The sequence below is a fragment of the Typopeltis vanoorti genome, chromosome 10 (assembly GCF_054136105.1).
Source record: "Typopeltis vanoorti isolate ZY-2024b chromosome 10, IOZ_Tvanoo_1.0, whole genome shotgun sequence".
NCBI classification, from domain to species: domain Eukaryota; kingdom Metazoa; phylum Arthropoda; class Arachnida; order Uropygi; family Thelyphonidae; genus Typopeltis; species Typopeltis vanoorti.
The window spans coordinates 82,102,440-83,248,995 of NC_143558.1; the positions used below are offsets into that span (position 1 = coordinate 82,102,440).

Genomic DNA, 1,146,556 nt, shown 5'->3' on the forward strand with positions numbered 1-1,146,556 from the left:
ACCTGAATGATTTTGGGATCAGGTGTCTTGAAAAACTAATAACCGCTGAGTCCTAACACAGAGAGTCAGGGAAGCTAAATTATAAGAGGAATGGTGAGAATATGAGTTTTGTAAGAACGACAGTTTTATATAAATAAACACACTTAAACCACCGTAATAAGATTTCTAATAAGTAAAGTTTCGTCCTAAGTATCATAGGACACAGTGGCGGCCGGCAAAAATTTTAAGTGGGGTGCTGCATATACCAAAAAAAAAAAAAAAAAAAACTTTTTTTTCCTAATCAGTCACGAATTTATTAATAAATAAATTTACATATTAAAAATATTTCATCCTCACTACCAAGAAACACCAATAATAAAAGTTTCCTATCAATGACAAGCGCAAACCTATATATTGCGTTAGATCGCAGTGCATTTGTTTCGTGTAACGATAATTAAAAAATAATTCTTTTCATATTTTCAACAGTAACACTCGTTATAATTCAACCTTGTATCTATAATAAATAAATAATTATATCTTATTTTAACAAAATAAAATATGATTTACAAAAAATATTTCACGAACACGCGCCAATAATAAACGTTTCATATCACAGAAAGAACGAGCACAGGCATAAGATACACTGCCAAAACGGCAGTGTATCTAATGACGTAACGTGCAACGATAAGCGCGAACGAATATCGGATCGCAGTGTGTTTCTTTCGTGTAACGATAACTGAAAAAAATAATTCTTTTCATATTTTCAACAGTGACATTCGTCATAATTCAGCCTTGTATCTATAATCAATAATTATATGTTATTTTAACAAAATAAAATAAGATTTACAAAAAATAGTTATGCAATAAACGTTTCATATCTCACAGAAATTGTGCATCATTAGCTTCCTGCTGATGATGCAAAGTTGAGTAGAGCAATAGTGAGTGCACAGGATGTCAAAATTTTGCAGGATGATTTGGATAGCTTGGCTAAGGAGAATGGGTGCCAATTTAATGTGGCAAAGTAAGGTTATGCATTTTAGGGTGAAAAGATTAGCAGTAGTATATCACATTGGTGGAACCGTACTCCAGGAGATTGACGAGGCCAGGGATTATGGAGCATTGGTGGATAGCGAGTTGACGTTTAGGGGGAACATCGCAAAAGTGGTTAAATCAGCTCATCAAATCACTTGGTTGCTGAAAAATACTAACACGCAGAGACAAACAGGTTATTGTTTCTCTGTATCTAGCCTTGATAAGATCCCATCTAGACTACTGTGTCCAGATATGGGTGCCACGGTTTCTTCTTGATGGGGAGGAGGTGGAGAGGATTCAGAGACTAGTGACCCAGATGATAGCAGGTCTATGGAATGAACCTTATGAGAACAGGTTGAAGATTTGTGGGTTGCAGAAATGGTTGATAGGTGGCAAAGCGGTGATATGATTGAGACATTCAAATTACTGAAGGGTTTCTATAAGATTAATTCAGAAGATATTTTTGGGAACAGGACTGGTGGTGGGAAGACTAGAGGCCATACATGGAATCTGGGAAAGAGTGTGGTTAGCACGGGTGTTTGAGAGTGGTGAATGAGTGGAATAAGCTGCCAGATTCTGTTGTGGATTCCATTGACTGTGAATGAGTTCAAGGCGAGGTATGATAGATACTGTGTGAATGTCGAATAGTTGTTCTTAACATGATATTAGGGCCTCCCTCGATAAGTCTATCGAATCCTTGTTGTTTCCCGTAATAATAATAATAAATAACACGTACAAGCTTAGGATACGCTGCCCAAGCGGCAGTGTATCTAATAATGTAACGTGCAATGACAAGTGTAAACGAATATCGGTGTTAGATCGCAGTGCATTTGTTTCGTAATCTAAAGCATTAATGGAATAATTCCAATTATTGACTATTCAATCAATGTCAAAACATAAACTGTAACCTTTAATATGTTGCATTTATATAATGTAAGCATTGCTATTATATTATTTATAAACACAAAAAAAATTTAATTTTTCCTTGGTGGTTTCACAGTGCTTATATACGGGCTGCCACTGATAGGACATTTTCAGTAGAGTTGATTCAAACAACACTAGGAATTACATCCAGTTAGGGTGCATGCTTACAGTGGAATCCCTCTATGCATGCAGTAGCATGTTATAGAATTAAATTAAAATATAACTGGGGAAAAAAAAGATTACATTAAAATGTGGTAACATATCAAATTATTTTACACAATTTAGGATGACAATTTCCCAGACTTTATGCACAGTAAGAAATAATTACAGTTGAAATTAGGTCTGTGATGTAGGGTTTCAGCACTTTCTTTATATCAATGTTCGTATTTATATGATCTATGTAGAAGTTTGGTTTTCTTCCAAAGGATCCTATGGTTTGGGTTTTCAATTCCGTGTTGTGCGAGGCCAGATTTCTGTAGTTTGATGAGATCAATATGGACTTGATGTTCTGAAATGCTAAGATGGGAAATACCTGTCTTTTCATAGTAGGACAATTTACGGGAGCATGGGACTTCGTACACACCAGGTAGCATTAAGAGGTGAGATTTTGTCTTTAGAAGGATACCAATTGTTTATTTGGTTGATTAGTTTGTAGGTAGCAGCCAATTTATATTTCATAATTTTTCAAAGACGTTCGGAGATGCCTTTGGCATACAGTATGGGAATCTTATGGGGTTTGTTTTTGTCTACGTTGATGTGTGGTGAAGTGACTAATGACTTTTTGCTTTGTTTTTGGATTGTATCCATTTTGTATAGCTGTATTTTTGATTATTTACAGTTCTCGGTTTAAAGAACTTTCAGAGGAACAGAATCTCTGTTCTGTAGTTTTCGATCTTAGTGTTTCGCATACTGGCTGTAAAATAATAAGGTATTTTATCCATTTAATTTAATTAACTTCGCCAGAAATAATAGCCATTTGGCTTTTCATCTTAGTTATAATTTAATATAATATATGGGCACAGCTTTCTAGCATTCGTATAGTGAAGGTATGTAAGTTCTTTTCACTTAAACTTTGATATCATCCAGGTCTACCTACTCACTGATGAGACCTCAAAAAAAGTTGAAACTGGTCTTGGTAGTGATCTCTCCTCATACTGTAAAGCAGAATTGCATCTCCTAGGAGCTGTGTTTTTTTACATTTTGAGAAAATATCAAGGATACTGAGGGAGCTTGCTCCACCTTTGCTTTGAGTTGCCTGGGTGTTGTACAACCAGGTGGTCACTTATGCTTGGATTCGCCGATAGTTCTTCGGCATGAAACTCTTAGATCGTAGTTTTTGATCTTAGAGTTTCGCATACTGGCTGTAAAATAAGGGATTTTTATCCCCTTAATTTAATAACATATCCTGTTAGGTTAGATACTGAGAGATAGCAGCACGTGTGCCCGGTTGTCACTGATGACTGGTGATAGTATTGGGCCAGCTATATCTGATTGGCCCTCCCCATGACCAGTGTTAAAGAATAGTCCTAATGTAGTTCATGCATGCCATAAAAGGAGACTAAAATGTGTACCTAGTCCCCTGAAGATATGAGTGGGTTACTTCTTGCAAGGTTGGGTGCAGTGCTGACAACCCTTTCCTCTAAAAACTTATCTTGTTAAAAAAGTCAAAAGGAAAATTATCCGGAACGAGTGGACAACCGAAAAAGGATTATGAATATTGGTTTGGAAGCCAGAATGTCTTGATCCTTAATATAACGGGAGCATTTAGGAGAGTGTGTGAAGAACTACAGAGATATAGAGTGAGAATAACAGCATTGCAAGAGGTACGATGAAAAGGAAGTGGCATATTTGATACCAAAACTCATACCATTTTTTACAGTGGAGGAGATGAGAAAGCCTTTGGTACTGCATTCCTGGTTGATAAAAAATGGAAACGATTGGTTTTTGAATTAAACCAGTTAATGTACGCCTTTGTGTACTGAGAATAAAGTTTAACATGTTCAATATTTCACTTATATTACACAAGCATCAACCAACGACTCTTGTGAAGAAAACAAGGTGAACTTCTATGAATCACTGGAAAGGATTGATGATCGGTCACCGAAACATAACGTTAAAATGGTTCTATTAGTCATGAATGCCAAAATACGAAAGGAAGAGTCCTTCTGACCAACAATTACAAGCGATAGTGGTGCACATGAAGAAAGTAATGAAAATGGCACGAGACTAATTGATTTTGCAAGTGGAAAAAAATATGATCATCTGTATAACCTATTTTCCACATAAAATGTGCATAAAGTTACTTGGAGATCTGCAGATGGAATAACAGAAAATCAGATAGATCGTGTGATGATCGATAGACGACGTGAAGATATCGTTGATGTAAGATATTTTAGCAGAGATTGCGATACGGATCATTACTTGTTAAGAATTAAAATGAGTAGAGGAAGAACATCAAGATATGACATCTAAAAATTAAAAGATGGAAAAATCAGACAAAAATATGTTGAAAGATTGAGAGAAGAAATAAATGGAGAAAAGAGGATGAATATGTCAATGATATGACTATATATAGATAAAACAAAATGGGAAAGGATTAAGAATAAAATTACCAAAATGGCTGAAGAAGTTCTGGGATTCAGAAACAGTGATAAACGAAGTAGTGTGATTCAGAATGCAAAAAATGTGTTGAAGGCAGAAATACAACTTATCTAAAGATGCTTGAACGGAAAACTCGAGCGAATGAGAATGAATATAGAGAAAAAAAACAAGCCAAAAAGATGTGCAGAAGAAAGAAATGTGAATGAGAAAAGGCAAGGCTAAATAAAATTTAGATTTTGAAGAATACAGGACAAAGTAAGGAAATATTTAATAAGATAAATTAAAGACTGTTTTCAGCCTAGAAAAGCCTGTGTAGCTCAGTGGATGTGGCGTTTGTACATCACGGCGCTTGACCACACGAAGGAAAACTTCTTAGTGTCGAATCTAGTCGGCAACTAGAGTAAATTTTTCTAAGCCTTTTTTTCGACCGGTTCCCGAGTTAGTCGATCTCTGACACGGCAAGTGGGTTTTTCGTGTCGTAAAACTCAAATAAATCGACTGTAGAACGCACACTATTTCAGACATTAAATATATTGTGTTAGGGTTAGGGACCACTTGATGGCGACATTTCTTGAGGCGTCTCTCTTCATTGCATGCCGCTTAATTAGTAATAGCTTTGGGCAAGCTACCTCTGATTGGGTGGAGATTGAACTGCCCACTCAATCTCCAAAAGTTAGACAGGGCTAAACGGCCTCGCCTACTCCCTATACGGAATAAAAGGTGTTAGCTGATTTTTCTTTCCCAGCCTAGAACACCCTTATGTAGTGACCGTGAGGACAACTTGGTAGAAAATAGAATATTTTGAGAAGGTGGTGGAAAGCAGTATATTTTGAGAAGGTGGTAGAAATTAGGATATTTTGAGGTGGTGGAAAGGAGAATATTTTGAGACTTGGGCAGAATATTTTGAACATTTCCTTTAGGAAAAAACAATCTCGGAAACTAACGTTCCAGAAGATGAGCTTAATGTACCTATGGCAAGTATAAGAAAAGCTGTCAGATCCACTGTTACTGTAGATGAAGAAATGCTTGAACAAGTACAGCAGTTCACAGATTTGGGTTTAGTAATAACAGAAAGTAATGATGTGTCAGTTGAAATTTCTTATAGAATATTTGCAATAATTAGAACTTATTATAGTCTTCAACCACAATTAAAATCTAATTTGATTTTGATAAAAAGTAAAACCCGGCTATATAAAGTAATCCTGAAACCCGTACATTTGTATGGCTGTGAAATATGGAAAATAATCCAGAGAGATCAAAACCAATTACAAATATGGGAATGAAAGGTATTAAGAAAGATATTTGACTCAGTTAACATTGGAAAGTAAGGAACAACAAAGAATTAATGGAGAAATTTAGTGAAGTTGTTATTACTGAAATAAAAGTGAGAAGGCTGACATGGTTAGGACATGTTTAGAGAATGAGGTATGACAGTGCTGTAAAAAAGCTCTTCATGTTTGGATCAGGTGGACCCAGAGGACGACCAAAAAGTAGATGGGTTGACGATGTGAAGGATGACTTAAAGAAATTAGGAGTAAACAATTGGAGGAGCAAAGCACAGAATCGTGAAGAATGGAAGGAGTAGTAGTAGTAGTTTACCTGATTGGCTGTCAGTGAAGATTGAACAACCCACGTGGTCTCCAAGGGCTAGATAGAGTTAAAATGCCTTACCTATTCCATATAAGAAAATACGAGGATGTGTTGAAAAGTTGTCATAATCACCATGAAGCAAATTAGATAGAACTATGTAACTTACACATTATTCAACATTTTCCCCACGAATTGTTATACCCTGGTTTCAACTCTGCTTCATCTTTCGCTATCCTCTGAGAAAAAGAGGGTTTCCTTTTTGCAGAAACCCCAGTCCTCAGCTGCAGATATAACTTGATTACCTGTGGTAAATTTTGTTCCTTTCAAGGATTTCTTTAAATTTGGGAATAGGAAATAGTCAGATGGGGCTAAGACTGATGGATAGGTTGGATGAGGTAGACATTAAAAGCCCAAGATCAGTATTGTCTGTTAGGTTTCATGAGCAATGTGAGCAGATGCATTGTCCTACAACAGCAACACACCTCTGCTCAGTTTCTCACAGCGTTTTTTCCTTCAGTACCTCCTTCACTTCCTCTGGAGTTGGTGAATAAACTGCTGCTATTAGAGTTTCACATTTTTTGAGGTACTTGGTGAGGATTACACTATCCATATCTCAAAAGACAATGTCAGGGATCTTCCCTGCTGACGTTTGGGTTCGGAATCTCTTTGGCTGGGTCATAGGATGAACCATGTCTCCTCAACAGTCACAATAAGAGCTAAAAACGTTTGTACCTGATTTCTCAAGATCACCCAAAATCCTTTCAGATGACAGCACACGTTCTCTCTCTCTCTTTTGGTCGGCATTCGAATATTTGGGGACTCACTTCACTGATAGCTTCTGTGTATCTAGATGATGGATAATGACCTCAAATCGTTACCTGGATATCTCCAGTCTTTGCAATGTTTTTCACTGGTGTGTATCTATCATCAATGATCATGGCATGTATTGCATTGATGGTTTCAGGTGTGTTCACAGAAGGTCTTTCTCACTTGAGGCGTCTGTTGATAAGGATGCCCAGTTTTAAACTTGGCCACCCATCTGGCACCTGTTGGATATATTTCTTTGAAACCTCTGACATGTCTTCTCATATATTCTAAAAAATTGAACAAATTATTATAATTTAATGAAACATAGGTTAAATGGTTTTAACATATGCTCTTTCTTGTGGTTATATCAGTTGCTTTAATATCAATTTGTTCTAGGATTTATCAAAACGTTTTTTTTTTTTTTTGAACCACGAACTTTCCTGCAGTTCGGAAGTTTTCTTATTCTCTTCAGACATTCGGAGGCCATTTGCTTTCGAACTTCCGAATGCAAAATATCGTTTGCTTCACGCATTAATATATATTCTGAAAATTCTCAGACAAGGCTTTAATTTTCATTTGGGCCTCAATTATCATTCATCTGCAAATTTAAATACTTACCTTACTGCTATTTTGCCTCAACCTATTAAAATAAACGGATTTATAGATGTGTTTTGCAGATTTATCAATTCGAAATACCTCAAAAATGGATTTACCGAAAATTCGGGTTTTATTTATTTCATGGAGAATCGTACTAACTCAATTTCTCTGGCAATATTTTTATGATTTAAGATCATTCCCTAAAACAAAGTGATATTTATCTTGCTTGTTTTTATGTTTCATCTCCTAAGCTGGTTTCTTTAGAAATGATTTTATAGTAAACGATACTAGGTTCAACAATAGTGGCAGTACTGTCTCACCTTTCAAAATTCACTAAACCTGGAATATCCTAATTTACAATTAGTTGGGTTTTGCCTTGTGGCAACCACTGCTGCTAGAACTTAATGACGCTTATAGTCTATTCATGAATTCTTGACATTTTATCGAATCCACTCAGCTATAGTTTATATACAGGCTGACTATATTTCCGTGAGACAAAAACGGGACGGGGTTATGTAATATTCTGTATACATGAAAAAGTAAGACGATAAACAAGTTTAATTACATAAATATATTGAATTTACCACTATTCTTCAGTGATAGAACCCATAGAAAAATTTAGGTAGACGTAGAGGGGGGGATGTATTTCACCACGATCGTGAAATAAATATTTCTCCAATGAAGTGATCTTACGCAGCAAATTTCGGTCTTTCAATACCTGATCATAAATCTTCTCACACTCTGTGACACAATTTTGTCTTACAGCATAGCCCTCATTGTCTCAACCCTTAATCTAGATTTCTCCTTTGATCACATACTGATCATAACAGAAAATATTCACTCAACGGGTGCTGTACTTCGTGGAAGACAAAGAATAAAATCTACAATATTGCAAAGGTCTTGAAATCCTAGGCGTTTTTCGCGCATTTCAAAAATCTATTACATACAGGAATGTGTATCTTTATTCCATATTCAACTGCCTCACAATTATAGATATAGATATTATTATGAGGGTCCAATGATCTAATGCATAAGTTTCTTCTGTTTCTGTGCGTGTGATGTGTTTCTCGTTCCGGCTCTCCTTAATTTCTTTCCATTCAGTTGTCTTCCTTAGTAACACCCACTTGAACTTCTTAGTGTTTCCTAAACTACACTTCCACTTGTTGACATATTCTAAGCTAGTTTCATAGAAATTCTCAACTACTTCTGAAAACGTAGCCTCATTAATTTCTCCTGAATCTACTAATATTTTCAGTTGTTTTTTGACATCAGTAGTGTTATTACTTCACTTTTTCTAGACTCTAAATTGTTTACTAGATTTTCAATATTCATGGCTACTTCTGTAACTGAAATATTCTGATGTGGTAGGTGCTGAAGAAAATTTTTTTATGAATTTTATTTATCAATGTCGAAAAGCAATCATTTAGGGGAACTTTCGAAGTGACACACAGTATGATATGCAACAGGAGCTTCACTTGCTACAATTTTATCGCTTTCACTATCACCATCACGTCTCACCATAAACGAGTTGATGTTTTTAACCGAAGCAGAGGCTTTTCAGCATCCTTGTTTCTGGCTACGTACATGTTGGTTGATATGTCACTTCTGTCTCCATGAGCAACGAAAAATGAATATTACAGTGTTTGCATACCCCTTTTGTTCCATCACTAAACAGCTTGTCCAGTTTAGTAAATTTGAATTCTTTCTGGAGATCGTCATTAAAACTGCAGTTTGGCCTCTTTGACATTGCAAGGATAGACTTAAAGCTTTAAAAAATAAGACTTAAAACTTTAAAAAATATGAAATTTAAACCACCGTCATTGAATAACAAAGCCACGGGTTTCCATACGGGCAAACTGACGCTACAGTAGAACAGACGCCGCATCTGACACGTGCAAGTGTTGCCAACATGTATCTTTTATTTTCTCTGAAGAAATCACTGCAGATATCGATATTTAGTATCGAGCGATGCGACTCCATGTTTATACAAATTACTGGTATCCATGACATTGATATACAATTATAGGTTATGAATAATAATTTATGACTGCCAATATTAAAGTATATTTTTAGTTTTTACTAAAATTGGGACAAAACTGACATTTTTATTAAAACGACGGGACGGCCGGAAAATATGAAAAAAAAAAAACATACTGTCCCAGTCAATACATATGGTCTGCCTACCCATGATTTTCCTCAAATTATTAATATACTGGAATATTTTCTCCACATCAGTCTTAAAATATATTTAGCAAAGTAGAGCAGTGTGCCCTTCCATCATGAGTCCTTACTCCCTGGAGGTGTCATGTAATAATAATAATAATAATAATAAAATCCCCCTAAGAAACTTATTATGGACTATTCCACAGAATACTTAGACTGATCAAAGAAGACCCTAAACGTCATTCCAAGCACTATCCAACATTTGCACAGTATTTATCATACTTTGCTTTGAACTCATTTACAGTCATCTCACACACACACACACACACAGCAGAGATCCATCACATCAACATTAACCATCAATACCTGTCATATTTTACTTTGAACTCGTTCACTGATAAAGCGTATGGAACTGTATGAAGAGATAGGTGTTATACAACTACCTTGGCCTGAGCCAGGTCCTGATTTCAACCCCATGGAACACTCATTGGAAACATTAGAGCGGCGATTGAGGTTCAGAGCAACACGTCCTCGATCTGTCGTTGAACTCAGTGCTGCTCTGATGGAGGAATGGAGACAAATTCCATCTGTCTGCCGCACGTTTGTGGAAAGTCTCCTCAAAAGCTGTAGGAGGTGATTGACATCAATAGTGAACATACCCAATATTAGCGTTCGACTGCTAATATCGATTGTAAATTGCTAAATTGTGCAGACATTTATTGGTATATAGTGTACTTATCATACCTCTCACATAAACAATCCCATACCGCCTTTTATTTCTTTATATGGAGTAGGCGAGGCCTTTTATCCCCATCTAGCCTGAGTGGGCAATTCAATCCCTATCAGTAATCAATCTTAGATAGCTGGCCTAATACTATCGCTAATTTTGAGAAGCAAGGAAGATATGTTATTGTTAATCCTCTGAAATAGTGTGGGTTTTACAGTTAATTCTTGAGTTTAAAGTACAAAAACCTGAGTTTCCGGGAATGGGAATGAGGAACTAACCATTATTAACACAGTGCCTGTTGTACCACTCCTTAAACTAACTCATGAAGAACTAATAATCTCTTCAGGAAATCATTCCACTCATTCACCACTTCTGTAGAAAAAAAATCTAGATCTCACATTCCTGCTAACTGAAGCTTTACTCAACTTCCAATGATGACCTCTTGTTTTTGTCCCCTACCTTCATTCTGTAAAAACCCTTTTAGAAGCTTGAATATTTCTATCATACTTCTCTTCCATCTATCTGCCAAAATTTTTGTAGCCCACAAATCTTCAATGTATCCTCTTACGGAATATTCGACAGACCCATCCTCTCAACTACCTTCACACCTCCAGGATTATTATTATTATTATTTGACACCTCCAGGGAATCCAAAGACTCATCGAGGGAAGGCACCTGCTCTACAGGTCTGTCTACACCAATCAATACTCCAACTGACCACTAGTACGCCATCTCCTGCCGACCAGCACTAGTAATTCCACAGACAATCACAAACATCCATGCCCACGGCGAGATTCGATCCCGCCTCTTTTTGGCTGGAGAGCGGATACGCTAACCACTCTGCCAGCCAGGCTGGCTTAAAGAAATTATTATTATTACATGACACCTCCAGGGAGTCTAAAGACTCATCGAGGGAGGGCACTTACTCCACAACTCTCGTCTCCACCAACTACAACGAACCGCAACTACTTTCATCATCCATGCCAACGCCATCTCAACCACTAGTATTTTCACAGACAATCACAAACATCCATGCCCACGGCGGGATTCGAACCCGCAGCCTTTTGTCTGGAGAGCAGATACGCTAACCACTCGGCCAACCAGGCAGGCGGAATCGGAGCACAATAATCCAGACGTGGACGTATCAAGATGGACAATGATTTTTCGAACTCTCTAGTAGTCAGCTATATTTGAGCATCAAAGTGATCTTCTGAACGCTTTTGTATTTTTCCCCCCCTTCTGAACTATTTTGCAAATTGCTTTGATGCGACTGAAGCAGCATTCTTTCTCTCTTCTCTTTGAATCTATATGTGGATTTTGAATTAAATTATCAAAAAAAAAAAATCAGCTAACGCCGTTTTATTCCCGTATACGGGAGTAGGCGAGGCCATTTAGCCCTATCTAACCTTTTGGAGACTGAGTGGGCAGTTCAATCTCCACTGGTACCCAATCAGAGACAGATGGCCCAAGGCTATCACTAATTAAGCGATACGCAGTGAAGAGAGACGGCTCAAATGTGCTGCCATCTCGTGGTCCCTAACCCTAACACAATATATTTATTTGTCTGAAATAATGTGGGTTCTACAGTCGATTTTCTTGAGTTTACAGGACGAAAAACCCGAGTTTCCGGGAGGAAAAACCTGCTTGCCCGTGCCAGAGATCGACTAACTCGGGAACCGGTCGAAAAAAGGCTTAGAAAAATTTCTTCTAGTCGCCGACTAGACCCGAAACCAAGTCTTCTTTCGTGCGGCCAAGCGCGGCGGTGTGCAATACGCAGTGAAGAGAGACGGCTCAAATGTGCTGCCATCTCGTGGTCCCTAACCCTAACACAATATATTTATTTGTCTGAAATAATGTGGGTTCTACAGTCGATTTTCTTGAGTTTACAGGACGAAAAACCCGAGTTTCCGGGAGGAAAAAACCTGCTTGCCCGTGCCAGAGATCGACTAACTCGGGAACCGGTCGAAAAAAGGCTTAGAAAAATTTCTTCTAGTCGCCGACTACACCCGAAACCAAGTCTTCTTTCGTGCGGCCAAGCGCGGCGGTGTGCAATACGCAGTGAAGAGAGACGGCTCAAATGTGCTGCCATCTCGTGGTCCCTAACCCTAACACAATATATTTATTTGTCTGAAATAATGTGGGTTCTACAGTCGATTTTCTTGAGTTTACAGGACGAAAAACCCGAGTTTCCGGGAGGAAAAAACCTGCTTGCCCGTGCCAGAGATCGACTAACTCGGGAACCGGTCGAAAAAAGGCTTAGAAAAATTTCTTCTAGTCGCCGACTACACCCGAAACCAAGTCTTCTTTCGTGCGGCCAAGCGCGGCGGTGTGCAAACGCCACATCCGCTGAGTTACACAGGCTCTTTGAATTAAATTAAATAACAAAAACTTCAAGAATTTATTTTTAATTTTAATTCCATTATTTAAAAATATTAAAAAAACTTGTCAAACTCACACCTCCGCTACATGCCGATATCTTACGTTATCCTTAAAGCTGTCTGGTTTCTCCAGTGATTCTGGGTTGCAAGTATACGTACAACAAATAAACGAGTTAAATTAAGTAGAAATGCCAAAGTAACGTGTTCTTTAACCGCTAGATGGTTTTAGAGGAAAGTTTCTAGCTACATATGGAACGCAGCTACTTAGTTCTAAGTATTCTGTATGGGTATTACGTTATTTATTTATTATTATCCTCATACAGTTAATTTATATTATACAATATTGTTTCTTTAACCGTTTACTCTAGTTTGATAATGGCATATTGTTAATGGGAAAAGTGTGTGGGCTAGTTTTGTTTACGACCGTATATTTGAGAGGATCTTTCGTACATTTCACCCGTTCCAGTTGACAGTGCTAATGTATTAAGCTAAATATTTCTAATCGTATAGATGAAGCCTTTTAAAAAAATCTTTTATATTTAATTTTATTAAGTAAAAGCTGATAAAATCTTTTAAATTTGAACCTATATTGAATAAGAGCTGAAGGATGATATTTCATGTGGGCATCTGAAGGAGGCCAAAACCCAATAGAGACGTGCCCCGATAGATATTATATTATTTTCCTACAGTGCTTATCATACTTCTTAAACCCATTCAATGACAAAGCACTCACAACTACCTCTAGCAACTTATACTATTTATTCACTACTTTCCTTACAGAAAAAAAAAAGTTGTCTTTAAACCCATGCTAACCATAACTTTAAATGACATGTAAGGTTATGGTTAACTTCACTAGACAGGATTTTAAAGGATAAATGAAGAAAAGTTTTTCATCTATTCTCTATAACCACCTAGCAACTTATCTGTATGTCCCTTTATTTTTGCCAATTAAGAGAACTTTGTAATCCATAAATCTTTTGGTTATCGTTATAACACATTCCACAGACCTATCACTGGCTTCTGGATCCTCTATTATTATTATTATTATTATTATCTGACATCTCCAGGGAGTCCAAAGACTCATCGAGGGAGGGCACCTGCACTACAACTCTGTCTCCACCACTCAATCCACCAACTGACCTCAACTACACCAATGCCATCTACTGCCAACCATCACTACTAGTATTTCCACAGACAATCGCAAACATTCATGCCTACAGCGGGATTCAAACCCACAGCCTTTTGGCTGGAGAGCGTATACGCTAACCACTCGGCCAGCCAGGTCAAGAAACCAACTCTGAGCATAGTATTCCAAATGTCATTACATCATTTTGTAAAATGTCCTAGGAACTTCAGCTCTCAGTCTATCATCACTTCTGAAATCCCTAGCCTCATTAATTTCTTGCTGTATGTTCTTTTTGGTGTAACACATAGCTTATAATCTTTTCAGCCTAAAGTGCATGATCATACATTTATTACATTGAACTGGCAATCATTGCCCCTGTCGTATTTAATGTCCTCCTTCAAGATGATTAGGTTTCTGATTAAAGATATTTAGAGAGAGAGAAGCATTAAAAAATTCTCTGAGGATGCTTGTGAATTAGGATATCATTTATTGTTTCCTAATTTTATAATACAATTAAAAGTTTACATGTTCTGAGGCATATTCAGGATTTATTTTTGAAGGCTGCTTGGAATATTATAGCTGCGCCTTCCTCCCTTCCCAGGTCATTATTGCCTGAATATAATGTTTCATAGTTCTTCAGAAGAACCTTTCTTGTGTGTCTTTGTTGCTTCATTAATGCCAGTAATTCTGCAGTACTCTAGTTTTCTATTTCCAATTTGCTTTCATAGACACTCAATGTAAGAAGTATCACTCATGAATTCTGCTGATGCTGAGTTTGTTCCACTGATTGACCTTTTTTTTTAAGTGTTTGCACTGGGTTCCCTGATGAGAACTGAATGGGCCACAAATGACATTACATTTCATCATGTTCTGTTATAATTGTCTTTTGGTTTAAGCCAGTACAAAATACAAATTGACTGGCTAAATCCCAAATACCAGCCCAATCTTGTTTGTTCAGTATCTAGGCACATATCTGCACATGGTACACTACAAGAAGGTGAGGATTGGATTTTAGATCAGAAGCTCTCTGGTCAGTTTTCTGCATTCCTTAAAAGCTATGTGGAGTTCTCTGATCTTTAAATGAACATTGTTTTCCATTTTTGTTGAATGACAGGCAACATCAAGTAGAGTGATGTGAGCTGACATCAAAAATCAGAATTTGATGTCATGGGACTTGTGCTTTTGGTTCCACAGAAGGTTTTAAGGAAAAAGTAGTAGATGAATTTTTAGTCATGAGAGAAGGCAGCTGACATCAATGAAAAGCAGAAGGCAGCCTCGTTAGTGATATAAATAATAAAGTAGGAAATGAATACCTGACAGAAATGTTTTCAGGAAAATTTCAAGAAAACAGCAAAGCTAATAATAAGTATTTGCTGGATTTTTGTTCAGGATTTGCACAAATTCACATTAGAGAGGAAGAAAAGAAGAAAAAAACTCACCGACCATATCACTGTTGATAGTAATGTATTTATGCTGGTTCAGGGCCCAGGCATAGGATAAAATGAATTTCATATGAAAAATAAAGTGCACAAAAGTTTCTTTTTTTTTTTTTTTTTTTTAAACGGAATCAAAGTTGGGCATTTTTCAGAGGTGAATCAGCTATACAAATATTATTCAAGAAAAAATAAATGATTTCAGAACAAGAACCAAACCTTGTAGACATGGTGGTAGGATGGTGGTAGGATGGTGGACTCAGGAAATAAAAGAGGCAGTTAAGGAAAAGAAAACATATTGAAAGTTCCTAGCAAGTAATCATGTTCTCTGAGTGAATACAAAGAAAATTGTAAGAAAGCAGAGCTGTGTGTTAGAGTACTAAACAAAAATCATATAGAAGAATATATCAGGGTAGTGGGGAAAAAAAAAACTACTGCAGAAACTTAGAAATGGAGGAAAGAGTACTCTAAAAGCAATCTGAGATAATAAAGGTGACCTAAAAACTGAAGATAGATGTTGTCTAGAATAATTACTTTGAAAAATTGCTAAATGAAACAATAAGTGACAGAACAGTGGTATAAAATATTCAAGAGAAATGCAATCAAGAGTATATATCACTACTTGAGTTAGACAAAGCCATCAGAAACCTCAAATGTGGAAAGACAGTTGGAGTAGATATTCAACCCGAAATGTTCATATATAGAGATATAAATATTTTTAATGGAAATCAAATTCCAGATGACTTGAGTAAAACTCTCATAACACCCATCTGTTAAAAATGGAAATAAACCTGAATATGAAAAATTATTAGTTTCCCTATTGCATGGCATGAATATCAGCAATAAATAAAGACAATGAAAATTGACAGGAACATGGAAAATATTATCTGCATGCATGCTGAGTGGATATAACCTGTAGAATAAATAAAATATTTTTACTTGTTCTATAGGTTTTGCTATGATTTTGGAAAATCTTAGTTTAGTGTAGTAAATTAAATATGAAAATATACAACAGAATAAGTAATGCTCATATTGTGGAGAGCCGTTTGAATAAATTTGTATTGAAATAAGAGAAAAATTAGTCAAAAAACTATCTATATACAAAAGTATTGAACCCCATTTCATTTTGGGCATATGAGACTGGAATATAAATCAAATTTGATCAGAGACCACAAATATGAGATTTCTCTGGATCTGGGAAAAATTGGGAAGTGAACAGATGGCATCAATGACAGAATCATATTGAAGATATTAGTAAGGAGCTTGATAATGTTAGCATTCAGGAAAGTGTTAGAACAGCTAATGACAGGTGTATGATCACTTCAACAGAATGAGAGAAAAAAGATTAGCAAAACAAGTGTTTGACAGTAGGAAAAGTTCCAGAGGAAGATCAAGAGATCTAGGTTTATTGATGCAGTTAGAAGAACCTTAGAAGGCCAAATTATAAGAATTGAAAATATTGGAGTCTTGACAGACAAGACTGATCTGAATGAAAATTGTCACTAGCAGTTTAACAATGTGTTGGTGGATAGGGAGATGAAGTTCAGAGGACACATCACTAAGGTGTCCACGATTGCACATAGGATTACTTGGTTATTGAAGAACACACTAACATCCAGAGATAAAGCGGTTATTATTATTCCTCTCTATAAGGCATTAATACTTCTACATTTGGATTACTATGCTCAGGTCTGATCACTTGGATTCCTTGGAGATGAGGAGGTTGTGGAGAGGGTTCAGAGGAGAGTGACTAAGGTAGTGAGTGATGTAAAAAATATGCTCCCTACATTGATAGATTGAGAGGTTGGTTGATAGGTGGAGAAGAGGGGATTTGATAGAAACATTTAAATTACTAAAACGTTTTTATAAGATTGATGCAGGGGAAATATTTCAACTATGTAATAGTGATGGAAGAACAAGAGGCCATCCCTGGAAATTAAGGAAAAGTGTGGTTAACAAGGGTGTTAACCACACTTAAGATGTTAACCACACTCAGATGCAAGTTCTTCATCTGTAAATGAATTCAAGAAGAGATATGATAGATATTGTTTTGATAGTTTGGATCTCCTGCGACGAGTCTACTGACTCCATGGAGATACCCTTAATAATAATAATCATAGCATCTCCAGTACATTCCTTGAGAGTACATATCAGTAAGTTTGATGGGCACTTGGGAATAATTATCTTTGGAATTTTTAAGTGGTTGCTGTATGGAATGTTCTGTAATATTGGTGTATTATTTGAATTTTTTACTAATGAAGAAACGAGGCAGTAGTATGCAGCTATATCTGAATGCAAACTTGAGTAATTTTCATAGCACAGCATATTTAATTTCGAAGTTTGAAGAATGGGGATGGAAGAATGGAGAACTATTACTTTCTGAAATTGAACTATAACACTCCCTGATCTAGCACTTGGAAATTAACATTCTCTCACTGCCATACCCTTTACTTTGAAGAGGGAGAGAATGTATAATGCTCATTTATAATGTCCACTGGTAACATAATTAAGTGGATCATTGTCATAGCAAAGAATTTATAATTCTGAGTCTCTCTCTCATAGTGGCATCTGTTTTGATTTTGCAGACTTTTTATAGATTGCCACACAAATATTCAACTGAATTGGAATGGATGGTGTTAGGGTTGTATAATAGATTAGTGATTAACTGTCACAAAGTATCTGCTGTTTGTGTATGAGGAGATTTGGTATGTGTGTGTTCCTGAAAAAGAAGTAACTGTGTGGCATAGGAATACAATCCATTTTTTTTTTGGGCTATTATCATTAAACTTTGTTTAATGATATTGGGAGAAATCTAACTGGAGATCTACATTTTAAAGATGATGCAGATTTGGAGAGAGAATGTTGTTGCCTCAGAGGAGAAGCTTAAATAGATAGGTGAATAAGTGGAACTGCCATTTCAGTTTTGCAAAGTGTAATGTATTGAAATTTTCATAGGCACGGCTAGAATGTAGGGAATATGATTAGGAAAACTTTTGAAGGAGGTAGAGATGAGTGATCGTAGCATGGTGGTGGTGAATAGAGACTTTAGGTTTAAGAGTTGTATTTCTAAAATTGTAAGGGCATTACAACAGATTCTGACAATTAAAGATACCAAGAAATTATATACTTGGTTTAATCCTTTATCCAAGTGTAAGCAAACAAAGTTTGTGCCTGAAATATAATTAGGACTGTGCAACTCATATATAGAGGCTAATTACTTCACATCACTTGCTTTAGTATCCCATAATGCAAAGCACATATCCTTACGGATATGTATAATGCTATGCATTATGTGAAGGGTCACTACCCAGACTGGTTTCGACCTTTATTGAGTTCTCGTCATTAGGAGCCAGACCTAGAGGTGATGCTAAGGTTGAAGTAATGCTGAAGTCACATTTTCATATATATAAGTAGCCAAAAGGTGTTATGTCTTATTATTCAAATACTCTGGATTAGAGATAATTGTTGGAACACTTGGTTATACTATACATTAAAGATACCAAGAAATCATATACTTGGTTTAATCCTTTATCCAAGTGTAAGCAAACAAAGTTTGTGCCTGAATGAAATATAATCAGGACTGGGCAACTTGTATATAGAGGCTAATGACTTCACATCATTTGCCTTAGCATCCCATAATGCAAAGCACATATCCTTACGGGTATGTATAATGTATAATGCTATGCATTATGGGAAGGGTTGTTTACTTACACTTGGATAAAGAATTAAACTAAGTATATCATTTCTTGGTATTTTTAATGTATAGTATAACCAACTGAGAAAACTTCCAACAATTATCTCTAATCCAGAGTATTTGAATAATAAGATGTGACACCTTTTGGCTACGCATATATATGAAAATATGACTTTGGCATTTCTTCAACCTTAGTATCATCTCTGGATCTGGCTCCCACCGACGAGACCTCAATAAAGGTTGAAACTGGTCTGGGTAGTGACCCTTCCCATGATGCACAGCATTATACATACCCATAAGGATATGTGTTTTGCATTAGACTAAGGCAAGTATTGTGAAATCATTATCCTCTATATACGAGTTGCCCAGTCCTGATTATATTTCATTCATGAGCAAACTTTGTTTGCTTACACTTGGATAAAGGATTAAACCAAGTATATAATTTTTTGGTATCTTTAATGTATAGTATAACCAAGTGGGAAAACGTCTAACAAAGATTATGACAGTAATGAGAAGGACCTTGCAATGGAAGTTATGTGATTCCATTGTATTGAGGTCTTGATCTAGCCATATATGGATTCTTTTATACAAATTTGGTTTTCCAGGGAATGAGAACATCTTGGAGAGAGTCCAGAGAAGACTGAGGTGGTTGTAAATGTCTGGAATGTTATGAGGACAGATTGAACCAGTGACATTTGCAGAACCTGGTGAATATTATTATGATTATACTCTCCATGGAGTCGGCAGACTCATCGTGGGAGGTTCATTCAACTGACAACATATTTATCATATAGGATCTTAAAATCCTTAACACTCCTTGAATTAACAACACATTCTGGTAATGCATTCCATTCAGTGACAATTCTCCATGTAAAAAAATCTGCTCCTCACCACACCTTTACACAACTTCCAGGAATGACCTCTGGTTCTTCCCCTTGCACCACTACTTGTTTTATAATCACCTCTCTATTACTCTGATAAAATCGTCTCACTAATTTAAATGTCTCTATCTTATCACCTCTTTTCCTTCTATCCACCAAATATTAGGAGGGTGGAGAGACATGACTGAGACATAAGTTGAAACTGAATTGTTAACCAGATTAATGTGAAAGTTATTTCATAAAATGGAGAGAGAAAGAAGAACAATAAAAGAAAACACGGAACCATTCTGAAAGCTGTATAAAGAAGGTTTTGGCAAAGGAGTGAGCCATTGGTTCTTTGGAGTGAGTAGAATGAATGAATTTATTTTTCCTCAGAGTATGGTGAGTGAAGAAACATTGAATGAATTTAAGTCATGTAGTGTGTCTGGTGTGAGAATAACTTCCCATGAATCTTTTGATTTCATAGGTACTTAAGTGACTAGAATAGAACATGGGGTGTCTTTTAATTTAAAGGCACCATATAATGAAAATAAGTGCATTTTATGCTCCTAATCCTGCCCTTTTCTTTTATTGTATAAGTCCTTCACTTTGTCTTTTGCTAATGATCAAAAATGTAATCCTCTTTAATGATTAAAGAGGGTTACATTTTTCAAATTCCACTTGTGATGACAGTTTGATGGATTTTTTAAATAGTTAAATTTATATCTTCATATAATTATTTTATTTTAACTTCATAACAAACTTTTATTTTAACTTCATAAAATTTCAGTTGAAGATTGAACAAAATACAAGGGAGATCTGGAAAGTTCTAATAAATACCTAGAACAAAAATGATATAACCAAAGCAACTGGTATAACACAAGAAAGAGTACGAGGTTATAAGAACATAAGTAACCTCGTAACTTTTCTAATATGTTCTTTCTTGTGGTTATATCAGTTTCTTTAATATCATTTTTGTTCTAGGTGTTTATGAGAACTTTCCAGATCCCCCCCCCCCTCATATAAGCCATTTATTTCTTATGAATCAAGACTAGAAGCAATTCAATACCATAAAAGATTTTGTCCTTGAAAGGGGGAAAAATCCCACTACTACTCAGCCTGTTTAGGCTTTGATACTTTTCCAGAATTCCTGGCTTTGCTAAGGAATTCTTTGTTGTTGCATCTTTGGAGATGGAGGGGGGGGATCATTTGCAAGAAATGTAATTGCTATAATTGTTTTTCTCCAGTTAGAAAAATATCCACACTTGTACCCAGGGCTCCAGAAATCCACTCACCACAGGCAAGTTATCAGAGACACATAGTGAGTGAATTTTCTGCCTCCTTTTTAAACGCATTCAAAATATATTTTCTTTGCATAATTTACACTTTTTTGTTTCATTTTAAAATGTCATCTCATTCACTGTCAAGCTACTTGATCATGTGTGTCTGTCAATGAATTTATTTAAGAAGTTTTATTTCCAGAGAGTTGGAAATAAAACTTCTGTATCTGAAATCCTTAATTCAAACACTACAGCATTCCCTTTTTAAAGAACTACAAAAACACTTGCAATTTTCATTGCTGGTTTTCTCTGAAAGTCATAACTTAAGCAAATTATCTTCACTTTCTTCTGTTCTTTTATCTCCTTTAAGGTTCAGAATTTATTTTTCTTTCTAGTATGAAAGACTGTGAAAAAAAGAAGTCATTAAAGACTTGCTGAATCTTCTTCCCCCAACAGTTGTTTTATCATTGTCATAAAACAGTGATGACTTTTAAATATTTTTCTTTCTATATGAAAGACTTCATAAATATCCACTATCAAGTTTCAAAATCCCTTTCCCTTATGACAATATTATAGTGTTTTTTTTTTTCACTCCACACACATACTCCACTAAGCGTTACACTTTCGGTTTTCGTTGCAGTCACAAAATTGTGTTAGTTCAACCTCTACTGGTAGCCAGTAGAGGTTGAACTATGTTCTTTTTTTCAGAGACAGCTGTCTTAAGACTATTACTAATTATACATTGCTTCTGGTGAAGAGAGGTGGCTGGGAAGTACTACCATCTCGTGGTCCCTAATCCTAATGCTGTGTTTATTGTCTGAAAACAGTATGGATTTTACAGTCAATTTTCTTGAGTTTATAGGATGAAAACTCTAAATTTCTGAGAGAAAAAACCTGCTTGCCCTTACCAGAGATCGACTAACTTGGGAATCGATTGAAAAAAAGGCTCTTAGTAAACGTTCCTCTAGTCAGTTACTAGAATAGAACTTGTGATGCTCTTTCTTTGGGTGGTCTAGCACCATGGATGAGACGCACACCACTTCCGAGCTACATAGTTGTTAATGACAGCTGATTATATAATAAATCTAATATGGAGTCATCTTTTTGAAGGACCAAAACTTAGATAGAGGATGTGAAATTTAAAGTGGAAAAGGAAATTTCCATGTCAGTAAGAATTAATTGGTGATTACTTCAATGGAAATGTTTCTGTATGGATCTGGTGTGGATTTCTTCTGCTTTAGTATTGTAAAAGAGAAGAGATGCACACTAGTTTATGGTCATAGTTGCTTAGAAGACAAACAGCATCCATTGTGGACTTAATTCATTTGTGAGGAAATAATTTTAAAGTTTTAATGGAATAAATGCAGCACATATAAATAATTAAACAACACGTTTAATCACCCGCTATATTTCATCTCAGTCATTGAGTCGTTGCTAGGGAAACATTGAAATTGCAAAAACACACAAATTTGCCCAAAACGATAAGTGGAAAAGATCAGACTGAAAGCCTAAAATCTTATAGAGATATCCTTTGGGTGCTGTTTGGGTAGCCTTGGCTGTGTTGGGCAGGTGGCCTATCCCAAATCTTGGGAAGTTTAATACAACCATATTTATTAAGATTAGATTCATCATCATCATCATCAAATTCCTGCCATGTACCCTCAAGGGGTGTACAGGATATGACAGTACTACATGAAAAAATTAAATCATTACTAACTTCCTATCTACAATTTTCCTCCAAATCAGTCTGTTACTTGTCAAGACTCCAACATTATCAGATCTTATATTTCTATCGTCTAAGGCACTTTGTACCGTATCAATCCACCTATATCTTGGTCTTCCTCTGGGTCGTTTTCCTGCCAACCTGGCAGAGAACACTTGTTTTGCTAATCTTTCCTCTCCCATTCTATTTAAGTGACCATACCATCTGAGATTAGCTCTGCTAACGCATTCCTGGATGCTGACAATGTCAAGTTCTTTCCTAATATCCTCATTTTTAATATGATATTGCCATTGATGCCATCTGTTCATGCCTCTAATCTTTCTCAGGACTCTCATATCTGCGGTCTCTAGTCTTTGGTCAAGTGTTTTACTTCTGACCCAGCTCTCAGATCCATAAGTTAAAATTGGTTTGAACACAGTCTTGTATACAGCTAATTTAGTGTTCCGACTAATTTCTTTCTTATTCCATATGAATTTATTCAATTGACTTCCCACGATACCAGCTTTGCTGATTCTGTTGTCTATTTCTATATTTAGTTTACCATCTTCAGTAAAAATTGTGCCTAAGTAGCTGAAATGTTTTACTTGTTCCACAGGTTCTCCATTCACAACACAGTTGACATTTTCAATGATTCTGCCTATTTTCATTGTCTTTGTCTTTTTATTGCTGACCTTCATACCATATCTATTACAACAGCTATTCAATTTAGTCAGAGAATCTTGCAGACTTGTAGCGGATTTATTTAGAAGTATAACATCATCCGCATAAAGCAAAGAGCTGACATTAACATTTCCAATTTTGATATCAGGTTTAATACCACATTCCTTCATAATGTGATCCATATAGATAATGAATAACAGAGGGGATAATGTACATCCTTGTCTCACACCAGATTTAACATTAAACCATCTTCCTGTACTTCCTTCAATTCTAACTGCTGACTCACAACTCAAATAAAGACTAAGTATTGCTTGATATAATGCCCCATTGACACCATATAACTGCAGCGTATTGAATAGCTTCTCTCTTGGCACCTTGTCATATGCCTTTTCCAAATCGACAAAACTTAAATACAGATCTTTGTTATATTCCCATGCTTTCTCGACTATTTGTCGTAAAGTGAAGATCTGATCCTGACAGCCTCTATTTGGCCTGAATCCAGCTTGTTCTTCACCAAGCTTTTCTTCCACAATTCTTCTCAACCGTTTCTCAAGTATACTTGCATAGATCTTGCCAGGAACACTCAGTAGGGAAATACCTCTGTAATTCTCGCATTCAGTTTTATTTCCCTTTTTATATATGGGTACTATGAGAGCTCTACTCCAATCATCGGGAATTCGTCCCTCTGTCCAGGCTTTCTGAACTATGCAGTGCAGCCACTGTAAGACTCTTATACCACCATACTTCAGCATTTCTGGTCGAATATCATCTACTCCTGCTGCATTTCCACATTTCAAGCCTTTGATGGCTTTTTCTACTTCAAGTATGGATATGTATTCCTGACTGCATGCCTGGTCAGTGTTTTTTATCACTGTGCTGTCATCACTGCTTGTTTCATTTAGCAGTTTTTCAAAGTAATTACTCCATACTTCAAGGATATCTTTTTCTCCTGTTTTCATTTCACCTTTATCATCTCTAATTCCTTTTACAGCACTCTTTCCTCCATTCCTAAGCTTCTTCAACAACCTCCAGAATATTTTGCCACCTTCTTGATATTTATTTTCTATATTCTTGCCAAAGTCCTCCCATGACTTTTGTTTAGCTAGTTTTACACACTGTTTAGCTTTCTTACATTTGTCTCTGTATTCTGTAAGAGTAAAAGCTGACTTATTTGCCAGGAACTTTTGATATGCTTTCTTCTTTTCCTTCACTGCCTCTTTAACTTCCTGTGTCCACCAGGGAGTTCTGATTTTTTTATCTTTGCACACAACCTCACCACATGCCTCTCTGGCAGAATCAATCAATGTTTCCTTCAGAGTTTGCCACTGAATCTCCAAGGATTGATTCCTGTTCTCAAACTCTTTCATTTTCTTTTCAATAATATTTCTGTATTTTAGTCTACAGTTTACATCTGAGAGCTGCTCAACTTTTATTCGCTTTAAAACTTTCTTACATGTTATTCTTTTCAATATGAAATTCAATTTTATCCTGCTCAAGACTAAATAGTGATCACTTCCAATTTCAAATCCTCTGTACACTCTGGTGTCCTGCACCAGGGAGAAAACATCACTATCAACAATAACATAGTCAATGAGGCTTTTCTTATTCCTAGCCTCTTCTCTCCATGTGAATTTGTGCACATTTTTATGTTGGAACATGGTGTTAGTAATAACCAGTCCATGTCCTGAGCAGAAATCCAACAGATATTTGCCATTATTATTAGCTTTGCTCTTTCTCCAAATTTTCCCAAAATATTTTTGTATGTCTCACAATCATTTCCTACTCTACTATTTAGATCCCCAACAAGGACCAACTTTTCCTTTTTCATTGTGTCAGTTGCTTTTTCTAAAGCCTCAAAAAATTCCTCCACTTCTACCTTCGTAGAACCTTCTGTGGGACCATAGGCACAAATAAGTCTCATTGTCCAGTTCCCCATTCTCATATTTGCCCACATTACTCTACTTGAGACTGACTGCCATTCAAGAAGATTAGCTTCGTATTTTGTGTTGAATACTATGGCTACTCCTTCTTTTCCTTGATTGTTATTGCGTGAATATAACATTTTGTATTTATTGCTCAGAAAGATCTCACCAGTTTTGGTCTTTTTTGTTTCAGTCACCCCTATTATGTCGATCTGGTACTTATCTAATTCCTCAGCTAGCTCCATTTCTTTGCCATTCAGGCTTCTTACGTTGATAGTACCGATCTTTAACTCTGGTGATGTTGAGTTGGGGTTTGTTTTCAGATTTGTTCCAGTAGCTGACTTTTCGCTGTTCGCCCTGGTTCCCTGGCGAAAACAACGGGGGCCTTGTTTAACCGGGCGACGCCCCAGCCGGCATGAAATTTTGTCATGTTGTACCATCATTTTTTATTTTGGTTTAACCAATAAGAATACAATTTGGTCGGCTAAATCCCAAATTGCCAGCCCATCCTCGTTCGTTCAGTATCAAAGTAGATACCCAACAGGGTGCACCACGAGAAGGTGAGGATTGGACATTAGGTCAGAAGCCCTGGTCGGTTCTCTGCATTCCTTTAAAGGCTATGTGGAGGTCTCCTCTCAGTTATACAGCTTTGACCCTTAAGCACCCCCTTTTCCGTGACTACCTTTCTTTAATTTTTTGAGGCCCATGGAGTTTAGACTTTTCTACCTTTGGTGACAAGGGTAGAAAATTAAGATTAGATTAATTTTTTTAAATCTACTGCTAATTCTAAAAAAAAGTCTCTCAGATTTGTATTTTTTGTGGTGAACATAGTAGTTTTTTTTCCCATTTGATTCTGTGCAAGGTATCCAAGACATGGTCAGCAAGTCCTGATTGGCCATACCTATGGCAACAGATGTATTTTTTATGTTCTTTTATGTGGATGTTAGCAGATTTCTCAGTTTGACCATAATATAAGTTGCAGGAACAAGGAACTTTCTTGGAACAGAGAGAGAGAAGATAGAGGATCCTTAGGAGAATGGATGAGGGCTGTCAGCTTCAGATAGTGATTAGTGCAATTGTAAAGGGAAAGGCAGTTGGAGTTGATCATCAAATTCCCTGAGGAAGAAGGCCACTGTTTACAAAAGTTAGACTGAAGGAAATCAAAGTTTTCAATGACTGGTAGTATGAGGAAGGGAAATTTTTAGCCAAAGATCAAAAGATAATTTTAAGGTAGTTGTTTTCTGACATGGTACGTCAGAGTGAAAATGTATGCCTCCTTAGCAGTGAAAGGAATTAGAATATAATTGGGAAAACTAAGATTCAGTATTTAAAAAGCTGAAAAGAGCTAAGGAAAAGTAGGTGTGGTTTGGCAGACTAGAGATGGAAGTGAGCATTGTTGAGATCGGAACTAAGGCCACATTTTAAAAAAGAATCTGGAGGTTTCTAAGTTAGTTTACCATTGACTGCAAGAGCCACACATGTTCCATATGCAGTATTTACACTCTAGTTTCCTTTGATGCTATTAGCAATTGATTTCCTCACTTGCATTTTTTTTTTATGTTGATGGTGTTCAGCGAGTTGAGGTTCTGAGGATATATTACAGAAGTGGGTAGGATAGCTCATAGGATAACTTGGATCTGATCCTATCAACACAACACTTCGAGATAAGGAGATTATTATCATTTTTCTCTATAAAAGTTCTGATGTGGCAACATCTGGACTGCAGTGCACAGTTTGGTTAGCCTTGTTTTCTGGAAATAAGGAAATGAAGATATTCAGAGGTCTGTGGAATGCTTCCTATGGGGATAAATTGAAGGGTGTTGTGGGTTGTTACAAAAATTGGTTGTTACACAATAGCTAAAAGGATTGATGCAAAAGAAATTTAACACTATATGATAAAGAATTTCTCCCTGAAAATGTGATAGGAATGTGGTTAATAAGGGTGCAAGGAATAATTTTTTTTATTTTTTCTCTGTAGTGTTGAATGATGAGTGGGTTGGTAGGTGTAGTCATGATTGCTTTATTAGTGATTGAATTCAATAAGTACAAAAATGTTGTACAAATAGTGGTTAGTGTGGGCACCCACGATGGGTCTTTTTTGGTTTCTTAGAAATGCTTGAATAATAATGATTTGCAGTCTGAAGGATGAAGTTTATGAAAATGTGTGATTACCAGGGTGGAGAAAGCAAAATTTTCCAGTAAAGGGGGGGGGGGGAATATTGGAGACAAATAATTACATCAATAAATTTTTATTTAAATTTTTTTTTTTCAAATGTGGATTCGGGGGGGGGGGGGGCAAATGCTCCGTTTGTCCCTCCCCTTTGCAGACGCCCATGATGATCACTATATTTCAAATCTGCCATTCCCCTGTATTCTTGCTACCCTGCCATCTAGTCAATTTCCTACCTACATTAAGCATAAGTTATCAGTAGTAATTCAGCTGGGCATGTTGTTACTGTCAGATAGTGAATATGGCTGCTATTTAACATTCACTGCTTGTAACCTTAACTCAGAATTATTTGCTGAATGACACCTTCTATCAGAAATCCTAGTTTGCAGTGAACTAAATTATACTTCTGAATAAGTATGTATTTCAATTATGTTTTTTTTTCTTTTCCAGATTATGACATATTTAACCTCATGGGAAGATTTTGCCAAAGCAGCAGAGAGACTTTATCTTAATGATCCTATGAAGGTATGCATTATGATTCTCTGCAGTAATACATTTTTAATGGCTTTAAAATATTTTAAGTGTTATTTTCTGAATTAGTGGCATAATGAAAGGGTATAAAGATGTTTGTGGAATGAGAGGAGAAAGTATATTTATAGATACTTATATGGCTTACATCGTATAAGTATAGAATTTAATTCAGAAAAAGTATAGAATTTTATTCAGAAGCTGATTATATTTTATCCAATGTAACATGGACATGGTGGAACAAGTTATTCAAACACGTCGAAGGAACAGCGATCGGCAGTCTTGTCTCACCAGCTTCAGCTGATTATTTTATGGCACATTTTAAAAATCAGGTTTTTTCACACTATTTTTCCTTAATCTTGTATTTGGCTTAGTTTTGTTGATGTCTTTGTAGTCTGACTCACTCGGTCAGAATTACTTCAGTTCCAAGAAAAAGGTGAACTCATTGCACTCCAATATCAAGTTCACTATTGTACATTAATTCAACAACTGTTTACCCTTTTTGGATACCTGAATAATATTGAATTTTGGGTTTATCGAAAACCGACCTTTACTTGTAGATACATTCACTCGTCTTCATACGCTGTCATTCATTGAAGAAGATAAGTATTATCAAAAGTCTTGTACATTTTTATAATGACCCCGCACATTGAAAAACCACAGAACTTATAACAATGCTATGTGTGGGTAAGTGTTTATGGAGAAAGAAGTAATCTGTTGATATGATTCTTAAAGAGTTGGAGGTTATACTTGGTAGGAAAAACAGTATAGGGAAGATTGTTCCAAAGAATAGAGGTTGATGGAAGGGGATAAGTTTGTTTGGTATGCCCAGAGTAGGACAGTGGGCATTGGCCAGTGGCTGCTCTGGTTCTTACATGGTTAAAAGAAAGTGGAGGAATGGTAGTGACCAATTCAGAGGAGCAAAGTCCACGAAAGTACCTATAGAAAAGGCACAGTGCAGAAACAGTGCTTATTGGAATGTGACTGAAGGAGTGCGAGAGAGGAGTCACCACAGATCACCCACTTCTGTATATAATCAAGAATTCTTAGGGAAATTTTGGGTGCACCAGCCCAAATATGGGAATAGTGTTCCAATGGTGGTCAATCTAAGACTTAAAACTAAAGTATTAGGACTTGAGCAGAAGAGAAGTAATGTTTTGAATGGAAAAAGTTTTATAGACACTAAGGAGGTTAAGTATGTAATATGCTTGTGTCAGGATAAACAGGATGTGACAGTTGGCCCAAATAGAGAAAGCTGGTCTTGAAAGGAAATTGGAACATTATCAGAAATAAGTAGGAGTGGAATAGGATCTTTCTTGTGGGTAATAAAACAGGCCTGAATTTTATTGCATTGAAATTTACTAAGTTATCTTTATCCCATTTGAGGATGTTGAATAAATCAATATTTAAGTCATTGGCTTTGGAAGATCTTGAGGTTTCTGACATTTGAGCGCTACAAGGCTTCTTGAATGAGGAAGAAAAATGAAGAGTATTGTCGTTGTAGAAAGTTTTTCCTTTTTTTTTTTTTTTTTTTATGTTGGACCCATATACGAGATGTTGGCTGGTCAACCTATAGTACGTTAGTACCGTATATGGGTAGTGGGTTGAGAAAGAAGAAAGTTGTTTACATTTGATTTAAAAGCCTGTATGTTGTATTCCTTGGGAAATACGTCAGGGGTAAGACTATTCCACAGTATTGCAGTAGCAGGGATGAAGGAGGAGGAAAAGAAACTTGTTCTGTGGGTTTCAAGGTGTACTGTGAAAGGATGTTGGGTGGCAGCTGTACGTGTTTCAGTGGGCTTAGTAGAGAGTGGGGGAATTATTGATGCTGTTTCGGATGAAGATTTTCCATGGAAATATTTATAGAATATACAAATCGCAGAGACCAAACGTCTATATGAAAGTGAGGGGAGTGAGTTGGCGATACTATAAATACTTGGTTATACTATAAATTAAAGATACCAAGAAATTATATACTTGGATAATGGATTAAACCAAGTATATAATTTCTTGGTATCTTTAATGAAGAGTATTGTCATTGGCAAAACTGCAAATAGGATTTGAAGTCAAAGTGAGAGAGAGAAAATGTTATTGATTTATAGAAGGAACAGCATGGTTGAGGGTACAGAACCCTAGGGTACTCCATCATTGATAAAGAAATCTGAAAGGAAACCATCCATCTTGACATAAGCAACCATTGAGGAAGTTGGCAATCCAGTCACAGTGCAGGAGGGAGACAATAAGATGGAACTTGTTCAGGAGGCCTCAATGCCAGACATGATTGAATGCCTTTTGAAATATTCAGGGTGACTACATGGGTTTCTTCAAATCTTTCCATCTCCTGTGTTCAAAATAAATTCAGAGATTAGCAAGGAGGTCAGCTGCAGAACAAGAATGACAAAATCCATATTGGTGATTGGTAATTAATTGATAAGTAAAGAAGTAAAGAAGCTGGTTGTTGATAAAATTCTCTATCACTTTTGAAAGTGCTGAGGCTCTCGCCTCAGTACTTCAAAAAAAAAGAAAAAGGAGACAAAAGTCATTAACTCTCATATCCCTTTTTAGATACAGGCTGGATGAAGGCCCACTTCCATGTTGTTTAGTAGATGCCAGTTGAAAATATGATAGCATATGTAGGCTATCAATACAAGATGGGTGTTAATTCTGGAGCACAACTGGAGGAATACCATTTAAACTAGGGGCCCTATCAGTGAAGAAAAAAAAATGATGCCAAGAAATCTGCCTTTCTTTGTATGAGGCATGGTATTACAGGATGCAAGAGAGGTGGGAACAGGGAGTTACAGAAATTGTACCCAACAGTAGTGAGGACCCAGAAAGTTTGACTGCCATTTGAGCAGGAGGCAAGTTTATTGCATTTCATTCTTATAACTTTTTTACAATTGTTTTGGGATGTTGTGTAAGTTGAATGAGAAGCTGGAGTCTTAAAATAAGCTATTAAACATATCCTGCATTTTTATCATGGACTGCAGAGGCAAAGTCTTTCAGGAATGAAGGCTCTTATTCCAGTGAGGATCATTTCAGTTATTAGTTCAGTGCAGATGTTTGGATCAGGAGAGCAAACCACAATAACCTGACCATGAAAAAGAGGCATAAAAATTCTTGAGGTCATCTCATATGGCACAATTGTAGTGCCATAGGGTACGAGGCTAAGATTGGTTGGGAGGAGAATGAGCTATAGAGAGAAAGAGACTTGAATAAGATTGTGGCCAGTTTCCATGAGACACATGCCATGTATTTGGATGGACAGCTAGTTAAGAAAAAGGCCAGAATGTTGGAAGAATAAGGCTTGTCTGGTATTCTGGTTGGTAAGTTAACTATTTGTGATAGAGCAGGCAGAGCTTATACCATCTGCTCTTCTGATTGCCTTTTGTTAGAAGAATTAAGTAAAAGTTAAAAGCAATCCAATGTCTAATGGATATAATGAAACTACAATTCAGAAAGTTATTGATAATTATCATCTGCCGACTAGACTACAATCATTACGGTTGTGATAAGAATTTCAATACCTGTTTAAAGGAGCCTCTGAACAATAACACGGTTTCCTTGCAAATTAAACCTGTACACTTCCATCAAACCAGCTCAGAAACAGTCTTCTTTCTTGCCATTTACTAAAGATACATTGCCACTTCTCTCTCCTTAGCAAGTTTCTGTTAAGTACCCTACTCATGCCATCTTTGCTACTTTGGATAGACTGACCACTCTGCTTTGATTAGATCCAAGAATATCAAGGCTATATTGCATTTTTGGAATCCGATAAGTCTGGCCTTGCTTCTCATGCTATTTGACACCAGGCATAGTTCTTTGAATCAGGCAAAATTTCTTCATTCCAGCAGGTTCAGTTTTGATCATCTTTTCCTTGAAATGCTTCAAAATCATCCAAACTTTAACTGACTGTATGCCAATCTCCAATTTTTTGAAAATAATTACTTTTAACTGTTCATAATTTAAAAACAATTTTTTTTTATTTTTTATGCTCAACTTTTATAATTAATCCTTTTGAACTCTAATAGTGAGATCCTGTCAACTCAGCTGCAACTGAGATACAAGCTAGTAAGTAGATGCAGCATGACTCATTCTTATGATTCATGTTTTGAATGTGGTCACCCATCTTTCTGCTTGATAATGTTTGTTAAATTGGAAAAATTGGATGAAATATTATTAGCGTTTTCTTTGAATAAAATTCTATATTTTTTCTAGACATATAAGCTGTATGAGCATATCTAGTACATATTTTCCTTAAAACAATTGAGAAACAAAAGTGTACATGCAGTCCAAAAAAAAAAAATTCGAAGAACATCGTGACAAATTATAGCAAAATGTGTTGTAATAAATTTGTTTCTATTACGATTTCCGTGTGCACACATCTCTGTGAAATAAAAAAATATATATATAATTTACTGGTGGCATACAGCAACAAAAGCTGTCATATTAAAAATGCTTTCACCTAAAACTTTAGCATAGACACAATGAATTCCTGCTAATGAACATTTAGAACTACAAAATTTCAACTAACAAATCAAATTACCTTATGCTGTTTTCAATTTGTTTAATGAAAGTTAACTGCATAACAAAATTGCTATGAAAGAATCATGATTTTACATGTAAATGAAGTTAACTCGTACAGTGTTAGCAAATCACAGTATAGTATGTCATGCAACCTCACTGTGACATAGGCATTCTTACTTTCCATGAAGGAAAGACTCCTAATACTAAGAGTACAAAATAAATAAATAAATGAAATAATTTCACTGAGTATGAACTTAATTTTTTTTTTGGACTGACATGTCAGATATTGCATATAAACAGTCACATCGTGTATAATTTTTTTTAAATATTTAACTTTAATATTTCATGTCTAAAATAAGTGCTTCATCATCATCATCATCAAATTCCTGCCATGTACCCTCAAGGAGTGTACAGGATATGACAGTACTACATGAAAAAATTACATCATTACTAACTTCCTATCTACAATTTTCCTCCAAATCAGTCTGTTACTTGTCAAGACTCCAACATTATCAGATCTTATATTTCTATCGTCTAAGGCACTTTGTACCGTATCAATCCACCTATATCTTGGTCTTCCTCTGGGTCGTTTTCCTGCCAACCTGGCAGAGAACACTTGTTTTGCTAATCTTTCCTCTCCCATTCTATTTAAGTGACCATACCATCTGAGATTAGCTCTGCTAACGCATTCCTGGATGCTGACAATGTCAAGTTCTTTCCTAATATCCTCATTTTTAATATGATATTGCCATTGATGCCATCTGTTCACGCCTCTAATCTTTCTCAGGACTCTCATATCTGCGGTCTCTAGTCTTTGGTCAAGTGTTTTACTTCTGACCCAGCTCTCAGATCCATAAGTTAAAATTGGTTTGAACACAGTTTTGTATACAGCTAATTTAGTGTTCCGACTAATTTCTTTCTTATTCCATATGAATTTATTCAATTGACTTCCCACGATACCAGCTTTGCTGATTCTGTTGTCTATTTCTATATTTAGTTTACCATCTTCAGTAAAAATTGTGCCTAAGTAGCTGAAATGTTTTACTTGTTCCACAGGTTCTCCATTCACAACACAGTTGACATTTTCAATGATTCTGCCTATTTTCATTGTCTTTGTCTTTTTATTGCTGACCTTCATACCATATCTATTACAACAGCTATTCAATTTAGTCAGAGAATCTTGCGGACTTGTAGCGGATTTATTTACAAGTATAACATCATCCGCATAAAGCAAAGAGCTGACATTAACATCTCCAATTTTGATATCAGGTTTAATACCACATTCCTTCATAATGTGATCCATATAGATAATGAATAACAGAGGGGATAATGTACATCCTTGTCTCACACCAGATTTAACATTAAACCATCTTCCTGTACTTCCTTCAATTCTAACTGCTGACTCACAACTCAAATACAGACTAAGTATTGCTTGATATAATGCCCCATTGACACCATATAACTGCAGCGTATTGAATAGCTTCTCTCTTGGCACCTTGTCATATGCCTTTTCCAAATCAACAAAACTTAAATACAGATCTTTGTTATATTCCCATGCTTTCTCGACTATTTGTCGTAAAGTGAAGATCTGATCCTGACAGCCTCTATTTGGCCTGAATCCAGCTTGTTCTTCACCAAGCTTTTCTTCCACAATTCTTCTCAACCGTTTCTCAAGTATACTTGCATAGATCTTGCCAGGAACACTCAGTAGGGAAATACCTCTGTAATTCTCACATTCAGTTTTATTTCCCTTTTTATATATGGGTACTATGAGAGCTCTACTCCAATCATCAGGAATTCGTCCCTCTGTCCAGGCTTTCTGAACTATGCAGTGCAGCCACTGTAAGACTCTTATACCACCATACTTCAGCATTTCTGGTCGAATATCATCTACTCCTGCTGCCTTTCCACATTTCAAGCCTTTGATGGCTTTTTCTACTTCAAGTATGGATATGTATTCCTGACTGCATGCCTGGTCAGTGTTTTTTATCACTGTGCTGTCATCACTGCTTGTTTCATTTAGCAGTTTTTCAAAGTAATTACTCCATACTTCAAGGATATCTTTTTCTCCTGTTTTCATTTCACCTTTATCATCTCTAATTCCTTTTACAGCACTCTTTCCTCCATTCCTAAGCTTCTTCAACAACCTCCAGAATATTTTGCCACCTTCTTGATATTTATTTTCTATATTCTTGCCAAAGTCCTCCCATGACTTTTGTTTAGCTAGTTTTACACACTGTTTAGCTTTCTTACATTTGTCTCTGTATTCTGTAAGAGTAAAAGCTGACTTATTTGCCAGGAACTTTTGATATGCTTTCTTCTTTTCCTTCACTGCCTCTTTAACTTCCTGTGTCCACCAGGGAGTTCTGATTTTTTTTATCTTTGCACACAACCTCACCACATGCCTCTCTGGCAGAATCAATCAATGTTTCCTTCAGAGTTTGCCACTGAATCTCCAAGGTTTGATTCCTGTTTTCAAACTCTTTCATTTTCTTTTCAATAATATTTCTGTATTTTAGTCTACAGTTTACATCTGAGAGCTGCTCAACTTTTATTCGCTTTAAAACTTTCTTACATGTTATTCTTTTCAATATGAAATTCAATTTTATCCTGCTCAAGACTAAATAGTGATCACTTCCAATTTCAAATCCTCTGTACACTCTGGTGTCCTGCACCAGGGAGAAAACATCACTATCAACAATAACATAGTCAATGAGACTTTTCTTATTCCTAGCCTCTTCTCTCCATGTGAATTTGTGCACATTTTTATGTTGGAACATGGTGTTAGTAATAACCAGTCCATGTCCTGAGCAGAAATCCAACAGATATTTGCCATTATTATTAGCTTTGCTCTTTTCTCCAAATTTTCCCAAAATATTTTTGTATGTCTCACAATCATTTCCTACTCTACTATTTAGATCCCCAACAAGGACCAACTTTTCCTTTTTCATTGTGTCAGTTGCTTTTTCTAAAGCCTCAAAAAATTCCTCCACTTCTACCTTAGTAGAGCCTTCTGTGGGACCATAGGCACAAATAAGTCTCATTGTCCAGTTCCCCATTCTCATATTTGCCCACATTACTCTACTTGAGACTGACTGCCATTCAAGAAGATTAGCCTCGTATTTTGTGTTGAATACTATGGCTACTCCTTCTTTTCCTTGATTGTTATTGCCTGAATATAACATTTTGTATTTATTGCTCAGAAAGATCTCACCAGTTTTGGTCTTTTTTGTTTCAGTCACCCCTATTATGTCGATCTGGTACTTATCTAATTCCTCAGCTAGCTCCATTTCTTTGCCATTCAGGCTTCTTACGTTGATAGTACCGATCTTTAACTCTGGTGATGTTGAGTTGGGGTTTGTTTTCAGATTTGTTCCAGTAGCTGACTTTTCGCTGTTCGCCCTGGTTCCCTGGCGAAAACAACGGGGGCCTTGTTTAACCGGGCGACGCCCCAGCCGGCATGAAATTTTGTCATGTTGTACCATCATTTTTTATTTTGGTTTAACCAATAAGAATACAATTTGGTCTGCTAAATCCCAAATTGCCAGCCCATCCTCGTTCGTTCAGTATCAAAGTAGATACCCAACAGGGTGCACCACGAGAAGGTGAGGATTGGACATTAGGTCAGAAGCCCTGGTCGGTTCTCCGCATTCCTTTAAAGGCTATGTGGAGGTCTCCTCTCAGTTATACAGCTTTGACCCTTAAGCACCCCCCTAAGTGCTTTAATAAATTTTAAAAATTTGCTCAGATTTAAAAAAAAAAAAAAACGAATTTCTGGGGGATTGAAATGAGTTTATTTTTTTTATTACAATAATAGGTCAAGTTACAAAATTTTTTATAACAAATGACTTAATGGAATTTATTAATTTTGTTATGAAGAATTACTGTGTGTGCATATGTGTGTGTGTGCACATTATAATTCATAACTTTCCATTTAACCCAAGGAAGTTATTAGCAACAATTTAACTTTGAAATTGTCAGTAGCATAAGTCACCAAAATTTTAAATAGTTCAGCTAGCCATTTAATAGCTGTGAAGGATCTGCCTCAAAAAAAGTTTCTGAGGTTATCAGGTCATCCTCCACAATGTGCTGGGTGGTTTGATTTGTAGTCTTCGACAAATGATTTTCTCTACTTGTGTAAGTTGTCTATGCAGATACTATGTCCTAAGTATATCCTATTTAAACTTTTCCATAGGTGACATGGAAGCTCAGTTCCTTTCAGATTTTAGTTGGGAAGGAAATGCTTGTTAAGTGTCCCTTGGTAATTTTTTTCTTTCAAGTTTCTAGCCTTTATAGGTAGTTAGGTCTCGGTTATTTGTGCTTATTATTATGGAATTAAATAGTAAATTTGATTGTTCTAACCATCAGAGAAGTGAATAATCGCTTTCATTGGTAGGATGGTGTAATTTTCATGAGACATGATTCATTTGAATTTCTAATATCCGAAGGAATTTTTCTCATAATTAAACAAATGATAGTGTGAATGTATTTCATACTTTGTTTTGGTATTGATATTGACTTTTTTTTTTTTTTTTCAGAAGGAAAAAGGTTTTGTATCTCTTCCTTGTAATTTACAATAGGTGATTTCAGCTGTACCTGTGACAACTTGTTACTAGTGCATAATCTCTTGTCTGCAAAGTAGCCACATCAAAATTCAAAATGCTTGAAGTTACATATCTGGATATAATTCAGTGTTTTTCCCATCTTGCATTACTGGATCAAAATCACTATTCAGTCAGTCATCCTCAAATTACATTCCTTAAAGAACAGAATTAATCATATATATAATTGACAAAAATATAAACTAGCTGTTGTATGAATATTGGCTCTTTCTAGTCTTTGTTACACACAGAGAATAATAAGAATTCCTACTAGCTATTCCAATACCGATGCCGGTTGTTATGGTGTATAATTAGTTTGTGGTACTGCTTATCACTTTTGAATTTCATAACCACATTACATATCTAACTGATAAGCTTAGGCGTTGCTGGTTATTCATTACTTTTTTTTTTTTTTTCACGTTATTAACAACACCACACACACTTTTATCAACAAGGATGTTTTATTAACGCTAATATTTCGCTGATTTTCAAATCGGCATCATCAGAGCACAACACACATGTAAACGCGACAGTGAGTGAAACAATATAATTGCAGAAAGACAAAAGATCTAAAGTCCTATTTTTGGCGCCCTCTAACGAAAAAAAATAAAAATAAAAAATAAGCAGCAGTTATCCAGGAGTTTTCCTTAGGATAACCGTCTCCTAAATTTTTGGCAAATTAATGCAACCATATTTGTTAAGGTTGGGAGAATTCTTCAAAGCCATTGCTGACTCAAAAAATAGTCTTTCAGATCTATAACGACTCCTAAATAGCACATTCGTTTTTCTCCATCTAATCCTGTGTGAAGGAGTGTCCAAAGCGTGGTCTGCCAGTCCCGACTTGCCATAGTAATAGTAGCGAATGTATCTTTCATGTTCTTCCAGGCGGATGTTCACTGATCTTCCTGTTTGCCCATAATAGGCCAAGTCACAGTCACATGGAACTTCATACACTCCTGGGTGTGCTAAAGGGTGAAGTTTATCCTTTGGTGAGCGGATCAGAGTTGCCATCTTGACATGAGGCTTGAAGGTGGTGCGAAGGCCCCCCTCTCCCCCCTGTTAGCAAATTTTTACATGGAACACTTTGAAAACAAAGTACTTACCACAGCTACATACAAGCCACTAGTGTGGTTGCGCTATGTAGATGATGTGTTTGCCATCTGGCCCCATGGACAAGACACTTTGGATGCTTTTGTCACCTACCTAAACAGCCAACACCCCAAAATTCACTTCACAGTAGAAAAAGAATCAAATAACTGTTTACCATTTCTTGACACATTAGTCACCCGCCTTTCAGATGGATCACTATCTTTTTCTATTTACAGGAAGCCTACACACACAGGAAGATACCTACATAAACAATCACATCATCATCCAGTCCAACAGTACGGCATTTTAAAAACACTGACACACAGAGCCAGAGCCATTTGTTCTAACGATACAGCTCTGACCACTGAACTCCAGTACCTGCGCCATACGTTCTTAGCCAACGGCTACAATCCCTACAAAATAGAAAAAATACTACATAGGCCCATTACTTTCCCCCCCCCCCCTAATACACAAGAATACAACATGACCATTTCTATTCCCTACATCAGAGGTACATCGGAAAAGATAGCCAAAGTATTGGTGAAACATGGCCTTCGCACCACCTTCAAGCCTCATGTCAAGCTGGCAACTCTGATCCGCTCACCAAAGGATAAACTTCACTCTTTAGCACACCCAGGAGTGTATGAAGTTCCATGTGACTGTGACTTGGCCTATTATGGGCAAACAGGAAGATCAGTGAACATCCGCCTGGAAGAACATGAAAGATACATTCGCTACTATTACTATGGCAAGTCGGGACTGGCAGACCACGCTTTGGACACTCCTTCACACAGGATTAGATGGAGAAAAACGAATGTGCTATTTAGGAGTCGTTATAGATCTGAAAGACTATTTTTTGAGTCAGCAATGGCTTTGAAGAATTCTCCCAACCTTAACAAATATGGTTGCATTAATTTGCCAAAAATTTGGGAGACGGTTATCCTAAGGAAAACTCCTGGATAACTGCTGCTGCTTTTTTTTTTTTTTTTTTTTTTTTTTTCCCCGTTAGAGGGTGCCAAAAATAGGACTTTAGATCTTTTGTCTTTCTGCAATTATATTGTTTCACTCACTGTTGCGTTTACATGTGTGTTGTGCTCTGATGATGCTGATTTGAAAATCAGCGAAATATTAGCGTTAATAAAACATCCTTGTTGATAAAAGTGTGTGTGGTGTTGTTAATACCACATTACATATGTTAATTTACCAACCAAAATATCTGACAGTCCTCTCCTCAGCCATTCATAACCTTCTATCCTTTGACATTACAATAATATCAAGTGGAATGATTTGAAAGACTTTTACTCCTCTTTTCCATGGTAGACTATTTTTGCCATTTTCCTAATCCTGACACTTTTTGTGATAGAAATTATCCATGATGGAATGAGTGTCTAAATTCTCACCTATTATCCAAGCCATGGATTTTAGGAGATGTGCCAATATGGTTCAAGAAGGGTGGGGGAAGCATACTATGTGTGGCTTGAGATAAACTCTTGCTTAATATACAGCCTAACTGAAGCCACAACACTTACAAAACAATTCGTGTATTGGGAGAAATTCATGTTAGAGGTTTAATGGAGTGAAGCAGCACTAAGACATCATTGAAAATGTTATTTAATTCTTCCAATATTTCATTTCAATATTTTTAAGTCACTAAGACGTCATCAGGGATTAAAATGAGACTTGTAACATGTACACACACACACAAAGGCAACAGTAAACTAAGCGAACCATGTGAACAAAAGTCACGTGGTTCACTGGTGACGTCAAGCCTAATGTTTACCGTATTTACTTGAATATGACTTGCCCTTCCGTATACCTCGCACCCCTGATTTTACTTGATGAAATAAAGAAATTAAAAAGTTTCACATATACCTCGTGCACGAAAAAGTTTGAAACTTTTCAGATATTTTGGAATTCAGTTGAAGAGAATCATCATTTCAGCTCAACAATTGTTGGCTTGCCTTTGTTGTTGAGTTGTGCAATCTTTTGTTAATACCGTACCAATCATATTCATGTCTTCATAGCTATGTTATCTCTACTGGCCTACCATTGCTGTCAGTTTATTTCACACTCTGCTTTTACTTCTCATTAGTCATTCGTGAAGGATTGTGCATAACATATCTCAAGTCTTGTAAATTACTGGTAAGCTTTGCTTGAAATATGGAGAAATGTTCAAGTTACAGTGCTGGTTTTAAACTCAAAGTTGTTGATTTGACAGAAAAAAACGTGACAATCGAGCAGCAGGATGCGAGTTTAATGTGCAATATTGGTGCAAACATAAATTATTGCAAAATGATAAAAGGACAAGCAATAATGAAACTGTTTGTTTTAATTTAATTACAGAAGCATTTTCACTAAAGATTCAAATATATTGCATGATGAAGGTAAGCAGCTGATCTCGTAAATAATGTTGATAATTAAAATTTAAATACATTTTATATTTGTATAAATATATACAAATATAAATTATAATGAATACTGAGGATTTAATTATAAACGTCAATTCAGTTTTTTCCTGAAAAACTTTAGTTTCCAAAAATTCCTGCATATATCTCACACTACAAGTTTTTAACTTTAATTTTTTTGGGAAAAAATTCGAGTTATATTTGAATAAATACAGTATTAGCTACTTATGGAGCTAAGTTATGGATGTTGCATTCATTGTTGAACATTAAGTCTAGTGCTGATACTTGCTTCAGAGCAAAAGCAAAATTATGGCCAGGACTAAAGGCATCGACTGTAGCATCGCTAAACCTTTTTGATGACATGTTAACAGTTTAAAGAGTTTGAACTACAGGTACTGGTTTAGAATCAAGAAGACTTGTAATTTTTGATGTGTTTTTGATTTTTAAGAATGCTTTTTGAGCAGAAGCGTCTGAAATATCAAAGAGAATGGTGCAGAGTTTAGCGTTAGAATATTTGACAGCTCAGACTGCAATGAGCTGATGGTTGTGTTCGTAGCTGCAAGGATGGTACGTATAGCTGTGATTTGTTCCTGTAGCAGAGCAAAACTGGCATGCTTGTTGATATGGAGGCCTTTTTAGATTTGAACTTGAATGTATCCTGGACATCTTTTAAGAAAGTCCAGCCTGTTTATTTCTGTAGACAATCGAAGTTTCAACTTACTGTAAAGTTTTGCGTTTCACGCTATATTTTCATCATAAATAATCATAATCCGTTTGCTAACGCTTAAGCGCTGGGAGAAACTCATATCAGAGGCTTAATGAAGTGAAACAGCACTAAGAAAGGATTTAAAATGTTAATCCTTTCTTAATGCGGTTTCACTCCATTAAGCCTCTAACATGATGCTAAACAATCCTTAAAAGTGATTTGTAGAAACACATATGGTGGATGATTACTATAGTAAATATCTAGGTACCAGAGAAAGTTTGTTTTAGCAAAGGCTTGCTATAGTGAATTTAAAAGGAATAAATAATTCCCCTACTCAATTCCCAGGAATTAAAAGAAATGACAGGAAAATTGTATGTTGATGTTAGAAACCAAAAGATTTGTAGGAACCATGAAAGTACACAGAACAACACAGTTACAACGGAAATGTGTGTAACTAGAAGAGTATGAAATTATAAATTCCAGAATTTCAAAATGTTAATTAGTTTAATGTCACATAATGTGCACTTATTTAGTTCACTGTGAACTAAATATGTGCAGTCAGTGAACATTATTGGTCGCATCCAGTTATAAACAGGGAAGGAACACAAGTGATTAATAGCTGCTACTCATCATTCAGCCTTGGAGAGGCGATTGAAACAGTCCCATATTCTCATAAACAAATCATCTCCCTAATGACAGATCTAACATTCATCATAGGTCCCCCCCCCCCCCACATCCAGTTAGGAAGCTGATTTTCACGCCATCTGCACTAATTCTGCCTAATCACAGGGATCAGCACAGATTGCAGGCTAGCTGTTCATTACTCATCACCTCAATCTTTGTAATTGGTGACAATTATAAAGTTGACTGTCTAAATTCATGTTATTTTAATTTTATTATTACTGACCACACATATTTAGTTAATTATGAAGATTTCAGGAAGTGATATTAAACTATTGTTAACATTTCGAAATTTAAACATTCTGGATTTTTATAATTTCATGTTCTGCCGGTTCGTTCTGTCTCCCATCATTGTTTGCATATATAATATTTTTATTTTGTATGCTTTGTCTAGTTCTTTCCAGTCCTTTGCATTCTGTTATTATTGTACTATTTTCTTTGTTCACTGATCTTGCTACAATTTTCTTCATTCTTTTCTTTTCTAGTTATGATACTGTATAGAATTTACCGATGTTTTGTACTTCCCACAAAATTAGACTGACCACTGGTATTTTTGGCATCAGTGTTGAGGAAATTCAGTTTCAAACTGCTATTTGCAATATTCAGACTAATGTATTTTGTCTTTTAATTGTTCTTAGTCCTTCTAGAGCTGGTTTGCTTGTTTTGCAGAATAAAAAAAAAAAAGTTTTTTTTTTTGAAGTTTGGTATTCCCCATTCTGTAGATCAAACAGACCTTTTTTCAGTCTGCAGTAAACAGGGTAGCAATCTTGCACTTGAGCAGTAAAAATCATCTGCTTCCTTAGCTGAGAATGATGAATGTACCAGATCAGTTTTGTTTTGTTGTTTTGTCTATTCATATTAGTCATGAGGTCAATAATTAGTTTCTTAAATAGCCATAAAACCAAGCAATTAAGCACGGAAAATTTTATTTTATAGTATCTCTAATTGTGGACAAAATGAAAGCACAATCATGCGTTATGTAGGAGATGGATATTTGGACTGTATATAGAAAAGAATCCTGTTTCTTATGCTCAGAGTTGTTCCATTGTGGTATAATATACCACACATGTCACTGCTTTTCCACTGGTCATACATTACCTTAGTATGGATGCCTTGATGCTGATTATTGCTCATGCATTTTTTGTAATAGAAGAAACAGATGTTTCAGGATAATAAATTTAATTAAGCCAGTTTTTCACCAATGTCTCATTATAGCACAAAGATAAAAATATGTATGTGCAAGCAAGTATAATAGAAGGAACTCAAACACAGACAATGATGTAATTGTACAGTCCTAATTGGTGCCCTCTGTGAACATGGTAAGGAGAGCTTGTTGGAATAATGGATAGTTTCATAGGTGGCCATATTTGCAGTAGTAAGCCATATTTATTTATTTATAAATATGGTAAAGGGAATGTTATAGATGATTACTAAATAACTTAAGGAATTCACAACGTATACTGGAATATAAATTAAAATAAACTTTAATATATACTTCCTATATTTCGACAACATCACATTGCCATCTTCATGGGAACATAAGATTAAGACACGTGCACGCAGGCTCTAAAAACAGCAAATGAAGTTGAAGCGAGGAAACTACTGTTTTTCCTAAAGTCCTGATGGTGCTCCCTAGCAGGCTATATTAGGTATTCTTGGCCGTTGGGCTGAAGTTCTCAAGATGTACGTCTCCCAAATTTAGGGCAGTCTCATGCATCCAAATTTGTTGAGGTTTAGCATGTTTCTTAGGTCTGAGGCTGATTCTATGAATAGTTTTTCAAATTTATACTTGCTGCAGTGTATTACTGTGACTTTCTTCCAACGTATTCTGTGGCGTGTATCTAAAGCATGGTCTGCAAGCCCAGGGTGGCTGTACTGGTGAAACCGGATGTAGTCCTTGTGTTCCAAAATTCTGATATTTGCTGTCCTGCCTGTTTGGCCAAAGTGGGACAGCTTACAGCTGCAAGGGACCTGGTATACACCAGGTAGGTCTAGGGGAAGTGGTTGGTCTTTAGTGGAGCGGATAAGGGATGCCAATTTTCTATATGGTCTGTAACAAGAGGTCAGGTCATGTTTATTCAGGATTTTGGTAATTTTTTCTGAGGTGCCCCAGATGTAGGGAATGGTGATGGATTTAGAGTAATTTTTTTTGTGAGGGGGGTGGGTGGGTGGGGGGGCTGTGGTCTACTGGTTTTAGTATTTTTTGTGGGTTGTAGCCATTGGCTGAGAAAGTGTTAAGGATGTGATTTAGTTCAGTGGTTAGGGCATTGTCATTTGAACAGACTAGTTTAACCTTGTTGTATAGTGTCTTAATAACTCCATATTGTTGTGTGTGTGTGCTGGGGGGGGGATTGTTGTTGAATATACCCTGCCTGTATGGGTGGGGTTTCTATAAACTGAGAAAACCAAGGTTCTATCAGACTGGCAGGTGACTAGTGTGTCTAGGAAAGGGAGGCTGTTTTTTTTCTCTTTTTCCAGGGTGAACTTGATTCTGGGGTGTTGGTTGTTTAAGTGCATTAAGAAGGAGAGGAGTGTATCAGAGCCATGTGGCCAAATAGAAAACACATAATCAATGTAGCGAAGCCATATGGTAGGTTTTTGTGGTGCAGAGTTTAAGGCTTTCTCTTCAAAAGTCTCCATAAAGAAGTTGGCCAAGGGTAGGGAGAGTAGTGAACCCATGGCTGTTTCCCCCCCCTCTATCTGTTTGTAGAATTTTCCCTGCCAAACGAAATAGCCTAAGTTCATTGTAAATTGAAATAGGGCTGAGATATCGGGGGGGGGGGGGGAATTTAGCTTGGATGAGCTCTAAGGTTTCCTTGAGTGGAACATTTGTGAATAAGGAGGAGACATCAAAACTGACCATTATGTCAGTATGTTGGAGTGTAAGGTTTTCTACACTGGCTTTGAAGTGGGATGAGTTTTTTGTGTGACGGTATGTTGCCAGTATAGTGTGTGAGTGCTTTGGCTAAATGTTTGGTTAATTTGTATGTGGGGGAATCAATGCCATCCGCTATGGGACGTAATGGCACATTTTATTTATGTATTTTTGGGAGCCCATATATACGGGTGTGTGTGTGGGGGGGGGGCTGTCTAGAGTTAAAAGGTTTTAATTTGTTATAACTTCCACAGGCCAAGAAGTGACCTTCTTAAGGAGCCTATGAAGTTTTCTAATTTGTGAGTTGTGGTGGTATTGTATTCAATGGGGAGGTAAGTAGCCCGATCTAATAGAAGAGCATTAAGCTTACCTGTGTAGTCAGTATGGTTGAGCACCACAGTGGCGTTTGCCTTGTCCGGTTTGGTGATTACTATTTCTTTGTCTTTCTTCATTTCAAGTAGAGCCTTATATTCACTATTGGATATGTTGGTTTTTGGTGGTCTTGCTTTGGTGAGAACACAGGCTACATCCAGTCTAGTTGGTGATGTGGCTTGGAAGGTAGCAGATACCGCGTTCAATCTGGATCGTAATTTCCTCGGCCGGTATTTTTCTAGAGCAATGCCAAAATTGTGGCCATGTGCATTGAGTGCTTCAGGCTTCAAAATAACAGAAGAAAAGTTGACTACCGTGTTGAGTGGTAGTTTTGGTTTGGAGGTAGAGTTCTTTTTTAAATTATCAAATTTCTTGATATGTCGACTCCGTATTTTCTCAAATTCTTTATCTGCTGAAGTGCATGAGACATCATATAGAATTGACCAAAGTTCGTGATTCAGCATGTTGAAAAGCTCTTCCTCTAGCACCCGAATAGCTTTGTTTGCATCAGCTAGGAGAACGCGCGTGGCAGTAATTTGTTCTCGTAGCAAACCGAAGCTCGCATGGTTATAAATTCGGAGAGCCTTCTGTGAAAAGAAACGGTGCTTAAATTTCACACAATTTGGGATTACTTGATTATCCTGGCAGCGTTTTAGGAAGGTCAAATGATTCAGTTGTCTCGATAACTTCAGCTTATTCAGGAATGTTATAGCGCTGTATCACATTCCCAAAACATCTTTTCTGATATACATATAGGCTTTTTTTCCAAGAATTCAATAATCTGAATCACTAGCATAGTCTATATCTCCAAAGTAACTGCAGTGTGGGTATTGGTTGTAATGTTCAGGTGGATGTTAACATATTCCCAGATTTGACAACAACAGTATGCATGTTTGCAAGGGGCACTAGGATGATTTAAGTAATGGAAATGATCTTTTGGTGAGTGGATAAAGGATAGTTAATTTTTAGTAAATATTATATCATTTAAGAACTTTATTTATTCTATTATTATTTTTTTTTTTTGTGAAGTCCAGATATAAAGGATGGTGTGCTTTTTTGCAACTTTGGTTTTAGGAAAGGTGTAAGAATTGTTTTTGTTGAGGGGGGGGAAGCCATTGGCTGAAAAAAAAATCATCGATGCGATTTGATTGATGAGGATTGTCAAACAGATGGATTTGATAATGTTTTAATGATGATGATGATGATGTACTGTTGGGAGGAATTGTGGTGTGAGAGAGATGACTGCATCTCCTGATATGTGCAGATTTGCTGTAGATGAAGAAAAATGAGGATCGATAGAATAGTCAAGTGACTAAAGTGTTAATAGTGGGTAGATGTTTTTTTTTTTTTTTTTAAAGAATGGAACCTAGGTTCTAGTTGCATGCTATAAAAGAACATTTCTAATAGCCCTATGTACAAATGGAGAATGCATTCTCAGTGCAAATCACATCTTCCTGATAAGTGTTAACTCAAATTTCAAGACTTGGACCGGCATTTCTCCTTATGTTCTTCATGCTTCTGGTGGCCAAGTGTCACATTAGTGTTTTTTTGAGTTATCTGCACTTATAGGCATTTGTAGATATTTAGTTTTAAACATTGCAAATTATTGGAATAGAATGAATCAAATTGGGGGTTGTGGGGGTGACACAAATCTCTACATAGTTACATTTTGTTTTGATTGAAATTTTGCATGTTGTTAGTATGAAGATTTATTTTCTTTCTTGGTGAAAATAGAATGGATAGCTTATGCTCATGAATATTCTTTGTTACTGTTGTTACCGATTTGAATTTTATGTACTAATATAAATTTTTTTTAGGTTCGTTTTACACTAAAGTACAGGCACTGTGATGGAAAGTTAGTTATAAAAATTACAGATGATCAAGTGGTAAGTGTTCATTTTAAATTAAATGAACATGTCTATGGAAAGTCTAATAATAAATGACTAGCTATGTTTTATGAAATTTGTGCTAATATAAAATCACCAGACTTCAAAATTGTCTGGAATTGATTTGATTTTTTAAACTTTTTTTCCCCAGTGCTTCTGAAAACTAATTTTTACTTTCTGCACTTGTGAAAATAAAAAAGCAAATTATCATATTTTTTGCCTTATAAGATGCGCTTTTTTGTACCTAAAATTTATCTGAAAATTAGGATGCATCCTGTTTTTTTGAATGAGTTTTATGAACTGGTGCATCTTGTGCAGTGATGTGTTTTTTTATGTATGCACAGTTAAGGTGCATCATCACTTGTCTGTAATGCATGATCAGTTTGAATAGTTGCACAGTTGTAAACAGTCACGCATTTAAACTAGCAATCAATACATTATTATATTTATTTATTTTTTTTATAACCCATGGACTCCATGCAGCATAGACATAGCTATACAATCGCATTTAAGCATAGCGTGATTGAGAACACAAAGAATGGCAGCAGAGTGGCACTTTGGGCCTTCACCTACAGGAAAAAAAAATAGTATGAACTTGGAGGAAACAAGAGCAGCAATTAATAGAAGCAGATTCTAAAAAACACAATCTCTGCAGAAAACTAGAAATTGAAAATGAATTAAAAACTTGGATAATGGATCAAAGAAGATTGGTTTGCAAAAAATAATTATTCAACGAGCAAAATTATTGGCAATAGAAAGAAATACCATTGATTTTACGGAGTTGCCATCATAGTCCTTTAGATTTATGAAGAGAAATTATTTATATCTGCAAAAACGAAAATATCAAAAAAAAAAAAAAATCCAGACAAAATCAAAAATAAAATTGAGTTTCACAGATTCATCATAAATGCTAGAAAACTAGCCAATTTTGAACTTTCAACAGATAGCTAATACAGATGACGTGCCTCTGACTTTTGATATGCCCTCGAACAAGACTGTTGACTCTAAAGGTAAAAAAATATTATTATTAAAACTTCTGGTCACGAAAAAACCCACTATACTGTTGTTTTGTTGTGCTGTGTGGATGGAATAACACTGCTACCTTTAATTTTTAAAAGAAAAACAATCTTCTTCTTCTGCAGCTTGTCTTACTTAAGTAGGGTCTCTGTTCTCAGTGAGTCTCCTCCACATCCTCCTGTCTTGGGCTATAAGCACATTCAAGTTCTTCATACTCAAGTCCTCCTCCACCAGCTCTCTCCATCTCTTCTTTGGCCAACTGCTCTTCCTCCTCCCCTGCACATCCATCTGCATGACCTTTCTTCCCACATACTTGTCCTCCCTCCTCATCACATGACCAAACCTCAACCTTGCCTCCTGTATCTTGAATTGCAACAGATCATTGAAGAAGGAAATTATACCGATGATCAGATATTTAATGCTGACGAAACAGGCTTATTATGGAAAAAAATGCCCACTGAAACATTTTTAGCAAAAAATGAAAAATCACAGCCTGGCTACAAGGTTTCGAAGGAGCGTGTAACTCTTTTACAATGTGGCAATGCTTCTGGAGATTACAAGATGAAGCCTCTCTTTATTTATCGTTCACAAAATCCTCGCCCACTTAGAAGTTTAGATAAAAATTTTCTCCCTGTTCATTGGAGGTTCAATAGAAAAGCTTGGATGACAAAACCATTTTTGAGGATTGGTTTAAAAATTGTTTTTGTCCTGAAGCTGAAAGCTACTGCAAGTCATTAAATCTTGTTGATATTAGATAATGCACCTAGCCATCCAACAGCACTGAATGATTTGTGCGAAAATGTAAAAGTTATTTATTTACACCTAATACCACTTCCATCATCCAGCCAATGGAATAAGTTATAATTGCATCCTTTAAGGCATATTACCTAAGAACTTTTTCACAAGCAATAGAAAAGACTACAGGAGATGAAGCTATGACTTTGACAGAATTCTGAAGGCATTCAATATCAAAAATTGCATTGAGAATGTCAAGGAAGCATGGAGTGAAGTAACATCTAGCAACCTGAGAGCGGCATGGCAAAAGATTATTCCTCATTGTGCAAATGATTTTAAAGGATTTGAAAATGAAGTAACCCATGTTATCAATGACATAACTAAGCTTGGCTTTGATCTAGGACTAAAAGAAATTGAAAAAGGTGACGTTCAGGACCTGCTTCAGTCACATGATAAGGAGCTGGATGATGATCTAATTAACCTCGAGAGAGAGAACGTGCTTACGATGCTCAAATCGATGATAATGACGAACAAATTAACATGGCACTGAAGGAATTTACCCTCAAAGAAATGGACGAAATATTTAGAATTGCTGAAAATTTTAAAGAAAAAATCTTGAACGGCAATCCTAATCTCGAGCAATCAATGAAAGTTCATCAGGAAATTGAAAATTCTATCCGTTACTACCGAGTTTTATACGAAGAAAAAAAGAAAGAAAAAATTCCACCAGACAACTCTACACCAATTTTTATCCAAGAAAGAATAATTGTATGTACTGTATTGTACTCCTTTTATATATAAATAAAGATTAAAGAATAATGTTGTTTTTCTAAATGAACATTCATTTTTTACTTAACACGTTTAACACATTTCTTTTTTACTTCATATATAAAATTTAATTAATAGATTTGAAAAATCCTTGGCAATGATCACCCATTTTAAATGCATTATTTATCCCAATTATCGCAGATTCGATTATTGGTGTATTTTTCGTGGCAACAATAACTGCGATAATCGAGGTATTCCTGTATATGTGTATGTGTATTGATTTTTTAAGAATTGTTTTTTATCTTATAAACAGATAATACTTGTATTAAAATGTAAAATAAAAAATTATTTACATGAAAAATTTCTTATACTGCAAAGAATTTTATTTTTTTCCCCAAAAATTCGACATGAAAAATGTGATGTGTCCAATACAACGGTGGACCTTATAAGTTGGAAAATATGGTAATTACTGAATATCATTACTAAAAAAATAGCTGCACCTTCAGATGACCTTCTTGGAGCAGTAACAAATTTTGAAAACTTGTTAACCCTCCACAATACCAGCTGTAACCACAAAAAGGAAAAGTTATATGCTGAAAACGAATATGGCTCCTCTTTCAATGTTTTGCAATATTGAAAGAGGGGCCATAGAAATATACCCATGTTTGAATCTCTTTTTCGAAGTAATTATTCCAGACATCTAGAATATCTGTCTTTACCTTCAGTTTTTATGTCACCTTTATTATCTCTGATTCCTTTTGCAACACTTTTTCCTCTGCTAAACATTATTTTCAGTAGTAACTAGAATATTTTGCTATCTTCTTGATATTTACTTCTATTTTACCAATCTACCCATAATTTGTTTAGCTACTTTTACACACTGCTTTGCCTTCTTGCATTTTTCTCTGTATGTGCTCACAGAACATATGCTGACTTAATTGCTAGGAACTTTCAGTAAGCTTTCTCTTTTCCGTGACTCATCATCATCAAATTCCTGCCATGTACCCTCAAGGGGTGTACAGGATATGACAGTACTACATGAAAAAATTACATCATTACTAACTTCTTATCTACAATTTTCCTCCAAATCAGTCAGTTACTTGTCAAGACTCCAACATTATCAGATCTTATATTTCTATCGTCTAAGGCACTTTGTACTGTATCAATCCACCTATATCTTGGTCTTCCTCTGGGTCGTTTTCCTGCCAACCTGGCAGAGAACACTTGTTTTGCTAATCTTTCCTCTCCCATTCTATTTAAGTGACCATACCACCTGAGATTCGCTCTGCTAATGCATTCCTGGATGCTGACAATGTCAAGTTCTTTCCTAATATCCTCATTTTTAATATGATATTGCCATTGATGCCATCTGTTCACGCCTCTAATCTTTCTCAGGACTCTCATATCTGCGGTCTCTAGTCTTTGGTCAAGTGTTTTACTTCTGACCCAGCTCTCAGATCCATAAGTTAAAACTGGTTTGAGCACTGTCTTGTATACAGCTAATTTAGTGTTCCGACTAATTTCTCTCTTATTCCATATGAATTTATTCAATTGACTTCCCACCATACCAGCTTTGCTGATTCTGTTGTCTATTTCTATGTTTAATTTACCATCTTCAGTAAAAATCGTGCCTAAGTAGCTGAAATGTTTTACTTGTTCCACATGTTCTTCATTCACAACACAATTAACATTTTCAATGATTCTGCCTATTTTCATTGTCTTTGTCTTTTTATTGCTGACCTTCATACCATATCTATTACAACAGCTATTCAATTTAGTCAGAGAATCTTGCAGACTTGTAGTGGATTTATTTAGAAGTATAACATCATCCGCATAAAGCAAAGAGCTGACATTAACATCTCCAATTTTGATATCAGGTTTAATACCACTTTCCTTCAAAATGTGATCCATATAGATAATGAATAACAGAGGGGATAATGTACATCCTTGTCTCACACCAGATTTAACATTAAACCATCTTCCTGTACTTCCTTCAATTCTAACAGCTGACTTACAACTCAAATATGCCCCATTGACACCATATAAATGCAGCATATTGAATAGCTTCTCTCTTGGCACCTTGTCATATGCCTTTTCCAAATTGACAAAACATAAATACAGATCTTTGTTATATTCCCATGCTTTCTCGACTATTTGTCGTAAAGTGAAGATCTGATTCTGACAGCCTCTATTTGGCCTGAATCCAGCTTGTTCTTCACCAAGCTTTTCTTCCACAAGTCTTCTCAACCGTTTCTCAAGTATACTTGCATAGATCTTGCCAGGAACACTCAGTAGGGAAATACCTCTTAATTTTCACATTCAGTTTTATTTCCCTTTTTATATATGGGTACTGTGAGAGCTCTACTCCAATCATCGGGAATTTGTCCCTCTGTCCAGGTTTTCTGAACTATGCAGTGCAGCCACTGTAAAACTTTTATACCACCATACTTCAACATTTCTGGTCGAATATCATCTGCTCCTGCTGCCTTTCCATATTTCAAGCCTTTGATGGCTTTTTCTACTTGAAGTATGGTTATGTATTCCTGACTGCATGCCTGGTCAGTGTTTTTTATCACTGTGCTGTCATCACTGCTTGTTTCATTTAGTAGTTTTTCAAAGTAATTACTCCATACTTCAAGGATATCTTTTTCTCCTGTTTTCATGTCACCTTTATCATCTCTAACTCCTTTTACAGCACTCTTTCCTCCATTCCTAAGTTTCTTCAACAACCTCCAGAATATTTTGCCACCTTCTTGATATTTATTTTCTATATTCTTGCCAAAGTCCTCCCACGACTTTTGTTTAGCTAGTTTTACACACTCTTTAGCTTTCTTACATTTGTCTCTGTATTCTGTAAGAGTAAAAGCTGACTTATTTGCCAGGAACTTTTGATATGCTTTCTTCTTTTCCTTCGCTGCCTCTTTAACTCCCTGTGTCCACCAGGGCGTTCTGATTTTTTTATCCTTGCACACAACCTCACCACATGCCTCTCTGGCAGAATCAATCAATGTTTCCTTCAGAGTTTGCCACTGAATCTCCAAGGTTTGATTCCTGTTCTCAAACTCTTTCATTTTCTTTTCAATAATCTTTCTGTATTTTAGTCTACAGTTCACATCTGAGAGCTACTCAACTTTTATTCGCTTTAAAACTTTCTTATATGTTATTCTTTTCAATATGAAATTCAATTTTATCCTGCTCAAGACTAAATAGTGCACACTTCCAATTTCAAATCCTCTGTACACTCTGGTGTCCTGCACCAGGGAGAAAAACATCACTATCAACAATAACATAGTCAATGAGACTTTTCTTATTCCTTTCCTCTTCTCCCCATGTGAATTTGTGCACATTTTTCTGTTGGAACATGGTGTTAGTAATAACCAGTCCATGTCCTGAGCAGAAATCCAACAGATATTTGCCATTATTATTAGCTTTGCTCTTTTCTCCAAATTTTCCCAAAATATTTTTGTATGTCTCACAATCATTTCCTACTCTGCTATTTAGATCGCCAACAAGGACCAACTTTTCCTTTTTCATTGTGTCAGTTGCTTTTTCTGAAGCGTCAAAAAATTCCTCCACTTCTACCTTAGTAGAACCTTCTGTGGGACCATAGGCACAAATAAGTCTCATTGTCCAGTTCCCCATTCTCATATTTGCCCACATTACTCTACTTGAGACTGACTGCTATTCAAGAAGATTAGCCTCGTATTTTGTGTTGAATATTATGGCTACTCCTTCTTTTCCTTGATTGTCATTGCCTGAATATAACATTTTGTATTTGTTGCTCAGAACGATCTCACCAGTTTTGGTCTTTTTTGTTTCAGTCACCCCTATTATGTCGATCTGGTACTTATCTAATTCCTCAGCTAGCTCCATTTCTTTGCCATTCAGGCTTCTTATGTTGATAATACCGATCTTTAACTCTGGTGATGTTGAGTTGGGGTTTGTTTTCAGATTTGTTCCAGTAGCTGGCTGTTCGCCCTGGTTCCCTGGCGAAAACAACGGGGGCCTTGTTTAACCGGACGACGCCCCAGCCGGCATGAAATTTTGTCATGTTGTATCGTCGTTTTTTTTATTTTGGTTTAACCAATAAGAATACAATTTGGTCGGCTAAATCCCAAATTGCCAGCCCATCCTCGTTCGTTCAGTATCAAAGTAGATACCGAACAGGGTGCACCACGAGAAGGTGAAGATTGGACATTAGGTCAGAAGCTCTGGTTGGTTCTCCGCATTCCTTTAAAGGCTATGTGGAGATCTCCTCTCAGTTATAGAGCTTTGACCCTTAAGCACCCCCTTTTCCGTGACTACCTTTCTTTAATTTTTTGAGGCCCATGGAGTTTAGGCTTTTCTACCTTTGGTGACAAGGGTAGAAAAGTTCAGTACCACATTGCCTTTCTGGTTGAATAAAATCAGCGTATTTTCAGTCTGTTACTGAATCTCCTAGCTTGGATTATTTTCAAACTTTTTTTTTTCCTCGAATAATACTTGTATATTTGAATCTACAGTTTACCTCTGAAACACTTCAATTATTTTAAAAAAAATGTACTCGTTTTTTCATTATGAAGTTAATTTTCATCCTGTTCAAACTAAATAGTGATATTTCCTATTTCATATTATCAGTGCATCCTTGTGTTCTTAACAAGTGTGAAGATTTGACTGACAACAAAATCATAAGACTTTCCTCTGTCTTGAATTTAAGTTCTTTCTGCTGGTTTCATATCAACAAATTGGTCTCTTTGTCAGATTTTTGTTGATCAACCCTTTTCAGAAGCATCTTTAAATGCATTAATTTATCTAGATTTTAATGAATTTTTTTTTTTTTTTACATCTTGGTTAAACCTTGCTCTTTAGATAAAGTTTTCATAGAGAAGCAATTAACCATAAACAAGGGATCAGATACTGAGCATGGTTAGTGTAGTGATACTGATATTTCCAATTAATCCTGCTCAACAGCTTAAAGGACTATTTATGTCTAATGCTGCTATTACTAGATTTCTCCATCTGTCTCTGTCATAGGTTGCATCTGGCATAAAGTGCTCATCCAGTTGTCTTAGGTCTTTCTTTATGATATATATCCATCCATTGTACTCATGATCTTGCTGAGTTCTTTTCTTATCAGTTTTATTTGGAAATACAGTAGAACTCTGTTATAACGATCACAGTTGCAGCGAATTCACGTTTATAATGAATAATTTTGAAGGTATATTTGAATTACATTTGATTTAATGCATGTATTTTTATAATTTAACGCCCGATAAAACTTTTCAATTTAAAATCGAAAAGTGCATTGGCGGAAGACTTATCAAAAATAGACTCACAGTTTTAGTTTGTGCGAACATGACTGGTAGATAAAAGAAAGCTTCTTGTAATTGGAAAATCGGCAAAGCCTAGATGCTTTAAAAACATAAAGAAACTTCCCATTGATTATACAGCAAATAAGAAGGCTTGGATGACATCTTCAATTTTCGAAAATGAAATTCGCAAGTGTGATAAAAATCTTCGCAGTGAAAACTGGAAAATTTTGTTATTGATAGACAACTGTCCTGCCCATCCTGTAGTGGCTAATTTAACAAACGTAAAACTTGTTTTTTTGCCACCGAATGTGACATCTGTCTTGCAACCACTTGATCAAGGCGTAATTAGATGTTTTAAATCCCATTTTCGTTGTCTGTTAGTCTTGGAACTGATAGAACGCAGAGAAAAATCCACGGAAAATGCTTATGCTTACGACTCAAAGATCAGTGTACTTCATGCAATACGTTTAATGAGTGATTCTTGGAATTTGATGTCATCGTCTATGATACAAAACTGTTTTAAGAAAGCCGGTCTTGTGGAATACGAGTGCGAATCTGAAGAAGATGAAGAGGATAACTTACCTTTATCAGCGTGGCTAAAAGTGCAAAACTTGAACAATTTTGAAACGTGCGCAGAGATTGATAATTTTATAGACATTGATAATGGCGTCGCAACTTGGGTATACCAACAGACGCTGACATCTTAAAACAAATCTCTCATACACCAGAAGAAGATAATAGTAGTAGTGACTCCTAGGAAGAAAATAGCAATGATGAGAAAATCGTTACCTGGTGTGAAGCAGAAAGTGCTTTACATGTTTTAACAAGATTTGTGGAATCGCAATCTGTAAGTTCAGACGACACATTCAAGTGTCTTAGTGGTATAAGGAACAATTTCAAACATATGAAACATGAGTCGTGTGCAAAGCAAAGCACGCTTGATGATTTTTTTATGTAAAAATGGGAAGTTTTAAAAATAAATTTTTGTTCTTTATATGTATGTATGCACATATGTATTTATGTTACCCTATATACCTATGCTGAGAAAAATCTGAAAACATTTTTAATTTGCTCAAATTATGACCTTCTTGGATATAACGAATAACGGTTATTACGAACAAATATATGCGGTCCCGTGGAATTCGTTATAACCGAGTTCTACTGTACTTGTTTGATTAAACACTGGATCTTCGAAACAGGTTTTGTAGTTAGTCCAGTATTTTGATTGCAATATGATCCAAAAATTTTTCTTGCTTTTCTTTGGAATGTGATGACAGAAAACTTACTGTATCTTGCTTTGCTATTGACCATGTTTTGCAATCTTAAGTTAATGTCATTTATAGATAGTTTAAATACCCACTGTTGGCTTTTTCAGTTTTCTTCTCTATTTCTTGATGCATATCATTGTGGCTATTAATGTTGATTCCTGGATAGTTAAAATATCCACTTGCTCAAAGATATAATTATGAACGACCAATTTGGATCAATTCTGATGGATTCCTTTGAAATGCACAGTTTTTGACAAGACCCATAAGCTTAATTGCCTTATATTAGATAGTTTATATAGAGATTGTTTAAGGGGTTAGTGCCAGATAACTGGGAGGAGAACCAACCAGGGTCTCCTGACCTAACATCTAATCTTCACCTTCAGATGGTGGACCCCATTAGTGGATACCTGTATTCCTACTAAACAAGGATGGGCTTGCCATTTGGGATTTAGTTCAACAAAATTGTGTTCTTATTGGCTTAAACCAAAATAAAATAACTGTGCAACTATGATGGAGTGCCATGCCTACTGTTTTTGTCAGGAAACTGTAGTGAAAAGTCAAACTCCAAGTCAAGATTAGCTGAAAAGACGTGTAACTAGCAGAAGAATTGGAGAAGTACCAGATTAACATAATAGGTGTTACTGAAACAAAAAATCAAACAAACAGGTGAGATTTTTCTAAGCAACAATTATAAAAAAATGCATTTATTAGACTAATATTTTGATGGTTTTCTACCTAGCATCTTTAGATCACAATTATAACTGACAAATACAAAATACTGAACTAAATAATTGTAGGAAACCATTTAAATTGTAACTGAACTTGCATGGTGCTCTCTATAGGCTGGATAACCATAAAGTTAATTTGGAGAAGTCAGGCTATTAGATCTCAAAATGATCTTTTGATGGTCTCTCAGATCTTTTGGATATCAATGCAGTTGAAGTTAGGAGAGGGCTTCATAGCTGATGCCAATTCTAAAAATAGTCTCTCGGACCTACACGTCTTCTGTGTAATATCATTGTTTTCCTCCATCTAATCCTATGTAAAGGAGTATTCAGAGCATGGTCTGCCAATTTCGATTTGCCATACAGATAATTACAGATGTAATTTTTGTGTTCCTCAAGGAAAATGTTACATGATCTACCAGCCTGCCAAAGTAGGCTAAACCTGAGGCACAATGAACTTTATACACACCAGCATGTGCAAAAGGATAAAGTTGATCTTTAGGAGACTGGATGAAGGTAGCTAGCTGAATGGGATGTTTCAAAGTGTATGGAGATTGTATTATTATTATTATTATTATTATTATACAGGTATCTCCGTGGAGGCAGAAGACTCATCATGGGAGATCCATTATTCACTCAATACCTATCATACGTCTCTTTAAATTCATTCACTGATGAAACATTCGCAACCACCTCTGGCAACCCATTCCACCCGTTCGCCATCCTCTAAGTGAAAAATCTAGTTCTAACACCCTTGCTAACACCACTCATATACAACTTCCACTTATGACTGACCTCTTGTTCTCTTCTCTCTTGCCATGTACTGAAAAGTCTAGTGTCGATCCCATAAAACTCCTTTAATAGCTTAAATGCTTCTCTGATATTAAGTTATCTCTTATCAGCTAATTTTTGAAGCCTACAGTCTATTCTTATAGGGAGCATTCCACAGATCTAGTACAATCTTTGTCAAACTTTGCCCATACTGCTAGTTTGTTTAAGTCTTCTTGCAGGATCTCTGTGACACCTTCATTTACCACTGCTCTTCCCATTTACAATCTTTGTCACTCACCTCTGGATCTTCTCCACAACTTCTTCATCCCCATGGAATCTTGGAATCCAGATGTGGTCTTATCACCTTTCTATCCCTGCTTGTTAGTCTGTTCTTCAACAACCACATAATCTGATGTGCTGTTTTGGTTACCTTTGCAATATGGCCTCTGTACCTCAACTCCTTGTCGACAATCATAATCAAGTCCCTGACCTCTGTAGTTTCATCAATATACTACACAGCTTCTGATCTCTTCTCAAAGTACATCATCTTACAGTTTAAGTGCATCACCTTAAACTCACTGCCATTTAACTTTGCCCATACTGCTAGTTTGTTTAAGCCTTCCTGCAGTATCTCTGCAATGCCTTCATTTACCACTGCACTTCCCAGTTTAGCATCATCAGTAAGTAACTGAATATTTCTTGACAGATCATTTCCTATATCATTGATATATAAATTAAATAACAGAAGGCCAAGTACTAAGCTCTGTGGTACACCACAGGTTACTTTCCTTCTCCTGGACTTAACTCTCCAGAAACCATTGTTTGATATCTCTTCATCAGCCATCCTCTAATCCAAATCAGCAGATTCATATTGCCAAGTCTAACAATATCACAAAGTAGCCATTTCCTCTAACTCCGTTGTCACTTGATTATGTAAAGTAAGCAAATTACTAAGGAAAGACCTACCAGTAATAAAACCACATTGTCCCTTATGGAGTATCACATTCCTGTCCACCCAGTCCTAAATTCTGTCTTTCATCAATTTCCCCAATACCTTAACCACCACTCCTGAGATGCTGATTGGCCTATAATATGCTACTTCTGTTTTGGAGCATCTTTAAGCAGTGGGATTATTTTGCCCTCTTTCTACTCTATTAGTACTGAGGCTTAAATTAAACAGCTTGGTCAGAGAAGCTGATAATTCCCTTACAATTCTGCTAATACACAAGCTGATATGCCATCTAATAGCATGACTGTGTTTGTGTTGAAATTCTGCAATATTTTAAGTACCACGTTTTCTTCAATTTCTATTCAACTCTCAGTCAATGTCACATCTGGCATTGTAATGTCACCACTTAGATAGCATCCCTGCAAAATGCTCACTCATTAATTCAACTGTTTGGTTTGGTTCTTACCTCCCCACCATCATCATTATTTAGTCATCCTTCCATAGCCATTCCTCCTTTTACTTGCCACATAGCAAAAGCACTCTGTATGGTTTCTTTTGACTTGTCAGCTAGCTTTCTTCTCATAATCAGCTTTAGCCCTACTTACCATACTTTTTTGTGCCTTATACTCATGGACTGCTAATGGAAAAGTGACCATACCGATCACTTTTCCTTTATAATCCCTCCACAACCTTTTATTTGTGTGTAACTTCTGCTTACTTAAGCTATTCATCGACCTCATTCCTACCTGATTTATCCTTCTTACTTGGTATGCATTTAGATATTGCATTCTTCAAATGCCTCTTGACCATCTCCCATTTACCACCATCTCTTCTATCCAAATTTTTATGTCATGGCACTGCTGAAAGCTGACTCCTCAGCTTGTCATAATCTCCCAGGTCAAGACTACATTGGTTAAGTGTTAAGTTCTCTGATGCAGTGATCAGATCCTTGTTCAATCCTTGAGTAACTCTATCTAACAACCAGAATGTCACCAAATTTGGCAGGGAGACTAATCAAGACATAAGGAGGAGGATTCTGTGGGAAAAAAAAATTAGTTTGAAAAGTTACTGATAGGGGAAATATGGCACTGTTGTAGCCCAGGAAGCAAAGATTTGCATAAAATAAAGTTGAACACCTATTTTGCTGGTATCGTAAGAGCTATAAAGTAAAGGAAAAACTTCACAAACACATTCCTATTGATAGTAGTGTTCAACATGTGCCTCACTTTATCTTATCTCGCATTACTTATAAAGTTATTTTACCTTAATGAGTGCAATGCATCATCTGCACTTCATGAGTTTAGAACCTGCCGCAACTTGTGTAAAGGTCCTCTGTCAGCTAACACAGCTCATCATCATCAAATTCCTGACACTTACCCTCAAGGGATGTACAGGATATGATAGTACTACATGAAAAATTTACATCATTACTAATTTCCTATCTACAATTTTCCTCCAAATCAATCTATTACCTGTCAAGGCTAAAACATTGTCAGATCTTATATTTCTATCTTCTAAGCCACTTTTTACCATATCAATCCACCTATATCTTGGTCTTCCTCTGGGTCTTTTTCCTGCCAACCTGGCAGAAAACACTTGATGATTTGGAAGTTTGAAGAAACAGAATCTTTGGGTGTTCAACCTTCCAGAGGACAGAAACTATTGCCGCCACAGGTAATTGAAGAAGTTGCCACTACGACTGCCAACAGATCACACAAAAATGTTGCTGGTTTTGCAGTGCCCATGGAGTAGTGTGACAATTGGATATGCTTTATTCCACAGTATGGAAAATTTTGTGCAAAATTATTACACTCTATCCATACAAGATAAGCTGCATACAGCCACTGCTACACCATGATTATGATAAGTGACTGATATTTGCTCTGATGTTTCTGGTCATATTAGAAGTTGATGCTTGGCCTTGAAAAATTCTGTGGGTAGATAAGGCATCTTTTTTTATCTGAAAGGGACTGTATTTAGGCTTCACCCCATGTGCTCCAAGAACTCCTATTACACTCACTGAAAATTATCATTTGTGCGGCTTCACAGCAGATTTTATAATAAGGCCATTCTTTTTTGAGGACATCACTCTGACAGGACCAGTAACTTGTTCCATTACCACATGGAAATGATGTTATGTGTTGTCATTCTGCAACTTCAGCAATGACGATGTCTGGATGAGACCATTTTTATGCAAGATGGGGCACTCCCTACGTTGTACAGCAGTTTCTATAACGTCATTCACAGAAGAGTGATTAGTTGCTTCTTTCCAGTTGCATGGCCACCTCACTCCACTGATATTACCTCGTGTGATTTTTGGTTGTGGAGTTACCTGAAGGCCAACATCTATTGTGGCAGTGTCTTGAACCTGGCAACCTTTAAGGGATAACATATCACAGACTGTGACAAACATTCCTACTAACATATTATGTTCTGCTGTTGAAAATGGTGCATACAGGAAGCAGTGTCTGGTCCACGAGAATGGTGGCCACATTGAACCAGCTCCTCTTTCACGTGCGTGAACTCAGTGTGCCAGAGTTGCGTAACAGATTTGTGACAACACTTACACTTCAGTAACTGTAATATCGTAATTACTGTGCTAAATTATATTGATATTAAATATTTTATTGCTGTGTTATAAGTGCAACACATAAAGGTAATCTTTTATTTCATTTTAATCTTTGTTATTCATTTGTGTGTCCATTTTAATGCTTTTTTTACATTGCACAGCACCATATCCCCCCCCCCCCCCCCTCCCCATTGGTGACTTTTCAAACTAAATTTTTTTTTTTGCAGAATTCTTCCTGTCTTGATTAGTCTCCCTACAAATTTGGTGGCATTTTGGTTGTCGAGCTACATACAGCTTTGAATAGGGAAAGTTTAATTATGGCCACCCTGTATACAGTGGCGTATTTAGGTATAGGCCGGGGCTAGAGCGGCAAATTTTGAGGGGCAGCTGAAATTTCCAGGCTCTTATTTTTGTAATTATATTTATATTACGAATTTACAATATAAATAGGTTATTCATGTAAATCAACATGTTCATTAAATATGGGGAGCGGCACTTTCTGCGGACCTAGGGGTGGGAAATACCTAAATACGCCACTGCCTGTATATATACTCATAGTTGAAATCCCTCATAATAATTATTTGATCTGTACTCATCATGCTACTTTGCACATGCATATCTACATTCTCTCTTATATTTCCTGAATTATAGCAGTAACCAATTACATATTTAGTCCTGTTGGTATCTATCTCACACCAAATAGCATCAAATGTGAACTGTCCTCGATGTGCACTGATTCATTTGCAATCATAACTGTCTCAGTTCACCTCTATCATGCACTAGTAACTCTTTCATGTTTTCTCACATACCACACTTGTCACCTGCTAAATCATTTGTGCCAGCCAAAATAAACACCTCTTTATTTATTCTTTCACAGCATAACTTCAGTGATATCAGTGAATCATTTTGTATGGGAAATCACCATACAAAATCTGACACCACACTTTCATGCTTTTACTCTTCTATGCTCTTCTTCCTCTTTCCTTTCTTTTTCATCTGTATCATACATATCATTTTCTAGGCATTTCTCCAATGACACAATCTCAAGTTTGTTCTGTGAAGAACTCCATGTAAGTATGCTATCTTTTCCATTACCTTCTGGTCATTCTCTTCATTTATCCACCGCATTGTTTGTAAAGTCACTTGTACCGCATTGTTTGTAAAGTCACTTGTACCGCATGCAGCACTAACTGAACCAATTGTATTATCATGCATTTTATCTTTCAACTCACTGCTATCACTCCTCTTACTCTTTTCGTTTAGTCTTACATAGTGATCAGCATTCATTTCAGACAAATTATGGAAATCAACATGTTAGAATTTTTTATTTTATTTTATTTTATTTTATTTTTTATAGGACTGTGGGTAATCCAGGATCTTAACTCTAATATAACAACTCTCATATTAAATTAGGACATCAATTTTGCTGTAATAAAACTATCTATATGAAATTATTCTCTGATGTCATTAATAGAATATAGCTTTGATGTAGTTATTTTATTTATTTATTTAATTTAATTTTTTATTCTTTCACTAGAGGACAGGCCAGTAGAATAACTGTTGATCAAATCATTGTCTCTTTGGCATACTGTGTGTGAAATGTAGTGTAGCTTCTCTCTCTCTCTCTATATATATATATATATGTGTGTGTGTGTATATATATACCAGATGATGACCTTAATATGAAGGTCAAAAAGTCGAGAAATTAAAATAATTATTTCTGACATGGTTGTAGTTTCCATAATTTGTCTGAAATGAATTCTTCTTACTCTCTTCACACTTCTGGCATTCACTCACAAAACACTTTTGATAAACATGTTCTCCAGTTTTTCTCCTTCCAAAAATCTCTCGTTTTTCAAAGGCCACACATTTCGCACAATCTGCAGCGAAGGTCAAAGCTGTATAACTGAGAGGAGACCTCCACATAGCCTTTCAAGGAATGCGGAGAACCAACCAGGGCTTCTGACCTAATGTCCAATCTTCACCTTCTCGTGGTGCACCCTGTTTGGTATCTACTTTGATACTGAACGAACAAGGATGGGCTGGCAATTTGGGATTTAGCCGACCAAATTGTATTCTTATTGGTTAAACCAAAATAAAAAAAACGATGGTACAACATGACAAAATTTCATGCCGGCTGGGGCGTCGTCCGGTTAAACAAGGCCCCCGTTGTTTTCGCCAGGGAACCAGGGCGAACAGCGAAAAGTCAGCTACTGGAACAAATCTGAAAACAAACCCCAACTCAACATCACCAGAGTTAAAGATCGGTACTATCAACGTAAGAAGCCTGAATGGCAAAGAAATGGAGCTAGCTGAGGAATTAGATAAGTACCAGATCGACATAATAGGGGTGACTGAAACAAAAAAGACCAAAACTGGTGAGATCTTTCTGAGCAATAAATACAAAATGTTATATTCAGGCAATAACAATCAAGGAAAAGAAGGAGTAGCCATAGTATTCAACACAAAATACGAGGCTAATCTTCTTGAATGGCAGTCAGTCTCAAGTAGAGTAATGTGGGCAAATATGAGAATGGGGAACTGGACAATGAGACTTATTTGTGCCTATGGTCCCACAGAAGGCTCTACTAAGGTAGAAGTGGAGGAATTTTTTGAGGCTTTAGAAAAAGCAACTGACACAATGAAAAAGGAAAAGTTGGTCCTTGTTGGGGATCTAAATAGTAGAGTAGGAAATGATTCTGAGACATACAAAAATATTTTGGGAAAATTTGGAGAAAAGAGCAAAGCTAATAATAATGGCAAATATCTGTTGGATTTCTGCTCAGGACATGGACTGGTTATTACTAACACCATGTTCCAACATAAAAATGTGCACAAATTCACATGGAGAGAAGAGGCTAGGAATAAGAAAAGTCTCATTGACTATGTTATTGTTGATAATGTTTTTCTCCCTGGTACAGGACACCAGAGTGTACAGAGGAAAATTGAATTTCATATTGAAAAGAATAACATGTAAGAAAGTTTTAAAGCGAATAAAAGTTGAGCAGCTCTCAGATGTGAACTGTAGACTAAAATACAGAAAGATTATTGAAAAGAAAATGAAAGAGTTTGAGAACAGGAATCAAACCTTGAAGATTCAGTGGCAAACTCTGAAGAAAACATTGATTGATTCTGCCAGAGAGGCATGTGGTGAGGTTGTGTGCAAGGATAAAAAAATCAGAACACCCTGGTGGACACGGGAAGTTAAAGAGGCAGTGAAGGAGAAGAAGAAAGCATATCAAAAGTTCCTGGCAAATAAGTCAGCTTTTACTCTTACAGAATACAGAGACAAATGTAAGAAAGCTAAACAGTGTGTAAAACTAGCTAAACTAAAGTCATGGGAGGACTTTGTCAAGAATATAGAAAATAAATATCAAGAAGGTGGCAAAATATTCTGGAGGTTGTTGAAGAAGCTTATGAATGGAGGAAAGAGTGCTGTAACAGGAGTTAGAGATGATAAAGGTGACATGAAAACAGGAGAAAAAGATATCCTTGAAGTATGGAGTAATTACTTTGAAAAACTGCTAAATGAAGAGGCGTGAACAGATGGCATCAATGGCAATATCATATTAAAAATGAGGATATTAGGAAAGAACTTGACATTGTGTGCATCCAGGAATGCATTAGCAGAGCCAATCTCAGGTGGTATGGTCACTTAAATAGAATGGGAGAGGAAAGATTAGCAAAACAAGTGTTCTCTGCCAGGTTGGCAGGAAAACGACCCAGAGGAAGACCAAGATATAGGTGGATTGATACGGTACAAAGTGCCTTAGGAGTCTTGACAAGTAACAGACTGATTTGGAGGAAAATTGTAGATAGGAAGTTAGTAATGATGTAATTTTTTCATGTAGTACTGTCATATCCTGTACACCCCCTTGAGGGTACATGGCAGGAATTTGATGATGATGATGATGATAAAATTGGCCACTATTATTTTGTGCCTCAGTGCCATGGTGCACAATACTGTGTAAGAAAACAAATATCAAACTTTAAAAATCAGAATATTAAACACACTATCCTTACAGTTAATTATACATACACTCATAAATATAGTGATGCAAAAGGACTTAATTGACACTAAAGACTTCCAAAAATAACTTGAAATTCACCATTTGCTCCATCTTCTGCCCTCTTGTGTCATTCTTCAGAGTCCTCCAAAATTTCTGAGATTCCTGAAGAGATGATTCTTGAGGAATTTTTTTTTCTCAGTACTTTTAATATCCGAGATGGAAAGGGTTTTGCTGTGATCCTGTGTTCTGGTTGCATGAGGGATTAGGGTGTGCATGTATTATTTTATCTATTTTATATGGGCTGTAACTTTTGGCTAATGTTGTAAAGACGCCTAAGTTCTGTTTAAAGGGCTGTGTCAATTGAACAAATTGTCCTAGCTTAATAAGCATTTAGGGGGATGCCATACTTTTGGCAAGGGTGGTGGTGTGATTGTTTATATAAGTATCTTCCTGTATGAGTGGGTTTTCTCTGTTTGCAAAAGGATAATGAATCATTAGGAAGTTATGGTCCATAATAAGTTACATTTTCCATGTCATTACTATATCTAGATACAGGAGACAGTTATTACCTTCTTTTTCTTGTGGTCACTGCTCCTCTGAATTGGTAAACTCCTCTACTTGCTGTTGGGGTTGTTAAAACAAGAACAGCAGCTGCTCAACATCATTTTTCAGTTCAACTGCAAACCCATTGAACCAGCTTATTGTATTTCTCACTTTTATTCCATCTATCTCTCTTCTCTAGAACACCTTCCCCATAATGTTTCCCAACAACTTCAATCTCCAGCTCCTTTAACACCCCACCGGCAATGTGGATGAAATAGTGAGAGCAAATTGCACTTCTTATCCATATTATTCAATGGAAGTTACAGAATTGTATCCAGATTTAGCATGACGTCTATAGACGTCATGGCCAGTTTGGGGGGGGGGGTTAAGAAAAATGTCAGTAGATCTCTTCTTGGCTTTGTCGTATACTTCTTCCAGATCTACAAAACTTAAATACAGATTCTTGTTATATTCCCATGATTTCTCAACTATTAGTCTTAAAGTAAAACATCTATTTGGCCTGAACCCAGCTTATTTTTCTCCAAGATTCCCTTACACAATTTGTCTAAGCCTTTTCTCAAGCATACTTGCATAAATCTTACCAGGAATCAGTGGGAATCATCATCATCAAATTCTTAACATGTATCCTCAAGAGGTGTATAGGATATGATAGTACTACATGAAAAAATTATATCATTACTAACTTCCGATCAACAATTTTCCTCCAAACCAATCTGTTACCTAGCAAGACTCCAACATTATTAGAACTTATATTTCTTATCTTCTAAGGCACTTTTTACTGTACAGTCCACCTATATTTTGATCTTCCTTTGGGTCTTTTTCCTGCCAACCTGGCAGAGAACACTTGTTTTGCTAATCTTTCCTCTCCCATTCTGTTTAAGTGATTAGCCTGAGATTAGCGCTGCCAATGCATTCCTGGATACTGACAATGCTAAGTTCTTTCCTAATATCCTTGTTTTTAATATGATATTGCCAATGATGCCATCTGTTCAATCCCCTAATCTTTCTCAGGATTCATATCTGCGGTCTGGTCTTTGGTCAAGTGTTTTATTTTTGACCCAGCTCTCAGATCCATAAGTTAAAATTGGCTTGAATACTGTCTTGTATACAGCTAATTTAGTGTTTTGGCTAATTTCTCTCTTATTCCATATAAATTTGTTTAGTTGACTTCCTACCATTCCAGCTTTGTTGATTCTGTTGTCTATTTTCATATTTAGTTTACCATCTTCATTAAAAATCATGGCTAAGTAGCCGAAATATTTTACTTGGTCTGTAAGTTCTCCATTTACAATGCAGATGATATTTTCAACTTCTGCATATTTTCATTGTCTTTGTTTTATTATTGCTAACCTTCATCATCATCATCAAATTCCTGACAGGTACCCTCAAGGGGGTGTACAGGATATGATAGTACTACATGAAAAATTTACATCATTACTAACTTCTTATCTACAATTTTCCTCCAAATCAACCTGTTACCTATCAAGACTCCAACATTATCAGATCTTATATTTCTATCGTCTAAGGCACTTTTTACTGTATCAATCCACATATATCTTGATCTTCCTCTGAGTCATTTTCCTGCCAACCTGACAGAGAACACTTGTTTTGCTAATCTTCCTCTCCCATTCTGTTAAAGTGACCATACCACCTGAGATTAGCTCTGCTAATGCATTCCTGGATGCTGACAATGTCAAGTCTTTTCCTAATATCCTCGTTTTTAATATGATATTGCCATTGATGCCATCTGTTCACACCTCTAATCTTTCTCAGGACTCTCATATCTGTGGTCATCTCTGGTCTTTGGTTAAGTGTTTTACTTCTGACCCAGCTCTCAGATCCATAAGTTAAAACTGGTTTGAACACTGTTCAAACAGTGTATACAGATTAGTATACAGCTAATTTAGTGTTCAGACTAATTTCTCTCATATTCCACATGAATTTATTCAATTATTTACTCAACTGTTTGTCATAACGTGAAAATCTGATCCTGACAGCCTCTATTTGGCCTGAATCCAGCTTGTTCTTCACCAAGCTTTTCTTCCACAATTCTTCTCAACCGTTTCTCAAGTATACTTGCATAGATCTTGCCAGGAATACTCAGTAGGGAAATACCTCTGTAATTCTCACATTCAGTTTTATTTCCCTTTTATATATAGGTACTATGAGAGCTCTACTCCAATCATCGAGAATTTGCTCCTCTGACCAGGTCGAATATCATCTACTCCTGCTGCCTTTCCACATTTCAAGCCTTTGATTGCTTTTTCTACTTCTAGTATGGATATGTATTCCTGACTGTATGCCATTTGAGTGTTTTTTACCACTGTGCTATCACTGCGTGTTTCATTTAGCAATTTTCCGAAGTAATTACTCCGTACTTCAAGGATATCTTTTTTTTTTTTCCTTCTGTTTTCATGCCACCTTTATCATCTCTAACTCCTTTTACAGCACTCTTTCCTCCATTTCTAACCTTCTTCAACAACCTCCAGAATATTTTGCCTCCTTCTTGATATTTATTTTCTATATTCTTGCCAAAGTCTTCCCATGACTTCTGTTTAGCTAGTTTTACACAGTGTTTAGCATTCTTGCATTTGTCTCTGTATTCTCTAAGAGCACAAGCTGACTTATTTGACAGGAACTTTTGATATGCTTTCTTCTTTTCCTTCACTGCCTCTTTAACTTCTTGTGTCCACCATGGAGTTCTGATTTTTCTATCCTTGCAGACACCTCACCACAAGCTTCTCTGGATGAATCAATCAGGGTTTTCTTCAGAGTTTGCCATTGAATCTCCAAGGTTTGGTTCCTGTTCTCAAACTCTTTCATGTGTTCTTCAATAATCTTTGTGTATTTTAATCTACAGTTCATGTTTGAGTGCTACTCAAATTTTATTCGCTTTAAAACTTTCTTACATGTTATTCTTTTCAATATGAAATTGAATTTTATCCCTCATGACTAAATAGTGATCACTTCCAATTTCAAATCCTGTGTACACTCTGGTGTCCTGCACCAGGGAGAAAAACATCACTATCAACAATAACATAGTCAATGAAACTTTTCTTATACCTTGCCTCTTGTTGAATACTATGGTTACTCCTTCTTTTCCTTGATTGTTATTGCCTGAATGTAACATTTTATATTTATTGTTCAGAAAGATCTCACCATGATGCTGATCTTCATACTATACCTATTACAACAGTTATTGAATTTAGTCAGGGAATCTTGCAGAGTTGTAGCGAATTTATTCAGAGGTATGACATCATCCACATAAAGCAAAGAGCTTTATGTGGATGAGAAAAGAGCTGAGATTAACATCTCCAATTTTGATATCAGGTTTAATACCACTTTCCTTCATAATGTTATTCATATGATAATGAATAACAGAGGTGACAATGTACATCCTTGTCTGACACCAGATTTAATATTAAACCACCTTCCTGTACTTCAATTCTAACTGCTGACTTACAACTCAAATAAAGACTAAGTATTGCATGATATAATGCCCAATTGACACCATACAACTCTAGCGTTTTGATAGCTTTTCTCTCGCTACCTTGTCCTATGCCTTTTCCAGATCTGCAAAACGTAAATACAGATCTTTGTTATATTCCCATGACTTCTCAACTATTTGTCGTAAAGTGAAAATCTGATCCTGGCAACCTCTATTTCACCTGCATCCAGCTTGTTCTTTACCAAGCTTCCCTTTCACAATCCTTCTGAACCGTTTCTCAAGTATACTTGCATATATCTTACGGAATACTCAGTAGAGAAATACCTCTGTAATTCTCACATTCAGTTTTATTTCCCTTTTTATATATGGGTACTATGAGAGCTCTGCTCCAATCATCTATTCTTCTGTCCAGGCCTTCTGACCTATGCAGTGTAGCCACTATATGACTTTTATACCTCCATACCTGAGCATTTCTGGTCGAATATCACCCACTCCATACTGCCTTGCCACATTTCAGGGTTTTGATGGCTTTTTCTACTTCAAGTGTATATGTATTCAGTAATTCTTACATTGTTTGATTGCAATTTTTATAGATTTGGTACTATGAGAGCTCTGTTTCAGTCATCTGGAATTCGATTTTCTAACCTGGCTTTTAAATTACGCACTGTAGCCACTGCACCACTTTTGTACTTTCATGTTTGAGCATTTCGACGAAGCTCTTTAGTTGAAAAGACCTGGGTTTGATTTTCATCTATGAATTGAAGAACCATTATCTGGTCTCTTTTGACTAAAGGTGAATTAGTTGATCTCATATGGGGTAGAGTGGTTTTTCACCTGGAAACGTGTTTTTTTTGTCCCTAAGAACAGGCAAACTGGCCTCGTGAACACACACTAGATTTACAGCCATGAATACTGATGACATTATATGGAATAGATACGGTCCTCACCACATATTGTTATCACCGTAGTTAACCATCAATCATATCATGGTAGTCCATGATATGACTCATGGCACTTGAATTTGATATGTTAAGAAAATGAAGCTTGGATGCTTATTCAAATGTACATTTATTGCATTAAGTTTTGAAGGTGAAAATCCATACATGTCATATAAGATGACTCCAGATTTTACACTTAATGATAGCTTCTTGCACATTAATTTTTGCATTTAATATAATGTAGTCATAGGAGTCACTTTAGATATTTTCATTACTGTAATTTATTTTATAAATAATATCATCCCATGTGAAATGATTGATAAAATAGTTTGACATTTATACTGGTCTTCTGGTTCAACTTATTAGAACACAGCTACACAGTATGTTACTCCAGAAACTGCACGATTGCTTGAGGATGTTTTCCATTGCCAAATTCAAAGGTTCAGATTTTATATCTGGAGTCTAAGATTTTTTAGCAGTGTTTTTTGATTTCAAGTTTTAATTTCTTATATGCTGACATATATGGTAAACATACACTCTTTACATAATTATGTTTTTCTTTTCTTTTCATAGAATTTCACTCACTTTGTCTTGAACATATTTGCCATGATTGATTTTAAAAGTGTAACAATAGTACAGGCATAAAAGACCAAAGGATTGACATTGCAGATATGGCATCATGAGTTGAAATAGTGCAGTATGATCTATCATTACTAAAGTCCTGCCAAGGTTTAGTAAAAATATACAAAAATTAAATATAAAATAAATTTTAAAAAATTAATGTCTTATAATAACAACTTCCTTGTCCCTACTTGTTAATCTGTTCTTCACTAGCCATGTAATCGTATGGGCTACCTTAGCAATATGACCCCCTCTAAACTTTAATTCTGTCGACCACTACCTCTAAATCTCTAGCTTCGTTTATTTCTTAGAGTACAGTGCTGTCATTGTGATACATGGCTTGTAATCTCTTTATCCCAAAATACATAACTTTACGTTTATCTACATTAAACTGATACCCATTAACTATTACTTTGCCTAATTTCCCATAATCAGCAAACTGAATATTTGCTTTCAGGTTACTTCCTATATATCTACAAATTAAACAGCAATGGTCCTTTTTTTGCCCCGATTCTGTCCCTCCATTATACCACTTTTTGATATCTGTCTACCCTCTTATCTACTTAACTAGTAGATAAGAGGATTTGACAGAATACCACATGGAACTCTGTTATGCCTTTGCAAAATCATCCTGTAGCAATTTCCTTTATCCAATTCAGTCTTTACTATATTATAAAAAGTTGGTAAATTACTAAGGCATTACTGACCTTTCACAAAGCCATGTTGATCCTCGTATCATCATCAACAACCATGGGTCCAATGCTCGTAGGCATCTGCTGCCATCTTGATATGATTCTTCCATTGCATTCTATTTTGTGCAAGATGACTCAGTTTGTGTATAGAGTTTCCGCACCATTTGATGATGTCATCGCCCCATTCTCTGTTTGGTCTTTCTCTTTTGTTCTTTCCTTCAGTCATTCCAAACAGCAATGTTTTTAATTTTCTCTCCTCATTCATTCTACATATATGGCCAAATAGACATAGTTTCCTTTTGATTATTTTCTGGATCCTCGTATAGTATCATATTTTTATCTATCCATTCTTGGATTCTCTTTTTTATCAATTTTTCTAGTACTTTTACCACTATGTCTGAGATACTGATTTGTCTGTAATTTGCTACTGCAGTTTTAGAACCTCCTTTATGCAAGGGAATTATTTTGCCTTCTTTCCACTCCCTTGGAACTCTACTAGACTTGAGACTTAAAGAGCCTAGTCAAAGGCTTTGCCAGTTCTCTTGCACCTTCTTGCAATATCCTAAGAACCACCAATTCATCCATGAATTGGTGGTTCTTAGGATATTGCAAGAAGTTCCCACATCACTGTTCCCACATTAGTGTCTGTCACATAGGTTAAAGCAGTAACCTCACTAGGATGATATACCTTTGCAAAGTGGTCACTCAGTAACTCAACTATTTTTTCTGCTTCTGTCTCTTTGTAACCATCATCACTCATTAAAGTTAATCTTCCATAGTCATTCTTCCTCTTACTTGCCACATTACAAAAGAACTCTTTGGGATTTCCTCTGTCTTGCTTGGCTAGATTCTTCTCATAATCTAATTTTGCCTTCCTTGCCATGCTGGTCTTCTTTCTCTTTATATACCCTCCACAGCATTTTCTTCTTCTTCAGCTTGTGCTTAATGATATTACTCATCCATTTAACTCCTACCCGATTAACCCTCCTTACCCTAGGTATACAATTTAGTACTGCTTCCTCTAGGTGATCCTTAACTATATCCCATGCACTACTAACATCCTTACCCTGCAATGTTTTATGTCATGGTACAGATTTAAGCTTTTTGCTAAACATATTTTAATCACCTGCCTTTTTGTTCCACAAATATCCCTTCTTGATAGAATATTCTTCATGTTTTGCAATCTCCAAAGTCAAAACCATTCACCAATGAATATAAATAAGGTCCAATGCTCCCCCACCCATAGTCCTCGCCATCATTTGGTCCCTTAAGTAATTATCTCTTAGCAGATATATAAATTTTATTTACTAAAATAAAGAGCCAAAAGGCTTCACTTCGGCGATGCAAAATTATATAAATTAAGTGGATGTTAAATCCAACATCATTTCAAAGCTGAATACAGAAACTATAAAAGTTTTGTGCAAAAATTGACCAGAGAGCTTGCAGGAATACTCACCACCATAATATGGTGGTGAGTATCCCATATCTACAAGAATTACTATCATCCACAGAGATTCAATCACACGCAAGGCCTGCCAATACAGCAAACTAAAGCTGAAGACTTCGAGACAACTAAATCATTTGACCTTTTTAAAACACTGCCGGGATAATGAGGTAATCCCGAATTGTGTAAAATTCAAGCACCGTTTCTCTTCACAGAAGGCTCTCCGCATTTATAACTGTGCCAGCTTCGCCCTACTACGAGAACAAATCACCTCTATGTGTGTTCTTCTTGCCGACGTAAACAAAGCTATTCGGGCGCTAGAGGAGGAGCTTTCTGGCATGCTGAACCACGACCTTTGGATGATTCTCTATGACGTCTCGTGTGCTTTGACAGCAAAAGAATTTGAAAAGATACGAAGTCGGCACATCAAGAAATTTGAAAACTTGAAAAAGGACTACTTCTGAACCTCAACTACTTCTCGACACTGTAATCAACCTTTTGTCCACCACTTTGAAGCCTGAAGTACTCAACACACTGGCACGTGGCCACAATTTCGCCATAACTCCAAGGAAAATACCGACCGAAGAAATAATGATTCAGATAGAACGTGGTATCCGTAACCTTCCAAACCATATCGCGAACAACGTCAGACTGGATGTAGCCGGTGTCCTCACCAAAGCAAGACCACCGAAAACCAACCTATCTAAAGGAGAATATAAAGCGCTAATAGAAATGAAGAAAAACAAAGAAATAGTAATCACCAAAGTGGATAAAGGAAATGCCACCGTAGTTCTCAACCAAACCGACTACACAGGTAAGCTTAATGCTTTATTGTTAGATTGGGCTACCTACCTCCCTATTGAGTATAATCCCACCAGCTCCCAAATTAGAACACTCCAAAGGCTCCTTAAGAAGGTCACTTCTTGGCCTGTGGAAGTTACCAACAAACTAAAACCTTTTAACTTCAGGACTCCCCTAATTATATGGACTTCCAAAAATACATAAACAAAATGAATGGCATTGATTCCCCCACATACAAATTAGCCAAACATTTAGCCAAAGCGCTCACACACTATACTGGCAACACACCATCATGCATAAAAAACTCAGCCCACTTCAAAGCCAGTATAGAAAACCTCTCACTCCAACATACTGACTTTATGGTCAGTTTTGACGTCTCCTCCCCATTCACAAATGTCCCACTCAAGGAAACCTTAGAGCCCATCCAAGCCAAATTTCCTCCCAATATCTCAGCCCTATTTCAGTTCACAATGAACACGGGCTATTTCGTTTGGCAAGGAAAATTCTACAAACAGATAGAGGAGACTGCCATGGGTTCACCACCCTCCCTGGCCAACTTTTTATGGAGACTTTTGAAGAGAAAGCCTTAAACTCAGCCCCACAGAAACCCAATATTTGGCTTTGCTATGTTGATGATGTGTTTGCTATTTGGAAAATGGCTCAGAGACACTCCACTCCTTCTTAACACACTTAAACAAGTCCACTTAAATCCAGTTCACCTTGGAAAAAGAAGAAAACAACAGACTCTCTTTCCAAGACAATCTAATCACTCACCAGCCTGATGGATCCTTGGTTTTCTCTGTTTACAGAAAACCCACCCATACAGGCAGATACATTCACCAGCAATCCCCCCCCCCTCACAACAATATGGGGTTGTAAAAACACCATATAATAGGGCAAAATTAATCTGTTCAGATGACAATGCCCTAACCACTGAACTAAACCACATCCTTAACACTTTCTTATCCAAAAATCCAAAAAATATTAAAACCTCCCCCAGACCTACCTGGTGTATACCAGGTCCCTTGCAGTTGTAAACTGTCCTACTTTGGCCAAACAGACAGGACAGCAAATGTCAGGATTTCAGAACACAAAGACTGCATCTGGTTTCACCAGTACAGTCACTCTGGTCTGGCAGACCATGCTCTGGATACCTGCCACAGAATACGTTGGAAGAAAGCCACGTTAATACACTGCAGCAAATTTAAATATGAAAGACTGTTCATGGAATCAGCCTAAGCTCTAAAAAAACTTCCTAAACCTCAACAAATTTGGGTGCATGAGACTGCCTCAAATTTGGGAAGCCTGCATCGTGAGAACTTCAGCCCACCAGCCAAGACAACCCAATATAGCTCGCTAGGGGGCACCTTTAGGACTCAAGGAACAACGTTAGTTGTCTCTCTTCTGCCTCATTTGCTTTTTTTTGTAGTGCCTGCGTGCATGTGTCATAGTTATGTTCCCATGAAGATGGTAATGTGACATTGCCGAAATATAGAAAGTATTCATTAAAGTTTCTTTTATTAATATTCCAGTCTATATTGTAAATTCCTTAAATAATTTATTAGTCACTAGTCAAAGGGCATTTTACCTTAATTTTGCTGGTGGGGAAGTTGTAAGCTTAAAGTACATTCAATACATATTTATTTTAAATGAATTTATTAATACAAAATTCTACTTACAAACTTAAGTATGTACTTAAAACATTAATCTGATACTTGACATTGCAGATATTTAACTAACTTATTATAATCTGGCACGTAACTGGAATTTCCGGTTCTTAGGCAGTTGTCTAAATGAGAATCATTGAGATGTGATCGATACATGGATTTCAAATACTTCATATTTGAAAAAAAAAAGCACAGTAAGAATATATTTTAAGAACACATTTTCTTAAAATAGGGATAGCTATTTTTATCAACTAAATTCCAAATGTTTCCTTATTTTGATGTGATCTTAATATTATATCATTTTATAATTGTCACTTTGTCACTCTAGAAAAGAATTCAGGCTACTAGCCTAGTGCGACAGAAGTGCATAACCTATAACTGGTGATGTGCAGTTTGCATGTGTACTATAAAATTTGAAGGTTGTTCAATGCTTCAATATCTGGTACAGTGGCGGGCACTTTAAAAATGCTTCACAGGCACTTGGGTGTCTGCAAGCCCTGTGTTGCCGACCCCTACTCTAAAGAAAAAATAGTATGCAGAAATTTAAATATAAAACATACAAAAATTCAAAACATTTGGTAAGTTGCTCAAAGGTCAAGAGATAATCGAGCATTATGGTGGGGACATAGACACACATGATTAATAAGAGCTGGAAAAACAAAATTTTCAGATAAAAAATTAAGGGGATAAAAATCCCTTGTTGTTTTACAGCCAGTAAGCGAAATTCTAAGATCGAGAACCACGATCTATGAGTTTCATGCTGAAGAACTATCGGCGAATCCAAATGTAAGTGACCACTTCGTATTACAACACCAAGGCAACTCGAAGCAAAGGTGGAGCAAGTTCCCTCACCATCCTTGATATTTTCTCATAATGTAAAAACACAGCTCCTAGGAAATGTAATACTATCATTATATTATATACCGGTTTCAACCTTTTTTGAGGTCTCATCAGTGAGTAGGTAGACCTGGATGATATCAAAGTTTAAGTGAAAAGAACTTACATACCTTCACTATACAAATGCCGTCAGGTGTGCCTATATATTATAACTAAGATGAAAAGCCAAACGGCTGTCTGGCTTTTCAAAATTTTCAGATTTTCTGACCAAGGCTTTGGAGCCTGTTGCAGGTGACTTGTACTAAACTTTGCATTGCAATGAAAGAACATAGTGCTTTGTGATTAACCAGTGCACATTATTTCTGGAATAGTTAGTCATGAACCACTATAATTATGTCAATTTCCATCACAGCAAAAGTTGGATTGTGTGTGTGGGGGGAAGAATTCCACGATGAATGATACAATCATTATTGGTGTTATAATTAGCCACTTTTCATTACATGTCAAAAAACAAACCAGAAATAATTAATTGTAACACAAAAGCAACAACAAACAAGTTGATAGTCTGTCAACAGTGAGTTTGTGGAACCTATTGCTGAGTGCACACACCATTTTATTTTGATACAAATGAATAGTTTCATCACTCATATTGACTTTTTTTGCAACCGTCTGACATGTTTTTGGCTTGATTCCAATTCAGTAGTATGTGCATTGCATCATTAGTGATATTTGATTGTCCCTTACAGGGTGTGATGACTCTTGCTAAGCATTTTTGTATGTTCACTCACTGTATTTTCTTCAGGTGTCATATTTTGCTGGTTGTTAGTATAGTTGATGCCAAGTTTACTCTTAAAGTAAACATGTTCAAGAATTAATGCGCGTGCGTGCACTGCTTGGAAAGAAATAAATGGACATGCCCCATGGCCAAGGTGTATCGTGCCATACAACCATGTTGCAGGTCTATCTGTTTCACAAATTGGGTCATCCCAGGTCAATAGTCAGTGATATCATACTGAGATGGAAATGCAAGAAGTCAACTGTAAGTGCTAACTGCAGTTGACAATCTATGACACTCATCAAATGTGACTGTTGAGTGCTACAAAAGATAATATGTAAAAAAACTGTCATTTGTCAGCTGACACATTGAATGCAGAGTTCCAAGCATCGATTGGAACACTAATATGTACAAAATATTCAGAACCAAGGCTTGCAACATGGGTTTCTATGGTAGGACCACAATATGCAAGCCCCCACATCACCTGAATGAACATGCAGCATTGTCTTCACTGGTGCAAAGAGTGTGTACAGTGAGACTGGAAACTGGGAAAACTGTGTTATGGAGCAATGAATCATGCTAAACTATCTACCATGCAGATGGATGTGGCTGATGCAGTGAACGTCTCTTACCATAGCGCATAATCCCAACTATGAAATTTAGAGGTAGTGGTATGATGGTATAGTTCTGTTTATCCTGGTTTGGTCTCTGAATTTGTTTTGTGGTACCATAAACATTGAACTCAGAGAGGTATCTGAACATTCTGGACAATGCAATCTTCCTACTTTGTGGAGTTTCTATGAAACTGACCATTATCTCTTTCAGGCAAGACAGCTCACTGTGTCATAAGGCTGCTTGCTGCAACTGCATGGCTTGTGGACATGAACATCACCACATTTAACTGGTGTCCACAGAGTCCCGATCTCAACCCTACTTTGTGAACACCTGTGGGATGAATTGAAGCATCAGGTGAGTTCAAGGGACATCTCGGTCATTGCAGTGACAGGAGGTCCTACATCTTATAAGGTGGGAAGCATGACTGTTTGTTCCTCACACTATGGTGTCCATTAACGTCTTTCCAAGCAGAGTGTGTGTGTGTGTGTGTGTGTGTTGTCAGTTTTTACTGAGCTGCACTTCACATTTGCTAGGTAACAGCTAATTCAGCATCATTTGTGCTTTGTAAGTGTATCAACAGATGTGGTGTTGTAGTGTATCCACGATGACTTCTAAATAATATTGTCAAAATATTAACTTTGCAAAAACTACATTCAATATTTATACTCCTTGTTTTTTTGCAGTAGTGTTTTTTACATTAAAGTTGTAGCAGATAGATGCTTCTTAGTTTCTGTTGATAATTCATTTCTTTATGTAATATTTGTTCTGTTCTGTCACTGGAATAGGTAAACAATGTTAGCATTGTTTACCTATTTTCAAAATATCTCTACATGTACCATTTAACTTCTGAGATGATAATGCTGAATGATTTGTAAATGGCATGTAACTTGCATGAGAAAATTAATTTTTTATTTAACATATAAAACTACATCATGAATTTCAGTTGTTTTTTTTTTTTTCATATACAAGTTAAATCTTAATAAGATATAATTTTGAGATTAAAATACAATTTAATATTATGATATACATCTAAAGAAATTTATGTTTTAGTGTTTGCAGTATTTGACAGAACATGCGCAAGATGTGAAGAAGATTGAGAAATTGACCAGTCAGTTGATGAGACACATGGCCTCAAAAGAAAAATAATATTTAGATATGCAAATAATTATGGGTACATATTACACAACTGCCAAAATACTCTTTTTGTATGCTAAGATTTGATTAAAGTTGTATATGCCATAAATTTGATTCCTGAATAGCTGATTATTAAAAATTTGCAAAACATGCTCTCTCTCTTTAAAGCAAGAGCAGCAAACATGTGATTATATCAGTATTGTAGTTTGTCTTTTATTGCTGAAGGTTATAATTGTTAATAACAATACCCCCCCCCCCCCAAAAAAAGACAGAATTTAGGATTGTTGCGTGTGATATTTAAAGCCACAGAGAAGAAAATACTTTCTTCTCTGTGGCTTTAAATATCCATTCAATATGAGACTGCAGCTTTAAGATCAGCTATTATTAACCACTATACCATAGAGTGCATGCATTACTCACTTACTCTTGCAGATTTAATTTATTCTGTTCTAATAGAAGCATCCATTGTTGGATTAAGTGCAACACAGGTGTGATATGAGGTTGTTTTGAATTGCTTGGCAAACTTGAAATCACAGTTATTAACTTTATTTACACTTGATGCTTTTTTTATGTATTTTTCAAGAGGTAAATGAACTTAATTTCAGAGGTAAGTAGCTATACTTTGTGTATAACTTATTTATAAAGTACATTATACTTGACAAATTGTATGTATTGTCTTAATCCTTACCCAAGTGTGAGCAAACAAAGGTTGTGTGTGAAGTAACTTCACGAGATTTTTTGCACATAAAATCCTACAACTTTCTATGATGAAGAGTATTTTACTAATGTGATACACCATTTTTCTACTTGTATATGGAAAATATGAATTCTGTATTGATTCAACCACAGTATCTTCCTGGGTCTGGCTTACACTGATGAGACCTCATATCAGTTGAAACTGGTCTGTAGTGATCCTTCCCATAACGTAGCAATATACACATCCATAAGGAAGTGTTCTTTTGCATTATAGGATAACAAAGCAATTGATGTGAAGCCAACAGCCCCTATATACAAGTAGACTTGTTGTGAAGATACTTTGCATGCACACTTTCTGTGTTTACAATTAATTAAGGATTAAAACAAGAATATAGCACACAGTGCTTTCTTTACAGAAGGAATCATGTAAAGTGTCAAGTTTTGGATGAATTGTGTAAGTTCGGATAGTTCAGGTGGAATGTAGTTAAGGTTAGCATTGCAGCACTGGTTTAGATGCTTGCAAGTAGTGGTGCTCATAAGTGAAAGCAGAGATGAAAAAAGTGTCTTGATTGTATTTTTTGTGCAAGATTTTTTCTGATCAGCAGTGTTACTGTATTTTTTTCTTCATGATAAATTTCATTGTTGGTAATGTTCATCATCATCCAATTCCTGGCAGGTACCCTTAAGGGGTGTACAGGATATGATAGTACTACATGAAAAAAATTACATCATCTAGCTTCCTATCTACAATTTTCCTCCACATCAGTCTGTTACTTGTCAAGACTCCAACATTATCAGCTCTTATATTTCTATCGTCTAAGGTACTTTGTACCATATCAATCCACCTATATTTTGGTCTTCCTCCGGGTCGTTTTCCTGCCAACCTGGCAGAAAACACTTGTTTTGCTAATCTTTCTTTGCCCATTCTGTTCAAGTGACCATACCACCTGAGATTAGCTCTGCTAATGCATTCGAGGATGCTGACAATGTCTAGTTCTTTCCTAATATCCTCGTTTTTAATATGATATTGCCATTGATGCCATCTGTTCACGCCTCTAATCTTTCTCAGGACGCTCATATCTGCAGTCTCTAATCTTTGGTCAAGTGTTTTACTTCTGACCCAGCTCTCGGATCCATAAGTTAAAACTGGTTTGAACACTGTCTTGTATACAGCTAATTTAGTGTTCCGACTAATTTCTCTCTTCTTCCATATGAATTTATTCAGTTGACTTCCCACCATACCAGCTTGGTTGATTCTGTTATCTATTTCTATATTTAATTTACCATCTTCATTAAAATCATGTCTAAGTAGCTGAAATGTTTTACTTGTTCCACAGGTTCTCCATTCACAACACAGTTGACATTTTCAATGATTCTGCCTATTTTCATTGTCTTTGTCTTTTTATTACTGACCTTCATATCATATCTGTTACAACAGTTATTCAATTTAGTAAGAGAATCTTGCAGACTTGTAGCAGATTTATTTAGAAGTATAACATCATCTGCATAAAGCAAAGAGCTGACATTAACATCTCCAATTTTGATATCATGTTTAATAACACTTTCTTTCATAATGTGATCCATATAGATAATGAATAACAGAGGGGATAATGTACTTCCTTCAATTCAAGTCTTCAAATAAAGACTAAGTATTGCTTGATATAATGCCCCATTGACACCATATAACTGTAGCGTATTGAATAGTTTCTCTCTTGGCACCTTGTCATATGCCTTTTCCAAATCGACAAAACTTAAATACAGATCTTTGTTATATTCCCATGCTTTCTCGACTATTTGTCGTATCAGATCAGGATCAGATCCTTGAAGATCTGATCCTGACAGCCTCTATTTGGCCTGAATCCAGCTTGTTCTTCTCCAAGCTTTTCTTCCACATTTTCTTCTCAACCGTTTCTCAAGTATACTTACATAGATCTTGCCAGGAACACTCAGTAGGGAAATACCTCTGTAATTCTCACGATCAGTTTTATTTCCCTTTTTATATAGTACTATGAGAGCTCTACTCCAATCATCGGGAATGCGTCCCTCTGCCCAGGCTTTCTGAATTATGCAGTGCAGCCACTGTAAGAGTCTTATACCACCATACTTCAGCATTTCTGGTCGAATATCATCTACTCCTGCTGCCTTTCCACATTTCAAGCCTTTGATGGCTTTTTCTACTTCAGTTATGGATATGTATTCCTGACTGTATGCCATTTGAGTGTTTTTTTACCACTGTGCTATCACTGCGTGTTTCATTTAGCAATTTTCCGAAGTAATTACTCCATACTTCAAGGATATCTTTTTTTCCTTCCATTTTCATGTCACCTTTATCATCTCTAACTCCTTTTACAGCACTCTTTCCTCCATTTCTAACCTTCTTCAACAACCTCCAGATTATCTTACCAGTTTCTTGATATTTATTTTCTATGTTCTTGCCAAAGTCCTCCCATGACTTTTGTTTAGCTAGTTTGACACAGTGTTTAGCATTCTTTCATTTGTCTCTGTATTCTCTAAGCGCACAAGCTGACTTATTTGCCAGGAACTTTTGTTATGCTTTCGTCTTTTCCTTCACTGCCTCTTTAACTTCCTGTGTCCACCATGGAGTTCTAATTTTTCTATCCTTGCAGACAACTTCACCACATGCCTCTCTAGCTGAATCGATCAGGGCTTTTTTCAAGGCTTGCCACTGAATCTCCGAGGTTTGATTCCTGTTCTCAAACTCTTTAATTTTCTTCAATAATCTTTGTGTATTTTAGTCTACAGTTCACATCTGAGAGCTGCTCAACTTTTATTTGATTTAAAACTTTCTTACATGTTATTCTTTTCAATATGAAATTCAATTTTATCCCTGAAAACTAAATAGTGATCTCTTCCAATTTCAAATCCTCTGTACACTCTGGTGTCCTGAACCAGGGAGAAAACATCACTATCAACAATAACATAGTCAACGAGACTTTTCTTATTCCTTTCCTCTTCTCTCCATGTGAATTTGTGCACATTTTTATGTTGGAACATGGTGTTAGTAATAACCAGTCCATTTCCTCAGCAGAAATCCAACAGATATTTGCCATTATTATTAGCTTTGCTCTTTTCTCCAATTTTCCCAAAATATTTTTGTATGTCTCACAATCATTTCCTACTCTACTATTTAGATCCCCAACAAGGACCAACTTTTCCTTTTTCATTGTGTCAGTTGCTTTTTCTAAAGCCTCACAATATTCCTCCACTTCTACCTTAGTAGAACTTTCTGTGGGACCATATGCACAAATAAGTCTCATTGTCCAGTTCCCCATTCTCATATTTGCCCACATTACTCTACTTGGGACTGACTGCTATTCAAGAAGATTAGCCTCGTATTTTGTGTTGAATACTATGGCTACTTCTTCTTTTCCTTGATTGTCATTGCCTGAATATAACATTTTGTATTTATTGCTCAGAAAGATCTCACCAGTTTTTATCTTTTTTGTTTCAGTCACCCCTATTATGTCGATCTGGTACTTATCTAATTCCTCAGCTAGCTCCATTTCTTTGCCATTCAGGCTTTTTATGTTGATAGTACCAATCTTTAACTCTGGTAATGTTGAGTTGGGGTGTGTTTTCAGATTTGTTGGTAATGTTAGAAATTTAATTACAGAGCAGGGACATGCAACACAGGAAGTGACAGACTCATTAACATGTATCTCACATGGAGCTTCCGACACCTGTCCATACATGGCCTCAGCTGTGCCCATCCCACCAGAACACTACCATACCCCGACTCCATCCAGGTACAATCTAGTGCAGTTCATGTCAACTGGATTATTTATTTGCAGACCAATTTGAGAAGTCTAGCATTTCTTATGCAGAACCACTTGACTACATTGAACTTAATCACCAAATTTACTGTACCAAGTATTGCTACTTTAAAAATATACCTTTTTTTTTTTTTTTTACAATGAATGCCATCATATGCCTATACAAAGGCCAAAGTGGTTTTTTGTTTGATATCCAGTTTCTTTTCCTTACCTAGAAGTAAAGGTTGACGACCCTTTTTGTCATGATGGTTGGAGAGTGGAAGTGAAGTGGTGTTCCACTTGACCAAGTAGGCCAGCTATTCAGCTGATTAGAATCCCAACATGTATGGTTGTTTTGTGAATATCTTGAATAGTATGCAGAGGGTTACTGTGATAATGTTTTAAACCCCGACTCGATTCTCATTTTCAGGAATATCACTTGAATGAATACCTTCTTAGGTATTAGTTGGCGTACTCTTATACAAAGCATGCTGTGCATAGTTTGCAGTGACAGTAAAGTGTTTTTTAATATTTCTTCATCAGAAATGAAGAAAGAGTAAAACATGGGTGACACATTTCCCAAAAGGATAGCCATCTGTAAAATATACCGATGCAATAGCAAAGTGCCTTAGTGCTATTAGAGCTGTTCAGAGACCATTAAGGCATACTTTGCATTTGAATGTCACCAGCAAGGTGTGCTGTGCTGCTAGTTAAGAAATTCTTATTCTTGATTTGGTCATATCTGTTAGTCAGAAATGTGTGAAAAATTATTCTTCACCGGTGATAGAGATTAATTTGTTGGATAATTCTAATAACCCTCCTTTTGCCCCAAGTTGTCATTCCACCAATAATCCTTCAACGTATACTGCAGATGGAACTTGAACAACAGTTTGACTGGCTCAGCAAAAGTTTCATGTTTTATGAAGTTCAGTTTTGATGTGTTGCCAGCATAATTTGTAAGCAGTACTTCCCAATATGAACCCTTTACTTGGAAGACCTGGGTTCAAATCCTGTATGTTATCAGGTGTCTTCAAAATAAAATGGTGAGTTAGCTGGTCTGATATGAAGTGGAGAGTTATTTTCCTCCAGAAACTCAGGGGTTTTTTGATCCTCAAAATAGACAAACTGGCTGGAAGGACACATGCAGTGTACTACAGACATAGGACACTCCATGAATAAGGATTAACCAACCTATTCCATCAAGTACATCTTTGAACACATGGATGTAAGCATAAATCAGGAAGGAAGTTCCCAACATACCACAGCTGTCCAGTGATACTAAAGTGATAGATCAAGCCTAATTTTATGTTATTTTTTGGAGGGGGGGGGGTAGTGAATATGTAGTAATGTTGTATAGGAACCTCCATTGAGTCCAAACTCACCGTGAGAGGCCTAATGTGTCATAGATATTTTGTAGATAATGTATATACAAAATATCTATCATACCTCTTCTTAGGCTCATCAATAAAGCACTCACAACAGATTGACAAATTGACAACCCATTCACCACTCCCAAGCAAAAAATCATTAATCATACTCTTACTCAATTTCCAGAGATGACCTCTTGTTTATCTCTTCTGACCAAGTGCTGAAATTTCCTCTGCATCAGTCCTATAAAAATCCTTTTAGTAACTTAAATGTTTCTATCATATCCCTGCTTTCCTACCTATCAACCAACTTTTGCAACTCGCAAACTCTCAGTTATCATAGAGTGCATTCCACTGACCACTTACCATCTTTGTCATTCACCTCTGGATCCCCTCCACCACTTTCTCATTCCCAAGAAACCAGTTGACCAGACTTGAGCATTAAGCCAGGTGTGAATGTATCAAGGTTAAAAAAAAAAAAAAAAAAGGAATCATAACTTCCTTATCTCTGCTTGTTAGTGTAGTCTTCAGTAATCCAATTATCCTCTGATATACCTTGGCCACCTTAGCAGTATTCCCTCTTAACTTCAACTGTCTATCTACCACCATCCCCAAACACTTGGCTTCATCAATTTCCTAGAGTACACCTTCATCTGTGTGATACATAGCTTGTAACCTTTTCATTCCAGAATGCATAACTTAACACACTTCCACTTTTCATCATCATCATTTTCTGTATCATTTATGTACAAATTAAACAACAGTGGTCCCAGCACATAGCCTTGTGGCACACTGTTAGCCACTTGATTTCTCCTGGATTCTGCTCTTCCATATACTATTATGGCCTTCATGTCCAAATCACAAATTTTATATCCATCCCAGTTAGTTCCAATTTGTTCAAGAGTTCCATATGGTATTGTTTATTTTTTTATTCATTTCAATAAAGAGATCTTTATATATCGAGTGTTTAGTATTTATACAAGGGTTCAATTCTGATTGGTGCAATGACTTTTATCTATTTCTTTTAGAATCTGGAAAATTATTGACTCAAGACCAAATAGAAAAACATATATATACATTTAATGAAACTAAAATAAATCTACACTTTAGAGATTTTCTTATCCAAAAATATTAAAAATTATTCATTCTATTATTGGATTGTTTGACATATACTTAATCACATCTACCAGACTACGCATCTTTTTTTTCCACAACAAAAATGTGCATCAGAGTCGGTATCTTTCTTAGGCCCTTTCCAAAAATATAAAATTTTCTTCTTTTCCATGGGATCCTTTTTTTTTTTAATCTCCCTTACCTTACGTAGCATACAATATTATTCCTCCTGTCTCACTGAAGTATAAATATTCTTACCTCCTGCAGTTCTATTTGATGCAAAATTTACTAATGTTTGTACCAGAGAAAGAAGTTTCTTCTACTACTTCATAAACAACATAACTAAGTTGGGCTCTTCATGTTAAGCCACTTTACAGTTTCAAATTTCAGCAATTGTTTTTTTCGTAGTAATCTGGTGTACTTAAGACAGAAGATGAAACTTTCCATTCAAAGTTTCCTCGAACATTCAATTAGAGCATCAGCTGCAATATCTTCTTTTACTTGTTGACGGTCTCAACTGCTCCAATTTAATGACTCGGTTCTACGATTCCTTTTCCGAATCTTCTATTAATATTCTCCCGACTGTCATGTAAAACTTAAAAACTTCCTAAGAACAAAATTCTACGTAACTACTTGCTTGCTATTTACATGAAGTACACATGCTCGCTGAGGAGTTTAATGGATGATTGACGGCTGACAGAGAGAGCACTCTGATACTGAATGCTCTCTCTGTCAGCCGTCAATCATCCATTAAACTCCTCAGCGAGTATGCATACTTCATGTAAATAGCAAGCAAGTAGTTACGTATAATGGCTGTCATATTGTCTCCGTTAGTGAATGTCTTCAGAAACAACAACAAATATCTCAACACTTAACAATTTTATATTACAATAAAGAAGATTAAAAATTATTACAAACTATCAAAATCTAGCGAGTATATCAATTTCAAATGCTTTATATTTCATTTTTGTAATAATATATCAATACAGGCCACATCACAAGTGCTGATGTACATGTTATAAATCCAAAATTAATGCATTAAAATAGAGAAACAATTGTAATAAGATTCATAATTGTAAATTATGATTATTTTTATAGTATCCTGTGAAATGTCTTTGCAAAATTATCTCATAGTCATTTCCTTCATCCAACTCTGTTATCAAAGTTATTAAGTTACTAAGCCATGATCTACCCTATCCAAAACCATGCTGTTCCCCATAGATTATCACATCCTTATCTACCCATTCCTGAATTCTTAGCCGAACTTTTCCAGTACCTTTACCTCTACTTCTGAGATGCTGATTGGTCTGTAACTTGCTACTGCAGTTGTGGAGCCTTCTTTATACAATGAAATTATTTTGCCCATAGGCACTTGGTAAAGTTTTCTTTCCATGGTTACTCTTCCTCTTACTTATGACATAGCAAAAGAACTCTGAGATTTCCTTTGCCATGCTTTTTTTCAGCTTGATGATATTGCTCATTTATCTTACTCCTACTTGATTTTTATCCTCATGACCTTGGAAATAGTTTGATATTGCTTCCTTTTGAACATCTCCCATGCACTGCTAATATCATTCCCTTACACATTCTTATGCCATAGCACTATTTCAAGCTATCTCATAAGCCCTATCATAATCACCTGTCGAGTAATTCCACATGTATTTCTTTTTAACTGACGATTCTACATGGTTGACAATCTCACAAACACAAGACCACTTGATCACTCTTTCCCCATTTGGGTGCAGTGTGGATTGCTTATGGACAGATCTGATTCTGTGATAGAAAGACAGATCCACTACTCTCAATCCTCATGTCCCCTCCAAGTAATTATCCTGTTTCAAGTAATTATCTCTTAGTGGGTGAATAAATTCCATCAGCTCATTAAAGTTATCCTTCTGGCTCTGTGATCTTTTGCCTCCTTACAGTCTATGTCCTCTTCACAAAGTCCCCCATAATAATTATTTGACTGCATTTAGTATGCTAATTTTGTATGAAGTGTTTGCACTTCATTACAAAATAATTACAAAGACAAATTATATTGTTTAATTCTCTGCCTAAGTGTAAGCAAACGAAGTTTGCATATGAAGTATCTTCATGACTGGGGTATTTGTATACAGAGGCTATTGACTTTTACATCAGTTACCTCAGTATCCCATAATTCAAAAACATTATTGGGAGGGGGTCATTATCATACCAATTCCAACCTTTGAGATCTCATCAATGAGAGCCAGCCCTAGGAAGATATCAAAGTTGAATTAATGAAGAAATCATCATATATTTTTCATATAGTAGGAGTAAGAAACAAAAAATAAGTATCACTTTATACTGCGGATCAGAGATAGAGGTAGAAAGTCTTTACAATAGTTACAAAGCAAATTCTTCACAAGAATTAGTCTTGTTTAATTCATTACCAAAGTGTAGCAAACATGCACAAACTTCGTCTGCTCACACTTGTGTAAAGGATTATACAAGAATATAATTTCTTGTCAAATTAGATTTAAATTATAATCAAGGCATTTTAAATGAATAGAGGGAGAAGAAATGATGAATGATTGCTGGTGATGAAGAAATGCACCAAATAGAAAAGATGAGCACAAAAAGAGTAATCGTAATAGGAGACTTTAATTATCCAAATATTGATTGGGTAGCAGTAGAATCTCATGAGAAGAATGAAAATGCATTTATTGAGTTGTTGCAGGACAACTTCCTCAAGCAGCATGTAACAGAACGAACTCAAGGTCAAAGAGTTTTTCATCATGTTGGAGGCTTAATGGATTTTTTACAACACTCAAAAAGAATTAAAATAGAATTTAATACTTACTATATTTCGTCCTATTCACTAGGACATCTACGAGGATTACAAAAACAATTAATGTAGCATATACACAAATAACAAACAATACTAAGCCCAACCACGTGGGTGACACTAAAGTCCTATCCAGGTAGAGTGCCCTCTAAGGGCAGTAGTAGGTGGCCTGGAATGTAAGGTGGGAACTCTGGTGATGAGTGTTTCCCAAATCTTCGGAAGCTTAATGCATCCGTATTTATTGAGATTTGGTTGGTTTTTGAGACCTGCTGCTGCTTCTAAGAAAAGTCTCTCTTTCTTGAATTTGCTGTGGTGGAGCATGGTGGTTTTCTTCCATGATACCCTGTGGGTGGTGTCCAAAACATGATCAGCCAAGCCTGAATGGCCATAGTTGTGTTTGAAGATGTAAGACTTGTGTTCCTCTAGACGGATGGATGCTGATCTGCCTGTCTGTCCAAAGTACGCCAGCTTACAGGAACAGGGAACTTTGTAAACTCCAGGCAGAGAGAGAGGAGGGAGCTGATCTTTCGTAGAACGGATAAGGGTAGCAAGTTTGCGGTGGGGCTTATATGCTGTGTGTAGGTTGCACTGTTTTAGTATCTTGGCTATTTTTTCGGATGTGCCACGGATGTAGGGTATGGTGATGGCATTTTTAAATTATTCTTTTTGAGTGTTGTAAAAAATCCATTAAGCCTCCAACATGATGTCCTCACAGCACTTAAGCCTCTACACACATACACGGAAGGTCAAAGAGTGTTAGATTTGATTATAGTGTCAGAGGGTGTTTCAGTTAGACTTAACTATTCTGCCTCCAGTTGGTGACATTGATCATGTGGTGCTCATTTGGGAAGTGACTAATTTATGAATGTTTAACTCAGAAAAGGTTACATGCTGAACTAAGCAGGAAATTATGACCAACTGAAGAGTTTACTAACTTCAGTGGAATGGGATCAGTTGCTGGATGGAAAGAATATCGACAATGGGAAGCATTTAAACAATACCTAAATGACGTGATATCAGAATGTGTCCTGAGAGTTCAAAGAATAAATAGGGTAGGAGTCAAATGGATGTGTAATCTTATTAAGCAAGAGATTCGTAAGAAAGGACGATGTGGAAGGAATACCTTTTGCATAAGGGTGACATCCATTATGAAAGTTATAAGCAGTAGGCTGAAATAGTCACAACTGTTGTACAGAAAGCAAGGTCTGAGTATGAAAAGAAACTGGCTCAAACGTGCTAAAGACAACCCACAAGAATTTTATTGATATGCTGCAAATAAAAGAAAGAATAACTCTTTTAAATCCAGATGACATGAGGATTACAGATGCAGGAGAGGTTGTTCGGTTAATGAGTGCCCATTTTGTTAAAAGCTATCAACCTGGTATATGCAACATTGAGCTCACTGCTGCCTCTTCACTGGATGAAGAAACGCAGGTGTTTGATTACGAGATATTTAGAGCTGTTGCACAAATTGAATAAGAATTCAGTAGTAGTAGGGACTGATGGGATATCAGCACGTGCTAAACGAGTTCATCTGAACTGGCTATTCCTTTGACCAGGCTGTTTAATATGAGTCTCAGAACAGGGAAGATTCTGCAGAAATGGATGGTAATTCCATTGTACAAGGGTGGTGCAAAGGCTGACGTATCCAACTATCAACCAATTAGTATCTCAAGTGGTGGTAAAGATTTTGGAAAAATTGGTCAGGGCTCACATTTAGAAATGGGTTGACAGTGAATCTCTACTTTGCAATGAGCAAAATGGGTTTACTGAGGGAAAGTCATGTTTTAGCAACTTGCTTACATTCATTAACAATGTCCATTGAACCAGACAAAGGGAATGGATACACCGTGATGATTTTGCTAAGGCTTTTGACAGAATACAGCATGGTAGACTGTTGCATAAATTGAAGAAAATAGGTTTGGATTATACAATATCATCATCATCCTAACATTAATTACGGGTATAGACCATATTGGTCTGTTCGGTCTCATTATCCATCCAATAACCTTTTTTGAGGTCTACCCTGCCTTCTCTTTCTAGTTTGCTTATATTTTAGTATTTGTTTAGGATGTTGGGTGTAGGCCATTCAGTTTACATGTCCTGTCCATTTTTGTTTATAATTGTTTAGTTTTTCTTCTATTGATTTTGTTTTTAGTTCTTTTAAAATGTCTTCATTCCTTTTTTGATCTAATAATGTGTATTTTGCAGTTCTTCTCATAAATCTCATTTCACTTGTTTTTATTCTTTGTTTATTGTCCAAATTTCTGCCATATAATGATGTGGTCACTGCTAAAGTATTGTATATTTTCAAGCACTTTTCTTTTTGTGCTATATTTGAGTTGAGTGTTCTATTTATCAAGCCTATAATCTGTAAAAATTTTGAAGTTTTTAATTTTATGTCTTTTTCTACTTCATATGATATTTCACAACCAAGATAATTGAAAGTATTTATCTGTTCTATTATTTTATTATTAATAACTATTTTGCTTCTAACTGGAGTTTGTCCACAAAATGCCATTGTTTTAGTTTTATCTATGGAAATTTTCATTCCAAACTGTTCTACTATAATGTTTAAATTATATATTGCTCTTTGTAAATTGCTTTTCTTCCTTATCTGATATTATTACCTGATCATTTGCAAATAATAGTGTATTTATTTTGTTATTCCGGGAAATTTCTATACCTTGATTGTTTAAGGTTTTCCACTGTATTAATATTTCATTAATGTAAATATTGAAAAAGTGTTGGAGACAGAGGACATCCCTGTCTTTTCCTTGGATTATAGATTGTTTTTGTTATTATTGTTCCGGGCAACTCCAAGGAGTCGACAGACTCATCGAGGGAGGCCCTAATATCATGTCAAGAATAACTATTTGGCATTCACACAGTATCTATCATACCTTGCCTTGAACTCATTCACGGTCGTACCACCCACAACAGACTCTGGAAGCTTATTCCACTCATTCACTACTCTCCAAGTAAAAAACCTAGCTCTAACACCCTTGTCAACTACGCTCTTGCCCAGCTTCCATTCATGGCCCCTAGTCCTCCCACCACCAGTCATATTTTCAAAAATATCTTCTGGATCAATCTTATAGAAACCCTTCAGTAATTTGAATGTTTCAATCATATCACCCCTCCTTCGCCTATCGACCAATTTCTGTAACCCACAAATCTTGAACCTATTCTCATAAGGTTCATTCCACAGACCTATCATCTTGGTCACTCGTCTCTGGATCCTCTCCACTTCCTCCCCATCACGAACAAACCCTGGTGCCCATAACTGGACACAGTAGTCCAGATGGGGTCTTATCAAGGCTCGATACAGAGGAACAACAACTTGTTTGTCTCTGCATGTTAAACTATTTTTCAGAAGCCAAGTGATTTGGTGAGCTGTTTTAGTCACTTTTGCAATGTGCCCCCTAAACTTCAATTCCCTATCCACCAACACTCCCAAATCCCTGGCTCCATCAATCTCCTGGGTTCCACCAATGCGATATACTGCTGCTATTCTTTTCACCCCAAAGTGCATAACCTTACACTTTGGCACATTAAATTGACATCCATTTTTCCTAGCCCAGTCCTCCAAACTATCCAAATCATCCTGTAAACTTTTGACATCCTATGCACTCATAATTGCTCTACCCAACTGCATCATCAGCAAACAAGTGAACACTTCCTCTCAGATCCTTTCCTATATCATTGATGAACAAATTGAAAAGCAGTGGTCTAAGAACAGAGCCCTGTGGCACTCCACTAGTCACAAGCCGTCTTTTAGACTCCACTCCTGAATAAACCACTCTCTGGTATCTCTCCTTCAACCACCCTCCTATCCATCTCACCAACCCTATATCTATCCCCATCTGCTCCAGTTTACTGATTAGGGTTCTATGTGATATCCTATCAAAAGCCTTGGTGCGGTCCAGTAGTATTACTGTAAACCTATTACCCCTATCCAGTTCAGCCGTCACTGTGTTATAAAACGTGAGCAAGTTACTGAGGCATGATCTACCCTTCACAAAACCATGTTGTCCCCCATACAATATCCCATTTTCATCTATTCAATCCTGTATTCTTTTCTTGACTAATTTCTCTAAGACCTTGACAATGATTCCTGATATATGCTAATCGGTCGGTAATTTACAACAGCAGTCTTGGAACCACCTTTATGCAATGGAACTATTTTCCCCTCTTTCCACCCCCTCGGGACTAACCCAGACCCGAGACTCAAATTAAACAAAATGGTCAAGGGTACTGACAATTCTTTAGCTGCTTCTCGTACAACACGAGCTGGTATACCATCCAATTCCACAGATATATTGACATTGAGGTTATGCAATAGACTACTCACCTCCACTTCATTCACCACAATTCCCGTATAATCATTTTGGTGTCGAGGCTAGCTGGTGAACGGACGTGTTATCGGAGAGCTCCTGAGAGATTTGTGTTTTTTGTTGGTGTTTTGGATTCAATTTAATGGACTTAAGTGTTTAATTTTGGTATATTATTGGAGCTTCATTAGCGTGGTTAGTGTAGTAAAGTGTTTTATAACATAATCTATGTCGGGAAGTCGCCGCTGGATGAAATCGTAATGTGTAGTGTTCGTGCAAGCTCCAGATAAGATAAGTATCATTTTCAGTTATCGATACAAATTACTTAATATTGTGTAGTTTTGTTTTGTTTGCCTTGCGTATTTTAGTGCGTCTATTTTTGGTGTGTTATAACGTATAATTTGACAAAACACGTTACAGATAACTATGGCACCTGTGCAAAGGAAAATGGCAGCCAGTAATGAAGGTTCGCCATCGTTATCAAAGAACGGTAGCATAAAAGAAATGAGTCAGTGTACTAGCTGTGAAATGTACGCTTTGCGGAGTGCGGTCGGAGTGTGGTTAGATGATAATAAAGGATTGAATGTGTGTAGAAAATGTAGGGAGAATGCGGAATTGAAGTGTATTTCGGATCGTGAGTGTGATATTTTTGTCAACCTTCAGAATGAAGGAAATAGGGATATGACAAGAAACGGCAAGGTTGTACATGAAAATTGTGAGAGTGTGAATGTAGAAAGTGTGAATGATAGTATAAATGGTTTCTCAGAGAACAAAAGAGATGAGATAGATGCATTGAGTGAGATCGCGTTGTTGAATAGTTCGATACAAAGAGCAAAACAGCAGCTAGAGTGCATGAACAAAAGTAGACTGAATGAACCAACCAATAATAAAAGGTATGACAGGAAAAATAGACGTATGAATGTGAACATGAACAAAATGAAGGATAGAGTGCTGTATGGAGACTCTTTAGTATGAGGTGTGTTAGTCGAGGATTTTGCAAAATTGTACCAACTTGGTGCGACCATAAAGGATGTAACTGAGTCTATTAGAGAGCAAAAGGAAAGGGTGAAAGAAATGATTGTTGTGGCAGGTACAAATGATTTGAAAGGAGACAAAATGGAAATGATGGAAGACCTGAATGAATTGTTTGAGGTAGCAAAAGAAAAGAGTGAGAGAGTTAGAATGATTAGTCTTTTGCCACGGTATGACAGTGAAATGTTTAAAAGGAGGGCTATAATTGCAAATGACTTTATGCGTGGGTTATGTATGACAAGTGGTGTGGAATTTGTGGATGTGTGGAGTGAGTTTGATGGGCGAAAGGATCTATATAAGATGGATGGCTTGCATTTGAATGGTTACGGTGTAAGAAGACTTGAGAAAGTGTTGCTGAATGTAGTGGATGTGCAAATTCAGGGAAATTAGATTTGTTGGGGGGGGGGGTAGAGATACAGTCCTTATGGAGGCATTTGAATGTAAGAATGAATATAATATGCCAGAGCAAATAAGGACAACAAATCTGAGTGGGATAGTTAATATAAGGCATCAAGGTAGGGTTGGTGCTAATGGGGGTCTTAAATTCATGTACACTAATACTAGGAGTATTAGGAACAAGAAGGAAGAGTTTTTGGCCATGATTAAGCCATCCATCTTATATAGATCCTTTCGCCCATCGAACTCACTCCACACGTCCACAAATTCCACACCACTCATCATACATAACCCACGCATAAAGTCATTCGCAATTATGGCCCTCCTTTTAAACATTTCACTGTCATACCGTGGCAAAAGACTAATCATTCTAACTCTCTCACTCTTTTCTTGTTCTACCTCAAACAATTCATTCAGGTCTTCTATCATTTCCATTTTGTCTCCTTTCAAATCATTCGTACCTGCCACAACAATCATTTCTTTCACCCTTTCCTTTTGCTCTCTAATAGACTCAGTTACATCCCACCAGGTTGGTACGATTTTGTCAAATCCTCTACTATCACACCTCATAACTAACAAGTCTCCATTCAGTACTCTATCCTTCATTTTGTTCATGTTCACTCTCATACGTCTTTTTTTCCTGTCATACTTTTTATTATTGGCTGGTTCATTCAGTCGACTTTTGCTCATACGCTCTACTGCTGTTTTGCCCTTTGTATCGCACCATTCAACAACGCGATCTCACTCATTGCGTCTATCTCATCTTTTTTATTCTCAGTAAAACCATTAATACTATCATTCACACTTTCTACATTCACACTCACAATTCTCTGGTACAACCCCGTCGTTTCTTGTCATATCCCTATTTTCTTCATTCTGAAGTTTGACAAAAATATCACACTCACAATCCGAAATACTCTTCAATTTCTCATTCTCCCTACATTTTCTACACACATTCACTCCTTTATTATCATCTAACCACACTCCGACCGCACTCCGCAAAGCGTACATTTTGCAGCTAGTACACTGAATCATCTCTTTTATACTACCGTTCTTTGATAAAGATGGCGAACCATCATCATTACTGGCCGCCATTTTCCTTCTTACTGGAACCATACTTGCAACGTATTTTATCAAATTATAAATTATAACACACCAAAAACACACAAAAAGATGCACTAAGAGACGCAAGGCAAACAAAACTACGCAATATTAAATAAATGTATCAACGATAACTGAAAATAATACTTATCTTATTCAGAGCTTTCACAAACACTACACACTACGAATCCCTCTAGTGGCGACAGCCCCAATAAAAATATGTTATAAAGACACACAAAATACTCATATAACCTCGAACCCAAGTCTATCAATTTTTCTTTTCAGACATTTTTCTTTATTTTTATTTCATTATCTTTGTATATATTCAATATTGTAGTAAAATATCAGGTAAATTTATTCTTTGTAATATATCAAACAGTATATATCTTTTTACTTTGTCAAATGCTTTTTCGTAATCTATAAACAAAAGATGAGTTTCCAAGTCAAATTCTCTTCTTTTTTCTATAAGTAGTTTTAACAGAAAGCTGCATCCATTGTAGAGCATCCTTTTCTAAATCCATTTTGACATTCTAATAATATTTTTTCATTGTATATTTTTAGTTTTTCATTAAGTATTCTGCTATATATTTTGTAGCATTTATTCAATAAACTAATACCTATGTAGTTAGCAGGTTTTGTTTTATCCCCTTTTTTAAATATAGGTATTACTATGCTTGTTCCATTCTATTGGTATTTGTTCATTTGTATACATTTTATTTAAAAATGTTAGTAATCTTTGTTGAAATTTTTTTCCAGCCAATTTATACAGTTTGGAGTTTATCCCATCTTCTGCTGATTTGCCATTTTTTATTTTATTTACGTTGTCCTTTAACTACCTTACCGGCCGTTATTGATCAAATACGCATCCTCATACGCTTCGTATCCATCATATTTTAATTTAATATCAATGGTATTACAATTTTAATATGCACTTCGCATCCATGATAACCTTGCCGTCTATAGACATCTTGGCCAGTAGCGTAGTTAATTCTTTCATTGTTATCATATCATTTAAGGTATTTTGTAAGCTTCTGGTGTAATTATTTTTGATGCCAGTATTATCTGTCCAGAGATCTGTAAAGTAATCCAAGAATTCTACATCTATTTCACAATTTATATTTGCAGTTTCTTTTATATCTGCATTCATGTGTTTTAGTATTTTGAATGCACTGGGTCTTATTTTGTAGAAAGTCTATTATTGATTTGTCATTTTCTAGATATGATACAAATTTTTCCCAGCTTTCACTGTGTTTCTTTCTGGTTTCTTTTTTGGCTATTGCTCGTCTTTTTATATATTCAATTTCATCTTCTTGTTTTTTGCTACTTAACCATCTTTTAAAGGCCAGCTTTTTATTTTCCATTATTGTTTTTATTTCATTGTTCCATATATGTAATTTTTGATTTTTTGTGTGTTCCTAGACTTTCATATGCTGCTGATGTGATAATTTCTTTTATATTATTCCATTCTTTCTCAATGTCTTCATTTTCTTGTATTTTTTCTAAGTAGTTATTAATCCTCTGTTGGTATAAATTTCTTATACTTGAATCATTTAGTAGTCTTACTTTCTAATTAGATTTTGTTTCTCTCATTTGTTTATTTTTTTTGTATTTTTTGTAGTCAGTTTGGTGGAAATCTTAGTTTTGCCTGTACTAAATAGTGATCTGTGTCAATTTCTAGCCCTCTTCTAACTTTAGCATCCAGAAAGTCTATTATTGATTTTTGTCCTGTTGCACACCACGTATATTTATGTATATTTTTATCTTTAAAATGTATTCATTATTTTTTAATTATTATATATTGTATAATCAATGAGTCGCTTTCAATTTTTGTTTATTGTTGGTTATTGAAATTTTTCTATATTATTGTTAATTTTTTTCATTCCTATTCTGGCATTAAGATCTCCAGCTGTAATTATATGGTCTGTTTTATTTAATTTTTCATATATTCCTTGTAATTCTTTGTAAAAGTAATCATTTTCTTCTTTTCCTTCTTCAGGGGCATACACTCCGACTGTTAAATTTTCTTTATTTAATTTCAATCGCACTTCTAACATTCTTTCATTCCAGTATGTATAATGAGTTATTTATTGCTTTAATTGATTTATGGATCCAAATCATTACACCAGCTTTTGCATGTATTTATTTGTCCACTCCACTATATATGCAATTATACAATATTAGCATGGATAAGACCATGACTGACTGGCAGATATCAAAAAGTGTTATACAGGGGATCTGCGTCTGCAAGGTTTAAGGTAACAAGTAGTGTACCACAAAGATCCATTGCTTGGTCCACTTATTCAATCTGTACATTAATGATATTGGGAAGGATTTGACAAGCGACATACAGCTATTTGCTGATGATGCAAAGACAGGTAGAGTAATTAGGAATGCTGCTGATATGCAGTACTTGCAGAATGATTTAAATAGGCTGGAATTACGGGCATGGGAAAATGGGTGTCAGTAAATGTAAAGTCATTCACTTAAGCTTGATTGATATCCAATGTCATGTCATATCGTATTGTATTATATTATTATATTGGTGGGATTATGCTAGAAGAAACTGATGAGGCTAGGGATCTTGGAGTGTTAGTAGATAGCAAGTTGAAGTTCAGGGGTCATGTAGCAAAGATTGCAAATACAACTCAAAAGATGATTGCAATGCTGAAATGAATGTTCACATGTAAAGATAAGGATGTCATTTTGCCTCTTTACAAGGCCTTAATAAGATCTCACTTGGATCTTGTTTCTATTGTGATTCTGATATATTGGAGAGAGTACAAAGGAGAGTGTTAAAAAATGATATCAGAATTGTGGAATACGGATTATGAAGACAGATTAAGAATTTGTAGACTACAGACACTAGCAAATAGGAGAAAGAGTGGTGATATGATTGAGACTTGCAAACTTCTGAAAAGGTCATACAGGATTTAATTGATGGAATTTTTCAATTTATGGTGAGTGCGGAAAGGACAAGAGGGCATTTTTGGAAGCTGAGAATGAATGCTGCTAAAAAGGGGTGAGGGCTAGACTTTTCTCTCAGAGGGTGGTGCATAACTGGAATGGGTTGCTATTGGATGTTGTGAGTGCAAGCACTGTGAACGAATTCAAGAATAAATATGATAGCTTGTGTGTATAGTATGTAGCCTCCCTTGATGAGTCTCTGACTCCCTGGAGGTCTCTCTTAATAATAATAATAATAATAATTTGTTGATGTCTTTCATATTATCCTTTGCATTCTCTGGCCTTATCTCATGCTATGTTGCTTCAAATGAATTGCCATCCACATCATATTTTCCTGCTCTCCTACTCTTTTTGGCTGTACTTCATATGCTATTATCATCAGCACCCCCCCCCCCTTCCATTGACTTGTTTTCTCCATCCTCACCATAAATATTACATTCTTCAACATGTTTTATCTCTGTAACTACTTCATTTGCAGGGACGAATGCTGGTCTAGAAATTGACGCTTGCTCTTGTTATCATTCAAGGAGTGAGAGGTGTGATTGAAGTCTGACCATTTAAAACTAGATATTTAGAAATTTATGTACATTTAATCATACAAAACAACATTTATTTTACAAACAATATTCTGTCTTTTTCAATTTAGCTACTTGAATAGAAATTCTACCCCACGGTTCTTCTTTATGAACTGGTCAATAACATTGTCATAAAAAGTTGGTTGTAACTTAATTTTCCCAAGCAACGCGCACACTTGTAAAGACTGGTTGAAGCTCACTGGCTAGAGCTACTTTGACTGTGTATGGCCTGTGTTTAAGACAACGTGAAGGGAGCAGAAATGGCTATGCGTGCGCATGAAATCACAGTGCTGCAGCGAGGACCTGGAGGCTCCCACAACTGAGCAAGCCAATGTAGCTTTCACTAGACAAGCAAGCATCGGCCTTCGATACACAACACAAAGCTCAGTTATTGCCGTACAAGCTTAAGATGTCTTCTGTCTACAAAAATAAAAGCCTAAATGGAATGCTTATAAATGCATGCATTTATTAACAAATAAATATTACTTCTTTCTCAAGTAATGAGCTTGCGCAGCATGCATGGAGAATTCGCCCCTGTTCGTTTGCCATCAGCTAAGTCTCATATACACCTATAATATTAGACTGGGTTTCACTAACCAATACCGAAAATTTCCTTATATTTCTAGTATTAGCATACATAAACTATAGTTTCCACTGCCTTTTACACCTTGTATTGACTATCCTGTTTGATTTTGTTGAGACTAGATTGCGATTTGGTCATTCTCAGACGCATTTGCCTCATTGGTGTCTACACACACACACACACACACACACACACACACCTGCATCAATCCTAATAGCTTCAGTTTTCGTGACATTGTGCTTCTCTCCACACTCACTAAAGAAGCCTTTCTCGAGACATCTAACTCCATTTCAATTTTCAAATGCAGTCCATCAGCATATTTTAGTCCTTCCATCCATGAAATTCAACCTATAAGTCTACAGAAATCTACTCACTCCAGGCATGTTATCAGAGATAAGTGGAAGTGAATTTTCAGTCTGGTTCTAAGTGCATTCATATGTTTCCTTGGCATAATTTGCTTTTTTTTTTTTAACATCTCATTCACTGTCAGATTATTTAATCAAGGGCGGTCGCACTGAATTTATTAAAGAAGTTTTATTTCCTACCAGAAGATACATCTTAATTAATTACAAATGAATTAACTTATTAAATTAATTTAGGCAGTACCAAAATGATATGTCAGTTATTGCTGATGTTATTAAACAAGAATTAAAGATATCAGACCCCAATAAAGTGAATCTTTTTCTAGATGCTTTCACAGATATTTCAAATGAACAGTAACTTGTTCTTTATATGAAATACATCAATAAAAATCGTAAACTGAAAGAGGCATTTATTACTCTAATTCAGCTGCAGGATACTTTTGATTCACTAGGGAGTGAAATAAGTTATTCTTGCCATGGAAGAACTTGTAATTGGTGAGTAGGCATCAGAACAGATGAAGCAGATATACTCATACATTCTTCTTCTCCCATAGTCCTAAATGAACTGTTGGGTCATTCATGGCTGGTAGGTGATACTCTTTGCTAGCATCCTCCAGTCGTCTCGGTCTCTTGTTCTTGATATCAGTTGAGAAAGGGAGGAATTTGTCCATTTTTTGATGTTATCGGTCCATTTTAATAGAGGTCGGCCCTAACCTTGATCCCGGAACAATTCCTTCTAGTGTTTGCTTTGGAATGCCATTAGCCTTCTCCACATGTCTGAACCATTTCATCTGTCCTCTTCTGATGACTGTCAGAATATTTTCCCTTTTTCTACCATCTGTTGTATCAGTCAGTTTTCGGACATTTTCATTGGTTTCGCGAGCGGTATAAGGAATTCTCAAAAGTCTTCTGTAAGTTTTCATTTCGAAAGACAGGAGTCTCCTCTCATCTTCCTTCAATAAAGTCCAGGCCTCACAACCATACAAGAGGACAGAATTCACCAAGGTGTCAGTTAGTCTTAGTCTGGTTGTGATTGCTATTCTGTTATCTCCCCACAATGGTTTTAACTTCTGTAGGGCCACGGATGCCTTAGCAATTCGGTATTTAATGTCAGTTTTTGAACGACCATCTTGACTCAACGTGCTTCCTAGATAAGTGAATTGTTTATATTCTCAATTTGCTTGTTGCCAATTTGTATCTTTAAGAATTGAATGTCTGATTTTGACATTATCATTGTTTTTGTTTTTTGTAGGTTTATGCATAATCCATAGTTTTTTAATGTTCCAAAAACACGGCTGGTTATCTCTTGTAATTCTTCTTCACTTTCTGCCAGAAGATCGATATCGTCAGCAAAACATAAGTTATTTATTCTTAGTCTGCCAACTACTATTCCAGTGTCATCATATTCATAAAGAGCTTCATCTATGACATATTCCAGAAAACATTTAAAAAGAAGGGGGACAAGATGCATCCCTGTCTCCCCCCCATTCTGCCCGAAACAGTTCACTGCTGTAATTTTTAATTTCAATTCTCATATCAGATGAGGAATAAAGAGATTTAATAATCCTAATGATTTTGTTGTCAGTACCATAATGTTCTAAAATTTTCCATAATGCCTCGTGCCATATTGAGTCAAAAGCTTTTTGAAGGTCTAAAAAGTTGTGACAGATTATTTTGTTATGTTCTATGTATTTTTCACTTAGTATGTGTATTGTAAAAATATGGTCAATTTTACTTCTGGACTTCCAGAAACCTGCTTGTTCATCTGATAGTCTGCTTTCTATTTTCTTTTCGATTCTTGACAATAGTATTTTTAACAGGATTTTGCTTGGATGACTAATAAGGCTTATTGTTCTATAGTTGCTACATTTATTACTGTTTCCCTTTTTAGGAATAGGTACAAGGACAGAAGTCCGCCAATCAGAAGGCCAATTCTCTGTGTTCCATACGTCTCCTAGAATAAATTTAGCGAGGTGTCTATGATGATGTCACCTCCTTCGCATATCAGTTCCACTGTGATCACTTCCCCGTGATTTTCCTCTTTTTGAGGAGCTAACTGCTGCAATAACTTCTTTTAATATCGGGTAATCTCCTTCCTCCGAACCTCCTGGCAAAATTCTGTCCAAAATATCATCAGTCAGCTGAGGGTCTTTTTGAAAAAGTTTGGTTGCATAACATTTCCATCTATCAACTATTTTCTGGTTATCTGTGATAGGAGTTCCATCTTCATCTTCTATGCTCCAATTAATTGCGGTAAAAGGTTTGGTTAACTTATTGATAATTTGAAAAACACTTTTAGAATTATTTTTATTTAAGTCCTGTTCTATATTTTTGCATTCATCCAATATCCATAAGTTTCGAGCATGTTTGATTTCTTTTTTAATAATCTTAAAAGAGATACTGTTATCTCTATTATCACCGCTATTAATACGAGATTTCAAATATCTTCTTTTGTCGCATAGTTCCAAAATATTTTTGGTGATCCATGGTTTATTTATTTTCCTTTTGTATCCAAGGATTTCTTCAACTGTCTCAGTTATCTTTTGTGAGAAGTATTTGGTTTTAGATTCAATATTATTATATTTCTTGAAGCTTGTGTCAAAGATTTTTTTAAATTTGTATTTATATAGTGTATTTATGTGGGGATCTTTTAATTTTTCTATATTATATTTTTTACGAGTTGATTTTGTAGATAATCTTTCCCTCATTTTCATATTCACAGTTGCGACGACCATGTTGTGATCGCTGCCAATGTTGGCTCCAGGAAATGATCTGGTTCTTGCGAGGTTGATGGAGTTTTTAAATCTTGTGCTTACAAGATAAAGTCAATTTGGTTGTGTGTTTTACCATCAGGGGAAGTCCATGTTCTGGAAGGTTTATGGGGAAATAGAGTGTTAGTAATGGTAAGTTCATTTTGTGAGGCAAAATTGATCAATTCAAAACCTCTTTCGTTTGTCTCCCCATAGTCATACGGTCCGACAAATGGGAGATAATCCTTGCCGATGTCTGTTCCAATTTTGGTATTCCAATCACCCTGTACGATCAGAAGGTCTTTTCTATTCGCTCTGGTGATTGTTGCATTAAGTTGATCATAAAACTCCTCTACTTCGGAGTCCTCGTGATCTGTGTTGGGGGCATAGGCCTGTATGATGGTGATATTGAGTGATTTTTCTCTCAGGCGGACTAGAGCAGTTCTGCTATTGATAGGGTTCTGTCATTCCATGACAGAATTTCGTGATGATTTGTGTATCAAAAACCCGACACCTTCTTTTCCGCTGCAGTCACATCCAGAGTAAAAAAGCAAATGTCCTTCATCTGTTGTTAGCTCTCCTGTTTTGGGCCATCGAATTTCACAAAGTCCCATAACAGTCCATTCATATCTTTTTAGTTCGTGCTATAGTAATTTGAGTTGACCTGATTGTAGTAGAGTCCTAATATTCCAAGTTCCGGTCGTTAAATGGTTGCGGAATCTGAATCTGGATCCAGTTTTTCCATTATTTTTGTCAGTGATAGTGGTAGTGCCAGTCGCTAACTTCTCATTGCCACCCCTGGAGCTGCTACCAAATGGCAATGCGGATCTTGTTGAACCGGGCGACGTCCGAACCGGCATGGTGTGCTGTGTTAAATCCTTCGCCATGAATGTCTAATGGGCAGTAAATTAAGACAGATGGTGCCAATCTCCTCTTCTGTCTTTGCCTGCTAGCATTTAGCTGGGCATAGTGGGATGGCCTTCATGCCTTGGGAGGCCCTACCAGGAGTAATGATACTTCTGACGTGCTTCACCCATCCCACTCAGCCCCCCCCCACTATGGTGAGGCAGCTTAGCAGGACTTGGGGGGGGGGATATACTCATACATACTGGGAAAAAATTAAGTACATGGTTAGTAGCATAATGAAAGTGACACATGCTAGATCTTATATCAGCATGTTAGATCTAGATCTTATATCTGCACATCATTTGAATCTGGCTGTTTTAATTTCTATCAAAGATATTTCTTTCCCTTTGTTGCTGAAATTGAAAGTAGTAATAAAAAACTTACATACACCTTACCAGAATTCACAAAAAAAAAAAAAAAAAAAACCTGAAAGAATTGGGAAAATCAATTAGCCATGTTGCAAACAAAAATCCTGAAGTTCCAGTATCTGCATTCAGTAAGGTGGGTGTCTAATAGAGTGAAGCCATGATTACACTTGTTAATACCTGTGATACAGTAGCAAATGCATTTTGAGAAAAAGGCGATGGAAAAGATGGATATGACGTCACTCTGTCTATCAGTGGTGTCATATGTAGGTAGCAGTTTTTTCTCCCAGAAACTTGCAGGCAAATTGGCCATGGGAACACATGCAATTTGCAGACAAAAAAAAAAAAAATGCATTGGTGGTGATGGGTGGTAGATGGCATTGGTACGTGTGTAGTTGGAGGATTAAATAGTTAGGGAAATGGCAAAATGTACATAGTGGAAAAGAGTACCCTCCTGTGATGAGTCCTTGGACTATTTGGAGGTGTAATAATAACATATTCAAATTAAGTGCACAACTAGCAATTATAGACCGATTGTTGTCTTTCTCCATCTGAGTTGTGGGTTCTACTATTGTATAGCACTTTAGAGAACAAACATCAATTCCACAGCAAGATTTGAACCCACGACTCAGATGGAGAAAGACAACAATCAGTCTATAATTGCTAGTTATGCACTTAATTTGAATATGTTACTATTACACCTCCAAGAACTCAATACATTTTCATTGCGTGTGAGACTGCTGATTGGTATCTGTTTGACGTGAAAATATGTTTGGTCTACAGAGCTGCTTTGAGATTTGTCAGATTTTCTAACTCTTCTCCCTTCCTCTCCATTTTGAAAGCACAGTGGTTGTGCAGGTCAGCTGTCACATTTCCAAGCATAATAGATAGTAAATGGGTGGGTACACATCAGGAAGCTTCCCCAGCACAGAGTAAATAATCCTGTATTACTTATGTCACATCATTCCTGAAGAGAATCAGAATATATCAGTATATAAGGAGACACTATCTAGGCCATGTAGGGAGACAGGAAATTGGCTACTCCCTGTTCATGAAACATGTTGATATCTTTCACTTTCTAATATCAATTATACAAGACAGAAAACACTATTTAAAAAAAAGTTATGCTGGAGAGCAAAAAAAAGTTTCCCATTAGATGAACAAAAAGAAAACACATTCTTGGTCTTCACACAAGCATGAATATGTACATTGTTATTTATTTTTTTGCGACTCCCACATACAGAAGATTGTCAGTGTATCAGGTGTTAATACTGTGGGTGGGCTAAGGATTTTTTATTTTAATTTTTTACATAATTTGGGAATGCTGTTTTAGAGACTAAGCATGGAACTTATTAAAGCCACTTTAAGTCTCCAGTAAGCAGGACAGTAGTCTCATACCAGGCAATAAAATTCATCTCCCACCTAAAGACAATTTTAAACATCCATGCACATGGTAGATTTGAACTCACAGCCTGGTTGGAGAGCAGGTATATAACCACTTGGCCAACCAGACCAGTCTTATAGCACTACAACTTGCAGTGCTGTTGAATTTGTCATAATCACAGCTTGTGGTTTTGTGAGAAATTTGCCTAGTTCTAATTCACCCAACTATCCAAACTACAATTTACATAATTTTATTAATGAGAATGCCAAACCTAAACCCTTCTCTTACTGATCTTCTCTGGTGCAAAATGTACTTGTTATTTTTTCGCAATTGTGTGCTGTCCTTGTTACCCTCCAAATCATGTAAGCCACTCTGACCTTTTCATTTGTCTGTAAACTTGATTTTCTGCAATCCAAGCAAACAGTGAGGTAATCTTACTTGGAGAACTTCAACATTTACAACTGGAAAAGATGTAAAGATATTTGCTGCTAACAGTGATCTTGCATAAATTGCTCATCTGCCCACCAGAATACCATGTAATCTTCTCCAACCTACTGACACCCATCAACTCTTCCTAACCAGTTCTTCCAAATGTACTTTCATCTTTCCTCTAATCTTGTTCTCATTTCTACTGAAAATCCTTCACACAGCCATTCATTCACTGGCACTATAATAATACCAAATAGGATAACCTTCCAGATTTGTTTCTCCTTTCTACATTTTTATCACTGTTTTCACTCTCTCTCTATCCAAATACTTAACAAGAAATCTGAAGTAGTTGTTGCTGACATAATGGCCTTTGCCTCTTAATTACACAAATCCTATGACTGCCTCCAAAACTCAGTTTTCCAACAAATGTACCAAAGTATTCCAATATTTTTAAATCCCACTTGACCAATTACATAAAACTTGCCTTCTGCTCAAATCACATTCAACTTTAATGGTCTCAATGCAAGTCTATTTGGCTGCAACTTCTACCATTTCGAACTGCATCCTTTGTATAGATAACTGAAGCAAATTGCGTTTTTTCCTTTATATATAGAATGTGGGACTTGAAAGATATTGGAATCCTGAAAATAGCTTGGATACCAACAAGTTTCCTGGGTCCAGGTATCTTTCAGTTTTGCGCAGGATATTTTTATACACTCAATGGACAAAACATTACAGATAGGGGGTGATAGGAAGTTGACGCTGGCATCCCCTGCACAGAGTGAAATGTACCCAAGCTGAACAGATGGTAAATAGGCAGATATTGGGGTTTCCCAACAGTGTATCACAATTGATGAACATGGGTAAACGTGGCGACCTTAGTGACTTTGATTGTGGACATGTTATCAATGCAAGACATGGGCATTCTATTGCCCAAGTGATAAGAACCCTAGGGTTCTTGACTCGCAACCGTATCTAGGGTCTGCTGCGAGTATACCATCAATGGACATACCAGCGAGTAAGTGGTGGCCAACCACACGGCACTGATGGGGTCAGCTTGTACAGACCAACCACAGGCAAAGTCAGCACAAATCATATCCAGTTTTAGTGTTGGATATCAAAGAAGCAGTGTTAGCAATTGAACTGTACGGTGTACCTTGCATACCATGGGCTATGAGGAGCTGCACCCTAATCATGTACGACTGTTCACAGCTTATCGGACATTGTGCCTCACTTGGTGTCGGGATCATCAAAACTTAAGCTCTGCAGAGCGGACTAGAGTTATGTGGTGTGATGAATCCCATTGTCAGTTGTATCCAGCTGACAGGAGGGTGCAGGTGTGCCGTCAGCAGCATGAGGCCATGTGCCAGGTAGGCTCTGTGATGATTTGGGGCACTTCATGTGACACATTAGGTCCCTTAATGTGTCTGGAGGTCTTATGCTGTGAGATACCAGAGTGCTGGCTGATCACCTACACACACACTTTCATAGTCCTTGCACATCTTGCAGCTGATGATCTGTTTCAGGACAGTGCATCACCCTGCCAGGCCGTAACTACCCAGTCATGGCTCGAGTAACAATCATCTGAGTTTGGGACTATTCAGTAAGGTTCCCACATTTGAATCCGACCAGATCTCTTGGGTTGTACATCCTCTGGGATACCGTAGAGCTAGATATCAGATCCATGTATTTGGGACCGACGTCTAAGGTGCCACTGTGTGCAATGCTACAACAGGCATGGCTGGAATTATCTCTGGCATCTTGTGGAGCCATTTCCTCGGAGAGTACAGGCTGTTATTTGCACTAGAGGAGGACAGACATGCAATTAGGTAGGTATCTGATGTTTTGTCCATTGTGTATATATCCTGTATATCATATATACACACACATATATATATATGTAATTCCCAAACATGAAAGGTAGAAGGACCTATATAAATAAATGCCATGACTTCCAAATTAACACCATCTTAGATGGTCTGTACAAGTTATATGGGGTAGACACTAGCTATATCTGTTGTCTACCCTAACTTTATGGAAATTAGCCTATATTCAGTTCATTCCCCCCCCCCCCCCCAAAAAAAATCAAACTCGTTTCACTCTTCCTGCTTTTCTCCTGAAAACAATGAAGATTATCTTCAATGGTCAACATATTCACTGCCTACCATCCAACCTTACATTTAGATACAAGTCATGGAAAGATTTGGAGGGATTAGTAATTGCTCTTCACATTTCCAAGCCATTGAATTGTTAGTTGTCCTCTTTTTTTCTTGATCTCTGTCAAAGTTTGGATATTCAATGGCTGTAGAGGGACTCATAGTTCCTCCTATACATTAAGGATACATCTCTCGCTAAACTCAAATCCTATCTGCTTTGCTGCTGCTAGTACACCCCATTTCACTTATTTTGACAAATCTCAAAGCTGAAGATGAATATCTTCAGCTTTGAGATTTGTCTAAGCTAGAGGTTTGCCAAATGTTAAGTTGAATTCTAACAAAACAGTCCTGTCTTTGAAGAAATATCTTGCTTTGCTTCCCTCCTGTTACTACGTTTGGTGATATTAAGATTAGTAAAAATCAGGTTTCTCTTCTGCTAACGTATACCTATAGCCATTTTTGGTATAAACATAAATATTTATAATTAGTAGTACTATTTTCAATATGCTCATCTTTGGAGCAACATTTCATAAGAAATTGGTTTTTATTAAAGATTCTTGCCTTATTCCAGAGAACTCTATGTAGTAACTGCTCAGAACTGTTTATTAGAAAAGTTTGAGATTGCTAAAAAATCTTCCAGATTGTTCATAATAAGATAAACCACAAGAATAAGGAATATGGTGAACATCTGGAAAAATGCGACAATGTTTAGAGGTTTTAAACTTTACTCTAAGGAGAGGAGTATGAAAGATATCTTCTTGAGCAGAAGAAACGGATTCTGTAACTGCTCAGAACTTTATTAGAAAAGTTTTGGATTTGCCACCTCCAAAAGTGTAAACGGTGTTCTAAGATTGAGCGAATATGGAATTTAAATATGGTGCTGGACAGAAGTAGCCATGCTTGTCTATAGATGTGATGCATCCTTATCTAGAAATGCTAGAAGTGTAAATCAGCCTATGGAGATGAAGGGAAAGTGAAGTAAAATCTCTGGTGAAGATAAAGAAGCAATGTCTTAATAGTACTCAAGTTCATCAAGATGCCTCACATTCATACTAAGGAATCAGGGGTGCGCCTGTGTGCAAAACTAGTTGGCGCCCCTATCCCTCCCTCCAATAAAAAAAAACGCTTAAAAAAAAAAAAAAACGTTTTTTTTTAAATATTTCCTCCTCTTTGGCGCCTTTACTATCCTGGTGACGGTGTGCGTCGCACATATGGCCGGCGCGCCCATGTAAAGAATATCAGGTTCACAAAGCAAAGATAATTTGAAAATATTATAGGGTATGGTAAAGGGAGAATGCAATACACTGCGATCGGTAAAACCATGGATAAGAATTGAGGGCAGACGAATGTAGCTGAAAGCAAATGACAAACTATTCACTCTATGACATGGTAAGCAGAGAGGAAATCAATCCAACTCGAAAAGCAGAAGCTTCACCAAACTCAGCAAATGCATTAGAAATATTGAGTGGCTACACAAGCTTGCCCAGTACCCTGACGGCTGTGTCCAAAAGTGGGTAAGCTTGGATAAAAGATGTGCTATCCTGAGAGACTGGCAGAATCCATATTGGATTCCATCACTTATCAATTTAAAAACTGAAAATCAATTTCCTCACGCCCCATAGGAGAGCCTGTGTAGCTCAGTCGGTATAGACGGAGCCCTGTAGGCGGAAAGACCTGGGTTCGATTCCAATCCGTGACGAACCTTTATCTGGTCTCCTTCGATAAAGGTGAGTTAGCTGGGGATATGGAGTTTTTTCACCCGTATTTTATCCATATTGACGGCGACGTGGTTATTGCTAACACACATTGTCTGAAAAATAATGCTAGTTCGATGGCCAACTTTTCTGAGTTTGCAGCATTAAAAATCAGAAGTCCTGAGAGATAAAGCCCTACTTGTGTCAGAGATAGATTAACTTGGAAATGAAATTTGAAAAAAAAAAAACTAGGAAATTCCTCTCATCAGTGAATGGAATCTACCATAATTTAAAAGAGAGAAAAACGACATCAAACTAGATTTCCTCAAAAATTACTTTCAACGACCAAAGTTCACTATTTTGACTGAAAAATTGTTAATGCAAATAGGAACAAAAATAGGTATTTAAGACACCCTTTTCCCCTGTTACGATATTTTAATGTACATGTATCTTTTTTTTTAATATTATTTACGCCTAAATCCATGAAAATCACCTTTGAAGCGGGGTTTTATTATTATCATTGATTTTACTGTGAATATGCAATCGATTATTTTGTCCTTGCTCCATAATAAATCCACTAAATCAGTGATTCTCAACCCATGGGACGCTCCCTTTTTTTTGGGGGGGGGGGGGGAAGGATGGAGAAGAAAGTGAAAATCAAAGGAAAAACTACTTTATTGAAACAAAAGCATTTAATGAAACTACTTATTGCCACAAAAACAATATAAAAATAAAATCCACTGTATTGAATAAACTAGTTACGCTTACGGCAATATATCAGTATTGCTAAATATACTAAGCAACTAATTAAAACTAAACAACAACAATGAATCTTAAAAATTAATGACTTCCTTGGGCCTGTGTTTCGGAGCAAAGCTTTTCATATGATGGTGATACATTGGAAGACACTCTTAGTTCTCTTTCTATATTTAACAGATCTATACAGTCATCCCTCGACTTATGCCAGGGTTCCGTTCCATCAGGCAGGACGTAAGTCGATACATTAAATCAACAGTTATAGGAGTTAGGGACTTAACAGTAATAAGTATACTGTGACTTTAATTTTTATACCTTGTTATAAAACGACTGTGCGTTACTGCCACTATAAAACAGGAGAATAATCACCCAAATTTTCCTCCACAATCACATCTTCATTACCTTCCCTATGTAAAGGACTAGGCTCTTCTGGTGTAACCTTTGTTTGTTTTGTTTTTTGATAAAAAATGTCCGATGTGCTTTGCTTGTTCCTTTTCTTTTTTTGTGAATTGGTTAACTACCTCTCCTTGTTTCTCTTTTTCCTCTTCTACAACACGTTATTCCTCCAGTTCGACCAATTCTTCGTTGGTCAACTCTTCAGGGGGCACTTTCTATGAACTGAACTACATCGTCATCATTCACTTCGAGATTCAGGTTGTTTGTTAGGCCCACTATTTATTCACTCAATTTACAAAGGTCTTAATTTTTTTCAAAACTTCCAAAATCGTGCGCAAACCTTTTTAATGTCTTTTTCCATATGAGTGGCATATGGAAAACGAAGTGATCTCTCATACATTGAGAGATCACTTCGTCCTAAACTACAGCAATATTTTTAATAGCATGGTAAATATTGAATGCTTTCCAGATTGCATAAGAGTCTGGATGTTTCCTTCATTAGCAGAAATGGCTTGTGAAAAAGTTCTCCATTGATAATAAACCTTAAACACTACTAGAACTCCCTGATCTATCAATTGGATCAATGAAGTAGTGTTTGGAGAATGAAGATCACCGATATAAGACGGATGACTTGGAGCATTATCTAGAATTAATAAAATTTTAAATTCTACATTTTCTTTCATACAATAGCTTTCCATTTCGCATAACAGTTAATTAAGGCATCCGCGAACAATTTTTGAATCTATAATAAATTTTAGTTTAATCCTTTATCTAAGTGTAAGCAACATTTGTGCCTGAAGTATCTTCAGGATTGAGGCAACTCGTAAAGGTAGACCAAGTTCTCATCACTCCTTGTCTCAGTATCTTCCATAATGCAAAGCACATCTCCTTGCAGACATGTATAATGCTATGCATTACAAACCCCCCCAAATTTTTTTTGAGTCATCCACGACTTTTATATCTCCGCTAATGAACTGGAAGAGTATACTTCCTAATGTTTTTGAAGGTTCGTGGATTCTCACTGTGCTATATCACAAATGGTTTCAGTTTATATCCAGCCACATTACCCCTAATAGAATCATAACACGGTCTTTAAACTTTGATTTTAGCTTTTTGTCGATGAATTGTCCGCTCGGGCATTTTTTTCCGAAACAAGGAGGTCTCATCCATATTAAATATTTGCTGTGTCAAATAATTTTCCTCTAATAATTTTATCCAATTTCTTCACAAATTCCTTGCAGCCTTCTCATCGGCACTTGCAGATTCACCATATATTTTCACATCATGCAGCGCTAAACTCTGCTTGAATCTCATGAACCAACCAGAAGAAGCGTTGAATTCGTAGTCTTAATCGGACCCTGTTCAACTTAATCGGGCCTTGCAACTTCGTTTCAAGATAAGCTGCTCGCTTTTTTTTTTTTTTCTGATTCTTCACAAGGTTTTTTAATTGGGAGTATAGGTGCCATGTTGCACAAAATATCACGAAATATTTAACGATAAATACACAAATAACATATTATTCAAACACAAAATCAACAGAGGCCAAGTGCCGAGGGAGGTTGCTGCTGAATGCGCTGTTTCCACTGCATTGTTGCTAAATAAAAACCTTTTTACTTTACGTTCGCTTGCGTCTTTTTCGAAAGTATAGTCGAAAATGTTATTTATTCCATTATGGGATTACGGACGTATCTTCGAAAGGACGTGGTCGACGGATGACTATTTTGTTTTAAGGGAGGCACTGCAGAAAACCCCGATTTCACAAAGATAAGATGTTAGAAATGGAAAAAGTGCATGAAACGCTCTCGACTTTAGTGCAGAAAATTCAAACAGCGATTTAGATGCAACTTGACTTTTGATTTCGCAGCTTGAGGTGGAGTCTATAAATTGTTCCTCTTCAATTGTGAGAAACCTTCAGGGGTGATTTGAAATGGGTTTCTAACCCACTCATACATTGCCATTATGTTGTTGTCGGTTATAAAATAATTTCTAAAATTCTTCATCAACATTGTTAAATGATTTTCAATAGTTGCAAATAAACTTTTGATGTGTTCCTCTTTTGCCTTGTAGGTTTTGATAAATTCATCGACATTTGCAAACATTTCTATTTTTTGTTGCGTTACCTTTTTGGTCCATAACTATTTTTTTGCAATGGGAAACTTAAGTGATCTGCACTATGACTTGTTGGAACATCCACCCTATTCCCCATATTTGACTCCCTCTGACTTCTATCTCTTCCCAAAACTAAAAATCTTCCTTGCTGGTCAGCGTTTTTCTTCGAATCAAGAGGCGATTGCAGCTGTACAGGGGTATTTTGTAGATCTTACTGAGAACCACTACAGGGACGGGATAATGGCTGGAGCATCGTTGGAATAAATGTATTAATCTTAAGGGAGATTATTTTGAAAAATAAAAATAATTTTGAAATTATAAATTCGTTGTTTCATTGTTGGGCCGAGAACTTTTAAGACCATCCCTCGTAGCTCAATTTCATCAAAAATAAGTGGTCTCTAAACTTCTCTGCTTCTTCGTGATTTTCCTCTTCCAAGAAGATTGCTATTTCGTCTCTTAATTCGCAAACATTTTATAAACATTTCCCCTGTGATAACCATCTTGTCTCGCAGTAAAATAGTAATGCTGAATGTTCTGCTCCAGCCATGTCTTTGCAAAGTTCAGAAAACAGTATTGATTTTAAGGGTCTCATTTTCAGTGGCGCACCCATTAATGCAATGTATTTGGACACATTGCATGAATCATGCAATGTGTCCAAATACATTGCATGATTTTCCCTCATTTTACGATACGATATATTTATCCCTTGAGAGGGATAAAAATCCCTCAAAAAAAAGCTTGTAAACTTTTCAACCTTCTAGAAATAACTCGAGCACCGTCAGTACAAATTCCAACATAATTTTTCTATTGTGTGTAAAAAAAAGTAAAACGAAAAGAAAAAAAAAACACTAGAAAACTTTCCAAAAACCTTTTCCTAATTAAAATTCATTTTTTAAAATTTATGTTGTGTCATGTCTTCTATTTCTATGCTACTTATGAATTAGCGATCATTGCAGATGCTCAGTCATTGGTCATATGAGTAGTGTGTATTCTCAAATCGCCTACTCAAACCCCCCCCCCCCCAACCCAGATTAAATCCTGAGTGCGCTACTGATTATATAATTCAACCACGGTTATAACTGTTGTTAACACAATGTTTAGACCAGGACTCATTTCCTTTGCAGCAAGAGCTTCTCTATGAATCATGCAATGTGTTCAAGTACATTGCATGATTTTTCTCTCATTTTACGATACGATATTTTTAAATCCTTCAGAGCTTGTATACTTTTAAACCTTCCAGAAAAAACTCGAGCACCATCAATACAAATTCCAACACAATTTTTCCACTGTATGTTTGCCTTGCATATTAAATCGTCCAATATTTTGAACAATTTAGGTGCTGTGGCTCTTCTTTCTATTGGTTTACAAAACAATAACTCTTCACCTGCTGATAATCGATCGCAAAATCGAACATAAGCAATTAAATGACAATCCTCATCAAACTGAATTTAGAATAATTGGTCACAAGGCTTTGACAAAAGTTGTTGCTGGATATCTTCACATATATCGCCGAGCAATACTAAAATTTGATAGAGGTATGCATTGTAGTTGTTTAGTAAAACTTTCTCCAAGCCTAGTTTACACAATATCAATCGCAGCTGGCAAAATTAGGTCTTCTCCGAGAGTGTGGGGCTTTCTGCAACCAGCTATTTTATATGCAACTTTGTCAGAAGCTTGTAAACATTTTTCATTTACAAAGCTTTTTTAATGCTAGAGTTTTGATTTTCAAAACATTTTAGTTTGTCAGCAAAGACCTCTCGAGGTTTCTTAACATATTCCTTGTGAAGTGTTTCCAAATGTTTTAAGTTTATTCGGTTTCATTCTATCAGCCGCCAAAATTTTCGAACAAATAACACACAGTAGTCTTTCTTCATCATTTAATAAAACCGAAAATCTTTGTAAAAGTCTTAGTCGAAAATCTACGAAAGTCTTTGTAAAACCGAAATCTAAATATTCTGCTGCGTACTTTCCTGATTTTACTTTCGGATTGATATTCTCTGAACCTGAATTTGTTGACGTCGACTCTCCATAGTCGTCAGATGCCCGCTTACGTCCAATTAAAAATGTATCCATTTTTCTACACTAGAAAAAATTGTTTTTATACCGTGTATCACCGTCGTTACAAATACACCATCAAATACAAATAAGATTAAATCATGAGCTATCATATACAAGAGAGATAAACCAAGGGGTCCAACAGGGATGTCCCCTCTCAGCAACTCTTTTTAATATATACTTAAATGAAATAATAATAAAATGGAGTAAAAATTTACATCAAGGAATTAAACTTTCACCTACAATTAACTTAAACACTCTCCTCTTTGCAGACGACCAAATAATAATTACAAATTCTGAAGATAACTTACAGAAAGCTATTTTAAATCTAAATGAGATATCCAAAGATTATGGTATGATAATATCAACGGAAAAATCAAAAACTATGGCCTTTAAAGGACAAGATCCAGCAAGAACTAAAATAGTATTAGATAAAAGATCTTAGAACAGGGGAATTCATTTAACTACCTAGGATGTATGATCACTTATGAAAATGAAAAAGATATAAACGTAAAAATTGCAAAATATTTAAAAATAACAGGAGTAATTAACTCTATATTTAAACCAAACCTAGTTCAAAAACAAACCAGGCTAAAAGTATACAATACATTAGCCCTACCGGTCTTAATGTATGGAAGCGAAATCTGGACAATAAAACAAAAAGACAAACAAAAATTAACAACAGCAGAAATGAAGTTTATGAGAAAAACTGCAAAGTATACCCAATTTGATCACAAAAGAAACGAAGATATTATGAAAGAATTAAACCAAGAACCAGTAATTGAAAAAATTAAAAAATATAAACATAGATGGATGGAACACGTTCAAAGAATGAAAACAGAAAGATTACCAAAACAAGCCTTAAAGTACAAGCCATTAGAAAAAAGAAAACCAGGACGTCCTCTTAAACGATGACTTCTAAGGCTGGAACAGGCCATACTAGGCCTAAATCATTGATACGTATGATGATGATGATCACCGTCGTTCCGAAAAGGAGTAAAATAACGCCGAACATCGCCTTCTCGCTGTTGCAGTGTTACTGCCGGCTTGCCATTTCAAGCCTTATTTATACTCGCAGAAACATTTCCAGAACATTCGAAGCTTCTCGTGATGAAATCGCGACTGTTTCCGATAGGCCAGGAGCGAATTCTGGTCTTGAAATTCACGTTTGCTCTTGTTATCATTCAGGGAGTGAGAGGTGTGATTGAAGTCTGATTAGCGCAATAATGAATTACTGACCATTTAAAACTATATATTTAGAAATGTATGTATATTTAATCATACAAATAGAACATTTATTTTGCAAATGATATTCTATCTTTTTCAATTTAGCTACTTGAATACCCCGGTTCTTCTTTATGAACTGGTCAATAACATCGTCATAAAAATTTGGTTGTAACTTAATTTTCCCAAGCAACATGCACATTTGTAAAGGCTGGCTAAAGTTCGCTGCTAGAGCTACTTTGACTGCGTATGGCCTGTTCAAGACGAAGTGAAGGGAGCGGAAATGGCTATGCGCGCGCATGAAATCACACTGCTTAAGCGAGGACCTGGAAGCTCCTACAACCGAGCAAGCCAAGGTAGCTTTGACTAGACGAGTAAGCATCGGCCTTCGATACACAACGCAAAGCTCAGTTATTGCCGCACAAGCTTAAGATGTCTTCTGCCTACAAAAATAAAAGCCTAAATGGAATGCTTATAAATGCATGCATTTATTAACAATTAAATATTACTTCTTTCTCACTTAATGAGCTTGCGCAGCAAGCATGGAGAATTCGCCCCTGCGAAAGGCTGATATGATTTAATGGCCTGTGCAGTGATGCCAGATCTATACAATTTTTGAAAGATTTGATGACGTATTTAAATTTGCGTGAATATTTAAAAATTTTAATTGCTTTTTTTTTTTTTTTCGTTTTGCTAACTTATGGCTTTTGTCAGTGCCTCAACACAAGAATTGCAAGTGGGGAAGGTGGGGGAGACACCACAAAACATATTAAAAAATGGGGTACACATGAAAGAAGATCGAGAAACCGACTAAAGAGAGAACTTTCTACAGAAGTGATGGAATCAGTCAGAGTTAAGATAAATTCAACATTTATTTTTATTTATTTATTATTATTATTTTTTCATTATGAAAGTATTCGAAAAACCAAAAATAATCCTCGCGTTTTAAATTTATTTCCCCTACATGGAGCAGATGAGGCCGTCGTAGTCCTGCATATCTTTCTGGAGACTGAAGGGGAAGTTCAATCTCCATCCAATGGCATCCGGTGAAGAGAGCAGAAGTACCGCTATCGCGTGGCCCCTAAACCATCGTAAAGAAATGAAAACCCAACATTTTGATAATAGAAATAATTCCATGTATGACTTGAATTATCAAAATATAATAATCGGACATTGAAAAACATATCAAAATCATTAAGTCTCGGGATAGCTATCTGTAGTTGACGTTTCCAAAAATTGTTGGGGATAAGCGCCTCCGTAGCGCAATTGGAAGAACGACGGTACGTTGTGCCCTTCGATTAGAAAAGGCCTAAGTTCGATTCTCGTCATGACGGGAGGAATCTTTATATGGACATTTTCAATTGAAGGTGAGTTAGCCGATTTCATACGGAGGTAGCAGGGTTTTTCCCCTCCCGGAAACTCGGGTTTTTCATCCCGTATACAGACAAATTAGCATTTTAGAACACATGCAATTTACAGATAAAAATACTAGCTGTGGTGGTTGTGGGCAGTAGATGGCGTTGATGTAGGTGATTGGTAGTAGAGGGTGTGCGGTAGTCGAGACGGAGTGTTGTATAGGAGGTGTCCTCCTGCGATGAGTCTTCGGCACCTTCATCACTCCTAGTGGAAATGGGACAAATTGGAAGTAAAATCGGAAGGATACTAGCTCTCCACCTCCATCAGAGGAAACAGCGCCTGAGTCACTTGGAACAGATCTCCTACCGCAGGAAAAAAGAGTGCTCTCCTACTTCAATGCAAAGAGCGAACTCAGTGTTACAAGTTTAACTGGAAAAAAAAAAAAAAAAACTATCAGGAAAATTACAAGACGCCGAATTTTATGTAACACGTGAAAGTTTTGTATGTGATTATAACTGCTACTTGTAATATAATAGAAGAAATTCTGTAGATGATTGCATATGAATGTTATTTCGCTGTACAGATGTATATGATTTATCTTGTAGTTCGCTAAATATATAATACGTGTGTTATATGTTTATATATATGGTATGTAAATATACTTTACTGTTTATTCCTTAAAGAAAAAAAAGTGTTAAACCCAACTGAGAGAAGAAAAAAAAAACTAACAAAGCTGAAATATACCTTAATTGATGTAATAGAAAGTAATGTGTATGTAACTACCAGTTATGAGATTTCCTGTTTATAAGTAAAGGAAGTCGAGGCATTTTAAGAGAACAGTAATGTAACAACTACGTTATGACACGATGATATAATATAACATGAATGAAACTTCTATTGAAATAATGGTATAGCAATTGTATATATAATTCATTATGATGTAAATAATTGCGAAAGTTGATAATAAAGTTGTTCATATAAAAAAAAATACAAAAAAAATAGGAAGAAAGACGGTACGTTGCGTCTTTCAATTGGAAAAGGCCTAAGTTCGAGTCTCGTCATGACGGGAGGAATCTTTATATGGACTTTTTCAATCGAAGGTGAGTTAGCCGATCTCATACGGAGGTAGCAGAGTTTTGTCTCCCGGAAATTCGGGTTTTTCATCCCGCATACAGACAAATCGGCCCTTCAGAACACACGCAATTTACAGTCAAAAAATACTAGCTGTGGTGGTGATGGGCAGTAGATGGCGCTGATGTAGATGATTAGATGAGATTCGGCGTGGAGATGGAGAGTTGTACAATAGGTGTCCTCCCGCGATGACTCTTAGAACTCTTTGGAGGTGTCACGAAAATAACTCGGGAACCGGCTCAAAAAAATGTCCTGTTGTCAGCGGCTAGAAGCGAGCATATAAACTTCTGGAAGAAAGCGTTATATCTGATAAAGTAGTAATGTACTAAAATAAATTTCTTTTTAATCGCATGTGAATCTTTTCATACCACGCTTAGGTGACGCTTTTTATAGATTTTTCAAATCTGACATCAACAGTCACAGGAGGGGGGGGGGGAAGAATGGCAGTTGCCTGGCACAAGATCGGATAAGTAACATTTACAGATTTCTTGGTGACCTTCAACACAAGCGAACCTTTGCTCACTCCATGTTGCAAGCGAGATTTCGAAAATTCACATTTAAGCTTTTTATTTCGGATAGTTAGATCGATAATTGTCCGCGCGGTTAGCCTAGTGGCTTTGCGCTTCGCAACCATATGCCTGGGGAAGGAGTGTCCTAGGCTCGATTCCCGTCCACGACGTGAGGAGCTTAAGGATCTTCCTCAGCCATAGCCAAGTTAGCCGGTCTTGGGCGTGGGCCGCAGGGTTTTTTCCGCCCGTTTATCTGAGGTTTTTCATCCCGCAAGCAGGCAAACCGGCCCCGTGAACACACAGGTTACAGTCATAAATACTTACGGCAAGGAAGGCAACGGGAAACCACCTTGCTCATAATCATCTCTCCCTTGAATGGTAGCATATAGCTACCCTCCCGCGGCCGTATGGCAGATGGGAACCAGAAGAATATCGATAATGGAAGCAAATATCATGACTTACTCTTAAATGAAGGTTCTGCATGACAATGTTGATTGTTACCTTGTAAGATAGGTGCGTCTGCTCTAAATCGTACTAAACCATTGTGTACCATCCATTGTGGGCCAAAATATTGCCGGACGGTGATACTAATTGCAAATGATATGGGCTGGGGATAATAGAATTTATCCACCTATAAAGTTGTGTATTCAGAAAAAAAAAAAAAAAAATACACTAAAGCGAGTATAATGTATAAATTAAAAAAATATGTACAAAAAACAAATAGATAGCTACTCTGAATAAATGACCTTAAAAGTAATATAGTGAATGAATTAGAACCCAGTGCAAAGATTAAAATAATAATTAAATTAAGAGGATATTAGATCCCACATTGTTTTAAAACAGAATAAGAAACTCAGATTGGAATCAGAGTTAATATTAAAATAAAAGAGAGAAAATTAATATCCCCTTAGTTTAATTAATGTTTATATCGCCGAAATGAAGCCTGTTGGCTCTTTATATTTAAGTAAAATAATACTATTTCAAAATGTTACAAAAAAAAAAAATCCGCTACATTTCTGGCATACCTTACCTCTCCAGTCCTCGCATTAACAAGAAAATAATCAATGTACTCAGTATCTTTTTAATTGTGCAAGTATTATCAATTCTTTTTTTTGTGGCAATAATATGCGAGCAATGAATTTAGGAATAGTGAAACTCACGCAGTGAACTACAACATTAATATTATCAGATTGTTCTTGTCATTTGTCACACCTGTAGTAGCTCTTTTTGAGCAAACGTATGCGTAAGCATACGTTTGCTCAAATGCGTGTTATAATATTACTCGAAATCAGTATCTCGCGGTTTAAATATTCATTTTGACTATATAAAATTCACATCAACTGGACGCCACTGTGAATTTCAACTTGATTCGGCAAACAGAAATAGAGAAAATAAAAGGAGAAGGGAAGCAGTCAATTTTCAGCCTAGTTCGCCTTCGAGTACAGATTATATAGATAACTACACTCATATTTGATAGTGACACCCTAGACCAGGCATGGGCAACCTCTCTAGTTCGGGGGCTAAATTATCATTCTGTCTCCGAGTCAAGGGCCGAACCAAATTATTAAATAGAATAAATTAATATTAAATGAATTAAAACAAGTTGCTACTTCATATTTCATTTATTTATAATATAATGTTTTGGTATAAAGCTCTACATAAATTTTATAATATATTGAACGACATAACAATTTAATGTGAAGATTGGTCTTGTACTTCAACTACAAGACTATCAATATTGACGTTAATATTACTTAAGGATAATCGCATAGAATTTTCAAGGTTTTGATCCGTTATTCTTGTCCGAATTTTTGATTTATTGTACTTCATCCTCGAAAAAACTATTCACACATATATGTATGCCGAAAAGACAAATGATTTTTCTTGAAAAGGCGCGTAAATTTGTATATTTTTCTTTCATCAAATGAAATTGACAAAAATACGTCAAAGCAATGTTGTTAAATTGCGATTTTAACACTAAATCCGCCTGAAGCTCAATAAGTTCCATCTGTAAGTTTTCTGGCACACTATTTACATCATCATCATCCATCGGACGAGCAAATATAGCGGATGTGGAGTGTTTTTGAAGTCGGCAAACCTTGTATCAAATTGTTCTATTAGTGCCTTCAGTTCATCTCCATAACAATTATAAGGGATATTTTTATGAGTTGCTAGAGTAGGAAAATGATAACAATTTTTAGCTCTTATCTGAGTTTCTAACAATCTTAGTTTATTACAAAAAGCTTGGCATGTCCATGCATTTCATGAACCAATTGTCCTCGTTTTTGCAATTTAAGATTCAGTTCATTTAGGTATCCGGTGGCATCTACAAGGAATTCTAAATCACACACCCACTCATCATCTTTTACTTGGTTAATTGTGTTTCCTTTTATGTCCATAAAATCTGCAATGTCTTGTCTCAGATCATAAATTAATATTTTACCTTTACTCAACTACCTCACTTCACAATAATAAGACATATCTTCATAATCCGAAAATAGGTCTGCCAAATACTCCTTAAATTGGCAGTGATTAAGTGCACTTGACTTAATAAAGTTAATACTAGCTACTACAACTTCCATAACATTTGTGAATTTAATCGATTTTCCACACAGATTTTGTTGGTGGATAATGCAGTGAAAATTTGTTACATTTTCCAGATGAATCTGTAGTTCTATTGCTCTTTCATGAACTATTCCAATAAATCCCTTCTGTGCACCAACCATTGTAGGGGCTCCATCAGTGCATATGCCAGATAGTGAACTCCATTTAAGCCCAAATCTCTCGAAGACTGTGTTGACTGTTTCAAATATATCTTCACCGGTAGTTGTTTCTTTTAATGCCAATAATTTTTCTGTGATGTTGAAATCCGCATCAACTCCTCGAATAAATATTGCTAGATGTGCTGTCATCCAAAGCAATTTAAAATGCTTCCAATCCAGCAATCTTCTCTTTTAAACTTTTTTTTTTTTTTATATCATCAGCCATAATTACTGCTGGGAATCCAAGTTCTTCAACTTCTGTATTTCATCATTTTGTAGTTGTCCATCAATTTTTGGGTGATCTACATGTCTCGAAGTAAACTACATGTTTCGGATTCGTTGCACAGCAAACCTTTATTCAGAATATTCAGAATAAAATTATAATCCTCCGTCCAGTTGTCTTGAAATTGACGATTCTCTGCATCTACTTTTTCTTTTTTTTTGCAATAACCCCTGACATTGTCCCAAATTTATAAGCGATATTCAGAACTGTCAAACAAAACCGTCTTCTACACTGCAGGCACTGAACAGAATACATCAATGCAGGCACTGAACAAAGCACAACACCAACGCAAGTACCGAACTGACACGTTGTAACACATTCACACACGCCGCTAGTCAAAGTGAGAAAGAGACCTTGGTTGGAGAAAACATAATGTGTTTTGTGCGTCATATGATGTCAGCTTAATGTGAGTTAGTAGAACCCATCGTGTTTTCTCCCACCATGAATCAGACAAACTTCACTGAAATAGATCAGGACCGAATCAAAAGAAGTAGAGAGCCGGATCCGGCCCACGGGTGCCCATATGTGTCCTTAGACGCTTGCGTTCTTTTCTTTGTGTTGAAATCATCACATATTATATTATAAGCGACAGTGTATCTGATTTCTTATATATTTGTCAGTTAGTGTTTGTGGTTAACTGAATTTGCCTCGAAGATAGAGTATTGTATGATTATTATTCACTAAAAGATGTGCAGGTATTTCGGAATCTACAGAGACTAACGCTCATAACAATTAGCTTTTTGTCTCAAAGTGGAAAGAAAAGTATAAAACAGACAGTCAGTATTATTAGTAAATGGGATGTGGATTTGGAAAGAGGAATGATATTCATTTCGCGGTATCAAGTTTTTTGATGGCTGGTCCATTCGTACATAATTTTATAAAGCTCACCATTTCTAAAATTCATGCAATTCATTTACTAGTCTCAGATCAAATACCTGAATACATTAATTTTCGCAAACGTCAAGGTATTCTAAATACATCACGAGTAGTTTGAAAGTTTAAAATTATCGATTGGCAAAATGTAGAAATGAGGCATTAAAGAACATCTTACATGTGAGGTAGCTCTGAAGGAAGTGTATTAAGGAGGGATGTAGATATAAGAAACAGATGGAGAATGTACTTTGAAGGGCTTTTGAACAAGGAAAATGTAAGACTAACAGAGAAGATGGGCAGCTTTATGATGAGATGGTGCAGAACATCAGTAGAGTGGAAGTGAAGGCCATAAAGAAGATGAAGAATGAAAAATCTGTGGGCCCTGACAGGATCCCAGTGGAGGCATGGAAGGCACTGGTGTAAGAGGGAATTGACCTGCTGTGGGACCTGTTCATAAAACTTTGCCAATAAGAAAATATGTTCCAGGAGTGGAGGGAAAGTGCTCTTATCCCTATCTACAAGGGTAAAGGAGATGCATAAGACTGTAAGAATTACATAAGAATAAAGTTGATGTCCCATACAATGAAAATCTAGAAAGGGTTCCTGATAAAAGATTGAGGCAGGAGGTGGAGATTGCAAAGGAGAAGTTGGCTTCATGCCTGGTCGATCAACGACTGATGCTATCTTTGTGTTACAGCAGATGGAAAAGTTTCGAGAGAAATAACAGGAGCTATATCTGGCATTTATTGATCTGGAGAAAGCGTACGGCAGAGTGGCAAGGCAAGAAGTCTGGTGCCTAAGGGAAAAGAAGGTACCCGATAAATATGTCAGGTTGGTGCAAGAGATGTACAGAAATGTGAAGACAAGAGTTCGAACCTGCCTGGGAGAGACAGAAAGTTTTCAAGTGACAGTTGGCTTGCATCAAGGGTCAGAATTAAGTCCGTTCCTTTTTAATATTGTGATGGAGGTGGTGACAGAAGAGGTGAGAGAAGACGTGCCTTGGACTATGTTGTATGCAGATGACATTGTGTTGTGTGCAAAATCAAGAGAAGTGGCAGCTAAACTGGAAAGTTGGAGGAAAGTACTGGAAGAGAGAGGTATGAGACTGAGCAGAAGTAAGAGAGAGAGTATATGTGTTGCAAAGTGGATGGCAGCCAAGACACATATCTGGAGCTGGATGGAAGTGTCATCAGGAAGGTTAGGGACCTCACATATTTGGGTTCAACAGTGAGAGGATGGAGAGGCTGAGAAGGAAGTGGGATGCAGGATACAAGCTGGATGGAGAAACTGGAGAGACAGATGGCTGGAGTGTTATGTGATAGGAGGGTACCGATCATTCTAAAAGGCAAAATATACAGGACAGTACTGAGACCAGCTATGACGTATGCTATGGAAACTATGGCCCTGTGGTAAAATAACATCAGCAGTATCTGACGTCCATCTGTGGACTGAAAATCACTATAGAACCATTAAGAAAAAGGGCTTCAATAGGACAATGCCATAGATGTCAGAAGTTTGGTCACGCCCGGAAAATGTGCAAGGCTGAATGTAAATGATTAAAATGTGGGATCAGCCACCCAACAAATGCATGCTCTGAGCCAAAATCCACCCCGGCTAAATGTGCCAACTCTGGCGGTCCTCACACTGCCAACTACAGGGGATGTGCGCACAATCCAAGAAATAGAAAACTAGAAGAAGGAACATACTCTTCCTCTCTTAGCATACCTATATCAGAGACTACTTCACAGCTTCCTATAGTTTAACATAAACGATCAGAAGCCCATCTGCTGAAATCAGAAACAACAGTCCAGGACATATGCAGATGTAACTCACCATAAACAGACATCCCTATAACAGCCAACATCACATCCAAGTCTGACAGCTATCATTACCTCTTCCTTGGCAAATATGCTGTTGGATTTTAGTAGATCCAACCCCTCACCATGCTCTACAAATAGATTTCTAAAGGACACACAAGTTATTATCTCAGGGCTCACTCATGAGCAGAAATAAAATAAAACCAGATTCTTTACAGATCGTAGCATGGAATGCTAATGGATTGAGGGATAGAATCTTGGAGCTCAGGGAGTTCGCCCAAAGGCTCAGCCAGATATACTCTTGATAAATGAAACCCATCTCCGACCATCAGATAATCCCAAAATAAATCGATACCAGATGTACAGAACTGACAGATTATCCTACAGAGGCAGCGGCACTGCTATTTACATTAAAAATTACACCAATCATCACTCTATATATATTCCATCCACCATTAATCTGAGATTACAGGCATAGAAATTCCCATGTGCACAGTGGGCAAACTAAGGATTTTTGCAGCATATAATCCTCCGCAAAAACATTACTGTTTTCAGATCTGAATGCTGTACTGATCAACAGCTTGTCATCATGGCTGGCGACTTAAACACCAAGCATCCTATCTGGAATAGCCGTTCCACAAATAAAAATGGTCACATCCTCGCTAACTACTCTGGAATCAACAATGTGGTTGTGGCAGGTCCCACAGTGCCTACCCATCACAACACATACGATCGGGCTGATGTACTAGACATAACTATCCTGCAGAATGTAAGACTCCAGTACAGTGTAGTGACTCTAAATGATCTTTCATCTGACCACAATCCCATTCTATTAAAGCTGGGAAACCAGGATGACCTAGCTCCTCCCTCCCACTCATACATACCTTGGGACAAGCTATCCAAAGTATTCCCAAAATATATCGGTCCTGTACCATTGATTAAATCCACAGTGGATATTGAAACAGCTATAAAGGATCTAACTAAACAAATCAACACCGCCGTTGCAGCTGTAACTATATCCAGAACTACCTCCAGATCTAACCACTTGCCAGAAGATATTATTAACTTCATCAGAGAAAAGAACAGAGCAAGAAAAAGATATCACAACACGTGAGCACCTCAAGATAAAAGAATCTTGAACAGATTCAACTCTGCAGTTAGAGATGCCCTCACAGCACACAGAAATCAAATTTGGGAAGAAAAATTGAATTCTATCTTTACTGACAATCACTCCATATGGAATCTTATCAAAAACATCAAGAATAAAAACAAACCTCTTCCTCCTCTCCAAACAGATACTGGCCTTATTCATACCGATGCAGACAAAGTCGAGGCAATAGTAACATCTCTAGAAAAGCAATGCAAACCCTCATATGACCATCTCGACTTCAATCACATATACAAGGTTCATAGACATGTCAGATCTTCGCTCAATCTTTCTGTCACGTGCTCTAGTCAAATTGCACCCACACCACCTGCAGAATTATACAACCTAATCAAGAAGCTTAAAAACAAAAAGGCTCCTGGACCTGATGGAATCACAAACAGGGTGATAAAACTACTACCCCACACAGCTATCGTGTATCTGACTAACATTATAAACTCCATCTTACACTAGAAATATTTTCCTTCCCACTGGAAACTAGCAGATGTAATCCCAGTCCATAGACCAGGAAAAGACCCGCGATCACCTCAAAACTACAGACCAATTAGCCTCATCTCCAACCTAGGCAAAATTGCTGAGAAAGTAATTCTCACCAGACTCCAAGAACTAGTGCACAAATTAAACATTCTTCCGGAAGAGCAATTTGGATTCCGACAATTTCACAGTACTACACAACAAGTATACAGATTGGTAGAATATGTTACCCTGGGATTTAACTGGCATCAATGCACTGGGGCTGTTTTCATTGACATAGCCAGTGCATTCGACAAAGTCTGGCACTACGGCTTGCTATATAAAATGATAACATCTGGAATACCATTGGAAGTGGTTCACCTGATCAGATCATATCTGTATGATAGGCGCATGCAAGTTAAATGGCACACTCTCCACACAAAAACGCACCTTAGCTGGTGTCCCACAAGGATCACTACTGGCACCAACTCTTTTCTCCATTTATATGTGTGATATTCCACACAACCCACTATCTTCTATCAAGGCTTTGTATGTGGATGATACAGTGATACTAACCAGATCTTTAAAACCTCACCTAGCAATCAAAAGACTGCAAGAAAATCTACTGATAATTGAACAATATTTCACCAAATGGCAATTCAAAATAAATCCTCAGAAAAGCGTAGCCGTACTGTTCACTGGAAGATCAATGCTTCCTACTGGACACGTTCTCCTGTTTAACACAGAAATCCCTTGGCATATTGTTGGACAGAAAATTGATTTTCAGCTCCCATATCAAGTCTCAATGTTTAAAGACATCAAAAATCATTGCACAGCTCTATCCTCTAATAAACAGAAGCAGCAAATTGAGCATCAGAATCAAACTACTTCTTTTTATAAATTGATAATTCATCCTATACTTATCTATACTTCTCAGGCTTGGAGTCATACTGCTAATACTAATATCCTCAAACTGCAACGTGTGCAGAATAAATGTCTCAGAATAATCCTGAACACACCATGGTTCATACGCACTGTGCAACTTCACCAGGACACAGAAGTCCCCAATATTTATACCTTCATGCAGACTATAGCAACTAAGTTCTTTTCAATAGCATCTGTGCATCCTAATAATTTAATTCAACTAGCTGCAAATTACGACGAAACAGATGACACCAAGTACAAAAGACCAAAAGCTCTTCTAAACTGCAACCTCAATGATTAATCCTCAGGTCCACTCAGGGCAAACAACAGGCTCATTAATATTTTCTCTCTCAGTTTTTCCTCATCAGACAGTGGGGAATATGAAAAGCATCTGCTTTACCCTTTAAGCCAATAAAGTTGAAAGGTTCCAATATGGGCTTGTCAAGGTCATGCCCTTTAGGCTCTTAGTCATCACGTTTTCTTTGTTTGCCATAGCTTACACATACTATTCCTTTATTTCGATTTATACACATTATTTTCCTTCATCAAAATTACACATATTAAATATTTCACAATCTTTCAATGAGTAAATGGATATACACTTAATAATTAGATACACACTCAATACACAATTATATGATATAATTGTATATTGAGTGTAAAGTGTATATTACACTTTACTTTATCCCCCTTCCTTATTTCTTTCCAATACAATATTGACCAGCAGTACAGGTATTTTCTCTGATTTAAAACTCCTTTCATTGTTAGATCACGAATGAGTGTCTGTCTAGTAAAGGCAGGCCTCATTCATGATCTAACACTATGTTACATTGACAATATTTTCATTTTTTGATCAGGAACAATTAATCACTTAATTCATTTTAAAGATTATCTGAACAGCTAGCATCCCACTACAAAATTCATTCTTGAGTTAGATCATAAAACATCAACTTTCCTTAATATCCTTGTCAAAGTAAACGAAGAAAAAAAGATTGACCTTTACAGTATACAGAAACCTATTTAAAATATTAAAACAAAGCACGATTAAAAGATAGAGTACACAACATGTCCAGTATGTTAATTAACAAGAATGAAAAACTGTGCTCCATGAGGTATACTTTTGTCCCCAATGGTTATGAACCCAAGAGGATCAACAAAATTCCTAATACACTGATAGCTCCTTTACCCAAACAAGATTTTAGGAATGCAATTACGCTACCTTACATCAAGAATGTTACAGGTAAAGTAGTTCTCAATGATTACAACATTAGAGCGGTTTTTTTACCATTGCATAAAATCTCCAGGTTCTTACATCCACCAAAACTGACACATCACCCCATGAAAAACCCAGAAGTTTTTGAGATTCATCGCTTTTGTGGCATTTCCTGTGTAGGCCAGATGGAAAGGTCGAGGGAGATCTGCATGTCTGAACATGTAAAATATGTCAAAAAAAATAAGACATAAATGAGGTTGGGCATCTCGTACAACTAATACAAGCCATCAAGTAGTTTGGCAAGAAACAAAAATGCCTTATATTAATCATAATTGTTTAATAAGAAAGTTCAAGGAAGCATCTGAAATGCTAAGGATCCCTACACAGGGTAACAAAAATCAACTCTTAATCTTACACCAAGTTTGGTCTTCATCCAATTGAAAATATATACAATTTATGCATATTATTATCCTCATAAATAAACTCAGTACAGTACAGCCTTCTTTACTTAAAGCGAACTACTATATCCAATATGGTATAAAAATCAGCAATAAAAAAGACATTCATACATACAAATTTCCCAAGAAACCAATGGTTACAGAGGTTTGACGAGACTGAAGAACTCTCTACAGCAAATGTGTCTGTCCTGAGCCTATAAATCTATACATTTAGGGCCTATCTCTTTTCCCAATGCTTTCTTGATCACTTAACAATAATCTTGTTGACCAAGAAAATATACTGCATTTGACAACATATGCAACCATTATAACCTTTCCTTAACAGGATAGTGCTAAGAGGTGGGTGATCGTCCCTCTAATGCAGGGGTCTTCAATGCATGGCCTGCCAGCCATTTTGAAAAAATAACTACTTAACATTAAAATGCGATTAAATAAAAAATAATTTCAATGAAGCCAGTGGGCCACTAAGCTATATTGTGGTATTTAGAATTGTAAGATGCTTTCCAGATTCACAAGGAACGCTGTGCATTTGATACTTTACATAAAATCCTATAAAAATAAATATTAAATAGACATGCTTCTTCAGCCATCTACCAGCGCCAAGCGGTACTTAAGTATTAGTACTAACGTCGCAGGTAGATGGCTGAAGCAGTTCGTTCGAGTGCACTGTCTAGTGCCTTCTAGATACATCTTGAAGGTTCTCGATACTTCGTTATTTTCCTATAAATACAAGAGAATCTCATTCACAGTCAGTCAGGACCAGTGTGATATTCATGTATAAGCGCACATAGGTTCGTTGTGTCAGCCATAGCCTGTTGTGGTTTTATATTGCCAGACTTTTTTCATTAGTGTGAGACATATTCAGTGGATAATAACTGTTACACGGCCATTTTGAATCATTTTTGGGGTTCACCTTCCATCACTATGGCGTCTATGAGTAAAAACGTAATTCAAGTGATTCTTGTCAGATTTTTAATGAAACGTGGCCTAATTTGTACTTTTTTTTGTGCCAACTGATGATAAACCAGTGTGTCTAATTTGTCAAGTCAGTGTCAGTATCAAAAGAATACAATATAAATTGACACTATGAGACAAAGCATGCGTCCAATTTCGATCACCTTCAAGGGCAGCTTTGTGTGGACAAAGTGAACCGCCTCCAAATTGATTTAAAATGCCAGCAGGGTACGTTTAAAAGGCAGAGAGTGAAGCGTGAGTCAAAGTAAGTTATGTAATAGCTGAAAAAAATTGCTAAAACATCAAAAGCCTTTTTGGATGGCGCGTTTGTGAAAGAGTCTCATCGCTGCTGGGGAAATTCTGTGCCCAAATAATAAGGATGTATTTAAAAAACCGAGTTTGTCTGCGGTAAGTGTAGCATGACATGTTGAAGAACTTGCCAATGACATTGAAGGAACTTTAAAAAAACAGTCATCCAAATTTACGTCATATTCACTTGCTTTAGATGTGAAGGATACAGCACAACTGGCTATCTTTGTCCATGGCATTGATCAACAATAAACTGTAACAGAAGAACTGTTAGCGCTTGTACCTATGAAGGGAACGACGAAAGGCAGATATTCTTGAAGCCGCAAAGAAAATGCTCCAGCATTTCGACCTCAGCTTAACTAACCTTGAGGGTGTGGTAACCGATGGTGTCCCTCCCATGGTGGGAAAGAACAAAGGATTTGTAGCACTGCTACGGAAAGAACCAGAACTAGAAGGAAAAGATTTCGTCCATTACCACTGTTTAATAACAGAAGAATTTGTGCGCAAAAACTATTGGATTTGAGAATGTCATGAAAGTTATTGTGACTGTCGTCAACATTATTAGGGCAGAAGATTGAATCATCAATTCCAAGAGTGCGAAGTGGATCACGGCGATGTGGTTTATTATAGTGATGTGCATTGGTTGAGAAGAGGGAAGGTTCTTAAAAGAGTCTTTGACTTAAGGAGTGAAATACAGCAGTTCATGCAAACTAAGGGAAATCTGATTGCGGAATTCAACGATCCAAAGTGGATGACAGACTTTGCCTTTGTGACCAACATCTTGTTGCATATGAATAACCTAAATATGAGGCTACAATCCAAAGATCAACTGGTGCACACTGCTTGATCATATCAAGGCTTTTGTGGCCAAGCTCAAACTCTGGGAGGCACAACTCGCAAAAAAAGTTTTAACTCATTTTCGGCTTCACGCCGAGTCCAACTACTTGTCTTTTGATGAATACGCTACATAATTAGCCGTGTTGTGAAGTGAGTTCGAAGAGAGATTTAGTGATTTTCGTAACCAACAGTCTTCTTTAGATTTATTTTCAATGCCATTCAGTGTCAATGCTACCAAAATGCCAGGCTCAGTACAAATGAAGTTGCTTGAACTCCAAAACAACTCTTCTTTGAGAGAAAAATTATTCAATGTGCCGTTGCTTACATTTTACAAAGACTACATTTCTGAGGACACACTTCCTAATCTTTGCCGGCATGCTTTGAAGATGTGCGCATTGTTAGTGAGCAGTTCTTCTCCAGAATGAAGCATGTGAAGTCCAAGACAAGAACTCAGATTACGGACCAACATCTGGAGAATACTCTGATCATAGCGACTTCCAACATTGATAAGCTGGTCAAGGAAAAGCATTGCCAAGTTTCCCATTGACATTGTAAAAAATGAATGTTTTCTTCATTAAATTATCTTTTTCCAAGTATTGATTGTATTTACTTATCATGAACTTGATTCCTACCTATGCTCTTAAAGCTGAGTTTGTTTATTTTTATAGAATTTTATGTAAAGTATCAAATGCACAGCGTTCCTTGTGAATCTGGAAGGCATCTTACAATTCTAAATACCGCAGTATAGCTTAGTGGCCTGCAGGTTTCATTGAAATTTTTAATGTGGCCGGCACTGTCTGAAAGGTTGAAGACCCCCAACTGTAATGCATCTCGTCATTATTCAGTATGTCAAAGTATCCTCACTCCCAAGAAATTCCTTGAACTTAATGGATCAAAACATCAAGTCTCCAAATATCATTCATACACAACGTCCATGTTTCTGCTCCATAATATAAAACAAAGAGAACTACACTATCATAAATTTTGAACACTTCAGAAGTCATTAAGTTGCACAGCTACCAAGGTAATGGAAGTGATACACTCCCTCTGCAGCACATCCTTTAAGAAGTATAGAAGACATCTTTTATCATCTGTTTTTCACTACTTTCATTTTCTCAATACTGATAATCAAACATAGTTGACTCTGGGCATCATCAATTGCAGCAATAAAGGAGTTAATATCTCCCATATTATTTGCAAATAAGACCAAATCATCAGCATAATCCACATCAGATACTCAGTTTCTTAAACCACTTTAGACTCAAGTGCTGTTAATTCTCATGTATGATTGGGGGGGGGGGGAGGATGAAGGCATTAAAAGATAAAAATAAGAATATAATGCAATGACAAAATCAAAATGCTATCATGACAAGGTGGATTGAGCATTTTGATAATCTTTTAAATAACATTCAGTCTTGTGACCCAGTTGTTCTTAGACTAATTCTACTTCCCAATTTGATATACATCCCATTACAGCATCTGAAGTTAGAAGATTGATTATAAATTAAAATTTCATAAATTGCCAAGATGTGATTTATAGAGGAAATCATCATAGGAGAGAGTATAGTGGCTGACTGATTGAAATTGCAAACATTCAAAGTAGTCAAGTTCCCAAAGACTTTGCTAGAAGTATAATAGCGCCCATTTTTAAGAAAGGAGATTGTGCACTGTGTGTAAGAAATAGAGAATTAGCTTAGTGGCTATTCCAGGTAAGGTTCTCTGCAGTTTTATACTCAAGAGGATAAAGGGAAACAACTGAGAAAAGTGGGTTCAGAAGGGAAAGAAGTTGCATAGATCAAACATTTTCACTAAGGTAGATCCTTGAGAAATGCTCATAAACCTCTGATGATGTTTTGTTGACTTCAAAAAGGGTTTTGATTCAGTTGATAAGAAAAATTTATGGAAGATTGTAAAAAACATATTCTGCATTCTGCTCTTTCAGAATTAACTGCCTTTGCCTCATTGCTCAAAGTGGTCTCCCCATTTAAAGACAATCTCAAACAATAATGCCAGCCACGCCAGCAAAACTGCAGATCATAATAAAGTGCATAATTTTGAATTCCTGTTTAATTTGTGGGATATTTGAATATATGCAAATATCCTATACATCAGAGAGTCTGCAGCTAAGGAATAACAAAAATAATATCACAATAGTGATCAATGAGAAAGAGGTCTACATCAAGAAAAAAATAAATAAAAATGAGATGTATGAAATGTGGTATATGTGGAAATGTCCACTGAAAAAGAGAGGAAAACTGCAGCAATAAATAAACTCACAAGATAGTGCAACCATAAATTACTTCTGATCAGAGGCATAGCTAGAGGGGGCGGCGCTTTGAACATTTTTGAACTTTTGCAGTTAATTCTAAAATACAGTCTCGAGAACTCAGTTCCAACTATTGTAATATCGCAGCGAATTTTCCTCACAATTGCTGTAAGTGTTGCTAGTTGTGAGAGGAGTTTTTCTAAATAAAATTGATTAAGAATTCCTACATTACTATGAAATAGACTTCAACAATGTCATCGATGATTTTGCTAACAGAAAAGCAAAAATATAACATTTTAGAATGTTGAAATTAAAGTTTTACTTCAAAAATAAAAATAGCGTTTTAATTTATTTCCCTAGACATTGTTTTGACTTTTTGTGGTATTTTTGGTGTGTACTGAGAGGGGCGGCAAAAGCTCTAGCTACATCACTGCTTCTGATCAAAATAGACAGCACCAGTATAAAAACAAAACAGACTAGTTTTGTTTTTATACTGGTAAAGCATACCATTCTCACTTAGTAAAAGTAACTCATGAATTAGTAACAAGCAAATCCAAACTCATAATAGCTATCAGCAAAGAAGTGATGGCACTTCCTTCCAATTATGTGCACAAGCCAGCTGGATGTTGCCTTCGTTTGACAGGTATAATGTTAGTACACTAATGGGAGCATCAGTGACAAAAAAAAGAGGAAAAAAAAAAACACTAGTAAGAAAATGCCTTACTAATACCTATTAGTAGCGTACGTGAATAGGAAATGAAAAGTATTTGATCCAAGAGAAAATAAGTCTGTTTAAGGAAAGTGGAGGATTACACTTCAACCACTACATAGAATAATGACAACACATCACTATGCTACTACTAAAAACATGATAAATACTCTAGAATTATATAGTATATCTGGCAGACCAACATCAATTTTCTATATGAAAGCTGATCTAGACAAGATAATTTAAGATGCTAAATCATCAAAGCTTAATTTCATGGCTGTCACAGAGATCCTGCCTAAAAGAAGATGACTCTTTGTATACTGAGGATTATGAGTCTTTAAACAGGCTCATAACTGCCAATGCTGTAAGCAGCATTAGCAGAATTCATACAGGTGGTTGTTTATTACTTTCAAAGTAGCAAAGGAGATAGGTATTAATGGTTCTCTCTATTATTTCGGAGAGGGCAGATGAGAGGAACTGGGCAATAATTTGATAAGGATCTATTACCCTTGGGAATAGGTTGGACATGGGCTAATTTTCAAGTGTAGGGTAAATGCTAGTGAAATAAGAGAGCATAAAGAGGCAACACAGAATAGGAGTCAACTCTGGAGTGCATCTTCTGGACAAATGAAGGAATGCTGTCAGGGCTGGAGGAAGTTTTGGTATCTAATTTTGATAGGATTTTTCTGATCACTTCGTGGTGAAAGGTCAGAGGTGTTGAGTGTTTGGAGGGAAATTTACCAAAATCATCTATGAGGCATTTGAAGAAATATATGATGCCAGGAGAACGGATTTCTGTGTGGGTGATGATGTAATAGACCCATCTGGGTGAATCAGTAGTGGGAGCAGTGATGGGCAAAAGTTGGGGCAAACTACTTTGGCCAGAGACCAAAATCACAGCTGCCAATGCAAGTTTCCTCCTTTTGGCTCTTTGGAAATTGATTTTTGATGCATTGATGATAACCATTGTAGTATACTTGGTTTTTCATTTGTACAGCCTTGGCACAATTTTTTTTGAGAACCAAGGCTTATTTAAGAAACAGGAATTAATCAAAAATGGAAAATATTTGATAATCTTATGTCTAGACAACATTGGAGATATTAAATATAACGACAATTTTTTTCATTTATTACTCCAACACATGATCGGCTGCAAAGTCTATGGCAAATATATGTGTGTGGGATAAAGGCATTCAGCAGGTAAAGTAATCAAAAACCCAGCAAATGCTTTTTATTCCCTTATAGGGAGTAAGCAAGAATTTTTAACCCTATCTAGCTTTTGCAGACTGCGTGGGCAGTTCAATCTCTACCAGTGGCCAATCAGAGATAGCTGGCCCAAGAATATCACTAATTCTGAGTGGCAACCAATGAAGAAAGTGGCACGTACTGTCACATCTCTTGGTACTTAAACCATAATAGGATATGTTATTGTCTGAAATAGTGTGGGTTCTACAGTCGATTTTTTTAGTTTATGGGGGGGGAGGGGAAAGAAGAGTTGTGGGGGAAAAACCTGCTTGCCCATGTCAGAGATCAACAACTAACTTGGGAACTGGTTAGAAAAGCTCCTCCAGTTGGTGATATAAGACTTGAACTTAAGTCTTTCTTTGGGCAGCCTAGGTCAAAAGATGCATATGCCACTTCCGTTGAGCTACACAGGTTGTAGTAAGTAAAATAACAAAATTAAATTATCACTTCAGGCAGTCTACAATTTATGGATAAGATACAATCTTGTAGACCCATAAGTTGAATAGGCTTTCAAAGCTGATGGTATTTGACAGAAGTTATTTTACTTTATAAGCTAAAAATGTTTATAATGTAAGTAAAAAAAAAAAAAAAAAAAAAAAAAAAGGAAATATAAAATAAATTGTTCATAGTTCATTGCATAAATAAAGAAAATGGCAAATTTAAAACATTTCTAATAGTGCAGTTCAATAATTCAGATTATTTAAAATGTTCTTTAATGCAAGTTCATCCTTAATGATTGTATTCATAGTCAAAGTAGCCAGTTTAAAATTATGTGACAGGGTTGCAATGCCCCGATCACCTTTGTAATTCTTAATAATATTCAATTTCATCTTCAGATCAATCTTATGACATTTACAAGTGCGTGCAACTGTTCATATCTTTTACTTCCACCATTTAACTCTGCAAATCACAGTACAATAATAATAATAATAATAATATATATATATATGTGTGTGTGTGTGTGTGTGTGTCTGTATATGTATATATATATGAAAACACTGTAGCCATCCACTGATTGGAGACTGCAAAAACAAATGAGCCTGCCACTGGTTGGATGGTATGCTGCCAGCATTTTATCTCCAAAACATGTAATTGCACTGGAAGTTTAGGGCCTTGGATTCTCTCTAACTTGTGATTGGTGTAAAGTTTTGCTGGAAACTTTCTTGCATCATTGGGGGATGCTGTATATAGAAAGACAGTTGGAAAAGAGTCAATAAAACGTGCTGGAAACTGCAGAAAATCTATCCATGCTCAATTCTAAGTTACAACAGGTTTAAAAAAATGCTATCACGAATGAATGTTGGCCAACCAAAATTAGGAAGTATATCAGTGTACTATATGTGATATAGTTATACGTATATATAATAAGATCTATTTTCACTTATGTGCTACTAATGCTAACTACTGTAATCTAAGTAAAAGCTTTTTTGTTTCTTTTTTAAATTAAACTGTGTGTGTGAGCAAAGGTCAGTCAGGAAGCCAAACTCTAGAGATAAAACATTAAACTTCTGAAAGCCACTGTTTCGTTTAAATTTTTGTTCATTCGTAGTAAATCTATTATTATGAGAGTAAACTGTTAGTTATAAAATAAATTATTTAATTATCATATTATACAGATGAAAGCAATACATATCACCTTATTTGTTGTCACTGAAATGATCTGTTACTTCTTTTTACAAAGAAAGTACATTTTTCCCCCCTAAAAAATTCATTTAAAAAATGAAAACTGAGTGATCTTTGATGATGTGAGAACAGACAAATTTTTTTGATTTTTCTTGTTTATATTTTCATTCACAGAAGCCTCACTCTTTCTTTTTCTTCCTTTTAAACAGTTTTCTTCCAATTCAGGTGATCCACACTGCTTATTCCATTTCTGTGCAATAAAAAACATACATAATGAAAGGTAAGAATTTATACTACAAAGCTTTAATGTATATCATTGTAATCATTATATTTTATTGCATCTATAACAATATTAGACTAAATGGCCTGTTATGGCCAAGTAATTTAGTTTATATATATATACAGGGTGTTCGGGATAAATTTGACATATTTATAATTAATTATATTTTTCCGTAAGTTACATGTATTAACACACACTTCTCTTCATTTAAAAGTTTGGACCCTTCTTCATTCATATACAAGATGTCAGAAAGGATGGATAGCTGGAACCCACCTGAATCATGGAAGAGAATAACTTGTATCATGATGATTCGTGCCCGCCATCAAAATAAGGATATTACGACTGCTGCCCAATGCTCCCTGAATACAGTAAAAACAATCAGGCATGAACTAGAGACTTGCAACGGTGACTACGAGGATGTAGCAAGAAGAAAGATCCCTAGCAGACGATCTGATTGCGTTCGTACAGCAGAATTCCTCGCAAATCTGCAGGAACAGGTGTTGAAGAACCCTGGCATTGGAATTCGGGCTTTGTTCGTGGAGTTGCTAACTGTAGTCAAGCCCTGGATAACAAGGGTAGCCAATGGTAGGCCGTATGTATGGCAGCAGGATTCGGCCCCTTGCCACACCTCTGGGAAAAGTCAAAAATGGTTGTCTGAAAATTTCTACGACTTCACCAGTCCAAATGTTTGGCCTCCAAACTCCCCAGACCTTAACCCCATGGATTATTTTGTATGGGGCGCAGTTGAAAAAGACACCAATCGCACTTCCAGTAATACAAAAGCCCAGTTAATGGATAAAATTAAAACAGTTTTTGCGGCCCTTCCCAGGGAGACTGTAGCATCAGCTTGTTCGAGGTTCCGAAGCAGAATTGAAGCTGTGATCGATGCTAATGGTGGTTATTTTGAGTAAATCTTGTTGATAGTATTGTAATTAACTCTGCCTGTAATGTTTTTTTTCAATTCATTAAATTTAATAGATACAAAGAAGATTTTCTTTTTCCTTACGAAACTGTCAAATTTATCCCGAACAACCTGTATATTGTATTAGGGTTAGGGACCATGAGATGGCGGCACTTGTTGAGCAGTCTCTCTTCACTGCGTGCAGCTTAATTCGTGATAGCCTTGGGGCGGCTGTCTCTGATTGGGTGCTAGTGGAGATTAAACTGCCCACTCAGTCTCCAAAAGTTAGATAGGGCTGAAAACGGTCTCGCCTACTCCCTATATGAGAATAAAAAAAAGGCGTTAGCTGATTTTTAGCTGATAAACAGAAACTATAAAAATAGGCGTAATTGCTAAATAAATAAATCCTTTAACGACTTTTATTTCACAAAGGGAGTAGGTGATGCCATTTAGCCATAACGAACGTATTCAGGACCTCTATACTTAGCTAACACAGAATAACTGATTAAAGCTAGTTTATCCATCATTCGGGAAGGCGAGTATGGCTGAGAAATACCGCTAATGTTCGCTTACCGAAATACGATATATTATCAGCTGGAATACGTTAAGTTGTACTGTCGAATTTTTTATTTTTATTTTTTTATTTTTTGTAAGTTCACGGGATGAATAATCCGAGTATCCCGAATTATTCATCCGGGATACTCGGATGTGGCAGAGAATAAACTCTTCAGAAGTGGCAGAGAATAAACTCTGCCACTTCTGAAGAGCATGTCATTCTGATTGGAGTAAGGAGAAGAATTATTTTACACCCTTATATATTATTATTATTAAGAGAGACCTCTGGGGAATTAGGGACTCATCAATGGAGGCTACATACCACACACACACACACACCAACTATCATACTTATTCTTGAATTCATTTACATTGAATAACACATCTAATGGCAATCCATTCCAATCATGCACCACCCTAAAAGAGAAATTAGCCCTCACCCCCTTTTTAGCAGTATTCATTCTCAGCTTCCAAGGATGCATGCCCTCTTCTCTTTTCCCCACCCTCCATAAAATGAAAAATTCCATCAACTGACATCCTGTATGACCCTTTCAGAAGTTCGTAGATCATATCACCATTCTCATTCCTGTTTGCTAATGTCTGCATTCTACAAATTCTCAATCTGTCTTCATAATCAGTATTCCACAATCCTGATATCATTTTTAATGTTTAAAATTTTTAATGCTCCTTTGTAATCTCACCACTGTATCAGAATCACAATGGAAACCAGACCTGCGCACAATAGTACAAGTGAGGTCTTATCAAGACCTTATAAAGAGGCAAAATGGCATCCTTATCTTTACATGTGAATGTTCATTTCAGCATTGCAATTATCTTTTCAGTTGTATTTGCAACTTTTGCTGCATGGCCCCATGAACTTCAATTTCCTATCTACTAACACTCCAAAATCAATGGCCTCAGGGCCGGTGGAAGCAGGCATGCAGAGCATGTGGGCGCCACTACGAAGGGGGTGTCGCTGCCGGGGCACGGTTCATAAGTTCATTTTTAAGAAACAAAATTTTTATTGTAAAAACAAAAAATTCTTAGAATGATCAATATTAAAATAAATAAGGCCGGATACACCGAATAAAAATTTAAAAAAAAATTGTATATTGCCGCCTCTTTGATCAGTCGGCTGTTTACAATTTTGCAGCGAGAGCAGGCTAAATGCTTGCCTGCAGAATGTTGTATCTACTGCAATCTATCTAAAGTGAAATGGTGAACGGTTTTTATGCACAGAAACGAATTTTTGTACAAAACATTTGTCGCTAGTTAACTAGTCATATGGTAGGCTACTGACAGTAGCGCAGTGCGGACTATTAATTCATCTCTTGTCGTGTTGTGTAATAATTTCTTGTGGGTATAAAATAGAAATGGAATCAAAAATTTAAAAAAAAAGTTATCCGGTGCACAAAATCGTGTCATGCTGCAAAAGAAGCAGATATTAAGAAACAAACTGGGGCTCTTAATAAATTTGTTAAAATATTCTGATGCAGATTGTAACCAACTCAAAAACATCAGAAATCAGAGTTGAAGAACCGTATACATCATCCAGTTTGCATGAAAGTACTATTGCAACTATTGAACAAGATAAGATGCACGATTAAAGTGGAAAACAGTTAGGAGAAGATTTAGTTGTATTTGACCATGAAACTAACACATTGTTAGTCTCTATAAATTTAGAAGATCCAGGTGAATGGGGAAATACTGATGAAAAATTACGAGTTGTTTTAATTGAAATGGGGCTTGTTCAAAAGAAAAATATTATATATCCCAGAGATACATATGGTCGTAAATTTGGCGACACGTATTATAATACAAAAATGGAAAAACGGGGAGCTCGTGACAAGAACATGGCTCATTTATTCCAAAACTTTAAATTCTGTTTTTTGCTTTTGTTGCAAACTTTTTGCACCTACGGAATCAAGTAGTATTGTAGAAAGTTATAACGATTGAAGAAATGTGAGTAAAACTTTGCACAGACATGAGACTAGTTTAACTCACATGAAAAATTTCTTAAAATGGAAGGAACTTGATAAAAATTTAAAAAACAAAACTACTATTGATTGCCAGACTCAAAGCATGTAGGAAATGGAAAAGAAACATTGGACGAGTGTTTTAGAATGCTTGATTGAAATTATAAAATTCGTTGGTAGCCAAAATTTAGCATTTCATGGATCATCTGATAAATTATATGAAAGGAATAACGGCAATTTTTGAAAATTAGTCGAACTGTTTGCGAAGTTTGATCCCGTTATGGAAAATCATGTTGAAAGGGCCCTACAATGAAACAATAGAGTACACTATTTGAATAAAGACAGTCAAAATGAAATATTGGAAACTTGAAGTAACGCAATCAGGGATACAACTTTATTATCAATTCGTAAATCTAAATATTATTCCATAATTTGACTGCACACCTGATGCAAGTAAAACAGAACAAATGACGATTATTATTCGCTTTGTTTCCTGTGATAATGGAATTGTCAAGATCAGGGAAAACCTTTTACGTTTTGCAGATATATCAGATTCCACAGGACGTAGTTTATGTGCAACAATAATGGAACAACTGGAAAAATGGAACATTCCCATTGAAGACATGCGAGGTAAAGGGTATGACAATGGGGAAAATATGAAAGGGAAAAAATATGGGCTACAAAATTTGCTTTTGAACAAAAATCCTGGAGCTTTTTAAGCGATATGTGCTGCTCATACTCTAAATTTAATCATTAACGATGCAGCCAAAGAATACAATTTCTTTTCCTCTTACAAACGTTGGACAATCCTTTTAAAGTTTGTAAAAAATTTAACAGTGAAACAGTCATCAGAAACGTGATGGGAAAGTAAAATTAATGCAATCTGCCCTCTACAATATCAGTTAGGAGAAATTTACGATGCACTTTTTGAAATTTTAATAAAGAAACTCAGCATGAAGCACAAACATTATGTGCTAAAATAAAGGACTACAAATTTATTTGCTCTCTTATAACTTGGCATGATTTACTTAACAGAATAAACCTGTGAGTAAAATGCTTCAAGACAAAAATATGAACATTACACTTGCTTTAGAATCTCTTACAAGAGTATCGATCAGATACAAATTTTAAAGAAGTTCTAAAAACGGCAAAAGAACTGAGTGAAGAGGTGGATGGAGAACAAGAATTTAAAACTGGTACAGAAGTTTGATGATGAAAGAAGACACGACAATTTGCCTACGAGCATCATAACGAAACGTCACAGTCGCCAGAAGATAAATTTAGAGTGAATGTGTTTTATACACTTCTAGACGTTGCAATGTGTTCGTTAATAGAACGTTTTGAACAACTAAAAACATATTATGATAATTTCAATTTCTTGTATAGATTACTACAAATTAATAACGAAGATTTAGTGATTCTCTTGAAGGACGGCGACAATAAAGACGTAAATGCAATAGAATTATATATGACGAGTTATGTGCTTTACTGGATATTTTTCGGAAGGATAATTTAAATATTCAAAACCTTTCGATATTCTTAATTTTATCGTGTCCAATAATTTATCCTTCCCTAACTTTTCAATTGCTTTAAGAATACTATTAACCTTACCTGTCAGTGTAGCGAGCGGTGAACATTCCTTTTCCAAGTTGAAATTGATTAAAACCTATTTATTATTATTACGTGCGACAACAGGCAGTCCTTAGACTCATCGAGGGAGGCCCTAAACATCATGTCCACAGAACTATATGACATTCCCACAGTATCTATCATACCTTGCCTTGAACTCACTCACCATCATAGCACCCACAACAGACTCTGGCAGCTTATTCCACTCATTTACCACTCTAAAAGTAAAGAACCCAGCTCTAACACCTTTGCTAATTTAAGAACAAGAATGTCACAAAAAAAGGCTTGTTAGTTTGGCGTTAATAGCTATTGAAAATGATATATGTGCGGAATTAGATGTTATGACCATTATTTCTAATTTTGTGAATATGAAATCAAAACCCCTAAAATTTTAATAAAAAAAAATTCAAGTATGTTTATGTAATTTAATTTATTTTCTGTTATTCTGTAAAGATGTTTTTTTTTTGAATACTTATATTAAATGTTCTAATTATTTCTGAATTCTTTTCTTATTTTCTCATCTATCTTGAGTTTCTTTTATTTTCCTAAAAGATAGTTCCACTTATAAAAATTCTTAAAAAATTTTTACAAGTTACTAAGAATTTAGTAACTTTTAAAATGCAAGAATTTTTTAAACTTTAGTCCTAATAAATTTTAACTTTAATTAAAATTCATTTTAATTTTGTTAGTGATTCGGTTTGGTGAGAAGGCTATAATCTCTGTATCATTATATTCAACGATTAAAGTGAAGTGGCTTTATCAAAATTCGCTTTAACTTTTGAGAATTTTTTGAATATTCGGGATTTTAAGGATTATCCTGCCTAGACAACACCCGCGGTTCATTACATTTAGCGAACCAACGTGTGGCTGTTCTGTCAAAATTTATTTAAGAAATTTCAAATAATTAAATTTTTATTATCGTAAAAGAACCACACACACACCCGGATCATTACAGGGGTGCTTAGATAGAAACTGCATGCGGGCGACAAAGACCCTAGCGCCGGTTCTGACTGGCCTGATCAGTTTCTTCTAGCATCATCCCACCAATATAATATGACAGTGGATATATAATCATGCCAAAGTGCATGATTTACATTTACTGACATTGAACTGATACATTTTCCCATGCCCACAATTCCAGCCTATTCAAATCATTCTGCAAGTACTGCATATCAGCAGCATTTCTGATTACCCTACCTATCTTTGCATCATCAGCATATAGTTGTATGCCACCTGTCAAATCCTTCCCAATATTATTAATGTAGAGAATGAATATCAGTGGAGACCAAGGACTGATCCTTGTGGTACACCATTAGTTGCCTTAAACCTTGAAGACCCCGCCCACCCCCCAATCAATTTTCAATATCTGTCAGTCAGCCATCCTCTTAACCATGGTAATATTTTATAATCCAGTCCCATATTTTCCAATTTATGCAAAGGTTTTCCATGCTGTATTCTGTCAAAAGTCTTAGAAAAATCCCAAAGTATCATGATGTATCTATTTGACTTGTCTAGTTCAATGGTAACATTATTATAGAATGTGAGCAAAGTTGCTAAGACATGACTTTCCCTTAGTAAATCCATGCAAAGTAGAGATTCACTGTCAAACCATTTCTGAATGCAACTCTTAATCAATTTTTCCAAAATATTCACCAGCACTCCTGAGATATTTATTAGTCAATAGTTGGATACATTGGTTCTCGTAGACAGGCTTATACGTTGGTTATGCATTTTGATATTTCCGATATTTCGGCAATGTCACATTGCCATTTTCTAAAGGAACTTACAAAAAGGCAGGTGCACACAGGCAATAACAATACAGTAACTGAGAATGAAGATATGAAGCTATCGTTCTCCTAGAAGTCCTGATGGTGCCCTCTGGCGGGCTAAGTAGGCGTTCTTGGCCGTTGGGCTGAAGGTCTGCTGATGTATGCCTCCCAAATTTGGGGCAGTTGCATACAACCAAATTTGTTGAGGTTTGGAGAGTTTCTTATGGCAGAGGCTGATTCCATAAATAATCTTTCGAATTTATATTTGCTCCGGTGTATTATTGTTGCTTTCTTCCACCGTATTCTGTGGCGAGTATCCAGAGCATGGTCTGCAAGACCAGAATGGCTGTACTTGTGAAACCGGATGTAGTCCTTATGTTCAGACATTCTGATATTCGCTGTCCTGCCTGTTTGGCCAAAGTACGACAGTTTACAACTGCAAGGGACCTGGTATACACCAGGTAGGTCTAGGGGAAGTGGTTGGTCTTTGGTAGAGCGGATAAGGGATGCCAATTTTCTGTAAGGCCTGTAACAGGAGGTGAGGTCATATTTTTTTAGAATTTTGATTTTTTCTGAGGTGCCTCGGATGAAGGGAATGGTGATGGATTTAGAGTAATCTTTTTAGTGGAGGGGAGGAGGAGGGGGGGCTGTGGTTTGTGGGTTTAATATTTTTTTAAATTTTTTTTTTTTTTTTGGGGGGGGGGGGTAGCCATTGGCTGAGAAAGTGTTGAGGATGTGATTTAGTTCAGTGTTAAGGGCTATGTCATTAGAACAGATTTGTTTAGCCCTGTTGTATAGTGTTTTTACCACTCCATATTGTTGTGAGGGGGGGGGGATTGTTGGTGGATGTATCTGCCTGTATGGGTGGGTTTTCTGTAAACTGAGAAAACCAAAGTTCCATCAGGCTGGCAGGTGACTAGTGTGTCTAGGAAAGGGAGGCAGTTGTTTTCTTCTTTTTCCAGGGTGAACTTGATTCTGGCGTGTTGGTTGTTTAAGTGTGTAAGGAAGGAGAGGAGTGTTTCAGAGCCATGTGGCCAAATAGCGAACACATCATCAACGTAGCGAAGCCATATGGTTGGTTTTTGTGGAGCAGAGGCTAAGGCTTTTTCCTCAAAGGTCTCCATAAAGAAATTGGCCAAGGGTGGGGAGAGTGGTGAGCCCATGGCTGTCCCCTCTATTTGTTTGTAGAATTTTCCCTGCCAAACGAAATAGCCTGAGTTCATTGTGAACTGAAATAGGGAAAATTTGGTAAAATTTTTTGTAAGTTCCTTTAGAAAATGGCAATGTGACATTGCCGAAATATCGGAAATATCTATTAAAGTATAATTTAATTTATATTCGGATCTACGTTGTTTCAATTCCCTAAGTTATTTAGAAATGGATACATTGGTCTTTGCACCACACTTGTGCAATGGGATTATTATACATTCTTTCCATTCTTGATATCCCATCACTCTATTGCCAAATTCTTATTCAGCTTATGCAACAGCTCTAATAACTCCTCCTCCTCTTCAGCAAAATGGGCACTCATTAGTTGAGCAACCTCCACTGCATCTGTCACCCTCACACCACCTGCATTCAGAATAGTAATTCTTTCATATTTATTCTTTATTTTACTTGCAACATGTTTACTTTAAGGATGTTTACTTTCTCCTCACTTGTTTAGTATATATGTGGAGGACATCATGCGTGAAGCATTGGATGAGCTCAGGACAGGAATTAGGATAGGAGGTAGATTGATCAATAATCTGAGGTATGCTGATGATACAGTATTCCTTTGTAATGACATGGAAGAACTAGGACTAATTCTTGATAAAGTTAACAAGATCAGTAAAGAGGACTTCAACTCAATTCTAGCAAGACAAAGATCATGGTTCTCAAAGGAAAAACAAACAGAGAAGTTCTTGAGAAACAAGCGTACCTTAATGGAGAAAGAACTGAGGAAGTCATCAAGTTTGAGTACCTGGGATCCATTATTAATGTGAAGAATTGCTGTTCAGAAGACATCAGAAAAAGATTAGGAATGGCTAAAACAACAGTCAGAGACCTGTCTAAAATCTGAAAGAATGGATCTATCTCCATGGGAACAAAGTTGAGGATTTTGGATGCAGTTGTTTTTCCAACAGCGACTTATGGATGTGAGACTTGGAACCTAAAGAAGTCAGATAAGAAATGGATATCTGCTTTTAAGATGTGATGTTACAGAAGGCTGTTGAGGATATCATATACTGAAAGGCATAGAAATGAATGGGTGTTAGAAAACATCAGTAGAACTTTAAGGCTCCTGAAGGATATTGACAGAAGAAAGTTAAAATATTTTGGACACATAGAAAGGATGAAAAGAGGACTTCTCAGAACAGTAATAGAAGGTAAAGTTCCTGGAAAAAGAGGCAGGGGGGGTAGACCATCAATGAGACGGATGGATGTACGGAGTGTGTGGAGTGACTGATCTTCAGAGAGTTGAGGCTGCCAGAAAAGCAAACAACAGAACTACATGCCGAGGCCTGGTGTGAAACATCGACGAGCATCGGAGTGACCATAAGTGACCATATGGCATCTGTAGATGCCCAGTGAACATAGTATATACACATTACAATGCTAAAGGTCATTCATTTATCAATAACAGAATTATCTCAACGAGCTTCCACACAATTCCTCCATCCAAAACTTAAAGTTCCTCTACTTCCTTCAGGCTAAAGTCCTTTCATTAATCGAAACATTATAAACCTACTGTTATATAATTGTAAAAGTCCTTTTTACAATTATATAACAGATCAAAATTCAACATTACGAAAGGCTGGGGTATTATTCGACCTTCACATACATCTCGACAGAACTTCTTTTCCTTGATTAACTTCTTTTTCTTCTCTTAACTGATTTCATCTGCACTATTCGACTGATGGACTTGGACTAGACACATCTCTGCCAAAAGGCAAATCTAGCTCGCCGCTCTCAGGTCGACTGTCTCGGCATGGCGTATCGATCTCTGTGGTGATTGGGATCTCCGATCTGCTGGGCTATTCGTTGACCGGTGAACTTGCCATTGATACTTCAGCGTGCTCCAACAACCTCTATCTCAATGACCACCCCAATTCAAGGGGAAGAGAAAAAAAGAGCGAACTAGCACCGCTATGCTTTTTAAATCAAGCGCCCGATGTTTTGTCCCTACGTCATCCTGCTCTCTCCCTTTTCCCACGGCACCTTACTTTTTCCAGCACCAAGCATGCTTTACGGAGGGAGCCTGCATGCGCATCCTACTTGGTGCACGTGTTTAGTTTCAGGCCATCACTATCTAATCCAATTATATTTCTCCCGGCAGTACACAAGTATTTGCACAAAATCCACATAGTTTAAACATTAGAAAATTTACAATAATTATTTACAACATGATGCATAGACAAGTTTTACTCAAATTACTAATGTTGTTTATAAATTATAATTAGCTTTATTTCTTCTGATATATCAATATTGCCCCAGGGAATGTTATTGCATGTTAAATCTGAATGAAACATAAATGGATTTAATTTCAGTTTCATTCAGAATTTAACATTATGCACACGGTATTCCTTCCACATCTGTTTCTTATGAATTTCTTGTTTAATAAGATTGCACATCCATCTGATTCCTAACCTGTTTATTCTTCAAACTCTCATATTGCATCATTTAAGTATTTCTTAAATGCTTCCCATGCACTATCGATATTCTTCCCATCCAGCAACTGATACCATTCCATTGAATAATATATATATATAACTTAATTGTAAGGTTTACAAGATTTAAATCTCTACTGATTTTAAATTTATATCATGTGATATTGATACCTTCCATGCTGGGTCATATGTCAATAATTTCATTATTAGATGTAATGAAAGAATTATGTCACTACAAGCTTGTAGTAATATCCATGCAGCAAAAATAGTCCTCATCCATTTAATATTTGTATGAGTTCCTCCTCTTTCACCCCCCCATCCCTTTGAGGGGAGGGTTTATATTACTGTAGATCCATGTGTGTTCACATGGATCTATAGTAATAGGGACGAAAAACCCCAAGTTTTCATGTTGGAAAGGCCCTCTACCCAGGGCCGAGCCGTGCAGATTGTGCGCCGCACAAGGGCGCCATTTCACCACGGGAAATAATTTTAAAAAATATAAATTTTCTTATTCTTGAATTATATCGTTTGAAGTGAAACGTTATCAATATTACCACAGAGTTTATTTCACAGAGTAAGCATCGACTCAGCAAAAATTTTATAAATATTCTCGATTGTTTATTATATTTTTAGTGGAAATTGTTAGTTTAAAACAGACCGTGAATTCATTCTTATGCTGTGCTTTGCCCAGTACCATCGACAGAATATAGCATAGAGGCAGCCTGCCTCACAGCACTGCTTAATAAGGGCGCTCGCTCAGCCGTATTACAGCAACAAGATATTTTACAAAAATACAGCGTTTAGTTAACAAATAAAAAGGCACCATTTCCCATTGACAGTTAAATATCTGCTTATTATATTTTATTAATAAAAAAAATTACAGTCATACATACTAAAACTAAACATTTTCTAACCCACTTATTAGATACTTAAAGAAACAACCCATAAAGTATCATACGATGTGAATTTCATAAACTTTTATAGTCTATATATAAATATATATCTATTAAATTATATTATGCATGAATTCTCCTACTCAAACTGCAGGTTTCTATCCCCGAATTTCACATTTGAGCGATAATTCACTCCCTGCAATAAACAATACGCTATCCCCAACAGCCATTATACTGCAGAAACACTAAAACCAATTAGTTTTATCATGTTACTGGATAAGGTTCACAGACATCATTTGTAGACTAATATATATTTCTCAACAAATAATGCAATTACAGACAACTGGGAATATAAACACTAACTAATGAATGACATCTTTCTCCAACAGAAACTGCTTTATATAATAGGTGCAACATATGGTTTTGCTTGACACTACCCCATCATGAACGTGTTAAAACTAGGAAATATATAGTGATTGCATTTCAGATATTATGGAAATCGGTTTAAGAGAATTAGCATTTCAAATCAATTGTCAGCTTGTTTCGTTTGGGTAGCTCGATCTTTTGTTAATACTGCACCAATCATATGCACTTCTTAATAGTGGATTTTTCTATATTATACTGGCCTACAATCGCACACATCTTTCACTTCTCATTAGTAATTTGTCAAGGATTGTTCATTACGTATCTCAAGTCTTAAATTACTGGTAATTTTTGCTTGATATAATGGGAAAGAAGATGATTCTATTTGGGTAGATAACTGATTGCACAGAAGGAAACCGCTCTTGAGGACAGAAGAAGTGATGGAGAATAGAAGATTCTTGGTAAGTCATACCCATTTTCAGTTATTTTTTTTCTGAAAACTTTAGTTTCTGAAAATCCCCACACATATCTTGCAGCACGATTTTTTAGCTTTAATTTTGGGAAAAAAGTGCAAGGTATAGTCGAGTAAATACGGTAATTTTTTTAGCTTTCAAATTGTTAAGTATGGATCATTGGTTAAAGACTGGATTTATAAAAAAAAGCACAAAAGAGAGCAATATAGCAGATATAGAAATAAGTAATTTCACTCCTCTCATTGATGATAAATATTTATATTAAGTAAAAATGATTAGTATCTTTATAAATTTTGTTCTATTAAAAATAAATCATGTTTTTTTGTTTAAATATACATCTAAATTCAAATGAAACACAGTTACAATGAAATATATTTTTATTTATTTATTATTATTATTTTGATAAGGGTATTTTGAAAAGGTACTTGGTAATAATGAAAATTAAAGAAGGGTACATGTATATTTAGTCTGAAACATGGATGTACATTACGATGTTCGTTTTCTTAAATTCCGCTTCAAATTTGAATAGATGAAATAGCGTCTATCCAAACACGCACTTACATTTTTTCCCGGAGTCATTTCAATTTTGAATGTGAAACATATTGAGTGTATTGTGTATTCTGTGTTTAAGTGACTTTGGACAATTTGACTTTGAATTTAATTGTGTACTTATTTTTAGATTTTTGATAGACAAATAAAATTTTAAAGATAACAGTTTATAAATTATAAACATATTAATCAGCTGAGGGACCTTAGCTAAAAATCCCGTATATATAGGGGATAGACTATCGGCCCATCAAGCTGACACAGCTCAAATTAAATTAATAAATATAGGTTATTTATGAGGTATAAAACCCTTTAGATGATCTTTGTTTACACATACTGCAATTGGCACTTTCTTGATAATTTTTGGTGTATTTTTGCATCATTTCATTTTGTGCGTTACACTAACAGTGTTACTGTGCAGTTGTCTTTTGTTTTATAAAATATATTTATGGTTGTTTAGTAAATTTTTTGTGAATTTGGATTATTATTCACGTAAAGTAAGTACATGTATTATATTTTTGCTAAGTTTGAAAATCAGTTAAATTGTTTAATTTTAGTTAATTATCTTATTTTGAAAACAAAGGATTTTTATGTTATGTTGGGTAGACGTTCTAGAAAATAAATAATTTTCAATAAGAGATTTATTTATATATTTGTTTTTGTTCTGGTTGGAAGACATTGAGGTCCTTTTACTGATTTCTTTAATAAATAATTTTAATATTCTAGAAATTTCTTAATTATTAAACAATTACCAGAATGTAAAAAATATTAAATAAATATCACTGAGAAATCAATCAGTGACTATTATCTCTACATGTTAATTTTCAAAAAATACCTAAAATGTAAGCGTATTTATTATTCAAAACATCTGAAAAATCAAATTCTGTAATTAAAAAAAAATTAGTCAGTCTTGGGCCATTCACCTTAAAAATAATAGTCGGTTAAGGGTTTAAAAAATAAGTTGAAGGGAAAATTTCAGAAATTATTATTTATTTTGGTGGACAACTTTTAACGCTCTTCTTATTTTAAACTCTAACCAAGTGTGTTAACCCTTAGATGTTGGAAAAAAAGCCAAAGAAGTTATCTGGTGCACAAAACAGGAAAAGACAATTGCAGCGAGTACAACTGGAACATAAACTGGCTGGATCGCTGAATAAATTTTTAAATTCAGGTCCACATAAAAAATGAAGAACAGAAAGTTCTGACGAAGCAAGTACTCTGTGTAGCTCTTCTCCCGAAAAAGAGAGGACACAAAGTAACTATGAAGAAACAAATGTTACATGCGAAAATGAAACTGGACTGTCTACAGAAGTTGCAGCAGAAGAAATATTGGATTCCAATTCAGAGAAACACGAAACTTCAAATTTTAATGTTAATGATCCAGGTACTTGGCCGAATCATATAACTACCAAAGTTAGTGATTGTTTAGTTGAGCATTGCCCGCATCAAGTAGTTAATAAAGAATTTCCCAAAGATGAATCTGGCCGCAAGTTTTCCGATTCATACTGTTATTGAATTTGAGCAAATGGAGAAAAACTTTTACGAAGTTATTTAGTTTATTCAGAATCGCGAAATCATTTGAGTCATATACTAAAAATACACGAGACAAGTTCCGCGCACAAAATTTGTAAATAATTTTTTCTTCGCGATTTTAGACATGACAATAATTTCAGTCACGGAAAGATTCATACTCTTAAAACAACATAGTGAAAACTTTAAAGTTATAAGAGACATTAGCAAATTAAAAGATTGGAGCGATGAAGATTTAATGAAATGTACAGATTTGCACTTAAAACTGAGCGACAATCAAGATTCCGACAATCGAGATATTGATGGTATGACTTTATTTGAGGAATTAAAAACTTTGCAATGTTTTATTAAAAAAGAGTCGGCTTCTCAGGATGTTTTAAATTATATATACAAAAATAAATTAACTGACATGTTTCCGAATACTGCGATTGTGATGCGTATTTATTTAACATTACCAATATCCATAGCATCAGGGGAAAGAAGTTTTTCGAAACTGAAACTAATAAAAAATTATTTGCGGTCAACAATGAAACGTTGAAAGTGTCTAACAGATTTATCAATTGAAAATAATATTATGGATTCATTAGACATTAAAGATATTATTAAAAATTTTGTGGTGGCCAAAGCAAGATAGATAAATATGTAAAATAAATCTATATTTATACTAATTGTTATATAGTTAAAAGCATGAATCCAAATTATCTTTGTTATGTAATATTTCTTTTTATATTAAAATAAAAGTAATTTTTGTTATATATATATATATATATATATATATATATATATATATATATATATATATATATATATATATATATATATATATTCTGTTGTATTTATTTATTAAGGAATAAACATTTTTGAAAATGTTTATTATTAAAAATTTCTTATTTACGAATTTCAGTGATTACACTGTTCTACTACTTTTAAATAAAATTTTTCTCAAAAATATTTCACGGAAGTTTATTTTATGGGGGCGCTGAAAAACGTTTTGTACAAGGGCGGCTCCTACCCACGGCGCACCACTGCCTCTACCTCTGTATGAGTCTGGCCAAAGGTTCCTCATGTCATAGACGGACGGGAATTGAACCCAGGTCTTTCAATGTCTTTCATTACATCTAATAATAAAATTATTAGATGTAATGAAAGGATTATATCATTACAAACTTGTAGTAGTTTCATTTAATCTTCAGTGAATCTTCCATTTAATCCTGTGTGATGAAGTATCCAGAGCATGGTATGCCAGTTCTGACTTGTAATGATAACAGTTGATGTTGTTTTTATGTTATTCAAGACAGATGTTAACAAATATACCAGTCTTTGTAAAGCAAGCCAAGCAGAGACATGAAACCTTTCAGGCCTTCAATAAGCAGAGATTCACACTGGACAATGAATAGCATTGTCCACCTAAAAATATTTCCAAACATCCATGCCCACAGCAAGATCTGAACTCACAGAGCGAATCCCAGTCTCCACCTAACAGGTGGAGACCAGGGTTTGCTATGGGCCAACTACACATAACTATGACTTAAAAACACTGTTCTTCATAAGGTTCAAATTTTTTTCTAAGTCTCAACTTTTTTATTTTCTGAAATTCTTTTGCAGGTCTTTTGCATTAGACATCCAAGAAAATCATCCAAAAGTCAGTGTTGGCAAACAGGATGCGAGTGACAATAATCATCATCAATTTCCTGATATGTACCATCAAAAAAATGGTACATGTGGTACTGTCACAGGCTACTGTGACAGTACCACATGATTAAGTTTACATTATTACTTATCAGCACTCCAATATTATCATATCTAATATTCTGGTCTTCTAGGGCAATTATCACTGAATCAATTTGCCTAAATTTTGGAGTTCTTTGGGTCCTTTTTCCCTGCCATCTTAGCAATGAGCAGGCGTTTGTTGCTCACGTGGCAGTTAGTTAGCTAACCTTTTCTATCCCATTCTGAAATACAGATTCCATTTCACCAAATGGAATCTGTCCTTCAGTTTTATACAAGTAGAATAAGTCTATCTAGGATGGCAATGGCATGAACTCTAAAAATTACCTAAATCCATATTTATATCTAGATATAAATGCAACTATTACCAAATATGTTCTAGATTAGTTTTATGTTAAGTCTGCAATATTTATGCAAAAAACAATGCTGTCTCAATAATTTTAGTTTCATCTTGCTGAAATGACCCCCCCGCTATTAAATGTGATTCATACTAATTACTCATGAAAGGCTGCAAACCTAGAAGACAATAATACTATTAGCAATTTATTAACATAATCCAAAAATTCCTGCTCTAGAGACTAAACGTGAGCCTTTTTCAAGTCATTTCAGGCCTCCCAATAAGCTGTAAAAGAAGAAATCTCACATTTGGTGAATTTCATTTTCCCACATAAAGGAATGCACAGATAACCACACCTATGGTGAATTCAAATCTGTAGCCTGCTCAGATTTGAACAAACTATCTACTCAGGCAAGTCAGCAAATGTGTGTGTTGTGACAATATATCGTTGTGAATTTTGACATCTTGTGTACAAGCTCATACAGCAATTATCACTCATACAGGTATTTTTGAGAAGATGACAATATATGTATAGGAGCTAGGAAAATTTTAAATATTAATTTAAAGTTGAAGTAACAAACATCATCAATGGAAAAACATACTAGTGCAAGCTAAATTATTATTATTTCTTTAAAAAACAGTAACCTAATTTTTGAGAGGTTATTCAATCCGGGGTATATTAATGCCATGAAAAAAAAAAAAAAAAACTGATGAGAAAAAAGAAACTTGTTAACACTGAATTTGAAAAACTGCATTGTACTCATCAGGAAATACTTAAAAGGAAGGAATATTCTAAAAACACTATAAAAGGAATGACCCAAGAAGAAGAACTGGTTCTACAAGTGTGAAGTCAAACTATAAAGGAGTGACACAATTACTGAGGCTAATTCTGATGAACAGTGATCATGGAAATATTGCAGAAAAATGTCAGTTATAAAACCTGAATGCTTGTGTGAAAGAGACTAGACTGAACCTGTGAGAAACAGGCCATCATTCAACCTAATTGCTCTCTTTAGTATTCTAGGAGCTCTAGAAAGAATGACTCCCAATAAGAGAACAGTATTCAGTAAGTTGAACAGATTTCTAATTAGTATTAACTTACATCTCACTACTTACAATCTGCATTAACTCCATTTTTAACATGAGTCTTATATTAGCCCAAGTTCCAAAGGAGTGGAAAGATGGAAAAATTGTTTTGCTTCTTAAAGGGGCGATAAGACTGAGGCTTTGAATTAAAAGCCAATCAGCTTGTCTGGAGTTGTGGTAGAAGTGCTGAAAAAGCTAGTGAGGACAAGGTTTAAAAACTGTATTGACAGCAGCAGAATTCTCTTTAATTAACAGCATGGGTTTGCTAAAGGAAGATAGTGTTTTAGCAATCTGCTTGCTTAGCATAACAAGGTGACAAATTTATTCGATTAGGGAGATGCATATAGAGTAGTATATTTAAATTTTGAAAAGGCTTTCGATAAGTTGCCATATGAACAAACTAGTAGTTAAACTGGAACGGATGGGGATTGGATAGTAGATTAGCTGTCTGACAGGTATCAGCAGATTGTGTATGGGGGAATGATATCCCAAAAGACAAAAATCCCTGGGACACACCACTAGTGTGCCCCAGGGATTGTTTTTTTTGGGCCCATTGTTTAATTTGTATGTAAATGACATTGGAAAGTGCTTAAATGGTGATATACAGTTGTTTGCAGATAATGTAGCAAAGTGTAAGGTTTTAAAATTTGGGAAGCAAAGATGGGATGCAGAGTATAGGATTGGTGGAGGAGATGAAAGATCTCAGAATGATCTTCCACTTCTTCCAAAAAAAAGTGGATAGAGACTTGAAATTTCGTGGTCATTTCGTGGTCAAGTTGTGAGGACAACACAGCGAATTATGGGAATGATGTGAAGAACACTGATTCCATTGTACAAGGCTTTGATCATGCTGCATATGAATTACTAAGCACAGATTTGGTCACTAGGTTTTTAAAAGGATGACAAGATGTTGGAGAGGGTTCAGAAATGATTGATAAGTCAGTTTCAGATTGCTGGAATGAGGAATATCAGGAGAGATTGAGAGAATGCAAATTACTGAGCCTATGGATAGAAGGAATAGGGGAAACATGATCAAGATGTACCAGTTGGTAAGGGGTAATTATCAGATTAACAAGGATGAGATTTTTCATAGAATATCTGAAGCCAGGAGGGGAGAAAGAGAGGCCATCCCTGGAAGCTGTATAAAGTGGGTGTGAGTAAGGGAATGAGGAGTAAATTTTTTGCATGGAATGGAATGTAGGTGATTGGAATGCATTACCTGAGAGTGTGGTGAGTGCAGGGACGGTGAATGCATTTGAGTCAAGGTATGATGAGCTGTACATGTGAAAGTGGGACCTCCTGAAAAGAGTCTCTTGATCCATGAAGGTCTGTTATTATTATCATCATAATAATAGTATTACATCTGTCCAATTATTGAATTAACTGTTTGAGCATTTACTGTTCAGTGGGTAATGCCTTCAGCAAAAGAGAAACCTTAATTTTTTGGATGTTGAGAAGACAATACTTATATTATGCCAAGGAAAGTTGGAAATATCAAAAAGTGGAGTACTGGAGGTAAAATTATCAAAAGTGAGACAAGAAAAGGAGTTTTTCTTTACAAGAAATTAAGGTCCTGTTAACAAGGTCATCAGTATACCAATGAAGAATGCTTTGGAGATGTTTCTTTATCTATGGATATCATTTTATTCAGAGGTATGTTCCTTTTTTGATGTACATAATAAACAGGAACCAAATGGATCACTTTTTACTTTTGTCTACCACAAATTAACTTTTGCAGGATGCTATATATATATATATATATATATATATATATATATATATATATAATGTCAGCTTAACTTACCATCCATCTCAAAAGTAAGGCATCATATAATCCTTAGTTCTAGAGCACACAAAATTTGTTCTCCGAATGATTGCTCGAACAAGAACTGAAAACTATTTAAACAAACAGCTCTACTAAATGGATATACCCCAACATAATGCAAAAATTAATTAACAACCCTCCCAGACAACATACAAGGGAAGAAGAAGAGCTCCACTGGACTCCTATACCTTAGATTAAAGAGCATCTCTCAATGTGTGGCAAAGATTATGAAGAAATACAAACTCATTGTTACCTTCAAACACATCAACCAGATTCAAAATCTGTTACATTCTCCAAAGGACAAACTTTAATCAATGATGTTACTTGGTGTATACCAAGTCCTATGTTTGTGCAATTTGTCTCACTATGGACAGACAAAGATCAGTCAATAAACATAATTCTGAATCATATCTAGCTTATAAGGCCTCAGAAATCTGGCCTGACACAACATGGAGTTGAAAACACAAATTGTGGGATCCAATGGGAAAACATCGAACTATTGAATATGAACGTTTATTCAAAGAAAGTGCTGAAGCTCTACTTCAGTGACTAACCTTAATCATAATAATTTCCTTACCATACTACTTAAAATTTGGGAAATTGTTATCCTCAATGGTATTAACCAATGGTATTGAACACGTGACTACACATCTAGAGGGAATGCATCTGATGTACTGTTTCTATTGTTCTTCACAGCTGATGATGTCACATAACACATAAAGTGAAATGTTTGTAAAATAAATATTTACTGTAGTACATGTGTGTTTTTATACCCTACAGATTGAATTTTCAGTCAAACAGAGAAAGTCACAGCTATGTAAGGAAAAATAAATAAATAAAAGAATGAAGCTATATGGCATCCACATTAGTTGCTACTAAGTTTAATAGATTTATCAACCATCATACATAACAGTGACCAAAGAGAAATCTGGCAACCCAGCTGCAGAAGTCACAGGGTGGGGCTTATTTAATAAGCATTTGTGTCAAATACTTTTGAGATATCACTTGAAATTTTGATACCTTTTCTAAGTTATTGTCTAAGTTAGACAGTATAAGCTAGAAAATTCCATGTGACAGAATTACTATTGACAATCATTTATTAGTTAAGAGGTGTCCAGGCTTAAAAGTTGACTGTTGACAGTTTTTAGAAAACACCAAAGCAAGAAAAACTGAATGGTAATCTAATGGTAGAGACATTTTGTCCATCTATGGAAGCCACAGGATGGATACCAGTGGAATAAGAGAAAATTAAAGAATTGACATACAACAGGAGTCATCTCTAGAGTCCAAACCTTCAGACTATTTGGAGAAATGCTAGAGAAGGAAATTTTATCCACTTTGGACAAGATTATTCTGATCTAATTAAAAAAAAAAAAAAAAAAAAAAAAAAAAAAAAAAAAAAAAAAGTGGGCACTGAATGGCATCATCAATTCAACAATTGGAAGAAAAGTAAGGAAGATGGGAGATTAGCTTTTTCATGGGTAACAGAGGTAGCCAAAAGTTATGGCCAACAGTTTTGAGAAGAGACTAGAAAGTATAACTGCCATTTGGACACACATTTTTTTTTTGTTCAGTTCATTTTTGTATAATGTCATCCTTCCTGGGGAATCCAATCATTTTCCTCTGCGGATTTAAAGTATTTAGGAGGGGGGGGGGGAGAGAGTTATGACTAAATGAAAGGAGAAGTTCCAGAAGTCATTCCACTTAGTGCTTTGTTAATACATAATACACAAGGTTGATAATGACTGATAGACAGGTGTTCCATAAGCAAATGAAACCTGTACAAGATTATGGTTACGAGTTAAATTTAAAAAACTGAACTCATAACCATAAAAGACAGATGGGAGCCTTCAGATTTTTGTTATTAGAAAGAAAATCCACACTGAACTTTATATCTATGCTCAATCATGATGCCACCTTCTTTGTTGAAAGTCAGACAGCACCATTAAATTTCTTATTCACTGAGTTTGCTCTCTGCAACCTACTGAGGCATTACTAACACAAGAAATACATTTTATCAAACTATCATCATCATCAAATTCCTGCCATGTACCCTCAAGGGGTGTACAGGATATGATAGTACTACATGAAAAAATTACATCATTATTAATTTTCTATCTACAATTTTCCTCCAAATCAGTCTGTTACTTGTCAAGACTCCAGCATTATCAGATCTTATATTTCTATCGGCTAAGGCACTTTGTACCTTATCAATCCACCTATATCTTGGTCTTCTTATGGGTCATTTTGCTGCCAACCTGGCAGAGAACACTTGTTTTGCTAATCTTTCCTCAACCATTCTATTCAAGAGACCATACCACCTGAAATTAGCTCTGCTAGCGCATTCCTGGATGCTGACAATGTCAAGTTCTTTCCTAATATCCTAGTTTTTAAGGTGATATTGCCATTGATGCCATCTGTTCACGCCTATAATCTTTCTCAGGACTCTCATATCTGCGGTCTCTAGTCTTTGGTCAAGTGTTTTACTTCTGACCCAGCTCTCAGATCCATAAGTTAAAACTGGTTTGAACACTGTCTTGTATACAGCTAATTTAGTGTTCCGACTAATTTCTCTCTTATTCCATATGAATTTATTCAATTGACTTCCTACCATACCAGCTTTGCTGATTCTGTTGTCTATTTCTATATTTAATTTACCATTTTCAGTAAAAATCGTGCCTAAGTAGTGGAAATGTTTCACTTGTTCCACAGGTTCTCCATTCACAACACAGTTGACATTTTCAATGATTCTGCCTATTTTCATTGTCTTTGTCTTTTTATTGCTGACCTTCATACCATATCTATTACAACAACTATTCAATTTACTCAGAGAATCTTGCAGACTTGTAGCGGATTTATTTAGAACTATAACATCATCCGCATAAAGCAAAGAGCTGACATTAACATCTCCAATTTTGATATCATGTTTAATACCACTTTCCTTCATAATGTGATCCATATAGATAATGAATAACAGAGGGGATAATGTACATCCTTGTCTCACACCAGATTTAACATTAAACCATCTTCCTGTACATCCTTCAATTCTAACTGTTGACTTACAACTCAAATAAAGACTCAGTATTGCTTGATATAATGCCCCATTGACACCATATAACTGTAGCGTACTGAATAGCTTCTCTCTTGGCACCTGGTCATATGCCTTTTCCAAATCAACAAAACTTAAATACAGATCTCTGTTATATTCCCATGCTTTCTCGACTATTTGTCGTAAAGTGAAGATCTGATCCTGACAGCCTCTATTTGGCCTGAATCCAGCTTGTTCTTCACCAAGCTTTTCTTCCACAATTCTTCTCAACCGTTTCTCAAATATACTTGCATAGATCTTGCCAGGAACACTCAGTAGGGAAATACCTCTGTAATTCTCACATTCAGTTTTATTTCCCTTTTTATATATGGATACTATGAGAGCTCTACTCCAATCATCGGGAATTGTTCCCTCTGTCCAGGCTTTCTGAAAAGTGCAGCCACTGTAAGACTCTTATACCACCATACTTCAGCATTTCTGGTCGAATATCATCTACTCCTGCTGCCTTTCCACATTTCAAGCCTTTGATGACTTTTTCTACTTCAAGTATGGATATGTATTCCTGACTGCATGCCTGGTCAGTGTTTTTTACCACTGTGCTGTCATCACTGCTTGTTTCATTTAGCAGTTTTTCAAAGTAATTACTCCATACTTCAAGGATATCTTTTTCTCCCATTTTCATGTCACCTTTATCATGTCTAACTCCTTTTAGAGCACTCTTTCCTCCATTCCTAAACTTCTTCAACAACCTCCAGAATATTTTGCCACCTTCTTGATATTTATTTTCTATATTCTTGCCAAAGTCCTCCCATGACTTTTGTTTAGCTAGTTTTACACAGTGTTTAGCATTCTTGCATTTGTCTCTGTATTCTCTAAGAGTAAAAGCTGACTTATTTGCCAGGAACTTTTGTTATGCTTTCTTCTTTTCCTTCACTGCCTCTTTAACTTCCTGTGTCCATCAGGGAGTTCTGATTTTTTTATCCTCGCAGACAACCTCACCACATGCCTCTCTGGCAGAATCAATCAATGTTTTCTTTAGAGTTTGCCACTGAATCACCAAGATTTGATTCCTGTTCTCAAACTCTTTCATTTTTTCTTCAAAAATCTTTGTGTATTTTAGTCTACAGTTCACATCTGAGAGTTGCTCAAAAACTTTTATTCCCTTTAAAACTTTCTTACATGTTATTCTTTTCAATATGAAATTCAATTTTATCCTGCTGAAGACTAAATAGTGATCACTACCAATTTCAAATCCTCTGTACACTCTGGTGTCCTGCACCAGAAAGAAAACATCACTATCAACAATAACATAGTCAATGAGACTTTTCTTATTCCTTTCCTCTTCTCTCCATGTGAATTTGTACACATTTTTATGTTGGAACATGGTGTTAGTAATAACCAGTCCATTTCCTGAGCAGAAATCCAACAGATATTTGCCATTATTATTAGCTTTGCTCTTTTCTCCAAATTTTCCCAAAACATTTTTGTATGTCTGACAAGCACTTCTTACTCTGCTATTCAGATCCCCAACAAGGACCAACCTTTCCTTTTTCATTGTGTCAGTTGCTTTTTCTAAAGCCTCAAAAAATTCCTCCACTTCTACCTTAGTAGAACCTTCTTTGGGACCATAGGCACAAATAAGTCTCATTGTCCAGTTCCCCATTCTCATATTTGCCCACATGACTCTTGTTAGATCTGAAATCGGCGACTTCAGTATTTACCTGACGTCACCATTCCAGAATCTAAAAATGTACATAAAATCAAAATTACATACTTATCTTTTAGCAGAAAAAATGTGTTTTTTGTTTGTAACTACTCTCTGTAGAATAATTTTGTGAATTTTGAAACTTATACCTGAGTGTCTAGCATAAATATAGGTCAGAAAAAAGGGCAGAATAAGAGGGGAATTATTAAAAAAATAATGCAAAGAAAGAATGCGAACTATTCAATGACATAGGGCAAAGATCAGAGAAAGACCTGAGGGTACTATATCTTAGAAAGCACACCGCCGCATACATTTCCCCGAACTAAGAAGTCCCGTATGTAAATCTGCGTAGTCACCCGGACGGAGACCAATGGGTGAAACGATGGGAAATTTCAAACGCGAAAAGGTGGTGCTCTTGGAGAAGGTATATAACCTGTGAAATGGAAGGAAATGACCCCCCCCCTTTTTCTTGTTGCTGAAATTTCTCTCCGTGTGCTTCAAGAAGTCTTCGTGGCTCAGCTCTCATATTTGAGGGCTGACTTTCGACAGAGTTCAGTATGTTACCATAGTAGAGTCGGCAAGATAAAATTGCAGGCCGTAGTAAGAAGTCCAACTACATAAAAATCTAGGCAGAAGAATAGCGTCCAGCCCAACGAACGCGTGTAACCCACATGGCATTGATATCGAGAAATCCAGATTCAAAAACAAAGGACGAAGGACGGCAAGAAAACCAAAGGCAAAATTAGATAAGTACTCTCACTTATTCTAGCCTTTTTTTGATATTGACTTATATTTAAGAGAGTGGGATTTAAGATTGTATTAGAAGAAATAGTGAAAAGTTTAGATCTGAATATAAATGACTATGTTTTCTTGAGACGAACTTTTGGAACTTTCAACCAGATAAAGATTCTGTTATGTTTGTTCTGAGAGAGTTCGAAGAGTGTGTTAAAGTGCCTTAATGAAAAAAATGAATTGTAATTTTACGTGTAGCATATACTGAGTTAGTGAAATATTGAGCTTTACTAATACCTTGAATTTAATGTATAAAGTGAATTATAAACTTAAAATGTAACATGTATTGCGTCATTGAAATATTGAAATTTTGCTTATATTCTGAACTTAGTGTTAAAAATGAATTGTAATCATAAGTGTATTATGTATTGAGATATTGAGACACTGAATTGCTGATACTTTGAGGTAGAATACTAAAATTAATTTAAGACTGAAAGAGTGAATAAGAGGTAATGACTTAACTTTAGAATTGGATAATCAAGTTAATTTGTGTAGCATCATCAATTGGATTTAATAAATGTTTGATTCTTTAAAAGTATGTGTATCTGATCATGTTGATTGACTCTGACCCTTCATAAAAATCGAACCTGAGTACGTGTGAGTGTGTGGGAATACCCCAAGAGAAAGTAAGGGCACAATTGCAAACAAAAATAAGATTATACCAGTGATTCCAAGTTCTAGGAATTTAATTATATTGCTAGTAACATCGGAGATCCTATAGTTAACCTAAAGCTAGTGTCTATCTCTAACTTTAAGGCTCAAGCTGGAGCAGCAAAAAAATAAATTTGCTTGAGTAATAAGGATAATATATAGGATTCAGGAAACGGGTAATTTTCTGGTGGCCCATAAAGATTAAGTTAAGTAAGAAAATCATGGAAGAAACGCGAAATAAGGCTTAGTTTATTATTATTAATGTGGAACGCATAACAATAATGCAAAATCTATTCAACATAGAGACATACGCGAAAGAATTGATATTTGCGAGAGTAATAATAATAACAAAGTAATAATAAAGAATAACAATACAAATAGAAGGACACACAATTTATAACACTCTACTCGAGACTGACTGCCATTCAAAAAGATTAGCCTCGCATTTTGTGTTGAATACTATGGCTACTCCTTCTTTTCCTTGATTGTCATTGCCTGAATATAACATTTTGTATTTATTGCTCAGAAAGATCTCACCAGTTTTTGTCTTTTTTGTTTCATTCACCCCTATTATGTCGATCTGGTAGTTATCTAATTCCTCGGCTAGCTCCATTTCTTTGCTTTCAGGCTTCTTATGTTGATAGTACGATCTTTAACTCTGGAGATGTTGAGTTGGAGTTTGTTTTCAGATTTGTTCCAGTAGCTGACTTTTCGCTGTTCACTCTGGCTCCCTGGTGAAAACAATGGGGGGGGGGGGGGGACCTTGTTTAACCGGGCGACGCCCCAGCAGTCATGAAATTTTGTCATGTTGTACCATCATTTTTTATTTTGCTTTAACCAATAAGAATACAATTTGGTCGGAGAAATCACAAATTGCCAGCCCATCCTCGTTTGTTCAGTATCCAAGTAGATATCCAACAGAGTGCACCATGAGAAGGTGAGGATCAGAAGCCCTGGTCGGTTCTCTGCATTCCTTTAAAGGCTATGTGGGGGTCTCCTCTCAGTTATACAGCTTTGACCCTTAAGTACTCCTAATTTACAAGTTAAATAAAAAAAAAAAACTTCTCATTTACTATTAAGTACCTTATGTACTTAATTTAATTAGTTAATTCCTTCTTGAACTGTTTTCATCCATGCTAAAAGTTAGTTTGTATGAAGTACTCGCACTGTTGCTGAAGATTGAAATTACTTCACTTTTGAAAAGTGAAGTAATTTCAATCTTCAGCAATAGTATCACTGTTTATCTCTCACTCTCTATTATAAACTTAAGTCTATCTGGCATTCACTAATTAATTTGGAAATAGTCAAAAATTCACAAATAGCATTTTATTTTGCATAACTTGAAAAGTCATTACCATTCTTCTTATAAAAAATCATATGCTATAAAATGACAAAAAGTTTAACAATCCTTAGCAGGTGCATTTGTGATATAACATAATATAATATAATATAATACTAGCATAAGTTTATTTTCACAATTCACAATGTGAATCAGTCTGGTATAATTATATACTTGAACATTTTATACTTTATTTTTTTTTATTTATTTATTTATTTTTTTTATCAGCTAACGCCTTTTTTTATTCCCGTATATACGGGAGTAGGCGAGGCCATTTAGCCCTATCTAACTTTTGGAGACTGAGGGGACAGTTCAATCTCCACTGGTACCCAATCAGAGACAGATGGCCCAAGGCTATCACTAATTAAGCGGTACGCAGTGAAGAGAGATGGCTCAAATGTGCCGCCATCTCGTGGTCTCTAACCCTAACACAATATATTTAATGTCTGAAATAATGTGGGTTCTACGGTCGATTTTCTTGAGTTTACAGGACGAAAAACCCGAGTTTCCGGGAGGAAAAACCTGCTTGCCTGTGCCAGAGATCGACTAACTCGGGAACCGGTCGAAAAAAGGCTTAGAAAAATTTCCTCTAGTCGCCGACTAGACTCGAAACCAAGACTTTCTTCGTGCGGCCTAGCGCGGTGGTGTGCAAACGCCACATCCACTGAGCTACACAGGCTTTTATACTTTTTTTTTTTTTTTTTTTTTTTTTTTATACTTTATTTAAAAAAAAAAAAATCTTCCTTAGAGAGTTGGAGACTGAATCATGTGACCAACATAGAGTGAAACGTAAGTCTAGCTTCATAATTAATGTTAATTACTTTCTTGCTGTTTTTGTGCATTTGTCTTTACTATATAACAGATTATTATTTATGGATAATTTTCATAAATTCATCTTTCATTATGAACAATATATGAAAGGAAACACAAACTACACTTTAGTTTTGTGAAATGGAGCAAAACTGAAGGCATAAGGGACCAGAAAGCATTCAAAGCATTACAAAAGATTCTATTGTATTATCAAGTAAAAACAGTAGGATATACTTTCCAAGACAAATGGAGCTCAAGGAATTCAAGTGAAGTTGCTATGAAGTTGCATTTCATAACATACGAAAATATCCTGGGCTGCTGACAGTAACTCTAGATTACTACAAGGTTTTTGAGGATTTCTCAAAGCAAAAACATTTAGATTTCATAAGATGCTCAATTTTCATAAAAATGCTGTGACAGAGACTTGGCAGGAAATAACTCAGAAAACACGCTTCTAGCTACCTGCAAAAAGATGAATTCTAAAATGGTTGAATATCTCAAGAACCTTTTTAATGCAGCCTATTACAGATACCTCAGTTATATGACAAATTAGTTCCAGACCACCATCATATAGCAAGTCACTTAGAAAAAAAAAATAACTTGTAGTACATGCGATGGTTTAAAATGTTTTTAAGCAATCATATATATGAATAACTGATGTAAATAAAGCATTTACAGTTGACTCTCACTATAGTAGAACTGTTATTACAAACCCACTATAATAAACCACTGAAAATTTCTGACAGTAGCACTGAAGGTCCAATGCTGTGGTAAAAGAAATTTGCTGTACCACTCTCTCTCTCTCCATAACAAACTTGTGGCCTTTACAAGTTTAACTGTAGTAAGTGCCAGCTGTAATAGCATTTGTGTTATTAATGGATCTTAATGTAGTATATCGGCATTTCTTTTTTGATATGTTCTCTTTCTTTCACTGTCTGTTCCTTACTCTTTATTTGCAAAATGTTCTTTCTATTACCCAAGCTTTATAAATTACAATTCCTCTGTTCTTATAGTAAGATTCCATACTCCTTGTTTTAGCTTTAGAAACATCTCTGCAGTGTTTCTAAAGATTGCTGATCTCACTTCACTCAAAAAAAAAAAAAAAATAAATAAATAAATAAATAAATGTTACTTTAATGAAACAACTCTGAAATCAAGGACTCAATGTGAGAATTTTCTAACTACACCATCATCATCTACCTATATCTTGTACATATTGCATAATATTTTCATTTGTGTCTGTGAATTATATGTTGCTGATTGATTTGACAGTTTTACAGGAGCAAAAACCAGAGTTTTGGGTATGAAATTCTTTCTGCGTCTATATGAGTCGGGCTAATTTGCAGTTAAAATGGATATAAGATTCTTTGTGCATTGTTGAAATAAAATCAAGGTATTTTCTAGTTGAAGGGTGGATGTCTTCCATCTGAGCTTGGTCATCTTACATCTAGATAACAAATCTTTGTGCTGTTGATTCATCTTATCTTGATTACACTATATTTAGTCTTATCAAATACTTTATGTATGTTTGTTATATGCTCCTCAAACACTCCTTCAACATTGCTGAAAGATTGATCTTGTGGCATGTTTCTCAAATTCCTGTATAGATAACCAAAAAAGGGGTGCTTAAGGGTCAAAGCTGTATAACTAAGAGGAGATCACCACATAGCCTTTAAAGGAATGAGGAGAACCGACCAGGTCCTGACCTGGTCATGCGGAGAAACTGACCTAATGTCCAATCCCAATCCTCACCTTTTCGCATGGTGCACCCTGTTGGATATCTACCTGGATACTGAACAAACGAGGATGGGCTAGCAATTTAGGATTTAGCCGACCAAATTGTATTCTTATTGGCTTAACCCAATATACAAAATGATGGTACAACATGACAAAATTTCATGCTGGCTGGGGCATCACCCGGTTAAACAAGGCAACATTTTTTTCACCAGAGAACTAGGGCGAACAGCAAAAAGTCAGCTACTGGAACAAATCTGAAAGCACACCCTAACTCAACATCACCAGAGTTAAAGATCAGTACTATCAACATATGAAGAATGAATGGCAAAGAAATGGAACTAGCCGAGGAATTAGATAAGTACCAGATGATCGACATAATAGGGGTGACTGAAACAAAAAAGACAAAAACTGGTGAGATCTTTCTGAGCAATAAATACAAAATGTTATATTTAGGCAGTAACAATCAAGGAAAAGAAAGTAGCCAGAGTATTCAACACAAAATACAAGGCTAATCTTCTTGAATGGCAGGCAGTCTCAAATAGAGTGATGTGGGCAAATATCAGAATGGGGAATTGGACAATGAGACTTATTTGTGCCAATGGTCCCACAGAAGGTTCTACTAAGGTAGAAGTGGAAGAATTTTTTGACGCTTTAGAAAAAGCAACTGACACAATGAAAAAGGAAAAGTTGGTCCTTGTTGGGGATCAAAATAGCAGAGTAGGAAATGATTGTGAGACATACAAAAATATTTTGGGAAAATTTGGAGAAAAGAGCAAAGCTAATAATAATGGCAAATATCTGTTGGATTTCTGCTCAGGATATGGACTGGTTATTACTAACACCATGTTCCAACATAAAAATGTGCACAAATTCACATGGAGAGAAGAGGAAAGGAATAAGAAAAGTCTCATTGACTATGTTATTGTTGATAGTGATGTTTTCCCCCTTGTGCAGGACACCAGAGTGTACAGAGGATTTGAAATTGGAAGTGATCACTATTTAGTCTTGAGCAGGATAAAATCGAATTTCATATTGAAAAGAATAACATGTAAGAAAGTTTTAAAGCGAATAAAAGTTGAGCAACTCTCAGATGTGAACTGTAGACTAAAATACACAAAGATTATTGAAGAAAAAATGAATGAGTTTGAGAACAGGAACCAAGCCTTAGAGATTCAGTGGCAAGTCTTGAAAAAAACCCTGAGTGATTCAGCCAAAGAGGCATATGGTGAGGTTGTCTGCAAGGATAAAAAAATCAGAACTGCATGGTGGACACAGGAAGTTAAAGAGGCAGTGAAGGAAAAGAAGAAAGCATATCAAAAGTTCCTGGCAAAGAAGTCAGCTTGTGCTCTTAGAGAATACAGAGACAAATGTAAGAAAGCTAAACACTGTGTGAAACTAGTTAAACAAAAGTCATGGGAGGACTTTGGCAAGAGCATAGAAAATACATATCAAGAAAGTGGTAAGATATTCTGGAGGTTGTTGAAGAAGCTTAGAAATGGAGGAAAGAGTGCTGTAAAAGTAGTTAGAGATGATAAAGGTGACATGAAAATGGAAGAAAAAGATATCCTTGAAGTAAGGAGTAATTACTTCGAAAAATTGCTAAATGAAACATGCAGTGATAGCACTGTGGTAAAATACACTCAAATGTCATACAGTCAGGAATACATATCCATACTTGAAGTAGAAAAAAGCCATCAAAGGCTTGAAATGTGGAAAGGCAGCAGGAGTAGATGATATTCGACCAGAATATCATCTACTCCAGAATATCATGCTGAAGTATGGTGGTATAAGAGTCTTACAGTGGCTGCACTGCATAGTTCAGAAAGCCTGAACAGAGAGATGAATTCCCGATGATTGGAGTAGAGCTCTCATGGTACCCATATATAAAAAGGGAAATAAAACGGAATGTGATAATTACAGAGGTATTTCCATACTGAGTATACTTGAGAAACAGTTGAGAAGAATTGTGGAAGAAAAGCTTCATGAAGAACAAGCTGGATTCAAGCCAAATAGAGGCTGTCAGGATCAGATCTTCACTTTATAACAAATAGTCGAGAAAGCATGGGAATATAAAAAAGATCTGTATTTAAGTTTTTTCGATCTGGAAAAGGCATATGACAAGGTGTCAAGAGAGAAGCTGTTCAATATGCTACAGTTATATGGTGTCAATGGGGCATTATATCAAACAATACTTGGTCTTTATTTGAGTTGCAAGCCAGCAGTTAGAATTGAAGGAAGTACAGGAAGATGGTTTAATGTTAAATCTGGTGTGAGACAAGGATGTACATTATCCCCTCTGTTATTCATTATCTATATAGATCACATTATGAAGGAAAGTAGTATTAAACATGATATCAGAATTGGAGATGTTAATGTCAGCTCTTTGCTTTATACGGATGATGTTATACTTCTAAATAAATCCGCTAAAAGTCTGCAAGATTCTCGGACTAAATTGAATAGCTTTTGTGATAGGTATGGTATGAAGGCCAGCAATAAAAAGACAAAGACAATGAAAATAGGTAGAATACTTGAAAATGTCAACTGCATTGTGATCAGAGAACCTCTGGAACAAGTAAATCATTTCAGCTACTTAGGCATGATTTTTAGTGAAGATAATAAATTAAATGTGGAAATAGACAACAGAATTAACAAAGCTGAAATCAATGGTAGGAAATCAATTGAATAAATTCATATGGAATAAGAGAGAAATTAGTCAGAACACTAAATTAGCAGTATACAAGACAGTGTTCAAACCAGTTTTAACTTATGGATCTGAGAGCTGGGTCAGAAGTAAAACACTTGACCAAAGACTAGAGATTGCAGATATGAGAGTCCTGAGAAAGATTAGAGACGTGAACAGATGGCATCGATGGCAATTTCATATTAAAAACAAGGATATTAGGAAAGCACTTGACATTTTCAGGATCCAGGAATGCGTTAGCAGAGCTAATCTCAGGTGGTATGGTCACTTAAATAGAATGGGCGAAGAAAGATTAGCAAAGCATGTGTTCTCTGCCAGGTTGGCAGCAAAACGACCCAGAGGAAGATCAAGAAATAGGTGGATTGATACAGTAAAAAGTGCCTTAGACCAGCGCTTCCCAAACTGTGGGCCACGGCCCCCTTGGGGGCCATAGGTTTTGTTGAGGGGGCCGTGATATAATGAAAACAAATTTAAAATGTTTTAAGACTAAGTAGAATTTTTTTATTTTAAAAGAAACGTATTCAACTTTTATTATTTATTATTTCTTTTTTGCTATTTTTTATATTTTAATGGAAAAATTCACACATTGGTGTTGGTTCAGAAACTTTGCTTCCTGCGTATTTCGGCGCTTAATGAATATTAGTAAATATTGCTTATTCATATGTTTCATTTCAAAGCAGTGGTTAATTGTATTTACTTCGAATGCTCTCCAGGGAAGCTCCAAATCTTCCTGTCCCTCTCATCACGCGTTCGTAATCAGGGACTGTTGATATTGACTTTATATACATATCAAAACTTGTTTTATATTATCACTGTCATCCGAGATAGTTGTCTGTTACCAATAAAAGTTTCGCATATACTTCACACATGAAAAAAAGCTTAAACAAGTTCATGTGGAGAGATAGTAACTCGCATGCATTGGTAAACAACACCCCTCCCTAATAGCCACTATACTGCAGAGGCAATAAAAACAAGTACTTTTATTATGTCAGTGAATAAGGTATGAGGAGTCTGTGTAATATATTTCTCAACAAATAGTGCAATTATAGACAACTGGGATAAAAATACACTAATTAATGAATCATATGTCCCCTCATACAGAAACTATGCTGTATAGACTGAAACAAAACCATATGTTGCATGGGCAAACACGGTATCTAACTAAAAACTATTGTTATTAATTAGATGTGTGTGAGTTCGATTTCCCAAGGCAGCAATAAAATTCAACCGAACGTGTTAAAATTCGTTCAAGTGTTAAAACTAAGTAATATATATATATAATGAATGTTATGGCAGTCTCACATATGGAATTCGGTTGAAGAGAGTTAGCATTTCAACTCAATTGTCAGCTAAGCTTTTATCTTTTGGTTGCGCCATCTTTTGTTAATACTGCACCAATCATATGCATGTTTTAATAACCTGCCTTTGCTGTCTGTTTCGCATTAAGCTTAATTACCGTAAAGGGAGAAAAGTCACAAAACAGAAAAATGTTCCTGGTCCAGGGATTCCCTTATTCAGGTAATATTCACTAATTTCATCAGTATGTGGTGTGCCAGTATCGGTACGTGGCGATATTATTTGATCTATTCTACGTTAAAAAATTTAACCCTGAGATGGATAAGTGGCTGATAAAAAAAAAAAAAAAATCCCACGAACAATCAGAAGAAGCAGAAACAGACTCAAAAAAAAAAAAAAAAGGACAGTATTTCATATTTTCCAGAACAGCTCGTATCGTTTTCAGAACCAAACGGTAAGAGGCAAAAAATGTAATATATGCATTTGATTTTTGCAATATTTGCTGTGTATGTTTTGTATTGAATATAAATATAATAATAATATATCTCTCTATTACGATTTTTTCCCGAGGGGGGCATGAAATATTTTAATTTTTGCAAAGGGGGCCCTGACATCCATAAGTTTGGGAACGTGACGATAGAAATATAAGATCTGATAATGTTGGAGTCTTGATAGGTAACAGACTGATTTGAAGGAAAATTGTAGATAGGAAGTTAGTAATAGTGTAATTTTTTTCATGTAGTACTATCAAATCTCGTACACCTCTTGAGGGGTACATATTAGGAATTTGATGATGATGACAAAAAAAGTTATTTTGCTTGGCTTAAGGAAACATGCCAAGAAGTTTGGTCCACAGCTACACCATTAAAAGTTTTTCTATTTCAGCAATAAGACTGTCACATTTACGGATTATTTGATTTATAAGGGCCATATTTGATTAAATAATTCAATGAAAACAAAAGTTATCATTCCATCTTATTTAATTATTTTATCACATTTATAGTTTGTTTTCATTTTCTTTTTAAGAACCAGCTATTTCTAAGAGAAATAGTTGATTAATACCACAGATTTGTATACTAAGGATGTTGTTATTATGATAAATTAAGAGATTGAGTGAACGACACTGTATTATCTTAAATGGTGTATGTAAAATGTTTGTTTCTCAAGTGATATGTACAATTTTGCATTTCAAGTATATTTATCTCCCAAAGAAAATAAAGTTGAAAGTTTTTTTCCGCTTGGTTAGACTATAATAAATTTAGTTTAATCCTTTATCCAAGTGTAAGCAAACAAAGTTTGCACCTGAAGTATCTTCAGGACTGAGGCAACTCGTGGTAAAGGTGGACCAAGCTCTCATCACTCCTTGTCTTAGTATCTCCCATTATACAAAGCACATCTCATTGCAGACATGTATAATGTTATGTCTGGGTAACATGTATTATGTTACCCAGAGGTGGTGATACTAAGGTGGAAACAATGTAGTAGTCATATTTACCTATACCAGTTGCCAAAAGGTGTCTCACCATATTATTAAATATCTTCAGGTGCAAACTTTGTTTCCTTACACTTGGATAAAGGATTAAACTAAATTTATTATAATAAACTTTCAAAATCTTTCTCTAAATCCAGAGTAATTTAATAATAAGGTGAGATACCATTTGGCAACTCGTATAGGTAAATGTGACTTCTCCATTGTTTCCGCCTTAGTATCACCACCTCTGGGTCTGGCTCCCAATGACGAGACCTCAATAAAGATCGAAACCGGTCTGGGTAGTGGCCCTTCCCTTAATGCATAGCATTATACACGTCTGCATGGAGATGTGCTTTGAATTATGGGAGATACTAAGACAAGGAGTGATGGGAGCGTGGTTCACTTTTACCACCTTTGCCTCAGTCCTGAAGATACTTCAGATGCAAACTTTGTTTGCTTACACTTGGATAAAGGATTAAACTAAATTTATTAAAGAGAATAAAGACACACATTTAACACAGTTAAAGAACATAAACATTTCATAAGTTTTCTCCTCTTCAAAATCACAGATTTTGTGAGAATACACTAATCTTAAACTCCTAACACATTTTTTTCAGCTGCCAATAATGACCATAACATATAAATTTCTTAACTCATACTTGTTTTTTATCTATAACAACAAAATAAATTTTGTACAATCTTTCCCAAAAAAAAAAAAAAAAAAGTTATTTTTTTTTCATATCTTCTTTGGAGTATCAGTTCCTTTCCTACTACTTTAGAGAATGAAGATAATTTTAAAGTTTCCAATTTCCTTGTGGAAGCTTCATCATTATCCTTAAATAAAAAAGCTCATTTCTTATGGGTTTGCCACATTTAGCCAGAATACGCTTTCTGCATACTGTATCAAAAAGGAACTGTCCTTTGATACAGTATTGTATCAAAGGACAGTTCTTTGATACAATTGCTTTGGGAGAATCTATATAATCACTATTTATCTGTCATAACTTTATTTCATATAAAGAAAATTCATCTGTTAATTTTAGGATAACTAATTGTTTCCCTGATAATATTCTTATCCACCTTTTTGGCTTCAGAAATTTCCTTAACACTTCCAACTCCCTTCTCTACAACATCATCTCTTTTTGTGGGTGTGTCTTCAAATGAACGTGATAGCTGTTCTATTTTTCTCTCTCACATTCATTCGACTTCCTCTTTGGAAGTACGATGTTTGCGCAAGTGCACTACTGTCTGACGTGATAATCAACATGGCTGTGAGGTGAAGGGCTCTTGTAAAAAAAAGTCAGCAGTCGGAAAGTTCAATAATTTCTTCTCTCAAGTTTATGTCACAGAAATAAAAAACTACACTAGAGGTGAGTCCTTTTTACAAATAAAAATATCACAATAAAATAATTAATGACATTATAAGAAATAATGTATTTTTCTGCTATACATTTTCGGAAATGCTTAACTACATGATAAATGATAAAAAAACAAAAGTTATCCTTTCCTTTTTATTTAATTATTTTATCAAATATGGCAGTGCTAAAAAAATAATGTGAGATAATTGGATATCGCTAAATAGCAGAAAACCTCAAAAACTATTATGAAGGACCAAACTTACAAGCTGTTTTTCTTCTATCTCTATTAGACCTGAGAAAATATTTCTTTCTAGAAGTTCATCATAACAATTAGACTCAACTGATCCTGATGATAGCATGGTACCCTCTGAAAACTGATTTACAATCTGCTTGCTACCAGGACTACTGTCTAATTGTATATACTCCTCAAAACTTTCCAGATCAACATCATCAGCAGAAGGAATTTCTGTAAACATCACCTGCTCCTTATTAATGCTTCTCAACTCATCAATTATATTTTGAAATCTTTGATAAAAAGTGCCCAAATCATAATCTTCATTGTAATCACTCTCGAAGCTTTGTAAATTATAACTATGATTTCTTTTATCATGATGCCTACTATTAAACTTTTGACTGCAAATAACATTACTACCCATTTTATGTTTTTTTAACAGGGATAAACTTGGAATTTCTAGAAGGTAAAAACCTTCCTCCTCAACTTTGTTTCTATCAACAGAGGAAACAGGACTAACATGTATATTAGAAGTAGCAGCCATCTCAGGGGTCTTAGTTTGATTTTCCACTGAGTGGAAAATCCAACTAAGTTATCTTTCCATTTTATTTAATTATTTTATCAAATATGGCCAAGTAAAAAAATTAATGTAAGATAATCTGATATCATAATAATAAATTTAGTTTAATCCTTTATCCAAGTGTAAGCAAACCAAGTTTGCACCTGAAGTATCTTCAGGACTGAGGCAACTCGTGATAAAGGTGGACCAAGCTCTCATCACTCCTTGTCTCAGTATCTCCCATAATGCAAAGAACATCTCCTTGCGGACATGTATAATGCTATGCATTAAGGGAAGGGTCACTACCCAGACCGGTTTCGACATTTATTGAAGTCTCGTCAGTGGGAGCCCAGACCCAGAAGTGGTGATTCTAAGGCAGAATGGAGAAGTCATATTTACCTATATGAGTTGCCAAAAGGTGTACCACCTTATTATTAAATTACTCTGGATTTAGAGAAAGATGTTGGAAGTCCCCCCCCCTGGTTAGGCTATAAAATAAAATAATAAAATTTACAGAAAGATGTTGGAAGTTTTTTTCCCACTTGGTTAGGCTATAATAAATTTAGTTTAATTCTTTATCCAAGTGTAAGCAAACAAAGTTTGCACCTGAGGTATCTTCAGGACACTTGGATAAAGGATTAAGCTGAATTTATTACCAACATCTTTCTCTAAATCCATAGTAATTTAATAATAAGGTGGTACACCTTTTGGCAACTCGTATAGGGAAATATGACTTCTCCATTGCTTCTGCCTTAGTATCACCACTTCTTGGTCTGGCTGCCACTGACGAGACCTCAATGAAGGTCGAAACCGGTCTGGGTAGTGGCCCTTCCCTTAATGCATAGCATTACACGTCTGCAAGGAGATGTGCTTTGCATTATCGGAGATACTGAGACAAGGAGTGATAAGAGCTTGGTCCAGCTTTACCACGAGTTGCCTCAGTCCTGAAGATACTTCAGACACAAACTTTGTTTGCTTACACTTGGATAAAGGATTAAACTAAATTTATTATAGTCTAACCAAGTGAAAAAAAAAACTTCCATAATCTGATATCGTTAAATAGTAGATAGATATCCCACAACTGCTCTTTCTCCTGAATTGCTGGTGTCTGCAAATTCTTAATCTGTCTTCATAATCCATATTTTACAATCCCAATATCCTCTTTACCACTCTCCTTTGCACTCTCACTATTGTATTAGCATCACCACAGAAACCAGGAGACCTGCATGCAATAGTCTAAGTGAATTTAAAAAATAAATAAAAATTATGGAAGCTAACCAGCAAAAGATAAATTTTAGACAGAGAAACTTGATGTGTATCAAAGCCTTGTAAAAGAGATAAAATGATTCTTGTCTTTACATGTCAAAGTTCTTTGAGAATTGCATTCAGTAGTTGAAAATACCATGTTGAAAAAGATGATATTAAATATAACTTGACCTACCTTTTTATCTTCAGATGAAAGTTCTTTAAATTTCTGTACTGCCAATTTAGCTATTTCTTGACTATTCATACTTGGATATTCCAATTCAAGAGCTTTCCTTTGTGATTCCAGAAATAATTCAAAACCAGATACCTTTGTAGATTCATTAACTTTTACTGCAGCATTTAAATCACTTCTTCCTGTTTTCAATAAAAGTGACTGCTTGGAAATTAATGTCTGTTGTTGAGTAAAAAAATAAAATAAATAAAGGCAAATAATAATTATAAATGCAATTATCAATGAAATGCATTTTTACTGTGTAATTATGTTAATAACAACTACTATAAATATATACAGATTTATAACTGTCTTTATGACAATTAGCAATACTCATATCTAGTTAGTTATGAAATGACATAGATAGACACTTTGAAGTAACACTTTTCTCTCCAACAAGAGTATTACCATGCCAGTGGGTGTCAGTCTTCTTCTTCCTTAGCTTGTTGAACTTCTAAGGTTCTTTGCTGGAAGTACCAACTTTTTCCATTTCTTTCTGCCTTGAATTCTGTCTGGTCCAAGATAATTTCCACCTCAGATAAGTCTTTTCAGATGTTATCCTCCCAGTGCTGCTATGGTTCCTCCCTTGGGTTGATTTCTATCAGGCCTCATCTTGAATGCTTGTGTAGCCATTCTCACCTCATTCTTTCTCACCTTGTGTAGCCATTCTCACCTACTCTTTCCATACATTCAAGCTATCTCAATATGCACGCTCTAATTTCATTAGATAAAAGTGGAGATCCATAGAGTTTATAAAGTTCTTGAATATGTCTTCTTCATTCATTTGTTGTATTATCTTTACAGGTCCACAGATTTTTCTGATGATTTTATTTTTAAAGTTCAGTAAAGCTTCTGCATTTTGGTCAGTTATGCTCAAGGTTTCTGCTCTATATAAAACAATAGGTCTAATCACAGTCTTGAATATTTCTGTTTTAACTCTGCTTGACAGAATTTTGGAAGGTAGTAAATGATGTAGTGAATGTAAGATCTATTGAAAGTAAGTATTCTAGCTGGTGTTTCTGTACTAATTTTGTTATTTCAAAATGTGAAAGCAAAATAATTGGGAGTAGACCTTCATGTCACCTTTAAGAAATGAAGAAAGCTGACTGGGGCTTCTAACCTAATGTCCAATCCTCACCTTCACATGATGCACCCTCTTAGTAGGTATCCAACTGGTACTAAATGAATGAGGATGGGTAGGCAATTTGGGACTTAGTAGACCAAACTCTCCATTGACTTAAAGTACAAATACATATGATGGTATAACATGATGAGATTCCATGCCAGCTGGGGCATCATCTTAAATAAAGTTCCCACTTCTTTTGTCAGGGAATCAGGAGAAACAGTGAAAAGTCAGCTATGAAAAAACTCTAAATCGACATCTAGAAGAAGAAGAATAAACCCAACTTCAGAAGAACTGAACACAGGAACCACCAATATAAGGAGCATTAATGGAAAAAAAATCAAACTTGCAGAAGAACTAGAAAGGTACTACATGGACATGATTGGCATTGCTGAAACAAATAAAACAAAAACAGGTGATATTTTACTAAATAATAAGTATAGGATATTCACACAACTGATTAAAACAACAAATGAAGAAAAAGGGAAGTAGTACAAATATCATATACATCGTTATCATTGAGCCTTTAAACGAAAGCAGAGAACTGATCAGGGATTTGACCTAATGTCCAATCCTCATCTTCTCGTAGTGCGCCCTGTTAGGTATCTACCTGGATACTGAATGAACAAGGATGGGCTGGCAATTTGGGATTTAGCTGACCAGATTGTATTCTTATTGGCTTAAATCAAAATAAAAAATAATGGTACAACATGACAAAATTTCATGCAGGCTGGGGTGTCGCCCGGTTAAACAAGGAACCCCCCCCTCGTTTTCACCAAGGAACCAGGGCGAACCGCAAAAAGTCAGCTGCTGGAACAAATCCGAAAGCACAAAGCAAAGAAATGGAGCTAGCTGAGGAATTGGATAAGTATCAGATTGACATAATAAGAGTGACTGAAACAAAAAAGGCAAAAACTGGTGAGATCTTTCTGAGCAACAAATACAAAATGTTATATTCAGGCAATGACAATCGAAGAAAAGACACAATATACATAGTATTCAACACTAAATACAAGGCTAATCTTCTTGAATGGCAGGCATTCTCAAGTAGAGTGATGTGGGCAAATATGAGAATGGGGAACTGCACAATGAGACTTATTTGTGCTTATGGTCCCACAGCAGGTTCTACTAAGGTAGAAGTGGAGGAATATTTTGAGGCTTTAGAGAAAGCAATATAATAATGAAAAAGGAAAAGTTGGTCCTTGTTGGGGATCTAAATAGCAGAGTAGGAAATGACTGTCAGACATATAAAAATATTTTGGAAAAATTTGGAGAAAAGAGCAAAGCTAATAATGGCAAATACCTCTTGGATTTCTGCTCAGCACATGGATTGGTTATTACTAACACAATGTTCCAACATAAAAATGTGCACAATTTCACATGGAGAGAAGAGGCAAGGAATAAGAAAAGTCTCATTGACTATATTATTGTTGATAGTGATGTTTTTCTCCCTGGTGCAGGGACACCAGAGTGTACAGAGGATTTGAAATTGGAAGTGATCACCATTTAGTGTTGAGAAGGATACAATCGAATTTCATATTGAAAAGAAGAACATGTAAGAAAGTTTTAAAGCGAAGAAAAGTTGAGCAGCTCTCATATATGAACTTTAGACTAAAATACACAAACATGATTGAAGAAAAATTGACAGAGTTTGAGAACAGGAACCAAACCTTGGAGATTCAAAGGCAAGCCCTGAAGAAAACACTGATTCATTCAGCCAGAGGCATGTGGTGAGGTTGTTTATAGGATAGAAAAATCACAAACTCCATGGTGGACATAGGAAATTAAAGAGGCAGGGAAAGAAAAGAAAAAAGCATATCAAAAGTTCCTCATAAATATGTCTACTTGTTCTCTTAGAGCAGCGTTTCCCAAACTTTTCCTATGACAGAATACTTCACAAATCCTGAAATTTTAACAGAACACCTTGGTTATTTTGCAATTAGCAATTAATAATTAATTATTAACACATTACAATATTAATAATTAATTATGGCATAATCATAAAGAGTATTAGTACACTTATGTATACGGTGTGACATGTTGACAAATATAAAATTACATTTAAATCAGTTATCAATCACTGGACTAATGAAATCTTGTAGCATATTGTAGTTTCTAAGGCCAACGTCATTAAATAAATTTGTGCTGATTTTCATTGACATATCCCATTCTGACCACCAAAAATTTATAATATTATAAGTACTTACGAGTGAATGCAGACTTTTTCTCCTGTGTGCTGTTAGTTTTCCCCTCCTTTTGTACATCCTGGAGATCGCTTTGTAGGCTGGTGGTGGTGGAAGACTCACTATCTGTTGCATCACAAACACCTTCAATAAGAGATTTCTTAACACCAAAATTAAACAAAGTCCCTTGTCTCTTATTCAAATTCAAATTTAAATCTGCAGGCCTATTAATTTAAAAAAATCACAGCACTACGGTTTCGAAAATTTCACCCTACAATATGAACTTGCGAAGAAAGTATTCAGTATTACTAGATTTGAGAACCGGATACAGACTACCCTGATCTTCAAGTTTAGTGGAAAATTTTCCTTTATACTTCCTTGCTGATTGGTCACTAACATTTGCAACACAGATGTTGTTTCAATTTTGAGAACAGAGGATACGCTGTCCATTGTTGTAATCAGCTTGCAGGCAATTTTTATGATCGGTCATAAACAGCAGTATTCTCTTTCCTGATTGTTGAAAGATTTCGATGTGTGAAAATTAACGATAATTCATGAATATTTCCATGTTTAAAAATATGCACTTGATCGCTGACATTTGCTACACAGATGTCATTTCTTTCAGTTTTGAGAACAGAGGATACGCAGCCCATTGTTATAATGTGCTTGCAGGAAATTTTTATGACCGGTCATAAACAGCGGTATTCCCTTTCCCAAATGTTGAAAGGTTTCGATGTGTGAAAATTAACAATACACAGATGTTATTAGGCATTCTGTGCCTCAGCTTTTCGACATATTCATGAATATTATTCTCCTCAGAATATTTCTACTATAAAATATTTATTGATGAAAACTGTTTAGAAAACTAAAATGACAAATTCCAGGAGAACTTCTTGCGGAACACTTATTTACCTTCCCCGGAACACTGGTGTTCTGCAGAAGACAGTTTGGGAAATCCTGTCTTAGAGAATACAGACAAATGTAAGAAAGCTAAACACTGTGTAAAACTAGCTAAACAAAAGTCATGGTAAAACTTTCACAAGAACATAGAAAATAAATATCAAGAGGGTGGCAAGATATTCTGGAGGTTGTTGAAGAAGCTCAGAAATGGAGGAAAGAGTGCTGTAAAAGGAATCAGAGATGATAAAGGTGATACGAAAACATGAGCAAAAGATATCCTTGAAGTATGGAGTAATTACTTAGAAAATTTGCTAAATGAAACAAGCAGTGATGATAGCACAGTGGTAAAAAACACTGACCAGGCATGCATGCATGCAGTCAGAAATACTCTATTCCTGTATCAGGAATAATCCATACTTGAAGTAGAAAAAGCCATCAAAAGCCTGAAATGTGGAAAGGCAGCTGGAGAAGATGATATTCGACCAGAAATGCCCAATTATGGAGGTTATAAAAGTCTTACAGTGGCTGCACTGCATAGTTCAGAAGGTATGGATAGGGGGATGAATTCCAGATGATTAGAGTAGAGATCTCATAGTACCCATATATAAAAAGGGAAATAAAACTGAATGTGAGAATTACAGATGTATTTCTCTGCTGAGTGTTCCTGGTAAAATATATGCAAGTATACTCGAGAAACGATTGAGAAAGATTGTGGAAGAGAAGCTTGGTAAAGAACAAGCTGGATTCAGGCCAAACAGAGGCTGTCAGGATCAGATTTTCACCTTATGACAGATAGTTGAGAAATCATGGGAATATAACAGAGATCTGTATTTAAACTTTGTAAATCGGGAAAAGGCATACGACAAGATGCCAAGAGAGAAGCTGTTAAATACACTACAGCTATATGGTGTCAATGGGGCATTATATCAAACAATACTTAGTCTTTATTTGAGTCGTAAGTCAGCAGTTAGAACTGAAGGAAGTACAGGAAGATGGTTTTCTGTTAAATCTGGTGTCAGACAAGGATGTACATTATCCACTCTGTTATTCATTATCTATATGGATCACATTATGAAAGAAAGTGGTATTAAACCTGATATCAAAATTGGAGATGTTAATCTCAGCTCTTTGCTTTCTGCGGATGATGTTATACTTCTAAATAAATCCGCTACAAGTCTGCAAGATTCCCTGACTAAAGTGAATAACTGCTGTAATAGATATGGTATGGTATGATGGTCAGCATTAAAAAGACAAAGACAATGAAAATAGGCAGAAACATTGAAAATATCAATTGAATGTGAACGGAGAACCTCTGGAACAAGTAAAACATTTCAGCTACTTAGGCAAGATTTTTAGTGAAGATGGTAAATTAAATATGGAAATAGACAACAGAATCAACAAAGCTGGTATGGTAGGAAGTCAACCGAATAAATTTATATGGAATAAGAGAGAAATTAGCCAAAACACTAAATTAGCTGTATACAAGACAGTATTCAAGCCAATTTTAACTTATGGATCTGAGACCTGGGTCAAAAAATAAAACACTTGACCAAAGACTAGAGACTGCAGATATGAGAGTCCTGAGAAAGATTAGAGGCATGAACAGATGGCATCAATGGAAATATCATATTAAAAATTAGAATATTAGGAAAGAACTTGACATTGTCAGCATCCAGGAATGCATTAGCAGAGCTAATCTCAGGTGGTATGGTCACTTAAACAGAATGGGAGAGGAAGATTAGCAAAACAAGTGTTCTCTGCCAGGTTTGCAGGAAAAAAAAGACCCAGAGGAAGTCAGGATATAGGTGGATTGATACAGTAAAAAGTGCCTTAGACGATAGAAATATATATAAGATCTGATAATGTTGGAGTCTTGATAGGTAACAGACTGAGTTGGAGGAAAATTGTAGATAGGAAGTTAGTAATGATATTATTTTTCATGTAATACTATCATATCCTGTACACCTCTTGAGGGTATATATCAGGAATTTGATGGCGATGAGTTATCATGGTGCTCTGAAGATGCTGGGTAGAAAACCAGTGAAATGTATTTCTTCCCTCCTGGTGTTGGTTATATCTTAAGCATTATTATGAATAGAAAATAAATATCAGAAAGGTGGCAAAATGTTTGGAGGCTATTGAAAAGGCCTAGAAATGGATGAAAAAAAAAAAAAATCAAAAACTTAAAGTGTGTAAAGGCAGCTGGAATAGATGATATTCAACCCGAAATGCTTAAATATGGAGGTATAAAAGTTTTGCAGTGGTTACTCTGTATAATTCAGAGGACCTGGTAAGAGGTTGAATCCAAATGATTGGAATAGAGCTCTCTAAAGGAGCATTACAGAGGAATTTTTCTATAAGTGTTAAAGGTCAGATTTATAGAAGAATACTTGAAAAGAGGTTGAGAAAAATGTGGAAAAGAAACTTAGAGAAGAACAAGCTGGGTTCAGGCCAAACACAGGTTATCAAGATTAGATTTTCGCTTTACAACAACAACAGTTGAGAAATCATGGGAATATGACAAGGATCTGTACTTAAGTTTTGTAGATCTGGAAAAGGCATGTGACAATGTGCCCACAGAAAAGCTTTTTGAAATGCTACAACTACATGGATTAAATGGAACATTATAAAGAGCAATACATAGTCTATATTTAAGTTAGGTCAGCAGTTACAATTGAAGGAAATACAGGAAGATGGTCTGATGTAAATTCAGGGTAAGACAATGCACATTATCTCCACTCTTATTCATCATTTTTATGGATTACATTATGAAAGAAAGTGGTAATAGGCCTGATATTAGAATTATCGATGTCAAACTTAGCTCTCTGCTTTATGCAGATGATGTTGTACTTCTAAACACACCCAGTGCAACTCTCCAACATTTTCTAACTAAACTGCATAATAGCTGTAACAAATTTGGCAAAGAAACCAAAACTATGAAAACAGACAGAAACATGGAAAACTTCAGGTACATTCTCAGTGGAGAATTTATTGAGCAAGTAAAATATTTCAGCTATTTAGGCACAGTTTAGTGAAGATGGCAAACTAAATTTGAAAATAGATAACAGAATAAGCAAAGCTGGTATGGCAGGGTGGCCAGTTGAATAAATTTGCATGGAATAAGAGAGAAATTAGCAAAAAACACGAAACTAGCAGTATATAAGACTGCGTTCAAACCAGTTTTAAGTTATGGACATAAAAGCACTTGATCAAAAATCAGAGACCACAGATATGAGAGTTCTGAGAAATATTAGGAGGCCCTGAATAGATTGCATCAATCACAGAACTATATTAGGAAAGAACTTGACAGTGTTTGCATTCAAGAATGTGTGAGCAGAGCTAATCTAAAGCGGTATGGCTACTTAAATAGAATGGGTGAGGAAAGTTTAGCAAAGCAATGTCAAAGTGACAGTAAAGAGATCCAGAGGAAGATCAAGGTCTATGTGGATTGATTCAGTCAGAAAGCAGGAAATGTTAGATACAACAATACTGGAGTGCTGATAAGTAATAAACTATGAAGGAAAAGTGTTGATAGATCAGTTTTCAATAATAATGCAAACTTAATCATGTAGTGCTGACATAGTATCTTGATCACCCCTTGAGGGTGCATATCTGGAAATCAATGATGATTGATGAAGATGTAATCAGTGTTCCAAGATATTTTGAAGGAAGCATCACTTTTAAAATTCAGCTGTCAATGGTAAACTAGTCATAGTCCTCTTGATTGTGATTTCTACATACATTTAAATATTCAGTTTTATCTTGGTTGATTCATAATCCTAGTTTTTCAGCAGGACCTAAAAGTTTTGAGTTTTCTGAATGCTATTCTAATGTTGCCAACATTGTCTCCAACTAGGCATATGTCATCCACATATCCCAATTAAATTACTGTTCTGCTTATGTTTCAAGGTTATGATATATACTCATATATCATAATCTTTATATATATACTCATGTTCATGGAAATTGCATCACCTGCTGTAACCATTTTTTTGGAAATTAAATTTAAATTGAATGCATTTGAAAAGGGATAACAACACAATAATTGTTACAAATAATGAAGAAGATAATATAACATTTTTATTTTTGATTAATATTTGGTTCTTTTTAGGTACAAGAAGTGACATAATTGGGAAATGACAAATTTTCAAATATTTCAACCTGGAGTGGACAGAGTGATATTTTCACTAGAAAAACAAATACCAGTATCAAAATCTAGTTCAACTACACAGTTTTACTAATATTCAAGGGTAAAAATTCGCTTTTTTTGTTGATAAGTATTTTGTGGGTCTTCCTCTTGCTTTTATTACAGCTTGGCATCACTGGGGCATTGACAAAATCAATTTCCTGATGGATGCAACTGTCAATACATGGTTCTATACTTTTATAATGGCTTCCTGAAGCTCCCAAGTGTTTTTGGCTGCTTCTATTTCAGCATTTGCTGTCACAAATTCTCAATGGAGATCGAGATCTGGGCTGTTTCCTGGACATGGTCACTGAATCACTTGAAATGCTTATTAACCTGAAACGAAAACTAAAGCTTTTTTTAAGTACTAAACTCAATTTGTATCATACATTTTAGGGTTATAATAGTATTACTTTTATAAGGGGTGCTTAAGGGTCAAAGCTGTATAACTGAGAGGAGACCTCCACATAGCCTTTAAAGGAATGCGGAGAACCGACCAGGGCTTCTGACCTAATGTCCAATCCTCACCTTCTTGTGGTGCACCCTGTTGGGTATCTACTTGGATACTGAACGAACGAGGATGGGTTGGCAATTTGGGATTTAGCCGACCAAATTGTATTCTTATTGGTGCTTGCCATTATTATTAGCTTTGCTCTTTTTTCCAAAATTTCCCAAAACATTCTTATATGCCTGGTAATCATTTCCTACTGTGCTGTTTATATCTCCAACAAGGATCAACTTTTCCTTTTTGTTGTGTCAACTGCCTTCTTGATTGCATCAAAAAATTCCTCCACTTGTTCCTTATTATAACCTTCTGTGGGACCATAAGCATGAATGAGTCTCGTTGTTTAGTTCCCCGTTCTGTTATTAGTCTACATCAGTGGTGGCGAACCCTTTTATGTGCGCATGCCAAAAGTACAAATCGAGTTGCTGACATGCTGGACAGTTTTTAATAGAGGAAAAATTAATAGAAAATTAATTAATTAATTTATTTATTTATAATATTATAAATAATATTTTATTTTATTCATTTATATATAAATTTATAATATTATTCAGTGTAAAATTGATTATTGTATAATTAAATTGATTTTAATGATATTGGTTTAAAAAAAAAAAAATGGTAGTGAGAAAAATATATTTATGCATTTTAACTCACTATAGACGTCAGCTGAGCAGGGGAAGCAGCAGAAGGATGTCAACTTGTAGGCGAAACGCTTACTGTATTTATTCGAATATAACTTGCCCTCGCGTATAACTCGCACCCCTAATGTTACTTTATGAAAAAAGACATTAAAAAGTTTTGCATATACCTCGCATACGAAAAATGTTTAAACATGTTCACGTCGAGGCGATAGTAACTCGCTCCTGTGGTTAACAACATGCTCTCCCCAACAGCCATTACACTGCAGATGCAAGAAAAACAAGTAGTTTTATTATATCTCTGAATAAGGTACAGAGCCTTTTGCAGTCTGTGTAATATATTTCTCAACAAATGCAATTACAGACATCTGGAATAAAAACGGCACTAGCTAATGAATCACATGTCCCCTCTCACAGAAACTATGCTGTATAAACTCCAACAAAACCATATGTTGCACTGGAAACACAGTATCTAACCAAAAACTATTGTCCAATTTTCCACTTATATGAAATAAGTGTTTGTTTGATTGCATTTGAATTCTCGATGTCATTATGACAGATCATAAAGGCTAACTTCAAATAAAATTCTACCAGGAATTGAAACATGTCAAATAATGTCTGTGTGAGTTCCCCTGTCAGCTCAAACGCAAACAAGCAGCAATAAAAATCAACCAAGGGTTGAAACTTTGTGTGAGTTGAGCCTTTCTGGAGTTCTGAAGTTTATTCCAATTAGTATCTTTGAAGTGCCAGAGGGTGTGTGTGTGTGTGTGTGTGTGTGTGTGTGTGTGTGTGTGTGTGTGTGTGTGTGTGTGTGTGTGTGTGTCTGTGTGATTGAGAGTGGCTTAAGGAAGGGATGTTCTGTGAGAGAGGAGACTTGTACAAGATTGTGATACAATTTGCCGAGAGGGGAAGGCAACCTCAGTGATGTATTTGGGAAAGAAGTGGTTAAAAAGAGATCAGAATATTGGTGAGTGAAGAGGGTTATCAGGAATTCATGTAGATAGATGAATAATTTGCATTATATCGTTGCTTATGGCAATGATCTACCTCTTGTCCAGCTTGTTGGTGGTGTTTGAAAAGGAGAGCCAGTTGGAATTATGAACATTGAAGTCACCTAGATCTCACTACTTGGGCAGCTGGATTGCAGGTGGTCAAGTTTCATGGAGAGGAATGTGAAGAGGTCTGAGTAATTATCAGAGTTTGGGGAACGGTAAATACAGCAGATGAATATTACTAGATGGGTAAAGAAAACTTTGAGCCAGAAGAGGGCAAAAGCTGGGGATTCTAAATTAGCTGCTCTCTGGCATGAATCATCTGATTTCACAAAGACACAGGCGCCACCCTTGTAGTAAAAGGAATTGTGAAGTGTGTAATTTGGACATTTCAGTGTCTGCAGATGCCATTTGAGTTTTTGTCAAGAGTAGGTGTGATCTGTTTCTCCAACTAGAAAGGTATTCCTTTATAGCAGGAATACTCACTGGTTTCACAAATATGGAAATAGGCCACACCATGAGAAGGTGAGTTTAACGTGGAGAGGCTGTATATTGCACATTGCCTATTCGTTAGAGGCCCATGGCAGAATTAAATGTTTAAAACCACAGTGAGCAAAAAAGTTTTAAATGGACCTGTTGCATATTCCTTGCCACCTATTGGTTATAAAGTGTATTGTAATTAAGAGATAACTTTTGTGCTGACCTCCTTAGCAGCTGTCAAAAATCAGTAAATTTTTTCTTGAGTTCCAATGTTATTCCATGTCCCAAGTCATAAGCAAATTCTTACAAAATTCATGTCATCCAAGCATTTTTTCTCACATGGTACTGAACTGGAAAACTCTCCATTTTAATCCTTAAAAGCAGTGAGGTCTGGCCATTTTCCAATAGTGAACAGGTTTCCAAGAAATTATATTTTGGATTTCATCCTTTATCCAAGTGTAAGCAAACAAAGTTTGCATGTGAAGTCACTTCACAACTGGACTATTTGTATATAGAGGCTAATGACTTCACATCAATTGCCTTAGTATCCCATAATGCAACACACATATCCTTGCAGACATGTGCAATGCTAGGATATGTGCATTGCATTATGGAATACTAAGGCAACTGTGACGTGAAGTCATTAGCCTCTATATACAAATAATCCAGTCATGAAGTTATTTTGTATGCAAACTTTCCTTACACACTTAGATAAAGGATGAAACCAAGAATATAATTTCTTGGCATCTTTAACTGATTTTTGACGTGGGACCCAATTTGTCAACAATTTGCCAAACACATAGGCCTGCAACATGGCATCCTATCACAACATCTCTTTCAAACTCCATCTGTTCCCTTCTCACTGCCATTTCACATGGACACTGTTGCAGTGACTTGGGAGCATCATATTCTTCCAAATTATACTGGCTACAAACAGTTAACTCATTACATGGCACAATGTACCATGCTAATGTAGGTGCCCATTGACTTCTTTTCAAGCAGTGTATCTAGAGGAATAATGTAGGCTAAAGAAATCTGCCATGGATCCAGAGTGGTAGAATCTATATTGATGACTATGGAATTAATTGGTGAATCTCCAGGTAGTGAAGAAGTTAACTGTTCATGACCTCATTCATCATTTTAAAGAGAGCTGAGATGTGGACATTGGGTCAGTAATTTGATGGCAGAATTTTATCGCTCTTTTTTTGGAATGGACTGAATACAGGCTTGGGTCTACATATTAGAAGAGATGTCAACAGAGTATAAAAGAGTAAAGAGACAATATAAGCAAGTAGTGGTTTTGGAGTGCAGCTTTTAAGTACAGCTGGAAAGATACTACAGGAACAGAGAAGTTTCTGATTTTTAGGCTATGTCTTTCTAGTGAAAGACTACAAGATGCTTGAGGTGTTCTGTTTTTTTCATGTGGCAGGAGGTGATTTGCCTTCATCATTTATGCAGGAGATACATTTATGCATCTTCTGCATAATGATGCAGCTTTACCTTCAGATGTTGTTACAGTAGTTCTATCTAGATGAGAAAGAAGTAGAGGTACATATGTTTCCCCTTCCATGAAAGGTGGTAAACCTATAGTACATTGTACTATGGGTAGGCTAAGAATTTTTTGAATCATTATTGAAAAATCATTGTGATTTTTTTATTCATTTTTTACATAGTCTGGAAACTCTCCTCTATAAATTAAACATGGAATTGAAGCTAATTCAGGCTCCAGAAAGCAGATCATGGTTTCATACTAGGCAATGAAATCTTCAGCTTAAATATGAGAGGTTATGCCCAGTGGCCACCTTTGCAAGGGACCAGAAACAAGAAACAAGTTTTCTGTATTCAGATTTTTGCTTCAGTGTAGAGAATGATGATGGAGTATTTTGTAAAGTCATGCAGTATGGTGAGATTTCCCTCTTCAGACTGCCTTGGCACACCTGTCATAAAAACATGGCTTGGAGAATGAATAGAAATTTTGAATAGAATGGTAAACAAAGGCCTTCATTCTAGCTAGGATAATTTAAGTAACTCGTTCAGCACAAGTGTTTAGATGAGTAGAGTGAAAGTAGTAGCCTGACCATGGAAAAGAAGTCCTAGAGATAATCAAACATTTGGTGCTGTTATACTGTGAATGGCTGAGTAAAGGATATGTTGTAGTAGAAAAAACTTGTACAACATTGTGGTCAGTTATTGAGAAGAGAAGTGACTACAATACAATTAGAAGAAGAAATAGTTAAAAAGAGATCAAGGGTGTTGAGGAGAATGGATAGGATTATCTGGTATTCTGGCTGGTTATGCATTGTTTACAGCAAACACTTCCAGGCCAAGAGAATTAGAAAAGGAAAGCCAGTAAGAGTTGTGGACATTGAAGTCACTTAAGAAGATGACTTCACCATTTTGGTAGTTAGACTGTAGATAAGGGGTGCTTAAGGGTCAAAGCTGTATAACTGAGAGTAGACTTCCACATAGCCTTTAAAGAAATGCAGAAAACCAATCAGGGCTTCTGACCTAATGTCCAATCCTCACCTTCTTGTGGTGCACCCTGTTGGGTATCTACCTGGATACTGAACGAATGAAGATGGGCTGGCAATTTGGGATTTAGCCAACCAAATTGTATTCTTATTGGCTTAAAACCAATATACAAAATGATGGTACAACATGACAAAATTTCATGCCGGCTGCAGCATTGCCTGGTTAAACAAGGCCACCATTGTTTTCGCCAGAGAAATCAGGGCGAACAGTGAAAAGTCAGCTACTGGAACAAATCTGAAAGCACACCCCAACTCAACATCACCAGAGTTAAAGATCGGTACTATCAATGTAAGAAGCCTGAATGGCAAAGAAACGGAGCTAGCCGAGGAATTAGATAAGTACCAGATCGACATAATAGGGGTGACTGAAACAAAAAAGACAAAAACTGGTGAGATCTTTCTGAGCAATAAATACAAAATGTTATATTTAGGCAATGACAATCAAGGAAAAGAAGGGATAGCCATAGTATTCAACACTAAATATGAGGCTAATATTCTTGAGTGGCAGGCAGTCTCAAGTAGAGTGATGTGGGCAATATCAAAATGGGGAACTGGACAATGAGACTTATTTGTGCCTATGGTTCCACAGAAGGCTCTACTAAGGTAGAAGTGGAGAAATTTTTTGAGGCTCTAAAGAAAGCTACTGACACAATGAAGTAGGAAAAGTTAGTCCTTGTTGGGGATCTAAACAGCAGAATATGAAATGATTGTGAGACATACAAAAATATTTTGGAAAAATTTGGAGAAAAGAGCAAAGCTAATAATAATGGCAAATATCTGTTGGATTTCTGCTCAGGTTATTACTAACACCATATTCGACTGGTTATTACTAACACCATATTCCAATATAAAAATGTGCACAAATTCACATGGACAGAAGAGGCAAGGAATAAGAAAAAGTCTCAATGACTATGTTATTGGTGATAGTGATGTTTTCTCCCTGGTGCAGGACACCAGAGTGTATGAGGATTTGAAATTGGAAGTGATCACTATTTAGTCTTGAGCAGGATAAAATTGAATTTCATATTGAAAAGAATGATATGTAAGAAAGTTCTTAAGTGAATAAAAGTTGAGCAGCTCTCAGATGTGAACTGTAGACTAAAATACACAAAGATTATTGGGAAAAAAAATGAAAGAGTTTGAGAACAAAAACCAAGCCTTGGAGATTCAGTGGCAAACGTTGAAGAAAACCCTGATTGATTCAGCTGAGGCATGTGGTGAGGTTGTCTGCAAGGATAGAAAATTCAGAACTCCATGGTGGACACAGGAAGTTAAAGAGGCAGTGAAGGAAAAGAAGAAAGCATATCAAACGTTCCTGGCAAATAAGTCAGCTTTTACTCTTAGAGAATACAGAGACAAATGCAAGAATGCTTAAACACTGTGTAAAACTAGCTAAACAAAAGTCATGGGAGGACTTTGGCAAGAATATAGAAAATAAATATCAAGAAGGTGGCAAAATATTCTGGAGGTTGTTGAAGAAGTTTAGGAATAGAGGAAAGAGTGCTCTAAAAGGAGTTAGACATGATAAAGGTGACATGAAAATGGGAGAAAAAGATATCCTTGAAGTATGGAGTAATTACTTCAAAAAATTGCTAAATGAAACAAGCAGTGATAGCACAGTGGTAAAAAACACTCAACAGGCATACAGTCAGAAATACATATCCATACTTGAAGTAGAAAAAGCCATCAAAGGCTTGAAATGTGGAAAGGCAGCAGAGTAGTGATATTCAATGAGAAATGCTGAAGTATGGTGGTATAAAAGTTTTATGGCTGCACTGCATAGTTCAGAAGGCCTGGACAGAGGGACGAATTCCTGATGATTGGAGTAGAGCTGTAATAGTACCCATATATAAAAAGGGAAATAAAACTGAATGTGAGAATTACAGAGGTATTTCCCTACTGAGTGTTCCTTGCAAGATTTATGCCAGTATACTTGAGAAACAGTTGAGAAGAATTGTGGTGAAGAACAAGCTGGATTCAGGCCAAATAGAGGCTGTCAGGATCAAATCTTCACTTTACAACAAATAGTCGAGAAAGCATGGGAATATAACAAAGATCTATACTTAAGTTTTGCTGATCTGGAAAAAGCATATGACAAGGTTCCAAGAGAGAAGCTATTCAATACTCTACAGTTATATGGTGTCAATGGGGCATTATATCAAGCAATACTTAGTCTTTATTTGAGTTGTAAGTCAGCAGTTAGAATTGAAGGAAGTACAGGAAGATGGTTTAATGTTAAATCTGGTGTGAGACAAGGATGTACATTATTAGTGAAGATGGTAAATTAAATATGGAAATAGCAAACAGAATCAACAAAGCTGGTATGGTAGGAAGTCAGCTGAATAAATTCATATGGAATAAGAGAGAAATTAGTCGGAACACTAAATTAGCTGTATTTCAAACCAGTTTTAACTAATGGATCTGAGAGCTGGGTCAGAAGTAAAACACTTGACCAAAGACTAGAGACCGCAGATATGAGAGTCCTGAGAAAGATTAGAGGTGTGAACAGATTGCATTAATGGCAATATCATATTAAAAACGAATGATATTAGCAAAGAACTTGACATTGTCAGCATCCAGGAATGAGCTAGCAGAGCTAATTTCAGGTGGTATGGTACCTTGAATAGAATGGGTGAGGAAAGATTAGCAAATAAAGTATTCTCTGCCATGTTGGCAGGAAAATGACCCATAGGAAGACCAAGATATAGGTGGATTGATACGGTACAAAGTGCCTTAGACGATAGAAATATAAGATCTGATAATGTTGGAGTCTTGACAAGTAACAGACTGATTTGGAGGAAAATTGTAGATTGGAAGTTAGTAATGATGTAAATTTTTCATGTGGTACTATCACATACCATACGCCCCTTGAGGGTATGTGTCAGGAATTTGATGATGATGACTGCAGATAATCAAGCTTCAATAATTTTTAGCATTTAGAGTGTGACTCAGTGACATTCTCTTCATGGAATACCAGATCACCCAAAGGTATGAGTGCAATCCTTATGGCAGAAAAAACTATACAAAATACAGTTTGAGCAGTTGGGTGTGGTCTTAAATAGAATAGTTGTTCAGGTTGGTATTTGAGGGTATTATCAGAGATCACATCTAGATATTTTTAAGTGCTGATGTACATTATTTATGTTTGTGTTTATGCTGTGAATATTAGTAAAATGGATGTGGAATTTTTTGTGTTTTCTAAAGTTTTTTTTTTTTTTTTTTTGATTTTTCAGGGAGATTTTTTTTTTTTTCAATCAGAATAACAAGTTTGATATTCTGTTTATGGTCATTCTGGTGATTAGATGAAAGAAAGCAGGGACGGGCAATGGGATGAAACAGATATTTGGATATATTGCCCATACACCCAATCGGCTTGTCATAGTATGGCCCGAATACTGCCTCAGATAATATTTCTCAAACTGCGCTCCATATGCTATTTAAAGGCAGATGAGGTGGCAGAAAGATTATACACTGACTTGTTAGGAAGCCTCTAAATAGCCAGCCTGTGTATTACTGTTTTGTGTTATGTGCACAAAAAGAGGTGGCTTTGAGTCTCCACACAATATGTCTGACATGCCACTGACGAGTATTATTCAAGTTACATGGAAAAGAAAGTGAGAGGATAGAAATTGGGAGCCTGCTTTTGAGACCATGCATGGTATTCCAACTGAAATAATGAGCCACTTCAGTTCTCCAATTAGCAAGGTGGTCATGTTTTATAAGGTATCAAAGATTATCTAGATCTGAAGATTATATTTCTAGCTTGAATCCCTTCCTACCAATTGTCTCACTCCTTAGAGCGGGAAAATTGGTTGGATTCATCTGAACTCTTTTTTTGTGAACACTACAAGAAGACAGGGTTAATACTTGATAAGGATGTGTTTTGTGTTTCACCTATCCCTTAGTGTACTGCAGATTATTTTTCTTTTGTCTTTTCTAAACTCTGTTGGGGTATGTGTGTCAGTAAAGTGTTTTTAATGCATATTAATCTTAATCAATAGGTGTCCTAGCTGAAAGTGGCAGGCAAAACCAGACTTAATGGAAGAAAATACCCTGTCAAATTATCCAGGATAATGACAGAGAATGCACAGATAAATGAATGAAAAACATGAATAATCTAAACTTTTAATCACCTAATCTGCATGCTATGCTTATTTTCAAGAATTCCTAAGCTGTTTCTTAATATTAGTACAAAATATCATGGCTTTATATTTTATATGCTGGCCAACATGGATATTTCTTCTGCCTTTTTTTTTTTAATTAAATAACTGAAGAACTAAATCAAGATCTTCATTAAATGCTTTTTTTTATGCCCTTATATTTGAAAAGACTTACACTGATATCACAGTCTCTTGCAAATTCCTCTAAGTTCCTTTTGTTTATGTTGCAAAATGAACCCCAATGCTGTATTTTTTTGCAAGCTTTAATTGCAAATCATGCCTTGAAGCTATAGTTTTCTAGGGAGTATAACTTTCTTCCATTTTCAGACATTTTCCTGGCTTATCTGTTCTGAAAAATTATGTGTAACAAGAATGGGTGTTATGTGTCACTAAATTACAATGCTGAGAAATATTTAAGCTGCTATTTTAGCTAGCTACCAATTGAGAAAGATGCTATTTGCTCTTTGCGTGCACACACACACACACACACACACACACACGCACTTTCCATCCATATATATACTCACCATGATGCACTAGGAGATGTGTCACATGGGGATATATGAACCAAATATTTTTATTTTATTTTTGGTGCATTTCTTTCAAAATATAGTATAAAATTCAACATAAGTCCATAAAGCCAACATCTTGTTTCCATGAAGAAACCAAGTTTAATGACAGTTCACTGATATAGTCAATGTTCACTATAGTAAACTCGGAGGAACCACAGAAATAGTTTGTTGTAGTGAATTTTTTAGCATTGCACTATGCCTACAGAGCAATGGTTGGGACTTTCTGGTAGTTTGTTATAGCAGTGTTTGCTATTATAAGAATACACTGTATTTTGTTTTGCAAGGCATCTTCATATAGAAGGAAACAGTAATTACACAATACATTCAAATCAAGTTAGAAATAAATATATATGTTTGCAAATTAATTATCCTAGTCCCATTATGGGGACTAGGATAGTAGTAGTAGTAGACTAGTAGTATAGTTTACACAATGTTAGTAAAAAACCATGGCTTTAAATAGTTTAACAACTTTCTCACATTTTTTAAATAGGCATTTTATTTATTCAATCGCATCCTTGAAAGGATATAAACAAACCTATAACAGATTAACATGTGAGTGGCTGAGGGTTTTTTGTTATTTTTCTGTTTGCATTGTTATTTTATTTTACATGCAAAATAAAGTGATGAAAAAGTTCCATGTTTGGTCTCTACAGCAGGGTTTACAAAGTATGTACAATCTGGAAACCCTGCTCTAGAGACCAAACGTGGAGGCTTCCAATAAGCAGGGCAATGGCCTCTATGTAATGAATTTCAGTTCCAGTGACATGTTAAAACATTTTTCATTTCGGAGTAGCACTTTGAAATAATTTAATTTACTGAGAGCTATACATATAAAGTATAAACAGTAAATACTCAGGTGTTATTTAGAAATAAAAGGTTTGCAAATTTAGACTGAAATCTCTCTGCCAAACATAGCATTAAAAAAAATTGATTTATTTAAAATGTGCTTTGATGTTACTTTCAAGAAGAGACAATGAATTTTGTTTTGTATAGGTTTTTTTGGGCAACAAATAGCAGACAGAATGATTATTAACAATATTTATAGATAAGTAAAGCATGTGCAGTAATGTAGTGTAATTTTGCTTATCAATCAAACTGAGAAGACAGAAAAACACAGACATCCTTCATCCTTTAATGATCCAGAGCACACAAGATGTTACTTCTGGATTCATTTCTGCAATACGATGAACTTAATGAAAATGACATTTGAAAATATGAAGAGTGAAGAAAATAATTAATCAAATACACCTGAATGATGATTTACACATTATAATGAACTAAAGTGGTCATGTGAGAGTTTTTTATATATAAAGCCCATACATAAGAGGTTGCAAAATCTATAGCACATTGAGAAAGTGTAAAGAAGGAACCTGTTATGTTTTTTTGAATGGCTATAGGTTGTAGTTTTTAGGGAAAACTGTTTATGGAAGAATGTTCCAGAGCACAGAGAAGATATGAAAGAAGAGAATTAGAAGCTGTTTTTCGGTATGTTTGGAGCTGAACAGTCAATGGATGTCGGACAGCTGCTGCTCATATATTTATGAGTTTGAGGGAAAGTGAAAGAATGGTGTTGGCCAGTAGAATAAAACACTACCCATAAAAATATCTGCAGACGAGATACAAAGCAGAAACATATGAGATAATGACTGGAGTGAGTCTGTAAGAGAAAGATCACTAATTAATCAAACTATCCTCCTCTGGAAGGCATGAAGCATTTTTAGAGGTTTTCGGTGCATCAAATCATATGTGAGAACAATATTCTAATGTAGGGCAGATTTTATAGATGTCAGGAATTGAATAAAAAAGGATATATAGCATTTTTGGATGCAGAGAAGCTATGAATGTGATGTACTCATAATAGGAGGTATAATCATAATAAAGGTATAATTAAGTCCAAGAAGAGATATATATAATCAAGCATGGAGATCTGAGTATTATCAAAGGTGAGAGAAGGCGAAGTATAATCTTTCTTGTTGAAGGTAAAACTGTGTTTTGATGGGATTGAAGTTGACAAGGTTGTCCTCATCCCCCACTGAAATATAGCAAGGAAATCAGAGTTTAAGGCACTGATATTACAGATGATCATAGAGATTAGGATACATGAGTACTACCAGGTTTTTCAAATGATAAGGACGAATGGAGTGTACTACCATCAGCAAAACTGTGGATAGGATTTGGTTAGTGATAGATCATTTATGGACAAGAAAAACAGTGTCAATAAAAAAAAGTCCATCGTAAGCCCTGAATTACTCCTCTGTTGGTGGCAGTGAAGGGAAATTTGAAGAGAGGAAGCTATCCACCTGCCATGACACAGAGTGAATGTGAGAGAGAGACAGTTAGTAGACCATACAATGATAATTTGGTGAATAGGTTTTTTTTTTTTTTTTGATCCACAGTTATTAATGAAGTTTATTAATGAGGAATATGTAGTAAGGGTGAAGGACTCATGGGCATTCCCCTCTCTCTCTTTCTCTCACACACACACACACACACACACAGAGAGAGAGAGAGAGAGAGAGAGAGCACCCTGTTTCCAGTCCATATGTTGTCTCAGTAGTTTCTCCACCTTGCCACTATACTTAGTCTCCTCCAACCAAGAGTCAATGTCAGAAGGATTATTCACTGATAGAGAAACTCCTCATGCATTATAATTGAATTCAGTCCTGCGTACTATCTAGTGGCTGGCCTGAATGTTCACAAGATTTTGCTCTAGTCAGTCATCTCAAGGAAGATGGATATCTAGTCAACATTTCTAAATATCCCCATTGGCCAAATCGCTAAATAGTGAGGGTTATTCTGTTCCCATTTTAATAACATACATATAATAGCTGAAACCTAAAAGGACAGAATTATTGTTAAGCCGGAGATGACTTCATATTAGTGAATGGTGAACAATAAATGGAGAAATGCAGCATGGAGAAATGAACAATAAATGGAGAAATCTGTGCTTAATTAGATAATCAAGTTAACATTTAATAACAGAATGTTGGTATCATTTATGTTCTACCTTTTGTTTGTTGTCTGAAACAGCTATGTCACCAGTTTTCTCAAAGGACTGTGTCATCTGATTTGTAGCTTCAAGAATATTGTCAATTCCCTGAGAAGGCCGTTTCTGCTGAAATTCAATCTAGAACCAAATTTTCATGAATTAATGTTAGTAATTAGTATCTCAAAGTATTTAAAATTTTATGCATGTAATTAATATTTTAAAATGAGAAACTAGTCAAGAGGCACCTGATCATTTAATAGTTATTTCTTATATAAAATGAATTATCCAAGAGATCCTTCACATATATGTTTACCGACATTAGACTGCAATTCTATAGGGGGAAAGATCAGTTATCTGTAGCACAGAAGGAATGAATCTGATAAACTAATGTTTTACAGGTAACTGATCTTTTGTTTAGTGGTAATAAGAGGAAGAACATCTGCTAGTAGGTCTTTTTAGATACATTTTTAAAAATGCAAAAACAGGTTAATTTCCTTTGTCTATCAGTTAGTCATTATCTGTAATTTGTAATTATAATCATATAATTGTAATAGAACAGGTTTAATAGCAAAAAATGACTACAATCTTGAGAAAATAAGCAGCTTGATAAATTATATAATTTCATATGACTAGCACATAACAACATTTAAATCTCCTCTATGCACCAATAAATTTGAAGATGACAAAACCACCTAAATAATAATAATGGCTAAAGTACACTTAAAGGGAATTTTCAAGAAAAAATTTAAGTGTTCTGAAAAATGTGATCTGATAATCATAATTATGCAGATAACAGTGATTAATACCTTTAGCATAAAGAAATCTTTTTAGTGAAGTCTATTTAATAAAGGGATAGTTTCTTGAAAATAATGTCCTTAAAAATTTAAGTGTTTTCATGACTATTATTTTAAATCAGCATGCACTCTTCTCCATCACTTCCAGTCATGTTGACAACTTCAATACATTTAATAAACAGAAAACAGCTCATATCCCTAAAGAACAGCAACATGAATGTATAAAATATTTCCTTTCTTTACATAAATGGAATCTTTCAATTTATTAACTAAAAAAAGTGAATGATTTAGAATAATCTTCCAGGACATGCTTTCTTCAGCAAGAGTAAGGTGCTAAATTCTCTATAAGAGCATATCTTTTTTCTACATATGAAAAAATATTCTCATCCACATAAAATGTGCACAGCCAAGTCAGTTTTCAATTGACTCCAGCATACTTTAATGCACACACAAAATGGGATCTGATAATATCATGTAGATCCTTAAATCATGTAGATAACAATGATTAATACCTTTAGCATAAAAAAATCTCTTCAGTGAGGTCTATTTAATAAAGGGATAGTTTCTTGAGAATAATGTCCTTAAACAATATTAGGGCCAATTTGGGCACTATTCTCTTTATTTACTAATTAAACTTCAATACTGTCAAACCAGGTCACAATATGATATCTGTAGATTAGATATATATCAGGATTTTTTCAATCATCTTTGCAAATATATCTCAACCAAATGCTAACAAGAGTCTACGGTCATATGAAGTCTCACATGAAAATTACAAAAGTTCATCTATATATATTTCTTTAAAAGACAAGAAGTAATTCACTAAAATAATTTAATAGTTTTATTGCTGTTCACAAAACTGAAATTTACTCCTGTTGCTGGTTGTCTGCTAAGCGCGCGCGCGCACACGCACACACACACAGAGGGGGGAGAGAGAAAGCCATTAGCAAACAAATCTTTGCTTTCCTTATAGAACTGTTTAGAATTTAAAAATGAAATATCAACAAATATATCATTTTAAAATTCTAAAAAATGACAAATTAATAAATAAATAAAAGAACATCAAAATAAAAAAAATCTTTTAGCTTATTAATTTATTAAAAAGGCACTGAGCATACAATATTTTATTTAGACATCTTTTCCAATAGAATACAGTTAACAAAGGGAAAATATAATTTGTGTGCAAAAAAACCATTTAATTAACAAACCTTGTAAATTTAAATGGTTTTGATGAGTCAGCTGGAGAGATTGTCACCGGAAAGAAACGTAATAACTACTGAATAGGGAATCTCAGGTAGTGTGAGGTGATGCAAAAGAGCAGGAAAGCTTGTAAATGAAGAGCGAGTAGCATGAGTAAAGGAAATGAGAGGACAGAAACACAAATAAACAGGGAAAAGGGGAGAAGTTAGAGTGGATGGGGAAACAGTGCATGAAAAGTGTGGATGCTGGATTCAGACGTGAATGTGTGAGTAGACAAAAAAGGATTGGGATGGAAGGGAAGAGTTTGGGTCTGAGGAAAGTTGTAGAATCAGTGGTAATATAGAAGAGACTGGGAAATGTATTGAGGAGTCATCTGAGAAGTGATGTCAGCAGGCCTTGTAAAAACAGAAAAGATTTATGTTTGTTTACTAAATGCCAGAAATATTTGAAATAGGAGAAATAAAATTGTTGCATTGATTAAGTTCATTTGTTCCAAAATTGTTAGAATAAGAAAGACATGATTAGATGAGGATAACATCCTGACAGGAACAGAGATGGATGGATATGATATTTTTTTGTGAAGAAACAGTACTGTTGATGGTACTAGAGGAGTTATGACCATCTAAGGTGGATTTGTAAGAGAGGCAAATAGTGTGCATGGGTTTTAAGGCAGTATAGTGTGAGGTAGAGGTGAAAAGGATGAAATATTTAATTGGGTGTTGCTATAGACCGATAATGTGGAGCACAGTAAGAAGAAAATGTATAGGCAAATCAGCCTGGTTAACAAGAAATGAACAATCATTTTTGGTGCTAATTATGGCAATACAGACTGAAATGAAGAGTCTGCATCTGGGAGAAAAGAATATGAATTTCTGGAATTTTTGGAGACAACTACCTTAGGCAGTATGTAACAGAGAGTACATAAGGATCAAGGGTCTTGGATTTGATTATGTGCCAAATCTTCCACCATTGGTGATAGTGACCACTTGGAGGGCAGCCAGCCATATGAGGAACTTCTGTCAGAAAAGAATATATGTGTAATTATAAGGCTGGCGATTATAAGAAGCTCAGGAGACAACTTGCAGAATAACATAGAATGAGGAATTAGATGAAAAGGATATCAGTATTGTTTGAGCTTTACTCAAGAACTATCTGATAGAGGCAAAAGCATAAAGTATTCCAAGGATCAAACATTCTCTATTCAACCTCTTGATCCATACAATCAAAAAGAAGAGGTATCCATACAATCTAAAAGAAGAAGGTATCATGGAAGAAGCAAAAGATGAGTGTAACAACCAGTTGTTGTATGAGGAGTACAAAGGCAAGAGAGGAAGGTCACTTACTTGATAAGGGAATCAAAAGTGCAGTATGAGCAGTTAGCTAATTTATTTAGACAACTTTTCCATTAGAATACAGTTAACACAAGGAAACTATATGCAGATTTGTGTGCAAAAAACCCATTTAATTAACAAACCTTGTAAATTTAAATGGTTTTGGTGAGTCAGCTGGAGAGATTGTCAGAGTGTTTTTTCAATACTGGCCAGCAGAAGAAAGGATGATTATGGAATGGTAACACTGATTAATGGTGGAATGATAACCACTGCAGAGGATGTAGCTGAGGTATTTAATGAGCAATTCATAAAGGTATTTCATTCTTGTGAATGTGACATCATGCAGAACTTGAATGCAGTGGGAAGGGAAGTGGGAAGTACACAATTGGTGGAAATATCTTGGAGGAGGTATGGGAGAATGAGAGATCTGGGAGTGATCGTGGACAAGGACTAAAATTTTGGGGACATATTGCTAAAACTGCAAGGACAGCACAACAGATTATGGGGATGATGAGGATTGCACTAACGTGTAGGACTAAGGATGTTATGGTTGTATTGTATAAAGCTTTGATCAGGCCACATATGAATTACTGTGCATAGATTTGGTCACCCAGTTTTCAGAAAGATGAAGATGTATTCGAAACAGTCCAGAGACAATTGATCAAGATAGTTTCTGGTAATACTTGATTAACAATAAGTTGTTAATGAGGTATTATCAGATTAATATGAAGAAAGTTTTGCATAAAAGGGAGAAGACAGGAGGAGAAGAGAGGTTATTCCTATAAGTTGTATAAGGAGGAGAATGCTTTTTGCATGGAGAGTGATGAGTGCAGAGATGGTCAATATGAGGTGCAACAATTAATTTCTGGAATGGCTACATAGTGCTGCCTGTGTGGTGATTTGGCTGGAGTCACATGAGTAATCGTGTTTGTACGTCTTTTAACTAATGCATGCGTAAATCTCAAGTGGAAAGAGCCATCTGCTAGTTGGCTACTGCAAACACAATATTGCAAAACAAACTTTGCACCATGTAAACTTTGGTGTAAAAATGTGAGATCAAAATTTGGAACAGCATGTTAACATCAAATTTTGTGTGAAAATTGGCAAAACTGCTATTGAAATGTTGTTGCTGTTGAAAGTGGCATATGGTGTGGATGAAAAAGTCAAGTGTCTTTGAGTGGCATAAGAAATTCAAAGGTGGGCAAGAAGATGTGAACAATGACCCTAGAAGTGGACAACAAAAAAAAAAAAAAAAAAAAAAAAAAAAAAAAAAAAAAAAAAAGACAGAGGCAAATGTGAACAGAGCACGAGATTTGGTACGGTCTGACAAATGATTAAGTGTGAGAAAATTTCACGTACCCAATAGAATTGGGTATGTGAAAGCAAACTTTGTGCTTTAGATCTTGATGGATGAACAGAAGCAGCAACGGGTTCAAGTTGTGAATGAACTGTCTGCAAATAATCATGTTTCCGAGAGTAATTACAGGTGATGAAACTTGGTGCTTCCAGCATAATCCTGAAACGAAATGACAGAACATGCATACCACGTTCGCAGTTCAAGACCATGCTGGTGTATTTCTTTGATCACAGGGGGGGATCATTCACCATGAATTCATTGAATAGGGACAAACAGTCAACCAACAATGTTATTTAGAGGTGCTGAAAAGATTACGAGATTCTGCTCAGAGAAAAAGATCTGAATTGTGGCCTGACAAGTGGATCATCCATCATGACAATGCAGAGAGCTATAGTGCGCTCATCGTGAGAGAGTTTCTGGCCAAAAATTCGATTACCGAATTAGGTCATCCTGCTTATTCACCCAAATTAGCTCCCTGTGATTTCTGACTGTTTCCAAAATTAAAGACTGTGCTAAAGGGACGAAGATTTTCTGACATCACTGATATCCAGCATAATGTGAATAAAGGAACTCAAGATTATTCCATAAAGAGTTCCAGGCTTGTTTCCCCATTCTTCCATCAAGAACCCTCTCTAGGATTTTCATTGTGTGGGACATCAACTTTATTCCTCTGTAATTCTTACAGTCTTGGGCATCCCTTTTAATCTTGTAGATGGGGACAAGAGTACTTTCCCTCCATTCCTCAGGTATATTTTCCTGTTGACAAACTTTTATTAACAGGTCCCACAGCAGGTCAATTCTCTCTACCCCCAGTGTCTTCCATGCCTCCACTGGGATCCTCTCAGAGCCCACCGATTTTCCATTCTTCATCCTCTTTATGGCTTCCTTCACTTCCACTCTACTAATACTACTAATCATATATTCAATAGCTAATTGAATTAGCAAACTTTAATAAATGTTCTTTATGTCTGTGTAAACCAATGTCTTTTAGTGAATTACTTAAAAGAATTTAAATTTGTGGTTGATTCTTAAAAAAGTTGACCACATGATAAACAAAACTAGTCAAATGATTAGAAATAAAATAAAACTGCACATGGGTGCATACCATGTAATTATTCTTAAGAGAAACACTAAAATCTGTTGTTTTTACAGCCTAGCTATTCGGTTTTACACATTCAATCATCTGCATGGTTCATTTCTTGACTTAAATTTCTATAAAAATGTTATTCCTCCCTTCCCAATGCATCCTTCTCTTATTACCCCTTGATTATTAATAAATGCACAAGCAATTCATTTCTTATATTTCAACAGCTCATATGTAATTCATCACATCTTATAGTAGGTGAATGCACCAGACATAGAGAGAATTCTCTAAATAAATGGGGATTTCTTTTGTATTATACCTCTCTTTATAATTTTCCTTTTCTTAAATTACCACTATATGATTTCTGGTTCATATGCAATTCATTTCATCTCTTAGTAATTTGATGTATCACTAAAACAGAAATTCTCTTAATTATTTTCAACGTAAATGCTAAAAAAAGCATTCAGGTGAACTGGTTATACCTTTGACCTTGCGGTATAATTTGAGTATGAGCACAAGAAAGATTCCAGAGAAGTGGTAAGAATGCAAGATAACATCTTTTATACCATCTTTATCCCAATGGACACAGATGGTATAAAAACTGCTGTCTAACTATGCAATTCATCAGCATCTCTTTATACTGCTGATTATGTAACTGAAGCTATGCAGAGGTGAAAGAACACACCATAATTTATGACATACCTTTCCAATACTTTAACAGAAAATGAGACAATTTCTTGTGCCCCACCTCATGTGCCAGTATAATACAAATCGATTTATCACCAAATGGGGAGGACATATTAATATAAGTTCCAGTCATTTTGCTTCAAAATTTAGCAAAAAAAAAAAAAAAATTATTTGTTTCAAAAATTATTTGACTGAAACAAAATCTGGATATTGAACATAACTATATCCCAAATTTTCCCCTAATAGTATGAATAAAAGTTACTGAGGTGGCTCAATAATTTTCTGAGTATTCCAAATATGGAACTTCAATAAAATCCATCCAGCCAGAATGTAGAAATAACTTGTGTATGGATAGAAAAACACATAACAGGTACTTACACATTTTGTAAAAGGCACGTGAAAAGAAAATCTTGCTGGCAAAAATAGTCAAATAACAATACTTTTTTTGCACAGCCATTTAAAAAAAAAATAAAGAAAGAAATAAAATAAAAAAAACATAAATAAATAATACAATGAATTATGTATGTATTTAAGTATGAATACTCCACAGGTTTCACTATATAATAAAATAAATATGTCCAATGACCGAAGACTTGCAAGCAAAAAATGAACTAGGAGGAATGATCCCTAATTTATTACAATCAAGGTTGATTTTTAATTGTATCGTATCACTAAAAATCATGTCTCTACGTATGAATCTGCATTATCTTAAACCTAAATGAAAATACAAGTATATACAAAAGAAATAATAAGATAAAATCCTTGAAGAACAAATTTGAAAGTTATTAAAATAACGAGGACATAAGCAATGCAAGATTGTAAATAATGCATTTATTTAGACTCATGTGTTGGTTATACATGTTAATAAAGCACATTAATGGATTATTAAATTGGACTGCTTAAAAAGGATCAAAGTTGGATAACTGAGAGAAGACCACTGCATAACCTTTTTAGCAATGCAGAGAACTGACCAGGGCTTCTGACCTAACATCCAGTCCTAAGCTATATTCCCATTAACTTTTTCCAGACCAACAAAGATTAAGTAAATATTAATTTATTAGTGCATCTCTCACTCACTAATTTTTAAAAAGCACCATGGATGACTAGAAACAAACATGAAATGCAAATTAAAACATTAATTAAGTGAGTAAATGAAATTGCATTGTACAAATAATACAGTGCAAGTGGTTATATATGAACCAGATGGTCATAATAAAGACAAAAGTAGGAAAAACTAAAAAATGTGTGATTGGCAGAGGCGTAAGACAGGGATGCTGCCTCTCACCGATGCTCTTCAATATATTTGCAGAAGAAATGATAAAAGAAGCATTTTATGAAGAGGAAAGAGGAATCACTATTGGAGGAAGAACAATACAAAATATTAGATTTGCAGATAATCAAGCAATATTAGCTAATACCGAAGATGAACTACAGCACCTAATGCAAAAATTCGAAAATATATGCAAGAAATATGGTATGAAAATTAACGCAAAGAAAACAAAAGTGATGCGAGTCTGCAGGAAACCAGGAAGTATCAAGGTGATGATGAATGGAGAAAGTGTAGAGCAAATTATATTATTCAGTATTAGCTAATATTAGCTTAGCAATATTAGCTAATACCGAACATGAACTACAGCACCTAATGCAAAAATTCAAAAATATATGCAAGAAATATGGTATGAAAATTAACGCAAAGAAAACAAAAGTGATGAGAGTCTCCAAGAAACCAGGAAGTATCAAGGTGATGATGAATGGAGAAAGTGTAGAGCAAGTGAGACAATACAAATACCTTGGTAGTATAATACAAGAAAATGGAAAATGTGACATGGAAATAAAAGAAAGAATTAACAAAGGAAAATATGCCTTTTATAGCAAGAAAAATTTGTTTATTAATAAAATGAATAAAAATCATATAGGGTCATACATTGGAGTATGACCCTATATGGGTCAGAAACATGGACAATTATTAGGAAGAAAGAAGCTAAAATGTTGGAGGCATTTGAAATGTGGTTATGGAGAAAATAAAGTGGACTGAAAAAATCACCAATGAAGAAGTATTACAAAGAGTTGAAGAAGAAAGCATAACTGGATAGGACATGTATTAAGAGGAGACAGCCTACTGAAAAGAATGATAGAAGGGAAAATTGAAGGAAAGCGACCAAGCGGAAGAAGACGACTAACGATGCTTGATGATATAATGGGAACAAGAAGATATCAGGAAATGAAGGAGGAAGCAAGAGACAGAGGAAATTGGGGGAAGAGAATCTGCTGAGTTATGCCATTGGACCTGTCAAGAGACAGAATACTAATGATGATGAAGTGGTTATAAACTTCTGCTTGATACATTACTATTAACCTATCCATACTTAGAATTACTCAGAAATCAAGAGATCACCATTAAGTGTAGATGTAAATAATGCAAGCATGCACATGCTACAATGCCACCTACGGTGGCCCAGTTAACAAGTATGTAGTAGCAAAAATTTCAAGTGCACTCTTCTAATTTTGTTCAGACGAAAAGAGGTGCTAGACCATCCAGTGCTGGAAAATCAGTGGTGTACCTGTATTATAATTAATTTTTTCCCCTCAGATGATGTGAGCCAATCCAAAAGCTTAGCAGCTGTACTGCTTATAATTTGCAAGTCTTGATATAAAAATTTATTGATGACAAATATTAATTGAAGAATACAGAGTCATACAAATCTACTTCCAGTTAACATATGAATTATTAGTCTTAATTAAAAAAAAAAAAAGGTTTACTTTAAATGGATTCTTTTGTTCACCACTGAGTGGAAGTAGTGACAGGAGAGTTTCTTTACTGCATTGGTCTTCACTAGTTGCTAAAATGAAAATATGAATATAAATTAAATACATAAGTTAAAGAATATAGAACTTTAAAAATAAATAGATTTCACTCTGATTATATAACACTTAGATAGTATTCAAAAAATAATACACAGGCTTTTAATCATCATCATCAAATTTCTGACATGTACCCTAAACGGGTGTACAGGATATTATGATATTACCACATGAAGAACTTACATCATTACTAACTTCCTATCAACAATTTTCCTCCAAATCAATCTGTTATCTGTCAAGACTCCAACATTATTAGATCTTATATTTCTGTTTTCTAAGGCAATTTTTATTGTATCAATCCACCTATATTTTGGTCTTCCTCTAGGTTTTTCTCCTGCCAACCTGGCAGAGAACACTTGTTTTGTTAATCTTTCCTCTCCCATTAAGTGACCATACCACCTGAGATTATCCCTGTTAATATATTCCTGGATGCCAACAATGTCAAGTTCTTTCCTAATATCCTCATTTTTAATATGATATTGCCATTGATGCCATCTGTTCACACCCCTAATCATTCCCAGGACTCTGATATCTGTAGTCATGTATTTTATTTCTAACCCAGCTCTCAGTTCCACAAGTTAAAAGTGGTTTGAACACTGTCTTGTATACAGCTAATTTAGTGTTTTGACTAATTTTTCTCTCTCATTCCATACAAATTTATTTAGTTGACTTCCTACCATACCAGATTTGTTGATTCTGTTGTCTATTTTCATATTTAATTTACCATCTTCATTAAAAATCGTGCCTAAGCAGCTGAAATATATTACTTGCTCTGTAGGTTCTCCATTCATGATGCAGTTGATATTTTCAATGTTTCTGCCTATTTTTATTGTCTTCGTTTCATTATTGCTGATTTTCATACCAAATCTGTTACAACAGTTATGCAATTTAGTCAGGAGAATCTTGCACACTTGTACTGGATTTATTTAAAAGTATAACATCATCCACATAAAGCAAAGAGATGAGATTAACATATCCAATTTTGATATCAGGTTTAATACCACTTTCCTTCATAATGTGATCCATATAGATAATGAATAACAGAGGGGGTATTGTACATCCTTGTCTGACAACAGATTTAACATGAAACCAACTTCATGTACTTCCTTCAATTCTAATTGCTGACTTACAACTCAAATCTGATATAATACCCCATTGACACCATAGCTTTTTTCTTGGCACCTTGTCATATGCCTTTTTCCAGATCTACAAAAATTAAATACAGATCTCTGTTATATTCCCATGATTTCTCAACTATTTTTCATAAAGTGAAAATCTGATCCTGACAGCCTTTATTTGGCCTGGATCCAGCTTGTTTTTCACCAAACTTCCCTTCCACAATCCTTCTCAACCGTCTCTAAGTAAACTTACATAAATCTTACCAGGAACACTCAGTAGGGAAATACCTCTGTAATTCTCACGTTCAGTTTTCTTTTCCTTTTTATATATAGTTACTATGAAAGCTCTAATCCAATCATCGGGAATTCATCCCTCTATACAGGCCTTCTAAACTTGTTTTAAACAGTGCAGCCATTATAAGACTTTTATACGGGTATTCCTCGATTAACGCGGCTAATTAATCCCTCGATGTTACCGCATATATCAAAATCATGTTAATCAAATCTAATAATCAATGGTAAAAATTACAATTCGTCCATGATCGGTTACTGTATTAATAATTCGTTTTATATGGTACTCTTTTAGGAAAGATAAAAAATGAATGCAAAGTAAATGTTTAATAAATACTTGCTTTAGTTTTTTTCTTATCGGCATAAATTCTACGATAACAAGCAAAATGACTCTCCAGATCTCGGCAAATCAAACAATAAATGAAACATAAAGAAAAAAAAAAAACACTGCAAATATAATACATGATGGTACAAATTAAGTGGATATTGAATCCAACATTATTTTATAGCCGAATATAGAAACTAAAAGTTTCAGCGGATGCAAGCATAAGCAACCTTATGGGCAACTCGTAGCAAAGGTGGAGTAAGCTCCAGATCACTTTCCTTAGTATTTTCATAATGTAAAGCACATCTCCTGGAGGACAAGTATGATAAATAAGCCTTTGGCTCTCTATTTCAGTAATACATGATGGTTTATTTATTTTCAGTTGCAATCTAAAAATTATTGAACAAATAATAATAATAAAAAAAAAAACTAAACCATACTATACTGACATCGGAGGTCGCAGTATCTCTCAGATACAATTTACTGTTAAATATCACAAACTTTTACATAACATGTGTTAAACCAAACTGACAGCAAAAAACATAAGAATGCACAGCTACTCATGACCTCCAAGCTATACACTGAATTGTGTAAGAATATTTATATTAAACATTTTGCATGTATCTGTCAGATCAGCTGCAGGCTCCGCAGGGTTAAAGGCACGTTAATCAAAACTCTTGCCACGTATATATCAAGGGATTGCTGCAATTACTTTTGCCCGTATTAATCAAATCCCACGTTAAGCAAGGGACACCTGTACCTCCATACTTGAACATTTCTGTTCAAATATCATCTACTCCAGCTGCCTTTCCACATTTCTCTCTTTTGATGGCTTTTCTACATCAAGTACGGATATGTATTCCGGACTACATACCTGTTGAGTGAATTTTACCACTGTGCTGTCACTGATTGTTTTATTTAGCAATTTTTCAAAGTAATTACTTCATACATCAAGGATATCTTTTTCTTTAGTTTTCATGTCACCTTTATTAACTCTAATTCCTATTACAGCACTCTTTCCTCCATTTCTGAAGTTCTTCAACAGCCTCCAGAATATTTTGCTGCCTTTCTGATAATTATTTTGTATGTTCTTGTGTCCAGAATACATATCCATACTCGATGTAGAAAAAGCCATCAAAAGAGAGAACGTGGAAAGGCAGCTGGAGTATATGAAATTTGAACAGAAAAAGTCTTCCCATGCCTTTTTGTTTAGCTTTCTTACATTTGTCTCTGTATTCTCTAAGAGCACAAGCTGACTTATTTCCCAGGAACTTTCGATATGTTTTCTTTTCCTTTAGTGTTACATGGTAATCAGCATTCATTTTACGCAAATTATGGACTCTAAAACCATGTTATAAATAATTATTTTCATTTCCCGACATTTCGACCTTCGTATTAAGGTCATTCATCATCTGGAGCATACACACATATGAGGATGGTCTGAAAAGTTCTCGTCCTAACAATGAAAAAACATATTTATAATTTCATAATTATTTTTATTTTTCAAAGTAATCTCCCATAACACTAATACATTTATTCCAGCGATACTCCAGCACCATTATCCCATCCCTTTAGTGGTTCTCAGTAGGATCTGCAAAATACCCCTCTACAGCTGCAATCACCTCTTGATTTGAAGAAAAATGCTGACCAGCGAAGAAGAGTTTTAGTTTTGGGAAGAAAGTTAGAGGGAGTGAAATCTGGGCAATAGAATGGATATTCCAACAATTCATAGTGCAGATCCCTTAATTTTTCCATTGCCCAAACACCTTTGTGGGCAGGTGTATTGTCCTGATGAAACATGATTTTTTTCTTCTAGTCTGGTTAAAAGAGCGGAATAATATTCACCAGTTATTGTTTTACCCTTTTCCAGATAATTAATAAAATAATGCCTTTAGCACCCTAAAACACCGATGCCATAACCTTTCCTGCTGATGGAACCGATGTTGTCTTCTTTAGCGCTGAACAACCGGCTTCTGTCCACTGTTTTGACTGCTGTTTGGATTCTGGTGTGTAATGGTGAATCCAAGTCTCATCCATAGTAATAAATAGATGCACAAAATCAGTTTTATTCTTGTTAAAATGCTCCAAGCACTGTTCAGAGATTTTTATGTGAGTGCATTTTTGATCTGCCGTGAGCAAAATCTTTTTCATTTGCAATTCTTCATGCAAAATATATCCTACACCTTCTTTTGAAATTCCTATAGTCTCAGCAATTTCATGCACTTTGCCTCGCCAGTCATCCAATACCATATATCATGCACTCGATCAATGATTTCTGGTGTTGTTGCACTTTGGACGTCCTTCATGTGGATCATCTTCAAGACTGGAAAGGCCATGTTTAAACTCGGCAGCCCATTTCTTAATTGTCGAAAAATGAAGGAGAAGAGTGCCGTACATTTTAATGAACTTTGAATGAATTTCTTTTGGCATTAAACCTTCTTTTGCAAAGAATTTTATAACCACATGATATTCAATTTTATCCATTTCAAAGGATACAAACAACACTTTTGCTTCAGACAGCTGTATAAAACAAACTACAATGGTATATCGCTAATCCAAACCTCTTTAGTCAGAACCCTCCAATAATCCGAACTGCAGTTTGAAAGAAAAAAAGTTTTATTTATTACATATTATTATTTTGTGAACTATTAATAATTAAGGATGCAGCATTCTCAGTTGCTGCTGCTTGGGAAGCTGTCGAACCTGAGGCAATTCGAGCGTCATGGAAAAAACTGTGGTCTGCTAGAATTTACCAAGATAACTACAGTGATACACAAAAAAAGGAAATTCAAAACGTGCATAATTTGGTTAAAAATATAAATCCAGATGTTGAAATTTCACAAATAGATGTTATGGAATGGATTACCGGTAGAACCGAAAGTGAAATCTCAATCAGATGCTGAAATTATAAATATAAATATAACACTACAGAATGAATTAGAAGGCAATTCTGATGATAAAGAATTTGAAGAAAAAAAGTAAAACATGAAGAGGAGGTTGACAGTTTTAATGTGTGTATAGAATGGGCTAAGTAGAATGATATGCCCTTCCACAAAATTTTATTTCTAATGCTGTTCTGAGAAGAAGCATTCGAAAAATTTTTTACAACGAAATAAAACTTTTTTTTTTAGTGTTACTTTTTTTTCTATCAGTTACTTCATTTATTTACAGAATTAAATGAATGTACCATTACAATCTGACTATTTTTGTCTTAAATGCTAGTTATTGTTGTCTCTTGGGGGAAAATTCACTAATCCAAATGTTTCGCTAATTCGGACGAGCATGGTTTTTATTAGTTCGGATTAGTGAGATACCACTGTACTTGATAGAATGACTTGCAATTTCACATGGATACTTATGACAGATGTACCAACTTAAAAAAAAAAAAAACATGCCAATAGTGTTGCCATCTATGGTCGAGGCGAAGAACTTTTCAGACTATCCTCGTATATACAGAGACAAGCTAAATTACATTTCACACAGTATGCTGAAGAGACAATGATTTGATCAACAGCTATTCTACTGGTCTGACCTCTAGTGAAAATAAAATTACAATAAATAAATGAAATAAAAAATAAATATCTACAGCAAAGCTATATTCTATTTAAGACAACATCAGAGAATTCTTTCATATAGATCAGGCCAGCACAACATACGGCCCGCATGCAGCCCGCAATGCTATTTATTTGGGCCTGTCTGCCTGATTGAAATTATTTAATCATACGGGGGAATATGAAATTTTTTCATATCCCTCCGTATGATTTTTTCCTAGAGTTGAATTAAATTTTTACTAAGCCTCTGCATGTTTACGTTCATGTGATTAATGTCACAATCATGTTTCTTTCAACTCGACAATAAATTGCATTTGGAGTTATTCCCACTGTCATATTTAATAATAAATTATTACAATCGCTTTGAGGTTTTGCTAGCACTACTGTCCCTATGGGGAAATTCAAAGTTACATCTCCGTGATAACGACTTGATGTCTAAGAACGAGAACGAATCGTATTACACAAAGTTGGCCGTGCCTTGACTGGCTTTGGCAGTGTAGTGGTTGGTTGTAGCTGGAGCAATACATTACATAACTGTTTTCATAACCTGCATTATTGTGAGTTTTTCATCATTAGTTTTTTGTAATTAATATTGTCAATCTCGACACAAATGAGCTTAAGTAAAAAGCATAAAATAGATTCGGAATATCGAGCATTTAACCCAGTGGACAAACAAATATTTTTTTTACACTGTTGAAGGACAAAATAGTGTGCATTGTTTGCCGGGAATCTATCGCTGTGCCGAAAGAGTACAATCTGAGACATCATTTTGAATCGAAACCTTGGCAAGTTGGATGCAAGTGAAAAGCAAATAAAACTAGCAAAGTTATTGAAAGTCCTAAGCAGTGAGCAACAAGTCTTTAAAACAGTGACACCTGCAAATGAAGTTGCCACAAAGGTAAGCTTAAAAATATCACAAGAAATAGTTTGTGCTGGCAAATCATTTACTAAGGGAGAGTTGATAAAAAAAGTATCTGATGATTGCCGTTTCCGAATTGTGCTCTGATAAGAAAAATTATTTTGAAAATATCAGTTTGCTCTTTTAAGGATACTTGTGACATAAGACTGAATGATAAATGCACGTAAACACAAGAAAGATATTTAATTTAATTTAAGATGGTCTGCTATTTCCAAACTGAAATATTTCGTTAATTAAATATCTTTCTTGTGTTTAGGTGCATTTATCATTCAAATATCAGTTTGTCCAGTATGACTGTTCAGTGCAGGGTGCTGATATTGCTGAGGATCTTAAAGATAACCTGCAAAAATCGGCTAGTGAATTTGTCTATTATTCGCTTGTTATTGATGAGAGTACTGACGTGAAAGATACTTCACAGCTTTTAATATATGTAAGAAGCGTTAATAAGAATTTTGAGGTGACAGAGGAGCTTGCTGGTTTGTATTCAATGAAAGGAAGAACCACAGGAAAGGAGATTGCAGATAATGTAAAGATGTGTGTAACCGAAAAACTATCCTTAAATTTCAAGAATTTAGTAGCAGTTTGCACTGATGGTACCCCATCTATGTGTGGAAAAAATGTTGGTGCTGTAACATTTATTGAACAGTATGCAGGTAAACCATTGACAAAAATTCACTGCCTAATTCATCAGCAGGTGTTATTATGTTCCAAGGTTTTGCAGTTTGATCATGTGATTAAAGTAGTATTTGCTCTGGTCAACTATATTCGAGCTCGGGGTTTGAAACACAGAATGTTTCAGGCGTTTCTAGAAGAAAATGATGCCAGGTATGGGGATCTACCATATCACGCTGATGTACATTGGTAAAGTTTGAGCCGCAGTAAAGTTTTGTCACGCTTTGTCGCTCTAAAAAATGAACCAGTTGAATTTTTGGAATCTCAAGAAGATATGGAAAAATTCTCAGAAATAATGGATGAAGAATGGAATTAAGATTTATTTTTCTTGTATGACACTTTGGGTCACTTGAATGACCTTAACTTACAGCTTTAAGGAAAAAACAAGTTTTTTTTTTTAGTTAATATCTTTTATAAAGGCATTCAAAATGAAATTAAGTTTGTTTGAAAATGACAGCACAGTGATAAAAAACACTGACCAGGCATGCAGTCAGGAATACATATCCATACTTGAAGTAGAAAAAGCCATCAAAGGCTTGAAATGTGGAAAGGCAGCAGGAGTAGATGATATTCGACCAGAAATGCTGAAGTATGGTGGTATAAAAGTCTTACAATGGCTGCACTGCATAGTTCAGAAAGTCTGGACAGAGGAACGAATTCCCGATGATTGGAGTAGAGCTCTCATAGTACCCATATATAAAAAGGGAAATAAAACTGAATGTGAGAATTACAGAGGTATTTCCCTACTGAGTGTTCCTGGCAAGATCTATGCAAGTATATACTTGAGAAACGGTTGAGAAGAATTGTGGAAGAAAAGCAGCTTGGTGAAGAACAAGCTGGATTCAGGCCAAATAGAGGCTGTCAGGATCAGATCTTCACTTTACAACAAATAGTCGAGAAAGCATGGGAATATAACAAAGATCTGTATTTAAGTTTTGTCGATTTGGAAAAGGCATATGACAAGGTGCCAAGAGAGACTACGTATTGCTTGATATAATGCCCCATTGATACCATATAACTGCAGCGTATTGAATAGGTAGTCTTTATTTGATTTGTAAGTCAGCAGTTAGAATTGAAGGAAGTACAGGAAGATGGTTTAATGTTAAATCTGGTGTGAGACAAGGATGTACATTATCCCCTCTGTTATTCATCATCTATATGGATCACATTATGAAGGAAAGTGGTATTAAACCTGATATCAAAATTGAAGATGTTAATGTCAGCTCTTTGCTTTATGCGGATGATGTTATACTTCTAAATAAATCCGCTACAAGTCTGCAAGAATCTCTGACTAAATTGAATAACTGTTGTAATAGATATGGTATGAAGGTCAGCAATAAAAAATCAAAGACAATGAAAATAGGCAGAATCATTGAAAATGTCAACTGTGTTGTGAATGGAGAACCTGTGGAACAAGTAAAACATTTCAGCTACTTAGGCACGATTTTTACTGAAGATGGTAAATTAAATATAGAAATAGACAACAGAATCAGCAAAGCTGGTATGGTGGGAAGTCAATTGAATAAATTCATATGGAATAAGAGAGAAATTAGTTGGAACACTAAATTAGCTGCATACAAGACAGTGTTCAAACCAGTTTTAACTTATGGATCTGAGAGCTGGGTCAGAAGTAAAACACTTGACCAAAGACTAGAGACTGCAGATATGAGGGTCCTGAGAAAGATTAGAGGCATGAACAGATGGCATCAATGGCAATATTATATTAAAAATGAGGATATTAGGAAAGAACTTGACATTGGTAGCATCCAGGAATGCATTAGCAGAGCTAATCTCAGGTGGTATGGTCACTTAAATAGAATGGGAGAGGAAAGATTAGCAAAACAAGTGTTCTCTGCCAGGTTGGCAGGAAAACGACCCAGAGGAATACCAAGATATAGGTGGATTGATACGGTACAAAGTGCCTTAGACGACAGAAATATAAGATCCGATAATGTTGGAGTCTTGACAAGTAACAGACTGATTTGGAGGAAAATTGTAGATAGGAAGTTAGTAATGATGTAATTTTTTCATGTAGTACTGTCATATCCTGTACACCCTTTGAGGGTACATGGCAGGAATCTGATGATGATGATGAAAATCAACTTGCTAAGGGGGGATATGTCACATTTCTTAGCTTGTCGACAGAATATTCCATCAGAATATCATTCAATGTGGGTGGAAAATATAAAAAGCACATATCACTTCTAAGTGAGGAGTTTCAGAAAAGAATGCCATTGAGTAATGAAGACGAAGTCTGCATAAAAGTGATTGAGGATCTATTTTCTGTCAAAGCAGGAAATCTACCTGTCGAACTCCAGACGGAAGTTATTGATCTCCAGTGTTCTGAAAACTATCAGGTCAAGCATAGGGAGAGTACTTTACAAGAGTTTTATTCTATTCTGGATCAGGATAAATTTAAAAGTTTGTTGGATACTGTCTACCAAGTATTTTGTATGTTTGGGAGCACATATACTTGTGAACAAACATTTTCGGTCATGAACCTGAACAAAACCAAACAGATTTGATCTTTAAGTGATATCAATTTAGAGTCCATATTAAGAGGCCACTTCAAACATGACACCAAACTTGATAAAATAGCAGCAAAAAAAAAGATTTACAATGTGTCATTGATATTTCACTGAGAATAAGTGTGATATTCTCAGTGAAATTATTAGTAAACTTTGTGTTTATGTTTAAGTGGTTTTTATTGAGAAATTTTGCAGTTCTGTTTGTAAATAATTTTGATTATAATTTTAATTGCAACTATCTAAAAAATTTAAATATGCATATTAATTAGTATTTACTGTAGACCTATTAACAAATTTACTTACGTTTAGCTGCAGTGGACAAGTCTAAGATTCAAGGTCCGAAGTGATCTACCCTTGGTCAGGTGGTCCAAGTTGGGTTTGACCCTCAAAGACAATCAAGTTGTGCAAGCCTGATATAGATAGTTTTGTTACAGTAAAAATGATGTCCTAATTTAACATGACAATTGTTATATTAGATTTAAGATCATTATTCTTGTTGAGAGGCTTATACGCTGGTTAGACATAATAACTAATATTTAAGGAATTGACAGCGTATACTGGAAATATAGATTAAATAAACTTTAATATACACTTTCCGATATTTCGGCGAACGTTACATTGCCATCTTCTTGGGAACTTACTAAAAGACACGTGCACACAAGTACTAATACAACAAATGAGACTGAGGCTAGGACGCTAGCGTTTTCCTAAAGTCCTGATGGTGCCCCCTGGCGGGCTATATTGGTAGTTCTTGGCCTTTGGGCTGAAGTTCTTTTGATAAAAGTTTCCCAAATTTGGGGCAGTTTCATGCATCCAAATTTGTTGAGGTTTGGCATGTTCCTAAGGGCCGAGGCTGATTCCATGAATAGTCTTTCATACTTGAACTTGCTGCGGTGTATTACTGTGGCTTTCTTCCATCTTATTCTGTGGCGAGTATCCAGAGCGTGGTCTGCAAGCCCAGAGTGGCTGTACTGGTGAAATCGGATGTAATCCTTGTGTTCTGAGATTCTGATATTTGCTGTCCTGCCTGTTTGGCCAAAGTAGGACAGTTTACAGCTGCAAGGGACCTGGTATACACCAGGTAGGTCTAGGGGAAGTGGTTGGTCTTTGGTAGAGCGGATAAGGGATGCTAGTTTTCTATGTGGTCTGTAACAAGTGGTCAAGTCATGTTTTTTTAAGATTTTATTGATTTTTTCTGAGGTGCCTCTGATGTAGGGAATAGTGATGGATTTAGAGTAATCTTTTTTGTGAGGGGGAGGGGGTGGTGGGTTGTGGATAACTGGGTTAAGTATTTTTTGGATTTTTTGGAGGGGGTAGCCGTTGGCTGAGAAAGTGTCACGGATGTGATTTAGTTCAGAGGTTAGGGCTTGATCATTAGAACAGATTATTTTTGCCCTGTTGAATAATGTTTTAATAACTCCATATTGTTGTGAGGGGGGGGGGGGGGGGGGGTGGGATTGTTGGTGAATGTATCTGCCTGTATGGGTGGGTTTTCTATAAACTGAGAAAACCAAGGTTCCATCAGGTTGGCGGGTGACTAGTGTGTCTAGGAAGGGGAGGTTATTGTTTTCCTCTTTTTCCAGGGTGAATTTGATTCTAGGGTGTTGGTTGTTCAAGTGTGTTAGGAAGGAGAGGAGTGAATCCGGGCCATGTGGCCAAATAGCGAAAACATCATCAACATGGCGAAGCCATATGGTAGGTTTTTGTGGGGCTGAGTTTAGGGCTTTCTCTTCAAACATCTCCATGAAAAAGTTGGCCAAGGGTGGGGAAAGGGGTGAACCCATGGCTGTCCCCTCTATCTGTTTGTAGAATTTTTTCTTGCCAAACGAAATAGCCTGAGTTCATTGTAAACTGAAATAGGGCTGAGATATCGGGAGGAAATTTAGCTTGGATTAGCTCTAAGGTTTCTTTGAGAGGGACATTCGTGAATAGGGAGGAGACATCAAAACTGACCATTATGTCATTGTGTTGGAGTGTAAGGTTTTCTATACTGGCTTTGAAGTGGGCTGAGTTTTTTATGTGTGATGGTGTATTGCCAGTATAGTGTGAGAGCGCTTTGGCTAAATGCTTGGCTAGTTTGTAAGTGGGGGAATCAATGCCATCCACTATGGGACGTAATGGCACATTTTCTTTGTGTATTTTTGGGAGCCCATATATGCGGGGGGGTCTAGAGTTATAGGGTTTTAGTCTGTTGGTAATCTCCACAGGCCAGGAAGTGACCTTCTTAAGGAGCCTATGGAGTTTTCTAATTTGTGAGCTGGTGGGATTGTAATCAATGGGGAGGTAAGTGGAGCGATCTAATAATAAAGCCTTGAGCTTACCTGTGTAGTCTTTAAGATTGAGTACCACAGTGGCGTTCCCCTTATCCGCTTTGGTGATCACTATTTTTTTGTTTCTCTTCAATTCTTGAAGTGCCTTGTATTCACTAATGGATATGTTGGATTTTGGAGGTTTTGCTTTATTGAGAACACAGGCTACATCCAATCTAATGTCGTTGGCGATGTGGGTTGGAAGTTGGCGGATCCCGCGTTCAATTTGAATCATTAATTCCTCGGCCGGTAATTTCCTAGGAGCAATGGCGAAGTTGTGACCACGTGACAGAGCGTGGATTGCTTCTGGCTTTAAGGTAGCTGACGATAGGTTAACAACAGTGTTGGTTTGTAGTTTCGACGCCGAGTTCTTTGTTAGTTTATGTCTCCTCCCTATTCACGAATGTCCCTCTCAAAGAAACCTTAGAGCTAATCCAAGCTAAATTTTCTCCCGATATCTCAGCCCTATTTCAGTTTACAATGAACTCAGGCTATTTCGTTTGGCAAGAAAAATTCTACAAACAGATAGAGGGGACAGCCATGGGTTCACCACTTTCCCCACCCTTGGCCAACTTTTTCATGGAGATGTTTGAAGAGAAAGCCCTAAACTCAGCCCCACAAAAACCTACCATATGGCTTCGCCATGTTGATGATGTTTTCGCTATTTGACCACATGGCCCGGATTCACTCCTCTCCTTCCTAACACACTTGAACAACCAACACCCTAGAATCAAATTCACCCTGGAAAAAGAGGAAAACAATAACCTCCCCTTCCTAGACACACTAGTCACCCGCCAACCTGATGGAACCTTGGTTTTCTCAGTTTATAGAAAACCCACCCATACAGGCAGATACATTCACCAACAATCCCACCCCCCCCCCCCTCACAACAATATGGAGTTATTAAAACATTATTCAACAGGGCAAAAATAATCTGTTCTAATGATCAAGCCCTAACCTCTGAACTAAATCACATCCGTGACACTTTCTCAGCCAACGGCTACCCCCTCCAAAAAATACTTAACACAGTTATCCACAACCCACCACCCCCTCCCCCTCACAAAAAAGATTACTCTAAATCCATCACTATTCCCTACATCAGAAGCACCTCAGAAAAAATCAATAAAATCTTAAAAAAACATGACTTGACCACTTGTTACAGACCACATAGAAAACTGGCATCCCTTATCCGCTCTACCAAAGACCAACCACTTCCCCTAGACCTACCTGGTGTATACCAGGTCCCTTGCAGCTGTAAAATGTCCTACTTTGGCCAAACAGGCAGGATAGCAAATATCAGAATCTCAGAACACAAGGATTACATCTGATTTCACCAGTACAGCCACTCTGGGCTTGCAGACCACGCTCTGGATACTCGCCACAGAATAAGATGGAAGAAAGCCACAGTAATACACCGCAGCAAGTTCAAGTATGAAAGACAATTCATGGAATCAGCCTCGGCCCTTAGGAACATGCCAAACCTCAACAAATTTGGATGCATGAAACTGCCCCAAATTTGGGAAACTTTTATCAAAAGAACTTCAGCCCAAAGGCCAAGAACTACCAATATAGCCCGCCAGGGGGCACCATCAGGACTTTAGGAAAACGCTAGCGTCCTAGCCTCAGTCTCATTTGTTGTATTAGTACTTGTGTGCACGTGTCTTTTAGTAAGTTCCCAAGAAGATGGCAATGTAACGTTCGCCGAAATATCGGAAAGTGTATATTAAAGTTTATTTAATCTATATTTCCAGTATACGCTGTCAATTCCTTAAATATTAGTTATTAGATTTAAGATCCTGGATTACCTATGCTCCTATATATAATTAATCTTAGGGAGAAGGGTTAAGTGGGTAGAATATGTGCCTTCTATATTCTTGGGAGAGAGAGAGAGAGAGAGGGGGGGGGGATCCTTGGATGAGTTGAGTAACTTCTTTAATTTTGCAGGAGGTTTAAAGGTGGCTTTAAGGTTGTATTTCTGTATTATTCTGTTTATTTTGTCTGATATCCCTGTAATATATGGAATGGTTACAGTTTTTATTGTAGTCTAGTTTATTTTTATTTTTAAGTGAGATCTTGTACAAAATTTTATAATAGTATTTTAGCTGTAACCATTTTTTAAGAAGGTATTGATGATAACTTTTAATTCATCTTTAAGTGCTTGTTCATTGAATCAAATCTTCAAAGCCCTGTTTTTTTTAGTATATTAATGACATATACACAAACTCCTACCACCACCCAATACAAAAACTAGTGGTCATTAATACACTAAAAAACAGTGATTTGAAGATTTGCTCCAATAATCAACAATCACACAGCCAGTGAGACTTTTCTTATTCCTTGCCTCTTCTTTCCATGTGAAGTTGTGTACATTTTTATGTTGGAACATTGTGTTAGTAATAACCAGTCTATGTCCTGAGCAGAAATCCAACAGGTATTTGCCATTATTATTAGGCTTTGCTCTTTTCTCCAAATTTTCCCAAAATATTTTTGTATGTCTGACAATCATTTCCTACTCTGCTACTTAGATCTCCATCTGCATGGTTAGTCTAGTGGCTATGTGCTTCGCAACCATATGCCTGGGGAAGGAGTGTCCTAGGTTCGATTCCCGTCGACAACATGAGGAGCTTAAGGATCTTTCTCAGCCATAGCTAAGTTAGCCAATCTTGGGCATGGAAGCAGGGTTTCATCCCCCAGTTTATGTGGGGTTTTTCATCCTGCAAGCAGGCAAACCGGTTCCATGAAAACACACACACACACACACACTGCTACAGTCAAAAATACATACTTAATCCCTCATTAGGAGGGCTCAACCAGTCTAAGGGAGAGTCGAGGAATGGGGGAACCCCACACAAATAAAATAAATTTAGATCCCCAACAAGGTCCAAATTTCCTTTTTCAACGTGTCAGTTGCTTTCTGTAAAGCCTCAAAAAATTCCTCCACTTCTACCTTAGTAGAATCTTCTGTGGGACCACAGGCCCAAATAAGTCTCATTGTCCAGTTCCCCATTCTGATATTTGCCCATATCACTCTACTTAATATTGCCTGCCATTCAAAAAGATTGGCCCCATATGTGGTGTTGAATGCTATAGCTACTCCTTCTTTTCTCTGATTGTTATTTCCTGAATATAACATTTTGCATTTATTGCTTAGAAAGATCTCACCAGTTTTTGTCTTTTTTGTTTCCGTCACCCCTATTATATTGATCTGGTATTTATCCAATTCCTCAGCCAGCTCCATTTCTTTTCCATTCAGGGGTTCTTATGTTGATAGTAATGATCTTGAACTCTGGTGATGTTGAGTTGGGGTGTGTTTCAGGATTTGTTCCAGATGACTTTTTCTGTTTGCTCTTATTCCCTGGCAAAAACAACAGGGGCCTTGTTTAATCAGGTGATGCCCGAGCTGGCATGAAATTCTGTCATGATGTACCATCATCATTTTATTTGTGGTTTAAACCAACAAGAATACAATTTGGTTTATTCTCCACATTCCTTTAAAGGAACGTGGAGAACCGACCAAATGTGGAGGTCTCCTCTCAGTTATACAGCTTTTGCCCTTGATATTTGTTGGGTAATACAAATGTAACAACAACAGATTACACATTTGTTAGGTAATACCATATTTCTACACCCAATTATTTTACCAAGAGGAGGCTCTACAAACTGTGGTTACTTTATTAATAAAAGAAAGATTTGATTAGTTTAGTGACTAGTTGATGGCAAACTACTTAAAGGCTCGAAGTCACCAAGTTTCATACTCAGGAGCATGCATAAAACAAAACCAAGTATAAAACAAAATAAAAGTAAGATGTAGGGAAAAAAAAAAGCTAGGGGGTTTTTCAGATGATATAGGGCTGCTTAAACGGAATGGGAGAGAAAAGGGTTAGCATAATAGGCATGTGTTGCGAAGAAACCCCCCCCCCAAAAAAAAAGACCCAGAGGAAGATAAGAACCAGGTAGATTGATACAGTTAGAAGTGCCTTACAAGACTGAAAAGTAAGATCTGGCAATATTTCTGCTCTGAAAGATATATAATTTGCAGGAAAATTATCAACAGGTAGTTTATGTTGTATTAGCATAACATCTGTACATCTCTTTAGGATATATATCAGGAATTTGATGATGATGATGAACAGATCCTGTGAGATGATTTAAACAGACTGACAATATAGTCAATGAATCAAAGTTATGCACAATGGGATGATAAACCTAGATGTATGTATAGCTTAGATTTGACTGGATTATAAGAAAATAATGGCACTATGGATGGTGAACATAGAATTGGAATTCAAAGGCCATATTTTAAAAAGCAAAATAGCTCAAGGATCACTTGGATGACAATAAAAAAAAAAATAAAAAGTTACTATCTTTTTTTATAAGGACTGATATGACCACAATCAATTTGAGAGATAGTATCATCCAGATAGATTCATTGCTGATGTGTAGTACGTATAGATTTAGTTACATAGGGTTTCTTGTTCATTAGGAAATCATAGAGAGGATGCAAAGACAAGTGACCAAAATGGTGACTGATCCTTGAAGTGCCCATTATGTACATAGACTGAAGGTGTGTGTGTGTGTGTGTGTGTGTGTGTGTGTGTGTGTGTGTGTGTGTGTGTGTGTGTGTGTGTGTGTGTGTGTGTGTGTGTTTGGGGGTGGGGGGTGTATTATAAAGTTTGGTTGACATGCAGAAAAACAAAGGAGATATGATAAATACATGTAAGTTACTAAAAGGAATATATTTTGAAAAAATTTTTCGATATATGACATAATGGAAGAGAACACGTACACCCCAGTCGTTCCAACTTCCTGAAAATCGTGTTAGGCAATCACATGAAAACCATAATTTTTGCTTGGAGAGTGATAAATGAATGGAATGGGTGCTTGGTCAATGAATGAGGTCAAGGAGAAGCATGACTGGTACTGAGGGAATAATGGTTAGTGGGAAACTCCCACCAAAAGGCTTTGGATTTTATAAAGATGCCAGTTGAATAATAATAATAATAATAATAATAATAATATAGAAGAATGAGTCACCTGGAATACTATCAGAATGAGAACTTCTTGTTCTTTTAGATAAAGATGCATTTTTTCCCATGCCTTTAGGTTGAATAACTGTCTCAACTTTACAAATTTTTGAGTTCCTGAAATTTGTTAAAATTATTAATCAAAAAAATATATATACAACTTGTTTTTGGCATTATGAGAGAAGAAAAGAAAGTTAAGATTATTATGATTAATATATCCACTATGAAAAAACAAAGAACTTATTTCTGTTTAATTAACATGTATATGTAATACTATAATCAGTTACCTTAGCAAATGATTTCTCCTTTCATAAGATGCCATGAAACATAGGAAAAATACACACACACATCATAATGTGTCTTAGTCTGTTATTTATTAGAGGCAGCAATTATAATATGAATAATGAAAGTTACTGAACCATTTGTTTCATCCATCCATTCATTCATTCACTCACTCACTCACACACACACACAGCAAAGAATAAAACAAGAAAAGAGAGGATGATGATAATTTGAGAATGCAGATCAGAGAATTTTGTTTTAGGAAGTTTTTAAGAAAGATTGACAGTTCGAATAAATTCAATAGAAGATTCTGAAAAGGAATCAATAGCAAGGTGAATGCTTTAACTGGAAAAGTTGGGAATATCAACAAGTGAATAGTAGTATTTTTTATATGTCACTTTTTTCTTCTGTGTATTATGCACCTGATGAAGTTTTCTAGAATGATATGAAACTAGCAGTGCCTTTGGAAATAAATCATTATATACATATATATATATATTAAAGATACCAAGTTATTTTAAATATAAACATGGTTTTTTACTCCATTTCCCAAGTAAGCAAACAGACAACTCAGTCAAGTTTGCGCCTGCAAGTGTTGCAAGTCTAGCTGACCCTGCACGTAGTGCAAGTCCAAGGCAACTCATGGTAAAGGTAGAATAAGCTCTGATCACTATTCTTAATATTTACCCTTAATGCAAAGCACATCTCCTGGAGGAGATGCATGATGCTATGTATTAAAGGCAAGGGGGCCACTACCCAGACTGGTTTTGACCTTTATTGAGGTCTCATCAGTGGGAGCTAAGACATACTAAGTTTTAAGTAATACAGAGCTTATAAATATTTTCCCAACACAAGTTACCATAAGGTACTTTATTTGACCTTATTAAATAAAAATCTCAGGATGAGAGATAGATGTAGAAAGTTTTTTTACCTTGGGTATAATATATGTTAAAGATACCAAGTTATTTTAAATATAAACGTGGTTTTTTACTCCATTTCCCAAGTAAGCAAACAGACAAGTCAGTCAAGTTTGCATCTGACTTGTCTAGCTAACCCTGCATGTAGTGCAAGTCCAAGTCCTACATCTATCTCTCGTCCTGAGATTTTTATTTAATAAGGTCAAAGCACCTTATGGTAACTTGTGTTTGGTAAAATATTTATAAGCTCTGTATTACTTCATCATCATCAAATTCCTGCCATGTACCCTCAAGGGGTGTACATGTAGTATTTCTTAGCCTGGCTCCCACTGATGAGACCTCAATAAAGGTCAAAACTGGTCTGGGTAGTGGCCCCTTGCCTTTAATACATAGCATCATGCATCTCCTCCAGGAGATGTACTTTGCATTATGGGTAAATATTAAGAATAGTGATCAGAGCTTATTCTACCTTTACCACGAGTTGCCTTGGACTTGCACTATGTGCAGGGTCAGCTAGACTTGCAACACTTGCAGGCGCAAACTTGACTGAGTTGTCTGTTTGCTTACTTGGGCAATGGAATAAAAAGCCACGTTTATATTTAAAATAACCTGGTATCTTTAACATATATTATACCCAAGGTAAAAACTTTCTACATATATATATATATATATATATATATATATATATATAAGGGAGCCCCAAAATGGGGTATCATAAAAATAATCAGCATTATATTTTCATTTTCAAATTTTAATGAATCAAAAATCCCACGGCAGCAATCGATTCCATAACATTTTTGATTAAAGCTCAAAAATAACCAACCAATAAGAAACAACTATTAAATAGGAATCATATACATAACGATATTTCTTATTGGTGCAGTAAAATTTTAATTTCAATCTTAAGCATTACAGAATCAAACATTATAAACAAAATTTCTATTTCTATGTATATTTTTTCTTCCCAAAAAAAAAGGGGAGCAAAAAATAAAACCTTGCATGGAGCCCATGAAAAGCTAGTTATGACATTATATACTACATGTATATAATTATTACATCATATGCAGTTAATACACTATGATTAATATTTTTGTTGATGTTTATTAACATGCATTCAAAAATTTAATTTTGGGAGTTAGCATGCTCAATATTATCAAAACTATTTAAAAACACAAGGACTTTTGTTTTTATTATTTCTGTTATGGAGATGCTTTTTCAATTCAGAATTACATAAAAACATAAATAGAACCAAGCACCATTAATGTTTATTTTTTCTAGATAATCCCTGAAAACAGTCCTATAAATATTTAATGAAAGCATTGCTTCTTTTCATCCATTTATGCATAATGCTAGCATCACTGGAAAATACATACATTTTATAAATATGAACAAACAGCTGTAATATTATCATTCCAAGTAATCCAAAACTATTTCTCTATACAAAAAATGCTCCTTTGAAAACAAGTTCACAAAGCAAAAATGCTTTTCCATTTATCTAAATTAACATATACTACATGTAAAAAAAGTTCTAAACTTAATTAGTTTAATAAAGCTGAACATAGTACACTCAATTATCAATTTACATGGTAGATTGGTTCCAGAAAAAAAAACATGTAAAAAAGAATACAGTGCATATGAAAAAATAGAAGAATGGTTCCAGATGTGAAAACCCGATATGAACAATGTTATTTTCAAACAAAACATATGAAAATCATTGAATAAAACTATTTAATTTTAATGGAATGTTTTTTATTTTTATTTTAAATACTTATATATGTAACTTTCTTAAAGAAAACAGTGTGTCACTAATAAAACAGAAATTCGAAAAGGCTCAAATATACTGCGCATATGGTTATTAGTTAAATTTTATTTGCCGTCACTTTCTGACAGTAGATGCATTCTTTTGTGTGAGACTGGAATTAAATCACTTCCATCACTTGAAAAACACTATTGCCTTCTTGTTCATACTGCAATGGTGAAACATTTTCTTCAGTAAAAAGAACTAAATTAGCACTAATTTCCAATAATTCTGAAGGTTTTTTTTTTTTTTTTTACCATGAACTCTGCAATTAATCGTTGAGATCTTGTTTTGACTAGATCTTTGTATAATTCTTCATATTGCACTACATGACTTCAGTTCGTGTTTTAAACTGTTCAACTCGTTCAGTATTTGGATCATGTGTAAGAAAATGACTGCAATTTACTAGCCATTTGAAGCCATTCTTTAATTACTCCTGCAGTGAATGAAATCTCTTCATCATCATCACTTTTTTCTTTTTCATTGAGATTCTCAAGGACAGCTTCTATTATTCGTCATCACTAGCAGCCTCGACAACTATCAATTCTTCAATATCTGCAGATGAAAAATCATCAAATCTTTCTCATCCAACTGCATATGCTAATCTGATGATATTGGGATATTCAGTTGTATGCAAAGGTACAGAGTTTTTCTTTTTCACACATTCCGGCTAAGTAGTTTTCCAGCATGCATTTAAAGTTGATGGTTTCAATTCTGATAACACCAACTTAGCAAGTTTGATGCAATTCCAAATAGAAAATTTCTTCCACACATCAACAACTGTCACCCTGGTCTAGTGGTTGTATTAAGGATGTTGTATTAGATGGCAGAAAACAAAATTCCACATTCGGATGTTCTAAAATAGGATGGCCTAGAGCATTGTCTATAATCAATAAAAGTTTAAAGTCCAGATCTCCCCCCCCCCCATCAAATAGTGTTTAACTTTTGGAACAAAACAATGATGGAACCATTCATTAAAAATTTATTTTGTAACCCAACCTTTTTTTGTTTGTCTTCCAGTGCACTGGTAATGTATTAAAATCCACACCTTTTATTTCCCGTGGTCTTTGGGATTATTTAATGAGCAATGGTTTTAAACATTTCAAATTGTAAACAAGAAATGATTGTTTAGCAAACAGCTTAATTCCTTCCAGGCAGCTTTATATAGTTGGGCCTCTGGTAACAGACCAACTTAACTTTAAGGAATCAGCATAGCATCCTTCTGCTTCCAGGAACCAACGGCAAGTGAATATAACGGATCATCTGTCGGCTTAACTTTGGGGAATTATAATTACAAAAATTGATTTTTTTGTTGTCGCCACAATTGTCTACATTCTGTAGCACAGAGTAATCCCTGACATTTAAAACATTGAGGGGGGTTCCCAAATTCAAGTTTAAGTACATATGTACCATTCTAGAAAATGATAACTATAATGGAAATACCCTTTTTAACAGAACTGAATTCAAACAGAAATTTTAAAAATAAGTGCCATTTGAACCATGTAAAATCAAAATATATCGTGTAAAAATAGAATCACTTCTGTTTCTAAACTGTGTTATTTTGAAATCGTGTAAAAAGAGAATTAGCTGTATAGGACTAAATAATATTATTACCAACAGACCTCCATGGAGTTAAGAGACTCATTGTGAGAGGCCCCACTTTCACATACACAGATCATCATATCCTCACTTAACCAAATTCACTGCCCATGCACTCACCACACTCTGAGGTAATGCATTCCAAACACCTACTACTATCCATGCAAAAAATTTGCTCCTCACTCCCTTACTCATACCGATCTTATACGGATTCCAGGGATGGCCTCTCGTTCTCCCTGTCTCCAGATATTCTATGAAAAATCTCATCCACACTAATCTGGTTATTATCCATTACCGACTTATATGTCTTGATCATGTCTCCCCTATTCCTTCTATCCACTAGGCTCTGTAATTTGCTTTCTCTTAATTTGTCCTCATATTCCACATTCCAGAGACCAAAACCAACTTAGTCAATCGTCTCTCTTAACCTTCTCCAACACATCAGCATCTCTCCAGTGACCTCATCATTTCTAGGACTTTTATGGATTTTCAGATAACATATGGTTTCTAATAATTTAGCATTTCAAATATAAGAAATATATATCTCCAAATATTGATAATATTGATATCATTAAGCTAGTTAAAAAAAGAAAAAATATCAAACTTCATTCTAGAAAATATTCTAAGAAAGGTTATCTGCAATGGGCCTATAAACGAAATTCTGACCAAGAATGGTACTGAGAGACAAGCAACTCATGCAAGAGGGACATAAAAATTAGGAAAGAATACCACCACTGAGATTTTCATTGTTTTATCTGATTATTCAATTACTGAATTGACATCATTCTTTAACTTTTCCCTTAAAAGTATGAAAAATTGCGAAGTAATCACTGATGTGTGCTCCAGTATCAAAAAAGTCTTATAAAGAAGCCCTGCAATTTTGGCAGCCACCAAATTTGAAGATTCTCAATCTGCTAGATCCAGACTTACAACAAGCTTGAAAATGTAAAGATTTAGAATTCTTCACTCTTCTAGGCATATTCTGCATAACACATGTAAAGACTGAAATGATAACCTTTATGTAAACTGCTTTAATGTCTTGAAGATTTAGGCTGGGCAAGCCTACAGAACAATGTTTAGACATGTGAGCCAGTTTCTCACATCTAGAGCATTAGATAGTTTTAATTCCACCCATCTGTCATTTATGCAGTGTTCTCTTCTCATTAACATAACACACGTTTTCCTTTTCACAAGAAGTTGACTGTAACTGAAGTGCTGAAATTCACTTCAAAATTTCATCATGTGTCTTCGATATAACTAACATCTTATCATTTATTCTCTTTTCTAATTCATGTATTAACTTCTCATATTGCTTATCAAATTTTTGCATTTGAGAGTTTATGTCATTAGAACTAACATAAGAAAGTACTCTGGTTTTGCAGGAATTTTTTTTACATGGGAAAGAAAACTTGACTCAATTGCATTAACAGATTTAATAGTGTTTGGACACAAATTCCATATCAGTGATTCTTCCCTTTGAGCAACTTCAAGAGCTCTTTTAGCCAACCTTCTGGAATTCTGGGCAAAATGTTTAGCTTTTCCTTGAAGTTTAGACTTTAAAATTAAAAGCACCTGTTCCTCAGACCACCTACCAATTTTCTTAACTGATTCTGCAGCTTCAAAAAAATGATTCAACGTTTTCATTAGAATCACTATTAAAGTTTGATATATTATAACTCAAGTTGATATATTTTGAAAATTCTTCATTCTGTAAATGATGGCCTAGAATTTTCACTTATTACACTTGAATTAATATTCATTTTTTAATCATTTAAATATACCAATACTAGAAAAATTATTCTTAAGACTGAATTTCTTAATAAGATACTCTTAATCTTGTTGACTGTGCCATTTTCACTGTGTGTGTGTGTGGGGGGGGGTTCATATATTTTTTTTTTTTTACTTTCTTTGTTGGGCATGCAGTCCTGTTAATGCACCATTAGTAATGTACTCCCTCCACTCTGAGTGGTTTAACTGTTAATTCAGAATAAAAATAAAACAACCGAAATACTTTAATTTCCTACACAAAGCATTTATTTGCTATAGACTTTTCTGCCTTTCATGTGTGTGTGTGAGTATACAGAGGGTATCTGGGCTAGAGGTATCCAAAAACACACACATCTATCTTAGCATCCATAAAGTTTATTAAAATAATTTTTTTTGTTATTATACAGAATAACTCACCAAGTTTTTATGAAGGATAGTAAAATTCAATGTGGAAACTTTTTATCAAACGATACTCGAGCTCTGGCCAAGTGTTTTCCTGCATCTGAGGCATTATTAGAGCAACTGCTGCAATGACATGCTGTTTCAAATTGTCCAAATCTTGAGTTTTTCTCTGGTATACACAGATTTTAATAAAGCTCAATGCAAAAAAGTCCAATGAAGTCATATCCAGAGATCTAAGCAGCCTGCTTAGATCTCTGGATGGATCAGGTAATGAGACATTACCTGATCCATGTCCAGGTAATGTCTCATTCAACAATGTAGTGACATTTCAATGGAAGCATGGTGGAGTACTATTTTGCTGAAATGTGAAATCTGGAAAAATCTGTGGAACAACAAAGATCTGCAGCATGTGTAGGTGTGTCCCATCATTATGGACTTTATTAACATAAAATGGACCGAGTACATAAAAATAGCCATTTTTGTGCACTCAGTGCCTTGTGCACAATGACTTTTGGTGTGACCCTTTCATTTTTGATCACTTGGTGAAGATTCTCAGTACCTCAAATGTGGCAATTGTGTCTATTAACTTTCCTGCAAATATGAAAGGTTGATTCACCACTGAATAACAACAGAGATCAAGATAATTGGGATTGTTATCAATATGGCTGATCATCTCAATAGTGAAATCAGCTCTCAAGCAGTGATCATCTGGCTGAAGGTGCTGAAGAAGTTGAAGTTTGTACGCATGCAGAGATGTCTCTGAACAATGTCATAAACTGTTGAACAAGGAATCTGCAATTTCATTACTAGTCTAATTCCTTCTATGCAGCCTACACATCAAATCGTTTGTCATCATAGTCCTTAATTCAATACTATCACATTTTGGTAACAGACTAATGATCTTTACTCTCTCACTCTTCCACATCCTTTCTTTATCACTAGTTAAATTGTTTGTACCTATGAGAACTACTCATCTCTTATTTTTCTTGTCTGTTTTGCAACTGTGCTCATTATATTTCTGATTTTTGGTCCAGAAAACTAAAAAAGTAGTAATACTGTTTTATAAGATCATCACCATACCATGTTATATATTTTATTTGATATTCTACTTTACTTACCTGATTTAACATTACTCAGTAATATCTTACGTACTGTATTGCACTGTTGATAGGAAGCTAGTAATGATGTAACCTAAAAGTCTTATCCTTAAAGGCTTGCCAAAGCATAACAATAGTTTCAGCTGAAGTTTTACCCAAAAGAAAACAAAATTTCATGCACACTCTCTGTTCTTTGTGGTCAGCCATCACAAAATAGCCAAACTAGCTTGTAAGCACTAACAAAAAAAGCAGCTAGAACAACAAACCAATTCACACAGGATGATATCAGACAGGAAAATTTATTTGTTTTTTCGACTGTACCACCCTGAATTAATGATATGGCACAGGAAGAATAGTTATAACACTTATAGAATAGATCACTTTCAAAATTAATACCTTAAATAGTCAGTTGTGGCAATTTCTCTAATTTAAGCACACAGGTTCGGTTATTTTTGTGAGACAGTGCATTGGTTAAAAATCAGATGATAGTTTTTAAAACAACAAACATGTTTATTCTACTTTAAGCACAATACAATATTAAACAGATTTTCTCTAATTCCTGCTTAAACTTAAAGTTTAAGTTTAAGCAGGAATTTCTTAGCATTGTGAATTACCATTCACAATGCTAAGAAAATCTTGCTTTACAACTCTAGACAATTTCTGGCTGTTACAATCAATATCACTGGCATTCTTCTCAATAAATATCTTAGCTAACTTTCAGCCTCAATTACTTCCTATAGCGACTTAACAACTAATTTTAACAAAGCTACATTCAACGGACATACAATTCTCGTTCTTAATCTCGGCATTAACATATTAAAATCTACTCACAAATTCGTAGAAACAAATACAGTCCTACCAGTCTGGATGACTTTTGGTGGTTCTGCTGACTGCTTTCCTCAGTCCTATATCCTAGACTTTGCTGAACAGCTTTTGGCAGTCATCCTGGGGTAGTCCTCGTCCGGGATTTGTAGCATAGCTTACCATTGATTTTTGGATCTACTGCCGACGCCGCACATGGCACGTTCCGCTATTGAAAATACGTCTCCGTAGAATGACCTTCCTCTCCTGGGTTTTTCTACTTCCAAAAGACGAACTCCTAGAACAGCCTCCCACCTAAACTTCCTGAACAGCCAGCCTCTTTTATATGATTCAGGAGCTCCTTGTTTTTAGTGTTGGAGACCCCCAAATCTTCCGTAAATAACTTACATCACTGTTGTTTTGACCTTCAGAGTTGGCAGCAACAATCTCCACATCCACAACCTCAATATTTTTGTTTACTTTTAAGTCGCCAACATAATCCGGTCTAATCCCCTTAACTTAAAGAATTATTTCTAACATTCAGTTACACCAAACCAACAAAAAATATTTTACAATATTTTTATAATTTGTGAACAATTTCCATATCATTCTTTTTGATAGTTAGCTTTAACAATCAGCACTTCTTTAAAATATAGTAATTAAATTTTTTTTTTCTTTTTCTCATGATTTGTGACCTCAGTAAAATCGATGCTGAAAAATCATTATATAAAATTGCGCCACATCGAATTTTACATCTACATCATTAATATACAAATTAAATAGATGTGTCCTAGTGCACAACCCCCTAGTCATCCTCATTCTCCTGGATTCTAGTCAAGGAAAAGTTATTTTCCTTTAGCCTTTCTAACAATTTTTTCCTATGTAGAGAAACTGTGTCTATTCCTGAATTTTTCTTGTAACTGTTCAAATCAGATATCAAGAACATTAGACTTATTTCTTCATATGATCTGTGATATCAGATTTATATTGTGCTAATAATGGGAAAAGGGACTCAATTACAAGCAAGCCTTGTTTAAATTGCACAATGAGTTCTAAATTTTAGATTTGCTTTGGTGGTGCTAATTATAAGTCACTGTAATTAGTTAATATTAATTTTTAACTACCTTCTTGTGTGTATTGCCAAATGTGTAATTTAAATGACAAATTTTTGATTAGTCACCATTTATAACAATTTACTTTAGCCATTTGAAAATATAATTTTTAATATCTTTCAAAGTCACTTTTAATAATTTTAAGTCAAAATGCCACACATGCACTTTTTTTTTAAGTTTCATAATCTTTGCACTGTTAATTCACACAAATTACATGGAAATTTTACTACACATCAAACTGGAAAACAGAGGAAACAGTACGAGAGACGGACATGTGCATCAAAAGAAACAATTTGAGATCACTCAAAAATACAGTGCAAAATTTAACTTAAAGCTATAGGAATAAATAAGATTATTACTGTTCATTGATATTTATCTTTTGATGCTTTGCATCACTCTCTGTTCTCTCCTCTTCTGGTATACAGTCATCAGTACTTTCTTCCAACAGTTTCTGGTGAGCCAACTCAGAAAGCTTTTCTGCAAGTGCCATGCGATGCCTTTGGGAAGCATATTTAATAGCACCTTGAAGTGTAAAATGAGTAGGCATCATTTCAGCTAATTCAACTGCACGAAATTCTTTATCAGCTCGTACAGCTAGCTGAAATTTTAAAATAAACAAAAAACATAGTTATTACAAGAAACCATAAAAAAGTGAAAATAGCAACAATTTATTAAATTCATCAAATGCTTTTTTAAATTTTATTATGTCTGCTTAAAATAACATCAGCATATGTTAAAAATTTAAGTTATTTTCATGGAAGTTGGTAATTTGTTTGTATGTTATAGTTTTCTTTTATGTTATTCAACCACATAAACAAAAAATCTATCAAAAATCCATGTTGAATAACAAGAAAGAAAGTGTGTGTGTGTGTGCGTGCGCATACTATATGTACATATATGGAGAGAGGGATAGTCCATCCCTGGATGGTGTGTATCTTCAGGTATACACCGTCCCATGTTTTACAAGAAAAACAGGAAGGAGTGTAATGCACTGTTGGAGGCTGTTATGAGTATGCAATACAGCATATAAATTCATGTATAGTGTGCCAGATTTTTTTGTTTTAAATTACTGAAAATTTAATTCATTTAATTTTTAAATTGTGCATAATTAAAAACACCTTATCGCAGGGTACCTCAAATCTATCACAAATATTAAATATCCAACAAAAACAGAAAATCCTTACAAAATTCAATTTAAAAACTGTGTTCAGATGTTACCCCTGCCACAGAAATTTTCAGTCCAATAGGGGAAGAAGATCTTTCCTGCTGAAATGATCTCTAACAACCACTCTGCAGCTCAAGTAATATTGACAATGATGTCCTTTATCAAGGAAGAACCTTTATCAAGGAAGGTAAGTTTGCTGGTCTCACATGAGGGTGGCAAGGTTCTTTTCTCCTGTAAACTCAGGGCATCATGCAAAACAGGCAAACTGGCCAGAAGAACACATACAATATACAGACATAGCAGATGACTATCCTATCATAAGCATTATCAAGTTTCTAAGAAGCCAAGTTACTTGTCAGTGACAAGCCACTTTCTCTAGAATGAAAAGGAAGATGGAGCATGACCTTTATCTATGTCAGGGTTTCCCAAATTGTGTTCTGCGGAAAGTGAATGAATAAGTGTTCTGTGATGTCAGTGACTGGTCACAAAAATTGCCCACAAGCCGATTAGAACAACGAGCGACGTATCCTCTGTTCTCAAAACCGAATGAAATAACGTGTGTCAGTGACCAAGCCGCATATTTTTAAAGATAGAAATATTCATGAATTATTGTTAATTTTCACATATCTTTCAACATTTGGGAAAGGGAATACCGCTGTTTATGACCGGTCATAAAAATTGCCTGCAAACTGATTACAACAATCGGCAGAATTCTTGTGTAGAGGCTTAAGTGCTGTGAGGACATTATGTTGGAGGTTTAATGGATTTTTTACAACACTCAAAAAGAATTAAAATAGAATTTAATACTTCCTATATTTCGTCCTTGTCACTAGGACATCTACGGGGATTACAAAAACAATTAATGTAACATGCACACAAAAACTTACAATACTAAGCCCAACCACGTGGGTTACACTAAAGTCCTATCTAGGTGGAGCGCCCTCTAAGGGCGGTAGTAGGTGGCCTGGAATGTAAGGTGGGACCTCTGGTGATGAGTGTTTCCCAAATCTTCGGAAGCTTAATGCAACCGTATTTGTTAAGATTTGGTTGGTTTCTGAGAGCTGCTGCTGCTTCTAAGAAAAGTCTCTCTTTCTTGAATTTGCTGTGGTGGAGCATGGTGGTTTTCTTCCATGATACTCTGTGGGTGGTGTCCAAAACACGGTCAGCCAAGCCTGAATGGCCATAGTTGTGTTTAACGATGTACGACTTGTGTTCCTCCAGGTGGATGGATGCTGATCTGCCTGTCTGTCCAAAGTACGCAAGCTTACAGGAACAGGGTACTTTGTAAACTCCAGGCAGAGAGAGATGAGGGAGCTGATCTTTCGTAGAACGGATAAGGGTAGCAAGTTGGGGGTAGGGCTTATATGCTGTGTGTAGGTTATACTTTTTTAGTATCTTGGCTATTTTTTCCGAAGTGCCACGGATGTAGGGTATGGTGATGGCATTTTTAAAATCTTGTTGACGAGAGGGACGGGGAATGGGGGAGGAATTAATTATTTTTTTGATACTGTGTTCGCTGTAGCCATTGGAGAGGAAAGTTCTGTTTATGTAGTTAAGCTCAGTAGCAAGGGCGGTTCCACTGGAACAAAGATTGTGGGCTCTCTTGGTAAAGGTTTTAATGATGCCATATTGTTGTGAGGGGTGGTGGTGGGAGAGTTTGTGAATGTATCTGCCTGTGTGTGTGGGTTTTCCGTATACAGTGAAGGCAAGTGTATCATTAGGCAGGTGCGTGACTAAGGTGTCTGGAGCGGTTGAATTTGTGGTTGTGGTTTGTCTTTAACCAGGTTGCTGTATTTCTTGACGTGTTTGTTTTTTATTTTTTGAAATTCTCTCTTGTGCGGAAGTTTCCAAAATGTCAGAGAGAATCGACCAAAGTTCAGGGTTAAGAACGGTGGAGAGCTCTGAGTGTAAGGAGCCAATGGCGGCATTCGTTACTGCGAGGGCGGCACGAGTAGAGGCGATTTGCTCACATAGTAATGCTAGGCTGGCACGATTATATATACGGAGTGCTTTTTTGGAATGGAAATTGATCTTCATTTTAACACATTTCGGTATCACTCTTGTATCCCGACATCTTTTTAAAAAGGCCAGCCTATTTAGTTGTCTAGATAGTCGTAGTTTTGACTTACCATATTGCTTGGATTTGCGTGCTAAATCTTCTCCATGGATGATTAGAATTCTTGTGTAGAGGCTTAAGTGCTGTGAGGACATTATGTTGGAAGTTTAATGGATTTTTTAAAACACTCAAAAAGAATTAAAATAGAATTTAATACTTCCTATATCTAATACTGTTCCCCCCCTCACCGGAAATTCAGCTTCCTATATAAAAAACTCAACCCACTTTAAAGCCCTCACAGAAAATTTAACCTTGAATAATACAGACATATTAGTAAGCTTTGATATCTCCTCTTTGTTTACCAATATTCCCTTAACTGACACTTTATCTCTCTTAGAAAACGTTTTCCCCTCTGACATCTTAGATCTCTTTTCCTTTGCCATCAACTCTGGGTATTTCTCATGGAATAACAAAATCTACAAGCAGATTTTGCTTGTAGATTTTGTTATTCCCCCCTTGCCAATTTCTATATGGAAGATTTCGAAAAATGAGCCATAGACACAGCCCCACTCAAACCTTCTATCTGGCTAAGATATGTAGATGATGTGTTCTCTATTTGGCCTAATGGCCCAGACACGTTAGACTCCTTCCTCGGTCATCTCAATAGCCTACATCCAAGAATCCAGTTTACTATGGAAAAGGAAAAGAACAATTGTTTACCCTTCCTAGACACCTTAGTCACGCGCCTGCCTAATGATACACTTGCCTTCACTGTATACAGAAAACCCACACACACAGGCAGATACATTCACAAACTCTCCCACCACCACCCCTCACAACAATATGGCATCATTAAAACCTTTACCAAGAGAGCCCACAATCTTTGTTCCAGTGGAACCGCCCTCGCTACTGAGCTTAACTACATACACAGAACTTTCCTCTCCAATGGCTACAGCGAACACAGTATCAAAAAAAATAATTAATTCCTCCCCCATTCCCCGTCCCTGTTGTCAACAAGATTTTAAAAATGCCATCACCATACCCTACATCCGTGGCACTTTGGAAAAATAGCCAAGATACTAAAAAAGTATAACCTACACACAGCATATAAGCCCTACCACAAACTTGCTACCCTTATCCGTTCTACGAAAGATCAGCTCCCTCCTCTCTCTCTGCCTGGAGTTTACAAAGTACCCTGTTCCTGTAAGCTTGCGTACTTTGGGCAGATCAGCATCCATCCGCCTGGAGGAACACAAGTCATACATCGTTAAACACAACTATGGCCATTCAGGCTTGGCTGACCATGTTTTGGACACCACCCACAGAGTATCATGGAAGAAAACCACCATGCTCCACCACAGCAAATTCAAGAAAGAGAGACTTTTCTTAGAAGCAGCAGCAGCTCTCAGAAACCAACCAAATCTTAACAAATACGGTTGCATTAAGCTTCCGAAGATTTGGGAAACACTCATCACCAGAGGTCCCACCTTACATTCCAGGCCACCTACTACCGCCCTTAGAGGGCGCTCCACCTAGATAGGACTTTAGTGTAACCCACGTGGTTGGGCTTAGTATTTTAAGTTTTTGTGTGCATGTTACATTAATTGTTTTTGTAATCCCCATAGATGTGCTAGTGACTAAGACGAAATATAGGAAGTATTAAATTCTATTTTAATTCTTTTTGAGTGTTGTAAAAAATCCATTAAACCTCCAACATAAAACAATGGGCAGAGTATCCTCTGTCCTCAAAACTGAACGAAATAACATCTGTGTTACAAATGTTAGTGACCAATCAGCAAGGAAGTATAAAGAAAATTTTTTCACTGAAGATCAAGGTAGTCTGTATCTGGTTCTCAAATCTAATAATACTGAATAACTTCTTCGCAAGTTCATATTGTAGCGTGAAAGTGCTTGTTTCGAAACCGTAGTACCATGATTTTATAAAAGTAATAGGCCTGCAGATTTAAATTTTAATATGAATAAGAGGCAAGGGATTTTTTTTAAATTTTGGTGTTAAGAAATCTCTTATTGAAGGTGTTTGTGATGCAACATATAGTGATTCATCCACCTCCAGCCTACAAAGTGATCTCCAGGATGTACAAGAGGGGAAAACTACCAGTACACAGGAGAAAAAGTCTGCATTCACTCGTAAGTACTTAATAATATTATACATTTTTGGTAATCAGAATGGGATATGTCAATGAAAATCAGCACAAATTAATTTAATGATGTTGGCCTGTGACTGCCAGTTATCAATCACTGGACTAATTTTTCATTAGTCCAGTGATTGATAACTGATTTAAATGTAATTTTATATTTGTCAACATGTCACACCATATACATAAGTGTACTAATACTCTTTATGCTTATGCCATAATTAATTATTAATACATTACAAAATAACCAAGGTGTTCCGTGAAAATTTCAGGATTTGTGAAGTGTTCCTTCGTAGGAAAAAATCTGGGAAACACTGATCTATGTCCACCTTAAATAGTTGAACCTACTAACTCCCATCCCTAATCAACTCAGCTTCTAACTGCCATAAGTAACATAACAGAATGCAGATACTTCCTTCCCCCACTCTACAAACACACACTGCCAGGAAGACTCTTAATCTAAGGACATAACATTGCCAATGTTCTAAAAAGATAGCCACAAAAAGATAGATATGAAATTCTAAGCATACCTGTATATAAATTTATTTTGTCTTATAGCCTTTCCCAACAGTTATTCTTCAATAAGACCTCCTGATATACTACTAAACTAATTCCACAACAGTCTAAGTCAAAGGAGCTACCACTCCTGTCTAGAATCCCAGTGTTTTTGCATTCTACTTCTAAAAAATCCTCAGGACTTAGGTGTATGAAAGAAGATGCTACTCCACCACTATCAACTAGAATGTCCACATCATTTCTAGTGGTCTTCTTGGGAACATATAAGCTACTCGTGTCATAAAACCCTCAACTAAATAAGTAGGCATGTCAGTCTGATTCTCCATAAGACTGACCTGCATGCCTATTTACTTCTCTTAAACACAGGTATATATATATATATTTATTTTTTTATTTGAATATTATTCACTTTATATACAATGTATAACACTATATAATGCACAGTGGTAAGGGTAGGTGTGCATATAGTTACACACAGCAGATAGAATAACTTTTACAAGTCTATATAGCTAATGGTAATAGTTCTGAGTGTGAACATTGAGATTATAAGCAGCTATTCAATTATTATTATTTTATATATATATTTTTTTTTTTTTTGCAAAATTAAGATATTGTAAATTATCATACCAAAAAATACTGTCAAGCTACACAAAACACTGGTCACATTGAGCAACAAACTGGAAACATTTGTTTTTGCTGTAAGCAAAAATGAGTGAATCTGAATGACTTCAATTTTTGCAATTCAACAAACTGCAATTGTTCGTTTCATTTCAACAAATAATTTTGAAGAACTTAAAATTGTCCTAACAATTTTTCAGGAGTGTGTGGTGGTGTTTGTAGAGAGCTCCCGAAAAGGTAAGTGTTATTTTGAGTAATAATTGGCAATATTGCTTGAATCTTAACGTAGTATTGTTTACTTCTGGTAACTTAGTGTGTCTGTGATTTTTGGTGTGTTTTCTGCATTATTTAAATTAGTATTTGGATAAGATATGATAGATAGCACAGCACATGGCACCTATGAGAAGAAAGACAACGGCGTCCAATTACCATCTTTGTTCAAAAATTTTAACTTAAAGGTGTTTGTTCAGTGTAACATCTGCGGGATGTATGCTTCGTCAAGAGCGGTTGAAGTTTGGTTCGATAATGATAGTGGATTTTTGGTGAAAATGTGTGCCGAAAGTGTAAAAAAAGTGAGGATTTGAAGTGTGTCTCAGATCGTGAGATCGATGTCATTGATGAAAGTCAGAATGTGAGAGAAAATAGTGATATGATAGGAATTTGCGATGTAGTACCAGATAGCTTTGAGAGCGGTGAAAGTAAAAATACAGAGCAAGAGAATGGTTTAACGGATAAAAAAAAATGAAGAGTTAGTTGCAATGAGTGAGATCGCACGGTTGCGTAAAGTGATACATAGGGCGAAGCGGCAGCTGAAGCATTTGCAAAATTGTTTATGAGTGCATCAGCTAATAAAAAGCAAATGTATGATAAGAAAAATAAGAGTATGATCGGGAGTGTAAGATAAATGAAAGAGTGAGTGTTGTACGGTGATTCATTAGTAAGCGGTGTAATAGATGAGAGTTGTTAAAATCGTACTTACCAAGTGTGAAAATTAAGGATGTAAGTGAGTCCATTAGAGCACAAAAGTAGAGGGTGAAAGAAATGATAGTAGTGGCAGGAGGGAATGATTTAAAAAGAGAAAAAATTGCTATGAGAGAGGACTTGAAGGAATTACTAGAGGTAGCAAAAGAAAAGAGTGAGAGAGTTAAGATAGTGAGTCTGCTGCTGAAGTATGACAGAGAAGAGTTAAGGAGGGTCATAATTGAAAATGACTCTATGTGCAGGTTATGCAGGAGGAGTGGTGTGGAGTTTGTGGACGTGTGGAGTGAGTTTGATGGGTTTGCATCTGAATGGATTTGGTGTGTGGAGACTGGAAAAGTGTTGTTGAATGAAGTGAATGTGCAGAATAGGGGAAACTAGTTATTAAAGGGGGGGGGAGAAGTGAATATGCAGACTTCAGGGAGGCAGTTAAGTGTATGAATGTGTATAATATGCCCGAGCTAGTACGAAGAACAACAAATCAGAATGGGTTAGTTAGTATAAGGCATCAAGATAGGGGTGGGACTAATGGGATTCTGCATTTCATGTATACTAATGCCAGGAGTATTAGGAACAACAAGGAAGAATTTTTAGCCTTGGTTGGCACTTCCAGACCAAAGGTTATTGGCATTAGTGAAACATGGATGACAGAAGATGATATAGCTAGTGGGATAGAACGTGAGGGGTATAGTGTGTTCAGGAGAGACATAGAGAATAAAATAGGGGGAGGAGTGTTATTGATGATAGCTGATGAACTGCAGCCACGAAAAATAGAAGTTGAATACAGGATAGAGAAAAGAGCACATATGAGGCTATTTGGTGTGAGATTGAGACTAGCAGAACAAAATATACAGTTGGGTGCTGCTATAGACCAGGTGATGGAATAGATGGTGGAGATAGTATGCATAAGCAAATAGATGCAATGAGTAGGAGGATAATTATTATGGGGGATTTCAACTATGGTAACATTGACTGGAAAGAGGAGAGGGCACATGGGAGGAAGGAATTGGATTTTATGCGGTTATTAAGGGACAACTATCTGCGGCAGCATCTAGTGGAAAATACCAGGGGGCAGAGAGTGCTTGACCTAGTAATTGCAACTGAGAATGTGGCTGTAACGAACATGACCATGTTGCCACCAACTGGTGAGAGTGACCATAAGGTCATGACTTGGGAGGTGGCTAAATGTGTGGAATTATCAATTAAGACAGGGTACATGTGGAATTACCAGGCTGGTAAGTATGACAAGCTTAGGAGATTGCTTGATTCAGTGCCACGGCATGTAAAACTGCAAGGGCTGGATGTTGATAGTGCATGGGAGGTGGTTGAGGAGTGTTTGCAGGAGGTAATGGCTGACTGTATACCTAGTATCTGAATAGTAAATCGAGTAGGGGTTAAATGGATGAATAACACCATTAAGCTTGAGCTGCAAAAAAAAAAGAAACAACTGTGGAGGGAATTTAAGGAGAAAGGTGACCTGCAGGCACACGAACAGTATAAAGCACAAGCCAGAAGGGTAACGAGTGTGGTAAGAAAAGCAAAAGCAGAATATGAAAGGGAATTAGTCATGTAAGGTAAAGAGAATCCCAAACAGTTTTTTAGATATGTTGCAAGTAAAAGAAAAATGTATATGGCAGAATGATTTTAAAGAATGCCGATGGTAGGGAGGTAACCGAATCAGTTGATATAGTGGAATTACTGAACGAGCACTTTGCAAGAGTGTATCATCCGGGTTTTGATGTTCAAGAATGAAGGAACCAACAGCTTATATAGGAATTGTGGTGAATGAAGTGGAGGTGAATAGTCTATTACAAAACCTTAATGTGAATACATCTGTGGGATTGGATGGTATACCAGCTCGTGTCGTACGTGAAGCAGCTAAAGAATTGTCAGTGCCCTTGACCATTTTGTTTAATTTGAGTCTCGGGTCTGGGTTTGTCCTGAGGGAGTGGAAAGAGGGGAAAATAGTTCCAATGCATAAAGTAGGTTCCAAGACTGCTGTTGCAAATTACCGACCGATCATCATATCAGGGGTCGTTGTCATGATCTTGGAGAAAGTAGTCAAGAGGAAAATATAGGAATGGATAGATGAAAATGGGATACTGTATGGGGGGGGGGGACAGCATGATTTTGCGAAGGGTAGATCATGCCTCAGTAACTTGCTCACATTTTATAACACAGTGACGGTTGAACTGGATAAGAGTAATGGGTTTACAGTGATTCTGCTGGACCTTGCTAAGGCCTTTGACAGGATACTACATGGAATCCTAATCAGTAAACTGCAGCATATGGAGATGGATAGGAGGGTGGTTGATGGAGAGATATCAGAGAGTAATTTATTCAGGAGTAGAGTCCAAAAGATGGCCCGTGACTAGCGGTGTGGCACAGGGGTCTGTTCTTGGACCACTACTACTCTTTAATTTGTTCATTAACGATACAGGAAAGGAACTGTTCATTTGTTTGCTGATGATGCAAAGTTGGGTAGAGCAATAGTGAATGCACATGATGCACAAAATTTTGCAGATGATTTGGATAGTTTGGAGAACTGGGATAAGGAGAATGGATGTCAATTTAATGTGGCAAAATGTAAGGTGAAAAGATTAGCAGCAGTATACCACATTGGTGGAACTGTACTCCAGGCGAATGATGAGGCCAGGGATTTGGGAGTGTTGGTGGATAGGGAGTTGAGGTTTAGGGGGCACATTGCAAAAGTGGGTATATCAGCTCATCAAATCACTTGGTTACTGAAGAATACTTTGAAGAGAAGAGACAAGCAAATTATTGTTCCTCTGTATTGAGCCTTGATAAGACCCCATCTCGACTACTGTGCCCAGATTTGGGCGGCAGGGTTTCTTCTTGATGGGAAGGAGGTGGAGAGGATCCAGAGGCGAGTGACCAAGATGATAGCAGGTCTATGGAATGAACCTTATGAGAACAATTTGAAGATCTGTGGGTTGCAGAAATTGGTTAATAGACGGAAAAGGGGTGATATGATTGAGACATTCAAATTACTGAAGGATTTCTATAAGATTAATTCAGAGGATATTTTTGAGAACAGGACTGGTGGCCATCCATGGAAACTGGTCAAGAGTATGATTAGCAAGGGTGTTAGAGCTAGGTTTTTTACTAGGAGAGTGATGAATGTGTGGAATAAGCTGCCAGAGTCTGTTGTGGATGCTATGACTGGGAATGAGTTCAAGGCGAAGTGTGATAGATACTGTGTGAATGTTGAATAGTTGTTCTTGACATGATGTTAGGACCTCCCTCGATGAGTCTAAGGACCCCTTGGAGTTGCCCGTAATAATAATGTTGACATACTAAATGCATTTTGGAACATACAGCACAGATATTATGTGCATCTACTCGCATTTTAAAATATACAAAAATATACTGGCACCGATGCCTTCTTTAAGAACCAGCAAAAATCAGGAAATATAGTACAGTTGTATAGAAATTTAGAGAAGAACAAGGAAGTTCAGTAAAACAGGATCAGAATCATATTTTCACTTTAAGACAAACAGTTGAGAAATCATGGGCATATAACAGGATGTATAGTTAAGTTTTGTAGATCTAGAAAAGGCATATGACAAATGCCAAAGGAAAGGCTTTCCAAACACCTAGTCACATGGGATGAAGAACATAATATTAAGCAATATATATACTATATATTTAATGTAAGACAGCAGTTAGAATTGAAAGCACTACAGGAAGATAGTTTGACTAAACTCAGGTATAAAGTAAGGCATAAAATCAGGGGATTGCCATTATCTCTGTTATTATTCATCATCTATAAGGATCATATTATAAAGAAAAGTAGAATCAAACCTGATATCAAAATAGCAGATATTCATCTTAGCTCTTTTCTTCATGCAAATGATGTTATATATTCAAACCAATTTTATTTTATGGATCTGAGAGTTCGATAAGAATTAGAGCAGTTAATCAAAGATTAGAGATAGCAGATATGAGAGTTCTGAAGGAAAAAAAGAAGAGTGAACAAATGCATTACTGGCATCATATTAAAAATGAAAATATTAAGAATAAACATGACACTGTTAGTATTCAGGAATGTGTGCAAAGATAATAAAAAGGTGGACTTTTTACTTAAACAGAATGAGAGAGGAAAAGTTAAAGCATATGTCTGATGACAAGATACAGAAGAAGACAAAATATAAGATTCTACAATGCTGTAATCCTGACATAACACCCAAGTGCTGAATTTTCATCAAGCCAAGGCAAATATCTACATATTTTTTTAAAATTGTTTATTTTTATTTGATCAACACAAGAAAGGCCACAAGACCTATGGCACATTAGTGCCATGTGAGCAAGAGGAATAGAAGAAAGGAGGAATTGGTTCACATTTTGCTTGAACAGCTGAGGGCTGTAATTTTTGGGGAAGGTAGAGTTTGGGAGACTGTTCCAAAGAACAGAAGCAGATGGAATGAAAGAGGAGGCAGTGAAGTTGGTTCGGTGAGTTTCAAGATGGACTGTAAAATAGTGCTGGTTAGCAGACTCTTGTTTTAATGATTTTGGAGGAGAGTGGAGGAATAATAGTGGAGGGAACTTTGACCAGGTCATCAATACAGGAATTGGTAGGGAAGAGTGGTGCCAGTAAGTTGGCCTTGTCTTTAGGTGAGGTAACTACAGTACCATCCGGATGTGAGAGTAGTGGAAACCTGGGTGGGCAGAAGTTGAACCCAGTAGCCTTGGCAAGGACCACAAGGAGCGACTGCCATTTGGGCAGAAGGTGAGTTTACAGCATTTAGCACTTTCAAAGCCTGACTTGGAATTAGTGATGATGCTTTTACAACTGCTTTGAGCTGGAGTATAGGCAAAGTGAGAAACTGAAGTTTTGGTCTGGAGCCATTCATGGTATGCAGAGGTTTTTTTCTTTTACTGCATTGCCACACTTTTTTTGAGAACCAAGACTTGGATGGTAGCTAAGAATTTGGTGCAGAATAAGGGACAAAAGGCTTCGTACTTGTGAGGATGATTCTGTTATTTGATTTGAGCAGGTGTTTGGATCAGAAAAACTGAAGCAGTAATCGGACCATGGGAAGGAGGAATAATAGTCACAGAGGTCCTCCCAGTTGGCACCCATGTAGTGCCAAAGGACAATGGCACTGTGAACTGGTGGGTGAAGGTTGTTCTGTGGCAAAACAGACCTGTATGAGGTTGTAGTCCAAGTTACCAAGAGGAGAACTGACAACCACGGTATACCTGGAAGGGGGAGCTTGTTAGGAAGATCTCAAGTGTGTTAGCAAATTGGAGGAGTTTTCAAGTATTCTGTAAGAAGCCATGGAAAGGTTCAGATGGTCTGAGATAGGTCACTGCTGATGGCCAACACCTCAGCATCCCTGCCTGCTAAATCAGTGAAACTGGAGAAGGGGAGCCAATATGTTGTGGACATTGAAGTCCCCAAGAAGGATGACTTCACTATTGGGGTATTTCGACTGCAGAAAGTCAAGCTTTAGAGAGAGAGAGAGTTGAAGAGGTGAGAGTGGTTGACAGAGTTTGGAGAGCAATAGAGAAAGCATATTAAAAGGGCAGGTTGACTTGGTAGAGAAATTTTGAGCCAAAGCTAATCAAATGGTGGGGATTCAAGGATTTTCTGTCTCTGGCATGGTATGTCATTTCTGATGAATGCACAAATGCACCCCTATGGTCGAAAAAGATGTAATGTGTAGTTTGGGCACTGGCTGTTGAGGTTGCAAGTTGTGACAAAAAACTTAGTTAATGGATAAAAAAAATTACATTGATTAATTTACTAGAAGTCATTCATACTAGTTAAAATATTTTATTCTTGGTTGTATGCTGTGATTTCAGTCAGTGAACAACCTGTTGCTGATGGATACAGCATCTTGATTGTCTCACTTCTGTGGACTAGGATTTATAAAATTTATACTCATTAAAAAAGGGAAGTAGGGTTTACTGTACATAAAGACTAAAATGGATGAGTAGCACCATTAAGCAGGACCTACAGAAAGTTTTGTACAGTATATAAGGCCAAAGGAAATCTCAGAGTTCTTCCACTAAATGAAAGAAGAACTGATGTAGAGAAATAAACTTTATGGGGAAGTATATGTTTTTCTGAAGGATAGGTCATGCCTTAGTAATTTAGCCATTTTCTACACTAAACGACAGTTGAGCAAGATAAAGGAAATAGATACACCACAATACTGCTGAACTTTCCAAAGGCATATGACAGATAACTCCATGGAATTCTATTACATAAACTGGAGCCAAAGAAGATGGATTTGAAGCTGATGACATGGATAAGAGGGAGATGATGGACAGAAATCAAAGAATGGTATGTGGAGTAGCACAATACAGGAAATGAGGGGTGGCTTGCAATATGTCAAGGGCTCTTTACTTTGGCAGCCAAAGTAAAGAGCCCTAAAAACAATACAATACAATTTGTACACATTAATGATACAGAAAATTATCTTGAAGGAAATATCCAGTTCTTTGCTGAAGATACAAAACTGGGAAGAGTGATAGTAAAGAAAGGTGATGTAAAAATCCTGTGGAATGATTTAAGCAGAATGACAGTAAGAGTGAAGGATAATGGTTACCAGTTTAACCTGGCGTTAGTAAGGTGGGGCGTCACAGAACCCCCAAAGATTTTAAATTGATTATAACTTTTTAACAAAGCATGGCAGAGAGTCATGCCTCAGTATAGCTTCCCTTCCCGTAACCCGCTACTCGATGCCATAGACGACAGGCTGTTGCATGCAAGCAAATTTAGTGTGGAGAGGTGTAAAGTGTGCTGGGGTCCACCAGACCCCACCTTACCAAAAGAGTGACTATATTTACTTTTCCAAAACGTAAGTTGTTTTCATGTATATTCTACTAAAATATTATCATTACTGCTGTCTTCAAATACATTTTCGTAAATATTTATAGGGTATTTTGAGAATAATATCTTTTTTTTTTACGAGCAAGAAGAACAGAAGTTAGTCAACTTACATATGACACTTTGACTGACGAGGAGCCATTTAGCAGGGATGATGATAGTGAAATTGATTTGGAACTGGTCAGTAACCATGAGTTAATTTTGTGGATCAGCATTTTTATTCTGTAAAATTACAGGACACTTAAACAATATACGTAATCTAATTTTGATTAAAAAGATATGGATTTCTATAATACACTACATTATTTGGGTGGGTCTGTGGGACCCCACCTTACCACTTTTGTTACATTTTCCCACCTTACCAGAGCCGGGTTAATGTGCAAATTGTAAGTTTTTTTTTTATTTTTTATTCCACACACAACAGGTACAAGAACCTATAGCACATCAGTGCTGCATGTGAGGTGCAGATAAGGATTGCAAGAAATCTATTGAGATATTTCGTAGAGCTGTAAGTCGAAGTTGTTTTGGGAAAGACATTAGGACAGAGGTAAGTGGAATAAATGAGGAAGAGGAGAAGCAGATTTCATGTGTTTGCAGTTGTGCTGAAAAGGGATGCTGGGTAGCTGCTGTTCTTGTTTGAACAGGTCCAACAGTAAGTGAAGATGTTTCTGTCTAACAGAAAGATGTTTGCCAACTCACTGGAGTAGTAATCATGGAAGTACCTGTCAAAAAAAAAAAAAAAAAAAAAAAAAAAAAAAAAAAAAAAGCAGAGTTGAAACATCGTGTCTGTGAGATAGAGATTGAAGTTGGCCAAAGAGGGAAGAGTTATGAGCTGAATTGCTCTCTTCTGGACAGTAGTAAGAATTTTTAGCAAAATTTTAAATGCACCACTCCAAATGTGAGAACAATATCCCAAGGATGAGCAGATTTGAAATTTATATAGGGATAGTAGGTGGATGCATGTAAAGTAGCTTCTTGAGCAGAAAAGAAAGTCTAGTCTGTGCCAGGAGAGGCTGGATGTGTCAATCCAAGGAGAGATAGCTAATCCTGTCTACTGATGTGTGTATTACTGAAGATAAGAGAATATGAGCTGAGATCCCTATAGTGAGAGAAAATGCAGGACTTTGTTTCGGTGGCATTGAAGATTTCATGTTAGAAGTTTAATGGAATATTAACAGCACTGAGAAAGGATTAAAACTAATTTTAATACTTCCAATATTTCGTCTCTGTCACAGAGACATCTTCGGGGATTACAAAAACTTTTTGTAACAACACACACAGCAATACAATACAAAGTGAAACTAAAGTCCTATCTAGGTGGTGCACCCTCTATGGGCATTTGCAGGTGGTGTGGGATGTAAAGAGGGATCTCTGATAATTAGTTTCCCAAATTTTGGGAAGTTTAATGCAACCATATTTGTTTAAATTAGGTTGATTCCTGAGTGCAGATGCAGATTCAAAGAATAGTCTTTCTTTTTTGAAGTTACTATGGTGGAGCATGGTAGTTTTTTTTCCAAGAGATCTTGTGGGATGTATCCAAAACATGGTCCGCAAGGCCAGACTGACCATAATTGTGTTTGCAGATGTAAGAACTGTGTTCTTCTAACCGGATGGATGCTGACCTGCCTGTTTGTCCGAAGTAGGCAAGTTTACAGGAACAAGGTACTCTATATATGCCAGGCACTGAAAGTGGAGGGAGCTGGTCTTTAGTGGAGCGGATAAGAGTAGCAAGTTTACAATGGGGCTTAAAAGCAGTATGGAGGTTGTACTTTTTTTAATGATCTGGCTATTTTTTCTGAAGTACCATGGCCATTAGTGCCCTAAGCCTTGGACACAATTTTGCCGTCGCACCTATTGAAGTTCCAGTATTGGATATTATGTACAACATCGAATGCGGAATCTGTCATCACTTAGCTCCAGAAACAGCCAATAACAGACTTGATGTAGCTAACAATCTCTCCCGTTCTTCACTCCCTAAAGTTAATTTATCTTCCAGTCAACTCTCTGCCCTCAAAAAATTACGGAAAGAAAAAAGTATTGTCATCACCAGAGCTGATAAGGGTAAGGCCACTGTTGTTCTCAACGCCTTAGAATATAATCGGAAAATGGATATTATTCTCCGTGATCACGCTACCTACATACCACTGGAACACAATCTCACAAAAACTCAAGTTAAAAAATTAAAAAAACCTACTTAAAAATGTTTCTTCCTGGCCTCCTGACATTACAAAACTCAAACCATTCTGTTCTCGTTTCCCCCCCCGGATATATGGTTTACCCAAAATCCACAAACCTAATTCTCCCCTAAGACTTATAGTAGATGCCACCAATGCACCTTGCTACAAATTATCAAAGCAGCTAGCTAACTCTTTGACACCCCTCACTTGTCTTGCCTCATCTTATGTAAAAAACTCCACCCATTTTAAAAACTTAATTGAAAATCTTACTTTAAATAATACAGATATATTGGTCAGCTTTGACATCATCTTGTTGTTTACAAATATTCCCCTAATTGACACTCTTAAAAAACGTTTTTCCTTCTGATATCTTAGCGCTCTTTTCCTTATTTCTCTTGGAAGAACAAAATCTGCAGACAGATAGAAGGAATGGCCATGGGTTCCTGCCTCTCACCAATTATTACATGGAAAATTTTGAAAAATGAGCCATTAACTCTTCCCCTCTAAAACCTTCTATCTGGCTAAGATAAGTAGATGATGTGTTCTCTATTTGGCCTCATGGCCCAGACACATTAGATTCCTTCCTCAGTCACCTCAATAGTCTACATCCAAGAATCCAGTTTACGATGGAAAAGGAAAATGACAACAGTTTACCCTTTCTAGACACCTTAGTAACACTCCTTCCTAATGGTAACCCTTCTTTCTCTGTATATAGAAAACCTACTCATACAGGGAGATACATTCACAAACTCTCCCACCACCACCCCTCTCAGCAATATGGCATTATTAAAACTCTGACTAATAGAGCCCACAATCTTTGTTCCAGTAAAACTGCCCTTTCAACCAAACTCAAACACATACACAACACCTTCCTTTCCAATGGCTATAATGAACTACAGAATTAAAAAAATAATCAAGTCCTTCCCCATTCCCCAACCATCTCTTCAGAAGGACTTCAGAAATGCCATTACCATTCCTTACATCTGTGGTACTTCAGAAAAAATAGCCAGATCATTAAAAAAGTACAACCTCCATACTGCTTTTAAGTTCCACCATAAACTTGCTACCGTTATCCACTTCACTAAAGACCAGCTCCCTCCTCTTTCAGTGCCTGGTGTATATAGAGTACCTTGTTCCTGTAAACTTGTCTACTTTGGACAAACAGGCAGGTCAGCATCCATCCGGTTAGAAGAACACAGTTCTTACATCTGCAAACACGATTATGGTCAGTCTGGCCTTGTGGACCATGTTTTGGATACATCCCACAGGATCTCCTGAAAAAAAAACTACCATGCTCCACCATAGTAAATTCAAAAAAGAAAGACTATTCTTTGAATCTGCATCTGCACTCAGGAATCAACCTAATTTAAACAAATATGGTTGCATTAAACTTCCCAAAATTTGGGAAACTAATTATCAGAGATCCCTCTTTACATCCCACACCACCTGCAAATGCCCATAGAGGGCGCACCACCTAGATAGGACTTTAGTTTCACTTTGTATTGTATTTTTGTGTGTGTTGTTACAAAAAGTTTTTGTAATCCCCGAAGATGTTTCTGTGACAGAGACGAAATATTGGAAGTATTGAAATTAGTTTTAATCCTTTATCAATGCTGTTAATATTCCATTAAACCCCTAACATGAATTCTTCACAGCACGTAAGCCTCAACACATGTGGCATTGAAGATAGAAGGCTATCCTTGCTCTCCTGAAGGATGGTATGGATAACAGTGTTCACTGGTTGCAGATGATTTTGATGTTAAGGATGTCTGAAAATGACATGATTTGTGTAAGGAGTAGGATGAATAAAGCGTGTTAATGTTGGCAAAGCTGTGGATAGTACTGGCGATGATTGAGAGTAGGTCAATTGTGTATAAGAGAAAGAGGGTAGGCAATAGAATGGAGCCCTGATATTTCTGCATTGGTGGATGACCAAAGTGAAAGCTGGCTATTCAGTTAAAGAAGGTGGCAGGTAGATTGAAGGAAAGCAATTTGCAATGCAAGCCTTTATGTCAAACATGAATGAAAGCCCTGGAAATGTCAAAGGCAACAGCGTACATTTTTCTCTGAACCTTTCCATGGCACGTCCAGTGGTGGATGATGTAGGATGAGAGATTGGCTGTGGATCTTGATAGCTGGAATCCATACTGGTGGTCGCTGATAAACTGAAAAGCTTCTAGATAGTGAAGAAGTTGATTATTAATAACTTTGTCCATTATTTTGGAGAGGGTTGAGGTGATGGCAACTGGTCAGCAGTCAGGTGGAAGGCTTTCATCTTCCTTTTTTTTAGAATAAGCTGGATATACTCTTGAGCCTCCATAGATCAGTCAGTATAGATGAAGCCCTTTGGTCAGAAAGACCTGGGTTCAATTCCCATCAGTGACATGAGGAACCTTTATCTGGTCTCTTTCAACTAAAGGTGAGTTAGCTGGTCTCATATGGAGGGAGATGTTTTTTTCACCTGGAAACAAGTTTTTCATTCCTTTAAAACAGACAAAATGCCAGTAGAATACATGCAATTTTTACAGACAAGAATACTTAGAGGCATAGGGATAATCACCTTATCCTCGTATTATGGTTAGGAAATCCAAGGATACTAGAAAGGCTGTGGGCACTTAAGTGCCTGTTAAAACAAGCCACTGATGAATGAAATCCAAGGATATGATGATACCCTTGCTTCCATTTGATGGGAGAGGTGCCAGCTGAGTACAGGAGATTGAAGAGATGACAGGTGTTAGCTCTGGATCACAACATTTGAGTACAATAGGAGAGATGCAATTGGAAGACTTTGTAGTGTATAGGTTATCTAATGTTCTTCTTATGTCTTTTTGCCAAAAGATCCTAGGAGGCATACAATGCTCATTGCAGCATGGAAGGAGGTGATTTGCCTTCATCATCTATACAGGAGTTAGAGGAAAAGAGTGATACCAGGAGGTCAGCTTCATCTTTGGGTGCTGTAGCAGTGGTGTCGCCAGGACAAGAAAGAGGTGGAAGTGCAGGTGAGCAGAAGATGTGTCCGGTGGCTTTTGCAAAGGCCAAAAGGTGCAGCTTTCGTTCAGACAAGAGGCAAGTGTTCTGCTACCTTGTCTTTATGAAGTAATTTGATGACAATTGTTTTACATTTATTGCATGCTTCAGCATAGGGTGAGTACCAAGCTGGGGTTCTTGATGCAAGCCACCTGAAGTAAGCAGAGTTCCTGCTTTCATACATCTTCTGTTAAACTAGGGCTGGGAAAGTGGAAAGAAATTATGGAATGGAATAAACAATAAACGCCTTCATGCCAATGTAGACGATTTCTGTGACCCACTCAGTGCAGGTGTCTTTATAGTGCCAAAGGACACGAAGTTGGGTATGGTCAGAGGAAGAGCATTCTGTGAGACTGGAAACTTGCACAAGATATTGGTTCGGTCTTGCACAAAACTGTGATCTTTATGAAGCCTAATCTTTGAAGCATAGAAATTATCTTTATAGTGTATATGGAAGGAGAATTTCATTCAAAAAATTTCAGAATTTCATTTTAAAAAAAGATCACAGGTATGGGAAAGGTGGAGGATTTGAGTCAGATCATTACTTATAACAAAAACTTCTGCATCACATCCAGCTTGATTGGTGGTGTTGGAAAAGGAGAGCCAGATGGAGATGTGGACATTCAATTCACCTAGAAAGATGTTTTGGTTTGGACAGCTGGGCTGAAGATGGTCAATCTTCACAGAGAGAAAGGTGAAGACATCAGAGTGTTTTTTCAGAGTTTGGAAACCAGTGAATGTAAAATGTTAAGATGAATGTTAGTAAGTGAGGCAAGAAATCTTTGAGCCAGAGAAGGTTCAAAACTGGATATTCTAAATTTGCTATTCTCTGGCAGAAAATGTCAGAACACACAAAAGCACAGGTGCCACTCTTGTGGCCAAATGAATCATTTCAAGACCACGTACATTTGATACCAAAATAAGTGGAAAAATATATAAAATTAAAAGACTGTGGTGCTCACGCTGATGAATATGGAAGAGCACTGAAGTTACAAAACCATATGATGGAGTCCTGAATTCTGTTTCTTTTATTTGTGATTTTTCTGTTGCACCATTGCATGTACAGGCATGCAAGCATAGAGATCAACTGCATTAAATGTATACATGCAATCCAGTTCAGTCATGTGTATGCTAAAATATACAATATGAAAATATTGTGAAATTCTATTATTTTGATATAACTTGATCATCATCTTGATATTGAATCATCATTAATGTTTTGAATTTAAAAATCATCCTTAAAAATATTCTGAAACAGTAAAGTTGAGTTGGAGTGCAATGTTTTTAATAAAAGGTGGATTGACAATTATTTCTTCATTGAGTATGACAAAAAAGCAGTGTTAGTGTGTAAGAAGACTGCAAGTTTTTAAAGAATATAAATTAAAATGACACTAGAATTCCAAGCATAAATCATAGATCAATGCTACTACACATAAAGTGTTGGAAATTTGAATTTTTTTAAATATACAGCTTGAAAACAAAAAAATGGTAACATGAACCTTCCTTTTACATATAGCAACATACAGAAAATTAAACAAATATTTTTCTTGAATTACTCAGTGTAGCCTGCAAAGCAAATTTAACTTTGAAGAGCAGTAGTGTTTAACTTTTCCTATACAGGAAAAGTTAAACACTACTGCTCTTCACCAAAATTCCAGCAGCTAAAGAATTTGAAAATTAGATATCGCCACTTGAAAAAATTCAGACCTCCAAAATGAAACATATCACAGTTGCAACTATGACAAGATCAGGTAGTATAAAATTTATTGTTGTAGCCACTTCCAAAAGACGCAGTTGGTGGCCTCAGTTGAGGTTATAATTCTGCCATAACTACTAAAAAAGCACTGTTCTAGAAATCATGACCAACATCAATGTGTTATCTCCTATAAGTAGCTCACAATATTCATTTGGATATGACCAGCATTCTGATAATAACCAAACCTCTCAAGAGCAACATTCCACTAAAGAAAAATCAGCTTCAAAAGACTTATTCAACAATAACAACAAAAATAAATAAATAAAATTATTATAATCCAAGCAAATAAGGATAATACACAACAATCATAATTGATCAAACAAAATATAGCAGAAAAATCTAAAAGACTCCTCTGCATACCAATTTTAGATCAGATTCCAATAAATATCAAAAGCATAAATTATTAAAAAATAAAAATTATTATACAAAAAACTAAAACCTTATCATGTTAAAACCTCCTAGAATATAGGAGGTTTTAAAAAAAATGTAATAAAAATTCTTAGCAAAAAAAAAAATAAATAAATAAAATAAAATAACACCGTTTAGCCTTCTTTTAACTGTTTTTATCCAGCCCCAAGAGAGCACTGTGATAGGACATTAATTACATTTTCAGTACAGTTTGAATTATGTGTCTACTGTATTCCAACTAGGTGAAATGATGTGCTTTATTAGAGTTATAATTTAGAATCTGAAGATACTATCTAAAAAAGTCTGGCAAAAATCAGTAAATTCAAGAAATAAATAATTTACTTTCTCTTATTATGTTGTTAATACTATGAAGCACTGTTATGAGTTAATAAAGGGGTTTTATAGGATTGACGCAAAAGAAATTTTTCAATATATGACAAGAAGAAAAAGAACAAGGAAATCACATAACTGCTGAAAATTATGTTAGCAATAGTTGCTCTCATAGGGCAGTGCATGATTGGAATGGATATTCATTGGATGTTGTGAGTGCAAGTTCAGTGTGAATGAATTCAATAATAAGTATGATAGCTGGTGTGTGTGTGTGTGTGTAGTATGTGGTCTCCCTCAATGAGTCTCTGATTCCCGGGAGGTCTCTCTTAATAATAATAAACTCTCTTCATCTTTCTCTCATCTAGAGATTGTTATTAATAAGGTCGAGCACTTTTTAGCTACTTGTATATGAGATAGATATGACTTCTGCATTACTTCAACCATGGTATCTCTCTGAGTCTGGCTCCCACTGATGAGACCTCAATAAAGGTCGAAACTAGTCTGGGTAGTGACCCTTCCCATTATGCATTGCAATATACATGCCCGAAAGAGGGTGTGCCTTGCATTATGGGATACATACTAAGGCAAGTGTTCTGAAGTCATTAGCCTCTATATACAAGTTGCCCAGACGGAAATATATATATTTCACTTGCAAAACTTTGTTTTGCTTACTTGGGAAAAGGATTAAAACCAAGTATACAATTTCTTGGTATCTTTAACGTATATTATTATTATTATTAAGGGCAACTCCAGGGAGTCATTAGACTCATCGAGGGAGGCCCCAAATCATATTCATCACAACTATTTGACATTCATACAATATCTATCATACCTCGCCTTAAACTCATTCACTGTCACAGCATCCACCACAGACTCTAGCAGCCCATTCCACTCATTCACCACTTTAAAAGTAAAGAACCCAGCTCTAACACCTTTACTAACCACACTTTTGCCCAGTTTCCATGGATGTCCCCTAGTCCTCCCACAACCAGCCCTGTTCTCAAAAATATCTTCTGAATTAATTTTATAGAAACCCTTCAGTAATTTGAATGTCTCAATCATATCTCCCCTCCTCCACCTATCGACCAATTTTTGCAACCCACAAATCCTCAACCTGTTCTCATAAGGTTCATTCCACAGACCTGCTATCATCTTGTTCACTCGCCTCTGGATCCTCTCAACCTCCTCCCCATCAAGAAGAAACCTAGGTGACCAAATCTGGGCACAGTAGTCGAGATGGGGTCTTATCAAGGCTCAATACAGAGGAACAATAACCTGCTTGTCAACATATTCTTCAGCAACCAAGTGATTTGATGAGCTGATTTGGCCACTTTTGCAATGTGCCCCCTAAACTTCAACTTCTTATCCACCAACACTCCTAAATCTCATGCCTCATCAATTTCTTGGAGTACAGTTCCACCAATGTAAACTGCTGCTAATCTTTTCACCCCAAAATGTATAACCTTACATTTTGCCACATTAAATCGACATTCATTCTCCTTAGCCCAGACCTCCAATCTATCCAAATCTTCTTGCAAAATTTTGACATCATCTGCATTCACTATTGCCCTACCCAACTTTGCATCATCCGCAAACAAATGAACTGTTCCTCTCAGATCCTTTCCTATATCATTAATGAACAAATTAAACAGCAGTGGTCCAAGAACAGATCCTTGTGGCACACCACTAGTCACAGGCCGTCTTGTGGACTCAACTCCTGAATAAACCGCTCTCTGATATCTCTCCGTCAACCACCCTCCTATCCATCTCACCAACCCTATGTCTATCCCCATATGCTGCAATTTACTGATTAGAATTCCATGTGGTATCCTGTCAAAGGCCTTAGCAAGGTCCAGTAGAATCACTGTAAACCCATTACCCTTATCCAGTTCAGCCGTCACTGTGTTATAAAACGTGAGCAAGTTACTGAGGCATGACCTACCCTTCACAAAACCATGCTGTTCCCGATACAGTATCCCATTTTCTTCTATCCAATCTTGTATTTTTCTCTTGACTATTTTCTCCAAGACCTTGATAATGATTCCTGTTATGCTGATTGGCCGGTAATTTTCAACAGCAGCCTTGGAACCTACTTTATGCAGCGGAACTATTTTCCCCTCTTTCCACCCCCTTGGGACTGACCCAGACCAGAGGCTCAAATTAAACAAAATGGTCAAGGGCACTGACAATTCTTTAGCCGCTTCACGTACGACACGAGCTGGTATACCATCCAATCCCACAGATGTATTGACATTGAGGTTCTGTAATAGACTAGTTACCTCTACTTCATTCATCAATTCAAGTATAAGCTGTTGGTTCTTCCATTTCTGCAATGTCACCACCTGGATGATATGCTCTTGCAAAGTGCTCGCTCAGTAATTCCACTATATCGACTGATTCGGTTACCTCCCTACCCTCAGCATTTTTTAAGATTATTCTGCCATGAACATTTTTCCTTTTACTTGCAACATATTGAAAAAACTGTTTGGGATTCTCTTTAGCCTTCATGGCCAATTTTCTTTCGTAATCCGCTTTTGCTTTTCTTACCACCCTTGTTACCATCCTGGCCTGAGCTTTATACTGTTCCTGCGCCTGCTAGTCACCTTTCTCCTTAAATTCCCTCCACAATTGTTTCTTTTTCTGCAGCTCAAGCTTAATAGTGTTATACATCCATTTAACCCCTACTCGATTTATTATTTGGACTCTTGGTATACAGTCAACCATTGCCTCCTGCAAACACTTCTTAACCACCTCCCATGCACTATCAACATCCAGCCCTTGCAGTTTTACATGCCATGGCACAGAGCCAAGCAGACACCTAAGCTTGTCATACTTACCAGCCTGGTAATTCCACATGTACCCTGTCTTAATTGTAAATTCCACTCCTTTTGCCACCTCCCAAGTCATGACCTTATGGTCACTCTCACCAATTGGTGGCAACATGGTCATGTTCGTTACAGCCACATTCTCAGTTTGCAATTACTAGGTCAAGCACTCTCTGCCCCCTGGTATTTTCCACTACATGCTGCTGCAGATTGTTGTCCCTTAATAACCACATAAAATCCAATTCCTTCCTCCCATGTGCCCTCTCCTCTTTCCAGTCAATGTTACGATAATTGAAATCACCCATAATAATTACCCTCCTTCCACTCATTTCTTCCATTTGCCTATGCATACTATCTCCACAATCTCTTCCATCACCTGGTCTATAGCAGCACCCAATTGTATATTTTGTTCTGCTAGATTCTATCTCACACCAAACAACCTCAAATGTGCTATTTTCTCTATCCTGCAGTTCAACTTCTATACTCCTTGGCTGCAACTCATCAGCTATCATCAATAACTCTCCTCCCCCCCTCCTTTATTCACCCTGTCATTCCTGAACATGCTATACACGTCACTTTCAATCCCACTAGCTTTATCATCTTCTGTCAGCCATGTTTCACTAATACCGACAACCTGTGGCCTGGAAGTGCCAACCATGGCCAGAAACTCTTCCTTCTTGTTCCTAATACTCCTGGCATTAGTGTACATGAATTGCAGAAGCCCATTAGTCCCATCCATACTTTGATGCTTTATACTAACTATCCCATTCTGATTTGTTGTCCTTTGTACTCACTCAGGCATATTATACTCATTCATACACCCAGCTGCCTCCCTAAAGTCAGCATATCTTCTCCTCCTCTTAATAAATCTAGTTTCCCTGAGTCTGTACATCCACATTATTCATCAACACTTTTTCAAGCCTCCATACACCAACTCCATTCAAATGTAACCCATCCATCTTATATAAATCCCTTCGCCCATCAAACTCACTCCACACCACTCTCCATGCAATAACCGACGCATAAAGTCATATGTTTAGATGAAATTTTTAATTTATTGCTTAAATACTAATATTACTAAAACTTTCACTTTTTTAGTAGTCCTTACAATGTGGTTCATGGTGGACTAAAATGTAAACAAACTGTTTTATAATCTCTACCCATAATGCATTGAATAAAAAACAAATGACCATCACAAACAGTACCAATATGCCACGTTTATTTTTTTGCTTTTGTCTTCGTAAACAGAGGAAACGTGAAATGAATCCTTTTACCGATAAAGCAATTAAATTATTTCATCTATATTTATATCGATGAAATGATCAATAAATTTCCATTTATATATTTGTGCACTATATAGTGCTCGAGTGATTCGAGATCTTCCATTATCAATATCTTAAACACTGATCTCTTCACCATTCTCAAGTTGAATTAAGGATAATGATAATCTAATGAATAACAATGATATATAAAAAAAAAACAATGTCTTAATACTCCGAAGAACAAAACAATCCTACATCACTCCCCCCTCTTACTTTTGACAATGCTCTTATTTACTGCATATTTTCATTTGCTAATGTTTGTACTTATCAAATCTAAACCATAAGCATAGTATGTGATTTATGAACATGCGCAGTTTATTTACTTGCAAGTTAATTATTAATGATCCTTAATGACTTTCAAAAATATACATGCAATTAATAATATAATTTGCTTTTCCAAAAAGTTTTAGTCAACATCATTCTCCTTTCATTACAGTAAACATGTCTGTTATAGTAATTCACTGTGACAAAACAAATGAAAAATTCCAGCCAAATCTCCATATCAGCTATGATAAAGGAAATGCATTATTGCAAATCTCCACTATAAGAAATTTGGTCCATATGAGTTCTCTACATGAGAACTAACTGTAATTACTTGTTTCAATAACTATGCACTGCAGTGCATAGCAAACACAACATTATAATACTCCAGTGTCAGGATTTCCCACTGCACCCACTTACAAATGACAGAGAGAACAACAATATAGAGCAAAACAGAAATGTAGTAATAACTAAGAGGCAAGATCACCAGAAACATGTGCATCTTACTCTGTAAAGCAAAACTATCAGAAGAGCACTGATGCTACCAGTATAAATTTTTAATGCTTACCCATATAACAAATTTTGAGCTGAAAGAATAACCTCGATGAGCTGCAAAAGTATGTCAATGAATAAAGACGGTGTATTTTCCCTTCAACTTTATGGATGGTGGGGTAGCAACATGCTACTATACTATGGAGATGATTATGAAGCAAGATAGTTTCCCATTGCTCTCCTTGCTGTATCGTAAGTATTTATGACTGTAGCCATGTGTGTGTTCATGGGCCTGGTTTGCCTATTTTGAGGGATGAAAAACCCGAGTTACCAGGAGGGGGAAAAAAAAAATCCACTGCCTGCATATCAGACCAGTTAACTCACCTTTAGTCGAAAGAGACCAGATAAAAGTACCTCGCATCATGGACAGGAATCAAACCCATGTCTTTCTGACCAAAGGGCTTTGTCTATACTGACTGAGCTACAGAGGCTGAATAAAGACTGTGTACATTTTTTAGAACCATTGATATTCAACCCAATAAGTTAATAATATTATAGTGCAGTATAGTACTTTTAATTACTGAAAACAGTTTATGTTACAACACAGTACTTTTATTACTGAAAACATTTTTAAAAAGAAACAAACAATAAGATAATATTTAAAATTTACAGCAAACATCCTTAACAAAATGTCTGTTCTTTTCTTGTCAGTATTTTCAGATGCAGAATCAACATCCAATCCATTTCTGGTAAGGTTCTCTAACAAGCCATAAAGATGATGCATTCTCCAGTATTCTTCCTATAAATGAATTTTAGTGTTATCTTAAAAAAAACAGGAAGTGAGTTCATATTTCCAAGCATTAAGAACAAAAGCATTAAGAACAAAAGCATAAAAAACAAAATAAGCAAATACTTATATAAAACGCAGTGCAATATACAATTCAATGATCCAGTAAAACAAAAAATAAACATATCCCTATCCCTTTCTTGAATAAAGCATCAACCCAGGTAGCCTTTATATCTTAGTTTCATTTATAGTTCCCTTCACTACCAATAATACTGAAAAACTAATTGAAAATTTTGTTTTCTCTAGTGAAGTAGATGAATTTCACTGATTTTGATATACTGAATTCAAATAAGAGTTTCAAATTATCCTATCATCACCCTGCAATTTTGCACACATGAAATGAATTGATATTCTAATTGCATTTTATCTAAATCTACTTAAAAAAAAAACTTCTCAAAGTCACACCATCAATTTTTATAATTAACAACTATTAATGAAAATCAGCAAGTATAGCAAAGTTCCACTTACCAGAGAGTCACTGTTCTCAAGAAATGTTCCCCATGAAATTATGTGCCATGTTCATAACTGACAGCAACATTTATGAGGAATGGCAGGCATCCCAGTGCTCTGTATGACTAGTATGTCAGCTATATATTAAACCTTGCTACTGCTTTCTTAATATCATTTAAGATGTCACTGAGTTTCCTTCAAAGTGTCCAAATCTGTGGGTCAATAAAAATGCTTCCTTAATTTTAGCATCACTTATTTTTGGAAAGTAAAAGAGATTTTTATTTAAAGTCACAAAGTTTTTCTTCAGGCCAAGTTTAACGTGAAGCAGTGAAAGGAGAACATTTTTAAACGTGCAAGAATGTAAACTGCCTTTAATTCTTGCTCTAAACTCTGTCCAGATAGACTATTTTTTAACCTCATGATGGCATTCTTCAGCATTACTTTCCCACCTGTATAAAACAAACCACTCTTTTGTGAAGTCAAACTGCATATACATTAAAAATGCATAGTAAAGTTACCACAAAAGTTTCAGCTGTATTAAATGTGTATTTGTTAATGTATTTAAGAAATAGCTATCTTACAGGAATATGGAAAGAGTTATTTGAATCTTTAGGTGTCAAGCCAACCTTTAAAGCATCTCTAAATGTGTGGCATTCAGAAGGATCATGTTACTACCATCACTGTGAAGCAAAAGGTTACCACTCACAGAAAAAAAAAAGTTCTAAAATTTGCTGGTACTGAAATTATGTGATCTTTGTGCCTTTTTTTCAAAAGGCAGTTTCAACTTCCAATCTGGACCCCTAAAATTTCAGCCTGTGTTTTGCTTATGATTCAGATCTCTCATAAGCTCATTCAACCCACATAGGGTTATCAAATACACTATTTGCATAAAATGGCAGCTCAAAATCTGGATTCATTATCTAGATTTTGAGCTGCCATTCACAGTAACACAATAATGCACTTTCAATGCACATGATTCACAGCAACACAATAATGCACCTTCAATTGAAGTTCATGATTATGATTTAATGGAATGAAAATAGCCCAAGAAATGAATTGGACACAAGTTAATTGTTCCAATATTTTATATCTTCACAAAGACAAATTCTGTGATATAAAAGAATTGTAATGATTGATACATACCACTTAAAAAAATAAGTGGAAGAAGTCATAGAAACTGTCATCCATACTAGTTGCTTCATTTGGGGATATGCTATATCTAAACAGACACATGATATAGCAAGTGCTCTTTCTTGTCTACTACAAATTTTTATGTGGAACATTTCAAAAAATATGCTCACAATACTGCCATTCTCAAACCTTCCATCAGTTAAGATGTACTGATAATGGGTTCTCTATTTGGCAACACACTTCAGATACATTAGACTCATTCCTCCATCTTACCAGCCAGCATGCCAGATTTCAGTACACTACAGAAAAGAAAGCAACAATAGCCTGTCTTTTTAAGAATACTTTCATCACACATCTTCCTAACAGTATTTTTTTTTTTGCAGTTCATAGAAAATAGATGTATATATTCACTTACATATGTCATCACTGGAAGTATACAACTATCAAATATTTTTCTTTTAAAGCAGATTGTGATGTTTCTCTTGAGTGCATCTGCTCCATGGTGTTTTCCAAAGACTATCCAACCAAGTTGCATTCTACATACAATTTTTTCTATACTGTCACCCTCTACTGTGATATTTTGTCCTAAGTAAACATAGGAGGTTACTATATCCTAGAGTTCCACTTGTAGTGGCTTTTTGGTAATGTATTTATTATACATTATTTCTGTTTTGTCTTTGCTTATATTTAATCCTTTCTTTTTACTTTCTTAAAAGAACAATATAATCATAGGTGATTTAGTTCTTTCCCCATTTACTGTAATTCCTCTAGTTTCAAATTCGGGTTTTTAAAAATTTCTTCTAGGGCTGCTGTAAATAATTTAGATGAAATGGTATCTCCCTGTCTAACTTCCTTTTTTATAGAAAATTTCACATCTCTTTCTGATTTCAAAGATGCAGTTGAATTTTTATATACATGACTAAGTATATCAAAGTAAGTTTTTTTTCCCTTTCAATTCCTTGATTTTTAAAGACTTCTAAAATAATTACCATTGAGATTGAATCAAATGCCTTTTCAAAACCAATGAATACCTGACCTAAGGGTTTTAGATATTCATTTGTTTTTTTCAATTATTTGTCTTATTATGCATATATGATCAATGCTGCTTGTTCTGGTGGTTGAAACATGGATTTTTACTAAAAAATTGACCAACAAGTTGAGGATTACCCAAAGGAAAATGGAAGATCATTACTATTCTAGATAGAAAGAGCAATACTTGGGTCAGAGTTCAGAAAATCAAAAGACCCAAATGGCAATGTGCAGGTCATATTGCAAGAAGCAATACTCAAAAAAATGGATTCAGTTGATATCAGAATTCTATACTAGAGATGGAAAGAGAGCTACGAGAAGACTAAAAAGATAGTGGGGAGGGTGAGATTAAAGAGATGGCAGGAACTCAGTGGCAGAGAAAGGCTCAAGACAGGAATGAATGGAGGAATTTGGTAGACAAAAAATGGCTGATGATGATATATATTCACAACCTCCCATCACCTCACTCTGATCCACAATGTAATATCAAAAAAACTCTTTTGGAACTAATAATCTCTCAGAGCTGAACTTACTTGACTTATTGCACCTTTTCGTACCTGCAATGCTAAAAAAATTAACCAAGTGCTTGATTAACTTTTTTTAGCACAAAAAGATACATTGTAGGTTAACAAAGCTAGAACTTTAAAGAAATATAAACTGTGCACTGCTTCCAAACTCCATATGTAGCTATCTGCCCTTATTTGCTTTCCTATTTATTTCCCCTCCTCCAGTTCCATGTTCTTGTAACTTGTCATATTATGGACAATACCAGATCTCTGCCAACACCTGTCTTCAAGAACATAAAAAACATATCTACTGCCATAATTACAGTCAGTCAAGTCTAGCTGATCATGCCTTAGACACCTTGCACAAAAATATGCTCCACCATAGTAAAAGCAGTAAACATGAAAGACTTTTTTTTAATTTTATTTTTTTATTAGTTTTGCAGTTTTACAAAACCAACCAAATCTAAATAAATATGGTTGTGTGAAACACCTCAAGATCTGGGAAATAATTCTTAGATCTCCCATCCAACAGTCAAGGCTGCCCACCAGCAGCAATAGAGGATGTCCCTCTATAATATTTGAGGATTCTTCTATTCATTCATTCTCTCTCTCTCTCTGTGTTTTAGAGTCCAACTGTGAAGGTGTATGAACCAGATGCTATATATTTTAACACATTCAGAAGAGAGTGAGAGATTACCAAAGGGAATTTTGATGAACAGAGAAAATTCAAATAGCAGAAACTGTATGTCCACGTCAAAAAGAGTAGAGTGAATTAGTGAGAGGTGGTCATTAATCACCTAACTGCTCTCTTCTTTACTGAATTGAGTTTTTATTATTATTATTTTTTTTTTTTTGACAGATTTTTAATTTGAAGAGTTAACAGCTGTACAGAAATAAAGTTACATCTCATCGAAAATGAAAATGTATTAATAAAACAGGATTGAGTTTTACTAGCAATGAAATTAACAAGCTTATTCAAAACCCCACTGAATAATGGTTTGGAGATCGGAATTTAAGATTGTAGAAATGATAAACTGGAAGTTTTGGTGATTTATATAGTGTAAGGCTTGTCAAATACATGCATAATAGCTTGCAGTAAACTACACCAAGGAGTGCAGTTTACTGCAAGCTTGTATTGGATTCACAGTCAGAGGACATTGATAAATAGGAAAACATAATAGGCAAAAGAATAGAGCCTCATGTATCCATACAGAATGCTAGCAACCCAGTTGCAGAAGTCAGTTCATATGATGAGAGCTTGCATAATAGGCATTCGTGCCAAATTCAATCAAATGCCTTAGAGAGAGAGATATATCAAGGCATTTGACTGGGATTAGCAACCTCATTCTAAGGAATTCCACTTGAGATGCTGCAAACTTTACCATGATATTTATCCAAAGGTGGATGATATAATCAAGAAGATCCCTTGTTGATTGACAGCAGCAGAATCCATTACATCACACATATAAATGTTTATTAGTGGAAGGCTTGAAGGTACAATAGAAGTATTAATGATTTTCCCCATTACTTCAAAATGAACAATTCTTAGAATAAATTGAATGTAGGCCATTTGTTAAGCTGTAGGATAGATACCAGTGGAATAAAAAATAATAATATAAAAAAAAAAATTAAAAAAAAAGAGGCAAACATAGCACAGAAGTCAACTATGAAGCACAAATCTTTGGCACCATCAGGGAAATGTCCAACAGGACTAGGACATTTTTTTTAATGCAGTTTAGATAAGATTCTTCTGATCTGATCATGGCATAAATCAAAGAAAGCAATGAATATTTTGTTTCAGGACCAACAGGACTAGGACATTTACCAAGATCATCTATATAAGAATTTGAAGAAAAGTAAGAGAAGTCAGATAAGTGGGTTGTGATGCAATGAAATCCATCCAAATGTAATAGAGGTGACAGAACCATTAGAGAGCCTGTAGCTCTGGTAACAGATAAGAAAGCAGGGCTGTCATCTGCTTTTAACCCTTTCAAAATTAGTTCTTTTTATTTGCAGAGAAATTTCTTGCAGCTGTTTTGGCCTTTAGCATAAATAGAAAAGGCAGATGAAGATTTTGATGAAAGCCAATTAAAATATGACTGATTTTCTCTTGGATCCTTGGCACACTACTTGGAGACAAAGGCTTACATAAGGGATGACAGTTTAAAGTGGAATAAATGTTTCCCACACATTTTACATAAATTACTTCAGTGATACATTGTGTAAATGTTGGATCACAAGATCATGGTGTGAATTGCCTAAAGAATAAACAAAACCCACAATATATCAGGTCATCCTAAAAGTAATGTCATTTTTTATACTGTACTTGTACAAATAGGTCTCAGCTTGTCTAAACATGAATTTTTAAAGATTTATAAGTACTACTTAGCTGAGGCAGCCTCATTCTAAGGAATTCCACCTTGCAAGAACATTGTATATAAGTTATTGCTTAAATAACTCTTTATTACTATGGAGGTCACTGAAGAGCACATTATGCTTTATGAGTTTAAAAATAGGCAACAATGCTGTTAACACTGTAAAAAATGTGCAAAGTGTATGACAATAATGTTTTAAATGTGTGAAAGTGCCAGCGACTGTTCCAAAAATTTCGACAAGGGGACTTTAGCTTGAAAGACTTCCCTTGCTCTGGACACTCTCTCTCTCTCTCTCTCTCTCTTGATAATGATAAGCTGTAAACTACTATTGCAAGAAATCCAAAGCAACTGTTGAAGATTTAGCAAAAGATCTTATTTCATATCATTAACCATTAATCGCCATTTGCAAGAACTTAGAATAGTGTCTAAGCTCAGCAAGTGGGTTCCTCACAAACTGACGAACAACAATCGATGAGCGCGTGTCAACATCTACAATGCTATTCATTCTCAAGGGGTTCAATTTTGAGCCATGTAGTTACTAGTGATGAAAAAGTGGATACTTTACAAGAATGTTAAGCAGCGAAGGCAGCAAGTTCATTTGGGAACAGGCTAAACCTCATCCAAAACAAGAACTTAACTCTCAGAAGGTTTTGTTAAGCATCTGGTGGGATATGGCTGGTATTATACACTTTGAACTCTTGCCACAAAATCAAACAATCACATCTGAAGTATAATGTGAACAACTCGATTGACTGAATGAAAAACTGAAAGAAAAGAGGTGTTTGTAAAAATAATCATATTAAAAATTCTGAATATTTTTACGTATTAATTTTGCTTGTTAGTTTTTGTTTTCATACAAGCAGTGTCTGCACTTGTGATGTGCTCGTTATGAAAATATTATGTTAGAAGTAATATGTAAAGAAGTAAAAATATTGAAGTACTTACTTAAATGATTATTTGTATTATTTATAAGAAAGTTTGTTGTATTTTTAAATGTTGAATTTTGTGTTTATGAAAGACTTTCTTCAGCGCTGGTGGATACAGCGAGTCAGCCATATTATTACAATGCGTAGTTTCTGACGTTGTTGAAGTGCGCATGCTCCCGGAGTGAACTTGATGTTTGATTGACAGCTGACAAGAAAAGCGTTGCGTATCCAAGTTACAGTGGTAAACAAGAGAGCGTTCGGAATGTTTTTTAGAACACTGGCCGAGGAATATTCAAGTTGGGAGGAACTTGATTTTTTGTGTGCGGCAGTGAAAAGGAAATTTCATATTGTATTCCGAAAAAGGAATAGTGGAAATAATATGTTTCAAGAAGGAATAAGTAAAGAAGAAGGAAATCTTGAAACTAAGTTTTTATAAACTGGCCGAGGAATATTCAAGTTGGGAGGAACTTGATTTTTTGTGTGCGGCAGTCAAAAGGAAATTTCATATTGTATTCCGAAAAAGGAATAGTGGAAATAATATGTTTCAAGAAGGAATAAGTACAGAAAAAAAAGGAAATCTTGAAACTAAGTTTTTATAAACTGGCCAAGATATATTCAAGTAGCAAGGAACTTGATTTTGTTTTGTGTGAGGCAGTAAAAAAGAATTTTAAAGGGATCCTAAAAAATTGAAGTACAGAACCTTGTAACTTCTGGAAAAGAGCCTTAACAGGAAAAGAAAAAGACTATGAACATTTTTTTTGATTGTGAAAGAAAAAGTGTTTTGTCTTAAGAGTAAGTTTATATTTTTTAAATAAGGCCTTGGATCCATATAATCTGTAATTGTAGTTATGTATTTTACTAGAAGTGTATATATATTGTTTTAAGTTTTATTAAATGTGTTTATTTTGTACTTGGTATTGAGTCAATGATTAGTTGGATTCTGAAAGAGTGAGTTAAAGTCATTGCACCAATTGGAGTGAACTCTTTGTGCAAATATAATAACATATAGGGACACTCGGAGTCAAAAATAAAAATAATTGTTAGTAAATGAAATATTATTTATAATACACATATATAAATAACAATGGCGCAGCCTCTAAAGGATAAATTTATTATATATTATCAATGGCGCAGCCTATATAGGATAATTCATTAAATATTAACATGTTCTCTGGTCAGTCGAAAGGTGTGTTGTGTTTTGCCATGATAATGCACTCCCTCATAGTGCAAGAATCATCTGTACCAAGATCTAGGAACTCAGCTGGGAAAAGCTTCTACATCATCCATATTCTCCCAATCTTGCACCTTCAGATTACCACTTTTTTTGAAGTTTGCTACATTCATTAATGAAAAACAATATGATACATTAGAGCACTAAAATTGAGCCTATTTGACTTCTTTGCCTTCAAACTTCCTGAATTCTATAGAAATAGCATTATGAAGTTTTCACACTATTGGAAGAGCATTACCGATTCAAATGGAGAATATATACTCGATTAAATTAGCAAGTGATTTATCTTTTATATCCTTTCAAAACTTAATGCTAAAAATTACATTACTTTTGGGATGACCTGATACTTAGCAGGATCACTACTGAGGAAGAGATCTAGAGTATTTGGAAAGTGGTTAGGGTTATCTGGTATTCTCATAGGCACATAAACAATTAGTGTACAGATCACTAGTGATAGTAAATGCTTTAGCATTTCTACCTGCTTGATTCATACAATTGAAAAAGAAAATCCAGTTTGAGTTGTGAACAGTTAAATCACCAAGGAAGATAACTTCACTATTAGAAATGATGGACAAGAGGAAATCAACATTTAATAGATAGAAAATCATAAAGTTCAAAATAGTTGGTGGCATTAAAATAGTGAGAGAACAAATGGAGATGGTAGAATAAGGTTGAGAATTTTTAGCCAAAGAAAGAATATCAAAAAAGAGGAGATCCTAAGTTGAAAGCTGTCTAATGTTGTATTATTAACTTATTAACAAATACCACCTAAATGTAAATGCACATCCAGTATCTCTCAAAGAACAATTTTATTCCCATAATCTGTTAGTGTGTTGTCTTAAAGTAAAAATGTGATCCTGGCAATTCGCATATGATTGAATCCAGATTATTCTCTCCTAAATTTTTATTCCACAATTTTTCTTAGCCTCTTTACCAGTATACATACATAAATCTTAACTAAACACTGAGAAGGAAAATTGCTGTATAATTGTCTTTTAGTTTATCCTCCCCTGCCCCTTTTGAACACACTGAGAGTGCTGCTCCAATTATCACATACAGTTTATCCCCCCCCCCCCGAAAACTCCAAGAGCGCTGCTCCAATCAACTTAAATTCGAGTTGGAAAATCGATCCTCTCAAGAACATTAAAAATACAATTAATAACTGCCTATTACTTATAATAATAGTAATGTAACAAGAATATATAGAAGTGATTGAGATCAGTAGTTTAGTTTTAAATTTAGCTAGGAACATTTTGATAGATAGGGCTACAGGGATGTAGGCATGTTGGTGCTCCTTTTTGAAATATGAAATTATATTAACTCATTTCCATCTGCTATCTTCATAAAATTTTTTTTAATATTTTTTTTTAAATCAATGGCCCATAGTCATTATAAAGACTGAAAGCTTCACTCTTTATACCGACTATGGGTATCACAAGGAAAGGCAGTTTCTACAAAAAATTCCTTTCTTCTACAATTTTTATAGAACAAAAAATAAGAATTTTTAATTTATTAAGAAAAAGAAGAGAGAGAACAAAAACAGGTTCATAAAATAATCTCTAGAGACAAACAAAAAAGAAATTTAATTTCCAAACTTTTTTCTTTTGCTGTTTTACAGCAGAACAATATCATTTACAATTCTGTTCTTGTGTAGAGTACATCATTAGAAAAAAAAAATGATTTATTTATGTAACATCATTAAAAGGATATATTAAAACATACTTCATAACGTCCTTTATCTGTAGATATCTCACAGAATGGAAGTTGCAGTGGCAGAACTGTTACTGCAGGCCTCGGCAGAATAGGAGGATAACGAGATCCTTTACAAGGGATGCATCTGATAAATTATCAAATCAAATCCAGTCAGTTAACATTTACATAATGTAAACTAAAAATTTAAGAAATACATCAAATTTTATTAAGCAGATGTTTTACTATGCTGACAATAACCATTTCATAAAGCAAAGCTTGGATTATTACTATATATATAGTTCAGGGAAAATTAACTCTATGGACCAAGCTGAGTAGGGTGAGGCCAACATATTATATTTCATGTACTCCAACAGCAAATTAAATTTATTTAAGGAGTGTTCTTTATTAGTAGAATTTTTGCCTATGTATGTATCACTTATTCTTCTTCACTAAGCCTGAAGTGATATGGATTCTGGTGTTCCTGGTTTATCTAAAGAGTGGCCTAAACACAGAATTAATGTGCTACAGGTTTTAAATTTTTCATGAATGGAACTATCACAAAAAACAGTGAAGAAGTAATGTGCTCAAATTTACAGATTTTGTTCTCGCACACCGTTCTACAAAGGATTGCTGGTAATGTAATCCAGGACAAAACAGTTACTGGATTTTAAGAGTATGAGTCTAGAAATAATTTCATTTTAATCATGAAATAAAATTGATGTTTCACTGCCCTTTACTGTGACAGATTATCTGAATATGCCGTATATTCGGTGTATAAATCAACTTTTCAGCATTGAAAAAAAGTACTAAATTTTTTAGGTTGACTTATACGCCAGATCAAAAATTGATTGCTTTCCAAGAAAAAACTAGTACGTATCATATGCTATTAAATTTATTAGCAATATACAAAAAAGGGTAAATAAGTAAAAATATTTCAACTTATATCAAATTTATTTACAGAAAAAATTATTTATTTACTAAAGAAAATAGGTAGGTAACTACATAATTAAAATTTAATTTTCACTGTCTGAATGTATGAAAAGTTCATTGTACTCTAGTTCTGTAATTTCTTCTGGTATATCATCATATAAATTGTATTCATTTTCTCCATCAGATTTAGCATCAATTTCGTCATCATTGTAAACAAAATCATCTTCCGAGCCATCTAATTTATTAGATATAGCACATTTTTTAAAAGATTTGATTACTGTATCTGGTTTCATTTCATCCCATGCTTTCGCTACCCATTCACACATAGTTACCAAATATGCATGTCGCAATGTCCTCCTTTTTGTGTAACTTTTCTCTCCTCCTTGAATCCATGCATTCCACTGTTTTCATACACTGTCTTTAAATGGCTTGTTTATACAAACATCCAACGGTTGCACTAGTGAAGTTAACCCACTTGGAATCACTGCCATATTGGTTTTATTCTCTCTTAATAAAGATTTTGTGCTCTCTGTTAAATGGGATTTGAACATGTCCCACACTAAAAGACTGTTTGGATTTTTTAATGCACCTTGTCATGTATTCCAAATATTTTTTATCCACAGCTTAACTCCTGCTTCGTCCATCCAACCATTCTCATGAGCAAAAACGTTTCTTGGAATTTTGATCTTTGACACTGTTTTTCTTTTAAAAATTATCATAGGTTTTAATTTAGTACCATCAGCCATACAAGCAAGTACAACTGTGAAATGGCTTTTTTCATGTCCAGTTGTTTTTAAAGAAATAGTTTTACTTCCTTTCAATTCTACTGTTCTATTTCCGATCATGTCAAACGTAACTGGAGTTTCATCCATATTCGATTTGAGACAATAAATAATTTTTTGGCTTTCTTTTAGCAATTATAAATCTTTGAAAACTTAATAACTTATTATCCAAATCCTTTGGCAGCTTCTGTATGATTTTCGTTTTTAGTCAAAACACTAAGTTTTTCCTTTCCATAAACCGGCTACACCAACTCTCTGTAGCTTTGAAGTTTTCGCTGTCCTTTTTATTTGCTTTGCCCCACTTCAAAGCAAATAAATGAATATTATTTCTCATTATAATGAGTCCATTTTGGCGATATTCTCGAACCCAATCAGCAACATTATTTTCCCGAATAGGTCACTTACAAATTCCTTTCCGTAATGCACACTTATTTTTTGGCATTTTCATTATTAAAGTTTCATTTTTTCTCCAATCGCGAACTAGTTTTTCGTTTACTCCGAACTGACATGCAGCAACACAGTTAGTATTTTCTTTAGCAAATTTAATCACTTTGCACTTAAAACGCATGCCATATTTCATCTTTTAAAAGGAGCCATTGCACTTTAGTTCACTATTGGTCAATATGAAATAAAATTTATTTTGCAAACTAGGTATTTTATATTTTTTGCTAAAACAAAGAATGGAAGGACTAAAAAGGCAGTTATGATCCTAGTGGTTGGTGCCTGTATAAAAATTTTACTTAAAAACTGTCATAATTTTTATTTTTAAAGAAATTTTTCGAGTCGACTTATACAATGAGTATACTATAAAAACTCAAATAAACTCAAAAAATTCCAATATCGATTTATACGCCAGGTCAACTTGTATGCTGGAATATACGGTATATGTTCAGCAAAAACCAGAAAGCACCAATACAAAAATATTGATTCAGTGGATATAATGTTACTTGTTTTTCTGAAACAAATGATTTAGAGGTAAGTCCAGAGTTAAATTAACATGTTGATATGACAATCACATAAACAGTTCACTATTCTGAACAACCTGTAGGTAGTTAGAGTAGTTTTGTTAAGTTGAATAAAAGGGGGGGGGGAAGAGTTATGTAAAATCAATTCTTTATTAGTAGAATAAAGAATTAATTTTCACCCATTATTATTATTAACCTAAGACCCCGTTGGAGTCAAAGACTCATTTAGGAGATCCTTTTGTCATATAGGCAGCTCATCATGTCTTAAACACATTCAAATTCCCTACAGACAACACAATCTCAGACAAGGCATTCCAATCATTCATAATTCTCCATTCAAAAAACCTGCTTCAAACTCCCTTGCTCAGCCTCCCTTCTAGGGATGACCTCTTGTTCTTCTCTGACCCTCCACCATTTTATGAAAAACCTCTTCAATCCTATAGCAACCTCTTATCAACATGTACTAACAATCTATCATACCACTCCTCTTCCTCCTATCCACAAGACTGTAAATTGCATCTTCTCAACCTTTCTTAATATTCAACCTTTTAGGGATCAGAAACTACCTTAGTCAATCGCCTCAGGACCCTTTCCACCATCTTTTCATCCTTTTGAAAAGGTGACCAAATGTGTGCAGAGTAGTCTATGTGTGGCCTAATCAAGGCCTTCTTACACAATGGAATCAGAATCTCCTTACTTCTGCAAGTCAGTGTCCTCCACTTCATTCCCAGAATTCGTTGTGCTGTCCCACACAATTTTGGCAATGTGTCCTCTAAATTTCCTTATTTCTTTCATATCTAACAATACATTCCCATCAAGCATAAATTCTACATCTTATCTTTGTTTCCCAGATTTTAAAACCTCACATTTTGCAACACTGAATTGGCATTCCTACTGTGTCCATGCCCATTCACTCAATCTATTCAAGTCTTCTTGCTAGGACAGAACATCTGTCTACTTCTCACAGTTCGTTCCAAACTTTGCATCATATGTATGCAAACAACTGAATATCCCCATCCAAATCTTTCCCAATACAAATAACATATGGGTTAAACAGCAGTTGCTCAAAAATGGACATCTGAAGCACACCACTAGTGACTTTCCTCTTCCAGGATAATGCCCCACTCCAAACACAACTTGCTGACACCTATAAAATAGCCAATCTCCAATCCAATGCACTAGTCTAATATCCAACCCCAACTACACGAGTTTCACTATCAACTTATCATGCTATCAATCTATCAAAAGCCTTTGCAAAATCCAACTATACTACTAGTACATATACTACTTGCTTTTAGAAAAAGCAACTGACACAATGAAAAAGGAAAAGTTAGTCCTTGTTGGGGATCTAAATAGCAGAGTAGGAAATGATTGTCAGACATACAAAAATATTTTGGGAAAATTTGGAGAAAAGAGCAAAGCTAATAATAATGGCAAATATCTGTTGGATTTCTGCTCAGGATATCGACTGGTTATTACTAACACCATATTCCAACATAAAATGTGCACAAATTCACATGTAGAGAAGAGGCAAGGAATAAGAAAGGTCTCATGGACTATGTTATTATTGATAGTGATGTTTTCTCCCTGGTGCAGGACACCAGAGTGTACAGAGGATTTGAAATTGGAAGTGTTCACTATTTAGTCTTGAGCAGGATAAAATTGAATTTCATATTGAAAAGAATAACACGTAAGAAAGTTTTAAAGCGAATAAAAGTTGTGCAGTTCTCAGATGTGAACTGTAGACTAAAATACACAAAGATTATTGAAGAAAAATGAAAGAGTTTGAGAACAAAAACCAAACCTTGGAGATTCAGTGGCAAACGTTGAAGAAAACCCTGATTGATTCAGCTGAGGCATGTGGTGAGGTTGTCTGCAAGGATAGAAAATTCAGAACTCCATGGTGGACACAGGAAGTTAAAGAGGCAGTGAAGGAAAAGAAGAAAGCATATCAAAAGTTCCTGGCAAATAAGTCAGCTTTTACTCTTACAGAATACAGAGACAAATGTAAGAAAGCTAAACAGTGTGTAAAACTAGATAAACAAAAGTCATGGTAAAACTTTCACAAGAACATAGAAAATAAATATCAAGAAGGTGGCAAAATATTCTGGAAGTTGTTGAAGAAGCTTAGGAATGGAGGAAAGAGTGCTGTAAAGGGAGTTAGAAATGATAAAGGTGACATGAAAACGGGAGAAAAAGATATACTTAAAGTATGGAGTAATTACTTCGAAAAATTGCTAAATGAAACAAGCAGTGATAGCACAGTTGTAAAAAACCCTCAACAAGCATACAGTCAAGAATACATATCCATACTTGAAGTAGAAAAAGCCATCAAAGGTAGTAGGAGTAGATGATATTTGACCAGAAATACTGAAGTATGGTGGTATAAAAGTCTTACGGTGGCTGCACTGCAGAATTCAGAATGCCGGGACAGAGGGACGAATTCCCGATGAATGGAGTAGAGCTCTCATAGTACCCATATATAAAAAGGATGTGAGAATTGCAGAGGTATTTCCATACTGAGTGTTCCTGGTAAGGTTTATGCTAATCTACGTGAGAAACGATTGAGAAGGATTGTGGAAGAGAAGCTTGGTGAAGAACAAGCTGGATTCAGGTCAAATAGAGGCTGTCAGGATCAGATCTTCACTTGACAACAAATAGTGGAGAAATCATGGGAATATAACAAAGATCTGTATTTAAGTTTTGTCGATTTGGAAAAGGCATATGACAAGGTGCCAAGAGAGAAGCTATTCAATATGCTATAGTTACATGGTGTCAACGGGGCATTATATCAAGCAATACATAGTCTTTATTTGAGTTGTAAGTTAGCAGTTAGAATTGAAGGAAGTATAGGAAGATGGTTTAATGTTAAAACTGGTGTGAGACAAGGATGTACATTATTCCCTCTGTTATTCATTATCTATATGGATCACATTATGAAGGAAAGTGGTATTGAACGTGATACCAAATTGGAGATGTTAATGTCAGCTCTGCTTTATGCGGACAATGTTATACTTCTAAATAAATCCGCTACAGTCTGCAAGATTCTCTGACTAAATTGAATAGCTGTTGTAATAGATATGGTATGGAGGTCAGCAATAAAAAGACAAAGACAATGAAAATAGGCAGAATCATTGAAAATGTCAACTGTGTTGTGAATGGAGAACCTGTGGAACAAGTAAAACATTTCAGCTACTTAGGCACAATTTTTACTGAAGATGGTAAATTAAATATAGAAATAGACAACAGAATCAGCAAAGCTGGTATGGTGGGAAGTCAATTGAATAAATTCATATGGAATAAGAGAGAAATTAGCCGGAACACTAAATTAGCAGTATAAGACATTGTTCAAACCAGTTTTAACTTATGGATCTGAGAGCTGGGTCAGAAGTAAAACACTTGACCAAAGACTAGAGACCACAGATATGAGAGTTCTGAGAAAGATTATAGGCGTGAACAGATGGCATCAATGGCAATATCATATTAAAAACGAGGATATAAGGAAAGAGCATGACATTGTCAGCATCCAGGAATGCGTTAGCAGAGCTAATCTCAGGTGGTACGTTCACTTAAACAGAATGGGCGAGGAAAGATTAGCAAAACAAGTGTTCTCTGCCAGGTTGGCTGGAAAACGACCCAGAGGAAGACCAAGATATAGGTGGATTGAGATACAAAGTGCCTTAGACGATAGAAATATAAGATCTGATAATGTTGGAGTCTTGATAAGTAACAGACTGATTTGGAAGAAAATTGTAGTTAGGAAGTTAGTAATGATGTAATTTTTTCATGTAGTACTTACTATCATATCCTGTACACCCCTTGAGGGTACATGGCAGTAATTTGATGATGATGAAGTATACTACTGTGTATCTATCTCGATTATCCAGTGAAGCCATCACTATGTATCACTGATATCATCATTACAAAAACAGAACATACAACTGAACAGAAATCTTTTACCTCCCCCCCCCATTAAGTAGTATATATTGTTCCATTTTTATAATTAATGAAGATTTCTCTGATACATAAGTGAAAATCCAAAAATCCTACCAATGAAAAACTAATTTTCTATCCTTAATTCCTTTTAAGTCTACTTGTTTACTTATATTGATAAGCAATAGTTTAGGTCACCTGCTGCAAGACTTAATGAGATTTCTGACTGAACGCAAAATAAGTCCCTAATTTCCATTCAGGCTACATTTCCTAATTTCCATTAGGGAATAGAAGTAGTTACATGAAAATAACTACTTCACTTATGCTTGGAACAACAAGGATAAAAAGTTACTGTTGAGATAAAGCACTGAAACAGACATACATTGCAGACTGCCTTATAAAATTCTAATATAACTTTGCTTATGAGTAGCATCACTGTGGTGCTCAATCAGTTTTGTTAATTTCTTCTAGTTTCAGTTTTATGCAAATCTTGTCACGTGAACATTAAATTCAATAAATAGATATCTCCAGAAATTCCCTTCTAGATATCTATAAAAAGCTCACTTTCAAGAATCATCAAAGATTCTGAAGTTTCTGAATTGGTATATAAAATACTTTGATGTTTGCATCTTGTAGTGTAGAAGCAAAGTTCATTATTCATACCTAATTATGGCAGAGAAACTGAGTCCTGTTATCTTAATTCTGCAAGGGTACATGTTTTTTCTCTGTGTAATAATTTACAGACAGTTTTTGTTGGGCTAACCATCCAGTCTGGTTGGGCGAGCATTAGCATACCCGCTCGCCAGTCAAAAGGCTGCGGGTTTGAATCCCACCGTAGCCACGGATGTTTGTGATTGTCGATGAAAATACTAGTGGTGGTGGTCAACGGTAGATGGCGTTGGTGTAGATGATGAAGGTAGTTGCAATTGGTGGTGTGAGTGGTGGAGACAGAGAGCTGTAGAGTAGGTACCCCACCCTCGATGAGTCTTTGCACTTCCTGGAGGTGTTATATAATAATAATAATAATAATAATAATCTAGCAAGGTTCCATGGGAGTGGAAAGAGGGTAAGATGCATGGTAGTTCCATTACATAAAGTGGCTCCAAAACAGAAGAAAATTACAGACCAATTAATATCTCAGGAGTGGTGTTTTAAGTATGGTAAAGTTGGTTAAAGATAAGATCTAGCAGTGGGTGGATACGAATATGATACTCTATAGTAGAATGGGGGCAGCATGGCTTTGTAAGGTAGATCTTACCTTAATAATTTACTCATTTTATAAAAGTGACAGCAGAATTAGATAAGGAAAATGGCTACACCATGATACTGCATGCAAAACTATTACAAAAGTTGAGCAAATGAGAAGGGATATGAAGCTGGTAGCATGGAAGAGATGGCTGACAGACAGACACCAGAGAGTAGTATATGGTGGAATGGAATCTAGGAGAATGTGGATGACTAGTGGAGTACCTCAGGGTATTGTACTAGGGTCACTGCTCTTTAATTTGCATAGTAATGGTATAGGCAAAGACTAATAATGGGGGGGATTAAGTTGTTTGCCGATGATACAAAAATGGGGAGGACAATAGTTGATAAAGATGATGTAGATATCCTGCAGGATGATTTAAATAAATTGGCATTGTGTGCAAAGGATACGAATGGTAATCTAATATAGCAAAATGTAAGGTTATGTACTTCATGTTGAAAAGGTTACATATTGTGTATCATATTGATAGTATTATACTGCAGGAAATTGATAAGGCTAAGGACTTGAGGATAGTGGTGGACAGAGAGTTGAAGTTCAGAGGGCATTTTGCAAAAGTTGGTAAAAACTTTTTTACCAACTTTATGCATATGTTGAAAAACACATGTCAAGAAGTAAAGTTATGGAGGTTATTGCCCCTCCTTATAAGTCTATGTATAATTCAGCTGCATAATGACTGTGCACAGATTTGGTCACTTTGGTTTCTTGTGGATCAGGAGGTAGTGGAGAGGATTCAGAGATTAGTGGCTAAGTTGGTGACATGTCTGTGATATCCTCCCTATGCAGATAGAGAGGATTCCACATGTCACCAAAGGTGTGGTGGAAAGTTTAGTTAAGAGACAGAAAAGGGGAAATAGGATAGAATATTATAAGTTCTTAAAGGGTTTCTATAAGACTGACACAAAGGAAATTTTTCAATAGATGATGAACAGAGAGAGAATTAGAGGTCACCCCTGGAAGATGAATGGTAATCTAATATAGCAAAATGATAAAGAATAAGAGTGTGGTTAGTATGGGTGTGTAGACTAGATATTTTGCTTGGAGAGTGGCCGAGTGGCGAGTGAGTGGAAAGGATTACAAAAATTAGTTCTGAATGTCCTGACAGTGAATGAGTTTAAAGAGAGGTATGATAGGTATTATGAGTATAAAGGTTAGTGTGGGTCTTCCACAATAAGTCTTCTGACTCCAGAGAGATATACCTGTAAAATATAATAATAATCATTAAGGGTAAATTAAATACATTGAGGATAATAGTTTTCATCCTTGCTCTTCTCAGCATCTACAACAAAAGTTCATTGGTATTATGATGCTGAAAAACAGAGCACTTCATTTTTTTTTATATCATTTATTCCTTAAAAATGAAGTGCTCTGTTTTTCAGCATCATAATACCAATGAACCTTTGTTGCAGAGATGCTGAGAAGAGCTAGGATGAAACTATTATCCTCTATGAGGAAAGGATTGATTGCTTTTTTTAACTTCATGTGATACATATTGATAGAGGAATTGTTGCACATAAAGGATAAGCAATGTTTTTCATATTTTCTTTGAGAATATTAGGTTAACTTATTGTAGTTTTTTGTTTTAAACAAGTGTGGGATCGACCGAGCAAGTTGGTTTGTAAGCAAACATTTTTATTTTATTTTATTTAAATATGATATTGTCAGCATGGCACCAATGGCGACAAAGACCACACTGTCAGGTGATTTGAATTTGCAGGATTTTATTCAGTGCAATAAGTGTAAAATGTATTCATTGAGAAAATTAAAGGATATGTGGAAGAAAACTGGAACTGGAGAGAGAGAGTATTCAGTGTTTCAAAAGTGTCTATTAGGTGACGAGAACACAGCAAATGTTAGTGAAGTGGACATTTTCCATCCTACTACTGGTGGATCTGTGGTCTATATTTGATGGAAAGAAGAATTTGTACAATGCTGATGGACTGCATCTAAATGATTTTGGAGTTAGGTGTCTAGAGAGCTTTGTTCACAGAAAATGATGAATGCAAATTCAAGAAAACTTAAGCAATTAGGGTGGAAGCAAGTGAGTTTATGTGAAGGCATCCATGAAACGAGTGAGAGTAAGAATGCCGAAGTCAGGAATCTAGTCTCTTAAGTAAAAATACTGAATAGGATAGTCAATTCATAAAGTAAAGGTGGGTAGGGAATAAAGGGATGTTGCTGTTTCTATATATTAATGCCAGAAGTATCAGGAAGAATTTTTGGCATTGGTTAGTGCAACTCCACTAAAAGTTATAGGCATTAGTGAGACTTGGCTAACAGCAGATGATGTATTTACAGGGATAGAATGTGAAGGGTTTAGTATTTTCAGGGAAGATAGAAAATATAGCATGAGGGAGAAGTACTGCTGATTATAGCAAATGAATTGCAACAAAAAGAATAGGAGACAGGCAGGAGGGTTGCTGTTCATTTGAAACAATATGGTTTGGAGTTAAGGCCAGTAAGAAAAATATACAGTTGTTCGTTGCTATAGGCCAGGGAGTTCCACAGATGATTTGGAAGACATGCATCGCCAAATTAGTAAAATGAGTACAGGTCACATGATTATTATGGGGGACTTCAACTATGGAAATATAGACTAGAAGGAAGAAAGATTCCATGGCAGAAAGGAAACAGAATTTATACACCTGCTGAGAGATAATTACTTAAGGCAGCATATGATGGAAGGGACTAAGGGTGGGAGACTATTCGACCTGGTCATAGGATCAGAAGAGCTATCCATAACCAAGTTGACAACATTGCCTCCAATTGGGTCATGACTTGGGAAATTGTAAAACATGAGGAATATTCTATCAAGAAGGGATATTTGTGGAATTACAAGACAGGTGATTATAACATGCTTAGGAAGAAGCTTAAATCTATACCATGGCATAAAACACTGCAGAGTAAGGAGGTTAGTAGTGCATGGGATATAGTTAAGGGTCATCTAGAGGAAGCAATATTAAATTGTACACTTACGGTTAAGGTAAGGAGGGTTAATCAGTTAGGAGTTAGATGGATGAGTAATATCATTAAGCATGAGCTGCAGAAGAAGAAAATGCTGTGGAGGATATATAAAGAGAAAGATGACCAGCAAACTCATCAACAATACAACGCTCAGGCAAGAAAGGTGACCAGCATGGCAAGAAAGATAAAATCGGATTATGAGAAGAATATAGCAGAGCAGGCCAAGGGAAATCTCAACGAGTTATTTTGTTATGTGGCAAGTAAGAGAAAGAATGACAATGGTAGATTAACCTTAATGAGTGATGATGGTCACAAGGAGAGAGAAGCAGATAAAATAGTTGAGTTCTGAATGACCACTTTGCAAAGATATATCATCCTAGTGAGGTTACTGCTTTAACGAATGAAAGACACTAAAGTGGGAATGGAGGTTCTTAGGATATTGCAGAATCTCAATGTAAATACAGCTGTGGAATTAGATGGGATATCAGCTAGAGTTTTGCGAGAATGTGCAAGAGAACTGGCAATGCTTCAGACTAGGCTCTTTAATTAAAGTCTCAGCACTGGTCGAGTTCCAAGGGAGTGGAAAGAGAGCAAAATAATTCCCTCACATAAGGAAGGTTCTAAGACTGCAGTAGCAAATTATAGACCAATCAGTATCTCAGGCATGGCTGTAAAAGTACCAGAAAAAATGGTAAAAAAAAGAGGACTTCAAGAATGAGTAGATAAAAATATGATACAGCATTAGGGCCAACATAGTTTTGTGAAGGGTCGGTCATGCGGTTCCATGAAAATTCGTCGAAAAGGCAATTCATTGAAAGACAATTCGTCAAAAATGCAATTCACCAAAAATTTTAACTAAAATTTTATTAAATTGATCCAGCCAAAGCGGAATTGTTAATATCATTTTAAAACTTTTTTTCAAAAATGTTATGATAAAAGTGATCCATTTAGAACAAAAACTGAACCGGGCGGACAGCTTCTTGTACTAACAGCTTCTACTAATTCCGCTAAGTCAGAGAGTTATTGTAATACATAATTTGGACACGTTATTTCTTTATTGCCCTGAATACAGTGGAACTGAAAACTGGAACGGTTCGACATTTTCTTGTAAAAGTTTCAAATAGCGAATCTGAATCAGATTCGCTATTTGAAACTTTTATTCATCCCATAATAATTGCTGTATTGAAGTCGCATATCACAAGTTACAACAATAATAATGGAGCCTGCATAGGCTGGGCTTTTCCTCTTGGAAACAGGCAAATCAATCCCATGAACAGATATCGGACAAGAAAGACAATAAGAAACCATATTGTTCTATAATTATTCCCTATTAAAGTAGCATTGCTTTCTCATTCTGCACGGTACAGTATTTGTTCTAAATGGATCACTTTTATCATAACATTTTCGAAAAGTTAAAATTTTGGTGAATTATTTTTTCTATGAATTGTCATTTGATGAATTGTTCATTCGATGAACTCTCTGGACACCCAGTCATGCCTTAGTAATTTACTAACATTTTATAACAGAGTAACAGCTGAGTTTTATAAAGGAAATGGCTACACAATGATTTTGCAAAGGCATTTGAGAGAATACATACCACATGGAACTCTATTATGCAAATTAGAACAAATCAGGATGGACATGACTGGTTAAATGGATAAGAAGGTGACTGCTGGACAGATATCAAAAAGTGGTATATGAAGGAGAGGAAATCGATGGCAATGTGCTCTATTTTCTGGAGCACAATGCCATCAATAGGGGTGGTGGTGGCAGACAGAGAGTTAAAGTTTAGATGACATATTAGTTAGGTTGCTAAGGTAGCCCATAAGATTACTTGGTTATTGAAGAATAGACTAAGAAGTAGAAATAAGGAAGTTATCATTCCTCTTTATAAGGCCTTGATATGCCCAGATCTGGATTACTATGCTCAAGTCTGGTCGTCTGGATTTCTTGGGGAACGAGGAAGCAGTGAAGAGTATTTAGAGGTGAGTGACCAAGATGGTGAGTGGCTTTTGGAAAACATTCCCTATGAGGATGGATTGAAGGTGTGTGTGGATTGCATAAGTTGGTTGATAGGAGAAAAAGAGGTGATATGATAGAAACATTTAAGTTGCTTAAAGGGTTTTATAGGATTGATGCAGGGGAATTGTTTCAGCTTGGCAAGAGGGACCAGAACAAGAGGGGTCATCCCTGGAAGTTGAATAAAGGTGTGGTTAGTTGGGGTGTGAGGACTAGATTTTTTTGCTTGGAGAGTGGTAAATGAGTGTAATGGGTTGCAAGAGTCAGTTGTTAGTACTCTGTCTGTTAATGGGTTCAAGGAGAGGTATTATAGATTGTGTGGATAGATTGAACCTCCTGTGATGAGTCTTCAGACTCCGTGGAGGTGCCCGTATAATAATAAGAACTCCTCGCAACAATTTTAAAAATTCCCCTGCAAAATTTCCTCTGTCGAATACAGCTGTTAATTTATCACAGAATAGAATCAAGAATATTCTGTATCAAAATGTTTCTGGTATATCAGGATCAGGATAATGTCCAAGTAATTTCATATTTTTAATGATATTACTTAAGTCGCAACATACACTATATATTATTAAGAAAAAAAATTTAATTAATATTTACAATATTTTAACAAAGTCAAATTGCCATCATCAGGGAATGATTAACAAATTGATATATGCATAGAGGCATATATCAATTTGTTGTTCTGCTTCAGTCATACTTACCTTATCTACATGAGGTAAGTATGACTGAAGAAGAACAAAGTCAATTTCAAAAGTCCTAAATTCATTTCAGATAAATTACGGAGACTACAACCATATTAGAATTAATTATTTTCATTTCCCGATATTTTGACCTTCATATTAAGTTTATTATCTGGAGTATATATATATATATATATATACACACACACACACACACACACATATCTATACATATACAGCACCTAGTCTTTTTTTGTGTGAGAGCGATTAATGTTCGGCACCTTTCCAAAAAAGTTTTTTTTGAATAAAGTGTGAATAAAAAGAACAGGAAATGAAAAACAATGAAAACCGCTTTACAGTATAATGTTACCTATGGATTAGTCCTGCTTATACAATTTTTTTTTTTACATGGAACTCAACAATTAATCATTTATGATACATCAAAAAATAAAGAAGAACTATTTTAGGTATATTTTCGTAAATTTTAATAAAAAATTCAGAATTTATTTGTTCGTTTCCGGGAAGATCTGAAGGGGCCTGAACGGAAGATGATGTACATTCATAATTATATGTACCATTCTGTACCATTCGTTGTTCATTTAAACTCTTATCTCATATTTTTTGACATCTTTTAGGCGCTTTTTCTTTTGCGGCACCTGTGTATATTGCACACATCACCAGCCAGCCCTGTATGTGTGTGTGTGTGTGTGTGTGTGTATACTGTACATATATATACAGAAACAAGCTATATTACATTTCAAATAGTATGCCAAAGAGAAAATGATTTGATCAACCGTTATTCCACTGGCTTGACCTCTAGTGAAAATAAAACAAAATTACAATACATAAATGAAATAAAATAACTACATCAAAGCTATACTCTATTTAAGACAACATCAGAGAATTCTTTCATATAGATAGTTTTGTTAAGTAAAAATGATGTCCTAATTTAACATGGCAATTGTTATATTAGATTTAATATCCCAGATTACCTATGGTCCTATTTATAATTAACTCTTAGGAAGAAAGGTTAAGTGGGCAGAATATGTGCCTTCCATATGCTTGGGATTTTTATACCATCATTATTGTTAAGATTAGAGTGATTGATAAGAATCTCACAGGTTTCCTTAAATTTATTTTCATACCATGTGTTGGTGTGATGCAAACAACAGGTGATTTCCAGTCAATTCTATGTAAAGTATTCAGGGCATGATCAGAAAGACCAACTTGACCATAGTTATTATATTTAACATGTCGTTTATGTTCCTTTTTTTCTGATATGAATTGTGCATCCTGTTTCCCCTATATAGGGCAAATTACAAGTGCAATGAATACAGTATACTCCAGGGTGGGCAAGCAGAGCGAGAGAGTAGATCCTTGGATGAGTTGAGTAAGTTCTTTAATTTTGCAGGAGGTTTAAAGGTAGCATTAAGGTTGTATATTTCTGTTGTATTCTGTTTATTTTGTCTGGAACAGTTACAGTTTTATTGTAATCTAGTTTATTTTTGTTTTTAAGTGGCATCTTGTGAAGAATTTTGTTGATAGTATTTTGGCAGTAGCCATTTTTCAGGAAGGTATTGCTGATAATTTTAATTCATTTTTAAGTGCTTATTCACTGGAGCAAATTATCAAAGTCCTGTTTTTTAGTGTGTGTTATTAAACACCTAGTTTTTGTTTTGGGTGGAGGTAAGAGTTTATGTATACAGGGTGTTCGGGATAAATTTGACAGTTTCGTAAGGAAAAAGAAAATCTTCTTTGTATCTATTAAATTTAATGAATTGACAAAAAAACATTACAGGCAGAGTTAATTACAATACTATCAACAAGATTTACTCAAAATAACCACCATTAGCATCGATCACAGCTTCAATTCTGCTTCGGAACCTCGAACAAGCTGATGCTACAGTCTCCCTGGGAAGGGCCGCAAAAACTGTTTTAATTTTATCCATTAACTGGGCTTTTGTATTACTGGAAGTGCGATTGGTGTCTTTTTCAACTGCGCCCCATACAAAATAATCCATGGGGTTAAGGTCTGGGGAGTTTGGAGGCCAAACATTTGGACTGGTGAAGTCGTAGAAATTTTCAGACAACCATTTTTGACTTTTCCCAGAGGTGTGGCAAGGGGCCGAATCCTGCTGCCATACATACGGCCTACCATTGGCTACCCTTGTTATCCAGGGCTTGACTACAGTTAGCAACTCCACGAACAAAGCCCGAATTCCAATGCCAGGGTTCTTCAACACCTGTTCCTGCAGATTTGCGAGGAATTCTGCTGTACGAACGCAATCAGATCGTCTGCTAGGGATCTTTCTTCTTACTACATCCTCGTAGTCACCATTGCAAGTCTCTAGTTCATGCCTGATTGTTTTTACTGTATTCAGGGAGCATTGGGCAGCAGTCGTAATATCCTTATTTTGATGGCGGGCACGAATCATCATGATACAAGTTATTCTCTTCCATGATTCAGGTGGGTTCCAGCTATCCATCCTTTCTGACATCTTGTATATGAATGAAGAAGGGTCCAAACTTTTAAATGAAGAGAAGTGTGTGTTAATACATGTAACTTACGGAAAAATATAATTAATTATAAATATGTCAAATTTATCCCGAACACCCTGTATATATTAGCCAGTATGTGTAGGCTTCTGGTAAAGAGTGAAGGAAAGACTGCCAGAAGGAAGATGTGTGACAAGTATATCTAGAAAAATAAGTGTGTTCTGACTTTCAATCTCCATTGTGAATTGTATGCATTAGTGCTGTTTGTTTAGGTAGTTGAGGAAAGTGTCTAATGTCTGGCAACCATGGGACCAGATAGCAAAAACATTGTCAACACATTCAAAGCCAGACTTTAGGTTTTGAAGTAAAGGAATCTAGAATGTTGCTCAAAAGCTTCCATATAAAAGTTAGCAAATGGGGAGAGGAGGGATAACAGTGAGCCCATAGCTGCGCCTTCTTTTTGTAGGTAAAAAGTGCTTTGCCACACAAAATAGCCACAAAGTATTTCCTTGTAGTCCATGTGCAAAGAGTGCAGTGATATCAGGTGGAAATTTGTCCTGTAAAAGAAGAATTGTGTCACTGATTGGGACATTTGTGAAAAGTGCAGAGACATCAAATCTGACTAATAAATCACTTTTTTCCAGTGTGATGTCTTTAATCTTGTTTATGAAGTGTTGTGTTTTTAATATAGGAGGTGGAATGACCTACCAACCTACCTGAATGATGATAATTGTGGGTGTCTAGACCTTCAACTATTGGTTGGAGTGGTATGTTCTGCTTGTGAATCTTGGATAAACCATAAACTCTCAGGGAATGAGAGTAGCTGGAAGTAGTTTTTTAACTGTATCCTCAGGCCAAGAAGTGACTGATTTAAGAAATTTTTCAGTTTTCTTTTTTATCTGATTAGTTGGGTTCTAGTTACCAAGTTGATAGGTGCTTTTGATTGAGACTAATTGATTCATTTTTTCCATGTATGTTGTTCGGTTTAAAATAACAGTGTCACTACCTTTATCAGCTCTAGTGATTACAATGTCCTGATTTGATTTTAAAGATTTCACAGCTACCCATTCAGATGTGTTTATTATTTAAAATGTTAGAGGCTTCCAATTGTATTTTATCAGTTATCCCCCACCAACTTCTAACTTTTATATGGAAGCTTTTGAGCAACGTGCTCTCTAGATTCCTTTACTTTAAAACCCAAAGTCTGACTTAGATACGTTGACGATGTTTTTGCTATCTGGTCTCATGGCTGCTAGAGACATTAGACACTTTTCTCAGCCACATACAATTCACAACTGAGAGAGTCAGAACACACTTCCTTTTCTAGATACACTTGTCACACAGCTTCCTTCTGGCAGTCTTTCTTTCACTATTTACCAGAAGCCCACAGATACTGGCCAATATATATACACCAACTCTTACCATCACCCGACACAAAAACCAGATTCAAACTTTACCAACAAAATCAGAGTACATCAATGGGTAGTCCTATTTTTCTCACACTAGCTAATTTAATTACTTCATGGAATGATTTGAACAATGGATACTGAACCATGTCCTTCCAAAACTGTCCTTATGGTATAGATATGATGTTTTTGCAGTTTGGCATGGGTCCCATACAAAATTATAGGAGTTCGTCAAGAGTTTTTTAACAAGAGATTTTTAAAATCTCTTGTTAAAAAATCTTGTTAAAGTTATTTTTGCTAGAATCTTAATATAACTGGACCATGTTCTACATGGTCCAGTTATATGTTCTACACAATCTATGTGCAGTTTGTGCATTTCATTGTTTGATATACCAGTTTCTGTTTTGTCTAATTTGAAAGTCATACTGAAGATGCCCTTGATATTAGGACAAAAATTTTATACAAATTTTTATAAATTTGTATAAAAATTTTATACAAATTTATAAAAAAAAAAATATATGTAAAATATAAAAAAATCCATCATACGTTTATTAATTATCATGTCTTACGTTCCTATATGTCAAGTTACAATCGAAGCACAATTGCATGGGGTGTACCAGAAGTCAAATAACATGCAAGATCAGTTAATTGAAGGGTTGTTGTTTTGAAGGTTAGATAAATGGTAGATTACTGTAAATAGAAAAGTGTTTGTTTTATTCTTTTTTTTATTATTCTTATGCACATACATCACATAGCATTTTTTTTTATTAAACATATATAAGCAGGGTATTAGAGCTTATTCAAAACATGTATGCTGCCCATAATGATGGAGAGCATACAGATGTAGCAAATCCAGTGACATCTCTTTCAGCATGGCAGGTGTGACTGATGCAAGTGTAGACAGCATTCTTCAGCACTTTGGTATCGAAGTGCTGTTGAGATATATGCTTCTCGATGCAGCCTCTTAAGGAAATATCACTGGATGCCTAAATGTGAACTTCTCATTGGCTCACAGATTGTTATAAAGCTGCTACAGATTCTTGGTTAATCCAACACTTAATGCATTATGCAAGCATGCTTATGTGATATGGCATAAAGTGTTGTAGTACCCCCCCCCTTCACTTAATGAAGTAACACATCTTTTCTGCCAAGATTGTTAAGTTGAGAATCAAACAAGTCAGTTAGCATGTCAGATATGCATATATACAGTAGAATCCGCTTATTGTAATCACGGATATTATCAATTGGCTATTGTTAGCAAAATCAGTTGGTCCCAAAACACACAATTTAAAATTAATTAAAAATAATCCATCTATTATAATCAAAGTTCCGGTTATTGTTATCAAAATCCTTGACTGTTTAGCCTTTTGCATCTCAGAATCTAAAAAATAAGGATTAATCAGGAGAAAATTTGACAAAGAAAATTTGTCGAAATCTGACTTTTTTTTGTTAATCTTCCTTTAATCTTATTCTTCTGTAAATCTTATATCTTCCAGGCAAATGCAAGGTGGGGGGGTATAAATATAGTCTAATTGTGATTTTTTGAGTTTATTTTCGTGCTCTCTTTCAGTAAGTGAATTTGACTTTAAGTGCTCATTAAAACAGTCCTTAGCATTATGGCAGAAGCAAGTAAAAACATTTATCTTTTCAAGAAAAGCAAAGAATTTTGGAGTGCTATGATAAGTTGCCCAAAATGAGTCAGCATAGTGCAGCTGTACATTTAAATATTTCACAACCACTCTTGTGTAAGATATCAAACAAAACAGATGAAACTTCAGCTCTTATTAATGAAAACATGGATCAGAAGAGAGACTGATTTGGTAAGGATACTCAAGTTGAATCAACATTAAAAATTTGGTTTAGTAATATTAGTGAAAAGCATGCTTTGATTAATGGACCTTTGATGCATCAAAAAGTAGAACTTGCAAAAACAATGGGCAAAGAAAATTTCACTGCAACTGATGGATGGTTTAACAGGTGGAAAAAGAAAGAGAATATTGTGTAAAAGCATATTCATGGTGAAGAAAAAAGTGCTGATTTTTTATCAGTTGATGAGTAGATTAAGACTGAGTGGCCAAAAATTACTGCTGAATATTCCCCCAAGTTTACAATGCAGACGAAACAGGACTCTATTTTCATGTAATGCCTGAGCATACTTATTTGTTTAAAAATGAAAGTACCAAAGGATTTAATTCTTCAAAAGAGTGAGTGACAGTTCACTGTTGTGCTAATATCAATGGTGAAAAATGAAAGCTCCTAGTGACTGGAAAAAGTAATAATCCTTGGTGTTTCAAAGGTGTCAAAATTTTGCCTGTTGACTAGTTCTAGTGCAAATGCTTGGATAACTAATGACATTTTAAACAATTGATTAGTTAAGTGGGATCTTAAATTAAATTAAAGCAAAAAATTGCCTTGTTAGTAGACAACTGCATTGTACGCACACAGAATTTATTGTTAAAGAACAACAAAGTAATTTTCTTACCTTTGAACACTACATCGTTAATTCAGCTGTGTGACCAAGGCATCATACAAGCTTTTAAAGTTTATTGTTGCAGGGATGTTCATGTAAGAATTGTAGCTGAACTTGATTATATAAAAGACCAATCTGATGCAAGTGCAACTGCAAAAAAAGATTTCTATTCTCGATGCATTGCATTTGTTAGCAATGTCATGGAAGCAAGTCTCAGAGAAGACTATTGAAAACTGTTTCCAAAAAAGTGGATTTTTTAAGACAAACTCTGAAACTCCTTCTTCCAAAGAATTTGAATACCTTACAAATGAAATTTTTGATAAAACCCCAGATGGTATATCAAAAGAAGAATTTGAAAATCGGTTGGATATTGATAACAATGTTGAAGTGGTGGCTACAATGAGAGTGTCGGAAATATGTCAAGTTGCTTCCGATGAGAATATTAAACTAATAGAAGAAAGTGAACCTAATACAAGTATAGAAGAACAACTTTTAGAAGCTCCTCCAACCAATGCCCAGATGCAAGAAGCTCTACGAATATTTCATCGCAGTGTTCAACATAGAGCGACAAACTTAGAAATGCATTATGAGTATGATCAATTTCTTCATGAACTACTATATTCAAAGACAGGACAGACAACGCTAGATAAGTTTTTAAAATAAATTTTATCTTGTTGCTTATTAAAAAGTAGTTTATAACAATAAATTAAATAACATTCATAACAATAAATTGAAATAAATGATGCAATTTCTTATATCCTTTGCTTAATGTTATCAAAAAGCAACTATCCGAAAGTGATCACAATAAGCAGTGTCTACTATATATGTACGCAGGACTTCAGAAATCCACTCACAACAGTCAAGTTGTCCGAGATAAGTGGCGAGTGAATTTTCAGCCTCATTCTATTTTCTTAGCATAATTTGCGTGTTTTCTTCGCTTTCATTTTAAAAGATCTCATTTACTATCAAGTTATTTGATCAGGGAGTGGCCTTCAATGAATATAATAAAGAAGTTTTATTTTCACGAGGAGATAATATTTTATGTAATTAATTTAATAAGTTAAATTACTAGAGTGTTTGTCCCTGCCAAAAGTTAGTTTGCAGGAAAATATTCTCAAAGATATGCCTCATTGCTTTTTACGCAATTTGAAATCCAATCTACAGGGTGGCCATAAAATAACTTTCCCTCTTTGGAGGTATCTGTAGCTACAACTAATAAACGGAATGAGAACAAATTTTATATTGAGCCTTTTGAAGGCATGGGGAGATGAATTCTGCAAAAAAAGATTTAGTACCAAAATTCGCCGATAGGGGAGATTTTGGCACTGGCGGAGCTGAAAGCAGTCAAATATTTGCAGTAAACGCAGGTAAAAAGGATTATGCAAATCTTTTTTCATAATCCTTTTTTAAAAAAAGCGCCACCAATTCCACTTAAAAAGGGATTGGGACCGTGCAAGCAGTTACTCGAATGAGTGACGAATCGTGCTCAATATGCGTCCTACCTTGCCTCAGCATGCTTTACTTGTTAAGTTGGTTTACCTTAAACAGTGCAATACCATAGCGGCCCTTTGGGAATTTAGAAGGCTTCAATGCATGCAGGCCCTATGTCAGCTGTAGCACTGAGAGCTATGATTAAGAAGTTTGAAGAAACTGGATCACTAGGAGTTAGACCTGGCAGAGGACGGAAAGCAGTGCAAGAAGAGACAGTAACAGACGTTACACAAGAAAGGTCAACACATTGAAAATCGTGTATGTAATTTATCAGAATCAGGGTCCAGGGGATCCTGATTCTGATAAATTAATAACAACATTCTGATAAATTGATAACAACAACTTGCAAGAGACACAGAAATTAATGTAGTGATTGAACTCACGGGAAGTAAGTTCAATCACTACATTAATTTCTGTGTCTCTCGCAAGTTGTTGTTTTAGTTTAATTATTATTATTCTTATTATCATTGTAACTGCCACATATCCAGCTGGAATGAGTGACGCAGCTGTCGCTTACACTGTCTAAATGTTATTATTCCATTTTATCTGCCTTTAATGTAATTATCCTGTTGTTTTTGGCTCCGCCAACGGCAAAATTTTTTTTCGCATTGGCGGAGCCGAATCTTTTTTTTTGCAGAAATCATCTCTCCCATGCCTTCAAAAGTCTCAATATAAAATTTGGTCTCATTCTGTTTATTGGTTTTAGCTACAGATGCCTCCAAAGAGGGAAAGTTATTTTATGGCCACCCTGTATGACAACAGATTGTACTATTTATCTCTTATCCTCTATTATAAACTTAAGCCTACTCTGCATCCACAGATTAATTTTTAAATAAATAGTTAAGTATTCTTAAACAACAATTTATTTTACATAACTTGCAAGTCATCATCATTCTTACAAAAATCAGAAATACCATTAAAAAAATTAATTTAGCAAGAGCAATTTTCATTTGTTTCACTGTCAATTGTAATACAAAATAAGACAAATTTATATTTGTATTCTCCAAACTCTCTTTAACACTTAAGCAGGCACGCAGTTGTAATGTAGTGTGGGCATAAGTTTATTTCACCAAATAAATCAGTTTAGTGTAATTATATGTTTGAACATTTTACATGATGAAAAGGCTTTTTAATATTGTTATTTAAGTAACACAATTATCTTGCAAAGATGAATCAGAGACCAGATCAAGTTGTTGGCATGACTTGATCCGGTCTCTGATTCATCTTGGCATGACATCATGAAAAGCTAGTCTGGCTCCATCATTGCTAGTGCTGACCATTTCCTGTTGTTTTTGCAAATTTTATTATGTCTTTCCTGTTGAATTATTTTTATGAGTAACTTACATAAATTCGCCCTTCATTGTAGCAATAAATGAAATGAAATGCAAACTGCACTTTTTAGTTTTGTGAAATGGTGTAAAACTGAAGGTGAAAGCAAGAGACTAGAAAGTATTAAAAACACTGGAACAAAATGTTGTGTTATCTACTAAAAACAAAGGCTTGCTCTCCGAAAAAATGGCTTGAGGAATTCAAGTGGCTGATGATAACGACAATGTATAATGCATTAAAAATATTCTGCGCTGCAGACAGAAGCTTCAGACAACTACAAGATTTTCTAGAACTTTTCAAAGTGAAAACATTCAGGAAAAAAAAAAAAAAACTACTACGCTTCACTACAGCAAATACAAACTTGAAAGATTTTTTCCCCCCCCCAGCAATTTCCAAAACCAACCTAATCTAAATAAATATGGTTGTGTGAAACTTCATACACAATAGTCAAGGCTAGCTAGCTACTAACTTCCATAGAGGGTGGTTCTTAGGAGGTTTCTAGTCTAATGTCTTCTACTTATTTTCTGTGTGATGATGACTTTATGACAGACGAAATACTGAAATTACTAAACCTGTATTTCACTGTGCTGATATCATTCCATTAAAATATAAAATGATTTCTTGTATTAAAAAAAAGGAATACTGCATAAAATATATCATGTTATGAAGTTATTTACACTATAAATATTAGAACTGCTTAAAAAAAAAAAAAAAAAAAAAAAAAAAAGAAGCAGTTATAATATTTATATTTTGCTTTATAATTTTTTTTTGCTTTATAGTAGGCCTCGCCTACTCCCTATTAGGGAATAAAAGGCATTAGTTAATTTTTTTTTTTTTTTATAATTTTGACAGAAAAACAAACCTGATCTGCTGTCGGATTTCACTAATACCAACCACAAAGTAATGATCTGATTTGCCTTTCATCTGAAATTACATATAAAAATTATGTTAAAAAAAAATTAATATTATCATAGCAAAACATGCTTATTTGTAAATATAGCTTAATATAACAAGAAAGAAAAAATAAAGCTCATCTCACATCATAAGCTGTAGCAAAGAGAAAAGAAAAATGGAGCATCAGAGGAGGAAGCAAATTCAGATGGAAAAGGAAACAAGCAGTACTAGTTAAATTCAATCACCTAGCTTAATTCTCTAATTCTTCTATATAAATAACTATACATGCTAATCTACTACATTTTTCATCTGTAGTTAAACAAACTGCTATTATTATTATTATGTGACACCTCCACAGAGTCCAAGAACTCATCATGGGAGGGCACACCACTCCATCTCCTTTACTTAATCTCCCCACTACAGGACACTACTACTACTATCAACACACAGAAACATCTACTGCCCACTACCACCCAGTAGTTATATATATTATTTTTCAATTATATTCATTTGAATTTCATGGCTCAAATGTAGAGTGTCAGCAACAATGGAAGAGGCCTTCACCCTGCAGTGGGTAGAAAAATAGGCTGTTAATTTTATTTAAAAAAAAAAAATATATATATATATATATATATATATATATATAAAGTTATTTATTCATAAAATGGTATTTTGCATTTAAATTAAATTTTCAAATAGACAAAAAGGCTTCTTTATTTATTATTTTTTGTATAGCAACTACAGATATGACACAAATGGTTTCAAAAACACACAATAGTTCAAACTGCATAGATCTTCTAATTCTTCACCAACCAGATGGTAACCTACATTTCTCAGTTTATAGAAAGAAGACTCATACAGGCCATTATATCCATGCGGAATCTCATCACCATCCCAGTCAAAAGGCAGGAACTATTAAAACACTAGTTCATCGGGCCCACTCCTTTTGTTCTTCAGATGATCTTTTACAGAGAGAACTACAATATATAACTTCTTCCTTTCTATCTAATGGTTATAAGAATTGCTTCATTAAAAGAACTTTGAGTAGTTTCCCTTTTTTGATATGTCTTCCTCTTCAAACAGAGAAGAAATAACGGGCATTACTATCCCTTATGTACAAGGCATCAGTGAACGTACAGCAAAAGTTTTAAAACCACTGAATATTTTTGTTGCCTTTCGACCGTTTAGAAAAATCTCCACCTTTCTCACTTCTCCTAAGGACAAGCTTCCACATCTTAATCATCCAGGTGTCTACCAGATTCCGTGCTCTTGTGGATTATCTTATTTCAAACAAACGGGAAGATCTGCCTCCATTCGGCTAGAAGAACACCAATCTTATATTGAATACTTTAAACCTGAAAAGTCTGGACTTGCAGAACATGCCATCTTCACTAGATACAGAGTTCATTGGAGAAAGACAAGAGTTCTTCACAAAAGTCAGTTTCTCATGGAACGCCTTTATAAAGAAACATGGGAAATTATACTTCATTCTCCTAACTTAAACAGATCCGATGGCTTACGGTTATCCCCTTTATGGGAGATAGTACTTTACAAATCAGCTAATCTTTCTTAACTTTTTATTGTATTGATTTTTTTTTTTTTTTTAGGAAAGTTATTGACCTTTTTAGTTATCTTACAACAGCTACTTAGGTGGCGCTTTTTGGAATTGTCAGTTATTGTTTAATTTGAGCTTAATGTACTGAAGATGCTTGTGACACACAGGCGAAAATTATACTATTAAATAATCTTTGTACGCGAGTTTTTTCCGTTATTAATTTTGAATCGATTCTTCTCTTTTCCTTACAAATAATTATCAGGTTCATTGTGATTGTCTTCTTTTACCTTGAACAGACATGATGTTTCACTAGAGGAGATTTAAAGAACATCAATCTTATATCTTCCATTAAAAACTCCAAAAGCATAATCTAACTCAGAACAGAATTGACATACACACACACACACCAAAGAATCTTCTGGGTGAAGATCTGTCTTTTACATGTAAAAGACAGATAAACATCAAATGGCACATTATCTTCAGCATTTTCCATCAGCTAAATAGACCATATCATAAAGGAAAGTGGCAACAAACTTAATAGTAAAATCAGATATTAAACTCAGTGCTTTATGTTATGCAGATGACATAACACTCCAAAATAAATCCACTACAATTTTTCAGGGCTTCTTCTGAGAAAAATCTGCAGAGTGAATGGATGGCATTAATGACAGAATCATATTAAAAATGAAGATATCAGAAATGAACTAGGCATTAATAGCATTCAAGAAGGTGTGAGGAGAACCAATGTAAGTTAATTAATATGGCCAGTTAAACAGAATGGATGAAAAAGAATTCACAGGAAAGTTAAGATTTAAGTAGACTGATGCAGGAAGTCCAATAGAGAATAGATACAGGGTCTATAGATACAGAGGATCTAACAATAATGAAGACCTCACAAATATCAAACTGATTCTGAAAGAAAATTACAAAAACCATTTATAATCCAGATACCTACATGACATTTTGTGTTAGCAACTTGTATCCAGTTATTTCCAAGTGCATGGTTTAAAATCCTCACAATACCAGATGAATCAACTGTGCATGGTGTTCCCTCATCTGTGAACCTATAAAAGGCAATAAAATTATTTTCAAAATTTAAAATAAGAAATATTTTTATTGTTTGGTAGCAGTTATTACATCATGACCTATTGTAATATATGCATACAATATATGAAAAAGTCACATTTGTCACGACTTTTTTCAGTCACTCCTGGCTTTAAATAATTTGCCATCTCTACAAAAAATAAAAATAACATCTTGTATAGTTAAAAGGAAAAGTTTCCAATAACATGCCTAAAGCAGATGACAATCTTTCCTTACTTAGACTGTGACAAATTCTGAAAAACCAGTAACAAAAAAATGTTACTGAAAACATAACGAGGTAATAATTTAATATTCATGTAACAACATGAGCTTAATTACTTCTTAATTATGTAAATCAATCTTAATTACTAATTTTTTGTATGTCTAATGCAAACAACTGGCTAAAGAACTGAGATCTGGTGCAATTTTACTTTGACTGGTTATGGACACTGACGAGTGGCTGACAGTCAAAGTCCATTTTTATAGGGTTTCAGGAAAAAAAGAAAATGTTTAAGCAAGAACTTGACATCTGGGAGATAGCTGTTGTTGGAGTGAGCATTTGTGTATGTGACACACACACATACAGAGGGAGGGAGAGAGAGAGAGAGTTATTACTTACCCAACTTGCTGTCTTTTGGACAGCATCAAGAATTTTTTTTTGAGGAAAGTTTTTAGTGGCATACTTTAAATGTGAGAAGAGTATTCTAAAAATTGATAGAAAAGTTACCAGAGCAGAAAAGACAATGGAAAACTAAAAATTACTATGGAATTACATATAACTAGCATATGAAACATCAACCTCATATGCAACAAATAAATACGAAAACGACAACACATTTTCACATCAACCTCAATGCTAGGAATGAAATTATTGAGTGCAGTTATTTTAACTGTTTTATGAAGATCAATTGTGTCTAGTTGTGTTGCTTTGAATTTTGGCTGGGGCAACTAAGGCTATGATCAGGGCCAGAAAAATTTTGTGCTGGCTCACCACTTAGGCAAATATCTCTCACTAGTCACATGTCAGCCTGGGTATGCTCTCCCACAGTCACCTAAGATATCACAGTTGCATGTTTAATTCCATAACTGGTCAATTTATAAGCTTTTGTTAACACTATGGCTAATATACATCAGCATCTGCAAAGAAATAAAAATCACACATTTTATAAGTGATACAAGACTTCTTCTTATTTTCTTTTATTAATGATATATGTTCATTTTCATATCATTTTCTTTTCCTTTCCAACACTTTTAATATGTCTTGAATCAATTCTATGGGGGGGGGGGGAGGAGGAGAATCAATGAGTGGTATGATAGACTTTTGAGTTTTCTAAGAAGGATCTCCCGAGATGAGTCTCTTGACTACATGAAGGTCTGAATAATAATAATAATAATAATAATAACTCTTAATAAAACAAACCTCTTAGGTCTATACAAGTACTACATTAGTAAGTTTTTGAATTTTGATTGGTTCCAAAACATAGTATAATGGACTGCCAGTGATGCTATATAACACAATGGCAACTCAGAAAATAATAAAAAAACATTTAGGTTAGAATCAACATAAATTTTTATGGGGGAAGGGGATCTATAATACTTTTCTTCTTAACTTTCCAATGTTTTAATATTCACTATTACTGGCTCATATTCTGCATATTCCATTAGTGGGTAAGAAATAAGCCAATTACTGCTGCCACTACATATCTATTTTAGTTACTGTTATGTGATTAAGTGGTTACCTTACAGTATGACTGAGCTCTTTCTAAACATAAAATGGTGGGTGCATATCCTTTTGATAAACCTCACTCTCACCTCAACCTACAGATCAGCAACCATCACTGCCCTTAATTCAGACCTCCAAGCCATCCTCCAATTGGGTTCAAATAACCTAGTCAATTTCAATGCAAATAAAACAAAGTACTGTCTCATTTCTCATAAAAAAAGAACCAGCATCTCTCAGTATTATTTTTGACAATACTCAAATTTCAAGACAATCTGAGATTTCTCTTCTTGGAATTACCCTGACATCAAGCCTCTCCTGGCATAAACACATAACAACCATTGCATCCTTGGCTTCTAAAAAAAACTAGGATTTCTCTTTTGCTCAAGACATTACTTCACCCCTGAACAGCTATTAACCTTATACAAATCACAAATCTGCCCAACCATCAAATACTGGTCCCACATATGGGGGGGGCAAAAGCTCTCTCAAATTGCTCAGCTCCGTACAGAGGAGAGCAATCTCAGGGTTATTAATGACCCATCTCTTACCAACTCACTCCCACCACTTTCACACAGACGATTGTCTCTGCATTATGTGTCTTCTACAAATATTTCCATAGAAAATATTCATCCGAAATAGCATCAATAATCCCCCCACTTAGTACCAAGCTCATTGGAACACGTGCAGCTACTGCTGAACATCCCTACACAGTGCACCTTGAAACCCACAGAACAAGTTTCTTCTTTCCCAACCCATACACGGTACTAATGTACTATAGGTTGATCTACCAATCTCTCATGTATGGGCTCAACATTAAAAAAAAACCCTATCTTCTTACTGGTTGTATTTCATTATGACAAAATGGTTTGTAATGACTAATATTCCTCAACAGATTTGATAAGTTACGAAAACATACAAAAAACTATTTACAGCATGAATCAGAATTGGTGTTACATAAATAAAACTGATGAATAAATAAAAACTCCCTTAATTTTTTTTTTACTCACCAACTAAAAATTTTTGCTCGTCAAGAATGAGTACATTTTTTAAGCCTTAACCATGAGACGTACTTTGTCTTTTAAATATATATATATGTGTGTGTGTGTGTGTGTGTGTGTGTGTGTGTGTGTGTGTGTGTTAATTCTGGCTGAATTATCTGTTTTGTGGGATGAAAAACCTAAGTATCTACTTATTTCATATTAACCTTACTGCATTTAAATTTTCAGAGGTGCCCCGAATAAAAGGAATGGTGATGGATTTAGTGTAATCTTTGTTATGAGAGGGGGGGGGGGTTACTGGCTTTGATATTTTTTGGGGGTTATAGCCAATGGCTAAGAAAGTGTTAAGGATGTGGTTTAGTTCAGCAGCTAGGGCATTGTCATCTGAACAGACAGATTAATTTTGCCCTGTTATATAGTGTTTTTATAACCCCATATTGTTGTGGGGGGGGGGGATTGTTGGTGAATGTATCTGCCTGTACGGGTGAGTTTTCTATAAATAGAGAAAACCAAGGATCCACCAGGCTGGCAGGTGACTAGTGTGTCTAGGAAAGGGAGGCTGTTGTTTCTCTCTTTTTCCAGGGTGAACTTGATTCTGGGGTGTTGGTTGTTTGTTAAGAAAGAGAGGAGTGTATCAGAGCCATGTGGCCAAATTGTGAACACATCATCAATGTAGCGAAGCCATATGGTTGGTTTTTGTGGGGCAGAGTTTAAAGCTTTCTCTTCAAAAGTCTCCATAAAGAAGTTGGCCAGGGGTGCGGAGAGTGGTGAACCCACGGCTGTCCCCTCTATCTGTTTGTAGAATTTTCCTTGGCAAACGAAATAGCCTGAGTTCATTGTGAACTGAAATAGGGCTGAGATATCAGAAAGAAATTTGGTTTGGATGAGCTCTAAGGTTTCCTTGAGGATGTGGGACATAGGTGAATAGGGAGGAGACGTCAAAACTGACCATTATGTCAGTATGTTGGAGTGAGAGCTTTTCTATACTGGCTTTGAAGTGGACTGAGTTTTTTATGTGTGATGGTATATTGCTAGTATAGTGTGTAAGCGCTTTGGCTAAATGTTTAGCTAATTTGTATGTGGGGGAATCAGAAAAAACCCACCCATACAGGCAGATACATTCACCAGCAATTCCACCCCCCACAACAATATGGGGTTATAAAAACATTATATAACAGGGCAAAATTAATCTGTTCAGATGACAATGTCCTAACCACTGAACTAAACCACATCCTTAACACTCTCTTAGCCATTGGTTACAACCTCCAAAAAATATTAAAACCAGTTGACCACAACCCCCCCCCATAACAAAGATTACACTAAATCCATCACCATTCCCTATATACCCGGGGCACCTCTGAAAAGTTAACCAAAATCTTAAATACATTGGAAGAAAGCCACGTTAATACCTGCAGCAAATTTAAATATGAAAGATTATTCATGAAATCAGCCTCAGCTCTAAAAAAAACTTTCCAAACCTCAACAAATTTGGGTGCATGAGACTGCCCTGAATTTGGGAAGCTTGCATCTTGAGAACTTCAGTCAAACAGCCAAGACAACCCAATATAGCCCACTAGGAGGCACCTTTAGGACTCTAGGAACAACAATAGGTCTCTCTTCTGCTTCATTTGCTTTTTTGTAGTGCCTGCGTGCACGTGTCATAGTTGTATGTTCCATTAAGATGACAATGTGACGTTGCCGAAATATAGGATGTATTTATTAAAGTTTCTTTTAATTAATATTCCAGTAAACATTGTAAATTCCTTAAATAATTTAATAGTCATGTGTGGTACCAACATATAAGCCTATCTACAAGAATTACCTTTAACAATGAATTTCATTTCAAGCAGATTTATGTATCTTTCAAAATCCTTAGCCTTTTTTGTAACCTTTGTTAAGCTGCTGGCTATGGATCCTTTTCACTCAGCTATTATGTTAAGCACATTTGTATGAATAGCTGTTATTGACTAACATTTATTGTTGAACTTATTAATGAATTCATTTTTCAGAATACGCTGAGAAATGACATTCTGGAGATCGTCAGATTCTTTTTTAGTTACAGTAACTTTCAATTCTTTTAGAACTACCTGGTGACTCAGTTGAAGGGGATGAAGAACTGCATCACCAATTTAGCCTTATGAGTACCAAACGAATGATCATTATGGATGACTTTAATTTAACAAACATTGATTGGGTAGAAGAGAAATCTCATGATAAGAAAGAAGAGGAATTTATTGAATTGTTGCGACACAACATTCTCAAATAGCATGTGAAAGAAGGAACTCGAGGTGAAAGAATGTTGGATTTGCTCACAACATCAGAAGGGGGTCTTTATTTTCCCATCAATTGGTGACAGTGATCATGCTGCACTTTCTTGGGAAGTATCTAATTGTATTGATGCTCCGATTAAAACAGGTTACAAGCTGAACTACAAAGCTGGAAATTATGATCAACTTAGGAGAATATTATCTTTGGTCCCATGGTATCAGTTACTGAATGGGAAAAATGTCAGCAATGCATAGGAATCTTTGAAAAAGTACTTAAATGAGGTGGTATCTGAATGTATCAATAGTGTTCAAAGAATAAATAGGTTGGGAGCAAAATGGATGTGTAACCTCATTAAGCAAGAGATCCACAAGAAGAAGATTATGTGGAAAGAATTTTGTAAAAATAAGAGTGAGTTATGAAATATATAAAGCTCAGGCCAGAAAAGTAACAAGTATTGTAAGGAAAGCTAAATCGGATTATGAAAAGAAATTGGCCATGCAATCTAAAGGCAATCCAAAAGAATTTTATCGTTATGCCGCAAACAAATGAAAGAATAAATGTGGAAGAATAACTTTATTGAATGAAGTTGGTGTTCAAGTCTCCATCTGCTCCTGTATATGGTTCCACCACACCCAATCCATCGGTTCCCAAATGTGGCATTAAGATGCTGACGCACGTCCATGTTGAAATTGGTGGTTGCCCCATCGTGCTGGAACCATATACAGGAGCAGATGGAGACTTGAACATCCTGAAGCAATTCCAACGAAACCTGTTGCAGAAAAATATGGTATGTTCGCCCATTGAGGCAGTCCGCAGGGTCCAATTAAGTAGTCATGCACGATCCCTGCCCAGACATTGACAGCGAACTGTTGCTGGTTCGACTGCAGATGTGTACCATGGGGGTTCTGGGCCGCCCACAAATGCGTATTATGGACATTAACTATGCCTTCACGTGAAAAGTTAATTCATCCGTAAAGAGCACTTGAGCGGGGACATCGGGCAGCACGACATATTGCTGCAAGAACCACTGGGCGAAATCCACGTGCAGGGGATAATCAACAGCTGTCAATGCCTGCACTCACTGCAAGTGATAGGGGTGTAGCACTTCTTCATGCAGTACTTGCCAGACACTGTTCCAATGCACACCTAGGCTCCGGGCGGCAGATCGCATGCTTGTACCTGGGTTATCTATCACCATACACAAGATGTCCATGCTCATACCTGGCATTCTTACGATCCGTGCTCGTTCGGCATCATGTTGACTGATGTGGAAGGTGCCTGCCTCACACAGCTAACGGTGCAGTCGCGCAATCATTTTATGATCGAGCACATGGCGCATAGGATATCACTCATGGTACAGTCTTTGCATCTCTCTACCATTGCCCTCAGCTATGCCGTACATCAGGTGCATATCAGTTTTCTCTGCATTCATAAACTGCTCCATTTCGTGTCCAGTCAACGCTGAGAATGCTGGGGTTTAGCCGATTCGGCACTTTTAAGCCATGCTGCCTCGTCTGCACCCCCCCCCCACACACACACCTACCGGGCTGCGTTTCCAGCTGCATATTCTATGACGAATATTGGTGGTTTCGGTGTGTACTACCATCCCCTCACGTTTGGGCCATGAATTTAGGGACACCCTGTATTGTGTTCAATTTTAGGAATAGCATGAAGTTTGCAAACAATTTGGGAAGTCTTTAACAGGAATAAATGCAAAAATATAATATCGGTGAAACTGATATTTCATGGATGAGCCTGTGATACACATATATATTTTTTGCATTTTTATTTATTTTCTAGAGATCAAACATGGAACTTTTGCAGGCCACTTCAGGCCTCCAACAAACAGGCTGGTGGTCGTACACTAGGCAATGAAATTTATCTCTCTAATGGCAATCACAAGCATCTTTGCCTAGGGCAATAGTGGAATTTGAATCTGCAGCCTGTTGGTTGAAGAGTGGATATGCTATCTGGTTGACGAACCAACCAGGCAGGCAGGCAGACAGGAAGGATTTGCTTATCATGCATCATGATGCCCAGCATGGTTGGCCAAGTGGTTAATGTATTTGCTCTCAGCCAAAAGGATGCGGGTTCAAATCCCGCTGAGTGCATGGATGTTTGTGATTGTCTGTGAAAATATTAGTAGTGGGCAATAGGTGGCATTGGTGTAGTTGAAGTTCGTTGTAGTTGGTGGATTGAGCAGCGGAGTCAGAGAGTTGTAGAATAGGTACCCTCCCTTGTTGAGTCTTTGGACTCCCTGGAGGTGTTACATAATAATAATGTTGACAGGTCCATTAAATCAACATATAATCAAATCTCACCACAACAGATATTATAATGATTTCATTCACTACAACAAACCTCAAAAGTACATGACAAAGCTACATAGCATCCATGTTATATACTATTAACGTGATATGGTTAACCTCTGTTATGACAAACTATCCTGTCAGTACTTGCAAGTTACTACAGTGAGAGTGGATTACAATACAGCTCATTATAATTACTAAACTCCCAAAAACATGGAGCAGGAAATTCACTAAAACAAACCATGCACTATAATAAGCTATTCCTGTGGTCCCTACAACTTTCCTATCATGAAAGTTGACTGTAATGATGATAAAAGCCATTACAAATGCAGTATGATGAATATGAAAGCTCTGTGTCAATGTATAACTGAAATACATCATGTTTTTAGGCTACTTTCTGAGGGCTCCAATAATTCTGATCCCTCTACTAAAAAATAATTATTATTTTTATCATCATTATGTGACACCAACAGGACAGTTCACAGCAGACAAAAAAGATGTGATGGGGAAATTTGGATACGGAGAGCTTAACGACAGAGGAGAACAATTACTCCACTTCTGTAAAGCAAACGATCTAATGATTACAAACACATTGTTCTATCAATGCCCTAATAATAAATATACATGGACATCCCCAGATGATAATATAAAGAACTGCATAGACTATATCATCATAAACAAACAATGGAAAAGATCAGTAAATAATGTAAGAACATTAAGAAGTTTTGATTTTGACACTGACCACGAAATATTAACTGCCAAAGTGAAGATAAAATTCAACAGGAAAAATAATATCAGAAAAGAAGAAAACATCAACCTATCAAAACTAAAAGATAGCTCAAGCAGAAATCGATTTTTAGAACGGATGTGCTTGAAATTAAAATCCTCCATCTTCCAGAACAGCAGAAAATACTGGGAAGAAGGAAAAGAAACAGTGTTATCAATTGCAAAAGACATTCTAGGTTCCAAACCCAAAATAAACAAACAGTGGATAACCCAAGAAATCATAGCTACCATAGAAGAGAAAAGAGAGGCCAAGATACTTGTAAACCAACAAAACAATGAAGAGAATAGAGAAAAATATAGAGCACTAAAAAATAAAGTTGATAACCTATGCAAAAAAGCCAAAGAAAAATGGTTAGAAGAAAAAGCTAAGAAATGCCAAGAAGCATACCAACAAAACAACCTAAAAGTCTTCCATGATACTGTAAGAGAAATTACAAAGGAATTCTCAGCAAAAGCAGTAACAATGATAAACAACAAGATGACTGAAACTGGGAATATTGAATATATAAGAAAAATCTGGTCAAACCATTTAAGACTATCTTCCACCAAGGAAACAAAACTACAATGTCAACAATAGAAGAAAATAATGATCACCCAAAAATTTTACAAGAAGAAGTTAGATACGCAATAAAACAGATGAAAAACAATAAAGCACCAGGCATTGATACTATCCCTACTGAACTGTGGTCATATGGAGGCAGCATATCAATAGAATATTTAACAACCCTATTCAATAAAATACTACAAATAGGAGAGATCCCAGATGATTGAAGAACTGGAAAGATCATCCCAATATATAAGAAAGGAGACAAAAGAGACTGCAGAAATTACAGACCAATCAATTTACTCCCTCACACCTATAAAATATTCATAAGAATTATACAAAATAGATTAAAAAAACACCTACGAAGAAATGATAGGCATAGAACAAGCTGGTTTCCGAGGAAACTATTCAACAATAGACCAAATTTTCACATTGCACCAACTAACAGAGCTCAGCTGGGAAGACCATAAAGAACTATATTGTTGTTTTGTGGACTTTAAACAAGCTTTCAATAACATCAACAGAGAAATCCTCCTTAAAATTCTACTAGAAAAAGCAATAGACAAATATATAATACAGTTTCTGATAAAATATTACTCTAAGACAAATGCAATAATTAAAAAGGACACACTCACAACAGAACCCACAGAGATCCAAAAAGGAGTAATGCAAGGATGCCCATTATCCCCATGCCTATTCAACATATATCTAGAAGAAGTTGTAAAGAAAGCAGTAGACAATGAGCCTGGAATCAATGTCAACGGTTTAAACATAAATAATATCAAATATGCAGATGATTTCGTCCTTCTTGCAAGAACCCCAAATGAACTACAAAAGTTGATCAACAAGCTAAACGAAACCTGTAAAACATATGACATGACAATAAATATACAAAAGACAAAAGTGATGAAAATAGGGAGGAACAGAACTACCATCTCAGCCACCCTAAACGAAGAACAAATAGAACAAGTAGACAACTTCATATACCTTGGATCAAAATTAACAGAAACAATAGATGAACTCAAAACAATCAAACACAGAATAGCGATAGGATGGACCACCATCGGAAAATTACAGAAAATCTGGAAAACAAACAAGATATCTAAACAAGCCAAATCAAATTATATGAAGCAATAATTATACCAACAGTCATCTATGGAGCAGAAGTGTGGACAGTTAAAAAAAGAGAGGAGAAAAAACTACTGGCAATTGAAATGAAATGCTTAAGAAAAATAAATAGAACAAGTTGGACAGAAAAGAAAACGAACAGTCAGACAAGAACTATTGTATAAAAAGATAATAATAGAAAAAATTAGAAAACAACAACTGAGATGGTTTGGACACACTGTACGCATGGATGCAGACAGACTTCCTAACGTCCTAATCAATACTTTTCCATATGAAAAAAGAAGACCTGGAACACCAAGAATTACCTGGCTGAAATTAATAAAGAACATCTCCAGATGCAGAACATATAAGGAACTTTTTCGAACAGCAAGGAATAGAGAAGACTGGAAGATCCTGCTCGAGAGAAGACTCAAGCCGTCTTAGACGGAAGAGAAGAAGAATGTGACACCTCCAGAGAGACCAAGGGACTCATCGAGGGAGGGCACCTACTCTACAACTCTCTGTCTCCACCACTCAATCCATCAATTACAATGAACCACAACTATCATCATCATTTACACCAACACCATCTACACCGCCCACCACCACTGGAATTTTCAGAGACAATCACAAACATCCATGCCCATGGTGGGATTCGAACCTGTAGCCTCTTGGCTGGAGAACGGATACACTAACCACTCAGCCAATCAGGCTGGCAAATAATAATAAGAATTTTTTTTTTATTTATTTTTTTATTTATTTTTTTTTAAAGCACATTTGTTAAAAAACAGTCTGACTTTTATCTTCATTTTTAGGTTTGAAAAATTGATCAAACTTTTTAAATGATTTTTTTGTTTGTTTGTTTTCAAAAAGGTAACTACTTATGAAAATTCTAGAACAATTATGAGTCCTAAATAAACTTACCCTAGCCAAGAAAGACTAGACTTAGGGCTCAGTGGTACAGAATAAAGACAGCTCTTTTTTTCCTTTTTATTCTCTATTTTATACAACATCAAACATAGATTTTGCTCACCAGGAATACCTACAGTACAATTACACATTTTCAATGTTTTATAAGATATTTGTGTGTAAATGTGTAATACACACACATAAATATATATGGCTATTACATCAAAACAAAGACAAACAGCAATATAATTTTCTAATTTTTAAAAGTTAACCTGTATATAATTATAGTATCAAATTATTTTAAAATGTCAGAATCTTTAACTGATGAAATGGCTTATAAGAATTTATTTTTTTAAGGTTGGAGAAATATGAAACATAAACACCCAAGGGGTGTGCATACAGGATTCTATACATACCTTCCTTGGATGTTTGTGTTTTCATTAAAGATATGAAAAGTTTACATTACCCTGTCAGATCTTATATCTGGGTCTTCTAAGAACAGACCATGCCATGATTCAAAAAATGTTAACTAGAAATTAATTTTCTCTCATCAGTGAGAAGTTTATAAAGATGGAGTGAGTGGAGGACAAAGTCACACTTGGAGAACTGCACTTAAAAGTGCTCAAATAGCAGATGTAAATACGGTGCTTTAAAATTATGTGCAATTCCATGTGTCACAAAAATTCATCATTTTGCATATAGTAGGTAGATTACTGTTTATAAAAATCTTCGAAAACTACAGTTTTCTAAGAGTTCAACAAATTCTTTGCATTGTGCCAGGTAGATTTGTTAAAAAGTTGTTCTTTCTATTTATATTGATTTATTCTTATTTAAGACTTAATTTTATATCCATCCTTCCTTTACTTAAACCTTATATGATCAAATTCCTACCAGCTGCTCTATTGTTATATATTCACCTTTTGTTACTTATTCTTTCTTCTCTTACTTTAATCTTATTCCTATATCTAGGATTGTTTCCTCTTCGGATACTGGCAAATTTATATTTTGCTGTGCCAGCCAGTATCCTATAATAGAAAAGATCCTTACTCAGGGAGACAATACTAGATTCTTAGCTTTCTTACACAATATCTTATTTAAACTGCTGTATAGATTCAGATTATTGCAGTCGTGACCTAAATCTATGTTTTATATTCACTCTCTAAATCCTTCCCACCAAAATAGGTTCTATTTTTATAAGTGGTAATTTGGAATCGTAATCAGGCATGACTCAGGTTCAGGAAATATGACATGTTTATTGGAATATCTAATACACATTACAAAATTCATACACTTGATTATGCTCAATACTAAATAAACTTGAACTAAGAGATTAACACATTCGAACTAACTAGAACTTATAAGGCATGCTAAACACAGTAATTACACATTGGGATATAAATCAAATGATAATAAGTTAAGCTAAATTCCTTCCAGCAGTATTACTCGTAAGAACAAACTATCACCCATTCTAATGTTACTGACACTAAATTCTACCTTTCATATCGCATCAAGTTAATCCTATCACATACAAGTTACAAAAGATATCTCCTAAACAATTCTTCTTACTCACAAACGAGGTTAACTTTCTAAATAGTGACTGTCCACAGAGTTCCTTACTATAAAGTTCTTAATTTCACAATCGTAAACAATCTTCTTTCTTCTAATGAACATTCACACAAAATTAGAGCAATAGCATCTTACCGTCTTTTTTCCTGCGTCGTTCTGCACCACGTGTTTGTCTGGATATTTCTCATCTATTTTGGCTGTTATATGCCAATGTAGGGGGTTATGCTATCTTCATTCTTTCTGCCGGAAACAGACTCAAAATCTTTGCGTTTCAGGAACAACTCGATGGGACTTTTCAGGGACGGCCTGATTCTGCTAGAACTGGAATTTTTACCTTCAGCTTTGCATAGAATCCAGCTTCATTTCTTTACGAACGCTCACTGCCCAACATCACAGACTTCACTTCCCCCCCCCCTTACGTGAAACTGCCCACCAACTTCCGAACCACCCAACAGGAAAACGATACATCAAAAGAATGCCTTGTGTTCCAGGCTCAACCCCCTCTTATACTCCTATAGAGTGCCCTCTTTTTCAGCCCCCTTTTGCACACAATCCTTACTAATTTCACCCTTTGGCTTATCCTTCGTTACTACAACACTGATATACTCGGATTCATGGAATACATGGTTACGTGATTTTCCGAATAAGCTATACCCGCCAGCGTTACGCTGTACGCGTGTAGCTTTAGGCCTTCCAGGAATTAATACTTAACAGCTTTATGATGACTCACAATAGATTTTACATAGCTTAAGCAAGGCTTAAATATAATTCACATTATCCCTCTTTTTTTAAGACATACAAAAATGAAATCTCACATTAATCACAATAGCTTAAATATAAGGTGCTAAAATAAAGAATACAAATTTTTACATAAAGTGAGGAAGTTTCACTTTTAATTACAACTGATGTGCAGGTATTTCTCTATATTTGCAATTTTTATATGTTAGACCCTAAATAAATGACTTCTTTCCAGGATTCCTTCATTTAGGATCTAACAAAGGTCCCCCTCTTTTTATAAAAAAGTTTTTCTAATTCCTTTTTTGCTTCTTCCTCAATTCTCTGGGGATAAACCTAGCATTCTTTCTGGGCCTGAATTCCCAAAAAGGGTTAATCGTGGTCTGCCTTACAGCTGCACAGTTAATTTCTAGAGTGTTCTTCCCGTTCTCACTCCTTTCGCGGATAGCAACCTCTTCTTCAGTTTGAGTCTTTTCTTTCTCTGGTTTGATTATCTCAGGTTCCTTTACGGTTGACGGGGAGACCTCACTCAGCTTTGGACTTTTGAGTGTGTTTAACCCAGTGTCTCCCTCCCCTTTAGCCTGCGATCCCCCTTCGAACCTAGTGTTCCCTTTTCTTCTTCTCTGAAAATAAACTTCCCTTCTAGTGAAATTACAAGAAAATCCAAACTTAAATAGGAAATCACTTCCTAGGATCACTCTTAGGTGAGGAAGAGAGTTCCTTGGCAGGACTATAAAATTGTGCCAAGCGGATATCCCAAATTTTGGCAAATTCACTCTCAGCCTCACAGATTTAGTAGCTTGGGTGATAGTGGAGGATATTCCTAGAAGTTTGATGGGCCTTCTTAGGTGTTTTACCCTTCCCTTCATATATGGCTCAATCTCCCTGAAGTAGTTATCAGGGATAACAGAAGCCTGTGTCTACTAATGCCCTAAAGTTTCTCCCACATATCCTTCCTTCAACTGTTAATTCCGTATTTTCTTTTTTATTTCGTCCCCCTTTCCTTCCACCCTGTCTATTACATGTGACTTTGCCTCAAAACGATAGTTCTTTGAATTTCCTTGTTTGCTGAAACAACTACGGGCTAGATGTCCCAACTTATTGCAGCTACAGCATCTTGGGGGCTCCCGAGAGTAACCTCTAGAATTATCTCCGTCCGAGGACATAGGAGAATTCCCGTTGCATTTAGCTGACAGCTCTGTTAACTTACTCATCATCGTGTCCATTTTACCCAGAAGTGGGGCCTGCATCTTTTCAACTTCCTGGTGGATCATGTTATTAATTCTTTCCTCTGGAAATGAGGAGTTCTCGTGGTTTACCCTTGAAGCTGTTGTCAGTTGACCCAATACAGCATCAAGTTGTTCCATGATGGGCTGTTGTAATCTCTCTACTTCTTGTTGGATCAATGAGCATACTTCACTAAGACTTGGGCTGCTGTTTGCAACCTGGAAGACTATCTCAGGTCTATTAACTTCACATCCTTTCTGTGCCCTCTTTTCTCTCTTTTCTGTATTATCTACTTTAGTGTCCTGATCTCTTATGCTGTTTCTCTCTTCTCTAATGACATTGATGGACCTAATTGAGGCTGCAGGACAAATGTCTCCAAGCAGTTGCTCTCTTTGTCTGACTGCTTTCAAGCACTCCTCTAAATTAGTTATGTCCCTCCCAAATGCTGTTTCCTTCAGTTCTTGTCTCAATCCCCCTCTAAAATGTTGGAAGACTGCCCAGTTAAGATGGTGGCGTCTTCGTCAGAGATGCTTAACATATTGGCAAGAGCTAAGAATCGGTTATGGTAATCTGACACACTTTCCTTGTCTTTCTGTACCATCTTCTGGAGCTTCCATAGATTTGGTCCCACATTCCTTACTTTAGAGAACTAGTATATTAGGACCTCCTTAAATTTATTGTAATCTCTAGTTTCTTTTAAGACAGGCAAGGAATAAAAGTATGTCCTTGCCTTCCCAATAAGCTTACTTCTGAGAAGAATTAGCAGTTGGAGCTCACTCCATCTACCAATTCTCCTTAGTTCTTCTATGTACTCAAGAAATGCTAGAATGTCATCAGATTCCTCCCCTGAGAACCGAGGAAAGACCTGTTGAGGATTTATAGTCCTCACGAATTCAGAGTCATCTAAATCTGAGCTTGATGGTTGAGGCATACCTGCATTCATCTTACAAACTTAAAATCTCCCTTTTCCACACTCTTTGATATTCCAACAAATGCCTGGCTGTCTGTTACGAATCCAAGACCAACTTATAGTGATTATTCCCTATTAACCTTAATTTATGATTTATACTTTATCTCCTATTCTCTTCGTTTATACTTAATTTGTTTCTTGATTAAATCCTTTCTCATTTAAAATCCTACTGGCTGTGCCATTGTTAAAAAGTGTGTTTTATTGTTAATTTACTATATTTAATTTGTGTTTAATTTATACTTAATTAGTTGTTTACTTAAATCTATCCTTTTGCTTACTTAAAACTTCTTCTATCAAAATCCTACCGGAAACCGCGCAGTTAGCCTAGTGGCTTTGTGCTTCGCAACCATATACCTGGGGAAGGAGTGTCCTAGGTTCGATTCCCATCGACGACATTAGGAACTTAAGGATCTTCTCTGCCATAGTCAAGTTAGCTGGTCTTTGATGTGGACAGCAGGGTTTTTTTTCTGCCAGTTTATTTGGGGTTTTTCATCCCGCAAGACGGCAAACCGGCCCCGTGAACGCACATGGATTACAACAGTCATATATACTTAGAGGCATAGGGCAGACCATCTTATCCTTGTATTTCGGTTATGAAATCCAAGCATGCTTGGAAGGTTGTCGGCACTTAAAAGCCTGTTAAAGCCACTGGATAAGATAAGTTTACTATTAAAAATGTTGACAACTGTAGAATTTCATTTAGCAAGCACTCATCAGAATTGTCATACTGTAATAAGTATAGGTAACTTTGCAATTAAATTGTTATGATTATTCATGATAATATCATTTTTCTTTTAGATTTTGGATACAAATAAAATAATGTGAGTTGGTTCCTCATGTGGTGTCTCCTCCAAGTTATTCAGCCTTGAGCCTTAAGTATCTCATAGTATCTCATAGTGCACCCTGTTGGGTATCTACCTGGATACTGAATGAACAAGGATGGGCTAGCAATCTGGGATTTAGTTGACCAAATTGCATTCTTAATGGCTTCCATAACTCAAAATATTGGTATAACATGATGGAAGTTCATGCCAGCTAAGGCATCACCCAGTTAAACAAGGTCCCCGTTCTTTTCATCAGAGAACCATGGCAATCAGTGAAAAGTCAGCTACTGGAAAAACTCAAACCTAACTCAACAGCTGCAGAGATCAAGATTGGCACTATCAACATAAGATGCATTAATGAAAAGAAATGGAACTAGCAGAAGAATTAGATAAGTACCAGATCGACATAATAGATGTTAGCAAAACAAAGAAGACAAAAACAGGTGAGATTTTTCCAAGCAGCAAATACAAATGTTATATCCAGGAAATAACAATCAGGGAAAAGCCAGAGTAGCTATAATATTAAGCATTAAATATGAGGATAATCTTAGCGAATGACATGCAGTGTCAAGTAGAGTGATGTGGACTAATAACAGAATAGGGAACTGGACAATGAGACTTATTTGTGCTTATGGTCTCCTACAGAAGGTTCTAATAAGGAAGAAGTGGAGGGATTTTTCGAGGCAACAGAGAAGGCAGCTGACACAACAAAGCTGACCAAACCGAAATACTCGAAAATAAGTTTTTTGGATTCTGAAAGTTCAAGCCTTGCTTCTCATGACATTGTCACTAGACACAGAGTTCACTGGAACTGTACCAAGATGCTACACAACAGTAGATTCCAATCTGACTGTCTATTTTTTAAATCATGTGAATCCCTATGCCACCAGCCTAATCTTAATTGGACAGGCTATATTGTATTTGTAAGTTTTGGGAAGTGATTGCTGTTAATTGGTTATAATGCTTTATATTTTCATTTATTTATTTTTAAATGATTTACTAGTTTACATCTTTTTTTTCCAATGTCTCTGAATTCTTAATAGTGTTTTCCTCCTAATGTAAAGATGCAACTGAGACACATGATATTATTATAGCATGCCAAATTACTCATTCTTGCATTCAAAATTTAAATGGTGTTACCAGTTTTTTTGCCTTCTCCATGAAACAAGCCCATGACGTATTGAGTGAAATATATAGGAGTAATAAATTATATTTGGTTTTCAGTTTCATGTGTGAAGCCGTTATTCAAAAATTACATTATATTGAGAATTTCACTTATACTTTAGCACTGTTGTTCTAAACTTTGTTCACTCATTTTTCAGCTGATAGCAACAAACATATATATAGTCTACTATTCGGTATATAGTCAACTACTGGCTTGACATGCACAGTCATGTGGCCCAGCCTGATTCACTATATGTCGGATAGGAAGCCATTATGAGTCATCCCATATATGAATATACGAGGCCATTCTGGGAATTTAATTGTCGCATCACATATATAACTGTATTTCTTCTCCATTCTTCTGCTTCTTTATTGCCACATGAAAGGTGCATTAAATTCAACTTAGAGCCTACTTTGTAGCAAGTGACAAAATCTATATTAGTGATTACTAATTAAAAGTGCAAGCCTCAAAGAACTTTACTACCTTTTCCTTTACTATGTGTACAAAAACACTCAGAATCATATACAATCATACAAGACATTAAAAATGTTTTGTATGGGTGTATATATAGCCTCCGTAGCTCAGTTGGCATAGACAAAGCCTTTTGGTCGGAAAGACATGGGTTTGATTTCCATCCATGGCGTGAGGAACCTTTATCTGGTCTCTTTTAAATTAAAGGTGAGTTAACCAGTCTCATACAGAGGTAGAGGGGTCCCTCATAACACACACACACACACACACAGATTTTCAGCCATGAATATTTACAGCCCAGCCATATGCCTGATTCATAGCTATATGTCGGTACTCAGCCCGGATAAAATAGGGAGGGTTGGGGAAAGCAATGGTGAATTACCCCTTAAAAAGAATATCACAAATGCTTTGTGGCAAGAAACGCTTGGCAGAGTAATAAACTTTTCAGATGACCCTAGTACATCACAAGATAACAGATTAGGCAAGGAAATATACACATTATACACAAAGAAGTATTTGCAGGATTTAACAGTTTTTGTTGTGTGCAATATTGATGTGTGTAGTATACATAGACTACACTTCATTTCCTGTAATATATGGAGTTTTTGAGACAGTCAATTTCAAGTTTTTTTTAAATTTTCCACAGGATTATCAATCCTACTGAGGAAGGAGGGGTGGGGTGGGGGTGGAAACCTCTTTAACTGCAGAAAATGAATTTATAAAGTATGACATATGAAAAATATTTAGATACTTAAGTATCTAAGAAGAATCTCAAGTATCTTAGAAGAAAAGCAACCTACATTGCTTTTCTTCTAATTTAATTTTGTTTCAGTTTAAAATAGATTAAAAGTGGTGGTCACTGGTTTATTAATCAAGGAACTAAAACTTAATTTAGCAAATAAAGGTTGTTTGCATATGTCTGATGATAGAAACTATTTCCACAAGTAATCATTTCATTATACAGAACAGTAAAACTCTCCTGAGAATCTTTTATTATTATTATGATTATTACGTGATCCATCCAGGGAGTCTAAACACTCATCGAGGGAGGGCACCTACTCTACAGGTCTCTGTCTCCACCACTCAATCCACCAACTACAACGAACCGTAACTACCATCCTCATCTATACCAATGCCATCTACCGCCCATCATCACCACTAGTATTTTCACAGACAATCACAAACATCCATGCCCACATCAGGATTCGAAACCGCAGTCTTTACATGGCATAAAATGAAAGCTGCTTTCATAATGTAATATAGCAATCTTTAAAACTTCACCCAAGCAATTGGGTGAAGCTTTAGAGTCACAAGTCATGAGCAAAACGAGTATCGCAGGTATTGTATGAGTATGAATGGCAATTTTTTGAGTCATTGACTGCTACTGATTAAGAAACATTTATAACAGTTTCAAAAATTGCTAACAATGCATAAATAATAATAATAAATTACTCTGTATAGTGTATGTATAAATGTGAAATATTAATGTTTATATAATATTTATATTTCTACAGCTTTCTTCAGCTTTATTTAGAAATTAATTGTAATATATAATACATAATATATAGTATTATGTATTATATATTATGTAATAGAAATATTTCAGAAAATACACACCCAAACCTTGATGGTAAACTATTGCCAAAGTTTTGTCATGACCAGCCATACAAACAACAGGTCCAGGAATACTTAAAACTTCACACTGCACTCCACTTATGGTAAAGAAACGAATAATTCTTCTATCAGTTGATACAGCTGCCCAACTTGTACTCACACAAATGGCCTAATCAGCAATTCAAAAGCAATATGTTAGAATATCATATAAATAAACAATACATAGAAGCTTAATAATATAACATTGGATAACTTAATGTGCCTGTCAAACAAACAAAGTTTCTATTTTTCAGCTAGCATATTAATATGAAATATTTACAAAAGGATATTTGGAAGTAAATGTTTTTCATTTTTTCCTCTTTTTTCTTAATACAGAAACAATGTCCTCTTCTGCCTTCTAAAATATTTAGAACTTTTCAAATGTTGAAGCTAAATTTCATTTTCACCAAGCAGTAACAAAGTGAATCGACACACACACACACACACACACACACACACACACACACACACACACACACACACACACACACACACACACACACAGAGAGAACAAGTGTTCAGCTTTCTACAGCTAGGTAGGTGAGGTCACTATTCAGATGCCATGAAAGATTATTTTTTTTTTTTGCAGCATTTTATGTGGTAATAAAATAATTCTGTGAATCTGTTAATTAAACAGGAATTCATTTTATATGGTATTACAAAATTATATGGTATTATAAAATTATTAATTAAAACTATGTGTAATTAAAATAAGACTCGCCTATATCTTTCATATTGAGAGGCAGTTGTTCCGATTCAAGTTCACATGATGAATTAAAACTTCATTGCTTTCTTTAAATAAATGTGAGAATTTATAGCGACAGCAATGGAGTTAGTGTTTCAGACCATATGATATTATGGTGTGTATCTATTCCACATTTTGTGAGGCTCGATTTCTCAGACTTCCTATTGATAATATAAGACTGGTGTTCTTGTATTATTTTTTTCCTACTTGAACATCCATTTCATCCAAATTATGAAAGGTGACATCACAAGTAACTTGATAGATGCCAGGAAGAGCAAGAGGGGAACATTAATCTTTAGAAGATGGGAACCATGATGATACTTTGTTGATTGGAATAAATGTGGCTATTAGATTGTACTTCTTAAGAATTCTAGAAACTGGTTCTGAGATGCCAAAAATGTATGGAATAGGGGCCCTATATATATATATATATATATATATATATATATATATATATATATATATATATATATATATATATATATATATATATATATATTGTTTCCTTGTTATCTGAGCTAGAAATATAGGAATCCAAAAGACATTGTGTGGTCCATTTTGGGAAGGAATCGTGTTTCATATATAATTTGATGTTTAAAAGTTATTGCTGTAGTTGTGGCATACTGCAAATGATGTGAGCACATCATAATAGAGTTTAGATAATTCCAATATTCTGAGAGGGATGGTGAGCTGATTGCTGTTGAATGCTACCTTTCAAAAAACAGAAGTAATTAGTTCACCTGACGATAAGTGGAGGAGTCGGATGTCAAAGATTAATTTTTTCTTTTTTTACTTCCATAATAATATTAATTCATAGATGTAGATTGTTTATGCTTGCTAGAAATGTCATCTATATAGATACCCAAAATGAAGACTGAGGATATATCAACGAGAAAAGAATGTCTTATAAATGCTCCAAATAGAAGTTGTGCAAGAGGAGGAGAGAGAGAGAGGACTTCCAATTCTAGTTCCTTCAACTTGCCTGTAGATTCTGTATTCTGTTTTGAAAAAGAAAGTAACCAGAGTGAATGATGAAGTCAAATAATTTCACTATATCTGGTGAAAATGCTTGTGAGAGGAAATGAAGTGAGTCTTCTAGGGGTACATTTGTGAAAATGTTATTGAATATCGAAACTTGCCATTATATCGTTAGGCTCTATGGACACGTTTTTCACTTTACCCAGAAAATCGGTGGAATGTTTTACGAAAGAGAGGGGAATTACCAATATGAGCTTTTAATAAATGTGCCAAAAACTTTGCTATGCAATATGTCGGGGAACCTATACAGTCAACAAATGCATGAAGAGGAATGCCTTCCTTGTGGAAACATAGAAGTGAAAGATTCTAGCAAAATAAGTTTTTAGTTTATTTCCATCAAGGCTTACGGAAATACAGGGGTCTTCAACGCATGGCCCGTGGAGCTCTTTGCCGTGGCCCACCAGCCATTTTGAATAAATAACTACTTAACGTTAAAACGCAATTAAATAAAAAATAATTTCAATGAAGTCCACGGGCCACTAAGCTATAGTGTGGTATTTAGAATTGTAAGATGCTTTCCAGATTCACAAGGAAAGCTGTGCATTTATACTTTACATAAAATCCTATAAAATAAATATTAAATAGACATGCTTCTTCAGCCATCTACCAGCAGCAAGCAGTACTTAAGCACTAGTACTAATCACAGGTAGATGGATGAAGCAGTAGTTTGTTCGAGTGTGCTGTATAGTGTCTTCCAGATACATCTCGAAGGTTCCCGATACTTTGTTATTTTCATATAAATCCAAGAGGATCTCATCCACAGTCATCAGTCGTGAACAGTGTGATATTCGTGTATAAACGCATGCAGGTTTGTCATGTCAGCCATGGCCTATTGTTGTTTCATATTGCCAGACTTTTTTCATTAATGTGAGACATATTCAGTGGATAATAACTGTTACACGGCCATTTTGGATAATTTTTTTGGGTTCACCTTCTATCACTATGGCGTCTACGAGTAAAAAGCGTAAATCATGTGATTCTTGTCGGGTTTTTAATGAAAAGTGGACCAATTTGTACCGATCAACGATAAACCAGTGCATTTAATTTTTTATAAGTCAGTGTCAGTATCAAAAGAATACAATATAAATTGACACTATGAGACAAAGCATGTGTCCAATTTCGATCACCTTCAAGGGCGGCTTCAATGTGGACAAAGTGAACCGTCTCCAAATTGATTTAAAATGCCAGCACAGTACATTTAAAAGGCAGAGGGAAGAGAGTGAAGCGTGTGTCAAAGTAAGTTATGTAATAGCTGAAAAAATTGCTAAAAACTCAAAAGCCTTCTTGGACGGCGAGTTTGTGAAAGAGTGTCCCATCACTTTTGGGGATATTCCGTGTCCAAATAATAAGGACGTGTTTAAAAAACCAAGTTTGTTTGGGGTAAGGTAACTTTAACACAACATGTTGAAGAATTTGCCAATGACATTGAAGGAACTTTAAAAAAAATGGTCGTCCGAATTTACGTCATATTCACTTGCTTCAGATGAGACCAGAGATGTGAAGGATACAGCACAACTGGCTATCTTTGCTCATGGCACTGATCAACAATTCAATGTGACAGAAGAACTGCTAGTGCTCGTACCTATGAAGGGAACAACGAAAGGCACTGATATTCTTGAAGCCGTCAAGAAAACACTCCAGTGATTTCAAACTCAGCTTAACCAACCTCGAGGGTGTGATAACTGATGGTGCCCCTGCTATGGTGGGAAAGAACGAAGGGTTTGTTGTGCTGCTACGGAAAGAACCAGAACTAGAAGGGAAAGATTTCGTCCATTACCACTGCTTAATCCACCAGGAGAATTTGTGTGCGAAAAACTATTGAACTTGAGAATGTCATGAAAGTTATTGTGACTGTCATCAACATTATTAGGGCAAGAGGACTGAATCATCATCAATTCCAAGAGTTTTTGACCCAAGAGTGCAAAGCAGATCACAGCAATGTGGTTTTATCATAGTGATCTGCGTTGGCTGAGCAGAGGGAAAGTTCTCAAAAGTCTTTGCTTAAGGAGCGAAATACAGCAGTTCATGCAAACCAAGGGGAATCCGGTTGCAGAATTTAACGATCCGAAGTGGATGACAGACTTTGCCTTTGTGAGTGACATCTCTTTGCATATGAATAACCTAAATACGCGGTTACAATCCAAAGATCAACTGGTGCACACTCTGTTTCATTACACATCAAAGCTTTTGTGGCCAAGCTCAACCTTTGGGAGGCACAACTTGTAAAAAAAGATTTAACTGATTTTCGGCTTCTCGCTGAATCCAACTGTTCACCTCTTGATGAATACGCTACAAAATTAGCCGTGTTGCGAAGCGAGTTCGAAGAGAGATTTAGTGATTTTTGTAACCAACAATCTTCTTTAGATTTATTTTCAATGCCATTCAGTGTCAATGCTGCCAAAATGCCAGGCTCAGTACAAATGGAGTTGCTTGAACTCCAAAACAACTCTTCTTTGAGAGAAAAATTATTCGACAAGCCCTTGCTTACATTTTACAAAGATTACATTTCCGAGGATGCATTCCCTAATCTTCGCCAGCATGCTTTGAAGATGTGCGCTTTGTTAGGAAGCACATACTTATGTGAGCAGTTCTTCTCCAGAATGAAGCATGTGAAGTCCAAGACAAGAACTCAGATTACAGACCAACATCTTGAGAATACTCTGCACATAGTGACTTCCAACATTGATGCCAACATCGACAAGCTGGTCAAGGAAAAACATTGCCAAGTTGCCCATTGACATTGTAAAAAATGAATGTTTTCTTCATTAAATTATATTTTTTCAAGTATTGATTATATTTACTTATGATGAACCCGACTCCTACCTATGCTCTTAAAGCTGAGTTTATTTTTATAGGATTTTATCTAAGGTATCAAATGCACAGTGTTCCTTGTGAATCTGAAAAGCATCTTACAATTCTAAATACCGCAGTATAGCTTAGTGGCCTGCAGGCTTCATTGAAATTTTTAATGCGGTGCGTACTGTCTGAAAGGTTGAAAACCCCTGGCTTACGACGTCATCTAACTGATTTAAATTTTTTCAGTTGACTGTTGGTGGAGTTGTGAGCTATTTCCTGGTATGCTGACCTATAACATAATAAGAAGAGATATTTTTCATTTGTAATTTGCAGTGTCCATAACTAACTGTGGCTTTACCTTCATGCAGGTAAAATGTGTTATTTATTCTAATTTCATTGTCTGCTTAACTGTAATAATTTTAACTGCATATGTATCCTGCAGTGGTTTGTTAATTTTCAAAATATAGCTGATAGTATCTGTTTCCTAAATTGTGCATTTAAATCTGCAGCCATAACGATCGTTTCTGTTAGTATTATCATCAGAGACCTACAGAGATTCAGGAACTCATCAAGGGAGGCTACATATCACCCACACTAGCTGTGATACCTTTTTGTGAATTCATTCACACTACCTCCAAAGGCAAACCATGTCAACCACATACTGCATCATAAGAGAAAAATCTAGATCTCATCTCCCAGTATCAAGGATGGTGTCATACTGACGATGTCCTTGATACTGAGGTGAAGATTTTATATTTATTAGAAAATTTGCATAAGCTAAACCAGATTATGTTTAACTAATAAACATGGATTTGGAATGAAAAATATAAAAAAATTACTGAAAAGACATGAACCCACAATTGCTTACATATAATGCAGGTAAAATTTTTTGATGGCCAACATTTCTGCTGCTTTTGTGAGAAATATCATGATTTCTTCTACAGAGTTATGTTGTTCAATGAATGCCATCAAGTAATAATACTTTTTTTTTATAAACTTTTTTTCAATATCTAACAAGTATATCAAAAATTATAATGCAAATCAGAAGAATGGGAAATTAAACAATATGACTTATTTGTCTATGGTTCCATTAGACCGCACCTGACAAAAAGAAATAGAAAAAGTTAGTCCTAGTATGTAATCTAGACATATTTTTTTTCTAATGTTGCCATGAAAAATGGCCTGATTAAAACTGCCAAATTTTGACAGATATATTAACTAACAATAGTTATTATACTAAATACTAACAATAATCATCGAACCCAGTAAGGTAAAGATTACTGATATTGTTCAAATTGTTTGCCAATAAAAATAATGTGAGTGAAATTAAAATTGAACTGCAATGAATTCTTGTGCTATTCTGATTTCAAAATTTTATTCCATTCCATTCAGCCAGAGCAAACTTATTACAATATAATTTTAATATATTTTGCTATATTGATGGTTTAAGTGAAATTAACAATTTTGATGCTCAATTTTTCTTAAGGATTCCAAATACTAAATGCTAGCAACATCCATTCAGCCAGAATCCTGTAATAACTGCACAAAGATGAAAAAATGACTAACAGGTGCATTTTACATTTTACAAAACAAACCTTAAAAGTTATAATAATAAATTTTAAAAAATAGAAGGGAAAAGAAATAAGGAAAATACAAGAAAGTATACAGGTAATTCTGACATTATCATACTGATTAAAATTAAAAACAAAGATCAGACTTCACAAGACTTTCCTTCAAATAATGTTTTTGTTAATTTCTTAAATAAAAGAAGGAAGTTTAATTTATAAATAAATAATTTTGAAAATGCACATATAACTAGAAATGTCATATACAGTTAACTGCCCTTTATTTTTATGCATATAGTAGAATGAGAATGATATGATATGATGGAAAGAGTGATACAATTATTATTATTATTTGACACCTCCAGTGAGTTCAAAGACTCATCAAGGGAGGTCACCTGCTCTACAACTCTGTCTCTACCACTCAATCCACCAACTGACTGTGACTACACCAACGGCATCTACCGCTGACCACCACCACTATTATTTCCACAGACAATCACAAACATCCATGCCCTTGACGGGATTCAAACCTGCAGCCTTTTGGCTGGAGAGCGGATACGCTAACCACTTGGCCAGCCAGCCTGGCTGGCCGAGTGGTTAGCATTCAACATTATTCTACAAATGCTGGGATGTTTGTTTGTTTGTTTTTTGAGCAAAGATATCAAAGGTCATGCTATACCAGGATGCATGGTAATTATTTAGTAGGACAATAACAAACATCCACGCTCTTGGCAGGATTCGAACCTGCAGCCTCTTGGCTTGAGAGCAGTTATGCTAACCACTTGGCCAATCATGCTGACACAAATGCTAGGGAAATGGAGACCAAGTAATAAGTTTAAGGTTTCTTGTTTTTTCAGATCCTCTCATTTACATAAATTCAACAGAACAAACATACAACCACAATAAACATCTTCTCAATCTTCAAAAGTAATCGAAGATTGAAAAGATGATTATTGTGAATATCAATCTTCAAAAGTAATTGAAGTTTTGAAGTGGTTAACCTTCCTACAGGCTACGGCGTCTATAGACGTCCAAATAAATCTGGATAAGATTCAGCCCACCTGTTTAAAGAACCTGGATAAGAAGTGCAATTTGACTGTCATGTCCATTAGAAGGTGTGATAAACCCTCACGCTGAAGAGAAATGTTAATCGGATTATCTCCAATTCGTAGCTGCCTCTCAGTTGCCTGTAACAAGAAACGGACTTTCTTGTTCCATGCTGGTGAACTGGATTTTAGTTATATATGATAGACTAAAAATAGAGAAATTATTTATATTTTTGTTTTCTCTTTTTATTGTACAATACAATTTTAATTTCTGGGCAAAATAAAGGTCTTGCATAATTTCTTCACTTAACCAATTTAATTTTTTATTTTTTTGCGCTAATTTTTTTCTAATCGCTACTAGACAAAAGATTTTTCTTTGTTCTCGAAGAAATTAATTCACGATAATTATTTGGAATATTCTTTTAAAAAAAGAAAAGAAAACCGGCTGCCGACGTTCCAGGTTATATTAATTTTATTTTTGTACAAAACCATGGAAATCGAATAATACTTAACAGATTTCCTTTAGGACACGCTTGAGCAACTTTGCTTTATAGAGAATAACATGAAATTCTTTAATCATATTACTAAATTTTTTCTTCATGTTGTATAGTAATCTGTACTTTCACTATCTTGGTTTCCTTGTATAATTGGTCATTACAAAATGAAATTAACAGTTATGATTTAAATTTATATTTTCTGCATAATTCAGATATTTTATTCTCCAATTTTTAAAGAAAGCGATACATTTGCTTATTTTTATCATTCAAAATATGTATATCAAATGTGAAAGTTTATTTCCATATTTTTACAATAGAATTGAACTTTATTTCGCCTCTGATAGTTTAACCCCCCCCCCTCGTTGCATTACTATCACACACCCGAAAACTGTTATGAAACATAGGTACAGTTTTTATTTAATACGTTATTTTTCTCTAGTAATATTGAAATAATTGTTCTAGAAATAATTGTTCCACATAACTTTAATTTTTCGATACTGAAACTATGTGGTGATTATTATAAATTAGCAAATTATAAATCACACAATATACATATTTCGTGATTATTATAATTCAGGAAATATGTGATATTCGGATACAGGGGTGAAATTAATATTTAAAACCACTGTCATCCTTCAAATGCAATATCAGAATAAAGAAAGTGAAAAACCCGAAGTTTCGAAATACATTTCGAAAGCCCGCTCTCGAAATGTATTGGTCTACAGACTGGATTCTGAACACGCCAATGTTTCGTGATGTTATGACTGAAAAACAATTCAGTCTCATCATGAAGTATTTGCATTTTCAGAATAATGAAGAATACGATCAGGCAACACATCCTTGCCCAGTCCTCAACAAAATTTATGATTTTCTGATGAAAATCCGTCAAAAATGTAGATCACTCTACATTCCTGAGAGAGACTTGAGTATCGATGAAAGCCTTATGCCATTCAAAGGTGGACTGAAATGTAAGCAGTATATTCCCAAAAAGAAAGCGAAGTATGGAGTAAAATTTTTTATGCTTTGCGAATCGAAAAGTGGATATCTTTGGGATTTCAAACCTTATACGGGAAAGCAAACTGTAATCGAGCACGATAAATATTCGGATCTCCCCTTGTCGATGCGTGCAGTAATACAGTTACTAGACCCTTTACTGGGGAAAGGATAATGGATAATTGCTATTATAATGATATTGCCATTATAATGAATTATAATGGATAATTACTATACATGTGTCCTGAACTCGCTGATTTGCTTTTACAGCATCTTACAGATAGTTATGGTATGTAAATACAAAAAGGCGAAATATGCCTCCAGATCTGGCTTCAGGAAAGCTATCGAAGGGGGAAATCCGAACTTATCAGCGAGGGAAAGTCTTTGCACTACGTTGGAAAGACAAAAAAGATGTTTTTCTGCTATCTTCCCTGCACAATCCATCAGCGGAATCCGTGGAGAAGCATGGTTTGAAGAAAGAAAAACCCATTGCTGTGTGTGCATACAACGACACTATGGGTTGAGTCGACAGGTGCGATCAGCAGCTATCATTCTACTCTGTAATGAGGAAACAGCATAAAAAATATTACAAAAAAGTGTTTGGACATGTTATTTGAATTTTGAAGTGTTTGGATTTTGTTATTTGGAACAGTTTCCTCCTGTACAAGAAAAAATGTTTGTCTACCATAACATATCTAGAATACAGAATAGAAATTGCGAAAGCATTGCTGCATGCACATGCACCTTCTTCAGCAAGCAGAAAAACAGGAAATCCTGCCAGACATCTGAGGTTGAACGCTGCTAACTCCAACTATTATCCCGAAAATCTACCACCAACTGCTAATAAAAAAAAAACCTCCACCCAAATATTATGTATGTAATAAAAAAAATATCAGAAAGGAAACAAAAATCTGGTGCCCTGAGTGTAAAATTGCTTTGTGTGTTTACCCTTGCTTCAAGGTGTTCCACGCTGTTCAAGAATTTTAAATTCTGAACAGTATGAAATAAAAAATGTTTGTTTTCAAGGCCATCAAAACAGTCCTTTTCAGGACTACAAATATTGATAGAGGGATACCCGAATGCACTGTTTCTTTTTCATCTTGAAGGCTAATTTTTCAGTTCTTTTTTGACACAGAGAAACTGGAAAGAGTATTCCAGGTAAAGTATTTCATCAAAAAAATAATGAAATAAAATCTACCCTATATATATATAAAATGATAAGCTTTTTTATGTCATGTTTATCGAAATGTTTTGAAACTCAGGGGTTACCCTGAGTGTCGAGTCTTCAAAATTCGAGTCATCAGAATTCAGTGGCTGAACCCCCTTTCGAGTTATCACAATTGAAGGAGAACTGGTCTACCATACCAGAACAGGGGGGGTTGGGCATAGCCCCCTAGTTAATAAATGAAATATATAAATAATAACGGGAACATTTTCACCTTGCCAACACTCAACATTGATGTGATATGGGTTCCAAATTTCTTGTTTCGGAGATATATATATATATATATATATTACAAAGTTTTGTAATAAAAATTTCTGCTACAATGAAGTTTGGCAGAATCAACAATATTATTACCACCTTATTTCTGTTTCTCGTGTGGGAGAAAAACGGTAAAATGTCACTCTTATAATTATATGAGATGTTATAATGGCAAAAATAGTAAGAAAAAAGTCATTTGCAGTTTCTCTTCAAAACACAAAGAAAGAACATTGTAAATTCAGCCAGTGGAAAAGAAAATACTGCATATTTTTCTCCTGTTATCTGATTTTTTTTCTCATAGTTCAAAGAAGAAATCACTGCATATAACATGAAGTCTGCAGGAGGGAAAAAAATCTGGAAATTGGTTACATTATAACGAATAGAGAAATCATGTCAGAAAAATTATTCACGTATGATTCTAATCTCAGCAGACATAACATTTTCTTCTAGATTAGATATCTAAAGTAACTGAACCTTTGCTACTGTTTTACACTAAAATGAATAGGTATGTTCTCCAAGTGATTTACGTTTGTAACAGCTGTCTTGCGAACGATTTATGAAATAAATTATCTGAAATATCCGCAGATTGCCTAGGTCTATATCCCCCCCCCAAAAAAAAAGAAGATTATGAAACGCATATGCACCTTTTCTTTGAAAATAATTCAAATCCTCTTTTTCAAGATAACTGTATGATTTAATTTCTAACTTTTGATAATAAAAGTGAAACTGATCATTATAAATTAAGCAATTATTTTGGCATAAATAATGTATAAGCATGTAAACGAAATATCAGTATTTCTGTTAGAATATAGGTAATCAACAATCGAAAAGGAAACAAGACATTCTTGACATATTCTGCACTACAGCCTGGGGCACTTTAGTGTTCTCCCCTTTCTTCTCAATAGCACTGAGAGTAACAAGCCTTCAACCTTTCCTCCAGCTAAGAGGAGATTACCAAGTATTTAGAAGACGTAGATTATTTCAGAAATAGCTTCCAGCAGCAGAAGTAATATTTAGATTTTTTTAAAGAAAAACAAACAAAAATAATACTACTGAACTTTCTTTTGTGTGGTATGCATATAAACAATTTTGCATGGTGAAAATATAGCATATTATTTCTAAAATTTCACATAATTTCAGCGGGCAGTAGAACAGCTGGTTTTAGATTGCAAATAAATAGAACAGAATTAGAAGTTTCACAATACAATCTGATTGCCGTATATCTTTTGTCAAAATGGTAAAATGAAGTAATTGATTTTGAATGCTGTCTAGAAAAGTTTTCAAACCTGTGAGTTCTAAGAGAGGATAAGGAGGGGGGGGGAAGCATTAGAAAATCTTCAAAATGAAAAAGAATTTTGAATCATTCCGTATATGATATTTTCCCCATTATACTTTCAACATATCTACAAGGATGTGCACTAGATATTATCGTAATATGCATAATACAAATAAATAAATAAATAAATAAATGACGAAGGCGAAGAATCACTGCTAAAATATCATTGGATATAAATTTTTGATACCAAAAAGACACACAATCGGAAACCGAGTAATGCAATGTAGCATTTTAACATTTTTTTTTATTTTGTCTTTATGAATAACAAAAAATCGTTTCTAAAACTGAAATGTGATGATCCATATAATGCTATTTCGCTAGAAACGAAAGAAAAAGGACATTTATTTCAATAAATATTGTTTAAAAATATAAATATTTGACATAATATTTTCAAAGCAAACATTTGAAAATTCTGAAATTCGAAAAAAAATTATTCAATTATTATACGTAAAGTGAAAGATCAATCAGTGCAACTCTTCCGGTGCACTGATTTGTAGAATAACCAAGTATTTATAAGACGTCGATTATTTCAGAAATAGCTTCCAGCAGCAGAAGAAGTAATATTTAGATTTTTTTAAAAGAAAAACAAACACAAATAATACTACTGAACTTTCTTTTGTGTGGTATGCATATAAACAATTTTGCATGGTGAAAATATAGCATATTATTTCTAAAATTTCACATAATTTCAGCGGGCAGTAGAACAGCTGGTTTTAGATTGCAAATAAATAGAACAGATTTAGAAGCTTCACGATACAATCTGATTGCCGTATATCTTTTGTCAAAATGGTAAAATTACGTAACTGATTTTGAATGCTGTCTAGAAGAGCTTTCAAACCTGTAGAGAAATTTAGAGTAGTTATGCAATTCACTTCCAGGAGAGAATAAGGAGGGGGGGGGGGGGACATTAGAAAATCTTCAAAATGAGCAAAAATGTTGAATCATTCCGAATATGATATTTTTCACATTATATTTTCAACATATCTACGAAGTTATGCACTAGATATTATCGTAATATGCATAATACAAATAAATAAATAAATGACGAAGGGAAAGAATCACTGCTAAAATATCATTGGATATAAATTTTTGATACCAAAAAGACACAATCGGAAACCGAGTAAGGCAATTTAGCATTTTAACATTTTTTTTAATTTTGTCTTTATAAATAACAAAAAATCGTTTCTAAATCTAAAATATGATGATCCATATAATGCTATTTCGCTAGAAACGAAAGAAAAAGGACATATTTATTTCAATAAATATTATTTAAAAATATACATATTTGACATAATATTTTCAAAGCAAACATTTGAAAATTTTAAAATTCGAAAAACAATTATTCAATTATTATACGTAAAGTGAAAGAACAATCAGTGCATCTCTTCCGGTGCACTGATTTGTAGAATAAAATACACAAAATTCACTATCACTAAATAGATTCATTGCAAAAGCTGATCAGTGGGCATTTCAGGATTGATTTTTTTTTCGCATATGTGAAATTGGTTTCAATTTTCGGGAAGAGACACAATAAATCATTTTAGAGGCAAGAAAGGTCAAATAACTTAGGACAGTAAATAAAATTCTAAGCAACACAATAGACGTAAAGACAGGGGGACGGGACACAAAGGTCACTCAGCAACAGTTAATCCACTAATGCTATAGAATAGCCGTAACGAGATTAACGGCGGAGAAAGGTAATGGCATGAAAAAAGGTAGAATGCCGACGAAGTTTTGATCCATGAAAAAAGCTAGGAAGAGCTGACTATATCATCCACACCGGCCGGTTGGGAGGTTAATGCCTGTTGTTGTTTTGAAATTGTGTTTAAAGCAAAGGCTGGGAAGCTAGTGTATTTAAAACCATTAATAGCACACCTGACCAGTCTGCCTGTACTGCTAGATGAAAAATGAGAATTTCAGTGATGGAAACATCCGTCGATATCTGGATGAAACTGGTTAATTCCCATTCAATCTTTCACATCTTATAAGACTTACTTGAAAGTTTGATTTGATTAGCAAGATCACTATAATAGTGAACCAGTATGGTTAGCTGAGAGCATGGCATATTGAATCTCCGATCATTAGGCTGTGATTTTGACTCTACCGTGGCATGGATGGTTGGGAATAAATATCTTAAAGTGAAAGAAAAGAAATGAAGTTACCAGAATAAATACCAAACTGGTATAACAGGTGTTAGTGAAACAAAGAATTAAAAACAACAGGTGAAATTCTTCTAAGCAACAAATACAAGATATAATATTCAGGCAATAATGATCACAGAAGAGAAGGTGTAGCTACAGTATTCAATGCTAAATATGAGGATAATCTTCTATGCAATATCAAGCAGTGATATTGCATAGAAGATTATGCAATGCAATATCAAGCAGTGATGTGGGAAAACGTCAGAAGAATGGGAAATTGAACAATATGACTTATATGTCTATGGTTCCATTAGATACAGCACCTGACACAAAGAAATAGAAAAAGTTAGTCCTAGTTGGAGATTTATACAACAGGGCAGGAAATGATGCCAGACAAAGAAATGTTTTGGGATATTTTAGAGAAAAGAGGAAAGTTAATAATAATGTAAATGTATGCTAGATTTCTGTTGTGGACATGGACTAGTCACTATTACTACCACACTGTAACATAGACTTGTGCACAAATTCATATGGAGAGAAGATACATGAAATAAGAAAAGTCTCAGTGACTGTGTTATTGTTGATAGCAATAACTTCATACTGCTTCAGAACACAATAATATACATTTCAAATAGGAAATGATCATTTAGTTTTGATATAAAATTGAATACTATATTTTGATACAATAGGTGTGCAAGAAAATTTTGAAAACAATCAAAGTTGATCTGCTTTCAAAGGTGAACTGTTGACATAAAAGTACCATGAAAAAAAAATGAGTCTGAAGACAAGAATCAAATTTTGGAGACCCAATGGCAGATCCTGAAAAAACCATTGATTAATTCAGCCAGGGAAGCATGGTGACATGGTGGGGGTTTCTGCAAGGATAGAAAAATATTAACTCCATAGTGGATTGAAGAAGTCAAAAAGGCAGTCAAGAAAAAGAAGAAAGTAAATCAAAAGTTCCTGACAAGTAAGTCAGATTGTGTTCTGAGAGAACACAGAGAAAAATATAAGAAAGTGAAGAACTGTGTAAAACTAGTTAACAAATGCCATGGGAAGACTGGTGAGAATATAGAAAATAAATATCAAAAAGGTACCAAAATATTATGGAGGATATTGAAAAATCTTACAGCAGAAGGAAAGAAGATTACAGTAAAAAGAATCAAAAATGATAAAACTGACATGAAAATTGAAGATATTCTAGGATTGCAAACAACAGTATATATATCAATACCTGAGGTAGAAAAAGCCATCAAAACCCCCAAAAAGCAGTTGGAGTAGTTGTTGGCTTTGTGCATTTCTGATAATGGATCAGAAATGCACAAAGATCGATATACAAAAGTTTTACAGTAGTTATGCTATAATTCAGAAGGCCTAGTAAGAGGGTCAAATTATCGACGACTGGAATAGAACTCTCATAGTAGCCATCTATAAAACTGAATATGAGAATTACAGAGGAATTTCTCTGCTGAGTGATACTTGTAAGATTTTTTCAAGTACAGCTAAGAAAAATTGTGGAATGGAAACTTGGAGAAGAACAAGCTAGGTTCTGTCCAAATAAGATAATCAGGATTTTCATTTAACAACAAATAGTTGAGAAATCCTACAAAGTTTTGTAGATCTGGAAAAGGCATATGATAAGGTGCCAAGAGAAAAGTTGTTCAAAATACTAAAAGACAGAGTAAATGGGATATTATATTGCGCAATACATGGTCTATATTTGATTCGTAAGTCAACAGTTAGAATTGAAGGAGGTTAATAAATCCAGTATAAGTCTGCAGGATTCCCTAACTAAATTGAATAATTGCTATAGTAATTTTGGTATGAATATTAGTAATAAAAATACAAAGGTTATTAGATTTTTTTATTTTATTTGATTCGACTGCATTCTAAATAATTTATTTGCTTTTTTATGTGATTCGACTGCATTCTAAATAAAGATGGCATATTAAACATGGAAACAGACAAGAGAATTAGCAAGGCTAGTAAGATAGGAAGTCAAATGAATAAATTTATACGTAATAAGAAGAAATTATTTAAACACTATATTAGCTGGGTACAAGACAGTGTTCAAACCAATTTTATCTTACGGATCTGAGAGCTGATTTAGAAATAAAGCACATGATCATTTACTGGAGACCACAGATATGAAACTTCTAAAAAAAAATTAGGAAGAATGAACAGATAGCATCAATGGCAGAATCATAAATGAGAATTTAATAATGAACTTGTCATTGTTAGCATTCAGGATTGCGTGGGCAGAACTTATCTCCGGAGGGATTGTCAACTTAAGCGGAATGGGAGAGGAAAGATTAGCAAAAGAATTTTTTTTTTAAAACCAGGATTGCAGGAGAAAGATGCAGAGGAAGATCAAAATCTAGGTGGATTGATACTGTAAGAAGTGCCTTAAAAGAATGAAGCATAAGATCTGACAATACTGGAGTTATGATAGATAGCAGATTAATTTGAAAGAAAATTGTTGATAGGAGGTTAGTAATAATGTAAGCTTTTCTATGTGGTACTCACATAACAACCTGTAGATCTGGAAGTACATATCAGGAAGTTAATAATGATGATCTCCTCAAGTAAGTCATTCATTCTTCATCATTATCAGTACTATTCTGTTTGTCACAAATTTTCAAGATTAAAGAATCCATTTTCCTTTTCATAATTTTTTTTATTGAATTACTATACCATACATTTATAGTGTTCTGCAGTTCACCATCAGTACCTTACATGTTTTCCATGGGATATGCAGTATAATTCTATTAACATTTTATTGATAGCTGTCTATAAACTGTTTCCACCTTATAGTCTAATTTCTGTGCAATTTCTAGAGTGAAAACATCTTCCCGTTCTAGCTAAGCAATGGATTCATATAACTGTACCATCTGTATGAATACTTTATTTTAACACCATCCCTAAAATAATTGGTACAAAATAATAAATTTCTCATTAGTTATTTTAGCTGTACCAAGAAATTTACCTCAATTTGTTCTTCTTCTGGCATATCAACTTTCCATTCTTTGCTTGAGTCCCAGGTTCCAAAATGCATGCAGACTAATATACTGTTAAAAAGAATTTTTAAATAAAATAAAATAAACTAAGTAAAAAAACAAAATTAAATAAGAACATGAAAGTCCAAGCAAATATCATATATTTTGATTGTGTTCTCTGGTGTAATCAATCGTGACCTTTTCTGATGACACTGGTTTAGGCAAAGATGACAATTTCCCAGATATTAAGCAAGTTTTTCACATCCAAGTTTGTGTATATTAGAAATGTTCTGTAGAAAATAAGTCTATTCCCAAACTAACCTTTGACTTTTAGTGTAAGAGTTTTTCTCCATCTTACTGTTTGCATAGAATTTTTAGTATGCAAGTCCCAGTGCAGGGCATTGATTTCTAATTATAGGATCATCCATGCTCTCAGTAAAGATTTTAATTATACAATAGTACCTAAACAAATCGCTAATATTGAATGACAGTAACAGATAGATCCATGCAAGAATCATGATGATAACAACAAGATCTGCTATAATATGGAATCATATTTTCACTAGAGATAGTTTTTAAAATTTCTTTACGTAGTTTTCAGAGATGGGAGACTCATTCACTGAAATACAATCAACTCTGACTAAAACATGTGGACAGACTTATGTGTTCATCGTACATGTTGTTTATTTTTTAACAGTACATATATTAGAACACAGAAAAATAAGTAAATAATTAATTTATTAACTTATTGCTGATATTTCGCTGGTGTTATAACCAGCATCTTAAGAGCAGAAAAACACAGTTTGTCACAATACGTGAGACTATGACAACATAGTGTAATCAACAGACTAGTTAAACAAAATTGTAGCAGCAACACAAAGACTAGAGTCCTGATTTTGGCACCCTCTATCTATTAAAAAAAAAAAAAATTGCAGCTATCACATAAGACTAGAGTCCTAAACAGAGAAAACAGCGAAATATCAGCAATAAGTTAATAAATTAATTATTTACTTATTTTTCTGTGTTCTGACTAAAACAAATTACCGAGAAGTACTGCCAAAGCTCCATACATGCCTCTGGGGAAGGGGGATTTTATTAATGGTATCAGATGATTTGAGTCCAGTAGAAACTTGCAAAAGCAATAATAATGTCCCATGTAAAAATGAGTTTGAAGGTATGTGGAGGGAAGTGAAGGTTAACAAGCTGAAATATACAGTACGTGTTGCTACAGACCTAGCAGTTCAGTTGCTGGGCACTGATACTCAAATTACCATGATGGATATGAAAAAAGCAATCATTATGAGCAACTTAAATCATCTGATCACTAACTGGGTGGAAGAGAACCTTTGATAAAAAATAAAGCATAATTTATTGAGATGTTGCACAACTATCTAAAGCAGTGTGTGAAAGAAGGAACTCGAGAATATAGTTAGTGCTAGGTTTGTTCAGGGTGACAAAAAGGGATCTCACAGTTAAGAACATCACTAAAAGTTTTGTCGAAGTTGATTTTCATTACTCAATGTAAGATCACAATCTTGCTTATTTAATGTACGAAAATGCTTGAGTCTGATATCTGGAGTGGTTGTGAAGATTTCAGAGAAGCTAGTAAGAACATGTTATAAAGAGATTTGATCTCTGTTACCGACTGTTATAAAGAGGGGGATTATTTATTATCAATCCTCATTTGTTATTGAGAATTTCTCTATAACGATTATTTCTAATTTCTAACGTATACTTAATCACGCCTACTAGACTAAACACCTTGTTTACACAATAACAAACTGTTCATAGTCAGTTTCCTTGTTAAGGACTTTTTTCGAAGCTATAAGATTCTCTTCTTCTTTTTCCATAGAATCCTTTCTCATCACTCTTATGTAGCACACATTATTCCTCCTGACTCTGAAGTAAGATATTCTGAATTCACTGAAGTACAGGTACTCTTATCTCATGCAGTTCAATTTTTGTTAATTTCTGTACCAGCAAAAAAAGATTCTTCTACTGCTTTATCTAAGTTGCTAAATTCCATCTCCTTTTCCAGTAGAAATAACAGATAGATCCGGCATCCTTAAAACAGATGAAATTTTCAATCAGCATTTCCTTGAACATTCCTATAGAACATGCTGAAAGTTATATTTCGTCGTTATTAACTAAAATTAACAACAGATATTTGGATTATAAGACCATAGATTCAATACATATATGTACAAATTCGTTGACTAGTTTCGCTAGCAAAATTGACTAGCTTTGTCAAGACTAAATGGTGAAAAAAATAATAAATGTAAAAAAAACAACAAAAAATGAAGGAATGCAGTAACGGTTTACAACGGTTAGACAACAAAATTAGAAAGCACCGCGTGACATGGTATGCATGAAGCGATATACTTCAGTCATTATTATAAATACACGTCGCATTGTTTTTGGCATACTGTAGTTCCGCTAAACTTAATGAGTTAATAAGATTTTTCCATTGGTTTCTATTAAGGTTGTTTCCTGTTCGTAGGACCACTTCTTTAAATATTCGACATCTGTAATCTTCCTCCATATATGGCATTAAGCTGTTATCCCAATCTATAGCGCGATTTGAAGTTGAGAAGTGATGCGCTGAACCTGAGGTGTCTGTTCTGTTGCGATTAACGTCTCCGACATGTTCCTTCTGTCTAATTTATAATTTTCTCGAAGTTTGGCCTATGTACGATAGTCCACATGTACAAAGTATGCTGTAAACACCTGCATATTTGAAAAAAGGTACACTGTCTTTAGGGGATCTTAAAAACTGTCTAGTGGTAGCAGTCGGTTTAAACACCACCTTGATGTTATAAGATTTTAAAATTCTAGCTATTTTATTGGAGACTAAATCAACATTTGAAGTTGAGAAGTGATGCGCTAAACCTGAGGTGTCTGTTCTGTTGCGATTAACGTCTCTGACATGTTCCTTCTGTCTAATTTATAATTTTCTCGAAGTTTGGCCTATGTACAATAGTCCACATGTACAAAGTATGCTGTAAACACATGCATATTTGAAAAAAGGTACACTGTCTTTAGGGGATCTTAAAAACTATCTAGTGGTAGCAGTCGGTTTAAACACCACTTTGATGTTATAAGATTTTAAAATTCTAGCTATTTTATTGGAGACTAAATCAACATAGGGTATAACAATGGTTGATACGTACTGAGTTGCTATACGTTGTTGCTGGAGGTTGTTTTTATAGACCATTTTATTCATTAAGTTCAGAGGATACCCATTTTGAGAAAGAGATACAGAGATGTGGGAAAGTTCTGTACGTATGTCTTCTTCATCTGTGACTATGTTGCGAGCTCTGTTTCGTAGCATATGGGTGATGCTGCATTTTTGTGTATGATGATGAGTAGCAAAGTTTCTCAAATAAAAAAATTTGAAGAACTTTATAAGAAAAAATACAATTCTACTCCGAGTCTCCTGGATGATAAAGTGATTTTCAACCTATCAGATTATAGCCTTTCTAAACAAGAATCCGAAATGCTTAAAAAGGGTTTTAACTTTTCAATTGCTCCTAGTCACATCCCAAAAATGGACTTCATATGTGGTATTGAGAAAGGTCTTATCTAAAAATTCCACAGTACAATCATCCTTTCGACAGCTAAACCACCAAAACAAAATACTACTCCTTCAGATTTAAAAAAAAAAGGCAATTTGGAATTTAAGAAGAAACAAGGACATAATAGTTACTAAAGCAGACAAAGGAAACTCCACAGTCATTTTGAACACCAAAGATTATATTAGTCAGATCAATAGTTTACTATCTGACTGGTCCACATACAAAATATTAAATAAAGATCCAACCATGAATAACCATAATGAAACCAATCATCTGATTCGCAATATGAATGGTTGGCCTCAGGAGTTAAAAAGACAACTAAAATCTTCGCATCCCATAACACCTCGCCTTTACGGTGCACCAAAAGTACATAAAGATGATGTTCCACTCCATCCTATAGTAGATGGCAGATTCTCCCCCACATATCTATTAGCCAAACACCTCGCCAACCTATTACAAGGAAAAATCAGACAATCAGAGTCTTACATAAGGAACTCTCAACACTTTGTGGAGAAACTTAAGAAAGTTAAGCTATCCAAGACAGACATAATGGCAAGTCTTGATGTTTTGTATCCTTGTTTACAAACGTACCAGTTGAGGAAGTCATAGACATTATAAAAGATCTCTTTCCTAATGATATCACACAACTTTTCAATCACTGTCTTAAGTCTAATTTCTTTAAAGTCAACAACATTATATATATATCAACAATTAGAAGACCTAGCAATGGGCAGTCCCCTGTCACCACCATGTGCAGACTTGTTTATGGAGAAATTAGAAAATGATATTCTAGCTAACATTACTCCAAAACCAACAGTCTGGGGGAGATACGTTGATGATGTGTTTATTATCTGGAGAGAAAAAGTAGAAAGCTTACATGAGTTCTTAGAAAAAATCAACTATTTTTTCATGACAAAATAAAATTTACTTTAGAGTTAGGAAGTAATCATCAATTATCTTTTTTGGATATACTTGTCAAAAGACTAGAGAATGAAAATATTAAACTTACTATATATAAGAAACCCACTGATACTAGACGGTATCTCCATTATTCTTCAAATCATCATCATCATACACAAAAATGCAGCATCGTCCATATGCTACAAAACAGAGCCCACAACATAGTCACAGACGAAGAAGAAGACATGTACAGAAGTTTCCCACATCTCCAAATCTCTTTCTCAAAATGGGTATCCTCTAAACTTAATCAATAAAATGGTCTATAAAACCAACCTCCAGCAACAACGTATAGCAACTCAGTACGTATCAACCATTGTCATATCCTATGTTGATTTAGTCTCCAATAAAATAGCTAGAATTTTAAAATCTTATAACATCAGAGTGGTGTTTAAACCGACCGCTACCACTAGACAGTTTTTAAGATCCCCTAAAGGCAGTGTACCTTTTTTCAAATACGCAAGTGTTTACAGCATACCTTGTACATGTGGACTATCATACATAGGCCAAACTTCGAGAAGCTTAGAAATTAGACAGAAGGAACATGTCGGAGACGTTAATCATAACAGAACAGACACCTCAGGTTTGGCGCATCACTTCTCAACTTCAAACTTGTAAACCGTTACTGCATTCCTTCGTTTTTTTTTTTTTTTTTTTTTTTTTTTTTTTTGCATTTATTAGTTTTTTCACCGTTTAGTCTTGACAAAGCTAGTCAGTTTTGCTAGCAAAATTAGTTGACGAATTTGTACATATATGTATATTAAATCTATGGTCTTATAATCCAAAGATCTGTTGTGTTAGTTCCTATAGAACGTCAATCGCATTATTTTCTTTTATTTACCAATACATATTTACAGTCTTAACTCTTCCACTTTAAAGGCTCACAATTCTACAATTCCTTTTTCGGAATCTTCTATTAATATGCACCCGAATATCACATAAAAACTTAATTTCCTAAGAACAAAATTTTGCTGGCCTGCATTCTTAAAGTTCATTCAGCTCTCTCTTGTTTATCCTCCATTACTTCGATACTGAATGCTCTCGTTGTTTTCGTTACCTCGATACTGAATGCTCTCTCTGTCAGCTGTTAATCGCCCATCAAATTCCTTGGCGAGCATACGTACTCCATGAAAGCGGCAAGCAAGAAGTTATGTATAATGGCTGACAAGTCGTCTCCATTAGCGTTACGAGAATGTCTTTATAAAACACAGCACTTAATAATTTTAAACCACAATAAAATTTCTGAAAGTAACACAACTATCCAAATCCATTAAGTACATACATTTTTTAAATGCTTTACATTTCATTTTGACAAAATAACATCAATAACATAAATTTTTTTTAAAAAAAATTTAAATAATTATCTCACACCTAACAAAACTTTTAATGCTTATTCCTAGATCTTAAATAATAAAGTGATTCATGCTGATCATTATTTGCAATCTCGGAATCACTAATTTCAGAATCATCTGAAGTTACATCTTCCAATTCATTATACTTACAGAAATTTTTGAAAAAGTACAGAAATTTCATTTTTGTACTTTGCGAATATTTCATTTAAATTATTTGAATTATGCTCTAAATCTAAAGAATTATCGCTATCAGAAACAAATTCTACAGGTTTCTGAGATTCTTTATCCTTACTAACTAAATTAGAGGTATTTTCACATTCCTCTGGTTTATTTAACTCTAACTAACCTATGATATTCTGCTATTATTTCATCCATGTTAGAGTCTTTTTGATTATTATCACTCTTACATTGTACATTATCTGAATTATGTACCCTGAGGTTTCTAAAATTTCTTGCATTAGGTTTTTTTGTTTTTCCCAAATATAATTTTTTCCTTTGCTGTGTATTTGAATTATGAGCTTTAAAATTATTCCCTTTCTTACAATTTGATTGTGAATGAGATGCACAATTAGTAATAGGAAAACAACCCTCATCTTTCAATATTTTATTCATATTATCTCCTAATGTAATTAAATTTCTACTCCCTAAAAAGTACCTTTTAGCCAATCAGAGTGTACACTTATAATTTTACTAGGATTTTTGACATCTTGAATCCTAAAATTCACAGGAGAAAATTTGTCTAGAATTCTATATGGACCTGAAGCTTTCCTTCTAATTTTCCAACTCTTTTTATACTTGATTTATCATCTAACAATACTAAATCTGCTGGGGCAAATGACTTATACTTTCTGAAATAATTAATATACTGTTTAGTTTTCAGTGAACTTAATTTACTTATTCCACCTACTAACCTATGAGTAGTGGAAAATTTATCTACTACTGTTTCCAGATACTCATTTATGTCCTTTTATCTATTAGAAATAAGTGAAACAAGTTCATTAGGAAAGATTGGATCAAAGCCATATAAAGCAAAATATGGTTTTTCTTTGATAGCAGAATGAAAAGCAGATCTGCATGCAAATAATGCTTGAGAAAGATATGTGTCCCAATCATTCATTTTAGTGTTTGCCAGATTGGAAAGTATTTGCTTTATATTTTTATTCAGCCATTCACACATACCATTACACTGTGGGTGGTAAGGTGTAGTAAAAATCCTCCTAACATTGAGTAATTTATATAATTGTAATAACATGTAAAATTTGCTCCTTGAAAGTAAGGTCTGAGGAGTTCCATATCTACAAATTATCATATTCAACAACTTTCTTGCAATAGTCTTTGTAGTTTGATCCTTCATTGAGACTGCTTCAGGAAATCTAGTTAGCATATCTATGGCTACTAGAATATACTTATTGCCTTTTTTAGTAGTTGGCAGTGGACCTACTACATCAATAGCAACAGCCTGAAAAGGTTAGTTGGGATTGGAAATAGTTGTAGTGGAGCTTTTCCTCTGAAAGGGGAATCTTATTTGGCACTTATGGCATGATTTGACATATATGAGTATGTCACTCTCCATACCTTTCCAGATGTAACGATCCTTTATTCTTTCCTAAGTTCTAGAAAATCCTTGGTGTTCTGCCAAGACAGAATCATGAAAAGTGTACATAGTCCAAGGAATCATTTGAGTTGGTGCTAATATTTTCACTTTCAACCTTCCTTCTTCCATTTGTCTATATAAGAGTAATTCATCTTTATCTAAATATAAGTTTTCCAGATTTAAAAATGTATCCAGTTGAGTTTCACCCTTCAATACTGATTCATAAATAGTTACGAGTCGGATCATCTTTCTGAGCTTGGACAAGCTCATCCTTTTCCCAAATTTGTGAACAAGGTTCCTTATTCTTTAGAGTCTCAATATTAAACACTTGATCATTATCATCAGGGTGTTTAAAAACTTCAGGAGACTGCTCTAATTTTCCATTGTCACCTGATGTCTGGTCCAAACAGTATTCTAGTTTACACAAGGACACTGTGCCATCAACAAAATTACATGCAAAAGCATGACGTTGCAGAAAATCAATTCCAAATATCACCTGTACATTTGGATTAAAGGATTCTAGAAGAACTATAAATGGATGACAAACTTTCAAAGGAAAACAAGGAATTGAGATATAAGCATTTATTTGCTTATCAGCTGATTTTCTGATACAAATATACCCTTCAGTTTAATTGGATAACTTAAAATTAAAATATCATTTAGAATTAGAGTTTTAATTTTATTAAACAAACTATAAAAAATGACTGAAATATGTGCACCAGTGTCAAGTAAGATTTCACAAAGCACATTCTCAATAAACCCTTGTAGAACTGTCAAAGGATTATCTCCATTAGCATAATGAGCTAATGTTACATTAAACTCTCTTTCAGGGATTGAGTTGTCTTTAGCTTTACACATGTCTAATCAGTAGGTTGACATTTCTGTCCTAGCCAGTATGATATTGGAATAATAATGATTTTCAGATTTTCCTTTATTCTCAGATTTTATCATCATCATCATCAAATTCCTGCCATGTACCCACAAGGGGTGTACAGGATATGATAGTACTACATGAAAAAATTATATCATTACTAACTTCTATCTACAATTTTCCTCCAAATCAATCTGTTACTTGTCAAGACTACAACATTATCAGATCTTATATTTCTATCATCTAAGGCACTTTGTACCGTATCAATCCACCTATATCTTGGTCTTCCTCTGGGTCGTTTTGCTGCCAACCTGGCAGAGAACACTTGTTTTGCTAATCTTTCCTCGCCCATTCTGTTTAGGTGACCATACCACCTGAGATTAGCTCTGCTAATGCATTCCTGGATGCAGACAATGTCAAGTTCTTTCCTAATATCAGCGTTTTTAATATGATATTGCCATTGATGCCATCTCTTCACGCCTCTAATCTTTCTCAGGACTCTCATATCTGCAGTCTCTAGTCTTTGGTCAAGTGTTTTACTTCTGACCCAGCTCTCAGATCCATAAGTTAAACTGGTTTGAACACTATCTTGTATACAGCTAATTTAGTGTTCCGGCTAATTTCTCTCTTATTCCATATGAATTTATTCAATTGACTTCCCACCATACCAGCTTTGCTGATTCTGTTGTCTATTTCTATATTTAATTTACCATCTTCAGTAAAAATTGTGCCTAAGTAGCTGAAATGTTTTACTTGTTCCACAGGTTCTCCATTCACAACACAGTTGACATTTTCAATGATTCTGCCTATTTTCATTGTCTTTGTCTTTTTATTGCTGACCTCCATACCATATCTATTACAACAGCTATTCAATTTAGTCAGAGAATCTTGCAGACTTGTAGCGGATTTATTTAGAAGTATAACATCATCTGCATAAAGCAAAGAGCTCACATTAACATCTCCAATTTTGATATCATGTTTAATACCACTTTCCTTCATAATGTGATCCATATAGATAATGAATAACAGAGATAATGTACATCATTGTTTCACACCAGATTTAACATTAAACCATCTTCCTGTACTTCCTTCAATTCTGACTGCTGACTTACAAATCAAATAAAGACTAAGTATTGCTTGATATAATGCCCCGTTGACACCATATAACTGCAGCGTATTGAATAGCTTCTCTCTTAGCACCTTGTCATATGCCTTTTCCAAATCGACAAAACTTAAATACAGATCTTTGTTATATTCCCATGCTTTCTCGACTATTTGTCGTAAAGTGAAGATCTGATCCTGACAGCCTCTGTTTGGCCTGAATCCACCTTGTTCTTCACCAAGCTTTTCTTCCACAATTCTTCTCAATCGTTTCTCAAGGATACTTGCACAGATTTTGCCAGGAACACTCAGTAGGGAAATATCTCTGTAATTCTCACATTCAGTTTTATTTCCCTTTTTATATATGGGTACTATGAGAGCTCTACTCCAATCATCGGGAATTCGTCCCTCTGTCGAGGCTTTTTCCTGCCTGCATGCCTGGTCAGTGTTTTTTACCACTGTGCTGTCATCACTGCTTGTTTCATTTAGCAGTTTTTCAAAGTAATTACTCCATACTTCAAGGATATCTTTGTCTCCTGTTTTCATGTTTCCTTTATCATCTCTAACTCCTTTTACAGCACTCTTTCCTCCATTCCTAAGCTCCTTCAATAACCTCCGGAATATTTTGCCACCTTCTTGATATTTATTTTCTATATTCTTGCCAAAGTCCTCCCATGACTTTTGTTTAGCTAGTTTTACACAGTGTTCAGCATTCTTGCATTTGTCTCTATATTCTCTAAGAACACAAGTTGACGTATTTGACAGGAACTTTTGATATGCTTTCTTCTCCTTTTCCTTCACTGCCTCTTTAACTTCCTGTGTCCACCAGGGTGTTCTGATTTTTTTATCCTTGCAGACAACCTCACCACATGCCTCTCTGGCAGAATCAATCAAGGTTTTCTTCAGAGTTTGCCACTGAATCTCCAAGGTTTGATTCCTGTTCTCAAACCCTTTCATTTTTTCTTCAATAATCTTTGTGTATTTTAGTCTACAGTTCACATCTGAGAGCTGCTCAACTTTTATTCGCTTTAAAACTTTCTTACATGTTATTCTTTTCAATATGAAATTCAATTTTATCCTGCTCAAGACTAAATAGTGATCACTTCCAATTTCAAATCCTGTGTACACTCTGGTGTCCTGCACCAGGGAGAAAACATCACTACCAACAATAACATAGTCAATGAGACTTTTCTTATTCCTTGCCTCTTCGCTCCATGTGAATTTGTGCACATTTTTATGTTGCAACATGGTGTTAGTAATAACCAGTCCATGTCCTGAGCAGAAATCCAACAGATATTTGCCATTATTATTAGCTTTGCTCTTTTCTCCAAATTTTCCCAAAATATTTTTGTATGTCTCACAATCATTTCCTACTCTGCTATTTAGATCCCCAACAAGGACCAACTTTTCCTTTTTCATTGTGTCAGTTGCTTTTTCTAAAGCCTCAAAAAATTCCTCCACTTCTACCTTAGTAGAACCTTCTGTGAGACCATAGGTACAAATAAGTCTCATTGTCCAGTTCCCCATTCTCATATTTGTCCTCATTACTCTACTTGAGACTGACTGCCATTCAAGAAGATTAGCCTCGTATTTTGTGTTGAATATTATGGCTACTCCTTCTTTTCCTTGATTGTTATTGCCTGAATATAACATTTTGTATTTATTGCTCAGAGAGATCTCACCAGTTTTGGTCTTTTTTGTTTCAGTCACCGCTATTATGTCGATCTGGTACTTATCTAATTCCTCAGCTAGCTCCATTTCTTTGTCATTCAAGCTTCTTACGTTGATAGTATCGATCTTTAACTCTGGTGATGTTGAGTTGGGGTTTGTTTTCAGATTTGTTCCAGTAGCTGACTTTTCGCCGTTCACCCTGGTTCCCTGGCGAAAACAATGGGGGCCTTGTTTAACCGGACGACGCCCCAGCCGGCATGAAATTTTGTCATGTTGTACCATCATTTTTTATTTTGGTTTAACCAATAAGAATACAATTTGGTCGGCTAAATCCCAAATTGCCAGCCCATCCTCGTTCGTTCAGTATCCAAGTAGATACCCAACAGGGTGCACCACGAGAAGGTGAGGATTGGACATTAGGTTAGAAGCCCTGGTCGGTTCTCCGCATTCCTTTAAAGGCTATGTGGAGGTCTCCTCTCAGTTATACAGCTTTGACCCTTAAGCACACCGATTTCTCAGATTTCTTATGTTGTAAATCTTGTTTTCAACATAAGAAATCCTAACATAACAGTCTTTAGCAAAATGACCAGGTTTATTGCATCTAAAGCATTTTGGAACATTATCTCCTTTGAGATGTTTTATTCCTGTCAATACCATGCGATTTACAAAAGAAAGATTGATTATCTGTAGGGTTCTTGGATATTGTCAAATCAGATATCATCTTAAACAGAAGTTCCTTTCTTCCTTTTATTATTGGTTTCTATTGTCTTTCTATTTCTTCACTAAGAAATATTTTCAGTTCCTCTGTTTTTCCCAAATCATGTGATTGTACGTTGGACTCAGATTCTGGAACATTTTTTGTTAGATTTACAGAAATTTCCTTAGATCGTTTCTTTTTTCTTAGCACCTTTCAATTTTTGAAACTTTCCTTCTCTCACTTTATCTGCAGCCGCTGTGTTATGAGAATAAGTTTCATTATACTGAAAAGTTTATTATTACCTGTTTATTATTTGTGGAATGAAATATATTTCTAAGTCTTCTCTTTAATCTCTCTAAGTTTACATTCCAGGCCACCTACAACCGACCTTAGAGGGCGCTCCACTTGGATAGGACTTTAGTGTCACCAAGTTGGTTGGGCTTAGTATTGTGTGTTATTTGTTTTTATGTTACATTAGTTTTTTTTGTAATCCCTGAAGATGTCTCATTTACTGAGACAAAATATATAGGAAGTATTAAATTCTGTTTTAATCCTTTCTGAGTGCTGTGTACAATCCATTAAGCCTCCAATATGATGTCCTCATAGCACTTAAGCCTCTACACATGGATATCTCTAAGTCTCTCTTCCTTTTCACTAACAATTTGAAAACATTGTTCAAGATTTTTAACCCTTTTCTTGTATGCTATTTCTTTCAAATTATCTTTAAAGCCATGCTTAAATTGATTAAACAGCAACCATTCTAAAGAGGATCTCTCTTCAGATGATACATTAAATTTATGAGCAATGCTCCAAAGTGTGTGGTAATACTCTGAAACGGACTCATTATTACTTGAATGAACTGATGAATTTTCCAAATGTTAGGCCCTAATTCTCCCACACTTGAAAATTCTGATATTAGCAAACTTTTAAATGTTGCATAACTAACAGTGTCTCTCAGCAAAGGGTATGCGTTTAAGAATGTTTTGGCTTTGCCCAATAATTTATTATGAAGTATATAATTATCAACTAAAAATGACCATTTTCCTAAATCTCTAATATTTTCTGCATATCTTAAAAATGTTTCTATGCTTTCACTACTATCTCCTGAGAAACAAGGTATTACTAAAGTTGGATTAATTAACTTAAAAAATTCCTCATCTTTAACTAAAGAAACTTCACAACTATAATTACTATTTCCTGCAGCCATTTTACTTGAGTCAAGATTTACTTTCTGGAGTCTAATATAAAGTTAAGTCATAACCAATCCTGTCAGTCGACTGCGCCATTTTGTCATAAAGAGATTTGATCTTTGTTACCGACTGTTATAAAGAGGGGGATTATTTATTATCAATCCTCATTTGTTATGAGATTTTCTCTATAACGATTATTTCTAATTTCCGAGTGTTTTTATTTATATGACAAGGGTTCAATGCCGATTGGTGCGATGACTTTTTACTATTTCTTTCAGAATCCAAAAAATCACTGACTCAAGACCAAATACAAATTATACACATTTAATAAAACAAAAACAATATATACACTTCAAATAAAATTACACAACTAACTACAAAATTAACTGGATCCAAGGCCTTTTAAAATAAATTTACACTTTAGAGATAACCCATTCTCTGACTCATTCTATTACTGGTTTATTTAAAGGTAGAGTGGTGTGTGCACTCCAATGATGAGTCCTTGGACTCCCTGGAGATGTCACATAACAATAATAATAATAATTTAACGTATACGTAATCACGCCTACTAGACTAAACACCATGTTTACACAATAACAAAATGTTCATAGTTAAGGACTTTTTTCGAAGATATAAGATTCTCTTCTTCTTTTTCCATAGAATCCTTTCTCATCACTCTTCATGTAGCACACATTATTCCTCCTGACTCTGAAGTATGATATTCTGAATTCACCGAAGTATAGGTACTCTCATCTCATGCAGTTCAATTTTTGTTAATTTCTGTACCAGCAAAATAAGTTTCTTCTACTGCTTTATCTAAGTTGCTAAATTCCGTCTCCTTTTCCAGTAGAAATAACAGATAGACCCCATCCTTAAAACAACTGAAATTTTCAATCAGCATTTCCTCAAGCATTCCTACAGAACATCAATTGCAATATTTTCTTTTATTTACCAACACATTACAATCTTAACTCCTCAACTTTAAAGGCTCCTTTTTTGGAATCTTCTATTAATATGCACCTGACTGTCACATAAAAACTTAATTTCCTAAGAACAAAATTTTGCCAGCCTGCGCTCTTAAAGTTCCATTTATTTTAAATGCTTCACATTTCATTTTGACAAAATAACATCAATAACGTGTACATCTCAAGTGCCGACAATATGTATTATGAAACAAAAACTAATAATTACTAACATAACAATTTGTAAAAATATTCAAAATTTTAAATTATGCCTATTTTTACAAACACATGTGGAAATGAATTGACTGAGAAGTTATATACTTGCAAAGAACAGCATAGGTAAGCTGTTGCATAAACTGAAGAAGAATATGTGATTGGAATATAAACTTGGATATATGGCGTTCTGATATCAGAAAGTAGAATATGGTGGTGGTGGTGGTGGTGGTGTGTGTGTGTGTGGGGGGGGGGGGGGGGGATTGTACCAGATTTAAGGTGACCAGTGGTGTATACCAGAGATCAGTACTTGGGCAACTGTTGTTCATCCTATACATTAATGATGGGAAGGACCTGAAGGGGTGCTTAAGGGTCAAAGCTGTATAACTGAGAGGAGACCTCCACATAGCCTTTAAAGGAATGTGGAGAACCAACCAGGGCTTCTGACCTAATGTCCAATCCTCACCTTCTCGTGGTGCACCCTGTTGGGTATCTACTTGGATACTGAACGGACGAGGATGGGCTGGCAGTTTGGGATATAGCCGACCAAATTGTATTCTTATTGGTTAAACCAAAATATAGAATGATGGTACAACATGACAAAATTTCATGCCGGCTGGGGCGTCGCCCGGTTAAACAAGGCCCCCGTTGTTTTCGCCAGGGAACCAGGGCGAACAGCGAAAAGTCATGGAACAAATCTGAAAATAAACTCCAACTCAACATCACCAGAGTTAAAGATCGGTACAATCAACGGAACCAGGGCGAACAGCGAAAAGTCAGCTACTGAAACAAATCTGAAAATAAACCCCAACTCAACATCATCAGAGTTAAAGATCGGTACAATCAACGTAAGAAGTTTTAATGGCAAAGAAATGGAGCTAGCCGAGGAATTAGATAAGTACCAGATCGACATTATAGAGGAGACTGAAACAAAAAAGACCAAAACTGGTGAGATCTTTCTGAGCAATAAATACAAAATGTTATATTCAGGCAATGACAATCAAGGAAAAGAAGGAGTAGCCATAGTATTCAACACAAAATACAAGGCTAATCTTCTTGATTGGCAGTCAGTCTCAAGTAGAGTCATGTGGGCAAATATGAGAATGGGGAACTGGACAATGAGACTTATTTGTGCCTATGGTCCCACAGAAGGTTCTACTAAGGTAGAAGTGGAGGAATTTTTTGAGGCTTTAGAAAAAGCAACTGACACAATGAAAAAGGAAAAGTTGGTCCTTGTTGGGGATCTAAATAGCAGAGTAGGAAATGATTGTGAGACATACAAAAATATTTTGGGAAAATTTGGAGAAAAGAGCAAAGCTAATAATAATGGCAAATATCTGTTGGATTTCTGCTCAGGACATGGACTGGTTATTACTAACACCATGTTCCAACATAAAAATGTGCACAAATTCACATGGAGAGAAGAGGCTAGGAATAAGAAAAGTCTCATTGACTATGTTATTGTTGATAGTGATGTTTTCTCCCTGGTGCAGGACACCAGAGTGTACAGAGGATTTGAAATCGGAAGTGATCACTATTTAGTCTTGAGCAGGATAAAATTCAATTTCATATTGAAAAGAATAACATGTAAGAAAGTTTTAAAGTGAATAAAAGTTGAGCAACTCTCAGATGTCAGCTGTAGACTAAAATACACAAAGATTATTGAAGGAAAAATGAAAGAGTTTGAGAACAGGAATCAAACCTTGGAGATTCAGTGGCAAACTCTGAAGAAAACATTGATTGATTCTGCCAGAGAGACATGTGGTAAGGTTGTTTGTAAGGATAAAAAAATCAGAACTCCTTGGTGGACACAAGAGGTTAAAGAGGCAGTGAAGGAAAAGAAGAATGCATACCAAAAGTTCCTGTCAAATAAGTCAGCTTGTGCTCTTAGAGAATATAGAGACAAATGCAAGAATGCTAAACACTCTGTAAAACTAGCTAAACAAAAGTCATGGGAGGACTTTGGCAAGAATATAGAAAATAAATATCAAGAAGGTGGCAAAATATTCTGGAGGTTGTTGAAGAAACTTAAGAATGGAGGAAAGAGTGCTATAAAAGGAATTAGAGATGATAAAGGTGACATGAAAACGGGAGAAAAAGATATCCTTGAAGTATGGAGTAATTACTTTGAAAAACTGCTAAAGGAAACAAGCAGTGATGACAGCACAGTGGTAAAAAACACTGACCAGGCATGCAGTCAGGAATACATATCCATATTTGAAGTAGAAAAAGCCATCAAAGGCTTGAAATGTGGAAAGGCAGCAGGAGTAGATGATATTCGACCAGAAATGCTGAAGTATGGTGGTATAAGAGTCTTACAGTGGCTGCACTGCATAGTTCAGAAAGCCTGGACAGAGAGACGAATTCCCGATGATTGGAGTAGAGCTCTCATAGTACCCATATATAAAAAGGGAAATAAAACTGCATGTGAGAATTACAGAGGTATTTCCCTACTTAGTGTTCCTGGCAAGATCTATGCAAGTATACTTGAGAAACGGTTGAGAAGAATTGTGGAAGAAAAGCTTGGTGAAGAACAAGCTGGATTCAGGCCAAATAGAGGCTGTCAGGATCAGATCTTCACTTTACGACAAATAGTCGAGAAAGCATGGGAATATAACAAAGATCTGTATTTGAGTTTTGTCGATCTGGAAAAGGCATATGACAAGGTGCCAAGAGAGAAGCTATTCAATATGCTGCAGTTATATGGTGTGAATGGAACATTATATCAAGCAATACTTAGTCTTTATTTGAGTTGTAAGTCAGCAGTTAGAATTGAAGGAAGTACAGGAAGATGGTTTAATGTTAAATCTGGTGTGAGACAAGGATGTACATTATCTCCTCTGTTATTCATTATCTATATGGATCACATTATTAAGGAAAGTGGTATTAAACATGATATCAAAATTGAAGATGTTAATGCCAGCTCTTTGCTTTATGTGGATGATGTTATACTTCTAAATAAATCCGCTACAAGTCTGCAAGATTCTCTGACTAAATTGAATAGCTCTTGTAATAGATATGGTATGAAGGTCAGCAATAAAAAGACAAAGACAATGAAAATAGGCAGAATCATTGAAAATGTCAACTGTGTTGTGAATGGAGAACCTGTGGAACAAGTAAAACATTTCAGCTATTTAGGCACGATTTTTACTGAAGATGGTAAATTAAATATAGAAATAGACAACAGAATCAGCAAAGCTGGTATGGTGGGAAGTCAATTGAATAAATTCATATGGAATAAGAGAGAAATTAGTCGGAACACTAAATTAGCTGTATACAAGACAGTGTTCAAACCAGTTTTAACTTATGGATCTGAGAACTGGGTCAGAAGTAAAACACTTGACCAAAGACTAGAGACTGCAGATATGAGAGTCCTGAGAAAGATTATAGGCGTGAACAGATGGCAATATCATATTAAAAACGAGGATATTAGGAAAGAACTTGACATTGTCAGCATCCAGGAATGCGTTAGCAGAGCTAGTCTCAGGTGGTATGGTCACTTAAACAGAATGGGCGAGGAAAGATTAGCAAAACAAGTGTTCTCTGCCAGGTTGGCAGGAAAACGACCAAGAGGAAGACCATGATATAAGTGGATTGATACGGTACAAAGTGCTTTAGACAATAGAAATATAAGATCTGATAATATTGGAGTGTTGACAAGTAACAGACTGATTTGGAGGAAAATTGTAGATAGGAAGTTAGTAATGATGTAATTTTTTTCATGTAGTACTATCATATCCAGTACACCCCTTGACGGTACATGGCAGGAATTTGATGATGATGATGAGGACCTGAAAGATATTCAACTGTTTGCTGATCAATCAGGAATGCTCTACTATTCAGCACCTTCTATGTTAGTAAGCATAAAGTTATGTACATTGGCCTGGTGAGATTCCCAACATTATATTATATTGGTGGGATTAGAGAAACTGATGAGGACAGGGATACTGGAGTTATGGTGGATTTGAATAATTCCACCCTTATAGTAAAATTAAAAATTTAAATGTTGAAAATTATCCTCTGAGCTGTATTTGCCATTCAAAGATCACAGACGAAAAACAGCAAATGCAGCTGAGAGGAATAATTGCAATGTTGAAATGAACATTGACATGTAAGGAAAAGAAAGTCATATTGTCTCTTTACAAGACAGAGTTGAGGTGTGCACTTCATCCACTTGGATGTGCACATCCAGGTGGATGAAGAAGCTCTCAAAAGAGAGCAAAGTATAAATAACAAAGATACTGGGATTACGCAATGTAGTCTGCAGACACTGGTAAACAGGAAAAGGAGGAGTGACAGGATAGATGTTTATAAACTTTTGAAAGGCTTTTGTTATTGGATATAAATCAAAATTTTTTTTTTTTTTTAATATATGGAAGGTAGTGAGAAGACAAGAGAGCACCTGTGGAAGTTTTAAATTTGTGCATGGTTAAGAAAGGAGACTTAGATTTTACTCATGCTGAACAGTGTGTGTGAGTGGAATAGTTTGACTGTCAAAGTGGTGCTTATATTTAGCACAAATGCGTTCAAGAGAAGGTGAATATCAGCTGGTGTTGAAAGTTTTTTCACTTGATTATACTCTATATTAAAGATGCCAAGAAATTATATTCTTGGTTTCATCCTTTATCCAAGTGTAAGCAAATAAAGTTTGCACGTGAAGTAACTTCACAACTGGGCTACTTGTATATAGAGGCTAATGATTTCAGATCAATTGCCTTAGTATTCCCCAATGCAATGCACAGATCCTTACAGACATGTACGAGAGTGGTCTGAAAAGTTCTCAGCCTCGACCATAGATGGCAATACTATCGGCAAAATTTTTTTTTCTAAGTTGGTACATCTGTCATAAGCATTCATGTGAAATTGCAAGTCATTCTATCAAGTAGTTTTTTTTTATACAGCTGTCTGAAGCAAAAGTGTTCTCTGTATCCCTTGAAATGGATAAAATTGAATATTGTGTCATTATAAAATTCTTTGTAAAAGAAAGTTTAACGCCAAAAGAAATTCATTCGAAGTTCACAAAAGTTTATGGGCACTCTTCTCCTTCGTTTTTGAGAATTAAGGAATGGATTGCTGAGTTTAAACGTGGCCGTACCAGCTTTGAAGATGATCCATAAAGTGTAACACCACCAGAAATCATTGATCAAGTGCACGATATGGTATTGGATGACCGGCAAGTCAAAGCACGTGAAATTGCTGAGACTATAGGCATTTCAAAAGAACACGTAGGTTATATTTTGCATGAAGAATTGCAAATGAAAAAGCTTTGCACAAGATGTGATGTGCTTGCTCACAGCAGATCAAAAACGCACTCGCATGAAAATCTCTGAACAGTGCTTGGAACATTTTAACAAGAATAAAACTGATTTTGTGTGTCGATTTATTACTATGGATGAGACTTGGATTCACCATTATACACCAGAATCCAAACTGCTGTTTTGGATTCTGGTGTGTAATGGTGACAGCAGTTAAAACAGTGGACAGCAGCCGGTTGTTCAGTGCCAAGTCATAGCATCGGTGTTTTGGGATGCTAAAGGCATTTGTGTATTAATTATCTTATAAAGGGTAAAACAATAACCGAGGAATATTATTCCGATCTTTTAACCAGACTAGACTAAAAATTCGTGAGAAGAGACCTGGTTTGCAAGTCATCCTTCATCAGGACAAAAAGAAGAAAAAGTCATCCTTCATCAGGACAATGCAACTGCCCACAAAGGTGTTTTGGCTATGGAAAAATTAAGGGATCTGCACTGTGAATTGTTGGAACATCCACCCTATTCCCCAGATTTGGCTCCCTCTGACTTCTATCTCTTCCCAAAACTAAAACTCTTCCTTGTCAGTGTTATTCTTCGAATCAAGAGGTGATTGCAGCTGTAGAGGGGCATTTTGCAGATCTTACTGAGAACCACTACAGGAATGGGATAATGGTGCTGGAATAAATGTATTAGTCTTATGGGAGATTATGTTGAAAAATAAAAATAATTTTGAAATATAAAGTCGTATTTTCATTGTTAGGCTGAGAACTTTTCAGACCACCTCGTATAATGTTATGCATTATGGGAAGGGCCACTAGCGAGACTGATTGACCTTTGTAAAGGAGATCTCCAAAAACTCAAGCGATCACTCAGATCATCCAACAGTGAGTGACCCAAAGGATCATTTAACTGAGTAGTTTTTCTACTCAGTGTTAGGCCCACCCTGCCACAGAGAAGAACCCTCAGCAGTGGCAGGCTCACCCCCACCACTGAGCAGAGTCGCTCATAACCCAGGGAAGAGCATTCACGAAAGAGCAGCCACAAGACCACTTCAGCAGACTTCCCACATCAACAGAAAATTGCATCAGTGGAAGCCAGACCCAGAAGTGATACCAAGGTTGAAGTAATGCAGAAGTCATATTTCCATATACAAGAAGGCAAACGGTGTCAAACCTTATTACTAAAATACTCTGGATTAGAGACAGAAGTTGAAAGTTTTTTCATTTGGAGAGCAGAGATCCTCCCTACTCCCCCAAGAAGCAAGCCAGCCCAGAGATGATCATTAATAAATGTCATCAGTGGGAGCTAGACCCAGAAGAGATACCAAGGTTGAAGTAATAAAGAAGTTATGTTTCCCATATATGAGTAATGAAAAGGTGTATCTCCTTATTACTAAATTATTTTGAATTAGAGATTAATTAGAGATGTTGAAAGTGTTTTTCACTTGGTTATACTATATGTTAAAGATGCCAAGAAATTATATTTTTTTTTCATCCTTTATCCAAGTGTAAGCAAATAAAATTTACACGTGAAATAACTTCACAACTGGGCTACTGTATATAGAGGCTAATGACTTCACATTAATTGCCTTAGTATCACATAATGCAATACACATATCCTTACGGACACATATAATACTATAATACTTGTCACATATGGGTCCATCTAGATGGTGATACTGAAATTCTGTATTTTTTAAAAATTTTTTATTTGCTTTTTGTATGTGATTCCTACTTACAAAATGTTGTATGCTCTAGTACCATAATGGAAGTATGTTTTTTTTTATTCTGTTTTTATGAATTTTAATAATTTTTTTGTATTTTTGATATTTGTTTTTTTTTTACATAATTAAGAAACCCTGCTCTAGAGACCAAACATGGACATTTTTCAAGCTACTTCAGGCCTCCAGTAAGCAGGGCTGTAGTCTCACACCAGACAAAGAAATTCATTCTTACATTAACTGATGGGAGAATAGAGGATGAAGATATGGAGGTGCCAAGAATATTGCAGAACCTCAATGTGAACACAGCCATGGAATTCAATGCCATATCAGCCAGTGTATTGCAAGAATGTGTAAGGGAATTATATAACATCTTGGTTCTGAACAAGCTGCTTAATATAAACCTCAGTACTGGGAAGGTGCCAATGGAGTAGAAAGAGGGCAAAATATTCACACTGCATAAAAGAGGTTGCAAGACAGAAGGAGTAAATTATAGGCCAATCAGCATCTCAGGAGTGTAAGGAGAGAAACTAGCAAAACACAGAATTCAGGATTAGAATATGAAAGTTAATAAGAGGATAAATAGCATCATTAAACAAGAATTGTACACAAAGAAAAAGCTGTGGAGGGAGTATTAAAGAAAACAGTGATCAGCATGCCTATTAACAGTATAAAAATCACAGGAGAAAAGGTGACCAGTATGGTAAAGAAGACCAAAGTTAAATTAGAGAGAAAGATTGCTGATGAGGCCAAAAGAGATTCTAAAGAGTTCTATGTGACAAGTAAAAAGAGGAATGACACAGTTTTGTGAAGGGTAGATTATGCCATGGTAATTTTCTTACTTTTTATAATAAAGTGACAATGGAGTTGGGTAAGGGAAATGGCTACTTATGGATACTATGGACTTTGCAACGACATTAGACAGGATTCAACATAGAACTGTGTTGAATAAATTGGAGCAAATGGGAATGGATATGAATCTGGTGATTTCGATTAAAGGGTGCCTGATGGACTGATATCAAAGAGTGGTTTATGCAGGAGTTGAGTGCAGAAGGCTGGTGACCAGTGGTGTACCTCAGGGCTGAATACTTGGTCTTCTGTTGTTTAATTTGTACATCAATAATATCTACCCTATATATAAATGATGATAAGTCTTTTTTATGTCACATTTTTTGAAACATTTTGAAACTCAGGGCTACCCTGAGTGTCGAGTCTTCAAAATACGAGTCATCAGAATTCAAGGAGAACCGGCCTCCAGTCCAGAACTGGGGGGGCTCCCCTGGTAGGAAATAATTTGATAAGAAATATTCAGTTGTTTGCTAATAATACAAAAGTGGAAAGACAACAGTAAATGAAGGTGATGTAGAGATTCTGCAAATGACCTAAGTAGACTAGCAGCATGTTTTTTCAGTAAAGGCTGCGAGTTTAATGTGATCAAGAGTAAGGTAAAGAGATAGAAGATAAGGTGGATAGAGATGTTACTGTTCCCTTTATAAGGCCATGTCTGAACTACTGTACACAGATCTGGTCACCTGGATTCTGTGGGGATGAAGAAGTCGTGGATATGATTCAGAGGTGAGTGACAAAGATTGCTGCAAGTCTATTGAATGCTCCCTATGACAACAGCTTGTCATAGGGAGATTGAAGAAGCATATAAACTGTTAAAGAAGATTTAGAAAACTAATACTGAAGATTTCTTTTAGTACATGCAAGGGAAGGAGAGAATAAGGGATAACCCATGAAAATTGTGTAAGAGTGTAGTTAGCTAGAGTGTTAGGACTAGATTTTTTGCATGGAGGGTGGTGAATGGGTTGCCAGAAGTGGTTGTGAGTACTTTGTTAATGAATGATAGGTAGTATGTGAATAATGGATTTCCTAGGATGACTCCATGGAAGTACCTATATAATAATAATAATAACAGTAATAATAATAATCTTTAGAAGAGAGACAAATTTCATTGTCTGATGTGTGACTACCACCATGTGCTTATTAAAGTAGTAAAAAATTTCCATATTTGGTCGCTAGAGCAATGCTTCCAGATTGTGTAAAAATAAACAAATATATATATATATATATATATATATATATATATATATATATATAGGAAAATAAAAATAGAAAAAATCCCTAGTTCACACACAGTACTAATGTATTTTACTTTTTTTTTTCATGCATAGGAGTCACAAAAAACAGTAAGTTAAGTATGATTACTGACATGAAATAAAGTCTACTGTAGTTTGTTTTTTACAAGGATTCAAAGGATACAAGGACTCATCCTTGTTTTTCATAAGGATTCAAAACCATACTGCTGCTGTTGCTTAGATGTGTGTGTGTGTGTGCGTGTGCGTGTGTGTTGAAATTATTTTTCTTTGATCCCCATCTTCATAGGCACAAAGGTATGATTAATTTAAACAAAGGAAACCAAACAATAATCTGAGTGTCCTGTTCCCCCTCCCCACTGATATGCTATAGGTCTTGTGATCTTTCCTGTGTTGGTCAGATATTAAAACTGGAGTTGGCGCCAGCGATCATAAATGTTTGGCAAACAGTCTCTAATTAACAATGACCTTCAAAATTTTAGCAACTAATGCAGATTACCAAAAAATAGTCTCTCAAATTTAAATATGCATTATACTTGTAATAGTCTTCCATATTTCAGGCAACTAAAGCAAACAGATTTTTTTACTGGGGGGGGTATTAAAGCTGTGACAAATGACAAAAATTAGACCCTTGTATTGAAATGTGCATCGTGACCATAATCTTCCAGATATCAGTCTACTAAGGCAGCCATACTGTTTAAGTTTGGGAAATGTAAAAATGCCAGATAACAGAAACACAGTCTCTGAAATTTAAATCTGCATCTATATGTATAAAGTTGTTGGAATGTGTGCAACAAATCTATCTAGAATAGCATTCCTTAAGTTTAAATATAGTCGCCAAATATTGCCTAAAATCAGGGAGAAGTGACATTATTATGAGACCATCAGTCACATTTGAAATCACTTTACCACACACACACAAAGAGCAAATTAGGACAGTACAACCCTCAGGCTACTATTTAGCATCTGTATGTCTCATGTATGGAAGAAAAGACATCTTAATGAACTAATCATATACTGACATAATTAAATAAAACAAGTTATTATCCTTAATTCGTTTCTTTGAATGATAATCAGCACTATAAATCATACCGTATGATTATTAGATATACAAAGATACTGCAAAGAAACTCAGAATTGGTCACAACAAAAATATTTGAATGTCCAATAGGGCATTGGACATTCAAATATATACATTCAAACATCAATAACGTAGCGCAGTGTAAAGCTGTGGTTGTCCCTTTCTTTTCCCTTGAGTGGAATCTAAACCAAATTGTTCCACAGTTTGACATAAACAAGAACACCTATGACTAACATTTTCGTATACATTCTCTTTGTTTCTCTCTCTTGAAAATTAAATTTAGCAAAACAAAAAAGATCTACAATTCCAAATTTCGTGTATAACTTCTTTTAAGGTATAATAATTGTTCTTACATCACCCCACCCCCATGCAACACAAGTTATATCTGGCTCAAACCAAATTTTTGCAAAATTATATCTAAACAAAAGAAACTGCAATCTTCAAATATACAGTATACAGTTTTCTCTTTTGGAATGACTTTTAATGGGATTATATTGATCAAGTACATAAAATAAAGAACTGTTATACCAACTAAGGCTGCTGGCATCTTCAGGGTACATAGCTGATGTAAGGCACTAAAAAGTAAAAAACTGTTAAACTATAATCAACCGATTCCAACAAAGAACAGAGCACATACAATACATGCATAGAGAGTGCATGATCTCACTTGTTGTAATTTAGGAACGTTCTATAGTTGGTACTGTAATTCAGTTCTGGCGAGTTGAGAGATCTGATAAGGGTCTTCCAGATCATGGGTAAGATTAGTCCTCGGTTCCTTTAAGGTTTTGTATACAGCGGGCAACTGTTGTGGCCTCTTTAAAAATTCGGGAACAGAAATCCTCCTCCATGTAAGGAATTGTGCTTCTTTCCCACTCTATGGTATGGTTCGTTCTTGAGAAATGAAACGCAAACCCCGATTTTTTCTTCTCTGTTATTATTGACGTCACCTATGTGTTCTTGACCAGAGCTTTTTGGTCAAGAAACTTAAACATTTTTTTTAAGTTTTCTCTTTTCATAAGATAAGATATTGTAAGGCTTAAGTCAACCATCTTCATCTACATCTTTTTGTCCCAAAATCATGTGAATTTTCTAAATGGAACATGATAATTATTTGTGATAATTAACCATGTGTTTCATTTTCTAGTTTTAAAAATCCATGAAATAAGAAATTTTATAAGAAAAATAAGTAAAGTTTATCTTGCACTGCTATATTACACACAAAAATTAATATATTGTTGCTTTCCCCACCACTAAGTATATTTTTTATTCACCACAGTAACACACTACTGTAAAATCTCTTCTGATAAGTCACTTATCGTGATTGTTTTTAATGCTTTTCTAGGGAGATTGCACTTAAAGAAATGTAAATTTTGTCTGTACTAATTTTGTATTTATAATAACTTATTAATGGGCCTTGGTTAAAATAATGTGGTGCATGATGTCATATGGCAATTTCAAAAGACACATGAAGTATGACATCATAATGTTCGGATGTCAATACATGACCACATATGGAAGTTTCGAGAGATGCGTGCATGCATACATCAGAATTCCAGGCCTTTATAAGGTGAAATGCCGAGAAGGATTTTGTCTTAGGTTTCTCAATCTTTTCTTACCTGAATCCACCATGAGAAGTATTATGTCAATCATCGGAATATCACGCTAGGAAAAAGCTGCACATTGCCACTATGTCAAGGATCCTAGAAGGCATAATCGACAACTCAGACAAAGAAGAAATTTGGCAGGCATTCAAGATCAAGCCAGCAGAAAGAAAGAAGAGAGAATCATTTTTGTGTGGACAAAAGATTTATTCATGTAAAAGGCAGCGCTGAATGAGCATTGTAAGTACTTAGATATGTGATAAATCTGAGCAAGAGTGTATATCAAAAGAGTCTGTTTATGGATACAGTAAGATTATGTAAATAAATATTAAAGTAAGTTCACTCAAGGTGCATCTTAATCTCAACTGTGTATAAAGTAATTATTGTCTGAGTAAGAAGAGTACTGTACTAGATAATGTAAATTAATTATTGAATTAAGCTTACTCAAGGTATGCCTTATTTTCAGTTTGTGTATGTATGACTAGCAGGATATTCAAGACTGTGATTTAGCTTAAAGGAAAAAAATGTAGAACTAATTCTGAATTAGAAAGAATTGATTTTAACAAAGAATATATTTTAATGCAGATCAGACTGTCTAAATGATCCTCATCATCATCAAATTCCTGCCATGCACCATCATGGGGTATAAAGGATATGATAGTACCACATGAAAAATTTACATCATTACTAACTTCGTATCTACAATTTTCCTCCAAATCAGTCTGTTACTTGTCAAGACCGCAACATTATCAGATCTTACATTTCTATTGTCTAAGGCACTTTTTACCGTATCAATCTACCTATATCTTGGTCGTTTTCCTGCCAATCCGGCAGAGAATACCTGTTTTGCTAATCTTTCCTCGCCCATTCTGTTTAAATGACCATACCAACCTGGGATTAGCTCTGCTAATGCATTCCTGGATGCTGACAATGTCAAGTTCTTTTCTAATATCCTCATTTTTAATATGATATTGCCATTGATGCCATCTGTTCATGCCTGTAATCTTTCTCAGGACTCTCATATCTGCATCTCTAGCCTTTGGTCAAGTGTTTTACTTCTAACCAAGCTCTTAGATCCATAAGTTAAAATTGGTTTGAAAGCTGTTTTATATACAGCTAATTTAGTGTTTTGACTAATTTCTCTCTTATTCCATATAAATTTATTCAGTTGACTTCCTACCATACCAGCTTTGTATTGATTGTGTTGTCTATTTCCATATTTAATTTACCACCTTAACTAAAAATCGTACCTAAGTAGCTAAAATGTTTTACTTGTTATATTGGTTCTCCATTCACAATGCAGTCGACATTTTAATAAACACAAAGCATTGTCTTTGTCTTGTTATTGCTGACCTTCATCCTTCATACCATATCTATTACAACAGTTATTCAATTTAGTCATGGAATCTTGCAGACCTGTAGCAGATTAATTTAGAAGTATAACATCGTCTGCATGAAGCAAAAAGCTGACATTAGCATCTCCAATTTGGTATCATGTTTAATACCACTTTCCTTCATAATGTGATCCATATAGATAATGAATAACAGAGGGAATAATGCACATCCTTGTCTGACACCAGATTTAACATAAAACCCTCTTCCTGTATTTCCTTCAATTCTAACTGCTGACTTACAAGTCAATTAAAGACTAAGTATTGCTTGATACAATGCCCCATTGACACCATACAACATAGCATATTGAATAGCTTCTCAATTGGCACCTTGTCATATGCCTTTTCCAGATCTACAAAACTTAAATACAGATCTTTGTTATATTCTCATGATTTCTCAACTATTTGTGGTAAAGTGAAGATCTGATCCTGACAGCCTCTATTTGGCCTGAATCCAGCTTGTTCTTCACCAAGCTTCTCTTCCACAATCCTTCTCAACCGTTTCTCAAGTATACTTGTATAAATCTTACCAGGAACACACAGTAAGGAAATACCTCTGAAATTCTCACATTCAGTTTTATTTCCCTTTTTATATATGGCTACTATTCAGAGCTCTACTCCAATCATCAGGAATTCGTCCTTCTGAATATGCAGTGCAGCCACTGTAGGACTTTTATACCTCCATACTTCAGCATTTCTGGTCGAATATCATCTACTCCTGCTGCCTTTCCACATTTCAAGCCTTTGATGGCTTTTTCTACTTCAAGTATGGATATGTATTCCTGACTGCATGGTCAGTGTTTTTTTATCACTGTACTGTCATCACTGCTTGTTTCATTTAGCAATTTTTCGAAGTAATTACTCCATACTTAAACATCTTTTTCTCCAGTTTTCATGTCATCTTTATCATCTCTAATTCCTTTTACAACACTCTTTCCTCCATTTCTAAGCTTCTTCAACAACCTCCAGCATATCTTGCCACCTTCTTGATATTTACTTTCTATGTTCTTACGAGTCTTCAAATGACTTGCAAAATATTGAGTGCAAAATCTCGCACTCAATACATGGTCTAACTGGTGCAGTCGAAAACAAATAAATTTGTTAGACAATAGAGTGTAAGAGCATAAGTACAGTAGAAATAAATAAATGGCAGCAGTTGACCATTTACGATATCTCATGAAGTTTAAGTAAAAAACCAAAAAGACAAAGGTGGGCTGTAATAAAATGAAACAAACAGTGACACTTCTACTACTAACTGGTTTAACAAAAAAGTAAGACAAACCTTGAGTTTTCATCTGCCTTTTCACATGCTAACAACAAAGCTTCAGAAGAAAGAGAAGCCATTGTATGGTTTAAAGTGTTATTAATATGAATTGCATGATGAATACTTGTGTCATGAAACTCAGCATCAATTGAATTTTCTTCTTCTGTATTGTAATTTCGTACTACACCTACTGTATTCCACACCTGAAAAGAAAACAACATACAAGGTATTACTATAATTTACGTATTTTGTAATATTTTAATTAAACTAATTTTTAGGTGTAAGAATAAAAGTATTAACTTGTTCAAAATAAGGATATAGAATTAAAGCACTGTGTTGTAATAAGGTTCATATAGATATTATTATTAGAAATACACTTTTATTAATACAGACCAGTATTTTACAAATAAACATTTATTAAAACCTACCAGTTTCGCCAGCAAACTGTCTGGGTTTTTCAAGGTATTACGGAGATATGAAAGTAAATGCAAATTAAAAGGAACATAAAAAACGTTGTAAACCAAACTAGTATCTATGGTTACACGTTTCGCGTGACAAAGATGGCTTATTGTTCTTATTCATTATCACGCATGCGTGTTTGTTGTAGACTTGTAATGTGATTACTGGCTAGCTGTAGTTCAGATTGACTGAGAGAGAGGATCAAGTTTTTTCACGAACTGTTGAGAATCATACCCTGATTTCTGTTGAGGTTTCCGCCGGTTATTAGTACTATTGTGGCTTCCTTAAATACACGATGCCTGTAGTCGTCATCGAGGTATGGCATGGAGCTGTTTTGCCAATCTATCGTGTGGTTAGACGTGCAGAAATGATGTGCTAAGCCGGAAGAAATGCTTCTGTTGTGGTTTACATCACCAACATGTTCTTTTTGTCTAATTTCTAAACTTCGTGAAGTTTGTCCAATGTAGGCAAGACCACAGGAGCAGGGAATGTAATATACTCCTGGATATTTGTAGAACGGAACTTTATCTTTTGGAGATCCTAAAACTTGTCTGATGTTGGTGGTTGGTTTGAAGACCACTCTGATGTTGTTGGCTCTTAGTATTCTTGCTATTTGATAAGAAATTGACTTGATGAAAGGTATCACTACAGTAGAAACGTGCTGACGGTGGGATTCTTCTTGTCTGGGGTTGTCATTGTATAGATATTTTTTGATGATGTTTTGAGGGTATCCATTTTGTGATAATGTGTTGGCTATTAGTGAGAGTTCATTCTGTGTATCCTCCTCTTCTGATATAAACTTTTTGGCTCTATGTTTCAACATGTGGATAATACTCAGTTTGTGTGACTTGTGGATAAAATCAACTCAATACATAGCAAGATAAAATTCACTCTGGAAGTAGAAAACAACAACCAACTGCATTTTTTAGATATTTTGATAAAAAAACAACCTAACAGTGTCAAATTATCCATTTACAGAAAGCCCACAGATACTGGAAGATATCTTCACTATACTTCAAACCATCACAAGTCACACAAACTGAGTATTATCCACATGTTGAAACATAGAGCCAAAAAGTTTATATCAGAAGAGGAGGATACACAGAATGAACTCTCACTAATAGCCAACACATTATCACAAAATGGATACCCTCAAAACATCATCAAAAAATATCTATACAATGACAACCCCAGACAAGAAGAATCCCACCGTCAGCACGTTTCTACTGTAGTGATACCTTTCATCAAGTCAATTTCTTATCAAATAGCAAGAATACTAAGAGCCAACAACATCAGAGTGGTCTTCAAACCAACCACCAACATCAGACAAGTTTTAGGATCTCCAAAAGATAAAGTTCCGTTCTACAAATATCCAGGAGTATATTACATTCCCTGCTCCTGTGGTCTTGCCTACATTGGACAAACTTCACGAAGTTTAGAAATTAGACAAAAAGAACATGTTGGTGATGTAAACCACAACAGAAGCATTTCTTCCGGCTTAGCACATCATTTCTGCACGTCTAACCACACGATAGATTGGCAAAACAGCTCCATGCCATACCTCGATGACGACTACAGGCATCGTGTATTTAAGGAAGCCACAATAGTACTAATAACCGGCGGAAACCTCAACAGAAATCAGGGTATGATTCTCAACAGTTCGTGAAAAAACTTGATCCTCTCTCTCAGTCAATCTGAACTACAGCTAGCCAGTAATCACATTACAAGTCTACAACAAACACGCATGCGTGATAATGAATAAGAACAATAAGCCATCTTTGTCACGCGAAACGTGTAACCATAGATACTAGTTTGGTTTACAACGTTTTTTATGTTCCTTTTAATTTGCATTTACTTTCATATCTCCGTAATACCTTGAAAAAGCCAGACAGTTTGCTGGCGAAACTGGTAGGTTTTAATAAATGTTTATTTGTAAAATACTGGTCTGTATTAATAAAAGTGTATTTCTATCTATAAAAACGACCAAAAATGTATACCTTGAGATATTATTATTATCATATAGGTAATCTCCATGAGGCAGAAAACTCATCGCAGGGGATCCATTATTCACAATACCTATCATACCTCACCTTAAACTCACTCAATGACAAAGCATTCACAACCACTCCAACTCCTGACAACACACACACTCTTGCCATTCTTCATGCAAAAAATCTAATCCTAACATGTTTGCTAACTACTCTTAGACAAATTTCCAGGGATGACTCTCGTTCTCTCCTATGCTGCCATGTACAAAAAATGAAAGAAGTCTTAGTTGTCAGTTCCATATTCCTTTTAATAGCTTATATGTTTCAATCAGCTAGTTTTTGAAGTCCACAGACAGTCAAAGTATTCTCATAGGAAGCATTCCACAGACCTTCAACAATCTTTGTTACTCATCTCTAGATCCTTTCCAAACTTCTTCATTCCTATGGAATCGTTCCAGATATGGCCTTATTAGACTCACATATGGAAACAATAACCTATATATATCCCTGCTTGTTAGTGAACTCTTCAACAATCACATAATGTGATGTGATGTGTTGTTTTTGCCACCTTTGCAACATGCCCTCTAAACTTCAACTCCCTGCCCATAATCACATAAGTCTTTGGCCTCATCAGTTTCCTGCAGTTCAGTTCTATCAACATAGTACACAGCTTGGGATCTTTTTCCCAAAGTGAATGACATTACACTTGGCCACATTAAACTCACAGCCATTTTTAACCTTTGCCCATACTGCTAGTCTGTTCAAGTCTTCCTGTAGGATCTTTGCATTGACTTCATTTAGCGTTGCTCTTCCCAGTTCAGCATTGCCATCAAACAACTGAATATTTCCTGCCAAATCATTTATACATAATTGATATAGAAATTAAACAACAAAGTATCAAGTACTGAGCCCTGAGATACACCCGTGATCACTTGCCTTCTCCTGGACCCAACTCCTCCATAAAACCACTCTTTAATACCAACCCATCAGCCATCATCTAATCGAAATTGCCAGATTCATATCCATCCCATTAGATCCAATTCATGCAACAGAGTTCTATGTGGAATCCTGTCAAATGCCTTCACAAGGTCTAGCAATATCACCGAGCAGCCATTTCCTTTATCCAACTTTATTACAAAAAACCATGTTGTCCCTTATTCAGTATCATATTCCTACCAACTCAGTACTGTATTCTGTCCTTCATCAATTTTTCCAATATCTTAACCCCCCCCCCCACTCCTGAGATGCTGATTGGACTATAATTTGCTCATTCTGTCTTGGAGCTTTTCTTTTATGCAGTGGACTGTGTTTCCCTCTTTCCATTTCAGTGGCGGCATCTTCCCATTGAGGCTTAAATTAAACAGTTTGGTCAGAGGAGCTGATAATTCCCTTGAATATTCTCATAATGCATGGTCCAATATGTCATCTGATCCCATGGATGTATCGGCATTGATTGTCTGCAATATTTTAAGCACCTCTGTTTCTTCAACTGCTATTCTCTTATTGGTCTCTTATTATTTGGGATTCTAGCATTGCAACATCACCACCTATAAGGTACACTCCTGCAGAGTGTACCATATAGGTGGTGATGGTAGCAGAGCAAACCAATATGGTTTGCTCTGCTACCTCCCCACCATCAGAACTTTTTAATGTTACCTTTTCATAGCCATTCCTCTGTAAGATTAGCTATATATTAAAATTCAGATATCCCACAAGTTTAAAATATAGAAATTTATATAAAAAAATAAAAAATATTCATCTATAAAATATATAGATGAATTAAAGTTAGAAGGTAATAATAAAGTAATTTCTAAAGGTAGTTATTTAAACATATATTTCCTTTCGTATGTCACAATCAAACATTTTGAAATGTTATTTTTGTCTTGGCTATAGAAGCTTTGCTTAGATGTCAAATAAATTTGTTTAAATTAAAGATATTAAAGCATAATTATGGCTTTGTATGAGTTATCTAACGTTATGTGATGTTGGTGCCATATGTATGCAAACAAACACTGTCTATGAAATGCTGTCAATAGCAAGAGAAGAAAGCTGTGAAGTTTGTGTCTTCAATACATAAAGACTGGAAGAAATTAGAACAAAAGTTAGAAACAGAAGACTGAGAGAGGATATCCTTGTATAAAGAGGTGTGAAGTTTTTATTAGTCATCAACCCATATAGGATTTATTTCAGTTGAAGCTGAAAGGAACTTGATTGATTTCCAGTTTATATAAAATGGGCCCAGTAAAGTTGTATTATTTGGGATTCTCAGTCAGATAAGTGATTTCTAACTATTAACATTGTTTTAGTTATTTCTTCAGGTGCTTTCATACAGAAGGCAAAGGTTGTTCTAAAGCAGTGATGGCAAACCTTTTTACCCAGGTGTGTCAAACATTCTTTTTTTTTAAATATTGAAGTTGTTGATGTGCCACTTGCATACATGCATTATAAATTTAACTACATAATCATAGATGGTGACTTATACATATCATACAATTAATTTAATAAAGTGAAATCACACAGTGTCTCCTGATGTATAATACAATGGAAACAAACCAGGGGATGACCAACATATACTGTAAATTGTTTGATAAAACCGACATTACGGCCAACCATATTAGGCGTGCCATCAGTTGTAATCGAAAATATTTTCGATAAATCTGTTTCTCATGGAACACTTTAACAACACAGTCGCATATGTCTTTACCTGTCATGTTTTGAGGTAAATTTTATAACTTTATCAATTCCTCGTGCATAGAATCACCGTGAACATACCTTGCAATAATACCCAATAGAGCTGCTGACATAACATCTGTAGTTTCGTTGAGACAAATGGAAAAACAATGGCATGAGTTCAAATCTTCTTGTATTTGATTTTCTATACTAGCATTCATTGATATAATTCTGTCTTTAATAGTATTTCTACTTAATGGTAACTCTTTCATGCGCTTTACAATAGCTTCCTTATTATGAAAGTCCTCAAATAAAAATGGTGCACACTTTACGAAAGCCTCTTTAATATAATCACCATCACTAAGTGGTTTCCCATGTTCAACAATAGTATGTGAAATACTGTAACTTGCGGCTATTAAATTTGAAGATCCTGAAACAAATTTAATTAAAGTCCCTGATTGTGATTCTGCCAGTTTTAGATGTTCCAATATGTATTCTTTGCGTTCTTCAAAAGTTTTTTCTAGGAGCCATTTGTGCTTAGTTTTCAAAATGTCTTCTTACATTCCAAGTTCTGCTCACAGATAGCTCACCACACAATTTTATTGCCTCTATCAATAACATCATATTGTTCAGTCCAGGCATCTTGGAAATTTCTTCCACTTCCTTTCTGTGATAATTTTAGTTTTTTATTAGTGCTAGCTGCCATTGTAAAAGGTTTCGCAAATTAAAAAAGAGCACAATTATATACGGGGTGCTTAAGGGTCAAAGCTGTATAACTGAGAGGAGACCTCCACATAGCCTTTAAAGGAATGCGGAGAACCGACCAGGGCTTCTGACCTAATGTCCAATCCTCACTTTCTCGTGGTGCACCCTGTTGGGTATCTACTTTGATACTGAACGAACGAGGATGGGCTGGCAATTTGGGATTTAGCCAACCAAATTGTATTCTTATTGGTTAAACCAAAATAAAAAAGATGGTACAACATGACAAAATTTCATGGCAGCTGGGGCGTCGCCCGGTTAAACAAGGCCCCCGTTGTTTTCGCCAGGGAACCAGGGCGAACAGCGAAAAGTCAGCTACTGGAACAAATCTGAAAACAAACCCCAACTCAACATCACCAGAGTTAAAGATCGGTACTATCAACGTAAGAAGCCTGAATGGCAAAGAAATGGAGCTAGCCGAGGAATTAGATAAGTACCAGATCGACATTATAGGGGAGACTGAAACAAAAAAGACCAAAACTGGTGAGATCTTTCTGAGCAATAAATACAAAATGTTATATTCAGGCAATGACAATCAAGGAAAAGAAGGAGTAGCCATAGTATTCAACACAAAATACAAGGCTAATCTTCTTGATTGGCAGTCAGTCTCAAGTAGAGTCATGTGGGCAAATATGAGAATGGGGAACTGGACAATGAGACTTATTTGTGCCTATGGTCCCAAAGAAGGTTCTACTAAGGTAGAAGTGGAGAAATTTTTTGGGGCTTTAGAGAAAGCAGCTGACACAATATAAAAGGAAAAGTTGGTCCTTATTGGGGATCTAAATAGCAGAGTAGGAAATGATTGTGATACATACAAAAATATTTTGTTAAAATTTGGAGAAAAGAGCAAAGCTAATAATAATGGCAAATATCTGTTGGATTTCTGCTCAGGACATGGACTGGTTATTACTAACACCATGTTCCAACATAAAAATGTGCACAAATTCACATGTAGAGAAGAGGCTAGGAATAAAAAAAGTCTCATTGACTATGTTATTGTTGATAGTGATGTTTTCTCCCTGGACACCAGAGTGTACAGAGGATATGAAATTGGAAGTGATCACTATTTAGTCTTGAGCAGGATAAAATTGAATTTCATATTGAAAAGAATAACATGTAAAAAAGTTTTAAAGCGAATATAAGTTGAGCAGCTCCCAGGTGTGAACTGTAGACTAAAATACAGAAAGGTTATTGAAAAGAAAATGAAAGAGTGTGAGAACAGGAATGAAACCTTGGAGATTCAGTGGCAAACTCTGAAGAAAACATTGATTGATTCTGCCAGAGAGGCATGTGGTGAGGTTGTGTGCAAGGATAAAAAAATCAGAACTCCCTGGTGGACACGGGAAGTTAAAGAGACAGTGAAGGAAAAGAAGAAAGCATATCAAAAGTTCCTGGCAAATAAGTCAGCTTTTACTCTTAGAGAATACAGAGACAAATGTAAGAAAGCTAAACAGTGTGTAAAACTAGCTAAACAAAAGTCATGGGAGGACTTTGGCAAGAATATAGAAAATAAATATCAAGAAGGTGGCAAAATATTCTGGAGGTTGTTGAAGAAGCTTAGGAATGGAGGAAAGAGTGCTGTAAAAGGAGTTAGAGATGATAAAGGTGACATGAAAATGGGAGAAAAAGATATCCTTGAAGTATGGAGTAAATACTTTGAAAAACTTCTAAATGAAACAAGCAGTGATGACAGCACGGTGATAAAAAAACACTGACCAGGCATGCAGTCAGGAATACATATCCATATTTGAAGTAGAAAAAGCCATCAAAGGCTTGAAATATGGAAAGGCAGCAGGAGTAGATGATATTCGACCAGAAATGCTGAAGTATGGTGGTATGAAAGTCTTACAGTGGCTGCACTGCATAGTTCATAAAGCCTGGACAGAGGGACAAATTCCCGATGATTGGAGTAGAGCTCTCATAGTACCCATATATAAAAAGGGAAATAAAACTGAATGTGAGAATTACAGACGTATTTCCTTACTGTGTGTTCCTGGTAAGATTTATACAAGTATACTTGAGAAACGGTTGAGAAGAATTGTGGAAGAAAAGCTTGGTGAAGAACAAGCTGGATTCAGGCCAAATAGAGGCTGTCAGGATCAGATCTTCACTTTACGACAAACAGTCGAGAAAGCATGGGAATATAACAAAGATCTGTATTTAAGTTTTGTCGATCTGGAAAAGGCATATGACAAGGTGCCATGAGAGAAGCTATTCAATACGGGGCATTATATCAAGCAATACTTAGTCTTTATTTGAGTTGTAAGTCAGCAGTTAGAAATGAAGGAAGTACAGGAAGATGGTTTAATGTTAAATCTGGTGTGAGACAAGGATGTACATTATCCCCTCTGTTATTCATTATCTATATGGATCACATTATGTAGGAAAGTGGTATTAAACATGATATCAAAATTGGAGATGTTAATGTCAGCTCTTTGCTTTATGCGGATGATGTTATACTTCTAAATAAATCCGCTACAAGTCTGCAAGATTCTCTGACTAAATTGAATAGCTGTTGTAATAGATATGGTATGAAGGTCAGCAATAAAAAGACAAAGACAATGAAAATAGGCAGAATCATTGAAAATGTCAACTGTGTTGTGAATGGAGAACCTGTGGAACAAGTAAAACATTTCAGCTACTTAGGCATGATTTTTACTGAAGATGGTAAAATAAATATAGAAATAGACAACAGAATCAGCAAAGCTGGTATGGTGGGAAGTCAATTGAATAAATTCATATGGAATAAGAGAGAAATTAGTCGGAACACTAAATTAGCTGTATACAGGACGGTGTTCAAACCAGTTTTAACTTATGGATCTGAGAGCTGGGTCAGAAATAAAACACTTGACCAAAGACGAGAGACCGCAGATATGAGAGTCCTGAGAAAGATTAGAAGCGTGAAGAGATGGCATCAATGGCAATATCATATTAAAAATGAGGATATTAGGAAAGAACTTGACATTGTCAGCATCCAGGAATGCGTTAGGAGAGCTAATCTCAGGTGGTATGGTCACTTAAATAGAATGGGAGAGGAAAGATTAGTAAAACAAGTGCTCTCTGCCAGGTTGGCAGGAAAACGACCCAGAGGAAGACCAAGATATAGGTGGATTGATATGGTACAAAGTGCCTTAGAGGATAGAAATATAAGATCTGATAATGTTGGAGTCTTGACAAGTAACAGACTGATTTGGAGGAAAATTGTAGATAGGAAGTTAGTAATGATGTAATTTTTTCATCTAGTACTGTCATATCCTGTACACCCCTTGAGGGTACATGGCAGGAATTTGATGATGATGATGATGACAATTATATACGGCGGTAATTAAGCAGTAATAATTAATAAGAAGAATTACTGGAAATGAATTATACACCAGCAACTCAAATTACTTAAGTGGCAGACCATGCAAGACTACCACTACTTCAGCAGGATTGCCAGATTTATTACCGGTACATTCATAGCAACCTTGTTACGATTTGCTCTCTATCACGCTACTAAATAACAGCTATTTAGTAGGTTTTGTTACTATTTGCATTATTTAACAAAATTTATTGAATTTATTACAACTATAAAAATGTTTTCATTATTTACTCAGATAAATTCAATATTTAATGCTGAGAATTATATTTCTGTTAAAGTGGTTTAATCAAGTTTAGAACTTGTATTACTCAGTTGAGAGACTTGGAATGCATACATGAACGAATTTCACACAGAAGTCAAATGAAAACTTTAAGTTTATAATATATAAAGCACATATTTATAAGTTTGTATCGTATAATATTGATAATAATTTTTATAAGTTTTTATAATATCATATGACTATGCAGAAATTATAATGATTAAGAAAGAAAACATAAACTTAAAAAGCTCGTTGTTTATAGGCTAGTTACAAAATAAAATAGAAATAAGCTAACTACAAAATAAAATAGAAATAGGCTAACTATAAAATATAATTCTTTCAATGAATCGAAACCTACCTTTGTCTTAACTGAGAGCAATCTTACACGATTTATTGCAGTTTTTTTTTTTATCAGAATACCAATATCTTTCAACATCCAAGGTGTGTCACCTGAAACCTTCAAGTGCATCAGTGCTGACACACGTCATAGGTTCGCCATCACTGTATTAAAGTATTAACGTATTTTTAAATACTTTTTAAAGTATTAAACTGTTGAAATGCTTTCAAGAAGAAGAATGTTGAGACTATCACACAGAAAGTTAATTCATCCTAAAATGATGAGTTTTAGCAGCTTATTCAATGGAGCTTGCTACTACTTTTGTATAGAAAGTAAAGTTACACAAGTGTTGTGAATGAAGACAAGATTTGTTTCATTCAGTGATCTATGATTTTAAGATGCAAGAAGAATTTGTCTTATGTTGCTGTCATATAGAGAGCACCTTTGTTTTGTGTTAGTCTTTCTTCTGTGTGAACTCAAGAAGGAATAAAAGTTATCTAGAAGGCAAGAGTCTACGGTTCCAGGAGTGTTATCCAGATAGGACAATATCTACACTGCTCAAAACAATTAGAGATATTTTAGTTTCTGTCGGATAATTATAAATTTCTGCAAATAATTATAACTATTGGGTACTTTATACATTAATAAATATTTCTTACTTATGGATAGGGTGTAATTGATGACATATTGTTTAAATAATCAATATTTATTACAAATTTAACAAATTATACATTTTAGCGTGAAATAAAATTAACAAGAATAACAACCAGAATATCCCCTAATTGTTTTGAGCAATATATTAGTTTATGTGACTGTAAAGTTATAGTGTTTTTCTTGTTGTGATTTAATTAAAATGCACTGTTGCTTGCACATTAGTTAATTTGATGTTGTATCTCTTACAGGGTTAAAAGTTAGGTTACATATGGGATATCCAGGTATACAAACCTGTGTATGCAAGCTAGATTTAGAATTCAGTTTAAGATGTTCTTTTTAATTTGACTTTAAGAATTTAAACCACTTGGAGTGTGTGGAAGTGATTAAGCATATATACTCATATCACCCCCCTACCCCCCACACACACATACCTCCTTTTTCTTGTCACATAGCAAAAGAACTCTTTAGGATTTCTTTTTGTCTCATCAGCTAGCTTTCTCTCATAATTGACTTTGGAATTCCTTACCATATAGATTACCCTTCTTGCTTATGCCTTGTACTGCTCATGGACATGATGACCACTTTTTTCTTTGTGATCCTTCACAACCTTTTCTTTGCCTACAACTCTTGCTTAATGAAACTATTCACCCATCTAACTCCTATCTGATTTATTCTTTTGCCTCTGTGTATACATTCTCATACTGCTTTCTTCAAACACCCCATGACCAACTCCCATGCATCATCAACATCTCTGCCTTCTATATTCTTACAGATGGCACTGCTGAAAGCTGACTCCTTAACTTGTCATAATCACCTGCATTGTAATCCACATATATATTCCTTCTTAACAGAAAATTCTGCATGTTTAGCAATCTCCCAGATCAAGACTACATTATCAGTTACCGTCTAGTGGATGCAGTGTAGCTAGATTGGTTACTATTAAGTTTTCTGACGCTATGATCCAACGCTCTTAAGCCTCGTGGCCCCTCTCTTACATGCTGCTTCAGGTAATTATCTCTCATCGGGTTTATAAATTCCAGTTCTTTCCCTTCTATGACCATTTCTCTTCCAAATCTATATCCCCCATTTTAATTACTTGACATGCACTAATTGTTCAAAATTTGCCAATGTATGTCATCTACATTCTTCATTATATCCTGGATTATAACAACAATCGATTATATATTTCATCCTGTTGTCCTCTAATCAATGCCAACACCAGATAGCATCAAATGATTGCCCTGTACATTCCTGTCCTCCTACTCTCTTTTGCTTTTGATATCATTAGCAAAACTCCTTCCCTCATATCCTCTTTGAAGATACTATATCCTTTCCACTCTATTTCTATGAGCAGGACTCCAGGTATGTATGTATATGTATATCTCTCTCTCTCTCTCTCTCTCTCTCTCTCTGTGTGTGTGTGTGTGTGTGTGTGTGTGTGTGTGTGTGTGTGTGTGTGTGTGTGTATGTAATGTATTCTCCTCCATTTCAAAACATCATCTCATTCAGCATCATGATTTAATCATGGGCAACCTCCAGTGAATGAAGTTTAATTTTCAACCAGGAGATTGCATCTTATGTAGACAACTGAGATGCCAGTATTCTTTGGTAGAAAAGCAGAAAGTAAAAAACTCAATTCACACACCAAATATCTAGTTAAAATTCTCTCGATCAACAAGTTTTCATTCTATATTACATGCGATTTCGGAAATTTTTTCACTTGGTTGCAAATTAGATTAAACTTGTCAAAAAAATTATATTGTTGTTTTACTCTTTATCGAATTGTAAGCAAAAAGTCTAGTCATTAATGACTAGGTTACTTGTATATAAAGCTAAATATATATGAAGTCTAATTGTGATGTTTTACGAAGAACTATCTGCAATAGTTTATCTTGTAACATTTTTTTGCTAGCTTTATCGTTGAAAGCAGATTCTGCTGAGTCTGCAAATTACAGTTGACTTTTATGGAGAACTCGAAGCCACCATAGGAATTGTGTTGTAGTGGATAGTTGTGTTGCTATGATGTTACTCTTGACTTCTGCTCCACTATATGGGATTATCTCACTGTTTGAATTTGTAAAAAGGCAATCCCTATTATTCTGCATTTGTACATATGTGTGTGGAATAATTTTATATATAGGATGTGTGTTTTGCATTATGGGATACAAAGGCAATAAATGTGAAGGCATTTAGCCTATATACAGAAGTAACCTAGTCTCGAACATATTTCACATGTAAATCTTGTTTGCTTATACTCAAATACAAGCCCCACAAACACCCACTGTCTGGCTATGCTATGAGGATGATGTGCTCACTATTTGGCCACATGGCTTAGATACACTCCACAATTTCTTAAAACACTTAAACAATCAATTAAAGAATCCAGTTCGCCTTGGAAAAGGAAAACAATAACAGTCTTCCTTTCCTGGATACTCTGATTACACACCAGGCTCCCGGTGTGTGTGTGTGTGTGTGTGGGGCTTAAGATTTTTTTGTTGGGGGGGTGCCTAGAGAGAGCAGCTTGAGTCTCCGGGGAAAGTGTTTTCTGACGTGGCCTGTGTGGGGACTTTGTCAGTGGATTCTTTTCCCTGGAATATGAGCGGTTCTGCTCAATGGTATGTAAGCCTGTCACTGAGTAGAACCAACACTGAGTTGGATGATCTTTTGGTCACACTCGTAGGGAGTGGTTCAAGGAATCATCTAATTTTTAGAGATAGATTTACTTAAGCATCTGCCTGGTCTCTGATAAAAACCAACCAGTTTGAAACAGCTGTCAGGCCAGTGAAACCTTATCAAAATGGACCAACAGGATGCGAATATATGGATGCTTGAGCAGTGATCATGTTCTCCTATAAAGTCCAGTTAGGGCAACTTGTAAATGCCAGCGAGTGTATTCCCATAAGCTCTCTGGTTAAATTTCGTACAAAACTTCTATAGTTTCTGTATTCGGCTTTGAGATAATGCTGGTTTTAATATCCACTTGATTTATATAATTTTGCATAGCTGAAATGAAGGGCTCTTTATTTTAGTAAATATTTCTTCCTTGGTCATCAAGGCATCTCCATGGACACAAAGAAGTGCAACTAAGCACATACACAGTAGCAGGAAGGCAACACACAGACAGTATGAAAGGCAGGAAACTGCAGTCTTAACTGGCACCCTCTATATGTGCAGCAATGAAAACTTGCTGAAGATCACAAAGACCATCGGGATTTCCCCCTTTCTGGATGTTTGTTGTGTCAAACCATATGGCAATCATGGCAGCAGGGCACTGGATGCCAGTGCTGATGATCTAGAAGATTAAAAAGAGAGTCAAGATAAGTAAAGTGAAGAATACAAAAGAAAAGAAAAGAATGGGTACCATCACTGGGAGGTTCTCTTCATCACAAACAAGTACACTACATGGCGTGATAAGAAATACAATAACACTGGTTAACCTAAAAAATCAATTTTAGACCTGTTTACATACATAAAAATAACAGTCACAATAAAGAGAGCTTGCTAATTTGGCTTAATCAAAATGATTCATTCCTGAAACTTATAAATTATCCCAAAATTATATCATATCTGTTTTGAAAGAAATTGGCACCCATCTCTTATAACATTACACATCTGAAGTTAACCCTGTTTTGCTGGTTAATTGTTGTTGTAAAACAAACAATTAAGTTGTTTATAAAAACAACTATAAATGATTGACAGCTTCAAACTAGAACAAAAGAAACAAATGTAAACTGAATCACCATTTACCGTATTTTCCACTGTATAAGACGAACTTTTTTATCTTAAAAATGGGGTGCGTCTTATATAATGAAGGTAAAGATTGTTTCCTCTTTTCAAAGTCATACGCACTCCCTTTTAGGTTCCAAGATCTTTGTAGGCAGTTAATGGTGCAATCAAATTGATGCGTGACCTTAACGTGACTTCTAGCGCGTCATTGGCTAAAAACGGGAAGTCCCTATTCAAGTTTCATAATATCTTATCCGAGTAATCAGTTACTGATGTTTATCAGTATTGAGTTGACGTGTTGAGATAATTTGTGTTCAGTTTGATATTTCCCCGTAGATTTTAGTGATGGAAAAAAACAGGTGACATTCATATACTTCAAGTTACAAATTGCAGGTTGTAAAATATGCGGAAGAATACGGGAATAGAGAAGCTGAAAGACATTTTGGACCTCCGCCTATAGAAAAAATGATTAGAACTTGGCCTGGTCAGAAGGAGATTTTGTACAATTTGCATAATGAAAAGCGTGCGGAACGTGGAAAAATTGCAAAGTGGCTAGAACTAGAGACCGAAGTTTTGAAATGGGTGCAAGAAAATTGGCAAAATGGCATTGCCATTTCAACAAAAATGGCTCGTACACATTAAAAATTACCATTTTTTTAAAAATCATACTTTAAAGTTTAGGTTTTTTCCAGAAAATTGTATTAAATTTCTTGGGTGTGTCTTATACATAGGAGCATCTTATACACCAGAAAATACAGTATGTACAGAGCAGTAAAATTCATTATTATATGTAAAGTATCCTGAATGATCTATCAATCATACAAATAGCTCCAAGTTACCATAAATCTATGCTGTAAATGAATAGGAGTAGAACCAGGTTGAAATGCAGCCTGAAGTTGATTAACTGGTGATACAGGAATATTCAAAGGCTTATCGATTGTGCTGACTTTATTAATCTGTTGTTCTTCAGGTGGATAATCTACACCAAATATCTTTGGTTCAAATGTAGCTTTAATAGCTCCAAGATCAATCTCTGAAATGAAAAATAAGAATTAAATATAACCTTTTCCAATTCCTAAAACAAATGCATCAAAAAACATAAAAAGTAATTTTACACCTGAATTCTGATTAGGATCTGAACATATTCTTAACCTACTATTTGTGGCAATGCATACCATTTTCATGAAATTCATCTATTGTAAATGTTTTAATGCATTACATAAAATACCGAAAAGAATATTTTCTTTAAAATATATTAAAGGGAAAAAAACGAGAGTGGTATGTATGTATGAAAATAGTATATTTATGTGTACTCACTGCAACACATGCTGTTGTTATACAGTACTTTTGTTAATAATTCACAGCATATTCTTTTCTGGCTATAGTATTTTTTAAGGAAATTACAAAGTAGTCTAATTTGTTAACTAAAATAAATTTAATTAATATCTCCAATATTTCGGCAAAGTGAAATTGCCATCATTACAATAAGTAATGAAGATGAAGCATGTCAGCTGAGAGTAGGCCTAAAGTCCTAAATAGTGCCCCTTAGTGAGCTAAATTGGGTGTCTTTGACTGATGGGCTGAAATGCAGAGAATGAGAGCTTCCCAAATTTGGAGCAGTTTCATGCAACCAAATTTGTTGAGGTTAGGATAGTTTCTTAAAGCAGAAGCAGAGAAAAGTCTTTTGTATTCTTCCAGTGTACCTATGGCAAGTGTCAAAAGCATGGTCAGCAAGTCCTGAGTAGCTATAGTCATGGAAACAGATATAGTCCTTATGTTCAGCAATTTTGATGTTGGCTGTCTTCCTATTTAGCTATAGTAGGATAGTTTACCACTACAAGAGATCTGGTAAACATGTGGCAGATCTAGGAACTGTGGCTGGTCTTCAGTGGAGTGGACAGGGGGATGCTAATTTTTTATATGGTCTGTAAGTGGTTGTCAGGTTGTATTTTTTAAAGATTTTTGTTAGTTTTTCGGTTGTGCCTTGCACATAATGAATACTGATAGCTTTGGTGTAGTCTCTGTTCTGCAGAGGGTGTGTGCATGTGTGTGGGTGGGTGGTGGTTAATACTTCCAAATTTGGGATTTTAATGTTTTTTTTGATATGGTAAGGATTGTAGCCATTAGCTAAGAAGGTTTTATGAAGATGGTCAAGTTCAGTGAGGAGAGGGCACTGTTATCTGAACTAATTAATTTATCCCTGTTTTATACAGTTTTAGCAACTGCACACTGTTGGGAGCGGGGATGATGATGTGACTGTTTGTGAATGTATCTACCAGTATGTGTGTGAATGCCAAGGATCCATTAGACTGGTATGAAATTAAAATGTCTAGGAAAGGATTGTCATTTACATTTTCTAATGTGAACTAGATCCAGGGATGTTGATTGTTTAGGTGTGTTAAAAATATGTTGAGAGCATCCAGGTCATGTGGCCAAATGGACAACACATCATCAACAAAGTGTTGCCAAACAGTGGGTCTATATGGGACAGAGTTTAGAGCTTTCTCTTTAAATGTTTCCATGATGAAATTAGCAGGAAGAAGAAAGCAAAGAGCCCATGGTTGTCTCCTCTTTTTTTTTTTTTTGGTAGAATTTTCCTTGACAAATGAAAATAGCCAGGTGCATAGTGAATTTAGACAAGGCTGAAATATTGGATTGTGAGGTTTTCTATACTATCTTTAAAGGGAGCTGGCTTTTTTTATGTGTGAGGGCTACTGCTGGTATATTTGGAAAGCACTTTTGCTAAATATTTGGTTAATTTGTATGTGGGGGAATCAATGCCATCTACAACTGGATGTAATGATACATTCAGTTTATGAAATTTAGTGGATGCATGAAACTCCTCCAAATTAAGGAAGCTCTCATCCTCCATACTTCAGCCCAACAACCAAGGACACCAAATTTAGCCCACTAGGGGGGCTCTATTTAGGACTATAGGCCTACAATCAGTTGACATGCTTTATTTTCATTACTCAGTATGTTGTATTAAATTAACCATAATACGGGTTTATACCCCAATAAATGAGAAGGTTCTTGCAGAAAAGGAAAACTTTTATGATAAGTTACAGAAATGTATACAACAAGTACCGAAGCATTACACGATTATTCTTATGGGTAACATGAATGATAAAGTTGGCAAAAGAAATAATGAAGCTGAGAGGGGAGTAATTATAAATAACCTTGCAATAAGAAGTTCATTTAAGAATAAAGACATATACATGCAATGACCTAGATATCCAGATAGAAAAACCGAAATCTAAATTGATCATATTGTAATCAAAGGTGATTTTAGGATTTCACTCTTAAATCTTAAATTAAGGCAAGGGGGCTGATGTTGAACCTTATTATTTAGTAACTCATTGTTGAACTCATTACTTAGGAAGAGCCAAACTTAAATTAAAACTACATTTGAGTAAAAAATTAGAAATCAAAATTAAAAATAAATGAGATAAAGGAAAATTTTTCTATCATGATAAAAAAACTGATTTCATTTTGGAAAATGAGAAGCTAGAGACTGAGGAAGTAGAAAGCCCAGAAGACATGATGGAAAAACAGTGGGGAAAAAAAAATTAAATGTTATATAACGAATGGCAAGAGACTGTTTGGGTGCTAAAAATGGAAGAAAGAAGAAAGATACAAAGATTGATTAACAGACAAAATCTGAAAACTCATAGATAAGAAATTAAAACTGAAAATGCTAAATTAGGGAAATCCATTTGAGCAATTATAGAGAGAAAGAGAAGTAAGTTAGTTAAAAGATCTGCAAGAGAAGGTAAAGGAATTATGTAGACAATTTAGGCAGAAGAAGCAAAAAAAAAGCTGCAGCATTAGGACACATTGTACAACTGTATGAGGTGACAAAAATGCTTTGAAGAAAAAAGACAAGTAAATCCTATACAGGATAAAAAATTGTTTGCTGCTAAATGAAGAAGATTGTTAAAAGATGGAAAGAACACTTTGGTGAAATTTTAAATGTAGAAAGAAATATAACTGACATGATTAGAAGTTGGATAATAGAAGTACCTCATAAAAGCATAAATTTAAATATTCACTAGAACTAATATGTAAAAATGAAATAATGAACGTAACAGAGAAGATGAAAAGTGGAAAAGCATGTGACAATTGTGATATAGCAACAGAAATGCTTAAGACAAATAAGGAAATTGCTGCTAATCAACTGCAACTGATTTTTAACAATGAGCTAGACACAGAAGATTCCTAAACAGTGAAAAGATGCAATGATAATCCCAAAGAAAGGAGATCTTACATCGTCATCCTGATATGTACCCTAAGAGGTACAGAATAATTATGACACCACTACATGAAAAAGTTACACCTTTACTGACTTCCGATTAATACTTTCCCTCCAAATTAATTTGTTATCTGTCAAGATTCAATATTATCAGGTCTTATATTTCTGTCTTTTAAGACCTCTTTTTACTGTATCAATCCATCTACATCTTGGTCTCCTTCTGTGTCTTTCTCCTGCAAAACTAGCAAAGAACACTTGTTTAGCTAATCTTTCCTCTTCATTATGTTTAAGTGGGATAACTAATTTCTAACACGTAATTTTAAAATTACATAATTAAACAAATTGCTGTGATTATTATGTTGGAGGTTTAATGGATTTTTTACAACACTCAAAAAGAATTAAATTAGAATTTAATGCTTCCTATATTTCGTCCTAGTCACTAGGACATCTACGGGGATTACAAAAACAATTAATGTAACATGCACACAAAAACTTACAATACTGAGCCCAACCACGTGGGTGACACTAAAGTCCTATCTAGGTGGAGCACCCTCTAAGGGCGGTAGTAGGTGGCCTGGAATGTAAGGTGGGACCTCTGGTGATGAGTGTTTCCCAAATCTTCGGAAGCTTAATGCAACCGCATTTGTTAAGATTTGGTTGGTTTCTGAGAGATGCTGCTGCTTCTCAGAAAAGTCTCTCTTTCTTGAATTTGCTGTGGTGGAGCATGGAGGTTTTCTTCCATGATACTCTGTGGGTGGTGTCCAAAACATGGTCAGCCAAGCCTGAATGGCCATAGTTGTGTTTAACGATGTACGACTTGTGTTCCTCCAGGAGGATGGATGCTGATCTGCCTGTCTGTCCAAAGTACGCAAGCTTACAGGAACAGGGTACTTTGTAAACTCCAGGCAGAGAGAGAGGAGGGAGCTGATCTTTCGTAGAACAGATAAGGGTAGCAAGTTTGTGGTAGGGCTTATATGCTGTGTGTAGGTTATACTTTTTTAGTATCTTGGCTATTTTTTCCGAGGTGCCTCGGATGTAGGGTATGGTGATGGCATTTTTAAAATCTTGTTGACGAGAGGGACGGGGAATGGAGGAGGAATTGATTAATTTTTTTAATACTGTGTTCGCTGTAGCCATTGGAGAGGAAAGTTCTGTGTATGTGGTTAAGCTCAGTAGTGAGGGCGGTTCCACTAGAACAAAGATTGTGGGCTCTCTTGGTAAGGGTTTTAATGATGCCATATTGTTGTGAGGGGTGGTGGTGGGAGAGTTTGTGAATGTATCTGCCTGTGTGTGTGTGGGTTTTCTGTATACAGTGAAGGCAAGTGTATCATTAGGCAGGCGCGTGACTAAGGTGTCTAGGAAGGGTAAACAATTGTTCTTTTCCTTTTCCATAGTAAACTGGATTCTTGGATGTAGGCTATTGAGATGACCGAGGAAGGAGTCTAACGTGTCTGGGCCATGAGGCCAAATGGAGAACACATCATCGACATATCTTAGCCAGATAGAAGGTTTGAGTGGAGCTGAGTCTATGGCTCGTTTTTCGAAATCTTCCATATAGAAATTGGCAGGGGGGGTGAGAGGGGGGAACCCATGGCGGTTCCTTCTATCTGCTTGTAGATTTTGTTATTCCATGTGATACCGAAATGTGTTAAAATGAAGACCAATTTCCATTCCAAAAAAGCACTCCGTATATATAAACATGCCAGCCTAGCATTACTACGCGAACAAATCGCCTCTACTCGTGCCGCCCTCGCAGTGACGAACGCCGCCATTGGCTCCTTACAGTCAGAGCTTTCCACCGTTCTTAACCCTGCACTTTGGTCGATTCTCTCTGACATTTTGGAAACTTCCGCACAGAGAGAATTTCAAAAAATAAAAAACAAACACGTCAAGAAATACAGCAACCTGGTTAAAGACAAACCACAACCACAAATTCAACCACTCCAGACAGTAATAAACCTCTCTTCCAAAAGGCTCAACGAGGATGCCATCAGCGCCCTTGGCCTCGGCCGTAATTTTGCCGTCGCCCCGAAAGAAGTGCCGGTGCTCGATGTAATGATTAACGTCGAACGAGGGATCGGTCGCTTACCGTCGGAGGTATCCAACAACATCAGACTCGACGTAGCCAACATCCTCGCTCACTCTTCGCCTCCTAAAAGTAACTCATCTTATGCCCAACGCATGGCTCTCCAGAAACTACGCAAAGAAAAAAGTATCGTCATCACCAGAGCGGATAAGGGTAATGCCAAAGTTGTTCTTAATACCAGCGAATACAAGCGTAAAACGAACATTATCCTCCGCGATCGCGCTATCTACATCCCGCTAGAACACGACCCCACAAAAACACAAGTTAAGAAATTAAAAATCTTACTTAAAAAAGTAACCTCCTGGACCCCTTACGTCACGAAAAAACTTAAACCTTTCCGCTCCCATCCCCCCCGAATATACGGTTTACCAAAAATCCACAAACCCAATTCCCCACTCAAACCTATAGTAGATGCCACCAATGCCCCTTGTTACAGACTGTCTAAACTGCTGGCCAACTCTATGTCCCCCTCACCGGAAATTCAGCTTCCTATATAAAAAACTCGACCCACTTTAAAGCCCTCACAGAAAATTTAACCTTGAACAATACAGACATATTAGTAAGCTTTGATATCTCCTCTTTGTTTACCAATATTCCCTTAACTGACACTTTATCTCTCTTAGAAAACGTTTTCCCCTCTGACATCTTAGATCTCTTTTCCTTTGCCATCAACTCTGGGTATTTCTCTTGGAATAACAAAATCTACAAGCAGATAGAAGGAACCGCCATGGGTTCCCCCCTCTCACCCCCCCTGCCAATTTCTATATGGAAGATTTCGAAAAACGAGCCATAGACTCAGCTCCACTCAAACCTTCTATCTGGCTAAGATATGTAGATGATGTGTTCTCCATTTGGCCTCATGGCCCAGACACGTTAGACTCCTTCCTCGGTCATCTCAATAGCCTACATCCAAGAATCCAGTTTACTATGGAAAAGGAAAAGAACAATTGTTTACCCTTCCTAGACACCTTAGTCACGCGCCTGCCTAATGATACACTTGCCTTCACTGTATACAGAAAACCCACACACACAGGCAGATACATTCACAAACTCTCCCACCACCACCCCCTCACAACAATATGGCATCATTAAAACCCTTACCAAGAGAGCCCACAATCTTTGTTCCAGTGGAACCGCCCTCACTACTGAGCTTAACCATATACACAGAACTTTCCTCTTCAATGGCTACAGCGAACACAGTATTAAAAAAATAATCAATTCCTCCCCCATTCCCCGTCCCTCTCGTCAACAAGATTTTAAAAATGCCATCACCATACCCTACATCCGAGGCACCTCGGAAAAAAGAGCCAACTAAAAAAGTATAACCTACACACAGCATATAAGCCCTACCGCAAACTTGCTACCCTTATCCGTTCTACAAAAGATCAGCTCCCTCCTCTCTCTCTGCCTGGAGTTTACAAAGTACCCTGTTCCTGTAAGCTTGCGTACTTTGGACAGACAGGCAGATCAGCATCCATATCCGCCTGGAGAAACACAAGTCGTACATCGTTAAACACAACTATGGCCATTCAGGCTTGGCTGACCATGTTTTGGACACCACCCACAGAGTATCATGGAAGAAAACCTCCATGCTCCACCACAGCAAATTCAAGAAAGAGAGACTTTTCTGAGAAGCAGTAGCAGCTCTCAGAAACCAACCAAATCTTAACAAATACGGTTGCATTAAGCTTCCGAAGATTTGGGAAACACTCATCACCAGAGGTCCCACCTTACATTCCAGGCCACCTACTACCGCCCTTAGAGGGTGCTCCACCTAGATAGGACTTTAATGTCACCCACGTGGTTGGGCTCAGTATTGTAAGTTTTTGTGTGCATGTTACATTAATTGTTTTTGTAATCCCCGTAGATGTCCTAGTGACTAGGACGAAATATAGGAAGCATTAAATTCTAATTTAATTCTTTTTGAGTGTTGTAAAAAATCCATTAAACCTCCAACATAATGTCCTCACAGCACTTAAGCCTCTACACAAGAATGCTGTGATTATTGCTAGTGTCAAATGAAGGGTTATGGATGGAGATATTTCAAATTACTTAATTAACCCTTAATTTCTGCATATTTTACAAATTATGACTGATTCTTTAATTGTGAACTATAGCAAGAGCCTCTTGAGTTCCATCAGTTTTGATGAAGCCCTCTGCCTGGAAAGATCTGGATTCTGATTCCATCTAGCACATACAAACTTTTACAAAACTTTGCAGAAACTGAAGGTGAATTAGACTACCTTGTATGAAGATGTGGGGTTTTTCCAGGAGTGCTTGCAATTTACAGACAAAACTATACTTTATTATTATTATTACCGTTATTATTATTATTATTATTAAGCGATACCTACAGAAAATCAGAGACTCATTGAGGGAGGCCACATACTGCACATACCAGCTATCATACTTATTCTTGAATTCATTCACACTGCTTGTACACACAACATACAATGGCAATCCATTCCAATCACACACTACCCTCTGAGAGAAAAATCTAGCCCTCACACCCTTCTTGGCAACCTTCATTCTCAGCTTTCAAAGATGCCCTCTAGTTCTTTCCACACCCTCCATAAATAGAAAAATTTTATCAAATGAAATCTTGTATGACCCTTTTAGAAGTTTGTAAGTCTCAATCATAACACCCCTCACCCTTTCTCCTGTTTGCTAGTGTCTGCAATCTACAAATTCTCAATCTGTCTTCATAATCAGTATTCCACAATCCTGATACCATTTTTAACGCTCTTCTTCATACTCTCTCCAATATATCAGAATCACAACAGAAACCAGGAGACAAGACCTGCGCACAATAGTTCAAGTGAAGTCTTATCAAGGCCTTGTAAAGAGGCAAAATGACATCCTTATCTTTACATGTGAGCTATCGTTTCAGCATTGCTATTACCTTTCGAGTTGGATTTACAATCTTTGCCACATTACCCCTGAACTTCAACTTCCTATCTACTAACACTTCAAGATCCCTAGCCACAACAGTTTCTTGTAACATAATCCCACCAATATAATACGACATTGGATATCTAATCATGCCAAAGTGAATGACTTCACATTTACTCACATTGAACTGACATCCATTTTCCCATGTCCACAATTCCAGCCTATTCAAATCATTCTACAAGTACTGCATATCAGCAGCATTCCTGATTATCCTGCCTATCTTTGCATCATCAGCAGCAAATAGCTGTATGTCGCTTGTCAAATCCTTCCCAATATCATTAATGTACAGATTGAATAACATTGGACTAAGCACTGATACTTGTGGTACACCACTTGTTATCTTAAACCTTGCAGACTCACATCCCCTGTATACCACTTTTTAATATCTGTCAGTCAGCCATCCTCTTATTCATGCTAATATTGTATAACCCAAACCCATTTTCTCCAATTTATGCAACAGTCTACCATGCTGTATTAAAGCCTTAGCAAAATCCAAAAGTATCATGGTGTATCCATTCCCCTTGTCCAGTTCAATGGTAACATTGTTAAAGAATGTGAGCAAGTTGCTAAATCATAACATTCCCTTAGTAAACCCATGTTGTTCATTGCAAAGTAGAGATTTACTGTCAACCCATTTCTGAATGCATGCCCTAAGCAATTTTTCCTTTGTGGGCTTAAGGGCCTGTATAACATGGATTATTATCATTATGATTATTACTATTACTACTACTACTACTATAACAGCATTAAATCCTATTAACTTTCAGTACATGTAGTGGTAAATATAAAGACTCAGGAGTGTTCCAATTTGCATATGCCCCCACAGATTGGCAAAGTACAATCACAAACAATTGTTATAGTGCTAAACACAGTAATGTTCACATGAATTTTTTTTTACATAGCTGACTTTAACTATGGAGAACTTGCAGGTACTATGAGAATATTTAGTTATAGCAAATTGTTTACTATAGTAAGCTTTCTTTTTTTTAAAAAAAAAAAAATAAATAAGTTGTGCCTATAAAACTTTATAGGCTTTTTATAGGTCTTTTTGGTAGTCTGTTATACAGACAGTCAATTGTATTTATATACAGTATGTACATCTTCACATAGCATTTATATATAAGCACAGTGGTATACATGTTCCAGTGTATATTACTGTGTATGTGCATATAAATATATATATATATACACACACACATACAGTATTTACAACTGTAAACATATAACATATATAAAGTATAACTATTTACATAGAGTTATAAATTGTATTCATTATACATTTGACATTTACAATAGTCAACACTATTATAACAAATTCACTCATTATCTGCTGAAAAGTTTACAATAGTAAACCATCCACTATAACAAACTAGAGAGAGACAGGTCTATAAACTTATAAGAAATGTCAGCAGGAAGTGGCAAACAAGATCAGTAGTAGTCAAAGATGATCAAGTATTAATGGACAAAACAAAAATCATAATACAAATGGACAAGATATTGCAGCAAACTATATAAAAATCAACTAAATAATAGTGGAACAGAGTAATCAAAGACTTAAAAGCAATCTCTATACCAGCAGAGATATTTGAAAATGACATCTTGGAAGAGAAGGTGAGCAAGGATATCAAACATTTCAAGAACAACAAGAGTCCTGGAAATGACAACATAATAGGCAAGATTTTAAAATATGTGGGAGAATTGGTTGTAAAAGAAATGCATAAGCAATGTAACAAAATATGGAGATCAGGGTATTCCCCTGAAGAGTAGAAAAAATCAGTCTTATTCTTCATAAGAAAGGGAGTGTTTTAGAATGCACTAATTACAGAACTATTGCACTAATGAGTCATCTTGGTAAAGTGCTGACAAAAATACTTACAGGATGGCTGAAGGGTCATATGGAAGCACATCTTCCTGATGAGCAAGGTAGATTTCAAAAAGATCAAAGTACAATATAACAAATACTCTCACTAAGATTAATAGCAGAGGAAACTTGAAGAAAGAACAAAAATATATATTGTTGTTTCATGGACTTCTTAAAAACCTTTGATAATGTTGACCAAAATATAACATGGACAGCCTTGGAATCGTATGGTGTCGAAAATAAATTGATCTGTCAGTTGAAAGATATAAACAGCCAAGCACAAGTAACAGTCAGGTATCAGGTTTGACTGGAGATTGGTTTGCCACCAGTCGAGGCCAAAGACAAGGGGACCTAATATCACCAATCATCTTCATCACACATACAGGAAGAACACTAGATAAGATTAAAGAAGAAGGTAGAGGCATTTCAATAAATGGCATGAAAATAAACTACCTCTGCTTTGCAGATGACATTGTCCTGATTGAAGAAGACATAGCAAGGCTGGAACAGACACTGCAAACACTACATGCAGAAGGAAAATGATATGGGCTAAATGTCAACCGTTAAGACTAATACATTTATTCCAACGATGCTCCAGGATCATTATTCCATCCCTATAGTGGCTCTCAGTAAGATCTGCAAAATACCTCTCTACAGCTGCAATCACCTCTTGATTCGAAGAAAAACGCTGCCAGCGAGAAAGAGTTTTAGTTTTGGGAAGAGATAGAAGTCAGACAGAGAATGGACCTATCTCTCATATGAGGAATGTAGCAGAGGCGCACAGAATAGGACATGGTGGAGACACATGGTAGACAATCTCCTGGAGGTAGAATACACTCGACAGGACAGGAGAAGTCACAGGGAACCAAATCTGGAGAACAGGGTGGATGTTCCAACAATTCACAGTGCAGATCCCTTAATTTTCCCATTGCCAAAACACCTTTGTGGGCAGGTGCATTATCCTGATGAAAGATGATTTTTTTCCTTCTGCAAACGGGTCTTTTCTCACGAATTTTTCGTCTAGTCATTTTAAAAGATCAGAATAACAATCTCCGGTTATTGTTTCACCCATTACAAGATAATAAACATAATGCCTTTAGAATCCCAAAACATAGATGCCATGATCTTTCCTGCTGATGAAATCGATTTTGTCTTCTTTGGGCTGAACAACCAGCTTTTGTCCACTATTTTGACTGCTGTTTGGATTCTGGTGTGTAATGGTGAATGCAAGTCTCATCCATAGTAAAAAATCGACACACAAAATCAGTTTTATTCTTGTTAAAATGCTCCAGGCACTGTTCAGAGATTTTCATGCAAGTGCGTTTTTGATCTGCAGTGAATGAACAAGTGCAGCACCCATCTTGAGCAAAGCTTTTTCATTTGCAATTCTTCATGCAAAATATAGCCTGCACATTCTTTTGAAATGCCTATAGTCTCAGCAATTTCATGCACTTTGACTTGCCGGTCATCCAATACCATACCGTGCACTTGATCAATGATTTCTGGTGTTGTTACACTTTTTGGACGTCCTTGACATGGATCATCTTCAAGTCTGGTACGGCCACATTTAAACTTGGCAGCCCATTTCTTAATTGTCGAAAACGAAGGAGAAGAATGCCCATAAACTTTTGTGAACTTCCAATGAATTTCTTTTGGTGTTAAACCTTCTTTTACAAAGAATTTAATAAAATAACTGCACGATACTCAATTTTATCCATTTCAAAGGATACAGAGAAAACTTTTGCTTCAGACAGCTGTATAAAACAAACTACTTGATAGAATGACTTGCAATTTCACATGGATGCTTATGACAGCTGTACCAACATAGAAAAAATAAATTTTGCTGACAGTGTTGTCACCTGTGGTCAAGGCTGAGAACTTTTCAGACCACCCTTGTATAAAGATACACTAAACTGCATATTGTGGAAACCTGTATCTTCAGAAGCATACTCTATGGATGTGAGGCCTGGGTACACCTGAGAGAATCTGAAAGGAGGATATTAGCATTCGAGAAGTGCTATACAAAGATCTTGAGAATAAGCTGGATGCAGAAAGTGAACAATGAGGAAATATATAGACAAATACAACTAAAAGAAAACCTGAAATAGAATGCAATGGAAGAATCGTATCAAGATTTATCAAAATTAGCAGAAGATAAGACTAGATAAGTGCCTCAAGGGCTCACTTTAGTGAGTACGGGCATTTTTTTTCTTTCCTTTCTTTTAGCTCTCCCCCAATGCTATTAGAGTATTCGAGAGTTAGTAAGAGCCAAAGTAAGACTAAGACTCTGAAAACTTCCAGATCAGGCACATCCCACTAGATTGGATGTTAGAGTAATTCCTAGTGGATTCACAGAAGAAACACCAACTTGGTTGGAAGATTTTTTGGAGCCCAATAAGGAGAAATCACCAGAAATACTTTGGAAAGGAATCAAGGTGATAATACAGGATACAGCGAAGAAGTATCTCGGCCCAATAAGAAGACCAAGAGACCCATGGATATCAGATTCAACATGGGAACTAATCAAAAGGCGGCAGCTGGAAAAACAAAGAGAGACAGGGAATGAAGAATACAAGAGATTATATAGAGAAGTCAGAAGAGTCATCAAGCAGAACAAGGAAAAGTTCTAAGTTTTAAAAGAGGTAAACCGTGAGTAGACATAACTATACATAATAAATAATGGAAAAACTCACGTAGAAATATTATTTAATGGTATAATTTTCGCCTGTGTGTCACAGGCATCTTCATGGAACGCCTTTATAAAGAAGCATGTGAAACTCTACTTCATTCTCCTAACTTAAACAGATCCGACGGCTTACGTCTATCCCCTTTATGGGAGATAGTACTTTACAAATCAGCTAATCTTTCCTAACTTTTTATTGTATTAATTTTTTTTTTTTTTTTTTTTTTTTTTTTTTTTTTTTTTAGGAAAGTTATTGACCTTTTTAGTCATCTTACACCAGCTACTTAGGTGGCGCTTTTTGGAATTGTCAGTTAGTGTTTAATTTTTGTGCCTAATTGTACTGAAGATGCCTGTGACACACAGGCGAAAATTATACCATTAAATAATATTTCTACGTGAGTTTTTCCGTTATTTATTATGTAAAGGAAAAGTTCTATACTAATAAATGTGAAGAAATAGAGTTCCAGATGAGGAGGCACAATTATAAAAGGATGTTATATTTAGTTTGTGACTTAAAGCACAAGTTTAAGCCTAAATTGAATGTCATCAAAGACAGGCATGGAGCATTGCTAACAGAAGAGATGGAAATCAAAAACAGATGGAAAGAATACTGCGAGGAACTGTACAGCAGAGTGGATAAAGAAAATGTGGAGCCCGCTCACTAGGAAAATTTTGATTTGGAACCTCCTCCACTTAGGCATGAAGTTGAAAGAGCAGTTAAGCAGCTTAACAGCAATAAGGTCCCATGTGCAGATGAAATCCCAGCAGAGTTAATTAAGGGCAGAGGGAATGGAGGGATAAGAGTGTTTCATAGATTGATTACAAAGATATGGGAGACAGGATCATGGCCTAGAGACTGGAAGAAGTTGGTTTTCATACCACTACATAAGAAAGGTAATATGAAGGTGTGCAAGAATTATAGAACTATTAGTTTAATATCTCATGCAAGCAAAATTTTATTGAAGATCATGCTAAATAGGATTGAGGCCAAAGTTGAGGCAGAGATGCCTGAGGAACAAGCAGGTTTTTAGGAAAGGTAAGGGCACCAGAGATCAGATCCTTTGCCTTAGACAGATCATAGAAAAATATAAAGAATTCAGACTTCCTCTGGTAATGAGTTTCTTAGACTACTCTAAAGCTTTTGACTGTGTTGAGCATGTGAAACAGTGGGAAGTAATGAAAAGAATGGGTTTTCCTCAACACACTATCAGGTTGATAGCCAACTTGTATAGGGAACAAGATGCCACGGTAAGAACAGGTGTTGGATTGACTGACTGACTTCAAGTTGGAAAAGGAGTTAGGCAAGGATGTTTACTTTCTCCTCACTTGTTTAGTATATATGCGGAGGACATCATGCGTGAAGCATTGGATGAGCTCAGGACAGGAATTAGGATAGGAAGTAGATCAATTACAAGGTAACTGATCAGTAATCTGAGGTATGCTGATGATACAGTACTTCTTTGTAATGACATGGAAGAACTAGAACTAATTCTTGACAAAGTTAACAAAATCAGTAATAACAGAGGACTTCAACTCAATCCTAGCAAGACAAAGATTATGGTTCTCAAAGGAAATACAAACAGAGAAGCTCTTGAGAAACAAGTGTATCTTAGTGGAGAAAGAATTGAGGAAATCAGCAAGTTTGAGTATCTGGGATCCATTATTAATGTGAAGAATTGCTGTTCAGAAGACATCAGAAAAAGGGCACAATAGGAATGGCTAAAACAACAGTCAGAGACCTATTGGAAAGGATGGATCTATCTCCATGGGAACAAAGTTGAGGATTTTGGATGAAGTTGTTTTTCCAACAGCGACTTGTGGATGTGAGACTTGGAACCTAAAGAAGTCAGATAAGAAACAGATATCTGCTTTTTAGATGTGGTGTTACAGAAGGCTGTTGAGGATATCATATACTGAAAGGCGTACAAATGAATGGGTGTTAGAAAAGATCACAGCAGGAGAACTTTAAGGCTCCTTAAGGATACTGACAGAAGAAAGTTGAAATATTTTGGACACACAGAAAAGATGGAAGGGAGACTTCTCAGAAACAGTAATAGAAGGTATAGTTCCTGGGAAAAGAGGAAAGGGTAGACCATCGATGAGATGGATGGATGGTGTGTGTGGAGTGACTGATCTTCAGAGTTGAGGCCACCAGAAAAGCAAACAACAGGACTACATGGTGAGGCACATCACTGAGCATCAGAGTGATGATATGGCATCTGTAGATGCCCAGTGAACATGGAGAGAGAAAAGACTAGATAAATGAATCAATCTAACCTTTCATGGGTGGAAGCCATAAGATCTCAACACACCCTCTGCCCCTCACTGGTGTCAGTACACTTGTTCAAGTGTACACATAATTATGCAGATACTGACAGTACACTATGCACTGCCTATTATTTATAAAATAAAGTAATAAATAAAACTGGTTATTTATAGTGTAATGCAATAACAGCAGTAATTAGCATTTTTATGATTTTTCAATTTTTAAAATGCTATAATCTGAAACTTTAGTTATTAAATTTCAATTATATTATTCATTTTTAACCATGTTTTTTTTTTAATATCATGCCTACACACAATAAGTTACAAAATGTATCACACTACAGTACTGTGGATGGGCAAGTAATCACAGAAAAACAATCTGTTACTGTGTATTTTGTAGAACTGAAAGTTGTTCTATTGTAGAACACAGTAAATATTTTATTCATGTTTAAGGGAAAGTGGAGGTCATTTCAGTTGTAGGCCATTAAAAAATTCCTATAAAAAAGACAAGGCAGAAACTAAGTCTATGAGAAAGTGACATGAGAGAGAATATTAGGGATGAATTATCTATTAAGTGAACTGCTTAATCAGGATGCCATCAAGTACGCATTCTTTGGTGAGGGTAAGGGGGCGTACACAATACAAAATATGCAAATAGTGAAAAATGACTCTATTTAGTATTAGGAATTGTACAAGTGACAAGCATATTATTCTGAATGAAAGAGCAAAATGACTTATTTTCTTTTTAAGGCTGAGAAGGCTAGGGATGTGACAATTGCGAGAGGATGAGAAAGGTGTGAGAGTCAATGCAAGAAGAAAAAAACTGTCTTGACCTAGACTGGAATGTTATCAAAATGAAATTTTGATAACATTCCAGTCATTTGAATCAAAGCTTGAATCATTTGAGCACTACAGATTGCTGTTGATATATCCCATTCCTTTTCTTCATTCAGGAAGAAAAGGAATGGGATGTACCTGTCATCAGTAAAACTGGAAAGGATTAATGGTTACTGAGATAAGGTCATTAATGGATATGAGGAGGATTATGAGTGAAAACACAGCTCCTGGGAGAACTCCATCACTGACAGAGAAATCTGATGATAGGAAAACTGGAGACTAACTGCAAAGGAGGAAGAAGACCATATAGTGGTAGTTTAGTTAGAAGGCTTCCATTTCTGGTTGAATTAAATGCCTTGGAAATATCAAAAAAAATCAAAAATAAAAAATAAAAACCAAACATTTCCATGGTTTATGTTCAAAGGTGAATAGGGCTAACAAAGGGATCTGCTGCGCAGTGGAATCCATACTGGAGATTACTAATTCAGTGGTGAACATCGAGGTAGTGAAGAAGTTAGCTGTTAATGATTTTCTCCATTATTTTGAAATGGTGAGAGCAGTTGAGAGATAAATTTATAGCTAAATTTTAGTGCCCTTTTTGAAGACAGGTAGCCTTGCTTCCATGTTAGATAGATGCTAGATGAACATAATAGCTTGTGTAGGCAATGCAGGATAAGTATCTCGAGTTTTACCACAAATGGAGGAATATCATTTGGACTAAGAGACTTGTTGTCATCTAGATCAGTGGTCTCCAAACTTTATTGATCGTGTACCCCCAAGACAGAAAAAATAAACAGCACGTACCCCCAATTGATTGAGCAAATATCTATTGTAATAAGTATTATTAAGAGGAAATATGCCTTATATCATCATATAATAATTAAAAATGCTAGATATTTTTACACATTATTTTTATTATTAACAGCTTACAAACATATTGATTACAATATTTAATGTGAACAATGGCCTTGTATTTCTTTCATAATTTCTTGAATTCTGGTTTGATGGCTTCTGATACTGCGATACGTTGCTTCTAAAATCATCTGCAATGATTTCTATACGTCTACCAATAGTACTTGCTGATAAGGGAATATATTTTAGTTTATCTGCATATTCTTTTCCATGGATTATTTCTACCATTTTTATGGCGGTTGGGAGTACAAGTGTTTCCCCAATGGTGTGTGGCTTTTGGTCTTTTGCAATTAAGAATGCAACCTCAAGAGATGCCTCCAAATATTTATCGTTAATTTTAGTGAATTTTTTTAAGTTGTTAGATTGAGAATTACATGTCTTCGAACATTGTTCAAAGAATTGTAAAGATTTGTGTTCATATTCAGGATGTTTAGTAGTTTTTAAGTGTCTTACTAATAATGATGGTTTATACTTCCATTACATAGCATCTCATGACACAATACACATGTAGAACGAGGTTCATTGTTGACTATCGTCGATGTAAATCCCCATTTCAAATAGTCTTCTTGATAATTTTGAACTTTCTTGGGCAAGGTTTTGTTAAGTTTCAGATTAATGTTTTTATCACTTAATTTGACTGATAACGAACTTGTTTGAATAGAAGAATCAATCCTATCTTTTCCTTGTAGTTCGTCTGATGTAGAAGTACTATCATAATTATTTTCAATTCGCGGTTTCTTTGAAGGAAATTTTTTTAACCATTTATCCATTTTGTGAGGGTTAATTTGTAAAATTTAAATATAATTCATTTACTATTGATAATATCAAACACTTTTAAAAAATGTAAGCAATTTTGATAATATTAATTCACTATTTCTAGTGTAAACGTAAAAGCAAGCACAAAAAAGGCATTGGAATTGCACAGAAACAATATATACTAAAAAATCGTTAAACTTACTACTGATAGTCAAATAATTAATACAACTGTGGTGTCATATGTAGATAGCAGGATAATAAGTAATTTTCCTTCTCTAGTTGGGCTTGTCAACACTAGGATGCTCTACAAACAATGTTATGAAGTAAGAGATTTACTCCTTAGTTTTAAAAAACATGACAGCTTTGCCACAGACGATTATGTGTGCAAAGTTGCCCAGTGTGTGCTACTTGCAAATTTAAGTTTACAGGATCTTTGTAACATCTTTGTCTATATCAGATATATGTTTATTGATGAAAGAAAGTAATATTCTTTAATTAATTAATTTTTTCCCTATCAATATAAAACTTTTTTTGACGTACTCTCACGTATCGACTCGGGTACCCCCTGGAGTACGCATACCACACTTTGGAGACCACTGATCTAGATTGAGGATTTTTCTCATATAAGAAAAAGATGAAGACATCCAATGAGCTGTTCAAAGTATAGGAGGTGATCTCCTTGGCCATCTTTGGGTGATGTCTTTGCAAGATGTTAGCATGCTTCCATTAGGCCTGTGAGAGGTGGACTTAAAAAAAAAAAAGGTTGAAAATAGAGTAGTTTGGGATTGTAGTGCAATACCGAACAACGTATGGCAAAGGTGGGCATTATTGACATGCCTATTCCAACGTAATGCACTGGATTTCTCAGTATATACACTGATTTGCCTACTTGGCAAGAATTGTATAATTTACTTTCATTCTGAATAACTTAATCACTATGATGAATTCTTTTAAAGCACTTTAATAATAAATAATAAATATAAAATATAATAAATATAAAAAACAAATAATAATGATTTTAATTTCAAATTAACACCAAACATATTTCAAGCTATAGACATTAACATAAAAATTATTACCAGCACTCTAGTCTCTGTCTTTCTCTGTTCTACAAAAAAGGTCAAAATCTCAAAATAATTGCTACATCAGTGAAAGACAATAATTTGTCTTTCGACAACTTAAAATTTTAATGTGTCTTTATAAAAAACACACAGGATTACTTCTTTTAAATTAATTAATTTATTATTATTTTTTAACCAAAGCAATACAAGGTATCTAGGTGGATCAAGCTCAGTACTTTATCACTTTTAGTCTGGAATCACTTCATTTCAAAGATTCCATCCATCATCTGGATAATCCATGAGTCTGCACATTCCCATGTGCTTGCAAATTAGCATACTTGAACCAGATTGCAAAAATTGCTAAATTGAAACAAACATAAAAATTACATCCAGTGTCATTGATATTGAACGCTGTGATACAGCAAAACTGAACAACAGATTCTTACTGCCATACACAGTGGAGAGAATCAGTTGCATGATCTATTATACAAAAACAAGAAGATATAGGAGGGAGGAGAGTAATCCTGCCACTGAAACACTTCTCAATTTCAACAAATATGAGGGTGGTCCAAAAAGTTCTCAGCCTCAGCCATAGATGACAACACTATCGGCATGATTTTTTTTTTTTTTTTTCTAAGTTGGTACATCTGTCATAAGCACCCATGTGAAATTGCAAGTCATTCTATCAAGTAGTTTTGTTTTATACAGCTGTCTGAAGTAAGAGTGTTGGCTGTATCCTTTGAAATTGATAAAATTGAGTATTGTGTGGTTATAAAGTTCTTTGTAAAAGAAGGTTTAACACCAAAAGAAACTCATTTGAAGTTCACAAAAGTTTATGGGCATTTTTCACCTTCGTTTTTGTCAATTAAGAAATGGGCTGCCAAGTTTAAATGTGGCCGTACCAGACTTGAAGATGATCCATGTCAAGGACGTCCAAAAAAGTGTAACAACACCAGAAATCATTGATCAAGCGTACGATGTGGTATTGGATGACCGACGAGTCAAAGTGCATGAAATTGCTGAGACTATAGGCATTTCAAAATAAAGTGTGGGATATATTTTGCATGAAGAATTGCAAATGAAAAAGCTTTGTGTAAGATGGGTGCTGCGCTTGATCACAGCAGATCAAAAATGCACTCGCATGAAAATCTCTGAACAGAGCTTGGAGCATTTTAACAAGAATAAAACTATTTTGTGCAGGCATTTATTACTATCATGAGACTTGGATTCACCATTACATACTAGAATTGAAACAGCAGTCAAAACAGTGGACAAAAGCTGGTTGTTCAGCGCCAAAGAAGACAAAGTCGGTTTCATCAGCAGGAAATGTCATGGCATCGGTGTTTTGGGATGCTAAGGACATTATATTTATTAATTATCTTGAAAAGGGTAAAATAATAACCAGGGAATATTATTCCGATCTTTTAACCAGACTAGACGAAAAAAGTCGTGAGAAAAGACCCAGAATGTAGAATAAAAAAAATCATCTTTCATCAGGACAATACACCTGCCCACAAAGGTGTTTTGGCAATGGAAAAATTAAGGGATCTGCACTATGAATTGTTGGAACATCCATTCTATTGCCCAGATTTGGCTCCCTCTGACTTCTATCTCTTCCCAAAACTAAAATTCTTCCTCACTGGTCAGTGTTTTTCTTCGAATCAAGAGGTGATTGCAGCTGTAGAGGAGTATTTTACAGATCTTACTGAGAACCACTACAGGGATGGGATAATGGAGCTGGAATAAATATATTAGTCTTATGGGAGATTATGTTGAAAAATAAAAATAATTTTGAAATTATAAATTTGTGTTTTCAATGTTAGGTCGGGAACTTTTCAGACCACACACGTATCGTTACTTCTGAGATTTCTGTGATCATGTTGAAATTGCTAAATTCCAGTATAAAGACCACACATGAGATAAAAATGTACACCTCATTAGGAGATTTGTATAGAAATAAGCTAAATGACTGCATCAAAGCTAACAGCATTGGAATTAATGTTTGAAAAACAATTTAACAATGGATGCATGATGGCACAGACATTTTAGAAGTACTGCACTGGAAAACATAATGTACATATCTCTACACATGGGATATCTGATAAGCAATGATCGAACTTGCTATATGATGATACCCTTGTTTTTTATTATGTTGAGCAGGCGTGCATTGCATTTCTGAAGCTGCTTTAAATTTTATGACAAAGCAATTTATAGTCCATATACAACATTTCTGCTTTCTGCTAAAAGTAGTACAGGATAACTTTTCACTAACCTTCATTGGCTGCATGATAGACTAATCTGAACTTGTGTTTCCTTTCCTTTTCCATGCAATTAACATGTTTTAGCATGCAAATATCTCTGGATATTTGCATGCTAAAACATGTTAACAAATATTCTATTTGTCTAATAGAATATATGCTTAATGTAACACAAAAGCAACTTCGTTGTTAGTAGCCTTTCTATATACCAAGTAAATGAGCTTTTCATCAGTTAGGAGTACTTTAACAAATGGTAGAGTCCTACTGTTTTAAGTTCAAGAGTGAAATTTATGCATAGATATAGGCAGATTATGTAGACTGAATTCTTTAATTCTTCTACTGAAGCTGGCTTGACAATGAAAATATCATCCACAAAATGCAGCCATATTTTGAATTTTTCAAAATATCAGTAGTTTTCTACCGCATTCTTTTGATACGATTCTGTGAATAAATTAGCTACAAGAAATGGATATAGATGTGAGTACAGCAAGACCTTCATCCTGTTCAAATATTTTTCTTTGAACTAGAAGAAAGTATTTTCTATGCAATGTTTGAAAAGTCAGATGGTGTCCAAAAGAAAATCATTCTGAAGTTTCTTCTAAACTTTATATATATATAGAAATGTAAACTTTATATATATATATATATATATAAAGTTTTTTTACCTTGGGAATAATGTATTAGGGTTACCAAGTAATTTTATTAACTTGGTTATTTTACTCCTAATCCCAAGTAAGCAAACAGTAAGTTTGCGTCTGAACATGGTTCAAGTCTAAAGGTGGCGCAAACTTAACTGTTTGCTTACTTGGGATTAGGAGTAAAATAAACAAGTTTATAAAATTACTTGGTAACCCTAATACATTATTCCCAAGGTAAAAAAACTTATTTGCATCTATATCTCCTCCAGAGATTCTTATTAAAAATAAAAACACCTTGTAGCAACTTATATAGGTAAAGTTGATAAGGCTCTTTATTACTAAAACCTTGGTATTGGTATTGAATGATGATGGAAAAGAAATTACCCTTGGAGGGTAATGGATGGCAATGCTGTAGCCAATGAAGTTCTAACTGAGGTTCGGCTATTGCTGTTACCCTCCTGCCATGATCAGAGCTTTAATAGCTTAATAACAACTTATCCCTACACTGTCCTCTACAGATAACGGGGAAGATGAAAAGCATTCTTGCTTCGCCCCTTTAAGCCAGTCCTTATAAGGATAAGGAACCTTGGTATTTAGGGTCTAGCTACTCACTGAGGAGACCTCAAAAAAGGTTGAAACTGGTCTGGGTAGTGACCCCACCCATAATGTATTGCAGTATACATCTCTTAGTGAGATGTGCTTTACATGGAAACTACTAAGAATAGTGATCAGAGCTTTACCCTCCTTTACAATGAGTTGTCCTGGTGTTGCAACACCTTTAGACTTGAACTACGTTCAGGTGCAAACTTAACTGTTTGCTTACTTGGGATTAGGAGTAAAATAACCAAGTTTATAAAATTACTTGGTAGCCCTATATATATACCACATACCACACACACACACACACCAGCTATCATACTTATTCTTGAATTCATTCACACTGCTTGCACTCCAAACATCTAATGGCAATCCATTCCAATCACGCACCACCCTCATAGAGAAAAATCTAGCCCTCACCCCCTTCTTAGCAGCCTTCATTCTCAGCTTTCTGCATCCTCCATAAATTGGAAAATTCCATCAATTGAAATCTTGTATGACCCTTTCAGAAGTTTGTGAGTCTCAATCATATCACCATGAAGACAGATTGAGAATTTGTAGATTGCAGACACTAGCAAACAAGAGGAAGAGTCTGCAGTCTACAAATTCTCAATCTGTCTTCATAATCAGTATTCCACAATCCTGATACCATTTTTAACACTCTTCTTCATACTCTCTCCAATATATCAGAATCACAACAGAAACCAGGAGACCAGACTCGCGCACAATAGTCCAAGTGAGGTCTTATCAAGGCCTTGTAAAGAGGCAAAATGACATCCTTATCTTTACATGTGAGCATTCGTTTCAGCATTGCTATTATCTGTTGAACTGGATTTGCAATCTTTGCCACATTACCCCTGAACTTCAACTTCCTATCTACTAACACTCCAAGATCTCTAGCCTCATCAGTTTCTTCTAGTCTAATCCCACCAATATAATACGACATTCGATATCTAATCACGCCAAAGGGAATGACTTTAAATTTACTGACATTGAACTGACACCCATTTTTCCATGCCCATAATTCCAGCCTATTCAAATCATTCTGCAAGTATTCCTGATTACCCTACCTATCTGTGCATCATCAGCAAATAGCTGTATGTCGCTTGTCAAATCGTTCCCAATATCATTAACGTACAGATTGAATAACAGTGGACCAAAAGTGATCCCTGTGGTACACCCACTTGTTACCTTAAATCTTGCAGACTCACATCCATACCACTTTTTGATATCTGTCAGTCAGCCATCCTCTTATCCATGCTAATATTCTATAATCCAAACCCATTTTCTCCAATTTATGCAAGAGTCTATCATGCTGTTCTATCAAAAACCTTCGCAAAATCCAAAAGTATCATGGTATCCAATTCCCCTTATCTAGTTCAATGGTAACATTGTTATAGAATGTGAGCAATTTAGTAAATCATGACCTTCAATTAGTAAACCCATGTTGTTCATTGCAAAGTAACAACACCCCTACTATATAATTGATCTTGTTAGATTCCACCTCGCACCAGATGGCTTCTAACTCACTGTCACATGAAATACTATTAGTAGTATTTCTACAATCATAGGTCTCAACGCTAACTGAATTCAATTCATCCAATATCATTAGCAGCATGCCTCCTCCTCTACTATCCATCCTAAAAATATTTTACCCTTGATACCCATTAGTAGGTCTTTTTTTTTTTGAGAGAGCCAGGTCTCACTAATACCTACAATCAGAGGTCGCAACATATTGACTAAGGAAACAAACTCTACCCCTTTATTTCTGATACTCCTAGTATTCGTGTACAGACATAATAATCTACTTGTTTGTTCTTTTGCGTAGTCTTGTCTGCAGTCTGCCTGACACAATTGGACAACTTGCAGATCTCTATTTTTCTCTAATGCCTTATACATGCACACATCTTTGATGGGTCTGAACTGGATGAACACAAAGCTGAAATCATTCTTTTCTCATCAACATTTCCATGACAAAGCCCATTCCCATCATTAACACAGTTATATAATATTGTTGCTTTTTCACTCACATTTGCAGCATTCCTCCCTTTATAATTTAGTTTCCCTGATTCTCTCTGTTAAGTCTGATAATTATTAGTTTTTCTAGACTCCTGATACCAAACGCATTCAAGATGCAGGCCGTCCCTCTTATACAAATCCAATCTTCCCTCAAACTCACTCCACACATCCAAAAACTCGCATCCATTCCTTCTACATAGCCTACACATCGAATCATTTGCCGTCATAGTCCTTATTATATATACAGTAAAACCCCTTTTTTCACACTTTTCAGGGGACTAATGGAAAAAATTGTAAATAGCAGGAAATGTAAAAAAAAAAACATTTAAAAAAGGCTAAAAGATGACTTACTGCTAGTATGTGAGTCTACATACTAGATAAAATTTAATAACTGAAAATAAATGAATTTACAATTACTTACATTTGTCTATTTAAAAAAATTGTTGATTGTTTTTGCTTTTCGTTTTTTTTTTTTTTTGACACAGTGCCAGATTGCTTTGCATTCAGTTCAATGCTTGACCTGTTTTTTACTATCATGTTCAAAGTGGACACAGAGAGTCCAAGATCTTTTGCTAAATGCACACGTGTTCCGGCATGCCAATGTACATGTCACAGAATTGAAATTTTTTCTTCTACCAAAATACATTTTCTGTCTTTTTTCTCCATCCTGGTGGATACTCCACCAGCACAACTTGAAAGCAACTTTCACACGCTAAATTACGTAGCAGAAATTCTGCAATATCAATTGGTGATTTTTCAATCACAGTACCACTCATCACTACATTACTGCTGCAAGCATGCAAGTCACCGTGTTGGCAGAAACTACAGCCGAACGCAACACCATCTGGGAACAGAAATGCACAGATTTCCACAGAAATCGATTCAAAAATCAGTATTGTCACCGGGAAAAAAAATGCAAATTACGGGAAATAACATCCACATCATCGAGTTGTTAATGGCAGGAAAACAATATATCGTAAGAATAGGCCTTAAGACGGGACCAACGGAAAATGACGTAAATGGCAGGAAAACATAAATTGCGGGAATGTAAAAACGGGGTTTTACTGTGTGTGTGTATGTGTGTGTGTGTGTGTATCAATAAGCAAAACTATATACAGATTGACAGTTCAGTTAACCAATTGATGGCAATATCTAGCTATAAATACAATTTCCTGAAGCCTCCAGATAATGAGTGTGTGTGGAGAAGTCATCAGTGATATGATACATTCTGCACAGCACCACACATGCAAAAGATTGACTGTGAAATTCTCCACAGATATAATAAGTTGGAACAGTGGCCTTGCCCTGTCCTAAATCTGTTCAACTGGCTCCAAAGGTGTTGAGATAGATTGAAATCTCGAGGTTTGACAGTTGATATGTAATCATGTACTTGTTTGTAGTTTGTTCCAGAGTCTTCTCCATGAGTCCTAGGGGACATCATATGATATTTCCACAAGCAAATGGGAGATGATTGGGAAGTGAGGAGACATCCTGATGAACAGGAAGGTACATATTCTTTCTGATTTCATTTATTTCTTTGATGGTAGCTTCTTTGCTGAATTCGGCATGGAGGAGTGACGTGGGAAAGAATAGACTACCATGGGAGAGGAGTAGATATCAAGGTACCAGATGGTTTTCATTGTTATGTTAAGCTGCATGTTCACAAGAATTTTGTGATGAATTTGGCACAAACTGGCAAACAATACTCTGCCACTGGGAAAAACCAGAGCCAGACTGCTGTTCTAAGAGTCAAGGCATTACAATCCCAAGTTGTGCCACGAAGGCTTCTTTATGATGTTATTCCTGGCAGATATCTTTAACTTAGTTTTTCCCAATTGTTTTTGGTATGTTAGACTACGATCAATTAGTGTCCTGTTGCAGAAGTTTATTTTTAGTTTTACACGAGCCTCGTAGTTATTTAGGTGGAAAGCTGAAACGATAGCTTTGCTTGAATCAGGAGTGTAATTTTGCAGTAAGCTCAGATCTCTGTTCAGTGTTTCTTCAAGGCCTTGGTAGCAAGGATGGCATTTACAACAGGCCTCAAAAGCACTTCTGTTTCATATATCTTTGGGCTCCATAAATTCTCACAACTAACAATGTTTGGAAATTACTTTTTTTTTCTTTTTTTTTTTTTTTGACTCAAGTCAACCAGTGAGACTTGTTCTTGTGGTATCATGTTGGATATTATGAGTCTAATAAACAGCAGTAGGTGTTGATGGCATCCATTAAGTCATTCATTTTCAGATGCACATTCTTCAGCATCTTTAACTACTATAGCATTTGCTTTGTATGGTTAAGTTACATAACTGTGATGCAGCTGCTGTTAGAACATAATTTCTTGAGAGATGTAACTTCCATTTTGGAAATATCTGACTGGTCATTTTGCTTGTATCACAATATGGCTGTGGTTTAAATGCAGAATAGGTTTCCAGAGACTTTCCATGTTCTTACAGTACCTTTTTATATATTAGCTTTAATGTCTGCTTTGGGGATGTTGTAAGGAGTTAAAGCCTTTCAGTAATATATTCAATTCTGTATGCATTAAGGCCTGATAATGAGCATTAAATATGATATGGCATAATGCTACAAGCAAAATAGCCAACCAGAAATATTTCCAAAATGGAAATTACATCTCTCCAAAAATTATGTTCTAGCAGAAACATCACAGTTATTAAAGTAAAGAAAATGCAACAGTATGAATGCTGAAGAATACATAACTAATGTGAAGCTTACTTGATGACACTCACACTTACTTTAGATGCTATCTTTCTAAAATTTTTCATGTCGCTCCTCTAAAATACAAATCAATTACAATATAGCAAATTTGTCTATATTCTTAAGGGGCACCCCTAGGTATAGAAACACTAGTTACTCCAGTGATTAAATATTAAATCATAATTTGTATATATTTAGCCATATCTTAGGGAAGATCTTCATGTTCTTGATTGTTGATTTTAAAATTTTTGGGACATAATTTTGGAAGAAAAAGTTGGTGGAAACAAACTCATAATCCGAACTCTTAAAAGAATAATAAATTACAAGAGGAAATGAACTCACAAGAAAAATAATTTACAAGAGGAATTTAAAACTGCAAAGTAGATAAAAAACATGGAAATTTTTTTACTAAAAGGGAATAAAATAATGATAAAAATATATGGAAAGTTTTTTAAAAAAACAGAGGAATGCATACTGTGTGACATAATGAACTTAAATGAAGAATAAACAGACAAAAAATATAAAAATTAAGGTATCTGAACTGTTTAGATATAGGAGTGGTCTTCAGAGGAGTGAGGAAAATGATGAAAGGTGAAGTCTATGCTAAGTTGACTTTTATGGTTGCATCGAATTTTTTAGTGGTTGCTCATTGGCAGAAATCTGGGATTTCTTGGAATAAAGTGGAGCTTCCATATTCCAATGTAGATCAATAATATGATGATCTTCCCTAAGGTATGTCTAAAAACATCTTTCATGTTATCACTGAATATTATATATCATTTAGACAATAAATTGAATGATAGCCACAGTAATTAACTTTCATGAAATGAAAGTACGGATATTTCATACTGAAAATAACAGTACATCATCAGTCATAGAAACAAGCAAATCAAGGAAATAGGAATACAAGGTACATACAGCAGTCTGTGGTATACCAATTAAAATCTGCTGCCACATGCTAGAAATTATTATTAATAAGTAATATTATTAAAAACTATTTTTGATGGTTACATAAAATAAGAATCTCCTAAACTTTTGGGGGAGAGAGAGAGAGACAATCATTCCAATTCAGATTTCGCTGATGTAAAAGGGCTTTGAAACTTTCTTCCTTTAAAAAGGCATTCTTTCATATTTCATATTCAAAGAAAGTCGCAAAGCCCTTTTACATCGGCCAAATTTGAATCGAAACGATTTTCTCTCTCTCTCCTCCCCCCCCCCCCCCCCCCCAAAAAAAAAAAGTTTGGGAGATTCTTATTTTATGTTACCATTAAAAATAGTTTTTAATAATATTAATTTCTAGCACATGACAACAGATTTTAATTGGTAAACCACAGACTCTTGTATATACCTTGTATTCATATTCCTTTGATTTGCTTGTTTCTACGAATTGATGATGTACTGTTATTTTCAGTATGAAATATCTGTACTTTCATTTCATTAAAGTTAATTATTGTGGTTATCATGTAATTTATTGTTTACAGTCATGCCACAGCTACCTTTAAAGATTATATATCATTTAGGTTTTAATGTTTAATCACAGGAATAACGAGTGTTTATATACCATGGATGCCCCTTAAGAATATAGGCATATTTATTATATTACATTGACTACTCTTATTCAACATGACACAACATCAATAACTTGACCAAAAGCCTAATCAAATGGACTGGGAAATCAAAATATGACTTGCTTCCGAACAACCCTTAGTTTTCAAGAACTTACAGAACCCAAAGAAACAAAGCAGGAGTGCCCTTTTAGCCTATTCTAGATGCCAGGAGAATCATTTACCTTCACACATAGCAAAAAAGTCCTTTATAATGCAGGAATACCCTTTAGGCGTATTCTAGATGGAGATTTATTTACCTTCAACATATAAAAAAAAAACCCAGTCCTTTATATGTGTGCGTGTGTGTGTAACCAATTCTTTCACTGAAAAAATAAAAAAAAAGTTAGATCCATCAGGCATTTCAGCAAGCTTAGGTGACAGAAATTTATTTGCCAGTATCCACAGAGAAGAAAAGACTGCTTCAAAATCATTTTCCTCTGGATACCATCTGACTTTACACACAGCGCACAGAAAACATTCTCTTCCCATTTCAAGAAAACACTTTGAAGAGTAAAAAAAGTTTTGCTATGCACTCACCTCTCTTTTTATTTCTAACCAATTTATTTATGGACTCATTCAAAAAATAAAAAAAATAAAAAGTCCCCAAAAATGCTATCAAAATTCCGAAACATGGCTATTATTTAGATGATATTTCTGTTATCCAGCCAGGTTCAATCATCATCATCAAATTCCTAATATATCCTTTAGGGGTGTACAGGATATGATAGTACTACATGATAAATTACATCATTACTAACTTCCTATCTACAATTTTCCTCCAAATCAGTCTGTTACCTATCAAGACTCCAATATCATCAGGTCATATATTTCAGTCTTCTAAGGCACTTTTTACTGTATCAATCTATCTATATCTTGGTCTTCCTCTGGGTCTTTTTCCTGCCAGAGAACACTTGTTTTGCTAATCTTTCCATTTCCATTCTATTTAAGTGACCACACCACCTGAGATTAGCTCTGCTAACACATTCCTGGATGCCGACAATGTCAAGTTCTTTTCTAATATCTTCATTTTTAATATGATATTGCCATTGATTCATCTGTTCATGCCTCTAATCTTTCTCAGGACTAGCATATCTGTAGCCATTAGTCTTTTGTCAATTGTTTTAATTTTGACCCAGCTCTCAGATCCACAAGTTAAAATTGGCTTCAATACTGTCTTGTATACAGCTGATTTAGCATTTTGGCTAATTTCTCTTTTATTCCATATAAAGTTATTCAACTGACTTCTTACCATACCAGCTTTGTTGATTCTCTTGTCTATTTCCATATTTAATTTACCATCTTCACTAAATATCATGTCTAAGTAGCTGAAATGTTTTACTTGTTCAATAGGTTTTCCATTCACAATGCAGTTAATAATTTCAATGTTTCTGCCTATTTTCATTGTCTTTGTCTTTTTAATGCTGACCTCCATACCACATCTATTACAACAGTTATTCACTTTAGTCAGGGAATCTTGCAGATTTATAGCAGATTTATTTAGAAGTATAACATCGTCCGCATAAAGCAAAGAGCTAACATTAACATCTCCAATTTTGATACCAGGTTTAATGCCACTTTCTTTCATAATGTGATCCATATAGATAATGAATAACAGAGGGGATAATGTACATCCTTGTCTCACACCAGATTTAACATTAAACCATGTTCCTGTACTTCCTTCAATTCTAACTGCTGACTTACAACTCAAATAAAGACTAAATATTGCTTGATATAATACCCATTGACCATATAACCATAGCATTTCGAATAGCTTCTCTCATGGCACCTTGTTATATGCTTTTTCCAGATCTACAAAACTTAAATACAGATCTTTGTTATATTCCCATGATTTCTCAACTATTTGTCGTAAAGTGAAAATCTGATCCTGACAGTCACTAGTTGGCCAGAATCCAGCTTGTAATTCACCAAGCTTCTCTTCCACAATCCTTCTCAACTGTTTCTCAAGTATACTTGCATATATCTTACCAGGAACAATCAGTAAAGAAATACTTCTGTAATTCTCACATTCAGTTTTATTTCCCTTTTTACATACGGGCACTATGAGAGCTCCATTCCACTGTCTGGAATTCGTCCCTTTGAATTGGAGCCACTGATTTCATAACTATTATCTAATGACTTAAAGACTTTTATACCTTCATACTTGGGCATTTCTGGTCGAATATCATCTACTCCTGCTGCCTTTCCACATTTCAGGCTTTTGATGGCTTTTTCTACTTCAAGTATGGATATGTATTCCTGACTGCATACCTGGTCAGTGTCTTTTTTACCACTGTGCTGTCATCATGGCTTGTTTCATTTAGCAATTTTTCGAAGTAATTTACTCCATATTTCAAGGATATCTTTTTTTTCATGTCACCTTTATCATCTTTAATTCCTTTTACAGCACTCTTTCCTCCATTTCTTAGCATCTTCAACAACCTCCAGAATATCTTGGCACCTTCTTGATATTTATTTTCTACGTTCTTACCAAACTCTTCCCATGACTTTCGTTTAGCTAGTTTTACACACTGTTTAGCTTTCTTACATTTGTCTCTGTATTCTCTAAGAGCACAAGCTGACTTATTTGCCAGGAACTTTTGATATGCTTTCTTCTTTTCTTTCACTGCCTGTGTGCACCAAGGAGTTCTGATTTTTTCTATCCTTACAGACAACCTCATCACATGCTTCTCTGGCTGAAACAATCAGTGTTTTTTTCCAGGCTTGACAATGAATCTCCAAGGTTTGGTTGCTGTTCTCAAACTCATTTTTTCTTCAATCATGTTCGTGTATTTTAGTCTATAGTTCACGTCTGAGAGCTGCTCAACTTTTATTCTTTTTAAAACTTTCTTTCACTGCCTGTGTGCACCAAGGAGTTCTGATTTTTTCTATCCTTACAGACAACCTCATCACATGCTTCTCTGGCTGAAACAATCAGTGTTTTCTTCCAGGCTTGACAATGAATCTCCAAGGTTTGGTTGCTGTTCTCAAACTCATTTTTTCTTCAATCATGTTTGTGTATTTTAGTCTATAGTTCACATCTGATAGCTGCTCAACTTTTATTCTTTTTAAAACTTTCTTACATGTTCATCTATTCAATATGAAATTCAATTTTATCCCGCTCAAGACTAAATGGTGATCACTTCCAATTTCAAATCCTCTGTACACTCTGATGCCCTGCACCAAGGAGAAAACATTACTATCAACAATAACATAGTCAATGACACTTTTCTTATTCCTTGCCTCTTCTCTCCATGTGAATTTGTGCACATTTTTATGTTGGAACATTGTGTTAGTAATAACCAGACCATGTCCTGAGCAGAAATCCAACTGATATTTGCCATTATTATTAGCTTTGCTCTTTTCTCAAAATTTTCTCAATATATTTTTGAATGTCTCACAATCTTTTCCTACTCTGCTAATTAGACCCCCAACAGGGACCAACTTTTCCTATTTCATTGTGTCAGTTGTTTTCTCGCAAGCCTCAAAAAATTCCTCCACTTCTACCTCAATAGAACTTCTGTAGGACTATAGGTACAAATAAGTCTCATTGTCCAGTTCCCCATTCTCATATTTGCCCACATCACTCTACTTGAGACTGCCTGCCATTCAAGAAGATTAGCCTCATATTTAGTGTTGATACTATGGCTACTCCTTCTTTTCCTTGATTGTCATTGCCTGAATATAACATTTTATATTTATTTCTCAGAAAGGTCTCACCAGTTTTTGCTTTTTTTGTTTCAGTCGCACCTATTATGTCGATATGGTACTTATCCAGTTCCTCAGTTAGCTCCATTTCTTTGCCATTCAGGCTTCTTATGTTGATAGTACTGATCTTGAACTCTGGTGATGTTGAGTGGGGGTGTGTTTTCAGATTTGTTTCAATAGCTGAGTTTTCTCTGTTTGCCCTAGTGAAAACAATGGGGGGACCTTGTTTAACCGGGCAATGTCCCAGCCGGCATGAAATTTTGTCATGTTGTACTATCATTTTGTATTTTGGTTTAAATCAATAAGAATACAATTTGGTCGGTAAATTGCCTGATCGGTTCTACACGTTCCTTTAAAAGCTATGTGGAGGTCTCCTCTCTTATATAGCTTTGACCCTTAAGCACCCCCAGGTTCAATAGAACAATTAAAATAATTCAGTGTATTTGAACAACATACACCTATACACAAATTTCACTCTTGAACTTGAAAACAACAGGACTCTACCCATTTCTTGATATTCCTAGTCTCTGAACAGAAGCAACTCATTTACTTAGTATAGAGAAAGCCTGCCAACACTAGAAGATGCCTCATGCTACATTTTACTACCACCACTTCTTTGCAAAAAATACAAATAATGAAAATATTAAGGAAAAGGAATCAAGAACTCAAATACCTCAGCTATACCCTATCTCAAAAGAAATTTAAGTACAAGAAGATCAACAAGATCTTGCAAATACCCTCGAAAGTATCAACACAAAGGCAAGAATATAAAAGGATGACAACTCTTCCTAATATCCAATACATAATAAAGTTCTTAAAATACTCTGACAACATGACATCATGATAGATAGCTTTCTCCCCACCATGCAAGATCAAGATTTTTATATCCTCCTAAAACACTTTAACCATCACTTAAAAAATCAGGTATTCATAAAATCTAATGTTCATACAGAATATGTTATATAGGATAAACAAGATAATATGGAAAGATATGGATGTAACATGTGGAAAAAAAGCATATTTAGATTAGCCTATCTACAACCAATGATGGTCATCCTATACTTTGGCAGAAAACAGAAAAGTTGTATACGGATTATAACTTCTTTGTAAGAAAATTCCAGAAAGCTTCAGAAATTCTAAACACGTTTATTTATCAATAAAAACGAAGGTATCATCTTACAGCAAGTCTGGTCACTGTTCATTAAAAATCTCAGGCACACAGATCTTGGATATGGTGCACCATTATGTTTTGAAATATAATAGTTCCAGTTAAGTATATATGCCATCACACAACCCCTCTTTTTTAACTCTTGATTCAATTCCTGTTAGCTTTGATATAGAAAAGTTCTCTTGTCACTATATTTAAAAGTATCTCCTGAAGAAGTACAGAAAAAGGTATATGAAACTAGTAGAGACGTGTAAACCTAATCAAGGTATTTTATTATTATTATTGTCATCATCTTAGTCTTTATATCAGAACCCTCAAGAAACATGATTACTTCACTTTCCAAAAATCTGAATGACAATAATTGTAAGTTCTTCAACCCAATAAATTTCATATTTGCCCACATCACTCTACTTGAGACTTTTCATCATGAATGGGAGTCACATTTAAAAACATATCCAAAGAAGATGACTCTGTTACAAAAGGTGAGATATTGGCATAGTAATTTTTTGAAAGTGATAGCATCCTATCACTTTCAAAAGGCAAGACCATCGCCAGATCAGATCATACCCTGAGGCAAACAAATATCGTCCCAATGGATTATAAGACAAAAATATAAGAAAATCTCCAATGCTATTTTGTTTTTATTACAAGAGAAACATTAATGCAAAACAACTATATAATAATATTAATTAAATGTTTGCTCTTCAGGGATATCACACAATAAAACTGTTTATAAATAATAAAGTAACACGTAAAAAACCACAGTGATATCTTTAATTAGTAAAGGACATATATTTCGTACTAAAATTAATAGTATATCTTCAGTGTCTGTTTTGAACTGAACGTTTTGCCTGTATTCCATTCCTATTACAGACAATGAAGATGTACTATTAATTTTAGTACGAAATATGTCCTTTACTAATTATAGATATCACTGTGGTTTTTTACATGTTACTTTATTATTTGATTACTATGTCACAGGTTCCATAAAAATTAAAAACTGTTTATTATCTCTTCTAAATTTAAATTATAAGCTATGTCTGCCTCTATCGATATAGTTACTAGACCAATCTTTCTTGGGTCATTGCTCTTCGCAAATAATTTTTAATCAGATTAAGCTTGGAAAAACTTCTTTCCGCACTTGCTACGCTAACAGGAATTGTTAACAATCTTAGGGCAGTGGTTACATTGGGATAAGTTTATACAGGATTTTGGTTATACATATATGATAAAATTTGTTGAGGACCACTTTTCTCTTGTATTATTTTTGAGAGAATTTTTAATTCTTCAAATAAATCTATTGCATCTACATCAAATGTTTTGACACTGCTCAAAGCAATTTCCAAGTCTTTACAAAGTTCCAAAATTTTACAAGTTGTCACGCCACCCTTATTAAGCAGCACTGTGAGGCAGGCTGCCTTTATGCTATGCCTGTCGATGGTACAGTCAAAAGGGTAAAGTTCAAAAAAATGAATTGGTTTGCCTTGTAGAACAGGATAAAATGGATATTTAATTCTTAATCTACAAGTAAATGAATGTTTTCTTTTGGAATTCTGAGATGAACACATATCCAAAACTGTTTTTATTAAGTAGAATTTCCATAGTGCTAAAGGAGTTAAAGAAACAAGAGCTTAGACAGTACTATATGTCTATTCTTGTCAACCAGAGTTTTACTTTCATGATGGCATAGTATACTACTAAATTAATCACAGGGCCTGTGAAACCTTAAAATTCACCGATCCTCAAATAAAACATGGCTTGATATATAGTGGCATATAGAAATAAAACTCAGGGTAAGACAGAATCATTATGTCCTTATTTATCAGGATTAGGACTCAGTGTGCCAATTCAATATGTGAATATTGGTTATTCACTTAATTCTGCAATCAAAATGTTTCCATAACAAACAAATTCATATGTAAATCAGAAAGAATTTACAATTCTAAAAATTTAAGGACTACAGAAAAATTAGTATTTATCAATAAGTTTTTATTTACCACTTTCATCATCATCATCATCATCTGTTTTATGAATTTTGCTTGATACTTGATATTCTTTTTCAGTGAAATCTATGCAAGTATCTAGTCTTTCCAAATTAGAAAGACCCTCATCTCGAATTTCTACTCTTAATGGGTCCTATATTTCAAAGTGGAAACAATTTCAAAATTATAAAAACTGAGTACTAAAGAATGACAAAATAAAATATATAAACAGTTATAATATTCTGGAGGAAACTAGAACAGATACTAATTAATTAAGAAAACATTCAATTAAAACTAAAATGAGCATATTAATTATTCTTGTTTAGTTAGTAAATAGGATAAGATAAACTATCTTTCAATATTATAGAGATCAGTATATAGGTTAGAAAAGTAATAATGTAATATGCATTGCATGTTTAATGTTCACTATGTTATAATTATCTTTAATTTGTTTACAATAATCTTCTATACTGATCTATTCTCTGTCAGGCAAATTCTAAAAAATACTTTATAACAAAACACAATCTAAATTTGTAAATAAAGAAACTAGTATAAACTTATAATATTTCGGTAACAATACTAAAATACTTGCATCACATTTCATGCCTTCAGATGTACCAATATTTTCTATTAAACCAAGCTGTCCCTGCAAATAAATAGAGGATTGTTAGCAAATGACTGTTTATAATAATAAATAAGGTCTTAAATATGAAAAACTAGTACCACTGAATTTTCAGTATTTATTTTAATTAAAACACTAAATTTCAAATTTGTAAACAAGTGGTTATTATCAACAACAATAACTGCTTGATATGTACAAAGTTTATTTTTCACTTGGTTAGAGTATAATAAATTTAGTTTAATCCTTTATCAAGTGTGAGCAAACAAAGTTTGCACCTGAAAGTATCTTCAGGACTGGGGTAAGGTGGTACAACACCAGGGCAACTCATTGTAAAGGTAGAGCAAGCTACCAACACTCCTGTCTCAGTATCTCCCATAATGCAAAACACATCTCCGTGAGGATATGTCTAATGTTATGCATTAAGGGAAGGGCTACAACCCAGACTAGTTTCGACTTTTATTGAGGTCTCTTCAGTGGGAGCCAGGCCCAAGTGCGGATACCAGGCAGAAGCATTAGCAGGTCTTCTCTACCTATAGGAGTTGCCAAATGGTGTGCCACCCTTTTTTAATAAATTACTCTGGATTTAGAGAAAGATGTTGAAAGTTTATTTTTCACTTGGTTAGAGTATAATAAATTTAGTTTAATCCTTTATCCAAGTGTGAGCAAACAAAGTCTGCGCCGGAAAGTATCCTCAGGACTGGAGTAAGCTTGATTATGGATCCCAGGTTTACATATCTGCAAGGGATAGCACGCTCCAGTGGTTGGATCCGATCCATCATAAGGATATCTGATTAGTAACTTGTGATTTTCACACATCACCAATTCAAAACCTTTATGTGCTATAGGTTATGTAGCCTTTCATGTGTGGAATCATATATATATATATATATATATATATTAAAAAAAAATGAATTTCCTCTATCACTCAGACAAAAACATTTCTCTCTTAATTATGTCCTAAAAATAAAGTCAATTCCAGATCATCCTACATGGACCAGACTCTTTTCTTTACGTTGGGAGGTCCTGTATCGCACATCAAACTACCACCCATCCTTTTGGTATGCACATTAATGAGGCTATGGAAGCTGTTGGGATGAATACTGACAACTTTACCTGCACCAAACTAAACAGCATTCCTTCATGACAGGCATGCATCCTACCCTACAACCTCTCACTTTGTCAACTACAGAAATCTCATACACCCTCATCTGTCTATCTTCAATTATTCGATGCACACACACACAGTAGCCCACTCTAATTTCCTGCTAATCAAGTGGGATTTGGTTAAAGATTGTTGTGATGTCAGGAAATAAAGCAGCAGCAGCAGCACAGCCAATGGGAATCTCTGATCGTCAACATCACAACAATCTCTAACCAAATTCCACTTGATTGCAGCAATTATACAGAAGAGTTGCATGCCATTCAACTTGCACTTGTGCATATCAAAGAACACTCCTACCAAAAGTGTATAATTTATAGACTCTGGGTTCTTTACAGGCTATCTCCTCCCTGGTGTATAATCCTCATCCCATGCTTGAGGTGCTACAACTCTTGTACAAAATAAACACACACAAAAAAGACTAGTGGAAACAAGGTCGTGTAACTTCGAAGTTCCAAATCCATATGCAAGAAATTGGAATGTATCCTTCCCACACATTTGATTTTTTTTTTTTTTTTTTTTTCAGTGAGAAAATACTTCACCAGAGGGCTGCTGACAAAACCAGTAGTACACATAAAGTTAATTAAATACAGAGCTAAACTCTAAGACCAGAAATGGTAGATTTAAAATTCCACTGAATAAAATAGAAATGTTATATTGAGAAATAAAATTAATGTATGCTTGGTTGTGTTGGATTCCCAGCTGCATTGGAAATAGAGAGAAATGACATCTCAGATGCTGTTGCTAGATCAGCTTATACTTTTTCAACATACTTTTCAATGGTCCCAGTTTATAAAATCAAAGTTAATTGCCCAATGGCAATACTCCTAGCAGGAAGCACTGATGAACAAGATGAATGAGATTAAGAATCTGGAGTATGTTGCTTAAAATGTTCCATATAAAAGTTAGCAATAGGAACGATAATGGTGAGCACATGGCTGTGCCTTCTTTTTGTAGATAGAAAGCATTTTGCCATACAAAATAACCAAAATGTAATACATGTGCAAAGAGCGCGGTGATATCTGGAGAGAATTTGTTCTGTAAAAGAAGGATTGTGTCATTGATTGGAACATTCGTAAAGAGAGCAGAGACATCAAAACTGACTAATAAATCATCTTTTTCTAATGTAATATTTATGAAGTGCTGTGTGTTTCTGATATAGGAGGGGGGATGACCTACCAACTCCTTGAGTGTCGCCGCTAATTTCTTGGCTAGGTGATAATTCGGGCTGTCGCTACCTTCGACTATCGGCCGGAGTGGTATGTTTTGTTTGTGTATCTTTGTACCATTATCCCCCCCCCCCTCCCCATTGCTATCTTTTATATGGAACATTTTGAGCAACATGCTCTAGATTCCTCTCCTTTAAAAACCCAAAGTCTGGCTTAGATACGTTGACGATGTTTTTGCGATCTGGCCCCATGGCCGAAAGACACTAGACACTGCTAGATCAGCTTATACTTTAGCCACCTAAACAAACAACACAAACAGTTCACAAATGAGATTGAAAAACAGAACACTCTTCTGTTTCAGATACACTTGTCACACGTCTTTCTTCTGGCAGTCTTTCCTTCACTTACCAGAAACCTACATATACTGGCCAATATATACACATAAACTCACCACCCAACACAAAAACTAGGTATCACTGATACTCTAAAAAACAGGGCTTTGAAGATTTGCTCCAAAGAACAAGCGCTGAAAGACAAATTAAAGTTATCAGCAATACTTTTCTAAAAAATGGTTACAGCATATTAACAAAATTCTATACAAGACCTCAAAAAACAAAGATAAATCAGACTACAGTAAAACTATAACCATTCCATACATTAAAGGGACATCAGATAAAATAAACAGAAGACTACAGAAATACGACCTCAAAGCCAACTTCAAACCTCCTGAAAAATTAAAAAGCTTCCTCAACTCATCCAAAGACCCACTCCCTCCATTGGCCTACCCTGGAGTATACCATATTTATTGCACCTGTAATCTACCATATATAGGGGAAACAGGATGCACAATTCCTATCAGACAAAAGGAACATAAACGACACATTAAATATAATAACTATGGTGAAGCTGGCCTTTCTGATCATGCCCCGAGCACTTTACATAGAATTGACTGAAAAAGCACCAGTTGTTTACATCATATGGTATGAACGTAAATTTAAGGAAGCCTGTGAGATTCTTATCAAATACCCTAATCCGAACAATAATGATGGTCTGAAAATACCAAGCATATGGAAAGCACATATTCTACCCATGGAACCGTTCTCCCCAAGAATTAACTATAAACAGGACTGTAGATAATATAGAATCGTAAATCTAATATAACAATTGTCATGTTAAAAATAGGACATCATTGTTATTGTAAGAAAACTATCTATAAGAAAGAATGTTTCTCTTATGTTATCTTAAACAGAATTTAGCTTTGATGTAGTTTCTAAATAATTAATTTTTAATTGTATCTGTATTTTTTTTTTTAAATTTTCATTAGAGGTCATGCCAGTAGAATAACCATTGATCAAATCATTGTTTCTTTAACATATAGTGTGAAATGTAACTTAGATTGTCCTTGTATATTTGTATAGACTCCAGATGATGACCTTAATATTAACACCTTAACGTACCTATTAAAAATCAGAAAGCGGTTGTTTTTCTGCCAATTTTTTGGGCAAGGGTGATTTGCTGGATCAAATTCATCATTATTTGAAAAATAACGATGAATTTGTGCAACTGCAAACGAAACAGCCGATACACGCCGTTGGCAACTTTTCTCGGCTGAAAGGAAATAGGCACAAATTGGCAAGCGTCTATATTCGGTTGTATTTATATGTAAAACCAAAATTCAAAATCAATTTTGGTTTTACATAAACAAATGCAATAAACAAAAGACGTGTCACAGACGTCTTTGTTGGTTAAGGCCGACACGTCGGGAAATTAAAACAATTATTCATAACACTGTTGTAAAGTCCATAATTTCTAAAATGAATGCTGATCACTGTGTAACACTAAAAGAAAGGTTTATGAATGTTCCATTCAGAAAAGCTTACATGCTGAACAACAAAGCATGAAATTATGACCACATGAGGGGGTATGCTGTGTTCTGTGACAAGGTACCAGTTGCTGGATGGGAAGAATATCAAGTGCATGGGAAGTATTTAAAAAATACTTAAATGATGCGATATCACAATGTGTCCTGAGAGTTCGAAGAATAAATAGGGTAGGAGTCACATGGATGAGCATGCTTACTAATTAAAGGTAATCTTCATCATCAACAAATTCCTGATAAATACTCTCAAGGAGTGTACAGGATATGATAGCACTACATGAAAAATTTACATCATTACTAACGTCCTATCTACAATTTTCCTCCAAATCAGTCTGTTACCTGTCAAGACTCCAATATCATCAGGTCTTATATTTCGGTCTTCTAAGGCACTTTTTACTGTATCAATCTATCTATATCTTGGTCTTCCTCTGGGTCTTTTCCTGCCAGCCTGGCAGAGAATGCTTGTTTTGCTAATCTTTCCATTTCCATTCTGCTTAAGTGACCATACCAACTGAGATTAGCTCTGCTAATGCATTCCTGGATACTGACAATATCAAGTTCTTTCCTAATATCCTCATTTTTTATATGATATTGCCATTGATGCCATTTGTTCATGGCCCGAATCTTTCTCAGGACTCTAATATCTGCAGTCTCTAGTCTTTGGTCAATTGTTTTACTTCTAACCCAGCTCTTAGATCCATAAGTTAAAATTGGTTTGAAAGCTGTTTCATATACAGCTAATTTAGTGTTTTGACTAATTTCTCTCTTATTCCATATAAATTTATTCAGTTGACTTCCTACCATACCAGCTTTCGTTGATTGTGTTGTCTATTTCCATATTTAATTTACCATCTTTACTAAAAATTGTGCCTAAGTAGCTGAAATGTTTTACTTGTTCTATAAGCTCTCCATTCACAATGCAGTTGATAATTTCAATGTTTCTGCCTATTTTCATTGTCGTTGTCTTTTTAATGCTGACCTTCATACCATATCTATTACAACATTTATTCAATTTAGTTAAAGAATCTTGCAGACTTGTAGCGGATTTATTTAGAAGTATAACATCATCCGCATTATGCAAAGAGCTGAGATTAACACCTCCAATTTTGATATGAGGTTTAATACCACTTTCCTTCATAATGTGATCCATATAAATAATGAATAACAGTGGGGATAATGTACATCCTTGTCTGACACTAGATTTAACACAAAACCATCTTTATGTACTTCCTTCAATTCTAACTGCTGACTTACAACTCAAATAAAGACTAAGTATTGCTTGATATAATGCCCCACTGACACCATACAACTGTAGCGTTTTGAATAGCTTTTCTCTTGGCACCTTATCATATGCCTTTTCCAGTTCGACAAAACTTAAATACCATATTTACTCAAATATAACTCACCCTTTCGTATATCTCGCAGACCTGATTTTACTTCATGGAAAAAGAAATTAAAAAGTTTTGCATATAGTTTGCACACAAAAAAGTTTAAAACTTTAAGAAACAGATAGTGAATGTTGTTATGGCAGTTTCAGACATTTTGGAATTTGGTTGAAGAGAATCAGCATTTCAACTCAACAATCATCAGCCTGCCTTTGTTGTTATGTCACGCGATCTTTTATTAATATCACATCAATCATAAGCATGGAGATGGAAGAAACCAATAGAAGAAATGTGAGAGTGAGAGCACTGACTTCTGCTCTATCTTAGATTGCACGGGAATGGATTAAGAGACCATCATTCGAACCACTGTGCAACTGGATTTTAAGAGCTTGGGATATGATTTCGTATACCATGATTCCAGGTATAATATAATTATAGAAGCAACGCCTCTAAAAGTGTCATTCAAATATATCACATGAAAGGTCAGTGACCGATCGCATAAATAACATTGATAATTCAAATTTAAATGCATTCATTTCATAAATAATGTAAGCAATTATAAATTATAATACATACTGAGCATTTAATTATAAACGTCAATTTAGTTTTTTCCTGAAAAATGTTAGTTTCCAAAAATCCCCACACATATCTCGCACCACTATTTTCAACTTTAATTTTTGGGAAAAAAGTGTAACTTTATATTCGAGTAAATAGAGAATAGATCTTTGTTATATTCCCATGATTTTTAAACTATTTGTTGTAAAGTGAAAATCTGATCCTGAAAGCCTCTATCTGGCCTGAAAACAGCTTGTTCTTCACCAAGCTTCTCTTCAACAATCCTTCACAACCATTTCTCAAGAATACTTGTATAAATCTTACCAGGAACACTCAGTAGAGAAATACCTCTGTAATATTCAGTTTTATTTCCCTTTTTATAGATGGGTACTATGAGAGCTCTACTCCAATCATTTGGAATTTGCCCCTCTGTCCAGGCCTTCTGAACTATGCAGTGCAGCCACCATAAAACTTTTATAATTCCATACTTGAGCATTTCTGGTCAAATCTCCTCTACTCCAGCTGCCTTTCCACACTTCAGCCTTTTGATGACTTTCCGCTTCAAGTATGCATAGCCTGGTCAGCGTTTTTTACCACTATGCTGTCACTGATTGTTTCATTTAGTAATTTTTCGAAGTAATTACTCCATACATCAAGGATATCTTTTTCTCCAGTTTTCATGTCACCTTTATTGTCTCTAATTCCTTTTACAGTACTCTTTCCTCCATTTATGAGCTTTTTCAACAATCTCCAACAATATTTTGCCACCTTCCTAATATTTATTTTCTATGTTTGTACCAAAGTCTTCCCATGACTTTTGTTTAGATTTCTTATATTTGTCTATGTATTTTCTAAGAGCAAAAGCTGACTTATATGCCAGGAACTTTGGATATGCTTTCTTCTTTTCCTTCACTGCCTCTTTAACCTCCTGTGTCCATCATGGAGTTCTGATGCCTCTCTGGCTGAATCAATCAATGTTTTCTTTAGAACGTGTCACAAAATCTCAAAGGTTTGGTTCCTATTCTCAAACTTCATTTTTTATTGAATAATGTTTGTTTATTATAGTCACTTATGAAAGCTGATCAACTTTTATTTGCATTAAAACTTTCTTACATATTCTTTTTTTTTTTTTCAATATTAAATCAATTTCATCCTGCTCTAGACTAAATGGTGATCACTTCCAATTTTAAATCCTCTGTACTTTCAAGAGTCCTGCACCAGTGGGAAAACATCACTATCAACAATAGCACAGTCAATGAGACTTTTCTTATTCCTTGCCTCATCTGTCTATGTGAATTTGTGCACATTTTTATGTTGGAACATTGTGTTAGTAATAACCAGTCCATTTCCTGAGCAGAAATCCAACAAGTATTTGCCATTATTACTGCTATTCACTGACCTGGGTAAAGGCCCTTCCCATATTGCATAGCAATATAGAGCACATTGTAATGATGTGAATTTATCAGTTTCTATATACAAGTAGCCTAGTCTTGAATAGCCTAGATTAGCAAAACAAGTGTTCTCTGCCAGGTTGGCAGGAAAACGATCGAGAGAAAGACCAAGAAATAGGTGGATTGATACGGTACAGAGTGCCTTAGACGATAGAAATATAAGATCTGTTAATGTTGGAGTCTTGACAAGTAACAGATTGATTTGGAGGAAAATTGTAGGTTATGTAAAAATAATCATAATTTAAAATTCTGAATATTTTTACGTATTGTTTATGTTAGAATGTTTATTAGTTTTAGTTTCATAACACGCATTGTCGGCACTTGCAATATGCCCGTTGTTGAAATTAATTTGTCAAAGTGATATGTAATGCTTTACATATCACTTTGACAAATATCCGGCAAGTACATCAATTTAAAAAAATTGATGTACTTTCCAGAATTGAATAGTTGTGTTACTTTAAAAAGATTTTATTGCAGTTTAAAATATTAAGTTGTGTTTTATGAAGACATTCTCTTGTCACTAACAGAGACAACGTGTCAGCCATTATACTTAGTTTCTTGCTTGCCACTTTCAAGGAGTGCGCATGCTTACCAAGAAGTTTGATGTGCGATTGACAGCTGACAAAAAGCGTTCGGTATTGTAGTAATGAAGAGAAAAACAGAAGTGTTCGGAAAGGAAATTAGAACAGAGGCTGGCAGACATTTAGATTCGGGAGGAAATTGAGTTTTTTATGTGACAGTTGGAGGAAAATTAATAGTATATTCCGAAAAAGGAATCGTGGAACTATGACGTTTCAAAGTGGAATAAGTATTGATAAATAAAAGGAAATATTGCTATAGATGTTTTAAAAGGAATTTTTGAGGAAACGCTAATTAGAAGATTAGCAGTAGATTCCGAAAAGGGAATCGTAGAACTGTGAGTTTTAAAAATGGAAGAGTTAAGACTTTCAATAAGAATTAGTGAATAAAAGAAGAAGTTGCCATTTACGTTCTAAAGGAATATTCAAAGAAGCTGATTAGGAAGTTTCATTTGTCTTAAGGACGCCGGATCTAACTATTATTTCTACTGGAAAGGAGACAGAATTGAGTCAGGAAGAATTAATCTGTGCTACATGAGTGACGAGAAAGGATCCTGTGAAAATTAAGAATAAAGTCATATATCTTCGAAAAAGGCCTTGACAGAGAGAGAAACTGGCTATGAACATTTTGTCATTGTGGAAACAAAGTGCTTAGTCTGGTCTTAAGTTAAGTTTATTTTTAAAAAGGCCTTGGATCCAATTAATTCTGTAGTTAGTTATAATTATGTAATATTGTTTGAAGTGTATATATATTGTTTTTGTTTTATTTATTAAATGCGTGTATTTTGTATTTTGGTCTTGAGTCATTGATTTATTTGGATTCTGAAAGAAATAGTAAAAAAGAGGTCATTGCACCAATCGGAGTGAACCCTTGTGCAATAAATAAAAGCATTTGGAAATAAAAAAAATAAATAAATAATTGTTGAACAGAGATCATCTCTATATACAGGATTAAATAAAAATCCTATATTTAAACAGTGGCGCAGCCGATAGGATTAATATTATGATAATATCCTCTATATAAAAATCTCTAATTATTAACAATAGGAAGTTAGTAATGATGTAAATTTTTCCATGTAGTATTATCATATCCTGTACACTCCTCGGGGGTATATGTCAGGAATTTGATGATGATGAAGTAGCCTAGTCATGAAGATACTTCATGTGCAAACTTTGTTTGCTTACACTTTGATAAAGGATTAAACAAGAATATAATTTCTTGCAAGTTTAATTTCCAACCAAGGGGGAAAAGTTTCTATGACTATCTCTGATCCAGAGTATTTTTATAACAGGATGATGCATCTTTTAACTACTTATATATAGGAAATATATGCCTTCTGCATTAATTCAACCTTGGTATCTATTCTGGGTCTGGTTTCTGCTGATGAGACTTCAATAAAGATCAAAAATAGTCTGAGTAGTAACCCTTCCCATAATGCATAGAAATATACATTTCTGAAGTGTGTTTTGTATTATTGGATACTAAGGCAATGGACATGAAATCATCAGCATCTATGTACAAGTGTTCTAGTTGTGAAGATACTCCACATGCAAACTTTATTTGCTTACACTTGGGAAAAGATTAAACAAGAATATAATTTCTTGGCAGTTTAATTCAATGAAGATTGCTACATTGAAGTATAGTTTCTGAATATGACTTATGCTGTCTTTTCAGATGTAGAAGATTGGTCTGCTTATTTTTTAATGGAGAAGGGATATAAGAATTTTATTTATAGGACTGTTACCATTGGCTAGAAATGTGTGGTAAAGGTAGATGAGTTCCATACAAGACGTCTATCATCATTAGAACAAACAGCCCTGGCTGAGTTAGTGTTCTTGAATCTTCACTGCCTCCCAAAAACACACAATTCAATTGTTTGTCTAGCATAACTCCTTAATCATGGAATTATTACACATCACTATATCCTCTGACACCTTCTTTGGATCTACTTCTTCCACTTCCCAGTATTTCAATACCTTCTTTACCTTTTGTGATACTAAGCACTTTTTCAGTTACTCTGATATTCTTGCTTAGTATGATGAAGCATTTGTTGAAGATGTGAGATTTGTTATACTTCACTTTACCCCTGGTTTTTTTTTTTTTCCCCTCTACTGCTTCCATACTAATTTTCTCATGCTCTTTCATCTCTGCCATGCACTCTGCCACTTCCAATCACACTCACATGTCACTATCCAGATAACCTTAGTCTATGAGTTAGTTTGTAGAGTCAGTGGTGTTTGTTATAATTACATGGTCCATGCCAGAATCCAATACTTCATCAAACACTTAAGCCACTGGCTATAGTCCTATAAAATAAAATAAACAAGACATTTTAATACTACATGCACCCCCAAAATGGGGAGGAACTTTATCCAAGTGTTTCCATAAGGTAAAAATCATTTTTGGGCATTCTGCTAGCATGTCCACAAACTGGAGCAGCACTCTGCAGTCAAGTTGTGTATCTTGGTCAATGTGATTAACAACATTGATTTTCTGATATTAAAAACAGATTTATAAGTTGGGTATTCTATGAAAGTGCTCTCAAAATTGTAAAAACACTTAAAGATTACTTGCAGTTGCATTCACCTCCAAAAGGCTCAAGAAAATTACCTTTTTCTGGAAAGCAGAATTAATTTTCTGTAATAGTAGATAACACTGGAATCCAAAACTATTTCTGAAAATTACAACCTCAAATTCATACAAATCAAATTCTGGCAATTTGCATAACTGAAGACCTCAAGTAGAAACGAAGTGGGTATACATTCAAAATTTTAAATTGAGTGAAAAGGGGTCACATGGTAGCACTCAACAGGATATAAAGCTGCAAACAAATTGTGTTTGAAGGAAGCTTTTTCTGTGAAGGAATGAAGTTGCAAACTTTGATGTCTCAAAGACATCATCTAGATGATTTCACATGGGGGAGAATTATTGGAAAGCTTGAAGAAGGCAAGAAGGCCACAGAATTACTGATATTGACAGAGAGTTTGGAATCTCACATAGCATTATATCCAGGCCCTAGGCAGCATTTCGAACCAATGCAATATGTTCCAGATGTTTGCTAAGAGGTGCCCTCACTATCATGTAGCATGAAGAGATTTTTTGGTTATAACAGCAAAATATAATCGACATGCCATGGAAGGCTAGCTTGTAATTTGGATCCATTCAAGGTCAGGTATGTGGATATCTTGACAAACTGTGTTATATATATATATATATATATATATATATAAACACAATTAACCTACCACTGAATTCTAGAGTGTGCACTTATTATACTTGTTTGATCTTGAAGCAACAGGCACTGGCAAATGCTGACATGCATCACCAGTTACTCAATCAGTTTACAGCTGACTCTCGTGTCATAACGTTCGATGAACTTCTGATTCGATGTGAGTGAACAACTGTGTTTTCGAACTTATATGTTTTTATTAACAGTTCTTTAAGTTTAAGATAAGATTTCTGTTTTCATAAAGGCTTAATATAGTTCTGTAAATTTAAAAACTAAATTTTTTCAATTTGAACGCGTATGTCAAGTTCTTGCCCGCTCCCTTAATTTGCTGATTACTGAAATCTGCAATTATTCTTTGTATTTTTATGTGTGTTTTTATGTTTTTTTAATACAATATCTTTCCTTTTTATTTATGTATAGTAGGTTTATTCCTAAAATTTAACTGATCATCAGCAAAGCTTTCATAATGAGGATGTTTGGGTTATGTGTGGGATTGCCAGCTGATCGACTTTTTTATGGCAGGAAGCGATCTTGTATTTCATTGGACATAATATATTACGAGAGAGAGACGAAACTCTCCATGAAAAAAAATATATATATGATTTTTAAACTTATAGAACTGTATTAGGCCTTCATGAAAACAGGAATCTTATCTTAAACTTGTAGAACTGTTTTTGAATGTTCATAATGTTTAAACAATAAAATAATTTAAATAAATTATTTAATAATAAGCTTTACTTTTTGAAATAATTTTTTTTTACAGTCAGTTACCCATTGCTTTGCAAAAGAAAATGAGCAGAAGAAAAGCAGAAGATGATAACAAGCGCCAGTTTAATGAACTGTGGGAAAATGAGTTCTTATTTATTGAGGGTCTTTCAGGAAAACCTTGTGCATTGTTTGTGAAAGCACGCTCTCAGATAATAGAAGACATGATCTTAACAGACACTATAGAAAACATCCAGCTGAATTAGAAGAAAAACTGAAGAGAGAAAATATATTTGTGAAATGAAGTTGTGAAAGTGTGGCAATGCTGGAGGCATCTTATGAAATTGCTTTTGTGTTGGCTAAAAAACACAGGCTTTTCTATGATGGACAGGAAGTTGTTAATCCCTGTCTCGAAAAATTTGCAAAATGTCTTGGTGATAAGAATGTTGAAAGAAAAGTAAACCAAATTGCTCTGTCCAAGCAAACAATTACAAGACGCATCGAAGAACTTTCCCATGTGTTACTGAGCAATTGAAAGACCATGTTCATGCTTGTTCTTTCTTTTCTTTAGCCTTGGATGAATCCACTGACATATGTGATGTAGCCCAATTAAGCATTTTATAAGAGGAATTGATGGTAATTTTAACATCTTTGAAGAACTTATCGGTCTTGAGTCACTTCATGGAAAAACCAGAGGATCAGACATATTTGACAAAGTAAAGTCATGTCTAGAAAATCAACAACTAGATTCTAGTAAGCTCATCAGTGTTTGCACTGATGGAGCACCATCAATGGTAGGTAGAGTTTCTGGGACTGTAACTTTACTTGAAAGGTTTTTAGATCATTCTCTACTAAAGTATCACTGTATTATACACGAAGAATCTCTGTGTGGAAAAACTCTAAATTTGAAGCATGGTATGATACCAGTTGTAAAGTGTGTGAATAATATTAGAGCAAGAGGGTTAAACAGAAGAGGATTCAGAGAATATTGTAAACTACTGGATATCGAATACGGTGATCTCATCCTTCATTGTGAGGTGCGCTGGCTTTCTAAAGGACCAGTTCTCAGTAGATTTTGGAAGATGAAAGAAAGTGTTCGTAATTTTCTGGAAGAGAAGGATGAGCTGCATGAAGAAAAAGCCCTGTTGTATGATGAGAAATGACTATTTGATGTAGTTTCCTAGATTAGTAAATGACATCAGTGCATTCAAAATGAAATTAAAACTGTTCCTCCCTCAGTTAGAAAACAGGGGTTTAAGTCAATTTCCACATTTACAAGAACATAGTGAATCTGTTGAAGATAATGGCAACTTTACAGAATATACTGAGAAACTCAGATTATTGCAAGAGTCCTTTAACAGTCGTTTTAGCAATTTTGCCGAAAAATACTGCATACTTGCATTTATAAATCCCTTTTAGCTTACTGAACAAAAAATCTTGACGATGTCTAGTAACAAACAAATGGAATTTATTGATCTCAAAACCAATTCATTATTGAAAATGAAATATAATGAACTTCCATCACTCCCAGATGCTTCTGATATAATTAATTTCTGGCGATCGTTGCCCTGTGAACATTTTCCAGAACTGAGAAAATTTGCTCAGAGATATATCTGTCGTTTTGGAACTACATACAGATTCGAATAAGCATTTTCATGAATGAAAATGATTAAGAACAAACTACGGTTGCGAATGACTGATTCATCTCCAAACATTACAAGCTTAGCAAAAGCAAAGCAATTTCAAAAGTCAATAAAATAATTAATGTTTATCTTGTCTTTATATGAAATCCTTTTATTTAAAACTGCTAAAAGTGTCTATATTACCATATATATATATATATAATAAATTATTTTATGCATAACTGTTAAATATATCCATATACCATATTTTAAAAGGCCTGAAAAGTAGTATAAGTTTGTATGGCGCATCTTAACTAAAAATGAAAAAAATTGATGCATGACCTATAAAAGGTTGGCCACCCTTGTCCTAAGGCCTGCAATCTGCATCCCTTTATCCACAGCTCATTGTAGAGCATGTTTTCAGTGGTGCTGTATATATGTAAAAACTGGACAAGACACCAATGGGCTAATGTACTCTTTATAGATGAACCATTTTAGGTCTTTCCTCTGATTCTAGATGACACTTGATCTGCCATGAAGTGGTACTGCTTACCATCAAGAGAATATTCTTGAAAGGGATAGATATGATGGTGCTGGGATCATGGTGTGGGGAGGAATTATGCTTAATGGATGCACCAAGCTACAAGTGCTAGAAAAATGGACCGTGTCTGGTGAACGATATTGCAATGAAGTTCTTCAATGTCATGTTCGATAATTCTGTTGTGTTGTAGGCAAAGAATTCATTTTTATGGACAACAGTGTCACATCATGTTGTATACAGCAGTGGAGATACTTCTGGAGACTGAGGACATTAATCAAATTGGTACTAAGCACGGCACAACTTTGTAAGAGCTGAATCGCAGTTCAGGGTGAAAATATTCCATACTGAAATGTCTCTCTGCATAGTTTTCTGTAAGCATTGTACATTAATTCCTTAACTACATCCTTAGAAAATTTGCAACTTTTGCTTAAAACATATTTCACTTTAATTTGTATGAAATGTACAACACATTTTTTTGTGTAATATAATTTATTAGTATACTGGCAATAAATTTACATCCTTCATGACTGTTCAAAAAAATGTAGTACGTCCTTAGCTTTTGGAGACCGGTGTACAAATAATGTCTGAAATCTATTCCACTTCTTGACTGCTCTTTCACTAAAATAATATTTTAGTCTAAACTGGAGATACAATAATTAGTTTAAAATAATATCCCCTAGTTTTTGATTCTTGTCACAGATATCAATTTGGTTGTATTCCTTTTCATATTCTTCAGAATCCCCATAATTTGATTTGGTCATTCCTTTAAAGATTTATAGACTTCTATTAAATTCCACTTTTATTCACCTTATCTCTAAAGTTTGCAAGCAACCTACAAAGTTCAAAGTCTTTCTTCATAAGAGAAGGTATTCTTCAAGATATCAACTGGTTGAACTCCTTTTTATGTATTTCAGCATAACTTTTCTGAGATAATGATTGCAAACTTGAATACAATATTTTAAGTAAGGCTTAATCTCTACTTCATAAAGGGGAATAATTACTCATGCCTACAATAAAACTCCCACAAATCAATGAAAGAATGCAGTGTGTAGTCATGGCTGCATTCACTACATTGTTTAGAATATTTCATATTGGAATGCAATATTATTTCAGAGCCATCTACATCTTCTACACTTTTGAGTTTATCTTTATCCAAAATAACAGATCGCACTTAGATGTTTGTTTGCACCCTAAGTAAAAGGCCTTGTGGATAGCAGGATTCCACCCCCCACCAGTTTATCTGGGGGTTTCCATCATGCAAATAGGCAAACTGGGCTCATGAATATCACCCTTATGTGATGCAGCAGAGAAGTGGCAAACCAGTTGCATTAATACACCAGTAATCCCCCTCATTAGGCGAGGACTCAACCCATCCTAGATGGAAAGGATAGGACAGGAGGAAATGTAAATTTACCATTTATAATAACAACAAATGGCAATTCCTGTTGGATTTCAGCTCAGGACATGGACTGGTTATTACTAATATAATGTTCCAACATAAAAAAAGTGCACAAATTCACATCGAGAGAAGAGGCAATGAATAAGAAAAGTATCAATGACTATGTTATTATTGATAGTGATGTTTTCTACTTGGTGCAGAACACTAGACTGCACAGAGAATTTGAAATTCGAAGTGGTCACCATTTAGTCTTGAGTAGGATAAAACTGAATTTCATATTAAAAAGAAGAACATGTAAGAAAGTTTTCAAGCAAATAAAAGTTGAGCATCTCTCAGATGTGAAATGTAGACTAAAATACACAAACATTATTAGCAAAAATGAAAGAGTTTCAGAACAGGAACCAAACCTTGGAGATTCAGTGGCAAGCCCTGAAGAAAAGCCAGAGAAGCATGTGGTGAGGTTGTCTGCAAGGATAAAAAAATCAGAACTAGATGATGGACATAGGAAGTTAAAGAGGCAGTGAAGGAAAAGAAGAAAGCATATCAAAAGTTCCTGGCAAATAAATCAGCTTGTGCTCTTAGAGAATACAGAGACAAATGTAAGAAAGCTCAATACTGTGTAAAACTAGCTAAACAAAACTCATGGGAAGACTTTGGTAAGAACATAGAAAGTAAATATCAAGACGGTGGCAATATATTCTTGAGGTTGTTGATGACGCTCAGAAATGGAAGAACAAGGGCTGTAAAAGGAATTAGAGATGATAAAGGTGATATGAAAACTGGAGAAAAAGAAATCCTTGATATGTGGAGTAATTACTTCGAAAAATTGCTAAATGAAACAATCAGGGATTGCACAGTAGTCAAAAAAAAACTCAACAGGCATGTAATCAGGAACACATATCCATACTTGAAGTAGAAAAAGCCATCAAAAGCCTGAAATGTGGAAAGACAGCAGGAGTACATAATATTCGACCAGAAATGCTCAAGTATAAAAGTCTTACAGTGGCTGTATAATTCAGAAAGCCTGGAGAGAAGGTCGAATTCCAGATGACTGGAGTAGAGCTCTCATAGTACCCATCTATAAAAAGGGAAATAAAATTGAATGTTAGAATTACAGTGGTATTTCACCTACTCAGTGTTCCTGGTAAGATTTATGCAAGTATACTTGAGAAATGGTTGAGAAGAGTTGTGAAAGAGAAGCTTGGTAAAGAACAAGCTGGATTCAGGACAAAAAAGGCTTTCAGGATCAGATTTTCACTTTACAACAAATAATTGAGAAATCATGGCAATATAACAGTTTTAAATCTGGAAAAGGCAAATGAGAAATCGCCAAGAGAAAAGCTATTCAAAACACTGCAGTTGTATGGTGTCAATGAAGCATTATATCAAGCAATAATTAGTCTTTATTTGAGTTGTAAGTCAGCAGTTAGAATTGAAGGATGTAGAGGAAGATGGTTTCATGTTAAATCTTGTATTAGATAAGGATGTACATTATCTCCTCTTTAATTTATTATCTATATCGATCACATTATGAAGGAAAGTGGTATTAAACCTGATATCAAAATTGGAGATGTTAATCTGAGCTCTTTACTTTATGCAGATGATGTTATACTTATAAATAAATTCAGTAAGTGTCTGCAAGATTCCCTGACTAAATTGAATAACTGTTGTAATAGATTTGGTATGAAGGTCAGCAATAACAAGACAGAGACAAAAAATAGGCACAAGCACTGAAAATATCAATTGCGTCGTTAGTGGAGAACCTATGGAATGAGTAAAACATTTCATCTACTTAGGCAAGATTTTTAGTGAAAATGTAAATTAAATATGGAAACAGACAGAATCAATAAAGCTGGTATGGTGGGAAGTCAAATGAAAAAATTTATATGGAATAATAGAGAAATTAGTCAAAACGCTAAATTAGCTGTATACAAGACAGTGTTCAAACCAGTTTTGACTAAAGACTGGAGACCACAGATAAGAGTCCTGAGAAAGATTAGAGGCATGATCAGATGGTTTCAGTGGCAATATCATATTAAAAAGGTGGATATTAGGAAAGTGTTAGCAGAGCTAATCTTAGTTGGTATGGTCACAAAAACAGAATGGGAAAGGAAAGATTACGAAAACAAGTCTTCTCTCCCAGGTTGGCTGGAAAAAGACCAAGATATAGGTGGATTGATACAGTAAAAAGTGCCTTAGAAGATAGAAATATAAGATCTAAAAATGTTGGAGTGTTGATGGGTAATAGACTGATTTGGAATAAAAAGTAAAACTGTAGATAGGAAGTTAGTAGTTATGTAAGTTTTTTATGTAGTACTATAATATCGTGTACACCCCCTTGAGGGTATATATCAGGAATTTGATGATGACTAGCAACAAAGCATTCTATTTAAATCAGGGACGGGGAAGGATATTATGAAAGTACTACATGAAAAAGCTCCATAATGAACTTCCTATCAACAAGTTGATAGGAAGTTTTTCCTCATAATTAATCTGTTATATGTCAAGACTCCAATATTATCAGATTTTATATTGCCATCTTCTAAGGCACATCTTATTGTATCAATCCACCTACCTACACTTTAGTCTTCCTCTGGGTTTTTTTCTTATCATCACGGCAAATAACACTTGTTTTGCTAATCTTTCCTCTCTCATTCTCTTTAAGCAACCATACTACTTGATATTAGCCCTGCTAACACATTTCTGAATGCTAACAACAATGTCAAGTTCTTTCCTAATATTCTCATTTTTAATATGATACTGCCATTGATACCATGTATTCAGTCCCCTCATCTTTCTCTGAACTCTCATATCTGTGGTCTCCAGTCTTTGGGCAAATGTTTTATTTCTAAACCAGCTATCAGATTCATAAGATAAAACTCATTTGAATACTGTCTTGTATACAGCTAGTTTAGTGCTTTGATTAATTTCTCTTTTATTCCATACCTACTTTGTTGATACTGTTGTCTATTTCCATAATTAATTTACCATCTTCGTTAAAAATCGTGTTTAAGTAGATGTTTTACTTGTTCTATAGTCTCTCTAGTCAGGAAGCAGCTGATGATGTTTTGGATGTTTATTTATCTGCTTATTTTCAGTGTCTTTATCATTTAAAATGTCATTTAATGTCAGCCTGGCAGGCTAAGTGTCTAGAGTATCCGCTCTCCAGCCAAAAGGCTGCGGGTTCAAATCCTGCCATGGGCATGGATGTTTGCGATTGTCTGTGGAAAAACGATTGGTGGTGGTCGGAAGTAGATAGCGTTGCGATCAGTTGGTGGATTGAGTGGTGGAGACAGAGTTGTAAAGTATGTGCCCACCCTCGATGAGTCTTTGGACTCACTGGAGGTGTCAAATAATAATAATAAATGCTAATTTTTATTTAATTGCGGCAATAATAAATTTATTGCAGCAATTATTCAATTTACTTAAAGAATCCTGTAGACTAGTACTAGACATTTATATATATATATATATATAAATATATATATATATATATAAATGTCAGATATATATATATATATATATATATATATATCTGACCCTCACATGAAAGGTCACAAGTCCTATAGAAAAGTAGTGATTTGTATTAGCAAGAGGATAAGAAGAAAGAAGGAATCTGTTAATATTTTGTTTGAGGCTATGTCCTTTGGGGAAGACAGAACAGGGGAGTATGTTCCAAAGAGCAGAAGTAGATGGAAAAGCTGGTTTGGTTAGTTTCAAGATGGACTGCAAAAGGATATTAAAAGATTAGTAGTGGTTCATGTTTTGATGATTTTGGTGGAAAGTGGAGGTATAATAGCAGCCAATTCAGCAGAGCATTGTTCATGAAAGTATCTGTAGAAGAGGACAAGGTAGAAATTAAATGTCTGTGAGAGAGGGCATGAGACATTTTTATATATATATATTCATCATCATCATCAAATTCCTGCCATGTACCCTCAAGGAGTGTACAGGATATGATGGTACTACATGAAAAAAAATTACCATCATTACTAACTTCCTATCTACAATTTTCCTCAAAATCAGTCTGTTACTTGTCAAGACTCCAACATTATCAGATCTTATATTTCCATCGTCTAAGGCACCACATCAATCCACCTATATCTTGGTTTTCCTCTGGGTCGTTTTCCTGCCAACCTGGCAAAGAACACTTGTTTTGCTAATCTTTCCTCGCCCATTCTGTTTAAGTGACCATACCACCTGAGATTAGCTCTGCTAACACATTCCTGGATGCCGACAATGTCAAGTTCTTTCCTAATATCCTCATTTTTAAGATGATATTGACATTGATCGCTTCTGTTCATGCCTCTAATCTTTTTCAGGACGCTCATATCTGTGGTCTCTCTAGTCTTTGGTCAAGTGTTTTACTTCTGACTCAGTTGTCAGATCGATAAGTTAAAACTGGTTTGAACACTGTCTTGTATACAGCTAATTTAGTGTTCCGACTAATTTCTCTCTTATTCCATATGAATTTATTCAATTGACTTCCTACCATACCAGCTTTGCTGATTCTGTTGTCTATTTCTACATTTAATTTACCATCTTCACTAAAAATTGTGCCTAAGTAGCTGAAATGTTTTACTTGTTCCACAGGTTCTCCATTCACAACACAGTTGACATTTTCAATGATTCTGCCTATTTTCACTGTCTGTCTTTTTATTGCTGACCTTCATACCATATCTATTACAACAGCTATTCAATTTAGTCAGAGAATCTTGCAGACTTGTAGCGGATTTATATAGAAGTATAACATAGTCCGCATAAAGCAAAGAGCTGACATTAACATCTCGAATTTTGATATCATGTTTAATACCACTTTCCTTCATAATGTGATCCATATAGATAATGAATAACAGAGGGGATAATGTACATCCTTGTCTCACACCAGATTTAACATTAAACCATCTTCCTGTACTTCCTTCAATTCTAACTGCTGACTTACAACTCAAATAAAGACTAAGTACTGCTTGATATAATGCCCCATTGACACCATATATCTGCAGTGAATAGCTTCTCTCTTGGCACCTGGTCATATGCCTTTTCCAAATCGACAAAACTTAAATACAGATCTCTGTTATATTCCCATGCTTTCTCAACTATTTGTCGTAAAGTGAAGATCTGATCCTGACAGCCTCTATTTGGCCTGAATCCAGCTTGTTCTTCACCAAGCTTTTCTTCCACAATTCTTCTCAACCGTTTCTCAAGAATACCTGCATAGATCTTGCCAGGAACACTCAGTAGGGAAATACCTCTGTAATTCTCACATGAAGTTTTATTTCCCTTTTTATATATGGGTACTATTAGAGCTCTACTCCAATCATCAGGAATTCGTCCCTCTGTCCAGGCTTTCTGAACTATGCAGTGCAGCCACTGTAAGACTTTTATACCACCATACTTCAGCATTTCTGGTCGAATATCATTTACTCCTGCTGCCTTTCCACATTTCAAGCCGATTGCTTTTTCTACTTCAAGTATGGATATATATTCCTGACTGCATGCCTGGTCATTGTTTTTTACCACTGTGCTATCATCACTGCTTGTTTCATTTAGCAGTTTTTCAAAGTAATTACTCCATACTTCAAGAATATCTTTTTCTACCATTTTCATGTCACCTTTATTATCTCTAACTCCATTTACAGCACTCTTTTCTCCATTCCTAAGCTTCTTCAACAACCTCCAGAATATTTTGCCACCTTCTTGATATTTATTTTCTATATTCTTGCCAAAGTAGTCCTCCCATGACTTTTGTTTAGCTAGTTTTACACAGTGTTTAGCATTCTTGCATTTGTCTCTATATTCTCTAAGAGCACAAGCTGACTTATTTGACATTAACAAATAAGTTAATGTCAAATATTTCATATATTTTCTTCTTTTCCTTCACTGCCTCTTTAACTTTCTGTGTCCACTAGGGAGTTCTGATTTTTTTATCCTTACAGACAACCTCACCACATGCCTCTCTGGCAGAATCAATCAATGTTTTCTTCAGAGTTTGCCACTGAATCTCCAAGGTTTGATTCCTGTTCTCAAACTCTTTCATTTTTTCTTCAATAATCTTTGTATTTTAGTCTACAGTTCACATCTGAGAGCTGCTCAACTTTTATTCACACTAAAACTTTCTTACATGTTATTCTTTTCAATATGAAATTCAATTTTATCCTGCTCAAGACTAAACAGTGATCACTTCCAATTTCAAATCCTCTGTACACTCTGGTGTCCTGCACCAGGGAGAAAACATCACTATCAACAATAACATGGTCAATGAGACTTTTCTTATTCCTAGCCTCTTCTCTCCATGTGAATTTGTGCACATTTTTATGTTGGAACATGGTGTTAGTAATAACCAGTCCATGTCCTGAACAGAAATCCAACAGATATTTGCCATTATGATTAGCTTTGCTCTTTTCTCCAAATTTTCCCAAAATATTTTTGTATGTCTCACAATCATTTCCTACTCTGCTATTTAGATCCCCAACAAGGATAACTTTTCATTTTTCATTGTGTCAGTTGCTTTTTCTAAGGACTCAAAAAATTCTTCCACTTCTACTTTAGTAGAACCTTCTGTGGGACCATAGGCACAAATAAGTCTCATTGTCCAGTTCCCCATTCTCATATTTGCCCACATTACTCTACTTGAGACTGACTGCCATTCAAGAAGATTAGCCTCGTATTTTGTGTTGAATACTATGGCTACTCCTTCTTTTCCTTGATTGTCATTGCCTGAATATAACATTTTGTATTTATTGCTCAGAAAGATCTCACCAGTTTTGGTCTTTTTTGTTTCAGTCACCGCTATTATGTCAATCTGGTACTTATCTAATTCCTCAGCTAGCTCCATTTCTTTGCCATTCAGGCTTCTTACGTTGATAGTACTGATCTTTAACTCTGGTGATGTTGAATTGGGGATTATTTTCAGATTTGTTCCAGTAGCTGACTTTTCGCTGTTCGCCCTGGTTCCCTGGCGAAAACAACGGGGGCCTTGTTTAACTGGGTGATGCCCCAGCTGGCATGAAATTTTGTCATGTTGTACCATCATTTTTTTTTATTTTGGTTTAATCAATAAGAATACAATTTGGTCGGCTAAATCCCAAATTGCCAGCCCATCCTCGTTTGTTCAGTATCCAAGTAGATACCCAACAGGGTGCACCATGAGAAGGTGAGGATTGGATATTAGGTCAGAAGCTCTGGTCGGTTCTCCGCATTCCTTTAAAGGCTATGTGGAGGTCTCCTCTCAGTTATACAGCTTTGACCCTTAAGCACCCCCTATATATATATATATCTGACCCTCACATGAAAGGTCACAAGTCCTATAGAAAAGTAGTGATGTGTATTAGCAAGCGGATAAGAAGAAAGAAGGAACTGTTAATATTTTTTAATTGTTTGAGGCTATGTTTTGGGGAAGACAGAATAGGGGAAGATGTTCCAAGGAGCAGAAGTAGATGGAAAAGCTGGTTTGGTTAGTTTCAAGATGGACTGCAAAAGGATATTAAAAGGTTAGTAGTGGTTCTTGTTTTAATGATTTTGGTGGAAAGTGGAGGTATAATAGCAGCCAATTTAGCAGAGCATTGTTCATTAAAGTATCTGTAGAAGAGGACAAGGTAGAAATTAAATGTCTGTGAGAGAATGCATGAAGTGGATATGTGTGAGTGGGGATCATTAATTAACTGGATTGCACTCTTCTGGATAGAACTGAGCAATCTTTGAGAGAATTTTGGTGCACACCTCAAATATGGGAGTAATATTCCATGGTTAGTCAGATTTCTTATTTGTATAGAGTTAGCAGCTGTGAAGATTTGAAGTAGTGCCTTGTGAAAAAAAATACACCAAGTGTTTTGGCAGCTGCAGAAGCTATAGTTGAAATGTGTTTGTGCCAGGAAAGGTCAGAGGTATAGGTCAGTGTAATAAGGGAAATTGATCATGTTTAGATATTTCGGTGTTACTGAAGGTAAGGATCTCTTTCTTGTGAATGATCAGACAGAATTTTGATGGCAGTGAAATCTACAAGATGCCCCATTGGGATAAGCTAGATCAGAGTTCAGGCCACTGTTTGTAGTAGAGGTTGAGGATTTTGATACTTAAGCACCACAAGGTTTGTTGAATGAAATGGAAGAATTGAGTGTACTGTCATCAGCAAAGCTATAGATACGATCAAAAGTCTGTGAGAGCAGGTCATTCGTTTAGAGAACAGAACCCTGGGGTACTCCTGCACTATTGAGGAAACCGTCCACCATGACACATAGTGAGTGAGCAGTGAGAAAGTTGGTGATGGCAGTATGCTAAGTAGGTCTATGTGCCAAACCTGATCAAATACCTTTGAAATGTCAAGGACAACCACATAAGTTTTTTTATTTTTCCATGGCTTGAGTCCAGAGATGGGTGGTGAAAGTTATTTTAGCTGTAGATAGCAAGTAGCAGAATCTGTACTGTTGGTCACTGATTAGTTGTAGGTTTCTAGGTGGTTGTTGATGATTCTCCATAATTTTGGAGAGAACAGAAGTGACAACAATTGGACAGCAGTTTGTTGGTCGACTTTTATGATCTTTCTTTGTGATGGGCTGGATGTGGACCTGTTTTCATGTTGCAGGGTAGATGTCACAATAGATAGGAGGAGGATTTAAGAGTATAACATCACCACTTTTGATATCAGATTTCATACCACTTTCCTTCATAATGTGAGGTGTGCATGGTTGGCCAAGTAGATAGTACACCCGCTCTCCAACCAACAGGTTGAGGGATGGAGTCCCACCATTGGTATGGGTGTTTGTAAAAGACCTTTAGATGAGTTTGTATAGCTCCTTGTGTTTATAAAGGCTTGGCTTTAAAAAATAAAAATAAAATAAAAAATGACAGTGGATATAATATGTACCCTAGTTTCACACTTAATATCAAGTGGTCTTTTCTCTATCTCCTTCAATACTAATTGTTGACTTACAGTTCAAATAAGACTATGAATTGCCCAAGATAATGTCTCATTTGGGTAGTAATCACACCATACCACATAATGTAGCATTTTTAACAGTTTTTCTCTTGGCACCTTGTCATATGCCTTCTCCTGATTTACCAAACTTAAATACAGATCATTATTATATTTCCATAATCTTTGAGCTATTTGTCTTAAAGTGAAAAATTTTATCCTGACATCCTATATTTGGCCTGAACCCAGCTTGTTCATCTCCAAGCTTCCCTTCAGAAGTTTTCTTAACTTTTTCTCAGTACACTTGCATAAATCCTAACAGGAACACTCATTAGAAAAATTCCTGTATAATTTTCATAATGTTTTTGTTTCCCTTTTTATAGATAGGTGCTATGAGCTCATATCTCTGTAGCTCAGTCTGTATAGACAAAGCCCTTTGGTCGGAAGGACCTGGATTCAATTCCCATCTATGACATGAAGTGAGGAACCTTTATCTGGTCTCTTATGACTAAAGGTGAGTTAGCTGGTCTCATACAGAGGTGGAAGGTTTTTTCGCACAAAAACTCGGGGTTTTTCATCCCTCAGAACATGCAAACCGGCCCTGTAAACACACACAGATTACAGTCAATGAATACATATGACAATATGTGTGGGAGAGATAGGGTCCTCACCACGTGTCGTTATGCCCATAGTTAACCATGAGTCACATCATAATAATCAACCTCCTAGATAGGAGATGACACATGAATGGGAACGGCTATGAGCTCTACTCCAATCATCTGGAATATGACCCTCTGTCCAAGCCTTCTGAATTATGCAGTGTAGTCACTGTAAAACTTTTATACCTCTGTATTTAAGCATTTTCAGTTGAATATCATCAACTCCAGATGCCTTTCTGCATTTCCGGTTTTTGATGGCATTTTCACTTCAAGTATTGAGATGCATTCCTGCTTGTTTTCTATCACAGTGCTGTCTCTACTTGTTTTATTGGCAATTTTTCAAAGTAATCACTCCATACATGTAGAATATATTTATCTTCAGTTTTCATGTCACCTTTATTATCTTCGTTTCCATTTACAATATCAGTATTCTTTTCTTCATTTCTGAGCATTTTTGATAGCCTCCAGAATATTTTACCATCTTCTTGATATTTATTTTCTATGTTCAAAAGCCAACTGAAGTCTTTTGATTGGCTTTTGCTTAGTTAGTTGTAATAGTGCATTGCTTTCTTACATTATTCTCTGCACTCTCTCACAGCAGAAGCTGACTTACATGGCAGAAACTTTCAATATGCTTTCTTGTTTTCCTTGACTGCCTGCTGTTACTAATTCTTTGCACATCTATTTAAAGCATGCACTGATAACTGATACAATCTTGCTGCTGCATTTACATGAGATTCTGCAATATCAACGAACAGCTAACCTACCTACCTTTCTAAGATATTCATTGCTTCTTCAGCTTTAGTATTATATCCTTTCCACTGCCAAAATGATTGTTCAATAATGCAACTACTACTTCTAATTTAGTAGTTGCATCTTTTCCAAGTCATTTTTCTATAATCAGTTAACTCTTACTTGCCACATAACAAACATATACTCCCTAGGATTTTCTTTAACCTGTTCAGCTAATTTTCTCTCATCTGATGGCTTAATCTATATCACTTCTTGTTATGTACTTGTACTTAATAACACTATTCATCCATTTAGCTCCTGCCCAATTAACCCTTTCTGATTCAGAAAATATGGTTTAACATTATATTTTGCAAGCATTCCTTAAATGATTGCTACACAATAAATTATTTTCATGAAGAACTGGAGAGAAAAGTGATGCTTCTAGTTGCTTTACAAGTTCACCATTATTTTGTCCTCTGCAATTCTGCATATATCTCCTCCTAAAAGAAATTTCGACATGCCTTACCACCTTCCATATTTCTCCAAGTGATAATAAGATGACCACCTCATTTACTATTATAAATTTGGTTATCACCATCTTCAACAATCAATAAATTCCCTCTCTTACAAGCTGTTAAACATAATTATCCTTCAACAATAATGAAGGTATTTATTTTCTTGATCCTGAGAATTAGTAATAATATTTTTGGTTTACAGATCAAGTGTTGATCAATTTTTATTAACTTAACGAACTAGTTTCGCCAAACTTTAACTGTTGGCGTCTTCAGGGCACTTACATATAGGCTGAAGCAATCTCACAATTATGTGTAACTATAAAACTGACAAAAATAACTGTAAAAAACTGACTAGAATAATTACAAATAAACTAGTACCGAACGTGCGTGAAACACGTATCGTGTGTACAAGATTAGCTAGCTGTTGCTAAGGAACTTTCTGTAGTTTGTATTAAAGTTCATTTCTTTTGTTTTTAAAGATTTGATTAGGTTTTCCATATCTCTGGGAGTATTAGGCCTTGATTTCTGTTAAGGATGACAGTAGAACGGGCGACTGTGGCTGCTTCTTTGAAAATTCTTGAATGGTAATCTTCCTCTAAGTAAGGGGAACAACTTTTGTCCCACTCGATGACATGGTTAGTTGTAAAGAAATGAGACCGTAGGCTAGAAATGTCCTGTCTGTTGTTTTTGACATAGCCAATGTGCTCTTTTTGCCTGATTTCAAGGCTTCTCAAAGTCTGTCCGATGTAACCAGAGCCACACGAGCATGGAATATTATAAACTCCAGCATATTTATAGAAAGGGTGGTTGTCTTTTGTCTTCTTCACTCCAAGAAGACTAGTCAATAAAGTCCTTTTCTCTGAACCATCACAAAAAGAACAAGAAGATATTCAATATATAAAAACTATTGCAATTCCGTTTGTAAGTGGCATCTCCTACAAGCTCGCCAGCCTCCTCAAACAACACAAAATAAGAGTAACATTTAAACTAATAGAATCTATTCGTAAACCTAAGATCTCCAAAAGACAACCACCCTTTCTATAAATATGCTGGAGCTAATAATATTCCATGCTCGTGTGGCTCTAGTTACATTGGACAGACTTTGAGAAGCCTTGAAATCAGGCAAAAAGAGCACATTGGCTATGTCAAAAACAACAGACAGGACATTTCTGGCCTATCGCCTCATTTCTCTACAACTAACCATGTCATCGAGTGGGACAAAAGTTGTTCCCCTTACTTAGAGGAAGATTACCATTCAAGAATTTTCAAAGAAGCAGCCACAGTCGCCCGTTCTACTGTCATCCTTAACAGAAATCAAGGCCTAATACTCCCAGAGATATGGAAAACCCTAATCAAATCTTTAACAACAAAAGAAATGAACTTTAATACAAACTACAGAAAGTTCCTTAGCAACAGCTAGCTAATCTTGTACATGCTATACATGTTTCACGCACGTTCGATACTATTTTATTTGTAATTATTCTAGTCAATTTTTTACAGTTATTCTTGTCAGTTTTAGAGTTACACATAATTGTGAGATTGTTTCAGCCTATATGTAAATACCCTGAAGACGCCAACAGTTAAAGTTTGGCGAAACTAGTTGGTTAAGTTAATAAAATTGATGAACACTTGATCTGTAAACCAAAAATATTATTATCCTTCAACAAATTAGTAAATTCCCTTTCTTACCTTCTATGTCTTGTTTCCTCTTTTCATTTTATGTCACTATGGTTAAAATCTACCATAATAATTATTTACTATATACTGAGTTAATTTGAATTTGATTACATGTTTCTTATTCATTTTCTCAGTACCTACAGGCTTGTGATAAAATATTTTATTTAGCAATTTCCTTTCAGACTGTTTGCTATGGGATCTCTTTGATCCTATAGCAGACGGACTCAAACTGCAACAGCCATTTTCTCAATTTCTTTCTTCTCCTCTTATGTATCTTCCTGAAAATTAATATAGTTGTCAAATAATAGACATTAGCATTGGAAATAAATACATGAAAAATGAGGCAGCCATTTTGATGAATCACAGTCCATCTTCAGTGCAATCATTGCAGCAAACTAATTCAACCAAGGAAAAAGGTTAACAACCAGCTAACCATGCAAAGCTGATAGTGAAATGCTAGAGAAAACAAAAATAACAAAAGGGAGATCAGTTCAGGAAACTTGGCAGAAAGATTAATTAAATAATTAATTAGTTACTGCACAAGATAAAATTTCTCCCAAACTTTTAAAATAGATAAGTTGGCAATCCAATTTAAGTTATAACAATGGAACAGCATCAGAGCTCTCCTTGAAACTAAAACTAGAGTTCATGTTTATAACTGCTTCTACAACGTGGATACCTTTGAAATACATAGTAAGAAAGAATTCTGTTTTTATATACAGTATATGTATATATAAAATCATGAGTCTATTATTCACACACATACCAGACCTACACTGCAGAAAATTCCTGTGTACCACAGGAATCGTTTCTAACAGTGGATAATTTGCTATAGTAAGTTTTCTCATATCATTGTGTCTATTTCAGGCTGTAACTTTTTAGCAGTGTGTTAAAATGGTGTTTGCCACATCAAGAGTTGAATGATCATAGTAATGACAGTATATGCAGCAAGTTACTTTGTTTTAAAAAAAACTGCAGCGTCAAGATCATAGACTGACAGGTCTCAGCCTATCAGTCTATGATCTTAGGACTAGTATTCCTCAAGGTGCTCCTGTTTACTCATTGACTTCACGTACCTGTGATTTTTTTTTTTTTTTTTTTTTTGGTACACATCAAGAAACAGGTATTCATGGAGTTCATAACCAATGCTATCCTGAACAGACTGGTCTTCTGATGCAAAGACAAAATGATACTATCTGCATGAATATATAAATTAGCCAGAATATATTAATTATTATATTAATATATTATTATCGAAATATATTAATTAGCATGAATTAGTTGGTCTGGTTGGCCGAGTGGTTAGCATATCTGCTCTCCAGCAAAAAGGCTACAGGTTTGAATCCAGCCGTGGGCATGGATGTTTGTGATTGTCTGTGAAAATACTAGTGGTGGGTGGTATATGGTGTTGGTGTAGTTACAGTTAGTTGTTGGTGGAGACAGAGAGTTATAAAGTAGGTGCCCTCCCTCGATGAGTCCTTCCTTGGAATCCATTGAGGTGTCATGTAATAATAATAATATCCTTGTCTGTCAGTCAAGTATTACGATACTTCTGATATTACTAACAAGACTAATAGTTCATTCCATAGATTTACGAGTATTCCATTCTGTGATGTAACATTCACCCCCTCCTCTGACTTCCACCCTTAAAACTCTTTTCCTGGGCTGTTCACATCATCCACCTCTTTCATCAATCAGCAGACTAGCCAAATGATATGAATCCCTTCTCTATTAAAATTATCCCGCATGCTGTTCATTATTACTTATTTATTTATGTTTTCTTTATGCGTAGACTGATTAGGTAATATCTAATAATCAACTTAAACAAATATATTTGGTAACATATTTGACTGCCAGCTTAAAACTGCAAGCATGGGCTAAATATTCTAATGAACAAAATTCTCCAAATATTCCTAGTTATGTCATAAAACTAAAATGTTTCACTTATATAAATAGGTGGTGGAAAAAACTATCATATTTTTTCTCCCCTCTCAACTGTAACAATAGTTACAAAATAATAAATATATTTAAACGATCAGTGGCCTAAATACAAAAATAAATAAACTATCTCGGTATTCAGATGAGAACTGATTATGAAGCATCTGACACAAACAATGTACAATGGTAAACCAAGAGTGATTATGAAGTGATTATGCAAATAAATAGAGTAGGAGTAATATGGATGAATGGTGAAACCAGGCAAGCAGTTTGCAAAAAGAAAACATTATGGAGAAGGTATGACAATCATGGTCAGCATGGGTCTCGTTTTAGCAACTTGCTTGACATTTTATGATAAGGTGATGAATGGATTAGATAAGGGAGAGTTATATATAGTAATATTCTTGAACTCTGCAGAGCCATTTGATAGATTACCACATAATAATCTAGTGTATAAGCTACTTATTTATAAGATGGAAATGGACAACAGATTGGCTTCATGGATTAGATAATGATCTAAAAATACATACAAGTTGTGTATGATGAAGCAGTGGTCCAAGAAAGGAAGGACAGCAATGGCATGTCTCAGGTTCTATCCTTTAGTCCTTGTGAGATTTTGAGTGGATCAAATAAGGATCTTCAGTTGTTTGCTGATGACACAAAGTTTTGCAGGTAAGGAAGATTTGAACAGACTTTCATCTTGGACAAATAAATGTGGGTTACAGTTTTAATTTATTGAAACCAAAACTGCAACCTCCATTCATTTGTAAATGCAAATTGCACTTTGGAGTGCAGAAACACAAGGCTGTGTACGATACTGGTGGAACTGAATTTCAGGAAGTGGATGAAATTCAAAATCTGAGGATGAGAGCTGAAGTAGACTGAAATTTAGAGGATGCATTGCTAGCATTCTAGATTGTCAAAGTACTCTTTATCATATTAGTAATGCAATATAAAGACTAGATATCAGATTGCTGCTATGGTAAACAGTACTTTGACAAATACAAATAAGGGGATGGTTATATCACTATATAAAGCATTGGTCACCTAGTTTTCACTGTGATGTGAAAACACTGAACAGGGTTCCAAGAAGAGTGACCAAGTAAACATTAAAACTCCAGAATGTTGGTTATGGGGGAGAGGTAATTTTAGGAGAGGGGAAAAAAGAGGTAATATGACAGAGATGTTTTAATTAGTGAGGAGATTGCAAAATTCGATGCAGCATAAATTTTTATATTTTTTATTGCATCGACTTTTACAGAGGTCACATCTAGAAAGCTTGTAAAAATAAACTTTGTTATTGTAAATAGAATACTAAAAGCCTAAGTATAAAGCCCAAAGGGAATTAGCTTGCTCGCTCGCATAAACAAAGAATGTAAAAATGGTAAAGCCAAGGGCAATGCCTTGCTGTCAGAAGGTTATTTGATGTTAGTGCTCTGATTAAAGTGTAAGAGAGCCCTTTTGTTTAGACGTTCAGTCTTAGACGACCCTCAAGGTCAGTGGAGAAAGGGGCAGCAAGATACTTACATAGTTCCACAGTCTGGTAAAATGGATTAAAGACATACGAAAGGGGAAGAAAAGAGAAGTAGGCGGAAATTTTAGATCAAGAGAGTCACGAAGAAATATCTGAGGTTCCAAAACCTACATCCAGAGTTTGCATGAGAAGATATGGGGATTTCAACCCTTAAACCAAGGTTCCAGAAAAGACTGAATATAAGGCAAGGATCTTCAACCAGGGTCAACAGTTTTGGCTAGAACAGAGAAGTCGAAAGGAGGCAACGAGGTGGAGGTCGATCCACAGCAAATCGTCCAGATCAAAAATGAAGGTTACCAGAAGCGATTAACTAAGGAGAGAGCAGCCGAGCCGGACACAATGCGTTGCCAATCAGACAAATCTGCATGTGCTCCGTATGCTGAATCCCCTTTGCCCGAAGCTCCAAGACGATGGGAAATCGCGTTCCAGATCCGCCAATCATTCTGAATGAAATGCCAGTAAAGAACTCAAAACCCGAGATGGAAAAGGAAACTAAGGGCTCCGAGATGAATAGAGAAGAAGTGCACAAAAGGCAAAAAGAATTCATGTGAGTCAATTGTTGTATATTATTTTTGTATGTGATGTAAGGGAACTACCTTAATGGACTGCTAAGTTTAATGTGATAAGATGGTTATAGCTTGAAAATAATTAATGCAATTTTATGGTTGGAATTATTAAGTGTATGGATCAGCGCATAGCAAATTCCTAAGAAGCGATTGGGCATAATGTTTAATTGTTAATTGTAAGGAATTCTAAGGCTTTATGCTGCATAATTACAGAAAATTACCATAGTGATTCTAAATTAGTTTGCTTAAAATAGGAGTGTCATAAATTATATTGCAGTAATTTTGTAAGATATGTTACATAATTGTGGAAGTATGCTGTAGAAGTTTGTCATATAGAGTGTAGCTTAAGTTAAAGATATAAGAAGCAACTTCCCTATTGCATGTATTGTATATTCAGTCTTAGTATTTAATAAACATGCTTGTTATTTATATTCAATGAGTACCGCCTGATCTTTAATATGCAATGCACTGTTTCAAAATAAACTCGATCCTGTGAGCAGTGGGAACTAAAAGGAACACATAGAGAGACACGACTGTAATTTAATTAAGAGAGAGAGGATTTGGATTAACTAAAGACCTACTGGAAGTACTACTACTTCTTATACCACAAGGAGGCCTAGTGTCTTTAGAGTCTTTAATAAATAATAAATTTCTAGTGCTCTCAGGTATAAGAATATAGTCATGGAAGGTAGAGTAAGAGATAGAACCAAGAATAGGAATTAAATAATACAGCATAAATAGATAGCCATAGTTTACAATGGCATAGCAGAATCAAACCATTTAAAAGATGTTATTTAGATTAATACAGTGATTATAGAAAGAGTGGTGGTATGACAGAGAAGTGCAAGAGACCATTCCTGTAAGTTGTGTAAAGATGTGATGAAGAGAGGATATGAGAATTTTTAGTTGGAGAGTGGTTAGTTATTCCCATGTGGTGTCATTTGACACTGTATGTTCACTCCCATACCTCAGTGGATTTTGGGAGTGAATCCTTCTACTAGAAGAAGTGATAAGGTCACAGATGCCTTTCCACAAACAGTTAGTGGGATAATCACAAACATCCATATCCCTGGTAGGATTTGAGTCACTTGACCAACCAGGACAGCATTTGCAGAGTGGTAGGTGATTGAAATGCATTCACAGAATGCATTGTGAATACTGGGAATGTAAGGAACATATATGTATTTAACGTTTAATATAATAAATATGTTGCTAGTTGAATGGACATTCTATGATGAGTCCAATCAGTGCATGGAGACTGTTGTAATAATAATAATAATTTATTTCCATTAACACAAATAGTCTGTTTTTATGTATCCATAAAAAAGTATTCCAATATCTAGTTAAATATTAACAATTACAAACATACCTCAACATCACAAAATATCAATGTTTTCTCTCCAGAAGGGCTCCATGATAGACCACACACAGATATTTCTTTTTCATGTTTGTGCCTATTGAATTTCATCAAAAGAGAATAATGAAAAACTTTGCAGTGTGCTTAACAGAACATCACATGATTTTCTAAAACCCAATTTAATTCTAAGGAAAGTTATAAAACTGACACCTTTCAAATATGTCAATTGTTTCTCATAAATGGATTACTTACCTCATCATATTCATCAAATTCATGCCATGTACCCTCAAGGGGTGTACAGGATATGATGGTACTACATGAAAAAAAATTACTCTCATTATAACTTCCTATCTACAATTTTTCTCCAAATCACTCTGTTACTTGTCAAGACTCCAACATCATCAGATCTTATATTTCTATCGTTTAAGGCACTTTGTACCATATCAATCCACCTATATCTTGGTATTCCTCTGGGTCGTTTTCCTGCCGGCCTGGCAGAGAACACTTGTTTTGCTAATCTTTCCTCGCCCATTCTGTTTAAGTGGCCATACCACCTGAGATTAGCTCTGCTATCACATTCCTGGATGCTGACAATGTCAAGTTCTTTCCTAATATCCTCGTTTTTAATATGATATTGCCATCTGTTCACGCCTATAATCTTTCTCAGGACTCTCATATCTGCAGTCTCTAGTCTTTGATCAAGTGTTTTACATCTGACCCAGCTCTCAGATCCATTAGTTAAAACTGGTTTGAACACTGTCTTGTATACAGCTAATTTAGTGTTCCGACTAATTGCTCTCTTATTCCACATGAATTTATTCAGTTGACATCCTACCATACCAGCTCTGCTGATTCTGTTGTCAATTTCTATATTTAATTTACCATGTTTGCCAAAAATCGTGCCTAAGTAGCTGAAATGTTTTAGTTGTTCCACAGGTTCTCCATTCACAACACAGGTGATATTTTCAATGATTTGGCCTATTTTCATTGTCTTTGTCATTTTATTGCTGACCTTCATACCATATCTATTACAACACTTTACTCAATTTACTCAGAGAACCTTGCAGACTTGTAGCGGATTTATTTAGAAGTATAACACTGTCCGCATAAAGCAAAGAGCTGACATTAACATCTCCAATTTTGATATCACGTTTAATACCACTTTCCTTCATAATGTGATCCATATAGATAATGAATAACAGAGGGGTTAATGTACATCTTTGTCTCACACCAGATTTAACATTAAACCATCTTCCTGTACTTCCTTCAATTCTATCTGCTGACTTACAACTCAAATAAAGACTAAGTATTGCTTGGTATAATGCCCCATTGACACCATATAACTGTAGCGTATTAAACAGCTTCTCTCTTGGTACCTAGTCATATGCTTTTACCAAATCGACAAAACTTAAACACAGATCTTTGTTATATTCCCATGATTTCTCCACTATTTGTCGTAAAGTAAAGATGTGATTCTCACAGCCTCAATTTGACCTGAATCCAGCTTGTTCTTCACCAAGCTTTTCTTCCACAATTCTTCTCAACCGTTTTTCAAGTATACTTGCATATATCTTCCCAAGAAAACTCAGTAGAGATATACCTCTGTAATTCCCACATTAAGTTTTAATTCTCACATTAAGCCTCTACACACAAACACATTAAGTTTTATTTCCCTTTTTATACATGGGTACTAGGAGAGCTCTACTCCAATCATCGGGAATTCGCTCCTCTTTCCAGGCATTCTGAACTATGCAGTGCAGCCACTGTAAGACTTTTATACCACCATATTTCAGCATTTCTGGTCGAATATCATCTATTCCTGCTGCCTTTCCACATTTCAAGCCTTTGATGGCTTTTTCTACTTCAAGTATGGATATGTATTCCTGACTGCATGCCTGGTCAGTGTTTTTTTATCACTGTGCTGTCATCACCGCTTGTTTCATTTAGCACTTTTTAAAAGTAATTACTCCATACTTCAAGGATATCTTTTTCTCCTGTTATCATGTCACCTTTATCATCTCTAACTCCTTTTACAGCACTCTTTCCTCCAGAATATTTCGCCACCTTCTTCATATATATGTTCTTGCCAAAGTCCTCCCATGACTTTTGTTTAACTAGTTTTACACACTGTTTGGCTTTCTTAGATTTGTCTCTGTATTCTCTAAGAGCACAAGCTGACTTATTTGCCAAGAACTTTTCATATGCTTTCTTCTTTTCCTTCACTGCCTCTTTGACTTCCTGTTTCCACCATGGAGTTATAATTCTTCTATCTTTGCAGACAACTTCACCATATACCTCTCTAGCTGAATCAATCAGGGTTTTCTTCAAGGCTTGCCACTAAATCTCCAAGGTTTGGTTCCTGTTCTCAAAGTCTTTCATTTTTTTTTTCAATATTCTTTGTGTATTTTAGTCTACAGTTCACATCTGAGAGCTGCTTAACTTTTATTCGCTTAAGAACTTTCTTACATGTCATTCTTTTCAATATGAAATTCAATTTTATCCTACTCAAGACTAAATAGTGATCCCTTCAAATTTCAAATCCTCATACACTTTGTCCTGCACCAGGGAGATGACATCACTATCAACAATAACATAGTCAATGAGACTATGTTATTGTTGATAGTGATGAGACTTTTCTTATTCCTTGCCTCTTCTCTCCATGTGAATTTGTGCACATTTTTATGTTGGAATATGGTGTTAGTAATAACCAGTCGATGCCCTGAGCAGAAATCCAACAGATATTTGCCATTATTATTAGCCTTGCTCTTTTCTCCAAATTTTCCCAAAATATTTTTGTATGTCTCACAATCATTTCCTACTCTGCTATTTAGATCCCCAACAAGGATAACTTTTCATTTTTCATTGTGTCAGTTGCTTTTTCTAAGGACTCAAAAAATTCTTCCACTTCTACTTTAGTAGAACCTTCTGTGGGACCATAGGCACAAATAAGTCTCATTGTCCAGTTCCCCATTGTGATATTGCCCACATCACTCTACTTGAGGCTACCTGCCATTCAAGAAGATTAGCCTCTTATTTAGTGTTGAATACTATGGCTACCCTTTCTTTTCCTTGATTGTCATTGCCTGAATATAACATTTTGTATTTATTGCTCAGAAAGATCTCACCAGTTTTTGTCTTTTTTGTTTCAGTCACCCCTATTATGTTGATCTGGTACTTATCTAATTCCTTGGCTAGCTAAATTTCTTTGCCATTCTGGCTTCTTACGTTGATAGTACCGATCTTTAACTTAGCTGACTTTTCACTGTTCGCCCTGGTCCCCTGGTGAAAACAACGGGGGGGGGGGGGGGGGGGGGGGTATCTGGGCGACACCTCAGCTGGCATAAAATTTTGTCATGTTGTACCATCATTTTGTATTTTGATTTAACCAATAAGAATACAATTTGGTCGGCTAAATCCCAAATTACCAGAGCCTATCCTCATTCGTTCAGTATCCAGGTAGATACCCAACAGGGTGCACCACGAGAAGGTGAGGATTGGACATTAGGTCAGAAGCCCTGTTCGGTTCTCTGCATTCCTTTAAAGGCTATGTGGAGGTCTCCTCTCAGTTATACAGCTTTGACCCTCTTAGTTAATCTGAGCGTGTAATATATGTGTTTCATGATATATATTTTTGCATTAATACTGCAGGTGCACTGTGGATGAGAAACGTATGCCCAAAATACTGCTCATATGCTTATTAAAGTTTTATTATTATTATTATTATTAAGAGAGGCCTCCAGGGAGTCAGTAACTCATCGAGGAAGACCACATACTACACACACCAACTATAATATTTATTCTTGAATTCATTCATACTTCTTGCACATAACACACCAAATACCAATCCGATCCAGTCGCGCACCACCCTATGAGAGAAAAACTAGCCCTCATCTGCGCCCCCACACCTCTTAGTGGAATTCATTCTCAGCTTCCAAGGATGCCCTCTTGTCCTTTCTCCACCCTACATAAAAAGGAAAAATTCCATCAACTGAAATCCTCAATGATCCTTTCAGAAGTTTGTATGTCTCAATCACATCACCCCCTCTTTCCCCTGTTTGCTAGCATCTGCAGTCTACAAATTCTCAATTCTTCAAAATCAGTATTCCACAATCCCAGTACCATAAATTATATTTAGTTTAATCCTTTATCCAAGTGTAAGCAAACAAAGCTTGCACCTGAAGTATCTTCAGGACTGAGGCAACTCATGGTAAAGGTGGTATAAGTTCTCATCACTTGCCTTAGTATCTCCCATAGTGCAAAGCACATCTCCTTGCAGACATGTATAATGATATGCATTAAGGGATGGTAAATTTATCATAACATGGGCAGCCCAAGCTTTAGAATACACATTGTAATCAAGTGAACTAACACCTTCATTACTGAATAATATCCGGCAGTTATATGTAACACAGAATATCAAAGTTTATTTTTATTACTACACTACATTTCTATCCATTACATTATTCATTATATTTTATTATGAAATAAATCATACTGGCTAAAATTTATTTTACAATTATCAAATGTAATTATTTGGTTAATTTAAACTATTTTGGAAAAAAAAAAATCATGACAGACATAAAATGTGATGGAATTAGTGATAGAATAATGCAGCTTGTATCCGAATGTATTGCAAAACAAATCTCATTTATCTAGGTATATGCAGCACAACAGGTAACTGCTGCTTAAATCCTACAACCACTCCTCAAATAATGTATTTTTCTCCACATCGAAACCTTTCAAAGTTTTAGAAATACACCAAAAGACATCACATGAAAAACAGTTGGACAATATTGTTCAAAATAAAATTTTAATGATCTTTGATCTCAATTCATGGGCCATGGAAGGCAGAACAGAAAAAATTTTGGGTATTTAGTTTTGGTCAAAGAAATGAAGGATGAAAGTTAATAGATTTCTCCATCAGGAGTGATCTTGAAATTGGAAACAATGTTTGAGAAAACAAAAAACCACAGAATCACTAGGTATAGTTGGGATGTGAGCAAAAATTGATACTAGATTATTTCATCCTTGATATATTAAGGATGAAATCATGTCCATCTAAATAATGACTTAGATGGACATGATAGGCTGCTAACAGCCACCTTTAAGATATATGTGGAATTGATACTAGATTATTTCATCCTTGATAAGTTAATTACAGATAATCCAAGTGAAGAATGTGAAATATTTCAAGATTTAATGATAAGAACAATAGAGGTGTCTGTATGTGTGTGTGTGGAAGCAAGAAAGAAAAACATGATGGTAGAATGAGGAAGTTAAAGAAGCAGTTAAGTTATAAAATAAAAAGCTTTTTAGAAGTTCATAGAGACCCAGTAGGAAGATGATGATGATGATGAAATTGTTTAGTGATAGAAAGAACCATATAAAAATTAAATGAAGAGGAATAAAGTTAAAAAGCTGGGTCAAATGTATACATAAATTGGAATAAGATATTAAAGAGAACAAGAAAATGTTACAGGGGTTAATAAAAACCAAACAAAAAGTAATGGGGTATGGATTCTTAATAAATGGAGATGGAAATCATGCCAACTAGAAGAGATATTAGCATATCAGAATGGCAACATTCTTTCAGAAATCTATTAAACAAAGATAAAACCATAGTGAATAAACTCAAATTAATACAGATGTAATAAAGATAATAGAGACTGGCAGAGGATAAGTAATTTTAAGGAAGATGTATAATGCACAATTCCATGGGACAGATGATTTGCACACTAAACTCATCAGAGCTGCTGGTAGTTCAGAACTAAAATGGTAGTGTGACATCCTTAGGCTAATCTGAGAAAGAGGGTGATACTAATGGGATCAAGGGGATAAATCCTCCAATACACGAGGATGGTCTCAAATGTTCTCAGCCTAACAATTAAAAAATTAATTTATAATTTCAAAATTATTTTTATTTTTCAACATAATCTACCTTAATACTATTACATTTATTCCAGCGATGCTCCAGCACCATTATCTGGTCCCTGTAATGGTTCTCAGTAAGATCTGTAAAATACCCCTCTACAGCTGCAATCACCTCTTGATTTGAAGAAAAATGCTGACCAGCAAGGAAGAGTTTTAGTTTTGGGCTGATAGAACCTTTCCTGATGATGGAACCAACTTTGTCTTCTTTACCGCTGAACAACTGGCTTCTGTCCACTATTTTGACTGCTGTTTGGATTCTGGTGTGTAATGGTGAATGCAAGTCTCATCCATAGTAATAAATCGACACATAAAATCAGTTTTATTCTCGTTAAAATGCTCAAAGCACTGTTGAGGATTTTCATGTGAATGCGTTTTTGATCTGCTGTGAGCAAGCGTAGCACCTATCTCGAGCAAATTTTTCATTTGCAATTCTTCATGCAAAATATATCCTACGTGTTCTTTTGAAATGCCTATAATCTCAGCAATTTCACACACTTTGACTTGCCGGTCATCCAATACCATATCTCACTCGATCAATGATTTCTGGTGTTGTTACACTTTTTGGACATCCTTCACGTGAATCATCTTCAAGGCTGGTACAGCCACGTTTAAACTCAGCAGCCCATTTCTTAATTGTCGAAAATGAAAGAGAAGAGTGCCCATAAACTCCTATGAACTTCGAATGAATTTCTTTTGGCATTAAACCTTCTTTTACAAAGAATTTTATAACCGCACAATAAGAGAAAGAGCCTATAAACTCTTATGAACTTCAAATGAATTTCTTTTGGCATTAAACCTTTTTTTTGCAAAGAATTTTATAACCGCACGATAAGAGAAAGAGTGCCCATAAACTCTTATGAACTTCGAATGAATTTCTTTTGGCATAATTAAACCTTCTTTTACAAAGAATTTTATAACCGCACGATACTCAATTTTATCCATTTCAAAGGATACAGACAACACTTTTGCATCAGACAGCTTAGAAAAAAAAAAATTGTACCGATAGTGTTGTCATCTATGGCCAGGCTGAGAACTTTTCAGACCACTCTCGTATATGAAGCATAATAACTACGGAGGATTAACATTGTCACTGTGCAAAGATTTATGAAAGGATAATGGCAACAAGAATAAGGGATAAAAAATAGAGAAACATCTAAGAGAAGAGCAGTTTGGTTTCAAAAAAGGGAAATGTCGATTTGATTTTCACTGTAAGAGAAATGGAAAAATACTGGAATTTGGAAAGAGTATTTATGATATTTTTTTATTTGGATGAAAACCTTGGATTAGGTTCAACAGGAAAAATTCTGAGAAAGTTTGGTAAAGAAAGACAGAAATAGGAAAAGAAATACCAATGATGAAAACATATATATGTTAAAAGTAAGAGCTGTGGGAAGACTAAATCTGGTAACTCAGAGTAGTTTACACTTAATCATGGACTGTGACAAGAAAGTGTCTTATCTCCATTGCTGTTCAGTGCAGTGACGAATGATGTCCAAGATATGGTTAAGACTAGTAAGGAGAAATAGTTGTGTTTGCTGGTTTGTTTGTTTTGGGTTTAATGATGCAAAGACAACTAGGGCCATATGTACTGGTCATGTGCACCAGAAACAATGTAAGAAAATAAGCAGCATGCATAGGTTGAAAAATCTGTACACAAAAACAAACAAACATTTTTAGCAGTAAACAAAACAATAAAAATAAATAAATAAAAAGAGTACAAACAGATAAAAATAGTTTAGTAAAACAAATGTAAAGTATGTGTAAAAAATAGGCGTAAGAAGGAGGTATAAAAAATTGTAGAAAAATTCATAACAAACCAGATTTTAAAAGTATATATATATATATATATAAACAGCAAATTAAACTAATAAAACTAATATGCATATAATTTATATAATATGGTAAACACTGATGCTCAAAAAAAAAAAATAAATAAATAAAAAATTGAAAAACCACAATGACACTTTATGACTATTAAAATTTGTCTGGGTGTATAATGACTAATTATACACCCAGACATTATATACTAATTATGAAGGTGATTGCTCTTAATGGACAAAATAAGGGCAACTGATTAAAATATGATTGATGGTAAGTCCAGTGTTCCAGAACTCACACACAGGCAATGATTATTTGTCTCTCTCTCTGCCTGTTTACTGAATGATATTTGCCACTAGGATAAAAGTATGTCTGATAGTCTGCTGGTAGTCAGCAAATTGGAGATACATAATTCAAGTGTAGCTTCCTTAACTGAGAGATGAGATGTCAGATTCAGGAAAAGCCTGATGTTTCTATAACTCCTGACATCTTACTGTCTATAAAGAATCTCATGAATATGGGTATATGATACACCTTTGGTAGTGATGCAATCATGTATTTGAATGCAAACTCTATACCACACAGCTCAGCTGAAAAGTTATTACATTCTAGTGGAATCTAAGCAGATATTATGTTGTCTGGAAAGACAGCAGATAATCCAACTAGGACCTCTGATTTTGATTCATCTGAGTACAGAATAAGAGGCACAAAATGAGTATCCAATTATATGAGCTTGAAAGAGCTGCTTCAGTGAAGATTCAAATGCTCCAGTTGCAATTCTTATGGTTTGACAGTGAACAGCACCTATCAATCATAGAGTTCTCTCTCTCTTTAGTAGAAGCATAAGATTTAGAATCCATATAAAGTTTTGATCTAATCAGTGTTCTGTACAATCTAAGTAGGAGTGCTTAAGTGTCAAAGCTGTATAACTGAGAGGAGACCTCCACATAGCTTTTAAAGGAATGCAGAGAACCGACCAGAACTTCTGACCTAATGTCCAATCCTCACCTTCTCGTGGTGCACCCTAATAGGAATCTACCTGGATACTGAATGAACGAGGATGGGATGGCAATTTTGGATTTAGACGACCAAATTGTATTCTTATTGGCTTAAACCACAATATTAAATGAAATGATGACAACATGACTGAATTTCATGACAGCTGGGGCGTCGCCCAGTTAAACAAGGCCCCCCACTGTTTTCGCCAGGCAACCAAGGAAAACAGCAAAAAGTCAGTTACTGGAACAAATCTTAAAATGCATCCCAACTCGATATCACTAGAGTACAAGATCGGTATTATCAAAATAAGAAAACCGAATGGCAAAGAAATAGAGCTAGCTGAGGAATTGAATAAGTACCAGATCAACATAATAGTGGTGAATGAAACAAAAAAAGGTGAGATCTTTCTGAGCAATAAATGCAAAATGATATATTCAGGCAATGACAATCAAGGAAAAGAATGAGCAGCCATAGTATTCAACACTAAATTAAATATGAGGCTAATCTTCTTGAATGGCAGGCAATTTCAAGTAGAGTGATGTTGGCAAATATCAGAATGGGGAACTGGACAAATGAGATTCATTTGTGCCTATGGTCCCACGGAAGGTTTATTAAGGTAGAAGTGGAGGAATTTTTTGAGGCTTTAGAGAAAGCAGCTGACACAATGAAAAATGAAAAGTTTGTCCTTATTGGGGATCTAAATAGCAGAGTAAGAAATGATTGTCAGACATACAAAAATATTTTGGGAAAATTTGGAGAAAAGAGCAAGGCTAATAATAATGGCAAATACCTGTTGGATTTCTGTTCAGGACATGGAATGTTCCAACATAAAATGTGCACAAATTCACATGGAGAGAAGATGCAAGGAATAAGAAAGTCTCATTGACTATGTTATTGTTGATAGTGATGTTTTCTCTCTGGTGCAGGACACTGGAGTGTACAGAGGATTTGTAATTGAAGTGATCACCCTTTAGTCTTGAGCAGGTTAAAACTGAATCTCACATTGAAAAGAGGAACATATAAGAAAGTTTTAAAGTGAAAAAAGTTGAGCAGCTCTCAGATGTGAGCTGCAGAGTAAAATACACAAATATTATTCAAGAAAAAATGAAGGAGTTTGAGAACATGAATTCAAACCTTGGAGATTCAGTAGCAAGCGCTAAAGAAAACATTGATTGATTCAGCCAGAGAGGCATGTGGTGAGGTTGTCTGCAAGAATAGAAAAATCAGAACTCCATGGTGGACACAGGAAGATATAAAGAGGCAGTGAAGGAAAAGAAGAAAGCATATGAAAAGTTCCTGGCAAATAAGTCAGTTTGTCTCTGTATTCTCTAAGAGCACAAGCTGACTTATTTGCAAGGGAACTTTTGATATGCTTTCTTCTTTTCCTAAACAAAGTCATGGGAAGACTTTGGTAAGAACATAGAAAGTAAATATCAAGAAGGTGGCAAATATCTGGAGGTTGTTGAAGAAGCTCAGAAATGGAGGAAAGCGTGCTGTAAAGGGAATCAGAGATGATAAAGGTGATATGAAAATAGGAGAAAAAGATATCCTTGAAGTATGGAGTAATTACTTCGAAAAATTGCTAAATGAAACTAACAATGACGACAGCACATCGATAAAAAACACTGACCAGGCATGCAATCAGGAATACATATCCATACTTGAAGTAGAAAAAAGCCATCAATAGTCTGAAATGTGGAAAGGGCAGCTCGAGTAGATGATATTCGACCAGAAATGCTCAAGTGTGGAGGTATAAAAGTCTTACAGTGGCTGCACTGCAGTTCAGAGGGCCTGGACAGAGGACGAATTTCAGATGATTGAAGTAGAGCTCTCCTAGTACCCATATATAAAAAGGGAAATAAAACTGGATATGAGAATTGCAGAGGTATTTCTCTACTGAGTATTCCTGGTAAGGTTTATGCTAGTATACTTGAGAAATGATTGAGAAGGATTGTGGAAGTGAATCTTGGTGAAGAACAAACTGGATTCAGGCCAAATAGAGGCTATCAGGATCAGATTTTAACTTTATGATAAATAGTTGAGAAGTCGTGGGAATATAACAAGGATCTGAATTTGTTTTGTAGATGTGGAAAAGGCATCTGACAAGGTGCCAAGAGAGAAGCTATTCAAAATGCTACAGTTGTATGCTGTCAGTGGGGCATTATATCAAGCAATACCTAGTCTTTATTTGAGCTATAAGTCAGCAGTTAAAATTGAAGGAAGTACAGGAAGATGGTTTAATGTTAAATCTGGTGCCAGACAAGGATGTACATTATCCCCTCTGTTATTCATTATGTACATGGATCACATATAGATAATATGAAAGAAAGTAGTATTAAACCTGATATCGAAATTGGAGATATTAATGTCAGCTGTTTGCTAGCGGATGATGTTATACTTCTAAATAAATCTGCTATAAGTCTACAAGATTCCATGACTAAATTCAATAACTGTTGTAATAGATATGGTATTGTTATGTTGGAAGACATAACATTATTATCATTTAAACAAGCAAAATAATAATCTACCAGAAGTGAACGATTATGTAAAATTTTGTAATTTAGTAATGTATAATCTTATTTTAGTATTGTGGAATTTCAGTGTATAAAATATATATTAGTTACTTAGTCGGAAAATTTGTATGTGAACAACTAATCATTTTGTTAGAAAAGAGAAATCAAAATATTATACCAAATGTGTACGGCCAACTTCAATAAATCCGCTGTGTAGAACTGTGATCTGAGAGCTGGGTTAGAAGTAAAACACTTGACCAAAGACTAGAGGCCGCAGATATGAGAGTTCTGAGAAAGATTAGGGGCATGAGCAGATGGCAATATCATATTAAAAACAAGGATATTAGGAAAGAACTTGATATTGTCAGCATCCAGGAAAGCATTAGCAGAGCTAATCTCATGTGGTATGGTCACTTAAGCAGAATGGAAAAGGAAAGATTATCAAAACAAGTGTTCTCTGCTAGTTTGGCAGGGAAAAGACCCAGAAGAAGACCAAGATATATAGGTGGATTCATACGGTAAAAAGTCTTAGAAGATAGTAATATAAGATCTGACAATGTTGGAGGCCTTGACAGATAACAGATTGATTTCGAGGAAAACTGTAGATAGGATGTTAGTAATGATGCAAATTTTTCATGTAGCACTATCATATCCTGTACATCTCTTGAGGGTAAATGTCAGGAATTTGATGATGACAAGCTAAGCAGTATCTATCAGAACCCCAAAAGGTGGAAGATAAAGTATGAATTATGTTCACTGCTTTACAGCACTTGTCTCCTGACTGACATCTCATAACTGTGAGAGAGGAAACAGTTTCTTGTCAAAATATGACTCTGGAGAACTTGCCTTCTAGTACAACTGGGATTAAAGCTTGTCCTAGTCCAAATGAGGATGAATATCACATCTGCAGCAAACAGTCTTCTGCTTTGAAAATCTGAACCCATTTCCATGCGCTCATTTCAAAAGGTGGTGAATGGCTTGCTGCAGTCATCTTTCTATGATCCCCATATTACACCAATGACCAAATAAAGAAATGTAATCATGAATGAAGGGCATTCATGATAACATGATTGACCAAAGTATACACAGAGTATCCAAAGTATCCACACTTTTTCCAACCATTACTTATGGTTGGAAGAAGTTTTTAAACCAGTTATCGTGCTAACCTTAATTGCAAAAAAGCATGATACTTAAAAGTGATACTTTATGGGATTCGTTGGAAAATTCGGAAAAACACCAGGACTTGGAAAATTCGGTTGTACAAAAAGTTCTTCATAAAAAAATATATATTGTCTTTCAATATTCCAAATCTCCAAGCAATGTCACATGATTTTTCCATGTCAAAGAAAACCAATGCTAAATGCTCAGTTTTAGGAAGGCATCTCAAATGGATGCTTCCTCTGGATTAGATCTGTTGTATAATAATGCAGAAGCTAGATTGCTTTCTGGCTCTTCAGAAACCACAAAAGATAAGAGTTACCCATTTTGTGCCAGAATTTTGAACAAGCAGCTGTTCTGAGCAATCAAATGATAGTTAACTAAAGATTCTCGATCCTTCCCTGGCTTAAAAAAGGGAATAATAAAAATATCCTTTTGCCAGGTATCCAAAAATATGCTCTGAAAGAAAATTCTGTTATAAAGATACAACAGCTGATCCGTAGATGATGGCAATAGATGTTTGACTATTTCATAGTAGATTTATCTTATTCAACAGCAGTTGGGTGACCTTTAAGCAAAGCAGCTTTCATTCTTCTTTCATGAATGGCCTGTTGAATTCTTCAGTACCACCTGAAGAAAACAAAATTTTTTGTCTCTCTGATTTGCATTTTTGGGCAAGCAACTCAGGGGGATAATAAGATGCTGCTGGTGTTTTAGCAGAAATCTACCCGAGTGCATCGGTAACTGCTGTTGGATAAGCAACTAAGGGTTCATATTTTGTAATTAAAATGAAAAGGCAAATGGCTAGTTTTCTGGCACCTTAATAGAAATTAAGCGGATAAAAATCCTATGTTGTTATATAGCCAGTAAGTGAAACTCAAGATCGATAACTACGATCTATATGAGTTTCAATGCCGAAAAACTATCGGCGAAGGCAATTCGAAGCAAAGGTGGAGCAAGCTCCCTCACTATTCTTGATATTCTCTCATGATGTAAAACACAGCTCCTAGGAGATGTAATACTGTCATTACATTATGAGGAGAGGTCACTACCCAGACCAGTTTCAACCTTTTTTCAGGTCTCATCAGTGAGTAGGTAGACCTGGAAGATATCAAAGCTTAGTGAAAAGAACTTACATACCTTCACTATACGAATGCCATAAAGGTGTGCTTATATTTTGTAATTAAAATGAAAAGCCAAACGGCTAGTTTTCTGGCAACTTAATAGAAATTAAGCGGATAAAAATCCTATGTTGTTATATAGCCAGTAAGTGAAACTCAAGATCGATAACTACGATCTATATGAGTTTCAATGCCGAAAAACTAACCTTTATGGCATTCGTATAGTATGTAAGTTCTTTTCACTAAGCTTTGATATCTTCCAGGTCTACCTACTCACTGATGAGACCTCAAAAAAGGTTGAAACCGGTCTGGGTATGACCTCTCCTCATAATGTAATGACAGTATTACATCTCCTAGGAGCTGTGTTTTACATTATGAGAGAATATCAAGAATAGTGAGGGAGATTGCTCCACCTTTGCTTCGAACTGCCTTCGCCGATAGTTTTTCGGCATTGAAACTCATATATATCGTAGTTATCGATCTTGAGTTTCACTTACTGGCTATATAACAACATAGGATTTTTATCCGCTTAATTTCAACTAAGGGTTCATTATGTTCATGCAGAAAAGTGGATATCACAGTAAAGCAATTGCTCCCAAATAAGTTCTCATCAGTACTTGCTGGAAGCAAGTATGGTTACCCACAAGATAGTGATTCATCCATGGGCTGGTTCATCCTCTGTCCTGTCCTTATGAATTATGGTAGCATTTTGTATGCCAGATCATCACACATGTGCACAAATTCACATGGAGAGAGAAGAGGCAAGGAATAAGAAAAGTCTCATTGACAGTGATGTTTTCTCCCTGGTGCAGGACACCAGAGTTTACAGAGCATTTGAAATTGGAAGCGATCACTATTCAGTCTTGAGCAGGATAAAATTGAATTTCATATTGAAAAGGAATAACATGTAAGAAAGTTTTAAAGCAAATAAAAGTTGAGCAGCTCTCAGATGTGAACTGTAGCCTAAAATACACAAAGATTATTGAAGAAAAAATGAAAGAGTTTGAGAACAGGAACCAAACTTTGGAGATTCAGTAGCAAGCCTTGAAGAAAACCCTGATTAATTCAGCCAGAGAGGCATGTGGTGGCTGTCTGCAAGGATAGAAAAATCAGAACTCCATGGTGGACACAGGAAGTTAAAGAGACAGTGAAGGAAAAGAAGAAAGCATATCAAAAGTTCCTGGCAAATAAGTCAGATTTTGCTCTTAGAGAATACAGAGACAAATGTAAGAAAGCTAAACACTCTGTAAAACTAGCTAAACAAAAGTCATGGGAGGACTTTAGCAAGAACATAGAAAATAAATATCAAGAAGGTGGTAAGATATTTTGGAGATTGTTGAAGAAGCTTAGAAATGGGGGAAAGAGTGCTGTAAAAGGAGTTAGAGATGATAAAGGTGACATGAAAACAGAAGAAAAAGATATCCTTGAAGTATGGAGTAATTACTTCGAAAAATTGCTAAATGAAACAAGAAGTGATAGCACAGTGGTAAAAAACACTGCCCAGGCATGCAGTCAGGAATACATATCCATACTTGAATACTAAAAGCCATCAAAGGCTTGAAATATGGAAAGGCAGTAGTTCAGAGAGCCTGGACAGAGGGAAGAATTCCCGATGATTGGAGTAGAGCTCTAATAGTACCCATATATATAAAGGGGAATAAAACTGAATGTGAGAATTACAGAGGTATTTCCCTATTGAGTGTTCCTGGCAAGATCTATGCAAGTATATTTGAGAAACGGTTCAGAAGAATTGTGGAAGAAAAGCTTGGTGAAGAACAAGCTGGATTCAGGACAAATAGGGGCTGTCAGGATCAGATCTTCACTTTACAACAAATAGTTGAGAAAGCATGGGAATATAACAAAGATCTGTATTTAAGTTTTGATGATCTGGAAAAGGCATATGACAGGTGCCAAGAGAGAAGCTATTCAATACGCTACAGGTATATGGTGTCAATGGGGCACTGTATCAAGCAATACTTAGTCTTTATTTGAGTTGTAAGTCAGCAGTTAGAAATGAAGGAAGTACAGGATGATGGTTTAATGTTAAATCTGGCGTGAGACAAGGATGTACATTATCCCCTCTGTTATTCATTATCTATATGGATCACATTATGAAGGAAAGTGGTATTAAACATGATATCAGAATTTCAGATGTTAATGTCAGCTCTTTGCTTTATGCAGATGATGTTATACTTGTAAATAAATCCGCTACAAGTCTGCATGATTCTCTGACTAAATTGAATAACTGTTGTAATAGATATGGTATGAAGGTCAGCAATAAAAAGACAAAGACAATGAAAATAGGCCAAATCATTGAAAATGTCACCTGTGTTGTGAATGGAGAACCTGTGGAACAACTAAAACATTTCAGCTACTTAGGCACGATTTTTGGCGAAGATGGTAAATTAAATATAGAAAAAGACAACAGAATCAGCAGAGCTGGTATGGTAGGAAGTCAACTGAATAAATTCATGTGGAATAAGAGAGCAATTAGTCGGAACACTAAATTAGCTGTATACAAGACAGTGTTCAAACCAGTTTTAACTCATGGATCTGAGAGCTGGGTCAGATGTAAAACACTTGATCAAAGACTAGAGACCGCAGATATGAGAGTCCTGAGAAAGATTATAGGCATGAACAGATGGCAATATCATATTAAAAACGAGGATATTAGGAAAGAACTTGACATTGTCAGCATCCAGGAATGCGTTAGCAGAGCTAATCTCAGGTGGTGTGGTCACTTAAACAGAATGGGCAAGGAAAGATTAGCAAAACAAGTGTTCTCTGCCAGGTTGACAGCAAAACGACCCAGAGGAAGACCAAGATATAGGTGGATTGATATGGTACAAAGTGCCTTAGACGATAGAAATATAAGATCTGATAATGTTGGAGTCTTGACAAGTAACAGACTGATTTGGAGAAAAATTGTAGATAGGAAGTTAGTAATGATGTAAATTTTTCATGTAGTACTATCATATCCTGTATACCCCTTGAGGATACAGGTCAGGAATTTGATGATGATGATGGAAACAAGATTTTTTTTATTGTTATTTTTATGGACCTCCAAGGAGTATTCCATCTGAAGAAAACGAATGTGTTATTTAGTTGTTACAGATCTGAAAGATTATTTTTTTATCTGAATAAAATGAATGTGCTATTTAGGAGTCATTACAGATCTGAAGGATTATTTTTTGAGTCAGCAATGGCTTTGAAGAATTCTCTCAACCTTAACAAATATGGTTGCATTAATTTGCGAAAAATTTGGGAGACTGTTATCCTAAGAACTCCTGCATAGCTGGTTTTTTTTCCTGTTAGAGGGTGCCAAAAATAGGATTTTAGATCTTTTTTCCATTGCAATTGTATTGTTTCACTCACTCACTGTCGCGTGTTCAAGGTAGTAGTATTAATTTATTAGTATTAATATATATAACAATTAGAACCTAGGACCAAAATCCAAGCTCAAAAAGTAATAATCGACAAAGTAGTAAGCATACACAAAAAAGTACTTCTAGTACCAAATGTATAGATTTTTTGTGGATGACTCAGGAGGTTTCTAATTAGATATTAATTTGAATTTGAATGAAAAGACTTACTCCTTTCAAGTGTAAGCACCATTATCTCTAGTATCTCTAATACCATAATTAGGATGAAAAAGAGCAAAGAACCGTCATAGGCATAGAGAAGCTGGTGGTAAAAAAATTGCATAAAAAATACAGGAAAGCAAACTTTTCTGTTAGTTTACATTTCAACATATTTCAACATAGTTTTTACATACCGTTCGAAAACAAAGATAACAAAAATTAAAAGGCATTCTTTAGTTGAAGGGGATGCACAACTAGCATTTTGTCAAAAATGCAAAATATCTAATTATAGTACGGATATTGGCCTGAGGAATGTAAGTAATATCTCATGTACTTCCTAAAAATTGATTAAATTATATATATATAGGATTCAAGGCTACATGGTGAGTGGTCAGCACTCTTGTAAAATTAGTGATTTTTATCTTTTTTTTATTTTATTTTTTAAGGAAGTTAGTGTTTTGTAGTATGTCAATCATGTGGATGATTGACATACTACAAAAGTTGAGCTGCTCATCTGCTGCAACCCTCTTGCTAGAGGATGCTACCGGACGACGACGACGAGTATGTCAAGGCTGATTTTTGTGTTTTTATAGTATTTGGTGTTTTCATAACACATATATATTTTGGATCTGAGAATCAGATTCATCAATGGCAGAATCACATTAAAAATGAAGACATCGAGAAGTGGGCAACATTAGTGTAAGAAGGGGTTTCAGTTAAAGACTTGAGCATTCTGACTCCAGTTGGTGATGACCATGCTGTACTGAATTGGTAAGTGGCTAATAAGTTTATGGATTTCCATTCAGAAAGGTTTACATGCTGAACTACAAAGCAGGAAATTATGACCAAAAGTATGCTAGATTCCATCCCACAGTATCAGCTGCTAAGTATATTCCGATAGTGCATAGGAAGTATTTAAAAAATACTTAAATCATGCAATATCGGAATGTGTCTCTAGAGACCAAAGAACAAATATGGTAGGAGTGAAGTGGATGTGCAATCTTATTGTAAAAATAATCATAATTTAAAATTCTGAATATTTTTATGCATTGTTTATTAGTTTTAGTTTCATAACATGCATTTTCGACACTTGCAATGTGCCCGTTATTGAATTTGTTTTATCAAAAGTGATATGTAAAGCATTTAAAAAATTTATGTACTTACTGGATTTGATATTTGTATTACTTACAGGAATTTTATTGTAGTTTAAAATTATCAAAAGTTGAGGTTTATGAAGACATTCTCTTCTTGCTAACGAGCCAACCATTATACCTAGTTTCTCGCTTGCCACTTTCATGGAGTGCACGTGCTCGCCGAGAAGTTTGATGTGTGATTGACAGCTGACAAGAATAGGGGTTCGGTATCAGAGTAACGGCTGTAAACAAGAGTGTGTTCGGAAGGAAATAAGAAGACAGACCGGCAGACATTTAGATTCAGAGGAAATTGAGTTTTTTTATGTGACAATCAGAAGAAAATTAATAGCATATTCCAAAAAAGGAATCGCGGAATAAATGGAATAAGTATTGATAATTGAAAATATTGCTATAGATGTTTTAAAAGGAATATTCGAGGAAATGCTAATTGGAAGATTAGTAGTAGATTCTGAAAAGGGAATCGTAGAACTGTGAGTTTTTAAAATGGAAGAGTTAAAACTGTCATTAAGAATTAGTGAATAAAAGAAGAAGTTGCTATTTACGTTCCAAAGGAATGTTCAAGGAAATGCTGATTAGGAAGTTTCATCTGTCTTAAGGATGCCGGATCTAATTATTATTTCTACTGGAAAGGAGACAGAATTGAGTCAGGAAGAATTAATCTGTGCTACACGAGTGATGAGAAAGAATCCTGTGAAAATGAAGAATAAAGTCATATATCTTCAGAAAAGGGCCTTGACACAGAGAGAGAAACTGGCTATGAACATTTTGTCATTGTGAAAACAAAGTGTTTAGTCTAGTCATAAGTGTAAGTTTATTTTTAAAAAGGCCTTGGATCCAATTAATTCTGTAGTTAGTTATAGTTATGTAATATTGTTTTTGTTTTATTAAATGTGTTTATTTTGTATTTTGGTCTTGAGTCAGCGATTTATTTGGATTCTGAAAGAAATAGTAAAAAAGAGGAGTGAACCCTTGTGCATATAATATATAGGTACACTCGAAAATAATAAAAATAATTGTTAGAAAAAGAGATTAAATGAAATAAATAAAAATCCTATATTTAAACAATGGTGCAGCCGGTAGGATTAATATTATGAAAATATCCTCTATATAAAAATCTCTTTCTGTTAACATTATTAACCAAGAGATTCTTATGAAAAAGATGATGTGAAGGAATTCAGTGCATATAAGGATGATGCCAGTTATGAAAATTATAAGGAGCAGGTCATAAGAGTTACAACTATTGTATGGAAAGCCAAGTATGAATTTGAAATGAAACTGGTTCTGCAAGTTAAAGACCATGCAAAAGAATTCTATTGTTATGCCAGAAGTAAAAGAAAGAATGAGTATGAAAGAATAACTCTACTGAATGTCAATGGCATGTGAATGACAGATGAAGGAGACATTGTTCAACTAATGAGTGCCCATTTTGCTAAAAGCTATCAACCTACTGTATGCAATGCAGAACTCACGGTTACCTCTTTGCTATATGAAGAAACCAAGTATGAGGAAGAGGGACTAGAGTTGTTGAGCAAAATGAATAAAAATTTGGCAACAGGAGCTGATGGGCTTTCAATAAGAATGCTAGAAGTCCTCAGATGATTGTTCCTTTAACACTTTCATTGCCAAGCTGAAAATTGGAATTTCGTGTGGTGGCCAATTTTTTTTAAATTTTTTTATTTAGTTAGCGACGTCCACGCGATAACGCGTGATTGGCTGTTTGGTGAGAACTTGCATCACGTGATCGCGCGATATCGTTCATTGCCAAGCTGAAAATTGGAATTTCGTGTGGTGGCCAACTTTTATATATATTTTTTATTTAGTTAATGACGTCCACGCGATAACGCGTGATCGGCTGTTTGGTGAGGACTCGCATCGCGTGATTGGCAATAAACGTGTTAACCAGGCTATATAATTTGAGTCTCAGAATAGTGAAGATTCCATAGTAATGGAAAGAATGTACGATAATCCCATATAAATTATAAGGAGGAATCTACTATGGTAGATCCTCTGTCAACTCATACAGATGTGAGTTGACAGAGAATCTATATTATGCACTATAACTGCATGAGTGTACTAACTGATGTCATGATTGAGCAACTTGCTCATATTTTATAACAGTGTTACTTTTGAATTAGACAAGGGGAATGGATACACCGTTATACTTTGGAGTTTGTATAGGAGAATATGGGACTATAAAACATCAATAGTGGTGCACCACAAGGATCAGTCCTTAGTCCACTATTCAAATTTCTACATTAATGACATCGAGAAGACTAGAGACCAAATATGGAATTCTTTCAAGCCACTTCACAGGTCACCAATAAATAAATAGGATGGTTGATGTTGCCAACCAGGTGATCCAAATTCATTTTCTACCTAAAGACAAATATCCATCACCAAGTGGAATTTGTATCTGCAACCTGTTTGCTGGAGAGTGAGTATGCTAACCACTAGAATAACCAGGCCAGCAATTTCTTAAAAGACCATGAATAACAACTAAGTGTGAATAAGAAACAGATCTGCATTACAAAAATACATTCAGAATTTGCATCAATATAAAGAAGGGGGTAACAAAAGCTTTCATAATGAATCACATACATTGTATCTGTTTAGGTTCCTTAGTTTTCATTATTTTAAAACATTTTATTTATTTATATTTTTTTATTTTATTTTATTTTTTTGAACTCCCTGAAATTTATCGCTTAACAGTTTAACTTCTATAGTCCCCATGTCAATTTCTGTAGTTTAAATTCATCAATAATAAATAAATAAAAAATGAACAAACCTACCATTCTAAACAATTTCCGGTTTGAAAATCCCATACAAATATACTTCCATTTACACAAGCTGCTGCAAGGTATAGTCCACAAGGAGAAAATGCAACCACTGACACTGTCTGGAATTACAAGTAGAGAAATTAGCACAAAGCACATTATCCTAATATGGAAGAAAATAAGCATACACACAGTTCAGATAAGAACTCCTGTATATCATCTGTTTAAAATCCCAATTATTAAGTTATAAGGCAGAAATTCAGAAATAGATATGCAAGTATACTAACACCAACAAAAGTTAAACATTGACAACTTCGGCAGTTTATTGTTAACCAGCAACTGCAGTTAGAAAGTAGAACCACTGTGGTAGGAGTAAATTGACCACAAGAGTGAAATGTCTCACCCTATTATTATCATATGGGTATCTCCATGGAGTCAAAAGACTCACTATGAGAGACCCATACTAATCATTATTTACACAATATCTATCATACCTCTCCTCAAACTTATTCACTATTAGAGCACTGGAAGACAACATTCATAGGATCCCACTATGGAAACATACTATTCTTGTCAATTAATTCAGCTCTATGCTAGTACTGCATTTCAGTTTCTTACAAATATTTTTCCCTTTTATGACATACACAGCAGCAGACATATTAAGGTATACTATGCAACGTCTTATTAACTTCCTTTCCCAATCAATACTGACTTTACTATATGCAGTACCAAATTCAGGTTGGTATGGTGGTGGAATAGAGGAGTACAACCAAGTAAATAAAAAAATGAATCTCATGCATTGTGACTCGATGACAAATTAAAATACCCTAGCAAGCAATTTAATATTTAATTTTGATTTTATTTTGTTTATTTCCTGTTGGCATCTTTTTTGTTGCAAATTTTCATGTTAGTTTTGGCAGATAAAATCTCTGACCTTAAAATTATATTCAGTTAAATTTTAACAAAATTTAACCAAATTCTATTTTATGTCTCTTAAGCACTGGCAAGATGGGGAAAAAAAACAAGGTTTTTTTTTTTTTTTTTTGAAATTTTTATGAAATTTCTAAGAATTTTGTTCCTTTTGTATAAGAAACTTTTTTAAATCCATTCAGGCCTCTAATAATCAGAATGGTGGAGCTTGATTGATTCAAACAATGAAAAATCATCCACTATCTAAAGAAATTAACATTCATATTTCAAATTTGTACTTTTCCTTGAAAAGCTTTGTCCTTTTGTATGACAAAAATTATATTCACTGAAATGGTTAGTTGGCTCATACAAGCACCAAGAAAAAGCATGCTCTTACCTCTCATCTAAGGTTATATAGCACATTACATAGCACGCATATCAATTAATAAAATTGTTGGTAAAGATCAACTTCTTGATGTAGATCATCCACAATATGTTTTGGTGGTTGATCTTCATCTTGTGTTTTATTTTCATCCTGCAAAACAGGATGAATATAAATTATTTGATTTTATTATAGCTATTATACGCGAGCCTCCATAACTCTGTCAGCATAGAGGAAGCCCTTTGGTCGGAAACACCTGGATTCAATTCTGTTGGCAATGTGAGGAACCTTTATCTGGTATCTTTTGACAAAAGGTGAGTTGGATAGTCTCATGGAGGTAGGGGGGGGGGGTTCCCCCACCTGGAAACGCAGGTTTTTCATCCCCCCAGAACAGGCAAACGGCCCCATGAACACACACAGATTACAGTCATGAATACTTCCTAGTCTAAGAGCTGCTCAACTTTTATTCGCTTTAAAACTTTCTTACATGTTATTCTTTTCAATATGAAATTCAATTTTATCCTGCTCAAGACTAAATAGTGATCACTTCCAATTTCAAATCCTCTGTACACTCTGGTGTCCTGCACCAGGGAGAAAACATCACTATCAACAATAACATAGTCAATGAGACTTTTCTTATTCCTAGCCTCTTCTCTCCATGTGAATTTGTGCACATTTTCATGTTGGAACATGGTGTTAGTAATAACCAGTCCATGTCCTGAGCAGAAATCCAACAGATATTTGCCATTATGATTAGCTTTGCTCTTTTCTCCAAATTTTCCCAAAATATTTTTGTATGTCTCACAATCATTTCCTACTCTGCTATTTAGATCCCCAACAAGGATAACTTTTCATTTTTCATTGTGTCAGTTGCTTTTTCTAAGGACTCAAAAAATTCTTCCACTTCTACTTTAGTAGAACCTTCTGTGGGACCATAGGCACAAATAAGTCTCATTGTCCAGTTCCCCATTCTCATATTTGCCCACATTACTCTACTTGAGACTGACTGCCATTCAAGAAGATTAGCCTCGTATTTTGTGTTGAATACTATGGCTACTCCTTCTTTTCCTTAATTGTCATTGCCTAAATATAACATTTTGTATTTATTGCTCAGAAAGATCTCACCAGTTTTTTGTTTCAGTCACCCCTATTATGTCGATCTGATACTTATCTAATTTCTCAGCTAGCTCCATTTCTTTGCCATTCAGGCTTCTTACGTTGATAGTACCGATCTTTAACTCTGGTGATGTTGAGTTGGGGTTTATTTTCAGATTTCTTCCAGTAGCTGACTTTTCGCTGTTCGCCCTGGTTCCCCTGGCGAAAACAACGGGGGCCTTGTTTAACCGGGCGACGCCCCAGCCGGCATGAAATTTTGTCATGTTGTACCATCATTCTATATTTTGGTTTAACCAATAAGAATACAATTTGGTCCCCCTATGTGACCTTTGAACTTTAAATTCTTATCCACCAATACACCAAGATCTCTTGCCTTTTCAGTTTCTTGTAGCATAACCCAGCTAATATAATATGCCGCTGGAACTCTAATCATGGCAGTGTGCATAACTTTACACTAACTAACATTAAACTGACAGCCATTTTCATTTGCCTAGATTTCCAGTCTATTCAAATCATTTTGTAATTGCTGAATATCAGTAGCATCCCTGATTACCCTGCCTATCTTTGCATCATCAGCAAACAATTGCAAACCTGATGATAGACCCTCCTTGATGTCATTAATGTATAAATTGAACAATAATGGCCCAAGGACTGAACCCTGAGGTACACCACTGGTTACCTTAAATCTGGCAGATTCACACTCACTGTATACCACTTTTTGATATCTGTCGGTCAACCATCCCCTGATCCAAGTCAATAGATTATACTCCCATCCCATATCCTCCAGTTTATGCAACAGCCTATCGTGTGGTATCCTAACAAATGCCTCAGAAAAATCCAACATTATCATAGTGTATCCATTCCCTTTATCCAACTCGGCCATAACATTGTTATAAAATATGAGCAAATTGCTAAAACATGACCTTCCTTTAGTAAACCCATGCTGTTCCCTGCAGAGTATATAGAATGCTTGCTTACTCATTTCTGTATGAAAGTTCTTACCAACTTCTCTAAAATCTTCACTACCACACCAGAGATACTAATAGGTCGGTAATTAGACACGTCAGTTTTTGCACCACCCTTGTGCAATGGAACTATCATACATTCCTTCCATTCCTGTGGCATCATTCCTGATCTGAGACTCAAGTTATACAAACATGTAAAAAGGCATAGCCAATTCGGCTGAACATTCCTTTAGCAAACGGGCTGATATTCCATCTGTCCCTATTGACAAATTCTTATCCAGGTTATGCAACAGCTCTTCAACCTCATTTTCATGAACCTCTAACTCTTCATCCAATGTAGCAGTAGTACTGTGCACCATGCTACGTATGCCTGGTTGATATATCTTTATCATTGATATATCATTAACTGAACAGTCTCCTTAGCTTCCGACACTCGTGTACCATCTGCATTCAATAAAGTTATTCTTCCACATTCATTCTTTCTTTTGCTTGCGGCATAACGATAAAATTCTTTCGGATTGCCTTTAGCTTGCATGGCCAATTTCTTTTGATACTCCATTTTAGCTTTTCTCACAATACTCGTTACTTTTCTGGCCTGAGCTTTATATATTTCATAACTCCTCTAACTCTTATTCTCACGATATTATTTCCACATCATCTTCTTCTTGTGGATCTCTTGCTTAATAAGGCAGCACATCCATTTCACTCCCAACCTATTTATTCTTCGAACGCTAGGGATACATTGAAATACCGTCTCATTCAAGCACTTTTTCAAAGATTCCCATGCATTGCTGACATTTTTTCCATTCAGTAACTGATACCATGGGACCAAAGATAATATTCTTCTAAGTTGATCATAACTTCCAGCTTTGTAGTTCAGCATGTAGCCTTTTTTTTTTTTTTTTATCGGAGCTTTAATACAAGTAGATACTTCCTAAGAAAGAACAGCATGATCACTGTCACCAATTGGTGGTAAAATAGCCATATTCTTGACAGAGATCCCTTCTGACACTATGAGCAATTCGAACACTCTTTGATCTCGAGTTCCTTCTTTCACATGCTGCTTGAGAAAGTTGTCTCACAACAATTCAATAAATTCCTGTTCTTTCTTATCATGAGATTTCTCTTCTACCCAATCAATGTTTGGAAAATTAAAGTCACCTGTAATGATCATTCGCTTGGTACCCATAAGGCTATATTGGCGATGCATTTCTTCATCCCCTACAACTGAGCTGCCAGGTCTGTAGCAACACCCCACCATATATTTCATTCTGTTAACCTCCACTTCACACCAGATAGACTCGAACTCATCACTACATGGGACATTGTTACCATCATTGTTTTCTTGTATTTCTCCTCTAACTTGACTTAAGACATTTGATATCATTAGTAGCACTCCTCCTCTCCTATCTCTTCTGTCATTCCTAAAATAGTATATCCGCACTCGATCCTACTTACCATATCTGATTCTGATAGCCAGGTTTCACTAATGCCAACAATCTTAGGCCACATTGTATTCAATAATGCAACAAACTCAATCCCTTTGTTTCTAATGCTCCTATTCTTATAATTAGATATACAATCTATTTGGTCTTGTTCTAGAATTTTCTCTTTTCCCTCCCCAGACAATATAAGAAGCATTAATACTTAAAAGGACCGAACCCAAAGCATATTTTTCCACTCCATGGCCACATACATAACTACGTTCAAAGGCATTCGTATCTTTATCACGTTTGTATACCATAGCTGAACTTTCACACACATTTTCCCCATTCCTCCCATGATGATCTAGTTTCTCTGCATTGGGTCTCATAACCAAGAAGTAATTTCTCCAGGTTTCTGATGCGAAATGAATTCAAGTGCAGGCCATCATTCTTATACAAATCTTTACTGCCATCAAACACACCCCACACATCTAAAAACTCACATCCATATCGTCTACATACATAGCCTGTGCATGAAATCATTTGCTATCATCACCCTCCTTCTTAACTCAGTACTATCATATCTAGGTAGTAATTGTACAATTTTTACTCTTTCACACACATTTCTTTCTCACTTCTTCCAACAGACCTTTCATATCTTCTCTCACACTATGTCTGTCACCACTTAAATTATTAGTACATACCAGCACTACCATTTCTTTTTTGGTTTTCAATTACGTTTGTCATATTTTTAATTTTCGCTCCCAGGAAACTAGAAGTCGTGACCCCGTCAGCAAGCGCAAATTTTAAAATTGAGTCACCATACCATATTACCTCTTTTTTCTTAGATATTAACTGACTTACCTTGTTGTTATTAATATTTTGATTTCCATATTCAGTATTTTCCTGCCTGTTCTTGTTCTCATCCTTTTTCTTATCCTGTCAAAGTTTACACAAACATTTTTCCACCTTATCCAATTCCCTGGTCGATTTCCTAATAATTTCTTTTAACCGAGCTATTTCTAATGTCAACGTATCCTCAGATAAATTATTATCATCACTGCAGCAGTGCTTTTGTTCAGGACAAATGCTCTCCTCAGTGGCAACAACTTTAGCTTTAGTCACTGCCTTGTTATGATGAGTTTTTGGGGTCATTTTTAAGAGTAGTAAAATTAATAATTTGTCAATAGGGACAGATTAGCTTTTCTTTAACTATAAAAATAATTCTATAAAGATATCCGACTAATAGTTTTGAAACACACACATCACACAGCAATACTGGCCTAATTAGTCTAGAAGCTAACATACTCGATTTCCAACCAACAGGCTACCGGTTTAAATCCTTCCATGGGCACAGATGTTTATGAATGTCTCTAGGTGGGAGATGAATTTCATCATTCAGTATGATAAAAGTCATCTACAAGTAAATAGAGTGATGATCACTATTACTCCATTTACTGGAGGTCTAAAGTGCTTGAAAAAGTTATAAGTTCGGTCTGCAGAGCAAGGTTTCAAGATTATGTAAAAAAAAACTAAATAAAAATATTTTTTAAAAATTTAATAAATAATAAAAAAAATTGAAACAATCTCTTAGCTCATTTGTGGTACTGATATAACTATAGGTTTACAACTTTGGTCCATTGTACAATGGACATCAAAACAAACATTGCATTCTAATAAGCTCCTTTGTAAATCAATCTGCCATTGGAGTGATGACATAGATTATTCTGAATACTTCCTTGAAGTTTTCAGAGTGATATACTTCTTCTTAATCTGTCTGCCCATTCTATGGTGTAAAATAACTACAGCTGATTTTGTAGACACCTGATTTTTTTAAGGGGTGGATGGGGAAGTTTGGGAAGTTTCAGGTGATTAAAGATCTTGTTGTCGAGGCAGAAGCCAACCTTTACATTTTGTTGTGCAGCATACCTGCTATTTTATCTGTGACTGGTTTTCACATTTGTCCAATTGTCTTGGAGGTCAACATAGGATTTTCCTGATTAATGTTCTATTGTAGCCATTCTTTGGTGGAACTCAGGTATTCTAACATTTAGTTTCTTTCAGGGGAAATTCTGTAAGTCCTCCATGCAATAGGGCTTATAGAATTTCCACTAAAAGAAACTAAGTGTTAGAATATATATATATTATTTTTATTAATTATATATTATATTATTAATAGTGCCTGATTTCTGCGTCGGGCAGTAATGTGGTGTGACACGTAACATCTGGTGTCTGTTGGCTTCCTATAAAAAGGAGAAATCTAGTTTGTTTTGTTCAGATATTTCAAAAAGCTTATCCAAAATGGTAAAGACCTGTTTGCCTCTAATTCAACAATGAATTTAATTTGACAGAGAAGGTTGTTTAGGTACATGATGAATTATTTTAACTGGGTAACAGAGCTGGGTCAAATGATGAAAATATTGTCGACATATCTCTGCCAAACTTTAGGTGTGTATATCTTGGTGAAAGGTGTTTCCCCCACTCCATGAATAGGTCAGCTAACAAGGGAGAGAGGGAAGAGCCCATTTCTATTCGTTCTTTCTTTTCAAAATATTAATCTTGGACTTTGAAGAATGTACTACTGATATAATGTTTAAAGAGTAAAAACACACGTAATAACCACAGTAATGACTATTTAATTCGTAAATATTTCATCCCAAGTATCTTGGGACATCATCAGTACAGTAGTTCAAACAATACTAGGATTAGTACACAGTTAGGGCACATGATTACAAAGGAATCTCAATATGCATGCAGTAACGTGTTATAGAAGTAAATTAAATATAACTGAAAAAAAGATAATAAAATAAAAATGAAATTTAAAAAAAAAATAATAATAAATAATATATATATATATATAAAGATTATTTTACACAATTTTGTTTGACAGTTTCGCATAAAATAATTAAGGAATAGTAAGAACATCGTTGCAGTTTAAATTTGGTCTGTGTAGTAGGGCTTCAGCACTTTCTTTATATAAACGTTCATATTTATATAAAGATCTGCGTTTTAGACTTCTCCCAATGGATTCTACGGTTTGGATTTTCAACTCCGTGTTGGGATAGACCAGATTTCTGCGGTTTGAAAAGACGAATGTGGTCTTGATGTTCCGAGATGCGTTTCTGAACAGACCTACCTGTCTGACCAAAGTAAGCCAATTTGCAGGAGCATGGGATCTCATAAACACCAGATAACATTAGAGGTGAGAGTTTGTCCTTAGGAGAAGGTAACAAGTTATCGATTTGGTTGATAGGTTTGTAAGTAGTGGCAAAATTGTATTTCTTCATAATTTTTGAAAGACGTTCGGAGATGCCTTTGACGTAAGGTACAGGAATCCTATGGACTTCTTCTTATCTGGGTTGATGTGTGGGAAGGTGACTGATGATTTTTTGTAATAATTCAACTATATCAGAAGGAAATTTTTGAGTTAATAATTCTACTGTTTCTTTGTGGGGAATGTTCGTGAAGAGGGAGACAATGTCGAAGCTAATTAACAAATCAGTTTTTAACAGTTGAATGTCTTTTATTTTTGCATGAAACTCTGCGGAATTTTTTATTGAGGAGGCTGAGTAGCCTATATGAAGACAGAGAAGGTTAGATAAGAATCTTGATAACTTGTAAGTTGGACTGCTAACAGAATCTACGATTGGTCTGAGAGGAACGTTAATTTTATGACGCTTAGGTAAGCCATAAATTCTGGGAGGTCTAGCATGGTATGTCTTGAGTTTTTTTTTTAACTCAAAAATTTCCTTCTGATATAGTTGAATTATTCAAATTTGTTATTACATCCGGTTACTTCATCTGGAAAGGTCAAACTTACAAAGAAGAAGAAGGAACAGCAATGGGATCTCCTTTATCACCAAACTTAGCAAACCTGTTTCTAGAACACCTCGAAGAAAAAAATATTCACTTTTGAACCCAAACCAAAAATTTAGTTACAATATGTCGACGACGTATTTGCAGTCTGGGATCATCCCGAACAGGAATTACAACTGTTTCTGGATAAAATAAACCTTCTTCATCCTTGCATCAACTTTACGCTAGAAAAAGAATCTCCACAGGGTATCTCCTTTCTGGATTTACACATTCAAAGAAAAGAAGATGGTTCCATCGCCACGTCTGTCTATCGCAAGCCCACATTTTCAGGTAGCTACATTCACAATTCTTGCACTCATCATCCATCTCAGAAATTTGGCATCATTAAATCACTAGTTTCCACAGCACACAAATTCTGCTCCTCTGAAGATTCTCTAAACCAAGAACTAGAAATAATCAAAAATACAGCTATACTAAATGGATATAATCTTAAAACAACTCAAAAAATCATCAGTCACCTTCCCACACATCAACCCAGACAAGAAGTCCATAGGATTCCCATACCTTACGTCAAAGGCATCTCCAAACGTCTTTCAAAAATTATGAAGAAATACAATTTTGCCACTACTTACAAACCTATCAACCAAATCTATAACTTGTTACCTTCTCCTAAGGACAACTCTCACCTCTGATGTTACCTGGCATTTATGAGATCCCATGCTCCTGCAAATTGTCTTGCTTTGGTCAGACAGGTAGGTCTGTTCAGAAACATATCTCAGAACATCAAAACCACATTCGTCTTTTCAAATCGCAAAAATCTGGTCTCTCCCAACACGGAGTTGAAACTCCAAACCTTGGAATCCATTGGGAGAAGTTGAAACTTTTACACAGATCTTTATATAAATATGAATGTTTATATAAAAAAAGTGCTTGAGCCCTACTACACAGACCAAATTTAACCCACAAAGATGTTCTTACTATTCCTAAAGTATGCGAAATTGTCATACAAAATTGTGTTAAATAATCTTTATATATATATTATTATTATTTTTTTTAATTTAATTTTTATTTTATTATCTTTTTTTCAGTTATATTTAATTTACTTCTATAACATGTTACTGCACGCATATTGAGATTCCATTGTAATCATGCGCTCTAACTGTGTGCTAATCCTAGTACTGTTTGAACTACTGTACTGATGATGTCCCAAGATACTTGGGATGAAATATTTATGAATTAAATAGTCATTACTGTGGTTATTACGTGTGTTTTTAGTGAAGAATTCACCACAGGTTTCGTTATATAAAAATGTTTCAAGAGATTTACTGTGTCTGATGGAATTGGTATGTGGGTGAATAGATTCACTATTGCAAATAAATCAGTTGGATCTATTGTAATGTCTTTAGTGATTCTATAAAGTATGAATCATATTCTAAATAAAAGAAGATGTTCTGCTAATGTGGGGGCTTAGCAGGTTTGCTAGTTATCTGGATAACAATTAAGTTGTTAAGAATATCTAGCATCAACAATAGTTCTCAATGGTGAGTCCTGTTTGTGCATCTCAGGGATGTCATACATTCTTGGAACCAAAGGATGTCTTGACTCCAGATGTTTTTTTAGTGTCTTCAGATAAATTCAGCATGTTTTTTTTTTTAAATCAAATTGTTAGTCTTATCATGGAAATGTCCTCTGGGGTTCATGATCATTTTTTGTAGAAGTTACTATCACATAAAAGTGATTGTATTTTTCCTAGGTATTCTAAGAAATTTAACACTACTCTTGAATCACCTTTGTCATTTTTTAGAACCACGTTATTCTTATCTTGTTTAATTTTTTTATTTAGAGCCTGTCATTACATTTTTGTAATGATATTTATAGATAATTTTGCTTGTAGAAGTAAGGAGGCTGTTTCAATGGAAAGAAAATCGGAAACAACTCTAAGAAATTTTCTGAAAGCTTTTTCATAGAGTTCCTACACAACAGACATTGCAGATTTTCTAGTCATAATATTAAATTTTGGAATCCTACTAGATAATATCACAAACATGAAACACCTTGAAAGGATGTTGACTTCGGAATCAGATAATATTCTTGTAAATGACTACTTTATTAAGTGGTAATCTGTCACTGACAAAGGCAATTTAATAATAATGTAAACTTAAATGTGTAGCACTGTCATTAGAATCCTGCAACCCCCCCCACCCCTTGAAGGCATACATTTCAAGAAATTGATTATTATTATTGGAAACTGGTCTATACAAAACTAGTAATCAGTTATAATCTTATACAAGCCAGTGTAATGGATTTATTTAATTGTATCAGCTCCTAAAAGAGGTGATACATTTAATAATAATGAGTATATATAAAAGAAATAATGAATATATATACGAGGGTGGTTTGAAAAGTTCTCGGCCTCAACCATACATGGCAACACTATCGGCACAATTTTTTTTTTCTAAGTTGGTAACATCTGTCATAAGCATCCATGTGAAATTGCAAGTCATTCTATTCATTCTATCAAGTAGGTTGTTTTATACAGCTGTCTGAAGCAAAAGTATTGTCTGTATCCCTTGAAAGAGATAAAATTGAGTATCATGCGGTTATAAAATTCTTTGTAAAAGAAGGTTTAATGCCAAAAGAAATTCACTCAAAGTTCATAATTTATGGGCATCTTCCCCTTCGTTAATGACAATTAAGAAATGGGCTGTCGAGTTTAAACATGGCCATACCAGACTTGAAGACGATCCATGTGAAGGACGTCGAAAAAAGTGTAACAACACCAGAAATTATTGATCAAATGCACAATATGGTATTGGATGACCAGCGAGTCAAAGTGCGTGAAATTGCTGAGACTATAACCATTTCAAAAGAATGTGTAGGATATATTTTGGATGAAGAATTGCAAATGAAAAAGTTTTGCACAAGATGGGTGCTGCACTTGCTCACAGCAGATCAAAAACGCACTTGCATGAAAATCTCTGAACAGTGCTTGGAGCAATTTAACAAGAATAAAACTGATTTTGTGTGGGCATTTATCACTATGGATGAGACTTGGATTCACCATTACATACCAGAATCCAAACAGCAGTCAAAACAGTGGACAGAAGCCAGTTGTTCAGTGCCAAAGTCGGTTTCATCAGCAGGAAATGTCATAGCATCAGTGTTTTGGGATGCTAAAGGCATTTCTTTTATTAATTATCTTGAAAAGGATAAAACAATAACCAGGGAATATTATTCCGATTTTTTAACTGGACTAGATGAAAAAATTCGTGAGAAAAGACCAAGTTTGCAGAAGAAAAAAAATCATCTTTCATCAGGACAATGCACCTGCCCACAAAGGTGTTTTGGCAATGGAAAAATTAAGGGATCTGCACTATGAACAGCTGGAACATCCAACCTATTCCCCAGATTTGGCTCCCTCTGACTTCTATCTCTTCCCAAAACTCTTCCTCGCTGGTCAACGTTTTCTCCAAATCAAGAGGTGATTGCAGCTGTAGAGGGATATTTTACAGATCTTACTGAGAACTACTACAGGGACAGGATAATGGCACTGGAGCATCGCTGGAATAAATGTATTAGTCTTAATGGAAATTAAGTTCAAAAATAAAAATAATTTTGAAATTATAAATTCGTTTTTTCATTGTTAGGTCGAGAACTCTTCAGACCACCCTTGTAAATATCATATAAACTATTCATACAGATGTGTGAAACTATAAATTATTTAGATGGCTATAAATCATGATATTCCTATTCTTACCTGAATAATGCATTCATCTTTAAAATTCATACTGCATTCCCAAGAATCTCTGCAGTAAAGTTTTACTTCTTTTTCAACTGGAATAGCCAAATGCTATTTAAAAAATAAATATATATATAAACAGAAATCACTTTGAAACATACTGTTCATATTTCAAAACAAAATCAAAATTTCCCAAATGGATCTTGAAGTTTTTTATTAACTGGTAAAAGATCAAAGACGACAGTTTTTCCTATTTATCATTTCCTCATAAATTACACATTATGTGTAATGTGTAATTTATGAGTGTTACATGCAACAGTAAACTCTCGTCACAGCAAAGACTTTTCTGACAACTGTTTTGTCTCGGTAGACTACAGCAAGCTATAAGAAAAGTCCTGACGAAAGTCCAATAAGTGCAATTTAAAAGGAATTAAACATACCACCAAAAAAAACAAAATGAATAATTTATTATGCTGCTGATATTTTACTAGATTTCAAATCAGCATTATCATAGAACAAAAAACTTTATCCTGTACACTGAAGCTAACATTAAGTAGCAGATGAAACAATTCAAAATTGTAATGGACAAAAGGATTAATGTCCAATTTTGGCACTCTCTAATACTGAATAAAAAAAAAAATCACCTATTAACCTAATAGCTTCTTATTAATTTATTACTATTTTAATCAATTAATTAATAATTTATCATCATGATTATGATTATATATTTATTATTAAGTACTATTATTAGATGATATATCCAAGATATATCCAATGAGTCCAAGAACTTGTTGCAGGAAGGTGTTCTACACCACTATACATCCCAACATCTACACAGAATGTCACTATGACATTTCATGCCTATCAAGTGTTTTTAGCCTGTTCACTGCATATGTTCTCTGGTCAAATTTGACTTATGAAAATCCTATTACTGCCATATAAGATCAGCTAACTAACCTTCAGCTGAAAAAAAGCCCATATATATTCCTTTCGTTACAATAACTGTGAACTCAGGTCTTCTCCAACTGAAGGATAAGCATCCTGTAATTCAACTGTACTACTCAGGACAGTCTTAAAATTTGGGACTCTCTCTCTCATGCATAAGTGCAATTGCACGTGCTGCCTGCATTAATGCATCGTGATACCTGATGAGGAGACTCTATCCATCCTAAGAGATGGATGAGTTGAAGAACTAATGCCTCCAATCAAAGTCTATAACTTTACTATAAAGTATCTAAATTGGAAAGGATGATGAATGTTGAATGTGAGATCTACAATCCACTTCCCAAAATGGATAGCAATATTTGTTCAAATATAGCCAATATCCTAAATGAATCCAACTTCCACCAACTCAAAAACAATATTCCACAGAAAGAAATAACAGCTTTAAATAAAATAATAATAATAATAAAACCGTGCAACACTAATTTTATTATAATCAAAGATGAGTAATGCTGCTATAATAATCAACCAAACGTTACAAAAAAGTGCAATCTAAAAGATCATTCTACTTATCAGATTACAGATCAATATCCCATTAATACACCAAAGAAATATGCTTCCAAATTATGTAAAGGGTTTCATTTTAGCATAACATGGAACAGGATTCGATGCTACATTGAGATTGGTTGGTAAATCTAGTGCTCTTGTAAAATTGGAATTTTTAGCTCTGTTTTAGTGTGTTTTGGAAAATTAGTGTTTTATAGTATATTACTGTACTTTTTACTATTTTTAGTGTTTTATAGTATATTGGTGTACATTTTAATATTTTATAACATATTTTTGTTAAGATATTGCAATATTAAGATATTACAGACAAATCAGGTAAGCAAATTGATTGTAAAAAGAAGGATATTATTCGGCATGGTAACTCTATCATAAAACGTGCTGTTGATGAGTGGGTTATAACCAAATTTTCCTGGAGCAAAAATTACAAACATAACACACGAACAGAAAAACAGAAAAGAAAAGTTAACAAGATCGTAACTGTAGTAGGTACTAATGACGTAACTGGCGATAAGTACAGTATGAGAGAGGATACGAAAGTTGTTGGAAAAAACTAGAGTGAAGAGTGAGAAAATAAAAATCATATGTATATTACCTCGATATGATAAAAATGAATTAAGAAAAAGGGCTTTGAAGGCAAATGATACGATGCATTGCCTGTGTAGAAAGAATGGATGTGTGGAGTGAGTTTTAGGGAAGATTGGATTTGTATAAGAGGGATGGCCTAACAATTAGATGCGTTTGGCATCAGGAGTCTTGAAAAACCAATAACTAGTATAAGACCTAACACAGAGTCAGGGAAAACTAAATTATAATGGGAGGAATGGTGAGAATGTGTCTAAAAGTGACAATGTTATATAACTATGTTAATGACGGAATGGATATAACCATGGAAATGATTATGAGGAGAGAACAATTTTGACTTTGTGTTTGTCCGGTTCAGATCCATCAACCGTGTGCAAAGATGTCTGCATATATAAGGTATTACTGAAGACTGAGATCTCAAAGTTTTCTAACTGTGTCATGCAGACTACAGACAAAAAGCCATTACAACAAGAAGCAGGTAGCTTATTATGTCTATGTTTCTGGTACTAGGAGTACCAGAAACAAAAGGGATAGAGTTTATTGCCTTGATCAAAATGTTGGTACCTCAGATTGTAGGCATCAGTGAAACCTGGCTATCAGAATCAAACATATTAACTGGTATCGAGTGTAAAGGCATCAGTATATTTAGGAAGGATGGACAGGATAGGAGTGGAGCGGGCACGCTGTTAATCATATCAGGTGACGTGAATCCAGTTATTGTTGAAACTTATGATTGTAATACTAGGAACAGTTTTTTATGTGGCAGTGGGTTTCAAGCCATTTGGCATGAGGTGAAATCTAACAAGATCAAATACACAGCAGGGTGATGTTACAGACCTGGTGGATCAGTTGCTAGTGATGAAGAAATACATCACCAAATAAAGATGATGGAAGCAAAAAGAGTAATCATAATGGAGGACTTTAATTATCCAAACATTGATTGGGTAGCATTAAAATCTCATGAGTTGTTATGAAACAACTTCCTCAAGCAGTATGAGCAGATGGTGAGAGGGTGACAGATGCAGAAGAGGTTGTTCAACTAATGAGTGTCGATTTTGTTAAAAGCTATCAACCTGGTGTATACAATATTGAGTTTACTGCTACCACTTCATTGGATGAAGAAACTCTGGTATATGAGTAGGAGATATTAGAGCTGTTGCACAAAATTAGAATTCGGCAATAGGAACTGATAGGATATCAGCACAGGTGTCAAAAGTGTTCAGTTGAACTGGCTATTCCTTTGTTATTGTTGTCAAGTCCATTGAAGAGCTTCTAGATATGACCGTGGATCTGTAGAACTGCTTTGGCAATCTGTTGAACTTTGGTGGAGTAGAGCTTTTCTTTAGGGTTATTGTCAATTTTCTGTAGAGCAGCAGCAATTGCTGGACAAGAATAAATATGGACAGGTGTTAGTTCAACTCCTGGACAGTTTTTGCATGTTCCATAGCTCCTATTACCATCTGGATGAATTTTCATGCCTTTAAAATGTTACATTCTTGGTCTGGTGATGATTGTGGTTATTTCTCTATTTTCATCAATTTCACTGATTTCATTCTTCTTCTTGATAGTTTGTTTTACCGATCTTATTTTGTCGACAGTGTTAGCATGTTAGTATACCAAATTTAGTTTAATCCTTTATCCAAGCGTAAGCAAACAAAGTTTGCACCTGAAGTATCTTCAGGACTGAGGCAACTCGTAGTAAAGGTGGACCAAGCTCTCATCACTCCTTGTCTCAGTATCTCCCATAATGCAAAGCACATCGCCTTGCGAACATGTATAATGCTATGCATTAAGGGAAGGGCCACTACTCAGATCGGTTTCCCTGTTTAAGTGCGGGGTAACGACCTTTATTAAGGTCTCGTTGGTGGGAGCCAGACCCAGAAGTCACAATACTAAGGCAGAAGCAATGGAGAGGTCATATTTACCTATGAGTTGCCTACGAGTATCTCCCATAATGCAAAACACATCTCCATGTGGACATGTATAACACTATGCATTAATGGAAGGGCCACTACCCAGATCAGTTTCAAGCTTTATTGACGTCTCGTCACTGACACAAGGAGTGATGAGAGTTTGTTCCACCTTTACTACAAGTTGCCTCAGTCCTGAAGATACTTCAGGTGCGAACTTTATTTGCTTACACTTGGATAAAGGATTAAACTAAATTTATTATAGTCTAACCATGTGGAAAATAAATTTGCAGCATCAGTTAATGATAGTGGGTGTAATTTTTGAGGTAAGTATCTTGCTTCTTTGGCTAGTCTGTCTGCTCTTTCATTGCTTCAATATTTACATGGGCTGGTATCCATTGCAGTGTGCAGTTCTTATTTATCAAATTTAAGGCTTTAAATTTGATAATTTAAAGTAATTTAAAGAATTTCCCATGTGAGTTTTGTTTTTCCATTTTTTAATGCCTCAAGTGCAGATTTTGAGTCGCTGTAGATGGTTATTCTTTCTGTAATGTTTATTACTTAATTTGAGAGCTGTTTGTATGGCTGTTAATTCACAAGTGAAGTTTGAAGCTATTTTGCCAGCTGTGCATTTGCATTTCCTCGCCTACAGGTAGAGTTAGAAAAACTCCTGAACCTCCTTGGTTGAGTGCTTCGTCAGATGATTCCATCAGTGCAGGCAATGACATGGTTTGGATTATTTAAGTGATATACAGGGTGTTCGGGATAAATTTGACATATTTATAATTAATTATATTTTTCCGTAAGTTACATGTATTAACACACACTTCTCTTCATTTAAAAGTTTGGACCCTTCTTCATTCACATACAAGATGTCAGAAAGGATGGATAGCTGGAACCCACCTGAATCATGGAAGAGAATAACTTGTATCATGATGATTCGTGCCCGCCATCAAAATAAGGATATTACGACTGCTGCCCAATGCTCCCTGAATACAGTAAAAACAATCAGGCATGAACTAGAGACTTGCAATGGTGACTACGAGGATGTAGCAAGAAGAAAGATCCCTAGCAGACGATCTGATTGCGTTCGTACAGCAGAATTCCTCGCAAATCTGCAGGAACAGGTGTTGAAGAACCCTGGCATTGGAATTCGGGCTTTGTTCGTGGAGTTGCTAACTGTAGTCAAGCCCTGGATAACAAGGGTAGGCAATGGTAGGCCGTATGTATGGCAGCAGGATTCGGCCCCTTGCCACACCTCTGGGAAAAGTCAAAAATGGTTGTCTGAAAATTTCTACGACTTCACCAGTCCAAATGTTTGGCCTCCAAACTCCCCAGACCTTAACCCCATGGATTATTTTGTATGGGGCGCAGTTGAAAGAGACACCAATCGCACTTCCAGTAATACAAAAGCCCAGTTAATGGATAAAATTAAAACAGTTTTTGCGGCCCTTCCCAGGGAGACTGTAGCATCAGCTTGTTCGAGGTTCCGAAGCAGAATTGAAGCTGTGATCGATGCTAATGGTGGTTATTTTGAGTAAATCTTGTTGATAGTATTGTAATTAACTCTGCCTGTAATGTTTTTTTGTCAATTCATTAAATTTAATAGATACAAAGAAGATTTTCTTTTTCCTTACGAAACTGTCAAATTTATCCCGAACACCCTGTATAGTGTCAAGTCCTTTTCATTTATTTTCTTGCTGTGATTCCTTTTTTGAACAAGGTTCGAGGAAATTTAAGTTTATCATTGTGTTTTTTGGTAGAATAGTGAAAAAGAATGGCTCTTTGCTTATTTCAATGAATAGGTGCTCTAAGTCAATCTGTTTCCTAATTTCTTGATCATATTGTAATGTAGGTGATCTCTTTAGTCTAGATTTTCTTGTCAAGGCATCGAAAGTCCTGAATGAGATGTGATCCTGTTGGTGGCTCCTTATTCTGTTAGTGAATTTAACTGTGGAGAGTTTTCTGTCTTCTAGTATGTGAAGCCCACACTCTTCTTGAGCTTTTAAATTATTTGTGGATGAGACTGCATCTATGATAATTTTTGCTGCTCTTGATTGTACTCAGTCAAGTTTTTCTTTTGAGCTAATGGAAGCTCAAATTTATTAGGAGCCCAGATTGATGAGGCATATTCCATAGTGGCTCGTATGAGTGCCGTATATGTAATTTTGAGTGTCTTCGGTTTAGCACCCCACTTTGTTCCACAAAGCCCTTTGATGATATTAAGCTTTTTAAGAGCTTTATTAGATATATTTGTAATATGAGCTTAAATCTCAGTTCACTGTCTAGGGTTAGACCTGAGTATTTTGGAGATTGTTTTTTTTTTCTATTTTGGTATATTTATATAGGGTGGCCATAAAATAACTTTCCCTCTTTGGAGGCATCTGTAGCTAAAATCAATAATGGAATGAGACCAAATTTTATATTGAGACTTTTGAAGGCATGGGAGATGATTTCCGCAAAAAAATATTTAGTACCAAAAGTCGCCAATAGGAGAAATTTTAGAGCTGGCAGAGCCGATAACAAGCAGATAATTATATTAAAGGCAGATAAAATGGAATAATAACATTTGGATGGTGTAAGCGACAGCCGCGTCACTCATTCCAGCGTGGATATGTGGCACGTTACAATGATAATAAGAATAACAATAATTAAACTAAAACAACTAAATTAATGTAGAGATTGAACTCACAGGAAATATTGTTTTATTCATCGGAATCAGGGTTCCCTGGACCACATACACGATTTTTAATGTGCTGACCTTTCTTGTGTACAACAAATTGCATCCGGCATGCTCTACAGCTGAGCGTAAGGAGTCGGATTGGATGTTCATAACAGCCTGTCTTATGTTCTCTTTCATGATATGTAAGTTGGGAATGCCACCCAACATACACAATGGATTTCAAATACCCCAACAGACAAAATTCACATGGAGTGATGTCCGGGGATCGAGGCAGCGATGTCATCAGAAAGAACTGACTGATAAACCCTCTCATTACTGAAATGCTGCCGTAAAAGGCGCTGTACTGAATGTTCACTATGTGGCTGTGCTCCATCCTGCAAAAAAATTATGGAGTCCAAACATTGTCTTTGCTGCAATGCAGGAATGACAAAATTTTCCAGCATTTGTCGATAAATCTCTCCAGTAATGGAGCAGGTTACAGGACTGTAGGGGTAATATGCTCAAAAAAGTATGGTCCTATTATGAAATCAGCTGTGAAGCCACACCACACGGTTACTTTTGGAGAATGCAGTGGTACTTGCTGGATTGCTTGGGGATGTTCAGATGCCCAAATTCTGCAGTTGTGAGTGTTGACCGACCCATTCAAATAAAAATGAGCCTCATCACCCCACAATATTCCGCAAGACCAGTCATTGGCGACTTCCATTCGGGCAAGAAACGTTAGCGCGAAAGTCATGCGCTTATCATAATCTGCAATAGTGAGTGCTTGCACATGACTTAACTTATACGTATAGAAGTGAAGCATTTTCCGTAAGATTTTCCAGATTGTACCATAAGCCATATCAAGTTTGCGAGCTATGGCACGAGTGCTTGGACCAGTACTGGTCCCTGTGTCGTCGAACACCACAGTAGCAATGTCAGCTACTGTCTCTTCTTGCACTGCTTTCTGTCCTCTGCCAGGTTTAACACCTAGTGATTCAGTTTCTTCAAACTTCTTAATCATAGCTCTCAGTGCTACAGCTGACATAGGCCCTGTATGCAGGTTATGAAACCTTTTAAATTCCCGATGGGCCATCTATGACCGATTTGCAAAGATAAAATAATTGATCTTCTGTATTGTGTTGAGACCTGTATGCAGTTTGGTAGAAGTTGATCTTGTTATTTTCTAAGAGCCAATTCATAAGTCTGGTATGTATTATTCTTTCATTTAGTTTACAGAGATAACTGGTAATTAGCTTATGGAATTAACAACACATATAAAGGATATTAATTAAAGGCAACTTTAATGAATAACTTCAATATTTTGGCAATGTCACGTTGCCATCTTCAGGAACATAAAAATATGGTATGTGCATGCAGGCACTAACAAAAGCAAATGAGGAAGAAGGCAAGAAACTAAACATTGTTCCTAAAGTCCTAATGGTGCTCTCTGGAAGGCTAATTTGGTTGTCTTGGCCGTTGGGCTGAAGTTCTTATAATGTAAGTCTCCCAAATTTGTTGAGGTTTGGAACGTTTTTTAGAGCTGCTGATGATTCCTTGAATAATCTTTTGTACTTAAACTTGCTGCGGTGTATTATTTTAGTTTTCTTCCAACAAATTCTATGGTGGGTATCTAAGGCATGGTCTGCCAGCCCAGAGTGGCTGTACTGGTGAAACCGGATGTAGTCTTTGTGTTCTGAAATCCTGATATTTGCTGTACTGCCTGTTTGGCCAAAGTAGGACAATTTGCAGCTGCAAGGGACCTGGTATACACCAGGTAGGTCTAGGGGAAATGGTTGGTCTTTGGTAGAGTAGATAAGGGATGCCAACTTTTTATATGGTCTATAACAAGAAGTCAGGTCATATTTTTTGTGGATATTGGTCATTTTCTCAGAGGTGCCCTGGATGTAGGGGATGGTGATAGATTACACCTGTTATTTTTAAATATTTCACAATTTTTAGGTTTACATCTTTTTCTTTTTCATATGTAATCATACATCCTAGATAGTTAAATAAATAGTAATAGTTCATCTATTACTATTTTAGTTCTTACTCAATCATGTCCTTTAAAAGCCAGTATTTTTGATTTTTCTATTGATATTATCATTCCATAATCTTTGGCTATCCCATTTAATTTAAAATATCTTTCTGTAACTTATCATCAGAATTTATAATTATTATTTGGTCATCAACAAAAAGCAGAATGTTTAAGTTCACAGTAGGAGAAAGTTTAATAACATGATGGAAATTTTTATACCATTTTATTACTATTTTATTTAGATAAATATTAAAAAGAGATGTTCAAAGGGAACATCCCTGTTTAACTCCTTGGTTTATCTCTCTCGTGCACGATAGTCCATAATTGAATCTTATTTATATTCGACTATTTTCATTGATATTTGCCCACATCACTCTACTTGAAATTGCCTGCCATTCAAGAAGATTAGCTTCATATTTAGTGTTAAATATAACTGCAAGGAAAAGAACGAGTAGCATTGTATTCAACACTAAATCGAGGCAAATTTTCTTGAATGGCAGGAAATTTCAAGTAGAGTGATGTGGGCAAATATCGGAATGGGGAACTGAATAATGAGACTTATTTGTGCCTATGATCCCACAAAAGGTTCTGCTAAGCTAGTAGTGGAGAAATTTTTTAAGGCTTTAGAGCAGTATTTCCCATTTTTTGGATCATGCCCAACTCAACGCCTCAAAAATTTTGATGTCCCCCCCCCCTCCTTCCCGACAATGGCGAGTGTATCGAGTATATCAGTGATGAGGTGACGAATGCAACATCATTTTCTAATTGCCCCACCCGAAATATTCATATTGCCCCACATTGAGAAACACTGCTTTAGAGAAAGCAACTGATACAATGAAAAATGAAAAGTTGGTTCTTGTTGAGATCTAAATAGCAAAATAGGAAATGATTGTCAGACATACAAAAATATTTTGGGAAAATTTGGAGAAAAGCTAATAATAATGGCAAACTCAGGACATGGCTTAGTTATTACTAACACCATGTCCCAACATAAAAATGTGCACAAATTCACATGGAGAGAAGATGCAAGGAATAAGAAAATCTCATTGACTATGCCATTGTTGACATTGAGGTTTTCTCTATTGTGCAGGACACTAGAGTGTACAAAGGATTTGAAATTGGAAGTGATCACTATTTAGTAATGAGCAAGATAAAATTGAATTTCATATTGAAAAGAATGACATGTAAGAAAGTTTTAAAGCGAATAAAAGTTGAGCAGCTCTCAGGTGTGAAATATAGACTAAAATATACAAACATTCTTTAATGAAAAATGAAAGAGTTTGAGAACAGGAATCAAACTGTGGAGATTCAGTGGCAAGCCCTGAAGAAAACACTGATTCATTCAGCCAGAGAGGCATTTGGTGAGGTTGTTTGTAAGGATAGAAAAATCAGAACACCATGGTGCACACAGGAAGTTAAAGAGGCAGTGAAGGAAAAGGAGAAAGCACATCAAACGTTACAGGCAAATAAGTCAGCTTATGCTCTTGGAATACAGAGACAAATGTAAGAAAGCTAAACACTGTGTAAAACTAGTCATGTTTGCATGACTAGTTTTACACAAAAAACTAAACAAAACAAAAGTCATGCGAACACTTTGGTAAGAACATAGAAAATAAATATCAAGAAGGTGGCAAGATATTCTGGAGGTTGCGATCAGAAATGGAGGAAAGAGTGCTATAAAAGGAATTAGAGATGATAAAGGTGATATGAAAACTGGATAAAAAGATATCCTTGAAGTACGGAGTAATTACTTCAAAAACTTGAAAAAATGAAACAGCAGCAATGAGAGCACACTGATAAAAAACACTGATGAGGCATGCAATCAGGAACACATACTTGAACTAGGAAAAAGCCATCAAAGGCCTGAAATATGGAAAGGCAGCAGGAGTAGATGATATTCAACCAGAAATGCTCAAGTATGGAGGCATAAAAATCTTACAGTGGCTGCACTGCATAGTTCAGAGGGCCTGGACAGAGGACGAATTCCAGATGATGGAGTAGAGCTCTCATAGTGCCCGTATATAAAAGGGAAATAAAACTGAATGCGAGATTTACAGAGGTATTTCTCTACTGAGTGTTCCTGGTAAGATTTATGCAGGTATAACTGAGAAACGGTTGAGAAGAATTTGGAAGAAAAGCTTGGTGAAGAACAAGCTGGAATCAGGTCAAATAGATCAAATCTGATCCTGCTGTCAGGATCAGATTTTCACTTTATGACAAATAGTTCATAAGTCATGGGAATATAACAAGATCTATATTTAAGTTTTGTAGACCTGAAAAAGCATAATGTCCCACTGACACCATACAACTATAGTTGTATGGTGTCAGTGGGACATTATATCAAGCAATACTAAGTCTTTATTTGAGTTGTAAGTCAGTAGTTAGAATTGAAGGAAGTATAGGAAGATGGTTCAATGTTAAATCTGGTGTCAGACAAGGATGTACATTATCTGCTCTGTTATTCATTGTTTATATGGATCATATTATGAAGGAAAATGGTATTAAACCTGATATCAAAATTGGAGATGTTAATGTCAGTTCTTTGCTTTATGCGGATGATGTTATAGTTCTAAATAAATCCGATAAAAGCCTGCAAGATTCCCTGACTAAATTGAATAACTGTTGTAATAGATATGGTATGAAGGTCAACATTAAAAAAACAAAGACAGTGAAAATAGGCAGAAGCATTGAAAATATCAACTGCATTGTGAATGGAGAATCTATAGAACAAGTAAAACATTTCAGCTACTTAGGCAAAATATTTGAAGGTGGTAAATTAAGTATGGAAATAGACACCAGAATCAACAAAGCTGGTAAGGTAGGAAATCAACTGAATAAATTTATATGGAATAAGAGAGAAATTAGTCAAAACACTAAATTAGCTGTATACAAGACAGTGTTCAAACTAGTTTTAACTTATGGATCTGACAACTGAGTTAGAAGTAAAACACTTGACCAAAGACTAGAGAGACCACAGATATGAGAGTCCTGAAAAAGATTAGAGGCATGAACAGAAGGGATCAATGTCAATATCATCTTAAAAATGAGGATATTAGGAAAGAACTTGACATTGTCGGCATCCAGGAATGTGTTAGCAGAGCTAATCTCAGTTGGTACGGTAATTTAAACAGAATGGGAGAGGAAAGATTAGCAAAACAAGTGTTCTCTGCCAGGTTGGCAGGAAAAAGACCCAGAGGAAGACCAAAATATAGTTGGATTGATATGGTAAAAAAGTGCCTTAGAAGATAGAAATACAGTGATACCTTGGCTAACGAAGATAATTCGTTCCGGAATCACATTCGTTAGTCAAAACGTGATTTCCCGTTGGTTTCTATAGAAAATCGTTTAATTCATTCTGAATGTTGCCTACTATTTAAAGATAAGTTTTATAAAATAGTAAAAAGCACGCTATTAATTCTATAAAAGGGCAAAACTCAATTAGATAAGAATAGAATTTACTAATTATAAATTAATCCCCCATAGTAAAATTTAGCCCAGTAAAGAATAAATGCTATCACACTTACTTCTCACATTCACAGTCACAGGGAGCGTGCACCGTACTGACACTAGTATGAGGCGTCTCTCTTCTCGGTCTCGAACATAAACAACCCAGTCGGGTTGGTGGGTCTCCCCTATGTGATGTGGTCAGCTCATTTCTTTGTCACACACATGGAAAAGATAAGCTCCTGGAATGGCCTGATCGTTCATGTTTGCTGCTTTATGTTAGTGCGCGCATCCACTAAAACATTCGTTAGCCGAGTTCGAAGAACAGCCAAAAAAACTTCGTTAGCTGAAAAATTCGTTAGCCGAGGTATCACTGTATAAGATCTGACAATGTTGGAGCATTGACAGGTAAAGGTTGATTTGGAGAAAAATTGTTCATAGGAAGTTAGTAATGATGTAAATTTTTCATGTAGTACTATCACATCCTGTACTATATGAAAAATTTATATCCTTACTAACTTAAAAGGGCAAATGGCAGGAATTTGATGGTGATGATATTTTCATATATATACTTATAATAGCTTTTAGAATATTAATTGGTATTTGTCTTTCTTTTAATATGTTAAATAAAATGCTTCTTTTAAAGAAATGCTTTTCAAAGTCAATAAATGTAATATGTTTCTAAATTTTATTCTCTTCTTTTCTCTATTATTAGTTTTAGGCAAAAGGCCAGGGCTTAGTACTTCTAAGTACTTGATTTTAACTGTTTATATTTATGACATACAATTTTCATTTAATTGGCAACTTTTTTTTTTCATAATAATATGGTAACCAACCATTTATTTGACCACACAGGGAAGTAAATTTGTCATTCTGATAGCTAAAGTGTCAGATAACTGAAGTACAATTACATAGTGCTGTGCCAAAAGTCAGTTGATATGCATCATCACCATCAAATTCCTGACATATCCTCAAGGAGTGTACAGGATATTAAGATAGTACTACATGAATAGTACTATTATATTATTATTGCTGATCTTCATACGTATTACAACAGTTATTCAATTTAGTCAAGGAATCTTGCACACTTGTAGTGGATCTATTTAGAAGTATAGCACGTCTGCATAAAGCAAAGAGCTGAGATTAACATCTCCAAATTTGATATCAGGTTTAATACCACTTTCCTTCGTTGAAAGTTTATTTTTTCACTTGGTTAGAGTATAATAAAATTAGTTTAATCCTTTATCCAAGTGTGAGCAAACAAAGTTTGCGCCTGAAGTATCTTCAGGACTAGGGTAAAGTGATACAACACCAGGGCAACTCTTTGCAAAGGTGGAGAAAGCTACCAACACTCCTAACTCAGTATCTCCTATAATGCAAAACACATCTCCTTGCGGATATGTCTAATGTTATGCATTAAAGGAAGGGCCACTACCCAGACTAGTTTCGACCTTTATTGAGGTCTCTTCAGTGGGAGCCAGGCCCTAGTGGAAATACCAGGCAGAAGCATTAGCAGGTCATCTCTACCTATAGGAGTTGCCAAATGGTGTGCCACCCTTTTTTAATAAATTACTCTGGATTTAGAGAAAGATGTTGAAAGTTTATTTTTTCACTTGGTTAGAGTATAATAAAATTAGTTTAATCCTTTATCCAAGTGTGAGCAAACAAAGTTTGCGCCTGAAGTATCTTCAGGACTAGGGTAAAGTGATACAACACCAGGGCAACTCTTTGCAAAGGTGGAGAAAGCTACCAACACTCCTAACTCAGTATCTCCTATAATGCAAAACACATCTCCTTGCGGATATGTCTAATGTTATGCATTAAAGGAAGGGCCACTACCCAGACTAGTTTCGACCTTTATTGAGGTCTCTTCAGTGGGAGCCAGGCCCTAGTGGAAATACCAGGCAGAAGCATTAGCAGGTCATCTCTACCTATAGGAGTTGCCAAATGGTGTGCCACCCTTTTTTAATAAATTACTCTGGATTTAGAGAAAGATGTTAGGAGATACTGAGTTAGGAGTGTTGGTAGCTTTCTCCACCTTTGCAAAGAGTTGCCCTGGTGTTGTATCACTTTACCCTAGTCCTGAAGATACTTCAGGCGCAAACTTTGTTTGCTCACACTTGGATAAAGGATTAAACTAATTTTATTATACTCTAACCAAGTGAAAAAATAAACTTTCAACATCTTTCTCTAAATCCAGAGTAATTTATTAAAAAAGGGTGGCACACCATTTGGCAACTCCTATAGGTAGAGATGACCTGCTAATGCTTCTGCCTGGTATTTCCACTAGGGCCTGGCTCCCACTGAAGAGACCTCAATAAAGGTCGAAACTAGTCTGGGTAGTGGCCCTTCCTTTAATGCATAACATTAGACATATCCGCAAGGAGATGTGTTTTGCATTATAGGAGATACTGAGTTAGGAGTGTTGGTAGCTTTCTCCACCTTTGCAAAGAGTTGCCCTGGTGTTGTATCACTTTACCCTAGTCCTGAAGATACTTCAGGCGCAAACTTTGTTTGCTCACACTTGGATAAAGGATTAAACTAATTTTATTATACTCTAACCAAGTGAAAAAATAAACTTTCAACATCTTTCTCTAAATCCAGAGTAATTTATTAAAAAAGGGTGGCACACCATTTGGCAACTCCTATAGGTAGAGATGACCTGCTAATGCTTCTGCCTGGTATTTCCACTAGGGCCTGGCTCCCACTGAAGAGACCTCAATAAAGGTCGAAACTAGTCTGGGTAGTGGCCCTTCCTTTAATGCATAACATTAGACATATCCGCAAGGAGATGTGTTTTGCATTATAGGAGATACTGAGTTAGGAGTGTTGGTAGCTTTCTCCACCTTTGCAAAGAGTTGCCCTGGTGTTGTATCACTTTACCCTAGTCCTGAAGATACTTCAGGCGCAAACTTTGTTTGCTCACACTTGGATAAAGGATTAAACTAATTTTATTAAACCACTTTCCTTCATAATATGATCCATATAAACAATGAATAACAGAGCAGATAATGTACATCCTTGTCTGACACCACATTTAACATCAAACCTCTTCCTGTACTTCCTTCAATTCTAACTGTTGACTTACACTCAAATACAGACTAAGTATTGCTTGATTTAATGCCCCATTGCCACCACTGACTTCTCATTCGTTTCTCAAGTATACTTGCATAAATCTTACCAGAAAAGCTCAGTAGGGAAATATTTCTGTAATTCTCACATTCAGTTTTATTTTACTTTTTATATATGGGTACTATGACAGATCTATTCCAATCATCTGGAATTCATCCATCTTCCAAGCCTTCTGAAGTATGCAGTGCAGCTACTGTAAGACTTTTATACCTCCATACTCGTGCATTTCTGGTTGAATATCATCTACTCCTGCAGCCTTTCCAAATTTCTGGCTTTCTCTACTTTAAGTATGGATATGTATTCCTGATTTCATGCCTGTTTATTGTTTTTTTTTACCACTGTGCTGTCAATGCTTGTTTCATTTAGCAATTTTTCGAAGTAATTACTCCATACATCAAGGATGTCTTTTTCTCCAGTTTTCATGTCACTTTTATCATCTCTAATTCCTTTAAAGACTGCCTTTAAAGCAGTCTTTCCTCCATTTCTGAGCTCTTTCAACAGCCTTCAGAATATTTCAATCTTCCTCATATTTATTTTCAATGTTCCATCAAAGTCTTCCCATGATTTTTGTTTAGCTAGTTTTACAGTGTTTAGCTTTCTTACATTTGTCTCTGTATTCTCTAAGAGATAAGCTGACTTATTTGTTAGCAACTTTCAATATGCTTTCTTATTTTTCTTCACTTGTTTAACTTCCTGTGTCCACCATGGAGTTCTAATTTTTTCTATCCTTGTAGACAACCTTACCACATGCCTCTCTGGCTGAATCAATCAATGTTTTCTTTAGGGCTTGCCACTGAATATCCAAGGTCTGGCTCCTGTTTTTAATTTTTTTCTTCAATAATGTTTGTGTATTTTAGTCTACAGTTTCCAACTGAGAGCAGCTCAACTTTTATTCGCTTTAAAACTTTCTTACATGTTCTTCTTTTCAATATGAAATTCGATTTGATCCTGCTCATGACTAAATGGTGATCACTTCCAATTTCAAATCCTCTGTACACTAAGTGTCCTGCACCAGGTAGAAAACATCACTATCAACAATAACATAGTCAATGAGACTTTCTTATTCCTTGCATCTTCTCTCCATGTGAATTTGTGCACATTTTTATGTTGGAACATGGTGTTAGTAATAACCAGTCCATGTCCTGAGCAGAAATCCATCAAGTATTTGCCATTATTATTATTATTATTAGCTTTGCTCTTTTCTCCAAATTTTTCCAAATATTTTCTATGTCTGAATAGTCATTTCCTACTATGATATTTAGATCTCCAAGGACCAATTTTTCCTTTTTCGTTGTGTCAGTAGCTTTCTCTAAAGCCTCAAAAAATTCCTGCACTTCTAGCTTATAAGAACCTTCTGTGGGACCATAGTGCAAGTAAGTTTCATTGTCCAGTTCCCCATTCTGATATTTGCCCACATCACTCTACTTGATATTGCCTGCCATTCAAGAAGATCAGCCTTGTATTTAGTGTTGAATACTATAGCTACTTCTTCTTTTCCCTGATTATTATTGCCTGAATATAACATTTTGTATTTATTGCTTAGAAAGATCTCAATGCATAGGTCGGTTAATTAAATGGCTGTTGTATTGAAGGATGGATAAAATGGAAGATTGCTGTACTCAGCCAAGTACACATGCTTTGGTTACTTATATCAAAGCAATCTCAAGTTCCGGGAGGGAAAGAGATTTCCTGTTTAAATTCTAAGCACTAAAAGAAATAAAATTACTTTTTTTTTAGCTCTGGAATACATAATATCCATTTGTTTTGACCTTGGTTACAAAATCCATGTTCACTTGTGTTATTCAGATTAGTATAAAACTGACATCAGATGTTTCAAACAATGTAGTATAACAATTTCCTACAATAATTTTCTACCATGATGGTAGAAGAAATAGTATAGTGAACCTTGAATTTTTTTTTTTAATATGAATTTAAGCCATGAAATGTTACAAACCTATCATAATTCATGTTGTGGATGAATAACAGATTAAATAATCAGGATTGCCTGCTTGAGAGATGAAAATTGGAACCTTTTCAAACCATTTCAGCACGACATAAATTCATCTAAATGGGTGAGGTTTTTAAAACTGTAGATATTAATACATATTAAAGTACACTTGAAACTTTAAAAAACTTCATTACCATTCCACTTTTACTCCACTGTAAACGACATAAAGTTTTTGACAAACTGAAAATGTTAAAAAAAATTCATTTCATTAACAATCACAGAAAATAAAATTCAGAACAGCAATATAGCAGTAACATAATTCTAAATAGAACTTCATTTTTTACACATAAGATAAAGAACAAATATTAAAAATTACAATTACCAATGTTATTATTCACCAATAAGTAAGCTCTTATTCAAATTAGTTTATTCATTTTTTATATATATATAATTTGTCTTGTATAGTATTACTTCCACACCTCCACTGAGTCCAAAGACTCATTGTGGGAGGTCAAATGCTCACATATCGCAATAACTATCATACCTTGCCCTGAATGCATTCAGCATTGGAGCACTCACCACCGACTCTGGCAAAGCTGACAGCAAAAATTCTAAACTGGGCGGATGAAATTTAATGAAAAATGGCATTTGCAGTATCTATTAAAATTTGTCAAACCACTTCAAATTTAGTTCTAATTAGACAAGGCTAACCAGACATACCGTAATTGGCTGAAATCAAGAACCTCATCTTCCTTTAGAGCTTACACTGAAACCTGAAATAGATGCAAAAAAAAAAACAATCAATGCTTCCAAAACAGAAGTTTAAAAGAGCAAAAAACAGGAAACTAGCAGCATGTCCAAACAGCAGCCGAGCCTTTTGGTCTCTTGCCAAAGCAATTGGCTGCACAATTGGTAACTTCTGCCTAACACTATTCCCACCCTTATTATACCCAGATCGCTCTATTGCATCATCACCCACAGAAAAAAAACAATCTTCTGGCTTCACACTTTGCTTCCGCATGCATAACTGATGATGGTAAATGTCCCCCAACCATTCCAGATACCCAACATACAATGACCCCTTTTGCCAGGATGAGATCAGAAAAATACTGTCCAAATTAGACACAAAGAAGTCTCCTGGCACTGATGGCATTTCCCCAATTGTCCTGAAAGTTTGCACACAAGAATTAACTCCCATCCTATGTCACCTATATATACTCTCTTACTCCACTGGAATCTATCCCACAAATTGGAAACTGCCTATATTCAGCCCATTCCCAAGAAGGGTGACAAGTCACTGTAGTCCAAATACCACCTTATCTTGCTTACCTCAGTCCTGTCTAAAGTAACGGAAAAAAATCATCAATTCCAAACTCCTACACTACCTTGAAGACACCCACATAATAAACAACCGCCAGTATGGATTCCTTCACTGCTGATCAACAGGAGATCTGCTCACATATGTCACCCATCTCTGGACAAATGCCATGTAGAAGTTTGGCGAATCTCAAGTGGTTGCACTTGATATCTCCAAAGCCTTTCACCGGGTCTAGCACAAAGGCATATTAAGCAAACTACCATCATTCGGTCTGAATGCACATGTGTGATGGTGGATGGCTCCCTATCCTCTCACCATTCAATTAATGTGGGGGTTCCACAAGGTTCTGTCCTTTCACCAACTCTCTTCCTACTATATATCAATGACCTACTTCAGTTGACCTCCAACCCAATACAGTTTTGCAGACAACAGAACTACACTCCTCGCTTTCATTTGATAAACCTTACCCTACACAACTCACTTCAGCCTACAGAACATCAACCACTACCACTCTCAACTCCAATCTCCAAGCCATCCTACAATGTGGTTCGGATAACCTCATCAATTTCAATGCTAATAAAACCCAGTTCTGTCCTATTTCCCATAAAAAAGAACAATTTTTTCCCAGTATCCTTTTTGACGATGCCCAAATTTCCAGACAGTTTGAGATCTCTCTTCTTGGAATTACCCTCACATCAAACCTCTCCTGGCATAAACACATCACAACCATTGCATCCTCAGCTTCTAAAAAACTGGGATTTCTCTTTCGCTCAAGACGTTACTTCACCCCCGAACAGCTGTTAACGTTATACAAATCACAAATCCACCCTGCTATTGAATACTGCCCCCGCATATGGGGCGGAGCTCCTAAAAGCTCTCTCAAAATGCTTGATTCAATACAGAGGAGAGCAATTACACTTATTAATCACCCATCTCTTACCAACTCTCTCCCCTCACTTTCGCACAGACGTTTGGTTTCTGCAGTATGTATATTCTACAAATATTTCCATGGGAAATGCTCATCTGAAATAATATCAATAATTCCTCCACTCACTACTAAGCTCGTTGGAACACGTGCAACTGCTGCTCAACATCCCTTCACAGTACACCTAGAAACCGTGTGTAGAGGTTTAAGTGCTGTGAGGACATCATGTTGGAGGCAATCTGGTGATGCAATCATCACCAGAGGTCCCACCTTACATTCCAGGCCACCTACTACTGCCCTTAGAGGGCGCTCCACCTAGATAGGACTTTAGTGTCACCCACGTGGTTGGGCTTAGTATTGTATGATATTTGTGTGCATGTTACATTAGTTGTTTTTGTAATCCCCGTAGCTGTCCTAGTAACCAGGACGAAATATAGGAAGTATTAAATTCTATTTTAATCCTTTTTGAGTGTTGTAAAAAATCCATTAAGCCTCCAACATAAAGTACACCTAGAAACAAATTTCTTTTCCTCCTCATTCATCCCTGCAACTGCTACACTGTGGAACAGTCCCCCCCCCTTGCTGTGTTTCCCAAGGAATACAATTTACAGTAATTTAAATCAAATGTGAACAAGTTCCTCCTTTCCCAACCAATTACCCATACACGGTACTAATGTACTATAGGTTGAACAACCAACCTCTTGTTTATGGGCACAACATAAAAAAAAAGAGACAATTCAGAGGAAATTAAGCAAACAAAATTATATAAAGGCAAGCCCCATATAACATGTACTACTGCAATCCTGTTTTGTTCTAACAAGATTAGGGTACTGCAAACCTTGCATAACATGGTTTTTGGTGGCTTTTGTGAAGATAGGGGGAGGGCTACTATTATGTTGGATGCATTATTTCAAAATTTGCATTGGGGGAGGATCCCACTGTTGACTTACTAGTCATTATGCAAATAAAATTATTAGGAAATCACCATATTTTATTTTGTTCGGAAATCCACTACGTTAGGTTATGCAGTATTGAACTTGGGCATGTTTGAGACCATTAAAAATTGCAACTAAACTGTGCAGTTCATGACTTTTAAGGTGTTTGTAAGGTTATTTTGATTTTTATTTGATTGTTTGATCAAATAAAATCTGAAAAAAAAAAAAAAATGAAATTTGATCCACAAATTTTTCTGGATGTATATTACTAAACTTGATTCTTAAGAGCTGTATTGAAATAATTTCCTTGTTGTGAATTAAATTCCAGCCAATAATGAAATCCAGACCATACAAAAATATGAACAGAAAATTAGAAGTCTTCTTGTTGTGGGACCTTTCATTTCTGCAAATATGATGGTTTGTACTTGGGTGTCAATAACGTAAATACAGTAGTTCACCTTATCCGCAGTTTCCATTAAATACTATCCAACTCAGGATGTGAATCATCTCTTTGTCCAGCATATCCATGCTGTACTATTTATGCTACCCGCTCATTAGTCAATTAGTAGCCGTCTCAGTTATCAGATCGACTGTCGCAAGTATCACAGTGCTAATGTTCAAGTAACCCTTATTTTACTCAATAATGGCCCCAAAGTGAAGACATATATGGCATATCTGAACTGCCAGGATCACTGGCAATTCAGATATGTCATAGAAAAGTCGTAAAGTGCTTCCTTTAAGTGAAGAGGCAAAAGTTTTTGATTTAATAAGGAAAGAAAAGAATTGTATGCTGAGGTAGCTAAGTTCCATTGACATAACTCTTATTACAGTATATTGTTATAATTGTTCTATTTTATTATTAGTTGTTGTCAATCTCTTACTGTGCCTAATTTACAAATTAAACTTTATCATGGGTATGTATGTATGTATAGGAAAAAACATAGTATATATATAGGGTTCAGTACTATCTGCAGTTTCAGGTATCCACTGGGTGTCTTGAAGGTGGGGGGGGGGGACATTTTACAGTAGTATAAATAAAATTTATACCACTGTAAAATAGTATGAATAAAAACATGTAGAGCCTCCATAGCTCAGCCAATACAGAAAAAGCCCTTTGGTCGGAAAGACCTAGGTTCAATTCCTGTCAGTGGAGGAACCTTTATCTGGTCTCTTTTGATGAAAGGAGCTAGCTGGTCTCATACAGAAGTAGAGGGTTTTTTTCAACCAGAAACTTGGATTTTTCGTCTCCCAGAACAGGCAAACTGGTCCCGTGAACACACACACACACAGATTACTGTCATGAATATTGCCATTAGGGGATGCAGCAGAGGAGTGACGAACTGGCTGCATTAATTCGCTAAAAGGGGAGGGGGGATGCAACCTGTCCTAAGAAACAGATGAGAAGGATATGAGGAAAAACATGTTATTAGTATATTGGAAAGCAAATAAAAATGCTTGGGTAACTGCTAATTTATTTAAAGACTGGTTTGCATGACATTCGTTCAGTTATTACTATTTATAATAAGGTTTCTAACATTTATAAAAATGGTGTATTTCTGTTAGCTTTCTGAACACTGTTCTTAGTCACATATAACACAGTTTCAAGATACACAAATTTTCCTAGGAAGGAACCCAATTACTGTGTCAAGCATTACCTGTACCATGCACACACACTGACTATAGCAAACCCCAAAGGGACCACAGATGACTGAAATGAGGGTAGAACAAAACAAATCATGGGAAACAGAATAAAGGAAATTGCAGAAAACTGTAGATCTTAACAAAACAGAAAGGGATGGCAGGAACCAAACATAAAGAATGAAAAACAATATGAAGACATACGAATGCAAACAATAATGTGAAACATACATGAAAGAACTAGAAGGGTATAAAACTATAAAAATAAAAATGACAATGTAGAATTAATGCTTAAATCTGGAAATATGCTAGATTAAATTAACATCACTTACATGAAATCATCATAATAAACTCATAATAAGTGCAGTCTTTGGGATTTCTATGACTCTTTTCAGTAGTCAGATTGCCATTTTCTTTCAATCTCCAGATCCAAATACTTGCACTGAACTAATATTAATATAATCCTTACTGAAATAAGGGCAACGAGACCTTGATTTCCAAGTTCAAATCAAACCCTAATTCTCTAAAAATTGTGCCTCGTGTTCATCAGAAAATGCACCATATGATCAACGGCCCAAGTCAAAAACTTCAACTTCTCACTGTGTACACTCTAAGAAATAAGCATAAAGAAAAAAAGGGAAAAAAATTATATAACAAATCCAAAGCAGACTTCGTAAAGTGAAATGCAGTAAGCATGCCTTGCTCAACTGGCAACTGAGCTTTCGGGTCGCTCACTAACGCTATTCATTTCTTCCTTTCCTTTGGTATCAGTCTTTTTCCTTCAAGTCTTATTTAGATGACTAAGGCAAATCAGAAAAATCCTTATTAATCTTGATACAGAATTAACATTCATTCTGTATTGCCCATATAAGTTATAAAAGTCAACAATCAAACTATCATCCCACACCAGAGTACTCTGAAAATTGATGGAGAAAGTCATCAACAGCCAGCTTTACACTACCTGGAGACCTATCAGTTAATTAGTGATTACCAATATAGATTCTTCCAACCTCTTCGCTCACCTGCCTTTGGACATAGGCAGAAAAGATTTGGAGAAATCCACATTGTTGCTCTTGATAACTCAAAGCTCAAAGGCATTCAACTGTGATTATCATCAAGGTCTTCTCCAGATGTATGGCCTCCCACTTGCCCTTTGTGATTGGATTGCAAGCTTCCTCTGGTCATCTTTGCATATGATAAGATTTCTTTATCAATGCTGGAAGAAAATCCCAAGGTTCTATACTTTTGCCCACACACCATTCCTCCTTTATATCAATGACCTCCCACCCACCCCAAACTTCAAATCCCATTCCTAGTTTTGCAAATGACAGCACTCTCCATTTCTCTTTCATTAACATTACTCCCTTTTCCTCTAACAATGTAAGAACTAGAGCTGTCGCTGGTCAATATCTGTATATAGTCAAACTTGGAACATATGAAAACAAAACAGCATTTCATCATCTGTCTTCATTCTATCTATCTTTTTTCTTGGAAACAGCCTCCCCTCACCATACTATTCTTCCAAATGAATATACCCCCCCCCACTAGCTTTTCAAGAAACTTCTCAACAGATTGTATCTTTCTCCTTAATCATCTGTTCCCCCCTACTATTAGATCTTGAAAGAAGAAATCTTGCAAAGAAATCATTCATTCAGAATCCAACATATTAAACTATAAAAAAAAAAAAGAGAAATACCTGCACATCAGCTAAAATTAAAAGTGAAACTTCTTCACTTTATGTATAAAATATGCATTCCTTATTTCATGTACAATATATTTAATCTATTGTGTTCATATTAAGATTTTATTAGAGTATGTTTTATAAAATTTAAGCCTCACTTAAGTTGTGTAAAATTAACTGTGAGTCATCAAATAGTTACTAAATAATAATTCTTGAAAGGTATAAAACTACACGTGTACAGCGTAATGCTGGCGGCAGTTGCTTAAGCGGAATGTATATTGATGCGAATTCTGGGAATACAAGCGCATAACAGCGTCGGGAAAAAGCAAGAGATAAACCCAAGAGGTGAAAAGATATGGGTTGTGTGCAAAGGGGACTGAGGAAAAAGAGAGCACTGTAAGGAGGAATATAAGGGGACGAGCGCTGTATCGGAGATATCGCTTGTCGTATCGTTTTCCTGTTTGGTGGCTCGGAAGTTAGCGGGAGTTCGCGTAGTAAGGGGGGGAGGATGAAGTGTCTGTGCTAAGATAAGATTTTGGACAGCAGGCTTTCTTGAAAATGGAGAAGGATTCTACGCAGAGCTGAAGGTAAAAATTTCCAGTCCTAGCAGAATCAAGCCATCGCTAAGAAGTCCCATTTAGCAATTCGTTAATAGCGGTATATGCAAGTTCGGTTCACTTAAAACCTTGATATTCCACGTCTGCCTACTCACTGATGAGACCTCAAAAAGGGTTGAAACCGGTCTGGGTAGGGACCTCTTCTCATAATGTAAAACAGTAATACATCTCCTAGGAGCTGCGTTTTAAATTGTGAGAAAATATTAAGGACAGTGACGGATCTTGCTCCACCTTTGCTCTGCGTTGCCCTGGTGTTGTACTACCCAAATGATTACTTACACTTGGGCTTGCCGATAGTTTTTTCGGCATGAAACTCTAGGATTTCAATTCAAGTTTCGTACCCAGCTGTACAATAATATGAGATTTACCATCCCCCTTAAACTTATATACACACTGCTTGAGTACGATGTAGTGTGTCACTGTCATCCATAAAAATGAATTCTTCGCATACAGTACCACAGAAGAACTTCACGTGAACATGAAGAACTTCGGTGCAATATCATTCTCCAGTCATAGTCCCTTTTTTCCAGCACTTGTAGCTTGATGCATCCATTAAACCTAATGCCTCCTCATACCATGACCTAAGCACTGCTGTATCTATCCCTTTCAAGAACATTTTACAAGGGCAAACAGTACCACTTTCGCACCAGATCAAGTGTCATCTACAATCGGAGGAAAGATTAAAATGACTCTCATCTGTAAGGAGTACATTAGTCCACTGTTGTCTTGTTTCAATTTTTATGGAGACCACAACAACACTGAAAAGGTGCTTCACAATGAACTCTGGATAAAGGAATGCAAACTTAGGCCTTCGGTTGTATAGGCCTATTTGTTGCAGACATCTTGGCACAGTTTGTCAAGATATCTGCACACCCTTGAATGGAGCCAACTTGCAAGTTAACTTCCCATGGTGTGTCGATTATGTTTTGCTGTTATAACCAAAAATCTGTCCTCATGCTACATGGTAGAGTGAGGGAGACCTTTTAGCAAACATCTGAAACACATTCCATTGGTTTGAAATGCTGCCCAGAGCCTGGATACAATGCTATGTGAGATTAAAAACTCTCTGTATCAGTAATTCTGTGGCCTTCTTCAAGCTTTCCAATAATTCTTTCCACGCATGAAATCATTTACATGATTAGAGAAACTACAAGACATCCAAATTTGCAACCTTATCCTTCATGAAAAGAGCTTCCTTCAAACACAATTCATTTAGTGCAGCCTTTTGTCTTTTATCCTGTTGAGTGCTACCATGTGACCCTTTTGCACATGATTCGAAAATTTGAATGTGTACCTGCTTTCTACCCAAAATCATCACTTATGCAAACTGCCACAAGCTGATTTGTCTGAATTTGTAGTTGTAATCTTCAGAAATAGTGTTCGTCTTTGGGTTTCGGACACCAGTGTACCACTTGTATATTGGAGTGCAATAACATGTTTTAAAGATTATCTGTCAGTTTAATTCACAGGCAAGGATTGAAATAAATATCTGAAGAACAACCTGAGACAATTATTCCAGAGTGGAACAAAATATTTTTTTTATGGTTCAGAGCAAAAAATTTTACTATCAGAAAATAAGATATATATATATATAACATATGTAGAAAGTTTTTTTAACTTGGGTATATTATGTATTCAAGATACCAAGTAATTTTATATAAACTTGGTTTTTAATCCTATTTCCCAAGTAAGCAAACAGACAAGTAAGTCAAGTTTGCACCTGCACGTAGGGCAAGTCTGAGGCAACTCGTGGTAGTGCCATCGAGGCAACTCACGGTAAAGGTGGATAAAGCTCTGATCACTTTCCTTAGTATTTTTCCCTTAATGTAAAGGGCCCCTTGCGGAGATATATGATGCAATGCATTAAAAGCAATAACCATACCGGTTTTTCGACCTTTATTGAAGTCTCATCAGCGGGAGCCAGACCAGACAATACTAAGGCTGTAGCAATGCAGAGCTTATGAATTTTACCTAAACAAGTTGCCACAAGGTGCTTTGACCTTATTAAATAAAATCTCAGGATGAGAGATAGATGTAGAAAGTTTTTTAACTTGGGTATATTATGTATTCAAGATACCAAGTAATTTTATTACTAAATCACTTAAGGAATTGACAACGTAGATATGAATATAAATTAAATTACACTTTAATAAATATTTCCGATATTTTGGCAACGTCACGTTGCCATCTTCAAAAGGAATTACAAAAAAAGGCATGCGCATGTAGGCACTACAACACAGTAACTGAGAATGAGGTGATGAAGCTATTGTTCTCCTAAAAGTCCTGATGGTGCCCCCTAGTGGGATAAGTAGGTGTTCTTGGCCGTTGGGCTGAAGGTCTGCTGATGTAAGCCTCCCAAATTTGGGGCAGTCTCATACAACCAAATTTGTTCAGGTTTGGAGAGTTTCTTAGGGCTGAGGCTGATTCCATAAATAGTCTTTCAAATTTGTATTTGCTACGGTGTATTACTGTAGCTTTCTTACACCGTATTCTGTGGCATATATTGTTGTGTCATCCTCTTGATGTTTTAAGGCCCTCTTTCATCTCTTGTACACATATCTCTTATTTCCATCTTTCGCTCAGTAATTCCTACTTATTACTTAGGCCGAAATCATTGATGAGAGTGAGGCTGTTGTTTTGTGAGACAAAGAAATGCAAATGGCGGAGGCCTATTTCTTTGTCTCAGCACTGGTTCTATCTCCCTTTTTCAATTTCAGAGAAAATTTATTTATTAACGCTGCACCACCCTGAATCCTAGGATATACAAAACATGCAAGACCAAGGAGTTAGAATCCAGTCAGCATTCACTCTTGTCATTTATAAATTTTAAACTTGCAGTCATGACCTGATAATATCTAATTTTACCGGATTTCGAGGTTCACTATATTTTGTGAGCAAGTGCAGTAGGATCTAAGTACAGGCAAGACAACATTTATATTTAAACAAAACATTTTAATTACAAGTAGAATACATATAATACACTTTGAAGCACTGAGTTAATCATTCAATAAAACTTTGGTACAGCATTAGCACTCTTACATACAGTTATTTATCCTTTCCATAAATTTCTATCTAAGAAACCTAATTAATAACATTTTATCACTTAGTCTTGTTGTATCACTCTACTCGATCAAATCTCATTCTTAATATATATCAAATTCCATTCACAATCTTCTCTGACAAATCTTATTCAATTTACATATATCTCAGGCATAATTAAGAACTCTTGTATATCACTCTCGCTCAAGGTACATTCATGAGACAATATTGTATTTCTTTCTTAAATCTATCACTTAACGGTTCAAAGAGTTTCTAGTAGCACATACAATAAAATCTTCTTATTCAATTCCATTAGTTAAAAGACAAAGTTTTCACCTTACCAATTTGCTGGTATGCTACTTTAACCGCTTCAGAATCTCATCAGATATCCACCTACGTTGACCGCTTCACTTCACACTTTACTGGATACTCTTTACAAATTTTCTCTATACTTCATATTGGAAGATTTCTGTAGTTTTCCACTATCACGATCTGCTGGGCTTTTGTTTCCGACTGATAAGTTCCCTTGGTCATAACTTCCTCGAACAAAGGAAACCCACGTGGAGGCTCCATACCAGCCGGACTTCCGAAGCACACGAATACAAAAGCAGGAAAATGTCTAAAAACTCTTCTACGCAGTGTTGCCGCTCTTTATAAATGCCGTGCCACTTTTCTCTTTCGTCATTGATATCTACGTCATATGTTCTCTATGTCACACGGCACTAAGCACCGCTCGCGGAATCCTCCCGTAACTTTCGTAGCGTCACGGTGGGGGGGGCATGCTACATAACAGATGTACCTGTACTCTCACTACGTGATTCCGAAGTCAGCCATTTCGCATTTTGGTTATTATCTCTCACCCAGCAAATGGTTAGTTATTTACATAGTATCTGAAACTAAGCAGCTATACACCAAAATCGTAATGAAATTTCACATTACAAAATAAGATAAGATATAAAACTAAAGGTAAAATTTCTATACAAGTGCTTCTACATTTCTGATAAATCATTAATTCTTTTAAGAGAGTGGTAGCGATGTTAAGTCCGAGTGAAACATAATTTTCTTTGATATTCTGGTTCACTATGACTTAACAGTATCCAGGGCATGGTCTGCAAGACCAGAATGGCTGTACTTGTGAAAATGTATGTAGTCCTTGTGTTCTGAAATTCTGATATTCGCTGTCCTGCCTGTTTGGCCAAAGTAAGACAGTTTACAGTTGCAAGGGACCTGGTTACACCAGGTAGGTCTAAGGGAAGTGGTTGGTCATTAGTGAAGTGGATAAGGGATGCCAATTTTCTGTATGGTCTGTAACAGGAGGTCAAGTCATGTTTTTTTAAGATTTTGGTAATTTTTTCAGAGGTGCCTCGGATGTAGGGAATGGTGATGGATTTAGAGTAATCCTTGTTGTGGAGGGAGTTGTGGTTTGAAGGTTTCAATATTTTTTGGATTTTTTTTTTAGAGGGGTAGCCATTGGCTGAGAAAGTGTTGAGAATGTGATTTATTCAGTGTTCAGGGCCATGTCGTTAGAACAGATTAGTTTAGCCCTGTTGTATAGTGTTTACACCTCTCCATATTGTTGTGTGTGTGTGTGTTCGGGGGGGAAGGGGTTGTTGGTGAATGTACCTGTCTGTACGGTGGGTTTTCTATAAACTGAGAAAACCAAGGTTCCATCAGGCTGACAGGTGACTAGTATGTGTAGGAAAAGAAGGCTGTTGTTTTCCTCTTTTTCCAGGGTGAACTTGATTCTGGGGTGTTGGTTGTTAACCAACCCACCCATACAGGCAGGTACATTCACTAACAATCCCCCCCCCATAACAATATGGAGTGGTGAAAACACTATACAACAGGGCTAAACTAATCTGTTCTAACGACATGGCCCTAAACACTGAACTAAATCACATCCTCAACACTTTCTCAGTCAATGGCAACCCCCCCCTCAAAAAAAATCCAAAAAATATTGAAACCTAAAAACCACAACCCCCCCTCCCCCTCCCAAACAAGGATTACTCTAAATCCATCACCAGCAACTCAGGTTTAGCAGACCATGTAGTGGATAACTGGCACAGGATCAGTTGGAAAAAGTCACCTTACCCCACCAAAGCAAATTTAAAATCGAGAGGCCTTTCCTCAAATCTGCTACAGTGCTTGCCAACTATTATCATCATCAAATTCCTGCCATGTACCCTCAAAGAGTGTACAGGATATGATAGAACTACATGAAAATTTACATCATTACTAACTTCCTATCTACAATTTTCCTCCAAATCAGTCTGTTACTTGTCAAGACTCCAACATTATCAGATCTTATATTTCTATCGTCTAAGGCACTTTGTACCATATCAATCCACCTACATCTTGGTCTTCCTATGGGTCGTTTTTCTGTCAACCTGGCAGAGAACATTTGTTTTGCTAATCTTTCCTTGCCCATTCTGTTTAAGTGACCATAACACCTGAGATTAGATCTGCTAACACATTCCTGGATGCTGACAATGTCATGTTCTTTCCTTATATCCTTGTTTTTAATATGATATTGCCATTGATGCCATCTGTTCATGCCTCTAATCTTTCTCAGGACTCTCATATCTGCGGTCTCTAGTCTTTGGTCAAGTGTTTTACTTCTGACCCAGCTCTCAGATCCATAAGTTAAAACAGGTTTGAACACCTTCTTGTATACAGCTAATTTAGTGTTCCGACTAATTTCTCTCTTATTCCATATGAATTTATTCAATTGACTTCCTACTGTACCAGCTTTATTGATTCTGTTGTCTATTTCCATATTTAATTTACCATCTTTGTTAAAAGTCGTGCCTAAGTAGGTGAAATGTTTTACTTGTTCTACAGGTTCTCTGTTCACAATGCAGTTGACATTTTCAACAATTCTACCTATTTTCATTGTCTTTGTCTTTTTATTGCTGACCTTCATACAATATCTATTACAACAGTTATTAAATTTAGTCAATGAATCTTGCAAAATTGTCAATATATATATATAAATATTTTGGGGGAGAGGGATACTTAAGGGTCAAAGCTGTATTACCGAGAGGAGACTCTACATCGCCTCTAAAGGAATGTGGAGAACTGACCAGGGCTTCTGACCTAATGTCCAATACTCACCTTCTCGTGGTGCACACTGTTAGGCCTCTACCTGGATACTGAACAAACAAGGATGGGCTGGCAATTTGGGATTTAGCTGATCAAATTCTATTCTTAGTGGCTTAAACCACAATATATCCCTCTGCAGCTATAATCACCTCTTAATTCGAAGAAAAACGCTGAGCAGCAAGGAAGAGTTTTAGTTTTGGAGAGAGACAGAAGTTGGAGGGAGCCAAATCTGATGAATAGGGTGGATGTTCCAACAATTCCTAGTGCAGATCCCTTAATGTTTCCATTGCCAAAACACCTTTGTGGGCAGATGTATTGTCCTGAAGAAAGATGATTTTTGATATTATAAATATCAAAAATACAACCTCAAAGCCACCTTTTTAGCACACAAAATAAAAAGTAATACTTGCTGTAATTTGACTTTGATTCACTCACCAACACCTCAAAACGAAGTCTTATAAATATCAAAAATACCTCAAAGCCACCTTTAAACCGCCTGCAAAATTAAAAAGCTTACTCAACTCATCCAAAGATCAACTCCCTCCACTGGCCCACCCTGGAGTATACTGTATTTATTGCACCTGTAACATACCATATATAGGGGAAACAGGATGTACAATTCCTATCAGACAAAAAGAACATAAACGACACATTAAATATAATAATTATGGTGAAGCTGGACTTTCTGATTATGCCCTGTGAACACCTTACATAGAATTCACTGGAAAAGCACTTTTTGATGTAATGTAGACAACTAGTGCTTTTCCAGTGAATGCAAATTTAAGGAAGCCTGTGAGATTATCATCAACCACCCCAATCTGAACAATAATGGTCTAAAAATCCCAAACATATGGAAGGCACATAATCGATCCATGGAACCTTCCTCTCTAAGAGTAACTATAAACAGGACTGTAGATAATCCAGGATCTTAAATCAAAAATAACAATTGTAATGCTAAAAAATAGGACATCATTGTTGCTGAAAGAAAACTATCTATAAGAAGAATGTTTATTCATGTTATCATAAATAGAATTTAGCTTGATATAGTTTCTAAATAATTAAATTTTTTACTTTTTTTTTCACTAGAGGTCATGCCAGTAGAATAACCTGTGATCAAATCATTGTTTCTCTAGCTAACTGTATGCAATGTAACTCAGCTTGCCCTGTATGTTGTATATGCTCCAGATGATGATCTTAATATGAAGATAGAAACATCGGGAAATTAAAAGAGTTTTTTATGACATGGTTTAAAGTCCATAATTTCTAAAATGAATGCTGATCACCGTGCAACACTAAAAGAAAGGGGAAGACATTCTGGAGGTTGTTGAAGAAGCTCAGAAATGGAAAAAAGTATGCTGTAAAAGGAATTAGAGATGGTAAATGTGACATGAAAACTGGAGAAAAATATATCCTTGATGTATGCAGTAATAACTTCGAAAAATTGCTAAATGAAACAATCAGTGACAGCACAGTGGTAAAAAAAAACAATGACCATGTATGCAATCAGGAATACATATGTATAGTTGAAGCCATCAAAAGCCTAAAATGTGGAAAGGCAGGTGCAGTAGATGCATATCTAATCAGAAATACTCAAGTATGGAGGTATATGTCTTGCAGTGGCATAGTTCAGAAGGCCTGGACAGAGGAACAATGTGACATTTGAGAGTGAGAGTGGGAGAATGTGAGAATTACAGAGCTATTTCCCTACTGATTGTTCCTGGTAAGATTTATGCAATTAAAATTGAGAAATGGTTGAGAAGAATTATGGAAGGGAAGCTTGGTGAAGAACAAGCTGGATTCAGGCCAAATAGAGGCTGTCAGGATCACATTTTCACTTTATGACAAATAGTTCAGAAGTCATGGGAATATAACAAGATCTGTATTTAAGTTTTGTAGACCTGAAAAAGCATATAACAAGGTGCCAAGAGAGAAGCTATTCAATACCCTACAGTTATATGGTGTCAATGGGACATTATATCAAGCAATACTTAGTCTTTATTTGAGTTGTAAGTCAGCAGTAGAATTGATGGAAGTATAGGAAGATGGTTTAATGTTAAAATCTGGTGTCAGACAAGGATGTACATTATCCGCTCTGTTATTCATTGTTTATATGATCATATTATGAAGGAAAATGGTATTAAACCTGATATCAAAATTGGAGATGTTAATGTCGGTTCTTTCCTTTATGCAGATGATGTTATACTTCTAAACAAATCTGCTGTTAGATCTTGAATGACGGTTCTATCAAGAATAGAACTGCACCATTCAAGATTTAACAAGAACAACAATATCAAGCAAAAGCACACTTGTACTCTTGACAAAACAGACATAATATGTGAAAATGGATGTTAACTTTGCTTAAGAAGGGAATTAAAATATAAAGGAAGAAATTGAATCCTAAATTAAAATGAAATCGAAGAAGGAAATAAGTATTAGATTGTACTATGTTTAAAGTATTGTCTAAAATAGATGGAAATCTTAAACGTTCAAAAACATCAATATTAAACTATGCCATGTATAAAATCGCGATTGTTGTGCGAATGAAAGTTCAAAGGTTGCAGTTTGACCACCAAAGATGATGTAACGAACGATGAGTAGGCATTCATGGAAGGTGCTCGAAATTCGTGTTCCCAAAGAGAGCGATCCTCATTCAGTGAGGAGGTGACATCGTTTGGTGACAGCAAATAGGAAAGCTTTGTAGACAAGCTTGGAGTATGGAAGAGGGCACTATAGAAGAGTTTAAAAACAAGCTCACATGGCTTGAGACTCTCTTTTTTGGTTCCTTTTACGTTTCTGGTTTTGGCTCCTGTGGTGTTCCCCGTGTGCCCTCCATGTGGGTTTCTGGCTCGTAGTTCCGAAGCGGATCAGCATGGCTGATAAGACGTCTGAAGACAGCATAGCGGCAACATGTTTCCAGTTGCTGAGTGGCGCTATGCTGTCTTCAGACGTCTTATCAGCCAAAGAGATGATGGCAGTGTTTCGAGTTTTGGCCATCAGTCTGGTTCTAACCGATGAGAAAGCAGCAAAGGATTCCCTTTGAAGGTAAATTGTGTTAAAAGCAGCAATGCGAAAAGTTCATCAGCCCAGAAGAAACAAGGGACTAATTCGGGATGATCATGCGACTCCACGTGGCATCAGATCACCATACAGAGTGACAGTCCATAACAAAGAACAGACGGAAGGATCGAGAAATCATCTAACAAGGTGGTAACGTACAAATCTTCATTTTATGTATTATCTATTAGTGACGAATGTATAAAATGGACAGAGATTAGAAAAGAAGATAGTGAGATTTAAGAGACAGTTTCCTCTGTTATGTTGATTGAATTGGACTGGTAGTCTACATTCATAAATTGTCTAAACCCAAGTTAATGTGTATGGGCCGTTAGTAGCAGTAACCTAGTTTGATATCGAGAGCCATGTTTGTGATTTAGATGAATCATGAGTGTGTATAAATAACTTGCCTGTTTGATTACCATTGCCTTGCTTTACTTGTAATTTAGTATTGATCTTGATTAGCTTTGAATATATGTGTTGTTCAAATTGTAAAGTTCTTAGATAATTAATAAACATGCTTTCCCACGTATACCTGAGTTTGTCTGAGTAAGAGATTGAATTTTACCACTCACGAAAATATCGAACCAGAGAATTAGAGGGAAAAGTGGAAATTTAAGATTGTCAAGGCCATGACTGTATACTGAGAACTCTGAAATTTACTTACCTACTTAAACTAGATAAAGCATTACTTGATTTCTGGGAAGGTTTCTCTGGATAAGAATTTCTATCTTAGAGCGGAGACTGGTGCAGCATAAACAAATAAATTTTGTCAGAGCTCAAAATGGGAAACGGCCCCAGAAGGTCAGTTTAGAAGTTATATCTCAGTAGGCAGAAAGGAGAACAATAGAGGTGAAATATAGGCGAAAATGACGACGTAACACTGCTACAAGTCTGCAAGATTCCCTGACAAAATTGAATAACTGTTGTTATATAGTATGAAGGTCAGCAATAAAAAGACAAAGACAATGAAAGTATGCAGAAGCACAGAAAATATTAACTTCATCGTGAATTGAGAACCAATAGAACAATTAAAACACTTTAGCTACTTAGGCATGATTTTTAATTAAGATGGTAAATTAAATATGGAAATAGACAACAGAATCAACAAAGCTGGTATGGTAGGAAGTCAACTGAATAAATTTATATGGACTAAGAGAGAAATAAGTCAAAACACTAAATTAGCTGTATACAAGACAGAGTTTAAACAGAAACAGAACACTTGACCAAAGATAGAGACTGCAGATATGAGAGTCCTGAGAAAGATTAGGAGCATTAACAGATGGCATCAATGGCAATATCATATTAAAAATGAGGATATCATGAAAAAAATTGACATTGTTAGCATCCAGGAATGTGTTATCAGAGCTAATCTCAGGTGATATGGTCACTTAAACAGAATGGGAGAGGAAAGATTAGCAAAACAAGTGTTCTCTGTCGGGTTGGCAGGAATAAGACCCAGATATAGCTTGATTGATACAGTAAAAAGTGCTGTAGAAGATACAAATATAAGATCTGATAATGTTGGGGTCTTGACAGGTAACAGGTTGATTTCGAGGAAAATTGTAGATAGAAAGTTAGCAATGGTGTAAGTTTTTCATGTACTACTATCACATTTTGTATACCCCTTGAAGCTACATATCAGGAATTTGATGATGATGAAGATTTTTTTTTTTCAGCTGAAGTTTTTTAGGCTTCAAGGAGACACAAGAAGATCGTGTGATGTTAAATCAGGTGTGAGACAACAATGTACATTATCTCCACTGTTGTTCATCATCTATATGGATCACATTATGAAGAAAAAGTGGTATTAAACCTTATAACAAAATTGGAGATATTAATCTCAGCTCTTTTCTTTATGCTGATGATGTTTATACTTCTATTATAAATCCAGTACAAGCCTGCAGAATTCATTAACTAATTTAATTGAATAACTGTTGCTATAATAAATTTGAAATGAAAATCTGCAATAAAAAGACAATGATAAATTTAGTTTAATCCTTTATCCAAATGTGAGCAAACCAAGTTTGCGTCTGAAAGTATCTTCAGGACTGGTGTAAGATAGTACAACACAACACTGGGCAACTCGTTGCAAAGGTGGAGCAAACTAAATCACTCCTATTTCAGTATCTCCCATAATGCAAAACACATCTCCTTGCAGATATGTATAATGTTATGCATTAAGGGAAGGACCACTACCCAGACTAGTTTCGACCTTTATTGAGGTCTCTTCAGTGGGAGCCAGGCCCAAATGGAGATACCAAGCATTAGCATTAGCATTAGCAAGGTCACCTCTACCTATAGGAGTTGCCAAATGGGGTGCCACCTCTTTTATTAAATTACTCGAGATTTAGAGAAAGATGTTGAAAGTTTATTTTTCACTTGGTTAGACTATAATAAATTTAGTTTAATCTTTTCACTTGGTTAGACTATAATAATTTAGTTTAATCCTTTATCCAAGTTTTATTTCAGGCGCAAATTTTGTTTGCGCCTGAAAGTATCTTCAGGACAGGGTGTAAGATAGTACAACACCGGGCAACTCGTTGCAAAGGATAAAGGATTAAACTAAATTTATTGGCTGCCACTGTAGAGACCTCAATAAAGGTCGAAACTAGTCTGGGTAGTGGTCCCTCCCTTAATGCATAACATTATACATATCTGCAAGGAGATGTGTTTTGCATTATGGGAGATACTGAGATAGGAGTGATTTAGCTTGCTCCACCTTTGCAACGAGTTGCCCGGTGTTGTACTATCTTACACCAGTCCTGAAGATACTTTCAGGCGCAAACTTTGTTTGCTCACACTTGGATAAAGGATTAAACTAAATTTATTATAGTCTAACCAAGTGAAAAATAAACTTTCAACATCTTTCTCTAAATCCAGAGTAATTTAATAAAAAGGTGGCACACCGTTTGGCAACTCCTATAGGTAGAAGTGACCGTGCTAATGCTAATGATTGGTATCTCCACTTGGGCCTGGCTCCCACTGAAGAGACCTCAATAAGAGTCGAAACTAGTCTGGGTAGTGGCCCTTCCCTTAATGCATAACATTATACATATCCGAAAGGAGATGTGTTTTGCATTATGGGAGATACTGAGATAGGAGTGATTTAGCTTGCTCCACCTTTGCAACAAGTTGCCCGGTGTTGTACTATCTTACACCAGTCCTGAAGATACTTCAGGCGCAAACTTTGTTTGCTCACACTTGGATAAAGGATTAAACTAAATTTATTATAGTCTAACCAAGTGAAAAATAAACTTTCAACTTCAAAAAGACAATGAAAATGAGTATTGGAGAGTTTATAGGACAAGTAAAATATTTCATCTATTTAGGCACAGTTTATAATGAAGATAGGCATGTTAAATCTGGAAATAGACAACAGAATAAGAAAATCTAGTATTGTGGGTAGCCAGCTGAAAAAATTTATATGGAATATGAGAGAAATTAGTCAAAACACACTAAACTAGCTATATACAAAACAGTGTTGAAACCAATGTTATCTTCTGAGCTGGGTTAGAAATGTTGATCAAAGGCTAGAGACCAGAGATACGAGATTTCTGAGAAAAATTATGGGAGTGAACAAATAGCATCAATAGCAGTATCATATTAAAAGTGAGGATATTAAAAAAGAACTTGACATCATTAGCATTCGGGAATGTGTTAGCAGAACTACCTCATGTGGTTTGGCTACTTAAATGTGTTCTTTGCCAAGCTGCCAGGAAAAGACTCAGAGGAATACCAAGATCTAAGTGGATTGATAAAAAGTGCCTTAGAAGAGAAAATTACCAGAAGTGGTCAATATAGTTTTGGAAGGGAAAAAAAAAGAAAGAAATTAATTTGGAGGGAGTTGTCAAAAAGAAGTTTAAGAAGATAGTAATGAAGGAATTTTTTCATGTAGTACTATTATATTATCCTGTACACCCCTTGAGGGTACATGTCAGGAATATAATGATGGTGAAATATGGTTCCATTCTATTATTAAATGTAGGATTTCCAACCAGTTTCTCTGTCTACTGAAGGTAACACATTTGTTAAGAAATTCAGTTCACTATTGTAAGGGTTTTGAGCTTTTACTGTTTGTAATAGTGAGTTTAAAATCACAAATGATACTATAGGAATTAAGTTGGGACTTTTTGATAATTCATTATAGTGTGTTATTTCATTATGGTGGGGTTTGCCATAGTGCATGTCCATTGTAACTACAGCATCCTGGCCAAAAACAAGGTCAATATTAAGAAACTGCAGCTTTTAAAGACACTGTCAGAATTTAACAATCATATAATTATTAAAATAGAGCTTTATGAGTACTAAATCTCTAACAGACTGATATCTGAGGCAGATTTCCTATAAACAATGGAAACCTCAACAATCAAAAATTTAATCCTGAATAATTTCAGATGATAAAAACATTCTACATGGATGTATATTTAGTCATATGCACACACTGCAGTAGTCTTAGGTCCTAAATTTGTTGAAGATAAGAAAATCCTGGACTGTTTATTGATACAGGGTGGCCATAAAATAACTTTCCCTCTTTGGAGGCATCTTTAGCTAATACACGGAATGAGACCACCTTTTATGTTGAGACTTTCGAAGGCATGGGGAGATGAAATCCACGAAAAAAATATTTAGTACCAAAAGTCGCCAATAGGGGAAAGTTTTGTGCTGGCAGAGCCAAAAGCAGTCAAATATTTGCAGTAAACGCAGGTAAAAAATATTTTGCAAATTTTACTGTGCACACGTGACAGCAGGGCCACCAATTCCACTTAAAAAGGGATTGGGAACGTTCAGGCAGTTATTCAAATGACTGACGATTTGTGCTCAATATGCATCCTACCTTACCTCAACATGCTTTACTTGTTAAGTTGTTTTACCTTAAACAGTGCAATGTCGTAGCAGCCCTCCGCAGATTATGATTAGCTCATGACCTTCGCGCTAACGTTTCTTGCCCGAATGGAGGTCGACAATGACTGGCCTTGGAGAATATTGTGGGGTGATGAGGCTCATTTTTATCTGAATGGGTCGGTCAACACTCACAACTGCAGAATTTGGGCATCTGAACATCTCTAAGAGATCCAGCAAGTATCACTGCATTCTCCAAAAGTAACTGTATGGTGTGGCTTCACAGCCAATTTCATAATAGGACCATACTTTTTTGTTATTATTCCATTTTACCTGACTTTAATGTAACTATCCACTTGTTTTCGGCTCCACCAGTGCCAAAATTTCCCCTATCAGCGACTTTTGGTACTAAATCTTTTTTTCGTGGAAATCATCTCCCCATGCCTCCAAAAGTCTCAATATAAAATTTGGTCTCATTCTGTTTATTGGTTTTAGCTACAGATGCCTCCAAAGAGGGGAAAGTTATTTTATGGCTATCCTATATAATATGCCTAAAAAATTCAAAATGATAATTTCTCTCTGGCTTAATGGAATTTAAATGGGTTTTTTTTTATTTTTTTTTTATTTTTTTTATTATGTGAATCCCATCCATGAGAGGTTAGCAAATCCAGAAGCCCTACTCTAGAGATTCACTATTTAATCCACTTCATACATCCAATAAGAATAATGGTCTCACAATAGGTGATGAAATTCATCTCCCATTCACATTTAGACATCCACACTTATAGTGTGGATTCAAACCAGTATCATTTCAAATGGAGAGCAAGTGCTAATCACTTCTCTATGTTGAAATTTTTCAAGTCATTCCATAACTGGTTTCAGGTGGACAGTTGTTGATGATATAAAATGAGCAAAACGGTAGCCCAGCCCTAATGGAACCAGTTAGATATGAATAGAATGTAACACAAAGAATTAGTGGAAATCATTAATTCTTTATATAAAAAAATTCTCTATAAAAAAGAAAAAGAAAAAAAGCAGTTCTTACTCTAAAGGTTTGCAATTATCTATTTAGCTCCCCTGCTATTTATTATCCTAACTCCATGAATGCAGATAACTATAACATATGCCAGACAACCTTTTGAACACCTCCCATACACTGAGATTCCAAAACTATGGAATTTCTCATACCATGGTACATCTGCATGCTGGCTTCTTGGTTTATTATAATCACCTGTGTTACAGATTCACATACTCACACACATACCTACATTAAAGCAACTCGCACTATTATAAGCCATATAACTTCCAAAAATAATTAACTTGATTAGTCTGACCTTTTGAGGTGAAAAAAATTAAATTAAAAATAAAATAAAATATATAATAATTAATTACATCATCAGCCAATCTAAAAATTCCTATTTTTTGACATCGTTATTAAACTCTTATAGTCAGTCTTGCCATGTTCTATTAAAATATTTGTTCACAGCTTGGCAGTCATGTTAATTCTTTGCCTGATATATAGTTGTTGTATTTGGCGCCTACATACAGTTCCTTAATAAAAATTTATTGATTGATAAAGTAATTTATTGAAATTACCTTGTCCACTTCCAAGCAGCCAATACAATGTAATCTTCATTACTTTTGTTTGCATAGATTAGTATTCTGGTACTGTAGGAAACCTGAGGATGAGCATCGCTGACAGATCATATCTGTGTTGAACAAAACTTAGAAATTTTGAGCGCTTATAGTTATGGCTTAAATTTGTGCTTTACAAGGTCTTGCATGTCTCATTAGATTTTGTGAAATACCAAACTCTTAATACCAATTAATAACTCTAAAATTATTAAGATTATTAAGTTATTAAACTCTTAATAACTCTTAATACCAAACATATGTTTCATATGTTTGGTAAGAGTTATTAAAATTATATCCAATGCTCTGTTTCAGGAGAATGAATGGAAATTCATTAAAGGTCACAAGCATATTTAATTTGGAATATTCCTGGACATGAAGGAGGGCAGAGGGAATCCTTGGACGTGTTGAATCATTTGTTTTAATTTTATAGGGGGTTTAAAGTTAGTTTTCATGATGTACTTCCTTATATTTCTGCCTATTTTCTCAGATAGGTTTTTAATATAAGGAATAGATATAGTTTTGCTAAATTCATTATTGTTGTTTTGGTGTGTTGTCTTTTTGTTCAGTATTTTATCAATTTTCTTTTAATTATATCCAGTTTTTAAAAAGCTGGATCAAATCTACTGTAGTTCTGTTTTGAATTAATTTTTACTGGAACAAATTGTTACCACTTTTGTTTCAGAGGGTATTCATCATACATAGTTTTTGAGTTGAGTAGTAATAGGAATCTAAATGTACAAATTAACCAGTATGCATAGTTTTGCAATAAATGCTAAATGAGAGACACCCAACAGAAGAAGAGCCACAAGTGTATCCAAGAATAAGGAGTTCTGTATAAGGAGAACAAGTGTATTCAAGTAAGGAGTAGTATTTTTCTATTTAAAACCTTAGGTTTTAAATTTGCAAATTCCAGAGCTTTCTGCTCAAATATTTCCATCAAGAGGTTTGTAATGGGAAAGACACTCCTAAGAAGAAACTAGGAGTGAACATTTGGTTGTCCCTTCTGTTTGAAGGGTAGAAGTTGTTTTGCCACATGAAGTAACCATAGCAAAGCATGTGAACAAAGATGGCCATAACGTCAGACAGACAGAAATTTGTTTTGTAAAATGAGGATTGTGTGTCGTTGATAGGGATGTTTGTAAAGAGTATATATTCCTGAAGATAACCTTAACATAAAGGTCAAAACATAGAATACTAATGCTATCAAAGTTTTAATCTCAAGTGGTAGATGAGTCCATAAACCTAATATAATGAGTTTGGTTTACCATTCAATTCAATGAAAAAAAGCAGAAGAATTAAAAATTACATCTTTCAAAATAGAGAACTAGGAGAAAAATAGAGAGGAGATAGTTTTCATGAGTACAGAAGAAATAATCATTATTCAGTATTCCAAGTATCACAACATAGATTAAAAGGAAGAATTAGACAAGAGAGAGAGAAAGAAAGAAAATTGTATTACAAAGCTTCTAAGAAACCATCTTGAACAAAAGAGAATTAAGGGTTTTAGTTTAGTGGGTGTGACTGATGTGTCAGTTTTGCTTATGGTCAGAGAGAGCAAGCACTCATTTGAAAGACAAATATGCATGTGGATTTCAAGTAAAAAAAAAAAAGATAAATGTGGAATTATAAGATGGAAGAGTATGATGTACAAGAGATCTTATGAAAATGCCATGGTCAGCAGCACTTAGAGAAAAAACAAAATCAGTAGCACTCAACAGCTAGTTAAGCAATATCTGGAAGAAGTAGAGAAGTACTGTATATCTAATGGGAGTATGAATAAAGTGAAAGTGATATTAAGTAGGTTATAAAAGAATACATGGACTATGTGTAAAGCATAAAAGGTAAGGAAGTGAGCAGCTACATGAAAAACAACAAGTGCAAACTAGAAAAGTGACTACTCTAGTAGAAAAGAGAAATTAGAATATAAGGAAGACCTAGTGAAACAAATAAATATGTGGGCTGCAGGAAATGAAATGATTCCAGAAGAATGATCTAACCAGTGGTGCCAGAGATATACTGGATCGATTTAGAAATTATGTACTTCAGGTTTTTCAAACAGATTTGACACATATATCATCTCTAGAACAGAAAAAAAAATCTGAGAATTAAGACATGAACAAAACAAACCGGAGATATAATAAAGAAAGACAAAGATGAAAAGGAGAATGCCCATAATGTCAATATTTCTAAATTTTGCAGAGGTACAAAAGTGCATGACAGCAAGGTGTGAAATTATACATATCTGATGGCAGAACAAATGTTTATGTATGGAAGGAATCATAGATTAACAAAGGGAATGGCAAAAAACAAAAGGACCAGAGAAAATTGCAGGAAATCACAAGCAATGTAAATTGATACTGAACTATTACAGAAATATGCCATAATATATAGCATTTCTTTAATTCAAAGTTTAATTAAAAGTTATGAAGTTTATGTGGGTAACAGTTTATTTTATGTTTGAACAATTCTTCATACATAAGCTAAAAAACTATCCTTATTCAGAATTGTACATTATAGACAGAATAATGTACAATATGTACATTATTCTGTCTGGTAGGAACCAAACATAAAGGACACAAAAACAATGTGAAAAAGAATCACTGCAAACAATAACACATCTTATATGAAATTATAAACATGAAAATGCAGAATTTGTGTATGTGTTTAGCTCCCACCCATGAAAAGTTTTATATAAAACCTTTCATGGGTGGGAGCTAAAAAAAATATATAAGTATGTCCATGGGCAATAAGTGCATAAGTCCTATAAGTGCTATAAGTCCCATAAGTCCATGGATATAAGTATGCCCAAATCTTGAGCTAATTACTTTTATTATCAATTTTAATTTAATTTTTTGTAGGATTTCCAGACTAGTAAAAAATGAATAAAAAATTTATTTTTTTTACCTTAAGTCTAGAAATCCTGCTCTAACCAAATGTGGAACTTTTTTCAAACTACTTCAGGTTTCCAATAAGTGTAGCAGTGATCTCATACTAAGCCAAGAAATTTATCTCCCAGCTATAAAAAAAAAAAAAAAAAAATGCCCACTGAGGAATTCAACCCAGCATGTTGGATGGAGAGCAGATATGCTAACCACTCAGCCAACTAGACTGGCAGATTAATTAACATATAAATTAATGTGTTAATTTCAAAATATTACTAATGTTACTTACCTGAAATCTTCATAATGAACCAAATATGTGCATACTGTATAATTAAAATAAAAATTTATATTAAAAAATCAAAAATGCGGAATAAGGATTTTTTAAGCATATATATAAAGAATTATTTAAACACAAAATAAGCTGGTCCCCATATAAACTTCATGACTTTTAATTAAACTTTAAATTAAAGAAATACTATATATTGTTGTATATTTCTATAATTTACAGCTTTAAGAGTCGAGTTCCAATTTACACTCCTTTCTTTCTTGCTTACACGGTGATCAGAATACATTTTGGAAAATTATGGAGACAACTACCATGTTAGAGTAAAACTTTACTTTAATATAAACCAAAATACACACTCAATGTTTTCAACTTCATATCAAGGTAATCAATCATCTGGAGCATACACAATATATACACAGAAACAAGCTACACTACAATCTACATGGTTTGCTAAATTATTTACTATTATTATTATTATTATATATTAGGTTACAAAATTAAATTGGGCTAGAGAGTATCATGATTATATATATTAAAAAAAAAAATTATACATATAAATTTCAACCATCTGGTTTGGGATAATTTCCAATAAAAGCTGAAATTGCTTAAAGTCCTGAAGTATGCTAGATACTAAGTAGGCTGAATATGTGCCACCCAAATTTAATCAGAATTTCACAGGCTTCTTTAAATTTTCTTTCTTTCAGGTTTTTGTATGATGTAAAGAACAGGTACTTTTCCAATCAATTTGGTGTAGGGTGTTGAGAGCGTGATCTAAGAGGCCTGCTTCACGAAAATTGTTATATTTAATGAGTCTTTTGTGTTCTTTTTTTACGTATAGGGATTGTACGTCCAGTTTCACCAATATAAGGTAAGTTACAGGTGCAGTAGATGCACTAAACTCCAGGATAAGCCAATGAGATGAGAGGATCCTTAGAGGAGTTGAATATGTTTTTTAATTTTATAGGTGGTTTAAAAGTGGCATTGAGATTATAATGGTGTAGCATTCTATTGATTTTTTCTAATAACCCCTTAATTATGGGATGGCTATGATTTTACTATAATCTATATTCTTTTTTGACGAAGTTTTATGAAGAACTTTATTAATAGTATTTTTGTTGTGGTCATTATTTATAAACATATTGCTAATAAGTTTTAATTCTTGTTTAAGAGGTTGTTGATTAGAGCAAATTGTTATAGCTCTGTTTTTAAGGGTGTTAATGACTCCAAATTTTTGCAATGGGTGGTGATATGAGTTAGCATGTATATATTGGCCAGTATGTTTGCAGTACACCGTGAAGGATAGACTGCCTGAGGGAAGATGTGTGACCAGTGTATCGAAGAATGGGAGCGAGTTCTGATTTTCAATTTCAATAGTAAATTGTATGCATTCATGTTGTTTGTTCAGGTGGCTAAGGAATGTGTTTAATGTTTGTCGACCATGTGGCCAGATAACGAAAACATCATCAACGTGTCTAAGTCACACTGTAGGTTTAGAGTACTTTGCTCAAAAGCTTCCATATAAAAGTTAGCAATTGGGGGCATAGTGTTGAGCCCATGGCCATACCTTCTTTTTGTAGGTAAAATTTATTTTGCCACACAAAGTAACCGGAACATAGTACGTGGACAAAGAGGGCCATAATGTCAGGCAGAAATTTGTTCTGTAGGAGAAGAATTGTATCACTGATTGGGACATTAGTGAAAAGGGCAGAAACATCAAACTGACTAATAAATCATCTTTGCCAAGTGTCATGTTTTTAATTTTGTTTATAAAGTTGTGTGTTTTTTATACAGGAGGGGAATGACCTACCAACTCTTTGAGTGTTGATGCTAATTTCTTGGCTAGGTGATAATTAGGGCTGTCTATTCCTTCATCTATCGGCTGAAGCAGAATGTTTTGTTTGTGTACTGTAGGAACACCATATATTCTGGGAGAACAGGCGTAATGGGGGGTATTAAGTTTTTTAACAGTGTCTGACAGCAAAGAAGTGACGGACTTAAGTAATTTCTCAGTTTTTTTTTTCTTTATTCTGTTAGTTGGATTATAGTTTACAAGCTGATAGGTGCTGTTATCGGAGACTAGTTCATTCATCTGATGGATGTAAGTAATGCCACTGTCGTCCTTAACAGGACGACAGTGGCATTACTTTTGTCCGATTTTGTTATAATTATATCTTGATTAGCTTTCAATGACTTGATTGCTGCTAGTTCTGTTTTTGTAAGATTGCTATATAAGGTTTTCTTTTTATTCAGAACATTGCTGGTTTTTAAGTAATTTTATCAGCTATATTAATAGGAAGAGACATAATGCCTCTTTCTATGTGGTATATAAAATCCAGTTTATTAACAGTTCTAGGTGCTACTGCGAAGTTAAGCTTTTATCAAGTAGCGCAAGTTCACTGTTATTTAAGGAGGTGTGACTTGATAAGTTGATCACATGACTATGCTTGCAGGTGGTTGGTAGCTCCTTCTCTCACTTGTTTGTTGTTCAGTGCTGGAGCAGTTTACCGGAAAAGAGATCTCCTGATTGGTTGGATTCGTATGATTGGTATTTAAATTTCGCCATTGTTTTAGAATATGAAATTTGGCTTTAAGTTTTTCTTTATTATTTTTAGAATATATTTATCCGAATTGTCAGTGATTCTTTCAAGCACATTCAAAATATCTGGATTCATATAACCAGATAGTTCGGATTGAAAATTTGAAATCTCATTTTGAGTTATTGCTAGATTTTTGCAGGCTGTTTGAATTTTCTCTTTAAGTATTGCTTTCTCTGTGCGAGCATAGATACAAAGTGCTTTAGTGGAAGTAAATTTCTTTTTCAGCTTGATGCAGTTAGGAATAAGATTGCTGTCTCTGCATCTTCTCTTTAAAAAGGCCAGCCGATTGATCAAAAGAGGAACACATATCTTTAGCTTACCATACGGATTGCAATGCTTGTATCATCTCATATGAATGATGAGAATCCTTTCTTTCATGCTTACACGGTGATCAGAATACATTTTGGAAAATTATGGAGACAATTACCATGTTAGAGTAAAACTTTTGTTTAATATAAACCAAAATACACACTTGACATTTCGACCTTCATATCAAGGTCATCATCTGGAGCCTACACAATATATAAACAGAAACAAGATAAGCTATAATCTACATGGTTTGCTAAAGTTACTGACCAACCGTTACAACAATTATTGGCCTCAACACTGGTGAGAAAAAAAAAAAAAAACTTTACTACACCAAAGCTACAGTCCTATTATTATTATTATCTATTAGGTTACAAAATTAAATTGGGCAGCTGGAGAGCAACATGTTTATATATATATTAAAAAAAATTCTTACAAAAACAGAACTAGCAGCAATCAAGTCATTAAAAGCTAATCAAGATATAATTATAACAAAATTGGACAAAGGTAATGCCACTGTCATCCTTAACAGGTCAACTTACATCCATCAGATGAATGAACTAGTCTCCGATAACAGGACCTATCAGCTTGTAAATTATAATCCAACTAACAGAATAAAGAAAAAAAACTGAGAAATTACTTAAGTCCGTCACTTCTTTGCCATCAGACACTGTTAAAAAACTTATACCCCCATTACGCCCGTTCTCCCAAAACATGTGGTGTTCCTAAAGTACACAAACAAAATGTTCTGCTTCAGCCGATAGTTGAAGGAATAGACAGCCCTAATTATCACCTAGCCAAGAAATTAGCATCAACACTCTAGGAGTTGGTAGGTCATTCCCCTCCTGTATAAAAAACACACAACTTTATAAACAAAATTAAAAACATGACACTTGGCAAAGATGATTTATTAGTCAGTTTGACGTTTCTGCCCTTTTCACTAATGTCCCAATCAGTGACACAATTCTCCTATGGAACAAATTTCTGCCGGACATTACGCCCTCTTTGTCCATGTACTACGTTCTGGTTACTTCGTGTGGCAAAATAAATTTTACCTACAAAAAGAAAGTACAGCCATGGGCTCACCACTATACACCCAATTGCTAACTTTTATATGGAAGTTTTTGAGCAAAGTGCTCTTCATTCCTTTACTCTAAAACGTACAGCGTGGCTTAGATACGTTGATGATGTTTTCATTATCTGGCCACACGGTCGACAAACATTAAACACATTCCTTAGCCACCTGAGCACACAACATGAACGCATACAATTTACTATCGAAATTGAAAATCTGAACTCGCTCCCATTCTTCGATACACTGGTCACACATCTTCCCTCAGGCAGTCTATCCTTCACAGTGTACCGCAAACCTACACATACTGGCCAATATATACATGCTAACTCATATCACTACCCATTGCAAAAATTTGGAGTCATTAACACCCTTAAAAATAGAGCTATAACAATTTGCTCTAATCAACAACCTCTTAAACAAGAATTAAAAATTATTAGCAATACATTTATAAATAATGACTACAACAAAAATACTATTAATAAAGTTCTTCATAAAACTTCGTCAAAAAAGAATATAGAGTAAAACCATAGCCATCCTATACATTAAAGGATTATCAGAAAAAATCAATAGAATGCTACACCATTATAATCTCAATGCCACTTTTAAACCACCTTAAAATTAAAAAACATATTCAACTCCTCTAAGGATCCTCTCCTCCCATTGGCTCATCTGGAATTTATTGCATCTACTGCACCTGTAACTTACCTTATATTGGTGAAACTGGATGTACAATCCCTATCGTAAAAAAGAACACAAAAGACACATTAAATATAACAATTTTGGTGAAGCAGGCCTCTCAGATCACACTCTCAACACCCTACACCAAATTGATTGGAAAAGTACCTGCTCTTTACATCATACAAAAACCTAAAAGAAAGAAAATTTAAAGACGCCTATGAAATTCTGATTAACTACTCTAATATCAACAATAATGGAGGCTTAAAAATTCCAAGAATTTGGATGGCATATATTCAGCCTACTTAGTATCTAGCATACTTTAAGACTTTAAGCAATTCAGCTTTTATTGGAAACTATCCCATACCAATTGGTTGAAATTTATATGTACATATATATTTTTTTAAATATATATATAAACATGATGTTCTTCAGCCCAATTTAATTTTGTAATCTAATAGATAATAATAATAATAGGACTTTGACTCTAGCTTTGATGTAGTAAAGTTTTTTTTTTCTCACCAGAGTTCAGGCCAATAATTTTTGTAACGGTTGGTCAGTAACTTTAGCAAACCATGTAGAATGTAATGTAGCTTGTTTCTGTGTATATATTGTGTATGCTCCAGATGATGACCTTGATATGAAGGTCAAAACATCGAGTGTATATTTTGATTTATATTAAACTAAAGTTTTACTCTAACATGGTAGTTGTCTCCATAATTTTCCAAAATGTACCAATTTACACTGTTTGTCCATCATTCGGACTCTGTCCAATTAGGAAGCTGACCTGTTCACGTCAGTTGTGTCGATTAGTTTTATTCTCTCCTCTTAAGCTGACCAATGCATACCAATTATCATCACTTGTGTCCTCATCCCTCTTAGTAATTGGATGCAAACAGTTATAAAGTTGACTGTATGCTGAAGGTTTCAGGTTATTTTTATTTGATTTTAATGGTACAGGCTGCACATATTTAGTTTATTATGAAGATTTCAGGTAAATGACATTAAGTTAACATAACATTTCAAAATTTAAACATTAATTCTCCATTTTCATTTGTATAATTTCATCTTCCTGTTTTCATTTGTTTTCCAGCTAATCCTTTACGTTCTGTCATCAGTCTATTATTTTCACACAATTTCCTTCATTTTATTTCCCATCATTTTCAATGTCATTTACACATTTGCTTTTTTTTATTTTCCTCCACTTCATTTAGTATACCATCTCTTTTATTCTATTGCCTACCATTTCTTCATTTTGTTGGAATGGGTATGTGTGTGTGTGGGGGGGGGGGGGGGGGGGGGTACAACCTTTTTGTCTTAAATTCGTTATACTAAACCTTGCACTATACCAAGCTATTTATCTTCCCTAAGAGTTCACAACAGTGAATATCTATTGTAGTATTAACATTATTATTCAAACTATTATTCTCAACCAAGTATCTCCATGGAGTTCAAAGATTAATTGCAAGCAACACACAACACACACACTGACCTTTATACTCACAATACTTATTATACCTCCCCTTAATCATGTTGTACTATTATATATATTTGTGATAAGAAAGTGTGCATATGAAAATTTTTAAAATAATTCAAGTTGAGCAGCTTTTACAGGTAAACTATACACTCAACTATACAAACATTATTAAATAAAAATAAAACAGTTGGAAAACAATAATCAAACCTTGGAGCCAGTGGCAAACTCTGAAGAAACTACTGACTGATTCGGTGAGGGAGGGATGTCTACAATAATTTGTTTGCAAGAATAGAAAATAAGGACACTATGACGGACATAAGATGTTAAGAAAGCAGTCCTCAAAAAAAATAAATAAATAAAGTATATAAAGGTTTCTAGCAAATAAGAAAGTAGATGCCTTGAAGAGAAAAATATAAGAGACCTAACCTGTGTATAAAAAGTAGCTAAATAAAAGCCATGGGAAGTGTTTGTTAAGAACAAAAAAGATAACTATCAGGAGGTGGCAAAATATTCTGGAAGCTATTGAAAAAAACTTAGAAATGGAGGAGTACTATAAGAAGAATCAGAGATGATAAAGGTGATATGAAAAACTGAAGATAAGGATATCCTAGATGTCTGAGGTAATTACTTTGAAACACTTAAACAAAACAAACAGTAACAGAACAGTAGTAGAAAATTTTCCAGAGGAATGCAAACAGGAGTACATATCAACTTGAGGTAGAAACAACTTGTAATATGGAAAGGCAGCTGGAGTAGATTATATGCAACCAGAAAAGTAGAAATATGGGGGATATAAAAGTTTTGCAGTGGCTCTGCATAATTCAGAGGGCTTGCTTAGTCAGAAGGACAAATTCCAGATGATTGCAGTAGAGCCCTCAGAGTCCACATCTATAAAAAATGGAATAAAGCTCAACGTGAGAATTACAAAGCAATCTCTGTAATAAATTTCTGCATGTTCCAGGTAAGATTTACGCAAGCATACTTGAAAAGAAACTGAGAAAAATTGTGAGAGAGAGAGAGATACTTGGAGAAGAACAAGCTGGGTTCGGGCTAAACAGAGTTTATCAAGATCAGATTTTCACTTTTATGATAAATAACATGGAAAGGGAAAATATACAAACAATTAGATGGGACAGCTATGGGATCCCCCCCCCCAACCAACTTTTACATAGAACGTCTGGAAAAGCTAGCTATCAATACAGCCACTCTCAAACCTAGTCTCTGGCTACACTATGTTGATGATGTGTTTGGCCATTTGGCCACAAGGCCCAGACACATTGAATACATTTTTAGTGCATTTAAATAGCCAGCACCCAAAAATCCACTTTACATTGGAAATAAAAGTCAATGACTGTCTGCCCTTCCTGGACACACTAATCACACATCTTCCAGAAAGTTCCTTATCATTCTCGGTTTATAAAAAACCCACACATACAGGGAAATATTTACACAAACAATCACACTATCACCCATCTCAACAATATGGTATTCTAAAAACACTAACCCATAGAGCTAGAGCAATTTGTTCCAGTGACATTGCTCTCACTGCTGAACTTTCTCACCTACGTCACACCTTTCTGACCAATAGCTATTATCCCCATAAGATAGATAAAATACTAAATGCTCCCCAAAAATCCCCCACCCCAATCTACCGTCTACCACAGAAGACTACAACAAAACTGTCACCATTCCATACATTAAAGGCATCTGAAAAGATATCTAGAGTGCTTAACAAACACCAACTACACACCGTATTTAAACCTTATGTGAAATTGGCAACTCTCATCCGTTCACCTAAGGATAGAGTCTCTCCTTTATCACATCCAGGAGTCTATAAAGTGCCCTGTTCATGTCATTCAGCCTACTATGGACAGACAGGAAGAACTGTGGACATCTGCCTCAGTGAACACAAAAAATATATCCAGCACTTTTGCTATGGCAAGTAGGGGTCTAGCAGACCATGCTTTGGATTTCCCCGCACTCAGGATCGATTGGAAAAAAACAAAGGTGTGCCACAGAAGCTTTTACAAGTTAGAGAGGTTGTTCCTGGAATCAACAGAAGCCTTGAAATACTCCAAACCTCAACAAGTGTGGCTATATAAATCTACCAAAGATTTGGGAGACAGTCTTCCTAAGACCAAATTAATACTGCTTTCTCTCTCGTTTTTTTTTTTCAACTTAGATGCCACCTAATTAGGACTTTAGTCTTTGTGTTGCACACTACAATTGTTCATACTAGTCCACCGTTATACCAGATTGTAGTTGTCTCGTTACTGTAACAAATTTTGTTTGTGTGCTCTGAAGATGCTGGATAGAATACTAGCAAAATATTAACAATTAAATTAATAAATAGTTATTTTCTTATCAATCTGTGTTCGCATCCATACGTTAAAATCCAATCAACATGTACGACAAACACATAAGCCTTTCCACATGATTTGTACTTAAGTTTTATAAATCTGGAAAAGGCATATGAAAAGGTGCCAAGAGGAAAACTTTTCAAAACACTACAATTATAACAGGTAAATATAACATTATACAGGGCAATACATAGCCTACATATAAGTTGTAAGTCAGCAGTTAGAACTGAAGAAAATAGATGATAGTAGAAATGAACTTGACATTGTTAGGTTTTAAGAATGTATAAAGAGCTAATAGAAAAAGGTAATATAGCCAGTTAAACAGAATAAGACAGGACAGGTTAGCAAAGCAGGTGTCTGATGCCAAGATGGCAGAAAAGAGACCTAGAGTAAGATCAAGAACTAGGTGGACTGAATCATTCAGAAGTGCATTAGAATAATGAAATGTTAGATATGACAATATTGGAGTATTGACACGTAATAGACTAATTTGAAGAAAACCTATCGATACAAGATTAATACTAATGTAAACTTAATTATGTAGTGCTGTCATAGTAGCCTGAACACCCCTTAAAGGTACACATCAGGAAATTGATGATGACCTCTCCTTAAACTCGTTCACTGTCAGGACACTTCACAACTAATTCTAGCAATCATTTTCATTCACTCATCACTCTACAAGCCAAAAATCTAGTCCATACACCCTTACTAAACACACTCTTACACAATTTCCAGGGGTTATCTCTAGTTCTTTCTCTATTCATTGTGTATTGAAAAAATTCCTTCATGTAGCTCTTACAGAACTCCTTTAATAACTTATAAGTTTCTATCATGACCCCTCTTTTCTACCTATCAACTAAACTTTGTAACCCACACACCTTCAACCTATCTTCAGAGGGAGCATCTACAGGGTGTTCGGGATAAATTTGACAGTTTCGTAAGGAAAAAGAAAATCTTCTTTGTATCTATTAAATTTAATGAATTGACAAAAAAACATTACAGGCAGAGTTAATTACAATACTATCAACAAGATTTACTCAAAATAACCACCATTAGCATCGATCACAGCTTCAATTCTGCTTCGGAACCTCGAACAAGCTGATGCTACAGTCTCCCTGGGAAGGGCCGCAAAAACTGTTTTAATTTTATCCATTAACTGGGCTTTTGTATTACTGGAAGTGCGATTGGTGTCTTTTTCAACTGCGCCCCATACAAAATAATCCATGGGGTTAAGGTCTGGGGAGTTTGGAGGCCAAACATTTGGACTGGTGAAGTCGTAGAAATTTTCAGACAACCATTTTTGACTTTTCCCAGAGGTGTGGCAAGGGGCCGAATCCTGCTGCCATACATACGGCCTACCATTGGCTACCCTTGTTATCCAGGGCTTGACTACAGTTAGCAACTCCACGAACAAAGCCCGAATTCCAATGCCAGGGTTCTTCAACACCTGTTCCTGCAGATTTGCGAGGAATTGTGCTGTACGAACGCAATCAGATCGTCTGCTAGGGATCTTTCTTCTTGCTACATCCTCGTAGTCACCATTGCAAGTCTCTAGTTCATGCCTGATTGTTTTTACTGTATTCAGGGAGCATTGGGCAGCAGTCGTAATATCCTTATTTTGATGGCGGGCACGAATCATCATGATACAAGTTATTCTCTTCCATGATTCAGGTGGGTTCCAGCTATCCATCCTTTCTGACATCTTGTATATGAATGAAGAAGGGTCCAAACTTTTAAATGAAGAGAAGTGTGTGTTAATACATGTAACTTACGGAAAAATATAATTAATTATAAATATGTCAAATTTATCCCGAACACCCTGTACATACATGTCAGCAGCTTAATCAGGAGGCTCTGAGTCCTCTTCTTCATCTCTTGATCTCCAACAAACCCAGGCAACCAAAACAGCATATAGCAGTCAAGATGTGGCTGAATCATACTAAAGTAGAGCAATAACCTCTGTAACTTTACTTCTTAGCATGTTTTTCAACATACCAGTAATCCTTTGAGCCATTTTACCAACTTTTGCAATATGCCCTCTGAGTCATTATCTGCAAGTCCCTAGTCTCATCAATTTACTGCAAGTACCATCTATATGATACACAGTATGTACCCTTTTCAACCCAAAATACATAACCTTATATTTTGCAATATTAAATTAACAATCATTATCCTTCACCCACAGTGACATTTTATTTAAATCAAACTTCAGGATACCTTCATGACCTTTATCAATTATTGTCCTCCTCAGTTTTGCATCATCAGCAAACAACTGAATATCCCCACCTTAAATCTTCTGCTATATCATTAATATACAAATTAAAGAGTGGCCCTAGTAAAGAACCCTAAAGTTACCCCACTAGTCACCTCATTTTTCTAGATTTCACTCCACCATATACTCTCTCTGGCTTGTATCTGTCAGTCCCCCTTCCTATTCATGCTACCAGCTTCATATCCATTCCCATTTGCTCCAACTTTTGTAATAGTCTTGCATGAGGTATTCTGTCAAATGCCTTTGCAAAGTCCAGCAGTCTATCCAACCGCAGTATTGTATTCCTATCCATACACAGTTAGATTGTACCTTTAACCAACTTTTCCAAACAACACTCCTGAGATGTTAACTGGTCTGTAATTTGCTACTTCTACTTGAAAAAACCCGTAATGGAGCTATCTTAACCTCTTTCCGCTCCCTTGGAAAACCCTGCCAGAGAAAAGCTTAGACTGAAGAATTTCATCAGTTGCACTACCAATTCTCTTGCATGTTCACATTGCACCCAGGCATATATGTCATAGAGTCCCACTGTTGTATTCACATTGATGTAGATGAACAGAAAGAGAAGCTGGTGTTCATCTACATCAATTCTGACATGAGTCTCTGTTACATCAGCAACTGCAAAATCTCCACCTGGATGATAAACCTTGGCAAAGTAATCATTCAGCAAGACAACTGTTTCTTTTGCCTCTATCACCTTCCTACCATTAGCACTGATTAGTCATCCTTCCATGGTCATTTTTCCTCTTACTTGTTATATAAGAAAATAACTCTTTTGGATTTACTTTGACCTGCTTAGCTAATTTTCTCTCAATCTGATTTGGCTTTCCTTACCATACCAGTCATCCTTCTTGCTTGCTCTTTGTGCTGCACATGAGTATACTGATCACCATTTTCTTTATACTCCCTCCATAATATTTTATTTTTTTACAGCTGTTGAGTTATATCTCTACTCACCAACTTAATCTCCACTTGGTTTATCCTTCTAAACTTGGATATGCAGTCTGATATTGCTTCTCTCAAACAATCCCTGACCACTTTCGATAAACTACTGATATTCTTTCCTTGTAGCTTCTCAAGCCATTGCAATGCTCCAAGATGTCTCTGAAGATGTTATGACAGGCTTGTCATAATTACCAGATTTATAGTTCAACATAAACTCTTTCAAGGCCTGTGTAGCTCAGTGGAAGTGGCACTTGTGTCCTCTGCGCTTGGTCGCTTGAAGGTAGACTTAAGTTCAAGTCTAGTCGCCGACTGGAAGAACTTTTTCCAAGCCTTTCAAGATTGAATTAGTCGATCTCTGGCACAGGCAAATGGGTTTTTCCTCCCAGAAACTTCGGTTTTTTGTCCCATAAACTCAGGAAAATCGACTGTAGTACCCACATTATTTCAGAACATATCTTGTTAGAGTTAGGTGCCAAGAGATGGCAGCACTTGTTTGCCAGCCTCTTCATCGGTGGCTGCTATAAAAAGTGATAGACATGAGCCAGATATCTCTAATTGGCTACCGGTGGAGAATTGCCCACTCAGTCTCAAAAAGCTAGATAGGGTATAAAGGCCTCGCCTATTCCCTATAAGGGAACAAAAGGCGTCAGCTGATTTTTTTTTTTTTTTTTAACTCTTTCATGATAGAGAATTCCACGAATTTAGTAATATGCATGAATTGATATCAGGTTCAGCAGCTGGTCACTTCCCTCCCCCCAACCTTTGCCCTTAAGGAAACATAAGGGTTAAGAGTCATAACAAATTAGAGAATCCTAGGAGCTGCATTTTACTGCATAATTATCAGCTTTATAGTTCAACATATAAACCATTTCTTGACAGAGAATTCTACATATTTAGCAACCTCCCAGAACAAGACTGCATGATCACTCTGCTCCCGAATGGAGACAGTATACCTTGGTTATAGGTATATCTGAAACTATTACCAGATCCAGCACTCCAAACCACTGGTCCCCTCCATGACATGCTGTTTCAGGTATCATTTCTTAGCAACTGTATAAATTTCACTTCCAACCTACCATGCCCCTTTCCTTTCTCTAATTTATGTCCCCATAATTGAAGTCTTCCATGGTGATTGCTCAGCCAGCAAAAGCACTGGTATCCACATCTTCCTGTGAACTTTCTAGTCTATAGCAGCAAACAACAAATTCTGCCCTACTTTGTGTATTTACTTTCGTTATGGATAAATATTCTGATACTATTAACAGATCCAGCACTATCAAACCCCTAGTCCCCTCCATGACATGCTGTTTCAGTTAATCATCCCTTAGCAACTATATAAATTAAACTTCAACTGTGACATGTCCCCTTTCCTCCCTCCAATGTATGGTCCCAATTATTATGACGTCTCCCATAATAATTGCTCAGTCTGCCCTTATTGTGCTAATCTGCCAATAGATTGGCATTCACATCTTCTTGTGAAGATGTGAATTGACTTCCTGGTCTATAGCAGCAACCAACAATATATTTTGTTTTATTGGTCTCTATCACAAGATAGCTTCAAATGAACCATCTCCCTTAGATCTAAAATCCTCTTAAACCTCTAATTTTGTTGGTTGAAGTTCTTCATGTATCAGCAATACTCTACCTTCTGTCTTATTCCCTCTATTCCCTGAAAATACAATACCCATTACGTTCTATTTCTATAATAACTATATAATTTTCTGTTCACCAAGTCTTAAAATTACAATGCTTATAATTTTTGGCCAAGCCAAGCTGACCAATGTCAAAAAAACTCCTTGCCTTTATTTATGATACTCTGGCATTTGTGAACATGCATTTCGACATCCCCTTGGACACACAGTGACCCTTGTCTAATGTCATTATCAACCCATTCAGATTTGAAATCTGCAAAACTGTCTTAACCACTGCATAATCATTTCTGTACAACACAATCATCTGGCTTATGGATGGTGGAATCAAATTATACCAAATATAGTTGGATAATAAATTTGTATATAGGATACAGGGATGGTTGAGAGAAAAATATCACAAATAGCAGGTAGAAAAGCAATGTCTGAAAAGGTGACAAGTGAAGTGATACAGGACCCTACCCTATACTTAGATCACTTATAGTTTGGTTTGGCTGAAATTACCACCAAGGCAAGAATGGCTATGAAGGCCCATGTATTATGTTTACATATATTCACTGGTTAGTTTATTTGTTTTGCAATATGAAAAACATGGGTTGCTACTGCACCTCTTGTATGCTATCATTCAATCCATACATAAATGATGTTGTGAAGAGTACAAAGTGAGATATTCAGCCATTTATGGATGATACAAACTTGGCAAAAGCTAACAGAAATGTCACTGATGTAGCAGCCTTTGGAAAGATTTCAAAGAAATTCAGAGATAGCAATTGTGCATACAACCAAGGCAATATGAATTGGAGAATAACAGGATAGCAAAGGTAATAATTTTAGGAGTCTGTAATATAATTTATGAAGGAAGATTTAGTCTGAGTAAATTGCAGCCAGATAAATAGGAGTAGAGGTTGTAAAAAGAATCATAATTTACAATTATGAATCTTTTTACAATGATTTCTTTATGTTAATATATTATTAGTTTTGGTTTCATGACACATACATCAGCATTTGCAACGTGCCAGTTATTGATATTATTATTACGATAACAAGCCAAAAGGCTTGTTATCGTAATAATAACATCAATAACTGGTACATTAATTCAATAATTTCAATAATTAAATCAATAATTTCGTACCCGGTTATAGAATAATACGGGATTTACCATCTCCCTTAAACTTAATTGATATTCTTGTTAAAATTTGAAACTGATGCACTTAATAGAGTCTGATAATTATGTTACTTTCAATCCTTTTATTGCAATTTAAAATTAAGTGTTGTGTTTTGTAAAGACATTCTCATTACGCTAATGGAGACAACGATATCAGTCATTATACGTAACTTCTTGCTTGCATTTAGATGGAGTGTGCATGTTCACCAAGAAGTCTGATGGGTGATTAACAGTTGATAGAGCATTCAGTATTGGAGTAACAAGAAAAACAAGTAGAGAGCTAAGTGAAATTTGAGGATGGCAACCAGAGAGTTTTGTTCTTAGGAAGTTTTAAGTTTTACGTGACAGTCAGGAGAATATTAACAGTAGATTCTGAAAAGCAAATGTAGAACTGTGAGTCTTTAAACTGGAGGAGTTGAGACTGTCAACAAGTATTTAGTAAATAAAAGAAGACACTGCATTCAACGTTTTAATTGAATGTTGGAGGAAACTGAATGAAAAGTTTCATCTTCTGTCTTAAGGACACTGAATTACTATGGAAAAAGCAATTGGTGAAAACTGAAACTGTAAAGTGGCTTAACATGAAGACATCAACTTTATGTTGTTTATGAAGTAGAAGAAGAAACTTCTTTCTCTGTACAAAAATTAGTAATTTGTGCATCAAACAGAACTGCAAGAAGTAAGAATATTTATACTTCAGTGAGACAGGAGGAATTATATTGTATGCTACATTAGAAAGAGAAAAAAAAAGATCCCATAGAAAAGAAGAAATTTTTATATTTTTGGAAAGGGCCTAACAAAGAAACTGACTCTGATGAACATTTTTTTTTTGTGAAAATAAGATACGTGATAGAATAGAATGAGTCAGAGAATGAATGATTTTAATAATTTTGGATAAGAAAATCTCTAAAGTGTAGATTTATTTTAAGAAGGCCTTGGATCCAATTAATTTTGTAGTTATTTATGTAATGTTATTTAAAGTGTACATACTGTTTTAGTTTCATTAAATGTATATTTTTTTTTATTTGGCCTTGAGTCAGTGATTTTCAGGATTCTAAAAGAAATAGTTAAAAGTCATTGCACCAATTGGAATCGAGCCCTTGTGTAATTAATAAGCACTCTGTGTAAAACAATCTCTTTATAGAGATGAATAAAAATAAAAAACAATCTCTTTACAGGATGATATGACAGACAGATTAATTGATAGAAGATAGATGAGTGTTTGGTCGAGGAGGAGGAGGGAATAGAATTAATTAAGTAACATTTAGGATGAATCTCCAATGATAAAGATTTTGCTTCCATAGAAGTATAATAAAACTCATAATTTATTCTCACAAAAACAAAATCAAGAAATAACAGTAGTAGTATTTGATATCTATATAATTAAGCTACAACCTTTCTCTGAGAAACTTATAAAATAACCTTTCAGTTTGAAATGCTTTAAATATATATAAGGTCACAACACTGGTATTCTACCCCCATTTATTAACCTAATTCCCACCCCGATCTTTTTTTTTTTTTCTATCTATGTTACATATGGTCTGGAAAAGATTAATAGCAGCAAATAGATAAAACAAAGATTATAATTTATCTTCTTGTGCAATGAAAACTGTGGACTTACGTATGCTGCCTGGAAAGAAGACAACGGACACATTCATGAGTAAGGAGCATCGTGCCATGGAGGAATATGATGCTCCAAAGTCAGTGCAACCATGTGTGGGAGAAATGGCTGTGAGAAGAGAAATGACAGTGTTTGAAAGAGGCATTGCGATAGGCCTATCTGTTCGGCAAATTATTGACAAATTGGACAATCCCAGGTCAACAATCAGTGATACCTTACTGAGATGGAAGTGCAGGAATCAACTGCAAGCGCTACCCACAGCGGATGACACACCACAGTCACTAAATGTGACTGCAGGGTGTGACAAAAGATAACATGTAAAAACCACCATTTGTTGGCCAACACATTGAATGCGGAGTTCCAGGCATCGACTGGAACATGAATCTGCACAAAAACATTCAAAACCGAGGCTTATAACGGGTTTCCATGGTAGGAATGCAATATGCAAGCCCCATTACTCACAACCAACAAGCAGCATCATCTGCAGTGGTGCAAAGAGCACATACAGCAGCACATGTACGTTTAGAAAGCTGTGAAATGAAGTGACAAATCATGCTACCAAGCAGATGGACAGGTGTTGGTGTGGCAGATGCTCAGTAACCATTCCTTACCAGAGTGCATAACCCCAGCTATGAAATTCGGAGGTGGCAGTGTGATGGTATGGTCCTGTTTTTCCTGATTTAACCTTGGACCTCTGTTTGAGATACCCAAAATACTGAACTCTGAAAGTTATCTGAACATGCTAGACAATGCAATGCAATGATTCCTACTTTGTGGCATTTCTACAGAAATGACTATTGTCTCTTTCAGCAAAACCATGAACCGCGTTATAAGGCTGCTGCTGTAACTGCATGTTTTGTGGACGTGAATGCCACCACATTTGCCTGGCTTCCACAGAGCCCTGATCTCAACCCTAGTAAACATCTTTAGGGGGAGGGAGGGAGAGAGAATTGTTCTAATTCATATTTGGCTGATGTAAAAGAGCTATGTAAAAGCCCTTTTACATGGGCCAAATGTGAATGCAAAATTAGCTATATAAAATTCAGATTTGGCCTTTTACATTGGCCAAATCTGAATAAGAACGATTGTCTCTCTCTTCCCCCCACCCCCAAAAAAAAGTTTGGGAGATTCTCATTTTATGTAACCATCAAAAATACAGTCATATCCCGACTTACGCTACCCCGACTACACAAATCTGGAGTTACGTGGTTTCTTATATGTACGTATTCCCGTCCCGCTTCACGCCTCACCATTAGTCGTATCTTTCAGGCTCCAGTCGCATTTGCCAGTGTTCCATATGCTGTGAACAAGCACTGACGTGTTTTGCGTGGTCTCCATTCATACACAATTTTTATAGTCTACAAACCTTGCGATTGTTTAATGTTATGTTCTTGATAAAAATTTTGTCACATAAAAAATAATAATGTTATCCAAAAGAAGCAAGTCCGATTCTTCTAAAGCTAGCAAGAAAAGAAAAACATTGACTTTGGAAACAAAACTAAACATTATTAAGGATTTTGAAGGCAGAATGAAAATTTGTGAGCTAGCAAAGAAGTTCGATCTACAGGAATCCACAGTAAGAACAATCATAAAAGAAAAGTTTACAGATTTTGGAGGACACAGATTCTAACAAGGAACGAATTGTAGCCACAAGGCAAGGAATAAAAAAATCGTTAGCTTGCAATGAAGAAATTTTGCGTGACAAGAAAAAGACATTATGCTGTCAGACGAATCTATTTGATTTTATGAAACCATCAACTTCGAAATAACTTTCTTTTTTTTATGTACGAAAAACTACAATTATGATTATATTTCTTAAAAAATATAGGTGTTTTTGTACACCTGTGGTCCCAATTGTATGTTTGTATATATAAATAACATGCAAAATTATGCCCCGAGTTACTCGAATTCGACTTATGCGCTTTTTGTTGGTCCCACCTACCGTGTAACTTCGGGGTTTTACTGTAGTTCTAATATTATTTATTAATATATTCATTTCTAGCACATAGCAACAGTTTTTTAATTGGTAAACCGATTGTTGTTTGTACCTTGTATTCCCGTTTCTTTGATTTGCTTGTTTCTATGCACTGATGATGTACTGTGGGGAGAAGAGGAGGGAAAAGGTTCAGAAAAAATTTAGATATGAGAAGCACTACCATTGGAAACCACAACAGGTTGAAGAGACAATTTTGTGGGTGTATCACAGATTCCAGGCACTTTCACATGGTGTGTTCTGAGATATTTTATAGTTGTTCAGTTTATTTAGTTGGCTTTTGGTAGGATCCAAAATAACCATGATGAAAAATGCTGTAAAAATATTAATAACAAATATTTAGCATTGCTGGAAAGATCTCAAAAAAAATATGAAAATTATAAATTTTCAGAGACAAATGGTTTGCTGATTTGTCTAGTCATCCATTAACTGAGAACAAAGTGAATGTGCTATCCTACAGCCACAAATAGTTTGCTATTTCTTTAAAATGAGTTCCTTATTTTTAGACTTTTTACATTATGTAGAAAGTAATATTAGTCTTCTTACTAGTGATAAGACTAAGAGACTTAACTTTGAAGTCAACGTCATTAAAGATACGTATGGTGCCAAACCCCTGAAATGAATATTCCACCTTACTAGAATCTTGCAGTCACTAGAAAACAAGAGCAACATTGTCATCAAAATAATTGACAAAAGAAACATCAGATTGTTTTAAACTCTAAAGTGCATGAACAAAAAATGAATTACTTATTTGCTTGGGATTGCAATATATATTCTGTGATTAGTAAGGATCTTACCAAAAGTCAACTAAATAAACTGAACAAGTTATTAGATGAAGCCACTTCAATCAAGGCTACTATAAAAAAATTCAAAACATAACATGTAAAACCTCATAGACTATACAGTACATTAAAACTACATAAAAATAACTTTCTTTTTTGACCTACTATGGATTCCAAAAGTGCCGACGAAATTTCTGAATTTTTGCCATTATAACTGTTCTCTCATTAGCCTCTCTCTTTCTCTATAATTTTTTTCAAAAATAAAAGGCATATAAAACTCAATTCTTCAGATATTATGGTCGGCTTTGACACTGTTTCTTTTCACAGATATTTTTCATACTAAAACATCAGAATTTTCTGCCTAAGAAAAATTTCCATCAGACATTACAGATATATTCAAATTTATGATCACTTCTGGATATTTCTGATGGAAAGACAAACTTTATACAGACAAGGAAAAACTATGGGCTCACCACTATATGATAATTTTTATCTAGAATGCCTTGAAGAAAGAATCTTAAATTCTTATCTAAAACCACTTTGGCAACACTATACAAATGACATTTAAGCATATGATATTTTGACATGGAAAGGATAATACCACTGGCTCTGAACAGAAGGTGCTTCCTACATAAAATTAACAATTTAAATCTTAGAATCAAATTTACTTTTGGAGTAAAAATCAGAGGGTGCAAATATCTTTTAAGACAAAAATCATCAAATATGAATCTGATGTCTGCTACAACCCAATTTTTATAGGTGTTATATACCTGTATATAAAAATATTTTGCGAAAATTTGGAGAAAAGAGCAAAGTCAATAATTATTGCAAATACCTGTTGGATTTCTGCTCATGACATGGACTGATTATTACTAACACCATATTCGAACATAAAAATGTGCACAAATTCACAAGGAGAGAAGATGCAAGGAATAAGAAAGTCTCATTGACTATGTTATTGTTGATAGTGATGTTTTCTACCTGGTGCAGGACACTTAGTGTACAGAGGATTTGAAATTGGAAGTGATCACCATTTAGTCTTGAGCAGGATAAAACTGAATTTAATATTGAAAAAAATAACATGTAAGAAAGTTTTAAAGCGAATAAAAGTTGAGCAGCTCTCAGATGTGAACTGTAGACTAAAATACACAAACCTGAATGAAGAAAAAATGAAAGAGTTTGAAAATGGAACAAAACCTTGGAGATTCAGTGGCAAGCCTGAAGAAAACACTGATTGATTCAGCCAGAGAGGCATGTGCTGAGGTTGTCTGCAAGAATAGAAAAATCAGAACTCCATGGTCGTCACAGAAAGTTAAAGAAAAAAGCATATCAAAAGTTCCTGGCAAATAAGTCAGCTTGTGCTCTTAGAGAATACAGAGACAAATGTAAGAAAGCTAAACACTATGTAAAACTAGCTAAACAAAAGTCATTGGAAGACTTTGGTAAGAACACAGAAAATAAATATTTACATCAAGAAGGTGGCAAGATATTCTGGAGGCTGTTGACAAAACTCAGAAATGAAGTAAAGGAATTTAGATGATAAAGGTGACATGAAAACTGGAGAAAAAGAAAGCCTTGAAGTATGGAGTAATTACTTGCAAAAATTGCTTAAATGAAACTAGCAGTGATAGCACAGTGATAAAAAACACTCAACAGGGATGCAGTTGGGAAAACATATCCATACTTGAAGTAGAAAAAGCCATCAAAGATGTGAAATGTGGAAAGCAGGAGTAGATGATATTATTATTATTCGTGACACCTCCAAAGAGTCCGAAGACTCATCGGAAGAGGACACCTACTGTACAACTCTGTCTCCGCTACTACACAGAACCTCTACTACCAATCACCTACATCAACCTCATGTACTGCCCACTACCACCACCACCACAGCTAGTATTTTTTGTCTGTAAATCGTGTGTGTTCCGAAGGGCCAATTTGTCTGTATGCGAGATGAAAAACCCGAGTTTCCGGGAGAAAAAACCTGCTACCTCCGTATGAGATCGGCTAACTCACCTTCAATTGAAAAAGTCCATATAAAGATTCCTCCCATCATGACGTTAATTGAACTTAGGCCTTTTCTAATCGAAGGGCGCAATGTACAGTCATTCTTCCAATTGCACTATGTAGGTGCTTTGACCAGAAATGCTCAAGTATGGAGGTATAAAAGTCTTACAGAGGCCGTACTGCATAGTTCAGAAGGCATGGACAGAGTAACGAATTCCGGATGATTGGAGTAGAGCTCTCATAGTACCCATATACAAAAAGGGAAAATAACACTTTATGTAAGAATTAGAGAGATATTTCTCTACTAAGTGTTCCTGGTAAGATATATGCAAGTATACTTGAGAAACAGTTGAGAAGGATTGTGGAAGAAAAGTATGGTGAAGAACAAGCTGGATTCAGGCCAATAGAGGCTGTCAGGATCAGATCTTCACTTTACAACAAATAGTTGAGAAAGAATGGGAATGTAACAAAGATCTATACTTAAAGTTTTGATGATCTGGAAAAAGCATATGACAAGGTGCCAAGAGAGAAGCTATTCAATCCGCTACAGTTATATGGTGTCAATGGGGCATTATATCAAGCAATACTTAGTCTTTATTTGAGTTGTAAGTCAGCAGTTAAAATTGAAGGAAGTACAGGAAGGTGGTTTAATGTTAAATCTAGTGTCAGACAAGGATGTACATTATCCCTTCTGTTATTCATTATCTATATGGATCACATTATGAAGGAAAGTGGTATTAAACCTCATATCAAAATTGGAGATGTTAATCTCAGCTCTTTGCTTTATGCAGATGATGTTATACTTCTAAATAGATTCACTACAAGTGTGCAAGATTCCATGCCTAAATTGAATAACTGTTGTAATAGATATGCTATGAAGGTCAGCAATAACAAGACAAAGACAATGAAAATAGGGAGAAGCATTGAAAATATCAACTGCATTGTGAATGGAGAACCTATAGAACAAGTAAAACATTTCAGCTACTTCGGTACGATTTTTAGTGAAGATGGTAAAAGAATGCGAGATGAAAGATTAACAAAACAAGTGTTCTCTGCCAGGTTGGCAGGAAAAAGACCCAGAAGAAGACCAAGATAAGGTGGATTGGTACAGTAAAAAGTGCCTTAGAAGATAGAAATATAAGATTTGATAATGTTGGAGTCCTGACATGTAACAGACTGATTTGGAGGAAAATTGTAGATAGGAAGTTAGTAATGATGTAAATTTTTCATGTAATACTATCACATCCTGCACATCCCTAGAGAGTACATGGCAGGAATTTGATGATGATGATATATACCTGTGTGCATATCATCCATCTCAAAAAATACATCATCATCATCATCATCACGCTTGTCAAGAATTTAGTCCTAGAGTGGTCTGTGCCAGCCTTAGAAGTCATCATTGAATCTCTTAAGAGGATATCCTTATTTTCTTTTTCCTAATGGTTTGTAATTTAAGGCTTGTTTTGATAATCTTTCTGTTTTCATTCTTTCAACGTGTTTCATCTGTTTATGTTTCTATTTAAAAAAATTTTTTTTCCAAAAAATACAGAAATATAAAATCATCCTTAGTATTTAGAAGGACATGAAATTTGCTCCTCTGAAATATCTGTTTGATATGAATTGGAAGCTAAGGAGGCTATCAAGTAAACTGCTGTATTAAATGGTTATAACCCAAGAATCACACAAAGAAAATCAACAACAATTTCTCTCAATATTCTCCAAGCTCTAACCATCCTAGTTACTAGGATGTGACTGAATATATAATAAACTATGTGACTGAATATAAAATAAAGTTCTATTGTAATACATGCATTTCACTATTCAATTGTAATCAAATTTATATTACTGTTTCTCATAATCCACAGTGATATTTTAGGAGATGCAAAATGAAATATTTATTATTATCATTAATAAAATAGTATTTGACTGTGGCTTATGTAAGTGCATCATGTAAACAATTTATTATTATTGTTTTCAAAAATTTGACATGCTAGCTAGTGAAGAAATTTATTTATTTATTTTTTTTTTTTTTAAGTGCATCCCATCGATAAAAGGCTGGTTCATCCGTCCGTAGTACCTTTAGTAACAAAGCTGGACAATCTGAGAATTTTAATCTAGAGACCAAACATGGAACTTTTTCCAAACCATTTCATACGTAAGCAAGATAGTTAATCTTTTTTCTTTTAATTTATTTTAAAGAATGAAACAGGACTAAAAATGAATTAAACGAAGATTTAATGATCTAACATAGAGAAATCATTGACAATACATGAGTTCTAACATGTACACACAGGGGACAATTGGAAGAGATTAGAATAAATGTCTGAAATACTAAGAGAGGAAGGGAATGCCCTCTCCAAGCATTGACAGACAGCCTTGGTTAGGCAAGAAATCTAAGAATTAGTTTCCAACGGTTTGGATAATTTCACACAATCATATTTATTGAAGATGGGTTGGTTTTAAGATTCAATGATGATTCAAGTCTTTCAAATAACTTCAAACAGCACCAAAGACTAAATTACATAATTACACAAGCAAGGCAGAATATCACAATGAAAAGTATCTACCACACCACCTACCAACAAACCAATTTTTTTGTTTGTTTGTTTGTTTTTTTTTTAGCCTTGTTATAAATTTTGCTTTTTTTTAAAGTTATTATTAAATATTTATTCAAAAATGAATAAGAAATTTTGAAGAATGCCACAGCATCACAGTTCTGTATTGTGTCTAACTTAAAGATTATAATATAAACATGCATGCAGTGAACAACTAGCTACTCATTTCCAACAACTTGAATGATTTAGAGTGGCCTCATCTGTTTTGACTAGCAACGATCAGGTTTATTTTTTCTCACTAAACCACAATGTCTAAAATAATCTTGGACGAACAGAAGAAATCTGCTTTACGGCTGCTAATCATACATAATCATCTATACCAGCTGATAATGTCACACTATTATTTCATAAAATTAATTTTTTAATATAAACCTGAAATAAATTTCAATATTTCAAAATAACACAAATGTTCTAATATATTTATTTAATAACCAACCTGAAATCATTACTTTTTGGCAGTAATGGTAAAATTTTGACACACTGTTGATTAGAAAGTTTCCAGATACACACTGTACCATCACAACTTGATGAAGCCTGAAAAAAGTTCAAAAGTTAAAACTTATCTAAAAATAGCTAGAACAAACTGTATTCAAACACAGAATTATTTCTTGATCAAAGTTATTCTATATTCTGGTCCACATGGAACTTTTTCAAGGCACTTTGGGTCTCCATATAAGTGGAATGTGGTCTCACACCAGATAATGAAATTCATCCCTCACCTAAAAACATTCAAAAACAAACTGCTTGGTCGACCAGGCACCAGCAGACCGAGCGGATATTTCATACTTGCTCTGCAACAAATCCTTGTGACCATGGATGTTTCTGAATACCTTTAGGTAACACTATATGAAAGTAATTGCCTGATAAGAGATAGTGCTGCGTATTGGAGGATTGAAATGACATAAAAAAAAAAAATTCCATGTTTGGTCTCAAGCAAAATTTCTGAATTGCCTAACCACCTTTAGCCCTCCAACAGTAAACCTATAATACAAGTGTATTATGGGTTTACACACTTTTAGGTGGGAGTGACATACAAAAAAGACAACAACAACAATAAACCAAAAAAGTAAGAATAGTAAGGATTTTTTGACTAGTTCTGTTTGTCCCAAGTGTGAATTTCATTTTATTAATAAGAAGTACAGAAGTTTTTCCAAGTCTCGAGAGAAATCATCAAGAAAAAGGAAAAACTGGATCTTGTTGGAAATTTCAACAACAGAGTAAGAAATGAATAAGAAATGAAACTTTTTCTTTTAATGTTTTGGTAATCAGTATTCATTATGGTAAAATTATGAAGACTACAACCACAACATCAAATTAGTGATATAGTAATTAAGGTCAACATCTGGTGTACACACTATGTTGACCTTATATACTATATCACTAATTTGATGAACTGTTATCCAATTACCCTGAGTGGTGAAAAAAAAAAATACATTAAAGCTACAATGATGTTTAATATGGTCAGAGATCATATTCAGTCACATTATCTATAAGGAAATAACAGTAAATGCAACAGCATTAGTAGTGGATTATCAATATTTAAAATGAGCAATGAGTCTCATTATTGTCAAATTACATCTGTAATAATTATTGACTGGAATCCTAAAGTAAGGGATTGGAGACTATAGTCCTAATTATTATGACCTATTAGAACAAGAACTATGTAGGTCAAAGTGTGCCATCCATATTTTTGAGATTTTTTTAAGACATTATTGCTGAGATTATGAGAGCTGATTATAATTTCAGTCTTCTTTAAATTTTTGCTCATGCATTGCATGATCAGAAAGTCACAATTTTTCACAGTTATTAAGTGTGCAGATAAGGTATATCCTGTTTCACCTATATGCACTGTTTTTGGCACACTTCAGGGAAAGTGGGCTATGGGAAAGAAGGGATTCCCTGAAGGAGCTGAATAATTTCTTTAAATTCATAAAGGGTTTAAAGGTGGCATTAAAGGTTATATTTGTGTGGTCTTCTGTTTATTTTTCTTGGCAACCCTTTAACATATGGAATAACTAAGGATTTACTGTAATCTAATCTCTTTTTATTTTTAAGTGCATTCACTACTAGGTGCAGTCCTATGAAGAATTCTATTGTTGGCATTCTTGCTATAGTAATTGTTTATAAAAGTGCTGCTGATAATTTGGAATTCATGCATGAAAACTTAACAGAAGACATTAATGACAACCAGTTTTTGTGTTGGACAGTGGTAAGGAGTATGCGTGTGTTTTGGCCCCACAGCTGCTAAACTTTGGACACCTTTCACAGCCATCTTGTCGCACATATTTTGTCAGGCAGTCTAATCTTCAGTATCTATTATAAGCATATGTGCACTGGTCAATACATATACTGTCAAAAGAGCAATATTTGATCCAATAAGAAAGCTCTCAAAGCATGAATTATAAATTACTGGCAGTGCTTTTATAAACAATGGCTATAGCAAAATACTATCAACTAATTCTTCATAAGCGTGATCATTATTGGCGACTTTAATTTTTCAAACATTGATTGGGTAGAAGAGAAATCTCATGATAAGAAAGAAGAGGAATTAAATGAATTGTTGCGAGATAACTTTCTCAAGCAGCACGTGTAAGAAGAAACCCAAGGTCAAAGAGCATTGGATTTGTTCATAATATAAGAAGGGGGGGTCTCCTCAATTGAGGTGCTTGGTGAAACATTGGAAAGATTACAGAGCAGAAGGAGTGTTGATAGTGGAATAATGATGTACAAGAAGCAGTGACGGCTAAGAGGAAGGCAAAGTAGAAGTGGGACGAGTCATGAGTGGAAGAGGACAGAGGAATACAGAGAGAAAAAGCAAGAAGCCAAGAGAGTTGTTGCACAGGCAAAAGCCATGGCATATCAAGACCTTTATGATCAATTAGAAACAAAGGAAGGACACCGTAAGATTTATCGATTGGCAAAATGTAGAAATAAAGCTTCAAAGGACATCGTACATGTGAGGCAGATCAAAGACGCTGAAGGAAGAATATTATGGAAGGATGTGGACATAAGAAACAGAGGGAAAATATACTTTGAGGGACTTTTGAATGAGGAAAATGCAAGGACTCACAGAGAAGATGGGCAGCCTTCTGAGGGGATGGTGCAGAACATCAGTAGAGTGGAAGTGAAGGAGGCCATGAAGAGGATGAAGAATGGAAAATCGGTGGGCCCAGACAGGATTCCAGTGGAGGCACGGAAGGCTCTGGGGGAAGAGGGAATTGACCTGCTGTGGGACCTGTTCATGAAAGTTTGCCAACAGGAAAATATACCCATGAGGATTTCTAAATAACTTAGGGAATTGAAACAACGTAGATCCGAATATAAATTAAATAATACTTTAATAGATATTTCCGATATTTCGGCAATGTCTCATTGCCATTTTCTAAAGGAACTTACAAAAGGCAGGAGCACAACAGGCTCTAACAATATAGTAACTGGAAATGAAGATATGAAGCTATCTTTCTCCTAGAAGTCCTGATGGTGCCCTCTAGCGGGCTAAGTAGGCATTCTTGGCCGTTGGGCTGAAGGTCTGCTGATGTATGCCTCCCAAATTTGGGACAGTCGCATACAACCAAATTTGTTGAGGTTTGGAGAGTTTCTTAGGGCAGAGGCTGATTCCATAAATAATCTTTCGAATTTATATTTGCTCCGGTGTATTATTTTTGCTTTCTTCCACCGTATTCTGTGGCGAGTATCCAGAGCATGGTCTGCAAGACCAGAATGGCTATATTTGTAAAACCGGATGTAGTCCTTGTGTTCAGAAATTCTGATATTCGCTGTACTGCCTGTTTGGCCAAAGTACGACAGTTTACAACTGCAAGGGACCTGGTATACACCAGGTAGGTCTAGGGGAAGTGGTTGGTCTTTGGTAGAGCGGATAAGGGATGCCAATTTTCTGTAAGGCCTGTAACAGGAGGTGAGGTCATGTTTTTTTAGAATTTTGGTAATTTTTTCTGAGGTGCCTCGGATGTAGGGAATGATGATGGATTTAGAGTAATCTTTTTTGTGGAGAGGGGGGGCGAGGAGGGGGGGCTGTAGTTTGTAGGTTTTAATATTTTTTGGATTTTGGGGGGGGGGGGTAGCCATTGGCTGAGAAAGTGTTTAGGATGTGATTTAGTTCAGTGTTAAGGGCTATGTCGTTAGAACAGATTAGTTTAGCCCTGTTGTATAGTGTTTTTACCACTCCATATTGTTGTGAGGGGGGGGAGGTGAGATTGTTGGTGGATGTATCTGCCTGTATGGGTGGGTTTTCTGTAAACTGAGAAAACCAAAGTTCCATCAGGCTGGCGGGTGACTAGTGTGTCTAGGAAGGGGAGGCAGTTGTTTTCCTCTTTTTCCAGGGTGAACTTGATTCTGGCGTGTTGGTTGTTTAAGTGTGTGAGGAAGGAGAGGAGTGTTTCAGAGCCATGTGGCCAAGTAGCGAACACATCATCAACGTAGCGAAGCCATATGGTTGGTTTTTGTGGGGCAGAGGCTAAGGCTTTTTCCTCAAAGGTCTCCATAAAGAAATTGGCTAAGGGTGGGGAGAGTGGTGAGCCCATGGCTGTCCCCTCTATTTGTTTGTAGAATTTTCCCTGCCAAACGAAATAGCCTGAGTTCATTGTGAACTGAAATAGGGCTGAGATACTAATAATACACCGGAGCAAATATAAATTCGAAAGATTATTTATGGAATCAGCCTCTGCCATAAGAAACTCTCCAAACCTCAACAAATTTGGTTGTATGCAACTGCCCCAAATTTGGGAGGCATACATCAGCAGACCTTCAGCCCAACGGCCAAGAATGCCTACTTAGCCCGCCAGAGGGCACCATCAGGACTTCTAGGAGAAAGATAGCTTCATATCTTCATTTCCAGTTACTATATTGTTAGAGCCTGTTGTGCTCCTGCCTTTTGTAAGTTCCTTTAGAAAATGGCAATGAGACATTGCCGAAATATCGGAAATATCTATTAAAGTATTATTTAATTTATATTCGGATCTACGTTGTTTCAATTCCCTAAGTTATTTAGAAATCCTCATGGGTATATTTTCCTGTTGGCAAACTTTCATGAACAGGTCCCACAGCAGGTCAATTCCCTCTTCCCCCAGAGCCTTCCGTGCCTCCACTGGAATCCTGTCTGGGCCCACCGATTTTCCATTCTTCATCCTCTTCATGGCCTCCTTCACTTCCACTCTACTGATGTTCTGCACCATCCCCTCAGAAGGCTGCCCATCTTCTCTGTGAGTCCTTGCATTTTCCTCATTCAAAAGTCCCTCAAAGGGAGCAAAGATACAGGAGGCAAGTTTGAGATGGTTTGGTCATTGTGATGAAGAGGAAGGAAGAGTATGTGGGAATAAAGGTCATGCAGATGGATGTGCAGGGGAAGAGGAAGCACGGACGGCCAAAGAAGAGATGGAGGAGGACTTGAGGATGAAGAACTTGGATGTGGCTACAGCCCAAGACAGGAAGTTGTGGAGGAGACTCACCACAAACAGCAACCCTACTTAAGTGGGAAAAGCTGCAGAAGAAGAAGGGGGGTCTCTATTAAAAATATGGCTATTTTATCACCAATTGATGACAGTGATCATGCTGTACTTTCTTGTGAAGTATCTAATTGTATTGATGTTCAGATTAGAACAGGTTACATGCTGAACTACAAAGTTGGAAATTATGATCAACTTAGGAGAATACTCTCTTTAGTCCCATGGTATCAGTTACTGAATATGAAAAATGTCAGCAATGCATTGGAATCTTTTTAAAAAGTGCTTAAATGAGGTGGTATCTAAATGTATCCCTAATGTTCAAAGAATAAACAGTGTGGGAGTGAAATGAATGTGCAACTTTATCAAGCAAGAGATTCATAAGAAGCAGATAATGAGGAAAGAATATAAGTAAGAATAAGGGTGAGAGGAGTTATGAAATATATATATATATATATAAAGCTCAGGCCAGAAAAGTGACATTGTGTGGAATCTAAATCATACTAAATCGGAGTATGAAAAGAAATTCGCTATGCAAGCTAAAGGCAATCCAAAAGAATTTTATCATTATGCTGCAAGCAAATGAAAGAATGAATGTGGAAGAATAACTTTATTGAATTGACTAGTGTTAGAAGCTAATGAGATTGTGAAATTAATGAGTGCTCAACTTTGCTAAGATATATCAACCAGGTGTATGTAACATGGTGCACAGTGCTACTGCTGCATTGGATGAAGAGTTAGAGGTTCATGAAAATGACGATACAAAATTAATAACGGAAAAAACTCAAGTACAAAGATTATTTAATAGTATAAACAAGCTATACTCTGCAAGGTGCAGCATGGATTTACTAAAGGAAGGGCATGTCTTAACAATTTGCTCATATTTTATAACAATGTTACTTCCAAGTTGGATAAAGGAAATGCATACACTATGATAATGTTGGATTTTTCTAAGGCATTTGATAGGATACCACACAAAAGGTTGTTGTATAAATTGGAGAATATGGGATTGGATCATAAACTCTTGACTTGGATAAGGGGGATGGTTGATAGACAGATATCAAAAAGTGGTATACAATGGGTGTGAAGGTAGTGTACCTCGGGGTTCAGTCCTTGGGCCATTTTTGTTCAACACATAGATGAATGACATTAAGAGATGTGCTATTGTTTGCCGATGATGTGAAGATAGGCAGGGCAATCAGGTATGCTTCTGATATTCAGCACTTCCAAAATGATTTGAATAAGCTTGAAATATGGGCAAATTAAATATGGCTGTCAGTTTAATGTTAGTAAATGTGAAGTTATGCACTTTGGCGTGATTAGAGTTCCAGCAGCATATTATATTAGCGGGGTTATGCTACAAGAAACTGAAGAGGCAAGAGATCTTAGTGTATTGGTGGATAAGAATTTAAAGTTCAAAGGTCACATAGCAAAAGTTGCAAATACAACTCAGAGGATAATTGCAATGTTGAAGCGAAGGTACAAAGAAGAGTTACAAAGATTATATCCAAATTAATGGGATTCACATTATGAGAACAGATTTCAAGTATGTGAATTACAGACCCTGGTAAACAGGAGAAAGAGGGATGATATGACAGAGGTCTATAAACTTTTGAATAGGTGTTATAGGGCCTGTGTAGCTCAGTGGATGTGGCGTTTGCATACCACGATGCTTGACCACATGAAGGAAGATTGGTTTCGAATCTAGTCGGCAACTAGAGGAAATTTTTCTAAGCCTTTTTTCGACCGGTTCCTGAGTTAGTCGATCTCTGGCACATGCAAGTGGGTTTTTTTCTCCTGGAAACTTGGGTTTTTCATCCCATAAACTCAAGAAAATAGGCCATCAAACCCACACTATTTTCAGACATTAAAAATATTGTGTTAGGTTTAGGGATCGCGAGATGGCAGCACTTGTTGAGCTACCTCTTCACTGCGTGCCGCTTAATTAGTGATAGCCTTTGGCCAGCTATCTCTGATTGGCTACCAGTGAAGATTGAACTGCTCACTCAGTCTCCAAAATCTAGATAGGGCTAAAATGGCCATGAAATGTTTAGTTATATGGAAGGTGGGGAGAGAACATGGGGGCATCCATGGATGTTAAGTTTGTTCACAGTCAAGAAAGGGGGTAAGGGGTATCTCACAGAGAAGTGACTGGATGGAATAGTTTGCTTTCGGGGGTAATGAGTGCATCTAGTGTGAATAAATTTAAGGGAAGGTATGACATCTGGTTTGGGTGATTTATAGCCTCCCTGGAGGTCTCAGATAATAATAACATCACACCTGAAACTATATAGTAAGTTATCAGAAAGCATAAAAAAAAAAAAAAAAAAAAATCTACAGAAATACATCAATAATGCCACCTTTAACTCCCCTTCGTAACAAAATTAAAGAACTCATTCAACTCCTCTAAGGATCTTCTCCCATCTCTAGTCCACCCTGTGGTGTATTGAAGTCAATGCACCTAAAACATAAAGGAGTTGGTACCTTTGCAGTCATTTCTGTGTAGGGTATCCAAAACATGATGAGAAGAACGCAATTTTCCATAGTTATTAAATTTGATATGCCACCTGTGCTCCTTTTCCAGCTAGAATTTGTACATCTTGTTTCACTTAAATTCTAGCTGGAAAAGGAACACAAGTGGCATATCAAATTTAATAACTATGGAAAATTGTGTTTTTCTAATCATTTTTTGGATAACCTACACAGAAATGACTGCAAAGGTATGCAACTCCTTGCATCACACCAAAACTTGGTATGCATAGAAATTTAAAGAAGCTATTAAATTATTAATTTATATTAAATTATATAATTATTAAATTATAATTGATCACCTTAATATCAACAATAATAATGGCCTAAGAAGCTATTCAATATGCTACAGTTATATGGTGTCAATGGGGTATTATATCAAGCAATACTTAGTCTTAATTTGAGTTGTAAGTCAGCAGTTAGAATTGAAGGAAGTACAGGAAGATGGCTTAATGTTAAATCTGGTATGAGACAAGGATGTACATTATCCCCTCTGTTATTCATTATCTATATGGATCACATTATGAAGGAAAGTGGTATTAAATATGATATCAAAATTGGAGGCTTTATGTGGACGATATTATACTTCTAAATCAATCCGCTAGAAGTCTGCAAGATTCTCTGACTAAATTGAATAGCTGTTGTAATAGATATGGTATGAAGGTCAGCAATAAAAAGACAAAGACAATGAAAATAGGCAGAATCATTGAAAATGTCAACTATGTTGTGAATGGAGACCCTGTGGAACAAGTAAAACATTTCAGCTACTCAGGCACGATTTTTTGTGAAGATGGTAAATTAAATATGGAAATAGACAACAGAATCAACAAAGCTGGTATGGTAGGAAGTCAACTGAATAAATTCATATGGAATAAAAGAGAAATTAGTCGGAACACTAAATTAGCTGTATACAAGACAGTGTTCAAACCAGTTTTAACTTATGGATCTGAGAGCTGGGTCAGAAGTAAAACACTTGCCCAAAGACTAGAGACCGCAGATATGAGAGTCCTGAGAAAGATTAGAGGCGTGAACAGATAGCATCAATGGCGATATCATATTAAAAATGAGAATATTAGGAAAGAACTTGACATTGTCGGCATCCAGGAATGCGTTAGCAGAGCTAATCTCAGGTGGTATGGTCACTTAAACAGAATGGGCGAGGAAAGATTAGCAAAACAAGTGTTCTCTGCCAGGTTGGCAGGAAAACGACCCAGAGGAAGACCCAAATATAGGTGGATTGATACGGTACAAAGTGCCTTAGATGACATAAATATAAGATCTGATGATGTTGGAGTCTTGACAAGTAGCAGACTGATTTGGAGGAAAATTGTAGATAGGAAGTTAGTAATGATGTAAATTTTTCATGTAGTACTATCATATCCTGTACACCTCTTGAGGGTACATGGCAGGAATTTGATGATGGTGATATCTATGGAATGCAGCATACCTTCAATCCACATAACTTCTGTCATAATAACTAGATCTGTAGGTCTTCAGCAATCCCTTACTCCAAAGATTAATAATAATTACTCCAGATGTAATCTGTCAATGACAAACCTCACCCCTTATTTTAAATATGGATAGATGTTGCTTTCAGCAAAAAAGAACTCTTACTTTGAACATGCTTAAAACTGTTGTATTATATTCTAAGATTAAAATTGTTAAATTTGGTGATGATGGAATATCAAACACTGAGATAGGCTGCAGGCTAAACTTACCTCGCACTGTTGTTGTTAGAGTTATTTAAAAGAGAAACAAAGTTCTTAGTGAAGTAAAAAATGCTACACTATATAATACTAGTCATCCAAAAATGTGACAATCTTATTGCCAGAAAAATGGAAAAACCTTTAATGATGATGAACAACTACTTTGATTAGCTTGGCTTAAAGGAACATGCAAATCGGTTGGCATGTTCCCTTAAGCCAAGCAATTCAGAATAACTTTTTCATTTGCAAAAATTATTCGAATTTTTTTTTGTTTGTGTATCTGACATAAATAAATTATTATTATTATTATTATTATTATTCAGGCCTCCATGGAGTCAAAAGACTCATCATGGGAGGTCCTTCCTAAGAACATAAAGTCTGTCAAGACTCATCGAGGGGAGGTCCCCCCTAAGAAACAAAGTCTATCATACCACTCTTTAAACTCATTGACCGTTCTCGCTCCCACCACTCCATCAGACAATGCATTCCATGGTTCAACCACCCTCCACGCAAAGAAACCACTCCTTACCCTCTTGCTCACAGTTTCCTTTCGTAACTTCCAGGGATGGCCTCTTGTCATCACTCCTTCCAGCTGTTCAACCAAGCGAAAGAAATCCCCAGTGTCAACCCTGTAACCACCTCTCAACAGTTTAAAAGTGTCAATCACATCACCTCCCCTTCTTCTATCCACCAAACTCTGCAGTCCACATTCCCTCAGCCGATCCTCATAACTATCCTTGTACAGTCCTGAAACCATCTTTGTCATCTGTCTTTGTATCCTTTCCACAGTTAATTTATCCCCTTCAAATCCTGGGGACCAAATCTGAGAACAATAGTCCAAGTGTGGTCTGATCGGAGACTTATACAATGGAATGATAACCCTCTTATCTCTGCAGGTCAGTGTCCTTCTCATAATTGCAGCAATCCTCTGTGTTACCTTTACCACCTTTGCAATATGTCCCCTAAACTTCAGGTTTCTATCAATCATCAACCCCAGATCTCTTGTCTTCCCTACTTCCTCCAGTATAACTCCTCCCATAGAGTATGCAGCATCCCATCGATGTATCCCAAACCTCAAGACCTCACATTTTGCTGCATTAAACTGACACCCTCATTCATTTGCTCATCTATCTAGCTTATTTAAATCCTTCTGCAGGGAGGATTTAAATAAGATGTAAATGCTTTATTTACATCACTTACAAATGACTGCCTAAAAACGTTATAAAACCAGTACATGTACCTACAGGTTAGAGGAGGGGGAAGGCATTGATGTGCTATGTGTTGAAATGCATCATATGATTGGGTATACATGGAATTTGAAGTAAGAGGTGATCACTATTTAGTTTTCAGATGGATATAAAATGAATATCATATTAAAAAGAAATGTATGCTTGAATCCTACTTCGTAATGAAAAATATAAGATACTTCAACTGAATATAAAAGGGAAGATAAATGGAAGAAGAGGACAAGGAAGACGAAGAAAATCTTGGCTGGCAGATATCAGACAGTGGACTGGTATGAACACTGAGAGACTGCTCAGAATAGCTGAGAATCACTCAAAATTTGCCAAGGTGGTCGCCGACCTCCGATAGGAGATGGCACTCAAAGAAGAAGATGCTTGAATTAAAAAGAATCAGAGACAAGTGGAAATGCCAAGAAATTATATTCTTCATTTAATCCTTTAACCAAGTGTAAGGAAATAAAAATTTGTGTAAGGATATGTGCATTGCATTATGGGATACTAAGGCAATTAATGTGAGGTAGCCTTTATATACAAGTAGCCCATTATGATGTTACTCCACATACACACAAATTTTTATTTTCTTACACTTGGATAAGGGATTAAACCAAGAATATAACTTCTTGGCATCTTTAATTTATAGTATAACCAAGTGAAAAAACTTTCAACAGAGACAAGTGGCTTTCAGAGATGAGCTGTAGAAGCAAATACACAAATATTATTCAAGGAAAAAAATTAAACAGTTAAAAGAAAACACAAACTTTGGAGACCCAGTGAAAAAATCTGATTAAACATTTACTGATTTAGCCATGGAGGAAGTTGATGGAAGTATAAAAAATATTGTGGAAGACACAAAAAGTTAAACATGCAGTCCAATAAATAAAAGGATCATATCAAAAGTTCCAAAAGTCAGCCAGTGAACTGAGGCAGAAAAAAAAATCTAAGACAGCAAAACTAAGTAGATTAACACTAAAAAGTCATGGAGACTTCATAAGACGTTAGAAGATATATATATATATATATATACCATGAAGTATTCTGGAGGCTACTGAGGGGGATAAAAAGACTTAAAGAGACATTATAAATGCAAGAAAGGAACTGGGGATGATAAAGATGAAGGAAAAGATATTTTGGAGTAATTTTAACAGTTTTTTCAAAACTGTTAAAATGAAAATGATAGAACAGTGGTGAAAAATATACAAGAGGAATACAATCAGCAATAGATAACAGAAACTGGAAGTAAAAAAGGCACCAGAATCACGAAATGATGAAAGACAACTGCAGTAAATGATATTTGACTAGAAATGCTAAAATATGAAAGTATAAACTCATAATTAAATTTAATAGAATAAACACAGCACAGAGAAATAATCAAACAACAGGTTTGTTTCGTCTCAGTCACAGAGACATCTTCAAAAATGCAATATTAAAATTGTAATAACACACAACAACAATAAGATAAGTGGAAGAAATTAAACTATTATGAGCCTGAAGTTCTATGAGGGCTACCCTCTATGGGTGCTGTTGGTTGGGGGCCTAAGAATTAAAGTTACCAAAATCTTAGGAAATTATACAAATATATTTAGTTAAATTAAGCTTTTTTTTTTCCTTAAAATCTGCTGCTGATTCTACAAAGTCTTTCAAGTTTGTATTTGCTATGATCAGGCATCGAGTTTTTTTCATCTGATCCTGTGCAAGATATCTAAGGTATGGTCAGCTAGACTTGACTGACCACAGTTGTGGCTGCATATGTATTTCTTGTGTTTACCAAGGCAGATCTTCCAGTTTGACCAAACCTTGTAAACACATGGACACAGACTGGCCTCACTTCTCTGTTCGCCTTAGGAGAGCAGAGAAGTAAGGTCAGCTTCAAATGAGGTTTGAAAGAGGTGCAGAGATTATATTTCTTTAAAGTTCTGGTTATTTTTTCTGAGGATACCTTGCAAAGGATCAAGGTGAGGAAAAAATAACTACTGTGCCTACAACAAATGCAAACTTGAAAGACTTTTCTGTCTTTCTTTCCTGAAGATGTCTCTGTGACATATGAATAATGGAATAATTAAACCTGTTGTTTAATTATTTTTCTGTGCTATATTTATTCCATTAAATTTAATTATGATTGCAAACCAGCACCAAAACTTAAATACATATTTACTAATTCTTCATGGAGATATAAAAGTTTTACACTGGATATACTGCATATTTCAGAAGGCCTGGTCAAAAGGTGGAATTTCAGATGATTAGAGAACAGCTATCAGAATACTAATATATAAAATAAAAAAATAATAACAGGCATCACAAAATAAAACAACATGAGAATTACAGAGGAATTTACTTATTAAGTGTTCCAGCTAAGATTTATGCAATCATGCTTGAGATGTAGCTAAGAAAAATTACAGAAGAAAAGCTTGGAAAAGAACAGCCTGCATTCAGACCAAATATGGATTTTCAGTATCACATTTTCACTCTACAACAAATAGCTGAGAAATCATGTGAATGTAACAAGTTTCTGTATTTAAGTTTCAGAGATCCAGTCTGATCAGGTGTGAAGAAAAAGGCTGTTTAAACCCTACTAAATGAAATATTAAAGCAATATCATCTCTTGGAAATGAAGAAGTTGCAAAGAAGACAGTATGATGTGGCATGCCACCTCCCTCATCTTAATCTGATTTTTCTGGTATTCGTTCTGACTTTACCTGATTTCTCTATCATATATATATATATATATATTAATTTATGCAGATGAGCAAATCATCTACATACTAAAAAAATCTAGCAGGTCTGTCTTCTAGACTCTAACTAAGGACATAACTGCTGTAGCAACACAGGCAATGAAGCAGCATGATAAAGATTAAAACATTATGTAAAACCGTAGTAGACATTATAAGTCAATGTAAAAAACATATATAAAAGAAAAATATAATCATGGATAATGTAAAATGAATAAATGGAAAACAATTTCTATTTCAAAGTCACATATATATATATTTGTATATAATCATAAGGTTAGACTTTTAGAAATTTCAAAATACATTGTATTCATATAAGAGGGATTAGATTAAACCTACCTGAAACTACAGGGCCCAGGGTGACCATTAAAAGCACTCATATAATGTCTATGCTGATTGACATAATGAGGGCAAGCAATTAAAATTATGGTTAACTCAGAGTCACTGTACTAACATGCAGTCATGTCATCAATCCTCAACAGGAAGGAGTGTGCTAGATGACTATGGCTCATGCTGGACCAAGCAAAAACTTCCTCTCTGTGAACACCGTGAAGACTGCAATCCATGTAGGGGACAAGCAGGTGATTATATTTTAGAGAACAAGATTTAAAGACCTAGCTGTAGCCTCATTTCCCTTAAACCCAACGTAGGCAGTTCATAGGTACTTCCTGTTGAGGATTGATGACATGCCTGCATGTTAGTACAGTGACTCTGAGTTAACCATAATTTTAATTGCCTGCCTTCATTACATCAATCAGCATAGACATTATATGAGTGGTTCTAATGGTCACCCTGGGCCCTGTAGTTTCAGGTAGGTTTATCTAATTCCTCTTATATGAATACAATGTATTTTGAAATTTCTAAAAGTGAAACATATCACCAATCTGCATAAGGAGAAGGTACATAGTGGAAAATTATTTCCATCTCATATCTGATGTATGCAAGATAGAAATGTAATTTTTTTGTTGTGATTGTTGAATACAAGTCCTGAATCTTGCTTCTATTGAAACTGGGATTATCATTTGTTCTGGTCTGAGCTCAGAGTCAGAATGAACAACACATCCATGGAAAAGTTCCTGTGGTAAAAATCTGAACCCATTTACAAATGCAGAGTTTGAAAGATTGCTAACATCTCCTCTTTCTGTTCCAACTGATATATTATCATTCATCCTAGTTTTCCCTCTGGGTCAGGATGAACACCATGTCTACAGCAAAAATGTATGCATAGTTTGAAAAATGGTCAACAGCTTCTGCAACTATTTCCTCTATGACATTCATGTTACAAAAATGACAAAAAAAAAAAAAGTAAAGTCATTCATACAGAGGACATTACTTACAGTTGGAGGAAGTTGTTCTGTTATCGAATTACTCTGAAAACAAACAGTGCAACAATTAACAGATCCTTGTAGGGCCCACTCCTCTTGAAGTAAGGGTTGATCCCATTCACATGTGGAAGACTTGGTTAGATATAAAGTTTTTAATAAAGAGAGGGAGGTTTCTTCTGAGATAAAAGTTATGTAGTTCACTCAATATACCAAACCTTCAAGCTGTAACATATGCCTTTTCCAATCAAAGAAAACTAATACTAAGTACTCATATTTTAGGAAAGCATCTGTCATGGGTGTTTCCAGACATATTAAATGATCTATGTAGAATGATGTTTTTGAAAGCAGGCTGTCTCAGAAAAAAAGGCTGTTGCTCTACAGAAACCATGAAAAGTGAGATTAACCATATTTTCAAGAGATCTTGAACAAGCAACTAGTCAGGCAATTGGACAATAATTTGTGGGAATTCTTGTATCCTTCGGCTTCATAAATGCAATAATAATTGCCTTTTGTTAAATTTCAGAAATTCGTTCTCAAAGAAAACTCTTATGCTAACACTTAGGAAAAAAACAAACAAACATCTAAAGCTAATAAATTAACTAACTAAATGTATTTAGCTAATTAGATTACCAGCCTGGTTCACCAAGGCAACATAGGCACAAAGAAATATACTAAGTACATGCACAGAGGCACACCAGTAAGACGGCAAACACAAACTGATTGTTAAAAGTGAGCTCCTACAGTCCTAACTGCATCCTCTATAGCAGTTCCCAAACTTTTAGTACTCGAATCTCGTATACCTCCTTTTAAAATTTTAGTAACATCTGCACTTACTGTGACAATATGCTGACAAAAATATAAAAGTAAAAAAAAAAAGTAATCAAAATTAATGAAAAGTTCCCATTACCACCCTAAATACCTTTTCTATACCCCTGGGGAAGGGGGGTTCCATGTACCATCTTTGAGAAATACTGATCTATAGGTTTGGTGATGGAACCTTGCTAAAGATTTCAAAATAATTCAAGAAAGAACAGACTCTATCCTTCCTTGACACATTAATTACCCAGCTACTCAAGAGATCCTTATCCTCTGGTCAACAGAAAAATGCACCCACATTGGAAGGTACATCTGCCATCTATCACACCACTACCACTCTCAGCACTATGGTGACATTAAAACCTTAGCAAATAGAACTAGAACCAGACTTACATACTTTAGACAAACAGGAAGAACTACTAATATCTGTCTAGAAGAACAGTCATTCTAGGGTGACAGACCATGCTATGGACAGAGATTATGGGATCCAATGGGACAGAATCTCCCTCTTATACAGGAGGATTTAAAGGACTATTTCTGCAATCTGTCACAGCCATACAACATTCTCCATATTTAAAACAAATCTGGCTACATTGCTAAAAATCTGAGAGACAAGCAAGATTCCTTCACTGCATCCATAGAGGGTGTCAGATAGGACTATAGGGGCCTGCCTTTTAAAGTCTGTCCATGTTTGCCTTCCTACTGATATGCCTGCATGTATTTGTTTAGTAAATTTCTTTGTGCCAAGGAAGATGCCCTAGTGACCACGAAAAAATATTGATTTAATAATCTCATTAGCTAAATAAATTAAGTTGAGTTGACCAATCTCATATGGAGGTGGCAGGGTTTTTCCCTCCCGGAAAGGATGATATTCCTAGTTGATACTAGTTCATAGTACACCACACTATGAATAATAATTCTTCTTCTTATAGCTGTCACTCCCTGATATTTTAATTCAGAACAAATCTCCTCATCAAGAAGAATCAAAGGGGTCTCACTCTGATATTACTCCTCAAGAAAATTCTGAGTTTTGTTTTGGTGTAGGGAAAGGGTTGGTGATTGGCATTCTTCCAAGCAATGTTGCACAAAGGAGTTACTTTAACTGATTCTTGGAGAATGCTTAAATAAGATTGTCTCCTGAATGAAATTTTTTTCTGCAGATTTGGATTTCTGCAATCCTTTCCAAACTCACCTGTATAAAGAAAGGTGACATTTCCAATTAGATAGACATTCACCTATCAAATGTATAATCAGAAAACATGGTATATTGGTAGATGTTGCTGATGTTTTTTGATTTTCATTTTTGCTGTCAACTGATGAGCATATGGTTTCTGTACTTGGGTTTGTTTTTGGGCCCTGGATAAACTATGAGAGGTGTTTTCATAGGATGGGAAAAATCAGCTATAGAGTTCTCAACCCATCACAGTTCCACACATGGATCCACTATCTGGCAAGCAATAACTATGCTCAGAGTGGAACACCAGGGCTACTCTAATTGTCATATACTGGTATCACAAAAAATCTTGGCTTATGGGTAAGGAGACTTATTGCAATAACAATTGCAGGCAAGTCTACTAGCGTGAATTATCGCAGTTAGGCCTTCAGGATTACCTATCTTGCTGGAGAAGTAGCAAAGTAGTGAAAGACTACCAGATCACTCTTTCCAGATATCTGTGGGTTGCATTCATGATACGCACAGTGACAGGACATTGGATCCCAGTGAAGGTAGTCAGGAAAATGGGACAATATATGAGACTTAGGAGAAGTAGATTGAAAAATGCAAACCCATCATGTGAGACAGCTGCTTTGTGTTGGAGGAGACCTCTAACACAAACCTGGAAAATATCATCTGCATACATGTCCGTAAGGATATATGCTTTGCATTATAGGATAATAAGTGATGTCAAGTCATTAGCCTCTATATACAAGTTTCCATCCTGAAAATACTTCTGGCACAAACTTTGTTTGCTTACACTTGGATAAAGGATTAAACCAAGATTATAATTTCCTTGCATCTTTAATTTAGAGTATAACCAAGTGTAAAAACTTCCAACAACTATCTCTAATCCAGAGTATAGGGAAATATGACTTCTGCATTATTTCAACCTTGGTATTACCTCTGGGTCTGGCTCCCACTGATGAGACCTCAATAACAGCTGAAACCGCTCTGGGTGGTGACCCTTCCTATAATGCATAGCATTATACATGTCATAACGATATGTGCTTTGCATTATGGGATACTAAGGCAGGTGATGTGAAGTCATTAGCTACGAGTTGCCCAGTCCTAAAAATATTTCAGGCACAAACTTTGTTTGCTTACACTTGGATAAAGGATTAAACCAAGAATATAATTTATTGGCATCTTTAATTTATAGTGGAGAACCAGTTGAATTCATTTATATGGAATAAGAAATTAGCCAGAACACTCAACTAGCAATGAACAAAAGAGATTTAAAAGTAATAAGTTATGAATCTGGGAGTTGGTTAGAAATTGAGCTGGATTAGAAATAAAATATTTGATAAAGACAAGAGTCCAAAGACATGAAAGCTATAAGAAAAAAAAAATTAGGGATGTGATAATTAGCATCAATAGATGGCAGAATTATATTAAAAATGAAGATATTAGAAAGGGACATGACATTATTAACACTCAAGAATGTACGAGCATAGATAACATAACTGGTATAGTAAGGTAAACAGAATAGGAGAGTAAAGGTTAACAAAAAAAACAGCTGATCGAGACTAGAGTCCATAGAGAGACAAGAAAGTTGTGAGAAAAAATTAAGAGAGTGAAAAGCATGCATCAGTGGCAGAATCATATTAAAAATAAAGATATTAGAAAGGAACATAACATAGCACTCAAGAATATAAGCAAAGCTACTATAAGTTCCATTGTCACTTAAACAGAATGGGATAGTAAATGTTAGTGAAATAGGAGTTTAATGCTAGGTGGCAGAAAGAATCCCTTAAGGACATATCTAGATGGACTAACTGCAGTAAATGCCTTAGAAGGCTGAAGTGTTAGATGTGACCATATTGGAAACTTGACAAATGAATAACAGATTAATTTTTTTAATGATAATTCCATACACAAACGGCTGAGCAACCTACAGTAAGTTAGTACAATGATGGAAAAGAATGAACTTGTTCAATTAGCTTGAAAAGCTGTAGATTGTATTCCCTGGGAAACACACAGGATGGGAGACTGTTCCAGAGGGCAGCAGTAGCAGATGGATAAATGAGAAGAAAGAGAAGTTTGTTCTATATGTTTTGGAGTTGTACTGTGAAAGTATTGAGTAGTTGCTGCATGTGTTTTAATGGGTTTAACAGAGGAATTATTGATGCCGCTTTGGATGAATGTTGACTACCCCAGTTTGTAGAGGATGCAAGTAGCAAAAATTGTGCACCTGTGTGAGATTGGATTGAGTGCTATAGATGAGATAGGACATTAATCAGCCTAATTCAAGTAATTTTAGGGAGATCTTAGGGGAACATCACCCAGTGCTGTTGAAATGCACTAAAAAATTAAGGCAATGCCTAGGAGCAGCAAAAACTGTATCTCAACAATAAAAAGACTTTTTTTTTAAAACACATTTTCTTAAATTTAGGGGTGGCATATACCCTAACAACAATCCTACACGACTGCAGATGTGTGAACAGTATTCATTAGTTGGGCAGATTATTTGTGATTTGTATAGTTACTAGCTGTTCAGAGGAAAAATATCACCTTGGTGAAAGAGAAATTCTGATTTTTTGGATGTCAAGGAACCAATAGTTGTAATGTGCCTATGCTAAAGGTCTGATGATAGAGTAATCATAAGCAGAGAGATCTCATGTTGTCTAAAGATTGGGATATTGTCAAGAGTAAGAATGGAAAAAAAAAAAAAAACAGTTCTTTTTTGTGGAAGATAAGACAAAACTGCTTTGATGGCAGTGAAATTGAAAAGGTTGTGCAAACCCCATCACAGAATAGTTTAAAGATCAGAATTTAAGGCAGGAAAGATTGTTGTTGTGGAGGTTGTGATGATTTGTCAAATGAGAAGGAGGCATGTATTGTGCTGTCATTAGCAAAGCTGTGTACTAGGTTGGTGGTCAACTAGAGTAAGTCAATGACATATAGAAGGAAGACAGTTGGTGTGAGAACAGAGTAAAGTTGGAATCCCAGCATTGTGTGGTTAGAAAATAGGGAACAATCAACCATCACACACAGTGTGTGCGTGTGTCCAGTAAGAAAGCTGACAATCTGAACTCACCTATCTTCACCATACATTTTCAGCCAATGGCTATAATCCCTATAAAACAGGTAAAATACTAAATGTCTCCCAATTTTCCTCATCCACAAATACACAGAATTACAATAAAATTATCACTTTCCATTACATACAGGGCACATCTGAAAAAAAAAAAAAAAAAAAATATCATCATCATCATCATATCAAATTCCTCCCATGTACCCTCAAGGGGTGTACAGGATATGATAGTACTACATGAAAAAAATTACATCATTACTAACTTCCTATCTACAATTTTCCTCCAAATCAGTCTGTTACTTGTCAAGACTCCAATATTATCAGATCTTATATTTCTATCGTCTAAGGCACCTTGTACCATATCAATCCACCTATATCTTGGTCTTCCTCTGGGTCGTTTTGCTGCCAACCTGGCAGAGAACACTTGTTTTGCTAATCTTTCTTCGCCCATTCTGTTTAAGTGACCATACCACCTGAAATTAGCTCTGCTAATGCATTCCTGGATGCTGACAATGTCATGTTCTTTCCTTATATCTTGTTTTTAATATGATATTGCCATTGATGCCATCTGTTCACGCCTCTAATCTTTCTCAGGACTCTCATATCTGCGGGTCTCCAGTCTTTGGTCAAGTGTTTTACTTCTGACCCAGTCTCATATCCATAAGTTAAAACTGGTTTGAACACTGTCTTGTATACAGCTAATTTAGTGTTTCTACTAATTTCTCTCTTATTCCATATGAATTTATTCAATTGACTTCCCACCATACCAGCTTTGCTGATTCTGTTGTCGATTTCTATATTTAATTTACCATCTTCACTAAAAATCGTGCCTAAGTAGCTGAAATGTATTCTAGTTCTTTTTATGTCCATTACAATTTTAAATTGTTTCCTCTATTGCTTATAGACTGATTACTAGTGCTCCTGTAGTTGCACTCTGAAGGGGATAGTTAGAAAACTTGAGAACTATAAGCAGCTAAATAAATAAAATTTATTGTATTATTTTATTTTATTTAGAAAATCTATAAATAATGTTTCTTTTGAACAAGGAAAAGGCATATGAAAAAGAGAAAAGGTGCAAGTATAAAACAAGGATACACACTATCTCCACTGTTATTATATAAAATTAGTTATCATAAATGCTGATCATAAAGTAACATCTGACATCAAACTTGGAGATGTTAAACTTAAATCTTTATGTAGATGAGATATACTCCGGATAAAATTATTACAAGTCTTAGGAACTCTTTAACTAAACTGATATTCCATATCAGTTTAGTTAAAGATTTATAATTATGGTAATAAATCTGGTATGGAAATCAGAAATAAAAAGTCAACAAATATGAAAACAGAAGGAATATGGAAAACATTAACTGCATTCTCAATGGAGCACCTACAGAACCAGTAAAATATTTCACTATATAAACAGAATTTTTAGATGAGAGATGAGAAATTAAACATGGAAAGAAATAACAGCATAAGTAAAGATAGTATGGTGAAAAGCTATAAATTTAAATGGAATGAAGAAGAAATTAGCCTAAACAATGAACCAGCACAAGAGACAGTATATGCTGGAATGTTTTTTAACTTGGATCTCTCTCTGGATTGGGTTATTGAACTAGAAATAAAACAGCTGACCAAAGACTAGAGACCAGAGAATGAGAGTCTTTAAGAAAATCTGATGAATGAGCAGATGGCATCAATGAAGGAATTATTTTAAAAATAAAGATATTAGAAAGGACCTTTACCAGCATTTAAGAAATGAGCAGAGCTAATGGTCATGTGAACACAATGGCAGATAAAAGTTCAATAGAATGAGTTTGATGCCAAGATGAAGTGATACAGTTAAAAATGCCTTAAAACATCTGTTCTGCTAACCTTTTCTCTACCATTGTGTTCAAAAGATCATCCCCCTTTAGGTTAGCTGACACTGAAAAGTTGAGAAAAAACAGATTTAATCTGGAAGGAAATGGTTGATAACAAGCAAGTGACAATATAAACTTAATTATGTTGTAATTAAGTAATAAAGAAATATATTAAAAATTTGACAATGATAAAAAAGATAATTATCAAAATACTGTAAGATAATTAAAAAAGATAATTAGAATAATTATAAAGATAAAAAACATATATTAAATTACAGATCATCTTGAAACAACCAGTTATTATATGCTACACTAGATTAATTATTATTATCACAATTCTCCTGATGTCAAAGGCTTATTGAAGAAATTTTTTTACAACAAACCTTTTACAAACTTTTTTAGAACTTCTATTTTAGAATCTTACATACTCTTAATTTCATACTGAAAAGAAGAGTATGTAAGAAAGTTTTAAAACAAATCAAAGTTGAGTAGTTCTCAGATGTAAACTGTAGACTAAAATACACAAACATTATTAGCAAAAATGAAAGAGTTTGAGAAAAGGAACCAAACCTTGGAGATTCAGTCGCAAGCCCTGAGAAAACATTGGCTGATTCAGCCAGAGAGTAATATGGTGAGGTCTGCAAGGATAGAAAAATCAGAAATCCATGATAGACTCAGAAAGTTAGAAACAGTGAAGGGAAATAAGAAAGCATATAGAAAGTTCCGAGCAAATAAGTCGGCTTGTGCTCTTAGAGAATACAGAAACAAATAATAAAGCAAAGCAGCGTATAATATAACCTAGCTAAACAAAAATCATGGGAAAGCTTTGGTGAGAATATAAAATAAATAACAGGAAGGTTGCAAAATATTCTGGAGGCTATTGAAAAAGCTTACAAATGGAGGAAAGAATTGTGAAAGGAATCAGAGATGAGAAAGGTAGCATCAAAACTAGAGATGAAGATATTCTTGATTGGAGTAATTACTTTGAAAGAGTGCTAAATGAAACAAGCAGTGACAACATGGTGGCAAAAAGCACTCAGTAGGCATGCAATCAGAAATACATATTAATACTTGAGGTAGAAAAATTCCATCAAAAGCCTGAAATGTGGAAATATAGATGGAATAGATGATATTCAACCAGAAATACTCAAGTATGGAGGAATAAAAGTTCTACAGTAGCAGAACTGCATCATTCAGAAGGCCTGATTAGAGTAGAGCTCTCATAATACCTATCTATAGAAAAAGGAAATAAAATGAATGCAAGAAATACAAAGATATTTCTTTACAGAGCGTTCCTAAATTTACACAAGTATACTTGAGAAATGGCTAAGAAGGATTGTGGATGGGAAGTCTGGTGAAGAACAAGCTGGATTCAGGACAAACACAAGCAGTCGGGATCAAATGTTCACTTTAAGAAAAATAGTTGAGAAATTATGGGAAAGTAACAAGGATCTATATTTAAAGTTTGTACAGCTGGAAAAGGCATATGACAAGCAGTGTTGCCAATTTAGCTCTTTTGGAGCTAGATCTAGCTCTTTTTTTTATCTTCCCTAGCTCCAAAAATTTTAATCTAGCACCTAGTTCCAAATCTAGCTCCTTCAGAACTAGTTTCAGCTCTTTTATTAGTTGTTTTTATAACTTACTGTTAAAGAAATTGTTTCAAAAGTTTTCCAGATGTTCGCATTTGATAAGGAATTGTATTGTACATTTGGTGCAAGCATCGTACACATTTCAAACGCAAGATGACATCAGTCAGTCACGTGGCCCCCAACAGTCTGCCATTTTGTCCCCTTAAAGTTGATAGCACCGCTACAAGTTAGTCTTTGCGCAGTGTTCTGGTTGGTAGTTACGATAGTGAGTGGGAAGTTTTCAAAAATGATCGTAATTCGTTGCAGTAAAGAGTTGTATACCCTTCTTCAAAAATGAGCAAAGAGAAAAATAAAGCTTACAAGCAAAAATTAAGTAGGGAGTGATTGCAAATCGGAACGTTTAGTAAATGGTTGTGTGAAGTTCCTGGTGAAGCTACAAAAGGCCACTGTAAGTTTTGCAGATGTGAAATAGCTGCTAAATATTGTCAGCTTATAAAGCATTGCAAAACTAAGAAACATCTTGCTGCAGTTCCATATAAGGCTGTTCCTATTACAAATATGCTTGTGAAAGTCTGATGAGACCGCGAACTTTGAAGGTAGGTTAGCATTATTTCTTTGTTGTCACTCATCATTGATAAGGATTCAAATCATTCACAAGTTGCGATCATCTAGTAGATCTCTGCAAAAATATCATCCCAGACAGTCTAATTATGCCAAAGGTAAAAATGCACTGAACTAAGTGCTCTGCAATTGCAAAGAATATTCTAAGTGAGCATTTTGAAGCTCTAATTGTAGACATTGGAGATGAAAATTTCAGCTTGCTAATAGACGAATCGAATGATATCACAGTGAATAAGATTTTAGGAATGGCCATCATTTATTATAGCAAGAATTCAACAAAATTATGCATACATTTCTGAGCCTGAGCATGGTGGTTCTAGAAAAGTGTGATGCTAGTGGTATTGTGGCTGCACTGAAAAAAAGCTCTTGACCAAGAAACTGGACATTAAAAATCTCATTGCAATTGGTACAGACAACGCCAGTGTTATGGTTGGTGTCGATAATGGCGTTTATGAACAGCTGAAGGCATATATTCCCTCCTTAATTTTAATTAGATGTGTATGCCATTCATTACAACTGGCAATATTTCACACTTGTGCAGAATCTCTCCCAAGAAAATTTGAATTTTTAGTTGCCAAAACATAAGTGGTTTTCACATTCTTCTTCAAGACTAGCAGCATACAAAGAGCTGTATCAAACTATCAATGAAAATGATGCTCCTCTGAAAATTGTAAGCAATTGTGCAACAAAGTAGCTCTCCATTCAATCTGCAGTAGACAGAATTCTCAGCCAGTGGTTGGAAAAACTCACTTCAAAGTCGTGCGTGAGACTGAGAAATCTTACAAAGCTCAAATTTTGTAGGAGATATACAAAGATGAAAGGAATCTGTTGTACCTTTTATTTTGCATCCTGTTATAGTTTAAGTTCAGCAAGTTAACAAAATTTTCGAATCTAATAGTGCGGATAAGATGAGATTATTTGAAGACCTTTCTCGTTTGATTCGCTCTATTGCTAATATGTTAGTGCTGCCATCATCCACAGTCGACCCTCTAGAGTCAGACATTGATGACTATTTGGATCCCAATCCAAATCTTGGTTACAGATTTGAAAGAAAAATTTCAGAGGTGATGATACAAAAGAAAATAACAGAAAATGATGATCAAAAAATTTAGAAGTAGAGCAAGACAGTTTCTTCTTGGTCTCTACAAACAGCTTAAGCAAAGGTTGCCTGAAAACTTGAATATTTTAAGAATAATATCTTCTTTTTCTGTTGACAATACCCTAAAACATATAAAGGAACCTGTTACTTCCATTTTAGAAATAATGCTGACAACAGAAAAACATGTTGCTGCTGCTGAATACCAGTACAATACTATCCACTTAAATAAATGCCCAAATATAGAAAACACTGAGCTATTCTGGACTGAAGTATAAAGATGAGAATATAAGGATGCATCTGGAATGAATCCATTTAAAGAAATTGCTCAGTGTGCAATAAATTTGTTAATACTGCCAAATTCTAATGCAGAAATTGAACGAATTTTTAGCTCCATGAATGTAGTTAAAACTAAATTAAGAAACAAGATGGAATTGCCAATACTGACAGCTATTTTGTCAGTCAAGTATAGCCTCAGGCATAAAAACAACAAGTGCTGTACAGACTATCATTTACCAGCATCTACACTGAGTAATATTGGAACGGTGGCCACATATAATAAAGCTGAAAATATAAGTGAAAACATGGATGAATTAAGTGCAGAAGACCAAATGGAAGATGTATTTAGCCACTTATATGCAAGTATCACTTCAACTTGAATAAAGTAACTTAAAAGCATCAGCTACTAGTTTTAAAATTTTAGCTTCAAATTTTTATTTTTAACTCCTTTTAGCTCTTTTTTTTTTTTTTTAAGCTTTAGCTGTTTTTAGTAATTTTCATTTCGCAACACTAATGAAAAGATGCCAAGAGGAAAGCACTATTCAAAATGCTACAGTTCTATGAGTTCAGTGGAACATTATACCAAGCAATATTTAGTCTTCATTTGAATTCCTAAGGCAGCAGTTAAAACTGGAGGTACAGAAAGATGGTTTGATATTAAATCAGGTGTGAGACAAGGATGTATATTATCCCCTCTGTTATTAATCATCTATATGGATCACATTATAAAGGAAGATGGCATTAAACCAGATATCGAAACTGGAGAGGTTAATCTGATCTCTTTACTTTATGCAGATATGTTGTACTCCTAAATAAATCCAGTACAAGTTTGCACAATTCCCTAAATAACTGTTGTAATAAATTTGGCATGAAAATTAACAATATTACTAACACCATGTTCCAACATAAAAATGCGCACAAATTCACATGGAGAGAAGAGGCAAGAAATAAGAAAAGTCTCATTGAACTATGTTACTGTTGACAGTGATGTTTTCTCCCTGGTGCAGGGCACCAGAGTGTACAGAGGATTTGAAATTGGAAGTGATCATATTTAGTCTTGAGCAGGATAAATTTCAATTTCATATTGAAAAGCATAACATGTAAGAAAGTTTTAAAGCGAATAAAAGTTGAGCAGCTCTCTGATGTGAACTGTAGACTAAAATACACAAAGATTATTGAAGAAAAAATGAAAGAGTTTGAGAACAGGAACCAAACTTTAGAGATTCAGTGGCAAGCCTTGAAGAAAACCTTGATTGATTCAGCCAGAGAGGCATGTGGTGAGGCTGTCTGCAAGGATAGAAAAATCAGAACTCCATGGTGGACACAGGAAATTAAAGAGGCAGTGAAGGAAAAGAAGAAAGCATATCAAAAGTTCCAGGCAAATAAGTCAGCTTGTGCTCTTAGAGAATACAGAGAGAAATGTAAGTAAGCTAAACACTGTGTAAAACAAGCTAAACAAAAGTCATGGGAGGACTTTGGCAAGAACATAGAAAATAAATATCAAGAAGGTGGCAAAATATATTCTGGAGGTTGTGGAAGATTAGAAATGGAGGAAAGATTACTGTAGAAGGAGTTAGAGATGATAAAGATGACATGAAAACAGGAGAAAAAGATATCCTTGAAGTATGGAGTAATTACTTCGAAAAATTGCTAAATGAAACAAGCAGTGATAGCACAGTGGTAAAAAACCCTCAACAGGCATACAGTCAGGAATACATATCCATACTTGAAGTAGAAAAAACCATCAAAGGCTTAAAAAATGTGGAACGGCAGCAGGAGTAGATGATATTCGACCAGAAATACTGAAGTATGGTGGTATAAAAGTCTTGCAGTGGCTGCACTGCATAGTTCACAAGGCCGGGACAGAGGGACAAATTCCTGATGATTGAAGTAGAGCTCTTATAGCACCCATATATAAAAAGCAAATAAAACTGAATGTGAGAATTACAGAGGTATTTCCCTACTGAGTGTTCCTGGTAAGCTATATGCAAGTATACTTGAGAAACGATTGAGAAGAATTGTAGAAGAAAAGCTTGGTGAAGAACAAGCTGGATTCAGGCCAATAGAGGCTGTGAGGATCAGATCTTTACTTTACGACAAATAGTTGAGAAAGCATGGGAATATAACAAAGATCTCTATTTGAGTTTTGTAGATCTGGAAAAAGGCATATGATAAGGTGCCAAGAGAGAAGCTATTCAATACGCTACAGTTATATGGTGTCAATGGGGCATTATATCAAGCAATACTTAGTCTTTATTTGAGTTGTAAGTCAGCAGTTAGAATTGAAGGAAGTACAGGAAGATGGTTTAATGTTAAATCTGGTGTGAGACAAGGGTATACATTATCTATATGGATCACATTATGAAGAAAAGTGGTATTAAACATGATATCAAAGTTGGAGATGTTAATCTCAGCACTTTGCTTTATGTAGACGATGTTATACTTCTAAATAAATCTGCTACAAGTCTGCAAGATTCCTTGATTAAATTAAATAAATGTTGTAATAGATATGATATGAAGGTCAGCAATAAAAAGGCAAAGACAATGAAAATAGACAGAATTGTTGAAAATGTCAACTGCATTGTGAACGGAGAACCTGTGAAATAAGTAAAACATTTCACCTACTTAGGCAAGACTTTTAGTGAAGATGGTAAATTAAATATGGAAATAGACAACAGAATCAATAAAGCTGGTATATCGGAAGTCAACTGAATAAATTCACATGAAATAAGAGAGAAATTAGTCGGAACACTAAATTATCTGTATACAAGACAGTGTTCAAACCAGTTTTAACTTATGGATCTGAGAGCTGGGTCAGAAGTAAAACACTTGACCAAAGACTAGAGACCACAGATATGAGAAACCTGAGAAAGATTAGAGGCATGAACAGATGGCATCAATGGCAATATCATATTAAATATACTGAAGATGCCTGTGACACACAGGCGAAAATTATACTATTAAATAATATTTCTACGTGAGTTTTTCCGTTATTTATTATGTATAGTTATGTCTACTCATGGTTTACCTCTTTTAAAACTTAATATCATATTAAAAACGAGGACATTAAGAAAGAACTTGACATTGTCAGCATCCAGGAATCCGTTAGCAGAGCTAATCTCAGGTGGTATGGTCATTTAAATAGAATGGGCGAGGAAAGATTGGCAAAACAAGTGTTTTCTGCCAGGTCAGCAGGAAAACGACCCAGAGAAAGACCAAGATATAGGTGGATTGATACGGTACAAAGTGCCTTAGACGACAGAAATATAAGATCTGATAATATTGGAGTCTTGACAAGTAACAGACTGATTTGGAGGAAAATTGTAGATAGGAAGTTAGTAATAATGTAAATTTTTCATGTAGTACTATCATATCCTGTATACCCCTTGAGGGTAAATGGCAGAAATTTGATGATGATGATGATGAATTACCAATAAAATAATTATCAATATAGACCACAGATACGAGAGCTCTGGCAAAGATTAAGGAAATGAACAGATGGCATGAATAGCAACATATTAGACAGAAATATAAGACCTGATAATAGCGGAGTCCTGACAGATAACAGATTAATTTGGAGGAAAATTGTTGATAGGAAGTTAGTAATGATGTAGCTTTTTCATGTACTACTATCATAGTAACACTCCCTGCATCAAATTCCTGACATTTACCTGCAGGTAAATGTCAGGAATTTGATGATGATGATAGAAATGAAGTACATATAGATAGTAGAGTAGTTTGGTTACTGTCAAATTCGTAGCTACGCATCACTTTTGTAGCGTGACAATACTGATAAAATATCATGTCACTAGCACTAACCCTCATCTGCATATCAACATATCTTAGATTTGAGGGAAAAATGTTTCCATTGTTTCTCATGATATATGTGTTAATATAACATAACAAAATAATTTGATCAGGAAGGATAAACATGGATTTATTTGCCAAATAACTTTCATTTAGTTACTTGGCTTAACAGATATACATGCACACACAGGCAAAGAAATTGCTTAAGTCACCATAATAATAACTGCGCAGCAGCTCAGTGAATAACCAGTTTGAAGGAAGTTTGGTTTCCAATTTGAAGTGAAGTGCTTTTATAAAAGTGGAATGTTCAACAAAAAAATGTTTGTTTATATGGAGATGTGTGGGGCAGAGAAAATGGCAACTAATTGCTTGATGTGATAACAAAAAAAAAAAAAAAAAAAAAAAAGAAAGAAAGAAAATACCATGAAAATAAAGTGGTCAAGAAGTTGGGTAGTTCTAACATAACTTGCAGGAGTATATATACTCCTGCAATTCATCAAACATAACCTGTCATTTTTGTTTATGGTTTGTTGTCATAACTCTTTCTCCCTGCTTTAGTAATCTTCTAATGGCTACCTTCATTTTTTTACTTGTGAGAAAACCATCACACCAAAAATGATATTTACTACTTTTTTTTTTTCAGACCAACAAAACCAAAAGCTTCCAGTGGTTATATTTTAATTTAATAATAATGCAAAAAGCATTCATTATCCCCAAGAGTGGTGCTTTCCTGCAACACACAGAGCATTTTGAGTTAGCAATCCTTCAAATCTCCAAACAAAAAAACTGCTTTCTCAACAAGGTTGGATAAACAGTAGATTACTGTAAATATATGCACACAAGTCTTTGTAAGAGTAAATTAATAATTATTTCACCCGCATATATTTTCTTTCGATTTAAACTGCATAATAAATGAAACTGTGCTAGGCTCAACTAAATTACAGTAAATAATTAAACTCTGTTGAAAGTTTTTCACATGGTTTTACTAAAAATTAAAGATGCCAAGAAATTATTTCTTGGTTAAATCCTTTATCCAAGTGTAAGCAAACAATGTTTGCATGTGAAGTATCTTCACAACGGGGCTACTTGTATACAGAGGCTAATGACTTCGCATCAACTGCCTTGGTATCCTACAATGCAAAGCACACATCCTTTCAGGTGTGCATAATGTTATGTATTATGGGACAGGGCCACTACCCAGACTGATTTCAACCTTTACTCTGCTACATTAAAATGCAGGGATACCTCTCCAAAAACTCTAGGTACTATTAGTCATTACACCTGACCTGAATCATTCCAGGGCAGGAAACTCATCAGTGGTTGTACTCAGTGATAGGCAAAAACCTACCACAGAGCAGAATCTTTTTACTCCCTCATCCCTGGAATAGAAAGATTCTACTCTGTGGAATCTTTCTATTCCACAGAGTAGAATAGAAAGTGTTTCTACTCCCTAGGAGGCAAGCAACCCCAAACAGATCAACCTTTACTGAGGTGCAAAAGTAAAGGGATGCTCATCATAGGCCTAGAGTGGTTAGTATAGGGGTGCAAGAGAGCCTGATAGTATTAGGAGAAAGAAAAAACAGATAGATAGTATGAAAGATAGAGAAAAGGCCTCAGCTCACTTATATCATCATATAGCCAAAGGCTATCAGTTTTCCTTTTTCACCAATCTCATGCAGATGAACAACCAAAAGACCAATCGAAACTAAAGTGCAAAGATGACTGATACCCAGGTGGTTAGCCTCATCTGAGTAAATCACCTTGGGTTGTCCTTCTCTGCCTGGGATTGCTCTCAGTCCTGCAACATAAGACCACATTGAATTAAGAGAATGGAACCATTTAAAAAACCTCTCATAGCAATCTAGGCAAATATTGCATAATGTGGGGGGGTCTACCCCATCTAGCCAAAAATTTGATCACTCTTAGAATGCTTCTTTCTAAATACAAAAATCCTGACTGACAAAATAAAATTTCCACATTACAATATTATAAAGCATTTGTATATAATATTGCTGGTTTTCAAATCCATTTTTCTTTCTAACCTTCCATAAATAGTATTTTAATTCATTAATTATAAAAATCAAAATTCTTTTCCCACTGCTAACAGGTGTGGATATTACAAAAAAAAAATAACCTGTTCTGTTTTAAGTAATGGAATGTCCAACACATTACATAATCTGTTATAAATACACAGGGCAAGAGGGCAGCTGTAGAATGTTAAAGTACCTCCATCTGATGGTATTAACTGGAAGGAAACCATATGCACTCCAAGCAAGATCCCTCCTGTTTAGGGTATCCTTGAAACTTCAATAAGTTATGAAACAAAATGTTGTTGTCAGCACCCAAGTGTGGACCTAGATACCAACTTTTACTTTTTTTTTAATGGAAAAAATGTCAATGCCAGAACATTGTAGCAGTCTTAGAGTTAAGCAGAGAATGTTGTAGTATTCAGGAACAATCACATCTTTTGGATCTACCTTTATAACAATTTACTCCAAATTTTTAGATTTTTTTTTTTTTTTAAGTTATATTGCTTAAATAGCAGAATTTTAAGACTGATGGCCCAAATCCTCCATGCTTCTTTGATAGCTGAATAAATTCCTTTTTAACTTCTTGGTATCAGCTGGACCAAAAAAATTGCACAGGCTCACTATATAATTGCTTTTCTTTAGCTTCTGTGATGTCTGTAATATTTATTGTGTACAACTGAGCAGGGAAGATTATGGTTTTGAGTGCCATGGCTTTAGAAGAAAGTGGCTCAATTTTCCAATCTTCTAAGGTTTCAATGTCACAAACAAAGTGGCTGCATTGCTTTGCAAGTACAAAGCAAAAGTGAAAGGTAAAAAACCTTTTTCATCATCAAATTCCTGCCATGTACCTCAAGGGGGTGTACAGGGTGTATATGTAGTACTATCATATCTACATGAAAAATTTACATCATTACTAACTTCCTATCTACAATTTTCCAACAAATCAGTCTGTTACTTGTCAAGACTCCAATATTATCATTATCAGATCTTATATTTCTATCATCTAAGGCACATTGAACCGTATCAGTCCACCTATATCTTGGACTTCCTCTAGGTCGTTTTCCTGCCAACCTGGCAGAGAACACTTGATTTGCTAATCTTTCCTCGCCAATTCTGTTTAAGTGACCATACAACCTGAGATTAGCTCTGCTAACACATTCCCAGATGCCGACAATGTCAAGTTCTTTCCTAATATCCTCATTTTTAATATGATATTGCCATTGATGCCATCTGTTCACGCCTCTAATCTTTCTCAGGACTCTCATATCTGTGGTCTCTCTAGTCTTTGGTCAAGTGTTTTACTTCTGACTCAGTTGACAGATCCATAAGTTAAAACTGGTTTGAACACTGTCTTGTATACAGCTAATTTAGTGTTCCGACTAATTTCTCTCTTATTCCATACGAATTTATTCAATTGACTTCCTACCATACAGCTTTCTTGATTGTGTTGTCTATTTCCATATTTAATTTACCATATTCACTAAAAGTCGTGCCTAAGTAGGCGAAATGTTTTACTTGTTCCACAGGTTCTCCATTCACAATGCAGTTGGCATTTTCAAACGATTCTGCCTATTTTCATTGTTTTTGTCTTTTTATTGCTGACCTTCATACCATATCTATTACAACAGTTATTCAATTTAATCAGGGAATTTTGCAGACTTGTAGCAGATTTATTTAGAAGTATAACATCGTCTACATAAAGCAAAGAGCTGATATTAACATCTCCAACTTTGATATCATGTTTAATACTACTTTCCTTCATAATGTGATCCATATAGATAATGAATAACAGAGGGGGATAATGTACATCCTTGTCTCACACCAGATTTAACATTAAACCATCTTCATGAACTTCTTTCAATTCTAACTGCTGACTTACAAATCAAAGAAAGACTAAGTATTGTTTGATATAATGCCTCATTGATACCATATAACTGTAGAGTATTGAATAGCTTCTGTCTTGGAACCTTGTCATATGCTTTTTCCAGATCAACAAAACTTAAGTATAGATCTTTGTTATATTCCCATGCTTTCTCAACTATTTGTCGTAAAGTGAAGATCTGATCCTGACAACCTCTATTTGGCCTGAATCCAGCTTGTTCTTCCCCAAACTTTTCTTCCAGAATTCTTCTCAACTGTTTCTCAAGTATACTGGCATAAATCTTACCAGGAACACTCAGTAGGGAAATACCTCTGTAATTCTCACATTCAGTTTTATTTCCCTTTTTATATATGGGTACTATGAGAGCTCTACTCCAATCATCGGGAATTTGTCCCTCTGTTCACGCTTTCTGAACTATGCAGTGCAGCCACTGTAAGACTTTTATACCACCATACTTCAACATTTCTCGCCGAATATCATCTACTCCTGCTGCCTTTCCACATTTCAGGCTTTTTCTACTTCAAGTATGAATATGTATTCCTGACTGTATGCCTGTTGAGTGTTTTTTTTACAACTGTGCTATTACTGCTTGTTTCATTTAGCAATTTTTCGAAGTAATTACTCCATACTTCAATATCTTTTTCTCCAGTTTTCATGTCACCTTTATCATCTCTAATTCCTTTTACAACACTCATTCCTCCATTTCTAAGCTTCTTCAACAACCTCCAGCATATCTTGCCACCTTCTTGATATTTACTTTCTATGTTCTTATCAAAGTCTTCAAATGACTTGCGTTTAGCTAGTTTTACAAAGTGTTTAGCTTTCTTACATTTGTTGCTGTATTCTCTAAGAGCACAAGCTCACTTATTTGTCAGGAACTTTTGATATGCATTCTTCTTTTCCTTCACTCAGGGGTGTGCCAGCCATATGTGCAATGTATGCAAAGCACACAGGCTCCAAAGAGGAGGATATACTTTAAAAAAAACCTTTTTTTTAAAGTGATTTTTTTATTGGAGAGGGTGGGGGGGGTAGAGGCACCAACTAAAGTTTGCACACAGGTGCCAGACATTACTGCCGTGCTACTGGGTATAGGGGCACCAACTAAAGTTTTGCACACAGGTGCCGGACACTACTGTGCACACCCCTGCCTTCACTGCCTCTTTAACTTTCTGTGTCCACCATGGAGTTCTGATTTTTCTATCCTTGCAGACAACCTCACCACATGCCTCTCTGGCTGAATCAATCAGTGTTTTCTTCAAGGCTTGATACTGAATCTCCAAGGTTTGGTTGCTGTTCTCAAACTCTCCTCTTAGTTATATAGCTTTGACCTTTACCTTTACAAAAAATCTCAAGATTTCTACATCCACCAAACCTCCACATCACCCCCATGAAAAAACCTGGTGTTTATGAGATTCACTGCTCTTGTGGTATTTGATATGTAGGCCAGACAGGAAGGTCAGGAGAGATCCACATGTCTGAACACGTAAAAGATGTCGAAAAAAAGAAGAGAACATAAATCACACCTGGCATTCCCACACAGCCACTATAGGCCATCAAGTACTTTGGCAACAAACAAAAATGTCATATATTGATCATAACTGTTTTACAAGAAAATTTAAAGAAGGCTTCCAAATGATTAGGATCTCGACACAATGCAATAAAAATCAAGGCTTAATTTTACATCAAGTGTGGTTTGCTTTCATCAAAAATTTAACTGCTCTTAACCTAGGCTATAACACATGTGATACCACCGAACATGATAGCAACAACTAGGAATGTTCCAACATGCATACAGTAACAAATGTACCATTTATTCTGGTTTATCAATTATATGTAATGGTTGTGAAGTTATCAAAACATCTAATATGTGTAATTAATTGTCAACAGGCTTTTGTTGTGTAAAACTTTTCTATACCAGTACCCCTGATGATGTAAGTCTTATAACTTACAAAACTTGTTGGGCTTTAATTGCTTATTTTTATTAAACTCTTTAGTTATAGTAGTCTCAATACCAAAAACTACCCACAGAACTGCTAAACTACAGAAACTTTTGTTTGCATTTATAAACCTTATTACACACCCACAGTATTTCCAGTCTACTGTCAAGATTCTCCCTTGTGCATCCCTTTGGATATTGCAGACTGGCCCAAGGAGGAGTGGGGGGGGGATAAAAACTTCTACTACAGCCCTGTTAAATTTTCCAAAGCTTCAATAAGAAAGAAGTGGATGTCATCACACCCACCCACACACACACAACCATCACTCTAAATATTTAAATTAAATTCTTAACCACTCAACCATTTAATGATGTAATACACTGTATATTACAAGAAAACAGGTTTAGTACATAATTAAAACAATGTGTATTTTATTTGAGCAAATATTCGAAAAATACATCTTTATTTTTTACTTTCTTAAAAATTTCACTCTTGAAAGGTTGCAAACCTGCAGCACATTGTGAGTGGCCTTTTGTAAGGGCTTTTTTAAATGATGATGAGTTAACTGATCTCACACAAGATGTGGCAGGGCATTTTTCTCTGAAACTTGCCTTTTTCATGCTGCAAAATAAGTGAACTGGCCAGAAAATACACAATTAAAGACAATTTAATGATCTCAGCTGTTCAAAGACAAAAAATAATTGCAATTAAAAGACTAAGAGTCAGGTAAGCTCAGAAATTTTGTCATAGTACATCAGACCTCCAAAGCAGGTTGGATGTAGTGATGGTCTAACAGTAAGCAATGAGAATCTCAACCATCAAATAACATTCAAAAACAACCATGCTACAGTGTTATTCAAACCCAGTCTGCAGCCTGAAATGTGGAGATGCTATTCATTTGACCAATTTAGCTAGGAAATGATAAAAATTAAGTACAAGCATGACTACAGGTGGCAAAATATAATCCTTAAAGATTTCAAAATATAATTATAAACAATAAAGAAAAACATGTTGCACAAAATAATGAAAGCACATAACTATAATTTTAATATTAACATTAACTGATTCCTGTATTTCATTAATCTAATAATACAGGTAATTATTAGATTAATGAAAATCAGATAATTTAGTTATGGTCTGATAAACGTGCAATGACAAACAAATCCCATAAAAATGGGTATTGCAGCTGTACAGACAAGTCATTATTGTATTAGAGCAACCATTCATATTGAAATAATTATTACAGTAATGATTTCTAATCATACAATATCCCATCCATTTAGTAAATACTGTGAAATAATTAGATTTATCTCTATTAAAATATATTGTCAGTTTAAACAAGTAATGTTAATGGATAATCACCTTTCCCATGAAGCTCAGTAGCCTATCAAGGCCTAGTAACGTGGCTTTGCAAAAACCTAATTAAATGCTATGATAGGGCAGTTAATCATATCCTAGATGGAATTCATACTCAGACTTTCCAAAGAGCATTATCTTTACTGACTGAGCTACAGAAGCCATATGCTAACAGTTAATGTTTATATTTTTTAAAGTATTACTGAGATTTTTTTCTTTGCAACTGGTAATTTTGTTTAATTTAAAAAACAAAATCCAACTTTAATACTGGCATGCATAATAATCGAACTGTCAACTCTCACTATGACATACTACCAAGTTCAAGTAAAATTCACTATAGCACTTTATCCACCATAACCAAGTATTCCTTTGATCTTCCTAGGAGTGTACGATAGTGACATTGACTGTATTCATAATTTCCTTTTAGGTAACTTCTTCAACAACAATGCATAAGCACCTGTTACTTTTCATACTGTCCTATCAACTGGTCTCATTTGTCTATTCTCCATACTCTAGAGCTGCTTGACAGATTTTGATCAATTTGGTATTTAAGATATTTACTAAAATTTGTCTAGTCATTTCACAATTTTTAGTAATTTTAGTTTAAATCATATAATTTTTGTTATAAAAAATTATACAGGGACTTCCATTCTTGCAGAAGAATAATCTTATGTGGAGGAATAATGTTTGCTAGTGAAATGGCAAACATCATTCCTCTGCTTTCTGTTAGACCTTCAAAACAAGAGCAGCAGCTGCCCAACGTCACATTTCAGTACAATTGCAAACATGTCGAACCTACTTCTCTTCTTCCTCATAATGTTTCCAAGCAGCTTCAATCTTCAACTCTTCAAGTAAATGTCAACAGAGTTCTTCTTTCTCAATGCTTACCTGCACCACACACACAGCACTAGTGCTATAGGTTATCTCTTGTGTGTGGTGGGGGGGGGGGGAATAAATACATATAAAAAAATCAAATTGAGGCATTACTTTTGAAATGTCTCTCATTTATATATATATATAGAGAGAGAGAGAGAGAAATCTCATTCTAAGTAAAAATTATATAAGGTGGTACCCAAAAGTTACCAAACTAGCTGAAAAACAAGGTGTCATTTTAACTTACTGATTGCTGTTATTCTCTTCAAAACTGCCTCCATTGAGAATTTAAATACTGAATTCAACATTTCTGCCAGTGCTGATAGTTTTTCTTTGAAATAACATTCAGATCACTTAGAAAATAGGAATACAATGCTTGTGAGTGTGCATCAACAAACTTTAATGAAGTTGGATAAGCAATATGATAATGGAGGACCTCTCAAGAAGACACTTTTGACTTCATTGAGGTCTAGTGGTGGTGATAATTTCTTCTTGGAGAATAAAATGAAGTCACAGGTAACCAGGTTTGGAAAGTACAGAGGATGAAGCACAGTAGCAATGTTGTTATTGGCTAAAAAGTGTTGCAGAGACAATTCAGAGTATATTAGGATACTGCAGTGAAATATCTAGCTATAAATATATTACTTTTCTGGTCACTTTTGGCAAATATCTAAGTAATACTGCTGGTTGACAGTCAGGCCTGCAGAAATTAATTTTTAGCATATAACTGATGTGCAATTAAAAGAAAGCAATCACTCATGCACTTGATGTTTGAACGAACTAGGATGACTTTCTTTGAATGCAGAGACACTCCAAACACTGCAAAGCTCTCCGAAGAAGTTTTATTGAGTTCAAAACAAGAGTTGATGAATCTCTACTACTCTTTTGCATTCCTCATTTTGAAAGTTGCAAAACACAATAGGTAACCAAGAAATTAAACTGAATCTACAAAAACCATGCATGAAAACTGGAACAATAAGTCATACTTCCAGGAAGTATAGTGCTTGTACTCTTGCAGCTAGTCTGGAGAAATGTTTGGGTAGAACCTTTATTTAACACTACTTTAAATTTTAAAAGCAAAATAAAGCTCTGAAATCAACTCACAATGTACTCTCCTTTAGGGTCTAGAGAAATGCTTAGCACTGGAGCATTATGGCCAATTAGGACTTTTTCACTGTGGTCATCTAGATTCACTATTTTTATATTAAAATCACTATAACAAAAATGTAATATCAAGTTCAGAAAATATAACACACACTGCTTAAAACAGAACCTTATAAAATGAAATAAAAAAGAATTATTCTTACAACTAAAAAAGTGATTAATCCTTAACATAAATTTATAAATTATGTATAAAATTATATATTATATGTACTCATATGTACACATAAGTAGCAAATGAATGATAGTCTGCTAGTGGTAAATATTTTCCAATGCCGTGTTTACTACTGGCAGACTATCGTTCATTACTTATGTGTACATATGAGCACATATAATATATAATTTTATACATAATTTATTATACATTTCATTTTTCTAAGGCATTTCTGAATGAATCAATCCATTCATGACCTTGGTCTTCTCTGGATCTTTTTTTGATAGCAAAATGGCAGGAAAAAAACCTAGAAGAAGACCAAGATCTAGGATTGATTCAGTCAGAAGTGAATTAGAAGAATGAAATGTTAGATATGACAATATTGGAATGCTGACAAGTAATAGACTAATTTGGAAGGAAAACTGTTGATAGGAGATTATTAATAATGTAAACTTAATCTTGTAGTGCTGTTAAAGTAGTCTGAACATCCCTTAAGGGTACATATCAAGAAACTGGTGATGACTTTATTATAAAGCCAAGCCTTGCATAATGCAGGTTCCAATTTGATAAATTATACCTTTTTTTACTTTACATGATATAAATTTCCAGTTGTGATCTTTTCACAGGGCTCAGAGGAGAGAGACTAAGTTGGTGAGTGGTGTAAAAAATGCTCCCTACATTGATAGATTGAGAGCTTGTAAATTACAGAGGTTGGCTGATAGGCGAAGAAGAGGAGATATGATAGAAACATTTAAATTACTTAAAGGTTTTTATAAGATTGATGCAAGGGAAATATTTCAGCTGTGTGATAGTGATAGAAGAACAAGAGGTCATCCCTGGAAATTAAGGAAAAGTGTGGTTAACAAGGGTGTGAGAACTAGATTTTTTGCTTGGAGAGTGGTGAATGAATGGAATGCATTGCCTGACTCAGTTGTGAGTGCTTCGTCTGTAAATGAGTTCAAGAAGAGGTATGATAGATATTGTTTTGATAGTTTTGAGAATCTCTCGTGATGAGTCTTCTGACTCTATGAAGATATCCATATAATAATAATAATAATTTTTCCCAATTTGTACATAGGCATGCTATTGCTCAGTTTGACACTATACATTTTATTGAAATCTGTTCAATCATCTCAGTTATGATTTTAATCAGACTATTTTTAGTTGCAAAATTTGACAAAGCATTTTTGAAATGATAAAAAGAATAACTTTGCTCTAGCTAGATGGAATTCAATGAAATTTGTTATTTAGGATAACTACTATTATTTACAATGCTCTGGAAAAGTAGTTGCTCTTGATATTTCCATGGTATTTAATTGGTTTTGGCACAGATTTTTGTATATTAAGCAAACTGCCTATGACCTGTCTTGTATTCCTTGCAAGCAGACTGCTGGCAACTCAATTGCTCACCACTGTGCAACTTGTCTTATACATGAATGAGCTTACCTCACTGACTTCACATACTATTCTTAGTAATACTGATAACTACACGCTCCATTCTTTTTTCTCTTTTCACAAACCAACTAGCACCCCTATCACTAAAAGCCTTAATATCTTCTATAACCAATGTTTCTAAAGTCTGATCTTGTGAATTTCAATGCAACCAAAATAGTTCTGTCTAATTCTTGCAAGAAAGATTTCATTTCACTCTTCACCTTATTTCTGACAATACACAGATCCAAAATATGATCAGATTTTTTCTTCTTTGGCTGACTTACACCTCCACAAATATGAGGGTTGTTAAAAGTTTGGTAAAAAAATAAGTTAAACACATTTTTTTGTAAAAAATTACCTTTATTTCTCAACATAGTCTCTATCGAGGTCTACACGTTTAGTCCAGCGAGTTTCCAATTTTTTCATCCCATCTAAAAAGTAGGATTTGTCAAATTGTGCAAAATAATCATTCACAGCCTTGATGATATCCTCGTTCGAAGAAATTTTTTCTCACCGAACCCAATTTTTAAGTTTAGGAACAAGAAGTCACACGGGACCAAAGCCAGAGAATACGGCGGATGTGGAACCAATTTGAAACCTCAATTCATGCAATTTTGCCATTGCAATGGCCAATGTGTGGGACAATGCATTGTCTTGATGAAAGAGCACTTTTTTGTGTCCCAATCTTGGCCGTTTTTTCTTCAGTTCTTCTTTTAAATGCTCCACAACGACGCATAATAGGCTCCTGTTATTGTTTTACCCTTTTACAAATATTCTATCATGATAATTCCTTGGGAATCCCAAAAACAGTGGCCATCAGCTGACAAAACGGTCTTTGCTTTTTTTGGTGATCTTTCACCAGGCATTGTCCACTGTTTTGACTGCTGCTTGGACTCAGGTGTATAGTGGTGGATCCAAGTTTCATCTACAGTCACAAATCGATGCAAAAAATTCTGCGGAGTGCGAATAAACATCGCCAAACACTGCGTTGAAATGTCTTTTTGCACGCATTTTTGACTGATGGTTGGAAGTTTATTTTGCGCTCGGTTAGACTATAATAAATTTAGTTTAATCCTTTATCCAAGTGTATGCAAACAAAGTTTGCACCTGAAAATATCTTCAGGACTGAAGTAAGGTGGTACATCCCCTGGCAACTTGTAGCAAAGGTGGTTCAAGCTCTCATCATTCCTTGTCTCAGTATCTCCCATAATGCAAAGCACATCTCCTTGCAAACATGTATACTGCTATGCATTAAGGAAAAGGCAACTACCCAGACCAGTTTCGATCTTTATTGAGGTCTCGTCAGTGGGAGGCACACCCGGATTGGTGATACTCAGGTTACCTCAGTCCTGAAGATATTTTCAGGTGCAAACTTTGTTTGCATACACTTGGATAAAGGATTAAACTATATTTATTATAGTCTAACCAAGTGCAAAATAAACTTCCAACATCTTTCTCTAAATCCAGAGTAATTTAATAATAAGGTGGTACACACTGGTTGGTAACTCACATAGGTAAATATGACCTCTCCATTGCTTCTGCCTTAGTATCACCACTCTAGGTCTGCCTCCCACTGATGAGACCTCAATAAAGGTTGTAACCGGTCTGGATAGTGGCCTTTTCCTTAATGCATGGCAGTATACATGTTCACAAGGAGATTTGCTTTGCATTATGGGAGATACTGAGACAAGGAGTGATGAGCGCTTGATTCACCTTTGCTACAAGTTGCCAAGGGATGTACCACCTTACCTCAGTCCTGAAGATATTTTCAGGCGCAAACATTGTTTGCATACACTTGGATAAAGGATTAAACTAAATTTATTACAGTTTTTGACTGACAGTCAACAATCATGGCTCGCACACACAGCTTTTTCATGTGCAATTTTTCATGTAGGATATTGTACGCCCATTCAGTTGAGATGCCTACAATCTTATGAACTTGGCAGTATTCCATAACGATACCATGGATTTTGTCAATCATTTCCTTCATAGTGACCTCAGTCGGGCAGCAGGAGCGTGCACTTCATCTTTGATGGACTTACGACCACGTTTAAACTCATTTATCCAAAAATAAATAGTCTTTAAATGCTGGTACAGAGTCCCCATGAACTGATCTAAGTTGGCTTTGATCTGTGTGGCCATCCACTACTTCAAATAAAAGTGTTTTATCACTGCACGAAACTTGTTTTTCTCCATTTTTATGAAAAAGCAAACACGATCATTTAAACGTTTGCCAAACGAGAACTACACATCACACATGGCTAAAATTTTGCCAGGAGTCATGAAAAAGATGATATGTGCTGAAATTGATATGAATGAACGAATTGTGCTGTCATCTATTGGAAATTTATCAAACTTTTCGAACAACCCTCGTACATCTTAGTCATAACTTCTTCAGCTGCCCAAAACATGGTGTACTTTTCCACTGAAGATACTACTCACCAGTAAAAACTTTTAATACTGTATAAATCCTATATCAACCCAATCACTGAATACTGCTCATTCACTTGGGATGATGCTTTCACAACCTAAGACTGTTCGCAGACTGATTAATCAATGATCCCTCCAGATTGAACTGATTACTCACTCAAACTTTTGTTTTCTTCCCTAACTCTCTTCTATATGGAAGAAACCAAATGTCTTTGTTGATTAAAGATATTCTACTGAGCTAGCTACAATTAATTACTTCTCCTCCATCAGAGTGCATAATAAAAAGAGCAGCCACCAGTCAGCATCCACTTGCCATCCAGGTCCTAACTTGCTCAACCAATTTCTCATAATCTTCTTTCATTATAATCTACCTATTCTCTTTAACACCCCCAGCTTCCCTACCTCACAGTCTTTCCAAAGACCTCAACAACCTTCAGAGTCAGAGTTTCAAGAAACAGATTCCTTTTTTCATACACACAGCACCGATCTGCTATAGGTCATGTGACATTTCACGAATAGATACAATATTAAAAAAAAAAAAAAAAAAAAGAATAATTGAAACACCATAAAAAATTCCTGATATGTGCCTTCAAAAAGAATGAATGTATAGTATACTAAACTATGAGAGTGCTATAGGATAAATTTACATAATTACTAGCTTAGCATCAACAATTTTCCTCCAAATTAGTCTGAGGTTTTGTTCAGGATAGAATTCCAACACTCTCAAGAACTTATATGTCAAGCTTCTAACTTCAAACTATATCAATTCGTCTAGATTTTGGTCCTCTTTCTGAAAGAGAGAATGATGGCAAAACATGCTTGCCTAATAATTCCTCTACCATTTTGTTCCAGTAACCATATCACCTTACATTAGTTCTGTTTACACACTCCTGAATGATAACCATGTCAAGTTTCTTTCAATATCTTTGTTTTTAATATGATTCTGCTACTGATGCCATCTGTTTATTTCCGAAATTTTTCTCAGAATTGTCATATCTGTGGTCTCTAATCTTTGGTCAAGTGCTTCAGATCAAACTGGTTTGAACACTGTCTTATATATTGCTAATTTATTATTATTATTATTATTACACAGAATTATTATTCTATGTACAGGCAACTTCATGGAGTCGGAAGATTCACTGCAGGAAACCCAAATTATGCACAAAATCTATGATACCTCTCCTTGAATCCATTAACAAAGCACCTCACAACTAACTCCAAAAACCCAGTCCACTCACATTCACAACTCTCCAAGCAAAAAATCTAGTCCTCACACTCCTACTAACCACACCTTAATTCAACTGCCATGGATGACATCCTGTTCTGGCTCATCTAGCCAAGTGGTAAAACATTTCCATGCCATTAATCTTATAAAACGCTCTAACCAACTTAAATATTTCTATCATAGCCCATCTTTTTCTCCTATCAACCAACTTCTGCAATCCACACACCTTCAATCTATTCTCATAGGGAACATTCCACATGCCACTCGCCATCTCGGTCACTTACTTCTGAATCTTCTACACTGCTTCCTCATCCACCAGAAACCAAACCTGATCACATAAATCCAGATGTGGACGTATCAAGGCCTTATAAAGAGGAATAAGAACTTCCTTATCTCTAAGTGTTAGTGTGTTCTTCAATAGCCAAGTAATCTTATGGGCTACCTTAGTAATATGTCCTCTAAGCTTTAACTTTATGTCTATTACTACCCCTAAATCTCTAGCTTAGTCTATTACTTGGAATACAGTTCCATCAATGTGGTACACAGCTTGTAACCTTTTTATCCCAAAATGCATAACTTTTCATTTTTCCACATTGAACTGACAACCTATTCAAATTGTTCTACACACGCTCCATATCACCTTGATTAATTATTACTCTACTTAATTTTGGAACAGTAGTGGTCCCAGCAGTGAACCTTGCACACACCACTAGTCACCTGTTTTCACCTTGATTCTACCCCTCCATATACCACTTTTTGATATCTGTCCAGCAGCCACCCTCTTATCAACAGTGTCAAATCCATCCCCATTTGTTCTAATTTGCATAATAGAGTTCCATGTGGATTCTGTCAAATGGCTTTGCAAAATCCAGCACAATAATCATGTCCATTTCCTTTATCCAACTAACTGTTACTCTATTACTGTGGATTACCGACCTTCACAAATTATGTTGCCCCTCATACAGTATCATATTTTTATCCACTATATTTTTTAACCAATTCCAGTACTTTTACCACCTGAGATACTGATTGGTCTATAATTTGATATTGCAAGTCTTAGAACCTCCCTTGTGCAAGGAAAATTATTTTGATCTCTTCTCACTCCCTTGGAACTCTATCAGAACCAAGACTTAAATAACAGCCTAGTCAGAGACACTGTCAGTTCCCTTGCACACTCTCACAAAACCTGGGCTGATATCCCATCTAATCTCATAGCTGTTACACTGAGATTCAGCAATATCCCAAGAACCTCCAATTCATCCATCTCTGTTCCCACATTAAGGTCTGTCTTATATGTCAAAGCAGTAACCTCACATGATAAATCCTTGCAAAGTGGTCTCACAGTAACTCAACTATTTTATCTGCTTCTGTCACTTCATGATTATCATCACTCATTAAGGTTAGTCTTTCATAGTCATTCTTCCTCTTACTTGCCATATAACAAAAAAACTCTTTGGGATTTCCTTTGGCCTGCTCAGCTAGATTCTTCTTATAACGTGATTTTACCTTCCTTGCCTGAGCATTGTACTGTTCGCGAGTTTGTTGGTCACTTTTCTCTTTATATACCCTCCACAGCATTTTTTTCTTCTGCAGCTCGTGCTTAATGATATAACTCATCCATCTAACTCCTAGCTGATTAACCCTCCTTACCTTAGGTATACAATTTATCATAATATTGCTTCCTCTAGATGACTGTTAACTATCTCCCATGCACTACTAACATCCTTACCCTGCAGTGTTTTATGCCATGGCACAGATTTTTAGCTTCTTCCTAAGCTTGTCATAATCATCTGCCTTGTAGTTCCATATATACCCCTCCTTGACAGAATATTCCTCATGTTGTACAATCTTCCAAGTCAAGACTGTATGGTCACTTTCACCAATCAGAGACAATGTGGTCACCTTGGTTATGGATAGCTCTTCTGATCCTATGACCAAGTCTGATACTCTTGCACCTCTAGTTCTCTCCATCACATACTACCTCAAGTAATTATGGTTTATCACAATTTTTCAGCTCCCTTCCTCAGGGGGACTGAAAAATTCCAATAAACACCTCAATTTCTTCATGGTGATTATCACAACTTTTCAGTTCACCCTTGTACACTTGTACTAATTTGCTGATGCATGTCTTTCTTCCAGATATCCCTGGAACTCCCTGGCCTATAGCAGTAACCAACCATATAATTTGTCTTATTGGCCTTCATCTCACACCAGACTGCTTCAAATGAACAGCCACCTTGGGCCTGTCTCCTATTCCTTTTGGCTGCAGTTCATCTGTTATCATCATCAGCACTCCTCCTGCCATCCTTCACATTCTATCCCTACATCATAGCTACATCATCATCTGCTGTTAGCCAAGACTCATTAATGCCTGTAACTTTTAGCAAGGTTGCATTAATGTCAAAAATTCCTCCCTCTTGCTCCAGATACTTCTAGCATTAGTGTATAGAAACTGCAGCATCCCTTTAGACTCTCAACCACCTTTACATCCTGAATTGACTATCCTATTAAAAATTCTGGCTTGAGTAGTTTCTGCACTTGTTGGTCATGATCATGCTCGCTCACCTCATGGGTGCCTTCTCACATATTCATCTGCATCCACCCTAATTGTTTAAATTTTTCTGAATTATGTGAAGGCATTACTTTGATGTAAACTATAGAATAACTAGAACCACACAGAGTAGAACAAGGCCTCATACAACTAACTATATCACATATGAATATAACAACCATTGCAGAAAAGCTATCCAGAATGTTTATATTTCAAATATGCTAAGCTAACTGCCAAATGAAATTAGAAACCTTGCAAACTACAATACTCTAAAACGTTTTGTTTATTATTTTAACGGTATAATAGAACACAGAAACTAAGTAAATAATTAATTTATTAACTTGATGCTGATATTTTGCTGGTATTACAACCAGCATCTTCAGAGCACAAAAACACTGTTTGTCACAATACACGAGACTAAAACAACATGGTGTACTTAAACAAAATTGTAGCAGCAACACAAAGACTAGAGTCCTGATTTTGGCGCCCTCTATCTGGAAAAAAAAAAAAAAAACGCTATCATATATTACTAGAGTCCTAGAAAAGTGCTAGTTTTTTCTTAATATGACTGTCTCCCAGATCTTCGGCAAGTTAATACAGCCATATTTGTTGAGATTTGGAGTGTGTTTTAGGGCTTCTGTCACCTCTAAGAACAATCTCTCTGATTTATATGGGTTTCTGTGTAGTACTTTTGTGTTTTTCCAGTTGATCCTGTGTGCAGAGGTATCCAGAGCATGGTCTGCTAGGCCAGACTTCCCATAATGATATTTCCGGACGTATCGTTTATGTTTGCTGATGCGGATATTCACAGTTCTTCCTGTGTGACCGTAGTAGGCTTGATTGCATGAGCAGGGTACTTGGTAGACTCCTGGATGTGATAAAGGAGGAATGCTGTCCTTGGGTGAGCGGATGAGGGTGGCTAATTTGCTACATGGTCTGAATGTAGTGCGTAGTTTATGTTTGTTGAGAATTCTTGAGATCTTTTCGGATGTGCCTTTAATGTAAGGGATGGTGACTGTTTTGTTGTAGTTCTCTGTGGTGGATGGTGGGAGGGGTTTCTTAGGAGTGTTTAGTATTTTGTTTATTTTTTGTGGATTGTAGCCGTTGGCCAAGAAGGTGTGGCGTAAGTGAGTCAGTTCAGCAGTAAGAGCCTTGTCATTTGAACAGATTGCTCTCGCTCTATGGGTTAGCGTTTTTAATATGCCATATTGTTGAGAAGGATGATGGTGTGATTGTTTGTGTGAGTATCTGCCTGTATGTGTGGGTTTTCTGAAAACTGAAAATGATAAGGAACCATCTGGGAGACGTGTGATGAGTGTATCCAGGAAGGGCAGACAGTTGTTGGCTACCAGTTCCATAGTAAAGTGGATTTTTGGATGTTGGCTATTTAAATGTGCTAAGAATGTTTTCAATGTCTCAGGGCCATGTGGCCAAATAGCAAGCACATCATCAACATAGCGTAGCCAAAGTGTTGGTTTGAGAGTGGCTGTATTGATTGCTTGTTTTTCCAGGTGTTCTATGTAAAAGTTGGCTGGGGGGGGGGGGGGAGAAAGGGGGGAGCCCATGGCTGTCCCATCAATTTGTTTGTATATTTTCCCTTTCCATGTGAAATATCCTGCATGTATTGTGAATTTGAATAGTTCAAATATATCAGGGGGGAAGTGTGACTTCAGTAGATTGAGGGTTTCTATTAGTGGTACATTTGTGAATAGTGAAGTGATGTCAAAGCTTACTATTAAGTCTGAGCTTTTTAGGGTGAGGTGTTGTAAGATGCTTTTTAGGGTGAGGTGTTGTAAGATGCTTTTTAGGTGTGCTGAATTTTTGATAAAGGAGGGAGAATTGTTAGTGAGAGTGGCTAGTAGCTTCGCTAAATGTCTAGCCAGTTTGTATGTGGGACTATTTATACTGTCCACAATTGGGCGTAGGGGTGTGCCTGGTTTGTGAATTTTTCGTGATCCATAGATCCTCGGTGTTTTAACATGGAAGGGTTTGAGTTTGTTAACTGTGTCTTTGGGCCAGGAAGTGACTTTTTTTAATAATTTTCGTGCCTTATTCTTTTGCGTGTTGGTGGGATTGCGATCTATAATTTTGTATGTTGACTGATCTTGTAATAGTGTGTGCATTTTGTTTTCATATTCAGTTGTGTCCATCACCACGGTTGCATTTCCTTTGTCTGCTTTTGCTATGGTAATCTGGCTGTTGTTGTGTAGCTCTTTTATAGCAATGAATTCCTTATGTGGGATATTATTTTTTGGAGGCTTGGACTTGATTAGGATGTTGGCCACATCTAAACGTATGTTGTTAGCTATTGTTGGAGGCAGGTCGTAAATTCCTCGTTCGATGGACGCCATTATTTCGGCTTTTGGAACTTGCTTGGGAGTTATGGCAAAGTTGTGCCTTCGACTTAAGCAGTCGTGGCTTCTTTGCTTAAGGTGAGTGACGATAGATTCACGACGACGAGGTCTTGTTGTAATTGCGGTCCTTGTATGGTGTTCCGTTGTTGTAGATTTTCGAACTTCTCTTGGTGCCGGTTTTTGACTTTGTCGAATTCTTTTTTTTGCCGTTGCATCGGTGATGTTCTCTAAGATCTGCCAAAGTTCCGTATTTAGAATATTATGCAGTGATTCTCATAATGCGTTGATGGTTGTATTTGCTTGTGCTAATTCCCGGCGAGTGATGTTAATTTGTTCGCGTAAAAGCGCTACACTCGCTCGTTTATAGATGCGTTGGGCTTTGGCTGAGTGGAACTTGTTTTTGATTTTAAAACAGTTCGGTATTAATTTGGCGTCTCGGCACCTCTTTAAGAAGGCTAACCTGTTTAGTTGCCGCGCCAATTTCAACTTCCACTTACCATATCTTCGTGTCTTGCGTACGATATCGTCTCCGTGAAGAATCCTTAAACGTGTGGACAGACTTATGTGTTTGTCGAACATGTTGTTTATTATTTTAACGGTATAATAGAACACAGAAACTAAGTAAATAATTAATTTATTAACTTGATGCTGATATTTCGCTGGTATTATAACCAGCATCTTCAGAGCACAAAAACACTGTTTGTCACAATACGCGAGACTAAAACAACATGGTGTACTTAAACAAAATTGTAGCAGCAACACAAAGACTAGAGTCCTGATTTTGGCGCCCTCTATCTGAAAAAAAAAAAAAAAAAAACGCTATCATGTATTACTAGAGTCCTAGAAAACTACTAGTTTTTTCTTAATATGACTGTCTCCCAGATCTTCGGCAAGTTAATACAGCCATATTTGTTGAGATTTGGAGTGTGTTTTAGGGCTTCTGTCGCCTCTAAGAACAATCTCTCTGATTTATATGGGTTTCTGTGTAGTAATTTTGTGTTTTTCCAGTTGATCCTGTGTGCAGGGGTATCCAGAGCATGGTCTGCTAGGCCCGACTTCCCATAATGATATTTCCGGACGTATCGTTTATGTTTGCTGATGCGGATATTCACAGTTCTTCCTGTTGGTCACTTCCTGGCCCAAAGACACAGTTAACAAACTCAAACCCTTCCATGTTAAAACACCGAGGATCTATGGATCACCAAAAATTCACAAACCAGGCACACCCCTATGGCCAATTGTGGACAGTATAAATAGTCCCACATACAAACTGGCTAGACATTTAGCGAAGCTACTAGCCACTCTCACTAACAATTCTCCCTCCTTTATCAAAAATTCAGCACACCTAAAAAGCATCTTACAACACCTCACCCTAAAAAGCATCTTACAACACCTCACCCTAAAAAGCTCAGACTTAATAGTAAGCTTTGACATCACTTCACTATTCACAAATGTACCACTAATAGAAACCCTCAATCTACTGAAGTCACACTTCCCCCCTGATATATTTGAACTATTCAAATTCACAATACATGCAGGATATTTCACATGGAAAGGGAAAATATACAAACAAATTGATGGGACAGCCATGGGCTCCCCCCTTTCTCCCCCCCCCAGCCAACTTTTACATAGAACACCTGGAAAAACAAGCAATCAATACAGCCACTCTCAAACCAACACTTTGGCTACGCTATGTTGATGATGTGCTTGCTATTTGGCCACATGGCCCTGAGACATTGAAAACATTCTTAGCACATTTAAATAGCCAACATCCAAAAATCCACTTTACTATGGAACTGGTAGCCAACAACTGTCTGCCCTTCCTGGATACACTCATCACACGTCTCCCAGATGGTTCCTTATCATTTTCAGTTTTCAGAAAACCCACACATACAGGCAGATACTCACACAAACAATCACACCATCATCCTTCTCAACAATATGGCATATTAAAAACGCTAACCCATAGAGCGAGAGCAATCTGTTCAAATGACAAGGATCTTACTGCTGAACTGACTCACTTACGCCACACCTTCTTGGCCAACGGCTACAATCCACAAAAAATAAACAAAATACTAAACACTCCTAAGAAACCCCTCCCACCATCCACCACAGAGAACTACAACAAAACAGTCACCATCCCTTACATTAAAGGCACATCCGAAAAGATCTCAAGAATTCTCAACAAACATAAACTACGCACTACATTCAGACCATGTAGCAAATTAGCCACCCTCATCCGCTCACCCAAGGACAGCATTCCTCCTTTATCACATCCAGGAGTCTACCAAGTACCCTGCTCATGCAATCAAGCCTACTACGGTCACACAGGAAGAACTGTGAATATCCGCATCAGCAAACATAAACGATACGTCCGGAAATATCATTATGGGAAGTCTGGCCTAGCAGACCATGCTCTGGATACCCCTGCACACAGGATCAACTGGAAAAACACAAAAGTACTACACAGAAACCCATATAAATCAGAGAGATTGTTCTTAGAGGTGACAGAAGCCCTAAAACACACTCTAAATCTCAACAAATATGGCTGTATTAACTTGCCGAAGATCTGGGAGACAGTCATATTAAGAAAAAACTAGCACTTTTCTAGGACTCTAGTTTTTTTTTTTTTTTTTTCGGATAGAGGGCGCCAAAATCAGGACTCTAGTCTTTGTGTTGCTGCTACAATTTTGTTTAAGTACACCATGTTGTTTTAGTCTCGCGTATTGTGACAAACAGTGTTTTTGTGCTCTGAAGATGCTGGTTATAATACCAGCGAAATATCAGCATCAAGTTAATAAATTAATTATTTACTTAGTTTCTGTGTTCTATTATACCATTAAAATAATAAACAACATGTTCGACGAATACATAAGTCTGTCCACACGTTTAATACTCTAAAACAAGTCTGAAGGTTACACTGTGAAAGAGAAATACATACATTGCTCAAATGCAGACCTAATGTAAAGCACTATATTAACTGGCTTCAGTTCAGTGATGATACTGCTGATGACATCAGCAGTACCCTTAATCCCATCCTATCTTTTCTATCTTCTCTGATAATACTAAACCCTTCACATCAGCTAAGTCACACTAATGCCTATAAATTTTGGCAAGGTTGCACACTAACTAGTTAATAAAAAAATTGTGCTTAAAGAGCTGAAATATTTTACTTATTCCATAGGCTCTCCATTCAAGATGCCAATTCTCACACTTTGTCTTTTTATTGCTGATTATTGCAAATTTGTTACAATAGTTATTTAATTACATGGGTACTGGATTTATTTAAGACTATAATATCATCTGCATGAAGTAAAGAATTGAGATAACATTTCCAGGTTTGACACTGGGTGTTATGTTACTTTCTTTCCTAGAATGATCCACATAGATGATGAGCAACTGCAGAAATAGTGTGCACCTTTTACACCTTATTTTACATCAACCTATCTTTCTGGATGTCCTTCAATGCTAACTACTGACAACTTAAATATAGACTATGAACAGCAATGTATAATAGATATAATGTTCCATTTACACTACATGACTGTACTATGTTTAACTCTTTTATTTATTTATTTATTTGGGGGGGGGGCACCTTTTCATATACCTTTTTCAAATGTATTGAACTTAAAGATCTTTGTTATATTCCCAAGATTTTTCAACTATTTATCTTAAAATGAAAACCTGTCCTTACAAACCCTATTTTGAATTTTGCACGTTCTTTCCCAAGTTTCTCTTCTAGAATTTCTTCTTCAAACATATGCTTACATAAATCTTACTTGGAACACTAAGTAGAGAAGTTACTCTGTCATTCTCACCTTCAGTTTTACAGGATGTTTCAAATTAAAATATACTCCTATTCAGAAAAATCTGTAGCAAGAAAGAGAGAGAACCTGTAGATGAAATACACTCAAACTTGGTAGGTATACTAACCACAACATGGAGAAGAGATTTTGTATTTAATAAAAAAAATTACTTCAAAAATTACCAATAAAGGATATGGCACTGGGAGAAGGAGAAAATTACATTCAGATGAACCTGATAATATGTGACTGCGAAATGATTCAGAGTCAATGACAAATGAAATTATTCTATGATGTTTAATTTCACTCAATTCATAAAATAATGTGATACAAAAAAACATATCACACAGAGCTGACATCCTACAAGGAGATCTCGATGATCAATGGAGGTGACATTCAATGTACTGGCCTTTGTGTAGAACCAATAGCTGATACCACCATACAGCACCGTCTATGGAGAAAAAAAAACACTAATCTGTCAAATGGTTTTGCACATGATGTGCAATTTTCTCTTTCAAATCTACCAGGTGAAGAACTATGTCCTGATACACCATGCTTTTGAGGCAACCCCCAAAGCCAAAATTCACAGGGCTAAGATCTGGTCTCATGAATGTAGCAGCCATTTCACAGAAATGAGCAACTGATTACTCTATCCTCTTGTGAAATATCGACACAATAATAGTTGAACTTCACATCAACTAAGTTTATATGTGGGCAGGTGCTCTATCTTACATCAACACTGTTGTATTCAGGTATCCTCTTTGCTGCAGTTGTGGGATGACGAATCTCCTCAACACGCCCCAATAATGCACAACTGTGATCGTGCAGGTCACGGGTCCAATTTGAAAAACCCTTATTAATGAACTTGGCCATAAATCCTATCCATACTGTGACCTTTAGCATAAGAGCACTTGTTGAAATGTACAAGGATTTTCTGTAGCTCAGATGCAGCAGTTTTGAGTATTTACTGTTCCATGAAAAGCAATTTATTACTCCACAATGTTCCAAGATCAATCGCCATCCACCTCCATGCATGACACAAATATCAATGCAAATGTTTCTCAGACACTGGCATCTCCTATGTGCAAGTCTTGGCTCTGGCTGAGTTTACATGGGTGGCACTGCAATGCATTACACAGAGTTCTCTGTACCATTGTGTAAGGCAACAAATCCAATTGTCATGCTATGACACATGCAGTACATGAATGTACAGCATTCTTATTTTGACTGCTCAACAACTGCAGTTGCAACATCTTCAGTCATTTGTGGAATTTCCTGGTTGTACTGTGAAACTGACTTCAATTGTCAAATTGTCTCTTCAAATCAACAAATCATACACCGCACTGTATTTGATGTCAATGGGCGTTTTCAGTCTTTAAGCAATATTGACACAATGATTGTTGAACTTCACATCAACTAAGTTTATATGTGGGCAGGTGCTCTATCTTGCATCAACACTATTGTATTCAGGCATCCTCTTTGCTGCAGTTGTGGGATGACGAAACTCCTCTGTAATTGTGAGGTGTTATTGGCATTTTCTCTTTTCCTACAGAAACACTTCATAAGCAGGTATATGCAGGCAAAGTGAGACCTATCGTGCAAGTAAAATGACTGTAGTCAGTCTCATTGCTTAAATTATAGTGTCTTATGCTGCACAATTCACTATTTTTTCTCACTCACACAGTCACATTTTCCCTACTAGTCATTTTTTTGAACTAATGTTCTATATTGTTGAAATCTATTTCCCATGATCTAGACAGGGTATCCACCAAGTTTGAAGATATTTTGTCTACTGGTTCTCTTTACAGATTACTCTGAATAGGGATACTTTTGAAAAGATAATTTGAAACACCCTGCTTCCTTTAAAATTGAAAATAAAACTAAATTAAAGAGAAATTAGTGAAAACAATGAACTAGCAGTATAAAGCAATACAGTATTCAAACCAGATTTAACTTATGAATCTAAGCATTTGGTTTGAAAAACAGATGACTGAAGAGACTGTAGGTCTCTAGTCCAAAAATAACTTGTCATTGTTAACATTTCAAAAAAAAAAGTGAGAGCAGGTCTAATCTAAAATGAAACAGTCACAGAATGCAGAAGTAATATTTACAAAACAAGTGACTGATAACAGAAAATATATCCAAAGGGAGACCAAAACTTAGATTGGTAAAATTAATAGGTAAAGAAATTTGATAGGAATCTAGTAATAATTATGTAGTGCTATCACAGCACCCAGTATACTCCTCCAGGTATCTGAAAGGAAATGATGAATATAAAAATTACATTTCTTAATGAGCACTGGTACACACAGAGAAGTGCATAAAAATAGATAGACAGAGGAATCAATTAACATGGAAGTAGAAGGAAAGATAACTGATTAAAAAGTTTAATTACATAGGCATCTTTAGCACAGATACATAGAATAAATCTTATGCCACTTTTCTAATGAGATGTCACAGTATTGCTTCAATGAAAAATGATTATTTTTTCCTTATCTAAGTGTTACACTGATCAGCAAATATGAAACTGTGCTGAACAATGTTCCCTCCAAGCCAGAGAAGCAAATGCATGAATCATGACATCTTAGTAGCAAATGAGTTGGTCAGGGTAACCCTTGGGGGCTGGGAGACTAAGGTTCAGAAGAAAAAAAAAAGAAAAAGAAAGAAAAAAAAATTTTATATTTCTAACTTCCCAAAATTATAAAAAAATAAATAAATAAATAAAATAAAATAAAATTGAAAAACTACATATTTTTTATTCAAATGAAAATGTAGTAGTGCATAAAAGATATATATATATATATATACACACATATACATAAATACTGCACTGTAAGCTTTGACATCTTGGTGGAGTGTCAACCTTAAAACTTTCATGAAACTCACACTACCAATCTACTGCTATGTTAATACTATAATAACAAAAGCACATTTTGTTAATGCATCATCTGTGACACAAGCAGGAGTGGAATCTCATGCATGACCATACAATGGCTGAGCATTTGCTTAGCTAAGAGGAAACACTGGTGCTGAATCAATCCTCTTCAGACAATTGAAGGCAATAATGAAAGATAAAACAGTACAAAATTATGTTTCAAGAAAAGAAATCCAAGTAAAGTGAAATTAGAATCACTATGAAAATAACAGTTCTAATGGCCATCCACATATTCAAAACAAAATTATTATTAGCATATACAATGATAAAAAAAAGATCTGTAGAAAAACAAATTCATACCTAGCCCCAGCAACCAGCTTTTTGCCATCACTGCTACAACATATATGATTCACTGAAGAAGTAAAGCGAGTTACTATGCCATTTAAGGTAACCTCAGGAAATACATATTCTTGAACAGAATTAGAATCAGATGCCACATATATACAGTTCTTCTGTAAGAAAAAAAAAAACATACCCATATTAAAACATGATTGGTTTAGAAGCATTTCACAATTTTATATTATCAATCTGCCCCCTCCCATTTCCTAAAATTAACAATGATAACTACTTGCAATTATAAAAAAATTTTTTTAATTTAAAAAAAAACACAAAATATTGATGCAGTGACCAGAATATGAGTTCTTTCCTTCAACCTATCTCTCCCTTAGGATGGATAGAATCTCCTAATTAGGGATCATACCAAATTAATGCAGTCAGCATGCCACTTCTCTGTTGCATTATTCATGCCTGTAGATCTATGTATTCACAGGACAAATTTTTGAGGAATGAAAAACCATGCTTCTGGGAGAAAAAATCCTCCACCCCCATATGAGACCAGGTAACTCACCACATGATTGAAAAGACTTGATAAAAGTTTCTAGTGTCATAGACAGGAGTCAAATCATACTCCTTCCAGCCAAAGGACTCGTCTATACCAACTGAGCTAGAGGATCAAGTTTGGTTTAGGCAGTACATAAATACATTAGAACACGTCTGCATATGAATTATATGCTAATCCTATTAAGCTTTGCTTTTATAAAAATTCGAGTTTTTTTTTTAGCTCAACCTGATGGTGCATCTGATTTTCAAATCCATAAAAGCAGAAACCCAATTTCTGATCCTTTCTTGACCAAATTACCATACTACTCCCATGAATGCTCTTTTAAGCGATCCTCTCTTTCTGCCACCTCGTCTAACTTTTTTTATGGAAACAACTGAAAAGAATGCCCTAATTCTGCTCCCCTTAAACCCACTATTTGGCTATGCCATGAGGATGATGTGTTCCCAATTTGGCCGTGTGGCTGGGACACCTTACACACTTTCCTATCCCATTTGAACAGACAACATTCGAGGATCTGATTCACAACAAAAACAGAAAGTAACAACAGTCTGCCCTTCATAGAAACCCTAGTTACAAGATGACCAAATGGATCTCTGACCTTCACAATCAACAGAAAATGCACACACACAGGTAAATACATCTATCAACAGCCACATTACCCCCCCCCCATCAATTGGGAACTATAAAAACCTTAGTCCACCTGGCAAAATTAATTTGCTGAGATAACATTGCAATCAACACAAAACTCACACACATAAAAAAGATGTTTTTTTGCCAATGGCTACACCTCCCATCAAATAAAAAGATTTTAATTCCATGTACCCACACTCACTCGTCCAAACATAGATTACAGCAAATCCATCACCTATATTCATGGTGTTGTCTCAGAAAAGGTGGTCAAGATCTTAAAAAACCACAATCTTGTATCCACTTATAAACTGCACAAAAAGCTAGCAACCCTTAACTGCTCACCCAAGACTAGCTACAACCTTTGGATTTACCCAGAGTGTACCACGTACTCTGCAGATGCAACCATTCATACAAGCAGGACAGCCACCATCTGAATCTCGGAACACCAGGATTGCATCCAAATACACCACTACAGCAACTCAGGATTAGCAGACCATGCAGTGAATAACTGGCACAGGATCAGTTGGAAAAAGTCACCTTACCCTACCAAAGCAAATTTAAATTCAAGAAGCTTTTCATCAAATCTGCTACAGTGCTTGCCAACTATTATCATCATCAAATTCCTGCCATGTACCCTCAAAAAGTGTACAGGATATGATAGAACTACATGAAAATTTACATCATTACTAACTTCCTATCTACAATTTTCCTCCAAATCAGTCTGTTACTTGTCAAGCCTCCAACATTATCAGATCTTATATTTCTATTGTCTAAGGCACTTTGTACCGTATCAATCCACCTATATCTTGGTCTTCCTCTGGGTCATTTTTCTGTCAACCTGGCAGAGAACACTTGTTTTGCTAATCTTTCCTCGCCCATTCTGTTTAAGTGACCATACCACTTGAGATTAGCTTTGCTAACGCATTCCTGGATACTGACAATAGCAAGTTCTTTCCTAATATCCTTATTTTTAATATGATATTGCCACTGATGCCATCTGTTCACGCCTCTAATTTTTCTCAGGACTCTCATATCTGCAGTCTCTAGTCTTTGGTCAAGTGTTTTACTTCTGACCCAACTCTCAGATCCATAAGTTAAAACTGATTTGAACACTTGTACAGCTAATTTAGTGTTCCGACTAATTTCTCTCTTATTCCATATGAATTTATTCAATTGACTTCCTACCATACCAACCTTGTTCATTCTGTTGTCTATTTCCATATTTAATTTGCCATCTTCACTAAAAAACCGTGACTAAGTAGCTGAAATGTTTTATTTGTTTCGCAGGTTCTCCGTTCACAACGCAGTTGACATTTTCAATGATTCTGCCTATTTTCATTGTCTTTGTCTTTTTATTGCTGACCTTCATTCCATATCTATTACAAGAGTTATTCAATTTAGTCAGGTAATCTTGCAGACTTGTAGCAGATTTATTTAGAAGCATAACATCGTCCGCATAAAGAAAAGAGCTGACATTAACATCTCCAACTTTGATATCATGTTTAATACCACTTTCCTTCATAATGTGATCCATATAGATAATGAATAACAGAGGGGATAATGTATATCCTTGTCTCACAGCAGATTTAACATTAAACCATCTTTCTGTACTTCCTTCAATTGTAACTGCTAACTTACAACTCAAATAAAGACAAAGTATTGCTTGATATAGCAGTAGTGTATTGAATAGCTTCTCTCTTGGCACCTTATCATATGCCTTTTCCAGATCGACAAAACTCAAATACAGATCTTTGTTATTTACCCATGATTTCTCCACCATTTGTCGTAAAGTGAAAATCTGATCCTGACAGCCTCTATTTGGCCTGAATCCAGCTTGTTCTTCACCAAGCTTTTATTCCACAATTCTTCTCAACTGTTTCTCAAGTATATTTGCATAAATCTTACCAGGAACACTTAGGGGAAATACCTCTGTAATTCTCACATTCAGTTTTATTTCCCTTTATATATATGGGTACTATGAAAACTATACTCCAATCATTAGGAATTCGTCCCTGTGTCCAGGCCTTCTGAACTATGCAGTGCAGCCACTGTAAGACTTTCATACCACCATACTTCAGCATTTCAGGTCAAATATCATTTACTCCTGCTGCCTTTCCACATTTCAGGAATTTGATGGCTTTTCTCCTTCAAGTATAGATATGTATTCCAGACTGTACACTTGTTGAGTGTTTTTTACCACTGTGCAATCACTGCTTGTTTCATTTAGCAATTTTTCAAAATAACTACTCCATACTTCAAGGATATCTTTTTCTCCCATTTTCATGTCACTCTTTCTTCCATTTCTAAGCTTTTTCAACAACCTCCAGAATATTTTGCCACCTTCTTGATATTTATTTTCTATATTCTTGCCAAAATCCTCCCATGACTTTTGTTTTAGCTAGTTTTACACAGTGTTTAACTTTCTTACATTTGTCTCTGTATTCTCTAAGAGCAAAAGCTGACCTATTTCCCAGGAACTTTTGATATGCTTTCTTCTTTTACTTCACTACCTCTTTAATTTCCTGTGTCCACCATGAAGTTCTGATTTTTCTATCCTTGCAGACAACCTCACCACATGCCTCTCTGGCTGAATCAATCAATGTTTTCTTCATGGCTTTCCAGTGAATCTCCAAGGTTTGGTTCCTGTTCTCAAACTCTTTCATTTTTTCTTCAATAATCTTTGTGTATTTTAGTCTAGAGTTTTGGCCTGAACTGTAGGCCAACTATTATTATTATTATTACATAACACCTCCAGGGAGTCTAAAGACTCATCGAGGGAGGGTACCTACTATATAATTCTCTGTCTCCACCAACCGCAACTACCTTCATCATCTACACCAACGCCATCTACTGTCAACTACCACTATTAGTATTTTCAGACAATCACAACCATCCATGCCCACGGCGGGATTTGAACTCGCAGCCTTTTGGCTGAAGAGCTGATACGCTAACCACTCAGCTGACCAGGCCGGCTATCTCAACTATCTTTGTGTATTTTAGTCTACAGTTTTGGCCTGAACTGTAGGCCAACTATTATTATTATTATTACATACCCCCACCCCCCCCCCCCCCCACCCCCCCCCCCCCCCACCCCCCCCCCCCCCCACCCCCCCCCCCCCCCACCCCCCCCCCCCCCCACCCCCCCCCCCCCCCACCCCCCCCCCCCCCCACCCCCCCCCCCCCCCACCCCCCCCCCCCCCCACCCCCCCCCCCCCCCACCCCCCCCCCCCCCCACCCCCCCCCCCCCCCACCCCCCCCCCCCCCCACCCCCCCCCCCCCCCACCCCCCCCCCCCCCCACCCCCCCCCCCCCCCACCCCCCCCCCCCCCCACCCCCCCCCCCCCCCACCCCCCCCCCCCCCCACCCCCCCCCCCCCCCACCCCCCCCCCCCCCCACCCCCCCCCCCCCCCACCCCCCCCCCCCCCCACCCCCCCCCCCCCCCACCCCCCCCCCCCCCCACCCCCCCCCCCCCCCACCCCCCCCCCCCCCCACCCCCCCCCCCCCCCACCCCCCCCCCCCCCCACCCCCCCCCCCCCCCACCCCCCCCCCCCAAAAAGTACTACACAGAAACCCATATAAATCAGAGAGATTGTTCTTAGAGGTGACAGAAGCCCTAAAACACACTCTAAATCTCAACAAATATGGCTGTATTAACTTGCCGAAGATCTGGGAGACAGTCATATTAAGAAAAAACTAGCACTTTTCTAGGACTCTAGTTTTTTTTTTTTTTTTTCGGATAGAGGGCGCCAAAATCAGGACTCTAGTCTTTGTGTTGCTGCTACAATTTTGTTTAAGTACACCATGTTGTTTTAGTCTCGGCGTATTGTGACAAACAGTGTTTTTGTGCTCTGAAGATGCTGGTTATAATACCAGCGAAATATCAGCATCAAGTTAATAAATTAATTATTTACTTAGTTTCTGTGTTCTATTAATACCATTAAAATAATAAACAACATGTTCGACGAATACATAAGTCTGTCCACGACGTTTAATACTCTAAAACAAGTCTGAAGGTTACACTGTGAAAGAGAAATACATACATTGCTCAAGATGCAGACCTAATGTAAAGCACTATATTAACTGGCTTCAGTTCAGTGATGATACTGCTGATGACATCAGCAGTACCCTTAATCCCATCCTATCTTTTCTATCTTCTCTGATAATACTAAACCCTTCACATCAGCTAAGTCACACTAATGCCTATAAATTTTGGCAAGGTTGCACACTAACTAGTTAATAAAAAAATTGTGCTTAAAGAGCTGAAATATTTTACTTATTCCATAGGCTCTCCATTCAAGATGCCAATTCTCACACTTTGTCTTTTTATTGCTGATTATTGCAAATTTGTTACAATAGTTATTTAATTACATGGGTACTGGATTTATTTAAGACTATAATATCATCTGCATGAAGTAAAGAATTGAGATAACATTTCCAGGTTTGACACTGGGTGTTATGTTACTTTCTTTCCTAGAATGATCCACATAGATGATGAGCAACTGCAGAAATAGTGTGCACCTTTTACACCTTATTTTACATCAACCTATCTTTCTGGATGTCCTTCAATGCTAACTACTGACAACTTAAATATAGACTATGAACAGCAATGTATAATAGATATAATGTTCCATTTACACTACATGACTGTACTATGTTTAACTCTTTTATTTATTTATTTATTTGGGGGGGGGGCACCTTTTCATATACCTTTTTCAAATGTATTGAACTTAAAGATCTTTGTTATATTCCCAAGATTTTTCAACTATTTATCTTAAAATGAAAACCTGTCCTTACAAACCCTATTTTGAATTTTGCACGTTCTTTCCCAAGTTTCTCTTCTAGAATTTCTTCTTCAAACATATGCTTACATAAATCTTACTTGGAACACTAAGTAGAGAAGTTACTCTGTCATTCTCACCTTCAGTTTTACAGGATGTTTCAAATTAAAATATACTCCTATTCAGAAAAATCTGTAGCAAGAAAGAGAGAGAACCTGTAGATGAAATACACTCAAACTTGGTAGGTATACTAACCACAACATGGAGAAGAGATTTTGTATTTAATAAAAAAAATTACTTCAAAAATTACCAATAAAGGATATGGCACTGGGAGAAGGAGAAAATTACATTCAGATGAACCTGATAATATGTGACTGCGAAATGATTCAGAGTCAATGACAAATGAAATTATTCTATGATGTTTAATTTCACTCAATTCATAAAATAATGTGATACAAAAAAACATATCACACAGAGCTGACATCCTACAAGGAGATCTCGATGATCAATGGAGGTGACATTCAATGTACTGGCCTTTGTGTAGAACCAATAGCTGATACCACCATACAGCACCGTCTATGGAGAAAAAAAAACACTAATCTGTCAAATGGTTTTGCACATGATGTGCAATTTTCTCTTTCAAATCTACCAGGTGAAGAACTATGTCCTGATACACCATGCTTTTGAGGCAACCCCCAAAGCCAAAATTCACAGGGCTAAGATCTGGTCTCATGAATGTAGCAGCCATTTCACAGAAATGAGCAACTGATTACTCTATCCTCTTGTGAAATATCGACACAATAATAGTTGAACTTCACATCAACTAAGTTTATATGTGGGCAGGTGCTCTATCTTACATCAACACTGTTGTATTCAGGTATCCTCTTTGCTGCAGTTGTGGGATGACGAATCTCCTCAACACGCCCCAATAATGCACAACTGTGATCGTGCAGGTCACGGGTCCAATTTGAAAAACCCTTATTAATGAACTTGGCCATAAATCCTATCCATACTGTGACCTTTAGCATAAGAGCACTTGTTGAAATGTACAAGGATTTTCTGTAGCTCAGATGCAGCAGTTTTGAGTATTTACTGTTCCATGAAAAGCAATTTATTACTCCACAATGTTCCAAGATCAATCGCCATCCACCTCCATGCATGACACAAATATCAATGCAAATGTTTCTCAGACACTGGCATCTCCTATGTGCAAGTCTTGGCTCTGGCTGAGTTTACATGGGTGGCACTGCAATGCATTACACAGAGTTCTCTGTACCATTGTGTAAGGCAACAAATCCAATTGTCATGCTATGACACATGCAGTACATGAATGTACAGCATTCTTATTTTGACTGCTCAACAACTGCAGTTGCAACATCTTCAGTCATTTGTGGAATTTCCTGGTTGTACTGTGAAACTGACTTCAATTGTCAAATTGTCTCTTCAAATCAACAAATCATACACCGCACTGTATTTGATGTCAATGGGCGTTTTCAGTCTTTAAGCAATATTGACACAATGATTGTTGAACTTCACATCAACTAAGTTTATATGTGGGCAGGTGCTCTATCTTGCATCAACACTATTGTATTCAGGCATCCTCTTTGCTGCAGTTGTGGGATGACGAAACTCCTCTGTAATTGTGAGGTGTTATTGGCATTTTCTCTTTTCCTACAGAAACACTTCATAAGCAGGTATATGCAGGCAAAGTGAGACCTATCGTGCAAGTAAAATGACTGTAGTCAGTCTCATTGCTTAAATTATAGTGTCTTATGCTGCACAATTCACTATTTTTTCTCACTCACACAGTCACATTTTCCCTACTAGTCATTTTTTTGAACTAATGTTCTATATTGTTGAAATCTATTTCCCATGATCTAGACAGGGTATCCACCAAGTTTGAAGATATTTTGTCTACTGGTTCTCTTTACAGATTACTCTGAATAGGGATACTTTTGAAAAGATAATTTGAAACACCCTGCTTCCTTTAAAATTGAAAATAAAACTAAATTAAAGAGAAATTAGTGAAAACAATGAACTAGCAGTATAAAGCAATACAGTATTCAAACCAGATTTAACTTATGAATCTAAGCATTTGGTTTGAAAAACAGATGACTGAAGAGACTGTAGGTCTCTAGTCCAAAAATAACTTGTCATTGTTAACATTTCAAAAAAAAAAGTGAGAGCAGGTCTAATCTAAAATGAAACAGTCACAGAATGCAGAAGTAATATTTACAAAACAAGTGACTGATAACAGAAAATATATCCAAAGGGAGACCAAAACTTAGATTGGTAAAATTAATAGGTAAAGAAATTTGATAGGAATCTAGTAATAATTATGTAGTGCTATCACAGCACCCAGTATACTCCTCCAGGTATCTGAAAGGAAATGATGAATATAAAAATTACATTTCTTAATGAGCACTGGTACACACAGAGAAGTGCATAAAAATAGATAGACAGAGGAATCAATTAACATGGAAGTAGAAGGAAAGATAACTGATTAAAAAGTTTAATTACATAGGCATCTTTAGCACAGATACATAGAATAAATCTTATGCCACTTTTCTAATGAGATGTCACAGTATTGCTTCAATGAAAAATGATTATTTTTTCCTTATCTAAGTGTTACACTGATCAGCAAATATGAAACTGTGCTGAACAATGTTCCCTCCAAGCCAGAGAAGCAAATGCATGAATCATGACATCTTAGTAGCAAATGAGTTGGTCAGGGTAACCCTTGGGGGCTGGGAGACTAAGGTTCAGAAGAAAAAAAAAAGAAAAAGAAAGAAAAAAAAATTTTATATTTCTAACTTCCCAAAATTATAAAAAAATAAATAAATAAATAAAATAAAATAAAATTGAAAAACTACATATTTTTTATTCAAATGAAAATGTAGTAGTGCATAAAAGATATATATATATATATATACACACATATACATAAATACTGCACTGTAAGCTTTGACATCTTGGTGGAGTGTCAACCTTAAAACTTTCATGAAACTCACACTACCAATCTACTGCTATGTTAATACTATAATAACAAAAGCACATTTTGTTAATGCATCATCTGTGACACAAGCAGGAGTGGAATCTCATGCATGACCATACAATGGCTGAGCATTTGCTTAGCTAAGAGGAAACACTGGTGCTGAATCAATCCTCTTCAGACAATTGAAGGCAATAATGAAAGATAAAACAGTACAAAATTATGTTTCAAGAAAAGAAATCCAAGTAAAGTGAAATTAGAATCACTATGAAAATAACAGTTCTAATGGCCATCCACATATTCAAAACAAAATTATTATTAGCATATACAATGATAAAAAAAAGATCTGTAGAAAAACAAATTCATACCTAGCCCCAGCAACCAGCTTTTTGCCATCACTGCTACAACATATATGATTCACTGAAGAAGTAAAGCGAGTTACTATGCCATTTAAGGTAACCTCAGGAAATACATATTCTTGAACAGAATTAGAATCAGATGCCACATATATACAGTTCTTCTGTAAGAAAAAAAAAAACATACCCATATTAAAACATGATTGGTTTAGAAGCATTTCACAATTTTATATTATCAATCTGCCCCCTCCCATTTCCTAAAATTAACAATGATAACTACTTGCAATTATAAAAAAATTTTTTTAATTTAAAAAAAAACACAAAATATTGATGCAGTGACCAGAATATGAGTTCTTTCCTTCAACCTATCTCTCCCTTAGGATGGATAGAATCTCCTAATTAGGGATCATACCAAATTAATGCAGTCAGCATGCCACTTCTCTGTTGCATTATTCATGCCTGTAGATCTATGTATTCACAGGACAAATTTTTGAGGAATGAAAAACCATGCTTCTGGGAGAAAAAATCCTCCACCCCCATATGAGACCAGGTAACTCACCACATGATTGAAAAGACTTGATAAAAGTTTCTAGTGTCATAGACAGGAGTCAAATCATACTCCTTCCAGCCAAAGGACTCGTCTATACCAACTGAGCTAGAGGATCAAGTTTGGTTTAGGCAGTACATAAATACATTAGAACACGTCTGCATATGAATTATATGCTAATCCTATTAAGCTTTGCTTTTATAAAAATTCGAGTTTTTTTTTTAGCTCAACCTGATGGTGCATCTGATTTTCAAATCCATAAAAGCAGAAACCCAATTTCTGATCCTTTCTTGACCAAATTACCATACTACTCCCATGAATGCTCTTTTAAGCGATCCTCTCTTTCTGCCACCTCGTCTAACTTTTTTTATGGAAACAACTGAAAAGAATGCCCTAATTCTGCTCCCCTTAAACCCACTATTTGGCTATGCCATGAGGATGATGTGTTCCCAATTTGGCCGTGTGGCTGGGACACCTTACACACTTTCCTATCCCATTTGAACAGACAACATTCGAGGATCTGATTCACAACAAAAACAGAAAGTAACAACAGTCTGCCCTTCATAGAAACCCTAGTTACAAGATGACCAAATGGATCTCTGACCTTCACAATCAACAGAAAATGCACACACACAGGTAAATACATCTATCAACAGCCACATTACCCCCCCCCCATCAATTGGGAACTATAAAAACCTTAGTCCACCTGGCAAAATTAATTTGCTGAGATAACATTGCAATCAACACAAAACTCACACACATAAAAAAGATGTTTTTTTGCCAATGGCTACACCTCCCATCAAATAAAAAGATTTTAATTCCATGTACCCACACTCACTCGTCCAAACATAGATTACAGCAAATCCATCACCTATATTCATGGTGTTGTCTCAGAAAAGGTGGTCAAGATCTTAAAAAACCACAATCTTGTATCCACTTATAAACTGCACAAAAAGCTAGCAACCCTTAACTGCTCACCCAAGACTAGCTACAACCTTTGGATTTACCCAGAGTGTACCACGTACTCTGCAGATGCAACCATTCATACAAGCAGGACAGCCACCATCTGAATCTCGGAACACCAGGATTGCATCCAAATACACCACTACAGCAACTCAGGATTAGCAGACCATGCAGTGAATAACTGGCACAGGATCAGTTGGAAAAAGTCACCTTACCCTACCAAAGCAAATTTAAATTCAAGAAGCTTTTCATCAAATCTGCTACAGTGCTTGCCAACTATTATCATCATCAAATTCCTGCCATGTACCCTCAAAAAGTGTACAGGATATGATAGAACTACATGAAAATTTACATCATTACTAACTTCCTATCTACAATTTTCCTCCAAATCAGTCTGTTACTTGTCAAGCCTCCAACATTATCAGATCTTATATTTCTATTGTCTAAGGCACTTTGTACCGTATCAATCCACCTATATCTTGGTCTTCCTCTGGGTCATTTTTCTGTCAACCTGGCAGAGAACACTTGTTTTGCTAATCTTTCCTCGCCCATTCTGTTTAAGTGACCATACCACTTGAGATTAGCTTTGCTAACGCATTCCTGGATACTGACAATAGCAAGTTCTTTCCTAATATCCTTATTTTTAATATGATATTGCCACTGATGCCATCTGTTCACGCCTCTAATTTTTCTCAGGACTCTCATATCTGCAGTCTCTAGTCTTTGGTCAAGTGTTTTACTTCTGACCCAACTCTCAGATCCATAAGTTAAAACTGATTTGAACACTTGTACAGCTAATTTAGTGTTCCGACTAATTTCTCTCTTATTCCATATGAATTTATTCAATTGACTTCCTACCATACCAACCTTGTTCATTCTGTTGTCTATTTCCATATTTAATTTGCCATCTTCACTAAAAAACCGTGACTAAGTAGCTGAAATGTTTTATTTGTTTCGCAGGTTCTCCGTTCACAACGCAGTTGACATTTTCAATGATTCTGCCTATTTTCATTGTCTTTGTCTTTTTATTGCTGACCTTCATTCCATATCTATTACAAGAGTTATTCAATTTAGTCAGGTAATCTTGCAGACTTGTAGCAGATTTATTTAGAAGCATAACATCGTCCGCATAAAGAAAAGAGCTGACATTAACATCTCCAACTTTGATATCATGTTTAATACCACTTTCCTTCATAATGTGATCCATATAGATAATGAATAACAGAGGGGATAATGTATATCCTTGTCTCACAGCAGATTTAACATTAAACCATCTTTCTGTACTTCCTTCAATTGTAACTGCTAACTTACAACTCAAATAAAGACAAAGTATTGCTTGATATAGCAGTAGTGTATTGAATAGCTTCTCTCTTGGCACCTTATCATATGCCTTTTCCAGATCGACAAAACTCAAATACAGATCTTTGTTATTTACCCATGATTTCTCCACCATTTGTCGTAAAGTGAAAATCTGATCCTGACAGCCTCTATTTGGCCTGAATCCAGCTTGTTCTTCACCAAGCTTTTATTCCACAATTCTTCTCAACTGTTTCTCAAGTATATTTGCATAAATCTTACCAGGAACACTTAGGGGAAATACCTCTGTAATTCTCACATTCAGTTTTATTTCCCTTTATATATATGGGTACTATGAAAACTATACTCCAATCATTAGGAATTCGTCCCTGTGTCCAGGCCTTCTGAACTATGCAGTGCAGCCACTGTAAGACTTTCATACCACCATACTTCAGCATTTCAGGTCAAATATCATTTACTCCTGCTGCCTTTCCACATTTCAGGAATTTGATGGCTTTTCTCCTTCAAGTATAGATATGTATTCCAGACTGTACACTTGTTGAGTGTTTTTTACCACTGTGCAATCACTGCTTGTTTCATTTAGCAATTTTTCAAAATAACTACTCCATACTTCAAGGATATCTTTTTTCTCCCATTTTCATGTCACTCTTTCTTCCATTTCTAAGCTTTTTCAACAACCTCCAGAATATTTTGCCACCTTCTTGATATTTATTTTCTATATTCTTGCCAAAATCCTCCCATGACTTTTGTTTTAGCTAGTTTTACACAGTGTTTAACTTTCTTACATTTGTCTCTGTATTCTCTAAGAGCAAAAGCTGACCTATTTCCCAGGAACTTTTGATATGCTTTCTTCTTTTACTTCACTACCTCTTTAATTTCCTGTGTCCACCATGAAGTTCTGATTTTTCTATCCTTGCAGACAACCTCACCACATGCCTCTCTGGCTGAATCAATCAATGTTTTCTTCATGGCTTTCCAGTGAATCTCCAAGGTTTGGTTCCTGTTCTCAAACTCTTTCATTTTTTCTTCAATAATCTTTGTGTATTTTAGTCTAGAGTTTTGGCCTGAACTGTAGGCCAACTATTATTATTATTATTACATAACACCTCCAGGGAGTCTAAAGACTCATCGAGGGAGGGTACCTACTATATAATTCTCTGTCTCCACCAACCGCAACTACCTTCATCATCTACACCAACGCCATCTACTGTCAACTACCACTATTAGTATTTTCAGACAATCACAACCATCCATGCCCACGGCGGGATTTGAACTCGCAGCCTTTTGGCTGAAGAGCTGATACGCTAACCACTCAGCTGACCAGGCCGGCTATCTCAACTATCTTTGTGTATTTTAGTCTACAGTTTTGGCCTGAACTGTAGGCCAACTATTATTATTATTATTACATAACACCTCCAGGGAGTCTAAAGACTCATCATAATCTACACCAATGCCATCTACTGCCGACCACCACCACCATTAGTATTTTCACAGACAATCACAACCATCCATGCCCATGGCGGGATTCGAACTCGCAGCCTTTTGGCTGGAGAGCGGATATGCTAACCACTCAGCCGACTATTCCAACCTATACAAATATGGTTGTATCAAACTGCCTCTGATGGGAAACTGTCTCAGCCCAACAGCCAAAAACACCCAACCAAAGCCAATAGGTGGCATAATTATAGGACTTTAGGTCTTCCTGTATCTTTCATGTTCCATCTTTATCTGAAGTGTGCCTGTATGCAAGCGTTTAATACCAGTGTATTAATCTCTGAAGATGCCAATTTAACTTCAGCGAAATATAGGAAGTAATTTTTTTTATTTCAATATCTAGTCTACATTGCTAATTTCCTTAAACAACATTTTCCTTAAACTGGAGAATCAGCATATAAGCATAAACACCAGGATATATAGAGTATTGCTACAAACCTGGTGGTTCAGCTTCTGGGGGCGATGAAATGTATCACCAAATTAACATAATATAAGCAAGTAATGGGGTGCTTAAGGGTCAAAGCTGTATAACTGAGAGGAGACCTCCACATAGCCTTTAAAGAAATGCGAAGAACCGACCAGGGCTTCTGACCTAATGTCGAATCCTCACCTTCTCGTGGTGCACCCTGTTGTGTATCTACTTTGATACTGAACGAACGAGGATGGGCTGGCAATTTGGGATTTAGCCAGGACCAAATTGTATTCTTATTGGTTAAACCAAAATAAAAAATGATGTACAACATGACAAAATTTCATGCCAGCTGGGGCGTTGCCCGGTTAAACAAGGCCCCCGTTGTTTTCGCCAGGGAACCAGGGCGAACAGCGAAAACTCAGCTACTGGAACAAATCTGAAAACACACCCTAACTCAACATCACCAGAGTTAAAGATACTATCAACATAAGAAGCCTGAATGGCAAAGAAATGGAGCTAGCTGAGGAATTCGATAAGTACCAGATCGACATAATAGGGTTGGCTGAACAAAAAGACCAAAACTGGTGAGATCTTTCTGAGCAATAAATACAAAATGTTATATTCAGGCAATGACAATCAAGGAAAAGAAGGAGTAGCCATAGTATTCAACACAAAATATGAGGCTAATCTTCTTGAATGGCAGTCAGTCTCAAGTAGAGTAATGTGGGCAAATATGAGAATGGGGAACTGGACAATGAGACTTATTTGTGCCTATGGTCCCACAGAAGGTTCTACTAAGGTAGAAGTGGAAGAATTTTTTGAGGCTTTAGAAAACAAACTGACACAATGAAAAACGAAAAGTTGGTCCTTGTTGGAGATCCAAATAGCAGAGTAGAAAATGATTGTGAGACATACAAAAATATTTTGGGAAAATCTGGAGAAAAGAGCAAAGCTAATAATAATGGCAAATATCTGTTGGATTTCTGCTCAGGACATGGACTGGTTATTACTAACACCATGTTCCAACATAAAAATGTGCACAAATTCACATGGAGAGAAGAGGCTAGGAATAAGAAAAGTCTCATTGACTATGTTATTGTTGATAGTGATGTTTTCTCCCTGGTGCAGGACACCAGAGTGTACAGAGGATTTGAAATTGGAAGTGATCACTATTTAGTCTTGAGCAAGATAAAATTGAATTTCATTCTGAAAAGAATAACATGTAAGAAAGTTTTAAAGCGAATAAAAGTTGAGCAGCTCTCAGATGTGAACTGTAGACTAAAATACACAAAGATTATTGAAGAAAAAATGAAAGAGTTTGAGAACAGGAATCAAACCTTGGAGATTCATTGGCAAACTCTGAAGAAAACATTGATTGATTCTGCCAGAGAGGCTTGTGGTGAGGTTGTCTGTAAGGATAAAAAAATCAGAACTCCCTGGTGGACACAGGAAGTTAAAGAGGCAGTGAAGGAAAAGAAGAAAGCATATCAAAAGTTCCTGTCAAATAAGTCAGCTTTTGCTCTTAGAGAATATAGAGACAAATGCAAGAATGCTAAACACTGTGTCAAACTAGCTAAACAAAAGTCATGGGAGGACTTTGGCAAGAATATAGAAAATAAATATCAAGAAGGTGGCAAAATATTCTGGAGGTTGTTGAAGAAGCTTAGGAATGGAGGAAAGAGTGCTGTAAAATGAGTTATTGATGATAAAGGTGACATGAAAATGGGAGAAAAAGATATCCTAGAAGTATGGAGTAATTACTTTGAAAAACTGCTAAATGAAACAAGCAGTGATGACAGCACAGTGGTAAAAAACACTGACCAGGCATGCAGTCAGGAATACATACCCATACTTGAAGTAGAAAAAGCCATCAAAGGCTTGAAATGCGGAAAGGCAGTAGGAGTAGATGATATTCGACCAGAAATGCTGAAGTATGGTGGTATAAGAGTCTTACAGTGGCTGCACTGCATAGTTCAGAAAGCCTGGACAGAGGGACGAATTCCCGATGATTGGAGTAGAGCTCTCATAGTACCCATATATAAAAAGGGAAATAAAACTGAATGTGAGAATTACAGAGGTATTTCCCTACTGAGTGTTCCTGGCAAGATCTATGCAAGTATACTTGAGAAATGGTTGAGAAGAATTGTGGAAGAAAAGCTTGGTGAAGAACAAGCTGTATTCAGGCCAAATAGATTCTGTCAGGATCAGATCTTCACTTTACAACAAATAGTCGAGAAAGCATGGGAATTTAACAAAGATCTGTATTTAAGTTTTGTCGATTTGGAAAAGGCATATGACAAGGTGCCAAGAGAGAAGCTATTCAATACGCTGCAGTTATATGGTGTCAATGGGGCATTATATCAAGCAATACTTAGTCTTTATTTGAGTTGTAAGTCAGCAGTTAGAATTGAAGGAAGTACAGGAAGATGGTTTAATGTTAAATCTGGTGTGAGACAAGGATGTACATTATCCCCTCTGTTATTCATTATCTATATGGATCACATTATAAAGGAAAGTGGTATTAAACATGATTACAAAATTGGAGATGTTAATGTCAGCTCTTTGCTTTATGCAGATGTTGTTATACTTCTAAATAAATCGGCTACAAGTCTACAAGATTCTCTGACTAAATTGAATAGCTGTTGTAATAGATATGGTATGAAGGTCAGCAATAAAAAGACAAAGACAATGAAAATAGGCAGAATCATTGAAAATGTCAACTGTGTTGTGAATGGAGAACCTGTGGAACAAGTAAAACATTTCAGCTATTTCGGCACGATTTTTACTGAAGATGGTAAATTAAATATAGAAATAGACAACAGAATCAGCAAAGCTGGTATGGTGGGAAGTCAATTGAATAAATTCATATGGAATAAGAGAGAAATTAGTCGGAACACTAAATTAGCTATATACAAGACAGTTTTCAAATCAGTTTTAACTTATGGATCTGAGAGCTGGGTCAGAAGTAAAACACTTGACCAAAGACTAGAGACCACAGATATGAGAGTCCTGAGAAAGATTATAGGCATGAACAGATGGCATCAATGGCAATATCATATTAAAAATGAGAATATTAGGAAAGAACTTGCTATTGTCATCACCCAGGAATGCATTAGCAGAGCTAATCTCAGGTGGTTTGGTCACTTAAGCAGAATGGGCAAGGAAAGATTAGCAAAACAAGTGTTCTCTGCCAGGTTGGCAGCAAAATGACCCAGAGGAAGACCAAGATATAGGTGGATTGATACGGTACAAAGTGTCTTAGACGATAGAAATATAAGATCTGATAATGTTGGAGTCTTAACAAGTAACAGACTGATTTGGAAAAAATTGTAGATAGGAAATTATTAATGATGTAATTTTTTTCATGTAGTACTATCATATCCTGTACACCCCCTTGAAGGTACATGGCAGGAATTTGATGATGATGATGATAAACATCACAAAATGTTGGCGTGTTCAGAATCCAATCCGTAGACCAATACATTTCGAGAGTGGGCTTTTTCACGATGCCTTGCACAATCAAGAGTGCTATAAATGTAAGCAGTATATTGATATCCATTGGGCTCCAAAGTTTACTACGAGAATGCGGACTGTATTCAACTTGCTGATGTTGTTGGCAAGCATAAAGGTTAGTCTATTGCACTATGAAGGAAGGAATATCATCACCTAAAAATAGATGGGAAAAGCCTAAAATGTTGCTAGAGTCAAAATCTTCAGTGATTCCTGGCTTACCTATGAATGGAAACTGTGGACAAGCTGATGTATGTTCAGTGGCGATCACTCATTTTCTGCACGAAAACATATCTAAACTATAGGCAGAATCACTATCTTCAGAGCTAGAAAGATCTCTCTCCTCATCAGTAAAACAAGAGCTGCTTGAAAGGCTAAGGCTCCAACTTTTCTTCATCTCACGAACTTTTCTTTTTTTACCCTGAATGTTACTGGCCATTTCACAAATGAATTGTGTATTGGGTAGTATACTTTCTAATATTCCTTTCTGCCCAGTAATAAGCTGTAAGCTAAAGGAGATTACTGCCCCCCCCCCCCCCCAACTGGGAACCAGATCAAAAGAATATGCCCAGAATGCACCAAACTAAAGTGCCTCGTGCAATAACTGAATATTTTACAGGCAAAAATTCCTTGTGTTATTTTTCCATCTTTTTGATTGATTAGGAGACATTCGAAATATATTATTCTGATATTGCATTTGTAGGATGACAGTGTTTTTAATATTAATTTCCACTATTACCCAATATCACATAACTTCCTGATTTATAATAATAAGGAAGTTATGTGATATTGCTAATTTATAATAATCAAAACCTAGTTTCTGTGCTAAAAAATTAAACGTTATGTGGAAAAATTACTATGGAAAAATAAGGAATTAAGTAAAGACTGTACCTATGTTTCATAACAGTTTTCGGGTGTGTGGTAGTGTTGCAGCGGGAGGAGGAGGGGTGTAAAACTATCTAAGTCAAAATAAAGTTCATTTCTATTGGGACAATATAAAATTTCACATTTGATGCACATATACATATTTTGTATCAGAGAATATATGCAAAAGTATTGCTTACTTTAAAATTGGAGCAAAATATATAAACTAGCAGAAAATATATACATATCAATTTAAATAATAACCGTTTATTTCATTTTGTAAAGACCAATTATACAGGAAAACCAACAAGTTGAAAGTGCAAAGAACAGTAGATTACAATATTTTGAAAAAAGCTTAGTGATATGATTAAAGAATTGCATATTATTCTCTATAAAGGCAAAGTCGTCGAAGAATAATTCACAGATTTCTCTAAGGAAATATGAATTATTCTTCTAAATATGATTTTGAACAAAGATAATATAATCTAGAATGTCAGCAGCTGGTTTTTTTTTTTTTTTAATAATATTTCAAATATTATCACGAATTAATTTCTTCAAAAACAAAGAATGTTCTGTCGAGTAAGCGATTAGACAAAATTAGCACAAAAACATTAAGCACTGGTTCTCCAAGGGAATGCAATAAAAAGAGAAAATAAAAATAATTTATATATTTTTAGTCTCTCTAATATAACTAAGCGTGCAGTTGCCCGGCATAAAACAGTTCTCAGTTCTCTATAACAAGGAACTGCATTCCTTGTTATAGAGAACTGAGACTCAGCTTCGTGAGAGAATCTGGTTAAGTGTTCTCTACAGCGTGAAGGATTATCACACCTTCTAAAGGACAGAACAGAAAAATTGCACTTCTTATCCATTTAGCAGGTGTACTGAATCGTATCCAGATTTAGCTGGACGTATATATACATCCTAGGGGTGTATGGGGTGTATGGAGAGGTAGCACCTTGGTATCGATGTCAGCCGCTGATCTCAGGGTCAGGATGTTGGGCTCTGGTCCTCACATACACTCTACTCTCACTTATGGCTCCAAGAAGTTGGTAGTGTGCACAAGCGGCCAAACCCCGGTAAACCGTCTCAGCTGGCGGACTAAACTAAGTGAAGGTATCAGCAATATAGAATGCTGTAAATAGGGAATGTCACCTCTTATGTGCACGAAGTCTGGAATGGCCAAGATGGCAGAAGAATCAACACTGACTGATCAATGGCATCAAGGGCATGACAGCAAGATGTGTGGTGTAGCACATCGAGGGCACACTCCTGACATCTAAGGGACTTGTGGCCAGCCGTCATGGAAGAGATCGGAGCCTCACCACGTATTTATCCATTGTCAACCATGAAACACACCATGTCTAAATATGAAGTTAGAGATGTGGTTGAGACCCCTGCAACCATCAGCTCTGATAGCTACAGGGAAGAAGAGCTTGAAACTGGGAATTGTAAGACAAGAACTACTAAGGTGGTGTATGAAGATAATATCCCAAACCCTCCAGGGAGGATATTCTCAGACATTCCTTGTCTGAAAACCAGGAGCAATCTCTTGAAAATAGTAACATGGAACATCAGAACACTCTACGAGGCAGGCAAATTAGATAACCTACTCCAGGAATTAGAAGTGATGAAGGCCGATATTGCAGGCATCAGTGAAGTGAGGTGGACAGATACAGGCATAATAAGAAGAAAAAATCAAACTATAATCTACTCTGGCAGTGACTTACACCTTAATGGAGTAGCACTTGTCCTAAGTAATAGAATTGCAAAATCTCTACAGGGATATTGGCCCATAAATGACAGATCATAACAGTCAAAATAACTGCACAACCATTCAAAATGTATATTGTCCAAGCATATGCACCAACCCAAGATCACCCAGATGAAGAGTTGGAACAATTTTATGAACATATCCAAACTGCAATCTCCAGTGCTAAGTCAGATGATGTTATTATACTGATGGGTGAACTAAATGATAACTAATATTTAAGGAATTGATAGCGTATACTAGAAATATAAATTAAATAAACTTTAATATATACTTTCCAATATTTCGGCAAACGTCACGTTGCCATCTTCTTGGGAACTTAATACAAAGACATGTGCACACAAGTACTACATAACAGCAAATGAGAACTGAAGCTAGGAAGCTAACGTTTTCCTAAAGTCCTGATGGTGCCCCCTGGCGGGCTATATTGATGGTTCTTGGCCTTTGGGCTGAAGTTCTTCTGATAAATGTTTCCCAAATTTGGGGCAGTCTCATGCATCCAAATTTGTTGAGGTTTGGCATGTTCCTAAGGGCTGAGGCTGATTCCATGAATAGTCTTTCATACTTGAACTTGCTGCAGTGTATGACTGTGGCTTTCTTCCATCTTATTCTGTGGCGAGTATCCAGAGCGTGGTCTGCAAGCCCAGAGTGGCTGTGCTGGTGAAATTGGATGTAATCCTTGTGTTCTGAGATTCTGATATTTGCTGTCCTGCCTGTTTGGCCAGAGTAAGACAATTTACAGCTGCAAGGGACCTGGTATACACCAGGTAGGTCTAGGGGAAGTGGTTGGTCTTTAGTGGAGCGGATAAGGGATGTCAATTTTCTATGTGGTCTGTAGCAAGTGGTTAAGTCATGTTTTCTTAAGATTTTGTTGATTTTTTCCAAGGTGCCTCGGATGTAGGGAATGGTGATGGATTTAGAGTAATCTTTTTGTGAAGGGGAGGGGGTGGTGGGTTGTGGATAACTGGGTTAAGTATTTTCTGGATTTTTTTGGGGGGTAGCCATTGGCTGAGAAAGTGTCACAGATGTGATTTAGTTCAGTGGTTAGGGCTTGATCATTTGAACAGATTATTTTTGCCCTGTTGAATTATATAAATAAATAAATAAAGTTTATTTAATTTATATTTCTAGTATACGCTGTCAATTCCTTAAATATTAGTTATCATGTTTAACCAGCGTATAAGCCTCTCAACAAGAATAATGATCATCCACGGAGATTCCTTTGCACGCAAGGCCCATCCGTATGTACAACCAGGCAAGCCAGGCTCTACATCGGGAGCAAATTACCGCTACACGCGGTTCCCTAACCAACATAAACAGAGCTATTTTAGCGCTAGAGAATGAGCTTTCACATACGCTTAATCACGAGCTTTGGTCAGTCCTACATGACGTCTCGTATACGGCAGCTAATAAAGAATTTGAACGAATACGGAGCCGACATATCAACAAGTTTGATAAATTAATAAAGAACTCGGCATCCAAACCTAAACTACAAACCAACACTGTAGTTAACCTTTTTCAGTTATCTTGAAGCCTGAATCACTCAACGCTCTGTCATGTGGTCACAACTTCGCCATTGCTCCTAAGAAATTACCGGCCGAGGAATTAATGATCCAAACTGAACGCGGAATTCGCCAACTTCCAAACCACATCGCCAACGATATTCGATTGGATGTAGCCTGTGTTCTTAAAAAAGCAAAACCTCCAAAATCCAACATATCTATTAGTGAATACAAGTCACTACAAGAATTGAAGAGAAACAAAGAAATAGTAATCACCAAAGCGGATAAGGGGAACGCCACTGTGGTACTGAACCTTAATGACTACACAGGTAAGCTCAAGGCTTTGCTATTAGATCGATCCACTTACCTCCCCATTAATTACAATCCCACCAACTCACAAATTAGAAAACTCCATAGGTTCCTTAAGAAGGTTACTTCTTGGCCTGTGGAGGTTACCAACAGACTAAAAACCTATAACTCTAGACCCCCCCTCATATATGGGCTCCCAAAAATACATAAAGAAAATGTGCCATTACGTCCCACAGTGGATGGCATCGATTCCCCCACTTACAAACTAGCCAAGCATTTAGCCAAAGTGCTCTCACACTATACTGGCAACACACCATCACACATAAAAAAACTCAGCCCACTTCAAAGCCAGTACAGAAAACCTTACACTGCAACATAATGACATAATGGTCAGTTTTGACGTCTCCTCCCTATTCACGAATGTATCCCTCAAAGAAACCCTAGAGCTAATCCAAGCTAAATTTCCTCCCAATATCTCAGCCCTATTTCAGTTTACAATGAACTCAGGCTATTTCGTTTGGCAGGAAAAATTCTACAAACAGATAGAGGGCACAGCCATGGGTTCACCACTTTCCCCACCCTTGGCCAACTTCTTTATGGAGACTTTTGAAGAGAAAGCCTTAAACTCAGCCCCACAAAAACCTACCATATGGCTTCGCTATGTTGATGATGTGTTTGCTATTTGGCCATGGCGCGGATTCACTCCTCTCCTTCCTAACACACTTAAACCAACACCCTAGAATCAAGTTCACCCTGGAAAAAGAGGAAAACAATAACCTCCCCTTCCTAGACACACTAGTCACTCGCCAACCTAATGGAACCTTGGTTTTCTCAGTTTATAGAAAACCCACCCATACAGGCAGATACATTCACCAACAATCCCATCACCCCCCCCCACACACACACAACAATATGGAGTTATTAAGACACTATTCAATAGGGCAAAAATAATCTGTTCAAATGATCAAGCCCTAAACACTGAACTAAATCACATCCGTGACACTTTCTCAGCCAATGACTACCCCCCCCCAACCAAAAAAAAATTCAGAAAATACTTAACCCAGTTATCCACAACACAGAACCTCCTCCCCTTCACAAAAAAGATTACTCTAAATCCATTACCATTCCCTACATCCGAGGCACCTCGGAAAAAATCAACAAAATCTTAAGAAAACATGACTTAACCACTTGTTACAGACCACATAGAAAATTGGCATCCCTTATCTGCTCCACTAAAGACCAACCACTTCCCCTAGACCTACCTGGTGTATACCAGGTCCCATGCAGCTGTAAATTGTCTTACTTTGGCCAAACAGGCAGGACAGCAAATATCAGAATCTCAGAACACAAGGATTACATCCGATTTCACCAGTACAGCCACTCTGGGCTTGCAGACCACGCTCTGGATACTCGCCACAGAATAAGATGGAAGAAAGCCACAGTCATACACCGCAGCAAGTTCAAGTATGAAAGACTATTCATGGAATCAGCCTCAGCCCTTAGGAACATGCCAAACCTCAACAAATTTGGATGCATGAGACTGCCCCAAATTTGGGAAACATTTATCAGAAGAACTTCAGCCCAAAGGCCAAGAACCATCAATATAGCCTGCCAGGGGGCACCATCAGGACTTTAGAAAAACGTTAGCTTCCTAGCTTCAGTTCTCATTTGCTGTTATGTAGTACTTGTGTGCACATGTCTTTGTATTAAGTTCCCAAGAAGATGGCAACGTGACGTTTGCCGAAATATCGGAAAGTATATATTAAAGTTTATTTAATTTATATTTCTAGTATACGCTGTCAATTCCTAAAATATAAGTTATCATGTTTAACAGCGTATAAGCCTCTCAACAAGGGTGACCTAAATATAAAAGTGGGCTCAGAAAAAATCTCATTTTGCACGGGAAACCAAGGGCTTAGAATCAGAAATGAAAGAGGTGAAAGATTAATTCAATTCTGTGAAACCAATATCCTAATAATTGCCAACACGCTGTTTAAACATCCTCCCAGAAGACTATATATCTGGACAAGCCCTGGCGACATCTATAGAAACCAAATTGACTATATAATAATAAGCAAAAGATTCCAAAATGCAATAACACAAACAAAAACATATCCTGGAGCAGACATAGGATCAGACCACAACCCAGTGATTACAAAAATCAAAATAAAACTTAAGATACCAAGCTAACCATTCATAAGAGAAACTTATAATTCAGACTCACTTAACAACCAAGAAGTTAAAGACTGCTTTATGAAAGAATTCACAGAATCCCTTAACAAGTCTGACACCACAACTCACAGAAAATAGAATGCCAATTGGTGAAATTAACATGAACTGGCAAATATTCAAGAATAGCATCAATGAAGCAGCCAAAAATACACTCCCACAATTAAAAAGGATAAGGAATAAATCTTGGATGAATGAAAAAATACTGACGTTGATGGAACAAAGAAAAAAGTTAAAGAACAAACCTGAATATAAAAGCATGAATAAAGAAATAAAAAAAGAATGCAGGAAAGCCAAAGAGGAATTGATTAAATATAAATGTATAGATATAGAAAACCTTGATAGAAAACACATTAGCAGAGAAATACATGAAAAGATCAGAGAAATGACAAGCAGGACAAATACAGCAAACCATGCAAGTGTCATTAGAGATTCAAGAGACCATATTCTAATGGGTAAAAAAGAAATCATGGAAAGATGGATTGAATACACAAGGAAATTATATGAACAACAAAGAAATTATATTCCTGAACAGACTGATTTAGGACCATCCATTTTACTCTGTGAAGTTGAAAATGCCTTCAGAAAACTAAAAACCACATAAAGCTGCAGGAATAGATAACATCTTGGCAGAATGGTTGAGGGCTCGATGAAGGAGGACTGAAATTTCTAACAAAATGATGCAATAAAATATACGAGACTGGATTTCTACCCAAAGATATTAATCACTCAATTTTTGTTCCAATTCCCAAAAAAACAAAAGCTACAAGATGTGAAGAGTTCAGGACAATCAGCCTCATCAGTCAAGTATCGAAAGTCCTCCTATATGTTATTCTTGAAAGAAATAAAAGAAAAATAAACATAGAAATAAATGATACACAAAGTGGCTTCAAGGAAAATGTAGGTACAAGAGAAGGTATTTTCAACATCGGAACCATCATAGAAAGATATCTAGAAAAACAAAAAGATGTGTTCCTCTGCTTCATAGATTACAAAAAGGCATTCGACAATGTCCAACATGAACAATTAATTGAAATCCTTTCACAAATAGGCATGGATGGAAAAGACATTAGGCTATTAACTAATCTTTACTGGGAACAGACTGCATCTGTGAGAATAAATAGAGAGACCTCAGAAGAATTCCCAGTTCAGAAAGGTGTGAGACAAGGCTGTGTCGTTTCTCCAATTCTCTTTAACCTATACACAGAAGAAATATTTAATAAAATTAGTAACCTCAAAGGAATCACTGTAGGGAGAAGAAATATTAATAATCTAAGATATGCATATGACACGGTTCTTCTAGCTGAAAACAAATATGACCTTAAAACTCATAAGAGTTTTGAGATGAAACCCTCAAGTATAGCGAACAGTATGGCCTCAGTTTCAACTTTAAAAAGACAAAAATCATGATAATTTCAAGAGAAAAGAAAATACCAAAAATATGCATCGATATAAAAGGAAATAAATTAGAACAGGTGCAAAAATACATATACCTCGGACACTTGATCACAGAGAATGGCAGGACAGAAGATGAAATTAGAAAAAGGATTGAAATTGCAAGGTCAACATTCAACAGTATGAAAAATCTACTAACATCTAGAGAATTAAATCTGAAAACAAGACTAAGAATCTCCAAATGCTACATATGGTCTACGTTATTATATGGAGTAGAGACATGGACACTCTCCAATCTGAGTGTGAAAAAACTGGAGGGCTTTGAAATGTGGATGCTGTGAAGAATTATGAGAATATCATGGAAAGAAAAAAAGACAAATGAAGAGGTACTAGAGATGGCAGGCATCAACAGGAGCATGATGAAAGAAATTAAAAAGAGAAAAGTCAGATATTTTGGACATGTTCTGAGACATAACTGCCTACAAAGGACACTTCTTGAAGGAACTGTTGAGGGAAAGAGAAAGAGAGAAAGACAAAGACTGGAGTGGATGAAAAATATAGAAGACTGGACCTATCTCTCATATGAGGAATGCAGCAGAGAGGCGCAGAATAGGACATAGTGGAGACACATGGTAGTCAATCTCCTGGAGGGAGAAGACACCTGACAGGACAGGATATATACGTCCTAGCCGGTTGGAGGGTTAAGTCAAATAAGAACTGATGAAAAATTTACTGTTTTGTAAAGAGGAGAAAATGTAAGAAGCATGTATCTAAACAAAAGGTACAAGGAAATTGAAGGAAAACTGGAACTGGTATAAAAAGGAAATGAAATCTCGAGTTAAAATTTTAGGAATCAGTGAACTGAGATGGACAGGAATAGGTCAATTTGATACTGATGATTTCAAGATGAATTACTGTGGAACCTTCAAAGAAATGGAGTAGCATTCATAATTAGAACAGAATACAGAAAATTTTGGGTTACAACCAGTATCCAAAAGAACAATTCTAATCAGAATAAAGGCATATCCAGTGAATGTTACACTCATACAGGTGTATGCACCACACTGCAGATTCAAGTGAAGATGAGGTCGAAGAATTTTACAGCAGCATGCAAAAAGTAGTGTACATTACTGATAAAACAGATTTTCACTTTATATTAATGACATCGATGGATAAATTGGTTTAGGAATGAGGAATGAAGCAGGAGGAAGGATATTGGAATTTTGTGTCAAGAACAGTTGCTTTATTGCAAATACTTCCTTTCAACAACATAAAAGAAGACTGTACATATGGACTTCACCTAATGGTGAAAACAGAAATAAGACGATTATACTGTTGCAGCAGAAAGTGCTATCCAAAAAGCAAAAACATTAACTGGTGCAGACTGTGAGACAGATCATGAATTATTGATTTAAAAAGCTTGGAGAAGAAAGGAAGAGAATTAGAGGAATTATGGGAAGAAACAAAATGTAGAGTCATAGAAGTAGGAAAGAAGATTCTAAGTAAACCAACAAGAAAGAAAAATTGTAAATGGTTGTCCGAAGTTTTCTTCTTTCTTCTGCTATTCAAATAGCAGAGGAAAGAAGAAAATGAAACTTCAGAGAAACAAAGAAAGGGTTAGACAACTGAGTGCAAATTTCCAAAGACAGGCTAGGAAAGATGAGGAAACACATCTAAACAAAAGGTACAAGGAAATTGAAGAAAGCAATATTATGGATAGAACAAGAGATCTGTTTAGAAAAATAAATATTTACAGGGAAGTTTATCCCTAGATTAGGAGTTGTAAAAAGTAATTTGAGAAAATGTCTGATGGAAGAAGCAACAGAAAAAAAAAAAAAAACAGGAAAGAGTATGTAGAGGATTTGTACAAGAAAAATAATAATATTAAAGGAAAATTTGAAAGGAGAGAATCTGTTGAGGAACCCCATGATAATGAAAGTGAAGAAATGGAAAAGCACCTGGAGTTGATGGAGTGTCAGTGGAATTACTGAGAGTAGCTGGAGATGAAGTCATGAGAGAATATATTGACTGAAATTAGTCGACAGGTTTTGAAAGAAAATATACTGGTCTAAGGATTGGAAAACATCAGTATTCATCATAATTACAAAAAAAAAAAAAAAAAATCAAATCCTAGAGATTGTGAGAATTATAGAACAATCGCTTTAATTTCACATGCAAGTAAAATTATGTTGAAAGTCATCCAACATAGGTTGGAGCCATATGTGAATAGAGAAATGCCACAAGAACAGGCAGGCTTTAGGAGAGATAAAGGAATTAGACACCAAATAGCAAACATGAGATGGATTATGGAAAGAACAAGAGAATTTCAGAAGGATGTATTCATCTGATTTATTGATTACAAGAAAGATTTTGATTGTATGGATCACAAGAGACTGTGGATTGTACTGAGGTCAATGGGAATACCTGAACATCTAATTCTCTTTATAAGAGAGCTATATGACAACCAAGAAGCTTCAGTAAAAACAGTCTTTGGAGAAAAGACAGTGTTTGACTGGAAAAAGAGGTGTGGCAAGGTTGTATACTGTCAGTTCCTACCTTTATAACTTTATAGTGAATATATTATTAGAATGGCTGATTTAGACAAAGATCCAGCGGAATGGCGGCAGAAAAATAAATAATTTAAGATTATGCAGATGATACAACCCTCATAGCAGAAACTAAGGAAGATCTGGTGCGGTTGATTCTATTGGTCAAGATGGAAAGTAACAATGCCAGGCTTAATTTAAACATCAGCAAAACAAAAATGATGGCTTCTGGCAATTCAAATGTTATAACAGAGGGAGATAAAATAGAAATCATTGAAAGTTATGATTTACTGTAGTCTAGAATCAGAAATGATGGTAAATGTGAAGATGAAATTAAAAGAATAGTCATGGGAAAAAGCTATGCTAAACCTGACAAAACCTTTTCTTACATGGTGATCAGAACACATTTCAAAAATTATGGAAACAACTACTGTGTTAAAATACTTCAGATTAATATAAACCAAAATAATCACTCGACATTTTGACCTTCACATTAAGGTCATCATCTGGAGTATACACATATATACAAAGAAACAAGTTGCACTACAATCTACAGGGCATGTATATACACTTATACAAGTAACTTTTTTGTGCAACTATGTTGCTCTCTAGCTTATTTTAATTTTGTATCTATCCTAATAGATAATAATAATAACAGGACTCTAGCTTTGAAGTAGTCAGTATTTTTTTATTTTTTTTTTTTATTTTTTACCAGAGGTCAGGTCAATAGTTTTAATGGTTGACCAATAACTTTAGCATACCATGAAGATTGTAGTGTAGCTTGTTTCTTTGTATATATGTGTATGTACTCCAGATGACGGCCTTAATGTGAAGGTCGAAACGTCAAGTGATTATTATGGTTTATATTAAACTGAAGTTTTACTCTAACACGATAGTTGTTTCCATAATTTTTAAGATGAAACCTGACAAAAATTATGAAAGACAGAAGTGTGAGTAAAGCCACTTAAGTTAGAATTGTCAAAACAATGGTATTTCCAATAGTGATATATGGATGTGAAAGCTGGATTATTAAGAAGACAGACAGAAAACGAATTGATTCATTTGAATTATGGTGTGGAGGAATCTATTAAGAATCCCATGGACTGCAAGAATGACCAAAAAGATGACTAGAGAATATAAAAACAGAATGCTCCTTGGAGGCAATGATTGCTAAACAGAAGATGATGTAGTTGATGTACTTGGGACACATTATGCAAGCTGATGAATCATTGGAAGAAGCAATTACGTTGGGGGAAGATTGTGGGAATGAGAAGAAGAGGAAGACCATAAAAGAGATGGATAGAGTTGACTCTCCATCCCACAGCCCTTCCAAAGAGTTGGAAAGGCTGAGTGGGATGGGGAGCCTTTGTTCACAAGATCACCAAGAGTTGAAAACAAATGGATGGCACATAACAACAACAACAACAACAAAAAGGAGAAAAAAATGGTTACCATCTTAACACCACATTGTATACTTACACCATATGAAACTGTAATGTAGTTCCTGGATGCTGTTCTGAGCATGTAAAAGACAGCCTCATTACTGGTCTGTGAATCAAGGGAAAAGGCATGAACATTGGTGCTTTGATGACAAAAGCTCGCATTATCTGATTTACAGTCACAATGCAAATGAGTTAATTTTTGTAACAATTTGTGACTATTTATTTCAAATATAAAACTTCTCAAAAACTATTTCTTCGTGAATTTTCAGGTGTGCAACACACACACATAGAATATACGACTCTAGCTGAAACACTAGTAACAATTTTCCATGCAGCAGTGAGATTGAAATTATTTGGTGTGAAGTGGAGTCTAACAAGATCAAAAAACTTAGTGAATCCACTGCTGGTGATGCTGAAATACATTGCTAGTTCACTGCCTGATGGGTGCTAAAAAAAGTAAATATCATGGGTAAATTTTATTATCTGAATGCCAACGAGGTAGTAGTAGTAGTAGTGAAATCTCATGAGAAGAACGAAATTGAATTAACTGAGTTGTTACATAACAACTTTGTACAGCATGTGACAAAAAGAACTTCTGGTCAAAAAGTTATATCTGATTATAGTATTGGGAGAAGGGGGTTGAATTAGTTAGTTAAAGACATGACTGTTGTGCTTCTGATTGGTGACAATAATAATACTGTAACCTGGGAAGTGGCTATGTTCCATTCTGGAGATATCAGCAAAAGAGAGGACAGGGTGATAAGATAGAAACCTACGAACTTCTGAAACAGTCATATATATATATATATATATATATATATATAATAATACTAATACTAGTAGATGGAATTTTTAATTCTTATGGAGAGTAGAGAGAGGATGAGAAGGCATCCAAGTTGAGAATGAATACAAATCAAGAAAATGAGAACTAGATTTTCCTCTCAGAGTGGTACATGATTGGAATGGATTGCCTTTGGAGGTGGTGAGTGCAGGTAGTATGAATGAATTCAAGAAAAGGTAGGACTGCTAATGAGGGGGGGGGGGGGGCATGTGGCTGCCCTTGATGAGCTTGCGATTCCCTGGAGGTCTTTAGTAATAATAACATCATCATCAAGGATCTGTATTTGAGTCTTGATATTGTTATCATTCAGAAGCATGTAAGCAGAGCCAATTTAAGGTGATATGGTCACTTAAACAGAATGGGAGAAGAAAGGTTAGCAAAAGAAGCGTTTCTTGCCGAGGATGGCTGGAAAAAAGCCCCAGAGGAAAACTTGGTGGACTGTTACAGTAAGAAGTCTCTCATAAGGAGATCACACAGATTGACTACATTTTGACTAGAAGAAAACATCATAAGACAGTATCAAATTGTAAGGCAATCCCAACAGATCAGGTGGTGCAGCAACACCGGCTGCTGTGAGCAGACTTTAAAATAAAGTCGAAGATAGGAACCTTTGGAAGTCATGAGAGGAAGAAAATTAAGTGGTTTCGCTTAAAAGAAGAGGGTGTGAGGAACCATTTTAGGGAGAAGGTGTTAGAGAGGTTTTCGGGTGGACTAGAATGTGTACAAGACTGGTGGAGACATAATTCTAAATTAATTCTAAGCTGTGCAATTGAGGTGCTTGGTGAAACATCCGGAAAGATTAGAGAGCAGAAGGAGGGTTGGTGGTGGAATAATAATGTACAACATGCAGTGATGGCTAAGAGGAAGGCAAAGCAGAAGTGGGACGAGTCAAGAGTGGAAGAGGACAGGGAGGAGTACAGAGAGAAAAAATGAGAAGCCAAAGAGTTGTTGCACAGGCAAAGGCCATGGCATATCAAGACCTTTATGATCAATTAGAAACAAAGGAAGGACAGAGAAAGATTTATCGATTGGCAAAATGTAGAAATAAGGCATCAAAGGGCATCGTACATGTGAGGCAGATCAAAGACTCTGGAGTATTAAAGAAGGATGTGGATATAACAGATGGAGAATATACTTTGAAGGGCTTTTGAATGAAGAAAATGCAAGGACTCACAGAGAAGCTGGGAAGTAACGAGGAAATGGTGCAGAACATTAGTAGAGTGGAAGTGAAGGAAGCCGTAAAGAGGATGAAGAATAGGAAATTGGTAGGCCCTGCCAGGATCCCAGTGGAGGCATGGAAGGCACTATGGGAAGAGGGAATTGACCTGCTGTGGGACCTGTTAATAAACGTTTGTCAACAGGAAAATATACCTGAGGAATGGAGGGAAAGTACTCTTGTCCCCATCTACAAGAGTAAAGGGGATGCCCAAGACTGCAAAAATTACAGAGGAATAAAGTTGATGTCCCACACAATGAAGATCCTAGAAAGGGTTCTTGATGGAAGACTGTGGAAGGAGGTGGAGATTGCAAAGGAGCAATTTAGCTTCATGCCTGGTCGATCGATGACAGATGCTATCTTTGGGTTACGAGAGATGATGGAAAAGTTTCGAGAGAAGCAACGGGAGCTACGTCTGGTTTTTATTGATCTGGAGAAAGATTATGATAGAGTGCTAAGGCAAGAAGTCTGGAGGTGTTTGAGGGAGAAGAAGGTACCAGAGAAATATGTTGTGTGCAGAATCAAGAGAAGAAGTGGCAGCTAAACTGGAAAGTTGGAGGAAAGTACTGGAAGAGAGAGATGAAACTGAGCAGAGGTAAGACAGAGTATATGTGTTGCAAAGTGGATGGTAACCAGGAGACAGATCTAGAGCTGGAAGGAAATGTCATCAGGAAGGTCAGTGACTTTAGATACTTAGGTTCAACAATTAAATATGATGGTGAGGCTGAGAAGGAAGTGGGATGCAGGATACAAGCAGGATGGAGGAATTGGAGAGAGATGGCTGCAGTGCTATGTGATAAGAGGGTGCCGATCAATCTAAAAGGCAAAATTTACAGGATAATAGTGAGACCAACTATGACGTATGCTTTAGAAAGTGTGGCCCTGAGGAAAAATAACATCAGCAGGACGGAGGTAGCGGAGATGAGAATGCTTAGGTGGATGTCCAGTGTGACCAGAAAGGATCATCTGAGAAATGACTATGTAAGAGGAACGGTGAAAGTTACAAACTTAAGAGCAAAGATACAGGAGGCAAGGTTGAGATGGTTTGCTCATGTGATGAGGAGGGAGGAAGAGAATGTGGGAAGAAAGGCCATGCAGATGGTATATGTGCAGGGGAAGAGAAAGCGCGGACGGCCAAAGAAGAGATGGAGGGAAATGGTGGAGGAGAACTTGAGGATGAAGAACTTGGATGTGGCTATACCCCAAGATAGGAGGTTGTGGAGGAGACTCACCACAAACAGTGACTCTACTTAAGTGGGAAAAGCTGCAGAAGAAGAAGAATGTGTCTATTTACCGTATGTTTTCACTGGCCAGTTTGCCATGTTTGCAAACTGGCCAAGAGGAGAAAATCTCTGTTTCTCAAAAGAGAAACCCATCTCCATATGAGACCAGTAAGACATTATAAGCATCCTTCACATACTGGATGGACTTTGAACCAGGTGGTGTTATATCCTGAATGATCAAATTTGGAAAGGAATTAATTCATTCAGAATCTAACAAGTCAAAAATGTAAACAATGAAAAACTTGTACTTGGGCAAGAAAGTAAATACACATATATTAACCTTAAATAGAGCTGAAAGAACGTTAGTTTAGAAATGTGAAATTAATCCTGTTTACACAAAGTCATGAAAGGAATTTTGTATAAAATTGTAGTTAAAATAGAATATCCCATGCAGTGTATGTGAATTAATTGAGTGCAAGCTAAAGTCTAAAGGTCACGTCTTGTCCGTCCAGTGTAACTTATGGACTAAAGGCAGAGAGATATTATATGGAAGATGAAACTCGAACCCATTCTCGGAAGACGCCACGTGCGGAAAAACCTAAGGGAGAGAGGGCGCCAAAGGAGGTGGTATAAAAGGCGGTTTGTCCCCCTCTCTCAAGGCTTTATGGCTCCTGGTTCCTGTTTCTTCATGGATAGTGGCTCTCTCTCCCACCAGCTGGATGATTCCGGATCGGCCGTAGAAGTTATGCATCATCTCCCGTAGAATGCGTGTCCTAGCTAGCTAACCCTTCATAGCAGGGCAGCTGAGCAAGACCGAAGAACCGGCAATGCTGAAAACTGTAAGCGGTAACAGAACGAGAACAGAGTGGCACATCGCTGTATCGTTTCAGAACGACCATATTGTGCGATCATCGTAAGTGACCACGTGGGCGAAAGCCAGCGGAAGGATCGAGATGTCTAGACAAAGCAGTGAATGGACCAGATAATCATTCCAAGGGATGGTAAAGTAGAGAATTTATTTTGTTTCCAGTTAAAGAAATGAGTGGACACTATGTAATTTAGAGTGTAGACATTTGATTGTGAACTTTTAAGAGATTATCATATTTGGCAGTGACCTGTCCCAACTGGAAAGAAATGTCCGAGAATGAGATTGTATATGATATAACAATGATAAATGTGAGAAATATTAACATAGAAATGATTGAGGAGATAAAATTATAGACTAGCAATTTTGTATTTTAATGAGCAATTCAGTAAAGCGAGTTATTATTCATGTCAAGGATATTTAGCTGTGTTATCTAACTTTTTTACTTAGAATGAAGTTGAAATAACCATGTGCTTAGTGCATTCCTTGTATATAAATTTTAGACCTCAATAAACATGTTTTGTATTTTATACCTGATATTGGCCTGAGATATGATTTCAAATTACCACTCATAAAAGTGAACCTAAGCGGGAGGGATATAGATGTATAGTAGAGATTTATGAGCCAACTGCATACTAAGTTTGATATAGGTGAATTGAATTAGATTGTATATGAGTATAAGTGCTAGAATTTTCACCCTTGTATATTATTCTGAGAAGGTCTCTTTGGATAAGAGTCTCATCTATCCTAGGATATTGGCTGGCACAGCTTTAAAAAATAAATGTGCCAATATTTGATCAGGAGACAGTCCCAGATAATAGAATTAAGGGTTTTGTTCCTAAGATAAAGCCTCTAATATTTAAAGAATACACGTGACTGGTCTAAGAAACGGCCCAAATTATAGATTGAGTAGAATATAGAGAATGATAGATGCAAATTGAATTGAGTGTTAAAAATAATTGAGAATTAGAAGAGAGTTAATCATAGTAGTAAGGAAAACACAATAGAAATAAAATATAGGAAAGTACTAAGAGCAACAACGCAACGATATAACAGTAGTACATATGCAAAGGTTAGTGTGCTAATAATGTAAACAACAGTGATTAAACACTTTTAACTTATTCAATTAAAAATTGAAGATTCTTGTTTCAAATGAAATTACTTTAATGTTTCCCCTCCTCCATTTTATGGTTATTCACCTGAATTTGTATATAAAATCAGGAAAAATAAAATAACTCTCTGGTTACTATTTCATGTCTACAATCGATTCTAAATGAATAGCAAACAAGATGAAAAAAATTAATAAGGTTACCTTAAAGGCAATTGCATGTACACATTCTCCTATCTGGTGTGAAACAGGACTATCATCTTCAAATCCATTCCATATCCTCATATCACCATCTGTACCACATGTGAAAATATATCTAAGAAATAAAACAGATATTAATGAAATATTTTTTATAAAATTCAAATTTATGTTCATGATATTAACGCACACACAAAGCTAATCAAACAGCTTCAAACTCATTCATGTCCACATTCAGCACAGTGTCAGGCAACACATTTCACTCATCAGCCACTCTCCGTGCAGAGAACATACCTACTTAGTCCCTTGCTCATGCCATCCTTATACAGTTTGCAGTCATGGCCTCTTTTTCTAGTTCCTTCTCCCATTCTATGAAGCATTTCTTACATGTTAACCTGATAACAACCCCTTACCAACTTAAAAATTTTAATCATATCATCTCTACTCCTATTCATGAGGCTTTGCAAACTGCATTCTGTCTCTATCCACCTTCATGCCCAACATCCAAAGACCAATTGTCACCTTGGTCAATCTTCTCTAGATCTTTTTTTAATATATCTGCATCACCATGAAAACTAAGTGGCCGAATCTGTGCCCAATAATCCACATGAGGTCTGACTGAGGCCTTATACAATGGAAGCATAACCTCTTTATTTCTGCTTGTTAAGGTCCTCCACATCATTGTCGTAATCTGATGTGATAATTTCACGACTTGTGTAATGTCATTATAGACATCAAACTTACTTAAGTCCTCATAAACCTCTTGTTTGCCCACTAGTAAGCAATTTTCTCTATTTAACTTCTCAAGATTTTGCATTGATGTAAATGAAACACACTGATGAATTGCTCACTGAATACTACCTCAACCATCAAGTGAAGTAGTTACCAATCTACTTTCATTCCATTAACATCATCTTGCCATAATCATTATCATTTCTACTTGCCACTTATCAAAAATACTCCCTAGAATTTTTCTTGGTCTGATTTGCAAATTTCTCAGTTAGTAAGGATATCAAAAGTGCATAATACACTTTTGCTGTCCTTACTGAGTCAACTTTCTGGCCTGCTCTTTATACTTTTCTTGCAATTAACTTGTGCTGCATCCATAGTGCCTTCTTCTAGATTTCATGCTTAATCCATTTATTCATCCATCTGGCATTTACCTTATTCAGCCTCTTGACCTATGGTATGCATTCACACACTGATGCTGTTAAATATTTCTTTATCAGTGTCCAAGAAGCACTGATCTTCCTGCTTAACTTCTCATGTTATAGCTCCAAGCTATCTCCTAAGCTTTTCATAATAACTGGCCATGCAATTCCATATACAGAAATCCCTCGATTAATGTGCCCCAGATTAGTGCACAATTTTTTTTCTATACCTAAATTCGATTAGTGCACCTATATACATCTTAAAAATAAATGTTATTGATTTTAAAAATTTTCTATCTATACATGTTTATGGCTAACTATTTTAAAAACTCACTCACAAGGATGAAATAATTTAGCTACCGATTTAAAACATTTTACAAAGTTGTTTTTTAATGGCATACTACATTATTTCTATCTACACTATGTTCCAAATTTAAAGCTTAAATTAACGTCGTCTGTTAATTACATAGCATTTTGATGATCATATCTCGTGCCTCCTTTTGCAATTGTTTTCCTTACTTTTTTTTTTTATTTTAAAATATTTTCCCAATCTTTCATCATGAGTAAAAGAATTAGTGAGCAAAAATGTGGAAGTGTGAAAATGATTCGAAAAGTAATCTCATTATAAGAAAAACTTGAAATAATAAAGAAAATGAACAAGGCGAGTCCAGAGCAAAGATTGGACAAGAATACAAAAATGGGTGAATCAACTATAAGAGCAATTTTAAGCAAAACTGCTGAATACATAGAGAAAGGTAAGGTTGCTTCAAGTTCATCATGCATGCACTTGAAATCAAAGTATTATAATCATTGAGAGAAGAGATGTAGTTCTACATAAATCAAAGATCGTAACCTAAAATGGATCCACTGACATTATTAAATCAAAAGCATTATGTCTCTTTGAATCCTTGAAAGAAAGGGCTACTATCAATGATGGAAAAGAAGAATTCCACGCTAGTGCTGGGTGGTTTGAACGTTTCATTAAGAGAAATAGCCTAAATAGTGTTCTTATCACAGGCGAAGCTGCAAGTGCAGATATGGACGTGGCTGCAAATTATCAGGGATTTTGAAGAAAATTGGACGAAGGGGGCTATTTTGACCAATAAATATTTAATGTCGATGGAAAAGGCCTTTTTGGAAGTGAACGCCTTCCAAGACTTTTCTAGCCAAATCAGAGAAATCTCAGCCTGGTTATAAAGTCGCAAAGTCAAATGAAATTACTGTGAGCAATATGCGAGCTGTTTGGAAGCACATTCTTCCACACTGTGTAAATGATTTTAGAAGCTTTTCAAATGAAAGTAAGTCAATTAAATCTCATTCTGAGATATTGACTGATTCTGACCTGCTAAATTTAGATGCACAGCGGGAAGATCCCAAAGAATATGAAGAAAATTTAATCACTGACAAGCCCAAAGAGATTTCACATAAACAAATTGAAATATTTTTCGTGCAACCGAAGTTCTGTTGTGTTTTTATCAAGGTCAGTCTCAATGCTTAGAGACTGACCTTGATTCTGAGGAACGAAATATACTTTTTCCCATAGGTTATTATATTCAATTAGTGCTTTTTCGATTAGTGCACTTGTTTTAAAGAACGCATTAATCGAGGGATTGCTGTGTATATGTGTATATATGTGTATATATATATATATATATATACACACACATACACACACACAGGATGACCCATAAGTTCCTAGATATTTCAATAATTCATAAAAATTAGAAAAATTAGTATATCAGAGTGCAGTTTGCACGAAAATGAATCTCAAGGAGAGGGATTCTGTTTAGCAGGGAGAAAAAATTTACTTCAAATTTTCACTCATAGAGGGCACTGTATGAAATGCAGCATTTGCAAATACCTGCAAATGAGAGTTCTATAAAACACAGGGTGTACTGCTGACAGTTGGTAATGAATGCGTGCAAATTCCCAGTCATTGGGGTGAACAGAATTGTTTTTGTGAAAAGAAAAATTTGTTGCTGTGATCATTACTTTGGTGGTGTGATGATTACGCACTGTGAAGGCTGTGGAATAGTGACTTTTGCTATGCCTGTGATTCTTGCAGCTTCCCATGCACTGCTTACACCCATTGTTGATTGTGCTGCTAGGGCATTCATTTGCAATACCACAACGCTGGTATGGGATTTGGATAACACTGGTATGGATGTTTGAGGGCAATCTAACAAATTTCCAGTTTTCTCGAAACGTCATATTAGACCCTGTATTCTGGAAGGTGCGATAGGACTTCAACCTTTCTTCATTCTTTTCTACTTTCAAAACTTTCGTAAAACTTCCGCTACCAATTCTCCACTTACGACAACTTCACTAACAATATCTTACGAGCTGTCAGCAGTACACTGTGTCTTTTATAAAACTCTCATGTGCACATATTTGCAAATAATGCATCATTTCAGCAAAAATTTGAAGTAAATTTTTTCTCCCCGCCAAAAAAAATCCCCCTACTTGCAATTCACTTTTGTGCAAACTGCACTCTAATATAACAATTTTTATGAATTATTGAAATACCTAGGAACTAATGGGCACCCTGTGTGTGTGCGGTGCTCATCCACGAAATATTAGTATCACCAATATTATATTTTTGCATTTATTCCCGTTAAAGACTCCCCCAATTGTTTGCAGACTGAAAATTGAACACCATATACTAATGCTTCATTGTCCTCTTCAGGAGGGTAATAAAGCATCATTATTATTATTATTCAGGCCTCCAAGGAGTCAAAAGACTTATCGAGGGAGGTCCTTCCTAAGACATAAAGTCTGTCAAGACTCATCGAGGGGGGAGGTCCCCCCCACCTGAGAAACAAAGTCTATCATACCACTCTTTAAACTCACTGATCGTTCTCGCTCCCACCACTCCATCAGGCAATGCATTCCACGGCTCAACCACCCTCAACACAAAGAAACCACTCCTTACCCTCTTGCTCACAGTTTCCTTTCGTAACTTCCAGGGATGGCCTCTTGTCATCACTCCTTCCTGCTGTTCAACCAAGCGAAAGAACTCCCCAGTGTCAACCCTGTAACCACCTCTCAACAGTTTAAAAGTCTCAATCATATCACCTCTCTTTCTTCAATCCACCAAATTCTGCAGTCCACATTCTCTCAGCCGATCCTCATAACTATCCTTGTACAGTCCTGAAACCATCTTTGTCATCCGTCTTTATATCCTTTCCACAGTTAATTTATCCCCTTCAAATCTTGGGGACCAAATCTGAGAACAATATGTTAATGATACCAAGCAATTTTAAACCTGGTTTTACTCCATTTTTCCCAAGTAAGCAAACAGACAAAATGTCAAGTTTGTGCCTGCAATTGATGCAAGACTAGCCGATCCCACAGGTAGTGCAAGATCAAGGCAACTCGTGGTAAAGGTGGAGCAAGCTCTGATCACTAATCTTAATATTTACCCTTAATGCCAAAACACATCTCCAAGAAGGGGATGTATGATGTTTTGTATTAAAGGCAAGGGGCCACTACCCAGACCGGTTTCGACCTTTATTGAGGTCTCATCAGTGGGAGCCAGGCTAGAAATACCAAGATTTAGTAATGCAGAGCTTGTAAGTATTTTACCAAAACAAGTTACCATAAGGTGTTATAACCTTATTAAATAAAAATCTCAGGAGGAGATATAAATGTAGAAAGCATTTTTAACTTGCCTTTAATACAAAATATCATACATCCCCTTCTTGGAGATGTGTTTTGGCATTAAGGGTAAATATTAAGATTAGTGATCAGAGCTTGCTCCACCTTTACCACGAGTTGCCTTGGTCTTGCACTACCTGTGGGATCAGCTAGTCTTGCATCAATTGCAGGCGCAAACTTGACATTTTGTCTGTTTGCTTACTTGGGAAAAATGGAGTAAAACCATGTTTAAAATCCTTCTTGGAGATATGTTTTGGCATTAAGGGTAAATATTAAGATTAGTGATCAGAGCTTGCTCCACCTTTACCATGAGTTGCTTTGGTCTTGCACTACCTGTGGGATCAGCTAGTCTTGCATCAATTGCAGGCGCAAACTTGACATTTTGTCTGTTTGCTTACTTGGGAAAAATGGAGTAAAACCAGGTTTAAAATTGCTTGGTATCTTTAACATAACTATACCCAAGTTAAAAATACTTTCTACATGATGGAAAAGAAGAATTCCACGCTAGTGGAGTTCTTATCAGAGACTTATACAACGGAATGATAACCCTCTTATCTCTGCAGGTCAGTGTCCTTCTCATAATAGCAGCAATCCTCTGTGTTACCTTCACCACCTTTGCAATATGTCCCCTAAACTTCAGGTTTCTATCAATCATCAACCCCAGATCTCTTGTCTCCCCTACTTCCTCCAGTATAACTCCTCCCATAGAGTATGCAGCATCCCATCGATGTTTCCAAAACCTCAAGACCTTACATTGTGCTGCATTAAACTGACACCCCCATTCATTTGCCCATCTATCTAGCTTATTTAAATCCTCTTGCAGGGCTACCACATCTGCACTATTACTAATAATCCTTCCCAGCTTCTCATCATCCGCAAACAACTGAATATCATCATCATCATCATACGTATCAAGGATTTAGGCCTAGTATGGCCTGTTCCGGCCTTAGAAGTCATCATTGAATCGTTTAAGAGGACGTCCTGGTTTTCTTTTTCCTAATGGCTTGTACTTTAAGACTTGTTTTGGTAATCTTTCTGTTTTCATTCTTTGAACATGTTCCATCCATCATAACTCGCCTTCTTCCAAATTTAAACCCTCCTATGGGTTTAAATTTGGAAGAAGGCGAGTTCAGAAGCCTTAAGGTAGCAGCCCTACCACTGAACTATTCCATCGTCATGCTAGTCCCCTGACATGGAGAACATAACCATACTTGTAAGCTGAGAGAAAAAGATAATCGGACTGAATCTATGGGAAACGACCCTGGAATGGAAAAGGGAAAACGAAAATGGAAACGACAAAATATAATACACATAGCAAACTGGAATGTAAGAGGAATAGCATATAAAGAAATAGAATTAGACCAGTTATTAAATGAAAGAAATTTTAAAATAGCAGTAATCACTGAAACAAAAAAGAAATTAAAAGGAACTATGAGAACTGAAAATTTTAATGTGATATACAGTGGAGTCGACAGAGACCAAAGAGCACAAGCAGGAGTCATGATTTGGATTCATAACTCCCTTTCAAAACAGTTAAAACATCATAAATTATGGAATGAAAGAATAATAGAAGCTAGAATAAAAATAGATAGAGGCCATTTAACAATAATTGGTTTATATGTCCCAGAAGAAGGAAGAGAACAGGATAATATTGATTTTTATAATCAGCTACAAAACATATAGAATAAAATAAATAAAAATGATTACATAATTTTAGCAGGAGACTTAAATGCAAGAATTGGAAACACGAAAATTAATAATAATATAGGAATACATGGAGAACACACTCTAAACAGAAATGGTAAAAAATTGATTGACTTTGTAGTTTATAATAACCTAAAAATAATGAATTCCTTCTATAAACATAAAGACATACATAAATATAATTGGGCAGCAAGAGGATGGAAATCAATATTAGATTACTTCATATTAAATGAAAAGACATCAAAATTTTCACTAGATGTTAGAGTTCACAGAGGATATGAAATAAGCAGTGACCACTTCCTAGTTAAAATAAAATTAAGATTACCACCTAAATGGCTACAAGTAACAAGAACAGAAAGAAAAATTGAATTCAATTTTTCTTTCTGTTCAATATGTCATTCAATAGTCTAGTTTTATAAACATTTGTTTATAAAACTAGACTATTGAATGACACAAATGTACAATGGCTATATGAACAAAGAATTAACCAGTATCTAGATAAAATAAAACAAAATGAAGAAATAGAAATAGAATGGCTTAATATAAAAACTATACTAAATGCAGCAGCAAATGAAAGCTTAGGAAAGACCAAAAAATTCAATAAAAGAAAAAAACTGAAGATCTGGGATGATACAATCAAAGAAATAATCAAAAAGAAAAAAGAAGCCTATCACAAATGGTTAAGCAGTAAAAGATTAGAAAATGAAATAGAATATAAAAGAATAAGAGCCATAGCTAAAAGAGAAGTCAGAAAAAGACATAGAGAATCATGGAATAAATTTGTTTCTAATTTAGAACATGATTTATATAAAATAAGACCCAATGTATATAAGATTTTGATACACCTAAATGCAGATACCAAAGAAAACATAAAATTAAACACTGAATTGAAATTAGAAGAATTTCTAAATTACTACACAGAACTGTGGACAGACAAATATTTTAAAAAAGACAACTGGCAAACAATTAACGAAAAAGAAAAGGAAATAACTGAAGAAGAATTAGAAATCAGCCTGAAAGAAACAAGAAACGGAAAATCACCTGGAGAAAATAAGCTAGGTTCAGAACTATATAAATACGCAGGAACAAGATTCAAAGGAAGACTTATTATTTTTAAATAAAATTTACTCAACTGGTATCCCCCCAATAGAAAGGAAAAAAGCAATTGTGATTCCTATCTTTAAGAAAGGTAATAGAGATGACCCTAAAAACTATAGAGGTATCAGTATACTAAATTCATGTTACAAAATATACAGCAGAATCTTAAATAACAAAATAAATAACTTAAATAAACTAATGAAATATTCTGAAAACTTTATTCTAGAGGTACAAAATGGATTTAGAAAAGGACGATCATGTATAGACCCAGCCTTCTGCCTAAAATTAATAATAGAGAAAAGAAGAGAATATAATTTAGAAACACATATTGCATTTATTGACTTTGAAAAAGCATTTGACAAAGTTAAAAGAAACATATTATTTAACATATTAAAAGAAAGACAAATACCAAATAATATCCTAAAAGCTGTCACAAGTATATATGAAAATAATCAAATACAAATAAGATTAAATCATGAGCTATCATATACAAGAGAGATAAACCAAGGGGTCCAACAGGGATGTCCCCCTCTCAGCAACTCTTTTTAGTGTCTACTTAAATGAAATAATAATAAAATGGAGTAAAAATTTACATCAAGGAATTAAACTCTCACCTACAGTTAACTTAAACACTCTCCTCTTTGCAGATGACCAAATAATAATTACAAATTCTGAAGATAACTTACAGAAAGCTATTTTAAAACTAAATGAGATATCCAAAGATTATGGTATGATATCAACGGAAAAATCAAAAACTATGGCCTTTAAAGGACAAGATCCAGCAAGAACTAAAATAGTATTAGATAACAAGATATTAGAACAGGTGAATTCATTTAACTACCTAGGATGTATGATCACTTATGAAAATGAAAAAGATATAAACATAAAAATTGCAAAATATTTAAAAATAACAGGAGTAATTAACTCTAAATTTAAACCAAACCTAGTTCAAAAACAAACCAGGCTAAAAGTATACAATACATTAGCCCTACCGGTCGTAATGTATGGAAGCGAAATCTGGACAAAACAAAAAGACAAACAAAGATTAACAACAGCAGAATTGAAGCTTATGAGAAAAACTGCAAAGTATACCCTATTTGATCACAAAAGAAACAAAGATATTATGAAAGAATTAAACCAAGAACCAGTAATTGAAAAAATTAAAAAATATAAACATAGATGGATGGAACACGTTCAACAACTGAATATCCCCCTGCAAATCCACTGGCTATGTCATTGATATAAAGGTTAAACAATATAGGTCCTAGTACTGAGCCCTGTGGGATCCCACTTGTAACCCTCTGCCTCCTGGAAACTGCTCCACCATACACAACTCTCTGATACCTATCAGATAGCCAATTCTGAATCCAGTTGACCAATCTGACATCCAGACCCATGTGCGGCAACTTAAATATCAGCTTATCATGTGGCACCCTGTCAAATGCCTTCGCCAAGTCTAAGAAAATTGCAGTATATGCCTTTCCCTCATCTAATGTTCTGGTAGCTTTATTATAAAAGGTTAGCATATTGCTAAAACAAGAGCATCCTTTCACAAATCCATGTTGATTCTCACAGATAACATTACCCTCATCTGCCCAATGCTGTATACGGTCCCTCACTACTTTCTCCAAGATCTTAACAACTACTGATGACACACAGTCTGGCCTATAATTAGACACTTCCAGTCTGTTACCACCCTTATGCAATGGCACTATCTTACCTTCCTTCCATTCCATGGGCACCTTTGCCAAAGCCAGACTTTCATTGAAAAGCCACGTTAAAGGCACTGTCCCACAGCTTTACTGACATCCAGAGTACTCGGTATCTGAAACACACTCTCCTCCTGTACCTCCAGACCTCGAACCAGTCCTATCCCTCTAGCATTAAAACTGACTCCTCTAGGATGAAATACTCCAATAAAGTGTTCATTGAACAATTCCACTATGTCCTCTGCATCAGTCACTCTATTCCCATTTTAATCCCACAATATCATTCTTCCACAGTCATTTCTCCTCCTACTGGCCACATAGCTAAAAAATTCCCTAGGATTTTCTTTGGATCTTAGGGCCAATCTCCTCTCATATTCCAGTTTCGCTTTCCTTACCACACTAGTCGCTCTTCTGGCCTGTGTCTTATATTCCTCATGCATCTTCTCTCCACCTGCCTCATTATATCTCATCCACAGCCTCTTTTCTGCATGCAATTGCTGTTTAATATTGTTTGTCATCCACTTTACTCCAAATTGTGTCCTCTTCTTCACTCGTGGTATACAACTTACCATTGCTGATAACAAATATTCTTTCACAATTTCCCACGCACTAGTGATATCCCGGCCTTCCAATTCCTCCCTCCATGAAACTTCCCAAAGTTGACGTCTAAGACTATTATAATCACCTGCCTTATAATTCCACATAAGTTCCCGTCTCTTTGATACTCCTGCATGTCTATTCATTTTCCAAGTCAACACCATATGGTCACTCTCTCCAACTGGTGGGAGAGACATCAACTCAGTTATTATCAACTCTTCTGATGCTATATCCAAATCCAAAACTTTTGAACCTCTTGTTCCCTCTGTCACATGTTGCCTAAGACATTCGTCCCTCAAGAATTCTAGAAATTCCATTCCCCTATTGCTACATGCATCTTCCTCTCTCCAATTTATACTACTGAAGTTAAAATCTCCCATAGCAATCATTCTTCTTGCACTTGCCAAACTTAGCTGTCTAAACATCTCCTGGTCCCCATCCTCTGTGCTCCTGGGTCTGTAGCAACACCCCACTAAATATCCTGTCTTGCCTACCTCTACCTCACACCATACGCTCTCAAAATCATTTGTCTCACTTCCTTCCAAATTCTCCACTCTTAGAGGACATAGGTCATCACTTATCATAAGCAGTACCCCACCACCATGCTTTCCCCTCCTATCCTGACGAAAAATGCTATACCCAGCAACTTCTATTCTTGTTGTTATATCCCCTTCTGTCAACCACGTCTCAGTGATCGCAATAATTTTTGGCCAGGCTGATGCCATCTGCGCCACCAATTCCTCTCCCTTATTCCGGATACTCCTGGCATTAGTATAAAGCATATAAATGCCATTGTTTCTATACCCAGCATTATCCCTTCTAGACTCCACTGGGCTCAGTGTTACCTGACATTGTCTCCCTTCTCCCAAGTATCCATTCCCACAAGAGGCCACCCCTGCTATCATCCTCCCTGGGACACACTGACTCGTTCAGAACAGCAATCTCTCCAGATGCCTACGTCCTTCCTCATTCAAATGTAAATGGTCTCTCGCATACAATTCCTCTCTTTCCTCAAACACACTCCAAGCATCCACATATACCAGTCCTCTCTTGTCACACGCTCTCGCTATTATGCCATTCAATATCACCGCTCTTCTGCTCAGCTCATCATTATCATACCTAGGCAACACGCACACTATTTTTCCTCTCTCTGTCTTCTTCCATACAGTCTCAAGCAAAAATCTCATATCTCTCGCTGCCCAACTTACATTACAACTCAAGTCATCCGTTCCTACCATCACAATCATCTCATCCACCCTTTCACCTCTCTTAATTGCCATAGCCACCCTTTCTGTTGTTCCTCCTGGCAAACACTCCTCACGCATCCTATCTTGAACACCACGCATCATTGAGTCGCCATAAATTATACCTCTTACCATTCTCTCGCTCCTATTGTTTCCATTCTCTCCTCTTCTTTCATTCCCATACCTCTCTCTTCTACTGTTTCCATTCTCTCCTCTTCTAGCACTCCCATACATCTCTCTCATTCCCTCTCTCCTACTGTTTCCATTTTCTCCACTTCTAGCACTTCCATATCCCTCTCTCATTCTGTCTCTCCTACTACTGTTTCCATCCTCTCATCTTCCAGCATTCCCATACCTCTCTCCTACTGTTTCCGTCCTCTCGTCTTCTAGCATTCCCATACCTCCCTCCTACCGTTTCCATTCTCTCCTCTTCTAGCACTTCCATATCTCTCTCTCATTCCATCTCTCCTACTGTTTCCATCCTCTCGTCTGCTAGCATTCCCATACCTCTCTCTCATTCCCTCTCTTCTACTGTTTCCATTCTCTCCTCTTCTAGCACCCCCATACCTCTCACTCATACTCCCTAAATTCTCTCTCTCTCTCCTACTCTAATTCGCCTTGCATTTATCTCTTCTATTCTCCTAATCTTATCTTTCATACTTCTGCTCTCATTCACAAGACATTCCACCTCCTCTTTCAACTCATCTATCACCCTCTGCAGGTCAGTCACTCTTAATCTAAATTCACTCTCCCAAACAAAACCATCTCCTAAACTTTCACAGTCACTCACACCTTCCACACTATCAACTATTATTTTCTCATTCTCTCCTATCACACTACTTGTCTTCCTACATTCATTCCCCATTCCTGGAGCAACAAAGTCGGATATCGATATATCCAATGTACTTATTTCCTCCAACTGCCTGCATTTTGCGCACATACGCTCTCCACCCTCTTTAACAAGCCACATATGTAATTCCCGAGATGCATACATGCCGAAAGTACTGCATGCCACAAAGTCCCTTATGATATTGCTAATAATTGAGTTCTTAAATGGCGGAGGACTTGGCGTTACGCCACTTGCGACTGCTGCTGAATCCACCATCATTCCTTACTGCCGAGTAGCGTAATCTTTAATAATTATTCAATTAATAAATAAGAGGAAAAAAAAGTACAAACATCAGAATATTTAAGTACTAAATATAATTAAATAAAATGAAATATAACTAAATACAGTAACTTAGCTTCGTTTTGTCTTCCACCGTTACGCGTTCGATTTCGACGGTTACAAAATATATTATATCACGACAGCAACTAACTTCCAAAAAACAACCACTGAACTACACTCGTATTCAGAGAAACAATTTAGCACTCAAAAATGTAGAAAAACGGGGGGAAAAAGCGGACTATTCACCGATTAAAATCACTTTCTTCTGCACAGCTCAAATTCACCGCCACGTGCTACGCCGACGCTAGCGCCACTTTTCCCTAATGATCTAATTAGCGCTTCACGAAGAGGGCACTTTTCCAGGTGCAAACACTGCATCACATTAGTGTTAATAAACCAAGTGTGCATTCAAAATGCACACCTTTGAGCCCTTCGAAAAAATGTAAAGAGGGCGCAGTGGGTCAAATTCTTAGCTTTCTAGTATTTTAAAACTGCTGAGAAGGCATGGGCTAGGTGAGCTAACATTTTGAGCTCACTCAGCACCTAGTGTCTGTGACTGGTTATTGTGTTAACCAATCCAACTGAAAGTTGTCATTTGTCATGAGTTGAGTGCTTCCTGTATCTGAAGGCTGTATTACAAACAGCTGTTACACGTTTTCTGGAACTGAAAATTTGAAAGTGGATGTTAGGAGAAAAAAGCTAATTGTTTTTTCTTTTGCTTGTGCAGTATAGCATCTATTGAGGTTGCAAAGTTTTTTTAACAGTATAGACATTTTTATTCTAGTCTTCGAAAACAACAGACAGTAAAAAATATCTATCCCTGAATAAAAATAAATATTCTGTGTATTATAAGACATTGTTGATCTACAAAAAAATACCACCCATATATGAGATTGATAAGACAGAAGAACCACTGATATTAAAAAAAAAACTAATGAATGTAGCATTCCCGAAAGTGTGGATAATTCCGATAATGATTGGATGTTATGTATATTGAGTCTCAGTAAACAAAATATTCTTGGAAAACAGAGTGAAATTACACAAACCAGAGAAATACACATAGCATGTGCAACAAATTTTATGAGATAATTTGCTGCTCCATCAAACCATATTTATTCCTGCAATACTCTCTCTCTTCATAAGTTTTTTTTTTTTTTTTTAACTATGCCATCATAAATTCACTTATTCATGTTTAGACTTTATAGGATCATGATATTTGCTCTACCCAGCAACTTATAGGACACACATATCACAAGTGATAATTATTAATAATTCTTGTACCATTAATGAAAATGTTTCTACTCACACTTATTCTTTCCTATTCTTACATGTCTTATAAATGATAGTGCACATATTTTCATCTGTGGGTATTTCAAATATACCAACCAAATATAGCATTCTCCTTCATTGTTGTTTTCTAATAAATCCTAAAACAGATTGTTCCCCCCACTCTACACAGAAGTATTCAAAGTTATCCTGCAATTAACTGCATTGGACCAATTAAAATGAGCACTGATGCACTATACCCTCTCAAAACTTTTATACATCGATAAAAATGCAATCACACAATCATGGGTGTCTGCAGGGGGAGGAATAGGACACTTCCCTCAGGGGTCGATTAAAAAATTCCACAAATTATAATCATAAAATTGATTGAGATATGTAATCTTACACCCTTGACCCTGGGACACTTTGTCTGTCTTAAAATTTTATTATGGGTTGGCCTGTTTCGGGCCATGGCAGGATAGCCATAGAACAAGAAAAACAGAAACATGTGTTTTATTGCTGCAATAAAACATGTTCCTGTTTCTGGTTCATCTTTTTCTTATTTGTGAACAGTGACCAGTTAGTTTGCCCTCTGTGTCTAATGAGTCACTGAGTGAAGTGCAAATTGTAAATTTATAGTGAAACAAATTTAAATAGAAAAATACATTTTAAAAGGTTAGTGTATATAATTTAATATTATTTTACTTGTTAGTTTTATGATTTTTTTGCTTTTAAACTGAATAATTTAATTTAGGATTAATTAATTAGTTGATTTTTAATAAAACATGCCGGTCAATTTTTTTATATATGAAATTATGCTAAAAACTATTAAATCTGAATACTTTTTCCATGAATTAAAGATCATTAAAATCGATGCAAAATGAAAATAATCTATTTATAGTATACATCGACAAATAATTGCATCAAATAAAAAAAAGCTAAAGGTCGTTTATCGATGTAATTATTTAATTAAATCAATAATTATAAATATGTAATTATTTGTCTCCAAGCTTTGCCCCCACTCCCCCTGGAAAATTTTCTGCGGACGCACGGCCATGCATACAGTCAAATTGACATGAAATTTGTAGCGTTGGTTGCATAACCCACACAACAGCACATCCAACCGAAATGTGCACGCGATGCCACGGATATATATATATATATATATATATATATCCTTTCTTCACAGAAGTCTTCATCAGGTGGTCACTTCATGATCACTCTCACCAACTAGAAAGAAATGTGACCCCCACCCCTCCCACCACTCACTGTCACATCCTCTGATGGAATGATCTGATGTAAGACTCTCAATCCTCAAATGCTTGAGTTTTTCTCTCTCAAGAAATTAATTTTCCTGATTACCAAATGCCATCTTTTCATTCCATTTATTTTCATTTATATTACCTAAATTTGAAAATAAAATTGCTAATTTCCTTGTAAAAATTGTGAAGTGTAATCCTTGTAAAAAATTTAGAAATACAATTCAATTCTTTCTGCATATGAAGAAAAAAATTAAATATTCCTAATTTTTAAAAAATTGCATATGAGGGTGGTCTGAAAAGTTCTCGGCCTCGGCCATAGATGGCAGCATTATCGGCATGATTTTTTTTTCTAAGTTGGTACATCTATCCAGGGCAGTAGCCAGATTAGATCGCACCCTGAGGAAAACAATTAAATATCGCCCTGATGGATTATAAGACAAAAATATAAGAAAATCTCCAATAGCTATTTTGTTTTTATTACAAGAGAAATATTAATGCAAAACGACTACAAAATAATATTAATTAAATGTTTGCTTTACAGAGATATCACAGAATAAAACTGTTTTTATGTTCTTCTAAATTTAAATTATAAGCTATGTCTGCCTCTATCGATATAACTGCTAGACCAACCAATCTCTCTTGGATCATTGCTGTTCGCAAATAATTCTTAATCAGTTTAAGCTTGGAAAAACTTCTTTAGCCCTTGCTACGCTGACAATTCCTGTTAGCGTAGCGACAGCGCCTACTGCAATATGGCTGAAGCGCCCTTATTAAGCTGCAGCATGAGGCAGGATGCCTCGTCAATGGTACTGCATCTGTCATTCTATCAAGTAGTTTGTTTTATACAGCTGTCTGAAGCAAAAGTGTTGTCTGTATCACTTGAAATGGATAAATTGAGTATCGTGCGGTTATAAAATTCTTTGTAAAAGGTTTAATGCCAAAAGAAATTCATTCGAAATTCCTAAACGTTTATGGGCACTCTTTTCCTTTGTTTTCGACAATTAAGAAATGGGCTGCCAAGTTTAAACATGGCCATACCAGCCTTGAAGATAATCCACATGAAGGAGGTCCAAAAAGTGTAACACCACCAGAAATCATTGATCAAGTGCACGATATGGTACTGTATGACCGGCAAGTTAAAGTGCGTGAAATTGCTGAGACTATAGGCATCTCAAAAGAACGTGTAGGATATATTTTGCATGAAGAATTGCAAATGAAAAAGCATTGCACAAGATGGGTGACGCGCTTGCTCAGAGCAGATCAAAAGAGCACTCGCATGAAAATCTCTGAACAGTGCTTGGAGCGTTTTAACAACAATAAAACTAATTTTGTGCATCGATTTATTACTATGGATGAGACTTGGATTCACCATTACACACCAGAATCCAAACAGCAGTCAAAACAGTGGACAGAAGCCAGTTGTTCAGTGCCAAAGAAGACAAAGTCAGTTCCATCAGCACCAAAGAAGACAAAGTCAGTTCCATCAGCACCAAAGAAGACAAAGTCAGTTCCATCAGCACCAAAGAAGACCAAGTCGGTTCCATCAGCAGCAAAGGTCATGGCATAGGTGTTGTGGGATGCCAAAGACAATTTGTTTATTAATTATCTTGAAAAGGGTAAAAAATAACTGGGGAAAATTATTCTTATCTTTTAACCAGACTAAATGAAAAAATTTGTGAGAAAAGACCTGGTTTGCAGAAGAAAAATCTTTCATCAGGACTATGCACATGCTCACAAAGGCATTTTGGCAATGGGACAATTAAGGAATCTGCACTATGAATTGTTGGAACATGCAGTGAGAGCATTGAGAGCATCTAATGCAGTGAGAGCATTAGAGTGCAAAAGGACTTATACAAGATGGATGGCCTGCATTTGAATGAACTTGGTGTGCGGAGACTGGAAAAAGTGTTGCTGAATGAAGTGAAAATGGATGTGCAGAACCAGGGAAACTAGAACTACCAAGGGGGGGGGGGAGTGGATATCCAGACATCAGTGAGACAGTTGAGTGTAAAAATGTATATAATGTACCTGAGCCAGCAATAAGGACAAAAAATGGGAATGGGATATTTAGAATAACGCATCAAGATAGGGGTGGGACAAAGGGAACACTGCAATTCATGTATACTAATGCCAGGAGTATTAGGAACAAGAAGGAAAAATTTTTGGCCTTGATTGGCTCTTCCTGGCCACAGGTTATTGGCATTAGTGAAACATGGCTGACGGAAGATGATATTGTTAGTGGGATAGAATGTGTAGGTTATAGTATGTTTAGGAGGGACAGAGAGAATAAAATTGGGGGAGGGGTGTTATTGATGATAGCTGATGAACTGCAGCCAAGGAGAATTGAAGTATTGCAGGATAGTGAAAGGAGCTCATTTGAGGCTATTTGGTGTGAGATTGATACTGGCAGAATAAAATATACAGTTGGGTGCTGCTATAGACCAGGTGATGGAATAGATGGTAGAGATAGTATGCATAGGGAAATTAATGAAATGAGTGGAAGGAGGGTAATTATTATGGGGGATTTCAACTATGGTAACACTGATTGGAAGGAGGAGAGGACACATGTGAGGAAGGAAATGGATTTTATTCAATTATTAAGGGATAACTATCTGAAACAGCATGTAATTGAAAATACTAGGGGTGTGAGAGTGCTTGACCTGGTAATAGTATCTGAGAATTTGACTGTAATGAATATGACCATGTTGCCACCTATTGGTGAGAGTGATCATAAGGTCCTTGACCTGGGAGGTGGCTAAAGGTGTGCAATTTGTGATTAAGACAGGGTATATGTGGAATTACTGTGCTGGCAAGTACGACAAGCTTAGGAGATTGCTTGGATCAGTGCCATGGCATGTACAACTGCAAGGGCTGGACGTCGATAGAGCATGGGAAGTGATCAAAGAGCATTTACAGGAGGTTATGGCTGATTGTATACCTAAGGTCCGAATAGTGAAACAAGGAGGGGTTAAATGGATGAATAACACCATTAAGCTTGAGCTGCAAAAAAAAGAAACAACTATGGAGGGAATTTAAAGAAAGGGGTGACCTGCAGGCACACGAACGGTATAAAGTACAGGGTAACGAGTGTGGTAAAAACAGCAAAAGCCGATTATGAAAGGAAACTAGCTATGCAAGCAAAAGAGAATCCCAAACAGTTCTTTCAATATTCTGCAAGCAAGAAAAAAACTGTACATGGCAAAATGATTTTAAGGAATGACGATGGTAAAGAGTTCACTGAACCAGTCGATATAGTGGAGTTACTGAGCGCGCACTTTGCAAAAGTATATCATCCAGGTGGTGACGTTGAAAAAATGAAGGAACCATTAGTTTATATGGGAATTGTGATGAATGAAGTGGAGGTGAATAGTCTATTACAGAACCTTAATGTGAATACATCTGTGGGATTGAATTGTATACCAGCACGGGTCTTGCATGAAGCGGCTAATGAATTATCAGTGCCCTTGACCATGTTGTTTAATCTGAGTCTCAGGTCTGGCTTAGTCCCGAAGGCGTGGAAAGAGGGGAAAATAGTTTCACTGCATAAAGGAGGATCCGAGACTATCGTTGCAAATTACCGACCGATCAGCATATCAGGAGTCGTTGTCAAGGTCTTGGAGAAAGTAGTCAAGGGAAAAATACAGGAATGGATTGATGAAAATGAGATACTGTACAGAGGACAGCATGGCTTTGTGAAGGGTAGATCATGCCTCAGTAACTTGCTCAAGTTTTATAACAAGGTGACGGCTGAACTGGATAAGGGAAATGGGTTTACAGTGATACTGCTGGACCTGGCAAAGGCGTTTGACAGGATACCACATGGAATTCTAATCCGTAAACTACAACATATGGGAATGGATATAGGGTTGGTGAGATGGATAGCTGGGTGGTTGATGGAGAGATATCAAAGAGTAGTTTATTCAGGAGTAGAGTCCAAAAAACGGCCTATGACTAGTGGTGTGCCACAGGGTTCTGTTCTTGGACCACTGCTGTTTAATCTGTTCATTAACGATATAGGGAAGGGTCTAAGTGGGACAGTTCATTTGTTCGCTGATGATGCAAAGTTGGGTAGGGCGATAGTGAATGCAGAAGATGTCAAAGTCTTGCAAGATGACTTAGATAGATTGGAGTTCTGGACTAAGGAGAATGGATGTCAATTTAATGTGACAAAATGTAAGGTTATGCATTTCGGAGTGAAAAGATTAGCAGCAGCAGCAGTATACCACATTGGTGGAACTGTACTCCAAGAGGTTGATGAGGCCAGGGACTTGGGAGTGTTGGTGGATAGGGAGATGAAGTTTAGGGGGCACATTGCGAAAGTAGCTAAATCAGCTCATCAACTCACTTGGTTGTTGAAAAATACCTTGACGAGCAGAGAAAAACAAGTTATTGTACCTCTGTACCGAGCCCTGATAAGACCTCATCTCGACTACTGTGCCCAGATTTGGTCACCTCGGTTCCTTCTTGATGGGGAGGAGGTCGAGAGGATCCAGAGGCGAGTGACTAAGATGATAGCAGGTCTATGGAATGAACCATATGAGAACAGGTTGAAGATTTGTGGGTTGCAGAAACTAGTTGATAGGCGGAAAAGGGGAGATATGATTGAGACATTCAAATTGCTAAAAGGATTCTATAGGATTAATTCAGATGATATTTTTGAGATCAGGACTGGTGGTGGGAGAACTAGGGGACACCCATGGAAGCTGGGCAAGAGCGTGGTTAGCAGAGGTGTTAGAGCTGGGTTCTTTACTTTTAGAGTGGTAAATGAGTGGAATAAGCTGCCAGAGTCTGTTGTGGGTGCTATGACAGTGAGCGAGTTCAAGGCAAGGTATGATAGATACTGTGAGAATGTTGAACAGCTGTGTGAACATGATGTTTAGGGCCTCCCTCGATGAGTCTAAGGACTCCTGGAGTAGCCCGTAATAATAATAATAATAATAACATTAACCCTATTCCCAAGATTTGGCTCCATCTGACTTCTATCTCTTCCCAAAACTTAAACTCTTCCTCGTTGGTCAGCATTTTTCTTCGAATCAAGAGGGCAATTGCAGTTGTAGAGGAATATTTTGTAGATCTTACTGAGAACCACTACAGGAACGGGATAATGGTGCTGGAGCATCGCTGGAATAAATGTATTAGTATTAAGGAGGATTATGTTGAAAAATAAAAATAATTTTGAAATTATAAATTTGTTTTTTCATTGTTAGGCCAAGAACTTTTCAGATCACCCTCATATATTCTGATATATGAAAATAGAGTATATCTAAGAAATAAAGTGAATAAGAAAAAAAAAATCTTTATAAAATTAAAATTTTTTGCAAAAAAAATTTAAAATGTCTTTCATTTTTGTTTCAAATTTACAATAAAATTGCAATTATTATAAATTCGGCTATTATAGCCTGTTTTTGTTTAGGAGTGACCCTTATTTAAATACATTGGCTATCAATACTCAAGGAGTATATATATTTAGGGCATTATTGGTGAGTATAGAAGGCAATTAAGGTAAAATAAGAGGTGGAAAAATTTTTGGTACATACCTTTTATTGATTCTACGATGTCTTCCACTTCCATGATCTCGCTGGAGGTTGTTTACAAGCGGGGGGGGGGGGGGGTTTAGACGCAGGAAAATAAGTTTAGATAACCCGGGTTAATATTAATAATATATACATAAATGTATAAATATATTATTTTGAATTAGGGCGCATTTTTGTGGGGGCGGGAGGGGAGGGGAGGAAAGATAAAGACTATTGTGGCAACTGGGGGTGGGTTAACACGGTGTAGAGCCGTTTCGGTCGTGTCATCCTCGGAACTTTGTCGGAAACTCCTCTTAAAACTAATAATAGTTTTAAGAGGGGTAACATAGGGTTTTTTCCCCGAGTCTATACTTAAAATTGCAATTATTATTAACATCTGACCTCCATGGAATCAGACACTTGTTATGGGAGGTACACAATATCGCATACATTGCTCATCCAATTGTGCCTTAAACTGATTCAATGTGTCTAGATTCAGAATACACTCTCCAACCACTCTCCATGCAAAGAACCAGCTCCTCACACCCTCCATATACAATTTCTGACAACAGCCTCTTGTTCTACACCCCTCTCCCATTCTATGGAAAATTTCCTCATGTCGACCTGATAACAACCCCCTGACTAGCTTATATGTCTCAATAATATCCCCCCCCTTCCTCCTATTCACGAGGCTTTGCAATTTAGATTCTCTCAATTTGTCCTCATACTACACATTCCAAAGACCACTGACCACCTTTGTAAATCTTCTCTGGAACTTTCTAACATAATCCTCATCACCATGAAAACCCAGCGACCAAATACGTGCACAATAATCCATATAAGGCATTATACAACGGCATTAAAACCTCTATTTCTGTATGCAGGGTCCTCTTTTTCATTGCCATTATCTGATGTGATGTCTTCACAACTGGTGCAATGTGGCGTCTGAATTTCAGAACCTTGTCCACCATCATTACTACATCTCTCATCTTTACTTCCTTAAATAACTCAACCAGATTCTTTAAAGTGATGTAACAAGCTATTTTCTTCTAAGCATGGCATTGTAGCTATGTTCTATTCCATGGCTGTCTTTCGAAGATGAGATACAGATATACAGTAAAGTCCAACTTATTTGTTACAAGCAACACTGCTATGAGGTTAACCTGTAAAAATCACACAATTGTTTTGCTGATTATGTTCATTTGTTACAATGTGATATATACTAAGTGAAAGTTTCATTGATGAGAATTACGGTTCTGTTATATGATAAGATAATCTAAAAGTATATATGAAATTTGTTCAAGTTAGATATTGGGATATCTAGTATTATTGGAACTGCTATGGTTAAGCAGTAGCGATATAAAAGGAGACTTAAATAATAAAATATAAAAGGAGACTTAAGGGTGTTTCATCCTGATCAAGATGGAATCATGAGAATTATATGGGTAGCGTGAATCTATCAGATTTAAGGTGACAAATGGTGTTCCCTAGGGATAAGTCTTGGACCATTATTGTTCAATGTACATATTAATGTTACTGAAGACCTAACAGGAAATGTTCAACTGTGTGCTGACTGATGTAAAGATAGGTAGGACAATCAGGGAAGCTACTGACATACAGTACATACAGAATGATCTGAATAATCTGGAACAGTGAGCAAATTATAAATCACAGTCAATTCAATGTTAGAAAGTGCAAAGTTATCACTTTGGCATGTTATTGGTGGGATTATGTTAAAAGAAGCAGATCAGGATTGGAATCTTGGTATTACTGTGAACGGTAAATTGAAGTTCAAAGTTCACATTTCAAAACTTACAAATACAACTCAGAGGATAATAATAATAATTATTATTATTATTCAGGCCTCCATGGAGTCAAAAGACTCATCGTGGGAGGTCTTTCCTAAGAAACACAAAGTCTATCAAGACTGATCGAGGGGAGGTCCCCCCCCCTAAGAAACACAAAGTCTATCACTCCTTGAACTCATTGACTGTTCTTACTCTCACCACTCCATCAAGCAATGCATTCCATTGTTCAACCACCCACCATTCAAACCACTCCTCACCCTCTTGCTCACAGTTTCCTTTCATAACTTCCAGGGATCTCCTCTTGTCATCATTCGTTCCTGCTGTTCAACCAAGCGAAAGAACTCCCCAGTGTCAACCCTGTAACCACCTCTCAACAGTTTAAAAGTCTCAATCATATCACCTCTCCTTCTTCTATCCACCAAACTCTGCAGTCCACATTCCCTCAGCTGATCCTCATAACTATCATTGTACAGTCCTGAAACCATCTTTGTTATCTGCCTTTGTACCCTTTCCACAGCTAATTTATCCACTTCAAATCCTGGGGACCAAATCTGAGAACAATAGTCCAAGTGTGGTCTGATCAGGGTCTTATATAACGGAATGGTAACTGTTTTATCTCTGCAGGTCAGAGTCCTTCTCATTATTGCAGCAATCCTCTATGTTACTTTCACCAACTTTGCAATATGTCCCCTAAATTTCAGGTTTCTATCAATCATCTAGCTTATTCAAATCCTCTTGCAGGGCTGCCACATCTGCACTATTATTAATAATCCTTTCCAGCTTCGCATCATCTGCAAACGCCTGAATATCCCCTTGCAAAGTGTTCATTTCAACATTACAATGACATAATCATGTCATTGTAATGTTGAAATGAACACTGGCATGTAAAGAAGTTACTCAGCTTTTTACAAGGCCTTGATATGATTGCAAATGGACTACAGTGTGCAGATTTGGTCTTTTGGGTTCAGAAGGAATAAAGCTGACATGAGGTTTATGGAATGTAAATTAAGTAGACAGTTTGAGAGTATGTGGAGAGTAAACAGGAGAAAGAGATGATATTACAGAGGTCTATAACCTCCCAAAAGCAGTGTTGAAGGTTATCAACTGATGAAAATTTTTATTATATGGAAAATGATGAAAACAGATGCCCCCTTGTCCACTGACAATGTCATTGATATAAAGGTTAAACAATATAGGTCCCAGTACTGAGCCCTGTGGGACCCACTTGTAACCCTCTGCTTCCTTGAAACTGCCCCACCATACACAACTCTCTGATACCTATCGGACAGCCAATTCTGAATCCAGATGACCAATCTGACATCCAGACCCATGTGCTGCAACTTAAATATCAGATTATTATGTGGCACCCTGTCAAATGCCTTCGCTAAGTCTAAGAAAATGGCAGTATATGCCTTTCCCTCATCTAATGCTCTTGTAACTTTATCATAAAAGGCTAGCATACTGCTAATACAAGAGCACCCTTTCACAAATCCATGTTGACTCTCACTGATAACATTACCCTCATCAGCCCAATGCTGTATATGGTCCTTCACTACTTTCTCCAAGATCTTACTAACTACTGATGACACACAAACTGGTCTATAATTAGACACTTCCAGTCTGCTACTGCCCTTATGCAATGGCACTATCTTACCTTCCTTCCATTCCATGGGCACCTTTCCAGCAGCCAGACTTTCATTGAAAAGCCAGGTCAGAGGTACTGTCAGTTCCCTAGCACATTCTCTCAAAACTCGTGGTGAAATACCATCCAGTCCCACAGCTTTACTAGCATCCAGAGTACTCAGTATTTGAAACACACTCTCCTCCTGTACCTCTAAACCTCGACCTGCTCTATCCCTCTAGCATTAAGACTGACTCCTCCAGGATGAAATACTCCAATAAAGTGTTCATTGAACAATTCTACTATGTCCTCTGCATCAATCACTCTATTCCCATCTTTATCCCACAATATCATTCTTCCACAGTCATTTTTCCTCCTGCTGGCCACATATCTAAAAAATTCCCTAAGATTTTCTTTGGATCTTAGGGCTAATCTCCTCTCATATTCCAGTTTCGTCTTCCTTACCATACTAGTCACTCCTCTGGCCTGTGTCTTATACTCTTCATGCATCTTCTCTTCTCCTGTCTCCTTATATCTCTTCCACAGCCTCTTTTCTGCATGCAATTGCTGTTTAATATTGTTTGTCATCCACTTTACTCCAAATTGTGTCCTCTTCTTCACTCGTGGTATACAACTTACCATTGCTGCTAACAAATATTCTTTCATAATTTCCCACGCACTAATGATATCCCGGCCTTCCAATTCATCCCTCCATGAAACTTCCCCAAGTTGACGTCTTAGACTATTATAATCACCTGCCTTATAATTCCACATATGGTCCCGTCTCTTTGATGCTCCTGCATGTCTATTCATTTTCCAAGTCAAAGCCATATGGTCAGTCTCTCCAACTAGTGGGAGAGATGTCATCTCAGTTATTATCAACTCTTCTGATGCTATATCCAAAACTCTCGAACCTCTTGTTCCCTCTATTACATGTTGCCTAAGATATTTGTCCCTCAAGAATTCTAGAAATTTCATTCCCTTATTGTTACATGCATCTTCCTCTCCCCAGTTTATACTACTGTTGTTAAAACCTCCCATAATAATTATGTCATTGTAATGTTGAAATGAACACTGGCATGTAAAGAAGTTACTCAGCCTTTTTACAAGGCCTTGATATGATTGCAAATGGACTATAGTGTGCAGATTTGGTCTTTTGGGTTCAGAAGGAATAAAGCTGGCATCAGATTTATGGAATGTAAATTATGTACAGTTTGAGAGTATGTGGAGAGTAAACAGGAGAAAGAGATGATATTACAGAGGTCTATAACCTCCCAAAAGCAGTGTTGAAGGTTATCAACTGATGAAAATTTTTATTATATGGAAAATGATGAAAACAGATGCCCCCTTGTCCTCTTGACACCTTCCATATAAAGAAAATGTTTCATTATGTGGAAGGTAGAGAGAGGATAAGGGTACATTGATGGAAGTTAACTTTTTGTGTCGTTGAGAAATGGGTGAGAACTAGAATTTTCGGTCATAGAGCAGTGAGTGAGTGGAAGAATTTATCTGTTGAACTGAGTGTAGTATCGAGTGCACCCAGTGTGGATGAGTTTAAGAAAAAGTATGACATTTGCTGTGGATGATGTACAGCTTCCCTCAATGAGTGTTTTACTCCCTGGAGGTCTTTGGTGATAATAATAATATATAACCTATATACACATGAAATTATATTGCATTTTTTTGTAATCTCAAAATACCCATGTTTTTCTCATGATTTCTTGATAGAGAGAGGGGATTCGATAGGTGAAGTAAATCCTTAGAATCCCTAGAGGTTTTACATAATAATAATAAATACTGGTATCTCTACAGGTAAGGTTTGTGTGTTACTAATTTTTAACATATATACTAGGGGGGTCACCTCCCCCCCCCCCGAGTTCTGGGCTGGTAGGCCGGTAAGACAAAAAACGTGACATAAAAACGTTTCAAATTTCGGCTTATCTTTTTATATATGTGTGCTAATTTACAAAACTACGCACGTTTCTGAACTTTCAATTTCCTATTTTACGATAATATGAAAAACTCCATCGATGCTGTTAGCACACTCTCCCTCGATGAGTCTTTGCACTCCCTGGAGGTGTCAAATAATAATAATAATAATAACTTGCTTCTGAAACAGCTGGATCAAGTTAACAGTAGAGAGTTGCGGAAAACCCGGTCATTCATTGCCCTATGAGACGTTCCCCTCATAAAATAAATCCAATTCCTGGTCTTTTCAACAGCAAAATGATTAATTATAACGACTTATGTACTGTTTACTTACCTTCCGGAATCATCATAACATACATCAGTGTGTCCCTCACAATGTGCATATCGCATGTATTTCCGATTTCCAGGCATAATTTCTTGCAACGAAAATATCACACTGGCTACACACAAAAAATCTTCCTTTCAGCTATTAGATATTAGATATCGGTGTGGTTTTGCTGAAGTTAGTGTATGTTTTTGAAATAAAATATTCAAGCCATAGATATTATAAGTTACTACAAATTAACAAGTTCTCATTTTACCAAACCAGTAAACTTAGGAAGGTGCTCATGTCAAATAGTATACAAAAAACGATGGAAGAAGACACACGTGTTTACCGCCAAATTTTGTAGCACGTCCAATAATTGTTGACGGAAGTTCGGGAATACGAAAAATTCCGAAATATCTTTTCTGTGCAAGAGATCAGAAAGTTCGCGAATTAGAAAAATGGCGAAATGCCTTCTTTACTAATATTGATACCATGCACATAGCTACATATAAAATCACTCATGGGTAACACCTTCAAATTGCCATTACTGACTCTATAAATTATTATTATTATTATTATTATTATTATTATTATTATTATTTTAACGGTGTCTCCATGGAGTCAAAAGACTCATCGCGGGAGACCCGACATTGACACATTAACCATTATTTACACAATACCTGTCATACCTCTCCTTAAATTCATTCACAGTTGACGCATTCACAACCAGTTCTTGCAAAGCATTCCACCCATTCACAACCCTCCAAGTAAAAAATCTAGTCCTAACACCCTTGTTAACCACACTCTTACACAATCTCCAGGGATGGCCCCTCGTTCTCTCACATCCTGCACTGGTCTTAAAAATATCATCAGTATCAATCCTGTAAAATCCCTTTAACAATTTAAATACCTCTATCATATCTCCTCTCCTACGTCTATCAGCTAGTTTTTGGAGCCCACAGATCATCAATCTATCCTCATAGGGAACATCCCACAGACCTGCAAAAATCTTTGTAACCCACCTCTGAATCCTCTCTACCACTTCCGCATCACCAAGAAATCCTGGCGACCAGATCTGTGCACAATAGTCCAAATGCGGAATTATTAATGCCTTATAGAGTGGAACAATAACTTCCCTATCCCTGCTTGTTAGTGTGTTCCTCAACAACCATGTAATTTGATGTGATGTTTTGGCAATCTTTGCAATGTGCCCTTTAAACTTAAGTTCTCTGTCCACAATAACTCCTAAGTCTCTTGTCTCATCAACCTCCTGCAGTTCAGTTCTGTTAATATAGTAAACAGCATGCGATGTCATCCTCCCGAAGTGCATCAACTTACATTTAGCCAAGTTGAACTGACAGCCATTTACCTCAGTCCATACCGTCAGCCTATTTAAGTCATACTGTAAAATATTTACATCCTTTGAATTGATTATCGCTCTTCCCAATTTTGCATCATCAGCAAACAAGTGGATATTTCCATTCAAGGTATTTCCAATATCATTGATGTACAGATTAAACAATAGAAGACCAAGCAATGAGCCCTGAGGTACACCACTAGTCACTTGACTTTTCCTGGACTCAGCTCCTCCGTAAACCACTCTTTGATAACTGTCCGCCAACCATCCTTTAATCCAAATCACCATCTTCGGATCGAAACCCATTTGCTCTAATTTATGTAACAGAGTTCCATGTGGAATCCTGTCAAAAGCCTTTGCAAAATCAAGCAGTATCACTGAGTAAGGATTTCCTTTATCCCACTCCACTGTTACTTTATGATAGAACTACGTAATGTAGGTTTTTGCCTACATTACGTAGGCAAAAAACCTACCCTTCATAAAACCATGTTGCCCCTCATAAAGTATCATATTGCTGTCCACCCAGTCCTGAATTCTTATTTTAACTAATTTCTCCAAAATCTTAACCACCACTCCAGATATATTGATTGGTCTGTAATTTGCAATCTCAGTCTTAGAGCCTCCCTTGTGCCGTTTGAAAAAATTGCAAAGCTTATTTTTAATTAATTTCTTTGGTAAACTGAAGTCATGAATTAAATTTACTAGAAATGATAATGTATTTGTTAATATGAAACCATTTGCAAAAAAAAAAAAGCATTTGTCATTGTCCGCTTTTGCTACGATGTGCAGCCTTTGCAACATTTGCAATATGTGCACTAATTTTCGGTCTACTGTCAAACATCACTCCCGATTCTCTAATCTCATCCACTTCCTGCATTACAGTAGTCCATATGTGGCCCGAGCAAATTCTTATACAAGGGAACCGTATTCAAAGGAATGAGTCCACCTTTGTTATGGACAGCTTTTCTGATCCTATGAACATCCATACTTAGAGCACTCAACCTGAACATGCTGCCTAAAACAATTATCCCCCAGTAGTTGTATAAATTCCATTTACTTCATGATATGTAATCTTTCCTCCTTTCACTTTTTGTCTCCTTTGCTTAAGGCTCCCCTAGTTTTTAAACCTGCACTCATCGCAATAATTTCCTAATCCTTCACTTATAATTAATAACCTTATTTAAAGAAAATTTACTTATAATGGGAGACTTTTATACAGTGGTTGAAATTGAATATTGAAAAACTGGACGACATAGACTAGACTATAAGAACCCAAAAGAATTCGTAATAATCCAAATGGAGAACGATGATTGATTTCTTTCTGCAAACTGATAACATATTACACAAGAAAAGATACAGACACTAACTGGAGTCATGATGTAGTTATCCAGAAACAACTCAAATGCAGAATGAACAACCACTTGTTATTTCAAAATGGAAATAGAAACAGAGGAAAATATAAAGAAAAAAGTAGAGAAAATGAATCCCGAACCACTGAAGTCCTCATATGTGTGTGTGTGTGTGTGTGTGTGTGTGTGTGTGTGTGTGTGTGTGTGTGTGTGTGTGTGTGTGTGTGTGTGTGTGTGTGTGTGTGTGTGTGTGTGTGTGTGTGTGTGTGTGTGTGTGTGTGTGTGTTAAAGGATAAAGTTAGAATAATCTCTGATCACTATTCTTAATATTTACCCTTCATGCAAAGCACATCTCCTGAAGAAGATGTATGATGCTATGTATTAAAGGCAAGGGGCCACTACCCAGACCGGTTTCGACTTTTATTGAGGTCTCATCAGTGGGAGCCAGGCTAGAAATACTAATTTTAAGTAATACGGAGTTTATAAATATTTTACCAAGACAAGTTACCATAAGGTACTTTGACATTATTAAATAAAAATCTCAGGATGAGAGATAGATGTAGAAAGTTTTTTACCTTGGGTATAATATATGATATCAAGTTATTTTCAATATAAACCTAGTTTTTTTTTTAAAAAAACTTTCTACATCTATCTCTTATCCTGAGATTTTTATTTAATAAGGTCAAAGCACCTTATGGTAACTTGTCTTGGTAAAATATTTATATGCTCTGTATTACTGAAAACTTAGTATTTCTTAGCCTGGCTCCCACTGATGCGACCTCAATAAAGGTCGAAACCGGTCTGGGTAGTGGCCTCTTGCCTTTAATACATAGCATCATGCATCTACTCCAGGAGATGTGCTTTGCATTAAGGGTAAATATTAAGAATACTGATGAGAGCTTATTCTAATTTTAAACGAGTTGCCTTGGACTTGCAAGATTGCTTGGACTTGGACTTGCAATATATATATATATATATATATATATGTATGTGTGTGTGTGTGTGTGTGTGTCTGTGTTAAAAATGCCAAGCTATTTTAAACCAGGTTTTACTCCATTTCCCCAGTAAGTAAACAGACAAACATGTCAAGTTTGCACCTGAATGTATTACAAGTCTAAGTGACCCACAAAGTAGTGCAAGTCTAGGCAACTCGTGAAAAGGTAAAATTTTTTTCTTTCTATTTTCCTATATTTCTATTTACATTTTGAAATAACAAGTGATTGTTCATTCTATATTTCAGTTTCTGGATAGCTGCAACATGACTCCAGTTAGTGTCTGTATCTTTTCTTGTGTAAAGGTGGCAAAGGGCCATTGCCTTTAATCCAGAGCGCCATACATCTCCTCAAGGAGATGGGTTTTGCATTAAGGATAAATATTAAGAATAGAGATCAGAGTTTATTGTAACTTTACGACGAGTTGCCTAGACTTGAACTACTTTGTGTGTCACTTAGACTTGCAATATGTGCATGTGCAAACTTCAATTATTTGTCTGTTTGCTTACTTGGGAAATGGAGTAAAACTAGGTTTAAAATAGTTTGGCATCTTTAACATATATTATACCTAAGGAAAAAACTTTCTATATATATATATATATATATATATATATATATATATAATTTATAAAAAAAATAATTTAAATATCAGCAGAAAAAGTGATAGAATTTACAAATTTTAAGCGCAGTAACCTTGGATTTCAAATCAGATATTTAATTTAATAGAAGAACAAAATAAATAAAGAAAAAATAAGACTGCAGAAAGCATTCAAAAATATTGAAAATTGAGGAAAATATTATCGAAGAATGCAAAAAAGCAAAGGAGAACTAGATAGAAGAAATATGTGACATAATTCAACATAAATTAAAAACAGTTTATGTGGCTTACCTTTTTTTGTTTTAACATGTTCATTGCCAATCACGCGATATCGCGCGATGCGAGTTCTCACCAAAGGATTTCCTTTATCCAATTCTACTGTTACTTTATAATAGAACGTAAGCAAGTGACTGAGGCAAGACTTACCCTTCATAAAACCATGTTGCCCCTTATAAAGTATCATATTGCTGTCCACCCAGTCTTGAATTCTAATTTTTACCAATTTCTCCAAAACGTTAACCACCACTCCAGATATATTGATTGGTCTATAATATGGAACCTCAGTCTTAGAGCCTCCCTTGTGCAGTGGAATTATTTCCTCCTCTTTCCACTCTATTGGTACTTTATTAGAACTGAGGATTAAATTAACCAGCCTGGTTAAAGGAGGTGCTAATTCTTTTGCACATTCTCTTAACACATGGGCCGATATTCCATCTAACCCAATGGCAGTGTTAGCATTAAGGTTCTGTAATATATTAAGCACCTCTATTTCGTCTATCTCTAGACTCTCATCAATCAATGACACATTTGACACTGCACTATCATAACCAAGATGGTACACTTTTGCAAAATGATCACCAAGCAACTAAACTATTTGATTTGATTCTATAATTTCCCTAGCATCAACACTTTTTAAAGTAATCTTTCCCTGGTTATTCTTCCTTTTACTTTCCACATAGTGAAAGAACTCCTTAGGGTTTCTTTTGGATTCATCAGCTAGCTTCCTCTCATAATTAGCTTTGGCTTTCCTTACTATACAGGTTACTCTTTTTGCCTATACCTTGTACTGCTCATGGGAACGCTCATCACCTTTTTCTTTATGCTCCCTCCACAACCTTTTCTTTATCTGCAACTCCTGCTTAATAATATTATTCATCCATCTTACTGCTACTTGATTTCTCCTTCTGACTCTGGGAATACAGTCTGATACAGCTTTCTTTAAATATTCTTTGACCACACACCATCAACATCTCTCCCCTTCAAATTCTCATGCCATAGCACTGCTGAAAGCCGACCTCTCAGCTTGTCATAATCACCAGCCTTTTAATTCCACATATACCCCTTCTTAGCAGAATATTCAGCACATCTTACAATCTCCCAGGTCAAGACCACATGATCACTTTCTCCAAGTGGAGACAGTGTAACTAAATTACTTATTGATATGTTCTCTGATGTTATAACCATATCTAACACTCTAGAATCTCTTGTCCCTTCCATCACATGCTGTCTCAAGTAATTATCTCTTAACAACTGTATAAACTCCACTTCCTTTGTTCCTTGTGACCATTCCTTCTCCCAATCTATGTCCCCAAAGTTAAAATCCCCCATAATTACTTGACCTTCACTCATCGTGCTAATTTGCCAATACAATCTATCTACATTCTCCCTTATTCCCCTTGGATTATAGCAACAACCAATTACATATTTCGCCTTGTTAATCTCTATCTGTTAATCTCTATATTAATACCGATGATAACCAGTCGCGTATTTAGGTATAAGCTGGATATACCCGGGCCTAGAGCGACAAATTTTGAGGTGCGGCGGAAATTTCAGGGATCTGATTTTTGTAATTATATTTATATATTACGAAATTACGATATCAATAGGTTATGCATGTAAATCAACATGTTCATTAAATATGGGGGCGTCACTTTCTGAGGGCCTAGGAGAGGGAAATACCTCATATGCCACTGGCGATAACAGAGAACAGTATAAAAATATTACTAAGATTCTTAAGAAAGAAATCAAACATGCTGGAAACTTATGGACACTAGATGAATGTAAAAAATATAGACGAGGACTTCAATAAAAATAATCCTATAAGTGCTTTTCAAATTATCAATAAGTTAACCCAACCTTTTTACCGCAATTAATTGAAGCATAGAAGTTGAAGATGGAACTCCTATCACGGATAACCAGTAAATAGTAGATAGATGGAAATGTTTCCAACCAAGCTTTTTCAAAAGGACCCTCAACTGACTGACAATATTTTGGACGGAATTTTGCCAGGCGGTTCAATGGAAGGTGATTCCCGAATATTAAAAGAATTCATTGCACCAGTTAGCTCCTTAAAAAATAGGAAAATCACCGGGAATTGATGGTGTTACAATGGAACTTACAATGGTGACATCATCATAGGCACCTTGCAAAATTTATTCCAGGACGTATGTACCACAGAGACTTGGCCTTCTGATTGGCGGACTCCAGTCCTTGTACCTGTTCCTAAATAGGGAAACAGCAATAAATGCAACTACTACAGAATAATAAACCTTATTAGTCATCCATGCAAAATCCTGTTAAAATACTATTGTCAAGAATCGAAAAAAAAAATAGAAAGCAGATTATCAGATGAACAAGCTCGCCTACTCCCGTATACGCGAATAAAAAGGCGTTAGCTGATTTTTTTTTTTTTTTTTACAAGCAGGTGTCCAGAAGTACAATCGACCATATTTTTACAATACGCATACTAACTGAAAAATATATAACAAAATAATCTGTCACAACTTAAGAGCCTGTGTAGCTCGGTGGATGTGGCGTTTGCCAACCACCGCGCTTGGCCGCACGAAGGAAGACTTGGTTTCGAGTCTAGTCGGCGACTATAGGAAATTTTTCTAAGCCTTTTTTCGACCGGTTCCCGAGTTAGTCGATCTCTGGCACGGGCAAGCAGGTTTTTCCTCCCGGAAACTCGGGTTTTTCGTCCTGTAAACTGAAGAAAATCGACCGTAGAACCCACATTATTTTTCAGACATTAAATATATTGTGTTAGGGTTAGGGACCACGAGATGGCGGCACATTTGAGCTGTCTCTCTTCACTGAGTACCGCTTAATTAGTGATAACCTTGGGCCATCTATCTCTGATTGGTACCAGTGGAGATTGAACTGCCCACTCAGTCTCCAAAAGTTAGATAGGGCTAAATGGCCTCACCTACTCCCCGTATACGGGGAATAAAAAGGCGTTAGCTGATTTTTTTTTTTTTTTTTAACTTTTTAGACTTTCAAAAAGCTTTTGATTCAATACAGCACGAGGCATTATGGAAAATTTTAGAAGATTATGGTATTGACAACAAAATTATTAGGATTATTAAATCTCTTTACTCCTCGTCTGATATGAGAATTGAAATTAAAAATTACAGCAGTGAACCGTTCTGGGCAGAACGGGGGATGGGGTAAGACAGGGATGCATCTTGTCCCCTCTTCTTTTTAATTGTTTTCTGGAATATGTCATAGATGAAGCTCTTCATGAATATGACACAGGAACAGTATTTGGTGGATTAAGAATAAATAACTTACGTTTTGCAGATGATATCCATCTTCTGGCCGAAAGCGAAGAATTAGAAGAGATAGCCAGTCGTGTTTTCGGAACATTAAAAAGATATGGATTACACATAAACCTGCAAAAAAAAAACCAATGATAACCTCGAAATCAGACATTGAATTCTTCAAGATACAAATTGGCAATAAACATATTGAGAATGTAAACAAGTTTACTTATCTAGGAAGCACGTTCAGTCAAGATGGGCGCTCAAATACCGACATTAATTACCGAATTGCTGTGGCAACTGTGGCCCTACAGAAGTTAAAACCATTGTGGGGGAGATAACAGAATAGCAATCCTTGGTGAATTGTATCCTCTTGTATGGTTGTGAGGCCTGGACTTTATTGAGGGAAGATGAAAGGAGACTTCTGTCTTTTGAAATGAAAACTTACAGAAGACTTTTGAGAATTCCCTATACCGCTCACGAAACCAATGAAAATGTCCAAAAACTGATTGATTGAATAGACGGGAGAAAACGGGAACACAGATGAAATGTGGAAAGGGCTAATTGTATTCCAAAGCACGCACTAGAATGAATCGTTCCGCGATCAAGTGGTAGAGGCCAACTTCGATTAAAATGGACTGATAACATCAAAAAATGGACAAAATCCTCCCTTTCTCAACTGATAAGAGACCGAGATGATTGGAGGAGAATAACAAAGAATATCACCTACCAGCCAGTTAGTTTACTTCTTTATTATTATTATTATTATTATTATTATTATTATTATTATTATTAGATAAGGCTAAGCCTCGCCTACCCCTGTATATACGGGAATAAAAAGGCGTTTGCTGATTTTTTTATTATTATTATTATTAAAAAAAAAAAAAATCAGCTAACGCCTTTTTATTCTCGTATGGGAGTATTATTATTAATGTTTTTATATTATTCTGCAATTTGTAACTTATTTTTTGCTTTTCATTTTGTTTTAAAACGATGTAAATGTGCTGCCACCTTGTGTCCTGAACAACTGCCTGTTTAATGTTCTTGTTTCAAGCTGTTTGTATATAACGATTTTTAAGGATGATTTCTAGGATTACTATTGGTCTTGCAGCGGGAGTTTGTGGGACATTATTTATTGGTTACTGTATATATTTTGATAGGAAAAGAAGAAGCGACCCTTTGTTCAAGCAAAAGCTAAAGGAAAGTAAGGAAAATCATTATCCACTCATTAGTAATTTTGTGATGAAGTGTTTCCATAGTATTAGAAGCAATTTTTAGACGTTAGGAACTGGAAGCATTAATAAAGCTTACTTCGAAGTTCCAACACACTACTGTAGATCGAATCCGCAGCTCCGTTTTTGAAATCCTCCACCAAACACACACAAAAAAAGATAATTCACTTTTATTATGCATACAATAGCAAAATAAACAGTTTAACCCATGAAGTTTCTCACTACAATTTGGCTAACCTTAATGCTTTGGCGTAGTCCAAAACGTTAGCGGTGCAGTTTAGATAATGATTCTGTCTCAACTAGTATCACATTAGCTTCCTTTTGAGGTCCACCTCAAAATATCGAATTCCTGTATTTTATGTTAGCCTGTGATTTTTTATAACTATTAGTCAACCATAGATTGTTATTATTAATATACCATCCGTGGAGTTGGCAGACTCATCATTGGAGATTCATTCAATTGAAAACATCATAATGAATCTTAAACTCCCTCCCCCTGCATTAACAGTGCATTCCAGTAGTGTGTTCCATTCACTCAGAGATGGCCTCTGGATTTTTCCCTGTTCATTCGATGCTATTGGCATACTCCCCCTCGATGAGTCTTTGGACACCCTGGCGGTATCACATAATAACAATAATCCTTTTTATAATCCTCCTCATTAACTTAAATGTCTTTATCATTGTACTCTTATCCAACAAACTGCAATCCACATTTCTTCAACCTCCCTCCATAGCCAGCATTAAAATAATGAAAATAAGGTGACTAAATTAGAGCCCAATAGTGCAATTTTGGTCTGACCAGTGCTTTATACAGTGTCACAACCACTTCCTTATTCCTACATGTTAGAGTACTTCTTATCATAGCAGCACTGTGATGTGCAGTCTTTGCAATATGCCCTCTAAATGTCAGTTTACTGTCAACCATCACGTTGTCAAACATTCTCCCAAATCTCGAATCTTATCCACTTCCTGGTACAGCACTGTTGATATACACAGCCTTGTTTCTGCACTTCAAATGTAATGCCTTGCACTTATTAATATTAAAACTGCAACCCCCCACTCCTTTGTCCAAGTCAGAAGTCTATTCAAATCTTCCTGAAGGGAATTAACATCAGCAGTGTTATTCATTTCAATTTCTGGCATCACATCCTCCTCAGACAACTGTCACTTATTCCAATTATCTTTGTGCATACTTATTCAATGCAATAAACTCAGCACCTAAGGGGATGCTACCATTCTACCAGCACCAATATTCTCTATTCTAGCTTCTGTACCACACCTCTCTCTCTTTGGTCTGACCACTCCCATTTCCCCTAATTCTGACCCTGATTTCCATTCTGTCTCATCCTCGCCTTTATGCATTCCATCATCATGTGCTTCTTCTGCAACTTCATCTTCAACCACATATCCATCTTCCTCCTCTTGTACAGTCTGTTTAGTTATGCTATCCTGCTTCGCAAGTGGACTCTGATCATTTACTATGTTAACTTCTTGACTCTGTGCCTGCTCATAAAACAATAACCTTTCTAAATGTCCAACACCAAACCCATTCAAATGCAATCCTTCAAATTAATGTTATGAATTCAGTTTGTATATGATATTTACAAACTGAATTCCCTTTGCTTCACACAACTCGGCCATCATATTATCCATTATTTGTGCTTTCCTTCTCGTATCTTAGAGTACTTCTTATCATAACAGCACTGTGATGTGCTACTATAATGGGAAGGCACAACCACTCCCTTATCCTTACATGTTAGAGTACTTAACTGTCATAGCAGAGCTATGATGTGCAGCCTTTGCAACACTTTCAATATGCCCTCTAAAACTTCAGTCTACTGTCAACTATCACTCCTGAATCTAATCTCATCCACTTCCTGCAGTACAAGGGAATCATAATCTTTTTCTTCTGCATTTCAACCTCCTTAATCTTGCCATTATCCATAGTGATGTTCTTGCAATTTTAGCAATGTAACCCCTAAACTTCAAGTCTGTTAACCACTTTCAGATCTCTCATCTCATCACCCCCCCCTTCAAAATTTCCATATTGATTGTATACTCTGCATCCTAACCTTGCCTACCAAATTTCAGGACTTTGCAACATCACACTGATAGTTCCATTCATGGCCCATTGGGATTCTCTCTCCTGCAAGGCAGTATCTGCTCTACTTTTCATAGTTCTTCCCAACTTTGCATCATTTGGCAAACTGCTGCACACCTCCAGAGAAGCCAGTCCCAGTGTTAACTTACGAATTAGACAGTAATGGTCCACACACAAATCCCTTTGGCACTCTACTAGTAACCTTCCTCTTTTGAGATACCACTCCTCCATACTAACCTGCTGTGATACCTATCTCGCAGACAGTCAGCTATCCAACTCACTAGTTTATCTGGTCCCATGTTTTAGCTACCAGCTTGTCATGTTTCAGTGTATGGAAGACCTTTGAAAAATCCAAAAAAAGTGAATTTATCATGTTGCAGTACATAAGCAGATTTCTAAAGCGTCACATCCCCCCCCCCCCCAACAAACCCATGCTGACCATCATAAATAATACTGCTATTATCAACCCAATAGATGGTTACAGAGGCCACTGGATACATTAAATATTTTTACTTCTAAGTCATTAGATCCTAATAACAGAAAATGTCTTGGTTTAAAAAATAAAATAAACTGGGACATCTTTTCAGCATCACTTGGTGTTATGAAGACTCCTTAATAACGTTATTACATGATACCTCATCATTTAGTCCCCGGATTTGTTGCAGAGGCCAAATGTACTCAGCACTAGGTACTATTACATGATCATTATTTGTTTCAAAGATTGAGATGTGTTATGTCACAAACCTAAGTCATATGACCTAGTCTCCTTGTTCTGAATGGTTTATATTAAAGTACACATTTGGGCATTCTTTTTATTTGTATTCTTTTAACGTGCTCCAGTCATACTGTTTCTTGTATTAATCTATTAGCACTAGCGTAGTGCAATTGAGAGAATGAAGTGACACAGCATCCTTGAATTGGGAAAGATGAGTCCAGTTCCTATCGTGGTGAGAGGAATCTTTATGTAGACTTTTTTTGAGAAACTTTTTTATCCCATATACAGATGTTGGTTTGAGTATACATAAAATTTACAGACAAAAATTACTATTGCTGGTAGTAGCTGGGCATAGTGTGTAGTTCTGTATAGATGGAGGATTAAGTAGTGTAGATAGTAGGTTGTATGGAGTGCTGTCCTGCTATGAGTCCTTGTTGTTGTCACAATAATTATTTCTTCATTTTTGTGTCATAAAGATTAAATATCATGAAAACAGCAAAATACATTCTGAATTCTATTTCAGCTGCTATTAATGTATGTTTTATTGCAAAGATTTCAACTTGGTATAGCTAGTGTATTATGAACTTTTGAGCTAGTCTGTTTTTTGGAGGTCTGAAGTGGCAAAATGCCATGTTTGGTCCCCAGAGCAGGATTCCAGTTTGTCCCCCCCCCTCCATGCAGGGTGAGTGATCTCCTTCAAGGCAATACAAACATACTTAACTTGGAGACCAATAAATTCCTCCATTTCGAAGGTACATCAATTAAAACAGTGGTGCTGCAGGCCAGTTGCTATTTAGTGCATGGGTTCGAACCTGTCAGCAACGAGTTAATCACCTGGTGCATAATCTTCCTGCCACATTCTGCCAAGTCATGCCTAGAGATGAGTCAGAATAGTGGTATGGGGTGGTATGGAGATTGGTTTCTCTCTGTATGGATGTCATTTCCAACAGTATCTTCTCTCACTGCACATTCCCACTCTATCCTTCTGTGTAATCAAATTTATGAAGATCATAAACAGTGACACTGCAAAGAAAAAAAGTGAATCTTCCTCATAAACTAATCCCATCAAAAAAAATCTCATCACAACCAGCCACAATATACAAACCATGCTAGAATTTCTTCACTAAAAACTCACTTTCACATCCACTTTACTAACAGCTGTGGCATTAACACAAACATAAATGATGTCCACCATCACTTAGTCTTCCAGACCAGACATCTTATTTCTGACAGAAACCCAGATTGCAGCTATATATATATATATATATACTAATATCCCACCTCCAATGCCCAAATTACACACTTCACAATTGTTTTCACCACAAGGATCACACCTGTGCCTTTGTGAAATTTGACATAGCCTGCTAAGAATGGCTAATTTAGAATCCCTACTTTTGCTCTTCTCTGGCTCAAGATTTCCTTGTCCCATTTAGTAACTTTCATTTGTTCAATTTACTGGTCTCCAAACACTAATAACCACTGAGATCTTTTCACATTTTACTTTTCATGAAACTTGACTGCCTGCATTCTGGCTGTCCACATAGTGAGATCATCTTCTGGGCAACCTAAACATCCACATTTCCAACTGGCTCATCTACTCTAATATCATCAAGTAAGCAGGAGGGAAAAGTAGAAGTCTTTGCTATCAGTAATGATCTAACACAAACTGTACATCTAACCACTTGAATCCCTGATAACCCTTTTCACTCTCCAAACAATCTGAATCTCTTTTTGACCAGTTCTCTTTCCAGATACACCATAGATGTCACCTCTCCTGTTGGAAACTCATACCACAATCTTGTACAAGTCTCCTCTCTCACAGAACATCCCTCATCCAACTACTCCGAACTTCGCATCCTCTGGCACTACAAAGGAACTAATTGGTTTAATTGGGATGATTTCCAGAATTTTTACTCCTCCTTTCCTTGATTTGACTATTGCTTCCACTTGCTCAACCCTAACACCTGCTGCAAACCAGTCACAGAAATAAATTATTCTCAGTAATATGAAGACCTTCATCCTCCATTCAATTCATAATCGAGATCTGCTTGCCAAGCCATGATTCAGCTGGAAATGTGTTAGAGCAGTCACAGAAAAAAAAATTCAGATCACTGCATGTGATTCACATGAAGAACATCTGAACTTCATAGTGCTTATACCAAAGCATGCAACATATGCAAATTAGTCATTACTAGATCCAAATCCAATTTCATAAAGGATATCAGCAGAAAATTTGCCTTCTGTCCAAATGGAAGCTATGCCTTCTGGTCGCTTGCTATGACTGTTGGATTCAACTTCTGCTGTCCTGCACTTCCAACACACTGTCTCTCTCTCATCCTGAACCACTGTTACTTCACCCAAAAATAAAGCTGACCTCCTGGCATCACTTTAATCCTCCTCCTACTGCGTAGATGACCATGGAAAAATCACTTCCAACCATGCTGGAATCCAAGTACTGTATGTCTGCTATAGTTTTTTTGACAAAAAGTTATCAGAAAACTATTAAATAACTTGGATACTAAAACATCTTCAGTCCTGATGACATCTCTCCAGTTTCTCTCAAACATTGTCTAGAACTAACACCCATTCTCCATCATCTCTATAATTTATTATATATATCTGGTACTTATCTCAATGCATGGAAGCAATCTGATATCCATTGTATTCCAAAAAAAAGGGGGAGGAGGGATGTGCTGTCAAAACTACTAACCAATTATCCTCACCTCTGTAATTTCCAAATAATGGAGAAAGTCATTAATAGCTGACACCTCCACTACTACAGAGAACCACCAATTCCACCAATTAATCAGTGACTACTAGTATGGATTCTTCCACTCAAAATCCACAGCTGCCTTTTAGCTTACATTGCCCATCACTGGGCACATACCATGAAAATGTTTGGAGAAACTTGTGATATCACCCTTGATATTTCAAAAATTTTCAACCGTGTATGCCATCAAGACCTATAAACAAATTGCCATCCTTTGGTCTACCTGCCACCCTCTGTAATCAGATAGCCAGCTTTCTCTGGTTGTTCTCTTCATGTCATTGTAGATCTCTCTCTCTCTTTTCCAGCTTTACTGCCAGTGCTGGAAATCCCCAAAGCTATGTCATATCATCTACTCTCCTTCTCCTGTACATAAATGACCTACTCACAACATTAATCCTATCCACAGCTTTGCAGATGATAATATTATGAACTCATTGTACTCATTTGACAAACCATGTAATACTCGGACATACCAGACTACAAGATCATCAACAACTAGTGCCTTAAACATAGATCTATATACTGTTCTTCAGACTGTGCAAGGAAATTCAGTCTTGCCTTTTCTCGTGCAGAATAGATGCCAGCTCACCTACCTTTATCCCCTGTAATACACAAATTGCCAGACAAGATCAGATCCCTATGCTTGGACTAATTACCAGCAGTCTTTCCTGGTATAAATAAATTACATAAGCCTGTCTTTCATCATATCATCCTTCAGCTGAACAGCAAGGACTTGCGTGGTCCTAAGAATGGAAGAGTTACTCTCATCGTGGGTTGAGAGGAATGCTTGTTTTGTTTAACTCTTTGCTTATTACAATGTTATTAGTGATAAGACAAGGAGTTTGTTTGATGAGATAAAAGAAGACTGCAACAAAACTTTCATATCAAGCAAAGAATGATTTGCTAATTTCAAGCAGCAAATTCAAATTTGCAATATAAAAATTACAGTTGCAACTCAGAAGAAGGCGAATGCCCATTTTTTCGATCTTGTTTTCAGTGTGAGCAAGATTGGCCTTTATTGGAAGAAGATCTTTTAATTTCATAGTGTAAATGCTTACATGATTATAAAACTTATCACTCCAAAATGCTGAAGGTGATAAAAGAAACTTATTCAAGCAAATTTACCAGTTATTTGAACTTCAGATAAAAGAAGAGTTTGGGTGACACAAGATATCTTCAGACTGGTATGCAAATCACTTTCATCCAACAGTACATTTCTGATGTTAACAAACTAATTATCCAAGGGGTTGCTGTGTTAATCAATGCCCAGGGACATCTGCCAAACATAGGAGAAATAAGGGTAGCTTTGGATGTCGAATTTCTGCTTCCAAATACCACATCCCTTTTGCAGCTAACGGACCAGGATGTGATAGCAAAAGTCTTCTACCTTCAACAGACATTAAGCAAATGTTATGGAAAATGGACAGCTGCAACATGTCTGTCAATTGGAGATCCTATAATAACCTGAAGGACATCCACATTGATGCTGCTTGGAAAAAGATCATATCACCTTGTGTGACCTGAGTGTGTACTTGACTTCATGCAAATGGAGTTACCACAATGGCTCAGGAGATAGGGCTTGACAATGTTGAACCTGATGTGACCAAGTTGTTGTAGAGATTCTCAGCTTCCACAAATGGGGAAACTGGAAGATTGGTGGTAGAGCTGACAGAGCAGCAGCAAGAAGAAGTGATTGTGGTTTGCAGCAGCATATTCTGGCTGAGATAGAGGTAGGTCCTTGCATTACCTAGGAAGATAATTTTTTAATGAGAATGAAGCTGTTCTAATTAAGTGGTGTTGCAGCCTTACTACCATATTTTGCAGAAAAGAAAGCATCAAAAAATGCCATGAACCCTTCTTCCTTATTTTAAAAGAAATGTGAACAAATCGTCAAGATCATCTTCTGCCACCTGAATGTGTTAGATGATCTTGATGTTCCACAACCAGGATCTTCTTCTCATCAGTAATGCCTCTACTGTGGAAGAAGTACTTTTATGAAGAGAATGATGGTAATGAAAAAGATAGCACACTTACATGGAGTTCTTCAAGGAACAAAACATTAGATGAGTGGTTGGAGAAAGCCTGGCAGAGGGTATGATACAGAAGCAAAAGAAAGGGGAGTGAAAGTAGAGCATGAAAATAAGGATCAGATTTTGTATGGTGATTCATTGATACAAGAAGTCCTTGAGTCTTGTGTAACAAAATCATTTTTTTCTGGAGCTAAAATTAAGGGTCAGTGAAGTCTGTAAGGATGCAGAGAGTTAAGGTGAAAGAGATATTTATTTTGGCTTTTACAAATGATTTAGCAGGTGACAAGTGTATGTGAGAAGGCATGAAAGAGTTGCTAGTGCATGTGAAAAAGAAATGAGAAAGTAAAAATTTTGAGTTTGTTGTCTGTATGATAGAGGCTAGTTGAGACAAGAGAGCTATGGTTGCAGATGAATCGGTGAACAGATCATGTGGGAGAAATGTTATGGGATTTGTGGAGTGAGTTTGATGGAAGGAAGGATTTATATAAGATAAATGGCTTGCATCTAAATGGATTTGGTGTCAAGATTCTTAAGGAAATATTGTTAACTGAAAGTTCATAAGTACAAAGTCAGAGAAATTAGAATGTTTGGGGGGGGGGTGATGCAAGTGAGTGTGGGTCCAGGCAACCTAGAGTTAGTAAGTGGGAGAATGATCACATGATGTGAAACGTAGTACACCAAGTTCTTGACTTGAGTGGGCTAAGTAACACAAGATGTAAGGAGATTATGGGATGAAGAGATATTGCAGTTTATGTATAGTAATGCCAGAAGTATTCGAAATAAAGTTGAAGAGTTTTTGCATTGGTTAGCACAACTTGGCCAGAAGTTATAGGCATTAGTGTGACATAGTTGACTGAAGAATAGAATGAAAGATCCACATCTTGCATTCTAGTAAATGATAAAATAGACTAGTATCTATATATATTTTATGCATTTGCAACATACCTAACTTTTTCTTAATTTTTTTCAATATTTCTAGGCTACACAGTTTGTCTGCAAGTTTTTTCAAATTGTCACAAATCTCCAAAAAATTTTCAAATATATTTATTGAAAAATATCCATGTATAAGTGGACTTTTTCAAAATTCCCAGTGTATCTATAAGCCAAATCAACAATTTATGTCTTTTAACCAAACTTCTCTTAGACCTTCTATTTTATCACTTACTCGTTCATAAATTTTTATCCAGTGACATAATGTTATTCCTTTATACTACATTTCATCTTAAGCCTCCTTTATTTTATATATTAGAACAATAATTCTCTTAGTTTAATCACTGGATATCATCTTTCTCCAGATTTCAAAAAAAAAAAGTTGCATGACCATTTCAGGCTTGAGCTACCAGAATCACCAATCAGTTCAACAGGCAAATCATCTGTCCCAGGAGATTTTTCATTCCTCATCTTCCTTGATGTTTTTTAAACTTCTTGCTGTAAGTTACATGTAGACATAGTTGAAAAATTATTTATTTCTTCAACACAGTTAAAAAAATAAATAATTAAAATAAAATTAAGATAGATCATCCATTATACACGAATAGAAATGTTTATAATTAATCTGTTTAATTAAATAATGTTTCAGTTGTGTCTAAGTTTAACTTATACTGTATGAATAAAGCACAGTTCGGTCAGTAAATGTTCTTAAACCTCTGCCAGATCTATTTCCCTATCATGTATATCTATTAGTTATAAATTTCATGGAAATGTTGACCATTTAAGCTGGTATATTCTGGACATCCGGAGTGTTAACAAGTGATTCTTTCTCATCATCATCAAATTCCTGCCATGTACCCTAAAGGGGTGTACAGGATATGATAGTACTACATGAAAAAAATTACATCATTATTAATTTTTTATCTACAATTTTCCTCCAAATCAGTCTGTTACTTGTCAAGACTCCAACATTATCAGATCTTATATTTCTATCGTCTAAGGCACTTTGTACCGTATCAATCCACCTATATCTTGGTCTTCCTCTGGGTCGTTTTGCTGCCAACCTGGCAGAGAACACTTGTTTTGCTAATCTTTCCTTGCCCATTCTGTTTAAGTGACCATACCACCTGAGATTAGCTCTGCTAACGCATTCCTGGATGCAGACAATGTCAAGTTCTTTCCTAATATCCTCGTTTTAAATATGATATTGCCATTGATGCCATCTGTTCATGCCTCTAATCTTTCTCAAGACTCTCATATCTGTGGTCTCTAGTCTTTGGTCAAGTGTTTTACTTCTGACCCAGCTCTCAGATCCATAAGTTAAAACTGGTTTGACTTTTTTTTTGACTTTGATTTAGTGTTCCGACTAATTTCTCTCTTATTCCATATGAATTTATTCAATTGACTTCCCACCATACGAGCTTTGCTGATTCTGTTGTCTATTTCTATATTTAATTTACCATCTTCACTAAAAATTGTGCCTAAATAGCTGAAATGTTTTACTTGTTCCACTGGTTCTCCATTCACAACACAGTTGACATTTTCAATGATTCTGCCTATTTTCATTGTCTTTGTCTTTTTATTGCTGACCTTCATACCATATCTATTACAACAGCTATTTAATTTAGTCAGAGAATTTTGCAGACTTGTAGCGGATTTATTTAGAAGTATAACATCATCCGCATAAAGCAAAGAGCTGACATTAACATCTCCAATTCTGATATCATGTTTAATACCACTTTCCTTCATAATGTGATCCATATAGATAATGAATAACAGAGGGGATAATGTATATCCTTGTCTCACACCAGATTTAACATTAAACAATCTTCCTATGAGAGCTCTACTCCAATCATCGGGAATTCGTCCCTCTGTCCAGGCTTTCTGAACTATGCAGTGCAGCCACTGTAAGACTTATACCACCATACTTCAGCATTTCTGGTCGAATATCATCTACTCCTGCTGCCTTTCCACATTTCAAGCCTTTGATGGCTTTTTCTACTTCAAGTATGGATATGTATTCCTGACTGCATGCCTGGTCAGTGTTTTTTACCACTGTGCTGTCATCACTGCTTGTTTCATTTAGCAGTTTTTCAAAGTAATTACTCCATACTTCAAGGATATCTTTTTCTCCCGTTTTCATGTCACCTTTATCATCTCTAAATCCTTTTACAGCACTCTTTCCTCCATTTCTAAGCTTCAACAACCTCCAGAATATTTTGCCACTTTCTTGATATTTATTTTCTATATTCTTGCCAAAGTCTTCCCATGACTTTTGTTTAGCTAGTTTTACACAGTGTTTAGCATTCTTGCATTTGTCTCTATATTCTCTAAGAGCACAAGCTGACTTATTTGACAGGAACTTTTGATGTGCTTTCTTCTTTTCCTTCACTGCCTCTTTAACTTCCTGTGTCCACCAGGGAGTTCTGATTTTTTTATCCTTACAGACAACCTCGCCACATACCTCTCTGGCAGAATCAATCAATGTTTCCTTCAGAGTTTGCCACTGAATCTCCAAGGTTTGATTCCTGTTCTCAAACTCTTTCATTATTTTTTCAATAAACTTTGTGTATTTTAGTCTACAGTTCACATCTGAGAGCTGCTCAACTTTTATTTGCTTTAAAACTATCTTACATGTTATTCTTTTCAAAATGAAATTCAATTTTATCTTGCTCAAGACTAAATAGACAAACAATACATGATATTGGAATTAGAGGAAACGCTTTAATCTGGATTGCTGATTTCATCAGAGGAAGAAAGATCAAAGTCAGAATCAATACAGCAATATCAAAAGAGCGGAGAACCTGGGCTGGTGTTCCCCAGGGCTCAGTACTCAGTCCCTTACTATTCCTTCTATATGTCAATAATATTCATCCCTACCTTACAGAAGACACAAAAGTAACTTGCTATGCAGATGATATAGCCATCTGGCACACTAGTGCTAAAATCAAAGAATCAGAGGAAATTCTAAACAAATCCATGAGAGGATTAGAAAAATGGTCAAACGAACTCAAACTTAAAATCAACCCAGACAAAACAAAACTAAGTACATTTAGTACAGACAGGAAAAATAGACATTCCTACAATCCCAAAGTCATGATCAATAACAAGCTAATTGAAAAAGTCACAAATCCAAAATACCTTGGTATTACGCTTGATCAGGAATTACGTTTTGCACAACACATCTCTAACACTTCCAACAGAGCTCTAAAAAAATTAAATATACTGAAAAGGCTTTGTGGAACAAATTGGGGTGCAAAGCCAAAAATCCTCAAAACTACTTACACTACACTAATAAGGCCAATAATGGAATATGCAGCACCTATCTGGTCACCTTCGGCTTCATCGGTAAAGAAAAACCTAGACAAAATACAAGCAAAAGCATCCAAGATTATCATTGGTGCAGTCTCATCCACTAACAACATCAGAGCCCAACAGGAATGTGGGCTTGACCTGCTGGAGGACAGACGAAAATTTGCCACCATAAAATTCATAAATAATATCAGAAGCTACCAAAGTGATCATGTCTCCCTAAAAACCTATGAACATTGGAACCAAATTTGCAGACTTCACAGATCATCGACTTTACAATATGATGACACTATCAGGAAAGAAATAGGTCTTGATCAGCTAAATGTCCACATAAACAAAGAACCTCTATTTTCCAGTCCTTTACCTTCAAATACCTTCATAAATCTAAACCTTACCAAACTCTGTACAAAAAAAGAACCAAAAGAAATGCTTAAAGAAAAAGGCCTAAATACCATCAACCTTCTTTCATCCTCCAAACAGGTTATTTGTTATACCGATGGATCATCAGACACCAATATGATTAATGGAGGCGCTGGTGTTCTCCTTCTACTCCCGAAAGGTGAAAAACTTTCAATAAAAGTTGGATCTGGGAGAATCGCTTCCAATTTTACCAGCGAACTCTACGCAATAATTAAAGCACTAGAAGCCTACTTAAATCTATCATCATCTCAACAATCTGAAGGAATTATAATTTACAGTGACTCAAGATCAGCTATGGAGGCAATCAAAAATGGCAATACCAAGCTCACACAAGACATCCATAAACTCTTAAATCATCTAAAGTGTTTAGGTAAAAGTTGCATTCTACAATGGATTCCTGCTCATGTAGGCATTGATCACAACGAAGCAGCTGATAAATTAGCAAAAGAGGCCAGAGAACTCAACCAAGAAACTCATATGATAACTCTTGCTGATGCCAATGCACTAGCAAAAGCTAAACTAATTCCATTGAAATCAGTGATACAACATCAAATTCCCGAGATCAATGCTGACAGAAGGACCTCCACTACGATAGCAAGACTACGAACAGGACATTATAGAGGAATGAAGATCAATACAGATGATACGAGAACATATAGAAACTGCAACAACTGCCCCAATACGGAACTGACACCCACTCACATCTTTACCTGTCCAGCAATTACAGCAGCCTTGCAAGAAATAGATCCTAATCCTGAACAACAGCTCTATACAAACAAAATCACAGACATAGCCAAAGCAGTACAAAGAGCGCACGGAAACATCTAAGACTCTTCAAAGGACAAGACAACAACAACAACTAAATAGTGATCACTTCCAATTTCAAGTCCTCTGTACACTCTGGTGTCCTGCACCAGGGAGAAAACATCACTATCAACAATAACATAGTCAATGAGACTTTTCTTATTCCTAGCCTCTTATCTCCATGTGAATTTGTGCACATTTTTATGTTGGAACATGGTGTTAGTAATAACCAGTCCATGTCCTGAGCAGAAATCCAACAGATATTTGCCATTATTATTAGCTTTGCTCTTTTATCCAAATTTTCCCAAAATATTTTTTTATGTCTCACAATCATTTCCTACTCTGCTATTTAGATCCCCAACAAGGACCAACTTTTCATTTTTCATTGTGTCAGTAGCTTTCTCTAGAGCCTCAAAAAATTCCTTCACTTCTACCTTCATGTGGGACCATAGGCACAAATAAATCTCATTGTCCAATTCCCCATTCTGATATTTGCCCACATTACTCTACTTGAGACTGACTGCCATTCAAGAAGATTAGCCTCGTATTTTGTGTTGAATACTATGGCTACTCCTTCTTTTCCTTGATTGTCATTGCCTGAATATAACATTTTGTATTTATTGCTCAGAAAGATCTCACCAGTTTTGGTCTTTTTTGTTTCAGTCACCCCTATTATGTCGATCTGGTACTTATCTAATTCCTCAGCTAGCTCCATTTCTTTGCCATTCAGGCTTCTTTCTGCAATCGTTTAATAATTGTCACAGTTTAATAGAGACTATCAAAGCCCTTGTTCCACTGCCAACATTTGGAGTAAATTCATAAAATATTCTTACTTTCCTGTTATGGTTTGCATATCATAAAATTGCGATTCATTGGCCTACATATGTCCAGAGTTGAAAAAAAAATCTGCTCTTCTAAGCAAATTAATCTATACATTAAATGTTACTACAGAAGTAAGTAACTATGCAAATATTCATCTCTTAGTTGTATTTCACTGTACTGTCTTAAGACTAATTATTTCTTTCTTAGGAAGAGCAAAAGCACGGCAACAGAAAGAGCAAGCAAAGAAGGGGATAAGCAAGGTATTGTTTCAGATAATTTAAGTCCTGAATGTTATAGTAATTTGTGAAATAATATATGTACACAGATTTAAAATTAAATGTGTATCTAGTTATAGCTTGGTTACCTCTTTGATATATCAGCAGCACTTTTTTTTTATATTCCTGTGATCCTTGCCAAAAATTGGTTACTTTTATCTACCCATTTAACCAGCGCTTTTTTTCTGGAAAAAAAGGTGCTGGTACTCACCATGAAGATGTTATTACAGCAACTTCCACACTTTTAACATATCCTCCGATATACTCTTGTCGTCTCGCTTTGTGCACTGCACTCTCCTTATGATTGTAAATCTTTTTTCTTAATGACATTAACTGTTGTTTGCGAGATTCTCCCAAATGACTGATTTTACCATTTGCCCACTCCGTTGAAATTTTCGTTTCCCATGTGTTTATCGACGACAAGACTTCCAACATCACAACACACTTTACAGCCCAACATTTTATTCTTGACATATAGCCACTCGTTTCTCTCACAGAAGTCATTTTTCTGCAAAATTGTCCAGCATTCGGGCCAATCATTAATAGAATCGGCTTCCTTTTGACCACATGGATCTTCGGTCTTGGTTTCGTGATCCTCTTCACTAAGTGTATTTTAGGCACTAGTTTTCTGTTTTACATGATCACAAGTAGATTCAACAATTTCTGCATCTTCAGCCTTCCTTTTTTACTCATTGGCATAAAGTAACTACTTAATTTACTCATTTTGAACAATGATTGCACTGATTTAACTTAGAGTAATTCAAAACTCACGTGAACACTGCCTGTTTGCAAAGTGAATATAGAACTGATATTGGAAGCAATCGGAAGTGAACACAACTTTCTGTTTCATAAGTTGGTACGCAACCGGAAACAGAAAGCTACTTGGTCCAACTTGTGAGTAATCAAAACTGAAAATTCGATTCGTGAACAGAGTACCATCTACTAGAATATTTATAATACATTTTGCTGTCAATAAATCACAAATTTTTAAAAACTTAAGAAAAAAGGTGTCGGTACTGCGTACCGGAAAAAAAGCACTCTACCTAACAATCTTCTCCATCATTTTGGCATATCTTAGCTAAACTGGTGAACATGTAAAAAATGCCCAATATCTTTACTACTGCTACCCAGATTATAGACTGCTGAGTAGTGTAATATTTAGTGTACAGATATTTTAATATCTTTACATGACTTTTGTTGATTATGAAAGATATTATTGTTAGGTAATTAAAATTGAAATAAAAGCTATGTACAAATATCATTATATCGATAAAATTGATTGTCAAAACGGTATACAGTCAGTCCTCAGTTTATGCCTCACTTCCGTTCCTGAAAAAACAGGCATAAAATGAACCCAATTTTAATGGGAGGTACAAAGTTATGTTCTACGCAGTCAAAAATGCACATGAAGTATGTGTAACATTATTATATTTAAAGCTTTTATAATACATACATATACATACATAAAAATAAAATTATTAATAACGAAAACAAAACAAAATTATGTACAAAAAAATATGAAACTTCAAAAAGATATTACATATTTCTATGTTGAAGTTTATGTCGAAAAGATATCACATATTTCCATGTTCCTGGTTTTGGATCACCTGCATTTTTTTGTGAAAAAAGTATCCAGTGTTAACTGCCTAGATTTTCTTTTTCTTTCTTTAAGGAGTTCAGTGTAAGGTTGAATAGATCCAATTACACTCCTTTTTTACGTTCGCACTCTGTTCCCAATCGTGGTCCATTTCGCAGAGTTCATCAGTCAATGTCTCTATGCTTGCAAGGATACGCTGTAAATCGGTCGTTTTTATATCTCTCAGGGGACCTTCTTTGTTTTCTTTCTTCTCCTTTGGATGTTGATTTAATTGTTTGGCTAATTCTTTTGTCTTCATTGGAAAGTGGTTTATCATGACTCGCTAAGACCTGTCACATCTTCAGCTGTAATGTCGTCCAATCTCACCTATCACTCAAGCTTGGTAATGTCTTCAATAATATTCTCCTCTTGCTCTAATTCCTTGAAGTCGTGCATAAATGCTGGAAGACATTTTCACCATGCTTCTTTTAAACACTGCTGACACTTCATTCCAAGCTGCCTTGATGTTGTTAATGTCCTTCAAGATATTGAATGACCGCCAGCAGTCTTTAATAGTTTTTCCCGAAGTGTCCAAGACTTACCATTTCCATAAATATTATACGGAGGTAATGTTTGGGAGCCTGTAAACAACCTTGGCATCCAGTGGTGTTCTTACTTCAGCAAGGTTGAGGATGTCCAGGAGCATTATCCAAGAGAAGCAATGCCTTGGCTGACAAATCATTTTCTTTACAGAAGCGAAGCACAGTAAGACAAAAATAATTTGTGTACCAATCTACAAAAATGTCTTGTGTAACTCGAGCTTTCTTGTTCCATTTCCAATAGACTGGCAGCATGGCTTTTAGACCCTTGAATGTGCGTGGTGTCCGTGAATGGTACGCCAACATTGGTTTAAGCTTCAAAGTTCCAGAGACATTTGTACCCAACAAAAGCGTAAGTCTATCTTTTGCAGCTTTAAAATCTGGAGCAGAATGTTCTTCATAGGAAATGAAGGTATGTGATGGCAATTTTTTCCAGTAGAGCCCAGTCTCATCAACATTAAAAATGAGATAAGGAGGATAACTTCCTTGTCTACACAGTCTTAAAATTCTTTAGGAAAAGCTGCCGCTGTTATGTCCCTATCTTATGATCTTTGTTTGTTTGTCTTACAAACTGCCTTTGTCTATATTCTTCTAACTTCTATTTTCAAAACACCACCAAAATTTCTACTAATATCTGAGCTATTGTTCCCCGTAGTATCCCTAGTATTTGTATTTTAACTGCGCCCTTTGGGATATTTAGTTTAAGATATCTTATACATAAACAGAGAAAGGAACTCAAATAACTGAAAGTGTAACTATTGCAGTCGTGACACTATTTCTTATTACTCAACATTAATTCCTTAAACTTCCCGTTTCTTAACATTAATTCCCCGCGTGGTTAGGTTCGAATGTTTCTAAGCGGTGCATTGGATTAGCAATATCAGACAACTTCTTTTATCATTAAACAAAAGGTTTATTATTTCTCTAAACATGGTACATATCAAAATATACAACTAAATTACTTACACACTAAAATCAGCTTAATACAAGGATTTGGGCTATGATTCGACAAAGGTTACTATGATCGTGCCACCACAAAATTTTTATACAAAAACATGAATTTACCTAACATAAAAGTTTTAGATCATCACACATTAATAGATTATTCAGCTCCAAGTACACTGACAAATACATTAACTACTCTGGCACATATTTATGACAATTCCGATTCTCTACACATCACACTAGGCATTCAAATTCCTCAGGCTACTTGGTTACTCAATTTACACTAATCGAACTCCATATTCATAAACACACAACTATGTCATTAATTTTCCTTTTACAATATAGTAGACACTCAAGATTCTTAGGATAATTAATTATTCACAAATTATCAACTCTAGCTAGCTTACTTTTAACACTCTCTGTCAAACTCTAAAGTCCTATTATAATTTCTCCCTAATCACTTTAACAGTTCCGTAATATGACAATGGTATCTATCACATGCAACTTCTGGTTAACATAAGACAAAATTCACAATACCATTCTTTAGCTTCACTTACGGGCCTTCACCTTCTACTGAACGAATTTGCTTGCATAACTTCTTGAAATTCTGGGCTATATGAACATCTGCGCCGTTGGCTGTACTATCCGAAACGAGGACATCGATATTTTCACAGCTTCCTCTGACTCTCTGGTATATTTCGCTTTCTACATAGGAATACGGGAATAGCTCTCCCGTTCACCTTCGATTCCTTGTTGTGGCATGAGGATATATGCCATATCTCTCCACTCAGTAACACCGTGAAATCCACTAGAAAACCATACTAAAACCACCGCGACTATCCAAACGTCTCTTCTCGCAAAAAGGCCTTAAGCCTCCTTGACTACCTAAACGTCTCCCCCAAGACCCAAAAGAGCCTACTCCTCGAAAATCCAAAGTCAAAAAGAAAGAGCCTCGAAGGGGGGTTTACCAACCCTTTTATAGCTGCTCCCCTAACGGCGCCCTTTCTTCTTTTCCCCACCTCCTACTTGTTTTCCGTCTGTCTACCAATTGGGTGGCATTTTGGCCGCCATACGTCATTTTGATCGGCAACTCGTAAAGAAGTTCCCATCCGGGCATAGGCCCTAAGTGATATTCCGTTATTTCTCTTGTTAGCCTCTATCTTAACCCCCTTTCAAACCTTTTCTCAGAATTCTACTTAAAGCTTAATCCGTAGCCTCTTACATAGCGTATTTCATGACTCATCCTTTTATACTTATGCACTTAACTCTTTCATTCTTAATCGCATTACTATATTGATTCTTAGTTAGCTACTTATTTAATACAAATTCCTTGTTTAGTCATAATACATCTTAATACATTCTTTTCTTTCGTTATCTTAACTAAACAATAGACCTTTACATTTTACTCAGTTTATACTGGATGCAAGAACATTATATTAACTAAATTATATTTTTTATGCAGGGGTGTTTTATTTGTGTTATTTATTTTTCATGTTACACCATGATAACTGAGAATACTATATTCTCAAGATATCAGATGTAACACCGTAACACCTGCACTTGCCTCCTCACTACATAATTTGACACTATGGCACCTACTTCGAGACTTAAATCTTATGAACCAACCTTTGCTTCCTAAAAATGTTTCTTCGCCTCCATCTGTCTTTTTAAGATCTCAAAAATTATTTTTGCTTTCTCAGTTATAACAGCCTGCATCAGAGGAATGTTTTTTTGATTCAAGTCATCCATCCATAGTGACAATAATTTTTCCATTTTTTTCATGAAGTTTACCCCTGCTGTAAATTACATGTTTTGCATTTAGTACTGCCATAGATTGTTGTGCAGACTGTTTTATTCCATCTGCATATTTCATAATTGTAGTAACAGTCTATGGAGGTAAGTTCATACTTCTACAGGCATTAGCAAGTGTCTGCCCATCCTCCATTCTTCGAATCACCTGCATCTTCTTTTCAAGTGTGATTGATTTCCTTGCCTTCTTAATGCCAAGTTCTGCTAACTTTTCTGCACTTCTTTTGTCAGACATGGTATGTAATTACATACTTTATCAATTTAAATACGTATATATGTAAAAAAAAAATTAGGTAGATTCAACAGTAAAACTAGGTTTGTTACATATACGTTGTAGTAGATTGGTAAACACCGGTTCCCTTGTTAGTCATTCTCTGGCATGGGCAAGCGGGTTTTTTTCTCCCGGAAACTCGGGCTTTTTTGTCCCGTAAACTCAAGAAAATCGACCGTAGAACCCACATTATTTCAGACATTAAATACAAGTGTTAGGGACCACGAGATGGTGGCACTTCTTGAGCCATCTCTCTTCACTGTATGCTGCTTAATTAGTGATAGCCTTCGGCCAGCTATCTCTGATTGGGTACCAGTGAAGATTGAACTGCCTACTCAGTCTCCAAAAGTTAGATAGGACTAAACGGCCTTGCCTACTCCCTATATACGGGAATAAAAAGCGTTAGCTGATTAGCTCGGTAAACACTCAAACACCAGAGTGCCTGCTAGCATCGTTTCTCAGTCAGACCACACTACAGTAAGAAAGCACGTGCAGGCATGCGGTGTTATTGTGAATCTGCGTAAATTGAACTGTCATAAACCAAGGGCTGACTGTATTCTATTGTAATAAAAATATAACAGTAGTGTTTATTGTTTTACTGTTTGTGGATGACTAGCGATGTCATAAGTCTGTGTCCCATGGTTTAAGTCGCCAGTGGAAATAGTTTTCCAGTTTAGTAGCAACGAAAAAAATTGGCCAGACATATTTACCTTCCTACATTGTAAGAATTAAAATACATATAACTTTTTTTTTTAAATTCTGAGTGCATGAAATAGTCATCAAGTGGAAAAGAAGCTCAATTACACCTCTAGGCAAATTGGCCATGAGAACACATTCACTTTTACAAACAAAAAATACTATATTCTTGTTGAGAGGCTTATACGCTGGTTAAACATGATAACTAATATTTAAGGAATTGACAGCGTATACTAGAAATATAGATTAAATAAACTTTAATTTATACTTTCCGATATTTCGGCGAACGTCACGTTGCCATCTTCTTGGGAACTTACTACTAAGACACGTGCACACAAGTACTAATAACAGCAAATGAGACTAAAGCTAGGAAGCTAGCGTTTTCCTAAAGTCCTGATGGTGTCCCCACATAGAAAACTGGCATCCCTTATCCGCTCCACCAAAGACCAACCACTCCCCCTAGACCTACCTGGTGTATACCAGGTCCCTTGCAGCTGTAAACTGTCCTACTTTGGCTAAACAGGCAGGACAGCAAATATCAGAATCTCAGAACACAAGGATTACATCCAATTTCACCAGTACAGCCACTCTGGGCTTGCAGACCACGCTCTGGATACTCGCCACAGAATAAGATGGAAGAAATACACAGTAATACACCGCAGCAAGTTCAAGTATGAAAGACTATTCATGGAATCAGCCTCGGCCCTTAGGAACATGCCAAACCTCAACAAATTTGGATGCATGAGACTGCCCCAAATTTGGGAAACGTTTATCAGAAGAACTTCAGCCCAAAGGCCAAGAACTACCAATATAGCCTGCCAGGGGGCACCATCAGGACTTTAGGAAAACGCTAGCTTCCTAGCTTTAGTCTCATTTGCTGTTATTAGTACTTGTGTGCACGTGTCTTAGTAGTAAGTTCCCAAGAAGATGGCAACGTGACGTTCGCCAAAATATCGGAAAGTATAAATTAAAGTTTATTTAATCTATATTTCTAGTATACGCTGTCAATTCCTTAAATATTAGTTATCAAAAAATATCATACTTGGACAGTAGATGGCATTGCTTGCTGATAGTAGTAGCACCATTGTGTAACGGAGATGGTGAGGTCTGTGTAGTTGGAGGATTAAGTGGAGATGGTGGTGAGATGTGTATAGTTAGTGCCCACCCACAATGAGTCCTTGGAGGCATTACATAATAATAATAATACATATCCAGTTCATCATTACTGAGAACTTCTCTCTGCTATTTATGATACCCAGCTGTTGTGATATCATTTACCCAAATCAAATAATACAGTGTATGATCTACTCTGATATGAAATGAACAGATGGTGAACATTGTGAAAGAGAACACACACACACACAGAGAGAGAGAGATTAAAAAAATGGAATGGATAGAAAAAGAAAAGGGAGTTGTGAATGATTCCTTTTAAAAAATAAAGACAAATATAAGGATTACATAGTTTTTTTGTGGATTCCTTATTATTCAAATTCCTGTTGAGAGGTTGATGCATCTTTACTGTTGTGATTTTTAATTGAAGGTTGGATAGAAAGCTATTCTCTGTTTATGGAACTGACATTTGCCAAGTAAAAACACAGGAGCATTCTGAAATAGTTATTTTTTGTTTCAGTGATGTATGGTTGAAGTTTTTGAGATAAACTATTCATGTTTTTGGTATCTGTTTTGAATCATCATCATCATCAAATTCCTGCCATGTACCCACAAAGGGTGTACAGGATATGATAGTACTACATGAAAAAATTATATCATTACTAACTTCCTATCTACAATTTTCCTCCAAATCAGTCTGTTACTTGTCAAGACTCCAACATTATCAGATCTTATATTTCTATCGTCTATATATCTTGGTCTTCCTCTGGGTTGTTTTGCTGCCAACCTGGCAGAGAACACTTGTTTTGCTAATCTTTCCTCACCCATTCTGTTTAGGTGACCATACCACCTGAGATTAGCTCTGCTAATGCATTCCTGGATGCAGACAATGTCAAGTTCTTTCCTAATATCCTCGTTTTTAATATGATATTGCCATTGATGCCATCTGTTCACGCCTCTAATCTTTCTCAGGACTCTCATATCTGCGGTCTCTAGTCTTTGGTCAAGTGTTTTACTTCTGACCCAGCTCTCAGATCCATAAGTTAAAACTGGTTTGAACACTGTCTTGTATACAGCTAATTTAGTATTCCGACTAATTTCTCTTTTATTCCATATGAATTTATTCAATTGACTTCCCACCATACCAACTTTGCTGATTCTGTTGTCTATTTCTATATTTAATTTACCATCTTCAGTAAAAATCGTGCCTAAGTAGCTGAAATGTTTTACTTGTTCCACAGGTTCTCCATTCACAACACAGTTGACATTTTCAATGATTCTACCTATTTTCATTGTCTTTGTCTTTTTATTGCTGACCTTCATACCATATCTATTACAACAGCTATTCAATTTAGTCAGAGAATCTTGCAGACTTGTAGCGGATTTATTTAGAAGTATAACATCATCCGCATAAAGCAAAGAGCTGACATTAACATCTCCAATTTTGATATCATGTTTAATACCACTTTCCTTCATAATGTGATCCATATAGATAATGAATAACAGAGGGGATAATGTACATCCTTGTCTCACACCAGATTTAACATTAAACCATCTTCCTGTACTTCCTTCAATTCTAACTGCTGACTTACAACTCAAATGAAGACTAAGTATTGCTTGATATAATGCCCCATTGACGCCATATAACTGCAGCGTATTGAATAGCTTCTCTCTTGGCACCTTATCATATGCCTTTTCCAAATCGACAAAACTTAAATACAGATCTGTTTTTAAACTTAAATACAGATCTGTTTTTAAACTTAAATACAAATCTGTTTTGAATAGAAACTGTAATACTCTTGAAGTAGGACATATGTTGAGGACACAGGTATGAGTTATTTTCTTGTGTGATTATGTGCAAGGAAATCTGTTGCTGCTCTTTGATTTTGAACTTCCTTTAACTCAGAATACTTGTTTAATGTGGAAGACATGCTTTGACTTTCCAGTGGAAGTTTCCAAGTTTTCTGTTAATTTGTGAGTCCGACTGAAATATGTCAACCTGCCATTGAAGATATTTTGTATTTAATGCCAGAAAATATTTGACCCAGTGTTTTAAGGTGTGTGGGTGAGAGAGAAATTGAGTGAGTAGAAGAGTCAGTAATTTTGTTAATATGCAGTTTTATTTTACACATTGTGTGTATGTGTGTGTGCATGCGCTCACTCATTCACAAAATGTATAAAAAAAAACACTTACCAGGTTATAAAACCTGGAAAATTAGTGGAAAAGATGAGCTGGCTTAATTAATAATAGGACAAATATTGTAAACTGTTAACAGTATATTTCGGTGGAAAGAATTTATTTTTTGAAGGAACTCTTGTAAGGCATTTTCTGTGTCTTTCCAAACGATGAACACATCGTCTACATATCTCTACCAGACTAATGGTTTTGAAGTTATTTTCGATAGGATGTCATTTCCTAGTTTTTCCACAAGCAGAACTGCGCACGGTGGTGACACGGGACTGCTCATGGCTAAGCCTTCCAGTTGTTGATACAGTAAGTTGTTTACTTTAAAATAGTTTGATTTTAGGCAATGGCAGAAAAGCTGTGTAATGTCATTTGGAAAGAGATCTTGTATGATCTTAATCTTAGCTATGGGCAGTCCTCTGTCACCACTGTGCACAGATCTGTTCATGGAAAAACTAGAAAATGACATCCTATCAAAAATAACTCCGAAACCATCAGTCTGGTGGAGATATGTAGACGATGTGTTCATCGTTTGGAAAGACACGGAAAATGCCTTAAACAGTATATTTCATTCACTGATTTGGATAATTGTATACCAAGGATATATAAAGGCTTTTAGAAACAAAAGTTAATCTGAGACCGTTTTTTGTAATCTGCCGCAACCTTATATTACCTAAATAAATATTACTGCTTCACACTACAAAAATTGGCAATATTATCTATAAACATGACTTTCAGCTGAGCATTAAGATCTATTGTGCCTGCTGAGGGATGAGGACTAGTCTGTTCTTTGTCTTTTCTTCTGTGTCCATCCACCATTTTGTAGGTGTTTCCTTCAAAAATGCAGCTGACATGTTTCATTTTTCTGCCTGTTTTCATAATCTTTTAATTGCTGATTTTTATAGCAGTTATTTAATATAAATTGTCCAAAGGACTTTTGGATTTATTTAGTAGTATATCATCATCTGCAGAAAGACTGAGTTTAATATCCTTAATGACCCCATAAAACTAGTATCTCTGTTTGAGCATTTCTGGTCTAGTATTATATACAGCTGCATCTTTTCAACTTGAATATTTTCCACCTTGATTCTTGTCACTGCTTATTTCATTTTATTTTTCAGAATGGTGACAATGATGATGATTATTATTATTAGCATCTGACCTCCATAGAACTCATTGACGTAGATTCATACTTCCATACTCTCTCATGCAAAAGGATCATCAAACCGTGCCTTAAACCCATTCATAGTTTCTGTACTCGCCACACTCATGCAGTAAATTCCACTCACGAATCACTCCATGCAAAGACCCTTTCTCTCATACCCTCCTTTATACAGCTTCCAGGAATAACCACTTTTTCTACCCTTGTTTCACTCTGCATTATGAAAAATCATTTACATTAATCTTGTGACAATCCCTCACCAACTTATCCCTCACTATACAACTTACATTCATTCAATCTCTCCTGATAGCTGACATTCCATAGAACTAACACTCATTTAATAAATCTTCTCTGGACTCTCTCTCCAACATGTTCTCGTCCTTCTGAAAACTAGTTGACCAAATCTGTGCAAGGCCTGATCAAAGCCTTATACAATGGAATCCTAACCTCTTTGTTTCTGCATGTCAATCTCCTCATTATTGCCATAATCATAGTGATGATCTTGTAATTTTAGCAGTGTGACCTGTAAACTTCAAGTCTTTGTCCACCATCACTCTCAGATGTCTCATCTCGTCTACCTCCTTCAAAATTTCCATATTAATTATGTACTCTGCATCCTAACCTTGCCTACCAAATTTCAGGACCTTGCACTTTGCAACATTAAACTGATAGCTCCACTCGCATGCCCACTCAGTCTGTTGAGATCCTCCTGCAATCCAAATTTGCTCTACTTCTCATAGTTATTCCCAACTTTGCATCATTGGCAAACAACAGCACGTGTCGTTAACTTACAAATTAGGCAATAATGATCCACAAACCCCCTTTAGCACTCCACTAGTGACTTTCCTCTTTCGGGATACCACTTCTCCATACCAACCTGCTGATACCTATCTGACAGTCAGCCATCCAACTCACTAGTCTGTTATCTAATGTCATCCATTTCAGTTTACTATCTGCTTGTCATGTGGCAGTGTATCAAGGCCATTTGAGAAATTCAAGTATAGCACTGTATATGCATCTCCTTTATCCAGTGAATTTGCCACCTTCTTGTTATACATAAGCAGATTGCTAAAGCATGACTTTCCCGTGACACTCATGCTGATCATCATAAAAAATACTGCTATTATCAACCAATTTGTTGAATCCAAGTCCTCGCCAGCTTCTTTAACACATTCGTTGCCATTCACGCGATATTGCGTGATGCAAGTTCTCACCAAAGAGCCGATCACACGTTATCGCGTGGAGGTCGCTATCAAGTTTCTAAGCGGAATAGCGGCCACAGCGAAACGGCGCGTAATATTTATATTGGCCACTAGGGAAGGGACCAACTTTCGTGGAGTGGGGATGGCCGCCAGCCATTGTCTATTGTTTATGTTAGCCAGTGCGCACAGGCGGCATTCGGACAAGGTGACGACACGACGATTTTGTTTAGTTATTCGTTGATTTAGCGTGCTTGAAGTTTGGTTTTTATTTATTTTCAGTATTGTTTTTTTTTTTTTTTTTTAGTAAGTTCCCTATAAATGTTGATTTTTGATAATTATTTTTTTCTATTTGTACGTTATTTTTAAAAATTCTATGTGATTATAAAAGACTGATAATTAAAGTTATAATTATTATATTTAAATGTTTTTTATTTGTAAAATATATAACTTATTTGAGCGAATTACATATCACGCGATATCGCGTAATAGATATTTAGAGTACATAAATCCTATGTACATAATAATAAAAGCATATAAATAATATATTAACTTATTTTGAGCACAATAAAAACTAAATAAAAAAAATTTGGCCACCACACGAAATTCCAATTTTCAGCTTGGCAATGAACGTGTTAACCACCTTAACAACTCCAGCTACACAGATTGGCCTATAATTTATAGCCTCTTATCCCCTCTTTGTGAAATTGAACAATTTTTTGCAACTTTCATTCCTTTGTAACTCAGCCTTTTGTAAGACTCATGTTAAACAGGTGTGTATTCAGTATTGCTGCATTGCCACTTCATCTGGCAACACATTCTGTTCACCAGCCATTTGCTATGAAAAAAATGTGTACTTCACTCTTATTTATCAAAACTTTGTATTTAATTTCTAGGCATGATCTTTTATCTCTGTTCCTTTCCTAAGCTCTTCAAATTACATTTTCTTCACTGTCATAACTGGTATTTCACAAACCTAACACTGCATATATTATGTCTCTTACTCTTTCCCTGACTGAACCAGTTATTTGCTTAAAATTTTTCCATTGGATCTCTGAGGTTTGATTTTGGTTTTCAAACTCCTTCACTTCAGTAATATTTGTATTTGTCTACAGTTCACTTCTCAATGATGCCCAACTTTGTTTCTTTTTAAAATTTTACACATTTCTTTTCAATGTGATATTCATTTTTATCTCACCAAAAATTAAATGGCAATCACTTTCTATTTCAAATCTGCATATTCTTGTATCTATTCTGAACCAGAACCAGTATGAAGATTTCACTAAAACACTTATTTCTTATGTGTTTTCTATATGTGAAGTCATGCATATCTTTATATTGGAACATTATTCATTTTGTTAGTAATGATAACTAGTCTATAAAATGTAAAACTAGTTCCATCAGGAACCAGCTCCACTCAGAATGTTCCCATCTACAGAAGTTCCCAAAGCAGAGCTGGTTCTTGATGAAACTAGTTTTGCTTTGGAGACTAGTTAAAAGTTAGACTAGTTTAGAAATTTAAGTTTTAACCCCCTAACCAGCCTGGATATATTTATATTTTAATAATTACCTGGATGCAAAGTGGCCATGAATACTGGATATGAAGCATAAATTGATATTTCATCATATGGCAGTTTGGGTAGTTAATTTCTATAATGCACACTAGTTTTGTGTGCATTATAGTACACTTCTTCAGGAACTTGAAATAAATAAAAATAAACTGATTACATTGATTGAGCTTTATTATTATTCCGGGCAACTCCAAGGAGTCAACAGACTCATCGAGGGAGGCCCTAATATCATGTCAAGAACAACTATTCGACATTCACACAGTATCTATCATACCTTGTCTTGAACTCATTCATGGTCGTAGCACCCTCCAACAGACGCTGGCAGCTTATTCCACTCATTCATCACTCTCCAAGTAAAAAACCTAGCTCTAACACCCTTGTTAACCACATTCTTGCCCAGCTTCCATGCATGGCCCCTAGTCCTTCCACCACCACCAGTCCTATTTTCAAAAATATCTTCTGGATTAATCTTATAGAAACGCTTGAGAAATTTGAATGTCTCAATCATATCACCCCTTTTCTGCCTATCGAGCAATTTTTGCAACCCACAAATCTTCAACCTATTCTCATAAGGTTCATTCCACAGACCTGCTATCATCTTGGTCACTCGTCTCTGGATCCTCTCCACTTCCTCCCCATCACGAAGAAACCCTGGCGCCCATAACTGGGCACAGTAGTCCAGATGGGGTCTTATCAAGGCTCGATATAGAGGAACAATAACTTGTTTCTCTCTCTGCATGTTAAAGTATTTTTCAGAAGCCAAGTGATTTGATGAGCTGATTTAGCCACTTTTGCAATGTACTCCCTAAACTTCAATTCCCTATCCACCAACACTTAAATCCCTGGCCTCATCAATCTCCTGGAGTGGGGTTCCACCAATGTGATATACTGCTGCTATTCTTTTCACCCCAAAATGCATAACCGTACACTTTGCCACATTAAATTGACATCCATTTTTCTTACCCAGACCTCCAAGCTATCCAAATCATCCTGTAAAATTTTGACATCCTGTGCACTCACAATTGCTCTAACCAACTTTGCATCATCAGCAAACAAGTGAACACTTCCTCTCAGATCCTTTCCTATATCATTGATGAACAAATTGAAAAGTAGTGGTCCAAGAACAGAGCCCTGCGGCACACCACTAGTCACAAGCCGTCTTTTAGACTCAGCTCCTGAATAAACCACTCTCTGGTATCTCTCCATCAACCACACTCCTATCCATCTCACCAACCCTATATCCATCCCCATCTGCTCCAGTTTACTGATTAGGGTTCCATGTGGTATCCTGTCAAAGGCCTTGGCAAGGTCCAGTAGAATCACTGTAAACCCATTACCCTTATCCAGTTCAGCCGTCACTGTGTTATAAAACGTGAGCAAGTTACCATGGCATGATCTACCCTTCACAAAACCATGTTGTCCCCCATACAATATCCCATTTTCATCTATCCAATCCTGTATTCTTTTCTTGACTAATTTCTCTAAGACCTTGACAATGATTCCTGATATGCTAATTGGTCGGTAATTTACAACAGCAGTCTTGAAACCACCTTTATGCAGTGGAACTATTTTCCCCTCTTTCCACCCCCTCAGGACTAACCCAGATCCAAGACTCAAATTAAACAAAATGGTCAAGGGTACTGACAGTTCTTTAGCCGCTTCTCATATGACACGAGCTGGTATACCATCCAATCCCACAGATGTATTGACATTGAGGTTATGCAATAGACTACTCACCTCCACTTCATTCACCACAATTCCCGTATAATCTACTGGTTCACTCATTTCTGCAATGTCACCACCTGGATGATATATTCTTGCAATGTTCCCACTCAGTAACACTCAACTATATCAACTGATTCAGTTTACCTCCCTACCATCGGCATTCTTTAAAATCATTCTACCATTTATGTTTTTCCTTTTATTTGCAACATATCGAAAAAACTGTTTAGGATTCTCTTTAGCTTGCATGGCCAATGTTCTTTCGTAATCCTTTTTTGCTTTTCTTACCACACTCGTTACCCTTCTGGCCTGTGCTTTATACCGTTCATGTACCTGCCAGTAACCTTTCTCCTTAAATTCATTCCATAGTTGTTTCTTTTTTTGTAGCTCAAGCTTAATGGTGTTATTCGTCAATTTAACCCCTACTTGATTTATTATTCAGACTCTAGGTATACAGTCAGCCATTGCTTCATGCAAACACTTCTTAACTGCCTCCCATGCACTATCAACTTCTAGTCCTTGCAGTTGTACGTGCCATGGCACTGAACCAATCAAACTCCTAAGCTTGTCATACTTGCCAGCCCGATGATTCCACATGTACCCTGTCTTAATTTTTAATTCCACACCTTTAGCCACCTCCCAAGTCCCTATGATCACTCTCACCAATTGTGACAATGTGGTCATATTCGTTACAGCCAAATCCTCAGATGTAATTACTAGGTCAAGCACTCTCTGACCCCTAGTATTTTCCATTACATGCTGTCGCAGATAGTTATCCTTTAATATCCGCATAAAATCCAATTCCTTCCTCCCGTGTGTCCTCTCCTCACTCCAATCAGTGTGACCATAGTTGAAATCTCCCATAATAATTACTCTCCTTCCACGCATTTCTTCTATTTGCTTGTGCATACTGTCTCCACCATCTTTTCCATCACCGGGTCTATAGCAGCACCCAATTGTATATTTTGTTCTGCTAGCCACAATCTCACACCAAATGGCCTCAAATGTGCTCTTTTCTCTATACCGCAATTCAACTTCTATTCTCCTTGGCTGCAGCACATCAGCTATCATCAACAATACTCCTCCCCCCATTTTATTCTCCCTGTCATTCCTAAACACACTGTACCCATCACATTCAATCCCACTAGCTATATCATCTACAGTCAGCCATGATTCACTAATGCCAATAACCTGTGGTCTGGAAGTGCCAACCATGGCCAAAAATTCTTCCTTCTTGTTCCTAATACTCCTAGCATTAGTGTACATGAATTTAAGACCCCCATTAGCCCCATCCCTACCTTGATGCCTTATATTAACTATCCCATTCTGATTTGTTGTCCTTATTCGCTCAGGAATATTATACTCATTCATGCATTCAACTGCCTCCCTAAGGTCTGTATATCTACTCCCCCCCCCCCTTAATAAATCTAGTTTCCCTGATTTTGCACATCCACTACATTCAGCAACATTTTTTCAAGTCTCCTTACACCATATCCATTCAAATGCAAGCCATCCATCTTATATGGATCCTTTCACCCATCGAACTCGCTCCACACGTCCACATATTCCACACCACTTGTCATGCATAACCCATGCATAAAGTTATTTGCAATTATGGCCCTCCTTTTAAACACTTCACTGTCATACCGTGGCAAAAGACTAATCATCCTAACTCTCTCACTCTTTTCTTTTGCTACCTCAAACAATTCATTCAGGTCCTCATTTCCATTTTATCTCCTTTCATATCATTCGTACCTGTCACAACAATCATTTCTTTCACCCTTTCCTTTTGCTCTCTAATAGACTCGGTTACATCCTTTATGGTCGCACCAGGTTGGTACGATTTTGTCAAATCCTCTACTAACACACCTCATACTAATGAGTCTCCATACAGCACTCTCTCCTTCATTTTGTTTACGTTCACACTCATACGCTTATTTTTCCTATCATACTTTTTATTATTAGGTGGTACACTCAGTCCACTTTTGTTCATACGCTCTAGCTGCCGTTTTGCCCTTTGTATTGCTCCGCTCAATAACGCGATCTCATCTTTTTTATTCTCTGTAAAACCAATAATTTGCTCTGAATTAATACCATCATTCACACTTTGTACATTCACGCCCTCACAGTTCTCTGGTACAACCTCGCCATTTCTTGTCATATCACTATTTTCTTCATTCTGAAGTTTGACAAAAATATCACATTCATGACCTGAAATACACTTTAATTCCTCATTCTCCTTACATTTTCTACGCACATTCACTCCTTTATTATCATCTAACCATACTCCGACTGCACTCCACAAAGCGTACATTTCACAGATAGTACACTGAATCATCTCCTTTATATTACCATTATTGAATAAAGATGGCGAACCATCATTACTGGCCACCATTTTCCTTCATACGGGAGCCATACTCACTTTTAATGTATTTTATCAAATTATAAAATGAAATACCAAAAACACACAAACAGCCACACTAAGATATGCAAGGCAAACAAAACTACATAAAATTCAAGTAAATTTATCAATGAAAACTTAAAATAACACTTATCAGGAGCTCTCAATGAACACAAACGACTATGAATCCCTCTAGCGGCAACTCCCCTTTTCTGCAACAAGCAAGCTAACATTATCAATAAAACAGAATAGTTTAAATATACTAACAATGTTGCTTTTACAGTGCATCATGAAGACTAGCAATATGTATAGAATGTTGGATCTGCTTGTGAAAGGTGACCAAAAATCTGAATCTCACTCCAGGTTTCATTGAGTAGATTTTAACAATTTTGCTGATTCTTTGAAATTGTAATCAATGTAGGCCATTTCTGTACTGCCATTGTATCTAATGATTTTTCTCTCTGTATACCTCTTTTTTCCCCCCACCTTGATGTGTTCTGATATATATATACACATACATACAGGGTGTCCCAAAATTCACGCAAGATTTAAATTTAGCGCCATTTGTGCGGTAAAGTGTTGCCAACGAGAAAAAAAAGACAGCGTGACAGCTGACAGTTCAGGGTTATTAAAAATGGAGCGCTACACAAAAGAACAACGCATTTTCATTGTTGAGCAATATTTTAAAAATGATGAAGGTTTGGTAGCTACAGTTCGCAATTTTTGTACAAAATATGGTCGGAATAGTGATTTAACTTCAACTGTGAAAAGATTAATTAAAAAATTCAAGGAAACTGGATCAATTAGTGATCTTATACACTCTGGCCGTCCTTCAACAAGTCGTTCAACAGAAAAGATCGAAGCAGTTCATGAGAGTGTTGCTGAGAGTCCAGGAACATCAATTCGGCACCGTGGTCTTGAATTGGGCATTTCAAGCTCTCTACAGTGTATTCTCATGAAAGATTTGCATCTTTATGCTTACAAAGTTCAATTGACTCAAGAACTGAAGCCTACTGATCACACACAGTGAAGAGAGTTCATTGAATGGATTATGGAACAACAACAAGTGGATGCTTATTTTTCCAACAAAATCATCTTCAGCGATGAAGCTCATTTTCATCTTGATGGCTTCGTTAATCGACAAAATTGTCGCATTTGGATTTCAAAAAATCCATGAGTGATTGTTGAGAAACAAATGCATCCACAACGTGTTACTGTTTGGTGTGTATTTTAGGCTGGAGGCATCATTGGTCTATTCTTCTTCGAAAATGCGGCTGGTAAGGCAATAACAGTTAATGGTGCTGGCTGTCGTGACATGATAATCCAGTTTTTTGTGCCTAAATTGCAAGGTATGGATGTGGACGACATGTGGTTTCAACAAAATGGTGCCACATGCCATACAACCCGAGAAACAATTCAATTACTGCATGAGTCATTTCCTGGTCGTGTAATTTCCCGTTTTGGTGATTAGAATTGGCCGCCCAGATCATGTGACTTAGCGGCATTGGACTTTTTTCTTTGGGGTTTTTTAAAGTCTAAGGTTTATGCCAACAAGCCCACGACTGCCCGCACCTTGAAGGAGGAAATTGAGCGCTGTATCAACGAAATTCAGCCACATTTTTGTAAAACGGTCATGGAAAATTTCAACAAAAGAGTGCGTATGTGCCAGCTAAGCCGTGGAGGCCATTTACCCAATATGCTATTACATGCATAACCCTATACTGTATACTTTATGAATCAATAAGAAATTACAATTTTTAATTAAAAACCTATGTTTTCTATCAAAATTACTTCTTGCGTGAATTTTGGGACATCCTGTATATCTCATGACTAGCTTGCTTGTTCTTCATGAACAACTGATCTTTTATATTCCTAGTGAATGGAATGGTTATTGAGAGTAGACTTGAAATCTTGCTTACCAGGGAGAAAACTACTTTCATGTATTGTTGATGCAGTATATTTGAAATCTTGTCCACAATGGATCATATGTGATGCTGTCCCTCTTATTCATGTTCTTTTTTTTTTTTTTTCCACCTGTCTGAGGACTTGTTTTAAAAAATATATATATAAACTATTTTATTTTAAATAAATTATTATAACCATTTATTCCAATAAATGGTTATAATAAGGATGGTGTGTTGGTTCTTGGAACTTCTCCATACTGCTTGGAAATGTTATATTCCTCTCTTAAGGATTTTATACCAACTTTTTGTGATAGATGGTGGGGGAATTTTTCATGGAAGTATCATCATGTGTGCACTGCTTTTCTGCAGACTGAATAGCTGAGGTTATTCTATTCAGAGACATTCTAAAAGAATGTAAAGTCAGGAGTGTATATATGGTGGTGGTTTTTCCCTTTCAGTCGTTTCTGACCCTAGATGACTTTGTAGGCATTGCCCACAAAAGTGTCCTTGGTGAGATTTTTTACAGGGTAGTTCCATTTGCGTATTTAGGTATTTCCCACCCCTAGGCCCACAGAAAGTGCCGCCTCTCATATTTAATGAACATGTTGATTTACATGCATAACCTATTTATATCGTAAATTCGTAATATATATATATATATATATATATGTATATATATTATATTAGGGTTACCAAGTAATTTTATAAACTTGGTTATTTTACTCCTAATCCCAAATAAGCAAACAGTTAAGTTTGCGCCTGAACGTAGTTCAAGTCTAAAGGTGGTGCAACACCAGGGCAACTCATTGTAAAGGTGGGTAAAGATCTGATCACTATTCTTAGTATTTTCCATAATGTAAAGCACATCTCACTAAGAGATGTATACTGCAATACATTATGGGTAGGATCACTACCCAGACCAGTTTCAACCTTTTTTGAGGTCTCCTCAGTGAGTAGCTAGACCCTAAATACCAAGGTTTTAGTAATACAGAGCCTTATCAACTTTACCTATACAAGTTGCTACAAGGTGTTTTTATTTTTAATAAGAATCTCTGGAGGAGATATAGATGTAAATAAGATTTTTTACTTTGGGTAATGTATATTAGAGTTGATAAGTAATTTTTTAAATTTATTATTTTACTCCTAATCCCAAGTAAGCAAACAGTTAAGTTTGTGCCTGAACGTAGTTCAAGTCTAAAAGTGGTGCAACACCAGGGCAACTCATTGTAAAGGTGGGTAAAGCTCTGATCACTATTCTTAGTATTTTCCATAATGTAAAGCATATCTCACTAAGAGATGTCTACTGCATTACATTATAGGTGGGGTCACTACCCAGACCGGTTTCAACCTTTTTTTTGAGGTCTCTAAAACCTTGGTATTTAGGGTCTAGCTACTCACTGAAGAGACCTCAAAAAAGGTTGAAACCGGTCTGGGTAGTTACCCCACCTATAATGTATTGCAGTATACATCTCTTAGTGAGATGTGCTTTACATTATGGAAATTACTAAGAATAGTGATCAGAGCTTTACCCACCTTTACCAGTGAGTTGCCCTGGTGTTGCACCACCTTTAGACTTGAACTACGTTCAGGCACAAACTTAACTGTTTGCTTACTTGGGATTAGGAGTAAAATAACCGAGTTTATAAAAATACTTGGTAACCCTAATATACATTACCCAAGGTAAAAAATCTTATTTATATATATATATATATATATATATATATATTATGACTCACCCAAAATGTCCTAGAATATTCGAATATTCTATGTCTTGCTGCTCACTCGGCGAAGGCACATCCTCTTAGTCCAGTGCCCTTGTAATATCGTTCTCAATTTGTAGAACTGTCAGGTTGCTGAGCCTTTCTTCTATCATAGTTGTTCTATGACAGAAGAAAGTACAGAAGTAGTCCTTCAACCTTTTGAGGGAGGAAAACAATCATTCAGCTGAGCAATTTGTTGCCATCTTACATAGAAAAATCGTAACAGCAGTGTTCAGATTGGGATATATACACTGTAGGACTTCCTGTTGAATTTTCTGTGAGAGTTGTAGGAATGTATTTATTTCTAGGCCACTTGATTTCATGTGTGCTCTGACGTGCAGACATTCGTTTACAAATTCAGATTCAATATTAGTAGAAAAGTGTTCTTTAAGGTTTTTTTTCCCCTTTTATGACATTCTTTTCACATATCACTTCCCCTGTTGTGAGAAACCTGAACTCCTTCGAGAGGTTTCATACGACACTTTTCTTCGATTCATTTCGAATGAGAGACTGTGCAAAATTGTGTCATAAGTATCAGTTTTGAAACTGACTGATTAATTGTACTCGTCTTCATTTTCATTACTTTCATATGCACTGCCGTCAAAAAACCTGGTGGGCTTTTTCTTCTTCTTTTTTCTCTTCCTCATACAAGTCAACTCCACTAAGTTTCTTGCCCTGTTCTTCATAGAATTCATAGAGTAAATCTAGCTCTTTGAAATATTTTTCGAGGGACCCGTACAGTTCACACACAGTTCCTATATCAATGTTTACACTTTGTAATTTCTTGCTTGTGGCATTCATTCTTGCGAGAATATCACCCCAGAAGCAGATCATGACCTCAAACTCCAGTGACTGAAGTTGCCGTAGAATCCTGCTTGCTTCACATCATGTAACTTTTTTATGGGTGGTGTCATTTTCAGTTTCGGACAAAGTGGAAATTATTTCCTTCCATCCTTCACGAAGACTCTGACAGGCATCATCATGAGCTGACCAACGAGTAGGCGAAGGATGTTTGATTACTTTTGCAGAAGTTTCCAGGTGCTTTCTTAGAACACTCCACCAATGTGTTGAAGATGTGAAAAATACGTTTTCTGAAGGACATCAAAAAATGCAGAAGAGTACCGACAGGATTCAACAGCGCAGGTAGCAATTAGAGACAGAGAATGTCCAGCGCACAGTGTGAATTTTGCCAATGCATTTATTTCAAGAATTCTTGCTTGCAGTCATGTGTACTTGCCTGATATGTTACTAGCATTATCATATGCCTGCCCTCTGCAATTTGCTACATCAATTCCAAGCTCATTTAGTGAAGTCAAAACTGCCTCTTGTGACTCTTCAGATTTGTGACTTACGTTAGGAATGGGACACAAGAAACGATCCACAGGAATTCCATGTTCTTTCACATATTGTACAATGAAGGACAACTGATCAACATGAGACAAGTCTGGTGTTGAGTCAACACTTATGGAATAGTACTTAGCTATTTTAAGTTCTTCCACAATAAATTTGATTACTTTCTCGCCCATTATTTTAATAAATTCTTCATACGTGCCAAAGGAAAGATAGGAAATGAAACCTTTTCCTTTTTTCCTGCCTTTTGGCAGTGTACTCAACAAGAAAGGGATCAAATTCACTAATTAACTCTAGACACATCATTACATTTCCATTATGCACAGAACCGAAAATGTCATCCTTTCTCCTCAAAGCAAGATCTCTACTGGCCAATGTTTTTACTACTCTAACTACTCATTTTAACACCGCATTCCAGTACTTAATTTCTTCTTCCAGTTGCTAAGTTATTTGTAAGTCAATTCTCCCTGCAAGATTTTCTCTTTGTTTCAGAGCTATCAGACAGTTCATATGGCTAGTTGCTTTCTTGTGATGACTCACTCGTGCTTCTGCATTTTTCCAGTCATTAAATCCACTGACAAAGTGACTATCGTCAGTTCCCCATCCACCAAAAAGGCGACAAGGTGCACAGAAGATCTTTCCGGTACTAGGAGAGTAAACAAGAAAATCTCTTATTATTTTTTGCCATTAATCAGATTCCTCTCAATGAGTTTCTTAGAAACATGTCTTACTTTGTCAGGATAAGCGCTTTGCGATTTTGAAAGATCACTGTTTAAATTTTGTGGAAACCCATTAACTGCGATATACTCGTCTGTTACGTCATTTAGAATCCACTCAGCTGGGTCATTACTCACTCACTATCATCTGTGCTGCCAAATTGTTGGGATTTTTTGTAGGCACATCATTTGAAACAGTTTCAATTTCTGTCTCCTCAACCACTTCTTCTTTTTATAAATCACAATTACTATTAGCAGATACCAACGCAAAAAAACTGTCCAGTTTTCTTGTCTTTGATACTACTTCGTTAATTTTCTCTTCCTTTTCTTTTCTTTTCTTCTTATATTCACTACCACTAAGTCGCTTTCTACCTTCACTCATGTTTTAAAATTTAAATAGCAATTTAAAACAGAAAGGAAGTATCAGAATGATTTACACAATTTATAACTTTTTGAAAGCAAAACAATAAAACAGTATTACCTTTACTCTGATGACAACATATGACAAGGGCACTGAAAACTCTAAAAATAATTTCAGATTTAGCACGTCTTAACTGCCACAAAGATATCAGGATACTGAACTAAAGAGTTGAAGGAAGGGCAACAATTAACAGTCTTAATTTGAATTCGAAATAATAAAGAAGTAAACGTTGTTAGAGTTAGTAAGAATAATACCGAAACAAAATTAATTAGCATCAATCTCTCCCGACCGCGATCCCTATTGCTTTGTGTCAAGTTACTGACAGCAATACAGTAGCTTTCCATGTGCTTATCTCGGTTTGTATAGTTATGCAGAATCTGATTACATGCCAATATGCTTGCAGACTAAACGTACAATGAGGAAAAGAAAAATATTTCTTGTGAGTAGATGCTACATATAAGGAACATGTTATAATTGCAGAAATGAGAGCCTGGAAATTTCTGCTGCCCCCCCAAAATTTGCCGCTCTAGGCCCGGCTCTATACCTAAATATGCCACTGGGTAGTTCATCATTGCTCCCCCCCCCCAATTTTATCTGGCCTTGACCGTCATATAGCTGAGATATATTTATGACTCTAATCCATGTGTGTTCATGGGGTCAGTTTGCCTGTTCTGGGGGATGAAAAAAAACCCAGATTGCCAGATGAAAAACCAGAGTTTCCAGGTGTAAAAACCACCTTTCATCGGAATTGAACCTAGGTCTTTCTGACCAAAGGGCTTCATCTATTGACTGAGCTACGGAGGCTTTTAGTGTGTATGTGCGTAAAATAAAAACTACAAGTATACCACATTTCCAGCAGTTGGAAAAAAAGAAGCCAAGGACCCAATCTCACTCACATTCTTTGAAAAATATGGTTCTGCTTAAAAAAAAAAAAAAAAAAAAAAAATCCTGTCTAAAAGAGCTCAGAAAACAAATGGACATGATCTCAGATACTGAGTCAACAAGGCATAAAAGAGGCTTTCTTCTAGCAAAGATCAACAGGCCAGTTAGGGAAATATGAATGTTTAAAAATATAAAGGATGTGTGGGATTAAGTATAAATTAACAGAAAAATTAAGTACTGTGGCAGCATAAAATGGCCTACATTGATCTTAATTCCTTTATCAGAGCATTCAAAAAAACATCAGAAATGTTAAACTCGAATGAATGTGACAAGAATCAAGATATGATCCTACATCTGGTTTGGTCATTGTTCATCAAAAACCTGGTGCAAGCAGATCTCGGACTTTCTATTCATCACATTGCTGATCATCATAATACAACTTGAATTGCATCTGTGCAACATTATTAGTGTATTTGACATATTCTGTATGACTGATGCATGTTACAAAAAACTTGTCAAAAGCCTTGTAATCCTGCTCGGTTTGAGAGGAACTGCAGGTTCAGATACTTGGTACTTGTGCTTGGTTGAGTGACTAGTAGTGTGAAGCTACCATCTATGGCAGGGGTTGGGGACTGGCGGCTCCGGAGCTGCATGCAGCTCTTGGCTGAACAAAGTGTGGCTCTTTTATATTGAATTAAAAGATACATAATTAATACAAACAACTAAATATTGTTTTTTTTTTTTGATACGGCCTGTTCGTGATGCTAGATACTATGCACGTGACGTGTGTTATGCATGAAATTTTATGACATGAACAACTGACAACTACGTTACGTTTGAAATACCGCTAAATGTTAATCCTGCCTAAGGTAACTAGGGCAACGGCGAAAATTTGAACTAATTGATCAGCTGTCTTGTCAAATACCACGGTTTTTTTAGATACATAAATGCAATTTATGTATCTATTTATGTGGATTTTAACTGCCAAAATAAATATTCTGTTAGATAATTTATTTATTGTGGTACTAAACTGGTGTTCAATTTAGTGTCAGGTAATGTTATGCACAAATTAATTTTTATTATGTTGAATTTGCGTTTTTACATGCAGGTAAATTTGTGATAATAGCCCTCCTAACATGAGTTCAAGAAATAGAAAAATAATCGAAGAAAACAGAGGAATCAATAAAATGTGGATAATTTTCATTTATAGAAGTAAATGGAAAATCCGCAATGTTTGACTTGCCATCTACGACTTCAAAATAATAAATCAAGTAACGTCGAATGACGTTTTCGAGGAAAACATTTAGACTTCAGTAAAAAATATCCTGAGGGTGATTATAGAGAAAAAAGCTATTGAAGAATTATAAAAGAAAATATTGCTTCAGCAAAGAAATTTGTCAACTTGGACAAAATCTTCATCGAATACTACTGAAGCAAATTTTTTGTTATCCCTTGAAATAACAAAAGTGGGAAAACCTTGACAGATGGTGAATTTCTAAAAAATTGCATGTATAACGTCTCTGAAATTTTATTTAAGGATATGAAAAATAAGGACGAGATACGTAAAAAAATTAAAGATTTACTTCTTTCGGCTAGAACTGTCAAGGAACGGATTATAACAATTTCTGCAGAAGTTTCAAATATGCAAATTATGGATATTAATTCTGCCGATTTTTATATCTATTGTTGGTTGATGAATCGAATGATATTTCCGATGGCACGATGCTGCATGATGGTTAAATATATCAGATCTTCCGGTATTCGAGAAGAACTTCTTGATCTGCTAACACTTAAAGGACACACTACAGGTCAAGCTATTTCAGAAAACCTTCTAACAAGTTTACAGAATAAAAATATTAATAATATAGTATGCATTGCGACCGATGGTGCGTCTTCTATGATTGCGAAAAATAAGGGGTTTGTTAAATTATTCTCCACTCATATTCCACATTGAGTTATTTCATTTCATTGCGTTTTGCATTAAGAAGCTTTAGTTGCAAATTCTTCGGGATTATTACCACAACTAAAAAGAGTGATGGATGTTGTGCCAAGGATCAATTTCATCGGATTTCAGGTGTTGAATCACAGACTTTTTGACACATTTTTAGAGGAACTAGGAAGTCAACATAAAGATTTAGTGACATTTACATCTGCACGATGGTTATCAAGAGGAAAAGCATTAAAACGTTTTTTTCGGTGCTTAAAAGAAGTAATACCGTATGTTATCGTGTATAATGCGAAAAATTTATGGTAAAAAATACTACTTAAAGTTAGGGGTTTGCATTATATGCGGATCCTAAAAAATATAACATCTTATTAGACTTGCACACACAATATATACTACCTAATGCCTATGCAACCAAATCTACTTGACCCACTCGCATTCGGCAACTGAGTGCGCATTGTATCTGCGCATGCGCTCTCTGTCGCCGAATGATAGAGCACAGTTAGGTATATCGGTTTAACCACAGTTCATTTTAAATATTATTCGTTAAACAAACCTAGCCTGAAAATGAGCCAACAGAAACGTAAACGTTCATCTTTTGAAGCAGGATTTAAATTGCGTGTCATGCAGTTTGCAGAAGAATGAACATAACAGTGTTGCTATGAGAGAATTTGGTGTAAGCAAAAAGTCTTGAAAAAATCACCAAAACGAAACGTGCCTGTCATGGAGATGTAGCATCCTTTCCAGAACTCGAAGAAGAGCTAAATGAATGGATTTTGATGCAACGACAAGATGGCATTATAGTAACAAGAAATGCGATTCGTTTTCGAGCTCTACAACTCAAGAATGGTAAATTCAAGGACACACCAAGTATTTCATCTTTTCTTGCTTCACCTGGGTGGTGCGACAGATTTATCGAATGCAAAGCATTAACATTATGACACCGAACAAAAATTGTGCAGAAGTTACCAAAGCAGCTTGAAGAAAAAGTGCAGTCTTTTCATAAATTTATCATAAAATTATGGAAGTGTCACGGATATGAACTTTCCCAAATTGGTAATATGGATGAGACGCCCATGTACTTTGATATGCCTGGGAATCGAACAGTAAACTCAGTTGGTGAAAAGGGTGTCTTCATAAAAACAACGGGACATGAAAAAACGCATTTTACTGTTGTTCTAGCATGCATGGCAGATGGAACCAAATTAAAGCCAACAGTGATATTTAAAAGGAAGAAAATTCCGAATTGTTCGCGCCAATAAGAAAGGTTGGATGGATAAAGAAGGTGTACAGTTGTGGCTGGATAAAGTATGGAACATACGTCCAGGTAGCTTGTTATGTCAACAAAGCATGCTAGTCTGGGATATGTTCCAGGTGCATTTAACAGAGGCAAGCAAAGAGAAAGCACGTGAGCTACGTACAGACCTAGCAGTCATACCAGGTGGTCTAACTTCCATTTTGCAGCCGCTTGATGTCAGCTTGAATAAGCCATTTAAAGATCACTTATGTGAAAAATGGAGAGAATGGATGTCATCTGGTTTGGTGAAGATGACAAAGGGTGGGAATTTTCAGAAGCCTGAGATCACCCTAGTCACCAGTTGGGTTAAAGAAGCATGGGATTTGATACCATCTGAAATGATTCAACGCTCATTTCTTAAATGTGGAATAAGTAATTCAGTGGATGGATCCAAAGTTCATGTCATATACGAAAGCGAGGATGATGCACAACAAATTGGAGAGCATGAAGACAATGACGACAACTGCTACACCGATGACGCAATCCCTACAGATGAATTTATAAATGAAATGTTTGACGACTCAAAAGATGAAGAAGAATTTAAAGGATTTTGACATTTTGTTTTAAATTAAATATTTCTTTCTTTAATTCGCTTTATATTTTGACATTTTGCTTTAAAATAAATATTTCTTTCATTAATTCGTATTGTATTATTTATAATGTTATGGAACAAGATCAACAGATCGCATTATACGTGGACATGGCATTTTAGGACTAGTTTTCAAACAAAATTTCTAGTTCGCATTATACGCAATAATATACGGTAGTTTTCTTAACCACTAAAAACATAATAACATAAATCATGTGAAACTTCTCAGTAATTCCGAATGGATACAAAATTTTTGTGTTTTGGTTGATATGATAGAACATTTTAATAAGCTAAATTTGAAGTTGCAAGGGAAGGGAAACACAGTCTTACAATTACTAGAAGTCCTTACTTTTGAACAGAAACTAAGGGTGTTTTTCGAAGATGTTACTAAAGAAAAATTTATGTAGTTTGAAAATCTAAAAAATTATAGATTGAATTTAAATCAAGAAAAAGTTGATTGCAAAATATTTGCCGAAATGATTACTGTAATTTTAGATTCATTTACAAGTAGATTTCCAGATTTTAAAAATCATCAGGAGATGATGAAATTTATATTACTTCCGTTAAATTGCAATTTAAAATTAATAGATATTGAAGCTTTTCCTGGAACATCAATTACAGAACTACAAATGGAGCTTCTGGAAATTCAGCATAAAAAGCATCTGGATAAAAAACTTCAGGAAATGGTAGCACAAATTGAAGAAAATAAGGAAACTGTGGAAAAAACACGACAGGAAATTATATTTAAATGTTGGAATTCTTTCCCAACTAATTATTCAAATGCCAGGCGACTTGCTTTTGGAGTTTTGCCTCTTTTTGGTTCAAAGTACAATTGTGAAAAATATTTCTCTTCAATGAATTACATTAAAAATAAGTATAGGAAAAAATTGACTGATTAAAGTTTGAAAGCCGAATTACTATTAAAGTGCACGACATACAATCCAGATTTAAGTAAATTGGCTGAGAAGATGAAAAATCAAAAGTCTCATTAGTGAATTTTAAATTAAAATAATCAAATATCTATTAAAATACATAATATTGTATTTTTGTTCAGACTAATTCTTTTTGCAATACAAATTCTGACTTTTTTGCAATATTATACTTAAACATGTTTTGTGATTAAAAACATAATCAAACTTAATGTTGCTTTATTTATAGAACACATAAAAAAGTTATTTGCAAATATAAAAGTGGTATTTGATATCTGGAAGTAGTGAATTAAAAACAAATTTGCCTAAGTTTGAACTAACTGCAACTTTGAGTCACCAGGAAAAATCAAATTGAAATTGCGGCTCCCAAAATTTTGTTTTAATTAATTTTTTTGGGGAATGGCTCTTTTGGTTCAAAATGGTTCCCGACCCCTGATCAATGGGATTGACTGAATACCTCTAAGTCAGAATACCATCTAGCCAATGCAGTGATAGTCGTTGCAATAATAATAAAACGTTGGAATATTTTATTTTGCTCTTCTCAAAATGTGTAGACTAGTATTGCACATGAAAGCAGTAGAGATTAAAATTTAAACTGTTCAACAAATACTATCCATGTTGCATAAACATCTTAAGACTTAATTGATACTACATTGGTATCCAAAAGCTAAGGACAAAACTACATTTTTACCTGTATATGAAAAATTTTTGATTACTACAGCTAAATACGGAAATAAGTTTATTGTCAATGTATTGAATACATTGGCAATATAGGTTTTTAATAGGAACCAGGTTTTCCTCAGTTTTTTTAAGTCAGTTGTCATCTCTAATAACATTAAATGTCTCTATATTTCATGTCGATTATGACTCATTTAGACTTTCTTTGTTTAAGGTTGAATACTTTTGCTATGCTGTGTTTTTCGCTGGTATCAGATTAAGATATTTTATTTAAAATAAAAGGCACTCTTTAGTCTGTTTGTTAATGTGATATTTTTATGATTCCCAAATGGTTCTGCTTCTTTTCTATTTGTACCCATCTACTAGCTGATTTTCCTGTTCGTTCTGGTTCTCTGATGAAAACCGGGGATGTTATGTGATGTCTGATTATGTTGTACCATCATATGTCTTTAAGAGTCAACAGTTTATACTAAACTGTTGTCTCTTAAAGTTAAGGATGAACTACATTTTTACCTGTATATGAAAACATTTTTATGACTACAGCCAAATGTGGACAAATTTATATGACACTGGGGTCTCTAAAAGTTAAGAACGAAGTACATTTTTACCTGCATATGAAAAAATTTTTATGACTACAGCCAAATGTGGACAAATTTATTGCCAGCTTACTAATAAATTATATTACACAAAAAATGTGTTATAAATTTAATTTCATACAAATTAAAATGCAATATGTTTCTGACAAAAAAGTTAGAAATTTTCTAAGAACATAGTTAAGGAATTAATGTAAAATTCTTACAGAAAACTAAGCAAAGAGACATTTCAGTATGGAATATGTCTATTTCGAACTGTATTGCTGCTCTCACAACATCATACCATGCTTAGCACCAATTCAGAAGTTCTCGATGCAACTGGCCTACTCCTCAAGGAAAAATCCTTGTTTAGTTTCTGAAGGGGAATTTTGAGGCTGCAGTGTGTCTCTTTATTGCATCCAAAACGTGTTCTGTGAGGTTGGGATCTGGGGAGCTTGGTGGCCACTCGATTAGATGAATGTCCTCAGTCTCCAGCAGCATCTCCACTGCTCATGTATGATGTGGTGTGTGGTATTGTCATCCATATAAATGAATTCTTTGCCTACAGCATCATGGAACAAGCGAACCTGAGCCTGAAGAACTTCATTGCAATATTGTTCTCCAGTCATAGTCCCTTTTTCCAGCATTTGTTGCTCGGTGCATTCATTAAGCATAATGCCTCCCACATCATGATCCCCAGCATCACTGTATCTATCCTTTTCAGAAACAGTCTCATAGTGGTAAGCAGTACCACTTTCATGCTAGATCAAGTGTTGTCTAGAATCAGAGGAAAGACTAAAGTGACTCATTTGTAAAGAGCATTAGCCTTGTCTTATCCAATTTTTATAGATACGACACCACCGAAAATGTGCTGCATGATGAGCTGTGGATATAGGGACACTACAGGCATTCGGGTGTATAGGCTTCTTTGTCACAGATGCCTTGCCACAGTTTGTCAAGATATCTGTGTATCTGTACTTGAATGGAGCTGACCTTCCATGGTGTTTTGATTACGTTTTGCTGTTATAACCAAAAATCTGTGTTCATGCTCCATGGTAGAGCGAGAGTGACCTCTTAACAAACGTCTGAAGCACATTCCATTGATTTGAAATGCTGTCCAGAGCCTGGATACAGCATTATGTGAGATTTCAAATTCTCTGTTCAGTGTCAGTAATTCTGCAGCCTCCTTCAAGCTTTTCAATAATTCTTCCCTGTGTGAAATCTAGATGTCTTTGCGAGAATACAGGCATCCAAGTTTGCAACTTTATTTCTTCACGAGGGAAAAAAAAAAAGCTTCCTTCAAACAATATTTGCTTAACACAGCCTTTTATCCTCTTCAGTGCTACCACATAACACTTTTTAGCATGATTCGAAATTTTGAATTTTACCCATTTCTTATCCAGAATCATCAGTTATGCAAATTGCCATGAGCTGATTCATCTGAATTTGCAGTTGTAATCTTCAGAAATAGTGATCATCCTTAGGTTTTGGACACCAGTATGCATCTTTATAAACATTTGCCATGAGAGTTATATGAGGTATATAAGTAAGACCAGAAAAATTTTGATCACATGTATGTATATTGTTTTTTATTAGCTTCCTGATTTAAAAGACTATGCAGCTGTTCAGAAGTTTTTTATTCAAGAAGTGCAGATTGGAGAAGAGCTTTTAGCACAAGGTTTGATTTGTTTCTTCATTTGTAATAAGATTAATGTTATGTAGGTTTTCTTGATATTAAATTTTTAATAACATTAGAACATGAAAATCTGTATTACTAAATTCTCATACCTTTCCCTCATTATGTTTTAACTGTATGCAAAATCAACTCCAGTCTTATACAAAAATTATACTGTGGTCTTGTAACAAACCTCTTACTGTATCAATTTGTCTGCACTTTCTGGTTCTTTTTTCCTTCCATGCTGGAGGGGGGGGGGGTCTTGTTTTGCTAACCTTTCCTCTCCCATTTTGTTTAACGGACCATACCATCTGAGATTAACTGCTGATCTGTTAACAATGCCAAGTTTTTTCTTAATATACTTGTTTTTAATATGGTACTGCCATTTATGCCATCCATTCACTTCTGTGATCTTCCTCAGCATTTATATCTCTGGTCTCCAGTTGTTCATCAAGTGTTTTATTTCTTTTTAAACCCGCTCTCAGATCTACAGGGTGTCCCAAAATTCATGCAAGATTTAAATTTAGTGCCATATGTGCGGTAAAGTGTTGCCACCAAGGAGAAAAAGACAGCGTGACAGTTCAGGGTTATTAAAAATGGAGCGCTACACGAAAGAACAGTTCATTGAATGGATTATGGAACAACAAGTGGATGCTTATTTTTTGAACAAAATCATCTTCAGCGATGAGGCTTGTTTTCATCTTGATGGCTTTGTTATTCGACAAAATTGTTGCATTTGGGGTTCAGAAAATCCACGAGTGATTGTTGAGAAACAAATGCATCCACAACGTCACTGTTTGGTGCGGATTTTGGGCTGGAGGCATCATCGGTCCATTCTTCTTCGAAAATGCAGCTGGTAAGGCAATATCAGTTAATGGTGCTCGCTATCGCGACATGATAATCCAGTTTTTTGTGCCTAAATTGCAAAATATGGATGTGGACGACATGTGGTTTCAACAAGATGGTGCCACATGCCATACAGCCCGAGAAACAATTCAATTACTGCATGAGTCATTTCCTGGTCATGTAATTTCCCGTTTTGGTGATCAGAATTGGCCCCCCCCAGATCATGTGACTTAACGCTGTTGGACTTTTGGGGTTTTTTGAAGTCTAAGGTTTATGCCAACAAGCCCACAACCACCCACGCCTTGAAGGAGGAAATTGAGTGCTGTATCAACGAAATTCAGCCACGTTTATGCAAAACGGTCATGGAAAATTTTGACAAAAGAGTGTGTATGTGCCAGCAAAGCCGTGGAGGCCATTTACCCGATATGCTATTCCATGCATAACCCTATACTGTATACTTTATGAATCAATAAGAAATCACAATTTTTAATTAAAAACCTGTGTTTTCTATCAAAATTACTTCTTGCGTGAATTTTTGGATGCCCTGTATAAATTAAATTTGATTTGAACCCTCTTATATACAGCTAGTTTAGTATTTCTCTCTCTTTATAAACTAATTTTTCTCTTACTAACATAAATTTTTTCCATTGACTTCCTACCATACAACTTTTGCCAATTCTGTTACCTATTTCCATATTGAATTTGATATATTCATTAAAAATCTCTAAAATTTGAAATATTTTACTTGTTCATAGGTTCTCCATTCAGGATGCAATTTGTGTTTTCAGTATTTATGCCTATTTTCATACTAAATTTATTACAGTAGTTTGATTTAGTCAGGAAATCCTGCCAACTTGTATTGATGTATTTCGAAGTATAATATCTGCATTAGGTTGCAAAGAGTGAAGGTGGTGTTTTTGGCTGGTACAAATGATCTAGGAGGTGACAAGTATGGCTTGCAAGAAGATATGAAAAAATTACTAGTAAAAGTGAATAAGAAGAGTGAGAAAGTAAAAACTGTATGTCTGTTACCACTGTATTATACAGGCAAGCTGAAATGAAATATGATCGCAAATTGTGCAGAAGAAATGGTGTGGAATTTGGATGAGTGGTGAATTTAATGGAAGGAAATATTTATATGAGGCGAATGGCTAGCATTTGAATCGAATTTGAGCAAATATTGTTCAGCGAGTGGTTGAAAGTTCAGAAATGCACATTCAAGGAAACTAGAATGTTTAGGATGGAATGCAGAAGGTGTGGCCAGGCAACCTGGAGGTTAGTGAGTGGGACATTGATCACATGATTAGTGGACTAAACTAGGTGTAAGGGAAGTTGTAGGATGAAAAGGAGGGGGGGGGTGTTGCAGTTTATGTACATTAATACTAGAAATATTCAGATAAGTTTTTGGCATTGGTTAGTTATAGTTAGTCGAAAGTTATAAGCATTAATGAGACTTGGTCGACCTAGAATGATATAGTATAGTCATAGGGATAGAATGCAAAGGATGTTTCTTCAGAGAGGCCTGAGGAAACAGGGTAAGTAGGGAGAGGGTTTTTGCTAATGATAGCAGAAGAATTGATCAAAAAAAAAAAGTCGAAGCATTAAACAGTAAAGAGGCTGGGCTATTTATTTTATCCTGTGAACAGTATCAGTAATGTTATTCCACACTTTGTACTATACATCCAGCATTTTTTAGTTAGTCAGTCATGGAGAGTAGGATTATGTTATATTTAATTTTATTTTAGTTGGTTAGAATGTTTGAGATTCATATCTGTGATGGTGCATTGACTTCAAAAGTAGTATGCTGTGTTTATCTAAGGGGTTATGCATTGAACAGTCAGATATCATCTGTCTTAGCTGATTGGTTACTTTATGGAATATTTAGAAGACAAATGCTAGCACCATTTTTCCTCGGCCTCTTTATTTGGCTACATTTTGTTGACGATGTGTCTTTGTAGTCTGGTCTCACTCTGAATCAGAACTACTTCAATTTTTGGACAAAATTGACTCCTTATACAGTCACATTACGTTCACTATTAAGAGTGAATCTAACAACAGTCTTCTCTTTCCGGATAATCTAATGCTTCATAATCTTTGCTGGTAACGTTGAATTTTCCGTTTACAGGAAGCTATTCTGTACAAGTAGATATAACCATGTATGTTCACATTATCATCCTTCACAAAAAAAATATATATATATATATATAAAGTAAAACCTCGTGTGGTGTTTAAGGGTCAAAGCTGTATAACTGAGAGGACACCGCCACATAGCCTTTAAAGGAATGCGGAGAACCGACCAGGGCTTCTGACCTAATGTCCAATCTTCACCTTCTCGTGGTGCACCCTGTTGGGTATCTACTTTGATACTGAACGAACGAGGATGGGCTGGCAGTTTGGGATATAGCCGACTAAATTGTATTCTTATTGGTTAAGCCAAAATAAAAAATGATGGTACAACATGACAAAATTTCATGCCGGCTGGGGCGTCGCCCGGTTAAACAAGGCCCCCGTTGTTTTCGCCAGGGAACCAGGGCAAACAGCGAAAAGTCAGCTACTGGAACAAATCTGAAAACAAACCCCAACTCAACATCACCAGAGTTAAAGATCGGTACTATCAACGTAAGAAGCCTGAATGGCAAAGAAATGGAGCTAGCTGAGGAATTAGATAAGTACCAGATCGACATAATAGGGGTTACTGAAACAAAAAAGACCAAAACTGGTGAAATCTTTCTGAGCAATAAATACAAAATGTTATATTCAGGCAATGACAATCAAGGAAAAGAAGGAGTAGCCATGGTATTCAACACAAAATACGAGGCTAATCTTCTTGAATGGCAGTCAGTCTCAAGTAGAGTCATGTGGGCAAATATGAGAATGGGGAACTGGACAATGAGACTTATTTGTGCCTATGGTCCCACAGAAGGTTCTACTAAGGTAGAAGTGGAGGAATTTTTTGACGCTTTAGAAAAAGTAACAACAGAGCCTGTGTAGCTCGGTGGATGTGGTGTTTGCACCACGGCGCTTGGCCGCACGAAGGAAGACTTGGTTTCGAGTCTAGTCGGCGACTAGAGGAAATTTTTCTAAGCCTTTTTTCGACCGGTTCCCGAGTTAGTCGATCTCCGGCACAGGCAAGCAGGTTTTTCCTCCCGGAAACTCTGGTTTTTCGTCCTGTAAACTCAAGAAAATCGACCGTAGAACCCACATTATTTCAGACAGTAAATATATTGTATTAGGGTTAGGGACCACGAGATGGCGGCACATTTGAGCCGTCTCTCTTCACTGTGCACCGCTTAATTAGTGATAGCCTTGGGCCATCTATCTCTGATTGGGTACCAGTGGAGATTGAACTGCCCACTCAGTCTCCAAAAGTTAGATAGGGCTAAATGGCCTCGCCTACTCCCGTATACGGGAATAAAAAAGGCGTTAGCTGATTTAGCTGAAAAAGCAACTGACACAATGAAAAAGGAAAAGTTGTTTCTTGTTAGGGATCTAAATAGCAGAGTAGGAAATGATTGTGAGACATAAAAAAATATTTTGGGAAAATTTGGAGAAAAGAGCAAAGCTAATAATAATGGCAAATATCTGTTGGATTTCTGCTCAGGACATGGACTGGTTATTACTAACACCATGTTCCAACATAAAAATGTGCACAAATTCACATGGAGATAAGAGGCTAGGAATAAGAAAAGTCTCATTGACTATGCTATTGTTGATAGTGATGTTTTCTCTCTGGTGCAGGACACCAGAGTGTACAGAGGATTTGAAATTGGAAGTGATCACTATTTAGTCTTGAGCAGGATAAAATTGAATTTCATATTGAAAAGAATAACATGCAAGAAAGTTTTAAAGTGAATAAAAGTTGAGCAGCTCTCAGATGTGAACTGTAGACTAAAATACACAAAGATTATTGTAGAAAAAATGAAAGAGTTTGAGAACAGGAATCAAACCTTGGAGATTCAGTGGCAAACTCTGAAGAAAACATTGATTGATTCTGCCAGAGAGGCATGTGGTGAGGTTGTGTGCAAGGATAAAAAAATCAGAACTCCCTGGTGGACACAGGAAGTTAAAGAGGCAGTGAAGGAAAAGAAGAAAGCATATCAAAAGTTTCTGGCAAATAAGTCAGCTTTTACTCTTACAGAATACAGAGACAAATGCAAGAAAGCTAAACAGTGTGTAAAACTAGCTAAACAAAAGTCATGGGAGGACTTTGGCAAGAATATAAAAAATAAATATCAAGAAGGTGGCAAAATATTCTGGAGGTTGTTGAAGAAGCTTAAGAATGGAGGAAAGAGTGCTGTAAAAGGAATTAGAGATGATAAAGGTGACATGAAAACGGGAGAAAAAGATATCCTTGAAGTATGGAGTAATTACTTTGAAAAACTGCTAAATGAAACAAGCAGTGATGACAGCACAGTGGTAAAAAACATTGACTAGGCATGCAGTCAGGAATACATATCCATACTTGAAGTAGAAAAAGCTATCAATGGCTTGAAATGTGGAAAGGCAGCAGGAGTAGATGATATTCGACCCGAAATGCTGAAGTATGGTGGTATTAAAGTCTTACAGTGGCTGCACTGCATAGTTCAGAAAGCCTAGACAGAGGGACGAATTCCCGATGATTGGAGTAGAGCTCTCATAGTACCCATATATAAAAAGGGAAATAAAACTGAATGTGAGAATTACAGAGGTATTTCCCTACTGAGTGTTCCTGGCAAGATCTATGCAAGTATACTTGAGAAACGGTTGAGAAGAATTGTGGAAGAAAAGCTTGGTAAAGAACAAGCTGGGTTCAGGCCAAATAGAGGCTGTCAGGATCAGATCTTCACTTTACGACAAATAGTCGAGAAAGCATGGGAATATAACAAAGATCTGTATTTAAGTTTTGTCAATCTGGAAAAGGCATATGACAAGGTGCCAAGAGAGAAGCTATTCAATACGCTGCAGTTATATGGTGTCAATGGGGCATTATATCAAGCAATACTTAGTCTTTATTTGAGTTGTAAGTCAGCAGTTAGAATTGAAGGAAGTACAGGAAGATGGTTTAATGTTAAATCTGGTGTGAGACAAGGATGTACATTATCCCCTCTGTTATTCATTATCTATATGGATCACATTATGAAGGAATGTGGTATTAAATCTGATATCAAAATTGGAGATGTTAATGTCAGCTCTTTGCTTTATGCAGATGATGTTATACTTCTAAATAAATCCGCTACAAGTCTGCAAGGTTCTCTGACTAAATTGAATAGCTGTTGTAATAGATATGGTATGAAGGTCAGCAATAAAAAGACAAAGACAATGAAAATAGGCAGAATCATTGAAAATGTCAACTGTGTTGTGAATGGAGAACCTGTGGAACAAGTGAAACATTTCAGCTGCTTAGGCATGATTTTTACTGAAGATGGTAAATTAAATATAGAAATAGCAACAGAATCAGCAAAGCTGGTATGGTGGGAAGTCAATTGAATAAATTCATATGGAATAAGAAAGAAATTAGTCAGAACACTAAATTAGCTGTATACAAGACAGTGTTCAAACCAGTTTTAACTTATGGATCTGAGAGCTGGGTCAGAAGTAAAACACTTGACCAAAGACTAGAGACCGCAGATATGAGAGTCCTGAGAAAGATTAGAGGCATGAACAGATGGCAGCAATGGCAGTATCATATTAAAAACGAGGATATTAGGAAAGAACTTGACATTGTCAGCATCCAGGAATGTGTTAGCAGAGCTAATCTCAGGTGGTATGGTCACTTAAATAGAATGGGAGAGGAAAGATTAGCAAAAAAGTGTTCTCTGCCAGGTTGGCAGGAAAATGACCCAGAGGAAGACCAAGATATAGGTGGATTGATACGGTACAAAGTGCCTTAGACGATAGAAATATAAGATCTGATAATTTTGGAGGCTTGACAAATAACAGACTGATTTGGAGGAAAATTGTAGATAGGAAGTAGTAATGATGCAATTTTTTCATGTAGTACTGTCATATCTTGTACACCCCTTGAGGTTACATGGTAGGAATTTGATGATGATGATGATGTAAAACCTCGTTTTTACATTTTCCTGGAATTTCTGCTGTGTAATTTAGCATGTGATAGTTGCTTTCAAGTTGCAGTGGTGGATGATCTATGTTAGTAACATGGAGGAAAAAGCCAGAAAATGTATTTCGGTAGAAGAAAGGGTAACAATTCTGCGCCATGTAGATTGGCATGCTGGAAGACGTGTGCAATTAGCAAAAAATCTTGGACTCTCCTTGTCCATTTTGAACACGATAGTAATAAACAGGTCAAGCATTGAACTCAATGCAAAGCAGTCTGGCACTATGTCAAAAAAATAAAAATATATCCGGACATCGACATACGATGAATTGGATATGCTTGTGGTGGAGTGATTTGTTTCTAGGAGAGTGTTGGGTATTCCAGTCGATGGTACTATACTCTGAGCGAAAGCCCTTGAATTTGCTGCGAGGTTGGGGATTAATGGTTTTACTGCATCAAAAGGATGGATTGATCATTTCAAGACTTGTCACAATATTGTGTATAATCAAGTGTGTGGAGAAAGTAATAGTGTTGCAGGAGAAACTGTAAACAAGTGGAAACATGAACTAAAGACTATTCAGGACTACGAACCGAAAAATATTTTAAATGTTGATGACACTGGGCTCTTTTATAACATTTGTTAATACAAAGATGATATAATATTAATCCTACCGTCTGCACCATTGTTTAAATATAGGATTTTTAATTATTTTTTAATATTAATCCTGTCATAGAGATGATCTCTGTTCAACAATTTATTTTTTATTTTTCGAGTGCTTTGAGTGTTGTACTATGTCTAATTGTAGACATAGTACAACACTTTAAATAACAGCTTCACACATCTAAAAGTAAACTTTAATATATTAAATACTCCTATTTATTTTGCTCAATATATCATGAATATTAATAATTCAGGTTGAAAGCAGAAGAATTGCTACATTTAAATTATGAACACAAGAACAAGTTATATAGCATGTGCATACCTCCACCCGTCTCTGTTGCAGCTATACAAGTAGGAGGAAACACTATTAGCAAGGCTTGACAAACCTACTGTCGATTTTGTCAACTGGCAAGTACACTGCTTGGAAAGAAGTCATGAACACCATAGCATGAGGAACAAACAGCCATGGTGGCCATCTTAATAAGATGTAAGATTTCCTTTCACTGCAATAACTGCAACAATCCTACAGGGAATACTTTCTACAAGCATATGATAGCAATCAATGGGAATTTTGGACCATTCTTGTAGGCATATAATGAGGTCCTGGATTGTTGTGGGACAGACATCTCTTGACCAATGCTCTAGTTCATCCTACAGATGTTCAATAGGATTGAGATCAGGGCTCTGTGGAAGCCAGTCAAGTATGGTGATATGTCCACAAATCACACAGTTACAGCAGCAGTCTTATAGCATTGTGTGTATTGTCTTGCCAAAAGAGACAATGGCCAGTTCCGAACAAACGCTACAAAGTAGGAAACACTCCATTATATTGTTCAAATACCTTTCAGAGTTCAACATTTGTGGTACCACAGGTCTGAGGCCAAACCAGGAGAAACTGGACCATACCATCACACTGCCATCTCTGAATTTCATAGTTGAAGTTAGGATTGGTGAACATCTCCACTCTGGTAAGAGATGTTCACCAGATATCCGCCACACTCACACCCATCCATCTTCCCAGTAGAGAGTGTAATGTGATTCACAGCTCCATAACATATGTAACTTCCAAATTTCCTAGAGGGAAGCTTGGAAAGCTGTATTATAGAGCGTCCTACATTACATGCTCTTTGCACCACTAAAGACCATGCTCTACATGTTGGTTCAACTAATGCGGGGCACTTACATATTGCAGTCCTACCATGGTAACCCAAGTTGTGAGCCTCAGTTCTGAATGTTTTTGTGCAGATTCATGTTCCAGTCGATGCCCAGAACTCTGCCTTCAATATGTTGGCTGATGAATGACAATTTCTACATATTATCCTTTATAACACTCTACAGTCATGTTAGGTGATTGTGGTGAGTCATCCACTTGCAGCTGACTGGCTGTGCTTCCATCTCAGTATGGTATCACTGATTGTTGACCTGGGATGGCCCTATTTGTCAAAAAATGGCTGAACAGATAGGCCTGTAACATGCCACCCTATCACAACACCACTTTCAAACTCCATCAATTCCCTTCTCTCAGCTATTTCACCTGAACATAGTTGCAATGACTTGGGAGCTTTGGATTTGATTTTTATGAGCAAAGACATCAAAGATCATACTGCACCTTACTTTTGAAAGATCATACTTTCAACAGGACACAGGCTACAGCAGTACATATGGAAATGGTTAGTAGGACAACTACAAACATCCATTACCTTAGCACATTCTGGACCCGGGAGCATCATATTCCTGCAATTTATGTGGGTGGTCTTAAAAGTTCTTGGCCTAACAACGAAAAAAAGAATTTATAATTTCAAAATTATTTTTATTTTTCAACATAATCCCCCTTAAGACTAATACATTTATTCCAGTGATACTCCAGCACCATTATCCCATCCCTGTAGTGGTTCTCAGTAAGATCTGCAAAATACCCCTCTACAGCTGCAATCGCCTCTTGATTCGAAGAAAAATGCTGACCAGCGAGGAAGTTTTAGTTTTGGGAAGAGATAGAAGTCAGAGGGAGCCAAATCTGGGGAATATGGTGGATGTTCCAACAATTCATTGTGCAGAACCCTTAATTTTCCCATCGCCAAAACAACTTTGTGGGCATTGTCCGGATGAAAGATGATTTTCTTCTTCTGCAAACCGGGTCTTACAAATTTTTTTGTCTAGTCCGGTTAAAAAATTGCAATAATATTCCCCACTTATTGTTTTATCCTTTTCAAGATAATTAATAAACAAAATGCCTTTAGCATCCCAAAACACCGATGCCATGAATGTGTCTTCTTTGGCGCTGAACAACCAGCTTCTGTCCACTATTTTGACTGCTGTTTGGATTCTGGTGTGTAATGGTGAATCCAAGTCTCATCCATAGTAATAAATCAACACACAAAATCAGTTTTATTCTTGTTAAAACGCTCCAAGCACTGTTCAGAGATTTTCATGCGAGTGCATTTTTGATCTGAGTGACACCTACCTTGAGCAAAGCTTTTTCATTTGCAATTATTCATGCAAAATGTATCCTACACATTCTTCTGAAATGCCTATAGTCTCAGCAATTTCATGCACTTTGACTTGCCGGTCATCCAATACCATATTGTGCACTAATCACTGATTTCTGGTGTTGTTAAACCTTTTGGACGTCCTTCATGTGGATCATCTTCAAGGCTAGTACAGCCACGTTGTTTAAACTTGGTAGCCCATTTCTTAACACCAGAAGAACTTCAAATGAATTTCTTTTGGTGTTAAACATTCTTTTACAAAAGAATTTTATAACCGCACGATACTCAATTTTATCCATTTCAAGGGATACAGACAACACTTTGGTCCGACAGTTGTATAAAAAAAATCCTACTTGATAGAATGATAGTGTTGCTATTTATGGTTGAGGCCGAGAACTTTTTAGAACACCCACGTATATCAGCTACAAAAACATGACTTGTTACATGGCATGATGCATCTTGCCCAAGAGGATGTCTGTTGACTTCTTTCCAAAGAGTACAGATGCAGAATGGACGAAATAGAATACCTTTTCTTTATAAAATACAATTTCTCCATTCAAAGTACTGTACTATTATTGTTTTGTAGGACTCCTGACTTATTGGGACATATCATTAAAAACTGTGAGTTTTGACGAGTAAATTTTTTTGCATGGCTAGGGTTTTGAATATTTGCCGAGCCCAGATTTTCAGAGTTCCAGAAAAATAGGTATAGCTATGTAATTAAAAAACATCTTTGTCGATTCTAGTGAACTCTGTGTATAGTGTTGATGACATAAGAAACAAGGCCTGAACTTTATAATTAGAGAAATCTTATATAATCTTGATGTTCTTGGATTCTAATCTCAGCATAATGGCTAGTATGTCCAAAGTAGCAAAGATAACAAGGTATTTGATAAACACAAGGCAAGGTAAGAGGTGATAATTTTTCCTTAATAGGTGTTAAGAAGGAAGGTAACTTCTGAGTTGGTTTGAAAGTGGTATGTATACCACTTTTTGTGGACTGTCCTTGCTATTTATTCAGTAGGATATGCAGATACCTTTAACATCAGATTGCAATCTGACAGAAGGATGATAATTATCAATTATATTGCGTACTGTAATGGATATAGCGAAACATTTTGCTATATCCATTAAATTATAGAGTGAGTTTTATTTTATTTAATTCTAACAGAAGGGTCTGAGAAGAATAAATTGTCTATGCTCGATGCACGAGCTTTTGAGAACACACACACACACCTAGGAAGATTAATTTACTCGGTTGATATACATTTTTAAAAAAAACTGAATGACTAGAAACCGAGAAAAATGAAAACAAAGTTTATTAGCACAACTAGTTTCAGCTTGTATCAAGTGTTATACCATACAAAGTATGGTATATCACAGTTGCCCCAAATCTGGTAAACACTGGGATATTTAAGGTGTGATGTCTAGGTTTCGGACTGCTCACCAAGGAGTAGATTTTCGGAAGAGGAGTAAATTAAGTTCTTACGTTGTGTTTCCTAAGAACCTCAGCCAATTTGAATGAGACAGAGCTTATGTATGGTATAGAAATATTACCTTTCAGCCTATTGGTCTCTTCATTATTGCAAGCGGGTGAATTCAATAGGAATTTGTCAACTGTTTTTGGAATAACCATTTAGTTGAAAAGTAAACCTGAGGAAATTGAGTTCTTTATTAAGTTCTATATCATCATCAAGAAGAGAGCGAGCATGATGTTCTAGTGTAGAAATGATTCCAAACTTTTGAGGAGGATAATGATGGGATTGACTGTGGAGATATCTGTTGGTGTGGATAGCTTTTCTGCAAATCAAGATTTTTAATTTCTCTGAGGAATGGGTCAGTTTGATGCCTAAAAAAAAAAAAAGAGAACCATTAGCTTCAAACTCAGCAGTAAATTTTATGTTTGAATGTTGATTATTTAGATGTTCTAGGAAGTTCAGGAGAGATTCACGGCCATGGCTCCAAATCAGGAAAATGTCATCAAGATATCTTTTCCAAATTCTTGGTTTTACAGGATAAGAAGAGATGGCTTTAACTTCTAGATCTTCTAAATAGATGTTCGCAAGTACAGGTGACAACGGATTAGCAATGAGTAAGGCCAAGATCTTTTAAAATAATTTATCTTTGAGTAGTACAAGAACTTCATCACTAGGAACATTGGTGAATATGGAGACTATATCAAAACTAACCATGATTTCATCATCCTTAATAATAATATCTTTTATTCATGAAACAAAATCTGCAGAGTTTTTAATAAAAGATGATGATTTGCTGGAAAAACATTTGAGAGATTTAGCCTGATATTTTGAAAGGTTATATGTTGGAGAATCAATTTCTTCTACAATAGGTCGAAGTGGGGTATTTTCCTTATGAATTTTAGGTAGTCCATATAATCGTGGAATAAATGGATGGGGAGAAAGGCATATGTTTCTAGGTAGTTCTTAGTAGATTGTTGGTCTGGTTGTGGACTTCACAGGTGGAATCTCTATCGAGGTTCGAGTAAGTATCGCTCTGTAACAATTCCATCATCTTGTTATGATATGCATCAATGTCAAGAACAACTGTTGCATTGCCTTTAACTGCAGGAAGAATAATTATATTTTATTTGTTTTGTAACTTCTTAATTGTTCCGATGAAGGGATATTGTCTGTAGGGAGTTAGGCGTTATTGATGATGAAAATGGATTCAATGCGGAATAGGTTTGCCTCTTGGGGGAAGAAAGGAGGTAGGTTTTTCGATCTTTGTAAGTAATAATTCTTTAGGAATAGATGTTGTTGTCGTCTTGTCCTTTGAAGAGTCTTAGATGTTTCCGTGTGCTCCTTGTACTGCTTTGGCTATGTTGATGATTTTGTTTATATAGAACTGTTGTTCAAGATTAGGATCTATTTCTTGCAAGGCTGCTGTAATTGCTGGACAGATAAAGATGTGAGTGGGTGTCAGTTCAGTATTGGTGCAGTTGTTGCAGTTTCTATATGTTCTCGTATTATCTGTATTGATCTTCATTCCTCTATAATGTCCTGTTCGTAATCTTTCTTTCAGCACTGAAAGAAAGACCTCGTGGTTGAGGTCTTTCTTTCAGCACTGATTTTGGGAATTTGATGTTGTATCACAGATTTTAGTGGAATTAGTTTAGCTTTTGCATTGGCATCAGCATGAGTTATCATGTGAATTTCTTGGTTAGGTTCTCTGGCCTCTTTTGCTAATTTATCAGCTGTTTCATTATAATCAATGCCTACATGAGCAGGAATCCATTGTATAATGCAACTTTTCCCTAAACACTTTAGTTGATTTAAGAGTTTATGTGTGAGCTTGGTATTGCCATTTTTGATTGCCTCCATAGCTGATCTTGAGTCACTGTAAATTATAATTCCTTCAGATTGTTGAGATGATAATTTTAAGTAGGCTTCAAGTGCTTTATTTATTGCGTAGAGTTTGCTGGTAAAATTGGAAGCGATTCTCCCAGATCCAACTTTTATTGAAAGTTTTTCACCTTTTGGAAGTAGAAGGAGAACACCAGCGCCTCCATTAATCATATTGGTGTCTGACGATCTATCGTTATAACAAATAACCTGTTTGGAGGATGAAAGAAGGTTGATAGTATTTAGGCCTTTTTCTTTGAGCATTTCTTTTTGGTTCTTTTTTTGTACAGAGTTTGGTAAGGTTTAGATTTATGGAGGTATTTGAGGGTAAAGGACTGGAAAATAGAGATTCTTTGTGTATGTTGGCATTTAGCTGATCAAGACCTATTTCCTTCCTGATAGTGTCATCATATTGTAAAGTTGATGATCTGTGAAGTCTGCATTTTTTATTCCAATGTTCATAACTTTTTAGGGAAATATGATTGCTTTGATAGCTTCTGATATTATTTATGAATTTTATGGCAGCAAATTTTCGTCTGTCCTCTAGCAGGTCAAGCCCACATTCCTGTTGGGCTCTGATGTTGTTAGTGGATGAGACTACACCAATGATAATCTTGGATGCTTTTGCTTCTATTTTGTCTAATTTTTTCTTTACCGATGAGGCTGAAGGTGAACAGATAGGTGCTGCATATTCCATTATTGGCCTTATTAGTGTGTAGTGTAAATAGTTTTGAGGATTTTTGGCTTTGCACCCCAATTTGTTCCACAAAGCCTTTTCAGTATATTTAATTTTTTTAGAGCTCTGTTGGAAGTGTTAGAGATGTGTTGTGCAAAACGTAATTCCTGATCAAGCGTAATATCAAGGTATTTTGGATTTGCGACTTTTTCAATTAGCTTGTTGTTGATCATGACTTTGGGTTTGTAGGAATGTTTATTCCTACAAACTATTTTTCCTGTCTGTACTAAAGGTGCTTAGATTTGTTTTGTCTGGGTTGATTTTGAGTTTAAGTTCATCTGACCATTTTTCTAATCCTCTCATGGATTTGTTTAGAATCTCCTCCGATTCTTTGATTTTAGCACTAGTGTGCCAGATGGCTATATCATCTGCATAGCAAGTTACTCTTGTGTCTTCTGTAAGGTAGGGATGAATGTTATTGACATATAGAAGGAATAGTAAGGGACTGAGTACTGAGCCCTGGGGAACACCAGCCCAGGTGTTCCCCAGGGCTCAGTTCTCCGCTCTCTTGATAATGCTGAATTGATTCTGACTTGGATCTTTCTTCTTCTAATGAAATCAGCAATCCAGATTAAAGTGTTTCCTCTAATTCCAATATCATGTACTGTCTGTATTAATTTTTTGATCCAAACACGATCGAAAGCAGCAATCATATCAAGGAATATGGCAGTTGTCTTTTTTGTTGGTTTTTCCTGAAATGAGTCTATTATTGTTTGGCAGAAGTGGAATAATTGATCTGTTGTTGAATGACGGGTTCTATAGACAGTTTGGTAGTAATTGATTTTCTTATTTTTTTGTCAACCAGTGCATAAGCCTGGAGTGTATGATTCTTTCAGAAATTTTACAAATTATGCTAGTTAATGCGATAGGTCTATAGCTTTGACATCTGCAGCATTTTTGTCAGGTTTCAGGATGGGTACAATAACTGATTTTTTCCATTCTTTTGAAAGTTTGCCTGTTCGCCAAGAGGTATTGAGAATGTCCAGAAGTTGTTTCTTTGGCATTTTTGCCAAGATGTTTGATCATAAAGATAAGATCATTACCAGGAGATTTATTAGGTGCAGTTTTCTCGATTGATGAACTGAGTTCACTTAATGTAAATTTTTCAGAGAAGATGTCATAAGTTTGGTATGTTCTTGCTTGTTTTAGCGTTTTACTTGAATTTATTGAGGGTCTTGTCCTCTCTGTTATACTGAAGTTTGGAGTTGTTTGAATAGGTTTTTGCCAGTGTGTTTGCAATTTCTTGATCTGTAATAGCTTTTTTCCCAGCATTTGTGATGAAGTTTGTTTGCTGTTGGTTCTCTTTTTTGATATTATTGTCTAGGATTCTAATAATGTTCCAATGTTGGTTGTCTTTTCTTGGATCCAGGTTACTGCAAAGCTCTGCCCATTTCTCTTGTTTGCAGTTCCAAATTTCCTGCTCTATTATGTGTGCTCTGTCCATTAATTTCTTTCTATATTCATCAGTTTTATTAATTCTGAATTGTTCATTGATATTGTCTCGTTCTGTAATCATTGAATCAATATTGGGATCTTTCCAGTATGGTATCCAGGTATTTTTCTGCTTGCCTCTTGGTATTGTTACTTTGGCAGCTTTACTAATGTGTGAAGTAAGGATTTGCAATTTTCTGTCAAGGTTTCCAGAGACAGGTTCATCTTTACAGAGGCTCTCCAAGGTTTGAGTAAACCTTGTCCAGTCGGCTTTTCTGAAGCTCCATGTCCTTTTGATTTGCTGTTCTTGATCAATCTTGAAGTTTAGTGTTGTTATTATGGGTCTGTGGTCACTGATGGCATTTCCCAAAATTTTCCATTGTGCACTTGATGCAATGCTATAATTAATAGCTGTGATGTCAATAGCAGATTCAGTTCCCATAGTTTTAAAGAGACAGGTGATCTGTCCATTGTTAATTGTTTTGAGTTTTGAATCTGTAAAGAGGTCTTCCAATTGCTGACCTTTATGGTCTAAATCGGGGGAGCCCCATGTTGGGCTTTTTGCATTTAGGTCACCAAGTATAATGATTGTATCAGTTGGAGATTTGCTTAGCTTTTCAATGATGTCTGTATCAATATTTGTATTATCAGGGTGGTAGACGTTTGTGATTGAAATAGAATGGTTTGGTAAGTGTACTTCAACAGCTGGAGCTTCCTTCGAAATGTTATTATTATTTAAATATTGATTTAAGGTGATTTCTTTGAATTTGATTTGATTTCTGAGGTCTTCAAAAGGATAGCAAGCCTGCCACCTGCTCTTTCCTCTCTATCCTTCCTAAGAATCGTGTATCCTTTGATGCTGCAGTTCAGATTTTTGTTCAGTTTTGTTTCTTGTAGACAAGCTTCTGAGTACCGTTGATATTGAGTTGCAAAATGTTAATATGAGTCCTTGTAGCATATTTATCATCAGAAGCCCGGGCTGCAGCCCCAGACGTAGTAGCATTGGTTGATATCTTTCTATGCCTCTTCATTAGAAATTGGATGCCGTTGCCTAGGATATAAAATAAAATTTAAGCCTTTACTGAGGACACTTTTCTCTGCATCAAAAAGATTAATACTTGATTTGTTAATAACTTTGTCGGGATGGAGGTGTGGTTTCGAAGAAGTTGAATTTCTTTGTATTTGTTTAAGGGCTTCGAATTTTTTAATAAGTTTCAGTTTATTGTCATTTTGAATTCTGGCAGAAGTGAGATTCGCTTCTCACTTTAAGAAGATTCCAACTGTCACTATCTAGAGATTGTTCAATTTTTTTCTGATAACATTGTTTTTTTTTTTTTTTACTAAAAAAAAAAGCCTGAGTGCGTTTATATATCCTCTCGGCAAGAAGATCTAACTTTGCTCTAAGGTAAAGCCTTCTAGCCCGTTCTGTTTTAATGTTTTCTTTAAAGGAGATAAACGTAGGAAAGACTGGCATGGAATTTAACAGCGCTTGAGAAACACTAACCTGTTGATATTCAGATCTATCCTCTTCAAGGTTTTCTAGAAATCCCTGATATTATTGTGAGTTGCCTCGTCATGAGGACGAGAGATGTAGGAAGATTGATTTACTTGGCTGATATACATTTTTAAAAAAAATTGAATGACTAGAAACCAGGAAAAATAAAAATAAAGTTTATTAGCACAACTAGTTTCAGCTTGTATCAGCCTTCTTCAGGTGCACATAAAAAAGAAATAACCAGTAAAACATAGAGGAAATAATTGTAAACATCACAAAAAGTTAGTGTATATATTCAAAGTCGAAGTCCGCACATTCAAAACTGTTCCCTCGTTGGCTTCATTGTTGGGCATATACATACATTTACAATTATTACAGACACCATCTACAAACAAAATTATGGCATTGCAATTGGTAATCTGTTGTCACCTGTACTAGCGAACATCTATTTAGAAGATCTGGAAGTTAAAGCCATCTCTTCTTATCCTTTAAAACCAAAAACAAAAATTTGGAAAAGATATATTGATGACATTTTCCTGATTTGGAGCCATGGTCGTAAATCTCTCCCGAACTTCCTAGAACATCTAAATAATCAACATCCGAACATAAAATTTATTTAAATTAAGAGGATATTAAATCCCACATTGTTTTAAAACCGAATAAGAAACTCAAAGATTGGAATCAGAGAGTTTCTTGCCGAATATAGTAAAAATTATAAAGTATCGGCGATCACTAGCGTGAGCTAATGCAAGTGACCCTAGTACGTAGTACAATACCAGACAACTCATAGGCGGTAAAGTTCTAATTGCTATTCTTAGGTATTTTCCATAATGTAAAAACACATTTCCTAGGAAATGTATGCTGTTATTACATTATGGTGAGAGGTCACTACCCAGACCAGTTTCAGCCTTTTTTGAGGCTTCGTCAGTGAGTAGCTAGACCAAATTAATAAAAGTGTATAGCGAAAAGAACTTATATACTCTGCTATATGAGTTTCCAAATAGGTGCAACCATTAAGTTACTTAAATATAAAGAGCTAATAAGCTTCATTTCGGCGATATATATATTATTTAAATTAAGGGGATATTAAATCCCACATTGTTTTAAAACCGAATAAGAAACTCAAAGATTGGAATCAGAGAGTTTCTTGCCGAATATAGTAAAAACTATAAAGTATCGGCGATCACTAGCATGAGCTAATGCAAGTGACCCTAGTATGTAGTACAATACCGGACAACTCGTAGCAAAGGTGGTAAAGTTCTGATCGCTATTCTTAGGTATTTTCCATAATGTAAAAACACATTTCCTAGGAAATTTATGGCTGAGTTTGAAGCTAATGATTCTCTTCCTTTTTCAGACATCAAACTGACCTGTTCCTCAGAGAAATTAAAAATCTCGATTTACAGAAAAGCTATCCACACCAACAGATATCTCCAAGTCAATCCCATCATTATCCTCCTCAAAGTTTGGAATCATTTCTACACTAGAACATCATGCTCGCTCTCTTATTGATGATGATATAGAACTTAATAAAGAACTCAATTTCCTCAGGTTTACTTTTCAACTAAATGGTTATTCCAAAAAACAGTTGACAAATTCCTATTAAATCCACCCGCTCGCAATAATGAAGAGACCAATAGGGTGCAAGGTAATATTTCTATACCATACATAAGCTCTGTCTCACCCAAATTGGCCGAGGTTCTTAGGAAATACAACATAAAAACTTTATTTACTCCTCTTCCGAAAATCTACTCCTTGGTGAGCCATCCGAAACCTAGACATCACAACCTTAAATATCCCAGTGCTTACCAGATTTGGTGCAACTGTGATATACCATACTTTGGCCAAACAGAGAAATCGATCAAGTTACGCATTGAAGAACATAAGAGAGATGTCATTTACAGGAGAACGTGAGCCAGTGCTTTGTCTCGTCATGTTCTGTTCTCGGCTGATTCTAATGAAGAAAACCTTAGACATACAGTCCTATGGGACAAGTCTAATAACATTTTCCATTGTCACGATGAATTAGAAAAAAGATAATAGAATCAAAAGAAATCATTCTCAAACCTTGCATCTCAACAATAACCTGAGTTACAACCCCTCAGACTGTCACTGTACTATGAACAAATACTGGCGTTCGTGAGATGCTATATGCATGCATAGTGCCAATGAGAGAACAGTTTTGAATGTGCAGACTTTAACGTTGAAGTCTGCGGATGTTATTTACTGGTTATTTCTTTTTTAATGTGCACTTGAAGTCTGATACAAGCTGAAACTAGTTGTGCTAATAAACTTTGTTTTCATTTTTCTCGATTTCCAATTTTTAAAAAAAAAAAAAAAATATATATATATATATATATATATTTAGAAAGATATTTAATGACTAAAACACTGAGAATTAATTAAAAGCTTTAATAATAAAAAACACAACTAGTTTCGGCTTTTTACAGCCTTCATCAGGTATCTTTGTAGGAAGAGGAAACAATAATAAAAACTGAAGATTCTAAAAAACTGAGGGGGGGAAGACCTGGACATTTTGCTGCTGCTGCAAGTGTTTAATTTTTACTATCGCTAAGTGGAGAAAGGAAGAAGAAGCTGAAGAGCACTGAACAACAAGTGGTTCAGCGCTTGTTGTCGGAGCTGCTTCATCCGCAATTCCTCTAAATTTTTCCTGGAAGCTTCCAAGGAGCGACCGACAACGTCATCCCTTTGAATAGCTGGCCATGAATCCCACAAAGGGCTTGATGTTAGGTCAACGAGTTAGCCAGCGGTGGAATAAGAAAGATGGAGCACCGGAATGTCCGAGTCAAGATCGTGTCCTATGTAACAGGAAGGATTCAAGATAACCCAACTGAGGTATTATCCATGAAAGGAATGTGAGCTTACTGAAAGAACTGTGAGTAATCAAATGATATTGTTAGTATTTTCCTTGTAACTTAAGATAAGAGAGAATTATATGTAAGTGTTACAAACGGTCAGTGGTAAAGTTAGTAAAATGTTGTATAGTAGACTTACCATAAAAAAAAATTTTTTTTATCAAACCGGGACATTTTTGAGAGTTTGCTCAAAACAGAAAGTAACGCCTTCTACGCTAAGTACTTATGATTCAAAAGGCTAAATAACGGAGTGGTTAACAAAAAACATTTCGTAGTAATAATTTTTAATTACTCAACTGAACATAACTTATTATTAAAAAGATATTAATATTTATCACTAGCGTGAACTTTCTTTAAAAATTCTTTGTTATTTTTAATCGTGTCGGAAAATTCACTATTAAGTTTGCAGTGCAATACAGCTTTTACTGTTGATTCAGCCATTCTACCTCTTTCTTCAGACCATATGTTATTCATTATTGAGAATATCCTTTCAACAGATGAAGATCTGCCTGGCAGGCTGTTAATGTATTCTATAATTTGGACAAGATTGGGCAATGAAATGTTCTTTTCTTTGAAATGACTGAATAGTTGTATCCATTTTTTTTCGCAACTTGTATTTTTCAAAATGTCATAGTTTGCCGACCAAAAAGCTTCTGCAATCGCCACTTAAATCAAACAGTTCATCCATGTTTATTGCATTATTTGCAAGAGTTTCATTAATTTTTTCACCTATAGCTTCAATTTCCGACCAAATTAATTCATTGTTGTTTATCCAAGTAAAAGATTCTGCTCCACCGAAACTGTTTTCTCAAAGCTCAATGTAAGAAAGACATCGGTCATAAAATTTTGTAAACTCTTGTAGTATTGTATTAATACTTCCATTATTTTACAGTATTCTAAAAAGCTTTTTTGCTTCTTGAGGTATAACTTTATTGTCACGCAGGAACCAAACCTTTGAGATTCAGTGGCAGGCCTTGAAGAAAACCCTGATTAATTCAGCCAGAGAGACATGTGGTGAGGTTGTCTGTAAGGATTGAAAAATCAGAACTCCATGGTGGACACAGGAAGTTAAAGAGGCAGTGAAGGAAAAGAAGAAAGCATATCAAAAGTTTCTGGCAAATAAGTCAGATTGTGCTCTTAGAGAATACAGAGACAAATGTAAGAAAGCTAAATACTGTGTATAACTAGCTAAACAAAAGTCACTTTGGCAAGAACATATAAAATAAATATCAAGAAGGTGACAAAATATTCTGGGGGTTGTTGAAGAAGCTTAGAAAGAGAGGAAAGAGTGCTGTAAAAGGTTAGAGATGATAAAGGTGACATGAAAACAGGAGAAAAAGATATCCTTGAAGTATGGAGTAATTACTTCGAAAAATTGCTAAATGAAACAAGCAGTGATAGCACAGTGGTAAAAAACACTCAAAAGGCATACAGTCAGGAATACATATACATACTTGAAGTAGAAAAAGCCATCAAAGGCTTGACATGGGGAAAGGCAGCAGGAGTAGATGATATTTGGCCAGAAATGCTAAAGTATGGTGGAATAAAAGTCTAACAGTGGCTGCACTGCATAGTTCAAAAGACCTGCACAGAGGAACAAATTCTCGGTGATTGGAGTACAGCTCTTATAGTACCCATATATAAAAACGGAAATAAAACTGAATGTGAGAATTACAGAGGTATTTCTCTACTTAGTGTTCCTGGCAAGTTTGATGCAAGTATACTTGAGAAACGGTTGAGAAGAATTGTGGAAGGAAAGCTTGGTGAAGAACAAGCTGGATTCAGGCCAAATAGAGGCTGTCAGGATCAGATCTTCACTTTAACAACTTCACTCAACAAACTGTTGAGAAAGCATGGGAATATAACAAAGATCTGTGCAGTATTTAAGTTTTGTTGATTTGGAAAAGGCATATGACAAGGTGCCAAGAGAGAAGCTATTTAATACGCTACAGTTATATGGTGTCAATGGGAAATTATATCAAGCAATACTTAGTCTTTATTTGAGTTGTAAGTCAGCAGTTAGAATTGAATGAAGTACAGGTTTAATGTTAAATCTGGTGTGAGACAAGGATGTACATTATCCCCTCTGTTATTCATTATCTATATGGATCACATTATGAAGGAAAGTGGTATTAAACATGATATCAAAATTGGAGATGTTAATGTCAGCTCTTTGCTTTATGCGGACGATGTTATACTTGTAAATAAATCCGCTACAAGTTTGCAAGATTCCCTGACTAAATTGATTAACTGTTGTAATAGATATGGTATGAAGGTCAGCAATAAAAAGGCAAAGACAATGAAAATAGGTAATATCATTAAAAATGCCAACTGTGTTGTGAATGGAGAACCTGTGGAACAAGTAAAACATTTCAGCTACTTAGGCACGATTTTTAGTGAAGATGGTAAATTAAATATGGGAATAGAGAACAGAATCAACAAAGCTGATATGGTAGGAAATCAATTGAATAAATTCATATGGAATAAGAGAGAAATTAGTTGGAACACTAAATTAGCTGTATACAAGACAGTGTTCAAACCAGTTTTAACTTATGGATCTGAGAGCTGGGTCAGAAGTAAAACACTTGACCAGAGACCGCAGATATGAGAGTTCTGAGAAAGATTAGAGGCGTGAGCAGATGGCATCAATGGCAATCATATTAAAAACGAGGATATTAGGAAAGAACTTGACATTGTCAGCATCCAGGAATGTGTTAGCAGAGCTAATCTCAGGTGGTATGGTCACTTAAACAGAATGGGTGAGGAAAGATTAGCAAAACATGTGTTCTCTGCCAGGTTGGCAGGAAAACGACCTAGAGGAAGAACCAAGATTATAGGTGGATTGATACGGTACAAAGTGCCTTAGACGATAGAAATATAAGATTTGATAATGTTGTAGTCTTGACAAGTAACAAACTGATTTAGAGGAAAATTGTAGATAGGAAGTTAGTAATGATGTAAATTTTTCATGTAGTACTATTGTTAATAATTAGATATTTTTATATAGAGATGATCTCTGCTCAACAATTTTTTTTTTCCCCGAGTGTACCTATATATTTATTGCACAAGGGTTCACTCTGATTAGCGCAATGACCTCTTCTTTTTACCATTGCTTTCAGAATCCAAATAAATCACTGAATCAAGACCAAAATATAAAATAAATACATTTAATATAACCAAAACAATATATATACACGCTTCAAACACTTAAACAATATTACAAAACTAACTACAAATTAATTGGATCCAAGGCCTTTTTAAAATTAAACTTACCCTTAAGACTAGACTAAACACTTTGCTTTCACAATGACAAAATGTTCATAGCCAGTTTCTCTGTCTGTTAAAACCCTTTTCCAAAGATATATGACTTTATTCTTCATTTCACAGGATCCTTTCTCATCACTCATGTAGCATACATTAATTCTTCCTAACTCAAATCTGTCTCTTTTTAGTAGAAATAATAGTTAGCCCCGGCGTCCTTAATACAGATAACTTCCTAATCAGAGTTTTCTCAAACATTTCTTTAGATCATAAATAGCAACTTCTTCTTTTATTCACTAATGCTTATTGACAATCTTAACTCTTCCACTTTAAAAAAATTCACAGTTCTACGATTCCCTTTTCAGAACCTACTATAAATCTTCCAATTAGCTTTTTCTCCAATATTCCTTTTAAAACGCTTATAACAATATTTCCCTTTTATTTATCAATACTTATTCCACTTTAAACTTCATAGTTCCACAATTCCTTTTTCAGAATATACTATTAATTTTCCTCCGAATGTCACATAAAAACTTAAGTTTCTCCAAATCTAAATATCTGCCGGCTTGTGTTCTAATTTCTTTCCGAACACTCTTCTTACAGCCATTACTCTGATACCTATATACCGAACGCTGTTCTTGTCAGCTGAAAATCACACAACAAACTTCTCGGCGAGAATGTGCACTCCATGAAAGTGGCAAGCTAGAAACTAGGTGTAATGGCTGGCACGTTTCTCTGTTAGCGACAAGAGAATGTGTTCATAAAACACAACTTTTGATAATTTTAAACTACAATAAAATTCCTGTAAGTAATACAAATATCAAATCCAGTAAGTGCATAAATTTTTTAAATGCTTTACACTTTGACAAAACAATTTTAATAACGGGCACATCGCAAGTGCCGACAGTGCGTGTTATAAAACTGAAAATAATAAACATACTAACATGAACAATACGTAAAAATATTCAGAATTTAAAATTATGATTATATTTACACTATCATATTCTGTACACTCCTTGAGGGTACATGTTAGGAATTTTGATGATGATGGATTAAAAGCTGTGTATCACATTAATTGAAATGTACTCGGGAAATAGATGAAACTAGAGATTTAGGAGTGGTGGTAGATAGAGTTAAAGTTTAGAGGACATATTGCTAAGGTTGATAAATTAGCCTATAAGATTACTTGGCTAGTGAAGAACACATTAACAAGTAGAGATAAGGAAGTTGTAATGTCTCTTTAAAAGGCCTTGATACACCCACATCTGAATTACTGTGTTCAAGTCTGGTTCCCCTGGGTTTCTTTTGGAAATGAGGAAGCGGTGGAGGGGATTCAGAGGAGGGTGGCCAGTGGAATGTTCCCTATGAGGATAGGTTGAAGTGTGTGGATTGCAGAAATTGGTTGATAGGAGAAAAAGAGGGGATATGATAGAAACATTTAAGTTGCTTAAAGGGTTTTATGGGATAGACACCACTGTCGAGCCAAAAAGCTTGACAGTGATTGGCTTGCTTTTTCTCTGACATCCTCCAGACTGGTAGACTTCCAAAAGAGTTTAAGAGGACAAAAATTATCCCTATCTTAAAACCAGGAAAAACCAACAGCAAACCAGAAAACTACAGACCAATTGCCCTGCTTAGCACCTGCTATAAGCTCCTAGAAAGGTTCATTCTTAATAAAATTGCCCCTAAGATATTAGAACAAGTCCTAGTGAAACAGGCTGGATTCAGACATAAACGAAGCTGCTGTGATCAGGTTCTGTCACTCACCACACATATTGAGGCAGGCTACCAACAATTCCGGAAAACGGCTGTAGCTTTTGTAGATCTTACCGCAGTTTATGATACAGTCTGGAGGCATGGCGCAGCCTGCAAGCTGATCCGTGCAGTCCCTTGCAAAACAATAGCAAAACTAATCCATAACATGCTAAGCAACCACCTGTTCCAGGTGTATATGGACGAGGACAAAAGCAAACAAAGAACACTGGATAATGGATTACCACAGGGGTCAGTTCTAGCTCCCCTCCTTTTTAACTTATACATCATAGATATACCTCATACAGCCTCTAAGAAGTTTTGCTATGCTGATGACATTGCTCTAGCCACCAGACACACCAATTTTACTACACTGTAAGATACACTAACAAACGACCTTGCAGTCCTAGATGAATACTTCAGCAAATGGAGATTACGCTCGAATCCTAGCAAAACACAAGTTTCATGCTTCCACCTGAACAATAACCAGACTAACAAAGAACTCATGGTCTACTTCAACCACAAACTGCTACACTACAACAGATTCCTGAAATATCTTGGCGTCACTCTAGATAGAACACTATCTTTTAAACCACATCTCATTAACACAGCATCCAAACTAAAAACAAGAAACAATATACTGCAAAAACTATGTGGAACAACTTAGGGTGCCTCAGTAACAACGCTTTGCTGCACTGCCCTTGGCCTCGTTTTCTCTACAGCTGAATACTGCTCACCCGTATGGCTGAACAGCACCCATGTGTATTTGGTTGATGCCCAGCTTAACACCACTATGCGCCTTATTTCTGGAACTGTAAAATCAACCCCAACCTACTGGCTCCCAGTGCTAAGCAACATCCCGCCTCCATACATCTGCAGATCCAACTTTCTTCTACATGAATACAACAAAATCATGGAAATCCAAAATCTTCCAATCCATGAAGACATCCCGCCCCTAGAAATAAACAGGCTTAAGTCAAGGCAAACTCCAATCTTAACAGCAAAAAATCTTTCAGAGACAAGCTTCAACATGAAGGAGAAGTGGAAAGAGTCCTGGTGTAACACTTCAACAGGGATCTTCCATGAATTAGTGGACCCAATGCAGATAACGTTGGGTTTTGACCTACCTCGGAAAATTTGGTCTGCCCTTAACCGAATCTGCACCAACCATGGCAGATGTGCATACCACCTTTACAATTGGGGCATGATTGCCTCACCCAGGTGCGACTGTGGATCACACCGCCAGACAATTAATCATATTATAGCAGAATGTGTCCTACATGCATACAGTGGAAACCTGTCAGACTTCATCCATTCTACACCAAGTGCAGTCGACTGGATAATCAACCTAGACATTCAGTTGTAGCCTATTCTTGATTCTTTGAGTGTCTCTTTTATGACTATTATGTCTTCTTATTGTACATATCTATTACTATGTCCATATATATTAAGGATTAATGTAATGTAACTTTTCATGTATGAGCCATACGCTAAATAAATAAATAATAAATAGGATAGATGCAGGGTAAATGTTTCACCACTTCCTTTTATTCAACATCCTTGGATGTTGAATAAAAGTGTGGTCAGTAGGGGTGTGAGGACTAGATTTTTTGCTTGGAGAGTGGGGAATGAGTGGAATGGGTTGCCAGAGTCAATTGTGTGAGGGCTTTGTCTGTTAATGGGTTCAAGAAGAGTTATGATAGATTGGGTCTCCTGCACTAAGTTTTCAGACTCCATGGAGGTCCCCATATCATAATAATAATATTTTGTTTCTGATATGTACTACATAGGTTCATTAACAAGACAGAACTTGCATACAAAGTATCATCACTGTCGTAGCTCAAATTTCTCTAAGTGACTTGTATATTTCATGACTGTTTTGTATATGTAATTTTGGGTATTAACCTATTTTATCCCAGCATACTCATTTGAGTACAGCACCTCAAATGGGCTTTTCGAATATTTTTTCATTGTTTTGACTTTGTGTTACAAAGGTGAGTACTAAATACATTTTTTTATATATCAGCACCTCTGTTTGATTACGGGTTGAGAACACATACAAAATGGACCTGTACTCATCTGAGAATGGTGTGCTTATAAGGAGTCTTTTTTTCCCCCTAGGTTTTAGTACCTCTGAAAAAATTGACCCCGATGAACTTCAGCCAATTAGTCCAGTTCAGTTTTATGGAAAGCGTTACAGAACACTTGGGTTATCTGCAGACAACGTAGCAAATTCCAATCACCAAGATATATCCATAGTTATCATTCCTCGCGATGTTGATCATCAAACAGATAATGAGGATATTGATGATGATGATCTTCATCCTGACCACCTTCCCAATGACATTCCAGGGGAAATAGAGCTTCATTATGCGAGTGACGAATCAGACAGCAGTGATGATGATCTTCCTCTATCCACGATAAGACAACACTGCTTGGCTGCGCAAGGTAAAGTAATTACCAACGATCCCATATGGACAGAAGATATCTTAGACATCAGTATGGCAGTAACTACAGGGTATATAGAGCATCTGAGTAATATGAAGGACCAAATCCAAAATAAAACTCCAGTTGAAATATTTGAAAGATTTATTGATAAAGAAATTATTACCGTTATTATTGAACAGCCCAATTTGTATGCTATGCAGAACAATAATCATGTATAACTAAGATGAAAAGCCAAACGGCTATTTTTTTCTGGCGAGGTTGATCAGTTAAGGGGATAAAAATCCCTTATTGTTTTTCAGCCAGTAAGCGAAACAAAGATTGAAAACTACGATCTGAACATTTCATGCCGACGAACTGTCAGCGTATCCAAGCGTAAGTGACAACTTGGTAGTGCCACACCACGGCAACTCGTTGCAAAGGTGGAGCAAGATCCCTCACTGTTCTTGATATTTTCTCATAATGTAAAACACACAGCTCTTAGGAGATGTAGTACTGTTTTACATTATGAGGAGAGGTCACTACCCAGACCGGTTTCAACCTTTTTTGAGGTCTCATCAGTGAGTTGCTAGACCTAGAATATCAGAGTTTAAGTGAAAAGAACTTACATACTTTTGCTATACGATTGCCAGGAAGGTGTGTCACTATATTATATTATATATTATATCTTATATATTAATTATTAATATTATATATTATATTATATATTTTTATCCCCTTAACTAAATAATCATGTATTTCAAGTAACTGAAGAAGACATCAAGGTATTTATCGCAATTCTACTTTTGAGTGGATACCACAGGTTGCCAAGAGAGCGTCACTATTGGTGGTTAGATGAGGATCTCCTGGTTCCCCCAGTGGCCAACAGTATGTCAAGGAACCGTTTTCAAGAAATCAAGAAATATCTACATTTGGCCGATAATTCATAAATAGATAAAAATGATAAAATGTATAAAATAAGATCTCTAATGGGTAAACTAAATAAAAACTTTCAGCAGTTTGGCATATTTTACAAACGTCTCTCAATCGATGAAGCCATGATCAAGTATTTTGGGCATCACTCTGCTAAGCAGTTTGTTAATTTTGATACCTGATCTGCCCACTGTACTCATACGAGTACACATATTTTTTTTTAAATTATGCTTCTTTTTTTTTTTAACTGTCAGTATATAGCGTAGCATTTTGACACATTTTCAACTAAATAATATGAAAAAAATTGCCTTTTTTAAAAAATAAAAAATATATTCTTGGGATCAAATGGGTTAAGATCAATTTGGTATTACCTTATTTTACTTATTTTTGCAATCATTATATGTGACTAATCATAATTTGATGGTGAATTGCATGGTCAATCTTTTTTGTAGGAGATGTAGAGACTGGAGTAGAGCACCTCAGCAATGCTGTAGCTGTATGTGGTCAACCACAGCAGTTGCTTCAAGTACTTCAGCAGACATTACCACCAGAAGTATTCCATCTGCTACTGCAGAAACTTCCTGTAGTCAGCCAAGTAAGTTGTTCTTTGTTGGTGGTGAAAGTAATTACATTTTTAAATTTAAACAATGAATTATGATTTAAACAGCATATAGAAAGATGCAAAATTGCTGTACTCTGAGCTGAAGTATTGATTCTGCTTCCTTACTGATGTATGATTGAAATCATTAACAGAAATAAGTTGCATTGTCAAGTATTTTGTCTTTAAATTGGTAGCCTGTATAGCTCAGTCTAGTAATGAGTTTTCTTTGGTTGGAAAAACAGGTTCAAATCCATTTAGGACATGAATTGTCCTTTATAAGGGCTTTACAACTGAAGGCAAGTTAGCCAGTTATGGCAACATAAATGTTGCTGTAAGTCCTGGTTTCTCATCCCACAAAAGAGGAAAAAACTAGTCATGCAATTGACAGCCATAATACACTATTCAGATAGGGTTTAACTGCACTATTTGCATTAATTGCATTGTTTCATAAAAAGCCAAGTTATTGTCCATGACCGGCCATTGAGCCTAATGCATAAGGAAAAATGTAACAATTTGGCTAGCCTCTGACAGCTGTGAGTTTGAATTCTGCCACAACATAGATGTTGATGAAACCAAAATCCAAGTAATCTGATGACTTTCTAAATTTACTGTTAAATCCTGCATCTTTTTTTCAAATGCTATTGTCTGAATTGATTAATATTTAGGATTTTACCACCTTTGGTAGTGTTGGCTTTGTTTCCACATCACCAGTTAGGACATGGCATTTTTGTAAATATTAAAACTAGATATCTGGAGATTTTCACATAAGATTGAGAATGCAGAGAGCAAGCTAGAGGCTGAGACTTGTTTAGGCAATACCTTTCACTGCTTACTTATTTATTCCTCTTAACTCCATTGGGAGTATAGGGTCTCAACCATGTATCTATATGATCTTTTAATATTTTATGCCTCTCTCTCCCTTTTCATCTGTGTCCAGTTCCTTCCAGTTTTGTGTGTAGAATATTTCTTAAACATTTATGTATAAAAACTTTGTAAATAATTTTTTCCAAATTGCTAGTGGTCCATGTTTCTGATGCATAGAGTAGAACTGATTTAATATTTGTGTTAAATAATCTGATTTTTGAACCTATTTCTTTTGATCTCCATATTTTCCCTATTAAAAATTCTCTGGACTCTGTATTTTAGATTTTACATCTTCCTCTGCACATACAGAGGAAGGTGTGCATGTGCCAGTAAACATATCTCGTCTACAAAATATAGGTCATCTAGCTGTTCTTTTAGTTTTTGTTCCTTTTATGCTTTTCATGGCATTTCTCCTAACCTGATCTACTCTCTCTGTGTGTTCACTGGGCATCTACAGATGCCGTATGGTCACTGATGCTCGATGATGTTCCACACTAGGCCTCGCCATGTAGTCCTGTTGTTTGCCCTTCTGGCAGCCTCAACTCTCTGAAGATCAGTCACTCCACACACACCATCCATCCATCTCATTGATGGTCTACCCCTGCCTCTTTTTCCAGGAACTTTACCTTCTATTACTGTTCTGAGAAGTCCTCCTTCTATCCTTTCTATGTGTCCAAAATATTTTAATTTTCTTCTGTCAATATCCTTAAGGAGCCGTAAAGTTCTACTAATCTTTTCTAACACCCATTCATTTGTACGCCTTTCAGTGTATGATATCCTCAACAACCTTCTGTAACACCACATCTCAAAAGCAGATATCCGTTTCTTATCTGACTTCTTTAGGTTACAAGTCTCGCATCCATAAGTTGCTGTTGGAAAAACAACTGCATCCAAAATCCTCAACTCCCATGGAGATAGATCCATGGGAACAAAGTTGGGGGAGAGAATGCATTATATGAACTAATTCCTGGGAGCAGAGGAGCATATAGCATGTCTAACTCCACTTAATTTCAAACCTTTCTGAAAGTTCTTCATCAAATTTTTATTTTAGTTTTTATAACTTTTCTTAACTACGTTGATAATTTTGCATTGTATATATACCATAATAAAACATTAATTTCCTTATAGCTTCTCTATCATGGCTGACAGAAGCTTTTCAAAATCAACAAAGTTGATATCAACACCTATCGTTTTATTTTAGCTGTTCTGTTATTATCCTAGATATTGCTATTTGATCGATATATGAACTAAATCCTGTTTGTATTTCTCTTAGCTTTTTATATTTATTTTTTTTTTTTTCTAGTAGTGTTGTTAGCATTTTCCATGTACTTAATAATGATATTACCTTCAGTTGCCGCAAACAGTTAAATTCCCTTTGTTTGGAATGTTGATTAGCAATCCACTATTACATTTATATCCATTTTTAATAATTCATTTGTAATGCCAGCTAATTTCCCCGTTTTTTTTTTCCTTCAGGCATTCGAGTGCCTTTTTCCAGATTTTTTTCAATTCATTATCTTTTACCCATTATCTGTCTGAACTATTCTGTCCATCTTTCTATTTTCTTTTTATCATTATCATCATCAAATTCCTGACAGGTATCCTCAAGGGATGTACAGGATATTATGATAGTACTACATGAAAAACTTACATCATTACTATCCTATCATCAATTTTCCTCCAAATTATTCTGTCAAGATGCCAACATTATCAGATCTTATATTTCTGCCTTCTCAGTCACTTTTTACTGTATTAATCCACTTACATCTTCTTCCTCTGGGTCTTTTTTTCTGCCAACCTCACAGAGAACACTTGTTTTGCTAATCTTTCCTCTCCCATTCTGTTTGTGACCATACCACCTGAGATTAGCTCTGCTAATACTTTCCTGGATGCTGACAATGTCAAGTTCTTTCCTGATATCCTCATTTTTAATATGATATTGCCATTGATGTCATCTATTCATGCTCCTAATCTTTCTCCGGACTATCTGCAATCTCTAGTCTTTTGTTTTATTTTTAACTCTCAGATCCATAATTTAAAACTGGTTTGAACACTGTCTTGAATACAGCTAATTTAGTGTTTTGACTAATTTCTCTCTTATTCCATATACATTTATTTTCAGTTAATTTCCATATTTAATTTACCATCTTCACTAAAAATTTTGCCTAGGTAGCTGAAATGTTTTACTTGTTCTATAGGTTTTCCATTCACAATGCTTATGTGTTTTGAAATGTAAATCAAAAATTAGACATTTTGTCAGTGATATGACCCACAAGCAATAAGCAGGTAATTGAAAAAACATGAAATGTTTTTTTTCCCCTCAGTTATCATAGTTAATCAAAATACTTGCACTGTTAAGCTTTTGAGAACGAATATAAAGAAATTATATAATTTAGAAGAAACAATACCTTTTTCCAGCTTTTCATATTCACTGTTAACATTCTTCATATTCCATCAATGGGGTACCAAATATGCCAGCTACACTGTCCTCTGTGCATCTGCTGTAGGTAACCATGTTACAACTGACAAAATGCATTTGTAACAGCTAGCATACCCTTAATAGTTTGTAATAAGTAAAATAAAAAGTACAAAAAACTGACACAAAGCAGAATGTAAATAAATCTGATCAAACTGAATTCTCATCACAGACAAGTACGTTTTTCACACCTTTTATGTTACTTACAGTCGGTGTGCCCTCTATTTGATGGGCCATATGCATATGAAAAACATTTTGTATGCAAGTCACTAGTCTCAGACTCTCTGTGTGCAGTAGCCTGTGCACTTAGTAGCAAACAGTCAGAAGCCACAAACTCTTAATTTGATACATCTGAAATTGGTGACCACATTTTTATTAAAAGATCATGTATGTTGCATACTGAATATTTCTATAAGAGTAATGTAAACTCTTATTCCTTCAGCTGCTTATAAATTGCTGTATATGCAATTTATAAACAAATAGGAAATTCTAAGCTTTAATGCACTAAAACTGCTGATGTAATGTTCATATTAATGTTGCCCTTTTTTCATCTAGCAATGACCTGTAAAATTGCAAGCACAAAATTAATTCACCTTAAACTGTGCATAGCTACAATAAACATCACCGTTTTCACGAGTTCAAGTGACTGTACTGTTTAGACAGTAGACATCTAATCATATGCTTCTGCAAGTTACTGACATCAGCACTAGTTTGACTACATGGCACAGGCTAAAGGTAACTAATTAGAGTATGTTAATTGGGAATGGGTTAGAGTAATATTGGAGTGGAGACATTGGAGAAATTACTAAACAAAATATGGGACAAGTATGATTTATCATTTCATTCGATTTTATAGTATGTCCAAAAGTTGACTAAATTAGGAATTCTGAAAGCAAAAACTTTGTGCATGCACACAGCTAAGAGAAAATATTTCTTATAAAAGTAATTGTGTTAATTTGTAAAGTGCTGCTGTATTCTTATAGCTTTTTTTTCTTCCATTAGCATTATCCCATAATGCACATTCCCCTCTCTCCCTTTCAGACATGTTCAAGGGCTGTTCAAGAAGTAATAAGACTAATTTTACTGTTGCGAAACCACTCATCACAATATTAATTTCTTTGGAATAAAGAAATGTTGCTGTCTGTATTAACAAAACAGGTTGATAGATGGCGTATGCGGGCTGATGTGCCAGAGTGTCACGTGACTAAACGCAAGCTTGTTTCGCCACGACCAGTCGTCGAAATGGAAGCGTCCTTGGAACAGCGTTATACGATTCAATTTTGTGTCCGCTTGCAAAAATCGGCATCGGACACTTTTAACATGATACACGAAACTTTCCACGATGAAGCAATGTCAAGGGCAAGTGTTTTTCGCTGGCATAAAACTTTTAAGGAAGGAAGGCAAAATGTGGAAGATCTTGAACATGAGGGAAGACCTTCAACATCCGTCACAGAGACAATGATCAACACAGCAGCGATTATCATCAAAGAGGATCGCAGAATTACAGTACGCCAGCTGCATGTTGTCCTGAATATTTCTGTGGGAAGTGTTCACTCAATCATGGCTGAACATTTGGGACTGAAACGTGTTTGCACCCGATACCGGAGCAAATGCAGCATCGAGTGGATGTGTGCACAGAATGGAAAGAAAGACTGGAACAAGAAGGTGACAACTTCTTAAAACGCATCATTACAGCAGATGAAGCTTGGTTGTATCACTATGACCCTACAATGAAACAACAAAGCAGTGAATGGAAGCATCCGTCTTCGCCTACTCCCAAGAAAGCAAAAACTGTAAAATCGGCTGGTAAAGTTATGGCCATAATGTTTTTTTGACTACGAAGGCATTGTTTACCAACACGCTGTAGAACCCTGGAATACTGTAAACGGCTCATACTATGCGGATGTTTTACGGACAATGGTACAGCACGTCAAAAAGAAGTGTCCATTGCTGAAGAATGGCTTCTTATTGCACCAGGATAATGCAAAGCCACATATTGCTGGTTGTGTAGTGGACGTTTTGCAGAAGAACAACATAGATATCCTACCACACCCTCCATACAGTCCTGATCTTGCACCGTGTGATTTCTGGCTGTTTCCTCAGCTCAAGAAACCACTAAGAGGCCACCATTTCAAAAGCAACAAAGCATGTGTAAAAGCTGTGGAGGCGGTTTTGAAAGAACTCTCAAAAAACAGACTTTCACATGTTTTTAAGAAGTGGACCGTTGGGACAAATGCATCTCACGGTAGTGAAACACGATGCATTTGTCCATTCGAAAAAAGACCATGTAAATGATTAAAGGTAATCTGTTTTCTGTATAAATATAGTCTTATAACTTATTGAACAGCCTACATATATTGCCATGCATTATTGTAAAAGTTACTACCAGACCACTGTTAATCTGAGTCTTCAGAGGTTAAAACCGATCTAGGTAGTGATCCTTCCATAATACATGTAATATATGGATGCAAATTGAGAGAGATGCTATGCAATTGAGGATACTGAAATAATTTGTAAGGTCAAGAGCCTAGTTGTGAAGAAAGTTCACATGCAAACTATTGTTTGCTCATCCTTAGGTAAAAGTCTAAAACAATTGTTTTCAGATATAATCCAATCATTTAGTATACTTTTAATTAAATACACAAGATCTCTTTCCAATAATTTATGCAATATTAAAACTTTCAGTTTTTAAAACTGCTAATTTGATTTTAATTGCAGCGCTTAGCACAGAGTGCTGGAGGAGGGACAATGATGGAAGATGATGTTGAATAATTCCCAGGAGCTGTTTTAAACATGTTTTTGAAATCATTGTGTTAAAATGCAAAGGCAAATTCGAAGAAATAAGAAATGTATTGTTATATTATCTTTTACAATAAACATTTATGCTTCATTCTGCATATTATTAATAAAAAGTAAAATTTTATTTGTATAGTTGAATTTTTTTGACCTGTGTTGTTTGCATAAATTTATATTAATGTCTTGTATGTTGAAAAGATAGGCTTTCAAGATGAAAGAAAGCCTGTACATCATGAAGTTTTTGCAGAGTCCATTAGAAAATTATGATACGAGAAAGCTCTAAGGCAAAAGCAAACAAAAGGAACGGCTTCCAACGCATGGCCTGCCAGCCATTTTGAAAAAATAACTACTTAATATTAAAACGCGATTAAATAAAAAAATTATTTCAATGAAGCCCGAGGGGCACTAAACTATACTGCAGTATTTAGAATTGTAAGATGCTTTCCAGATTCACAAGGAACGCTGTGCATTTGATACTTTACATAAAATCCTATAAAAATAAATATTAAATAGACATGCTTCTTCGGCCATCTACCAGCACCAAGCAGTACTTAAGTACTAGTACTAACGTCACAGATCGATGGCTGAAGCAGTAGTTCGTTTGAGTGCGCTGTCTAGTGCCTTCCACATACATCTCGAAGGTTCTTGATACTTCATTATTTTCATATAAATACAAGAGGATCTCATCCATAATCAGTCGTAAACAGTGTGATATTTGTGCATAAGCGCACGCAGGTTCGTCGTGTCAGCCATAGCCTATTGTGGTTTTATATTGCCCGACTTTTTTCATTAATGTGATACATATTCAGTGGATAAGAGCCTGTGTAGCTCAGTGGATGTGGCGTTTGCACACCATCGCGCTAGGCCGCACGAAGGAAGTCTTGGTTTCGAGTCTAGTCGGCGACTAGAGGAAATTTTTCTAAGCCTTTTTTCGACCGGTTCCCGAGTTAGTCGATCTCTGGCACGGGCAAGCAGGTTTTTCCTCCCGGAAACTCTGGTTTTTCGTCCTGTAAACTCAAGAAAATCGACCGTAGAACCCACATTATTTCAGACATTAAATATATTGTGTTAAGGTTAGAGACCACGAGATGGCGGCACATTTGAGCCGTCTCTCTTAATTTACCGCTTAATTAGTGATAGCCTTGGGCCATCTGTCTCTGATTGGGTACCAGTGGAGATTGAACTGCCCACTCAGTCTCCAAAAGTTAGATAGGGCTAAATGGCCTCGCCTACTCCCGTATATACGGGAATAAAAAGGCGTTAGCTGATTTTTTTTTTTTTTATTCAGTGGATAATAACCGTCACACGGCCATTTTGGATCATTTTTTTGGGTTCACCTTCCATCACTGTGGCGTCTACGAGTAAAAAGCGTAAATCAAGTGATTCTTGTCAGGTTTTTAATGAAAAGCGGACCCATTTGTACTTATTATGTGTTGATCAATGATAAGCCAGTGTGTTTAATTTGTCATGAATCAGTGTCAGTATCAAAAGAATACAATATGAAACGACACTATGAGACAAAGTATGCGTCCAATTTCGATCACCTTCAAGGACGACTTTGTGTGGACAAAGTGAACCGTCTCCAAATTGATTTTAAATGCCAGCAGGGTACGTTTAAAAGGCAGAGGAAAGAGAGTGAAACGTGCGTCAAAGTATGTTATGTAATAGCTGAAAAAATTGCTAAAAAATCAAAATCCTCGAATGGTGAGTTTGTGAAAGAGTGTCTCAATCGCTGCTGGGATATTCTGTGCCCAAATGATAAGGAAGTGTTTAAAAACAGAGTTTGTCTGGGGTAACTGTAGCACGATATATTGAAGAACTTGCCAATGACATTGAAGGAACTTTTAAAAAAAGTTTGTCTGAATTTACGGTCATATTCACTTGATGTAGATGAGAGCACAGATGTGAAGGATACAACACCACTGGCTATCTTTGTCCTTGGCATTGATCAACAATTCAATGTGACAGAAGAACTGAAGGAAACGATGAAAAGCATTGATATTATTGTAGCCACCAAGAAAACACTCCAGCGTTTTGATCTCAGCTTAACCAACCTCAAGGGTGTGGTAACTGATGGTGCCTCTGCTATGGTGGGAAAGAACGAAGGGTTTGTTGTGCTGCTACAGAAAGAACCAGAACTAGAAAGAAAAGATTTTGTCCATTACTACTGTTTAATTCACCTGGAGAATTTGTGTGCCAAAACTATTGGATTTGAGAATGTCATGAAAGTTATTGTGACTGTCGTCAACATTATTAGGGCAAGAGGATTCATCGTCAATTCCAAGAGTGCGAAGCAGATCACGGCGATGTGGTTTATTATATTGATGTGCGTTGGTTGAGCAGAGGGAAAGTTCTTAAAAGAGTTTGACTTAAGGAGCGAAATACAGCAGTTCGTGCAAACCAAGGGGAATCCGATTGCCGAATTTAACGATCCAAAGTGGATGACAGACTGCCTTTGTGATCGACATCTCGTTGCATATGAATGACCTAAATATGTGGCTACAATCCAGAGGTCAACTGGTGCATGCTCTGTTTGATCACATCAAAGCTTTTGTGGCCAAGTTCAAACTTTGGGAGGCATAACTCGCAAAAAAAGACCACTCATTTTCAGCGTCTCGCTGAGTATAACTGTTCATCTCTTGTTGAACACACCACAAAATTAGCTGTGTTGCAAAGTGAGTTTGAAGAGAGATTTAGTGATTTTCTTAACCAACAGTCTTTAGATTTATTTTCAATGCTGCCGTAATGCCAGGCTCAGCTGCTTAAACTCCAAAACAACTCTTCTTTGAGAGAAAAATTATTCAATATGCCCTTGCTTACATTTTACAAAGAATACATTTCTGAAGATGCATTCCCTAATCTTTGCTGGTATGCTTTGAAGATGTGAGCTTTGTTAGGAAGCACATACTTATGTGAGCGGTTCTTCTCCAGCATGTAAAGTCCAAGACAAGAACTCAGATTACGGACCAACATCTCGAGAATACTCTGCGCATAGCGGCTTCCAACATCGACAAGCTGGTCAAGGAAAAACATTGCCAAGTTGCCCATTGACATTGTGAAAAATGGATGTTTTCTTCATTAAATTATCTTTTTTCAAGTATTGATTGTATTTACTTATCATGAACCCGACTCCTGCCTATGCTCTTAAAGCTTAGTTTGTTTATTTTTATAGGATTTTATGTAGGTATCAAATGCACAGCGTTCCTTGTGAATCTGGAAAGCATCTTGCAATTCTAAATACTGCAGTATAGTTTATATATATATACAGTTTAACAATGGCCTGCAGGCTTCATTGAAATTTTTAATGCGGCCTGCACTGTCTGAAAGGTTGAAGACATCTGCTCTAAGGGATGGAGAGAGGAGAATATTAATTGGAAATGTCTGTTCTTGAGAAAATTATAATGTAGGTTCCAGTTCAACATTTTATGTGGATACAAACTGGAGATTTACTAAGATGAAAAGTGAAAGATTAGCATGTAAAGTCCAAGATAAGAACTCAGAATACGGACCAACATCTCGGGAATGCTCTGCGCATAGCGGCTTCCAACATCGACAAGCTGGTCAAGGAAAAACATTGCCAAGTTGCCCATTGACATTGTGAAAAATGGATGTTTTCTTCATTAAATTATCTTTTTTCAAGTATTGATTGTATTTACTTATCATGAACCCGACTCCTGCTTATGCTCTTAAAGCTTAGTTTGTTTATTTTTATAGGATTTTATGTAGGTATCAAATGCACAGCGTTCCTTTTGAATCTGGAAAGCGTCTTGCAATTCTAAATACTGCAGTATAGTTTATATATATATATATACAGTTTAACAATGGCCTGCAGGCTTCATTGAAATTTTTAATGCGGCCTGCACTGTCTGAAAGGTTGAAGACATCTGCTCTAAGGGATGGAGAGAGGAGAATATTAATTGGAAATGTCTGTTCTTGAGAAAATTATAATGTAGGTTCCAGTTCAACATTTTATGTGGATACAAACTGGAGATTTACTAAGATGAAAAGTGAAAGATTAGCATGTAAAGTCCAAGATAAGAACTCAGAATACGGACCAACATCTCGGGAAAGCTCTGCGCATAGCGGCTTCCAACATCGACAAGCTGGTCAAGGAAAACCATTGCCAAGTTGCCCATTGACATTGTGAAAAATGGATGTTTTCTTCATTAAATTATCTTTTTTCAAGTATTGATTGTATTTACTTATCATGAACCCGACTCCTGCCTATGCTCTTAAAGCTTAGTTTGTTTATTTTTATAGGATTTTATGTTAAGTATCAAATGCACAGCGTTCCTTGTGAATCTGGAAAGCATCTTGCAATTCTAATGTTTTAATTTAATTTAATTGCAAGTTTTAATGGACGTCAGTGATTGGGGAGAGCTGTATTAGGTTGTGCTATAGGTAGAAGCAGTGTTCACGAGTAATTTCTCTTACTCTTCTGCAAAACAAATCTGGTTTTGTTTTACAGCATATCGTTATTTCTTTTCTAAATCACTTAGGGAATTGAACAGTGTAAATCCGAATATAAATTAAATTACACTTTAATAAATATTTCCGATATTTCGGCAACGTCACTTTCAAAATTTTGCCATTTTCAAAAGGAACTTACAAAAGGCACGTGCACGCAGGCACTACAACCTAGTAACTGAGAGTGAAGCTATCATTCTCCTAGAAGTCCTGATGGTGCTCTCTAGCGGGCTAAGTAGGTGTTCTTGGCCATTGGGATGAAGGTCTGCTGATGTATGCCTCCCAAATTTGGGGCAGTCGCATACAACCAAATTTGTTGGGGTTTGGAGAGTTTCTTAGGGTGAAGCTGATTCCATAAATAGTCTTTTGAATTTGTATTTGCTACGGTGTATGATTGTAGCTTTCTTCCACCGTATTCTGTGGCGTGTATCCAGAGCATGGTCTGCAAGACCAGAATGGCTGTAATTGTGAAACCAGATGTAGTCCTTGTGTTCAGAATTTCTGATATTCGCTGTCCTACCTGTTTGGCCAAAGTACGACAGCTTACAACTGCTATTATATCGGGCTACTCGCAAATTAGAAAACTTCACAGGCTCATTAAGAAAGTCACTTCTAGGCCTGTAGAAGTTACTAACAGATTAATGTCGTTTAACTCTATATTTCCCCCGTATTTGCGGACTCCCAAAAATACATAAAGAAAATGTGCCGTTACGTCCCATAGTGGATGGCATCGATTCCCCACATACAAATTAGCCAAACATTTGGCCAAAGAGCTCACACACCATCACACAAAAAACTCAGCCCACTTCAAAGCCAGCATACAAAACCTTGCACTCCAACATACTGACATAATAGTCAGCTTTGACGTCTCCTCCTTATTCACAAATGTCCCATTCAAGGAAACTTTAGAGCTAATCCAAGCTAAATTTTCTCCCGATATCTCAGCCCTATTTCAGTTCACAATGAACTCAGGCTATTTCGTTTGTCAGGGAAAATTCTACAAACAAATAGAGGGGACAGCCATGGGTTCACCACTTTCCCCACTCTTGGCCAATTTCTTTATGGAGACCTTTGAAGAAAAAGCCTTAGCCTCTGCCCCACAAAAACCAACCATATGGCTTCGCTACGTTGATGATGTGTTCGCTATTTGGCCACATGGCTCTGAAACACTCCTCTCCTTAACACACTTAAACAACCAACATTCCAGAATCAGGTTCACCCTGGAAAAAGGAAAACAACGCCCCCCCCTTTCCTAGACATACTAGTCACCCGCCAGCCTGATGTAACCTTGGTTTTCTCAGTTTATTGAAAACCCACCCATACAGGAAAATACATTCACCAACAACCCCCCCCCCCATCAACAATATGGAGTGGTCAAAACACTATACAACAGGGCTAAACTAATCTGTTCAAACGACTTGGCCCTAAACACTGAACTAAATCACATCCTCAATACTTTCTCAGCCAATGGCTACCCCCCCCCCCAAAAAAAAATATATATATATATATTAAACCTACAAGCCACGGCCCCCCCTTGTCCCCCTCCACAACAAAGATCTAAATCCATCACCATTCCTTACATCCGAGGCACCTCGCAAAAAATTACCAAAATTTTAAAAAAAACATGACCTCACCTCCTGTTACAAGCCTTAGAGAAAATTGGCATCCCTTATCTGCTCCACCAAAGACCAACCACTTCCCCTAGACCTACCTGGTGTGTACCAGGTCCCTTGCAGTTGTAAACTGTCGTACTTTGGCTAAACAGGCAGGACAGCGAATATCAGAATTTCTGAACACAAGGACTACATCCGGTTTCACAAGTACAGCCATTCTGGTCTTGCAGACCATGCTCTGGATACACACCACAGAATACGGTGGAAGAAAGCTACAGTAAAATTCGAAAGACTATTTATGGAATCAGCCTCAGCCCTAAGAAACTCTCCGAACCTTAACAAATTTGGTTGTATGCGACTGCCCCAAATTTGGGAGGTATACATCAGCAGATCTTCAGCCCAACAGCCAAGAACACCTACTTAGCCCGCTAGAGGGCACCATCAGGACTTCTAGGAGAACGATAGCTTCATTCTCAGTTACCGTGTTGTAGTGCCTACGGTCACGTGCCTTTTTTATAAGTTCCTTTTGAAAATGGCAACGTGACGTTCGCGAAATATCGGAAATATTTATTAAAGTGTAATTTAATTTATATTCGGATTTACGTTGTTCAATTCCCTAAGTGATTTAGAAAGGCATAACCAACGTATAAGCCTGTCTACGAGAATCAGCATATCGTTATATTTATAGAATATAATATAAATATCATATAAACTTAGAATACAGTATGACATAAAAATACCCAAATGATGCAATATCAGAATGTGTCCCGAAAGTTCGAAGAATAAATAGGGTATGAGTCAGATGAATGTGTAATCTTATCAAGCAAGAGATTCGTAAGAAAAGGATGATGGAAGGAATTCTATATGCATAAAGATGTCTGTTATGAAAATTATAGGCAACATGCCAAAAAAGTTAATTGTTGTATGGAAAGCTAAGTCTGAGTATAAAAAGAAACTGGCTCCTCTAGCTAAAGACACCAAAGAATTCTGTCAATATGCTGCAAGTAAATGAAAGAATAACTCTACTGAATTTAGATGGTGTGATATTGACGAATGCAGTAGGTTCAACTAATGAGTGTTCATATTTCAATAAGCTATCAACCTGGTGTATGCAACATTAAGTTTACTGCTACCTCTACACTGGATGAAGAAACTCAAGTGTATGAGGATGAGGTATTAGAACTGTTGCTCAAATAGTAAAAATTCAGCAATAGCAACTGATGGGATGTTAATATGGGTGCTAAAAGAGTGTTCATCTGAACAGGCTATATAATTTGAGTTCCACAACTGGGAAAATTCCGCAGGAGTGAAAAGAATGTATGGTAATTCAGTTGTACAAGGGTGGTGCAAAGACCAATATATCCAACTATCAACCAATCGGTATCTGAGGAGTGCTGGTGAAGATTTTGGAAAAGTTGATTAGGGACCACGTTCAGAAATAAGTTCACAGAGAATCTGCGGCGATGAACAGCATGGGTTTATTTACTAAAGGAAGGTCATGTGTTAGCAACTTGCTCACATTCTTTAATAATGTTACCATTGAACTAGACAAGAGGAATGGATCCACAATGATACTTTTAGATTTTGCTAAGTCTGTTGACAGAATATTGCATGGAAGACTATTGCATAAATCAGAGAACATGGGTTTGGTTTATAAAATATAAAATATTAGTGTGGCTGACTGACAGATATCAAAAAATGGTCTTCAGGTAACGTAACCAGTGGTGTACCGCAAGGATCAGTTCTTGGTCTGCTGTTATTCATTCTGTACATTAGTGACATACAACTATTTGCGAGTGATGCAAAGATAGGTAGGGTAATCAGGAGTGTCTGATAAAGTGCCTCTTGCAGAATGATTTGAATAGGCTGAAATTGTGGGCATGTAAAAAGGTTTATCCGTAAATGTAAAGTCATGCACTTTGGATGATTAGATGTCCCTGTCGTATTATATTTGTGGGATTAGGATAGAAGAAACTGATCCCTGGAAGTGTCACATAATAATAATTGCAATGCTGAAACTAACTTTGACATGTTAAGATAAGAGTCATTTTGCCTCTTTCCAAGGACTTGATAAGTCCTCCCTTGGACTGTTGTGTGCAAGTCTGGTTTTTGTTGTGGTTCTGATACAATGGAGAGAGGGCAAAGAAGATTGTTGAAAATAATATCAGGATCGTGGAGTACTGATTACGAAGACACAGTATTTGTAGTCTTCAGACAGGAGAAATAGACGTGATATGATTGAGACTTACAACACACTTCTGAAAGGGTTGTACAGGATTTCAGATGATTGAAGTTTTTATTTTATGGTCGGGGGGAGGACCAGAGGGCTCTCTTCGAAGCTGAGAATGAATGGCATCAAGAAATTGGATGTGTGCGCAAGTAGTGTGAATGAATTCAAGAACAAGATGGTAACTGGTGGTATTATGTGGCTTCCTTGGGAGTATCTCTTAATACTAATATGCTTTTATGATGTAATAGGTGCTTAAGAATCAATGCTATGTAACTGGAAGGAGACCCCTATGTAGCCTTTTAAGGTATGAGTTGACCAATGCTTCTGACCTATTGTGCAATCCTGACTTTGTGGTGTATCCTGTTGAGTAGCTACATGAATACTGTATGAACGAAGATGGGCTGAGAATTTGAGACTTACCCAGCCAAGTTGTATTCTTATTGCATAAGCTATAATGCAAAAGGATGGTACAGTATGACAGAATGTCATGCTAACTGAGGTGTTTGGTTAACAAGACCTTTTGTTTTTCATCAGTAAACCATGCAAACAGTGAAAAGTCAGCTAATGGAACACATCCCAACTCAACATAAACAGAGTTCAAGATTGAGGCTATCAATAAAAAAAGTAATGGAACTAGCAGAATTGGACTAGTACCAGATCGACATAACAGGTGTGACTTACTTAAACAAAGAAGACAGAAACGGGTGAGATCATTTTTAAGGAACATATAAGATTCTATATTCAGGCAATAACAATCAGGGAAAGGAGTAGCTATAGTATTCAACATGAAATGGCAGGCAATATCCAGTAGAATGATGTGGGAAAATATCAGAATAGGGGAACTGGACAAAGAAACTCAGTTGTGCCAATGGTCCTACAGTAGTTTCTGGTAAGGAAAAAGTGGAGAAATATTTTGAAGCATTAGAGACGGCAGCTAACAAAAAAATAGGAAATCTTTTTTTGTTAGCTGCCGTCTCTAATTGTTGGAAGTCTAAAGAGCAGAGTAGGAAATGATTACCAGACATAGGGAAATATTCTTGGAAAATTTGAGGAAAACAGCAGAGCCTGATAATAATGGTAACTACCTGCTGGATTTCTGTTCAGAATGTATACTAGTTATTACTAGCACCGTGTTACAATATAAAAATGTTCACATAGAGAGGGAGAGAGAATATAAGAAATCTCATTGTCTGTTATACTGTTGCTAACAATGTTTTGCCAGTGCTTCAGGACACAAGTATACAGAGGATCAGAAATGAGAATAAATCAACATTCAGTTTTGACCAGGATAAAACTGAATTTCATATTGAAGAGTGGTAAGAATATTTAATATTTCCAAACATCAAAGTTGAGCAACTTTCAGATGTGAATTGTAGGCTCATTGAGTTCGAGGTGCTCATTCAGAAATTGAAGAGTGGAAAGAATGATTTTTTTATGATAATTATTTTTTTTTTTGACCACTGACTTTAATTCAATAATAAAATTAGACTGTGATATATTGGCTGAAGATTTTAATAATGCATTAAGCTGACTAGTTTCGCCAACTTGACCATTGGTTTTGTCTGAACATACATAAGATGATAAAAAACATTTTATAGTCAAATGCAAACAGTCAAATACCAATCGCAATGTTGAATGGAACAGAAGTTCCATATTTAGAGGAAGACTTTCGTATCCAAAACTTCAAAGAAACTACTGTGGTAATCTATTCAAAAGACAGCCTCAATAGGAACCAAGGGATAATTCTTGTTGACATATGGAAGACTCGTAAGATCACTTAGCACACCAGAATTCAACTTCACTGCAAATTACAGAATGCACTTGCATAACAATGTCTGACATCACACATGCTCCATGCATTGGATGCAACGTGTCTTTTGAATTTATATATAACATTTAGTATAGTTCGCCCACCGTTTGTAGGTCCCTGCTTCGCGTCTTTCCAAGAATAGTCGATTCATGCTGAAGGGGAGAAAGAAATGAAGGACGTCCGAATTGGTCGCCAACACGCGAAATCACGTGCTTTATAGGTAAAATTTTCCAACTGTTATACAAGCAACATAGTTAACTACAATAATCATAAAAGAGAAGTTAATTTTCCGACTGGTAATAATAAACAACTCATCCCACAGTACGGACTGATTACCCTATCATCGGAATGGGTTCTCCTTTTTCTGAGATGCGCAGAAGTGTCGAGTTCGCCCACCTCTAATCGGTGGGCGAACTATACTCGTTTATGTTTCGTTTTTGACCTGTTTTTGTTAAGCTGTTTTTTATCACCTTATGTATGTCCAGATGAAGCCAACAGTCAAGTTGGCGAAACTACTTGGCTTAATGTGTTATTAAAATCTTAGGCCAATATATATATCCCAATCTAATTTTATTATTATTGTTATTATTATTATTTCGGTCGACTCCAGGGAGTCCTTAGACTCATCGAGGGAGGCCCTAAACATCATGTCCACACAACTATACGACATTCTCACAGTATCTATCGTACCTTGCCTTGAACTCACTCACCGTCATAGCACCCACAACAGACTCTGGCAGCTTATTCCACTCATTCACCAATCTAAAAGTAAAGAACCCAGCTCTAACACCCCTGCTAACCACACTCTTGCCCAGCTTCCATAGGTGTCCCCTGGTTCTCCCACCACCAGTCCTGATCGCAAAAATATCCTCTGAATTAATCCTATAGAATCCCTTTAGCAATTTGAATGTCTCAATCATATCTCCCCTTTTCCGCCTATCAACTAGTTTCTGCAACCCACAAATCTTCAACCTGTTCTCATATGGTTCATTCCATAGACCTGCTATCATCTTAGTCACTCGCCTCTGGATCCTCTCCACCTCCTCCCCATCAAGAAGGAACCTAGGTGACCAAATCTGGGCACAGTAGTCGAGATGAGGTCTTATCAAGGCTCGGTGCAGAGGTACAATAACTTGCTTGTCTCTACTCGTCAAGGTATTTTTCAACAACCAAGTGAGTTGATGAGCTGATTTAGCTACTTTTGCAATGTGCCCCCTAAACTTCATCTCCCTATCCACCAACACTCCCAAGTCCCTGGGCTCATCAGTCTCCTGGAGTACAGTTCCACCAATGTGGTATACTGCTGCTAATCTTTTCACCCCAAAATGCATAACCTTACATTTTGTCACATTAAATTGACATCCATTCTCTTTAGCCCAGAACATTATTATTGAATTAGAATGATTTTTTTAAGCAGGGAAGGTATCAAAATCTGAAAAATTTTGTATTCATTTTATTGTCATGCTTTAGTTGAAAAACCACTGCTGTAGCAAAGGAAGTGTGTTAAATTTCTTTTGAAATTACTATCCACAAAGGAAGTGTGTTAACACTTCCTTTGAGGATAGTATTTCACTTTGTCTTAGCATGTTATAATTTGAAAACAAGACAGTTTAATTCTACAATAAGTGTTATCCTTCAAAAGATCTTCATTTTAAGTCTTAATTATAATACTAAATATTTAATCTTTAATACTAAAAAAATTAGATCAACCTACACTACAGCAGAGAACAGTCTGGTGATATAAGTCTTAATTATAATACTAAATCTTTAATACTAAAAAAATTAAATCAACCTACAGCTGAGAACAGTCTGGTGACTGTTCTCTGTTGTAGTGTAGTTTACTCAAGAGAAAAGCCATTCTCAGTTGTTCGTTTCTGACCAGAGGAACTTTATCTAACCGTTAATTCGAATGATTCTTGAGTTAGTCAATCATGGGTATGGGCAAGCGTTTTTTTTTTTTTTTTTTTGAGATTCGTCTTTTTCGTCTCGTAAACTCAAGAAAATCGACCATAGAACCTACACTTTCAGACAACGTATGGTACTAGGATTAGGGACGAGGAGATGGCAGCACTTGTTTGCTGTCTCTTCACTGGATTTTGCTAACAATTGGTGATAGTCTTTAGCTAGTTATCTGATTGACTAGTGGCAGATATCGAACTACCCCCATTAGTCTCCCAAAATTACATACAGCTAAAAGGGGCTTGCCACTTCCTATAAAGGAATAACGGATATTTGATTTTTTTCCTGCTGCTTGGAATAGTTTTCACACAATGGAAATGTTCTTCGAACAACGATACAGAAGCATTAAATTGCTTTATGGAACTCCTATTGATTTACTGGTACTTATTTCGAAAAAACTGGGGTAGGACACCAACTTTCTCGCATATAAGAGGGCAAGGAATCTGTTGGCATTTTATTTGAACAGCTCTAAGGGTTAAAGGGTTATATGCGCTTTAGGGAGAAGTCATTGGATGCTCTCCCATAGGCATGGTGTATCGTTCCATGTAACAACGTATAACGTGTTTGTTGCCATTATAGATTGCAGGAATATTAATCCCCAAGTAAGTGCAACTGTCTGGGTGAAATGACTGCAAGAAGGTAACTGACGTTTGAAAGAGGTGTAATAGGATGTCATGTTGCAGGCCTATCAGTTTGACAAATTGGGCCATCCCAAGTGAACAATTAGTGATACCATACTGAGAAGCACAGGAAGCTAACTGCAAGTGCTATCTGAAATCGACACACCATACTCACCGAACATTACCAACGATTTTCAACTGGTGTGCCACGAGGTTTGTGAAAACAAATTATTTGAAAGAAAATGTAATTTGCGCATTTATTCCCTTGAAGCTCCCAAAAAGGATAAGTAATTACTATTATTAATATCTTCTGTATGTAAATCAATCAAAATTATGCCTATTTATTTGCCAGATCATCAAAAAAATTAAAAGAATATATTATTAGTGTGCCTCAGAATTTTAATAATTAGTCTAGATGTGCCATATGAAAAAGGTTGAAAATCACTACCATAGGGTGCTACAAATGATATGTAAAATCCGCCATTCGTCGACTCACATGTTGAATGAGGAGTTCCGGACGTCAACTAGAACATAAATCTGCACAAAAACGTTCAGAATCAAGTCTCACAGCTTGGTAGGACTAATATGCAAATCCCGCATTACTTGCACCAACACGTAGTGGTGCAAAGAGAGTGTACAGTGGGAGACGGAAACTTGGAACTGCTGTGCACACAAATCATTCTACACCCTATACTGAGCAGATAGGTGGGTGTGACGGATGCCTGGTAAACGTCTATTACCTGAGTGCTTAACACCAACGATGAAATTTGGAAGTGGTGGTAGGATGGTATATTTCTGTTTTTCCTGGTATAGCCTTGAACCCGTGTTTTTGGTGCCACGAACATTGAAATCCGACAGGTATCTGAATATTTTGGACAATGCACTGTCATAAGGCTGCTGTAACTGCATAGTTTGTGAACATGAACATAACCACACTTGCCTGGCCTACACAGCCCTTATTTCAACCCAACTGAAGATCAGTGGGATGAACTGGAGCATCAGGTGAGGTTAAGAGATTTCTGCCCCAGGACCTGATTACATGCTTTCAGGTAGAATGGACCAAAATTTTCATTGATGGCTATCGTACTCTTGTGGAAAGTATGCCCCATAACATGATATTGCTGGTCATGGCATCAAAAGGAAGTCCATCTTATTAAGGTGGGTGCCATTGCCGTTTGTTCCTCTCACTATGGTGTCCGTTGACTTATTTCCAAGCAATGTTTATATAGTCGAGGAAGCAGGAGTGAGAGAGGCTGATCTTATTCTTACAGTTTTGGATAAAAGTAATGGAATGATAGTAGCAGTTCAGCAGAGTGCTGCCCATGAAAGTATCTCTAGAAAAGACAGCAAAAAAAAACATCATTCTGTGGTATGTATGTATGTATATATGGCAGAAAGAGTGTGCATGTGCACAGTAGAACTGAAAGGAACGTCAGTTAACCACATTGCCCTCTTCTGTATTGCATCATAACATCTCGGAGAATTACAGTGCACCACTCCAGGAGTATTCCAGGTTGAGCAGATTTCAGATTTGTATATTTTGTGCCTAGAATGGAAAAGCAGGGGATATTGTTGACGCTGCAGAAGATATGGCCGAGATGAGTTTCTTCCACGATAGGCTGGTGGAAAAGTTTAGCCCAAGAAACCAAATCTGATCATGCTTTGATATATCTGGACATTGTTATGTAGTTTAAGACAACCCATCACTCCATTGAAATATAACAAGGAAATGAAAGTTTAAGACATGAGTTATGGTAGATCTTGAGGTTTCTCATACCTGAGAACTACAAGGTTTGTGAAATGAAGGAAGAATGATGCCATCAGCGAAGCTATGGGTAGAATTTGAAGTCCATAAATGACTAAACAAAACACATGTAATAACCACAGTAATGAGTTTTAATAAGTAGATATTTCATTCTAAGTATCTTAGGACATCGTCAGTACAGTTAATTCAAACAATACTAGGAATAACATACACTTAGGGTATGGAGGGGGGGAAGAAGATTATAAGATAACATATAAAAAAATTATTTTACACAATTTTGTATGACGATTTCCCATACTTCAGGAATAGCAAGAACATCATTATGGTTTAGATTTGTTCTGTGAAGTAGGGCTTCAGTATTTTCTTTATATAAAAATGAACGTTTACATTTATATAAAGATCAAATTATCAAGATATGTTGATCACGTCTTTGCTGTCTGGCGTCATTCCGAACAAGAACTGCACCTGTTTCTAGATAAACCTTCTTCATCCTCGCATCAAATTCACGCTAGAAAAAGAATCTCCACAGGGTATCTCCTTTCTGGATTTATATCCAGAGAAAAGATGGTTTCATCTCCACTTCTGTGTATCTCAAGCCGAAATTTTAAGGTCGCTACATTCACAATTCTGCTCATCATCCATCTCAAAAATTTGGCATCATTAGTAACCAGAGCATACCGATTCTGCTCCTCTGAAGAATCTCTAAACCAAGAATTGGAAATAATCAAAAATACAGATATACTAAATGGATATAATCTTAAAACAACTCAAAAAATCATCAGTCACTTCACCACACATCGAACTAGACAAGAACAAGCCCATAAGATTCCCATCCCTAATGTCAAAAGCATCTCCGAATGTCTCAAAAATTATGACGAAATACAAACTTGCTACTACCTACAAACCAATTGACCAGATCAATAACTTGTTACCTTCTCCTAAAGACAAATTCTCACCTCTGATGCTACCTGCCTTGTACAAGGTTCCATGCTCCTATAAATTGTCTTACTATGGACAGACAGATAGATCTGTTCATAAACGCATTTCGGAACATCAAGACCATACTCATTTTATCAAACCGCAAAATCTGGCCTCGCACAACACGGAGTTGAAAACCCAAACCATAGGATCCATTGGAAAAAGGCCAAACTTCTACATAGAGCTTTATATAAACATGAACGTTTATATAAAGAAAGTGCTGAAGCCCTACTTCACAGACCAAATCTAAACCGTAATGACGTTCTTGCTATTCCTAAAGTATGGAAAATTGTCATACAAAATTGTATAAAATAATTTTTTTATTTTTATTTATCTATATATTATCTTATAATCTTTTTTCCCCTCCAGATATATTTTAATTTAATTCTATAACATGCTACGGCACGCATATTGGGATTCCATTGTAATCATGCACACTAACTATGTTATTCCTAGTATTGTTTGAATTACAGTAACTGTACTGACATTGTCCAAGATACTTAGGGTGAAATATCTACTTATTAAAACTTATTACTGTGATTATTACGTGTGTTTGTTTAGTATTAAATTCTTCACAGGTTTCATTGTACAATGAAGTCAATAAAAGCATGTAATTTAGATACTGGAGGAAGATAGTTTAAAGTCCTGGATTACTTCTGCAATCCTGGACAATGTCCACCATGACTTAGAGAACGACCAGCGAGAAAGCTGGTGATTCAGTCGCGGAGGGTTGAAGCAGACCATTGGAGAGTAACTAGCTTGTGTTGAATTGTGTGCGATACCTGACTGAATGTTTTAGAAATGTCGAGAGCGACACCGTGATGTCCTGCAAACGAATCCAGACGTAGATAGTGAAGGCTATAAGACCAGCTGTGAATCGATAGTAGTGGAAAATACTTCAACATGAATGGAATATCTTCCCATCTCTAGTAAAATTCGATTCTGAAATTGTCAGCTCCTTTCCTATTAACAAATTAGTAGATCATAGCAAAGAGTGAATAAATAAAGGCTGCAATATCAAAATGAGGAATGTCATCTTAAACTTTCCCGAAACTGTGAATTCAGAATGTACATGAAAAAAAAAAGGTCAAAACATAAATTATGATATCCAACGCAGATATACTACCACTCGAAACTTAATTGATATCAAATGTGCTGCTGGCTCCCTAGCAGAGAATATGATTGCCTTCAGCCCCAAAAAAAAGATTCTGGGATACAAATTACACATTTCACCTTTGTATTTTGTAAAGGAAGTCTAAGAAAATGATCGATTGATATGCTACCTACTTATTTTCGATCCTAAACACAATGAATGCACAATTACAGATACTTAAAGAAGTTCTGCCAAGACAATGACAGTAGCCTTCACCGAATTCCTGTCTCTAAAAAGTCAAGCACAAAAATATCAAATTCGTTTCCCATCGAAGATCCTGGTACCTTATGATTGTCCATTCATTAACAAGTAATGCAAGTTGCCTTTGAACAATGTAAACTTATTGATGGACGATGTGATGATATAGTTAAACATCCTGTGTCACCATCCTCCATGGACGAACTGCTTTACTTAATATAATTTTTTTTTTTAAAAAATCAGCTAACGCCTTTTTATTCCCGTATACGGGAGTAGGCGAGGCCATTTAGCCCTATCTAACTTTTGGAGACTGAGTGGGCAGTTCAATCTCCACTGGTACCAATCGGAGATAGATGGCCCAAGGCTATCACTAATTAAGCGGTGCACAGTGAAGAGAGACGGCTCAAAATGTGCCGCCATCTCGTGGTCCCTAACCCTAACACAATATATTTAATGTCTGAAAATAATGTGGGTTCTACGGTCGATTTTTCTTGAGTTTACGGGACGAAAAACCCGAGTTTCCGGGAGGAAAAACCCGCTTGCCCGTGCCAGAGATCGACTAACTCGGGAACCGGTCGAAAAAAGGCTTAGAAAAATTTCCTCTAGTCGGCGACTAGATTTGAACCACCAAACCCTTCCTTCGTGCGGTCAAGCGCTGTAGAGTGCAAACGCCACTTCTACTGAGCTACACAGGCTTTATATATAATACACAGGCTTTATATAATTTTTTGGGAGAATAAATTTCTGAAATCGTGGCAAAAGGCAATTCTTGAATTTCCAAAATTCAGGTAAGATCAAAATTACCAAAAAAAAAAAATATATATATATATATATATATATATATATATATATATATATATAAAATCAGCTAACGCCTTTTTATTCCCGTATATGGGGAGTAGGCGAGGCCATTTAGCCGTATCTAACTTTTGGAGACTGAGTGGGCAGTTCAATCTCCACTGATACCAATCAGAGACAGATGGCCCAAGGCTATCACTAATTAAGCGGTACTCAGTGAAGAGACACGGCTCAAATGTGCCGCCATCTCGTGGTCCCTAACCCTAACACAATATATTTAATGTCTGAAATAATGTGGGTTCTACGGTCGATTTTCTTAAGTTTACAGGACGAAAAACCAGAGTTTCCGGGAGGAAAAACCTGCTTGCCCGTGCCAGAGATCGACTAACTCGGGAACCGGTGGAAAAAAGGCTTCGCCGACTAGACTCGAAACCAAGTGGTTGGCAAACGCCACATCCACTGAGCTACACAGGCTCATATATATATATATAAAAAGATTATTTAATAGTATAATTTTCGCCTGTGTGTGTGTCACAGACATCATCAGTACATTTTAAGCTCAAATTAAACAATAACTGACAATTCCAAAAAGCGCGACCTAAGTAACTAGTGTAAGATAACTAAAAAGGTCGATAAATTTCCTAACAAAAAATACATTTTTAAAAAATTTAGATTTAATGACTTAAAAACCGAGGTAACTTATAATAAATTTTTTTATGAGAATAATACTAGTTTCGGCTTATAACAGCCTTAATCAGGTGTTCATTAAAGGAAGAGAATAGTAATAAACAATGAAGCATCTAAAAAATTGAAAATTACAGGTAAAAATTGTAACACATAATTGAAACAAACAAAAACGTTGTATTTTTTAAGTTGTTCTGACTGGCGCGCTATTGTTTATTACGTGTGTGCGTGCAGGCTCTCGTGAACGCCAATATTGAATAACTGCAGTATGGCTATATGGAATGTTATAACTCAAATTGCTGTTTAAGTATTCAGGATTCAGGATGATTTCCCTGGATTCCACGACTTTTCTTTCGAACTCATCACCACAGCGAAAAATATTTTCTGACTTATATATATATATATATATATATATATATATATATATATTTTTATATTTTTTTTTTATTTTTTGTTAGGAAATTTATTGACCTTTTTAGTTATCTTACACTAGTTACTTAGGTGGCACTCTTTGGAATTGTCAGTTATTGTTTAATTTGAGCTTAAAATGTACTGAAGATGCCTGTGACATACAGGCGAAAATTATGCTATTAAATAATCTTTTTACGTGAGTTTTTCCGTTATTCATTTTGTATTTATATGTCTGCTCACGGTATTCCTTTATTAAAACTTACCTACATTACTATGAAATAGACTTCGCCAATGTCATCGACGACCACAGAAAAGCAAGAAAAATAACATTTCAGAATATTGAAATTAAAATTTTACTTCAAAAATAAACATAGTGTTTTAATTCATTTCCTTATACGTCGTTTTGATTTTTGGTGGGTATTGAGAGGGGGCGGCAAACTCAGGGACCGCTCTGGGCGGCAAAAGCTGTAGCTACGCCACTGGTTGTGATTAAGGTGTTAGAGGGTTTGGTGAGGACGAGGGTTCAGAATTCGGTAGGTAACCATAGTATTCTTTATGATGATAAGTATGGGTTTGTTAAGAGGAAGGTAATGCTTTAGCAATCTGCTGAATATTGCAACAAGGTAGCAAATGAACTGAATAAGAGCAATGCATATACATTGGTACACTTGGATTTTGAAAGTTCTTTGATAAATTGTATAGTCTTATTATCTACTCACTTTCTCATTTAGATATACTACTTGGAAAGAAGTTAAGAGACACCCACATGGGCAAGGTGCATCCTGCAATGTAACGAGTCACGTGTTTGTAACTGGTATAAATTAAAGGAAATGACCCTAAGCCAGTGCAACCATGTCTGGGAGAAATGGTTGCGCGAATGTAACTGACGGAGTTTAATGGAGGCGTTGCGATAGGAAGCCATGTTTTGAGCTTAACTGTTTGGCAAATGGTTGACAAATTGGGCCATCTAAGTCAACAAACAATGATACTACACTAAGATGAAACTGCAAGTGCTACCCACACAGTGGTATAGTCCTAAAAGAAATGGTGCCAGGGCTCTACCCTGGAAACAAAAATCCAGAGCACGAAGTGTGGCATATTATTGCGACGGCTGTATGTCAGAGAGATTGCCTTGTTTTCTGAAACGAAAATGACGAGAGCAGCAAGCTGTATTTTTTGACCGAAAGCTGGAAATGCATTATAAGTCTCATTATAATTCTTACAATTTATTATAATGAATTTAAAAATTTTGATAGTTTTAAAAAAGTACCAGGGCGTCGCCATGCCGTGCCCTGGTCCGACTACACCCCTGTCCACCACATTAACCAAACGTGAGTGTAGGATGATACAAAGAATATACAAACAAGAACATTAATCCGCCAACACACTGACTGCAGTTCCATCCTTGATTGGAACCCGAATTTGCAGAGAAACATACAGAACAGAACCTAGGCTTACAACATGGGTTTCCATGCTACGACTGTAATATGTAAGCCCCACATTACCCAAACCAATGTTGTAAGCTTCGTCTTAATTGGTGAAAAGAGAGTACAATGGAACATGGAAGCTTCGAAATCTGTGTTAGGAAGCGACGAATTCACACTAGGCCCACTACAGAGAAAATGGATGGTGGGTGTAGCAGATGCTTGGTGTATGTCTCTTACCAGAGTGCACATCCACAAGTATGATATTTTGAGGTATCAGTTGATGGTATGGTCCTAGTTTGAGCTCAGACCTGTGTTTGTGGAGCCACTAACACTGAACTCCAAGAGGTATCTGAACATTTTGATCTTTTATCTAGAAACACCACAAAGTAGGAAGTATTGTGGTGTTTGTACAGAACTGATCATATTATGTCTTTCAGCAAGACAGTGCACTGTATCATAAGGATGTTGCTGTAATTGAGTGGTTTGTGGGCATGAACGTCACCACACTTGAGAGGCCTCCACAGAGCTCTGATCTCAATTCTTTGAACACCTATGGGATGAACTGGAGCATCGAGTGAAGTCAAAGGATGTTTGCTTTACAACCGACCTCCTTACATGCCTACAGGAAGAATGGTCCAAGATTCCCATTGATCGCTAGCGTACGGAGGTCATGCGTCTTATTAAGGTGGGCGCAATGGTTGTTCCTCATACTTTTTTCCAAACAGTATAAATGGCATACTCTTAGCCACCACTAATCCTATTCATATGTTTGCACATGATAGTGCTAGTACTCTCCATCACCCTGTTCATTTGACAAACCATGCAGGGCACAGACATTCCAGGTATCAAGATAATTTACAACCGGTGCTTGAACACTGATCTGCATACAATCTTTCAATAGGGCGAGGACAATATCTTTACCTTCATTCACCGAAACACATTTTTGCCTTTAATCTCGCAAAAGACATCTCAGCTCACCTACCCTTGCCTTCAAAAATGCACAAATTGCTAGACAAGGTCAGATTTCTCTGCTTGGACTTAGACTTATTTCCTTTCCTCCTTGTAAAAGCACTACTGCCGAATATTCCAGGTGTGTGGTGCACATCCACAAAATAGCAATAAAACAGATATTATATTTTTGCTATATCTGTTAAAGACTCCCCTAATTGTTTTCCTTACTTCGCGTGATTCCTAAAATTAAAACAATATACTAATGCTTCACGAAGAGGTCACTTTTCGACGCATTGCATGACATTCGCGTTGATATCCTGGATATGTGGTCAAAAAATGCACACACTTTTGAACTTTCGCGGAGTATATGATTAATTATAGTCGATGGAGGTTGGAACGTGTATAAATAATAATACGAGTTATTTCAGCCTTTCTTTGGTTCAATCGGTCAAAATAATAATTTCCCAAGTGATTACCCTTCAGGCCAGAAGGGTAACTAGTGTGATAAGAAAAGCAAAAGCAGATTATGAAAGGAAATTAGGAATGCAAGCTAAAGTGAATCTCAAACAGTTCTTTCAATATTCTGCAAGTAAAAGAAAAACTATATACGGCAAAATGATTTTAAGGAATGCCAATGGTAGGGAGGTAACTGAATCAGCTGAAATAGTAGAATTACTAAGTGAACAGTTTGCAAGAGTATATCATCCAAGTTGGGATATTGCAGGAATGAGAGAACGAATGGCTGATACAGGAATTGAAATGAATGAAATCGAGGTGAATAGTATATTACAGAACCTTAATGTAAATATATCTGTGGGATTGGATGGTATACCAGCTCGAGCCTTACGTGAAGCGGCAAAGGAATTGTCAGTTTCCTTTACCATATTGTTTAAGTCTCAGCTCTGGGTTAGTCCTGAGGGGGTGGAAAGAGAGGGAAATAGTTCCATTGCATAAAGGAGGTTCCAAGACTGCTGTTGCTAATTACCGACCGATCGGGAATCATTATCAAAGTTTTGAAGATATTAGTCAAGAGCAAAATACAGGAATGGATAGATGAAAATGGGATACTGTATCGAGGACAGCATGGTTTTGTGAAGGGCAGATCATGCCTCAGTAACTTGCTCACGTTTAATAATACAGTGACGGCTGAACTCGATAAGGGTTTACAGTGATATTGCTGGAGTTTGCTAAGGCCTTTGACAGGATATCACATGGAATTCTTATCAGTAAACTGCAGCACATGGGGATGGATGTAGGGTTGGTGAGATGGAGAGGAGGGTGGTTGATGGAGAGATATCAGAGAGTAGTTTATTCAAGATTGGAGTCCAAAAGAAAGCCTGTTACTAGTTGTGTGCCACACGGTTCTGTTTTTGGACCACTGCTGTTTAATTTGTTCATTAATGATATAGGAAAGGATCTGAGAGGAAATGTCAGATCATTGACACCATGAATGCACATGATGTCAAAATTTTGCAGGATGATTTGGATAGATTGACAGTCTGGGGATAATGAGAATGGATGTCAGTTTAATGTAGCAAAGTGTAAGGTCATGCATTTTGGGGTGAAAAAATTAGTAGCAGTATATCACATTGGTGGAACTGTACTCCAGGAGGTTGAGAAAGCCAGAGATTTGGGTGTGTTGGTGGATAGGGAGTTGAAGTTTAGGAGGAACATAGCAAAAGTGGCTAAATCAGCTCAACAGATCGCTCGTCAAAGTATTACTGAAAAATACTTTGACGAGCAGATATAAGCAAGTTATTGTTCCTCTTTATCGAGCCATAATAAGACCCCATCTTGACTACTGTGTCCCTGGGTTTCTTCTTGATGGGGAGGAGGTACAGCAGATCCAGAGGCAGGTGACCAAGATGATAGCTGGTCTATGGAATGAACCTTACGAGAACAGGTTGAGGATCTGTGGGTTACAGAATTTGGTTGATAGGCAAAAAAGGGGTGATATGATTGAGATATTCAAATTACTGAAGGGTTTTTACAAGACTAATTCAGAGGAAATTTTTCAGAACAGGTCTGGTGATGGGAGAACTAGGGGCTATCCATGGAAACTGAGCAAGGGTGTTAGAACTAGGTTTTTTACTTGGAAAGTGGTGAATGAGTGGAATTAGCTGCCAGAGTTTGTTGTGGGTGCCATGACTGTAAACGAGTTCAAAGTAAAGTATGATAGATACTGTCCGAATGCTGAATAGTTGTTCTTGGTATAATGTTTAGAGCCTCCCTCGATGAGTCTAAGGATTCCTTTGAGTTACCAATAAAATAATTACTTTTTCCGATTTCTATGCGTATTATATGGCTGTATTTAAAAATCGTATCAAAATTCAAATTATCCGTGTCCTCACTCTAGTATTTACCAATGGTAATCAAACCTCACCATGAGGCATAAAACCCTTTGTACTTCTTACATAAACGGCGCGCGTGATGCATAACTATTCTTCATTTGACCTTTATGCTTTTCATGTTGAAAATTATATTCATTGATAAATTAAAATATTCAAAGTTATCCTACAATTTGCTGTTTTAAAGATACTTGTGACATAAGACTGAATGATAAATGCATGTAAACACAATAAAGATATTTAATTAACCAAATATTTCGGTCTGGAAATAGCAGACTATCTTCAGTGGTATTACAAGAACAGTTTTAAAAAATACAAGCTAGAATACTAACAATAGATCGTTAAAAATAGAACACGCCGCGTGATGTTATATCACTAAGTATTTATTAAAAAAAATCAGCTAACGCCTTTTTATTCCCGTATACAAGGAGTAGGCGAGGCCATTTAGCCCTATCTAACTTTTGGAGACTGAGTGGGCAGTTCAATCTCCACTGGTAGCAATCAGAGATAGATGGCCCAAGGCTATCACTAATTAAGTGGTACTCAGTGAAGAGAGACGGCTCAAATGTGCCGCCATCTCGTGGTCCCTAACCCTAACACAATATATTTAATGTCTGAAATAATGTGGGTTCTACGGTCTATTTTCTTGAGTTTACAGGACGAAAAACCCGAGTTTCCGGGAGGAAAAACCTGCTTGCCCGTGCCAGAAATCGACTAACTCGGGAACGTGCGGCAAAGCGCCGTGGTTAGCAAACGCCACATCCACTGAGCTACACTAAGTATTTATTATTATTATTATTATTATTATTATTATTATTATTATTATTATTATTATTATTATTATTATTATTATTATTATTATTTGTGACACCTCCAAGGAGTCCGAAGACTCATCGCGGGATGACACCTACAACTGTTTCAACCACTACACTGAACCTCTATTACGAATCATCTCCATCAACGCCATCTACCGCCCACCTCCACACACTACCACAACTAGTATATTTTGTCTGTAAATTGCGTGTGTTCTGAAGGGCCGATTTGTCTGTATGCGGGATGAAAAACCCGAGTTTTCCGGGAGAAAAAACCCTACTACCTCCGTATGAGATCGGCTAACTTACCTTCGATTGAAGTCTTCCAGATAAAGATTCCTTCCGTCGCGACGAGAATCGAACTTAGGCCTATTCCAATCGAAGAGCGCAAATAAAACGGAACATTTTGAAGTAGAGACATGATTGAAAAAAAAAAAAATTAATTAATGAGTAATCTTGATTAGACTTTCCCAGATTTTTGATATAGATATACAGTTATTACAATTCAATTTGGGAGGATGGAGTAAGGCCTCCACGCTTTCCTTGAACAAACGTTCGAACCTATAACGGGATCTATGTAAGAGGCGAGTCCTGGACCAAAAGATGCTGTGGTCAGTTTCAATCCCGTGTTGAGTCAATCCAGACTTTTCAGGTTTGTTGTGAAGAATGGAGGATTGATGTTCTTGGATTCCTTTTTCAAGAGAACGTCCAGTCTGTCCAAAATAGGAAAGATCACAGTTGCAAGGAATTTGATAAACTCCAGGAAGAGATAAAGTTGAGCGTTTATCTTCAGGAGAAGGAAAATGAGAAGACAATTTGTTAACAGGTGAATACGTAGTTGTTAAATCATATTTCTTTAAAATTCTTGCGATAGGTTCTGAAATACCGGAGATATAAGGAATAGGCACTCGACGTATTGAAACTTTGTTGTTTTGTGGAGGATTATAAGAATTGAGAAGATGTTGAGTACTTTTTTAGAAAAGCCATTGAGTTTCATATGTTGTTGGATAGTAGAAAGTTCTTTCTGTAGATAATCAAAAGTAGAACAATTAGTTTTGACTCTTCTGATGAGGCATTTTATAATTCCTGTTTTTTGACAAGGATGATGGGCTGATTCGTTAAGAATATAACGACCTGTGAACGTTGGTTTCCTGTATACTGTAGTTGTAAGAATATTTGAAGGTGACCGGATGAGGAGAACGTCTAAAAAAGATAACTGGTTGTTTTCTCCTATTTCCATAGTAAACTTTATACGATGATGCAAGGAATTAATACTGTTTAAAAAAGAAGGTAAAGAGTTTTTGCTGTGAGGCCAAATAGTAAAGATGTCATCTATATATATCTTACCCAAAAGGATGGTTGAGGGAAAATAGATGAGAAGAAAACTTTTTCTAAATGTTCCAAATAAAAGTTGGCTAAAGCAGGAGAAAGAGGACTTCCCATGGCCGTTCCTTCTACTTGGCTGTAAAATTTATTTTGACATACGAAATATCCAGAATGTATTACGAAATCGAATAGTTTTATAATGTCTTCAGGAAAGATGTCAGCAAGTAATTTTAAAGTTTCCTTGAGAGGTACATTGGTATATAAAGATTCTATATCAAAGCTAACCATAAGATCTGTAGGTTGTAATGAGACATTTTTAATTTTTCTAAGAAATCTGAGGAGTTTTTAAAAAAAGAATTAGAGTTGCCAAATGTAAGATTTCAATAATTTAGCTAGATATTTCGCTATACGTAAGTAGGAGAATCAATACAATCTACTATTGGACGAAGAGGATAGTCAATCTTATAGATTTTTGGAAGGCCATAAAATCTAGGAGGTCTTGCAAAATGAGTTTTAAGTCTTTCAATCGTGTCTTTATCTAAACTGATGACTTCATCTAAGAGAGAATTTAATTTCTTTAGTTGTCTGTTGGTTGGATTGTAATCAATTTCTTGATATGTGGAGCGATCTCGAAGCAAAAGAAAGTTTTCTTCTGTAATTTGCTGAGTCCATAACTACTGTTGGTTTTCCCTTGTCAGTTTTGGTGATAATGAGGTGATTATTTTTTCTCAAGGACTGTAAAGATTTCATTTCAGAAGGAGATATGTTGGAAGGAGGAAGTTTGGCCTTAAGTAGAGAAGAAGCGACTTCTAGGCGAAGAGCATTAGCTTCATCACTAGTTAGATGATTGAGATTCCTTTCAATGTTAACTAGGAAATCTAGATATGGTATCTTATTTGGAACAATAGAAAAATCATGTCCTTTTGACAGCATGAGGGTTTCGCTTTCAGGATATACTGACAATCCAATTATCTGCAGTTATGAAGGGCTTGGATTGTCTAGACGAAAGATCTTCATATTTATGGTTAAGATGTTGACTTAGTTTATTATAAGCACGTTGAGTAGAACGTTTAGCCACATTTAGAACTATGTGAGAAAGATGTGGATCCAAATTTGTGGAAATATAGGTGCGCAGATCAGAAATGTGATGACTGTGAATAGCAACGTCACGTTTAGCAGCTTTTAGTTGATTACGGATTAGAGATAAACTAGTGTTCCGGTAAATATTATGAGCTTCAGGAGATTTTATTGTTTCTTTAATCTTAGCGAAATCTTATCCTTCACGGGGAAAATGCTACCAAACTAACCGGTAAATTAGGAAAACTTACAGTTATACAAGGTAGGTTACGAGCAAAGATCAAATTTTTAAAAAAGTGCCGCGACAACAAGATTATTCCCAATTTCGCTAAGATTAAAGAAACATTAAAATCTCCTGAAGCTCATAATATTTACCGGAACACTAGTTTATCTCTAATTCGTAATCAACTTAAAGCTGCTAAACGTGACGTTGCTATTCACAGTCATCACATTTCTGATCTGCGCACTTAGGATCAACCACGCGCAGTCGACCAATATGAGCCCTTCTGCTGGTTAATCCAGTCCTGGTACACCGTTGTTACTGTAGGACCAACCAACAAGTCTGGCTGTTTCCGAAATACTGGAACCTTACCTCTGGGCCCCAACTATCTCCCAGCGGTCAAATTGGCTTACGTCAGCACGTTTTCGCATTACATACTGGCAAACGTCTACTGATTACGTAATTGGTATGCCTATTTGTACTAGCAACACGTAATGCTTATATCACGTTGTACTTAATTATCGCGAGAATATGTAAATAGGGGAGTGTGTTTACTAATACAAAACTAACTCTGTGTGTGTGTGTGTGTGTGTGTGTGTGTGTGTGTGTGTGTGTGTGTGTGTGTGTGTGTGTGTGTGTGTGTGTGTGTGTGTGTGTGTGTGTGTGTGTGTGTGTGTGTGTGTGTGTGTGTAAATTTATTTTAGCTATTTTGCTAAAAGCCATCTGGTATATGCAACATTGACCTCTCTATTACTATTATATTATTAGGAAACTCTATGTGTATTAGGAGGAAGCACTAGAACTGTTCCATAAAGTGGATAAGAAATTGTAATTGAAACTAAAGGAATATCAGCAAGGATGCTAAAAGAGTGTTCAGATGAATTGGCCATTCCTTTGACCAGGTTATATAATTTGAGTCTCGGAACAGGGACAATTCCATGAGTGGAAAGAATATATGGTAATCCCATTGCACAAGGGTGGTACAAAGACTGATGTACCCAACTATCGACCAATCGGTATCTCAGGAGTGGTAGTGAATATTTTGGAAAAGTTGGTTAGGACTAGCATTCAAAAATGGATTGACAAAGAATCTCTACTTTTGCAACAAACAGCATGGGTTTACTAAGGGAAGGTCATGTTTTAGCAACTTGCTCACATTATATAATAATGTTACCATTGAGCTAGACAATGTGAATAGATACACCATGATACTTTTGGATTTTGCTATAGCTTTCAACAGAATACAGCATGGAAACTGTTGCATAAATTGAAGAATATGGGATTGTATGGACTAACGACTTGGATAAGAGAATGACTGACTGACAGATTACAAAAAGCTGTATATAGGATGGGTGAATCTGCAATATTCAAGGTAACCAGTGGTGTGCCTAAAGGATGTCTTTGGCCTATTGTTATTCAATCTTTACATTAATAACATTGAGAAGGATTTGACATGCGACATACAACTATTTGCTGATGATGCAAAGAGAGGTAAGGTAATCAGGAGTGCTGCTGATACACAGTATTTGCAGAATGATTTAAATAGGCTGGAATTGTGGGCATGTGAAAATGGCTGTCATTTCAATGTTAAGAAATGTAAGATCATACACTTTGGTGTGATTATATATATCTAATGATATCTAGGGATCTTAGAGTTTTAGAAAACAGGAAGATGAAGTTCAAGGGTCATATAGCAAAAATTGTAAATACAACTCAGAGAATAATTGCCATGCTGAAACGAACCTTGACATGTAAAGATCAGGAAGTCATTTGGCCCGTTTATAAGACCTTGATAAGACCTCACTTGCAGGACTGTACTTGCACTTTTCCTGAGACTGGCGGGCCAGTCTCAGGAAAAGTGCTTCGACCCCGCCCCTTCATTTTTGGGGCTCTTAAATTGGTCCTAATTTTTCGGGGGAGAGGGTGGAAGCTAGAGCTTAGTGCACCTGTGCATAAGTACGGCCCTGTTCGCTTAGGCTACTGCGCGCAGGTCTGGTCTGGTTTCCCTTTTGATTCTGATACAGTGGAGAAAGTGCAAAGGAGAGTGTTAAAAATATCAAGATTGTGGAACAGTGATTATGAAGATAGATTTTGTAGACTGCAGACACTAGCAAACAGGAGAAAGAGGGTGATATGACTGAGACTTACAAACATCTGAGAGGGTTATACAGAATTTCAGTAGATGTAATTTTTCATTTTATGGAGAGTTGGGAAAGAACGTGAGGACATCCTTGGAAGTTGAGAATGAATGCAGTCAAGAAAGGGGGTGAGGGCTAGATTTTTCTCTCACCGAGTGGTGCGTGATTGGAATGGATTGCCATTTGGATTGTGTGTGTGTGTGTGTGTGTGTGTGTGTGTGTGTGTGTGTGTGTGTGTGTGTGTGTGTGTGTGTGTGTGTGTGTGTGTGTGTGTGTGTGTGTGTGTGTGTGTGTGTGTGTGTGTGTGTGTGTGGCGTGAATGACTTCAAGAACGGGTATGATAGCGAATAGTATGACCTTCTTCGATGAGTTACTGACTCCCTGGAGGTCTCTTTTAATAATAATAATGCGTTGTACAGTTGATGTTACCAATATTTTCTTTCATATAAAGAAGCAAAACAGTTATAAGGTATTTAAACATTTAAAACGAAATGTGGGGAAGGCATTTTATTGGAAAAGAGGTTTTATTCTTAGGATATTTAAGTATGTCTTCATGAAAAATGAACGCTTTGATAGAATAATAAAAAGGAAATAACAGACAAGGAATGTCAAGGTTTCCTATACTTCTGAAAGAGCTTGGTTTGCAAGCTTTGCTGTCGGTATTTAATAATACCATTAAGAAATTAATTTTCTTTCCTAAAATAATAAAATAAATTTACCTCAGTTCCTACCGTTGTATAGGGCGGAACTACACTTTGTTTTCCAGTTAAACAGCATTATAATTTTCTTAAGGATGTTGAATCAATGACTCATCGTATCAAAGCTCATCCTCGGAAATCTGTTCCTCCAGATAATGAAAAGGAAAGTAAGTTAAGTTAGATTATTGCTTTAAAACGGTTGTCATCAAAATGTAACGGTAAAAAATAAACTTCTTACTTCTGTTCCTTTTTTTTTCTTTGTTTTGGGGACGAATGTAAGAATTAATATTATTATCTCCAAAATATAAAAATTCTTACAATAGAAGCAGCTGGAGGAAAAAAAAAAAAGAAAAAAAAATGGGTGAACAGTAAATCGATCCTGTTCATTTCTTGAAATGCGTACCTAACATTTATTCAAACTTTACAGAGACAGGTGTTAATGCTGTCTTACCGAAGACTAGAAATTTCCGTTTTCTAAGTTTGTTAGCATATGTGTGTGTGTGTGTGTGTGTGTGTGTGTGTGTGTGTGTGTGTGTGTGTGTGTGTGTGTGTGTGTGTGTGTGTGTGTGTGTGTGTGTGTGTGTGTGTGTGTGTGTGTGCGTGCGTGCGTGCGTGCGTGCGCGTTGCGTTTTCCTCCCATAGTAACCCTACTAGGAGGTAATTTAACATGCTTCATTGCATACAATGCATGCATATATTACATGAAGCTTCCAAGTAACTGATTAGCATTCGCATTAAATTTACGTTTACATTTTTGTATGAAATTCGTATTTCCATTTATATTCACATCTATATGTACGTATTCCTACATTTACATCCATATTTAGATTTAGATTTTTATATCTACAAATATTTATACGATATAATTCAAACATTTTCAGTAATTTGTTTTACATTACAACGACTGGAAGTTGATCTTATTTACAAAATGAAATAATTCTGAGTAATACTTTTGGAATTTCTGCTTTAACTCTGGCCATTCGTGTTCCGAAGTGATGAGGTGTTGATTAGAGGCATCCGGGTGGTGTCCGGATGCCTCTAATCAATTAACCTAAACTCGATTTCTCATCTCTCTAGAGTGACATTCCATATCAAATTTCTTGTCTCCTCTATTAATGCTTGTTGTTCTGGTTTTTTATGCCGTCTATAGAGCTCTACCGTCACTTTAAATTGTTGCGGTCTTTTGATAGTGTGTGTGTGTGTGTGTGTGTGTGTGTGCCCGCGCGTTTAATAAGTAATGACGGTGCAATTCTGTTGCACCGTCATTACTTATTAAACTTTTAAGGTGAAGTAACAGAAACAGAAGAAAAATATTCTGTAGATCATGAATTGACCCTTGGCTTGGCTATGTAATCCCCCAGAAGGTACTCTATGAAGGAATGAAGGATCCAGTTCAGGAAATCAGGAAATTCTGTAAACAGCCACAGACGATAATCTTTTAAGAAATGGTTATTATGAATACAGTAAAATTCATCCCAGTTTACACTGGCTTATTTTTCCAATATTTCTTATTTTTCATCTGGAATTAAATTCACAGAATTTTTTTTTTTTTCTCGTACTGCATTCATAATTCAAAGATCGATATTGACTGCTTACAGAATTTCCTGAAGGGGTTCCTTCATGTAGCATTGAACTTTCAGGGATCACAAAGCAAAGCCAAAAGTCAATTCTGAATCTACACAATACATTTCTTTTGCATCTGTATGAAATGAGTATTCAGAGATGCAGCATTCAGCTATATCCAGCAAACTGGATATAGCTGAATGCTTTATCCAGTTTGCTATCCAGTTTCCTAAAAAATTTTACTATTTAGGTAAAATAGTAAAATCTTTTAGGAGATATGGTATGTGCTTGGGGGAGGGGGGATTAACATGAGACAACCATAAAAAGTGAATTTCAGAACAGCCTTCTTGCATCATGACGTCATTTCTTATCAGAATAATTGAACCAGAGCCGGTTTCATGTAAGTAAGCACTTACCAGGTGTCGTTATGTACTTCATTATGCAAGTTATCGTTGACTCTGGGGATGGCTATTGCCAGAGGATGGCTATTTACTCGTAAACTCGATATTTGGAATTCCTTCAAAAATGTGTCCAAACATATCAATTTCAACTACACAAAAGGATGCAACACACACACACACACACACACACACACACACACACACACACACACACACACACACACACACACACACACACACACACACACACACACACACACACACACACACACACACAGCAGATATGTATAGAATTTTATCAAATTCCATTATCAACTTATCAACTAAGTAGTTAGAGTGTATGCACATGACAACTGATTATCGGGTTGATAAATTGTATTCTAAACAAATCACCTGGTTCCCAAGATACTCGATCACTAACAGGCGAGGTTTTTTTTTTTTTTTTCTCCCAGAAACTCGAGTTTTTCGTCCCGTAAACTCAAGGAAATCGACCGTAGAATCCAAACTATTCCAGATAAGAACATATCCTGTTAGGATTAGGTCCCAAGAGATCTCTTGGTCTCTTCATTGGCTACCGCTTATAATTAATGATATCCTTGGGCCAGCTATTTCTAATTGGCTAATGGTGGAGATTGAACTGCCCACCGTCTCCAAAGCTAGATAGGGTTAAAAATGGATTCGCCTACTTCCTATAAGGGAATAAAAAGCGTTAGCTGATTTTTTTTTTTTTTGTCTGAAATATTTTTCTACTGTCGACTTTTCTTGAGTTGCAGTATTAAAACTCGAGACTCCGAAAAAAAAAAAACTTGAACGTCAGAGGTTGACTAACTCGGAAACAGGTAAAAAAATGTTACTAAAATTTTGTATATTTAGATACTAGCATTGAACTTAATGGCCTTTCTGCAAGCTACCTCGAGCTATGGATGCAAACGACATTTCAGCAGAGCTACAAATACCACATTATGCGAGTTAAAAAGTTATAAAAAATAAAAATATAAATTTAAAAAAAAAACAATTAAAAATCTTCTATTTCTACATGCAAATGTCGGGTTTATCATTGTATAATTTTACGTATAATTTTATGAGAAGGTTTGTTTTTGAGCACAGGTTCATGCTATAAACGCACTATCTAGTTATGATAAGATAGTGTTATATAGAAAAGTAGTATTTATATCAATCTACAATCAGAAATGTTGCTCAGAACAGAAAAGATAATAACTGGACTATGATTTTTCTGATTAGAGTATTTTTTCTTTTGTTTTAAAAAGTGAAACAACATAGTAATGTATTTTATGGTGAAAACGAAACTGCAAACATTATCCACCGTGTGATAATGCAGGAACTGATTAATAAGACGAGATCAGTTCCTGGTAGATAATCCAAATTTTAAACTACTCTGTTTAGATAAAAATAAAGCGGGGGGGGAGATGAAATGAATAATATTAGTTGAAAGGGCTTAATGTTAACTCCAAAATGGCAGATGTAAATCAAAACATATATTCTATATCGAAAAACTCCTTCGTATTGATGCTGCAATAATTACTTCCACCGATCTACTGGGAAACTCATATTATGAAATAAGCATAGGCTTCCGTAGCGCAATTGGAAGAACGACGGTACATTGTGCCCTTCGATTGGAATAGGCCTAAGTTCGATTCTCGTCGTGACGAGAGGAATCTTTATCTGGACGATTTCAATCGCAAGTGAGTTAGCCGATCTCATACGGAGGTAGCAGGGTTTTTCTCCCGGAAGCTCGGGTTATTCATCCCGCATACAGACAGAGCCGGCGCTAGGGTCTTTGGGGCCCGCATGCAATTTCTTTCTAAGCGCCCCTGTAACGATCCGGGAGAGTGTGGTTCTTTTACGATAATAAAAATTTTAATTATTTGAAATTTCTTAAATAAATTTTGACGGAAAAGCCACACGTTGGTTCGCTAAATGTAACTAATCGGGGGTGTTGGCTAGGCAAGATAATCGTTAAAAACCAGAATATTCAAAAACTTCTCAAAAGTTAAAGCAAATTTTGATAAAGCCACTTCACTTTAATCGTTGAATATAATGATACAGGGATTATAGCCTTCTCACCGATCTGAATCGCTAACAAAATTAAAATGAATTTTAATTAAAGTTAAAATTTATTTGAACTAAAGTTTAAAAAATTCTTGCATTTTACAAGTTACTAAATTCTTAGTAACTTGTAAAAATATTTTAATAATTTTTATAAGTGGAACTATCTTTTAGAAAAATAAAAGAAACTCAAAATAGATGAGAAAATAAGAAAAGAATTCAGAAATAATTAGAACATTTAATATAAGTATTCAAAAAATGACATCTTTACAGAATGACAGAAAATAAATTAGATTAGATAAATATACTTGAAATTTTTTTTATTAAAATTTCAAGGTTTTTGATTTCATATTCACAAAATTAGAAATAATGGTCTTAACGTTTAATTCCGCACATATATCATTTTCAATAGCTATTAATGCCAAACTAACAAGCCTTTTTTGTGACATACTTGTTCTTAAGTAGGTTTTAATCAATTTCAACTTGGAAAAGGAACGTTCACCGCTCGCTACACTAACAGGTAAGGTTAATAGCATTCTTAAAGCAATTGAAAAGTTAGGGAAAGATAAATTATTGGACACAATAAAATTAAGAATATCGAAAGGGCTTTTGAATATTTAAATTATCCTTTCGAAAAATATCCAGGAAAGCACATAACTCGTCATATAGTTCTATTGCATTTACGTCTTTATTGTAGCCGTCCATCAAGAGAATCTCTAAATCGTCACAATTTTTTCATAAATCTTCGTTATTAATTGTAGTAATCTATACAATAAATTGAAATTATCATAATATGTTTTTAGTTGTTCAAAACGTTCTATTAACGAACACATTGCAACGTCTAGAAGTGTATAAAACACATTCACTCTAAATTTATCTTCTGGCGATTGTGGCGTTTCGTCATGAAGCTCGTAGTCAAATTGTCGTGTCTTCTTTCGTCGTCGAACTTCCGTACCAGTTTTAAATTCTTGTTCTCAATCCACCTCTTCACTCAGTTCTTTTGCCGTTTTTAGAACTTCTTTAAAAATTTTATCTGATCGATACTCTTGTAAGAATATTTTTAAGTTTTCGATAAAAGTTTTTAGAACTTCTTTAAAATTTCTATCTGATCGATACTCTTGTAAGAATATTTTTAAGTTTTCGATAGCTTCTAAAGCAAGTGTAATGTTCATATTTTTGTCTTGAAGCATCTTACTCACAGTTTATTCTGTTAAGTAAATCATGCCAAGTTATAAGAGAGCAAATAAATTTGTAGTCCTTCATTTTAGCACATAATGTTTGTGCTTCATGCTGAGTTTCTTTATTAAAATTTTCATTATTTAAAATTTCAAAAAGTGCATCGTAAATTTCTCCTAACTGATATCGTAGAGGGCGGATTGCATTAATTTTACTTTGCCATCGCGTTTCTGATGGCTGTTTCAATGTTAAATTTTTTACGAACTTTAAAAGGATTGCCCAACGTTTGTAAGAGAATGAAAATAAATTATATATTTCTTGAATAATTGCAAAGAAACTTTATTTATTTATTTATTATTTGATAAGGGGGGGTACTTGGTAATAATGAAAATTTAAGAAGGGGTACGCGGATATCTGAAGTTTGAGAAACACTGTCCTAGGAGATGTTTGAAGTTATACATTATGGTGGAAGATCACTACCCAGACCGGTTTCGACCTTTATTGAGGTCTCATCAGTGAGTAGGTAGACCTAGATAGTACTGAGGTTATAGCGAAGAGAACTTATATATATATACTTTGCTATGTCTACCTACCTATCTCAAAATATTTATCTAGGTCTACCTACTGACTGATGAGACCTCAATAAGGGTCGAAATCGGTCTGGGTAGTGACCTTCCACCATAATGTATAACATCAAACATCTCCTAGGTTTTACATTATGTGTTTTACATTATGGGAACTACTAAGAATAGTGATCAGAACTTTAATCAACTTTGCTACGAGTTGCCCTGGTGTTGAACTATATGCTTTAGCTTATGCTACAATCCGCCGAAACTTTCATAGTTTGCAATATTCGGCATGAAACTCTTTGATTCCTATCTTTGAGTTTCTTATCCCACTTTGAAATAATGTGGGATTTAATATCCCCTTAATTTAAATAATGTTACATCGCCGAAGTGAAGCCTATTGGCACCTTTATTTGAGTAATTCTTAATCAATTTTATTTAGAAAACTTCCTCTCTCTCTCTCATAACTAGCAACACTTACAGCAATTGTGAGGAAAATTTGCAGTGGTATTACAATATTTAGAAATGAGCTCTCGAGAATGTATTTTAGAATTAAAAGCAAAAGTTCAAAGTGCCGCCCGGGGCGGACCGCACCCCCCCCCCCTAGCTACGCCACTGTACATAATTTAGGTTGGGTGTAATGTCGTATAGCTTATGCATCCCGAGCTACAAAATTCACTTCAATTTGATCGTATGATTGCATTGTTATTGATGCATGAAAGTTTTAAGTGTGCATAGGGCATCAGCGATCATCTTAATTGGTCCAATGCAATGAATTATAGGATAACTTAAATACTTTAATTTATCAATTAATATAATTTTAAATATGGAAAGCATAAAGGCCACATGAACAACAGCTATACTTCACGCGCCGTTTATGTGAGAAATTTATCTTGAAATGCGTTCAAGTTCTTGGCAACTGGTTTTTTTTTTCAGTCTGCTTGGTTTTATGAGATAACCTCTTGAGGACTTTTAAGACGAACTACGACAGGAGCTGGTCGCTTCAAGCTTTGTTTTTTTCTTTTCTGGGAAATCTGATTTACGGTCTGAATGTCGTTATGCTGCAGAGGGATGTCAATAGCATGGACCTAATTATAAAACTACATCTCTGAGATTTTCTGTAGGTGCAGTTTCAGGCAGACCATTTATGATAATATCTTTATATTGCTACTGATTTAAAAGCTCATATTGTTGTTTTAGGGAATTAAGTTCTTGACGGAGTTCGGATGTCTCTTTCATCAGATTATGTTGTATGTCAGTTCAAACATTAACACTAATTTTGATATCTTTTACTGTTTGCACGACTTTTTCCACTGCTAAATTATTATATTGATGAAATCCTCATACTCGCTTTTTTTTTCTTTTTTTTTTTTTTGTTCGTTCTGTTTATCAAAGAGTTCTCGGACAAGAGCTATTAGTCTGGCTTTTATAGTTTCTAAATTGTTTTCTAATAGTATGTTTAAAGAATTCAAAGTATACTCGTATGACTCACCTGTATTTTTTATTATTTATTTATTTTTTTGTTCAGCTCCTTGTCTGATTCTGCCTGTGGCAAAATCGGCTGCATTGTTAATTTATATCCTGCTGTGGGTGGCTGCATTTCTCAGTTCTCCCTGCAGTGTAGGCACTTCCATTCTGCGCGCGTTTTGCATTTTGGATTTACGATTTAATAATAATAATAATAATAATAATAATAATAATAATAATAATCATTTTTTATTAGTATTTATTACGGAAAGACCGTTTTTTTTTTTTTTGACACCAACAAAGTTTATTATCCTCATCCCATACACAGAGTATAAGACTGAAGTATTACTGTCACATTTGCATGCATTACAAATATTCAGTACAGAATATTAAGTAAATATTTGCCAGAGAATCTCTACTTTGCAACGAACAGCATGGGTTTACTAAAAGAAGGTCATGTTTTAGCAACTTGCTCAAATTTTATAATAATGTTACCACTGAGATAGACAAGGGGAATGATATTTTTGCATTTGGTAAAGCTTGACAGAATACAGCATGGAAGGCTATTGCATAAATTGGAGAATACAGGATTGGATTATGAACTACTGACATGGATTAAAAGATGGCTGACTGACTGATATCAAAAAGTGGTCTATGGGGGTGTGAATCTGCAAGATTCAAGGTAACCAGTGGTGTCCCTCAGGGATCAGTCCTGGCCCACTGTTATTCAGTCTGTACATTAATGACATTGGGAAGGATTAGACATGCGACATACAGCTGTTTGCTGATGATGCAAAGATAGGTAGGGTAATCAGAAGTACTGCTGGTACACAGTACTTGCAGAATGATTTGAATAGGCTGGAACTGTGGGCATGTGAAAATGGCTGTCATTTCAATGTTAAGAAATGTAAGGTCATGCACTTTGGTGATTAGATATCTAATGTCGTATGTTGGTGGGATTATGCTTGAAGAAACTGATGAGGGTAGGGATCTTGGAGTTTTACTAGACAGGAAGTTGAAGTTCAAGGGTCATATAGCAAAAATTGTTAAATACAGCTAAACAAAAATAAATACAACTCAGAGAATAATGGCAGTGCTGAAACGAACCTTGACATGTAAAGATAAGGAAGTCATATTTCCTCTTTACAAGGCCTTGGCCTTGATAAGACCTCACTTAAACTATTGCACACAGGTCTGGTCTCCTGGTTTACTTTAATTCTGATACAGTGGAAGGAATGCAAAGGAGAGTGTTAAAAATGATATCAGGATTGTGGAACAGTAATTAGGAAGATAGATTTGTAGGCTTCAGGTACTAGCAAACAGGTGAAGGAGGGGGTGATATGATTGAGCTTTACAAGCTGCTGAAAGGGTTATACAGAATTTCAGTAGATGGAATTTTTCATTTTATGGAGGTTGGTGAAAGGAAGCGAGGGCATCCATGGAAGTTGAGAATGAATGCTGTCAAGAAGGGGGGGGGAGGACTAGATTTTTCTCTGAATGAGTAGCGCATGATTGGAATGGATTGCTTTTGGACGCAGTGTGCAAGTAGCGTGAATGAATTCAAGAACAGTTGAATAATATAAATATAACATATATTTATATAATTTATAATAATAAATATAATATATTATTATTATTCTATATATAATATATAATAATAATAATATAAATATGCATTACACAGTTATACCGTACCTTAACATTGTTTCACAAATTCCGTGATATGAGTTTTTTAACGTTTCCTTGTATTTATCATTGATTTTCAAATTTATTAATTACTGGGATCTCGACGGAATCTAAGGAGAGGTGTCAAATTATATAGGGAAGAATATAGACTTAATGGATAAGTTTTTTTTTTTTTTTAATGGAGTGAAAATAGCTGAAAGTATTAAGTAATGGAACTAACAGAGAAACCAGAATCAGAAAATAAGATAAATAATTTTTATGGCTCGGTTTCACAAGTTTAGTATCGATGCCTTCTTACGCCCTCACTATGGGACATGTCATGAGAGAGAGCAATATGCACTGATATATTAGCAACTGACAGCATGTTCTCTAATAATAATAATAATAATAATAATAATAATAATAATAATAATAATAATAATAATAATAATAATAATAATAATAAAACGTGATATATTAGCAGTTGGCGTCTCCGAATATATAATACACTAATATGTGAGCAGCTGACAGCATGACACCTAACAAGCAAATATATTACCTTTATACGTACTAAACACTGAAGGTGCAAACTTCAGAGTGAAGACTATTAGTGCTGTTGCGAGAGTCATGGCTTTTCACTTGACTTCAAAGCTGATTTGTTGATTGACTGAAAATAGCTGAAGGTATTAAGTAATGGAACTAATAGAGAAACCAGAAATAGAAAATATGATAAATAATTTTTATGGCTCGGTTTCACAAGTTTAGTATCGATGCTTTCTTACGCCCTCACTATGGGACATGTCATGAGAGAGAACAATATGCACTGATATATTAGCAACTGACAACATGTTCTCTAATAATAATGATCATATAACGTGATATATTAACAGTTGGCGTCTCCAAATATAAAATACACTAATGTGAGCAGCTGACAGCATGACACCTAACAAGCAAATATATTACCTTTATACGTACTAAACACTGAAGGTGCAAACTTCAGAGTGAAGACTATTAGTGCTGTTGCGATCACAATTGTTGCGAGTATCATGGCTTTTCACTTGACTTCAAAGCTGATTTGTTGCGACGCAAATTCAAGGTCACCAGTGTATTTGCAAGTAAACGCTGATCTAACAAATAAAGTATTTCTGTGCCTCATTTACTACCTAATTCAGGAAATGTGAGAATTGAAATTAATAATCTTAAACCAATACTGTCAAACAACTGTAATGGTAATTGTTCATCAATAGTTAACGGCAGGCCCGGCTGGCGGCGTGTGCGAAGTGTGCAATATACACAGGCGCCGCAGAAGAAAAGGCGCATAAAAGATGTCAAAAAATATGAGATAAGAGTTCAAACGAACAACGAATGGTACATATAATTATGAATGTACGTCGTCTTCAGTTCGGACCCCCTTCAGATCTTCCCAGAAACGAACAAATAAATTCTGAAATTGTATCCTGGACCCGATTATATCACTGTAAATTTTTATTAAAATTTACGAAAATATACCTAAAATAGTTCTTTATTTTTTGATGTATCATAAATCAACTTATGATTAATTGTTGAGTTCCGTGTAAGGGCCATATCCTAATTTTAATTGGTAGGATGCATGCGGTCCGGCTCTAAAAGTCGGCTTACTACTGATAACTCATTCTTCTCGACGTTCGAGCCTGTTATATTAGCGGGCTGTTAGGGCGGCGTCAGCGACACAAAATAATCGGTGACCTTGAAGAACTCTGAAAATTCACTGATTGCATTGAGAATACTATTGACTTTGCCCGTTTCAGTTGCTAAGGGAGAGAGAACATTTTCTACATTACAATTAATAAAGAACTACCTGCGATCAAGCATGAGTCAAGAAAAACTAAATGGTTTGGCACTAATTTCAATAGAAAATAATATTGCTCAGTTTATCAGCATTGATGTACTGCGACAGGATTTCGCTAAAATGAAAGCCAGATGAGTCCGTTTTAGCAAAATTAATGTAAAGAATATTTGAATAAATCTCTTAACTTTATATTACTATTTTTTATTATTTTGAAAATTTATATAACTTGAAAAAATTTGTATAAGCGGGACTAATCCGTAGGTAACATTATACTGTAAAGCGGTTTTCATTTGTTTTTCATTTCCTGTTCGTTTTATTCACACTTTATTCAAAAAAAACTTTTATGGAAAGGCGTCGAACATTAATTGCACACACAAGAAAAATACTATGCGCCGGTCCTGGTTAACGGCATGAAATCGATAAAATCTGAAATACACTGGCGTCCAAAAGCCAAGAACGAACTACAGTACATATTTACATAGACTGACTATATTTCCTTGAGACAAAAACGGGACATTGGGATGGCAAAAACGGGATTCTGCATTTCATTAATGCAGAATCTTATGTAAGATTGTGCATTAAATGAAAAAGACGATAAAGTTTTATTACATAAACATACTGAACTTACCAATATTCTTCAGTGACAGAACCCATACAAAAAATTTGGGTAGATGTAGAGGGGGCTGTATTTCACCACGATCGTACCATGAATATTTCTCCGATAAGTGATCTTACGCAGCAAATTTCGGTCTTTCAACACCTTATCATCAAATTTCTCACACTCCGTGATATAATTTTGTCTTACAACTAACATAGCCTTCATTGTCTCAACACTTAATTTAGATTTCTCCTTTGACCACATGCTGTTCATAACAGAAAACATTCCCTCAACAGGTGCTGTACTTCCTGGAAGACAAAGAATAAACTCTACAATATTACAAAAGTCTTGGAAGTCTAGGCGTTTTTCGCTCATTTCAGAAAAAATCTGTACCCATCTATCAGATACATGAATGTATTCTTTATTCCATGTATCCATGAATAACAAAACCACCGGTTATCATACAGGCAAAACAAAAAATAACACTACAGCATAACAGACGCCGCGTCTGAGACGCGGAAGTGTTGCCAAAATGTATTTTTTGCACTGCAGATATCGATATTTAGTATCATCGAACAATGCAACTCTATTTTTATACAAAGTACTGGTATCCATAATATTGATATACGATTCTAGGTTATGAATAATAATTTATGATCGACCAATATTAAAATATATTTAATATATAATATATAAAATATATTTTAATTTTATTAAAAACGGGACAAAATTGACATTTTTATTAAAACGACGGGACGGCCGGGAATTATGGAAAAAAAAAAAAAAACGTTACGTATGGTCAGCTTATATTTACCCCGTATATGTCGGCGTATAAGACGACTCTCAAATACTACAGAAAACCCCTCGAAATCATGGGTAGTCTTATATGGCGAGTATAAAGAGGGACGCTTATTTTCTTGGATGAACATTTAGGTATTACAATGCATCGTTATATAAGAAAATAGGCAGTGTTTATAAACAATCAGATTAATTTTTTGTTACATAAATTTATTTAAAATATTACAATAGATGTAATTCTTAAAAAACAAATAATAATTATTAACCTCAATTTTCATATTAATTTTCTTCATCATCTGTTGAAAATAGTTGGATCCCAGTTCGAATCCGGTGAATTGATTTCGTTTTCATCGTCATCAGTGTCCCACAACAGATCATCTTCCATACCATCCATAAGATTAGAGATATCACACTTTTTAAATGATTTTTTACAGTCTCTACTTTTACTTTATTCCATGCTTTGATCACAAAATTGCACAACATATCAAGTGATGCAGCTCGCATAGATCCACTGTTTGTAAATGATTTTTCACCAGTCAACATCCGATTATTCCACTCTTCTCGCATGTGATCTTTAAATGGTTTGTTCAAGCAGACGTCTGGTGGTTGCAATATAGAAGTTAAACCTCCTGGTATAACAGCAATTTTTGTGTTATTTTTTTCTGGAAGACTTTTAGTATTCTCAGTTAAATGACTAGGAAACATATCCCATACTAATAAACTGCGTTTCTTCATTATACCGCCTGGTCGCGCGTTCCACGCATTGTTAATCCATAATTTCACACCATTTTGGTCCATCCATCCTTTTTCGTGAAAATGTACAAAAATACCTGAAAGAAATTTTATCTTAGGTTTAGTTTTACGTTTGAAGATGATCATTGGTTTTAACTTGGTTCCATCAACCAACCAACCATGACAACACAACCGTAAACCTTGTTTTTTCATGACCTGTGCTTCGAACTAGCATACTCTTACTACCTTTAGACTCCACTGTTTTATTGCTTATCATATGAAAGTTCATAGTTTCATCCATATTTCCAATATTTGATAATAGAAATTTATGTTCTTGTCTCAACTGAATAATAAATTTATGGAAACTGAAAGTTTGTGGTCAAGATCTGCTGGTAGTTTTCGACCAATTTTCGTTTTTTGTCGTATTACCAGATTTTGTTTGATTCATAAAACGATTACATCATCCTGAAATAGCTTGAAATTCTATATTTTCATCCGGATTCAATCTTGACCATTTTAGTGCATACGCTCTAATCATATTTCTTGTAACAAGTATTCGAATCCAATTCTTCCTCCATTCTCTTACCATCTTCTCGGTTATGTCAAACTTTCTTGCAGCAGCACAGTTATTAGTTTGCTTTGCCATTACAATTACCCTTATTTTAAATCGAGCTTCATACTTTCTTCGTTTTGTTGCTGAATCCATGATTTTAAATAACAATTTTAATAATCCTAAAATTTAAAAAAAATGCAAAATAAATAATTAATTAAAATTGGGGCTAATCACTTTTATTAGGGTAATTCGCGTAAATATTAAATCTATGCTATGCAAAAAAAAAAAAAAAAAAAAAAAAACAGATATGCGTAGATATAAAAATAACAGATATAACAACAATACATAACGTTGCATTAATACAAGAAAGAAGAAATTGGGGGGGGGGGGGGTCGTCTTATACAACCGATATAAGCTTAAAATCTAAAAACGCCTTAAATTTAGGCTTCGTCTTATACGCCAGTCGTCCTATACGTCGACATATGGTATCTGTATATGAAAAAATTTTCATGACTACAGAAATGTGGACATAAATTTATTGCCAGCATACTAATATGTTATATTTGTGTAATATAATTTGTGTAATACTTGTTATATCATAAGCATATTAGTATGCTTATTATATAACATATTAGTATGTGTTATAAACTTCGTACAAATTAAATTGCAATACATTTTTGGCAAACGTTACAAATTTACTAGAGACGAAGTTATGGAATTAATGTACAGTGCTTACAGAAAACTATACGGAGAGACATTTCGGTATAGAATATGTGTACTCCGACTGCGATGCAGCGCTCACAACGTCATACCATGCTCAGCACCAAGTGATTCAAGAGTTCTTGCGTCAAACTGGTCCACTCCTCCTTCAGAACAAGGATAAGGCCTTGTTGTTTTCTAGAGGGGATTTTCGAGCAGCAGTGCGTCTCCCTATTGCGTCCCAAAAATGATGTTGAGATCTGGAGAGCGTGCTGGCCACTCGATCCAATTATCCTCGATCTCCAGAAGTATCTCTGCTGGTCCTGTACGATGTGGTGTGGCAATGTCATTAAAAACGAAATATTCGCCTACAACACTACAGAACAATGGAACATGATGTTGAAGAACTTCAACATCGTGTTGCCATATCGTTCGCCAGTCATAGTCCTTTTTGTCCCAGTACGTGTAGCTCGGTGCGTCCGTCTCCCAAACTATGACCTCCAGCACCGCTGTATCTATCCCTTTCGAGAACATTCTTGTAATGGTAAGCACTTCCACACCAGATCAAGTGTTTCTGGAATCGGAGGAAAGACTAAAACGACTCTCATCTATAAAAAATAAATTAGACCATTGGTGTCTTGTCAAATTTTAATGGATACAACACCACCATGAAAACGGGCTCTACAATGAGCTCTGGACACCTCAGAAGAGAGACATTCGGGTGTATAGGCTTATTTGTCGCAGACATCTTGCCACAGTTTCTCGAGATATCTTGCAAGCTGATCTGTGGTGCGTCGATTATGTTTTGCTATTATAACCGAAAATCTGTCTTCGTGCTCCGTGGTCGAACGAGTGCGACCTCTTAGCAAACATCTGGAACACATTCCATTGGTTAAAGATACTCAGAGCCTGGATACAGCACTATGTGAGATTCTAAATTCTAGCAATATCAGTATTTCCCCACATAATATCATCTAGGTGATGTCTTTGATACATTACAAAAAATCCAGGTTCAACTTCATGGAAAGAGTTTCCTTCAAACACAATTCGCTTAGCACAGCCATTTGCATTTTATCCTGTGGAGTGCTATGACATGTCCCCTTTGCGTGTGATTCGAAAATCTGAACGTGTACTCGTTTTCTACTCGAAATCGCAGTTATACAAATTGCCACAAGCTGATTCGTCTGAATGTCCGGTAATCTTCAGAAATAGGGTTCGATGATGTCTTTGAGACATTACAAGAAATCCCGGTTCAACTTCATGGAAAGAGTTTCCTTCAAACACAATTCGCTTAGCACAGCAATTTGCATTTTATCCTGCGGAGTGCTATCACATGACCCCTTTGCCTGTGATTCGAAAATCTGAACGTGTACTCGTTTTCTACTCGAAATCGCCAGTTATACAAATTGGCACAAACTGATTCGTCTGAAGGTCCGGTTGTAATCTTCAGAAATGGGGTTCGTCCTTAAGTTTTGGACACCAGTATAGTAAATCATATATTCAAATCTTTACCCGATATTATACCACAAGAATAAAAAAAAAGGCTCTACAGTACCCATACAACAATCTGAAAAAAGAAAAATACGAATATACGAATTTGCAAATAAAAGTAATAATGGTGGTTTAATAACATTAATTAAACAGTAACTGAGACATTCAGTTATTTTCTCATCGGGTACCCACCCATGAGACATAAAGTGTTAGAAGTTGATACACTGTTTGAAAACAAAGTACTCTCATTAATGTGTATGGACTAACATAACACCTAAAAAAAAGAAGAAAGATGTTTTGGGAACAAATAAAGCATCATATGTTAGGGAAAAAAGAATACCATAGTAGCAAGAGATATGACATAGAAAATAAGATAAAATACCAAGAAAAAATAAAAGTAGAACAAAATGAATACACTAACATCTTTAAAGACTGCGACTTACTGATGGATTCAAATTTTATATCCGATGAAGAAAGCATTCACCCACTTCGCAAAAGGTAATGCTCGAGACCCTCCGTACCTGTCAGTAAAGACCATTGGTGTCCAACCTTTTGCCTTGTCTGGGCCACACTGAGTGAAGAGGAATTGTCTTGGGCCGCATATAAAATATATAATATAGTTGATGTATATATGAAGGCGGTCTGAAAAGTTCTAGGGCTAACAATGAAAAAACGAATATATAATTTCAAATTATTTTTATTTTCAACATAATCTCCCTTAAGACTAATATTTATTCCAGCAATGCTCCAGCATCATTATACCGTCCCTGTAGTAGTTCTCAGTGAGATCTGCAAAATACCCCTCTACAGCTGCAATCACCTCTTGATTCGAATAAAAAACGCTGACCAGCGAGGAAAAGTTCTCGGGGAATAGGGTGGATGTTCCAACAATTCATTGTGCAGATCCCTTAATTTTCCCATTGCCAAAACACCTTTGTGGGCAGGTGCATTGTCCTGATGAAAGATGATTTTTTTTCTTCTGCATACCGCGTCTTTTCTCACGAATTTTTCGTCTAGTCTAGTTAAAAGATTGAAATAATATTTTCCGGTTATTGTTTTACCCTTTTCAAGATAATTAATAAACAAAATGCCTTTAGCACCCCAAAAACATCGACGCCATGACCTTTCCTGCTGATGGAACGAACTTTGTTTTCTTTGGTGCTAAACAGCTTCTGTCCATTGTTTTGACTGCTGTTTGGATTCTGGTATGTAATGGTAAATCCAAGTCTCATTCATAGTAATAAATTGACGCACAAAATCAGTTTTATTCTTATTAAAACTCCCCAATCACTGTTCAGAGATTTTCATGCGAGTGCGTTTTTGATCTGCTGTGAGCAAGCGCGGCACCCATCTTATGCAAAGCTTTTTCATTTGCAATTCTTCATGCAAAATATATCCTTCACGTTCTTTTGAAATGGCTATAGTCTCAGCAATTTCACGCACTTTGACTCGCCGGTCATCCAATACTTGATCAACGATTTCTGGTGTTGCTACACGTTTCGGACGTCCTTCACGTGGATCACCTTCAAGGCTGATACAGCCATGTTTAAACTCGGCAGGCCATTTCTTAATGGTCGAAAACGAAGGAGAAGAGTGCCATAAACTTTTATGAACTTCGAATGAATTTCTTTTGGCGTTAAACCTTCTTTCACAAAGAATTTTATAACAGCACGATACTCAATTTTATCCATTTCAAGGGATACAGACAACACTTTTGCTACAGATAGTTTAAAACAAACTACTTGATAGAATGACTTGCAATTTCACATTAAAAAAAAAAAGAGGGAAGCTTTATTATAAACACAAAACTAGTGAGATATTTGGTCTTGTTTACATGAAGCCAATGGATCAATGTCTGGTTCGACAGATGTGGTTGCAATCCATCGTGAGCTCTCAAGGTTCTCGTTAGAAATTTTTGATCTAACTTCACTCTTCGTATGCTTTATTCTTAAAAATAGTTATTCACAAATGTACGTACTAAATGACAATGAATAATAGGTTTTATAAAAATTTAGCAAAGAGACATGATCAAATTTTTCTTTGAGTTGAATATCCACCAGAACATGCAAACCGGCACTGTGAACACATACTGATTACAGTCAGGAATACTTAAGACGGCTCCTCCCAGCAATAGGTTTGATTCGTCAGCTATGCTGGCCCAAGACCGGATAAAAATAGGGGGAGAATTAGATGGCGCCGTACCTCCTTGTAAAAGGGGGCTCACGACCGTTATACCATCATACGAAATAAAAATAATGCATCGAGAATAGATAAATTTACCCTCCTGTTTACATGAAGTAAATCAATCGAGTTCAAACTTTAAAAAGCATTAAACATACTCCAATCGTCTTCAGTAATCACCTTATGGTAGATGCCAATGTTATCCGAAAAATATTTATTAATCGGATATTTCTATAATGAATTCAGAAGTGGAAAAAAGTAATATCAGAAGCAGAAAAAGTTGAAAATGCAATAAGCGCATGGGAAACATTTAAACTAAATATCAAAAAGGCAGCTATCCGAATAAGAAGTTTTAAAAAAAGCACCAACGGAAGAGAGAACATGAAAAAAAAAATCTAAAAAAATTATCTCGCCTATATTACTTAGAGAGAACAAACAGACAAGTAAAAGCAGAAAGATATGTTAAAAAATAAAAGAACTGCAATGCGAGGAAATAGAAGCTGCATGGCTACTGTCACGTGGCGAAGACAAAACATCCACGGTTGGGCTGTTCGAAAGCAATAATTACGAAAGAAGAATAATGAATGGGAAACATTGGAAGAAGGAGACTTTATTATTATTATTATTTTAATGGTGTCTCCATGGAGTCAAAAGACTCATCGCGGGAGACCCGACATTGACACACTAACCATTATTTACACAATACCTGTCATACCTCTCCTTAAATTCATTCACAGTTGAAGCATTCACAACCACCTCTGGCAAAGCATTCCACCCATTCAGAACCCTCCAAGTAAAAAATCTAATCCTAAAACCCTTGTTAATCACACTCTTACACAATCTCCATTGATGGCCGCGCGTTCTCTCACATCCTGCACTGGTCTTAAAAATATCATCAGTATCAATCCTCTAATATCATCAGTATCATTCACAGTTGAAGCATTCACAACCAGTTCTGGTAAAGCATTCCACCCATTCACAACCCTCCAAGTAAAAAAATCTAATCCTAACACCCTTTTTAACCACACCCTTACATAATCTCCAGGGATGGCGCCTCGTTCTCTCACATCCTGCACTGGTCTTAAAAATATCATCAGTATCAATCCTGTAAAATCCCTTTAACAATTTAAATACCTCTATCATATCTCCTCTCCTACGTCTATCAGCTAGTTTTTGGAGTCCACAAATCATCAATCTATCACTCACAGAGAACATCCCACAGACCTGCAACAATCTTTGTAACCCGCCTCTGAATCCTCTCGACCAGATCTGTGCACAATAGCCCAATTGCGGCCTTATTAATGTCTTACAGAGTGGAACAACAACTTCCCTATCCCTGCTTGTTAGTGTGTTCCTCAACAACCATGTAATTTGATGTGATATTTTGGCAATCTTTGCAATGTGCCCTTTAAACTTAAGTTCTCTGTCCACAATCTCCCAAGTCTCTTGTCTCATCAACCTCCTGCAGTTCAGTTCTGTTAATATAGTAAACAGCATGCGATGTCATCCTCCCGAAGTGCATCACCTTACATTTAGCCAAGTTGAACTGACAGCCATTTACCTCAGTCCATACCGTCAGCCTATTTAAGTCATACTGTAAAATATTTACATCCTTTGAATTGATTATCGTTCTTCCCAATTTTGCATCATCAGCAAACAAGTGGATATTTCCATTCAAGGTATTTCCAATATCATTGATGTACTGATTAAACAATAGAAAACCAAGTAATGAGCCCTGAGGTACACCACTAGTCACTTGCCTTTTCCTGGACTCAGCTCCTCCGTAAACTACTCTTTGATATCTGTCCACCAGCCATCCTTTAATCCAAATCACCATCTTCGGATCCATACCCATTTGCTCTAATTTATGCAACAGAGTTCCATGAGGAATCCTGTCAAAAGCCTTTGCAAAGTCAAGCAGTATCACTGAGTAAGGATTTCCTTTATCCAACTCCACTTTTACTTTATTATAGAAAGTAAGCAAATTACTTAGGCAAGACCTGCCCTTCACAAAACCATGTTGCCCCTTATAAAGTATCATAGTCCACCCAGTCTTGAATTCTAATTTTAACCAATTTCTCCAAAATCTTAACCACCACTCCAGATATATTGATTGGTCTATAATTTCCAACTTCAGTCTTAGAGCCTCCCATGTGCAATGGAATTATTTTCCCCTCTTTCCACTTTATTGGCACTTGACCAGAACTGAGGCATAAATTAAACATCCTGGTTAGAGGAGTTGCTAATTCTCTTGCACATTCTCGTAACACATGGGCCGATATGCCATCTAACCCAATGGCAGTGTTAGCATTAAGGTTCTTTAATATACATGTATTAATCACCTCAATTTCGTCTATCTCTATACTCTCATCAGTCAATGGCACATTTGACACTGCACTATCACTACGAAGATGGTACACTTTTGCAAAATGATCACTAAGCTATTCAACTATTTGATTACCTTCAGTAATTTACCTGCATCAACACTTTTGAAAGTAATCTTTCCATGGATATTCTTCCTTTTACTAGCCACATAGCGAAAGAACTCTTTAGGGTTTTTTGGATTCATCAGCTAGCTTCCTCTCATAATTAGCTTTGGCTTTCCTTACCATACAGGTTACTCTCTTTGCCTGTACCTTATATTGCTCATTGGAACGCTCATCACATTTTTCTTTATACGTTCTCCACAACCTTTTCTTTATCTGCAACTCCTGTTTAATAGTATTATTCATCCATTTTACTCATATTTGATTTCTCCTTCTGACTCTGGGAATAGAGTCTGATACAGCTTTCTTCAAATACTCCTTGAGAATCTCCCACGCACCATCAACATCTCTCCTCTTGAATTTCTCATGCTATAGTACAGCTGAAAGCTGACTTCTCAGCTTGTCATAAACACCAGCCTTGTAATTCCACATATACTCATTCTTAATAGAATATTCAGCACATCTTACAATCTCCCAGGTCAAGACCACATGATCGCTTTCCCCAAGTGGAGACATTGTAACTAAATTACTTATTGATATGTTCTCCGATGTTATGACCAGATCTAACACTCTAGAATCTCTTGTCCCTTCCATCACATGCTGTCTCAGGTTATTATCTCTTAACTGTATAAATTCCATTTCCTTTGTTCCTTGTGACCATTCCTTCCTCCAATCTATGTCACCAAAGTTAAAATACTCATTATAATTACTTGACCTTCACTCATCGTGCTAATTTGCCAATACATGCTATCTACATTCTCCCATATTCCCCTTGGATTATAGCAACAACCAATTACATATTTCGCCTTGTTAATCTCTATCTCACACCAAACAGCCTCTAATGAACTGCCCTCTTCATACCTGTCACAGTGAGGTAATTCTATCTTTTTTGGCTTTAATGTTTCGTCTATCATTAATAAAACCCCTTCCCCCATTCTGTCATCGCTGTCTTGCCTGAAAATACTGTACCCCTTACATTCAATCCCAATAACTATATCATTCTTGGTTAATCAAGTTTCGCTAATTCCTATAATTTTTGGCCATGTTGTACTAAGTAATGACAAAAATTCTTCACATATTCGTAATACTTCGAGCATTAGTATACATAAACTGCAATACTCCCTTTCTCCCATAATCTCCTGTGTGCGAATTAGCCCATTCTGTATACTGTTAACATTCTGCGAACAATTAATCCCAAATTCACAGCAATTAATGACCTTAGTACTATTTACAGCTGACTATACCACCTTCCTTCCTAACAAAAACGGAAAGATATGTTAAAAAATAAAAGAACTGCAATACGAGGAAATAGAAGCTGCATGGCTACTGTCACGTGGCGAAGGCAAAACATCCACGGTTGGGCTGTTCGAAAGCAATAATTACAAAAGAAGAATAATGAATTTGAAACACTGCAAGAAGGAGACTTACTGTAGGTGTTCCACGCACATTTTACAGCTTTGTTCACATAAAAAGAGACCGATGCCATTGAAAGCAATAAATTGATGTCATTTTTACACAATCTAACCCTGAAGGAGGCACAAGAAATTGACGCCCCCCCGTTACAGTTGCAGAATGCAATAAAGTATCTCCCAACAAAAAAAAAAAATCTCCCGGAGCAGATGGTCTAAGCTGTGAATTCTATAAAAGGTATTCTCAAATATTTAAAAACTTGTCCCTGCGGTTAGCCTAGTGCAGGGTTTCCCAAACTGTGTTCCGCGAGTTCTCCTGGAATTTGTCATTTAAGTTTTCTAAGCATTTTTCATAAATAAATATTTTATAGTGGAAATATTCTGAGGAGAATAATATTCGTGAATATGTCGAAAAACTCGGACCCAGAATGCCTAATAATATCTGTGTATCGTTAATTTTCACACATCGAAACCTTTCAACATTTGGGAAAGGGAATACCCCTGTTTATGACTAGTCATAAAAATTGTCTGCAAGCGGATTATAACAATGGGCAGCGTATCCTCTGTTCTTAAAACTGAAAGAAATAATATCTGTGTTACAAATGTTACTGATCAATCAGCAAGGAAGTATAAAGAAAATTTTTCCACTAAAATTGAAGATCAAGGTAGTCTGTATCTCGTTCTCAAATCTAGTAATACTGAATACTTTCTTCGCAAGATCGTATTGTAGGGTGAAAGTTTCGAAACCGTAGTGCCGTGATTTTTTAAAAGTAATAGGCCTGCAGATTTAAATTTTAATATGAATAAGAGACAATGGACTTTTTTTAATTTTGGTATTAAGAAATCTCTTATTGAAGGTGTTTGTGACAGGAGAAAAAGTCTGAATTCACTCGTAAGGTACTTATAATAATATTAGAAATTTTTGGTGATCAGAATGGGATATGTCAATGAAAATCAGCACAAATTAATTTAATGATGTTTATGTTTAATTAATTGATGTCTAATTAATCATTAATTAATAATCAATATTAATTAATAATAAAAACCAGCTAAATTAGCAATTAATTATTAATTAATACATTACAAAAAACCAAGGTGTCCCGTGAAAATTTCAGGATTTGTGAAGTGTTCTGTCGTAGGAAAAGTTTGGGAAACGCTGGCCTAGCGGCTGTTCGCTTCGCAATCATATGCCTGAGGAAGGAGTGTCCTAGGTTCGATTCCCATCGGTGACGTGAGGAGCTGAAGGATCTTCCTCGGCCATAGCCAAGTTAGCCGCTCTCGGGCGTGGACAGTAGGGTGTTTTTCCCAGTTTATCCTGGGGTTTTTCATCCCGAATAGCAGGCAAACGGGCCTTGAAAACTCAACACTACAGGCATAGGATACACCGAGGAGTAGGGCTGACCACCTTATCCTGTGAACGGTTTGAGGTCTGATGATTAATAAATCCTCGACACCGCAAGATAAAAGAGGGAAAGGAAGATGAGAGGAGATAAAAACTTGTTTATGAGGATGATTAATGAAATGTCAGAAACAGAGGCAAAAACGAAATATTTTCAACACTGAATACATCACCTTAATAGCAAAAGTTTCCGATCCAGATAATCTGAAGGATATAAAAAATGGTGAGGTATAACATTGTTAAATACAGATTATAAAATAATTTCAAAATTTCTCGCAAGCAGAATATAGAAGCTGTATCGCCTGCTCAAGCATGCGCAGTAAAACGAAGAATATAACACAGATCATAACACATCTGAGATGTATATATGAATTCTATCAATTGACCAACAGACCATGCATATTACTAAGTCTAGACACATTGAAAGAACATTTGACACAGTGAGCCATGGTATAATCTTTGAAGTAGTAAAAGAAATAGTTTCTGTTCCAAAAACTTCAAGAATTTTTATGATAATACAGAAAGTTGTAATCATTAAAAAAAAAAAAAATGCATATTTCCAAATCAGCTGTTCCGTACGGTGACTATGACATTCTTCGTATTAGCACTTGAATCACTAAGAAGCGCAATAAACTCAAATAAATATATTCATGGAGAAAGTGAAAAACTACCGATTATATAACGCTTACTCTAACGAAAGTGAAAAATCCGTTGGGGGGGGGAGTACAATGAGAATATTGGATTCCTTCAAAAAGGCCTCAGCTGTTAAGATAAACCTGGCAAAATCTTACTGTATGCTGCTTGGCGACTGGAAAAGGGAACCTAAAATACCGGCAGGAATATCGAGGAAAAAACGACTTACTAGTGTTAGTAATCAAAATTGGAGGCCGGATACTTATATAGATCAGCGGAAAGAGTTGTATGAAGTTCGGTGGGTGATCAAATTATTAGAGCCAGTGCGAAAAAGGTATTTTGTGAGTTTCGGGTAGAAATAAAACCACATTGTCAATGTTTTTACATCAAATTGCTTTTATTAAAATTAGTCCTTTAATGATACACTTAAAAAAATAAAGTATGCTTATATAATTAAAGAAAAATGTATATAGAAATAATTATGAGCTCAATATTTGATAACACCGCCTTTTGCTGCAATTACTGCTTTGATTCTTTTGAACATACTTTCTATGCATTTGGCGCAGTTTAATTTTATTACTTCATTCCTGTGCCATCAATCATTCACACGCTCTATTAATTGGCGTTTGTTGGTGACAAGTTCCTTTGAAATTTCCCGCTCCATCAGTTCCCACGTGTTCATGTTGGAGGTTTAATCAAGAACCTTGACTTTTTTATCATTCAGAATTTTGTTACTTTTTTTGCCTTATGGAAAGGAGCAGAATCATGCATGAATGTGAAATCTTTATTCGGGAACCACTCCTGTAACTGGGGTAGCATCTTGGTCTCCAGTACCTTGATGTATTGATCCTGCTTCTTTATTCAAGCCCAAGTTCTTGATGCGTCGACGAGCTATCATTGAGGATATCTTAATGCCAGCATCCTGTATCATTTTTGTAAGAACCCTCCGAGGTGCTTTCCTGTTTTTCCACTCACATATCTATAATTTTTCTTTTGTCCCGCGGGTGGTAATTTTTTTTCCAGCCACATTTCTTCAAATGCTTCGGTGCCAATTAAATATCTGCATCATTTTTTTAATTTTTTTTTTTTATTCCGCCCACTGGTGCTCGTGGAACATCGGCAACTGATGCTATCTTCCTTTGAGAGTGTTCAGTATTCATTAAGAACGTTTTTATTTCTGAAATTTTCATTGGAGAAAGATTTGTGGGCTTGCTCATGGTAAAAATATACTCTGTCAAGAAAAGAATAAAAAATCATTATAAACCATATACAAATCTTGAAATAAACTATTTACCATCAAACTATTATAAGAACAGTCAAAAGTAATTAAAACGTTTGAACAACCTCAATAACTTATAAACAAACGCAACTGAACAAGATGGCTGCCAAGCGGTGGCTGAGAAGTTAAACTGCGAAAATTGCGTCCATGACAGGTTGTGAAACTAACAGGACAGTATCGTCAACTCTATATTTAAAATCAGTAAACATAATATTTAATAAAAAAATATAAAGAACTCCGTGTAACCAGGTTTTCGTTTATTATAACTGGTTGAAGTGTAAAATTGTTACTGTAATTTATGGAGGTTGCTCTAATAATATGATCACCCACTGTAATCTACCCTATATATATAAAAGTGACGTTTATATGTCACGTTTCTTGAAACGTTTTGAAACTCAGGGGCTACCCTGAGTGTCGAGTCCTCAAAATTCGAGTCATCAGAATTCAAGGAGAACCGGCCTAACAGTCCGGAACTCGGGGGGAGCCGGGGAGGAGGAGGAACGCCCCCCCCTTTCGAGTCATCAGAATTCAAGGAGAACCGGCCTACGAGTCTGGAACTCAGGGAGTTGGGCGCAAGGGGGGAGGGCCCCCTTTTGAAGCCTCGACACTCAGGGGATACCCTAGGCACCAATGGGGGGGGGAACCCCCCTTTCAAGTCTTCAAAATTCGAGTCATCAGAATTCAAGGAAAACCGGCCTACCAGTCCAGAACTTGGGAGGGCTGGGCACCAGGGGAATGTAGCCTCCCCTAGTATACAATAAATAAATAAGCAATATGCGAAGAGACCTTTTTGTGAGAGGCAAAGCCAGGATTTGTAATATGTAATAAGCCTCTCGACTGTGGTACAAAATATACAACATCCCATACCACGGACAATGGGCAAATAAAATTCATGGACTCTTTGCTACATACATATGGGATTCACAATATGAACCAATGCGCCGTACGGCACTCTTCCACGAAACAGAAGCTGGAGGTCTAAGCCTAGTCAACACCTGAAAACATTGATAAACAAACCCATAAGTGCAGTAAAAGCACACAAATAAGTCAAACCATAGACATGGAATTGTCTTTCTACAAAAATGCCTTCCTGCAAAGTCATCTTTGATTAAACAAAGTTCGCCTAGAATGTTCATTGAAATGGCTGAGGGATATTGGTTTGTACAAGAAAATTACATACCAAATCACGAGCACTGAGAACAGCAGGCCAGGAGGATGACTCATCTGATAAAGACAGCAAGAGTGAGAAGAAATTAGCCAATCAAGCTAAGAAAAACCTAGTGAGTTCTTTTGATATGTAGCAAGTAGAAAGAAAAATGATTGTGGTAAGATGATGTTAATGGATGAAAGTGGGAGATTAGTAATATTCGCAGAGTACATAGATGAATCATTCAGTATGCAGTTCATCAGAGTGTTCCATCCTCAGTGTGAAATCATCTCAGGTGTAAAGAATGAAACGAGAGAAAACTTAATGGTGAGCAAGCAAGAGGTATATGAGGAGTTAAGTAAGTTAGATGTCAATAAGGCAATTGAACTTGATGACATATCACTGCGTGTCTTAAGGGAATGTTACAAGAAATTTAGCATACCTTTAACAAGAGACTTGCAACAGCACAAGTTCCAAAGGAGTGGAAGGAAAGCAACATTGTTCTACTTTACAAAGGTGGTGATAAGGCTAAGGCATAGGTTGATTTGTATATCTGGAGTTGTAGTTAAGGTATTGGAGAGGTTAGTGAGAGATAGGATACAAAAGTGGGTTGATAACAGTGGTATTCTTTGTGCTTGGCAGTATCGGATTGTGTAGAGAGGTTGTTTTTTTACCAACTTGCTTATGTACTATAACAAGTGACAAATGGTGATACTAGACTAGTGAGTTGGATAGGTGAATGGCTATCAGGTTTCAATAGGTTGTGATTTTGGGGACCCTCTCTTGAAAGAGGAAAGTCACTGATGGTGTGCCACAGGGGTCTGTTTTGGGACCATTGTTATTTAATTTGTATATTGAGATGATATTGGAATGAGTTCAATTGGTGATATACAACTATTGCAGATGATACAAAACTGGGGAGAGTGATGAAGAATCGAGCAGATATTCTAGTCTTACGGGAGGACTTGAATAAATTGTATGAGTAAATGTCAATTCAATGTTGCAAAGTGTAAGGTTCTGAAATTTGGTTGGCAACAACGGAATGTAAAGTATACAATTGCAAGTTGAGGGGATAAGAGACTTTGGAGTGGTGGTGGACAAGGATCTGAACTTCAGAGGTCACGATGCCCAAGTTGTGAAGACATCACATCAGATTATGATAATTGTTATTATTATTATTATTATTATTATTACGAGAGATCTCCAGGGAGTCAGGGACTCATAGAGAGAGGTCATGTACTAGCTCTCATACTTTTGAATTCATTCACACTGCTTGCATACACATCATCCATTCCAATCACGCACCACTCTATGAGAGAAAAATCTAGATCTCGCTCCCTTTCCCAGCTTCCAAGGATGCCCTCTCGTCCTTTCCCCACCCCTCCATAAAATAAAAAATTCCATCAACTGAAATCCTGTACAACCCTTTCAGAAATTTGTAAGTCTCAATCAGATCACCCCTACCCCGCCTCTCTTTCTCTTGTTTGCTAGTGCCTGCAGTCAACAATTTCTCAATCTATCTTCATAATCAGTATTCCACAATCCTGATATAATTATTATTATTATTACGCCGGCCTGGTTGGCCGAGTTGTTAGCATATCTAGGGAGTCGCAGACTCATTGATTGAGGGCAACAACTCTCCATTCCAAACACTCAATCCAGCAACTACAGTGAACCACACCATCTACCGTCCACAACCGCCACTAGTATTTTTCACAGACAATCACAAACATCCATGCCCATGGCAGGATTCGAACCCACAGCCTTTTGGCTGGAGAGTGGATATGCTAACCACTAGGCCAACCAAGCCAGCACTCTTTTTTTTTTTTTTTTAAATACTCTCCTTTGCACTCTCTCCACTGTATCAGAATCACAACGGAAATCAGGAGACTTTACAAGTCTCCTGGTCTCTCAAGGCCTTGTAAAGAGGCAAAATGACATCCTTATTTTTACAGGTCAAAGTTCGTTTAAACATTGTAATTATCTATTTGCAATCTTTGCTACATGGCCTCCTGAACTTCAACTTGCTATCAACTAATTATTATTATTATTATTATTATTCAGGCCTCTATGGAGTCAAAAGACTCATCGTGGGAGGTCCTTCCTAAGAACATAAAGTCTGTCAAGATTCATCGAGGGGAGGTCCCCCTTAAGAAACACAAAGTCTATCATACCACTCCTTAAACTCATTGACCGTTCTCGCTCTTACCACTCCATCAGGCAATGCATTCCATGGTTCAACCAGATCCCCAGACTGATCAGTTTATTCTAGTATAATCCCAGCAATATAATACAACATTGGATATCTAATCATGCCAAAGTGCATGACTTCACATTTACTGACATCCATTTTCCCATGGTCATAATTCCAGCTTATTCAAATCATTCTGCATGTACTGCATATCAGCAGAACTACTGATTACTTTACCTTTCTTTGCATCACCAGCAAATAGCTGTATGTCACATGTCAAATCCTTCCCAATATCATTAATGTACAAATTGGATAACAGTGGACCAAGTACTGATCCTTCTGGTACACAACTGGCTACCTTAAATCTTACAGATTTCACCCCAACACACACACACACACACACACACACACACACACACACACACACACACACACACACACACACACACACACACACACACACACACACACACACACACACACACACACACACCACTTTTTTTTTGATATCTGTCAGTCAGCTAAGTTCTTATCCACACTAATATTATAATCCAAATCCATATTTTCTGTTTATGCAACAGTCTTCCATGCTGTATTTTGTCAAAAGCCTAAGCAAAATCCAAAAGTATCACGGTGTATCTATTCACGTTGTCTAGCTCAATGGTAACATTATTATATAATGTGAGCAAGTTGCTAAAACATGACCTTCCCTTAGTAAACCCATGCTGTTTGTTGCAAAAGTAGAGATTCTCTGTCAATCCATTTCTGAATGCTAGTCCTAACCAACTTTTCCAAAATCTTCACCACCACTCCTGAGATACTGATTGGTTGATAGTTGGATACATCAGTCTTTGCACTATCCTTGTGCAATGGGATTACCATATATTCTTTCCACTCCTAAGGAATTTTCCGTGTTCCAAGACTCAATTTATAAAACCAGATTAAAGGAATAGCCAGTTCAGCTGAATGCTCTTTTAGCACCCATGATGATATCCCATCAATTCTTATTGCTGAATAGGGACTGATGTGATATTCTATATCCAGTGAAGAGGTAGCAGTGAACTTAATGTTGCATACACCAGGTTGATAACTGATTTACAAAAATAAAGAGAACCTCTTTGTAGAAATAAAGAGGTTCTTTTTCCATTGTATAAGGTCTTGATCTGGCCTCACATGGAATATTGTGCACAGATTTGGTCTTCTGGTTTTCATGGTCATGAGGATATATTGCAGAGGATCCAGAGATGACTGACTAAAGTCATAACTGGACTTTAGGATGTGGGATATGAGGACAAACTGAGGGACTGCTATTTGCAAAGCCTTGTGAATAGGAGGAAGTGAGGGGATATGATTGAAATATTTAAGTTAGTAAAGGGTTGTTAACCAGGTTAATGGGGAAGAAATTTTTCATAGAATGAGAGAATGGGACATACCTGGAAGGAGGGTGTGAACAGGGGCATAAGGAGCAGGTTCTTTGCATGGAGAGTGAATGGTGAGTGGAATGCCTTGCCTGATATTTTGGTGAATGCAGATACATTGAATTAGTTTAAAGCGGTTTGATGGGCTTTGTGTAAGAAACTCATTGCAGGAGGCAAACACAGTTTGCCTCCTGCAATGAGTTTTTTTTAACTCCATGGAGGTCTGGTGTTAATAATAATAATACCACTGTGTATCCATCTCCGTCGTGCAATGCAACTGTCACCTTATTGTAATAAGTAAATAGTTATAAGTAAATATAAGTAAATAGTGCTGTCCATCAAAGATAATACTGCTGTTGTCAACCCAGTTCTAGATCCTGGTTCTCACTAGTCTCTCCAACTCTTTAACCACAATATCTGACGTATAGATTGGCCCATAATTTCATACTTGAGTGCTGCCACCTCTTTTATATAGTACCATCTTGCCTTCCTTCCACTCCTTTGGAACTTGAACCAATGTAAGACTCATATTAAACAAATATGCCAAGGTTGATGTCTACTTCCTGGTACATTCCTTCAAAATACTGTATATGGTAATATATCATCAAATCTCAAAGCCATCAAGTTACTCAATTTCACATATATCTCCTGTTCACTCACAGTTTCAAATGCACTCAGACTCCACATAATATCACATTCATGAGAATAAAATTCCTTTATCAACTATTTATTTGTTATCTCAACTTTATCCTATGCATTTGTTATCCATTTACCATTTTCTCTAACCAATATCATCCTTCCATATTCATTCTTTTTTCTGCTAGCTACATATCAAAAGAATTTCCTAGGTTTCTTTTTTTTTGGTTTCATTAGCTAACTGCTGCTCATACTGCACCTTTGTTATCCTTACCAACCAAGTCATCATTGTTGCCTGTTCCTTATATTCCTCAGGGATCATTATTACCACTCATCTTATGTTGCTCCTTAATGCTTTTTTTTAATTTTTATATCACATGCTTAATCTCTGCATTCATCCATTTCACACCTGCTTTATCTAATCTTCTGACCTTCGGAATACATTTAGATATTGCTTCTACTAGATAATTCTCAAACATCACCCAAACAGTGCTGATCTCCTTTCCATCAAACTCCTCATCTCATGAAACAGCTGAAAGTTGTGAGCTTTTCATAATCACCAGCCTTGTTCGACATATATTCTTTCTCACATAAGTCCTCGCATAGCAAAGACCATCCATGTAATCACTTCATGGTCCCTCTCTCTCTTTATTAATATCATTATTACCCAGATATAGTACTACGCATCATGAGTGGGTTAAAGGAACAAAGGAAACATGCAGTGTGAAGAAATAACCTAATTACAGAATCCATTGATACATTAATTAAATTAAGGGGATATAAGATCCCACATTGTTTTAAAACAGAAAAAGAAACTCAAGGATTGCAATCAGAGAGTTTCATGAATATAGTATAATATAGTATACTATAATATAATATAATATATTATATTATAGTATACTATATAATACTATATTCAGCTATAGCATACTATAGTATGCTATAGTATACTATAGTATGCTATAGCATACTATAGTATAATATAGTATACTATAGCTGAATATAGTATAAAAAACTATAAAAGTATCAGCAAATACTAGTGTGAGCTGAATGCAAGTAGTCCTAGAACGTAGTACAAATGGGGGCAACTCGTTGCAAAGGTGGGGAAAGTTCTGATCGCTAATCTTGTTATTTTCCATAATGTAAAAACACATTTCCTAGGAAATGTATGCTGTTATTACATTATGGTAGGGAGGTCACTACCCAGACCGGTTTCAGCCTTTTTTTGAGGCTTCATCAGTGAGTAGCTAGACCAAATTAATACCAAAGGGTATAGCGAAAAGATCTTATATACTCTGCTATACGAGTTGTCCAAAAAGGTGCACCCATTAAGTTACTTAAATATATACTTGGATTTTGCAAAAGCTTTTGATAGAGTACCTCATGATAAGTTGACAGTCAAACTAGAGCAGATGGGGTTGGATATTAGATTAGTGCATTGGATTGGAGACTGGCTATCTGATAGGTATCAACAAGTTGTGTATGGGGGTGCAATATCCAGGAAAAGGAAAGTCACTAGTGGAGTGCCTCAGGGATCTGTTTTAGGGCCATTACTATTTAACTTGTATATTAATGATATTGGCGAAGATTTGAATGGAGATATTCAGTTGTTTGCAGATGATGCAAAGTTGGGACGAACCATAAAGAGTAGTGAAGATGTTGTGGCCTTGCAAGAAGACTTGAATAAATTGAGTGATTGGGCAAGCAAATGGGGATGCGAGTTCAATGTTGCAAAATGTAAGGTTTTAAAATTTGGAAAACAAAGATGGGATGCAGAATTTATGCTTGGTGAGAATATATTGTTGGAAGTAGAGGAAATAAGAGATCTGGGAGTGATAGAGGATAAGGATCTAAAATTTAGGGGACACATCGCCAAAATTGTGAAGACAACACAAAGACTTCTGGGAATGATGAGGAGGACACTGACGTGTAGAAGTAGGGAGATTCTTGTTCCATTGTATAAGGCTTTGATTAGGCCACACATGGACTATTGTGCCCAGATTTGGTCACCTGGTTTTCAGAAGGATGAAGAGATGTTGGAAAGGGTCCAAAGGCGACTGACTAAGGTAGTTTCTGACCTCTGGAATGTCGAGTATGAGGAAAGATTGAAAAGATGTAATTTGCAGAGTCTAGTGGAGAGAAGGAAGAGGGGAGATATGATAGAGACCTACAAGTTGGTAAGGGGTTGTTATAGGATCAATGGTGGAGAAGTTCTACAGAGAATAGTGGGAGATCAGGGGAGAACCAGAGGTCATACCTGGAAACTGTATAAAGAGGGTGTGAGTAGGGGAGTGAGAGGCAGGTTTTTTTCGTGCAGAGTTGTGAATGATTGGAATGCCTTGCCTGAGAGTGTGGTGTCTGCAAGGAGTTTGAATGTGTTTAAGACCCGGTATGATGAGATGTGTGTGTGAGATAAAAGGACCTCCTAGATGAGTCTTTGACTCCATGAGGTCTTGTTTAATAATAATAATAATAATATAAAGAGCCAACAGGCTTCATTTCAGCGATATAAACATTAATTAAATTAAGGGAATATTAGATCATACATTTATTAAATTTTTACAAGTGAACCTGAATCATTCCAGATGGTCAAATAATGGACTCAACAGTCCCAACTTTTATTTTAATTACTTGTGTCTTTCTCCTGAAGGAAATGACAATCAAGGAAAAGAAAAAGTAGCCATAGTATTCAACACAAAATACGAGCTAAACTTCTTGAATGGCAGGCAGTATCAAGTAGAGTGATGTGGGCAAATATCAGAATGGGGAATTGGACAATGAGACTTATTTGTGCCTATGGTCCTACAGAAGGTTCTACTACGGTAGAAGTGGAGGAATTTTTGAGGCTTTAGAAAAAGCAACTGACACAATGAAAAAGGAAAAGTTTGTCCTTGTTGGGGATCTAAATAGCAGAGTAGGAAATGATTGTCAGACATACAAAAATATTTTGGGAAAATTTGGAGAAAAGAGCAAAGCTAATAATAATGGCAAATACCTGGTGGATTTTATTATTATTATTATTATTCAGGCCTCCATGGAGTCAAAAGACTCATCGTGGGAGGTCCTTTCTAAGAAACACAAAGTCTAACAAGACTCATCGAGGAGAGGTCCTCCCCCTAAAAAACAAAGTCTATCATACCACTCCTTGATCGTTCTCGCTATCACCACTCCATCAGGCAGTGCATTCCATGGTTCAACCACCTTCCATGCAAAGAAACCACTCCTCACCCTCTTGCTCACAGTTTCTTTTCGTAACTTCCAGGGATGGCCTCTTGTCATCACTCCTTCCGCTGTTCAACCAAGCTAAAGACTCCCCAGTGTCAACCCTGTAACCACATCTCAACAGTTTAAAAGTCTCAACCATATCACCTCTCCTTCTTCTATCCACCAAACTCTGAAATCCATATTCCCTCAGCCGATCCTCAAAACTATCATTGTACAGTCCTGAAACCATCTTTGTCATCCGTCTTTGTATCTTTTCCACAGTTAATTTATCCCCTTCAAATCCTGGTGACCAAATCTGAGAACAATAGTCCAATTGTGGTCTGATCAGGGTCTTATACAATGGAATGATAACTGTTTTATCTCTGCAGGTCAGGGTCCTTCTCATTATTGCAGCAATCCTCTGTGTTACCTTCACCACCTTTGCAATATGCCCCCTAAATTACAGGTTTCTATCAATCAACCCCAGATCTCTTGTCTCCCCCTACTTCCTCCAGTATAACTCCTCCCATACAGTATGCTGTGTCCCATCGATGTTTCCCAAACCTCAAGACCTTACATTTTGCTGCATTAAACCGACGCCCCCATTCATTTGCCCATCTATCTAGCTTATTCAAATTCTCTTGCAGGGCTGCCGCATCTTACTAATAATCCTTCTCAGCTTCGCATCATCTGGAAATAACTGAATATCCCCTTGCAATCCACGGACAATGTCATTGATATAAAGGTTAAACAATATAGGTTCCAGTACTGAGCCCTGTGGGACCCCACTTGTAACCCTCTGCTTCCTTGAAACTGCCCCACCATACACAACTGTCTGATACCTATCGGACAGCCAATCCTGAATCCAGTTGACCAATCTGACATCCAGACCCATGTGCTGCAACTTAAATATCAGCTTATCATGTGGCACCCTGTCAAATGCCTTTGCTAAGTCTAAGAAAATGGTAGTATATGACTTTCCTTCATCTAATGCTCTTGTAACTTTATCATAAAAGGCTAGCATATTGCTAAATCAAGAGCACCCCTTCACAAATCCATGTTGACTCTCACAGATAACATTACCTCTCATCTGGCCAATGCTGTATACGGTCCTTCACTACTTTCTCCAAGATCTTACTGACTACCGATGACACACAAACTGGTCTATAATTAGACACTTCCAGTCTGCTATCGCCCTTATATAATGGCCTTCCTTCCATTCCATGGGGTAACTTTCCAGCAGCCAGACTTTCATTGAAAAGTCAGGTCAAAGGCACTGTCCTGTCAGTTCCCTAGCACATTCTTTCAAAACTCATGGTGAAATACCATCCAATCCCACAGCTTTACTGACATCCAGAGTACTCAGTATTTGAAACACACTCTCCTCCTGTACCACTAAACCTTGAACCTTCCCTATCCCTCTAGCATTAAAACTGACTTCTGCTCAGGACATGGACTGGTTATTACTAACACTATGTTCCAACATAAAAATCTGCACAAATTTATTTTCACATTAATTCACATGGAGAAAAGAGGCAAGGAATAAGAAAAGTCTCATTGACTATGTTATTGTTGACATATATGTTGACACATATATAGTTTTCTCTCTGGTGCAGGACACCAGAGGATTTGAAGTTGGAAGCGATCACAATTTAGTCTTGAGCAGGATAAAATTGAATTTCATACTGAAGAGAATAACATGTAAGAAAGTTTTAAAGCGAATAAAAGTTGAGCAGCTCTCAGATGTGAATTGTAGACTAAAATACACAAAGATTATTGAAGAAAAAATGAAAGAGTTTGAGAACAGGAACCATATAGTTTTCTATATAGTCTTCTCTCTGGTGCAGGACACTAGAGTGTACAGAGGATTTGAAATTGGAAGCGATCACTATATAGTCTTGAGTAGGATAAAATTGAATTTCATACTGAAAAGAATAACATGTAAGAAAGTTTTAAAGCGAATAAAAGTTGAGCAGCTCTCAGATGAGAATTGTAGACTAAAATACACAAAGATTATTGAAGAAAAAATGAAAGAGTTTGAGAACAGGAACCATATAGTTTTCTCTCTGGTGCAGGACACCAGAGTGTACAGAGGATTTGAAATTGGAAGCGATCACTATTTAGTCTTGAGCAGGATAAAATTAAATTTTATACTGAAAAGAATAACATGTAATAAAGTTTTAAAGCGAATAAAAGTTGAGCAGCTCTCAGATGTGAACTGTAGACTAAAATACACAAAGATTATTGAAGAAAAAATGAAAGAGTTTGAGAACAGGAACCAAACCTTGGAGATTCAATGGCAAGCCTTGAAGAAAACCCTGATTGATTCAGCCAGAGAGGCATGCAGTGAGGTTGTCTGCAGGAGTTAGAGATACGCTTGGATAGGCTTGTGTTCGTCAGACATGTTGTAATAGGTTTCACGGTATAATAAGAACACAGATGGTTAAGAAAATAACTATTTATTAACTTAAAAGCTAATATTTCGCTGGTATTATATCCAGCATCTTCAGAGCACACAACATAAAGTTTGTTACAAAGGCAAGACAACCACAATCCGGTCCTAACAGTGGGGCTAGTATAAGTGATTTCGCTATGGTAAGTCAGGTCTGGCAGACCATGCTTTGGATACTCCTGCACACAGGATCAATTGGAGAGAAACAAAAGTAATGCACAAGAGCTTCTACAAGTCAGAGAGGTTGTTCCTGGAATCAACAGAAGACTTAAAACATACTCCAAACCTTAACAAGTATGGCTGTATAAATCTACCAAAGATTTGGGAGACAGTCATCCTAAGACCAAATTAATATTTATTACTTTTATTTTTTAATTTATACTTTTTCAAATTTTCTAAGACTATCATTTGGACTACTATTTCAAAACTTTGATTTTTTTTTTTTTTAACCTAGATAGCGCCATATTAGGACTTTAGTCTTGTGTTGCACCTGCAATAGCTTATACTAGCCCCACTGTTAGACCGGATTGTGGTTGTCTTGCCTTTGTCACGAACTTTGTGTTGCATGCTCTGAAGATGCTGGATATAATACCAGCAAAATATTAGCTTTTAAGTTAATAAATAGTTATTTTCTTAACCATTTGTGTTCTTATTATACCGTGAAACCTATTACAACAGGAGTTAGAGATGATAAAGGTGACATGAAAACAGGAGAAAAAGATATCCTTAAAGTATGGAGTAATTACTTTGAAAAATTGCTAAATGACACATGCAGTGATAGCACAGTGGTAAAAAACACTCAGCAGACATACGATCAGGAATACATATCCATACTTGAAGTATAAAAAGCCATTAAAGGCTTGAAATGTGGATAGGCAGCAGGAGTAGATGATATTCAACCAGAAATGCTGAAGTATGGTGGTATAAAAGTCTTATAGTGGCTGCACTGCATAGTTCAGAAATCCTGGACAGAGGGACGAATTCCCAATGATTGGAGTAGAGCTCTAATAGTGCCCATATATAAAAAGAGAAATAAGGCTGAATGTGAGAATTACAGAGGTATTTCCCTATTGAGTGTTCCTGGAAAGATCTATGCAAGTATACTTGAGAAACAGTTGAGAAGAATTGTGGAAGAAAAGCTTGGTGAAGAACAAGCTGGATTCAGGACAAATAGGGGCTGTCAGGATCAGATTTCATTGCCCACAAATTTATATTTGTTTAGAACGACTGCGCCAGCCCGCAACTAAATTCTGATACTCAAATTAATAACGCCAAGCAACAAAGGGATCACGTGATATGCAGTTGTGCCCACCTTTTTTTTTTGTTACGTAAATTGCTTCCCCCCTTCACTCATACAGGTCCAAAAATTTTATAAGTGGTAATTCAATCTCAGAAACAACAGACTCATGAACCTTGACATAAATTATTATTATTATTATTACGGGTATCTCCATGGAGTCAGTAGACTCATCGCGGGAGACCCAAACTAGCAAAACAATATCTGTCATATCTCTTCTTGAATTCATTTACAGACGAAGAGCTCACAACTAAGTCAGGCAATGAATTCCACTCATTCACCACCCTCCAGGCAAAAAACCTTGTTCTGACACCTTTGTTAATCACACTCTTCTTTAATTTCCACAGATGACCTCTTGTTCTTCCATCACTATCACACAGCTGAAACATTTCCCCGGCATCAATCCTATAAAAACCTTTTAGTAATTTGAATGTTTCTATCATATCCCCTCTTCTTCGCCTATCAACCAATCTCTGCAATCCACAAGCTCTCAATCTATCAATGTAGGGAGCATTTTTTATATCACTCACCAACTTGGTCACTCTTCTCTGAACCCTCTCCACAGCCTCCTCACCTCCAAGGAATCCAGGTGACCAGACCTGAGCACAGTAATCCAAATGTGGAAGTATCAATGCTTTATAAAGGGGAATAATAACCTCTTTATCTCTGGATGTCAGTGTGTTCCTCAACAACCAAGTAATCCTATGTGCAATCTTGGACACCTTAGCAATGTGTCCTCTGAACTTCATCTCCCTATCTACCAATACCCCTAAGTCCCTAGCCTCATCAATCTCTTGGAGTACCTTTCCATCGATGTAGTACACAGCTGGTAATCTTTTAATCCCAAAATGCATGACTTTACACTTTTCCAAATTGAATTGACATCCATTTTCTTTTGCCCATTTTACCAGCTTATTTAAATCCTCCTGCAAACTTTCAACATCAGCTTGATTTTTTATTGCATTACACAACTTTGCATCATCAGCAAACAACTGAATATCTCCCTTTAAGCCGTTTCCTATATCATTTATATACAAATTAAACAACATTGGCCCAAGCACAGAGCCCTGAGGCACACCACTGGTCACCTGCCTCATTCTGGACTCGGCTCCTCCATACACCACCTTATGGTATCTCTCCCTTAGCCATTCTCCTATCCATATCACCAATTTAATATCCATTCCCATCTGCTCCAATTTGCGTAACAGTGTTCTATGGGGTATCCTGTCATAAAGAAATACATTTATTATAAACACTTGCATAGATACACTTTATATAATAATTTCAATGCTAGAAGATCTGAACTCCCTCCCCCTTTAGGTTAAGATATCCAAAATTTCAATTTTTATGTTTAAATGAATCAATCCTATATCTCTGTTATATTATTATGTTCAGACTCGACTATTCCATACAGGGTTACTCAGTACTCACTGTCTAAGGACAATTATATACAGATTTTATACAAAGTATGTCAGATGTATCTCTTCTTGCCTTTTAACATGGAAAAATATTCTAATACATGCTCAAGCTCTATCCCCCCACAACTTAATAAAATTTAAGGCTAATATCTAACATTATATCATATGGCATCTTCCTGACAAACAGTTCGAAGGTTAGGTTCCTTTCTCAGCACAAGCTTAGAGTGGCACCAGCTTATTTGACACAGACAAATCAGTCCAAGTAGTCTTTTAGGCACTATGGATAAGTTAATGTGTGGAGCTTCTTAATTCCTTGGCTCCTATTCCTTTTATGATGACAATCTATAATGAGTATGAAAAATTGTACATTACCATCTTTTTCTTTTCTTTTCATGGAGTTTCCGTGACTTCCCTCCATGCTTTTACTTCCGTATTTTCTCACCACGTATTTCATGGCATCAGCTACTTACTTCCACTATCTTTGAAGGTTGCCCTTCGCTGACTTTACTTCCGTATTTTCTCACCACGTGTTTTCATGGCATCAGCGACTTACTTCCACTATCTTCGAAGGTTGCCCTTCGCTGACTTTACGTTGGCTTAACTTACCAACGGCTCTTTACTGGAATTCTGACTTCATTCCTTTGGTGACTTTACTCGACCCGGTGCAACAGCAACTGGGAGATTGTTGCTGGGCACCGATGACAAGCTTCCGTAACTATCCAGGGTGAAAGTGAGGGGATCTCATCATTGGCCTACTGAAAAGAGGTGGGGTCAGAATGCCCCGGTAGAGAAAAGAAAAAAGGGGAGGGGAGTGACAGAGAGGTTGAGGTGGGGAAGTGAGGGGGATGAGAAAGGGAAAAGGAGAGGACAGGGAATAGGATGGGAAGGGCAGGTGGGGAGTAGGAAAAAGGAAATGTAGGCCTCAGCTCATATTACACATCTTGCTAGCTCCACGCTATCAGATGACAACTTTTCACCCCGGTCAGCTTCCTGGCTCACAAGATCGAATAGATCACGGAGGTAGCCGGTGCCCAGGTGACCCACCCTTTCAGGGCAGCCTGCCTCGAGTAGGTCTGCGCTGCCTGGGTTTTTCCTCCAAACTACCCCCGTGGGAGACCAGGGAACAAAGCAGACCTCAGGGGGGATGCAGAGACCAAGGAAATGACTAGAAGTGGAGCTGCTGCTGCAGATGGAGATCTTCAAGCAGCAGCAGGCAGAACTTGATGGTGTTGTGTCTGACATTGCACAGGATTGGAGGTGAAGACCACTTGATCTTAAATGTGGTGTCACCCAGAGCCTCCCTTTCGAGATGTAAAAACTTCCTTAAGGAACCATAGAACATGTAAAGACTGATCCGAGAGAGATCCAACAGATTGGGAGGATTAGTAGGATTAGAAAATTTCTTTCTTACCTTCCAGATGTGGTATTTGAGCTCATTAATTATAAATACCACTAATTTCTGCTTGTTGTTGGCTGGGGAAGCGAACTGCAGGAAGATGACTCGCTCCTGCAGTAGGAGGGGGATGCGCCCCAATGGTTTGCGCCGCAAACCATTGGGGCACATCCCCAACCCCCCGTTTTTATGGTTTGCACCCCATCACGGGCACAACTAGGTTTGGGGCACAAACCATAAAAAATGTAAAAAATAAAAATAAATGAATAGATATAAAAGTCTGCTATTTTATATTGTATTTTTAAATTTCAGCAATATACCGCTTTAGACGCACAAATTCTCAACACACTGCAACTCATTTTGATGGGGTTAATAGTAAGTATTTAACATATTGCATTTAGTAAAATTTAACTTGCTACATTTAAATTTTTCAAAATTTTTGTCATTTTTGGGTTAGGGGGCACAAGTTAGACACTTGCCACAGGCGCTTCATACCATCGTTTCTGTACTGCTGCTGATGTTAATTCCCTTCAGGAAGATTTGAATAGACTTTTTACTTGGATAAAAGAGTGAGATAGTAGTTTTAATATCAATAAGTGCAAGGTGTTGCATTTTGGAGTACAGAAATATAAGGCTGTGTACTATATCGATGGTACTGTACTGCAGGAAGTTGATGAGATTAGAGATTTAGGCGTGATGGTTGACAGTAAACTGAAGTTTAGAGGGCATATTGCTAGTGTTGCAAAGCCTGCACATCGTAGCGCTGCTATAAGTACTCTAACATGTAAGGATAAGAAAGTAGATGTGCCACTGTATAAGGAACTGGTCAGACCACATTTGGACTACTGTGCTCAGATCTGGTCACCTGGTTTTCAATGTGATGTGGAGACATTGGAGAGGGTCCAAAGGCGAGTGACTAAGACAATGTCAGGATTTTGGAATTCTGGCTATGGAGAAATAGGTTGAAGAAATGTGGATTGCAGAGTTTGGCGGATAGGAGGAAGAGAAGTGATATGACAGAGACATTTAAGTTAGTGAGAGGATTTTATCAGATTAATCCAGAGGAGATTATAAAAAGAGTAGAAGGTGAGAGGGGAAGAACCTGAGGTCATTCCTGGAAAAGTTATGTAAAAGTGTGGTGAAGAAGGGTGTGAGGAGTAGATTTTTTACATGGAGAATTGTCAGTGAATGGAACACATTACCAGAATGTGTTGTTAATGCAAGAAGTGTTAAGGATTTTAAGATTCTATATGATAAATATGGCTGAGTACTATATCGATGGTGCTGTACTGCAGGAAGTGGATGAGATTAGAGATTTAGGAGTGATGGTTGACAGCAGTTGGATGAACCTCCCAGGATGAGTCTGTTGACTCCATGGAGGGTGTAATAATAATTATTATTATTATTATGTGTGTGTTGCAAATGTTTCATGAGTAAATGCAAGTTGTGCCAAAAGCAGGAGAATGAAGTAATTGACATTAACAGCATAAGGCAAGATAGTGAAATCTTGCCTTATGTTGTAGAGAATGTACTGAAAGAAGTGAACGATAGTGTACGAAATATGAGATTATAAAAGAAGTAACTGGAAGTATGTGGGTGGTGTGGCAACAATTAGGGGAGAAATAGTGTGCTTTTTCAGAATCCTTCACAGGACAAAACGACTAGAAACTTGAGACTAGGGAAATGACTGGAAAAGTGAATAGGAGAAGTATAAAAGTGCAAGAAACTGGAGATTCCATGACACCAGGCATATTAAATGAGACAGTAAAGAGAATATGTTTATCAAGTGTAAAGATGAAGAATACTGGTACTGTTAGTCTGCAGAAGGGAAAAGTGAAAGAGTTGGTTGTTTTGGCAGGCAAAAATGATTTGAAAGGTCAGAAGTATCCCATAAGAGAGGATATGAAACAGTCATTGAAAGAAACAAAAATGAAGAGTTAGAAAGAAAAGATTGTGAGTCTACTGCCTTAGTATCATAGGGCAGAACTGAGAAGAGGGGTGCCATGATTGCCAATGAGCCAATAAGAAGATGGTGCAAGAGGAATGGCATGCAGTTTATAGATGTATAGAGTGAATTTGATGGGCAAAAGGTCTTGTATATAACAAAAGATAACTAAAACTGGATTTAATAGGTTGTAATAGATATTTAATTAAACCAACCAGTGTCGCCACTTTGTCCCATTCAATATTGTGGTGTGTGTGGGAGAAATGGCATAGAACACACCTGAGCTGTTTTTCTCTGTTGTTATTGTTGTCTCTTTAACATGTTCATTGCTAACCACGCGATATCGCGAGATGCGAGTTCTCACCAAATGGCCGATCACGCGTTATTGCGTGGGCTCCGTTAACTAAATAAAAAAATAAAAAAAAAGTTGGCCACCACACGAAATTCCAATTTTCAGCTTGGCAATGAAAGTGTTAAGAGCTCCATTTCTTACATAGAAGACAATTTCAGCATCCACAACATCAAAGAGGTGACGATGGTTATCCACTCACAAGGCATTCTACAGAAATCAAGGAATGATTTTATGTGAGATTTGAAAGTCACTTATTACATTTTAACTTCCACATCCGTCACATCAGAAATTTTTCTGATGTAACTTTTCTGTCAACTATCATGCACACCTACTGAACAATGACTGACCCGTGCCAGCTTCCATGCTCCACATGTTTTTGTTTTTTATTTTTGGGTAACAGTTACTACATATTCAACTTTTAGTTATGTAATGTTCATGTTTACCACTTATTGTATATTTGTTTGTTCATCCTAACCCAGAAGAAGTCACCAGCATATGTGGCAAAACTATTTTGATCTATTAAACCCAGTATTAGTTATCTTTTGTTACATTCATTTTTTGGTTGAAAAAAATCAACATTCATCAGGTCTTGTATATGCCTGATGATCTGCATTTGAACAGTTTGGAGAAGATACATGTTTGGCAGAAGTGTTGTTTAATGAGAGGTTGGAAGTGCAAATTCAGGGAAACTAAAGGTATGGGGGGAGGGAAGCAACCAATGTTGTGTCTAGTCACCCTTGGGATAAATGAGTTGTGAGTTCAGAAATTATCATGAACAGTTGAGTGCAGTTTCTCAGGTTTCGATGCTGAAATGCATATACACAAATACCAGAAGTATCAGAAATAAAGTAAAGGAGAATTTTGCATTGGTTAGCTTGACTTGGCCAAAATTATCAGCATCAGCAAGACTTGACTGAGAGAATGATAGACAGAGATAGAATGCAAGGTGATGATTCCTAAACAGAAGTTGATGTTCTTTGGACAAATTATTCAAGCTGATGAGTCATTGGAAGAGGCAGTTATGTTGGGGAAGATTGAGAAAATGAGAAGAATCGGAAGACCACAAAAGAGATGAATGGACAACACAAATGAACTTGAACTTACAATTGCTGAAAGAAAGGACAAGAGGCCGAATGAGATGGAGAGCCTTTGTCCACAAGATCATGAAGAGTTAAAATCGAATGGATGGCATATAACAATAAGAAGTGGAGTGCCTCAGGGTGCTCTGTTCTTAATTTGTCACTATGCTTAATTTTTATATTAATGACAGGGAATGATTTAAAGGGGACATTTGCTGATGATGAAAAAACTGGATAAGGCCATAATCAATAGGTGATGTAGTTCTGCAGAACAATTTAAACACCTGGCATTGTGGGCAATGGCTAAAAAAAATGCACACCTCATATTCCCTATAGAAAGTAGGTGAAATCATTTTTATTCCAATCTAACTTTTGGAGTTCACTCTACACAGTAGTTAATCAGAGGGAGCTGGCCTAAGACTATCACTAATTATAAATGGCATCCAATGAAGAGAGACAGACAAGTGCTGCCATCTTGTAGTCCCTAATCCTAACTCAGTATATTATTTGTCTGAAATTGTGTAGGTTCTACAGTTGTTTCCTTGAATTCACATGACTAAAACCCTGATTTCTGGGAGAAAAAAACCTGCTTACCCATGTCCATGATCAAATAACTTGGAAACTAGTCAAAGAAAGGGTTAGAAAGAGTTCCTCTAGTCAGCAATTAGATTTGAACTGAGGACTTTTTTTGAGTAGGCTAGCACTATGGATGCAAACACCACTTCCACAGGACTACACAGACTGTGGGCAAAGATCGTATTTTGGGATGAATAGATTATGCATACTTTGTATCACATAAATGGTACTGTATTGCAGGAACTTGATGAGGCTAGTGTTTTGGGGGAGGGAGAGTGGAATAGATGTAAAGTTTGGAAGACATATTGCAAAAGCTGGCAAAATAGTTCAAACAATTACTTGTATGTTGAAGAGTGCACCAAGTAAAGATAGGGAGGTTATTATTCCTCTTAATAAGCTATGATTCAGCCATATCTTGCTTATTGTGCACACATTTGATCACTTCAGTTTCTTGGGAATCAGGAGGTGGTAGAGAGGCATACTCTGTAGGAAGATAGATTAAAGGTGTGTGGGTTGCAGTGTTTCTTGACAGGAGGAGAGAGAGAGAGGACATGATAGAAACCTATAAATTACTCAAGAGATTCTATAAGATTGACAGAAGAAATTTTTCAATACATAACGAGTAGGGAGAGAACAAGGGGGTGAGCGAGTGGAACAGATTGCCAGAGGTAGTTGTGTTTTCTAACACACTAGCCCATATCTCTATATGGAATGAAACCTTCAATCATGCTCTGAGGAAAACTGCATAAACTATTACTTATTTAGGAACAAATGAAACCAAATAACTTTCAGGCATAATCCTTCATAAGCAGAAATCATCCAAAGTAAAATCCTTTTACAAATCCAAAACCTCCTGCATATTCCTTTATTCCTCCTGCATAACCTATGCTTCGAGTCATTCGCTACTTTGACCCTTCTTCTCAGTTCAACTCTGAACTGACTTACTATCTTAACTGTCTCACTCTTTTCTTTTGCTACTTGCAGTAATTCTTTCATGCTTCCCATTTTAGATCCTTTCAAATCATTCCTTCCAGCCAAAATAATTAACTGTTTATCTGCGCATCTCGGAAAAAGAAGAATCCATTCCGATAATAGGGTAATCAGTCCGTATAGTGGGATGAGTTGTTTATTATTACCGGTCGGAAAATTAACTTCTCTTTTATGATTATTGTAGTTAACTATGTTGCTTGTATAACAGTTGGAAAATTTTATCTATAAAGCACGTGATTTCGCGTGTTGGCGACCCATTCGGACGTCCTTCATTTTTTTCTCCCCTTCAGCACGAATCGACTATTCTTGGAAAGACGCGAAGCAGGGACCTGGAAACGGTGGGCGAACTATAGCCTCGCTAACCCAGTGGCGCACTCAGCAGGGCCCTCCAAATGAAAAAGAAAAAAAAAACATTAGAAAAATTTTAAAAATCTTTTCCTAATCAAAATTCATTTTTTTATTTATGTTGTGTTGTCTTCTATTTCTGTACTACTTATGAATAGGCGGTCACACAAAGTGGGAATTATTATTATTATTATTTGACACCTCCAGGGAGTCCAAAGACTCATCAAGGGAGAGTGTACCAACAGCATCGAATGATTGGTACCCTTCCAAATACTAACCGCGCTCAAACTTACTTAACTGAGCCATTAGTAGCAGAGGCTCTACCAATCGACCAACCTATAGCTCTCGGAAATCATGGCCGAGTGCTACTTCGTTTGCCTGAGCCAGGCCAGAGGAGATCACGGGTATCATGTAGTGGCGATCAATGCAGATATTCAGTCATAGGTCGTATGCAATGCGTAGTGTGTACTCTGAAATCGTCTACTCAACTCTCTCTCCTCCCCACCTGCCAGATTAGATCGCGATATTTAAAATAGGCAAACAATTTTAAATATCGCCCTTGATGGGTTACAAGACAAAACTATAAGAAAATCTCCAATTGCTATTGTTTTTATTACAAGAGAAACATTAATGCAAAACGATTACATACTAATGTAAATTAAATATTTTCTCTACGGGGATATCGCACAATAAAACCGTTTATTAGCTCTTCTAAATTTAAATTATAAGCTATATCCACCTCTAGCGATATAGTTGTTAGACCAACTGATCTCTCTTGGATCATTGCTGTTCGCAAATAATTTTTAATCAGTTTAAGCTTGGAAAAGCTTCTTTCCGCACTTGCTAGGCTAACAGGAATTGTTAGCGTAGCAACGGCACCTACAGCAATATGGCTGAACGAGCGCTCTTCTTAAGCTGCGCAGTGAGGCAGGCTGCTTCTATGCTACATCCTGTCGAGTACTCTCCCCCCGCCCCCAAGATATTAAATCTTGAGTGCGCTCTCCCTCCCCCAAGATTGTGCGCCACTGCGCTAACCTTATTAATTTTTGCACCAGGGAAACAAGATTTCGTCAATATCTCTTCAATTACATTATCCTCTAATGATAGAATCGCTCTTTGATTTTTTCCCTTCTCTCTTAGTCAAGCATTACTTTGTATTTTCTCCCACCTTCTTTCTAATATGAGCTGACTCACTCGCCAGAGTGGGCCAGTTTCTGCATTCGTTGCTGTGTCCTGTGTATCACTCAGCGTACCCGAGCTGCAGGGCCCATGATCAAGTGGGCACACATTTGCGGAAACGTATTATATTTCTAATGAGCTTTTTTTTTTTTTTTTGTTTTCCTGTGCCAAAATCATTTGCAGGTAAGAGGTTTTATAATACATTTATTTCGAATCCTTTTTTACCTTTGAAAAATATTTTAGAACCCCAAAAGGTTTCTTGCACCGGGGCTCCTTTATAGAGAAGGTCGACCCTGCCGAGCTATCTCTCCAATTACGACCAATTCTTCATTCTTTACATCCGTCATACTACTATTCTTTCGAACAACGCTGTTACTCTCTCTCAATCGTGTCACTTTTAACCCCTTTTCAATTCTATCTGCCGTTACACTATCACCGACATTTTCACAAGTAAATTGTTCTGTCCACCGCTTCAATCTCGCAACCTGACACGCAATTTTGGCGCTCGTTTTCAGCATATTTTCACACCAAAGTCAATTTGCCTTTGGCAATGCGCACATCTCGCAGACATTGCACTGTGCAAGTCACTTTGCTTGACTCTTTAAACAATGATGCCTTGGACGCTATTATTCTGCTTTGGATCGGTGCTATGTGTGCTACGTTACCCAACTTAGGGTGCAGAAAACTATATTAACTATAATTAAAATAAAACTGTTAACTTATATCTAATTAACACCACGATACAATCTAATTCTAACACAATTTTTAACTAATCAACTTAGCTTTGAGCTCTCCAAACACAGGTCGACCACTATACGCCACCCAAAACTCGGGTTTTCCTTCCGAAGACTCATCGCGGGTGTCCTCCCGCGATGAGTCTTCGGACTCCTTGGAGGTGTCAGGAATAATAATAATAATAATAATAATAATAATAAAAACCCTGCTGTTTTTGTCAGAGATCGACTTACCTTCAGTTGAAAATGACGATAAAAATTCGTTAAAACGTGAATGAACCGCCGGTGTTTTCCGATTAAAGATGAGTCTCGTCGTTCTTCCCCCTGCGCTACGGATACGCTTATCGTGACTATTAATATATATTATATATTAATAGTCACGATAAGCGTATCCATAGAACACTATTATTCTCAGAGCCGTACTTATGTGCACAAGCGCACGATTAGGGCCAATTAAGGAGCCAGAAACAATGTGGGAAGGGGTTCGGAGCACTCTCCCGCTTCGGGAAAAGTCCAAGTATGACCCTGATTATTCTTAAATGAAGTTATGGCTTACAGAGGATGGAGTTCAGCAATGTGGCGCTACTAAAGATGTGAAGTATGTCGCAATAAATGAACGCTTATAATTTATTTAAAGATTAATTTAAATAATGTAAACTGAAATTAAGTCATTCACATAATTATAAAATAAAGTATGCAGTTAACTATACTTTACATGATATTTTATAACTCATTTCTTTTAACGTACACACACATTGAAACATGGGCATCTGCAGAAAATTTTCCATGGGGAAAAGCTTGAAGACAAATAATTACATCAATAAATAATTAAATTTTTGATATTTTTTTTCACAAGTAGATCCGGGGGAAGTTCCCATCCCCCCCCCTCTGCGAACGCTCATACATCGAAACAATCTCTTTCTTTTTTCTCTCTCTCCTACTGGAAACGTTGAGTGAAATAATTAGTATCTGAGCCACTCATTCTTCTAATTTATTCCACTGGTGTAAAACATACACGATTTTTGGAACCTGGAAATGCGAATCCGAGAATTACCGGATTTGGAAATTGCATCAATGGCCGTTTACTGTACACGTGATGTCACAGTGTGTCAGGTGAACTGTTATTATTTCATCATACGTCAGTTGAGATACCGTACTATGATAAAGGAGGTGCTCATTTGAATATAAAATAGGCTGTTTTTTTGTAATACTGATAATGCGAGTATATTTGAATATAAAATAGGCTGTTTTTTTGTAATACTGATAATGCGAGTATATATAAAAGATACTGTTTCTGCAATAACTATGCTGTTGTGATCGCTCGGTAATATCGATTTGTTTATAAAGTATACTTTCTTAACAGACTGCATATTTGTAAACATGAGTTTTGCTACATTGTTAGGATTCGTGATAATTAGTCTACTTAGTTCTTGTATGCATTCAGAAATACTGACACAGCCAGAACAGATACATCTGTCGTATGGAGGTGAGATCACTTGCAATATTATTATTATTATAAAGGTATCGCCATGGTATTAAAAGACTCATCGCAATATTATTACTTGTAATATTAGTACTATTATAACGTTGAATGATAAAGTATCTCCATGGTGTTAAAAGACTCATCGCAATATTATTACTTGTAATATTAGTACTAGTATATCTCAATTACAATTGTAGGTTTAGCGAACGTCTCCAGGCCTGTTGTCTGGGCATGTCCCACCGCAAAATTAAAACAAAACAAAAGTTAAATTAAGGGAAAAAAATATTTTTTTTAATGGTTGAGATACTGTATAGAATTTTGCTGCTCCTAGCCATTGCTTAGTGGGCCACGACGGCCCTACATTTCTCTATCCCTAACTTCTCTGCAACTGTTAAGATAAAAAGCCAAATGGCTTTTTATTCTCTGCAACTGTTTTATGAAATCGCCTGTAGTGAGAAAGAGACAGAAATGGTCTTGAGTAGCACACGTACAACCGAATTTTAATGAAGTTAGTATTTTATGCTCTATGTGAGAGCATGTAGCAACATTATAAATACTAAACAATAAAAAAAAAGTTCTATGAATTATTGACTAGTTACTGCAACTTCATTTAATTAACTAGCATATCTCCAGGGGGTTATAAATTCATGAAGTGCATTTTGTTAAAAGGTAGGTAAGTCATGTATGTTTCAACTTTGGCATATTTAATTTTTTTGTCCATCCACCAGAGAACTCAATACTGTACACTACAATATTTGCCTTTCTGATTTGTAAAAATAGAAAGGCAAATATTGTAGTGTACAGTATTGAGTACACGACTTGAAAAGATTATGTAGCATGATATTCAAAATTCCGGTATAATAACCACATGACGTGAATTACAGAACTAATAAATACACAATTGCTTGACTAGTTTTGTATGGCTAGACGAGGCACACTTTTGTAAAGATATCTTTACAATCACATAAACCTTTATTTTTCAGTGTAATCTACTGATTTATCGTTATTCTGTTCTTGCTATAGCACAATCATTTTTAAATGTAGTTATAACTTACAGAGGAAGGAATTAAGGAATGTGACACTACTAAATGTGGAATATATCGCAAAAATTAAAAAAGAATTGGGATTACTTTACGACAGTAATTCTTCCCAATAACTGAGGTGTCAACAAAACCACGCGATCTATGTATGTATCACGTGGATGACGTCACCACGAGTGTGCCACTGGTTGCTAACGTTGTTTATCTAGATTTTTATTTTATTTCATTTATCATGTTGGGAATAGTGGTTTTTTAATTCTTCGCAGTTCTCGGTAGTAGTTTTGAGAAATGTTTGTAATGGTGGTTTTTTTATTTTAATAAGTTTTTTTATGGGTGATGTAATATTCTGTTTTTTTGGGGGGGCGGATTACATTAATGAGCACGGCTTCCTCCTAATATTAATCCTTAATAATTGCTTTTGTTTGTTCATTTAAGTAGTCTCGGTGTAAATAAAGGAATATGACTTTAAAAAGGCTTGTAATTCCGTACAATAAGCATTGTAAACCCCCCCCCCCCTTGGCTAAGTAATATAATGACATCGACATCCATGACTAAAGCAAAACCTTTAGTGTTTACACTCTGATTTCCTGGGACCAGAGGATTATTATTACTATTACTCGTGACACTTCCAAGGAGTCCGAAGACTCATCGCGGGAGGACACCTACTACTGTTTCAACCACTACACCGAACCTCTACTATGAATCATTTCCATCAACGCCATCTACCGCCCACCTCCACCACTACCACAACTAGTATTTTTTGTCTGTAAATTGCGTGTGTTCTAAAGGGCCGATTTGTCTGTATGCGGGATGAAAAACCCGAGTTTCCGGGAAAAAAAACCCCCTGCTAACTCACCTTCGATTGAAATCGTCGATAAAGATTCCTCCCGTCGCGACGAGAATCGAACTGTTGTTTTGTTTGGTTTAAAAAAATTCGATGCTCCCCCCCCCTTACCCGATTTAGCGAAATACAGTTTTTGTTTCGAGATTCGCGTGTTGATGTCATTAGCATTCTTATGGTGTGTTTCATTTGCTTTTTTTTATGAACGGTAGTATAGTACGCCCACAGATTCGAGACACTTCTGCGCATGTCACAAAAAGGAGAATCCATTCCGATAATAGGGTAATCAATCCGTCTTCTGGGATGAGTTTGTTTATTATTAAGGGCCAAGGAGCACTGGACGTCCATTGCATCCGCACTGAAATCTTCAGATATCATCTTCATTAAAGCCACAAACACAGAAGAAGGGATTTGCATACAACCTAAAAGTCATCAGACTACAGAAAAATAACTAAACTTCTAGACAACAACAACAACCTGCCATACCACACTTTTGCACTCAACAGTGAGAAAAATTTAAAAGTAGTATTAAGGGGAGTGAGTAACTGAAACATTACAAATAGAAAACCTCACTGCAGACCTCCAATTTAAGGGATTTAGCCCAATTAAAGTCAGCCGAATGCAGAGAGCTGATAAAACACCTTATCCCCTAATTCTGGTGGAAATAAGTAAAGACCAAAAACATACAATCTCCAAACCATCTATGATCTAGTCATAAAAGTTGAGGCATTGAAACATAAATCAACTATAGTTCGCCCACAGATTAGAGATCCCTCGACACTTCTGCACATGCCAGAAAAAGGAGAATCCATTCCGATAATAGGGTAATCAATCTGTCTTCTGGGATGAGTTTGTTTATTATTACAGGCCGGAAAATTTAGCTTTTCTTTTACGAACATTGCTATTTTTAAAGTTAACTATTTTGCTTGTATAACAGTTGGAAAAATGTACGTAGAGTATTAACAAAATTAAAAAAGATATAGCATAAAACAAAAATTTAACTAAGTTTATTTTTAAGAAAGTTTTCTATAAAATAAAAATAATTATACAGAAAAACAAATTATTTCAAATGCACTTAGATATTCTAAACTTACTGTTAGAGAACTGAGGCACTTTAATGTCCTAAACTGATTAATTATTTATGACTTGTGACTCTTTTAGCAAACCCATGCAAAAAAAAGTTGAAAAAAAATACCATTGTCAAATCCTTTTAATCTTCAGAGTCATCTGAATCGGTGTCCAAATCGCCATCACTTTCACTTAAACTGATCACCAAAGGTTCGCTTAATTCTTCGATAATTCTCCCGATACATATTTTCCAATGAGATGACATGAGAGCAGTATTTTCCTCAGTTTTGAACTGTAATACTTTCAATCGCCTGTTCTGAAAGCTTAAAAAGTTTCGACCTGTCAATATCCCTAGTTACGTTGCGATGGCGAATGAAAATTTTCACTTCTGCCCAAACATACTCAATAGCATTAATATCGCAATATATGGTGGTAGCCTCAAAGCTAGAAATCCATGCTCTTTGAGCATCATGTCGAATTTAAATAGTTTAGTTGTGTGCAAGTTTCTTTTGACCAAATTAAGCAATTCAATTTTTCGCATATCTGGGGAATGAGAAATGTTATTTGCAGAGAGCCAATCCATAAGAACTTGCTTCTTATTAGACCAATTTGGAACGTTGTATAATCGAATAGAGTGATATGAAGTGCTATCAATAATAACAACAGCATTTTTAGGAAGGTTTGGAATCAGTTTTTCTTCTGTCCACTTTTCGAAGATCGTAGAATTCATTTGTCCATGGTAATCTCCAGTAGTTGAATTGGCTTTGTATAGTAAGTTTGAATTCGGTACAAAACCCATTTCTCCACCTGCACACAAAATTATTATGCGTCCCGAGACATTTCCGCTTTGTAGCACTCCACATTCTTCTTTAGACTGTCAACATTATCCATAAGTTAAATTACTATCAATCCAAGTTTCATCTAGATACACAATCGGCCTTTTCTCCTCCATGAAACGTCTTATTGCTCACAAATACTGCGTTCTAGATAAAACAATGTCACTTCGCTCCATGATAAGTTTCCTTTATTGTGGGATTTTTTAAAACAAAATCCGATTTCATGAAGTATTTTCCTTAAAGTTTCTCTTTTCCAAGGAAAATAAATTTTTTCTTTAAACACAGGAATCAATTTCGGAACGGTTGGCACTCTTTTCTCGATCACGTAAAATTCGTGAGTAGTTCTTCTTATGATGTCTACATCAAAATCATTCAAAGCTACGGTTTCGATGGTTTTCTTTCTCTGGCGCTTTTTTTTTTAGGAGATTTAAATTTTGGCTTACATTCACCTTTTGATTCCCTACGAATTCTTTTAATAGTGGACCTAATATGCCTGCAATTGCACTTGCACGTTTTATGACTTGAGAAAGGGGAACAAGGAGACAGCCTTCTGACGATTCTTTTTTGTAGTATGTCAGCACATTATTCAATATTCTTTTGCAAGAGCTACTGAAACATTTAACAACAGAACTTGTTGACTGTACTGGATCCATCATACAAATTAATAATAAAAAAAATTGCAAAAAAGCGACACCAAAAATCAAGCTAGTACTAGTACAGCGACAGACAAGAAAGCACGTGATCTCGCATGTTGGCGACCAATTCGTACATCCTTCATTTCTTTCTCTCCTTCAGCATGAATTGACTATTCTTGGCAAAATGCCAAGGAGAGACCCACAAACGGTGGGCGAACTATACAACCCAGTGCCACAGATGCCAGAAGATTGGGCACGCACAACAATGCTGCAAGTCTGAATTTCGTTGCGTGAAATGTGGTGGCAAACACGCATCAAATGAATGCCATAAACCCTGCACACTTCCAGCAAAGTGTGCAAACTGTAGGGGCTGTATAGCATTTCCCCAAAACCAAAAGATACAACTCAAAACCAGTAAACTTCTTCAAGAACACACTTCCTCCCATCAAACCATGGTCTCCACAACGGATGGAAGATCGTATGCTGAAGTTACAAGATCAACCTTCCAAAAAGACCCAAAACCAAATCAGTCACAGCAAACCAACAAACCTATCCTACTGAACATAACAAGCCATATAGGTGAAATGCTTGCTGAACTACGACAAACCAACCCTACTCAAGAAGCCAAGGATATCATCTTAAGGCATGCACAATCACTCTTTATGGAAATTCTTAATGGATAAGTCTAAAAGAAAAACAAAATCTTTACAAATTGTTTCATGAAACGCAAATGGTTTATCTATCAAATTACAGGAGCTCCAGGAGTTTGCAGCAGAAACCCAAGCAGACATCATCCTCATAAATGAAACACATCTCGTCCAAGTGACAAAATCAGAATCAATGGTTATAGCACTTACCGTACAGACAGATGCTTTGCTAGAGGTGGAGGCACTGCCATCTTTGTGAAAAGAAACATAAAACATAATTTAATAGCCGAACCCCATACAGAACACATGGAAACTACAGGAATAGAAATACATATGGAAAACACAAGCAGCATTACGATATATGCAGCCTACAACCCCCCAAATAAAAACAAAAAAACTCCTTGAATCTGACTTAGATGTGATATTAAATACAGGCAGAGCAGTGATTATAGCCGGAGATTTTAATGCCAAACATTCAGTCTGGAACAGCAGAAACTAAAATATTAATGGAAGAATACTCAACTCTTACACCACTTCAAGAAATATAACAGTAATTGGACCCACTGAACCCATACATTATGGAGCAACTGGACGTCCTGATGTACTAGATATAGCTATATTAAAAAACATAGCGCACAGCTATCAGATACAAGCAATTGGAAATTGGAAACAACTTCCCTCAGCCTTCCAGGAAAACCTTGGTCCAATATCGCATATGACATTTGCCGAAGATGTAGAAAAGCAGTGAAAACTCTTGAAAAACAGCTACTGACAGCTATAACACAGGTAACAAATATAACCAAATGTGCACCATCAAATAAACTCCCAGAGGATATAAAATGTCTTATCCAAGAGAAAAATAGATTAAGAAGACAATATCAGAGAACAACGGACTTAGCGGATAAACCAGCAGTCAAAGCAACAAACCAGGTTCGATATGCCCTAAAGGACCACCATAACCAACTCGGAAATAACAGAATTCATCAATTAAGCACAGAGGATCAATCAATATGGAAAATGATGATATCACTCCGTTCAAAGCGTTTTATATTTCCTCCAATCTAAGTTGAATCTAATGTTGTCTACAATGACGAGGAAAAAGCTGAAGCATTTGCTGACAGTTTAGAAAAACAATGCAGCCCCAATTATATAAATACAGATATAAATTTCATAAGTAAAATTTACACCCAAGTGTGTAAAATAACTCAAAATGCCTCACTACAATTCAATAACAAATCCGTGTCACCAACAGAAATATATGAGATTTTAAGAAAACTAAATAACCAAAAGGCTCCGGGTTCAGATGGAATAACAAACAAGGTACTCAAGTTACTTCCCCGCAAAGGGTTTATGCATCTGGTAGACATCATTAATGCCATCCTCCGGCTAAATTATTTCCCAGAGCGATGGAAAATTGCCGACGTTTTCCTAATTCCCAAACCTGGAAAAAATACAGTTTCCTGAAAATTACAGACCAATCAGCCTTCTTTCATTCATACGTAAGATAGCGTAACATGCTATTCTCACAGGGGTTCAAGAGGCAACAGATATCAACCATGTCATTCAAGATCAACATTTCGGCTTTAGGAAATATCACTCCACAATGCTACAAATTTGCATAGTTATTGAACATATAACCCAAGGGTATGAATGGCACCAACACTCTGGCACGGTTTTCCTGGACATCACTCAGGCATTTGATAGAGTGTGGCATCACGGACAATTTTTAAACTACACGAAGTTGGTATTCCATTACCACTAGTTCTACTTATCAAATCATATCTAAATAACAGAAAATTTAAAATAAAACTCAATGTTATCAGATCCACAGAGAGGAGAATCACGGCTGGAGTCCCTCAAGGCTCTCTGCTATCTCCCCTACTCTTCTCCATATACATGGCAGATCTCCCCAAACTTCCCCCAGTTATCACCGTTCTATATGCCGATGACACAATCATTATAGCCAGATCCCTCTATCCACACCTGGCCACAATCAAGCTGCAGAGAGCAGTAAATGAATTGGAGGATTGGTACACCAAGTGGCGTATCGCAATTAATCCAAACAAAAGCTCTGCTTTTCATCAGACGTAAAGCAGAACCGAATACAAGTTTACCAAGATTTTACCAAGCATACAAATGTTTGGTAAAATCATCTCTTGGCGCAATTCTACCAAATATCTGGGAGTTCATCTTGATAGACGTCTAAACTTCAAGTCATATATGGATAGTATCACCACTAAGGCAAGTCAGACCATAGCACAGCTATATCCACTTTTGAATAGGAACAGCTTCCTAAACATAAGCAACAAAATCCTCCTTTTCAAATTGGTAATCAGACCACAACAAACGCCTCTCCAACCTGGGGTCATCACACGACTAAAAGCAACAACAACAGACTTCAGATAATACAGAATAAATGCCTAAGAATGGCATTTAATGCCCCATGGTTCATCAGAAACATCCAGTTACATCAAGAAGCCAATCTTCCAGATATTAAGACCTACATGACAAGCATTGCGGAGAAATTCTTCGCAATCACGGATAATCAGCTAGTTCAACAGGCAACGGACTACAAGCCCTCAGATCTATCTATGGACCTGCCTTTTATAAAAATGGAACTTATTTTAATGCAATACTTAAGCTTGTTGGCTTTTACAGATTTCAGCAATATCAGGTCTAATATGTGATGTAGTACCCTCATGTCTTTGTCTATAGTAGTAAGTCTTTCACACTTTTTAGTTTTTATATTGGTTAATATTGAAACTGTAACAAAATTTTCAGTGCCCTTGTGGAAAGAGCTGGGATTCGGCTTGGACAAAAAAATTCCTCAAGTGATATTTCAGGGAATTTCATTTTTAGAGTACGATCCATTGACAAAGTAACTAATTGTTCATCTTGTAACAAAAATTCACAACTCTATGTATTAACTGGGCCAAATGGATTTCGTATCCAGTCATAACGGTGTGTATTTAAGGAAGGAAAGTAACTTGAAATCTTTTCTTCATATGTTCTTAAGTGTTTTGTTATAACGGAAATAATTTCCTCAACATTTTTATTATGAGACGAAGGAAACATATCTACTGTATTTTTTTCTGATATGTGGTTTTTTCAAAAAAATACTTTTTTTTCTGAAAAGCTGACAATTTGTCAGTGGCTGTCAAAATATTTTAATTTTTCCCTTGGATACTTGTATTATTATTATTATTCAGGAGTCAGAAGACTCATCATGGGAGGTCCTTTCTAAGAAACACAAGTCTATCAAGACTCATCGAGAAAGGTCCCTGCTAGGAAATACAAAGTCTATCATACCACTCCTTAAATGCATTGACCGTTCTCATGCTCACCACTCCATCAGGCGCATTCCATGGTTCAAATACCCTCCATGCAAAGAAACCACTCCTCGCCCTCTTTCTCACAGTTTCCTTTCGTAACTTCCAGGGATGGCCCCCTTATCACGATTCCTTCCTGCTGTTCAACCAAGCGAAAGAACTCCCCAGTGTCAACCCTGTAACCACCTCTCAACAGTTTAAAAGTCTCAATTATATCACCTCTCCTTCTTCTATCCACCAAACTCTGAAATCCACATTCCCTCAGCCAATCCTCAAAACTATCATTGTACAGTCCTGAAACTATCTTTGTTATCCACCTTTATACCCTTTCCACAGTTAATTTATCTCCTTCAAATTGTGGGGACCAAATCTGAGAACAATAGTCCAATTGTGGTCTGATCAGGGTCTTATACAATGGAACGATAACTGTTTTATCTCTGTAGGTCAGTGTCCTTCTCATTATTGCAGCAATCCTCTGTGTTACCTTCACCACCTTTGCAATATGTCCCCTAAATTTCAGGTTTCTATCAATCATTAAACCCAGATCTCTTGTCTCTCCTACTTCCTCCAGTTTAACTCCTCCCATAGAGTATGCAGCATCCCATCGATGTGTCCCAAACCTCAAGACCTTACATTTTGCTGCATTAAACCGACACCCCCATTCATTTGCCCATCTATCTAGCTTATTCAAATTCTCTTGCAGGGCTACCACATCTGCACTATTACTAATAACCCTTCTCAGCTTCGCATCATCAGCAAACAACTGAATATCCCCTTTCAATCCACGGACAATGTCATTGATATAAAGGTTAAACAATATAAGTCCTAGTACTGAGCCCTGTAGAACCCCACTTGTAACCTTCTGCCTCTTTGATATTGCTCCAACATACACAACTCTGACAGCCAATCCTGAATCCAGGACCAATCTGATATCCAGACCCCATGTGCTGCAACTTGAATATCAGCTTATCATGTGGCACCCTGTCAAATGCCTTTGCTAAGTCTAGGAAAATGGCAGTATATTCCTTTCCCTCATCTAATGCTCTTGTAACTTTATCATAAAAGGCTAGCATATTGCTAAAACAAGAACACCCCTTCACAAATCCATGTTGACTCTCACTGATAACATTACCCTCATCAGCCCAATGCTGTATAATGGTCCCTCACTACTTTCTCCAAGATCTTACTAACTACTCATGAACACAAACTGGCCTATGATTTGACACTTCCAGTCTGCTACCGCCCTTATGCAATGGCACTACGTTACCTTCCTTCCATTCCACGGGCACCTTTCCCGCAGCCAGACTTTCATTGAAAAGCCAGGTCAAGGGTGCTGTCAGTTCCTTAGAACTGACATTCTTTCAAAACTCGTGATGAAATACCATCCAGTCCCAAAGCTTTACTAACATCCAGCGCACTCAGTATGTAGAACACACTCTCCTCCTGCATCTGTAAACCTCAAACCTGCTCTATACCTCTAGTATTCAAATTGACTCCTCCAGGATGAAATACTCCAATAAAGTATTCATTGAACAATTCCACTATGTCCTCTGCATCAGTCACTGTAATCCCCTTTTTTATCCCACAATGTCATTCTTCCACAGGCATTTCTTCTCCTACTGGCCACATAGCTAAAAAAGTCCCTAGGATTTTCCTTGGATCTAAGTGCCAATCTTTTCTCATATTCCAGTTTTGCCTTCCTTACCATACTAGTCACTCTTCTGGCTTGTGTCCTATATTCTTCTTGCATCTTCTCTTCACCTGTGTCTTTATATCTCTTCCATAGCCTCTTTTTCACATGTAACTCCTGTTTAATATTGTTTGTCATCCACTTTACTCCAAATTGTGTCCTCTTCTTCACTTGTGGAATACAGCTTACCATTGCTGCTAACAAATATTCCTTCACAATTTCCCAAGCACTAATGATATCCCGCCCTTCCAATTCCTCCCTCCATGAAACTTCCCCAAGTTGATGTCTAAGACTATTATAATCACCTGCTTTATAATTCCACATAAGTTCCCGTCTCTTTGATGCTCCTGCATGTCTATTCATTTTCCAAGTCAAAACCATATGGTCACTCTCTACAATGGGTGGGAGAGATGTCATCTCAGTTATTATCAGCTCTTCTGATGCTATGACCAAATCCAAAACTCTTGAACCTCTTGTTCCCTCTGTTACATGTTGCCTAAGACATTTGGCCCTCAAGAATTCTAGAAATTCCATTCCCTTATTGCTACATGCATCTTCCTTTCCCCAATCTATACTGCTGTAGTTAAAATCTCCCATAGCAATTGTTCTTCTTGCACTTGCCATGCTCAACTGTCTCAACATCTCTTGGTCCCCACCCTCTGTACTCCTTGGTTTGTAGCAACACCCCACTAAATATCCTGTCTTGCCCACCTCCACCTCACACCATATGCTTTTAAAATCATTAGTGTCACAGCCTTCCAAAGCCTCCACGCTTAGAGGACATAGGTCGTCACTTATCATAAGCAGTACTCCACCACCACACTTTCCCTTCCTATCCTGCTGAAAAATGCTATACCCAGCAACTTCTATTCCTGTTATTATATCCTCTTCTGTCAACCACGTCTCTGTGATCCCAATAATCTTTGGCCAGGCTGATGCTATCAGTGCCAGTAATTCCTCTCCCTTATTCCAAATACTCCTGACATTGGTATAAAGCATAAAAATGCCATTGTTTCTATACCCAGCATTATCCCCTCTAGACTCCACTGGGCTCAGCGAACACTATTTAAGTAATTAAAAATATTGGTTAAATATGCCATTTTAGCACACCAAATATCATTTTGAAGACATTTAAAAAAAAATCTATACCTTCATTTTGAAAAAAGGCCAATAATTCGTTCTTAAGTTCTAAAATTTGGAAGAGTCCTTTACCCCTGGCTAGCCATCTTATTTCAGATGGCTAACAAATCCTTTAATATGCAAAGTTTTTTAAATATGTGTGCTTTTAAAAGCACACATTTTTAAATTACATCTTGACTTGATGTAATTTATTATATTTAGAACTTGATCTAGTACAGATGTTTTAATATTGCTGGTAATGTTTTTGAAACTAGGGATTCTCTGTGCAAAAAAACAGTGTTAATCTTTGCAAGGTTAACAAATCCTTTAATAGAGCCCACTATCGATGGTGCACCGTCCAAACAAATTCCTGCACACAGCTCCGATGAAATTTTATAATTTTCTAAATATGATGTAATAGTCAAAATATCTTGTCCCGTTGCATGTTCGGTAAGTTCTCTGCATCATAGAAATTGATTCACATTTCGTTTTCAAATGAAACGAATGAATCCTAGGATATGAGGCTTTACCGTTAATGTCAGTGGACTCGTCAATTTGTAAAGCAAAATGTTGTTTGGAAAGTTCATTGGTAACTGTTTTCTCAATATCTTCTGACATATCTTTGATTTTTTTTTTTATTGTATCATCTGAATGAGGAATTTTTGTAATTTCCTATTTTGATTCGTCGCCAAACATAATGTTTACTATTTCACAACATGCTGGTAAAATAAGAGACTCTTCTATAGTATGTGGTTTTAATTTTACAGCAAATAATTCAGCTACCTTACATGATGCAAGTTGTGCCTTATCGGAAATTTTATGTCTTTTCAAAATATTTTACTTGTTTAACTTGCATGTCCAACAATCTCTTAAAATAATCTTTAGTTTTTGAAAACAAAACGTGCTTCATAGCAAAGTGTCGTGACATCTTTCACTGGTGGAACACTTGTAACTAGTTTGTGGAACACCAGTTGAGACCGCTGATCTATACCGTTAAAACTATTTCTATTTTGGCAATATGATTGTCGCATTTACGTATAACTGCAGTATTAACTAGTGTGGTACTTTTTGGCTCACAACATTCTTTGTTTGTAACAACTGGAATTCTTTGTTTTTCACAACTAGTGTAATCAAACACTAGTGCTCGGTTTGATTTGTTATCGTCACTAAATTTAAAAATTTTATTCTTAGTACCAAATATAATAATTTACATGTCTTCTTTCACTGGAAGCCTTTACTTTGAATTTTATCTGCCATTATCAACAATAATAAAATAATAAACAGTATATAATTCACAGTGGAACACCAAAACAGAAATTTAGCAAGGAACAACGATGATAAACTGAGATCATGAATGCTGCTCATTGCCTGATTCATAGTAGTGTCATGTCTCTAAAATTTCATATGAATGAATGCAGCATTGTATAAATTAGCATTGGTCATAATTGCAAAGCTATGTATGAGGAGATTGTCATAAAGTGTTATAAGGCAGAGTATTACTGTATTCTTTCTGTTTATTTTGTTTTATGAGGAGTGTCTAGAAAGTTCTGATAAACACCTAGAATAAATTGATATTAAAGCAACTGATACCACAAGAAAGAACATACTAGTAGCAGAGTAATGAAGGCAACTTATGTTCATATTTTCTTATATCCTTGTTGTGGTTATATCAGTTGCTTTAGTATCATTTTTGTTCTAGGTGCTTATCAGATCTTTCCGGATGCCCACTCTCTTATTGTGAAATGTTTTGTGATGAACATGGACTCCCCTAAAATTGACAGAAAAAAATTCACAAAATGTCTTTCTCAAGAGCAGTAAATGGTCTTTTTATTCAAGATCAAGAAACAGTTTAAAGATACTAAATCATTCATCCATGTGATGAAAAGCCAGTATTAGAAACATATGTATCTAGAAGCAAACACCTGCCTTGGAACCTATCTTGACCATTTAAACTTAGTGAAGGCAACATGTAAACAAAACATACCCCACACACAAAAGCCAATACTCGAAATGCATGCATCTAGGTGCAAAGGCCTCTGGGTGCAGCCATTGAAAGCCTAACCTGACCATTTAAAGTCAGTGAAGCCAATATACATAAATCTGCATATTATGAAGAGTCAGGAGACAGCTTACAGGTGTAGCATGGAATGAGGAGTTAGCTGATAAAGAGATCAATGCAGCTTAGGGGATATTCAAGAACTACCCAATAGGAGAAATGTCTAAATGTATTCCAAAAGTCAAAAGGTTAAATAAGGTAGGTGTGAAATGGATGAATGAAGAAATGTGATACAGAGAAAAAAGGCATTATAGAGGCACCGTAAGAGAAGGCGGTAATAACCAATTCCATGAGGATTACAAAAAAGACCAGGCAAGGAGGGTGACTTGGTTGTTAAGGGTAGCAAAAGTGAAGTATGAGTAGCAGTTAGCTAATGAAGCCAAACAAGAATACTAGGGAATTCTTTCGATATGTAACCAGCAAAAAAAAGAATGATTATAGAAAGATGACATTGATTGGAGAAAATGGTATGAAGACAACTACAGGGTGTCCCAAAATTCACGCGAGATTTAAATTTAGCGCCGTTTGTGCGGTAAAGTGTTGCCAATGAGGAAAAAAAGACAGCATGACAGCTGACAGTTCAGGGTTATTAAAAATGGAACGCCACACGAAAGAACAACGCATTTTCATTGTTGAGCAATATTTTAAAAATAATGAAGGTTTGGCAGCTACAGTTCGCAATTTTCGTACAAAATATGGTCGGAATAGTGATTTAACTTCATCAACTGTGAAAAGATTAATTAAAAAATTCAAGGAAACTGGATCAATTAGTGATCTTATACACTCTGGCCGTCCATCAACAAGTCATTCAACAGAAAACATCGAAGCAGTTCGTGAGAGTGTTGCTGAGAGTCCAGGAGCATCAATTCGGCACCGTGGTCTTGAATTGGGCATTTTGAGAAGCTCTCTACAGCGCATTCTCACAAAAGATTTGCATCTTTATGCTTACAAAGTTCAATTGACTCAAGAACTGAAGCCTACTGACCACACACAGCGAAGAGAGTTCGTTGAATGGATTATGGAACAACAACAAGTGGATGCTTATTTTTCGAACAAAATCATCTTCAGCGATGAGGTTAATTTTCATCTTGATGGCTTCGTTAATTGACAAAATTGTCTCATTTGGGGTTCAGAAAATCCACGAGTGATTGTTGAGAAACAAATGCATCCACAACATGTCATTGTTTGGTGGGATTTTGGGGCTGGAGGCATCATCGGTCCATTCTTCTTTGAAAATGCTGCTGGTAAGGCAATAACAGTTAATGGTGCTCGCTATCGCGATATGATAATCCAGTTTTTTGTGCCTAAATTGCAAGATATGGATGTGGACGACATGTGGTTTCAACAAGACGGTGCCACATGCCATACAGCCTGAGAAACAATTCAATTACTGCGCGAGTCATTTCCTGTTCGTGTAATTTCCCGTTTTGGTGATCAGAATTGGCCGCCCAGATCATGTGACTTAATGGCGTTGGACTTTTTTCTTTGGGGTTTTTTGAAGTCCAAGGTTTATGCCAACAAGCTCACGACCACCCACACCTTGAAGGAGGAAATTGAACTTGCTTTTGTCGAAATTCAGCCACATTTATGCAAAACGGTCATGGAAAATTTCGACAAAAGAGTGTGTATGTGCCAGCGAAGCCATGGAGGCCATTTACCCGATATGCTATTCCATGCATAACCCTATACTGTATACTTTATGAATCAATAAGAAATTACAATTTTTAATTAAAAACCTGTGTTTTCTATCAAAATTACTTCTTGCGTGAATTTTAGGACACCCTTTACTTCGGTAAATGGTAATAACCAATTTCATGAGGATTACAAAGACCAGGCAAGGTGGGTGACTTGGTTGGTAAGGGTAGCAAAAAGTGAAGTATGAGTAGCAGTTAGCTAATGAAGCCAAACAAGTATACTAGGGAATTCTTTCGATATGTAACCAGCAAAAAAAAAAAAAAAAAAAAAAAAAAAAAAGAATGATTATAGAAAGATGACATTGATTGGAGAAAATGGTATAAAGACAACTACTTCGGAAGATATAGTGGAAATACTTGATGAGCAGTTCATAAAGGTCTTTCATTCTTGTGAATGTGACATCATGGAGAGATTGAGAGCAGTTGATGATGGGGGATGAGAGACTGACTGTAATTGAGCAAGAGATGTATGTGGAATTGAGCAAACTTGATGTTTAGGCTGTGGAACATGATAATATATGCAATGCTCATGCTTCAAAGGAGCGGAAGGAGGACAAGATTGTGCCACTTCATAAGGGAGGTGATAGAACTCGGGCACCAAATTATAGGCCTATCTGTGTGTCAGGTATTGTGGTTAAGTTGTTGGAGAGGCTGGTGAGAACCTAGGATCCAGAATTGGATTGACAACAATGGTATTATCTTTGATGGACAGCATGGATTTGCTAAAGGGAAGTAATGTTTTGGTAATCTACTTATTATAATAAAGTGACAGAAGAGAGGGACACACAGTACTATACTTAGATTTTGCAAAGGCTTTTGATAGATTACCTCATGATAAGTTGGTAGTCAAACTAGTGCAGATGGGGGGTTGGATGGTGGATTAGAGACTGGCTATCTGATAAGTATCAGCAAGTTGTGTATGGGGAAACAATATCCAGGAAGAAGAAAGTCACTAGTGGTGTGCCTCTAGGGTCTGTTTTAGGACCATTACTGTTTAATCTGCTGTATGTTAATGATATTGGCAAAGATTTGGATGGGGATATTTATTTGTTTGTAGATGATGCAAAGTTGGGACGAGCTATGAAGAGTGGAGAAGATGTTGTGGCCTTACAAGACTTGAATAAATTGAGTGAATGGGAATGGGGATGCGAGTTCAGTGTTGCGAAATGTAAGATTTTAAAATTTGGAAAACAAAGATTGGATGTAGAATTTATGCTTGGTGGGAATATATTGTTGGAGGTGGAGGAAATAAGAAATCTTGGGGTGATAGTGGATAAGGATCAACATTTTGCAATAAAGCAAAATAAATGGAAAGTTAGTATTAGAAATGCTTGAAATTTAGTGGACACATTGCAAAAATTGTGAGGACAACACAAAGACTTCTGGGAATGATGCAGTGGACATTGACGTGTAGAAGTAGAAAGATTCTTGTTCCATTGCATAAGCCTTTGATTAGGCCACACAGAGACTTCTGTGCACAGATTTGGTAACATGGTTTTCAGAAAGATGAAGAGATGTTGGAAAGGGTCCAGAGAGCCAGTGGTGGCCGTCGAAAATTTTAAGTGCAGATGCTGCATGTACAAAATAAAAATAAAAAAATTATTTTTTTCCTAATCAGTAACCAATTTATTAATAAATAAATTTACATATTAAAAAATTGCTTTATTAAAAATATTTCACCCTCACCACAAACACCAATAATAAAAGTATCGTATCTCACAGAAATAACTCGCACATGCATACAATTTATCTGGAAACGGCACTGGTCAAAACGAGCAGTGTTGGAATCACTTGTAACGTGCAGTGACAAGTGCAAACGAATATTGTCGAGTCTAGCTGCAGTTGGTCGAATACGATAATTCTGACACTGCGTTAGATCGCAGTGCATTTGTTTCATGTAACGATAATTGAAAAAATATAATTCTTTTCATATTTTCAACAGTGATACTTGTCATAATTCAGCCTTGTATCTATAATAAATAAATTATTATATGTTATTTTAACAAAATGAAATAAGATTTACAAAAAATAGTTCACCCTTACCACAAACACGCATCAATAATAAGAGTTTCGTATCTCACAAAAATAGCACGCACATTAGGTTGTTTAAGGTGCTGCATTGTCGCAGTGCTTATGTACGAGCCCCCACTGGAACTCACTAAGGTCGTTTGCGATCTCTGGAATGTTGAATATGAGAAAAGGTTGAGAAGATGCAATTTACAGAATCTAGTAGACAGGAGGAAGAGGGGGTGATATGATAGAGACCTACAAGTTAGTAAGGGGTTGTTATGGGATCAATGTTGGAGAGGTTTTACAGCAAACAGAGATCAGGATAGAACAGAGGACATCCATGGAAACTGTATAACGAGGGTGTGAGCAGGGGAGTGAAAAGCAGGTTTTTTTGCATGCAGAGTTGTGAATGATTAGAATGCCTTGCCTGAGAGTGTGGTGTCTGCAGAGAATTTGAGTGTGTTTAAGGCATGGTATGATGAGCTGTGTGTATGACAAAAAGGACTTCTTCCTAGATGAGTTTTTGACTCCATGGGGTCTTGGGATGTTAATAATAAAATCAAATGAAACACGATACATCTGTGAACGATTTAGTATTTCTTAATCTGTGTTTATTGGCCTTGAAAAAAGTCCAATTCTCAATGCATTTTGTGATTTTTATTGTAATTTTTAGAGGGAGCCATGTTCTTCACAATAAATTAAAGATACCAAGAAATTATATACTTGGTTTAATCCTTGGTATCTTTAATTTATAGAATAACCAAGTGAAAAAACTTCCAACAACTTTCTTTAATTCAGAGTAATTTAATAATAAGGTGTGACACCTTTTGGCAACTGGTATAGGAAAATATGACTCCTACATTACTTCAACCTTGGTATTACCTCTGGGTCTGGTTCCCACCGAAGAGACCTCAATAAAAGTCGAAACCGGTCTGGGTAGTGACCCTTCCCATAATGCATAGTATTATACATGCCTGCAAGGAGATGTGCTTTGTAGTATAAATTATAGTATCCCATAATTTGCATTATGGGATACTAAAGCAAGTGATGTGAAGTCAATACCACCTTTACCACGAGTTGTCCCAGTCCTGAAAATACTTTGTTTGCTTACACTTGGATAAAAGATTAAACCAAGTGAAAGGCAGTATTAGAAATGCTTGCATCTAGAAGCAAACACCTGTTGCCTGCAGCTCTTGAAAGCTAACCTGACCTTTGATCACTGAAAAGCCAATATACACAAACAAATAAAACATACAGAAAACAGGAAATCATCATGTTTTTCAAGGATTTATGCCTAGAGTGGCCTGTTCCGGCCTTAGAAGTCATCGTTGAATCTCTTTAGAGGATGTCCTGGTTTTTTTTTCCTAATGGTTTATTAATCTTTGTTTTCATCCTTTCAACATGTTCCATCCATTTATGTTTATATTTTATTATTTTTTCTATTATTGATTCCTGGTTTAATTCTTTCATAATTTCTTTTGTGATTGAATAGAGTATACTTGGCAGTATACTGCAACAATAAATACAATAACAAATTATTATTATTATTATTACATCACACCTCCAGGGAGTCCAAAGACTCATCGAGGGAGGGCATCTACTCTACAACTCTTAGTCTCACTACTCCACCAACCTTCATCATCTAACACCAATGCCATCTACCACCACTAGTACTTTCACAGACAATCACAAACATCCATACTCATGGTGGGATTCGAACCTGCAGCCTTTTGGCTGGAGAGCGCAGATACACTGACCATTCGGCCAACCAATCCGGCAAAATACAAAAACAACAATACAATAACAAAAATTAGCTAAAAATTAACACAAATGCAACAGTAAATAACTTCTTTATTACGTAAATATTTCGTCTTTTGTTTTTAAGACATTATCAGTACAAAAAAAAATTGCACTTTATTCTTCAAGGTTTCATAATCTTTTTCCTCTTCCTATGCAAAGGAATTCCGAAGGAAAAATGATCGAACAAAAAAATCAACTCGCTGTATCTTCTGAAACAACTGTAAAAACATTATTGTACTAACGGAATCTTTCTGATAAACATTTCTCTTCTTATATGAGAATTTATCAAGTTCCAAACTTCCTATAAATTTCTTTCACAACTGTTATTCCAGTTACTTTTGTAACATAACTAAATAACTTTCAAAACATCTTTTTTTTTTTTTTGTTGAAAGACTGCTACAATGGACTTTTTTTTTTTTTTTTTTTTTCACTTGTTCCAAAAACTTTTCCATATAACTGTATATCTGTATCTATCTTTATCTCTCTCTCTCTCCAGCTGTTTCATGTTCTTTTTACTTGTGCATACTCAAGCGCGCACGCACGCGCGCACACACACACACGATGCTTCTGTTTCAGTTGTGAAGTAAGGAAAATCTTTGCCATTACACGTTATCTTCACAGCATTTTGCTTGACAGCTGTAAGAACTCATATTTTCCGTCAACTAAGTAATTCTTTTCAACTTATATATTTTAAACATACACAAATATTAAACTATAATACTAATTTTAGATACAGTAAACTACAAGATTCACTTCGTTAAAAATTAGCTCTACACGTAAACACAATATATTAACTATGCACGACTACTATATATAAAAACGAATCTGTTTTTTCTTTTCTACACAATATAAATGTACTAACAATGGAAAGTGGTAATTTGAAACAGAATATTTAAATTTACACAAATAAAACTCTGTAGAACACCTATGCATATACTGATGGTATAGTTATGTGGAATTAAAAGGCAGGTGACGATGATAATAATAATTATTATTATTACGTGACACCTCTACAACACTAATCTCCCACTACTTAATCTTGGAAATCAGCTTTGACAGTTTCATGGATGGAAGAATTAGAAGGGTGAGATATCACCAGTGCATGTGAATTAGTGTAGAAATATTTATTAACAGCTATGGCAAGTTTTATACCTCAGGTGATAAACAACATGATTTGATGTAAAGTGGGTGACTAATGATATCAAATGGGAGGTGCAGATGAAAAAGAAATTATGGGAAAAAAAATTATTAGAGGCGAGGAATGCATTTGCATGATGAATATAGGACTTAGGCCACTGAAGTGAATAACAGGATAATGAAGGCAAACCTTGAATATGAGAAGAGATTAACTCTGAGATCATCTAGGAAAAATCCAAAGGAATTCTTTTTTTTTTATGCTGCCAGTTGGAAGGTGTAAGGTATGGGTAGTAGGGTAGCACCTCTGCCTGCTCAGCAGTTGCATCAAAATATTTGGTGGCTGGGTGGAATTGGTCCCCACTGCTCATGTGCCTCTCACTTATGGCTCCAAGTAGCTTTTAGAGTGCATCTGTTAAAGCAGGGTCCCAGCGGCCACACCCTGGGACCGTGCCTTGACTGGCATGCAAAACTAAGTGAGGGTATCAGCATTTTATGCTGTAGTGAAGGAGAATGTCTCCTCCTTGTTGCACACTTGAAGACTGGAATGACTGAGTTAGCAGATGACCAAAATTTAATTTGACAATGGTAATGAAGGCATGACAGCAAAAACTATGTGACATAGTCCGGGTTCACTCCAAGACAAAACAAAGATGTGATCGGTCATCTCGGAAGAGACAGGAACCTCACCATGTAACCTTCCGTAGTAAACCAGAGAACATGTTGGATTTAAGCAATAGAGACAAGTTTGGACCTCTGCAACTTTTGTCTCTTTAAAACATTACAGGGAAGAAGAGAAAGAAACTCGGGAACGTAAGATGGATACTAAGAAAATAGCGTATGACGAAGATACCTTTAAACCCTCCATGGAGGATATCTCCTGATCCTTCACATATGAAAACTAAGAATTTTCTCTTAAGGCTTGCAACTTGGAATGTAAGGACCTTATATGAAGCTGGGAAGTTAGATAACCTCATACAAGAAACTTGAAGCAATGAATATTGACATTGCTGGTATCAGTGAAATGAAATGAACTAATAGTGGAAAAATAAACAGAGCCATTCAATTATATACTCATGTGGAGACAGTCATAGGAATGGAGTAGCATTTGTACTAAAAAATAAGATTACACAATCCTTACTTGGATTTTGACCTATAAGTGACAGGATAATTGCATTAAAAATTGCAGCTCAACCTTTTAATATTTTTATTGTCCAAATATATGCACCTACTTCTGATTACCCAGATGAAGATGTAGAATATTTCTATGAAGACATTCAAAATGCACTAAACAGTGCTAAATCAATGATATAAGTAGTTATGGGAAATCTAAATGCTAAAGTAGGCTCAGAAAAGATCTCTTCCATGGGAAACCAGAGCCTGGGACATAGAAATCCAAGAGGAGAAAGATTAATATAGTTCTGTGAAGAAAACAATCTAGTAATAGCAAATACTTTATTTAGCCACCTCCCCTCTCTCTCTCTCTCTCTCTCTCTCATACCAAAAGATTGAGCCTGCCTTGAACCCATTCAGTTTCTGCAGTCACCACACTTTCAGGCAATGCTTTTTGTAAAATTTGATGCAGTAGAAATTTTTTTTCTTAACTTTGCATCGACTTTTACAGAGGTCACAAATATTGTATAAAGAAGGATATTTGTAATTTAACACTGAAAAAAAAAAAAAAAAAAAAAAAAAAAAATCAGCTAACGCCTTTTTATTCCCGTATACGGGAGTAGGCGAGGCCATTTAGCCCTATCTAACTTTTGGAGACTGAGTGGGCAGTTCAATCTCCACTGGTACCAATCAGAGACAGATGGCCCAAGGCTATCACTAATTAAGCGGTATGCAGTGAAGAGAGACGGCTCAAAATGTGCCGCCATCTTGTGGTCCCTAACCCTAACACAATATATTTAATGTCTGAAATAATGTGGGTTCTACGGTCGATTTTCTTGAGTTTACAGGACGAAAAACCCGAGTTTCTGGGAGTAAAAACATGCTTGCCCGTGCCAGAGATCGACTAACTCGGAAACCGGTCAAAAAAAGGCTTAGAAAAATTTCTTCTAGTCGCCGACTAGACTCGAAACCAAGTCTTCCTTCGTGCGGCCAAGCGCGGTGGTGTGCAAACGCCACATCCGCTGAGCTACACAGGCTCTCAATTTAACACTGTGATTGTAAAATTTTATTACGAATTTTGTATATAAAGGTATATGCTGACACTGTAGTGTAATAATTTTGTGATTGAGGAAAAACCATGTATCTGTTGAAACTGTATATTTCAAGGGCAATGCCTTAGAAAGCGGCCCGGCATTTGATGTGGTTCCAATTTAAAAGAAATAGCTTAGAAGCTTTGTTTTTACAATGTAAAGTGTTTTCAATGGTGTTCAAGCTTAACCAAATGCAAGTCTCAAGGACAGTGCAACAAAAGGCAGCGAACATCTAAGGATGTCCCGCGTTTGGTAAACAAGATTGTTTTTGTGTGTTCTGTGGGAAACAGAAGTAAATGACAACTTTGAAGGTCACATCCTGATTTGCTTGGGAATATTATGGGTTCTCAACCCTTAATCCAGGGGCCACAGGAGAAGTATAAGAAATCATTGGGGGAGGCAAATAGAAAAGCGCAGTCTCCTCTCGTAGTGTCTAGATCCAGCATCGTAGACGACAGTCCGTTCAGAGAGAAGCAGTGGCGCCATAAGGCATCGAAGGGAAAGAGAAGTTGGACCAGCATGACTTGCCAGTAAGATAGTCTGCCATGTGCATCGGACGCCGAACGCCATCGGCTGACCTAGAAAGCATCAGTGTAATATGCATCCAGCCCTGGGAGTCCTCCACGATGTGACAGCGCTAAAGGAAAGAAGCCCGCATGAATGTCGAGGCCTAGGACTGAAAAGCAGTCAGTGGAACCAGTTTAGATATATGTCAGAGTAGAACTGTGAGTAAAATTTTGTGTTTGTTTAACATTACAGAAGAGAGACTGATAGTCCATGAGACACTTAGAAAGTTTAATTGTGATTGTTTGTTCCAGACTAAGAAGCTGAAGATTAATTTGTATAATTTAGAGATGAGAAACTTGTTAATTGAAGTATATATTGCATGAACATATTAGTATTGGGATGAGAACATAGATTTTGTATGATAGTATTTATGCATGTTTAATGCATGTACAATTATTGGGATGTTATAATTCTTAGCTTTAGATTTTTAGAAAGAACCAATTCATCTAAGATACTGTATAATTGCATCATAGTTTAATAAATATGTTTGTTACGTTAAAAAAAAAAATGTGTATTCACTGATCCTTAATCCAATGCTCTGTTTCTAAATAAAATACAAACCTGTGAGCGAAGATAAATAAGAACAACCATGACTGTCCATAAAGCTTGAGATAGATCTAGAGAGAGATTCTACCAGTAATCTTAATTATATTTAATACCTATAAAGGGTGGTGCAGTCGTAACATTGAATAAATTTTCCAAGGTTCCCAAAGTATTAGAAAATAGATAACCCATAGTAATCTAAGGTAAAGAGTAAAAGCGTAATAATATAGTAAAGAGAACATAAAGTAAATAATAGGCAGTGATACAAAGGATGCGAAAGCCAATAATGTTTACACAGTCACTCCATGCAAAGCACCTTCTCACTCCTATGCTCATGCGCTCATACAGTTTCCATGGATAGCCTCTAGTTCTACCCTTGCCTCCCTCTACACTATGAAATATCTTCTTCACATTAATCTGGTAACAACCCCTCACCAACTTATGTCTCAATCATATCCCCTTTTCTATTCACAAGGCTTTGTAAGTTTCATTCCCTCAATCTCTCTTCTTATCTGATATTCCATAGATCTGACACTAAGTAAACCTTCTGTGGATCTTCTCCAATACATCCTCATCCCCCCCCCTGAAAACCAGGCAACCAAATCAGTTTGCAGTAGTCTGTATGTGGCCCGATCAAAGTCTTATACAGGTGAACTATAATTCTTTGCCTCTGCATGACAATTTCCTCATTATTTCCATAATCTGTTGGGATGTTCTTGCAGTTTTAGCAATGTGACCTCTAAACTTCAAATCTCCATCTGCCATCACTCCCAAATCTCTCATCTCCACCTCCTTCAAAATTTCTCCATTAATTGTATACTCTGCATTGCAACTTTTGCCTACCAAATTTCAAGAGCTTGCAACATTAAACTAACAGCCCCAATCATTTGCCCACTCACATAGTGTATTCAGATTCTCTTGTAGGGCAACATCTTCTCTACTTCCCAACTTTGCATCATTGGCAAACAGCTGCACATCTCCAGTTAAACCAGTCATTAACATTCGTGTTAAGCTATAATGGTCCCAAAACAGATCCGTGTGGCACTCCACTTGTGACCTTTCTCGTTTTTTTTTTTTTGGGGGGGGTACCACTCCTCCATACACGGCATGCTGATATCTTTCCAACAGCCACTCAGCTTTGAACTTACTAGTCTGTTGGTTAATCCCATCTGCTTCAGTTTAGCTACTAGCTTGTTATGTGGCAGTCTATCAAAGACCTTCATAAAATCCAAGTACACCACCATACATACTTTTTTATCGAGTGAGTTTGTCACTTGCTTATAATACATAAGCAGGCTGTTGAAATATGACCCCCCCCCTCAACAAATCCATGCTAACCATCAAAAGGAATGCTGCTATTATCAATTCACTTCTGAATCCTAGTCCTCACCAACTTCTCTGATACTCAAGACCTGGCGATACACTGTCAGATCTTATTGCCTTATTAACATCACGTATACTTAATTCCTCATATACTTCCTGTTCCATTCACCTTCGGTCCCTCCTCCACCATTCCCTTTACAGTCCAGCTTCTCATGATGTTGCCAACGTGAGGATGAAATACACAGATAAACTGATAATTGAATACGTCAACTATATCCTCTGCATTGGTTACCAATCTGCCAGTGTCATCAACTAGCATCAAAAGAACTCGCTAGGATTTTTCTTAGCTTAATTAGCTGATTTCTTCTCATGCTACACTTTTATTGTCTTTATCAACTGAGTCACCTTCCTGGCCTGCTCTTTGTTACTCTTCATGCAACTGATCATTATCAACATTCATCTTGTGTTTACTCCACAGTGCCTTCTTCCAGATTTCATGTTTAATCTCTTCATTCATCAGTTTTACTTCTAGCCTTTTCACCTTTAGAATACACTCACACATTGCTCCTGTTAAATAGTTCTTGATCAATGGCCACACAGTGTCTTTATCCTTCCCACTCAATTCCTCTTTCCATGCTGTGGCTCCCAGTTGTCTCCTAAGCTTTCCATAATCACCAGCCTCGTAGTTCCATATATATCCCTTCTTTACAGAAGTTCTCATGTGACTGGCTGCAACCCATGTGATCCATTCATGGTAACTCTCTCCAACTGGAGGAATATTAGACACTCCATTCACAGTCACATCCTCTGATGATATAACCAGATCTAGCCTCCTTTGCATACTGTGTAAGATTGTTGTCCCTTTAGAACATAAGAAATTCATTTTCCTTATTCCCTGATGCTATCTCTTCATTCCAATCAATATTGCCATAGTTGAAATTACCCATAATTACCCTTTTGCTTGCTCACTAAGCCAAGTTGCCTATACATTTCTTTGACTCCACCTTCTACATTCCCTAGCCTGTTACAGTACCCCACCAAAATAGCTCATTCTGTTCATCCACTTCACATCATACTGCTTCAAAACCATGCCACTTTTTTCTTGTATCTCAACCTTGCACAGACTTAATACCCCTGCTGTCATCAGCAACACTCCTCCTTTCTTGCCTTTTCTATCTTTGTGAAAAACATCATATTCCTCCATTTTTATTTCTGTCAAAATGTCATTTTTATCCAACCAAGCTTCACTTATTCCAACTATTTTTGGGCACATAAACTCGATCAATGAACAGTTTTATCTCCTTTATTTCTGACACTCTTGGCATTCATAAATAAGCATGACAATTAATTTCGTGGTCTATAACCAATCTCCCACTCATGCTGTCAGCTGTCTATGGCTTCTTCTCATCTTTTGTCACACATAACCTCCCAGACTCAACCCCCCCCCCCATGCATTCCTGGTCATTCCATTCCTATGCTGACCATCCACATACGTACATTCATTACCGCTTCCAGAATCTGCTCTTCTTTACTATGTCTCCCTGTCTAACTTGTTTTCCTGTTCTCACATTCTCTTCTCCATTCACTACATCAGTCAAACCTAGTCCACTCTCCTGCTCATTCACATCTTTGACTTCCACTGATGCCTTGTTATTTGCATCACTTATTCCACTTCTCTCCAGCAGCAGTCTTCCCAAATGACTCCCTCCAAAACTGTTCAGATGCAGTCCATCACTCTTTTAGGGTTCCATTTCTTCCTCAGACTCATCCCACACATTCACAAACTGCACTCCTTTTCCTTCACACATTTCTGTTAACATTTCATTCAAGATCACTGCTCTCTGCCACAACTTATCATTGTCATACTTGGGCAACATGCAAACTACCCTACCTATCACAGTGTTGGCTTTCATTCTGCTCAGTAATCTGATGATATCCAATCTCATGTTCTTCCTATGCCCAACCAAATCATTCCTCCCAACTACAAACACTAACTCCCTCACATGCTTCAATCACCCTTTTCATTCTCCCTGGAAAACAACCTTGTGCACCTTCTCATCCACTACACCTTTTATGATAGAATTTCCATATAGTGCTATTCTTGAGTCATTAGCTATTTCTTTCTCTCCACCATCTTTCTTTTTATTCTTTTACAATCGTCATTAATATCCACCATACGTCTAATTTAATTTTGTTTCCTCATCTTAATCATTTTATTTTTCAACTCTTGCATTCCAGCAATTGCTCCCACTGTTGCTTCATCAGTCCAGCTTTATTCTGTTTCCATAGTCACACCAGCTCTTGCTTCATCATTCAGGCATGCTTTCACTTCTTTAGTTATGCCAAAATATAAATATATGATTTTATCTACTTTGCCATGGTAGTCACCCATCTTTAGCCTGTGCTTTGTATCACTCATCAGCTTGCTCATTACATTTCTCTCTTTACACACACACACACACACACACAGTCAGGTCTCTTTTTATGCGGTAAATACGTTCCACAGAAAACCGTATATAAAAAATCGCACAAAAAAGACCTAACTTACGTTGAAAAATTAGGGATACGTTCCATAATTTTCTAAAACCGTATAAAACCGAAGCAATGAATTAAAATAAACCTAAAATCTCATAAAAAAGTTTATAAAAATTCTGGAAAATAAGGATGCCTAAGTTTGTTTTAAAGCTTTATTCATTTAATTTTATTGAAAAGTAACAATTTTTTTATATTTTTTCATCAGAATTATCATTGCTATTAGACAGTATTCGGCAACGTTTGCGAACTGATGCGAAATCACTTTCATCACCAGAGGAGATAGTCAGCACATCAGATCTGTATGGTAAAGGCAATGGTTCCTCACAAACAGAATTAGCTTCACCCTCGTTCTGTGCTGATTTTTTTCTTCTGACAATGTAATCAGTGATTAAACTTTGCCATTATGATTTTACTAATTTTTTATACAGCTCTCGATATCCATACATGCAGTTCTTCAACTCGCGTTATAATTTAAAGGCTCATTCAGAATTTGTGTCGTTAACAAGAAAATGATTTTCCAATTTACTGCACAGTTCAAGACGTTCTCGAATTATATTTGTAGTGAGGGGGACAGGTTTTTCTTCTGCTTCACTGTCGTTTTCTGGGGCTTCGATATCCAATAATATCATCGTCACTTTAGGCATTATCCACAAGCAGTTCACCTATGTCATTCTGGCTAAATGCCTCAAATCCTTCTCCACCAATTTCATGTGCCAAAGTAATGATTTCAACTGATAATATAGATGTTTGAATGGTTGCACTATTTGCAACACATCCAGGCCAAGTTACTTTTATTATTATTATTACGGGTATCTCCATGGAGTCAGTAGACTCATCGCGGGAGACCCAAACTAGCAAAACAATATCTGTCATATCTCTTCTTGAATTCATTTACAGATGAAGAGCTCACAACAAAGACAGGCAATGAATTCCACTCATTCACCACCCTCCAGGCAAAAAACCTTGTTCTGACACCTTTGTTAACCACACTCTTCTTTAATTTCCAGAGATGACCTCTTGTTCTTCCATCACTATCACACAGCTGAAACATTTCCCCTGCATCAATCCTATAAAAACCTTTTAGTAATTTGAATGTTTCTATCATATCCCCTCTTCTTCGCCTATCAGCCAATCTCTGCAATCCACAAGCTCTCAATCTATCAATGTAGGGAGCATTTTTTATATCACTCACCAACTTGGTCACTTTCCAGCAGGCATTTAAAGTATGTGGTCTTATTTCAGCGATAGCAGATGCAACATGATTTAAACAGTCCAAAATAGAAAATTTTTTCCAAAAGTCAGTTGCTGTTAATGATTCATTTTCTAGTTTATCCAATATAAATTGAAAAGTGTGCTTAATGTAATATTTTTTTAAAGTAGCAATTATGCCTTGATCTAATGGATGAATAATACTTGTTGTATTGGGTGGAAAAAACACTACCAGCACATTTAAATGTTCTAAATGCAGATGACTTGGTGCATTGTCAACAATTAATAAAACTTTAAAATCGAGAACTTTTTGCTTCATATATGTTTTCACTTCTGGTATACAAAGCAGTTATTGAACCATTCATAAATACAACAGTTGTTACCCAGACCTTTGTATTAGCCATCCAATGTACCGGCAGCTGTTTTAGATCTTTGCCTTTTAGAGCACGTGGTCTTAGAGATCGATTTACTAGGAGGAGTTCTACATTCGATCCCCTGATGCATTGCTGCAAAGTAACATCATTACTTGATCTTTGCTTGCTTTAAACCCACTTGCTTTTTTCTCAGACTTTGTGATGTAAGTTCGACTAGGCATTTTCTTCTAAAACAATCCTGTTTCGTCAGCATTAAACCTTGATCGGGACAATATCCACCATCTTCAAAAATTTTGGCTAACTTCTCTTGAAAATTTTTGGCTGCTGCTTCATCCTCACCTGTAATCTTCACATTATGAAGTGCATTCTCTTTTAAAAATTTGGTTAGCTATCCTTTGCTAGCTGAAAATTCTTTATCAGCCTGGGAAGCGGAAGTAGATGGCTCCAGTTGTTTCATCTGTTCATAAAACCGAAAAGCGTTTTGTTTAATTAAATAACCACTTATAGGAATTCTTCTTTGAGTTAATTCTTCAATCCAAATTACGAGCGCTCGTTCCATTTTATCTAATAAAGCTTCTCTTCAGTACGATGATAATTTGGCACTTAGTTTTGTGCCAGAAATGACAGATTTTCTTATTGCGACTGCAATCTTTTTAATTGCTCTTATAGTAGATTCTCCTAAATTAAAATGTTTACCAATCGCAGTAGATCCCTCTCCTTTTGCTAAGCAATCTAAAATTGCAATTTTCATTTCCAAAGAAATTACTTTTTTTCTCTCCATTGGACCAAATTAAATCTTTAAAATAAAATTAGCAAAATTTAGACTTACGATAATCAAAAAACAAACACTTGCATGCAAAATTAAACTTCACAGACACTCACTGCTTACACGTTCCTTACGTTATAATTGTACAGCATGTTGCAGCAACACGCTGTTCATTATGTGGAACGGGGAAACACCGAATTTGCATTAAATATGCACCGCATAACTTCAAAACCGCATAAAAAGAGACCTCAGTGTATATATTCTCTCCACTACATTTTCTGCCACCTCTGCTTATCTTATCCACCTAAATAAAGATCCTTAATTTCGATATTCAGTTTTGCTCGATTCCCAGCCACATCAGAATTAAGGGAAATGACATCGCAGATGTGGCTGCTAGATCAGCTCATTCGTTCTCAACATCTTGTTTGAGTGTGCCATACACTGACTACACACAAATAATAAAATCAACATTAAAAGCCCAGCAGCAGTACTTTTGGCAGGAAGTAGTGACAAACAAACTGCATGAGATTAAACTTGAAATTAGGCATTGGCAGTCTCTAGTCAACATAGGAACAGGAGAGACAAAGTAGTTCTAGCTAGGCTCTGCATAGGCCAAAGTCATCTGACCCACTCATATTTACTGAGGACTGATAACCCACCTATGTGAAAGGAATGCAACACTCTTCTCACCATTAATCATATTCTGGTGGAATCTAGTGCTTCATACAAGAAAATAATAGCATCTTTACTCGCCTGGCTGAGCCCTATACATTCAGTGCTGTCGTCGGACTCAGACAAATAGTATAACGTTTTTAAATTTTTACAAAAACTCAACCTGTACAAGCACACTTGACTGTATTTATCTATAAGTAGATCCCACATCGCTCAATTTTGTAATACACATTATCTTATTACTTGACTATTTTTGTACTGCTAACTTTGCTGTAATTTTACTCATATATAGATACCACATAGTTCAATTAAATTTTAGTACATAAATATTATTTAATAAATCACCTTAACTATTTATATACTGCTGTAACCACCAACCTTGTGTACTACTATGGCCTTAGATGTAGCTTTTTTTATATGTGAATGCTACACTGCTACATGTATACTATATGCTAGTTTGTCCTCAACTACTTGTGTGCTACTGTATCCTCTACTGTACTTCTTTTCATATGTAGATACCACATTGTTTAATTTAATCTTGTGCATATTATCTACTAATTGATCTTGACTGTTGTAACTGCTGCGGCTTTTGCTGTAGCTTTGTTTATATGTGGAAGCCACATTGTTTAACTTGACTTTTGTACATATGTGGGTGGTCTGAAAAGTTCTCATCCTTGACCATAGATAGCAACACTATCGGCAAGATTTTTTTTTGTGAAGTTGGTACATCTCTCATAAGCATCATTGTGAAATTGCAAGTCATTCTATCAAGTAGTTTGTTTTATATAGTTGTCTGAAGCAAAAGTTTTGTCTGTATCCCTTGAAATGGATAAAATTGAGTATCGTGCGGTTATAAAATTCTTTGTAAAAGAAGGTTTAATGCCAAAGGAAATTCATTTGAAGTTCATAAAGGTTTATGGGCATTCTTCTCCTTTGTTTTCAACAATTAAGAAATGCGCTGCCAAGTTTAAAACGTGACCGTACCAGCCTTGAAGATGTTCAAAAAGTGTAACACCACCAGAAATCATTGATCAAGTGCACGATATGGTATTGGATGACTGGTGAGTCAAAGTGCATGAAATTGCTGAGACTATAGGCATTTCAAAAGAACATGTAGGATGTATTTTGCATGAAGAATTGCAAATGAAAAAGCTTTGCGCAAGATGGCTGCTGCTCTTGCTCATAGAAGATCAAAAACACATCGCATGAAAATCTCTGAACAGTGTTTGGAGCGTTTTAACAAAAATAAAACTGATTTTGTGCATTGATTTATTACTATGGATGAGACTTGGATTCACCATTACACACTAGAATCCAAACAGCAGTCAAAACAATGGACAGAAGCCGGTTGTTTATCACCAAAGAAGACAAATTTGTTCCATCAGCAGGGAAGGTCATGGCATCGATGTTCTGGGGTGCTAAAGGCATTTTGTTTATTAATTATCTTGAAAAGGGTAAAAGAATAACCAGGGAATATTATTCCGATCTTTTAACCAGACTAGATGAAAAAATTCGTGTGAAAAGACCCGGTTTGCAGAAGAAAAATCATCTTTCATCAGGACAATGCGCGTGCCCACAAAGGTGTTTTGGCAATGGAAAAATTAAGGGATCTGCACTATGAATTGTTGAAACATCCACCCCATTCCCCAGATTTGGCTCTCTCTGACTTCTGTCTCTCCCCAAAACTAAAACTCTTCTTCGCTGGTCAGTGTTTTTCTTCAAAATTGCAGCTGTAGAAGGGTATTTTGCAGATCTTACTGAGAACCACTGTGTGGACAGCATAATGGTGCTGGAGCACCATTAGTCTTAAGGGAGATTATGTTGAAAAATAAAAATAATTTTGAAATTATAAATTTGTTTTTTCATTGTTAAGCCGAGAACTTTTCAGACCACCCTCGTGCACATTGATTTTATTCTTGATTATCTGTGAATGGCTGTAATTTTATTCATGTGCAGATAATGTATTCTTTACCATTATACAGTTTTATACATATTTTCATTTACATTTTTATGTACTAATGTATTTTTGATTATTTAGTGTGCCACTGTGGCTTCTGATCTTATGTGCAGCTGTTACTTTTGCTGTAATTTTCTTTATATGAAGGCACTATAACTTAATGTTGTACATTTTAGTATATATCTTTATTTATTTTTTATTTACTTATGTATCTTTGACTATCTGTTGTCCTTTTAATCTGTTTTCCCCCATAGTAATAGTGAAGTCCCTCTCCCATTGCCATCATTAAGCTAACTTAATCATGCTTTCTACATCTTATTTTGCACCCCCTTGGCTCCAGAATTAGCCATCTATGCCTTTTGTTTTGTGCACATCAAATGTCTGTCACTGTGTCTTTCTTCTGCTACAAGTTACTTTCAGTTGCAACTTCTATTGTCATCAGCATTATGCTTCTTCCCGATCCAGTTCTGTTTATCCTACCTGAAAATACACAGATCATCTAAGACTCACTAATGCAGTAATTTTTGGTCAAGTAAAACTAACCAATACCGATAACTTCTTACCTATTTCTGATGTTTCTGGTATTAGCAATATTGAATTTCAGTAACCCTTGACATTCATTACTACCTTTTGCATCATGTAATAGCTGTGCTATTCAAATTTGAAACCAGAAAATATATTCAGTATTCTTTGATTTTTTTTTCTCTTCTTATTCTTACACTCACTCACTTCTTAAAGAGTAACCACATGCACATATGCACACACACACACACACCTATATGCCTTTGCAAACTTCAGTTTTCTTGATTTTGCTGTCATTCATGATCCATCAGTTATATATTATCCTTTTCATGGATAAAATTCACTCTGTATTCACTCTACAAATTCACTCTACACCCCATTCCCCATTCAAAACCTGTGCTTTGACTAGTTTGCAATGGTCCTTCTCATCTTGCTCCTGTCATAACATGAAAAGACTTACTCATTTTTTGTTGTTGTTGTTCTTTCAGTTACTATTTCATATCTTCTTTTATTATATACTATATAACATATATTAGCCAGATAGCTTGTTGGATGGTAAAGATATGAAATTGTTATTAATTACTTGTTTGGCATGTTAACAAGAAATATTTAACTTCATTCATTTTTGTATATAGTGGATCCATCACAAATGATAGTGACGTGGGTTACTTTTAACTCAACGTATATATCGACTGTAGAATATGGTGAGATAAAGTTGAATGAATCAAGTTTTGGAACTTCCACTTTATTTCAAGATGGTGGTCCAGAAAAGCGTACTTTCTTTATCCATCGTGTGGTGATTAAAGGTCTCAAACCAGACACTACATATTGTAAGTTTTGAATTTTTATTCACTTCAATTTAAAAAGTTACATTGTTATTTGTAACATAGATATTTTAAATAGCGGTCCGCGCGGTTAGCCTAGTGGCTATGCGCTTTGCAACCATATGCCTGGGGAAGGAGTGTCCTAGGTTCGATTCCCGTCGCCGACGCGAGGAGCTTAAGGATCTTCCTCAGCCATAGCCAAGTTAGCCGGTCTTGGGCATGGACAGCAGGGTTTTTTCCACCAGTTTATCTGGGGTTTTTCATCCCGCAAGCAGGCAAACCGGTCCAGTGAACACACACGGATTACAGTCAGGAATACTGACCCAGCCATACGTCTGACTCGTCAGCTATGCCGGTTCCGGAGCCCAGTTAAAATTTGGGGGGAATAAGATGGTGCCGTACTTCCCCGTGAAAGGGGACTCACGGCTGTGTATCATCATACGATTATTATTATTATTTTGAGTAGCGACAAATGTAGTACGAGAGAAGATATGAAAAGTCTGTTGGAAGAAGCAAGAAAGGATTGTGAAAGAGTAAAAATTGTAGGTTTGCTACCCAGATACGACAGTACCAAGTTATGGAGGGGGGCAATGATAGCAAATGACTCAATGTGCAGTCTGTGTATAAGAAATGGATGAGAGTTATTAGATGTGTGGAATGCATTTGATGGCCTGCTCTTGAATTTATTTGTCATCAGGAGCCTGGAAAAATTATTTATTGGGATGAGACCTAATGTAGAGAGTCAAGGAAACAAGATCATCAAGGCAGGAATGAGGATAATGTGTGTGAAAGTTCAGCTATGGCAGAGTTTCCCAACCTTTTCCTACGACAGAACACTTCACAAATCCTGAAATTTTTGCGGGACACTTTGGTTATTTTGTAATGTATTAATTAATAATTAATTGTTAATTTAGCTGATTTTTATTATTAATTAATAATTGATTAAACATCAATTAAACATAAACATCATTAAATTAATTTGTGCTGATTTTCATTGACATATCCCACTCTGATCACCAAAAATTTATAATATTATTATAAGTACTTACGAGTGAATGCAGACTTTTTCTCGTGTGTGCAGGAAGTTTTCCCCTCCTTTTGTACATCCTGGAGATCGCTTTGCAGGCTGGTGGTGGTGGAAGACTCACTATCTGTTGCATCACAAACACCTTCAATAAGAGATTTCTTAATACCAAAATTAAACAAAGTCCCTTGTCTCTTATTCATATTAAAATTTAAATCTGCAGGACTATTACTTTTAAAAAATCACTGCACTACGGTTTCAAAACTTTTACCCTACAATATGAACTTGCAAAGAAAGTATTCAGTATTACTAGATTTGAGAACCGGATACAGACTACCTTGATGTTCAATTTTAGTGAAAAAATTTTCTTTATACTTCCTTGCTGATTGGTCACTAACATTTGCAACACAGATGTTATTTCATTCAGTTTTGAGAACAGAGGATGCGCCGCCCATTGTTGTAATCGGCTTGCAGGCAATTTTTATGATCAGTCATAAACAGCGGTATTCTCTTTCCTGATTGTTGAAAGGTTTCGATGTGTGAAAATTAATGATAATTGATGAATATTTCCATGTTTAAAAATATGCTGTTTGGTCACTGACATTTGCTATATAGATGTCATTTCCTTCAGTTTTGAGAACAGAGGATACTCCACCCATTATTATAATCTGCTTGCAGGCAATTTTAATGACCGGACATAAACAGCAGTATTCCCTTTCTCAAATGCTGAAAGGTTTCGATGTGTGAAAATTAACGATACACAGATGTTATTAGGTGTTCTGGGTCTGAGCTTTTCGACATATTCACGAATATTATTCTCCTCAGAATATTTACACTATAAAATATTTATTTATGAAAAATGCTTAGAAAACTAAAATGACAGGAGAACTTTTCGTGGAAGTTTGGGAAACCCTGACCTATGGTATGCAAATGTGATAAAGATATGAAGCATTGTAACTTTTTATATTTGGTATGAGATATTTTCCTTTTGGATTTATTAGTAGACCATAGTTATTCATAAATAACTACATATAAAAATTATCTCATACAAAGATATGAAGCTTTGTTAATTTTTATTTTTGTTAATTGAATTTTTGTTAATATTTAATAATAAGGTGGTACACCGTTGGTAACTCATATAGGTAAATATGATCTCTCTATTGCTTCTGCCTTAGTTTCACCACCTCTGGATCTTCCTCCCACTGACGAGACCTCAATAAAGGTCGAAACCGGTCTGGGTAGTGGCCCTTCCCTCAATGCATAGCATTATACATGTCCGCAAAGACATGCTTTGCATGGTGGGAGATACTGAGACACCTTTGTTCCGAGTTGCCAACAGTTGCACCACCTTGCTACAGTCCTGAAGATATTTTCAGGTGCAAACTTTGTTTGCTCACACTTGGATAAAGGATTAAACTAAATTTATTATAGTCTAACCAAGTGCAAAATAAACTTCCAACATCTTTCTCTAAATCCAGAGTAATTTAATAATAAGGTGGTACACCGTTGGCTACTCATATAGGTAAATATGATCTCTCTGTTGCTTCTGCCTTAGTGTCACCACCTCTGGGTCTGCCTCCCACTGACGAAACCTCAATAAAGGTTGAAACTTGTCTGGGTAGTGGCCCTTCCTTCAATGCATAGCATTATACATGTCTGCAAAGACGTGCTTTGCATGGTGGGAGATACTGAGACAAGGAGTGAAGAGAGCTTGGTCCATCTTTGCTCCAAGTTGCCAGCAGTTGCACCACCTTGCTCTACAGTCCTGAAGATATTTTCAGGCGCAAACTTTATTTGCTCACACTTGGATAAAGGATTAAACTAAATTTATTAAACTTCCAATATGAAGCTTTGAAAATGGTTATGCATCTGGCAAAAGAGTGGAATTTTTTGCTTTTGGTTCAGACCTTTAAATATGTCTGGGAAGGAGAAAATAGAAAGTTCTACAACAAGGCCAAATAGATTGCATATCTAATTATAAGAATAAGTCAGGTGATAATTTGTTATGTCAAATGCCAGGAGCATCAGAGACAAAGGGGTTAAGTTCATTTCTTTATTGAATATGTTGTGGCTTAAGATTGTTGGCATACTGAAACCTGGCTATCAGAATCGGATATGCTAACTGGGATTGAGTATAATGGGTACACTATTTTTAGGAATGATAGAAGAGATAGGGAAGTAGGGTCGAGTACTACTAATGATATTAGACGACTTAAGTCCAGTTAGGGTAGAAACACAAGAAAACATTGATGGTAATGATGTCCCATGTAGCAGTGAGTTTGAAGTTATATGGTGTGAAGTGGAAGCTAACAGAATGAAGTGCATGTTGCTACAGACCTAGCAGCTCAGTTGTAGGGGATGATGAAATGCATCGCCAATTTAGCCTTATAGGTACTTAACGAGTGATCATTATAGGTGACTTTAATCATCCAAACGTTGATTGGGTAGAAGAGAAATCTAATAATAAGAATGAATAGGACTTTATTAAATTGTTGCAAGAGAACTTTCTCAAGCAGCACTTGAAAGAAGCAACTCAAGGTCAAAGAGTGTTAGATTTGTTCAAAGTGTCAGAAGGGGTCTATTAAAAATATGACTATTTGACTACCAGTTGGCGGTCAAATAGTCATATTTGACCACCAACTGGTGGTCAAATTAGTTAGTCAAATTGGTCAAAAAAGTTAGTCAAACTGGTATTCAAATTAGCATGGAACCTGTTCCAATTAGAACAGGTTCCATGCTGAACTACAGAGCTGTAAATTGTGATCAACTTAGGAGAATACTCTCTTTAGTCTCGTGGTATCAGTTACTGAATATGAAAAATGTCAGCAATACATTGGAATCTTTAAAAAAGTGCTTAAATGAATGGTATCTGAATGTATCACTAGTGTTTGAAGAATAAATAGGGTGGGAGTGAAATGGATGTGCAACCTTGTTAAGCAAGAGATTCATAAGAAGAAGAAGATGATGAGGAAATAATATAAGTGAGAATAAGAGTGAGAGGAGTTACAAAATATATAAAGCGCAGGCCAGAAGAGTGTGTAGAAAGCCGAATCGGAGTATGAAAAAAAATTGGCTATGCAGGCTAAAGGCAATTGAAAAGAATTTTATCATTATGATGCAAGCAAATGAAAGAATGAATTTTAAAGAATAACTTCACTGAATGCTGATGGTACTCTAGTGTCAGAAGCTAATGAGATTGTTCAATTAACGAGTGCTCACTTTGCTAAGATATATCAACCAGGCGTATGCATTATGGAAAATTATGGAGACAACTACCGTATTAGAGCAAAACTTTAGTTTAATATAAACCAAAATGAACACATCGACGTTTCGACCTTCATATCAAGGTCATCATCTGGAGTATACACATATATACAGAGAAACAAGCTGCGCTATAATCTACATGGTTTGCTAAAGTTACCAACCGTTATAACAATTATTGGCCTGACCTCTGGTAAAAAAACAAAACAAAAAAACTTGACTACATCAAAGCTAGTATGAAAGAAAATTTAAAGAAGCCTGTGAAATTCTGATTAACCACCCTAACCTCAACAGTAATGGTGGCATAAAATTTCCAAGAATTTGGATGGCACATATTCAACCTACTTAGTATCTAGCATACTTTAGGACTTTAAGCAATTTTCAGCTTTTATTGGAAACTGTTCCATACCAATTGGTTGAAATTTATATGTATAATCACAGTTTTTTTATTTTACACACACACACACTAGGCCCCCCCCGATGCCTACAGCATCCCAAGTTCCGGTAGGCCAGTTCTCCTTGAATTCTGATGACTCAAAAGGGGGTTCTCCCCCCCCCCCCCAGCACCTGCGGTGCCAAACCCCCGAGTTCCGGACTGGTAGGCCAGTTCTCCTTGAATTCTGATGACTCGAATTTTGAAGACTCAACAGGTAACCCCTGAGTTTCAAAACGTTTCAAATAACTTGACAAAAAACGTGACACAAAAACGTTACGAAAAAGGCTTATCATTTTATATTATAGGGTAAATATAAACATGTTGCTCTCCAGCCCAATTTAATTTTGTAACTCAACAGATAATAATAAGACTCTAGCTTTGTAGTAAAGGTTTTTTTTTTTCACCAGAGGTCAGGCCAATAATTGTTGTAACAGTTGGTCAGTAACTTTAGCAAACCATGTAGATTGTAGTGCAGCTTGTTTCTCTGTATATATGTGTGTTTGCTCCAGATGATGATCTTGATATGAAGGTCGAAACGTTGAGTGTTCATTTTGGTTTATATTAAACTAAAGTTTAATATAACATGGTAGTTGTCTCCATAATTTTCCATAATGTATTCTGATCACCGTGTAAGCATGAAAAAAAGGACAACCAGGTGTATATAACATCATGTAGAGTGCTACTACTACGTTGGATGAAGAGTTAGAGGTGCATGAGAATGAGGCTGAAGAGCTGTTGCATAACCTGGATAAGAATTTGTCACACATGTTTAAATAACTTGAATCTCAGCCGAGGAATGATACCACAGGAATGGAAGATATGTATGATTGTTCCATTGTACAAGAGTGGTGTAAAAACTGTTGTGTCTAACTATCGACCTATCAATTTCTCTTGTGGTGGTGAAAATTTTAGAGAAGTGGTAAGAATTCATATGCAGAAATGAGTAGACAAACAAACTGTACTCTGCAAGGAGCAGCATGGGTTTACTGAAGGAATATCATGATGAGTATGTTGATTTTATCAAACAAAAAATGAATGTAACAAAAATAACTAACACTGGGTTTAATATGTTATAATAGATATTTAATTATTTTAGTTTTGCCACATGTATTAGTGGCTTCTTCTGGTTAGGAAGAACACAAATATGCAATAAGCAGTAAATTTGAACTATTACATAACTAAAAGCCGATTATGTAGGAACTGTAGCTTGCATGGGTCAATCATTGTTCAGCAAGTGTGCACGATAATTGACAGAAAAGTTAAAAAAAGTCTGATGTCTTGAAAGATGTAATAAGTGACTTCCAGATGTTGCATAAATCATTCCTTGGATTCTGTTAAGAGTGCTTTGTGAGTGGATAGTCTCTTTGATGTTGTGGGCACTGAAGTTGTCTTCTATGTAAGACATGAAGCTTTTGTCCCATTCAATATTGTGTTGAGTGTAAAAGAAATGAAATGCCAGACCTGAGCTGTCTTCTCTATTATTATTGACATCTCCAATATGCTTCTTTTGCCCTGTTTCTAAACTTCTAGATGTTTGCCTTATGTAAGCAAGGCCACAAATGTAGTTTACATGGAATCTGGAGTTTACATGGAATATTGTAAACACCAGATTGTTTGTTAAGAGGGTTTTGGTCCTTGAGCATCCGTGTAACAGATCTCGAACAGTCACACTGGGTTTGCTTCTTATGTTTTGAAATTTCAAGAGATTGGTGATTTTGAGAGAAAGTTTGCCAATATCTTCTTCTTCTGCAGCTTCTCCCACTTAAGTGGGGTCACTGTTTCTTATGAGTCTCCTCCACACCTTCCTGTCTTGGGCTGTCACCACATCCAAGTTCTTCATCTTCAAGTCCTCTTCTAACAGCTCCCTCCATCTCTTCTTTGGCCGCCCACGCTTCCGCCTTCCTTGCACATCCATCTGCATGACCCTTCTTCCCACATATTCGTCCTCCCTCCTCATCACATGACCAAACCATCTCAACCTTGCCTCCTGTATTTTCGCTCCTAAGTTCGTAACTTTCACTGTTCCCCTGACATAGTCATTTCTCAGATGATCCTTTCTGGTCACACCGCACATCCACCTAAGCATTCTCATCTCTGCTACTTCCATCCTGCTAATGTTATTTTTCCTCAGGGCCACAGTTTCTATAGCATATGTCATAGCTGGCCTCACTACTGTCCTATAAATTTTGCCTTTCAGATTGATCGGCACCCTCTTATCACATAACACTCCAGCCATCTCCCTCCAGTTCCTCCAACCTGCTTGTATCCTGCATCCCACTTCCTTCTCACCTCCTCCATCTTCTTCCACTGTCGAACCTAAGTATCTAAAGTCTCTCACCTTCCTGATGACATTTCCTTCCAGCTGCTTTAGAAAGTTTGCCAATATAAGAGATGGAAACAGAGGCTCTTAATGTAATGGATCTGTTGTGGAGAAGGAGTAGAGAATAGTATTCTTTATACCACTTTTTTAGAATACCCATTGCTGACCAATTGTTGGAGAAGATAATGAAATTCTTCTTTTAGTGTTCATCTCTTGTAATAGAGATTGCCCTCTTTTTCTGCATATGTACAATACCTAATTTTTATATGGTGCAATGGAGAGAAATGTAGGTAGACTTGTATGAGTGGGCTTATGGTATACATTAAGAGAGATGCCTTCTTCTTCTTCTGCTTTTTTTGAAATTGGAATATCTAGGTAATGGTAATTTTCCTTAATTTTCAAGTTCTAAAGTGAATTTAATTTTTGGTGGAAGGAGTTAATTGGTGAAAGAAAATCGTGTAATTCAACCACACTGTGTTTTCATATTATAAATATATCATCTGTATCTCTCCACCAAAGTGATGGTTTAGGATTTGTAGATAGCAAGACATCTTTTTCAAAGTTTTCCATGAATAAGTCAGCACATGCAGGAGATAGAGGGCTTCCCATTGCAAGGTCAGATAGTTGTTTGTAGATTTTCCCATTCCATTAGAAAAAATTTGAGTTGAGACAGTGTTTGAATAGTTACAGATGTCTTGAGGGAACAGGTTATCTACAAGTGCCATAACTTCATCTACAGGAACATTTGTGAAAAACGATACAATATCCAGACTAGCTAGAATGTCTGTTGGTGAGATAAAAATTTCTCCTAGTTTTTTCTACAAAGTGTTGTGAATTTTTGATGTAGGCATCCGTGTAGCTGATGTACTATTTTAGAAAATTAACCAGATGCTTAGATAACAAATAATTAGGCAAGCTATTACCATTATGATAGGCTGAAGAGGAATATTAGTCTTGTGTACCTTGGGTGTTCCATATAATCATGGAGTTAAGGGGTGCATAGATTTCAGTCTGTTTTTGAGATCTGTAGTTCATGTTGTGTAAATAGTTATTGGTTTCTTCTTGGTTTGTCTAAGTAGGGTCATAATCTAATGGAGTGTAAGTAGAGGTGTCAGAAATTAGAATTGAAATTTTGGACATATAATCAGTTATATTCATGATTGGTTGAATTGCCTTTATCAACCTTGAGTACTATAATATCTTTGTTCCTCTTTAAATTTGAAAGTGCTCTTTTTCTGAGTAACTGATGTTCTTTTTAGGAGGACAATAAGATGAGAGAAGGATTGCAGTCCTCAGTCTAATGTTATTTACAACAGGTTGAGGTAGAAAGTAAAGGGCCTTTTCTATGTTGTAAATAATATCTATTTTAGGAATGTGCTCTGGTGTGACTGCAAAATTGAACCCTTTCTTTAAAATGCTAGCTTCTGCTGATGTCAAGTTATGATTAGCAATGTTAATTAGTATTTTTTCATCAGTTAGGGTAGCTCTTGATTTGAAAATGTTTTTCGTACAATGCATTAAATTTTTTGATTTGCCTGTTTTTGGAAGTTAAATAAGTTTTGTTGTAAGTAGAGTTGATCATATTATCCAAACGGGACCATACGAGGGTGGTCTGAAAAGTTCTCAACCTAACATTGAAAAAACAAATTTATAATTTCAAAATTATTTTTATGTTTCAACATAATCTTCCTTAAGACTAATACATTTATTCCAGTGATGGTCCAGTGCAATTATCCCTTCCCTGTAGTGGTTCTCAGTAAGATCTGCAAAATACTCCTCTACAGCTGCAATCACCTCTTGATTTGAAGAAAAACGCTGACCCACGAAGAAGAGTTTTAGTTTTGGAAAGAGACAGAAGTCAGAGGGAGCCAAATCTTGGGAATAGGGTTGATGTTCCAACAATTCATAGTGCAGATCCCTTAATTTTCCCATTGCCAAAATACCTTTGTGGGCACGCACATTGTCCTGATGAAAGATGATTTTTCTTCTGCAAACCGGGTTTTTCACACAAATTTTTTCATCTAGTCTGGTTAAAAGATCGGAATAATATTCCTTGGTTATTCGGAATAATATACCCTTTTTCAAGATAATTAATAAACAAAATGCCTTTAGCACCCCAGAACATCGATGCCATGACCTTCCCTGCTGATGGAACAAATTTGTCTTCTTTGGTGATAAACAACCGGCTTCTGTCCATTGTTTTGACTGCTGTTTGGATTCTGGTGTGTAATGGTGAATCCAAGTCTCATCCATAGTAATAAATCGACACACAAAATCAGTTTTATTCTTGTTTAAATGCTCCAAGCACTGCTTAGAGATTTTCATGTGAGTGCGTTTTTGATCCGCTGTGAGCAAGTGCGGCACCCATCTTGCACGAAGCTGTTGTCATTTGTAATTTTTCATGCAAAATATATTCTACACGTTCTTTTGAAATGGCTATACTTAACTACTTAATCCGCTTCACTCCACCTGGGAGCATAGGTCTTCCACCACCATTTGCCACCGGACTCTGATTTTTGTTTCCAGTTTTTATTAATATTTGTTATTTCTTTCAGTATTGTTCTTTTCCATGTTTCTCTTGGCCTTCCTCATCTTCTTTTACCCTGTGGGTTCCAATCCGGAGCCTGTTTTACTATTATTTTATCTTCTTTCCTCAACACATGTCCTGACCATCTCCATTTCCTTTCATGTATCTGTTGCAACATGGGTTTCTGGTTTGTTCTCTGCCATAGTTCTTCATTTGATATTTGTTTTTGGCCAATGTATTCCCAGTATCATTCTTAAACACATGTTTAGGAAGACCCAGACATTGTTAACTATCTTTTTATTTAACATCCACGTTTCTGATCCATACATTAGTATTGCAAAATAAAAAGTTTAGTTTAATCCTTTATCCAAGTGTGAGCAAACAAAGTTTGTACCTGAAAGTATCTTCAGGACTGGGGTAAGGTAGTACAACACCGGGCAACTCGTTGCAAAGATGGAGAAAGCTCTCTCTCATCACTCCTATCTCAGTATCTCCCATAATGCAAAGCACATCTCCTTGCGGATATGTGTAATGCTATGCATTAAGGCAAGGGCCACTACCCATACTGGTTTCGACCTTTATTGAGGTCTCGTCAGTGGGAGCCAGGCCCAGTAGTTGAGACACAAGGGCAGAGGCAATGAGAGGTCATCCTAACCTATCGGAGTTCCCAAAGGGTGTACAACCTTATTATTAAATTACTCCAGATTCAGAGAAAGATGTTGAGAGTTTATTTTTCAAAGTTAGACTATAAACTTTTTATAGTCTAACCAAGTGAAAAATAAACTCTCAACACATTAATATTGCCTTTACATTTGAGTTAAATATTCTCATTTTAGTTTTTATAGACAAATTCATGTTTTTCCAGATATTTCTAAGTTGGTTGAAAGTTGAATAAGCCAGCTGTTTCCTTCTATTTATATCTTCAGTAGTTCCTCCTTTTATTGATACTATTGAACCAAGGTATATAAATTGTTCTACTTCTTTAAGCAGTGATTCTTCTATTCTTATTTGTTTATTTTGCTTTGCATTTATTTTCACCAACATTGTTTTATTTTTATTTATCCTAAGACCAACTTTTTTGGCTCTTTCTACAAGTGTTGTTGTTTTTTGTTCTATGTGTTGGTTCTTGGTGCTTCTTTGAAAGTAAGCAGATATCATCTGCAAAATCTAGTTTGTGCAGTTGGTTTTGAAGTAACCATTGTAATCCTGTATTTCCATGAGATACTTTTCTCATCACCCAGTCTATGACAATTAAAAACATCGTAGGGGAGAGTATACAACCTTGCCTTACTCCTGTCTCTGTTTTAAATGGTTCTGAGAGGGTATTTCCATGTATTACTTTAATTTTAAAATCTTCATACATTTTTTAAATTATTCTTATTAATTTTTCTGGGAGTCCATAATGTCTAAGTAATTTCCATAGGGAAGATCTGTTTATACCGTCGAAAGCTTGTTCAAAATCGATAAAATTTAAATATAAGCTTTCCTGCCATTCCGATGATTGTTCTATGATAATTCATAAAGTAGCAATGTGGTCGGTGCATGATCTATTGGCTTGAAATCTTGCTGTTCTGGTCTTAGTTGTTTTTCTATTTTGATTCTTTCTAGTATTTTACTTATAACACTCAGCAATGTTATACCTCTCCAATTTTTGCATTCAGATAGGTTCCCTTTTTTGGTAATTTAACCAGTAATCCAGTATTCCATTCCTTAGGCCACTCTTCTTTCTGCCATATCTCATTTAGTAAGGGACACAATATTTCTGCTATAAGTTTTGGATTTACTTTTAGTATATTGCCTGGTATGTTGTCTGCTCCCGGTGCTTTACCTGTTTTGATCTGAGTTATTGCTATTGTAATTTCTATTTTTGTTATTTCGTTCAAATTTATATCTAATGATGCATTTTGTTCATTTAATTTTAGGGTCTTGTCACCATCAGTCATTTCTTGAAATTTCTATGAGAAGAATTCCATCCATCTATTTATCTGTTATTTTTCATTTAATAATGGGTTTCCTTCTTTATTTTATATAGGAACTATCAATTTGTTTCTTTTTCCACTTAATTTCCTTGTATCATACAACTTTCTAGTATCATTTATATATGCAGCATCCTCTGCCTCTTGTGTTAGATTCTCAATGTATTTTCTTTTATCATTTCTTGTACTTTTATTTTATTTCTTTGTTAATTGCTCTATATCTTTCTGCTTGTTCTTGTTCAACATTTTCCAATCTCTAATAGTTTCTCTTTTATTCTATTTCTCTCTTCTATTTTTAAGTTGGTGTTTTCTGATATCCATTCTTTGTCTGTATTAGTTCGAAATCCCCATATCTTTTCTGATGTGCTTATTAGTATGTCTTTAATCTTAGTCCATTTTCCCTCTATGTTATCTAATTCTCTTTTTTTGAGTTTATCCCATTTATCCTGTAGAGTTGTTATAAATTTATTTCTAATCTCTTTGTTTTTGAGTTTTTCAGTTCTAAACCTCTTCCTATTGTGCACTGTTTGTTTATTTTTAAATATTTTTACTTTTATGGTAGCTGTTAGCAGAAAGTGATCTGAATATACTTCTACTCCTCTTTTAACTCTGACATCCAGGAGTGATTTCCTCCAATTCCTTGATATAAGTACATGGTCTATTTGGTTCTTTGTCTTTCTAACTGGTGCTATCCATGTCCACTTGTGTATTTTTTTATGTTGGAAGAGACTCCCTCCTATTACAAGCTGATTGAACATACAAAAGTCTCTAAGTAACTCTCCATTTTCATTTATTTCTCCTTCTGCATACTTTCCCATAACAGTTTGTTTATTAGTATTATCATTTCCAACCTTAGCATTAATGTCTCCAATTATAAGTTGCATACCTTTTTTTATTTGTTGTTTCTATACTTCTCTGTAGCATGTTATAAAAATTATCCTTTTCTTCCTGGATTACATCATTTGTTGGTGTGTATATAGCAGTTATTGTGATGTTTTGCTTGCCAGCTTTAAGGTAGATGAACTAGAGGTACTCAGTATATTGAAAGATATCACATTGATATCAATGTGAATACAGCAGCGGGCCTGGATGGTATGTCTGCTCATGTGCTATGAAAATGTGCAAATGAACTGGCAGTGCCTCTGACGAAGTTGTTTAAGTCTCGGCTCTAGCAAGGTTCCAAGACAGAAGTAGCAAATTATGGACCATTTAGTATCTCTGGAGTCGTAGTTAAAGTATTGGAAAAGCTGGTTAAAAATAAAATTCAGGAATGGGTGAATAGGAATATGATAATTTATAGGGGGCAGCATGACTTTGTAAAAGGTAGGTGCTGCCTCAGTAATTTATTCACATTTTATAAGGTGATAGCAGAATTGGATAAAGGAAATGGCTACACCATGATGCTGGACTTTGCAAAGGCATTTGACAGAATACTGCATGAAAAACTGTTACATAAGTTGGAGCAAATGGGAATGGATATGAAGTTGGTTGTATAGATAGGTGAGTGGCTGATAGACAGAACATCAGAGGGTGGTGATGGTAGAATGGAATCAAGATGAATGAGGGTGACTAGTGGAGCTCCCCTGGGATTTGTACTAGGACCGCTACTCTTTAGTTTGTATATTAATGATATGGCAGAAGATTTGAAAGGGACATTCAGTTGTTTGCAGATGATTCTAAACTAGGGAGAGCAATAGTTGATAAAGGTGATGTAGCTATCTTACAAGATGATTTAAATAAATTGGCATTGTAGGCAAAGGACAATGGTTATCAATTCAGTTTTGTAAAATGTAAAGTAATGCACTTCAGGATGAAAAGATTACACACTTCATATCATATTGATGGTACTAGTTTACAGGAAATTGATGATGCTATGGATCTGGGGTGGTGATGATAGATATCAATTTGCAATTCAGAGGACTTGTTTTAAGAGTTGGCAAAATAGGATTATTCGGTGATGAAGAGCATGTCGACAATTATCCTTCTTTATAAGGTCATAATTTGGCCGCATGATGATTATTGTGCACAGATTTGGTTACATGCATTTCTTGGGGATCGGGAGTGGTGAAGATTCAGAGATGAGTGACCAAGCCGGTGACAGGTGTGTGGGTTGCAGAGTTTAGTTGACAGGTGGAAGAGAAGGGATATGATAGAAACCTATATCCTTTCTTTTAGTGTTACACGGTGATCAGCATTCATTTTTGAAATTATGGACTTTACAATCATGTTATAAATAACTCTTTTAATTTCCCAACGTTTCGATCTTCATATTAAGATCATCATCTGGAGTATATATACAAGCATAAACTGAGTTACATTACATATAGTGAGTAAAGAAACAATGAATTTGATCACTGGTTATTCTACTGGCATGACCTGTAGTGAGAAAAAAAAAATTGCCAATTTATTAATTAGAAACTGCATCAAAGCTAAATTCTATTTGAGATAACATGGGAAAACATTCTTTCTTATAGATAGTCTTCTTTCAGTAACAATTATGTCCTATTTTAACATTACAATTGTTATTTTTGATGTAGGATTCTGGATAACCTACAGTCCTGTTTATAGTTAACTCTTAGAGAGAGAAGTTCCGTGGGTCGAATATGTGCCTTCCATATGCTTGGGATTTTTAGACCATCATTATTGTTCAGATTGGGGTGGTTGATAAGAATCTCACAGGCTTCCTTAGTGTTCACACCATGTTTTGGTGTGATGTAAACAACTGGTGCTTTTCCAGTCAATTCTATGTAAAGTGTTCAGGGCATGGTCAGAAAGGCCAGCTTCACCATAGTTGTTATATTTAATGTGTCGTTTATGTTCTTTTTGTCTAATAGGAATTGTGTGTCCTGTTTTCCCTATATATGGTATATTACAGGTGCAGTAAATACGGTATACTCCAGGGTGGGCCAGCAGAGGGAGTGGGTCTTTGGATGAGTTCAGTAAGCTCTTTAGTTTTGCAGGAGGTTTAAAGGTGGCTTTGAGGTTGTATTTTTATAGTATTCTGTTTATTTTATCTGATGCCCCTTTAATGTAAGGAATGGTTATAGTTTTATTGTAGTCTTTTTTTTTTTTTTAGTCTGGTTTATCTTTATTTTTTATTGAGGTCTTGTAGAGAATTTTGTTAATAGTGTTTTGGCTGTATCCATTTTTTAGAAAAGTATTGCTGATAACTTTAACTTCGTCTTTCAGAGATTGTTCATTGGAGCAGATCTTCAAAGCCCTGTTTTTTAGAGTATTAATGACATCTAGTTTTTGTGTTGGGTGGTGGTAGGAGTTTATGTGTATATATTGGCCAGTATGTGTCTATTTCCGGTACACAGCCGGAAATAGACACATACTACAAATAGAAAGACTGCCAGAGGGAAGACGTGTGACAAGTGTATCTAGAAACAGAAGTGTGTTCTGTTTTTCAATCTCAATTGTGAATTGTATGCGTTTGTGTTGTTTGTTTAGGTGGCAAAGGAAAGTGTCTAGTGTCTGGCGGCCATGGGACCAGATCGTGAAAACATCGTCAACGTATCTAAGTCAGACTTTGGGTTTTAAAGGAGAGGAATCTAGAGCATGTTGCTCAAAATGTTCCATATAAAAGTTAGCAATAGGGGGGATAATGGCGAGCCCATGGCTGTGCCTTCTTTTTGCAGGTAGAAAGTGTTTTGCCAAACAAAATAGCCAGAACGTAATACATGTGCAAAGAGCGCTGTAATATCTGGTGGGAATTTGTTCTGTAAAAGAAGGATTGTGTCATTGATTGGGACATTCGTAAAGAGGGCAGAGATGTCAAAACTGACTAATAAATCATCTTTTTCTAATGTAATGTCTTTGATTATGTTTATGAAGTGTTGTGTGTTTCTGATATAGGAGGAGAATGACCTACCAACTCCTTGAGTGTTGCCGCTAATTTCTTGGCTAGGTGATAATTCGGGCTGCTATACCTTCAACTATCGGCCGGAGTGGTGTGTTTTGTTTGTGTAATTTTGGTAAACCGTAAATTCTTGGGGAACGAGCGTATTGCGGTAGTAGTTTCTTGACTGTGTCTTCAGGCCATATAGTAATAGATTTAAGTGGTTTCTCTGTTTTCTTTTTTATTCTGTTGGTTGGGTCGTAGTTAACACGTTGGTATGTACTATTGTCTGAGACTAGCAGATACAAAAAAAAAATTTTTTTTTTCTCAATAGAGGTCATGCCAGTAGAATAACTTGTGATGAAATTCATTGTTTCTTTACTCACTGTATGTAATGTAACTTAGCTTGTGCTTGTATATACTCCAGATGATGATCTTAATATGAAGGTCAAAACATCAGGGAAATTAAAAGAGTTATTTATAACACAGTTGTAAAGTCCATAATTTCTAAAAAGAAACTTATAAGTTACTGAAGGGATACTATAAGATTGACAGAGAAGAAAATTTTCAATACATGGGGAGTAGGGAAAGACAAGGGGTCACACTTGGAATAAGAGTATGGTTAGTAAGGATGCATGGACTAGGCTCTTTTCTTGGAGAGTGATGAATGAGTGGAATGGATATTACCAGAGGTGGTTGTGATTACCCTAATGGTGAATAAGTTTAAGGAGATGTATTATAGGTATTGTGTTAATGGACAGAGTGGGTCTCCCTCGATGAGTCTTTTGACTCCACGGAGTGCCATAGCATTAGTTATTTATATCATTTTATTCCCCTTTTTTCGAATACTTCTAGCATTTGTAAACACCAGATCATTTCTGTTTCTATAACAAGTCCCACCAATCCCACTTCTCAGATATGACTCCTCCACACTCCCCCCCCCCCATCCATTTGTCTCAATCATCACTAATATTATATCCCTCCTCAGACCTAAATGTCACCCCCACATCCTTGACTATTTTAAATCCTTCTTGCGCACTCACATATCTACTCCTGAAACCATTATTTACACTTCTCTCGCAGTGTCTCCCTGTCTGTTTTGTGTTTCTTCTCTCTCATTCTCTTCACTTGTGCCTCTTACTTCATTTGTGCAATCTGCTGCTCTTCCCAACACTTTTTGCTTACTCAAGTCTTCCATTCACTTCAGTCATTATTTTTCTTTCAGCAACAATTTCTCCAACTGACTCACACCAAATCCATTTAAGCATAGCTCATCTCTTTTGTACAGCTCAGTCTGTATAAAAAAATTCGCCCTCAAATTCATCCCACACATTCACAGAACTCCTTTCTTTTCACGCAACTCTGCTAGCGTAACATTCATAATCTATGCTCACTTTCTCCACTAATCATCATACTTGGGCAACATATTTGACTACCTTACCTACCACACTGTTATTTTTCACTCTCCTTAATAGTCTTATGACATCCATCCTTACATTCTCCTTGTTACCAGCCAAATCATTTGTTCCAACTACTACTACCAACTCTTTTGCTCGTTCACTCCTCTTATTCACTGCTTCAATCCTCTGTTCATTCTACCTTCTGGAAAAGAAATCTTATGTATCTTTTCACTCACCACACCTCTGATCATTGAATTCTCATACACTGCTACTCTTGAATTATTTGGTATCTCTTTCAAATCTTCTCCCATAATAATTACCTCAAAATTCCCCATGATAATTAATCGACTTGTACTCATCGTGCTAATTTGTGAGTGCATGTCATTTACACTCTCTCTCTTATATCCCCCTTCCTGAATTATAGCAGCAACCAGTTACATATTTAGTCCTGTTGGCCTCTATCTCACACTACATAGCCTCAAATGAACTACTCTCTGAATCCCTGTTTCCTTGATGTGTTCTACTCTTTTTTGACTTTAATTCTTCTGCTATCATTAGCAAAACCTCTCCGATCCTGCTTCTTCTGCCCTCTCTTAAGACACTATATCCTTTGCATTCTGTTCCTGTGACCACATCATCTTTGGTCAACCAGGTCTCACTAATGCCTTTTAACTTTTGGACATGTGTTAACCAATGCCAAAAACTTCTCGTCCTTATTTCAGATACTTCTGGTATTAGTATACATAAACTACAATACCCACTTCATTCCACAACCTCCCTTTCATCTTGTGTTACTTAACCCACCAAAGTTAAGAAACTGGGGTGCTGCATTTTGCATCATGTGATCACTCTCCTCTCACTAACTAACCTGTAGGTTCCCTGGACCTACAGGTTAGTAAGTGGGAGGAGAGTGATTTGCCTGTATCTCCCCCCTCTAAACATTCTAGGTTCCCTGACTCTGCACTTCCAAACTCTTTCTGAACAACATTTTCTCAAGATTTGACACCAAATCCATTCAGATGCAAGCCATCTGCTTTATATAAATAAATCCTTTCTTCCATCAAACTCATATATCCACAAAATGCCTCCATAGTGAAATTGGGGGAAAGGAATACATTGCACATACTTCAGTTGGAAATGGCTTAAGTTCAGTTCTTGTGTTGACGAGAGAAATCTTTATATGGGTTTTTTCAGTTATAAGTGAGTTAGCCAATCTTATATGGGGGTAGCAGTTTTTTTTTTTTTCCCTTGGAAACTCAAGTTTTTAATCTGGCATACAGACAAATAGGCCTTGAGAACACACAATTTACAGACAAATAATATTAGTGCTGGTGGTAGTGGTGGGTTGTAGATGCATTGTGTGTAGATGATGATGGTACTAGCAGTTGTGTGCAGTTAATGGAATAAATGGTGGAGACGGAGAGTTATAGAGTGTCTTCTCTTGATGAGTCGTTGGACTCCTTGGAGGTGTCACGGAATAATAAAAATCATAAACTCCACACCATTCATCGTGCACAGTCTGTACACTGACTCATTTGTGATCATAGCTTTCTACCTCTCTCTCATACCATGGGAACAGATTCACAGCTTACTTTCTCACTTCTTTTTTGCATACACTAGCAACTTTTTCATATCTTCCCACATATCATACTTGTCACCTATTAAATCATTTGTACCAGCCAAAATATCTTTCACCTTAACTCTCTAGATCCTTACAGCATTGCTGACATCCATAATCTTAGCACCAGAAAAACTATTTGATCACTCTCCTCAAGGACTCCTCTTATCAATGAATCACAATACAAAATCTGAACTTTATTCTCATGCTTTCGCTCTTTTCTGCTCTGCTTTCTCTCCTTTCTTTCACTTCTCTGTGATACCATCTGCCCCGCATTTCTCCAACCACTCATTCTCACATTTTGTTCTGTGGAGAACTCCATGTAAGTGTGCTCTTTTCATTACCATCTGGTCATTCTCTTAATTTTCCACTGTGTTATTTATACACTCATACCACTTGTAACACTAATTATGCCATTTGCTTTATCACCCATTTCATCTTTCAACTTACTGCCATCACTCTCAAAATGCTTTTGACAAACATGTTCTTCACGTTCATTCTCCTTCCATAACTCATTCTGAAAAGGCCATATGTTTCTTACAAGCTGCAGCAAACATGATCACTCATGTTAAAATCGCCATTGTTTTACACATCAGCACTATGACACACAAATACAGCATACAAGAAAACAAATATTAAACCTGTCAAAAATAGAAAGTTAATCAAACACATGCTCATAATGATGCAGAAAGAATGATTTAATTGTTGCTAAATACCTCCAAAAAAGAACTTATCTTTCAGCACTGAATATCACTGCATGAACTATCTTCTGCTCTCTCTCATGGCGAGAGCAAAAAAAACTATATAGAATAATATGGAAGCACAGTATGGATGCACGGATGTTAATTTTATCAGCAAATTTGAGTTTAGGATTGGATTCCTTATGTGCTGTGAGTTATTTATCTAATGAATTGTTTTATAAATTGTTAAACAAGATGAACAAGCAAAAGTTATTCTCACTACATAAATCTTTATTATATTAGTTATTAAATAACTATGATAAATCATATAACAATAATTATTTAAATTAAGGGGATATTAAATCCACATTGTTTTAAAATCGAATAAGAAACTCAAAGATTGGAATCAGAGAGTTTCATGCCGAATATAGTATAGTAAACTATTAAAGTATTGGCGACTACTAGCATGAGCTAATGCACGTAGTCCAAGTACATAGTACAAACTCGGGCAACTCGCAGCAAAGGTGGTAAAGTTCTGATCGCTATTCTTGGTATTTTCCATAATGTAAAACATATTTCCTAGGAAATGTATGCTGTTATTACATTATGATGGGAGGTCTGAAACCCAGACCGGTTTCAGCCTTTATTGAGGCATCAGTGAGTAGCTAGACCAGATTAATACCAAAGGGTATAGCGAAAAGAACTTGTATACTCTGCTATACGAGTTGTATAAAAAGGTGCACCCATTAAGTTACTCAAATATAAAGAGCCATTAGGCTTCATTTCGGCGATATAAACATTATTTTAAATAATTAAAATAATTATTTTAATTTAAATAATGTTTAAAATTAAAATTTAAACATGAATGTATCTTCATTCTCAGTTACTGTATGCCTGCGTGCACGTGCCTTTTTGTAAGTTCCTTTTGAAAATGGCAACGTGACGTTGCCGAAATATCGGAAATATTTATTAAAGTATAATTTAATTTATATTCGGATCTACATTGTTCAATTCCCTAAGTGATTTAGAAAAGTTTTAATGTCAGTTTTTGCCTTAGATTTTTATCAAGATTTACCTTCCAGCAAATAAAAAAATGGCAATTGTTCCTTTGTTTTAATAATCAACTGGTTTTGTTATGTTATGCTTTAGATTACCACTGTGGGAGTATTGATGGATGGAGTGCCTTGTATTGGTTTACAACAATGAAAGCTGGCAGTGATTGGAGCCCTAGTTTGGCTGTTTATGGTGACTTAGGAAATGTTAATGGACAGTCCATACCCAGACTTCAAGAGGAAGTACAGAAAGGAATGTATGATGCTATTCTTCATGTAGGTAGGTGTGCATGCTTTCATTTATATGCATAAATCATAATAACAGGTAAATATTTTATTATGAACAAACACAAGGACGAAGACAACAACAGCAGCAACAACAAAAAAAGCCCTCCTGAATATACCATAACTTCTGCAGTATCAGATGTTTCATTTAATGTGTATGCACTCTTCAGGGAAAGTATTGATTCCAACTTTCATTATTAGATTTCTTAAAATCGTGGAGGGTGGTTGAACCGTGGAATGCATTGCCTGAGAGAGTGGTTAGAACAAGAATGGTCATTTGTCAAAATGACTTCCATGGAGTCAAAAGACTCAAGAATGAGTCTTTTGACTCCATGGAGGCCTGGATAATAATAATAAAAGTTTGTCATACTTTGAATAAGTTAGGCATTTAGCTGTCAACTGGCAGATACTGTAATTGATTCACTGAGGCTTCTCACCTTATTCAGAAGGAAGGAGTGATATACTTGATTTCTTCAACAACATGTTGAACTGGCATGTGATTGTATGGGTGCTTCTGTTTGATTTGGTTTTCCATAATAGACAAATAGTATTGTTATTCTGGAAGGCTCTTTTCATCTGTAGGATAGATTTTCAATTTTATGTAGGTGTATATATGAGGATGGTCTGAAAAGTTCTCAGACTAACATTGAAAAAATGAATTTATAATCTCAAAATTATTTTTATTTTTCAACATAATCTTCCTTAAGACTAATACATTTATTCCAGTGATGGTCCAGTGCAATTATCCCTTCCCTGTAGTGGTTCTCAGTAAGATCTGCAAAATACCCTTCTACAGCTGCACTCACCTCTTCATTTGAAGAAAAATGCTGACCAGCAAAGAAGAGTTTTAGTTTTGGGAAAAGATAGAAGTCAGAGGGAACCAAATCTAGGGAATACGGTAGATGTCCCAACAATTCATAGTGCAGATCCCTAAATTTTCCAATTGCCAAAACACCTCTGTGCGCAGATACATTGTTCTGATGAAAGATGATTTTTTTTCATGAATTTTTTCATCTAGTCTGGTTAAAAGATTGGAATAATATTCCCTGGTTATTGTTTTACCATTTTCAAGATAATTAATAAACAAAATGCCTTTAGCACCCCAAAACATCGATGCCATGACCTTTCCTGCTGATGGAACAAATTTGTCTTCTTTGGTGATGAACAGCCGGCTTTTGTTCATTGTTTTGGCTGCTATTTGGATTCTGATGTGTAATGGTGAATCCAAGTCTCATCCATAGTAATAAATCGATGCACAAAATCAGTTTTATTCCCGCTCCAAACACTGTTCAGAGATTTTTATGCGAGTGCGTTTTTGATCTGCTTTGAGCAAGAGCAGCACCCATCTTGCACAAAGCTTTTTCATTTGCAATTCTTCATGCAAAATATATCCTACACATTCTTTTGAAATGCCTATAGTCTCATCAATTTCATGCACTTTGACTCACCAGTCATCCAATACCATATCTTGCACTCGATCAATGATTTCTGGTGGTGTTACACTTTTTGGACGTCCTTCACATGGATCATCTTCAAAGCTGGTATGGCCACATTTAAAGTAGGCAGTCCATTTCTTAATTGTCGAAAACGAAGGAGAAGTGTGCCCATAAACTATTATGAACTTCAAATGAATTTCTTTTGAAGTTCATAATAGTTCATAATAGATTGTACTCAATACCTCCCTATTGAGTACAATCCCACTAACTCACAAATTAGAAAACTCCACAGGCTCCTTAAGAAGGTCACTTCTTGGCCTGTAGAAGTCACTAACAAATTAAAACCATTTAACTCCCCCCCCATATATATATGGACTCCCAAAAATACATTAAGAAAATGTGCCATTACATCCCATAGTGGATGGCATTGATTCCCCCACATACAAACTAGCTAAACATTTGGCCAAAGCCCTCACACACTATACTGGCAACACACCTTCACACATAAAAAACTTAGCCCACTTCAAAGCCAGCATAGAAAACCTTACACTCAAACACACTGACATAATGTTCAGTTTTGATGTCTCCTTCCTATTCAAAAATGTTCCCCTCAAAGAATCCTTAGAACTAATCCAAGCTAAATTTTCTCCCGATATCTCAGCCTTATTTCAGTTCACAATGAACTCAGGCTATTTCGTTTGGCAGGGAAAATTCTACAAACAAATAGAGGGGACAGCCATGGGTTCACCACTCTCCCCACCCTTGGCCAATTTCTTTATGGAGACTTTTGAAGAGAAAGCCTTAAATTCTGCCCCACAAAAACCAACCGTTTGGCTTCGCTATGTTGATGATGATGTATTCGCTATTTGGCCATATGGCTCTGATGCACTCCTCTCCTTCCTAACACACTTAAACAACCAACACCCCAGAATCAAGTTCACCCTGGAAGAAGAAAAAAAACAACTGCCTTCCTTTCTTAGACACACTAGTCACCTGCCAGCCTGATGGAACCTTGGTTTTCTCAGTTTATAGAAAACCCACCCATACAGGCAGATACATTCACCAACAATCTCCCCCTCCCCCTCACAACAATATGGAGTTATTAAGACACTACACAACAGGGCTAAACTTATCTGTTCAAATGACAATGCCCTAACCACAGAACTAAACCACATTCTCAACACTTTCTTAGCCAATGCCCCCCCCCCCCCCAAAAATCCAAAAAATATTGAAACCAATAAACCACAACCCCCTCCTGCCTTCACAACAAGGATTACTCTAAATCCATCACCATTCCTTATATTCGAGGCACCTCAGAAAAAAATTACAAAAATCCTAAAAAAACATGACTTTTTGTTACAGACCTTATAAAAAAATTGGCATCCCTTATCTGCTCCACTAAATACCAACCTCCCCCCCCCCCAGACCTACTTGGTGTATACCAAGTCCCTTGCAGCTGTAAGCTGTCCTACTTTGGCCAAACAGGCAGGACAGCTAATATCAGAATTTCAGAACACAAGGACTACATCTGGTTTCACCAATACGGCCACTCCGGTCTTGCAGACCATGCGCTGGATACCTGCCATAGAATACGGTGGAAGAAAGCCACGATAATACACCGTAGTAAATTCAAATACGAAAGGCTATTCATGGAATCAGCCTCATGCCTTAAGAAACATTCCAAACCTCAACAAATTTGGTTGCATGAGACTGCCCCAAATTTGGGAAACCTACATCAGAACACCTTCAGCCAAATCGGCCAAGAATACCAACATTGCTCGTTAGGGGACATCATCAGGACTTTTAGGAGAAAGAATAGCTTCCTGCTTTGTTCCTCATTTACTGTGTTGTTGTGCTTGTGTGCACGTGTCTTATATTTAAGTTCCTGTGATAATGGCAACGAAATATTGGAAGTGTATTAAAATTTATTTTAATGTATATTCTATTGTATGTTGTAATTTCCTTAAGCTATTTAGTAAGAATGTATAACCAACGTCTAAGCCTTTCCATGAGAATTCAAGGGATACAGACAACACTTTTGCTTCAGACAGCTGTATAAAACAAACTACTTGATAGAATGACTTGCAATTTCACATAGATGCTTATGAGAGATGTACCACCTAAGAAAAAAAAAATCTTGCCGATAGTGTTGCCATCTATGGTCGAGGCCGAGAACTTTTCACACCACCCTCATAGATAGACAATAGGGATACTTATGTGTTCTGGGATCTTGTACAGTGTTCAAGAGGTAATGCAACACTTTCTTTCTGAGAAGACATTTCAAATCAAATTTGTATTGCTCCACCGCATGCCTTATATTGTGGAGAAACATGAACAGGATCCATGCTTTCATAAGGTAACTTCTGTAGTGACCTTAATAATATTGCATAAATTAATAATATAAATTAAAGATACCAAGAAATTATGTACTTTAATCCTTTATCCGAGTGTAAGCAAACAAAGTTTGCACCTGAAGTATTTTCAGGACTGGGACAACTCATATATATAGGAGCTAACAACTTCACATCACTTGCCTTAGTATACCATAATGCAAAGCACATATCCTTATGGATATGTATAATGCTATGCATTATATACTAGTCAACATATCTGCTCTCTAGTCAGTGGGCTTTGGGCTCATATCTCATTGTGGGCATGGTTGTTTTTGATTGCCTTTAGCAGGGAGATGAATTTCACTGCTTGGTGTGAGACCACTGCCCCACTTACTTGAGAGTCTGAAGAGTGTCTTAAAAAATTTCCGTATTTGGTCTCTAAAGTCAAGTTTCCAAATTATGTAAAATAAATAAAAAGGAATAGTTCACCCAAGGCAATAATGTACTATCAGTTTACAACCTTTTGTGGATGGGAAGAATTTTCATTGCTTGCTGATTAGCATACTAATCAGCAAGCAATGATTCTTCATAAGATTGGCATGCATTGCCAATCTTATGAAGTAACTTTATGGCTTATATATGAATCACAACGAGTCTTAATTCATGCACATAGTCACAGCTGAAGTACATGATATTTCACTATTAGAGTTACAGTTTACAAATATTAAAAAAATATTTAAAAAAAAATTATGAACAATTAATAGTGATCACTTCCCAAAATTTGATATTGGCATGCAGTCTGATCTGTTCAGATTTGAATGATATTGTAGCATTTCGCATGTTTCTAGGAAAAGATGTTCGAATTTGAACTTGCTGGAATGAAAAAGTTTAGTCTGGTTCCAAAGAACTCTGTGCCTAGTGTCAGTAGCATGCAAAGCAAGGCAAAACTTGTTGAATTTCAAAAATCTAATATAGTCTTAATGTTCTTCAATTCTAATCAATGCAGAACAGCCTGTCTGTCCAAATAACAAAGGTGGCATGAGCAGGGTTCTTGATAGACCTGATAATGCATCCTTTGTGGATGGTAGAAAGGAAGACAGTTTACAAGCTGGTTTGAAGGAAGTGTATAGATTGAATTTTCGAAGAATCCTTGCTATTTGTTCCAAGGTTCCTTTAAGATAGGGTATTGAAATTCACATTAGATTGTATTCTGGTGAGAGGATGATAATTATAAATTAATTTTCGAATGGTAGTTTTATTGTATCCATTACCTATCAGACTGATTTTAATTTTATTCAGTTTATCTAACAGAAGGGGAGCAGATCGTATGAGCTCTATGTATTGACTTGATAATACCCATTTGCATTGATGATAAATTCAAAATTCCACATGATCTGTGGGATTACGAATAGGTAAGGTATCCAAAAATGGGTAGTTGGTTATTGGACTCTTGTTCAATAGTGAACTTGATACTATAGTACAAGGAGTTTATTTTCTCTAGGAACTGAAGTAATTCTGAATCAGTGTGGGACCAGATTGCAAATATATCATCAACAAAACATAACCATATATGAGGCTGAATGAATATAGTATCAAAGAGTTATTTTTCTAGATGTTCCATAAAATAATCTGCTAAGGCTAGTGAGATAAGATAGGACTGCCCATCGCTGTTCTTTCTATTTACTTGAATAACATATTATTCCATTTAAATAGCCACATTGATGGTGAATTTAAATAGGTATAATATCCTCTGGGAAATCAGATTCTGAAAACCGAAGAGTCTCTTGTAGTGGTATGTTGGTGAAAAGTGAGACTATATCAAAAGAAACCATAATCTCATCATTAGACAAATGTAGATCTTTTAGAAGGCGAATATATTGAAGCTTGGGCAAAGATCATGTCTTCTATAATGTCTGTGCTAGGGCAACTTGTAAGTGCTGGTGAGTGTATTCCTGTGAGCTCTCTGGTCAAATTTCATACTTTCTGCATTCAACTTTGAAATAATGCTGGATTAAATACCCACTTGATTTATATAATTTTGCATCACCGAAATGAAGCATTTTGGCTCTTTATTTTAGTAAGTAGATCTTTTATTTTGTCTTTAAAGTTAAGATTGTTTTTGATATAATAACTGATATGGCCTGTGAGATTCTGAAAAGGACGAGAGAGATGTTTTTTGCAAGGCAGTAAGTGGGAGATCCAATACATCCACTATAGGTCATAGTGGGTTGCCATTCTTATGTATTTTTGGAAGACCATAGATGAGGCAAATGAGTATGATGAATTCGTAGTTTCTTAACAGTAGTGGCATCCCATGGTACAATGTCCAATAATTTAATTTATTGATTTGACTTTTTGTTGGATCGCTGCTGATAACACTGTATGTTGACTTATCTCTCTTAGTGAGACATTAATTTTATGATTATATTCTGTGGTAATCATGACAACAGTGGCAGTACCTATGTCAACCTTCATGATGACAATATTGGTGTTCTAGCAAAGGGAACATAGAGATTGCACTCCTGAAAAGAGTATATTTAAAGGATGTGGTTTTGCATTGTACAGAATTTGGGCAATCTCAAAACATAAATTATGAGGTGCTTAAGGGTCAAAGCTGTATAACTGAGAGGAGACCTCCACATAACCTTTAAAGGAATGCGGAGAACCGTCCATGGCTTCTGACCTAATGTCCAATCCCCACTTTCTCGTGGTGCACCCTGTTGGGTATCTACTTTGAACAAACGAGTATGGGCTGGCAATTTGGATTTAGCCGACAAAATTGTATTCTTATTGGCTTAAACCAATATAGAAAATGATGGTACAACATGACTAAATTTCATGCTGGCTGGGGCGTCGCCCGGTTAAAAAAGCCCCCCCCCCGTTGTTTTCACCAGGGCGAACAGCGAAAATTTAGCTACTGGAACAAATCTGAAAACACACCCCAACTCAACATCACCATAGTTAAAGATCGGTACTATCAACATAAGAAGCCTGAATGGCAAAGAAATGGAGCTAGCTGAGGAATTAGATAAGTACCAGATCAACATAAATCAACATAACAGGGGTGACTGAAGCAAAAAAGACAAAAACTGGTGAGATCTTTTTGAGCAATAAATACAAAATGTTATATTCAGGCAATGACAATCAAGGAAAAGAAGGAGTAGCCATAGTATTCAACACAAAATACGAGGCTAATCTTCTTGAATGGCAGTCAGTCTCAAGTAGAGTAATGTGGGCAAATATGAGAATGGGGAACTGGACAATGAGACTTATTTGTGCCTATGGTCCCACAGAAGGTTCTACTAAGGTAGAAGTGGAGGAATTTTTTGAGTCTTTAGAGAAAGCAACTGACACAATGAAAATGAAAAGTTGGTCCTTGTTGGGGATCTAAATAGCAGTGTAGGAAATGATTTTCAGACATATAAAAATATTTTGGGAAAATTTGGAGAAAAGAGCAAAGCTAATAATAATGGCAAATACCTGTTGGATTTCTGCTCAGGACATGGACTGGTTATTACTAACACAATGTTTCGACATAAAAATGTGCACAAATTCACATGGAGAGAAGAGGCAAGCAATAAGAAATGTCTCATTGACTATGTTATTGTTGATAGTGATGTCTTCTCCCTGGTGCAGGACATCAGAGTGTGCAGAGGATTTGAAATTGGAAGCGATCACTATTTAGTCTTGAGCAAGATAAAATTGAATTTCACATTGAAAAGAATGACATGTAAGAAAGTTTTAAAATGAATAAAAGTTGAGCAGCTCCCAGATGTGGACTGTAGACTAAAATACACAAAGATTATTGAAGAAAAAATGAAAGAATTTGAGTACAGGAATCAAACCTTGGAAATTCAGTGGCAAGCCTTGAAGAAAACCCTGATTGATTCAGCCAGAGAGGCATGTGGTGAGGTTGTCTGCAAGGATAGAAAAATCAGAACTCCATGGTGGACACAGGAAGTTAAAGAGGTGGTGAAAGAAAAGAAGAAAGCATATCAGAAGTTCCTGGAAAATAAGTCAGCTTGAGCTCTTAGAGAAAACAGAGACAAATGTAAGAAAGCTAGACACTGTGTAAAACTAGCTAAACAAAAATCATGGGAGGACTTTGGCAAGAATATAGAAAATAAATAAAAATAAATATCAAGAAGATGGCAAGATATTCAGAAGGTTGTTGAAGAAGCTTAGAAATGGAGGAAACAGTGCTTTAAAAGGAGTTAGAGATGATAAAGGTGACATGAAAACGGGAGAAAAAAATATCGTTCAAGTATGGAGTAATTACTTTGAAAAATTGCTAAATGAAACAAGCAGTGATAGCTCAGTTGTAAAAAACACTCAACAGGCATACAGTCAGGAATACATATCCATACTTGAAGTAGAAAAAGCCATCAAAGGCTTGAAATGTGGAAAAGCAGCAGGAGTAGATGATATGCGACTAGAAATGCCGAAATATGCTGGTATAAAAGTCTTACAGTGACTGCACTGCATAGTTCAGAAAGCCTGGACAAAGGGATGAATTCCCGATGATGGGAGTCGAGCTCTAATAGTACCCATATATAAAAAGGGAAATAAAACTGAATGTGAGAATTATAGAGGTATTTTCCTACTGAGTGTTCCTGGCAAGATCTATGCAAGTATACTTGAGAAACGGTTGAGAAAAATTGTGGAAGAAAAGCTTGGTGAAGAACAAACTGGATTCAGGCCAAATAGAGGCTGTCAGGATCAGATCTTCACTTTTCGACAAATAGTTGAGAAAGCATTGGGATATAACAAAGATCTGTATTTAAGTTTTGTCGATCTGCAAAAGGCATATGACAAGGTGCCAAGAGAGAAGCTATTCAATACGTTGCAGTTATATGGTGTCAATGGGGCATTATATCAAGCAATACTTAGTCTTTATTTGAGTTGTAAGTCAGCAGTTAGAATTGAAGGAAGTACAGGAAGATGGTTTAATGTTAAATCTGGTGTGAGACAAGGATGTACCTTATCCCCTCTGTTATTCATTATCTATATGGATCACATTATGAAGGAAAGTGGTATTAAACATGATATCAAAATTGGAGATGTTAATGTCAGCTCTTTGCTTTATGCGGAAGATGTTATACTTCTAAATAAATCTGCTACAAGTCTGCAAGATTCTCTGACTAAATTGAATAGCTGTTGTAATAGATATGGTATGAAGGTCAGCAATAAAAAGATAAAGACAATGAAAATAGGTAGAATCATTGAAAATGTCAATTGCGTTGTGAACAGAGAACTTGTGGAACAAGTAAAACATTTCAGCTACTTAGGCACAATTTTTAGTTAAGATGATAAATTAAATATGGAAATAGACAACAGAATCAACAAAGCTGTTATGGTAGGAAGTCAATTGAATAAATTCATATGGAATAAGAGAGAAATTAGTAGGAACACTTGACCAAAGACTAGAGACCGCAGATATGAGAATCCTGAGAAAGATTAGAGGCGTGAACAGATGGCATCAATGGCAATATCATATTAAAAACGCGGATATTAGGAAAGAACTTGAAATTATAAATATCCAGGAATACTTTAGCAGAGCTAATCTCAGGTGGTATGGTCACTTAAACAGAATGGGTGAGGAAAGATTAGCAAAACAAGTGTTCTCTGCCACGTTGGCAGGAAAGCGACCCAGAGGAAGACCAAGATATAGGTGGATTGATATGGTACAATGTGCCTTTAGACGATTGAAATATAAGATCTGATAATGTTGTAGTCTTGACAAGTAACAGACTGATTTGGAGGAAAATTGTAGATAGGAAGTTAATAATGATGTAAATTTTTCATGTAGTCCTATCATATCCTGTACACCCCCTTGAGGGTACATGGGAATCATTTGATGATTATGATGATCTGTGCATAATTCTCTGACACCTCTTTCTACATTTGCTATGATTTTTAAGTATGGTATATGTAGAGGAGATATGGCCAAATTGGGACCTTTAGATAAAACGTTTAGTTCATCATTTGGTAATGGTCTATTGGTCAAATTTATAACTCAGCACCGTTGCGGTTAGGGTCAGTTATTGGTTGAATATTGTGGTGGTTTCTTCCCTCTAATTTTTCAAATTAAAAAAAAAAAAAATCTGTGTTTATGGTGATAATGTGCTCATCTGGCCGAAGATTGTGAAATATGAAATATTAATTCAAAATTGCCTTGATTGAGAATGCCTTTTAAGTTATTTTCAAGATCCAGAAGCTAAGCATTATTTAAATAAAATTGTTTCTTTGTTTCATGAATTTGTTCAGTAATAATGCCTTTCTTGCTTTTTGATATATCTTCCGCATAGAACGCAACTGGATGGTTTCTTTGGTCTTAACAAAATTAGGAATAATGTCAGCAATGTGGCAGTGTTTAAGGAGCACAAGTCTATTATGCGGATTTGCTTTCTTCAAATGTAGCTTATCATATCTTTTTATAAATTTCCATTGTTCCTTGCCATAGAGGTTTATAATTAACAGTTTTAATGAGAATATGTTCCTGACATTATAAAGTAACTTTATGGCTTACACATGTAGTAAATAATTTATATAGAATTTTATTTAAAAATTCTAGTATATTTCATCCAACATTTATTATGACTTTTAAAGAAATCCAGCAACTAAAATTGCAAGTGTTTTGTCAATTCTTTGTGTTCAAATCAAGGTTTCTAGATCCAGAAGTTTTATTTCTAACTCTTAGGAAATAAAACTTCCTTAATAAATTCATTTTCATTTGTAACCAAATATGATGTTTAAAAAAAAAAAAATTATGCAAAGAAATGCATTTAGAAAGAGGCTGAAAATTCACTTGCTACTGTCTCTGATAACTTGTCTGTTGTGAGTGGATTTCTAAAGTTCTGGCAACCACTGTTCCAACAGAAACTATTAGATCAAGCAAATCAAATCTCTCCTCTTTCTGTCCTCCCAAATGCAACCTTGATGAAAACTGCACCAGTTCAGTTTTTTTTTTTCTTCTTCTCCTAGATCTTTTATCTGGTCTCTCCACATTTTCCGTAATTTTCCCTCTTTGTCTCTTGTCCTCAAATTTCATTCATAATTTCTTGGTATTCTTTCTAAATTCATTCTCATTAGATGTCCAAACCCACTTCAAGTGTCCTTAGGTTTAATTGCAAAGGCACCCAATATGTCCAACCAGAACTTGCCTCAAAAGGAAATTCAAAGAAATATTGAGACTTTCATAAAATAACCGAATTTAAATAAGAATGATGGCCTTTAAATTTCTAAGATTTGATCAGCACACATCTGATGCTAGCTACAACAGCAGAGTGCTTAGAATACCAAACTGCAGTAATGCCAATCTCAGGGCTCTTCCAACTACAAACTAAGGTGTAGTATTGGTGTAGTGATGAAGGTGTCAGCTATTGGCGACGTTTTTTACAGGTTTGCAATAGTAATAAAATGGTGACAAAAGAGGACTGAAGAGTTTTTTTTTTTTCAGTAACTCTGTACAAACTCCCACTACTGCTCCAACAGGGCTCTAGGCTAATTACAATTAGCTTGACTTCGTGCAAAGGCTAGTAACAGAACAGATCTTACCTGGTGAAGAAACTTGAGCTGTGAATTGTAACAGTAATATGAAGTGTCAGGTCTAATTACAAGGATTAATGACAGTGTCAAAGAATTTCTGAATTCTGCTGATGTAATTAATTTAATTTAATGTTAAGTTTTTCCACCATAGGAGGCCAAGCTTTTCGTGTTAATTGCTAATATATATATATTGTAACTTACAGCAGCAATAGTAGTAGTAATTGCTTTTATGTTTGTGCATGTGTATATTCACATACACTCCTGAAGATGATCATAATGTAAAGTCAAAACACAAAGGTACTTTTAAAGTTACTTAAAACAGTAGTCGATTTCATAGACCTGATATAATGAAGTGCTGTGTGCCATTCAGTTATGCTAAAAGAAAGGATATCCTACATACAGCCTTTGACTGGAATTTATAACTCTGGTTCTAAATTCCAGTCACAGTTGAAACATTGAGTCATAACTGAGTTATTTGTTCTCAGTGAAAAAAAAATGTCACTCCTCTTAAGATCTCATTAGTTTTAGAGCAAAAATTCTGCAGTTTATCTTAGAGAGCGCAATAGTTTAATATGATTTGTTCTTTGCTCTTTCTTGCACTATCTGATTAAAAATATCTAGACACCAATTTGTAATAGTGGATATGGCTACATACATCACAACCAGGGTTCATACAGTGTGTAAAAGGAAGCACATGGTCTTGGAATCTTCATAAACAAAGAGTAAGATGAGCTGTACTGAAGAGCTCTGTGACTTTTAATGTGGCACTGGCATAGGATGTACCGCCTTTACACAATTCATTTTGGGAAATTTCTCCCATGTTGCCACTGCCATCATCATCTGAGATGATATTGTAAAATCAAAATGTTTAGAAGCAACAATAGCATCACCTGGTAGGCCACATAAAATCACAGAGTGGAACTGCAAGTGCTGTAGCATATGACGAAAAAAGCATGTCCTCGGTTGAACCACTTGCTATTGACCTTCAAAATGCCTCAGCTAGCAGCAGCAGTGCAAAGAAGGGGTTTCGAGAACATGGATTTCCAAAGCTGCATACAAGCCTAACATCAGCAAGGACAATGGCAATGATTGGGTGAAGCAGTGGAAGTGCATTCTCTGGAGTGATGAATCGTGCTTCACCTTTGGCAGTCTGATGGTGTCTGGGTTTTGACGATGTCAGGAAAACACTACCTGCTTGAATCTGTTATGCCATCTATGAAGTGTGGTGGCATAGCATATTTCCAGGAAATCCCCAACGATGGGACGTATAATGATATTCCAGAAACTTTTGTGCTTCCAACTTTTTGGTGGAGAACCTTTCCTGTATCAATATAAAAACGCATTTAACAAACGAGGTTTGTGCAGGATTGGCTTGATGAGATCAGCTTTGAAAGACTTGACTGGCCTGCACAGAGCACTGGTCTCAATCCCTTCGAATGCTTATGGGATGAATTGGAACACTGATTGCAAGCCAGGTCAAAATGTCCAACATCAGTGACCGACATCAATACTCTTTTGAATGAATGGAAGAGAATTACTGTAGCAGTGTACCAAAATTTGGTGGAAAGCCTTTCTAGAAGATTGAAGGCTGTTATAGTAGCAAAGCACCCTACTCCATATGAATGCTTTCGAGTGAGAGTTGGGATGAGTAGGCATCTGGATATTTCTGATCAGATAGTGCCTACAATTCAGCTGCGTTTGACATGTCTTGGTTAATGATAGCAAGAGCCAGAAGGATAATTTGCTTATTATCTGATATATACTTTATTGATCCAATCAGCATGTAAAAAAAATAAAAATAATAAAAAATTCTTTGATGCAACTTATCCCATTTAGTTGATGATAAAAATATAGAACTTAGCCCTAATTAATCACATAACTATCTTATTATAAATAACCTGTTTTAATATATCATAAGAGAAATTGCAAAATTGTTTATGTTATTTTTTTCCCTTAACTAGGGGACTTTGCATATGATTTAGATACTGTAAGTACATGGTTTTATGTTTTCATTTATATTAAAAGTGAATGTTAAAGAATATAGTAATGATAAATGTTAAGTATATTGTGCTATACAGCATTTAATTAAATGTTCTGTGTTCTCAAAATAAGTCAGTTTTTGATTTTATCAAATGAACAGGTTTGTATATGCAGAGTGATTCAAAAGTAATGCATAACAAAGTTGAAGCTGAGCTGCATCAAAGTGTTTCAATTCTAATTATTCATTTCACCTATAGATGGCACCCTAGGACTATTGGCCACTATTGTGTAATCTATTTGTCACTTGTCAGGTATTGGGTATCCATTGCATAGTTTTGTTTATGAGGAAAACAAAATGGTACTTTCCTAGGAGCAATGATCTGTTTTGAAATATTGTGGAAGAGTTTCATCAGAAGTATCCGGACTCCATTGTTCCTCAAAATTTAACAATTGCGAGATTAATCAAATGCTTTCAGGAAACTGGATCCATTGCAGACAAACAGCTGCATGAAAGACTTTCCATTTTGACTGAGGCTAAAATGACTGTGGGTGATGTTTTGCAACATTCACCTTCAAAGGGTCTTAGAAGTTCTAATGTGTTCACTCAGTTCAGGAATTGAAGCCACTGGATAAGGAAAAATGTGTTGTGTACTATAAGTGGTTTCTATAATTTGTTGAAGAAAATGAAGTTCACAAGCTGGACAATGTTTTCTTCAGTGACAGTGTGGTTCCACCTGAGTGGATACGTCAGTAACCAAAATAATAGAATTTGGTCATTGGAAAATCCTCATGTTTCCATGAGGATTTTCCAAATGCACACCAGACTCCAATTTTTAAAAATTGGAGTCTGGTGTGCATTATCATATGTTCACATTGTTGGATCCATTTTCTTTGAGATGACATTGGACAGTGCACTGTCCCAAGACATCATCACCCAGTTTGTGGCTCTCATTGAGATTGAAGAACAGTTGCTGTTTTCAGCAGGACAGTGCCATTTGCCATACATCAAATGAAACAGTGCAATTTTTGCAAGAGTTTTTTGGTGACAGACTGATTTGTAAAGGACTTTGATCCCCAATGTTGCCAGATTTGTCACCTCCAGATTTCTTATTATGGAGTTACCTGAAAGGTGAGATGTATAATAATAATCCTCACACAGTTGATGAACTGAAGATGATCACTGAAGCAATCGGAGCAGTCAATAATTCCATGCTTTGAACAGTTGCCTCCAATTTGGTGAAAAGAACACTTGTCTGTGTTCAAGAATGAGGCAGCCATTTTGAACATTTGCTTTAATAATGTTATTTATTTCTGCCTTTGTAAGGATACAGTTATAAGCTTTGTTCATAGCAGTTTAGTTCTATAAAGTTAGTCACTAATATTGAAAAATTCAAGTTTATTTTATAATGTGCATGACTTTTGGATTACTCTGTATAATCATTGTTAATTTTTTTTAAATACTATATTTAATTAAAGGTAGCATGGATCTCTTTTTAAATTTGTTACCTAACTAGTAAATAAACAAAAGAAAAATGAACCCAAAAATCAGTTCTGTTTTGTTCTGCCTCTTTTAAATATCAAGTAGTTATAAAATAACTACTTAATACTTCCAGATGGTTTCACAAAAGTACAGAAAATCAGTGTAATTTCAGCTTCATTTCCAAATCCATAGATCTTTTAGAGTAAAATTTTCTAAGCCTTTTCAGAATTTGAGTTATTCGGTATAAAATGGAGGTGGAAGTTTTTTCTTCTTGAAGTTTCTTCTACCAAGAACACCAATAAACAACTACTAACAAGCTTAATATACTCTCAAGGCCTTAACTTATCTTCTTAGGCATGATTTCTAAACAGCTCAGTAGGCTTTACTTTTCATACGTCATCATCATGACTGGGCTTACTGATCCTTCCCACCAAAATTAAATTTTTGCTATCTCTGATGTGGTTTCAACTGCATTTGAATGAGTTTGGTGTTGAACCTTTGGGAAAAGTTCTTGTTGAATGAGCGAGTGCATGCACAGTTAGAATAATGTATGGATGGTGGGGGGGAAGAAGGGATTGGTCAAGGATAGGAGAAAGTCAATAAAAGGATACGAGAATGATACTGAGAGGGTAAGGTGAAAATACATCAGTGAGGGAGAGTATGAATAAAAAGGAACATAGAAAATAAGTTATTTTTATGGTAATCCCATTCAAAAGGTTATTCAACCTGTAGTACATTAGTACTATAGATAGACAGAAAGGTAAGAAGAAACTTGTTATCCACTGGATTTGATGACAAGTGAATTGCATTCCCTGGGAAATATGAGAGTAGACTGTTCCAAAAGACAGCAACAGAAGGAATGAATGAATGAAGAGAAAGAAAATTAAACTGTGAAGGGAGCATTGAACAGCTGCTGCACATGTTTTGACGGGTTTAGAAAGGATGTGTGTGTTGAACGGGGGGGAATTTGGAAGTGATTATATGGCAGGAAGGTAATAGAATTTATGCACCTGCTAAGAGATAATTACTTAAGGCAGCATGTGATGGATGGTACTAAGGATGAGAGAGTATTGGACCTGCTCATAGGATCAGAACTATCCATAACCTAGGTGACAACATTGCCGCCAATTGGTGAAAGTGACCATGCGGTCTTGACTTGGGAGATTGTAAAACGTGAGGAATATTCTATCAAGAAGGGGTATTTGTGGAACTATAAGGCAGGTGATTATGACATGCCTAGGAAGAAGCTTAAATCGGTACCATGGCTTAAAATACTGCAGGATAAGGATGTTAGTGCATGGGATACAGTTAAGGGTCATCTAGAGGAAGCAGTATTAAATTGTATACCTAGGGTAAGGAGAGTTAATTAAGTTGGAGTCAGATGGATAAGTAATATCATTAAGCATGAGCTGCAGAAGAAGAAAATGCTGTGGAAGGTATATAAAGAGAAAGATGAACAGTACAAGGCTCAGGGCAAGAAAGATGACCAGCATGGTAAGGCAAAATCAGATTATGAGAAGAATCCAGTGGAGTAGGCCAAAGAGTTCTTTCGTTATGTGGCAAATAAGAGGAAGAATGACTATGGAAGATAAACCTTAATGAGTGATGATAGTCACTAGGAGACAGAAGTAGATAAAATAATTGTGTTATTGAGTGATCATGTCTTTGACTAGGCTCTTTAATTTAAGTCTCAGCTCTGGTAGATTACAAAGGAGTGGAAGGAAGGCAAATTTCCTTGCATAAGGGAGGTTCTAAGACCGCAGTAGCAAATTACAGACCAATCAGTATCTCAGGCATGGTGGTACTAGAAAAATTGGTAAAAAAAAAGAAAAGAGAATTCAAGAATGGGTAGATAAAAATATGATACCGTATGAGGGTCAACATGGCTTTATGAAGGGTTGGTCATGCCTTAGTAATTTACTAACTTTTTAATAGAGTAACAGTTGAGTTGGATAAAGGATATTGCTACATATTGATTTTGCTGGGTTTTGCAAAGGCATTTGACAGAATACCACATGGAACTATGTTACGAAAATTAGAACAAATGGGTATGGATATTACAAGTGGATCTGAATAGATATCAAAAAAGTATATGGAGGGATAGAATCAAGATGAAAACAGGTGACTAGTGATGTGCCACTAGGTTCAGTATTGGGATCATTGCTGCTTAATTTGTACATAAATGATATCGGATATAATCTGAAAGTAAATATTCAGTTGTTTGCTGATGATGTGAAAATAGGTAGAGTAATAGTTAATCAACTTGTAGGATGATTTAAATAAGCTGTCAGTATGGGCAAAAGATAATGGGTGTCAGTTTAATGCCAATAAATGTAAAGTTATGCATTTTGGGATAAATAGATTACAAGCCATGTACGGTAATCCCTTGATTAGTGCGTCATTTTTTTTTTCGATACCCAAATTCAATTAGTGCGCTGCCTATATACATCTTAAAAATAAATGTTACAGATTTAAAAAATTTCCTATCTATACATTTTTATGTCTAACTATTTTAAACAATCACTCACCAGATGGAAATAATTTAGTTACCAATTTAAAACATTTATAAAGTTATTTTTAATGGCATACTACACTACTTCCATGTATACTATGTTCCAAATTTTTATCACCAAAATTTTTGTCATCTGCTATAGTATGCCCACAGATTTGAGACCCTTCGACACTTCTGCGCATGTCACAAAAAGGAAAATGCATTCTGTTAATAGGGTAATCAATCCGTCTTCTGGGATGAGTTGTTTATTATTACATGTCGGAAAATTAACGTCTCTTTTATGATCATTGTAGTTTTTAAAGTGGTAACTATTTTGCTTGTATAACAGTTGGGAAATTTTATCTATAAAGCATGTGATTTCGCGTGTTGGCAAGCAATTCGTATGTTCTTCATTTCTTTCTCCCCTTCAATGATAACGTCCGAGAATTAATTAAATCTCATTCTGAAGAATTGAGTGATTCCGATCTGCTAAATTTAGATGCACAGCGGGAAGATCCTGAAGAATATGAAGAAAATTTAACCGCTGATAGTCAGCCAAAAGCGATTTCATAGAAACAATTTGAAAATATTTTTCGTACAATCGAAGTTTTTAAGCAGCAATGCTTAGAGGCTGACCCTGATGAAGAGGGAAGCAGTAAAATTTGCAGAAGAGACAATAGGGCCATACCGTTGGTTGTATGAGAAAAAGAAACAAAATGCCAAACTACGTTAGCTCATTTCTTTGTTAAGAAGCAGAACAATTAAATTTATATTCTGAATATGTTTTATTGTCTTTCAGCTTCATGGTTTTCCTTTAACTAGACCCTGAGACATACCTTAATACTTTTATAAAAAAATCAAGGTTCAAAAACGAACGAGGAATGAATTATACATTTTCCCATAGGTTATTGTATTCGATTAGTGCACCTGCTTTAAAAAATACACATTAGGTGCACTAATCGAGAGATTGCTGTGTCACATTGATGGCACTATACTCCAGGAAATAGATGAATCTAGAGATTTAGGGGTTGTTGTAGACAGAGTTAAACTTTAGAGGACATATTGCAAAGGTTGCTAAGGCAGCCCATATTTAGGTTTTGAAGAACACATTAACAAGTAGAGATAAGGAAGTTGTTATTCCTCTTTATAAAGTCTTGATATGCCCACATCTAGATTACTGTGCTGAAGTCTGATCCCCTTGAGTTTTTGGAGATGAGGATGCAGTGGAGAAGATTCAGAGGCAGGCGATCACGATGGTGAGTGGCCTGTTTAATGTTCCCTATGAGGATAGAATAGAATGTGTGTGGATTGCAGAAGTTGATCGATAACAGAAAAAGAGAGGATATGATAGAAACATTTAAGTTGCTTAAAGGATTTTATAGGATAGATGCAGGGGAAATGTTTCAGCACTTGGCTAGAGGAACCAGAACAAGGAGTCATCCCTGGAAGTTGAATAAAGGTGTGGTTAATAGGGATGTGTGGACTAGATTTTTTGCTTGGAGAGATGTGAATGGGAGGAATGGGTTGCCAGAGTCAGTTGTGAGTTGTTTGTCTATTAATGGGCTCAAGGAGAGGTATGATAGATTGTGTGGATAGATCGTCTCTCCTGCGATGAGTCTTTGGATTCCATGGAGGTTCCTGTATAATAATAATAGTTCTAAACAGTGTCTGTTCAGAACAAATGTATGTATGTACAAAAGATGCAGACAGCAGAAACTATGTGGAAATCCGAGTGAATTTTTTAAATATTTTTTTTATGTTGAGCCCATACACGGGAGGTTGGTAAATCAACCTATAATATGTTAGTCCTGTGCATGGGTAGTGAGTTGGGAAAGGAGAAATTTGTTTACATTTGATTTAAAAGTCTGTATCCCTGAGAAACACATAAAAGTGAAGACTGTTCCACAATACAGCAGTGGCAGGGATGAAGAGGAGGAGGAAAAGAAACTTGTTCTGTGGGTTTCAAGGTTTATGTGAAAGAATGTTGGACAGCAGCTGCATGTGTTCCAGTGGACTTAGTACTGAGTGGGGGAATTATTGATGCCATTTCAGATGAACATTTTCCATTGAAATATTTATAGAATACACATAATGCAAAAACTAAATGTCTGTGCGAAAGTGGGAGGAGTGAGTTGGTAAGAGATGGGTCACTAGAGTCGAGCATTTTGAGGGAGCTCTTAGGACCCCACTCCAAAGTGAGAGAGCAGTATTCAATAGCTGGGAAGATTTGTAATTTTTCTATGTTAAACTGCTCAGAGGTGAAGTAACATCTTGAGTAAAAGAGAAATCCTAGTTTTTAAGAAGCCGAGGATGCAATGGTTGTGATGCGTTTATGCCAGAAGAGGCTTGATCCCAGAGCGATTCCATGAAGAGAAATATATTGTCTGGAAATTTGAGTGCTATGTAAAATACTACTGGGAGAAAATGGTTCCTTTTTGTTAGAAATAAGACAGAACTGGATTTTACTAGCATTGAAATTTATGAGGTTATCTAAACCTCATTGGAGAATTTACTGAGAGATGGGCCATTCATCAACTTAATTGCTCTCTTCTTTACAGAGTCAGTTTTTAGGGAACTCTCAGGAGCACCGTCCCAAATGTGAGAACAGTACTCAATGGTTGGATGGATTCGTGATTTGTATTGGTTGATAACTGTTTATTGGTAAAACAGTGCCTCGAGCAAAAGAGAATATAATTGTTTGGATGCTGAAGTGATATCTGTAATATGTTTGTGTCAATGGAGATTTTAGATTGGAGTAACCCTATGAAGAGCAATCTTATCTAGAGTTTGGGTGGTGTTGAAAGTATAACTGAAAGAAATAACAAGGTTATACTAAAAGTAATGGCTATCAGATCCCATTGAAGAATGATTTGGTGATCAGAATTTAAGAATTGCAGAAGTATATTTTGGAAGTTTTGGTGATTGGTGTAGTGGTGCAAAGCTTGTCAAATGAAGAAGAGGAATAGCGTAATGTCATTAGCAAACTATGTATTGGATTTTTGGTTGACTAGAGAAGGTCATCAATATGTATAACTGGGATTATGCAAAAGAACAGAGCCTTGTGGATCATCAACTTGAATTGCAAAGTTTGAGGATAAAGATCCATCCATACTACACAAGTAATGTGTCCAGACACAAAGCTGGCAACCCAGTTGCAGAAGTCAGAAAGTACTAATGTGATGGGAGCTTACTTAAAGACTTCTTGTCTGAAACCCGATCAAATGCTTTAGAGATATCAAGGGCAACCACTTGAGATTTCCCCACTTTTCCATACCATTTGTACAAAGGTAGGTGGCATCAGTTAGAAGATCTTGTCTTGATTGACAGTGGTGGAATCCATGCTAGCAATTGTTTATTAGTTGAAAAGATTCTAGCTAGTGTAGAAGATGAGCATCAATGGTTTTCCCCATTACTTTAGAAAGAACTGAAGTGTGTGAAATAGGATGATAGATGCAAACTCAATAAATGCTATTCACCATTTATTGAGTTGGTTGGGAAATATGCATATGGTTTTGTGGCGTGGAGGTGGAAATGAACATCAGTTAGAGCTAAAATCATGTATATTTATGAAGTGAATGTGGAAAAACTGGAAGAAATTGGGAGGGACATGAAATATACTGTAATAGATTTCTTACATTTAAGGCAGCAAGAGTATTCACAGGCTGACCTGAAGGTACCTAAAGCATTATTATTAGGTTTGGTACTGTATGCTATCTAGTTGCTGGCCTGCAGAATAACCATTTTAAAGCTGTACCCCTGAGAAGAAGAAACATAGGATCTCTCCATGATATTTGAAATTCTGAAAACATCATTATATTTTCATGAAAGGGGGGAAGTAATTTGGACTTTGCTCTGGAATCCATCAATATCAATAACAAAACTCCTATCCTACTTAGCGATTCCTCATTATCATAGAGGTTTGGTATAGTTCGCTCACTGATTAGAGATCCTTCGACACTTCTGCACATCTCAGAAAAAGGAGAATCCATTCCATAAGGTAATCAGTCCGTATAATGGGATGAGTTGTTTATTATTACCGGTCGGAAAATTAACTTCTCTTTTATGATTATTGTAGTTAACTATGTTGCTTGTATAACAGTTGGAAAATTTTACCTATAAAGCATGTGATTTCGCGTGTTGGCGACAAATTCGGACGTCCTTCATTTCTTTCTCCCCTTCAGCATGAATCGACTATTCTTGGAAAGACGTGAAGCAGGGACCTACCAACAGTGGGCGAACTATATAAGGTTTAATTTCTCCCAGTCTGATGATCTAATGCCTACTTGATAGGCCAACCAACATGAAGGTGCAAGCAGAGGATTTGGTTATATTAGATCAACTGGACTCCACTAAAGTTTGGCATATTCCATGGAGTGGTGGCCAGAATATCAGTTTCATCTGTGTTTTAGATTTACAAGGTTTAGCCCACAAACAGAAATCAAGCAGTCTGTTTGTCTATCCCCGAAATATCTTTAGTCTCCTTTTAGTCCTTTTTAGGATGGTCAGAGTAGAGCCAAATGTGTAGCATAAAGCATAATAACTAGAGTTAAAAGAGAGAGAGAGAGGGGGGGGGATTATATGTGGGATGGCCTCAAGTGAAATTCAATAATATATCTTGGTAAGTATGAAATGGCAGCAGTGAAAATGATTGACAAGTCATGGACTAGCAATTCCAATGAGAGACAATAAATGGCAGAATTGTGCTCCTGAGACTTGAAATAGGTTGTTATATTTGCTTAGTAATACAAGGGGCATCAGAAATATGAGTGATAAGTTTGTGATATTGATTGAGATGGTTTGCCCAAAGATTATTGGCATATGCAAAACTTCCTTAACCTGATCATGATCCGTAGTTGGAAGTAGAAATAGTGATGCAGAAACTTCCAGGAGGGAAGGTCAAAAAAAAAAAAGTGGTGTGTGTGTGTGTGTGTGTGTGTGTGTGTGTGTGTGTGTGTGTTGGAGGGGGGGGGTTATGTTATCTTTAGAATTATGGTTATCCCGAGAAGTCAGCAATATACACATAAATGGACACCATAATTCCTCAGATAACATACTTTCCTTTTTATCACTGGATGATGATGAGGCTATTTACTTTTTTAGAAACATAAAAAAATAAACAGGATATTTAATACGATGTTGTTATAGGCCTGGTATAAGAGAACATTAAAATGTTTAGATAAAAAGCTCAATCTAATGCAGTGTTTCTCAATGTGGGGCAATTAGAAAATGATGTTGCATTCGTCACCTCATCACTGATATACTCAAAACACTCACCATTGTCGGTGAGGGGTACATCAAAATCTTTGAGCCGTTGAGGTTGGGCATGATCCAAAAAACATTGGAAAATACTGATCTAATGGAAAACTTTAATTGCAGGAATTTGGGTTGCAAAGACACTCATATGAAAGCAAAGAGGTGAATTTCTGGAGTTCTTGCAGGATTAACACAATTGTAAGGTAACAGAAGGTAAAATTGTGTCACTTCAGTTATGTAAAACCATTAATTGTTGGATTTGGTTATCCTCAGAGGAAATAATTGTGACTGAAGCATTACCACTATTTGGTGAGTGGTACTGACTCAAATGTTGGCTAAGTGGCATATTTTAAAGGGATAGATTTTAAAAGGAAAAATATATGTGAAGTTTAAACGATTAGAGAAATTATTGCAGAATAAGATGGTGAGATGGAAAAAGTATAAGATAGCAGCACTTACGAGATGCATGAGTATAAGATGTAGGCCAGAAAAATGCCAAGCATGATAAAGAAGTCAACTCTCACTACAGCAAACAGAGTGAATTTGCTCCCTGTAACAAATTACCGAAGTGCATTACAAAAAAAAAAACATTTCTAAAGCAAATTTTCTGCTAAGCCTTTGATTTGTACTAGTTTGCAGTAGTGAGAGTTGTGAGTGCTAACTACCTGAGAGGAAATTTGGCCATTAAAGCCAAAAGAAATCCAAGAATTCTATCAGAGAGAGAGAGAGAGTGAATGTGAATAATAACACAGGAGGAGGTTAGAATGGATCAGAATAACCATTACTTCAGAGAATGACCACTTGGTCATTTTATTTTGTAATGAAGGTTGAGGGAGATGTTTTGCAAAACTCAAAAGGGAAAGAAATGTTAGATAGGCTGCATTTTGCAAAGGAAGTAGATGAGTATGAGCACAACTCTCTAAGGAGTGGAAGGAGGGAAAGATTGTGCCACTTCATAAAGGAGGTGATCGAACTCAAGCATCAAACTATAGGCCTATCCAGGGCTGAGCCATGCAGTTGTGCAGATTGTGCGCTGCACAAGGGCACTTGAAGATAGGGACGCCATTTCTCGATGGGAAATAATAATAAAAAAAATTTTTTAAAAAAAATATATATATATATATTTTTTCTTATTCTTGAATTATATCGTACTATATAAATATCACAATTAAAAATTATAGTTAATGCAGTAAAAATTAAATTTTTATTGCATTAACTATAAATTTTAAACATTAAATTTTAAATCAGTCAAATTATTATGAATTCTAAATAATCTAACAACATTTTTAACTTAATACATCACCAGTTTTTTATAATTTGTTTGAAGTGAAACGTTATCAATATTACCACATTGTATTTCACAGAGTAAGCATCGACTCAGCGAAAATTGTATAAATATTCTCGATTGTTTATTATATTTTTAGTGGAAATTGTTAGTTTAAGACAGACCATCGACAGGGTGTAGTATAGAGGCAGCCTGCCTAACGGTGCTGCTTAATAAGGGCGCTCGTTCAGCCGTATTACGGCAACATGATATTTTACAAAAATACAGCATTTAGTTTAGCAAATAAAAAAGATGCCAGTCCCCATTGACAGTTAAATATGTGCTTATTATATTTTATTAATAAAAAAAATTACAGTCATACATACTAAAACTAAACATTTTCGAACCCACTTATTAGATACTTAAGGAACAGCCCATAAAGTATCATACGATGTGAATTTCATAAACTTTTATAGTCTATATATATATATATATATATATATATATATATATATATATATATTAAATTATATTATGCATGTATTCTCCTACTGAAATTGCAAATCATTATCGCCCCCAACTTTCACATTTTACTCCCTGCAGTTAACAAATATGCCTTCCACAACAGCAACTATACTGCAGAAACACGAAAAACAATTACTGTAATTTTATTATGTCACCGAATAAGGTTCACAGACATTTGCAGACTGTGTAATATATTTCTCAACAAATAGTACAATTAGAGAGACAACTGGGAATATATAAACACTAACTAATAATCACATCTCCTCTGCTGTATAGACTGGAGCAAACCACATGTTGCAAGTGCAACATATGGTTTTGCTTGACACTACCCCCGTCATGTATGTGTTAAAACTAAGAAATATGTAGTGAATGCATTTCAGATATTATGGAAATCGGTTTAAGAGAATTAGCATTTCAATTCAATTGTCAGCTTGTTTTGTTTGGATCGTGCGATCTTTTGTTAATACCGTATCAATCATATGTACTTCTTAATAGTTGCTTTTTCTCTACTGGCCTACAATCGTGCACATCTTTCACTTCTCATTAGTAATTTGTCAAGGATTGTTCATTACGGATCTCAAGTCTTAAATTACTGGTAATTTTTGCTTGATATAATGCGAAAGAAGATGACTCTCTTTGGGTAGATAACTTTGATTGCACACAAGGAAACCACTCTCAAGGAAAGAAGAAGTGATGGAGAATAGAAGCTTCTTGGTAAGAAGCTTCTATTCTTTAGTTTCCGAAAATCCCAGCATATATCTCGCACCACGATTTTTAGCTTTAATTTTGGAAAAAAAGCGAGTTATATTTGAGTAAATACGGTAATTTTTTTAGCTTTCAAATTCTTTAGTATGGATCATTGGTTAAACACTGGATTTATTAAATGGAACAATAGAGCAGATATAGAAATAGGCAATTTCACTTGTCTCATTGATGATAAATTATTTATATTAAATAAAAATGTATAGTATCTTTATAAATTTTGTTCTGTTAAAAATAAATCATATTTTTTTTTGTTTAAATGTGCATCTAAATTCAAATAAAACAGACATTTACAGTGAAATATATTTTTATTTATTATTATTATTTTGATAAGGGTATTTTGAAAAGGTACTTGGTAGTAATGAAAATTAAAGAAGGGGTACACAGATATCTGAAGTTTCAGAAACACTGATCTATCCAAATATTTAGTCTGAAACATAGGTGTATAGTACGATGTTCGTTTTCTTAAATTCAGCTTCGAATTTGGATAGACGAATAGCGTCTATCCAAATATGCACTTCTTACATTTTTTTCATCGTCATTTCAATTTTGAATGTGAAACATATTGAGTGTATTCTGTGTTTAAGTGACTTTGGGCAATTTTTGAAAAGAGAGGACACAAGATAACTATGAAGAAACAAATGTTACATGCGAAAATGAAATTGGCCTGACTGGACTGTCTACAGAAGTTGCAGCAGAAGAAAATTTGGATTCCGATTCAGCAAAACACAAAACTTCAAATTTTACTTTAAATTTTAATGTTAATGATCCAGGTACTTGGCCGAATCATATAACTACCAAAGTTAGAGATTGTTTAGTTGAGCATTGCCCGCATCAAGTAGTTAATAAAGAATTTCCCAAAGATGAATCTGGTCGCAAGTTTTCCAATTCAAACTTTAGCAAATGGAGAAAAACTTTTATGAAGTTATTTAATTTATTCAGGATTGCGAAATTCGGTTTTCTGTTATTATTGCAAAATATTTGGTATTCAAAATTCCCAACTTACTAACGAATACGGTTGTAATGATTGGCAACATTTGAGTCATATACTAAAAATACACGAGACAATTTCCGCGCACATTAAAAATTGTTCAAAATACAGCGAACTTAAAATGTCATTGATTAAGAAATGCATTATTGATTGCACACAACAAAGATTTATACGAAACTGAGAAAAAATATTGGTAATCTGTTATAGAACGGTTAATTTACATAATACAATATTTATCAAGACAGTGTATAGCTTTTAGAGGTTCTTCACAAAAACTTTTTGAAAATGATAACGGCAATTTTTTAAAGTTAGTAGAAACTGTCACTAAATTTGATTCAATAATGGCAGAACACTTACATCGCATCCAAACATAACAAAAAAGGAACATTGCTCATTATTTAGGTGATAAAATACAAAATGAAATCTGTATAATTTCTGAAGCTATAAAACAAAAAAAGTTTAGAAATGGTGAAAGAGGCGAAATATTATTCATTAATTCTTGACACTACTCCAGATATAAGCCACACAGAACAATTATCTATTGTTATTAGATTTGTTAATCAACATAAAGAAATTCATGAAAATATTTTGGGTTTTCAATCTGTAGAAGATACCACTGGGCAAGGACTAATCCAATTTATAAAAAGTTATTTAAAATTATTGAATATTAACATTTCGAATTTACGCGGCCAAGCTTATGTTAACTGTTCAAATATGCGAGGTAAATATAATGGAGTGCAGAAAAAAATCCTTCAAATAAATTCAAGGGCTTCTTTTATTCCATTTGCTGCTCATTCATTAAATTTGGTAATTAATGATGCAGCTAAGATATCCTTGGAAATTAAATTTTTTTTGTCTATTACAGGAAGCATATAATTATGTTTCAATATCTGTGAAGCGTTGGGCTATATTAAAAAAAACATATTCGTGTTTTAAATTTGAAATCACTTTCTGCTACTAGGTAGGAAAGTAGAGTAGAAGCAATAAAGCCACTTAAAAATAATAGCAAGGAAATTTACCAGGCTCTTTTTGATATTACGGAAGATGAAACTAAAGATATCGATTCTAGAGTTCAGGTAGACAACTTAATTTCAAAGATTTATTCGTTTAAATTTATTTGCTCTGTTCATGTTTGGCACGAAAGTTGTTGCAAGTCTAGCTGACCTTGCACGTGCAGGGTCAGCTAGACTTGCAACACTTGCAGGTGCAAACTTGACTTATTTGTCTGTTTCCTTACTTGGGAAATGGAGTAAAACCAGGTTTAAAATAGCTTGGTATCTTTAACACACACACACACACACACGCATTCTGTTGTATTTATATATTGAGGAATAAACATTTTTGAAAATTTTTATTATTAAAAATTCTTTATTAATGAAATTCAGTGATTACAATGTTCTACTGCTGTTAAATAACATTTATTTTTATGTATGCGTATAAACTGTTTTTTACTTTTAACGAAGTAAAATTTTTTGCAAAAATTTTTCATGGAAACTTATTTTATGTGGGCACTGAAAAATATTTTGCACAAGGGCGCCTCCTACCCATGGCACGGCACTGGGCCTATCTGTGTGTCAGGTGTTGTGGTTAAGTTGTTGGAGAAGCTTGTGAGAAATAGGATCCAGAGTTGGGTTGACAACAATGGTATTATCTTTGATGGACAGCATGAATTTGCTAAAGGGAGGTCATGTTTTAGTAATCTACTTACTTATTACAATAAAGTGACTGTTTCCTTGGACAGAGGAGAAGGATACACAGTAATATACTTGGATTTCGCAAAGGCTTTTGATTGAGTACCTCATGATAAGTTGACAGTCAAACTAGAGCAGATGGGGTTCGATATTAGATTAGTGCATTGGATTGGAGACTGGCTATCTGTTAGGTATCAACAAGTTGTGTATGGGGGTGCAATATCCAGGAAAAGGAAAGTCACTAGTGGAGTGCCTAAGGGGTCTGTTTTTAGGGCCATTACTGTTTAACTTGTATATTAATGATATTGGCGAAGATTTGGATGGAGATATTCAGTTGTCTGCAGATGATGCAAAGTTGGGACGAACTATAAAGAGTAGTGAAGATGTTGTGGCCTTACAAGAAGACTTGAATAAATTGAGTGATTGGGCACGGAAATGGGGATGTGAGTTCAATGTTGCAAAATGTAAGGTTTTGAAATCTGGAAAACAAAGATGGGATGCAGAATTTATGCTTGGTGAGAATATATTGTTGGAGGTAGAGGAAATAAGAGATCTGGGGGTGATAGTGAATAAGGATCTAAAATTTAGGGGACACATTGCCAAAATTTGGGGTGCTTAAGATCAAAGCTGTATAACTGAGAGGAGACCTCCACATAGCCTTTAAAGGAATGCAGAGAACCGACCAGAGCTTCTGACCTAATGTCCAATCCTCACCTTCTCGTGGTGCACCCTGTTGGGTGCACCTGGATACGAACGAATGAGGATGGGCTGCCAATTTGGGATTTAGCCAACCAAATTGTATTCTTATTGGCTTAAACCAATATAGAAAATGATAGTACAACATGACAAAATTTCATGCCGGCCTGGGCATCGCCCGGTTAAACAATGCCCCCGTGGTTTTCGCCAGGGAATCGGGGCGAACAGCAAAAACTCAGCTACTGGAACAAATCTGAATGCACACCCCAACTCGACATCACCAGAGTTAAAGATCGGTACTATCAACATAAGAAGCCTGAATGGCAAAGAAATGGAGCTAGGTGAGGAATTAGATAAGTACCAGATCGACATAATAGTGGTGACTGAAACAAATAAGACAAAAACTGGTGAGATCTTTCTGAGCAATAAATGCAAAATGTTATACTCAGGAAATGACAATCAAGGAAAAGAAGGAGTAGCCATAGTATTTAACACAAAAAAAACGAGGCTAATATTCTTGAATGAAAGCAATATCAAGCAGAGTGATGTGGGCAGACATCAGAATGAGGAACTGGACAATGAGACTTATTTATGCCTATGGTCCCACAGAAGGTTCTACTAAGGTAGAAGTGGAAGAATTTTTTGATGCTTTAGAAAAAGCAACTGACACAATGAAAAAGGAAAAGTTGGTCCTTGTTGGGGATCTAATTAGCAGAGTAGGAAATGATTGTCAGACATAGGAAAATATTTTGGGAAAATTTGGAGAAAAGAGCAAAGCTAATAATAATGGCAAATATCTAATTATAATGAAGAGCCAAAGGCTTCCATTCGGCAACATGAACTTATTTAAGTTAAGGGATGTTATATCCCATATTGTTTCTTAGCCGAATAAGAAACTCAAAGAGTTTCATGCTGAATATAGAAACAATATAAAGTTCGGTGATTCCAAGCGTAAGCAAATACCTGGATAGTGCAGCAACTGACCCTTGAAGGTAGTGCAAGCTTAGGCAACTCATGTAAAAGGTGGAGCAAGATCTGATCAGTATTCTTGATATTTATCCATAATGTGAACTTAACTTCTGCTCCAATAATAGAGCTCCTAGGAGTTAAGTTCATATTATGGGTAAATATCAAGAATAGTGATCGGAGCTTGCTCCACCTTTTACATGAGTTGCCTCAGCTTGCACTAACTTCAAGGGTCAGTTGCTGCACTATCCAGGTATTTGCTTACGCTTGGAATCACTGAACTTTATATTGTTTCTATATTCAGCATGAAACTCTTTGAGTTTCTTATTCGGCTAGGAAACAATATGGGATTTAATATCCCTTAACTTAAATAAAATGGCAAATATCTGTTGGATTTCTGCTCAGGACATGGATTGGTTATTACTAACACCATATTTCAACATAAAAATGTGCACAAATTCACATGGAGAAAAGAGGCAAGGAATAAGAAAAGTCTCATTGACTATGTTATTGGTAATAGTGACGTTTTCTCCCTGGTGCAGGACACCAGAGTGTACAGAGGATTTGAATTTGGATGCGATCACTATTTAGCTTGATCAGGATAAAATTGAATTTCATATTGAAAAGAATGATATTTAAGAAAGTTTTAAAGCAAATAAAAGTTGAGCAGCTCTCAGATGTGAACTAAAATACACAAAGATTATTGAAGAAAAAATGAAAGAGTTTGAGAACAGGAACCAAACCTTGGAGATTCGTTGGCAAGCCTTGAAGAAAACCCTGATTGATTCAGCCAGAGAGGCATGTGGTGAGGTTGTCTGCAAGGACAGAAAATTCAGAACTCCATGGTGGACACAGGAAGTTAAAGAGGTCGTGAAAGAAAAGAAGAAAGCATATCAAAAGTTCCTGGGAAATAAGTCTGCTTGTGCTCTTAGAGAAAACAGAGACAAATGTAAGAAAGCTAGACACTGTGTAAAACTAGCTAAACAAAAGTCATGGGAGGACTTTGGCAAGAATATAGAAAATAAATAAAAATAAATATCAAGAGGGTGGCAAAATATTCAGAAGGTTGTTGAAGAAGCTTAGAAATGGAGGAAACAATGCTTTAAAAGGAGTTAGAGATGATAAAGGTGACATGAAAACAGGAGAAAAAGATATCCTTGAAGTATGGAGTAATTACTTTGAAAAATTGCTAAATGAAACAAGCAGTGATAGCTCAGTTATAAAAAACCACTCAACAGGAATACAGTCAGGAATACATATCCATACTTGAAGTAGAAAAAGCCATCAAAGACTTGAAATGTGGAAAAGCAGCAGGAGTAGATGATATTCGACCAGAAATGCTGAAATATGGTGATCTAAAAGTCTTACAGTGGCTGCACTGCATAGTTCAGAAAGCCTGGACAGCGGGACGAATTCCCGATGATTGGAGTCGAGCTCTAATAGTACCCATATATAAAAAGGGAAATAAAACTGAATGTGAGAATTATAGAGGTATTTTCCTACTGAGTGTTCCTGGCAAGATCTATGCAAGTATAATTGAGAAACGGTTGAGAAGAATTGTGGAAGAAAAGCTTGGTGAAGAACAAGCTGGATTGAGGTCAAATAGAGGCCAGTATCAGATGATCAGATGTTGTAAAGTGAAGATCTGATCCTGTGAGGCTCAGATCTTCTTCATTTTACTCCAAATAGTTGAGAAAGCATTGGGATATAACAAAGATCTGTATTTAAGTTTTGTCGATCTGGAAAAGGCATATGACAAGGTGCCAAGAGAGAAGCTATTCAATACGTTTCAGTTATATGGTGTCAGTGGGGCATTATATCAAGCAATACTTAGTCTTTATTTGAGTTGTAAGTCAGCAGTTAGAATTGAAGGAAGTACAGGAAAATGGTTTAATGTTAAATCTGGTGTGTGAGACAAGGATGTACATTATCCCCTCTGTTATTCATTATCTATATGGATCATATCCTGTATACCCTGAAGGGGTGTACAGGATATGATAGTATTACATGAAAAAATTGCGTCATTACTAACTTTTTACTAACAGGAATTTGATGATGATAATTATCATCATCATCATCAAATTCCTGCCATGTACCCTCAAGAGGTGTACAGGATATGATAGTACTACATGAAAAAAATTACATCATTATTAATTTCCTATCTACAATTTTCCTCCAAATCAGTCTGTTACTTGTCAACACTCCAACATTATCAGATCTTATATTTCTATCGTCTAAAGCACTTTGTACCGTATCAATCCACCTATATCTTGGTCTTCCTCTGGGTTGTTTTGCTGCCAACCTGGCAGAGAACACTTGTTTTGCTAATCTTTCCTTGCCCATTCTGTTTAAGTGACCATACCACCTGAGATTAGCTCTGCTAACGCATTCCTAGATGCTGCCAATGTCAAGTTCTTTCCTAATATCCTCGTTTTTAATATGATACTGCCATTGATGCCATCTGTTCATGCCTATAATCTTTCTCAGGACTCTCATATCTGTGGTCTCTAGTCTTTGGTCAAGTTTTACTTCTGACCCAGCTCTCAGATCCATAAGTTAAAACTGGTTTGAACACTGTCTTGTATACAGCTAATTTAGTGTTCCGACTAATTTCTCTCTTATTCCATATGAATTTATTCAATTGACTTCCCACCATACCAGCTTTGCTGATTCTGTTGTCTATTTCTATATTTAGTTTACCATCTTCAGTAAAAATCGTGCCTAAGCAGCTGAAATGTTTTACTTGATCCACAGGTTCTCCATTCACAACACAGTTGACATTTTCAATGATTCTGCCTATTTTCATTGTCTTTGTCTTTTTATTGCTGACCTTCATACCATATCTATTACAACAGCTATTCAATTTAGTCATAGAATCTTGCAGACTTGTAGCGGATTTATTTAGAAGTATAACATCATCCGCATAAAGCAAAGAACTGACATTAACATCTCCAATTTTGATATCATGTTTAATACCACTTTCCTTCATAATGTGATCCATATAGATAATGAATAACAGAGGGGATAATGTACATCCTTGTCTCACACCAGATTTAACATTAAACCATCTTCCTGTACTTCCTTCAATTCTAACTGCTGATTTACAACTCAAATAAAGACTAAGTATTGCTTGATATAATGCCCCATTGACACCATACTAACTGCAACTGCAGTTAGTATGGTGTCAACTGCAGTTGCAGTTACTACAACTACAACTGCAGCGTATTGAATAGCTTCTCTCTTGGCACCTTGTCATATGCCTTTTCCAGAAGGACAAAACTTAAATACAGATCTTTGTTATATTCCCATGCTTTCTCGACTATTTGTCGTAAAGTGAAGATCTGATCCTGACAGCCTCTATTTGGCCTGAACCCAGCTTGTTCTTCACCAAGCTTTTCTTCCACAATTCTTCTCAACCGTTTCTCAAGTATACTTGCATAGATCTTGCCAGGAACACTCAGTAGGGAAATACCTCTGTAATTCTCATATGCAGTTTTATTTCCCTTTTTATATATGGGTACTATGAGAGCTATACTCCAATCATTGGGAATTCGTCCCTCTGTCCAGGCTTTCTGCACTATGCAGTGCAGCCACTGTAAGACTCTTATACCACCATACTTCAGCATTTCTGGTCGAATATCATCTACTCCTGCTGCCTTTCCACGTTTCAAGCCTTTGATGGCTTTTTCTACTTCAAGTATGGATATGTATTCCTGACTGCATGCCTGGTCAGTGTTTTTTACCACTGTGCTGTCATCACTGCTTGTTTCATTTAGCAGTTTTTCAAAGTAATTACTCCATACTTCAAGGATATCTTTTTCTCCTGTTTTCATGTCATCTTTATCATCTGTAATTCCTTTTATAGCACTCTTTCCTCCATTCTTAAACTTCTTCAACAACCTCCAGAATATTTTGCCACCCTCTTGATATTTATTTTTTATATTCTTGCCAAAGTCCTCCTATGACTTTTGTTTAGCTAGTTTTACACAGTGTTTAGCATTCTTGCATTTGTCTCTATATTCTCTAAGAGCACAATCTGACTTATTTGACAGGAACTTTTGGTATGCTTTCTTCTTTTTCTTCACTGCCTCTTTAACTTCCTGTGTCCACCAGGGAGTTCTGATTTTTTTAATCCTTACAGAAAACCTCACCACATGTCTCTGGCGTAATCAATCCATGTTTTCTTCAGAGTTTGCCACTGCATCTCCAAAGTTTGATTCCTGTTCTCAAACTCTTTCATTTTTTCTTCAATAATCTTTGTGTATTTTAGTCTACAGCTCACATCTGAGAGCTGCTCAACTTTTATTCGCTTTAAAACTTTCTTACATGTTATTCTTTTGAATATGAAATTCAATTTTATCTTGCTCAAGACTAAATAGTGATCACTTCCAATTTCAAATCCTCTGTACACTCTGGTGTCCTGCACCAGGGAGAAAACATCACTATCAACAATAACATAGTCAATGAGACTTTCCTTATTCCTAGCCTCTTCTCTCCATGTGAATTTGTGCACATTTTTATGTTGGAACATGATGTTAGTAATAACCAGTCCATCTCCTGAGCAGAAATCCAACAGGTATTTGCCATTATTATTAGCTTTGCTCTTTTTTCCAAATTTTCCCAAAATATTTTTGTATGTCTCACAATCATTTCCTACTCTGCTATTTAGATCCCCAACAAGGACCAACTTTTCCTTTTTCATTGTGTCAGTTGCTTTTTCTAAAGCGTCAAAAAATTCCTCCACTTCTACCTTCGTAGAACCTTCTGTGGGACCATAGACACAAATAAGTCTCATTGTCCAGTTCCCCATTCTCATATTTGCCCACATTACTCTACTTGAGACTGACTGCCATTCAAGAAGATTAGCCTCGTATTTTGTGTTGAATACTATGGCTACTCCTTCTTTTCCTTGATTGTCATTGCCTGAATATAACATTTTGTATTTATTGCTCAGAAAGATCTCACCAGTTTTGGTCTTTTTTATTTCAGTCACCCCTATTATGTCGATCTGGTACTTATCTAAGTCCTCAGCTAGCTCCATTTCCTTGCCATTCAGGTTTCTTACGTTGATAGTACCGATCTTTAACTCTGGTGATATTGAGTTGGGGTTTATTTTCAGATTTGTTCCAGTAGCTGACTTTTCGCCGTTCACCCTGGTTCCCTGGCGAAAACAACGGGGGCCTTGTTTAACCGGACGACGCCCCAGCCGGCATGAAATTTTGTCATGTTGTACCATCATTTGTTATTTTGGTTTAACCAATAAGAATTCAATTTGGTCGGCTAAATCCCAAATTGCCAGCCCATCCTTGTCCGTTCAGTATCCAAGTAGATACCCAACAGGGTGCACCACGAGAAAGTGAGGATTGGACATTAGGTCAGAAGCCCTGGTCGGTTCTCTGCATTCCTTTAAAGGCTATGTGGAGGTCTCCTCTCATTTATACAGCTTTGACTCTTAAGCACCCCTTATGATGATTATGATCGCCAAAATTGTGAAGACAACACAAAGGCTTCTGGGAATGATGCGGAGGACACTGACGTGTAGAAGTAGGGAGATACTTGTTCCGTTGTATAAGGCATTGATTAAGCCACATATGGACTATTGTACCCAGATTTGGTCACCGGGTTTTCAGAAGGATGAAAAGATGTTGGACACGGTGCAAAGGTAACTGTCTAAGGTAGTTTCTGTCCTCTGGAATGTCGAGTATGAGGAAAAATTGAGAAGATGTAATTTGCAGAGTCTGGTGGACAGGAGGAAGAGGGGAGGTATAATAGAGACCTAAAAGTTGGTTAGGGGTTGTTATAGGATCAACGATGGAGAAGTTCTACAGAATAGTGGGAGATCAATGGAGAATCAGAAATCATCCCTGGAAACTGTATAAAGCAGGTGTGAGTAGGGGAGTGAGAGGCAGGTTTTTTTCGTGCAAAGTTGTGAATGATTGGAATGCCTTGCCTGAGAGTGTGGTGTCAGCAAGGAGTTTGAGTGTGTTTAAGACACGGTATGATGAGATGTGTATGTGTGATAAAAGGACCTTTCAGATGAGTCTTTGACTCCATGAAGTCTTGGGGTAATAATAATAATAATATTGAACATACTTGATTTTAATAAAGGTTTGGTAACATATATTTACATAATGTATAAAGAAGTTGTCTGCTGATTCACTGTTTAGTGAAAGGAGGAGTACTCTAATAGAATACTCCTCCTTTCACTAAACAGTGAACAGCAGTAGAAGGCAAAATAGTGCCACTGCACAAGAATGATGTTAGTGCAGTTTTTCAGTTACTGACTAGTCTGCTTATCTATAGTTATGGTTAAGATATTGGACAGATTGATTAGTGGAATACAGGATTAGATGGATAGGCATAGGATTCTTTGTGACAGTTGTCATAAATTAGTAAGATGCTTTAGCAATCTACTTATTTTATGATAAAATGAGAAATGTGCTGTTTAAAGCAGGCGTATATATGATGATATTTTTGGACTTGACAAAGACATTTGATTGCCGCATGGCAAGTTGCAGGAAATCATCATCAGTTCTATCCTTATGGATAAATATTGATATATCCACAAGGACAGGATACTGTGCTAGTACTACACAATTAAGTTTACATTATTACTAATCTTATGCCAATATTCATTCCAAATTAGTCTGTTACTTTTCAGATCTTATATTTCTGTCTTCTAGGGCACTTCTAAATGCATCAATCCATCATAGTGATTCTCTGACTTTCCTGCCACCTTGGCATCAAACATCTGTTTTACTAACCTTTCCTTTCCCATTCTGCTGACCAATGCCACTGCAGATAAGTTCTCCTGATACATTTTTTAATGTTAACAATATGAAGTTATTATGTGACACTTCCAGGGAGTCCAAAGACTAATCGAGGGAAGTGTGCCAACAGCATCGAACGATTGGGCCCTTTCCAACTACTAACCACGCTCAAACTTGCTTAATTTTTTGCATGAGCCATTAGTAGCAGAGACTCTACTAATCGACCAACCTTTTCTGGCAAGTTCCTTATATCTTTATATTTTTCTGTCATCGATGCAATCTGTTTTATTCCCCTAATTTTTCTCAGAATGCTCTCATATCTGTGGTCTTTTGTTAAGTGTTTTATTTCTAATCCAATTCTGAGGTCATATGTTAAGTTATCAGTTAAAATTAATTTGAATACAGTCTTGTATACCTAGGTTAGTTAGTGTTCTTGTTATACCTAGGTATAACAAGAACACTAACACATCAACTTTGCTTATTTTATTGTCTACTTCTATATTCAGTTTGCCATCTTCACTAAAATTGTTCCCAAATAGCTGAAATATTTTATTTGTTCTCCATTGAGAATGCAGCTGAATTCCATGTTCCTACCTATTTTCATAGTTTTTATTATTCAGTTTTATTAAAGAATCCTGGAGACTTGCACGAGGTTTGTTTAGGAGGACATCATCTGCATGAAATAAAGACCTCAGTTTGATATCTCTGATTCTGATATTATGTTTATTATCACTTTCATAATGTGATCCATATAGACAATGAATAAGCAGGGTTGTTCCCTTGCTTTACATCAAACCATTTTCCTGTACTTCTTTCAGTTCTTATTAGTGATATACAGGTCAAATATAGACTGGGAGATAGGGATGAATAGTATATTAGCAAGATGGATAGGAGTGCTGATTGTCAGATATTAGCAAGTAGTGTAGTGGAGAGGGGGCAGCAAAATTCCAGAAATGTGGAGACCACTACTTCAGCATTTTAATTAATGATATTTATCTATTTGATATTCAGTTTCTTGGCTGATGGTGCAAAATTTGGAGAGAGTTGTAAGTATATATGAATGTTGGATTCTGAATATATAGAGATTGGAGTAATTATTATTTGCTTCAGAATCCAACGTGATCTTCCATCACATAAGCTAGACTTGTAATTAATAATTAATGTAAATCACTTGTTTATAAATTAATATTCATATAACTACCTTTAACTTTATTTGATATTTAATTATTTAATCAAAGATATGTATTAATAGTAATAAGAATCTGTATTAAAATATTATTAAGTTTCTTTTATTTATTGCTATGTTAATATTATAAGAATTTGTATTTAATATTTTAACTGCGCATTAATTGAAATGTAAATATTCTTTATTTGTTCCTGCTTATAGAGGTATAACGTTATGCAATGGCTCAATTTAATTATATTTTGTTTTGTTGTCATGGAAACGTATGTTAGATAGCTTGCACGAGTTTGGAACAGAGCATGAGGGAGAATGTTGAAGATTTACTGTGAAGGATTTTAGTTAAAGAGAGCATGAGAACAATTTAGGCTGGAAGAGGGGATATATAAGCTAGGAATGGGAAAAAGAGGATATTCTAATTCGGCATTTGGAGAAGGAATCTAAAAGGAGATTGATTCGGGGAATCAGAGTGTGATAATGGCGAGTCACTCAAGTAGCTAATTAAAGTCTACTAATCGAAGCGGTTAGCTAATAAGTTTCAGAATAACAAATAAAGCTACAGAAGATAGCTAAGTGACTACTGAAAGACTAGCGATACTTGAGTTGAGATTTAATTTCAGGGCCGACCTTTCAAGGACACATGGAAGCTTGAAGTATAGCACGGAGTAACTAGAGAATAAATAGAGGCAACAAGGTTGTGTTTAACAATAGCGGTATTAAGAATTATAGTGCCTAAAGGATTAATTGAATGCCGGAGGAATAGGCAACTGTACGTAAAAACTTTAAGTTAAGGAATTAGTGTGTTACCTTAGTATACACGAGTTATTAGTAGAACATTGGATTGGTTAAGTGATGTCAAATGTAGTACAAGTGTTTTGATCTGTGCAAGAACGTTTAATTATGTGTATTGTGACCGTTAATTAATTCAGTTATTACTAAGATTTATTTTAATGAGTGCTGTTAATTGTTTAAAGTGTTTACAGTTACAAAAAGTGTTCTCATATAAGTAGATGAAGAAGGAAGATTGTCGGTAGGAATATTTCAACCATTGATATTCCTATGCAGAGAAGTGAGTGAGTTTCTTCCTAAAATATCCCTATATTAATAGTAACTATTGCAGAAATTAGCTGGAGTGTGGTATTAAGAGTGTAAACTTGTGAAGAAGTGTTACTGCATTTTTATTGTATTTTAAAACTTAAGAAGCTGTGAGATATTAATGTGAATGATCACTAAGGAATTTTGTGGCATTGAACTTTTTTTAAATAGCTAAATGTACTGTGAGAAGACTGTATTTCAGATAACAGATTTACCATTGCCTGAGTTTGAATGACTGTATTATCAGAAGGGCTAAAATGTTTTTAATATCTTATTTAGTGATTTGAACTTAAGTGTATAATTTGTGATTCTAAATTAAATGTTTGTTTTTGTTAATCTAAAGTTGTGTTTTGCCTGAATCTCTTTTACTGCACCATTCATAAAATATTCGAACCAAAGCGGGTGAATTAAATAAGTTAAATATACTCGGCCAGTATATATAATAACAACACATAAAAGAGAAGTAGTTGAGAGTTGATTTTACTCTAATTCTTGGACTAATTTAGATATAGAGTTGCGCAGTCTATAAATATAAATTTTCTCTATATTTGGATTAGAAATCAACTAGCAACTTATTTTAGACAGGTTAAGACGAAGTAGGATCCAACATGAATAAATCAGATTGATAGTAGTATATGGCGGGGGGGGGGTGTTTGAGGTACTGAATACAATAACTCTCCCCAAAATTATGAATATAATCAAGTTCCAAAGACAAATTGGGAGCAGGGGATTATCAGAATTTGCCATTGAGTTGCATCCATTTGTTGTTTCTGTTGTACCAAACCTCCTGATGTATATAGCTGCTCAGAACAATAACAAACAATTCAAATGATTGAAGGCCTTTATTCCTCTCTTTCGTAAAATCTTGTATAGGCAGAAATTTTATAATAAATTCTTTCTATACTGATTTTACTTAGGAATTAAAATTAGATTGATTTACTTGTAATTTTAAATATCTGACTACTGAATGTATTGTACAACAACTAAGAACAAAGAAAATTATGTATACAGGCAGTCCTCGGTTTACACCTCAGTTCCGTTCCTGAAAAAACGGGCGTAAAACAAACTCAATTTTAATGGGAGGTATGAAGTTATGTTCCACGCAGTCAAAAAATATGCACACGAAGTATGTGTAACATTATTATATTTAAAGCTTTGATAATACATACATATATATTTGTTAAAATAAAATTATTAATAACGAAAACAAAACAAAATTATATACAAAAAATATGAAATTTCAAAAAGATATTACATATTTCTATGTTGAAGTTCCTGATTTCGGATCACCTGCATTTTTTTTTTAAACAAGTAACCAGTGTTAACTGCCTAGATTTTCTTTTTCTTTCTTTAAGAAGTTCAGTGTAAGGTAATAGATGCGATTACACTCCTTCTTACGTTTGCACTCCATTCCCAATCATGGTCCATTTTGCAGAGTTCATCAGTCAGTGTCTCTAGGCTTGCAAGGATATGCTGTAAATAGGCTGTTTTCATATCTCTCAGAGGACCTTTGTTTTCTTTCTCCTCCTTTAGATGTTGACTTAATTGTTCGGCTAATTCTTTTAAGTCTTCATTGGAAAGCAGTTTATCATGGCTCTCTAAGACTTCTGTGACATCTTCAGCTGTAATATCGTACAATCCCACCTCTCACGCAAGCTTCGTAACATCTTCAATAACATTCTCATCTTGCTCTAATTCCTCGAAGTCATGCATAAATGCTGGAATAAGTTTTCGCCATGCTCTTTTTTAATACTTTGCTGACACGTCGTTCCAAGCTGTCTCAATGTTGTTAATGCCCTTCAAAATATTGAATGACCGCCAATAGTCTTTAATAGTTTTTCCTGAAGTGTCCAAGACTCTTACCATTTCCATAAATGTTATACGGAGATAATAGGCTTTGAAGATTGATATAATCCCCTGATACATCGGTTGCAAAAGCGATGTTGTGTTTGAGGGCATGTAAACAACCTTGACATCCAATGGTGTTCTTACTTCAGTAAGGTTTTGAGGATGTCCAGGGGCATTATCCAAGAGATGCAATGCCTTGGCTGGCAAATAATTTGTGTACCAATCTATAAAAACATCTTGTGTAACCCAAGCTTTCTTGTTCCATTTCCAATAGACTGGCAGCATGGCTTTTAGACCCTTGAAGGCATGTGGTGTCTGTGAATGGTACACCAACATTGGTTTAAGCTTCAAAGTTCTGGAGACATTTGCACCCAACAAAAGCATAAGTCTATCTTTTGCATCTTTAAAACCTGGAGTAGAACGTTCTTCACAGGAAATGAAGGTACGTGATGGCAATTTTTTCCAGTAGAGCCCAGTCTCATCAACATTAAAAATGAGATCAGGAGGATAACTTCCTTGTTCTTCGCAGTCTTGAAATTCTTTAGGAAAAGCTGTCGCAACATCTGCACTTGCCGCCTCACCACATAATTTGACACTGTGGCACTTACTTCGAGACTTAAATCTCATGAACCAACCTTTGATTCTTAAATATGTTTCTTTGCCTCCATCTGTCTTTTTAAGATCCTTAAAAATTGTTTTTGCTGTCTCAGTTATAATAGCCTATATCAGATGAATGTTTTTCTGATTCAAGTCATCCACCCATAATGATAACAATTTTTCCACTTTTTCATGAAGTTTACCCCTACTATAACATACATATTTTGCATTTAGTGCTTCCATAGATTGTTGTGCAGACTGTTTTATTCTATCTGCATTTTTCATAATTGTAGTAACAGTCGATGGACATAAGTTCATACTTCTGCAGACATTAGCATGTGTCTGCCCATCTTCCATTTTTCGAATCACCTCCATCTTCTTTTCAAGTGCGGTTGATTTACATGCCTTCTTAACACCAAGTTCTGCTAATTTTTCTGCACTTCTATCATCAGACATGGTATGTAATTACGTACTTTATCAATTTAAATACATATGTACGTAAAAAAAATTAAATAGAACAATTAGGTAGATTCAACATTAAAACTAGGTTTGATACATATACGTCGTAGTAGCTCGGTAAACACTCGAACACTAGAATGCCTGCTAGTGTCGTTTCTCAGTCAACCACACTAAGAAAGTGCGTACAGGCAACTGGCATTATTATGAATCGGTGTAAATTGAACTGCCGTAAACCGAGGGCTGCCTGTAAATGAATTGTAATAGTAGAATGTTTAAGACAAAGAACAAAGAAAATTATGTATTAATAGAATGTTTAAGACAAAGAAATATCCCAGACGAATTAAAATAAGACCTAAGGCTATCGCTATTACGAAGGTCAATAATGTACAGGGTTTCCTGCCTTAACGTAGCAACGAAAAAACGTGACGGGTGCAGACTCATGTGAATACCCATGGGAATGAAAGGTTAGCAAAATCCAAGGTCACTGGAGCAGCTTAAAAGGGTGAGGCATTGAGGGCACAAAAAATAGGACAGGTTGTCGTTGTCACGGAGCAGGTCACCATGTTTTTCCGTCGGAGAAGGTCAGTCGTCATAGCGGGAGTTCATTGGGGAAGATCGGTCGTGGGTAGCCAGAGGATTGTTAAAGATGAGAGGCTGTTATTGATGGTCATTGCTGGTTAAGCACACTTTTCACCCAAGTTTCTGTTCCGGTTCCTGGTTCGTGGATATCCTGTCGATTCTAGGTCAAGGGACCCATTCCAGCCAACAGATACCCGAAGATGTTAGGTGCGTCATTTAAGCAGTGAAAGAAGTGAGTTCCAGACTTCCAGCCACCAAGGTGCCTGCTGATTGCTGCCAGAAGAAGTGCCCCGTCAACGTCGTTAAAAAGTACCCAAGTGTAAAAAGAAATATCGGAACGAAATAGATGGTAACGATCTCAAGGATCTACTGATATGGACTAGATGAAAACTAAAAATATAGTTTTACAAATGACTCGATTTTACACTCTACTTCATCTAAAATTGCCAACCGCTATTTCAGATTTGGTTCACTAACAAGTGCTCATAAGCAGTCCATGAAAAAAAATTCAGCATATCACAAATGGCTTGAGACTGAAACTTCAGCATCAGATTCAGCCTATATTGCAGCTCACAATATTTGCAAAAAAAAAACTACCATTAAATCAAAATTTAAAGGGGCCAAATACTTTAACCTAGTCACCTGTTCTAATTGTAGTCAAGCCTTCTGGTTCCTACTTAAAGTCATCAGACACAACTTTTGCCCACTAGTGTTTCTATTGCTCTCGCATCCAGATATTATTATTGTAACATGATTCTTCTCTTCCAGTTTCTGCACTGATAACCATAGCAAAGCACATCTCTATCAAAAATTACTTGCATCTTATAACTTCTAGTTTTCTGTCAGAAATCAGAAGAATCCAAATAAGTTGTACACAAGACATCTGCTGCTGATGGCATACTGCTTATTATGCTAAAAACCTGTGCTCCAGAATCTTTCAACCTTGACTGGCATCCTGTAGCATGGAAACAAGCCTACATTCAGCCCATTCCAAAGTGTTATAAGTCAGTGCCAACAGAATACCACCCATTCAGCCTACTTTCATTCTCTCAAAAAATTGTCACGGTCATCAGTAACCAACTTCTTTGCCACCTGGAGGTCCACCAACTAATTAACAAACAGTAATATGGATTTTGCCACTTGATTCACAGCTGTCCTTCTAGCATTCACCAACTACCTGTGAACTCATGCCATTGAAAGGTTTGGGGAAACTCATATGGTTGCTTTCATTATTTCTAAAGCATTTGATCGGATTTGGCACAGAGGTCTGTTCAGCATATTACCATCTTCTGGTCTATCATCAACCTTTTGAAACTAGGTTACCAGCTTCCTCTCTGGTCACTCACTGTACATCATGATAGATGGTTTCCTCTCATCAAATTTCCTCACTCGTGCAGGAATTCTCCATGGCTCCATGGCTAAATGACTTAATTATAGCCTAGATACATACAAATTCTCAATGGCACTGCTTCCTGTATTAAAACTAAGTGCGCATTCATAGACTTAACAGACAGGTTAACAAATAATATTCCCACAAAACTTGTGACCGAGATACCGCCCTTTTACACTCAATTTCTTGTAGATTACCAGCTTCCTCTCTGGTCACTCACTGTACAAAGAAAGTATATCTCAAATTCACGAATTTGAGATACACTTTCTTACTAAGTACAAAAACTTTGCCTACTTACAATTTCACCAAGAGTCCAAACAAATTTCAGCATACTTCAGGTTCTTAGAGTCTTCTTTCTGGTTTAACTTTCTTGCTGCATAGACGTCACAGGCAGTCTCTTGTAGATCTTTCCGCTGTTGGATATTTGATTTGGAATCAGCCGTAGTTACTGCTAGGCTTGCGTTTAATTGCTCTCTTTCTGGAGACCAAAACTTGAGAGCCATCGACGAGGAAATCAGCCTGCTGCAATCTGGAGACGAAGACCTACAGCACTCTGGGTAGAAAACCTGCGACGGGAGAAGAGCCTCAGCAACGAGAAGGGAGCCCAAACGAAGAAAAAGTGAAAAAACCTCCACGATGACTGGAACAAAAGCCTTGAACTAAGAGCTACAATCTCCTTTTATGCAAAATGTCACAGTTTGTTCTTTATGCTGGCTTTTCAGGATTAGCCTTTAGCGATGCCGTCATTTCTGACCATTTGGTCATTTCTGCCAATTTCACCAAGCAAAGGTTGACCTTGCAACCTTTGCTTGGTGTTTCGTTCATTACTAATCTGGCGTAATCCCTACTTACAGCTTGACATACAGTCAATGCATAAGCACTTTTACAGTAACATTTTATTTAGCACATGTTTTAAGTATTACTAAATATTGAAAAAAAAAAAATTGGAAAATCTATTGCAAAAAATTAGCAAAGCAAAATTTTTCCTCTAGAGATTGTATAACAATAAGATCCACAGGTAATAAATAATTCAGCTACCTAAATTATTTTGATTGTGTGCTGTGTTTTTAATCATTTGGTTTTGTTTTAATTTCATTCTACTTTCACAAACAAAACATTGAAATTTTTGTGGTAATAACTTTCTCTGAGGAAACCTGCACAGGTTGTGCTCCTATAATCTGGTTTAACAAACAATTTGTTTAAAGAAAATTGTTTTAAAGAAGATAGAAAATTTTTTTACTGTTTTGAAATAAAGTTTTATGTTTTTGATTGATTTACTTACATTACTAAGTTTTGTTGCACTATTATTGCATTGTGATTGCAACAAGTTTTTTACCCATAAGTAGCAATTATTCTGATTAGATAATCATTACCTTTTTTCCTCTTGAAGTTGCATGTTTTCAGTATTGCAAAAAGAGGTGTTCATTGTTAAAATTAAGCAGAATGAATGGTTATGAATATCAGCAAGTTAAAGTTAACAATTTAAAAGGTTTTCAGCTTGATAGAATGAACTAGGATAATCTGATTGATTGAAGTGTTTAAAAAAAGTTTTGATTTTATCTATTGAGTTCATTATTAAGTAAACTAATGTGTCTTAAATACTCTAGTCTCTAGTTAAAACACAAATTCATCATCCCACTTTCATCTTTCTGTTATGATTTGGAGATATGGATAATCTTTATTCTTATCTCAGAAAAGTTATTGATGATGCTAAAATTGCTTTGAAAAAATAAGCAGAAAACTTGCAAATTTAGATAGTAGATAGCTTTTACTTAGTGGGGATATTGGTGTTTTGTATAATGGAGGCTTCCGGTTACCAAAATCATGCTTGAATGTCAAAGCAAAGTTCCAGCTTCCTTTTCTCTTTTGTTTTTTGTACACATGATGCAACATATTTTATATATATATATATATATATATATATATACACACACACACATGGAGGCTGTTCAATAAGTTATAAGACTCTATTTATACAGAAAACAGATTACCTTTAATCGTCATCATTTACATGGTCTTTTTCGAAGTAACTACTGTGAGATGTGATGCATTTGTCCTAACGTTGCGTCCACTTCTTAAACACATGTGAAAGTCCGTCTTTTGAGAGTTCTTTCAAAACCGCCTCCGCATCTTTTACACATGCTTTGTTGCTTTTGAAATGGCGGCCTTTTAGTGGTTTCTTGAGCTGAGGAAACAGCCAGAAATCGCACGGTGCGAGATCAGGACTGTATGGAGGGTGTGGTAGGATAACTATGTTGTTCTTCTGCAAAACGTCCACTACACCACCAGCAATATATGGCCTTGCATTATCCTGGTGCAATAACAAGCCATTCTTCAGCAATGGACGCTTCCTTTTGATGTGCTGTACCATTGTCCGTAAAACATCTGCATAGTATGAACCGTTTACAGTATTCCCGTGTTCTACAGCATGTTTGTAAACAATGCCTTCATAGTCACAAAACATTATGGTCATAACTTTACCAGCCGATTTTACAGCTTTTGCTTTCTTGGGGAATAGGTGAAGACGGATGCTTCCATTCACTACTCTGTTGTTTCATTGTAGGGTCATAGTGATACAACCAAGCTTCATCTGCTGTAATGATGCATTTTAAGAAGTTGTCGCCTTCTTGTTCCAGTCTTTCTTTCCATTCTGTGCACACATCCACTTGATGCTGCATTTGCTTCGGTGTCAAGAGTGTGGGAATCCATCGGGCGCAAACACATTTCAGTCCCAAATGTTCAGCCATGATTGAGTGAACACTTCCCACAAAAATATTCAGGACAACATGCAGCTGGTGTACTGTAATTCTGCGATGCTGCTATGTTGATCATTGTCTCTGCGATGGATGTTGAAGATCTTCCCTCATGTTCAAGATCTTCCACATTTTGCCTTCCTTCCTTAAAAGTTTTATGCCAGCGAAAAACACTTGCCCTCGACATTGCTTCATCATGGAAAGCTTCGCGTATCATGTTAAAAGTGCCCGATGTTGATTTTTGCAAACACACACAAAATGAATCGCATAACGCTGTTCCAAGGACTCTTCCATATCGACGACTGGTCATGGCTCGTAGGCGCGCCGAAATAAGCTTGTGTTTAGTCACGTGACACTCTGGCACATCAGCCCGTACACGCCATATATCAACCTATTTTGTTAATACAGACAGCAACATTTCTTTATTCCACAGAAATTAATATTGTGATGAGTGGTTTCGCGACAGTAAAATTAGTCTTATTACTTATTGAACAGCCGTCATATATATATCAGGCCCTTGTCTGACCAAATGCAAAACTTTTCTAAGGCATTTCAGGCCTCCAATAAGTGGGGCTATGTTCTCATGCCAGGTGAAAAAATTGATCTCCTGCCTAAGGTGATGTTAGAAGATGCAGTAAAGCATGTGTCTAGCCATCTCTGAGACAAGTGAGTATAAATGTAGAAATAATCAGGCAATGTCAATTAGTTTTTCAGGTTTTGAATTTGAATGAGTTGGTAATTACATTATGCAAGGGTAATTGTGGACCCAAGGGGATATTGAAATGCATGTTCAGAAATATCAGAAACAAAGGAGTGGACTCTGTTTTTGGCATCTTCAGCTCGACTTGGCAAAACATTATTAAACCTGGTTGACAGAAGATGATATAGAGATAGAATGTATGTATATTGTATTATCAGGAAGAATATTTGGAATAGAATGTGAGAAACGATATTAGTAATGATATCCAAAAAAGTGCAGCCAACATAAAATAGAAGTTAAGTAGGATTTTAGGACTGAGACAGATGGTTTATTTGAGACCATCTGATATGTGTTAGAGGCCAGTAAGACAAAATATATTGTTGGTTGCTGCTAGAGACCTGGGATTTAAGCAAAATATGTGGATGTTCTGCATCAATAGATAAGCACAATAAGTATAGAATGAGGAGTTATTATGGAATACTTCAACTCCAGCGACATAGATGAGAGGGAAGAAAGGGTGCATGGCAAGAAGAAAATGGAATTTAATAAGTTATTAAGACATTTATTGAGACAACGTGATGAGAGGCTGTGGACTTGAGAGAGCTGAATCTGATAATAGCATCAGAAGTTGTAAAAGGAAAAGATGGTTCCATTACATGGGAGGATGCATTCTCAAATGGGGAGCTATACTGGAGGAAGTAGGGGAGACAAGAGATCTGGGGGTGATGATTGATAGAAAACTGAAATTCAGGGAGCATATTGCAAAGGTGGTGAAGGTAACCCACAGAATTGCTGCAATACTGAGAAGGACGCTGATCTGCAGAGATAAAAGAGTTATCATTCCATTGTATAAGACCCTGATCAGACCACACTTAGACTGTTGTTCTCAAATTTGATCCCCCAGGATTTGAAGGGGATAAATTAACTGTGGAAAGGGTACAGAGGTGGAGAACAAAGATGGTTTGGTTCAGGACTATACAATGTCAGTTATGAGGATCGACTGAGGGAATGTGTACTGCAGAGTTTGGTAGATAGAAGAAGGAGAGGTAATATGATCAAGACTTTTAAACTGTTGAGAAGCAGTTACAGGGTAGACATTGGGGAGTTTGTTCACTTGGTGGAACAGCAGGAAGGAACAATGACAAGGGGCCATTCCTGGAAGTTAAGAAAGGAAGCTGTGAGCAAGAGGGTGAGAAGTGGTTTCTTTGCATGGAGGGTGGTTGAACTGTGGAATGCATTGCCTGAGAGAGTGGTTAGAGCAAGCACGGTCAATGAGTTCAAGGAGTGATATGATAAACTTTGTGTTTCCTAAGAACAACCTCCCACAATGAGTCTTTTGACTCCAAGGAGGCCTGGATAATAATAATATCTTTTAAGGATACCACAAAAAGTATGCCAGGCCCACTATCTTTGATTTGAAGTGAACCTACAGACTGAGTGTTAGGTGCTAGATTCAGGCAAGGCATAATGGAAGTTTAGGGAGACATCAGTTATTTTACAAAGAAACCTTTTACTATTGCTTGACAGAATTCATGAAGGAAATCTGAATATTGGTATATTCAGATTTCGTGAATGCTTTATCTGGGAATTTAGCACATTTTTTCTATGATAAAGAGTTCTATAATTTATTAGCTTTCTGTATATAAACTTAATTTTTAGTGCAGTTATGAATCTGCTGAATGGATGAACTACGCTTTGGGTTCAGGCATTTCGAGTGGGGGGGGGGGAGAAAAGTCCAACTGGGCTAAGTAGACTGCAAATTTTTATAACAAAAACTGTTATAAAACATGGCAGTAAGTTATGTCTCTACACAAATGCTAGGATCATTATAAACAAAGTGGTTGAGTTTGTTGCTTTAGTGAATATGCAACCTACAATTAGGTGTTAGTAAAACCTGGCTCTCAGAGTTAGATATTTTAACTGGAATCAAGTTCAAAGGATATAGTATTTTTAAAAAAGAGAGAGAGAGAGAGGAGGGGAGTACTACTAATGATATCAGATGACTTGAGTCCAGTTAGGGCCTGTGTAGCACTGAGTTTGAGGCTGTCTGGTGTGAAGTGGAGGCTATCAGGATGAAATATATTGTGGGATGTTGCCACAGACTTGGCTGCTCATTTGTAGGGGATGACGAAATGCGTTGCTAAATTACTCTGAGCACAAACAAGTAAATGACTTACATTATTCGAATATTGATTGGGTAGTAGAGAAAACACATAAAAACAAAGACGAATTTATTGTTGATGACAAATTTCTTAAGCAGCATGTGAAAGAAGGCTCAAGGATAAAGTGTTAGATTTGATCATAGTCAGGTGACTCGATTAAGAATATGACTGCTTTTCCACCAGTTGGTGATAGTGATCATGCCTTACTGATCTGGGAAGTAGCTATATGTATGTTCCAAAAATGACAGGTTATGTGCTGTGTTGGACTTACAAATCTGGAAATTATGATAAAATAAACTCAGGAGAATGCTTTCTTTGGTTCCATGGTATTAGTTGCTCAATGAGAAGGATATCAGAAGCACATGGGAAACTTTTTAAAAGATGCTCAAATGAGGCTGTATCTGAATTTGTTCTAGAGTTTGAAGAACAAATAGAATGGGAGTGAGGTGGATGTGTAATCTCATTGAACATGAGATCCATAATAAGATGATGTGGAAGGAATATCATGAGAATAAGATTGAGAGGAATAATGAAATATATTGCACTCAGGCCAGAAAAATTAAGACTGTTGTAGAAAGCTAAGTTGGAGTATGAAAAGAAATTAGCTTCACAGGCTAAAGACAACCCAATAAAATTGTATCATTATTCTGCAAGTAAAAAAAAAAAAAAGAATGAATGCAGAAGAATAGCTCTACTGAATGCAGATGGTACCTTAGTATCAGAAGCAGATGAGTTAGTTCAAATAATGAGTGCTCACTTGACCAAGATCTATCAATCTGGTGTAACATAGTATACAGTGCTATCACTACATTGGATGAAGGGATAGGGATGCATGAGAAGGAGTCTCTAGATCTGTTGCATAACCTGGATAAGAATTTGGCATTTGGGACAGATGGGATACCAGCACGTGTGCTAACAGAACGTTCAGCTAAACTGGCCATGCCCTTGACATTTTTGTTTGAGTCTTAGCTCAGGAAAGATCCCACAGGAATGGAAAGCATATATAATAATCCCATTGCACAAGGATGGTGCAAAGACTAATGTCGCTATTGCTTATCGATATCTCTGCAGTAATTATGAAGATTTTATAGAAGTTGTTAAGAATTTGCATATAGAAATGGGTTTACTCTGCAAGGAACAGCATGGATATACTAAATTTATGGAGATCATATCAGAGCAATTTGCTCATATTTTATAATGTTACAACTGAACTAGATAAAGGGAATGGATACACTGTGATACTCTTAGACTTCACTAAGATATTTGATGGGATATCCCATGTTAAACTAGAGAATATGGAATTGGAACATAAACCATTGGCTTGGATAAGTGGGTTCTAACAAAGTATCAGAAAGTGGTATATGGGGTATGTGAATCTGTCAGATTTAAGGTGGCCAGTGATGTGCCTCAGAGATCAGTGCTTAGACTATTGTTGTATAATCTATACATTAATAATACTGGAAAGGGCTTAACAGGAGATCTTCAGTTGTTAGCTGATGATGCAAAGATAGGTAGGGCAATCAGAAATGCTACTGTGATATACAGCATTTACAGGGTGATTTCAATATGCTGGAAGTATATGCAAATGATAATGGCTGTCAATTTAGTATTAGTAAGTGTAACGTTATGTACTTTGGAGTGATGCGATATCTAACAGCATATTATGTTGGTTGGGTTATTCTTAGAATCACTGATGAACTAGAGGTCTTGGAGTTATGATGGATAAAAAGTTCAAGCTCAAAGGTCACGTAACAAAAATTGCAGTCACCACTCAGAGGATAATGTAATGTCGAAATGAACATTGATATAAGAATATGGAAATCATTTTGCCTGTTCTGCATCAGGACTACTGTGTGCAGATTTGGTCTCCTGTGTTCAGAGGGGGATAAAGAAGTTATGGAAAGGCTGCAAAGAAGTTTTCTATGTTGCTCTCACTCATGAAAGGTTATTTGCAAACTTATAGTACATTTTGTGCTGTGGGTGGCCTAAGGATATAATTTTCTAATTTTAGAAATTTTTTATTTTAGGTATTATTTCTGGAAAAATTCCCATGTTACTTCTCGAAGTAAATATTTTTTTATGGCTATTCAGCCTATTTTTGTTTAGGAGTATCCCTTATTTATAATGTCATTGGCTTTTTACTCAATTTTTAGGGCATTACTGATGTTTTAAAGACATGTATGAAGAATATATAAGAAGAATAATTTGGACATACCTTTGTAGGATGTTGCTGGTTGTCTTCTTATTCAGTGGCATCTAGCATATGGTGATATACATTTATCTGCTGTTGAAGTATGACTGAAAGGAATGTGTGTGTGTGTGGGGGGGGTGGAAATGTGAGGATAGAGAGTTGTGGGAGAATTATCGGTGAGCAAAGAGATATGTGAATTTTAAATCTGGGTTTTTTAACAGTGGACAGAGAATTCTTTCGGAGGGGGGGATGAAAGTTAGAAATTTTGGGGAAGGAGAAGGATATAATGGGATGAGATCAGGGGTGTGAGCCATTTCAAGAGTACATCACCTTTGGAGCTCATGAGGGAAGTGGAGCTAAAAATTGAGTAAAAAGTTAATGATGTTATAAAAAAGGGGTACTCCTAAACAAAAATAGCCATACAAAAAAAATAATAATAAATTATTTTTATTTTCATTTATTTTTTACATAGTCTAGGAACCCTGCACTAGATACCAAATGTGGAATATTTTCAAGCCACTTCAGGTCTCCAATAAGTGGGGTGGTGGTCTTGGACTGAGATGAAATTCATCTCCCACCTAAAGGCAATCAGAAACATTCATGTCCATGGTGGAATTCAGACCTACAGCCTGTTAGTTTGAGAGCAGGTGCATTAACCACTTAGCCAACCAGGCCAGCATTTACAAAAATATGGGAAGTATGGAATGTATGTAGATTATGAGGATAGATTGAAAGTATGTGGACTGCAGACACTAGTAGACAAAAAAAGTAGGGAGTGATATGATAGAGGTCTATAAACTTTTGAAAGAGCATTATAAGATATTGGTTGATAAAATTTTTCATTATATGGAAGGTGGAGAGAGGACAAGTGAGCACCTGTGGAAGTTAAGTGTGTATGCAGTTAAGAAACGGATAAGAGCTAGATTTCTCATAGAACCATGAGTGAGTGGAACTGTTTGCCTGTTGAAGTAGTGAGTGCATTCTAGTATAAATGAGTTTAAGAGAGGGTATGACAGCTGGTGGGGATGATGTATGGCCTCTCTCAATGAGTCCTTGACTCCCTGGAGGTCTAATAATAATAAGCTTTCAAAAATATACATGCTTTTAGTTTCAATTTTGCTATGTGAGTGGGGTAGAGAAAGATTAAAAGTTTGAAGTTAAATCTTTTAAATCCTGCATCCTTAATGAATCTCCTTATCATTTATAGTGATGATTTTGAGATGAGTCTATCACATGTCACAATCCTCACTATGAATTCTGAGTAGCCTTACAGTTTACTTGTTAATTTATTATTTTTTATTTTCCATGTCAGAGATGACCTAGGCTAGAATCTCATCTTTTATCTATTTTTCTCTGAAGTTATTCAATCATTGTAGATGATGGACTTAAAATACAACCAGTGAACTCTGTGACTGGTTGTATTTTAATTTTGGATTTTTTGAGAATTAATTTCTTATATTCTTACAACCTTTATTTTAGGACAATGCTAGAGTCGGTGATCAGTTTATGAGACAGATTGAACCCATTGCTGCTTATGTTCCTTATATGACATGTGTGGGAAATCATGAACAAAAGTAGTAAGTTATTAGTTTCATTTAAATTTCAAAAACATCAGAAAGTGATTTCATAAGTTAAGTTTTTCTAGTTTTTGCTGATAGGAGTACACCATAAATATACATTTTGATGTATATTACTGTGTGCACTTTGTTTCTTAAGAAATTATTTAATGTGTGTAATAATGTCATATTTTGTATTATGTTGCTCTACTGATCAGGAATAGTCTTCAAAATATTCTTAAGAAATTCCTTTCTAGTGTTATCTATTTCTGATTGTTTTAAATTTAATTGAAAAAAAAAAATTACTGTTTTTTTTTTTTTTTTCTGTCATATTGTCATAAACAAGTTACTACAGGTTTTGAAAAACTCAAACCATAATTCCCCCCCCCCCCCCTTCCCCCTAACAAATAGCTTGCTTACTAATGTGCTGTTAGGTTTTATAACCCTTGCATGTTTGGAGATGTTAAAACAAATTTTCTCCTGTACTTTGAACTTGTCTGCAGGCTAATAATTATTATTATTACATGACACCCCCCTTGGAATCCAAATATTCATTAAGAGAAGCCACTCCATATTATATGAACTACCATCAGCTAGATAACTATCATCACACTATGCCATCTACTGTCCACTATATTATCTGCTACCTTTTTAAATTTGAAACCTTGTATTTTTTTCTGTTAATTGTGTTTGTATTCCCTTCTGATTTTCTTGTATGTGGAACAAAAAATCAGTTTCTGGGAAGGGAGAAAACCTGCTACCATAAGTTCAGTTAACCCACTTTCGTTTGAAAAAGTCCATATGCATTCCTCCTGTCATGTGAGAATTGAACTCGGATTGTTTCCAACTGAAGCATGCATTGTCCTGTCATTCTTCAAACTGCAATATGGAAGTGCTTAATGAAATAATGAAAATGTTTTCCAACAGGTGATATTAAAGAAAGAGCTGTTAACTTTAATGAGACTGCTTATGGGCTATAGATGGATGGATGATTTTCTGGCATTTGACTCTTACTCATTGGTGATTTGCCCTAGTCCTTATATTTTAATGTTTATCCTCTTCTTACTTAACATCTGACTGTTAAATTATTTAAGGAGTTCACAACATATGCTGGAATATTAATTAAAAGAACTTTAATAAATACTTCCTATATTTTGGCAATGTATTAAAATATTTGTTTGTTTTTAGCAATTTCTCCAATTATGTGAACCGATTTTCCATGGTGAACAAAAATGGTGACATAAATAATCATTTTTACAGGTACTGTACTATTACAATTTAGAAATTTACTCAGTAATTAACACAGTCGAAAAATTTAATATTTGAATATTCATTTATGTTTTTATATTATAGAATTTAATATCGGTTTCCTCATGACAGAGGTATGCAGTTGATTCTGTAGCAAACAAACTTGCTCAGTATTACAAACTTCCAGAATGTTGTGAGCAGAGCTCTTCAAACACAGTGGAAACTAATGGAAATTTTTATAGCAGATAGTTTGCTATAGTAAAACTATTCTGGTTTTCTGTATAGGAACACCATAGTTACAGGTTCTTCTGTTTAGTGAGAGATGAACTGTAATTCATTCTGAAGTATATGGCTTCGTAATCCATAGCTGAATAATTATTCAAAGTTATAATTACACTGTTTATATGAAGTTATTTTCTTAAGAGAATTATAATTGTTTGTATTACTGACATTATAATTTGCTGTAATGGACAAATAAGAAATTGATAAGTGTAATTTGACCTGCTCTGTTTGATATTATTCAAAATTATTTTGTGAATGAGTTTTGCTTTCATTGATATCATTCTCTTATAGACGAATTTCACACTGATACAAACCTGAAGCTATATAGACAGATATTTGAAAATATTATTATTATACAGGTATCGCCATGGAGTCAGATGGCTCATTGTGAGAAATCCATTATTAGCACAATACCTATCATGCCTCTCCTTTTCATTCATTGATGAAGCACTCACAATCCTCTCTGGCAACTCATTCTACCCACTCACCATACTCCAAGCAAAAAATCTAGCCCTAACACCCTTGCTAGCCATGCTCTTACACAATTTTCATGGGTGACCCTGATTGTGTTCCTTCCTGGCATATAGGTACTGGAAAAAAGTCTTCTGTGTCAATCCTATAAATATTCTTTAAAAAATGTATATATTTTATGTGGTTCCCACCCACCAAAGGCTATTTGCAAACATATAGTACATTTGTGCAGTAGGTGGACTAAGGATTTTTTTTTTTTCATTTTATCAGTTATATATATATTTTATTTTATATTTTTTTTGTGCTTCTCTATTTTTTTAGATAGTCCATAAACCCTGCTCTAGAGACCAAACATAGAACTTATTCAAACCACTTCAATAAGCAGAACAGTGGTCTCATATTATACTGGGCGATAAAATTTAACTCTCACCTAAAGTCAGTCACAAACATTCATGCCCACAGTGGAATTTGAAGCAACAACCTATTGGTTAAAGAGCAGATATGCTAACCACTCGACCAACTAGGCTGGCAGATGTTCTTCTATCATGTCTCATCTTTTCAGTTATCAGCTAGTTTTTGAAGCGTACAGACAATCTATTCTCATAGGGAGCATTCCATAGACCTGCAACAATCTTTATCACTTTTCCTCTGGATTCTCTCCACTGCTTCATCCCCACAGAATCCAGGCATCCAGATCTGCACACATAGTTCAGATGTTGCCTTATTAGAACCTTATATATGGGAACAATAGTAACTCTATCCCTGCGTATTAGTGTGTTCTTTAACAATCATGTAATCTGATGTGCTGTTTTTGCTAACTACGTAATATGTCCTCTAAACTTCAACTCTGTGTATCCCTGGCCTCATTGGTTTTCTTCAGTTCATTTCCACCAGTATAGTACACAGCTTGTGATCTCTTCTTCCCAAAGTGCATCACCTTACACTTAGCTACATTAAACTGGCAGCCATTTACCTATCCCCTTACTTCTATTCAGTTTAAGTCTTCCTGCAGGATCTCTGCATCACCTTCATTTACCATTGCTCTCCAAGTTTAGCATCATCAGCGAACAACTGAATATTTTCTGTCACATCATTTCCTATATCATCAGTGTACAAAAACAACAACAGAGGACCAAGTACTGAGGCTTGTAGTAGTACTTCATGGGTCACCTGCCTTCTCAAAAAAAAGCCCAAAATCTTCATGATAGCAACTGGATTTTCTAACAAATGATATCACAATAGACAAATAGCAGGAAATTGTACATTGACAACAAAGCAGTGTTTACATGTAGCAGGAACTTATACATAAACAAAAGAAATAACCATAAATTGCAGAAGAAAGAAAATTGTACATTGATGACAGAACAAATGAGGATTGACAGAAACTAAACATGCCATTTTTCTTAGGGTATCTCTGTGGAGTCAGACTCATCCCAGGAGGCACACTCTTAACCATTATTCACACAAGACACAATGGGTGGAATAGTTTGCAAGAAACAACCACCTCTGTCAACTCTTCACCAATTCACAACCCTCCAAGCAAAATATTTAGTTTGGCATCCTTGCCAACCAAAATATTACACAATTTCTAGGGAAGACCCCTCTCTCTTTTTCTTCTTTTCTGCTACATATCGAAAAAAAATGTCTTTGGTGTCATTCTATAAAACCCCTTTAATAATTTACATTTTTCTACTCTGTTCCCGTTTTTTGCCTGTTGACTAGTCTTTGAAGTCCATAGACCTGTAGTCTAACCTGATAGGAGCATTTCATAGACCTAACACAGTTTTGGTCACTTGCCTCTGGTTTTCAAGATTTGAAGCCATAACCTCTGTGTACGAGGTATGTGTGTGTGTGTGTGGGTGATTTGTTGTGCTGTTGGGGGGGTAATTGACATTTGCTTTGGGTGCTTATGTAGTTGTTGGTGGGGCTCTTTGGTTTTCTTTTGTTCATTTTTGGTGGCCAAGTATTGCTTACATTCTCTATATTTAGTTAGATGTGGTCTGCCACAGTTGGTGTATTTTGCTGGCTCTGTGTTTAATTTTTTGTTGTCCATTGTATGGTTTTCTCCACATTTAATGCAGCAGATGTTGGCCTTGCAGAAGCATTGTGAGTGGCTGAATTTTTGACAATTGTGGCATTGTCTTGTCGATACCTTCTGTCGTAATGGTTCTGGTTTTAATAGCCAGGTCACAGATGGTTTTTATATCATAGATTTAAAAACCATCTGTGACTGTTGGTACTCATTGCTGATTTTTACTAGCACAAGAGGCATTGGCCATTTATCTGTTCAGAGCATAAGGCTACCTTTATCAGGGTTTTGTCTGCAATTTTGGAGGGTTCTGGGTTCTGGTGTCAGCTTCTGTTAGACCATGCAGTACCACCTTGAAGGTTTTTTTTTTTTTTTTTTTTTTACTTTTTAAAGTAAAGGTGTGATGCTGGATGTTTTTATCGTCTAAAAGTTTACTAGTCTGCAGTAGTCAGCTGCCATCTATGGCTGTAAGATAGAGGTTGAAGTAATACAAAAATCATATATATTCAGTATATGATTAATGAAAAGGTTAACACCTATTACTATAATATTCTGGATAGAAAGCTCTCTCACTTAGTTCTAAATTAAATTAAAAAAAATGCCAAGAAATTATATTGATGTTTGGATAATCCTTTGTCTAAGTGAAACAAGCAAAGTTGGCGCATGAAGTTTCTTTACAACTAGGCTACATGTATATAGTGACCAATGACTTCACATTAATTTCCTTAGTATCCTGTAATGCAAAGCACACATCCTTTCAGGTAATCAGGTATGTATAATACTGTGTCTTATGGGAAGGGACTTTGTGTAAGTAAAGGATCATCTCCAAAAAAGTAGGTGATCCCTGAGGTCACTGTAATCTGAGTGAGTAACCTGGTTATGGGAAGGGCCACTACCCAGACTCGTTTCGACCTTTATTGAGATTGAAGTAGCCTAGTCGTGAAGAAAAAAATTTATGTGAAAACTTTGTTTGCTTACATTGATGCATTTCAACAAGACTTATATTCTTATTTTAAGGATTCAATAAGAATATATTTTCTCATCAACATCATCAAATTCCTGATATGTACCCTCAAGGGATGTACAGGCTATGATAGTACTACGTGAAAAACTTACATCATTACTAACTTCCTATATACAATTATCCTCCAAATCAATCTGTTACCTGTCAAGACTCCAACATTATCAGATCTTATATTTCTATCTTCTAAGGCACTTTTTACTGTATCAACATACCTATATCTTGGTCTTCCTCTGGGTCTTTTTCCTGACAACCTGGCAGAGTACGCTTGTTTTGCTAATCTTTCCTTTCCTATTCTGTTTAAGTGATCATATCACCTGAGATTAGCTCTGCTAACACATTCCTGGATGCTAACAATGTTAAGTTCTTTCCTAATATCCCCGTTTTTAATATGATATTGCCACTGATGCCATCTGTTCAAACCTCTAATCTTTCTCATGACTCAAATATGAGGACTCGGATATCTGTGGTCTCTAGTCTTTGGTCAAGTGTTTTATTTCTAACTCATCTCGCAGATCATAAGTTAAAATTGGTTTGAACATTGTCTTGTATACAGCTAATTTAGTGTTTTGATTAATTTCTCTCTTATTTCATATTAATTTGTTCAGTTGACTTCCTACCATACCAGCTTTATTGATTCTGTGGTGTATTTCCATATTTAATTTACCATTTTTGCTAAAAATTGTGCCTAAGTAGCTGAAATGTTTTACTTGGTCTATAGGTGGTTCTCCATTCGCAATGCAGTTGATATTTTCAATGCTTCTGTTTTCTTTGTATTCTTTCTATTCTTTCTATTTTTCATTGTAATCTTTCTATTTTCATTGTCTTTGCCTTGTTATTGCTGACTTTCATACCAAATCTATTTCAACAGCTATTCAATTTAGTGAGGGAATCTTGCAGACTTGTACTGGATTTATTTAAAAGTATAACAACATCTGCATAAAGTAAAGAGCTGAGATTAACATCTCCAATTTTGATATCAGGTTTAATACCACTTTCCATCATAATGTGATCCATATAGATAATAAATAACAAAGGGGATAATGTACATCCTTGTAGCTCGCCTCCACACGGTGCATTCTGGGTAACGCTAAAGAGCTAGAACGACTTGGCCATTCAGACTATCTTAGGATCTTCTGGATTAGTGTACATGCATATGCAAACAGTTTATCAGGTAACACTGACGGAAACTAGGACTCATCCTGTCAACCAGAAGTGCCCTAAAACTCGGTCCCTTGGACAACTGCTCAAAGTCTGCCAGCTGAATATAGAAAGTATTAGCAGGGCTAAGAGTGAATGTCTTACTAGACTTCTTCATGACAACAGAATTGACATTGTCATCATACAAGAAACCCATGCAAGCAATGAGTCACAACTATGAGAAAGAGGCTTCATTCCAGGTTTCAGTCTTATAGGAGCAACATACCATCAAATGCATGGGATAGCCACCTATACCCGAAATTCACTTACCAAGGTCCGTTTCATTTCTGCTGGCGATGTTTCAAGCATATCTACTGTTATAATAGAAGTTAACGACTTAAAATAATTAATGTCTACAAGCCACCATCTACAAGCTGGCCTGATGAAGTTTGCCAGCCTTAATGTATCCTGCTGTTTATATTGGAGACTTTAACAGTCATCATGCCTAATGGGGTTATAGAGAAACTGATCCAAATGGTGCAAAGCTATCCAAGTGGGCAGAGGCAAACAACATACAGCTGATTTTCGATCCCAAGGATAACTGCACTTTTAACTCGGCTAGATGGAATAGTGGCACCAATCCTGACTTATTTTTGTAACAACCAATCAAAAGGGCCTCCCAGTGCCAACCAGTCATCATGTTTTAGGAAGTTTCCCACACAGTTAACACCGCCCTGTCTTTATTGAGTTGGGCCCTCAAATCACAATTACTGAAACTACACCAATGCCACTTTGGAATTTTGCCAAGGCAAACTGGAACAGCTTTTCATCAGATCTAGATAAAAATGTGTGCTGGATTCTACCACAACCTTATAACTACTGAAGATTTGTGAAAATAATAATTTCTACAGCCAAAAAACACATCCGACTTTCTGAATAGTGGATGTGTGGATCTTGCAGATGATCTTATTAACAGCTTAAATGAAGCTAGAAAGAACAAATGGATTGACACCATTGAAAGGGTGAACTTTAAGCATTCAAGCAGGAAGGCATGGAGCCTCCTTGTTGGGTGGTAATTCCCATTGCTATAATGCAAAAGCTGTTGTTGGTGCCAACTGTATTGCCAATTGGATAGTGAATCTGTCCAGAGCTAAATCAGAAAAAAACACACTAAAATAATTAGGAAGGAATTGAGACTTAAAGAAGGTTGTTCTGAAGCGACCAATCTATTGAATCCATTCACCAAAGAAGAACTTCTAGCTGCACTCCAGGAAATGAAAATAAAGCACCTCGATTTGATAATATTCACCCTGAGTTTTCAAAAAAAAACTCTGGACCAAATATAGTGGAATGGCTGACAAAATTCTTTTCTAATATTCTACAGAGTAGTAGATTACCAGCAGAATTTAAAAAATCAAAGATAATAGCCATCCTGAAACCTGGAAAGCCTGCTGATAAACCTGAAAGCTATAGACCTATAGCACTGCTCATTGTCTGTCTTAAGCTACTAGAAAGACTTATTTACAATAGAATTAGTACTATTATTATTGACGCTCCCTCATGAACAGGTTGGTTTCAGGCCCGGGCAAAACTGTGAAGATCAAGTTTTGGCTCTAACGACTCAATCTGGTTTTGAAAAATGCCTTAAAACTGGTGCAGTCTTATAGACGTGGCGGATGCATATGATACCGTATGGAGAAACGGCATGATCTACAAGCTCCTTCAAATACTGAAATGTAAAAAAATGACCCATCTGATCAAAACTATTCTCTGTAATTGAACAATACTTGTTCATATGATCTAGATGATGATATGAGCAAGCCAAGAACACTTAACAATGGACTCCCCACAAGGGTCAGTTCTGGCCCCCTCTTCTTTTCAATTTGTATATTTCTGACCTTCCAAGGACAACATCTAAAAATTTGCATATACTGATGATTTATACATCACATTCCAACACCAGAACTTCTGTACTATAGAGCACATACTAACTAGTGACCTAGAGGAGCTAAACCACTTCTTTGAGAAGTGGTGTCTTATTCCAAGCACTACCAAGATTGAAACATGCTGTTTCCATTTGAACAATAGCATGGCATGAGACATCTTAAGAGTGCCACTAAATGAAAACATACTACCACACAATTTTAATCCAAAGTATCTGGGCATAGCTCTAGGCCTCGTCTACTCAGCTGCTGAATACTGCTCATCTGTCTGGCTGAACAGTGCACGTGTTAAATTAACTGGTACTGTGTTGAATCAGACAATGCATATCATTTCTGGAACAATAAAGACTACTCCTTCGTATTGGCTAACAGTTCTGAGCCACATACAACCACGACAACTACGATGCTAAGACAACCTGATTCGCAAATATAACAAAATTTGCCAGAACCTACTGCTTCCTATACACTCTGATAATGATAGGTTTAAGTCAAGACACCCACCTATTATAACGGCACAACAACTTGTCACTGAGGGCTATGATGCAACAATAGCATGGCAGACAGAATGAACTGCTAAAGCCCAAGTAATCTGGTAGACTGTCTTTAACCCAAGCAACCCTCCATCAGGATTCGACCTCCCTAATTCGCACCAACCATGATAGGTGCAGAGCTTCCTTATTTATTTGGGGAATAAGACCAAACTCATCTTGTGAACTGTGGTGAGGATAACCAAACTATACAACATATCACATTTGACTGTTCTCACAGAGCATTCATTGGACCAGTAACTGACTTTATAACAGTTTCTACTGATGCTGTTGACTGGTTGTTGAACTTAGACATTCAATTTTAATTTTACACTTATTTGTATATTTTTATATGTATATATGATTACAGTATCACTTTACACTATTGTATTCTTTTATGCATTTTGTTGTCTTGTACGTGGTTTTTTTTTTTGTGTGTGTGTGTGTGTGTGTGTGTGTGTGTGTGTGTGTGTGTGTGTGTGTGTGTGTGTGTGTGTGTGTGTGTGTGTGTGTGTTAGCATATGCATGTATTCTTCTTAGCCAAATGCTAAATAAATAACCAGATTTAACATAAAACCATCTTCCTATACTTCCTTCAATTCTAACTGCTGATTACAACTCAAATAAAGACTAAGTTGCTTGATATAATGCTCCATTGACACAAATGCCTTTTCCAGATCTACAAAACTTAAATACAGATCTTTGTTATATTCCCATGATTTCTCAACTATTTGTCGTAAAGTGAAAATCTGATCCTGACAGCTTCTATTTGGCCTGAACCCAGCTTGTTCTTCACCAAGCTTCTCTTCCACAATCCTTCTCAACCTTTTCTCAAGTATACTTGCATAAATCTTACCAAGAACACTCCTTAGGGGTAATTCTCAAATTCAGTATTATTGCCCTTTTTATAAAAGGTACTATGAAAGCTCTACTCCAGTTATCTGGAATTTGTACCTCTGAACTATGCAGTGCAGCCACTGTAAGACCTTTATACCTCCATACTTGACCATTTCTGGTCGAATATCATCTATTCCCACGGTCTTTCCACATTTCAGGCTTTTGATGGCTTTTTCTACTTCAAGTATGGATATGTATTTCTGAATGTATGCTTGTTGAGTGTTTTTTTACTACTGTGCTGTCACTGGTTGTTTTGTTTAGCAATTTTTAGAAGTAATTACTCCATACATTAAGGATACCTTTTTCACCAGTTTTCATGTCACCTTTATCATTTCTAATTCATTTTACAGCATTCTTTCCTCCATTTCTGAGCTTTTTCAACAGCCTCAAGAACATTTTGCCACCTTATTGATATTAATTTTCTATGTCCTTACTAAAGTCTTCCCATGACTTTTGTTTAGCTAGTTTTGCACAGTGTCTAGCTTTCTTACATTTGTCTCTGTTTTCTCTAAGAGCACAAGCTGACTTATTTGCCAGGAACTTTTGATATGCTTTCTTCTTTATTTCATTACCTCTTTAACTACCTGTATCCACCATGGAGTTCTGATTTTTCTATTTTTGCAAACAACCTCACCATGCCTCTCTGTCTGAATTAATCAGTGTTTTCTTCAGGCTTGCCACTGAATCTCCAAGGTTTGGTTCCATTTTCAAACTCTTTCATTTTTTCTTGATTCATGTTTGTGTATTTTAGTCTACAGTTCACATCTGAGAGATTTGTTCAACTTTTATTCATTTTAAAACTTTCTTACATGTCATTCTTTTCAATGTGAAATTCAATTTTATCCTGCTCAAGACTAAATAGTGATCGCTTCCAATTTCAAATCCTCTGCACACTCTGGTGTCCTGCACTAGGGAGAAGACATCACTATCAACAATAACATAATCAATGAGACTTTTCTTATTGCTTGCCTCTTCTCTCCATGTGAATTTATGCACATTTTTATGTCGGAACATTGTGTTAGTAATAACCAGTCCATGTCCTGAGCAGAAATCCAACAGGTATTTGCCATTATTATTAGCTTTGCTCTTTTCTCCAAATTTTCCCAAAATATTTTTGTATGTCTGACAATCAATTCCTACTCTGCTATTATATCCCCAACAAGGACCAACTTTTCCTTTTTCATTGTGTCAGCTGCTTTCTCTAAAGCTTCAAAAAATTCCTCCACTTCTACCTTAGTAGAACCTTCTGTGGGACCATAGGCACAAATAAGTCTCATTGTCCAGTTCTTCATTCTGATATTTGCCCACATCACTCTGCTTGATATTGCTTTCATTCAAGAAGATTAGCCTCGTATTTTGTGTTCAATACTATAGCTACACCTTCTTTTCCCTGATTGTCATTGCCTGAATATAACATTTTGTATTTATTGCTCAGAATAATCTCACCATATTTTGTCTTTTTTTTGTTTCAGTCATCCGTATTATGTCGATTTCCTCAGCTAGCTCCATTTCTTTGCTATTCAGGCTTCTTATGTTGATAGTACTGATCTTGAACTCTGGTGATGTTGGGTTGGGGTGTGTTTCAGGATTTGTTCAAGTAGCTGACTTTTCGCTGTTTGCCCTGGTTCCCTGGCGAAAACAACGGTGTTTAACCGGGCGATGCCCCAGCCAGCATGAAATTCTGTATATTGTACCATCATTTTATATTTTGGTTTAAACCAAGAAGAATACAATTTGGTCAGCTAAATCCCAAATTGTCAGCCAATCCTCGTTCATTCAGTATCCAGGCAGATAACTGATGGGGTGCACCACAAGAAGGTGAGGATTGGACATTAGTCAGAAGCCCTGGTCGGTTTTCTACATTCCTTTAAAGGCTGTATGGATGTCTCCACTCAATTATACAGCTTTGACGTTTAAGCACCCAAGAATATAATATGGAATATTTATTAATTATAACCAAGTGAAAAAACTTTATACCACTAGCCCTAATCCAGAGTATTTTAATACTAAGGTGTTACACCTTTTCACTACTTGTGTGTGGGATATATGACTTCTGCATTACTCCAACCTTGGTATCTCTTCTGGATCTTGGTAGCCCTTCTCATAATGCATAGCACTACACATTCAAAAGGTTGCACGTTGCATTATGGAATGCTATGGCAATTAATGTGCAGTTATTAGCCTCTATGTACAAGTAGGCCGGGCATGAAGAAACTTCAAATGCAAACTTTGTTTGCTTACACTTGGATCTTGGCATTTTTAATTGAAATTATAATCAAGGAAAAAACTTTTGTATACTTTAAATAATGAATTTTACTATGGTGTATGTGATTTTAAAGTTGCTACAATGTGGTGCTTTATGATGACAAATCTGCCTCAAGGGGAAGAACTAAAGGTTAAAGTTGGCTTACTCACCTCAAATTTTTCATTTCAAGGTAAGTAAGCCAATTTTGTACAAAGGAGTTAGGATTTTTCTTCCAGATACACAGGTCTGTCTCCCTTCTTACTTGCTTCACAGTGAGGCTTTGAGGAGCACCTAACATTCGCCATTTGATCTGGATTTGAATCCTTTCTGCGGTGCAAGGAACCTTTATAAGCATTTTATCAAGTGAAGGTGAGTTAGCCAGTCTCATGTAGAAGGTAAGGTTTCCCTTTTCCAGAATCTTGAAAGACAGACCCATGCAGTTGACATAGTACTAGCTGCATTTATAGTGATTCCATTGTAACATTTATCACTGTAATTTGTGATGTACAGTAATTGTGATGTTATATTCACAACTGCATATGTAACAAACATTTGAGTCTTCTGGCAGTGAGGCAATTGACTTTGAAATATCACTTAAAGATAGTCAGAATATTAAACCTGTTTTTTTGTTTCTGTGTAACAACATAGTATATCATTTGTATGAAGTGTCTTTAATAAGGATTTTGCAAAGTCATTCATATGCTTTTGTGATGCCTGAATATTCAGAAATGAATGTATGATATTACATGATCTGAACAGGGATTTCCAAACACCATGTACTACATCTGATTTGAAACGGATGGATTAAACATGAAAATACAATACACAGAGTAGCATTGTTCTTTATGCAGTGTATTTTAGTATTCTTTAACTCTTGCATCTTGCTTGAATTTAATAGGTAGTGAATTGATCTTATTTTTTAGTATTATCTGTGATCCTGGTGATGCCACAAGTCCATTTAGTGATGAAATGCATCAGTTTTAATTTAATAAATATTTTACACAAAAACTGGTTATTTTCTTTACTCAGATTATTGCTTTGTGGGAGTCTCATACATAAACTTTAAATTGGTCTGTTTTATAAGTTCTTTCTCAAGAAGAATAGCCAGTAGTCATCTAAACTTGGTTGCATGTGAATTATCAAATCAGCATTTCTGATTGAATATATTCAGTTGGGTACCAAGTAACTGGATATCATCATCAAATTCCTGACATGTAACCTCAAGAGGTGTACAAAAGTAACTAGATATAATTCTCATTTATTTTCTTATAGTGTTTAAGGTTTTTTTGTTTGTTTTGTTTTTTTTTTTTTGAAATTTTTTCTGTATTTTTATTTCATCATAGTTTTGATATTGGGCCAGCTCACATAATTGCCTTCTCAACAGAATTCTACTACTATGTACAGTATGGAGTTGGACAGATTTTGGAACAGTATCGTTGGTTAGAAAATGATCTAAAAGCAAGTGACTGTGTTTATTTATTTATTTGAATTTTGTTCATCAGCATTTAGTTTTATAGCTGTTTTTATATATGAATAATTTTTGTTATAATGTTTTTATTATGAATACTAGCATCTGAGGTAAAAGACTTTTATAAATGCTTCATTGCTGCTACTATCATCTAATTTCATCACTTGTGATAGTTGGCTTCCTAGAGATGCGCCATAATAATAGTGCCATTTATATTATGACAAATGACAGAAGTTTGTAATGGTTGGTGATATTGACTGTTCTTACAAATGAAAATTCTTAATAGAGTGTGTAATAGAATAAATTGCAACATGTTTTTAAAAGAAATGCAATCCATGGAAGAAACTGGCATAAATTGGCTTCCTAGAGACTTGGCCAAAACAGAAACCACACATGAATCAAGTGACATAGAAGATGAATGGGAAAATTTGAAACAAATTCTCACAAAAGCAGCAACAGAAACCTTAGGAATAAAGTACAAATGGATTAGAAAAAGAGGACTATGAGACTGGAACAAAGAAATAGAAAATATAATAAAAACCAAAAAGGACAGTTACCAGAAATGGCTAAATTCCAAAACAATAGAAGCAGAAATAGAGTATAAAAGAAATAGTGCAATTGCCAAACGAGAAGTAAGGAAAAAAACTTAGAGAAAGATGGAACAATTTCGTAACAGAACTAGAAAAGGATTTATTTAAGCCACAACCCAAAACCTATAAAATAATAAAATACATGAATAAAGAAATAAAAGAAAAGATAAAAATACAAACAATAGATTTAGAAAAATGGGTGACCTATTTCCAAAATCTCTGGACAGATGAGAACAATGAATTAAAATTTTATAAGACAAAGAATGACCTAATAGAAAATATCACAATGTTAGAACTGAAAAATATAATAATGAAGATGAAAAATAGGAAAATGCCAGGAGAAGACAATATAAATATAGAACTATACAAAAATGCAGGTGAAAAATTTAATGAAAGACTTATGAAATTTTTTAATATGGTTTGGATGTCCGGAAAAACCCCTAACTCTTGGAAAAAAAAAGCACTGGTTATCCCAATCTATAAAAAAGGAAATAAAGACAATTGCAATAATTATAGGGGAATTAGCCTACTGAATACAGGATATAAAATATATGCAGGAATATTAAAAGAGAAACCAAGCAGCATTGTAGAAAACAAATTACTAGAAGAACAAAACGGTTTCTGAAAAGGCCGATCCTGCATAGATCCAATTTTTACTTTAAAATTATTAATAGAAAAGAGAAGAAAATTTCAAAAAGAAACACACGTGGTGTTTATTGATTATGAAAAAGCCTTTGACAAAATTAGTAGACAAAAATTGTTTAAAATATTAACCGATTTAAACATACCAAACCAACTTTTACAATCTATTCAAGAAATATATACAGGAAATAAAATAGCAGTTAAATTAGAACACACCTCAGAATGGAAAGATATATCAAGAGGGGTATGACAAGGATGTACCCTCTCACCTCTGCTTTTCAATATATATATAAATGAAATAATAACAATCTGGAAACAGCATAACCCATTTGGTATACAAATGACCCTGCAAATGAAGATAGATACACTACTATTTGCAGATGATCAAATAGTATTAGCTACATCAGAAGATGACTTACAAAGATCATTAAAATCATTAAATGATATCTCAAAGCAATATAATATGACAATATCCAAAGAAAAAACAAAAATAATGGCATTCAAAGGAGAAAACCCAATAAGAAGTAAAATAGTGATAGATAATAAAATACTAGAACAAGTAAACACTTTCAGATACTTGGAATGTGATCTATCATACGAAGAAGAAGAAGAAAAAGACATAGACACTAAAATATCAAACTTTGTCAAAGTAAATGGCATAATAAATAATATATTTAAGCCATCCCTGCTACAAAAACACACTAGAATCAGACTATATAATGTCTTGTCAAAACCAACTCTACTATATGGAAGCGAAACATGGACCATGAAAAGGAAAGATGAAAAACGAATTCAAACAGTAGGAATGAAGTTCCTCAGAAAAACAGCTGGATATACCAAGTGGGACCACAAAACAAATGAAGAAATCTTACAATCCCTGAAAATAAAACCAATTAATCACTACACAAGACAGTATAAACAAAAATGGCTAGAACATTTAAATTGAATGGACAACAGCAGACTACCAAAAATATTATACAGATACAAAATAAGTGGAAAACAAGAAAACCAAGAAAGAGATGGCATGAGACCGGAACAGACCACATGGCCTAAATTTCATGTTAGGGAGAAGAAGAAGAGACTCAGCCATAATAATAATGGCATTTATATTATGACAAATGACAGAAGTTTGTAATGGTTGGTGATATTGACTGTTCTTACAAATGAAAATTCTTAATAGAGTATGTGATAGAATAAATTGCAACATGTTTTTAAAAGAAATGCAATCCATGGAAGAAACTGGCATAAATATGGCACAACAATGTGTAACAATGTTACACATTATTGACAGTGATTCCTTATGTTTCTTATATATATATCTATATATATATAGATATATATATATATATTTTTTATTTTTATTTATTTTATTTTTTATTATAACTTAGTGTATGGAATGATTTTAAATGCATGATATTCCTTAAAAATATCTATAAAAATATCAGGTTGGATAATGGATTGGCTACCAGATGACTATCTGATAACCATAATCCTTTTGAAATCAACTGTGTGTGTGAAATACAATTTTTGTGTATGTAAAGATGCAAATTTATCAGAACCAGATTTTAGCAAGTTTGTCAAATTTTCAGTAATCTTGATACAGTTACTGGTAATACCTTCTGTTGATCTTACAAAATAAAGCAATGAAGAGTCTCCTTTGCAATAATACATACTCTTTCTCCAGTTTTTAAAGTATTGAGGAATCTCGTGCAACTTGAATATTTTCTTTCATCCATATTCAGTGATTATGAAAATGTTGATCCAAATGGAACTGTGCTGTCTGTTTCCTACCATCCATCTATTCATTGGATATTATCAGATGCTGTATGGTCACTCTGCTATTTGGTAATGTGCCACACCAGTCCTTGTCAGGTGGTCCTGTTGTATGCTTTTCTGAAGGCTTCAACTCTCTGAAGATCAGTTATTCCAGATACATCATATATCCATCTCATTGAAGGTGTATCCCTTCCTCTTTTTCCAGGAACTTGAGAGATTTTTAGAGAAGTCTCTGACTGTGTTTTTGCCATTCCTAATCTTCTTCTGAACAGCAATTCTTCACATTAATAATTGATTCCAGGTACTCAAACTTGCTGACTTCCTCAATTATTTTCAAGGGTTGAAATAAATATCCGAAGAACAAATCCTTTTTGATCCTCAGACAATTGTTCCAGAGGAACAAAATATTTTTTTGTTGTAAATATATTTCTATCCTACTGAAACAATTTATGTTTAGGTTCTGTAGGATATCTATCTTGGAGGATTTAATCCAGAGGGACAAAAATTATTTATTTTTTTTTTTTTTTTTTCATTCTGGTAAATCATTCCAGTTTGGAGCAAAACATTTCAATCTCAGAAAATAATGCTTGGTCTGAAAAAATAATAATAATAATAATAATACATATATATTTATTAAAAAACAACAACAACAATACACATACACTGCTTATAAATACAACTTTTCTTTTATTTCCATTTTGTGTTTCATTAAATTTAAATTATCAATATTCTGTTTCCTTGTTAATGGTAAGAATAAATAAACACTCTTTTTGCATCATATTTTTTCACTATCACAGTCCTTAAATTAATCCTGAGTAGTCAATAAATTAATAAATGTGTGTGTGTGTGTGTGTGTGTGTGTGTGTGTGTGTGTGTGTGTGTTTCAGATGGAGCATATTTTCTGGGAGTTAAATTTGGGAGAGGGGGAACAAGTAAGTTCCAATCTGGATATCTATCCAGATTTAAAAAAAAAAAAAAATCATCATGATAAAAAAAAATTTCTATCCAGGATTATTAATTCATGTGATTAGAAAAAAAAAAAATCAAACCATTTCAACCCCCAATTCTTTCTTCATTCAGATACACTTGTTTCTCAAGAGCTTCCTTGTCTGTATTCCCTTGGAGAACATCATTTTTGTCTTGCTAAGATTGAGCTGAAGTCCCTTGTTTTTACTGACCTTAATTAATTTGAGAAGGATTTGTCCTAATTCTTCATGGTCATTACAAAGGAGTACTGTTTCATCAGCATACTTCAAATTACTGATCAATCTGAATCAATACTATACGCATGATGTCCTCATCATAGATACTAAATAGGTGAGGAGAAAGTAGGCATCCTTGCCTAACTCCTTTGCTAACCTGAAGCCTGTCAGTTAATTCAATACCTGTTCTTACTGTGACTTGTTGCTCACTGTACAGGTTAGCTGTCAACCTGATAATGTGTTGAGTAAAACCTATTATTTCCATTACTTCCTACACTTTTACATGCTGAATATGGTTAAAAGTCTTTGCATGATATTGTCTTGCAAAAAAGTTGTGATGCACTGTTCAACAAGAAAACTGCAACTCATATGATGCAGTTCATATCAACTTTGTAGACTACTGAGGCTTCTCAAATACACTTGACATTTTCTTCAGATGTTTGAGGCTGCCCTGCTCCTTTCTTGTGTTCTACACTTCATTTCCATAACTTTTTATACCCAGCTCATATGGTTTGCCTTCATGGAGGCAATCTGTTGTAACAAGTTTTAAATTTTTGTTGGACTTGTGTATCAGATTTAGTTTGAATAAGCCACTCAACACACTACTTTCTTCCTGTGGATTCATTATGACTTGGAAGAGGAATGAAGATGGGCTGGAGGGAAAAAAAAAAGAAAGTGAACACTTGTCAAAGCTTGGTATTCAGAAAAACTTAATGAGGTTCCCTATAAAATGGGACAACCCCCAGTATTTCTACACCTCCTGATTGGCTTTGTTATTGGATAAAAGTTGTAAAGATAATTTTTGGAGACCCCATATCTTGGAGGGTTTTTTGTTATAATTGCTCTGCTTTCTCCTGCCAGCTTTTGAAATCATTAGGTAGGCATTTTGTTTAAGTGACAGGAGAGCATGAAGTTCACCTGCGGAAATGTTAGGTGAAGGCAACCTGGCCTCAAACAAAAGGGAAGCACACTTCAAACTGTAGTCTCATTTGTTGACATTGTTTGGAAGACTGGAAGTACTGCATTTGATATTATGCATGAAACCAAGTGAAGGAATGTGTTTAGTCAATGACAAAGTCCTATCCTTAACAGACTTGAGTCTTAACATAAATTAACAAGTATTCAGAAACATTAACTATTGATTTCTATATATATATGGAGAGAAGGGGGCTTCAAAAGCAGTCTTTGCTTGCAACAATGCATCAAGTTTCAGATTATCTTTCCAGTTATTCTAAAGAGAATGTGTTAAACAATATTCTGAGATCCATAATAAAATATCAAATAGATCAGCATGAAGAGTTGCAGAAATCACCTGTTCTAGTTCAGCAATTGTTTCAGTTTTGTTGGCAAGTTCTCATTTCACAGTATGCATTTGGTTTAATAGCATGTCTAGTAGGAGCGTAAATTAAATGTGTCCCAGGGTCTCTTTAATTCTAGCAAATGTAGGAATAATATGCAAATTGCAAAATATTTTTATGAAGGTAATCTGTGAACAAAGCTTATCTTGCAGTATTTAATATATGGATTGGTTTCTGCCATCTTGGCCACATCTGGAAAGTACATTGTTCTCCTTAATATAAAAATTCGACATCATTTATCTATACATTATGTTCATTGTGGAAAAGGAACCTGATAATAGTATTAGTTTGTTTTTCTTTAGATAAACTTGTGCTTTGCCATGCAATGGGGATTTTCTGATCCTCAAGATTATGTTTGTTAACCTTCCCTGAAACATGAAAAGTAGCCTCATCTAGCTGTGTTTATCAGAACCCCCCCCCCCAGTCTTCACCAGCAGGTACATAAAAAAGATTCTGTTCATCCATCCCAGGAGAATAATAGCCTGCCTCTTAGAATGTTACTTAGCTGAGCCCACACCATTTGCTCCTCTGCTTCAACTTTAAAACAAGATCTTCATGCAATCAGATTTTTATGCAATTAAATTAAAAAAATCCAGCAGATCATTCTCAAGATACCACTGTGGAAAGAAGAGATTGGTGACATAAGAGCCATATTTCATAATTTGGGATTTGACCTTCTGAGCAAGCATTTATAAATAATGCAGTGTATCTACTAAAATTTTTATACTTATAATTTTTTTATCCATATTTGAGCATTTGTATTAATACTATTATCTACTCCAGTTGCCTTTCCACATTTTAGGTTTCTGTTGGGTTTTTTTTTTTTTTTTTCATTTCATTTCCAATACTGAATTGTACTTGATGATTGTATTTTACCTCAATATTTTTCACCACTCTTCTGCTGCTGTCTGTCTCATTTAACAATTTTTCAATTCAGGTTATTATTATATTATTTTCTTCAGTTTTTCTGTTATTTTTATCTTCTGTGATTCCTTTAATAGTATTTTAATTAGTAATTTTTTTATGTGACCCATCCATCCATGAAAGATTGTAAGCTTCTAGTATGATAGTACCATGTGTAGGCTAATGATTTTTTTATTATTATTTTTGTTTGTTTATTATAATATTTTTTTATGTTATTCAGAAATCCTGCTCTAGAGACCAAATATGAAATTTAAAGCTACTTCTGGCCTCCAATAAGCGATACCTGAGGTAGCTTGAATAAGTTCCATGTGTGATCTTAAATAAATTACATGAAATTTAATGGAATTAAATTTCAAAGTTAATTGCAAAGTTTAGTTACAAGGGGAATTAAATGACATTTATTCAGACCTTCAGCCTGTTGTTAGAGAGCAGATTATAACCACTCAACCAACTAGGCTGACAAATTTATTCCTTTTTTTGCAGTAAAATAAGTTGATTAAGGCAGCAGCTAACTACAGTACTTCTGGATGCTTTTTTACAAAAAACTACAGGATACATTTTACAGGATACATTTTGTAACTTTATTACGTAACTTGGTGCAAATTGGAATGAATATGAATCTGGTGATGATAAGAATGGCAAATGAACAAATATCGGATAGTATTATGTGATGTAGTTGAATCATGGAAAAGTATCCATGTGTAACTATCATGTTCCACATGGATACTGTACTAGGGTGGCTGCTGTTCGCCTTATTTATTAATGATATTCAGAATTATTTGAGGGGGAAATATTCAGTTTTTGCCATTGACACTATAATAAGGAGGACAGTAGTTAATAAAGATGATTTGAAAAAGAGTGACAGTATAGAGAAAGAATCATAGTTGCCAGTAAGATCATGTATTAGGGGCTGAAAAGATTGCAAGCTGTGTATTAGGTTAATGGAATGCATTGCAAGAAATTGATGAGGCTAGGGATTTAAGGGGATAAGAATTTAAGCTGAGAGCACTGCAAAAGTGAGTAAAACATCTCAAAGGATGACTTGCATATTAAGAAGCACAGAACATCCCTGTATCAGCGATAAGGAGGTTATTATTGTTCTTTGAGGCTTTTATACAGATGGATTGCTGTGCACAGATTTGATTGTTGGATTTCTTGGGGATGTGGAGGTGGCAAAGAGGATTTAGAGGTAACTGACTACACTGATGACTGGTCTGTGGAGTGCTTCCTGTGAAAGCAGGCTAAAAAAAAAAAAAAAAAAATTGTGGTTAGTGCCAGTCTCTGGCATTGTGAGTCTTCATTGTTTTGAGATTGTTAAAATTTGTCATGTTCTCCAGTTTGATTTCAGCTATGCTATTTGTTGCAAGTTGAAATTAAGCAAATCAAAATATTTATCACTAAAAAAACTATTGATATCCCCCCCCCCCACCCTTCCCTTTACTAAAGCATAGCCATTTGACATTGATAGCACTTTGAATATCATAAATTCATTTTGCCAGCAGTGGAAATATTGATAATCAAAAATTCAGCTCTAAAGAAGAATTTCAAACTGTATTGTAAGTAAACATTTTGAAGTGTTACTATACCTGTAGTTTATATTTAATTTGGTCATATAGATATGTTTTACTGTAGTATACTTTCATTTTCCAACCAGTATTAAGGTCAAGACTGGGTGATGAAATCTCTCTTTCCACTGCAATGGCCATCCAGAATGATAATATAATAATTCCTCTCTGGCCTGATGGAATTTTATGAAATTTGATATTTATCATCTCTCTAATCCTATATCATCTGTGCAATATTTTATACTCAGCTGGCACTTTTCATAAAGAGTGCAAGTAAGCATTTATCCAACCTATTTCAAAGAAAGGGAGATAAGTCTGCAACTAACAACCAGTTGCCATTACTGCACTCCTCTCCAAAATAACAGAGAGAGTCAACTTCTCCACTACCTAGTTGTTTACCACTTAATTGATGAGTATGGATTCTGCCACTGTAAATACAGCTGATGTCTTAGCCTAAGATTACCTCACTGTGCCATTGAAATATTTGAAGAAGCATGTTGCTTTTGACATTTCCAGAGCATTTGATCATATCTGGGGTCATCAAGGCCTGTGCAGTAAATTAGTATTATTTGGTCTATTTGACCCTCTCTAAAATTGGTAGCAAGTTTTTTCTCTTGTTATTCACTGCCTGTAGTGGTGGATGACTCTCTTTGAGTTTTTCCACCAATGCAGTGTGCCTCAGGACTCTGTTTTATCACCTGCCCTTTTTCTCATATATACAAATGACTTGCTCTTGATCAACACTAATTCTATCCACAGAAAAAAAAAATTGAATATCCTTAGTACTCTATCCTCTACAGAATGGATGCAGATTGATGTTTCTTCTATGCTTTTATCATTCACTCAAAAGGTCAAAGCTTGATTATACAGTAGGTCCAATTTTTACAATTCTGCAAGGGAGAACACACTCTGTGAGTTGGACCCTATCCATCATTAGAGTGTACAAATAGCTACTGGTGCATTTCATATATCACCCATTCAAAGTCTTTATTTTGAAGTAAACGAATCTGCTCTAACACAGATGAAAAGAGTTGTCTCTTAACTGTGCCTTAAAAATAAATTCTCTTCTGGGGCATCCTATGTAGACAAGTATCTTTCCTCTGCATTAGGAAGCTCAATATCATGCAGCCATTCATCCCCTTTTGTACATATGTTGACATTACCTGCGCCAAACATATCAGCATTCCTCCACAATAGGTTTGCACTCCATCATGTATCCTCTTACTGTGCCAACTAAGGAATTCTCACACTCCATATACATGCAGTTATTTAATACACACCATGCAGAATAACTCTGATTTCCTTCCCATCTACACTGATGGTTCAAGATCTGAAACTTCTGTTGACTGTACTGCTGTGTTTCCTGACTTTATCATATCCAATCAGATCCCACTTGATTACAGCAATTATACAGCAGAGTTGTATGCCATTCAGCTTACATTTGTGCATATAAAAGTAAACCACTACCAAAAGTGTGTGATTTATACATACACTTTGAGTTCTTTACAGGCTATCTCCACTCCTATGTATAATCCACATCCATTGCTTTGTGAGGTGTTACAATTGTTGTACAAATTTGAAGGTCCTTAATTTTGATATTCAGCTGTACTGGATTCCCAGTACAGAATGGATGCCACATTGGAATTAAGGGAAATAAGACTGTACATGCAGCTACTAGATTAGCTTATACATTTTCCAGGTACTGTTTGTCAGTTCTGTATGTGGGCTGCAACAGTTTATAAGATATAGATAATATCTTATAAACTGACAAATAAATTGCATGAGATTAAGCCTGAAATTTTTTTGGCAACCTTTATTCAACTCAGTGTAGAATCAGAAAAGAGGAAGTTGGTCTTTCTAGGCACCTGGGTTGCAGTCATTTTGCACATTTGTATTTACTGAGGGCTGATGACCCACCTATCTGTAAACAGTGCAACATGCATCTTCCCATTTCTCATTGTTTTGGTGGAGTGCCAGGATTTCACTTAAGAAAGAAATGCATTTTTTTTACTAATCTGGCTGAGCCATATGCACTCAGGCAATCTTATCAGAATATTGCATTAAGTTTTTAACATATCATCATCATCATCATCATCATCATCATCATACGTATCAAGGATTTAGGCCTAGTATGGCCTGTTCCGGCCTTAGAAGTCATCGTTGAATCGTTTAAGAGGACGTCCTGGTTTTCTTTTTCCTAATGGCTTGTACTTTAAGGCTTGTTTTGGTAATCTTTCTGTTTTCATTCTTTGAACGTGTTCCATCCATCTATGTTTATATTTTTTAATTTTTTCAATTACTGGTTCTTGGTTTAATTCTTTCATAATATCTTCGTTTCTTTTGTGATCAAATAGGGTATACTTTGCAGTTTTTCTCATAAACTTCATTTTGCTGTTGTTAATCTTTGTTTGTCTTTTTGTTTTATTGTCCAGATTTCGCTTCCATACATTAAGACCGGTAGGGCTAATGTATTGTATACTTTTAGCCTGGTTTGTTTTTGAACTAGGTTTGGTTTAAATATAGATTTAATTACACCTGTTATTTTTAAATATTTTGCAATTTTTATGTTTATATCTTTTTCATTTTCATAAGTGATCATACATCCTAGGTAGTTAAATGAATTCACCTGTTCTAATATCTTGTTATCTAATACTATTTTAGTTCTTGCTGAATCTTGTCCTTTAAAGGCCATAGTTTTTGATTTTTCCGTTGATATTATCATACCATAATCTTTGGATATCTCATTTAGTTTTAAAATAGCTTTCTGTAAGTTATCTTCAGAATTTGTAATTATTATTTGGTCATCTGCAAAGAGGAGAGTGTTTAAGTTAACTGTAGGTGAGAGTTTAATTCCTTGATGTAAATTTTTACTCCATTTTATTATTATTTCATTTAAGTAGACATTAAAAAGAGTTGCTGAGAGGGGACATCCCTGTCGGACCCCTTGGTTTATCTCTCTTGTATATGATAGCTCATGATTTAATCTTATTTGTATTTGATTATTTTCATATATACTTGTGACAGCTTTTAGGATATTATTTGGTATTTGTCTTTCTTTTAATATGTTAAATAATATGTTTCTTTTAACTTTGTCAAATGCTTTTTCAAAGTCAATAAATGCAGTATGTGTTTCTAAATTATATTCTCTTCTTTTCTCTATTATTAATTTTAGGCAGAAGGCTGGGTCTATACATGATCGTCCTTTTCTAAATCCATTTTGTACCTCTAGAATAAAGTTTTCGGAATATTTCATTAGTTTGTTATTTAAGATTCTGCTGTATATTTTGTAACATGAATTTAGTATACTGATACCTCTATAGTTTTTAGGGTCATCTCTATTACCTTTCTTAAAGATAGGAATCACAATTGCTTTTTTCCATTCTATTGGGGGGATACCAGTTGAGTAAATTTTATTTAAAAATAATAAGTCATCCTTTGAATCTTGTTCCTGCGTATTTATATAGTTCTGAACCTAGCTTATCTTCTCCAGGTGATTTTCCATTTCTTGTTTCTTTCAGGCTGATTTCTAATTCTTCTTCAGTTATTTCCTTTTCTTTTTCGTTAATTGTTTGCCAGTTGTCTTTTTTAAAATATTTGTCTGTCCACAGTTCTGTGTAGTAATTTAGAAATTCTTCTAATTTCAATTCAGTGTTTAATTTTATGTTTTCTTTGGTATCTGCATTTAGGTGTATCAAAATCTTATATACATTGGGTCTTATTTTATATAAATCATGTTCTAAATTAGAAACAAATTTATTCCATGATTCTCTGTCTTTTTCTTACTTCTCTTTTAGCTATGGCTCTTATTCTTTTATATTCTATTTCATCTTCTAATCTTTTACTGCTTAACCATTTGTGATAGGCTTCTTTTTTCTTTTTGATTATTTCTTTGATTGTATCATCCCAGATCTTCAGTTTTTTTCTTTTATTGAATTTTTTGGTCTTTCCTAAGCTTTCATTTGCTGCTGCATTTAGTATCGTTTTTATATTAAGCCATTCTATTTCTATTTCTTCATTTTGTTTTATTTTATCTAGATACTGGTTAATTCTTTGTTCATATCGCCATTGTACATTTGTGTCATTCAATAGTCTAGTTTTATAAACAAATGTTTCAATTTTTCTTTCTGTTCTTGTTACTTGTAGCCATTTAGGTGGTAATCTTAATTTTATTTTAACAAGGAAGTGGTCACTGCTTATTTCATATCCTCTGTGAACTCTAACATCTAGTGAAAATTTTGATGTCTTTTCATTTAGTATGAAGTAATATCTAATATTGATTTCCATCCTCTTGCTGCCCAAGTATATTTATGTATGTCTTTCTGTTTATAGAAGGAATTCATTATTTTTTGGTTATTATAAACTACAAAGTCAATCAATTTTTTACCATTTCTGTTTAGAGTGTGTTCTCCATGTGTTCCTATATTATTATTAATTTTCGTGTTTCCAATTCTTGCATTTAAGTCTCCTGCTAAAATTATGTAATCATTTTTATTTATTTTATTTTATATGTTTTGTAGCTGATTATAAAAATCAATATTATCCTGTTCTCTTCCTTCTTCTGGGGCATATAAACCAATTATTGTTAAATAGCCTCTATCTATTTTTATTCTAGCTTCTATTATTCTTTCATTCCATAATTTATAATGTTTTAACTGTTTTGAAAGGGAGTTATGAATCCAAATCATGACTCCTGCTTGTGCTCTTTGGTCTCTGTCGACTTCACTGTATATCACATTAAAATTTTCAGTTCTCATAGTTCCTTTTAATTTCATTTTTGTTTCAGTGATTACTGCTATTTTAAAATTTCTTTCATTTAATAACTGGTCTAATTCTATTTCTTTATATGCTATTCCTCTTACATTCCAGTTTGCTATGTGTATTATATTTTGTCGTTTCCATTTTCGTTTTCCCTTTTCCATTCCAGGGTCATTTCCCATCGATTCAATCCGATTATCTTTTTCTGTCAGCTTACAAGTATGGTTATGTTCTCCATGTCAGGGGACTAGCCTGACGATGGAATAGTTCAGTGGTAGGGCTGCTACCTTAAGGCTTCTGAACTCGCCTTCTTCCGAATTTAAACCCATAGGAGGAATAGGGTATATTGAAGGGGAAAGGGTAGATTATAGAAGAAATATAGTAAGGTTTATAGAGAGGACATAGTTGTAAGGCCAGAAATGAAAAGACCCCATGGCCCTCGAGTACTCTAATAGCACAAGGGTCATAAAGTAAGAAGAGTTGGCTGATAAGGCCTTATAGGAAAGATTAAAGTAATTGGGTCTTCCTCAAAGTAGAAGAAGGAGAGGATAGATCCAGCTAGGGGTCCATGATAAGGCCTTATAGGAAAGATTAAAGTAAGTGGGTCTTCCTTTAAGTAGAAGAAGGAGAGGATAGATCCAGCTAGTGGTCCATGGGAGCGCTGCTTCCCTTACAATCAAGATGATTGCCCCTTATGGCCCTGTTGGTCCACGAGTCCTTATTCAGTATATTCGGACCACCCCACCATATATACACACACACACACACACGCGCGCGCGTGCATGTACACACACACACATGGTGGGCTCCCCTATGCCACCGAGGTGACGCGCTCTCTAGGGGTTACAGGGTCCCCTGAGAGTTTAACATATTTTTTAATATGTTTAATATATATTTAACATATTAAAATATTAATTAATTTATACAAAAACATTTGATTAAAAATTCTGTATATATTTAGGTACTGATTTTCTTAATTTTTAATTTTTTTAATTGCTTTTTTTGATATATAACATGATTACTAATTTATTTCTTTATCATTGTTTTTGTTATTACCTTGAGTACTGCTGTAAAGTTTGATTTGTCATGCTATGACTTTTGCTATGCCATGACTTTTACTGATATTTCTAGTAAACCCTTAATGCACTAACTGACTCACTACCTTTTTGATCCAACTGCAAACACATCAAACCTCCTTCACTTCCTCATTTATTCCATTTACTTCTGTTCTCTGAAACAGTCTTCCTTGTGATGTGTTTGTTTCCAAATTACAATCTCTAGCTCTTCAATAAATGTGTCAATTTATTTTTTCTTTCCCATCTGTCACCTTCATGAATCACACGGCATTGATGTACTATAGGTTCTTCTGCTTGTCTTGCATTTGGGACCTGTATATATACACTGGTGTCCAGAACTTAAGGATGAACACTATTTTTGAAGATTACAACTGCAAATTCAGATGAATCAGCTTGTGGCAATTTGTATAACTGATGATTTCGAGTAGAAAGCGAGTACATGTTCAGATTTTTGAATCACCACAGGATAAAAGGCAAAAGGTTGTGCCTTAGCAAATTGTGTTTGAAGGAAGCTCTTTCCACGAAGGAATAAAGTTGCAAACTTAGATTTCTTGTCATGTCTCAAAGACATTATCTAGATGATTTCATGTGGGGAAGAATTATTGTAAAGCTTGAAGGCCACAGAACTACTGATATTGCCAGAGAGTTTGGAATCTCATATAGCATTGTAACCATGATTGTGTCTGAAACACAATCCAAACCATTGGATTGTGTTTCAGACATTTGCTGAGAGATTGCCCTCGCTCTATCATGGAGCACGAAGATAGATTTTTGGTTATAACAGCAAAACGTAATCAGCACACCATGGCAGGTCAGCTTGCAAGTCAGCTCCATTCAAGCACAGTTATGTGGATATCTCAAGAAACTGTGGGAAGACATCTATGAAAAGTAGGCCTATACACCTGAAAGCATGTCGTCTACATCCCTTTATCCACAGCTCATTAGAGAGCATATTTTCAGTGCTGTTGTATCCATAAAAATTGGACAGGGCACCAATGAGGTAGCATACTCCCCAGATCTCAACCCCATAGAACATGTTTGGGATGCAATAGGGAGATGCATTGCTGCTTCAAAAGGAGGAGTGGGCTAGTTTGCCTCAAGAACTCCTGAATCACTTAGTGTTAAGCATGGTACGTCATTGTAAGAGCTGCATTGCTGTTCAGAGTGGACATATTTCATACTGAAATGTCTCTCTGCATAGTTTTCTGTAAGCACTGTACATTAATTCCTTAACTACATCCTTAGGAAATTTGTAACTTTTGCAGAAAACGTGTTGCAATTTAATTTGTTTGGAATTTATAACATGTTTTATATGTAATATAATTTATTAGTATGCTGGCAATAAATTTATGTCCACATTTGGCTGTAGTCATAAAATTTTTTTCTTATACAGGTAAAAATGTAGTTCGTCCTTAGCTTTTAGACACCAGTATATATATATACATCTGCTTGTCTTGCATTTGGAATCTGCATATATATGTGTGTATATATATATAATATAATTTGTTCTTTCACATAGACTATTATACTTACAGCATTTAGCAAAATAATATCTACAACACATGAGCCAAAAAATCATGTTTATACGATGCTATAATAATGAACAGCATCATTATACAGGAATGTTGTTATTAGTGTGTTTGTTTTTCTTAACTCGTCTGCAATCATTTCCTTACCTGTTGATCTCAGGTAGTAAGCTGGATTTAGGAATAATGAAACTATTTGTATTTTGTTTTATTGCAACCACAGACACATTTTTAATATATTATATATTTTAAATCTACACACACACACACACACGATACATATTATTTAATGACTTAATTCTGAGATAATAGAGAAACAAGTAAATTTAATGTAACCAAACAACTATACAGGAATGTTGTTATTAGCGTGTTTGTTTTTCTTAACTCGTCTGCAATCATTTCCTTACTTGTTGATCTCAGGTAGTACGCTGGATTTAGGAATAATGAAACTATTTGTATTTTGTTTTATTGCAACCACAGACACATTTTTAATATATTATATATTTTAAATCTACACACACACACACACATGATACATATTATTTAATGACTTAATTCTGAGATAATAGAGAAACAAGTAAATTTAATGTAACCAAACAAATAGTTTCGTCGGAATGTCGACTTCGTCATGTGCGATAACATAAAAAGCAAATAAAAGACCGTAAAAAACATTGCACCATTAACAGACATAACAGAGCATTAAAACTGTAGTTAAGTTTGAATTGGAGACAGAGCTACAGTTCTATTGTTAAGTACATGCGAGCATATAACTTCATGAGTTCGCCAGTACCAAATAGCATAGCTATGTGAGTCTGACAGACTATAACTGAGATTGCTGTTCATGTGGAAAGAGTCAAGGATTATTTCTTTTGATTCCAGGATACAACGTTCTAATTCATCGTAACATTTATGTTACGATGAATTAGAACGTTGGTTGTTGAATGTTGAATTCCAATCTATTTGATGTTGGCAGCCTTCATCATTGGAGTTAACTGAGAACAAGATGTGGCTGGAGATGGTGCTGATTCTATTGTATGAGATGTCTCTCTGGTGTTCTTCGAAGCGTAGATAGATAGACTTTTCAGTTTATGACTATGATTGTAAAATGAATGCTATATGTGTGTGGGTTTGGGTCAAGAACAAAGTAATCTCTTGAAGAGCTAAGGATTGTAGTCCTTGACGAATACTTCTTGGAGGCATGATGTTGTACAGAACCAAGATAGATGGAATGAATGATGCCTGGGAGTAATAGGTTCAGTAAGTCAGATTTCAACTATAAATGGATATTGGACAGTTGTTGTGAGAGAGGGAGTCGTCAGTCAATGGAACTGCTTTCTTGTGAACAGCATCAAGAATTTTTAGAGAGGACTTAGGTGCATCACCCAAATGTTAGAACAGTATTCCACATTTGGGCAGATTTTGCAATTGTACAGAATAAGTAACTAGACAAATGAAAAGCAACATCTTTTGCAAAAAAAAAAAAAAAAAAAAAAAAAAAGGATGACTAGGTTTTTGGAAGCTAAGAATGCTATAGAAATGAAGTGATTATGGCAGCAAAAGCTAGGAGTATGAGTCAATCCAAGAATAAGACTCCACAATCTTTCAATGGATGGTCTGGAGATGAGTATTTATTGTAGATACAATTTGAGATGTATGTTGAACTGCAAGGTTTGTTGTATGAGTAGCTATACCATGGAAAGAAGAGTTGGGTGAAAGAAGGACAGATGCTGCTTGAGCACTGATCAAGAGCTATTTAACAGCAGCAGCAGTCTGAGTATATTCCAAAAGTGAAAAATCTGAGTAAAATGGATGAGTGAGAAGATTAAGCTTATAATCTTGATAAATGAGATTTTATGGAGGCAACACAAGATAAAGAATAATCATTTACTTGAGGAATACAAAGAACAGACTTGGAAGGTGACTCGTTTGGTGATGACAGCAAACATGTAAGTGCAGTAATTAGCCAATCATACCAAATCCTGGAGTGCTTTGATATATGGCAAATAGTAGAAACAATGATTTTGAGAGGATGATGTTAGTGGATGAAAATGCTACCAGCTGCAAAAGATATAATTGAGGTATTCAGCAAGCAGTTTATCAGGTTTTTTCATCCTCATGATTGCCACATCATTACGGACTTGAGTGTAGAGGTATGTCAGAGTAAGAAAGACTGGTGGTGGTGGGCAAGCAGGAAGTATATGAAGAATTAAATTCATATTAATAAGGTAGTAGGACTTGACAACATGTCATTGTGTGTGTCTTAAAGGAATGTTCCAGAGAATTAATGGCATACCTGTTTAACAAGAGTCTCACAACAGAACAAGTTGCAAATTCAGAATTGGGTTGAAAATAGCAGTATTCTCTGTGATGATCAGCATGAGTTTGTTAAGGAAGGTCATATTTTAGCAGTCTTCTTATGTACTACATCAAGGTGACATTCATTGGATAATGGAGATACATATGCAGTTTTCACATGACAAGCTGATAATTAAATTGGAACAGATAGGTTGGATAATAGATTGGGTTGGATAGGAGTATGAAGGGAGTAGTTTCCTAAGAGGGGAAGGACACCGTGGTGTGCAGGGTGGCCTATTTTGGGACCATTATTGTTTAACTTGTATCTTATGATATTGGAACAGACTGGAGATATGCAGCTGTTTGCAGATGATGCAAAGTTGTGGAAAATGAGGACTAAAGTTGATGTAGCTTTACAGACTAAGTGAGCAAGCAAGTAGAGCTATTAGTTCAGCTGAAAGGTGTAAGGTCTAGACAGTTGGTAAGTAAGAACGAGATGCAGAGTATATAGTTTAACTGGGGAAATTTTGAAGGAGATGAGAGATCTGGTGGTGGACAGACTTCAAGTTTATTAGTCACATTACTAAAATTATGAGAACATCACAGTGGATTATGTTAGTGATGAGGACTTTAACATGTAGAAGCAAAAAAGTTATGGTTCCTCTATGTAAGGTTTGATAGAGACATATGGACTACTGTGTAGATTTGGTTACCTCATTTTCAAGGGAATGTGGATAACTTAGTCCAGAGAAGATTCACTTAGTTTGAACCAAATCTTTAGAAGCCATGAAATCAGATTGAGGGAATGCAATTTGTGGAGCTGTGTGAATCGAAGAAGAGAGGACATGAGTAAAACATAAGTTGATGAGAGGTTGTTGTTTGATTCGTGTGTGTGTGGGGGGGATTAAAGGGAGACTGAACAAGAGGACATCTCTGGAAGTTATGTATGTTATGGAGTGTGTGTGAGCATGGGGGGTAAGGAGAAGCAGGTTTTTTTTGCATGAAGAGCATTGGTGAGTGCAGTGCATTTCCTGTGTGTGTGTGTGTGGTGAATGTTGAAACTGAATGGGTTTGACACTGTTTGATTATCTTTGTGTAAGAGTGACCTCCTGTGATAAGTCTTAGCCCTTTTAAAGTAATGCATAACCCTGTTAATAATGGTTTTGCAGGCTTTGATATAGGCTGTGAATGAAACTGTAGTTTTTGTCTCATGCCACTTACAGTAAACTTTTTTCTTTTCATGGGCCACCGCGGCACACTTTGGAAAACCATAGCTTGGATATATGATGAAAATTTCGAATCCAGTAAGGAATGAAGCCCCTAACCAACATGAATAATTTCTGTAGCAAGACAATATTTCCATTTTTCAGATTGAGTTACTATCTGGATCTGGAGAATAGAAACAGTGGTCTCACCATGGAAAGAAGCAGTAAAAGTCTTGGAGATCTTCTCACTTGGCATTGTTGTATTGCCAAAGTACATGAGATTGTGAATGCTGAGAGGAGGGCATTCAACTAGAAATGAAATTTGGATGAAATTTTGATTTGAATTACTAAGACAAGTGGTCATCTCAACAGTGTACCTGGAAGAAGGATCAGGAATTCTGGTTGTCAGAGGAAATGATTTGCTTTTAGCCATTGCTTACAGCAAATACATCTGCTCTTCCAGCTTAATCTGTGGAATTGGAGCCAGATTACTGTTAGGAAATTTGGATTGCAGGAAATCAAATTTCAAGGATAAGAGGTCAGAATGATTTCCAGAATTGGAGGAAACAGTATACGATAGCACATGAATGATATATATAATGAAGCAAGAAACTCATAAGCACTTTACATGTCAAAAAAGAAAAAGGGGGAAGATTTAAGATTAGGCTCCTCTGGTAAGAAATTGGATCACACGCATGCATGTTCTTGTTGGCAGAACATGCATATGTATGATCCAATACAATAAGGAATCGCACAGGGTGTAGTTTTGGCAGTCAAGATGAGCTGCAATTCTGACAGTTTTTTTTTTTTTTAATCCAAGTTCATGCATAAAACTGATCAGGTCTTGGATGTCTGCAGGCGATAGTGTGTACCACTAATGTTGAATTGAATGTGGAAGAAAAAAAAATTTTTGTAAGATTTTTTTACTTGAATTATGTTTTGAGGGAGGTTTGTTTATTTTAATTGCATTATTTTGTATTTATTTAAGTTTACTGTCATGTTAATTTTGAAGGTGAAGAGAAAAAAGAGCAGGTAACATATTGTAGGAGGAAAAATACTCTTGTGTATAATTTATATAGAAATCAAATTATATAAGGCAGTGTTTTCCATACTTTCAGCACCTGCACATCCCTTTTTAAAATTTTAATACCACTGCCTTACCCTTTCTCAAGCAAAGACAATCTGGGAGAAGTTATATTTCATTCAAACATGAATAATTATAAAGGTATTTAGTTTTTAGGATTTGTTATAATAAATTACAAGCATGAAACAATTTTTTAAATTATTATTTTTAGTTATACAAATCTGATATACATCTAATCTAATCCTGTGACCTCCTCTTTAAGAGGGTTGCAGCTGATGAACAGTCCACTTCCATGCCTCTCTATCTCTTGCATTTGTAAGATTCTTACCCATCCAATCTTTGATGTTGTCTTTCCATTGCAGTCGGGGTCTTCCTCTTCCTCTCTTTCCCTCCACTATCCCCTGCAATACTATTCTGGGAAGCTCTTCAGAAGAACCCCTCATCAAATGTCCTGCATATGCTATTTTTCTTCTTTGGATACTAGCCATATAGTCTCTTTTCATTGTGAATCTTTTAAGAACCTCTTCATTGCTCACTCTTTCAGTCCAGCTGATACGATCCATTTTCCTCAATCACCACATTTCAAATGCATTCAGTCGGTCACTCATCTCCTTATTGATCGTACAGGACTCGCATCCATACGTCCCCATACTCCGGGTCATTGTCTTGAGGATTCTTACTTTCAACTGTTTGTCCAGATTTGTTTCCTAATATGTGGTATATTTGGAAAAATGCTGCTTTTGCTTTTTTAATTCTGTTCTTAATTTCATAATTAGATCTGTTGTCTTCTGTTATCCAACTCCCAAGGTATTCAAAACATTTTACATTTTCTTTTCTTTGTCCATTCAAAGTGATTTCCATCCCATCATTTCCTTTCCCTGAAATCTTCATCACTTTTGTCTTCTGAATGTTTATTTTCATTTTATATCTCTCATTTCCAACCCTGTTCAGTCTGTTCAAAATTCTTTGCAAGCTTTCCTCTGTTTCACTCATGAGTACAATGCAATCTGCATATCTTATATTATTTATCAGGTGTCCATTTATCTTTATTCCATCCTTCAGATCTTCTAAGGCCTCCCTCATCATCCATTCACTATAGGCATTAAAAAGGAGTGGGGACATCCCACACCCTTTCTTATGGGGGATCCATTCAGTATCCTCTCCTTCAAATCTGACCTTGGCTTCTTGAGTTTTGTATATTCTGAACAAAATTCTCATAATATTTTTATCTATTCTTATTTTATGCAAAATATCAAATAAAAGTGATTAATGTTATCGAAAAGCTTTTTCATAGTCCACAAAGCATGGATATAAATCTTTATTGCACTCGATCATTCTCCCCAATATCCATAGTGTTGTGATAGCTTCCCTGTTTCTCCTGAAACCAAACTGTGCTTCATTTAATTCCCTCTCTATCGTCTGTTCCATTCTTCTATATATTATTTTGATTAGGAACTTTTGCAACATCGCTAAACAAGCTGGTAGTTCTGTGCTGGTTGCAATCTATTGTTCCTGTAGTCTTGGGAATAGAAATAAAAATAGATCTTACGAAGTCTTTAGGTATTATATCCTCTTCCAGACTTCTATTAAAGATGATGAATAGAAGTTTTATTCCTTCCTTTCCCAATGCCCTCAGTAACTCTCCTTGAATATCATCCGCTCCTGGAACTTTCCTATCCTTTATTCTTTTAATGGCTGCTTCGGTTTCCCATTCCTTAATTTCTGGGGCATCATCATTTTCTTTCTGATCACATTCTAGATTATCTTCATCTCCATAAAGTTCTGTAACATACATCTTCCATTTTTTCATTTTTTTCTAACAAAATCTTTCCTCTTTCATCCTTCAAAGCACTGCTTTTTATCCTTCTCTTCTTCCCTGAAATCAAGTTCAAGCCTTCATAGACCTTTCTCATATCCTTTGCTGTATCATTTTCCTCTATTTCTTGCAGACCTGATTGAGCCAGTCTTCCTTTGCCTTTTTAGCCAGAATTTTTACTTGTTTATTGATCTCCTTATACCTGACTTGGACTTCATCGCTGTTCTTATTTTTCCATTTTCTTCTCTTGTCCATTTTTTCTATCAGCTCTTCAGTAATCCAGGGCTTCCTTCTTCTCCTCTCTGCCTCACCCAGAATACCTTGAGTACATTCCTTGATTTTCTCTCTTAGATCAGTCCAGATTACTTCTAGGGGTCTATCAGTATCAATACTGCTGATCTTATTTTCTAGTTCAGCTTGATATTTCTCTCTAATATCTTTTCTTTTTAATCCATCAATTCTTATTTTTCTAGTTGCATTTTCTTTATTTATTCATTTTAGTCTGATTTTTATTGTGAGCAGGTTATGGTCACTATTGCAGTCTGCTCCAGGATAAATTTTTGCATTTTTTTATTACATTTCTATATCTTGATTTCTGATTTCTTCACCTCTCTGTCCAGGTGCTCTGAAGTATACAGTCTTCTCTCATGTTGTTGAAATCAGGTGTTAGTCACTATCAATTTGTGTTTACTGCAAAACTCTACCAGTCATTTCTTTCTCCCAAGGGACCACCAGACCATCTTCTCTTCCTTTCCCTATCTTCGCATTCATATCTCCCATTACTATCAGTATAAATGTTTACATTTTTCAAATGTAAACATTCCTAAGGGTCAAAGCTGTATAACTGAGAGGAGACCTCCACATAGCCTTTAAAGGAATGTGGAGAACCGACCAGGGCTTCTGACCTAATGTTCAATCCTCACCTTCTCTTGGTGCACCCCATTTGGGTATCTACCTGGATAATGAACGAACAAGGATGGGCTGGCAATTTGGGATTTAGCCAAGACCAAATTGTATTCTTATTGGTTAAACCAAAATAAAAAATGATGTACAACATGACAAAATTTCATGCCAGCTGGGGCGTTGCCCAGTTAAACAAGGCCCCCGTTGTTTTCGCCAGGGAACCAGGGCGAACAGCGAAAACTCAGCTACTGGAACAAATCTGAAAACACACCCTAACTCAACATCACCAGAGTTAAAGATTGGTACTATCAACATAAGAAGCCTGAATGGCAAAGAAATGGAGCTAGCTGAGGAATTCGATAAGTACCAGATCGACATAATAGGGTTGGCTGAACAAAAAGACAAAAACTGGTGAGATCTTTCTGAGCAATAAATGCAAAATGTTATATTTAGGCAATGACAATCGAGGAAAAGAAGGAGTAGCCATAGTATTCAACATAAAATACGAGGCTAATCTTCTTGAATGGCAGGCAGTCTCAAGTAGAGTGATGTGGGCAAATATCAGAATGGGGAATTGGACAATGAGACTTATTTGTGCCTATGGTCCCACAGAAGGTTCTACTAAGGTAGAAGTGCAGGAATTTTTTGATGCTTTAGAAAAAGCAACTGACACGTTGAAAAAGGAAAAGTTGGTCCTTGTTGGGAATCTAAATAGCAGAGTAGGAAATGATTGTCAGACATACAAAAATATTTTGGGAAAATTTGGATAAAAGAGCAAAGCTAATAATAATGGCAAATACCTGTTGGATTTCTGCTCGGGACATTGACTGGTTATTACTAATACCATGTTCCAAAATAAAAATGTGCACAAATTCACATTGAGAGGAGAGGCAAGGAATAAGAAAAGTCTCGCTGACTATGTTATTGTTGAAAGTGATGTTTTCTCCCTGGTGCAGGACACCAGAGTGTACAGAGGATTTGAAATTGGAAGCGATCACTATTTAGTCTTGAGCAGGATAACATTGAATTTCATATTGAAAAGAATAACATATAAGAAAGTTTTAAAGCAAATAAAAGATGAGCAGCTCTCAGATGTGAACTGTAGACTAAAATACACAAAGATTATCGAAGAAAAAATGAGAAAGAGTTTCAGAACAGGAACCAAACCTTGGAGATTCATTGGCAAGCCTTGAAGAAAACACTGATTGAATCAGCCAGAGAGGCATGTGGTGAGGTTGTCTGCAAAGATAGAAAAATCAGGATTTCATATTGGACACAGGCAGTGAAGGAAAAGAAGAAATCATATCAAAAGTTCCTGGCAAATAAGTCAGCTTTTGCTCTTAGAGACAAATGTAAGAAAGCGAAACACTGTGTAAAACTAGCTAAACAAAAATCATGGGAGGACTTTGGCAAGAACATAGAAAATAAATATCAAGAAGGTGGTAAGATATTCTGGAGGTTGTTGAAGAAGTTTAGAAATGGAGATAAGAGTGCTGTAAAAGGAGTTAGAGATGATAAAGGTGACATGAAAAAAGGAGAAAAAGATATCCTTGAAATATGGAGTAATTACTTCGAAAAATTGCTAAATGAAACAAGCAGTGAGAGCACAGTGGTAAAAAACACTCAACAGGCATACAGTCAGGAATACATATCCATACTCAAAGTAGAAAAAGCCATCAAAGGCTTGAAATGTGGAAAGGCAGCAGGAGTAGATGATATTCGACCAGAAATGCTGAAGTATGATGGTATAAAAGTCTTACAGTGGCTGCACTGCATAGTTCAGAAAGCCTTGACAGAGGGACGAATTTCTGATGAATGGAGTAGAGCTTTAATAGTGCCCATATATAAAAAGGGAAATAAAACTGAATGTGAGAATTACAGAGGTATTTCCCTACTGAGTGTTCCTGGCAAGATCTATGCAAGCATACTTGAGAAACGGTTGAGAAGAATTGTGGAAGAAAAGCTTGGTGAAGAACAAATTGGATTCAGGCCAAATGGAGGCTGTCAGGATCAAATCTTCACTTTACAACAAATAGTCGAGAAAGCATGGAAATACAACAAAGATATGTATTTAAGTTTTGTCGATCTCAAAAAGGCATATGACAAGGTTCCAAGAGAGAAGCTATTCAATACGCTACAGTTATATGGTGTCAATGAGGCATTATATCAAGCAATACTTAGTCTTTATTTCAGTTGTAAGTCAGCAGTTAGAATTGAAGGAAGTACAGGGAGATGGTTTTATGTTAAATCTGGTGTGAGACAAGGATGTACATTATCCCCTCTGTTATTCATTATCTATATGGATCACATTATGAAGGAAAGTGGTAATGAACCTGATATCAAAATTGGAGATGTTAATGTTAGCTCTTTGCTTTATGTGGACGATGTTATACTTCTAAATAAATCCACTACAAGTTTGCAAGATTCCCTGACTAAATTGAATAACTGTTGTAATAGATATGGTATGAAGGTCAGCATTAAAAAGACAAAGACAATGAAAATAGGTAGAATTGTTGAAAATGTCAACTGTGTTGTGAACGGGGAACCTGTGGAACAAGTAAAACATTTCAGCTACTTGGGCACGATTTTTAGTGAAGATGGTCAATTAAATATGGAAATAGATAACACAATCAAGAAAGCTGGTATGGTGGGAAGTCAATTGAATAAATTCATATGGGATATAAGAGAAATTAGTCAGAACACTAAATTAGCTGTATTCAAGACAGTGTTCAAACCAGTTTTAAATTATGGATCTGAGAGCTAGGTCAGAAGTAAAACACTTGACCAAAGACTAGAGACCGCAGATATGAGAGTCCTGAGAAAGATTAGAGGCGTGAACAGATGGCATCAATGGCAATATCGTGTTAAAAACGAGGATATTAGGAAAGAACTTGACATTGTCGGCATCCAGGAATGTGTTAGCAGAGCTAATCTCAGGTGGAATGGTCACTTAAACAGAATGGGCAAGGAAAGATTAGCAAAACAAGTGTTCTCTACCTGGTTGGTAGGAAAACGGCCCAGAGGAAGACCAAGATATAGGTGGATTGATATGATACAATGTGCCTTAGGCGATAGAAATATAAGATCTGATAATGATAATATTGGAGTCTTGACAAGTAATAGACTGATTTGGAGGAAAATTGTAGATAGGAAGTTAGTAATGGTGTAAATTTTTCATGTAGTTCTATCATATCCTGTACACCCCTTGAGGGTACATGTCAGGAATTTGATGATGATGAACATTCCTCTATTTGTTGATGAATCTCTTCAACTTCTTCATCTGTATGATCTGTTCTTGGTAAGTATACTTGAATCATGAGGATATTTCTGGGTTTGGCCTTTATTTTCAAAGCAATCACTCTTTCAGATCTCTGCCAATAACCCTCCACCATATTGGTAACCCTTTTATCCAACATTATTCCAACACCCCTTTGAAGTTCTTCTCCTCCTGAGTAAATAAATCTAAATCCATCATCTCTTCTTATATCTCCTTTCGCTTTCCATCTAACCTCTGAGAGTCCAAGAACAGATATCATCAGTCTTTTAATTTCTCTGATCACATTGGCCATCTTCTCTGCTTGATACATTGAATTAACATTCCAGGTGCCCATATTTGTATTTTCTTTGAGGTTCATTTTCTTATGTTGTGTCCTTACATTACAAATGCACATACATAATCTGTACATCTGCCACAACTTGTGATACAGACATGGTCAAACATGAACGGAGGCACACCAGTGAAACAATTACTGAGGACCATGTCTTCAGCAATTGTATCATTCTTTAACAAGGCATAGCCCTAATGGAACAGTCGATGCATGTCAAGAGATGCATTTTGTTTAAACTCTGTCTTTTTAGTTATTAATAAATTAATTATAGAATACAGCAACAAAAAAATATATATTAAAAAAAAGATAAATCAGAAATTAAAAAAAAAAACTTATATCCTCTAAAGATCTTTTGTAGATCCCCTAGGAATACACATACCACTCTTTGGGAAACATTGATATAAGATATAATTTGATTTTTGATATATGCCAACCATGGCTTGGTTTTTGGGTTGGCTTGTTTTGAATTGTATCCATATCAGCTAAGATTGTGAGGCCAGGTTTGCTGTTTTATACTTGCTCTCCTAACGGCACCCTCTTTAACTTCTTTTCTCCGCCCCCTTCTTGATTTTACTTCACCGACCAATTAGGGTGGCGTTTTTTCTGCCAAACGTCCTTTGGTCGGCGAGCCAAACAATGTCTCAATCCGGGAATCGGCCCTGAGCGATAGTCTGTTGTTTTTCTTCCGCTAGCCTCTAACTTAATCCCCTTTCCAAAATTTCTCTATGAATTCACTTAATATTTTAATCTCTAGCCTCTCACATACCATCTCTTATGACTAATCCTTTTCTGTCTTATTTAGTTAAATTTTCTCTTTTATATCATATTACAACATTAATATATTCTTTCTTTTTGTTAGTTAGTTCAACAAACACCTTTATTTTTTATATATTTTATTGGATGCAAGAATATTTCTTTTTCTTTTAAATGATTCATCTATTAGCTTTTATGCAGGGTTTTTAATTTATTTGCTCTTCATGTTACACCATGATAACTGAGAATTCTACATTCTTAAGATATCAGGGTGTAACAATATATTAGAATGCCAATCATAGTATAGATTTCATCAGTATCATATCAAATATGAGGTGGTTTGTATTGCTGTGGTTTTCTGGATGCATCATAATGATCTCTGGCTTTTCTATTTGTTCCACACACAAGCACATTTATAATTGTTTCAGGAATTATTTGTTTGAAACAGTCCATTGCAGAGTGTAGATTTCAGTTAGTATTGCTCTGGTAATTCCTTCTCTTTCTCGAAATACCTGAAAGTCAAGAACTTTATGTACATCAGGAGGAACATTGGTCCATCTGTGTTTATTTTTGAGTTTCTATTTGGATACATAACATTTTCTGGGATATTCTCAGCAGAAGAACCAGCAGCTGAAGCGTCCACAGTAGGTATAGATTCCGCATTTGCTTCTTCTTCTCTTAGTTCATCTAATTGTGGTATATATTCAGTAACATCGTCAAAAGTTGAGAAATTGCCATCAAAAATATTGTTTTCTAATTCCACATCTGAATCATCATCATCACTTGACATACCTGATGAAGCAACTGATGACACTTTCTCTAAAAGATCTCTCAGCTTGGAACTGGTACGTCTTTTTCTTCCTGTCATAATTATCTAAAATATCCACAGGGAAAAAAAAAAATTCTATAAAAACTACAACAAAAAATAAACATCACAAAACAAACCTACAAACTTAGTAGCAATAAGTAGTAGTAAAATAAGCAGTAATGAAGAAAAACAGCAATAAACACAGCAGATAATAGTTCGTAATTCGCAAGACAATATCAAGTATGAAAACCATAAACACTTACCACTAATTCAATCAAAAACATAACTTACTTCTTTGAAACGCAAGCAAAGACTGAACTGAAACTGCATGAAATCATTTTAGAGTTAATGAAATTATGCTATAGTGTACACCAGTAAGCTGAACAAAAAATGACAAAATTAAGAAAAATATACATGGTCATACAAGAATCATACATAGTTCCAAAGTGAATTTGGTAGAAAAGCAAAAATATATATTTCAGGAATGTAAATACAAAACAAACTATAGAAAAATACTAGCGCAGCTGCTTACAGAAACCGGTTTTTGTAAGCAGCTGCAAGAATATCGGGATGCATATGCATCTCTGTACATGATTAAGTGCTCAGCTGCCTTTGAATCCTTACTACTACATTCAAATTCACCGAATTCAGTGAATTTTTTTTCAAATTGTGTATGAAACATATCACAGATAGCATTCCTAAGAAAACTTTGGAAATTTTCCATTCAGCAACTTTTTATTTACTTTTTTTATTATAGCCTGGGGTGTGTTTGCACCTCTGTACACAGAGATAAGGTTAATATTAGTTTTTTTACAAGTAAAGCTACTTATTCTTCCATAAATGTTTGTAAAAGCTTGATTATTAGAGACTTATTAAAGTAACTTAAAATGTAATGTTTAATCTCTGTGGGATCACCCGTAGCATATTATGTAACCCTTAGCCCACCCACCCACAGGATTGTGCATTTGATGATTAAAAATAAATAAATGAAAGTTGGTTTTTGGCTACATAGCTGCTAGTTCTTTGGGATCTTTAAGAATGATGTGCAATTTCTATAAATACATAACACATACACACAGTCATTACTGAATGCTCAAAAAAAATATGTATGTTTGGTACCAGATAAATGTTTATATATTATTTATATATCAAAAACTGTTTGTACCTTAGTAGATGAGCTACTGTTTATAATAGAAACCAATTTATTTCTGCATAAATATTTCTAATAAAGAGTTATTCATTCGATATGGGATAACTTGAAGCTACAGTATTTATGGTTTTATCAATTCTATATATTATTATTTTTGCACAGATTTTGCCACCTGGGTTTCTTGGGGATATAGAAAGTTTGGAAAAGATCTAGAGTAGATTCTAAAGAAATGTTCCACATGTATGACAAGAGAGAACATGAGATCACTCCTAGAAGTTGTGTAATAGCATGGTTAACACGAGGACTACCTTTTTTTTTTTTTATTTGGAGTGTGGTGAATGAATCGAACGGATTGCCAGAAGTGGTTGAGTGCATTATCACTTGAATGAGTTTCTTCTTCTTCTTATCAGGAATTAGGTGTTTGCCTGTTCTGGCTTGATTGATCTTTACATTTTGCCATTGGTCTTTCTATTTATTTTCTTTTGGTCTCCATTTATCCACTTTTTTATTTTTGCAGTCAGTATCTTTCCATCCTTTATAAATGCTATTTTTCTCTCTATATTCTGTGATGATTTCATTTATCTTAAAAATAATACTAGAAGAGTATAAATATAATATCTCTTCTAATAACATTTTTAGATGATCTAATCTTGCACATCCTTTAATTGTTCTTAAAAAATCTCTGCTGCCTGTATTTTACTTTTATCTTTCTTTTAAACTGTTCATATTTCTGAACTATATAATAATGTGAGGAACAGTTACTTTATAACATTTTATGCTGTTTCTCATCTTGTTTTTGTAATTCATTCTTTTCTTTTTAATTGTTCTAGATTTACTAAATTTATTTTTCATCCATATCTTTTAATTGTGATCCTGAATAATTAAATTAGCTTTTATTCTGTTTATACTGCAATGTTATTAGGAAATTACAATGTAGAATATATATTAATTAAAATAATTAATATTTCTGATATTTTGACAATTCCATCAACAGGGAACAATGTACAAACTGATATGTACACTCAGTTTCATGCACTGAAATTTGTTGAGATCTGGATAGTTTCTTAATGCTGCAATAGATTCCAGGAAAAGTCTTATATTTGCTCTGGTTGAATAAGGTGGCTTTTCTTCTGGCGTATCCTATTGCAAGTGTCCAAAGTAGGGTCTGCATATCCTGAGTGACTGTAGTGGTGGAATTGAATGTAGTCCTTGTGCTCAGCAACTCTGATGTTGATTGCCCTACCTGTAGTAGGACATTTTGCAATCGCATAGTACCTGGTAAACATTTTGCAAGGTGGTTGATCTTTGGAGGAGTGGATAAAGGATGCCAATTATATATGGTCTATAAGCAGTTACAATATTATATTTTTTAAAGATTTTGGTTAATTTCTTAGACGTGCCCTGGGTCTATCACCATCCCATATATCCAGGAGGGTGCATCAATATTTTGTGTGTGTGGGGGGGGGGAATATAATTTTTGGATTTAGTGAGGATTGCAGCCATTGCTGCAGAAGGTGTTGTGAATATGGTCAAGTTCAGTGGTAAGGACATTATTATCGGAATGAATCAGTTTTGCTTTGTTGCACAAGGTTTTTACAATCCCATACTATTGGGGGGGGGGGAGAACTGGTGGTGGATGTGCCTACCTTTTTGTGTATGTTTCAGTTTTCTGTAATAACCAGTAATGCTCAAAATTAGGTTTGGCATATAATCAAGGTATCTAGGAATGAAAGACTTATTTTCTCTTTCTAAGGTGAAATGGATCCTAAGATGTGGGTAGTTGGAAAGGTGTTAAGAGCATACAAACATGTGGCCAAATGGAGACCATCTGCATAGCAAGCCAAAACGTAGGTCTGTGTTGGAGGTGGAATTTAGGGCTTTCTCTTCAAGTTTTCTATGGAGTAGTTTGGGGGGGAGGGGGGATCCAATGGTTCTTCCCTCTATTTATTTATAGAATTTTGCTTGCTAAAAAAAAATAACTGAATTCATAGTGAACTGAAACAAGCCAGAGATATTAGGAAAAATTTCAGCCTAGATAGATTCAAGGTGTCTTTAAGTGGAATATTAGTGAATAGAGAAGACATCAAAACTGATCATTGTCATCATGTTGGAGGACAAGGTTCTCTAAAATGGACTTAAAGTGAGCAGAGTTTCTATGTGTGAAGAAGTGTTGCTGGTATACTGGGAGTGCACTTTGTCTAACCATTTGATTAATTTGTATGGGTGAATTAATTCCATTCACAAATAGGTTTAATGAGATATTTTGTTTCTGGGTTTTTGATAGTTCATATATCTGGGACAGGGGGGAAGTTCTGGAATAGTATGGCTTTAGTTAGTGGTAATTTCTACACGGCAGGGGGTTGACTACCTTAAGGAATCTGATTTTTTTCTGTTCTTCCATTATGACTTTTCCATATAATATGATATCTTTAAATGCCATGATTTTTGTTTTCATTATGAAATCTTTAATTTTATTGTTGGCTTATTTTATTTAATTCAGTCTGATTTTTGAAGGTGAAGGGATGTACAGGATAACATGATTATATGAGTTCTAGGAAAATTTGCCACAACATTTTTGGCATAAACATTTATGCTATAAGACATTTTTGCCATAAGACATTTTGCATTAATTTTTGTAAATAATCAATGGATGATGAAGGTTATAAATTCATTAAAAAGACCAATTTTTATTAAGGTGAATGTCAGTGATACATAACATAATGAAATCATTTAAAAATTGTGCAAATTAAAAGAGATGCTGCGTAAATAATTGACTTTTTGCTGTGGATCGTCAATTCAACAAAACCATCAGTAACATCGCTCATTGGAAAAAATGCTAATGCTGTGAAGCATTTAATTTTCATGTTGAATTCAGCATCTGTTTGATAGCATAACTTCAAACCAATGGCAACAATTTTGAAATATAGATTTTGTACCCTATGAAATAAACAATCTGTTATAGTTGTTGATGTAAATATGTTAGAAAAAGCGTTGATAGTTCTCGAAGTCAACCATTAATATTTCAGGATTTAATGATGAACGTAACCCCTTTAAGGCACTGAATAATCTGCTGTAAGTTAATTCTGATTTCCCAGGAAGCAAAGCAAAAAGCCGCCATGGGGTCTCATGCCAGTCCCAAGCTTGGATAAAGGAGGAGAGTTGGTTATATGAGTGTTGATGCTCTGACTGTAAAGAAAAAACATGATCACAGAGGGGGGATCTGACCGACCCTCCTCCTTTATCCAGGCTTGGGACTGGCATGAGATCCCCCTAAGGATTCCATGGCAGCTTTTTTGTTTTGTTCCTGGCAAATCAGAATTGACTTACAGCAGATTATTCAGTGCCTTAAAGGGCATATGTTCATCATTAGATCCCAAAACATTAATGGTTGACTTTGAGAACTATTAACGCTTTTTCTAACATATTTACATCAACAACTATAACAGTTTGTTTATTTGATATCATACAAAATCTATATCGCAAAATTGTTGCCATTGGTTTGAAGTTATGCTATCAAACAGATGCTGAATTCAACATGAAAATTAAATGCTTTACAGCATTAGCAATTTTTCCAATGAGCGATGTTACTGATGGATTTGTTGAATTGACAATCCACAGCAAAAAAGTTAATTATTTACGCAGCATCTCTTTTAATTTGCACAATTTTTAAATGATTTCATTATTAAGATAATAAGCTGAAAGAGAATTATGGGAGAATATTAAAGTTAGTGATGGAGCTTGCTCCACCTTTGCATGGAGTTGCCCTGGTGTTGTACTACCCAAGTGATCATTTACATTTGGGCCTGCTGATAGTTTTTTCGGCATGAACCTCTATGGATTTCGATCTGAGTTTTGGACCCGGCTATAAAATGGAACGGGATTTACCATCCCCCTTTCAATTAATTGATTTCATTATGTTATATATCACTGACATTCACCTCAATAAAAATTGACCTTTTTAATGAATTTATAACTTTATCATCCATTGATTATTTACAAAAATTAATTCAAAATGTCTTACGGTGAAAATGTTGTGCCGAATTTTCCTATGCCGAAAATGTTTATGCCGAATTTTCCAGTAACGGATTATATGTTATGTTTATTCCTAATGTCCTGTCAACAATATTCCTCTAGATTAGTCTATCACTTGTCAACACTCCATGGCCAGATCTTATATTTCTGTCTTCTAGTGTACTTATGCTCACATCAATCCTAGATCTTGGTCTTCATCTGGATCTTTTTCCGGCTGTCTTGGGATCAAACGCTTGTTTTGCTAACCTTTCTTTTACCATTCTCATATTGGAGAAAAATTTAGTGAGTGAATGGCTTCACTGGCAGAATCTTTTTAAAATAAATTGAAAAAATTTAAAAAAATAACGAATTGTTACTCTCTAGTGAAACTGTATTGAAAGGAATGGAGATTAATTTTTTAAAATATGCCATAATTTCTCCTATAACTTTTATCTGTGTTGCACAAATTTGTTCATACACAATAGATAGAGGATTGAGATCATGTTAACTCATATGAAGTTTTTCACAAGCTGACTATGCTTTGATTTATCGAATAATACCAGGTGAACATGCAAAACACCACTTGGCTGGATGTGATCCATGGAAGAATACATGAAACACACCAACTTCTCACTCTTGCCCCATTATATCCATGTGTGTTGCCATAAGAGTGTACTGTGCTTTCTTCTCCCAAGTTTGTATATTTTTTTTTATAAGTGTTTAATACAGCATCCATTAGTGTACAATATTGAGGAAAAACTGCACATAATAAAATGTTTCGAAAAAAACGAGAATGTGATGTTGTATGAGAAACAGACTTAAAGGAATTGTACATGACAATCCTCATTGTACATCATCAGACAATTCTGCAAAAATGAAAAACTTCTAGCAGAAACAACTGAGTGCTGCAACGTTGCTTAGAACATGTCCTAAAGAAATACTGTACTTACTTAGAATTGTATTTCTTTATTAAGAATTTAAATACTAGTAGCATTTTCATTGTGTTTGTTATTATTATTATTTTTTTTTTATTTTTATTAGTGTACAGTATTATTTAGAAATCTGCAGGGTTAGCCTAGTGGCTATGTGCTTCGCAACCATATGCCTGGGGAAGGAGTGTCCTAGGTTCTATTCCCATTGACAACGTGCAGAGCCTAAAGATCTTCCTCAGCCATAGCCAGTCTTGGGCATGGACAGCAGGGTTTTTTCCACTAGTTTATCTGGGGTTTTTCATCTTGCAAGCAGGCAAACTGGCCCTGTGAACACACAGGCTACAGTCATAGGATATAGTACGGCAAGGAAAGCAACAAGAAATGACCTTGTTCTTAATCATTTCCCTAGTATGGTAGCATATAGCTAGTAATTTTATTCTATCCCCTCAGCCATATGGCTGAGGGGATAGAATAAAATTACTTACAAGACTGTATAGGTTTTGAGTGTTTTGTCCCCCCTAAATCCATTTTTCCCATAAGCCCTGTTATTTTTATTGCACAAAATTTTATAAAGCAATGATTTTTAGTAACACATAATTCGCGGTATAGGAAAAATGATGGTAATGTATGAAAATAAAGTAGAAGCCTCAAATTATCTTCTCATATCATGATTTCTTCTCACCCTTGACACTATATTGGGGAGGGGAGATAGCAATCGCAAGAAAAGTATTGCTTTCAGAAAGCCCATTGTAAAATTGCCATTCACTTTGTCCTGTCTCTCTTAAATAATTGCTTTTCAGGTATTCATTCACAAGAAAATAGTCCCTGACATGTCTTATTTTTTATTCCAGTAACTTCTTGTTGCCTTTTTCTTACTTGAACAATACTGAAATTTCTGTTTCATCAAGGATCTTACTAAATTTGCCACTTAGACATAATAGAACATACTATATATAACAATATTTATTTAGTGATTTTTAACAGAATTGTTTAGTTATTGTTAACAAGATGTCAGGTATTATTCATGGTTAGCAATATATGTTTTGATATTCAAATTTCATATAATGGAAAGTGTACTTTATCAAGTATAAAATAAAACAGCTTTAACAGTCTTTTACAGCCATAAAATAAATAAATAAATAAATAAATAAAAAACCAGTTCTTTTCATTTTAGGAGGCCACTAAACCTGAAAATAGAGTTCAGCATCCTTGGATTGTCACAATGGGTCACCGCCCTATGTATTGCAGTACCGACGATAGTGATGATTGCACTCACAAAGAAAGCATTGTAAGTTTTCGTTATTTCTTATCATCAAGGTATCTCAATTTTAAACTATTAACAGATCCTGCCAAGTCACATAATAAGTGTCAATACTGATGAGCAAATGACTGATACTTTGCCCAATATATAGGATTGAACCTTAGTGACTCAACATACTATACCACCATGCCATGAGAGAAATGCTTTTATATGGGAACCACTAAGTGCATTGTGGTTAGCATCATTCATTCTCAACCAGCCAAATCAACTCTACCTTTTCGTGGTTTGACATATTTTCATAGGTAGGGCTGGTGAGTGTTGCTACCAAAAAATGCACATCTTACCTGAATGGAGGAAATGCCATCTAGACCTTTAGGTGGTAGATGATAGCAGCATTTCATATCTTGCATGGTTTTGTCTCATATGGAGGTGGCTGGGTTTTTCCTCTCAGAAACAGAAAATTTCTCCAGTTGTGCCATTCCTGCTAAAATCTCACAGAATGAGATTATCATTTTTTTTTATTTATTTTATTTATTTTTTAATGAAATGTTTTGGTTTCCCTCTTCTGGTTCCAAAGACTCAGTTTACTCAGCCACAGCAAACTTGCACTGCTTCTAATTCAATGATTTCTTTATTGGATAATGTATCTCCATGTGAGTCAATCAGTTCTTATGTTCATCAACTTGTAATTTTAATCATTGAAGGTGCTTGTGGCATAACTATAAATGACAAATTACCCAATAACTACAGTAATTAACTTTAATGAAATGAAAGTATGGATATTTCATACTGAAAATAACAGTACGTGATCTATACATAGAAACAAGCAAATCAAAGAAACGGGAATACAAGGTACATACAACAATCAGTTTACCAATTAAAAACTTGCTGCGTGCTAGAAATTAATATATTAATAAATATATTTGTTCCATTGTATAAGGCTTTGTTCCATTGTATAAGGCTTTGATTAGGCCACACATGGACTATTGTGCCCAGATTTGGTCACCTGGTTTTCAGAAGGATGAAGAGATGTTGGAAAGGGTCCAAAGGCGACTGACTAAGGTAGTTTCTGACCTCTGGAATGTCGAGTATGAGGAAAGATTGAAAAGATGTAATTTGCAGAGTCTAGTGGAGAGAAGGAAGAGGGGAGATATGATAGAGACCTACAAGTTGGTAAGGGGTTGTTATAGGATCAATGGTGGAGAAGTTCTACAGAGAATAGTGGGAGATCAGGGGAGAACCAGAGGTCATACCTGGAAACTGTATAAAGAGGGTGTGAGTAGGGGAGTGAGAGGCAGGTTTTTTTCGTGCAGAGTTGTGAATGATTGGAATGCCTTGCCTGAGAGTGTGGTGTCTGCAAGGAGTTTGAATGTGTTTAAGACCCGGTATGATGAGATGTATGTGAGATAAAAGGACCTCCTAGATGAGTCTTTGACTCCATGAGGTCTTGTTTAATAATAATAATAATATTATTATTATTATTTTAATATATTTATTAATTTAATTATTAATATATTTTAATATTAATTTAATTTAATGCATATGTTTTGAATATTATTTATTAATATATTAATTTCTAGCACATGGCAACCATTTTTAATTGGTAAACCAATTGTTGCATCTACTTGTATTCCTGTTTCTTTGATTTGCTTGTTTCTATGCACTGATGATGTACTGTTATTTTTAGTACGAAATATGCTTATTCATAATCTGATTTTGCCTTGCTTACCATATTGGTCACTTCCTTGCCTGATTCTTGTACTGTTTGTGAGGAAGCAATATCACCTTGTACACCCTAGGTCAGAAAGGTAAATTGGGTAGGAGTTAAATTGATGAGTAGTAAGCATGAGATGCAAAAAAAAAAAAAAAAAAAAGAAAATGTTATGGAGGTTATATACGAAGATAGGTGACCAGGTAACTCACAAACACTACAAGGATCAGGCAAGGAAGGTGACTAGCACAGTAAGTAGGGTGAAATCAGATCATGAGAAGAAATTAGCCAAGCAAGTGAAAGGAAATCCAGGAAATCCCGAAGAGTTTTTTTGCTATGTGGCAAGTAGGAAGAAGAATGACTATAGAAGGATAACTTTAATGAGTGCAGATGGTAGAGATGTTCAGTTACTGAGTAACCACTTGGAAAGGGTATATCGTTCAAGTGAAGATATTGTTATGGCAGAGCTGACGTGGACTGATGTGAGAACAGAGATTGATGAATTCAAAGTACTTAGGATATTGCAGAATTGCAAAAACAGCTTTCTTATTGGATGGGATATTATTATTACATAACACCTCCAGGGAGTTCAATGACTCATCGAGGGAGTGTACTCTCCATCTCCACCAACCGCCAACTACTGCTGACTACCACCACTAGTATTTTCACAATCACAAGCATCCATGCTCATGGCAGGATTCAAACCTGCAGCCTTTTGGCTGGAGAGCAGACATGCTAACCACTCGGCCAGCTGGGCTCGGCTTATTAGCTTGTGTTTTAAAAGACTGTGCTGGGGAATTGGCAATGTCTTTGACTAAGCTGTTTAATTTAAGTGTCAGATCTGGCAAAGTCTCAGGAGAGTGAAAGGAGGACAAAATAATTCTTTTGCATAAAGGAGGATCAAAGTCTGTGGGGACAAATTATAGACCAATCAGTATCTCAGGAGTGGTGCTAAAAGTACTGGTAAAGTTGATCAGAAAGAGAATTCAGGAATGGGTGGATAAGAATATGATACCCTTATGTGGAGCAGCATGGCTTTGTGAAGGGTCAGTCATGCTTTAGTAATGTACTAAGTTTTTATAATAGAGTAACAGCTGAGTTGGATAAAGGGAATGGCCACACACTGATACTGCTGAATGTTGCAAAGGCGTTTGACAGGATACCACATGAACTCTGTTATGCAGACTGCTGCAATGGGGGATGGATATGAAACTGGTAATAGAATAGTGTATGGAGGAGCAGAAGGCAGGTGACTAGTGGCATGCCACTGGCTCTGTGCTTGGACCACTACTATTTAATTTGTACATAAATGTCAAAGGAAATAATTGGAAGGGAGATATTCAGTTGTTTGCTAATGATGTGAAGTTAGGTAGTAGTTAATCAAGTTGATGTAGAGAGCTTGTGGGATGATTTAAATAGGCTGATAATATGGGCAAAACATAACAGATGTCAATTAATATGGAAAAGTGTAAAGTTATGTATTTTTGGATTCAAAGATTACAAGCTGTGTACCACATTGAGGGAACTGTACTACAGAAAATTGATGAAACCAAGGATTTGGGGGTGGTAGTAGTAGTAGTAGATAGAGAGTTAAAGTTTAAAGGGCATGTTGAGCTATTAAGTAACCAGGTAGCTCACAGGATTACTTTGATTATTGAAGAACACAGTAACGAGCAGAGATAGGGGAGTTATCATTTCTCTTTATAAAGCCTTGATATGGCCACATCTGGATTACTATGATCAGGTCTGGTCACTTGGATTTCTAGGGAGGTGAGGAATCGGTGGAAAGGAACCAGAGATAAGTGACCAAGATGGCGAGTGGTCTGTGGAATGCTCCCTACGAAGATAGATTGAGGGTTTCTGGGTTTCAAAAATTGGTTGAGAGGCAAAAAAGGGGACGAGACGGTACAGTGATAGAAACATTAAAGTTACTTAAAGGATTTTATATGATTGATGCATGGGAAATGTTTCAATACTTGGCTAAAGGTGGGCAGAACAAGAGGCCTTCCCTGAGAGTTGGGTGAGAATGTGGTTTAGGAAGGACATGAGGACTAGAATTTTCACTTGGAGAGTGGCAAACAAATCGAATAGGTTGCTTGAGTCAATTGTGAGTGCTTTATCTGTGAATGTTTTCAAGGAAAGATACAACAGATATTGTGTTGATAGTTTGGGTCTCCCACGTTGAGTCTTAGGACTCCATGGAGACGCCCATGCAGTAATAATAATAAAATCGCCCAAATACATAGAATAACTAGAAACATTATTAACAATAAGCAAAGTCTTGATTTGAATGTTTCTTTGGCAGTATTTCTCAACTTCAAGTATAAAATAGCTAATAAACTAGTCTTCAAAAAGAGATAGTAACCCAAAAATATGGGATACTATTGCCTTTCAAAATATTCAGGTTTTCTGAAAGATAGACTAGCAGTAGTTTAACCAGAAGCATTACCTCCAAGCAAAAGAGTTAGTCTATCTTTTGAAGCTTTGTATCCTGGTATTCTTTTTTCCCTCTTCAGAAATAGATGTTTTTTTTTTTTTTTTTCATCCCTCAAAAGAAAGCAGTCTTATTTACATTAAATCCTTGTTGCAGTAAGGGCTTCCAATTATTTGTTTCAACCACTCAGTATTTCTCAACTGCTTTGGTATCACTAGTGCTATTATCTGGCTTAACATCGCCAGATACTAAAATTATGAAAAACCGGCATTATTCTTATAGCCAACCCTCCATTATTTGCCACAAACAGTCTGGATAATATTTTGATTTTATGTCTTTGAAAAGACTTCTTGTCTTTGTCTGAAACAACATTAAGCTTAACAGAATATGTGCTTTTGGATTTGGTCTTCTATCCACATAGTTAATGTTTCCATGTCCAAATATCTGCAGAACACTTTTTTTTTTTGTTGTTGTTGTTATTGCTGATTTTAAAAAGGCAGATCTTATCACATGTTCCTTTATATGGGCAGCATCCTTTTCATTTGTATTCACTGTTGATAATGCTGTTGACGTGTCCTGTGGCACCATTAAGTTTTGTTCATCCTCATATTTCTTTATGATTTTCATCTCTAGCTCAATATTGGAGTATTTCTGCATGTGCATGAAAGTCGCATTAAGTCTGGATTCAAGAATGGATATATTAAAGTTAACTCTTTACCTTATGCAGATTGTTTTATTCCTAAATAAGTTCAGTACAACACAAGTCTTCAGGATTCTTTAACTAAATTGGATAACTGCTGGAATGCATTTAGCGCAAAGCTCTTTGTCTCAACTCATGATTCCAAGGGAGTGGAAAGAGGACAAGATGGAGCCTCTTCTATGCAATGGACCTAAGATAGAAGTCGCAAATTGCAGACTAATTAGAATTTCAGGAGTGGTAGTTAAGGTCTTAAAAAAGTTGGTTGAAAGTAGAGTTCAGGAATAGTAGATAGGAGTATGATTACTATATGATTGGCAGCACAGCTTTGTGAGTTCTGCCTTAGTGAGTTATAATAGTGACAGTTGAATTGGATAAGGGAAATCACTACACCATGATATGGACTTTGTAAAGGTATATGACAGAATACTGCATGCAATACCCATAAATTGGAAGAAATGAGAATGGATATGAAGCTGGTGGCATGAATATGGGGATGGCTGACAGACAGACACCAGAGAATAGTATATCATGGAGTGGAATTTAGAAGAGAATGAAGTGACTAATGGAGTGCCTCAAGGCTCTGTGTCAGCATCACAACTATTTAATTTGTATATTAATGAATTATAGGAAATGGTTTCAGGGGATGGGGGATGTTCAGTTATTTGCTGATAATGCAAAACTGGGGAAAGCAGTAGTTGATAAAGGTGATGCAGACATCCTGCAGAATGATTTAAATAAATTTGCAGTGTGGACAAAGGAGAATGTTTATCAGTTTAATGTGGCAAAGTGTAAGGTTATGCACTTTGGGATGGTAAGATTAAAATCACAGGGAAATGAGATAAATCTAGGGGTTGTGGTTAACAAAGTTGGCAATAATCCAAAAGTCAAAGGACTTATTGCATAGTTGGCAGAATAGCTCAAAGGATTACTTGAATGTTGAAAGAACACATTGACAAGTAGAGATCAGGAGGTTATTATCAATACTTTAAGTCTATGATACAGCCCCACTTGACTACTGTGCACATAATTAGAGTCTTGAGAAGGAGATGGTCTAGAGAATCCAGAGAAAAGCATCCAAGATGATGACAGATCTGTTGAAAAAGTGTATGGATTGCAAAGGTTAATTGATGAATTAAGATTGATACAAAAGAAAATTTTCAGTATGTGATGAGCAGGGAGAGAACTAGGAGTTACCTTTGAAATTGTATAGAAATGCTTGTCTATTCCAGAAATGCTTACTAGCCAAGTAAGCATTTCTGGACTAGATTTTTTGCTTGGAGAGTAGTAAATGACTGTAATGGATTACAGGTAGTCGAGCCCTGACTGAGTTTAAGAAGAGGTATGATAAGTATTTTGAATAATGGTTAGTATATGGCTTCCACAATCACCACCATGGAGATGCTTTTGCAATCATAATAAATGTTTGGTGTATCACCTTATTATTAAAATACTCTGGATTACAAAATAGAGGTTGAAAGTTTTTTTCATTTGGTTAGACTATAAATTAAAGTTGCCAAGAAATTGTACTCTTAGTTTAATCCTTTATCCAAGTGTAAGCAAACAAAGTTTGCCTGTGAAGTATCTTCATCACTGGGCTACTTGTATACAGAGGCTAATGACTTCAGAACAATTGCTTTAATGTTCTGGGTCTCAGTGATGAGACCTCAATAATGGAAAGGGCCACTACCAGTCTGGGTAGTGGCCCTTTCCATAATGCAGAGTATTATCCATATCCAAAAGGGGATGTGCCTTTCATTATGGGATACTAAGACAACTGATGTAAAGTCATTAGCCTCTGTATACAAGTAGTCCAGTTGTGAAGATACTTCTTGCACAAATTTCACTTATGCTTAGGAGATACTGTAGTTGATCATAGACTAGAAACCACAGATATTGGAGTCTAAAAAATTAGAACAGATATCAGTGGCAAAATTATTAAAAAAATAAAGATATCAGTAAAGAACTTGACATTGTTAGCTTTCAGGAATATGTTTTACATATTCCTGAAAGATGGTATAGTTACTTAAACAGACTAGGTTTACTTCTAGTGTGTGTGTGTCCTTAAACAGACTAGAAGAAAGGTTATCAGAACAGATTTATTTCATGGCAGGAAAAAGACCCAGCAAATGATCAAAATCTAGGTTTATTGATATTAATATGAAGACTTCACAATATTGGAGATCTGACAAATGAAGATTAATTTGAATAAAATTGTTGATGGGAAATTAATAATAATGCACTCTTAATCATGTTGTGCTGCCATAGCATCCTGTACATCCCTTGAAGTGATATCAGAAATTTGATAATAATGAAATTCCCTTCAAAATACTTGATAACTGAGTGAATTTATAGTGTTGTTTTTTTCTATTGTAAACAGCATCTCTAATCTTATTATTTCACCTTTTGTTTACTGTAACGTTTTCACAGAAACAGTACATTTTAAAGATGCCTGGATATTTCTGGAAAAGATTATTTTCTTTAGGAGATATTTGGAGGTTGCATGATGTTTGTGTTATAAGCCACTCTAAATGACTTGAAATTCCATTGACATAATTATGCTGTATCTAATATCTATATTTGAATATGCTAATTCCTTTGCAATATAATAGTTTCTGAATTGCTTTCTTTGGATAAGTATAATTTGATTATAAAAGAGACGTAACTCTTCCTTTTATTGTAATCTCTTAAGATGCAAAATGCTCAGATAATGTAATGTGTTAATGATGCCAAATGTGTAGGGGGTAAAGCTGAGATTTAATGTAAAGGTAACCTATATGAGTGAGATTCTGGAAATGTATATCTTTTTAGTTAATTTAAGTAAAAACAGTAAACTGTTATTTCTTTCAAACTGTAAATTTATTGTTTAGTGACATTTGCTGCAGAAATGGAGAAAATTTAGCAGGTTTGCTATGTTCCTAGATAATGAATATGTCATCGATATTCATATATTGCCACCATATGGAAGATCTTAAGTTGGTTTGAGATATAAGTTTGTTTTTCAAATCTTTGTAAAATTTATTACTGATGTAGGCAAGGGACTACCCATTGCTAAATAGTTTTGTTCATAATAAATCTTAACTTTCCATTTGAAGATATTAGAATAAAGGTATTGTTTACATAGTTCTGCTATGTCTGCAGAAAATATCTTTTGATATGAAGGAGAACTTTATCAGTGACTACTTGGTAAATATGGAAACAACATGCAGACTACCTAGAATATCTGATATATAATTTGGAAAGTTATTTATATATAGGCAGCCCTATTTCTGATATCGCATAAAATGCGAGGGTTGATGTCAGGAAGGGCATCCGGTCATAAAACTTCAGTGCCAACTTCAGTTCACAATAGAAAAAAACAACACTATAAATTCACTCAGTTATCAAGTATTTTGAAGGGAATTTCATTATTATCAAATTTCTGATATCGCATAAAATGCGAGGGTTGATGTCAGGAAGGGCATCCGGTCGTAAAACTTCAGTGCCAACTCAAACTATGATTATGAGTCGAAGAGAAAATGATATAAGGGCTAGGGCGTACCCCTTAAGCGACGCACAGCCACATCGCCCTACAGCTGTGAAAAGTGGACGAGGGCTACCGCATCAAGGGCGGGTGCGGTTAAAGAAGCGAGCCCAGCAGGTGGAGAGGATGTTGCGAGTGGGAACACTGAATGTTGGAAGCATGACTGGAAGGGGAAGAGAGGTGGCAGACATGATGAGGAAGAGGAAGTTGGACATTTTATGTGTGCAGGAGACAAGGTGGAAAGGGGAAAAGGCAAAGGAACTGGGAGATGGATATAAATTGTTCTACTCTGGAGCGAATAACGAGGGAAGAAATGGTGTAGGAATTGTGGTGTGTGGCAGAATGAAGGGTGAAGTACTGGACGTGGGTAGAAGGAACGACAGGATCATGCGAATGAAATTGGGTCTTGGAGAAGAGCGGGTGGTCGTATTATGTGTATATGCCCTGCAAGTTGGTTGTACAGCAGAGGAAAAAGATGAGTTCTGGAACGTGTTAGATGAAGAAATGAGGGAATTGGAAGAAAATGAGATGGTGATTGTCGGAGGAGACTTGAACGGGCACATAGGAAGACAGAATAGAGACTGTAAAAGGGTGCATGGTGGCCACGGAGTGGGAATGATGAACCAGGAAGGAGAGAGGGTTGTGGACTTTGCAGTAGCGTTTGATCTGGCAATTGTGAACTCGTTTTTCTTCAAGAGGGAAGAACATTTGATAACATTTAGAAGTGGTAACAACAGCTCACAAATTGACTACATTTTGACTAGAAGAAAACATCTTAAGGTTGTGACAAATTGTAAGGTAATTCCAACAGATCAAGTAGCACAACAACACCGACTGCTGTGCGCAGACTTTAAATTAAGATCGAAGATAAGAACTTCTGGTTGCAATGGGATGAAGACAATTAAGTGGTTTCGCTTAAAAGAAGAGAGTGTGAGGAATCATTTTAGGGAGAGAGTGTTAGAGAGGATTTCGGATGGACTGGAAAGTGTACAAGATTGGTGGAAACATAATTCAAAAGTAATCCTGAGCTGTGCAATCGAGGTGCTTGGTGAGACATCTGGAAAGATTAGAGAGCAGAAGGAGGGTTGGTGGTGGAATAATGATGTACAAGTGGCAGTGACAGCTAAGAGGAAGGCAAAGCAGAAGTGGGATGAGTCAAGAGTGAAAGAGGACAGAGAGGTGTACAAAGAGAGAAAGCAAGAAGCCAAGAGAGTTGTGGCACAGGCGAAGGCCATGGCATATCAAGATCTGTATGATCAATTAGAAACAAAGGAAGGACAGAGAAAAATTTACCAACTAGCAAAATGTAGAAATAAAGCAGCTAAGGACATCTTACATGTGAGGCAGACCAAAGATGCTGAAGGAAGAGTATTATGGAGGGATGTGGACATAAGAAACAGATGGAAAATATACTTTGAGGGACTTCTGAATGAGGAAAATGCAAGGACTCACAGAGGAGATGGGCAGCCTTCTGAGGGGATGGTGCAGAACATCAGTAGAATGGAAGTGACGGAGGCCATGAAGAGGATGAGGAATGGAAAAGCGGTGGGCCCCGACAGAATTCCAGTGGAGGCATGGAAGGCACTGAGGGAAGAGGGAATTGACCTGCTGTGGGACCTGTTCATGAAAGTTTGCCAACAGGAAAATATACCCGAGGAATGGAGGGAGAGTACTCTTGTTCCCATCTACAAGGGTAAAGGGGATGCACAAGACTGTAAAAATTACAGAGGAATAAAGTTGATGTCCCACACAATGAAGATCCTAGAAAGGGTTCTTGATGGTAGATTGAGGGAGGAGGTGGAGATTGCAAAGGAACAATTTGGCTTCATGCCTGGTAGATCAACAACAGATGCTATCTTTGGGTTACGACAGATGATGGAAAAATATCGAGAGAAACAAAGGGAGCTACATCTGGTATTTATTGATCTGGAGAAAGCATACGATAGAGTGGCAAGGCAAGAAGTCTGGAGGTGTCTGAGGGAGAAGAAGGTGCCGGAGAAATATGTCAGGTTGGTGCAGGAAATGTACAGAAATGTGAAGACAAGTGTTCGGACCTGTTTGGGACAGACAGAAAGTTTTCAAGTAACAGTTGGCTTGCATCAAGGGTCAACATTAAGTCCGTTTCTGTTTAATATTGTGATGGAGGTGGTAACAGAGGAGGTGAGAGAAGATGCACCTTGGACAATGCTGTATGCAGATGACATCTTGCTGTGTGTAGATTCAAGAGAAGAAGCGGAAACTAAACTGGAAAGATGGAGAAAAGTACTGGAAGAGAGAGGTATGAGACTGAGCAGAAGTAAGACAGAGTATATGTGTTGCGCAGTGGGCAGTGGCCAGGAGACAGACCTGGAGCTGGAAGGAAATGTCATCAGGAAGGTGAGAGACTTTAGATACTTAGGTTCGACAGTGGAAGAAGATGGAGGAGGTGAGAAGGAAGTGGGATGCAGGATACAAGCAGGTTGGAGGAACTGGAGGGAGATGGCTGGAGTGTTATGTGATAAGAGGGTGCCGATCAATCTGAAAGGCAAAATTTATAGGACAGTAGTGAGGCCAGCTATGACATATGCTATAGAAACTGTGGCCCTGAGGAAAAATAACATCAGCAGGATGGAAGTAGCAGAGATGAGAATGCTTAGGTAGATGTGCGGTGTGACCAGAAAGGATCATCTGAGAAATGACTATGTCAGGGGAACAGTGAAAGTTACGAACTTAGGAGCGAAAATACAGGAGGCAAGGTTGAGATGGTTTGGTCATGTGATGAGGAGAGAGGATGAATATGTGGGAAGAAGGGTCATGCAGATGGATGTGCAAGGAAGGCGGAAGCGTGGGCGGCCAAAGAAGAGATGGAGGGAGCTGGTAGAAGAGGACTTGAAGATGAAGAACTTGGATGTGGTGACAGCCCAAGACAGGAAGGTGTGGAGGAGACTCGTAATAAACAGTGACCCCACTTAAGTGGGAGAAGCTGCAGAAGAAGAAGAAGAAGAAGATTTATATATAGGCAGGAATTAAATTCTTTTAAATGTGAGTGGGATTGGATAATTCAGAAACCTAATGGAATTCAAACCCATTTTATAGATTAAATAATGCAGAACCACCACCATCTTAGAGCCTCCATAGCTCAATCAGTATAGCCGAAGCCCTTTGGTTGGAAAGACCTAGGTTCGATTCCTGTTCATGACATGAGGAACCTTTATCTGGTCTCTTTCAACTAAAGATGAGTTAGCTGGTCTCATATGGAAGTAGAGGGTTTTTTCACCCAGAAACTCTGATGTTTTGTCCCTCAGAAGGCAAACCGGCCCATGAACACACATGATCTACAGTGATAAAAATACATACTTAATCCCTCATTATGATGGCTCAACCAGTCCTGAGTGGCGGTCGAGGAATGGGGAGGGGGGGGAACCCACACAAATTAAAAAAAAAAAAAAAAACAATCTTAAGCAATACTATTTTAGATCTTTTGTGTATTACAGAATAATGTAGTCACAATGATTTTTTTTTTATTTATTCCACATATCCCATACTTTTTTGCCTTGCATATATTTAATGAGTACATAAAGTAACAGTCCCTAGTTAGCTAGTAGAGCATCAACCTATTAACTGCATTTGAATCCTCCTGGATTTCCAACTTACCTTATCCCTTTGTTCACATGCAATTTTATTGGTCTTCAGGATTCCTGATTTACTGCACCTACCACACCAATGATACTGAGTTTCCAACCTTTCTTGGATGCCAAACCATATGATGAAAAGTTTTGAATTCACTCACACTACTATATAAGTCAAGCATGTTCTTCCTGTCTTCAAAACTTAACTTTAAGTTGCATTTTCATATATAACCATTATATGTAACTATATTAAGTAATATAATTATTCTTCTTCTTCTTCTGCAGCTTCTCCCAATTAAGTGGGGTCACTGTTGATGATGAATTGCCTCCACATCCTCCTGTCTTGGGCTGTCACCACATCCAAGTTCTTCATCCTCAAGTCTTCTTCTACCAGCTCCCTCCATCTCTTCTTTGGCCGCCCACGCTTCCTCCTTCCTTGCACATCCATCTGCATGACCCTTCTTCCCACATATTCGTCCTCCCTCCTCATCACATGACCAAACCATCTCAACCTTGCCTCCTGTATTTTCGCTCCTAAGTTCGTAACTTTCATTGTTTCCCTCACATAGTCATTTCTCAGATGATCCTTTCTGATCACACTGCACATCCACCTAAGCATTCTCATCTCTGCTACTTCCATCCTGCTGATGTTATTTTTCCTCAGGGCCACAGTTTCTATACCATACGTCATAGCTGGCCTCACTACTGTCCTATAGATTTTGCCTTTCAGATTGATCAGCACCCTCTTATCACATAACACTCCAGCCATCTCCCTCCAGTTCCTCCAACCTGCTTGTATCCTGCATCCCACTTCCTTCTCAGTTCCTCCATCTTCTTTCACTGTTGAACCTAAGTATCTAAAGCCCCTCACCTTCCTGATAACATTTCCTTCCAGCTCCAGATCTGTCTCCTGGCCACCACCCACTGTGCAACAAATATACTCTGTCTTACTTCTGCTGAGTCTCATACCTCTCTCTTCCAGTACTTTTCTCCATCTTTCCAATTTAGTTCCTGCTTCTTCTCTTGAATCTGCACACAGCAAGATGTCACCTGCATACAACATTGTCCAAGGTGCATCTTCTCTCACCTCCTCCATCACAATATTAAACAGAAACGGACTTATTGCTGACCCTTGATTCAAGCCAACTGTTACTTGAAAACTTTGTCTTTCCCAGACAGGTCTGAACACTTGTCTTCACATTTCTGTACATCTCTTGCACCAACCTGACATATTTCTCTGGAACCTTCTTCTCCCTCAGAGACCTCCAGACTTCTTGCCTTGGCACTCTATTGTATGCTTTTTCCAGATCAATAAATGCCAGATGTAGCTCCTGTTGTTTCTCTCGAAACTTTTCCATCATCTGCCGTAACCCCAAGATAGCATCTGTTGTTGATCTACCAGGCATGAAGCCAAATTGTTCCTTTGCAATCTCCACCTCCTTCCTCAATCTTTCATCAAGAACCCTTTCTAGGATTTTCATTGTGTGGAACATCAACTTTATTCCTCTGTAATTTTTACAGTCTTGTGCATCCCCTTTACCTTTGTAGACGGAGACAAGAGTACTCTCCCTCCATTCCTCGGGTATATTTTCCTGTTGGCAAACTTTCATGAACAGGTCCCACAGCAGGTCAATTCCCTCTTCCCATAGTGCCTTCCATGCCTCCGCTGGAATCCTGTCGGGGCCCACTGATTTTCCATTCCTCATCCTCTTCATGGCCTCCGTCACTTACATTCTACTGATGTTCTGCACCATCCCCTCAGAAGGCTGCCCATCTTCTCTGTGAGTCCTTGCATTTTCCTCATTCAAAAGTCCCTCAAAGTATATTCTCCATCTGTTTCTTATGTCCACATCCCTCCATAATACTCTTCCTTAAGCGTCTTTGATCTGCCTCACATGTAAGATGTCCTTTGCTCTACATTTTGCTAGTTGGTAAATTTTTCTCTGTCCTTCCTTTTGTTTCTAATTGATTATACAGATCTTGATATGCCATGGCCTTCGCCTGTGCCACAACTCTCTTGGCTTCTTGCTTTCTCTCTCTGTACACCTCTCTGTCCTCTTCCACTCTTGACTCATCCCACTTCTGCTTTGCCTTCCTCTTAGCTGTCACTGCCACTTGTACATTATTATTCCACCACCAACCGTCCTTCTGCTCTCTCTTTCCAGATGTCTCACCAAGCATCTCGATTGCACAGCTCAGGATTACTTTTGAATTATGTTTCCACCAATCTTGTACACTTTCCAGTCCATCTGAAATCCTCTCTAACACTCTCTCCCTAAAATGATTCCTCACACTCTCTTCTTTTAAGTGAAACCACTTAATCGTCTTCATCCCATGGCTTCCGGAGGTTCTTATCTTCGATCTTATTTTAAAGTCTGCGCACAGCAGTCGGTGTTGCTGTGCCACTTGATCTGTTGTGAATTATTTTACAATTTGTCACAACCTTAAGTTGTTTTGTTCTAGTCAAAATGTAGTCAATTTGTGAACTGTTGTTACCACTCGTAAATGTTATCAAATGTTCTTCCCTCTTGTAGAAAAACGAGTTCACAATTGCCAGATCAAATGCTACTGCAAAGTCCACAACCCTTTCTCCTTCCCGGTTCATCATTCCCACTCCGTGGCCACCATGCACCCTTTCACAGTCTCTATTCTGTCTCCCTATCTGTCTGTTCAAGTCTCCTCCAACAATCGCCATCTCGTTTTCTTCCAGTTCTCTCATTTCTTCATCTAACACATTCCAGAACTCCTCTTTCTCCTCTGCTGTACATCCAACTTGCGGGACATATACACATAATACGACCATCTGCTCTTTTCCAAGACCCAATTTCATTCGCATGGCCCTGTCGTTCCTTCTACCCACTTCCAGTACTTCGCCCTTCATTCTGTCACACACCACAATTCCTACACCATTTCTTCCCTCGTTATTCGCTCCAGAGTAGACCATTTTATATCCATCTCCCAGTTCCTTTGCCTTTCCTCCCTTCCACCTTGTCTCCTGCACACATAAAATGTCCAACTTCCTCTTCCTCATCATGTCTGCCACCTCTCTTCCTTCCAGTCATGCTTTCAACATTAAGTGTTCCCACTCACAACATCCTCTCCACTAGTAATATAATTAGATTAAGTATCATATATAACTATATTAAGAAGTTAGTTATACTGTTATTGTTGTTTCTTATGTCATTTGTTTTCATGTAAGTTATATTCATAAATATGAATATAACTTGCACGAAGATAAGGAAGAGCAAGCACAAAAATTCTTTGACATTAAGTGAATGCAATTCATGTGTGTCTGAATGAAAGAAGAATAATCCACAATCCTCATATATTTTTTTTACCTTACATGTTTATTTTTCTACTTTTTCTTTCAGATTAGAAAAGGCATCCCATTTATTCATCTGTTTGGTTTAGAAGATATGTTTTATAAATATGGTGTTGATCTTGAATTATGGGCCCATGAACATGTTTATGAAAGATTATGGCCAGTTTATAACAGAAATGTAAGTCATACTGACATAATGTGACCTTTGAAATTTCATGAGGTCCATTTCTAGTTAAGATTTGTTAGATCTGAAATCGGTGCCTTCAGAATTTTCTGACGTCACCATTCCAGACTCTAACAATTTTACATAAAATCAAAATTACATACCTATCCTTTAGCAGAAAAAATGTGTAACTATTCTCTGTATAGTAAATTTTTGTAATTTTTGTAAATACAAAATTTTTTGTATTCTCTGTATAGTAAATTTCTGTATAGTAACTGTTTGTAACTATTCTCTGTATAGTAAATTTTGTGAATTTTGAAACTGTATACCTAAATGTTTAGTACAAATATAGATCAGAAAGAAGGGCAGAATAAGAGAGAATTATTATTAAAATAATGCAAAGAAAGAATGCGAGCTATTTCAATGATATAGGGCAAAGATCACCCTAAATGCAGTAAGGTCAGAAAAATACCTGAGGGCACTATATCTTAGAAAGCACGCTGACTCACACGTTCCCTGAACCAAAAGGTCCCATATGTAAATCGGTATAGTCACCCGAAATGGAGACCAATGGCAAAGCGATGGAAAAATTTTCAAATGCGAAAAGGTGGCGCTTCTGAAGATGGTATATAACCCATAACACGGAAGGAAATCCCCCCATTTTATTCGTTTCGGTATTCTCTCCGAGTGCTTTGAGAAATCATCGTGGCTCAGCTCACATATTTGAGGGCTGACTTACGACAGAGTTCAGTATGTCACCGTAGTAAAGTCTGCAATATAAAATCGCAGGCCGTAGTAGAAGTCCATACTACGAAAATCTAGCAGGAGACTAGCGTCCACCTCAACGAGCACGTGTAAACCACGTGGCATTGGTATCGAGAAATCTAGATTCGAAAACAAAGGACAAAGGACCGCAAGAACCGAAGACAAAAGAATTAGATAAGTACTCTCCTTTATTCTAGCCTTTTGTGATTGACCTACATTTAAGAGAGTGAGATTTAAGATTGCATTATAGGAAGGAGTGAGAAGTTTAAATCTGAATATAAATGATTACGTTTCTTGAGACAAACTTTGGAACTTTCAACCCGATAAAGATTCTGTATTGATTGTTCTGAGAGAATTCGAAGAGTGTGTTAGAGTGCCTTAATGAGAAAAATGAATTGTAAATTTTAATGTAACATATACTAAGTTAATGGGGTATTGAGTTTTGCTGATAATTTTTATTTAATTTATAAAGTAAATTGTAAACCTTAAGTGTAACATGTTCTGAGTCATTGAGATATTGATATTTTGCTTATATTCTGAGCTTAGTGTAAATTTTGAATTGTAATCGCAAGTGTATTATGTAATATTATGTACTAAGATATTGAGACATAGAATTGCTGAGATATAGAATACCTAGTGAGGATATTATGATCCAGATCGAGCACGGAATCTGCCACCTTCCACATCAAGTCGCCAACAGTGTAAGACTGGATGTAGCCTGTGTCCTTTCCAAAGCAAGACCACCAAAAACCAACATATCAAACAAGGAATATAAAGCTCTACAGGAAATGAAAAATAATAAAGAATTAGTTATCACCAAAGCAGATAAGGGAAATGCAACTGTAGTACTTAACCAAAAGGACTACACAGGTAAGCTGAATGCTCTTCTATTAGATCGGGCCACTTACCTCCCTATCAATTACAATCCCACCAACTCTCAAATTAGAAAACTTCACAGGCTCCTTAAGAGAGTCACTTCTTGGCCTGTAGAAGTTACCAACAGATTAAAGCCGTTTAACTCTATACCCCCCCATATTTACGGACTCCCAAAAATACACAAAGAAAATGTGCCATTACGTCCCATAGTGGATGGCATTGATTCCCCCACATACAAATTAGCTAAACATTTGGCCAAAGAGCTCGCACACTATACTGGCAACACACCATCACACATAAAAAAAAATTCAGCCCATTTCAAAGCCAGCATAGAAAACCTTACACTCCAACATACTGACATAATGGTCAGCTTTGATGTGTCCTCTTTATTTACAAATGTCCCACTCAAGGAAACTTTAGAGCTAATCCAAGCTAAATTTTCTCCCGATATCTCAGCCTTATTTCAGTTCACAATGAACTCAGGCTATTTCGTTTGGCAGGGAAAATTCTACAAACAAATAGAGGGGACAGCCATGGGTTCACCACTCTCCCTACCCTTGGCCAATTTCTTTATGGAGACCTTTGAAGAAAAAGCCTTAGCCTCTGCCCCACAAAAACCAACCATATGGCTTCACTACGTTGATGATGTGTTCGCTATTTGGCCACATGGCTCTGAAACACTTCTCTCCTTCTTAACACACTTAAACAACCAACACCCCAGAATCAAATTCACTCTGGAAAAAGAGGAAAACAACAGCCTCCCTTTCCTAGACACACTAGTCACCCGCCAGCCTAATGGATCCTTGGTTTTCTCAGTTTACAGAAAACCCACCCATACAGGCAGATACATTCACCAACAATCCCCCCCCCCCCCCTCACAACAATATGGAGTAGTGAAAACACTATACAACAGGGCTAAACTAATCTGTTCAAACGACTTGGCCCTAAACACTGAATTAAATCACATCCTCAACACTTTCTCAGCCAATGGCTACCCCCCCCCCCAAAAAAATCCAAAAAATATTAGAACCTACAAACCACAGATCCCCCTCCCCCCACAACAAGGATTACTCTAAATCCATCACCATTCCCTACATCTGAGGCACCTCGGAAAAGATTACCAAAATCTTAAAAAAGCATGACCTGACCTCCTGTTACAAACCTTACAGAAAATTGGCATCCCTTATCCGCTCCACTAAAGACCAACCACTTCCACTAGACCTACCTGGTGTTTACCAGGTCCCTTGCAGTTGTAAACTGTCTTACTTTGGCCAAACAGGCAGGACAGCAAATATCAGAATTTCAGAACACAAGGACTACATCCGTTTTCACAAATACAGTCATTCTGGGCTTGCGGACCATGCTCTGGATACACGCCACATAATACGGTGGAAGAAAGCTACAGTGATACACCGTAGCAAATACAAATTTGAAAGACTCTTTTATAGAATCAGCCTCAGCCCTAAGAAATTCTCCAAACCTCAACAAATTTGGTTGTATTCGACTGCCCCAAATTTGGTAGGCCTACATCTGCAGACCTTCAGCCCAACGGCCAAGTACACCTACTTAGCCCGCTAGAGGGCACCATCAGGACTGTTAGGAGAACAATAGCTTCATCTCTTCATTCCCAGTTTCTGTGTTGTAGTGCCTACGTGCACGTAACTTTTTTGTGTAAGTTCCTTTAGAAAATGGCAATGTGACATTGCCGAAATATCGGAAAATATTTATTAAAGTTTAATTTAATTTATATCCTTAACTACGTTGTTCTATTTCTTAAGTGTTTTAATAATGCATAACCAACGTATAAGCCCGTCTACGAGAATAGAATTGCTGATATTTAAGGTAGAATATTGAAATTGATTAACGACTGAAAGAGTGAATGAGAGATAAAGATTTAACCTTAGAATTTGATGATAGTTTGTGTAGTACCATCAATTGGATTTAAATAAATGTTTGATTCTTTAAATTTATGTGTATCTGATCATGTTGACTGACTCTGACCCTTCATAAAAATCGAACCTGTGTGAGTGTGCGGGAATATCCCAAGAGAAAATAAGGGCACGACTGCAAACAAGAATAAGATTATGCCAGAGATTCCAAGTTTCTAGGTATTTAATTATATTGCTAGTAACTCCTGTGATTCTATAGTTAACCTAAAGCTAGAGTCCATCCCTAACTTTAATGCTCAAGCTGGTGCAGCAAAAAATAAATTTGTTTGAGTAATAAGGATAATATATAGGATTCAGGGAACGGATAATTTTCTGGTGGCCCTAAAGATTAAGTTAAGCACAAAATCATATAAAGAAACGCGACATAGTGTTTAGTTTGTTATTACTAATGTGGAACGCATAATTACAACACAAGTCTACTCAACATAGAGACATATACGCGATAGAATTGACATTTGCAACACTAGTAATAAGATGCAAGTAATGATTATGGAATAAAATAAGTAAAGAAAGAATAATAGAAAGAAGGCGAGGTGATGATGACCATGACCCTAACTTTTTAACAGATTCCTTTCAAGCGAATTTCTGTGGTTCTTGCTTTTTGTAGCATAGCAAAGAAGAGCTCTTAGCTATTTTATATAGTGATTATTTTAAATACTTGTACAGGCAGGTTGATAACCTATATGTAGTGTCTTAGCAATCAAAAGAATGATAAATACATTTAATATTTTTAGGTACTTTCCTCAATATATATTTTATCCTATTAGATAATCTTAATTATTGCAGGGAAAAAATGGGGGGGGGGAGGATTAAGTAGGTGATATCTTGCATTATGACATCATTAGGCATAACTTTAAATTAAGTCATGAAAATAGTGAAATCACATGAAACACAAACTTTTTTTTTATTACAAAAGTTGGGAATCTGTTATATAAACTCCTCTCTTTAAATAGAGTTACTGATTATCAAGAAGAAAATCTTATCCATAGTTCATCCACCAAAGGAGAAATCTGCTTTATTATTATTATTTTCTTGGACATCTCCATGGAGATGCCCAATCCATTCACCACCCTACAAGCAAAAAAATCTATTCCATGCCTGACACCTTTGCTAACCACTCTTCTACATTTTCAAGGGGTCACCCCTTTGTTCTCTCCCCTCTTGCTATGCATTGTCTTCACAAAAGTCTTCAGTGTTTGTCCTATAAAATACTTTTAATAACATATGTTTCTGTCATGTTCCCTCTTTTTCACCTGTTCACTATTCTTTGAAGCCCGTGAACCTTCAGTTCTATTCTCATAGGTATCACATCGTAGTCATTTGCTTCTGGATCCGCTCCACCAGTTCCTCATTTTCATGGAATCCAGGTGACCAAATCTGCATGCAGTAGGTCAAATGTCGATTTAGGAATAATAATAACCTCCCTATTTCTGTTAGGTAGTGTTTTCTTCAACAAACAAGTAATCTGATGTGGTGTTTTTGGCCACCACCTTTGCAGTATGCTCTCTAAACTTGAACTCTCTGTTCTCAATCACCCCAAATCCCTAGCCTCGTCAATTTCTTGTAGTTCATTTCCATCATTAATACATAGTATTAAGTGCATATCAGTAGTGTACATAGCTTGAGATCTCTTCATAGAGTGCATGAGCTTACACTTATCCATCTTAAACTAGCAACCATTATTCTTTGCTCTATACTGCTAGTTTGTCTGTTCAAGTCATCTTCCAGGATCTCTGCATCATCAGCAAACAATTGAATATTTTCCCCTTAAAATGTTTCTTATATCATTGATGTATAAATTAAGCAGCAGTAGCAGACTAAATACTGAGCCCTGCAGTACACGACTAGCCACCTGCCTTTTCCCAGATTCAGTTTCCTCTCCTGGATACTGTTCTTTGATATCTGTTCATCACGCTTCATGTTCATCCTCATTTGCTCCAGTTTATGGCAACAGTTCCATATGGTATCCTGTGAAATGCCTTGCAAAGTCCAGCAGTATCATTATGGAGCCATTTCTTTTATCCAACTCAGTTGTCACTTTATTATTTAAAAAAAAGTGCATATTACCAAGGCATATTATTCTTCACAAATCCATGCTGTCCTCCTGTAGAGTATCATATTCCTGTCTACCTGTTCCTGAGTTTTAACCGTTATCAGCTTCTCCATTATCTTAACCATCATTCCTGAGATACCGATTAGCCTATAATTTGCTGTTTCTATCTTTGAGCCTTATGTCTTATAGTTTTATGCAGTGGAACTATTTTGCCTTTTTTTCCACACCCTCGGCACTGCCCCAGAACTGAAGTCAAAGGAGCTGTCAGTTCCCTTGTACATTCTTGTAATGCATAGGATGACATCCTTTTTAATCATGTAGTTATACTTATATTAATGTTCTGCAATGTCATAAATACAATATTGTAAGTACCTCCAATTCATCTGCTTCTATTCTCACATCAGTCAGATAAATACTAGCACTTCAGTATCACCACCTATGTGGTTACACATCCTTGAAAAATGATCACTCAATAACTCAAGTATTTCATTTGCTTCTGTTACTTTTCCTGTCATCAGCACTTGTTAAAGTTATTCCTCCTTAGTCATCCTTTTACTTGCTGCATAGTAAAATAATTCATTGGGATTTACGAGAAAGCTAGCCTCATCAGCTAGTTTCCTGTCATAATTAGCTTTGGCTTTCCTTACCATACAGGTAACCCTTCTTTCATGTATTTGGTACTGCTTATTGCTTTTCTCATCTACTCTCCACAACTTTTTCTGCAAGTGCTGCTTGTCTAACTTCTACCTGATTTATTCTCCTGACTCCAAGTAAATAGTCTGCTACTACATTCTTCAAATGCCCCTTTGCATTCTGCCATGCATTTTATTTTAAAAAAAAAAAAAAAAAAAAATTCAGTTCACTCAGTAGATTTTGGTATTTAAAATTGTTTAGTCGCTGACATTTTTTTTAAGATTTAAAATCTTTTCATTTTAAGATTTTGCCTTTTTAATGGGCAAGTGGGTATTTTCCTCTCCGAAACTTGGGTTTTTTCCTGTAAACTCAAGAAAATCAACTGTAGAACCCACACTATTTTTTTTATTATTATTGTTGTTATTATTATTATATGACACCTCCAGGGAGTCCAAAGACTCATTATTGTTGTTGTTGTTGTTGTTATTATTATATGACACCTCTAGGGAGTCCAAAGACTCATCGACCCACTGACAAGACCTCAATAAAGGTCGAAACTGGTCTGGGTAGTGGCCCTTCCCTTAATGCATAGCAGTATACATGTCTGCAAGGAGATGTGCTTTGCATTATGGAAGATACTGAAACAAGGAGTGATGAGAGCTTGGTCCACCTTTGCTCGGAGTTGCCTGGTGTTGCACCACCTTACCTCAGTCCTGAAGATATTTTCAACCGCAAACTTTGTTTGCTTACACTTGGATAAAGGATTAAACTAACTTAAAATAAGGGGATATTAAATCCCACATAGTTTTAAAACCGAATAAGAAACTCAAAGATTGGAATCGGAGAGTTTCTTGCGGAATATAGTAAACTATAAAGTATCGGCGACACTAGCGTTAGCAAATGTAAGTGATCCTAGTACGTAGTACAATACTGGGCAGCTCGTTGCAAAGGTGGAGAAGTTCAGATCGCTATTCTTAGGTATTTTCCATAATGTAAAAACACATTTCCTAGGAAATGTATGCTGTTATTACATTATGGAGGGAGGTCACTACCCAGCCCGGTTTCAGCCTTTTTTGAGGCTTCATCATGGTTGCACCTGTTTGGATAACTCGTTCGCAGAGTATATAAGTTCTTTTCGCTATACACTTTGGTATTATTAGGTCTAGCTACTCACTGATGAAGCCTCAAAAAAGGCTGAAACCGATCTGGGTAGTGACCTCCCTCCATAATGTAATATTTGTTCAGAGTCTGGAGCTGTCCAAGGCCAAAGCGGAGTTATTGGGATCAAAACATCTACAATGGAGTCTTCTCCAGGAAAATGTCCAAGTGAATTTTTGTTTCGCACTCTTCACGAGCAGTTTGTGCATTAATTCTGAAAAGAAGATGACCATGTGTTCTGCTACAATGTAGATTGCATTATGAATGCCCTTAATCAAATGACAGGCAAATCGACATTGGACATAGAAGAGGACATTTACTGATATGTGTGATAAGTATGTATTACTCTATTATATAAAAAAACTTGCAGATCTCTCGTAAACCATAGCCAATTTTGCATTTTCATTGTCATATTTGTGTTCAGTGCCTCGAAATCTATAAGAAATGACTAAATTAATCTGGAGGGCATGACTTTTGTAAAATTTTGTTGCCCAGTGTAATTAATAATAGTCTTGGACAAACTATCTCTGATTGGCTACAAGTGGAGATTGAACTGCCCACCCAGAATCCAAAAATTAGATAAGATTAAAAGGCCTTGCCTACTCCCTATAATGGAATGAAAGGCATCTGATTTTTTTTTTTTTTTTTTAATTTTTAGCCTTTTTTTACTGCTGAAATGTCAGTCAAACTATCCTTGATGAATTAGTTCTCTCCCCACAATTTAAATTTAAAGAAAAAGAAATTTGGCTATTTGTTTTCAAATCAAAGTTAACCAAAATTGTGACACACATAAATTGTTTTGTTGAAGAAGAAAAAAATTATACATGCTGAAACATTCTGCATCACTTCTGTCATACTTTCAAAATTTAGCCATTATTTGATGTTTTTCCAAGAGAGGACACACACACACACACACACACACACACACACACACACACACAATCATTTGTCACACATATCAAGTGAGGTGTTTAACACATTTGACAGTGTAGGAAGAACAAGGATTGTAAAGTGTTTTCCTTGAGGGTTATCACCAGGTGATGCACACCCAATTTATTGATTGCTCCCAGTGTGTGGAAGTTTGATAAAGTTCTCTTATGCGAGTCATTCAGAATCTTCATGTATTATCTTTTTCCCTGTTTTTATTTTGTACATTGTCTGAAAATTTAAAACTTATATATAGGAAGTGGAAATAGGCCTCAAAGTGATACAGAAAGTTATTACTCAAACATTTAGTGTAATTACTCATCGTGGGTAACTGTCAGTTACCCTCATGTTATATTCTATTACATAGTGAGTTCATTATTGGCAGACTCTTTCATGATTTGTGACAGGTATGTACACTGCCTACTATTTCCATTATTCTGGGAAGAAATGGACTATGTGACACATCCATCTTGAGAGATGCCTTCTGCTATATGCACTATTACAAATATTTTTCTCCAAACAGCAGATGCAGACAGAAAAGCGGTTGAGTTGAACTGAATTATATTCATAATAGATGTCATCAGATGCCTGCAAAATTCAAATGAATTTAAAAGTTGTTTTGGGAGAGATTTTTCTTTAACACAAATTGTGATCTAGAATATTCAAGCTCAACAAGGATGCCATTTTAAAAATGCTTGTAATGACTCAAGCTTAGCAGTGAAAAGGTTAAAGATGAAAGCTTAAGAAAAATGAAAACATCTTCAAAGTAAATATTGCGAAAGATTTCCCTTCATTTTCCATAAAAAAAAAAAAATAGAAATATTTACTTTATTACACATGCAGACTTGGTTGACTGAGACTTTCTGGATTATCTTGCTCTTAGCCCAACAAAAAAAAAGTATCATCTTGAATGGAAAAAGATGTAAAGTTTTTTACTGATATAATATAGGTTTACAACCTTTCATGGAGGAGATTGACATAAAAAAAAAACATATCTGGATTCATTATAATCGGGTATCAGTCTGAGTAAGAAAAAAATATAATTGTATTAGAAATTCATTGAATTACTTAGTAATTCATTGAATTACTTAGTAATTCAATGAATTACTAAGTAATTCAATGAATTACTAAGTAATTCAATGGAATACATTGTAATTATAGCATGACAATGCATGAAGAGTTGATTATTAAAGATGAGGAATTGACACTGGTATTTGAAGTGATCAAACACCGAAGTTAAAACACCTTGAGCTATTTATCAACAGCCACCTGTGATGTTCTTGACATTACCAGCATATTTGATTGGATCTTGCACTGATGCCTGCCTAGAAAGTTGCTTTGATATCCTTCCACACTCTGTAATTGGATAACTAGTTTTCTCTCCTCTGGGAGTGATTCATCACGATATACAGTGACCATACATTGTGATGACTCTTCTTTTTCTCTATGAACTTCCCTTCTAATGCAGGAATGATCCAGGACTCTGTCACATCTTCTTTTTCCTATACATAAATGACTTTCTGTCACTGACCAAAATCTCTATCCATATTTTTTTCTCATGATAGTATTCACCATTTTCTCCTGCTATATTTCATAAGTGTTTGCAGCATCCAAACATCCCAGGTTTCAAGAACTTCTATAACCAGTGCCTTAAACACACTTTTGCACTGCATTTCAGCAATGAGAAGAGATTGCCACAAAAATAGTTATTTTTTTTTTTGTGCTCTCTCTCTCACACACACACACATAGGGAGGGGGAAATCTCAGTTCACCTTTCCTTACTCTTCATAATATACAAATCATCATACAGGATCGGATCTTTCCTGGAGCAAACAAATCACATTTCCTTTCTCATCCTCTTTTGAAAATAAAACTAGGCATTCCTTTATACTCTTTTGCTACTTTTCACTTGCCCATCTATCTTTCCATGAATCTCAAATCTACCTAGGCTTAAAATATTGTTTTTATATAGAGTAGTGTTTCTGAAAAAATTCTTAGTATTGTGTAGAGAATAGTGGTCCATCTGATCAGTGATCCCTCTCTCACTGACTTACATCACCTACTTCTCACAATCTGCATTTGCCTTATATGTCTCTTCTACTTTCAGCTACTTTCATAAGTGTTGTTCTACTGGTATTCATCACTCCCCATTCTTTAGTAAATCTGAAATACAAAATTCATATTTTTTATTTTATGAAACCAGAATTTTGTGAATGGTGTAGCCACATACTGGTTGCTTACTACATGTTAGTGTGAACAAAAGTCATCTTTTACTGAAGTAAGACAAGTGCCAGTACACAGTCTATATTTTCAAACCTGTGGTTTTCTAAAGCTAAAGAATTTCTTTAGCTTGGTATAAAAAAAGTCTTATACATTCAATTTCTGTATATTAAGAAATCAGTGACATGTGTAACCTTGGTGAAACATTTCTGGTTCCATTGTGCTAAACTACCAGAAGAAAGTCTTGATTCTAGTTGCCAACTAGCGAAATTTTTAGGCCTTTATTTATTTATTTACTATTATTATTATTATTTTTTTTTTATTTCAGTTCCCAAGTTAGTCAATTTTTGTCACAGATTGTAGTGTGCAAATTTTTTGAGAGGTGTGATGAGCAGACTTTTGATGAATGTATCTGCCAGTAAAGGCAGTAGGCAAGTAAAGGCAGATACATTCATCAAATGTCTGCTCATCACGCCTCTCAAAAAATTTGTTATCAAGTCTTTAATTAATAGAGCACATAAAGTGTGCACCTTTCCCTCAAGCTTACAACAAGAACTTCTCACTATCAAAACGTTAATGGAATTTAATGGTTACAATCCTAATCAAATCCAGCAGATAATTGACTAATATTTGTTCCAATCCCTTATATTTCTGGCATCTCTGAACCTGAACCAGAAGAAGCTCATCTTTTCCATAGAAGCAGGTTTAAATATGAATGCCTTTTTCAAACAAAGTTGCAAAGCCCTTTTACATCAGCCAAATCTGAATTGAAACGATTGTCTCTTTCTCTCTCTCTCTCTCTCTCTATCCTAAAAGTTTGGAAGATTCTTATTTTATGTAACCATCAAAAATAGTTTTTAATAATATTATTTATTAATATTAATTTCTAGCATGCAGAAACAGTTTTTAATTGATAAACCACTGACTTCTGTGTGTATCTTATATTCCTGTTTCTTTGATTTGCTTGTGTCTATGCAGTGATGATGTACTGTTATTTTCAGTACGAAATATCTGTACTTTCATTTCATTAAAGTGAATTACTTTGGTTATCGTATAATTATTGTTTATACATATAGTGATTCATTTTAATTTTGTTTCTGTTTATTCAAATTAGTTGCAAGGAAAAGAGTATATATAATAAATTATACTTATCCCAATGTAATGATAGTAATACCTAGTTATGCACGTGTAGTACTCCATTATTCCAACAGTTTAGACAAATGACCGAAGCTTTAAACTCGATTATAATTACAGAAGGAAAGGCTTTTCTGTCATCAGATTGAGGGTGGAAGACTTGAAAATAGTGTTGCTCAAAATTTTGTGCTGTTATGGGTCTTATCAAAGAATCCACCACTATCACTGACTGGAGAGCAGGAGCATTTGTCAGAAAATTCAGAATGTTTGAATTACTGAAAATATTGGTATAATGAATAAAAAAAATATTTTTTTTATTCTTATTGGGCATAATATTCATATCATTAGGCATGATGATGAATATCGTGCCTGATATTATCATCATCCTTAAACCAACAAAATTTTAGTTTTGTTTTTTAATTAGAATATACATACTCTTACTTTCTTACACTAATTTTTAAATATATTTTTCTTTAGGTGTATAATGGTAGCTACAAGGAACCATACACGAATCCAAAAGCACCTGTCCACATAATTACTGGCTCTGCAGTATGTGATTCCTTATTTCCTTTATAATTTAAAATAATATTTAAGAACAGCAAGTATATAATTAATTAAAGGCAACAACTTTAATGTGCATCCCACACATTATCCCACGCATCCCCCACATCCCACCTGAAAGTTTTACATCTCTAATGCTGTGTATAACTACTGTAAAGATAGACATACTTGCAATAATGATAAAAGATTAGTTATTAAATGTAATCTTTTATCTTTATTGTAGTTACGTTGTCTTTAATTATGAATAATCCACTGGTGCCATTGAGTGTTATGAATATATCTATATGCTACATGTATGACGATAGGAATAATGATTGTTGTGTAGTTATAACCTAGGATATTAGCTTTCACACAAACAACAGCTGCTGGGCAGTTAATATGTATTATACTACAGTACCATAATGTAGTGTGATATAGTACCATATTATGCTATAATATTTTCTATTGTAATATGGTTTTGTGGGATATACTATGTGCATGAGATAGATTTATTGGCAAATCTAAGTAGTTTGTGAGTGGAAAAAAAGAAGAGTAGATCATGTGAGCAGTTGTTGAATAGATAAATGATTGTGATTTGAATACAATTTGAAAGGGATTCTAATGAAGGATCAAATGCTTCATTGATTTTAATGGTTTTAATTCACAACACGAGAAATATAAATATTTTCTTATTAAACTTATTTGCTGATATTTCACTGGTGTTGTTCCCATCTTCAGGGCACAAAGAACTATTTGTTATGGTACACAAAAAAATAAGTTAAATAATTATTAATTATTTTCTTTTTATTCTTGCATTGTGAATTAAAACTTAAAATAAATGAAATGTGACCTGCCAACACATAAACCTTTCCACCTGTTTAAGAATCAAATGAACTTGACATTGCAGGATAAGTGTGAGAAAGGATGTGAGCTTGGATGAAATGTGTAGTGTATGTGGCAGATTGAGGTGTAAAGGAGGTGAGAAATGTAACATAGGCAATGTAGAATAAGTTTAAAACTAACTACAGATTTTCTTTCTGTACATGTCCTCATAACATTATTACAAAAGATCTGACTGACACATGGGGGGGGGGAGCTTGTAATAAACTATACAGTTGATATTTTTCTAGTGTAACACCAGCATCAGAACAACAGGGACAAAAAAAAGGTAGGTAAATAATGGACAGTTGTTTAAAAAAAAAAAAAAAGTTTAAAGTGATGCTGTTAAATAATTAAAGCAGAAAGATTAAATTTATTTAAATTTAATCATTATTTGATCATTTTTTTGGATAACTAGTTCTCAAACATGAAGAGAGTGACATGGGATCACTTTATTGAGATTTGCTAATTGTGGAATGTAAATATGACCAGATTTTATAAACATAACTATTTATAAAATCTTTAGTTTTAACATGTGAAAAGCGAAAAGTCAGCTACTGTAACAAATCTGAAACACACCCTAACTCAGATTTTCCCAAACTGTGTTCCACGAGAAGTTCTCCTGGAATTTGTCATTTTAGTTTTCTAAGCATTTTTCATGAATAAATATTTTATAGTGGAAATATTCTGAGAGAATAATATTCGTGAATATGCCGAAAAGCTCAGACCCGGAACACCTAATAACATCTGTGTAGCAAATGTTAGTGACCAAGCTGTTTATTTTTAAATGTGGAAGTATTCGTGAATTATCGTTAATTTTCACACATCAAAACCTTTCAACATTTGGGAAAGGGAATACCGCTGTTTATGACTGATCATAAAAATTGCCTGCAAGTGGATTATAACAATGAGTGGCATATCCTCTGTTCTGAAAACTGAAGGAAATGACATTTGTGTAGCAAATGTCAGTGACCAATCAGCAAGGACGTATAAAGAAAATTTTTCCACTAAAATTGAAGATCAAGGTAGGCTGTATCTGGTTCTCAAATCTAGTAATACTGAATACTTTCTTCTCAAGTTTGCATTGCAGGGTGAAAGTTTCGAAACCGTAGTGCCATGATTTTTTAAAAGTAATAGGCCTGCAGATTTAAATTTTAATATGAATAAGAGACAAGGGACTTTGTTTAATTTTGGTATTAAGAAATCTCTTATTGAAGGTGTTTGTGACGCAACAGATAGTGAGTCATCCACCACCAGCCTACAAAGCAATCTCCAGAATGTACGAATGTACCAGCACACAGGAGAAAAAGTCTGTATTCACTCGTAAGTACTTATAATATTAGAAATTTTTGATGATCAGAATGGGATATGTCAATGAAAATCAGCACAAATTAATTTAATGATGTTTGTGTTTAATTAAATAATGATTAAGGATCACTTAATTAATAATAAAAAATCAGCTAAATTAATTATTAATTAATACATTACAAAATAACCAAGGTGTTCCGTGAAAATTTTAGGATTTGTGAAGTGTTCTGCAGTAGTAAAAGTTTGGAAAACGCTGCCCTAACTCTATATCACCAGAATTCAAGATAGTACTATTCAACACAAGAAGCCTGAATGGCAAAGAAATGGAGCTAACTGAGGAATTGAATAAGTACCAGATCGACATAATAGGGGTGGGTGACTGAAACAAAAAAAGATAAAAACTGGTGGGATCTTTCTGAGCAATAAATACAAAATGTTATATTCAAGCAATGGCAGTCAACAAAAAGGAGTAGCCATAGTATACAACACTAAATACGAGGCTAATCTTGAATGCAGGCAATATCAAGTAGAGTGATGTGGGCAAATAACAGAATGAGGAACTGGACAATGAGACTTATTTGTGTCTATGGTCCCACAGAATTTTACTAAGGTAGAAGTGGAGGAATTTGGGGGTCGGGGGGCTTTAGAGAAAGCGACTGACACAGTGAAAAAAGAAAAGTTGGTCCTTGTTGGGATCTAAATACAAGAGTAGGAAATGATTGTCAGACATACAGAAATAATTTGGAAAAATTTGGATAAAAGGGCAAAGCTGATAATATTGAAAAATGCCTGTTAGATTTCTGCTCAGGACATAGACTAGATATTACTAACACGATGTTCTAGTATAAAAATGTGCATAAATTCATATGGAGAAAAGAGGCAAGGAATAAGAAAAGTCTTATTGACTATGTTATTGTTGATAGTGATGTTTTCTCACTGGTGCAGAACACTAGAGTGTACTGAGGATTTGAAATTGGAAGTGTTTGCCATTTAGTCTTATGGTCCCACAGAATTTTACTAAGGTAGAAGTGGAGGAATTTGGGGGTCGGGGGGCTTTAGAGAAAGCGACTGACACAGTGAAAAAAGAAAAGTTGGTCCTTGTTGGGATCTAAATACAAGAGTAGGAAATGATTGTCAGACATACAGAAATAATTTGGAAAAATTTGGATAAAAGGGCAAAGCTGATAATATTGAAAAATGCCTGTTAGATTTCTGCTCAGGACATAGACTAGATATTACTAACACGATGTTCTAGTATAAAAATGTGCATAAATTCATATGGAGAAAAGAGGCAAGGAATAAGAAAAGTCTTATTGACTATGTTATTGTTGATAGTGATGTTTTCTCACTGGTGCAGAACACTAGAGTGTACTGAGGATTTGAAATTGGAAGTGTTTGCCATTTAGTCTTAACCAGGATAAAATTGAATTTCATATCGATAAGAATAATATTTAAGAAAGTTTTAAAGTGAATACAAGTAAAGCAGCTCTCAGATGTGAACTGTAGACTAAAATACACAAAGATTATTGAAGAAAAAATGAAAGAGTTTGATAACAGGAACCAAACCTTGGAGATTCAGTGGCAAGCCTTGAAAAAAACCCTGATTGATTCAGCCAAAGAGACATGTGGTCAGGTTGTCTGTAAGGATAGAAAAATCAGAATTCCATGGTGGACACAGGAAGTTAACACGTTCGCCGCCAACTACGAGTATACTTGTAGTTGGTAAACCAGCCACACAAGCCAGCTACGAGTATACTCGTATGACGCTTACCTTCGGCAACGAGATTACTGTACTGACCTCTAAGAAGTGAAAATGCTTGACTTGTGGAGCTAGAATCAAAACTGTATGTTCTCATAGATGGTATATGCTCTGCACAAGCCAACTATTAATGTACTCGTATGATGCTTACCGCCGGCAACGAGATTACCGTACTGACCTTGTAGAAGTGAAATTGCTCAGCGTACGGGAACAGACTATGCTGACGTAGCAAGCATGGCAGCGAACTTGTTAAAGAGGCAGTGAAGGAAAAGAAGAAAGCATATCAAAAGTTCCTGATGAATAAGTCAACTTGTGCTCTTAGAGAATACAGAGAGAAATGTAAGAAAGCTAAACAAAAGTCATGGGAAGGCTTTGTCAAGAACATACAAAATATTCTGGAGGCTGTTGAAAACCTTCAGAAATGGAGGAAGGAGTGTGCTGTAAAAGGAATTTGAGATGATAAAGGCGACACGAAAACTGAAGTAAAAGAGATCCTTGGTATATGGAGTAATTACTTCAAAAAATTGCTAAATAAAACAAGCAGTAACAGCACAGTTGTTAAGAAAAACACTCAACAGGGATGCAATAAGGAAGTCATATCTATACTTGAAGTAGAAAAAGCCATCAAAAGCCTGAAATGTGGAAAGGCAGTAGAAGATATTCGACCAGAAATGCTCAAGTATGGAGGTATAATACTCTTACAGTGGCTGCACTGCATTGTTTAGAGGGCCTGGACAGAGGGACGAATTCCAGATGATTGGAGTACAGTTCTCATAGTATCCATATACAAAAAAAGAAGAAAAAAAAAAAAAGAAAACAAAACTGAATGTGAGAATTACAGAATTATTTCCCTACTTAGTGAAGTTTATGGTAAAGTTTATGCAAGTATACTTGAGAAACAGTTGAGATGGATTGTGGAAGGGAAGTTTGGTGAAGAACAAGCTGGATTCAAGCCAAATAGAGGCTATCATGACAAAATTTCACTTTACGACAAATAGTTGAGAAATCGTGGGAATATAACACAGATCTATATTTAAGTTATATAGACCTGCAAAAGGCATATGACAAGGTGCAAAGAGCAAAGCTATACAAAACGCTACAGTTATATGGTGTCAGTGGGGCATTATATCAAGTAATACTTTATTTGAGTTGTAAGTCAGCAATTACAATTGAAGGAAGTACAGGAAGACTGTCTGACATTAAATCTGGTGTCAGACAAGGATGTACATTATTAAAACACTTAAGGAATTGAACAACGTAGTTAAGGATATAAATTAAATTAAACTTTAATAAATATTTTCCGATATTTCGGCAACGTCACGTTGCCATCTACTAAAGGAACTTACAAAAAACGTTACGTGCATGTAGGCACTACAACACAGAAACTGGGAATGAAGAGATGAAGCTATTGTTCTCCTAACAGTCCTGATGGTGCCCTCTAGCAGGCTGATGTAGGCCTCCCAAATTTGGGGCAGTCGCATACAACCAAATTTGTTGAAGTTTGGAGAATTTCTTAGGGCTGATGCTGATTCCATAAAGAGTCTTTAAAATTTATATTTGCTACGGTGTATCACTGTAGCTTTCTTCCACCGTATTCTGTGGCGTGTATCCAGAGCATGGTCCGCAAGCCCAGAATGACTGTATTTGTGAAAACAGATGTAGTCCTTGTGTTCCGAAATTCTGATATTCGCTGTCCTGCCTGTTTGGCCAAAGTAAGAGAGTTTACAACTGCAAGGACCTGGTAAACACCAGGTAGGTCTAGGGGAAGTGGTTGGTCTTTAGTGGAGCGGATAAGGGATGCCAATTTTCTGTAAAAGCTTACAGAAAATTGCGGACCATGCTCTGGATACACGCCACAGAATACGGTGGAAGAAAGCTACAGTGATACACCGTAGCAAATATAAATTTGAAAGACTCTTTATGGAATCAGCATCAGCCCTAAGAAATTCTCCAAACCTCAACAAATTTGGTTGTATGCGACTGTCCCAAATTTGGGAGGCCTACATCAGCAGACCTTCAGCCCAACAGCCAAGAACATCTACTTAGCCTGCTAGAGGGTACCATCAGGACTGTTAGGAGAACAATAGCTTCATCTCTTCATTCCCAGTTTCTGTGTTGTAGTGCCTACGTGCACGTAACTTTTTTTGTAAGTTCCTTTAGTAGATGGCAACGTGACGTTGCCGAAATATCGGAAAATATTTATTAAAGTTTAATTTAATTTATATCCTTAACTACGTTGTTCAATTCCTTAAGTGTTTTAATAATGCATAACCAATGTATAAGCCTGTCTACGAGAAGGATGTACATTATCCCCTCTGTTATTCATTATCTATATTGATCACATTATGAAGCAAAGCAGCACTAAACCTGATATCAAAATTGGAGTATTAATCTCAGCTGTTTACTTTATGTTTACTTTACACCCCTGGAGCTGCTACCAAATGGCGTCGCCCAGTTCAATCTTGTTGAACCGGGCGACGTCCAAGCCAACATTGATTGCTGTGTTAAATCCTTTGCCATGAATGTCTAATGGGCAGTAAATTAAGACAGATGCTAGTAGCAAGGCTTATACGTTGGTCAGACATAACTGGTAATTAGTTTACGGAATTAACAAAGCATATAAAGTATATTAATTAAAGGTAACTTTAATGAATAACTTCTATATTTCGGCAATGTCACATTGCCATCTTCAGGAACATAGAGATATGGTATGTGCACGCAGGCACTAACACAAAGCAAATGAGGAAGAAAGCAAGAAACTAATATTGTTCTTTAAGTCGTAATGGTGCCCTCTGGTGGGCTAATTTGGTAGTCTTGGCAGTTGGGCTGAAGTTCTCATAATGTAAGTCTCCCAAATTTGGGGTAGTTTCATGCACCCAAATTTGTTGAGGTTAGGAACGATTTTTAGAGCTGCTGAAGATTCTTTGAACAATCTTTCGTATTTAAACTTGCTGCGATGAATTATTTTTGTTTTCTTCCAACGAATTTTATGGTGGGTATCTAAGGCATGGTCTGCCAGCCCAGAGCGGCTGTACTGGTGAAACCGGATGTAGTCTTTGTGTTCTGAAATCCTGATATTTGTTGTTCTGCCTGTTTGGCCAAAGTAGGACAATTTGCAGCTGCAAGGGACCTGGTATACACCAGGTAGGGCTAGGGGAAGTGGTTGGTCTTTGGTAGAGCGGATAAGGGATGCCAACTTTTTATATGGTCTATAACAGGAAGTAAGGTCATATTTTTTGAGGATATTGGTTATTTTCTCAGAGGTGCCCTGGATGTAGAGGATGGTGATAGACTTGGTGTAATCTTTATTGGGGAGGGGGGTTGTGGTTTACTTATTTTAGGACTTTAGGAACAATATTAGTTTCTTGCCTTCTTCCTCATTTGCTTTCTGTTAGTGCCTGCGTGCACATACCATATCTTTATGTTCCTGAAGATGGCAATGTGACGTTGCCAAAATATAGAAGTTATTCATTAAAGTTACCTTTAATTAATATACTTTATATGCGTTGTTAATTCAGTAAACTAATTACCAGTTATGTCTGACCAACGTATAAGCCTTGCTACTAGAATCGTGATCATCCACGGAGATGCCATCGCACGAAAGGCCCGTCATTACGGCAAATTGAGGTTGAAGATATCGAAGGAAATAAATCGTCTGACGTTCCTAAAACGCTACCAGGATAAAAAAGTGATCCCTAATTGTGTTAAATTGAAGCACTGTTTTACTTCCGAGAAAGCTCTGCGCATTTATAATCGCACTAGCTTCGCCCTGTTAAGAGAACAAATTACCGCAACACGAGTTCTCCTTGCCGATGAAAACAAAACCTTACGGGCGCTAGAGGAAGAGCTTTCGGATACACTCGGCCGTGATCTATGGTCGATACTTTATGACGTCTCATGCGCATCGGCAAAAAAAGAATTCGAAAAAATACGAAGTCGGCACTTGAAAAAATACGAAAACCTGACAAAGAATTCTACTTCCTTACCACAGCCACCACTCAACACTGTAGTCAGCCTCTCGTCGGCAATTTTAAAGCCTGAAGCACTCACCGCACTTTCACGTGGTCACAATTTCGGTCTAGCTCCTAAAAGAATACCTGCCAAAGAAATCATGATCCAGATAGAACGTGGGATTCGCAACCTGCCTAACCATATCGCCAACAACGTTAGACTGGATGTAGTCGGTGTTCTCACTAAAGCCAAACCTCCAAAAACAAATATGCAGCCCTACAAGAATTGAAAAACAACAAAAAAATAGTAATCGCCAAGGCAGATAAGGGAAACGCCACTGTGGTGCTCAATCAAAAAGACTACAAAGGTAAGCTAACTGCTTTAGTACTAGACCGTACGACTTACCTCCCCATTGAATATAATCCGACCAGCTCTCAGATTAGAACTCTCCACAGACTCCTTAAGAAGGTCACTTCTTGGCCTGTGGAAGTCACCAACAAACTAAAACCTTATAACTCTAGACCCCCCCGATTATATGGACTCCCAAAAATACATAAACAAAATGTGCCATTGCATCCCATAGTGGATGGCATTGATACCCCCACATATAAATTAGCCAAATTTAGCCAAAATGCTTACACACTACACTGGCAACACACCATCACACATAAAAAAACTCATCCCACTTTAAAGCGAGTATAGAAAACCTCGCACTCCAACACACTGACATAATGGCCAGTTTTGACGTCTCCTCTCTATTCACTAATGTCCCACTCAAAGAAACCCTAGAAAACCCAAGTTTCCTCCCCATATCTCAGCCCTATTTCAGTTCACAATGAACTCAGGCTATTTCGTTTGGCAAGGAAAGTTCTACAAACAGATAGAGGGGACAGCCATGGGTTCATCGCTTTCCCCACCCTTGGCCAATTTCTTTATGGAGACATTTGAAGAGAAAGCCTTAAACACCGCCCCACAAAAACCCACTATTTGGCTTCGTTATGTGGATGATGTGTTTGCTATTTGGCCACATGGCTAAGACACACTCCACTCCTTCCTAACACACTTAAACAACCAACACCCGAGAGTCCAGTTCACCTTAGAAAAAGAGAAAAACAACACCCTCCCCTTCCTAGACACTTTAATCACTTGCCAGCTTGATGGATCTTTGGTTTTCTTTGTTCACAGAAACCCCCCCCCATACTAGCAGATACATTCACCAGCAGTCCCCCCCCTTCACAACAATGTGGGGTTATAAAAACACTATATAACAGGGCAAAATTAATCTGCTCAGATGACAAGGCCCTAACTACTGAACTAAACCACATCTTCAACACTTTCTTAGCCAATGGCTATAACCCAAAAAAAACCAAAAAATACTAAAACCAGTAAACCACAACCCCCCCCCTCTACAATAAAGATTACACCAAGTCTATCACCATTCCCTACATCCAGGGCACCTCTGAGAAAATAACCAATATCCTCAAATAATATATCCTTACTTCCTGTTACAGACCATATAAAAAGTTGGCATCCCTTATCTGCTCTACCAAAGACCTACCTGGTGTACACCAGGTCCCTTGCAGCTGCAAATTGTCCTACTTTGGCCAAACAGGCAGAACAACAAATATCAGGATTTCAGAACACAAAGACTACATCCGGTTTCACCAGTACAGCCGCTCTGGGCTGGCAGACCATGCCTTAGATACTCACCATAAAATTCGTTGGAAGAAAACAAAAATAATTCATCGCAGCAAGTTTAAATACGAAAGATTATTCAAAGAATCTTCAGCAGCTCTAAAAAATGTTCCTAACCTCAACAAATTTGGGTGCATGAAACTACCCCAAATTTGGGAGACTTACATTATGAGAACTTCAGCCCAACTGCCAAGACTACCAAATTAGCCTGCCAGAGGGCACCATTAGGACTGTAGGAACAATATTAGTATCTTGCTTTCTTCCTCATTTGCTTTGTGTTAGTGCCTGCGTGCACATACCATATTTTTATGTTCCTGAAGATGGCAATGTGACGTTGCTGAAATATAGAAGTTATTCATTAAAGTTACCTTTAATTAATATACTTTATATGCGTTGTTAATTCCGTAAACTAATTACCAGTTAAGACAGATGGTGCCAATCTCCTCTTCTGTCTTTGCCTGCTAGCATTTAGCTGGGCATAGTGGGATGGCTTTTCACGCCTTGGGAGGCCCTACCAGCAGTAATGATACTCCCTACGTGCTTCGCCTATCCCACCCAGGATCTCTCCCCCCCCTGCCACGGTGAGGCAGCATAGCAGGACTTTGGGGAGGAAATATGGTATGAAGGTCAGCAATAACAAGACAAAGACGATGAAAATAGGCAGGAAGATCGAAAATATCAACTGCATCCTGAATGAAAAACCTATACAACAAGCAAAACATTTCAGCTATTTAGGCATAGTTTTTAGTGAAGATGGCAAATTTAATATCGAAATAGACAACAGAATCAACAAAGTTGGTATTTTAGGAAGTCAAGTGAATAAATTTATATGGAATAAGAGAGAAATTAGTCAAAATCTGCAGTATAAAAGAGTGTTCAAACCAATTTTAATTTATGGATCTGAGAGCTGGGGTAGAAATAAAACATTTGGCAGAAGACTAGAGACCACAGATATGAGAGTCCTGAGAAAGATTAGGGGCTTGAACCGATGGCATCAATGTCAATATCATATTAATAACAAGGATATTAGGAAAGAACTTGACATTTTCAGCATCCAGGAATGTGTTAGCAGAGCTAATATCATGTGGTGTGGTCACTTAAATAGAATGGGAGAGGAAAGATTAGCAAAACTCAGGAAAAAGTCCCAGAGGAAGACCAAGATAAAGGTGGATTGACTGTAAAAAGTGCTTTAGAAGACAGAAATTTAAGATCTGATAATGTTGCTTGACAGATAGCAGATTGATTTGGAGGAATATTGTTGATAGGAAGTTAGTAATGATATAAGTTCTTCATATAGTACTATCGTAATATCCTGTACACCTCCCTCCCTTAACAGTACATGTCAGGAATTTTATGATGTTAGTTTTAACCAATGAGATTTAGATGTTTAGCTTACCTGTATAAAGATCAAAGAAATTATTAAATCAGCTAGTGCTCAAATTTATAAAAAGACCAGTGAGTCATCATCACTACTACTTGAACAACTACGTATTCTGTTCTTTTTACTCTTACATGTGGACTTATTCATACCATGAAAGCTTTCAAAACCAAATCTGAGAATACGATAGTTAATCCTTATTCTTCCTGTAGTGGCCTATGTCTGTATATTGCTTGTATTCTCAGATTGCCTGTTTTGCAGGATGAAAAAACCCAAGTTTCTGGAAGAATCAGCCACTCTCCTGTACATGAAACCAGCTAACTCATCTTCAGATGAAAAGACTTGATAAAGATTCTTGTCCTAGACAGGATTCAAAACCTGGGTCTTTCCAACCAAAGGGCATGATCAAAACAGAAATTGAAAGCATAGAAGGTAATCTGTGGGCTGTTTTAACTGAACAACTTTTCAGTATTGTCTATATTTTTTTCAGTTGGTCAGTTTTGTCTGCCTCATCATCATCAGATTTCTGATATGTACCCTCAAGGGGCGTACAGGATGTAATAGTACTACATGAAAAACTTACACCATTACTAACTTTGAGAGAGGACTTGAAAGTATTGTTAAAGGTAGCGAAAGAAAAGAGTGACATAGTTAGAATGGTGAGTCTGTTACCGCGGTATGACAGAGAGGAGTTTAGAAGGAGGGCCATAATTGCAAATGACATTATGCGCAGGTTATGCAGACGGTGTGGTGTGGAATTCGTGGATGTGTGGAATGAGTTTGATGGGCAAAAGGACTTATACAAGGATGGCCTGCATTTGAATGGACTTGGTGTGCAGAGACTGGAAAAAGTGTTGCTGAATGAAGTGAAAATGGATGTGCAGAACCAGGGAAACTAGAACTACCGAGGGGGCGGGGGAGTGGATATCCAGACATCAGTGAGACAGTTGAGTGTAAAAATGTATATAATGTACCTGAGCCAGCACTAAGGACAAAAAATGGGAATGGGACATTTAGAATAACACATCAAGATAGGGATGGGACAAAGGGATCACTGCAATTCATGTATACTGTTCCTAATGCCAGGAGTATTAGGAACAAGAAGGAAGAATTTTTGGCCTTGATTGGCTCTTCCTGGCCACAGGTTATTGGCATTAGTGAAACATGGCTGACGGAAAATGATATTGTTAGTGGGTTAGAATGTGTAGGTTATAGTATGTTTAGGAGGGACAAAGAGAATAAAATGGGGGGGGTAATAACTGCAGCCAAGGAGAATTGAAGTTGTATTGCAGGATAGTGAAAGGAGCTCATTTGAGGCTATTTGGTGTGAGATTGAGACTGGCAGAATAAAATATACAGTTGGGTGCTGCTATCGACCAGGTGATGGAATAGATGGTGGAGATAGTATGCATAAACAAATTGATGAAATGAGTGGAAGGAGGGTAATTATTATGGGGGATTTCAACTATGGTAACATTGATTGGAAGGAAGAGAGGACACATGTGAGGAAGGAAATGGATTTTTTTCAATTATTAAGGGATAACTATCTGAAACAGCATGCAATTGAAAATACTAAGGGTGTGAGAGTGCTTGACCTGGTAATAGCATCTCACCATTTGACTGTAATGAATATGACTATGTTGCCACCTATTGGTGAGAGTGATCATAAGGTCTTGACCTGGGAGGTGGCTAAAGGTGTGCAATTTTTGATTAAGACAGGGTATATGTGGAATTACCGTGCTGGCAAGTATGACAAGCTTAGGAGATTGCTTGGATCAGTGCCATGGCATGTACAACTGCAAGGGCTGGACGTCGATAGAGCATGGAAAGTGGTCAAGGACCATTTACAGGAGGTTATGGCTGATTGTATACCTAGGGTCCGAATAGTAAAACAAGTAGGGGTTAAATGGATGAATAACCCCATTAAGCTTGAGCTGCAAAAAAAGAAACAACTATGGAGAGAATTGAAAGAAAGGGGTGACCTGCAGGCACACGAACGGTATAAAGTGCAGGCCAGAAGGGTAACGAGTGTGGTAAAAACAGCAGAAGCCGATTATGAAAGGAAACTAGCTATGCAAGCAAAAGAGAATCCCAAACAGTTCTTTCAATATGCTGCAAGCAAGAAAAAAACTGTACATGGCACAATATTTTAAGGAATGACGATGGTAAGAAATTCACTGAACCAGTCGATATAGTGGAGTTACTGAGCATGCACTTTGCAAAAGTATATCATCCAGGTGGTGACATTGAACAAATGAAGGAACCATTAGTTTATACGGGAATTGTGATGAATGAAGTGGAGGTGAATAATCTATTACAGAACCTTAATGTGAATACATCTGTGGGATTGGATGGTATACCGGCACGGGTCCTGCGTGAAGCGGCTAAGGAATTATCAGTGCCCTTGACCATGTTTTTTAATCTGAGTCTCGGGTCTGGTTTAGTCCCGATGGCATGGAAAGAGGCGAAAATAGTTTCACTGCATAAAAGAGGATCCAAGACTATGGTTGCAAATTACTGACCGATCAGCATATCAGGAGTCATTGTCAAGGTCTTGGAGAAAGTAGTCAAGGGAAAAATACAGGAATGGATTGATGAAAATGAGATACTGTACAGGGGACAGCATGGCTTTGTGAAGGGTAGATCATGCCTCAGTAACTTGCTCAAGTTTTATAACAAGGTGATGGCTGAACTGGATAAGGGAAATGGGTTTACAGTGATACTGCTGGACCTGGCAAAGGCTTTTGACAGGATACCACATGGAATTCTAATCCATTAACTACAACATACGGAATGGATAGGTGGGTGGTTGATGGAGAGATATCAAAGAGTAGTTTATTCAGGAGTTGAGTCCAAAAGACGGCCTGTGACTAGTGGTGTGCTGCCAGGTTCTTTTCTTGGACCACTGCTGTTTAATCTGTTCATTAACGATATAGGGAAGGGTCTAAGTGGGACAGTTCATTTGTTCGCTGATAATGCAAAGCTGGGTAGGGCGATAGTGAATGCAGAAGATGTCAAAGTCTTGCAGGATGACTTACATAGATTGGAGTTCTGGACTAAGGAGAATGGATGTCAATTTAATGTGACAAAATGTAAGGTTATGCATTTCGGGGTGAAAAGATTAACAGCAGTATACCACCTTGGTGGAACTGTACTCCAAGAGATTGATGAGGCCAGGGACTTGGGAGTGTTGGTGGATAGGGAGATGAAGTTTAGGGGGCACATTGCAAAAGGAGCTAAATCAGCTCATCAACTCACTTGGTTGTTGAAAAATACCTTGACGAGCAGAGACAAGCAAGTTATTGTACCTCTGTACCGAGCCCTGATAAGACCTCATCTCGACTAATGTGCCCAGATTTGGTCACCTCGGTTCCTTCTTGATGGGGAGGAGGTGGAGAGGATCCAGAGGCGAGTGACTAAGATGATAGCAGGTCTATGGAATGAACCATATGAGAACAGGTTGAAGATTTGTGGGTTGCAGAAACTAGTTGATAGGCGGAAAAGGGGAGATATGATTGAGACATTCAAATTGCTAAAAGGATTCTATAGGATTAATTCAGAGGATATTTTTGAGATCAGGACTGGTGGTGGGAGAACTAGGGGACACCTATGGAAGCTGAGCAAGAGTGTGGTTAGCAGGGGTGTTAGAGCTGGGTTCTTTACTTTTAGAGTGGTAAATGAGTGGAATAAGCTGCCAGAGTCTGTTGTGGGTGCTATGACAGTGAGCGAGTTCAAGGCAAGGTATGATAGATACTGTGAGAGTGTCGAATAGTTGTGTGAACATGATGTTTAGGGCCTCCCTCGATGAGTCTGTCTCCCTGGAGTAGCCCGTAATAATAATTAAAACTTCCTATTTCAATTTTCCTCCAAATCAATCTGTCACCTCTAAATCAGTCTGTTACCTGTCAAGACCCCCCCACACACATTATCAGATCTTATATTTCTATCTTCTAAGGCACTTTTTACTATATCAATCCATCTATATCTTGGTCTTCCTCTGGGTCTTTTTCCTGAAAACCTGGCAAAGAACACTTGTTTTGCTAATCTTTCCTCTTCCATTTTGTTTAAGTGACCATACCACCTGAGGTTAGCTCTGCTAACACATTCCTGGATGCTAACTGTATTCAGTTCTTTCCTAATATTCTCATTTTTAATATGATATTGCCACTGATGCCATCTGTTCACCCCTGTAATCTTTCTCAGGACCTCTCATACTATGGTCTCTAGTCTTTGGTTAAGTGTTTTATTTCCAGCCCACTCTCAGATCCATAAGTTAAATTTGGTGTGAACTCCTTGTATACAGCTAATTTTGTGTTTTGACTAATTTCTCTTATTTCATATAAATGTATTCACTTGACTTCCTATCACACCAGCTTCATTGATTCTGATATTGATTTCTACATTCAACTTACCATCTTCATCAAAAATCATGTGCCTAAGTTGCTGAAATGTTTACTTGTTCTATAGGTTCTCCATTCACAATGCAGTTGATATTTTCAATGCCTATTATCTTTATCTTTTTAATGCTGACCTTCATACCAAATCTATTGCAACAGTTATTCAATTTAGTCAGGGAATCTTGCTGACTTGTACTGGATTTATTTAGAAGTATAACAACATATGCATGAAGTAAAGAGCTGAGATTAACATCTCCAATTTTGATATCAGGTTTAATACCACTTTCTTTCATAACATGATCCATATAGATAATAAATAACAGAATAGATAATGTACATCATTTCTGACAGCAGATTTAATGTTAAATCATCTTCCTGTACTTCATTTCTAACTGCTGACTTACAATTCAAATAAAATATTGCTTGATATAATGCTCCATTAACACCATACAACTGTAGTGCTTTGAACAGCTTCTCTCTTGGCACCCTGTCATACGCCTTTACCAGATATACAAAACTTAAATACAGATCTTTGTTATATTCCCATGATTTCTCAACTATTTGTTGTAAAGTGAAAATTTGATCCTGACAGCCTCTAGTTGGCTTGAATACAGCTTGTTCTTCACCAAACTTCCCTTCCACAATCTATCTCAACTGTTTCTCAAGTATACTTGCATAAATCTTACCAGGAACACTCAGTAGGGAAATACCTCTGTAATTTTCACATTCAGTTTTGTTTCCCTTTTTATATATGGGTACTATGAGAGGTCTACTCCAATCATCTGGAATTCGTCCCTCTGCCCAGGCCTTCTGAACTAATCAATGCAGCCACTGTAAGACTTTTATACATCCATACTTGAGCATTTCTAGTCGAATATCATCTACTCTCACTGCCTTTCCACATTTCTGGCTTTTGATGGCTTTTTCTACTTCAAGGATGGATATATTTTCCTGATTGCATGTCTGTTGAGTGTTTTACTACTGTGCTGTCATCACTGCTCGTTTCATTGAGCAATTTTTCAAATTAAATACTCCATACATCAAGGATATATTTTTCACTAAAATATAAAATGATGGTACCACATGAGAAAAAAAAAATTTTTGTCTGCCTTAAAAATTAAATTCATTATTAAAAAAGTTGCAAACCACATGAATTACCTTATGAAGCCATAATGAATCTTTCAGATGGCCTATTTAGTCTAGATCAGGGGTCGCCAAAGTTATTTGCCCATCGCCCCTTTCAAGAGTTTCTTGACTTTTTATCGACCCCCTATATTTTACTATTACGTAATTATAATAGGGCAAGCAAAAAAAGACACTTATGTGAGTTTTTAGGTCGTTTATTTTATAGTTCAGTGTTTATTGTATGTATAATATAGTATATATTATTATATTACTATTACTACTACTATTACTATCACTAGTAATATCATTGGTATTACTAGTGATATTAATAAACTACTGGTATTAATATTACTGGTATTACTACCAGTGCTGCTCAACTCTTCAACATAGAAAAGTTTAGTTCGTGAATGAATAACGATTGAATTATAATATGTATGTTGATGAATTTTAGAACATTAATGCTCACTTGTATGTCGATGTGCAAAAATGAGACTGGGATCGAATACTCGTAAGTATCAGTAAATAAGAACCACACACGTGTTGCAATCTCGCTCCCACTGCGCCGACTATCAGGAACCACCAACATCCGTTTATTGGTAAATACGTAATTTTGGCCTACTTGATTGGCCTCAGTAACTATTTTCATGACCTTACTCCATCTTACAGGTCCTATTCATGGACCTGTAAGATGGAGGTACTGATCCCACGATTCACTCTTAATTGCGTTGTCATTACCTCCATGTCTTTTGTCATGGAGGTAATCCAAGTTAACCGAATTAAATATTACCCATACAATGATGTCTTATATTTTTCTGTTGACCCCTAATCGACCTCTGAGCCCAAATTGACCCCTAATAATGTCATATCGACCCCTTTGGCGACCACTGGTCTAGATGAACTCAAAATTCTTGCTAATGAATTGAATTATGCTATTGCTCCCAAAAGAATTCTGATTTCAGACTTCATGATCGTTATTGAGAGAAGTATCTGCGACTTTTCAGCCAAAGCAGCCAGCATCTTAAGATTTTAAGTTATTGTTCTATATTGCAAGCCCTATATAGAACAAAAATCTAACCAGCATAATATTATAAATAAAAAATAAATAAAAGAATTATATACTGTCCATAGATTGGCCTCTAACAATCTTACTGCAGCTGATGAAGGAAAGGCTATTGTTACTTAAATGCCTCTGAATACCATCAAAAAATGTCTTATTACATAATTTCACCACTTTCTTGTGATCCTACCAAGTCACAAATCAACACTGAAGAATTTTTTTTTTAGATAACAGTTCTTTTGATAAAGAAACTATAAATAAACTTCATGGTACACTGCTCCTTATAAGACTTTCATGAAGGATTGCTAAATTCACGACTGGTATTCCTTCACGGCCATTGTTAATTTTATTGGCGCTTTGACATATAAAATTGATAATATATGTCAGAATTCATTACTTCGATATAATGAACTTATCCTACATATCACAGAGAATACTTTTTTGTGGGGACCCATCTACAAGAGGTTGGTCAACCTATAGCTAGCTCCAGAAATCCACGTCACAGGCAGGTTATCAGAGACAAGTAGTGAGTGAATTTTTAGCGTCATTCTAAATGCATTCAAAATATATTTTCCCATTTTCTCCTCATAATTTACACGTTCATTTCATTTTAAAACATCATTTTATCACTATTAAGTTATTATTATTATGGGCAACTCCAAAGATTCCTTAGACTCACTGAGGGAGGCCCTAAACAAATAATGTCAAGAACAACTATTCAACATTCACAGTATCTATCATACTTTGCCTTGAACTCATTCACAGTCATGGCACCCACAACAGACTCTGGCAGCTTATTCCATTCATTTACCACTCTAAAAGTAAAAAACCTAGCTCTAACACCCTTGCTAACCACACTCTTGCCCAGTTTCCATGGATGGTCCTTAGTTCTCCCACCACCAGTCCTGTTCTCAAAAATATTCTCTGAATTAATCTTATAGAAACCCTTCAGTAATTTGAATGTCTCAATCATATCACCCCTTTTCTGCCTATCAACCAATTTCTGCAACCCACAAATCTTCAACCTGTTCTCATAAGGTTCATTCCATAGACCTGCTATCATCTTAGTCACTCGCCTCTGGAGCCTCTCCACCTCCTCCCCATCAAGAAGGAACCGAGGTGACCAAATCTGGGCACATTAGTCGAGATGAGGTCTTATCAGGGCTCGGTACAGAGGTACAATAACTTGCTTGTCTCTGCTCGTCAAAGTATTCTTCAGTAACCAAGTGATTTGATGAGCAGATTTAGCCACTTTTACAATGTGTCCCCTTCAACTCCCTATCCACTAACACTTCCAAATCCCTGGCCTCATCAATCTCCTGGAGTACAGTTCCACCAGTGTGGTATACTGCTGCTAATCTTTTCACACCAAAATGCATAACCTTACATTTTGCCACATTGAATTGACATCCATTCTCCTTAGCCCATTCCTCCAATCTATCCAAATCATCCTGCAAAATTTTGACATCATTTGCATTCACTATTGCTCTACCCAACTTTGTATCATCTGCAAACAAATGAACAGTTCCTCTCAGATCCTTTCATATATCGTTAATGAACAAATTAAACAGTAGTGGTCCAAGAACAGAACCCTGCACCACACCACTAGTCACAGGCCATCTTTTGGACTCTACTCCTGAATGAACTACTCTCTGATACCTCTCCATCAACCACCCTCCTATCCATTTCACCAACCCTATATCCATCCCCATATGCTGCAGTTTACTGATTAGAATTCCATGTGGTATCCTGTCAGTGGCCTTAGCAAGGTCCAGCAGTACCACTGTAAACCCATTACCCTTATCCAGTTCAGCAGTCACTGTGTTATAAAACATGAGCAAGTTACTGAGGCATGATCTGCCTTTCACAAAACCATGCTGTCCCCATATAGTATCCCATTTTCATCTATCCATTCCTGTATTTTTCTCAAAGACCTTGACAACGACTCCTGATCGGTCGGTAATGTGCAACAGCTGTCTTGGAACCTCCTTTATGCAGTGGAACTATTTTCCCCTCTTTCCATCTCCTCGGGACTAACCCAGACCCGAGACTCAAATTAAACAAAATGGTCAAGGGCACTGACAATCCTTTAGCTGCTTCACATAAGACCCGAGCTGGTGTACCATCTAGTCCCACAGATGTATTCACATTAAGGTTTTGTAATAGACTAGTCACCTCCACTTCATTCACCACAATTCCTGTATTATTGATTCCTTTATTCCTGCAATATCACCACCTGGATGATATACTCTTGCAAAGTGCTTGCTCAGTAATTCCACTATATCAATTGATTCAGTTACCTCCCTACCATCGGCAGTCCTTAAAATCATTCTGCCGTATACATTTTTTCTTTTACTTGCATTAAATTTATTCAATCATGGTGGCCTTCAGTGAATGTAACAAATAAGATTTTCATATATTAACATGCGAATCAAACTGTAAATTTATGCTGGATTGTCGTCCACGCTAGAATTCTTTCCTTTATGAGATTCCATAAATGAATTTTGATAAGTTCTCAAAGACGGAGTTCTAGCAAAATACAGTAAGGCGATCATATTATAACTGTTTTGTTCTTTGACGATGAATGGAGGATAAGGAAAGTGAAGACAATCGCATTCTTTAAAAATTGTGAAACATAATTCACTTAATAGTGAATTATGTTTCACAATGTTTTATTCACTTAATGGTGAATAAAACATCATTTTATTCACTATTATATGATCATGGTGGCCTTCAGTGAATGTAACAAGATTTATTTTCAACTAGGAGATAGTATCTTATGTAATTAATTTTATAAGTTAATTTCTCCACTTTAAGTTAGTTACAAAAGTTTGCATGAAAATACTACCTACACACACACACACACACACACACACACACACACACACACACACACACACACACACACACACACACACAGGGTGGTTCAAAATTCCATGTACAAACTTTGAGGAGAGGTGGAGAACATCAAAATCAACCATATTCACATAGGAAAGCATGACCGGAAACGTCACCAGAAGATATTAACAGGGACACAAAGATGCAAAAATAACACAAGGAAGTAAGTAGTGTAAAAAAACTTTATTAGGCGTAACTGAACAGTTCAGTAGTAGTTGGATACATAATATGGTAAACGAGGTGCATGTGTGCCATCTCAGCATTTGTACCACAATGCATGTTCTTCGTACGATGTCGAAAGCTTGAATGTTGAAGCCCCGATTGCTCACCTGGAGCGCTGCCGAACATCGCCACCTATCACTTTTGGGTGACGTTTCCGGTCATGCTTTCCTATTTGAATATGATTGATTTTGATGTTCTCTTCCTCCCCTCAAAGTTTGTACGTGGAAGTTTGAATACCCGTATCCACCCTGTATATATATATATATATATATATGTTAAAGATGCCAAGCTATTTTAAACCTGGTTTTACTCCATTTCCCAAGTAAGCATGAAAGATATATTAGAAAGTTTTTACCTTGGGTATAATATATAATATATGTTAAAGATACCAAGCTATTTTAAATTATATTTTATTATATATTATACCCAAGGTAAAAACTTTCTACGTATATTTCTCATCCTGAGATTTTTATTTAATAAGGTCAAAGCACCTTATGGTAACTTGTTTTGGTAAAATACTTATAAGTTCTGTATTACTTAAATCTTGGTATTCCTAAGCCTGGCTCCCACTGATGAGACCTCAACAAAGGTCGAAACCGGTCTGGGTAGTGGCCCCTTGCCTTTAATACATAGCATCATACATCTCCTCAAGGAGATGGGCTTTGCATTAAGGGTAAATATTAAGAATAGTGATCAGAGCTTATTCTATCTTTACCATGAGTTGCCTTGACTTGCACTACTTTGCGGGTCAGCTAGACTTGCAATACGTGCAGGTGTGAAAACTCGATACAAACAATAAGTTTTTTCAAACAAAACATGTGAAAATCATTGAATAAAACTCTATTTAATTTAATGGAATATTTTTTATTTTAAATACTTAAAGTATATACATATGTATCTTTCTTAAAGAAAATAGTGTGTCACTAATAAAACAGAAATTTGAAAAGGCCCAAATACAAATTCGCATATGGTTATTAGTTAAATTTCATTCGCCGTCACTTTCTGACAGCCACAGCATTATTTTGTGTGAAACCGGAATTAAATCACTTCCATCACTTGAAATCATCAGAAACTTTGGCCGTCCTGTTCATGCTGCAATGGTGAAACATTTTCTTCAGTAAAAGGAAGAACCAAATTAGCACAAATTTCCAACAATTCTGAAGGTTAATTTTTTTTTTTTCCACCATGAACTCTGTAATTAATCACTGAGATCCTGTTTTAACCAGATCTTTGTATAATTCTTCATATCGCACCATACATGACTTCAGTCCACATTTAAACTGTTCAGCTCGTTAAGTATTTGGGTCATTATGTAAGAAAATGACTTTGCAATTTACTAGCTATTTGAAATCCTTTAATTAATCCTGCAGTGAGTGGAATATCTTCATAATGGTCATCGTCACTTTTTTCTTTTTCATTGAGATTCTCAATGATAGCTTCTGTTATTTCCTCATCTCTAACAGCCCTGTCAACCATCAATTCTTCAATATCTGCAGATGAAAAATCATCAAATCCTTCTCTGCCAACTGCATGTGCTAATCTGATGATATTGGGATATTCAGTTGTATGCAAAGGCACAGGGTTTTTCTTTTTCACACATTCTTGGCCAGAAGAAAAACCCTGCTTTCCAGCATGCATTTAAAGTTGATGGTTTCAATTCTGATAACAGCAACTTAGTGAGTTTAATGCAATCCAAAATAGAAAATTTCTTCCACACATCAGTAAATGTCAGTAAATTATCCTTATCTAGTTTATCCAAAATGTATTGGAATGTTCTTCTTCTGTAGTAAGTTTTGAAGATAGCAATCGCACCCTGGTCTCGTCGTTGTATTAGGTGGCAGAAAACAAAATTCCACATTTGAGTGTTCTAAAACAGGATTGCCAGGTGCATTGTCGATGAAAATGTCAGTGCTGCCTCCTCTGTGGGACAGTCTGTCTGCTCTGTACAGTTGATATCCCCTAATTTTGGGGTTGTCTGAAGGTCTTAGGTGTGTTTCGTTTAGTAAAAGGACATCCGGCTGATGTCTTTGGGCAAAGTCCTGGAGTTCTAAGATCTTACTCCTCGGTCAGTTCGCATTCCACGCGATGATCTCTAGAAAGTCTGGTTTTAATTTATTACTGTTCATTAGTGAGTGCTGAGATGATAGTTTATGTATCCTTTAGGAAGCTTTTGGTGGAGGAAGGTGAGGGGTTGGATCTACTAAAGGCCAGCAGCATATTTGCTAGAGAGGCGATGATGATAGCAGTCAAAAATGCAGACGTTTTTGTTACAAAAACGTCTGCATTTTTGACTGATTCTGTTGAGATGATCTTTTAGAGATCTCTGGTTGCAGAGGATGGATTACTGAGCATTTTTGGTTGTCCATGGGGACTGAGGTTGTGGTCTCTGGGATAGGTCTGCTGGGGGAGGAAGAGAGTCTGCCTGCTTCCCACTATTTGTTTTTCGCATTTTGGGTACAACCTCTATAATTGGCAGTGTGAGGGCCGCTGCAGTTGGCACATTTTTTCAGAGTAGTTTTTGGTTTTGTGCATGTGTTGGTAGGGTGGTTTTTTGCACATTTAAGGCATTTGAACTCTGCCTTGCAGAGTCTGAGCATGACCGAATCTATGGCATTGCCCAGTTGAAGCCTTCTTTCTCAACAACTCTGGGGTGATTCTGAGACCACGTACTGATTTGAGGTCATAGATGTTTTTATAGACTTGATGTATCTCTATTAAAACTAGAGGCATGGGTGTTTTGTTCGCCCTAGTCATCCTGCCAACCTTGATGGGAGGTAGGTCCTGGAGGTAGAGGTCGGCCTCTATTTCGTTCAGAGGTTATATCCTCTGAGAGACCCCATAGGACCACCTTCAAATTTCGTTCCGAGCCAAGAGAGAATGTATAGTATTGGATATTATTTGAATCCAGTTCTTTTGTAAGTTTTCTAAAGTCTGTTACAGTAGCAGGCTGAATCCTAACGCCATTATCCGTATTTTTAGCCGAGACATACGCATCTGTAGGTTTGACATGATGGACCTCAATTGTGTCCACTTCCTTTTTTCCCGGAGGACAATCGGAGGTACCCTCTCTTTGGGGGGTGACTGTGAGATCAAGACCGGGAGTGTCCTTTTCCATACCTAAATTCATGAGAGGTTCAATGTCCGAGGTTTTACGTTTCTTGTGAGCCCGAGTTTCAACATAGTCTGTAGAAGGGGAAATCACCAAATCGAGTTTCTCCTCAGTCTGGGGAGTGTCTTCACACTCTTCGATTTCAGTAGGTAAGGAGTAGAAATTAAGACTGCCGGGCCAATCATTTTCAACTTTTTTTTTTCAGTATCCTTTTGAGAATGCTAATCAGGCATCCTTTGGTGCTGAGCAATTTAATATAAGCATCATCTTCTTCACACATTGGGAAGAATTTAGTACAATAAGCCAGCAATGGCAGTTAGGCCTAGCGAAACGCACCCTTATAAATACAGTTCACTTACCTGTGTGTGTGTTTAATAACCAGAAGCACTTATATACTATTGAGGCTTGCAGATACTGGTTACTGAACTCACTGACTAAAGATACGCGTGAACTACGTTTAACTACATTAAAAACCAATTCCAAAATTCATAATCAAAACATCACTGTATCTTCCCATGAGGAACAAACATCAATTCTCATGATCCCGCAAGCTCTGCTCACGCCGCCACTTCTTTTTATACTCCTCACATCTGCTCTCCCTATTACGTCATCGCTTCCAGATGTCACTTAAGCCTTTTCCGCACACAGCACCTTCGTTTGATAGCGTCCCACAGGTGTCCCAACTTCACACGCCGACCGCCTGGGGTTATGTTTACAATTCGATTACATTTATTTATACTTTGCTCTGACTTTCATAATACAACACAATCTAAACAATATTTTGTTTCCTGCCCGTTTATAGGACCATTTATGAAATAATACATAGAAAAATACCAAAATTATTATTAGCATATTTACTACTATTCTTGCCTATTTACAAGCATTTTTTCTTTTGAAATTTTGCAACTCAGTTAAATCCCGAATGAAATGCTTAAGAATAAATTAAGCCCTTCGTTCCAGATTTAACACTATAGCCGCTTCTCCTTTTATTTTTACATTATGAAGCGCATATCTTTTGAAAAATTTTGTAAGCCAACCTCTCTTTGCAGAAAAATCACAATTGTTGTTTGATGCTGTTGGCTCCTTTTCCTGAATCTGTTTGTACAACCATAATGTTTTTTGTTTGATGACATTTTTGTCTAAAAGTATTCCTTTTTGTGAGCAATCTTCTATCCACATCACTAGAGCCCTTTTCCATCTTCACTTTTATAATGTCTCTCATATACAATGATGACATGGCACCTAATTTTGTTCTATTAAGAACAGATTTTCTGATGGTCTCATCATTTTTCTTAATCATTCTCATGGTAGCTTCGTTCAATCCAAAACTATTTCCCTAAGGATGTTGAACCTTCTCTGCTAAATGATCTAAAATTTGGATCGTAGTTTTGAAGAAATAGCTTTTCTTTTCTTTTCTTCTTCTGTCTAACTGAATTATCTGACACCACGATTAATGGGGTATGTTATGAAAATAATCAATATTAATTATATAAATCAAGTGGATATTAAATCCAGCATTATTTCAAAGCCGAATATAGAAACTATGAAAGTTTCGTAAGAAAGTTGACCAGATAGCTAACGGGATACACTTGCCGGCATTTACAAGTTGCTCTAGCACAGACCATATAGAAGACATAAGCACTTGCCCAAGCGTCCATATATTTGCCTTTTATTGGTCCATTTTGATAAGGTTTCACTGGCCTGACAGCTGTTTCAAACTGGTTGGAAACAGCTGTCAGGCCAGTGGATATTAAATCCAGCATTATTTCAAAGCTGAATATAGAAACTATGAAAGTTTCGTAAGAAAGTTGACCAGATAGCTAACGGGATACACTTGCCGGCATTTACAAGTTGCCCTAGCACAGACCATATAGAAGACATGAGCGCTTGCCCAAGCGTCCATATATTTGCCTTTTATTGGTCCATTTTGATAAGGTTTCACTGGCCTGACAGCTGTTTCAAACTGGTTGGTTCTCTTCAGAGACCAGGCAGATACCTTAAGAGAGCAAAACTCTCTTTCAGTACTAAGGAACTTGAAGTGTCAAAGAGGCGTATTTTTCGTAAGTGAACTCTTGGTTGATGCATAACATATTTGTGATGCACCATCACTATAGTGAATTGGGTAATCCTCATCACGTTTTCGTGAAACAAAAGAAATCATCAGAAATAATCATGAGAAATGCGCAAAAGAAATTGAAAAAAAAAAAAAAAAACATAAGGAAATTCACAGGAATAGGAAATTACCAGAAACAGAACAAAATTATGTTTACCAGATTTTCTCACCATCTCTAAGATTTGATTCTCATTTTCAAACAGGCTATGCATTGCTCCAGATGTTATGATGTTTGCTTGTTATACTTTTGCCAGCCCATTGCATTTTTCTGTATCCTGGTGGATACTTACTAACACTGGAAGGTGAAGACTGGACTGGATGATAAGTTTGATTGGTTCTCTGCATGTTACTTAACAGCTATATGGATATCTCCTCCCAGTTATCAAGATTTGATCCTTAAGGAACCTTTTGTTATTTAAATTTTTTAATATAGTCCTAATCAAAATCTTAATGATTCTCTATTTCATTAATGAGTTAATATCAATTGATCTATAATGTTTAATTGTTACAAGTAAATAGAGGAATTACAGATGCAGATAATATTTCTTTCTTTGATCTCTGCTACTTTCATTTCTCTTTTCGATGGCTTCAATGTCAGCATTTTCTGTAAGTGTTTCAACTGAAGATGAGTTAGCCAGTTTCATATGGAGATGGCTGTTTCTTTCAGAAACTGTTTTTATCTTGCAAAGCAAACAAACTGACCAGAAAAGTCACTTTCTCGTCAAACTGACCCGGCTTGTCGCTTTCTAGGTGTCAGAGCCTTATTTCTTTCAGCTATAATTCAAAACAAGCCAACCCAATTTGATATCCCCTTCCATTTTTTTCTCCCATCTGATATTTCCAGTTTTATGGCCTAGCATTAGTCCTAAGTTGAATGTCATATAATGTACTTTATATCTGAACAGGTTTTCTTCAGCACAGCATACATTTCATTCACTCTAGCAAAATGCTATAACAGACTCACTCTTAATGAGCAATAGACCAGTCCTCTTAGGCCAAAGCTTTCTTAGCTATTCTAAAGAAAATTCACTCTAACAAAACTGTCTGCTATACCAAATTATTCTGTAGTGAGAGGTAGCTTATATTATTTTAATTTTGATGTAGTGTCTCAGCATTTTTGATGGATAGTGGTGCACTGACCATATCTTCTTCTCAAGGGTTGTCAAGAGAAGCATGATCCATTTCAAGCAAATCCTCCACCTTGGAGTGCTTTCCGCAGTGATGATTATGGTTATACACGGATGCAGATAATCAATGCCACCCATTTGTATTTGGAACAGGTGTCTGATGATAAGGTATAATGGTTATATTTTTTTATTTTTACTTAATTTTCTTATATATTTACTTTTTTGTATAATTGATATATTGAATGTTATAAATTCATATGAAAATAAATACTTTTGTGTGAATGGAAATAAAGTTATAAATGTAGGATAGAATTAAGTGTTAGACATTTTGAGCAGTTGTTAGGTGAGAGAGAGAGAGAGAGAAGATGAATAAAAATGAATGCAGATGTGAAAGAGCAGAACATGAAATGACCAGGAAGAGGATGGATGTAAAGATGAAAAAAATGAGTCATGAAAAGGAAAAGATGAATGAAAGAAGCAGGAAAATGAGGATGGCCAGAACATGATAAGTGTGGCATTGAGTGTGCATGGTCATATCAAGGAAGTTAAGGAATTAAAGGGATGCAAAGGTTAGTTGCACTAACTAAAGAGAAAGTGGGGTTGAGATGACTTCAGAGAGAAAGAGAGCAAGATCAGTCATATCTGGGAAGCAATGAACTATAGTGATAGAATGGAAATTTGGCAAGATCATGGGCCAGTAAGACAGCACAAGTTAAACAGTCATTAATGCTTATTGGTATCAGAAATAAGGAGAATGTGGATTGGAAAGAGGCAACAGTATATAAATGCAGAGTGAATTCTTTGAGCACATAACATGAAGCAATGTTGACAGTCTTATGTCTCCTTTCCTGAGGTAAGGAAAAGACATAAGTGCACTAATTAAGAGAAGGCAGGATTGGAAGGAATGGCCTCAGACACAGAGAGAGAGCAAGATGGGTCATATCAATCCCATATCAGCCATATCTTAATATTCCAAAGATTGCTATGGATGGCATGCAGTGACCAGATCCATGAGGAGTATAAGGCATGTCACTTTCTAGTGTATATCTTATACAAGCTAGAAAGTGACAACCCAGCAAGCAAAGAAAATACTCATGCAGAAAAGAGATTAGCCCAGTCATACCAAAAATGAATCAAAGAGGTACTTTCATTATGTGGAAAGCAAGAGAAGGAATGATTACAAAGGATGACCCCATTGAAGCGCTGACAAAATTCCATTGTAGAGAGTATTGTAGAAATATTTAATGATCATTTTGTGAGAATATTCCATATTGAAAAGAATAATGTTCAAAATCCAGGTAAGATAGAAATACGGGTAACCCTCGTATAACGCGGCACTTATACAACGCGGTCTACAAATTGTATTAATCCTTGTTGAACGCGGTACTTATAAAACGCTGTTTCGATATAAGACTGTCTGCAAACTGTAGTAACCCTTTATCTTTCCATATATTTTTCAATGCATGACTTAAAAATCAAATTTTATCTTCGTTAAATTTGCGTCTGCCCATATCGTGCGTGCAGTTATAAGTAGCGAATTTATATTAGGGGAAATACCATTTAGCACGCATTGTGTCAATTGTTTACCGTATAAGGTATTTATTGTTGAAAATTGTCTTCGTTTTCTGCCAGGAAAGTGCATTAAAAATCATAAGTGTGTTAATCTCAAGCTGGGCACTTTATTTTTTTCGTGAGTTACATACAATATGTAATGTTTTTTTTATGTAAAAAAAAATATTTTTATAGTAATGGCCACTTAGAGCACTTTTGCGATATACGGGTTTGTTAATAGGGATAAACCCACTCACTGTAAACTGCCAAGGTAACAATTGAACAAGACTGAAGATACATTCAGTTTCGATCAGCACATGAGACTCAACCTTCGCGATCTTCTTCATTAGTACTCCAATCTCTTCAATAGTGAATTAATTGATGGGGAAATAGATTTAAAAGAGGAGGAACTGGTACAATTAATAGATGACGTCGAACCAAATGGCAGGGAAAGTTTTGCCAAAGATTCTGATTGTGATGAATCCATTCAAGAATTCAGTTTAAAGAAATTGGCAGAAGGAGTGGAAATTTATTTTAAGAAAGTTATTTTATGGATAATAATCTCTCAGTGGAGCGCTCCAGAAAATTCACAAGACAATCTGATATTTGTTTAGCTCCATATTATGAACTAAATAAAAAAATTGCAGCATAGTAGTAAACAAGGTCTTATTACTGACTTCTTGATGACTAAACCATCCGAAGTATGCAATGAGAATTATACAAATGATGTCCAAGAGATTTCAAGTGATGACGATGTCTGGCCACTTGTAAATAAAGAACATCTATGAAATGTTAGTTTCGAAGAGAGTGATGACAATTAAAATATGCACTTTATTTTATTTTGCCTTAAACATTTATGTATTATGTGCAATGAAGTTTATGTACAATTTATAATTTTATACTATGTATTTGTTTCATAGTTTATATCTTTCCTTAACTCATGAATTACCTGAATTAAATCAAAATATATTTTTGTTGGATATGTCATTGTCTAGATCAGGGGTTCCCAACCTTTTTGTTTCCTAGAGCACATTCTAAAATACTGGTAGGGCGACGGGCACCATCCATTTTTTTCAAGCAAATTTTTTAAATTCATTTTGTTAAAAGAATATATACAAAGTTTACATTTCGATACAAAATAAATAACGGAAAAAACTCACGTAGAAAGATTATTTAATAGTATAATTTTCGCCTGTGTCACAGGCATCTTCAGTACATTAAGCTCAAAATTAAACACTAACTGACAATTCCAAAAAGCGCCACCTAAATAGCTGGTGTAAGATAACTAAAAAGGTCAATAACTTTCCTAAAAAAAAAAATAAAAATAAAATAAAAATTAATACAATAAAAAGTTAGGAAAGATTAGCTGATTTGTAAAGTACTATCTCCCATAAAGGGGATAGACGTAAGCCGTCGGATCTGTTTAAGTTAGGAGAATGAAGTAGAGTTTCACATGTTTCTTTATAAAGGCGTTCCATGAGAAACTGACTTTTGTGAAGAACTCTTGTCTTTCTCCAATGAACTCTGTGTCTAGTGAAGATGGCATGTTCAGAAAGTTCAGACTTTTCAGGTTTAAAGTATTCAATATAAGATTGATGTTCTTCTAGCCGAATAGAGGCAGATCTTCCCGTTTGTCCGAAATAAGATAATCCACAAGAGCACGGAATCTGGTAGACACCTGGATGATTAAGATGTGGAAGCTTGTCCTTAGGAGAAGTGAGAAAGGTGGAGATTTTTCTAAACAGTCGAAAAGCAACAAAAATATTCAGTGGTTTTAAACTTTTGCTATACGTTCACTGATGCCTTGTACATAAGGGATAGTAATGCGCGTTATTTCCTCTGTGTTTGAAGAGGAAGACATATTAAAACTACTCAAAGTTCTTATGTATCCCTTATGTACAAGGCATCAGTGAACGTATAGCAAAAGTTTTAAAACCACTTAATTCCTTAATTGTTTCTAAAGCTTGTCTTCCATTTACCTTATATCTATAAAATATTACCTTCTTCCTGAATCATATAGCTTACATTTGTTTAAGAAACATACAATAACTGGTTTGCAGGATATCGTTGAAGCTTCGTCAATAATCAAACATATTTTCAGATTATTTTCAATAATTTTATTAAATATTTCTTTTTTAATTTCCTTTGCAATGAAATCAACTACTTTCACAACAGTTTTACGAGAACGTAATCCTATTCTCTTATCTAATCCATTTTTAATTTGCACTTGTATCTCGTCTTCTATGTCTGAAAACTGTTTACATCTTTTTGCCAGGCTGTAAACTGTATTAAATACTCTACAAGTAGTACTTTAATATTTTTCATTCATCATATCTATTTCTTTTGTTATTGAATCGTGCTCACATTGTTTTAAGTTCTCTTTACAAATGTTATGAACTTGTGATGACAAATGTTCTTTCATTTTTTTCCTTAGAGAAGCTTGTTGTATCTCTTTATTTTTTCCTGATGCCTCAATCTGAAAACATTTCCATTCTTTTGACACGTGAACACTTTTCTCTTTTATAAAGTCATATTTTGCACAATACTCGCAACCTAACTTTTTGTTAGAAATTACCAGTCCGTCATATTTTTCTTTAAAATTGTTATATTGTTGCACTGTCCAGCATTCAGGAAGATTATTTTCAATTTTGGAGTTATCATTTTTTTATTTCAATAATTGATGTGCTGCTTTCTTCAAGTTGGAGTGATTGTGCTTGTGACTCTTTTGTACCATCCAAGGCCAATTCTGATACACAACAGATTCCAATTTTGGTTTCTTATTGAAAAAATCTGTCAAACTTTGTTGCCTTTTCATCCTTTTAAGGCTACTGCAAAAAAATTAAAAAATGGTTTTTTTTTTAATATATTATAAAGCAGGAGTGGAGATGTGCTTATATATTTGAATATTTTTACTGGTTCTGTCCACATGTGGTCATATCATAAACTTTTATAAACAAAGCACTGTGCTTATACTATTGATAAACATCAGTCAGAACATACATTTCTTCATTTTATCGATACTAAATGAAAATTTCTTGCTGAATTAATAAATGGCCTAGGCTATGCAGATTAAATATGATAGAATAATGTGTATGACAAACCTGTTTGTCACGGGAAAGTTGTGATAAAAATGCAGTTTTTATCACAAGTTTTTCCACGGCTTCCAAAACGGGCGATAAGATAACCCTTGAAATCTATATTTCTATTGGTTCATTGTGTCCTAGCTTCCTATTGGTTTTACCGATCAGGGAACACCAGCACACTCATAATATCTCGTGGGAATTTTGTGCGTAACACAAGTGTCACCCCCCCTGGTTGTTTGGCACTTTTTCTCTTTACGTTATATGTTTGTTTACTGAAGTTACAAATGCAAGGGAATGAAAATGTAGTATTTCATCAAAGGTATAATGAGTTTTATGAAATGAATAAATAAATATTACAAGCATAGTTCAGTCTAATTTTTTTCACCTATGGACGGAATGAACATTACTATGGGCGCTTAGAATACGCTGTTGCCTACCTTAAAGAGAATCCTGATTGCAAATGCCATTTTAACAACTGGTTCATTGAACTCAACAAAAAATTAGGTATCGGTTCTGCCGAACTGGTGCGAACCGGCTGAATCCCACCACTGTGTAAATGGGACATTATATCAAGTAATACTTAGTCTATATTTGAGTTGGAAGTCAGCGATTAGAATTGGAAGAAGTTACAAAAAGATGGTGCAATGTTGAATCAGGTGTTGAGACAAGGATGTACATTATTTCCTTTGCTGTTCATCATCTATATGGATCATATGAAAGAAAGTGGTATTATTACGTGATACCTCCAGGGGGTCCAAAGACTCATTGAGTCTTTGGACTAATTTACCCCTTCCAACTACTAACTGCGCTCAAACTAGCTTAACTTTTTGCGAGCCATTAATAGCAGAGGCTCTACCAATCGACCAACCTTTGCTAAACCTGATATCAAAATCGGAGATGTTAATCTCAACTCTTTACTTTATGTAGATGATGTTATACTTCTAAATAAATCCAGTAGAAGTCTGTAAGATTCCCTGACTAAATTGAATAACTTTCGTAATAAATTTTGGTATGAAATTTTAGCAGAAACATCGAAAACATCAACTGTGTCCTGAATGGAGAACCTATAAAACAAGTAAAGCATTCCAGCTATTTAAGCATTATTTTTAGTGAAGATGGCAAAATAAATATGGAAATATACAACAACATAATTAGTAAAGCTGGTATAGTAGGAAGTCAACTGAATAAGTTTATATGGAATAAGAGAAATTAATCAAAACACTAAATTATCTGTATATAAGAGTTTTAACTTTTGGATATGAGAGTTCTGAGAAAGATCAAGGGAGTGAACAGATGGCATCAATGACAGTATCATATTAAAAATGAGAATATTAGGAAACAACTTGCTGTTGTTAGCATTCAGGAGTGTGTCAGCAGAGCTAATCTCAGGTGATTATGGCTGCTTAAACAGAATGGAAGAGGAAAAATTAATAAAATGTGTTCTTTGCCAGGTTGGCAGAAAAAAAAAAGACTAAGATCTAGGTGGATTAATACAGTAAAAAGTGCCTTAGAAAACAGACTGATAACAGATTAATTAGAGGAAAATTGTCAATTGGAAGTTAGTAATAATGTAACCTTTTCAACTATGATATCCTGTACATTCCTTGAATGCACTGTCAGGAATTTGTTGATGTGTTTGATGACAGGAAAAAAGATCGAGATCGATTGATGCAGTTAGTAAGACCTTAAAAGGATGTAAGATCTGAAAATATTTGAGACCTGACAAATATCATGTTAATTTTGATAAATTATTGATAAGAATCTGGTAACACCATAATGTAAACTTATGTAATTCTATCATCATATGTACCTCTGTTAGCAATTCCTAATCATGGAACTATAGTTTTCATTGTTGTCCTCTTTAATTTATTCTTAATGAGTGAATGAAACCATCCATTCACATGTGAACACACATTCTTCTTAATTCTGATATTTTCATCCATAGGAAAGAATAGTCATATTTTTTAAATAAATATTATCATTACTTGTGTTAGTAGAAATTATTCATAAAGTATAAATATATTTCTTAATGTAGTTAGTGCAGTCACAAGCTATAAATGCACCATTGATTTGCTTGTATTTTTTTTCCTATTGATAATTTTGTTTCGTGTAAAATATTTGAACTCTTCTGAACACTGCTTCTAATATAGATTTCTGAGGAGCACTTTTAATATGAATATATTATTCAAGAGTTAATGTACCTGTCTTAATTCTAGAATTTCATTATGTTCTACTTTTATATTCAGTTTAACCCTGAGTTTTTATTTTAGGGTGGTCTGATCATTGATAAAATAATGCTGATCAAGGATAAGCATGGACCAGAAGCTTGGCTGTGATAATGCTTGTTTTTAGAAGTAGCTGTGTAATGAAGAATACAAATTGTTCATTTTTTTAAAAAAATTTATATCTACTTTATTTATGTAGGTATTTTATTATTTCTTGAATTTTTATGGGTATAGTATAGGATTGATATAAAGATTGAGATGGAGAAATTGTTTTGTTGCATTTTGCCAAAAGAAATTTCATTAAATGTGGCTACTTCATTTTTCTTCTGTTCATCTGACGTATACAAAGCACCAGTTTCGTCTATTTTTACTTCATAAAAGATTGAATTGGCATGGACGACTACATGTATATATTTGTAAGAGTTAAATATTACTATACCTTTTCAGTTGATCAGTACTTCAAATATTAAGTGCTATATAAAATTTGAATTAATGTTTGAATTTGACTTATCACACATTTTAAAATTCATTCACCCACTCCTCTCACAAAACATCTCACTTACCCTATGCAAAAAAGGCTACTCTTAGCTTCCTTACTCAACATCTCTTAGTTCCCAGTGATGGCTTCTTATTCTTTTACCTACCCTCATCTAGTCCTTTTAAAAAAATCTTCCTTTTATCTATCTGGCAAGCTCCTCTCAATTTGTATTTCAATCAAACTTCGTTTTTCCATCTTATAGGCTCTAAAGATTATGTTCTGTTGCCATCATTTGATAACAAAATTCAGAACTATATTACTTTACCTATGTACTGCTTAATTTTTTTAGAATTTCTCATCTCCATGAAACCCAGGCAGTCAGACCTGTGCATGTAGAAAGGCTTTTCACTGGGTTATTTTTTACAAAGTAAAAAATACTTGCCAAGAAATTATATTCTTGTCTGATCCTTTACCCAAGTGTAAGCAAACAGTTTGTATATGTAGTATCTTCACAACTAGGTTACTTATATATGAAGGCTGTTCTAGGTATTCGTCCCATATACAAGTGGCCTAGTCATGAAGATACTTTATATGCAGACTTTGTTTGCTTATAGTTGGGTAAAGGATTAAACAAGAATATAATTCTTGGCAAGTATTAAAATCTATGCATGTTAGACCAAATGTGCTCTAATCTCTGTGGAACAACCATTCCTTGTTTCTATTTATTAGCATTCCTTCTATTGCGAGATACATTATTATCCTTATGCTGCCTTTCATCTGTCCCTTTAAATTTCAGCTCCTTGTTCACTGTAGTCCCAGGAATGCCTTTGCTTACGTTTGCCGAATATGGACTTCTATTTTTGAATGTCACAGTATAAAACTTTACACTAATCTGTATAGGAACTATGTCCACACTTATCTTCTAACCTTGCTCTCTTCAGATGTTCCTGAATGAATTCTACATCACCATCATTCCAACTGCTCCAACTTTGGATCACGTGTGAGCAATTGGACATCTTCAAGCATTAATAGAATTATTAAATTTGTGACTAAATAGGAGTGGTCTGTTATTAGAACTCATAGAAGAAACTGCAAAATTCCTGTAGAACCGTTGAACAAATTATATATATAAGAAATTATTTGTATTAATAAAATTTATACTCTTTGTTTTGTGAGCCTTTTCAGTAGTAGTATTTAAATGATGAAATAATGGCACCAGCATAAAGGACAGAAGGATTAGCAATGCAGAAGTGGCATTATACGGCAATGAAACTGCATGGCCTTAATTATAATTAAAGAATAGCAAGAGTTAGTTAAAAAAAGATTCAGAAAAGTCGATTTGATGAGTGTTAAATAACTCTTTGCAGTGCTTTTGGGGGGGGGGGTGAATAGTATATCGGCACCTTTTTTTACAGTGATGTGTTATATACAAATGTGGTACATTCAGAACTTTGTAATATTCAGTAATTTTTTACACATTTATTTAGTATGCAAAAAAAGCTTAGTTATTTAATGAAATTCATATTTTTACTATTACTATTGTAGATATATTTGCTATGTAGAACTTTTTATTAAAATTATTGTATACATTTTACTTATTTTTATATACTTGTACAATAAATGCATGCTTAATGAACTGCTCTACATACTTCACACTATGAAGTAAAAATATCAATACATATTTTATAGATATTATTTCTTGGAAAACTCCCAAACAACGCCCATCCCTAATAATATAATGTGTGTGTGTGTGTGTGTGTATATATATATATATATATATACACACACACACACACACACACACACACACACACACACAATTTAAAAGGATATATATATATATATATATATATATATATATATATATATATATATATATATATATATCCTTTTAAATTTCAATTATTCCTGCTAGCAAAGAATGAGTATTAGCACCTTGTTGTTTATCAAAAAAAAAAAAAAAAAAAAAGAACTGACTATTTCCCATAAGTTTAGTCAATCAATGCTTGTCAACACTTTGGATGATGTGATACTTCAGTTCACCTTTCTTTATACAGTCTTTTCATAAGGAATCTGCTCATAAGAGGTTTTGTATGTATGTGTGTGTGTGTTATTTTTCACTGAACCCTTCCTGTCCTCGGAGAATTCTTAATTGCTTCCAATGACAGGGTTCACTGGAGTAGTGAGTGATGAACTCTTTAGGTCCTTTATAAGCACAAGTTCTTTATTGGAAAGAGACTATCAAGTTGTGAAGCATTACTATACATCACTTAAATTTAAACAGATCTTATGAAGTGTACTTATTTTCTTATGCAGAATAGTATTGCTATTTCCCATAAGGAGAATAAGTTACTACTCCTGCTGGAACAAGTCATAATTAGGACTGTGCTGCACCACTAAAACTTGTGATGCTTCATCTCCATTGTTTGGCTCTTCTGCTTATGCTGGTACTGTTACTTCATCATGTAAGTTGTGCTGATGATGCACATGAAATTTTTGTTAATCAGAATAATTTCTTATGTAAGTAATGTTTAATATGCATTGATACTTTTAGGCATTGCTTCTCCACATAACTCTTTAATAATTTGGACAGTCATGCTCCTGTTATATCCAGTAACTAAGTAACCAACTCCTTTTTGTTAGAAAAATACTAATTTTTCTGTGTGGAAATCTTTCATATGTTATTGTAAAATCCAGAAATACCACACACACACACACACACACACACACACACAGTATATCATTCTCCTTGTCAACTACCATCATTTTAAATCTGGTGTGCATTTGCTTGTCATCCTACTCTTTTCTTTCTTTGGAACTCGTCTGTCTGCACATTAACAACCTTGTGCTGGGAATAAAATGTATTTTACCACTATGAAATACCTGAGATAAAATTAAATAGTTCTGTCATCTTCTGTATGACTCACTATCATCATTCAGCCAGGTCACTATTCATAAGTATTACTTTAATAAGATGACTGAAAACCTTCTCAAATATACTCATTTTAATTTCTTTTCTTACCAATGTCCTATACGTACCTATATTAAAGTGTTTCATGCAATATTTCATTACTCACCTTCCTATATGATCATTTGCAGTTTTTTTTTGCTTAATTTTCCTAGTCATGCACTTCACTCTTATCCTGCTTATTCTTAAATCTGAAGTTCTAGACGTTCACATTATCACTTCAAATGTTACTTAACTTCTAAATGTATCAGGCCCAAGCTTTCCTCTTTTATTTCTTCAACCCTCCTTTCATCAGATCTCTTGCCATCTAACTCTACATTATATCCTTTACCCTTGTTGTGTCGTGCCCTTTCTCCTAAATTCTTATGTCTTTTGATTTTCTTAAAATCTGGCTAATGTGTGTGGCACGTGGTGTCTCTGGGTCACAAAGGAATAGCCCAAGGGTCGAGCCAAAACCTATGTGGCAGACTCTTTGCTACCAGCTTCTCGTTAAGTCCGATGAAATTTTATTTTATTTCTGCTGTGCCGCTTAGGACCTTTAGATTAATTAGAATGTTAATCAAGAAGTGAACAAAGATAACACAAGATATGCAATTGTGACCCTGAATTATTTTCTATAAATCTCCCGCCCAGATTCATAACTAATTTTACAAGTGGTGCATCGAATTGCATAAACAGACAAAATTGGTTAAAGAATAGCAAGGTTTATTAAGCATAATATACATACTGCTAATAATACAAGTAAAAAGGTTCCATTCAAAATCTAGCTAAGGAATAAATCATATCTGATAACTTTTATACCTTCTACAGACAACTCTATCAAATTTTCAATCAGTCTAAGTTACTCTATACAAAACATATTTCTTACACTATGATCTTAGTCTTTACAATCTCAGTTAACTTTTACTCTATAGATCAAATCCCATTAAGCATTCTTAATTACACATAATATTCAGATTCATACAGTGCCTGTCCTTTCATAATCTTCTACAACAAACAAGTCTTTTCTCATACAGTATCTTTTAGTTGCTATCCCTGAGTCTCTTGTCATTAAAGTTTCACACAATGTTAATTTCTGGATTCACACACATAACAAAGAATAAATTATCTACTTATCTATCGTTGATATTTGAACGCGATCATCTCCTTGACCTCTATTATCACAGCATTCCGGACACGTACATTCCTCAACGTTCCATGCGGCATAGCCTGCTGCCATATCTCAGGATTAGACTTCCCGCTGAAAACCGTCTGATCGCATGCCAGCGATGGACCACACACCCAGAGTTCCAATCAACCACACGGTGAGACTAAGAAATCCTGAGAGTGAGGGGGGGGGGTTCTAGTCCTTTTATATTTCCTCCCTAACAGCTATCACCATAACTTTGGCTGTTCACACGGCACGTAGAATTTGCAATCACGTGTATCTGACCTCATATTGTCCGATTGTCACCCACCACTTCTAATCACGTTCTGCGAGCACGAGACCGCTTGGGGCAACTGTCTGCCTTGTCCCCCGAACTTCGAGCTTACGTTTACCCAGATTATGTTGATTTGGTTCTTGCATGTATTTTCACAATTCATATTAAAGATAATGTCGACCTTAATTCAGTATTAAATTATACACATAATATTTGCACATTTTTCCTACATATTCTTTTCCTTTATACCAAGTAAATAACATTTTATTACTTTACAATTCTTCCTTTTCTTTTCTTATTAATGTATTCAAAACTACTCATACCAAGACACAAAGCATATTTTTAGGTTTCTTATCGGGTGTTTGCTCTGTTAGACAATGATAAGATGAATTTTAATATTCCAACTTATCAGGGTATAACACCCTACCCCTGCAGGAGGCTGCCTCATACCTGCTTTTCTGTTAGGTTAAGACTGATTAATTGTTTCAACCTGCTGGGACGAAAAGGATACCAGTACCTCATTTTGTTATATCTGAAACTTTAATCTTTTTATATCCCTTGTTGCATACAGCCTAAAATGCATGATCATTCTCTTCATACTTGTTAAAAAATTTGCCTAACCATTTAATTGGCCTACAGCAACACCTTATTAATTATGTTGTAGTCCTTAACTGTTTTAAATCCAATGCCACATAATCGTTCTGCATTTTGAATATATTAATTTAATCTCATTGGTAACACTCTCCTTCCAAGTTCATCTTGTCTATCTGTTCAGAATATGCTATATCCTTTAATATTTTATATTCATATCAGTAGGTTACTATCAATGAACTCTTATGATAATTCCAATAAGTCAGCATATCAAAACATACTTATTATGTCTAGGCCATAGCCTCTTTCTCTTATTTTTTATACTTTTGAATTGACATGTAAATGTAAAAGCATATTTCCTGACTTCAGAATAGCTTTAAACAATTTAACAATTCCCTGTAGTCTTTAAACAATTTAACAATTCCCTCCATCTATCCTACATATCTCATGTCTGTTTAAAGTCATTACTTTTCCTTTCATGTAACTAATTTTCTTGATTGCAAACAATCATCTGACAAAACACAGTAACTCTTCTAGTGCATCACACTTTTTGAACTGTAGCTCATTTCTAGCATAGTTTTTTTCTCCATTCAGTTATCAGAACTAGCCATATTCTCTTTGTACATTCTGTCAAAGAAAAGTTATTCAGTCTTGTACAGAAATAGCAGGATTATTCTATCAGGCATTTTATATTTTATCCTGCAAAATATAAGTTGCCTGTAGAATCTGTAATTCTAACCAACTGCACATTCTGGCTATCATAATATTGTTTACTTTAGCTCTCCACTGTAATTCTTGTTGAACATACTTTGTACTATCCTTCAACCTCATCCTTATTTTCAAATCTCGTGCCACATGATTTATGTTGTATCATCATTTGTCACCAGAAAACAGTTATGTCATCCATATATCAGTTTGCAGAAAGGTCCTCTATATGTTGCTCTGTTTCACTACTCTGCTTTATAGACTACGGCAACCCCCCCCCCCCCCCCCAAGCAAGCTTTTTCAACCAACTTCATTCCCATATAACCCATCTTCTCGGCATGTGTACTTCACATACATGAACTGCAAACACAAAGAATTGGTTTGCAGTGAAATTCTTAAATGATATCTTCAAATGGAGCAGCAAAAAAAAAAGAATATGAAATGGTTCAATGGAAAAAAGAAAAAAAAACATGCACAGATCATTAACACTACAAAATAATCCTTAATAAAATAAATAATTTATTATCTCAGTTGCATGTTTATCTATCTGATAAACAACACATTGAATACTAAAGAAATTAACAAACACATATCCTTCACAATCTCCAGAAAATCCGTCCTCTATTTAGTGTGTGCCCAGTACAGAATGTTATTAAAATAATTTTTGGTAAAGTTATTGAAATCTTAAATAGCTTTTGTTGGGATTAAATTTTATTGGTACTTTCATTCCTTTTGTTAAAGGAATGTCAGAATAAAATAAAAAATATAAATGATGGTTGCACTACATGAATAATTTGTTATTAAATTATATTAGGCTGTGTTTTTAAAAGCCTAAACTCTCAGTCCTGGAATTTACTACTTCTATAACTAAAATTGAGGTGAAGTAGCCCAACATGAAATTCAAATAAAGAAAATGAAATAATCAGAACTAGATGTAAAGTGGAACTTCTTTTCATCTTCAGTCAGAAATTCTGCTGGAAATATTTATTCATCTGTTGCTAGATTGGTTTGATTGCTTAAGAAGCATTATTAAAGAGTTTTGACTACTTGCTTTTGAAATTAAATTGCTATCTAAGAGTTGAGCAAGGATTTAAGTTTTAAGAAATCAGCATTTGATTTTGTTGGCTTTTTTAAACAATTCTTATACATAGATGTTTTACTAAACAAGCTGTTGTTTTGAAACAGGCCAAAGGTTGTTTGTCTAGTCATTTATTATTTTTATTTATTTATTTTTAATGGATATAATTGCCAGTTAAAACAGAACTTTATGCAGGAGAGGTGAAGAAATTTTAAGTGCATTGCATTATTCCAGTTTTAATAGATTTCTGTTGAGCTTTATAAATCACATTTTTTAATACATTAAAGATAGTGACATGGTTTTGTGAATTTCTTAAATTTAGTATTAATAGCATACATCTAATTACTATGAATTCTCACAGACTGTACTGAGTTATAACTCACTGTAATGAAGTTAAATGGACTGAAATTTTTCGAGACTAAGATATAGCAGAAGGCTTGCTGTGGTGAATGTCCTTTAGTATTGCATTCATACAGTAGGGTTGTGGTCAGGACGTCTCACAGTTTATTAATGAGTTTGCTATAGTGAGAGCCAGCTGTAACTCAATTTATAAAAGATTATTTTTATTGTATTTTGTTGCATGCATACGTAAGATGTAATAAGCAAAATCTCAATGTGTAAGAAAATTAAGTAGTGTGGCATTTTTTGTATAGAATGAAACATGATTTATTCTTCTGAGACATCTTGATGAATTTTTTATATAATTTTGACATTCATTACCATAAATTATAAATTTATTATGTGTGCGCAAGTACACATAAGAGAAAACTGAATGCCAATAAGTGTGAATAAAGATAACCATAAGTGACAGATGTGATCATTTGTGACAAGTCATGCATGTCGATAAATTATTTTTGCAAATGCAGATTCTAACTATTAACAAGAATCATGCTATAGTTGGTAAATTGTTGAAAAATCAAATTGTTCAAAGGTTTGATCAATGACTTCTTTTGAACACTTGACAATAAAAGTAATTAAAAAATTAATGTATGTTACTTCTTTCAATTGAGTTTTATTTGTCCTTTTAAAAGCAGATTCTAGTAGAATGGTTTATTTTAGTGTGTGTGTGTGTGTGTGTGTGTGTGTGTGTGTGTGTGTGTGTGTGTGTGTGTGTGTGTGTGTGTGATGACTAAAAAATTTCATAAATGCTTAATCATCGGAAAATTTTACAGACATTCAAAGTTTAGTCTTTTTTTTTTTTTTTAATTGAATTTATTTGAATTTAAATAAACCATCTAGCATCAGCCATTTTCCATCAAAGGAACATTAGAGTAGTTGAAAATCAGTTTGCCCTCTTATTCAGAAAGGTAAAAAATAAAAAAGAATTTTCAATATTTATTCCTGGTTGTTTCCCTTGTTAAGTGTATACCTCTCTTCTAATCTGCAAGCAAAAAACTATCCCTTTTATCAATTTATTTTATATAACTGTATTGATTCAGGTTTCTATACTAAAAATAAATCAAAAGGTGATAGTTTCAATGAATTCCCACTTATAAGTAATCCTTCCCCCTTATAAATACTTTTACTTAAATCAAAATAAATTTGCAGTTTTTGCAAAAAGGCTGCGGGTTCGAATCCTGTCATGGGCATGGATGTTTGCAATTGTTGTCTGTGGAAATACCAGTGGTGGTGGTTGGCGATAAATGGCGATGGTGTATTTGCGGCCAGTTGGTGGATTGTGAAGTAGTGGAGACAGAGTGTAGAGTAGATGCCCTTCCTCAATGAGTCTTTGGACTCCCTGGAGGTGACAAATAATAATAATAAATAATATTACTAATGCTGTGCTATCTAGCTTTTGGTCTTCAATGCACAGAAATACTACAGAAGTGTACAAGCATATATAGATCCAATTAGTCAACTCTAACTATATAGCAAACCTGTAAGTAACAGAAATACGGTTGACCCTTGAACAACGCGAAAATTTTTTGGAGATTTGCAACAATTTGAAAAAACTTGCAGACGAACCGCATAGTCTAGAATATTGAAAAAAAAAAAAAAAAAAAAAAAGTTAGGTATGTTATGAATGTGTAAAATCATGTTGGAGGTTCAGTGAGGTATTGACAGCACTAAGAAAGGATTAAAAACTAATTTTAATTTTTCATCTCAGTCACTTAGACATCTTCAGGGAGTACAAATAACACTTATAATGAACACAAAAAAGCAACACTAAATGAAACATGTGGGTGACTCTAAAGTCCTGGCTAAGTGATGTACCCACTATGAGCATTTGTAGGTGGCCTAGGATGTAAACTGGGGTCTCTTAAGATTATTGTTTCCCAAATTTTGGGAAGTTTTATGCATCCATATTTGTGAAGATTAGGTTGATTTCTGAGTGCTGCTGCAGATTCCAAAAATAGTCTTTCCTTTTTAAATTTACTATGGTGGTTTTCTTCCAGAAAATCCTGTGAGTTGTGTCCAATACATGGTCTGGGCCAGATTGTCTGTAGTTGTGATTGCAAAGTAAGATTTGTGTTAATCTGCATCATTGGTTCCCAATCGGTGGTACACGTACCCTCTGGGGTACGTGCTGGTCCATTCAGGGGTACACGAAAAATAATCAGTAATGACTGAAAAACAAGTAAAGTAAACAAAATGCAAAACGTTAGTTATGGAACAATAAATGTTAAGTTTGAATCACCGCTAATGGAGACATTTCAAAACCTCTTGCCATTTACTAATACTGAACTAGTGGAAAGAGCTTTTTCTTTTTACACCTTCATAAAAAATAAGTTCCACAACAAGCTTAATGCAAGTCTGGATTTAAGTGTATCTTGCATCTTTTGAGCCTGATTTCAAGAAAGCAAGCTCAATAATCTCACCAACAATGTTTCAATTGGCTAGTGATCTGTATGCCAATTATTACAGACTTTTCAGATAATACAAATAAATATTATTAATAATAAATCAAAAGTTTGTTAAATACTTGATCATCATTATCAATATTTAACATGAAGCTATACTTATTTCTGTGTTACGAATATTGTAAAATTAAATCTGTGGTTTGTACTTTTAGTGTAGTAATTTTCCTTTCCCAACTCATTAACTCATTTCCACTATTTTACATTAAGATAGGCACTGAACAAAAGTGTCAATATTTGGGAAACAATAATCTTAAGAGGTCCCAGTTTACGTCCTAGGCCACCTACAAATATTCATAGAGGGCATATCACGTAGATAGGACTTTAGAATCGCCCATGCATTTCATTTAGTTTTTTTTTTTGTGTGTGTGTGTGTAACGTTATTTGTACTCCCTGAAGATGTCTCAGTGACAGACGAAATATTGTAATCATTAAAATTAGTTTCTAATCCTTTTGTACTGCTGTCAATACTCCATTAAACCTCCATGATGTCCTCCCAGCACTTCAGCCTTAACACATGAATGTATAAAATATATGTAGGTGCTAGCCTATTTTATCATTTACTACCATAAAATATACACAAATCTATTATAAAAATTTTAAATCTATCAAAACTTATGTACACAAACATTTACAGACCATACACGGTGCCAGTGCCATTCGCAATCGAGAGAAATGTAAAGAAACATAAAGATGTAGCATTAAATCATAACTGCATAAAATTAATTGTTATTAATTAATTAGCATAAATAAATTTTATAACGATTCATTCATTAGTGCATAGGCTAGGCTACCATAAAGCAATCATATTGCTGCTATTTTGTTATCAATGAATGAATCATTTTACCTGTAAATCAATATGATTTTTTTTTTCATATCTTTTCATTTTTGATATCTACTGTTAGTAATAACATCTACAGTGTTTTGTGCCATATAAAACGATACTGATATAGGTACTGACAGACGACAGTTCATATTGTAAACAGATGACATAAACCTAAAGTATCGATAAATACAGTATTGTAAGTGTATTTTCTCTACCTTATGATTTTATTATTATTATTATTCGTGACACCTCCAAGGAGTCTGAAGACTCATCGTGGGAGGACACCTACAACTATCACCTACAAATGATTTTCTTAATAACATTTTCTTTTCTCTAACTTTATTGTAAGAATACAGTTTTACAATTATTGACTGGTTATGTTATGGGTAAGGCTTCTGATCAAAGTAGACTTACTTAATCCTCTTCACTCCACCTGGGATCATAGTTTTTCCACCATTTTCCACCAGACTCTGTTTTTTTTTTGCTGCTTCATCCAGTATCGTTTTGGACGGTTTCAGTTTGGTAGCAAAAAATTTTTTCTGAGACTGGGTTGCTAGCCCTGTACTCAACCCTCCCCATTTATCTGGGCTTGGGACTGGCATGCCAATTTTTCACTAAGCATGACAGTAGACTATTAGTAGTTAAATTTTTGGGGAGTCAAAAGTAATACACGGATTTTCAAACCATGCCGGGGGGGGGGATTCCCCCCTAACTCTCACATTGTTCAAGGGTCAACTGTTTTTTTTTTTTTTTTTTATTATCCCATATTATTATTACATGGGATCATAGAGGTCAAATTCATGTATTTTATGCACCTTTTCTGGGTTGTTATAGAGTTTACATTTGGAAATATTCATACAGTTCAGCAAATGCATTGGTGATGCTTCCTCAATTTTACAGGTGGGGAAGACTTTTATGCCATTGCTAAACTTGATTGGTCTTGTGTGGCCGGTCTTGAGGTGAGAGATCATGGTAGTGGCACTGCAATTAAACTTGGATTTGATGGTAGTAGCTCCTGGATTTTCTGCTGAGTACCAGTGGTGAGTCATCTCCTGAAGAATTGTTCTTTGTTTTCTGTTTTGGGTGGTTTTAAAAAGATTGAAATCTGTGGTATCACTTGATGTTGTGGCCATTTTTGCTACTTCATCTGCAGTTTCATTTCCCTTTAATCCCATGGGATGGGATCCATTGGAAGATTATTTCGGAATCCTTATGTAATTTGTTTATGTTTTTTTGCTATGTTTCTAAGTATTTCTTGATGGCTAGTGTAGCGGTTCTTAATAGCTTGAAGGGCTGCTAAGGAATCTGAAAAATATAAACTCCTTCGGGTTTTGTTTGTCCAAATATTGCAGTGCTGTGTTAATGGCTATTAATTCTGCATGGTATTAGTTGCATCCAGTACCGTTAGTTGTTTTTAGTTCTATATTATGAGAGCCATAGATCAGTATGCCATCTCAGAATTGCCATTTGGATTTTTGGAGCCATCTAGATCTTTATTGAGTCAGGTCCATATTCCATTATTTTTGAAAGGGCTAATGATCTCAAGATTTCGGGATTTTCTAGGCTTTTTTCCTCACGTTTTCCTATTTCAGAGTTGATAACTATATTTTTCCTGTCTTGATTTGGAGGAAATGCTGGGTAGTCGGCTATTTTATTTGGACAATCCAAGGGAATTTTATTTTCTATGATTTCATGCATTGTTGATTTTTTTCTATATTCTGTTTGTTGGTTTCCAGTTTTTATAAAGTTCACTTGTTCTATGATGTGCAAGGTTGGCTCCTTTTTTTCTACAAATTTGGTAAGATTTTCTTGCCACCTAATTTTTAAAGGAACAAGGTTGAATTCTAATTTGCTATTTTTCCAGGAGTTGTATTCCTTAGTCCACATATGATTTTAGCTGCATTTTTCTGAATTTTTATAAGCTTGTCTAAACTGGTTTGTGATGTTTGCATCCAGTTTGGCAAAGCATATTCCATTATGGGACAGATAGAGGTATATATATGTGACTTTTAAGGTCTTAGCATCGGCTCTCCACTCTTTACCTGAGATACTTTTCATGAGTCTTCTTTTTGCTCTGACTGCAACATTGTTGATATGTTTATTGAAGTTTAGCCATGGATCCAGAGTAACTCCAAGGTATTTAGGGTTTTCATTAAATTAGTTGACTGTTTAGCTATCTTTGGTCTCCACTTTCTGAGGTGGTTATTAATAGTAAAAAACACAGATTTCTGATTTAGTAGGGTTAATTTTGATTTTTTGGTTTTCACAGTACGTAGCTAAACTTTCAATGACTTTGTTTAAGTGACTTGCTGTTTCTAGGTTGTTGTGAGCTGAGAATAGGACCAAATCATCAGCAAACAGCTACCTTTGTTTCTTTATTTATATTTTTATCTAAGTCATTTAAGTAGATGGAAAAAAGGAGTGGGCTCAAAATACTACCTTGAATAAGTCCCTGTCTTATATTTTCACTTTCTTGGAAAAGGTATTATTCATTCTAACTCGAATTGTTCTATTTCTTAGGAAATCATAGATCCAGTTAAGAATTTTCCCTTCTATTCCAATATGACAAAGTTTGAAAAAGAGTTTCTGCCTCCACATCTTGTCGAAGACATTGCTAAAATCTATAAAAGCTGCAATGGTGGATTTGGTAGGTTTGGTCTGGAAGTTATCTTGAATTATCTGAGTTAAGTAGAAAAGTTGATCAGTTGAGTGATTTCTTCTAAAGGCAGCCTGAAAATCTGGTAGTATACTATTTTTGTTTAGATAGTAATTCAAATGTTGGAGTATCATTTTTTCCATTAATTTGCCTGGAATTGAAGTCAGTGAAATTGGTCTATAACTTCCTGGTTGTCTTGTGGTTTGTTAGGCTTTAAGATTGGTATGATTGTGGCTGTCTTCCAGTCTTTTGGAACTTTTCCTTGTTTTAGGCTATTGTTGTATAGGCCAAGTAGCCAATCTAGGGCTAGGAAAGGAAGATGTTTGATCATAATTCCTTGTATGTTATGTGGTCCACATGATTTATTTATATCTAGTCTCTCCAAGGCAGCTCCCAATTCAGAGATTGTAAATGGATCCCAGAATAGTTTTTTTTTTGATATTTTGGGGAGTTTGCTGTTGAGCCTGTTTTGATATTTGATGGTCTTTCCTAGTATTCATCTCTAGTTAGCTTATATTTTGAAAATGAAAGGCCAAGGTATTTGAGATCTCCCTATCTCCAATTTTGATATTTCCATCTGGATCTTTTAGCGTGTTAGTCTCACTTGCCTTTGGTAGGTCTCTTTGTAAATTAGCAGTCAGTTTCCAAAGTTTGGTATCTGAAGTGTTTGGATTTAAGTTGTGGCAAAATTCTTGCCACCTAGTTTTTTGTAATATATTATATTTTTGTTTAATTTCAGCATTTATCTTGTACTCAATTCTGGTTTATGGAGACGTTCAATTTTTAAGATATTAAATAATTCATTTCGTTTAGTTATTTTACTGGCAAGTTCCTGGTGAACCTTTGTGTAGTTTGAAATAACTTTTCTCCTGTAGCCCTTTTGGGATACTTTTCTTGCTGCATTTAGGATAGTATTCTTCCACATTATATAATCTTTGTCTAAGTCATCATGGCATGCAGTGGCGCACTCAGGATTTAATCTTGGAGGGGGCCGAGCGCTCAGGATTTAACCTGGGGTGGGGGGAGGCCGAGTTGAGTAGACGATTTGCGAATACACACTACGCATCGCATACGACCTGTGACTGAGCATCTACAGTGATCGCTAATTCATAAGTAGTATAGAAATAGAAGACACAACATAAATAAAAAAATTGAATTTTAATTAGGAAAAGATTTTTGGAAAATTTTCTAGAGTTTTTTCCTTTTCTTTGGGGGGTGCCTAGGCCCCTTGGCACCCCCTCTGGGTGCGCCACTGATGGTATGTGTGATCTGTCAGCATTTTACTTCATCCTTATATTTCTCCCAGTTTGCCCTCTGGAAGTTCCAATATTTTCTTTTTTGGGTGGATCTAGTCATTTTTGGATTCAGATTGATTAATATTGGAGTATGGTCAACTGTAGTTTGGTGTAGTGGATAATTTGCTATACAGGAAAACTTCGCTTAACGCGATTAATGAATCCAATTAATGCGCGTTAAGCGAATACAATAAACCATAGCAATAATTATAATTCATCCCTCATTTGGCAGGAAAAAAATATCGTATAGGCTATATTAGAGGACAAATCATCAAAGTTAATAAAAATTAATTGCTTACATTTTTATTTAATATCTAAACATTTGATTGAGCTACTTTTTTATAAAAAAAATTAAGTAAAGATGTTTGAATCATACTCGACTTTTTTCACCTGGTCATGCAATTTGCGATCGCTTTATCAAGATTTCGGTGGACTTCGAAGCTTCGTTCCATATCAGGATCAGCATAAAACAAAATTTCTTTAGCATACTCAGTGTTTGAAAAACTAGCTTAAGTTCTTTTGCAGTTAGCTTCTTAGTGGTAACATTCTCTTCTTGTTCGCACTCCTTATCTTCTACTTCATATGCACGCTGTTCTTCTAGTTGAAGGAGATCATTCTAGCTTAACCCTCTAACATACAAAGACGTCTGTGACACGTCTTTTGTTTATTGCACCAAAATTGATTTTGAATTTTGGTGCAATAAACCAAAATTACATATAAATACAACCGAATATAGACCCTAGACAATCTTGTGCCTATTTCCTTTCAGCCGAGAAAAGTTGCCAACGGCGTGTATCGGCTATTTCGTTTGCGTTTGCACAAATTCATCGTTTTTCAAAGAATGATGAATTTGATCCAGCAAATCACCCTCGCCGAAAACATTGGCAGAAAAACGACCGCTTTCTGATTTTTAATTAGTACGTTACGGGGTTAATTGTTCTGAATGGGAATCGAGCAAGTTTCTCACATCTTCATTATCCAGTTCATTAAATCCAAATTCTTTTCCAATTGTGCTGATTTTCTCACTAATGTTAGGTCTTTGCGCACAATAAAGTAACAGAATTCAGTTTAAAGTCGCCTTCTGCATTGCCTCCTAATAGAAGCAATAAGAAGATCTTTAGATACTTTGTATCCTGGTTGAGGTACTTCCGTTTTAGCTAGGAAAGTTTTTTGTTAGCATACGCTTTCAAAAGAAACCAATTTCGTCGATGTTGAATATTTTCCGATCATCATAATCACCCTTCTAAATTATGCTTTGCAATTCTTCAGGAAACTTTTCGCAGAATCTTTGTCAGTAATAGCAGATTCCCCATTTATTCTTATGCTATGCAGTCCAATTCGTTTTTTAAAACGGTCAAACCATCCTTAACTAGCAGTAAAGCTTTCACATTCCTCTTGAAATTTGGTCTCTTTCAATGAGGTAAAATATTGAGACCTTTTTCCAGAATATTTCCTGTACTAAGAGGTATTATTTTTGGGTTATAATCTTCAACCCATAGTGATAGAAGACGCTCCATCTCGATCATTAAATGGCTTCTATTTCGGGTGATGTGCATGCTTAAAGAAGCAGTAGCAGCTTTTCTTTGTATTATTTGTTTGTATTATTTTCAAATAATACAAACAAATTTCCGAAAATAATAATAATAATAAAACAGGTATCTATTAAATATTTACGAAACCTGAGTTTCAGTATTTCCTGAACAAACAATACAGTTATTCCAGAATATATGAAGAATAGGATGTTGAAGTGCATACATATTGAGAGAATGTGGTTTATATAGTAAATAAATGGAAAAGACAATAGAGATAGATAAAAGTGAACGGATTTTATAGAATAGGTACAGGAGAAATGTCTGAATTCCCAGCAGAAAAAATAAGGGTCATTCATAGGAAGTTGAATTTATAAGGAAGCATTTGGAGAACAATATATTCATAACTTATTTTAACAGTATTGCAACACCTAACGAACCTAATTTATAAAAGAAGGTTTAGTAAGTGGCTGTCTTCGCTAAATAAATATTTTGCTAAATTTCGAACCAGCATCAGAACAAAACATATTGCAGTTTAGACGTTACAGTGGGTAAGCGAAAAAAATTCAAATTGTAACAGACAAATGATCTAATTTGGTGCTCTGTAATGTCGCATAAAGGAAGTATTATAGTTGAGTAGGAGTTGATCTTAGAATGACAGTCTCCTGAATGTTTAGCACATTAGTGAAACCATACCCAAGGTTAGGAGGATGCTTCATAACCACTGCTGACTAAAAATAGTTTTTTAAACTTTAAGAACTTTTATATAGCATATTGGTTTTCTTCCATCTAATCCTGTGTGAAGAGATATCCAAAGCATGGTCTGCCAGTGCCGACTTGCCATAATAATGGTAAAAAATGTATTTATGTTCTTCAAGCAAATGTTAACATCTTCCTGTCCATAGTAGGCCAAGTCAGTCACAAGAAACTTCATACACTCCAGGCTATGCTAAGGATGGTGTTTATTCTTAGTGGAGCAGATCAAAGTTGCTAATTTGATGTGTGGTGTGAAGGTTATATTTTATTAGTACTTTGGCTATGTTTTCAGGGAATAGGAATAGATGCATTTTGTTCTTATGTGGAAGTGGGTGGCATGTAGTATTTTGTGGGAGCTGTAGCCATTGGCTAAGAAAATATGTTGAACACAGTTGAATTCTGTGAAAGAGCTGCATCATTAGAACAAACAGCACTAGTACTGTGTGTGTTTTTAGAATTCCATGCTGTTGTAGGCTTGCCAAACGTCCTGTGTTTCACGTAGAATTTTGCTTACCGTATTCTACTTGTAGAGACAGCCTAATGCCTCGTATTTTAATGAAAAGATAAAATTATATTATGTTAAGCAACTATAATTTTCAATATTCTCTTCGAATAATCCAAATTAAATTGATTTGTAAATCACAAAAACTGACAATTCGAGGAAATGAATTGTGTTTTACAGTTTAAGGTGGTGTGGCGGTCCCTTTCATTGGTCGCTTTTTATTTTAGTGTAAGCATTTTATATCTAATTCTGTACAGATATATTTGCTTATTTTCAAACAGCTCTTATTTGGAAATTGTGCATACAGTACGTGGATATTATTTCAATAATTATTAAAAAATAATATCTCGCCTTTTTTTTTTCGAATGTATGATATTTGGTTAATACATATAATATATAATTAAAGATGAGCCTGCGTACTCGGTAGAAGTGACGCTTGCACTCTATAACGATTAACTGCACGACGAAAGGCATTCGAATCTAGTCGCCGACTACAGGAACTTTTTCTAAACCTTTTCTCGACCGGTTCCGGAGTAAGTCGATCTCTTGCACCAACTAGCGCATTTTTTTTCCTCCCGGAAACTCAAGAAAATCGGCCGTCGAACCCACACTATTTTCAGACATTAAAAATATTGTGTTAGGGTTATAGACCACCAGATGGCGGCACTTACCAGCCGCCTTCTTCACTGCGTGCCGATTAATTAGTGATAGGATAGCCTTGGGAGAGCTATTTCTGATTGGCTACCAGTGGAGATTGAACTGCCCACTCAGTCTCCAAAAGTTACATAGGGTTAAAAAACGGCCTCTCCTACTCCCTATACGGGAACATAAAAGCCGTTAGCCGAATTTTTTTTTCCCCAGTACATAAGCCAGGTAAAGATCCACACCTGCCTGAAAGCTATCAGCCTGATCTCAAATTTAGGCAAAATTTCCGAAAAAAATCATCCTATTTAAACTCCAAGCCTCAGTAAATGATTTAAATATCCTCCCAAAGGAACAGTTTGGCTTTCGACAACATCATAGTACTACTCAACAAATTCACAGGCTAATTGAGTATATCACCACCAGCTACAATTTGCACCTGCACACTGCAGCAGTCTTTCACATAGCAAAAGCTTTTGATAAGATACTCCGGATTACTATACAAACTGATCTCAGCAGGTATACCATCAAAAATAGTCCACCTAATTAAATATTACCTCCAGAACAGACGCATACAAGTCAAAATAAACGGAACAGTTTCGAGTCAGCGACGGATCACAGCGGGAGTTCCCCAAGGTCCCCTACTTGCACCGATCTTATTCTCCATATATATGGCAGACATCACTCACAACCCAATGGCATCCATCTTAGCACTCTATGCGGATGATACAGCATTACTAACCAGATCTCTACAGCCATATCGTCACCAAAAATCTGCAAAAACTAGAACCATGGTTCTCCAAATGGAGATTACATATGAATCCCCAAAAGAGTATAGCAATACTTTTCACCAGAAGATTGGCAACTCCCAAGGTAGACCTTTATCTATTCAACACCAAAATCCACTCGCAAACAGAAATAAAACATCTTGGGGTAACACTGTACAACAGATTAACTTTCAACCCACATATCACAGCCTTATGGACGAAAGCATCTAAAACCATCGCACAACTTTACCCTCTAATAAACAGAAAAGCAAGTTAAATACAAGAATCAAAATACTCCTCTACCTGCTGACGATCTGCCCAATAGTGACATACACATCGCCAGCCAGCTTGGAGTCACAGATCCAACACACAAGCTACAGAGAGTGCAAAACAAATGTTTGCGCATGATCCTACAAGCACCATGGTTTGTAAGAACCGTTCAGTTGCATAGAGACACAAACATCCCTTACATCTACTTCTTCCTACAAACTACAGCAGCAAAATCCTTCTCAACAATTCCCAACGATCCAAGCTACGAGGAAACTGACCTCTTCAAACACAAGGGGCCAAAAGCCATCCTACAAAATAGCAACGCCGAATAATCTCCACCCCCCCCCCCCCACCACCACCACCAGGGCGAGCTTACAGTTCATAAATCTTTTCTTCCATTTCCTCTCCATCAGACAACGGGGAATAAAAAAGCATCTTGCTTCACCATTCTAACCGGTGATGTTATGGGTTTTTTTTATATAATTAAAGGTCAATTTTCTTTATTAATTATGCAGAGATAAATTAAATTTTGTTTCTTTCCTTATACCCTTTATAGTGCCAAAACGAAAGTGAGTTTTTAATGATGATTATTCGAAAGAATGGATTTTATTGGAAGAGGAAAACATAACGATGAAGTTGAATGCAAAATCGGATATTACATTAACACTCAGAAACACAAATTAAGCATTTCAAGTTACAGCTCCAAAAGTATTGATACTTATTTTGTAAAACCAAATACCAGATTTATTTTTTAGTTTCTAAAACCAACTCACCAAAATTGTCCCATATTCGCAAAACAAATACCAGGCATGTGTAACCCATGTTCCGTATTTGGTTTTCCAAAATCTGGCAACCTTATGTTGTTTGGATGGATTTATTTTTTAGTTTCATATGATTATTTATTATATAAATAAATAAACCTATATAAATAAATTCACATAGTCGTGATTATTTATATAGATATCTTCCTGTGTATGTTGGCTTTCTATAAATGGAAAAAAAATAATGAACTATCTCAAAGGGAAGTGACTAATGTTCCAAGAAAACACAATTATTGGATTCTTTTTCTACTGGGAAGTAAATTTTGTATTGTTGGCTGATAAGGTGACTTACAAACGAATCCAAAATCTTTTGCCTATGTGGCAAAATGGCAAACATAACACAGGATAATCATACTAAAGATTTGACAGTGGCGCTGGGGTGAGTACTTTGTTCTCAAAATGTTCAATGGTGAAGCTAGCTAAATGAGGTGGGAATATATAGTGCCTCTATAGTGCAATTGGAAGAACGACAGTACGTTGCGCCATTCAATTGGAAAAAACCTAAGTTCAAGTCTCGTCATAACGGAAGGAATCTTTATATGGACTTTTTCAATCGAAGGTGAGTTAGACGATCTCATACGGAGGTAGCATGGTTTTTTCTCCTGGAAACTCGGGTTTTTCATCCCGCATATAGACAGATTGCAATTTACAGACAAAAAATACTAGCTGTGGTGGTGGGCAGTAGATGGCGCTGATGTAGATGATTGGCAGTAATGGTTCAGTGTAGTGGTGGAGATGGAGAGTTGTACAATAGGTGTCTCCTCCCACGATGAGTCTTCGGACTCCTTGGAGGTGTCACGAATAATAATATATTTCAGTATCAATTGTCAAGAATGATTGCATTAATCGAGTCTGGGCATCCAAAAACTGTTGGAATAAGTGAGATGGTTGGATGAGGAAGAGATTCTGACAGGAATAGAGATGAAAGGTATGTTGTGTTTCGTGAGAAATAGAAAGGGTAAAAAGCGAGGTGGGGTGTGCGATATTGATGAATAGAAAAGGAGTTGTGTCCATAGAAAGTAGAGATGCAAGAGGGAAATAGGGCTATTTGTTTTGAGGCAGTTGTGTGAGATAGAGGTAAACAGAATGAATTACTTGGTTGGATGTTGTTATAGACCTTGTATTGTGAATGGTAGTGACTATGAAATGTATATAATAAAATTAGCCAAGCAAATAAAAGGATGATCATTACGAATGCTTTTAATTATGGCAATATAGACTGGGATGTTGAGATAACTGGAAGTAAAGAAAATGAGTTGAGTTTTGAGGGACAACTGTCTCAGACAATATGTAACAGAGAGCACACGAGAATTGAAGGTTTTGGATTTGTTCATCTCATCAGAGGATGTAATTATATAAATGAAGTGTCAAATCACTCTCCAGTTGGTGAAACTGACCATGAAATGATTACATGGGTGGTTGCCAGCAGTGTGAGGACCTCTGGGAGAAAAGCGTATAGGTGGAATTACAAGGCTGGTGATTATGAATAGCTCAAGAGACATCTTGCAGGTGTAGCATGGAATGAAGCGTTAGCTATAAACGATATCAATGCAGCTTGGAGAATATTCAAGAACTATTGTAGATTAGCAATGTCTAAATGTATTCCAATGGTGAGAAGGTTAAATAAGGTAGGTGTGAAATGGATGAATAAAGAGATTAAGCATGTGAATACAGAGAAAAGGGGCATTATAGAAGCAGCACAAGAGAAGTGGTATTAACGAATTCCATGAGGATTACAAAGACCAGGCAAGTTTGGGTGACTTGGTGGATAAAGGTAGCAAAAGGGAGGTATGTGCAGCAGTTAGTTAATGAAGCCAAAAAGAATCCTAGGGGTTCTTTCGATATGAAACCAGCAAAAAAAAATGAATGATTATGGAAGGATGGCACTGATTGGAAGAAATGGTAAAAGGGCAACTGCTCCCGAAGATATAGTGGAGATACTTAATGGGCAGTTCCTAAAGGCCTTTCATTCTTGTGATTGTGACTTCAGGGAGAGATCGAGAGTAGTTGTGATGAGAAGGAGAGGCTGATTGTAAGTGAGTAAGAGATGTATGGGAAGTTGAGCAAACTTGATGTTAATAAGGCTGTGGGACTTTATAATATATCACGTATTCTGAAGGAATGTGCCAGGGAGCAGTTGGCATCTTCCTTGATATTTTTTTAATATGAATCCTTCACTGGGTCCAATTCCAAAGGAGTGGAAGGAGGGCACGATTGTGCTACTTCATGAGGGAGGTGATAGAACTCAAGCATCAAATTATGGGACTGTGTATCAGGTGTTGTGGTTAAGTTGTTGGAGAAGCTGGTGATAACTAAGATCCAGAATTGGATTGACAACAATGGCATTTATTATCTTTGATGGACAGCATGGATTTGCTAACGGGAGGTCATGTTTTAGTAATTTACTTATTATAATAAGGTGACGGCATCCTTGGACAGTGGAGAGGGACACACACACAGTACTATACTAAAATTTTGCAAAGGCTTTTGATAGATTACCGCATGATAAATTGATAGTCAAACTAGAGCAGGTTGGATACTGAGTCAGAGACTGGCCATCTGATAAGCATTAGCAAGTTGTGTATAGGGAGAAATATCAGAAGCAGAAAGTCACCAGCAGTGTACCTCATGGATCTGTTTTAGGGTCATTACAGTTTAACTTGTATGTTAATGATATTGGCAAAGATTTGGATGGGCATATTCAGTTGTTTGCAGATGATTGGACAAACTATGACGAGTAGAGATGTTGTTGCCTTACAAGAACACTTGAATAAATTGAGTGCAGGGGAATGGGGATGAGAGTTAGATGTTCAAATTAGATTAGTGTAGGGCTATGCAACCTTAAGTAATTCGAGGGCCGAATTAGTAGTAAAAAAATATCCGATGCCGCATGCGTATTTAGTAATTTAGTGAGCGGCAGCGACATAACCTCAAAAGCTAAACAAACGAACAACTAATTGGGAACTCATGTTCCCCGTGAGCGCCCAAAGCATGCGTATTGAAACAAATCAGTGTAAGAACGCTTCTATGACACATCTAATATTTGTAAAACACGTGGGTATATAGTGATGTAAATACACCAAATAAAATTATCAACATCGAGATTATTGATTCAAATTGGTATTTTATTTTTTTGCTCGTGAAAATCAAAACGCACAAGAGTGTCGCACTGCTGGCCACATGCGGCCCGCGGACAGTGCTTTGGACAGCCCTGGATTAGTGCAATGGATCGGAGACTGGATATCTGATAGGTATCAGTAAGTTGTGTATGGGGGAGCAATATCCAGGAAGAGGAAAGTCACTAGTGGTGTGCCTGAGGGGTCTGTTTTAGGGCAAATAGTGTTTAGCTTGTATGCTAATGATATTGGCAAAGATTTCGATGGAGATATTCAGTTGTTTGCAGATGATGCAAAGGTGGGTCGAACTATAAGAGTAGAGATGTTGTGGCCTTACAAGAAGACTTAAATAATTTGAGTAATGGGAACGAGGATGCAAGTTCAGTGTCACAAAATGTAAGGTTTTACACTTTTGGAAACAAAGATGTGATGTAAAATTTATGCTTGGTGGGGATATATTGTCGGAGATGGAGGAAATAAGAGATCTCGGGTTAATAGTGGAGAAGGATCTGAAATTTAGGGAACACATTTCCAAAATTGTGAGGACAACACAAAGCCTTCTGGGAATCATGAAGAGGACACCAACTTGTAGAAGTAGGGAGATTCTCGTTCCATTGTATAAGGCGGTGATTAGGCCACACATGGACTACTGTGCACAGATTTGGTCACTTGGTTTTCAAAATGACGAAGTGATGTTGGAAAGGATATAGAAGTGACTGACTAAGTTGGTTTATGATCTCTGGAGTGTCGAATATGAGAAAAGGTTGCGAAGATGCAATTTACAGAGACTATTGGACAGGAGGAAGAAGGGAGATATGATAGAGACCTAGAAGTTAGTCAGGGGTTGTTATATAGGATCAAAATTGAAGAGGTTTTACAGCAAACGGTGGGAGAACAGGGGGAAAACCAGAGGTCATCCCTGGAAGCTGTATAAGTTGGGTGGAAACCGGTATGATCAGCTGTGTGTGTATGACAAAAGGACCTTCTAGATGAGTCTTTGACTTCATGGGGTCTGGTGGTCATAGTAAAATAAGATTTTGGAATGTTTTATGCAACCATATGTGTTATGGTTCGGCTCATTTCTGAGGACAGTTTGTATATTCTAAAAACAAGCTTTTCTCTTCTATATTTGCTGCGATGGAGCATGGTTGTATTCTTCCAGTTGATTCACATAAAAAATAAACACATAAAAAAGTACCACATTATTTTGTATTCTAAATCCAAGCCTCTGGTTCAACGTCTGCATACCTTAGTTATCCTGCCACCCAAAAGTTTAGCAAAGCTGCTGTCATTGTCCTAAGTTTCAGCACAATTTTGTCATTCCACTAACAAATACGACACTAGATCGAAATCAGCTGAATCCGTAACTTGGCTTCAGAAATAGCTAACTACATTGCCAACATTCTTTCTAGAGCTTTAATTCTTAAAAGGAATATCACCTGCCAACTAAATGTCCTCAAAAATCCAGGTATTTCTCTTGGAACAAAAAAATTATGAACAAAGTACCGCTATGGTTCTCCCCAACCGTCGCCAATTTTATGGAAGATTTTGAAAAACAAGCTCTTTACTTAGCCAGATCGAAGGTTTGAGAGAGACTAAGATATATGGGTGATGTCTTCCCTGTTTGGCTTTATTGCCCAGATACACATTCCTTCCTGTTTCACTTCAAATAGATTATCCTAGAATACAATTTATGATGGAAAAGGAATCTAATAATAGTATCGCCTTCCTAGACATCTTGGTAACAAATAACATGCTTTCTTGGTAACATGCTTTTTTAGTATAAAAAGGAAAGGCCTTTTTATTCTAAAAAGGGGCCATATCCTTTGTTGCAATTAGGCTCTCTTGCAGCAGAACTCAGTCATATACACTACGTTCCTATTTACTGGCTATAGTCCCTATAGAGTCAAAAAAATAATAATCTCCTAATCTGGGAAGATTAGGAGATTATTATTTATCTCTTCCCAGAGAGAAGGTTAGGAGATTATAATAATCTCCTAACCTTCTCTCTGGGAAGATTTTAGCAATATCACCATCCATGTCCGAGGTACATTGGAGAAAAAAAAAGCCAGAATTCTCTGCTCAAAGCAAACTCCCTCCTCTGTTTCACGCATATAGTTCCTCGAAAGGTAATGTTTGTATCACAGGCCGATAAACATCGTGTAAAATGAAGTTGGGTTTAACCACCTAAACAACACTTGGATTAAATATATATAAAAAATATACGGTTCATATTTCTATTATATCCAAAGGTTATATTGGCTTCTATGGACACATTGTATCCGTGAAATTATGGACATATATATATACATGTGTGTGTCCATAATTTCACGGATACATATATATATATACATCTCTCAGGGGACCCTGTAACCCCTAGAGAGCGCTTCCCCTGGGTGGCGGATAGGGGAGCCCACCATGTGTATGTGTACATGCGCGTGCGTGTGTGTGTATATACAGTATATATATATATGGTGGGGTGGTCCGAATATACTGAATAAGGACTCGTGGACAAACAGGGCCATAAGGGGCAATCATCTTGATTGTAAGGGAAGCGGCACTCCCATGGACCCCTAGCTGGATATATCCTCTCCTTCTTCTACTTTGAGGAAGACCCACTTACTTTAATCTTTCCTATAAGGCCTTATCAGCCAACTCTTCTTACTTTATGACCCTTGTGCTATTAGAGTATTCGAGGGCCATGGGGTCTTTTCATTTCTGGCCTTACAACTATGTCCTCTCTATAAACCTTACCATATTTCTTCTATAATCTACCCTTTCCCCTTCAATATACCCTATTCCTCCTATGGGTTTAAATTCGGAAGAAGGCTAGTTCAGAAGCATTAAGGTATCAGCCCTACCACTGAACTATTCCATTGTCAGGCTAGTCCCCCTGACATGGAGAACATAATCATACTTGTAAGGTGATAGAAACAGATAATCAGATTGAATCTATGGGAAACGACCCTGGAATGGAAAAGGTGAAGCGAAAATGGAAACGACAAAATATAATACACATAGCAAATTGGAATGTAAGAGGAATAGCATATAAAGAAATAGAATTAGACCAGTTATTAAATGAAAGAAATTTTAAAATAGCAGTAATCACTGAAACAAAAAAGAAATTAAAAGGAACTATGAGAACTGAAAATTTTAATGTGATATACAGTGGAGTCGACAGAGACCAAAGAGCACAAGCAGGAGTCATGATATGGATTCATAACTCCCTTTCAAAACAGTTAAAACATTATAAATTATGGAATGAAAGAATAATAGAAGCTAGAATAAAAATAGATAAATGCTATTTAATAATAATTGGTTTATATGCCCCAGAAGAAGGAAGAGAACAGGATAATATTGATTTTTATAATCAGCTACAAAACATATATAATAAAATAAATAAAAATGATTACATAATTTTAGCAGGAGACTTAAATGCAAGAATTGGAAACACGAAAATTAATAATAATATAGGAATACATGGAGAACACACTCTAAACAGAAATGGTAAAAAATTGATTTACTTTGCAGTTTATAATAACCTAAAAATAATGAATTCCTTCTATTAACATAAAGACATACATAGATATACTTGGGAAGCAAGAGGATGGAAATCAATATTAGATTACTTCATATTAAATGAAAAGACATCAAAATTTTCACTAGATGTTAGAGTTCACAGAGGATATGAAATAAGCAGTGACCACTTCCTTGTTAAAATAAAATTAAGATTACCACCTAAATGGCTACAAGTAACAAGAACAGAAAGAAAAAATGAAACGTTTGTTTATAAAACTAGACTATTGAATGACACAAATGTACAATGGCTATATGAACAAAGAATTAACCAGTATCTAGATAAAATAAAACAAAATGAAGAAATAGAAATAAAATGGCTTAATATAAAAACGATATTAAAGGCAGCAGCAAATGAAAGCTTAGGAAAGATCAAAAAAGTCAATAAAAGAAAAAAAACTGAAGATCTGGGATGATACAATCAAAGAAATAATCAAAAAGAAAAAAGAAGCCTATCACAAATGGTTAAGCAGTAAAAGATTAGAAGATGAAATAGAATATAAAAGAATAAGAGCCATAGCTAAAAGAGAAGTCAGAAAAAGACATAGAGAATCATGGAATAAATTTGTTTCTAATTTAGAACATGATTTATATAAAATAAGACCCAATGTATATAAGATTTTGAAACACCTAAATGCAGATACCAAAGAAAACATAAAATTAAACACTGAATTGAAATTAGAAGAATTTCTAAATTAGTACACAGAACTGTGGACAGAAAAATATTTTAAAAAAGACAACTGGCAAACAATTAACGAAAATGAAAAGGAAATAACTGAAGAAGAATTAGAAATTAGCCTGAAAGAAACAAGAAACGGAAAATCACCTGGAGAAGATAAGCTGTGTTCAGAACTATATAAATACGCAGCAACAAGCTTCAAAGGAAGACTCTTATTATTTTTAAATAAAATTTATTCAACTGGTATCCCCCCAATAGAATGGAAAAAAGCAATTGTGATTCCTATCTTTAAAAATGGTAATAGAGATGACCCTAAAAACTACAGAGGTATCAGTATACTAAATTCCTATTACAAAATATATAGCAGAATCTTAAATAACAAACTAATGAAATATTCCGAAAACTTTATTTTAGACGTACAGAATGGATTGAGAAAAGGACGATCATGTATAGATCCGGCCTTTTGCCTAAAATTAATAATAGAGAAAAGAAGAAAATATAATTTAGAAACACATATTGCATTTATTGACTTTGAAAAAGCATTTGACAAAGTTAAAAGAAACATATTATTTAACATATTAAAAGAAAGACAAATACCAAATAATATCCTAAAAGCTGTCACAAGTATATATGAAAATAATCAAATACAAATAAGATTAAATCACTAGCTATCATATACAAGAGAGATAAACCAAGGGGTCCGACAGGGTTGTCCCCTCTCAGCAACTTTTTTTAATATCTACTTAAATGAAATAATAATAAAATGGAGTAAAAATTTGCATCAAGGAATTAAACTTTCACCTACAGTTAACTTAAACACTCTCCTCTTTGCAGATGACCAAATAATAATTACAAATTCTGAAGATAACTTACAGAATGCTATTTTAAAACTAAATGAGATATCCAAAGATTATGGTATGATAATATCAACGGAAAAATCAAAAACTATGGCCTTTAAAGGACAAGATCCAGCAAGAACTAAAATAGTATTAGATAACAAGATATTAGAACAGGTGAATTCATTTAACTACCTAGGATGTATGATCACTTATGAAAATGAAAAAGATATAAACATAAAAATTGCAAAATATTTAAAAATAACAGGAGTAATTAACTCTATATTTAAACCAAACCTAGTTCAAAAACAAACCAGGCTAAAAGTATACAATACATTAGCCCTACCGGTCTTAATGTATGGAAGCGAAATCTGGACAATAAAACAAAAAGACAAACAAAGATTAACAACAGCAGAAATGAAGCTTATGAGAAAAACTGCAAAGTATACCCTATTTGATCACAAAAGAAACGAAGATATTATGAAAGAATTAAACCAAGAACCAGTAATTGAAAAAATTAAAAAATATAAACATAGATTGATGGAACACATTCAAAGAATGAAAACAGAAAGATTACCAAAACAAGCCTTAAAGTACAAGCCATTAGGAAAAAGAAAACCAGGACGCCCTCTTAAACGATTCAACGATGACTTCTAAGGCTGGAACAGGCCATACTAGGCCTAAATCCTTGATACGTATGATGATGATGATGATATACATACATGTCAAGGCCGGTACGTGGTATACTACTGAAAATAAGTGAAACCTTCGTTCAGTTATTTATTTATTTATTCTGTGATAGAAGTGTGGTGTGGAAGATATTTTCAATCTGTTAACATGGAGCTGCATGGAATTTGATCGTTTGCCCTTCTAGAGATGATAAGAATTACTTTGCCCAAAATGTTTTGACACCTGAATTTTTTAGAAGCATCAACGGTCTGTAGTTATTTTTCATAATTTTTTCTGAGTCTACTAGTTCCAGTGATTGGGAATCGTAACGCTGTGGCCTGTAACGGCATTCTACACGATTCTGTGCTTCAAACTTTATGGCAACAATTTGAAAGCAGTTTTTTGCATCAACATGATAATGCCCGATCTATAAAGCTAGGTCAGCACAAGAATAGCTCGATGAGTTAAGTGTTGAATTGTATGGGCCTGTAAAGGACTTTGATCTCCACCCCATCAAACACCTTTGTGATAAGTTTGGAACGTCAATTCCGAGTGAGCTAGGCTGAATTACCAAACGTCAGTCACCAACCTTAATAATGCTCTTCTGGAAGAAAATGAAATTACCACAGCAATATACATACCAAAATGTAGTAGAGAGTCTTCCTAGAATATTGAAGGCTGTTATAGCAGCAGCAGCAAAGGATGGACTACCTCCATTCATATTATTATTATCTAAGACTTCCATGGAGTCAAGGACTCATTGAGAAAGGCTATTAATCATCCAAACCAGCTGTCATAACTTCTCTTAAATTCATTCACACTAGATGCACTCATTTCCCCTAAAGGCAAATTATTCCACTCATTCACTGCTCTGTGAGAGGAAAAACCCTTTCTTGACTGTGAGCAAACTTAACTGTCATGGATGTCCCCGTGTTCTCTCCCATCTTCCATATATAAACAAAATTCCATCACACAATATACTATAACACCCATTCAAACGTTTATAGACCTCTATCATATCATCCCTCTTTCTCCTGTTAACCAGAGTCTGTAATTCACATTCTCGCAATTTGTTCTCATAATCTAAATCCCCTAATCCGAATTAATCTTTGTAATCTTCTTTGCATCCTTTCCACAGCTTCTTTATCCCTTCGGAATCTAGGAGACCAAATCTGCGCACAATAATCCAGGTGTGGACTTAACCAAGCTTTATAATGATACAAAATGATTTCTTTATCCTTACGTGTCAAAGTTCACTTCAACATCGCAATTATCCTCTGAGTTGTATCTGCAATTTTTGTTATGTGACTCTTAAACTTCAAATTCCTGTCCAACAATAAGCCAAGATCCCTTGCCTCCTCTTTTTCTTGTAGTATAACTCCGCTAATATAATATGCTGTTGGAAATCTTATCCAGCAAAAGTGCATAACTTTACACTTACTAACATTAAATCGATAACAATTTTCGTTTAACCAAATTTCCAGCCTATTCAAATCATTTTGTAAACGCTGAATATTCTGTAGCATCCCTTATTGCCCTGCCTATTTCCGCATCATCAGCAAACCATAGCACATCTGATGTTAGAATTCTTGCTTGATGTCATTAATATATAGATTGAACAATAATGGCCCGAGGAAAACCCTGACGCACACCACTAGTTTCACTTTAAATCTAACAAATTCACACTCACTGTATACCACATTTTGATATCTGTCTGTCAACTATCCTCTGATCCAAGACAAGAATTTTTATTCCATTGCTATATTCTCCAGTTTATTCAACAGCCTTTCATGAGGTATCCTATCAAATGCCTTAGAAAAATCCAGCATTATCATAGTGTATCCATTCGCTTTATCCAACTCGGCCGTAACATTGTTATAAAATGTAAGCAAATTGCTAAAACATGACCTTCGTTTAGTAAACTCATGCTGCTCCTTGCATATCATAGCTTACTTCTCTACCCATTTCTGTAGGCAAGCTCTTACCAACTTCTCTAGTCTTCACTACACCAGACATACTGATATGTTGGTAATTAGACACAGTTTTTGCACCACCCTTGTATAATGGAATTATCACACATTCCTTCCATTCCTGTGGTATCAATCCTGAGCTGAGACTCAATTTATACAAACATGTGAAAGGCCTAGCCAATTGGGCTGAACATTCCTTTAGCAAACAGGCTGATATTTCATCTGTTCTTATAGAGAAATTCTGATCCAAGTAATAACCTCATTTTCATGCACCTCTAACCCTTCATCCAATGTAGTGTAGTAGTAGTACTCTGTATGATCTTACATACACTTGGTTGAGATATCTTAGGAAAGTGAGCACTCATTAATTGAACAATCTCATTAGCTTCCTGCAGTCGAGTATTATTTTCATTCAATAAAGTTTTTCTTTCACATTCATTCTTTCATTTGCTTGTGGCGTAATGATGAAATTATTTTGGATTGCCCTTAACTTACATAGCCATACTCCGATTTAGCTCTCCGCACAATATTCGTTACTTTTCTGGCCTGAGTTTTATATATTCGTAACTCTCCTTTCGTAACCTATCCTCACGATATTCTTTCCACATCATCTCCTTCTTGTGGATCTCTTGCTTAATAAAATTGCGCATCCATTTCACTCCCAGCCTATTTATTCTTTGAACACTAGAATACAGTCAGATACCTCCTCATTTAATCGTTTTTTTCAAAGATTCCCATGCATCGCTAACATTTTCCCAATTTTAGTAACTGACACCATGGAACCAGAAATAGTATTCTCTTAATTTGATCATAATTTCTAGCTTTGTAGTTCAGCATGTAACCTATTCTAATCGGAGCATCTACAGAATTAGATACTTCCCAAGAAAATACAGCATGATTATGGTCACCAAATGGTGGTAAAATTCTTGACAGAGACCCCTTTCTGACGCTATGAGCAAATCCAACACTCCTTGACCTCGAGTTCCTTCTTTCACATGATGCTTGAGAAAGTTGTCTCGTAACAATTCAATAAATTCCTTTTCTTTCTATCATGAGATTTCTCTTCTACTCTAATTGGTGGAAAATTAAATTCCCCCATAATAATCACTCGTTTGGTATCCATAAGGCTAAATTGGCGATGCATTTCTTTGTTCCCTGTAATTGGTCTGCCAGGTCTGTAGCAACATTCCACCATATATTTCAGTCTGTTAACCTGCACTTCACACTAGATAGACTCAAACTCACTGCTACATGGAACATGGAATCTGTTACCGTCATTGTTTTCTTGCGTTTCTATCCTAACTGGACTTAAACCATCTGATATCATTAGTAGTACCCTTCCTCAACTGATACCTGTTCTGTCGTTCCTAAAAAAAGTATACCCATTACACTCGATCCCAGCTACCATATCTGATTATGATAGTCAGGATTCACTAATGCCAACAAACCTAGGCCACATCGTATTCAATAAAGCAACAAACTCTTTTTCTGATGCTCCTGACATTTTTGTATAGGCATAATAAATTACCAACCAGACTATTCTTATAATTAGATATGCAATGTTTGGTCTTTTTCTAGAACTTTCTCTTTTCCCTGCCCAGACATACGCAAAAGGTCCGACCTCAAAGCATATTTTCCCACCCCTTCGCCACGTACATAACCATGTTCGAAGACATTCATATCTTCATTACGTTTGCATACTACTGCTGAACTTTCACACACATTGATGAAAAGCCAAACGGCTATTTTTTCTGGCGAAGTTAATTAAATTAAGATGAAAAAAAAAACCTTATTGTTTTTAAGCCAATTCGAAGAACTATTGGCGAATCCAATAGTAAGTGACCACCTGGTAGTACAACACCAAGGCAACTCGTAGCAAAGGCGGAGCAAGCTCCCTCACTATCCTTGATATTTTCTCATAATGTAAAAACACAGCTCCTAGGAGATGTAATACTGTCATTACATTATGAGGAGAGGTCACTACCCAGACCGGTTTCAACCTGTTTTGAGGTCTCATCAGCGAGTAGGTAGACCTGGATGATATCAAAGTTTAAGTGACAGGACTTACTTACCTTTACTATAAGAATGCCATAAAGGTGTGCCCACATATAGTTGAAACCGGTCTGGGTAGTGACCTCTCCTCATAATGTAATGACAGTATTACATCTCCTAGGAGCTGTGCTTTCACATTATGAGAAAATATCAAGGATAGTGAGGGAGCTTGCTCCACCTTTGCTTCGAGTTGCCTTGGTGTTGTACTACCAGGTGGTAGTACACTTACGCTTGGATTCGCCGATAGTTCTTCGGCATGAAACTCTTAGATCGTAGTTCTCGATCTTAGAGTTTCTCATACTGGCTGAAAAACCAATAAGGGATTTTTATTCCCTTAATTTCACACACATTTTTCGCATTCCTTCCTTGATGATGTAGTTTCCCTGAATCTCTGCATTAGGTCGTAACCAAGAAGTAATTTTTCCAGGCTCCTGATTCAAAATGAATTTAAGTGCCATTCAATTAGAGTGCAAGTTGAGATGAGGAGGGACACAGATATTTTTGATCAGATCAGATAATGTATATCTGAAATTGTGTGAATTTTGCAGTACATTATGTGAACTAGTGAGTTAAAAACCAGAGTTCGCAAGGAAAAACCTTCCCTGAGGCTAAAAATCGCTAATTAGGAACCAGCCAAAGAAAGCTGTAGGAAATTTCTAGTGCTTAATTAGAATCAGATCCATTAGTTTCTTTCTGATTTCAGTGGTCTCCTTTCAGGTTTACACATTATAGAAGTTGAAAACTTTTTCGGACTGTAAGCTATTTATCAAATAGATGGGATATTTGTTGTTTTCACATTGGAATAACTTTTAAGATCAGTTGTACATTTCAAAATCAAAGGTGGTAATTTCAAACCTTTAAAAGCTTGCAGTTTATTTAAAGTGATTATTTGCAACACAAAAATTAGTTTTCATTCGGTTTAAGGTTTTGTATTTCCTACGAAATACTAGGTACCTACTCAATTTCCTAATAACTGATTATACTAACTCTACAAAGGAAGATCGACGAATTCAATTTTGAGATTCTACTCATTGCCTTCTTTCCTGGTGTTTTTTAAACCAATTCTTGAAGTAGGTAAGTTATTCTTTTTTTTTCTTTAATAACGAAACTTTTTTCTCTAGATATTTTTCCAGTTTTTCAACTGGTTCTTGAAGTACGTAAGTGGATTTTTTCTTCGCAGCAATAAAAATCAAGACGCATCTCATTAACTTAAAAACAATCCACCGTATTTCACTTGCACACCATAATACCAACGTGATATTAGGATGTAGAGGTAGCTATCGGTATCTCATGATGTCTTTCTCTCATTGGATTTTTGTACCATTCATCATCGAGCTATGCATTACTCTAATATTTGACGCTGTAAATGACGAAGGCAAACACTGAGTGGCAACTAATTCCAAAAAATTACGCTAGCTTCATATTTAAGATTTGGAGTTAGATATTTAGAGAAAGTGTTTAGTGAGAGTTTTGAAGTGCAAAACCAGGAACACCAGATATTAGAGAGGTTGCAATCAAGCATGTCTGGATACCCCCTACGATAAATGAGCATGTATACAAAAATGATTATGCAATGTTGAATGCGATTTCACTGATTTCCGGTTAGAATGGTTTGGTAATGATATTACTCAAGAGTAACTGTGGGCATAAGGGGATATTGAAATTCATGTACAGGAATACAAGAAGTATCAGAAATAAGGAAGAGGAGTTTTATCATTGGTCAAAAATTATAGGCATTAGTGAGACCTGGTTACCATAAATTGATATAGTTACAGGACTAGAATGTAAAGAGTATTGTATTTTCAGGGAGGATAGAGGGAATAGGATGAGAAATGGGGTCATGCTGATGATAGTGAAGAATTACAACCAACAGCATTAGAAGATAAAGAGGATTTTCGCTCCTGGGAGATGGTTAAATTGAGGCAGTCTGATGTGACACCGAGGCCAATAAGACAAAATATATTGGATGCTGCTATAGACGAGAGAATCTACAGGAAGATGCAGATACCATGAATCGGCAGATTAGCACAATGAGTACAGGCCAAACAGTCATTATGGGAGACATTACATATGGTAACATAGATTGGGTGAAGGAAATGGGGTATGGCAAGATGGAATTATAATTTATATAGTTGCTAAATAATGATTACGTGAAGCATGTTATAAAAGGGACAAGAGGCTTGAGAGTGTTGGATCTGATAATAACATTAGAAGACATGGACAAAGTACACAATCTGTCTCCAATATCATCAGTACTGAAGTCTCCAGATTTAGGGACCAACAACATAGACTTTAATCACCTAGCAAAAAGCAACGCTACCTGTCGAGAAAAAATCCACTGTGGAGGAGTATACGGGAAAATTCCAGTCACTCTTAGTATTTGGAGGTTTCTCGCCATTGAGAACTTCTGACTTCTGTCACAATTAAGACAAAGTGTATCAAGCATTTTATGAGCGCCCAATTATGACAAAACATTGAGGAGGTTAAGCAAGGAGTTCCGCACCTCCTTTCGCAAGAATAACTCATTTTGTCTCCATCACTAGCGAATAGTAAGTAGAAAAGAATATTCTTTATTATTATCGACTTAAATTTCATATCTGGAATATCAGAAAGAAATACGCAAGAAACTAGAAGCCTCGCAACCGGAATAACATTTCTCGAATCATGCTATGCTTTCCTTCTAATAGGAAAAAAAAAAGTATTTCTCTCTGCACATTGAGAAACGAAAAAAAAAAAAAAAAAAAATTAAATTCTGACTTTTGCATCTATAACACCTCAGCGACATTTTTAGTCCTTTATGTTCCAGTTATAGATCATTTTCTCCCAGATAAACTCAGAGGATGTGCCCGGGCTGCCATCAAGACTAAGGGATCAGCCTGGAATGGGCTGATTACCTTGACAATGCAATGGTTTCTCCTGGTCTTTGTCATCATGAAGGCCTTGCAGGTTAGCGGTGAAATTGTCAATATTTTATTGCAGTGGGCTAGAAAGATGAGAATTATTAGCTGAGGCATACTCTTCTTCCATTCACTTTCTTATTCCTTTTTCCTTCCCTATTCCCTCCCCCTAGATTTTCTCCCATTCTCTGTTCCTTCTAGGCACTTCGAGGATATATTTGCAATAGGCTGAGGATCAGTTTTCTTTACTATTTAATTGAATTTACCCAAATATTCAATTTACTATTGAATATTTGGATATTGCAGCCAGACATTACCCAATGATTAATTCAAGTTATGACTAGGTGCTGGCCAAAGTCAGACAGAGGCAGCAGATTACCACAGGCAATTACCATAGTGGTTCACATAATGTGAAACCAATTCCAAAGTTATAAACAGCATTCAGAAGATACAGTTAAGGAAGGCCACATGCTACAGCTGCTGTGGGTTACCGATATCTCAGATCATCTTCGAAACAGAAGTGCTATCCCGAATCAGTTATGATCTGGTCTCCATTTTAGCTAGCCAAATGGAAAATTGGTATCTGCTTTCACTGTATGTACAGAAGGCTTCACGAAGGTGATCTGTATGGTAACGTTCTCTCCACATCATAGGAGAGAACGTTTGAAATGGTCGTCTCCACTCAATTGGATCCAAGAATAATGAAGCTAGTATTGTTTATAGAGGAGTCCCGATTTTCTCTAAATGCGATACTAGGCGTGTTCTGATCTGGAAAGAACTAGGGACAGTTATCATCCCTATATCCGTGAAAGGAACACCTATGGAGATAGCCTGAAAGTTTGTAGAACCATCTTTTTAGGTGGATACATCTAAATGTATGTGCTTTTTAGCAGAACCCCTGAATGTTGCAACTTACAGAAACGAAATTTCAATGCGATAAAAATTAGATATTTAACAGAAGTAACAAAAAATTTGTTTTTTGTTTGCATGCTGATGCTTCTGTGTAACAGATATGTATGAAAGGTAATAATTACTTAAACCGTGACATAGAATGGTATTACTCAGTTGCATGAAGAGTATAAAGAGTAGGCCAGGAAAGAGAGTAACCACGTTGGTAAGGACAACAAAAGTGCATCATGAGTATGAAATTAGCGAATCAGGCCAAGAAAAAGCCTCGTGAGTTTTTTTCTTTTTTCTTTTATTGTGGCAAGTAGAACGAATATAGATGATCGAAAGATGCTGTTAATGGATGAAAGTAGGAGATTGGAAACTGTTGCAGGGAAAATAGTCTTGGTATTCTGTGAGTGAGCAGTTCATCAGGTGTTTCATCCACAATGAGAAATCAGCTGAAGTGTAAAGAATGAAAATGAGAGGTCTTACTGTTGAGCTAGCACGAGGTTTATGAGCGGTTAAGTAGGCTAGATGTCAATAAGGCAAGAGGAGTTGATGACTAATCACCACATATGTTAATTGAATGTTCCAGGGAGTTGGTGTCAGCTGTGACCTATCTGTTTAACGAGAGCCTTGAAATAGCGCATGACCCAAATGAGTGGAAGTAGATAAAACTGTACCACTTCACAAAGTGGTCATAAGACATAAGCTACAAATTATAGGCTGATCTGTATATCTGGAGTTGTTAGTTAAGGTTTATGAGAGGTTGGTGAGAGATGGGATAAAAAGTGAATGGATAGCAGCTGTATTATCTTTGCTTGTGAGCATGGGTTTGTTAAAGGAAGGTCGTGTTTTACCAAGTGGTTTATGTATACTATAACAAAGCAACGAATGTATTGGGTAAAGTAGCTGACATTGAATGACAGATTAGTTGGATAGGTAACTAATGTGTTTGCACTCACACCAATAAGGTGCCTATAGAAAGCTGTTCTCGCTTCGAATCTGGTTTTGAACACTAGGGCTGTTTCTGTCTCTTTTTTCGATCCACTCCAAACTTAGTCTATCTCGCTCAAATGTTTTTTTTTTTTTTTTTTTTTTTTTTTTTTTTAAGGAACTTGGATTTTTCGTCCCGTTAAAAAGGTCGACTGTAATGTGATGGCTGGAACTGTTTCTCTTTGGTGAGGCATGTGATATTAGCCGGTATTGATGTTGTTACTACTCGCAACTGCTTTCCCAGGTTTGCATCAGTCAGTCTGTAGCGCAGTCGACTCTTTGTGATGGTAAGTTTTAAAAAGAACTGCTCGCAGCAGTAAGTTGTTCCGAACACAGATGCATATTTCAATGCATGTCTCCCTGAAGTGGGAAATTCATAATTTCCTATTTAACGTTTATAGAATTCAAGCAATAAGTGGTTCTTGTACCTAGCTTTCAGCTCATCATCGCTTTGCAGATGAACGATTTTGTGTTGTAGGTTATCAGGCACATCAGTTGGTTCCACATTGAACAATGTAGAAAAGATGTTAAATTCCATTTGTTCACTTTTCAAGTCCTTGAATTTTTCATTAAATGTCTCAATTAGTTTCGCAGATTCACAAGCATAGTCAAGAGTCGTAGAAAGTTTTTTCCTTAAAGAGTGGGGAAATGCACTATTTTATAACTTTCGAGTTGAACTTTCCACTGCCTTAATTTAGCTTCAAATGATTTCACCTTTGAAAGCAGGGAGCTGAGTAGCTGGTTGGGGCCCTGCAGCTTGACGTGCAACTCTGAGGTACTTGGTAATGTCCACAATGAACACTAGATCACACAGCCACTTGCTATCATTGAGTTCCCTGACAGGTTTTCCCTTCATCTCTATGAACTGTTTGACTTCATCCCACAGTTCGTAAAACCTCATAAGCATGTTCCTGCAACTCAGCCACCGCACTTCATAGTGATAAACAAGATCACCATAATCAGACTCAATATCATTCAATGAATCCTGAAACTGGCGGCTGTTAAACCGTCTGCTTTTGACAAAATTTATGCATGACACTACTGTTGACATCGCATTGTTGAGTTGCAACGACTGTGCACAGAGCCATTCTTGGTGTATGATGCAGTGGCATATAATTAAATCACTTGGATCAAGACTGAGACGATTCAGTTCTTTCTTGTCAATTACAATTAATTCTTTTTTGTGAGCCAATCATGGCTGGAGCTCAATCTGTAGTAACGCCGCTTAACTTTTCAAATGTAAGCTCAAGTTTTTTCATTGATAAAACAAGTCTCTCCAACAAGTCCTCACCTCTTGTAGTGCCATGCACGGCTTTCAGTGAGAGCAGTTCATCTCGCGTGTCAACATCTGCAGTTATTCCACGAACGAAAACGGTCAGTTCAGTAGTATTTATTATGTCCATTTCTCGTCAAAAGCCAGAGATAAAAATTGCAAATATCCTGCAGAATCCTTCAATTTTTTTCAATGTCTTGTGCTAAGTCAGTAATCCGATCTGAGGCGAGACAAACTATCACTCTGAAACAATTTTACTTTGTCTGGTACTAACAACTCCGCAGCAGCCTCCATGCATTCTTTCACAAACTCTCCCTCTACATGAGGCTTCAGCTTCTTTGCGATTAGCTCGCTCACTACATATCTCGTCTGAATCACGTTTTCTCTGTCACAACGAGGCCTAGTGAAAGCAGCTTGTTGTGATTCCAAACTCCGCTGAATAGCATTGATTTTATCCAGACGCATTTGGCCTCCCAATTCATTGGGTTTAGCATGTTTTGAGCTGTAATGACCCTCCAGATTGGCTTTTTTTCATTAATGCTACGCATCCCTGGCCTTATACGGCCCACTGGCCGGACGTTTCCCATTAGTGTTCTAGTCGGTAGCTAGAATTGAACCAAGGCTTTTCTTCAGGCGGCCCAGCGACGAAGAAGCAAATGCCACTTCCACTGAGCTATGCAGGCCTTACCAATGCAGAGTTTTAATATGAAGGAGATACTCCTTTTTACTATTAGTATATGGGAATTATATGAATTCTGTATTATTATTATTATTATTAGAAAAATAGCGGCTAGGAGCCTGTGTAGTGTATGTGGCGTTTGCTCACCACGGCGCTTGGCTGCACGAAGGAAGATTTGGTTTCGAGTCTAGTCGGCGACTAGAGGAAATTTTTCTAAGCCTTTTTTCGACAGGTTCCCGAGTTAGTCGATCTCTGGCACGAGCAAGCGGGGTTTTCCTCCCGGAAACTCGGGTTTTTCGTCCCGTAAACTCAAGAAAATCGACCGTAGAACCCACATTATTTCAGACAATAAATATATTGTGTTAGGGTTAGGGACCACGAGATGGCGTCACATTTGAGCCATCTCTCTTCACTGTGTACCGCTTAATTAGTGATAGCATTGGGCCATCTATCTCTGATTGGTACCAGTGGAGATTGAACTTCCCACTCAGTCTTCAAAAGTTAGGGCTAAATGGCCTCACCTACTCCCCGCATACGGGAATAAAAAGGCGTTAGCTGATTTTTTTTTTGTGTTAGTGTTAAAAAATCTGTAGTTTAGAACTTGCCATTTTAAGGTGAAATATTTGCTACCGATGCTGGTAGATCGATTTGATCTACGGGATATTTATATATAGAGATAAGAGTTCTTCATTTTGTGAAATATTTGCTTCCGATGCTGGTAGATCGATTTGATCTACGGAATATTCATATATAGAGGTAAGCGTTCTTCATTTTGTGAAATATTTGCTATCTATGCTGGTAGATCGATTTGATCTACCGGATAATTACATTCGGCTCTAGAACCCATTTTTCAAACTTTATTCTAATAGAATTGTTGTCTTCTATCAGACATGTCAAAACCTATCAATGAAAGCATATTCGAAGAAGTTTACAGAGAATTCCTAAGATTAGGAAAACTATTGAGCGACAACTGGCCAGGGAAAGTAAAGCTGTTAGATACATTCCCCCCTACAGTAGTCACAGAAGATAGGATGGATGATTTTAATGATGGAAGTATGTTGACTGAACCAGAATTAAGTCACTCCGCGAATATAGAGGATGCTGCATCTCTGGATAATACTCCGCAGTTTTTGGAAACCAATACTGAATTCCAAACGGTCAAAAAGAAAAGGAAAATCTCCTCTACTGCAGATACACCCAAAACAGCGGAGATAGAACCAGATAACGAAATTAAAGAAAGGGTACCCCAGTCGTCCTAAGGGCCATGGAGCACTGGACGTCCGTTGCTCCACACTGAAATTTTCAGATATCACCTTCACTAAAGTCACAAACACAGAAAAAGGGATTCGCATACAACCTAAAACATCATCAGACTACAGAAAAATAACCAAACTTCTAGACAACAACAATTTGCCATACCACACTTTTGCACTCAACAGTGAGAAAAATTTAAAAGTAGTATTAAGTGGAGTAACTGAAACATTACAAATAGAAGACCTCACTGCAGACCTCCAACTTAAGGGATTTAACCCAATTAAAGTCAGCCGAATGCGGAGAGCTGATAAAACATCCTATCCCCTAACTCTGGTGGAAATAAGCAAAGACCAAAAACATATATACAATCTCCAAACCATCTGTGATCTAGTAATAAAAGTTGAGGCATTGAAACATAAATCAACTACAACCCAGTGCCATAGATGCCAAAAGATTGGGCATGCACAACGATGCTGCAAGGCTGAATTTCGTTGCGTGAAATGTGGTGGCAAACATGCATCAAATGAATGCCATAAACTTCACACACTTCCAGTAAAGTGTGCAAACTGCGGAGGACCACACCCTGCAAACTATAGGGGCTGTATAGCATTTCCCTCAAACCAAAAGATACAACTCAAAACCAGTTAACCTCTTCAAGAACACGCGTCCTCCCATCAAACCATAGTCTCCACAACGGATGGAGGATCGTATGCTGAAGTTACAAGATCAATCTTCCATAAAGACCCAAAACCAAATCAGTCACAGCAAACCAACAAACCTATCATACTGAACATAACAAGCCACTTAGGTGAAATGCTTGCTGAACTCCGACAAACCAACCCAACTCAAGAAGCCAAGAATATCATCTTGAGGCATACACAATCACTCTTTATGGAAATTCTTAATGGATAACTCTAAAAGAAAACCGAAATCGTTACAAATTGTTTCATGGAACGCAAATGGTTATCTATCAAATTACAGGAGCTACAGGAGTTTGCAGCAGAAACCCAAGCAGACATCATCCTCATAAATGAAACACATCTTCGTCCATGTGACAAAATCAGAATCAACGGTTATAGCACTTACCATACAGACAGATGCTTTGCTAGAGGTGGAGGCACTGCCATCTTTGTGAAAAGAAACATAAAACATAATTTAATAGCAGAACCCCAAACAAAACACATGGAAACTAACTACAGGAATAGAAAAACATATGGAAAACACAAGCAGCATTACGATATATGCAGCCTACAACTCCCCAAATAAAAACAAAAAAACTCCTTGAATCTGACTTAGATGTGATACTAAATACAGGCAGAGCTGTGATTATAGCCGGAGATTTTAATGCCAAACATTCAGTCTGGAACAGCAGAAACTCAAATATTAACGGAAGAATACTCAACTCTTACACCACTTCAAGAAATGTAACAGTAATAGGACCCACTGAACCCACACATTTACGGAGCTACCGGACGTCCTGATGTACTAGATATAGCTATATTAAAAAACATAGCTAACAGCTATCAGATACAAGCAATCAACGACTTAAGTTCTGATCATAACCCCATCATATTACAACTAGGCACCATACAAGATTTAACAGAAAACACCACCACATTTATAAATTGGAAACAACTTCCCTCAGCCTTCCAGGAAAATCTTAGTCTAATACCTCATATAACATCTGCCGAAGATGTAGAAAAAGCAGTGAAGACTTGAAAAATAACTGCTGACAGCTATAACACAGGTAACAAATATAATCAAATGTACACCATCAAATAAATTCCCAGAGGATATAAAACGTCTTATACAAGAGAAAAACAGATTAAGAAGACAATATCAGAGAACAATTGACCCAGCGGATAAACAAGCAGTGAATAGAGCAACAAACCAGGTTCGATATGCTCTAAGGGACCACCGTAACCAACTCTGGAATAAACAAATTCACCAATTAAACACAGAGGATCATTCAATATGGAAAATGATGAAATCACTCCGTTCAATGCATTTTACATTTCCTCCAATCCAAGGTGAATCTAATGTTGTCTACAAGGACGAGGAAAAAGCTGAAGCATTTGCTGACAGTTTAAAAAAACAATGCAGCCCCAATTATATCAATACAGATATAAATTTCATAAGTAAAATTCACACCCAAGTGCGTAAAATAACTCAAAATGCCTCAGTCCAATCCAATAACAAATCCGTGTCGCCAAGAGAAGTACATATGAGATTTTAAGAAAACTAAATAACAAAAAACGGCTCTGGGTCCAGATGGAATAACAAACAAGGTACTCAAGTTACTTCCCCGCAAAGGGGTTATCCATGTAATAGTCATCATTAATGCCATCCTCCGGCTAAATTATTTCCCACAGCGATGGAAAATTGTCGACCTTTTCCTAATTCCCAAACACTGGAAAAAATACACAGTTTCCTGAAAATTACAGACCAATCAGCCTTCTTTCATGCATAGGTAAGATAGCCGAAAGTGCTATTCTCACACGGGTTCAAGAGGCAAATAGAAGATATCAACCATGTAATTCAAGATGAACAATTCGGCTTTAGGAAATATCACTCCACAACGCTACAAATTTACAGAGTTATCGAACATATAACCCAAGGGTATGAATGGCACAAACACTCTGGCACAGTTTTCCTGGACATCACTCAGGCATTTCATAGAGTGTGGCATCACAGACTAATTTTTAAACTACACGAAGTTGGTATTCCATTACCACTAGTTCTACTTATCAAATCATATCTAAATAACAGAAAATTTAAAATAAAACTCAACGGTATCAGATCCACAGAGAGGAGTATCACGGCCGGAGTCCCTCAAGGCTCTCTGCTATCTCCCCCTACTCTTCTCCATATACATGGCAGATCTCCCCAAACTGTCTCCAGCTATCACTGCTCTGTATGCCGACGACACAATCATTATAGCCAGATCTTTCCGTCCACACTTGGCCACAATCAAGCTGAAGAGAGCAGTCAATGAATTGGAGGATTGGTACACCAAATGGCGTGTCGCAATTAATCCAAACAAAAGCTCTGCAGTACTTTTCACCAGACGTAAAGCAGAACCGAATACAAGCATACAAATATTTGGTAAAATCATCCCTTGGCGCAATTTACCAAATATCTGGGAGTTCATCTTGATAGACGTCTAAACTTCAAGTCAAATATGGATAGTGTTGCCACTAAGGCAAGTCAGACTATAGCACAGCTATATCCACTTTTGAATAGGAACAGCTTCCTAAGCATAAGCAACAAAATCCTCCTTTTCAAATCGGTAATCAGACCGCAACTAACTTACGCCTCTCCAACCTGGGGTCACACGACTAAAAGCAACATCAACAGACTTCAGATAATACAGAATTAATGCCTAAGAATGGCCTATGGTTCATCATAAACATCCAGTTACACCAAGAAGCCAATCTTCTAGATATTAAGACTTACGTGACAAGCATTGCGGAGAAATTCTTCACAATCACAGATAATCACCCAAATCAGCTAGTTCGACAGGCAGCGGACTACAAGCCCTCAGATTGTTTTAAACATAAAAAACCGAAATCCTCCATCGCAAGAGAAAGCTGATACAGCCTCAATGCTCACAATGAGCGGGTAAATTACCCACAATAATCTCATCACCCACAATCTAAAATCCAGATAAAGGGATAAAGAGTCAAGGACTTGGTTCATCAACCAATTAAGTTCAAAGTTCAATTATTATTATTATTATTATTATTATTATTATTATTATTATTATTATTATTATTATATACGGGTGTTTCCATGGAGCCGTTCAGCCAACTCATCCCGGGTTGAATCCTTAATTCAACGCTGGTATTTGTTCTGTTTAATTTAATTTAATTTTTAATCAAGTGAATAAACTTTCCATACGAAACATGATAATCATCCTTTGCATATACATCTCGTTTTAATGTAATAGCACCATTTTATTATATTATTCTCCGTTTGGTGAAACCAAACACATCTATAACAGCGCCCTCTGAACCGAATTTATACTGGTGTAGTAGAAATTTTTCATTATCATTTTGGTTTTGTGCTGCTTGTGTGGAATTTTGTGTGCTTTGGAAGTTTGTATGTGAAATGGCTCTGAAGCGTATTAAAAAGGAATTAGAGGATTTGAAACGTGATCCGCCTGCCCAGTGTTCAGCTGGACCTGTTGGTGATGACCTTTTTCACTGGCAAGCTACTATAATGGGACCTCCGGACAGCCCTTATCAGGGAGGTGTCTTTTTTCTAACCATTCATTTCCCCACTGATTATCCTTTCAAACCACCAAAACTGGCGTTCACTACACGTATATACCATCCTAATATTAATAGTAATGGAAGTATTTGTCTTGATATTCTGAGATCGCAATGGTCGCCAGCTCTCACGATTTCCAAAGTATTGCTTTCCATTTGTTCCCTTTTGTGCGATCCCAATCCGGATGACCCGTTAGTACCAGAAATTGCCAGGATCTATAAAACAGATCGTGATAAATATAATGAACTAGCAAGAGAATGGAGCAGGAAATACGCAATGTGATGACTAATAAACGCCTAAATTAGGCCTTGTGCCTTCTGTAACTGCACCGTTGATACCCTTAATACATGATACAAACTTTTAAGCGTGTTATATTCTAGGAATTTATACACCCGTAATCTTGCTGTATGAACATTTTAATTTTCTTGTTCACTGAAATACGGAAGAAGAGTAAAATACAGAGTATGTGTACTACCTAGAATGCAAATTGTAAAAAGCTCTTCAAGAACTTTTGAAAATAGAATCTTATTCAGTTCTGGTTTTCGATGGTATTACAAAGGCATCAGTCAGTTCTGTGTATACGTATTTTGTACTACACAGATGAAGATTTACCACAATCTTGCAGATTATTACATTCAGTTATTTCATTGTCAGCTTATAGTGCATATGGTATGGTGGTCATCATATCCATCCTTGTAAATTTTGCTGTGTAAATGTTAAATGTAGTATCATTTTTAATAAAAAAAAATTAAGTTGTAGTATAAATCTTAAAACTAATTTGTCCACATCATACACATTTTTAGATTAGATAATTTCATTTCCTTTTCATTAAGCTAATTGTAATGTTTTTAAATTTTAATATGTATATCCAAATAAATTTGGATTTACAACCTAAATTTTTTATTTTTTCAGAGACACTTCCTAAGTTTATCCTTAATTGCTTTTAGGAAATAGTTACTATATTAATTTATAAAGTACAACTAGTTATATACATTGGAAAAGGAAACTTGAGAAAGATATGAAAAACACTACTTTGTAATGCATTTTTGACTATAACATGGTGTCCTGATTATTATTTTTTTTTTTTTACATAAGACATAAGGAAACAAATATGTTGAATATCCTTAGCCTTTAAAAGAGTTGTCATTTTGTGAGTCTGAAAATTAATAGAGCCTTCTGTAAATGCTACATATATGTAGCAGTTAAATCTACCTTAAAGAAGTGTTAAACATCTGCAATGTTTTGATTTCAGGACATTTAAAAATAATACTGTATGTTTATCTTCATAAGTGTGTGAACTGGATTTGAGGCTTGTTGCTTTTAAACATGTTCTAACATTGTGAATGCCACTTGACTGTATTTGGTAGCAAGTTAGGTTTTTTTCATTTGCTTTCAAAAGTTAGCTGAATTAATCATTAATATTGTTTCACATAGCTAAACATAGTATTATCATTTATAAAAACATACTAAGTGAAATTCTGATTTTTACTCTAGAATTGCACAGTATATAGTGATACATTAACATTCTATTAACATTCTAAGAAATCTGAAGTAAAGTGATGGAGTGATTATATCAAGCTGTGAAATGCATTTCCTAAGCATCCCACAATTAAGAAATGAATAAAAATAAACATATCATTTTATGCAGAAAAAATTAATATTTTTTTTCTTGATAAGATAATGTTCTAGACTAATGATATTTTGTATGTAATTTTTTTCATATTATTTTTAGATATTATATACTTCCTGTTTTTTAATACCATTAAAAATTTTATAACTGTATTTCATGTTTTCGATGTCATCCCAGTAAACGTTCTGACCGAGTGTTAAATTTCATTTCATGTAGTAAATAATTTTTCATAATGTTGTTTGTCTTTAAATAAAATTTTTGTATTTATTATTAGGTTAGGTTTAAATAATGAATGTGGTTTAGGAAGACATGCAAATTCTCTTATGTACATGTTATGAAATTTTTCATCCAATATGTTTGTCAAAGCTATACAGCTGAAACAGTTTTAAAGTATAATCTTGTTATGGTGCATGAAGTTTATATTTTACTTGAGAATAATAATACATTTGGCCATCCTGGTAATTCATGTCTGACAACATGGAACTTTTTCAATTAAGAACATTTAAAAAATTGCAAAATCTGCTTTGCCAGCTGCTGTGGAATTAAACTTCACTACGGCAGATATTTGCAAACATTTAGTAGTAGATGATTTTCACTATCCAGCGTATACAACCATGTTATCTATTGGAGACCATTGTTTGGTCACCACGACATAGGGTTCACAACTTATATTTAACATCTGATTTGCCTCATTGTACTGATGTGCTGTAAGACTGCATTATTTTTTTCAGTAGGACTGTCTTAGAATATTTATTTATTTATTATATTATTTTTTGAAGTTTTCATTATTTTTATGGATCTCAGTATTCTAAATGTGAATTAGTTTGAAATAAAATTTCAGTACACCAGAACATTTTTTTTTTTTTTTAATATTCAAGGAGGAAAAAAACTGCATTACTTTAAAAATTGTATCTTCAATATAAAAAATAGCACAAAGTTGTAAAGTAGGTTTGAGCTAAAATATGCAAACAGTATTAAATAGATTGCTAGTTGTATCTCACACCTTCTGTGTGATTTTTGCATTTTTTTTTTTTTTTTGCATAGATATTGTATGTCCGAATGATTGAAATTGTATTAAGAAATTTAAAATATATTCATTCACATATTTGTATAAATACATATAAATTTAAATAATTATGTACAAAAATAATTGCGCTATGTTAGGTCCAATCCTAAAACTTCAAATTTTGATATAGTATGTTTTAACAGGTGATTTAATTGCTGAATTAATTCAGTTTTTTTTTTTTATATATTGATAATTTTAGTGCATAATGCTAATATGATTTTATAATCTTTTTATATTACTTGTAAGGTCTTAATTCAATGTTTATTGGCCCACTTCAGTATTAGCAGTGATGTCTGATGGACAGCACTTATTTATATACATACACATATACACTTATTTATATACTACACAGCATGATTAAGCAGATTGGCTTAGTTTTGATTACTGCAACTTCCATACTTAAAGTTAAGTTATTTCTGTTATTTTTTATTTTTTTAAATCCCATTAATAATTTATTCAGTCATAAAGGTAAATGTCTAAATGACTGCCTAATTGTCAGTTCTGATTGTAGAGAGCAGTGAGATGTGTGTGGGGAATGAATACTTGAATTTATTTATTTTAGGAGGATCAAAGCAGATGACGCCAAAGCCAGGTGTGTAATATGTTACTTTGATTAACAAGTTAGTTTTTAAGAATGCAATTAGAGTGAGCAGGCTGCAAACTCTTCAGTGGCTTTAGGTTGAATAAAACTAGCAACTGTATGTGATAAATTCATCTCCATTTAGCAACATACTTCACCCTTTCCAAATTTGATGTGTTAATATCGGAAATGCCTGATGCACAGGAGCATCAACCCTAAAGTTTGTTACAGAGGTGTAATGGTGTGAAAGCTGTATCCCCTTACATAGACTTGGTCCATTTGATATCATAAATAGGATAAACACTAATGGATGGATATATATAACAATTTTGGGTAATGCAACGTTTCCTGCTTTGTGTAAGTTTCATGGAATGGACATAACTTGTTCAACATGACAGTGCACTGTGTTATGCTACAGCTATTGCAACATAGTTTGAGGAAACTGATCATTATTATTCATACTAATCCACCCTATGGATCATGAGATTTATAATGGGAAGTCTGCTTGAACATCACAGATATCAAACCATTTTTTAAACTCATTTATTGTCTGCACTGTTACCACTCTCGTAGGCAATGCTTTCTGTGCTCCTACCATTCTCCAAGAAGCTACTTCTCACTCTAACTCACCACTTCCTTTCTCAACTTCTTCCAGGGATGATCCCTTATTCAGCCTTCTGAAAAGTCTTGCAAGCCATGCAGATATCTTAACACAGCTTACATATTTCAATCAGATCATCCCTTCATCTTTTATATACCAACTGAGGTATCCTCTAAGGTTTCTTCATCCTGTTAAATTCCTGGTGACCAGATCTGAGCAGAGTAATCCAGATGTGATCTGATGATGGATTTATTAACAGAATCTCCATCCTTTAATCTCTGCATCAGTATTTTTCTTCTCTGTTGTCTTCACCACCTTTGCAATATGTCTCCTGAACTTCAAATTTCTATCACCCATTGTTCCACAATCCCTTGTCTCCTCCACTTCTTCCAGTATAGTTCTACAGTAGTGTATGCAGTCTTCCATCTGTGGATCCCAAAATTCAAACCTTCATATTGAGCTAAGTTAAACTAACATATTCATTTATTTCCCTCTTCCTTCCAGCTTATTCAAATCCTACTGAAAATATACATCGGTACTGTTACTAAATAGCTTTCCTCCACCTTCACGTTCTGCAGACATTTGAGTGATGACATCACTGACAGAGGTTGAATAGTAATGTCTGACTAAGTTCTGTGGAACCTTAGTTGTAACCTTCCTCTACCTCCTCCATATTCAACTCTTAGGTATTCCTCCAACATCAGTGTTCATTTGTATCTTTATCTTTAGTCTACAAAACTTGTGTACTTTTCCTGGCAGAAACTATAATTACACTCAGACTCAAGGGTAATATCTTTGAATATGTTCACTCTGACATATTCAAAGGCTTGAACAGTTCTAGAGAGCATCCAACTTAGAATTGTCTGACTTTGACCTTCTTTGGTTGAAAATCTCTCTGTCCCACTCAATCAAATTCATCTTCTGTAACTCATATGTCACAAACTATTTTGAACTATAACTTCCTCCGTCCTTCGGTGTTGATTTTCTCCAGTCTCACTTTCCCAACAGCAAAGTTACCTTCCTTAGCGAATTTAATGTTCGTAAGCGCAACTGGCTTTTCTCATCTGGTTGCACAGACCAAGCAGGTAGAGATGCTGAGACATCTCTACCTTAGACAAATTGTTCACATGCCTACCAGAATATTAGATGATCCCAACAACACCCTAGATCTTTCTCACTATAGTTCGCCCACCGATTAGAGATCCTTCGACACTTCTGCGCATCTCAGAAAAAGGAGAATCCATTCCAATAATAGGGTAATCAGTCCGTATAGTGAGATGAGTTGTTTATTATAACCGGTCGGAAAATTAACTTCTTTTTTATGATTATTGTAGTTAACTATGTTGCTTGTATAACAGTTGGAAAATTTTACCTATAAAGCACGTGATTTCGCGTGTTGGCGACCAATTTGGACGTCCTTCCTTTCTTTCTCCCCTTCAGCATGAATCGACTATTCTTCGAAAGACGCGAAGCAGGGACCTACAAACGGTGGGCAAACTATAGTAACCTTTCCACAATGTATGTCCTCTACATAATTCATGCAATTTAGTGCTTATCTCTTCTCACATGGAATGACACACAGTCATTCTTAATCAAGAGTTTTCTGGCACTATAGTAGTGGTGCCAAGTGGGATGACCTTAATTTTCTGTGCCTCATTCCCTTCGTTGGACTATTGTTTTGGCCTTCTAATCCAAACACATGCACTGAACATGTTGCCAAAGTAATCCCCACTCCATTCCATTCTAAACTGCTATTCTCTAAGCTTTGGTTCTCCAAGAAGTGCACCAAGGCTGCATAAGTGAAAAATCAAGCATACTAAAACGGGCTTTCATCAAGAACTCCATCTTTTATTGCTTATACCAAAGCAAGAAAACTATCAATGCATCCAACACCAATTGTTAAAGAAACAAAAGCAGGAGCCTTTTGGTCTCTTGCCAAAGCAATTGGTTTTAACTTCTGTCCAACACTTCTCTCACCATTGTTAACCCAGATGGTTCTATTGCATCACCACCCACAGAAAAAGGCAGTCTCCTGGCTTTATACTTTCTGAAATGCATGCAAAGCTGATCTTGGCAAATGTTTAACGCTCACTCCCCTTCCCCCCCGTCCTTTCACGAGTCAGAGATCGGAACTTAAATTAGACACCAAAAAGTTTCTTGGTTTCAAAGGCATTCCTCCAATTTACCTGAAGGTTTTGTGCTCCAGAATTGACTCTTGTCTTTTGTCACCTTTTTATGCTCTCTTATTTCACTGATATTCATCCCCACAACCTGGAAAATGGCCTATGTCCAACTCATTCCTAAGAGGAGTAATAAATCTCTACCACAAAACTACTTCCTAATCTCTCATCTCGGTTGTCTCTAAAATAATGGAGAGAACTAACAACACCCAAACTTCTACAGATCTGCTTGCACGTCTCCCATTTCTGGAGTAATACCATAGAAAAGTTTTTTGGAATCACAAGTGGTTGTACTTGAGATCACTGAGGCCTTTGATCAGGTCTGGCAGAAAGGCCTATTAAGCACATTCCCATCATTTGATCTACCCCACAACATCTGCAACTGGATTGCCAACTTTCTGACTGAATGCACATTATATATGTGATGGGGATAGCTTCGTATCCTAGCTATGCAACTAATGCTGGGGTTCCACAAAGCTCTGGTCTTGCACCTGCCATCTTTCTTCTGAGTATCAGTGACCTGCTCCAGTTGATCACTGACCCAAAACAGCTTCACTGATTGACAGCACACTCCATTTCACATGAAAAACCTTCAGTACACAAACCACCACAACTTAGAAATCAATTGTGATCTCAACCGTTTTACAGTGGGCTCAGATAACCAGTCCATTTTGATGTCAGCAAAACACAATTCTGCCTTACTTTCCACATGTTTTCTTATAGTAGTACTTGAAACAATACTCAAATCCTCAGGTAAGATAAGATTTCTCTTCATGGCATTACTCTGACATTGAGCTCCTCTTGGTATAAACACATTACAACCAGTTTCTTCAGTATCTGACAAAGTAGGATTCCTCTTGAGGCATTTACCTCAAACTGCTATTAACCATGTATAACTATCAGTTATCGAATATTGCTCTCATTTGGGGTGATGTGCCCCTACTGGCTCAGGACAGAAGGGGACAAATAGGTTGATTAATGAGTCTCTTACCATTTCACCCTACACTGTCATGCAGGCATTTTTCTACAGCATGCATCTTAATACTCCCATGGCAATTATTCATATGAACTATCATCAGTAATTCCTCCATTCTTTACTGAATCAAATGAAATGTGTGCGACTGCCACAGTTCAACTCCAAACCCATACAAGAAGTTTTCTGTCTTTTCATTCCTACTGCCGTATTTTGGAAGTCACCCTCTTATGTGTTTCCCAAGGAATACCATGCACAGATCTTCAAATCAAACCTGAACAAATTTCTTCTTTCACAACTCTACCTCCATCCCCATCCATGGTAGTAATATACTATATATAGGTTGACTGGCCAACCTCTCATGGATGGAATCAATAAAAACTTTCAAACAGCCAATTCAGTCAACTGTCCTTATACCCATACTTGCCACTTAAGTATCCACTTATTATTACAGCATATTGCAGTTTCCTTCATTAATCACTCTTGTTAATGTAGGCAGCCAGATTGCAAATTTGGTAAGAGCGTCCCTTAAATTTGTGCTGATTTTCATAACTCACAAACCTTTCTTCTAGGAATAAAACCTACTTTACCAGGATGAAATACCCCAGTAAAGTGATTATTAAACGGCTCCACTATGTTATCTGCATTGGTCACTTGACAATGGATATCCTGCAACAGGATCAGTTTTGTATGTATATATGAGTTCTTACTAAATTCTCCAAATCTGTACGACTATAGAAGAAATGCAAACCGGTTTATAGCTTGAATCCTCTATGCTACCACCACTCTTATGCAATGTTATTCCCTCACTCTCTTACTCGTTAGGGACATTCCAGTTGCAAGTCTCGCTCAACACCAAGTAAATGGCACTAGCAGTTCTTTAGCACATTGTGGAATCTTATCAATCTCACTACCTTATGTTTAGAGTACTTAAATATGTCTTCTTCATGCACTTCTAAAAGTTTAGTCCTCATTGCTCTAGGAATAAAACTTGCTTTACCAGGATGAAATACCCCAGTAAAGTGATTATTAAACAGCTCCACTATGTTATCTACACTGGTCACTCAACAATGGATATCCTGTAATAAGAGTTTGTCCACAATCATTTCTCCTACTGGTTACATAATGAAAGCACTCCTCAAAATTTTCCTTAAATTGTAGCTTTAGTCTCCTTTCATAATTCTGATTTTTTTCTTTTTACTCTATGAGGAACTGAGAGAAGCATACAACAACTGAGAGCAGCTGTTGTATGTTTCTCATACAACAGCTGCTCTCTACCTGTTTATAGTTCTTCCACAACCTCTCCTCATCTATGATTCTTGTTTCCTTAGTCATCCATTTTACTTCCAATCTCTTCATCTTTTTACTCAAGGTATGAAATTGTTGAGATTTTCTTACTAGCTCCCATTCTCTACTGATATCTATTCCTTCACATTCTTTCATTCATAGTAATGCTTGATATTTTCTAAATATATTATAAACATTTACTATTTAATTCCATACAAATCAATTTGATTTCTAAATATATTATAAACATTTACTGTTTAATTCCATACAAATCAATTTGATACTCCTGTTCATCCTCCAAGTAGTCAGAACTTCATAGACAATCTCAGAACTGGAGGCAAAGCTGATACCTCAGTCAGAATCAATTCTCTGATGCCATGACCAAATTCAGGACTCTTGATCCTGATGTTTCTCCTGGCAGAACTCCACAGAGTCAGTTCCCTTATTACTGAATGCTGTTTCCTTTGCCTAACTTCTCTGTTAACCATGTTTCAACGATACCAACAATCTTTGGACAGATGAAGGCAGAAACATGCATTAACAGTGTTCTTATATCTATTATCACTCTGCTTGGCTCTGCAATATATTATATATCCTTCCATCTTCCAATCTCTATTCTAATAAGGAGTGAGATCTTAATGAGGCGTTGTCCCATCATTCCTGTGTAAAAATGAGAACTACTAATGATAACAGAATTGCACTCCATTTTACATAGGAGAGTATAAGAGATTTTAGTGAGATGCTCATCGTTATATACATAGGTGTGTAGAAGATGATGCCAATGAAATGCTTAGGCAAATTGGTAAGGTGGTGGTAGATTATGGAAATATACATATGAATAAAGAGATAACACTTTGGAGTTAAGAAATTGAATTTCTGATAGACAGCCATCATAGGCACTGTATAACAAGCATATGAGAATCAACAATTTGGATTTGATTATGATTATAGCATCAGAGAATGCTATTGTAAATGGGGTTGTCCAATGTGACTGCATTTGGTGAAAGTAACCATGAATTGTTCATCTGGATGGTTAATTAATAGCTATATGTAAATGATTATAAATAGCTTAGCAGACAGTATGGAATGAGGAACTGGATAGAACTGATTGGTTAGGAAATATTTAACAGGAATGTCTGAATTTATACCAAAGGTCAGCAGTATAAATGAGGATGAATAATGAGATTAAACTGGTAGTCTGGAAGGAGAAGGTATGATAAAGGGTCCAGAGAACATTCACCAAGGTGGTCAGTGGTCTTTGGAATGTGGAGTACGAGGACAGATTGAGAAAATGTAAGTTGCAAAGCCTTAAGAATAGAAGGAAGGGGGGGGGATATGATTGAGACATATAAGCTAGTCAGGAGGTTGACATGGAAGAGATTTTTCATAGAATGAGAGATGGGGATAGAACAAGAAGCTGGAAACTGTAAGAAGGGTGTGAGGAGAAGGTTCTTTTCATGGAAAGTGGTTGGTGAGTGGAATGCATTGCCTGTGTTGTGAATGTAGACACATTGAATCAGTTTAAGGTATGGTTGGATGAGTATTATGTGCAATAGTGTGCACCTCCCATGATGAGTCTCTGATTCCATGGAGGTCAAATAATAATTTTATTTATTTTAAAAAGGAATTCAGTTTATAAATCTATGGAGTGAATTTGAAAGAAAGTTGGAATGGTTTAAAGTTGATGGATTACATTTAGAAAGTCTATTGTTTTCTGAGAATGCACAAAGTCAAATAGTTAATGATCAGAATCTACTTGTGAAGCAGGATAGCACAACTAAACGGATTGTATGATGGGAGGAATATGGATATGAGGTTAAAGATGCGGTTGCAGCAGCACAATGCATAAAGGGTGAGGATGAGACAGGTAGGAATTGAAATCACAGGATCAGGGAAACAGGAGTGGTCAGATTGAAGAAAAAGGTGTGGTATAGCAGCTAGAATATAGAATGTTGGTAGAATGGCCTCAAAGATAGGGATTGTTATGTTTCTACACAAATGTAAGGAGTATTAGAAACAAAAGAGCTCAGTTTGTTGCACTGATCGAGTCAATATGCCCAAAGATAATCGGAATAAGTGAAACATGGTTTTCTGAGGAGGATATGATGTTAGGAATAGAAATCGAAGGATATATATATAATTTTCCAGAAAGAAAGGAATGTGAAAAGAGGAGGGGGAAGTGCTGTTGATTGCAGAGGAACGATGTCCACACTTTGTGGACATCGTTCCTCTGCAATCTTTGTGGACCTCACTCATCAAGGGAGGGCACCTGCTCTACAGCTCTGTCTCTGCCACTCAATCCAACTGACTGCAACTACACCAATGCCATCTACCGCTGGCCACCATCATTAGTATTTCCAAAGACAATCACAACATCCATGCCCACGGCAGGATTTGAACCCTCAGCCTTTTGGCTGGAGAGCAAATATGCTAACCACTCAGCCAGCCTGGCTGGCCTAGTGGTTAGCGTATCTGCTCTTGGTTGGGTATGTAAAAAGAAGGTGATCCTGATGGGTGACTTTAATTACAGGAATATAGAATAGAAGGAGTAGTGTATGGGAACAAGGAGAGCGAGTTTGTTGAATTTCTGAGAGATAAATATCTTAAGCAGCATGTGACTGAAGCAACTAGAGGCTTTAATGTTTTGGATTAGTTGATAACTTCACAAGATGCAGTTGTTATTGAGGTGTTGACACTGCCACCAATTGGTGAGAGCAATCATGAGGTACTTGTTTGGGAAGTGATGAAACAAGAAAAGGTTACTTCTGAAAATGGATATATGTGGAAGTATAAAGCAGGTGATTATAAGAAGTTCTGTAGTCAGATAGCATCAGTACGTTGGGTAGATGAGCTGAGCAGAAAAGATGTTGATAGTGTATAGAAAATCACAAGGCAGTATCTGACACAAGCAATGTACAACTTCATGCCAAGCGAGTAAATAGAATACGAGTGAAATGGATGAAGAGTGAAATCAAGCAAGCTGTGTTGAAAAAGAAAATGCTATGGAGGAGGTACATCCTTCATAGCATAGGATGAGGAAGACCTCTTGGCATCAGTCTTTTCTCCAACTTTTGTACAGATGACCTCTCACTATTCCATGACCTACCTACAGCATGCCTCATCTGATGTTTTGTCAGAAAGGCAGACAAATAATCAATAGCCTCTTGATAATAAATCTCCTAGTCCACATCTTATTCCTTCAGTTGAGCTAAAATTTTGTCTTTCAGAATACAGACCCATCCTGTATCACCTCCACATATCTTTTTGCCAGCAAAGGTTAGTCGATTAGTAGAGCCTCTGTTACTAATGGCTTGCAAAAAGTTAAGCAGGTTTGAGCGCAGTTAGTAGTTGGGGAACTTGTTTGGGAAGTGATGAAACAAGAAAAGGTTACTTTTGAAAATGGATATATGTGGAAGTATAAAGCAGGTGATTATAAGAAGTTACAAAGACAATCACAATATCCATGCCCACGACGGGATTCGAACCCGCAGCCTTTTGGCTGGAGAGCGTATCTGCTCTCCAGCCAAAAGGCTGCGGGTTTGAAATGTTTGAAAACAATCTTTTTTGGAAGGATTCAGAGAAAACTCGCATGGTTTTGCTAAGACATTTCATCCCGTCTGGCACTGAGGGTTTCTTAGTAAGATACCATCTTATGGTCTCCCTCCTGCCTTTTCTAACTGGCTTTCCACTTTCCTTCCTGGCTGTTCATTGCATGTTATGGGTGAGTGGTTTCCTAGAGTACTGCAAGATTCTGTATGCTTGCCCATACTCTTCTTCATACACATACACATTGGTGTCCAAAACCTAAGGATTAAGACTAATTTCTGAAGATTACAACTGCAAATCAAATTCAGACGAATCAGCTTGTGGCAATTTGTATAACTGACCATTTAAAAGTAGAAAGCGGGTGCACAATCAAAATTTTGAATTGCATGCAAAGGAATCACATGGTAGCACTCAACAGGCTACACTAAGTGAAATGCATTTGAAGGAAGTGCTTTCATGAAGGAATGAAGTTGCAAACTTGCATCTTGTAATGTGTCAAAGACATCATCTAGATCAGTGGTCGATATCGACCCTCAGGGGTCGATATAACATTGTTAGGGGTTGATAGAAAATATATAAGACATCACTGTACGGGTAATATTTAATTCGGTTAACTTGAATTATCTCCATCTTGAATGACAACACAATTAAGAGTGAATCGTGGGAACAGCGACATGAATAGGACCTGTAAGATAAAAGAGGTCATGAAAATAGTTACGGAGGCCAATCAAGTAGGCCAAAATGACGTATTTACCCACAAGTGTCTTTTTTGCTTATTCTGTTATAATTACGTAATAGTAAAATAGAGGGTTCGATAAAAAGTCAAGAAACTCTTGAAGGGGTCGACGGTCAAAGAAGTTTGGCAACCCCCTGATCTAGATTCTATATGATTTCACACAGGGAAGAATTATTGGAAAGCTTGAAGAAGGCTGCAGAATTACTAATGCCAGAGAATTTGGAATCTCACACAGCATTGTATCCAGGTCCTGGGCAGCATTTCTAACCAATGGAATGTGTTCCAGATGTTTGCTAACAGGTCGCCCTTGCTCAACCCTTGGTTATAACAGCAAAACGTAATCAATGCATCATGGCAAGTCATCTTGCAAGTCGGTTTCATTCAAGCACAGATATGCAGATATCTTGATAAACTGTGGCAAGACATTGTGACAAGTAGGGCTATAATCTGAGTGCCTTTATCCATGGCTCATTGTAGAGCACGTTTTCAATGGTGCTGTATCCATAAAAATTGGACAAGCACTAATGGGCTAATGTACTCTTTACAGATGAATCATTTTAGTCTTTCCTCTGATTCTAAATGACATTTGATCTGCCGTTAAGTGGTACTGCTTACCATTATGAGAATGTTCTTGAAAGGGACTGATATGAAAGTGCAGGGGTCATGGTGTGGGGAGTCATTATACTTAATGGATGCACTAAACTACAAGCACTGGAAAAGGGACCATGACTGGTGAACGATACTGCAACGAAGTTCTTCAACGTCATGTTTGATGTACAGTGGTTCTGTAGGCAAAGAATTCATTTTTATGGATGACAATGCCACACCACATCATACATGAGCAGTGTAGATACTTCTGGAGACCAAAGATATTAATCAAATCAAGTGGCCAGAATGCTCCCCAGAAGAAGTTTCGGATGCAATAGGGAGAATTTTGCAATTTCTGCTGCTAGAAATTCCTCTCCAGAAGACAATTAAGGCCTTATCCTTGCTCTGAAGGAAGAGTGAGCCAGTTTGCCTCAAGAACTCCTGAATCATTTGATGCTAAGCATGGTATGACATGAGAGCTGTATCATAGTTCAGGGTGGACATATTCCAGTGAAATGTCTCTGTGCATAGTGTTCTGTAAGCACTGTACATTAATTCCTTAACTATGATGGCCTTAGGAAATTTGTAACTTTTGCCAAAAATGTATTGCAATTTAATTTATATGAAATTTATAACACATTTTTGTGTATTATAATTTATTAGCATGCTGGCAATAAATTTATATCTGCATTTGGCTGTAGTCATGAACATTTTTTCATATATATAGGAAAAATGTAGTTTGTCATTAGCTTTTGGACACCAGTGTATATCAATGGCTTGTCTCTCTTTTTTTTTTTTTTTTTTCTCTCTCTAACTTGAAATCCTATTCATAGTTTTTAACTGCTTCAGTATAGGTATGCAGGCTGCCATGTTTGTAAAAAAATAATGACAGAAACAAATTCATGTTAAGTAAATTTATTAGATGTAAAATTTTTGCCTAGGTATCAAAGGTATCTTCAGTATGTTAACAATGGAATGCAGAATAAAATGTAATAAAATAATTTATTTTAAAAGCACCACTACAGCTTAAGTAAGACTGTTAATAAATTCTTACTTTAAAATAAAATAAATGAATACAGTAAGATAATAATCAGCAACTTACACAAGACTGAGTCAGATATATTGCCCATAAAGGGTATAACCGAATGGCATCAGATTTGTTTAAGTTCGGTCGGTTTAGAAAGATCTCACAACTCTCCTTGTGTAACTGCTCTATAAGGAACCTTCTTTTATATAAAAGTTTAGTTTTCTTCCAATGAACACTACTGTTTAGTTGAAATGGCATGTTCTGCTAGGCCAGACTGCTCAAATTCAAGATGCTGGATATATATGATTTATGTTCCCCATGAGGGGATGGTCATAGATCTGTCAGACTGCCCAAAGTAAGACAAACCACTGGAGCCCGTGATCTGGTTGACACCTGGAAAGCTGAGTGGAAAAAGCTTGTCTTTAGGTGAGGAAAGGGAGGTAGAAATTTTCCCAAAAGGATATTCCAATATTAAGAGTTTTAGAACTTTAGCAATACGTTCAGAAATTTGTTTAATATACGGAAGAGGAATCTGAGAGATATCTTCAGATCTAGAGATTGATGGCCTAAAGCAGTGATAGGCTTTCTTGAAAGACCTTGATACCTTCATTAATACTTAATCAGTTTAAGTTTCTGTCTATTTTTTACATCCATAATTTTTCTGATTATACTCTGTTGATTCAATCTTCATGATTTCCAAAACAGGTGTCTTAAACACTGATTTCTTCACCATTATCAAGTGCGGTGAAGATAATCTAGTAAATTTCAATGCTATCAAAATGCAGTACTGTCTTATTGCCTGGAATAATTCAACCCCCCCCCCCCCCTCACTTTTGATAATGTTCTCTTCCTTTAACTTGAACATCTTGCTTACCTGGTATAAACAGAACATCCACAGCCTTCTCACAGCATCCACATTTTTTTATTTATTTGTATGTCTTCAAAAAACTACTTACTTCCTGTGCAACTTCTGACGCTTTATAAATTGCAAATTTCACTGTACCCAAAAACCTTAAGATTTTTTAACTATATAGAAAAGAGAAGGCAATCCACTAAAGAGGGGCCCCCCCCCCCTCCTTTGCAGAGACTCCCTCCAGTTGCTTTCTCATAGTCACTGTCTCGGCATTATGCTTTTTTTTATTTTTTATTTTTATAAGTACTTTCATGGGTTTTGGGCTTTGTATCAACGTTCTTGGGACTCATCTTTGACAGAAAGCTTAGATAAGTTACACACACACACACACACACACACACACACACACACACACACACACACACACACACACACACACACACACACACACACACACACACACACACACACACACACTCTTGTCATTTTAGGGATGAGTGGAAAAAAAACATTGAACATTCTTTGCACTATCATCTAAATAATGAAATCCTGATAAATGTTTCTTGCTCCAAATTTATCTGTGCTTGTATGGTCAAAGTTTGATTATGGGTCCCAGGTTCATAGTTCTGCAAGGGAGAACACACTCTGATGGTTGGACTTTATCCATCATCAGGGTATTACTATTATTATTATTATTACTATTATTACGGGCAACTCCAGGGAGTCATTAGACTCATCGAGGGAGGCCCTAAATCATATTCATCACAACTATTCGACATTCATACAGTATCTATCATACCTCGCCTTAAACTCATTCACTGTCAGAGCATCCACCACAGACTCAGGGAGCGCATTCCACTCATTCACTATAAAAGTAAAGAACCCAGCTCTAACACCTTTACTAACCACACTTTTGCCCAGTTTCCATGGATGTCCCCTAGTCCTCCCACAACCAGCCCTGTTCTCAAAAATATCTTCTGAATTAATTTTATAGAAACCCTTCAGTAATTTGAATGTCTCAATCATATCTCCCCTCCTCCGCCTATCAACCAATTTTTGCAACCCACAAATCCTCAACCTGTTCTCATACGATTCATTCCACAGACCTGCTATCATCTTGGTCACTCGCCTCTGGATCCTCTCCACCTCCTCCCCATCAAGAAGAAACCTAGGTGACCAAATCTGAGCACAGTAGTCGAGATGGGGTCTTATCAAGGCTCGATACAGAGGAACAATAACCTGCTTGTCAACATATTCTTCAGCAACCAAGTGATTTGATGAGCTGATTTGGCCACTTTTGCAATGTGTCCCCTAAATTTCAATTCCTTATCCACCAACACTCCTAAATCTCGTGCCTCATCAATTTCCTGGAGCACGGTTCCACCAATGCAGTAAACTGCCTCCAATCTTTTCACCCCAAAATGCATAACCTTACATTTTGCCACATTAAATTGACATCCATTCTCCCTAGCCCAGACCTCCAATCTATCCAAATCATCCTGCAAAATTTTGACGTCATCTGCATTCACTATTGCCCTACCCAACTTCGCATCATCCGCAAACAAATGAACTATTCCTCTCAGATCCTTTCCTATATCATTTATGAACAAATTAAACAGCAGTGGTCCAAGAACAGATCCTTGTGGCACACCACTAGTCACAGGCCGTCTTGTGGACTCTACTCCTGAGTAAACCACCCTCCTATCCATCTCACCAACCCTATGTCCATTCCCATATGCTGCAATTTACTGATTAGAATTCCATGTGGTATCCTGTCAAAGGCCTTAGCAAGGTCCAGTAGAATCACTGTAAACCCATTAGCCTTATCCAGTTCAGCCGTCACTGTGTTATAATACGTGAGCAAGTTACTGAGGCATGACCTACCCTTCACAAAACCATGCTGTCCCCGATACAGTATCCCATTTTCTTCTATCCAATCTTGTATTTTCCTCTTGACTATTTTCTCTAAGACCTTGATAATGATTCCTGTTATGCTGATTGGCCGGTAATTTTCAACAGCAGCCTTGGAACCACCTTTGTGCAGTGGAACTATTTTCCCCTCTTTCCACCCCCCTTGGGACTGACCATGTCCTGAGGCTCAAATTAAACAAAATGGTCAAGGGCACTGACAATTCTTTGGCTGCTTCACGTACGACACGAGCTGGTATACCATCCAATCCCACAGATGTATTGACATTGAGGTTCTGTAATAGACTAGTTACCTCTACTTCATTCATCACAATTCCAGTATAAGCTGTTGGTTCTTCCATTTCTGCAAAGTCACCACCTGGATGATATACTCTTGCAAAGTGCTTGCTCAGTAATTCCATAACATCGACTGATTCGGTTACCTCCCTACCCTCAGCATTTTTTAAGATCATTCTACCATGAGAATTTTTCCTTTTACTTGCAACATATTGAAAAAACTGTTTGGGATTCTCTTTAGCCTGCATGGCCAATTTCCTTTCGTAATCTGCTTTTGCTTTTCTTACCACCCTTGTTACCATCCTGGCCTGAGCTTTATACTGTTCCTGCACCTGATGGTCACCCTTCTCCTTAAATTCCCTCCACAATTGTTTCTTTTTTTGCAGCTCAAGCTTAATAGTGTTATTCATCCATTTAACCCCTACTTGATTTATTATTCGGACTCTTGGTATACAGTCAACCATTGCCTCCTGCAAACAGTTCTTAACCACCTCCCATGCACTATCAACATCCAGCCCTTGCAGTTTTACATGCCATGGCATTGAGCCAAGCACACACCTAAGCTTGTCATACTTACCAGCCCGGTAATTCCACATGTACCCAGTCTTAATTGTAAATTCGACTCCTTTAGCCACCTCCCAAGTCATGAACTTATGACTTGGGAGGTGGTCTCACCAATTGGTGAGACCACCTCCCAAGAGAGACTCTGCAACCTCTTGTATTTAGATAATTGTTAAAATTATCCAAACACAAGAGGATTACCAATTTTCATATTATATTATATGTTAATGTTTGAAAAGGAAGGTAGCCGGAAGCATAGATATATCTAGTGCCATGCAACTCACCCCATTAAATATGAAAGATTTCATTAAACAGAATTGGAACACTGAAATATTGGTGAATGTGTTTGTGGACAACAATAAAACAGACAATTATGAGAATAGTTGATCAGCTTAGAAGAAAGTACAACAAAATGGCACTGATAATTCACTCAACTGGATTTCTCTAGAAAACCTTAGTGAAGTGAGAAACAAACAGTATTACCAAGACATAATGAAATAATGTTACCATAGAAAATGGGATGGTCGTATGATGTATGACTACTGTTAGTTTCTTCAAAGAAATAAATGCAAAGGCATTTAAAAAGAGGAAAATATATAATGATAAGATTAAATTTCTGAATGGCATCCCAGAGATGAAAAGAGAGCTACAGGAAGACCAAAGAAATGGTAGTAAGAATCAATGACGATGAAATTTGTGTATATATATATATATATATATTTTTTTTTTTTTTCATATGTATTAAACATAGTAAAATATGCTAATACTTGCACATTAACTTAAAATATCTATAATTTTACAAAATAAATATACACTGCTTGGAAAGAAGTCAACAGACATCCCCATGGGCAAGGTGCATTGTGCCATATAACGAGTCATTCCCATTATAGATATGATGCCCCAAGTCAGTGAAACCATGCCAGGGTGAAATGATTGTGAGAAGGAGCTGACAGAGTTTGAAAGTGGCATTGTAGGATGCTTGGAAAGTTGTATCATGGAGTGACGAATCACGCTACACCCTCTACCGAGCAGATGGATGAGTGTTGTGGATTCCCAGATTGAGTAAGCACAACTATGAAATTTGGAGGTGTGATGATATAGTCCTGTTTTTATTATTATTATTATTATTATTATTACCACGGGCTACTCCAGGAGTCCTTAGACTCATCGAGGGAGGCCCTAAACATCATGTACACACAGCTGTTCAACATTCTCACAGTATCTATCATACCTTGCCTTGAACTCGCTCACTGTCATAGCACCCACAACAGACTCTGGCAGCTTATTCCACTCATTTACCACTCTAAAAGTAAAGAACCCAGCTCTAACACCCCTGCTAACCACGCTCTTGCCCAGCTTCCATGTGTCCCCTAGTTCTCCCACCACCCTAGTTTTCCCAGGTTTGACCTCAGACCTGTTTGTGGTGTCATGAACCCTGAACTCCAAAAGGTATCTGAACATTCTGGACAATGCAGTACTTCCTGCTTTGTGGAAATTTGACAGAAATTTCCTTGCTGAAAGAGACATGGAACTGACCATGTCTCTTTCAGCAAGACAATGCACTGTGTCATAAGACTGCTGTAACTGTGTGGTTTGTAGATATGAGCATCACTTCACTACACTTGATTGGCCTCTACAGAGCCCTCATTTTAACCCTGTTGAACATTTGTGGGATGAATTAGAGCATTGGGTGAGATCTAGGGACATCTGCCCCCACAACAGTCCATGATCACATTACATGTCTACAGGAAGAATGGTTCAAAATTCCCATTGATCACTATCATATGCTTGTGGAAAATAGGCCCAGTAGGATTGCTGCAGTCACTGCATCAAAAGGAGGACCTACATCTTATTAAGGTGGGCGCCATGACTGTTTGTTCCTCACATTACAACAGTGTCCGTTAACTTATTTCCAATCAGTATATATATATATATATATATATATTTGTCCCCCCTTCTCCTTCTTTCCCTCTAATTTTTTAATGATTGTGCAATATTTATCTAAGTTTATGTTTAGGCATACTTGTAACAAAGAATACTGATGTGCTGGAAAAAAATATTACATTTTTAAATTCTGTGCTCTAAAATACATAGGATACACCTGATTTAATTTCAGAAAAACCTAGTTTCAAATCTTCATGTAAGATTATACCAAAGTCATTGTCTGGTATAATCAGTAATAATAAAAGAAAATAAAGTGTTCTGAAATATAGTACTGATCTGAAGTTAAGTCTTGACAGTTAAGGGATTCAAGACCTCAATGAATTAGTTTTCTTCTAATGCAGCTATGTTAAAGGAAGAACAGTGTAAAGTTTGGATTTGTATAGAGTGAATATTATGTTTAAAAGAATATGTGAATGACCTGCACGTGAATCAAGAATGCATTATTGAGAATGAACGTGCACAACCAGAAACTATTAAGGTGGAAAATCAGGCATTCTTGAGATGAGCAAGTGTAAGAATGGGAAAGCTGGTTGGTTATTTGGAATTATGGTGAAAGCAACAAAGGCTGCAAGATAATGTTTACATTCTTCTGGCCAGACTGACCATTTTGTGGGATTAAAAAACCCTATACCTTCAAATAAGACCAGTTCACTCACCTTCAGTTGAAAAGTCTTTAAAAAGATTCTTTGCATCCTAGACAAGATTTGAAACTAGGTTTTTCCAACCAAGTCAGTATAAGAATGATCAAAGAATGTCATATGTACTTTTTTGAGTCATGAGTCTGATGGCAGCAGCCATTAAAAGATGCAAGAACCTATGGGTGCGAGGTTGGATGCGAGAGAAGCATAAAAAATAACAGTACTCTTAAACATCATCGAGAGGTCACCTCAACCTCTCGATGATGTAGCCATTATGAGTTCTCTTTTCTCTCATGAAGCAGTTCTCATTAGCAGGATATCATTTCAAGAACACCTCGTTATAATATATATATTTTATTATATAGGTGAAAATATTAGAACAATAATGAATGAAATAGCACTAAAAGGGTTCATTATAACATTTTATTATATAGGTGAAAATACAATTTATAGTATAACAATAATGAACTTTTGAGCAATTTTTTTTATTTTTTTTTTATGAAAGTCACTAATTATACTGCATTTCAAACGAAGGACAGGACTATGGGTCTTCTGAACACCTCAACCTCTCGATGATGTAGCCATTATGAGTTCTCTTTTCTCTCATGAAGCAATTCTCATTAGCAGGATATCATTTCAAGAACACCTCGCTTTGCCTTAGAGCTCCACTCATACTCAGGATTATTATGAACTGGTTCCATGATTTTTGTGATCACAGTGATGCCATTGCTGAGGAATTCTGTAGTAAGTTCTCTGTAGCATTCATAATGTAGTCTTTCCAAAATTGCTTGATGAACTGTTTATCTCCATCTGTTTTCTCTATGAGTTTCTTGAATGTGCAGCAGGTCTAAAAATTGTATATTACTTTACATTGATAAAGTGGCATTGGTAGTTGCAGAGAGTCTTATCTGCATTTGCCAACAATTGATACAGCAGCTGATAGCATATGTGTATTCTGCATGAAGTGCACTGAATAACTAAATGAATGTTAGCAATGATGTGGCTATGGTTGTTCTTTGGAATTACTGAGCACAGGTGCTACAACAAAATAGCATTCACCAAATGGTATAATGTTAAGTGGGACATTACTGTGTAGAGGAGGGAGAGTTTGTGACACTGACTAAAAATTTTAAGCATTATACTAGTTTGATTGTAGAGGATACAATTACAGGGATAGAATATAAGGGATAATGTATTTTCAAGAATAGAGAAAACGATGGAAAAACAATACTGCTGATAACAGAAGAAGCATTGCAATCAACAAAAACAGAATTTTTGTTGATTGCAATTTGTCCTCATATCAAATAAAATTTTGATATGAGGACAACAAAGCAGAGTCAAGTAAGAAAGTGTATTTCAAGCTGTAAGGTGCAAGATAGAGGCAAAACACGCACGCATGCACACACAAACTAGTAGCTGCTTTAGGTCTGCAGATGCAAAGAAAGATGCAGATAACACGAATCAGTTGGCTTGAGTAAAGTACAGGGCAACTAATTGTTAAGTAAGACTAAGTAGATCTAGATTGGAAGGAGCAAAGGATACATGTAAGAAAAGAAGCAGTATTCATATAGGTGCTAAGAGATAATTACCTAACAGCACATAATGAAGAAGACCTGGGATATCTAATGCTATTTGGTGATAACCTTCACAAACCTAGGTAAAGTTAAAATAAAGATGAAAACAAGATTTATCAAGTAATGCAGGTAACCTTTGCTTCTGATGAAGAGTGATCATACAGTTTTGACCTTGAGAAGTTTTCAGTTAAGGGATATGTGGAACTGGAACTAGACAATAACTGTAAGGAAATTATGTTAGCAGTGCATGAGAAATGGTTAAATGGATGAGTAGCATCATAAAGAGAAATGTTATCAGCAAGTTCATGAAGAGTATGATGCCCACACACAAGGATAACCAGTGTAACAAAGGCAAAATTAGATGAAACGATATCAGTAGATCAGGCAGAAGGCGATCCCAAAAAAGTATGCTATGTGGTGAGTAAAAGTATGCATGATTAGGGTTGAAGCATCTAGAGCTATGAAGCCAGTATATTATGTGTGTTTTATTATTATTATTATTAGTAGTAGTAGTAGTATTATTTAGTGCATCTAGAGCTATGAAGCCAGTGTATTATGTCCTTTAACTGCATGCATTCATTTGGTTGTTTTGCCTATGATGAAAACCTCATTCCAGTTTCTAGTAGGAAAAACTCTTAGAGATGGTAACATCTCTAAGAGTTTTAGTTCGCCCAATGATTAGAGGTCCCTCGACACTTCTGCGCATGTCAGAAAAAGGAGTTTTTTTAATAGGGACATTGGTAGGAATCGACCATGAGATGCGGTGATTAATACCCTTGGAGGGTAATGGATGGCGATGCTGTAGAATTTTTTTTGGGTGCTAGCGTCACCGTTGCATGTGGCGATGAATTTGAGCTATGTAGAAGAAAGTGATTTTTAATTGGAGAATAGTCTGTTTTTTTCCCCATTTTTCTACGTTTTTGAGTGCTGAATTGTTTCTCTGAATACGAGTGTACTTCAGTGGTTGTTTTTTGGAAGTTAGTTGCTGTCGCGATATAATATATTTTGGTTACCTTCGGAATCGAATGCATAATAGTGGAAGACAAAACGAAGCTAAGTTTTCATTACTGTATTTAGTTATATTTCATTTTATTTAGTGTACTTAAATGTTTTGTTTTGCTTGTAATTGTTTGTACTTTTTTTCCTATTTATTTAACGGAATTTATTAATTGAATAATTAACGATTACGCTACTCGGCAGTAAGGAATGATGATGGATTCAGCAGCAGTCGCAAGTGGCGTATCACCAAGTCCTCCGCCATTTAAGAACTCTATTAGCAATATCATAAGGGACTTTGTGGCATGCAGTACTTGCGGCATGTATGCGTCTCGGGAATTAGATGTGGCTTGTGAAAGAGAGCGGAGAGCGTATATGCTCAAAATGCAGTCAGTTGGAGGAAATAAGTGCATTAGAAATATAGATATCCAACTTTGTTGCTCCAGGAACGGGGAATGAATGTAGGAAGACAAGTAGTGTAATAGGAGAGAATGAAAAAAAGATATATATGAATGAGAAAATAATACTTGATAGTGTGGAAGGTGTGAGTGACTGTGAAAGTTTAGGAGATGGTTTTGTTTGGGAGAGTGAATTTAAATTAAGAGTGACTGACCTGCAGAGGGAGACAGATGAGTTGAAAGAGGAGGTGGAATGTCTTGTGAATGAGAGCAGAAGTATGAAAGATAAGATTAGGAGAATGGAAGAGATAAATGCAAGGCAAATCAGAGTAGGAGAGAGAGAGAATTTAGGGAGTATGAGTGAGAGGTATGGGGGTGCTAGAAGAGGAGAGAATGGAAACAGTAGAAGAGAGGGAATGAGAGAGAGAGGTATGGGAATGCTAGAAAACAAGAGGATGGAAACAGTAGGAGAGACAGAATGAGAGAGGGTTATGGAAGTGCTAGAAGTGGAGAAAATGGAAACAGTAGGAGAGAGGGAATGAGAGAGATGTATGGGAGTGCTAAAAGAGGAGAGAATGGAAAGAGTAGGAGAGAGAGGTATGGGAATGCTAGAAGAGAAAATAGCAGTAGAGGAGAGGGAATGAGAGAGACCTATGGGAATGAAAGAAGAGGAGAGAATGGAAACAATAGGAGAGAGGGAATGGTAGGAGGTATAATGTATGGCGACTCAATGATCCGTGGTGTTCAAGATAGGATGTGTGAGGAGTGTTTGCCAGGAGGAACAATAGAAAGGGTGGCTATGGCAATTAAGAGAGGTGAAAGGGTGGATGAGATGATTGTGATGGTAGGAACGAATGACTTGAGTGGTAATGTAAGTCGGGCAGCAAGAGATACGAGGTTTTTTGCTTGAGACTTTACAGAAGAAGACAGAGAGAGGAAAAATAGTGTGTGTGTTGCCTAGGTATGATAATGATGAGCTGAGCAGAAGAGCAGTGATATTGAATGCCATAATAGCAAGAATGTGTGACAAGAGAGGACTGGTATATGTGGATGCTTGGAGTGCGTTTGAGGAAAGAGAGGAATTGTATGCGAGAGACCGCTTACATTTCAATGAGGAAGGACGTAGGCATCTGGAGAGATTGCTGTTCTGAACGAGTCAGTGTGTCCCAGGGAGGATGATAGCAGGGGTGGCCTCTTGTGGGAATGGATACTTGGGAGAAGGGAGACGATGTCAGCTAACACTGAGCCCAGTGGAGTCTAGAAGGGATAATGCTGGGTATAGAAATAATGGCATTTATATGCTTTATACTAATGCCAGGAGTATCCGGAATAAGGGAGAGGAATTGGTGGCGCAGATAGCATCAGCCTGGCCAAAAATTATTGGGATCAATGAGACATGGTTGAGCGAAGAGGATATAATAACAGGAATAGAAGTCGCTGGGTATAGAGCATTTTTCGCTAGGATAGGAGGGGAAAGCGTGGTGGTGGGGTACTGCTTATGATAAGTGATGACCTATGTCCTCTAAGAGTGGAGGCTTTGGAAGGAAGTGAGACAAATGATTTTGAGAGCATATGGTGTGAGGCAGAGGTAGGCAAGACAGGATATTTAGTGGGGTGTTGCTATAGACCCAGGAGCACGGAGGATGGGGACCAGGAGATGTTTAGACAGTTAAGTTTGGCAAGTGCAAGAAGAATGATTGTTATGGAAGATTTTAACCACAGTAGTATAAATTGGAGAGAGGAAGATGCATGTAGCAATAGGGGAATGGAATTTCTAGAATTCTTGAGGGACAAATGTCTTAGGCAACATGTAACAGAGGGAACAAGAGGTTCAAGAGTTTCGGATTTGGTTATAGCATCAGAAGAATTGATAATAACTGAGATGACATCTATCCCACCAGTTGGAGAGAGTGATGTGACCATATGGTTTTGACTTGGAAAATGAATAGACATGCAGGAGTATCAAAGAGACGGGAACTTATGTGGAATTATAATGCAGGTGATTATAATAGTCTTAGATGTCAACTTCGGGAAGTTTCATGGAGGGATGAATTGGAAGGCCAGGATATCATTAGTGCATGGGAAATTGTGAAAGAATATTTGTTAGCAGCAATGGTAAGTTGTATACCACGAGTGAAGAAGAGGACACAATTTGGAGTAAAGTGCAGGACAAACAATACTAAACAGGAATTGCATGTGAAAAAGAGGCTATGGAAGAGATATAAGGAGACAGGTGAAGAGAGGATGCGTGAAGATTATAAGACACAGGCCAGAAGAGTGACTAGTGTGGTAAGGAAAGTGAAACTGGAATATGAGAGGAGATTGGCCCTAAGATCCAAAGAAAATCCTAGGGATTTTTTAGCTATATGGCCAGTAAAAGGAGAAATGACTGTGGAAGAATGATATTGTGGGATAAAAATGAGAATAGAGTGACTGATGCAGAGGACATAGTGGAATTGTTCAATGACCACTTTATTGGAGTATTTCATCCTGGAGAAGTCAGTTTTAATGCTAGAGGGATAGGGCAGGTTCAAGGTTTAGCGGTACAGGAGGAGAGAGTGTTTCAGATACTGAGAACTCTGGATGTCAATAAAGCTTTGGGACTGGATGGTATTTCACCACGAGTTTTGAAAGAATGTGCTAGGGAACTGACAGTGCCTTTAACCTGGCTTTTCAATGAAAGTCTGGCTTTGGCAAAGGTGCCCAGGGAATGGAAGAAAGGTAAGATAGTGCCATTGCATAAGGGTGGTAACAGACTGGAAGTGTCTAATTATAGACCAGTCTGTGTGTCATCAGTAGTTGTTAAGATCTTGGAGAAAGTAGTGAGGGACCGTATACAGCACTGGGCAGATGAGGGTAATGTTATCTGTGAGAGTCAACATGGATTTGCGAAAGGGCGCTCTTGTTTTAGCAATATGCTAGCCTTTTATAATAAAGTTACAAGAACATTAGATGAGGGAAAGGCATATACTGCAATTTTCTTAGACTTAGCAAAGGCATTTGACAGGGTGGCACGTGATAAGCTGATATTTAAGTTGCAGCACATGGGTCTGGATGTCAGATTGGTCAACTGGATTCAGGATTGGCTGTCTGATAGGTATCAGAGAGTTGTGTATGGTGGAGCAGTTTCAAGGAGACAGAAGGTTACAAGTGGGGTCCCACAGGGCTCAGTACTAGGACCTATATTGTTTAACCTTTATATTAATGACATTGCCAGTGGATTGCAAGGGGATATTCAGTTGTTTGCGAATGATGCGAAGCTGGGAAGGATTATTAGTAATAGTGCAGATGTGGTACCCTGCAAGAGGATTTGAATAAGCTAGATAGATGGGCAAATGAATGGGGGTGTCAGTTTAATGCAGCAAAATGTATGGTCTTGAGGTTTGGGAAACATCGATGGGATGCTGCATACTCTATGGGAGGAGTTATACTGGAGGAAGTTGGGGAGACAAGAGATCTGGGGTTGATGATTGATAGAAACCTGAAGTTTAGGGGGACATATTGCAAAGGTGGTGAAGGTAACACAGAGGATTGCTGCAATTATGAGAATGACACTGACATGCAGAGATAAGAGAGTTATCATTCCATTGTATAAGTCTCTGATCAGACCACACTTGGATTATTGTTCTCAGATTTGGTCACCAGGATTTGAAGGGGATAAATTAACTGTGGAAAAGATACAAAGACGGATGACAAAGATGGTCTCAGGACTGTACAAGGATAGTTATGAGAATCGGCTGAGGGAACGTGGACTGCAGAGTTTGGCGGATAGAAGAAGGAGAGGTGATATGATTGAGACTTTTAAACTATTGAGAGGTGGTTACAGGGTTGACACTGCAGAGTTCTTTCACTTGGTTGAACAGCGGGAAGGAGTGATGACAAGAGGCCATCCCTGGAAGTTACGAAAGGAAACTGTGAGCAAGAGGGTGAGGAGTGGTTTCTTTGCATGGAGGGTGGTTGAGCCATGGAATGCATTGCTTGATAGAGTGGTGAGAGCGAGAATGGTCAATGAGTTTAAGGAGTGGTATGATAGACTTTGTGTTTCTTAGGGGGGAACCTCCCCTCGATGAGTCTTGACAGACTTTATGTTCTTAGGAAGGATCTCCCACAATGAGTCTTTTGACTCCATGGAGGCCTGAATAATAATAATCTCTGTAACTCTGATTAGTGCATATGGTAGTAGAGTGATAGTAGCTGAAGCACTCTAGTGCTGAGGAAGTCATGATAGAGCTATTACATAAAGAAGACTCCAAAAAGCTTACTAACTTACTTATGTACTATAACAAGGTGATAAATACCTTGGAAAAGGGGGAGATGCATATACAGTGGTGTACTTGGATTTTGCAGAAGCTTTTGATAGACTGCTACACGACAAGATGTTAAATAAACTGCAACATATGGGGATGAATAGCAGACTTCTGAGTTGGATCAGTAACTGGCTGTCAGATAGGCATAAAAAAATTGAATATGAGGGTGCAGTATCGCAAAAGAGGAAGGTCACTAGTGTTGTACTGTAGGGATCAGTTTTGGGACCATTTGTTGTTCATTTTGTATATTGATGATATTGGGATGTTTAACTAGTGATATGCAGTTGTTTGTGGATCATGCAAAATTGAGGAGAGTAATGGAGAGTCAAGCAGATGTTATGGCCTTACAGGTGAACTTGAATTGATTGCACGAATAGCCAGGTAAGTGCAACTGTCAGTTCAATGTTGCAAAGTGTAAGGTTTGGGGATTTGGTAAGCAACAATGGGATTCAAAGTATACAATTGGTGGATACACTTTAAAGAAATTAGAGGAGATGAGATATATTATTACTAATCAAGACCACATGGAGTCAAAGACTCATTTGGAAGGTCCTTTTATCACACACACAGCTCATCATACCGTGCTTTAAACACACTCAAATTCTCTGCAGTCACCACACTCTCAGGCAACGCATTCCAATCATTCACAACTCTGCATGAAAAAAAACCCTGCTTCTCACTCCCCTACTCACACCCTCTTTATACAGTTTCCATGGATGACCTCTGGTACTCACCTGATCTCCCACTATTTTCTGTAGAACATCTCTAACATTGATCCTATAACAATCCCCTTACTAACTTGTAGGTCTCTATCATATCTCCTCTCTTCCTCCTGTCCACCAGATTCTGCAAATTACATCTTCTCAATCTTTCCTCATATTCGATATTCCAGGCGTCAGAAACTACCTTAGCCAGTCGCATCTGGACCCATTCCAACATCTCTTCATCCTGAAAACCAGATGACCAAATCAGGGCATAATAGTCCATGTGTGGCCTAATCAAAGCCTTATACAATGGAACAAGAATCTCCCTACTTCTACAAGTCAGTGTCCTCTGCATCATTCCCAGAAGCCTTTGTGTCATATTCACAATTTTGGCTATGTGTCCCCTAATTTCAGATCCTTATCCACTATCGCCTCCAGATCTCTTATTTCCTCTACCTCTGACAATATATCCTCACCAAGCATAAATTCTGCATCCCATCTTTGTTTCCCAAATTTTAAAACCTTATATTTTGCAACAAGGAACTCGCATCCCTACTCTCATGCCCAATCATTCAATTTACTGAAGTCTTCTTGTAAGGCCACAACATCTCCACTCTTCATTGTTCATACCAACTTTGCATCATCTGCAAACAACTGAATATCTCCATCCAAATCTTCGCCAATATCATTAATATACAAGTTAAACAGTAATGGCCCTGAAACAGACTGACTGAGGCACACCAGTAGTGACTTTCCTTTTCCTGGATATCGCTCTCCCATACACAACAAGTTGTGTATGGGATAGCAATAGCCAGTCTCCAATCCAATGCACTAATCTAATATCCAACCCCATCTGTTCTAGTCTGACGATCAACTTATCATGCTGTAATCTATCAAAAGCCTTTGTGAAATTTAAGTATATTACTGTGTATCTTTCTCCTCTGTCCAAGATAGCAGTCACCTTATTGTAATAAGTGGATTACTAAAACATGACTTTCCTTTAGCAAATTCATGCTGTCCATCAAAGATAATACCATTGTTGTCAACCCAATTCTGGATCCTAGTTCTCACAAGTTTCTCCAACAACTTAACCATAAACATCTGACACACAGATAGGCCTATAGTTTGATGCTTGTGTGCTATCACCTCCTTTATGAAGTGACACAATCTTGCCCTCCTTTCACTCCTTAGGAACTTTACCCAGTGCAAGACTCGTATTAAAAAAAAAAAAATATGACAAGGCCTGCGTCAACTCCTTGGCACATTCCTTCAGAATATGTGGTGATATATTATCAAGTTCCACAGCCTTATTAACATTTAGTTTGCACTTGCTCACTCACAGTCAGTCTCTCCTCCCCTCATCAAATGCTCTCAATCTCTCCATGAAGTCATATTCACAAGACTAAAAGACCTTTATGAACTGCTCATTAAACATCTCCACCACATCTTCTGCACCTTTCAGGTACATCAACCACCCCAATCTTAACAATAACGGTGTTCTAAAAATCCCAAGAATATGGTTGGCACATATTCTACCCACTTAACCTTTTGGTCTAAGACTTAATTATAATTAGGACTGTAAGCAATCTAGGGACCTAACTCTAATATAACACTAATATTAGGGCCTCCTTCAATGAGTCTAAGGACTCCTTGGAGTTGCCCGTAATAATAATAACAACAATAATAACACTCTTGTTAAATTATGGATTAGGCCACCACTTTGCTGTATTAAAACTATATAATTTGTTCTCTGAAGATGATATAAATAGAATACAGCTTTGATGTAGGTTTTTTTCCCCCACTAGAGGTCAGGCCAGCAGAATAATGGTTGACCAAATCATTCTCACTTCAGCTTACTGTTTGAAATGTAATATAGCTTGTCTTTGTGTATATACTCCAGATTATGATCTTAATCTGAAGGTTGAAACATTTGAATCTGATCACTGTGTAACACTAAAGGAAAGGATGATAATAATAAATATGTATGCCACAGTGAGATATGAAACCATAGTCTGTTGGCCCTAGTGGAAATGTCAATGCAGCTGAGACTGCAAAGGTCACCTTTCTATTTTTCTACCTTCCACAGCATTTTCTTCTTCTGCAGCTCATGCTTCTTGATATTCTCATCCATCTAACTTATACCTGATCAACCCTCCTTACCTTAGGTACACAATTTAATATTGCTTACCCTGGATGACCCTTAACTAATCTCCCATGCACTACTAACATCCTTTCCTTGCAGTGTTTTATGCCATGGCACAGATTCAAGCTTCCTCCTAAGCTTGTCATAATCACATACCTTGTAGTTTTGCATATACCCCTTCTTGACAGAATATTCCTCATGTTTTACAATCTCCCAAGTCATGACTTCATGGTCACTTCACTTTCACCAATTGGAGGCAATGTGGCCACCTTGGTTATGGATAGCTCTTCTGATCTTATGACCAGAACCAATACTGTTGCACCCTGAGTCCCCCTCCATCACGTTACCTCAAGCAGTTGTTTCTCAGTAGGTGTATAAATTCTGTCATGCCTGCCATGTTATCTTCCTTCCTTCCAATCTGTATCACCATAGTTGAAGAAGTCCTCCATAATAGGTCACTAGATCAGCACTCGTTGTATTAATTTGCTGATGCGTGTCTTCCAGATCATCCGTGGAACCCCTGGCAGCAACCAACCATAGATAGAAAAATGGACACTGGAAACAGTAGTATATCCATGAGAGAGAGAGATAACGAAGGTTGGGTGAGCAAGGAAGTGAAAAGCTTTTTTTTTTTACTGGTAAATTGGTGATTTGCTTTGCCAAAGTGAGCATTGAATACCTCAGTACTGAAGTGTCTTCAAGGTATGGTAGATATGATATGTACAAATACTATGTTCTGTGGAGAATTTGGCCTCCTGAAGTGAATAATCTTCGATGCCTGGAAATAATAATAAGATGACACATCTGATAAGAAATAAAAAGTACACCACAAGCTACTAGGCTGATCTGGTTAATCAAGTGGATAATATCCAATCTCAACCTAAATGCTATGGATTTTAATTCCACTATAAAAATGGAACATTAGTAAGTCTAAATGGCAGATGAATTTTTAATGTCATAATAATCAATGTGAATTGATTGTACTTAGTACTGATAGTGGAATTCAAATTGATAGCATGTTAGTTTGGAAACCCTTTGGTTGGAAAGACCTAGGTTCAATTCCCATCCATGACGTGAGGAACCTTTATCTGGTCTCTTTCGACTAAAGGTGAGTTACCCAGGCTCATACAGAGATAGAGGGTTTTTTCACCTGGAAACTCAGTTTTTTGTCTCTCAGAACAGGCAAACCAGCACACACACACAGATCTACAGTCATAAAATACATAATCCCTCATTAGGAGGGTCCAACCCATCCTAAGGGATGGGGGGGAAAGGGGGAACCCCATATGAAAGAAATAAAATCCACCAATCTCTAGTAGCAGATTCCATTTTTCAGTCACATGAAACAGAAAACTATTCCTTACTGGTTATGCTCTAACAACAAAGCAGTGTACTGAACTTTCCCCCCATTCCTGCTGCAGTGATTCTAGCACACTAAAATCAAAGGATCTTCTTGTGATGTTAATGCACATTCTCAATGTAGACAAAATGATGTGTTAAGTACAGGAATTACTACTTCTGCATATATACTGGCCTACATTCTATCATCACAGCCACAATCTCTTGATGGTGTTTAACTGGCCTTATCAAGTGGTTCTTATATCAACTCAACATACCAAGCAGATCCAAATCTTGCACGTCATCCATTTTTCTCAGTCAGTGTCAATTAACATAAAATCCATGATGGATCTTTTGATTCCATAGAGACACCCATATATTAATAATATAATAATAATCTGAGGACTCAAATCTAACATCACTGATGCACTACCACCTCCACTTAGACATCCAAACCTGATATATATTTTTCATCACTGAATCTTGAATGGCATCCTCTGTGACTACATCTCGTGTGTCTACCATATCCTTCTATCCTATGTAAGTGGATCAACAGCTTCGTCTGTGGTTATTCATTGCTGGAGTAACTCCAAGCACTGTATTTCACTTACACTCTTCCTCCTGTACGTCAATTATCTTCTCTCTGAGATCCAAACCTATTAATAGCTTTATCGAGGACAGTGCTCTTCATTCCTTTGCTTCATTTACAAAACCTTTTGGCTTCAAGATCTATAACCAATGCCAAACACTACTCCCTTACCATTCTCAAGTGAGGCGAGAATAAACTGCCATTAAAATGCAAATCATGTCTAATGCACAGAAAAAAGACCATGCTTTGCTCTCTCTCTCCACTCCCCCTCACTTTTGATCAGTTTTCTTTTCTTAGGATGACTTTCAAATCACGTCCATAGCCACTTCAGCCTCCAATAACTCCCACCCCCCTTCTAAACAATATTTCTCTTCCACTCATACTACAAATCTCAAATTCACTTGATCTTAGAATACTCTTTGGGTGGTGCATCCGAAGCCTCCTTCAGAATGCTTGATTATTTATGGAAGTTTTTTCACTTGGCTATGCTACTAATTATATATTGGGTTTTATCCTTTATCTTTTATCCTCGTGGTAAAGGTGGTATAAGTTCTCATCACTTGCCTTAATATCTCCCATAATGCAAAGCACATCTCCTTGAGGAGATGTATAATGCTATGCATTAAGGAAAGGGCCACTACCCAGACTGGTTTCAACCTTTATTGAGGAGCTGTTTAAGTAAAGACCTCTCTAAAAATTAGGTGGTCCCCCAGACCACTCCCTACAAGTGACCGAAGGACCATCCAACTCAGTGGTGGCTCCACTCAGAGACAGGCAAAAACCTACCCCCTAAGCAGAGCCTCTCACATCTCATGGAAAGCAACCATTTCTGCACAAAAGCACATCAGTGGGAGCCAGACTCAGAGATGGTGATAATAAGGATAAAGTAAAAAAAACACTTGGACAAAGGATAAAATCCAATATATAATTAGTAGTATAGCCAAGTGAAAAAACTTCCATAAACATCTCTAATCCAGAGAATTTTAATAATAGGGTGTGTCACCCTTTGGCAACTCATATAGGTAAATATGACTTCTCCATTACTTCCACCACCACCACCTCTGGGTCTGGCTCCCACTGATGTGCTTTTGTGCAGAAGTGGTGTGGTGGGGTGAGCCTATCACTGAGTGGAGCCACCACTGAGTTGGATGGTCCTTCAGTCACTTGTAGGGAGTGGCCTGGGGGGACCGCCTAATTTTTAGAGAGGTCTTTACTTAAACCGCATCTCAATAAAGGTCGAAACCGGAATGGGTAGTGGCCCTTCCCTTAATGTATAGCATTATACATTTCCACAAGGAAATGTACTTTGCATTATGGGAGATACTACGGCAAGTGATGAGCACGTATACCACCTTTACCATGAGTTGCCTCAGTCTTGAAAGTACTTCAGGTGCAAACTTTGTTTGCTAACACTTGGATAAAGGATAAAACACAATATATAATTAATGCTTGATTATATTCAAAAGAGAACTATTTACTTGACAGATGACTCCTCTCTCACATCAACTGCCTTCAGTCTCTGTCCTAGACATTCTGTGCCATAAGTCTCACATCCTGATGGTATAAATATCAGTATATTTCCATGGACACTGAACTGGCCACTACCATTCCTTCATTTTCCTTTAAATCATGTATGGACACAGGCAGCTGCTGGACAATACTCCCCCCCCCCACACACACACAGTTTGGTTCTGAACTTATTGAACCAACTTCTCATCTTTCTCCATTTTGTATATCTCTGGTCTTTGGAATAGTCTTCCTCACACTACATAACACTTTTTTTTGGGGGGGGGGGGGTGAAAGCAGTTGTACATGATATTGCCCTGGTTTAGCCTTACAACAGGGATGTTCCTAAAGGAGTGGAAAACAGGGAAAATAATAGCACTGCTATTACTTTCCATAACATCAAACTGGCAGCTCCTCTCAGCTGTCCACCCACACTATCCATTCAGATCCTCCGAAGGACACGACATATGTTCTATTCCTCACAATTGTTTCCAATTTTGTGCCATCTTCAAACAACTACATCTCCAGTTACATCTATCTTAATATCATTAACATACAATTTAAACAATGGTCTCAAAACAGATCTCTGTAGCACTCTGTAAATGACCTACCTCTTTTGGTATACTACTTTCCCACACACATTCAACCTACTCACATCTGATAGCCAAATGACTATCCAAATCACTATCCTCTTATCCAATCCCATTTATTCCAATTTAATTACTAGCTTGTAATGTGGCAATCTATCAAAGGGCTTTGAAAAATTCAAGTGCGACTGTATATGCATCTACATATCCAGTGAATTTATCACTTTCTTGTAATACATAAGCAGATTGCTAACACATTACCTCTTTAATGTTGACCCATGCTGACCATCAGCTTATACTCTGAAACCCCAGGGAATTTTTAGTTTTGTTTTCCAATACTTTCTCGACTTTATGCTGTCACCATTGGTCAGAGGTACAGAAACCAGGATGTATACCAGGGATGCAATTAATTCCCTGGAGCATTCCTTTGAGATGTGATATTTTGTCAAATTTTACTGTCGTATTAACATCAAATTCACTTAATCCCCCATACGAGGGTGGTATGAAAAGTTCTCAGCCTCGATCATAGATGGCAACACTATTGGCAAGAGATTTCTTTTTCTAAGTTGGTACATCTGTCATAAGTATCCATGTGAAATTGCAAATAATTCTATCAAGTAGTTTGTTTTATACAGCTGTCTGAAGCCAAAGTGTTGTCTGTATTTCTTGAAATGGATAAAATTGAGTATCATGCAGTTATAAAATTCTTTGTAAACGAAGTTTAACGCCAAATTCATTCGAAGTTGGTAAAAGTTTACTAGCACTCTTCCCCTTCGTTTCTGACAATTAAGAAATGGGCTGCCGAGGTTTAAATGTGGCCATACCAGCTTTGATCCACGTGAAGAACATCCGAAAAGTGTAACAACATCAGAAATCATTGATTAAGTGCATGATATGGTATTGAATGACCAGCGAGTCAAAGTGCGTGAAATTGCTGAGACTATAGGCATTTCAAAAGAATGTGTAGGATATATTTTGCATGAAGAATTGCAAATGAAAAAGCTTTGCACAAGATAAATGCCGCTTGCTCAAAGCAGATCAAAAATGCACTCGCATGAAAATCTCTTAACAGTGCTTGGAGCATTTTAACAAGAATAAAACTGATTTTGTGCATCGATTTATTACTATGGATGAGACTTGGATTCACCATTACACACACAGAATTCAAACAGCAGTCAAAATAATGGACAGAAGCCAGCTGTTCAGCACCAAAGAAGACAAAGTCAGATCCACCAGCAGGAAAGGTCATGACATTGGTGTTTTGGGATGCTAAAGGCATTTTGTTTATTAATTATCTTGAAAAGGGTAAAATAATAACCAGGTAATATTATTCCAATCTTTTAACCAGACTAGACGAAAAAATTCATGAGAAAAGACCTGGTTTGCAGAAGGAAAAAATCATCTTTCATCAGGACAATGCTACAAAAGTGTTTTGGCAATGGGAAAATTAAGGGATCTGCACTATGAATTGTTGTAACATCCACCCTATTCCCCAGATTTGGCTCCCTCTGACTTCTATCTCTTCCCAAAACTAAAACTCTTCCTCGCTGGTCAGCATTTTTCTTTGAATCAAGAGGTGATTGTAGCTGTAGAGGGGTATTTTGCAGATCTTACTGAGAACTACTACTACAGGAATAGGATAATGGCACTGGAGCATCGCTGGAATAAATGTATTGGTCTTAAGTGAGATTATGTTGAAAAATAAAAATAATTTTCAAATTATAAATTCGTTTTTCATTGTTTCAAGGTCGGAAAAGTTCTTGACCTACAATGAAATTGTAGGTCAAGAACTTTTCCGAACACCCTCGTATACCTCCTGCTCACTCACTCACTATCAGTTCCTCCTCAACACTCAATTTGAGTGTTGAGGAGGAACTGATACTGAGTGTCAACTTCCCTTACACTCAAGCTCTGAATCTGAATGTCACATCCACTGGATGAAATACCCTGATCAACCATTCACTAAATTCTTCAGCTATATTCTCTGCAGCAGTTGCCATTCTACCATTTTCATTCACTACTGTCATCCTTCCACAATCATTCTTTCTTCTACTTGCCACATATCAAAAGAGCTCTCCAGGATTTTTCTTGTTTTGAATGGATAATTTCTGCTCATACTACAAATTTGCTGTCCTTAGCAAGTTGCCCTTGCTGGCCTGTTTTTTGTACTCTTCGTGTAACTGATTATTACCCATTTTACTCCAACCTTATTTAACTTTTACAACTTTACAATATACACTCAGATATTGCTGCTGTTAAATATCTCTTGATCAGTGACCAAGCAGCATCTCTCTCCTTTTTCTTTTTCATTCTATCATCATCAGCATCCATACACCATTCCTGTCCTTCACATCCTCATGAAAATTATATCCTTTCATTTCTGTTCTGATCAGGATATCATTTTCATCCAATTCTGTTTCACTTATTCCAACTATTTTTATATAAATAAACTCAAATGCAACAAGCATAGTAATTCATTTCTCAGTCTATAACTAGTCTTGACCATGTGATCTCTAATATGCGACTTCACACCTACTCCTGTCAGGTGTAGGTGTGAAGTATCTACTCAAAGTGACCTCAGATTACTTCCCATACATCCCAGGCCATCCTATTCTAATGCTGATCATCACCATACATGTATTCATTACTGCTTCCAAATGGAATACACTCAGCATACAATATGTCCAACGTGCACCCCTATTTTCAAATTCTTATCTTTTACACTATTCCCTTCTCCTTTCAAAAAACACTTCCATATCACCTGTTCCAATCTCCTGCTTATTCTCATCACCTCACACTTCTTCACATTACTCATTACATCAACAATCTTGCCAGATGATTTACAGTTAATCCATTTAAATGCAATCCATCTCTTTTTATACAATTTCATTCACATCTCAGATGCATTCCACAATAAAACTGCATCCTTACACAGATCTACTAGCATACCATTCATGATTTTTGCTCACTGTTTCAACTAATTGCCATATCTGGGCAATCCAACTGCCATTCCCACCAGAATGCAAGTGTTTACTCTCCTCAATAATCTGATATATGAATTGGACAATGACATGTATAAGAGCTCCAGATTGGGATAAGTTTTCTAGGAATGATTAAATATATATGCGTAATTTTTTGAGTAAGAGAGGCTGTAAACATTGTGCGTTACCGGTTTTATTAGTGTGGGGGATTGATTTTTTTTGCCAAAACTTAATTACAAAATCGTTATTATTAGACTTAATAACCTGAAAAAAATGTAGGCGGCATTGTCATTCCATGTTTAATTTAGATTTCAGTCGTTTCATTAAGTGTGAGATCTGTTATATGTATTCTTCCGATTACATAAATGATTTGTGGATATTTGGTAAGGATGGAAGGAGGGTGTGTGTGCGAAGTGTGATCTGAACGAGAAATTGATGAATGCAAATATGAAATTGATGACAGAAAGTGTTAGTAGCGAGATTGTCGTGGGGAAAATGGGTGCACGTTTGAAAGAAAAAGATGGCGAGAAAGAGAGGCGAAAAAATGTTAAAAAATCAGTAAAAAACAAAAAGAGCGAATTGAAAACCATAACAGATGCTAAAAGGGACAAAAGTGAGGTGAGAGTGGTGGAAGGAAACGAAATTGAGAGAACGAATGAAACTAGAAATGGCGTGATGCAGAAATCGAAAGTGAAAAAAATCGAAAGAATGGATGATAACAAAAATTCGACGCATGTTGGACTGAAAGAACAGAAACAAAGTGTTGAGTGGTTATGGTGTGAGTCGCTTGGAGAGACTGCTGCTGTAAGGTAGAGAACTGAATAGAGAGAATGAATCAGATCGAGTGGGAAGTGATGTGGAAGAACGGGAGAGTAAGACAGGAGAGATTGAAGAGGTGGTTATGAATGGGGAAGTGAGTGGTATGAGTATAGAAAATGAGAGAATGGGTGTACAAGAGGAGCAGGGAAATGGGGAGGTTCAGGGTGGACACGGGTATACAGCATGAGAAAGGTGGATGTTCCAAGAGGAGGTGAGCATGTGTAGGAAGGAAAGGAATGGGATGACCAGGGATCAAGAGGAAACAGTTGAAAATGGGAAGAATGATAGCGAAAGTTGGATGCATGTTGGACCGAAAGTACGGAAACAAAGAAGGATGAATAAGAGTGAAAGTGAGAAGGGGGGGTTGAGAGTTAGAAAGATTGAATGATAGAGAGAATGTGTCGCGAGATTCGGAAGTTGAATTGGATTGGATGAGGCAAGAAATGAAATGGATGCGGAATGAAATTAAGAAAATTTAGGTAAAAACTATTAAAATAAATAATGATGGAATGAAAAAGTTAACGAAAGATGAGTGAGTGGCGTTGTATGGCGACTCCATTATTAAAGGTGTGCTGGAGGATAGAATGCACAAGATATGTTTTCCAGGCGCTAAAATGAGTAGAGTGATTGAGGCATTGGATATGAGGCAGGAGCGAGCAAAAGAGTTAATAGTATTAATAGGTACAAATGATTTGAGAGAGGGACAAAGAGTGGATATCAGGAGGCTGCTTAGAGGGATAAAAGAGAATAGTGTGACAGGAAGGGTAGTTAGCATGTTGCCTAGGTATGACTATGGTGAAATGAGGCTGAGAGCAAGGATTATGAATGATATGCTGGCTGAAATGTGTGAGGAGACAGGAGTACAGTTTGTTAATGTGTGGAATGAATTTGAGGGACGAAGTGAGCTGTATGAGAGCGATGGACTGCATTTGAGTGGTTATGGTGTGAGTCGCTTGGAGAGACTGCTGCTGTAAGGTAGAGAACTGAATAGAGAGAATGAATCAGATCGAGTGGGAAGTGATGTGGAAGTACAGTTTGTTAATGTGTGGAATGAATTTGAGGGACGAAGTGAGCTGTATGAGAGCGATGGACTGCATTTGAGTGGTTATGGTGTGAGTCGCTTGGAGAGACTGCTGCTGTAAGGTAGAGAACTGAATAGAGAGAATGAATCAGATCGAGTGGGAAGTGATGTGGAAGAACGGGAGAGTAAGACAGGAGAGATTGAAGAGGTGGTTATGAATGGGGAAGTGAGTGGTATGAGTATAGAAAATGAGAGAATGGGTGTACAAGAGGAGCAGGGAAATGGGGAGGTTCAGGGTGGACACGGGTATACAGCATGAGAAAGGTGGATGTTCCAAGAGGAGGTGAGCATGTGTAGGAAGGAAAGGAATGGGATGACCAGGGATCAAGAGGAAACAGTTGGAATTGAAAAGGGTTTTAAAATGAAAAAGCAGAAAGGGAAATGGCCCCAGTCGAGCATGGAGAGATCACATCGAGTGAGTGGTAGTATCAGTGGCTAGCTGTATATCCAGAAATGAGCTGTTGCGTTTGTATACAAATGCCAGAAGTATAAGAAACAAGGCAGATGAAATGGTTGCACTAATTGCGTCTGTTCACCCAAAGATTGTCGGAATAAGTGAGACATGGTTGGAAGAGGATGACATCCTGAGAGGAATAGAAATAGAAGGGTATGATGTGTTTCGTGAGGACAAAGGGGGGGGGGGTAAAAAGGGAGGGGAAGTGCTATTGATGATAGAGAAAGAGTTATGTCCATATAAAGTGGAGATGCAAGAGGGAAATAGTGCCAGTGGTTTTGAGGCAGTATGGTGTGAGATAGAGGTGAATGGAATCAAATACTTGGTGGGATGTTGTTATAGACCAGGTAATGTGGATGGTGGTGATAATGAAATGTACAATCAAATTAGCCAAGTAAATAAGAAAAGGGTGATCACATTATGGTTGATTTTAATTATGGCAATATAGACTGGAATGATGAGATAGCAACTGGAAGTAAAGAAAATGAGTTTCTTGAGTTTTTGAGGGATAACTACCTCAGACAGTATGTAACAGAGGGCACACAAGGATTGAGGGTCTTGGATTTGGTCATCTCATCAGAGGATGTAATTGTAAATGAGGTGTCAAATCATCCACCAATTGGTGAGAGTGACCATGAGGTGATTACCTGGGTGGTTGCCAGCAGTGCGAGGACCTCTGTGAGAAAAGGGTATGTGTGGAACTACAAGGGGGGGTGATTATGAAGAGCTCAGGAGACAGCTTGCAGGTGTAGCGTGGAATGAGGAGTTAGCTGGAAAAGAGATCAATGCCGCTTGGGGGATTTTAAAAAACTGTTTAGTAGATGCAATGTCTAAATGTATTCCAAGGGTGAGAAGGTTAAATAAGGTGGGTGTGAGATGGATGAATAAAGAGATTAAGCATGCGATACAGAGAAAAAGGGTATTGTGGAGGCAGAATAAGAGAAGTGGAAATAACAAATTCCATGAGGTCTACAAAGACCAAGCAAGGAGGGTGACTTGGTTGGTGAGGGTAGCAAAAGAGAGGTATGAACAGCAGTTGGCTAATGAAGCCTAAGGAGTTCTTTCGATATGTAGCCAGCAAAAGAAAGAATAATTATGGAAAGATGACATTGATTGGAGAAAATGGTATAAAGACAGTTGATGCAGAATGTGTGGTGGAGATACTTAATGAGCAGTTCATAGAGATCTTTCAATCTTGTGAATGTGACTTCATGAAGAGATTTAGAGCAGTTGATGATGGGGAGGAGAGACTGACTGTATGTAAGCAAGAGGTGTATGGGGAGTTGAGTAAACTATATGTTAATAAGGCTGTGGGACTTGATAATATATCACCACGTATTCTGAAAGAATGTGCCAGGGAGTTGACATCTGCCTTGACATATTTTTTTTAATGAGTTTTGCACTCGGTTAAGTTCCTAAGGAGTAGAAGGAGGGCAAGGTTGTGCCACTTCATAAAGGAGGTGATCGAACGCAAACATCAACCCATAGGCCTATCTGTGTGTCAGGTGTTGTGGTTAAGTTGTTTGAGAAGCTTGTGAGAACTAAAATCCAGAGTTGGGTTGATAACAATGGTATTATCTTTGATGAACAGCATGGATTTGCTAAAGGGAGGTCATGTTTTAGTAATCTACTTATTATTAAAATAAAGTGACTGCTTCCTTGGAGAGAGGAATAGGATACACAGTAATATACTTGGATTTCGCAAAGGCTTTTGATTGAGTACCTCATGATAGGTTGACAGTCAAACTAGAGCAGATGGAGTTGGATATTAGATTGGTGCATTGGATTGGAGACTGGCTATCTTTTAGGTATCAACAAATTGTGTATGGGGGAGCGATATCCAGGAAAAGGAAAGTCACTAGTGGAGTGCCTTGGGGGGTCTGTTTTAGGTCCATTGGTGTTTAAATCTTCACTATAGGTGAAGATTTGGATGGAGATATTCCGTAGTTTGCAGATGATGCAAAGTTGGGATGAACCATGAAGTGTAGTGAAAATGTTGTGGCCTTACAGGAAGACTTGAATAGATTGAGTGATTGGGCATGGAAATGGGGGATGCAAGTTCAATTTTGCAAAATGTAAGGTTTTAAAATTTGGAAAACAAAGATGGGATGCAGAATTTATGCTTGGTGAGAATATACTGTTGGAGGTAGAGGAAAATAAGAGATCTGGGGGTGATAGTGGATAAGGATCTAAAATTTAGGGGACACAGTCAAAATTGTGACTTTGTCTTCTGACTCTATAGTTATAATAATAATATATATATTCTCCCTATATCTAATCAAATTATTCTTTCCTACCACCACTGTGCAAATTTACTTCCCACATCCAAAGTATCAATCAGCTTGTTTACTCCTGCCAGGGAAACAAATGTGCACTTTCTGACCACAGCTTTAATAATTGAATCTCTGATTCATATTATTAAAGGAAATATGAAGAATATAATATTCTTCATATTTCCTTTTCTTCTTTCACTCTGTCATTGGTATTCACCAGAGCACTGCAACACTGCAGCACCCCCAAGGAAAAAATTAAATTTTGTGTTTATAAATAATAACAATGCTTACAACATTATATAAATGCAATACAACATGTTAAAGGTTACAGCTTATGTTTTGACATTGATTGAATAGTTAATAATTGGAATTGTTCGATTAACACTTTAGATTACGAAACAAATGCACTGTGATCTAACGCCAATATTCGTTTGCTTTTGTCATTGCACGTTACGTCATTCCCAACTGTAACTGCTCCAACTGCAGTGTATTTTTAGTATGCTTACGCGCCTTATTTCTGTGAGATATGAAACGTTTGTTATTGGTGCTTGTGCATGGTGAACTATTTTTTGTAATTTTTATTTTATTTTGTTAAAATAACATATAATTATTTATTTATTATAGATACAAGGCTGAATTATGATGAGTGTCACCATTGAAAATATGAAAAGAATAATATTTCTTCAATTATTGTTACACGAAACAAATGTACTGCGATCTAACGGCATTGCTGTCGTTGCACATTACGTCATTAGATATACTGCCGCTTGGGCAGTGTATCTTATGCCTGCGCTCGTTATTTCTGAAATATGAAATGTTTATTATTGGCGCATGTTCGTGGTCAACTATTTTTTTGTAAATCTTATTTTATTTTGTTAAAATAACATATAATTATTTATTTATTATAGATACAAGGCTGAATTATGATGAGTGTCACTGTTGAAAATATGAAAATAATTATATTTTTTCAATTATCGTCACACGAAATAAATGCACTGCGATCTAATGCCGATTCGTTTGCACTTGTCATTGCTATTGATACGAAACTTATTATTAGTGTTTATTCGTGGTGAGGATGAAATATTTCTAAAAAAGCAATTTTTTAGAAATATCAGTCTGTTAATATATTTATTTATTAATAAATTCGTTGCTGATTAGGGAAAAAAAAGTGTTTTTTTTTTTTTTTATGCAGCACCCCAATTTAAAATTTTCACCGGCCACCACTGGTATCCACCAAACATCTAACTTCATTTTGCACATGCTTCATCTCATTCTTCAAGTCTTGCATTCTAGCAGTTTTGATTTCTTTTATACTGGTAATCACTAACTTTTGCTTCTTCAGTCATGTTTTTCTTCTGGTCCCTTAATTGCACTCACTTTTGCTCTTTCAATCTGTTCTGTATTTCCAATTACACTATGTTATTCAAGTATTTGGACATCCCTTATGTGGCAAGCAAATTTCAGATCCTATCACATGCAAATATTCAGGGAGTGTCAGTGTAAATCTGGTAATAAAAGGTGGTATGTGCTGCATGTTTTCCACTGTACTCTATGTCAAGATGCCATGTTCAGCTAAACTGACAGACTTCCAACATGGGATGGTGGTTGGGTGTCACATCAGCAGTCTTTCTGTCTGTGGCATTCAGTATACTGAAATCCACCATTGCTTATGTCATTCACAAATGGAGAGCTCATGGTGCTACTAGAGCAGGAAATACCCTGAGAGGCTACCAACACTCACTGACTGAGATCAATGCACTCTGTCTTGGAATGTTTGAGCATCCTGCACATCATCAGTGGTGGACCTCACAATCAACCTGGAAAATACTGCAGGGACATCTCTCAAAACTAGAACTGTCTGCAGAGAGTTGCATGCCTTAGGTTAGTATGGCAGAGCTGCTGCAGACAAGCCACACATCACCCCCCCCCTCCCAAAAAAACCAACCTGACACAAAAAAAAAAAAAAAAAAAAAAAAAAAAACGGCGTCTTTCACACCGTTCCTGGACCATGAATAATTGGAAAAGGGTTCTGTGAGCAATGAATCACACTTTCAAATGTTTCATTCTGATGGTTGCATTTGGATCTGGAGATTACTGGGGGAGGAATGGTTCTGGCATGACTACATCATTTCAACTGCCAAGTTCGGTGGGGACTCGTAATAGTATAGGGATGTTTCAGCTGGATGGAAGGCTTGGTCCATTAGTGGAAGTGCCGCAATGGCATCTGATGGTTACCTGGACATCCTGGACAAACTTCATGATTCTGACACTATGGAAGTACTTCAGCAGTGACCCTTGCATGTTTCAGCACAACAATGCTCCATGCCATACTGCACTGTATGTCTGAGACTGGTTTCCACAAAACAATGTTGAAATGTTGGACTAGTCAGCTCAGAGTAGAGACCTCAACCCTATCAAACATCTTTGAGATGGAATTTGCTTCAGACCACAGTGGCGTCATCAGCAATGGGACAGTTTTGCGAGGAATGGCAGAATATTCCTTTTGTGATATATCAGAAATTGGTTGAAAGCATGCCCCGAAGAGTAGTAGTTGTTATTCAGGCCAAAGGTGGTCCCACTCGGTACTAGAAATGTAATTAATGTGCATTTTTTTTTTTTCACAATTTTATCCAAATACTTTTGTCAACACAGTGTATATTGTTAGATCTTGAATGATGGCTCTATCAAGAATAGAACCGTTCCATTCAAGATTTAACAAGAGAACAATATCAAGCAAAAGCACACTTGTACTCTTGGCGAAAGCAGACATATGTGAAGATGCAGATATTAACTTTGCTTAAAAAGGAATTAAAATATAAAAGAAGAGGTTGAACCTTAAATTAAAATGAAATCGAAGAAGGAAATAAATATTAAATTGTACTATATTTAAGGTTATTGTCTAAAATAGATGGAATCTTAATTTGTCAAAAACATCAATGTTAAAATATGCCATGTATAAAGTAGTGTATCATCGTGCGAACGAAAGTTCAAAGGTTGCAGTTTGCCCGCCAAAGATGATGTAACGAGCGATGAGTAGGCATTCGTGGAAGGTGCAAGAAATTCACGTTCCCCAAAAAACGTGATGCACGGACAGCAAAGAGGTGATGTCACTCGGTGACAGCAAATGGAAGTGAGCGTTGTAGACAAGTTTGGAGTGCGGAAAGAGGGTACTATAATGGGGTTTAAATCAAATCGTTAAGAGGGACAAACTTTTTGCCTCCTTTTACGTTTTTTTCTCCTAGTTCCTGTGGCGTTCCCCGGTCACATGCCCTCCCCGTAGGTCTCCTGCTTGAAGTTCCCGAGCGGATCAGTATGCCTGATACCCAACAAGACGCGTGAAGACGGCAAAGTGGCAGCGTGTTTCCCGTTGCCAAGCGACGCAAATCGAAGAAAATATAGCACGAGATGACGACAGTGTTCGAGTTTTAGACTATCAGTGTGGATCTAACTGATGAGAAAGCAGCAAAGGATTCCTTTGAAGGTAAATCGTGTTAGAAGCGGCAACGCGAAAAGTTCGTAAGCCCAGAAGAAACAAGTGGCGAATTTGGGAAGAGCACATGAAGGCAATCCGTTGTATAGAGGGACAATCTATAACAAAGAACAGACAGAAGGATCGAGAAATCATCTAACAAGGTGGTAATGTACAAATCTTCCTTTTGTGTTATCTATTGGCGACGAAGGTGTAAAATGGACAGAGTTTAGAAAAGAAGAAAGAGAGATTTTTGAGACAGTTTGCTGTGTTGTGTTAGTCGAATTGGACTAGTAGTCCACGTTCATAAGTTGTCTAGACCAAGTTTAATGTAGTAGCAGTAATCTAGTTTAATACCGACATCCATGTTTGTAATATAGATGAACATAAGATTCTCATGAATGTGTTTGAATAGCCTGTCTGTTTGATTATTATTACCTGCTTTACTTGTATTTTAGTATTAACCTTCATTATATGTGTTATTTAAATTGCAATGTTCTTAGATAAATAATAAATGTGTTTTCCCATGTATACCTGAGTTTGTCTGAGTAAGAGATTGAATTTTACCACTCATGAAAATATCAAACCTATGTTTAGAGGAAAAAGGGGGAATTTAAGATTGTCAAAGCCATGACTGTATACTGAGAACTCAATCTACTTAACTACTTAATCTATATAAGGTGTTACTTGAATTCTGGGAAAGTTTCTTCGGATAAGAGTTTCTATCCTAGAGTTCTGACTGGCACAGCATTAACAAATAAATTTTGTCAGAGCTTGAAGAGAGAAACGGCCCTAAAGGGTCAGTTTAGAAGCCAGATCTCAGTAGGCACAAGGAGAACAATAGAGGTAAAATATTTAAGAAAACAAGGACGTAACAATATTCTCTACACTCATTCTCTTGCTCACCTTTCTGGATGATAACATTCTCAGTCTTATACTCCCTGCTGTTTCTGCTTTTTTTATTTGTGTTTAATATTCAGTCCTCATTCTCCACTCTCATTTAACACCTCACAGTCCATCAAAATATCACCCTTCCTTGCAGATTTACACTTGTTCAATCTTTTGACAAACATCTTCCACATTCTCCCAAGCATACTACACTCTTGACACAGACTCTTCAAAAATTCTACATCACTCACTACATTCAATTTTCCAATCACACATCTGGTTGTTTTTGCTCTCAATGCCATTTTATCTTTATTAACCAAAAAAATATAAACAAAAATCACGACAAAACTTGGTAATGCACTTGGCCTCAACTGAAATGTATGCAGTTTTTTTGCATTACAGAAAATAAAACTTATCTTGGTTTGTAAAATTCAATACATAAATTAAAAATAGTGCAAATTATATTATTTATGATGCATCTTAGCTATCTTTTTTTTTTTTTTAGAAGTATGATGGGTATATGATATCTGTGACACACATGGGGGAAGGGAATGTAATATTTTTGTAGCGAATAGTAAAAAAGTATGACAAACATATCAATTTCATAGGCATCGGCCTGAAGACCAACAGTAGACTGCCTTATTTTATCAGGTTACAAGACATCTGCCAAAGATCCTTACTACTTAAGAATCTATATAAAAACACGTTTTCAGAGCAGTCCACAATTAGAAAAGCTTACAGATAGTGTGAATGAATTCAAGAGTAGGTATAACAGGTGGTCTTAGTGATATGTGGCCTCCTGGAAGCCTCTTGTAATAATATTTTATACTTTTTTTTAACATCCTAAATGGCAGCCTCTGTTTCCATTTAATATGTGAACTTTAATATTAAAAAAAATAATGACTCAATTTTATAATGGCTTAAATAAACATTTTACAAAAAATGTTTGTTATACCGTGGGAATCGAAGCATAATGGTGGAAGACAAAATGAAGCCAAGTTTTCATTACTGTATTTAGTTATATTTCATTTTATTTAATTATATTTAGTGTACTTAAATGTTTTGTTTTGCTTGTAATTGTTTGTACTTTTTTTTTCTTATTTATTTAAAGGAATTTATTAATTGAATAATTATTAAAGATTATGCTATTCGGCAGTGAGGAATGGTGGCGGATTCGGCTGCAGTCGCAAGTGGCATATCGCCAAGTCCTCCACCATTTAAGAACTCTATTATAAGCAATATCATAAGGGACTTTGCGGCATGTATGCGTCTCGGGAATTGGATATGTGGCATGCGAAAGAGAGTGGAGAGTGTATGTGCGCAAAATGCAGGCAGTTGGAGGAAATAAGTGCATTAGAAATATCAATATCCGACCTTGTTGCTCCAGGAACAGGGAATGAATGTAGGAAGAGAAGTAGTGTGATAGGAGAGAATAAAAAATATATATATATATGAATGAAAAAATAATAGTTGATAGTGTGGAAGGTGTGAGTGACTGTGTAAGTTTAGGAGATGGTTTTGTTTGGGAGAGTGAATTTAGATTAAGAGTAACTGACGTGCAGAGGGAGATAGATAAGCTGAAAGAGGAGGTGGAATGTCTTGTGAATGAGAGAAGTATGACAGATAAGATTAGGAGAATGGAAGAGATAAATGCAAGGCGAATCAGAGTAGAGGAGAGAGAGAATTTTGGGAGTGTTAGAAGAGGAGAGAAAGGTATGGGGGTGCTAGAAGAGGAGAGAATGGAAACAGTAGAAGAGAGGGAATGCTAGCAGACGAGAGGATGGAAACAGTAGGAGAGACAGAATGAGAGAGAGATATGGAAGTGCCAGAAGAGGAGAGAATGGAAACGGTAGGAGAGATGGAATGAGAGAGAGGTATGGGAATGCTAGAAGACGAGAGGATGGAAACAGTAGGAGAGAGAATGAGAGAGGGATATGGAAATGCTAGAAGTGGAGAGAATGGAAACAGTAGTAGGAGAGGGAATGAGAGGCACCAATGGGAATGAAAGAAGAGGAGAGAATGGAAACAATAGGAGAGAGACAATGGTAAGAGGTATAATGTATGGCGACTCAATGATCCGTGGTGTTCAAGAAACGACGCGTGAGGAGTGTTTGCCAGGAGGAACAATAGAAAGGGTGGCTATGGCAATTAAGAGAGGTGAAAGGGTGGATGAGATGATCGTGATGGTAGGAACAAATGACCTGAGTGGTAATGTAAGTCGGGCAGCGAGAGATATGAGATTTTTGCTTGAGGCTATACGGAAGACAGAGAGAGAAAAATAGTGTGCGTGTTACCTAGGTATGAAAATGACGAGCTGAGCAGAAGAGCGGGGTTATTGAATGACATAATAGCTAGAATGTGTGACAAGAGAGGACTGATATATGTGGATGCTTGGAGTGCATTTGAGGAAAGAGAGGAATTGTATGCGAGAGACCGCTTACATTTGAATGAGGAAGGACGTAGGCATCTGGAGAGATTGCTGTTCTGAACAAGTCAGTGTGTCCCAGGGAGGATGATAGCAGGGATGGCCTCTTGTGTGAATGGATACTTGGGAGAAGGGAGATGACATCAGGTAACACTGAGCCCAGTGGAGTCTAGAGGGGATAATGCTGGGTATAGAAACAAATGCATTTATATGCTTTATACTAATGCCAGGAGTATCCGGAATAAGGGAGAGGAATTGGTGGCGCAGATAGCATCAGCCTGGCCAAAAATTATTGGGATCAATGAGACATGGTTGACAGAAGAGGATATAATAATAGGAATAGAAGTCGCTGGGTATACATTTTTAGGCAGGATAGGAGGGGAAAGCGTGGTGGTGGGGTGCTGCTTATGATAAGTGATGACCTATGTCCTCTAAGAGTGGAGGCTTTGGAAAGCAGTGAGACAAATGATTTTGAGAGCATATGGTGTGAGGTAGAGGTGGGCAAGACAGGATATTTAGTGGGGTATTGCTACAGACCCAGCAGCAGAGGATGGGCACCAGGAGATGTTTATACAGTTAAGTTTGGCAAGTGCCAGAAGAATGATTGTTATGGGAGATTTTAACTACAGTACTATAAATTGCAGAGAGGAAGATGCAAGTAGCAATAGGGAAATGGAATTTCTAGAATTGTTGAGGGACAAATGTCTTACAACATGTAACAGAAGGAACAAGAGATTCAAGAGTTTTGGATTTGGTTATAGCATAAGAAGAATTGATAATAACTGAGATGACATCTCTCCCACCAGTTGGAGAGAGTGACCATGTGGTTTTGACTTGGAAAATGAATAGACATGCAGGAGTATCAAAGAGACGGGAACTTATGTGGAATTATAAAGCAAGTGATTATAATAGTCTTAGACGTCAACTTCGGGAAGTTTCATGGAGGGATGAATTGGAAGGCCAGGATATCATTAGTGCATGGGAAATTGTGAAAGAATATTTGTTAGCAGCAATGGTAAGTTGTATACCACGAGTGAAGAAGAGGACACAATTTGGAGTAAAGTGGAAAACAAACAATATTAAACAGGAATTGCATGCGAAAAAGAGGCTATGGAAGAGATATAAGGAAACAGGGGAAGAGAAGATGCATGAAGAATATAAGACACTGGCCAGAAGAGTGACTAGTGTGGTAAGGAAAGCATAACTGAAATATGCGAGGAGATTGGCCCTAAGAATCAAAGAAAAATCCTAGGGAATTTTTTAGCTATGTGGCCAGTAAGAGGAGAAATGACTGTGGAAGAATGATATTGTGGGATAAAAATGGGAATAGAGTGACTGATGCAGAGGACATAGTGGAATTGTTCAATGACCAATTTATTGGAGTATTTCATCCTGGAGGAGTCAGTTTTAATGCTAGAGGGATAGCGCAGGTTCAAGGTTTAGAGGTACAGGAGGAGAGTGTGTTTCAGATACCGAGAACTCTGGATGTCAATAAAGCTTTGGGACTGGATGGTATTTCACCATGAGTTTTGAGAGAATGTGCTAAGGAACTGAAAGTGCCTTTAACCTGGCTTTTCAATGAAAGTCTGCCTGCAGGAAAGGTGCCCAGAGAATGGAAGGAAGGTGAGATAGTGCCATTGCATAAGGGTGGTAACAGACTGGAAGTGTCTGTAAAGATTTTCATCCAACAAAGTAGGCAAACTGACCAGAAGAACACTCATAGTTATCATGCATCATATGCTGGCCTCATAACCTTAGTTGTGTTAGCTGCAACTCCAAACTACATTCATCATGGTTAAGGTAAATTACAGCATAACTAACATGATTTTTCCCTTATACAAGAGGTCACATTACTCATTGTTAAATAGGTTAATTGTATTGTACTATAGTGCCATGATGGAATGACTTCTGTTCTCTCTTTGACCTTGATATGCTAGTTGAAACATTCTGCTATTAGTAATTTTAATAATAATTAGTTATTTTTATTCAAATTTGTAGTATTATTAGTCTAACTGAAAATCTCTTCCAAATATCTTGGCTGGTTCGAGGTTTAGAGGTACAGGAGGAAAGTGTGTTTCAGATACCGAGTATTCTGGATGTCAGCAAAGCTTTGGGACTGGATGGTATTTCACCACGAGTTTTGAGAGAACGTGCTAGGGAACTGACAGTGCCTTTAACCTGGCTTTTCATTGAAAGTCTGGCTGCAGGAAAGATACCCAGGGAATGGAAGGAAGGTAAGATAGTGCCATTGCATAAGCGTGGTAACAGACTGGAAGTGTCTAATTATAGGCCAATCTGTGTGTCATCAGTAGTTGTTAAGATCTTGGAGAAAGTAGTGAGGGGCCGTATACAGCATTGGGCAGATGAGGGTAATGTTATCTTCCTAAGAACATAATGTCTGTTAAGATTCATCGAGGGGAGGTCCCCCTTAAGAAACACAAAGTCTATCATACCACTCCTTAAACTCATTGACCACTCTCGCTCTCACGACTCCATCAGGCAATGCATTCCACGGCTCAACCACCCTCCACGTAAAGAAACCACTGCTCACCCTCTTGCTCACAGTTTCCTTTCGTAACTTCCAGGGATGGCTTTCTTGTCATCACTCCTTCCTGCTGTTCAACCAAGTGAAAGAACTCCCCAGTGTCAACCCTGTAACCAACTATCAAAAGTTTAAAAGTCTCAATCATATCACCTCTCCTTCTTCTATCCACCAAACTCTGCAGTCCATATTTCCTCAGCCGATCCTCATAACCAAAATTGTACAGTCCCAAAACCATCTTTGTCATCCATCTCTGTACCCTTTCACACAGTTAATTTATTCCCTTCAAATCCTGGGGACAAATCTGAGAAAAGTAGTCTAAGTGTGGTCTGATCAGAGACTTATACAATGGAATGATAACCCTTTTATCTCTGCAGGTCAGTTTCATTGTCATAATTGCAGCAATCCTCTGTGTTACCTTCACCGCCTTTGCAATATATCCCCTAAATTTCAGGTTTCTATCAATCATCAACCCCAGATCTCGTCTCCCCTACTTCCTCCAGTATAACTCCTCCCATAGAGTATGCAGCATCCCATCGATGTTTCCCAAACCTCAAGATCTTCCATTTTGCTGCATTAAACTGACACCCCCATTCATTTGCCTATCTATCTAGCTTATTCAAATCCTCTTGCACGGCTACCACATCTGCACTATTACTAATAATCCTTCCCAGCTTCGCATCATCTGCAAACTACTGAATATCCCCTTGCAATCCATTAGTAATGTCATTGATATAAAGGTTAAACAATATAGGTCCTAGTACTGAGCCCTGTGGGACCCCACCTGTAACTCCCTGTCTCCTTGAAACTGCTTCACCATACACAACTCTCTGATACCCATCAGATAGCCAATCCTGAATCCAGTTGACCAATCTGACATTCAGACACATGTGCTGCAACTTAAATATCAGCTTTTCACATGGCACCCTGTCAAATGCCTTCGCTAAGTCTAAGAAAATTAGAGTATATGCCTTTCCCTCATCTAATGTTCTTGTAACTTTATTATAAAAGGCTAGCATATTGCTAAAACAAGAGCGCCCTTTCACAAATCCATGTTGTCTCTCACAGATAACATTACCCTCATCTGCTGAATGCTGTATACGGCCCCTCACTACTTTCTCCAAGATCTTAACTACTACTGATGACACACAGGTTGGCCTATAATTAGACACTTCCAGTCTGTTACCACTCTTATGCAATGGCACTATCTTACCTTCCTTCCATTCCCTGGGTACCTTTCCTGCAGCCAGACTTTCATTGAAAAGCCAGGTTAAAGGCACTGTCAGTTCCCTAGCACATTCTCTCAAAACTCGTGGTGAAATACCATCCAGTCCCAAAGCTTTGCTGACATCCAGAATACTCGGTATCTGAAACACACTCTCCTCCTGTACCTCTAAACCTTGAACCAGCCAAGATATTTGCAAGAGATTTTCAGTTAGACTGATAATACTACAAATTTGAATAAAAATAACTAATTATTAAAATTACTAATAGCAGAATGTTTCAACTAGCATATCAAGGCCAAAGAGAGAACAGAAGTCATTCCATCATGGCACTATAGTACAATACAATTAACCTATTTAACAATGAGTAATGTGACCTCTTGTATAAGGGAAAAATCATGTTAGTCATGCTGTAATTTACCTTAACCATGATGAATGTAGTTTGGAGTTGCAGCTAACACAACTAAGGCTATGAGGCCAGCATATGATGCATGATAACTATGAGTGTTCTTCTGGTCAGTTTGCCTACTTTGTTGGATGAAAATCTCTTTTATCTCTGCACAAGATTTGCTGATTGACCCAGGGTGGAT

The 1,146,556-nt window shown here is 36.0% G+C and overlaps 5 protein-coding genes and 1 pseudogene across 8 annotated transcripts; 4 read left to right on the top strand and 2 right to left on the bottom strand.

The window, feature by feature from the left end:
• Nucleotides 1-13,002: 13,002 nt before the first annotated feature.
• Nucleotides 13,003-79,084, top strand: Srp9 (signal recognition particle 9). Of its 3 annotated transcripts, none has more exons than XM_090399417.1 (4): nucleotides 13,003-13,079; nucleotides 28,117-28,191; nucleotides 47,268-47,336; nucleotides 78,892-79,084. In XM_090399417.1, exons 2-4 carry the CDS (start codon nucleotides 28,120-28,122, stop codon nucleotides 78,985-78,987), a joined length of 237 nt encoding a protein of 78 aa, XP_090255543.1. In that variant the 5' UTR covers nucleotides 13,003-13,079; nucleotides 28,117-28,119; the 3' UTR covers nucleotides 78,988-79,084. The 3 variants fall into 3 exon arrangements, with proteins under 3 accessions (XP_090255543.1, XP_090255544.1, XP_090255545.1); XM_090399418.1 differs by having other exon boundaries at nucleotides 13,035-13,085; XM_090399419.1 differs by lacking the exon at nucleotides 13,003-13,079 and adding an exon at nucleotides 13,162-13,278.
• Nucleotides 79,085-137,192: 58,108 nt separating this feature from the next.
• On the bottom strand, nucleotides 137,193-662,911 carry Ctf4 (Chromosome transmission fidelity 4). The gene is made up of 28 exons (XM_090398697.1): nucleotides 662,593-662,911; nucleotides 636,538-636,649; nucleotides 610,792-610,943; nucleotides 607,742-607,844; nucleotides 601,484-601,635; nucleotides 584,241-584,349; nucleotides 546,186-546,283; nucleotides 496,451-496,496; nucleotides 479,050-479,142; nucleotides 466,696-466,802; nucleotides 445,644-445,728; nucleotides 412,040-412,093; nucleotides 411,463-411,601; nucleotides 375,933-376,126; nucleotides 360,896-361,080; nucleotides 332,274-332,355; nucleotides 315,612-315,777; nucleotides 307,052-307,169; nucleotides 296,265-296,373; nucleotides 293,723-293,784; nucleotides 270,156-270,270; nucleotides 260,609-260,737; nucleotides 233,352-233,590; nucleotides 223,228-223,334; nucleotides 206,379-206,458; nucleotides 197,184-197,303; nucleotides 175,871-176,086; nucleotides 137,193-137,438 (listed from the first exon to the last, which is right to left on the bottom strand). Exons 1-28 carry the CDS (start codon nucleotides 662,667-662,669, stop codon nucleotides 137,274-137,276), a joined length of 3,414 nt encoding a protein of 1,137 aa, XP_090254823.1. The 5' UTR covers nucleotides 662,670-662,911; the 3' UTR covers nucleotides 137,193-137,273.
• Nucleotides 662,912-671,430: 8,519 nt separating this feature from the next.
• On the top strand, nucleotides 671,431-752,936 carry Tom20 (translocase of outer membrane 20). Its single transcript, XM_090399416.1, has 5 exons — nucleotides 671,431-671,604; nucleotides 685,744-685,796; nucleotides 717,697-717,778; nucleotides 746,525-746,667; nucleotides 752,732-752,936. Exons 1-5 carry the CDS (start codon nucleotides 671,481-671,483, stop codon nucleotides 752,783-752,785), a joined length of 456 nt encoding a protein of 151 aa, XP_090255542.1. The 5' UTR covers nucleotides 671,431-671,480; the 3' UTR covers nucleotides 752,786-752,936.
• A 78,042-nt stretch (nucleotides 752,937-830,978) lies between these two features.
• LOC150102546 (acid phosphatase type 7) lies at nucleotides 830,979-1,048,250 on the top strand. 2 transcript variants are annotated; one of them, XM_090399639.1, is made up of 12 exons: nucleotides 830,979-831,325; nucleotides 864,529-864,723; nucleotides 884,950-885,132; nucleotides 898,416-898,441; nucleotides 937,757-937,854; nucleotides 939,022-939,093; nucleotides 950,980-951,094; nucleotides 986,258-986,371; nucleotides 1,001,689-1,001,817; nucleotides 1,013,995-1,014,066; nucleotides 1,041,106-1,041,243; nucleotides 1,047,980-1,048,250. In XM_090399639.1, the coding sequence occupies exons 1-12, from the start codon at nucleotides 831,220-831,222 to the stop codon at nucleotides 1,048,043-1,048,045; spliced, it is 1,314 nt and encodes a 437-aa protein (XP_090255765.1). In that variant the 5' UTR covers nucleotides 830,979-831,219; the 3' UTR covers nucleotides 1,048,046-1,048,250. The 2 variants fall into 2 exon arrangements, with proteins under 2 accessions (XP_090255765.1, XP_090255766.1); XM_090399640.1 differs by having other exon boundaries at nucleotides 830,979-831,163.
• Nucleotides 1,048,251-1,086,476: 38,226 nt separating this feature from the next.
• Nucleotides 1,086,477-1,086,827, bottom strand: LOC150102547 (general transcription factor II-I repeat domain-containing protein 2-like). The gene has a single exon (XM_090398700.1). It carries the CDS (start codon nucleotides 1,086,825-1,086,827, stop codon nucleotides 1,086,477-1,086,479), a length of 351 nt encoding a protein of 116 aa, XP_090254826.1.
• A 6,184-nt stretch (nucleotides 1,086,828-1,093,011) lies between these two features.
• Nucleotides 1,093,012-1,094,012, top strand: LOC150102548 (ubiquitin-conjugating enzyme E2-17 kDa pseudogene; annotated as a pseudogene).
• The last annotated feature ends 52,544 nt before the right edge of the window (nucleotides 1,094,013-1,146,556 follow it).

Bases quoted from the DNA above. Each gene is read 5' to 3' on its own strand.
- Srp9 (XM_090399417.1), top strand. From the start codon at position 28,120: ATGACATATTTAACCTCATGGGAAGATTTTGCCAAAGCAGCAGAGAGA. The intron at 28,192-47,267 runs GTATGCATTATG...AATTTTTTTTAG, and splicing joins ATCTTAATGATCCTATGAAG to GTTCGTTTTACACTAAAGTA. The intron at 47,337-78,891 runs GTAAGTGTTCAT...TTTATGTTTTAG, and splicing joins AAATTACAGATGATCAAGTG to TGTTTGCAGTATTTGACAGA.
- Ctf4 (XM_090398697.1), bottom strand. From the start codon at position 662,669: ATGCCTGGAAATCGGAAATACATGCGATATGCACATTGTGAGGGACAC. The intron at 546,284-584,240 runs GTGAGTTGATTT...AACTTTTTTCAG, and splicing joins ACCCTAAAGGAGAGTACATT to GCTTCATCAAGTTGTGATGG. The intron at 411,602-412,039 runs GCAAGTATTTTA...TTTGAAATATAG, and splicing joins CTGAAGGCATGAAATGTGAT to GACCCATTAAGAGTAGAAAT.
- Tom20 (XM_090399416.1), top strand. From the start codon at position 671,481: ATGATTTCTAGGATTACTATTGGTCTTGCAGCGGGAGTTTGTGGGACA. The intron at 685,797-717,696 runs GTATTGTTTCAG...GTTTTTTATTAG, and splicing joins CAAAGAAGGGGATAAGCAAG to CTTCCTGATTTAAAAGACTA. The intron at 717,779-746,524 runs GTTTGATTTGTT...TCTTTTTTGTAG, and splicing joins AGAAGAGCTTTTAGCACAAG to GAGATGTAGAGACTGGAGTA.
- LOC150102546 (XM_090399639.1), top strand. From the start codon at position 831,220: ATGAGTTTTGCTACATTGTTAGGATTCGTGATAATTAGTCTACTTAGT. The intron at 937,855-939,021 runs GTAAGTTATTAG...GTTTGTTTTTAG, and splicing joins GGAAATCATGAACAAAAGTA to CAATTTCTCCAATTATGTGA. The intron at 939,094-950,979 runs GTACTGTACTAT...ATTTCATCATAG, and splicing joins ATAAATAATCATTTTTACAG to TTTTGATATTGGGCCAGCTC.
- LOC150102547 (XM_090398700.1), bottom strand. From the start codon at position 1,086,827: ATGTCAACAGTAGTGTCATGCATAAATTTTGTCAAAAGCAGACGGTTT.